Source organism: Schistocerca gregaria, chromosome 6 (assembly GCF_023897955.1).
Source record: "Schistocerca gregaria isolate iqSchGreg1 chromosome 6, iqSchGreg1.2, whole genome shotgun sequence".
Classification (NCBI taxonomy): domain Eukaryota; kingdom Metazoa; phylum Arthropoda; class Insecta; order Orthoptera; family Acrididae; genus Schistocerca; species Schistocerca gregaria.
In genome coordinates this window covers 266,555,882-267,676,760 of record NC_064925.1, presented here as the reverse complement: position 1 = coordinate 267,676,760, position 1,120,879 = coordinate 266,555,882, and the positions used below count along the sequence as shown (strand labels likewise).

Below are 1,120,879 nucleotides of genomic sequence, written 5' to 3'. Positions count from 1 at the left end.
ACAATTTTTGCAAAGATTATTTTGTTGTTGTGGTCTTCAGTCCTGAGACTGGTTTGATGCAGCTCTCCATGCTAATCTATCCTATGCAAGCTTCTTCATCTCCCAGTACCTACTGCAACCTACATCCTTCTGAATCTGCTTAGTGTATTCATCTCTTGGTCTCCCTCTACCATTTTTACCCTCCACTCTGCCCTCCAATACTAAATTGGTGATACCTTGATACCTCAGAACATGTCCTACCAACCGATCCCTTCTTCTGGTCAAGTTGTGCCACAAACAGTCTCTTCTCTCCAATCCTATTCAATACTTCCTCATTAGTAATGTGATCTACCGATCTAATCTTCAACATTATTCTGTAGCACCACATTTCGAAAGCATCTATTCTCTTTTTGTCCAAACTATTTATCGTCCATGTTTCACTTCCATACATGGCTACACTCCGTACAGATACTTTCAGAAATGACTTCCTGACACTTAAATCTATACTCGATGTTAACAAATTTCTCTTCTTCAGAAACGCTTTCCTTGCCATTGCCAGTCTACATTTTACATCCTCTCTACTTCGACCATCGTCAGTTATTTTGCTCCCCAAATAGCAAAACTCCTTTACTACTTTAAGTGTCTCATTTCCTAATCTAATTTCCTCAGCATCACCCGACTTAATTCGACTACATTCCATTATCCTCGTTTTGCTTTTGTTGATGTTCATCTTATATCCTCCTTTCAAGACACTGTCCATTCCATTCAACTGCTCTTCCAAGTCCTTTGCTGTCTCTGACAGAATTACAATGTCATCGGCAAACCTCAAAGTTTTTATTTCTTCTCCATGGATTTTAATACCTACTCCAAATTTTTCTTTTGTTTCCTTTACTGCTTGCTCAATATACAGATTGAATAACATCGGAGAGAGGCTACAACCCTGTTTTACTCCCTTCCCAACCACTGCTTCCCTTTCATGTCTCTCAACTCTTATAACTGCCATCTGGTTTCTGTACAAATTGTAAATAGCCTTTCGCTTCCTGTATTTTACTCCTGCCACCTTTAGAATTTGAAAGAGAGTATTCCAGTCAACATTGTCAAAAGCTTTCTCTAAGTCTACAAATGCAAACCTAGGTTTGCCTTTCCTTAATCTTTCTTCTAATATAAGTCGTAAGGTCAGTATTGCCTCAGGTGTTCGAGTATTTCTACTGAATCCAAACTGATCTTCCCCGAGGTCGACTTTTACTAGTTTTTCCATTCGTCTGTAAAGAATTCGAATTTAGTATTTTGCAGCTGTGACTTATTAAACGGATAGTTCGGTAGTTTTCACATCTGTCAACACCTGCTTTCTTTGGGATTCATATTATTATATTCGTCTTGAAGTCTGAGGGTATTTCGCCTGTTTCATACATCTTGCTCACAACATGGTAGAGTTTTGTCAGGACTGGCTCTCCCAAGGCCGTCAGTAGTTCCAATGGAATGTTGTCTACTCCTGGGGCCTTTTTTCGACTCAGGTCTTTCAGTGCTCTGTCAAACTCTTAACGCAGTATCGTATCTCCCATTTCATCTTCATCTACATCCTCTTCCATTTCCATAATATAGTCATCAAGTACATCGCCCTTGTATTAACCCTCTATATACTCCTTCCACCTTTCTGCTTTCCCTTCTTTGCTTAGAACTGGGTTTCCATCTGACCTGTTGATGTTCATACAAGTGGTTCTCTTATCTCCAAAGATCCCTTTAATTTTCCTGTAGGCAGTATCTATCTTACCCCTAGTGAGATAAGCCTCTACATCCTTACATTTGTCCTCTAGCCATGCCTGCTTAGCCATTTTGCACTTCCTGTCGATCTCATTTTTGAGACGTTCGTATTCCTTTTTGCCTGCTACAATTACTGCATTTTTATATTTTCTCCTTTCATCAATGAAATTCAATATTTCTTCTGTTACTCAAGGATTTCTACTAGCCCTCGTCTTTTTACCTACTTGATCCTCTGCTGCCTTCACTACTTCATCTCTCAAAGCTACCCATTCTTCTTCTACTGTATTTATTTTCCCCATTCCTGTCAATTGTTTCCTTATGCTGTCACTGAAACTCTGTACAACCTCTGGTTCTTTCAGTTTATCCAGGTCCCATCTCCTTAAATTCCCAACTTTTTGCAGTTTCTTCAGTTTGATCTACAGGTCATAACCAGGTCAGAGTCCACATCTGCCCCTGGAAATGTCTTAAAATTAAAAACCTGGTTCCTAAATCTCTGTCTTACCATTATATAATCTATCTGATACCGTTTAGTATCTCCAGGCTTCTTCCAAGTATACAACATTCTTTTATGATTCTTGAACCAAGTGTTAGGTATGATTAAGTTGTGCTCTGTGCAAACTGCTACCAGGCGGCTTCTTCTTTCATTTCTTCCCCCCAATCCATATTCACCTACTACGTTTCCTTCTCTCCCTTTTCCCACACTCGAATTCCAGTCACCCATGACTTAAATTTTCGTCTCCCTTCACTATCTGAATAATTTCTTTTATTTAATCATACATTTTCTGTCTTCTGAACGATGAACTCTATATTTCATAAAAATTCCAGCCATTCTTCCTAGGTAGATAATACTGAATTCCAACCATCCTCTGAAACTTTTGTAGCCAGAAATTCTTCAAATGCACCTGCTGATCAAACATTGCTGACTCACAAATATCTATTACTTTTCATATGGAATAAACTCATTTTCTTTCTGTGTTATCCAATTCCACCAATGTAATTAAAAGCTTCCACATAAAAATACAAAAGTAATAGTTGAAGAGACCGTTTTGTAAGACAAATAATGACATTCTTACAAAACGTCTTCACATCACTGTCAAATTTATCGATGGGTAGTTGAGAGTAATGAATTTTCCATTTTTAAAATTTATATTTTCGTATCTAAATAATTGCAGTTATTTACTACTTTTAATTTACTTTATTTGCATACTAAACAAGCTCAACTTTAGGTGAACAAACTAAGAGTAAGCCTCACTTAAGGGAGCAAAGAAAGATTCTATAAAGATATTTGTTGGTTTTTCCTCTGACACGAAAAACATTTCAGAGTTTCCCATGGTTGTAACATTGTCTTGACTAAAGGCGTTAAAGTCAGCGATCTAGTTTTAAGAGTCTGAAAAAGTTCTCAACAACAGGCATCCACAAGCTCACAAAAGTCAGCAAGGTTTGAGGTTCTGATTGTGTAGATGGAAAAGTAGTCAAATAGTTTCACCACAATCAATTTGATATAAATGGATAAAATGTCTGGACAACCCACTCCTTCTATGTTCTTCCCAAGCATTGTGAGCATTGAAATGCTTAAATTCGATGTTTCAGTTTGTACAGATTCAAGTTTAATTAGTTTAGTTTTAGCTTATATTGGGTGACTACTTCATCATGCCTAGGTTTGGTTCCTGTTGATGGTATTGATAGGTGGGATTTCACAAGACATGGCCTGCATCTCAATAGGAAAGGGGAGGGTAAACTGGCTGGGATGATAGCAAAGTCTTTAAGGGGGGGTACAGAATCTCATGGGAGTTCGTTTTTAGGCAAAGATCAGTATCCTATCATCCTACATTGATTGAAATTAAACTTAATGAAAAGTTAAGACAGGAAGGTACTAGAGATGTAAAAATATCTCAAGATTCTCATAACAGTACAGTGAAAAATAATGTTTGTATGTCATAAGATTCACATGAAAACACAGTAAGAAATAATGTTAATATATTGCATCAGAATATTAGGGGATTAAAAAACGAAGTAGATGAGCTTCTCATTTGCGTAGAAGATTTAGAATCTGAGGGTGGAGTAGATGTACTATGCCTGTCTGAACATCATATAGTCACAGATATGGAAATGGTAAATGTAGGTGGATATAAGCTTTCAGCACATGTAACTAGACGCTATGGAGGGAGGAGTTGCCATATATGTTAAAATCAATCATACTGTGAAACATTTGGAAACTAAAAAAAGTTGCATAGAGCAACACATAGAAGAATGTGCATGTGAGCTTAAACTAAATAAAGGCACTTTTATAATTGTAACTGTGTACAGGTTCCCATTGGGAAATTTTCAACTATTATTGAGAAACTTGGATTCTTTGTTGTGCTACCTGTCAGACAAAAGAAAGCACGTTATTGTTTGTGGGGATTTCAACATAGATTTTCTGAAAGAGTCAGATAGAAAGCTTGACCTTGAAATATTACTCGGTTCTTTCAATTTGACATCAGTTATTTATTTTCTTACTCGTGTGGTACAGGAAAGCAGGATATTGATAGATAACGTTTCCATAGACCAGGATAAATTTTATCAAATAAAAACTTTTTCTGTTAAGAATGGTCTGTCTGATTATGATGTACAGCAAGTTACAGTATATGATATAGCTGCATACAGTAATGCCAAACAGTCCTCCAAAATAGTGCATTCCAATAACGATTTAAAACTTCAAAATTTTGGGGAAAGCTTACAATAGTTAGACTGGGATGAGGTGTACAGGGAACATGATGCTAATTTAAAATTTAATCTATTTCATGATATCTTTGTGAGTATTTTTGAAAACAGTTTGCCTAAGAAAACAATGAAATATAATTGTAAGAAACCATGTAAAACGCTATCGCTTAATAAAGAGATAAAAATATCTTCTAAACAGAAAAGGGAAATGTATCTTATAGCTAGGAGGAGTAATGATCCAGAAACAATGAAACATTATAAAAACTACTGCGCTGCATTAAGAAAATTTATTAAAAAGTGCAGAAGTATGTGCATTATGACTGAGATTTGCACATCTAATAATAAAATTAAAACAATTTGGAGTAATGTGAAAAGGGAAACAGGGCAACTGAGAGCACAGAAGACTGTACACACAAGGAAAAGTTTGTTAACAAGAAGACAGAAGTAGAAAACATTTTCAATAATCAATTTTTAAGTGTTGTAGAGAAAATAGGTTAGAGATATTCATTAGAAAATGCAAGAAGAATATGGAAGACGCAGTGGCTATGCAACTTCCTGGCAGATTAAAACTGTGTGCAGGACCGAGACTCGAACTCGGGACCTTTGCCTTTCGCAAGCAAGTGCTCTACCGACTGAGCTACCCAAGCACGACACACGCTTTGTCTTCACAGCTTTACTTCTGCCAGTAGCTCGTCTCCTACCTTCCAAACTTTACAGAAGCTCTCCTGCGAACCTTGCTGAACTAGCACTCCTGAAAGAAAGGATATTGCAGAGACATGGCTTACCCACAGCCTGGGTGATGCTTCCAGAATGAGATTCACTCTGCAACGCAGTCGGTAGAGCACTTGCCTGCGAAAGGCAAAGGTCCCGAGTTCGAGTCTAGGTCTGGAACACAGTTTTTATCTGCCAGGAAGCTTCATATCAGAGCACACTCTGCTGCAGAGTGAAAATCTCATTCTAGTATCTATGCAGTTTGATAAAACTGAAATTCAACCCACCTGTCCTGCTGAAATTAGAAAAATAATAAATTAGCTCAAAAGTAATAGCTCACATGGAATTGATGGCATTTCCAGCAGAGTACTAAAAGCTTGTTCCTAACAGATAAGTAGGATTCTAAGCCACATATGTAGTAGCTCACTGAAACAGGGAATTTTTCCAGATGGACTGAAGTATGCTATTGTTGAACCACTGCATAAAAAGGGGATAGATCTGATGCTAACAACTACTGCCCAATCTCACTTCTGACAGCTTTAATGCAAAATTCTTGAAAAAGTAATGTATCCAAGAGCAGCATCACATATTTGAAAAAATGAAGTACTAACAAAATGTCAATTTCGTTTTCAGAAAGGCTTTTTAACAGAAAATGCTATATATGCTTTTACTGATCAAATATTAAATGCAATGAATAACCAAACATCACCCACTAGGATATTGTGTGATCTCTCAAAGGCTTTTGATTGTGTGAATCATCAAATTCTTCTAGATAAGCTTAGGTATTGTGGTATGAGTGGGACAGTGCTCAAATGGTTTAATTCATACTTAACTGAAAGAATGCAGAAGGTTGTAATTAACATTACTGATAGTCTACAAAAACCAGCAGAGTTCTCTAACTGGGGAGGTATCAAGAATGGTGTCCCACAGGGTTCAGTATTGGGTACCTTATTCATCTTAATATATATTAACGATTTGCCACTCTTTATTCATGAAGATGCAAAGTTACTTCTTTTTGTTGATGATACAAGTGTAGTAATCACATCCAAGAAGCAAGATTCAGCCGAGGAAATTGCAAATAATATCTTTCAGAAAATTATTAAGTGGTTATCTGCAAATGGACTCTCACTAAATTTTGAGAAAACACGGTTCATACAAGTCTGTACAGTAATCGGCATAGCACCATTGATAAATAAAGACTATGAATGAAAGTCTGTTGCTAAGATGGAATACTCAAAATTTCTGGGTGTGTGCATTGATGATAAATAGAATTGGAACAAACATATCGATGATCTGCTGAAACAGTTAGGTTCAGCTACTTATGCTATTAGGGTTATTGCATAATTTGGTGATAAACATATCAGTAAATTAGCCCACTATGCCTATTTTCATTCTCTGCTTTCATATGGCATCATCTTTTGGGGCAATTCATCATTAAGAGAGAACGTATTCATTGCACAAAAGCATGTCATCAGAATAATAGCTGAAGCCCAGCCAAGATCACCTTGCACACATTTATTTAAGGGACACGGGATATTCACAGTAACTTCGCAATGCATATATTCACTGATGAAATTTATCATTAATAACCCACCCCAATTGAAAAATAGCATGAAAGCGCATAGCTACAATACTAGAAGAAAGGATGATATTCACTATTCGGGATTAAATCACACTCTGGAACAGAAAGGGGTGAATTATGTTGCCACAAAAATCTTTGGTCAGTTGCCAGATCTTATTAACAGTCCGACAGATGGCCAACAACATTTAAAAGCAAATTAAAAGAATTTCTGAATGACAACTACTTCTATTCAATTGATGAATTCTTAGATATGAAGTAGTAACTGAAAAAAATTAATTTACTATTTTGTGCAAAGAAAAGTTATATTAAAGTGACACGTTCCACATCATTACGAAATATCGTATTCATGATCTATGGAACAACGATTAATCTATGTATGTATATCTCTTCACTTGCATCAATGTACTGAGCAAATATAGGAAATCATTTCAGTGCTTTGTGATTGTCACCATCAATTGCTAGTCTGTAAAATTGAGTTTTTTTCAGGCTCGAAGTGCAAATAGATATGTGATTATTGCTGTGGATTTTGTTCTTCCGACACAACATTTTAGCAGTCACAGAACTTGTATACATAATTTAACGCAGTTTCGTCGTGTGGTCAAGTGACTTAAGTGAATGGTGATGCTATACATTTCTAAATCCTGTCGTCAATTCAGTGGTAGCAATGAGCGTTTCATATCTTGTAACCAGTTATACAAAAAAATTTGTGACTTTTGAAATGGATGCCTGCCCTTGAGTACTTCTTTTGTACTTTTGGCTTCCAATATGGTAACTTACGTCAGACTTTCCGCCATGTTGAATTGAAAATTAACAGGAACAAATATGCAGAAAGCTTCCCTATCTGTGTTGCCTCTTTTTTTGAAAGGCTATATTCTGTGTATCCGTCACTGAAAGATCTCTTACGTTTCGCTTTTGGCGTCTCAAAACAATGAGAACACACACACACACACACACACACACACACACACACTGCTACAGTAAACGAATTTGTGGAGCTGAAATTACTCAACAATGTGAACAAGCGAATAATGGTTGTTACTGCAGCGTTACTAATCAAATGAACATGATACTGTATGAGATTTAGCTGCTGGTGGATGTTTTTGTGTTATATATTACCACATCCTGATAGCTGCCCGTAGATACTACGAGCGCGCATTATCTACGAGCGAGAATATCTGAGCGCCCTTCTTGATTTTTATTTCAGGTTGCTGCACATTATATCTGTGCGGTGACGTCTGGAGTTGAGTTTTTCGTTCTTGTAGTACATTGGACGACCGCTAGATGGTGCTCCTGCCTCCTCTAAGCGCTGTGTGACTTGGAAAAGGTTCCAAGACAATTCCCGGACATTCGTTCTTGCAGTGTGTTTCTGTATTTCTCTTTATCGCAAACGTTTGTTGTAAAACTGGTGACAGTTTGACTGAAGAGGAAATTCTGAGGCTGTTCTAAGAATCTGGATTTGAAATTGACGATGATCGGTTTGAAACTGAAAATAGTTCTTCTGAAATAGATGGTAATTATAATGATCAGTCTTTGTGTTTAGGGCTCACAGTTATATTCTTGGCAGTTTCACCGACATATATAATTTATTTAGAAGGTAAAAAGAGTGTTCCGAAAATTAAAATGGGCCACCAGATGCATTAGAATATTGTGAAGCTCCCACTCAACGTGGCAAAGGCAGAATACAACAGCAGGAGCCCAGGATGTTCAACATCATTTACCGCTCTTTGAAGGCATAAATAATTTCTTGGCACCTTTGAACGCCGAAAGCACTGAATTTGACTACTGGAGCATCTTTATTGACGCAAATGTCACAAAAACATGAAGACAGAACAAGCCGTTACACTGCAGCAACAATTTCCAAATTGCGGAGGCAAATTAACATAACTTCCAGGTAGCCTTGGGAAAATTAGTTAGTAAGTTGGTTGTGTGTTCCATTGATCAGTTGAACAGTACGGTAACCGTTATGATGTGGAAGGTGTCAAGTGCACAAGCAATGCACATATGAAACAGATCAGTTTGCAAATAAAAACTTTATTTATGAAAATATACAGTACAATCACCAACGAACTTTACATATTCACATACACCTTTACCTTTTACCCAAATGAATACAGACTCATTTACAGATATTTTCCTCCTGTTACGAGTATACAAAGACAAAGAGGAAGGCGAAATATATGCTGATTTACCAAAGTCTTTATTACCAAGTTCAGCCATATGGTATGTGCGAAATGCAATAATGTCTCTATCGACAAAACTTTCGAGTCCAGGAACGTTAGGAACTCCTGTACAACGGCTACAGTAAACCATCCGTTACCATGACCAAATGAATCATTTATATCTAAACTAAAATTAAGTCTGCAACTGCAGAAAACAGAAGGGCCGTCGAGCAGGGCTCGAGCAGCGACAGACTTGACTGGAATACGATTCTTCTTGTCTCCAGCTGTTGTAGCAAATTCGATGTTCTCGATGGTCTTGTAGACCGTCTGTTTAGTACGAAGGCGAATCTTCTGTACGGTCGGTCGGTTGCGAAAGCTAGAAATTCTGTGTGTGTGTTTGTGTGTTTTATTTATTGTGCCTATCTACCGGCGCTTTCCCGCTTGGTAAGTCTTGCAATCTTTGTTTTTAATATATTTTTCCCATGTGGAAGTTTCTTTCTACACTCCTGGAAATTGAAATAAGAACACCGTGAATTCATTGTCCCAGAAAGAGGAAACTTTATTGACACATTCCTGGGGTCAGATACATCACATGATCACACTGACAGAACCACAGGCACATAGACACAGGCAACAGAGCATGCACAATGTCGGCACTAGTACAGTGTATATCCACCTTCCGCAGCAATGCAGGCTGCTATTCTCCCATGGAGACGATCGTAGAGATGCTGGATGTAGTCCTGTGGAACGGCTTGCCATGCCATTTCCACCTGGCGCCTCAGTTGGACCAGCGTTCGTGCTGGACGTGCAGACTGCGTGAGACGACGCTTCATCCAGTCCAAAACATGCTCAATGGGGGACAGATCCGGAGATCTTGCTGGCCAGGGTAGTTGAGTTACACCTTCTAGAGCACATTGGGTGGCACGGGATACATGCGGACGTGCATGGCCCTGTTGGAACAGCAAGTTCCCTTGCCAGTCTAGGAATGGTAGAACGATGGGTTCGATGACGGTTTGGGTGCACCGTGCACTATTCAGTGTCCCCTCGACGATCACCAGAGGTGTACGGCCAATGTAGGAGATCGCTCCCCACACCATGATGCCGGGTGTTGGCCCTGTGTGCCTCGGTCGTATGCAGTCCTGATTGTGGCGCTCACCTGCACGGCGCCAAACACGCATACGACCATCATTGGCACCAAGGCAGAAGCGACTGTCATCGCTGAAGACGACACGTCTCCATTCGTTCATCCATTCACGCCTGTCGCGACACCACTGGAGGCGGGCTGCACGATGTTGGGGCGTGAGCGGAAGACGGCCTAACGGTGTGCGGTGTGCGGTCCCCTACGGCACTGCGTAGGATCCTACGGTCTTGGCGTGCATCCATGCGTCGCTGCGGTCCGGTGCCAGGTTGACAGGCACGTGCACCTTCCGCCGACCACTGGCGACAACATCGATGTACTGTGGAGACCTCACGCCCTACGTGTTGAGCAATTCGGCGGTACATCCACCCGGCCTCCCGGATGCCCACTATACGCCCTCGCTCAAAGTCCGTCAACTGCACATATGATTCACGTCCACACTGTCGCGGCATGCTACCAGTGTTAAAGACTGTGATGGAGCTCCGTATGCCATGGCAAACTGGCTGACACTGACGGCGGCGGTGCACAAATGCTGCGCAGCTAGCGCCATTCGACGGCCAACACCGCGGTTCCTGGTGTTTCCTTTGTGCCGTGCGTGTGATCATTGCTTGTACAGCCCTCTCGCAGTGTCCGGAGCAAGTATGGTGGGTCTGACACCCCGGTGTCAATGTGTTCTTTTTTCCATTTCCAGGAGTGTATTTTATTCACATCATCATATATATATATATATATATATATATATATATATATATATATATATATATTTACCCCATTCCCTTAAATCTTAAATGCATATAGTATATTTATAGATTTATTTATTCCTATTCAAGAGTTCATCTATGGCATAGAAGGAGTTGTCAAGGAGATACGATTTCAATTTATTTTTGAATCTATTACTGCTGTCTGTCAGACATTTTATTTCATATGGTAATTTGTCGAAAATCATTACAGCAGCAAATTTTACCCCCTTCTGTGCTAAAGATTGGTTGAGTAAAGGATAGTGTAAGTCTTTCTTTTTTCTGGTATTATAATCATAAATGTCACTGTTCCTTTAAAACCGGTCCACATTGTTGAGAACAAATTTCATTACTGAGTAAATGCACTGTGAGGCTGCTGCAATAATTCCCAATCTTTATAAAGATGCCTACAAGTTGTGCATCTATGAACCCCACACATCATTCTAACCACTTTCTTTTGAGCAGTGAATACTTTTTGTCTAAACATTGAGTTACCCCCAAACATTATTCCGTATGACATCAGAGAGTGAAAGTATGCAAAGTATCTTAGCTTACTAATTTCTATATCCTCAAAATTGGCAATTATTCTGATTTCAAAAATTGCTGAACCTGGATCTTTCAATTAAGATTCTCATCTATATGTACACCCAAAAACTTAGTATGTTCTACCCTGTCTACTGACTTCTGTTTATGTGTTACATTTGTTGAAGGAACTGCACTTTTTGCAGCAGAAAACTGGATGTACTGTGTTTTTTCAAAGTTTAGAGCAAGCCCATTTGCAGAAAACTAATTAATGACTTTTCCAAAAACCTTATTTGCATTATTTTACATTGGATTTTCTTTTACTGGATTAATAATGATCCTTGAAGTATCAAGAAACAATGTCAGTTCAATTTCCTGTTTCAGATAGGAAGGGAGGTCGTTCACATATAACACGAACAGAAGGGGACCCATGATTGAACCCTATGGAACACCTAATATAATTTGATCCCAGTTAGATGAAGTGGCAAAATTTTTGAATCACTTGAAATATATAAGGAAACTGTTTGCATTCTGTTCTGTAGGTATTACTTCAGCCATTCATATGCTATTCCATTTATACAATAGATTTGTAATTTCTGTACCATAATGTTATGGTTCACAAAATCAAATGCTTTGGACAATTCAAAGAAAATCATTTTACTGTTTAAAGGCTCTATTATGTGGAAAGTGAAATTGTATATTGCTGTCTCAGTGAAACAGCATTTTTGAAATCCAAACTGTGATTTACTAAGTATCCCATTACTGTTGATATTACTAACCACTCTTGAGTACATTACTTTCTCGAACATTTGTGAAAACGCTGTAAGCAAGGATACTGGCCAATAAATATTGACATCTGTGGTGTCCCCCTTTTTGTAGAGAGGCCTGACAGTGGCATATTTTAACCTGTCTGGGACAGTACCTTGAGTTAGTGATGTATTACACATGCAACTCAGAACATCAACTGTAATTGCTCCATATTGTTTTAATATCTTATTAGAGATGTCATATGCTCCAACAGAACATTTATTTTTCAAATATTTAATAATTTTACTTATTTCACAAGACGTTGTTATGTGAAAGTTAATCTGACAAAATTTTTTCTTAACAGACTCTCCCATGTACTGCCTGGCTTTTTCTTTTGTACTGTTCTCGCCAATTTATTCTCCTACACTTAAGAAATTGTTGTTAAATACATTAGCTACATGTGTACTGTTGGTTAGGATGGTCTTGTTCTCTTTAATGTTAAATGTACATATTTCTTGATTTTTATAGTGTAAAACTACTTCTGGATCTTTACTTGTCCTTGCTATCTCATATAGTTTTCATTTCCTTTCTGAAGACACTTTAATACCTGTAGCAATCCAAGGTTTCTTTGAAAAGTGTGTGGTCTTACATTTAGTAATTTTATTTAGGAAACAATGTTCAAAAAGGATATAAATTTATCAAGAAATATGTTGCATTTATCATTAGCATTTGACTCATTATATACATCTCCCCAATGAACATTTCTTAAGCTTTCTCTGATGTGCTCTATAGATACCAGGTTGAGCGACCTCACATTTTTACTTAACGGTTTCTGAACTGTACACCCTGTTAGGTTTTGAAAGTTAATCAGTTGTGCATCATGTGACAATCCATTGACCATAGGGAAAGCATGTATTTGTTTTACAACATCTTCCTGTACAAATACTTTATCTATTAGTGTGTTACTGTGCTGAGCAATGTGTCTAGGGAAATTAAACACTGATTCTAACTTACATGTTGCTAATAACGGTTCTAGTTCTTTTCCTATCAGAATTACTTAGAAAGTTCCCAATGAAATCACCACAGATTAATAACTTCTTCTTATTGTCTGCCAGACAGCATAATAGGGAGTCAAACTTTTTTTATGAGCAGCTACCAGTCTCCTAATGAGGTTTTGTACACTGTTGCTACTATCAATACTACATTATCTAGTTGAAGTTCACATGCACAAACCTCAAAGAGCTGATCAACACAAAATTTGCTTACTTCTACAGTTTTGCTTTCATACCCTTGTTTTATGAAAATGACAACTTCTCTTTTATCCACCCTAGATCTACAAGTGTAAGATGCTAAATTATACCCACTTGTACTGACACTATCCATGCCCACAGTTACATGGTGTTCAGACTGACAGAGTATATCAATCTGATTCTTATTTTTGAGATAATCTAAACACACTAATAGCTCATCTACTTTATTTTTTATTCCTCTGATATTTTGATGAAGTAAGTTGATACTGCCCTTAGATTTACCCCTATTTACTGTACATGAAGTTTCTTTTGTTCTATTTATCTTCATTGTCATCTGTGTGGACTTTGCCTTTAACCCAAAAAACTTGCCTGCCTAGACCCATTAACCACAGGGACTACCGCTTGTGGAGACTGTAGACCCCCTTACAGTTTCTGCTAGTAGAGAAGCTAACTTATTTTTCCCCATCCTATTCATGTGCAGGCTTGTATAGTGTAACCCCACCAACCAATAGCATTTCCTGGAACAACACTTATATGAGATTTTCCCGGTATTCAGAGCATTCTGTTCAGCTCAGTGTTAACATGGTTCACAGCAGTGTTTACCCAGGACTGATCATGGCGCTGAGAGACCTCCACAAACCCCACATTTGTGTGCTCAGTTTCTGCTCCTATTTTATCCAGGTCACTTCTAATTCTGTATCTTGGAATCATAGCCAGGCTGTTTCCTGCTCCCCCAACTATAATTACCTGATAGTCCTTAAAGTCAGTGCATAGCTGACTTAAGTTTTCTGTCACCTGGCTATGGCTAGCACTTGGTTTCACAAAACAAGTGATCTGGTACCCTGCACCTAATTTCTCCTGAAGCTGCTGACCACACCCCACCCATGACTCCTGCCTATACGCAGGATTCTTCTTTTCTTGTTCAGGTTTAATTCTGAACTGTCTCTGTTTCTTTAAGCTAATATTCTGTTTCACCATACTTTCAACTACATCTGGATAAGGCCCTTCCTCCACATCAGACAGCAAGCAAAACTGATTTACTAACTGAATAAGTGTTTCCCTTTTTCGCCCTTTGCTTGCTACCTTTTCCCTGTTCCCAGTCTCTTTTTCCTCCCTTTTTGCCTCCTAATAAGCGATTCTTCTGTCCTTTCTACATAACCTACACTGCCTTGGAAGAGCCTCATCTTCTACCCTCGTTTCCTCACCGCTACATTCGCCCCTATGAAACTATAACTTACAGTCTACACACAACACCCCCTCTTTCAAATTTTTACGGCAACCACCACATTTGTCACACATGGTTTGATAGACAAACTTAACACAAAAGCAGAGAATAAGTTGGGACAAGACCACAGTAGTTTTGTAACTTGTAGCCTACTAACCTGTAAATAAACACTAATGTAAGCTAACTTTTAAACTTTCACAATCAACTCTGAATTAACAACTTTCAAACTCTTCACGCGATTTCAGCAAACAATATCTCAGATGTTAGCATTGCATTATAGCTGACATCACCAAAAGTTATGTATCTGCGGTATTTTATTTATTGACTTACGACGTCTTTTACAATGTTTTCATTATGCAAATTCTTGTCAGAACATCATACTCTCCACAGTGACTAAAAAAATGAATGAAAGATGAATACCTTACATTTTGTTATACTTTAATGAGTAGTTTACTACTTTTCCAGTAACTGTATTTAAATGTTGATTGCAAGTGCTATTAAAAATCATAGGAAATTTAGAAGTTGGGAGAATGTGTTAGCTGACACAACCATTAAACAGAGTGCCAAAAGATGTTTCTGTCAAGCATGTACAAACAATTGTTTACACAGTAGTCTGTTGTCATTTATTGTGTGCATACTTGTTCAAGAACACTGGCTTATGTATTACTGAACAATCCTTTGTTATTACTGTAAATGATCTGAGTGTCAACTCTGTATGATCGACACGAATTAATTTGACTTTGAAGCGATAACTCTTGTCAAAAACGAAAATCTAGACTCCCGCAAAATTTACGCCTAAGAAAACGTAAACAAAACTAGCTGCTACCGGCCTTTTACAAAATACTTCCTTTTCGATCTAAATATGGCCAGAAAAGTGAAACCTTCAATAGATAGCCTAGAGAAAAAGTATATACACTAGTCTATAATGTAATACTAACTAAATTAGCTCATATTTCAATAATAATCACTTACTTTAGCGAGAGCTTCGTATGCGCGCGTCTGCCTAGCTCCAGAGATAAAACACCTCTTCTTGGTCTGCCGTGACACTACGTGAGATGTATCAGTTTTTCGCTATGATTATTTACATGTGCCTTGAACACACACCAAATGTTACGGACTACTGGAGCAATGAGCTAATGCTAGATTCCTCTTTACTTGCAAAAATCATGAAAAACGACAGATTTAGGGTAGTTCACTTTATACTTCTCGTGAATAACAATGATGATTACGTACGAAGGGGCCACCCAAACCACGATCCTATACACAAAACCCGACCTTTTTTTGGTAACTCTGTACTGAAAAGCAAGAACAGTTTTTATCCTAGTGAGAATCTCACAGTTGATGAAGGCTTATGTACATTCAGAAGGAGAATTCGATTTCAAGTATATATCAAGAACAAACCGAGCAGGTATGGTAGAAAATTTTTTATTCTAAGTGATTCAGCAACAGAATATGTTTTGAACTGTGCAGTGTACACTGGTGCAGGTGAAAAAGACAACAGTGCAGATTCAGTGGTGCTACGATTGTGCAACAGTTATCTACATAAGGGTCAAGCACTGTACATGGACCGGTTTTATATTTCTGTAAAATTATTTGAAAGATTGTTTGATGAGGGCACATCTGCTGTTGGCATAGTAATGAGAAATAGAAGAGGCCTACCACAGGAATTGAAACAGAATAAGCTAAGAAGAAGTGAAATAGTATTGAAGAGAAAAAATTCCGTGCTAGCACTTCACTGGAAAGATATCAGGATGTGTTTGCCCTTTCTACCAAATGTAGAATGACAAGTAGTGTTATAAAAACAATATACAAGGCTGAAACAGTAGGGAAACTGAAGCCTGATCTGATACTTGATTATAATAAAAATAAAACTGATGTTGACCATGTAGATCAGGTAATGGTGGACAAAGACATTTTTTCATGTATTTATGATGTGCGTGGTCAATTCCTATATTCTGTACAAGAAACTTCGGCCTGACTCTCTCAAACGAACTTGCTTGTTTACTTTTATAGTGAACCTGGGAAAACAAATACTCGAGAATTCTGCGGAAGTTTTCAACGAAGATGAAAAGCAGGGTTCAGCAGCAAAAAGGCTAACAGCAAGGCATTTCCCCACTCAGTTCCCATCGACAACAAGAAGTATGCGTCAAGACATTGCATAGTTTGCTCTGAGAAGGGCACACAGTACTGGCAAACGACTGAGAAGGGAGACCAGATGGTGGTATGAAGAGTGTAATGTACAATTGTGTCTACCTGGCTGTTCCAAGCAATATCGCACAAAAACAGATTTCGTGCAATAAAAAGAGTTGTATAAATTCAATGAAATAGTTTTGTACATTTATTTTATAATAAATTCTGATTTATTGCAATTACAAACCTTTTTCTACCTCTGAAAATTCTAATTTTCAAAATATGATGATTCTGTAAATATGTGATATCTTTCAAAAAACTTTAAACAAGTGTCGAGATATAGGATGATAATAGAAACATCAGTTAAAAGGTTTAGCTTTTCTTCATTATCTTTGGTCAGGAGCCATGCAAAAAAGGTGCAAAAGTGTACGACTTCTAAGGGATTGCTGCAGTCCCTGTGGCCCGACTGCAAAGTGTTAATACAGGTTGGTCTGGCTAGTCGCTTCAAGTATAAAGACAAGTAGCGTGGTCGGATGTTGGTAAACCCCTGTACAGGGAATTTTGACTACGTTAGACCACTTAAGAGGGCAGACAGAGCCCCAAGAAATAGCGCAGTGTCAGAGAGATGGCTTCTTACAGTTCTGTGAAATTCTATAATAAATCCCCATTATAGAACAATGCAAATCTGAACATATCAGCAATTTCAAATCAGGCATATCCAATGACTTAACAATATTTAAATATTTTTAAAACTACAGAAGTTACTATTTCACAGTAAATAAATATTTTCACAGTCAACTCTGAATTAACAACTTTCAAACTCTTCACGCGATTTCAGCAAACAATATCTCAGATGTTATCATTGCATTATAGCTAACAACCCCAAAAGCTATGCATCTGCAGTATTTTATTTGTTGACTTACGACGTCTTTTACAATGTTTTCATTACGCAAATCCTTGTCAGAACATCATACTCTCCACAGTGACTAAACAAATGAATGAAGGATGAATACCTTACATTTTGTTATACTTTATGAGTAGTTTACTACTTTTCCAGTAACTGTATTTAAATGTTGATTGCAAGTGCTATTAAAAATCATAGGAAATTTAGAAGTTGGAAGAATGTGTTAGCTGACACAACCATTAAACAGAGTGCCTAAAGATGTTTCTGTCAAGCATGTACAAATAATTGTTTACACAGTATTTAGCGATAGTCTGTTGTCTTTTATTGTGGGCATACTTGTTCAAGAATGCTGGCTTATGTATTACTGAACAATCCTTTGTAATTACTGTGAATGATCTGAGTGTAACCGAATGCTTATAACATTCTTTAATTAGATATTGTTGTAATACATTAATTTAGTGTTGTAAGTGGTTAAACTGATTCAGATAATGTCTGTAGGACGTAAGAACAAAGTATTTTTGGTGGGGACGACCTTCAGCCAATGGAAGATCTAACAACAGTAGAAAACTACAGGAGTCGACTTCAGGAGTCGACTTTTCTAGTGCAGAGCTCAAGAAACGATTCTGCACGCCTTTACAATTGTGCCTGAAGGAGGCAGTCCTGCCTGTGGTAACGAAGAGTATTAAGTCACCTAGGTGTTTGATGCAGGGGTGGTCAACGGCTGCTGTCATACTTTAACTCCTGAAATAACTTTAAATTTTTGAGAGGTTTGAATGTGCTCCACTTGCATTATGAAACTGACGACAGAGTATGAATGAGCAGTCTTTGTTTCACGTGTGCTAATTTGTGAGTCATCATGTTGAAGACTGAAATGTTCTGAGCTGATGAATATTTCATATATTTTAGTCACGAAATTTAGTTTTTGTGCGTCTTTAATGACTATCTAGTATGGGGATTTTGTTACTATTCTTGCAACGCTCTCAAAGTAACATTACTGCGGCTTGATAAGGGTATTTTATGTTTGTATTTTAACTGGATAACATAGGGCGAATTCCTGTCTATTTAAAATGTAGTTTCTTGAATGAACATTATTATACATAATTCTCTGTCATCTATATCAATTTCAGATGTTAGGTTAGAACCCTTTTCATTGAACTACTCATTTACCGTACCTTTTATTTTATATTTCTGTGTACCGTATTTATTAATTTTCCGTTCTAGCCAACGCGTAGGCCATTTGATTGCAGGACCTCAGCTTCAGATTATTATTTGCAGCGAGTTAACTGCTGACAGTGAGAGCACACATGTTCGGCTCAACCCTATTACTACATAGAGCTATTCGTTTTAAACAGAGCCGTGCATAGCCCAACTACCTAAGGAGCGAGCAGTATCACATAAAGTCGCAACTGGTTTTGCTCGTATGGAATGCTGCTTAGCGAGCAGGTACTCAATTGCATGGGGGCTTCGAGCATACGATTTTGCGTTCGTGAAAAATGGTAGCAAACGTTAGATGTGGGCAAGTTGGAAGTGGGGAGCAACGCAGGGTAGCAGACGCTACTCCGAATTCATCGTCATTGGCAGCACCGGCACTTTCGGCGGCAGCGGTACAGCAGAAGCATCCAAAATGACCGACTAGTTAAGTACTTGAGCCGATAGCGTTAACATGTGTGGACACAAAGGGTCATCGTCAGTGATGGAGCCCATAACAAATGAACATCCATCTAGTCCGAGTGGTTCAGATAATGCTAGTGGGTTATTTAGTGCTAGATCTGAACGTGGGAGTACCGAAACGAAACTTACTGATGGATCAGGGAGGGGAAGCAAGCTTCCTGACGATACATCGTCACAATTACTGAAAATTTTCTTAACAATGTAACCTGGTACAGGGACATTGAGTACAAAAACAGAACAGGAAATTTCTAATCTCAGTTCAAACACATAAAGTTTAAGAGCTGAGGCGGAAAAAATCAGTTCATCAGGCGGGGAACTACATCCCACGAACTGGCATGCAGCACCGGTACAGCGCAATTCATACACAGTTGCATGCTTGCACCTGGTCACTGTGGCCGGGCGGTTCTAGGCGCTTCAGTCCGGAACCACAATGCTGCTACGGTCGCAGGTTCGAATCCTGCCTCGGGCATGGATGTGTGTGATGTCCTTAGGTTAGTTACGTTTAAGTAGTTTTAAGTCTAGGGGACTGATGACTTCAGATGTTAAGTCCCATATTGCCCAAAGCCATTTGACGCCACTTTTTTTTTTTTTTTGCATGCTTGCATTCAACATTCTGATGGTTACACAAGTCTTTTTGATGTACCACTATTTCACATTTGCAATGTCTTAGCTCGTATTTACCTGTGATCTTGCAACATTAACCACTTACATATGTTACCTGGACAAATGTATTCCTGAAATTTCATTACTCTACATTAAATATTTTTTAGTGTTGCATCTGACAGCAAATAATGACACCTTCAGTGTGGATGCACAGTACGTACAAACTCTTGTGGGAATTAGTTGAAACTGTAAGCAGTGACGATAATGGATAGTGAATGCTACTTGTATATTGTGCGACAGGTTGAGAAGTTAGGGTAGACCAAAAGCGTGCTTCGATCGCTGAAGTGGTTAAGGTGACTGCTCTCGCAAAGCGCGAAATCTGGGTTCCAGTCCCGGTACAGCACAAAATTTTAATTTACCGCCATAGGTTTTCTTTCAATGACTGACTGCGTGCGGCTGAGGTCTGAGCTTCTCTTACGTCACATACCTTCATTTTCAATGTACATAAATGATTACTTAATAGGCAGCTTGCCTCACAGATTTTCTTTTCATATTTTGGCTATTATTTGATGATAAAATGTTATGTTCATTAGGGTAATGCCGTAAGAGTATGCCTACTTATGTCAGTCTCACAGACTGATATTATGAAATTTGCTATACAGATCGTAAGTTATGTACATGAACATATCTTATTGATTTCTGGGAATTTAGGAAATGGTTTCCGCAATGTCTTCTGCTAATTTTCTTTAAGAAAACGCTGCAAACAATGTATGAATGTATGGTCTCACGACCATATGAGTTACTGAAAATTCTCGGGCTTCCATCCGCGTCAGGTTTTTAAAATACCACGAGCTTTCGACCGAGTTCTCCTCGGCCTTTGTCAAGTGCTACATGATCATTTGTCAATGGCTCGGTGGAAAGTTCATGGGATATTAATCACTAGATGCGCCTGGAAGCCCGGGAGATTTTATTAACTCCAAGTAATGTTTTTGATCTGGTGGGGAACTGAGACCTGGGAGCAGTAAGGGGCTGAGCGAAAATAAAATAACATTAAAAGTACATTTATTTATTTATTTACCCCAGAGGGGATATTTTTAAGTTACAAGAGGAAGTGATATCACTCAGCCATAGAGGCTAAGTTTGAAAAGAAATCGTTAGGTTATGAACAATGTCTCAAATTTATAATACATATACACATCTGTGAAGCAGACCGGATACAATATTGACAGTAACATGAGTACGAAAAATTTTAAGAAATTTACAAGTTCCTGGTACAGCTGAGAAGGCAAGCGGAAAAAATTGTTATCTAAGTAACTTGTACAATCAAAGAACAGAGAAACCTGAGCTAATGTTCCTGTCTGTGATCCAGGCCCTTGCACCAAATAAAATAATATCGAGATAGGAGAATAAGTTCAAAATTTTATATGTTTAGCTATGAACCATTCAAAAGGAACTGGTATTTCACTGATATACATGTAAAATAGTATACACGACTGTCAAGCAGACTTTAACACAAACATCAGTTACATAAAAAAATAGCTGAAATACATTCATACAAAAAGAAATTATATCTTGACAAACGCACCTGTGGAAAAACAAAATGGTAATGCCTTTTTCACTAACATGCATAATCATAGTAAGCAGACAATTTAAAGTAATGCACACGTCTGTGAAGCAGACTTTTGCTTTTTGACATTACACACACACACACACACACAAACACACACACACACACACAATATATATATATATTGAAACGGCAATAAAAACTAAACGAGCAGCGATAGAAATACACCATTTGTTGCAATATGCTTGGGACAACAGTACATTTTCAGGCGCACAAACTTTCGAAATTACAGTGATGTGAAAGATATAGAAGACAACGCAGTCTGTGGGTGCGCCATTCTGTACGTCGTCTTTCTGCTGTAAGCGCGTGCTGTTCACAACGTGCAAGTGTGCTGTGGACAACATGGATTATTCCTTAGAACAGAGGATTTTTCTGGTGTTGGAATTCCACCGCCTAGAACACAGCGTTGTTGCAACAAGACGAAGTTTTCAACGGAGGTTTAATGTAACCAAAGGACCGAAAAGCGATACAATAAAGGATCTGTTTGCAACATTTCAACGGCTTGGGAACGTGACGGATGAACGTGCTGGAAAGGTAGGGCGACCGTGTACGGCAACCACAGAGGGCAACGGGCAGCTAGTGCAGCAGGTGATCCAACAGCGGCCTCGGGTTTCCGTTCGCCGTGTTGCAGCTGTGGTCCAAATGACGCCAAAGTCCACGTATCGTCTCATGCGCCAGAGTTTACACCTCTATCCATACAAAATTCAGACGCGGCAACCCCTCAGCGCCGCTACCATTGCTGCACGAGAGACATTCGCTAACGAAATAGTGCACAGGATTGATGACGGCGATATGCATGTGGGCAGCATTTGGTTTACTGACGAAGCTTATTTTTACCTGGACGGCTTCGTCAATAAACAGAACTGGCGTATATGAGGAACCGAAAAGCCCCATGTTGCAGTCCCATCGTCCCTGCATCCTCAAAAAGTACTGGTCTGGGCCGTCATTTCTTCCAAAGGAATCATTGGCCCATTTATCAGATCCGAAACGATTACTGCATCACGCTATCTGGACATTCTTCGTGAATTTGTGGCGGTACAAACTGCCTTAGACGACACTGCGTGGTTTATGCAAGATGGTGTCCGGCCACATCGCACGGCCGACGTCTTTAATTTCCTGAATGAATATTTCGATGATCGTGTGATTGCTTTGGGCTATCCGAAACATACAGGAGGCGGCGTGGATTGGCCTCCCTATTCGCCAGACATGAACCCCTGTGCCTTCTTTCTGTGGGGACACTTGAAAGACCAGGTGTACCGCCAGAATCCAGAAACAATTGAACAGCTGAAGCAGTACATCTCATCTGCATGTGAAGCCATTCCACCAGACACGTTGTCAAAGGTTTCGGGTAATTTCATTCAGAGACTACGCCATATTATTGCTACGCATGGTAGATATGTGGAAAATATCGTACTATAGAGCTTCCCAGACCGCAGCGCCATCTGTTGTTGACAGTTGTAACTACTGTAATTTCGAAAGTTTGTCTGCCTGAAAATGTACTGTTGTCCCAAGCATATTGCAACAAACGGTGTATTTCTATCGCTGCTCGTTTAGTTTATATTGCCGTTTCAAATATACCGGTCATTTTTGAAACACCCTGTACTTGTGTAGCAGCCTGTTCCACTGATACGAGTAATCAATGGAAGTGAAAAATTTAACACGTATACGTCTATGAAGCGGACTGAAGGGATTACCAAATATTTTTATGAGTAACGAAGTCTGAAGACAAATTAAGAGCCTGAAACATGCAAATTAGGCAAATATAATAACGCCTCGATTTCGGCCAATCTCCCAGAGAATTGCTCGAGAAATTCTACTACATATAGACAGAGTAGAAATTAAATTTACACAGCAGTCAAATACAATAGAAACATGAAAGTATACAAATGACTCCATTTGGACTGTGTGTCAAAAGAAGAAAATATTAAGAAGCACTTAAATACAGGAGACAACACTAAAACTTTAGTAAAAGAAACGCTTACTGCTCCTGAAACTGATATCGTCTTCTAATTAAACTATTATTTGTCTTAGATAGATTCTTATTTGCCATAATAACGATCCAGGAAGATGTATCGACCGAACACAGTAGCAGAATTACCTAAATCAGTATAATCTCATTATAACAAATGACACACAGAAGTGATGCACAAGAAGGAGTTTTGTCTCACGAGTCCGGACCAGCAGTAAACAGAAATACCATTGCTCACCTATTCCTGTATTCGGCGGAAGCTAGTCATGGGCAGTGTATGTCTTATCCACCAGCCGAGGCAGTACGAACAAGTCTGATGTACAACTCCAGAATCTGGCTCGTCGGTGCACAGGCGGGGTAATGTCGCAATTCCTCAGCAGGCCACGGCGTAGCCCACAATGAGCAGCAACCATATTTTCGAGGTAGAAGACGGTATACTTCGAGAGGTTCCATCGAAAGAGCCACACCGCAGCCGATGATCAATGAGCCGCATGCATGTTTGCGTTGCTGCCCCACGCAGCACTAATCGGGATGTGAGGAAATCTATACCTAAGCAACCCTACGTAGACAGAATACTCAAGCAAGAAATTGATATCGCTCCCTGCACAGCTAAGTTTTAAAATGAGTGGTGGTACGGGAGAGTTTTTCCAAAACTGCTCCTTAACTTAATTAATAGCCATTTATCCCATAGTAATCTACCCAGTTAAATTCAAATTGCTACTAACTAACAAAAATGTGAATGTTTATTCGTAGTTCGTAGTAACTAACGCAAAGTCATCGAATAAAACACATTTCTGGGATTCCCCAAGGTAGAGCTATAGGCCCTTCGCTGTTCCTTATCTATATAAACGGTTTGGGAGACAATCTGAGCAGCCGTCTCAGTTTGTTTGCAGATGACGCTGTCGTTTATCGACTAATAAAGTCATCAGAAGATCATAACAAATTGCAAAACGATTGAGAAAACATATCTGAATGGCGCGAAAAGTGGTAATTGACCCTAAATAACGAAAAGTGTGAGGTCATCCACATGAGTGCTGAAAGAGAATACGTTATACTTTGGTTACACAATAAATCAGTCTAATCTAAAAGCCGTAAGTTCATCTGAATACCTAGGTATTACAATTACGAACAACTTAACTTGGAAGGAACACATAGAAAATGTTGTGGGGAAGGCAAACCAAAGACTGCCTTTTATTGGCAGAACACTTAGAAAATGTAACAGACCTACTAAGGAGACTGCCTACATTACGCTTGTCAGTCTTCAAATCACATTTAAGTGCCTGGCAGAGGGTTCATCAAATCACCTTCACAATCCTCTATTATTACAATCTCGTATAGCGCGCCGAAAGAGCGAACACCTATATCTTTCCGTACCAGCTCTAATTTCCCTTATTTTACCGTGGTGATCGTTTTTCCATATGTATGTCGGTGTCAACAAAATATTTTCGCATTCGGAGGAGAAAGTTGGTCATTGGAATTTCATGAGAAGATTCCGTCGCAACGAAAAACGCCTTTCTTTTAATGATGTCCAACCCAAATCCTGTATCATTTCTGTGACACTCTCTCCCATATTGCGCGATAATACAAAACGTGCAGCCCTTCTTTGAACTTTTTCGATGTACTCCGTCAGTCCTATCTGGTAAGGATCTCGCACCGCGCAGCATTATTCTAAAAGAAGACGGACAAGCGTAGTGTAGGCAGTCTCCTTAGTAGGTCTGTTACATTTTCTAAGTGTTCTGCCAATAAAAGGCAGTCTTTGGTTTGCCTTCCCCACAACATTTTCTATGTGTTCCTTCCAAGTTAAGTTGTTCGTAATTGTAATACCTAGGTATTTAGATGAACTTACGGCTTCTAGATTAGACTGATTTATTGTGTAACCAAAGTATAACGTATTCTTTTCAGCACTCATGTGGATGACCTCACACTTTTCGTTATTTAGGGTCAATTACCACTTTTCGCGCCATTCAGATATGTTTTCTCAATCGTTTTGCAATATGTTATGCTCTTCTGACAACTTTATTAGTCGATAAACGACAGCGTCATCTGCAAACAAACTGAGACAGCTGCGGCGAGGATGTTTGTTGCAAGTTAGACTCATGGTTTTCTAGACTGACAGGTAAACATTGCTAAACTGATTATTTTACTTCCACCCACTCGTGTCAAGATCTTATTGTGTTCAAATGGTTCAAATGGCTCTGAGCACTTTGGGACTTAGCTTCTGAGGTCATCAGTCCCCTAGAACTAAGAACTACTTAAATCTAACTAACCTAAGGACATCACTCACATCCAAGCCCGAGGCTGGATTCGAACCTGCGATCATAGCGGTGGTGCGCTTTCAGACGGTAGTGCCTAGAACTGCTCGGCCTTAATGCCTTTAATGCCTTTCAACCTTTGTGCACTTTATTATGAACTGTTTTGTCTATTGGAAGACAGTTAATGCATTTTAGTAGTAAACAAGTATTGAAACCTTTGGTTTCATTTCGTGGTTCATGAATCCCATTTCTCATTGCATCTTCATGAATTATCATACCAATATTTCATGTTTCATTGGGCCACTCCTGTTTGAGTTCATATGCTTATTAGTTTCCGTTGCGCGCCTTTTTTTTTCTTAATATTTCTATGAGCTTATGGGTGAGCAGCCTGTTCGCTGTACAGGTCATCGGGTTCAAATCTTGTTAGTATCTCAGTGGCATGCTAAATGGTTAACCGTACTCTTACAGTAGGAGAGTAATATAGCCATCTGTGAGAAAAAGTCTTTCACTTCATTAATCTGTATATGAATTGTAAGTCGCCGGCGAGGTGTAAAGACATTTTATGTAATGTTTTCGTCTGCTAGGAATGCACAGTCTTTAGCTGCAAAGCGAAATCATATCCGTACGCGGTACTTTGGAGGTCATACTTCTACAGACCAATTTCGTAACAGGTCGGTTGAGATTTGAGATAGCTCGCCCATGCGAAGAAAAGAAGATCAATTATATGAAGCGCAGTGTCTCTTCTTTCTGACATGTCTGAAGGAACAGACATCACACACTCATATAATTGATTCGCCTCGATGGGCTATGATTTATCAAAGGGTTTTGATTGTGTAAATCATGGAATACTTCTAGATAAGCTCAAGTACTGTGGTATGAATGGGACAGTGCTCAAATAGTTTAAATCATACCTAACTGGAAGAGTGCAGAAAGTTTAAATAAACAGTTCACATAATATGCAAAAAACTGGTGATTTCTCAAACTGGGGAACAATCAAGAATGGGGTGCTGCAAGGTTCTGTCTTGGGTCCTCTGCTGTTCTTAATATATGTTAATGACTTGCCATTCTGTATTCACGAAGATGCAAAACTGGTACTTTTTGCCGATGTTACAAGTATAGCTATCACACCCAACAGTCAAGAATTAACTGGTGAAATTGTAAATGATGTTTTTCAGAAAATCATTAAATGGTTCTCTGCAAATGGGCTCTCATTAAACTTTGACAAAACACAGTATATACAGTTCCACACTGTAAATGGAATGACACCATTAATAAATATAGACTTAGATCAGAAATCGGTAGCTAAGGTAGAATATTCTAAATTTCTAGGTGTAAGCATTGATGAGGGGTTGAACTGAAAAAAAACACACTGAGGATCTGCTGAAACGTTTGAGTTCAGCTACTTATACTATTAGGGTCATTGCAAATTTTAGCGACATACATCTGAGTAAATTAGCTTACTACGCCTATTTTCATTCTCTGCTTTATTATGGCATGATATTCTGCGGTAACTCATCATTGAGTAAAGTCTGTATGAAAAATCACTGGCTGTGCTGTGTGCAGTCTGTGGCTAGTTTGCATTGTTGTCTGCCATAGTAGTGTTGGGCAGGTGGATGTTAACAGCGCGTAGCGTTGCGCAGTTGGAGGTGAGCAGCCAGCAATGGTGGATGTGGGGAGAGAAATGGCGGAGTTTTGAAATTTGTAAGACTGGATGTCATGAACTGCTATATACATTATGACTTTTGAACACTAGTAAGGTAAATACATTATTTGTTCTCTATCAAAATCTTTCATTTGCTAAGTATGCCTATCAGTAGTTAGTGCCTTCAGTAGTTTGAATCTTTTATTTAGCTGGCAGCTGTGGCACACGCTGTATTGTAGTAGCTTGAGTAACGAAGATTTTTGTGAGGTTAGTGATTTGTGAATGATGTAGGTGAATGTTAGTCAGGGCCATTCTTTTGTAGGGATTATTGAAAGTCAGATTGCGTTGCGCTAAAACCATTGTGTGTCAGTTTAAGCACAGTCTTGTATAAATTGTTCTAAGGGGACGTTTCACAAGATCTTCCTGCAGACACTTATTTAAAGAGCTAGAAATCTTCACTGTAGCCTCACAATATATATTTGCTTATGAAACTTGTTGTTAACAGTCCGAACGAGTTCAAAAGTAGTAGCAGTGTACATGGCTACAACACTAGGAGAAAGGATAATCTTCACTACTCAATGTTACATCTAACTTTGGCTCAGAAGGAGGTAAATTTTGCTGCCACAGGAGTCTTTGGTCACTTACCTAATAGCATAAAAAGTCTGACAGATAGCCATATAGCATTTAAAAGGAAATTAAAAGAATTTCTTAATGGCAACTCCTTCAACTCATAAGATGAATTTTTGGATATAGTAAGTGGGTAATTTCCCAACACCCGCAAAAACAAAATTAAAAATATTGAGTGTCATCTAATATTTTGTGTAATGTAGTAGCTTGCATAGACACCTTGTATGAAGCTGACACATTCCACATCATTACGACGTGTCGTATTCATTACCCAGAAAATATTAGATAAATGCCCCCAGGTGGATGCTATTTACCTTGACTTCCCTAAGGCGTTCGATACAGTTCTGCACTGCAGCCTGATAAACAAAGTAAGAGCCTAAGGAATATCAGACCAGCTGTGTGGCTGGATTGAAGAGTTTTTAGCAAACAGAACACAACATGTTGTTATCAATGGAGAGACGTCTACAGACGTTAAAGTTACCTCTGGCGTACCACAGGGGAGTGTTATGGGACCATTGCTTTTCACAATATATATAAATGACTTAGTAGATAGTGTCGGAAGTTCCATGCGGCATTTCGCGGGTGATGCTGTAGTATACAGAGAAGTTGCAGCATTAGAAAATTGTAGTGCAATGCAGGAAGATCTGCAGCGGATAGGCACTTGGTGCAGGGAGTGCCAACTGACCCTTAACAAAGACAAATGTAATGTATTGCGAATACATAGAAAGAAAGATCCTTTATTGTATGATTATATGATAGCGGAACAAACACTGGTATCAGTTACTTCTGTAAAATATCTGGGAGTATGCGTGCGGAACGATTTGAAGTGGAATGATCATATAAAATTAATTGTTGGTAAGTCAGGTACCAGGTTGAGATTCATTGGGAGAGTCCTTAGAAAATGTAGTTCATCAACAAAGGACGTGGCTTACAAAACACTCGTTCGACCTATAATTGAGTATTGCTCATCAGTGTGGGATCCGTACGTGGTCGGGTTGACAGAGGAGATAAGATCCAAAGAAGAGCAACGCGTTTTGTCACACGGTTATTTGGTAAGCGTGATAGCGTTACGGAGATGTTTAGCAAACTCAAGTGGCAGACTCTGCAAGAGAGGCGCCCTGCATCGCGGTGTAGCTTGCTGTCCAGGTTTCGAGAGGGTGTGTTTCTGGATGAGGTATCGAATATATTGCTTCCCCCTACTTGTACCTCCCGAGCCGATCACGAATGTAACAGCAGAGAGATTCGAGCGCGCACGGAGGCTTTCAGACAGTTGTTCTTCCAACGAACCATACGCGACTGGAACAGAAAAGGGAGGTAATGACAGTGGCACACCGTTGGGTGGCTTGCGGAGTATAAATGTAGATGTAGATGTAGACACTCGACTAGCATTCGGGAGGACGACGGTTGAAACCCACGTCAGGCCATCTTGGTTTAGGTCTTCCATGATTTCCTTAAATCGGTTCGGGCAAATACTGGGATGGTTCCCTTGAAAGGACACGGCCTTCTTCCTCCCACGTACTTCCCTAATCTGATGGAACTGATGGCCTCGATGTTTGATCCCCCTCCCCCCCCCCCCCCATCACCTCCCAAATCGAGCGATCAACCGAATGCGAGTCAGTGTGCCAACCACTGTGCCACCTTGCGCGGTTTGCCCAGCTAGACGGAACATCGAAGCACACTTGTGCTTCCGCCGACCTCTGGAGATAAAACACATCGTATGGATGCTGTCTGCAGTGTTTTTGGCTCTGTTTGGTCAAAGTCGGCGCCTTTGTATAATGTTTTGCTTCAGTGGCCATTTCTATGCAGCAACATACAGGAATTCATGGTTAGAACGTTGCCTGCTAGCGAAAGTTGTGAAACATTCTTTCTACATGGTTTTCAGCTCCGCTCATGTGCTTTCTTTGTGACCAAGGTTAAATCTTTTGTTCGGAGCGACCGACTTTGTTCCATGTTCAGGGATGAATATCGCTCTTTTATTTACTCATCAGTGAGTGAAGACTATGTATTTTGTAATTTATTTATTGTCTTTCGGGACGCGCCAATACAACCATCCCAACAGCGGAATGTCATTTACGACTATACCAACGCAACGACAACACTATACACAGTTGCCGAACTGAGAAATCTCCGATCCGGGCTCATTCGCTTAGCAGTGGGCACGCTGGCCACTCTGCTGACGACGCTAGGTCATGGTTCACTTTAATATTACGACGGGGATTAGAAATTACCTGGAATGTCTTTTATTTTATGTTTGGTGATTTGCGGTGTTGTATTCCACGTGGTCCATGGAAGGCATACTTAATTTCATTGCATAGGTTTTCCTGATTGTTTCCTGAATAATGATGAAGGAGGTATTTCATATTCCCTTCATATATTTTCAATCCCGAAGCCACTTATAAATTATTATTTTTCCATGCTTACATCCGACCTACTTACTTATCTTTTGTAATAGTTTATGCGAGCACACTTCACTGAATATGTTCTGCCTTCAGTGAATCATTATTCAGACAAATTGCCATCGGCAAGTAAAATATTTATTTTTTTGCACTTATCTTACGGCAAGTATGAGGTAAGTATGAACTGCTAAGAACTTCTAGACACTTGCTGATCCTGAATATCTTGAGAGTGAGTACTCTCATTAATGCCTCCTGGAAATAAAAGTTGACTATACAACGTGTAGTCAACATCTCGACTACACGCATATTTCTCAAAAGAGAGGATACAATAAACTTTCAAGTTGTTTTATGGACGATCTGATGGTAGTTCACATTACTTAAACAGTAGCAAAATTGATATCATAGCGCAAGAAATGAGCAAATTTTATAACAACATCAAATTCACTGAAGAACATGAAATAAATGGTAGCATTAACTTCATGTGCGTTAAAGTATCCAACATAAATAATCAACATTACTTTCATATATTTCGTAAGCCAACAACAACGGACGCTACAATTAGTAACACCACCTGAACCAACAAAAATGGATGACTTCAGGTCAATGCTTCATCTCCCTCACAGCAAAAGGGAATTAACAAAATTGGCCATAACAATGGATATGATGCTTCAATAATAGATAACCTCGCCCAGGAAAAGAAACACAGAAATGCTGACAATAAATATCTGCAAGTAGCATCTAAAACAACTGTGAGGGACACAAAATAAACGTAAGTACGCAGCCGTGCCATATTTAGGCTCATTTTAATATAAAACTTCTGACCTATATAAGAAGAATGTTAAAATCAGCTTTTCGACGAATAATAAACTTCAATTAACTTTCTTCTGGCCTTGTATGAATACGGTACAAACTACTTATATCCTAGTTGTTATATTCATATCTAAATTATATCTCTAGTCCGATGTATTAAAGCATTACTATTTATAAAGTAAAATGTAACCATTCACACAGTGTCCAAAGTAACCTTTATCACTATAATAGAAAACGTATCTTATTATCCTTATGTATTGTACAAAGTATTTGGTATGGTTTACACATAACCTCTGTATGTGTAATCCTACTAATACTGCATCTCAGAAACTATTGTAAATAATTTTACTTCTTTCTTCGTTTCTTAAATTAATTTCATTGCACTAGTAAAGACATATTTTACTAAGCCTTTACACTCTCACAGTATCGGTAACCTAACATCTTTTCGACTGTAAGATCTTTGAAAATATTGCTTACGTTACCCATGTCTGGCCATGCTTTGTGAATGTTTATCGTGTGTGCTGCCATTAAACAGAGAGAGGTGTGGTGTAAGGTGTTTTTCAGTGAACTGAAGATCAGCCACGTAGTGTACGTCCACAAGTGCGGTAATTTCAAAATTCACAACAAAAATAACGGCGATTTCGTAACAGAGAAGCATACAGCACGTAGGGTTTCACCACATATCACGTTTTAATACCTTTAAAACCTTTTAATAAATGCTGTGATAGAGATCATACAAAATAAATCCATTTTAAACTTTACCAAGTAGCGAACAAAAATTTTTGTGTCTATCCTAGTGCAGCGAACTGGTAACGGATAAAAAGCGTGGCCCCGGCAAGAAAACAATAAAACTTGATGGATTTGTAAAAAGATCCGAAACCGGTCATGGTTTGATCCAAGTAAACCTCGTTGAACCGTAATTGTGACTGGTTGGCTGCTTTGATTATAAACCTTATAGTATTACAGCCACAGTTCTCAGCATGTCAGTTTTCGACAAAATAGCGTTACTTAAAAATATGTTGAGGATCCCGTATAATTACCGTTGTGCTATGAAAGATTTTCCTATTTTCCAATATCTCACAAACAGAAGTCGGATCGCGTTACTATTCATTCATGGGTGAAACGTTTGTATACAAAGAGGAATATTTTCAGGGCATTAATATTGAAGTCATTCCAGTTAGCTACTGCGGTTGAACAGAAAAAGGGAGAGGGGGATTTAAGCACCGATCTATAAGACAATCAGCAATTCGATTACTTTAGAGTACAGCCTTTTCCAGTTGAGTTGAGAAAAGGTGTTACAAGAATCAATTAGAATGTCCTTCTGAAGACCTAGAAATATGTTAGCGTAGAATGGACCGAAGACTGGTAAAGCAAAAGCGTACAAGATAAAAAGGTCTAGTAAGGAGTGGAAAAAGACATTTGATGCGATGAGTATTGGAGAAGGCGTTAGATAAGGGGGGATGTTTGCCAAATGTTTCTCACAATTATTCTAAAAATTAACAAATAAAACTTTTTTTAAAAGGAGAATAAAGGATAAAGACGATTACATGATATGTAGATGATCAGACAGTGTTGGATGATCAGAGAACGAACTACAATTTGTGATGGAGAGGATTGTAAAAGTGAAAAAAGATTATTGAACGAAAATAAATGTGGGGAAAATAAAGGTACAGAAGGTTCTGCCAGAGTGTAATTGGAGAGAATGCACTTGTTATGAGTGAAATTTTTCATGCAGCAAGGACGCTTTTTGGAAAATAGGAGCGTTCTGGAGGAAGTAATAGGTAGACTTTCTGTGAAAAAAATACCTCTGAACAGCTGAAAGACTCACTGACAGCCAAAAGAATTCCATTAGCCCTAATAAGAAAGAGACTCGCAATTCGGTTTGTCTGTAGTGTAGTATTGACGGAATCAATCATGAACAGACAAAAAGAAAACAAAAATACTTGTGTAGCTTTGAACTGTGGCAATAAATGCTTAACGGTAGAACGAGGAAACGAAGGAATACTTCAAAAAATACGAGTATCAAGACTGGCAGAGATGATGAGAACTAGTTTTGCAAGCACATACGTTTCGAAGGTTTGCCGGCAACAAACAGTCATCAACGGAAAGAGTGGAGAAAAGAAAGGAAGAAGAAGATTTTAACGCTGAATGACGTAGAAAACGGCCAGGATTACCGAAATATTAAGAAAGAGGTAAAACAGAGGAAGGTGGGCGACGTCCAGTCGATTCCTATCGCAAAATAGATCAAAGAAGAACTAGAGAATACTGCAGCAACCGACTAAAGATGTTCGCACTTTAAGCGAGCTTTAAGCTGTTCCTGGCGCCCTTACATCGTGCGCGGCGTGATCAGTCATGCGCAGAACATCGCAGCCAAAGAAACGGCAGCGGGGAATCAACAATGAGCTGTGGCGGCTAACCGGCGACGGAGAGTCTCGTTTCATTGCGGTCCGGACCTCGCTCGCTTCCCTGACACAGATCGGCAAGGTTCGCGATGGCCGGAGCGTGGACGCAGCCTGCTAATGACGGACCGTCCGTTTCATTTGCTACGCACGACAACGTGCCGGCCTCCAGCATCAAACCGCGACCCGCTCTGGCCGATTCGGAGTTGACACTGCCAGCGTCTCATTATTATTATTATTATTATTACACATTACTGTTCATAATAGACTGTTTGAAGTTAGATGTTACACGATTATTTTGTCTTTTCTTGTTTTCTTCTTCTTTTTTGCTTCCCAAAATCTCTTCATGCTTTGACTGCGTTCCTGTTTCCTTTGTTCTGTCAACATTTTCCGTGTTTTCTTCCTTTTTTTTAACTTTATATTTCGTATTCATAATTTTGCTTCTGAATTTGTCTCCTTCATTTATTATTTCTCTCTTGATCCTTGCTTGTATTCGGTCTTCTGCTTCTCGATGCCAACTGGTGTCTTTGATTGAGTTGTTCAGTAAATAAAAAATCGTCTTTGTGAGTCAATTGTAGTTGTTGTTCGTTCTTTATATGTGTCCATAGAATGTTGGTCGGCGTTTTCTGATCATGTGCGTGAGTTTATGTGTATGTTTCTATAATTCTTTAGGCGGTCTCTTCATCTGCATACCAAAAAAATTCCTTAAAATTTGATGTTCTTTTTTCTTATTTCTGTGTTGTCTGATTCTTCTATCGTCACCGTTTCTGATGCGTAGAATGCTGCTGTTAGAGAACTGTATTGTAGAGCTTGAGATCGATCCATCTTAATACGTTTCTTTTATTGTAGTGTGTCCATTTCTGAAGTTTTTTGTTCTTTCTATGTTTGGTGCCTGGTTTCCTTATTTTGTTTGCATGGCTCGTGTGTTGTTGTTCTTTCTTTCTATGTATTGCTTCTTCTCATACGATGTCTGTATATCTGTTTTGGCACACATCATGTAATATGGTTCAAATGGCTCTGAGCACTATGGGACTTAAGATCTATGGTCATCAGTCCCCTAGAACTTAGAACTACTTAAACCTAACTAACCTAAGGACATCACACAACACCCAGTCATCACGAGGCAGAGAAAATCCCTGACCCCGCCGGGAATCGAACCCGGGAACCTGGGCGCGGGAAGCGAGAACGCTACCGCACGACCACGAGCTGCGGATATCATGTAATACTCCAATGCATCTTGTCTATTGTTGCTGAGTACTGCTAGGTCATGTGCAAATGCTAGGCATTTTATGACTATTTTGTCGGAGTACGTGTTCTTCTTACCTGAATCCATTTTATTTTTTCTTCCCGTTGTTTAATAACTTTGTCCAAGACCATGCTGAATGAAACTGGTGAGAGCCCACCTCCCTGTCTGAACCAATGGTATCGGTACATATTATAAATTAAAGCCACCGCTCCCTCTGGACTCATATGTGCAGGCTAATCTCAGCAACCGCAGTAGGGATTTTTTGCAGTTTTGTAATAGATGCATTGATGCATGTGGAAATTTTGTGTCTATAATTCATAAATATTTCATACAAATTGGCTGAAATAAGGTGAACTGAAGTCCCCTGCCGCGTTTTTCTGCCCTCCTGCAAAGGCTAATGTCAGGATCTACTGTACGGATTTTGATACTGTTTTCACAAATAGATAGCCCGATTCACGGGGAAGATTTGCCTATTAATGTAATACACCTACGCCATACACGTCCTCTGGCCATGATAATTAGTGCTACTCCTGCAAAGAAAAAGGTAAAGGCTGTACACAAAAAAGAAAAAAAAAAGGGCGAGTGCAGCAAGATCGGTGGGAAGTAAACCTCCCTCCTGTGAAATGTATAGTTCATTCGAGGTGAAGAGTCGCAGTTTCAGAGCATCGCCTAGTTGTTTACTTATTTGCATATTAAATCGATCATAACTGCGATTTCTCGTTTTGATATGGAATAAGTGAGCTGCACGATTTCAACTTTCTCGGTGAAAAATATCGTACCATGCCGACCGTTCGGATGCCTGTCATCAGCTTTCGCACAGTCACTAATTTACACTTAGTTTTGTCAATTTCTTCCTTCCTCCTCCCCCCCCCCCCCCACCTCTCTCTCCCACTGTCACAGATATATTCACTCATGTTTCATAGAGCGAAGTAGCTACGACCGAAAATACACTCGTGTGCAACACTTAAAGATGGAAGTAATTTTCACATGATGCGTTACTGCCAAATAACAGAGCTCGATGAAATTTGTACCATACATAGAAAGAACAGCTGCAATATCCTACAGACGCTAACTGAACGGAATGCAAAATGAGACGAAAAGAAAAGACACTTTCATTCAAAGACAATAATTATAGTGAAATCACCGCGATTCGTCCAGTGAACACAACAAAAGACTGGACATGGTTCTTAATAGGGTTGTCTGATAACAACGGACTACAATGCATGCTCTGCTTCGTGCTCCCACGCTCGCCACAAGGTCGGTTAAGGAGTTATCGTGCTAGAGAGCTCAATTCATCCTACTGGGTGATCGTTGGTGCATGTGGACGTTTAGCAGTACGTCTCCCCAACGGACCCCACACGTGCTCGATGGGATGTAAGTCCGAGGAAGGAGCAGGCCAGTTCATTCGCCTAATATCCTCTCGTTCCAAGAGCCCCCTCATCTGCGCTGTAGGATGCGGTCGCGGTCTATAATCCATAAAAACGAAAACAGGACTGAATGCGTCAGTGCAAAGACGCACGTGGGAAAGAGTAGCGTCACAATAACGTTCTCGAGGTCAGCAGATACTCGCAACGTCATACCTCCCCACACCTTTAACACCTGGACCGCCAAAATGATGATGTTGGACAATGCTAGACGTACCCTTATATGGCCAGAGGTGGGAAAACGTAATGCACCCAGGAACGATGTCGGACATGTTTAAATTTTATGGATGAGAATGCTTGATCGCATCGAACAGTGTAGGCGGAGGAGCTCTCAGAAGGAGAAGACGGTCTACGAATGGACTGACCTCCCTTTTCCACGACTTACACCCAATCGAACATGTATGGGATACTTTGTGGGGAGACCTGTTTCACATTTCCAAAGCACCAACAGCCATGCAGCATTTGTCAACCGTACTAGTGGAAGAATGGAACGCCCTACCGCAGAAACTCGTTATTAACTTTTTGACCACCATGGAAGTACGCTACTGGCCATTAAAATCACTACACCAAGAAAAAAATGCAGATGATAAACGGGTATTCAATGGACAAATATACACTCCTGGAAATTGAAATAAGAACACCGTGAATTCATTGTCCCAGGAAGGGGAAACGTTATTGACACATTCCTGGGGTCAGATACATCACATGATCACACTGACAGAACCACAGGCACATAGACACAGGTAACAGAGCATGCACAATGTCGGCACTAGTACAGTGTATATCCACCTTTCGCATCAATGCAGGCTGCTATTCTCCCATGGAGACGATCGTAGAGATGCTGGATGTAGTCCTGTGGAACGGCTTGCCATGCCATTTCCACCTGGCGCCTCAGTTGGACCAGCGTTCGTGCTGGACGTGCAGACCGCGTGAGACGACGCTTCATCCAGTCCCAAACATGCTCAATGGGGGACAGATCCGGAGATCTTGCTGGCCAGGGTAGTTGACTTACACCTTCTAGAGCACGTTGGGTGGCACGGGATACATGCGGACGTGCATTGTCCTGTTGGAACAGCAAGTTCCCTTGCCGGTCTAGGAATGGTAGAACGATGGGTTCGATGACTATTCAGTGTCCCCTCGACGATCACCAGAGGTGTACGGTCAGTGTAGGAGATCGCTCCCCACACCATGATGCCGGGTGTTGACCCTGTGTGCCTTGGTCGTATGCAGTCCTGATTGTGGCTCTCACCTGCACGGCGCCAAACACGCATACAACCATCATTGGCAGCACGGCAGAAGCGACTCTCATCGCTGAAGACGACACGTCTCCATTCGTCCCTCCATTCACGCCTGTCGCGACACCACTGGAGGCGGGCTGCACGATGTTGGGGCGTGAGCGGAAGACGGCCTAACGGTGTGCGGGACCGTAGCCCAGCTTCATGGAGATGGTTGCGAATGGTCCTCGCCGATACCCCAGGAGCAACAGTGTCCCTAATTTGCTGGGAAGTGGCGGTGCGGTCCCCTACGGCACTGTGTAGGATCCTACGGTCTTGGCGCGCATCCTTGCGTCGCTGCGGTCCGGTCCCATGTCGATGGGCACGTGCACCTTCCGCCGACCACTGGCGAAAACATCGATGTACTGTGAAGACCTCACGCCCCACGCGTTGAGCAATTAGGCGGTACGTCCACCCGGCCTCCCGCATGCCCACTATACGCCCTCGCTCAAAGTCCGTCAACTGCACATACGGTTCACGTCCACGCTGTCGCGGCATGCTACCAGTGTTAAAGACCGCGATGGAGCTCCGTATGCCACGGCAAACTGGCTGACACTGACGGCGGCGGTGCACAAATGCTGCGCAGCTAGCGCCATTCGACGGCCAACACCGCGGTTCCTGGTGTGTGCGCTGTGCCGTGGGTGTGATCATTGCTTGTAAGCCCTCTCGCAGTGTCCGGAGCAAGTATGGTGGGTCTGACACACCGGTGTCAATGTGTTCTTTTTTTCCATTTCCAGGAGTGTATTATACTAGGACTGACATGGGATTACATTTTCACGCAATTTGAGTGCATAGATCCTGAGAAATCAGAACCCAGAACAACCACCTCTGGCCTTAACAACGGCCTTGGTAAGTCTGGGCATTGAGTCAAACAGAGCTTGGTGGCGTGTACAGGCCCATGCAGCTTCAACATGATACCACAGTTCATCAGGAGTAATGACTGGCCTATTGTGACGAGCCAGTTGCTCGGCCACCATTGACTAGACGTTTTCAATTTGTGAGAGATCTGGAGAATGTGCTGGCCAGGGCATCAGTCGAACATTTTCTGTATCCAGAAAGGCCCGTACAAGACCTGCAACATGCGATCGTGCATTATGGTGCTGAATTGTAGGGTTTCGCAGGGATCGAATGAAGAGTAGAGCCACGGGTCGTAACACATCTGAAATGTAACGTCTACATTTCAAAGTGCCGTCAATGCGAACAAGAGGTGACCGAGACGTGTAACCAGTGGCAACCCATACCATCACGGTGGGTGATACGCCAGTATGGCGATGACGAATACATGCTTCAAATGTGCGTTCACCGCACTGTCGCCGAACACGGATGCGACCATCATGATGCTGTAAGCAGAACCTGGATTCATCCGAAAAAATGACGTTTTGCCATTCGTGCACCCAGGTTCGTCGTTGAGTACACCATCGCACGGACTCCTGTCTGTCAAGGGTAACCGCAGCCATGGTCTCCGAGCTGATAGTCCATGCTGCTGCAAACGTCGTCGAACTGTTCGTGCAGATGGTTGTCTTGCAAACATCCCCATCTGTTGACTCAGGGATCGACACGTGGCTGCACGACCCGTTACAGCCATGCGGATAAGATGCCTGTCATCTCGACTGCTAGTGATACGAGGCCGTTGGCATCCAGCACGGCGTTCCGTATTACTCTCCTGAACCCACCGATTCCATATTCTGCTAACAGCCATTGGATCTCGACCAAAGCGAGCAGCTATGTCGCGATACGACAAACCGCAATCGCGATAGGCTGCAATCCGACCTTTATGAAAGTCGGAAACATGATGGTACGCATTTCTTCTTCTTACACGGGACATCACAACAACGTTTCACCAGGCAACGCCGATCAACTGCTGTTTGTGTATATGAAATCGGTTGGAAACTTTCCTCATGTTAGTACGTTGTAGGTGTCACCACTTGCCTCAATCTTGTGTAAATGCTGTGAAAAGCTAATCATTTGCATATCACATCATCTTCTTCCTATTGGGTAAATTTCGCATGTGTAGCACGTCATCTTCCTTGTGTAGCAATTTTAATGGCCAGTAGTTTACATTGCAGAGAATACACTGCTGTCTGTAGCGATCACATCCTATCGAGAACTATGTCTCACAATTTGCAATCATAATTTGCGGTGACTTCAGTGTAATTATTTGTGTTTGAATAAAAGTATCATTTTTGTTCGTCTCATGGCATATTTCTTTCAATTACCTTCTGTACTATACTGTACCAGTTCTTTCTACGTACGATCCAGTTTTCATTGAGCTATGCTACTTGGCTCTGATACTTCATGAGAAAGTTACTTTCGTCCTTAAGTTTTGTACACCTTTGTGGGAACTAGATCGAGTAAATATATCAAGAATAGGTTTTCGATAATGAATATTGAACAATATGGCGAGTTTTCGGAAGAACATAAGCAAGTTTCAACGTTTATACACTGATGACCCGAACCGTTATGGCTACCTAGTTAACAGCGTATTCGTCTACCTCTGGAACTCAATACAGTAGTGATTCAGCGTATCGACACGTCCTTGGTACGTTTGCGAAGGTATGTGGCAACAAATGTCCACGCACAGTCCACGCAGTTCCAGTAAATTGTGGGCCAGTGGTTTCCGTGCGCTGAGCTGTTACCTGATAGCATCTCAGAAGTATCCCATCGGGTTCAGATTAGATACATTTGGTCGGGAAGACATCCACGTGAATTCACTGTCACGCTCATCAAACCACTGTAGCAAAATTTTGGCGTTGCAAAATGGTTCAAATTGCTCTAAGCACTATGTGACTTAACATCTGAGGTCATGAGTCCCCTAGGCTTAGAACTAGTTAAACCTAACTAACCTAAGGGACATCACACGCATCCATGCCCGAGGCAGGATTCGAACCTGGGGTCATAGCAGCAGCGCGGTTCCGGACTGAAGCGGCTAGAACCGCTCGGCCACAACGGCCGGCTGGCCTTGCAACACCGGCAGTTATCCTGTTGGAAAATGCCATCGCTGATGAGAAAAATATCATGAAAAATACAGGAGGACCGCAATAATGTTCACGTACTCCACAGTTGTCCTGATGCCTTCGATTACTTCAAGAGGTCCTGCGGAATGCCAGGTGAAGATCCCACACAGCAAAAGGCCTTAACATTTTTCAGACATTGCTATAGTCTTCATCTGTCAAAAATATGACGGTGGCAGGAACGACAGGTGGTTCAGATTACGCATTAAATTGTAGGCCCCCTTCCGAAGGTAGTATTACTGGGATAGGTCAGGGGCACGTAATACTCAGAAGTGGAGTTCACGTGAAAGATTTGCACTAGACGGCTGATCATACCTGTTGAGGGATTGCCAGCCAGACATGTCACATGAGTAAGTTTTATGCTATCTGTTTATGACAAATATCGCTAAAATGTTAGAGCAGCGGTGAGCCTGCATGTAAAAGGTATCCATATTATTCAGAGCCTTCACGGTATTTTTGCAAACACAACAAAAATTTTCAAGGAACTACAACTGTTACAAATCAAACATGGCAACGTAAGTGAACTGACGGTACAAATACATGTAATATTTTAGCAGCCGTGACACTCAAGCCACATGGCACTGTGAGGCAGCTTGAATGAACGAATGGTGCCAGCGAAACGAATGATCTGTGAATATTACATTTCAATGCAATTCATCCTTTCCGTGTTTCGCTCCACCTGAAGATCCATCTTCGCAATATGCCCTACTGATCAGCTGAAAATCGCCGCTGGCTTAGAGAAATACATAAAAACGGCATTGGTTGAGCAACTAGTGATGCTTTGAATGTTTAACTGATTCTCCTCTATAGAAGAATCTGTACATAGCCACAACTATTTGCAGTTTCTATCAGATATGCTCCCTCAGTTATTGGAGGATATCCCACTGGACTGCAAGCATACTAGATGTAACACTTCTAGACTTTCACGTATTTATGGCCTATGACTGTTATTTATGAGTACTCCAGATAATTCGCCACACTGTGCGCCATAACTTAGGGTAACGGCACCTCGATGCATCTTTGGAGTGACCGGTCTTAGAAACTTGGTTCATGAAACTTGGACAATGCACAGAAAGAACTGCTACACTATAGCAAGGAAGGTAAATGAGACAAACACGCAATGAGACGAACAGAAATTACATTTTCTAAGGTTACTAGCCTATTTTTGGTATTTAATGAAAGCGATGTCAGCTGTTTTTATTCGATGTGCCATACTTCATATCTGTACAGTGGGTATTTTCCAAACTGCAGTCTTCAGTAATCGATACATTACGCCACAGAGATTCTGAGTACAAACAATGTGATCTTTGGTTGTCAGTAGCATTGTCGTTGACAGCAGTATTCAATGAGAAGCACGTGAGGGAGTCGGGTGTTGCCGACTCTGCTTAGTATACTGGCAATAACTAGCAGAACACAGAGATGCAAATACAGAGTATGACGCCTTTTGAAAATACTACTCTGTAAAGGCAGCTCTGAGCAGTGTGAATATTTTCAGGTAATGTTGCTGCATTGCATGCTCGCGTGGGATTTATGATGAATTTTTGAAAGCCAAATTTTTGCACACCAGTGTATCACACCAAAAAGTCTTCTGTGTAGTACATTTCACTTTTCGTTTGAACTAACCTTACTATCTGTTAGACTGTCATCTCTGGGTAAGTGGTGTAAGATTTTTATGACTGAATACGTCATTCTTTTCTGTGCTACACTAAGGCTGAGTGAAGGATACTGTTAGTCATTCCTGCTTCCAGTATTCAGTGGTGTCAATGTGTCTTCGGGCTGTGTTTGTTGCACTGATTAGTTAATCCAACACTTTAGCCACAAGTGTGTCAAAGAGAGACTAGGAAATTAGCAGCATATACCGATTATCCACTTGTCATTTTTACAAAGTTATAGCGCGTAAATTGTATTACCTATGACTATTACAGTTTTCCATATGCGTAGTAGTATTGTGCGACATAAAGAAATATAGGGTGTCCGAAAAGTCTTTCCCTGATTACATAAATTGATAACGCAGGCTACAAGTAAGATGTTGTTGTTGTTGTGGTCTTCAGTCCTGAGACTGGTTTGATGCAGCTCTCCATGCTACTCTATCCCGTCTAAGCTTCTTCATCTCCCAGTACCTACCGCAACCTGCATCCTTCTGAATCTGCTTAGTGTATTCATCTCTTGGTCTCCCTCTACGATTTTTACCCTCCACGCTGTCCTCCAATACTAAATTGGTGATCCCTTGATGCCTCAGAACACGTTCTACCAACCGATCCCTTCTTCTAATCAAGTTGTGCCACAAACTTCTGTTCTCCCCAATCCTATTCAATACTTCCTCATTAGTTGTGTGACCTACCAATCTAATCTAGAAGTAAGATACAAATATAAAACTTGTGTCGAATTGTTTACAACTATCTAAGTTTTTTTCTGTTTTAGGTCCGCAGTACGTCAGTAGTGGATGAGGTGCAGTGCCCAAGAAGCCATGTTAACTAATCAGGAGAAGGCACAGTGTGTCCTGTGGTGCCATGGGACACGATCACCAACCACAGTGCAGAGACACTTCCAGACAATATTTGGAAGGAATCCACATGATGTCAAGAGCATTAAAGCCTGGTATGAGAAGTTCAAGAACACAGGATCGGTTACTGACCTTCCGAGGTGTGGTCGGCCAAGAATCTCAGCAGATAGCTGTAAGGCAGTCTTTTCTGCGAAGTCCGAAGAAATCGGTGCGCAGGGCCTCACGTGAATTACAGATGCCAAATAGCTCTCTCCATGACATTTTACACAAACGTTTATTGTTTCGTGCATACAAAGTGCAAATCGTTCAGGCCTTGTTGCCCAATGACAGTCACGTCGATATGACTTTGCGGTCGAAATGCTATCACGTATTGAGGACGATGATGGTTATCTCAGACGAATTGCCTTTTCCAACGAAGGGATCTTTTTTGTCAGTGGAGTAGTGAATCGCCATAATGTGCGCAGTTGGGGTTCACAACCCCCTGGCGAGGTCATGGAGTACATCAGAGGCAATCCAAAGATGAATATTTGGTGCGCGCTATTGCACGATCGAATTATCGGGCCATTCTTCTTCGCTGAGGCTGCCATCACATCTGCAGTGTATCTGGACATGTTGCAACTGTATGCTGTTCCTCAGCTGCTTCAGTATCACCCCGCTGTCTTGTTTCAGCAAGACGGTGCACCGCCTAATTGGGGTTTGGACGCCCGTGCCTATATCGATATGACCTTTCCTGGGCGATGGATCGGTCGTGATGGGCCAACGGTTTGGCCTCCACGCTCTCCTGACATAACCCCATTAGACTTCTTTTTATGGGGTTATGTCAAGGACGAGGTCTGCCGAACACGTGTACTAGATCTTGAAACCCTGCGGTAACGGATAACCAGAGTCGTTGAATCGATCCCTCCAGTGATGTTGGCTAATGTGTGGACGGAAACTGAATATCGCCTAGATGTGCTACGTGCTACCAAGGGTGCTCATGTGGAAGTTTACTGATATGTGAAAAGAACTTTGATAGTTCGTAAACAATTACACACCAGTTTCATATTTGTATCTTACTTCTAGCCTGAGTTATCAACTCATGTAATCAGGGAAAGACTTTTCGGACACCCTGTATACTGTGCATGTGGTAAGTAGGAAAAACATGGGGAAGCGGTGGTTGATAAGGGAGTCAGAGCTGTAGCCTATCACCGAAGTTACTCAGTTTGTACATTGAATCGCAGTAAAAGAAACCAGGGAAAAATTTGGGGTAGGGATGTGAGTTAGGGAGAAGAAGTAAATACGAAGTGGCAGTGCCTGTGTCATTAAGAAGTGAGGTGCAATGTTCCTTCGACCATGCGTGTATCTCCTAAGATATATTGCACCCTACATCAGGACAACACAGGCACTGCACTATTCGCCAATAACAGGCCCTCGACGCACCATAAGTATGTGCTTCTGTGGCGGAAATTTAAGTAACGTACCAGTGCCTGTTGAGACACATGGACGGCTACATGAAATGAAAGGGTGGACGAAGCGGATAAGACGACCATTAGCGTAAAGCGGGAAATCCGATATTCCACTATGCAACAGAAGTTTGTTCATATTCGCTACTGCGAATACACTACCTGTAGAAAAAATAAAACTTTGAGGTTTGCCGACGACATTTGGATTCTGTCACAGAATTCAGAGAACCTAGAAGAGCAGTTGAACGAAAAGGATAAGGATAAGATGAACATGAACAGAAGTACCCGAGTACAGTTTGCGCAGTGGTGGTCGCAGTCCTGCATTCTCCATTCGCAAATGCCGACAGCGGTGCTATCAATTGATTGAAGAATGCACGTCTACTCGAGCAACGGTCATATTTTGAAAGACGAAACTTCTCTTGCACAAGGTGTTAAAAGTAACCTGCAGAGGTTCAGTGTGAACGTATCGATTCGCAGTGTCAACTTATTGCCTCAGATAATTTGTGATCAGATCATTTGTGCGTATCTGTCACTCGGGTCACTATCTCGTTTTCTCATAAATAATCAGCCTACCTTACCAGACAGAAATACAGGTTCGCCAGATAATGTGGCTGCTAAACGACAGAGCCGCAGCTCATTTGAGACAAATTTGAGCCACCACTTGCACGCCACAAACATAAATCGATTGTCTGGTAGAGACCTTTTCCATGGCCACCGCTGTCACCCGATCTTACACCCCTTCACTGTTTCTTGTAGGGTACTGTGGAGACTCCGGTATACGCTACTCCAGTAACAATGGCTGGAATTCTCAACTCACAGCCACATTTATGTTACAGTCTGCGTCGACCTCTACACCTCCCACGTGCACTCTGGAGTCAAGTTGGAAGTCAGCATTTGGGAGCTGTTTCGAATAAGCTGGTAATGCTCTTCCTTGATTTCTTAACGAAATATGAAACACCGGCCCATCATGTTGTCCACACTGTTGCCTACCTTTGACACCCCACAGCGCCAAACGATACGTTTTGGGAGAGGTATTTCTCTCTTGATAATTGACTAGTTTACCATCCTACACAATGTATCAAACGTTTCCGGTGATAAAACTTTGAACTTAGCTGCTAAGGTTCAGTGACCGTGTCAGAATTATATTAGAACAAATAAGCCCTCGGTCACAAATATTAAGTCAAAACTGACCAGGTTTCGACGTTACTATGAGCGTCGTCTTCAGAATTAAACTAACTGTTCTAAAACATATTAAGTATATAATACATTAATAAAATTAAAGTCAAGACATCATGAATAGCCTTTCCGACTTAGATTTTTTTAAATGTGACTTGTAAGTACTGCAACTCTCTCCAGTCAGTACAAACTTTAATTTCATTGATGTATTATATACCTAATATGTTTTTGAACAATTAGTTTAATTCTGAAGACGATGCTCATAGTAGCGTCGAAACCTGGTCAATTTAGACTTAGTATTTGTGACCGAGGGCTTATTTGTTGTAATATGTTTCCGGTGATGTTTTTATACACTCTGTGTATCGACACACTATTTTCCTAGTGGAGGATAATCACTGTTAATATTGTTATCTGGCATTTAAGTATACCAGAATAGTTACACCAGCATCGAAATTTAATTACTCAATTATATCTTATTAACGTTTATCTTTGGAAACTAATGCTCTGCATTTGCACTTAATTGCTAGATATTTGCTCGGAGTCAATAATCCTCTACGATATGTTTCTCTCTCTTCTCAGCGGAACATCCACATACTTCTAACCCAGTTTCTCATCACTGTGCAAAGAATAAAAGAAATTAAAATAAAACATTGTACGCTAACAAATGCCTTATTTTGTGCATGATATATACGGGTACATGTCACCTTGATGCATCCTGGAAATCCAAATATGACCATTCGCTCAATGTACCTAACTTTTTCTTCGCATGCAGTGTAATTTTGTTAACACAATTCTGCAAATTATTCATATCTTCACGAGATTTCAGATAAACGCCACATAATTATTTCGGATACAGCCTGTCCGGGATGCTTTCTTTGCCAGATAAAACAAAAATCAAGAACGCAGTTTTACTGAATGATGTTTAACAGCCCAGCACTCAGTAACTACAGGGAAGTCCAGTAAGATACGAAATTCGAAAGATTACTTAGCTCTTAGGTTAACTACATATATACGAAAATATAGGTTTAATGGCTGGAAAGCAACCACGATTCAATATAGCCATCGAGTCGTAAGAAAGTTACTTTGCTGTATGCTCTAAGTTGGAGAGCTGGATAGCGTGTAGTGAGTGATATGGACGATGGACAGTTTACTTGAAAGATTTCTGTAGAAAGAGACTTAAATAAATATGTGTCGCCTGCTGGGAAAGTGTGTGTGTGTTTGTGTGTGTGTGTGTGTGTGTGTGTGTGTGTGTGTGTGTAAAAGAAGTACAGGCTGGTTGATAAGATTCTACATTGGTTACTATTATGTATTGTTCTGACCAATATCAGTGACCGAACAGCCATTGCAGCAAACGTACAAAAAATGGTTCAAATGGCTCTGAGCACTATGGGACTTAACATCTCTGGTTATCAGTCCCCTAGAACTTAGAACTACTTATACCTAACTACCCTAAGGACATCAAACACATCCATGCCCGAGGCAGTATTCGAACGTGCGACCGTAGCGGTCACGTGGTTCCAGACTGAAGCACCTAGAGCCGCACGGCCACACCGGCCTGCGCAAACGGACATTTGGTTGGTTGCTTAACACCGAAATGTATATGTTCTCGCAAATGGATTTCGCTGAAAAATTTCTTCCATCACAGGTTGGTCTATGAAATAAGTGCAGCGCGTTTCCGTTACGTTACTCCATTGAAACATATCTGTCCTTCGTTACAACGTTGATTATTTATCTACGGATTCACTGTAACCACTAGGTCTTCTCAGGTAGTTAAATGTCAGCAAATGTGAAAATGCAGTGAGCTAATTAAAAATGTCTAGACGTATTTGGTGTCAGGTACACCAAACCACTGGACTAGTATTAAAGTATACTAAGCCTCACAACCACGCAATACCATGGAAAGACATTACTTTGAGGAAAATGGGCAGCTGTAAGGGAATGATTTATCCATTTTAGGGGTTGCTGAGATCTGACTGGATTGAATTACTTTATGAAATACAGCAACCAGCCACAGTTTTACGTATTTTTATTTAGGCTACTAGTCATCTTGGGCTTGCACCCATCTTCAATACATATTTCAATCTTCCGTTATTTCATCGTTACAGTATCGGCAGCAGATTGAGTGCTGCTGCTGTCCTGTGCAATATAACAATTTTGTTTAGTTACAACACTTTACGAATTGTACACTCCTGGAAATGGAAAAAAGAACACATTGACACCGGTGTCAGACCCACCATACTTTCTCCGGACACTGCGAGAGGACTGTACAAGCAATGATCACACGCACGGCACAGCGGACACACCAGGAACCGCGGTGTTGGCCGTCAAATGGCGCTAGCTGCGCAGCATTTGTGCACCGCCGCCGTCAGTGTCAGCCAGTTTGCCGTGGCATACGGAGCTCCATCGCAGTCTTTAACACTGGTAGCATGCCGCGACAGCGTGGACGTGAATCGTATGTGCAGTTGACGGACTTTGAGCGAGGGCGTATAGTGGGCATGCGGGAGGCCGGGTGGACGTACCGCCGAAGCCGAATTGCTCAACACGTGGGGCGTGAGGTCTCCACAGTACATCGATGTTGTCGCCAGTGGTCGGCGGAAGGTGCACGTGCCCGTCGACCTGGGACCGGACTGCAGCGACGCACGGATGCACGCCAAGACCGTAGGATCCTACGCAGTGCCGTAGGGGACCGCACCGCCACTTCCCAGCAAATTATGGACACTGTTGCTCCTGGGGTATCGGCGAGGACCATTCGCAACCATCTCCATGAAGCTGGGCTACGGTCCCGCACACCGTTAGGCCGTCTTCCGCTCACGCCCCAACATCGTGCAGCCCGCCTCCAGTGGTGTCGCGACAGGCGTGAATGGAGGGACGAATGGAGACGTGTCGTCTTCAGCGATGAGAGTCGCTTCTGCCTTGCTGCCAATGATGGTTGTATGCGTGTTTGGCGCCGTGCAGGTGAGCGCCACAATCAGGACTGCATACGACCGAGGCACACAGGGTCAACACCCGGCATCATGGTGTGGGGAGCGATCTCCTACACTGGCCGTACACCTCTGGTGATCGTCGAGGGGACACTGAATAGTGCACGGTACATCCAAACCGTCATCGAACCCATCGTTCTACCATTCCTAGACCGGCAAGGGAACTTGCTGTTCCAACAGGACAATGCACGTCCGCATGTATCCCGTGCCACCCAACGTACTCTAGAAGGTGTAAGTCAACTACCCTGGCCAGCAAGATCTCCGGATCTGTCCCCCATTGAGCACGTTTGGGACTGGATGAAGCGTCGTCTCACGCGGTCTGCACTTCCAGCACGAACGCTGGTCCAACTGAGGCGCCAGGTGGAAATGGCTTGGCAAGCCGTTCCACAGGACTACATCCAGAATCTCTACGATCGTCTCCATGGGAGAATAGCAGCCTGCATTGCTGCGAAAGGTGGATATACACTGTACTAGTGCCGACATTGTGCATGCTCTGTTGCCTGTGTGTATGTGCCTGTGGTTCTGTCAGTGTGATCATGTGATGTATCTGACCCCAGGAATGTGTCAATAAAGTTTCCCCTTCCTGGGACAATGAATTCACGGTGTTCTTATTTCAATTTCCATGAGTGTATATTCACGATATATTGCTGCTTAAGTGAATTTACTTTCTACTCTGATTGTTGTTATTCCGGTTTTCTCGTTTATACATGCGGCACAAACACTTTTCCAGTTCTGTGTAGCACAAAAACAGCCGTATGCGCCATGTGCCGACTGACATCTTCATTTGCACTCGAAAATTTGCTGTCGATGTTTCAACGTTGTTCTTACTGCAGATTCAAATATGTGGTACTCTAAAGGAAGGCGGGTGAAAGCCCGAAACGCGTATTACCTTAAATAAAAATGGTTAGAAAATTGTCTGTCCTTAAAGTAATAAAGTAAGGGAACATCTTGTGTGACGACTATTAAACGTAACGCGTTACACTGAGTGTAGCCGGAGAAAACGCCATTTTTAGTGCAACAGTGACATTTATTTTTGTCTCTGGCGTACAGCGAGAGTGAGAACTTCAGTGCTTGTGACTAACGTGTTCTTACCAAGGCAATGTCAGCAGCCGTAAAAGACGTAGCTGAAGATAGATTTTGCTTAAGTAACAATCCCTGGAAGACGCACGCCTGTGACCATATGCTGGAAGGCAGTATAAGGGTGATCCTAGACACGTGCTTTCAATGTCGCTATAATTTTTCACAATATCTCATACCTGTCATTAGGAGTTTTAAGGGATATTAAACGTTGTTTGGACATAAAAGTTGCCGCTAGCGTTTCAGGTAGAGGCTATGTGACAGCCAGAAAAATATGTCTTGGCGTGGCACTAGAAGTCTGTATTTTTTAAATTAAAAACGTGGTTACTTACCTTTATGTCAACACATTTTGTCAAATGCTTTCCATACGTGAACTGTGAATCTAGGATGTGTCCAAATTTGTCATTCTTATTTGTCATAATCCGTTCATTAGACTGAGAGCCATAATTGTTTTCAACTGTGGGAAACGGCCAAATAAGATGGAATCAAATATAATGAATTATGTGCCTATTCAAAAAATTCGTACTTCAAATCTCTCAGTTTTCCGATGGTCAAAGTACCTCTGTCGTCACGTGCCTATCTACGATAATTTTTTTTTTCCTTTGGGTGTCCAGACTTTTCTCGTTTATTTGTTTCATCCAGATGATGGAGAAAGTTTGTTAAGTACGAATTAGTTCTTTTTTTACCCTCCTGCATCTGAAGAAGCTTATCAAAGCCATGGGTGTCAGCAGGAGCCAGATTATAAATTTCTCAGTCTTTATATAATTGACGCGGAGAGTTAGAAGATGAATTGTGCTAAAAGAACTTAGTTGACAGCAACTATACAAAACTTATTGCATCTGAGCAGATTGAAAATGGTCCTCAACATATTTTTGAAGATACGTTATTACGATACGTTTACTATAAGAAATACCATTAGCATAAGCAAACTACGAATTTTTATATTATCAATGTGAATATGGAAGCCTGTTGTTTGAGTTGGTAAGAAATTACCTTATATGATTAAATCTAGTTCATCTAGTTCTCAAAGCTAGTTTTATTCAACTACCAATATCATCGTCTGAAACAGGAAAAAATAAGAAGGATTGATAAAATCCTATTTCATAGAAAAAAAACAGCAAAAAAATTCATTGATTAATATTCTTCAGAATCGAAGAAGCAAGAATGAAACTAAAAAAAAAAAAAACGCGTCTTCAGCTTTCATATCAAACGTAACTAGCTTACAACAAAACACATCTGATCGTGTTAATCGATTTATTGCATCATTTTGTCTTCTATTTTTTAAATGTTGAATTGAATAACTCAGCTTAAACTAATATGTTTCAAAATTTATGTGTTTCAGGTTGTTTGGGTAAAATGCATACCAGGGGCGGAATTCGACTAGATACATGTGGGAATCATGTTAATGCTCGTCTCCGCAGTTTGTTACTCTAAGGCTCCATATGCGCTGTGTTTCACCCGTTAATAATCTAAATGGTGCCACCTTCAGGAGAGGACATCCTTTAGACCTTGTAGTTCGACAGTATTCTTAGGATTTCCCACCTCAATCGGTAAAAACGGGACTTTTATAGGACACTTAGTTGTCCGTCTGCCCGTTCATCTGTTAAGACCCCTTTTCCTCAGGAAAGAGTAGAACTCTTAAGTTGAATTTATGTCAAATACACGGTCCATGATCCCCTGGCAGTGTAAAAAATTTAAGCTTCTACCGTCAATGCAGTATGAAGATCGGCCATATACGTCATATATTTTGATACTCGCAAACTCAAAGCCTACAGGATTCTTCCCTTTGACCTAGGGTCTTCAAATTTGACAAGAAGCAAAGTTTCACAGTACAAGGAAAGGAAAAAATCGTAAAAGTGTTAATTTGTAATTATATCAGATAAAAATATTTTTTGCTATTTGATGTCTGTCTGTCTGCTCGTCTGTTTAGATACCTTTTCTAAGGAACAGTTAGAGATATGAAATCGAAATTTATGTCGAATACTAATGTCTACAGTCCATTGGGGGTGTAAAAATATGTAAGCTACCAAGTCAATACGATCAAAAGATACGGCCATTCATGCCACGTATTTTGATACTTGTCAACTCATTCATTAAATATATACATGAAATATCTACTTAGTACGGAACACTCAGAGCGTGACTCCTACACACACAGATCCTGTTTTTTTTTCTTCTCCGCTGGCACAGAGACTGGTTGTTATCTTCATTTTGCGACTGATGTCGCTGTGCCGTTAGATGAATGATGAATGCCTCTGCAATGCAGTATCCCCATATTCTTCGAAGTCTACTGCTATTTCGGTCTACCATCTTCAAGTGAATGTAGCCCCACAAGACCGTAACATGTCTAATTTGTGCATGAGGGGGAATTGTGGAATGGTGATTTCATTCCATTTATTTTAACCTAAACACTATCTACAAATTCCTTTCAGGTTCAGAGTTCAGCGCACAGCACACACATTTCTAATTAATTTTATTGGCTCTTTGTAGCAACCAACACAGCCATTACAATTGCTTAGGTTGGTGACTCCGGTTAATTTTTAGGTACACATTTATTCTAGTGTATATGAAATCAGAAAAATACAATTACAAATCCATTATTTTATATATCTTTGCATTATCTCCGAGGTAACTTATTATGAAACTATTAATTTCGAGGTTGTTCTCACTCACTAATGTTTTAATATTTGTTGGTAGGCAATCTTTATTTTTGTATCGTTTTTCCCCAGTTTATTTTGATATGAAGCTTATCTGGCACATCCCAAAATGATGTAATGTGACAGAGTCTATCATTCCACTACTATAGAAGTGTGCATTGGAAACATGCATGTCCAGATCTTACACTGATAATTGATGTTACATACCTCCTTGGTTTTTCTGGCCGTACCACGATTTTATTGGTATATTGCACTGAACTGAAGCGAATAAAAAGCCGTATAACTTGCTTCGATATTTGCCGCTGTTGCTTCCATTGATTGTAGTCCTCTTTTTTTGAAACGTGGAGAAAGTTAGAATAAAGGAACTGTAAATATCGGTTCCCCTTGTTTGGTGCTTTCTTTTGTAAGACCGTCTGCTACTTCGTTATGCCGAATACCTGAGTGCACCTTTACCCAAATTAGGTGTACGGATTTATTTTGGTTGTTAATCTTCATTTTATTTCTGCCACATCGTAGGTACAACTCTTTTACCAGTTTTCCATTTTCGATACTCTAATTACTCCAACGCACTTCTGGATTCTGTCAGATTTAGTGTTGTCCCATTTTCCAGTTCAAAACTAAACTGCTTCTTTACTAACTTTTACTTCTGTAGTGTAAGTACTACGTAATGTTGCTAATAAAAACTTTCTCCATCACTGACTGATCCAAAACTTACGAGGGAATTGTCCATGATGACGTGCTCCAGACGCGAAATTTAACCGACAGGAAGAAGATGCTATGATATGCAAAGGATTAGCTTTTCAGAGAATTCACACAAGGTTGGCGCTGGTGGCGACACCTACAACGTACTGAAACGAGGAAAGTTTCCAACCGATTTTTTTTCTCCAGGTTCTGTTTATAGCATCATGATGGTCGCATCCGTGTTTGGCGACATCGCGACGAACGCACACTGGAAGCGTGTATTCGTCATCGCCATACTGGAGAATCACCCGCCGTGATGGTATGGGGTGCCATTGGTTACACGTTTTCTGAGTCACCTCTTGTTCGCATTGACCATTGACGGCACTTTGAACAGTGGACGTTACATTTCAGATGTGTTACGACCCGTGGCTCTACCCTTCATTCAATCCCTGCGAAACCCTACATTTCAGCAGGATCATGCATAACCGCATGTTGCAGGTCTTTTACGGGCCTTTCTGGATACAGAAAATGTTCGACTGCTGCCCTGGTCAGTACATTCTCTAGATCTCTCACCAGCTGAAAACGTCTGGTCAATAGTGGCCGAGCAACTGGCTCGTCACAGTACGCCAGTCATTACTCTTCATGAATTGTGGTATCGTGTTGAAGCTGCATGGGAATCTGTATGTACACGCCACCAAGCTCTGTTTGACTCAATGCCCAAACGTATCAAGGCCGTTATTACGGCCAGCGGTGGTTGTTCTGGGTACTGATTTCTCAGGATCTATGCACCCAAATTGCGTGAAAATGTAACCACATGTCAGTTCTAGTATAACATATTTGTCCAATGAATACCCGTTTATCATCTGCATTTCTTCTTGGTGTAGCAATTTTAATGGCCAGTAGTCATCAACATTAAGTAGTATTTGCAGTATTGAATCAACAGCTATTAAAGAAGTAGTTAAGTTTCCGTTAATTTATTACTTCCTTATTCGCTCTGAGCTGTTAATTAAATTATCTCCATCATATAAAAACCAGACGGATGGCGTCACGATGGGGAGCTCATTAGCTCCAATTCCAGCCTAATTGTCTATGGAGTATTTTGAGGTCATCACCCTGGACACGGCTCCTGCAAAGCCTAGTTGCTTTTATAGTATATTAACAACAAATGGCTCTGAACATTATGGGACTCAACATCTGAGGTCATCAGTCCCCTAGAACCTAGAACTACTTAAACCTAACTAACCTAAGGACGCCACACACATCCTCGTCCGAGGCAGGGTTCGAACCTGCGACCGTAGCGGTCACGTGGTTCCAAACTGAAGCGCTTAGAACCGCACGGCCACACCGGCCGGCCCATTAACGACACATTCACTGTCTGATCTCATGGACGTGAAAAGCTGGGACAGTTTGTGGTGCACATCAACAGTATACATGACAATGTTGCCTCGGCGTTCCCTGAAACATTGTAAAGCAAATGGGTGTCTGAGGCACAGTGTTTATCGGAAATCCACCCGCACGGACCGATACCTGCTTGCCGACAGGTACCACCATCCGTCGTAGAAACGTTCTGCTCTGAGGAGCTTCGTGCATCGAGCGGAAGCCGTCTCAGACGCTGACAACCTGCCGAAGGAACTGAGCCACTCGGCAACTCATAAGGCCTGTGAACGGTAGGAGTATATAAAACACCATGTCGGTCTGGACAGTTTTATGTCGGACAGCGGTGGCAGAGGATGCTCTAGAAAACCGGTATCATATTGCATTCAACGAAATATCTGTTAGTGGTACACGGACTAATAGTTTCTTGGGTAGTGTAATAAAAGAAGCGACCGAGACAAAAATTTGTGACAACGCGATCAATAAAGACTGCGCCCTGCAGGTAAGCACTGGCTGGGGCCCGCCATTAGAAGGTTGAAGCACGTGCTGCGGGGGCGCAACCAGTGACGTCACAGAATGCAACACGGCTATATAAGGATGATGGCAGCATTCAGAAGACAGTCAGCAGTTGACAATAGCCGAGAAGCACTCGACCGAAACCTCGAGGATTTGAAACCACTTGCGCCTCGAAACCACGCATTCGTTTATTAGGTTTCCGTGAGTTACGTAGTCTGAGGATTAACGTCACTGTACTATGGACGCCCGCCCGGTTGGCCGTGCGGTCTAACGCACGGCTTTCCGTGCGGGAAGGAGCGCCTGGTCCCCGGCACGAATCCTCCCGGCGGATTTGTGGCGAAGTCTGGTAAACAGGCCTGTCTGTGGTTGTTTTTTAGGCTGTTTTCCATCTGCCTCGACGAATGCGGGCTGGTTCCCCTTATTCCGCCTCAGTTACACTATGTAGGCGATTGCTGCGCAAACAAGTTCTCCACGTACGCGTACACCACCATTACTCTACCGCACAAACATAGGGGTTACACTCGTCTGGTGTGAGATGTTCCCTGTTGGGGTCCACTGGGGGCCGAACCGCACAATAACACTGGGTTCGGTGTGTGGCGGCGGAGGGGTGAAGTGGAGTGCGGTAGTCGTCGTGGGGTTGTGGACCACTGCGGCTGCGACGGGGACGGAGCCTCTCCGTCGGCGGTTAACATACAATACAATACAGTACAATACTATAGACTGTCACAGAACTCAGTCAAAGACGTGTTTACCAACTTTGTTAATAAATCGTAAAAAGAGGCCATTACTAACTTCGTTAATAAATCGTACAGTCATCAAAATATCTCCAACGGACGTATTTCTCACGGAAGCACTAGAACATATTTGAGTCACAGCCTCCCAAGAGAATACCGATCACGTATTATTCGCACTTATCCAAAAGCAACAACCTGTGGATTCCAGTCCGACGTATTTCACAGTCTTACAACTGCGCCAGCTGACTCAGTCCTAGAAAATTAAACCAAAGGAAGGGATGGAAGATTAGGGGTTGCGATCCGGTTGACAGTGTGGTCATTTACTACTGAGTAAAATCTTGTATAGCACAACGGTAGGAAAGTATATCTGGATTTTCCTTAAAAACAATACATTGCAGCGTTTTCCTTTTTCGAAACCAAGTAATTGTCTCCCAGTGCGACGCACAAGCTTGAAATTTGGTTTACAGGAGCCTACAACATTCCTGGCTTGGTGCAAAAGCGACTCCATCCTCGGGCTCAGCGCCACTTCAACACACGTGAGAAAGGGCTACAGCTCAAAATGTTCGTGCGACGTGTAAGGTGGGTTAATGATGTCACATTGACAACAAATTTCACCACAGTCCTGCCGAAAGCCATCATGTACGTGTCACACGATGAGAAGATCGTCACGGCCTCTCTTACCCACATTTCATCCCTTCTTTTGGCTCTCTGCGATGGTGGTAGGAACTTCGACATCCAGAGTTAAAATCACGTGGTTTTCTTATGGGTGGCCGAGAAAAAAACATTTCATACACATGACCGCTCAGAACCGAGGCGAAAAGGCCTAAGAGGATGGCGTACGGGAAGTCAGCGAATCCACCCACTCTCTTGGGGCGTTGATTCCCAAGCATTTCTACATCTACATTTATACTCGCAAGCCACCCAACGGTGTGTGACGGAGGGCACTTTACGTACCACTGTCATTACCTCCCTTATCTGTTCCAGTCGCGTATGGTTGGCGGGAAGAACGACGGCCGCAAAGCCTCCGTGCGCGCTCGAATCTCTCTAATTTTACATTCGTGATCTCCTCGGGAGGTATAAGTAGGGGGAAGCAATATATTAGATACCTCATCCAGAAACGCACCCTCTCGAAAACTGGCGAGCAAGCTACACCGCGATGCAGAGCGCCTCTCTTGCAGAGTCTGCCACTTGAGTTTGCTAAACATCTCCGTAACGCTATCACGCTTACGAAATAACCCTGTGACGAGACACGTCGCTCTTCTTGGGATCTTCTCTATCTCCTCCGTCAACCCTACCTGGTACGGATCCCACACTGATGAGCAATACTCAAGTATAAGTCGAACGAGTGTTTTGTAAGCCGCCTCCTTTGTTGATGTACTACATTTTCTAAGGACTCCCAATGAATCTCAACCTAGTACCCGCCTTACCAACAATTAATTTTATATGATCATTCCACTTCTAATCGTTCCGCACGTATACTCCCAGATATTTTACAGAAGTAAGTGCTACCAGTGTTTGTTCCCCTGTCGGAAACGACAGTGCGCTGAACTAGAGGAAGATGATCTTGACAACTAAAATAATTATTTTATTGTTCCGTCAATGGATTATCTTCAGATCTGGGTAGTTCGTCAGCAACCCGTCTTGTCTACTCGAACCACATATGAGAGTTAAACGTTTCTCTAAAAGATATTGTGGGCCTGCATCCCCACTGAATAATATGGTACCCCTTTCGAGTGCAGCGCGACGGCAATTTTTGCTTACTTGCACAGGTTGGAGCCTGGCCCGCCCGGCCAACCACGCGGTCTAACCAAAACCATCTAGACTACAGGCCTGCGCGCGCACTTGTGACGTCACATACCGATGGCCGGGTCTATATCGGAACGTTCCTTTCAAGCACTCTGCCGCTATACGAACTTTACGAGTTTTAGAGCTGAGACCGTATAGGGATTCTCGTGCTTTCCTCTTCTACATGGCCTTGTAATGAAGGTATGGAAATTTATACCATTGAGTGTAGTAACTGAACAAAACTGCCCTATGTTATTTCAAGTTGTAAAATTATTTTGACGGTTTGTCTTAAGTATGCGTTTCTAGGCTTGAATACAAACTGTAATTTTAAATTCTGTCGTTTACCTTAGGAGCTACGTTTTCTTGCAGTAAAAATCGGCAATATGCAACAACAAGCAGACTGTTTCGGTTTTAAATAAAGCAGGGGGAGCTCCTATAAAATTTAAGAATTTGTTTCCCTGTAATTTTCGTAAATTTTCCTCTCCACTTCAAAATTTGCTGACCTCACACGAAATTCAAATCATTCGACGAAATGGAGCACCTCCTGGCATAACGTCATATAACTCAAAAACCCGGATAACTGTTTTATTATCCTGTTTCTCCAGAACTTTAGAACCTTAAAGATGAAAAGGTTCTATATCGTTGACTGACATTCGTATCACACAGTGCTGTTAATTTAATAAGAATCCACTTACCTCGAAATACTGCTTAATCTGTCGAACACTGAATTCATGACAGCAATTTCCTAATGTATTTTACTCAAATTGGAATTATTTCCGAATAGCTGTGTATGTAAAACCGAACAAAATCATTCTGTAGCTCTTCCAAATAAAAGTACTGGAAATTCAATAATCTAGTAGGAATGATAAGGAAACTAAACATTTTCGAGACACACTAACTAGTATAACTAGTCTGTGCTACAATAGTTGCAAGTATGAGAGACATTTCACAGCCAGCTTCTTATTAACCTCGCAGCAATGGTTCAGAATTAAGAAACAAATGATACTGGTACATAATACATAACTGCTTTTAAATACAATTGGCAAATGCGGTCCAAGAAAAACAAAGAACACGCTATAAATTTTTTGTCATTTACTTACACTTGAATGATGTATAGACAGAAATTCCTGTCTAGGAATAGCTGCAATTCAGCGATTGCTCAACTTCACACATTTGGGAAATGGAAACTTGTGCACTTTCATGCCTTTTTGGGATTTATAATTTCCTTGGCAAAAGGGAACGCAACACTTGTATCCCATACTTCGAAGAACTGTAGGCGAATACTGTATGAAATACACTCCTGGAAATTGAAATAAGAACACCGTGAATTCATTGTCCCAGGAAGGGGAAACTTTATTGACACATTCCTGGGGTCAGATACATCACATGATCACACTGACAGAACCACAGGCACATACACACAGGCAACAGAGCATGCACAATGTCGGCACTAGTACAGTGTATATCCACCTTTCGCAGCAATGCAGGCTGCTATTCTCCCATGGAGACGATCGTAGAGATGCTGGATGTAGTCCTGTGGAACGGCTTGCCATGCCATTTCCACCTGGCGCCTCAGTTGGACCAGCGTTCGTGCTGGACGTGCAGACCGCGTGAGACGACGCTTCATCCAGTCCCAAACATGCTCAATGGGGGACAGATCCGGAGATCTTGCTGGCCAGGGTAGTTGACTTACACCTTCTAGAGCACGTTGGGTGGTACGGGATACATGCGGACGTTCATTGTCCTGTTCGAACAGCAAGTTCCCTTGCCGGTCTAGGAATGGTAGAACGATGGGTTCGATGACGGTTTGGATGTACCGTGCACTATTCAGTGTCCCCTCGAGGATCACCAGAGGTGTACGGCAAGTGTAGGAGATCGCTCCCCACACCATGATGCCGGGTGTTGACCCTGTGTGCCTCGGTCGTATGCAGTCCTGATTGTGGCGCTCACCTGCACGGCGCCAAACACGCATACGACCATCATTGGCACACGTCTCCATTCGTCCCTCCATTCACGCCTGTCGCGACAACCCTGGAGGCGGGCTGCACGATGTTGGGGCGTGAGCGGAAGACGGCCCAACGGTGTGCAGGACCGTAGCCCAGCTTCATGGAGACGGTTGCGAATGGTCCTCGCCGATACCCCAGGAGCAACAGTGTCCCTAATTTGCTGGGAAGTGGCGGTGCGGTCCCCTAGGGCACTGCGTAGGATCCTACGGTCTTGGCGTGCATCCGTGCGTCGCTGCGGTCCGGTCCCAGGTCGACGACCACGTGCAGCTTCCGCCGACCACTGGCGACAACATCGATGTACTGTGGAGACCTCGCGCCCCACGTGTTGAGCAATTCGGCGGTACGTCCACCTGGCCTCCCGCATGCCCACTATACGCCCTCGCTCAAAGTCCGTCAACTGGACATACGGTTCACGTCCACGCTGTCGCGGCATGCTACCAGTGTTAAAGACTGCGATGGAGCTCAGTATGCCACGGCAAACTGGCTGACACTGACGGCGGCGGTGCACAAATGCTGCGCAGCTAGCGGCTTTCGACGGCCAACACCGCGGTTCCTGGTGTGTCCGCTGTGCCGTACGTGTGATCATTGCTTGTACAGCCCTCTCGCAGTGTCCGGTGCAAGTATGGTGGGTCTGACACACCGGTGTCAATGTGTTCTTTTTTCCATTTCCAGGAGTGTATATATCACTTCCAGGTGGCACACACTTTCAGCACAACATACACGCCAACAGGACTGCCAATTAAAGATAAGATGGCCAACAGTTTGTGACATCACGTGCCAATATCGTCGCTATGCGTAGGCCTTGTATCTAGAAGGCTTTGGTCCAACGCGCTGCTTCCCGAGCGGGAAAGAGTGCCGGCCCCGGCACGAATCCGTGCTACAGATTAGTGTAGAGGTCCGGTGTGCCGGCCAGCCAGTGGGTGGTTTTTAAGGCAGTTTTCCATCTGCCTCGGTAAATGCGGGCTGGTTCCCCTTATTCCGCCTCAGTTACACCATTCCGGCGATTGCTGCGCAGACACTGTCTCCACGTATCTGTACACCATAATTACTCTGCCACTCAAACATTTGGGGTTACATTCGTCTAGTATGAGTTTGAGACGTGCCCGGTGGGGGGTGGGGGGGGGGCACTGGGGGCCGAACCGCAGAATAATCGTGGGTTCGGTGTGGGGCGGCGGTGGAGTGAGTGGACTGCTGCAGCCTGTTGTGGGGTTGTGAACCACTGAGGGCTGCTCCGGGGACGAAGCCTCTTCGCAGTTTCTAGGTCCCCGGTTCAATACACAATGCACAGATTTGAGCCACTGTGGACCATTAAAAAGCATTCCACAAATTTTGAACGTGATCCAAAGCACCAAAGGGTGCTTACGGTACTCCTGTGACATGGTCACGCAGGAGTGCAGTTTCAACATGTGCGTGAAAAAAACGGCAAAATGTTCCCATATCAGCAACTCCCTATATACCCGTCACCCAGAGCTGTGCTGAAATTTGGTGCTAGTGTGACATCATTAACCCACCTTACAGCTCACATAAATTTTGGAACTATGCATATGAAGCAAACGTGGGTAAAAAACTGCTCCTAAACTACGGGATTGATGTCGCCGAACTTGGTACACACATTAATTATTATCTGGAAAGATATACTGCGTGGGTAAGACCCAACAACCACTTACAGGGATGAGGTTGATAATGTGGAAGCAGATGGGTGAGGAATAGATGGGGTGAATGAGTGCAGGAAGAAGGAGATGGACCTATTAAAGGGGGGTGGAGGAGGCGATGGACAGAGAGAGAGAGGGCAAGGGAGAAGTGGACAGAGAGAGGAGAAGGAGGAGGAGATGGACAGAGAAAAAAGGAGATGGAGATGGACATGGAGGAGATTAACAGAAAAAGAAGATGTGGGCAGAGAGAGGGGGAGGAGGAGATGGATAGGGAGAGGAGGACACAACACAGAGATGGGGGAGGCAGAAATGGAATGAAGAGAAAATGAGGTAAAGATGGAGGACAGAGTAGGAAATGGACAGAGCGAGAAAAAGCAGATGGATAGGGGAGGAAGAGCAGATGGAATAAGAGAGGGGGAGGAGAAGGACAGAGAAAGGGGAGGTGGACAGAGAGTAAGGGGAGGAGGAGATGGAGGGAGATGGATGAAGATGAGAGGAACAGAGGGGGCAGGGGGAGATAGACAGAGAGAGAGAGAGAGGAGATCGACAGAGAGAGGGAGAGGAGGAGATAGAAAGAGGGGGAGAAGGATATGGTCAGAGAGGTGGAGTAGCACATCGACAGAGACATGTACGAGGAGATGGGCAAAGATTGGTTGGTGAAGGAGATGGGTAGAGAGAGGGGGAAAATTAGATGTACAGAAAGGGGGGGGGGCAAACAACAAACGACATGGGCAGAGAGAGAGGAAAGGGGGAGAAGAACTAACAGAAATGAAATAAATGCATACATTGGCAATGCTGTGTACTCAGCAAGTTATTTAATTTCGTACATGTCGATAATTTCCTGGTTGAAGCGTCGCCGAGATTATGGGTGATGCAGGGCGCCACGCCTTTGCACCATTACAGAGGAAGTTTTAGACACCTTTGAGCCAAATTTCGAACTTATGCGTCGCAATGGGAGAAAATCACGGATTTCGAAAAAATGATCTTTTAATTCTGTTGCACAGTATACGTATCACGCTGGTACAACCGTTCTTACACTTGAACATGAAATCTATTCTAGAAGAAGACGGACACGGGACAGACTCTGTCCCGAGTGGAGTGGTGGGGTCAGTTATGCCATCCGCCCACAAACAGTCGTTAACATTGCCATAATCCGTCTCCTAACGCCCTGTCTTCCAGAAAAGCGAAAGTAATTCAATATTTCACATGTTGACCATATATCTAATCAACTCGTAAAGGCCGGGCGGAGTGGCCGAGCGGTTCTAGGCGCTAAAGTCTGGAACCGCGCGACCGCTACGGTCGCAGGTTCGAATCCTGCCTCGGGCATGGATGTATGTGATGTCCTTAGGTTAGTTAGGTTTAAGTAGTTCTGAATTCTATGGGGGCTGATGACCTCAGAGCCATTTGAACCAACTCGTGAAACGTAAAGCATCGTTCGGTAGAGTGCAAAAGTTGAGGCAACGTATCATCTGAGAAGCAGTCGTGGGGTATCACATCTCCCTTTCTCTTTCTTCGCCTTCCCTCCCCCTATCTCTCTCTCTCTCTCTCTCTCTCTCTCTCTCTCTCTCTCTCTCTCTCTCTCTCTCTCCCGAGCACCCCCCCCCCCCTCCCCTCTGTTTCTCTCTCTTCCCATCTCCCCGCTTAGGAGTCACCGAAAGGAAATCAAGCAGCTCACGGCGGTTCAGTGATACGTTGCCGTTGCGTGCTGTACGAAAGGAAGGAGGAAAAACGGATCTGGAAAACGTCAGCCTGAGCAGGGGAATCCCGTCACTTGCTGTCGTCAGCTGTAGTTGTTGTTCCGCGATTCTCAGCAAGGCTGCGTAGCAGGTCATTTTGACTCATAGTGTCAGCGACGTCCTTTCTAGCTATAATGATGATCTAGCCAATTGCGAAGCTGCAAAAAACGCCAGCAGGAAAAGACCGTTATAGGTGCAGGTACAGGCCCTCCCCAACAGTGTGTTTCTCAATTTCCTGACGTTGCCTTACTCCCCTCAAAGACACAATTATATATTCAGAAACAACACCATTGGTCCTTGATACATCCGAAAAACATTGCTGTTCCATACAGTTGCCTGAAATCCATAGCGTTTGTCACACAGAAAACGAAATGATAAGTAAGCTATGTGCTGCTCGTGGCACTACAATGACACGTAAAGGGATGACTTTTTTGACGAATTTGAAATACAGTCGTATAAATTAAAGCTGCCTATACCACCTGGCAAAAGAAAGTGAAGCACCCAGAAGGCAGGGTCGGATGTCTATGTAACTTCGTAGACGTACAAAGCATCGGCAGCTATGCAAATGATCAGAGTGGCAGTCCTACGTGACAGCTGCACTGATAGGCCAAAATATTATGACCACCGGCTTAATCGCTTGTTTGTCAGTCTTTGGAACGAAACACATCACTGATTCTATGTGTCAGGAACCCGACAGGTCATTGGTAAGTTTGTGGAGGTATGTGGCATTAAGCAAGGATGATGTGATTCGCGAAATAACGAGCCGCTGATTTCCAAAGGATTTAGATCGGGCGAATTTGGTCGTTGAGGCACCAACGTGAGTTCACTATAATGCTCCTGAAACAAGTGTAGGATGGTTTTGGCTCCGAGGCACAAAAAATTATGCTGCTGAATGGTAGCATTACCGTCGGGGAAAACATGAAGCATGAAGGGATGCAGGTGATTTACAGCTGTCAGCATGGCTTCGATTACTACCACAGGTCCCATGAAAGTGCAGTAGAATATCTTCTGTAGCATAATGCTGCTCCCACCAGCCTGCGTACGTGGCTTGCTCCACGTTTCGAGCCGCCGTTCATCTCGATGACGGCGTTTGTAGAGACGGCCATCGACCTAGTATAGCCAAAATGTGATTCACTCGGACAGCTGACACCTTTCCATTGGTTAACTGTCGAATCCCGATGGTCCCATTGCAATCGTAATTGACGATGTCGCTGGGTCAACATGTGAACACGTGGATGTGGTCTGCTGCGGATCTCCATGTTCAGCAATGTACGATGAACGGTATACTCCGAAACACTTGTGCTTGTACCAGCGTTGTGCTCTGTTGACAGAGCGCCAGAGATCACCATCTGTCCTACTTTACAGACCAGACAACCTTCTGAACCCTACGTTCTGTGAAGAGTCGTGGACGTTCGACCGTTTACCACCTAGTGGTTGTTCCACTGTCCTTCAACCTCTTTCCGTAGCTGCTCACGACAGTGGCACTTAAACATTCGACCAATTCCGTGGTTTTCAAGATACCCGTTCAGAGTTCTGCGTAATAATAATCTACCCTTTGTCAAAGTCGCTTACCTCCATGGATTTCCCCATTTTCAGCCCATATCTGCACTAGGTTGATCCCCCGTCTGCGTCTGCTCCTCTGCACCACCAGGCGGCGTCCAGTGTCGCGGCGGACAGTGGTTATAATGTTTTAACTTGTCAGTGTATAACGGTCGCCAGAGTACTTTAGTATTGTTAGTGTTACTACCAAGCTTGGGAGGGCATGTAAGGGGCGCGGACAGCGTCAGATGTTGAGTGAACACTGTGAAGGACTGGGAAATGCTACGTACTCACCTCATTGTGGGCAGTAGCCGGGTTTGCGGGTCATTCAGGTGTGACAATGGTCCCACGATGGACTGCATGTGAACATGATGGCAGACATACGCGTCATCAGGGTTCTGATCCACCACGTCTAACTACCACAAGGGCGGTTCGCTGTAATGTGTCACAGGCACATCGCAAATGGGGCGGAAATTTCTATCATTTTCCAGGCAGACTTAATATTCGTAACAGACTATGCACACTCAAAAGGAGGGACAGTTTTACTTGTCACACTACAGGCAGTAGATCGTATTTTGCTGAAGTGTAGCAACCTCCATACAGATATTAAACACCACTGCTATTTACTCTGAAAAGTCTTCACACGCCAGAAATAAGACTTCGATTTTGCTGTACCGGAGTAATTTAAGCCAATAAAGGAAAGTCTTCCAATCCAGTTTTTATACCAGTTAGAGAATGCTGATGAAATAGGTCCATTTTTTGCAATCACATATATATCTCGCGACATAAATTTTAAATATTACAAATATATTTTATGTCGCCAGCTTCCATTCAGTTTTACTGCAGTTCTGTATTGCCATGTTTACGATGATCCTGTACAACGCATAATACACTTTTAACGGTTTTCATGTAATATAATGTCTTTTTCACTTGTCATGTTAAATGTAAATCACTAATTCAAATTGTGAACGGCCGGGCTAGTGGCCCCACGTTCTCATTCCCGGCAACAAATGGCAGTACTTTTGCCACTCTGGTTTACCAGTTTGCTTCCTCCTTTGCGTACACTACTCCGTGCTCTGCTGTCGCTGGTAGCACACTACGTCTTGTACTCGTTCACCGCGGCGCTCGGGGTCACAACACCACGTGTTAGTGCCCTGTTATTCTTTGCTTATGTCTTTACCCAGGCAGTCGTCCACAGTACTGTTTGGTGTCTCTTTGGCATTGACTTAGGTTTTACAGCACCTAGCCCCACCGGTGGTTTTTAAATTTTTATGGAAGTTTTTTTGTTTTGTATGTGTATGGCTGTCACTTGAAATTTTCAGTACGACCCAAAACTGGTCGTGTTCTAAATAAAAGAACCTTACAACTGTAGCGGTATATTCAACTTCTGGTTTTTCTAAATGTATTTATAAGGACTATACCTAACAGCAATTTATTCCTGTAGATGAATGCAGTGCATTGCGCTTCAGCTATGAGAGATACAGAAGATCATAAACGAATTGGGTGTCGATGGTGTACTCATCTAGTAATCGTATCTAAGGAATGCCGAACAAACGGGAACATTCACTGTTCCGGCGTAAACACAAACGCGGGAACAAAGAGGCGTCACGCAAGAGCAGAGAAGGTGGTGAAGAAAGGAAGACCAATTGAGCGCGGAATCGGCCTGCCACACACCAGGCGCGCCCTCTGCAGCAAGTGAATATAGGGCGGTCCATTATAGTGACCGGGCCAAATATCTCACGAAATAAGCATCAAACGAAAAAACTACAAAGAACGAAACTCGTCTACCTTGAAGCGGGAAACCAAATGGCGCTATGGTTGGCCCGCTAGATGGCGCTGCCATAGGTCAAACGGATATCAACTGTGTTTTTCTAAATAGGAACCCCCATTTTTATTACATATTCGTTTAGTACGTAAAGAAATACGAATGTTTTAGTTGGAACACTTTTTTCGCTTTGTGGTAGATGGCGCTGTAAAAGTCACAAAGATATAAGTACGTGGTATCACGTCATTCCGCCAGTGCGGACGGTATTTGCTTCGTGATACATTACCCGTGTTAAAATGGACCAGTTGCGGAAAAGGTCGATATCGTGTTGATGTATGGCTCTTGTGATCAAAATGTCCAACTGGCGTGTGCTATGTATGCTCCTCGGTATCCTGGACGACATCATCCAAGTGTCCAGGCCGTTCACCGGATAGTTACGTTATTTAAGGAAACAGGACGTGTTCAGCCACATGTGAAACGTCATCCGCGACCTGTAACAAATGATGCCCAAGTAGGTGTTTTAGCTGCTGTCGCGGCTAATCCGCATATCAGTGGCAGACAAATTGCGCGAGAATCGGGAATCTCAAAAACGTCGGTGTTGAGAATGCTGCATCAACATCGATTGCGCCCATACTATATTTCTATACACCAGGATTTGTATGGCGACGACTTTGAACGTCGTGTACAGTTCTGCCACTGGGCACAACAGAAATTACGGGACGATAACAGATTTTTTGCACGTGTTCTATTTAGCGACCAAGTGTCATTCACCAAAAGCGGTAACGTAAACCGGCATAACATGCACTATTGGGCAACGGAAAATCCACGATGGCTGCGACAAGTGGAACATCGGCGACCTTGGTGGTGTAATGTATGGTGCGGCATTATGGAAGGAAGGGTAATTAGCCCCCATTTTATCGATGGAAATCTAAATGGTGCAATGTATGCTGATTTCCTACATAATGTTGTACCGATGTTACTACAAGATGTTTCACTGCATGACAGACTGGCGATGTACTTCCAACATTATGGACATTACGGAAGGCGAACTACTCGCTGTTGAGAGGAATGTCGTCACACGTATTACCAAACGCATTGAGGTTGACGGACATAATTTTGAGCATTTATTGCATTAATGTGGTATTTTCAGGTAATCACGCTGTAACAGCATGCGTTTTCAGTAATGATAAGTTCAGAAAGGTACATGTATCACATTGGAACAACGAAAATAAAATGTTCAAACGTACCCACGTTCTGTATTTTCATTAAAAAAAACTACCTGTTACCAACTGTTAGTCTAAAATTGTGAGCCATATGATTGTGACTATTATAGCGCCATCTATCACAAAGTGAAAAAAGTGGTCCAACTAAAACATTCATATTTATTTACGTACTACACGAATATGTAATAAAAATGGGGGTTCCTATTTTAAAAAACGCATTTGATATCCGTTTGACCTACGGCAGCGGCATGTAGCATGCCAACTGTAGCGCCATCAGGTTTCCCCTTTTAAGCTAGACACGTTTCGTTCTTTGTAGTTTTTTTGTTTGACGCTTACTTCGTGAGATATTTGGCCCGGCCACGGTCAATGGACCACCCTGTATATACGCAGCACCGGCTAGCCTCGGCCGCTTAGATCGACCCGAGTCTACAAACTGCTTGGTGCTTAGCTATCAGACTGTACTATTTGCATGTCGCCTCTCGCTAGCGCCATTTGCTGTCGTCCAGTTAAGTATTGTCAATTTGTTTTCTGTAAATAAAACTACTAATATTATTTCACTGAATTGTTGTATAGCATTCCGAGAACGCTGCATCCCGTAGGCACCCCAGCAACGAGTGCGGCAAGACACCGCACTCACAATCATTAAATAACTAAGGAGATGCGTCCCGAGGGATTAAAGTGGAACGATCCAGTAAACTAGTCGTAGGGAAGACAGACGCCAGATTACACTTCATTGGAAGAATCCCAAAGAAATATCCACTGAAGCTCCAAAGATACTGGTATAGGAATGCATATTCAAAAACGGAGATAGGTAAACAGGCAGAATACGATGCTGCGGTCAGTAACGCATATATAAGACAGAAAGTGTCTGGCGCAGTTCTTAGGTCGGTTACTGCTCCTGCAACGGCAGGTTATCTAGATTTAAGCGAGATTAAACGTCGTATTATTGTCGGCGCAAGAGCGATAGAACACAGCATCTCTGAGATAGCAATGAAGTGGAGATTTTCCCCTTACGACAATTTCACGAGCGTACCGTAAATATCAGAAATTCGCTAAAACATCAAATCTCCGTCATCGCTGCGGCCGGAAAACCATCCTGCAAGAACGGGACTAACGATGACAGAAGTGCAACCCTTCCCCAAATTGCTGCAGATTCCAATGCTGGGCCATCAACAAGTGTCAGTATGCGAACCATTCAACGAAACATCATCGATGCGGCCTTTCGGAACCGAAGGCCCACTCGTGTACCCTTGATGACTTCAGGACACGAAGCTTTACGCTTCGCCTGGGTCGGTCAACACCGACATTGGACTGGAAACATGTTGTGTGGTCAGACGAGTTTGCTTTCAAGTTGAATCGAGCGGATGGACGTGTACAGGTATGGAGAAAACCTCATGAATCCATGGACCCTGCTTGTCAGCAGGTGACTGTCCAAGCTGGTGGAGGCTCTGTAATGGTGTGGAGTATTTGCAATTGGGACCCCTGATACGTATAGATACAACTCTGACAGGTGACACGTACGTAAGCACCCTGATTGATTAACTGCATCCATTCATGTCCATTGTGCCATCCGACGGACTTGGGAGATTCCAGTAGGACAATGCGTCACCCTAAATGTCCATAACTGCTACAGAGTAGATTCAGGAACACTCTTCTGAGTTTAAACACTTCCGCTGTCCACCAAACTCCACAGACATGAACATTATTGAGCATATCTGGGATGCCTTGCAACGTACTGTTCAGAAGAGATCTCCATCCCCTCGTGCTCTTACAGATTTATGGACAGCCCTGCAGGGTCCATGATGTTAGTTCCCTCCAGCACTACTTCAGAAATTAGTGGAGTCCATGCCACGTCGTGTTGGGGCACTTCCGCGTGTTCGCGGAGGTCCTAAACGATATTAGGCAGGTGTACCAGTTTCTTCTGCTCTTCAGTGTAATTTATACGCCTACACTCGACAGATTAGTTAGCACTGTTCCTCATACTAGAGCCCTTAACAGATTAAGATCCAATAAGAGTTGCACGTTTCGTCATGGATTTGTTTAGTAAACACTAGAGAGTCAAGGAAATGCTCATCGAACTCCAGTGGCTGAAGCTGCAAGTGAGTTGTGCGCCACGTCGGTGTTGCCTGTTAAAATTCCGTGAGAAGAGTTAAGCACCACATTGTTTCTTTCTATACAGAGGGTGTACCGTAATCATGGAAGTATACTATAAAAGAATTAAAATGCTTCAGTGAACATGTACCCATAAAAGTCGTTTGCGAGATAACTGTGAATGTGTGGTTACGAACCGCCAAAGACTTTCGTATGAAATATTGCCTCAGTAAGTACAAATTTATTTGAAATTTAAAGTTTTCCTTTAAATCTTCATACAACTGCCCTCAAATTTTATCCATTGCTTATGTTTGGGAGATCAGGTACATGCTTGATGGGGCACCGGTACCGTTTGCTGGTGATGCAAGACAACTAACTCAGGGATTTCATTGTGCATCAGGTCTGCAGACATGTATCTTCAAACCAACATAATGAATTTATAATTAAAGCTTTATCACTGCCGCTCGTAATTATACGATGTAAAATAGTTCGTGCATTCTACCACATATTTAAACAGAACTACAGCTTAACCCTTATTAGTGGACACACTCTTTGAAGCTGAATATCGCTTTAGTTAAAGAAATAGACAGGTTTTTGGAGTCATATACATTAAGGTATGACCTAAGGTGGTATATGCTCAAAATGACGACGTTCTATCTCAGTGTCTCGTCTACAACGATTTAGAGTAGAACGAGGTACCGATTGTATTTTTCCAATGTAACAACATCGCATAACTGCTCAGTATGCTCTCTTGGATCATTCTGTGTTTGTGTATATGCTTTAGCGGCGTACACTGTGCTTGACAGTACCCCAAAGACAAGTCTGATGAGGCTAAATCCGGTGATGCAGCTGGATACCCCACAGAAAAACTCTTCAACATATCCATCTCGAAAAGTATGCTACTTCTTCTTCTTTTTCTAATTCTTCCTCTCTTCCTACGCTAAAGCCTGTTTCCTTCAGTACCCCTCAATCTACACTGAGGTTGTTGCTCCAACTTTTCCTTGTCGGCCAATGTTTCTTTTACAAGCTGCTGATTTATTTCTTAAGATTTTCACTTTTCTTTCACCCATCCTGTCTGTGTTCATTCCATTTATGCATTCTCTTGTCTACTCAATTATTAATGGAGTCCGCTTTACGTTGTTTTCTCCTACTTTCGCTTCTCTCTCTATCTCTGTGTCTTCCCTGTGATCCTTCACAGAATTTTCATTTCCTAGGTAGCCAAAAGTCACGTCTCAATTGTGTATGTCATAATTGGTCTCACCTTTGTTTTGTATATTCTTGCCTTCGCATCTTTCTCTGCATGCTTGTTTTTTTCAAATAATATCATTTAAACACCCTGCCACATTGTTTGATATTGCCACTTGTTCTCTATCTTCCTTTCGACGTTTGCCAAGATAATTAACTGCCATTACCTATTGAATAATTTTCTCATCCACTTCCAGTTTGCATCCAACTGGTTCCATAGATGTGGTTTTTTGAGTGGATGTGACTTCATTTAGATTTCTGGCTGCCACGTTAAGTATTACGTAAAAATTTCTGCACATTATTTTCGCTGTTTGCCAATAGAACTGCATCGTCAGCATTAGAAATGATTTTCGTTTCTTTTTCCCATTCTATAACGCTACCAGCCAATCAATACCTTCCCAATCACCTCGTCCATGATTGTATTAAAAAGTAGCGTGCTCAAAGTCACCTTGTCTAAAGCCACTATTAATTGCTATGGAACTAGTTAACCTGGAACCAATTTTCACCTGGGTATGGTTGTTGGAATAATTGTTTTCAATTGTTTTTATTAAGCTGGATGGGATCCCACTATTGGTTAGCAAATTTGAAACCTCTTTAACTGAATCCTATCGAAAGCCTTCTGTAAATCAATAAAACAAAGATAAGCTGATGTGTTGTAGTCAATGGTCTTCTCTACAACTTGTCTAAGAATGGATACTACCAGTCTAAAACCATACTGCTGCTCTGAAAGAGTTGAATGTTTTTTATTTTATTTAGAATTATTTCTGTTGTGGGTTTTAGAACTGAACTCAGTAGCGTAGCGGTAGCGTTACTGCCTACCACGCAGGGCGGCCAGGAGGGGACTGGGTGTTGTGTATCCTTCATCATCATTTTCATCATCATTGACTAGCAAGTCACCAATCTGGCGTCTCCTTAAAAAGACTTGCAATACGGCTGCTGAACTCACCCGAATGGGGCCTCCCAACCAAATGTTCAAATGTGTGTGAAATCTTAAGGGACTTAACTGCTAAGGTCATCAGTCCCTGAGCTTACACACTACTTAACACACTACTTAACCTAAAAAGCACACACACCCATGCCAGAGAGAGGACTCGAACCTCCGCCGGGACCAGCCGCACAGTCCATGACTGCAGCGTCTAAGACCGCTCGGCTAATCCTGCACGGCTCTCCCAGCCAACAATGCCATACGATCATTTCATTTTTTCTGTATTGGGGTGGGTCTTTCTTGTCTTCTTTTTTTTTACATGAGACTTTTGATACTGGTAATCTGTTCATTTTTGATATTATTACCAGTTACAACACTGTTAATCAACTTGGTTAATTGTTCAGTTAGTGGACATCATCTATACTTCAGTAATTCATTGGGAATTCTATCTTTCCCTTGAGACTTATTACTTTTTAACAGACTTACAGCTTCTTCTACTTCTGCATGGGAAACAATTACATCATCATTTACTTGTATAGTGATCTTCGATCTCTCTTCCTTTTCTGGTGATTTTTTCCTGTATACGACTCTGTTAAATAGTTAGCCCATAAATCATCATTTATGTCGTATCATGGCCCAAAATTGTTTCTGCGGCCCATAGAAGTCATAGTCTAAATTTTTAGAAAAGGTATCCCAATGTTCCCGTATAAAACAAATGACTAGTCATTCCATCTCATTACGAGTTCTTTTGAAACCTGCATAATACAATTGTGTTTTGAGTGATTTATATTTCAAAGAGGCATACCTCTTCTTTTACACATTTCTTTAACCAGTCTGCGAAATCACGGTGTTCTGTTTGTTTTCCTGTCTTGCTTTATAACTCGTGTATCTAGTGGTTTCTAAGCTGCTGCTTCAGTACTTTCTTTGATTTTCTCCTAACTGAGGATGGATGTTCCTGTTTATAACAATGTAATCCAGTTGTAGATTTATGACGTCTTGTGTTCTGGTTGGTTGGTTGGTTTTAGGGAAGGAGACCAGACAGCGAGGTCATCGGTCTCATCGGATTAGGGAAGGACGGGGAAGGAAGTCGGCCGTGCCCTTTGAAAGGAACCATCACGGCATTTGCGTGGAGCGATTTAGGGAAATCACGGAAAACATAAATCAGGATGGCCGGACGCGGGATTGAACCGTCGTCCTCCCGAATGCGAGTCCAGTGTTCTTGTGTTCTAAAATGTGTGTTTATACTGCTCTTTGTGGTCATGGAAAGTATTATTTACTCTTAGTTCGTTGCTCGAGCATAATTAGTCCTCTGCATTAATGGGTGTCTCTTTCGTTTAAGATATAAATTTTTTAGATTTATTCCATAATTACTCCGTACTATTTTTTTCTTCTTTTAAAGTTTGTTCTTTAGCACTCTTGATTCTTCCTAAATGCAATTTGATTTTTACCATTAGTAGATTGTGATCTCTTCCTATGTTCGCGGAATTTAAAGTCATACCATCCAACATCTACTGAGGATGGGTGCTCTTCTTTGTAACAGTGTAATGTATTGTAGATTTACGACCTCTTGTGTTCTGAAACGTGTATTTATACTGCTCTTTGTGGTCATAAAAGGTGTTATTTACTCTCATTCATTGCTAGAGAATAATTTGATCATAACCTCGCCATTATCATTTAGAACGCCTTCATTAAATCGTTATTTAACTCCACGGATGACACTATTTCCAACATGAGCGTTAAAATCCCCCTTATGACTGTAAGTTCGTTTGAAGATATCAGACTGATAAATCCTTGTAAATATTCGTAAAAGGTTTTTCTTTCTTTACTAGCTTAACAATCCTCTGGGCTATACAAGGAGATTATGTTCAGTTTGTGGTGAGCCAGTTTAAGTTTTAGTAAAACTACTCTCTCCGAGATGTGTTGGCACTCCTCAATAAGATCTTGTCAAGTAGGCGTGACTAACATCGAATTCACACATGGGCTTGTAGGACTGTACCAGGATGGTAGATTCCGTATGGAGGGGTAACAAAAATGCTTGATGAACTCAAATAGGAACCCTTGGAAGAAGGACTAAATAACTCCTGCGCAACCATTTTGGATAATAGCGAGAACCTTTATTCAAGCTGAACTATGCGACCATTCTGCTACCATCATCATATAAGTCGTGTAGGGGTCATGGGAACAAGAAATAGATTAGAAGACGCAGAGAGCCATATACATTGAGCTGATGAAAGTCATGGAATAGTGACGTGCACGAGTACAGATGACGGTAATACCATGTACACAAAGTATAAAAGAGTAATGCACTGGCGGAGATGTCATTTGCAGTCAGGTGATTAATCTGAAAAGGTTCCCGACGTATTTATGACCGCATGACAAGAATTAACAGGCTTTGAACGCGGAATGAATATTGGAGCTAGACGCGTGGGATGTTCCATTTCGTAAGTCGTTAGGGAATTAAATATTCCGACATCCACGGTGTCAAGAGCGCACCGAGAATAACAAATTTCAGGCATTACCTTTCACCACGGGCAACATAGTGGCCGACGGCGTTCGCTTAACGATCTACATTTATACTCCGCAAGCCACCCAACGGTGTGTGGCGGAGGACACTTTACGTGCCACTGTCATTACCTCTCTTTCCTGTTCCAGTCGCGTATGGTTCGAGGGAAGAACGACTGCCGGAAAGCCTCAATACGCGCTCGAATCTCTCTAATTTTACATTCATGATCTCCTCGGATGGTATAAGTGGGGGGAAGCAGTATATTCGATACCTCATCCAGAAACGCACCCTCTCGAAACCTGGACAGCAAGCTACACCGAGATGCAGAGCGCCTCTCTTGCAGAGTCTGCCACTTGAGTTTGCTAAACATCTCCGTAACGCTATCACGCTTACCAAATAACCCTGTGACGAAACGCGCCGTTCTTCTTTGAATCTTCTCTATCTCCTCCGTCAACCCGACCTGGTCCGGATCCCACACTGATGAGCAATACGCAAGTGTAGGCCGAACGAGTGTTTTGTAAGCCACCTCCTTTGTTGATGGCCTACACTTTCTAAGGACTCTCCTAATGAATCTCAACCTGGTACCCGCCTTACCAATAATTACTTTTATATGATGATTCTACTTCAAATCGTTCCGTACGCATACTCCCAGATATTTTACAGAAGTAACTGCTACCAGTGTCTGTTCCACTATCATATAATCATACAATAAAGGATCCTTCTTTGTATGTATTCGCAATACATTACATTTGCCTATGTTAAGGGTCAGTTGACCGAGTGCCTATCCGCTGCAGATCTTCCTGCATTTCGCTGCAATTTTCGAATTCTGTAACTTCTCTGTATACTATAGCATCATCCGCGAAAAGCCGCATGTAACTTCCGACACTATCTACAAGGTCATATATATATATATATATATATATATATATATATATATATATATATATTGTGAAAAGCAATGGTCCCACAACACTCCCCTGTGGTACGCCAGAGGTTACTCTAACGTCTGTAGACGTCTCTCCATTGAGAACAACATGCTGTGTTCTGGTTGCTAAAAACTCTTCAATCCAGCCACACATCTGGTCTGATATACCGTAGGCTCTTACTTTGTTTATAAGGCGACTGGGCGGAACTGTATCGAACGCCTTCTGGAAGTAAAGGAAAATGGCATCTACCTGGGAGCCTGTATCTAATTTTTTCTGGGTCTCATGAACAAATAAAGCGAGTTGGGTCGCACACGATCGCTGTTTCCGGAATCCATGTTGATTCCTACAGAGTAGATTCTGGGTTTACAGAAATGACATGATACGCGAGCAGAAAACATGTTCCAAAATTCTACAACCGATCGATGTCAGAGATGTAGGCCTATAGTTTTGCGCATCTGCTCGACGACCCTTCTTGAAAACTGGCACTACCTGTGCTCTTTTCCAACCATTTGGAACCTTGCGTTCCTCTAGAGACTTGCGGTACACGGCTGTTAGAAGGGGGGCAAGTTATTTCACGTACTCTGTGTAGAATCGAATTGGTATCCCGTCAGGTCCAGTGGTCTTTCCTCTGCTGAGTGATTTCAATTGCTTTTCTATTCCTTGGACGTTTATTTCGATGTCAGCCATTTTTTCGCTCGTCGGAGGGTTCAGAGAAGGAACTGCAGTGCGGGCTTCGTCTGTGAAACAGCTTTGGAAAAAAAGTCTTTAGTATTTCAGCTTTACGCGTGTCATCCTGTGTTTCAATACCATCATCATCCCAGAGTGTCCGGATATGCTGTTTCGATTCACTTACTCATTTAAGGTATGACCAGAACTTCCTAAGATTTTCTGTCAAGTCGGTACATAGAATTTTACTTTCGAATTCACTGAACGCTTCATGCATAGCCCTCATTAGCTTCTGTTTGTCTGAGCGGCTTTGGCTGCGTTTAAACGATCGAGAGCAGCGGCGTTTGCGTAGAGTTGTCAGTGCTAATAGAAAAGCAACACTGCGTGAAATAACCACTGAAATCGATGTGGGACGTACGACGAACGTATCCGTTAGAGCAGTGCGGCGACATTTGGCCTTAATGGGCTATGGAAGCAGCCGGCGCGATTGCCTTTGCCAACAGCTCGTTGGACCCTAGGCGACTGGAAAACCGTGGCGTGATCAGAAGAGTTCCGATTGCAGTCGGTGAGAGCTGATGGTAGGGTCCGACTGTGGTGCAGATCTCACATAACCATGGACGCAAGCTGTCAACAAGACACTATGCAAGCGGATGCTGCCTCGACAATGGTGTCGACCGTCCTTACTTGGAATAGACTGGGTCCTCTGGTACAATTGAACCGATAATTGTCTAAAATGGTTATAAAATAACATTGTACCTATAGCTGTTATAATAATATTGTTTTATTCGGAAACCAGTTTCGACATCCCGATCACATGATTCTCAGGCCTTGTCGGATGAATGAGCCCCAAGTACCACTCGTGCATGTGTAAGATAAGGCGCCAATAGTCGCATCTGGTGAGTAGATATGTGAACTTCATGAGCACGTGTGCTCTTCACACACGTGACAGCAAGTGTTGACAAACGGACTGTGGAATCGCCGTCCCATTCGTAGGCTGTCGTTAACACCACAATACGAACGGCTGCGACTGGAGTGGTACTGTGACTGGAGAGCATGAGCTACTGAAGAATGGCGTCGCATTGTCTTCAAACGAAGAACTGCAGTGCTAAAATACCCCCCGATGACCATCGTGGACGAATATGGTGGAGACTTGGGAACAGGTCCCATTCCTGCAATGTTTCGGAGACTCACAGCGGTGTTGGATTACAGCAGCGGTGAGCTATATGGAAAGACGGGTAATGTGTAATATGAACAAGCAATAAGAGAGACCAACATGAGTGGAAGACCAAGAACGAACTGCTCGGATTGTAACGGATGCTAGACAGGAATGTAGTCCTTCACCCCTACTATTCAATTTATTCATCGAAGAAACAAGGACAGAAATAAAAGAAAGATTCAAGAGTGGAATTAAAATACAGAGTGAAAGGACATCAATGATAAGATTCGCTGATGACGTTAGTGTCATGGGTGAAAGTGAAGAAGCATTACAGGGTGTGTTGAATGGAATGAACGGTTTGATGAGTACAGGATATGGATTGAGAGTAAATCGAAGAGAAAAGGAAACTAATGAGAAGTAGCAGAAATGAGAAAAGTGAGAAACTTAACATCATGATTGGATATCAAGAAATAGACCAAGTTAAGGACTTCTGCTACCTAGGCAGCGAAGTAACCCAAGACGGACGGGGCAAGGCGGACATAAAAAGCAGACTAGCGTTGGGAAAGAACTCATTCCTGGCCAAGAGAAGTCCGCTAGTATCAACATTGGTGTTAAATTGAGGAAGAAATTTCTGAGAATGTACGTTTGGAGCATAGCATGGACAGTGGGAAAACCAGAAAAGAAGAGAATCGAAGCATTTCAGATGTGATTCTACAGAAGAACGTTGTAAAGTAGGTGGACTGATAAGATAAAGAATGAGGAGTTCTCTGCAGAATCGGCGAGGAAAGAAATATATGAAAAACACTAACGAGAAAAAGGAACAGGATGATGGGACATCTACTGAGACATCTGGAATTACCTTCTGTCAAACTGGAGGGAGCCGTAGAGGCCTGTATAGAAAGAGAGAGATTGGAATGCATGCAACAAATAATTGAGGACGTAGGTTTCATGTGTTATTGTGAAATGCAAAGGCTGGCACAGGAGAAGAAGTCGTGGCAGATGACTGATGCCTCAAATAGGAAAAACGTGGTTACTCCTTGCGTTATAGTGTGGGGAGCCATCGGCTATGACTTCATGCTACGGCTAGTAGTGACTGAGGGAACTCTGACGGCACAACGGTAGCTCACGGACATCTTGCGTCCTTAGGTGTTACCTCTCGTGCGGCAGTATCGTACTGGGACTTTTCAACTGGACGGTACTGTTCCATATATGATACGTGTCTAACGAACTGTGCACTTGATACAGATGTTTCCTTTGGCCACAAGGTTCCCAGATCTGTCTCCGATACAATGATGTGTGGGGAACAGCTCTGACGTCAGCTCCATCTCGGTGAGGACATCAAGGACCAATTACTTTATATTTACAAAATACACCTCGTAGGACTTTGATGAAAAGCTACATTCATTTTGAAAAACGACTATGGAAACATGAGAGGGTAAAGCAATATACAAACAAGTTAAGATGAAAATTCAGAAGTTCTTTAATTTTCAATTTCATCCTAGTTTCATTTGTTTATTTTGCAACAGAAACATGTAACACTTCTTTTACAAACAAACATGATCGAAGCTGTAAATTTGAAATTAAGTTTAACAATAATTTTTATCCAGTAATTTTCTTAAATATCGCACGAGTAAGACTGCAAAGAAAACATGCTTATCCAAAAACAACGGCTGTTTATTTTTCTGCAAGAAACTGAAATTTTCGGAAAATCAGCTCCTGAGACAGACGTGTCTTTGCTTCGTTTAGTTAAAAGCATTTTCCTTAGAAGCACAGAAGATGACGTGAAACCCCACACAGTGGACACAGACATGTTAAACACTCATTTGTAAACAGAAGCCCGAGGATGACTGGTACATCCGGCTCCGTAGCTGAAGTGTTGGGTGCCGCTAGCAGACAGACTATACTCGTAAAATATTTCGGGTCCCCGATCTGCGTTTATCCTTTTTCGCCTCGAGCCAGAGATGTGGATGCTTGAAGTTCTCGTCTGTGATCATCACTAATGGAGACGAATCTGTACTGTGTGTTTCCATGTGGCGCAGTTTTGTGACGGGCGGAAAAAATAAGAGTAAAGTCAAGCAGAGAGGATAAAATGGGGGAAGAAGTGGAAGGAGCAGAAATGCTGAAATGAACTGTTCTCCTCACTGAATGAAAAAGTCAAATAGACAGTATTTATTCTCCGCACAAGAGGGCCGTGGCTATGATAAGATGCAGACAAAGGGGCCTTCAGACCACACGGCGCACGTTTTGCCAAAATTTACAGCCATGATGTGGATGGTAAATAACTGTATGCAGATATTTTGGAGTGTAAGATGCTGGTATGAAGCCGTGAATCCATCAGCCTTCCAAGACCAGAAGATTTCTTTCAGTGCACTATTAAATGCTGTTAGAGAAGTGTCTTCTTTAATCTATGAGTAGCCGTTCAAAACATGCTGCCTCCACGGCTAGCTGCTTGAGGTCTCTGAGCAAACCCAAGCTTAGACTTTCGTATACCACTGAGCAAATCTCAGCAAATAGGGAAGGAAGGAAGATTTGGGTTTTACGTGTCGTCAACAACGAGCTCATTACAGATGTAGCGTTTTCTTGCTTTTAAAGATGCAGAAGGAAACCGACCTTGCCTTTTCAAAGAAAGCATTCAAGGTTTCGTCTGGAGCGGTTTAGGGAAGTCACATAAAACCTATCTGTACGGCTGTACACGGATTTGAACCGTCTTCTGCACGAATTCATGTTCACTGAGCCACCACCTTCGGTATTTCTGCAAAGGAAGCACGAAAGGTGTTTGCGAGCAGAAAACTTTTGAATGTCATATATTTAAAAATAAATCTGTTTCATAAAAATTATCACTGACCGCTTTTATCGTGTTCATTTTAATGCATTTTTAGACTTTTTTCGTTCGTTTTATTGGAACGCTCAGTAAACTGCAAGACGAAACACATATAGTGCCAAAACCGGACCTTTTACTAAATAATATTACTTTCCAACCTACAAAATGCCGTCTTAACTTCTACCAAAGTGAAAATGTATATTGTAAACATACAGGGTTGCCACTACGTGCATAATTCATATCAAAAAGTACCTTGTGTCCTAAAACCATGAATGAAACTCTAAGGTAGTTTGCTATTTTAGCTGCAGAGGTATATACAGAGATACAGTAAGAGCATCATTCACACATGAAAAATAAGACAGATCGCAGTTTCTAGATTGTGCCGCTGGTAGTTGTGATGTAAATAGGAAATTAGCGATATCTAAAACTACGTTTGCTGCAGGTTCAGTTCGAGACTTTCAGAACTGCTACACTTACAGAACTGGCTGTTGTTCTGCTACTTGGAAAACGCGCCATGCTGACCATGGATGCATTTCGGTCAGAAAATAGGAGCTCACGTAACGCCATAACCTGCTCCACGGCAGCCGGCCGCCGTTGACCGAGCGGTTCTAGGCGCTTCAGTCCGGAACCGCGCTGCTGCTACGGTCGCAGGTTCGAATCCTGCCTCGGGCATGGATGTGTGTGATGTCCTGAGGTTAGTTAGGTTTAAGTAGTTCTGAGTCTAGGGGACTGATGACCTCAGATGTTAAGTCCCATAGTGCTTAGAGCAATTTGAACCATTTCCTCCACGGCACTATAGTTAAGAAAGGAAAGAAGTCTGCATTTTGCTGAAAGATAAAGACCTAATGAGCTAGAAAAATACACTAGAATAATTCGCTCTAGTACCTTGTACACAAATATCTCTGCAGATGCACTGGACTTTTACAGATACCTTCAATCAAATCTAGGTTTCCCATTCGCGTTCCTCGATAGTGATTTTCCGTGATAGTCTGCTTTCATAAATATTTAACGAAGAAATAGCAACACCAAACAATAATTAACGTGGAGTAATGAAATTTCAGGAATACACTTGTCTAGGTAACATATTTAAATCAATAACATGGCAAGATCACATGTCAATGTGAGCGCGAGATAAGCGACTGTAAATCTGAAATGATGGTACATTAATAATCGGTGTAAGCGCCGTATGTTGAATGCGACCTTGCAAATTTGTATTCATTGTGTTGTACAGGCGCCGGATGTCAGTTTGAGGGACGGAGATCCACGCCTGTTGCACTTGGTCGGTCAACACATGGACGGTTAATGCTGCTTGTGGATAACGGTGGCGTTGTCGTCTGATGACGTTCCAAATGTGCTCGACTGGTGACAAATCTTGTGGTAGAACACGCCGAGGCAGTATGTTGACACTCTGTAGAGCATATAGGGTTACAACAGCGGAAACACGCAAGTCAATACTTACACTAGTAGTAAGTGAGTACGCTCGGTGTACTAGGACATAATTCACTGAGCAAAATCAACCACCCACAAAATTACTATAAAAATAAAATAATTTGTTCTCAAATAATTAACCCCAGATCGTGAAACGATTTAGCATTATTTTTAAGTTTCTTCATTCATTTATATCTTACTTTAATATCTAGTTTTTAAATGTGAACAATCTGTAGTGTACATCATTTACTTTTAGCTCACTAATCTTTTTAAACAAGTTGGAATTACTTGAATTATTAAGCTACTTCAGTAGAGTATTTACTTATGTAGAACAAAGAATTAATAAGATTAAAAATTTTCACTTAAAATCCTGTGTTGATAATCATATGTGACATTTTTTCTATACATTATTATGTATGCAACTGTGTCATTCAGAATTTTATCATTAAGAGTTGCAACGAATTTCATTGTAGTTTCCTGCATGGCTAACAAATTCATTCTCCTAGGAATGTTTATAAGGAAAACAGGATAGTTTTCAATAAAATTGATCGCAGTTACATTGTCATCACCATTCAATTGAGCGACTCTTTTAAAATCTAGGAAAGCATCATATGCCTTCATATATGTAAAAAAAAAAAAAAAAACACATTGCTATGCTTTCAGCTACACCAGTTTTAGCTACTTTTTATTTTTTTATTTTTTTAACCTTTCTAAATTCTAGCCATGTTTTGCACAAATCTCATGTTTTTATCCCTAATAAATGGACATTGAAAATAAAATGTTTGCTATGAACAGAAAAAAAATATTCTATAACTGAACTACTTGGAAACAAAACCAAAGAGCAAGAGTTATGGCTTATGGTTACTTACAGAAAATTTAAATAATAATAATCTTGTTACAAATATTGGAGATATTATCAATATTATCTTTACAAATGGAGAACGAAAATTAGAACAATTTAAGCCAATTACAGAACAGTTCTGCGATATTATGGTCATTAAAATTATAAATTTAATGCAATGTACAAAAGATACAGGTCATAACCAACTTGTAGGTAAGAAGGAAATATGTTTGTTGTTGTTGTGGTCTTCAGTCCTGAGATATGTGAATCATTTAATAGCTTCTTACAAGGAGTGTTTTGTAAATTTTGTTCTGCAAAACATGCTGTTAAACCAAAGTTATCTCTTCTTTTAGATTTGGATACAAGAACAAGTAAAACAGCTAAACTAGACACTAATGTAGATATGGACTTAATAAAAAACAAATATACTAATCCAGTTACTATTCCTTAAAAGACAGAATTAGCAGGTACCGAGATTGATACATTATTAAAAGAACTACCACAAATACCACAAGAACTTTGTCAAGAATATTATTACTTATTAGATTTTGATATAACACAAGGTTTTACAGGAATTGTTAACAAAGAAGAAAAATGCAATTAACAAATAATTTCAATTTTTGTATGCAAGGAGAGTAAAAAGATTAAAATTCAATAGCAAACAACAATAACTCTGTTGGAAAAGACTGTTTAACTTGAACCAATTCTAATTCAAGAGCAAAAATATCCAAAACATTTATTTGTCATTTATCAAGATCAGGAGTTAATAAACAACTTGGCAACCGTATTAAATATTTTTTAAATTGTCCGGATTGAAGACTAAAAACATTTACCTATACATCAGCTAAAGAAAATGGAATTGCAGGATTAGAGGCAACAAATTTATAATTTTATCAATCCAGATTTTCAAAAAGAACAGGAATTCGATCCATGAACTGATTGTTTAGAATTAATAACAAATAACAGCAAAAATTTCAAGAAAGTTCTTTTTTATTCTATTCCAATATCTAAAATGTGGGAAAAATTGACAGATTTATTACAAACAGTTATTGCCTTATTGGCAGCAATCCTCTGCAAAATGTCGATTGAGGCAACAGAAACACATAAAAATTAAATGAATACAAATGAAAATTAAAACAGATAATAAAGAAGAAAGAGCAAAATTAGTTAAATTTGTTTCATTTGCTTTTAGTTTAACTTGTTATCTATTAATGGTATAGAAATTTTCGAAGAAGCAGAAAATGTAAAACAAACATACTCTAATACTTTATAAAATCTGGAGGCACATATTTCCCTAAATCCAATAGCTTATTTTCTACAATACCCAAAGAAATAAATATCAAAGAATTGAGAGAAATAAAAACAATATTACCTCATCTGTGTGTAGAAAAAAATAAATGCACAAAGCAGATTAATCCATACACAATTAAATAAATTTAACCAACTAATAAGGTATATTTAGAATCCACTAAAGAATGACAACAAAAATTAGAAAATTTAAGCATACAAGAAAGAAACCTAGAATTTTTGGATAAAACAAAATCTTTAGTGGAAGAACAAAAAAATATTTTGAGGAAAGAAAAAAAATAAGAGAAAAGGAAAAACTAAAGAAATTATTGTAATTGACAATGGACAGATTTTCCCAGAAGTGGAGCTTATAAAATCTATGCTTTTGTAGTAAACGATAAAAATAAGTTTTCGTATGTTGGCGTTTTGAGCGAAAATAATCATACAAATCTGTATACTACATTAAAGGTCCCAAAAAAAAAAAATTGTAGATATAAGTAAAGACAGAGAAGATTTAAAAAAGGATTTATTTGTATTCTATACAGAGGTCTTCAACAAGAATAGCGATTTAATTTTATTGCCTATATAAAAGCAAATGGTGCTTTCCTAGACTTCAAAAGAGTCACTCAACTGAATGGTAATGTCAGTGTAACTACATTCCATTTTATTGAAAATTATCATATTTTTGTTATAAATATATCTAGGAGAATGACTGTGTTAGTCATGCAGGAAACTACAATGAAATTAGTTCCAACTTTTGATGATAAAATTCCGAATCACACAGTTGTGTACATAATAATGCGTGGAAAGAAAAATCTCGGATATGATTATCAGCACAGGATTTTAACCGAAAATTTAAAATCTTTTTAATTTTTTATTCTATATAAATGGATGCTGTACTGAAAAGCTTCATAATTCAAGCAATTCCATTTTGTTTAAAAATATTAGTGAGCTAGAAGTAAATGAACAGTATTACACTACAGATTGTGAATATTTAAAAACTAGACATGAGAAAAAAATTGTATGGTGCTCAATAATAAATATAAAATTACTGTACCAAACACATACATCAAATTAATTACGCATTGGGATTCTCAGTTTTTTGTAGAAGCGATACTTAAAGTAAGATATAATGGAATGAAGAAAATTACAAACAATGAAAATGAATTTCACAATCTGGAGTTCATTATGTGAGAATAAATTATTTTATTTTCTATTAATTTTGTGTGTGGGTTGGGTTTGTTCAGTGAATTGTGTGCTATTGCACCCAATGTACTTACTTACTACTTACACTGTTTGTAAGTAATGGTTTGCGTGTGTGTGATATTCTGCATAATGGAAGATACACAATACCTTGTAACTTCAGAAAGTCGAAACATCACCAAAATATTAATGTAAACAAATCCTCAAATTCACTAGAAAATGAGAATAAATTCTCGAAATGCGTTGGATCAAGCATCAAAAAATAATTAAGTGGTGCAGTTTTCGTTATTTCATTCAGTTTTGACTAACATCAACTTACCACGTCGAATCTCAAAACTAACGCTCACGATGTTTACAGCGCGTGCTAAAAAGCAAGCATATAGAAGAATCGCAGCTCTAAAAAAACTGTACTGAAATGCAGGAAGACTGGCAAGTGTTAACGCTTGGTGTACAGATTGGGAGTTGACTCTCACCATAAGCGAATGTAACATATTGCACGTAAACAGGCGGAATTGAGTGCACAATTATCAAATAATAACTGGAAGCATGCATGTCTGTTAAATATCTGGAACTGTAGGTATGGAAAGATTTAAAGCACAACGACCACATAAAGCTAATGACTGGAAGGCAGTTGCTAGATAGAAATTCATTGGAAGAATCCCCAGGAATTGTAGTCGACCGACGAAAGAGGGTAACTCACAAAACTCTCGTTCGATTGTTGAGTATTTTTCGCCAGTATGAAACGCTTACAGGTCGTACTGATAGGGCAAATAGAGAACGTAAAGAAGAGCAGCGGATTCCGTCACAGGTTCGTTTAGCAAGTTAACAGTATCACAAGATTTCTGTTCCAGTTACTGCGGCAGACGATACAAGATAGTCGTTGTGTATCACGGTTTGGTTTACTGTTAAAACTCCTAGCGTACACGATCCTAGAAGTGTCATCCAGTATATTACCTCCACCTATGGATATCCTCCAGAGAGGTCATGAGGTAAAACTGGAGGGATCTGAGATCACTCAGGAGCTTATCGACAGCCGTTCTTCCTCCGCAGTATTGGAAGTACGCTACTGGCCATTAAAATTACTACACCAAGAAGAAATGCAGATGATAAACGGGTATTCATTAAACATTATACTAGAACTGACATGTGATTACATTTTCACTAATTTGGGTGCATAGATCGGAGAAATCAGTACCCAGAACAACCACCTCTGGCCGTAATAACGGCCTTGATTCGCCTGGACATTGAGTCAAACAGAGATTGGATGGCGTGTAGAAGCACAGCTGACTATGTAGCTTCAACACGATATCACAACGAGCCAGTTGCTCGGCCATCATTGACCAGACGTTTTCAGTTGGTGAGAGATCTGGAGAATGTGCTGGCCAGGGCAGCAGTCGAACATTTTCTGTGTCCAGAAAGGCCTGTACAGGACCTGCAACATACGGTCGTGCACTATCGTGCTGAAATGTAGGGTTTCACAGGGATCGAATCAAGGGTAGAGCCACGGGTCGTAACACATCTGAAATGAAACGCCCACTGTTCAAAGTGCCGTCAGTGCGAACAAAAGGTGACCGAGACGTGTAACCAATGGCACCCCATACCATCACGCCGGGTGAAACGCCAGTATGGCGATGACGTATACACGCTTCCAATGTGCGTTCACCGCGATGTCGCCAAACACGGACGCGACCATCATGATGCTGTAAACATATCCTGGATTCATCCGAAAAAAATGACCTTTTGCCATTCGTGCACCCAGGTTCGTCGTTGAGTACACCATCGCAGTCTCTCCTGTCTGTGATGCAGCGTCAAGGCTAACCGCAGCCACGGTCTCGGAGCTGATAGGTCATCCTGCTGCAAACGTCGTGGAAATGTTCGAGCAGATGGTTGTTGTCTTGTAAACGTCCCCATCTGTTGACTCAGGGATCGAGACGTGGCTACACGATCCGTTACAGTGATGCGGATATGATGCCTGTCATCTAGACTGCTAGTGATACGAGCCCGTTGGGATCCAGCACGGCGTTCCGTATTAGCCTCCTTTTATCAAAGTCGGAAACGTGATGGTACGCATTTCTCCTCCTTACATGAGGCATCACAACAACGTTTCACCAGGCAACGCCGGTCAACTGCTGTTTGTGTATGAGAAATCGGTTGGAAACTTTCCTCATGTCAGCACGTTGTAGGTGTCGCCATCGGCGCCAACCTTGTGTGAATGGTCTGAAGATCTTATCATTTGCATATCACAGCATCTTCTTCCTATCGGTTAAATTTCGCGACTGAAGCACGTCATCTTCGTGGCTCAGAAATTTTAATGGCCAGTAGTGGAGGTTTAGTCAATCAGAATGCGCAAATTCCAGTGGCCCGCCGTAGATGGTGTTGCCAAACTTGTTCTTCGTTTGGTTTCATAAAATCGAACTAGTGAGCGATACAAAACTGGATACGGGACAGTAGTAAGGATCAAAGCCGAACCGGAGGCTGGGCAGTCTCGTGCGGTTATCATCTGCACTATGAAAACTGACATCAACTGAACATGGCGGGTCGCTTGAATTTGCGTGCTCAATGGTCTGAGGCTAACTTCAGTCCTAAGTAATTCGGAAACGGCCCAATTCATCGAATTTTTTTCTTAACATTTGCTTCCCAATGCAGCCCACCGTGCAACATCCTTGCTACATTTTAAGTCTGTTTCATATCACCGTGTACAGGCAACAAAATGTAGCCAAAAACTTTCATCTCACGATAAAATGACCCTATCATCTTAGTTTTGATAATCAGGTTTATCACTCACATTTATCGATTCTGCTGAAAGTGGAGCACAGCGTAAATCTCTCTGTGCAATGATGAGAGAAGTGTTACCAGAGTGCAAATCGTTTCTCTGTGTGGTATTGAATGCAGAATTGTTGACTTCATCTGTGTATAGGTGTGTATATCTGTACCAAAATCAATACTCGTTATGTGTGTGTTAGCGCTGTGCAGTTTACTACTTAGGAGTTGCAAACAGGCGTCACTGTATTAGCGCCTGGAACACTGCAGGCAAAGCTGTCGCTGGTTAGAAAGTTTTCCCAATACAATGGTACCTAGGATTTATCAGTTTTGCGACGTAAGCTCCGAGGTCGTTAGAGTACGTGCATTTGCGTCACGTTTACCCCGGTACATTAAGAGCGTCACATGTCCGCGTTACCACTTGCATGACGCTTCCACATTCTTAGAGGCGGAAGTTTTCATTCTAAACTACAAGCTCACCTCGTTTTCTCCGTTTACAAATTACTAACAGGACCAAAGTTACGGAGTAGAAACTTAATAGTAATTGTGTTGCCCTTTAGCTCGAAGCGTTTGACCACAATACAGCCTCGACAAGCAAACAAAAGGCTTCTGGGGATGTAATAAGCTCTGCATTTCTAAGAGATAGCACTGATTCCTTTATGTTTATAGGCAGAAAGTGAGTGGCATGAAAGTCTCTCTTCATCCCACACCATGTGCGGTAAAGAAGCTTACAAATGTTTTTTGTTTCAGTCTTTGATCACAATATGAATTCTTTAGACGATGACCGGTTTCAGTCCGTAATGACCATCCTCAGATCTTTTATTACACCATTTCCTAAAGTGATAAGGCCATGGACATGGTGTAAAAAAAGATCTGAGGATGGTCATTACGGACTGAAACGAGTCATCGTCTAAAGAATTCATATGGTGATCAAAGACTGAAATAAAAAAAAAAAACATTTGACAGTATTGGATCACTGTTTGTATATGCGACCACGTCGCAGTTGGTGAAAAAGGAAGCTTACAATGAATGAATATTTCTATTATTCTGCGCGCAGTTGTCTTGCCGTATGCGAAAGTCCCTTGCATTGTGAACGGGAATCGCAATCTAGTCGCTGTGACTGACTGATCCGTGAAGAAATGTTTCGCGTGTTGTTAGTCGGGTCCTGTGACGTAAGTACTCTGGATACAACATGATTCTGATCATTGGCTCGAAGCAGTCTCCAGCGGATAATGGACTGCACCTCGCTAGATATTTTTCACTGGTTTTTCCCAATTCGTAATTTTCACAATGAAGTCGTTATGATCTTCTTTATAATGTAGGTTCAGATAGGGCTTTAACCCAGTTCCTACTGCTTCCTTTGCTAAATGATCATTTTTATTAATCTAAACTTCACATCCTCATACAAACGCTGCAACATATCAACATAAATCTGCCAATGGTGATCTGGGCACGGAAGTGCACCATCTCATTTGTATAAAGTAAACATCACGAAAAAGGACTTCACGACTGCGATCGTCAACGAGTTGGTCTGAATTAAAATATTACCTCTTGTTCTCCAGCAGCAGATGTCAAACTCAAAGAATATACACGAGTCACTACTAATAGTTATACTGATTCAGATTCCTCGGAACACTGACTCAATCTTCAATCTGAGCAATCCGAAAACTTTTTCGGTAGTTATCCAGGTCACACGAAGAAGTGATGTAAGTAGAGGAAATAGAGCAGGACACGAATATCGAATTGCTGGTATCAAACTGGAAATGTGCTACAGTGCTATACAGAAAGAGACCGATTCCCTAATATATCATTAATAAATTTTTATCAACTGTTGCCAATAAATCTAAGACCTAAGGGATGATTGAAACATCTCACTGTACCCGATGTAAAAGATCTGAATAAAAAAGCTTTAATTATCGAAGAAAAAGAACTTATAGTGAGAACACTCTGGAGATGAGAAGAAACGCTGTCAGTTGTGTCGCAGCATTGACAAACGTTATATTCTGGCATAGTGTGGAATACACGTTTTCGTAGCTCCTCTATTAACGTGCTAAGTCAACAGGATGTGTAATTGATACCTATTAAAATTGCAGCATTGATATGCTAGCTGTTACAAGACATCTCGCTGTACTCCCTGAGCTGCATGTAAATATTTAATTGCGACACTGGGATTCTGGCACAGAGCCCATCATCAGCGGCGTATGTTGTGAACGTCCAAACCAAACGACGTGAGGGTCAATTAGAAAATCCCTGTGATGTCAGAATCTATGCAGTACACAGGTCGTCGTGCGTACGTCATGTTACAGCTGTCAGATGCTAAACGACCACACTTCCTGGTCTCGTTCGGTACTAGCGTCATGGAGTGAAAACATGTTTTCAATTCCGCAATAGTGGTATTGAATGAGAGCAGGAAGTGTTTTCCATTCGCGACAGTAATGTCAGATGAGACGAGCAAGTGTGACAGTTTAGAATTTGACAGCTGTAACGTACGCATGACAACTTGTCTGTTACAGAAGTACACACTAATTCTGACGTCACAGAAATTTTCATTTGACATAGATGTGCACGATGATTGCCACTGACAATGGGCTTTATGCCCGAATAATTGTCTGGCAATTAAATATTTTACATGCCACTCATGACATTCAGCAATATATCTTTAACAAACACAATCTGCGGTGCACTGCATACACGAGGTGCATTCAAGTTCTAAGGCCTCCGATTTTTTTTCTTCGGTCTGGAAAGAGATAGAAACATGCGCATTGTTTTAAAATGAGGCCGCGTTCATTGTCAATACGTCCCAGAGATGGCAGCACCATACGGCAGATGGAATTTTACCGCTAGCGGAGAGAATGAGAACTGTTTTAAATACTTAAAATGGCGACGTTTTCCTTACTTGAACAGCGTACAGTCATTTGTTTTCTGAATTTGCGTGGTGTGAAACTAATTGAAATTTATCCACAGTTGAAGGAGACATGTGGTGATGGAGTTATGGATGTGTCGAAAGTGCGTTCGTGGGTGCGACAGTTTAATGAAGGCAGAACATCGTGTGACAACAAACCGAAAGAATCTCGGGCTAGCACAAGCCGGTCTGACGACATGATCGAGAAAGTGGAGAGAATTGTTTTGGGGGATTGCCGAATGACTGTTGAACAGATCGCCTCCAGAGTTGGCATTTCTGTGGGTTCTGTGCACACAATCCTGCATGACGACCTGAAAATGCGAAAAGTGTCATCCAGGTGGGTGCCACGAATGCTGACAGACGACCACATGGCTACCCGTGTGGCATGTTGCCAAGCAATATTGACGGGCAACGACAGCATAAATGGGACTTTCTTTTCCTCGACTGCGACAATGGATGAGACGTGGATGTCATTTTTCAATCCAGAAACAAAGCGCCAGTCAGCTCAATGGAAGCACACAGATTCACGCCCACCAAAAAAATTTCGGGTAACTGCCAGTGCTGAAAAAATGGTGTCCATGTTCTGGGTCAGCGAGGGCGTAGTCCTTACCCATTGTGTTCCAAAGGGCACTACAGTAACAGGTGCATCCTACGAAAATGTTTTGAAGAACAAATTCCTTCCTGCATTGCAATAAAAACGTCCGGGAAGGGCTGCGCGTGTGCTGTTTCACTAAGACAATGCACCCGCACATCGAGCTAACATTATGCAACAGTTTCTTCGTGATAACAACTTTGAAGTGATTCCTCAAGCTCTCTACTCACCTGACTTGGCTCCTAGTGACTTTTGGCTTTTTCCAACAATCAAAGACACTCTCTGTGGCCGCACATTCACCAGCTGTGCTGCTATTGCCTCAGCCATTTTCCAGTGGTCAAAACAGACTCCCAAAAGAAGCCTTCGCCGCTGCCATGGAATCATGGCGTCAGCGTTGTGAAAAATTTGTACGTCTGCAGGGCGATTACGTCGAGAAGTAACGTCAGTTTCATCGACTTTAGGTGAGTAGTAATTTAGAAGTGTACCCGTGATCTAGGGGTAGAGTCTTTGATCCATAATCAAAACGTCTTACGTCCCGGGTTCGATCCCCGCCACTGCCTAAATTTCGATAAATAATCAGCATTGGCGGCCGAAGACTTCCGGCATAAAAAGTTAGCCTCATTCTGCCAACAGCCTTGTCAAAGAGGGCGGAGGAGCGGATAGAGGTTCAGGGCACTCTCTTGTCCTAGGGGTGGGAAATTGCCCCTAAAGGCGGAAGAATCAGCAACGATCAACGACATGAGGATGCAGAAGACAATGGAAACCACTGCATTAAAGATACGTAACGTGTATCCGCAGGACATGTGGCCTGTAGTTGAAGAAGTGTCATGATGATCTCTCCATTGGCAAAAGATTCCGGAATAGTCCCCCATTCAGATCTCCGGGAGGGGACTGCCAAGGGGGAGGTTACCATGAGAAAAAGATTAAATAATCAATTAAAGGATAATGTTCTACGAATCGGGGCGTGGAATGTCAGAAGCTTCAACATGGTAGGGAAACTAGAAAATCTGAAAAGGGAAATGCAAAGGCTCAATCTAGATATAGTAGGGGTCAGTGAAGTGAAGTGGAAGGAAGACAAGGATTTCTGGTCAGATGAGTATCGGGTAATATCAACAGCAACAGAAAATGGTGTAACAGGTGTAGGATTCGTTATGAACAGGAAGGTAGGGCAGAGGGTGCGTTACTGTGAACAATTCAGTGACCGGATTATTCTAATCAGAATCGACAGCAGACCAACACCGACAACGATAGTTCAGGTATACATGCCGACGTCGCAAGCTGAAGATGGACAGATAGAGAAAGTGTATGAGGATATTGAAAGGGTAATGCAGTATGTAAAGGGGGACAAAAATCTAATAGTCATGGACGACTGGAATGCAGTTGTAGGGGAAGGAGTAGAAGAAAAGATTACAGGAGAATATGGGCTTGGGACAAGGAATGAAAGAGGAGAAAGACTAATTGAGTTCTGTAACAAGTTTCAGCTAGTAATTGCGAATACCCTGTTCAAGAATCACAAGAGGAGGAGGTATACTTGCAAAAGGCCGGGAGATACGGGAAGATTTCAATTAGATTACATCATGGTCAGACAGAGATTCCGAAATCAGATACTGGATTGTAAGTTGTACCCGGGAGCAGATATAGACTCAGATCACAATATAGTAGTGATGAAAAGTAGGCTGAAGTTCAAGACATTAGTCAGGAAGAATCAATACGCAAAGAAGTGGGATACGGAAGTTCTAAGGAATGACGAGATACATTTGAAGTTCTCTAACGCTATAGATACAGCAATAAGGAATAGCGCAGTAGGCAGCACAGTTGAAGAGGAATGGACATATTAAAAATGGCCATCAGAGAAGTTGGGAAGGAAAACATAGGTACAAAGAAGGTAGCTGCGAAGAAACTATGGGTAACAGAACAAATACTTCAGTTGATTGATGAAAGGAGGAAGTACAAACATGTTCCTGGAAAATCAGGAATACAGAAATACAAGTCGCTGAGGAATGAAATAAATAGGAAGTGCAGGGAAGCTAAGACGAAATGGCTGCAGGAAAAATGTGAAGACATCGAAAAAGACATGATTGTCGGAAGGACAGACTCAGCATACAGGAAAGTCAAAAAAACAACCTTTGGTGACATTAAAAGCAACGGTGGTAACATTAAGAGTGCAATGGGAATTCCACTGTTAAATGCAGAGGAGAGAGCAGATAGGTGGAAAGAATACATTGAAAGCCTCTTTGAGGGTGAAGATTTGTCTGATGTAATAGAAGAAGAAACAGGAGTCGATTTAGAAGAGATAGGGGAAACAGTATTAGAATAGGAATTTAAAAGAGTTTTGGAGGGCTTACGGTCAAATAAGGCAGAAGGGATAGATAACATTCCATCAGAATTTCTAAAATCATAAGGGGAAGTGGCAACAAAACGACTACTCACGTTGGTGTGTAGAATATATGAGTCTGGCGACATACCATCTGACTTTCGGAAAAGCATCATCCACACAATTCCGAAGACGGCAAGAGCTGACAAGTGCGAGAATTATCTCACAATCAGCTTAACAGCTCATGCATCGAAGCTGCTTACAAGAATAATATACAGAAGAATGGAAAAGAAAATTGAGAATGCGCTAGGTGACGATCAGTTTGGGTTTAGGAAAAGTAAAGGCACGAGAGAGGCAATTCTGACGTTACGGCTAATAATGGAAGCAAGGCTCAAGAAAAATCAAGACACGTTCATAGGATTTGTCGATCTGGAAAAAGCGTTCGACAATATAAAATGGTGCAAGCTGTCCGAGATTCTGAAAGAAGTAGGGGTAAGCTATAGGGAGAGACGGGTCATATACAATATGTACAACAACCAGGAGGGAATAATAAGAGTGGACGATCAAGAACGAAGTGCTCGTATTAAGAAGGGTGTAAGACAAGGCTGTAGTCTTTCGCCCCTACTCTTCAATCTGTACATCGAGGATGCAATGATGGAAATAAAAGGAAGGTTCAGGAGTCGAATTAAAATATAAGGTGAAAGGATACCAATGATACGATTCGATGATGACATTGCTATATTGAGTGAAAGTGAAGAAGAATTAAATGATCTGCTGAACGGAATGAACAGTCTAATAAGTACACAGTATGGTTTGAGAGTAAATCGGAGAAAGACGAAGGTAATGAGAAGTAGTAGAAATGAGAAGAGCGAGAAACTTAACATCAGGATTGATAGTCACGAAGTCAATGAAGTTAAGGAATTCTGCTGCCTAGGCAGTAAAATAACCAATGACGGACGGAGCAAGGAGAACATCAAAAGCAGACTCGCTGTGGCATAAAAGTCATTTCTGGCCAAGAGAAGTCTACTAATATCAAATACCGGCCTTAATTTGAGGATAAAATTTCTGAGGATGTACGTCTGAAGTACAGCATTGTATGGTAGTGAAACATGGACTGTGGGAAAACCGGAACAGAAGAGAATCGAAGCATTTGAGATGTGGTGCTATAGACGAATGTTGAAAATTAGGTGGACTGATAAGGTAAGGAATGAGGAGGTTCTACGCAGAATCGGAGAGGAAAGGAATATGTGGAAAACACTGATAAGGAGAAGGGACAGGATGATAGGACATCTGCTAAGACATGAGGGAATGACTTCCATGGTACTAGAGGGAGCTGTAGAGGGCAAAAACTGTAGAGGAAGACAGTGATTATAATACGTCAAGCAAATAATTGAGGGCGTAGGTTGCAAGTGCTACTCTGAGATGAAGAGGTTAGCACAGGGGAGGGATTCGTGGCGGGCCGCATCAAACCAGTCAGTAAACTGATGACCCAAAAAAAAAAGTTAATTAGAAAAAATCGGAGGCCTTAGTACTTGAATGCACCTCGTATAAAATATTCCAGCTTTGTGGTGGAGTACCTGAAAAAATATAGCTAGGTGCGACTAGGACGCGCGCGCTGAGGCTGCCACAGCCACTTAATTATGCATATAGGAGGTGTTTCCGTAAGAGTGTGCAAAAATGTAACAGGGCACACAGAATGTTCCACTGAAAAATTTGACATAGGGAACCTGGGCTAGGAAAAGCCAGCTTAAGGAGATACGGAAGTAAAGTTGTCTGCCGGATCGTCCAACTTATTTACAGATAACCGCGTACAAGTTTACACATACTGTGATCTTTATTTACTTGTATATTCTTTATTTCCCGCAAGGAGACACGGAGGGCGAGTCTGATTACCAGGAAGTCACGATGCAGGTTTTATTTACTTTACTTTTCCGTAAGGCTCTGTTGTATCGTATTTACATTGTCCCATGACAGAACGCGCTATGCCCCAACGACAGATCCATTACTCAGTGCTATTCAGAGAAGTACAGTACAATACGATGGGGCAGTACCGGTACAGTGTTTTGTGGTCGCTGGATTGGAAGGGAAGGTCCTATTCTATGAGCTAAGGTAAGATACAGTACAGATGGTACGTTCATTGTGTTAGCGTTGGCATTTTCAGTTAACTAATGTAAATAAACAAGTACACAGTAATGTGATTTTGTTCTTATTATCTCCTTAAGCTGCCTTCTCAGATCCCAGGTTTACTACCTCAAATTTTCCAGTTGAGCATCCTGTACGTCTTGTTAAATTTTCACTCTCTTAGGGAAACACCTTGTAGACAATACAAGCATTCCGGGTATCGAGGCTGTAAACGATTTTTGGCCGTTATCAACATTGATACTGACAAGATATAACTCCCAGGGATTCTATGACTTTTGAGAATGTTTGAAGTTGGATAACAAATGTCAAAAGAAATATTTTTCGTGTAGTGTAATTACAAATTAACGATTTTCTGAATTGTATCCTTTACTTGTACTGTGACCCCTTTCTTACCAACGAATTTCGTTATTCTACGTCAAGCGGAAGTACGCCCGTATCTTTTAATTGCACTGAGAAATTAACAATTTTCGGATTTTTTCCTTTCATTGTAATGTTAAATCTTGCTTAATGGCAGATTCATGATTCTATGTCAAAGAAAAGCCCCTTGTACGTTTTGATCACAGTTTCAGAGTATCAAAATATGTGACATAAATGGCCGTACCTTTTGAATCGATTTTAGAAACTGCACCTTTCTACATCGCCAAGGGCCCGAGACAAGATATGCGACACGAAATGTCAACTTGATTCGTTAACCGTTCCTGAGAATAAGTGTTTGAACAGACGGTCAGATACAGTTGGACGATAGAGTGATCCTATAAGGATTCTGTTTTTACCAACTGAGGTACGGAACCCTACAAAAGATAAAAATAACTGTGGAATTCTCCCATCGCCAGTTCCCGGTTTCCTATGGGCTGCACTAGCCAGTCTTCATATGGTGTGTGCATTTAATGGCAGCTCTTCCTCGTAGCTTCTGCCTTCTGTCTATCCTGTCAGCGTGGAGTAATCGTAACGTCTAATTATTTAAAGACATCATACAAAATGAACCACTAATCTGCAGGGAAAAACTTACTGAAGACTAATGTGTTAAAGAATGCGATAACAGCAATGCTGCGAAGGAGCGCTGGAGCGCTGTACTTGTTACTAAAATGAGAGCAGGAATATCATTTGTCATCCAGTAATCATTACAATCTGTAATAAGCCTAAAATATTCTCTCCAAAGATCTCTAATTAGACGTTGTTGTTGTGGTTTTCAGTCCGAAGATGATTCTGCTCTCCACATAACTCTATGCTGCGCCAGTCGCTTCATCTCTTCGTAACGACTGCAGCCTACAGTTACATGAACTTGCCTATGGTGGTGAAGCTTTGCTCTTTCTCCACAGCTTTTACTACTTGCATTTCCTCCCTTTACCACACTTTTTCCTTCACGTCTCAATATGTGCTCTTAACAGATACACTTACGCATACAGTTCTCATACTTCACGAAGGGAAGGTGCCTGCGGGCGCGAAGATTAGGGAAAACGTTTCTAATTCGGCGTCTGAAGCTGCCCTTCGGGGTCTACCAGCCATTCATGACACATGACTTTATTTATTTTATGTTCCCTACCAACTAATGCGTTCTTTTAGTTAGCTGTGTCCAATGACCGTTTCTCCCTGATTCGATACTGTAGCTCCTCATCAGTTATCCGGTACACCGATGCTAGTACGTTCAACATTCTTTTGTAACACTACATTTTGAAAACAAGTGTTACAATTTTGTTTGTAATTTTTATAGTCCACCGTTGAATTCCATATAAATACTTTCTGAAAACAGAACTTGTTAACAGATTTATACTCCACGTTAATTCGGCTGTTTCAAGAAACCGTTTATTTTTATTGCCGCTTTACAATTTATATTTTTTTATGAAATTGTCACTTATATTACTACTTATAACACCTTTTCAAGGCACTGTCAATTATGTACATGTGATATTTCAACCTCCTTTACCGTCCTTGGCAGAATTACAGTGTTATGTCGAACTTAAAATCAGTCAGGAAAATGCCAGTGTCTCCAGCTCTTTTCCACGTGTATAACCTTTTTTCATGATCTTAAACCAGTTTTAGTGATAGCTAACTTGCTCTCTGCGCAAAATTCTTCAAGGCTGCTCCCTGTTCCATTCCTTTCACATAGTCCAAGCTCTTTTACTATTTTTACTTCATTTTTTTGTTACTGAATTATAGCCCCACACCGCATCCCCCCCAAGAAAGAACCACAAATTGTCGTCTCTCTTAACAAACTGGATTATTTATTATATCTAATCATATATTTTTTCAATCTCTTCGTCTCCTGCAGATGTGTTAGGGTTACGTATTTACACTTCTGTTAGTGTGGCTTTGTGTCTGTCTTGGCTGTGATAAACCGTTCATTAGCTTGTTGACAGAAGTATACCAGTATTCCTATTTTCTAGTTCAGCATTACTTCTATTTGATTTCAAGTTGTAAACTTAGAGCTTTCTGGAGCAGAAATCCTGTTGTTCCTGCCACCACACTCACTAATTCCCTTTGTATCTGACTTCAACCTACGCATTTCTCATTTACAGATCTCTAACCTCCAACCCGATTAAGGGATCTAACGTGTCACTTTCCGCATTTTTTTTTCTTCTTCGCTCTAGATGACTAACTCATAATAAGCTGTCTCCTCTGGAGATGCGAATGACGGACCATTTTATCTCCACGTTATCATTAAGCCATGGAGTTAACTCCTCCGGAAATGTTGGGTTCTAGTTTGCCATTGCCGTTGCCGCACACTAATTTTCGAGGTGAAAGTAGTCATTCATCCACATTCATCCACACGGTTTTTTATGGTTAAATAAAAGCGTGCTGCTCCTCTTCAGGAACCATATGTTAGGGTGGCTTATCCGCTGAAACCACTACAGTGTGGTTGCATCCGCGGTAGGGTTGGGAGACTCAAGCCACCACACTGTGGAATGCTTTTGAGATTCGTGCAGCGTATAATACATGTAAACAAAATATTTCGACGAAATTACAACAGTTCATAGCAATACTGGACTACATAACAACCTAGTAATAATAATGAGCGTATGACATTGGTGGCCGGGAGACCCCTCGCGGAGCGGTTCGACCGCCGCTCCACAGGTTCTTTAACGCCACTACGGCGACTTGCGAGTGAATAAGGATGAAATGATGATGAAAGACACACAACACCCAGTCATCTCGAGGCAGAGAAAATCCCTGACCCACCGGGAATCGAACCTTTTTTTTGTAACCCTATATATTTATTTAAATATATTAACAACGATACATTAAAAAAACATTTTATTCTATTAATCTATTATATTCCTAGTGTTGGTTAATATTACTGTCATTTTATAGGTTTTCGTTTTTATATTTTCCTTTTTCGTTTTTCTCTTATTGTTGTTCCTTAAACCCTTTTACATGGCCATTTGTCATCTTTGTTTTTGGCGGGGTAAACATTTCAGGACAGGCATAACAGTTTATATTTAGCATCGATGCATTGATTTTGAGTTCATGTTTCTGTATGTGATGCATTTGTGATGCCACAGGCACAATGTGTATTCTGGTTTGATCTCTTCCTCTAGTTTACACTGTTAGGTGGGACATTATGAGGCAAACATCACCATGATAGATGGAGCAGAAGTGGAAGAAACTTTTTTACATATATTACAGATTGTACATAAATTGAAGAGGAGAGAAAATTTGGTCATATTATATAAGAGAAGCAGAAAGGAGAGTGTGAGTAAACAATAGAATTTTACAGGCACAAAGTAAAGGAAATCATTTAAATAATAATAATAATGAGTAGTTGGCACTTTCCACTAAATAATGCTTGTCTCCTAGACAATATAGTACAAATAATGAAAAAAATTAATTAAAAAAACTGGTAGTACTACTGGGCATACTTTTGACACTGTTTTGGCTGCGAGCATGACAGATGTTCGGTGAGAAGCACTCTGTGTCACTGATTTCACTAAGAAGAAACACTTTATACTACTATACTTCACTATTTTATGCGAGAGGAGAAAGCACTTTACCTTTTATGTTGCACTTGTTCACTATCACTGCACACGTTCTTCTTGTGGTGAGGTGGCTGGTAGCGGTGTTGAGGGTCACAGGCTGGCGTGGACTCTGGCGATCACTGTCTGCAGTGGAATCTGCAGGAAGTTTCTGAAGTTCTCGCTGTAGCGCCTGTGCTGCTGGGCCGTCTTGTTCTCCTCCCAGAGGTCCATCAGGGAGGCCAGCTGGTCGGTCTGCCTCCGCGCTACGATGGCATGGGGTGTCATGGCGAGGATCCGGAGAGTCGCCAGTCGCTTGGGTCGTGGAAATGGGTTGCAGTCTGGGGCGGTGATTGCTTCCACTGCGATGCTTCCCGGTCCCGTTCTGTTGATGTGCGCCACCATCTGCTGTCACGCTTCCCAGATGTTGGTGGCATTCCCACAGGTGAATCGGTGCTCGAGGTTGTCGGTCATGCCACATACGTCACACTTGTCACTTGTGACGAGTTTTATCTCCGCCACTCTTTGGTTGGTTGATACCCCGGACCCCATGTGCAGGAAGCGAGTACGCTACCGCAAGACCACGAGCTGCGGACACCACCTCGCCTTTCTTCTAACACACAACTTTGTGACTCAAGTTTAGTACTCACACAGAAATTTCGAGGAGGACCTCGTACATGGTTCTTCATTGAAGAGTGTATCTGGGTCATGCTGTTTACTGCGAGAAATGTTATGGTTGGCAGGAGAGCCAACCGTATGGTTAAAGGAGGCCGAAATGCACGCGTTTTAGCTCACGCAGGCTGGCGTGAGGTCTGGAACATGACAAGGGAATTAGAATTGAGAAAAACGGACGTAGCTGGTAGAACACTTAACTTTAATCCATCAATGGAGAACGTCGCTCTTTATGGTACATGATTCACAATATCAATAGTACGGATACTGGCGCCTTGCTAGGTCGTAGCAAATAACGTAGCTGAAGGCTATGCTAACTATCGTCTCGGCAAATGAGAGCGTACAAGTCAGTGAACCATCGCTAGCAAAGTCGGCTGTAGAACTGGGGCGAGTGCTAGGAAGTCTCTCTAGAACTGCCGTGTGGCGGCGCTCGGTCTGCAATCACTGATAGTGGCGACACGCGGGTCCGACGTATACTACCAGACCGTGGCCGATTTAAAGGCTACCACCTAGCAAGTGTGGTGTCTGGCGGTGACACCACAAGAAATACTTGTGCAGCGCAGTTGTCTTGTTATGGATGATCATGAAAGTTAAAGGGAGAGTATTATAGTTTTATATCTCGAATATTCTGCAACGGCGTCGGTGAGTTTAATTTCTCAACCCAACAAAGGGAAACCTCATTTCATCAGAATTTGTGAAGAGGTTTGGGAATTATAGGCCTACAGAAGGGTCATCATCAGCAGTCCAGCCGGCCGCGGTGGCCGAGCGGTTCTAGGCGCTTCAGTCCGGAACCGCGCGACTGCTACGGTCGCAGGTTCCAATCCTGCCTCGGGCGTGGATGTATGGGCTGTCCTTAGGTTAGTTAGGTTTAAGTAGTTCTAAATTCTAGGGGACTGATGATCTCAGAAGTTAAGTCCCATAGTGCTCAAAGCCATCTGAACCATCAACAGTCCGTCATCACCTCTCCTTTCCTTCTGGGAACGTTATCATCCTTCCTGACACATGATTGTCGACTGACTGGCGCTTCAGTCCAGGCGTAATCGTGACGTAGCGTGGAGGTAATGAAGAACATACCATACATCGCATTCCTCCACCGTTAATGTCAGCTCTTGAAACTTGCCATTATTATTCCTTCAAGAAGGTACTAAATTGTCATCGCGGGTTTGAGTAGACACTCCGTGTAGGAGCTACATTCGTTGAATGCCTATAGTCGTGCTGTGACGGCTATCTTTATTGGTCAAAAACGTGATTTAGATTTTTTCTAATCACTAGCTTCTGGTCAGGTTACATTTGTGTTACCCACCACTTATGCGATTAACGACCCGAGCTATGGAGACTAAACTGACGGAGAAAACTAGAAAATAAGGCTGTGTGAACATCTCTGATAGAACTGAGACTGACAGAGAGAGAGAGAGAGAGAGAGAGAGAGAGAGAGAGATAGACAGACAGCGATCATCTAGCGCAGGACTTCAGTGACTGATCATAAGTATTATTTACCTAACAGAAAAGGAGAAAGCTACATTTCTTCGCTCCAGCAACGACAGCTCTGAGATCGGAATTTACAGTCATTGAAAGGGTCAAAATGAATACAGCCATCACACATGAATATTCCAACGAAAACAAAAAAGTAGTGCGTTTTTATTTTCGCGGTTTGGAGCATTTCTTGATATCTTGGGGAACAGATGTAGGGTTTCTAGAGTCCCTAATTTCCTCTTACTTTTGTGTCTTCATTTAGTACTTGAATATCACTTAATGTATCTTCCAAGACACTGAGCGGTAAATTTATTTCTTTTCTGTGGCTTTGTGGTATCCAGTAAACCTCATTCAGTATAGGTATATTGTTGCCTACTACGTTCGTTTTGTCAACTAGTTTTTCTATATGATTCCTTGTAGTGATTTTGTGATAGCATGTCTGCAGTTCGTACCCAGGGGTGGAGCTCTTAGTGTCCATCTCATGGTCTTACTTTGCACTCTTTTTAATGTGACCCAGATGGAGCATCCATGTATTAGGGCTGCTAAATCTGTGGCTTCATACATTCTGATTTTTGTTTTCGTTCCCACTTCAGTGCTTAGGAACAATGGGGCCAAACCTTTAGCCACTGACAGGCATTGGTCATTTTTCTATGATATGGTTTTTAAAGAAGAATTGCCGATTGAGAATTACCCCAGTATTCTGTGTATTAGTAGACGATCGAATAACGAGATAGTTGATTGTGATGTTATGTCTGAGAATTCGCAGTTTCTCCTATAAGGCCTTTTTTCATTATTGTTCACCATTTAGTTAATCCCGCACCATTTTACTCGGTTAAATTGTTTCTGGAGTTTAGTTACTTCTGTTGCTTGTAAACAAGGCCGTAACCCAGATGTACACTTTAATTTAGGGGTACATCGTTGACGAAGTGATGAAAGTACCGAAGCTTCTGGTAGACCGGACTTAATTCCTTTTCTTTTTGGTCATTTGCTGCCAATTGAAACAATAATACGTCCATTTATCTTTAAATTGTTAATAATTTTTGTACAACAGTCTGGTATTTTAATCTTTCAGTGATTTCATGATCACTTGTGACTCTATTCTTCATCATTCGTTTTGTCCATTTTACAATAACCTCTGCGGTCGGTCTAAAGATGTTGATGATGATAGTGATTGTTTCGATGAGTCTGAGAGCTTATATCTCTGCAGAAAAATATTGTTTGAATTCAAATTGTCCTAGACGGAATGTCTTATCTCGTATTAACGGCTGCTGAATTCATTTTAAGATAATATCGTGCCCGATTCTGTAAGGAATCGAGCTTCCATTAGAAAATATTTGAAATTGTGTATTAAGTTTGTTGGAAGTCGCTAAATGCTCTCAGCACCAAACACTGGATTACTAAGCCCATATTTTCGGTAATTTGGGCTCCGTTATTAGCAAAAGCTAGCTTTTCACGCATCTCAGTTTTATGACGGCATATGTCCTGAACGTGTACAACGATACAGCTTTGCAGGTACATACCGTGGCATATGTGGAAACTATCTGCAAAATACGTTGCGAATAGAGTTAGTAGTAAATAAGTAATAAATTAAAACATCATGCCAGATGTTGAAGTTTTATTACACGAACAGCGAAAATGTAGTTTGCGATAAACTTTGTCCTTTTCTTCATTTTGTGCGGGGGGAGGGGGGGGGGGAGGGGAGCGAAGGAGGTGCTTTCATTCGCAAATACTGGCTGCTGAATATAGTCTGGGTAATTCGCACGCCGCAAGTCATGCTACCTCTCGATGTATCAGAGTTTCTTACAGTAATTCTTGTCTTATTGTGCTACACCTGTATCATCATATTATAGCTCTTAATGACAACATTATGACAGCATTTTAAATTTTCAAATTCGGGCAACATTTACATGAAGTATTGAAAATGAAGTTTTTGCTGCCTCCTGAAAGGCCGTTTGATAGACGATCTGCAACTGGGACTGCACGATGAATCACACATTGGGTTATTCGTTTAGTAATACAGATTACTCAGCAGTAGGGTCTACTAACCAAGCCGGCAGCTGAAGTTCCGCTTTTATTTTTTAGCATGTTCAGCATCTTTGACGGTCATCAAGGGAAGAGTTTAATTTTCCTGTTCCGAAAATCAGTCATAGTGTGTAGTACGTCTTGTTCACCTTCAGTTTCCTCATCTGTTAGGTTCAGTAAGGTCGTTCATTATTCGTATGTTCTGCCCCTGCCTTATGCAAGCTGTTAACGGCGCACCGGCCGGAGTGGCCGAGCGGTTCTAGGCGCTACATTCTGGAGCCGCGCGACCGCCACGGTCGCAGGTTCAAATCATGCTTCGGGCATGGATGTTTGTGATGTCCTTAGGTTAGTTAGATTTAAATAGTTCAAAGTTCTAGGGGACTGATGACCTCAGAAGTTAAGTCCCATAGTGCTGAGAGCCATTTTTTTTATTCGGCTCGGCATTGATTGATAGAATTGTTGGATGTGCTCCTGAGAGATATCTTGCCAAATTGTGTCCAATTGTTGCGTTAGATCGTCAAAATCCCGAGCTGGTTGGAGCGCTCTACCCATAATGGTCCAGACGTTCTCAATTTGGGTGATACCCGACGACATTGCTGGCAAAGGTAGGGTTTGACACGCACGAAGACAAGCAGTACAAAATCTCGGCGTGTCCGAATGGGCTTTACAAGACAACTCTCCTCTGATCGATTCCAAGCCAAAGACGTGTCCGGGGGAGCCCCAAATAGTGATGGGGTACCAACTCACTGTCAGCCGCCACACGGCCCGACAACCAGGAGTGATGGTCTGCATTGCTATTGAACTTCATAGTTTACTTGTCATCTGCAGCACCCTTACAGCACAGCGGAAGTTGACGACATTCTACGATCCATTTAGTTGCCCTTCATAGCCTTGCATTTCAGCGGGCCAGCCAGCACACGTAGAGTTGCTACTGCTTGTTGGCATGTTTGCCAAACCCTTTCTTGCCCAGCAAGTTTGGAGCATTATGGGCAAGGACCCTCAAGCAGCTCTGGATTTTGACTATGTAACACGCTAATTAAAATGGTTCAAATGGCTCTGAACACTATGCGACTTAACATCTGAGGTCATCAGTCCCCTAGAACTTAGAACTACTTAAACCTAACTAACCTAAGGACATCACCCACATCCGTGCCCGAGGTAGGATTCGAACCTGCGACCGTAGCGGTCACGCGGTTCCAGACTGAAGCGCCTAGAACCGCACGGCGACACTGGCCGGCTAACACGCTAATTGCATTTAGAAGTAATTTGGCGCGATATCCCCAGAATATCATCAAAGAACTCTGTCAATAAATGCCAACCCGAATGACACCTTAAATAAGGGTCAGAGATGGACCAACTGTACATGTATATCACATCTACTGATTTCCGTTCCATTGGGATAATTTCTTGGTGGTGGGTCTTTCTTTTTTGTCTTAGAGTGATTATTTATCTCTCTTCTACTCGTTTATAATGTTCTTACCTGTAGTATGTTTCGATCTTCGGGGACTTTGTTACAAGGAGCTCATGTACGCATTCGTAATACGTCGTATCAGTGAAGGCATTGGTTTCCAGTGTTATGTTTATTAGGACCTTTTGCTCGTTTCATTATCCGTTACTCAACCGACCGGTGTGGCCGAGCGGTTCTAAGCGCTTCAGTCTGCAACCTCGCGACCGCTGCGGTCGCGGGTTCGAATCCTACCTCGGGTATGGATGTGTGTGTTGTCCTTAGGTTAGTTAGGTTTAAGTAGTTCTAAGTTCTAAGGGACTGATGACTTCAAATGTTCAGTCCCATAGGGCTCAGAGCCATTTGAACCAATCAACCATTTCGTTTGTACCTGTAGTAGCTAAACACCCTCTATAAGCTTCTATGAGCAACATTACATTCTCCTCTGAGGAATTTATCTCTCACTCATGTAAGTAACAAGTGAAGTTTGCTCACAAAACATCAGGCGAACGTTCTCCGTACTACTAGCGTCGAGACGGAGAGTATTCTAACTTGCTTTAATGCTTCTCTGGAAGACCGACAGGGACCAGAACACTAGCTAACACCTACGAATGTAAACCGAACGCGACCGAATGGCGATCGCTCGCACGCGACTACCGTGTAAGCCAGAGAGAAAGTTATCGTTGGCTGATGCACGTTCGCCTATGTTGGCTCCGGTGCAAACCGGCTCTATCAGTCCTAATACCTGAAAAGTTCTGCCGGAACGTTTGTTTTCTCCCCATAGCGCTAAAGCCCGCACAGCCACCGAGACCGGCGCACGACGCCGCTGTCCGTCCCGCGTGACGCGGCCGCGCCGGTCGGTGGCTCCTCCGTCCAGTTTCTTATGGCTATCTTACAGCTATTTTGTGCTTGATTTACTGTTTAGCATTGCCTGCTTCTTCTGGGTTTTGCGTGTAGGATTTGGGCATCTTTATTTTCTGTGTATCTTGTGTGTTTTGTGTGGGACGCGATATGAACTTCTCTGCTTTGTTGCGGTGCGAAACTATTTCGTCTTCTGGGGAAAATTGTCTTCAGAGCCCTTTAGGGCTGTGTTGAAACGAGTAAATATTCTTGTTACGTCGTCTTATACACGGTCAAGTAAGTCAATAAGTCTTCTGTAGCGGTCTCTTGCGTTCTGGGGTGCTCCAAGTGCTCTGATGAGGGGATTTTCGTCGTCTTGAGTCGTCCTGTAAAAGCGTCTTGCGATGTCTTGATGTCGCTGTATTACTTCTTGTTCTCCTGCTTCGTCTTGGATGTAGCGATGTGGAAACTGAGATAGATCCCTTATCATTTAGTTACAAAATAGCAGGTCAGCAACTGGAAGCAGTTAATTCCATAAATTATCTGGGAGTACGCATTAGGAGTGATTTAGAATGTAATGATCATATAAAGTTGATCGTTGGTAAAGCAGATGCCAGACTTAGATTCATTGGAAGAATACTAAGGAAAATGCAATCTGAAAGCAAAGGAAGTAGGTTTCAGTACGATTGTTCGCTCACTGCTTGAATATTGCTCACCGGTGTGGGATCCGTACCAGATAGGGTTGATAGAAGAGATAGAGAAGATCCAACGGAGAGCACACCGCTTCGTTACAGGATCATTTAGTAATCGCGAAAGCGTTACGGAGATGATAGATAAACTCCAGTAGAAGACTCTACAGGAGAGACGCTCAGTAGCTCGGTACGGGCTTTTGTTGATGTTCCGAGAACATAACTTCACCGAAGAGTCAAGCAGTGTATTGCTCCCTCCTAGGTATATCTCTCGAAGAGACCATGAGGATAAAATCGGAGAGATTAGAGCCCACACAGATGCATACCGACAATCCTTCTTTTCACCGTCATGTGGCTTGCGCAGTATGGATGTAGATGTAGATGCACGTGAATTACGCGGCGTAGGATCTTGTTCTGTAGGGACTGCAGTCACTGAATGTGTGTTCGAACTGCACAGCCCCATACTTCACAGGCATAATCCATTAGGGGCCGAACATACATACGATAGATCAAAAGTCCGATCGCGACGGAAAGGTCTGAGCCTTCATTGATCAGGGGGTACAGGGGCCCCAATCCACTGATTGACTTTGGCACGGACGTCTTCTATGTGCAGCTTCCAACTTAGTCCTTTGTCCAGTATGGCGCCAAGATATCGTGCAGAGGCTTCCCACTGGAGCTCAGTGTTGACGACTCAAAATGACTGCTTGCGTCTTAGTTGGGTTCAAATGGCTCTGAGCACTATGGGACTTAACTCCTGAGGTCATCAGTCCCCTAGAACTTAGAACTACTGAAACCTAACTAACTTAAGGACAACACACACATCCATGCCCGAGGCAAGATTCGAACCTGCGACCGTTGCGGTCGCGCGGTTCGAGACTGTAGCGCCTAGAACCGCTCGACCACCACGGCCGGCTCTTAGTTGGGTTGAAACTGATGCGCCATTTGGCTGCCCACTGCTCAAGGGCGTTGAGCGCGCTCTGGCGAGCGCTATCGCGGTGGGCTGAGACGCGCGTCCCTGGCCGGTGGCGCCCGGGCAGCCGACGCGACGGCCAGGTCGCCGCACCGTGTTTGACTGCCGAGATACGGCGGCCCCCGGCCAGGTCTCTCCACTTCCTGCGCCTGCGGCCGCTGAACTCGTGCCGCATACCTCATCCGCCTTGTCGCTGCCAGAAAGTGAAAGGCCTTTGTGGTGCGCTGGACATCAGGACGACAGCTGTAAGCCCTGCAAGTGTCAGCGAAGAATTCGATCTGGATCGTACTCGGCCACGGTGTGCCAAATGGCTCTAGAGCAAAGTGTGTGGGCCGAGGATCTGCCTGTTCAAAAATGGTTCAAATGGCTCTGAGCACTATGGGACTTAACATCTGAGGCCATCAGTCCCCTAGAACTTAGAACTACTTAAACCTAAATAACCTAAGGACATCACACACATCCCTGCCCGAAGCAGGATTCGAACCTGCCACCGTAGCAGTTGCGTGGTTCCGGACTGAAACGCCTAGAACCGCTCGGCCAACGGGCCGGCGATCTGCCTCTCCCGGCTTTGCTCCGTCCTTCTCGGAAGTACCCGCTACAGTGCGACACTTCATTCAGTATCGCGGTGTGGCATTTTTCGAGTGGCACAACTCTTCAGTTTGACAGAAACGTGGTGTCAATGCTCTTTACCCTTCACTGGATGTTCATATATGAAGGATAGCCGGCCGTGGTGACCGAGCGGTTCTAGGCGCTTCAGTCTGGAACGGCGCGACTGCTACGGTCGCAGGTTCGAATCCTGCCTCGGGCATGGATGTGTTGTGATGTCTTTAGGTTGGTTAGGTTTAAGTAGTTCTAAGTTCTAGGGGACTGATGACCTCAGATGTTAAGTCCCATAGTGCTTAGAGCCATTTATGAAGGATATCCATAGGTCCAGTGGCTGTTTGCACAATACATCTACATCTACATACATAGTCCGCAATCCACCATACGGTGCGTGGCGTTGAGTACCTCGTACCACAACTAGCATCTTCTCTCCCTGATCCACTCGCAAACAGAACGAGAGGAAAATGACTGCCTACATGCCTATGTACGAGCCCTAATCTCTCTTATCTTTGTGGACTTTCCGCGAAATATAAATTGGCGACACTAAAATTGTACTGCAGTCAGCCTCAAATGCTGGTTCTCTAAATTTCCTCAATAGCGATTCACGAAATGAACGCCTCCTTTCCTCTAGAGACTCCCACCCGAGTACCTGAATCATTTCCGTAACACTCGCGTGATGATCAAACCTACCAGTAACAAATCTAGCAGACCGCCTCTGAATTGCTTCTATTTCCTCCCTCAATCCGACCTGATAGGGATCCCAAACTCTTGAGCAGTATTCAAGAATAGGTCGTATTAGTGTTTTCATAAGCGGTCTCCTTTACAAATGAACCACATCTTCCCAAAATTCTACCAATCAACCGAAGACGGCTATCCGCCTTCCCCACAACTGCCGTTACATGCTTGTCCCACTTCATATCTCTCTGCAATGTTACGCCCAAATATTTAATCGACGTAACTATCAAGCGCTACACTAATAATTGAGTATTCAAACATTACGGGATTCTTTTTCCTGTTCATTTGCATTAATTTACATTTATCTATATTTTGAGTTAGTCGCCATTCTTTACACCAATCACAAATCCTATACAAGTCATCTTGTATCCTCCTACAGTCACTCAACGACGACACCTTTCCGTACACCACAGCATCATCAGAAAACAGCCGCACATTGCTATCCACCCTATACAAAAGATCATTTATGTAGATAGAAAACAGCGGACCTACCACACTTCCCTGGGGCACTCCAGATGATACCCTCACCTACGATGAACACTCAGGACTTCGTACTGGGTTCTGTTACTTAGGAACTCTTCGAGCCACTCACATATTTGGGAAACAATTCCATATACTCGTACCTTAGTTAGGACTCTGCAGTGGGGCACCGAGTCAAACGTTTTCCGAAAATCAAGGAATACGGCATCCGTCTGATACCCTTCATCCATGGTTCGCAAGATATCATGTGATATACACTCCTGGAAATGGAAAAAAGAACACATTGACACCGGTGTGTCAGGGTCCACCATACTTGCTCCGGACACTGCGAGAGGGCTGTACAAGCAATGATCACACGCACGGCACAGCAGACACACCAGGAACCGCGGTGTTGGCCGTCGAATGGCGCTAGCTGCGCAGCATTTGTGCACCGCCGCCGTCAGTGTCAGCCTGTTTGCCGTGGCATACGGAGCTCCATCGCAGTCTTTAACACTGGTAGCATGCCGCGACAGCGTGGACGTGAACCGTATGTGCAGTTGACGGACTTTGAGCGAGGGCGTATAGTGCGCATGCGGGAGGCCGGGTGGACGTACCGCCGAATTGCTCAACACGTGGGGCGTGAGGTCTCCACAGTACATCGATGTTGTCGCCAGTGGTCGGCGGAAGGTGCACGTGCCCGTCGACCTGGGACCGGACCGCAGCGACGCACGGATGCACGCCAAGACCGTAGGATCCTACGCAGTGCCGTAGGGGACCGCACCGCCACTTCCCAGCAAATTAGGGACACTGTTGCTCCTGGGGTATCGGCGAGGACCATTCGCAACCGTCTCCATGAAGCTGGGCTACGGTCCCGCACACCGTTAGGCCGTCTTCCGCTCACGCCCCAACATCGTGCAGCCCGCCTTCAGTGGTGTCGCGACAGGCGTGAATGGAGGGATGAATGGAGACGTGTCGTCTTCAGCGATGAGAGTCGCTTCTGCCTTGGTGCCAATGATGGTCGTATGTGTGTTTGGCGCCGTGCAGGTGAGCGCCACAATCAGGACTGCATACGACCGAGGTACACAGGGCCAACACCCGGCATCATGGTGTGGGGAACGATCTCCTACACTGGCTGTACACCTCTGGTGATCGTCGAGGGGACACTGAATAGTGCACGGTACATCCAAACCGTCATCGAACCCTTCGTTCTACCATTCCTAGACCGGCAAGGGAACTTGCTGTTCCAACAGGACAATGCACGTCCGCATGTATCCCGTGCCACCCAACGTGCTCTAGAAGGTGTAAGTCAACTACCCTGGCCAGCAACATCTCCGGATCTGTCCCCCATTGAGCATGTTTGGGACTGGATGAAGCGTCGTCTCACGCGGTCTGCACGTCCAGCACGAACGCTGGTCCAACTGAGGCGCCAGGTGGAAATGGCATGGCAAACCGTTCCACAGGACTACATCCAGCATCTCTACGATCGTCTCCATGGGAGAATAGCAGCCTGCATTGCTGCGAAAGGAGGATATACACTGTACTAGTGCCGACATTGTGCATGCTCTGTTGCCTGTGTCTATGTGCCTGTGGTTCTGTCAGTGTGATCATGTGATGTATCTGACCGCAGGAATGTGTCAATAAAGTTTCCCCTTCCTGGGACAATGAATTCACGGTGTTCTTATTTCAATTTCCAGGAGTGTATATTAAGACGCGTCCTAATGATACGGGGTGTTCAAAAAAGTCTCTCCACAGTGCCGCATGATTGTTCGCCTGCCTGGGTTCCTTCCCTTCAAGTGGATTCTCCCAACATTCCACTGTTTCGTTTATCTCAGCCGGCGTCAGTAGTAGTGTTGATGTGTGTCGTTACGTGTTGACGTGAACGTTTAAGTTTAGTTCCTTTGTTTGTTTGTTTCGTTTATGTCACTGTTAAAATGATAACCATTGAAGAACGTGTGGTCTTAGTCGAACAAGTGTTCAAAGCTAGCGGTAAATACACAGTTTCAGTTCGTCAAACATTTAATTCAGTTTTCCCGGAGACAACACTCCCACATCGCAATACTGTGCGAGATTTGATTTACATATTTCGAAGTAGGGTTTCAGCGACAGATGCACCGAGAAGTGTGGTCGTCCTAGCGTTTTGTCTGAGGATAAACTACTCGATATTCCCGATAAAATGTCCCTGAGTCCGAACAAGTCAGTAAGAAAACTCGCCCAGGAAATCGATGTTTGTGTCCGAACGGCCCACGCACCTTTAAGGAAAATATTAGAACTCTAAAATTTCGTTCAACAAAGTGGAAGGGATATTCTTAACGAAACGTGTGTCACTGTGAGGCGTGGTTTCGTTTATCCAGGAACATGAAATCACAAAATTCTCGTATGTGGAGTACTGCAAATCCATTGTGTATTTATGAAGAACCACTTAATTCTGTGAAAATAGGAGTTTGGATTGCAATTTCTAGATGTCGGGTTGTGGGTCCCATATTTTCCTACGAATCGCACAACGATACTGCAGTAATATTCTGTACCCAGTCATAGGAGAACTTGTGTTTAGTTAAATACTGAACGGTTATTTTCAACAAGATGGTGCAACCGCGCATACAGCTCGCGTTTCAATCTCACTGCTTGCTGATGTTTTCGGTGATCGCATAATTTCACAGGGACTTTGCCCTCCACGATCGCCTGACCTACCACCACCTGACTTTATCTTCAGGGGTGCAGCGAAATCAACTGTCTATAAAAACCGTCCAAAATCAGTCGATGAATTGAAAACTGCAATACCCACTGTCACTGCTTTTGTTACAGCAGAAGTGTTACAGCTTCTGTTTGGAAATACTATTAGACGAACTGAATGTGTATTCAACATCAGGGGCGACACTTCCAATATTTAATGTGAAAATAAATATACACTAAATTAAAAACTTGTATTTCACTGCGGCATACGGCACGCGCTTCTAACAATCATACGGCACTGAGGAGAGACTTTTTGAATACCCCGTATATCTACACAAGCCTTTAAAATGATTGGGAATGACAGAAAAGAGGGATGACAATTCTCAATACAGCATGTATACCTATTTCCCAAAACACCTCGCATAAAAACAGGATTTTCCGGTCTTCATACTTCGGGGTCTATTGGTCATAAAAAGGTAGGGTCAAGTGTACTGCATAGCCCTTGGGCTAGGGACGTTTTGTATACTGGACATAAAAATCGTCTCAGTGTCAGTAATCTGCAGTACAGAGTCAAAGTACCAACATTACACACTTCCTCCTGCTTAGAAAAATAGATAAAATCAGTTGATTCTCTTGGCATTTTTTTTTTACTGTATTTCGCCGTCACCAGCAGACCAAAACCCAATCGAGCATTCCAAGGTGGCTATACACAGAAATGGATGAAATGTCTGCGATATATTCCTAATATCCCAATCTGGTACAAACTTGAAAATTTTAGTGATATCTTTACCCGTTTCTAAGATACAGATGTTCAAAGGTACCTTACTTCTACCTGTAAAACACGGTATGAGGTGAAACTAAGTAATAAATAATCACAGCAAATTGTTCAAACTTAAACAATACAATGTATAGGCAATTATCTAGAAGAATCATCTGTTTTCAAAAATATTTATCCATTGGCCGGCCGCGGTGGCCATGCGGTTCTAGGCGCTGCAGTCCGGATCCGCGGGACGGCTACAGTCGCAGGTTCGAATCCTGCCTCGGGCATGGATGTGTGTGATGTCCTTAGGTTAGTTTGGTTTAGGTAGTTCTAAGTTCTAGGGGACTGATGACCTAAGATGTTGAGTCCCACAGTGCTCAGAGTAATTTGAACCATTTTTGAATTTATCCATTATCGATAAACCTCCGAAATCTTCTCTTTTGGGTACCAAAACCCAGCCTCGGATTCCGAGGAGGATATGAACAGCTTGTGTCTGTAATTTTTAAGATCTACTGCTAAGATCCCGATCTCGAAGAACATTGAAAATTTTCTTCATGTCTTGATCCGATTCCGACACACAGAGATTCAAATTTACCGTACTTGTACACATAAAATACGCACGTGAAGTCCGGTGTGAGGCGAGAACGCAATTCATAAAATGACTTAGCACGGATAAATAGACTGTAAAGTGTCTCCGCCCTCATCTGGGAACACCATGTTCTTGTACTGAAACACATGGAAATTTTTTTTTTTTGCTTGTAAAATCGGCTCTGAAGTGTGAAATTAGTTTTCCATTATTTCAATTTCTCATAAGTAAACAATCTAAATTTTACTGACCGATACAATTCTTTTCATATGAGTCACAAGCCCTGCTGCATGAGGGCAAAGAAGGGAACGAGCTGTAAAAATCTCGTATCGGATCACCAAAAGAAGCGAATATATTCCTGTTTATTTAAAAGACTGACTGAAAAGTGGCGTACCAGGTACCTTATTCTACCTTCCTCAGTACCTACAAAAATTTTGGCTAATGAATATATTCGTGATCTTTTATGCTGTGAGAGTAAAAGATAGTGGCAGTGGCAGAGAGACGGAAATGTAATAAGTACTGGAATATACTAGAAAGTGGCTGTATCATAGAAAGAGCAAAGGAGACAATGACAGTGTGAGAGAAAGAGAGGGACATAGTAGCAGTGGAACATAGTGGACAGTGACAGAACAGTGCTAGGAAAAGAGTCAAGAATACAGTGCCAGATGAGGAGCGGGGAGAGGGGTGGGGGTGGTGGAGGACGGGAGGAATAAAGAGAAAGTGGAAGTGGGAGAGAGAGATAATGAGAGACAGGTACATGACAATGACATGGTGGAAGAGAGAGGTAGTGATAGGGAGACAACAGCAGTAGGAAGGAAGGAATGAGATACTATCAGTAAGAGAGAGCAAGAGGGAAACAGCGACACGCCGGCCGCTGTTGCAGAGCGGTTCTGGGCGGTTCAGTCCAGAATCACATAGCTGCTGCGGTCGCAGGCTAGAATCCTGCCTCGGGCATGGATGTGTGTGATTTCCTTAGGTTAGTTAGGTTTAAGTAGTTCTAAGTCTAGGGGACTGATGACCACAGATGATAAGTGCCATAGTGCTTAGGGCCATTTGATCCATTTGATTTGATGTAGGGGACTGATGACCTCAGATAAGTCCCATAGTGCTTAGAGCCATTTGAACCATTTTGAAACAGTGACAGCGAGAGGAGATTGTCGTATTAGAACAGAAGGAAGGGGCTGTGGCTGCGACAGAGGAGACAGAGATAATGAATAATGACGCAAAGAGACAATGAATAAGTTCGGCTGAGGGGTGAGTGAGAAAGGGGTACTATTAGTGGATGGGTATGAGCGAGTTACAGTGATGGATTACAGAGAGTGAGCGATTTACAGTTAGGGGTGCTTGCAGGAGTTTGAGGTGAGTTACACGTTAAAAAAAGCGGGAATATGTACACAAAAGAAAATATTTGGAAATTTTTTTGAAGTTTCCAAGGAAGGTAGAATGAAGTGGCTGGTTCCCCTCTTCTCAGTTACTGTCTTTTAAATAAACAGGAACACATTTGCATTTTTTGTGCTCCGATAGAAACGTTTTTCCGCTGGTATCTACTATGCAGTTGCATAACTGATCGGTGACGCCAATTTCCTATGACATTACCTTACAATACCATGCAGAAAGAATTTAAAGATTTAGGTGACAATAAGAGAGCAAAAAATTACAATGATCGCCAGATGGGATTTATTGTTTAGTACATCAAGAAGCACTATTCGTACCACTAATTTGTTCACATATTCCATGCATACAAATTTAACACAAAATGTTTCGTGATTTACGAAACAATCTGGCGATCATTGTAAATTTGTGCTCTCTTACTGACACCTATGTCTTTAAATTCTTTCTGCATGGTACTGTAGTCTAGCCATTCTTATTTAGGTTTTCCGTGATTTCCCTAAATCGCTCCTGGCAAATGCCAGGATGGTTCGTTTCAAAGGGCACGGCCGACTTCCTACGCCGTCCTTCGGCAATCCGATGAGACCGATGACCTCGCTGTCTGGTCTCCTTCCCCAAACAACACAACCCAACCCATGGCACTGTAACGTCGTTTCATAGGAAATTTACGTCTCCCATCAGTTATGCAACTGCGTAATAGTTATCAAAGGAAAAGGTTAGTAAATTCTACAACGACCAGGAGTGTGATGTGCTGATCACATACCCCTTCATACCACATCCAATTGGCGCGACTAGCAGATCGATTGAGCCCAATTAGCCGTTCAGGAGCCGAATGTGGAGCTTTACTATTTACTCCAAATCTTCTACGTTCATTTTAGCGCCATGCACCAAGCATTATGATCACCTTGAATTTCTGCTAGAGAGTCTGCTATTGGAACTATGCTGTCAGCATGTATAAAGTTCCTCAGTACCGTATTCTGTGGATGGAGTATGACATAGTTCATGATCGGATTAAGTTTTAGGGGTATCACAGCAGATTACTAGTGGAGTCCAATATCTGAATCAGGAGCAGCCAAGAATTCGGCTTGCAAGCTGTGCCGTGGCACGAGTTACATAGCGTCCTGCCAAGTTACACACTTCCACGGCATGCTGTCTGAGCATGAGGAGGGCGACACTGCGAACACACTGTGTTTAAGCGGCAATGCAGTCGTACTACATGCGACTAGGTTTTATATTGCACATTTATCAATGACATAGATCACAAGAAAACGACTTTTCAGTATTATTTAAATTTTTGGAGCGCTGAAGACATAATTTTTATCTGGTACAAACTGTCGACATATGGACAGACACAGATAGTTTTAGATTTTTGCAGTAAGGTTGCCACATAATCGTGACTTATTTAGTTTCATAATCGAGAAAGGTCTTTCACGCGCCTACACTACAGACCATAAAATTTGCTACACCAAGAAGAAATGCAGATGATAAACGAGTATTCATTGGACAAATATATTATACTAGAACTGACATGTGTTTACATTTTCACGCAATTCGGGTGCATAGATCCTGAGAAATCAGACCCAAAAGAAACACCTCTAGCCGTAATAACGGCCTTGATACGCTTGAGCATTGAGTCAAACAGAGCTTGGATGGCGTGTACAGGTACAGCTGCCCATGCAGCTTCAACACGATACCACAGTTCATCAAGAGAAGTGACTGGCGTATTGTGACGAGCCAGTTGCTCGGCCACCATTGACCAGACGTGTTATATTGGAGAGAGATCTGGAGAATGTACTAGCCAGGGCAGCAGTCGAACGTTTTCTGTCTACAGAAAGGCCTGTGCAGGACCTGCAACATGCGGTCGTGCATTATCCTGCTGAAATGTAGGGTTTCACAGGGATCGAATCAAGGGTAGAGCCACGGGTCGTAACACATCTGAAATGTAATGTCCACTGTTAAAAGTGCCGTCAATGCAAACAAGAGGTGACAGAGACGTGCAACCAATGGCATCCCATATCATCACGACGGGTGATACGCCAGTATGGCGATGACGAATACATACTTCCAATGTGCGTTCACCGCGATGTCGCCAAACACGGATGCGACCATCATGATGCTGTAAACAGAACCTGGATTCGTTCGCAAAATGACGTTTTGCCATTCGTGCACCCAGCTTCGTCGCTGAGCACACCGTCGCTGTCTGTGATGCAGCGTCAAGGGTAACCGCAGCCATGGTCTCCGAGTTGATAATCCATATTGCTGCAAACGTCGTCGAACTGTTCGTGCAGATGGTTGTTGTTTTGCAAACGTCCCTATCTGTCGCCTCAGGGATCGAGACGTGGCTGTACTACCCGTTACAGCGATGCGTATAAGATGCCTGTCACCTCGACTGTTAGTGATACGAGGCCGTTGGGATCCAGAACGGCGTTCCGTATTACCCTCCTCAATCCACCGATTCCATATTCTGCTAACAGTCAATGGATCTCGACCAACGCCAGCAGCAATGTCGCGATACGATACACCGCAATTGTGATACGCTACAATCAGACCTTTATCATAGTCGGAAACGTGATGGTACGCATTTCTCCTCCTTACACGAGGCATCATAACAACGTTTCACCAGGCAACGCAGGTCAAATGTTGCTTGTGTATGAGAAATCGGTTGGTAACTCTCATCATGCCAGCACGTAGTGTGTGAATGCCCTGAAAAGCTAATCATTTGCATATCACAGCATCTTCTTCCTATCGGTTAAATTTCGCATCTGTAGCACGACATCTTCGTGGTGTAGCCATTTTAATGGCCAATAGTATATTTTGATCGAAATATAGAACCACTTCCGTGACTTCATTATGGAGACATGGGAACGCTAGCTGAGAAGAACAATGTTGACATGGTGGACAATTTTAGCGGAACAGGATTTATGAGAAAATCAGGAATTAGCTTGCAGGTCAGTCAGTTACATTTGCGTACGCAGGAGGACACTTTCAACTGGAATGGCAAATGGTCCCAACAACAACTCGAAAACAGATATAAGATTGGCACTGTCCTTGAAACGTTTAGAAAACTATCATTGTAATTCTTTCAAGATCACAATGAATTCTTCAGAGCTCACGTTTTCTTTAACACCAATGTATTTTTCAGAATTTTTCCCCTCCGCGATACGATTTTCTTTTCAAATGCATCCCCATCGAATCAAAAATATGTAGTTTCTCCTCTTGCAGTGTCTTACTGTGGGCAGTGTGCATTCGAGTTCACTTAAAATGCAAGATCTGCCAGCTGTTCCAGGTTTCTTATTTTAGTTCCTGCACATATTTTTGCTTCATAAACTGAACAACAGCGGGTTTTAAATCAACAAATCGTTTCAGGCATGGCCCTTGACTTAACCAACGTACTTTTCAGTAATATATAAAGTCTCCATACTCGATTCCATTAAAAATTGTTGCAACTGATAGCATAATCATGCATGCGACTTCAGAAATTTTACCAATTTCTTCACTTCTTAGTGCCTGCGAATTTAGTCAAAGTGCTTCATGATGTACAAAACAAAACATCAGGCGAAGATTATAACTTTTTGCTCCCTTACGGTCACTTAAATCTTTAAATTCCTTCTGCGTGGTATTGTAATATCATTTCATAGAAAATTTGTAACTGTATAATAGATGCCAACGGAAAAATGCAACTTTTGAAGATTCATTCTTACTACCAATCTATGATACTACTGCGTTCCCGCAGTTTCGTTAACTACTGAAAGTTTAATCTAAATATATATTTCCGAGCTTTAGTACCTTATCTCAGAGTGTACCATATAGGCTCTTCTACTATCTGTTCAATTTTCTGTCTAAAAATTTGCACCTACCTTTATAAATTCTGTTAGTACCTTTTACCATTCACAACTGACGAATTTTCTGGTATTCCTGAAGAAGTATCAAGTGTGCTTTAGTAGTTATCTTGTTCTTGTATCTTCAGTTATCGATTCACAAGTGCTCACATGGATTAACGTCTAAGCATGCAGTGTGGAGATGTTTATGAGGCATGATGCTGCAGCTCTGACAGGCTATTTATACTGTGAGCTTCGGATCGTCGCACGCCTAAATGCACATATCGGTAATTTCGAAGAATGTTTGTCTATCGAAGCTGCTGGCTCCAAATGATAGATATCGAACGTACGATTCTAAATCGATCACGCGACTATGGTGGCGGGCGTTATGAGCACGTTTATAGTGGGCTCTACAGCAACTACAAAAGAAGAGCGTTACTAAAATATTTGTAATTACAAAGGAAACGACTTACCAACGCATGTCATGTGAAAGTCCATTTGATGTGTATGCTACAGGAAGTATTCCCTTTTTGCCGTAACCTGGGTAGACTCTGCCAATGTCAAGCAAAAATATGAGTAGAGTGTCACATTTTTGACAAAAATTCAGTTTTCTATACTGCATAAGCATGGAATTAGATTCTCCCACGTGAGGCAATCCGCCGAATAAACGTGTACAATACCAGGCATCCCACTCACTACGGACTTAAATCGTTTGGGTTTTTCTAGCAACTCACAAATTATTTATCATAATGCCCGGCATCACAGTCGCGTGATCGATTTAGAATCACACGTTCGACATCTATCGTTTGGAACCCGCGGCTTCGATAGACAAACATTCTTGGAAATTACCCACAAATCTTTCACGAATTCAAATAGACTACAGGTTATTTTGAAAGCTGTCCTGTGGTATCTTCGTGTGCTGGAAATGGTCTATGTTTCATGTATCGAAGATATTTACCCTAAATCATTGAGTAAACGCATCTCATAGCATCAAATGCTACTCCATACTAGTATACCTTACAATTCTTACCCTTCACTTGGTGTACGTTGCACTAAAACTCTATCATCATTATGGAACAGGTTAAATTGTCTCTAATCTGTAACGAAGTATGTACGTGAGAAATAGTTAGTCTTAGCCACGAGGTCCTGAATATTCAACCGACCATCCTAGACGATGCACTGTGAACCGAACAACGCTTAGAGAAAATTACAGGATTCAGATATGTGACGACAAGGTTTACTACGCACCTCTGTTCCAAGAAACTTAGTTTCCGAGATGAGCTCAGTCCTTGTACGATAACGAGGCGTGGACAGTGGACAACGTTCTGAGTTGTTGCTTAGCATATGCCTGAAACAGGACCAAAGTATCAGGGCTTTTCCTACCTTATGAAGAGGCGGAGTAATTCATTTCGTTATTGCTCCGATTATTTTCCTCACACTAAAACTATTGTCCAAGCAAACCAAGGAAACCCTGAACGAACATAGGCGATGGACATCACGGCTTCCCTTCTCGTCCATGTCGAGTTTATGAACGCAACTGTGTGGTATCCAGATCATTAAAACTATTGTGTTTCAGTCAGTATTTTTTGTCATCTTGAATGCTGTGTCAACCCAATAAAAGACATGAGTTATTTCAGATTATTTGTCATGCGTTTGTTATGGTCATAATGGCACTTCTGTATCATCTTCTTGTAGAAATAGTAAACGGCCAATCAGTTGCAAATTCAAAGGTTTATTAAAAGCTCGTTACCATGGTTTCAACGATTATAGCAGTGCAATAGCTGCACATTAATGAGGAAATATCATACGACAACAACCATGTTGCGCATGTTTTAATTTATTATGAAGGTGAAATTTTATATTTGACCGACACCTTCAGGCTATATTTTAACGTACATCTGGCATAACATGTAATCCAGTTCTCTATATTTCCTTTTGGAGAAGACGTTAATACAAATGTTAAAGCAATGGTAAAATGGGGTTTTAACGAACCTTTCAATTTGCAACTGATAAGTTGTTTACTATTTCTACAAGAAGATTTTATTCTACGGTTGCTGCTCCAGCCATGTAGAAAAATTAAAACCTTCTGTATCAATATTTCTGTACATATGTGTATCTGTACGACACACGAGTCCAATAAATGATAGCAGGAATGGCCTGCACAAGATGAGTCACCACATGCAGATTTTAAGAACAACCCATTTTTCGCTGTGAACTGATTATATGTGTACTGTTTCCTAAGGAATCACTGCATCCCCTCAAGCTCTTCGACTGCAACAGTAATAACTGTGCAAAAATTAAACGCCACTCGTTCAGTCATGTTGCGATATCACTTGCTGACGATTTACACGGCATGATGCATCCACAGTCTTGCTGCTCCTTTCGAGTTACAAACCACGCGTGGCGTTCAGCTAGGTATCCACTCTTAAAGAATGGATATAGAATCAAAGCGTTGTAACGGGGTAATGAGAAGAGTTGGAATGTGATGCATGCCAACCAAATTCTAGACAGTCTGTCATGAGCTTGTCGTGAAACTGGTTACCCCTTAATATGTTTTACAGACACCGAAAAAGCAAACAAACAGAGGCTGAATTTGTCCAGTGGTTCCAGGTGGTACGAACTGCAGTGTCATACAATTTTGAGGAGGGATAGTTTTCCGTAAATGAATATGATTTTTATATGCATTCCAGGAATCAAGCAAAAGCAAATCATTTTGACCAGCAATTGGCCAAAAGCAGTGCCCATACCATAGTTCTTGTTCTCTTGCGCCCATTTCCAATGATTTGAAAAGAGCACAGGTAGTTCCAGTTTTCAAGAAGGGTCGTTGAGCAGATGCGCAAAACAATAGGCCTATATCTCTGACATCGATCTGTTCTAGAATTTTAGAACATGTTTATTGCTCGCGTATCATGTCATTTCTGGAAACCCAGAATCTACTCATTCCGGAAACAGCGATCGTGTGAAACCCAACTCGCTTTATTTGTTCATGAGGCCCAGAAAATATTAGATACAGGCTCCCAGGTAGATGCCATTTTCCTTGACTTCCCAAGGCGTTCGATACAGTTCCGCAGTGTCGCCTGATAACCGAAGTAAGAGCCTACGGAATACCATACCAACTGTGTGGCTGGATTGAAAAAATTTTAGCAAACAGAACACAGCTTGTTGTTCTCAATGGAGAGACGTCCACAGACGTTAAAGTAACCTCTGGCGTGCCACAGGGGAGTGTTATGGGACCATTGCTTTTCACAATATATATAAATGACCTAGTAGACAGTGTCGGAAGTTCCATGCGGCTTTTCGCGGGTGATGCTGTAGTATACAGAAAGTTGCAGCATTAGAAAATTGTAGCGAAATGCAGGAAGATCTGCAGTGGATAGGCACTTGGTGCAGGGACTGGCAACTGACCCTTAACATACACTCCTGGAAATTGAAATAAGAACACCGTGAATTCATTGTCCCAGGAAGGGGAAACTTTATTGACACATTCCTGGGGTCAGATACATCACATGATCACACTGACAGAACCACAGGCACATAGACACAGGCAACAGAGCATGCACAATGTCGGCACTAGTACAGTTTATATCCACCTTTCGCAGCAATGCAGGCTGCTATTCTCCCATGGAGACGATCGTAGAGATGCTGGATGTAGTCCTGTGGAACGGCTTGCCATGCCATTTCCACCTGGCGTCTCAGTTGGATGTGCAGACCGCGTGAGACGACGCTTCATCCAGTCCCAAACATGCTCAATGGGGGACAGATCCGGAGATGTTGCTGGCCAGGGTAGTTGACTTACACCTTCTAGAGCACGTTGGGTGGCACGGATACATACGGACGTGCATTGTCCTGTTGGAACAGCAAGTTCCCTTGCCGGTCTACGAATGGTAGAACGATGGGTTCGATGACGGTTCGGATGTACCGTGCACTATTCAGTGTCCCCTCGACGATCACCAGAGGTGTACGGCCAGTGTAGGAGATCGCTCCCCACACCATGATACCGGGTGTTGGCCCTGTGTGCCTCGGTCGTATGCAGTCCTGGTTGTGGCGCTCACCTACACGGCGCCAAACACGCATACGACCATCATTGGCACCAAGGCAGAAGCGACTCTCATCGCCGAAGACAACACGTCTCCATTCGTCCCTCCATTCACACCTGTCGCGACACCACTGGAGGCGGGCTGCACGATGTTGGGGCGTGAGCGGAAGACGGCCTAACGGTGTGCGGGACCGTAGCCCAGCTTCATGGAGACGGTTGCGAATGGTCCTCGCCGATACCCCAGGAGCAACAGTGTCCCTAATTTGCTGGGAAGTGGAGGTGCGGTCCCCTACGGCACTGCGTAGGATCCTATGGTCTTGGCGTGCATCCGTGCGTCGCTGCGGTCCGGTCCCAGGTCGACGGGCACGTGCACCTTCCGCCGACCACTGGCGACAACATCGATGTACTGTGGAGACCTCACGCCCCACGTGTTGAGCAATTCGGCGGTACGTCCACCCGGCCTTCCGCATGCGCACTATACGCCCTCGCTCAAAGTCCGTCAACTGCACATACGGTTCACGTCCACGCTGTCGCGGCATGCTACCAGTGTTAAAGACTGCGATGGAGCTCCGTATGCCACGGCAAACTGGCTGACACTGACGGTGGCGGTGCACAAATGCTGCGCAGCTAGCGCCATTCGACGGCCAACACCGCGGTTCCTGGTGTGTCCGCTGTGCCGTGCGTGTGATCATTGCTTGTACAGCCCTCTCGCAGTGTCCGGAGCAAGTATGGTGGGTCTGGCACACCGGTGTCAATGTGTTCTTTTTTCCATTTCCAGGAGTGTAGACAAATGTAATGTATTGCGAATACATAGAAAGAAGGATCCTTTATTGTATGATTATATGATAGCGGAACAAACACTGGTAGCAGTTACTTCTGAAAAATACCTACGAGTATGTGTACGATACGATTTGAAGTGCAATGATCATATAAAATTAATTGTTGGTAAGGAGGGTGCCAGGTTGAGATATTTGGAGAGTCCTTAGAAGATGTAGTTCATCAACAAAGTAGGTGGCTTACAAAACACTCGTTCGACCTATACTTGAGTATTGCTCATCTGTGTTATCCGTACCAGGTCGGGTAGACAGAGGACATAGAGAAGATCCAAAGAAGGGCGGCGCGTTTCGTCACAGGGTTATTTGGTAAGCGTGATAGCGTTACTGAGATGTTTAGAAAACTCAAGTGGCAGACTGTGAAAAAGAGGCGCTCTGCATCGCGGTGTAGCTTGCTGCCCAGGTTTCTAGAGGGTGCGTTTCTGGATATGGTATCGAATATATTGCTTTCCCCTACTTATACCTCCCGAGGAGATCATGAATGTAAAATTAGAGAGATTCAATCGCTCACGGAGGCTTTCCGGCAGTCGGTCTTGCTGCGAACCATACGCGATTGGAACAGGAAAGGGAGGTAATGACAGTGGCACGGAAAGTGCGGTCCGCCACACACCGTTGGGTGGCTTGCGGAGTATAAATGTAGATATAGATGTAGATTTTCCCACTTTCATTGCTGTGACGTAAATATTCCGTAATGTAGGGTTATCAGACGTCCCGTATTTTCAGGGATCGTCCCGTATTTAGCGTAAGTCTCCGGTTGTCCCTACAAAATAAATACGGGACCTATATTGTCCCGTTTTTTGTTAACCATCCCATATATTTTGAAGTAACGTGTTTTTAAATAATGTGTAACGTAACCAAATGGAGAACAAAAGTGGTCTTAACCAAAGAATCTGATTAAACCAAAATGAATGAGAAGTTCTTTGGTTGGTGTTACAGAGTAGAAATATTTGTACTCTATGGTTGGTACCACGTAGTGCTTTCACTTGGCAGCTTTTTCCGTGGCGTGCAGGAGTTGTTAATCGCGCGATGAGTCACGGAAATTCAGACGCCCAATGCCAATTTCGTTCTTCATTTGTTTGGATGCCGACACCGCCCACTAAACCACTAAATTCGCAGATTACGTTGCCTGGTGTAACGCTGTGCAAACTTTTATATTTAAATTCCAGAAAGGAAGTGTGCATTTACCGACGAAATGAAAGCTGAATTTCAATTTTTGAAATTAGAACTGCAAACTCAGAAATTATGTAGCACATTGTGTAAAAGTTGATTTTCAATCGATCATGGAGGTCGATCTGATGTTGTGTAGGGTGACCAGATGCAATTGTTTAAAAACGAGGACAAACAGCTTCAAAATGGAGGACAAAGGGAGAAAAAAGAGGACACATCAAATGGGTCAACTGCAGATGAGGATACCACCCGTCAGCTTTGGTCAAGTCATGTGACTGCCGGGAATTACTGGGAAAACTAGTAGTTAATTGTTACTGATGGTCAGGTGGTGCTTAACTGAACAATATAAAAAAATTAAAAACATTTTTGTGGTGGCAGTGTGGTGTCAATTGTTTTGTTATGCCAGCAACACGGAATTGTTTACAAAGCGAAAAACGTAAGACCCTTCACCTCCCTTCATTCGACGCACCCTACCAACATCTACAATTCAAGCAGCAGCTGACGACATGTAAACTGCACTTCAACCTTCCGAATACAAATAAATTGAATGACTATGAGACAATGAAATAATACCATGACAATCTGTCGAGTTATTTCTTACTTTTATTGGCCACTGACACGTACGTTCCAGCTCCACATATCTTACATTCCGCTTCAAATTCATTTCTCCCTTTCTTGAAAGCCAGATATTTGCAGTAAAGGATATCAGAAAATGTACACTTTCATTTAGGCAAAGCCAAATATTTTACATAACTCACTTGGTTAAAAATTACAAATCACATGTGCGCTACAGAAAGCCAAGCCAATACAAAGCAAAGATACAAAATTAAAATTTTAAATAATCAATATTTGCATTTGCTTAAAGGTCGATCAACGATAACATCGACGATCCTGCTGCCACCTACTAACACCGCCTTTGTGCGTGTTTATCGCGAAGGCTGTGCCAATAGTTAAAGTATTTAAGAAAAGAGCAATAGAATGGGACGAATTGTAAATTTAACTGTATTACGCTCAACTTTGTGAAAAAGCCGGACACTGTAAAAATCCGCCCGGACGCCGGACAAAGAGCTAAAAAGGCGGACATGTCCGGATTAATCCGGACGTCTGATCACCCTAATGTTGTGCAACCCATTAGTGTAAAGAAACACAAGCTATCTGTTTCAAGCGAAACTTCACCACAAAGTTGTTGTTGTTATTGCGGTCTTCAGCCCTGAGACTGGTTTGATACAGCTCTCCATGCTACTTTAGCCTGGGCAAGCTTCTTCATCTCTCAGTACCTACTGCAACCTACATCCTTCTGAATCTGCTTGGTGTATTCGTCTCTTGGTCTTCCTCTGCGATTTTTACCCTCCATGCTGCCCTCCAATGCTAAATTGGTGATCCCTTGATGCCTCAGAACATGTCCTACCAATCGATCCCTTCTTCTAGTCAAGTTGTGCCGCAAACTTCTCTTCTCCCCAATCCTGTTCAATACCTCCTCATTAGTTATGTGCTCTACCCATCTAATCTTCAGCATTCTTCTGTAGCATCACATTTCGAAAGCTCCTATTCTCTTCTTGTGTAAACTATTTATCGTCCATGTTTCACTTCCATACATGGCTACACTCCATACAAATACTTTCAGAAACGACTTCCTGACACTTAAATCTATACTCGATGTTAACAAATTTCTCTTCTTCAGAAACGTTTTCCTTGTCATTGACAGCCTACATTTTATATCCTCTCTACGTCGACCATCTTCAGTTATTTTGCTCCCCAAATAGTAAAACTCCTTTACTACTTTATGTGTCTCATTTCCTAATCTAATACCCTCAGCATGATGCCTTTTATTACAAAACGTGAGAAGAATGCTATTATGAATGATGAAGAAAAGCGTCTTGTCACTGAGGAACGCTTGGTAGCTTTTCATGCAATAAAGCACTAACATTCTGTCAGATCAAGGGACTGCACTGCCGCGGTCTTCAGGAATCTGTTTGATAAGAAGTTTACTTGTTCGAAATAAAGTGTGAGTGCATGATAGTGAGTGTGTTGGCTCTACACGCATTGCATCAAGATGCGAAGTATATTCCAGTTTTGGTTGACACATCCAATCACAAAAGTATAAAACTGATACTAATGCTTGTTAGATATATTGTGCCCAGTAAGGGTATTCAAGTAAAAATGATTGACTTCCAGATTGAAACAAATCTTGTCATGGAGGTTCCGATAAATATCATCTCATGGATCAATAGCAACTTTCGCTGAACGGCCATTGAGGAGGCACTGTTAGTAACCCCTCGTTTCCAATGGGCGGTCAGTTGCTCAATAGTTGCGCGTATATTTTTCCCATAGACATCTTCACAGTCATCATTCACCCCTGTCATCTATGGCCTTCGGTGCCCCACAGTTACCTCGTCGCTGGGTTTGGATAGTGCTTTTTTGCCATATACGGGATGTTTTAAACCCGGCGCCTGTGAGTGGTTACTGGCTCGTTGACGTCTAACATAGACTGAGGTCGCGTTACCGTAACTGGGCCATGTACTTTGCTATCTGTGTATGTACTTCTGGTCCCGAGCATGTGTAGCACAGGCAGTTGCTTCTTCAGAAGCGTTTGGTATTGACATTACATGTCTTCATTTTCTTCTTGTCTATTTCTTCGAAAAAGAAATGGGGTACAGGGGTACTAGGGACTGAGAGATACGCTTGAAATTCTCTAAGGCTATAGATACTGCAGTAACAAATAACTCAGTAAGACGTTCAGTTGAAGGGGAATGGACTGCTCTAAATAGGGCAATCACAGAAATTGGAAAGAAAATAACTGCGGGGAAACCGAAGGATAACTTCGGCTGATGGATGAAAGCAGAAAGTACAAAACTGTTCGGGCAAATTCAAGAATAGAGAGATACAAGTCTCTAAGGAATGAAATGCGTAAATAGCAGAAAGAAATACGAAAACAGGAAATGCAGGGAAGCTTTGGCGAAATGGCTGCATGAAAAACGTGAAGAAATCGAAAAATAAATGATATCAGAAGGACTGACTCAGCATATAGAAAAGTCAAAACATCCTTCGGTGAAATTAAAAGCAAGGGTTGAAACATTGAGGTTGAAACATTGAGTGCAATGAAAATGACACTGTTATAGGCAGAGGAAAGAGTGGATAGGTGGAGAGAGTACACTGAAGACGTTTATGAGGTGGCAGAATTGTTTGCTGATGTGATAGAAGAAGAAACAGAGTCGATGTGGAATAGAGAGGGGATCCAGTTTTAGAATCAGAACTTAAAAGAGGTTTGGAAGACTTAAGATCGAATAAGGCAGAAGCGAGATAAGGTTACACCAGAATTTTTAAAATCATTCGCAGAACGGCACGAAAACTACTATTCAGTTTTGTGTGTAGAATGTACGAGTCTGGCGATGTACCATCTTACCCTCGGAAAAATATCATCCATATAATTCCGAAGATTGCAAGACCCATCAAGTGCGAGAATCATCGCACAATCAGCTTAACAGTTCATGCATCCAAGTTACTGACAGGAACAATATGCAGAAGAATGGAGAAGAAAATTGAGGAGGTGTTAGATGGCGATCAGTTTGGGTTTAGGAAAGGTAAAGGCATCAGTGAGGCGATTCTGCCGTTGCGGTTGATAATGAATTCAAGACTAAAGAAAAATCAAGACACGTTCATAGGATTTGTCGACCTGTAAGATACGTTCGACAACGTAAAATGGTACAACATGCCAGAACTTCTGAGAGAAATAGGGGTACGCTGTAGGGAAAGAGGGTTAATACGCAGCATATAAAGAACCAAGTGGGAACAATGAAAATGGAAGACCAAGAACGACGAGCTTAGATTCAAAAGAGTGTAAGACAAGGGTGCAGTCTTCCGCTTCTACTATTCAATCTGTACATCTAAGAAAAAATGACGGTAATAAAAGAAAGGGTCAAGAGTAGAATTAAAATTCAAGGTCAAAGAATATCAGTGATAAGATTCACTGATGAGATTGCTGTCCTCAGTGGAAGTGAAGAAGAATTACAGCACCTTCTGAATGGAATGAGCAGTCTAATAAGTAAAAAAATATGGACAGACTAAATCGAAAAAAGACTAAAGTAATCAGAAGTAGCAGAAAAACTTGTCATCAGGATTAGTGATCACGAAGGAGATTAAGTTATGAAATTCTTCTAATTAGGCAGCAAAAATTTGTGGTAATGTACGTTTGGAGCACAGTACTGAGTGACAGTGAGACATGGATAGTGGGAAAACCGGAAAGGGAGAGAATGGAAACATTTCAGGCATGGTACTCCAGAAAAATGTTTGAAAATCAGGTGAATTGACAAGGTAAGGTATGAGGAAGCTCTCCGTAGAATTGGCGAAGAAAATAATTTCTGGAAAACACTGACAAGAAAGGAGGGGATGATAGAAAATTTGTTGGTACAAAAGGGAGCCCCCCCCCCCCCATGAACCATATGGACCTTGCCGTTGGTGGGGAGGCTTGCGAGCCTCAGCGATACGGAGGGGTATCTGTTGAGAGGCCAGACAAACGTGTGGTTCCTGAAGAGGGGACACAGCCTTTTTAGTAGTTGCAGGGGCAACAGGCTGGATGATTGACTGATCTGGCCTTGCAACACTAACCAAAACGAACTTGCTGTGCTGGTACTGCGAACGGCTGAAAGCAAGGGGAAACTACGGCAGTAATTTTTCCCGAGGGCATGCAGCTTTACTGTATGGTTAAATGATGATGACGTCCTCTTGGGTAAAGTATTCCGGAGGTAAAATAGTCCCCCATTGGGATCTCCGGGCGGGGACTACTCAAGAGGACATCATTATCAGGAGAAAGAAAACTGGCGTTCTACGGATCGGAGCGTGGAATGTCACATCCCTTAATCGGGCAGGTAGGTTAGAAACTTTAAAAAGGGAAATGGATAGGTTAAAGTTAGATATAGTGGGAATTAGTGAAGTTCGGTGGCAGGAGGAACAAGACTTTTGGTCAGGTGGATACAGGGTTACAAATACAAAATCAAATAGGGGTAGTGCAGGAGTAGGTTTAATAATGAATAAAAAAATAGGAGTGCGGGTAAGCTACTGCAAACAGCATAGTGAACACAATACTGTGGCCAAGATAGACACGAAGCCCACACCTACTACACTAGTACAAGTTTATATGCCAACTAGCTCTGCTAATGATGAAGAAATTGATGAAATGTATGATGAGATAAAAGAAACTATTCAGGTAGTGAAGGGAGACGAAAATTTAATTGTCATGGGTGACTGGAATTCGAGAGTAGGAAAAGGGACAGAAGGAAACACAGTAGGTGAATATGGATTGGGGGTTAGAAATGAAAGAGGAAGCCGTCTGGCCGGCCGAAGTGGCCGAGCGGTTCACGGCGTTACAGTCTGGAACCGCGCGACCGCTACTGTAGCAGGTTCGAATCCTGCGCCGGGTATGGATGTGTGTGATGTCGTTAGGTTAGTTAGGTTTAAGTAGTTCTAAGTTCTAGGGGACTGATGACCTCAGAAGTTAAGTCCCATAGTGCTCAGAGCCATTTTGAACCCGTCCGGTAGAATTTTGCACAGAGCATAACTTAATCATAGCTAACACTTGGTTCAAGAATCATAAAAGAAGGTTGTATGCATGGAAGAATCCTGGAGATACTAGAATTTATCAGATATATTATATAATGGTAAGACAGAGATTTAGGAACCAGGTTTTAAATAGTAAGACATTTCCAGGGGCAGATGTGGACTCTGACCACAATCTATTGGTTATGAACTGTGGATTAAAACTGAAGAAACATCAAATAGGTGGGAATTTAAGGAGATGGGACCTGGATAAATTGACTAAACCAGAGGTTGTACAGAGTTTCAGGGAGAGTATAAGTGAAGGCAGCAGACGATCAAGTCGGTAAAAAGACGAGGGCTAGTAGAAATCCTTGGATAACAGAAGAAATATTGAATTTCATTGATGAAAGGAGAAAATATAAAAATGCAGTAAATGAGGCGGACGAAAAGGAATACAAACGTTTCAAAAATGAGATCGACAGGAAGTGCAAAATGGCTAAGCAGGGATGGCTAGAGGACAAATGTAAGAATGTAGAGGCTTATCTCACTAGGGGTAAGATAAATACTGCCTACACAAAAATTAAAGAGACCTTTGGAGAAAAGAGAGACACTTGTATGAATATCAAAATCTCAGATGGAAACCCAGTTCTGAGCAAAGAAGGGAAAGCAGAAAGGTAGAAGGAGTATATAGAGGGTCTATACAAGGGCAATGTACTTGAGGACAATATTAGGGAAATGGAAGAGGATGTAGGTGAAGATGAAATGGGAGATATGATACTGACTGAAAAGTTTGACAGAGCACTGAAAGGCCTCAGTCGAAACAAGGCACCAGGAGTAGACAACATTCCATTACAACTACTGACAGCCTTGGGAGAGCCAGTCCTGACAAAATACTACCATCTGGTGAGCAAGGTATATGAGACAAGCAAAATGCCCTCTGACTTCAAGAAGAATATAATAATTCCAATCCCAAATAAAGCAGGTGTTGACAGATGTGAAAATTACCGAACTATCAGTTTAATAAGTCACAGCTGCAAAATACTAACGCGAATTCTTTACAGACGAATGGAAAAACTGGTAGTAGCCGTTCTCGGGGAAGATCGGTTTGGATTCCGTAGAAATGTTGAAACACGTGAGGCAATACTGATCTTACGACTTATCTTAGAAGAAAGATTAAGGAAAGGCAAACCTACGTTTCTATAATTTGTAGACTTAGAGAAAGCCTTTCACAATGTTGACTGGAATACTCCCAAATTCTAAAGGTGGCAGGGGTAAAATACAGGGAGCCAAAGGCTATTTACAGTTTGTACAGGAACCAGATGGAAATTATAATAGTCGATGGACATGAAAGGGAAGGGAGTCTGACAGGGTTGTAGCCCCTCCTCGATGTTATTCAATCTGTATATTGAGCAAGCAGTAAAGGAAACAAAAGAAAAGTTCGGAGTAGGTATTAAAATTCATGGAGAAGAAATAAAAACTTTGAAGTTCGCCGATGACATTGTAATTCTGTCAGAGACAGCAAGGGACTTGGAAGAGCAGTTGAACGGAATGGACAGTGCCTTGAAAGGAGGATATAAGATGAACATCAAAAAAAGCAAAACGAGGATAATGGAATGTAGTCGAATTAAGTCGGGTGATGCTGAGAGAATTAGATTAGGGAATGAGACACTTAAAGTAGTAAAGGACTTTTGCTATTTGGGGAGCAAAAGAACTGATGATGGTCGAAGTAGAGAGGATATAAAATGTAGACTGGCAATGGCAAGAAAAGCGTTTCTGAAGAAGAGAAATTTGTTAACATCGAGTATAGATTTAAGTGTCAGGAAGTCGTTTCTGAAAGTATTTGTATGGAGTGTAGTCATGTATGGAAGTGAAACATGGACGATAAATAGTTTGGACAAGAAGAGAATAGAAGCTTTCGAAATGTGGTGCTACAGAAGAATGCTAATGTTTAGATTGGTAGGCTACATAACTAATATGGAGGTATTGAATAGAATTGGGGAGGAGAGGAGTTTGTGGCACAACTTGACAAGAAGAAGGGACCCGTCGGTAGGACATGTTCTGAGGCATCAAGAGATCACAAATTTAGCATTGGAGCATGGAGGGTAAAAATCGTAGAGGGAGACCAGGAGATGAATACAGTAAGCAGATTCAAAAGGATGTAGGTTGCAGTAACTACTGGGAGATGAAGAAGCTTATACAGGATAGAGTAGCATGGAGAGCTGCATCAAACCAGTCTCAGGACTGAAGACTACAACAACAACAACAACAACACAAAAGAATAAAAACTATTGAGGAAGACAGTGATTGGAATACATCGAGTAAATAATTGAGGACGTAGGTTGCAAGTGCTACTCTAAGGTGAAGAGATTGACGCAGGAGAGGAATTCGTGGAGGGGCGCATCAATCTAGCCAGAAGACTGATGACACACACACAAACTTTGAACATCCTGACAACAAAGGCACACACATCAGTTTATCAATAGGTTTCGTCTACAAGATCTACAACACAGGCACATACATCTGTTTATCAGTCGGGTTCGTCCACAAGATGTAGTTACAGTAGTGGCGGGGCCCAGTAAATTTAACATAGACATAGTCAGCCTTCGGAAACCGGTTGCAAATACCTCTAGCACTGCCGGTGCTTTTGTGGTGAGTCTGCGCTGTGGCGTAGGTGACGGGCAACACTTTTCTTGAAAGTTCCCCAACGTCACCAGCGCTACGCAGTGTGCCCGGCCTGTCCGCTAGACTTTCACCATCACGGAAACTTGCATTCGCTGACGCTAAGAGTTCCCACAGAGATGAAGAGGTTCACAATATTGCAATGGATTCCTGCGTTACTGCATCACACCCAGTGAAGCGCGTCCTCTCCACGTTTTCCTCAGTGGAGTTTAAAGAAAGAGCATGGAACTGATAAAGGCTTCCGCAAGTTACTATTTATCCTCAAAAGAGTGTGCCATTTTCAGTCTTTTTAGGCAGAAAATCGTTTTCCGCTTGATAATACAATTTTTAGATACTATAGCAGTGTCATCTAGCTTCCACTCCAGTGCATTGTGCGAGTAGTTATCTGTAGTTATAAAACAATATTAACACTGAAAAAAAGTAGCAAGAAAGTGATATTACATCTGACTTTGGTTGTTTGGCATATGTCAAGTAAAAAGGTAGAATTACTCCATTATCAAAGACTAACCTGAAACCCACCAAAAAATCTCGGAGGCTGATAAACGGACATTTTCTAAGTATTTTGCTATAATGGTCCAGTTGTCTCCAGTGGCCCGTTGCAGAGTAATGGCTTTTCTTGTGAGGACTCTCCCTAAATTACTTTTTTATCTTTATTGCACAACAATGGTAGAAAGTCGCTGTATTTGGAAGCAAGCTCGTTCCATTCACTCACGGTGCTTGCTGTTGACAACAGAAATTCCAACTTTGCTCTTCACCCTTCAGCTTGCTATACTGTATTTTCCTGGCTTTCTCTACGCTTCCATGGATTTCAGATTGTAATATTTCTTTTTATTTTGAAACTGCATCATCATATTATGTTTGCTTCGCGCCAGGAACATGGCAACGTCGTCAAGTAAATTCAAATTTATCTGTGGATTTTTTCTACAACAGTAAGAATATACGGGATTTGATTAATAGAAATAAAGAAAATGTTAGATGGTATTTATGTTAAGCCCTCATCTATCTTTCAGAGTTGAGGTTACAGTTCAGAATTGTGTTACCTTTCAATCATCTGTCTTCTGACTGTTCGATGCGGAGCGCCACGAATTCATATGCCAACCTTTCCATCTAAAAATAGCCCTTGAAACCTACAACCTCAATTATTTATTGGATCTCTGTTTTATTCAACAGTTTTTAACCTCTACACATCCATCTAGAACCTCTACAGTTTTCATCCTCTACACCCCCTCTAGAACCATAGAGATTATTCCCCCATGTCTTGACACATGTCCTATTATCCAGTCCCTTCTTCATTTCAGTGTTTTTACGTATTACTTTCTTCGTCTATTCTGTGGAGGACATCGTGCAAGGCATCAATTATCTCGTACACTGAGAGAAATATATTTTGCTCGCATAGCGAGGAATCGATTCCCCACCGCCGAGTTCGCTGAGCGAGTGATATTGTTGGCAGTTGAGCAGTAGAGTTGTTGTTGTAATGGTGTAACGAGAGGAAGTGTACTCAAATAGCGTACCGACTATATCTGTCCCCATAGCCGTGGCTTGACCCTCAGCAAATGGCTAGTGACCAACTATCTGTTTTAGCAAAAGGTGATTATAAAATACGAAGTGCCGATATTACGCGTTCATGTCTACCCCTGTTTTGTACAGTTTGTGACAGATAAACTGTGCCCAAAAGTCTTGGGTAAAATCCTATGTGAAAAACCCTGTCCGCAAAATCTCATAGAGAAATTACACATGATACTGGTGATGATAATTATTCCGTCGAATAGTGACGTTAATTTAAGCAATGCCCTTGGTATAGACTGAGAGGAGTGTACTATGAGCTGACGCGTTATTTCAGCACTGCCTGTATCACAACGCAAAAAACAATACTCTGTGTACAGGAACATTCAAGTCGTCCGCATGACGCAGTTACTTATTTGACCCATCACCCGTTTGGTAGGGTAAGGAAATGGTAAGCCGTATTGAGACCTCTACTCAAGCTGGTATCGTTCACGGAAGTTACCGTCAAGGACATAAAGGTTCAAATGGCACTGAGCACTATGGGACTTAACATCTGAGGTCATCAGTGCCCTAGAGCTTAGAACTACTTAAACCTAACTAACCTAAAGACATCACAAACATACTTGCCCGAGGCAGGATTCGAGCCTGCGACCATAGAGGTCGCGCGGTTCCAGACTGAAGCGCCTAGAACCTCTCTGCCACTCCGGTAGGCGGACATCAAGGGTGCCCGAGTTAGAGGCGGCTACATTATTTGAACTACTAGCCAGGAAATGAACGCAGTGTCAGTGCGTGTCTCATACTTAAAACCACACTGTCCATCGGTGGACTGGGCTCGCGTGATTTATTCGTGTTCGGACTTTAAACTATCCTCGGGCTATTGCCTTGGAACAGAGGCGTAGACTGCAGAATGAATGTAGCAAGGACCATGGAGAACCACGGACATTTCCTATCTTTCTTTCATTCTGTTCCTATCACCGAGCTCCTGAATAGACGTTGACCCACAACAATGAAGCAACTCAACTAAGAATGGATAATTATGAAGAAAATAAGTGATGGTGTTATTTGCTAAGCAGCCATAATACTTCATTCTGCTTCCCACACATAATATTGCTGAATAGAATGATTCAGTCGGTGACGTGCCTCTCTCAGGAAGATGAGATTTTAAAAAAAAGTGAAATTTAATTGTGTAGTAGTGAACTGGTAAACGGGTTCCTGCCGTGACTGTAGGTAGAGCGCAGCCTATCTTTCGCTGCGGGCCACGTGGGGTAGCCGTGTGGTCTGTGGCGCCTTGTCACAGTTCGCGCGGCTCCTACTGCCGGAGGTTTGAGTCCTCCCTCGGTCATGTGTGCGTGTGTTGTTCTTAGTGTAAGTTAGTTTAAGTTAGATTAAGTAGTGTGTAAGGCTAGGGACCGATGACCTAAGCAGTTTGGTCCCATAGGAACTTACCACAAAGTTCCTAATTTTTCGCCGCGGTAGTATGAGGGGGAAGGTTGCAAGTTAACCGATGAGGTCGCCTTCTGTATCCAGAAAAGATCCCCAGTACTCAGCTATGTGCACCAGGGGCCCTCCTGGAGGGAACGGAACGAGTAAAAATCACCGCTCCTAACCGTAACTTGACCGAGGAACCCCAGAGTTGGGAGTCTACCGCTGTACCTGCTAACCCAGCACCGCCATACACTCATTGTAAATTCAGATATTGTAGAACACATTTACATAGTTCGCAGTCTGTAATACAGAGCTAGCTTTCAGGCGCGGGTACCTGCAAAACATAGAATCTGTACATAGCGTTGAAAAGTCCGTCACCCTGAAATGTTAACAAAGCAGTCAAACACTTGACTAAGGCTCCACAAGTTCTCTTAAAAGAATTATACTACTTCCACGTAGCCTGAGGCAGCCAAAGAAAAAGTGATCCGCGTCCTCTCCTTCTCCACAGGAAAAGAAAGGTGCCTCTATTATGTGCAGCTTATGAATATTTTAAAATTTGAGTGGTTATTGGAGAGGCGGACGGACAAGACATTCAACATCTATGGGATTAAGTGGAATATGGGACCTATGAGTGAATTATTGCGTAGTTATTGCTTATGTGCCTAGTTTCCTCCCATTTCTTTTGCCAGTCTTCTATCATACCTCTATTCACCACATATCGTTACTATGGGATTGCAGTCCAAGCAGTGAGTCCTTGTCACTACAGCTTATTTGGTTAAGTGGCCGACAGCACTGTTTACACTGATCCCACAGCATAATTTCAACCGAAGCGAAGTTAACGGGAATGCCTTCTTCATACATCGATTTGAACATTTCAATAATTCTGTACACAAATGGGATTTACAGTCAAACAGGGGCCAGAATCTTTGAGTACTCTCTGAGGAGAAGAAATATAAGGAATTTTTTTCTGTGTCCCATCGGTCGCGAAATGGAAACCACAGTGAAAATCAAAAAGTATTATTTGTAACATTTAACTACACCTTCCAGCTACTTCTCTACATAGACGCCGCTTCGACATAGAAATTTGTCCTAGCCTTGTACCAATTTTCCAATACCGTCGCCATGTAAGGGAGCCACATGTGCTTTCTGCCAATTCTCTAAGCTGGTCTGCAGTTAGTTGTCTGCGACAGAATGATGTCCTCATAGCCAACGGACCATATGAACAAAGAGATGAAAATCTGTGGGAGCCAAGTTTGGACCGTATGGTGGGTGATAAAACCACTGCCGTCGAAAATGCTGCAGGAGCGTCTTTGTTGCAGCTGCAGTTTACGACCGAGCGTTCTCATGAAGAAGGACAATGGCTGATGGAAATATTCCTCTTCGCTTCATAGACTACTTTCTCGAATCGCCTGAGCCACACGCAGAACGAGATTATCGGTTGGCTCTCGCTTCCTTCCTTGACCGTTTGCATCATGGACTTCTATACGTCCTGCGTCAAAGTCCCTACACCATTGTCGGACTTGACACACACCGCTATGACGTTATGTGGTTTGTGTGAAATCAGGCTGAACCATTCGACCTGAAGAAATCTAATGACGACACACCCTCGGCGGGAAAATCTACCGTTCTAGGTATCTTTATGTGCACAGAACTTGAAAGTGCGCCGTGGCGTGATCGACCAGCAGACTAGAGACACTGCGCAATACATTTGTGCAAAGCTTCACGGGGATTTTACTGGAGTTTTAGTTTCGCGACAGATCGGACGTGAAAAAGAAAAACAGTCCTCGTAGATATGCTCTGCGAGCAGAAAGGTAGTGCATCTGGTATAGTAACAAGTTTCGCAGTCACGTTACTTGTTCTTGTTGGTCATTTCAATAGTGCAGACTTCTGCAAACATGGTATATAGTACTCACTCCTGACAGTCACTGGTTTTGGTGCTGTCAGTGCAGATATAGGTTGTCTTCGTATACTGTCCTAAAAACTGCTCCAAAGCTTTTGTATTTATGTGGGAGTGAAGAGATACTTCTGACGTGTGAACACAAGTATTGGGCACAGAATATGAAAAATCAAGAAATAACCTAATTTTTCCCATTACATTACAATATATTTCAGCGTAAAAACAATTTCCAATACAATATGTTGAAATTTAATTTGTAACTTACTGAAAGAAGAGCCTCAACTCTCCGAGAAACCCGATATAAAAACTAGTAACACAGAAAAGAGAGGGAATGTAACCAGAAACCATTGACCAAAAGGTGATCTTGCGTCGAGGCAGTGGCCATCACTGACCTAGAAAAAGTTCTGCATGGACAAGGTTCCCTTCCTTCCCCCTCATCCTCATCCTTCTACCACTACGCATTAGACTGATAACCTGTTTATTATTATTATAATTATTATATTAGTATTACTTCTTACTCACAGTGTTGGTCTTTCCATTCCTTCCCTGTTTTTCCAATGGTTTTCTCTTTCTAATATGCGTGTATCTTTTGTGGGAATACGAATGTGATCCACTCTGATTTATCGATATTTTATTTAGGTCTGTGTCTGATCTCTTATACTTTTAACTCTAATGGATTCGTCATCGACATGAAGTTAAGTCTCCTTTGGATTTTCACCTGTTACTCTGCCTTATTTCTTTCCCTGTATTTTGCTGGCCGGAGCGGCCGAGCGGTTCTATGCACTACAGTCTGGAACCGCGCGACGACTACGGTCGCAGGTTCGAATCCTGCCCCGGGCATTGACGTGTGTGATGTCCTAAGGTTAGTTAGATTTAAGTAGTTCTAAGTTCTAGGGGAGTGATGACCTCAGAAGTCCATAATCCTCAGAGCCATTTTTCCCTGTATTTTGTTATGTAACAAGCTTGAAAAAAATTTTGGAAGTATGTCAAAGGAAGTAACACTGAGGTTTAACGTCATATTAAAAAATGGAGTTATTAACGACATCATACATGCTCCAATTGATGATGTATTGGGAAGGAAGTTGGCTATGTTGTTTACAAAAGCACTGTCCTGGCATTTATGTTAAGGTTTAATATCACCACCAATGGCTGATATCGAACGTAGCTGAGAGGTGCTACAGATCACGGTTGACGATCACCACCAGAGACGTGCACGGCATGTCACATGGGCCGAGCCCATTGCAGCAACAGGACCGTTGCATGATCTACGCGGGGCGTTCAAGAAGTAATGCAACGCATCTTCTTCTGCAAGCAGGTCGGTTTTTTTTAGGACCCGAGTACCCCATATTATTCCTACTCTTTTGGCTACAAAACCCTATTTTTCAGCATGATCTCCGTTCATTTCTACGGTCTTACGCCACCATACTGCGAGGGCCTGGAGGCCAGCGTCATACCAATCTACTGGTTGACGTTGAAGCCAACGTCCTACAGCATCAATAACCTCTGCATCCACGAACTGCTTCCCGTGGAGTGCATCCTTCACTTGACCAAAAAATGGTAAATGATCGTACGGCATTGTGGGCCGGGAGGCCCCATTCGGGGAAGTTCGGCCGCCGAGGGCAAGTACTTATTGCATTCAACGCCATGTTGGGCGACTTGCGCGTCGGAGATGAAGATGAAATGATGATGAGGACAACACAACACCCACTCCCTGAGTGGAGAAAATCTCCCGCCACTGCCGGGAATCGAACCCGGGCCCCTTGGCGTGGCATCCTCAGCGCTGACCACTCAGCTAACGGGGACGGACTTCACTTGGCCAACCAGATGGAAGTGCGAGATCCAGACCGCAGGCGGCGAGTAACTAAGCGAGCGCACACCTTTGGGTATCCCATCTGGTAGACGAGTGTGCCAGCACTACCAACGGAGACGTGCAGTTGTGCATCGAGGTCTTGACTCGGATGAGGGTGTCCGGTGTCCGTACGTTCCAACATTGCAGGAGCCACAGCTGGGCAAGGCCGACCAGCACGCGAGAGATCGGAGAGGTTTGAGCGAACTCCTCGCCGAACGACTCAACGTGCTTTTGTTTACTGCCAGGTCTCGTAGACACTGCAAGTGTCTATGAATATCTGCGACGCTATGGTTTTCCGGCAGAAGAAACTGAATGTCTGCTCTCTGATTGGAATGCACGACATTTTGAAGGCTACGTATAGCGCCACCACCTATTCCTTGATGTCCCACTACAAATTCCGCATTTTTTCAAGCGAAATTGGCCGAGAAGGAAATGTGTTGCTTTATTTATTAAATGTCCCTCGCGTTTTGCTTATTGGATTTCTTATTCTTGTTATTGGCTTTCATTCAGTTTTCTGGTCTTGACGAAATTGAATTTCTTTATACATCACGCGTTTGCGTGGGAGCGATTTAGGGAAATCATGCAAAACATAAGTACAGATGTCCAGTCAGGGACTAGAAATCAGGCATTCCCGAATGCGAGTCCTGTGCTTTACCAACTGAGCGTTGGCAGTATAGAGCGTTTCGCCTGTTAGAGGGGCTAACATAAAAGCTGGGTAAGACAAAGTAATGGTGGAAGTGAGAGAATTCTTCTATCTATGTATAAATGTTACATATGGCCAAAAAAAGAGAAGATAAGAGGATTCGCATGGCGTAGATGGACAAAGCTTTCTTCAGTAAGAGAGCTGTACTGGTATACGATACTGACATGAAAATATGGAAGCATTCCCTGAACTTGTGCATCTCAACCACAGTCCTACATCCTCCTGCAAACTACTATCAAGTGCATCGCAGAGGGTATCATGTATTAAGAGTTTCTTCCAGTTCCAATTGCATATATAGTGCGCGGAAAATTACTGCTTAAATGCCTCTGTGCATACTGCAATTAGTCTAATTGGTCTTCAGGGCCCTATGGGTGCGACACATAGAATGCTAAAGAATATCTCTAGATTCTTCACTTAGTACTTGTTTCTGAAATCTTGTAAGTAGCCTTTCGCCTATGTAGCAGGTTGTTTACCAGAAATTAACTTAAATCGCCTCCTTCTAGAGCAAAAATGTTCACGAGGTATCTTGTCCTAACTGAACAAGTGCTCATAGAACCTATTGCAATTAGTTGTGGAGTAAGTCATTTCAAAATAAATAAAAAATAATTACTGTGTTCCATAACCAACTACATATACTTCAAATTAAAGAGAAAGCTCCAAACCTATTTTCTATGAAGAAATAAAAATCGGCATTTTATACTTATACCATCTTTCGTACTCCGCTTAACGCCAAGTTAAAGCCATACTGACTGTTAAAATGTGAAAAGGTTTCGCAGAGATCGCTGCCAGAGAACGTAGGATGGAAATGCTACTCTGAGATGTAGAGTTTAGCGCAGGAGATGAATTCGTGGCAGGCCGCATTTAACCAGTTGGGTGTTTCACAATTCATGGTGCACACTTCTCGAGGTCGTAGAGGGGGTTTAGAAGATCAAGTTTCACACGGGAAGCAGTGTCCGGAAACGTCATCCAAGGACGCTACAGAACGTCGAAGTCGTAGGTGCAGGCGCCAACATTCGTTGTCCTTGTCGTTGGGTAAAACGATTCCGAGAGTTTTTGATCTAATGTTGTAGTCATCCGTTCACCTGAATATATGGCTTTTAGTGCCACGAAACCGGTAGTGATCCAATAATAAAGGACTAAATACAGCTGAAGCGAATATTAATACCCAAGGTAACTACTCATAGCTGCAGTTGCCCCACCTACAAGGTTGTCTTTCCACAACATTTGGGTCCCGAAATCGTGTTCCACGATCCATGCAGATGCGAATCCATCGAGAATCACACTAAATCCGGGCTAATCTGTGAAAACAACATTGGCCCACTGTTCGACAGGCCAGGTGGAATGTTAATGACTCCACTCTAGACGTGCCCTTCTGTGAAGACACGTCAAAGGTCTCCGACAATAAAGGCCACTCGGCCGAAGCCTTGTGTACACCGTTTGCCTCGATACAACACGTTCAGTGGATGCTGTGAACTCAAATGCCAGTAGTCATGCAGTACTAAGGCAGTACTGCCGTGCCCTTAGAGCCAAATAACGGTCCTTTCTTCTGAAGTCACACGTGATCGGCCCTCCCTTGGTTTTCGGGATACAGTTTCGGTCTTCATACACTGTCGCCACATCCGAAAAACAACATAACGATGCACACTAAGCCATCGGGCCACATCAGTTTGTGACTGTCCTGTTTCCTTTCTGTCTCTGGCCCTCCACCGCAGAGAGACTTGTAGGCACTTTCTCTGTGCCATACCGCACCGTCTGTGACGTGTACACAGCGACTGTGGATGTGAAACTACCCGGAAAACACTAACTCGTTTCGTAGATGCCCTGAGGTCATCGTTGGTGTGGTTGTCCTTTGACCGGAATGCCATCTTCCGTGCAGAACACGATCATACAGACATCTGTTGACAGTCTGTATGATTTCATTGGGAATAAGACACGGAACGCGGAAGTAGCTGTTTGTTGCTTTAATTTTGGACACTAGTCCAAAATTACACTTACAGGCACCTGCACGTATAACTTTGACGCTCTGTAGCGTTGTTGGATGACGATTTCGGACAAGGCATGCTATGTAAAACTTGAACTACTAAGGCGCCCTACAATCTCTAAACGTATATTACATGAATTGTGAAACACCCATTATATATACGAAATTTTCACTTGGACTCCTCTCGCGACCCGCTTATTGTTGTTGTTGTTGTTGTTGTTGCGGTCTTCAGTCCGGAGACTGATTTGATGCAGCTCTCCATGCCACTGTATCCTCTGCAAACTTCTTCATCTCCAAATCACTACTGCACCATACATCCTTCTGAATCTGCGAAGTGTATTCATTTCTCGGTCTCCCTCTACAATTTTTGCCCTCCGCGCAACCCTCCAAAACTAACTTGATGCTCCCTTGATGCCTCAGAAACTGTACTACCAACCGATCCCTTCTTCTAGTCAAGTTGTGCCACAAATTCCTCTTCTCCTCAATTCTAATCAGTGCCCCCTTATAAGTTATGTGAACTACCCATCTAATCTTCAGCATTATTCTGTAGGACCACATTTTGAAAGCTTCTGTTCTCTCCTTGTCGAAACTATTTTTCGTCCATGTTTCACATCTATATATGGCTACACTCCATACACATACTTTTAGAGAAGACTTCCTGACACTTAAATGCATATTCGATGTTAACAAATTTCTCTCCTTCAGAGACACTTTTCCTGCCATTGCCAGTGTACATTTTATATCCTCTCTACTTCAACGATCATCAGTTATTTTGCTCCCTAAATAGCAAAACTTATCTTCTACTTCAAGTGTCTCATTTCCTAATCTCATTCCCTCAGCATCACCCGACTTAATTCGACTACATTCCATTATCCTCGTTTCGCTTTTTTTGATGTTCATCTTATAACCTCCTTTGAAGACACTGTCCATTCCTTTCAACTGCTCTTCCAGGTCCTTTGCTGTCTCTGACAGAATTACAGTGTCATCGGCAAACGTCAAAGTTTTTATTTCTTCTCCCTCGATTTTAATTCCTACTGCTTGCTCAATATAGGTTGGATAACATCGGGGATAGTCTACAGCCCTGTCTCACTCCTTTACCAACCACTGCTTCCCTTTGATGCCCCTCGACTCTTACAATTGCCATCTGGTTCCTGTCTGTCTGTCTCTCTCTCTCCCTCTCTTTCTCTCTCTCTTATCAGCGATCACAGGCCCTGTAGACCACGCGCTGCATCAACGATCTGCTTCCACCGCCTTCTATCTCTCGCAGCCTGTCTCCACCCTGTGGAAAATCCTAATGCTGCGATATCCAATGGTCTTATTGCCTGGAGAGTTCCTTCAAATGCTTTCTTGGTGATTCTGTTGTTTTCCATTCTAGCCACATGTCCAGCCCACTGCAGTCTCCTACTTTTTAATTTCTGGATGGTAGTGGGTTGTTCTTTCGAATTCTCCATACACCATTTTCCTTTACAGGTCCCCAGATCTTTCTCATTACTTTTCTTTCGAAAACATTCAGTTTTTATCGTTCATTGTTTGTAAGCGTCCAGTTTTCTGAAGCATACAGTACTATGTAGATGATGATAGTGTTGTATATCTTCATCTTTGTGGTGATTGACAAAGCTTTACTTTTGAGTCGGTTGCTTAGTGAGTACAGACATCTTCACCCTGAAGCTATTCTTTCATTTATATCCATTTTTATGACACTTTTACTGTTGAAGCGTGATCCAAGGTATTTAAACTGGAGAACTTTTCTGAATTTAGAATGCTGGTCAATTTCAAACTAAGGATTTGGGTGTATGGCTCAAATGTCTCTGAGCACTATGGAACATCTGAGGTCAACAGTCCCCTTGAACTAAGAACTACTTAAACGTAACTAACCTAAGGACATCACACACATCCATGCTTGAGGCAGGATTCGAACCTGCGACTGTAGCGGTCGCCCGGTTCCAGACTGAAGCGCCTAGAAACGCTCGGCCACACCGACCGGCTTGGGTGTATGACTCGACCTAATTCCATATATTCGGTTTTCTTTTTGGTTAATCCAAAGCCCCAATTTGGTGGCACTGTACCTGAGACATGTCTTTCAGTTCTTCTTTAGTTTCACTCAGCAACACTATATCATCTGCATAAGCCAGGAGTTTTACTTCACTGTGTTCGAATCGGACACCATTGTATAGATGTAAATTACTCTCCCGAACCACTTTCTCTAATGAAAGGTTGTAGAGGACACAAGAAAGAGTGTCTCTCCCTGTCGTAAGGAAAGGTGGGGTTCGGGTCCTCTGAACTTCACTGCTGCCTGGGTGCCATCCATGCACAATTGTACTATCCTAATGATTTCGCTGGGTATACTAAATTCTCGTAATGTGTTGCAGAGGCTACTTTTATGGATGCTGTCGTAGGCTCGTTGGAAGTCAATGAAGAGACAGTGGATGTTTTTGTTAAATTCCCAGCATTTCTGAAAGATCTGTCGTAAGTAAGCAAATTATCAGTTTTGGAATGACTGGTTCGAAATCCAGCCTGGTTTCTGTACAAATTGTAAATAGCCTTTCGCTCTCTACATTCGAACCCTGCCACCTTCAGAATTTGAAGGAGTGTATTCCAGTCAACGCAGTCATTACGGCGGCCCAACTGTCCTCTTGTGTCACTTAGTATCGGGTGATCAAAAAGTCAGTATAAATTTGAATAAATCACGGAATAATGTAGATAGAGAGGTACAAATTGACACACATGCTTGGAATAACATGGGGTTTTATTAGAACCAAAAAAATCCAAACGTTCAGAAAATGTTCGACAGATGGCACTTCATCTGATAAGAATAGCAATAATTAGCATAACAAAGTAAGACAAAGCAAAGATAATGTTTACAGTAAATTCTCAATATGTCCACCATCATTCCTCAGCAATAGCTGTAGTCGAGGAATAACGTTGTGAATAGCACTGTAAAGCATGTCCGGAGTTATGGTGAGGCATTGGCGTCGGATGTTGTCTTTCAGCATCCCTAGAGATGTCGGTCGATCACGATACACTTGCGACTACAGGTAACCCAAAAGCCAATTATCGCACGGACTGAGGTCTGGGGACCTGGGAGACCAAGCATGGCGGAAGTGGCTCCTGAGCACACCAACATCACCAAAAGACGCGCGCAAAAGATCTTTCACGCGTCTAGATCTTTCATGCGTCTAGCAATATGGCGTGGAGCGCCATCCTGCATAAACATCGTACGTTCCAGCAGGTGTTTATCAGCCAGGCTAGGGATGATGCGGTTCTGTAACATATCGGCGTACCTCTCACCCGTCACGGTAGCAGTTACAAAACCAGAATCACGCATTTCCTCGAAGAAGAAGCCTCATTACGGTAGATGTGGTAAATCCAACCCATACCGTGGCTTTCTCGTCGTGCAATGGAGTTTCCACGACAGTTCTAGGATTTTCGGTAGCCCAAATTCTGCAGTTGTGGGTGTTTACAGACCCTCGGAGCGTGAAATGAGCTTCGTCGGTCCACAACACATTACTCAACCAATCGTTATATTCCGCCATCTTTTGAAACTCGCACTCCGCAAATGCCCTCCGCTTCACAAAATCGCCAACCAAACAGTAGTGTATGGAATGCCGTTGCGACGTGCGACTCCACGAGCGCTGACTTCCCCGTGCATAGACGCACCCGCTGTAGTCTCCATTTCGTCCTGAACTGCCTCACAAAGGAACCTCCCCATCGCACCCCCCTCAGATTTAGTTATAAGTTGGCACATTGGATAGGCCTTGAACAACTGAACACAGATCAATCGAGAAAACAGGAAGAAGTTGTGTGGAACTATGAAAAAAATAAGCAAAATATACAAATTGAGTAGTCCATGTGCAAGATAGGTAACATCAAGGATAGTGTGAGCTCAGGAGCGCCGTGGTCCCGTGGTTAGCGTGAGCATCTGCGGAACGAAAAGTCCATGGTTCAAATCTTCTGTCGAGTGAAAAGTTTAATTTTTTAATTCCAGACAATTATTATCTGTCCGTCTGTCCGTCCGATTTGAGGTAACTGCGCCGACTGTGAAAATGTTGCATTATTTGTTCCAGTTTATGTGAGAAAATATTATGTTTTCATCACTTTTTTGGGAGTGATTATCTCGTCCACAAGAAAACCTAAATCGGGCAAGGTAGAAGAATCTTTTTACCCATTCGCCAAGTGTACAAGTTAGGTGGGTCGACAACATATTCCTGTCATGTGACGCACATGCCGTCACCAGTGTCGTATAGAATATATAAGACGTGTTTTCCTGTGGAGGAATCGGTTTACCTATGACCTTGTAATCAAATGTTTTCGGTTCCCATTGGAGAGGCACGTCCTTTCGTCTACTAATCGCACGGTTTTGCGAAATAGATTTCAATGAACCAACGGACAGATCATAACTTTGCAAAAATAAAGAAAGTAAACTTTTCACTCAAGGGAAGACTTGAACCAAGGACCTGTCGTTCCGCAGCTGCTCAGGCTAAACACGGGACCAAGGCGCTCCTGAGCTCACATTATCCTTGATGTTGCGTATCTTTCGCATGGACTACTCAGTTTGTATATTTTGCTTATTTTTTTCATAGTTTCGCACAACTTCTTCCTGTTTTCTCGATTGATCTGGGTTCAGTTTTTCAAGGCCTATCCACTGTGCCAACTTATAAATAAATCTGAGGGTGGTGCGATGGGGAAGTTCCCTTCTCAGTAGCATTACGCCTTGTGCTCGGTCGGCCACTACGGGATCTATCGTCTAAACAACCCGTGGCTCCGAACCTCGAAATCATTCTCGCCACAGTTACATTTGTCAACGGACCTTTACCCGTTCGAATCTCCTTCCTATGGCGATAGGATCGTTACGCTGAACTGGCACATTCCCAATTCTTATAGTACAGCTTCACTAAAAGCGCCTTTTCAGGTAACGTCAACACGCTGCAACTGCTGGCGCATCTAATTCTCTCGTTACAGCTCCTTTTATACACGATTGTCATGCGCAGTCACTGACGTTTTGCTGTCCAGCTCCGTATGTCGGACATTTTGTGAACTTAATAAAACCCCATGTCATTCCAAGCATGTGTGTCAATTTTCACCTCTGTAACTACTTTATTCCGTGGTTTATTAAGTTTTCAGATTCTTACCGACTTTTTGATCACCCGGTACTTAAACCAGCACCGGTTCCGTGGATCCCTAAATGGACGAGGAGAGGGGAGAGCGTCCTCCTGGATGAGCCCACAGTGACGTGGGACGGCTGCCGGCAGAGGTAAGTGACCAGGCGGCGTGCGCACCTCCCCGCCGCGAACGGCCAGCGCCCCACCACGGCGCTTCACGGCAGCTGAGGCACCTGCCGGCACCCACCGCTGGCGGCCAGAAACCGCCGCGGCGCCTCCGGAAGCTGACATGGACGCCGCCGCCTCAGCATCACAGCCCGCCGCTGCCACCAGCGACCACCTTCGTAGACCGAGACTGGCAGGTGGGTCCCTACGGCAACCCTCGCACTGACTGCATCAAGCATTCTGCATATTATCACTGTCGACTCGGGGTGACTTACACCCACATACAATCCGCAGAGAGTGTTCAGCTTGTGGGAATCTGTGTATCCTGCGTGCTCCGCGGCAACATTAACACACTACGGCTGCACGCCCTCTGCTTAACACTGCCTGCTCACAACTGACAGGCCGAATGCACATCTGTGGTTTACATTTGCTAGTTCAAGCTGGCACAAAGATTACTGCGATCAAGACAACATAAAAATCCCGTATGTACACTCGACTCTCGATAATTCAGAGTTCAAGAGACATCAAAAATAGTTCGATTAACGGGGATTCAGATTTAGCTCAAGGAGGAATATAAATAGTCGAAATAAGGATTCCCGATACAAATAAAAAATCGAGCTTGTGGAAGTCTTGTAAGTTAGGTGGTCTGCAAGTTGCATGTACACTCGACTCTTGATAATTCAAAATTTAAGGGACGTAGCCGTCCGGAGTGGCCGAGCGGTTCTACACGATAGGAGCCGCGCGACCGCTACGGTCGCAGGTTCGAATCCTGCCTCGGCCATGGATGTGTGTGATGTACTTAGGTTAGTTAGGTTTAAGTAGTTCTAAGTTCTAGGGAACTGATGACTTCAGAAATTAAGTCCCATAGTGCTCAGAGCCATTTGAACCATTTTTTAAGGGACATAAGACATATGATCTTTTCTGCTTGAGCGACCCCCGGCGTGCTTGAGTAATTACGTTTTCTAGCGTGACCAAAGTCCGTCGTCTGCTACCGTTCGAAAGACGGACCCATTAGTACAAAAAGTTTCAAGACTGGACTAGAGAAAAATAGAGAAAAGTTAAGCTGGCGATTTTAGTTCTTGTGGTCTCACACTCTAACAATATCACCACTTGCAAACTAGGTTAGAAATCAGATTAATAATGTTGCTCACGCAGCATATGTTCGCTTTATCGGGCGACAACAAAGTTATTGACTGTGGATGGTATCGTCAGAATGGAAATAATGAGGTCACTGTAAAAAAAGTCATTAATTGGCAGTTATCTTGAATGGATTCCCATATAGATTTCGTCGTAGTTGATATGACTCATCTTGTTGATTCCACTTTGACTGCTAGAAGGTCGAGATCTGTATTTTAGCAATGTTTGAAGCCCAAACAAACGAGGTTTTCAGGAAATTCTTAATAATCAAAAAATCCCAGATCAGAACAATGGTATGGTAGAAATAATTTTTGACTTGGTGCTCACGATCCGCATTTTTATTAAAATTCTTAATTGTCACATCATCAAGAAAACAGTTTTGTATCACTCTTCATATATTTAATTTCCACTTTAACCAAACACAAGACTTGACTGTTCTTTTACAAAACGAAATAACAACTTAACTTCTGCAAAGTAAAACAAAGACTGCTCCGTGCGCATTCGCGCCAAAACGGTTACAAGTAAGTCAAAGATGATGACAGTCTCACAGAAATGAATATACACAAGAACCATATCACTGTAATTTATCGATACATCGTAATACCTACACATTAATAAAACCAAATGTGAATATTGTTATAAAAATATGTCTGTTACTTCGCAGAAAAGTAGTACGGTATTACTGGTACCGAGAACTGGGGTTGGAGTGCCGTAATGGTTACGTAAATAAAGAACCATTACACCACCAACTGAATACAAAGTAAAATTCATTCAACCATGTGGAACAGTCATGAAAGTTCTTCTTTGTGATGATGTTCAGCTCGGGCGTCTCACTGGTTCAATGTCGGTTATATCGTAAGCTTCATGTGAATTCTGCACTTTGTCCTTGTGTGGTAAAATCTTATTGATAATGCCAAGTCTCGTCATCCACTAATATTTTTTTGAGGCAAGAATAGCCCACGTTTTGCATTTCAGTCGAGGCAGGTGTACACATGTGATTTTTGCTCATGGGTCAAGCTGTGCGGGACAAACTTTGTACACACTTTTCGCGGACGGTCAAGATGTTACGGCTGCACGCCCACTACTTAACACTGCCTGCTTACAGCGGAGTGGTCGAATACACATCTCTTGTTTACAGATCTTAGTTCAACCTGCCACCGCAATTAGCTTAGTACGCTGACGCTTGTACGCCAGGAATCAACAAAAGGCTCACAAATATTCGGACGGGTGGAGTATATGTGCAACGTGTCTTACGACGACTTGGCCTTTTCTGAAGATACATACAGAGCCGGCCTTGCTACTTCTGCTTTCCACATAACCGTTAAAATTTACGAAATCATCAAATGCAACATTTTCTCCTAAACCAGGAAAATATGCATTGTTGATTAAACATAGGAATGTAAAGAAGAGCTGAATCTCGAAACGTTTGAACTACCGAGTGTCAGATCAGCTGATTACGAATTATATTTTGTTTGTTGATGCTCGGTCATCACAATCACTTCGATTTATCAAGAGCACCAACACATTCGGCGTTTCTTCGATTTATCGAGATTCCTTTTCTTCCAAAAGACAGGGCAATTAGTTCCATTTATCGAGGACACCAATTGCACAGGTTCGAATTAGTAAGAGTTGACTGTATTTGATTAAGGACATCATGTTGTACACTGCGAACTGCACTTCAAAACTATTTAGTTGCCAGACCGGTATTCGGGCATGTAGCCGTCATCAGTCGCTTCTGATGCAGAGGCAAATAAAACAAATTTCAGCATTCGTATTTAACTCGATTACACAAGAAAACTTCCTATAGACTATAGCAGGGACGTAAGATTACTTACATACTGTGCACGTCTACTCAAACGACGGGTCTGTCAAGTGTAAAACCTTATGATGACTATAAATGACCTCGATTTAGAAAACAGAAACCCCGCGAATATTCAAAAAGTAATTATAACATGTCTACAAGATCACGGCATAGAGCGTCACCTCCTCGTGGAAAGGAAGTGTCTTACTCCTGCGGTACACAGATAGCCGAGTGTGCATGTCATAAAACTGTGAAACTCTAAACGAAATGAGATGAAAATGCATGTAAATACGATCATCAGACAATTTCCTCCATTCGTTGTGTGATAGGTGCGGTGTTACTTGTCTCAACCACACTTCCTGGTCGTGTCGTACGCTACTCTCACAGTAAGAAAACGTGCAACCGCTGACCAGGGCAGAGAGTCTCATAGGACAAGTCTGTTAAAACCTCTGTAACCATAAATAGATAGATCTGTGGCGTGCACTCTCTATACACATTGAATACCGCTTTTATGAACAACACAGTGAGCAACACGGATGTAAATGTAATAAAGTCTGACTCTAGTGTATAACGAGCTTGTCAAACCTGACCGAAGGACGTACGAACGAATCTTGTCAATGTTTAGCCAATTTATATGCATGAAAACGGAGAAAACTTCAATCTATACTTACCTGGTTAACACGTAGTTAAAGTTCTCTCTCTCTCTCTCTCTCTCTCTCTCTCTCTCTCTCTCTCTCTCTCTCTCTCTCTCTGTGTGTGTGTGTGTGTGTGTGTGTGTGTATGTGTGTGTGTGTATCGTATAGTACGAGGGTTAATCCGAAGGTAAGGTCCGACATTTTTTGTAAAACGTAAAAACGTTATAGTACCACTGACTTTCTTCGAATAACTGTTTTTATTTAATTTCTTACGCGTTTCTCTATTTTTCTGTATAGTCTCCATATTTGTTTAAGCATTTGTCATAACGTTCTACAAGCATTTGTACCCATGTCGTAGACGCCTGCCGCCTGTAAAGAAACTAGTCTTAAATTGCTTGCTTCACTTCATCATCTGTTGCGAAGCGCTAGCCGCCGAGAAACTCCTTTAGGTAGCGGAACAAGTGAAATTCGCTCGGCGCCGAGTCCGAACACTACGGTGGTTGGACAAACTGTTCCCACACAGAAGATCTGATCGATTTTGGATGCGAATGACAAAATGGGATCTGCAATTGTCATGCAGCAGCAAAACTCCAGAAGTAAGAAAACTACATATTCTGTTTAGAACGTCGAAGTTAAGTCAGCGTGGGGCCGTAAGCGGCTACATTTGTTGTTGACCCTTGTCGCATAAACTCGGCTTACAAGACTCCATATCTATCCCAAAACACGGCTGCCATAACCTTGCATGCTGAGATTGTCTACTTGACTTTGATGATGCCGTGTGAGGCCCTTCTATTGACTGACGTGGGGACTCTGGGGTCATGTGGGAAACCCAGGTCTCGTCTCCTGTGACAATCTTCTATAAAAAAACTGATCACTTCCGTTATGGGTCCAAAAAATCAAGAGCATAAGTCATTTTTTACTTTTTGTGATTCTCAATAAGCAGCCTGAGAATCTAAGACGAAACCGCAACGCTTCAGAGACGATTTTGTGCAAAGTTGTTCTACTCACGCTCTGAAATTTCCTGTCTTCCAAATTACCTGTCTTCCAAAGCTTTACCGAGTGAGGTGGCGCAGTGGTTAGCACACTGGACTCACATTCGGGAGGAAGACGGTTCAAACACCCGTCTGGCGACCCTGATTTAGGCTTTCGGTGATTTTCCTAAGTCGCTTCAGGCAAATGCCAGAGTGGTTCCTTTGAAAGGGCACAGCCGATTTCCTTCCCCATCATTCCCCAATCCATAGGACCGACGACCTCGCTGTTTGGTCCCTCCCTCAAATCAGCCAACCAGCCACAGCTTTGACCAAATCTTCTGAGATCACTGATAGTTGGCCTGATCACACTTCTTCATGGATATTTTCCGGTCCGTTCTTTAAAGCCCTCACTCACTTACACACATTGCTGTCACTGATTGCGTTGGGGCGATGTATCTCTCTTATCTGTCGACGAGTTTTTCGCTGCTACAACGTTTCTCTCTGTAAAAAACCTAATCAATGAGCGTAATTCACATTCGGTGGGCTGGTAAATTGTTTTGAACCTTTTTAAGTGACACATTGAGACAGTACCAATACAGATGACGTCGTCTGTCGTGCAAGACACTCCGGGAATCGGTGCGTATGTGCGTTTCAGTTTTCGTGCAGCGTTCAATTAGCTATGGCTATTCGTATCTCACTTTCCGCATAATCCTCGTATATATGGTATCGATCTTGTGAAGAATTCCTGCCAATCGCCTGCGTTTCTCCACTTTGCCTTGTGCGGAAGTCAAACCTGTACGTTGAACAAAGACTCTAGAAGTTAAAGGTGACAAACAAACAAAAAAAAGAGTTTTTCTTCTAATATTTGTTGATGTCGAACCAATTTCCAGCCAACAGGGTCCTTGTCAGGGAACAACTGACTAACGTTCACAAGAGACAACAGATTGTAGGAAACCAAACAGTAGAAATAAATGTACCATGAACACAAAGAATGTTTGGTCACGACAAATGTCAAGTTAAGCGCACATCACTCATGTTGAGCATAAATAAATGAGGTTTGGAAACGAAAAAGCCTATAGTTAGAAGCAATCGATGTGATATAGATCTCTAATTATAGAAGTCCCTGTTGAGTTTAAGAACGGTTCATCACAAACATACTTAAAAAGGAAAGCAAGGATGACTGCGCAAATTGTCGACGCATCATAGTTCTCAGTTATATATAGAGACTACATGGCAAGGCCCTTAGAACTAGAAATGAGAGAGATATTGAAAAAGTAGAAGAACAGAGGCTTTCGGGCAGAAAGATCTTGTATGGATAACATTTCCAGCATTATACAGGTGACTGACGAGAGAATGACACGTAACTTCCAAACGCGTATGGTTTTTATAGACTTGCAGAAGGCCTATGGCAGTGTACCTCTTTTCTAGGTCGTGGGAGGCAATGAACAATCATAACATTCATAAATTTTGTGTACAGGCCCTTATAATTTACATTCATACGATACTTGTCGTGTTAAAGATGGGAAGTTACTGTTACAGAAACTTAAGGTTAGCAAAGGACTGAGGCAAGGATGCTGCTTACCTTCTATCCTCCTTAAAATATTTTTCAATGAAGCACTGAAAAATTGGAAAAGGAACTGCAGAAACATGGGTATCAGAGTAGGTAATGAGATCCTGTTCTCCCTAAATGTCGCCGACGATACGATAAGGTCATCTTTACCGAGAAGGAAGAGGATCTGTTTTCTACGTTAAGAAAGCTTAAAGAAGAATATGAGCGGTGGCGCTTAAAAATTATTTCTGCAAAGACTGAATATTTGGTTGTCAGAGACATAGGAAGGGATCTTGTTGTGTATGCTGGATCAATAGTAAAGTATAATCTATCATATAAATATTCAGGGACACTCATTTAGGATAAAGGTGGAAGAAGCGAGGAAATAAAGCTCAGAATGGGAAAGCAAAAGGTGGTAACTAAACAGTTACACTACACTATGTCAAATAAAACTACGTCACAGTTCTAAGAAGGACAGATCGTTTTGTATTGTAGCGAAATAGGGGAGATCGTGCCACAGACATGATACGTGAATCGCAGTGGCAGTCATTAAAACAAAGGCGTTGTTCGTTGCGACGGGATCTTCTCATTAAATTTCAATCACCAGTTTTTTCCTCCGATTGCGAAAACATTCTGTTGGCACCCACCTACATAGGCAGAAATCGTCATCACGATGGAGCAAGAGAAATCTGGACTCTCACAGAAAAATTTAAGTGCTCGTTTTCCCCGCGCGCCGTTCGAGAGTGGAACGATAGAGAGATAGCATGAAGAGGGTTCATTGAATTCTCTGCCAGACACTTTATTGTGAATAGCACAGTAATCACGTATATGTAGATGTAGATGAAAAAATTTGAAAAGGAGGATATACGAAACTATAGTTGAGAGCACTGGTTCGTACGGTTCTGAACTGTGGGAAGTCTGCAGGGTCAATGAAAAGAAATTAAAGGCAATGGAAATGGATTTCTGGAGACGAATTTGTGAAGTAACAAGAACAGGCAAAATAAGAAATGAAGTGTTACGAGAGCAGATGGGAGTTACAAAGGATATTGCAGACACAACTGAAAATAAACAGCTAATATGGTAGGGACATCTTAGAAGAATGCCACAGGAAAGATGACTTTCTAAACTACTGCACTGGAGATCTCCACGACACAAAAAAGAGAAATGTCCCTGTTACATTGGAACGATGGAACGCGGCGTGCGATGCACGACGGGGCCATGCAAGGAGAGGACCGGCAAGGTGGAAATAGATGGAAACTTGAATGTGAGAGACACCGCATGGTGCAGAAAACTCGCAGAAAGAAGAGTTTAAGATCAAATTGTGCCGTACATTCGCAGTTTCACTTAAAAAACGTGTAACTCAAGTAATTAGTGATTGAATGAAAAGAAGAGCTTAAAAAGTCCGTTAAGTTTGTTGCGAAAATCTGAGTTCGGTTCCTCTGTCATAAAAACTTAATAACTTTGCCTGGGTACGTGACAACATAAATAGTAGCTCGAGAGACAAGTGCTACCCGAAAATTTGTGGGAAATCTGTCCACTCTCTTCCGGGCTTGGGTAGTTTATCATCATTAATTTAGTGCCGCAGTAATTGTCTGTTGTCATCATTTGTACACGGCTTACCTGCCGTCACAGGCAGACGTTGGAATTCTGTGGCTTTATAGAATACTGGTTGCTTGCTGTGTTTTTACCAATGAATGGCCAGTGTTAGTTGCGGTCGTTATCCAACATGTCTCCAACATCTACCCGTCATTGTGTATTTTTTTGAAGTCGTATTTTCTGGTTTAATTGATATGACATTTGCATTAACTTTCCTGCTTATGCCGTTGTAATAGGGGGTGACGTCACCCTGTCAGGTACAGCTTGGGAGAGTCATGCTATCAAAAATGGTGCCAGACACAGGGATTCATATGACATTATTTCGAACGACTAGTCCGAAAATTTCTTCGAACAGAAAACTGGAGAACAAATTTGCGAAGATAACGTCTCAGACCTTCTAGCAACAAAACAGGTCTGAGCTTATAACACAGAGGAAAGTATCAGTCAACATAAAACTGTTTTGGCAGCTTTGACGACGAGTATTACTAGAAATATAGGAATTTTGCTTAGCAATAGCGATAGGATACAAACTGCAGAGTACCTGAACAGTAATATCAAATTTTCATTGATGAGGATGAAGATGTGGAGCACAAATGGAACAAATTCAAAAGCATCGTTCAATGTACATTCAGTGAAGTACGTTCCCAATAAGGTCTTAAGGAATGCGAAAAACTCGCCGTGGTTTAATAGCCGTGTTAGAAAATTGCTACGTAAAAAAAGGGAACTTAATCATGGATTCAAAAGAAGTCAAAACCTTCCTGAGAAACAAAAGCTGAACGAAGCGAAAATGAGCGGAAGTTGAGCAATAAGACACGCGTTCAGTAACTTTGCCACATGATCTGACTAAAAGCCCTAAGAGTTGTTTTTGTCTTACGTAAGATCAGTAAGCGGTTCGGAATCATCTATTTAGTCACTCAATGACAATACTGCCATCGAAACAGAAGGTAACAGAGAGAAGGCCGAAATACTGACTTCAATCATCCGAAACCGTTTCACAGTGGAAGATCGTAATACGGTCCCTCATTTCATTCATCATACGAACGTCAAAATGGCAGATACTAAGATAACCCATAGTGGGACAGAAAAGGAGCTACAATCATTTACTAGTGGGAAGGCGTCAGGATCAGATCCGATACCTGTGAGATAGTACAAAGATTATGCGAATGAACTTACTTCCCTTCTAGCAACAGTTATAGTAGTTCACTAGAAAAATGAAGAGTGCCCAGCGACTGGACAAAAGCGCAGGCCATTCCCATATCCAGAAAGCGTCGTAGGACAGATGCAAATGAATATGCGCTATGTCGTTGACGTCAATCTTATATAGAATGTGGAACATGTTGTATGCTCAAGAAGTAAGAAATATTTGGAGAATGAAAATGTCCACGACAGAAATCAACATGGATTCCGCCAACAGAGATCCTGCTAATAGAAACCCTCGCTCTGTTCCTCCACGAGATCTATAACACTGTAGACAACGAGGCTCAGGTTGACACCGCGTTCGTAGACTTCAGGAAGGTATCTGAAACCGTCGCCACTACCATTTAATGAAAAAAAGTACGAGCTTACCGAATATCGAATTAGAGTTGCGATTGGATTTAAGACGTTCTTGTAGATAGAACTCGATACGTCGCTCTTAACGGAACAAAATCGGTAGATATAATTTCCGAAGTGTCCCAAGGGAGTGTGACAGGACCGCTGTTGTTTACAGTGTATGCAAATGATCTAGCAGAAAGCGTCGGAAGCTCTTTAAAACGGTTCGCAGATGAAGTGGATGTCTATAAGAAAGGACCATCGCCACAAGACAGTACTGGTTTGCAGAACGACCTACAGTGGGTTGATGAATGGTGCAGCGTCTGGCAGTTGACCCTGAACATCAATAAATGTAGCGTATTGCGCATACATAGGAAAAGAAATCAACTACTGTACAACCACACTACTCATGAAAAGTTGATGGAAATAGTGTATCTACTGGAAAATATCTAGAAGTAACTATCCAGAGCGACCTTAAGAGGAATGAGCATATAAAAAATAGCACGAAATCAGATGCTAGAGAGATTCATGGGAACAATCACAAGGAAATGTAACTCATTCACGGAAAACTTGGGTTACAACATGCTTGTTCGACCCATTCTTCAGCACTGTTCATCAGTCTGTGTCCCTTAGGAGGTAGAACTGATAGAAGTGATTGAGAAGATCAATCGATCAGCGGCGCTATTCGTCACGGGATCGTTTGGTCGGAGCGAGAGCGTTATAGACACGCTCAACCAAAAGAGAGACGTTGTGCGTTACGGAGAGATTTGCTATTGAAATTTCGAGAGAGTACTTTACTGGGACAGTCGGACAACATACTAGGGTAATCTCAAAAGTAAGGTCTCTTATTTTTTTATAAGTACATAGACCTGTTTATTTCTACAATGGTTTATGTCAGTTTACTGCTTGAACATTTAACTATTTTTCGACATAATCACCATTTCTGTCGACGCATTGTTGTAGACGCTGTGGAAGTTTTGGAATGCCCATGTCATACTAGCTCGCCGCCATGCTGTCCAGAAAGTCATGAACCTCTTCTTTCACCTAGTCGTCGGAGCTGAATCGCTTGGACCACAATTAACGTTGACAGGTACTGTGAGACTCTGAAAAAACTCAAACGGGCAATTCAAAACCGGAGAAGAGGAATGTTGAGCAAGGGCGTACACATTCTCCTTGACAATGCTCGCCCACACATCGCTCGGCAAACCGTTGCCCTCCTGCTACAGTTTCAGTGGAACATAATCACCCACCCACCCTACATCCTGCCTTGGCGCCCAGTGACTATCACCTCGGTTAAATGAAAATTTGGCCGGAAAGCGAGGTGAGGTGAAAGAAGAGATTCATAACTTTCTGAACAGCGTGGCGGCGAGCTGGTATGGGCATAAAAAACTGCCTCAGCGTCTACAAAAATGCATCGACAGAAATGGTGATTATGACGAAAAATAGTTAAATGTTCAAGCTGTTAAACTGATGTAAACCATTGTAGAAACAAACAGGTCTATGTGCTTATAAAAAAGCAGGCCTTACTTTTAGGGTTACCCTCGTATTACTTCCTTCCGCATACACCTCGCGAAATGACCAAGACGAGAAAATATGAGAAATTAGACCTAACAGAGAGGCTCACCCATCATTCTTCCCACGTGCCATTTGCAAGTGGAATAGGGAAGCGGTATCAGTTAGCAGAACCGGAAGTACTCTCCGCCACACACCGTCCGGTGGCTTGCGGAGTATTGACGCAGATTTAGATGTAGACTACAGGTGTTCAGCTGCGGTCATGTATCCATTCCTCAAGTGAGGCTTTTTCTCAAACTTCATGTGTTAATAGAGGCGTTCTCGAACTGCTTTATTGTTTGCAAAAATGCTTCAAATGGCTCTGAGCACTATGGGACTTAACATCTGAGGTCACCAGCCCCCTAGAACTTAGAACTACTTAAACCTAACGAACCTAAGGACATCACACACATCCATGCTCGAGGCAGGATTCGAACCTGCGACCGTAGCGGACGCGCGGTTCCAAACTGAAGCACCTAGAACCGCTCGGCCATCCCGGCCAGCCTATTGTTTGCATAAACGGACTTTCTTAGTAAATGATATCTCCTGAACCTCAAAAAAATCTCAATATTATCCTTACTGTTGAGAATGGTTCAACTGATGCATAGCGGTGCTGATATTTTAATCTTCAGAATCACTATTTTCGGAAGTTCACATATTTATTCATTTGTCGACTTATTCAGTTGCACTGGAGACCCACTCTAAATTTACTTCCTATTTGTAGAAAACCGTAAATGTAATCAACTGGAGAGAGAATTTTTGGAATTCGAAAAGCTATTGTTTTCAAGGAAAACGGATATAGATTTTACGTTTACATTTAATTTCCTTATTTGTACATGTAATTATTATCAGATGGCCACTTGTATTCCGTGTGCAAAGGTAATATGTGCTACAGGCTGTATTTCTTTTCTTTAATGAATCTTTAAACAAAGCAGATTTTCTTGAGTCTGGAGTCTTATCGAGAAGATCTACTATAAATGTGGAGACGTTCACGTCGTACAAATAGGTGCGAATAACGATACACAATCGCTAATGACCACGCCGTGTTGCGCAACATTTTAGCCGGATTCATACTTATGGTCGGTACTGTGTGAGATTCTAAAGGTATTTTTATTTTAGTCAGCAGTGTTCTGATTGATCTGATGGAGCCCGCCACGAATTCCTCTCCGTCAAGCTGTTCATCTCAAATTAGCACTTCCCGGAGTAGCACTTTCACTCTATTTGCTGGATGTATTCCAATCTCTGTCTGCCCCTACATTTTATGCCATCTACAGCTCCCTCTACTATTGTGGAAGTTAATCCCCTATGTCTCAACACATGTCCTATCATCTTCTTCCTTCTTCTTGACAGTGTTTTCCATACGTAAAATTAACAACACCTTTAGTCGTCTATATTTTAAACGTAATTTATCAGTTGATGAACGAAGGGATAACGTTGCTGAAACTAGAAGTCTACAGATACCAGTTGCTTAATGCCGGTTTGTATTTCGTCTGCACATGAGGTTGGATTCCTCCTGCATGTTGGTCAGGACGCTCGAAGATGGCTTAGTGAAACACAGAAAACGCTAGCATAAATCAGTTACGTTCAAAATATAGACGGTTGAAGATGTTTTTAATTTTACATTTTATATCTCGATTCTTCTCTTGTTCCGGTTTCCCAACTGTCGATAATGCACTACCATACAATGCTGTGCTCCATACTTTCCTTGTAAGAAGGCAGAAAGGCGAATCGTCTACGAAAGCAGCATTTCAATACGAAGAAAAATGAAAGATTATAGTTTATCGTCCCGTCGTTGTCGGGGTCATTAGAGGCGAATGTTACTTCTGTTAGCGACAGGTGGAGACTGGATGCCGCTATGGTAGGTCCAATCAACCATAAAGACATTCGCGTGACGTGCCTTACGTAAACCTCAGAAAACCAAAATAAGAATAGTAGGGTGGTGATTGAACCGTGTATGTTTCTGTCGTCTATTGCTGACGAAGGCCTTAATGGTCAAAAGTTTTATTTGTGACAGTCTTTTTATTGTGCCTATCTGCGACTGAGCATCTCCGTTATATGGTGAGCAGCAACTTTCCTTTTCATAATACTGTTACATTCCATACTGTATTTTGCATTGTTTAATATAATGACAAAATACACTCGACGCCCGTCATAGTAGTTCATACGTCGGCGTCTCGTAACTAGAAAACAAAGAATTTATTTCTGAGTATTTTAGAAGCGGGAAAACAGATATTCTGTAAAATACAAAACTCTTACGAATATTTCAGGCACTATTCACAGCCTCCAAGGTAAGTAATCATGAAGTGCAGGCTGATTCTTATAAACAGTCTTATTTACGAGGTAGTCACACGCCTGGATGAGCTTGTGCAAAAAGACAACCTTTTAATAGGGCTTCAATTTAAAAATGTTACTTTGGTTAACAATTTATAAAGAAATGTTGGCGTAAGGTCTTAAAGGAAGGTTACTGGGTCAAGGATACTTTGAACAGTCGACCGGAGCCGATTTGATTTACGAGGCGTCAGTGTTGTAGAACGAGATGGAAAAAAACAAAACACATCGAATCACAGTAAGGTCTCTAGGAACAATGCCGAATGATTTTTGGGATTTGTACAGCCGTAACACCGCAAGAGTATTGTAAACCTTTCTTTTTCGAAACTGGGGCATGCCACTCAAAGTCGAGAATGAGAAGTGCACAGCACAGGAAATGTTTCCTCGTCGATACCTTCGAGGGCAGCCAAAATTTCTTACAAAAATTCTTGGTAACGCACCTTACTACGCAAGTGTTGCTTCGTGCACGCCAAGGGACGCCTTTCTCTCATCAGAGCGAAGAACAACGGAATGTTTTAATAACGCAGAGTAAATCTGTCTAGGAAGAATTCCTGCGAATAATTCTTCTACAGTTACAAAAAAATCCGAAATGAAATAATGTTTATGGGGCCGGTCACAAGTTTTGAAATACAGCTCGCATGACATTTTTAATAACCTCTTATGATTCGTGTGTTCCTAGAACTATATACGTCATGAAAGGTTTACGACAGAACATGGTGCCACGCTGGACAATGCTGGAAGAGAAAACCGTATTTAATTTAAATATGTAACAATATTAATAAACCAAATTTCTCAAACAGCAACGGCAGTATTATAATACTAGAGACTTGTAACAAATTTACTGTACTAGCTACACAACTGAAGCTAATAGGAAGAGTGCATCGTAAAGCTTTTATCACATCGGAAAAATTTGATCGCAGTTGCTTGATGGCGTTTGCTGTCGTAGTCTTAAGAAATCAAGAGATGGAGTGTAGTGCTCATCGCTTTCAAGAACGGCTGGATATATTGCTTGCAAGCAGTCACAAGGAACAGCAAATAGACTGTTGCTGAAGTTCGGAACTCCGAGCATCTTGCACAGACGCATATGTCATGTTACGGAGGTGTGCGCATTGCCGTGATACATTGCTTATGTACTGCAAAGTATCTTTGTACTTACTCTGAAATGCAAGTAAACATTGGTAATGTTTAACGTGTGACGCTTTTTTCTGTATTATCTCATGGAACAGATGCTCATACTTTAATCTTAAGACAAATAAAATTATCGTCGATCTTCCCCTCATTCGTTTCCGAAGTTGAACAAAATTATGGGCACATTGCGACAAATGCTTGCTTCAACATTAATGCAGATACTAGTCAAGCCTGCAATTTGCTCTGACGTATTTCTGCGCGAACGGCTCCCGTTCAATGTCCTCGATACTTTAAAAGTTTCAGTCGTGGTCAGAAAATTGTTCACTGTAGGCGTGAGTGCTTTATGTCGGAGTTCAGTGACGTTGAACGAGGGCAAACTGTTCGTGCTCCTATGGTGGATGCTTCCGTTACCAAGGGAGACGAAGTGTTTGGTGTTTGAATAATCACCATATCGAAGATTCATACCGTATACAGGGAAAGCGAAATACTTTATCCGCTAAGTCACAACGCGGACGCACGTATGTTTCGAGTGACCGTGACACACGACCACTGAAGAGGATTGTGACGAAAAATAAGAGGACGACAGCTGAAAAAGTCACTGCAGCACTGAATGTCGCACTCGCGAACCCTGTCAGCACCAAAGCAACACGAAGGGAGCTGCATAAGCAGGGGACTGCAGGACGAACTGGTATTCCAAAATCACTCTTCAATGGTGAAAATGCCCGAAACGGGAAAACCTGGGGCCGAAGCCATAAAATCTGGACTACGGAGCAATGGAAGAAAAAGTCATTTGGTCGGATGAGTCTTGTTGCATATTGTTTCCAACTTCTGACCGAGTGTACGTCTGAAAAGTGGAACGTGGTGGGGGTTCGGTGATGATTTAGGCAGCCTTATCGGGGTATTCTATGGGCTTCATGGTTACACTGTAACGTCACATTACTGCCAAGAATTATGTGGCCATCTTGGCTGATCAAGTGCATCGCATGGTACAATGTTTGTTCCCTAGTGGTGCCGCTCGGTTGCAAGAAGACAAGGCCCCTGTTCACACATCCTGCATGGTCCAGGATTGGTTTTGTGAGCACGACGATGAACAGTGGCATCTGTCCCGGTCAACACAGTCATCATAGCACACCATAATAGAGCCTTTAGCTTCTACTTTGGAGCCACAGGTGCGTGGTCACTGTACAGTTTAATCACCGTTACCGGAATTTGCCACTTTTTACAGGAAGCATGGTATAAGATTTCCTTGAAAGCTATACTGGATCTATAACTCTCCATTCTGAGATGAGTAGAAGCTGTTTTGAATGCTACCTGTGTTACTCCACCGCATTAGCCATGGTAATGAGCTGTCTTTTTGGTGTTCCGATGTTGTTGCCCATGACCCGTGGCAAGATTACTACTGACCTGACCCATGCAAATGGTGATCAAGATAAAGTCATTATGTAGTTTGCTGCGATCAGCACAAAGATCATCCACCTCCATGTTACTACAAATTTACTGTGCGTTTTCGCTTGTTTTTGGTTCGTTGTGCGCTGCCGCGGCCCTGTTTTGACCATGTCTCGTATTGTTTTGGGTTTATTTTCAAAATCTGACATCATTCTCACACTCAGATTCTAAGCAGTAGAAAAAATTCATGAGTCACGCATTGTTGTCCTGATTGAGATTCCCAACGCCGCACAAATGCGGACACGAAGATATGCGGAAAGACAGGTTTGGCAGATAGTTAGGGAATCCATCCTTTCCTCCAGCTGGCAGTGTCCGCAGATCTCCATTTTGAAGTCGTTGTCCCCGTATCTCACCCGATACCCAGTAGAATAGAAGCCTTCACACGTTCAGTTTCTACTGAACTATCAGTTATTCAATGTACTGAATGAAGCCGCCACAATCACAACTGACGTAAGTCAGTTTTTTCATTTAAAAATATGATTGCAAGAAACCAAGATCTCGAAGAAAGTTTAAGCATTTCTTGCTATTTTATTTACTGAGACTGTCAAGAAATCAACAACAAGAGAGTAAAGAACGGATACGTGAATGGTTGGGAAAAAATGGTAGTTCGCTCACTGAAAACAGATGATTCTCGCAGCTTACAAAAAATTATTAATGACGTCACAAGATAGAATAGAGAGAGAAATCGTGGTAATTAAAGAGGAAATTGCAGTTGAAAAAGACTAGGAGTAACAGAAATTTCAACTGTAATGTCATTTCAGTGATGTTTAGCGTAGTAATATCAGCAAACGCCTGTAGTATAACTGCCATGATAAGCTCAAAGCAGTTACAAATATAGTGCATTAATGTCTTTAGTTCGTTAAAGAAATTACATTTTTATGTTTTGTGATTATTATTTCCTATGACATGAATATCAGTGTTGCTACAGACCTAGGGATAGCAGTCATAAAAATATACAGATTTAAATTTTGATCAACACATAACTATTGCAATAGTTAGAGTTGAGATTCCTTAATCATTTTTGGTAATTTTGTGAGACTGACGAGCATTTTATAAACTAATAGTTCCCTATAAGTGTTCAAAGTGGAAGCAGTTTTCCTTAGGTGCAATTTGGAGCACTGCTGTACTTTAATATTTAAAATGAAAGCAGTGTCCCAACGAATCAGTTAAAAATATCATTTCAAACGTTTAAATATGCTCATTATCGCATAAACGTATGATACCTAATTATTCTGTATTAAATTACTATTCAAGAAACTCAATACGAGGGTCTACATTTTTGCTTTGTTTTAAATATGCAATACAAAGACATCGATGAATGCATACACTACTATTGCAGACATATTCTGAGGCCAAACAACGCTTTCTGCTTGTTTACAGACTATAAAACGTGGACTTTTGTTTCAACAATTAGTCTTCTTCATGTTGAACACCACGATGTCCTGCTCTTGCTTCAGAAGAAACACACGCACAGAGATTTGTGTTGCCATCAGCATGAAATTCACACAGCTACTGCTGGGCAGGGGGGAGTGACAAATCAGCGGCTCAGAGGAAGGGAAAGAGGCGATAAGCACCAATAAATTGCAACATGGAACACATAAAGCCTTCTGTAAAGCAGTTGTGTCTGCTTATCTCTTCTGTCCACATAATCTACAGTGTTCACATATCTCCAGGGGTTATATATCTCTGGTGTCCAATTACTTTCGATGACCGCATATCTCCGATGTCCACATACCTTTGATGTCCGCATACCTCCAGGTCCAAATATCCCTGGCGCGGTGTCCAAATATCCCTGGTGCCCAAATATCCCCGGTGTCCACACACCTCCACTGTCCACACACCTCCGGTGTCCACACACCTCTGGTGTCCAAGCACCTCAAGTGTCCATGCACCTCTAGTGTCCACGCACTTCTAGTGTCCACGCACCTCTAGTGTCCACACACCTCTAGTGTCCAAGCACCTCTAGTGTCCACACACCTCTAGTGTGCACGCACCTCTAGTGTCCACACACCTCTAGTGTGCACGCACCTCTAGTGTCCACACACCTCTAGTGTGCACGCACCTCTAGTGTCCACACACCTCTAGTGTGCACGCACCTCTAGTGTCCACACACCTCTAGTGTGCACGCACCTCTAGTGTCCACGCACCTCTAGTGTGCATGCACCTCTAGTGTCCACACACCTCTAGTGTCCACACACCTCTAAGTGTCCACACACCTCTGGTGTCCAAGCACCTCAAGTGTCCACGCACCTCTAGTGTCCACGCACCTCTAGTGTCCATGCACCTCTAGTGTCCACACACCTCTAGTATGCACGCACCTCTAGTGTCCACACACCTCTAGTGTGCACGCACCTCTAGTGTCCACACACCTCTAGTGTCCATGCACCTCCAGTGTGCACACACCTCTAGTGTCCATGCACCTCTAGTGTCCACACACCTCTAGTGTCCACACACCTCTAGTGTCCACACACCTCTAAGTGTCCACACACCTCTAGTGTCCACACACTTCCAGTGTCCACACACCTTCAGTGTCCACACACCTCCAGTGTCCACACACCTCCAGACACAAAGATGTCTCAATGGAGCTGGTTTAACGTTAGTTTCCTTCAACTTATTATAAGCAGTCAGGTGTGTATCTGCGACGTCTTTAAGATTGTTGTACTTACTTGTGCAACGTGAGATCGTTTTTTGTGTTGTTATAAATGATAATGGAATGGGAGGAAGGTGGAGGTTGAAACCCGCCGCCGCCATATGCTTACTCCTGGAGTAGCGAATGGTCTCAATCACAGTTAGGCTGCTGTGTGTGCATACCCCCATCTTAACTTCTCCTACCGAAACGTATTAGTTCTGGGCCGCCACTTCGTTACAGGAGTCGATTTAAGCTAATATTGTTGATTGAAACTAACCAAGAATATTCCGACAATTTCATCAAAGAAGAACACTTAACAATAATTAATATTAATTTAAGACTGGTACAGCAAAGAATTGAATAATGTCGCTCTAAACAAGCCAAATTGCTTATGTACCGCTGCACTCAAACAGTGAATGCTGCAGTCACAGAATCACGGACAAGACCGGCTGGACGGCAAATAACCGCATAGTATTCAAAGGAACAAAATGTGCTTATTAACTCCTTCTCCTTCATCTCAGGGGATAAAGTGGTTTTTTTTCTAGTTTTAGGGCGCATAGGCAAAGTGAAACCGAACTCCACGGACAAAATTTACTAGGTTGTTCATGAATATTTTGTGAGTGTTTTGGTATACGACATCAGTTTTCTTCGTTGGTTCGTTAAAAAGTAATTTCATTTCATTCTTACCTCCCATTTATTTTTGTATTTCACTTAACATATTATCACAGTGAAAATGTTGACAGCAAGCTCCGTGTGTCTTGTTAGGGAAGACAACCATTCACTTATAGTAACTGATGCAGCCAACAGCAGTGACCACTTTACAGTTCGCAATCGGGCTTGAATTCAGTAAAGGTCGATTATGTTTCGGATTTGTTGTTCCTACAATGTTAGTTGACGTGAACAATGATACACATCATTATGGATAGGTTTACTCATGAAGAGTCGCAAAACTTGCAGACTTAAGCTTACTGTACGATTGTCGCCTTCGTTGGAAGAACTTCCCTGCGCAGCACCGTTGCGACGCTGTTCTTAATCTACCCATACTGCTGTGTATCACTGTTCGCATACAACTACACTCGTGCTCATAAATTAAGGATAATTTCAGAATGTGGTGCCACACAGCGTGGCACTACACAAAACTGTCGCTAATACCATAGACACACAGGGAACACACACGATACAGATCTGTAAGTCCACGGTATTGATGATAAGTTGAGAAAACCGTCCCGAAACACATGTGCTACAAAACGCCACTGTTTTCTGCGAATGTACCCGACGTCAATATGGGATATGATTTACATGCACACGTACACAGGCCGCACAACGATATGGCATACTCTGAATCAGCTGGTCGAGCAGCTGCTGGGGTATAGCCTCCCATTCTTGTTGGACCAGTGCCTGCCGCAGCTCCTGAAGTGTCGTAGGGGTCTGAAGATGTGCAGCGATACGTCGACCGAGAGCATCCAAGACGTGTTCGATGGGGTTTAGGTCTGTACAACAGGCAGGCCACTCGATTTGCCTGATACTTCTATTTTAAGGTACTCCTCCACGAAGCAGCTCGGTGGGGCCTTGCATTATCATCCATCAGGAGGAAGGTGGGATCCACTGCACCCCTGAAAAGGCGGACATACTGGTGCAAAATGACGTCCCGATACACCTGACCTGTTACAGTTCCTCTGTCAAAGACATGCGGGGGTGTACGTGCACCAATTTTATGCCACCCCCACACCATTAAACCACGGCGTCTATACAGTTCCCTTTCAAGGACATTAAGGGGTTGGTATCTGGTTCCTGGTTCACGCCGGCGAGAATCACTGTTCAGAATATACCTGGGCTCGTCTGCGAACGTAACCTGGGACAACTGTTCCAATGACCGTGTACTGTGTTGTTGACACCTGTGATCAGGGATCAGTGGAATGCACCTTTCAGGTCTCCGAACGAATAAACCATGCCTGTTCAGTCGTCTGTAGACTGTGTGTCTGGAGACAACTGTTCCAGTGGCTGTGGTAAGGTCCCGAGCTAGGCTACGTGCCGTCTGCGGGCACTGATGGTGAGATATCGGTGTTCTTGTGGTGTTGTACACTGTGGACTTCCCGTACTATAGCGTCTGGACACGTTTACTGTCTGCTGGAATCGTTGCCATAATCTTGAGATCACACTTTGTGCTACGACCTGCTGTGTTTGACCAGCCTCCAGTCGCTCTAGTATTCTGCCCCTCGTAACGTCATCAACATGTGTTCTTTAAGCCACTTTCAACAGAAAGTCACCATTAGCACGTCTGAAAACGTCTGCACACTTACTCGTTGCACCGTACTCTGACATGCACCAACACACCTCTGCGTATGTGGACTGCTGCCAGCGCCACCGTGCCACGACCGAAGGTCAAATGCACCGCATGGTCAGACCCCGAGATGATTTAAACCCGCAAACCGCCCACCAGAGCATTGTTGCACCATGTATCAGCATGAGTGTGACATTACCGCGAAAACAAACCCGAGACAGAATCGGCCGGTACTGAATGCAATCTTGAGGGCGAACAGTGAAGTTGTTATTATTGTAGGCGACAGTAAGTGCCGTGAGTGAATGGAACAGTTTGTTTCCGAACGAGGCGCACAGTGCATACAGTCAAAATCTGTATTGCTGTGCAGCTATTTTCAGTTGGACTACAGCTACAAGATAAATGAGTGTAAAAAGAATCAAAGAAAATGCATTTCTTGTACAACGAGCCACCAGAGACGACGTGTCTCTTATACCAAAATATTGAGAAAATATCCCACAATCAATCGGTGGAATTCGGTTTCACCCTTTACAAACGATAAGCGTAGTGCGTTCGAGATGCAATTTGAGCACAGGTGGAGACGTTCTGACATCACCTCTCATAACTCAGCTCAGCAGAAAAGCAATAATCGTTTAACTTCTACGGTCTGTGGAGCCTGCGCAACGAAGTGCACGCCTCACGACTTCTTTACAGCAACAAGAGACCAAACCACAAGTCAGCATCGCTGATTCATTGGTCACGTAAAAAGTTCTTTGGTGTAAGGATTCGTTAGATTTCATTGGCGTGCTGCTGCTGCAAAAACCTGTCATTCAGCATACGCAGACACTCACGGTTAATGAGAAACAATGGCGCAAGAACACTTGAAAACTAGACATTATATTCTACAACTAGATAACGCCAAATTGTATATGGTGTCTTGGTTTTTTTTTTAATTGATTGAATAAAATCGCTCATAATATGAACGTTTGCAGAGAGGGCGTCGTAAACAAATATTAATCGGATGGGGTTAATTACAAGCTGTTATGCTTTATCGCCAAAAATGATGTAAATATTGTTACTCGTCTTTGCTAACAGTACACATAAAATATAAAATGTACTCATTGCTATTCCTTTATTGTTATTTCATTTCCTTGCGCATTAGGTAAACTGATAAAAAGTATATGGACCCCTTTACACAGGATGAAGAAATATTGTGTCACGAAATTTTAACCCTGGATAGCTGATGCCAGAAAGAACCAAAATTACTAATGTTGTGGAGGTCAACAATGCACCATTTTTAAACTACGGAAACTTGGCGCCACGCTCTCCGATTGGCTGTGGGATTGCCCTGTTGCCGTTCGACGGTTGACAGGCAGCGCTATGGTTGTCGGTTCACACATACAAACGTCCCTCGCTCCGTCACTGCCCCAACGTGATACGCACACGTGTCGAATAGGTCTTGCTGTTTGTCTCCTCCTCACGTCAGAGCTTCGCTTCGGAGCACACACACGTCACCTGCGATTTAGTCATACGTTAAGCATGGCGGCAAGGTATTCGTTTGAAGAACAACTAGGTATGGTTTTTGTTTATGGATTAGCCGACGGTAACGTGCATGAAGCTCGACGGTTGTATGAGAAACGGTACGCAGCAAGACGCCACCTACCCCCGTAAACATTTACAGCAGTTCACCGGCGACTTGGCGAAGCGGTCTCATTAGCGGGATATCATGGTGATACTGGAAGACCTCAATCGCGACGGGACGCTGCATTAGAAAACACTGCTTTCGAGCACTTCGAAGAAGCACCTATAACAAGTACTCGAGCGGTTAGACACGACGTGGGGGTCATTCATCTGGTAGTCTGGGAGGTTATGCGGGATGACAGCCAGCATCTAATTAGTTTCCACCCCGTCAAAGACCTAAATCCTGGAGCAGACTATGCACACAGGCTAGGGTTTCGCCAATGTTTTCTGCGACGTGTTGCGAGGGATCCCGACTTCCATTGTGTTGTTTAACGACGAGTGCATTTCCATCGGGATGGCCTTACAACACTCAAAAAGTTCACTACAGGGCAAGGGGAAATCAAAAAATGGTTCAAATGGCCCTGAGCACTATGGGACTTATCATCTGAGGTAATCAGTCTCCTAGGACTTAGAACTACTTAAACCTAACTAACATAAGGACATCACACTCATACAGGCCCGAGGCAGGATTCGAACCTGCGACGGTAGCGGTCACGCGGTTCCAGATTGTAGCGCCTAGAAACGCTCGGCCACTTCGGCTGGCAAGGGGAAATCCTCTCGTCAAGTATGTGCACGGACACCAGGGACGATTTTCGCTTAACATATGGGCAGGCATTGTGGGTGACTATCTGATTGGGCCAGTCCGTCTACCTCCTCTGCTTACTGGAGCAAATTACCTTCACCTTTTGCAAGAAGCTCTATCCGGCCTGATGGAACATATTCCCATGGACATACGGCTACATATGTGGTTGCAGCATGTTGGGGCACCCGCACATAACAGTCGTGCTGTGCACAAATATTTAAATGAACTCTCCGACGCCCAGGTAATTGACAGAGGTGCTCGTACGACATGGGCCCCGCGATCACTAGACCAAACGCCACAGAACTTTTTCGTATGGTGATTCTTCAAGGTTCTGGTTCACCCACCCGGACGCGAACCACCTAGAGACGAAGAGGAATTAATGGATCGCATTCAGCATACCACCAATCAGGGCAATCCCAGGAATCTTTGGAAGCGGCAAAACACTGTTCGACGTTATCAAGCTTGTAGCGTGTCAGAGGGTCGCCAGTTCGAGCACCTGCTTTAATTAATGCCATAACTAAAAAAAAGGTCCTTTTCAGGGCCGACACAATTTGTACAAGACTTTTTGTACGCGAACTAACAGCTGTTGACAGGGTTTTTCCTGGTACGTCTTATAATGAAACTACAATGGATATGTCGGAACCCAGGCGGATTCACCCCCAGGCCCAAAGAGTGAAAGGCTGGCGCGCTACAAACGAGCGTGCGGACAGCCTTGGGTACATCGCGGTCTCTGGCAGGCAAAGCATTCTCGGTCATGCGTTGTCCAGAGCATCCGGCAACAGGGAAATCACGCGACCAATTAGAGTGCATGGCGCCAAGTTTCTGTAGTTTAACAACTGTGCGTTGTGGACCTACACAAAATTAGTAATTTCGGTTCCTACTGGCATCACCGTCCAGGGTTAAAATTTCGTGACATCATTTTCTCCGCCCTGTATAATACGAAATTAACTGCTAGATGTCAAGAGAGGCAGACTCGCTATACGAAAGGTGGTGGGAAGTATTGTGTTAACAGTAGAGAAAAAGTAAAAGCAAAATCGGTCGGTCAGGAAAGATCGTTGATTTAGAATAAGGAACAGTCGTCGGAAGTCGCTTGACTAACAGGTCCATCACGGACATTTCAATCTTTCTAAAACTGCCCACATCGACTGTTAGTGATGTGACTATGAAGTGGAAACGCAGACGGACAACATAGCTAAACCAAGACAAACAGACCTCGTTACTGACGCACGGGGACTGTCGAACATCGCGGAGGGTGGCTGTAAAATACCACATGAAATCTCTGAGAGGAATCACACGTGAGATCTGGTGTACTATCACACTCCAACTAGCATAATAGCTGGACGTATAGAGTTAAAAAATATGTGGTATAAAAGTTGAGCAGCTGCTCAAACGCCACAGACGATTGAGGTGTTTAAAGAATAACGCCCATGGAAACGAGTCATTTGGAATGATGAATCACACTATAACCTGTTGCAATCCGAGGGAAGTGTTTGGATTTGGCAAATGCCTAGAGCACGTTACCGGCCATCAAGTACTGTGAGGTACTGAGATGGTGGTGTTACGGTAGTGGGATATTTTTTGTGTTCAGGGTGTGGTCCCCTTATTGTGCTTAAGAAAACGCTAAGTGGGAAGAAAATGAATACATTTCACCGCCTACGGTAGAGGAACATTTCGGAGACGATGACTGTATCAGCGCGACAATTCTCCCTGTCACAAAGCAGCCTCTGTGAGGCAATGGGATTGTTTACAACAACGTTTCTGAAATGAATTGGCCTGCCCAGCGGCCCAGTCTGTACCCACTGGAATACCTTTGGGATGAGTTAGAAAGTCGACTTCGCTACGGAAGCCAGCGTCTAACATCATACTCTTCTTTGGTATTGGCTTTTGAGGAGTAATGCCTGACATTCCACCACAGACATTCACTCACCTCACTGAAAGTGTTTCAGCAGAGTTCAAGTCGTCATAAAGGCGAAGGATGAGCACACCTCGTATTAATGTGTACTACTAGTTGTCGGGATACTTTTGATCACATGGTGTATATTGTAAAACATACAGAGTTTATATAAGTGTTTAAGAATATAAATATGTAGGCTACATGTTTTTAAAATTATTAAAACAGCCCGTTGTATAATGAAGACTTAAAATAAACTACACTATGTGATCAAAAGTATCCTGGCACCTGGCTGAAAATTACTTACAAGTTCGTGGCGCCCTCCATCGGTATTCCTGGAATTCAGTATGGTATTGGCCCACCATTAGCCTTGACAACAACTTCCACTCTCGCAGGCATACGTTCAGTTGGGTGCTGGAAGGTTTCTTGGGGAAAGGTGACCCATTCTTCACTGCGTGCTGCACTGAAGAGAGGTATCGATGTCCGTGGGTGAGGCCTGGCGCGAAGTAGGCGTTCCAAAACATCCTACAGGTGTTCTAGAGGATTCAGGTTAGGACTCTGTGCAGGCCAGTCCATTGCAGGGATGTTATTGTCGTGTAACCACTCTGCAACAGGCCGTACATTAAGAACAGGTGCTATCCCTGAATTGCTCTTCAAGAGCAAGAACGTGCGTAAAACATCAATAAGGCCTGTGCTCTGATAGTGCCACGCAAAACAACAATGGGGTGCAAGCCCGGTCCATGAAAAACACGACCACACCATAACATCACCGCCTCCGAATTTTACTGTTGTCACTACACACGCGCTACAGCTACGGTCGCAGGGCATGGATGTGTATGATGTCCTTAGGTTAGTTAAGTTTAAGTAGTTCTAAGTTCTAGGGGACTGATGACTCCGATGTTAAGTCCCATAGTGCTCAGAGCCATTTGAACTACACACACTGACAGACGTCGTTCACCGGCCATTCGTCATACCCACACCCAGCCATCGGATCGTCACATTGTGTACCGTGATCGGTCACTCCACACAACGTTTGCCCACTGTTCAGACGTCCAATGTTTACGCTACTTACACCAAGCAAGGCGTCGTTCGGCTTTTTCCGGCGTGATGTGTGGCTTATAAGCAGCCCCTCGAGCATGAAATTCAAATTTTCTCACCTCCCGCCTAACTGTCATAGTACTTATAGTGGATCCTGATGCAGTTCGGAATTCCTTTGTGATGGTCTGGATAGATGTCTGCCTATTACACATTACGACCCTCTTCAACTGTTGGCAGTGTCTGTCAGTCAATAGATGAGGTCCTCCTGCACGCTTTTGCGCTGTGCGTGCCCCTTCAAGTTTCTACTTTACTATCACATCGAAAACAGTGGACCTTGGGATGTTTTGGTATGTGAAAATCTCGCGTACTGACGTATGACAAAAGTGACACCCAACCACCTGACCACGTTCGAAGTCCGTGAGTTCTGCGGAGCTGTCTCACGATGTCTAATGACTATTGAGGTCACTGATATGGAGTACCTCGCAGTGCACCTAATATGAAAAACGTGTGTTTTGGGGGGGGGGGGGGGGGTGTCCGGATACTTTTGATCACACAGTGTAGCAAAGTAGCGCTTTTTATTTATTATTGTTTAAAATAGTCACTTGACGGTCACCCTAATTTGGTTGCCTTGCGGCAAGTTTAGACTTCATAGCCCACCATGCTTCTCTCTCCTCTGCTTTCCTCTTCATTCTTTGTTAACCTTCTGGCGGCCTACTAACGTGATCCAGCGTTGGTTTCTTCTTCTGCCCTTCTCTCTCTTCCCTGGAATTAAACCATCAGGACCCTCTACTTGGATACAGTCTCGTCTAAAATTATGTCCCATACAGTTTAGCTTTCTATCCTGCACTGTCAGCAACATCCTCCTATCCTCAACTCTTCTTAGTACCTTCTCATTCCTGACTTTATCAGTCCAGTTGATCTTCTCCATTCTGCGTCATATCCATGTTTCGTAAACTTCAATTCTCCTCTCGTCCTGCTTTCACAACATCCCCGTTTCTGCTCCGCACAGTCATATTTCAGGCATTTCTCTGGTTGCTTCTTTAATTGTGTGTTCAAATCACCAGCTAAGGATCTTTTCCACTTCTGAAATGCCTCTTTCACCAGCGCGATTCTGACTTTGATGGCCTGTCCATAATGCATATCTTCCCCAAATATTTGAATGGTCTCGCTTGTTCTATGGTTTCTGGCTCCACATTATGTTTCGTTCTTCTCTTATTCAAGCCTATAACAATGCCTTTCGTTTTCATTTTGTTTATTTTGAAGCCGTATGCTACACAGGCATCGATTAGGTCATTTGTCATTTGAATCAGTGTCTCTTCATTTTCTGCAAGATTCACCACATCATTCTTATGCGTTTTATTTTTCGCTCACCTCTCCTGAAGTCTCTTTTTCCATTCAAACAACTTTTCACTACTGGCGATGGTTTTCATAAAAACAAATGGAGCAATTTACTGGTTTCGGTTGCTGAAACTATTAGGTGAGAAAGGTTGGTGAATGGAGAATGTTTTGGAAAGGTGTGGGATGGAAAAGTTGAGGAAGAGGTCTCTAAAACAAGAGGTTGTAAGGGAGGGAGGGAAGTGGGCAACGGATCAAAGAGAAACCCTGGAAGAATGGGTAGATATCTTTGGGGATTTTGTGGTAAGGTTCGGGGAAGTGGTTACTGTTTGCTTAGGATAGGATGTGGAGGGTGTATAGGTGTAAGGATAGCAAGTGTGGGGGTGATGATTTATTGGGGGGGGGGGATGCGAATGCGGCAGAGAACAAGGATTAATAATCAGAACTTTATGACATTGTGGCTGATGTCACATTAAAAGCTCTGAACCTGCCTTTGAAATATAAGCTTCGACTCGCTAAAAGAAACTCCAGGAACTGTCCTTTTTGTGACATCCCAAAATTTATTAGCTTTGTGTATTTCAGATTTAACAGCCGTTACAGCAAACTATCTCCAGTAGATAATACCATTTTCTTCATGGTGATACGGGTTGTCAGTATGTATCACCCGTGGCCGTGTGTTATTTTGTTGACCATGTTTCAAAGACGTGTGGATCGTTTACTTGTGTTCACCAATTTCGTGCGGCTTTGTTTGTTATCTTCTGTCTCGTTCGTTGATACGCTCAGATCGCGTGACGCCTTTCTTGATACTACGAGAATACATTCCGAATTATTATGGCCACTCTTTGACGACTGGTTGATTTGAATCAAACGAAATTCTTTTTTAATACAAATAATTTCGGATCAGTATACTTAGGGATATCCAGATGGGACTAGTATTTTCACTTAACTCTTCAATGCCTATTTTTCCAGTCTTATTTGATCACAACGTTCGACGTATAATTTCAGGAACACGATCGTTTATTAAACAGATAAAGACACAAGGCAATTAAATATGCGACCCCATCATAGAGGTGGTGGCCAGTAATCGGAGTGCCGCTACCAAGCAACTTTCTTCCTCTATTTATAGCCCACGCAATAGCGCCTCTGAACTCAGAGCTCGTTAGCAGAACGTCAACAAACTTTCATCAGTTTACATCACACATCTGTAGGTCGCAAGGTGTCCTTCTTCGCTGTTAGCGTCCGTGGACTAAGGAGCATGTATGAGCGATTATTACAGCTCTCCGGGGAACTACACACAAGAATAGGCAGACGATTGTTCTTGGCATCCCCAGCCCTTTCCCGCTACTAGTCGGCCCTATGACGTTACAAGAAAACATAAGTTAATCTGCGGGCGTTTAGCACAGAGAATAGATCACCTTTCCGATGTCAAGGCATATGTGTTGTTGGGCATTTGTTGGAGATACAATTTGCTAGCTGGCTGTGGTCTTATGTAATCAGATAACATACCATGGCAGGATACCGTTGCATATGAGCCTGTTCCTATTAGTTCCAGGCTGCCCCAAAGCAGTCTCCAGCTATTAGGTGAGAAAAAAAACCAACAAAGAGAATTTACGCTTCAGTACATACCATAATCTGTCTTACCGGTAAAGCCCCTATTTCTTAAAGAATCGATCTTCCATGTATAAAACAGCTTTATACTGAGTTATGTTAAATATTTGATGTTAAGGATATAAGCGAAAAAAAGTTTAGGAAAGATTCTAAATTATGTTTGAAATTTATTGGAAGTCGCTAAGTGCGCCAATTATCAAACACTGGTTGGATAGGTAGTTTGGTAATTTGGTCTCCGTTCTAAGCAGAAGGTAGTTTTTCACGCATCTCAATGTTTATGAAATAATATTTCCTGCTCTGTGTATCGTAAAGTGATATAATTTTGCAAGTGGCTTCAGTGGTGTATGCGGATACTGTCGGCAACATCTGTTGCGAATGGAGTAAGTCGTAAAGAGGTTAAAATTAAAACGTCATGCCTAATCCTCAAGTATTACTGCATATACAGCAAGAATGTAGTCAGCGATACACTTTTCTCCTAGCACCATTTTGTGCGCAAGTGTCAGCGGGAAAAAGTTTCATCTGCATCTACATGGATACTATGCAAATCACACTTAAGCGCCTGGCAGAGGGTTTATCCAACAACTTTCACAATAATTCTCTATTACTCCAGTCTCGAAAACACGAGCACCTGTATCTTCCCGTGCGAGTTCTGACTTCCCTTATTTTATCACGATGATCGTTTCTCCCTATGAAGGTCGGCGTCAACAAAATATTTTAGGATTCGGAGGAGGAAGTTGGCGACTGAAATTTCGTGAGAAGATTCCGCCGCGACGAAAAACGCCTTTGTTTTAATGATTTACACCCCAATTGCTCTATCATGTCAATGACACTCTCTCCCTCCCATAATGTAATACGTGCTGCTCTTCTTTGAACTTTATCGATGTACTCCGTCAATCCTATCTGGTAAGGATTCAACACTGCGCAGCAGTACTCCAAAAGAAGACGGACAAGCTTAGTGTAGGCAGTCTCTTCAGTAGATCTGTTACATTTTCTAAGTGTTCTGCCAATAAAACGTAGTCTTTGGTTTCCCTTCCCCGTAACTTTTTCCGTGTGTTCTTTCCGATTCAAGTTATTAGTAACTGTAATTCCTAGATATTTAGTTGAATTTACGGTCTTTAGATTTGACTGATTTATCGTGTAATCGAGGAGTAGCGAATTCCATTTAGCATTCATGTGGATGACCTCACGCTTTTCATTATTTAGGATCTAATACCAATTTTCGCGCCATACAGATACCTTTTCTAAATCGTTTTGCTATTTGATTTGATCTTCTGATGACTTTACTAGACGATAAATGACAACAACAACCTAAGACGACTGCTCAGATTGCCTTCTAAATCTTGTATACAGATCAAACAGCAGATCTCCTATAACACTACCTTGGTGAACGGCATAAACCCGATTGCTTCACGTCAATTACTACGAACTGTTACCTCTGTGACAGAATTGATGACCATTGGTATCAATGCAGTGCTGCCATCTTCTTATCATGGATTGAGCGGTATTCCTTATCACATCGGCACTTATCGAAGCACATGCTCTGAAAATTTTGTCTCGCATATCTCCAGGTGCAGTTAGAATGTCTTTATGAACAATGTCTTTTACTAATCCCCACAAGAAAAAATCCAGACGCGTAAAGTCTGGCGAACGAGCTGGCCACGACACATCTCCTCCGCATCCAATCCAACGATTTGGGAATTGTCTCTGCAACTCATTTCTATTCAACAGCGGAAAATGTACCGGACACCCGTCGTATTGATACCACATTCTATTCCTTGTTCCTAAAAGTATTTCTTCCAATAATAGACCTCATGTTTCTTGAAGGAATGTGGTGTACTTCCTACCATTAAGATTTCCTTCGATGAAATAGGGGGCTACATTTCTGTCCTCCAGAGTCCCACACCACACATTCACCGACCACGGTTTTTGGTGTGGAAGTTGCCGCAGACAACATGAATTTTCAGTTGCCCAATAATGCATGTTATGCAAATTAACATTTCCTTGGTTCGTGAATGTAACTTCGTCAGTAAATAAAATCAAATTAATAAATGTGTCATCCTTCTGAATCTGAAATTGAGCCCATCGGCAGAATTCAATGCGGCGCATGCAGTCCGTACCAGTTAATTCTTGGTGAAGACTGATATGGTAAGGATGATATTTATGGCGATGCATAGCACGAACAACACTACTCTGGCTCATGCCAGATTCCGTTGCGTTTTGATGCGAACTAACACAGGGCAAGAGTACCAATTTCCGTTTCCTCGCTAGTAACTTTCCTTTGCCGTAACTGTTTCCGATGCGTTAAACATCCAGTTGTTCTCGGCTTATCATGCAGACATTTAAATGTACGACGTGTAGAGTGAGTACGTTGAGGATACTTTTCAGCGTATAAGTCTCTAGCTCTCACTGAATTTCATTGGCATTCTCCGTAAATGAGAAGCATATCGACTTGTTCTTCGAAGGAATACATCATTCACATTCGCCTGATTTGACGATATTAGTCTTACGTTGTACTACGAAACCGTCGAATGGTGTACATGTCTATGGCACATTAGATGGATACGCCGTTTTCGGCGAATACTTACTATTTGCACGATATACGAGAGAGAATTGTCAGAGCATGTGCTTCGATAAGTGCCAAAGTGATACCACTCAATCCATGATAAGAAGATTGCAGCACTGCATTGATACCAGTGGTCGTCACTTCGAACACCTTCTGTAAATGGACGTTCACTATAGTATCCATTTAAAAAAAAACAAAGTTGACCTTCATATATCTGAAGCGAACCCACCTGGCAACAAGAAACTAACGTAATATTATGGCCCCCGTCGCCCCGTGCAACTTTTGTCCCACAAATTTTTCAGCTCCTATCAAACTTTAGGAGTTATTCGTGCTGGCAATAGTTAGTGACTCACCCTGTATACATAAAGAGCCTTGCAACAACTGCGCCACGCGGGGAAGCCGTGCGGTCTACGGGGGCCTTGCCACGGTTCGCGCGGCTCCCCCTACCGGAGGTTAGAGTCCTCCGTCGGGCATGGGTGTGTGTGTTGTCCTTACCGTAAGTATATTTAAGTTCGATTAAGTAGTTTGTAAGCCTAGGGACCGATGACCTCAGCAGTTTGGTCCCATAGAACTTACCACAAATTTCCAATTTCCAACAACTGCTCGAAAGCAACGTGCTCCTAAAATAGTGTGAACATCTCTGATTTATTTTATGAGCGTAACATTATGTCACAGGAGCAACGACGTGCATGGCATACTCTACTACTAAAAAAATCAGCCATAAAGTAAATTATAAGGCGCCTGGTATATCTACACATATGACTTGTTCCTATATCAAAATCACAGGTGTCACTAATGTATCGAATGTATGATACTTTCGTTTTAGATACTTGAAAATGGCCTAAGGTCGAAATTGTACAATCGTACATGAAACAAAGAGATTGCCAGCTAAAGGCTTCAAGAAATCTTTCAAAAAATTCATCGCAGCTGCGGACCCTATCGCTTTGAAAGTTATTTAAAATCAGATTTTTGATGCCCATGGAATCCGTTACGTAGGCAACACGCAACTGGGACTGTGTGCCATCCCATTAATTGGGTTCATGGTTAACACATTGCAGAAGTTGAAGAACCGAATTAAAATTTATGCTGCAATCAGGGCTTAAACCCAGGTCCGTTGTTTTGTTGATGGATGTGCTAGCCATTTTTTTTCCATTTTTTTATATCAGGAGTTAGGTTTTTTCTTAAGAAGGTAGGAGAAACAGAAACCTTTATTATTCACAAACTAAACATAGTACTTACTGACACATGATAACTGTCCTGGAAGGAACCTCGCTGCCGTCCTACCATGCACCATGAAATAACAATAATATCAAAGTGGGGCCATCTCCGGCACCCTAAAAAAAAGTATTTATGGATATGAAAACAAAATTTGAAGTACATCCATTTGCTAACTGTCCAAGCGTTAGTTTTGCCTAGGTCGCATACTCCTTAGCTGATCACTTTACTTGGTCGGTTTCACGATAGCACCGCCGCTCATCTTTGCGCACCCGGCACACCCCAAGTATATGGCGGGTCTGCAAACACCGCTACTAGGAAATTGACATACCAATCCTTATACTTTTGTAGCCGTAACAATTTTGTGTGTCCATCTTGCAAGAATTGCCAGTAATTCAGTACGTTCAGACGTGTGTCTCTATAGATGTAATGGACCGTCATACCTCTGATCCACGCCACTACGTTCGTCTTATGACGCGGAAAGTACGTTTCTTCTGGAACCTATGTCAGAAGTGACTGCTGTATAGATAGTGCGCCGTATGAACGCTATTATCTTCCTTGAGAGAGTCCAGACCGCCAATGCCTCGCCGCAGACCAGCCGATGGTCGTCAGTATCCAGCACGCAGCATTGCTGACACAAGGGCGAATCCGCCAAATGTATTGCGTACTTTTATTATTCATAGGGTATTTTCGGTTCACTACAATGTACCATTTTGATCTGACTGTTGTAGGTAGGTAGGTAGGTGCGCCACACCACGTGCCAATTAACGGCTGGATGTTTCCGTTCCACCCTATTCCGGACGATCTATCGGAGAAGCAGATGGTACACGTCCTTCGATGTCGACTGTCGGGTCGTCGGTAAACGCTCTCGAACGTAACTGTGTTCCACGATGAACGTACGCACATACGTTAACGGGGGCGACATATGGCCGACACTGACTGGAGGAAGATGCGATGTTGGTATGAGTTCTTCGATGATCGTCCCCGTAAGTGAGTGATTCCTATTGCGCCACCGTTTGAGCATGGTATCAGTATACATGGCACACGCCTTCTCGTGCACGTTCACTATACCAACGCCCCCCTCCCGCGCTGGGAGGGTAAGCGTGTTGTACTGCATCTTAAAGAGCTGTCCCAACCATACATAGAACCGAAAAGTCGCCTGAATGCTCATAGCCATCGTGCGCATCAAGAGGAGAAGGTGTGTCAGGTGGCACATCATGGACGCAAGATAAAGGTTGACGAGTAACACTCGCTGCAGCATATCCATCGACCGTAAGGCGTTTAGTCGTACTGCCGTGCGGACTCTGAGTAACAGCATTCGGTAGTTCTCCGCAGCCATTCCCGCTGTCTCTTTATGAAAGGTGATATCCAAACAGCGGAGGGTTTGCACCGTAGGTAGGTGTCCTTCCGTTCCTGGTTCTAGTCCACGCCCCACATACATGAACTGTGATTTTCGGTAGTTGACCTCACTTCCAGCTTCTATCCCATACGTCTGTAGCCAATCCAGTGCTGTTTGAGTCTCCCCTTCATTCCGTACGAGGAACACAATGTCATCCGCGTATGCTCTGCATTTGAATGATAAATGCCGTAGGGAGATCCTGGTAAGACGACGGCGAAGGCCTGCGAGGCACGGTTCTAAGGCGATCGCATATAGGAGGATCGACAAGGGGCAACCCTGTCTGACTGATCTTAAGATTCTTAAGATCTTAAAATACCCAGTTCTCCCTCCGCTGATCACCATCGCTGATCTGGCGCCATGCAACAACCGCATCACAGCAGTGGTCAATAATGGCGAGACGTCCCTCCTGTTCATCACCGCCGCGAGGTACACATGATCCACGCGATCAAAAGCATGATCGAAATCTACAGCAACCCCCCCCCCCCCTCCTCACCCACCCGGAGGCGGCATGCAGCTGCGAGAGCGATGACGTCATGATAGTCTCCCAAGGCTGTGTGGATATTACTGATGCCGCCAAGACAAGTCTGATCGGCATGTATTCGAGTCTCGAGCGACTTTTTTATACGACTGCCCAGTATGCGCATGAAGATCTTGTAGTCACTATTAATGAGGGTCAAGGGGCGATAATCACAACGCCGTTTGCCACCACGGGGCTTTGGTATCATGAGCCCTTCCGTGAATTTAACGTGAACCGGTACTTCTTGCCGCAGAAGCTCATTAAACATGCATAGCCACATGGGTGTCATAATGGTCACAAAGGCATGGAAAATTTCCAACGGGAATCCGTCTGGACCTGGGGACATGTTGCAGGCACCTCGTGTAATCGCTTCCTCCAGCTCTTCACACGGAATTTCAGATAACCCGTCCGCTTTCCCGTTCACACTCGTCGCGTCTGGGACCTCTTCCAGGACGTTCCCCAGCTCCCTCTGACCCTCCCCGTTGCACGCATAGAATCTGCTAAAATGATCCGTGAACGCCTGTGCTATGCCCCTTTGTGTTGTAAAACGACGGCCATCGCCGAAATCGATCTCATGTATTAAGATCCTTCGTCTTCTTCGTCTTTCCTTTATCACATAATGCATCGAAGGAACCTCGTTGGGCAGGCAATCCTGCGACCCCGCGCGTATCATCGTACCTGCCATCCTCATCGTCGCAAGTTGTACCAGCTTCGTCTTGACTCAGTAGACGGATGTCTGGCGTTCTGGTGTAGGTGGTTCAGATAACAGTTCCCGGAGAGCAGTAAAGTAAAACTCAGTGGTCGTGCGCTGCCATTGAGAAACCTCCTTCCCGTATCCTATTAAAGTCCTCCGTAAAGCTGGCTTCGCGCACTCGATCCACCACTGCAGGAACGAACCGAAAGAATTTAGTCGATGGAGACAGCGATTGCCACGCGTGCTCCACCATGCGTCGGCATTCTGCGTCTCGCAGGTGGGAGACGTTCATCTTCCAATTGCTCCTCCGTCTCCATACCTGCTGTCTAGCAAAGTTAACCGTACAGATATATGCCTCGTGGTCTGTAAACGCTGTCGCCCATATTTCTGCGTCCACCGTCGACATTGCTAACGCCCTTGAAACGTAGATCCGATCCAAACGGCTCGCGGAGTGGCTAGTAAAAAATGTATATCCTGGTTGGTTGCGATATTTCAGGTCCCATGTATCGACTAATTCCATTCCGTTGAGCAGCTCCCTAAGTTCTTGGCTAGTAGTATAGTTAGGTTGTTGGTCCTTTCTGTCGAGCACACAATTAAAATCTCCGCCGAGTATGCAAGCATCGTATCGTCCCTGGAACAACGGTGTAACCTCATGGGCGTAAAAATCTGCTCTGCCCCTTCTCTTATCTGAGCCTGACGGTGCGTATATGTTGATCAAACGTATTCCACCAATGGTCACGGCCGTACCACAGGCAGAAGGCAAATACTCTACTTCGTCTACACGTATCCCTTCCTTTAATAGTATCGCTGTACCAACGCCTCTCTCGTCACACAGGGAACAGTAAATGTCGTGATCGTAAAAGTCCCAGGGGGAAAGTACCCGAACTTCCTGTGATAGTGCTATGTCTAAATCAGCAGCCTTTATCATGTCACTGAGCATCTTGATTTTTACCGGCGTCCCAATGCTATTGATGTTAACAGACCCTATCCGATAAGCTTGTTGCGTGTTGCCGTCGATCGAACTCCTTCGCTGTGTGTGGAGCATCGTCAGTGGTTGGTCGTGTCGCCGTACCGCTGGTCACCGTTGCATCCGCGATAGGCAGTTCTTCTGTATCGATGGTCGTCTGTTCTGTACCCGTAAACGTATCAGAATTGTCTACTACAGATAGGTCGTTCTCCATCGTGAGGCGGCGCTTCTTCCGGCGTTATGGTGATCGCTGTTTACGTTGGCGGGCTTCGGAATCAGAGGTCAGTATGGTCTCCAGTCGTTCGTGGGGGGCGTCGAAATCGTGCACCGTCGTATTATCGACATCTGCAAGTACCTTATCTGAAGGGGCCGCAAGAAGAAATGGCGTCCTGTGACTGCTGCAGGCGGTCCAGCGCAACGTCGTCCTTCCGTGGCTCGCCACGGTCTTTCGCTGTCTGTGTGCTCTGGTACGCGTCTGCCTCGCGGCCCACGTCATCGCGTAATGCGGCGACATAAGTCATGGGGAGCACAGTCGGTTGCGATGTGAGGGGTGGATCATCCCGTGGCAGCTGTAACAACCTTCGTTGAGCACACTCAGAACGGACGTGTCCCTCCTTCCCACACCCAGAGCACGTCCTTGGTTGTCCGTCGTAGATGACAATCGCCCGACAACCAGCGATGTACAACTATGACGGAACGTGTTTCGGAGCTCGATCCGTATTTGTCTGACGCCATTGAGGACAGGGTACGTCTTGAAACTCCCCCTTTTTTCAGCCACGTGGGGTAGAACCGTTCCGTATGGACGCAGGGAATCTGTCACCAATTTTTCTGGCACTTCGAATGGAAGCTCAAGGACACGGATCGTTCCGAGTCCCATGCGGGAGTGTTCAACTGTTACCGCTCCAACGTTCCCGTCCAGTTCCCGGGTTCGATTCCCGGCGGGGTCAGGGATTTTCTCTGCCTCGTGATGGCTGGGTGTTGTGCGATGTCCTTAGGTTAGTTAGGTTTAAGCAGTTCTAAGTTCTAGGGGACTGATGACCATAGATGTTCAGTCCCATAGTGCTCAGAGCCATTCCCGTCCAAATGACAGAAACGAAGTCCTTGTCGGTGTCGGAGTAGTAGTTCGTCACATGCCGCTTCATTTATGAGCTTGACATAGACCACGCTGCTGACTATAGATAAGCGTTCAAAAAAAATGCCTCTGAGCACTATGGGACTTAACATCTGAGGTTACCAGTTCCCTACAACTTAGAAGTATTTAAAACTAACTAACCCAAGGACATCACACACAGCCATGCCCGAGGCAGGATTCGAACCTGCGACCGTAGCAGTTGCGCGGTTACGGACTGAAGCGCCTAGAACCGCTCGGCCACCACGGCCGGCTACAGATAAGTGTATTACAATTAGAAAGTCAGGTTCGATTTTCATCTCGTACGGTCTCGTAAGCCTACGGTCTAGCATATTCATAAACAAAACTAAATTTCAGTGTCGATTTGCGGAACGACGAGGCCATGATTCGTTCTACGTACACCGCGGCACACCGCTACATACTTAATGTAAACACCCCTCGCGCAGACGTGCGGCAGGGACGTAAACACCGTCCGAACCGCTGCGCCACTGAAGGCTGACCGAGCATTACACCACCGTAGCACTACAAGCAATGTCTCTGCACGGACTACCCTCGTCCAGTGTACTCCCTAACACAACCTTCAACTCACGCCTTCAGCCTATTTTCCTGTTCTTAAGTCGTCTGTATTTCCGAGGCTCTCCGGTATTGGAATAGCACCCCGGTTTGTACGCAATGGGGAAATCTTGTCTGTGTCTCGGACGTAGGTGATTTATAGATCTTACGTAATTAAATTATCCTTCAGTCTTACGAATACCCAGTAAGCAGGAGCCCGCGTTCAAGTCCTGTCCGTGGCACTAACTATAATTCAGTTCTTCAGCTTCTATCATTATCGTAGATAAAGTTGAGACTCATATGTCTCAAGAAAAATTTAATTATATAATATATATAGATAACAATGTAAAGCATATAGTCACAGAACTCCTGTTTATCTTTTTTACATTCTGCGACAGCAGTGCTCCAAGCGACGAGCAGTCTACACTTCTGAACACGATACCGGATGAGTGCGAATAGTATCGTTTACGTTAATTTGCAACATATTTTTTACAATGGGGAGCATCTTACGCACGAATCGTTGTAGAATTGCTCAGCAGTTTGACACTCGAAACTGATTCTTTCTTACGCAAGTGACCAATGCTTTCTTTACCTCTGGCCTCAATGCGTCGCTCCGCCGTGTTCGTTTCTGTGGCGTCTGTGTCAAGTTCATTACCAGGCTTCGAAAGACGTTTTTCTTTTTGTCTCCTCATGTTCTACTTAACAATTACCACGAGAGTCTCAGACTGTTACGTATGTCCTGACGACGATCGGAATGACATCTTCATTTTTTTCAATTGTCTGCATCGCCTAGGTTAGTGACCGTAAACAGTAACTAGGAAACTATTGACTGTTGGCCTGCACAATAATGTTAGCCATTTTACGGTTTGAAAATACTATCACATTTTGCTTTCAGAGCTGGTCTACTGCCATAGTAGGGCAAAATAGCCACGAATGTTCAAATAAGATGAAGTATCTAAACGATCCTAAAAACGTATGTCAAAAAAAAAAACAGCATATTTCCGTATACTTATTTGAGAAGAACACATTATTTTTACTAGCAGCAACAGATCTCATTAGCTCGTGAGAACAAAAGTACTTAGACGTCACAAATTCTACGGTTTCTACATCTACATCTACATTTATACTCCGCAAGCCACCCAACGGTGTGTGGCGGAGAGCACTTTACGTGCCACTGTCATTACTTCCCTTTCCGGTTCCAGTCACGTATGGTTCGCGGGAAGAACGACTGCCGGAAAGCCTCCGTGCGCGCTCGAATCTCTCTAATTTTACATTCGTGATCTCCTCGGGAGGTATAAATAGGGGGAAGCAATATATTCCATACCTCATCCAGAAACGCACCCTCTCGAAACCTGGACAGCGAGCAACACCGCGAGTCTGCCACTTGAGTTTGTTAAACATCTCCGTAACGCTATCACGCTTACCAAATAACCCTGTGACGAAACGCGCCGCTCTTCTTTGGATCTTCTGTATCTCCTCCGTCAACCCGATCTGGTACGGATCACACACTGATGAGCAATACTCAAGTATAGGTCGAACGAGTGTTTTGTAAGCCACCTCCTTTGTTGATGGACTACATTTTCTAAGGACTCTCCCAATGAATCTCAACCTGGTACCAGCTTTACCAACAATTAATTTTATATGATCATTCTACTTCAAATCGTTCCGCACGCCTACTCCCAGATATTTTACAGAAGTGGTGTAAGAGTTGTCGGCAAATCATCGATACACGAGTCGGAAACGAAGGCCGCAGCTGTTGGCAAGGCAAAATACTCACTCCTTTTAAGTACTGTCTCTTCAGCCAATTCTCATCTCGTTATTTTGCACATTTTATGGAATGCTTTGTAAGATATCCTATATGTCTACTTTCCTCACTACTAGCTTAGCGTTACGTCATATTTATTTTTCTCGCTACAGAGTTCAAAGCAGGATTTGTTTTCCTGATTTTGTCGATACGAATGTCACCCAGAACTAGACGTTCGACTCATCACAGAAATCACTGCTAATCCCATAAAGCCGCTGGCTATAGCGAGGACTGCAGACAAACTGCCATTGTTGGTTGCCCTTATCGGCCGAACTTTGCTGCATCTTGCTTCTGAACAAGAGTAACAAAATACTCGTAAAAACGCCATCGCTACCGTAACTATCGCAGCCGCAGTGAAGGAGTGTAGAGTCTTTGTCTGAACCTTCTGATGTGGAGTTTGACTAAGATCATGGTATTCCACGTATCGTAACAGCAGAACTAACGAAATATTCCAGAAAGAACACATACAGGGAACTACATCATATGCTTGACTCTCCTACTTACTTTAACTACATGAGGAGGAGGCGTTCACGCCACACAGTTTACAAAGCTGTAGACAACATTGACATTAATGTTAATAATGTTAATGGGCAGGTGCTTTTGCATTGCCCTTCTGGTTTTTTTTAAGAGTGTTTAATTTCTCTCTACAAAATAATGATACCGATAGAGCTGGCAATGGATGGGTGACCTTAGCAATTGTACGGTACCCAAGAGACAAAGTGTCCAAAGTACGAGGACTTGAGTCTTTTAATGACAGAGACATTATTGCCTATCGTACATATCACATTGCTGAAGTGTATAACAGAGATTTTGAAGCTTCCTATTTTATCTCTACAATGCCTCTTATTTTAAGGACTAATAATCACCGTAAAGTAGGTGAATATGAGTCTGTGTGTGTTTGGGCTAAAGGCGCAGGCAATTGTAACAATGTTCGTATTGTAGGTGATTTGACTCAGCAACAGCACCTTTTCATTTTCTTTCGTCAAGCCAAACAGTTTCGCACATTTTTTTATTTAATGTTAAAGTCGACGAAGTAGACTAAACGATTATTACTGTCAGATAATAGCGCTCAGCAGCGATGTTATCAATGGCAAGTGAAGATGTTTGAAGTTTCTTGAAACCACGTTATAGTATAAGCGACGTCAGCGCAGTAACTACGGCGGCAGCCTGAACTAATAAACGTAAACAACAGACGTACGTGTACATTCGACCAGTCAGTTCTGAGCAGAAAGTGTTCAGTAGTGGACATGCGGACATAGTGTGCCAAATTTGTTGTGTCGCAAGAAGCGACGTCTCTTTTTTACAATGCTTTGAGGAATGGAAAAGTGTGTGGAAAGCTTGTCCCGGACAAAACACAACGACACGTAGACACCTGCCGCGTCTTGATTGACATTCAAAATGTGGACATTTATTTTCCGGAAACCGTTATCACGAGTGACGAGACTTGGTGTTACCAAAATGAAACTACCACGCGATGACAAGGTACAGAAATTCACATGAAGGATCAACGTTTTGACGACATAACTGCCATAAGAAAGAGGAAGAAATTTCTGAGGATGTACGTCTGGAGTACAGCATTGTATGGTAGTGAAACATGGACTATGGGAAAACCAGAACAGAAGAGAATCGAAGCATTTGAGATGTGGTGCTATAGACGAATGTTGAAAATTAGGTGAACAGATAAGGTAAGGAATGAGGAGGTTCTACGCAGAATCGGAGGGGAAAGGAATATGTGGAAAACACTGATAAGGAGAAGGGACAGGATGATAGGACATCTGCTAAGACATGAGGGAATGACTTCCATGGTACTAGAGGGAACTGTGGAGGGCAAAAACTGTAGAGGAAGACAGAGATTGGAATACGTCTAGCAAATAATTGAGGACACAGGTTGCAAGTGCTACTCTGAGATGAAGAGGTTAGCACAGGAAAGGAATTTGTGACGGGCCGCATCAATCCAGTCAGTAGACTGATGACAAAAAAAAAACAAAAAAAAAAAAAAAAAAAAAAAAAAAAAAAAAAAAAAAAAAACATAAAAGCATTTTTTTTGTCAGGCAGTGTGCATAAAGTAGCTAGGGGATAAGTCCGAAGAACCACGAGACTTTAAAAAAATGATTCAAATGGCTCTGAGCACTATGGGACTTAACATCTGAGGTCATCAGTCCCCTAGACTTACAACTACTTAAACCTAACTAACCTAAGGACATCACACACATCCATGCCCGAGGCAGGATTCGAACCTGCGACCGTAGCGGTCACGCGGTTCCAGACTGAAGCGCCTAGAACCACACGGCCACTCCGGCCGGCGGCGTGGCTTTTCGCTGATGCTTCTGTAGTATAGAAAAAAGTCGCAAACGCTAGAAAACTGTAGCGAAATGCCGAAAGACCTGCAGAGGATCGACTCACGGCGCAGGGATTAGCTGGCCATAAGGTGCAGCTTTTAGCGACCTGCAACGGATATTACCGACTGATTCTGCAAAACCCTGAGGACCCGCCCGTGCGTTAGCGGAGGCACAACCCGCAGGTCGTTCTCGGAACTGCCGATCCCGCCACCCCAGCTGACTACACACGACCGGATTTCTATGACAGGCCACGCCTGTCAGTTTTCCTGTGGATTCCATGTGACATCACGTATTAGCCGCTACAAGTACAGTGAAAAAGTGGAGCAATGATCACATCGAAAAAGTTATACAGCTATCTCGCGACATACTTTGTTTGTGGAAGTCGACATTTGGACATTACCCAAACAAGAATGTAAAAAATATATCGTACAAAAAGATGACTGAAACATTTCTAGACGGTGTTCCAACTGTGTATCAAGAAGTAGAAAAATCTAAGCTGTAAAATTTGAAATAAAATTCCAGAAAAGAAGTTCTTCATTTGTGTAGTCATGTTATTCGTACTTACCGTACAATTATTGAACAAATGGCTCTGAGCACTATGGGACTTAACATCTGAGGTCATCAGTCCCCTAGAACTTAGCACTACTTAAACCTAACTAACCTAAGGACATCACACACATCTATGCCCGAGGCATTATTCGAACCTGAGACCGTAACGGTCGCGCGGTTCCAGACTGAAGCGCCTAGAACCGCTAGGTCACACAGGGCGGCCCAATTATTGAACTTAAGAGTAGTTTAAATCCGTCTTCGCAGTTATAAGAAAATGTGTAGTTTTGTCACCAAAGGCCTCTCGATCTGTTGAAATAAAACAGAAACATATTTATGATCTGGCTTGCTTTTTAGATTAAAAACAGTTCGTTGCGAACGCTACAGCTTATGGTGTTTTATCTCCGATTTTCACTCAGTTCAGGTAACGCGTTTTACATCAACAAATGTATAATCCTGCAAAGCAACGTAGACTTACCTGCAAAACAACACTTTCAAATGAGGGAATACCTCAAAAACGATCAAGTATATGTTGTTTCCTGACGTGATCGAAAATCCACAATTAAAACCAACATCTTTAGCAATTACTTGTTTTCAGATTTAGAAATTTTCAAATACATTTCATTGTAGACCACTGATGATATTTTCTTTCAATAGAACAAAACGCGTTTGATGACCAAAATGTGCATTCTATTGGATTCACAAAGACTGATTTAAAATACCTTCACCTCTGCTCTAACACCAGGAGCTTGCAACCTCACCTAACGTGAGCACACACCTTTGGAGTGCAGTGCGACTACAATTTTTGCTCTGGTGTATAGTGTGTAACCACAAGGGACCATTCAAAAATATTCGATGAAATCTCAACGCGATCCTAACCAGCAAAGGATGCTTACACTTTTTCAGCTCTCTTGTTATGCACCCTCCTGTGGTGTGATCGCAGAGGAGTTTGACATTGACGCATGTAGTACGAAAGGGCAAGATGTTCCTCTAAGACCTCTAGTCCTGCAACACCCTCAGAGCCCCACGCTCGTGTTTGCTGAGCACTTTAAAAATGTACTTGCACAAATAAAACCCACGACTAGAGTGTTGGCCACCTGCTAGTATGCATGCCAAAACAGAGGGGTGTCAAGTGGTTGCCTACCTCAGATGCCTAGGACTCTCGTCATGGGTTTTCTCTGTACATTTTTAAAGTGCGCAACAAACATGGCCGCGTGACACTGGGAGTGTTGCCGAACTAAGGGAAAATAGGAGGGCTGATAAAGCGTGAGCGCCCTTTGCTACTATGGATCGTGTTCGAATTTCATCGAATGGTTTTGAATGATCCCTTGTAGTTAATTAACGGCTTTAACGGTAAATGGTCATAATGTTATACATATCTACCTACATCTACGTGGTTACTCTGCAATTCACACTTAAGTGCTTGGCAGAAGGTTCATCGAACCATTTTCACACTACTCTTCTACCATTCCACTCTCGAATGGCGCATGGGGAAAAAGGAGCACCTAAATCTTTCCGTTGGAGCTCTGATTTCTCTTATTTTATTATGATAATCATTTCTCCCTAAGTAAGTGGGTGCCAACAAAATATTTCCGCATTCGGTAGAGAAAGTTGGTGATTGAAATTTCGTAAATGGATATCGCCGCAGCAAAGAAAACCGCCTTTGTTTCCGTGACTGCCACCCCAACTCGCGTATAATATTAGTGACCCTCTCACCCCTATTGCGCGATAACACGAAACGAGCTGCCCTTCTTTGCACTTTTTCAATGTTCTCCGTCAATCCTATCTGGTAAGAATCCCATACCGCACAGCAATATTCCAGCAGAGGACGGACAAGTGTAATGTAAGCTGTCTCTTTAGTGGGTTTGTCACATCATCTAAGTGTTCTGCCAACAAAGCGCAGTCTTTGTTTCGCCTTCCCCATAACATTATCTATATGGTCTTTCCAATTTAAGTTGCTAGTAATTGTAATTCCTGGGTATTTAGTCGAATTGACAGCCCTTAGATTTTAGCGATTTATCGAATACCCAATACTTATGATATTTCTTTTGGTACCCATGTATATGACCTCGCACTTTCCTTTGTTTAGTGCCAATTGCCACTATTCGCACCATACAGAAATTCTCTCTAGATCATTTTGTAATTGGAATTGATCGCCTGGTGATTTTACTAGACGGCAAATTACAGCGTCATCTGCAAACAATGTAAGGGGGCTTCTCAGATTATCAACTAGATCATTTACATAAATCAGGAACAGCAGAGGGCCTATGACATTACTTTGCGGGACGCCAGATACCACTTCTGTTCTTCTCGATGCTTTACCCTCTGTCACTACGAACTGTGACCTCGCTGAGAGGAAATCACGAATCCTGTCACACAACTGAGACGATACTCCATATGCATGCAATTTGATTAATAGTCGTTTGTGAGGAACGGTATAAAAAGCCTTCCAGAAATCTAGGAATATGGAATCGATCTGAGATCCCTTGTCGACACCGAGCGAGGTGGCGCAGTGATTAGCACACTGGACTCGCATTCGGGAGGACGAAGGTTCAATCTCGCGTCCGGCTATCCTGATTTAGGTTTTCCGTGATTTCCCTAAATCGCTCCAGCCAAATGCCGGGATGGTTCCTTTGAAAGGTCACGGCCGACTTCATTCTTCGTCCTTCCCTAGTTCGATGAGACCGATGACCTCGCAGTTTGGTCTCTTCCCGCAAACAACCCAACCCCCTTGACGACAGCACTCATTACTTCATGGGAATAAAGAGCTAGCTGTGTTCCACGAGAACGATATTTTCTTAATCCGTGTTGGTTATGTATCAATAAGTCATTTTCTTCAAGGTGATTCATAATGTTCGAGTACAGTATATGCTCCAAAATTCTACTGCAAATTGAGGTCAGTGATATGGGTCTGTAATTCAATGGGTTACTCCTGTTTCCTTTCTTGAATATCTATTCTTGTCTATCTTTCTTGTCTATTAAAGACACGTAACGTGTATCCACAGGACATGTGGCCTGTAGTTGAAGAAGTGTCATGATGATCTCTCCATTGGCAAAAGATTCCGGAATAGTCCCGCATTCGGATCTCCGGGAGGGGACTGCCAAGGGAGAAGATACCATGAGAAAAAGATTGAATAATCAACAAAAGGATAATGTTCTACGAGTCGGGGCGTGGAATGTCAGAAGCTTGATCGTGATAGGGAAACTAGAAAATCTGAAAAGATAAATGCAAAGGCTCAATCTAGATATAGCAGGGGTCAGTGAAGTGAAGTGGAAGGAAGACAAGGATTTCTGGTCAGATGAGTATCAGGTAATATCAACAGCAGCAGAAAATGGTATAACAGGTGTAGGATTCGTTATGAACAGGAAGGTAGGGCAGAGGGTGTGTTACTGTGAACAGTTCAGTGACCAGGTTGTTCTAATCAGAATCGACAGCAGACGAACACCGACAACGATAGTTCAGGTATACATGCCAACGTCGCAAGCTGAAGATGACCAGATAGAGAAAGTGTATGAGGATATTGAAAGGGTCATGCAGTATGTAAAGGGGGACGAAAATTTAATAGTCATGGGCGACTGGAATGCAGTTGTAGGGGAAGGAGTAGAAGAAAAGATTACAGGTGAATATGGGCTTGGGACAAGGAATGAAAGAGGAGAAAGACTAATTGAGTTCTGTAACAAGTTTCAGCTAGTAATTGCGAATACCCTGTTCAAGAATCACAGGAGGAGGAGGTATACTTGGAAAAGGCCGGGAGATACGGGAAGATTTCAATTAGATTACATCATGGTCAGACAGAGATTGCGAAATCAGATACTGGATTGTAAGGCGTACCCAGGAGCAGATATAGACTCAGATCACAATATAGTAGTGATGAAGAGTAGGCTGAAGTTCAAGACATTAGTCAGGAAGAATCAATACGCAAAGAAGTGGGATACGGAAGTTCTAAGGAATGACGAGATACGTTTGAAGTTCTCTAACGCTATAGATACAGCAATAAGGAATAGCGCAGTAGGCAGCACAGTTGAAGAGGAATGGACATATTAAAAATGGCCATCACAGAAGTTGGGAAGGAAAACATAGGTACAAAGAAGGTAGCTGCAAAAACACCATGGCTAACAGAAGAAATACTTCAGTTGATTGATGAAAGGAGGAAGTACAAATATGTTCAGGGAAAATCAGGAATACAGAAATACAAGTAGCTGAGGAATGAAATAAACAGGAAGTGCAGGGAAGCTAAGACGAAATGGCTGCAGGAAAAATGTGAAGACATCGAAAAAGATATGATTGTCGGAAGGACAGACTCGGCACACAGGAAAGTCAAAAAAACAACCTTTGGTAACAAGCAACGGTGGTAACATTAAGAGTGCAACGGGAATTCCACTGTTAAATGCAGAGGAGAGAGCAGATAGATGGAAAGAATACATTGATAGCCTCTATGAGGGTGAATATTTGTCTGATGTGATAGAAGAAGAAACAGGAGTCGATTTAGAAGAGATAGGGGATCCAGTATTAGAATCGGAATTTAAAAGAGCTTTGGAGGACTTACGGTCAAATAAGGCAGAAGGGATAGATAACATTCCATCTGAATTTCTAAAATCATTAGGGGATGTGGCAACAAAACGACTATTCACGTTGGTGTGTAGAATATACGAGTCTGGTGACATACCATCTGACTTTCTGAAAAGCATCATCCACACAATTCCGAAGACGGCAAGAGCTGACAAGTGCGAGAATTATCGCACAATCAGCTTAACAGCTCATGCATCGAAGATGCTTACAAGAATAATATACAGAAGAATGGAAAAGAAAACTGAGAATGCGCTAGGTGACGATCAGTTTGGCTTTAGGAAAAGTAAAGGCACGAGAGAGGCAATTCTGACGTTACGGCTAATAATGGAAGCAAGGCTAAAGAAAAATCAAGACACGTTCATAGGATTTGTCGACCTGGAAAAAGCGTTCGACAATATAAAATGGCGCAAGCTGTTCGAGATTCTGAAAGAAGTAGGGGTAAGCTATAGGGAGAGGCGGGTCATATACAATATGTACAACAACCAAGAGGGAATAATAAGAGTGGACGATCAAGAACGAAGTGCTCGTATTAAGAAGGGTGTAAGACAAGGCTGTAGTCTTTCGCCCCTACTCTTCAATCTGTACATCGAGGATGCAATGATGGAAATAAAAGGAAGGTTCAGGAGTCGAATTAAAATATAAGGTGAAAGGATACCAATGATACGATTCGATGATGACATTGCTATATTGAGTGAAAGTGAAGAAGAATTAAATGATCTGCTGAACGGAATGAACAGTCTAATGAGTACACAGTATGGTTTGAGAGTAAATCGGAGAAAGACGAAGGGAATGAGAAGTAGTATAAATGAGAAAAGCGAGAAACTTAACATCAGGATTGATGGTCACGAAGTCACTTCTGCTACCTAGGCAGTAAAATAACCAATGACGGACGGAGCAAGGAGGACATCAAAAGCAGACTCGCTATGGCAAAAAAGGCATTTCTGGCCAAGAGAAGTCTACTAATATCAAATACCGTCCTTAATTTGAGGAAGAAATTTCTGAGGATGTACGTCTGGAGTACAGCATTGTATGGTAGTGAAACACTGACTGTGGGAAAACCGGAACAGAAGAGAATCGAAGCATTTGAGATGTGGTGCGATAGACGAATGTTGAAAATTAGGTGGACTGATAAGGTTAGGAGTGAGAAGGTTCTACGCAGAATCGGAGAGGAAAGGAATATGTGGAAAACACTGGTAAGGGGAAGGGACAGGATGATAGGACATCTGCTAAGACATGAGGGAATGACTTCCATGGTACTAGAGGGAGCTGTAGAGGGCAAAAACTGTGGAGGAAGACAGAGATTGGAATACATTCAGCAAATAATTGAGGACGTAGGTTGCAAGTGCTACTCTGAGATGAAGAGGTTAGCACAGGAAAGGAATTCGTGGCGGGCCGCATCAAACCAGTCAGTAGACTGATGACAAAAAAAAAAAAAAAAAAAAAAAAATTATGTGACCTGTGCTACTTTCCAGTTTTTAGGAACAGACCTTTCGTCAAGTGAGCGGTTGTATACGATTGCTAAGAAAGGCGCTATACAGCTAATAGTAATGATGGAACATTGCACATCTGATAACTGGTACTATAATAATAGCTGAGACGGTCTCAATGGGGTGTGATCCTAGACCGAAATTGATCGTTTGTAATAAAATATACCGCTACATCTGTGTACTGCATAATGCAGTTCTTAACATTTACTTGCTAATGACAATGGTCTCAGAGTTTACTGCTTTTTCTCGCCGAATTCTGATAACTATTACACTATCTGATCAAAAGTATCCAGACAGAGATTGGTGGACATTAATAGGTTTGCTCAACCTTCGCCTTCAGGACGTCCTGAACTCTGCTGGAGACACTTTTAATTTCGTATGTGAATGTCTGTAAAGGTATTGCAGCCCATTCTTCCTCAAGAGCCGAAATCAAAGAACGTAGCGACGTTGGATGCTTGGGTCTAGAGCGAGGTTTTCTGACTCACCCCAAAGGTGTTCCGGCCGGAGGTGTTCACATACCACTGTCTCACAGATGCTGCTTTATGATGGTGCATTGTCATGCTGATACAAAACATCATCAAAATGGCTCTGAGCACTATGGGACTTAACATCTGAGGCCATCAGTTCCCTACAATTGGAACTACTTAAACCTAACTAACCTAAGGACATCACACACGTCCATGCCCGAGGCAGGATTCGAACCTGCGACCGTAGCAGCAGCGCGGTTTCGGACTGAAGCGCCTAGAACCGTCGGCCACATCGGCCGGCCAACAGATCATCGTCTCCGAAATGTTCTTCTACTGTACAAATCTCACAATGCTATAAAATACGTTCTTATTCTTCCACATTAAGCGTTTCCTTAAGCGCGCTAAGGGAACCTCACTTTAACCCCGAAAAAACACCTACGTACCATAACACGACCCTCTATAATTCACTGACTCATGGAGCCAAGTAACTTTATCCAGGTATTCGCCGTACTCAAACCCTGTCATCGAATTCCCACGGGGTGTAGCATGATTCATTATGCTGAATCACTTGTTTCCATGCATCAACTATCTAGTGGTGTCGCTGATTACACCTGCTCAAGCGCCGCTTAGAACAGAAATGTTTCGCTTGTAAGAAGCTGCGTGACCATTGTACCCCCTACTTTTTAACTCCATACGCACAGTAAAAAATGTAAATGCCGTGTGGCTAGGGCCTCCCGTCGGGGAGACCATTCACCTGGTGCAAGTCTTTCGAGTTGACGCCACTTCGGCGACTTGCGTGTCGATGGGGATGAAATGAGGATGATAAGGAGAACACCCTGACCCAGAGCGAAGAAAATCTCCGACCTAGCCGGGAATCGAACCCGGTATGACATTCCGTCTCGCTGACCACTCAGCTACCAGGGGCAGATCATAAGCACCGTCATTGTGCTAGTTGGGCTGATGGCTCCACTTTGGAACCCGCTAGTGATTCCTTCAACTGATTTCATGTGATTTTACAACCACCCTCTGCTATGGTCGACGGTTCCTGTTCGTCAGTACTTCTTTATTTTGGTTTTACAGTGGTGTTCCTTCGCGTTGCCACTTCACAGTCACAACACCAACAGTCAACTTGGGCAGTTTTAGGAGGATTGAAGCCGGCCGCGGTGATTGTGCGGTTCTAGGCGCTCCAGGCCGGAGCCGCGCTGCTGCTACGGTCGCAGGTTCGAATCCTGCCTCGGGCATGGATGTGTGTGATGTCCTTAGGTTAGTTAGGTTTAATTAGTTCTAGGGGACTGATGACCACAGCAGTTGAGTCCCATAGTGCTCAGAGCCATTTGAACCATAGAAGGATTGAAATACCTCTAAAGTATTTGAACTCAGACGACAACCAATGATTGATCTACGTTCGAAGTCACCCAGCTCTCCTGACGAACCCATTCTCGGTTATTGCTTCTCAGGAGAGATATGCTATTTCTAATTCCTATTGATCGCTTACGGGCTCTCGAACAGTGAAGAACGTCGATTTAATTACTTTGAGGTCAACTGTACTCCATCAGGAATTGGTATAGTTCTATCCGACAAATAAAGATTATACAGATGATCACGACATCTTCAAAGGCTCCAAAAATATTTAAGGTTAGGAGGTGACTATATATACACAATTCACATAGAAAGTAATGGAAAGAATCGGTATGAGTAGAAATATTATGTGGCAGGTGTCGATCCGAGGACGAATATGTAAGCGTGGTAGGTAAACGCTATCTATCTGATATGTGTTTATTTTAAGGTGGCGTAGAATTCAACAATGAGTGCAACATTCAAACTAAAAAAACTGTGTGAACGATGTAAACTAAACGTAATTTCCATAAATCTGCAGTCGATAGCTCAAGAACTGAAACCGCCGTTTCTGAAACAGACTCAAAAACAAATTACCTTCTCTAATAAAGATCCCCATACACGAAACAATAACAACGAAATCAGTGTGTTGAGTTGCAACACAGGAAATTCGCTAAACAAGTTAACAGCAATCGGTGAAGAGGTAGAATAACACGTAAATCAAGACTGCATCATATTTTATTCATTGAGAAATATTCTATGCTGAATTCAAGTAATATGCTGGTACCGTGAAACGCATTATTGTAGACTGGTCTGTATAAGTACGTAAGAGGCAGACAGTACGGCCTTGTTCCTTGTTCCCGTCAACCTTCTTCATGACGGCAGTGGCTGGTAGACACAACTGTTCAAATAATTGACAGCTCGGAAAAACAGCAGTATGATGGTGTTGTTTGGCTAAACCCAGGACCGGTTTAACGTCCAAGCGGTCCTTAGTTGACTACAGTATTATTTTTGGAAAGGTATTAACTGTTACTGAAGAACTGTTTCCTATCCCTTGGACTATAAGTTCCCGACGACATTTGTGCCATGTACTCTACAACGATACTGAAGAAATGACGTTACTGTGACAGAAGACGCTGATACAAGACGCTTTCTTCCTCGGTTTCTTCCGTAGGTGGACTGTGTGTGCCGGATCCGTACCTGCCTTGGTGCTTCATTTTGTGGTAGTGAAGTGTCTCTGAATATAATTGAGCTGCCAGAAATCTGATGGTCGTTTTTCGCAACATCTTTCCATAAAAGTTTGCTCCGATATTATGTCATTGTCCTAATACAACAATGCTTTCCGCGAAAGTATTTAAATAGTAATGGAGACTTCACCTCGCACTAACCAAGTCCACTAGAGTGAACAGCCTTTTATTGAGAAACTAAACTACGAATACCTTACCTTTCCTTTGTTTTATCTTGCCTGAAATCAACCAGTTACGTCAAAGATTCCTGTATTTTGAAAATGCTACGATTTATATTATTCTTTTCATTTGTGGTCATTACGAGGAAAAACTGAGAGTAAGTGGACCAAGTTGATGTCAATTCTGGAAATCTATTACTTGTCCACAAAGTACGCAAGGTACTGTACCCATGTAAAAACTTGCTAGCTATAATGTCTTTGTTTTAGAGAAGTCTATATGGAAATGTTATCTTTCTCGTTACACAACAAGTGCTACTTTTTACTGTCTGGAGACGTTCATACGCCTAAAACTGCCGGCTCGCTTAACAGGGGGGAGGGGTATGTGGTCAGCACACCATTCTCCCGGCGGTTGTCAGTTTTCGTGACCGTTACCGCCACTTCTCAGTCAAGTACACTGCCCAAAATAGTTTGTGGATCAGGTGAGATATCACACAGTAGACATACGAGAACGTATTTTATTCAGATATCGGTAGGAATTTTAATCTGTGTGTGATACAATACGATGTTTTGCTATCCCAACTCTTTACCTAGGATTTACATGTCGTTCACATGGAGCGAGGCGCCATGGGGCTACCATAATAGTGAAACAGTAATTCTCGTTGCCCTCTAATCTGGTGTGTGATATCCTCGGGCGGCCAGTACGGTTGCACACCTGCGTGGCATGGACAGTATGAGGTTATCAATCAGCTCTTGAGGGATATTAGGCCATCCTTCCATTAGTGCAATATCCAGCTCTTGAACCGTTGTGGGAGGTGCTGGTCTGGCTGAAATGCGTCTGCCACGTGCATCCCAGACAGGCTCAATCGGATTTAACTCCGGTGAACAAGCTGGCCACTTCATTCGTTCAATTCCTTCAGCTTTAAGCATGTTGTCAACCAGTGAAGCTCTGTGGGGACGAGCGGTATCTTCCACCAGAAGGAATGCATCTCCTATGGCACCAGAGTAATGCACAACAGAAGCTTGAAGGATCTCGTCTCTATACCTCTAAGCAGCCAAAGCGCCATTCTGAATGGCATAGAGGACCGTACGTCCGCCAATATGGACTACTGCCACATCATTCGTCCACCACCATGATATGGTGATGTTTCCTGCATCTAAGCAGGATTGTTTCGAGTTCCACGTTCTATCCAGATGAGGGAACGGCGATTGTGCGCCTGAACAAAATCTTGACACATCTGTGAACAGCACCCGGCGCCATTCGTTACGACTCAAATCCTGAGCCGGCCGCGGTGGTCTCGCGGTTCTAGGCGCGCAGTCCGGAACCGTGCGACTGCTACGGTCGCAGGTTCGAATCCTGCCTCGGGCATGGATGTGTGTGTGATGTCCTTAGGTTAGTTAGGTTTAACTAGTTCTAAGTTCTAGGGGACTAATGACCACAGCAGTTGAGTCCCATAGTGCTCAGAGCCATTTGAACCATTCCAATCCTGATGGTCCTCAGCCCGGGCTAAACGGTGCCTTGGTATTAATGGGACACACACCATAGGCCTCTGTGCGTAGAGGCCACATGACCAAAGGCGATTTCGGACTGTTTGCGTTGATATTGCGCGTCCCATTGTTACCTGGAGAGTGCATTGCAGATGAGTTGCACTCAGCCTCCTGTCTCGACGGGCCGTTAACCGGAGATAACAGGCATCTCCTGCTGATGTTACATGTGGGCCACCATGGCCTTGACTTCTTTTAGCGGTTCCTTTTGCCTGTAATCGCGTCCATGTTCTGGAAATTACACTTTGGGACACTCCAATAGCTGCAGCCACCTCCCCCTGTGTCTGTTTCGCTTCCAACCATCAAATGGCTCTCCAGGTCATAGCTTCAGCTAAGTCATCTTGTTGTTGCATCGCACTACCTGCTCACTACACTACCTGAACTCAACTGTTTGTGTCGTTTGGAAGAGTAAACACAAGTCAACACCAACCCCCTCTGCACCAACTTTCCGTTATTACCACAACTCGGTGACCGTAATGTTGTTGTCGCCACACTGTAGAACCGACAGAAATATATCGAACCATTTTAGTTCATTCTGGCGCTGAGAATACTTCAAAACCTACACCATTAAATTTGCTACACCACGAATATGACGTGCTATAGACGCGAAATTTAACCGACAGGAAGAAGATGATATGATATGCAAAAGATTAGGTTGGCGCCAGTAGCGACACCTACAACGCACTGACATGAGGAAAGTTTCCAACCGATTTCTCATACACAAACAGCAGTTGACCGGCGCTGCCAGGTCAAATGTCGTTTTGATGCCTCGTGTAAGGAGGAAAAATGTGTACCATCACGTTTCCGACTTTGATAAAGGTCGGATTGAAGCCTATCGCGATTGCGGTTTATCGTATCACGACATTGCTGCTCGCGTTGGTCGAGATCCGATGACTGTTATCAGAATATAGAATCGGTGGGTTCAGGAGGGTAACACGGAACGCCGTGCTGAATCCCAACGGCCTCGTATCACTAGCAGTCCATATGACAGGCATCTTATCCGCTTCGCTGTAACGGATCGTGCAGCCACGTCTCGATCCCTGCGTCAACAGATGGGGACGTTTGCAAGACAACAACCATCAGCACGAACAGTTCGATGACATTTGCAGCAGCATGGACTATCAGCTCGGAGACGATGGCTGCGGTTACCCTTGACGCTTTATCGCAGACAGGAGCGCCTGCGATGGTGTACTCAGCGACGAACCTGGGGGCACGAATGGGAAAACGTCATTTTTTCGGATGAATCCAGGTTCTGTTCACAGCATCCGTGTTTGGCGACATCGCGGTGAACGCACGTTGAAAGCGTGTATTCGTCATCGCCATACTCGCGTATTGCCCGGCGTCATGGTATGGGGTGCCATTGATTACACGTCTCTGTCACCTCTTGTTCGCATTGACGGCACTTTGAACAATGGACGTTACATTTCAGATGTGTTACGACCCGTGGCTCTACCCTTCATTCAATCCCTGCGAAACTGTACATTTCAGCGGGATAATGCACGACCGCATGTTGCAGGTCCTCTACGAGCCTTTCTAAGTACAGAAAATGTTCGACTGCTGCCCTGGCCAGTACATTCTCCAGATCTCTCACCAACTGAAATCGTCTGGTCAATGGTGGCTGAGCAACTGGCTCGTCACAAATCGCCAGTAACTATTGTTGATTAACAGTGGTATCGTGCTGAAGCTGCATGGGCTGCATACTACGCCGGCGTATCCAATGTGTGTAAAGTGTGCAGCTTTGTTTTAAATACTTGTATTAGCAAGCACAACTAGCGAACTACCTCACTACATTTAAACATAAGAGTAGAAATTAGTAGTCTCCTCAACGGTACACTCATCAGCTCCGACGAGATATATGACCACTGCAGTTGAAAATTGGAGTAAGCCACGGCAATTATTTCAACAGATGATGCACGTGTTCAAATTAAACGAAACCTATCTACTCACCTCTCTCCGATAATCGCACTGTTCACGTAAAGCAAAATTTAAAATAAAAAAAATCTTTTTAAAAGGTTATTGTCGGTACGAAAGACAGCAAAGTTTCTACGATAAAAAAGTGGCAATTATTCTAGATGTAAATCTAAATCTATCCTCTGTTAGACAGCTTATGGTATGCGTCGGAGGATACTTTGTCTCCAGTTTCCCATTTCCTGCTCCAGTAGCGAATGCTCCGTGAGAAGAACGATTGCTGGTAAGCCTGAGTGTGAGGTCCAGTTCTCTAACTTTACCTTCATCGTCTTTTCACGAGATATACGTGGTACATGCGGTAATAATAATACGAATACAAGGTTTGTTGAGATGACGTTCGCCATACTTAGCTTCCCTCATACTCAGGGGCTACGCTTATCAGCCGTCGGCAATGTTAAGCAGGCTTAGAAAGTTCGCTCCACATAGTTTCTCTATTGTCTGACTCTTCTAGGAATGCACGCTCTTGGAATTTCAACAATAAACCACACCGAACCACATCGTATGCACAGCGTCTTTCTCGTAGCGTCTACCATTGGAGTGGGAAGAGCACCTTCATGACGCTTTCGCTCTTACTAAGTGGACCTGTGAAGAAATACGGCCCTCCTCGTGGAACTGCTTTATTTCCTCCATCAATTCTATCGGTTACGGATCCTAGACGGACGAACAACGCTGAAGTACTGGTCGAACTACGGTATACCACACTGCCTGAGGATTCTTCCAATGAATTTGCCTTATCTGCGATTAGTTTTATGCGATCATTCCAATTAAGCCGCCCCTTACGCATGTTCTTCGATATTTTACGGATGTGAGTACGTCCAGTGATTGTTCTGTGATCGTGACAATCGAGTAATCATACAGCATTGGGTCTTTCTGTCTATTTACGGGGAAATGTATCGTAACAAGGAGCTCTTTCGGCGGTGCTTAGTCGGAAACAGACGTCATTGAGCTACAGGCCTGTTGAAAACGTCACGAGTGATGTCAACGTCATTCGGTGTGCCGACCTTGTAGACAGCTACTGCACGAAGGTGACATCATGGCGGACGCAACTTAAGATACTTCACGTGCTGCTCACGACGTAGCGGAAGCCTTGATGATATGTGCATCCTGTGTTAATAGGCCTCGTGCCTGCGTAAACAGACATACACTTTTCCGCCGCCCTTCTTTTGAAATCATTGTCTACTTCGACACGTACAATCTGTGGGATACCTTGTACCACAGTCATTTTCCCCTTTCCTAGACCTTAGGACGTGTGATCTCTCAAACCGCGCAAAAATTTTCAAACTCCCTCTCCAAGGTCAGTTCTGATGGAATGCTCCTGTATCCCCCCTATCCTCTTTAAATCGCCAATCCTTGTCGCAAACCAGCACCCAGCATTATGCTACTACCAGTTATGATGTAACTTCCCGGATCCTCCCGAAATCATCTGAAAATGAACCTGAAAGGGTTCGAAAACCGGTTAATGTAATAAAGCATTATTATTGAAAAAAGTGACTGGTTGCAGTTGTGTATAACTTATTTACATTTAATATACAGTCACGGTTCTAAAATATCCGTAATGGATAAGCATAAACAGAGTTAAAGGTTCAGCTATTACCCCAAGTTTATAGCACCTCAGTAATGTTATAGGCATATCAATCAAATTTACCTGCTCTGCCAACGAACCTTGTGGATGTTTTCGCCTTAGATGATGTTACAGGTTTGTTGTGCCTCTACCCGTTTTTAATCGTGTGGAGCATTGTTCTTCGTTGCTGCTGCACTTCGTAAAATACTTCCAAACTAGGGATGGTACAATTCTGCAATACAGCTGATGTCCTATAGCGGCAGCGCGAAACTATCATATAAACTGTGTTTGCGTAGGAGGGGGGGGGGGGGGGGAGGGGGGCGGCGGCAAGTTCTGCAGGCTGCACGTACGCAGGTATCGACTCGTAGGCCGTAGGCCACGCCACATGGCGCCATGTACATTATTGTCTCTGCAGTGGTGTACCGATTCTTATGTCTTGTGTTTGTTGGTAGTTTCTAACTGTAAGCTTTTTTATGAAAACAGTGCCGTTAACTTTCCCCAGTTTCTATAATAATCGAAAAATAATGGAAATACAGGGTGTTTCAAAAAGAATATACGTTTTACAAAGTATTATTTTGTCCAAACTATCGATCGCTGCACCTCGGCTCGGCTATTGGAGAAACGAATACATAGTCTAGTTTATATTAGTAGCCGCTAGATTTCAATTATCTTCTGTGTTGCCTGGTAACCGTCATGTGTTTAAAATAGCTACTCCGCAGCAGAAATCATTTTGTGTTCTCGAGTTTGCGAAGTGCAATTCCGTGATTACAGTGCAGAGACCGTTTAGATTGAGGTGCCAAATTGATCCTCCAGATGGGTGGAACATTCGTAGATGGTATCGACAGTTTCTAGATACAGGATGTGTATGTAAAGGAAAGAGTCCTGGCCACCCTCTTGTTCCTGCAGAAAATGTTGCACGAATTCATACTGCTCTCCAACTTAGTCACCGGATTTGACACCCTCTGACTTCTTCCTGTGGCGTTTCCTTAAAAACAACGTTTATGTACCCACATACCCTGGAAGAGTTCAAGAACTGGATCCGTACTGCCATAACATCAGTGAAGGACATGCTTGCTCGAGTATGGGAGGAATTTGAGTATTATGTGATACTGTTCGTGTCGCTCATGGAGGACATATTGAACATCTGTAATCTGAACTTATATGGGTCGTAAATATGTGTGTAAAGTTTCATATCCGAATGTCTTAAAGTCTAATAAAAATATGCATTCGAAATATGTATATTATTTTTGAAACACCCTGTATTATGAATAAACAATACTCGCTTTTAGAGAAAAAAAAAGGTTTGTTTAGAAACAAAAAATTTTAGCACTGCTGCTATGGAACATTATTATGCTGGGCTTTTTTACATAACTATTAGTAAAAAATTAAAAAACCTCTTATAGCCGACCAAACAAATACTGAAAAATAACTGTTCAAAATGGAACTTAAAATCTGTGGTCATCAGTCCCCTAGAACTTACAACTACTTAAACCTAACTAACCTAAGGACATCACACATACATCCATGCCCAATTCAGAATTCGAACCTGCGACCGTAGCGGTCACGAGGTTCCAGATTGAAGCGCCTAGAACCGCACGGCCACACTGGCCGGCCGAAAAACACCTGTTATTCGGAGCTAAATTACCGGTATCGGTTTTAACTAGTCTGTATTTTCCACCACTGTGATGAAATGTGGTTCACAGGCTGGTGACCACACCGTGAATGAAATCGCCCGCTTTGTTGGTGTATCAACACGGACTGACGAACGTGTCTACGAATGCTGTGTGGCAGTGGCAAATCGGCATGCGCAGTAGGCTCCTGGTTCATGCACCGACGCTGACTGCTGTTCATCGTCGATGAAAGCTGACATTTGAACGCCAATACCATAACCTGACGCCACTGAGCCGCGACAGGTCTTATGCTACATCGGAGAGATGATCGTGCAACAATCGTTAGGCCCGAGGAGGCAGCCTTATTATCTAGGGAATGTTTTCGTGGCGCGCCTTGGGTGGTCTCGTCATTCAGGAAGACACTACAGATCACAACTATTATGCATCCATCCTCGTGGACCATGAAGTTTGTTTTTTCGTTGGTACAATGGCATCTACCAGCAGGACAATGCAACGTATCACATAGCTCGCAATCTGCGTGCTTGGTTCTAAGAACGATAGGATGAGTTCACCTGAACACCAAACTCCCCAGATTTGAACCCAATCAAAAAGCTGTGGGACCACCTCAGTCTGGCTGTTCGCACCATGGATCCTTAAATGAGATATCTAACGTAGCTTTCAACGGCATTGGAGTCGGCATAGCTCCAATTTACCTTCCAGACTCTCATTCACTCTCTGCCTACACGCCACGCAATTTTAACTATGATAGAGGGACATTTAAACAATTAGACGAATTGTTTCTCCCATATACGCCGCGCAGGATTAGCCGAGCGGTCTAAGGCGCTGTAGTCATAGACTGTGTGGCTGGTCCCGGCGGAAGTTCGAGTCCTGCCTCGGGCATGGGTGTGTGTGTTTGTCCTTAGGATAATTTAGGTTAAGTAGTGTATAAGCTTAGGGACTGATGACCTTAGCAGTTAAGTCCCATAAGATTTCACACACATTTGAACATTTTTTTCTCCCATATAATTATACTTGGTTTGTTTGTTTGGGGAAGGAGACCAGACAGCGAGGTCATCGGTCTCATCGGATTAGGGAACGACGGGGAAGGAAATCGGCCGTGCCCTTTCAGAGGAAACATCCCGGCATTTGCCTGGAGCGATTTAGGGAAATCACGGAAAACCTAAATCGGGATGGCCGGACGCGGGATTGAACCGTCGTCCTCCCGAATGTGAGTCCAGTGTCTAACCACTGCGCCACCTCGCTCGGTATAATTATACTCCTAATATGTATTTTAAATAAAACTTGTGCACAATGGTCTGATGAATTGCTTTCTTTCTGGCAGTCGGTTTTAACAAAACAGGAAATTTGTATTTTTGGCTTATGAAGTTCTGATTAGAATACTACTACACAATCTGAATCGGTCGCAACTTTTCTTTGAAGCTACTATTCTCACTAGCTAAGCAGCTGGAGAGTTCTCTCTCATACTCCGTATACCAAGGATCGCGACCAATTTACTTATTCATTTTAAGCGAGCTCATTCCCCAAACAAAGTTTCGTTTGCTTTATAATAAACAAGCCTCAAGCCCAGAGATAGGGAGGCTGGACAGGAGAGATAGAGAGATAAATAGCGGGGGGGAGGGGGGGTGAGCAAATGGGACTAGTGAGGGAGAAGGAGGAGATGGATGGAAAGAGGGAGGAGGAAGTGATGGGCAGAGAAAGAGGGAAGAGATAGACAAAGAGAGGGGAGAAAGAGATTGACACCTATACTCTACAGTTAACGTGTTTTATTGTGACGTGTGTACCTAAGTTTCCGCTGGTAGTGGAAACAAGACATCGAATCCGAAGATCAGAGCTTGCCGGTAGCATACAGATAGTTATAACCTTATGCCTATCGCACGAATGTTTGTTACTACGAGCAACAACTATCGAAATGTAAAAACTGGTAATAAATTAAATTCACACTATGGTTGGCCGCAATTTTGAATGTCAGAATTTAGTTTAAATGAACTTAGGTTGGAGGATAAGACGCTCGCCAGCTCCAAAACGAGCAAAAATTTAAATTTAGTGAATGACTGTAATCACTTTAAAATCACGTGAATATCGTGTGGCAAAGACAAAGCAGCAACTGAACAAAATGCACACGTGCTAACTTACATGTAAAAGACACACGTAACGTGAACACAAAGACGTTAATTAGGAATGCAATGATGTTGGCTACCTTAACGATCATCAGTAATAAGCAATGACTAGCAGCGCTTTATGGAAACCGTACTGCGTTACGTAACTCACAATAATCATACTTGTTTGAAAAAAAAAAAAAGTCTGAAAGTGACAAAAACTCTTTATCATTCTGTACTTATGAATTTGCGTATCATTGCGTCACATATTAATACAGCCATTGCAACAACTGTTTTTCACTACTAACGTTACGTAGACATATAAACATAATATCATTTGCAAAATATAACATAAAATACTAAAATTTCTTTGACTACATAAAATCCAGAATGCTTTTGTCGTAGAATATGAATTTCACTTTCAGTCGCTTTTAATTTGAACTGACTGTTTGCAGTAGTAGGACCATGCTGATGGATAACGACTCGGTTCAATGAAGTTTCTCTCTACGTTTGTGCTTTGAGTAAACACAGTATAATATTCCAGAATGTAACTAACACGCAGGCATGCCTATCATACAGCTACAAAACACTAGCTGGATTTTACTTTGCGATGCATTGCTTGTGCCTCGAAGTAGAGCTTGTTACGTGGCCCGTTATTGGCAAAACGCATCTCTTGATTAGCGACTGGCTTGAATAAGTATGGGCCACACTTTATTCTTCATCACTTCCAACATATTCTTGCTACCATTCTCTGTGCCTACATTTTTTCTCGCCCATCTATAATTTTCCAGGCTTTTTCGACTCAAACACACTGCTATTTACGCGCCACCGTGTGTCTGTCCCACACCACAGACGCTGCACAACTACTTCTCTGCCTTCACCTCTAGGACTGCGCAACGATATTACTGTTACACTAAGGATATTCTCTGTGCTTCAAACATAAAATCTTCACTAGCATGGCCGGCACACGACATAAATAATTCTTTCTTGTCCTATCAACATACATTACATTTTCATGAACACAAATTACTGTATAAACTCGTTAACACACGTATTTACAAAAACTGGTTATAAATTCGAGAAATAAAGTAGCTGAAAAATACGTGAGGCTCTGGGACGTAGTGTTATAAAGGGGAGGAGAAGATTAGTACATGTATCCAATTCCCACACATATTAGACAATTGCGAAGCATTGATGGGTTTGGTAGTGGGATTCAAGCAGCAATGGGTGACTTCCTTTGGACACTGGATACCTGAAGAAGTTTGTGGAATCTCTTCCACAAGCCCATATCAAGACTATATGTGGCCTTATGCGATTAGCGTCATATCACGTGGGAGGGTCGTGAGTTAACTTCTTGCTCGATGTACTTATAAATAAAACGGGCTTATAGTGCAGTCGCTTTAACGTTACAGTGCGCAGGCAAATTAAACAAACGAGAACTTAATACTGCCGCAGCAGAGGTGTGCAATAGTGAGGAGAGGTGTATAATAGCGATTGTCAAGTACTATTATAAAGTTTCGTCTACCACAGTACTAGAGAATGCTAGTATTCAGTACGACAACAACACTCGTCTTATCTGGCCCCAATCGACAGTAAAAAAGTTTCTTATTATCGGAGGCTTTTTTCATTCACAGTAGAACTTAGTCAGCTTAGAATCCGCACGCTTAGGTGCATCGCAAGGACAAATTAAGTTTTTGTCTTGAAATATTTATCAATATACGTGTTATGTAATCAAACCAATAAGCTCTTATACTCTGGTAAGGCCTAGGCACAGTCTGTTGTAGAATGGGGTTCATAAAATGGCAGCTATGCCTTTCATACTTTTCAATAGTCAGCGAGTAGAACGAAAACTACAACAGCGATCTTTGAATTACGCGCTAAACGTCTCTGGAATGTAAATCGACCAACAGTCAAAGATATGGAAAATATTTACAGTGTCTCGAAATAAAATTATAGTATACTATAGATGCAAGGTGTGGTATCGATAGCTATGACGCCACGGCGTAGGTACAAGTTCTTAGGTTTGCACTACAACAGCGACACCGACGACAGCGCCCTCTAGCCGGAGTGGAGAAGCTCTACGAGCGCCGCTCCGGATTCAGCACATTTGATCAAGAGCAGACAGCTAAGTAACTTAGCTTCTACTTGATGACAGACTTTGTTATTTCAATTATGATTTGTCCAACTACTAGTAACTGTTAGTTTTGATACATGAGCGGCTTCGCACCTACGCGCTCATCTGTATGCAATGTTAAGTAATACTATAATTTGTGTATGTTCATACACCAGTGAAAGAGTTTTAACCTCTACGCAATACCGAAGTACTTCATTCACCTTTTTCTGCTCATACTGCGTCCTTCACTCTCGGCCTATTATAAAGAAGCATTTCACAGGAGCTGATCCACGCGCCGCCTATAGGTGGGAACAAAACTAGGGAACAAGATTCGCCTCTCTGACCTGCTTACCAGTCTACACATGTAATTTGAGAAGGACCGACATTTGATATTCCTCGCTGCGTAACCTAACTCCCTGATGTACCAGGATTAGTCGTTTCAAAATAAGAAAACAACGAGAAACGCAACATATAAAATAAAGCGTAGTACGTAAAGCTTTTAATAATGGCTACTGCGCAGTATTGCTTTCTGAGGTTGGCAGTATCGTAAACGAGGTAGGCAGTCCTGATCTCTGCCGGTATCTTAACGCAATCATGGTTCACATTACCCCCAATTTAAAATATCCGAACTTAACCACTCTGTCACATCATTTACTGATGAGCTCCTGCACGACCCGGCGTTACTATTATTAGTGGCGAATTATTAACAAATCCTGACATACGCCTGCACTTTCAACCCAGTTGGCTCCAGTTCTCAAGACTAGCCACGGTCTGTTCCTAGTACGTGTCTGTAGGACGAGTAAATATATTCTATTTTCTGCCACTGCAATGTTGCGAGTGACAGTATCCTCGGCTGTTGTGAAGGGGAAAGTTCCCCGTTTACGCGTAGCGGAACCGTACTGGTATTGTGATGTCAGCCGAGGTGATTGTCGTGCGAAGCGCGTCCTTCCCCGTTATGCTACTTCCTGCGTCCCATCACCTGCTGCACAGGCACACGAGGCCTTCCACGGCATGCGGGATCCGAAATCTTGGATGCACATGTACGTAGAGCGTGGAGCAGCGATCTTAGTAACAGTTGGGTGCTGGGACGTCTTGCTCACAGCAGTAACGCAATAGGTATTTTTTGTATTAATGAAATACTTAGCTCGTTCTAAATCTCCGACACTACTCCTTCATGAGAGGATCTACAGAACATGGCACGTGAATGAAATACAGTCTTCCCAAAAGATTCAATAGATTTCTTTGGACCATATCTTCAAGATCAGTTCCGCCCTGTCTGGGGGAAACGATCGCCTAAGGAATAAAATGAAATATTTACGTAGGTTTCTGTTATGGTACTAAACTTTTTTAAAGATATCATTACTATTATCTCTATTCCATCAGACTGTAATACTGATTATATTACTTACTACTAATTACATTTTTTCACAAATGGACTTAACGTGTGACACAATGTGGTGGAGATTAAAGTTTGTGAAATGAATGTACGAGCAACATCTTACACACACAGTGTGTACAATGCATCTACGACAGTAAAACTGAGACGAATACGTCACACATGAAACTTCCTGGCTGATTAAAACTGTGTGCCGGACTGAGACTCGAACGCGGGATCTTTCCCTTTCGCGGGCAAATGCTCCAGAGCACTTTCCCGCGAAAGACAAAGGTGCCCAGTTCGAATATCGAGCACTTGCCCGCGAAAGGGAAAGGTCCCGAGTCTCGGTCCGGTACACAGTTTTAATCTGCCAGGAAGTTTCATATCAGCGCACACTCCGCTGCAGAGTGAAAATCTCATTCTGGATACATCACACATGCTTAAATACCTCATGAAAATGCCTTCGCCGCGTTATAGGTAGTTCCCACAATGGAACAGGAACCGCTTGATTATTCGCTTCGCAACAGATACACAACCAGTCATAGCGCAACGACGTAACTGCATTGTAGTAGGACCTGCATATTATTACTACTACTCTACTACCACTATTACTATTATTATTACTATTATTATTATTATTATCATTATTATTATTATTTCTTTCTTATCTCAGACGTTATGTCTGGTCAAAAGTAGAAAGTGACGCGGACCTTGATCAAGCGTGACTTCCTTTTAACTGTACAGTATATGTTATATTGCAGTTAGGAACTTTCGGGTAATTGAACATGTATCAATAATTACAGATTTCTGTAGTTGTATATATAAGTTTGGATGTAGCTGTATTGCATTGATGTGCTGGTGGATATTGTGTGGTATGACTCCTGTAGTTGATAGTATAATTGGTATAATGTCAACTTTATCCTGATGCCACATATCCTTGACTTCCTCAGCCAGTTGGATGCATTTTTCAATTTTTTCTCCTGTTTTCTTTTATTATTATTATTATTATTATTATTATTATTATTATTATTATTATTATTATTAGCGCCAGTAGTCAGGCAGAAGCATCAGTAGCCTAATGTATTCCAATTTCTGCCAGTTCAGAAGCAAGGAGTCCAGCAATGAAGTAATTTACAAACAGCAAATTTACAAACAGTAAGTATAGTGCAGACGTTTTAACTTGATTGATTTTAAGTGGGGGGAAATGGGGGGGGGGGCAGGATATGTGAGAAGCAAGTGTCGCTAGAGAAAGGAGAGCTGGAGGAGAAGCATGTTTTGTAACAAGTTTGAGTAGTTAGCTTCCTTTTCTGAGGAGTAGCTGTAGGTAGCACTCGTGATGCACTACATACTACAAAAAAAAAATTGAAGGAAAGGAAATCGGTCGTGCTTTTAAATAAAGTAACCATACAACTGCAGCGAAGTGTTTTACTCACCATGAAGTTTTTTAGCTGTGGATGCCATTAGAAAATTTTTTTGTGTTCAGATGGAACAGGTTTCTCACGAATGACTCTCCCAAGGATCTCATTACTTCTGAGAGAATGCCATTTACTCTAGGGGTCTTGTTTCGACTAACTTCTTTCAGTTCTCATTCAAATTTTAGTATTATGTCTCACAGCTCATATTCATTCACATCCTCTTCCCTTTCGGTAACAATTCACCTTCGAGTTCATTTCCCTTGTATGCTTCTCTATACATTTCTTTCACGTTTCAGCTTTCCCTTCTTTGCTTAGTACTGGTTTGCCATCTGAGCTCTTCATATTCAACAGTTGTTTCTCCTTTCGCCAAAGGTTTCTTCCATTTTTCTGTAGGCAGAATCTATGTTTCGGCTACTCACGCCTGCTTCTACAGCCTCTTACTTGTCCTCTAGCCAAACCGTCAAAGCTATTTTACACTTTCTGTCATTCTCAATTATTTGAGATATGTGGTCACTTTTGGATCTTCATTTACTGAATTTTTATATTTTCTACTTTCTACAGCTAAATTCAGTATCTCTTGTGTTATTCAAGGCTTTCTATTGATCTTCGTCTTTCTAATTATTTGATCCACTGGTGCCTTCACTGCGCCATCTCTCAAAGTCAGCTGTTAGTTTTCTATGGTACTCCTTTCGCCTGTGTCAGTCAGTCCTTGCCTAAGACACGTCCGAAAATCAATATATGCAGTTCCCATATCTTTAATTTTCTACTTTTCTCCAATTTCTTCAGTTTAATGTGCAGTTTATAACCAACAAAATTTGCTCAGAGTCCACATCAGCCCCTGAAAATGTTCTGCAGTTTAAAAACTGATACAGGAGTCTCTGTCTTACCATTACATAATCTGTCTGAAACCTTCCCGTGTCTCTGTGTCTGTTCCACGTATACACTCTTCTTTCATGATTTTTAACTAAGTATTAGTACACTACTGGCCATTAAAATTGCTACACCAAGAAGAAATGCAGATGATAAACGGATATTCATTGGACCAATATATTATAGTAGAACTGACATATGATTACATTTTCACGCAATTTGGGTGCATAGATCTTGAGAAATCAGTACCCAGAACTACCAAGTCTGGCCGTAATAAAGGCCTTGGTACGCCTGGGCATTGAGTCAAACAGAGCATCGATGGCGTGTACAGGTAGGGCTGCCCATGCAGCCTGAACACGATACCACAGTTCATCAAGAGTAGTGACTGCCATATTGTGACGAGCCAGTTGCTGGGCCACCATTGACCAGACGTTTTCAATTGGTGAGAGATTGGAGAACGTGCTGGCCAGGGCAGCAGTCGAACATTTTATGTATCCAGAAAGGCCCGTACAGAACCTGCAACATGCAGTCGTGCATTATCCTGCTGAAATGTAGGGTTTCGCAGGGATCGAATGAAGGTTAGAGCCACGGGTCGTAACACATCTGAAATGTAACGTCCACTGTTCAAAATGCCGTCAGTGCGAACAAGAGGTGACCGCGACGTGTAACCAATGGCACCCCATACCATCACGCCGGGTCATATGCCAGTATGGCGATGACGAATACACGCTACCAATGTGCGTTCACCGCGATGTCGCCAAATACGGATGCGACCATCGTGATGCTGTAAGCAGTACCTGGATTCATCCGAAAAAATGACGTTTTGCCAACCTTGCACCCAGGTTCGTCGTTGAGTACACCATCGCTGGCGGTCATGTCTGTCATGCAGCGTCTATGGTAACCGCAGCCATGGTCTCCGAGCTGATAGTCTATGCTGCTGCAAACGTCGTCGAACTGCTCGTGCAGATGGTTGTTGTCTTGCAAATGTCCCCATCTGTTGACTCAGGGATCGAGACGTGGCTGCACGATACGTTACAGCCATGCGGATAAAATGCCTGTCGTCTCGACTGCTAGTGATACGAGGCCGTCGGGATCCAGCACGGCGTTCCGTGTTACCCTACTGAACCCACCGATATCATATTCTGCTAACAGTCTTTGGATCTCGACCAACGCGAGCAGCAGTGTCCCGATACGATAAACCGCAATAGCGATAGGCTACAATCCGACCTTTATCAAAGTTGGAAACGTGATGGTATGCATTTATTCTCCTTACATGAGGCATCGCAACAACGTTTGACCAGGCAACTTTCCTCATGTGAGCACGTTGTAGGTGTCGCCACCGGCGCCTACCTTGTGTGATTGCTCTGAAAAGCTAATCATTTGCATATCACAGCATCTTCTTCTTGTGGGTTAAATTTCGCGTCTGTAGCACGTCATCTTCGTGGTGTAGCAATTTTAATGGACAGTAGTGTATTTAATTAGCACTACGCGTTTCGACAGCATGCTGTGATCATCAGGCGCATTACAATTATATTTACATTACATTAATCTGAAACGTGATAAGGTTCATTTGCTACGTGTGCCTATAGACTAATGCTGTGTATTATTGCTTCAAATGACCTTTTTCGTCTTTTTCTTCATTTCATCTGGACTACAGGATTAAACTCAGCTTATTGATTGATTGTTTAGCTGGTGTTGCCCTCAGCCTTATTTCTTGTTTATTGGCACACTGATCTGAGATTATAACTTCCAGATAAATATACCTTTGACAAGCCTTAAAGTTTTTCCATTTATGGTGACGTCGTGTTGTCAAATTATGCTCTGGACAAAATCCTACCAAGTGACTTCCCCTTTCATTCCTTTTCCCCAGACAATATTATCCCACCTTTTTCCTTCTCTCCATTTATGTACTACTGTTTTTCTATGGTAAGTTGACGATAGGCGCGGTGGCTGTCGGGAAAGGTCGTGCTCCCGCACTATGGCTGCTGAGGGGAGAGGAGCGGTGGAGGGAAGACACCGACGGCTTCTCGTAGCAATGCCGGTACCACTACCCGCCTTTTGTGCGCAACTCGAGATTGGAGGCGGCTCTCGCGGAAATATCTCCCGCTTAAGTGACTTCCTTCGGATCGGAAATCACCTAATTTGTTGACATATTAATACCCGAGTGTTTTACCTACAACTTACGTATTATTTATTTATCGAAAATAATTTAAAATGAATGTACAGCTTACGACACTATGAATCGGAAGTCACACTGATTTTTGGAATCTGTTTGCACACTGCATTTATTGAACACAGCACAGTAGTAATGTTTACAAAGTAGAGATTACTGTGCTTGAAAGAATTGTCAAAATGATGCTCACTAAAGGTCACTGTCATTTTCTTTGATTCAAAATTATCGTCATCATCATCAGCATCATCGCATGAGGGCAAGGTAATAATAATAACATCATCGATGGCCACTTCCATTATTCGTGTCCATTACTTTCGCTCCAACTGCTGCATTTTCCTGCAGTAACCTTGCCATCCCTGTTCAGCAACAGAAATAAAAGCAACATTAACAAGATTCTGCAATCTTTTCTTCGGCATGTCACTGGTGGCATTAGATCGCAGTTGTGGAGCGGTAAACGGTCTATTTTGTGGGCTCTGCTCACAGCGATTTTTTCCACGTCGTACACTTTCTTGGGTAGTTTTTTTTCCTTTTTAGACAACAGTTCAGTCTTCCTCATTGAGTCGTTGCATTTTATTAGCGGCGCTGGATGGCAGCGGTTTGAGGCGCCATGTCTCGCATTGGTTTGAGTCCTGTGGTTTAAATTAGTTCAGCAGTTTGGTCTCTTAGGAACTCACATTTTTTACAGTTCATTTGTCTGTCTCGCAACTATTCTAAAACCCCTGAAATCATATTTATTAGGCATTCTGTCGAACTTACTGCTATGGTATGGCGCGTTATCCATACAATCACATAATTGGGTGGAATATAGGAACCACACGGTATCTGAAAACACCATCCGTCGACGTCCGGTAGGTTCGTAAACTTCAAGGAATGCGCAAGTTAGTGAAACCAGTTTGTTGCACGAAACTTCCTGACCAACTAAAAATGAATGCCAGACATGATTTTCGGTTTCGGGTCCCGGACTGACACCCAATTTTAATTTCTCAAAACTTTCAAGTACTTAATTCCAGTCCTGCAAGACAATTAAATTTTTGTCTGCCGTATCTGTCTGAATAATTTGTTAGTTTTTTTTTTCTTTTTTATCACACATTGTTCCAATCTCTTCATTATCTTGGGTACACTAAACTTGCTGGCTTCGTGTCTGTCTTGGCTACAATAATGCGCTGTCTATTTTGTTCATGATAGTTATCTGTAATCCTAATTTCTTATTCATATCCCTCTTTTGAGAACCTACCAACCCCATTAAGGGCTGTAGTATGCCATTCTCCGACCCGCATAACGTCCGTTTTGTTCTTCCTGACGACAAAGTCCTGAATAATATCCGCTCGGATATCCGAATGGTGCACTGCTTTTCACCTCAGGAATATTTTACACAAGAGGATACTATCATCATTAAGTCATACAGGTCAGCTGCAGGCCCTCGGGAAAAATAAAGGCTGTAGTTTCCCCGCGCTTTTAGCCGTTCGCAGTTCTAATACAGCAGGGCCATGTTAGCTCACGTTACAACTCCACGTGAGTCAGTCATCCAGACTTTTGCCCTGCAATTATTGAAAGGCCTGCTGTTCCTCTTCATCAACCACGGTTTAATCTGGCCTCACCACAGGTGCGGTACACATGCGTTGTGTCTGTACCACGGTTTGGATATCTGTATCGCTGAGGCATAAAGGCCACTCATCTCTACAAGATCCCTGTTTCATGGGTTAGAATTCGTTATCACCCCACTAATACTAGACACTCTAAGCAGTCATAGACCGGATTTTTAGTTTACAACAGAAGTGAATGTAGTTCTCAAAACATAAGTGTTTATCTTACGCAAAGATCTTCTGAAAACTCTGTGTGCCCAAATTTTCTGTTTACATGTGCATTTTGTGGATGTACCGACACCACATTCTCCAGTACTATAATTTGCGGTGCGGATTGCCAACTTAATGACTGTGAAGAGCGCTATTGCATTAAGTAATCTTCGGGCACGTGTATACACAGATTATTCATAACTAATCTGTCGAAGCAATCCTTCAAAGGTGTATATTCATTTTCTTGAGAATTTTCTTCGCTCTAAAGGCGCTTTTGTTAAGGGCCTCTTCTGATTACCGAAAGTGAGACTATTAGCTCGACAACATCGTAACTGTTTAAACGATACGTAATTGAACTCCAAAGCGACCTCGTTTTCCCTGCGCTACAGATTCCCTCGCTAGACAGCAAATTATAACATTAAATCTCAATATTTTAAACTTAGGTCTTCAATTTTCAGTTTGTGGAAATATCTCTAGAGAATATTCAAGTAGTTTTCGAAGTTATTGCGAATTCGTCAGCGCTTACACACTCGCACACACACACACACACACACACACACACACACACACACACACACACACACACACACAAATCTGAGAAAACTTTGATGAAGCTGGAGAAAGAACTACGCGTAGGTGCGCTGTTTTATGAGGTATTTCGATAAACACTGGAATGTCGCATAAACTGCAGTCTAAGACGCAGGCCGTTAAAGATTGGTCGTAATGATAAGAGGAATTAGACCGAATAGGGCATCAAATGAAAAGTAATTTCCGCACTCCAGAAGCATACAGTACGCTACATTGTGTGCCTTGTGTTGAGCAGTAGTCGCCACAATGCTAAAGTCAGCAGTGGACTAAGGGTCGATTTCAGACGAATATCTGAAATATTGTGGAAAGAGGTCCAACAGTGAATTTCCGGCGCAGGTGAACATCTAAAGCAACTAGCTAACACCATCTGTTAATCAAATTCCCCTGGAGATGGTCAGTGTTCCTGTTATTCCTCTAAAACAAGTTATTTTAATCCCTTGAGAGACTCTGTAGGAGGAAAAGTAGCGCTTAATTGCTTTTCAATTAAAGATAACACTAAGCCGAAATAAAAGATTGAACATAAAGAACACATACAGTTTTTTTTTTTGTGACACTAAAGCAGCAGACGTTGGAGAGTGGAAAAAGATGTCGTGAGAAAACGGCACATAGCCTATGGGTAGCCGTCGAAGTGTTACAGTGATAGAAATAAAGAAAAAGTAATCCATACATATTAAAATGTATGTGCATATATACCCCCAACTCGCCCAAAATTACTTGATCGATCTGAGCCAAACCTGGTAATCATTAACTGTCTGGAAAGGAGCACTGTGTAGGTAAGAACGACCTACCTATCCAAGAGATGAGGGTGAAATAGGAATGTAACCCACGACGCGAATATACCCAGACTTTATATATCCAGTATTTGACAATGAGACCAGTTAGTCACTTTATACATAATTTCAAACCTTTACAAAACTTTTTCCCGCTGTCACCTCTCCCCCTCAAAAATAATGAAAGGAAAAAAGTTCATCGTATACTACATTTTCGCTATTCATGCAGTAACACAGCCGTATCAGGCATGAAATTTTGATTTATTACTTTTTCACTATTGACTCTATTCGATACAAATTTTGCAGACAGTATTCACATATACCACTGGATGTACCTGCAAAACTACATCATTGTACGAGACATACACTCCTGGAAATGGAAAAAAGAACACATTGACACTGGTGTGTCAGACCCACCATACTTGCTCCGGACACTGCGAGAAGGCTGTACAAGCAATGATCACACGCACGGCACAGCGGACACACCAGGAACCGCGGTGTTGGCCGTCGAATGGCGCTAGCTGCGCAGCATTTGTGCACCGCCGCCGTCAGTGTCAGCCAGTTTGCCGTGGCATACGGAGCTCCATCGCAGTCTTTAACACTGGTAGCATGCCGCGACAGCGTGGACGTGAACCGTATGTGCAGTTGACGGACTTTGAGCGAGGGCGTATAGTGGGCATGCGGGAGGCCGGGTGGACGTATCGCCGAATTGCTCAACATGTGGGGCGTGAGGTCTCCACAGTACATCGATGTTGTCGCCAGTGGTCAGCGGAAGGTGCACGTGCCCGTCGACCTGGGACCGGACTGCAGCGACGCACGGATGCACGCCAAGACCGTAGGATCCTACGCAGTGCCGTAGGGGACCGCACCGCCACTTCCCAGCAAATTAGGGACACTGTTGCTCCTGGGGTATCTGCGAGGACCATTCGTAACCGTCTCCATGAAGCTGGGCTACGGTCCCACACACCGTTAGGCCGTCTTCCGCTCACGCCCCAACATCGTGCAGCCCGCCTCCAGTGGTGTCGCGACAGGCGTGAATGGAGGGATGAATGGAGACGTGTCGTCTTCAGCGATGAGAGTCGCTTCTGCCTTGGTGCCAATGATTGTCGTATGCGTGTTTGGCGCCGTGCACGTGAGCGCCACAATCAGGACTGTATACGACCGAGGCACACAGGGACAACACCCGGCATCATGGTGTGGGGAGCAATCTCCTACACTGGCCGTACACCTCTGGTGATCGTCGAGAGGACACTGAATAGTGCACGGTACATCCAAACCGTCATGGAACCCATCGTTCTACCATTGCTAGACCGGCAAGGGAACTTGCTGTTCCAACAGGACAATGCACGTCCGCATGTATCCCGTGCCACCCAACGTGCTCTAGAAGGTGCAAGTCAACTATCCTGGCCAGCAAGATCTCCGGACCTGTCCCCCATTGAGCATGTTTGGGACTGGATGAAGCGTCGTCTTACGCGGTCTGCACGTCCAGCATGAACTCTGGTCCAGCTGAGGCACCAGGTGGAAATGGCATGGCAAGCCGTTCCACAGGACTACATCCAGCATCTCTACGATCGTCTCCATGGGAGAATAGCAGCCTTCATTGCTGCGAAAGGTGGATATACACTGTACTAGTGCCGACATTGTGCATGCTCTGTTGCCTGTGTCTATGTGCCTGTGGTTCTGTCAGTGTGATCATGTGATGTATCTGACCCCAGGAATGTGTAAATAAAGTTTCCCCTTCCTGGGACAATGAATTCACAGTGTTCTTATTTCAATTTCCAGGAGTGTAGTACAGAAGGTATGACGTCACAAACAATGAGATGCATGAAAAACTACCACATCATGCATGACGTTTTATTTTAATGCTTGTTGATTACTAACTCTGTTCCCAACACGTATCGCAGACAATATCGCCATACTTGGGCGCTAATGACCTTAGTAGTTGAGCGCCGTAAACACACACACACACACCCACACACACACACACACACACACACAATATCACCATATGGCGCTGGATGAACATACTAAATTATATCACTCTATGACATGTAGTCCAGCAGATAAGATGTCCTGAAAATTGAGCATGCGTGAAACTGAAACTAAAGGGCGAATTTCGCAAAGAGACATAGGTGAAGAAATATGCGTAAGTATGTGAAATTTCATGGAACAGACATATGTACGAAATGTGTAAAATATATGTGAGCTATATGTGATATGGACAGAGAAGGATGGGGATAGAGTAAATGGAGAGACAAAGGAGGAAGGACAAGATGGACATAGATAGGTGGGAGCAGGAATTGGACAGAGAGAGGTGTAGGAGGAGTCGGACAGAGAGTGGGAGAAAGGGGAGGTGGACAATGAGAAGAGGAATAGAGAATGGACAGTGATATGGGGAAGGAGATGGACAGACAGAGGAGCACGAGGAGGCGGACTGAAAGTGGAAGGGTGGGAAGATGGACAGTGAGAGGGTGAGGAAGGAATGGACAGAGAGAAGATGAAGCAGATGGACAGAGAGAGGGAGGAGGAGATGGACTAGTAGAAGACTAGATTAAATACACACACGGACAACGCCAGGTTATTGAGCTAATAAGATAAGTCTGTAAACTCCGCTTAACCGACCCCAAGCCCGAAGCTTCATCGTGCAAATGAAGACAGGGGAACACATGCGCGGGTCATAGAACCCTGTGAGAGCCCCTTGCCAGAGTGACAGGAAAAGCATCAACGGTAGTGAAGATGGAGAGAATGGATATCGGTACGACGGAACTATCGGAAAGAGCATCACATTTTACAAAATCCACTTTGCGTCTGACTTGGATCAAGTGACAATGTGGCCGACTGGTCAGCATCTTTTCCCCAAAGGTGCGGCCGGAACTTAAAATTCTGGAACTAAGTCCTCCAATCTTAAGTACTGAATTTTTCTTAGGAATTCATCTCTATAATTCCAAGTACACCATGCAGTGTTATTTTAATTACAAAATTACCCCAGCAGGTAACAAATCCTCCGCCACCAGTGGCGCAGCTACTCTGAACCTGGAGAGACTAGGCTGTGACGTAATATCCCAAATAAGACGAAATCGGCGTCCTCTGGCAAATTCGAGCCCAAAATCAAAAATTTCTTTGATTCAGTCAACGTTAATTCGCGCCTAAGCCCAGAAAAACTCTACAAATTTGAGGAAACGTCCAAAGAACAAAAAATTAAAATTTTAGACATGCAAGAAAGAAGACTGCGACATGAGAACACCACGGATTTTGAAATTTCAGGTCCTTCAGAAGCAAGACAGACAAAAGAATCATTGGAGGAACTCCCATCTGGGAGCTGGACTGCAGTTTCCAATGCATTTATAAGTTCCGTAATCGAAGTGAAACTTCTGAACAACAAATGAATGACAGTTTCCCTGAAATGTGCGTATGAAACTTACACACATTCCGATCAGCCGAGACAAAAAAACAAACGAAGCAAAAGTAAAAGTCATGGGAGATGGTAGAGAAGAGACTATCTCTAAAATTCCACAAAATCATGTGAAAATTCTAATGGACGGTTCGCACTGAGCGATAAAGGGTAAATACAGGAAAACAACTACCGTATTCCCTGCACTCAAGTGGGCAAATCATAATGGAAAGAGGCTGGCAGAACTGAGGACAAATTTCATCCTCGAAGTTATATCGGTTCATTTTAAGATACAAAAAGTATGGGGATCATTCAACAAGGAATAGGTGAATATCATATCGCAGTCTCGTATCCACACCACAGAGAGATTTAAAGTGTTCAGGCCCGCAAAATATTGACACACTCCACTACCTAACCCGTGAGAAACTAAATTTAAAGGCCCCAGAAGTTCCGAAAAAGGATGTCAGTAATTCCTAAACCTGATTCTAGTAAATTCCAACCACTGCAATTAGCAAACGAGTTCGACAGAGCGCAAGCACAGTATTGCGGATAACTCAGACACAAGTTCATCAAAACTGCTCAAAACCAGATTCCTGTACGAATGTGGGGAAAACACCCTCGGTGTAATGAAGATTTTGAACAGGCAGTAAAAGCGCGACACAAAGCATTAAAAGTATGAATATTAACAAATCACAGAACACACGTGACCTTTTCCTGGCAACTGGAAAGAAAGCTTCAAAACAAATTAGACAAACTAAAAGACAGTAAGAGATCATAATCAGCTACGTGAAATTGAAGAAAATTTCCAAAAAACATCCTGACTTCTTATAGAACTTAAAAAATTCTAGAAGGATTCCATCCCCAAACGTCTATCTCAAAAAAGGAAACTGGCAAATGCCAATTAACAGCCATGAAAACTACGAGAACTCTGCAAATATTTTAAAAACTTCTAAACTGCCCTAAGCCCAGAGAAAGATATCTACCAGAAATTCTCCTAAAATCCATTCCAGATTCTCAAGTACTAAATTTTATTTTATTTATTTTACACGTCTAGTTAGGTAGGACCAAAGTGAGGAGCAAATCTCCAATGTCATGGAACGTGCCATACACGAAATTGCAACGTAAAAGTAATAATAGATGAAATAAAACGTTTATGAACCCAAAAAAGACAAGCCATAAGTTTATGTAAACTCAGTCAACAATTTAACACAGGGATCAGCTTAATTTGTCAAGGAACTTCTCCACAGAATAGAAGGAGTGACCCGTGAGGAAACTCTTCAGTTTAGATTTGAAAGTGTGTGGTTTACTGTTACGATTGTTGAATTCTTGTGGTAGCTTATTAAAAGTGGTACTGCACACCTTTCTGCACAAGAGTCAAGGAAGAGCGATCCAAATGAAGATTGGATTTCTACCTAGTATTAACTGAGTGAAAGCTACTAATTCTTGGGAGTAAGCTGATTTTACTATCGAAACAATTGCCAATACTGTTAATAAGCAACGACAGTAAAGAATATATATATATATATATATATATATATATATATATATATATATATATATATATATTGAGAGGCCAATGTCAGAACATCCAGACTAATGAACTGACAGGTTCACGAACTTACACCACTTCTTGCTTGAACCGCTCGTTTCTCAGCCAAAAATATCCTTTGAGAATGGGAAGAGTTACCCCAAAATATAACATCATACGTCATAAGCAAATAAAAATGAACAAAGTAGATTACTTTTCGTGTGAAACTATCACTTACTTCAGACGTCGTTCGAATTGTAAAAATGGCAGCATCAAGTCTTTGAACAAGATCCTGAACGTGGGTTTTCCACGACAGTTTACTAGCTATCTGAACACCTAGAAATTTGAACTGCTCAGTTTCACTAACCATATGCCCATTCTGTGAAATTAAAACGTCGGGTTTTGTTGAATTGTGAAACTATAAAAACTGAGTCTTACACTGATTTAGTGTTAGTTTATTTTCTACAAGCCATGAAATTATGCCATGAACTGCAGTGTTTGAAACAGTGTCAGAGTTGCACACAACTTTCTTTACTACCAAGCTAGTATCATCAGCAAACATAAGTATTTTAGAATCACCTGTAATACTAGAAGGCATACCATTTATATAAATAAGGAACAGGGGAAGCCCCAACACTGATCCCTGGGACACCCCCAGGTATCTGAATGATGCACTGCGCAAGATTCAGACCGCACATCATATCCTCATGAAGAGGATAATGCGAGACAAGACCAAGGTTAAAGGTTAAAAAATCAACAAATATCTGGTGAAGGCGGAATTGTTGCATAACTTCTGAGATTACAATGAATTACAATGATCATACAAAATATATGGTAAACTGAGAAAATTCAAAATGTCTGAAAAACGTCATTGAGACGCATTCTATATAAAAAGGAAGACAGAAGGGATGTTAATAAAGAGGTAATTCACTTTTGCCTGTCCAATACATAGTTCTTTCTGAGTTCCCTGGATCCAGTATGACAACTTGAACACCAAGTCAGTGAGTATCGTGCAGATTTCAGGCCAAACAAATCTTCCCATGACAGATTTTAGTCCTGAAATTAAAAAGCTGGAAATTGCAAACAGCTCAGAAGTGAAGCAGACAGAACACCTCTTGGAGATAGGGTACATCTGGGGTTTGCATAGCGTAGCAACCATGCACAAAAAAATTTAGAAGTTGTTTGTATCTTCACATATTACAAAAAAACTTATCACTCATTGAACTGTAAGTCTTTCTTCCAGATCTTGAATGAACATGGTCTGGACCTCAAAACCGTTGTAGTTATTAGTGTAACACTAACTTGCACAAGTCGAAGATAAAATTCTAGGAGAAAATTTTAGAATAATTTGAATTTAAAACAGGAGTTAGACGAGGTGATGAACTTTCTCCATTACTCTTCAATTGTTTGCTAGAGAAAGTAATCTTAGAGTGGAGAAAACTGAAGCATACTTGAAATTGACAAATCCATCAAATTAAAAATAATCAATATTAGCATAGATTGCTTAACATTTGCAGACGACCTAGTGATTCTAGGTCAGGAAACTAAAACAATGCAGAAACAAATACAAGTTCTTAAAGAAGCAGCAGAAAGAGTAGGGCTCCAAAAATCGTCTGTAGAAACAAATACGTATCTAACAGCTAAATGACACACAAATTTCTAAAAACTGAACACAGGCAAATCCAGAGAGTTTCTCAATGCAAATATTTAGGTGAAACCATTAAGGACTGGCCTTGAAAAGAATGGTTACGAAATTCGTTGCCACAAAATGTAAGCAGCTTTCAGGCTTACGAAAGACATCTATAACAAAATGTGTATCTGAAAATACACCAAACTGAGACAACGCGACACAGCCATCAAAATATTCTGTATGGGGCCGAAACATCGATTTTAAACACAAGGAGGGGCAGTAAAGAAATCCGAGAGAGAGAACGAAAGTAATCAAGAAAATTTTAGATCCAAATAAAGACATTGTAAAGTATAGGAATGTTTAATCGGATATGAAAAACGCAGACGAAAATTTTACGAGCATATTAAAGGAATGGAACCAACTAGCTTAAGTAGAAAGATTGCTAAATTCTACGAAACTGGCAATAAAGCAAAAACCGAAAGAATAAAATGAATTTCTGCAGATGAAGAAGACCAGAAGGAATAACGCAATGTTACACACCGGACAGAAAAAATATTAGGTAGAAAATTCAGGAATGGAAAGTTGCCTCCCAGAAAAACCCAAGTAGACCGGAAGAGCTCGGTCTGATGGAGGGAAAAAATTCCTTTCCGAGAGATTGAAAGCTATGAGAGCACAAAGGAAAGCTAAAACAGAACTCTGAATATGCCCCTGGTTGTATTAAGACAAAAATGAATTACAGACATTAGCTGCGAGTGAGCTTTGATTGAAATCGATGGGGAAAGTTGAAAATTTGTACTGGACCGGGATTCGAACCCGTGTCACCTGCTTACTAGGCAGTTGCTGTGCCCACTCTTTTTATTTATTTACTTAGTTAGTTAGTTATATTATTTCGTTCGTTGCCTTGGTTCGGGGTGGACGTCCCATGATCCCTGTTCGAGTTCATCGTTGATCCATTGACTAAGTTTTATTTATTACAGAGGACGACTAACCCCCTGACGTAACACGCTGAGCTACCGTGCCGGCTGTACCATCTGGACACAGTGGTCATCCCCCTAGCACGCTCCCCGTCAGACCTGACTTCTCAGCCACACGGTATGGATGTAGTGCTCCTTGCCCATTCTCCTCATTTATTCTGCCATTTCGCCGATCCCCATAAGAATTGGAGCTTTTTGCGCATCTCCACTGAAGAGATGGTTGGCCGTCTTCGTCTTAATTATATGTGTATGTATTGTCTTCTTTCGGACATGTCTCCTTGTCGTATATCGTGTTTTCCAGTAGGGTACTTGACTTATAATAACAAATACTGTAAGCTTAATTTAAGATTCAGTGTGGCAAAAAATCACTCTGGAGATGATTATCATTATGATTTATATAAATGTTACTTCATATGTGAGAGTCGACTGTTGTTAAAAAAAATAAATGAAGAGATCCCTTAGCCTTCAACCTAGGACGATTACAGCAAAAATAGCAATACAAATATAAGATGAGTGTATCCTTGCGAGGGTCGTATCTCGCTCCGAACTTAGGGAAGAGCTTTTATTTACGTTTCCTGTATTTCCCTGTTTAGCTTCGATAAGAGTATCCTGGAAATTTGACGGCATTATATTGCAAAATTTTCCATCGCTTTATCCTCGTTTCAAGAGGCTCCCATCGTGGTTCCGATGTACGCTACTATATCACAGCCGCTAACATAGTACAGTCGACTGGACAACAGTATGGAAATATCGCGAGAAATGCATGCTTGAACATAAATGCAGATGCTAACCACGCTTGCAGACTGCGGCCTTGTATCTGACCACGAGCACCTCCTATGCAATGCCCTGGTTATGTTTCAAGTGTCCGTCGCGCTCAGAACCGTGTTCTGAGTATTTGTGAGTGCGTTATGTCGGAGCTAAGTGAATTCGAAAGTAGGCAAACTGATGGTGCTTCAGTGGTGGGTGTTTCTGTAACCAAGGTTGTTTTAAAAGTAATTATGTGGAAGATTTATGCCGTGTATAGGAAAAGCGGAAAAAATATCATCCCTTGAGTCATAGCGCAGACAAAAGTGTGTTTTGAGCGATCGCGCAGACGGTCATCGGAGGGAATTGTGACTAAAAATTAGAGGATGACAGCTGCGAAGGTTACTGCAGACTGAATGACACACTCGCGAACCTTGAAAGCACCAAAACAACACCGAGGGAGCTCCTGAAGCAGGGAACTGGAGGGCATTCTGGAATTCTAAAAACTCTGATTAGTGATGCAAATGCCTATAACAAGAAAACATGGTGTCTAAACAATAAAATCTGGACTATGAAGCAATGGAAGGAGTTTGCATTGCTGCTTAGGATTGTGTGACCATTATGGCTGATCAGATCCGCTCTATCGTAAAATGTTTGTTGTACAATGGTGACGCTGTGTTCCAAGAAGAGAGGGTCCCTGTTCACACAGCTCGCACCACCCAGGACTGATTTTGTGAGCACGATGATGAATTGTCGCATCTCCCCTGGCCACAAGTCACCAGATCGCAATATTATTGAGCCTCTGCGGTTTACTTTCTGAGTAGGATGCCTGATCGCTATCCACCTCCATTATCGTTATCTGAAGTTGCCACTATTATGCCAGAAGAATGGTATAAGACTGTTGTAAACCGTACAGGACCTATTCGCACAGATGACAAAATGGTAGATATCGAAATAGATGACAGAGGGATAGAAAAGCAATTTAAATCGCTCAAAAGAGGAAAGGCCGCTGGATCTGATGGGATACCAGTTCCATTTTACACAGAGTACGAGAAGGAAGTCCCCCCCCCCCCTCCCCCCCCCCCCCCCCTTCTTGCAGTGGTGTACCGTAGGTTTCTAGAAGAGCGTAGCGTTCCAAAACATTGGAAAAGGGCACAGGTCATTCCCGTTTTCAAGAAGGGACGTCGAACAGATGTGCAGAACTGTAGACCTATATCTCTAACGTCTATCAGTTGTATAATGTACTTATTATCTTCGAGTATAATGACTTTTCTGGAGACTAGAAATCTACTCTGTAGGAATCAGCATGGGTTTCGAAAAAGACGGTCGTGTGAAACCAGCTCGCGCTATTCGTCCACGAGACTCATAGGGCCATAGACACGGGTTCCCAGGCAGATGCCGTGTTTCTTGACTTACGCAAGGCGTTCGATACAGTTCCCCACAGTCGTTTAATGAGCAAAGTAAGAGCATATGGACTATCAGACCAATTGTTTGATTGTATTGAAGAGTTCCTAGATAACAGACCGCAGCATGTCATTCTCAATGGAGAGAAGTCTTCCGAAGTAAGAGTGATTTCAGGTGTGCCGCAGGGGACTGTCATAGGACCGTTGCTATTCACAATATATATATAAATGACCTTATAGATAACATCGGAAGTTCACTGAGGCTTTTTGCGGATGATGCTGTTGTTTATCGAGAGGTTATAGCAATGGAAAACTGTACTGAAATGCAGGAGGATCTGCAAAGAATTGACGCACGGTGCACTGGATGGCATTTGAATCTCAATGTAGACAAGTATAATGTGCTGCGAATACATAGAGAGAAAGAATCCTTTATCATTTAGCTACAATATAGCAGGTCAGCAACTGGAAGCAGTTACTTCCATAAATTATCTGGGAGCAGGCATTAGGAGTGATTTAAAATGGAATGACCATATAAAATTAATCGCCGGTAAAGCAGATGCCAGACTGAGATTCATTGGAAGAATCCTAAGGAAATGCAGTCCGAAAACGAAGGAAGTAGGTTACAGTACACTTGTTCACTCACTGTTTGAATAGTGCTCTCCGGTATGGGATCCGCAGCAGATAGGTTTGATAGAAGATCCAACGGAGAACAGCGCGCTTCGTTACAGCATCATTTAGTGATCGCGAAAGCGTTACGGAGATGATAGATAAACTCCAGTGGAAGACTCTGCAAGAGAGACTCTCAGTAGCTCGGTACGGGCTTTTGTTGAAGTTTCGAGAACATACCTGCACCGAGGAGTGAAGCAGTATATTGCTCCCTCCTACGTATTTCTCGCTAAGAAACCATAAGGATAAAATCAGAGAGGTTAGAGCCCACACAGAGGCATACCGACAATGTTTCTTTCCACGAACAATACGAGACTGGAATAGAAGGGAGAACCGATAGAGGTACTCAAGGTACCCTCCGCCATACACCGTCAGGTGGCTTGCGGAGGTTGGATGTATTTGTAGATGTTTCGAGAGGACTGGAAGCTGTTCTGACTGTCAGTGGGTTTTCTATACCCTATAGGCACGGCAATGTGCCGTGTTTCGGTGTTTCCGTATTTTTGTCCAGCCCCGGTATATTATCAACAACAAAACCGTGAAAAGGTCGCACGTTTTACAAGACGACGTTTTATCTACCTCAGACCTATGCACACGTATATTCCAAGCACTTAACCAAAATGCCGGCGGAATTCCTTTCAGTTACTCCCTGTCTAAATAAAAAGTTTCGAGACTGGACTATTAAAAAATAGAAAAATGTTAAAAGTGTGGTTGAATTCTTCATGCGTTCTATATAGTCACCACGCACTTCAGTACATCGCACACAACGTTGATACAACCATGTGAAACTGTCGATGTCCTTGGGACGTTATTGACCTCCCGCGTCACATTGGCTCGAATGTCAGTTATGTCGTCAAAGCATTGATCCTTAATGTGAATTTTTGCACTTTGTCAGTTTGTGGTAGGCTTGATAACACTAAGTCTCGGAGCCCATTGTGATTTTCTCCAGAGAAGAATTGTTCGCGTTATGCATTTAAATGAAGTCGCGGCAAGCGCCCATGCGTATCTTTTCTTTTTCTTTCCTTTCTTTTTTTTTCGGGACACGATGTGCGGTACAAACTTTGTTCAAAATTTCCCTTCTTCAGTACATTTCAGAGAATGTTTTGAACAGTTGATTTAGAGATGTTGCTCCTTCGCGAATTGTGTCACAACAACGCTGGCACACATTTTATGCACGTACAAGCGGATTGTCTACACTACATACTTCACATCAAATATACGAGGTGAAAAATGGGTAAATGCACTACATTTTAGCCACATGGAATTAAACGTTAATATTTATCCACTGTAGTCATTGCAGTAACGCGGATGCCACGAGGTAAAGAGTATTATGATCACAAACACCACATACATCAAAAGGGGTGTATCAAAGAAGTTTCCGGCTGAATATAAAGTCAAGAGAGTTGGAAAAATACTTCGTTGGAATAAAATACAATAGAAGGACTGCCAACCATTGGAGATAACGCGAAACAGGCGGTAGTGCTCTCTCAAAGAAAGTGCTCTTTCAAGCCAGCAAATAAATTCTTTTTTAGGAATACATTAGGAATTCATAAGCTCTTGTTGCTTTTTAAGGCTCATTTATGAGACACTATTTTCATACAGTAGGGAAGATCACGTCTCCGCAACGTGTTCACTAGGAATGAGACCCTAAACTCTTCTTTCCTTAGACCTGAGCTTGTGTGTCAACATTAGTCGTGTTCAGGGCTATTTGCACTTAAAATATACACAAGAGCTCCTCTAATTAGGCAGCTGATGTTAGCTTAACGAGCCAGGAATAGACCGCGGTTCAAATACGGACGTGTGACGCAATCTGAACCGGTGTCTTACTTTGCTTATTGATTAGGGTAACGGATGTACATGACAAACCAACACGCGTCTCTGTTTTCTTGCAGTTCAGTGTCAGTACGTCGTGTAAAAGACTAAAGAACAATGTAACAGCAGCAGAATGGTAATAGTAATGGCATTATTAGCACCTAGGATATGGTGATTCAAGACGGCGAATACGACAAGGGGAACAGCTGCTGGATGAAAAAAAAATTACACTTCTCACTAGTGAGCTACGTTCTGACTCCGAGATGAAATGTGTTGAGCATGCCATTCGTCCATAAGAACAAGGAGGATTACAGTGTAGATTTCACTGCTTCTGAGGGCCATTAGACGAACTACAATAATTATGAGTACTAAGGGTCTTTCTCCAGGCGATCCTGACAGATACCCACATGATCAGCGACTTCAGCACTTGCGCTATTAGGTCCTGCTGTTAGGTGCTTGCCACAGTTCGCGCGGCTCCCCCAGTCGGAGGTTCGAGTCCTCCCTCCTGCATGGTTGTGTGTGTTGCCATGACAGCACAAAAATATTTCTTCTTACTAACCTAATAAAAAAAGTTCTGAAACCAAATACGTGAAACATTATAAACAACCTGCGGGTTACCGCGTGGTCTCAGCCGCCTTGCACAGTTCGCGTGGCTCCCCCGTCGGAAGTTCGAGTCCTCCCTCGGGCATGGTTGTGTGTATTGTCCTTAGCGTAAGTTAGTTTAACTTAGATTAAGTAGTGTGTAAGCCTACGCATCGATGACCTCAGCTGGTTGGTCCCACATAAACTTACCACAAATTTCCATTACAAATACTCTAGTGACACAAAGTTAAACACCCAGAAGACGTGGTCGAATATCAGTGTGTTTTCATACACATATACACTGTCGTCAGATTTGTAAATGATTGTAGAGTTGCAATTGCCTGTGAAAGAACAGCCACCAGACTGCATAAGTGCTGTTCATGGTCGGTCGGAGTGGCCGAGCGGTTCTAGGCGCTACAGTCTGGAACCGCGTGACCGCTACGGTCGCAGGTTCGAATCCTGCTTCGGGCATGGACGTATGTGATGTCCTTAGGTTAGTTAGGTTTAAGTAGTTCTAAGTTCTAGGGGACTGATGACCTCAGCAATTAAGTCCCATTGTGCTCAGAGCCATTTGAACCATTTTTTTCTGTTCATGTTTAGTGTTAGTAGCAGGCCTGGTCGGATGCATAAGTGCTGTTAATAGAGCCAGATGTAGAGAGATATCTGCGAAGACCACGGAGATGACGCGTAATCATGTGAGACACCGTTATCAGTACCTGAGACAGTTTTAAAGAAGCAGAATTGTCGATTTCCATTTGACCAGCTGGAAGACTGGTGCAATATAGTTTTTTTTTTTTTTTTTTTTTTTTTTTTTTTTTTTTTTTTTTTTTTTTTTTAGGGAGGGGCGTGATTCATATGTGACAATGGCCTGATATAGGAGGGTTTGGGAATGTAAGAGCAGGCATACTCATTCTCAAGGTTCCAGTCGACCATGTGTGATCACGACAATGGAGAATCGTCGCATTGTAGAGTCCGCACAGAATACTGTACTGTGGCCGACAGATGCACAGATGGCAGGACAAATATGGGGACAGCAGTAGTGGTCGGAGCTACGGGCAGGCACTGTAGGGAAATGCCAAGCACTGGAGGGGAACTGCCATTCCAAACTGAAGCCTAAACACACATTTTCTTGTAAATATAAAGTGGGGCCCCTTCACACCCACACTTGCAAGATGAACATTCAAAACGATCTGTACTTCTGTTTTGATTAGTATCTAAAAAGAATTCCGCCGAAAATACAGAGATTTATTTTCGTCTGACTTCTTAATCAAAAAAATGGTTCAAATGGCTCTGAGCACTACGGAACTCAACTGCTGTGGTCATCAGTCCCATAGAACTTAGAACTACTTAAACCTAACTAACCTAAGGACATCACACACACCCATGCCCGAGGCAGGATTCGAAAAAGCGACCGTAGCAGTCGCACGGTTCCGGACTGCGCGCCTAGAACCGCGAGACCACCGCGGCCGGCACTTCTTAATCATTTGAAACTTTCAGAGAAGCATCATGAGTGGCGAATTTTGAGTAACTCCTACACATTTCTTTGGTTGCCATGCTAAAATTTTGTTCTTTTGCCAAAACACAGCGGAGTGAAGAACTGGGGAAAAGTAAGGTCAGTATCTTATGAAAAGTCCATTCTCGGTACCAAATAAACGTGTAATGTCTTCACTTATGTTGTTCGAAAACCCACAGCATTTCTTATTTCAGCAGCTATCGATGGCCCTTAAAAATTAAATTCTTCGAATCGGAAAAGTCTGTGGTTACCGGAATAACACATTAAACAATGAAGTTTAGCATAATAACCATAGGGCAAAACACTCTTATCTTCTTGTGCTATCGTTTGCCAAAATTACATTTTGATATCTCAAACCGTTCATAAAATATGAGGAATGTTGTGGATATTTCACTCTAGCTTTATCGCTTGCACAACATGATTGCAAATGAGTGTGCTACGTCACATCAGTTTTCTCGAAATCTGTGACAGATAGAGACCTCCACCCAAGTGTAAAGAAAAATTCGGTACGTTAGCTAAATTTCATATGCAATAACTTATTATGTAATAAGCACCAAACGCAAAATCACAGCGACTGCTGTGTTTCATTGAAAACTTTTTCAAATTTCCCGCAGTGTCTTACTTTTATGCAAGTATCACAATAACTATGACCACTAAGGAAATGACGGACTCATCATCATGAACCTGACATCTCAGGATATCTCATTCTGGAAACATCCCCTAGGCTGTGGCTAAGCCATCTCCCCGCAATATCCTTTCTTCCAGGAGTGCTAGTACTGCAAGGTTCGCATAAGAGCATCTGTGAAGTTTGGAAGGTAGGAGACGAGGTTCTGGCAGAGTTGAAGCTGTGAGGATGGGTCGTGAGTTGTGCTTGGATAGCTCAGACGGTAGAGCACTTGCCCGCAAAGCTCGAGTCTGGGTCCGACACACAGTTTTAATCTGTCAGGAAGTTTCAATTGCATACATATCAGAAAAAAACTTTGTTAGAAACCAAATTATAAAGCAGCCATTGCGCTTGACATTGCCTAATGCTTCCTCAACAATAAATAGTTTGGCTGTCTGCTACTGTTTCTGTTGAACGGAATGTAATGGCTACAAATTTGATAAATCATTTTATTATACGCGTTTTTCGACTATTGTCTGGGTATTATTTTTACCTGTACTTGAATTATTTTTAATTTTCATGTTATTGTACTATGTATCAGGCCAACCATGGTCTACACAAGAGGAGAACATTATAAGACAGTAACTAAATACATACGTGTTTACGGGTTAAATATTGTAGGTGCTTTTCTGTTCTGATTTAGTTTGGCTGTATTAATAACCAATGGTTGCTTCGTTATTTGTATTCTAATTATGGATTTTCTTATATTTATGCAGCTGCCTGAGCATGGTTACACAGCCCAAACGCCCTAATTCACAAAAAACCGAAATTAATAACGACGAGTGCAGGAAACTTGTTTCTTTATGAATATTTCACTATTTCGTAAATGTTGAAGTAGACAAGCATCTTTCTAACGACCACGATAATGTTGTATACGACCATACACACTTGGCGTAGATCTTTATAGTTTGGAAACGTCAAACTCTTATTTTTAAACTAACAGCTCTCAGAAACTGATGACTATTTGGAAACATTGAGGGAGTTAAGGCTCTCATCTCTGGATGAATACTTCTTCTGGATTTAGAATTCCACAAGGGTGCAGTGCACGCATTAAAGTTCTATTTATGAAGCATCACTTATTTTGGAGCTGTATCCAAAGAAGTGGTTAAATTGAAACTAGTAGAAAAATAAAAAATAATTAATTTGATATAATAAGAATATGTTGTTCCTTACAAATTAATTTAATTGCATACAAGGCTGTGCCAAGTAGCAACTATTGAAAACCTCTTGCGCTATGAAACAGCGGAATAACATATAGCCAGTGTGAACACTAATTCCCCCACAGTCTTGTTTTCAAATGTTCAAATGTGTGTGAAATCTTATGGGACTTAACTGCTAAGGTCATCAGCCCCTAAGCTTACACACTAGTTAACCTAAATTATCCTAAGGACAAACACAAACACCCATGTCCGAGGGAGGACTCGAACCTCCGCCGGGACCAGCCGCACAGTCCATGACTGCAGCGCCCTAGACCGCTCGGCTAATCCCGCGCGGCCAGTCTGGTTTTCAGTCCAACGGTAGTCAAAGATCATGAGTCGCGTTTACTCGGTTCACTTTCAAGTGTACGTCGCCAGATCCTCCTCTACGTTTTGTTTTTGTATATCTCGTTCCTTCAGCGTGTGTAGTCTAGTTTCCTGCCAAACTTCCTTTGGGGGACTGAGGTGCAGTTCAAACTAGTAAAGAAAAAGGAGGTGTGTTTGTGTAATGCCACTAACGTCTAAAGGATTACATTATATTTAAATGGGTTCTCGACCATGTGCAGGGATATATACCTGACCTTTCCTACACAAGGACCGCATCTGGCGATGTCTGGAGATCTATGATAATGGACAAATGTTTATAAACACAGCGCAATTTACTGTACTTGGATTAATAATTCTAATTTAAACGTAAAAACGTGGTAGGAAAATTAAATTGAGTAGTTTATACACGTAAAGTCACAGAAAATAACAGGCTGGAACCCAGAGATTTTCCTGCTCTTACGTTCTTGACCATGAACAAATGTATTCACGCACACGACGCTGACGAGGAAAATAACGCGGCAAATCGAACGCGGTCAGTTTCCACAGCATCGGGCAGCTGCTGCGCGTGCAGGGTTTCGATTGGTTTACCGGACTACGTGCACGAAACTAGAAATGAAGACATAAGAAGGAGGAAAAACAACAGAAAAATGAATGGCTATTCTGAGTCATCACGCGAGGAAGATAAACATGTTTTGGGCGCTGGAAAAGTTGTAGGAAGATGTCGAGCAAATGTGTAGAACTTGTTCAAGCGCCTGCGAGGTCAGTTGTTTCGTAAATGGAGAAGGACGCAGCTGACCGCAAAAGCTAAGTGCCACATAAAACATGTCACGAAGTGCCAACCAAGCTATGAACGCGAGTCTTCTCGCTGCTGCAATGATCTGCGTCAGCAGGGCTGCTGAAAGTTGGATAGCTCTCCAATGAACTCAGACACCAAATTAAGAACTGAGCGTAACAGGTTTAACGATATTAAAGGTGTGGTCCTAGTAAATTGGGCTTCACGAAATCGTCAACAGCATACTGCACGGAAAAGGTATTCGCTAACTACAGAACTAATATCTTGGCCCAATTGAATCTATGGTTCCAGCAGACTTTGAAATCTGGGCAGCCACCGCCTGGATACATCATTCTGAAAAAATAAGACGGCTTTAGATGTTATGTCCTTTATTTATAGGCGTGACCGAAGTTGCATCCCAACACGCTGCCTGCTTAGCACACAAACCGTGCTCGCGCTTGCTGTTGGCAAATGGTTGACCGTTAACTGCTCAGTTTTTACATTACTACGTAAACGCGGTCTGTACTTTGATCACCATTTCGGCACGTGGGGACTCCGCTGGCTCACCAAATACTGTTACTCGTGGCATCACAGGAGCGTTTTATGTGATTTTATTCTGGACGTCCGCTACCTAGGGCAAATTGGCTGATTATGAACACTGCGTAGTCCCATTTTCTTTTTTCGAACCAAACTTCATTTGATTTCATTCCGCCTGATGATGTAGCTAAACTGTAGTGAAACCGTGCCTATAAATAACGAGCCTACAGCTAAAGCGGTCTTATCCTCTCAGAATCTACGGTTATTATAATCATTCTCAGCGTGCACAATTCGAACAATGAAATTAATATGGATATTAATTAAGCACAATATGAGGTTACGGCTGAGAAATCTTCATAGCCTGTGGATGTCAGAAGAGCTCTACTGGGTGACGTCAGCAATAGTCAGCTTGCTCCACATGGGAACACATGGATCTAATTACACGAGTCGCGCAATGGATAACTTAATGAATTTAATTTACTGGACAGGGGTGGCCCTATAACGCGTGACCATAATTGCTGTAACTCACAAGATGAAAAACTGAAGAGTTTCATCAGACTACTGAATAAAGCAGTGAATACTACAAAACAGCATTTATTACAATTTTCTGTAGACCTCAAATTAAACACAAGGAAACGAAATCCTTACGTCCATCTAAGTTTACAACAGAATTATAATATCAACACCTTGGCAAAGAGCGGGTAATGACGTTAACGTGATGATGATGATGTTGGGTTGTGGAGCGCTCAAGTGAGCGGTCATCAGCGCCTGTACAAAGTCCCAATTTTTACAGAATTCAAACTAGCCACTGTCACGAATTATGATGATGAAATGATGAGGACAACACAAACACCCAGTCACAGGACAGAGAAAAATCACCAACCCAGCCGGGAATCGAACCCCGGACGCAGGCCGGGATGGCCAAGCGGTTCTAGGCGCTATAGTCTGGAACCGCGCGCCCGCTACGGTCGCAGGTTCGAATCCTGCCTCGGGTATAGATGCGTGTGATGTTCTTAGGTTGGTTAGGTTTAAGTAGTTCTAAGTTCTAAGGGACGGATGACCTCAAAAGTTAAGACCCATAGTGCTCAGAGACATTTTTGAACCCCGGACCCCATTATAGAGGTAGCAACGTAAGCCCCCAGACCACGAGCTGCGGACAATGACGTTAAGGTGAATACTTTAAAGTCAGTACAACACTTCAGGGAATAATCCGTGGATGACTCACAGTGACTGCCGAATGTTAACCAGAGGGGGAAGAAAGAAAGAACTGCAGAAAGAATCACGCATGTACAATCTTGATTGAGCTCATGTTGGGTTCGAGATTGCTAATAAACGTACATGAATTAGAAGCGTAAAAGCTCTAATGTCAGTCTGAAAACATCACGTACACCGTAGCCTTTCGTTTACGAATGCTGCAGTTTCTCACCACACTTCCCATTACCGGTGCCTGTGGTGATGGCTGTAGTGGTTCAAATTTCTAAGTCATCTGGCCTGCATCCTCAGAACCCGGAACCGAAGTCGCTCCTTCGGCTGAATTGCCCCCTGGTGAGTCTCGGATGGAAATAAGTTCCACAGAGTGCTTGTACGAAGATCATGTTATGCCTCTTGTAAGAAGGAGAAACATCCAGCAGCACGTGGCGATATTCGACAACGGCTGGTTCTTGGCCTATGAACTGCGGTTCACGTTCCAAGGCATTGCTGCTCGCGTTGGTCAGTACCCCACGACTGTCATGCGAATATGTAATCTAAGGCTTCAGGAAAGCCTTACCCAACGCCTTGTAAAGTCTCAGAGGCCCAATGCGCCTAGCGCCCGAGAGAACAGATACGCCGGCTGCGGTGGTCTCGCGATTCTAGGCGCGCAGTCCGGAACCGTGCGACTGCTACGGTCGCAGGTTCGAATCCTGCCTCGGGCATGGATGTGTGTGATGTCCTTAGGTTAGTTAGGTTTAAGTAGTTCTAAGTTCTAGGGGACTGATGACCACAGCAGTTGAGTCCCATAGTGCTCAGAGCCATTTGAGCCAAGAACAGATATATTATTCCGTCATCTGCACAGCCACGTCACGGACTTCGAGTCATAAAATGATGAGATTCATTGCAGCAACTCAGGTATCCAAATGGACAGTATGACGACATCTGGAGAACAATGGATAGTCAGCATGACGACCCTTTTTGCCACTATGGTTGACGAGGCAGCAGCCCAGGGGTGCCTAACAACAACATTGGACACAAAAATGGCAGCACCTCGTCTTTTTAGAAGAGCCCTAGTTCCGTGCAAAGCATCAAGATTAGGGCTGTTGACAAGATATCGATGTGATATTTTGTCTCCGACTACATCGATGTCAAAACGGCAATAACGTGTGCCGAAATTTTTATTTTATATTTCTGCACAATTTTCGGTAAATACGTGACGTACTTTTGAAACTGCAGTAGAAGATGATTTTACTCTCACTACTACATCATTTACTACTACTTTTTGAACTTTCTTCATGTCCATTCTTTCTCTTTTTTGACTGTGTGAAGCACGTCTGTGTGGCACAAAAGAAGAAAGTCCGATTGCACTTGGGGTGGGTTGGGGGGGGGGGGGGTAGAGACGACCGTATGAATGCAATAACAAGATTTCCGATGTGATTAAATAGCATACAAGTTGCGTTAAAAACAATTTTTAAGGCAACTAGAGCGCTATTTCTTCACATCGGCATTCTTCAAGAAAAAGTTGCTGAAAATCATGAACACAAATCTAAATATCTAAATGACAAAATTGGTTTTTGCGGTGGGCGGAAACGTCTGAGAGGAAATGCTGACGTAACCGGCGCTTGTCGCTACCAACAGATACTGGACCGTTTACCTTCACCACGCAATTATGACACTCCAACTCCAATGTCGGTGGCATCGGCATAAATTTAAAAAAAAATCAGGGAAGTCGCACCGAAGTTTTCTGGACAAATGAGATATGTAACGAAACCGAACGACGGACCCATTAGGCACGTTTTATTGTGCCTTTACATGCAGTTACCATTGTCAGCAAAGTGGTTATTGCCAAGCGTTTTCCTTTCAGTTCTTGTTGTGAGGGGGGATAGGCAGGCTGCTAGCTTATTGATGTACAGAATATGTGATAATAAATCAATACTTAAACATACAGCTCTAAAACCGGCAGTATGTTTACAGTGTGCAGCCGATGTTTTTATAAGCCGGCACGTCAATATTTTTAAATATCGATGTATCAGATTTCCGACGTTTTTAAAAATATCAACAGTCCAAATCACGACGTACTTATCAGTCTGTGGAGGCTCCGTGGAGAACTTTTCTATACTGTATGCTTTATCATCATACGGGTCCAACGCCTTCGAGATGGTGTAAAATTCCGTTGGCTAAGCCTACCGATGTGGCCGAGCAGTTCTAGGCGCTTCAGTCTGGAACCACTCGACCGTTACGGTCGAAGGTTCGAAGGAGAATCATCCAGCATCACGTGGCGATATTCGACAACGGCTGGTTCTTGGCCTATGAACTGCGGTTCACGTTCCAAGGCATTGCTGCTCGCGTTGGTCAGTACCCCACGACTGTCATGCGAATATGTAATCTGAGGCTTCAGGAAAGCCTTACCCAACGCCTTGTAAAGTCTCAGAGGCCCCATGCGCCTAGCGCCCGAGAGAACAGATACGCCGGCCGCGGTGGTCTCGCGGTTCTAGGCGCGCAGTCTGGAACCGTGCGACTGCTACGGTCGCAGGTTCGAATCCTGCCTCGGGCATGGAGGTGTGTGATGTCCTTAGGTTAGCCAGGTTTAAGTACTTCTAGGGAACTGATGACCTCAGATGTTAAGTCCCATAGTGCTCAGAGCCATTTGAACCAGTTTTGAACCGTTGGGTAAACAACAAGTTCACATTTGGTTCTCGTAGCCGATAATTTGAACAGCAGCCGCAGCTGTGTTAAGGCCGCTGGCTGTGTCTTATCTTCGTGGCGTCCTTGACATAATCTTTCAGCCAGACAACGCAAGGCCGCATGTTTCCCACGCTTTCCTGACCTACCTCGATACAGAGGGCCAGCACACCTCTCTGTCACTGTAAGTATCCGGTTGTGGTTTGCCGAGACAGCGGCACAGCACAACTTGCCCAGCATTACAACTGATAAACTCTGCCATAAAAATGAAGCAGCACGGATTGACGTACGGATACCTGCCACACAAAATCAGTTAGACTCGATGCCCAGCCCGATTTGTGCCATTGTTGCTATCGTGGGTGTTAGCTCTGTGTGCTAAATCTCACGCACTGTGCACCCCCAAATCTCCTGCAATCATGTGTTCTTCCTGTTATACATTATACTCACAATAAATAAAACTTTGTTATATGCTGTCCTTCCTGGTATTCATAACAATAGCGAGCGTGGTGTATATTGCCTAGAAAAGGAGCGGAATGGATGTATGGAGTCATAGAGAAATTCTTTGGCATCAATGGCACGCCAAGTGGCTGAAAGAATGCAGCAGAATGCTGGCTGCGGTATTTCTAAACAGTCTCCAATGAAGAATTCTCACATTATGCCGTACAACAGTTGGGACCCGTTCAAGAACCCATCAAGTTGCCCACTAAGCCCGAAGTTCCACAAGCCGTAGGGAGACTGGGCTGGATGATCTACCAGCAGAGATCACGACGCTGGGAGGCAGCTGAGTGGCTGAGTTTCCTCATCAAGGTTATTCAGAAGAAGAAGATACCAAAAGAGTGGCTCAAGCCCTACAGTCTCAATCTGGAATTAGTACTGAAGCCTACTTGAATTTTCCAACTGTCGTCCTTCTACATCTACATCTACATTTATACTATGCAAGCCACCCAACGGTGTGTGGCGGAGGGCACTTTACTTGCCACTGTAATTACCTCCCTTTTCTGTTCGACTCGCGTATGGTTCGCGGGAAGAACGACTGCCGGAAAGCCTCTCTAATTTTACATTCGTGATCTCTTCGGGAGGTATAAGTAGGGGGAAGCAATGTATTGGATACCTCATCCAGAAACGAACCCTCTCGAAACCTGGACAGCAAACTACAGCGCGATGCAGAGCGCAGAGAAGTAACTGCTACCAGTGTTTGTTCCGCTATCATATAATCATACAATAAAGTATCCTTCTTTCTACGTCTTCGCAATACATTACATTTGTCTACGTTAAGGGTCAGTTGCCACTCCCTGCACCAAGTGCCTATCCGCTGCAGATCTTCCTACAGGTCGCTGTAATTTTCTAATGCTGCAACTTCTCTGTATACTACAGCATCATCGGCTAAAAGTCGCATGGAACTTCCGACACTATCTACTAGGTCATTTATATATATATATATATTGTGAAAAGCAATGGTCCCATAACACTACCCTGTGGCACGCCAGAAGATACTTTAATGTCTGTAGACGTCTCTCCATTGAGAACAACATGCTGTGCTGTATTTGCTAAAAACTCTTCAATCCAGCCACACAGCTGGTCCGATATTCCGTACGCTCTTACTTTGTTTATCAGGAGACAGTTCGAAACTGTATCGAACGCCTTCCGGAAGTCAAGGAAAATGGCATCTACCTGGGAGCCTGTATCTAATATTCTCTGGGTCTCATGAACAAATAAAGCGAGTTGGGTCTCACACGATCACTGTTTCCGGAATCCCTGTTGATTCCTACAGAGTAGATTCTGGGTTTCCAGAAATGACATGATACGCTATCAAAAAACATGTTCTAAAATTCTACAACATATCGATGTCAGAGATATGGGCCTATAGTTTTGCGCATCTGCTCGATGACCCTTCTTGAAAACTGGAACTACCTGTGCTCTGTTCCAATCATTTAGAACTTCCGTTCCTCTAGAGGCTTGCGGTACACGGCTGACACATAAAATTACAATCTTACAGCCCGTCATAGACTGAAAAATACGTAAGAATTTCAACATTACCACTGATTGGTGTGGTTTTGTGATATGTTGGGGATCTCCCATACTTTCTATGCCACTTGCTTGTTTATTAAGAAACACTGTGAGAAGTCTAAGCATCTTCGCTTCTCTTTTCTGAACCTAGAAAACGCTCTTCACCAAGTATCATGTAATCTCATACAGATCGCCCTCCGAATGCTTGAAGTTCCTGACGAATAAATAGAATGTGTCAGACTTTTCTAGCACAATCCTAGATGATCATCTCCTGGTGGGCCATCAAGGGATTTCCCTGTTTCTGTGGGTGTCATCCGGGATCTGTTCCTTTGCCCCCTTCTCATCACCGTAATAGTGAACATAGTCACCAGAGAGCTTCAGAAACTATGCAACTTGGACACTGTTGTATATTGATGAGATCCTGTTCGCTGCTGAAGACAAAAACAGCCTTCGCCTACTAGCTTGGAATATCCGCCTTGAAAAGTCCTGACTTCAATTCGATAGTAAGGAGACTGAATATTGTCATAATATGCGAATAGTAAAGACACCACAAGATCGACGGTACAGACCTGAGAAAGACATTCTTCAAGTACCTTGGCTCACAATTCGCTGACAGTGGCTCACTCGTTCCGGAAATCACAAACTGTGTTAGCAATTCGTGGCTTAAAGCGCGGATAATGTCTGGTGTGCTTTGTCACAAGAAGATCCCGGAGCGACTAGAGTCGAAAATATACCGCTCTGTCGCCCAATTGCCTTGTACGGCGCAGAATGTTGGCACGCAAGAACAGAAGCGGTGCATCGACTTGCTGTGAAGGAAGTCAAAATACTTTGGTAGACATCTGGCCCGACACTTAACAATGAAGTGACCAATGATGAAATTCGCAGGAGGTGTGGAGTGGCACCTGTGATTGAGAAGATGGTGGTACGGATATGCACTTCAAACAGATCAAAAAAGAATAGCGAAATGAGGGTTTTCGTTGAAAGTTGACGGTAAATGGTCTACTGGGAGACCGAGGAAAATTTGGCAAGATACCGTCGATACCAGCCTCAAGAAATCTGACCTCAGCTTACCAAGCACAAGATCTCGCGAAGTGGAGACAGAGAACTGAAGGGACATTGCACGACAAACGCCGGGAAGAAGAAGAAGTGAACGTTAAAACATTGAAATGAAAACAATGTTTTCATACTGCACGGACATAACGCTTTACGTTCATTGTCTTTTGTGTGCTCTAGGCGTGTATACTGAACTGGTATACATGCAGTTTCTCTTTCTAGCTTTCTTTACTCTAGCTAGTTAGTACTCAGGTTCACGGTCTTCCGTGGATTTCTTAGTGTCTTCCAAGGTGACGTCTAATTAGAGAGTAAGAAAACATCAAGAGCTATTCCTGCTTCTCAGACTATGCCTATGAATATGAGGACGGCTTTGTAGTGTACAATAATTGGGTAAGCTAGTGGCTTTTTGTTCTTATAATTATGGCGGGAAATTTCCTCCGAAACCTACTCAGTATGAAGGCTGTTTCAGTTATGATAACGAAGATGTTCATTACTTCGCTGAAAGGGGAATGCACAGAATGCGACGTCATGCTAACCACAAGCACGTGTTGTATTCACACCTTGTTTTCTTCTCCTCGACTTTACGATTGGTGGTCAGCGTCGTGCTGTAATGCCAACCTTCCCTGAGCTACTCGTTTTATTTTCCAGTACAGTCGACATCTTGTGATGTCATCCTATAATTCAGCTCCTGTCCTTCCTCGTTTGGTTTTCTAAGAAGTTTCACTTCTGTTGTATCAAAGCGCTACGATGAGCAGTTATGTCAATTTCTGCTCCAACTATAAAGTCCCTTTTCCGTTAATGTCATTACAGTCTACTGTTACATTTCTCAGTATCTCTTCACCCGTTTTCCTATTTTTCCAGGATAAACGCAGTATCTGGCGTCAGTACTACACCTCAAATTCCTCTTCTCACTCACTTATTATCTTCCTTCAGTAAGTACTGTCTGCTATCCATTAGTCGACGCATTCCAAGTAAAACCACTTACGAAATATGTTTTCACTTTTAATGGTATATTCCAATATGTCAACAGATTGCGCACTTTTATTGAATATTAGTTCAACATTGAAAATTTTAGCGTGGCCGTCTCTCATGCAGTAGAAGTAAGGCTTCGCAATTAACTGTGCTCAGTAACTTGCGCGTGTTTTCTCTTCACATCCGATGTTAGCATTCTGCTCCGATTTTGCGTATGAATTTCATCGCTGCGGCTTTTTTTCTTGTTTTCATGCAACATTTGTTAGTTTAGTAAGTCATTCATTTTCTTTTGGGAAGGTCTCAAGCCTATCTCATTTTCTTTTATTAATGTCTTAGGACAGGAATGAGGATGGAAATAAAATCACATTTGAGGAAGTGGAGAAAATGGTCAATAGATTGCAGTGCAATAAAGCAGCTGGGCTGGATGAAATTAAGTCGGAACTCATCAAATACAGTGGAACGTCGGGTCTTAAATAACTACACAGGATAACTGAAATGGCCTGAGAGTCGGAACAGGTTCCATCAGACTGGACAAAAGCAGTAATCACACTAATCTTTAAACATGGAAACAGAAAAGATTGTAACAACTACAGAGGTATCTCTTTAATCAGCGTTGTGGGTAAAATTTTCTCAGGTATTGTTGAAAGGAAAATGCGAGTATTAGTTGAGGACTAATGGGATGAAAATCAGTGTGGTTTTAGGCCTCTTAGAGGTTGTCAGGACCAGATCTTTAGCTTACGGCAAATAATGGAGAAGTGTTATGAGTGGAACAGGGAACTGTATCTATGCTTTATAGATCTAGAAAAGGCATATGACCGGGTTCCTAGGAGAAAGTTATTGTCTGTTCTACGAGATAATGGAATAGGAGGCAAACTTTTGCAAGCAATTAAAGGTCTTTACATGGATTGTCAGGCAGCAGTTAGAGTTGACAGTAAATTGAGTTCAAGGTTCAGAGTAGTTTCAGGGGTAAGACAAGGCTGCAACCTATCTCCATATTATTTATGGATCATATGTTGAAAACAATAGACTGGCTGGGTGAGATCAAGATATGTGAACACAAAATAAGCAGTCTTGCATATGCGGATGACTTAGTTGTGATGGCAGATTCGATTGAAAGTTTGCAAAGTAATATTTCAGAGCTAGATCAGAAATGTAAGGACTATGGTATGAAGATTAGCATCTCCAAAACGAAAGTAATGTCAGTGGGAAAGAAATATAAACGGATTGAGTGCCAAATAGGAGGAACAAAATTAGAACAGGTGGACGGTTTCAAGTCCTTAGGATGCATATTCTCACAGGATGGGAATATAGTGAAAGAACTGGAAGCGAGGTGTAGCAAAGCTAATGCAGTGAGCGCTCAGCTACGATCTACTCTCTTCTGCAAGAAGGAAGTCAGTACCAAGACTAAGTTATCTGTGCACACCGTTCAATCTTTCGACCAACTTTGTTGTATGGGAGCGAAAGCTGGGTGGATTCAGGTTACTTTATCAACAAGGTTGAGGTTACGGATATGAAAGTAGCTAGGATGATTGCAGGTACTAGTAGATGGGAACAATGGCAGGAGGGTGTCCACAATGAGGAAATCAAAGAAAAACTGGGAATGAACTCTATAGATGTAGCAGTCAGGATGAACAGGCTTAGATGGTGGGGTCATGTTACACGCATGGGAGAAGCAAGGTTACCCAAGAGACTCATGGCTTCAGCAGTAGAGGGTAGGAGGAGTCGGGGCAGACCAAGGAGAAGGTACCTGGATTCGGTTAAGAATGATTTTGAAGTAATAGGTTTAAAATCAGAAGAGGCACCAATGTTAGCACTGAATAGGGGATCATGGAGGAATTTTATAAGGGGGCTATGCTCCAGACTGAACGCTGAAAGGCATAATCAGTCTTAAATGATGATGATGATGATGATGAATGTCATGCCGTCTGCGAACATGATTTATTTTAGTGCCATAGGTATTTATGGCTTGAAATTCTCCGCTTTATTCTTTCTCACACACTTTCGCACTATTGGATTGTAACTTTCTCGCTAGATACTCACTTTCGTAACAACTTAGGCGTCGTTCAATAAAACATCATGAATAATTTACATTATGGCTTCATCTTTCCAGACGAACTTTGATTTACGACTTGTGTCAAAAGAATCTCCACTGCCACATTGACTATGTATCAGATTTCTCCAACCAAGTTCTTTTCCTCTCATTTACACATCTTTAAAGTGCATTTGTCACTAGTCTAATTTCGAAGCGTGAATGTGTTCCTTTGTTGAGCTGTTCGGTAGTATCTAACGGAAATCATGGTGTAATTTGTACCTGCTGGGACAGCTGTCTGTAGGTGTTAGCGTACGAGTAAATATTCAGTGTTGTTCTGTGTAATTTGCCCTGGAACTCTCCACGTTTCACTCTACTCGGGTGACGTTTCACTCGGCTGTATCTGTCATGAGCCCGTGCATAAATATTCAGCGTTTTTGTGAACAGGACCTTAATAGAGGTGGTTTGCCACCGCTTTTCTGCGGTCTCTTTGCCATAGCGACCACGCAACTCCTTGTGCAGAACTATTTACATTTTACGAGGAGTGTTTTTTAAGTACGTACCCTTTTGAAATTTAAAAAAAGATGTGCTAAGATAGTTCAATAATTTTATTTTTACATGAAAGCCTGTGCCTTAATCTACGCACTGACGCCACTACAGTTTGATCTTTACTTGTTTACGTTGGTACTGAGTGTTTAAGATGTCTCCGATAATCGTGAGTCCCGCCGACAGTGAAGTACAGGCTGTTATAAGATTTGTTTGTGCTGAAGGCCTAAAAGCGGTCGATATTCATTGTGAGATCTATGTAGTTTACGGAGAAAACATTATGAGTGATGGAATGGTAAGAAAGTGGATGAGAGCATTTAAAGACGGCCCCACAAATGTGCATGACGAACAACGGAGTGGGCGTCCTTCGGTCGTTAATGAAAGTTTGGTGCAGGAAGTGGACAACAAGGTGAGAGAAAAAGACGCTTTACGATTTATTCCTTGCGGGATGGCTTTCCCAATGTTTCTCGTAGTGTTTTGTGTGGCATTGTGACCGAGCACATGAATTACCGAAAATTGTGCGCACGTTGGGTACCGAAAATGTTGACGGATGTGCACAAAACCAAACGTTTAGACAGTGCATTGACTTTCCTTGAGCGGTACCACAACAACGGTGATGATTTCTTAAGCCAAACTGTTACGGGCGATGTAACATGGGTGGCCTACGTCACACCAGAATCAAAGCAACAGTCCATGGAAGTTGAGCAAGGCCATCGTTCTGCAGCAAGACAGTGCCCGTCCGTATGTGGCGAATCAAACCAAAGATCTCATCACATCTTTTCGATGGGAAACTCTAGATCATCCTCCGTACAGCCCCGATCTTGCGCCCAGTGACTACCATTTGTTCCTGCACTTGAAGAAACACCTGGGCGGTCAGCGTCTTCAAGACGATGATGAAGTCAAAACAGTGGTGATGCAGTGGTTAACACGTCAGGTGGCAGACTTCTATGAGGAGGGTATTCAAAACTGGTAGAACGTTATGACAAGGGCCTCAATATTGACGGAAACTATGTAGAAAAGTAGATTAAGGTACAAGCTTTCATGTAAAAATAAAATTTTTGAGATATCTTAGCACATCTTTTTTTGATTTCAAAACGGTACTTACTAAAAAAACACGCCTCGTATCTCTGCATGTCAGTGAATGTCGGGTGATTCAAGAGGAAAGAACAGATTTCCGTTGTTTAATATAGACAAATTGTAGAAGACAGAAGCACGTTGCGCATCATTCTGAATAGAGGAAGGTTCAAAGTTTTGACGCAGCAGCGCTGTTGTTTGTTTGTTGCAAAATGGCGACAACACCACAAGAGAAATCATTCTGTGTGTTGGAATTTGCGAAAAATCAACCCATTGTTGAAGTTCAATGCTCATTCCGTCGTCGGTTCAACAAGATGCCACCTCTACACAGCAGATTTATGAATAGCATACAAATATATTGAAAGTTGACTGCTATGGAAAGGGAAGAATAGTGTTGGCCACACGCGTCCGATGGAAGTGTTGAGCTCATCTGAGATGCGGTGACAAGGAGCCTTCGGAAGTCCGCAAGACGGGCAGCTTCCGCGAACAATGGTGTGACGTGGTCTGAAACAAAGTTTGCATATGAAACTTGACAAGTTACAGTTACTGCAGCAATTGCGTCCCGGCGACAATACCAGAAGGTACGAATATTTTGTATTTCATTTTTCCAGGGTATGACGGAGGACACATTTTCCGGAAGACTCATCTTCTCGAACGAATCGAAGTTTCATCTATCAGGCAAAGCAAACCCCCATTGTGTAAGAACTTGAGGGTCACTAATCCTGCCGCCGTCGTCCAAAATGAAAGACACTCGCTGAAACACAATTGTGTTTTGTGCCTTTTCTGTTCAGAAAGTTTAGGAATCTTTCTTTTTGTGGAGCAAACTGTGACAGGGATCTCATACCTGGACACGCAGAAAAACTGGTTGTTTGTTTAACTTCACGAATATTCCAAGGACTTCATTTTTATGCTTGACGGCGTCCTGTCTCGCCGGCCAGTGTGGCCGAGCGGTTCTAGGCGCTTCAGTCTGGAACCGCGCTATCGCAACGATCGCAGGTTCGAATCCTGCTTCGGGCATGGATGTGTCTGATGTCCTTAGGTTGGTTAGGTTTAAGTAGTTCTAAGTTCTGAGGGACTGATGGCCTCAGATGTTGTCCCATAGTGCTCAGAGCGATTTTTTTCGTCCTGTCTCACTTTCATCTTGCGGTCCGGCGTTATCTTAATAACGCTAACCCAGAACGTTGGACTGGAAGAGGTGGACAACAAGATTTTGTTCATTGCTTTTGGCCTCTCAGGTCACCAGACCTCACATCGCCGGCCGCGGTTCTAGGCGCTTCAGTCTGGAACCGCGCGACTGCTACGGTCGCAGGTCGAATCCTGCTTCGGGCATGGATGTATGTGATGTCCTTAGGTTAGTTAGGTTTAAGTAGTTCTAAGTTCTAGGGGACTGATGACCTCAGCTGTTAAGTCCCATAGTGCTCAGAGCCATTTTTGAAGACCTCACATCTAGCTTTTTCTGTGGGGGATCATGAAAGAGAAAGCGTTTGTTCCATCTATGGCAGCTACTGTTTAAGAGCTGAGAAATCGAGTAGTTACAGCTGTTGCGCCGGCCGGAGGGGCCGAGCGGTTCTGGGTGCTTCAGTCTGGAACCGCGCGACCGCTACGGTCGCAGGTTCTAATCCTGCCTCGGTCATGGATGTGTGTGATGTCATTAGGTTGGTTAGGTTTAATTAGTTCTAAGTTCTAGGGGACTGATGACCTTAGAAGTTAAGTCCCATAGTGCTTAGAGCCACTTCACAGCTGTCGATTCAATAAATAGGGACCTGTAGACTCGTGTATGGAATGAAATGGCCTAACGTTACGATGTTTATCGACCAACGTATGGCGCTTATGTTGAGTGTATGGGATAGTGTCTGTGCGGACATAAAATTATGAGCCTTCTTCTATCAAGTCATGTGAGTAATGTGTTTCTATCTTTCGCAACTTGTCTGTAACAAACAATCTAAGTCTGTTCTTTCTTTTTGAATGAGCATGCATATATAACCGGAGCTCCTGGGAGTTGAAGCTAATTGCGAAACTAAAGTGGAAATTTCTAGACAAGCAACACAACATGTTGACGCACGATGGAGTTTTGATCTGCTGACTTGCTCCATCAGTCCACCCATCCAAAAAATTTCCAGTGCGACAATAAGCAAGCGGACTGCTGATTCACATAAACTTCGGAATGTTCTGAAGGATCCTAAGGCAACTACCGATACTTGGATCATATGGATCACATTAACTTGGCATGTCCTCATAAAGTTAATCACCATGCACCCTAATGCTTCAAGCGAATGTCTGACTGACATCTTCCTTCCTTACTCACCTTCGTGCTTCGTGTGGTCCTCGTTATTGACGTGTCATTAAGCCCAAAACAGTAGAAAGTGGCCTGAAAAGTCGCAGCAAACGGTATGAGGGAGAGAAATTTTCCTCAGGCACCTGTTACCAGGACGCGATGGTCAGACAGGTCGTCATGCAGACGAGAGGAGAAAGCAGAATCGGAGCCACGAGGTCGTTGGCAGGAGCAGCCGTGAGCAAGCTGGAATACACTGCTGGAACTGGTTTCCGGTTCGTTTCGAACCTACCAAAGGAACATTCCGATTTTCTGCTTAGATTAAACGAGCCAGGGCTCTAGTCTATTCCACATGCTGTTCAAACAATACTCTATCTGATCAACATCCGGACACCTATTAATGGACAACAATATGGGACATACCCACACTTCGCCTTCATGACGGATTGACGGATAAGGGGACCACACCAACGAAATATACTCCCATACTGTACACCACCATCTCCGTGCTGCGTTGTTGCCACCACACATGATGGTGTGGGTAACGTTTTCCAGGCATTCGCTCAACCCAAACCCTTCCATCGGATTACCACATGATTCATCACTACGAATCACTCGTTTCCTGTCCGTTGGCTCCGCTCTTTACTTCAGACGTGGCTGCTGACTATTGAATGTGTGGCTCATAAAGAGCTGCTCGGTCATTGTCCCCCCATTCTTTTTAACTCCCTACTCGCAGTCATTGTGCCAAATGGGCTACTGGTAAGAACTCACGACTGATTTCTTTCGCTCATTTTATGGCGATTTTTTGAACCAACCCTCCGCAACGCTTGTCCATCCCTGACCGTCAGTACATTAGGTATGTCTGGTCTTGTTTTAACAACTGCTGTTCCTTCGCGTTTCCACTTCACAGTCACATCACCAAAAGTCTACTTGGGTAGCTTTAGAAAGGTTGAAATGTCCATACTGGATTTCTTACTCAAGTGACACCCAATGACTACTCCACGTTAGAAATCAGTGCTGTCTCCTGAGCGACACAGTCTCCTGTTGCCGGCCGGAGTGGCCGAGCGGTTCTAGGCGCTACAGTCTGGAACCACGCGACCGCTACGGTCGCAGGTTCGAATCCTGCCTCGGGTATGGATGTGTGTGATGTCTGTAGGTTAGCTAGGTTTAAGTAGTTCTAAATTCTAGGGGACTGATGACCTGAGAAGTTAAGTCCCATAGTGCCCAGACCCATCTGAACCATTCTGCTGTTGCTGCATCTCTACTGAAAACAAAATATTCTCCGCCTCCTGTTTTATTTGATCTCAAAGAAATGAAATGAGAAGAAAAGAGATTTATAACAGATTTATAACTAGGATGCGTAGATAGGACATATCCCGAGGCTTCAAGGCATAGTCAGTTTGGCAGTGGAGGGAAAAGGGGGACGGGTAAAGAAGAGAGGCTAAAAATTGTAGAGTTGGTCATTGCTTGAATATAGTAAGAAGTATCAAATTGATGTAGGATGCAGCAATTGTGCAGATATCAAAAGCTTCCACAAAATTGATGCAATTTTGTCATGTGATGACATGGTTGGAGACCCTGGCTGTTATTTGAAGGCATATGTTGATGGTGTTGAGACAGCGACCAGCCACAAATTTATTTTCAGTTCCTTTATTCAAAAGGCACCGTTACCGGTTTCGAATCATTACGATTCATCTTCAAACGGTTTGCATGCTTTCATTACAACATGTAGTGCATTTTTTTTACAAATTAATTGTCGTGAAATGTCGGTTTGTAGTGTTTGTTTTCATAGTTTTCGCCCAACAGATGTGAATACATTCCCACTGCAGTCTTATCGTTGCACACGTAACTTTTTCTCACTGAACACTTTAGATTTGTCACAGAATAGATTTCTAAGATGCACCACATGTTTTGATACATACAAAGTGCTTACAAACATACGGCACTCATATCTTTGTAAGAACTTTGTATGTATTAAAACATGTGGTGCATGTTAGAAATCTGTTCCCTGACAAATCTAAAGCATTAAAAAAATATATAAAAAAACGTAATGATTCGAAACCGGTAACGGTACCTTATGAATAAAGGAACTGAAAATAAATTTGTGGCTGGTTGCTATCTCAACACCATCAACATTTGTCTTCCACAAAATTGCCGTGGGAGAGCTGCATCGAACCATTCTTTCGACTGAATATCACAATAACATACAGATGGAAGAAATGGTGGGCAGAAAACTGATATTTGGTAAGAGTTCATTTCGTTGCACTAACCGCTATGATTCTCATATTTCAACATCTCAGATTCTATCTTCCTTTTACATCTTGTAGACTGTTTCTTTGCAACTTTATTTGCCACTTATTATGTAAATTATTTATTTATTCCGTTGAAATTGTTTGTTCAGATACCTAGAGACTGTAGAACAGGTCATACATTTTACAGATATGTCTTAAAGCTCTTATTTAATGCGCAGATTTTTATGAAAACTTTTAAATGTACATTAAATGAGAAATAGAAAAGGCACTACATTAACAGTGGTGACTGACTTAAGGAGAGGAAATCAAGAAGAAAGGAAAGGTAGAAATTGTTGAATATTCCGCCAGCAACGCAGTCCAGGTACAGAAGCCTTATAAACACCTTGAGCCCTGTGAGCTTGAATGGATTAAGTGTATACACACTAAACGTAGCCGTTTGTTTCAAAAAAAAACTGGGCACGATCTTAATTCTTTCAGTCTATATAAGACATCCACGCAATTCCGAAGACGGCAAAAGCTGACAAGTGCGAGAATTATCGCACAATCAGCTTAACAGCTCATGCATCGAAGCTCCTTACAAGAATAATATACAGAAGAATGGAAAAGAAAATTGAGAATGCGCTAGGTGACGATCAGTTTGGCTTTAGGAAAAGTAAAGACACGAGAGAGGCAATTCTGACGTTACGGCTAATAATGGAAGCAAGGCTAAAGAAAAATCAAGACACGTTCATAGGATTTGTCTACCTGGAAAATGCGTTCGACAATATAAAATGGTGCAAGCTGTTCAAGATTCTGAAAAAAGTAGGGGTAAGCTATAGGGAGAGACGGGTCATATACAACAACCAAGAGGGAATAATAAGAGTGGACGATCAAGAACGAAGTGCTCGTATTAAGAAGGGAGTAAGAAAAGGCTGTAGCCTTTCGCTCCTACTCTTCAATCTGTACATCGAGGAAGCAATGATGGAAATAAAAGAAAGGTTCAGGAGTGGAATTAAAATACATGGTGAAAGGATATCAATGATACGATTCGCTGATGACATTGCTATCCTGAGTCAAAGTGGTAAAGAATTAAATGTTCTGCTGAACGGAATGAACAGTCTAATGAGTACACAGTATGGTTCAAGAGTAAATCGGAGAAAGACGAAGGTAATGAGAAGTAGTAGAAATGAGAAGAGCGAGAAACTTAACATCAGGATTGATGGTCACGAAGTCAATGAAGTTAAGGAATTCTGCTACCTAGGCAGTAAAATAACCAATGACGGACGAAGCAAGGAGGACATCAAAAGCAGACTCGCTATGGCAAAAAAGGCATTTCTAGCCAAGAGAAGTCTACTAATATCAAATACCGGCCTTAATTTGATAACGAAATTTCTGAGGATGTACGTCTGGAGTACAGCATTGTATGGTAGTGAAACATGGACTGTGAGAAAACCGGAACAGAAGAGAATCGAAGCATTTGAGATGTGGTGCTATAGACGAATGTTGAAAATTAGGTGGACTGATAAGGTAAGGAGTGAGAAGGTTCTACGCAGAATCGGAGAGGAAAGGAATATGTGGAAAACACTGATAAGGAGAAGGGACAGGATGATAGGACATCTGCTACGACATGAGGGATTGACTTCCATGGTACTAGAGGGAGCTGTAGAGGGCAAAAACTGTAGAGGAAGACAGAGATTGGAATACGTCAAGCAAATGATTGAGGATGTAGCTTGCAAGTGCTTCTCTGAGATGAAGAGGTTAGCACAGGAAAGGAATTCGTGGCGGGCCGCATCAAACCAGTCAGTAGACTGATGACCAAAAAAAAAAAAAAAAAAAAAAAAAGAATGCATTGTTTCATGGCGTTGTGTACCGACGAACTTATCTCACGTAACCTGTTCATATGGCTCTGAGCACTATGGGACGTAACCTGTTAGTGGAATACTTTGAAGACATCGCCTTGGCCACGGTTCCTGCAAAGCCTAGTTGCATTTGTCGTTACGTCGACGACACTTTCGTTGCCTGACCTGTTGGGCGTAAAAATCTGAAACAGGTCTTTGGCCACGTCAATAACATCCGTGATCACAACAGTTTCACGATGGAGTTAGAGACGGACGTTGCCTTTCCGTTCCTCGATATCCTCGTCCGCCGAAAAGCAAACGGGCTTCTCGGCCAGTGTTTACGGAAAACCTCCACACAAAAATCGATAACTGCATGCTACCAGCTATCACTACCCAGCACAGAAATTTTTTGTTCTGAAGACCTTGGTGCATCGAGACGAAGCCGTTTCAGACGCAGAAAACTTGCCGAGAGAGTTGACTGGAGAGTGGCATGTCACTCTGTTGTCTTCAGTAATGAGAGTAGGTTCTGTCTGTAGGCGAGTGATGGGCGCACACGTATATGGCGGAAATATGGAGCTCTGCAGAAGATTAATAACTGTTCCACGAACAATTATTAACAACATGGCGTTTTTTCCACATTTTCCGTATTTTTTCTTTAATTTTCATTATTTCTATGGCATTAGTTATGATTTAAAACTGAAGTAATCACTGAATAGAACAACTTTTTTGAAATTTTATTATGTTTATTAACTTTCATACTAAACGAGATGTTCGAAATAAGCACCATGGTTCCCAAAGTGATCCGCCATAGGAAAAGTTTAGAAATCCCTGACGTAGATGTGGTGGGCGGCATATTCTGGAGGGCACGAATGGCTGCGCGGGGTAGCCGTGGTGTCCAAGCACGTGTGTGTGTTGTCCGTAGCATAAGTTAGTTTAATTGGGTTAAGTAGTGTGTAATCCTAGGGACCGATGACCTCAGCAGTTTGGTCCCTTAGGAACTTACCAAAAAGTGCATGAATGCACGACACACAGGTCCCCTCCTAGATCCCATGGGGTGAGAGCCATCAGTTACAACTCGCGTTTTGTGCAGGGTAAAGTAACGCGTGCCCGTTACACTGTGGAGGTGGCTATCCCCATGCTACAGCCATTTCTTCGACAGGTAGACGATGTGCTTTTCCAGTAGGACAATGCACTTCCGCGTGTGGCTCCTGCGACGCAAAGTGCTCTTCACAGCGTACAATTTTCCTGTCCAGAAAGAGCCCCAGATCTCTCGCCAATTAAACACGTATGGGACATAGTGAAGCATAAACCTAACTCTTCCTTCAGACCGTGAAAGAACCATTGCCGAATTGCGACAAAGAGTGCAAGATGCTTGGGACAATCTATTGCAGGATGTCATTCGCTTCTTTAAGAGCGTTTGCATGCGAGAATACACGCCTGGGTTGACGCCAAAGGGGGATACACAGTATATCGATAAGACTGTTTGGACACCTATTACTGTGACAAGTGTGTTTGGTTTGTTCTGGATTTGTTATCATATACTCCTACAATGATTTATTCCCTGTCACATCACTTGTCAGTAAAATCGCACTGTCCTTGTGGGTGTCACATTTTTTCCCAGCAGTGTACCACCGTGTGGTTGACGTGATTTCTGAGAATAGTGGCCGTGTCGTGTGGCGACTGTTTGCCTTGTGGCGGGCGTGGATCGTTGCCCCTGACCCACGCTGGCGCCCCTGCGTCAGCACAAACCAGCGACCAGGGCCCGCTCGTCTCCCTTGCCCTGTGTACAGGCCGTATCTCCCGACACCGTGTTTGCTGTCCGACAAGGGGAGGTGACTACGCTGGGCTCACGGATTTACCTCAGACTTTGTAATCCTTCATTAGGCCATTAAAACAGCATAATATGCAAGTAGTAAGGTGTACTACTCTGACAATTTCGAGGAATTCGCAATATACAAGGTTTAATCGACTATGTACTTGATGTACCTGTGCGAAAGAGCTAGCTGTAAGACAGGGCCGGCCAAACGCTGCACAGTGTGCAGACGTGCGGAAGTGCTGCACATGTGCGCACGTGTGCGACAGCGACATCTGTTATTAGACATGTGTCCTAAATGAACGGCGGCGGCTCCACTTCCCTGTGGTACAAGCAAGAGCGCAACATATCCAGTCTCGTTTACCCCTGGTGACCGTAACCTTAACGGAGAATTACTGAGAAATGGCAAGTACTGTGAAAAAGGAAAGGACGGGAGATCTATGTTCTCAGTTATTTAAAAATTACTGGGAACAGCTTTTTTTTTTTTTTTTTTTTTTTTTTTTTTTTTTTTTTTGTAGCCGTTGGTGAAAACTCACAGTGTTTGCTGTGCCGCCGAATAATAGGCGGCCAGCGTAAGTTTTCAATTGGCAATTGAAAGACATTACAATACATATCACAAAGACGAGTGTAGTGTACTCAACAGTGAATAACGGCAAGCTAAATTAAATGTCCTTCAGAACATAGATGAGACACATGAACTCGATTTTACTGTACGTCAAAGTAACTGATACTTCTTGAACTCTTAGTTTCTTGTGTTACATTTATGTCTGTTTTACTGTACGCTGTACAATGTACTGTTTTCAATTTTCCAGAATGACAACCACACTAAAGCTTCACTGCGAGCAAATTTTAAAATAGCATTAAGAAGTGCACAATCTGGGAAACCCTTTTCCGAAGGGGAGTTTGTGAAAGGGTATCTGATTGATGCTGCAGAACTTGTGTGTCCCACGAACGTTAGCAGGTTTCAAGAAATCAGCCTCTCCAAACAAACAATGACAAGACGTATCAGTGCTATTTCCGGCGATGTGCACAGGCAGCTAATAAATAAGGCTAAATACTTTGTTGCTTTCTCTGTTGCGCTCGATGAAGCAACAGATCTTACAGATACAGCCCAGGTTGTGATATACATACAAGGTGTCGATAACGCACTTTGTGTAACAGAGGAGCAACACCTGTGCGTAGAAACATGCACTACATGAACGCTGACGGCTGCGGCGTGCACGCTGTGACCCGAAAGTTGCACATGTGCTAGAGAACCGCACGCGTGCAAAATTTCTGGCCGGCCCTGTTGTAAGAAGTAGTTGTGGTTAACTGGTTGGGGTTCGCGCTGTGCGAGAGAACATTGGACTAGACGAAGATTAGTATCCCGCTAATACTGAAATTTTAATCTATATTTTTGTCATCACTGGTCACATTATTTAATTTACACTGAAGCGCCAAAGAAACTGGTATGGGCACACGTATTCAAATATAGAGACATGAAAACAGGCAGAATACGGTGTTGCGGTCGGAAACCCCTGTATAAGGCAACAAGTGACTAGCGCAGTTTGTCAGATCGGTTACTGCTGCTACAAGGGCAGGTTATCAAGATGTCACTATTTAAGTGAGTTTAGATGTGGTGTTACAGTCGGTGCACGAGAGATGGGACACAGCATCTCCGAGGTAGCGCTGAAGTGGGGATTAACCTGAGCGACCATTTCACGAGTGCACCGTGAATATCAGGAATCCGGTAAAACATCAAATCGACATTGCTGTGGGCGGAAAAAAGATCCTGCGAGAATGAGACCAAGGACAACTGAAGAGAATCGTTCAAAGTGACAGAAGTGGAACCTTTCCGCAAATCGCCGCAGATTTCAATGCTGGGCCATCAACAAGGGTCAGCGTGCGAACCAGTCAACGGAACATCATCGATATGGGTTTTCGGAGCCGAAATGCCACTCGTGTACCCTTGATGGCTGCACGACACAAAGCTTTACGCCTCGCCTGTGCTCGGCAACACCAACATTGGACTGTTGATGACTGGAAACATGTTGCCTAGTTGGACGAATCTCGTTTCAAATTGTACCGAGCGGATGGGCTTGTACGGATATGGAGACAACCTCATGAATCCATGGACCCCGCATGTCAGCAGGGGACTGTCCAAGCTGGTGGAGGCTCTGTAATGGCGTGGAGGTCTAGATACGACTCTGACAGCAGACACGTACGTAAGCATACTGACTGATTACCTGCATCCATTCATGTCCATTTTGCATTCCGACGGACTTGGGCAATTTCAGCAGAACAACGCGACACTCCATAGGTCCAGAATTGCTACAGAGTGTCTCCGGGAACACTCTTCTGAGTTTAAACTCTTCCGTTGCCCACCAAACTCCTCAGGCATGAACATTATTGAGGATATCTGGGATGCCTTGCAACATGCTGTTCAGAAAGATCTCCACCGCGTCGTACTTTTACGGATTTATGGCCAGCCCTGCAGGATTAATGGTGTCAGTTGCCTCCAGCACTACTTCAGACATTAGTTGAGTCCATGCCACGTCTTGTTGCGGCATTTCTGCGTGCTAGCGGGGGCCCTACGCGATATTAGGCAGTTGTACCAGTTCCTTTGGCTCTTCAGTATATACGACGTTTGAGAGGTAATATGATGAAAACAAAAACTCACGTGTATTTTCATGAATTTGTAGCGAATTTCATATGTTATTTGACTATTTACTATTTTTAATTAATTTTTCAAGGTCGAAGGACCTGCCTGGAAACCCCAAGTAAACCTCGTTAAATTTATTTATTTATTTATTTATTGTTCCGTGGGAGCAAATTAAGGAGAAGTCTCCATGGTCATGGACCAAGTCAATGCGTGAAATTATAACACGATAGTAGAAACAGATAAAATGAAATATAAAAAACATATTCAGGCGACAAGTCGTAAGTTTAAATAAAGAAAATCAACAGTGTAACACTGGAATTTGCTTAATTTTTCAGCTCTTCCATGAGCTCCTCGACAGAATAGAAGGAGTGAGCCATGAGGAAACTCTTCAGTTTAGACTCAAAAGAGTTTGGGCTACTGCTAAGATTTTTGAGTTCTTGTGGTAGCTTACTGAAAATGGATGCAGCAGAATACTGCTCTACTTTCTGCACAAGAGTCAAGGAAGTGCATTCCACATGCAGTTTTGATTTCTGCCTAGTATTAACTGAGTGAAAGCTGCTAACTCTTTGGAATAGGCTAATATTGCTAACAACAAACGACATTAAAGGAAATACATACTGTGAGGGCAACGTCAAAATTCCCAGACTATTGAATAGGGGTCGACAAGAGGTTCTCGAACTTACACCACATATAGCCAAAAATACCCTTTTTGAATCAAAAGAATTACCCCAAAAAATAATACCATACGACATAAGCGAATGAAAATAGGCGAAGTAGATTAATTTTCGTGTTGAACTGTTACTTGTTTCAGATACTGTTCTAATGGTAAATAAAGCAGCATTTAGTTTCTGAACAAGATCCTGGACATGGGCTTTCCACAAAAGCTTACTATCTATCCGAACGCCTAGGAACTTGAACTGTTCCGTCTCGCTTATAATATGCCCATTCTGTCTGATCAAAATATCGGTTCTTGTAGAATTGTGAGTTAGAAACTGTAAAAACTGAATCTTACTGTGATTTAGCATCAAATTATTTTCCACAAGCCACGAACTTATTTCATGAACTACATTATTTGATACTGTTTCAATATTACACACAAGATCCTTCACTACCAAGTTGGTGTCATCAGCAAACAGAAATATTTTTGAATCACCTGTAATACTAGAAGGCATATCATTAATATAAATAAGAAACAGCAGTGGCCCCAGCACCGAACCTTGGGGAACGCCCCACTTAACAGTACCCCATTGGGACTGAGCATCACTACCACTCTCAACATTGCGGAGAATTACCTTCTGTTTTCTGTTCTTCAAGTAAGAGGCGAACAAACTGTAAGCTACTCCCCTTACTCCATAATGGTCCAACTTCTGCAGTAATATTTTGTGGTCAACACACTCAAAATCCTTCGTTAAATCAAAGAAAACACCTAGCGTTCGCAACCTTTTATTTAATTCGTCCAAAACCTCACAGAGAAAAGAGAATATAGCATTTTCAGTTGTTAAACCATTTCTAAAACCAAACTGTACATTTCACAGCAAATTATGTGAATTTAAATGCTCCAGTAACCTAGTATATACAACCTTCTCGATAACTTTAGCAAACACCGATGGCATAGAAATAGGTCTAAAATTGTCAACATTATCCCTGTCTCCCTTTTCATAATGGGGCTTCACTACCGAGTACTTGAATCGGTCAGGAAACCGACCACTCCAAAAGGAAAAATTACAGACTGGGCTAACATACATAGAACAATACTTCAGTATTCTGCTAGATACCCCGTCATATCCATGGGAGTTCTTGGTCTTTAGTGATTTGATTATTAACTCAATCTCCCTCTTGTCAGTATCATGGAGGAGCATTTCAGGTAACAGTCTCGGAACACTTTTTTCTAAGAGCGCTATATGATTCCCTGTTTAACTACTTTTCTATTTAGTTCACCTGCTATATTCAGAAAGTGATTATCAAATACTGTACATATATGCAACTTATCAGTAACGCGGACATTCCCACTACGCCCTGATTCTATATCTTTGACCTGTCTCTGCAGACCAGTCACTTCCTTTACGACTGACCATATGGTTTGAAATTTATCCTGGTACTTAGCTATTCTATCTGCATACCACATACTTTTTGCCTTCCTAATAACATTTTAAGCACCTTGCAATACTGTTTGTGATGGGCTCCTGCATTTAGATTTTGCCTGTCTCTAACGTTTTGATATAATTGCCACTTTGTTCTACAACATATTCTTATCCCTCTAGTCAGCCACCCGGGCTGCCTGTTTGTGCTAGTACCCTGTTTTGAACGTTCTAACGGAAAGCAGCTTTCAAAGAGTACTAGAAAAATCTTGAGAAAAGCATTATATTTATCATCTACTGTATCAGCGCTATAAACATCTTGCCACTCTTTCCTTGATAAGGTTTACAAAGGTCTCTACAGCAACTGGATGAGCTTCCCTAAACAGTTGATAACTATATTTAATATGTGTTGCAGCACAAAAATCTTTTAGAGTTAAAATGTGTGCATCATTCACCTTTTTGCTGACAAAATGCCCTTCTAGTAACGAGGAATGAACAAAAATGTTGTCTATGGTTGTTCTACTGTTCCCTTGCACTCTCGTTGGAAAGAATATGGTTTGCATAAGATTATATGAATTAAGGAGGTCTACCAGAATCCTTTTTCTTGCACAATCACTTATGCAATTAATGTTGAAGTCACCACAAATAACTAACTTTTTGGATTTCCTATAAAGTGAACCAAGAACCTCCTCTAGCTTTAGCAAAAATGTTGTGAAATCGGAGTCTGTGGATCTATAAATAACAACAGTTAGAAGTTTAGCTCCATTAAATTTAACCACACCTGCACAACATTCAAACACCTTTTCAGTGCAGTACTTTGAAACATCAATTGACTCAAATGGGATCCCATTTTTCACATACATGGCTACTCCCCCACACCGCAAAGAGCTCCTAGAAAAGCTGCCAGCCAACTTGTATCCTGGTAAAGGAAGCCTCTGAATTATCTCCTTATTTAAGACGTGTTCAGATATACCAATAATTTCAGAGTCAACATCTATAAGCGGTCCACTAACTTTATCTCTAATACCTTGTATATTTCGATGAAATATACTAATTCCCTCATTACTCGGATACCTAAGTTTTGTCAAACGTGGTTCCTTTGTTAGAGAGACTTCCCTTAAGCAGGAATACCTATCAGCTGACTTCAGCTGATTCTGATGCGAATGACATAGGGATACACAACGCGTCAGACCACAAGAGTAATGCACACTCACTCGTCGGATGTGGTCTTGACATCACGTGTTTCAGGATGATATTTTCAATACAGGCATGGAAAACATAAATTGAAACGGCATCTGCAACATCGAATGAATTCAGGTTTCCCACGTTTACAGGGAATGTTCAGAGTTTCTAATGGAAAACACCTCACTGGCACTGAAAAACTTCTATTTCTTCCGATTTTATAGGTTAAAAATTAATTTCGAGTGGGAGCTGAACCGCGTCGCCTCATCCACGCTCGTCTTACGAAGCTCGAACGCCAACCACTATTTGTTTGTTTTTTGTTTCCTCATTCGTCGTTTATTTGTTCTGGGCGGACGTCCCGTGACACTCGTTCAGGTTCATCGTTGATCCATTAACTCGGATTTTTTTTTGTTACAGAGGGCAGCTAACACTCTGACCGAACACGCTGAGAGCTACCGTGCCGGCTATCACAAAGTCCAGTGCCTGCTCACCGATACGGAAGCCACATAATAGACGCTTAAAACCTCTCTTGGGATTTTCACACAATTGCCAGATAGTGCACCTTACTACTTGCCTGTTATGTTGTTTTAATGGCCTTTTAAAGGTGTGCAAAGTTAGAAGAAAATCTGTGATCCCAACGTCGTGGCCTCCCTTTGTGAGCTCCGTCAGCTGTGAGGGTTCGCTGTGGTTACCCAGCCTCACTATTTCGTCTGTTACGCTATCACACGCCCAATTAATCGACAGCTGCATTGTTTATTTATTTCAAGTCTGAGGAAAAGATAATGGAAACAATAAGCCTCTACATCTGTTACCCGACAAAGCGAACTGTAAACGCGGCCTTAACGAGAACTAGCTTGATTGCGTATCTAGGGACACGGTAAAAGTGTCGATACTTGTTACTGTCGCGTACTTTCATCTCGACATCGATGTTTTCGCAATCCATATTTTAATTGATCCTTTTATTCATATCAGTACTTCACAGTAGGTACCGTAACGAGTGATTATAGGAGGGTTTGTAGGTAAATGAATGGGGAGAATGGTTCTAAAATTGGTATATAATGTAATTTATTCATTATTTGCATTGAAGAAGGTAATTAAGTAAAATCTTACTATCAAAGTATTCAAACGTGCTTGAAGCAAGGGTCGGGGCACCTAGTACGTAACCTAACCTTAAATTAGAATTAATGGCTTCTGATATGCAGTCTAACATTGAAAAGTTAAAGTTTATCGAAGTGCAATCTCACTTCAAGGTAAATTAAACATTCAAAAACGCTATCTGACTATACAGTGGGCACCTGTGATTGACTGTGGAAAGCAGCTAAATGAATCTGATGAAAATTCATTGAACAAACTATAGCTGAAATCAAGTCATCAGCAAATGCAAGTCTGAATCTGGATTTTAAAAAGGAAAATGTGAAGCTCATTGAGCATTGCTCCTACAGTAAAATTCCCTACGCCCTAATTGCTGCTGGTTCGGTTTCACTATCTGTTGAGATGCCGAAGTGTGAGATTTATGAAGTATTACGCCACCCGACGTGAACTTACACTGAAGAGCCAAAGAAACTGGTACATCTGTCTAATACCGTGTAGGGTCCCCGAGAGCACACAGAAGTGCTGCAACACGACCTGGCAGGGACTCGACTAATGTCTGAAGTAGTTCTGCAGGGAACTGACACCGTGAATCCTGCAGGGCTGTCCACAAATAAGTAAGAGTACGAACGGGTGGAGATCTCTTCTGAACAGCACGTTGCAAGGCACCCCAGATATGCTCAATAATGTTCGTTTATGGGGAGTTTCCTGACCAGCGGAAGTGTTCAAACTAAGAAATGTGTTCCTTGAGCCACTCTGTCGCAATTCTGGAGGTGTGGGATGTCTCACTGTCCTGCTACAATTGCCCAAGTCCATCGGAATTCGGATTCCGCATCGATCAGTCGAATTTTAGTTAAAATGAACTCTCAATTATTCGAACTGTTTGTTTGGTCCCGTGAACTTCGAATTATCGAGAAAGGACCGTGTAAGTCATAAACTTCTTAGCATTCTGCCAAATCATAGCATTAGGTTCCTCGAATACGTCGAGAGACAACACCGAAGACAGACATTAAACCAAGCCTCGAATGGGACAAGGAGTCCTAAAGTCTTCTGCAACAGCTCAGTTGGAACCGGTTCCAGTAACTGTGTGTACCGTTGCCTCTAATTTTCGGTAAGTACAGTAATTTCTTTGGAGTCATTAGAGCAATTCAAGGTCGAGCGATGCCTGTAATCGCGTCTTAAGCATTACCATTCAGCAAGCGCGCAACTCTTCTCGGAAGAGAGTGGGAAATTCCGTTGAGAACAGCCTACTCTACTCTGTAATTACTGGATTTCTCTGCCCGTACGAAAATTACGATTCTATTCGTATGCGTACTCCTACCTCCTCCACAATAAAAAAGTATTAAAAATTAGGCAGCTATCTCAAAACCACTAGTAATACTCGGATCTCGTGAATGATAAACATAGACCCTTTGCAGCTACACCCTTCCCCTACCTTCGCTGTGGATCTGCCCAGCAAGGGGCCTCCCGGCCAATGATGCCAAACGCTCATTTCCATTTCCATCGTCTTAGACACTGTACAACGTTTCTTTCTCATTTCACCTTTCTCTTGTGATTGTTTTGAAGCAGCTATATATAAAAAAAAACGTAACCCTTATTGGATCACTTTGTTTTCCGTCTGTCTTTCCAGCTTTTAGGACTCCGTTTTCTCAGGAACACTTGAAATTTATATTACATACTAGGGTCTACGATCCCTTGGACGTGTAAATAATTTAAGCTTAAAAGTCAATCCGAGCAAAATACTATGGGCTGATCATCACAGAATAAAGTGTCTGAATAGTAAATTTCTATGTTTCTGTCTTAGATCTAAAAACTACCCTGTACAAAAAAACATAATTACTGCATATTATTTCATTGGGTTAGGTATTTTAAAGCTTATATAAAGGTCATAAGTGATTAATCTTAATTTGAAAGTAATAGTTCTGGTACTCGTCATGGGCCATAGAAAAGTGACCAAAAGAACTAAAAACACATTATCTTCATGATATGCTATAGAATGGTGTACAAAACTCAAAGACGAAAGTAACATAGTTCGATGGAACCTGGACCATGCACAGAAAGAACTGTTACAGCGTAGCACAGAAGGTAAATGACTGAAGTACGTCGTGAGGCGAACAGAAATGACACTTTTATTCAGAGACAATAATTACTCTGACGTCACAGCGATTCATGGGGGTCCGCTGAACCTTAAAAAAAGCAGGACATGGTTCTTAATAGGATTACCACCAACGGCATGCATGATGTGCAACGTGCTCCCATGCTGACTAAAGGTTGGAGAGGAGTTCTGCATCTACATCTCTGTGTGGCGGAGGGCACAATTCGTACCAACGTCATATTCCCCCCCCCCCCCTCCCCTTCACCACCACCACCACCACCACCACCACCACCGCACTTTGTTCCACTCGCGGATCGCGAGAGGAAAACCGACTGTCTGAACGCCTCAGTACGAGCTCTAATTTCCCTTATCTTTGAATGGTGATCATTACGCAATTTGAGAGTTGATGGTGATAACATACGCTCTATATCCTCGACAAAGAATTGATTTCGGAATTTAGTGAGCAGCCCGTTCCGTTTAGCGCGTTGTCTATCTGCAAGTGTGTCCCGCTTAAAACTTTCCGTGAGATTTGTAACGCTCTTGCGATGGCTAAATGTACCAGTCACGAATCTTGTCGCTCTTCTTTGGACCTTCTCAATCTCTTGCATCAGACCCAACCGGTAGGGGTCCCAAACAGACGAACAATAGGCTGCTCTAAGATTGGACGAACTAACGTATCGTAAGCAATTTCCTTTGTTGAAGGGCTGCATCGCTTCAGGAGTCTACCAATAAAACGCAAACTAGAGTTCACCTTGCCCGTTATTGCGTAATCTGATCATTCCATTTGAGATCATTTCGAATAGCCATACCCAGATACTTGACGGATGTTACCGCTTCCAAAGACTGGGCATTTATTTTGTAATCGTACATTAATGGGGATTTTCGCCTTGTTAAACGCAGTAGGTTACACTTGCTAATATTGAGAGATAAATGCCAGTCAATACATCATGCATTTATTTTCTGCAAATTCTCATTGATTTGTTCACAACTTTAATGTGATACTATTTTTCTGTAGACTACAGCTTCATCGGCAAACAGTGTAATGTAACTCTGCAGGCTTTTGTGGCCGTTGTCACTGAAGTTAAAATCTTCTGGGCTATTAGGCCGCGTCATGTTTCTTCTAAAATATTCGACGTTTCGACCCCTCTGCTGGGATCTTCCTCAGGATCTTTTCGTGTTCACTACTGCTAGAACACAGTCTAATGCCACTATCAATACCATCAACCACATCGTTTATGTAAATCGTAAAAAGCAGCGGAACTATTACGCTGCCCTGGAGCATTCCTGAAGTTACTCTTGTTTCTGTTGAATTCACCCATTCAGGACGATATACTGCTCTCTGTCTGTTAGAAAACTTCCTATCCAACCGCATATGATATCGGATGGACCGTAAGCGAGCACTTTTTGGAGCGAGTGACAGTGCGGAACTGAGTCGAACCCCTGTCTAAAGTCGAGAGGTTCGGCATCAACCTGGGAGCCGTTATCTAGAACCTGCTGTATATCATGCACAAAAGAGGGCCAGCTGTGCCTCGCATGACCGCTGTTTTCTAAAACCGTGCTGGTTTCTGCAGATGAGCTTCACAGAGTCTGGAAAGGTCATTATGTCTGAGGACAAAAAATGTTCCATGATTCTACAACAAATCGATGTCAGTGAAATTGGCCGGTAATTATGTGCATCCGATTTTCTCCCCTTTTTATAGATTGCAATAGCCTGGGCCTTCTTCCAGTCCCGTGGAACTTTCCGCTGTTTCAATGATCTCTGATAGATAAGAATGGTGCTATATTTGTAGCAGGGCGTTCCATTTTTTCACCAGCACGATTGACAACTACATGATGATAGTTTGTACTGCAATATGCTCCTCAACACATCCTACATATAATCGATGTCCGGGGAACGGGCAAGTCAGCCTATTCGCCATTCTTCCAAGTGTTTCTCCAAGTGCACTGCTCGATGCGGTCGCTCATTGTCATCCATAAAAATGAAGTAAGGTGTGAATGCAGCTCTGAAACCACGCACAGGACGAAGTACAGTGTTACAATAGCGTTGACTGGTGAGTGTTCCGTGTTCAGAGATTCGGATTCTAGCGCGTCCACACAAAATTATGCCTCCCCACAACGCTTGGACCAACAAGACGATCAAATTGTGCAATGGTCTTGGGTGATCAACCTCTCGCCACATGAAATTACGCCCAGCATTGTCATGCATTATCGTTTTGGTGGTCCAGGTGCTATGTTGTGGAGAGGCATAATGTTACATAGGCACACCGAGCTCCAAACCTTTGAACACCGAGCGAGATGGCACAGTAGTTAGCACCCTGGACTCGCGTTCGGGAGGACGAGAGTTTTAATTCCCGTCCGGCCATCCTGAGTTAGGTTTTCCGTGATTTCCCTATATCGCTTTAGGCAAATGCTAAGATGGTTCCTGTGAAAGGGCACGGCCGACTTCCTTCCCCATCCTTCCCTAATCCGATGGGACCGATGACTTCACTGTGTGGTTCCCTCCCCCGAATCAGCCAACCAACCAATTTTTGAACATGTTCAAAAAAATGTTCAAATGTGTGTGAAATCTTGTGGGACTTAACTGCTAAGATCATCAGTCCCTAAGCTCACACACTACTTAACCTAAATTATCCTAAGGACAAACATATACACCCATGCCCGAGGGAGGACTCGAACCTCCGCCGGGACCAGCCGCACAGTCCATGACTGGCCGAGCGGTTCTAGGCGCTACAGTCCGGAACCGCTACGGTCGCAGGTTTGAATCTTGCCTCGGGCATGGATGTGTGTGATGTCCTTAGGTTAGTTAGGTTTAAGTAGTTCTAAGTTCTAGGGTACTGAGGACCACAGCAGTTAAGTCCCATTGTGCTCAGAGCCATTTGAACCATTTAGTCCATGACTGCAGCGCCCTAGACCGCTCGACTAATCCCACGCGGCTTTGAACATGTTATTATGACACATACTGCGTCCCCATGTGCGTCTTTTCGGTGATGCAAGCCGGCCGGTGTGGCCGAGCGGTTCTAAGCGCTTTAGTCTGGAACCGCACGACTGCTACGGTCGCAGGTTCGAATCCTGCCCCGGGCATAGATGTGTGTGATGTCCTTAGGTTAGTTAGGTTTAAGTAGTTCTAAGTTCTGGGGGACTGATGACCTCAGATGTTAAGTCCCATAGTGCTCAGAGCCATTTAAACCATTTTTTTCGGCGACTCAGACGACCCTATTTTTTTTTATAACTTGCCGTATCTTACCTCCTCTGTGTTTCACGTTTCACTAATAATTTCTGCGAAAGCGCTTAGCTCAGAGACGCTATTGACTTGAATTGTAGTTAATTCTATAAATTATGACTGCAAAAATTACAAACGTGTTGCTGTAAAAGTGGTTAAAAAATGGTTCAAATGGCTCTGAGCACTATGGGACTTAACTGCTGTGGTCATCAGTCCCCTAGAACTTAGAACTACTTAAACCTAACTAACCTAAGGACATCACACACATCCATGCCCAAGGCAGGATTTGAACCTGTGACCGTAGCAGTCGCGCGGTTCCGGACTGCGCGCCTAGAACCGCGAGTCCACCGCGGCCGGCAAAAGTAGTTCGTCGTACGAGTGTAGTTATTGAACCACTCATTAAGAGACAAGTGTCTGATCTGCTTAAAAAGCAATTGAGACTGGACCACGGCAGGCCATGTGCTCTTCCTGGCGCTTGATTGTTTACGTAGCTGGGTCTCGGTCGGCGCGAGGCCGCTGTCCCATTGTTCTCAGTCGTTCACGGCTGCAACAGGCGCCCTTGCAGTTGCCACGCGTCCTCATGTTAACCGCAAAACGTGGCCCAGCCGGCGTCCGTGGATGCGACATTTATTTATTTATCAGTTAATTTCATGTGGCTCTAAATCATTCTCCTTTTAGGTGATAGGCTTCTTATTCAGATAGTTTTCCTGTGTATTTTACACGCGCATGAGCAATCTCTGCAGACAGTATATGTGTGGACGAGTTAACAGCAAATTATCGAATCAATAGAATGATAAAATGTCAAATCAATAGAATCAAAACCTGTGAAGCTAAATAATCACTAGATGCAATAAACGTAGCGTACGTCAACAGAACCGTATACTAGTGCTTCGTTGCATTTTGTGCTAGTATCTAAGTTCACACCGAAGGCATCACGAAGCCACTGATGCAGACACACAAGGCCTGCAAAAACTGATAATAAAAACTAGGAAGAAAGACAATTTAAGAATTAACTGGGAGATGGACGCGGATTTTCCTGTCCTTAGTGTTCCTTATCTTCTGCCAAGAAGAGAAGAAGAAGAAGAAGAAGAAGCTTTTCTCTTAGCCCGCGACTGTAAACGCACGCTGTTGCTACAGTCATTTCGTCCAAGTAGCATCATAAGGAAACGTCCACAGAACACAGGTCCGTTGTTTGTGCCAGCAGGACGTCTGGTTCACGCAGTCGCTTGCTCGTGATCACTAATGAGAGTTCTTGTTGCAACTTCGTTACCGCATTGTCGGACCTCGATGGTGTGACAAGGGGAATATGCTGTTTTAATGAATGGTTTCAACTACAATCCAGCAGTAACATTGCTATCGTAATGTTTGCTTCATTGTTGAGTTCAAATGGAGGGCGATTATTAAAGCCTTGTAACTGCTGCATATATTTGTACTTCTGATCGGTTTGTGTATAAGTTGACATTATGTGATACATAAAGCTTGATCCAGCGCCAGACAGGCCTACTGACCCAATTTTCTTTTCACGGTAAATGATAACAGCCAAACAGTTGCAGGATAAAGATTTATTGAAGTCCTTGACCACGGTTTCGGTATATCTAAATATACCTTCATCAGAAGCAAAAATACATCTGAACAGGAAGACACCTTCGTTAGCAATATAACTAAAAAAAAATAACCTTATAGCTTTAAGTCACCATGAAAATTACCAAATCACATCCTGCAGTGGAGATGCTTAAAACAATAGCGCCAAAGGCATCGTCAGTAGTTAAAACTAAAATATCACCTCCATCTCTACAGCATAATTGTGAAGAGATGGCTGATGCGAACACGGCGTATTGTCAGTACTTAGCCTGTGAACTAGCGTGAAGAGGATGTGCAAGTACTGGGGAAGACAGTTCCACCGAGAGAGGGCACTTGTGGTATGCGCGAGACACTTGCGCACATACTCATGCGCGTCAAAATTTTGAAGTTGTTGCTAATTCAAACCTTCTGTCTTAATAAATAGAACATACCAGAACCATTCAAAACACAATAGAAAATATGAGTGAAGCTTGCTCTAAAGAAGACATCTAACGAGAGAGGGCACTAGTGTTAAGCGCAAATTAAAGTCTAGGGTACACACTAGCGAAAACGAACAAAATGTTGTAGTAAATCGAAACCATCTGCCGTCATGAATAAAAAGGAGTCATTTAAACCACACATACACATCGAGAACCGCGAACAATAACCATCAAAAATCCGTAAAATCTCAACAAGACAGGAAAGAAGCATCTCACCAGCATCAGCAGACAAGAAAACTAGCTTCTAGTGAGCCAAACTATATTACGTTAGAGCAAGAAGGGGTTCGAAACTACCCAAAACAATTTTTATTTTTAAGCTGCACTTGTTCGTTAGGAATAACTCCATCTTTCTGAGATAGATGTTTGAAAATTTCTAATTCCTCGAACAGGTGCAGTTTGTAACCATTACTCACTTCGTGTAGACATTCTATGTCATCCAGTTTACGTCTCGTATGCCGTAAGAGCAATAGATGTTCAACAAACGTGTATTTGTACACGTTTTCCCCATTTTTACCTAGCATGTGTTCTTTATATCTTACTTTAAGTTGTCTACCTGTGTGTCCAACGTAATAGCTGTGTCAGTCGTTTCAAGTAATTTTGTAAAATCCGCATTTAGTGCCAAGTTGTTCTCATGCCCCAATAGTATGAATCACTCTTTGTTTTAAGCTATTATTTACGGAAAAGGCAGCTCTGTAACCGTGCTGCTTCTATAGAAGTCTCCTTATGTTGTATAATACGTTCCCCAAAAGTGGATCAGAAATAAAGTTATTGCCCTTACTCTTAATCGCCCTTTTATCTCCTAAGGCTGAACGTTTTACAGCTGTTTCTAATTTTGTTTGTTTGTTCTTATATCATTTTACGTGACAACATGGCTTAAAACGTCAAGAATTCGCAGATCTTTGCGTTATTGGACGGTTTAGAGCGAAGGGCCCCAAGCTTTTCTGTCTCTCAGACCATGTGCTAATTTTTTCTATTTTGAGTGGACCTCCCCCGGCTTTCATATAATGAATTTTTACCAGGTTTAACCCTCGAGCAGGCCGCTGCTGTAAAAAGTACATCATCAGCAGTTTTTATGGCTAATCGATGCCTTAACCTTCAGCTATTGAGCCATTGTTGCCATGTATTCCATTGTTGATGTTTTATCAACAATGTTAAAGTGACTTACGTTCATTTGGTCAGCTTTCTCAGTTTGTTTTCTGAATTGCAGGCAACGACGTGTCGGATGTTGTAAAAAGTACAACGCACGCCTGCTGGTGTGACATTGGTGGGGTTTGTTCCAGCAGTCAATGTTCAGAGGCAACTGAACTAAAAATTACTCGTTTTTGTATATTTTTTTTTTTTTAGTTTCTACAGATGCACATTAAACGTTACTTTGGTTACACCGACATCGGAATATACTTATTCATTTCATTTCTTTGATGTTTTGTTCCAATTCAAGGGGAGTTTCAGACTTAGAGGAAAGTAAGGTAGATTTGAGTGATGAAAACACTGAATATGACCATGGCAGTGAATCTGAAGTTGAAGATGAGGATAGTGATGATCCCGAAGAGACAGCAGATGTATGTCTATGAGTGTTCTTTATTGAAAACACAAAGTTGGTGTAAAAGTGAGTGTGTTAAAACATCAAAACCAACTGAAAAAACATTGTAGAAATTCCACCAGATATGAAGAGAAAGGTGATGGGTATAAATTATGAAGTTAGTGCTTCATTGAAAGTAATAGTCCGAGACACACATCAGTTCTCATGCAAAAGAGGTAATAAAGTGACGAAATAATGGCTGTGTTCGGAACTTTATTTTTTTTTAAAGTAGAAGAAGAAAATGCCATCATGCTAATGTACTGGAACCCTGGGGAGCAGGTGAAACAGGAATGCTACTGCTAAGGACTGCAATGAGTTACAGTAGATTTCTACTTTTTCTAAGTTGTATGTAGTTTGGACAATATGGGGTATCTAATGCTCCTGAGGGCATAATGAAAAGATATGTGGTGCCTATAGAAAATTCTAACAGGAACCTGACAACTGGTACACAGGCTACCTCCTTTCTGAATAATTGCTGCAGAAGAGTATGACTTGCATTGGTACAATGACGAAGGATAGACATGAAATTCTTCCAGATTTTCTCTCAAACAAAACAAAAAAATTGGAAGTGCAATGTCTAGGTTTCAGTAGGATAAGACCTTAGTTCCATATGTTCCTTGTAAAAACTGTGCTATCATACTTTTGTCTGTTGTGCATGACATGGCGACAGTGGATGAAGAAACACACAAATCAAAATCATAATTGAGTACAACATGACAAAAGATGGAGTTGATGTTGTAGCTAAAATGTGTGCCTGATACACCATTTCAAAGAACTACAAGGAGATGCCCATTGCCTACTTTTTCATTATTCTGAACATTGCCAGAATTAATTCGAAAACAAATTGTGTGCAAAAGGTGTTATGAAACTGAACATACGTCAGAAAAACTGGTTAAAATGTTATTTAAAGAACTAGAAGAGCAAAATCTTTTGTTATAAACGTTAAGATAGTAAATATGAACTGCTTTGTTCAATAAATGTAATATTTTGTTTAAGTCAGATTTGTTTTTACTGACAAATAACAATGTTGTAAATTTTACAACGCATGCCTGCTCATGTGACAATAGTAGGTGCGCCTGCTGGAGGGTTAACTGTAGAAGAGCAGAGTGAAAAACGAAAAAAAGGTAAGGTTTACAAGGCTCCATGAACCAAACCATCAATCTTTTGAATGTTGTAGAGAAAATAGGATATACATGTTCATTAGAAGAAGCAGGTAATGGAACAGGCCTTACCACACCATTTGATACAATTGAAATTCCACCCACCTCTCCTTGTGAAATTAGGAAAATAGTAAACTCTCTCAAGAATAAAAGCTCATATGGAATTGATGGCATTTCCAGCAGGATAATAAAAGCTTGTTCCCAAGAAATAAGTGGGATTCTTAGCCACATACGTCATAGTTCACTGAAGCAGGGTATTTTCCCAGATAGACTGAAGTATGCCATTGTTAAACCATTGCATAAAAAAGGGGATACGTCTGATGTCAACAACTACTGCCCAATCTCTCTTCTGACTGCCTTACCCAAAATTCTTGAAAAAGTAATGTATTGTAGAGCAGCTTCACACTTTTGTAAAAATAAAGTTTTAACAAAATGTCAGTTTGGTTTCCAGAAAGGTTTTTCAACGGAAAATGCTATATATACTTTCACTAATGAAATATTAAATGCTCTGAGTAACCGGAAGTCACCTGTTGGGATTTTTTGTATTCTGTCAAAGGCTTTTGATATGCATAAATCATGGAATTCTTCTAGATAAGCTCAAGTACTGTGGTATGTATGGGACAGTGCTCAAATGGTTTAAATCATACCTAACGGGAAGAGTGCAGAAAGCTGAAATAAGCAATTCACATAATATGCAAAAAATTGGTGATTTCTCAAACTGGGAAACAATCAAGAATGGGGTGCCGAAAGGTTTGGTCTTGAGTCCTCTGCTGTTCTTAATATATATTAATGACTTGCCATTCTATATTCACGAAGATGCAAAGCTGGTACTTTTTACCAATTATACAAGTATAGCTATCACACCCAACAGACAAGAATGAGCTGGTGAAATTGTAAACGATGTTTTTCGGAAAATCATTAAGTGGTTCTCTGCAAAAGGGGTCTCATTAAACTTTGACAAAACACAGTATATACAGTTCCATATGGTAAATGGAATGACACCATTAATAAATATAGACTTCGATTGGAAATCGGTAGCTAAGGCAGAATATTCAAAATTTCTAGGTGTAGGCATTGATGAGGGGTTGAACTGGAAAAAACACACTGAGGATCTGCTGAAACGTTTGAGTTCAGCTACTTATGCTATTATGGTCATAGCAAATTCTGGCAATATACATCTCAGTAGATTAGCTTACTACGCCTATTTTCATTCTCTGCTTTCATATGGCATCATATTCTGAGGTAACTCATCATTGAGTAAAAGAGTGTTCATTGCACAAAAGTGTGCAATCAGAATAATAGCTGGAGCTCATCCAAGATCATCCTGCAGACACTTATTTAAAGAGCTAGAGATCTTCACTGTAGCCTTAAAATATATATATTCACTTATGAAATTTGTTATTAACAATCCGAACGAATTCAAAAGTAATAGCAGTGTACATGGCTACAACACTAGGAGATAGGATGATCTTCACTACTCAAGGTTAAATCTAACTTTGGCTCAGAAGGGGGTAAATTATGCTCCTACAAAAGTCTTTGGTCACTTACCAAATAGCATCAAAAGTCTGACAGATAGCCATGTAGCATTTAAAAGGAAATTAAATGAATTTCTTAATGGCAACTCCTTCTACTCATTAGTTGAATTTTTGAATATAGTGAGTAATTTCTCCAACCCCCACAAAAAAGTTCAAAATATTAAGTGTCATGTAATATTTTGTGTAATGTAATATCTTGTATAGACACCTTTTGTTAACCTGACAGGTTCCACATCATTGTGAAGTGTCATATTCATGATCTGTGGAACAAGTACTAATCCAATCTAATCTAATCCAGAGTACCTAGCTCAGTACAACACATGAAGCTAGCAACAGTCGCTGTTCAAAAAATTGAAAGAGTTATTAAATCTCTGAAAAGTAAAAACTCTACCAGGATTGACAATATTTCTAACAAATTATTAAAATACTACTGCAACCATTTAAGTAAAGTCCCTTGCTGCATTTTTGATGCATCACTTAAGCAAGGAATAGTTCCTAAGAGGCTTAAGTATGCAGTTGTAAAACTGCTGTATAAGTAGGGAGCTAAGACAGATGCTGCTATCGGCCAGTATCACTACTGACAAGTTTTTCAAAGGTTTTAGAGAAACTAATGCATGCCAGGATAGTTAAGAATCTCAAGGATCAAAATATTCTCAGTGAAAGTCAGTTTGGATTTCAGAAATGTTTGTCAACAGAAGATGTAATATTTGCATTTGCTGGCAAAGTCTTTTAATCTATCAACAAAAAACTAAAGATGTTTGGGATTTTTTGTGACCCAACAAAAGCGTTTGACTGTGTCAGTCACCAGATTCTTTTACAAAAAGCTGCACATCACGATATAAGTAGTTCATCAAGGAAATGGCTTGACTCGTACCTGTCACACAGGAAACAAAAAGTTGTAGTGGATAGTCAAAATGGAGTGCCATTACTTCAGAATGGGGTACTGTCACATGTGGAGTGCCCCAAGGCTCAGTTCTGGGCCCCTTTGATAATTGCTGATAATGTTTTTATACTCTTTATATCTTGTGGAAGCTTACTGTAAAAAATACACCTTACTTCTTTAGGATCGTTTTTATTAGTTTCAGACTTTTTCTTGTAATATGATAATCACTTGTGTTTCTAGTATTATAAGCATGCAAATCTTTATTCAAGCATAGGGTACAGTGTTGCTTCGAGTATCCAAAATATCTCAGTACATTTGTCATCAGTCTTAAAATTGTTTTGAACACCATAGCACTTCACTAAGCACAGTCCTGTTGGAGGTAGTGTTGTCTGTCTTCACTTTCTATTGGATCAATTTGTGCTTTTTCTAAGCCAAGTTTGACTTGTATGATCTGTGGTGCTGTTGATTTGACCTCTATGTGTGCCAGTATTCTGTTGCTGAGTCTTGTTGGTGATAGTCTGGGGATGTGCCTGTAGAACTTTAACATTCTTTTCCTGATGTCTGCTACTTGACTGACTTCTTCTCTACAGTTTTCCTAAAGTATAATCTGCATCCCCCTTGTGTCAGCTTGGCGCCAAGAATTTTTCTCATGATTTTGCATTCTCCATCAGTATGCTTGCCATGTCACTTTTGTATGAAGTGTTAGTGTCTCACTTGCATATTGTATTTCATGCTTGATTACTGTGTTGTACTCTTCAAGCTTTGTGTCTATGGACATGCATTTCTTGTTTTGTATGTTCTGTGTCTTGCCTGAGACTTTTCTCCTCCTGTAGGTTAGTGGATTTCACCTATATATTTGAAATGTGTAACTCTGTTTATCTTGATATATTTTGTGTCTAATTTTTGTATGTTTAATATTGAGCAGAAAATTTCAGACTTCTGGAAATAAATTTGCAGGCAAACTTTGTATGTGCATTCTTTTAAAATTTCAGTTTGTTTGGTTGCTGTTGCTACTTTATCTGAGAGTATTGGCAGGTCATCTGCAAAAGCTAGGCTTGAGATTTCTATGTTGGCTCAGGGTCATCCTAGTCATGTTGGTTTCCAGTGTCCTTGGATTTCCAGTTCTTTTTTTCAATCCCTCATTACTTTCTCCATGACTGCATTGGACAATGGTGTGGATAGTCTGTCACCTACACCAGATTTTATTACAAAGGGATCAGAGATTTCACTCCTGAATATAACATTCAGTGTCATGGCAGTCATTTTATGTTCAATTAATGATAGTATTTATGGGTTAAGTCCCTGTTCTTTTAAGATGTAGAGCAAGAATTGTCAACCAACAGAATCATGCTTTCTTGAAATCTATGAAAGTGCAGAAGACTGGAGCAGTGCTGATGGCCTTGTATTTTAGAATTCTTTTCATATTGTAGATTTGTTCTTTGCAGAATGACTGGGGCAGAATATATTCAATAATTTTGTGTTCTCACTGTTCTCGTTTCCTCCAGGGTAAGCATACTGAAAAAATTTGTAGATCACTTGTAGCAAGGAGATTTCTGTGTAGTTCTTCACATGCATCTTATCTCATTTTTTGTGCAATGGACGGATAAGTGCTGATTTCTAGTCACTAGGAAGTTTTTCTGTTTGCCAGATGGTTGTGATTATTTGTGTAAGTTCCTCTAGATACTTTGACCTGATGTTCTTAGTAGTTCTGCAATGATGCCATCTTCACGGAATGTCCTGTTGTTTTTCTAATTATAAATTTGTAGGTCTCTTCCCATGTTGGTGAAAGTGATTCTTGGTGAATGGAGTTCAGCCCTATGTTGAGATCCTTTTTTTCCAAGTTCAGAGCAGTTAAGGAGATCAGAGAAATAACTGACAAGTTCCTGACTATTCTCCTGATTAGTTAGTGTGAGGTTTTTTATTTTCTAAACCTTGAGTAATGAGGTGTGTACCTGCGGACCTTCCTTGAGGAGGCCCTTAGAATTCTCTTATGTTGTGGTTGCAGAAGTCTTCCTCCATAGTGCACAGTTGCTTCTTCAATTACTTTCACTTGGTGTGCATAAGTTTTACACCTTGTTTTTGTACTTGTTAAAACAATATAGGCTTTAGAGGGTTTTTTTACTGCTATATTCTTGGAAAGCTTGTTTGCATTTTTCTAGTGCAATATCACATTCTGAGTCCCATCATGGGTGTTTAGTGTCCTTATTCCATAGTTTTAATTCTTGTGCTTTTTATGTGATGTTTCTATGGAATTCTTCCCAAGTGTTTGCTTGTTGTTCCTATTCCTGCTTTATGTTGGATTCTATGCTCTTTTTCATGTTAAAGTTCTTCATGTATGTTTTTTCTTCAGTGTAAGTTTGATTTTGATTCTTATTGTCACAAAGTGCTTTCTTATTTAATAATATGTATTCTGAAAACACATCAACAGATTTTAATGTGGCTAAAAACCTCCTATTATTAAGATTTATACTGTCATACACCATGTTTCAGTGTGAAAAAATACTTTACAAGACAATGTAATGTGTGAACTGTCCAACTTCCCAAGCAGACAATTTGTTTCAGTACCAAAGATCAGTGTGGCAAAGTGATAGATATCAAACACCAAAATGTACCAGTGCTAAATGCACTACAGTCATTTTATTGCTGAACTCACTTCCATTTTCCTGTAATTTCTCTCTCCCCCCTCTCTTTCTCTCTCTTTCGTTTTTGTGAAAGATGTACATGGAAAAAGATGAACAGTGCAATCATTGGTTAGTTATGAGCAGAAGAGAGTGGGGTAACTTTTGTTTTTCTGTTAGCTACATTGTTTAATGCACCTGTCCAAAAAGACATATTATTCTGATCACAATATTCAGCTTATGCATGTACTTTGTTCAGTTTGAGGCTATTATGTTGGTCTAGCATCCACAAGAGAGACCAGAATTGGTTAAAAATATTTTTGAAGAATTGAATACATCTATACTTATCCTACAATGTCTTGCTTGGAGAGGAATGAAGGAAAAAAGCACTAAAAATCTCAATATCAAAATGTGCATCACATAAAAACTGATATGTTCAGTTTTGAGACTCTAATATCACATTTCCACTCAAGCTTTTACAGTAAATATTGTCACAATATCATAATTTAGTTCCTAAAAGTGTTATGCAAACCTCTTCCCTTGCAGGTTGCCTCTTATTTGTTGAAGTAGGCTTGTTTATTTTGAATGCAAATCATGATCAGATGTAACCCCCATTTGTCAGAAAACTGATGCTAAAACTTTTGTTACAGGTTGTGTGAGACAGCGATATGTGCTTGCAGTGATGAGCTTCCTGGCCATAGCCAATGCCTATACAATGCGCATATGTCTTTCTGTTGCCATAACAGAGATGGTGCTTCCACACCAAACACTAAAAAGTTACAACAGTAATATCACACACAGTAATGCCACTGACATCAGTGGTCAAGATCTGGATGACCTTCGATGTCCTGGAGATTATCCAACACATGAACCAAAAAGAATGGTAAGTGCGCTCTGTGATTGTGAGACCGATTTGAAGGTCAGTTATTGGAAATATTGGACTAGTGATAATTTGCCATTAAAAACTAATGCAAAAGATCATATAACGACTATTCAGAAAGTAGATTACATTTTTGACTGCAGCAATAATGGTTGGACCTAGAGCAGCCATACTGTTGTCTAAGCATTTGTCTATTCAGTCGGTATCTAGTCGTGTGGCCATGAGGTTCATCTCATTTCCCATTATTTCACAATAAAAGTTTTAAGTGTGTGCTGCAATAGAAAATCGCATGAGTTGTTGGCAAAAAACCACAAACCTATTGAATTTTATCAGTGACTGGGTGAAGTGTTCAGCAACAACGTAATCATTGTAGGTAGAGCGCGCCAGTGGTCCATTAGTCTTAAAACTTCTGATATATAATGGTGGAGCTCTTATTAGTTTTTAACAAATTTCACAATGTTTTCTGCATCAAATTGTTGCACAGGAGCTAGATTATCACAAATTTTGTGCAACATGGGTACCAAAAGCCATGACTGAAACCGACTTATCACTACATCATTGATATTTCTTGATTCATAAGAAAAAGGTGGTTACTCATTACTTGTTTGAATCATAACTAGAGACAAGACTTGGGTCAAACATGTGAATTGAGACCAAATTGCAAGCTATGGAGTGGGGCACACAAATTCCCACCAAAAGAGAAGAAAATGCTTGTAAACGTTATGTCTCTCTCTCTCTCTCTCTCTCTCTCTCTCTCTCTCTCTCTCTCTCTCTCTCTCTCTCTCTCTCTCTCTTTTTTTTAAGAGCAGAGGAAAGTTGAGCTAAAACATTTTGTTCTTGCAGGACAGCACTTGACCACATACAACAAATCACAGTTGAGACGTACTCATTGCTTTCAAGTGGGAGGTGTTTCCTCATCCACTGTACAGTCCTGATCTTGCACCAAGTGACTACCATCTGTTTCCAATGATGAATACCTGGTTTGCAACACAGAACTTTGATGATGACGTGGAACTGTTAGGAAGGAGAGGGGGAAGGGGCATGACTAACTGATTGAAGTCTTCTATGATAAGCATCTACGTTTGTGTTGAGGCTATGTTGAAATGTAGTCACTTTCAAATAAATAAAACATTATTATTTCTTACACTTTTTTTTATACTGAAACATAATCTGTTTTCTGGATTGCCCTTGCATTTCTGCCCTCATTCATTTCGTAGGCAGATAATGTGCTATTTTGAAGATATGACAACTTTTCAGGATAGATTCAGGAGTCAACCATGCTGCTTTGAAATATATTAGACCCTAAAATAAAACAGTATTTTGTCATAGTAGTTACAACTTGTAAATTTTAAAGATTCCATGTTGGGCACTACTTTCACAGGTGTACTCAGGATCATATGCTGCCTATAAAGATTTAATGGTAAGTGATAAACCCAGATGTTCCAGGGCAACATTTACTGAACTTACAGCCCTTAATGTAAAGTGCTTTTCATAGAGTTTTGCTACACTACATACATCTGTTACTTTATTATTAACTCTGAAAGTGAACTCCTCTTGTTTTGCTCTCTGATGTGGCTATCCTCTTCTCATATTGCATTTGGTTTGACGTCAGGACTGCTTTCTTTAATATTATTAAAACACATTGTTATGAGGTACAGTATCAATGTAAGAGCTGTTCCTGACATATAGATATTTTCCTTTTTGTGTTTGAGTTACCTTTACCCCTTGAGCAATCTGTATATTTTTTGGTAGCCTCTTATATAATATGAATTACTTTTGGGGAGAACAGTTTTCATGTAAAGTGAGGACTTTGTTATATAAATAAATACATTGTATTTTTCATTCTCATCAGGAAGAGTGTAAGCATATCTTCAATGTATGCCATTCATCTTTGACTACCCTCAGCCTCACTTCAGTTGGGTCCCTCTCAGTGGCCTCCCCAACCTAACTGTCCTTCTCTCCTCCCAAGGAAGGAACTAACAGTTCTGAAAGCTAGAACAGTGTCATCACTTTTGTATGTGGCTGTCAGCAGTACCAAACATTTTGCCTCCTGAAGACAAGTGAGGCCAGCAGTAGTGTACATCCCAGGAAAAAAAATACTTGCACTTTGTAGCATGTAAACATGAACTGTGTGCAAACAGAGATGAACTCAAAAGACCTGTATGAATTGCATACACATACACTTGGTTGCATTTGTGTGGCTTTCATCAAAAAGCTCTGACCAACCTTGCTTCATATCCTTAAAATAAATAAAGCGTATTTGTGTATTCTGTGTGTAAATATATATTTGAGGTATTTATTTTCATAGAATTACAATGTATCAGTGTAAGATGTTTTGTGAATGAATGAATGGGCAATAAACAAATAAATAGGAACATAATAAACTTCCAACGAAAAATTACTTGTTCTTCTCTGATGCGTCTTTTTTTTTATAGTGAATGTAAATTCAAATTTAGAATTTGTAGAAAAATACTGAACTTAATTAACATTGATATTATAATAAATAGAATTGTTATTTGTCTTGTTTTATAGGGTACATTAGCTGAATTTGATTGGGATGAAGAAACACAAGGCCTTATATTGAGTTCTTTCTTCTGGGGTTACATTCTCACCCATCTGCCTGGAGGAATGCTGGCAGAAAAATTTGGTGGCAAGTACTCACTTGGACTTGGCATCTTGTGCACTGCTGTGTTCACACTGCTCACTCCTTTAGCAGCCAGATATGGTGGAGCCACATGGCTCATCATTGTCAGAGCTGCTGAAGGTTTAGGAGAGGTGAGCAAAATATTTCCCATGAAAGATTTTTTAACTGTTAGTACATACTGTTTGATATGAAAATATTTCTAACACATAGTAAATCTCGACAACAGTACCCAATATTACCTGTAACATATCAACTTCTTTGTGCAGTAATAATTTTTGCCTTAGGTTCCATCCTTTTGCATTGTGTCTCTATTCACATAGTGCCTGTAAACTTAAAAACTGTTACTTTAGTCAGATTTGTTGCATACTACAACAGCCTTAATCACAGGTAGCAAGCAACTTTTATTTTCTTAGACTAATTGTATACTTTTTTCTCTCATGCTAACTGCATTTGTTTTCGTCCAATCAAGAAACTTCTGCTATTGAAGATTGCAGCATTTTCTATTTATGTTTTCTTTTCATGCTCTGTGCAAAGCCATTCTGTTGTAAAATCTACGATTATTTCTCCTAGTAACCTATACTTATCTCTTACATAAAGGAAAGGAAAAGCCTCTTTCCGCATTAGCCAAGTGATGTGTGGTGCATAGGTGCATGTAACAGACAACTGTATTAACTACCTATTGAGCCCTGGCTCTTCCTTTGCCAAAAAGTACACAAATTCACATACAACCTCACCCACATCCAAATGTGTACTGGATGTCATATCAGAAAAATGCAAACTGGGGTTTGCAAGACAAATGTTAACAGAGTTCATGCTGGTTAACATTGAATAACCATTCTTTTCCAGATAACTCATTATATTTGAGCTCTTCCCCAGTTGGATAACTGGTGTAGGTAAGAGACATGCAAGTTGCAAAAGCAGCCACCAATTGAAAGACTTTCACCAGGCCATTGAGTCATATACAATTATAAACACTGTAGAAGAAACTAGTGTATTAATGTATGATTGAAAGAAATGAAAAACAGGTGGGACCATTAAAGCATTTGCAACAAATGCCAGACATTGAACTGCTCACAAAACTACACACACAAAGTTGACTAAAGCATAAAATTGACAGCAATGAGATTTTTGGAATAAATCTAAACATATATTAGAAGTATGAATAATGGGATATGGAAGTGTTGTACTTATTGTAGTAGGCAAGAAATTCAAATCTGCTGAAATAGAAGTTGAAGCTGCATGTGAGATTGCTTTTGGGTAAGACTCAGTATTTGGGTGGGCATAATCCTTAAATCAGGTCCTTCCATTAACCACCAAACTCAACTCCAAATGTACCTGGAAGCTTCAGAGACAATGTCAGCTAGGTAATACATATGTGCGCCCATCATCATTGATGGAAACATTAATCATCCAACAACAGATTGGCTTAATTATAGTTTTATAAGTTATGGACATGACAAGACACCACATAAAACAGTACTAAATTCTTTTTCTGAAAACTGTTTATAACAGGTACTTCGTAAATCATTCATTACAAAAATAGACAGGATGGGTCATTTTTTCAATGTAGAGGAACTGTGGCTTGACTTAAGAATAATAGTTGACCAAGTGTTGGACACACATGTACCTGGTAGAACAGGTCATGACAGGAGCAACTCTCCATAGCTTACAATCTCTCTTAAACTTCAAAAGAAACAACAACTACCATACAGTTGGTGTAAAATAAAAAATATGGCTGTAGGTAGAAAGATTCTAAAAGAAGTATGTCTGGCTGTCAAAGCATAGATTCTGTAGTGAATGTCACAATAGAATTTTGTCAAAAGATCTCTCACAAAATCCAAAGAAATTCTCGATGTATATTAAGGATGTCACAGGAATTGAAACTGAAGATAGAAAAGCAAATTGAATTCTGTTTTGAAATACTGCTTACAAATGAAGATCCTGAAGAACTCTCCCAATTTAATATTGCACCTCTGTAAAAATGAATCATGTAGATATTAGTATTAGGTACATTAAGAAACAGCTGAAAACATTAAAACTGAACATGGCTCCATGATGTGATGAAATCTCTTTCAGATTCTCCATAGAATTTTCGGATGAAATAGCTGGTTTCTTGAACATGTATTATCTGTGCAGCAGTGGAATATATCTAGCTGCTTCTAAACTAGAACAGACATCAACAACAATAAAGAGACTGCTACAAGATGTTAGGTTAGGATAGCATTTTTTAATGTTATTGTATAGACTAAAGATGTCTTAGATTATGCAAATAAGGCACCAGATAAAGGATGAAAGTCTGAAACACCTAGTAATGTAGGCCTACACATATAACAAATAAATAAATTGAATTAATAATGTTAAATAGCTTAGTGTGGCCATAAACATATAGCTAACTAACACCAGTCATACAGTACCAAATGTGACTGTTCCGACTGTTCAAATAAAATAAAAATATTTACTGAAATGTGCATCATTAGACACAAACACTTGTGGGTATATGAAATGCAGTGATCATGGACGCAGTTGTAAGTAAAGAGGGTGGCATATTTTGGTTCACTGTAGGATACAGTCAGTGTATAAAGGACTTGGGCAATCAGTCCTGGAATAGTGCTGAAATGGGTGGAACCCATGCCCAATGTGACCAATAGACAAGTCTGAGTAGAGAAGTGCAACACCATAGAAATGCTGAAAAATCCAAACTGACAGATGCTTGAAAAGTAACATCTACCATCATGTGGAAGCCTGCCTGCAAAGTTTCAAGAATCATCTGGTGTCAGATTTTCTGTTTCTTGAAGGCATTAATAGAGTGATATGTATGCCCCCTGTCCCCTGTTGCTTGTAGTCATGACAAAGATACCATTCATTAACACTCACCTCACAGCACATTTTCATATCAGTTAATTCAACCATTTCATAATTCACACTGGATGTAGAACTTCAGTGTAGACAGCAACTGGTACCACACACAGAAGGCTCCACAGCAGAGCAGTTACTAACAGTGTGCTGGCTATGGAATATTGCATACATTGAACAATGTCTGTATGTTAATTCGTAAATGATGAGTTAGAGGAGTGAAAAAGACAACAAAATATCACGCTTTTTGTGTGGAATGTTGTTGTGCAAGGCTTGTTAGTGGGCCTAAACACCCCGTATATTATAACCTGTTTGCTGCAGTACTTCTTGTGCAATGTAAAATCTGTTTTGCTCCATATGAGATCTTTGAAGGATAACTGCTGTGAATTAGGAAATTTTAAACAATGCTTACTATACAAGAGTTATGTGCTGCATTATAGGTAGACAGTAAGCTGCCAAAGAACTATATAATTATGCTATATTTGTTTTAGGGACCAACATTTCCTGCAATCAATGCCTTGTTAGCACATTGGATCCCAGCAAGTGAAAGAGGAACTTTGGGATCATTTGTCTTTTCTGGTATGTGACAGCTTTTTCTAATAATAGATAAGATATGACACTCAAACTAAAGAGAAATACGAAGAGTACTTTCTTTCATTCTTCGCAAAAAGTTGTACTGTGTCAAAAGTCAGCTCGTTAATCTTAGAATCAAACTGTGTAATTTGCATAAAAGTATTTTCATTCTCAGAACATGTGACTGTAACTAAAATAGATTATACTGAGACCACATACCTGGAAGCAGTGTTGCCCATAATTTACTTTAGGGATAAAGGTGAATGAATCTGAAGAAGCCCACATATCATCTGGAATCAAGTGCAAATGTTAAGTGTCCATAATGGATACCACTTTCTCACTGTATATGGATGTGACTTTATATCTGTAACACACACCTGGTATCTCCATATTTTTCCCTTTATTTCTTGTTGCTTCTCAGTCTATCACTGTTAAAACTGAAGTGTCATTTACTATTAGGTAGATCCATCTACAGCAGATATTCAAAGGATGATTTAAGACATACTGAAGTTTTAAAGAAATGAAAACACTGTATCTTCTCTGTATCCACAGGTTCATTAATAGGAACTGTAGTAGGAAATTCATTGAGTGGATTGCTGCTGTATTTGACACAAAGCTGGGAGAGTGTGTTCTATGTCTTTGGTGGCATTAGTGTGCTTTGGTTCATTGCATGGCAATACCTCTGCTACAGTTCTCCATCATCTCATCCTTTCATTTCTGAAGAGGAAGCAATATTCCTTGACAAGACAATAGGTGGTCTTGAGAAAGATAAGGTAAATCAGGACAGCATTACATACAGCTTGTGATGTTACACTTATACTGTTACCTTTTCTTTTTATTTTGGCTGTAAGACTTATTAATAGAATTAAAAGTAATTTACCTACTTTTAAGATTCAGAGCATGTTTATGCAAATATAGATGCAAGATTGACCAGATGCATACTTTGTGAATGAAGCTTGCTTAACATCTACATGCAATGTTTTAGGAACGGCATCCAACTCCGTGGAAAGAAATGGCCATGTCTGTCCCTCTCTGGGGTCTCATTTGTGCACAAATTGGACATGACTGGGGATTTTTTACAATGATTACGGACCTTCCAAAATATATGAGCAGTGTCCTCAAATTCAGTATTGCTCAGGTAACTTTCCATTTATCAGTCAGATTTATAAACATGTGCCCATTAACATTTTAGATCTGTTGTATTGAGGAATCCACAGGTCTTTTTTTAGAAACAGTTATGTTAGTATGTGTTGAATAATATTCATCAACCAAATATTTTAGTCCTAACAAACTACTGACGCTAAATAGTTTAAATTTTTTTCATAAATAATATTATTTACCATTTTGTTAATAAATATATAGGAGTGTATCATTATGTAAATTTTATGTAAGGCTATTGTTGTTAATTAATCCTCATTTGCAAACAATATTTTTAATGTAATGACACATAGAAATCTCTTAATTATTATCTTTCACCACACATTTCATGAAAATTTCTGTTCTAAAAATGGGGAAATGTGGAAACTACAATATAAATATAATTTTGCATCATCCTTCAAACCAAAAGAAGCCTCATTAAAAATAAATAACGAAGTAAATAAATAAGATGAATGTCTAATATTAAACTGGATTTGTTGAAGATTATTGGGAAATCAGCAGATGTTAATAATTACTGGAATATAATTTAGGATTCACAACATCAGACAGATACAAATAGATGATAAACAACCCAATTCCTGAAAAAAATTGGAATCTATATTAAATGTGATAAGAAAAGCCACTGGGCATGAGTGTTCTGGTGACAATTTATTTGCCCCCCTCCTGGTTCCTCAGACATTAACTATGGTTCCTGGGGCTCTTGATTAGATCTTTAAAATAAATCTGCATCAAGTGATCATGGAAATGAGTTGTTTTCACTGCACAAATATTGCACTTACAGGCCCCTGGCTGTCCCCTCAGCTTGGCTTCCTGAGCAGCTACTTGTGTCGCTTGGGTATTAAACTAGTCCTAATACTGTTGGGAAAACAGCTGAATGTGATAACATAAGCTACTAAAAAACTTAATGTGTATTATCCAACCTTTATGTTGATAAGAAACAATCAGAGAACTTAAGTAAAAGCCCTGCTTTAATGTTGAAAACATACCAAATATTTTCTTAAAATTGTCCTTCCTTAGCAATGGACTAACTTCATAAATTTCTCTCCTTGTGAAGTATCTGATGGCATTGTTCCAAGAAGGTGAAAAATGACACAAAGTGAAGCTTCCTTTCAGAAAAAGATACAAAACAAATGTTTAAAACTAAAAGGGCAGTGTCACTACAAGCTATTTCTTCCAAAGTAAATGACTCTTTTTAATAAAACATTGTGAACTCTTAACAGGGAATAGTAATGTATTCTCTAGCAGTCAGTATGGCTTTTGTAAGGGAAATCCTCTGATATTGGTAGCTTTTTGTTTCCAAGTGAATTTCTATCTATAATGGACAACATGAAATATTTATCGGGTATATTTTGAGACATTTTATAAGGCTGTGCATTATTGGCAAAAGCATCCCATTGAGTCAACTATAATGAATTGAAGGTGTGTACCATTACATGAGTAGGTCATGTACCAAGTGGAGAGTAGCCTGGGCATGCGCAGATATTTTTTCCATGGGATGAGTGGTGGAGAAGACTTTAAAATTGCCTTATCTGACATAAAACAATGGAAAATCAAGGACAGAATAATGATAACATTGTGAAAAGGATAGATTGCTACTTTGCATATAACGGACATGTTGAGTAGCAGAGAGACTGGCTTCAGTGGCCATAGACAGTGGTCATATATGTGTGACTTGTGCTTGTGTGAATGTATGTGTGTGATGTGTACTTTAGAAGAGAGCCTTTTGTCTGGAAGCTCACTGTTTATCAGTCTTTTTTTGTGTATATCTGGGACTCAACATCCCCACTATATGATGAATAACAGTTTATCCTTTTTTTAATGTTAGATCTGATATAAATGATTTGGTCTCTTTTGAGACATGCCATGCCATGAGACCAAAATTTTGGTAGGTGACACAAAACAACTTACTACATCCCAGAGGGCTGATGGTAATACTCTCAGTACATGAATAAAAGCATTGTACTCTGGGTTCTAGGTAAGTGGCAAGTGAACCAACTTGCCTTCCCTTGTGGACACATAAGTCCATACTGTTCTGTATGACAGAATATAACACTTGAGACCAGGAGTCCAAGTGTCTACTAGAAGGCTGTTAGTATCTGCATATTAAAGTTACAGAATACAGGAAAGCACCCAAGTTATACAAATTGGAAAATGTTATTCTGTAACTTTGATGCACTAATGTGTGACTTGATCTAGATACAATTTAGAATAACTTACTGCAAATACTGGGAAATCCAAGATGGAATAACAACAATATTATGACAAGGATAGATTGTTACCCATCACTAAGAGGAGCTTTTGCTAAGAGCATCTTTCTAGTCACAGACAGGCACAATGAAAAAACAGTTAAACGTTTAAGCTTTTGTCCAAAAGGTATTCTTCAGAAATAGAAAACACAAAGAAACATTCACACAAGCACAGCTCACACACACGTGACCACTGTTTCTAGCTGCTGTGGTCTGACATGCAGAAATGAAGTGGCTTGCGAAGGTAGACTAGTATAGAAAGCTGCATCAAACCAGTTGAGCACATGAAACAATGTTGCTGATCTCGTCTGGAGATGGTGACTGCTGAAATATTATGTCATAAAATTGTGAGATAGAATTTCTGGCTAGCATTTAACCTTCAGGAAAAATGTCTGTACTGCAGAGAAAAACATACAAAAGAACATACACTATTCTAGTATTTGGAACAAACAGTTGCTTCCTTAGGGAGGGGAAATGAATAGATTTGGCAAGCTTAAAAAGGAAGGGCACGTTGCAGGATTCCTTTTGTGGTGTTACCATAACTACGAATCATTAAATGGTTTGCAATAATATATAGCCACAATTTATTCAGCACATTACAAACACAAAAGACACCAGAGAGGTAAAGATATCACTTTGCACCACACTGCACAACACATTTCAATCAGTCAACTTCATGGTCACCACAGTAATTCCCTTCTGCCCCTAACCCCTCCACCCCATGTACAGCTAGACTGAATTGCCTGTTGTGCCTCAGCTTTCATCTACTCTCTTTGGGGTTTTTGGGACAGGAAACCAACACATGTCCATGGCAGGCTACTGGAGGCTGGATCATTTCAGAACCAGTCGATGATGTAAGAAGGGAGGAACCCACAGAGAGCACAGTGCATAAATATCGACCAATCAGCTTTGTGACGGTGTCCTGGTGCTGTCTGTCCATACAATAGCCTGGAGTACTTGCAAGTGATCAATCTGAAGAATTTGAGAGGGGAGGTGGGGGGTGGGGGGTGGGGGGGGGGGGGGGTAGGAAAGGCAGCTGGCCTTGCATATGTGTTGCCAGATCTAGAGCAGAGGGTGATGCAGCCACTGCATATTGTTCGACAACTGCTGCTAATGCTGGAGAATTGCTCCTACCACTCAGGTGTCAAACTGTCGAGGAAAGCGAGCTTAAGTCATTCAATGGACACAGTTTCATGTGTTCCATATTTGTGGATGATGAAGGTGTTCATTCCTCTTGATATTAACTTCATATGGGCTGGAATATGGAGGAGTAAGAGGTGGACATATGGTCTTATCATGCAGCCAAAAATGTGTTGCAGTTTTCAAATCTTTGAAAATGAAAGGATGACATGATTTGCGGCGTATGTGACCAAAATTCTTGTAGGAGCAGCTCAAGATTTTGTAGAAAGCCTATGTGCTCACAGGATGACTGAATTGTAGGGAGGAATGTGAAACTATTTGCTAAATACGAACTACACCAGTTAACATGACAAGTCATCATTTTACCAGAGCCCATGGCAATGAATTGATCTAACCTCATTGTCCACATGAGAGTAGATTTCAGGGAGTGGTGCGTGCATTTCAGCATGCCTTTACTGTTGGGGTGCTAGCTGATTGTATGAGCATGATGACTGCCACAGAGGTTAATGAGCTTGAACAGAGAACCTCAAATGAATGACTGCATTCCATGGTGATTATAAGAGAAATTCCATGGTTATAAAACCAGGTGCCCACAAATACCATGCTAACAGGTTCATTTATGGTATCTGCAACTGGTAAGGTCTCTGGCCATCTGTTATAATGATCAACAATAATGAGTTGGTAATGGTGACCATTAGTACAGGTTAATGGGCAATGTGGTACAGATGTATGTGTGCAAAAGGTGACATTGAGAGAGGAAAATCCTTAATTGTTATGTGCACATTCATGAAACTTTGTTTTTCCAGGATACAGAAGTGGGTGCACATATGGCTCTCTTTTTTAACACCAGGCCAAATCATCTTGCTTTGATGCCAGGGTAATACAAGCTGTGAATGACATTAAAGACTTCATGGTGATGTTTTTGCAGGATTAAAGGCCTCTGACGAGCACCGCAACAGCTACATCAACTGCCACATGAGCCAAATGAAATGATGGAGATGCATTGTCACAGACAATCTGTTATATGAATGTATCTGTCAGTTGGTCATCTACAATTTTAGCCCAGTCCACAATTGTTACACTGGCAATGCTCTTGGGAAGGCAACCTGCCACAGTGCTTTCCTTGTCCTTGTTGTCATGCATGTGCACAGAAAACTGAGTTATATATTTGGCATGGTGGTACTGATGTGACGATACAACTTTAGTTCTTCTTCTTCTTCCATTGGCAATACATCCCAGGATGGTACTTGTCTCCTCGATAATTTTCTACCATTCCTCTCTTGACTTTGCTGTAGACCTCCAGTTACAGCAACCAACTCAGACATCATCTTCCCCAGCCTCATGACTCCTTCTCAACCTTGGTCATCCTCTTGCTCTTCTATCTACAGGTTCACTGTAGCAGGCTTTCATTGCATTGTATTACATGTCCATCCCATCTCAATCTACATAACTTTATGAACTTGACCACATCATCTTTCTTATAGCAGTCAAAAGCCTGTCATTCCTTCGCCTCCTCCAGCTTCCATTTTCATACGCAGGTCCAAAGATTCTCCTCAGTATACTTCTTTCATGTGACCTCATTCTATTTTCACCCTGCTTCGTAGTCGTCCATGTTTCTGAACCATACATAAGTACTGAGCGTATCAGCATTTTATAGAGGCAGCACTTAGTCTCTTGTGATGGAAGCTTGAATTTAGTATGTTTCAGCACTTCAAAGTCACATCAATTAGAAGCACTTGTGCGGGTCATAATATCAGTCTAAGTGCTGCCATTTGTTTCTATCTTTGCTCCCAGAGAAGTGAAACATTCCACTCACTTGAAAGTCATTCTAGCAAGTGTTACTGTGGGCTATAAAGGTTGTCTTGTACAGTTATACATATGTTTGGTCTTCCCTTCATTAATTTTCAGGCCCATCTTCTCTGCCCTTAGTTTTAGAAATGAGAAAGCACTTCGTAGATCTCTAAATATTCTACTCACTAGGTCCAGATTATGTGCATACCTCGACAGTTGTATGGACTTACAGTAGATAGTCCCTCTTGTCTGGATACCCGAGTCTTGCATCACTTTTTCAAGAGCCAAATTGAAGAGTAGGCAGGAAAGCCCTTCCCTTGTCTTAACACAGTTCATGTGGGAAATTCAGGTAATAGCCTAGACTGCACTCACACAGTACAATGGGCGTGCCTTAGGGTGATCTCTATCAAATGCACCAACATCAATAGCACCCAAAATTACTACACTACCTCATAACATTTAGCCCAATTTATTGTGTCATATGCAGATTTGAAATCAATGAAAAGATGGTGCATACCAACATTAAATTTCTTTGTCTTTTCTTCTATTTGCTGGAGAGTAAATGTCTGGGTCACAATTGACTTTCCTGATCTGAACCCACATGATACAAAACTCTGTCCAAACAGGCCTTAGAAGGTCCAAAAGTACCATCCAGCTGCCGTATCATCCTCTTGGCCCAGGGGAATCACTGGATGCAGATACAGAAGAGCATATGGTCAGCACACTGCTCTCTCAGCTGTTGTCAGTTTTCGTGACCGGAGCTGCTACTTTTCTGTCAAGTAGCTCCTCAGTTAGACTCCCAAGGGCTGAGTGTAACCCGCTTGCCTACAGTGCTCAGCAGACCGGACAGTCACCCATCCAAGAGCTACCCCAGCATGACAGCACCTAACTTCGTTGATCTAACGGTAATTGGAGTTACCACTGCAGCTAGGCTGTTGGCGTGAACCCACATGATAACTTCCAAAAATGTTTTCAGCTATGGGTGAGAATCTACTGAACAAGATATTTGACAGTACTTTATATGCAATAATCAGGAGTGTTATGCTTCTGTAGTTGTCGCATTTCAGTATATCTTCTTTCTTGTATGTCAAACACACTATCCCTACGTGCCATTCTTCTGGTAGCTCTTCCTTTTCCCAGATACAGCACAAAATCTTGTATACCGTGCAATTTAACTCAACTTCTCTGGCTTTCAATAGCTCTGATATTATATTATCAGTCTCTGGTGCTTTATTGTTCTTTGGTTGGGCTATTGCTTTGCCTACTTCTCCTTGAGAGAGGGGGTGGGGGACTGTGGCCTCGCCATCTTCTTCGGTGTACATTAGGATCTCTTCAGAAGGAGGCTTTGGAGCATCTAATAGTTTACTAAAATATTCTACCCAGTGTTCCAATATCTCTTGGTGATCAATTATTAATGCCCCATTTTTACTTTTACATATATTAATGCACAGCTTAAATGCTCTCCTTACACTATTAATTTTCTGACTGAATTTTCTGACATCATTTGTTTTTCCATTTGTGAAACAAGTTCAGTTGATTGCTATAAAATAGAAGAGAATGGTTGGTGGTCTGTTAAAACTGTAATATGTTGGCCCTCCAAAATGTGTCCACTACTGCCTGGCTGGCATTGACAAGAAGTCCAATAGGGGTGCTGGGTTTTGAATGTGTGAACAGTGTTTAATTTTCCAGTGCTGTCTTCATACTTTCAGATTTCTTTGGATGACTTCAGAGACCAAACAATTTTTCTGTTGCCAGAACTGTTTTTACTGGGGATAAATACATCAATCATTCCATGTGGGAAATGGTATTCTGGCATGGTTTAGCCATTACTGTTAATCATCATTGTGTGTCATGCACACCAAATGACATCCTCTACACAAAATTCCATCTGATAAAGTTTTCAGTATGTTGCACACATGACATCATGTGCAACAAGGACAAAGGCTTGTGGTTAGCCTCACACAGTTTGCAGCTTGGATATGGAGGAGTGACTGTTGCAATAAACAGATGATGATTCTGAAACAGGTATGCAAGGAATTGGAGCTGAAGGCATAAGCCATGCTGTTGCTTGGTCAGTTCTTCTTCAACAGTTACTTCATTCATAACACTTCCAGCATGTGCAAGCTTTCAGTCCACAAGACCATTATGGCAGGTTATGGTTCTATAAATGGATTTGAATACAGATTGCTGAATATCCATAGTTGCTGAATATCCATAGTTCACAGCTTGCATTTTATTTACAGATCAGTTAGGATTCATTCAGTCTGGGATAATGAATTACCACAATACTCACATATGGAGTGTATTCTAACATTCAAACAAACATGGAAGTGTAGGAAACCCTGAAGTATCAGTGTAATATTGAAAGAAATGCCTCCCACAGGTGAGAGTATTAAAATCCTAATGCTAAACTGCTGAAGCATTCACAACAAAGTGCCAGAGTTTGAAGTGCTCATGAAAAGCAGTGAAGCTCACATAATATGAGGTACAGAAAGCCATTTGAAACCTGAAATTGTTAGCAGTGAGGATTTTGGGGGAAATTTAAGTGTAAATCGAAAAGGATAGGCAAATGGGAAATGGAGTTGGTGTATTTGTAACAGTAGACATGAAACTCATATCCAACAAGATAGAAATTGGAGCTTCAAGTGATATTGTTTGGGCAAGACTCAGTATTCTTCTATCACCCACCAGACTCATCTCCGAATATAACCAAAAACTTGAGATAAAACCTCAGTTGACTTGTACGTAAGTTCCTCAGTCATAATGTAATCCTTGGTGGAGACTTGAGTCATCCAACAATTAATTGGGAAAATTAGTTTTGTTGGTGGTGGGTATAATAAGACATCCTGTGAAACTTTACTAAATGCCTTCTCTGAAAACTACTGAAACATAGTTAGGAACCCCACTCATGATGGAAATATATTGGATCTAATGACAAGAAATAGACTTGACCTCTTTGAGGATGTCCACATCAGAACTGGTATTAGTCACCATGATGCAGTTGTGGCAGCAAAGATTACTAAAGTACAGAGGAAAACTAAAACAAGCAGAAAAATATATATTTGTTCACTAAACTAGGTAAAAAATCATTAATGTCATATCTCAGTGAGGAACTTGAAACTTTCAGCATAGTGCAGGAGTATGTAGAAGAACCTGGACTCAAGTTTAAAAGAATAATTGACCATGCATTGGATGGATATGTACAGTTCAGAATGGGAGGGAACCTCCATTGTATACAGTAAATATAAATATACTTCCAAGGAAACAGAGATTACTATGCAATAAGTGTAAAACAAAGCATAGGATTATAGATAGAGAGATGCTGAATGAGGCGGATTTGGCTGTCAAGAAAGCAATGTGTGATGCCTTCAATGACCACCATAGCGGAATATTGTCAAGTGATCTTTCACAGAACCCAAAGAAATTCTGGCCGTATGTAGAGGCTGTTAGTGGCACCAAAGTTAGTGTCCCATCCCTAGTGAATGAGACAGGAACTGAAATTGAATGTAGCAAAGCAAAAACTGAAATGATTAACTCCATTTTCAAATGTTCCTTAACAAAAGAAAACACAGGAGAACCACTCCAATTTAATCCTTGTACAATCGAAAAGATGAATGAGCAAGTATTAGTGTCATTGGTGTTGAGAAACAGCTGAAATTGTTAAAGCTGAACAAAGCTCCAGAGCCCTATGGAAGTCCTGTCAGATTCTACACTGAATATGTTGCTGAGTTAGCACCTCTTCCAACTATGATCTATCGTAAATCCCTCAAACGAAAGACCATGCCCAGTTCTTGGGAAAAGGCTCAGGTCAAACCGTCTACAAGAAAGATATTATAAGTGATTCACAAAACTACTGTCCAATATCCTTGACATCAATTTGTTGTAGAATATTAGAACATTCTGAGCTCAAAGATAATGAAGTATCTTGAACAGAATGACCTCCTTAATGCCAACCAACAGAGATTTTGAATACATCGATCATTTGAAACCCAACTTGCACTTTTTCCACAAGACATACTGAAAGGTTTCAATCAAGGCAACCAGGTAGGTGCAATATTTCTTGATTTCCAAAAAGCATTTGACTCAGTACTGCACCTTTGCTTATTGTCAAAAGTACGAGCACATGGGGTATCAAGTGAAATTTGTGACTGGACTGAGGACTTTTTGGTAGGGAGGACACAGCATGTTATCTTGAATGGAGAATCATTGTCAGATGTTGAAGTAACTTTGGGTGTTTTGAGACCGTTACTGTTCAATTGTATATTAATGACCTTGCAGATGATATCGATAGTAAAATCAGACTGTTTGTAGATGATGCAGTTATCTATAATGGTGTACTATCTGAGAGAAGCTGCATTAATATTTAGTTAGATCTTGATAAGATGTCAAAGTGGTGTATAGATTGACAACTTGCCCTAAACGTCCAGAAATGTAGAATTTTACACTTCACAAAATGAAAATAAATTATGACTATACTATCATTGAGTCACTGCTGGAACTGGCCAACTCATATAAAATATCTGGGTGTAATACTTCGTAGGCATATGAAATGAAATGAGATATTTAGTTTCAACGTATCAGCAGGAATTGTGGATGACAGACTCATAGAGCCATACACTTTACAAAGCAAATTGATAGGTTATGTTTATCACCCATGATATATTACCCTGCTGCTGGAACACAGTACCTTTACATAAAGACAGGCATTGCAGTTCATGCACAGTGGGACACTATGCCATTTACTATGCCTTATATGACAGTATTTAACACAAACGTTAATGGGGCATGGAGTGGTTGAGGAGGTAGGACAATGTGGCATTTTCTTTCACCAGATCAAAATACCATAGACTTACAGTTACAGAAACACTAATAGGGACTGATCAACAGCTCACCCATTGCCAATATAGTAACATTACTGGAATATGTCTCTCAGGCATGTGAGCAGTACAGTCAGGTGTGTTCACACAAGTTCATGATTGTTTGAGAAGGAGGCCTGAAGTATGTCTAACAATGACTGCTAAACACATTGAACACCTCCTGTTGTATCAATAGACAGAACACAATTACAAGAGGGAATGAACCCTATCTCAATAAGTATTTGCTTCTAGATATGTGTTTGTAATGTAGGTTTTCATTTTTAGATTTTAGATTAATACTTATTCCATAGATCATGAATACAACACTTTGTAATGATGTGGAACATGCCTGTTTAACAAAAGGCTTCTTTACATGCCATAATTCAAGTTTTTTATTTATTTATTTATATATTTATTTTTGTAAAATTACTAATTTATACCAAAAAATCTAAAATAAATATTCATATATCGAGTAGAAGGAGTTGTCATTCAGAAATTCCTTAGTTTGTTTGAAAAGTCAGTTTGCTATTTGTCAGACATCAAGTTAGACTAAATGCAAAGTAGCGAAGATCAGCCTTCATTTCAATGTTGTAGCTACGCCCATTGCTATTTCTTTTGAGTTGGGATGAGTTATTAATAACAAATTTCATAAGTAAATACTTATAAAATTTGTTTTGCTTTTGCCAGTACTGTCTCATGTTAGAACAGGAGACATTCTATTAAGTTCCTTCTATAGCAGTTAGGCAGAGCTAGGAAAAAGAAAACTGTAGTTCCACTATATTTCATGAAATTAATTTTTAAAGTCATTTGAGAAGGAATACTAGGGTCAGAATTACACTCACCAAGTTCGATGAGATAGAAAATTCATGTATTTTTTTGAAGACCTTACTGTAAGCATATTTCAGGAAAATCACACATCAAAATCTTTTTTCAGAATGGATTCCTGTCGTCACTTCCATACATCGCTATGTGGCTTGTTTCAATTGGTAGTGGACGAGTGGCTGACTGGATTATAACACATGGATATCTTTCCACCACAAACACACGAAAACTGTTTACTACTATAGGTAAGATTCTACAATGAATGTAAAACTTGTTTTCTTATTTTTGTCTTTATTTCTGAATAAGATGTTCAATATGTTAGTGAATATTATGAAAATAGTTAAATACAAATCTGTAATATATTCTGGAAATATATTTTTATTCACAATCTTCTCACCTTGTTGCTTTTCATTCAGCTTTTGCACCAACTGTTCCTATTCCATCACTTTACTTTTGTTTTATATTTCATAATATTATGTAAGTGTAAGCAATCACCATTGAGCAAACTACTGCCTGAAATGCACAGTATCTGTAGGTACCTTTAAAATATTTATGTTCAAGTTATTTGTAGGGAAGAAATGAGTTCTTGTCTATACTCTAAGTTCTCTTAGTTGACAATAGTTGCTGTTTATGATAGATGCTTTTACACCACATTTAGATTTTTAAATTATCAGAAAATTTCTCATATAAGAATTGTTGTAAAGCTTTTTACACATTTTACACTTCACTACATTTCAAAACATAATTTAATAAAGTATGAAATTTTGTTTCCACAGCTTCTGTAGGACCTGCAGTTGGTATTATAGCAGCATCATATGCAAGCTGTGATAGGGTAACTGTGGTATCATTGTTTACACTTGGTATGGCATTGATGGGAACATTTTATGCTGGTATGAAGGTGAACGGCTTGGACCTTAGTCCGAATTATGCTGGATCTGTCATGGCTCTAGTTAATGGAATTGGGGCAATCACAGGTGTTATTGTACCATATGTAGTTGGCTTATTAACTCCAAATGTAAGTAAATACTAAAGTTACTAGAATTAAAGTCTACTCAGTTACTTTGACCATATATTCTTGGTTAAACTGAATAATTTTTTATTAGCAAGCAGTTTACAATTTTCACTTACATTATTATAAACTGACATCGCTTAAAAGAAGATATGATAATGTATACCCATTTAAACTTGCATGCTTCTAATTATCTCTACTATATAATATGAATCCAAGTACACTGCTTCTATATATTGAATCAGCATACTTGGATTCATATTTATGATCTCATGTTTTTAAAAAAGGTCTTGATTTTGTTTTGTCATATTGAATTTCTTCATTGTAATAAGCCTATTTTGGCTATAACTGTGATTGTCAATCTGTCTGTGGATAATACTTAGAATTTTATCATTATTTGCTTAATATTTTTTATTTATGTTTTATGTCTGTATGGTGCGTATATATGCAGTGGTACTTACGTCTAGTTATTCTTGACTTCTATTGCACATTTGTGGTTATTGTCACTTATTAAACTGCTGTCTATGATTTTGTAATTCACATTTATCTTTTAGCAAATGTGGTCAGCTTGTTTGTCCTTTTTTACATCAATGAATGCTGTCCAGCATATTTTGGTTTGTATTTATAAGGTAATGTAGTTCTGACATCTCATTTGACTGTTGCACCAATAATGCTGTATGGTTACAAAATTACTTTATATAGTCTATGAAGTTAGTTGATTAACAATGATCAAACAGTTAGTCAGCTAACTTTGCACACTATATAAAGCAACTTTATAACAATATAGCATTGTTGGTGCAGCTATCAAATATGCTGTCAGAAATTTGTTACCATATAAATATAACTAAAGTACATTGGACAGCATCCACTGATGTGAAAAAGGATAACAAGCTACCCCAAATTTGCTAAACTACAAACATAGATTCCAAAAACGTAGTCAGGAATTTAATAAGAGACAGTACCCCCTCATCCCCCTCTCCCACTACGTATGTGGAATGGAAGTCAAGAATAACTAGACATAGGTAGCAGTACACACAGAAAAAAAATATATAAAACTGAGCAAATAATGATGAAATTCTACATATTATTCTCAGATAGCTTGAAAATTATAGCCAAAATTATAACCAAAATAGGTTTATTACAATAAAAAATTCAACTGAAGTAGAATGTATTGCTCTAACTAGACCTGTTACTTACATATTATTCTCAGATAGATTGAAAATTATAGCCAAAATTATAGCCAAAGTAGGTTTATTACAATAAAAAAATTCAATTGAAATAGAATGTATTGCTCTAACTAGACCTGTTACTTCAGATATTATAGATTAAGGTAATATAGTTCTGCAGTAATGTTAGCCATATTTTGTAATATGTTTTCCTGAAAAGAGAACCGCAAAAATACAATGCAAAGTCAATAAGCATAAAGGACCCTTGAAGAACCACACTCGTAAACTCAAATGGTTGTAAAATAACTGTTTAATGAAATTTTTGCTTAACTATGAAAATCAATTTGAATTAACTATAAGATAATGTACAAAAACAATTCTACATGGTTTGTTTTCCATGGCAAGTGTTGAAAATTGCCTGTGAAAATTAAAAGAGATAGTACGACAGCCAATGATAATTTGTTTTTGGATGCAATTGCCTTCAGTGATTTAGATGTAAATTCAATAGACAATGATTTATCTGATAATAATCATCAAATGTTAACACTTTATTACACTGACCAGTTATATTTAGAACACAGAAAAAAATTATCACAGTATCAGAACTACTCACTCAGTCAGTGTTTAGAGAGAAATTATGGAAAAAATGCTAGGAAAAGATTTTTCAGGTAGACATTGTAGATAGGAAATTTAACTCTTCCTTAAACATATTCCTATATAACTTTAAAGTCTTATTTTAATCTAAAGCAAATGTGCATAAAAATGAACATAAGTAATTACAAAGGATGGGTAACTCATGGGATTAAAGTATCCTGTTGTAGTAAGCAAGACCTCAATTCAGAGGACAAGAGATAGTCAAAAGTTGAAACTCTATTACTACCAGTACTGTAAAATATACCAGTCTGTCACCAAAAAAGCAATACTAATATACTTTGCTCAAGAAAGTAAAAGACTATAAAGGCAATGCAAAAACTATTTAGGACATTATTTAAAAAAAGTAATGCTCCAAATGAAACTGAGTCCCCAGAAAAAAGGTGATTACAAAACTTTTCAGGTCACAAAAAATTGTAATTCGGCTAACTGTGAGCATGTTCCTAGCAGAATATTAAAATCTTGTGCTGAATTGATAGAGTTATCCTTGAAATAATTCTGTTGAAACAAATCATTATAATCACTGCACACTGCTAAACTGGATGCTGCCTGATGGCACTACAGCACATAATGTGATAAGAAAAGTATGTAAACAGAGCACAGATGAATAGCGAACATTCTAGTCGCAATATGGGCCATGTATGGGAAAATCCACGGACGTAAATGATTTTGACAAACGCCAGATTTTTATGGCCTGCAGATGAGCACCTCAGAAACAATGAAACTGGTTGACTCTTCATGTGCTGCTGTCTTGAGCATCTATGCAAAATTGGTTGAAAGGCAGTGAATATGCAAGTATGTGACAGTGAGTTGGATGTCCATGCCACATCACAGAAGGTGGAGGTCAGAAGCTTACCAGACCAGTAAATCAGGATGGACAGCAACTTATGGAAAATCTGGTGGCTGAGTACAACACTTGTGTAGGGACAAGTGTTTTGGAGCACACCATTCAACACACATTGTTGAATATGGAGTTGCTGCTGATCCCTACCTTTTCCTATGTTGATCTAACAACATCATCAGTTACAATTGCAATAGGTACATAATCTTTGAGATCAGTCTGTGGATCAATAGAAATGTGTCACCTGACTCCATGAAACATGTTTCTTGTTACACCACGTTGATAATCATACACGGATATGCTGTCATCCAGGCAAGTGGCTGCTTCATACATGCAATGTGCCATGGATGCTGGCTGGTGGATGTAATGTATGCTATCAGGTGCTAGCTCTGTGCCCGCAAACCACCAGTCTGTAATTCATCAGAATTGTCTGACCTGTACATAGGCATCTGATGCCACATACCTCTTGAAAACTACCAAAGACTTCCTGTGTCATGCAGAATCACTATTGTATTATGTTCCAAGGTGGACCAATACACTATTAAGTGGTATCATTGTAATCTTTTGGCTCACCAATGTATCTTCATAATCATTTAATGTTTCAGGACATATTTTGAACATCTTAAATTTGCTGTTGTAACACCCATCTATAAAGTTGTGCAAACCACTATAATGACAAACCTATTTCTCTCATTCTTGACTTTTTCAAATTTATTGACGAAGTTACCTGTGCAGAACTTGTTAACCATCTCTCAATTAGGCTTTTACAAAAGATTCTCCATGTGGAAGCCAGTACTTCAGAAATGAAATTCAACCAGAGCTCAGTAAGAAAATTTATTCTGTTGGTATATTCTTTGACTTGCCAAAGCCTTTGACTCTGTTGTTTTATTTGGCATACTAATACATATTACATGAATACTTGCCAATTGTGGACTTTTCTCCTTGTTTAGTAGTGCACATGAGACTGGCAATTCCTGGGCAAGGGATGACTATTTACAGACAGCCATAAGAATATTATGTGATTCTTGAAACTTTTTAATTATTTTAAGATTCGCCGGGTTAGATTTTGTCATTTTGTGTGGACTATAAGCCTTAATACTATCTGGTTTATGAAAAATGTTAGAGGTTAGTAAATCATGAAAGTATATGGAACCTTATTCTGCCTCCGTTGTCTGAAAATTCCTACTTACGAGTATGGAACCCATCTTTAAATTAATTTTTTTTATAATAAATTATTCAGAATCTTAATCAGTATCTTAATGAATTAGAGAAATATGTTCTCCAATACATAACTAAATACAGCAACAAAATATTTGAGGCATTAAGACAAAATAGGTAGTCAAAACTGTAAGTGTCCGAATGTTTAATGTCAGTTATTTTGTAAGTTAATTAGTTTCAGATAATTTAACGTATGTTCTCAGAAGGAATAAAATCTCTGATTTTGAATGAATGATAACAGTACTTCATATTCTACCCTTAGCTCAACAAATTTCCCCATTACTTATGGTAGTCAGAATTTCAATTACCCATAACTTTTCATTAATTAAATTTATAGTGAAACCAACTGTATCAATGTAATTAGAAAGATAAATATAATCAAATGAACTATAAATTCAAATGGAACTTTGCTTAAATAACATTCTAGAACATTCATATACATATGATACGTTACATGTGCAACTGTCTTGAAAATAGAAGGAAAAAGGGAAAAAATTTAAGTTATTTATGGGTAAGTAGATTTTTGTATCTAGCCACTTATTATTATACCATATATATGTGAATAATCTGTGCATATTTTTTCCAGGATTTCAGCATGAAAAATTTGGGTGCACAGAATAATTGCAATAAAATCAGTACTGCTTCACATCCAACAATAGATCCTGTTTTTTGTAGTGTTGTTGTGGCATCAGTCTATGATATGAGAATAGCATGTTAGAAGTGAAGTACACTGGTGTTCAAAATTAAAACAACAAACTGCCATTGCCCATGTTGTGTCTAATTCATGGTATAATCATACAAAATGTCAGCAGATGTCCATACAATCATATTCTGCACAGAATATGGCATTCCAGTCAGTGGAGAAACATATCAACAATGGCGTCAGGGCACCTATCAAACAGGGTAGTATTTACTGGGTAGACTCACATCCACAATAACTGTGCGTACAGTCACAAACTTTGCAGTATGGCACAAGAGGATGCCTACCAGACTCTCTGTAGTGGAGTGCCATAAGAGTCATGGAAGCAGGACAGTTGCAACCTGATGTTACCTGAGGGCTTAATGGGAATCATTCTATGGTTTCTCAGAAGTGGCAACAATTTATAGAAACGAAAACAGTATTCTGAAGGCCACAGCAGTGCCAACCATGTGTGATATCAGAAAGAGAGGACTGTTACTGGGCAGTAAGGCCATGTCAGTACAGCCTTAGTGCTGCACAGCAACTGGCATCTGACCTTATAGTATCCACTGGATGTATTGGATTGAGACAAACAGTGTGCAGAAGGCTTTGGCAGGGTAGCCTTTATTGTCAGAGACCTGTGTATGTGTACCTTTGATGTGTTTTCACAGAAGGAAATGTCTAGAGTGGAGTTGGCTACATGCCACCTGAATGATCAAGCATTAGGTCAATGTTCTTTTCCCAGATGAGCCCTGATTTGGCCTGGAGAGTGATTCTCAGCACATTTGCATCTGGAGGGAATGTGGAACATGATTTTGGAATCCAAACATTATGGAAAGAGACCAATATCAAGGAGGACCATTCATGGTGTGGGCAGGGATTATGTTGACCACTTGAACACCTCTTCATGAAATTGAATGGGTGAATTGACAAGCTTTAACTGCTGTCAGGTATCGTGACAAGATTTTGGGACTCCATAAGCAGTTGTTGCAAGGTGTTGTGAATCCAGACTTTGTACTGATGGACAGTAATGCTCGACCTCTTAGAGCATGGGTGGTTGACATTTTCTTGAAGTGGAGGATACTGCATATATGGTCTGGCTTGCTCACTGTTCCAGTTTGAATCCCATAGAGCATATCTGGGATTTGCTAGGGAGACAGGTTGCATCACGTCAGTATCCACCAACCATTCTCCAAGACTTGCAAGTAGCTCTGCAGGAAGGATGGGCTTTATTGCCTCAACATGAGACTTAACATCATTCACAGCACACCCCATCATTTTCAGGCCTGTATTGCAGCCAGACATGGTAGCACACCATGCTGAGCACATTAAATAGTTGCCAGAATGTGTGCACAAAGCCATTAAGTTGGAAAAAAATGACTAACATTTTTGTCTACCATCATGCATATTGCAGTTGTTAATGTTCTGTGTTATTTACATTGTTTCTACTTCATTATCACCAGTTTAAACTGTTTTATGGCAAAATAAATGCAACCTTGCAAAGTGTCCATTTGTTTCTTTTATTTTGGACACCAATGTACTAACCACAGTGTCGTGATACAAACTGGAAGCAATGAAACACAAGGATGTATAGTGATATGTGTTACTAATGATGGACAAAGCTGCCACCTTACATGATATTTAAAAAGAAAGCTATTTGGAAAATATTAGTGAAAGGCATATTGGTGAGAGTGATTCCAAAAGGGAGGGTGGACAATGAGCCTGTGGTTGACTGGGTGACACATGTTTGGCAATATGTGTTATTTATGTAACATGTCAGTCCTTCCAATGGCATATAACTGTGGAAGTGAGACAAGTTACAAATTGGGTAAAGTGACTTGGTCATTATCCCTGGAGGTCTAACATCCATCCAGAGTTGACCATTCAAAACTGCACTTAAACACTGATATATGCAATGGATAGTGTACACAAACAAACACAAATTGAAGCCTTTTATTTATTTTTATTTCCTCTCTCAGCATTAGGGTGCAGGAATTTTTCTTGCATAATGGTATTTTCAACCGTCAATTTGGATACTTACAATTTCGTTAGTGGTAGGAGTGAAAAGATCTCATGTGAAACATTAGTAAACGCCTACTCTGAAAACTGCCTAGAACAAATAGTTCAGAACCCCAGTCGTGATGGAAATATATTAGATCTAATGACAACAAACAGACATAACTCTTTGAGGATGTTCACAGTGAAACTGGTATCACTGTCCATAAAACAATGGTAGTAGCAATGATTAACAAGGTACAAAGGAGGTCTAAACGAAATGGAAAGAATTATATGTTCACTAAACTACATAAAGAGACAGTGGTATCATAAATCAGTGAGTAATACGGCTTTTAGCTCAAGAGAGCATGTAGAGAAATTCTAGCTTCAGTTTAAAAGAGGATCTTGCACTTGTTACAATGTACCTAGAACAGTTCTTGATAGGTGGGCCCTCAAAATATAGACTCACTGTAAAGACACTTCTAAAGAAACAGACACTACACGTAATTGACGTAAAAGAAAGCATGAGACTATAGACACAGAGATGCTCAATGAAACGTGTTTGGCAGTTAGTAGATTAGTGTGTGAAGCCTTCAAAACAACCATAGCACAGTGTTATCGAAATATCTCTCACAAAACCTGAAGAAATTCTGTAGTGCTCTTTTGGGATGTGAGTGTAAGAATATCACAAGCTTCTGCCATATTCTTACTGCTCAGGTCTTTTGCATAAACACTTTATTTACTTAGGTGAACTACCCCAAAAGTTGATTCTATAAGCCAACAGAAAGTGAAAGCATGCATGTGAATGACTAAAAGTTGATGAAAGTACATGTCACTACTGTGATACTTTGAATAGCGTACTTGAGATGCTTAAAGTATGTCAAGTACTGTCTCCTTCTACTGACAGTTTCTTCTATAGAAACTTGATTACTGGAATTTAATTTATATGTCAGTTCGTTTGTTTCTCTGTGTGTTAAGATTTTAATAAGGGCTGTAGGTTATCTCTCCCCTACACCCTTCTATTCTCTACAGTCTTAATAGTCCCTTTCATTAATTTACTTCATCAGAACAAAACTGCATAACAAAATGTTAGGAAAATCTAATTTAAATGCTTGGTTACTGCAACTGTCTACCTTTCATTGGTCTACTGTTTCTCAAAAATTATTTTGAAATTTGTTCACATGGATCTTTTTGACACCTGAAGCTACTGCCTCATGAGATTCACAATGCCTGTACAAAATAGTCTTCTTTCCGATTTTGCATCTAAATCCAGACTCTGAAAATCACTGTAAATTGTATGGTAGAAGGTAATTTCCCTGTGTAACAAATATTATGGTCTCTTCGCGTCCCAGTCACATATGGAAAGTGGGGAGAATGTCTGTTTAAATAAGTCTGTAATTATTCTAATCTTGTCTTTACAGTCCAAATGTGAATGGTATGTGTATTCCAACATTTTTGTGTAACACCAGTTCTTGAAACTTTGTAAATAGTCTTCCACATGATAGATCCTCCACCAACAAAACTCTAATAATCTCAGTCAATCAATGGCTGAATTAAATCTTTTCCAATGATATCAGTATAATTGGGGCACATATTCATTAGCAAACCTTCATCTGAAAGTGTTTGTTTTTCTCTCTTTCTTACAGAGCACTGTGTTGCAATGGAGAATGGTGTTCTGGATAACTGTGGCTGTATTATTAGCAACAAACTTGATCTTTGCTCTGACAGCTTCAGGGGAAATTCAGCCTTGGAATGACCATTCAGAAGAAAAGAAACCAAAAGAAAAAGGTCAGTAAAATTTAATGCAACTTTTATGAAACTAGTTGTACATGTTTTAATCTGATCTGTTTGGTTTGACAATACTTATACATGTTGATGGCAACACTTTATTGATATGCTTCCACATGTTCTGCTGAATAGTTGTTCTCATCATGTAAACAACAGCTAGGCATAACATCTGGAAATAGATCATTGTTTAGCAGCAGTTTTGTGCAATGCATGAGTAGACATAAAGTAATATAAAAGGACCCTGTTCTGGGGTTTGTTGCAGTGGAGGGCACTCTTTGTAAGTATCGATGCAGGAAATGTATGCTGACCAATTCGCAGGCAGTGGACTGACTGCAAGTTATCCCCTACCTTTTTATTATTTCTTAGTACTTTTTTTGTTTTTTGGTTCTTCCTTTTAAAAAAAAAAATATCTTGCGATGTGGGAAATTTCAAATAGTGAAACTTATTCAGTCAACTCTCCTTGTAAGCAAGTGACCCACTGACAAAAAGAACAAAAATCAAATCTTCCATAATTCCAATTAAGAAGTTGATGCTGAAACATGCCCATCCTTATTTACCTGGTGTTTGGCTATATTTTGGCAGTAATCATAGTATCATACACCTCTTTAACTGTCGCATAAAACGTGCACAGGGGCTACAGTGATCCACAGTTGCTTTATGCATGTAAGCCAAATTCTAATAGTACCACATTAAGAAAACAGTATCTAAGAAAGTGATTTTAATTTTTAAAAAGTTACAAGGAGTCTGTTGACTGGTAGAGTAGCTACTCTGGTCTGAAACCATCCATTCTTTCCTGTGTAATGATATTCCAGGAAAATACTATAAAACTGAAAAAGCATTTTCTGTTACAATCATGAACACTAAGCCTGATCTACAACATTACTAGTAAGAACTCTACAGGATTTCTTGAAGACTCAAGGTATTTATACTCACATGGCAGTGTACTGACTCATGAATACTTAAATTAGAGGTACTTTACTTTTAATTACAAGATGGTAATTGTGTTCCCTTAAGGCAGTGTCCCTTCACTGTGTGAATTAGAGATAAGAGACCACTCCTGTCATCAAAACAATTGGGGTAGTTAATTATGACATATGACTGAAATATTATCAGAGCTTACAGTGGATGTCATTGTTATGATTGAGAATAGAATGCACAGTATGCATAATAACTGTGTATTTGATCACTTCCTGTTTTTGAGTGCCTCTAGCATGCTGCTCAAAGTGATAAATATTGTGGTCACAACTATTGAACAGTGGCACACCTTAAAAATTATGAGACTTTCAGTTTACTGAAAATTTACCAGTAATTTTAGTGGAAAATTTCATTCATTATTCATTCTCAGTTTATGTTAAATGAACTTTATGACGATGTGAAATGAGTTCAAAAGAAATGTTCAAATGTGTGTGAAATCTTATGGGACTTAACTTCTAAGGTCATCAGTCCCTAAGCTTACACACTACTTAACCTAAATTAACCTAAGGACAAACACACACACCCATGCCTGAGGGAGGACCCGAACCTCCGCCGGGATCAGCCACACAAATCATGACTGCAGCGCCTTAGACTACTCGGCTAATCCCGTGCGGCAAATGACTTCTTATGCAAACTGCACTTGCTATCAGTTATATGAATTTTAATAAGCTTCTGACTGTGCCTGACAATAATTATTAAAGCATATCTGAAAGTAGCTTGTGTAGTTATTTAAATTATATGCACATTCTTAGTTAATTACAGTTAATTGTCAGTACTGTTCTTCAACAGACTGTGTGCTATACGGAGAAGACTAACATGAATGATGATAAATTCTTTAAATTGCAGAATAAAAAGTACCTCATTCAGTCGCTTAGGACAAAGAAGAAGGAGAAAACCACAACAATTTTGTAAATATAACCTCATTCTTTATGAACCCCCTCATGAACCATAGACCTTGCCGCTGGTGGGGAGGCATGGGTGCCTCAATGATACAGATAGCTGTACCGTAGGTGCAACCACAACGGAGGGGTATCTGTTGAGAGGCCAGACAAATGTGTGGTTCCTGAAGAGGGGCAGCAGCCTTTTCAGTAGTTGCAAGGGCAACAGTCTGGATTATTGACTGATTTGGCCTTGTAACACTAACCAAAATGGCCTTGCTGTTCTGGTACTGAGAACAGCTGAAAGCAAGGGGAAACTACAGCCGTAACTTTTCCCAAGGGCATGCAGCTTTACTGTATGATTAAATGATGATGGCGTCCTCTTGGGTAAAACATTCCGGAGGTAAAATAGCCCCCCATTCGGATCTCCAGACGGGGACTACTCAAGAGAACGTCGTTATCAGGAGAAAGAATATTGGCATTCTACAGATCAGAGTGTGGAATGTCAGATCCCTTAATCGGGCAGGTAGGTTAGAAAATTTAAAAAGGAAAATGGATACGTTAGAATTAGATATAGTGTGAATTAGTGAAGTTTGGTGGCAGGAGGAAGAAGACCTCTGGTTAGGTGACTACAGGTTTATAAACACAAAATCAAATAGGGATAATGCAGGAGTAGGTTTAATAATGAATAGGAAAATAGGAATGCAGGTAAGCTACTTCAAACAACATAGTGAACACATTATTGTGGCCAAGATAGACACGAAGCCCATGTCTACTACATTAGTACAAGTTTATATGGCAACTAGCTCTGCAGATGACGAAGAAATTGATGAAATGTATGAGGAGATGAAAGAAATTATTCACATACTGAAGGGACATGGGTGACTGGAATTCGAGAGTAGGAAAAGGGAGAGAAGGAAACATAGTAGGTGAATATGGATTGTGGCTAAGAAATGAAAGAGGATGCCACCTGGTAGAATTTTGCGCAGAGCATAACTTAATCATAGCTAACACTTGGTTCAAGAATCATGAAAAAAGGTTGTATACATGGAAGAATCATGGATATACTAAAAGGTATCAGATAGATTATATAATGGTAAGACAGAGATTTAGGAACCAGGTTTTAAATTGTAAGACATTTCCAGTGGCAGATGTGGACTCTGAACACAATCTATTGGTTATGAACTGTAGATTAAAACTGAAGAAACTGCAAAAAAATGGGAATTTAAGGAGATGAGACCTGGATAAACTGAAAGAACCAGAGGTTGTACAGAGTTTCTGGGAGAGCATAAGGGAACAATTGACGGGAATGGGGGAAAGAAATGCAGTAGAAGAAGAATGGGTAGCTTTGAGGGATGAAATAGTGGAGGCAGCAGAGGATCAAATAGGTAAAAAGACAAGGGCTAGTAGAAACCCTTGGCTAAGAGAAGAAATATTGAATTTAATTGATGAAAGGAGAAAACATAAAAATGCAGTAAATCAAGCAGGCAAGAAGGAATACAAACATCTCAAAAATGATATTGACAGGAAGTGCAAAATGGCTAAGCAGGGATGGCTAGAGGACAAATGTAAGGATGTAGAGGCTTATCTCACTGGGGGTAAGATAGACAGTGCCTACAGGAAAATTAAAGAGACCTTTGGAGAAATGAGAACCACTTGCATGAATATCAAGAGCTCAGATGGAAAGCCAGTTCTAAGCCAAGAAGGGAAAGCGGAATGTGGAAGGTTCGTTCAAATGGCTCTGAGCACTATGGGACTTAACTTCTGAGGTCATGAGTCCCCGAGAACTAAGAACTACTTAAACCTAACTAACCTAAGGACATCACACACACTCATGCCCAAGGCAGGATTCGAACCTGTGACCGTAGCAGTCACGCGGTTCGGACTGAAGCGCCTAGAACCGCACGGCCACCACTGCCGGCTCAGTATACAGAGGGTCTACACAAGGGCGATGTACTTGAGGACAATATTATGCAATATTATGGAAATGGAAGAGGATGTAGATGAAGATGAAATGGTAGATATGATCCTGCGTGAAGAGTTTGACAGAGCACTGAAAGACTTGAGTCGAAACAAGGCCCCCAGAGTAGACAACATTCCATTAGAACTAGTGACAGCCTTGGGAGAGCCAGTCCTGACAAAACTCTACCATCTGGTGAGCAAGATGTATGAGACATGCGAAATATCCTCAGACTTCAAGAAGAATATAATAATTGCAATCCCAAAGAAAGCAGGTGTTGACAGATGTGAAAATTACCAAACTATCAGTTTAATAAGTCACAGCTGCAAAATACTGACGCGAATTCTTTACAGACGAATGAAAAAACTGATAGAAGCCAACCTCGGGGAAGATCAGTTTCGATTCCGTAGATATGTTGGAACACGGGAGGCAATACTGACCCTACGACTTATCTTAAAAGAAAGATTAAGGAAATGCAAACTTACATTTCTAGCATTTGTAGACTTAGAGAAAACTTTTGACAATGTTGATTGGAATACTCTCTTTCAAATTCTGAAGGTGGCAGGGGTAAAATACGGGGAGTGAAAGTCTATTTACAATTTGTACAGAAACCAGATGGCAGTTATAAGAATCGAGGGGTATGAAAGGGAAGCAGTCGTTGGGAAGGGAGTGAGACAGGGTTGTAGCCTCACCCCGACGTTATTCAATCTGTATCGAGCAAGCAATGAAGGAAACAAAAGAAAAGTTTGGAGTAGGTATTAAAATCCATGGAGAAGAAATAAAAACTTTGAGGTTCGCCGATGACATTGTAATTCTGTCAGAGACAGCAAGGGACTCGGAAGAGCAGCTGAACAGAATGGACAGTGTCTTGAAAGGAGGGTATAAGGTGAACATCAACAAAAGCAAAACGAGGATAATGGAATGTAGTCGAATTAAGTCGGGTGATGCTGAGGGAATGAGATTAGGAAATAAGACTCTTAAAGTAGTAAAGGAGTTTCGCTATTTGGGGAGCAAAATAACTGATGATGTTTGAAGTAGAGTGGATATAAAATGGAGACTGGCAATGGCAAGGAAAGCGTTTCTGAAGAAGAGAAATTTGTTAACATCAGGTATAGATTTAAGTGTCAGGAAGGCATTTCTGAAAGTATTTGTATGGAGTGTAGCCATGTATGGAAGTGAAACATGGACGATAAATAGTTTAGACAAGAAGAGAATAGAAGATTTTGAAATGTGGTGCTACAGAAGAATGCTGAAGATTAGATGGGTACATCACATAACTAATGAGGAGGTATTTAATAGAATTGGAGAGAAGAGGATTTTGTGGCACAACTTGACTAGAAGAAGGGATCAGTTGGTAGGCATATTCTGAGGCATCAAGGGATCACAAATTTAGTATTGGAGGGCGGCATGAAGGGTAAAAATTGTAGAGGGAGACCAAGAGATGAATACACTAAGAAAATTCAGAAGGATGTAGATTGCAGTAGGTACTGGGAGATGAAGAAGCTTGCACAGGATAGAGTAGCATGGAGAGCTGCATCAAACCAATCTCAGGACTGAAGACCACAACAACAACAACTTTACGAATGTTACCATCCTCAGTAAAGATTTATACCTCACTGAAGGCCAATAGACACAGAATTATTTGAATTTAAGCTGTCATCATACTTTCAACCAGAAATAATATTTATCCTACAGAGTACTCTTATAGGGAAGAAATATCTGTAAAAACAGTGATTCTTTGAATGATTGCACTTTTAAATATCATAGCTATTGCACCAATTTTATCCAGAAGTGACTTCATGATACCGAATGGTAGCATCTTTATATAGTATATCTACTGAACCTATTTTACTCATAAATGGATCTAAGATACTGTCTTCACTACACTGCAAGTCAAGATCGTAGAAACATTTCCCATTACAAGCAATGCTACTATGTACTGTAATTTGTAACCAGATTTTTTATTTCATTGAGTCACGTTCTGGAGTAACAATACTCTGTTCAAGATTTAATGCATTCCACTCAGAATAGTTTTCTTGAAGCCCCTCCACACCATAGTTCTTTAAGCATCTCTTGGGTTCATTTGTCTTATCTGGTAGATATAAATTTATTTATTTATTTTTTGTCCATTCTTAGACAATATACATTATATGGATGTCGTCAGTGAATGTACAAATTATGGTATGAAGTCTAAATATTTTCTTTAAAAACGCCATTTACATTGTTTAATAAGCATAGGTATTGTGATGTAGAACTAACGTACAGAAATACAAAGCCCTGCATACACATTACAAAAATAAAAATAAAAAATAATTTATATTGTTTACAAAATATACTAGATGTGTTGATATGGAAGTAGCAGACATAAATACAAAGGCATAAATACATAATACATGAATGAAAAAAACGTAACTTACGTTAGGTGTTCCGAACAATTCTTTGGTTTTCATTTAAGATATTCATCCAAGGCGTAGAAACAATGCTCTTACAAAAAAGTTTTGCAGTTTTTTTAAAAAAATAATACATACTGCTAATTTCTTTTATATTCTGTGGCAGTTTGTTATAGATTATCACACCTTGATTCTCAAGACTGTTATGAGCTTTTAGCTTATTTTTTCTTTCTAAATGGAGGCAATGACCCATCCTTGGGGTTACGATAATGAATAATGTTGTTCAAGCTATAATTGTTATGATTTTTTCTGATATACTTTATGGTCTGAAAAATAAGCTCATGAGGAACAGTCAGAATGCCCACATTTTAAAATAATTCTTTGCAATGAGCCCATTTATTGCATTTTGTCATTATTCTTACCACTCTCTTTTGTAATCTGAAAAATGTTTGTAGATTCTGGGTACTATTTCCCCAAAAGATTATTCCATAGCTAAGGATGGCATGCACATAACCAAAGTAAGCTGACCTTACACAGATGCCACTGCATAGTGATGCAAGAATCAATCAGATGCTTTTGTGAGGTCACAGAATAATCTTGCAACTTTTGTTGATTTGTTTACAGTGGAACCAATTTTTTTCACAAGCTCATTAATGGTCTTTATTGTACTCTTGCCTTTTTGAAAGCCATATTGATTATCTGAAATTATGTTTGATTTCTCTATAATTTTTTTCATTTGTGTTACCACCACTTTTTCAAATATTTTTGAAACAATTGGGAGAATAGAGATTGGGTGGTAGTTCCCCATATCTTCTCTTGAGCCTTTTTTAAACAAGTGTTTTACCTCCACATACTTTAGGACACCTGGAAAATGGCCTTCTTCAAATTATTTATTAATTATTGAGCAAAGAGGGTGAGCTATTATCCAGGCAGTTGCTTTAACAGCTTTGGTAAGTATGCCATCCCACCCAGCAGAAATTTTGTTTTTTAACTGTAATATAGTTTTCTCTACATCTTCAACTGAAATGTTTTCAAATTTATTAAAGTATTCTTCTTCCTTTTGTCTTAAATGTACTTTCTCTGCATAAGCATGTACATTTACTAGCACAGCTACTAGCTGTAGTGTTTCCTCTTCCATCCTAATTATTTGTCCTGCTCACATCAGTCCTCCATCTTTATCCTTTGGCCAATATCAGATTGTGAGTATAGTCTCCCAGTTCCTAATGTTTTAGTATCCTCTACTGTTACTGGGGGACCCTCTTGATGCCATATATTTTCCTTAGTATCTCCCTCTCAATGACTAGCAGTTTTTGTTCGTTTTCCTTATTGTCAATGTTTAAGACCTATATAGTGCTACTGGGAAAGTATGCTCTGGTATAGTCTGATTTTAAAACTTCTTGCAACTGCCCTACTGCACAGCACAACCCTTAGCCCAAAATATACTCTATTTGCCAATGCATCCTTGCTTTAATCTCAATTTCCATTCTATTCTGCTTGCTAAAAATTGTTCCCAAATATTTAAATATGTCCATTTCTTAAAAAAGTGAGTTCATCAACTGTTGATGGAGACCATCATTGGGAGCCTTGTTCATGAAGATGTACTCAGTTTTCTTCATGTTGATTTGTAACTCTGCTCTCCTTAAAATATTTCTCTGTGAATTTTTCATGAGCTAAAAGTCTGCTTTGCTGACACTTAAGGTGCAAGATGCATATGTGGCATCAACTTGTTAGGCTTTCACAAGGCCATGAGCATTGTGAATAAATAAACTCATGAAGAAGGGTACCAAGATTACAAGGAATTAATACTGTTCATGTTATTGTTGTATTTGCTCCCATACTGACTGACTGTGATACAAATGTAATTTGGTATATACTTCTCACCTTAATTTTTATATTACAGGTGACAACAGCATAGGTCTGAAAATTATTACAACACAAACTGGTAATCAGATTTCATGACAATGAACTATAGTTATTGGGTGCTTATTGTGATTTTCTGCATGGAGGATGAAATTAGCAAGGAGAAAAGGAAGATAAAGGAAACGAAGATATGCAGACATCATACATATGTAAATACTTCAAACACTGCCATCTGTAAATATTCATTGTGTATCATAATTTAAAAAATATTTATTGTAATATAAAGGGCAAGCGAAATTTTCTTGAGATGTATCCTGTACAACTAATATTATCAGTGTAGAAAATGAGAGAGAGAAAGAGAGAGGGAATCAGTATTTAAAGTGAAGAACTGCATGGCTAAAAGAAGCATGTGCTATATTTTCTCTCACCATTAATGTTTACTCTGCAGAAAAAGTCTATTTTTCCCTATTAATATCCTTTCAGTTGTACATATTAAATAGTTATTTCAACAATGCCAAAATGTGTTATTTGGATTTTCTCCAGTTCTGTTCTGAAAATAAATTATTATTTGACAGATGATGTATGCAGTAATATTTCAAGGACAGATATTTCCAAGTATTGTGTGAATAAGATACATTAAAATCATTATTGAAAATAAAAGTGCATAAAATGACTAAAGAAATAATTTCTGTGTTTTGATTTCCAATAATTTATATACATTTATCATTCATAACACCAGACAGTTGAGACCGGAGTGGATAAGTATTTCAAGTAAAAAATAAAATTATAGATTGTTGCATTTTTTTAAGAATTGCTAAAAATAAGGTGTAAATTAGAGAAGATGGTGAGAGACTTAATGGAAAGCAACAATTATTGTATTATAGATATATATTTTTTTATACCTTCCACAATAATTCTCAACAGTTTCAGTTGATATAAGCTGAACTTTTCACATTTACTTGAATCTTAAATGAACAAAGTTTCTTCATCTTATGCAACAGTTCGAGGATACAAACAATTATTGTGTTTAGGTTGTAGCAGGTATTAGTTACATGACAGTACACTCTTTACATTCAAAACAGTGTCTATATATATTTCATCAAAAGCCTGTTTCATCAGTTTTGAATAGTAATACTTTTATGAAAGAAAGAAACACATTCTGCTTTATAATCACCCATGTGATCAATATTTGCTGTAACACATTACCAAACAAGGAATAATGGAGAGACAGTAGTAACCTGACATTTTAATGAGTGGATGTGAGACAGCTTAACGATCTAGAGCCTGTAATGATCAGTGGCCATTCCTACTGGTATTTTTAGATGATGCCTGCTGGTATTTGTATACAGTGCAGTTGTTCAGTTGTCTGTAATGAAAGATTACCGCAGTACAACTGTTTGATAACTGAGTCTTACTGTCGTATTATTGACAGGAGGACATAGTGTTTGACACCTACCCGTAAAACTTAAGTAAGTGTTAATTGCTTTGTTTCAGCACATTAAGAACTTCAAGACATTAACTGATGAGAAATGGTATAAATGTGTTGGTGGAAAGTTCTAGTAGAAATGTGAGAGTAGAGGGAAAACACACACACACACACACACACACACACAAATACACACACACACACACACACACACACACACACACACACACACACACACACACACTGTACAGCCACATAGCAAAACTGTAGCTGTATGTGTGAGTGTGTGTGTATGTGTGTTTTACATTTTTTCATATATTGCTTACATAAATGGGATAAGGCATTTAAATATATGCAGGAGTAAGTGTCCAGAATAGCATCAAGCAAAATGGTCATATCTGTATTTCGCTCATCAAAAAAATAAATTCCTTCATTTATCTCCAGATCACAGCAGAGTTGCACACGGAGTGAGGCAGAATGATAGGTGGGAAGCCACTTCACAGAGCACTATATATAATGTGGAAATGGACCATTGTCAGATTTCATGGAAGAATCTTTCTGCAAAGTTACACTGAGTGTTGGAAAAAGTCAGCAACACTGCTGCCTACAAAATAGCAATAGCAAATGCTGCAACAGTTTCTTCAACACAGTGGGCACTGCCATACAATCAATTTTGAAGCTTTCATTGTTACTGTGAGTTACTATCTTCTGATTCGCTCTGATTCTTGCACCATTATAGTCATCTTCACCATCAACTTCACTTCCACCTCTGTATAAAGGCCTCCTCTAGAATAGTTTTCAGTGACATGCTTTCACGTTATGTCTGCATGTGTTTTTCTTTTCTTTTTTTATCTATTCAATTTACACTAATATGCAAAGATTTCAACAAAGAAGGTTAGGTGTTGACAACTGGGAAAACTGGAAAAAGCCTAGGTAAAAATGAAAAATACAGTATTGAGGATGACCTGGACACCTGGACAAGAGCAGCTACTGAACACACAAATGTGGATTCTGTGAAGGTTCTGTGGCACCATGAACTTCCCTGTGTTAACTCTCCTGTAAAATGATAAAACATGGTGTTGATAGTGTGAAATACCAGATGGATTCATCCAGTCTGTTGTGTTTTCATACTAACATAAATGAGCAAATGTTTTCCCTAATTTTTATCTGATTTTCTGTACATTTATATGTGTATGAAAATCTCAGGGTCCACTTAGACTTAATTTCACTTAAATTTGTCACTCATATTCTCATTTCAAGCTGTTAATTAAAAGTTATAGCTAATTAAAGTTAGCAGAATAGTTCGCTACATGAAAAATCTATGAACTAATCAATATACCTGTGAAAAGAGACCAACACCATTGAAAAGTTAAGCAGTCCCATTTTCCTGTAATTACCTACAACCAATTATCTTCAACAATATACACTCCTGGAAATTGAAATAAGAACACTGTGAATTCATTGTCCCAGGAAGGGGAAACTTTATTGACACATTCCTGGGGTCAGATACATCACATGATCACACTGACAGAACCACAGGCACATAGACACAGGCAACAGAGCATGCACAATGTCGGCACTAGTACAGTGTATATCCACCTTTCGCAGCAATGCAGGCTGATATTCTCCCATGGAGACGATCGTAGAGATGCTGGATGTAGTCCTGTGGAACGGCTTGCCATGCCATTTCCACCTGGCGCCTCAGTTGGAACAGCGTTCGTGCTGGACGTGCAGACCGCGTGAGACGACGCTTCATCCAGTCCCAAACATGCTCAATGGGGGACAGATCCGGAGATCTTGCTGGCCAGGATAGTTGACTTGCACCTTCTAGAGCACGTTGGGTGGCACGGGATACATGCGGACGTGCATTGTCCTGTTGGAACAGCAAGTTCCCTTGCCGGTATAGGAATGGTAGAACGATGGGTTCGATGACGGTTTGGATGTACCATGCACTATTCAGTCTCCTCTCGACGATCACCAGAGGCGTACGGCCAGTGTAGGAGATTGCTCCCCACACCATGATGCCGGGTGTTGGCCCTGTGTGCCTCGGTCGTATGCAGTCCTGATTGTGGCGCTCACCTGCACGGCGCCAAACACGCATACGACAATCATTGGCACCAAGGCAGAAGCGACTCTCATCACTGAAGACGACACGTCTCCATTCATCCCTCTATTCACGCCTGTCGCGACACCACTGGAGGCGGGCTGCACGATGTTGGGGCGTGAGCGGAAGACGGCCTAACGGTGTGCGGGACCGTAGCCCAGCTTCATGGAGACGGTTACGAATGGTCCTCGCAGATACCCCAGGAGCAACAGTGTCCCTAATTTGCTGGGAAGTGGCGGTGCGGTCCCCTACGGCACTGCGTAGGATCCTACGGTCTTGGCGTGCATCCTTGCGTCACTGCGGTCCGGTCCCAGGTCGACGGGCACGTGCACCTTCCGCTGACCACTGGCGACAACATCGATGTACTGTGGAGACCTCATGCCCCACGTGTTGAGCAATTCGGTGGTACGTCCACCCGACCTCCCGCATGCCCACTATATGCCCTCGCTCAAAGTCCGTCAACTGCACATATGGTTCACGTCCACGCTGTCGCGGCATGCTACCAGTGTTAAAGACTGCGATGGAGCTCCATATGCCACGGCAAACTGGCTGACACTGATGGCAGCGGTGCACAAATGCTGCGCAGCTAGCGCCATTCGACGGCCAACACCGCGGTTCCTGGTGTGTCCGCTGTGCCGTGCGTGTGATCATTGCTTGTACAGCCCTCTCGCAGTGTCCGTGCAAGTATGGTGAGTCTGACACACCGATGTCAATGTGTTCTTTTTTCCATTTCCAGGAGTGTATTTACCTGAAGTTCATAAGCAGTTCAATTTTCCATTGCAGATTTTGTCAGAATCACTGTTAGATTCCAAACTTTGAATTCATTTTTGTGTGTAGTATGACACACACAGAATTGATTGATTATTTCACTATTAATAATTTTATCTAATTCACTCTAATTTGCAATATGTTGTTCATAGACACAAACAAGGAGATTCACATTGAAGAATAAAAATTATGACCATGTATTTTAATAAATCTGTAACCAGCAACATTTTGTGAAATCAATAATTCTATTGGCTTTTGTACTTTATCAAAAACAGTAAATTCCAACCTCATCATTTTTTATGATTTGTGTAGTCTTCAAAATGACAGTTTTTTCTTATTCCTGTCTGTAATTAGTGGGCTGTAACCCAGAATTGGTGGTCTGCAGTTTGAAAGTAGAGAAGTAACATCTGTGTTGGCCGCACTCACAGTGTTCATTCATCTCACAGTTATGTACATCCTATAACTAACATGAAACTCTCTGGTAACTGCAAAACTCATTAACTTTAATGTTAAAAACGTTTGAGTATTACAGTACCTCTGAATAATGAACATTGTGACTGAATTTTGAATGGTTAATAAGTACTATGAAAGATTATTATGAACAAAGCGAAAGATTAATGTCATCAAAGTGAGTGACTGTTGGACACACTGATGTTAGTTATGGATTGACTTAAATGAACTATCCCATTGTAATTATATCTGATGTATTACTAAAGAACTGTGCTAAATATATAAATATTTTGAGCTACAATTGAATACTTTGTCACTGGAGAGTGACTGTTGAGCATTGTGGGAGCTGATTTATAAGTCAACTTTTTAAGGAATAAAAGTGTGTTTATGAAATCCAAATGTTGGTGTCACATACATTTTTAAATGAACATCATTCCACACTTTTCTAGACTAGCAGCTTCAAGGTGATCCAGACTGGTGCAACTGAGGTCAGTTCCATCACAAAAGGGCTCCTTCAGGTTGCTGCAAAATCTCATATTCGTGCTGTACCAGTTGTTGCTGTTGAGAGATGGGAATATACTTCTCATGGCCTACACCTGAATAGGAGGTTTAAGGACAAGTTAGCAGCTCTATTAGCAGGAAACATAAGGAGGGCACAAGCACACAAAGGCAAATCCTTGCTGTCATTGGGGTCACGTGAGACACTGACATTAGGTCAAATTCAGAATTCAGTCAGACAGCATTAAGGAATATTAAAGTGATAGAAACTCCCAGCTCATGGTAGATGGAAAACTAAAATCAGTTTGCTTCATCAGCATATTAGGGTGGTGAAAAATAAAGTAAATGAGATGTTAATTTGTTTGCAAGAGCTTAGTGAGCTTTGCAGTGAAAAGAAACTGATGTCATTTGCCTGTCTGAAAACTATAACCACCGGAGCAGAAACTCTTAATGTAAGTAATTATAAGTTAGCTGCATATTTATGTAGATCCAATGTGGATAAATGAGTAGTTATCACATTTGTCAAAAGAGGATGCACATAAAAAATGTGGAAATAAGTAAATTCTTTGTAGATCAGGATACGGAAGCATGTGCTTGTGAGTTACTATTAGAAAATATGATATTAGTGACTGTTACAGTATACTGGTCTCCACTGAGCAACTGCGAAATTTTCACAAAAAGTTTTGATGAATTATTGTGCTCTCTGTCAGACAGAAGGAAGGGATTATTAATTTGTGATGATCTAAATGTAAATTTCTTGAAGAAATCTGATAGAAAAAGTGATCTAGAGGTGCTTTTGACCACTTATAATTTGGAATCAGTTCTAAATTTCCCTACTTGAGGTGCTCTAGGTACTAGTGCCCTTATAGGCAATGTATTCCTTCATCAAGGAGAATGTACAGTTCAGAAAGACTCTAAGGAAACAGTAATGCTGACTAATGAGAAAACTACTGAACATTTTAAAGAAAGCTTAAAAATGTTGAATGAGGTGAAGTTTACAATCAACCTAATGCTAACTTTAAATTCAACATATTTATTAATGAGTTTGTATCCACTTTTGAAAGTAGTTTTTCTAAAAAGACAATTAATTGTAATAAAGGCAAATCAGTAAAGAAACGTTGGATCATTAAGGTACTGGTGTCTCTTCACAATGAAACAAGAACTTGTACAAAATAGCCAGTGCAACTAATGACCCAAAAATTGTGTATTATTATAGAGAGTACTTTAAGATATTAGTAAAAGTTGTGAAAAGGTCTAGGAGTATGCACATCTTGTCTGAAATTGACAGATCAGATAATAAAATCAAATCAATATACACTCCTGGAAATGGAAAAAAGAACACATTGACACCGGTGTGTCAGACCCACCATACTTGCTACGGACACTGCGAGAGGACTATACAAGCAATGATCACACGCACGGCACAGCGGACACACCAGGAACCACGGTGTTGGCCGTCGAATGGCGCTAGCTGCGCAGCATTTGTGCACCGCCGCCGTCAGTGACAGCCAGTTTGCCGTGGCATACGGAGCTCCTTCGCAATCTTTAACACTGGTAGCATGCCGTGACAGCGTGGACATGAACCGTATTTGCAGTTGACGGACTTTGATCGAGGGCATATAGTGGGCATGCGGGAGGCCGGGTGGACGTACCGCCGAATTGCTCAACACGTGGGGCGTGAGGTCTCCACAGTACATCAATGTTGTTGCCAGTGGTCGGCGGAAGGTGCACGTGCCCGTCGACCTGGGACCGGACCGCAGCGACGCACGGATGCACGCCAAGACCATAGGATCCTACGCAGAGCCGTAGGGGACCGCACCGCCACTTCCCAGCAAATTAGGAACACTGTTGCTCCTGGGGTATCGGCGAGGACCATTCGCAACCGTCTCCATGAAGCTGGGCTACAGTCCCACACACGGTTAGGCTGTCTTCCGCTCACGCCCCAACATCGTGCAGCCCGCCTCCACTGGTGTCGTGACAGGCGTGAATGGAGGGACGAATGGAGACGTGTCGTCTTCAGCGATGAGAGTCGCTTCTGCTTTGGTGCCAATGATGGTCGTATGCGTGTCTGGCGCCGTGCAGGTGAGCGCCACAATCAGGACTGCATACGACCGAGGCACACAGGGACAACACCCGGCATCATGGTGTGGGGAGCGATCTCCTACACTGGCCGTACACCTCTGGTGATCATCGAGGGGACACTGAATAGTGCACGGTACATCCAAACCGTCATCGAACCCATCGTTCTACCATTCCTAGACCGGCAAGGGAACTTGCTGTTCCAACAGGACAATGCACGTCCGCATATATCCCGTGCCACCCAACGTGCTCTAGAAGGTGTAAGTCAACTACCCTGGCCAGCAAGATCTCCGGATCTGTCCCCCATTAAGCATGTTTGGGACTGGATGAAGCGTCGTCTCACGCGGTCTGCACGTCCAGCACGAACGCTGGTCCAACTGAGGCGCCAGGTGGAAATGGCATGGCAAGCCGTTCCACAGGACTACATCCAGCATTTCTACGATCGTCTCCATGGGAGAATAGCAGCCTTCATTGCTGCGAAAGGTGGATATACACTGTACTAGTGCCGACATTGTGCATGCTCTGTTGCCTGTGTCTATGTGCCTGTGGTTCTGTCAGTGTGATCATGTGATGTATCTGACCCCAGGAATGTGTCAATAAAGTTTCTCCTTCCTGGGACAATGAATTCACGGTGTTCTTATTTCAATTTCCAGGAGTGTATAATATCATTAAAAAGAGAGACAAGGAAATAAGCCATAGATGACATTATTTCTGTGAAAGAGAATGGCAGCATTATGAAAGAAAGTTCATGCACAGTAGATATTTTTAATTAAACTATGGAAAATCCAGGATGGAATAATAACTATGGTTTCGGCAGCTAGAGACTGTGGTCATATTTGTGTGTGTGTGTGTGTGTGTGTGTGTGTGTGTGTGTGTGTATTTGTGTTTGTGTGTATGTTGTCTACTTCTGATAAAGGCATTTTTTGCTGAAAGCTTACTTCTTTGACAGTCTTGTTATTGCGCCTATCTGTGATTCAGCATCTCTTCTTTATGGTGAGTAGCAGTCTAATCTATTCAAGATTTTTGAATTATTGCTTATTAAAAAAGGTGGGTAAGTTGATGCAAATAGTTCAGAAAAGAAAGCAAAACAGTACACAGAAAACCAATCCACGGAAATTTAGCGAATTAAAAATTTATCTCATGATCCCATCTGAAATGGGGAAGATCATCATGACTCTTAAAAGTGAAAGTTTATGTTGTTGTGGTCTTCAGTCCAAAGACTGGTTTCATGCAGCTCTCCATGGTATTCTGTCCTGTGCAAACCTCTTAATCTCTGAATAACTACTGCAAACTACACTATTCTGAATCTGCTACATTGATGTCTGGTGCTCTTCCTCTACAATTTTTACCCTGCACACTTCCCTGCAATACTAAACTGGTGATATCTTGAAGTCTCAGAACGTGTCCTATCAACCTATTGCTTCTTCTGTTATAAATTTCTTGTCTCCTCAAATTTAATTCAGTACCTCCTCATTAGTTACGTAATCTACCCACCTAATCTTAAAAATAATGAAAATATCCCCATAGAAAAAGATGCCATGGCAAACTATGTAAACAATTCTTTTGTAAATATTCCCCTTACTTCAAGTAGTAAATTTAAACAACAACCAACAGTGACGACTCCAATGGTAAATACCAGCATGATGGCAGTCCCAACAGATGAGCATGAAGTTCTAAAAGTCATTAAATGCTTGATATCCAAAATGTCCTCTGGGTTGGATGATGTACCTGCATCAATTATTAAGAAATTTGCTCCATGTTTTGTCAAACCTATAGTGCACATAGAAAACTTGTCCCTTAGTGAAGGGATATTTCCAGATAAACTAAAAATCTCTAAAGTGATACCTCTATACAAAAATGGTGACAGATATAAAATTAAAAATTAGCAACCTATATCTCTCCTCCCAGCCTTCTCCAAAATACTTGAGGAATTAATGAAAATCAGGGTTACAAAATATCTAGAAAAACATAAACTAATAAATAACAGTCAACATGGTTTTCGAGTAGGGCATAGTAAAGAAACAGCCATATTGGACTACACAACATAATTAGCAAGAAATTTGGAGTCAAATAAACAGGTTGTTGGAATTAACCTAGATTTATCCAAAGCCTTTGATACTGTGAACAATGTAATGTTACTAGGGAAACTTGAAGCAATAGGCATCAGGGGTACTGTTAAAAAATGGTTTGAATCTTATCTGCAAAACAGGTCACAAGTTGTTGAGCTGAGGTCATCCAACCATCTTCACAATTTTAAACTCATATCTGAACCAAAGCAAATTGAAATAGGTGTTCCACAGTGCAGCATTCTGGGCCCATTGTAATTTCTAATTTATATCAATGATATACAGGCTCCAGACAGCTCAGCCAAAATTCTACTATTTGCAGATGACATGAGTATCATAATTAGTGATATAAAAGAATCATTGTGTACTACAGCAGAAAAAATGCTCTCATGCATACAGTCATGGTTTTATTCAAATAAGCTGACATTAAATACAAAGAAAACAAACTTTATACGGAATGGAAGAAAGTGTCAAGGGGAAAATATGTGCCTTATGCTGGATAGCAAACAAATAGAAAAAGTGTGCACCACAAAGTTTCTGGGAATGCGAATTGACCAAGGTTTAAACTGGAATGAACACAGTGTATATCTCACTCAGAAACTTAGCTCAACATGTTTCGCCTTAAGAAAATATCCAACGTATGTAGCAAAGAATGTATTAGATCAGTGTACTTAAGTTATTTCCAATCAGTTGCAAGCAAGGGATAAGTTTTTAGGGGAAAACCAGGTCAAGCCTAAATGACATTTTAAAAGAGCTGTTCGTATCATGACACACAGCCCACCACAAACTCACTGTAGACCCTTGTTAAGACAACTACAGATACTGACAATACCATCGATATATATTTTTAAATGCCTGGAAATGATCAGTAAAAATAACTGCCATCTCCAAACCAACTCAAGCTATCATGATCACAATACAAGGCATTGTAAAGACTTCCACATTCCCTATGTAGCAAAAACTAGAAGTCCTAAACATGTTAGCCACTTAGGAATAAAGCTTTTAAATGCACTTCCATCTCAAATTAAAGAATTGAAAGGCACAAATATTTTCAAGCGTGAAGTAAAAAAATACTTGATGGAAAAATGCTACTACAGTGTAAATGAATACCTGTCTCAGGCTGCAGATTGAAACCTGTACTTATTTTTTAAATATTCAAATTAATTTAATTATGCTTTCAACTTCATAATTATGGTACTCATGGAAAATCTGTTAAATATGCATAATACATTTTGTGTATAAGGCATAGTTCATGATCTATAATTGTTTATCATGAGCACGTACTTTTGTTTTTGTGTAATAAGCTCTTGTACACTACTTATGTACTATGTGTATGTAATTTGTTTTGCTGTTTGTATATGTTTGTCCATTTATTATGTGTATGCGTTGTTATGTGTTACGTGTAATCAAATGACAACTCCTATATCATGTGTGTGATCTATTGGATGCTAAATAAATAAATAAATTCTTTGGTAACACATCATTTCAAAAGCTTATACTCTCCTCTTGTACAAACTGGTTACTATCCATGCTTCATTTCCATAGATGGCTACAATCCAGAGAAATACATTCAGAAAAGTTTTTCTAACACTTAAAACTATATTCGATGTTAACAAATTTCTTTTCTTCAAAAATATATTTCCTGCCATTGCCAGTCCACATTTTAAACCTTTCTACATTGACCATCATCAGTTATTTTGCTCCTCAAATAGCAAAACTCATTTACTACTTTATGTATCATCTATTTCCCTCAGCATCATCTGATTTAATTCAACTACATTCCATTATCTTTATTTTACTTTTATTGATGCTCATCTACATTCTCCTCTCAAGACACTGTTCATTCTGTTCACCTGCTCTTCCAAACCCTTTGCTGTCTCTAACAGAAGTAGAATATCATTGGCAAAACTCAATGTTTTTATTTCTTTTCCCTGAACTTTAATTCCTAGTTGAATTTTTTGTTTGGTTTGCTTTACTACTTGTTCAGTGTACAGATTTAATAACATTGGGCTACATGCAATCCTATCTCACTTCCTTCTCAACCAATGCATCCCTTTCATGCCCCTTGACTCATAACTGTGTCTGGGTTAAGTACAAGTTGTAAATAGCCATTTGCTCATTGTAGTTTACCCTGGATACCTGCAGAATTTCAAGCAGAAAAGTCTAATCCCCATCTCCAATAACTTTCTCTAAGTCTACAAATCCTATAAATGTAGGTTTGCCTTTACTAAACCTGTCATAGACATAGGGCCAATATTGTTTCATGTGTTTCTATATTTCTCTGGAATCCAAACTGATGTTCCCCAAGGTCAGCTTCTACCAGTTTTTCCATTGTTATATAAACAATTTGTGTTGGTATTTTGCAACCATGACTTATTAAACTGATGGTGCAGTAATATTTGCACCTGCCAGGACCCACTTTTTTTGGAATTGGAATTATTACATTCTTCTTCAAGTCTGAGGGTATTTCGGGTATTTCGCCTGTCTCAAGCATTGTGCACATCAGATGGAATAATTTTGTCAAGGATGACTCTCCCAAGGCTGTCAGTAGCTCTGACTCAATGTCATCTACTCCAGGTGCCTTATTTCAGTGCTCCATCAAATTCTTCTCTCAGTGTGATATCTCCCATCTCAACTTCATCTATGTCCTCTTCCATTTCCATAACATTGCCTTCATCTCCATTATATAGTCCTTCTATATACTTTGTCCATCTTTCAGATCTACCTTCTTCTCTTAATACAAGTTTTCCATGTGAGATCTTGATATTCACACAGCTGCATCTCTTTTCTCCAAAATCCTCTTTAATTTTCATGAAGGCAGTATCTATCTTTTTCCTAGTTAAATTTGCTTCTCAAGCATTATATTTGTCTTCTAGCCATCCCTGTTTAAACATTTTGCACTCACTGTCAATATTTTTTCAGTGTTTGTATTTGCCTTCTCATGCTCCATTTTTGTATTTTTCTTTTCATCAACTACATTCAATATCTTCTGTCTTATCCAAGTACTTTTTACCAATTTGATCCTCTGCTGCCTTCAGTATTTCATCTCTCAAAGCTGGCCATTCATCTTTTACTGTCTTGCTTTGCCCTTTTTTAGTCCATCATTGCCTAAAGCTTCCTTTGAAACTTACAAAAGCCTCACATTCTTTGAAATTATTCAGGTACCATCTTGTTGTTTCCTGCTTTTTTGCAATTTCTTCAGTTTTAATCCACAGTTTATAACTGACAAATCACAACTCAAAGTCCACACCTGTCCCTGAAAAAGTCATACAGTTTAAAATATGGTTAAAAAATCTCTGTTTTACCATTACATAATCAATCTGAAACTTTCTAGTGTCTCCAAGTCTCTTCCACATAAACAATCTTCTTTCGCAATTCTTAAACCAAGTGTTAGTGATGATTAAATTATGCTCTGTGCAAAATTATACCAGGAGGCTTCCTGTTTCATTCCTTTACTGGAGTCCACATTCACAAACCCCCCCATGAACTATGGACCTTGCCGTTGGTGGGGAAGCTTGCGTGCTTCAGCGATAGAGATAGCCGTACCGTAGGTACAACCACAACGGAGGGTATCTGTTGAGAGGCCAGACAAACGCGTGGTTCATGAAGAGGGGCAGCAGCCTTTTCAGTAGTTGCAAGGGCAACAGTCTGGATTATTGACTGATCTGGCCTTGTAACAATAACCAAAATGGCCTTGCTGTGCTTGTACTGTGAACGGCTGAAAGCAAGGGGAAACTACGGCCGTAATATTTCCAGAGGGCATGCAGCTTTACTGTATGATTAAATGATGATGGCGTCCTCTTGGGTAAAATGTTCCAGAGGTAAAATAGTCCCCTATTCGGATCTCTGGGTGGGGACTACTGAAGATGATGTCGTTATCAGGAGAAAGAAAACTGGCGTTCTACGGATCGGAGAGTGGAATGCCCTTAATCGGGCAGGTAGGTTAGAAAATTTAAAAAGGGAAATGGATAGGTTAAAGTTAGATATAGTGGGAATTAGTGAAGTTTGGTGGCAGGAGGAACAAGACCTCTGGTCAGGTGACTACAGGGTTATAAACACAAAATCAAATAGGGGTAATGCAGGAGTAGGTTTAATAACTAATAGGAAAATAGGAATGCGCGTAAGCTACTACAAACAGCATAGTGAATGCATTATTGTGGCCAAGATAGATACAAAGCCCATACCTACTACAGTAGTACAACTTTATATGCCAAATAGCTCTGCAGATGAAGAAATTGAAGAAATGTATGATGAAATAAAAGAAATTATTCAGATAGTGAAGGGAGATGAAAATTTAATAGTCATGGGTGACTGGAATTCGAGTGTAGGAAAAGGGAGAGAAGGAATCGTAGTAGGTGGATATGGATTGGGGCTAAGAAATGAAAGAGGAAGCCGCCTGGTAGAATTTTGCACAGAGCACAACTTAGTCATAGCTAAAAATTGGTTTAAGAATCATGAAAGGAGGTTGTATTCATGGAAGAACCCTGGAGATACTAAAAGGTATCAGATAGATTATATAATGGTAAGACAGAGATTTAGGAACCAGGTTTTAAATTGTAAGACATTTCCAGTGGCAGATGTGGACTCTGACCACAATCTATTGGTTATGACCTGTAGATTAAAACTGAAGAAACTGCAAAAAGGTGGGAATTTAAGGAGATGGGACCTGGATAAACTGAAAGAACCAGAGGTTGTACAGAGTTTCAGGGAGAGCATAAGGAAACAATTGTCAGGAATGGGGGAAATAAATACAATAGAAGAAATGGGTAGTTTTGAGGGATGAAGTAGTGAAGGCAGCAGAGGATCAAGTAGGTAAAAAGACGAGGGCTAGTAGAAATCCTTGGGTAACAGAAGAAATATTGAATTTAATTGATGAAAGGAGAAAATATAAAAATGCAATAAATGAAGCAGGCAAAAAGGAATACAAACATCTCAAAAATGAGATCGACAGGAAGTGCAAAATGGCTAAGCAGGGATGGCTAGAGGACAAATGTAAGGATGTAGAGGCTTATCTCACTAGGGGTAAGATAGATACTGCCTACAGGAAAATTAAAGAGACCTTTGGAGATAAGACAACTACTTGTATGAACATCAAGAGCTCAGATGGAAACCCAGTTCTAAGCAACGAAGGGAAAGCAGAAAGGTGGAAGGAGTATATAGAGTGTCTATACAAGGGCGATGTACTTGAAGACAATATTATGGAAATGGAAGCGGATGTAGATGAAGATGAAATGGGAGATTCGATACTGCGTGAAGAGTTTGACAGAGCACTGAAAGACCTGAGTCAAAGAAGGCCCCGGGAGTAGACAACATTCCATTGAAACTACTGACAGCCTTGGGAAAGCCAGTCCTGACAAAACTCTACCTTCTTGTGAGCAAGATGTATGAAACAAGCGAAATACCCTCAGACTTTAAGAAGAATATAATAATTCCAATCCCAAAGAAAGCAGGTGTTGACAGATGTGAATATTACCGAACTATCAGTTTAATAAGCCATAGCTGCAAAATACTAACATGAATTCTTTACAGATGAATGGAAAAACTAGGAGAAGCCGACCTCGGGGAAGATCAGTTTCGATTCTGTAGAAATTCTGGAACACGTGAGGCAATACTGACCTTACGACTTATCTTAGAAGAAAGATTAAGGAAAGGCAAACCTACAGTTCTAGCATTTGTAGACTTAGAGAAAGCTTTGGACAATGTTGACTGGAATACTCTCTTTCAAATTCTGAAGGTGGCAGGGGTAAAATACAGGGAGCGAAAGGCTATTTACAATTTGTACAGAAACCAGATGGCAGTTATAAGAGTCGAGGGGCATGAAAGGGAAGCAGTGGTTGGCAAGGGAGTGAGACAGGGTTGTAGCCTCTCCCCAATGTTATTCAATCTGTATATTGAGCAAGCAGTAAAGGAAACAAAAGAAAAATTCGGAGTAGGTATTAAAATCCATGGAGAAGAAACAGCAAGGGACTTGGAAGAGCAGTTGAATGGAATGGACAGTGTCTTGAGAGGAGTATATAAGATGAACATCAACAAAAGCAAAATGAGGATAATGGAATGTAGTCGAATTAATTTGGGTGATGCTGAGGGAATTAGATTAGGAAATAAGACACTTAAAGTAGTAAAGGAGTTTTGCTATTTGGGGAGCAAAATAACTGATGATGGTCAAAGTAGAGAGGATATAAAATGTAGAATGGCAATGGCAAGGAAAGCGTTTCTGAAGAAGAGAAATTTGTTAACATCGAGTATAGATTTAAGTGTCAGGAAGTCATTTCTGAAAGTATTTGTATGGAGTGTAGCCATGTATGGAAGTGAAAGATGGACGATAAATAGTTTGGACAAGAAGAGAATGGAAGCTTTCGAAATGTGGTGCTACAGAAGAATGCTGAAGATTAGATGGGTAGATCACATAATTAATGAGGAAGTATTGAATAGGATTGGGGAGAAGAGAAGTTTGTGGCACAACTTGACCAGAAGAAGGGATCGGTTGGTAGGACATGTTCTGAGGCATCAAGGGATCACCAATTTAGCATTGGAGGGCAGCGTGGAGGGTAAAAATCATAGAGGGAGACCAAGAGACGAATACACTAAGCAGATTCAGAAGGATGTAGGTTGCAGTAGACACTTGGAGATGAAGAAGCTTGCACAGGATAGAGTAGCATGGAGAGCTGCATCAAACCAGTCTCAGGACTGAAGACCACAACAACAACAACAAGATTCACAAAATATCCTTCCTACTTTTCCTTCTCCTACTGTCAGGTTCCAGTTCTCAATCACAATTAAATTTTCCCCTTCCTTAACTTTTTTCTTTTGTGTCATTTCACAGTTCTTCAATCTCTTCATCATCTGCAGTACTATTTGGCAACTAAACTTATCCTACTGTGGTGGATGTGGGCTTGGTGTCTTATTGGCTACAATAACGCATTCACTATGCCGTTCATAGTAGCTTACTCACATTCCTATTTTCTTACTCATTATTAAACCTACTCCTACATTATCCCTACTTGATTTTGAATTTATAACCCTATATTCGTATGACCAGAAGCCGTGTTCCTCCTGCTACCAAACTTCACTAATTCCCACTGTATCTAACTTCAGCCTATCCATTTCCCTTTTTAAATTTTCTAACCTATCTGCCTGCTTAAGGGAACACAAGTTTTTTTTTTTTTTTCTGATGATGACATCCTCCTGAGTAGTCTCTGACTGGACATCAAAATGAGAGATTATTTTACCTCTGGAATACTTTACCCAAGAGGATGCCATCATGATTTAACCATAAAGTAGAGCTGCATGCCCTTAGGAAAAATTATGGCTGTATTTTCCCCTTGCTTTCAGCCACTTACAGTACCAACACAGCAAGGATTTGTTGCCCCTACAACTATAGAAAAGGCTGTCACCACTCTTCAGGAAGCACACATTTGTTTGGTCTCTCAACAGATACCCCTCTGTTGTGGTTGCACTTGTGGAACGGCTATCAGTATTGCTGCGGCACGCAAGCCCTTCCACCGATGGTAAGGTCCACGGTTTAGGGACAGCAGGTATATATAGAGTGGATAATATCTCCAATAAGACACTTAAAGGTTGTGGCCCTGTGATATGTATAGTTCTTAGTCACTTACACAATGCATCATTAACTCAGTGTACTGTCCTAGCAAGACTGAACTATGCCATTATGAGGCTTCTCTGTAAAAAGGGAAACTACACAGATGTCAGTATCTACTGTCCATTATCACTCCTTGCATAATTTTAGTTATTTATAAATTTACTGAGCACATAATAAAATCTCTAAATGGTAAAAATTACCAACTGGGGGTCTTCTGTGATTTACTGAAGGCTTTTGATGCTGTCAGTCATAGTGTTCTATTAGAGAAGTATTTTTTATGGAACACCTAGTTCAGCAAATATTTAGTTCAGCTTTTATTTAAGAAACAGACTGCAGGAAGCTACCCTAGCGTGGCTGGGTAATACAAAGAGGGACACCGCATTATCTGAATGGGGAGAAATTCCAATAGGAGTTCCACAGCATCTGATTATTGGGCAATTACTGTTCTTGCTTTATGTTAATGATCTGCCATTTTATTACAATCAGGAGGCAGAATTAGTCCTGTTTGCAATTGATATGAGTGTTGTCTTTTAAGCTGAGCAAAGAAGCATCACCAGAGAAAATAGTATATATGTTTCTGTGAAAGTTACTGAATAGTTTCATACAAATGGACTAGCTTCAAACTTTTTTAAAAATAACTTATGAACCTATTATACTAACAAGAAACAGGAAACAGAGTAGAAAATTGATGAAAACTTAAACTGGAAAGATCATAGAGCATACCTGCTAAAATGTTTACATTCAACTATTTTGTCATTAGAATAACTGCCAACTTTAGGGACAGACAACAGTAATCAGTTAGTTAACATATTTTGCTTATTTTAATTTTTTGATGCCTTATGGGATGTTTTTATTCAAGTCAGAAACAAATACAATGCATGGCAATTACCATTACAGACAAATGAAAGAAAGAATTATCTAGCTACACTATTATTGATCAAAATCTTGCAACTTCAACTGAACCTGGTGTCACATACACATCTTCTGTGCAAGGTGTAGCAGACAATCTTGTAGGTCCTCCATGATCTGCAATTCTGCATGGTCACAGTTGGTAAGATCCTTAGGAAAAAGGAATTTTATAGTGTTGAAGAATATGTATCACATTAAATTTGTGTATATTGTTACTTATAACCAGTGATATTAGAATGTAAGAAAAATGGTTAGGAAGTGCCTGATAATGAATGTTTTTCATTTTTGATGTGACTTATATTACATGTGCAATTCTAAAGGATTAAATGAAATTCAGTTGAATGAATCCATCTCAAGTGCCATTTCTAGAGTTTAATCCTGGATCTTCTAACTTCAGGCTGAAGATAATTGAGTGATCTCTGCACTGAGTAATCTCCGCACAATCTACCTCTGTTCATGGCCATGTGGGAGAGTTACAAAAGGTAGAGCCCTAATAGAGATGTTTTCACATCATGAGATCCACAATTGTTTTCTTACTGTAGCTACTATTGTTTGAAAGACAAGTGATGTTGAGGAAACTTCTTCCGGACCTCAAACTCGAGGCTGCTGGAATGTACCCAAACAGTATTCATTAATAAAAGCCAAAAATTAGAATTAGAATTATGTATGGCGTTCCCACAGATACATTTTTCAGCTATTTCTTTAAGCAGCTGGGGATATTAACCATAGTCTCAAAGTTGATGTGACTTACCAACAAAAGCGCTGGCAGGTCGATAGATACACAAACAAACACAAACATACACACAAAATTCAAGCTTTCGCAACCAACGGTTGCTTCTTCAGGAAAGAGGGAAGGAGAGGGAAAGATGAAAGGATGTGGGTTTTAAGGGGGAGGGTAAGGAGTCATTCCAGTCCCGGGAGCGGAAAGACTTACCTTAAGGGGAAGAAAGGACAGAATAGAGGGAAACATTCCACATGGGAAAAATATATCTAAAAATAAAGATGATGTGACTTACCAAACGAAAGCGCTGGCAGGTCGATAGACACACAAAAATACACACAAAATTCAAGCTTTCGCAACTAACGGTTGCTTCATCAGGAAAGAGGGAAGGAGAGAGAAAGACGAAAGGATGTGGGTTTTAAGGGAGAGGGTAAGGAGTCATTCCAATCCCGGGAGCGGAAAGACTTACCTTAGGGGAAAGAAAGGACGGGTATACAGTCGCACACACACACATATCCATCCACACATATACAGACTGCTGTCTGCTTGTGTCTGTATTTGTGTGGATGGATATGTGTGTGTGAGAGTGTATACCCGTCCTTTTTTCCCCCTAAGGTAAGTCTTTCCGCCCCCGGGATTGGAGTGACTCGTTACCCTCTCCCTTAAAACCCACATCCTTTCGTCTTTCCCTCTACTTCCCTCTTTCCTGACGAAGCAACCATTAGTTGCGCGAAAGCTTGAATTTTGTGTGTATGTTTGTGTGTCAATATTGGCCACAGTTGGCAGTGACTGTTCATTTCTGTGGACAGCTGACTGGTAGCCATATTCACTTATGAAATTCCATATACATTGGAGAATAACAGATATTTTCGCAACTACAAGACTAGAAGGAAAAATGATCTGCATTACAATTAATAAATCTGACTTTGGTATAGTTATAAAACCCTTTGACAGTCTACCCATGAATATGTGATGTCTAATAATGGAAACTTCAGGCTGGAGTATCAACAGTGTAGAAAAAGATAGGCTGCTCTTTACAATAAAGATGACTGGTTAAGTTGCAGATAGGCACAATTAAAAGACACTAATGCAGAAGCTTTCATCTACCGTCTTTGTCAGAACAAGAAAGTGAAACACACTCCATTCACTCACACTAGTAAGTATACCTCCACACGTATGACCTCAACTCCAGTAGCTCAGACCAGATTGTAACTTTCATGTGGAATGAAAGCAGTGGCCTGGAGGAGCGTGGTAGGGGAAAGGATAGCAGTGTGTAGATGGAGAGAGAGAGAGAGAGAGAAAGAGAGAGAGAGAGAGAGAGAGAGAGAGAGAGAGAGAGAGAGGGAGGAGTGCAGTCTGGCAGAGTGTACAAGGACTAGACTGCCAACAGGTGCAGTGTAAGGAAGCTGCAGGGCAGGGAAGAGGGTAAACCAAAGCAAGAAAGGAGAACTGTGGTGAAAGATGGGTGTATCCATTGTCAGAGGGCAGCAAACAAAGATTGTGGGGGAAGAGAATGGAGAGGAGGCGATAGGACAGAGTGGATGGAAACTGTTGATTAAAGGGTGTGGGGACAGTTTGTTGCCGTAGGTTGAGCCCAGGATAATAATGGGAGTGGAGAATGTGTTGTAAGGCTAACTTCCATCTGCTTAGTTCAGAAAAGCTGGTAGTAGAGGGGAGGATCCAGATGGCTGGTGTAGTGAAGAAGCCATTCAAATGATGCATTTTATGTTCAGCTTCATCTTGTGCCACAGGGTGGTCTACTTTGCTCTTGGCCACAGTTGGCAGTGACTGTTCATTTATGTGGACAGCTGATTGGTATTTATATGGATAGAAAAAGATGTGCAATAATTGCAGCAGACCTAATATATGACATGGCTGCATCCCAGGTGGCTCATCCCCTGATGGGGAGGATAAACTTCTGCCAGAACTGGAATAAGAAATGCTGGTGGATGGTTTGGAAAGGTCTTGCATCTGCATCTTCCACAGAGACATGATTGATATATATTTATAGGTGGAGGAGTCATATAAGCAGCAGAAGTCATCCACCCGGTAGACACAGTGAGTCTTAATGACAGTGGTAGAACCTTTGACTGCAGGAAGGATGATTACATCAGGATTTGTTTCGAGGTTGTGCATGGCTATTCTTTGTTCTGCTGGAAGATTGGTGTTCTGAGGAAGGAACCTGGGGAAGCATGGTGATATAAGAAATTCCTTAAAGGTGACCAGTAGGTGGTTAGGTTTGACAGGAAGAGGATCATGGATGGTAGTATGAACTAGGAGAAGCAGGGTTCAATATTGGAATTAGGTTGGTTTTGGGTGGAAGGACTGGCAGAAAATAGGTAGTTCCATCACAGGGGTCAGGAGAAGGAGAGTGGGCAAGTTTTAGGTGCTATGAGAAGCAGACAAGGAGGAATGCTGAGGCTAGGATAAGGGTGCGACAGTGGTGCTTTGAGATGGCAGTAAGATGTCAGCAGGTTGGGTAACTTATGGAGCTGGTATCTGGAATGCTCCTGCAGGTGCTGGAAAGCAAGGGATTCAGTTTCGGAGCTGTGATGTGAAGCAGGGATTGCACAATAGCAGTATCTTGCCAAGGTAGCAGATATGGTTCTGGGATGTCTGTGCCACAGAGATATGTTTTTGCAGCACTAGGTCTGTGAGGCTCAGGAATCGGCAGAATCCGAAAAGGTGCAGGTCATTGTGAAAGGAGGCTTGGGATCCAGAGAAAGGAATTTTTATGGTTAGACCTCCGTAGAGGATTCTACGGTTTAGGTGGCATTTAAGAAATAAGATGTGGGATTGAGTTTCAGCCAGGGAAATGGATATTTTTCTGAACTGATGCATAATGATGGAGCAGAGGTTCATTGTGACATGGATCATGTAAAGAAAATGGGAGTGATGTGAAAAGGTCAAAATAAGGTGCTGATGGTCGTTAGTGGAGCTGGACAATAGAAAAGATACGAAAAGAAGCAAAACACTTACATATTTGCAAAAACACTCAGAGATCATAAAAATACACAAAATTGTGTGAAACCATGTGAAAATACACACAAATTCATAAAAAATGTACATAAACATGGGAGTAAAGGAACACATAAGATAAGGGAGTGTGTGTGTGTTGCGATAAGGGAAAACAGGGGAAGGGGGATGGGTTACGTCGAGGATCACAAGTTCATGTGGCACGGGCAGATGTGGAAAATAGAAAGCTAAAGCACCTCAGGATTAATGATGAAGTGGAGTCAGTAGGAATAAATGTAATTATAATTACCAGAGGAAAGAATCTGGAACATCAGATGCTGCAGCAACAGTTTATGTGGTCACGAAGCCATATTTCATACATTGATGATGGGTGATACAGTATGGGTTAGAATCAGATGCAGTTTGGAAGGTGATGAATAAACACAGGAAAGAAGAGAAAGATTGGATAGTCATTGATAAGTCTAGCCTCCTGAAATGAGTGACGTCTACCTAAAGTCCTTCCCAACCCACCTAAGGTGGTGCTCTGCTGCCCAGCCAACTGCCACATCATCCTAATCCATCACTACTCGTCTCCCATTCCCAAACCCTTGCCTCAAGGGTCATATTCCTGTGGAAGACCCCAGTGCAAGACATGCCCAATCCATCCACCAAACACTTCCTATTCCAGTCCTGTCACAGGTTTGTCTGAAAGCAACAGCAGGTGGGCCATCTGTGAAAGAAGCAGTGTCATATACCAGCTCTGCTGCAACCATTGCACACCTTTTTACATTCGTACGAATACCAACAAGCTGTCTACAAGCATGAAGTCAACACCAACTGTGCCCAAGAGCAAAGTAGACCATTGTGTGGCACAAAATGCAGCTGAACACAACATGCATAATTTCAACAGCTGCATCACTACCTGAGCAATCTGAATTCTCCCCTTTGTCACAAGCTTTTCTGTGCAGATGGGAGTTATCCTTACAATACATTCTCCACTCCCATAATTATTCCAGCCTCATCCTACAGTAACATATTGTCCCCACAGACTCAACCCAACAGTTTCCACCCTCTCTGTCCTGTCCCCTTCCTTCCATCCTCTTCTCCCACCCTCCACCAATGCACCCACCCATTTTTCCCTGATCCTATTCTCTCTTGCTCTATTTTCCCCACCTCCATGCCCCACAACCTCCTGGCACTGTACCTGTTGGCAGTCTAGTCCCTGTATACTCCACCAGACAGCGCTCTTCTTTGCCCTCAACAGATATGGTGTTATCGCTTCCTCTTCCCCGCGCTCTCCAGATTGCTGCTTCCATTTCATTTGAAAGTTGGATTCTAATCTGAGTTGGTGGTTGTGTGTGTGTGTGTGTGTGTGTGTGTGTGTTGTGTGTGTGTGTGTGAGGTGTGCTTGCTTGTGTGAATGAATGATGTATCTTTCTATGTTTCTCTTTCTGGTTCTGGTGAAGGCTGTGGCTGAAAGTTTATGTGTAAATATTTTTGAACTGTGTCTGTCTGAAACTGGATGTGTCAAAATAAAATGTCTGGCAGATAGCAACAGTGTTTCCAAACTGTACCTCACAGTTCTTAATTAAAGTAAAATGCCCTGTAAATGAATAGCATGTAGCTGTATAACTATCATCTCTTTACTTATATATGATATGACAATCAGCAGCTGTATGAAATAGTATTCCAAATTATTTGCTGAATGCAAATTTCATGACATCAATTGCAATAGGTATAGATGTATTACCCAAATGTAACATTTGAAAATATGTGCTGTACTGGGACTCAAAGCCGGATTTCCTGTTAAGTAGTCATCTTGGCTATCCATGCATGCTCCCTGGCTTGATCCAAACCTCCATATGTCACTGTCTACTTCCTCATTTCATAGTCTTATATATATCCCCCTTTAAGCTCACAACATTACTTGATGCAGATTTACTTCATCCGAGAGTTTCTTCTCTACAGACAAGTTAACTACATAATTAACAACAAATATTCAATTTTTCTGTTCTGCATGTTCCTAACAAACCAGCTTAATAGCCGTGCTAGTCAATTTTGTTGAAATTAGTTCCAATTCAATGATAAATGAAGGTTTCTAAAGGTTAATACTCCCTTTGCTTCCTGTTCATCTATTCAAATGAATCAAAATATAACGATTCTTTTCCATTCAGTGCACCTGCAAATATACACAAAAGATTCCTGATAGCATGACATGGACTGAAAATACAAAATTAATGAAGTTTTTCCTTGCAATATGTTGTCAAATATAAGACATACAATTTACCAATTGATCTCACGGCCCTGGGAAACAGTTGCTGCACAGTAATTCATAACAACACTATTTAATCAGTTAATATTGAAGAGATGTTTTGTAATAATCACATCACATGGGCTGTGAGGTTCATTGCTCCACCATCTGTGGAAAAATGGCAGTAGCACATTTGGTGGATAAAGTTGCAAGTGACAGAAGCGATTCATTACTAATACGACTCTGTGGTCTTTCCACTGCCTGTATGTCATAGTTGGCTCATTAATTTTGGTTTATTTTTTCAGAAGCCCATTGTTACAGAAAAAGGAAGTTACTTTTGGAGACAGCAGATATTTATTTAAATTATAACTCTCCAAACTTAGTGCATAATCTGCAACTATAGTGTTGAAGCCACAGTTCAGTTACGGTTATCTTCTAATTAGCTAGTTAATCTGGGTTAATTTTTGCACACATAGCACCAGAAGTGCACTTGCATAAGTGGAGCAAGTGCCATGTGGTGACAAGTGCCATGTGATGACAGTAACTATTTCTTTAGTTATGGATCACCAAAATTAGTGTGGATCCAGCAGCGAGTACACTATCATCAGTATTCAGCCTGTATCTCCTACTTATCTTGTTAATCTGGGTTTATATTTTTACACACAACAGGACACAGAAGTGGAAAACACTTCTGTAATTATGGCTCTCCAAATTTTGTGCATTATAATACTTATGAAGGTTATTAGTGATTATTAGTGTTAATAGAGCACTATAGTTTTCTAAGAAATGTGGAGAGTAGCACTGACAAGTATTATACACAGAGTTTTGCAGGAGTCATGTCATGATTGGATCCGGTTTTGCAATTGTCAGTTGCTTTATGTGGATATCCACTAGAAAATCTGATAAGGTTAATCCAATATTAATTCTAAGATCCCATATGTGTTTTTTGGGAGAGTGTGGGTGATTCAAGTGTTTTATTAATTACATTGCTTGCAGGTAGTGGCTTCACAATATGATTGGCACTGCTACTGGCAGGCAGTGAAAACAAAGGTAACTTCAGTGTGGCTGGGAAAAGGGGCAGTATTTGTAACCTCAGTTACACAATTGAGGATGACATTAGGCACATTGCTGAATACGGTCCTCCCACTAATGTGAAGAACTAGTTACTCTTTGAGGGATACAAAAAGCCCTGGATGACTCCTCTATCAAAACATGCAAACACAAAGCTTTCAGAGTCACTGAACAGGATCTGATGGTCACATATGACTGTGATCTATACTTCACTTCTTATTCAGTCACACAAAATCTCGGTTGGTTTTACAGCTAGATGTTTTTGTTTATAGGCCACTTCTATGAATAATTTCTGGAAGCATGCAGTATAATCAGAACACTATGTGTCCTGTTGCTGTGATTTTCATTGTTATCATTAGAATGTTTAGAATAAATGTTTCTCAAAAACATAACTGAGTAATAAGCATTCACACAAAACAAGCGATAAGTGGAAAAAAATGGCAGCTTGTATATCAGAAAGGCTTAAATTCAAAATAGCAAATACTTTTGGACTTTTCATCCAAACATAAGAAGCCTATTCAATAGGAAAGAACAGCTTCTCACATTTACTTTAGGAAATGGAAAATCTAAATTCATTAATGAGATTTAGTAGAAATAATTGAGTATCATTGCATGTGATGATTTAAACATGGATTTCATCTTGGATAGTTATGACAGAGAGAACCTAGAGTTACTTTGGGTTGTACCCCACATTAAAATTTCTAATAAAAATAAAAAGACAAAGCACAGCACTAGTTGATAGTTTACTTCTAACTCCTACTGTCTTTCATGAAATAGATGTGAATCCATAATAAATGGCTTGCATATCCTCCGTGACTGTCAAATGATAGCAGTAAAACTGTAGCTAGGAAGCAAAAAGCAACAATATGAAGAGAATAGTTTGCTAATCACTAGGTAGAAGAGACACCAACACTTTTCATATTTTTGTTATTTCATCCTGGATTGCGCATTGGAAGAAGGTAAAAAGAATACTTTCACAGTATCATAAATGCTGATTTGGTTACATTCAGAGTGAATTTTCTAGACAAACAATGGAAAGACGTTAACCAAGGGCACATAAATAATGTAGTTAAGATGTAGTAAGATGATATATAAGTGACATATTGATATGGTTTGGTACTCATTTTTGATACGTTTTCATAGCAGTAATACATTTACTTTCCTTTTACCATTCACTATATTATAGCTTCTATGATTTGGTGCTCATGAATACATCCAAATGGCCACATAACAAAAGCTTTATTACATTTATTTATTTACTTTATTTTTCAGTACTATGACTTTACTTACAATCCATAAACAGGTGAAAAAATAGGACTATCATATTTATTTTCTCTTTTAAGCCAGATCGCAGCTACCTTTGTATCATGAATTCAAAATAGAATTCCACCTAGTAATGTATTGTGAGTTCACTCAGCAGTGTAAGTAACACCAGTTCATACACACTGGAAACCATTCACTGCTAAGAGTCATTGACAGCACAAGTATCAATAAACCACACTGATTCCAAGCCAGGAAACCAACTATTGTAGCACTGTTTGTCTGGCAGAGTGCAATGGTGAACAGCATAGGTATAGGACCATGAGAGTGCCGATGCTCCCGTGGGGGCTCCTTTGTCCAAAGTATGATACAACTGGCTATGCCTGTGCATTATAGCATGGTCTTTGATGGCATCACCTCATTCTTATGTGATGGCTTGGTGTCCTCTAGTGAGAGACCATCCCCAACTGTGTAGCTATCTCTGGGGAGTCTGTATTGATAGCCCTCTGGATACAAAAAGCCTCAACCATGGATTTGCAATGTAGAGCACAGAATGACGCCAGTAGTGTTGTGTGGGATATGAGGAGTGAGAATGTTATACTCCAAGTCAAACAGTACTGAGCTGCTGACATTTGCTGCACTGCAGGTGTTGGCAGTGAGGGCAAGGCTGTCGATCTTGTCCTCTGAATAGAGAATGTCCTCACCCAAGCTACAAATGAAGTGATACTGTCTGTGTGGAAGTCCTCTGGATGGCAGATGCACTTGCCTATGCTGTTCAGAAGTGAAGTTCCTATGTGCCATGCTTCACCATCCTGTGTCTTCCCCAGTCTTGGCTGAGCTTGGCAGTTGGACTATCCGACTGTCATGTCTTAACTGTGGCATCAACTAGATGCCTTGGCAGTGGCTGTGATGCAGTTGCAGGTCTGGCTGTCCTAGCATGGGCTCCAGCATTTCAAAGGTGACTGCTAGGAAAGAGGTGGGATATTTGACTACCAGGGCTGCAACTGGTTTTGCTATTTTCTCTGTAGTGTGTCCCTATTGTTAGCTTCATACATGATGCAGCCTTGTGAAGATGAACCTTGACAGACATTAAATATGTCTTCGATGGATATGAGGCTCATGGCGCTCTTGTCTCTAGAAATGTGATGTCGAGCAATGCGCTCGCTATGTCCTTCTGTTAATGGAACAAGGGAAGAATCCTTTGTCTCAGTTTTGTCAGAAGGATGACACAAGGCTGTAAGAGAGCCACTTCTGTGGATGCCTCACTCACAGTTTTTAACATATGTTGTTTAAATATCGACTTTGCCGTTTCTTTCAACGTGAAACAGTGTTGATACCAGGTTTTGTATACCATTTCTATGCCAGAAATTCTCAAATGTTTTCATTTTAAATTGTGGTCTATTGTGAGAACCTACTGAAAAAGACATGGTCAATTCCTTAACTGTTGTTTCTGTGATGGTGGATGACACTGCAACAGTATAACGGAAGTTTGACAACACATCTACTTCCAGTCACTTGGAATTGGTGGAACGGCATGGCAAAATCAATATGGGACCATCCCCATGGCTACATGGGTTTAAGCCAAGACGAAAAAGTGGCATTTGCAGACTTCTGCACCTTGATGCAATTGGTGCAGAGGTGGATCAAGAACCTCTATGTCACTATTGAGCCCTGTCAAGTAGAAATAGTGGTGGGCCAAGTTTTTCATTCTTTTCATGAAACAAGGCAAGAATCGTTTGTCTCAGTGCTGTCAGAATAATGACACAAAGCTGTTGAATATAAACGGTGGAAATGATTACACCATTTACAAGTTGTAACAGACAGTACACAAGGGTTGAATTTGCTTGTCGGCAGAATGTTTTTTTGGCCATCCTTTGAGTATGTCCATGGCCATCCTTCACAAGACTGGGGCATCATCTGTAGCTTGGGCAATGGTCTGTGACATCATTGAGAAATTGTTGTTTGTCTGCTGTAATTCTGAATCCAGTTGGAATTCCTCCTTGTCAAATGTTGGGTCCTGTCCCATAGGTAACTGAAGAATGCCAGCATTTGCATGTTCCCCTGCTGGTTTGTAGTAGAAGTCATAGTTATACATATTAACACATACATGTGGACTCACTTTATTTCAGAGACTACTGCAGATGTCTCTTTTTGAATTTGTGAGTAATTTCTTTGTCATAAAACAAATGGGCTACTTTGACCCATCAGGATTTTGATATGTAAGCACCACACTTACAAATCTGCTGCTACTGGTAATGTTTTTCCAGGCATGTACATAGATATACAGGGTTCTGACACAAGTATCCATATTAGCATTTGAAATGATTATTCACATTTCTCTGAGCAATTGAATGTGACACGTTAGCTTTGTAGCCTGCCGAGTGGATACATGAGATCAGCTGCCTGCATAAAGAATTTCGCCTGATAATTGACTTTCCCAGAGAAAGCTACGTCCTTGGGGTGCAGCACAGCATCAGTAATGGCTAGATGACAATCTACACTTGCATTTGTCAAGTTTACTCTTCAGGGCAGCTTCCTCTAGGCAAGAAAACACTCCAGTTCAATTACACTCAAACTTTGTAGGTGATCAAGTTCTTCTTTAATCAATTGTTTTACTGCAATTGGTGCTGTACACACACTACAGAATTTTGTGTTGCTGCAAATTTCAAACTTATACATGCTGTGAAAATGTTAGTGCATAAAGATCTGGTACAAACAGTTCTTTACATATGTTTTCTAGGGCATTCAGTGGAATTTGCTGCTCAATTAAACCTACTGCATCCTGTGTTATGGATCAAAAGCTGTAAATGTATTGAACTCAAAAATATTTGTTACTAAGTTTTGAATCACTACCAGAACAGGAATTTAGTAAATGCCTTGTAATAATGAGGATAGATTTATGATAGGTTTCTAAATTGATTTAAGTCACTGCAGCATTGATATCAGCCAGGAAACACACTGGGTGCTGGTTCATAATTGCATTCAATGGTATTTTATGGGGTTTATTTTAACCTGAATAATATTGAGCTTATAGTGTGTTAATATCCATTTTGCTAGCTGAATATTCTGAGAACTACTGTACACACTTTCTATTCCACATAATATCTAAATTAATTTCTTTTCCATAGCACTGACAGATTGCTTAATGGAAGTGGCACGTAGACTGATCATGCAGAGACAATATTGAGAGCAAGAAGCAAGTGCACAGTTGTGGTAGAGTCTAAGTGTTGTTGACTATCTCTGCTGCATTTGTCAGAGAAGAAAAGTCTCAATTTGATTCTGATGCCAAAATCCTATTTCCTTGGGTCTGAAAGCACACTAATATTCAAACAAGCCAAAGGTGAGGTTCTTGGTTTAGTCATTTTCACTTTTTCTGGAGGTTGATCTAATTGCACATCATCCCATTGAAAAAGTTTTAGTGGCTGGACTATTTGCTACGTGGTGGCTCTGGTAATTTTAAAGCTTAATGAAAGAATTATCCATCTGACACATTCTGCAGCATGATGTTATGAATTAGTGAATTCTTACTGTATGTGATGCTTGAAATGGCTGCACTAAATAACCAATTACAACCTAAACCACAAAAATCCGCTACCTAGCTTGCAAATGTCTGATCTGCCTTTTAACATGACAGACAAAAATTCAGTTTAGCTGCTACACTGTATGTTTAATTTCAACAAAATGATGTTAGCAGTTCATATATTTCTACAAAAGACAATGAATTTGGGTCTGCTTCTGGACCAGCTTATGAAAAAGCTGAAATATATCTGGACCATGCCAAGAGAGGAAGAATGCTTATGGGGCATGCGCATTGTTTTATCATAAATGCTGCAAAGTGCTGTTACAGACATTTGCCATAGGATTCCCAGTTCTCTTTATTGTCACTGAATATTGGGAATGCAGATGACAAGACTGCAGGTTACTGGACTGCTGCTAGAGAATGGTCAAGGGTGCTATTTTTTTGTGCATAATATGTTGTTCAAACTGTTATTGTTACTATTACTGTTGTTGTTCCATTTGCAATTCTTATAAATCCATCAGTTGTTGCTACAGCTTTAGGTATTCTGAATCCATTTTACTGGTTATTCATTCACACTCAAAGCCGGTAATAACTTTCGTTATGGTGGCTCTCGGATGCCTTTATTGCACAAAGAGATGTTATGATAAATGAAAGAATGGAACCTTGAGTTCACTTGACAGTGCAATACACTTTAGAAGGCAATTCATAGCCAAGAGCCATTAACATCATAACCACCACTAAACCGAACAGAGTGTGTAAGAGAAAACCAACCATTGCAGTAGCATTCAGCATCTCTGAGTCTATCTGACAGATGATAAACAGCATAGACATAGTATCATGAGAGTGCAAATGAGCTGTGGTGGCTTCTGATTATCTCAGGTACAAGGCGAATGGTCATGCCCATGTGGTAAAGTGTGGCCATTGAAGTTGTCACCTCATTCTTGTGCGATTGTGTGGTTCCCTCTCTCATTATGTTAGGGTTGCCATGAGTCATTGAGACACTACAGTAAGCTGGCTGGAACATCCTCAAGTCCTCTAGCCCAACTTATCTGCAAGCTACTGGAGACACTCACACAACAGAAGCCACCTACAGAAAATATCCATGCATCATCCTTTCTAATTCTTGCCAAGTGTTTAATTACAAATTTCAGTGCAAAAACTTCTTCTTCCCCTCTCCCCCCAAAAGTAAAAATGAGATGTTACAGTAGATTATGTTAGAGTCTATTTATTTGCCACTAAATGCAGCATAAGTTGGAAGCCTTCAGTCAAATAATATATTTGCTTCAGCACACACTTGTTGACCTGTAAGACCCTACAATACCGTAGTGAAGTAGCAGCAAGCACTCCACAGTTGAACATGGGCGAGCTACCAAGGCAGCAATTGTGTGAACCAAGCACACTGTTGTCACACACACCTCGTTAGTGGCAGACACCTGTTCTGCACAAGTCATTTCTCTACGATGCTTCTTGAACTATATGACAATGCAACAAGAGCTTGCAGTTAGTTGCAGACTGAGAGAAAGGCTTTTTCTCATAGGCATAAGATAATAATACAAGGAGCACAAGAACTCTTATCATGCCTCTCCTGGTTAATCTAAATGGGTGTTCAATGTCTTCGTTAGAAGAAAGCCTTTTGACTGAAAGCTCCCATTTATAACAGTCTTTTTGTTGTGGCTGTCTGTAACTCAAGATCATCTCTCTATAGCGAGTAGCAATCTATCATTTACATACTATTGTTGTTTTTTTATAAATTGAGTTATCTGATAGTGTTTCATGGCAAAAATCAAACCATTGGTATGTTAAGTTGAGAACTGTTGAAGAAAAGCACTGACAGATTGAAGTTATGGATTAGGTATAACTGGTAAGGTACTGTAAACAACACAGAGGTCTGTGACTGAGTTGCACACTGACATATACTTTTAAATCTGTGAAGCAAGTCATATGATGTGATTATCCTGTAGAATTATCTTTTGTTTCATATTGTGCTCTTAACTACTTTGTCATTTATCACTCATACACATGGTCAGGTCTTCCTATGAAGAGTATAATGTACTTGGCTTATGTTTACATCTTTCAATCAATTCTTGTTATTAGGTTGATTTTATGTTTTGCAAGTACTATTCAAAACTAAGATTTTCTAAGATGTCAAAATTTTTGGGGTAACATTCTCTCCTGTAGATTTCAACTAACTTGTTTAACAAACTTCTTTTATTGTGATTTTTAGCCTCCAGATGCACTGGTTATACCATCAATGATTTTGAATTCTTAGCAGCAATGTAGGGAAAGACAGACTGCTACTTACCATAAACAAGACACCTTTAGTTGCAGACAGGTACAATTAAAAGACACTCACACAAAGCTTCAGCCTTCATCTGCGAAAGAGAAACAAAGAAACACACACTACTCATACACACAAGAAAGCATGCCCCCCCATGTGCATGACCACCAACTCTGCCAGCTCAGAGCAAAAATGCTCTTCTTTGTGGTAAGTAGCAATCTGTCTTTTCCTTCATTGTTGACATTCCTTCATGGATTTTCCATCATTTTCTTAGAAAGTCGTCTTCACATGATTTTAGCATGTACAATGTAACTCAAAGTACAACTGTCAGGGATACTGCTACTTGTTTTTCCAGGCACCTTCTTTGGGAAGTACGTCTGATTTTTTATTGAGCAACTCTGTTTTAGCCAAAGTCAGTAGTTTTGCAATGTAAGAGAAAATAGCCTCACACTAAATGAGATTGTATATGATAATGGATATGTCAAAATGAGCAATAAAAATATGTGAAAAGTGCTATATGCCAGTTAATTTTCTAACTGAATTCAGACATGCATAGGTGAATTTCTTGCATGACAAGTAGTTATGTTTTAAAATGTAATTTAATGAATTATTCTATTGTTTATCTCTCACATAACACGAACACATTATTCGATTTTGGTTGAAGGGTCATCTGGCATTTATATGTTGGTTAATATATATTTTTTAATTAAGCCTTGTTTTGTTCTTACTCTTTTCTATAAATTCAGAAGTTCAAAAGTAAAGTAAAAATAAATAAATATATCTGTGTTAACCTTTTTCCTTATGAATTTCTGTTGAACTTTGGATGGTATGTACAGTCATGCAAAATGAACAGTAATATGGAGAAACACTGCAACTGATCACAGTCAGAGCCACGAAAGAAGGTTGGTGAAGACAAGTAGTTGTTGAAATTATTTCAGTAGTGGTTTCTGAAGACAGTCCTTTCCTGAGAGGCAGCAAAATAAACAGTCAGACTGCTGTTCTCCACTTCGCTCTCCAAGAAAGCATGTAGTCTATGAATGATATCTTTTACTTGTTTATATAGTTTTTGCTATTTACCACCAGAAATCGTGATCATTTGGAACAATTCCAGCACTTTTATGGAAAATAATTCACTGAACAATTGGAAGACAATTTTAAAATTTGCGTAGCCAACACCCTTCTAAATAGAGTCCTCACAAAGTAAACTATCAGTTCTTGGTTATTGGGAACTAAGTTCATCCACCTTCATTTGTAAATCTGGCTATATCACTGCAGTCTTTACAGTTTATGCATTTCCACAAATTAAAATTTTTGAAAACATTATCAGCGATCTCTAAAATTAAAAGTTAAAGATTAAAAACAGTCTTGATTGCAACTTTTTATTTTTAAAAGACACTTACACAAAGCTTTCAGCCACAGCCTTCATCTGCAAAAGAGAAACAAAGAAACTCACACCATTCATACATACAAGAAAGTGTGCCCCACACACAGATGACCAACTCTGCCAGCTCAGAGCAAAAATAAAAGGTTGCGGTCAAGACTGTTTTTTGTCTTTAAATTCCACAAATTAACTTGCAGTGTTACCTTGATATGAGATCCAAGAAATGTTGCTGCTCCCAGTCATAAAAATTTAAAATCGTGTAAGGGGCATTCAATAAGTAATGCAATACATATTGTTTATTGACCAATCCTGGTTTAATGGTGTCCACAATTGAGATGCATTGCAAACAAAAAGAAGTCACTGAATTTCTTTGGTGGTAACCAGACCATCACAAAAGTTCACAAGCATTTAAAGAGTTTTTTTCAGATACTGGCATCTTTCTAAAATCACGGTAAGTTGCTGGACAAAGCATTTGTCATCAACACAAGAAGGAGAATAAATTTGTCTGGTTTCTCATCTACAGGACAGCTATAATGTTAGAATGTGCACACACTATAATTTGAGGTGATCAATGAATATCAAACAAGCATCCAAGTTCTCAGCTTGACATCTCTGTTTGTAGTACTGACACATTTGTTCACATTTTAGTGTATTCAAAGATTTGTGCTCACTTGCTTCCTCAAAGACTAACCAAAAAGCATAAAGAGAATGGAGAAACATGCACAGCTCATTATGAGGCCCATGATGAAGGTCTCTTGTTGAACATTGTCACTGTTGACAAAATATCGGTTCACGATTTGTAACCTGAAACAAAATGGCAATACACACCATCTCTTTTGATGAAGTAGTTCAAAATAGTACCCTCAACTGATAAAGAAAGGGCTGAAGGGGCTATTTTATTATTTTTTGGTCAAATGGTCAACTCTAAAATCTACAGAGAGACTCTCAGGACACTGAACAAATGATTAGAGCAAGTTCATTGTCCTCCTTATCCATGATTAAGCAAGGCCACATACAAGTCTGTGTAGCCAAGAGGAGATCAGAAAACTATGATGGACTCTTCTTCCTCATCCACCCTACAACCCAGATCTCACACCTTCTGAACTCCACCTCTTTGGACCTTTGAAGGATGAAAACCACAGGAAGCAATACAGCAATGATGGGAAAGTTACTGATGCAGCAAACACTTGGCTAAGGCAAAGAGAAGTAAAGGGATAGCATGGTCATATACAGGCTCTCACATTAAGGTGATATGAGGTTACAGACAAAGGTGATGCATTACTTATTGAATGACACTTGTAGATAACATCCACTCACACTGTTTACGTGTAACAGAAAGTTTCCAAGAACAATAAATAAAATGAGGCAATTGAGTTGCTTTTATAAGAACCAACACACAAACACAACTGTAATGTGTTAACTTATTATTAATAACAACAATAATAATAAGATCATACTCATTTCATTTCCAATGTCATTTGCAAATTGAAACACTGAATGAATTAAATAATCTTTAAAACCAGTCTGTTAAATTTCTTCTTTGTAACATGTCATAAATGATTTTCCATTTGGTGTCTGTGGAACCAATATCAGTATATTTCATGAATTTTCAAAAATAAAATATAGTACTTATATTACAACATTCAATAAAATTGCTATTTATGGATATCTGCTTTGTTCATGTTAACCATTCAGTTGATAGCATTGTTCCTGTGAGCTCAAATATAACCAGTATTCTCAGTAGCATTCCTTAAATCATTCCAAATGTTTAACAGTTAAGATAAATTCAGAGCAAGCAGCCAAAAAATAAGAAAAAATAATAGAAAAGTATAGGTACAAATAAATTATGTGTGCTAGTATCATGATATCACCACAATAACATCTGTCAGCCTCCAGGAATTTTGGCTATTTCTTGGTCAGCATCTGATTCAACAACAAACTGATTCACCAATCTTAGTTAACTCTGTAAGATTCATTCTGCTGGGGTTTTCCAAAAATGTGAGAAGAAGCTAATGAGAAATGGAGTTGAGTTCTGTGATGAACTAGATCCAATTAAGAAGGTCAAGAGGAAATTTTCAATTCTGTGATGAAGAAATTTCAGCAAATAATGTCAAAAGAGGAAAATCAAGTTTAAATACATTTCTATTACAGGAAGAGCTAGTTATGTTACAGATATCAAATTATGGAAATATTTGTCACCAAGAGCTGAACATTTACATATATCATATTCCTGAAATGTTTGTGCCCGTCAAATAATATGACTCCATTGTTAATGAAGATGTATAAAATTCTCCCTGTATGTGTGCATACACGCATGCATGCACATGCACACACGCATGCCCACACATACATACATACACACACAAACACACATACACACACACACACACACACACACACACACACACAGAAGGTTCAGTAGCATCAAGCAATGAGTTAAAACAGTCCAGGTGGTCTCACAAGAATGTAATCCCAAATAATATCTGCTTCACAAGACAAGTGACAACATCAGAAAAAAAAACACTTCACGATTCAGAATAAGGATAACAACTCTGTGTCATGCACTCCATGCTGTGCACTGTAACTGTCTCACCACGATTAGCGTATTATCAACATGACTGCAGATCTCTGTCTTAACAGTTCACTGTCCACACTGTTTTTCGGCAATGCAGCTGCCTATAAGACCACTGTCTTTGCCTTTCACTGTGTTCACAGAGCATCACCTCTCTTCATCCTCCACATTAAAAACCTTTCCTTCCAGTCCGGGATCACCATAACAAGTCACCACACCATCTGTTGGTGACTGGATACCGGGCCCGTGCAGCTGTAGTGTAAGGATGTGGGAGCAGCCACGTAGCGCCAGCACTACAGTACAGCCCCCACTTGTCACCTCACAGGACGTCACTGGTTTCTCTGGGGTGTAGACTGCCAGCAGCTCACCTGAAGAAGATGTTATATCCCACATTTGTTTGTAACAATGTGAACAAGGTACAAATGTACTTATTTATTTTGCATATGGCAATACAGCGACAATATTTTATATAAGTACAACAATATGTAAACGAAATGTATAACATAAAACAATGTTTAAATAGTACATGTATAGAAAACAAGCAATAGCACAAAAGGATAAACTACAAACACTCGAGACAAACTAACTACATGTTAAAAGCTTGGCAAGCCTGGCTAGAAACTCATTCATATATTTAAAGCTCAATATCTAGATTGCACAGCCAATCTAAAGCAGAGGGTTTCACATAGATAACCTCAGAGACAGGTCCGGCGTATCTTCTTAAGGGGCATTCCTCAATAATATGGCAGACATTCTGTTCTGGTGCTCCACAGTCACAGGCTGGTAAGTTGCATAGACCTCACTTTTACTTATATGCAATGCATCTTGCATGGCCTGTTCTGATATGGTTTAATTTAGTCCAGGTACATCCCTTTAGGTCAAAGCCCGGTAATTCCAGAGTATGATCTTGACTACCTTGTTTATTAATTCCAGAATCATTCCATAAGTGCCGCCATTGCTTCTTGATGTCAGGTTGATGTTCTTGTGTATTAACCCATATAGGCTTCCGTGACTTCAAGCGGGTCGATGTTATTTCGTTCAAAACATCATGGATTGGTAGATTCTGTGGGTAATCTGAGTCACGAATTTTTGACCACTCTCTTGCTGCTGCTTCTTGCCTTCTAAATTGTGGAGGTGGGATATTGCTTAAAGTATGCAGCCAAGGGACTGGGGTGGATTTAATAGTACCCATTATTATCCTCATACACTCGTTCAACTGGACGTCGATTTTCTTAGTATGAGTGCTCGAATGCCAGACAGCAGAGCAATATTTGGCAACAGGATATACCAGGGCTATCGCGCCAGTATGTAAGGTGGATGCTTGAGCTCCCCAAGTTGAGCCAGCCAATTTTCTCAGGACGTTGTTGCAACTCTTTAGCTTACATTTTCTAGATGTTTTTTGTAAGTCAGGGAGTGGTGAAGTGTTATGCCAAGGTATTTGGGGTTGGAGTTGTGTTTCACTCTTTGTTCACATAAGTTCACATTCAGTTTCTGGTGGGCCATTTTTTACAATAGGAATTCAAGGACTCCAGATCTTCTGTGAGTATGTTTGCTCCTTCCCCAAGTGTTTTAGTTTGTACAAGTAGTGCCAAATCATCGGCGTAGCAAAGTTTCCTGCTGAATGTATTTGGCAAGTCACTAATATACAAATTAAAAAGGGTTGGAGCCTACACAGATCCTTGAGGAAGGCCATTTTTTATTTTATATGATCTGCTGGTGTTGTGGCTGATGCTCACTTTGAAAGACCTGTTTGTCAGCATTTTTTCATTAAGGTTGCCAGTTTTAAACTAGGTATGTGTCTCTTGAACTTAAGCATAAAACACTGGAGCCACACAGTGTTGTATGCTGACGACAGATCAACAAAAGCTACACTTGACTCCATCCTGTTCTGGAATCCGCTTTCTATATATGATGTTAGAGCTAAAACTTGTTCACAATAGCTGCACTTGTTTCTGAAACCTGCCTGATATGGAGGGGTTACTCCATCCACGATGTCCTGAATTCTATTAAGTATTGGGCGTTCCAACAGCTTAAAGCATACACTCAAGAGGGCGATGGGGTGGTAGCTAGTTGGATCTTCTGGTGGCTTTCCAGGTTTAAGAATTGCTAGTGTATGGGCTATTTTAAATTATGGTGGGACTATTTCAGTGTTTAAAATGTTAGTGTAAAAGTTTCTTAGCCACACTTTGCCATTAGGTGCGAGGTGTTTTATAAATTCTAGGAATATACTGTCCAATCCCGCGATTTTGTGTATTTTTAAGGTCTTTATCGCACCCTTGATTTCCTCTTTGTTAAATGGTGATAAAAGCGATGTATTGTCACTCACGGTTTTATCAAGTTCTTGTAGTTTTTCTTTAGTTTCTGCTTCAGTTGCTGGATAAAAAGGGGTTTTCTCAGAATGTGCCTTTATGTGCAATGCCATCTCCGATGGTTTTGTTTTAGGTTCCTGGTGGCGTGCTGAAGAGGAGTCACCAAGTTTCCTCCATAATGACCAGGCTTTTTTGCTGCAATGTGTAAAATTCAGCTGGAATGTGAGTTACTGCCACTTGTGTTTTCTGTGTGTGTTTAGTCCCTCTAATATTTGTCCACCGTTTTGTGTAGACAACCTCCAAGATGGTGCACCCCGGGCAACGGACTGCAATAGCAGGACAGCAGAAAGTCTACACAAATGGCGGCCAAACTAGACCATTGATCTCTCATGGCCACACACAGCGAAAAATCATATGTACTATGATGACTAGAATAACTGCAACATATGTGGAAATGATTATTAGGTATTTTCCTATGTTTATAATGTGAAAAAGACAACAATAAAACAAAGCATTATACACTGTCCAGTCACATTAATGTGACAACCTGTCAAAATCTGAAATAACCGCCTTTTGCAGCATGGATGACTACAAGATGTGCAGGGAGAGAGCCAATTAAATTCTGGGAGGGATGTGGAGCCACACTGATTCTAGTGCCGTGGCCAGTTGCACTAGGTTCCTCAGTTGAGGATCCATGGTACCAACAGCCCAACTGATGTGGTCCCAAAGGTCTTGACTGGGTTTAAATCTGGGGAGTTTGATGCACAGCACAAGACACTAAACTCATCCTGGTGCTCTTAGAACTATGCCTGTACACTGCGAGCTGTCTGACATGTTGCAGTGTCCTGTTGTTAGATGCCATCATGATGAGGGAAAACAAACTGCATACAGAGGCATATACACTCCTGGAAATGGAAAAAAGAACACGTTGACACCGGTGTGTCAGGCCCACCATACTTGCTCCGGACACTGCAAGAGGGCTGTACAAGCAATGATCACACGCACGGCACAGCGGACACACCAGGAACCGCGGTGTTGGCCGTCGAATGGCGCTAGCTGCGCAGCATTTGTGCACCGCCGCCGTCAGTGTCAGCCAGTTTGCCGTGGCATACGGAGCTCCATCGCAGTCTTTAACACTGGTAGCATGCCGCGACAGCGTGGACGTGAACCGTATGTGCAGTTGATGGACTTTGAGCGAGGGCGTATAGTGGGCATGCGGGAGGCCGGGTGGACGTACTGCCGAATTGCTCAACACGTGGGGCGTGAGGTCTCCACAGTACATCGATGTTGTCGCCAGTGGTCAGCGGAAGGTGCACGTGCCCGTCGACCTGGGACCGGACCGCAGCGACGCATGGATGCACGCCAAGACCGTAGGATCCTACGCAGTGCCGTAGGGGACCGCACCGCCACTTCCCAGCAAATTAGGGACACTGCTGCTCCTGGGGTATCGGCGAGGACCATTCACAACCGTCTCCATGAAGCTGGGCTGTGGTCCTGCACATCGTTAGGCCGTCTTCCGCTCACGTCCCAACATCGTGCAGCCCGCCTCCAGTGGTGTCGCGACAGGCGTGAATGGAGGGACGAATGGAGACGTGTCGTCTTCAGGGATGAGAGTCGCTTCTGCCTTGGTGCCAATGATGGTCGTATGCATGTTTGGCGCCGTGCAGGTGAGCGCCACAATCAGGACTGCATACGACCGAGGCACACAGGGCCAACACCCGGCATCATGGTGTGGGGAGTGATCTCCTACACTGGCCATACACCTCTGGTGATCGTTGAGGGGACACTGAATAGTGCACGGTACATCCAAACCGTCATCAAACCCATCGTTCTACCATTCCTAGACCGGTAAGGGAACTTGCTGTTCCAACAGGACAATGCACGTCGGCATGTATCCTGTGCCACCCAACGTGCTCTAGAAGGTGTAAGTCAACTACCCTGGCCAGCAAGATCTCCGGATCTGTCCCCCATTGAGCATGTTTGGGACTGGATGAAGCGTCATCTCACACGGTCTGCACGTCCAGCACGAACGCTGGTCCAACTGAGGCGCCAGGTGGAAATGGCATGGCAAGCCGTTCCACAGGACTACATCCAGCATCTCTACGATCGTCTCCATGGGAGAATAGGAGCCTGCATTGCTGCGAAAGGTGGATATACACTGTACTAGTGCCGACATTGTGCATGCTCTGTTGCCTGTGTCGATGTGCCTGTGGTTCTGTCAGTGTGATCATGTGATGTATCTTACCCCAGGAATGTGTCAATAAAGTTTCCCCTTCCTGGGACAATGAATTCACGGTGTTCTTATTTCAATTTCCAGGAGTGTATTTGCCCCTGCAAATATCTGCAGTCATCGCTCACCCCTGTCATCTATGTCTACATCTACATCTCCATTTATACTCCACAAGCCACCCAATGGTGTGTGGAAGAGGGTACTTTACATGCCACTGTCATTACCTCCCTTTCCTGTTCCACTCGCGTATGGTTCGCGGGAAGAACGACTGCCGGAAAGCCTCAGCACGCACTCGAATCTCTCTAATTTTACATTCGTTATCTCCTTAGGAGGTATATGTAGGGGGAAGCAATATATTCGATACCTCATCCAGAAACACACCCACTCGAAACCTGGACAGCAAGCTACACCACGATGCAGAGCACCTCTCTTGAAGAGTCTGCCACTTGCGTTTGCTGAACATCTCCATAAACTATCACGCTTACCAAATAACCCTGTGATGAAACGCGCTGCTCTTCTTCGGATCTTCTCTGTCTCCTCCGTCAACCCGACCTGGTACAGATCCCACACTGATGAGCAATTCTCAAGTATAGGCCGAACGAGTGTTTTGTAAGCCACCTCCTTTGTTGATGGACTACATTTTCTAAGGACTCTCCCAGTGAATCTCAGTCTGGCACCCGCCTTACCAACAATTAATTTTATATGATCACTCCACTTCAAATCATTCCGTACGCATACTCCCAGATATTTTACAGAAGTAACTGCTACCAGTGTTTTTTCCACTATCATATAATCATACAATAAAGGATCCTTCTTTCTATGTATTCACAATACATTACATTTGTCCATGTTAAGGGTCAGTTGCCACTCCCTGCACCAAGTTCCTATCCGCTGCAGATCTTCCTGCATTTCGCTGCAATTTTCTAATGCTGCAACTTCTCTGTATACTACAGCATCATCCGCGAAAAGCTGCAAGGAACTTCCGACACTATCTACTAGGTCATTTATATATATTGTGAAAAGCAATGGTCCCATAACACTCCCCTGTCCTGTGGTGCAGCACAATTGTCTTGGTGCCAGTTTTGGATAGCGCTGTTTTGCAATGGACAGTATACTTTCACCATGTCAGCATGTGAACAGTTTACAAACTTAGCCATTTCTAAAATACTTTCACCCTTGGCCTCAAAGCCAACAATCATACCCTTTTGGATGTCAGATAAATCTCTCTGTTTCTGATTTGTGGCAAGGACTGCATTGTTTTCCACCTCTTCTCGACAGACTTTATATTCCCTCCACTGCTAATGATCTCAACTGCCATCTGTGAGTGGCTATTGCACATTGATATCAAACATCTGTGGTGTTCATATTAATGTGTCTGGACCCTACAGTCATGAATTTCATAGAAACTCACAAACTGTGGAAGAAAATATACATGTTGCAAAGACATAACACAGCAGATGCCTACATCCACTATCTGCAAAACCACTGTGAAGAGTACAGCAGATGATACTTTCCATAGTAGTAGATTTTGGGATTCCTTACCATTCCACTTATGTTTGAAGCACAGGGAGAATGACCGCTTAAATACCACAGGGCATGCTGTAATTAGTTTAATATTGTCTTCACAATCTCTATGGGAAATTTTGTAGAGTGCTGTAATAAATTTTTGGATTCCCCTTTTAATGGTTGTTCTTGAGATTTTGCAGGTATGCTTTCATGTAATACTTGCCAATGTAGCTTTTTTTAAATTTCTGTGTTGCTTTGCTGTGAGTCAAACAGACCTGTCACAATCAGTATTGCCCTTTTATATATATGTTCTATATCCTCTGTTACTGCTACATGGTACGGGTCCTACATACTTGAACAATATTCTAGGATGGGTGACACAAGAGTTCTGTTAGTAAACTCCTAATTCAACCACAAACTCTATATAACATCTGAAAGGGATTTCATCAACCCCTGGGGTATGTTCAATTTCAGAAATTTTAGCTGTTTTTCAATGCTACAGACACTAACACCAACATTACTTGTCTTAACAGTGATCTGAGGTTAAATTGGGACAGTATTCTTGAATCTCCCTTTTGCTTTGCTATCATCAGTTTCAGTCCTTGCGTCACCCCAGATGTCTGAACACCGATTTTGGTCCTACAAACAGCCTTTGCATATGACCAGAATTTCCTTGGATTTCTGAGAGGTCTTTCAATATGATTATGCACTGGTAGTGGGGGAACGCACCATGCAATACCCCTTTGACAGTCACGTCGGTTTCATTTAGCATCTATAGCTCTATACATTGTTTGGCAATTATGACTAGCATCTACATGCTTCTGCTCAGAGACAAATGTTTCCAGGTCGTCCATGAGATATGACACTACTGTGGTTTTATCATATTTATTGAATATGTTGATTTTCTGACTTATTTTAGTTGCCCTTTGTATTCTGGTAATCACTATTGCTACACTGACATTAGGTTAAATGTGGACATCCTAAAAAGGTGAGATTTATTGCTGTCATTAGATCTAACAAATTCCCATGATGAGTGGCCTTCTGAACAAACTGCTTGAAGTAATCTTCAGATACAGCAAGTAGTACTGTCTTCAGTCCACCTCATGCACATACAAAACTACAATTTTCTCAGTTGGTTGTTGAATGGTTAAAGACTCCTCCAATGTTGACAGTATTATTTAGAAAAATATGTCCTAGTGAGCTGTGGTATTCTTCTAAAGGTTTTAGCTGCATTTGTAGTCGAGTGTGGTGGTCAGTATAATCACCCAATCAATTAATGTCTGGTTTTGATACTAACTCTTGACACTTAGAGGATGGAGACCATGACTAGGGCACTTCTCAAGGATGCAGTTTTAACAGAGGGAGTCACCAGGAAACTGTTACCTCAAGCATCTGTGCTACCAAGACTCCCTAAACTCCACAAAGATGGGGTGTCATTGGGCCCTATTGTCAAAAACATTAGGGCACTTACATATTTGCTGGCAAAATACCTGATGTAAATACTAAGCTGTTATGTGGGTAAAAGGTCTCATCACATGTGCAATTCTGTGGGTTTTGTAAAATGTCTTGACAACTTCAGAGTGAAAGACTAAGATGTCCTGGTGAGATTTGACATCATTTCACTATTCACCAGGGTGCCTCTAAAAGAGTCACTAGGGCTCATTGGACAGAAATTTGACAAGAAGACCATTGACATTTTCAGGCATGTCTTAATCTCCACATAATTTCTGTTTAATGGAGAATTTTACAAACAAATGGTAGGAGTCACAATGGGCAGCCCACTCTCACCTGTGGTGACTAATTGTATATGGAGTACTACAAGAAGGAATCCCTAGCATTATCCAAATGGAAACACACATGTTTTTATGTTTTTTCTTTATATGGATGACACATTCATTATCAGCCTCCATGGAAGGGGAAAACCCCTTGATTTCCTTACACATTTCATCTCCATAATCCCAACATCAAATTCACTGTGGAGACTGAAGCAGAAGGGAGATTACTTTTCCTGGGCACCATGGTCTAGAGAAGAGCTGATGGCACCCTGGGCCATGGCGTGTATTGGAAGAAAACACACACTGATCTGTATTTGCATGCAGACTGCTGGCATTAACCTAGACAGATGAATGGAGTACTTAAAACCCTAGTACACAGGCCGCACACCACTGCGGACACAGAAAATCTGCCCCAGGAGCTGGAATGCCTCAGAACTGTATTCTGAGAAAACAGGTGCCCAGAATGGTAAATCAGACATATTCTCTGCCCAACCATAACAGCACAACCTGTGGAGATGGAAGAAGCCACAGAGGAAGAGGCAGCCACTGTCTTTACACCATACACCGGCGTACTGAAGAAGCACTCAGCAAAAACTGCCTTCAGCCACCCAATAGAACAGCAACATTATTGTAAAGCATCAAAGATGATCTCAGTTTGCAGAAGGCCAGTGTATAGCACATTACATTTCAATGTGGAAAGACATATATTGGACTGACAATGCACATCACTGAAGATCGTGTTGGTGGGAACACCAGAGGCACATTTGAATGACATATTGCAACAAGTCAGCAGTTGCAGATCACTGTTTGTCTGAGAATCACATGATGGAGTACGAACATACCAGGGTCTTGGCACAGAGTTCCAAATACTGGTTAGAGTCTCCATCTGTTGTGGGGACAATCATTTGTTGAATTTCTGTGAACAATACTGTTGTTCTCAGTCTTCTCTGTCAGTCACTGGAATGATCCCAGTATTATTTTGGAGCTCATACAACAGACATATTTCATTCCAAGATAAGCCACTATCTTTAGCAGGTTGCTCGCTGTTCCCTCAATGACTGTCGAAATAGTGTGTTCAAAATGTAGTATGAGGATACTAATAGGTACAATTATTTGCATTTTATTCTATGCTATGCCCTTTCCAAAAGGACTAGTCCAGCATTTACCTTATGCAATTTAGGGAAACTGCAGGAAATCTAAGACCTGAATCATAGTCCTCCCAGATGCAGGTCCACTGACAACCACTTCATCACTTCCTTTGGGTACAAGTTTAAAGTAATGTCATTTGGTTTTTGGTTTTTGTAGCTTTCCAGCTCCCTTTATATTCATGGTAGGCAATTTGCTCCAGTTCCAGAAATGAATAACATATTGTTTTTTTTTTTTTTTTTTTTTTTTTTTTTTTTTTTTTTTTTTTAACTATCATTAGTAAGTCACTTTTTGAAGAGAGTCTAACCTACTTAACTACTCAATTTCAAGTCTTTACCTGAATTTGTGAAACACTTCATCACAAAAAAAATCTTTGAGTGCCTAGTTCATATTGACTGAATTTGCCCTAATCTAGTAAAATGTATGACCCAGGAGAGATTTTCCAATTCCTCAGCAGATTTATGATACAAGAAGTTTTCTCAGAATATACTTGCCCTACAGGTACTTTACAGTGTGTTTCAGCATCCAGAAGGTAATTCTACAAGGGCTGCTGCAAGGAGACTTCATAATTTCGTGGAATGAGGAACAAGAATGCTCTTTCTCTGTTGTTAATGTGTTGTTGAAATCTTTTCTATATCTGGTACTGCTTAATGATAATGCTGAATCAGAGTTGCACAGACTACTGCTGTTATGGAATAGATGCAGTTCTGGTGCACATCTAGGAAGGCACAGAAAGTAACTGCATGTATTTTCGGAGCACTTTCCAAGTCAAATAAAAATTACTCTGCAACTAAGAAAGAAGTCTCGCAATTATTCTGGCAATCAGTAAGCTCTGACCATACTTACTTGTCACATCATTCACAATTGTAATGGACCATCATTCTTTACATTAGCTGACAAGTTTGGATGTCTGTCAGAATGACTGGCATGGAGGACATTGGGGCTTCAAGAGTATGATTATCACAGATGTACACAGAAGTACAAGAACACAATTCTAAGAACACTGAATGCCTTTCAAGCAATTCTTTTGACAAAAATTAAAATCTGGATGATTCATCTGCCATCTATGAATGGCTAATGTTTCTTGCTGGACAAAGGGAAGATAAAGCATTTTCAGCAGTATGAAGACCTCATAAATAAGGTTTTTCTTTTGAAAAATCCCTTGAAGGAAACTTCAGTATGGATCATACGCCAATCATAACTACATTGTCATACATTCCTGCAGATGAAAGAGTTGTCTTAACATGGCACAAGTTTATCAACATCTTGGAAAGGGAAGAAACTGCCAATGAAAAATAATTAGTTGAAGACAGAACAATGGATAAATTTAAAAAGAGTGGATATGGCTTTTGTCATTCCAGTACATTTACAGAGGAATATACCATAAAACTTCCATATTGCTCCAACATTAAATCATCTGAAATTCATGAAGATTCTTGGTAGAATCAGATGCAAGAATCATTAGCCATGTCTGTATCATATGTAATTCACTAGAAAGAGTGCATCTTGTCAATCCAGTACATTTACAGAGGAGCACACCATGGTACTTTCGTAATTCTCCAGCATTTAATGCATGAAGACTCTTGACGAAATCAGATGGAGGGATCATTGTCAGGTCTTTATCATACATACTCCACTGTGAACACTGCAAGCTTCTCTCCCAACACATGTTCATCTACTATTTTTACTTCTTCTTTACCCACTATCAAATTCCAGCCTTCCATCACAATTTTACTGTATATGTATCAAAACTGTCAAGTACTTGTCAGTGTTTTGGAGGAAAATGAGATACAGATAATCAGAAATTCTCTCTCCTTCCCTCCACACACACACACACACACACACACACACACACACAGAGAGAGAGAGAAAGAGAGAGAGAGAAAGAGAGAGAGAGAGAGAGAGAGAGAGAGAGAGAGAGAGAGAGAGAGAGAGAGAGAGAGAGAGAAATACACGTGTATACTGACCTTTACTAAGACTCCAGAGACGCAAGGAACGATCACGACAACTACTGTCGGCTGATAAGAATGACCCACCAAGAGGATCAAGTCGCAGGAATGTCACAGGAGCTGTGTGGCCACATAGATTCCAGCGACAATTGCCTGAAAATCAATAGAAAATTTATGAAATGTTTGCATGTTATTATAAATTAAGTGTAATGATCTACAGTAAAAATAAAACCAAATATAAAACCTGTATACTATAAAAAATCTAGTTTTCATTTACAATATATTAATGAATGTGGAACCATTAGTGTCTTATGTATCTCAAGAAGGGTGTTGGTAATATATCATTATTTGGTAAGTGCTGTCTGGCTGTTTCCTACCATGGATGCAGTATGAAATAAATGAATTGTTATTTGATTTTTAACTAATTGTAAACTACTTTATAAAAGCCCACTAATTTATGTTCAATGATCATTGCTCTTATTCTTATTTATGCTAATTTTCAGTACTGAAAAGCTTTAAAATTCTCTTTTATGAGGCTGGCAAATAGCCAGTCTGCTTCAGATCATGATTTACAATTACAAATATACACCAAAAGTTATCATACATGATGTGGAAAAGGTGCTTGAATTGCCACTTTATTATAACAACAGGATACTGTTAAATTACAAGATGCTGAACAAAAGCGGTAAGTAGCTACTGAGGGATCTACTCATCAGTATCAAGTTGCATAATATATACTATCATTCATTTGTGATACAAAGAGCTGTCCTCTCCTGTAAAATTTAGGATTATGTTATGGTTAGCTGTGATAAGGTATCACTGTTGAACAGCTGCATATCATCAACAAATCAAAATAATCTCTCACATTTATGACTCTCCTGGGCATAACAGCCTTTTCCCCCCTCATGTTATGGAGCTCAAAGTTGTATTTCTTTCATTAACTACACTTCTGATTTAACTTTTCTTATTTCCTATCTGCCTTTCATCTTAGTGAAATACTAATTTTAAAGATACATATTTACTTTCAAATTTGTTTGAATTCATGTCTCAGAGATTGCTGGGTTTGTGTAAGAGAATCTTTGTCAATGACCTGATGTCAGTTGCTTTTTAAGTATGTTTCAAATGTACTTGAGATCCTTGCAGTTTCTGCAACTACGAAAAATTGGTGGCAAATTAATGATAATACAGTATGACTACTGCCTCTTAGACTGATTTTATTTTATATAACAAAGAACAAATAATTTTCATCATGTCTACAGGAGACTGCATTTGGGTGCCTCTGTGGTTGTGTGTGCATGAATGTGTGTCTCTTTGCTAGAAGCTAGCTCAGTAGCTAGTGTGAAGAGTCTTCTGTTGTGTGTTCCACATGTCAGTCCACTACAGGTGAGGCTCCTTTCCCATATTTTACTTATTGTTCCATCCAGGAATTTTTAGTATTGTAATAAAAGTGTTGTTATGATTAATCACTGCCTGCACTGTACATCACACGTACAACTCCAGCACTAGATGTTTCAAAATCAATATCGATAGGAATTGTAAAGAAAAATAGGACAACCTGTGACAAGGTCCCAGACCAAAATACGAGCATCTTCCAATCCACTGATCACACAGCCATCACGAGAAGATATATCTAGTGAAACTGTATCCACACCAGGCTTCCATTTCTTGAATAGTGTGCCACTTTGTAAATCATACACAACAATGAAATTTGGAGATGGTTCATCCACTTCCTAAAAATAAAGTTGGGGTATAAATCATTCATTATTTCTTGAATAGAAATACAAAAAATATATATGTTTGCAAATAATTTGATGCATTTGACTTTTACCTTTGCTACACAGCACACATAATGTCCTTCGTGTGTTATTGCAGCTAAACTTGTGATGAAATCATGATGTGGAATACGTAGATCATAAAGCAATTTCCTTGATGCTAGGTTCCATACAAGTAGTGGAAACGGTTTTTGTGTTTCATCACCACACACTAAAACCCTGAAAATAAAACGGCAAGTCTATGAAGTTAACAGAACGGAGTAATACCACAGGCATAAGAAAATCCATGAAACATGTCAGAAGAGACTTTCTTGGTTTGGAGTTTCTAATCTGTACTAACATATAAAGCTGAAACATTATTAGCATAAATCTCTTGACCAATTTACTTCAGATTTTTGCACAATACTCTAATAAACATTTGGACAGACATATGCTACATATTTTTTTAAACAACAAATCTATAGGTACTGTACCTGTATATTAAAAAAAGTTGTATTTATGAGATTAAAATTATGCAAAATAATGTCACTGAAGGAAATATTTTCACAGATCCAGGAGCTGAAGAGATATCTTTCATACTCCGATTACCCTTTCAGTTTAAGTGACTCAAGGTTAAATTTGAAGTACACCTCTGGTGATCGTTGAGGGGACACTGAATAGTGCACGGTACATCCAAACCGTCATCGAACCCATCGTTCTACCATTCCTAGACCGGCAAAGGAACTTGCTGTTCCAACAGGACAATGCATGTCCGCATGCATCCCGTGCCACCCAACGTGCTCTAGAAGGTGTAAGTCAACTACCCTGGCCAGCAAGATCTCCGGCTCTGTCCCCCATTGAGCATGTTTGGGACTGGATGAAGCGTCGTCTCACGCGGTCTGCACGTCCAGCATGAACGCTGGTCCAACTGAGGCGCCAGGTGGAAATGGCATGGCAAGCCGTTCCACAGGACTACATCCAGCATCTCTACGATTGATTCCATGGGAGAATAGCAGCCTGCATTGTTGCGAAAGGTGGATATACACTGTACTAGTGTCGACATTGTGCATGCTCTGTTGCCTGTGTCGATGTGCCTGTGGTTCTGTCAGTGTGATCATGTGATGTATCTGACCCCAGGAATGTGTCAATAAAGTTTCCCCTTCCTGGGACAATGAATTCACGGTGTTCTTATTTCAATTTACAGGAGTGTATAAAGATCAACTCACTTTTTTTCTTTCAGAAAATGTAGTACACATAAACGAAGTTAATAAGCATTGTTTTTGTTTGTATAATTTCACTTGATTATAAAATAAACTATAAAAAAGATTCATTCATCCATCATGTTCCACACATTCCATCATGAAAGAGAAGCTCAGGAGATATGGACTGAGTCAAGTTATATGTTTGCAAAATGAAGCTACTGTAAATTACATTCATTATTAGTCAATGACACAAATTATTCATTCCTTTTTAAGGTAAATCCAAGACATTTAAGCTATCACTTTCTCAGTTGTAATAAATTAGATGCCTTCCTCCTACTGTTAATTTATTATCTACATTCTACATGAGCACATTGCTATTAACCACAGAATGACAGCTGCCCACATTTGTAGCAACAGAAGCCTGTTTACAATAAATATTGCTAAATGTTACACAGCTAATAAGATTCTTCAGTTTTTAATCTTGATAATTAGATAGTTTGTGGAAGGAGCGAAAAAACTGTTAAATTCTGATTTTATTCTGAATCTGCAAGGACTTAAATTTCTTTCCTCCACTACTGATAAAACTATGCATTACATATCTACAAAGAAGAACCTTCCTATTAACTCTAGACAATGAGAGTTTACTTGAAAACATAGGAAATGATAGATTGCTACTTACTGCAAAGAAAACATTTTAAGCTGCAGACAGGCACAATTAAAAGACACTTACACAAGGAAACTCTCCTCAAGCACACATGACCACCAACTCCAGCAGCTCAGACCAGAATGCTGCATTCTGGCCTGAGATACCAGAGTTGGCAGTCATATGGGCATGAGGTGTGCTTACTTGTGTGTATGAATGATGTGTGTTTCTCTGTTTCTCTTTGCTGATGAAGGCTGTGGCTGAAAGCTTTGTGTAAATGTCTACTATCATTAACACCTTTTTTTGAGAAGGGAACATTTCCTAACCATTTAAAAATTTCTAAAATTATACCACTGTACAAGAAAGGAGAGAACACTACCATGGGAAATCAAAAGCCTATTGCAATATTATCCACATTTTCAAAAAAATTTGAATACTGTTTTTGAGAGATTAGAAAGTTTTTTAAACTCCAACAACATTATAACATCATCTTAATATGGTTTTTGCAAAAATAGATCAACCATAAAAGCACCGATGAGTTTTTAGAGAAGTGTCTAATTGATCATAAACAGACTGTTGTTGGTATACTCCTTGACCAATCCAAAGCCTTTGATATAGTCAACCATAAACTCCTCCTCACAAAACTTGAGAAATTTGGAATCAGGGATACTGCTCAAAGATGGTTCAGTAGCTATCCAAGTTAAAGCAGATAAAATGTAGAAATCAGGAAACCCAAGGATTCTACCTATTGCAAGCCATATGCCCTAAGTATATCTTGTGGTGTCCTATAGGGGTCTGTTCTTGGCCCAGTCTGATGATACAAATACTTCAATTTCCGATAGAGAAGATGTGATTCAAGAAACAGCCAATGAAACTACCTGCCACATAAAATCTTTGTCTGAGGCAAACAGACTACTAATAAACACTCAGAGAACTTGAAGCATGAACTTTCACACAAGGCAGAATGTTACTCAATTTGATACAGACATATATATTGGTGAAGATGAAATTGCCAGTGAGCATGACAGCAAATTCCTTGGACTAACTGTCAGTAGCACCCTAAGCTGGAACCTATATGTAGAGATAGTTGCAAAAAAGCTCAGCAAAGTGTGCTACCTTCTCAGGACGATAAAAGAATCAGTCAACATTAATACTTGGATGCTCATATACCTTGCTCTGTTTGACTCCATTATGAGCTATTGCCTAATTTTCTGGGGAAATAGTTCTAAATCCAATATAATTTTCAAATTAGAAAAACAAAAGGTCAGAATCATGTCCTCAAAAAACAGAAGTGAATGCTGCAAATCAGTGTTTAAAGCATTAAAAATTCTGCCAATGGCACGTCTTTAGATCACAGAACTGGTTTGTTTTGTAGCTCAGTGTTTGGGAACCCCACACAGAAATCTACATCGCTAGACACACAACACTAGAAACAAATCTCAGTTAAGAACTGTAGCACACAGCACTAAATTATATGCTGACAGCATTACATATATGGGCATAAAAATTTGTAACAATCTCCCATCAGAGACAAAGACCATTAATAATCTGAAGGAAATGAGAAGAATACTAAATTAAATTTTATTACATCACTGTTTTTACTCCATTACTGCATTTCTTGGCACAAATCTCCTCCTCATCTTCTTGTATACACTGTAACTCTGTTTAAATTGTTACTTTTTCTGTCCATGCTCGATGCATTTGTATGCAAGCCTAAACTTCGTAGTACAGAAGCCAAGTCTTGCCCTTTGTAATGTATTTTTCATGTGTACTTTCCAATTTCCATGTTCTTTATTATGTCCAACTTCTGTAGTTTGCATGTAAACCTGAACACCTTATACAAAGTGTGTCATCTTTACTACCTTACTTTCATAATGAATTTTTAAATGTATATGGTACTTTTGTATTTACATATTATTTGCTTTTTTAATGTATTCTTTGAATTTCCATGTTAGTTGTTCGTCCAAGTTCTGTACGTTGTATGTAAAGCTGAACACTTTAAACAGAAGTGTGTCACCTACAGCTTTACTTTAGTAATGAATTTCGTAAATGTATATGGTACTTTTGATTTTCCATGTTATTTGTTTACATATTTCTTTCCCTTAATAATGTGAAATTGTTTAGAAATATTGTGCAAGTCTGAATTTTTCGCAAGATATGCACCTACATGCTTTTCTGTTTCTGGGCATTACATATGTATTATATGAACATTTGTATCATTATAATAACATTCTCATAATAATTTTAACCAAGTATCATCTTATCTTCATTTTTGACTTGTCCTATATCATCATGTGCTTCTCTGCTCGTATTGTATGACCTACAGGGTACATGTTGTTTGTTGTTCTGATCTTCAGTCCTGAGACTGGTTTGATGCAGCTGTCCATGCCACTCTATCCTGTGCAAGCTTCTTCATCTCCCAGTACCCACTGCAGCCTACATCCTTCTGAATCTGCTTAGTGTATTCATCTCTTGGTCTCCCTCTACAATTTTTACCCTCCACACTGCCCTCCAGTACTAAACTGGTGATCCCTTGATGCCCCATAACATGTCCTACCAACTGATCCCTTCTCCTAGTCAAGTTGTGCTACAAACTCCTCTTCTCCCCAATTCTATTCAATACCTCCTCGTTAGTTATGTGATCTACCCATCTAATCTTCAGCATTCTTTTGCACCACCACATTTCGAAAGCTTCTATTCTCTTCTTGTCTAAACTATTTATTGTCCATGTTTCACTTCCATACATGGCTACACTCCATACGAATACTTTCAGAAACGCCTTTCTGACACTTAAATCAATACTCAATGTTAACAAATTTCTGATACTAAAATGTAGACTTTCATGGCTGGAAATATCATGTCCATTACAATTATCCGGGCTGTTATGCCATGGTCGGTTGATGAATTTTGTGTCAATTCCCAACGTTTCGTCTCCGACTGCGGGAGACATTTTCAAAGGGGTCCATAGCTCGATGGAAGATCCAACACACCCACTGGCTTGCTAGTGATTGCTGCTAAATTCCGTGTCCACGCACTCCCGCACCACGGCATGACGTCACGTGTTTTGGAAACGTCAGTGCAATTGGCCGCTGTCCATCGCCATCGATCGCCGTTGCCATCACCCAGTAGTGGACAGGTGGTTCATAATTTCAATCGAAAGGAGGAGGGTGTGACATTAAATGGCATATGGATGCTGGTGTTAAAGGAAATGTGTACCACCCGTCCACTACTGGGTGATGGCAACGGCAATTGACGGCGACAGACAACAGCGAATTGGACTGACGTTTTCAAAACAAGTGACGTCACGCCGCGGCACGGGAGTGCACGGACATGGAATTTAGCAGCAGTCAGTAGCGAGCGAGTGGGTGTGTTGGACCTTCCATTGAGCTACGGACCCCCTTGAAGATGTCTCCCACTGTCCGGATAATTATAATGGACATAACAAATGTCTCTTCTTCAGAAACGCTTTCCTTACCATTGCCAGTCTACATTTTACATCCTCTCTACTTTGGCCATTATCAGTTATTCTGCTCCCCAAATGGCAAAACTCCTTTACTAATTTAAGTGTCTCATTTCCTAATCTAATTCCCTCAGCATCACCCAACTTAATTCGAATACATTCCATTATCCTCATTTTGCTTTTGTTGATGTTCATCTTATATACTCCTCTCAAGACACTGTCCATTCCATTCAACTGCTCTTCCAAGTCCCTTGCTGTTTCTTCTCCATGGATTTTAATACCTACTCTGAACTTTTCTTTTGTTTCCTTTACTGCTTCCTCAATATACAGATTGAATATCATCGGGGAGAGACTACAACCATTCCCAACCACTGATTCCCTTTCATGTCCCTCAACTCTTATAACTGCCATCTGCTTTCTGTACAAATTATAAATAGCCTTTCGCTCCATGTATTTTACCCCTACCACCTACAGAATTTGAAAGAGAGTATTCCAGGCAACATTGTCAAAAGCTTTCTTTAAGTCTACAAATGCTAGAAACGTAGGTTTGCCTTTCCTTAATCTTTCTTCTAAGATAAGTCGTAGGGTCAGTATTGCCTCAGGTGTTCCCACATTTCTACAGAATCCAAACTGATCTTCCCCGAGGTCGGCTTCTAGCAGTTTTTCCATTTGTCTGTAAAGAATTCGTGTTAGTATTTTGCAGCTGTGACTTATTAAACTGATAGTTTGGTATTTTTCACATCTATCAACACCTGCTTTCTTTGGGTAAATAAAATTACAAAACTGTGCCTGTCTGTGACTTAACATGTCTTCTTTAGGGTAAGAAGCAATTTATCATTTCCTGCATTGTTGATATTTCTACATGGAGTTCCTACTGTTTGATTTTACTTGAAAATTAGTTGCTTTTTGTGTTGAGTATGTATGAGAACCCACACTACTGCCTAAATATTCATAAAAGTAAATAAACCATAGAATAAACAGTCTAGATTACATTTTATTTTGTATGAAGTCTAATTGGTGTTCAGAGTGTGTCAAATCAGAGTTAAAACTAAAGCACTATATCATCTCAAATCATACAGGTGAAAAGTGAATGTGTCATACCACTACTTCAAAGTTTGCTGAAAAAAATATATGTTGAAGTTCCGCATAGTACCTCTCCAAAACTACAATATTTCGCTTTTCTGATGATTTGTTAAAATGGTACAGACCATTCTAAATGAGATTATTCGTGAAAATGTCATAATGAAAGAGAAAATTGAAAAATTGTCATTAAAAAACAAAAGTGATAGAGACCTGAATTTATTTTCAATAAATACTTTGTTCCCAATATTGTATGGCCACATTAACCATTTCCACAGACAATTCTTCTGGTACATGAAGTCCAAAGCAATGAATACAGTCTACATTGTTTGTTGTAGTCGACTCCTCAAAAATATAAGCTCAAATTTCTTTCCTCAATTATAGCACTTCTACACTGCCATACCACTCATGAGACATTTGATTCTAAAGTTTACAGTTACATTCTTTACTTCCTCATAGTGCAATTTCTTATTTATTAATTTATTTTATAATGAGTTCAACTGACCAATAGCAGTACAGTTACTGTGTACTTTACGAATACAAGAAACAGCACACATGACCAGCACTGAGCCTTGTGGCCATTACTCCAGTTACATCACAGAAGTGTGATTTCTTTAGATGAATTTTATGGCCCAAACAGACAAAAGCCTTGGATACATCACACAGGATTCTGACTAGTGCCCTTTTACTGTAAGAGATTTCAGGCAAAGGAGAAAATAAAAGCATCTATTTTTGCTGGAAACCAAATTGACATTACTGAAAAGGTTATGACTTTCAGGTGGTCAAAATTCTCCTGAATCCCAATCTCTCTTTTCCTCCACAGCCTAAAGACCCTAATTTGAGCAAGGTAAACAACCAAATTGACATAAAGCAAATATCTGCCATATTCTTTCTGCTGTAAATGATAGTCCAGTAAGGCATATAGGAGAAGTTTCATTATAGGTTGTTTTGTTGCAGGTGCAACTAAGCTATGTTTTGAGTTCTGAAGTAACAGAAAAATATTTTGACAATTAACTGTGTGTTAGTGACTTAACAATTTGAGAAGTCGGAACTTCTTTAGAACCTCTTCATAAGACAATTGCAGTTCAATTACCTGCCATCACCGGATACCAGAAGTGAGTTCAGGAAGCGGTCTTCTCCTGCCTTGAATGTTGTCACACAGTCCCCAGTTCGCAGATCCATCAAATTAACATACATGCGATTGCGAGAGAGAGCCACTAGGTGACTATCATCGTGTAGTCCAAAAAATGGCATTTTTTGATTCATGACTCCTTTCAGACGAACAATTAGACGACCAGCATCTAGATCATAAACTCTCAGTTCTCGCCGACAGAGGACAACTGCCCGCCGCCAATCAATGGCACGCAGGCCTCCTGGTCGAGTAACTCCTTGTAGTGTTCGTACCTTCTTATTTGTTCTCACACTCCATACAGCAATTTCTTCATGTTCTGTAGCCACCTGTACATAAATATTAACACAATCAACAGAAAAATCAGAAACTCAATATAAACAACTTTCATATCATTAACAAGTTTACATTTATTTTCACACTGTTTTTGCCCAGTTTTTATAGCAATGTTTTTATAATAGAGCAGAATGACAAATTCATCAAACAAAAATATGTACGACTCACATGCACATAGAGAGTATAACTTAATCAGCAGCAAAGACATGAATTAAATTTACTGTACCATGTTTAGGCCTTGCTGAAGAACTGGCAAACTGCATATTTGATACACACTACCTTCAAATAACAATTGTAATGTAATGTCTTATGATATAATTATGAAATTAAAACACAACCACACTATCCAACATGTCAACAATACACAAATGAGACAACTGACAAATCTGTTCCTTGAGATATAGCGTTCCATAATTCCCATCATGAAAGAGAACACTGAGAGATGAGAGATGAATCAAATCATTTACTGTAATGTTACACAAGTGGGTGCTTGGAAATGTTGGTACAACATGCAAAACTGGCAAGACTACATTTAAAAAAAGCCATACTTGTGTGAGCAGGAGAGCTATATCAGGGGACTTCATCAAGCTAGCTGATAGAGCAGGCAGCTATGAAATATCACAGGATGCTGAGGAACTGTGTTTTCCCACACAGTAACAGGTAGACACTGGTTTGTGTGAGATGATTTCCTTGTGCTGACACAAAGTATGCATTCAATTATCATATGCTCCAAGTACAGTCTGTAATTATTTGTGCTACCTTCAATCTACAATGGCTAAAAAGACATGCAACTGAGACTCGAGTACAGTGATATAGGCCACTTAATCGTACAATAAAAACTATCAAAGTTATAATTTATCTAATGGGAACAGACAATAGCCAATAAGTTGCTAAAAGCATGAAGCAGTAGAGCCAAGTGAATCTTAAATTGTAAAACAAAATGGGCATTATTATGTATTAAAGTACCAAATTAGACAGATGTACAGAATAATATGATAAAAAATCTTATGACATCAAGTGACACAACAACATAATAATACACCTATAAGGCAACTTCTATGACTTAACTTATACAAGCACCATTAAATTGTAGGATAGTACTGTTTGGTTGGGTAAGATTCCTATTTTACTAGATAAGCATAAAATTAATTGATGATTAATACAAAATGCTACAAAAGACAATTAAATGAAAAGTACCACTAGACAGCTTGTAGATGGTACAACATATTCTACTTGCATTGACAACATAGTCTAAAAATAGGTTTTCATTATCAAATTCAATTCAACATTACTGAAATTGATGTTTATTTGCATTTTATTCACACAAGCATTCCCAACTGATACAATATATCAATACATATTAACTGATATATGGCAAGCAATGTATGTTTCATCTGAAGTTAGAACTTCTATCTGAACCCTAGATAGTGATAGTCTATAAGGAAATTATTTTTACTTCTAACATTTCCTAAATTCGCTCTTATTATTAGCCAAAACTACCATTAATGAAAGGGAGAAATGTATTGGCCTGTGAGTGTAAAAATCTCATGATCTCTGAAGAGGCTTCTACAAGATATTCAGTTATTACTTTATGTAATATTCTTACTGCATGCATCTATAAGAACAAATGTCTTTTCAAAATTATTTACATTAACTCTTTGAAGATTATCTCACATGACAATGTTGAATTAAAATATGTAAAGTAGATTAACGACTTCATCTGCAGGTCAACACAACTAGAGAAATTTATAAGTTCAAAGAAAGCAAAATAGAGGTTTTCTGTCACATGTCATTGGTAAAACATTTATGTAGGTTGCAAACAGGAGTGGAGCAACAACTGGACTATGTAGGATGCTTCTCCACTCTGAATTTAGTTTTATTCTTGTGGTACCATTTCATAATGAACCCTTGTTTGTTTATTTATTTCTACAGGACTGAGTTTCTTTTCCCATTTCTGTGGAGAACTCTTTATAGAAGCCACACTGAACTGACCTATTGTCAGAAAATTGAGTCAATAATCTATTATAAGCTACCTTCTCAAAAATGTTTTAGAGGAGGCAGATTTATAATTAAAGATCACTAGCTTTTCTCCACTTTCATAATTGAGTGTTGCTATTGCATATTTCAATCTTTCAAGAAATACAGTGACTTACTGATTAATTATGACTGTAATTAAGGGTGGGGAGGGGAGATGGTACCAAGTCAGCTCAAGATTTTATATTTTGGTTAAAATGTAGCCATAGCCACAAGAGCATTTCACTGGCCAAACCATTTTTATGATCTCTCTAACAGCTAAGTTTGCAAAATTAATGTCTGATGGTGCAGTATACATGGCATGCCTAAGTAAATCTAATATATCTGTTTTCAATGGTTCATTTCTTTGGCACTGCATTTTCTGATCTTCAGCTACTGTTAGAAAAATTCACTGAATTTTGTGGCTATTCATTTTGAAACATACTTCATTTGCTTTATCAAGTTTCTCACTTCACAATTAACATTGACCCAGATTGCATTTGGTTTGTTCACACATTTTCCACTTTCTTTCCAGTGAGAGACTCTCCAGAATTGCTTGTGGTGTAGCCAGCATGTCCTCTGCATTAAATAAAGCATTCTCTTTGGTGCCAGATGCTCTGATCACAAATATAAGCTACCAAATTTTTTTAGATCCCTGATTCACTATCACGGAAAATTTGATGCATAATGCAGTAAGAATGTAAGAATAAGGAAAGAATTAAACTTGTCATATACCTTATTCCCTTGGCAAACTTCTTCCAACGATCTATCCAGTAAATTATCTCTGAATGGTATGTACATGTGGAACTCCAGTATATAGTGACAGGGAATGATACATACAAGGATACACGACATAACACACTTGAGTCACAGAGTGAACTGAACTGCCACCATGAACTGTCAGAGGTAAGACCACAAGTCATTTTCTCCAGCCAGCTATGCTAACATGTTCCATTAGAGGGCCCTCCCTCCCCTCTCTCCCCCAGTGGTGCGGAGGCATGACCAAGGGTGGTCTGGTGCAGGGTGTAGAGATGATAGCCATGGAAAGGGGCAGGTGTGTCAATGGCCTGGTTGTTGTGGTTGAGCATGAGGGTGAGGGGGGGGGGGGGAGGGGGGAGAATATGTACCCCCAGTATGTGTAAGTCAGATGTGTCCAGGGGACCTCACTGTCTGGAGGGGCCAGGCAAGTAGCATGAGTAGTAGAGATGGCAATCATCGGTGAAACATGCAAGCAGAGTTGTGGGGTCAACGTTACCTGGCAAAGTGAGAACTATCCAGAAATGATTTACCAGGGACTCAGGTGAGACCGTGCAGTCATCGTGGGCCCCTGTGACTACAAGCTCCTTGTCTGTAAACATGAGGCTAAGATCCTCAGGGCAGAAGCAGCAGATGTCTAGTGTTTGGAAAGGATGGGACACAGTCCCAGGGGGAGAAGGGTCAGGAGTAGGGGGGAAGCCATTGTGATGGTAGAGTCCCTATCAGGGGGCTTGTTGAAGCAATACCAGGCAGGTTTCAGTCAGCTGATGGAAAGACTCTGAATGGCTTGCTGTTAGGCAGAATGTCATAGGTATTGGAGCCATGTCGAAGAACTCTATGTGGGCCTGAGAATAAGCGCTGGAGTGTGGGGGCACATGGTATCATCACAAGGTTATGATGTATTCACACATGGCTAGGTCTTTGGAGCATAATTTTAGGAGGGGTATGGATGGAAGGGGAGGAACTTGAAGGTTGCCAGTGTGACGCCAGATGCAGTCAACCATGGAGGGAATCAAGGCTAGCATAGGTGGGGACGGGGGTGGGGGTGGGGGTGGGGGTGCAGTCACAAGAGATAAAATCACTGGATGAAATCACTGGGAAGGAATAGTGTCTTGCCACGTAAAATCTCGGCTAGTGAGGAATTGAGGTTTGGAGGTCTTGGTTATGCACCATACAGGCACCCAGCAGTGCCCACTGGAGTGCACTGGACTAGTCACCCCCATGGGACATAAGAGTGGCTTTTAGGGTGCAACACTGCCTCTTGACAAGCCCATTAGCTTGATGGTGGTAGGTGATGGTTCGGTAACAAGAAATGCTGCATAGTTTACAGAGATTGGCAAACAGCAAGGACTCAGAATTGCCTACCTTGCTAATGTGGTTATGGAGGGAGGGCAGCCAAAATGCACAAACCAGTTAGATATGAGAGCTGTGGCAACTGTTTCAGCACTGATATCTTGGATGGCAGCAGCCTCTACCCAGTGCCTGGTCAGAAATTGAGAGGAGATAGCAATAGTTGCCAGATGAGGGAAGGAGGAAACCATGTCCACATGAATGTGTCGGAAATATCCCTTCGGTATCTGGAAGGTGCCTAGTGGAGACTAAGTGTTCCAGATGGTTTTACATTCCTGTCATGGTACACAGGTCCTAGTTCATAGCTAAACATGGTCTAAATGTATCTGTTGGTTATTAGGCAAGTAGCAGGTTTGACAGTGGGGTTAGCAAGGCTGTGAAACAGCTGAAAAATAATTCTGTGGAATTGTTGTGTGATGAGCACTCATGTGTGTCCCAGGGGTGTGTTGTAGATAAACTTCGGCTCAATGATGAGGGTAGAGGAGGCATTGTTTAAGAGGTCCTGCAGCTGAGGGTTGTCCTGCTGAGCCTGTGTGAGCTTGTCAAATTCAATCATGGCCACGATGACACCAATGCATTACTGGCAGTCAATGACTATGTTGTCTGCACCTTTCACGCAATGGACGTTCATAGCGAATTGTGACATGTATTTGAGGCGACAGTAACAGCAGAGAAACTCATCCCTGGGTGAGCTACAGATTGCACCAGCCAGGGGCCCATGGTCCATGTAAATGACAAGGGGGCATTCTTCAATATGTTCTCTGAAATACCACATGGCCTCGTAAACGACCAGTAGCTCCTGATAGTAAGCTGACCAAGTGCACTGTGCCTCAGTCAGTTTATGAGAGAAGAAATGCAAGTGTTGACTGGAGCTGTTGCTGAAGGATGGCTCCTATCACTAAATCACTAGTGTGAGCAGTGACGGATGTGTGAGTGCCTGGGATTCGGTAAGGTAAGGTGGCTGCCTGAACCAGATCACTGTTGATCACTTGGAAGGTGCGCCAAATGTCTGTGGTCCATGTGAGCATCCTGTGATCCGTTGTATTTTTGCCTCTGAGGGCTTATGTTAAGGGTTCCTGCAGGGCAGCAACATGGGGCAAGTGAAGGAGATAGAAACTGCCCATCCTGAGGAAATGGTGGAATTCGTGGTAGTCGGATGGTGGTGGTAGGTTACAAATCATCTTGGTGTGCTCTGGAAATGGGTGGATGCCAGAAGCATTAAAGATGTGGCCCAAGAACATGACTTACACCTGACAGAGTTGACATTTGTCAGTGTTGATCACTACACCATTGGCTTTGGGGGCGCTGAGAACTTGTTCAAGGTGGGCAGAGTGTGAGTCTACATCTGGCAAAAAAATGAGGATACTGCTCAGATATGCATAACAGAAAGAAAATTTGAAAAGCAGGCTGCCTATAAAGTGTTGCAAGGTTTTTTCAGCGTTTTTAGTCCATAAGGGATAAGAAGGAACTCAAACAATCCAAAAGGTGTGGTTATGTGAATGTCACCTTTGTACATCGTTATCTGCAGATATGCATTCTTACAATCAATTACACTGAACACTTCATTGCTGACAAGGAAGTGTATGAAGTCTTGAATATTAGGGACCATGTAATTGTCCATGATCGTGCATGCATTTAAGAGATGATAGTCCGCCCTACATCTGGCCAAGCTGTCCTTCTTAGGGTTGAGTCGGATGGGTCAGGCCGAACTTTTACAGGCGAATGATTCCAGCTTGTAACATCCTGTCCACCACTGCCTTCGCCGTGTGGTGGTGGTCAGGGGGTAGACATCTGGGGTGCTAACTATCTGACAGGCTGGGTGTAGTGTTGATAAGGTACACTGTGCTGTAGTTGATGTCTGACAATATAAAAAGATCACACGGTGGGAGAGCCACTGCTTGAGAGTTTGTCAATGTGGGTCACATTGAGTTGATGTCCTGAGCAGCAGAAATTATGTTGGATGTCAGCTGTAGGCTGGAGGTGGGTTGCCTGAGAAAGGTGGTAGTATGTACATTGGTGGCGCAACCAGCGAGCTGCGGAAGTTCGGACACAGTGCAGCAGGCAGTGCCATGTGCAGGCATTGGCTTGGCCTCTGAGGCAGCAGTATTAGATGGCAGCTGCAGACTGGAGCTAGGATGCCTGGGTGATGCTGGTGCATGCATGTGGATGGCATGGTTGACGAGCTGCGGCAGTTTGTTTGCAGCGTGACAGGTAGCACTGGGTGCAGGTGCTGGTTTGGTGTGGACAGTGACTTACTGTGAGCAGGCATTGTCCAGCAGAGGTGCAGAGGCAGGGAAGGTGAGTGGTCGTTGCACAAGCACAGCATCAGTTGACTTGAGGTGTTGGGTGACAGGTTCAGGTCCGTAAGCATAGGCAATAAATATGTGAGGAACGGAGGTGCTCGAGGGTGGAGCGGACCTCTGTGACATCTGCCCATGCTGTTTGAATGCGACTGCTTAGGGACATTTTGTCCTGGCAGAGGTGAGAAAGTGTATCTTGCATGTCTATATGCTGTTAACAGAAATGCAGTAAGCAGCCAGTGCAATCCACACATTATAGTATGTACTGTTGCACGAGTTGAGGGTGAAGGAATGTTGGCGTCATCGTGTTGTCATGGCAGGGATGTGTGTACTGTCAAGAGGCATGTAGGTGAGTTAGTTTGCATAAAGTAAGGGCACAAGGGGAAAGACCTGTTGGAAATCAGCACACATGAAGGGCATGCTGTAGCCGAGGTCTAGAGTCTGTGTCTGGATACACCTAACAGTGATAGGAGAGCTGTTAGCAGCTATCAAGTGAAGAAACAGTCTTCAGGTGTAGGCATGTGTGTGAGATGTTTGCTTACCTGCAATCTTGTGTCGACTAGGAAACATAGACGTGATGCGGTTGAGGACATAAAGACGGTGCTTGAAGCAACATTGGAAGCTGGTGGACAGGTGCCGACTTTGTGTATATCAAGGTGGCTTATGCATTGTTCATGGATGCTTAGGGCACCTCTTGCAGGCTGTCAGGCGTGTTTTGGGAATAAATGAGGTTGACGACAGAGACACAGTGTCATCAAAGTGGGCTTGGTGCCAACAGTGGTGAGACTGTGCATGCATGGCGGCCGATGTACCAGGATCGACATCTGAAGCTGAGTTTGTTTCATACACACAGAGGGTGGTGGCCACAGTGATGTCAGCTTTGAGTATAGCCAGAAGTACTCGGCAACTGTCAGTGGCTGCAGGAGGTCACATGTGTGACAGTGCAGCATGTGTATCCATACTATTGTTGGGAGCCTTGTTGATGCTGCGCCTATGCTGAGAAATGGTGAAAAAGCAGGTGGCCATGGACATGCAGGCACCAAGAGACTCGTTACTAGTGGTGAGTAAATTCATCTGCACCTCAGATGGAAGCTTAATGATCCACATTGTCCACAGGGCCTCATCAGGCATGGTGCATGGGTCTATTTTAATGTAAAGATGCTGCCACAGTTCAGAGGAGGACCCATCCTGTAAATGTTTGTTGTAAAGTACCTGGAGTGGTTGCTCTTCGGGAGTCCAGGAGAAGCATTGTAAGAGTGCCATTTTGGTGGTCTCATATTTCTCCATAGACAATGTTGCCAGGAGGATGTCATAGATAACATCAGCATGGGTGCCAAGGTGGTTGAGTAGAGTGCCACACTTCGTGTCATCTGTGACGATGGTGTTGGAAGCAAACATGCTTTCAACAATCACGAACCAAAGGTGTGGGTTGTCTGTCCAGAATAGCAGTAGTATGAGTCATGAAGCAGTTTGATAAAGCGGTTGGAATATGGCTGCGCAGCATGGGGAGAACTGTGGGTGGACAGTGGCCGGTAATGCAGGCAGCTGCATGGATCAGAGGATGAATGGCATGGCCCATCAAGCAGCGTGTATGTCACTGTCACTTTTAAACACTTGTGCACCATACAAAGCACTGTTCATGTCTATTGATAGCAAGGGGCACAAGAGATGACAAAACTCGTGGTCAGCATAACACAATGTGGGTGTGATGGCCACACTGTCACAATGTGAATTTGCGTTATTTTAGGATTCACTCAAAGTTCGGAGTCGCCAATGTGGAACTCTGGTACATAGTGATAGCAAATGACAGTTTATACAGTGGTATGGAGTACACAATGCACTTTATTTCATAGAAAATTGATGCATACAAGGATACATGACATAACACATTTGAGTCACAGAGTAAACTGAACTGCTACCTTCAACCATCAGAGATAAGACTGAGAATCATTTTCTCTGGCTAGTGATGCTAATGATCTCAGAAACAAACTAGCATTTATAATTATATGAAACTGTAGTTTTCCCTTCTTAGCTACAGCTGACTGATGAGGATGCATTACTGATGTCGTTTGACCACCAGTATCAGGGAAATACTTTATTGTTAGGCTCAAATTCATTTCAAAGAAAACAGCTGGATTTAGAAAATTTATTTCTAATTAATGTTGCATTACGGCCTTCTACTCTTGTTATGAATGTGACTATGGAGATGTCAATAACTCTAGATGTCCTCTTTCAGTACTATTAGAGACAAAATCAAGACATACAATGTGTTGGCAATTAGTTTTACTATTTTGTGGATGTAAATATTCCTAGCAGGGGCATGTACATGGTTAGAAGTACCATTCTGTACATTTCCAAGTCTAATACTGAAGCACATCATTGAAAGAGTGAACTATTTAGGTCTAGGGCCTGATACTTTATTCCACTCCATGTGTGTACAGCCAATCTCCCTTTCCTATAGTAATATGATATTAATTTTTATCCATTCAGTAATGTTGCTCAGTTTCAAATGATGTTGTGTTACACATAACGCATCTGTAAAAATAGCTACTGATTGTTCAGTTTCTGGCAGTGATGCAATAAAATTGACTTTCCTATTTAAAATGCTTCCTACATTTAGAAGAAATACTTTTATTTTTAACTTTCACATTGTCCAAGCACCAGTTTTCGTTTCTCCACTAAAATTCCCTGCCCACCTCACACATATTGTACTATGTTCCATAGATGATGTATCTGAAGAGTTTGATTTGCAATTATTTAAAGTATGGTATATCGACAGAAACAGGACTAAGTAAAATTATTCAAATGCTGCTGGCACTGAATAGTCTCATTCCAGATCTGTTCTGACAAAATAATCAGCTTTAGAAATCCTATGATATATATGTTTCATTGATCACATATCTTTCACCAAATAACTTGCACTTACTGTCAAAATGGACTAATGAGAAAACTGTCACAATTTGCTGCATGTAAAACACTGTGGTACAACTGAGTTGCAGAAAGATATTTATATTTCTGTTTTTGTTCTAACATCTCAAAACATTGATTTTATTATACAAAGTGTACTACATCATACTAGGTGACTTCTGGTGATGTGGTGATGTAGTTCTCTGAAAAAGAAAGAAGAAATAACAGAAACTAGTCTCAAATACTCACCGTGGCTACAAAATCAGCACAGTTCCCAAGGCGTGCAATCAAGTCAATGCAAGTGTCTGAACATTGTTCTTCTTCTTCAGATAATAAGCCTTCATTGCTGACAGGAAGTAATGATGGGACAGGAGGATCTCGACAAATCTGCAGAAGGTTTGAAAGGTGCGGCATCCCAATTTCGCCTTTACTGGTTATTTGGTTCTGCAACCTCCACAACAGTTGTGAGTACATTTGTCTTCCATCATACAGAAGTGCAGAACCACACTCTTGTAGGCACTGCTGCAGCAATTCTAGCTCCACATCCCATGTTTCTGGGTTAGATTCTTCCAAAGCAAAATCTTCCAGCACCTATGACCACAAAACAGCTACTTGAAAAGAAATATTGTTTTTACTCTGGTTTTACTCTGAACCTGAGGACAAATGCTCTATTACTGAGCTTACTGTCATTCTTGACAAATACTACTACTTAGATATGTAATATTTCTTTAAGATGAAGTAGTGCTATTTTTGGGAGTTACCATCAAATGTGGTGATTTCAGACACAAGGGCAAATCCAGACAGTATGGCTTATTTGCTCTTTGCCATTGCATAGAAACAAAGAGTTGCTTATTTTAACATCCATGTGCCAGTTATTTTAAGCGAGAGATTGCATTTATCGCTTCCCACAACTTTTATTTTGCATCAGTTGTTTCCATATGTGAATAATTGATGAACAGTCTCAGCGTTAAATATCCATGCATTATCATAACGTGGTAACTTTCTATTGTTGCGCTGAGCGAGAAGTTGTTGTAAGCATAATTGTCGACACGCCCAGTAGTTAACAGCATTAAGACAATTTCTGTACAAGTTTGTCAAGTTTCTCATGCAAGGTTATAAAATAATGGCAGTTTTTGTAAACCTGTGTACTGTGTGGGGTGATTTCAGACAATGCCATGAACGTATAAGAGCAGCAGAGGTGCTACAGTACGGTGTAATTATGACCCAGAACTTTTAGATAAAGCTGTTCGTGATATTCAGAGTGGTAAATTATCATACAGAAAAGCATGTGATTTGTATGGTATACCTAAATCAATCCTACAAAATAAAATGCAGGGAACACATCCGACAAAAAATGAGCGGACAGCCAGTGCTAAATGAAGAATAAGAAGAAATGTTGAAGTAAGGCATCTTGAGGGCTGCACACTGGGGATTTCCCTTCACTAAATTGGATATTAGCTATTTAGTTAAAGGCTACCTTTATGAATCTGGCCAAAAAGAGAAGAAATTTCGTAATAATTTGCCAGGAGAAGAATGGGTACATTTATTCCTCAAACAACAGTCAGAAGATCTTTCTGTTCACTTAAGCGAAAATATTAAACAAGCTTGTGCTGATGTGAACAAAGAGACTGTTAAGATGTTTTTCTCCAATATCAAGGCAAAGCTGGAAAATCTCCCACCTAGCAACACGATCAACTATGATGGAACCAACATGTCAGATGATCCAGGCAAGCAGCAGATTAATTACGAAACGAGGGAGTAAGCGTGCTAAAAAGGTTATTGACTCATCAAAATCTAGTGTCTCAATAATGATGGCACCTAGTGTTAATGGTAAACTGCTTCCTCCATATGTCCTTTACAAATCAGAAAATTTGTGGGACATGTGGCAAGAAGGTGGACCACAAGGAACCCATTTCAATAGGGACCAAAAGTGGATGATTTAAGCTACCAGTATTAGAAGACTTGTTCTTTACAAATGCTTTGCCCTATTTGAAGAGTCAAAACGGGCCAACTGTCATGATTGGAGACAACTTATCCAGTCACATGTCTTTACGTGTTATTGAAGAGTGTGAGCGGAACAATATTTCATTCCTTCTCCTTCCCCCCAAGAGCACACACCTCCTCCAACCGCTTGATGTAAGCTTCTTCAAGCCAATGAAAGCAGTGTAGTGAACTGTATTGACTGATTGGAAGAAACACACTCGTGGGACCATTTCCAGGGATGCCTTCCCATCTCTTCTGAAGCAGACACTGACTAAGATTTCAGCAAACTCCAAGGAAAACATAAAGGGTGTATTTCGCACCAAGGGCCTAATCCCTTTTGATTCAGGTCATGTCTTGCAAAAATTGCCTGATAATAAGGATACCCAGCAAAGCAACGCAGACGCATGGTCTTCCACTTTTGAAGAAATGCTCAAAGAAATTCGTTATCCTCCAAATAAGCTTGGTAGCTCCCAACAGCGCCACGATCTAGACGTTCAACCTGGAAAATCAGTCACTGGCCGAGATTTTCAAGGAAACGAAAACAGTGCTGAAAAAAGTGACAGTGCTTCTAGCAGTAGTGAAAGTGAGAACGACACAGGATCCAATGAAGTTTTGCTGCTGAAAGAAGAGGCTTTTCTTGATGCAGAGCACAAATATGAACTTGGAAACAAGGAGCAAACAAGGAAGTATGTTGGAGTGGCCACAAATGTTGGTGCTACAGAAGTAAGTGTGACATTCTTGCGCTCACACGAGAACAGTAAAAACATATTTGTGTTTCCTAATGTCCCCGATGAAGACACAATACCAAAATTGCAAATTTTGAGAATACTTCCCACACCAGTTGAGAAGAGAGGAATGTTAATTTTTCAAGAAAATGAACTTTAGACTCAAAGACAATCATTAATTTAAAGTGTTTGCAGCTTAATTTAGAATTATGAATGAGAAAAATTATTTTGACCTTTTAGTTAAATTACTTTGTTTGTTTCTGTCTGTTTCTAATAGTTCAGTTAAGAACTGTAAAAAAAAATTTATTTAAGTTCTTGCAAAATAAAAACTTATCTGTAATATATAAAATTTATTTATCATTCCATATCACTTACTCGTAACAAAGGGCTACCTTAAAATGTGTAAAATGTCACCAAAATCAAATAAAAAGCATGTACAATTTAAGAAAAGGCAGTAACTGCCCGAATTCTCCCTCTATATACTATAACTTCAGACAGAGATTTAAAAAACACATGCCCAAAATCACCCCAATCCATGGGGTGACTTTAGACACTTTATTTAACAGCCTCAGATAAATATACCTACACATACACTTTGTGGCTCTGGGATATTTTATTCATTACACGTATACCCTACCACTTCCAAAACAATCAATATAACCTAACAATATATACGAAAGTTACAATCAAAATAACAACAGAACCATCAGAAATCACACCGTTTGATGGTACTGGATTTTGTTAGAGAAATTTTATGAGAATAAGATGGGCAGAAGTGCTCTTTGTGTCCTTTCTGAACACTATGACTATTTTTTGTTTCTTTGCTTGTTTCTAGAAAATGCTGAGAATTTGCATCTTGTGGTAGAGCAAGTAGAAGATAATTATCTGATATATTAAACAACAAATCATTTACTATGTGTGATTGATTCAAATTCTGAATGTCTATCATTATGAGATGAAAATTAGTCAACATAGTCTCATTAAGTTGGTACTGCGAACAGCTGAAAACTAGAGAAACTACAGCCATTATATTTCCTGAGGACATGCAGTTCTGCTGCATGGTGTAATGATGATTTCACTCTTTGTGATAAAATATTCCAGAAGCAAAATACTCCTCCATTCATATCTCTGAGCAGAAATAATTCAGGAGAATGTTATCATTAGGAAAAACAAAACTACCATTCTGTGGGTTAGAGTGTGGACTGTTAAACCCTTACTTTATAAATGACATTGTGGTCACATATACACTGCAAAATTATTTATTTGCACAAGCCACTATTGAAATTTTGACCATGTGGCCATTATCAAGTGCAAGTAATTGTGTTTCAGTGTAGGCCTATGTACAACTTGAAGGAATAACATATGACCATAGAAATCCTTGAAAAACACACAATATTAAATTTCAACAAAAAAGGAGTTGCCACAAGTTACATGAGTAGTGGTTTGACGTGATTCATATAAAAAAGGTTAACAATGCTAAAATTAAAGACTTTAAGGATGTGATGATGTGTAGGTGTGTCAGATGATTTTTTTTTGTCATACAATAAAGCACAATTATCTCTACTTGATAATGACAAAACAACAAAAATTGCAACATTGGGTTGTACAAATCAGTAATATTACAGTTAAAAGGTGACAACAACATGATTTACACAATTTTACCTGACTGTGAATGCCAGCTACATGACGTTTTTTAGATCCCTTCGTTGGGGGAGTAATTAAAAAATTTGAAAACAGAGGTGGATAGCATTTTAAAATGTAATTTTTTGTGGGTGTCCACAGCCTCAGTGTGTTCTGAGAATGAAAACATAATCCAAGTTGGCCTATAATCTGTGTACAGATTACAGTCTACTTGGACCGTGTTAAAATTCTCTAAAGTGATGGAAATGAACAGTGTAGTGAATGCATTGTCATTGCCAACATACATAGTCAACATTCACCACAGTAGTACGTCTTTATATTTTGCTAGTTCTGCAGAGGATGAAGAGGTTGAAAGACTGTATGGTGAGATAAAAAAATTATTCAGATAGTTACGAAAGATGAAAATTTACTTGTGATGGAGACTGGAATGTCACAGTAAGACAAGGAAGAGAAGGGAAAATAGCACAACTTGGGCAGGGGGAAAGGAGTAAAAGGAGAAGACATCTGACACAAATTTGCAGAGACCACAATTAAATTATTGACAATAAGTGTTTTAAAAACCATGAAAGTGGGCTATGTATGTCAAAGATGCCTGAAGACACATGGAGGTTACAATGGCTAACATAGTGGTACGGCAGAGATTTCAAATCAAATTCTAAACTGCAAAATATTTTCACTGGCAAATGTGCTCTATGACATAATTATGAATTACAGATTAAATATAAAGAAATTTCAAAAAGGTAAGGAGGTGGAACCTGGATAAATTGAAAGAACCAGAGGTTGTTGAGAGATTTAAAGGGTGCATTAGGCAAGAATTTGAATTGGGGGAAATTAATAAAAGACAAATGGGTAGCTTTGAAAGACAAAGTAATGATGGGAGAAGAGGATCAAATGAGCAATAACACAATGCTTCGTAGAAATCCACAGATAACACAGAATATTGCACAATGAGGAAAGGAGAAAGTATAAAAATTGAGCAAATGAAGCAGGCAAAAGGGAATACAGGTATAAAAAAAGTGAAAGATGGACGCCACTTATAGAATAATTAAGGAGACCTGTGGAGAAAAGAGAAGCATCTGTTTGAAATGTTAAGACCTCAGATGGCAAGCCAGTACTAAGCAAAGAAGGGAAGGCTTAAGGTTGGAAGTTATATACCAGGTGGTTATAATTAAACTTTCCTGTTTGACACATTATAACAGGGAAACTAATTACCTTACGAGTTCCAAACTTGGAAGCATTAATGCCCAGAGTATGAAGTGCATGATTTCCATGTATCACAGCGCCATCATCCAGTTCCAACTATGGCCACCAGGTGCCGTGATCACTCATCGTAATTCATATTCTCACACATCTGATCAGTTGCAGTGCACATGTTAATGTGTCAACATGAGCTTGGATGAAACGAGCAGGGCATTATTGGTAAAACTCTATTATCAAAACAACTATAATGCTGCTGCTGCACTTCGAGAATATTGCCAGCTGAAAGGATTACAGAAGGGTCCTCTTTCTCCACCTGCTATGTGGAGCATGTTGAAGGAGTTCAAATCAACTGGAGAACTTGGTGTCGCTTTGGGAAGAGGCTGATGACTGATTACGCCACAGGTTGCTATGGCAGACAATGCTGCATGGAATTCCCAAATGTCAGGCAGTGTGCATGCTGTGCCCCAACAGTTGAACATCCCATGGTTCACTGAACAGAATGTGCTTAGAACAATTCTCAAATGTTATCTGTACAAGATCTATATTGTACAGCAGCTTGCACTACAGAATGCACAATGACATGTTGACTTCGCTCTCCACTTTCTCACAAGGATTGAAATTGATAAGGGCTGGCCTTGGACTATCCTATGGACAGGGTGGCCCTCAAGGACGAAAGACTGCAGTGTGATTGGCCAGCATTACTGTGATATGCTTTGCCAGCATGTCATACCCACCCTACAGAAGAGAGACACATTGAACTCAACAGTTCTCATGCAAGATGGGGCCCTACCGCACATCGCTCATGAAGTTCACCTGCTTCTCCAAAACACATTTGGAAATGATTGAATTATCAGCTGATAGTTTCCAAATGCTTGGCTGGCACAATCACTCCCTGTGATTTCTGCTTGTGGGGCTACCTGAAGGGCAGGGTTTACCAGGGGAACATTCACACATGTGCTGATCTGAAGTGCAGCATGTCAAGTGGGGTAGCAAGCATACCTACAGACATGCTTCGTTCTGCTGTGCAAAATGCAATCCTGCACTTTCAGACTCTTCTGAACACTGATGGGCATCATATTGAGCCCCTTTTGTAGCTGTAATGGTACTGGTATGTAGTGGTATGATGTACCATAGCAGTACATTAAAAGTGTTTCATTGAACTGATTCTGCATTATTTCTCTTCCTCATGACATTGACATTAATGCAATGAAGTTTGGAACTAATACTGTAATTAGTTTCTGTGTTATAATGTGTTAAATAGGGAAAGTTTAATTATATCTTCCTGGTATATAAAAAGACTATACAAAGCAGAAATATCAAAACAATATTATGGAGATATAAATGGAAATAGATGATGAAGAGATGAATGGTGTCATAATGAGAAAAGAATTTGATAGAGCACTGAAAGAGCTAAGTTGAAACATGGCATTTAGACTAGATGTCATTCTTTCAGAATTATGAGATTACTGGGAGAGCCAGCCATTCCATCTCATACCCAAGATATATGGGACAGGAGAAATACCATCAGATTTTAAGAAGAATGTAATGATTCCAATTGCAAAAAAGTCAGGTACTAACAAATGTGCATATTACTGAACCATTAGTTTAATAAATCATTTCCACAAAATTCAGACATGAATTATTTATGAAAGAACGAAAAAAACTGATAATAGCCAACATCAGGGAAGATTAGGCTAGGTTTCAGAGAAATTTAGAAACACACGAGGTAATAGTGACTTATCACTTGTTTTGGATGATATGCTGAAGGAAGACAAACGTATGTTTATACAGTTTGTAGATTTAGAGAAAGCTTTTGACAGTATCAGCTAGAACACACTCTTTGAAATTCTGAAGATATATAGAATAAAATACAGGGTGCAAAAAGTATAGAAACCAGCCTGCAAGTTGTGAGAACATGAAATGGAATCAGTAGTTGAGGAAGGAGTGAGACAAAGCTGTGATGTATCCATAATGCTATTCAATCTGTACATTTAGGAAGTTATGAAGAAGCCTAAGAGAAATTTGGAAAGCAAACTGAAATTCAGCAAGAGAAAATTCAAGCTTTGATGTTTGCCTGTGCCATTGTTCTTATAAAGCATTTCAACATATGTACTGGTTTTATGTAAAATTACAATAAAATTTTTGTGAAAGTTCATGTTGTTGACACAATGTGGAATTCTTGGCCTCAAAATGACAAATCTTGGATTCCTTTATAGCACAGAAATCACATACATTTCAAGCAAAACTTTTTATGGTGAATGAGGATAAAATGCTTGGTATCTGGATTATTTCATAACAAGTATTTCTTACGACAAAAGCCTAGCTTCTCTGTTCCTGCAATATACAATTTTAATTATATTCAAAATATGTTCCTACCTGATGAATGTCAGAACCACACAGTTTGTCATAAAGCCATTTATCATTTAATAAGAATTCTTCCTTTATGGAACCTTTCACTTTGTACAGCTGATATGGCAATTCCTCCAATTTCCGATCATTATAGCTGTGAAAATGGAAAAAATGACAAAGTGAGATATAAATAATTACATTTGGAAATGTTTACATATAACAGTCACCAAATCTTAATGGAATATTATGCTGCTTGCCCTTATATGTAGAAATAAACTACTTTCAACTTGGGTACTTTGTTGAATTTCTCTCATCACTAGCACTCATACAACCTCAGCTCTGCATTTTTTAATGTCTTAGTTTTATTCCTGAAAGTGCCCTTTTCTTTTCTTAGTTGGAAACATTTATCTCCTCTGCTCTCCCTCTTCTCCAATATTACACTTGTTTTCTTTATTATACTTTCACATACAATGGAATGCACTGGAAAATTAATATTGTTACTACTATTAGTACATTATTAACATTACTTTATTATCTCTCAACCTAAATTATGTTTTTGATTGAATGTTATTTCTAGTCTGTTCCTCATGCCAAACCATCAAATTCCTGAAACTTTAGTCTGTAAAAATGACAATGCATGAACGTGTGTTCAGTGTAGGCCGCCTTTAGAATCTGAAGATGGTCATTGTATGGCAGAAACCGATTATGACTGTGTCATAAATGTGATTGCATTTATAAACAAATAAAAAACTTTTTACAAAATAATCAATCACGCACTCCATAGACAAAATGTAGTTTTTTTTTCCAAAACTTTTGTCTGTGTTTATTGTGAAACTCTGTCATACAGCTCATTATTAAAATGTCCAGCATTTGAGTATTGTAAACTGAAATAGTTTTGTCAGCACTGGTGTGCGATAATTTAGCTTTGGCTTGCAGTTGAAATAACAGAAAATGAGGTTTGTTTCCAATGGATATTAACAATTTGTTTTAATATTAATCCTCTTGGTGTTAATGAACATATGTTGTCATATGAATTAGCTGAATTCAGTAAATTTTCTAAGAGTATTTTTTGTGATTACATCTTGTATTACTTGTGTGCATTTACTATGGATGACTAACACAATGTAAAAACAGATTAAAAAGTCAATGAGTAGCAAAAGACCATTTGCACAGATATATTTAATCTTGTTCAATCTATTTATTTGATTCTAAGTTAAGATATATTATTATTTTATATTACTTGTGAACACGGATGTGGGTTGGTTAAATAACCCATAAAAATTGACATTTTGGTTCAAGTACTGAAGATGTGCTCTGACGATCAAAGATAACAACATATGTGATGGAGCCGAACATGGAATGTAGGCTAGGTGGCAAAATGACAGGTGAGTAGCAGCAACATGACATTTTGAGTGGCATCACTTAAGGTTATAATACTTTTGTGTTAATGGAGCCCATTCACTGAAAGGTAGAAGCAATGAGTCACCAACAGGCACAAACACAAAAATAGAAAATTTGCTAGCTTTCTGAGTAATCCTTTTTTGGGATAGAGTAAAGCACACAAACACACATACACACACCCATGCCCCTACATGGTGCTGGCTGGACGAAAACTGCCAGTACTGCATTACAGCAGGTGGACTATGTTGTGGTGGGGTTTGTGTCAGGTGGGGTGAGTGAAATGTGAAGACATGCACAAGGCAGGGAGATGAAGTGTGAGTGGGTGGCTAGCAGCTCAGAGGGAGGCAGCACATTTGCCAGCTAGGAATGTGGGTGGGAGGGGTGGCTGTTCTTGGCAACAATTTGGTGATGGCCATTCAACCTAGTGGACAGCTGGTTGGTAGTCATTCCAGCATAAACAACTGTGCAGTGTTTGCAGCAGAGCTGGTATAGAAGATGGCAGGTTTCACAGGTGGCTCAGCCTCTGATGGGGTAGGATAACTGTGTAACAGACTGGAGTAGGGTGTGCTGCGTCGGTGGATGGTTAGATCTTGCACGTGCATCTTCACAGGGTTGTGATCCCTGTGGTAAGGGTTGTGTAAGTTGGGTGAGTGATGGAACAGCACTTTAGGAGGAGTGGGAAAATCTTAGGTAGGATGTCTCTCATTTCAGGGCATGATGAAAAATAATCAAAGCCCTAACAATGACAATGGATATGGTTCAGTTGTTCCAGTCCGAGGTGATATTGGCTGATGGGGGGGGGGGGGGGGCTCCCTTTTGTAGTTGACTCGTGGTGGTCTGATGACTGGGGTGTTTTTCAGGACATGGCATGGAAAATCTGTTTGTGGATGAGGTTTGGTGGTAGAGTCTTTTTGTGAAGGCCTTCATGAATCCTTCATCACACTGGGAAAGATTGTTGCTGTAGGTATGTCCTCCATAGGTTTTAAATTGTAAGACATTTCCAGCGGCAGATGTGGACTCTGACCACAATCTATTGGTTATGACCTGTAGATTAAAACTAAAGAAACTGCAAAAAGGTGGGAATTTACGGAGATGGGACCTGGATAAACTAAAAAAAACCCAGAGGTTGTACAGAGTTTCAGGGAGAGCATAAGGGAGCAATTGACAGAAATGGGGGAAAGAAATACAGTAGAAGAAGAATGGGTAGCTTTGAGGGATGAAGTAGTGAAGGCAGCAGAGGATCAAGTAGGTAAAAAGACGAGGGCTAGTAGAAATCCTTGGGTAACAGAAGAAATATTGAATTTAATTGATGAAAGCAGAAAATATAAAAATGCAGTAAATGAAGCAGGCAAAAAGGAATACAAACGTCTCAAAAATGAGATCGAAAGGAAATGCAAAATGGCTAAGCAGGGATGGCTAGAGGACAAATGTAAGGATGTAGAGGCTTATCTCACTAGGGGTAAGGTAGATACTGCCTACAGGAAAATTAAAATGACCTTTGGAGATAAGAGAACCACTTGTATGAACATCAAGAGCCCAGATGGAAACCCAGTTCCAAGCAAAGAAGGGAAAGCAGAAAGGTGGAAGGAGTATATAGAGGGTCTTTACAAGGGCGATGTACTTGAGGAAAATATTATGGAAATGGAAGAGGATGTAGATGAAGAAGAAATGGGAGATACGATACTGTGTGAAGAGTTTGACAGAGCACTGAAAGATCTGAGTAGAAACAAGGCCCCCGGAGTAGACAACATTCCATTGGAACTACTGAAGAATATAATAATTCCAATCCCACAGAAAGCAGGTGTTGACAGATGTGAAAATTACCGAACTATCAGTTTAATAATAGCTGCAAAATACTAATGCGTATTCTCTACAGACGAATGGAAAAACTAGTAGAAGCCGAGCTCGGGGAAGATCAGTTTGGACTCCGTATAAATGTTGGAACACGTGAGGCAATACTGTCCCTACAACTTACCTTAGAAGCTAGATTAAGGAAGGGCAAACCTATGTTTCTAGCAATTTTAGACTTAGAGAAAGCTTTTGACAATGTTGATTGGAATACTCTCTTTCAAATTATGAAGGTAACAGGGGTAAAATACAGGGAGCGAAAGGCTATTTACAATTTGTACAGAAACCAGATGGCAGCTATAAGAGGCAAGGGACATGAAAGGGAAGCTGTTGTTGGAAAGGGAGGGAAACAAGGTTGTAGTCTCTCCCTGACGTTATTAAATCTGTATATTGAGCAAGCAGTGAAGGAAACAAAAGAAAAATTCGGAGTAGGTATTAAAATCCATGGAGAAGAAATAAAAATGTTGAGGTTCGCCGATGACATCGTAATTCTGTCAGAGATAGCAAAGGACTTGGAAGAGCAGTTGAACGGAATGGATAGTGTCTTGAAAGGAGGATATAAGATGAACATCAAGAAAAGAAAATGAGGATAATGGAATGTATTCGAATTAAGTCGGGTGATGCTGAGGGAATTAGATTAGGAAATGAGACACTTAAAGTAGAAAACGAGATTTGGTATTTGGGGAGCAAAATAACTGATGATGGTCAAAGTAGAGACAATATAAAATGTAGACTGGCAATGGCAAGGAAAGTGTTTCTGAAGAAGAGAAATTTGTTAACATCGAGTATAGATTTAAGTGTCAGGAAGTCATTTCTGAAAGTATTTGTATGGAGTGTAGCCATGTATGGAAACATGGACGATAAATAGTTTGGACAAGAAGAGAATAGAAGCTTTCGAAATGTAGTGCTACAGAAGAATGGTGAAGATTAGATGGGTAGATCACATAACTAATGAGGAAGTATTGAATAGGATTGGGGAGAAGAGAAGTTTGTGGCACAACTTGACCAGAAGAAGGGATCAGTTGGTAGGACATGTTCTGAGGCATCAAGGGATCACCAATTTAGTATTGGAGGGCAGTGTGGAGGGTAAAAATCGTAGAGGGTAGACCAAGAGATGACTACACTAAGCAGATTCAGAAGGATGTAGGTTGCAGTAGGTACTGGGAGATGAAGAAGCTTGCATTAGATAGAGTAGCATGGAGAGCTGCATCCAACCAGTCTCAGGACTGAAGACCACAATAACAACAACAACAACATCATTTTATCTGTAATACAAACTAGAGCATCCCCCTCTACTTCCAAAGTCAAATATAGTCATTAAAGTGGCACAGTAGCACATTACATGTTTGAGAGTTGTAAGTAGCAGAATATGATAATTTAAATATACAAAAAATCATTCAGCTTTTCATTGGCAACACTCAGAAATTCACAACTTGTTTTTAGAATGGAAACTCCATATAAAATATCTCACATGCAATGTAAGACGAATTTATATGCAAACTATAAAACTTTATTTTCTTTAGAAGCATTAAATATTTTACTTTTAGATGACTTACCATCCATCACTATTATTAGGTTGTGTTAAAAGATGGGCAACCAGCTGTGGATTTTCCTTCTCTGACCAAATGCCCTATTGGAAAAAAAGAATTTTAATAAAATAGACAAAAATTCTAACACCATTACTTGTTATTTATAAAATGAAAATATAAGAGCAAAAATGAGTGACAAAATTAATAACTATATTCAATTCATGGGACATATTTTATTAATATTTCTGGAAAGGTCCTTCTTCTTAGGCTCTTAAGTTTTTCTCAGATTGTAAAAACAGATCTGTCTTACAAAACAATTTGTACTCACAAATGTGTGAAACAGAATTTCAATCCTCATCTGATTTCCCAAAATTAATTACAGAAAATGTTGTCTGTGTTCCTCCAAGAGGGGCCAAAAAGCCACAGTCAATTTCTCTCCCCTGCCTGAGCTTGTGCCCTGTCTCCAGTATCATAAAAAAAATTACTGAGACAAAAATAAAGAAACTAATACTTTACAATAAGTCAACCACCATCTCTCTTTTTTTTTCAGAACTTGGATACTTTGGGTAATTCATCAGTTCAGCTCCACTATAGTATACTGATTGTTGTTTTATTAGGATTATTACATTGACTTTCTTCTATAGTAAATGAATAAATTACCTGGTAATACTGGACTAGTGTCTCATGAGCCCACTTTCTCCTGTGTGAATACCGTTTTGCAGCTGTCTGCAGAAGCATCTCATCATTCCACTGAGCAGTGCTGCAGTCTGCTGTAGCTGACCACCGCAAGAAAGGTCCCATGTACTTGTTGAGCCTAGCCCAGAACAGACAGGCTGGAGCCCATGGAACTGCAATTGTATATAATAAATATCAGAGATAGGTATTAGATTTTGTTCTGTTTCTGTTTATTTTTATCTACTTTATTTGGAAGATGTCCTACTCCTCTGTGAAAGATTGTTGATCTAATTAAAATTTCTGTAACAGCAGGTAATGTAAGGTTTTTAACTGCAATATTCTAATCCAGGATTCACATTAATTTGAAAGAACCAATAACATATTTTTCTCAGTTGTAATTTTCTAGCTAGTAACTTAATTATAAATCAGAGCTCAAAAAATGTATTCATTATTGGAAACATGTAAATGTATTTGCATTGTCCTGTCCAATATCTGATGTGCTCTACTGTACATGTAAGATTTACTGGACCAAATAAATACACAACAATATACTGCAGAAACTTCAAGAAAGAACTAAAGGGCACAACATAAAGCATACGCATGATGTAGTTGCTATAACAAGACACATGTAATTTCTTTTATGACACCAACCAAAGACACAGATATAGTACACAGCAGAGAGATTAACATAAACATTTCACTTCACCATTTTCCCTAAATGTTTATCTTGCTAAATGCAGTACTTAACACATTCCAATTAATGATCTTAAATATTTAAGCTGGACATGTGGCAATGGTTTGATGATAATATATGCAGCTTGCTGATTACCTGGTACATGCTCAAAGGCTAGCTGGCCTTGAATCTTCTTACAGATGTAGTGCATGCAAACATTAATATGCTTTGACCTCTTGTAAAATTCAGGATTTTTGGCCAGTTTAATAGCACTTGCATTATCAACTATAAGAACAGGAACACTCTCCAGTGGTGAAATTTCTTCATAGAGCTTAGATAGCCACATTCCTTCTCTTGCCCCTTCACTGGCGGCCACATACTCTGACTCTGTTGTAGACAGTGATAGGCAATGTTGCAGCCTACTAGCCCAGGTAAGTGCTCCTCCACAAAATTTTGCAACCACTCCGATAGCTGAGCATGGGGTTGCTGGATTACTGGCATAATCAGCATCAGTATATATCTTCAGTCTTTTGTTTGGATGGCTAGCATCATATTTTATACCCAATGACAATGAACCTTTTATATATTGTAGGATTCTTTTTACCATAGACCAGTGATTTACTTGAGGATTCTCTAAAAATTTTGACACACAGCTCACTGCAAATGCTATATCAGGCCTTGTACCAACAGCTAAATGCATAAGACAGCCAACTGCTTCGCGATATGGAGCATTAGTTGGTTTATCACTGGTTAACTCGTTTGGCTGCAGATACTGCTCAATTGGAGTTGACACAGGATTTGCCTCTGTCATGTTAAACTGTCAAAGAATATCTTTAGCATAACTTTCTTGAATAATCTCTATTGATCCATTATCATGACATACAATATTAATATTTAAGAAATATCCTACTGGTTCAACAGTAATTTTAAATTCATCTTGAATTTCCTTTAGGAAGACTTCAACATCCTTCTCCTTACTTGCAGATATTAATTCATCATTAACATACAGAACAACCATCAACCTGGCATCACAGTTTTCTCTATAGAACAATCATGGATCTGCCTTATTTTTCACAAGCCCAAGATTTATTAGGAAGTCCTGGAACCATTGGTTCCAGTACCTTGGAGATTGTTTTAGTCCATATAAACTTTTATGAAGTTTGCATACCTGATCAGTTCCAACACTAAATCCCTCAGGTTGCTTCATATATATCTCTTCTTTTAAGAAGCTATTCAAAAAAGCAGATTTTACATCAAATTGTGCCAACTGAAGTTGCTCACCAGCAGAAACACTCAAAATTGCTCTAATTGTATCATATCTAGCAACAGGACTGAACGTTTCATTATAGTCAAAACCTTTTTGTTGACAAAATCACATAACCATTGCCCCTATCAGAGAGTGAGAGACAGCTCTATGTATGCAGTCTGTTTGTGTGCTTGTCTGTGATTCAGCATGTCCTCTATTTGGTGATCAGCAAGTTATAGTCTCATTCATATATTGTGGAAAATTAATATTTAGATTCACTACCAATCTTTGAAAGTTTCATATTTATTGCTTAATAATAAATAACACAGCAAACTGCCATTTATCTTGGTAAGTGCAGATCCAAACTGCATGGATAATGAAAAAAAAAAACATGTATAATCTAAAACACATATGTTTTTACTGAAATCTGCTGAAAACTTATTTACAAAATAGTACTGAAATATACCAACTTTGTTATCACTTATTTTCAGTTCATTTATGCAAAATGGCATCCAGGTTATTTTACCTCTTGTAATGTTTCACATTTTCTGGAGAGTAAAACCTTCAGTACCATCAAGCAAATTTTATCTTTCATACTAGATTCATGCATTTCAGTGCCTTGGTGTGCATGATAACTTGTTATTAAATTGCCTCATCCTCATTCACTTCGTTTACTGAATACACTTTTCTCACTATTTCTGTGTCATCTAGCTGATCAAATCCCAATTCATAGGCATTGATGTTTAATCATTTGCAGGCGTTTTTGTTATGTCTTCACAACCAGAAATTTGTATTCTAAACAAAGGTATTCATTCTAATTATAACAGAAAATTTTAGAGATTTATTTTTTTAGTAATTGGTGAATTATGTATGAATAATTTGCAAGCTGGATAATCCACACCCAGATAAAAGGGAATCTACTGTACATTTATTTTAAAAGGAGTAAAGTTTTTCAATTCCCCCAGAAGAATTCTAATTTGTGGCTATTGATGGAATTTGACATCTCATAGATATTGAGATAATAATACATGGAATTTTTAGCTTAACGTATTTAGACAATTAATATGCAAAACTCACTCATAACTATGGCGAATTACAGGACCTTATCATACATGGGCCAACAGTGAAGTTTTTTTCTAAAAGGCTAAATAAATATCCTGTCTGATCAACTAAAGTGTGAAGTTCCTTGAAAAAAATGAGGAAATGAACAGTTACAGATAGTGAAAGTAGACTGAAGTTAGTAAAAATGTTGGTACCGTATGTAGCTGTGCTATGGAAGATGCTGTCATGTGCCAGAATGTCCAATATCTCAGAGTCTGTAACACCAGTCTTTGCAGCAGTTATGAGAGACAACGCATGCTCCACCTGCCATGACAGAATATGTCCGTTGACAACAGTCCCTTCAAAAGGTAAAAACTCAGTCTTTCACACTGAATAACAAAACAAAAATAGGCAAGTAGAACAGAATGTTAAAGCAAAAATATATTTTTAACAGCTGTTTGATACTTCTCAAACAGTACAGCAAAAAATAATTTAAAAAACTGGGGAAATGGTTGTACACAAATAATAATGTGTCACTTTAAGTTTCTTACCATATCTTGCCCAAGAATGTTTTCTATTTCTTCCAGCATTTGATTTATCTGTTTGATGACATCACCTGTTGGAGCAACATTGTGGTCTGTGTGTGACCACCATGATGTCTGCCATGCCAGCACCTTTATACATTGAATACTGTTATAACGGGACAAAATTACACAGCCTTATTCTAAAAGTTAACTTATCAAATAAGCAGATCACAACAAAGTGTTACATCACACACACACACACACACACACACACACACACACACACACACACACACACACACACATAAATATCTTTTGAACATGTGATCAGTAGTAGAAAACACAACTAGGGAGCTACTGATGATGTCCCTTTTTTTCTTTTCCAGGTTTGCCCTGACTGCAATATTTTCTGTTTGCCATGCCCTTAATCCCCCCCATGAACCATGGACCTTGCCGTTGGTGGGGAGGCTTGCGTGCCTCAGCGATACAGATGGCCGTACCGTAGGTGCAACCATAACGGAGGGGTATCTGTTGAGAGGCCAGACAAACGTGTGGTTCCTGAAGAGGGGCAGCAGCCTTTTCAGTAGTTGCAGGGGCAACAGTCTGGATGATTGACTGATCTGGCCTTGCAACATTAACCAAAACGGCCTTGCTGTGCTGGTACTGCGAACGGCTGAAAGCAAGGGGAAACTACAGCCGTAATTTTTCCCGAGGACATGCAGCTTTACTGTATGATTAAATGATGATGGCATCCTCTTGGGTAAAATATTCCGGAGGTAAAATAGTCCCCCATTCGGATCTCCGGGCGGGGACTACTCAGGAGGATGTCGTTATCAGGAGAAAGAAAACTGGCGTTCTACGGATCGGAGCGTGGAATGTCAGATCCCTTAATCGGGCAGGTAGGTTAGAAAATTTAAAAAGGGAAATGGATAGGTTAAAGTTAGATATAGTGGGAATTAGTGAAGTTCGGTGGCAGGAGGAACAAGACTTCTGGTCAGGTGACTACAGGGTTATAAACACAAAATCAAATAGGGGTAATGCAGGAGTAGGTTTAATAATGAATAGGAAAATAGGAATGCGGGTAAGCTACTACAGACAGCATAGTGAACGCATTATTGTGGCCAAGATAGATACGAAGCCCACACCTACTACAGTAGTACAAGTTTATATGCCAACTAGCTCTGCAGATGATGAAGAAATTGAAGAAATGTACGATGAAATAAAAGAAATTATTCAGATAGTGAAGGGAGACGAAAATTTAATAGTAATGGGTGACTGGAATTCGAGTGTAGGAAAAGGGAGAGAAGGAAATATAGTAGGTGAATATGGATTGGGGCTAAGAAATGAAAGAGGAAGCCGCCTAGTAGAATTTTGCACAGAGCACAACTTAATCATAGCTAACACTTGGTTTAAGAATCATGAAAGAAGGTTGTATACGTGGAAGAACCCTGGAGATACTAAAAGGTATCAGATAGATTATATAATGGTAAGACAGAGATTTAGGAACCAGGTTTTAAGCTGTAAGACATTTCCAGGGGCAGATGTGGACTCTGACCACAATCTATTGGTTATGACCTGTAGATTAAAACTGAAGAAACTGCAAAAATGTGGGAAATTAAGGAGATGGGACCTGGATAAACTGAAAGAACCAGAGGTTGTACAGAGTTTCAGAGAGAGCATAAGGGAACAATTGACAGGAATAGGGGAAAGAAATACAGTAGAAGAAGAATGGGTAGCTCTGAGGGATGTAGTAGTGAAGGCAGCAGAGGATAAAGTAGGTACAAAGACGAGGGCTGCTAGAAATCCTTGGGTAACAGAAGAAATATTGAATTTAATTGATGAAAGGAGAAAATATAAAAATGCAGTAAATGAAGCAGGCAAAAAGGAATACAGACTTCTCAAAAATGAGATCGACAGGAAGTGCAAAATGGCTAAACAGGGATGGCTAGAGGACAAATGTAAGGATGTAGAAGCTTATCTCACTAGGGGTAAGATAGATACTGCCTACAGGAAAATTAAAGAGACCTTTGGAGAGAAGAGAACCACGTGTATGAATATCAAGAGCTCAGATGGCAGCCCAGTTCTAAGCAAAGAAGGGAAGGTAGAAAGGTGGAAGGAGTATATAGAAGGTTTATACAAGGGCGATGTACTTGAGGACAATATTATGGAAATAGAAGAGGATGTAGATGAAGACGAAATGGGAGATACGATACTGCGTGAAGAGTTTGACAGAGCACTGAAAGACCTGAGTCGAAACAAGGCCCCCGGAGTAGACAACATTCCATTAGAACTACTGACGGCCTTGGGAGAGCCAGTCATGACAAAACTCTACCAGCTGGTGAGCAAGATGTATGAGACAGGCGAAATACCCTCAGACTTCAAGAAGAATATAATAATTCCAATCCCAAAGAAAGCAGGTGCTGACAGATGTGGAAATTACCGAACTATCAGTTTAATAAGCCACGTCTGCAAAATACTAACGCGAATTCTTTACAGACGAATGGAAAAACTGGTAGATGCAGACCTCGGGGAGGATCAGTTTGGATTCCGTCGAAATGTTGGAACACGTGAGGCAATACTGACCTTACGACTTATTTTAGAAGAAAGATTAAGAAAAGGCAAACCTACGTTTCTAGCATTTGTAGACTTAGAGAAAGCTTTTGACAATGTTGACTGGAATACTCTTTTTCAAATTCTAAAGGTGGCAGGGGTAAAATACAGGGAGCGAAAGGCTATTTATAATTTGTACAGAAACCAGATGGCAGTAATAAGAGTCGAGGGGCATGAAAGGGAAGCAGTGGTTGGGAAAGGAGTGAGACAGGGTTGTAGCCTCTCCCCGATGTTATTCAATCTGTATATTGAGCAAGCAGTAAAGGAAACAAAAGAAAAATTTGGAGTAGGTATTAAAATTCATGGAGACGAAGTAAAAACTTTGAGGTTCGCCGATGACATTGTAATTCTGTCAGAGACGGCAAAGGACTTGGAAGAGCAGTTGAACGGAATGGACAGTGTCTTGAAAGGAGGATATAAGATGAACATTAACAAAAGCAAAACGAGGATAATGGAATGTAGTCAAATTAAATCGGGTGATGCTGAGGGAATTAGATTAGGAAATGAGACACTTAAAGTAGTAAAGGAGTTTTGCTATTTAGGAAGTAAAATAACTGATGATGGTCGAAGTAGAGAGGATATAAAATGTAGACTGGCAATGGCAAGGAAAGCGTTTCTGAAGAAGAGAAATTTGTTAACATCGAATATAGATCTATGTATCAGGAAGTCGTTTCTGAAAGTATTTGTTTGGAGTGTAGCCATGTATGGAAGTGAAACATGGACGATAACTAGTTTGGACAAGAAGAGAATAGAAGCTTTCGAAATGTGGTGCTACAGAAGAATACTGAAGATAAGGTGGATAGATCACGTAACTAATGAGGAGGTATTGAATAGGATTGGGGAGAAGAGAAGTTTGTGGCACAACTTGACTAGAAGAAGGGATCGGTTGGTAGGACATGTTTTGAGGCATCAAGGGATCACAAATTTAGCATTGGAGGGCAGCGTGGAGGGTAAAAATCGTAGAGGGAGACCGAGAGATAAGTACACTAAGCAGATTCAGAAGGATGTAGGTTGCAGTAGGTACTGGGAGATGAAGCAGCTTGCACAGGATAGAGTAGCATGGAGAGCTGCATCAAACCAGTCTCAGGACTGAAGACAACAACAACAACATGCCCTTAATTTTTGTATTGCAAGAGTCCTGAAGTTCTTAGTTGTAACACTTTATTTGTATTTTTATTTACTTATTTATTTTCAACGAGAACATTACGTACACTTTTCATGTCTGACTATCACAGTTTCAGTTCCTTTTATTGCAGCAAACACAGAAACAAGCTGAAAGCTAAATCACATACGGTTCTAATTTCACACTGTTTTGGCAGTTTTATGCAGCTACAGAAGATATTCTCACTTCAATCAGATGTTTAGTACATGAAGGAAGTATTCATCTTCCTCCTAGGCTGTATTTATTGGTGAACAAGCATTTATTGGCTTACAATTTGCCGATTTTGACTTCATGACATTTTGAAATGGATCTATTTGAAATCCATGTAATACAGCAATTATGTACCTCCAGACAACGCTCTAATTATGTTAACATGGAATTTCAAAAATAGATGTAAATATAAAAATGTACATCAGACAATTTAGTGATGGTACTCTGTTGTCATCCCTCTGTGAACACTGTGTGTAACAGATATGTCATTGTTGGAGTAAAAACTGGAATAATCTTAATGAGAATAAAGTTAGCACTCATCAATAACTAAAATAAATAGTAACAAACATAGGGTACTAGACAGGAAACATATAATCCATGAAATATTTCAGAGTACTAATTCTCTCTCTTGAATACTTGACACTGACATTACATAATGCAGGAAAATCTTTTCTCTATGATGCCTTCATTTTTTCATGTGTGTTTCTTGTATGTAAAGAATTCTCAGTTTTCTTGCTGCATCAGTTCAGGATAAAATCTTGAGCTTTCAACGATAGCCTCCATCATCATCATCAGGAGCAATTGACTGTCTTTACTGCTGCTGTGGTGGCCTTACACAGCCTGTTGATGGCTTCTCATTGGTTGGCTTCTGATTACGTACTGCTGTCACAATTGCACATTTACTAAAAATACTGTTTGATGAAACAAAAATCATGTCCTATGCCTCCACATACCAGGATTCTGTTAATATGGGGGCTGTTGAGATAAGAATAAGTGAGAAAAACGTAACCGATTTTTCTAGTTCTCTATGCCAATGGTGTTCTGCACAGTGGTCGGAAATGGTACAAATGGTCTGACCTATATAACTGCTTCCACACTCACAGTGGATATTATAAATTCCAGGGATGCTGAGGCCAAGACTGTCCTTAATAGGGCGAATCATCTCCTTAATTTTCTTAGGAGTCACTAGGACGAAAAATCAGTCTTATGCCCCATCTACCCAGGACTCTTCTTATTTCACTGGGTATAGCACCACAATCAGTGGTTCATCCTGTGAGCGTGCAGCATTTTCATGTTTCGTTTTCTTTCAGAATATTGCCTTTATATCACGTGCAGCATTGGCATTCTTTCAGAACATTTACGTCAGACGATTAATATCAGACTTCAAGCAAGTAGTCCTCATCAGAAACAGTCTTTGATATATATCCCAATGTGTTCAAAACTGCTCTCTTCTGAACAGGATAATGGAAACTCTGTGCATTAAGATATAAATTGGTATGTGTCAGTTTGCGATACACAGAGTGGCCGAGATGCCTGTCCATCTGTCATTGTACTAAAACGTCTAAGAATGCATGCCTTACTTCCTTATCCATCTTGGCAGTGAACTGGATGTTTGAATGTACATTGTTCATCTCTTCCATGACTTGTTTGAGAGCTACTGCATTGTGTGGCCAGGCCATATACGTATTGTCAACATAATGATAAAATAAGGATGAATGCACGTTCCTAAAAACTCTGAATAAAAAGTTTGCCAATGTTGGAGACAATGGAGAGCCCACTGCCATACCGCCCGGTATTTCATAAAACTTACTACCATACAAGAAGTAGGTGGTCATCATCACATGCCAGAACAACTTTATAGTTTCAGAAGGAAAAAGATCCGCCAGCATTTTCAAAGTGTCCTCCACAGGGACTTTTGGGAACAGCAATACCACATCCAGACTGACTAAACTGCCAACACTGTTTGATGAAATGAAATAAGAACGAGTGAGAAGAAATTTAACTGTGGTAGCAGATATTATCTGAGTGGTGCATGGAAACAAGTACTCAATGCAGAGAAGCAGGAGAGACATTTCTTGCAGTGTTTACATTCCCAGGTAAGTGGTGGTGACACCAGCGCAAACACTGACACTGTCTGCGACAGCAGTACATAATTGCCGACCAATCATAAGCTGTCCACGAGCTATATAAGGCCACCACAGCAGCGGTGAAGGCAATCAGTTGCTCCTGATGATGACGATGGAGGCTACTGCTACAAGCTTGAGATTTTATCCTGAACTGATGCAGCAACAAAACTGAGAATGTTCTGTGTATAAGTGCCATCACAAAAGACTTCATTATCACATATGTTTCTTGTGTCCAGACATTTTGCTCACTAAGACAGAGTTAAATAAACAGTCAACTTTAATTTTTCTCAGACAGTCTCTACCTCATCATTTTTGGCGAAAATTTAATACTTGGAAAGAGTCCAAAAATCAGTTTCAGAAATAACACTAGAAACCAATATCTAACACTGTCCTTACAAATAAAACATAGTATTAAGACAACTATTCACCCTCTACTCCTATTTCTATTCCAGTTTTAACTTAAAGTATGTCACTCACCTTTACATACAGTGGCAATGTGCAGCTCTGCACTGATGAACGAACACAGTCATGTACACGACTATTGACACTATGGTTATATTGCATAACAGATGCCATCAAGATAGCTTCTGCTTCTTCTTTTCCCAAATCAGGCATCTAAAACGAATGTGTTCATATCTTTCAGTTAGTCATAATGTCATCATGTCTTACACAAGAACTAAAATTAACAAATATATTAACACTAGCTGAAGCTTATTTTGTTGTATGAAAGATCTGAGTGTCTAAACGTAACATTGATTTAACATACAAAACCAGGGAGACAAATATCTGCTTGCAGAACTGTTAAACTACAGAAAACAAATGGTCACTGAGTAGAATGTTCTTTTGAAATGGTAGGTTGGAGATAGCGGATCTGAGAGTGAAGATGTTGCATGAAGTCCGAGACTCCACTAATACCGTCTGCTGTGTTAGTTAAAGAACTCACCTGGTGGTCAAAGTATTTGTTGATACACTAATTCAGCCATTATTGCATTGAGATTTTTCTTGAAAGTTCTCCAGAGACCTAGTAGGACAATAGGGAACCTTTCAGTCCAATGCTCTGTGGCATGACATCTGAGTGAGGCCTTTTATTCTCAGTGGAGCCGTTCCGTAAGACCATTAGCAGTAGGGCATTATGCACAGTTTCGAACCAGGCAATGCTGACAGTGCTTTAAAGTGGTAGTAAGATTCAAATTGTTTGCCCTGATTGGTACTGATGCAGAGGGGAATTCTGAAGTGTGGGATACACTCATGAAAGAAGGTCATGGCTATAGCTGCTGCCATTAAGCATTTCAGGCCAATGAGAGAAACTATCAGTCTCTATAAGGCTGTACTGATATCCTACTGACAGTGGTAAAGGTGTTGATGTGTTAAGTTATTTTGTTGTGCTGACAAGTATTGCACTGGCAAGCAAATACCCTGCAATATTTCTTGACTTTTGGCCAAACAAATGCCTTATCCCCAAGTAATACAGTAGCCCTTACTTCTAGAAGGGAGAGGCTGTGAATGAAGGAAATTGCATGTTTGTGAAAATCTGCCTTCATGGAAGGTTGCACTTATTGCATTAGCTTGTTGCAATATAGTGGTACATTTGAACTTAGTATTCAAGAACATTAGAGTTGTATGTCAGACAATGTTTCAAGGCATTCTTTCAGTTTGTTGTCTCTTCCCTGTACACTGGTAACTGCTAGCAAGTCAGGTTCCTTCACGAAGGTATCAATGCAAGATATTGCATTGCTGGACTGTTCTGTTCACCATCAACATTTTGAATATCCATAGTAAATTGTGCAATACTGCAATTGGTGCAGTTATGCTTTGTCTGGCTTCTGACAGAAAGTGAACGCAAGTGCTTGTAATCTGTGAGAAGTGTAAAATGTTTCAAATATGCCTAAACTTTTTGATTGACATGCCACAGAGCTCGCCTATCATATGTTTGCCAATTTGCTTGTGAAGCTAACAGTTTTTTTGATGAAAAATTCCAGAAATTTGACAGACATGTTGCACACATTGTATAACACAACTCCGGTGACGAAGAGTCCACAATAACTGTAATAGGTAAATCAGAAAAAGGATAAGCTAAAAATAAACCATTGAAATAGTAGCTTTCAATCTGGCCAAGGGTGCTTTATTTTCATTAATCCACTGTAGCATGTCTCAAGGTTTTGGTGAATTTTTTTGCATTTGGCTGTTGATAAATTTCTTCAATCCCAAGAAACGGTGTAATTTTCATATTGTGGTGGGATGGGGAGCTGAGAAATAGCTTCCACTCTGCCTTGAGGCAGTGTAGTGTTTCAAGAATTTCTGCACAAATTCTAGAACAGCTTGCCCTTCCACCATCTCAAACACACAATATTTTAGACATGAGTGGGAGAAAGGAACCATACCTACAGCATGTCACGTGTCTATGTCTGCAGGTGTGAAATCAGTAGTGAGCAAAAGGTCGACACGGCGGCTGAAAGGCAGCGACAAGTACTTGGAAGTCATAGTGAAAGCACACAGAAGAACCAAGGAACGTCTGTTTTATTCTCTGCTGTTTATAATTGTGGCTACTGTTAGTGACAAAAGAACAATTGAGATTCGGAATTGTGAAAAAACTCTTATCTTGGGGTTGCTGGAGGCAAGACATATTTTACAAAATGTTTGTAGTAGAGACATGGTTGTTAAGCCAACTACTTTCTAAATGGACTTAAATCTGTTTCTGATGTGAGACGATATGAGTTACTTACAAGAAGGTAAATGTTAAGTGTGAATTTTGCTTCTTTATGAAGCTCAAATATACCCATAGCTACTGAAAAGTATTCTTCAGGTACCAAATTATTTTGCAAGTGGTGAGAGAGTCTTTAAGGTTCCTGGAACTAGCATCATTCTTTGGAGAAGAAGTTTATAGAGATTCCAGAAACTGGCTATCCAGAGAAGAAGATCGGCTGTATACACCAAGTAAGTCGACTCGTTTAAGTGGGAAGTTGGCACATACACTTCACACACTCTTAGTCGTCAAAAACATTAGAACATGGCAACCGATATGAGAGAACTGAAGAAAACAGGAATTTTGAGACGAAAAAGAGAGAAAAAGCTACCGAGTGTTGCCATAGAAACTGAAAATAACACGACAAGAGAAACTCGATTATGCCGGACTATCCGTGGGAGAAAATTTGTAAAGGCAAATAAGGGAGAAAGTGTAAGAAAGCCACAACATGAAAAACCGGAGAGGAGATCTCAGCGTATTAGACTACGAAGAGATAAGCCTAGAATGACACGACTAAGAAGATCTGGTGTGGGGAGTATACAGTTCTCACACATGTCACAGGGATGCAGCTGTGGAAATGAGCCTACATCCGACACTGACAGCACCAGCTGCTGTTCACCGGTGCCGACCTGCTGTCACATCCGCTTACCTACGCTGTGAGGATTCTATGCCGGGTGGATGCAAAGTAGAACTTTAGTACCTTAGAAAGAAGTGATACAAACTATTTAATGAATTTTATTAATGTAGCTATTATACTTAATTTTTAAATAGTCACAAGGTCTGAAGTTTGTAAAATTATGGATTACCTTCTGCAAATTGAAGAGACATCAGAACCAGCCATAGCTATGAGAATTACTAAAGAAGGGCCTGACTGGTCTGAGTTAGTAAATCTAATCAAAACTCAAAATGATGCTCTAAGTAAGGAACTAAATGCAACTCTAAGAAAAGAATTAAGCTTAGTACAGTCTAGTTTAAATGCTGAGAATGAAACTATAGGATTGTTAAATGCCAAAGTCGACTCACAGAGCAAAGAATCTGGTAATCTATGCAAAGGCATGGATGCTTTAAAGACTGAATTTGACACCTTGAGTAGTAGAGTAGAGGATTTTAAATTAGACTTAAAGAAAGAATTAACCAATTCCTTGGACATTCATGTAAATCAACTGTTCACTGACTTTAGTCAGAAACATAATGAACCATTACAAGATTTAGCAAAACCATTAGAATTTGAGACTGAGGGCAGATGCAATAATATAGAATCAGAAATCAATGAAAAATTAGGATCTTTCAAAAATGTGTGTAACTTTAAATTTAATGCTTTAAAGCAGGGACTGAATACTTTAAAAGAAAGTGTAGATAAGCAGAGTGAGTTAATGTTCGTCATTCAATCACAAATTAGGGGTGTTAATACATGAGTAGACAATGTGTAAAGAAAATTCAAAGAGCAATTAGAGAACTCCGGCATTATAAATGTAACTGGTTTGGAGGAACAGGTGGAGGAAATGATAGACCAAAAAGTTGCTGTGATAGTAACATCCGGAAATGTATCTCCTATCTTCAGACCTTACTGATACTAAGCAGGATTTAGATGACCTGTGGAAAGAATTCAAGCTTATTAAAGACAAAGTAGAAGATGCTGTGTTAACTAGTGAAGTGGTGACTGACTCGCAGTGGGAAGACTTTCAAAAGAAATTTAAAGAGAAATACTGATCTGCCAGTGCACACGTAAAGTTAATATCAGATCCATGAGACCCGGGTGGGGTCATATGTCCCCCAGGGACATTAACATTCTGAGTTAACGGGCGGAGGGACAACTGTCAGATTTTTGGTGCTTCTTCCATAATAGTTTTGCTGTACTGAATTCCTATCAAACTATTCTATTATATATCCCCCAGGGATGTTAAAATTCTGAGTTAACAGGCAGAGTGATGACCATTGGATCCTTTTCAGTGTTTCTTCCAAAATAGTTGTCCTGTACCAAATTCCTTTAAAATCTTAAACTATACTGTCATCTATTCCTAAAATCTTACACTATCCTGTAATCTTATATCTCAGAAAACCAGATATGACAGTCAAATAAAAAAACAATCCTAGAGAATCACAGGTAAAAAGTGTTATTTTGATAAAGTGAACTGAATGGAATATTATGTTTGTAGAAAATATAACATTGTGTGACTAGTTGAACAACTAATATATCATACAATATAGATTTTCTATTTTGTATAGAATATTTCATACCTTTCATTAGATGCGATGTAGATGGGAGGGTTTATATCAGTTCTCAAAGAGGTGGCTACTGTGGATAAATGCATGATTTATGAGAACACACAAATCACGACTAACACAACACACTCATCTCACCTTTCAAACAACCCTCACAAATGAGTGTGTCTGATTCTTCATCACTTGGTTGTTCTCATAGGGTTGCTAACATTTCCTTCGGGGACCTCAAGGGTGAAGGTGGGAATGTCCTCCTCCAGCATATCACTCAAGTACCGGCAAGATAAAGATCCAGGGGAAGTGGGGTGGGAAGCGTTTCCTGTCTTTGGGGCTATCTTCTTTCTCTTCTTCAATCTTAGCAACCATTTCTATTTATTTCCTTTCTTACTTCTCATTTGAGGACCTATCTATTTTTTCCCTCTTTCCATATTCACATACTTCTATAGCAAAAGTCCTTCCTACTTTCTGAGGTTTCTAATAACCAACATACTATCTTTCAATAAGAAAGCTGAAGAATCAGACTACATGAACACACATCCGCGTACACGCAAGAATACACTATACACAAACAGTGAAATTACAGAATAGAAACCTGTTGCAAGGCGAGAACTGCCAGGTGTTGTAAGGGAAAGAATAAGTGTACATAAGAAAATATGCACACAAGACAAACACACACACACACACACACACACACACACACACACACACACACACACACAAATTATCATACATGTACAAAAGTATCTAAAAACTAGGATGATTCTTCATCGAGTATACATAAGAAGGAGGCGTGGGCGAAGGAAAAAAATGCAAGCAAGCAAGAGTGAAACTGGTAATGGTAGTCATCTAAGAAAAGTCAGTATAATAAATACTCTGATAAAGTGACGAATTGTAGGATAGTGAGACTTGAATAGCCTACGTAAGCATATTATCTACTGAATAGTGCATATAGATGTGGTATGTACTGGAAGTATAGAAGTTGATAAGTAGAGGAGGACTCTAGGGATTAGATGAAGTATTAAGAAGTATATGCAGAGTAAATTTGTAATTTTACCAGAAAATACTTAATTATAGTATAAATGGGAATGTATACTGGAGTAATGAGCCATGAGGTCTACTCAGGCACGATAAAGGGGGCATACCCAGCATTTGCTAAGTATATGGGGCAGGCGTACCTACTTGAAGATAGGATGACCTGTGGCCTGAAAAATCATGAGTGTTTTATAAAGAGGCATACATACCAAAAAATGAAAAGAGGAAGTGGTCTCATTTGGTCAACCCACAGGCAAGGTATAGGTACTGATCCTAGGAAAAAGGGACAGTATTGAGACAAAAGTCACAACATTTTGTAGAGATTATTCTGAAAAGTATGAACTCTAGGCACAATGAGCATTATTATGTTATATGTAAGTTCACAAGTGTCAAAAAGAACATTTTCATTTTGCCCAGAGTTCCTCCAAAGTACAACAAATAATGAAGCCAGTACATACTAAAGAAAAGATAGCACAAAGGATAGAAATAATAGAATACTCAAGTGTCATGAACACCTGCAGTTTATGATCAGAAATAAGGAAGGAGTCCTCACAATTATTAAATATTATAAAAGATGACTAAAAACACGAAAAAAATGTTCGAGTCTTAATGTAAAGGTGAAATAAAAACAGAATAAAGGAATGCTCAGCTAAAGACTGTTCTAGAGAGAAAAAAGATTACCACTGAAGTGAAACATGTATGAGAAAAGTATATTTTTATGATATGAAATGTTGTTGTGAGTGATGTTATGGGCATAATGGTTAGGTACAAAATACTGCGTGTCCAATCTGAGGGAGGGGGATAAGTAGTGATTTGAGAATTTCTATATAAGTTCTAGAACCACTCGGCCTTCCACCATCTCAAACACATGATATTTTGGATGTGAGTGGGAGAAAGGAACCCTGTCTACTGCACGTCACATGTCTGTGTCTGCAGGTGTGGAATCAGTCATGAGCAAAAGGTCGAAGCGACAGTTGAACAGCACTGACAAGTACTTGTCGGGCAATCCATGGAAGTTGTGGTGAAAGCACACAGAAGAACCAAGGAACTTCTGTGTTATTCTATGCTGTTTGTAATTGTGACTATTGTTAGTGACAAAAGAACAACTGAGATTTAGAATTGTGAAAAAACTCTTATCTTGGGCTTGCTGGAGGCAAGGTGTATTTTATGATATGTTTGTAGTAGAGACATCATTGTTAAGCCACCTATTTTCTAAATGGACTTGAATCTGTTTCTAATGTGAGAAAATTTGCGTTACTTACAAGAAGTTAAATGTTATGTGTGAATTGTGTATTTTGCTTCTTTATGAAGTTCAAATAGATCTGTAGCCACTGAAAAGTATTCTTCCAGTACCGAATTATTTCACAAGTGGTGAGAGAGACTTTAAGGTTCCTGTAACTAGCATCATTCTTCAAAGAAGAAGTTTATAGAGATTCCAGAAACCGGCTATCCAGAAAAGAAGATTGGCTGTATACACCAAGTAAGTCGACTCATAAGTGGGAAGTTTCCACATACACTTCATCAAAAACATTAGAGTAGCAGGATTCCTTGTGCATTGATAAGGTACCCTGAGAATTTTACTTGCATCACTTCAAAGACACATTTTTGTGGGTTAATCACTAAACCATGTTCTCACATTCTAGTGAACAGCTGCTGTATACCTGGTAAGTGCTCTGCCTTGTTGGACGACATTACAAGTAAGTCACCAATGGAGATGCAACAAAACTCTTTAGTCATTTCATCCATGATGCGCTTGAAAGTCCAGGCAGTACTCTATAATCCTAATGGTATTTGCACAAATTTGTTAAGTCTGAATCGAGTGTAAACAATGATTTTGAGTATATTTTCTGCTGCAGTTGGTGTATGATAAAAAAGGACAGACAAGGTCAATCATGCAGAAAATAATCTTACCATGAATATGCAGAGCAATGTTGTCAACATGTGACACAGGGCATTCATTCTGGCTTTAAACTGACAACAGTTGCCACTTGTGTGCCTACTGTTAGTCTTCTTAGGGACTATATGGAGTGTAGAGACACATCTACTATTTGAAAGGAAACTGATCTCTGCTCCAACAATCCAGTGTAGCACGTCAACAACAATGAATCTCCATATGAATTCATATGGGAGACTGAAGTTTAGATGTAAGTTGATGCAGCTGTAAGTATTGATCGAAGATTCATTCATAGTAGACAAGTAATTGCTATTGGTATTTCAATGGGGAAGATAAGAAGAAGGGTAAACCGAGAAATCAGCACCATCAATGAGAAATTGTAGCTTGGTAGATTTCCTTGTTATAAGCAACTGACAGCTGATATTTTTAAATCAGTCACCATCACTATTGATGCCTGGTGACATTTCCCTTGCCACAGGGTGGTCATCACTGCCAAGATGCAACTCCAAATTTTTTGTGGCAGCAGTAGATATTCTCTGCGATGGGAGAATGTCTGTTCCTGTTGGAAGTCACTGTTGTGACACATGTGTGGTGCACCACATTTGTAAGGGCACAAATTGCTTATAAAGTTCAGTTACTTGTGCTTGAAGAAAAGTATCTGTTCCGACAGAGACAGTTGTGATATATGTTGATGGATAGATTTTGACTATTTGGTCAGCAGATTGAGAGAGAGTGTCGACGTCACCAGTGAGAACTATGAGAATTTTCTGTGCATGCGCAGGTAAGCATGACAGCCATACTCTCTACAGAATATCATTGTTAATGGTGTTGCCTGCAAGTGCATGAAGACAACAAAGTAGTTGAGATGGCGTGTGGTTGCAGAGTCCTTCAGAGCAGAGTAGTTTTTCAAGTTGCTTATTTTCTGACTGTGACAAGCACAGAAAAAGTTCTTGGTAGCAAAGATAGGGTGTCTTGAACTCCCACAGTCATTTTCTTGTTAAGTGAAACTACTACATTTAGTTTCATCTGAGATAATATGGGCCAAGACAAATTGGCTCACAACTTTGGCAAACCATAATACCAGATAATCCAACAAGAGGGCAGGACTTTCACCACAATTAGACTAAGGATCACTTTGCTGCTAGTAAGCCAGTGCTTGCAGGATTCTGTATGTTTGTCATGGTAGACATTGATTAAGTGATGCAGCTGTTCATGAATGGTTGCACATCTGCATCTACATCTACATCTCCAAACCCCCGTGAGGTGCATGGCAGACAGTATATCCCATTGTAGCAGTTAGAGTTTCTTCCTGCTCCATTCACATATGGAGTGCAGGAAGAATGATTGATTGAATGCCTCTGTACATGCAGTAATTATTATAATCTTACCCTCACAATGCTAGGTGAGTGATGTTTAGCGGGAATGTAGTATATTCCTAGAGTGATCATTTAAAGCCACTTCTTGACACTTTGTTAAAAAACTTTCTCAGGATAGTTTATGTCTATCTTCAAGAGTCTTCCAGTTCAATTCCTTCATTATCTCTGTTACACTCTCCCACAGTAAACTGAAATCTACCACTTGCTTTATCCATGACTGAACCTATGTGATCATTCCATTTCATATCCCTACAAAGTGTTAGACTCAAGTATTTGTATGAGTTGGCAAATTACAACAGTGACTTATGTTGTAGTCACAGGAACTAAGTTTTTTTTCATTTTGTGAGGTGCAAAATTTTACATTTCTGAACATTTAGAGCAAGCAGCCAATCTCTGTACCACACTGAAATCTTATCAAGATCTGACAGAATATTTATGCAACTTCTTTCAGATACTTCATTATAATAACAACATCATCTGCATTTACTATTAATATTCTCTGCAGGGTCATAAATACACAAGATGAAAAGCAGTCTCAACACACTTTCCTGGGACAGATTCGAAGTTACTTCCACATCTGACAGTGACTATCCATCCAAGATAACATGCTGTCCACCCCCTCCCCCCCTTTCACTTGAAATCTGACATGATCATACTGCTTACAATTAGTGCAGGTGTGGTAGTGCAGGTGTGGTACTGAGGCAAATGCTTTCAGAAGTCAAGAAATACTGCATCTACCTGGTTGTCTGATTCAAAGCTTTCCGTATGTCATGCTAAAAAAGTGTGACTTCGGTTTCACATGATTGACGTTGTCGAAATCCCTGCAGAGGAGGTCATTCTGTTCAAGGTAGCTCATTATGTATGAGTTCAGAATGTGTTTTAAGATTCTACAACAAATTGATGTCAAGAGCACTGTAGGGAAGTTTTGTGGATTACTTCTGTGTCACCTTTGAATTTTTCCAAGAACTGGGCATGGTTTTTTGTCTGAGAGATCTGCAATAGATTATAATTGGAAGAGGGGCTAACTCAATCACAATTTCAGTATAGAATCTGACAGGGATTTCATCAGAGCCTGGATCTGTGATCAGTTTTAATGATGTTTCTCAGCACAAATGACACTAATACTTATTTCATTTGTCTTTCCAGTGGTATGAGAATTATACTGGGGCAATTCTCCTGGATTTTCTTTTTGCAAAGGAACATTTGAAAATGGAGTTAAGCATTTCAACTTCTGCTTTGCTTTCAGTTCTGCATCATTCACTAGGGGCTGGACACTAATTTTGGTGTCACAAATAGCCTTTACATATGACCAGAATTTCTTTGGGTTCTGTGAAAGATCACTTGACAGTACTCTGTTATGGCAGTCACTGAAGGATTCATGCAGTGTTCTATTGACAGCCAAATAAATTTCATTCAGTATCTCTCTATCTAAAGCCCTACATTACACCTAATATGCAGTAATCTCTGTTTCTCTAGAAGTTTCTTTACAGTGATTATATACCATGGACGTCCTCTCCCATCAACTATTCTATCAGGTGCATATCTACCCAGGGCATTGTCAACTGTTCTTTTAAACTTGAGCCAGAGTTGCTCTACATGCTCCTGGCCTGTGCTCAAAATTTCAAGCTCTTCATTGAGATATGACACTACTGATTTTTTATCTGGTTTACTAAACATACATATCTTTCTGCTTGTTTTAGTTGCCCAAAGTACTTTGGTAATCATTAGTGCCACAACCATGTTATGGTCACTGATGCCAGTTTCAATGTCGACACCCTCAAACGGGTCAGGTCTGTTTGTTGCCATTAGATCCAATAGTTTTAGTTTAGTTTTAGTTGTGTCTTGTTCCATAGACCATTTTCCCAATTATTTTACCGATATGATGTGGAACAGCTCAGATTACAAGACGTACCGTATTTACTCAAATCCAAGCCACACTTTTTTCCGGTTTTTTAAATCCAAAAACCCGCCTGCGGCTTAGAATCGAGTGCAAAGTAAGCAGAAGTTCTGAAAAATTTGGTAGGTGCTGCCACATCTAACTTCTGGCATCGAATATGTGTAGTGCTGCACAGTCATGCTTTGCAGGCACAAAGATAAATACTGGCGCCAAAACCAGTGCATCAGAAAAAAATTTAAAAAGAAAAAGGTGTAAGACAAGCTTCTTTTTCTGCGCCTTGAGATTCGACCACTGCATTTTCATACATTATCCAACAAAGTAAATACAAATTCCATATTGTTCATTATCGAATGTAGCAGCATTTCAATGTACTATGAAAATACGACTGGTAAGACTGTTTGGGATGTTTGTCAATATCTCTACGTTCTGAATTTTTCCTACCTGTGAGAAGACATGGTTGCTAATAGGAACTTTTATCAATTGTGAATCACATACAGTATTCTCTTCACCATAAGAATAGTACAAATGTAAACATTTTGCCATGTATTCTTTCGTGTTTGCTGCTATCTCATTTAAATCCTGTCTGCCTAATAAACTACAAAACTACAGTGAGACGACAGCAAACGCGGAAGAATATACATATTGTGTCATGTTTATATTCGTATTATTCTTATGCCTAATAGTGATACAGTCAGAAATGAAGCACAGCAATTGACTAGATTTTTAAATCTAAAATGACTCTAATTTCTGTGCAGAATGTAATGTACTAAAGAGGCGTCTGCAAAGATTTTCAAACGGAGAAAAGTTTTCGCTAAACTCTCATTCAGAACATCTTCTATCATACACAGTCTATTATTTGGTTCTTGTTGATCAATATCAAAGAAAGCATCAGTGTAAGTAACAACAGATAACAGTCTCTTTCCATTGTTTCGCTTATGAGACAATTCCTCTCTTTTTTTTTCTTTTAATAGTAAGCGGCGGTAGCGTGCACAAAAGCAAGCGATGCCGCAAGCTGTACAGGCTGTAAACATTTATCAGAATGCGACAAACAGTGCACGACACAGTACAATCATGCATTTTCAACTTAAAGTGACGTGAACACCTATAGCAAAGAGAACGGCACTTATCAGATCAAAGAAAACTAAGCAATCAATTCAAATCAGACGAAGCACGTGAAAAAGGAAGGGTACCCGTATAAATACGGACGGAGCGCCTGACACATAGCAATGGCTACCTGGTAAAGCTTAACTGCTAAACTTACGACTGGAACCAAACTACTGTAGCTGTATTGTCATTCATTTGACCTAAATTGTGTCTCATATTACAACGAACCAACTTTGTTTCGATTTGCAGGTGCGGCCTAAAACTTTTCTCCCCCCTTGAATTTCGAGTCTCAAATTTCAGATGCGGCTTAGATTGGGGGAAATTTTTTTCCTCGATTTCGAGTCTCATTTTTCAGGTGTGGCTTAGATTCAAGTGCGGGTTAGATTCGAGTAAATACGGTATATACACACACATGAAAAATGCTAATATTAATATTACTGAAACTTTTAGTTATACACGTGCAACTACATTTAGAGGTACACTCTTTGTTTTTACCATTTCTGAAACAGAAACTCGTCCATGGAGTAGAACGAGTTGTCCGAAAGAAATGATTTTAAAATAGATTTAAAACTTGGCCTGCTACCTGACAGACACTTTATGTTGTTGGGCAAATGATCAAAGATTTTTGTTGCTGAATAATGTACTCCATTTTGAGCAACTGACAGCTTCAATAACAGATAGGAAAGGTCATTTTTCCCTCTAGTATTGTATGTATGAACATCACTGTTCTTCACAAACTGATAGGGATTATTTGTAACAAATTTCATTAGCAAATATATGTACTCTGGTGGTGCAGTTAAAATACCTAGCTCCTTGAAAAGATGCCTACATGACATTCTTGGTTGAACACCACTAATTATTCTCACTGTTCTCTTTTGTGCAATCAATACTTTATGTCTAAATGGTGAGTATCCCTAGAAAACTATTCCATAAGACATTATTGAGTGGAAATATGCAAAGTACATTAGGAGGCTGATTTGTTTATTTCCAAGACTAGCGATTATACTAAGAGTGACAGAAGCTGAACTTAGCTGTTTGAAAACCTCAGTAATATGATTCCTCCAGTTCAAGTTGTCATCAATGTGACCACCCCAAAATTTGGAGAAATCTACCCTGTTAACTGAGCCCTGTTAATATGCTTCATCAATTGTTGATATGACTCTATTCAGTGTACAGAACCATATATAGTGAGTTTTTTTTTTAAAATTCAGGGAACAACTTAATAATTCTTTGAAAGACATCCTTAACAGTATCTTCAGCTGCTTTTTCTGGAATGGGATTCATTGTAACACTCATGTCATCTGCAAAAAGTACTAGTTCCGCTTGCTGAACGTTAAGTGGGACGTCATTCACATGAATAAGGAACAGCAGAGGACCTAAAATTGAACCCTGTGGGATTCCCTTTGTGATAACTCCCCATTAACTAGAATTTATGACCCTCCTAACATTATTTGTGCTATCCAGCACAAATTTTTGCTTTCTGTTCATTAAGTATGATTCAAACCAGCTGTGTGTATGGCCTTCAATTCTATAGAACCTGACTTTTTCTAAGAGTGTGACATCATTCACACAGTCAAATGCCTTGGAGAGATCACAAAAAATACCAACTCGTGATAGTTTGTCATTTAGTGCTTGTACTATTTGATGGGTAAATGTATAGGTATCAGTCTCAGTTGAGTAACCATTCCGGAATCCGAACTGTGACATGCTGAGTAAATTATTTTGACTTAAATGTGAGAGTACTCTTGAATACATAACTTTTTCTAATATTTTAGAAAATGAAGTCAGCAATGAGATTGGTCTATAATTATTTAAATCACTCTTGTCCCCTTACTTATGAAGAGATTTCATAATTGCGTATTTCAATCTGCCTGGAAAAATTCCCTATGTCAGTGAAGCATTACATATATCGCTAAGGACTCCACTTACTAAATTAGAAAACACTTCAAAATTCTGTTAGAGACTCCATCAACACCACAGGCCTATAGTCCTGGGGAATGGCATTTTTAGCATATTTCTTTGCTTCTTCAACTGAAAACTTTAACCTATTTTTGCTGTTACGTTCTATCATGAGTGGGGTTCCTAATTATCTTTTCTAAGCAGTTTCCAGAGAAGTCATTTGGTAATTTTCACAGGATGCTTATCATGCCCACCAGCAACAAAACTGTAATTTTCCAATTAATTGTTGGATGATTAAAGTCTCTACCGACAATTACAGTATGACTGTATGCCATGAATGTTCCCTCCCATTATGAATTGTACATATCTAACCATGCACGGTCAAATATTCTTTTAAACTTTAGCCAGGGGTCCTCTACATGCTCGTACACTGCTCTGAAAGTTTCAAGTTCCTCACTGAAATATGACACTAACAATTTTTTACCTAGTTTACTAAACAAATATATCTTTCTGTTCGTTTTAGTTGTCCTTTGTACTTTGATAATCATTGTTGGCACAACTGTATCATGGTCACTAATAGCAGTTCTGATGTCAACATCCTCAAAGAGGTCAAGTCTATTTCTTGCCATTGTTGTTGTTATTGTCATGACTTTCAGTCCAGAGACTGGTTTGATGCAGCTCTCCATGTTACTCTATCCTGTGCAAACTTCTTCATCTCCAAGTGTCTACTGCAACCTACATCCTTCTGAATCTGTTTAGTGTATTCATCTCTTGGTCTCCCTCTATGATTTTTACCCTCCACGCTGCCCTCCAATATTAAATTGGTGATCTCTTGATGCCTCAGAACATGAACTACCAACAGACCCCTTCTTCTAGTCAAGTAATGCCACAAATTCCTCTTCTCCCCAATTCTATTCAGTACCTCCTCATTAGTTATGTGATCTACCCATCTAATCTTCAGCATTCTTCTGTAGCACCACAGTCTGAAAGCTTCTATTCTCTTCTTGTCTAACCTATTTATTGTCCGTTTTTTATTTCCATACATGGATACACTCCATAGTATTTCAGAAAAGACTTCCTGGCACTTAAATCTATTCTTGATCTTAACAAACTTCTCTTCTTCAGATATGTTTTCCTTGCCATTGTCAGTCTACATTTTATATCTTCTCTACTTTGACTATCATCAGTTCTTTTGTTCCCCTGACAGCAAAACACATCTAGTACTTTAAGTGTCTCATTTCCTAATCGAATTCCCTCAGTATCACCTGACTTAATTTAATTAAATTTCATTATCCTCATTTTGCTTTTGTTTATATTCATCTTATATCCTCCTTTCAAGACACTGCCCATTCCTTCCAACTGCTCTTCCAGGTCCTTTGCTGTCACAGAGAGAATTACCATGCCATTGGCAAATCTCAAAGTTTTAATTTCTTCTTTATGGATTTTAATTCCTACTCCATATTTTTCTTTTGTTTCCTTTACTGCTTGCTCAATATATACATTGGGGATAGGCTACAACCCTGTCTCACTCCCTTCCCAATCACTGCTTTCCTTTCATGCCCCCCAACTCTTATAACAGCCATCTGGTTTCTGTAAAAATTGTAAATAGCCTTTCAATCCCTGTATTTGACTCCTCCCACCTTCAGAATTTGAAAGAGAAAATTCTAGTCAACATCGCCAAAAGCTTCCTCTAAGTCTACAAATGCTAGGAACAGAGGTGTTCCTTTCATTAATCTATATTCTAAGACAAGTCGTAGGGTCATTACTGCCTCACGTGTTCCAACATTTCTATGGAATCCAAACTGCTCTTCCCTGAGGTTGGGTTCTACCAGTTTTTCTATTTGCCTGTAAAGATTTTGTGTCAGTACTTTGCAGCTGTGATTTATTAAACTGATAATTTGGTAAAAATATATCTAAAAACAAAGATGATGTAACTTACCAAACGAAAGCATTGGCATGTTGATAGACACACACAAAAAATTCAAGCTTTCGCAACCAACGGTTGCTTCATCAGGAAAGAGGGAAGGAGAGGGAAAGACGAAAGGATGTGGGTTTTAAGGTGAGAGGGTAAGGAGTCATTCCAATCACGGGAGCGGAAAGCTTCAAACGAAAGCTTGAATTTTGTGTGTCTGTCAACATGCCAACTCTTTTGTTTGGTAAGTTACATCATCTTTGTTTTTAGATATATTTTTCCCACGTGGAATGTTTCCCTCTATTATATTCTGATAATCTGGTAATTTTCACACCTTTCAACACCTGCTTTCTTTGGCATTGGTATTATTATATTCCTCTTGAAGTCTGAGGGTATTTCGCCTGTATCAGAAATCTTGCTCACCAGATGGTAGAGTTTTGTCATGGATGGCTCTCCCAGGGCTATCAGTAGATTTCATGTAATGTTTTCTACTCCTGGGGCCTTGTTTCGACTCAGGTCTTTCAGTGCTTTGTCAAACTCTTCATGCGGTATCATATCTCCCATTTCATCTTCATCTGTGTCCTCTTCCATCTCCATAATATTGACTTCAAGTACCTACTCCTTGTACACTCCTTCCACCTTTCCTTCTTTGCTTAGGAGTGGTTTTCCATCTGAGCTCTTGATATTCATACAAGTAGTTCTCTATTCTCCAAAGGTCTCTTTAATTTACCTGCATGCAATATCTATCTTACTTCTAGTGATATATGCCTCTACATCCTTACATTTGTCCCCTAGCCATCCCTGTTTGGCCATTTTGCACTTCCTGTCAATCTCATTTTTGAGACATTTGTATTCCTTTTTGCTTACTTCACTTACTGCATCTTTATATTTTCTCCTTTCATCAGTTAAATTCAGTATCTCTTCAGTTACCCAAGGATTTCTACCAGCACTCGTCTCCTACTTGATCCTCTACTGTCTTCTTTGTTTATTTCTCAAAACTACTCATTCTTCGTCTACTGTTTTTCTTTCCCTGCTCTTGTCAATTGGTCCCTAATGATCTCTCTGAAACTCCCTACAAACTCCGGCATCAGAGATGAGTCTGGTGCGTGATACAAGGATTCAATTATCATTTTATGCCCACCCCTGACACTGGGTCTTCCTCAAACAATCTCACATGCAGCTTCAATTTTACCCAAAAATCTCACTGCTGTCAATTTTTGGTTACAATCAGCTTTCTGTACCTAGAATTATGTGAGCTACACTACTTTTCATGAGCAATTCAAACTCTGGCACTTTGTTGTGAATGCTTTGGAAGTTTACTATCAGGATTTTAATACTGTCACGTGTGGGAGGCATTTTTTTTCATATTGTACTGATACTTCTAGGTTACTCACAGGTACCATTATTTCAGTTGGATGGAGAGTCGCCTAAACTAAAAAACCCTTGTGTGCATCCCAGACACAGTCAGCTACATGAGTAGCAGCCTCTGATGTATGATGCACACTACAGTTCTCAACCCTATGCTGCAAATCCAGGCAGTCTAAGCCAAGCTAGTCACAGAACCTTCGAAGTCTCTGGTTCAGTTTGCCTCCTCTTGACACAGGACAAAACAGGTTTCCCTATAACAGATGAAGTGAGTCCCACTGGCTCATTTTAAGTTTCAGTGAAAAGACAGCACCTCAAACTTGTTGGTTAGAGGGATTAGTACAACACCATGAGTTCTCCCTGGTCCTGATCTACCCTGTACGGGACACCTAGATCTACCATTGACACATCACTCACAGTCAAGTGAACATGTAGTGACAGATCCTGTACTTCCTGCAGAGAAGACAGGATCCACAGGAGATCATAGTACCTGAGGTACCTCTGGTACAGGTATTAAAGGTAAATGACTGTTGAGAGCTCTCCCAACACGTCAATTCACAGTGGCTACCAACTGTTTGACAATAGTCAAGGCAATTTCCAGCTGCTTATAAACATCAACCAAGTCATCCTGTGTTTGAGAACAGCATTCACATTGGGGCTGCATTTTGGCTAGTGCATTGTATTACAAGGCAGTGAACAAATAATTTCAAATTAAGCCCACTGGTCATCTTTTAATCTGTTGAGCTAAAAAATGCCTAATTCCCTATAAGAATTGAAGCAGATACACAAAACAAGATTTCTATTAAGGCAACAGAAAAACCTGTGGTAAAAATTACTAGTTTCCCATAGTGTTTTGATGTTAATTAGTGTTGTTAACAAACTTGAAAACAGAGTTAATATATGATTAATGCACATAATATATAGGGATAGTCTTACTTAAGGGCAAATTAGATGTAACACAATATGTTAGCAAGAAAATCTACAGTAACTAAATCACAAATGCCTACTTGCTACAAATTGATCATACATTATGCAAAGGGCAACAGCAGCTTCCTAAAATTCTCAAAAGCACATGTTTATTTGCATTGATTTACAAAGAAATTCAAGGGTGATGTATTCTTTGGCTGAACTGTGAACTACAAACACTGATTTGCTATGAACTAAATTACATATCCAAAATACTTGTACTGGTGATTTATAAAAATGTAGTTTTGTAAGCATTTGAAAATTCTCACATAATTGTACAATGAAACTAGAGAATGATTGTTTTGAACAAGGATAGGCCTACTGTTGTCAAAAATTTTTAAAGAGCACAGTTCAGTTTAAGCCTACAATTGATGATAACAGTACTAGTTTATCATGCCGCTCATGAATGCTCAAAATTTCAAAATACCTCACAATACAAACGGGTACTAATACCATCAATGAAAGATTGCACAGAAAAATATGTGAATTCAGAACTTTAAATAAGCACATGATCTTGTACATGTGGTCTCACACATGGGAAAATCCCTAAGTCGGCTTTTATATATAAATAAATGTGCATATTGAATGGATTTTTCATTTATCTGATTCTGTGCGAACTCCAACATTGGAGTGCTGAAGAAGAACACTGCAGCTTAAGTTTACCTTGATCAAAATCATTAAAATGTGCAGTACCAACAAAATATGTGTTCTGCCTGTTGTAGCTAATAATGCAGCATGACTGATGCAAAAACTTACATAATATACATTTTATAGTTCTGGTGGGCAATTAAACTTTTATGGTGTGTTAATATATCATTCCAGCACATGCATAAGAAACTTCAGGTTACAAAAGGCATGCACAAATACAATTTATTTGCTAAACATACCATAAACTATTAGTTATGATATGTTATCATGAGACTCCAAGAGCCATCTGTATCTACGATATGTCTTCAGTTCAGAGGCAACGTCAAGAATCAGAGAGTTTATGGTGTAGCACTGGCCATACAATAAAAACAGAGATATATTCTGAAACCAGAATGGAACAGAATACTACTGTCCCCAAGTTAGCCTTCACTGATACTACACAATAACAAAATGACAGACACAACAAATATTTAAGCATAGCTAGACACGTACAATGTAGAACAAATCAGAGAGAGTATATCAGACCATGAGCAGCAGATCAGTGTGGAAAAAGAGAGGGTGGGAGAGTGGTAAACTACAGTAAGTCTTTGAACCTTGCTGCATAGCTGGTGCCACTGGTCTGCAGCTGTATCAAAAGATATTTGTAATCAGCAAGTGAACTTGTGAGCATAATCAGATGACATTGCAATGTTCTGATCAAATTAATGAACTGTTGCAACCATATTGTGGTGAATGCCTACAGCTAAAGGAGGTCACGTATGGTGTGAAGGTTGCAGCTGCTGATCATCTTATAGCTCACACAGAATGGACTGGTCATTGCAGTAGGTAGACCTTTCATGGGCTATCACCACACTCTGGTAAGCCTCTGACTTAAAAAATACCATCATTGCCAACAATGTGGAGTCTTCCTGCTCTAACATAGAAATGATCCACTTTGTTTTTGCCTACACTGGTGCAGTTTTGACCATCATAAAAGCAGGTTTTTCTGTATTTGTATGAGTCCCAAGAACAAGAAGACTCTCACTTAAAAAGTGAGCCATTTTAATAGTTGCTCCCTTTTTGGGTAAATTGTTAACTTCTCTCAAAAAGACAGCAACCTAAGCTAGAAACCAGCATCATAAAACTTTTTTCTCACAGAAATTTCTGTGATGGCTTCACTATTGATTGAATTTTTAAGTACCTCAAAGCAAAATGACATGTAATTATGAATTCACTGGTGGGTTGTTCATTGTCCAAGGGTTCTGAATCTGTCACCTGATTTATTACTCATTGATTTATGCTCAACTTATTCTTTGTTTTCTCTCTTGTGTAGACACTCAAATGTGATTGTTGACAGATTGTGACATGTAATTATGAACTCAATGGTGGGTTGTACATTGTCCAAGGGTTCTGAATCTGTCACCTGATTTATTACTAATTGATTTATGCTCAACTTATTCTTTGTTTTCTCTCTTGTGTAGCCACCTGAATGTGCATATTGACAGATTGTGGTGTTGGGATGGTTCAGTAACACGTGGTGATACACTCTGTCATACTTCCTGTGTGTCTTGCTTTATGTCACTGCTTTTCAGAAGTCACAACAATAATTCATCATACAAGTAAACTTGCAGTGGTGCTATCTGACGTCCATTGACACATGCATCAAGGAACTCATCTGCCTTTGTGATGCACACAGTAGATACAAAACTAATTTCCAAATGACTCTGTATCAGAACCAATGGTACAACATAAAGTTATTTATTCTGGGATAAAATGTTCCAAAATGTTGTGTGAAGATGTAAGAAATAAATGAGCTTTCCCAAGCTTGGCTTCTACCACAATTCTTTCCATTCTTATGTGTATAGTTTGCATCAATATTTTGCAAGAATGACTTTTTAAACTAATGGCTCAGTAATGTTCATACCTATCAACACCTGAAATTCCTTGAAACTTGAATTATTGTGTGTGTGTGTGTGTGTGTGTGTGTGTGTGGATATTGTTTCATGACCAATGTCAATTTTTACAAAACAGGTCTTCAAGCAAGGGTATTTCTAAAATATGCTGAGATAAAACATTTACGGTATTCTGAAAAGAATTAGCAGATGTGGAAAATTACTGCCTAATGTCTCTTCTGAAGGTCTACTCCAATGTGTCTGAAAATACAGAAGCAAAACAAATTCAAAACTATGTTACAATATGAGACATGTCTTTTAAAAACCATCTTATCTGCCAGCAAGTGAAAAATCTTTGTGAATGCCATTAGTCAGTTTACTTAAAAGATATGCCCTTCATTGGAGATGGGTTATATGGTCACAAGAGTAATCTGTGGTCTAATCAAGGCATCTCATTTAGTGAATCTTTCCTCATCTCTCTGCAAATTACATATGAAGGGCTTATTTCAGTAGTGGTACAAGTCCATTTTTGTTCATTTTGAGATACATAGTCCTAAAGTTAAATGAGCACTGAAAAATCTGCAGTTGAGATACCAGAAATATTCAAGCATATGGTTCTTGCTAGATGAACCTTTCTTTCTGTTTGTTTGGACCATTAATGTCAGAAGAATTATAGACAAAAAAGTGGAGGTAATGGACTTGTACCACTATTGAAATAAGCCCTTCATATGTGTGGTATCAGAGACAATGCTTTACAGTGGTTCTCCTCACACTTAACATATTTCAAGAAAAGTGTGATGATAACATCAGTTTACTCCTCTGACTGGAAAGAAATTTTCCAAGGAATGCCACAGCATTCAGTACTGGTTCCCTATCTGTTCCTATTTTATGTAAAGAACTTCCCACTTACTGTAGATGTTCATCCAATCTTATATGCATATGATACATAAATTCTGACTGAAAATGAGATTCTTGAAAAATTTAAGAACAAGATGGAAATACTTCAGAAAAAACTTGAAATCCAGGTTCCTCAAAATGGACTAAAACTGAATGTCACTAAAACCAAAATGATGCAATTTGAAACTAAATCTTTAGAATGGAGAGATATAAAAATAACTTGAAATGATCAGGAAATCACAGAAACAATAACTGTAAGGTTCCTAGGCCTATATCTTGACAAAATTTTACAGCAGAAGTTACACATATGCTACTAAGTGAACAAACCAAATAGCTTTGCATTTGCAATGTGCATTTTGTCAGGTGTCATGAACATCAGCCCAAAAGTGATAGTCTATCATTGTTACTTTCAGTTGGTTATTTGTTATGGAATAATCATATGGGTGAATTCAACAAATGTCACAAGGCTCCTAGTACCACAAAATAAAATAATCAGGAAAATGTGTATCACCAAATAAAAGATATCTTGTCATACACTGTTACAAAGTTTAAAAATACTATCAATTCATTTCAAGTACAAGTATGAGTTTCTTACTTAAAAACAACTCACACTATACACTTTTCATTTTCAGCACTACAACAGTAGCTAGAGACAGCATTTTTTAACTTACACCAAACTGATTAATACTCGAAATGCCAGAGTACATGGGGTTAAAAGTTTACCATAAACTGAAAGGCAATAATTTTGTTCAACAAGGAGCTTGGTTTACTAAAAATATTGCTCTTTACTTCGCTAACAGGAAAGATTTATACTCTACTGAATAGTTCACAGATAACAGTTTCACAGTTTGAACAAGAGAATTGCATATCTTATTTATTTATTTATTTACTGAACATTATAGTGAGTACTGAGCAGCTGAATCATGGTGCTGGATACAAAAATAATGTTGAATTCCTCTTAAAAATTTCTCATTTTAAATCTTGTCATGTCACCTGTACAACAAATCAAATGATTTGGAAACTGTATCTGACTGGATGAATAAATCACATTTCATATAGCTACCCAGCAATAAACATCTACAATTTTCAGGAGAGCAACAGTGTCTTTAATAATTTATATACCACTGTATGCTTAAAATTTTAATACCATGGTTTATTTCCAACAATGGATGTGGTGGCTGCTTTAATAGTGAAACTCCTCTAACACAATATTATTACTGATATGAAACAAAGCTGAAATAACAATGATTATGGATTTGTGTGAATGTAGGCTTTGGTGATGTAACATGTTTCAACAAATTTGATATTCATCACCTTCTGGTGAAGCCACTCTTTGCCAGAAGATGAAGAGCGTGGTACTCATTGAAACACTGAGATATCTCAATACTGTCACCGAGCTGGAAACCTGAGATCTTTTCATCCTATATACAACTGATACTAGTACTATGAGACCAATGTAGTGTATGTAATTACAAAAGAAAATGGGGAGTGACACAAAATATACATTGACAATATAATGTAACAGGGTAGATAAACAAATCTACTCACCAGATGGTGGCAAAAGAACAAATACAGGAAAAGTTTTAACTTACACAAGCATTTGGGACTAGTGGCTCCTTCTTCCAGCAGATGAGTGGAAGGAGAAGGAAGAGGGGTGAAGAGAAAGGAGTGGAGAGGTTTAGGAAAAGGGGTACAGTTTGGAAAAGTCATCAAGTAACCTTTCCTTCACCCTTCTTCCTCCCCCTTTAACTCTTCTGTCATAAGAAGGAGCCACTGGCTCCAAAAGCTTCCATAAGTTAAACCTTTTTCTATGTGCGTCCTCTTGCTGCCGCTTGGTGAGTAGATATTTTTAACTATGCAGTTACATTATACTGTCAAAAATTGATTATTTTCATTGTTAAAAACATTCATTCAGATATTTGTTTTGGATGCCTCTCTTTTTGTACAACTGAACAGAAAGTTTCTGTTTTGGGGTGAATTGTATCTGCTGTAACATGTCTGAAGCCTTGGTCACATTTGTGAGAGTCCTACAAACTGTGCTCCTTAGTCATACGATCAGTATCAGAAACTATCAGAAATGAAAAAGACTACTATCTGTATCTACGTGACTACTCTGCAATTCACAATGAATTGCCTGGCACAGGTTCATTGAACCACTTTATTTCTGTTTCATACCACTCTTGAACAGCGTGCAGGAAAAATGAACACTTAAGTCCTTCAGTGCGGAGTCAGATTTCTTTGTTGTTGTTGTTGTGGTCTTCAGTCCTGAGACTGGTTTGATGCAGCTCTCCATGCTAATCTATCCTGTGCAAGCTCCTTCATCTCCCAGTACCTACTGCAACCTACATCCTTCTGAATCTGCTTAGTGTATTCATTTCTTGGTCTCCCTCTATGATTTTTACCCTCCACTCTGCTCTCCAATGCTAAGTGGGTGATCCCTTGATGCCTCAGAACATGTCCTACCAGCTGATCCCTTCTTCTCATCAAGTTGTGCCACAAACTTCTCTTCTCCCCAATCCTATTCAATACCTCCTCATTAGTTACATGATCTACCCACCTTATCTTCAACATTCTTCTGTAGCATCACATTTCGAAAGCTTCTATCCTCTTCTTGTCCAAACTATTTATTGACCAAGTTTCACTTCCATACGTGGCCACACCCCACACAAATACTTTCAGAAACGACTTCCTGACACTTAAATCTATACCTGATGTTAACAAATTTCTCTTCTTGAGAAACGCTTTCTTTTTCATTGCCAGTCTAAATTTTATATCCTCTCTACTCGACCATCATCAGTTATTTTGCTCCCCAAATAGCAAAACTCCTTTACTACTTTAAGTGTCTCATTTCCTAATCTAATTCCTTCAGCATCACCCGACTTAATTCGACTACATTCCATTATCCTCATTTTGCTTTTGCTGATGTTCATCTTATATCCTCTTTTCAAGACACTGTCCATTCCATTCAACTGCTCTTCCAAGTCCTTTGCTGTCTCTGAGAGAATTACAATGTCATCGGCGAATCTCAAAGTTTCTATTTCTTCTCCCTGGATTTTAATATCTACTCCAAATTTTTCTTTTGTTTCCTTTACTGCTTGCTCAATATACAGATTGAATAACATCGGGGAGAGGCTAAAACCCTGTCTCACTCCCTTCCCAACAACAGCTTCCCTTTCATGTCCCTCGACTCTTATAACTGCCATCTGGTTTCTGTACAAATTGTAAATAGCCTTTCACTCCCTATATTTTACCCCGGCCACCTTTAGAATTTGAAAGAGAGTATTCCAGTCAACATTGCCAAAAGCTTTCTCTAAGTCTACAAATGCTAGAAATGTAGGCTTGCCTTTCCTTAATCTTTCTTCTAAGATAAGTTGTAGGGTCAGTATTGCCTCACATGTTCCAACATTTCTACGGAATCCAAACTGATCTTCCCTGAGGTCAGCTTCTATCAGTTTTTCCATTCGTCTATAAATAATTCAGGTTAGTATTTTACAGCTGCGACTTATTAAACTGATAGTTCGGTAATTTTCACATCTGTCAACACCTGCTTTCTTTGGGATTGGAATTATTATATTCTTCTTGAAGTCTGAGGGTATTTCGCCTGTCTCATACATCTTGCTCACCAGATGGTAGAGTTTTGTCAGGACTGGCTATCTCAAGGCCGTCAGTAGCTCTAATGGAATGTTGTCTACTCCCGGGGACCTTGTTTCGAGTCAGGTCTTTCAGTGCACTGTCAAACTCTTCACGCAGTATCGTATCTCCCATTTCATCTCCATCTACATCCTCTTCCATTTCCATAATACTGTCCTCAAGTACAACGCCCTTGTATAGACCCTCTATATACTCCTTCCTCCTTTCTGCTTTCCCCTCTTTGCTTAGAAGCGGGTTTCCATCTGAGCTCTTGATGTTCATACAAGTGGCTCTCTTTTCACCAAAGGTCTCTTTAATTTTTCTGTAGGCTGTATCTATCTTACCCCTAGTGAGATAAGCCTCCACATCCTTAAATTTGTCCTCTAGCCATGCCTGCTTAGCCATTTTGCACTTCCTGTCGATCTCATTTTTGAGATGTTTGTATTCCTTTTTGCCTGCTTCATTTACTGCATTTTTATATTTTCTGCTTTCATCAATTACATTCAATATTTCTTCTGTTACCCAAGGATTTCTACTAGCCCTCGTCGTTTTACCTACCTGATGCTCTGCTGCCTTCACTACTTCATCCCTCAGAGCTGCCCATTCATCTTCTACTGTATTTCTTTCCCCCATTTCTGTCAATTGTTCCCTTATGCTCTCCCTGAAACTCTGTACAACCTCTGGTTTAGTCTGTTTATCCAGGTCCCATCTCCTTAAATTCCCACCTTTTTGCAATTTCTTCAGTTTTAATCTACAGTTCATAACCAAGAGATTGTGGTCAGAGTCCACATCTGCCCCTGGGAATGTCCTACAATTTAAACCTGGTTCCTAAATCTCTGTCTTACCATTATATAGTCTATCTGATACCTTTTAGTATCTCCAGGATTCTTCCATGTATACAACCTTCTTTTGCGATTCTTGAACCAAGTGTTAGCTATGATTAAGTTATGCTCTGTGCAAAATTCTAACAGACGGCTTCCTCTTTCATTTCTTAGTCCCAATCCGTATTCACCTACTATGTTTCCTTCTCTCCATTTTCCTACTGTCGAATTCCAGTCACCCATGACTATTAAGTTTTCGTCTCCCTTCACTACCTGAATAATTTCTTTTATCTCATCATACATTTCTTCAATTTCTTTGTCATCTGCAAAGCTAGTTGGCATACAAACTTGTACTATTCTCTAATTTCATTACAATTATGATTTGTCCATATGTATGTGGTTGTCAACAAAATATTTTCATATTTGCAAGAGAAACTTAGAGACTGAAATTTTGCTGCTACAAAAAGTGCCTTTGTTTTAATGACTGCTACCTCAACTCACGTCATATCCATGACACTCTCTCCCCTGTCTTAGGAAAATAGAAAATGAAGTGCCCTTCTTTGAAATTCTTTGATATCCTCCCTCAGTCATATCTCATACAGATCCCACCTTGTAATCCAGAAGAGGATGAGCAAGCGTAACGCAAGTAGTCTCTTTAGTAGATGTGTTGTGTTTCCTAAGTGTTCTGGCAATCAACTGCAGCCTTTGGTTAGCTTTACTGACAACCTTATCAGATATTAAACAGTAAAGGCCTGTCTTTGAGTATGAGGTGTAGACATTACCTCTATTTAACAAACAGTTAATAATAAGAAATAAGACATTTAGAACTTCATCATTAACTTAACAAAATACAGAATGATGTATATCAAAAATTAAACACATCAATTTTCACTCACTTTTATGTACTGCGCCTTTGCACCAAACCTCTCCTTCAGTTCTGTGAAGAGAGGACTGTCATCAGCTACGGAGACAATCAACTTGACACTCTCTGGTAGAGTAAGTGGAAGCCAGTCTATTGTTTTGGAGCCATACTCTCTTATCTAAACATAAAAATACTGAATATTACTGTCTCAAGAACAAAATAATGTTAAGTTGCATTTACATATCTATAAGAACAACACACATTGTGTATTATTATGGTAAAGACAAATTACAAATAAATTTTATTACTAAATAAAATTTAGAAAAATTTACAGATGGTCTTTGCTCTGGAGACATAAAATAAATTATTTTTAAGTTACAAATAGGAACAGAGTGGAAGAAATTTTAAAGTGTTAGACATTTTTAATTCTTTTTTTTTTATTTAACTGATTTATAGCACACAGGGAAGATTACAGTGGAGCAGAAATAAAAATTAACAAAGGACTTTATCAAATGAGATTCAGTTTATATATATCTGAATCAGTATAGACAGGAAATAGGAGGTGGGATTACTTGTGGCATAGTGCAATCCTACACCCTAATAGGAAGGAGAATCACATGTTAGCAGATCTGTTAGCTGAGAGAGTAAGGAGGGTACAACCGCATATGATAGAAGTTCTAGAATTACTGGTGTCTGAATGACTTCTTTTCTTGGCTAATCTTTTAGTACAGACAGCTAGTACTGAAAGAGACCAAGATAACTGAAATTCCCAACACCACAAAAGTAGAGAAATTGGTTAGTCCATTCAATATCATGCATAGAACTATCAGAAGCTTGTAAAACAAAGTCATTAATCCTTTTATTGACCAAAAATTAAGAAATTTAGTAGATGAATTTAGCCTGTCTGAGCACCATACAAATATAGGAGCAGAAATATTGAAAGTCAATGACTTTACATTAGCTGCTTCATGCTGTGGGATCAGTATGCAGGTAAGACAAGTTGTCATGTGTGTGAAAACAATCACAGGATTTTGCACAGAACAGCCAGCATGCAGAAGCTTATGATTGTGAGTTCAACTGCATAATGAAACAATAGCAATCATTACACTTTATGGAAATTTTCAGAAGAGCTCGGAAAAAATGTGAGACACTATAATGTCACCTGTCTGATGGAAGGAAGAGAATAACAACGTGTGGTGATGTCAAAACTAATTTCTTGAAGGAGCCTGGATGATTACATGATACAGAAATTTTACTCAATACTTATAGTTTAGCCTCAGCTGAATATTTTCCTGTCACAATACGTGGACAGTAGAATTTCAATATGTAATATTTTTGCATATGACGACAGAGTCAACAAAACTAGTGTTCCTTCAGTTTTAAATGGTTTATTGGACCATGAAGGATAATTAGCTATAACAATCAACTCTAAATAAAGCGATAACTAGGAAAACCATCAAAACACTTAATGAACTCACAAAAGACAGCTTTAGAGGGAACCTGCAAAAGCATCAGTTGGAATGAGGCATATATGATAATGAATGTAAATTCTACATTTACTGCACTTCTAAGTAAAAATCTCTCTCCCTTTAACTATCATTACTCAATCAAAATCTTGAAACAGCCAGAAGTGACATATCAAAGCCCCTAGATAACAAACGTCATTCAAGTATCACAAAACAAAAAGAGCAAACTACAGAAAATGGCAACAATAAGCACAGATGTGCAGCTGTTATCACACTAAAGAAGATATTATTCTTAACTGAATATACTTATAAAAAGATCAATAAGCTTCTCTTGCTGAAGGGGCTTATTCCTGATACTTAGTTGCTGAAGCATGTGCATAACTTCAAGGTTCACAGCAATGCTTATATTCTTTGTCTGAGTTTATGGTACATCATAATTAGTAAACCTCATTTACCAAATTTCACTAACTGTCAATTCATAATATAGTTTGCATTGTGCTTATCATGTCATTTCAGTTAGTAACTGCTATTATCACATGTAGAAGCAATGTAGTACACCAACCTACATTATTATGCATTTTTATTATGTCAACAATGTAGTCAAAATGACTACTGTATTGTAAACTAACTAGGTTTACCACTGCCCTGTATCACATGTACAAACAGTGTGCGAAACTGATTCTTGGACTAATAAACACTTAGAGGATTGGTGGTGTAGACCAGTCTGCAGCACAGTGTCCCCAGGTTATTCTTGATCGTACCCAACCAGTTCTGCTTAAGTGTCCTTCAGAATTTTTTCCAGCTGGTTGGCCTGTTTTTCTCTATCTTCTTATTTTCTTCCAACTCATTTGATGAAACATGCCATTACATCCTTTCTTTTGCCACTTCCTTAATTTCATAGCAGCAGTTACATCAAAAATTGTCAACTATATGTTATATGTATTCTAATCTCTGTCCCGCCCACAATTTTTGCTCTCTGCAGCTCCCTATAGTATGTCTTAACACATCCTTTTCTGCCTGATTTAGTCTCCTTCTTACATTCTCCTTGCTTTGTTTGTCATATATTATTTTATTGCCAAGACAGAATTCCTAGACTTACCCTACTATATGGTCTCCAGTTTTGATGATAAATGTTTGGCGCTGCTCTTCTATATCTTTGTCTTTCTTTGGTTCACACTCAATCTATATTCTGTGCTCAGTAAACTGTTCACTCCATTCAACACATCTTGTAATTATTAATCACATTCACAGGGGACAACAGTGGCAATCTTATTGTTAGCATATTTTCAACCTGAATTTTAATCATTATTCTAAATCTTCCTTTTATGTCCTTAATTACGTCTTCAGTATACAAGTAGAACAGCAGATGAAGAGAAAGACTACATTCCATACTTATGTTATTTTTTATTTACTTTTATTTCATTTACAGGGTGTATACATGGACAAGGAAAAAAAATTCCCGGATTTACCGGTTGAAAATAGACTTTCTCTCAGGTTAAAATAAACTTTTTCTGTGTTAAGTGAAAGTATACTTTTCCTCGTCACTGTAAAACTTATCAATCCTTTGATGGTTTATGATTTTATACTGTGACGTAGAATTTCCCGGCACTTCAGAAAATGGAACTCGGGGGGCGGGGGGGGGACACACATTTTGGAAAGATCTTTGATGTGCAGCAACATGTACGCTGCATATTTTCGTGTTACGAAGGTTAAATTTGAATTCCAACAAACACCACATGTTACTTTCCGAAACATTAAAATCGAGATTGCGACGCGCACACTGGACTCACATTCGGGAGGGCGACGGTTCAATCCCGCGTCCTGACATCCTGATTTAGGTTTTCCGTGATTTCCCTAAACCGCTCCAGGCAAATGCCGGGATGGTTCCCTTGAAAGGGCACAACTGACCTCCTTCCCCGTCCTTCCCTAATCCAGTGAGACCCATGGCCTCGCTGTTTAGTCTCTTCCTCCAAAAAAATTGAATCCAAAAATTGCAACGTGCTTTTGTAACCCAGTCACAGCTCATGTGACATGATCTTGCCAGCTGATGACAGCATTTTACACGTGATGTAGTCAGTCAATAGAAAGATTACTTTTAAGTAGCGTGAACACACAAATAAGAAAAGCTGATGGCTTAAATTAATATACATATTGTTGCTACATGAAAAGCAAAGTTTTCACATATAATATTGGTCTTGAAGATTTAATAAGCTGCAAGGGAAGTTACGCTTCCACGTATAATGTTGATCTTTTTTGCATGTCATACATCACATAAATGTGCCAGTAAAACTTTTAATAACGATGTAAATGTCTGATCTTCTGGGTTCGAAATTCTTCAGATGGTTGCCCCCAAAGAGTTGATTTTTAAATGAGAGTCAAACAATCTGTGATTTAAGAAATTCGTCGTACAGTCTCGCATATAGTTTATCATACATAAAAGGAACTTTACTTTGAAAGTAATGCTTTTCAAAGCAATATTCCCAATATTTTTCCGTGACCTATTAGAAATAGGTTCATTTCAGTAGTTGCCAGAGAGTGCCAGATAACAGGTGTCACTGAACTTGCGCAGCTACGATGACGCAGGAAGCCCAGGTGTTCTTCACATGAAACATTAAAAGATCTTGCATTAAAATGAATCTAATGTAAACAGCTGTCACATCGTGCTCATTGGAGGCAATTTGTTGTTAAGAAGCATTGCACAGTCTTCCTAAGGCCTCTGACACACTTTGCTGTTGGCAGACGCTTGTATGAGCACTGTGTTTTGTTGTTGTATATGGCACATTTCCTTTGCGACTTAAGTTTTATTTTCGTTTTTTTCTCTCGTTCATGTTTTGTTGCTGCAGTATTATCCTGTAGAAGCGGGATACAGTAATATTCTTTGTTAGAGTATTGGTTCTTACCAGTCAAAATCACAAAAATTTAACTTAAAACTAAAACAATGAAAAATTCCCGGAATTCAAAAAAATTCCCAGGTTTTTTCCGGTTTTCTCCTGGATGAAAAAATTCCTGGCTTTTTCCCACATCTCCTGATTGTCCCAGGTCATATAGACCCTGATTTATTTTTTAATTTGAGCACTTCTCTTTTGGTCTTCCATGTTTAATGTTCCTTCTTTGTTCTTCTACAAAATGTATATTACCTATCCTCCCTAACATCACATCCTCAATTTCTGTGGATCTCAAACGTACTGCACCACTTTCCATTGCTGAAGGCTACTTCCAGGATGACAAGTGTTGTGATAGTATATAGTGGAGGTGCCGAGTCACAGATAGGAACAACTAAAAGACTGTCACAAATAAGCTTTCATCCAAAGAGGCCTTTGTCACAAATAGACAACAAGGGCAGGCACGTGCGCACGCGCGCACACACACACACACACACACACACACACACACACACACACACACACACACAACTGCAACTCACAGTAACATGACAGCAGTTTCTGGCGGCTGAAGCCACACTGTAGGCAGCAGCAGTACATGATTGGGTTGGCGACTGGATGGGGGTAAGGAGGAGGCTGGGGTTGGGAGGGGGCGGATAGTAGGGTAGGGGTGCGGGGACAGTGAAGTGCTGCTGGGGAGCACACAGGTACAGGGTAGAGAGAGGGTAGGGCAGGTATGTGCAGTTGGCAAGGAAGGGCCTGGGAGGGGGGGGGGGGGGGGGGTAGTAGAAAAGGAGGGAAGTAAAAAGACTGGGTGCAATGATGGAATGAGGGCTGTGTAGTGCCAGAATGGGAACAGGGCAAGGGCTGGATAGGTGAGGTCAGTGACCAATGAAGGTTGAGGCCAGGAGGGTTACAGGAATGTAGGATAACCTGCAGGGAAAGTTCCCACCTCCACATTTCAGAAAAGCTGGTGTTGGTGGGAAAGATCTATATGGCACAGGCTGTGATGCAGTCATTGAAATGAAGGATGTGTTGGACAGTATGCTCAGTAACAGGGTGGTCCACTTGTTTCTTGGCCACCGTTTGACAGTGGCCATTCATGCAGCCAGACAGCTTGTTGGTTGTCATGCTTCATGGACTGTAGCACAGTGGCTGCAGCTTAGCTTGTAGATCACTTGACTGGTTTCACAGGTAGCCCTGCCTTTAATGGGATAGGTGATGTTTGTGACTGGACTGGAGTAGGTGGTGGTGGCAGGATGTATAGGACAGGTCTTGCATCTAGGTCTATTACAGGGATATGAGCCATGAGGTAAGGGGTTGGGAGCAGGGGTTGTGTAGGTTCAGTGGACGGCAGAATACCCCTGTGGGAGTGGTGGACATTTCTCATTTCAGGGCATGACAAGAGGTATGGGTAGCTGTGAAACCAGTCATGTAATCTGCAAGCTAAGCTGCAGACACTATGCTCCTATGAGAGCATAACAACTAACAAGCTGTCTATCCACATGGATGGTCACCAACAAACTGTGACCAAGAAACAAGTGGACCTGTTGCTGAGCAGGCTGCCTCAATGACATGCTTCATTTCAATGACTGCTTCATGGCTTGTGCCATATGGATCCTTCCCATCAACACCAGCTTTTCTGAACTGCACTGGTGGGAACTTTGCCTGGAATATATCCTACATTCCCGTAAACCTCCTGGCCTCAATCTTTGTTAGTCATTGTCCTCCCCTATCCACAGCCCTCATTCCATCAATGCACCCAGTCTTTTTACATCTCTCCTTTTCCACTATGCTCCATCTCCCCTCACCACCACCTCTCCCCTGCCCTCCATCAAACCTCCTGACTGTACATAGCTCATAGCTGCCCTACACTCTCTCCACCTCATCCCTGTGTGCTCCCCAGAAGCACTTCACTGTCCCCCACCCCTACCCTACTATCTTTCCCCCTCTCTCCCCCACCTCCTCCTTACCCACCACTCAACTGCCACTCCCATCATGCACTGATTCTGCTCCACGCAGTGTAGCTTCAGTTGAGACTGCAATCATGTGTGAGAGTTGCATTTGTGTGTGTGTGTCTGTCGTTTATTTTTGACAAAGGCCATGCTGGCCGAAAGCATATTGTGACAGCCTTTTAGTTGTTCCTATCTGTGACTCAGCATCTCTACTATATGGTGAGTAGCAATTTTCCTTTTCACAATACTCTTATAAGGGAACTTTGTTTAGTGGTACAGAAGGTAGTACACCATAAAAATATTAAAAAATATAAATTAGTTTCATAGGAAAATTTCATATGTTTGTGCACTTGGTCAAACATTCTTAACCAAAATTCTTCTGGGGATTTGATATGATGCGATTCTCTGATTGGCTCAATCCACTCCTCCCACAGTATCATTGTAGTCAGGCACAAGCTTTGGCTTTATTATTTTATTTGACACATTCTCAGTCATCAGCACCATATCCAAATTATGGATAGTTGAAGGAATACTATGTCCTGTTTGTCCTTCCAACATATACTGGAAGTTTTCCTCATCTTTCAGCTCAGTTTCCCTCTTTCATAATTTTTGATTTCAGTGATTGTGGCATCTCTTTCAAGCTCAGTTCTACTATTCCATAACTACAGTGGGGTTCAAAAGCAGCAAATTTGCTAATTGTGGGGATGTGTAGAAGTTATCTGTCCTCAGACAGGAACCTTTCATCAGGAGCAGTTTTACTTGTGGAGACACTGGAAAATCTGAAAGTCTGCACCCAGCTTTGTCTGTTTCCAAGAGTATAATTGTCAGCAAATTCTTATAAAAGTGTTCAGATATTTGAGATTCATCCTCAGAAAAAGGAATTGCATGGTAGTGATTAGCAGTCAATGGAAATCTTGGGGGAGCACAATCAGTATTTGGATCAACAATATGACATACTCTCACCTGGGCCAATCTATAACTCTATCTTCCTCACATTCTCTCTCACTTGATGAGGGTTCAGAAAGAGTCATCACTAGACTTTGAAATAGAGAGGTCTTTCCTCTGCTCTTCGACACTGCAATAACCACTTTTTAATTTAGAAAACTGCAAGCAGACATAATACTGCAACAGCTGCACCAAAATGCTACTAAAGGACATAACAATGTTGCAGTGACTATAGAAACTCTACTGATGTGAGTCTAATCTTGTTGGAAACATATCCCTCATCTCCCAAGCCTTCTAAAGGATTCACAATCACAAGCCAGTAACAATGCACTGAAACAAAACACAAAACAGTAAACCTGCTAACTAGTGGCATCAGAAGGAACTACCGTTATAATAAGGATGCTGGTGCTAACTAGCAGCAGCAGCAGAAGGAATTACAGTGATTGTAATCGGAATGGTGGTACAGGAAGATGCAGAATTTCAGAGCCTGAGTTATCTTGGGAAGATATTTCTCAGCAACACAGTTTAAACGGTTTAACTCGAGTTCTCTCGGGATAAACAGTTAGGAGATTCACCTTCCCAATAATTTGCATTTTTTAATTGTTTCTAATTGTTTTGTTTCTACAATTTGCTTTAACTTTAATGGTTTTAGTGCACAGATACTTGTAAATGGATAATAATTAGTGACGTACTTAAGGAACTGACATTTACTTCACACTCAGTATCAAGATACAGGTAAATCCATAGAACAAAAGTTGATACAGGATGTTTTTAATTTGTTTTCAGATGTTTGGAGATGACAAACTTTCTATTGCAAGCCAATTGGCAATTTTCAATGATTTTTGCACCAAAACACAGAACTTCACTGACACATGAAATCATATCAAATCAAAACACTCACTCTTGACTGAGAGAAACAAAGACTTTCATTTCAATTAAACTAGATGTTTTCAGTTGGGGAAACTCCACAAGTATAGTACGTAAGTAACCTCATCACATTTACATCTTGACAAAATACGTGTAAAGTTTCACACTTTTGTAACTTTCTTTTTTTAATTTTATTTATTTATTTATTTTTTCCAACACAGAAAGACCCTAAAGCTATTCTATAAACTGCAGAAATTGCTATGGTAACATAAAAACAAACAAAAAAACAATTTTTTTTACTGCTAAGCTCCACCCTATTGGTTCAGAGCAATTATGTTAGAAACGGTCATACCAACAGGTTGTAACTGAGAATTTTCTACAAAGCACAACCACATTACAAACTACTGCGCAAGACTGAAATAAATGGTTGTAGCTTTATCATAAAGTGCACTTTGAAGTATCTTTTTTTAGTTCTTGATGGATGCTTCTCAATGCAGCTCATGACAGAGCTATGAGCATTTATTTCAATTATAAAACAAGCTGTGGATCTATTTTTCACCTGCAGCATGCTGCAAGTTCATAGTATGCAAGATGCCATTGGTTTTCAGAAATGATTGATTGATTTTTTTACAGCTTGTCCAGCATATTTTAAGAACCTGATTTCCATAATTTGATTGAAATGCCACCAAATCTGCAAGTACAGTAATTGAGACTAACCTGATCTATACCGTCTATCATGATGATCTGGGGACGCTGTAAACAAGCTGCAGCTAAAAGAGCTGGTAACTTCTCAGACAGGCTTTTCACATTCTGAATGAAAGAACAGATTAACTACATCAGTACTCAAATATGTCTTACAGCTTAAATAATAAAGTAAGATAATATTAGAAAGGAAATCATAAAAAAAGGCTACAAAACAGATTTACTGGAAAGTAATTATTTTATTCATGTAAAACTATGTATGCAGTGTTCCACTCTGTGGATATATTTCATAACAAAAGACAATGATGCTACTACTCTAATATTTCTTAGAATTAAAAAAAAAGATAAAAATATTTCTGTTAGTCTTTATTTTATCTTTTCTTTTTTCTTCATTACATTAACACCAGAGAGAGAGAGAGAGAGAGAGAGAGAGAGAGAGAGAGAGAGTTAGCCACTGCTTGCAAGGATAATAGTTTTTAATTTCTTTAATGCACAATCAATTTTGATTTTGGAACTGCTAGCCCCATTTTCAGAAGCACCTGTTCACACAGAAAAATTGTCCATAATTTCATCAGTACATATGCAGTGTAACAGCAATATTCATATACTAAATATTACGAAATGTAAAACCTATCAATCATAAGACCAGATTAAAGTTCTTGTTCTTAAGTCAGATTATAAATGAAATTACAATTACTCTTTGTCAAAGCCAAATATAAGCCAGTATTATTTTCTGTCTTAGGTGTATTATCATCATTGTATATAGCTGGCAACCAGTTTACATTGAATTAAGACCAGTACAGAAACCAGATGGCAATTATAAGAGTCAAGGGGCCTTCAAAGGGAAGCAGCGGTTGGGAAGGGAGTGAGACAGGGTTGTAGCCTGTCCCCAATGTTATTCAAACTGCATATTGAGCAAGCAGTAAAGGAAACAAAAGAAAAATTTTGGAGTAGGTATTAAAAACCACGGAGAATAAATAAAAACTTTGAAGTTCACCGATGATATTGTAATTCTGTCAGAGACAGCAAAGGACTTGGAAGAGCAGTTGAACAGAATGGACAGTGTCTTGAAAGGAGGATATAGGATGAACATCAGCAAAAGCAAAATGAGGATAATGGAATGTAGTCGAATTAAGTCGGGTGATGCTGAGGGAATTAGATTAGGAAATGAGACACTTAAAGTAGTAAAGGAGTTTTGGTATTTGGGGAGCAAAATAACTGATGATGGTCGAAGTAGAGAGGATATAGAATGTAGATGGGCAATGGCAAGGAAAGTGTTTCTGAAGAAGAGAAATTTGTTAACATCAAGTATAGATTTAAGTGTCAGGAAGTCGTTTCTGAAAGTATTTGTATGGAGTGTAGCCATGTATGGAAGTGAAACATGGATGATAAATAGTTTGGACAAGAAGAGAATAGAAGCTTTTGAAATGTGGTGCTACAGAAGAATGCTGAAGATTAGATGCGTAGATCACATAACTAATGAGGAGGTATTGAATAGGATTGGGGAGAAGAAGATTTTGTGGCACAACTTGACAAGAAGAAGGGACTGGTTGGTAGGGCATATTCTGAGGCATCAAGGGATCACAAGTTTAGCATTGGAGGGCAGTGTGGAGGGTAAAAATCGTAGAGGGCGACCAAGAGATGAATACACTAAACAGATTCAGAAGGATGTAGGTTGCAGTAAGCACTGGGAGATAAAGAACCTTGCACAGGATAGAGTAGCATGGAGAGCTGCATCAAACCAGTCCCAGGACTGAAGACCACAACAACAACAACAACAAGACCAGTTAATGTGGAAATGTGTAGACCACTCTACAAGCATGAGCCATTTATGGTGTTAAAAACAAACCTCTACGATATAACTTTCCTGCATTCTGACACTACCATTGCATTGTGCAGAGTACCTGCTGAGATACATAGCTGTGGAGCCATTCCAGTCTGTGATCATAAACATTTATTGCTTATGCCTTATGTCTGTAGTATCTGCTGCATGCCGTACACATACATTGTCATCTTCCTCCTTGTAAAGAAAATATCAAGTAGGGTATTTTTTCAATGCTTTCACAGTTTGTAGGGAAGCTTTTGATGCTGAGTTGAATGTGATCAACATCCTCTCTGACAGGAAAATTTATGATACAACCTTTTGGATGACTGTGTATTGGCAAATGTATTATTGTGATGATTAACACATGAATTTCCTCCACCTTATACAGACTCACTGCATTTTCTCTAGTTTCATATATGGCTGTGTATCCAACCAAAACCTACTTCAATTACAGGTGCCATATCCATTGCTTAGAATATTCCTGTTGTCATATGCAGGGCCTCTTGTGATCTGCATATTGCTGACATCTGTCTGTATTAGCTGCCACATGTTATCACACTCTGCAACTATAACATGTAACATAACGTCACATCCTGATTCTCTCTAAGCTTTACACAGTTACTCAAGTAGACAGCTTGTTTGAAAACCATAGTGTGTTTCATTTGCAAGTGGTCTTTACTGTTCAAATGGTGATTAATTTTTAAACCATTTATTTCAAACATGCAAAGTAGGTTTAGAATAAAATTTCATGTGCTACACAACTGTCAGATTGGCTGTGCCCTTGATTTTAATAGGTGTATAGGTAAATATGTAATTAGAGAAATTTGGTTCTACAACTCAGAAACTAAAGTGAGAGTGGCAGCACCCATGAGGATCTGGCACTGAAGCTCAGACTCATTGCTTTGTTTTCACAATCATGGAAGAACAGAATGTTGTACTGCTTGCAGGAACAGTATAATGTGACAAAATATAATTAGACACTGAAAGGAAAAAAAAGTCCGTCATGTCAACTGATACAAAGACTGCCATCAAGTAGTGTAACAAAATATAACTGTAGGTGGAAATAATCTGTAACAGGGCAAAAATGCTTGATATGGAAAAGACTGACAGAAAAACTGAAAAGAGACTGAGATTACTGCAAAAATACTGTGGCTATTTACCAATCTCACAAGCTTTTGACTCGCGGATGAGTGTGAAATATTGTTGATGGGGGAAAGAAGTATTCTTTTTCATACTTTGATTCTGTGTGACATAAATGCTCGTGCTCTCCGCAGTGCAGTAATATAATAAAAAGTATGAATAATGGAGTTTTATATGTGTCTTGTAGAAAATTATGTAACAGAAGAGAACAAACTCTTAGCAGACATGGGACTGGATGATAATTCTCTGCATATTCTGGGGTGCATTTTCATTTAAATGAACGACACAAGAAAACTACACAAACTGATAGAGAAGAATTATGCTTGAAAAACAAAGTACGCTGAGAAACTTGATATGAAGGCAAAAACTTCCAATATACCAATTAGAGTTCTATCAAATGTTTAGGCTTATTCCACAATGAATAACTGGAAAACGTAGGAGTTTGCACAATAAGGATGAGACAGGTTATTATCTAAAACCAGTTTAAAAGGTGCATACCATTAAAATAAGCAAGCAGATCAGTTATGAACACAGATGGAAAATACAAAGATGAGCTACTGTGTTGACAAACACATACTGAATGTTTCAGATGCTGTAACATCAAATTTGATGCGAATTACAAAAAACACCATATATATTGGATCAAAAAACAAAAAGTATGAATAAGATTTCGTTTCTGATTCACAAAAGCTGTTTGTTCAGATAAAAGAGATGGACTGGAATTACAACAAACAATGAGAGAACATTTAACACATTTTAATGTCTGAACATATCTCACTTTCTTCTTAAGTCAGAGCAACCAAAAGTCTAAGTATTTCTTTGAGAGATTTCTTCCTCCGTTTCAACAGCCAAATTCAAATAAATACCAAAAAAGCTGAAAAGAAGAAAAATTCAAACAATGGAAAATTCAGGATGGAGTATAACAATATTACGTAAAGGAATGTTGCTACCCACCATATACAGAGATGCTGAGTTGCAGGCAGGCACAACAACAAAAAACTGCCACAAATAATATTTCGGTCCAACATGCCTTTTTTTGAAAATAGACAACACACACGCATGCACATGCACTCACACACACACACACTCACACACACACACACACACACACACACATGACTGTAATCTCTGGGAACTGAAGCCACACTGCGAGCAGCAGCAGCAGCAGCAGTGCATGATGACAGTGGCAAATGGGTGGGGGTAAGGACAAGGATGAGGCAGGGAGGAGGAGGGTAATAGGGTAGGGGTGGGGGATAGTGAAGTGCTGCTTAGAGCATGCAGGGATGAGGTGGAGAGAGGGTAGCACAGCTAGGTGCAGTCGGGAGGTTCAACGGATGGCAGGGGGAAAGGAAGAGGTGGGGAAGGGTGGGGGTATCAGAAAAGGAGAGGAGTAAAAAGACTGGGTGCAATGGTGGAATGAGGGGTGTGTAGTGCTGGAATGGGAACAGGGAAGGGGCTGGATGGGTGAGGACAATGACTAACAAAGGCAGACGCCAAGAGGGTTATGGGAACGTAGAATATATTCCAGGCAAAGTTCCCACCTGCGCGATGCAAAAGAACTGGTGTTGGTGGGAAGGATCCATATGTCACAGGCTGTGAAGCAGTCATTGAAATGAAGGATGTTGTGTTGGGCAGTATTCTCAGTAACATTTTAGTCCATTTGTTTCTTGGCCACAGTTTGTCGATGGCCTTTCATGCGGACAGACAGCTTGTTGGTTCTCATTACCATATGAAATGCAGCACAGAGGTTGCAACTTAGCTTGTGGCTCACATGACTGGTTTCAAAAGTAGTCCGGCCTTTGATGGGATAGATGATGTTTGTGACAGGACTTTCTGCCATCCACTGAACCTACGCAATACACTCGTCCATCCTTACACAACCCCTGCTTCCAACCCCTTACCTCCTGGCCCATATCTCTGTAATAGACCTAGATGCAAGACCTGTCCCAAACATTGTCTCACCGCCACCTACCCCAGTCCAGTCACAAACATCACCTAACCCTTCTAAGGCATGGCTACTGTGAAACTAGTCATGTGATCTACAAGCAAGCTGCAACCATTGTGCTGCATTCTATGTGGGCATGACAACCAACAAGCTGTCTGTCTGCATGAATGGCCACCGACAAACTGTGGCTAAGAAACAAGTGGACCACCCTGTAACTGAGCACACTGCCCAACATAACATCCTTCATATCAATGGCTGCTTCACAGCCTGCACCATATGGACCCTTCCTACCAACAGCAGCTTTTTTTTGCCTTGCACAAGTGCGAACTTTCTCTGCAGTATATCCTATGTTCCTGTAATCCTTCAGGCCTCGATCTTTGTTACTCACTGCCTTAACTGTCCAGCCCCTTCCCTGTTCCCATTCCAGCACAACACAGCCCTCATTTCATCAATGCACCCAGTCTTTTTTACGTCTCTCCTTTTCCACTACACCCCCCCCCCCCCCCCTGCCCTCTGTCGTACCTCGTGACTGTACCTAGCTGGCCAACCTCTTTCCACCTTGTCCCTGTGTGCTGCTCAGCAATACTTCAATTTCCCCCACCCCTACCCTACTATCCCTTCCCCACCCAACCCTAGCCTCCTCCTTACCCCCACCCAGTTGCACTCCCATCATGCACTGCTCCTGCTGCCTGCAGTGTGGCTTCAGTTGCCAGAAACTGCAGTCATGTGAGTGTGAGTAGCATATGAGTGAGTGAGTGTGTGCTTGTGTGTGTGTGTGTGTGTGTGTGTGTGTGTGTGTGTGTGTGTGTGAGAGAGAGAGAGAGAGAGAGAGAGAGAGAGAGAGAGAGAGAGAGAGAGTGTATGCATGCTTGTTTTCTATTTGTGACAAAGCCATCTTTGGATGAAATATATATATATAACTATCGATGAACAAATGCACCCCTTTGAACTTGGTGTTTTGCAGAATGTAATCATAATGTTACTCTTGGATGGGACTTCTTGAAAGCAATGTTGTAGACTGTGATAGATAAGAACTCTAAACTATCAAAGCTATTCCAACATGCACATAGAACCAAAGCAGCTTTTTTGAATTGCTTTGGAGATGTTGTTATCACATCATCAGCACCAAGACAAGTTTCAGTTGTTAATCGAGCTGATCTTTTATGCTAGGAAGGTTTTGTTAAATGTGTACACAAAAGTATTCCAGTAAATTATCACAAGCATTGTAGGCTGGCTAGGGAGAACTCTGGATAACTAGTTGTCAAGAGCAGCCACAACTCATCGCTAAAGGTATGTACATAGGGACAGATGAAAGTCCAGGTAGGACAGCTTTATGTCATCAATGAAGAGCAATGCTCAAAATCCACTAAAGACAATGCAATGGAGGAAGGTGCATCAAACTGCGAATAGAATATGGCCTGAATGAAGAACATCATCAGCAAGTGAAGGCCATTTTGTGACAATTTTTGGCTGCTTTCAAATCCAGAGTGGAGAAAAGACAGACTAAGTGGCCCACAGTAAAACAATGTATCAACACTGGGGACTATCCACCAATTAGGCAGTGCTCTTGTACAGTGTTGCTGCCTCAGTGATGGATAAACTGGGAGCGGGTGGAGAAGATGCTGCAAGATGGCATCTCTGAACTTTCAGAGTCCTTGTTCCTCTTCTGTGGTCCTTGTGAAGAATAAGGATGGCACATGGCATTTCTACATTCACTACCAGTGACTGAACAAAAGCACAAAGAAGGATATTGTTCTGGGGTAACCATAAATACTGGAACGAAGAGGCAGCATGAAAGAGCAGACAAGACTGTGAGGAAACGGCAGCCAATTGTGCGTGGAATCAGACTGCCCTGCACCTGGTGCACCCCCTGCAACAAGTGCATATAAATGATGCTCCTGCCAGACTTGGCAGCTCATATCGGCCTGAGTCTGCAACGTGATTAGTGCTATGCTATCAGAACTGTGTCAAGTGTTTCCTTGGACTCACTGTGCAGCCAGAATGTTACTGTTTTCATGTTACCTCTCGCTAGCGACATTTTCTGTTATAAAGTTAAGTATTGTCAATATGGTTTCTGGAAATAAAATTAATAATGGTATTTGTCTGAGCTGTACAGCATTCCAAGAATGCTGTATCCCGTAGGCACCCCATTAGTGACGAGTGGGCAAGACCCCACAGATATGTATCCACTGCCATACACTGATGACACCCCTGAGTAACTGAAAGGAGCAAAGTATTTCTCCTCTGTGGACATGCAGACAGGCTATTGGCGCATCGAGATTGACAAGGTCGACCAAGGAAAACTGCCTTCATAGCTCCTGAAGGCCTTAATGAGTTTAAAGTTATGCTGTTTGGACTGTATAATGCTCCAGCCACTGTTGAACATATCATGAAAACCTGCTTTAACACCTTAAATGGATAATGTGTCTTTGCTATCTGGGTAACATTCTCATTGTTTGAAGATGTTTGAAGGATACCGAAGTTGCCCAACAACAGTGTCGAATTCTGTCCAGACTGAAAATCTCTGCCTAAATCTGAAAAAGTGCCACTTCATCACCCAAGACTGAGTTTGGCCTGATCCAGAGAAAATAAGAGCAATCACACATTTTCCAGCTCTTTGGCACATTCATGATGTGAGAAGTTTTCTAGGAATGTGTTCATACTAACAGTGATTCAAAAAGGACATCTGTACCAAGGCATATGCCCTGGAAGAACTACTGCAGGGAGACACAGCATTTTCTTGGAATGCGGCACAAGAAAAACCTTTCCTTGTCCTCATGGAGGAGCTAACATGTTCTCCAGTTTTAACACTGTATGACAAGACGCTGACACAGAGCTTCACACTGATCAACAAATTCTGGCCAAATTTATTCTGCAAACCATCAACCACTATGTTGGACCACCTTTCTCTATGGTAGCTGATTAACCATGGGGATCTGTTAGTTCGACTGGTGAGATGGTCACTGAAACTACAGGCAGATGATGCCACAGTGGTATAAAAAAGTGGACACAGGCACAAGGATGCTCACTGCATTCCAAGGAATTCTTTGATGAAATACAGCTGCAGGGATAAAATATCAGTCATTGCTGCATTAAATGGCAGTGATGCTGAACAGAAGGATGGTCCAGCCCTGCTCAAACCCATAGAAGCCTTGAAGATGGAAGGACCAACCAAAGTAGAATTCCAATTAATAAATGGAGCAGAGTAAAGAGGAACTATAATCCAGTGGGGCAGTAATGGTGCTCGTCATCCCAGGCCAGCTATCCTGAAGTATTTCCATGATGATCCAATATCTGGTTACCTGGACAGAATCAGACACAGGTATAACTGGCCCGGTGTCTACTGATCTGTTAGACACTATGTGAGCCACTGTAAGGAATGCCAATGATGAAAGCACATGGCGTAGTTACCTCCAGGGCATCTGGTATCACTCCTGCCTGCAGCAGCACCATTCCACTGAACTGGAATTGACCTCTTGGGGAGGTTCCTGAAATCGACAAATGGGAATCAATCAATAATAGTCTGGACTGACTTCCTCATCCACTATGCTGTCACCAAAGCTGTACCAAGTGCTGAAGCTCCGAAAATTTCAAAGTTCCTTCTAGAAGACATAATTCTGCAGCATAACATACCCCAAGTGATGATATACAATTGTAGAACAGTTTTCCAATCAACACTTTAATAAGACACTGGCAGATATGCTGTCATATATACTGATGTCAGAAAGGGAGACTGGGATACAATACTGGTCTCTGTGACATGCACATACAACATGGTGAAGCCAGACACTACACGTTTCACACTTCCTGCTCCACAGTCATGATGCTGAAATGACCATGTATACACTGTACCTGTTTCAACTGAATAGTACTCAGAATGACTGTGGGAAACACCTTGTCACTAGGATCAAAGAGGTATATGGGCCACGAATGCCCAGGAAAAGGACCAAGAGTGCTACAATGCCAAGCAGTGACCAGTGAGATACAGACCAGGGGACATCATCTGGATTTTTACACCACTGTGGAAAGGAGGACCATCAGAAAAATTACTAAAGCCTACTTTGGGTCCCAATGTATCCTTTGTCCTTTTTGAATGTCACGTATGAAGTCAGGGATTATGACCCTTCATCAAGAAGACAGACGTGCAGAGACATCACACATGTTCTCTGTATGAAGTCCTGCTACAGTACAGAGATGAAGTTTTTTGAAAGGCGATTCAAGGAAACTGAAGATCCAGCAATGATCACAAAGTTTTGAGGGAGGCTGTAAGAAACATAATATGAGGATCTTCCAGTGCCATCATACTGAAGACCACTGACGGGTTTTAGATCCTTGGTGCTGTAGTTGGCTCGAAGGAGAATTTCTGAAACAGCAGCTTGCTGTTTCTTCAGGAGAGGGAACAATGGCACATGCAGTAAGTGGTTACCATCACTGGATTGTGTGCTGTGGGTTACCAGCAATTATTTGGATGTGTGTATATTCTAGGAAATTCCTTGTGTGTGTAAATACCAGGATTCTGGAATATTCAGTGGTTGTTTACGTAGCTCCAAAGGCTGTGAACGAGTTGTGTTCTGTGCTGGTTCTACACTGGTGTCACTAACAAATGTACTTTCACTTCTAAGTGCTGTACTTCATTGACGAACCTGCTGTCATATTTCGGTTTGATTGTTATTTCAATATGACAATATTATACAGAGATAAAATATGTATGGTAATTGGCAGGACACAATATTAGATATTTAATAAAACTACACAAAAAACAACAGAGGAGATCACAAAAAAATAATGAATTAGAGTAATGATAATGGTAAAAGGCTAGACCGCTATTTCAATGTGACAATACTGTATGGAGATAAAATGTGTATGGTAATTGGCAGGAGATGATATTAGAGATTTAACAAAACTACACAAAAAACAACAGAGGAGAGCACAGAAAATAATAAATTAAAGTAATGGTAATGGTAAAAGGCTAGACTGGCTTACTAAATTCATAAACAAAGGAAAGCATTTAAAAAGATTAATGATATAAAAAGATGAAATATGGTATGAGACACAAATAACTCATCAAGTGCTAGTTACACAGAGTCAAGTATCTCTTAAGGAAAAAAAAATCCCATATCCTTTCAACAAAACATTAGAAATATAGCAGACAGTAATTTAAACCTGTCAAGCCAGTTTACCTGTGTTGCCCAACACTGGTGACCCACACTCACAACAGATATCTGGTCAGCAATCCCAGAGAGCAGCTGTTCCACTGTTCTACTTCGGGAAGACACTCCGACAAATCTGATTGCAAGCACTGCTTCAGGTAGCCAAGTGTGGCAACACTGAGCAGCACGAGCCATTAGTGTACTCTTCCCGCAGCCATGACATCCAGACAGAATCAGTGGCTGTCGACAATCACCTGTCAGGTAGCTGAAATATGATGTTGAGCTCCATAAAGAGGAACCAAAAATCTAAGAGCTAAACAAAGTGAACGTTTCATTATGAAGTGATGTAGCCGTAAGTTTCAGATCTTCTGTAGAGTTTCAAGAATAAGTACTTAAAATTTTTCTAAGATTGTTTTACAGACATGTAATACCACAGGAAATAATATAATTTCAGTACAACAAAAATATACATATCACATTTATTTATCTTGAGCAAGGATTACTCATCATGATACTTCATTATGCAACAAGAAGCCACACTTGTTCATAGCCAAGGAATGTGTTCTAAGGACAGTCAGTCAATCACTCTCTCACTCATGTTGGTCGTTTATTAATCTCCTGCTTCTCACACTCCCTGCTCCTAGGCACTTTATCTGTCACTCCTTATCTACAGGTGTACATAAAGCATTTAAAATGTAGAAGTTAACTATGTGAGTGAGAAATGACTGATATTCACTACACAGACAGTCAGATAATGTGGATTAATTGGTAATTACTTGCAACTTAAGACAATCAACAGCTGTCTGCTCATTGTCACTTGGCTAGTGACTGGCTATCACTCCATAATTTAACATGGAAATTGCAACACTCCACTGAACTATAAATATACATGCATATGAAGCACATTGTTGTTAGAATGTTGTTACCTCAGAAAGAACTCACCTTCTAATATCATTGAGCACAGCTTCACGGTTCACACTACTCTGAGCAGCTTGCTGACACACACCAGTTTGTAACATGAGCTCCTGCAAAAGCTGTCCACTGATGCCATAGCTGGACTTAAGCACCATCTGCAATATATAACTGAGTATTTAGAGAAGCACTTAAGTATCCTTAATAACAAAAATGCACAGAATTCTACAGAATTGAGACCAAATGCGAACTTATCATATTAACTACAAAACAGACTTAAGAATGCCAGACTCAGAAAATAAATCTGTATTGGTTCTCCTTCTGGGAAGAACGATGGCACAAACTTCACAGAGTTATATCACTGTGTGTCACATTGAGATTTGGCTATAACTTTTGCCCATTGGGGTCAGAGTCCAGAGTCCGAAGTCTAGTCACCAAATGAAGAATAGAGGAAAAAGTTCCTGTAGTTGTATATTTCTTTTCCAGTGGTGGGATAGGTTGTCGTGAAGAACATGAAAACAACCTTGACTGGTAAGGTCTGAGTGTAGGTGTGGAGGTGATTTTGAAGATCGGTTTAAGTTTTTCTTGACTAACATGAGATCTGCAGCTTCCAGCATAAATGTTTCCCAGTACAAAATGGAACTACATCAAACCTCCTACAAAAATTACCATATTCATTTTTTTTCTAGGACTAATAGTTTCCATATTTCAGGGGATGAAAAATTTACAGATGATTAAAAAGTAGCATTTTAATGGTACAAAATTAATGTCTATTGTTAAATGAAGTGGATTAAGAACAAATGTTAATTGTGTGTATCACATCCAAATGCAGTAAAATGGGTTGTGTTCTGGGGGTGTAAAAGAGTGGAAAGGGAGTAGAGGGTAGAAGTGTGAGGGATGGAAGGTTGCCGGATTGTGGTCATGCACTTTTCTCCTTCACAGGTCAGCAAACTGAATCATGGGCAGGTGATTCCTCACTCTCTCTACCACATGAAATAACAAAAGAACAACTACAGGATATTTTATAAAGTAATACCAACACTTCTGCAGTTCACCTGATGAATCACTGGTAACACAGTGTGTGTGGAAATGCCAGGAGAAGTTTATTTTTACACAAAGTTAATTAATGCTACATGGAATACAGAAATGTGTTACTAATAATGTAATGCAAGAAATGCATATGGACAGAATGTATGTACATCTCTGCAGATTGTTCTACACTGCTAGAGGGGAAATTGATTCTTAAGTTATCCTGTACAGCAGCTATGGGATTCTCCCATAAAAGGTAACTTTCCCCACCATGTGTGCTGCTCACTTTTCAGTTTTCAGACAGACTAAACCTTTCCAGCATTGCTGTCCAGTTCTCTAATATGAGCAGACAAAATAATTTTGCTGGGCTCATGTGTATATAGTGAAGTTATTTTCAGTTTAGTAAGTGACTACTTACTTGCAGTTTTCTAGTAAGCTAGTATGTAAGGAAGTTTCACAGCCAGAGTTGTTAATTATCTACCAGAATGAAGAGCCTGTCCGAATTGTGCAATGCTGACAATATGTATTCGACAATGTTGATGTACTAGTCTTCACTATAAGGGGCTAGAACACTTTTCACAGCACGAGAGGTATAAAACGCATCAAGCCTCTCAACATCTTAAGAGGCATAGAAACTTCTGTTGTCTCCCTCTATACAGTATTAGGTCACTTAGCTCTTATGGAACTTCACATTTCGTACCATAAGTCAACCAATGCACTACATCAGGTTACTGTTCTACATTTGTACTTGATCAGTCCTCTTCCATCACACATACTGATGTCCATCTTGCAAGATATACAGTGGTTGTGTGATAAGTGGCTTCAATCAGTTCAGCCCATTCTACAAATGACAGCAATTCCTGAATGGAAGAGACTTACATAGTCAATCAGTAATACAATTAATGGTAACAGAAGCGCAGAAACTTTTTGGTCATTCACTATTTCACCACCAAGTGACCACAATGCCAATAACATTGCCACAGTGGTAATGCTGATTCCCATCAGATCACTGAAGTTAAGTGCTGCTAGGCTTGGCTAGCACCTGGAAGTATAAGTGTCCAGCCTCGTGCTATTTGCAAGTGGGTTGCACTTAGCCCTTATGAGGGCAACTGAGGAGCTGCCTGACTGACAAGTAGCAGCTCTGGTCACAAACACTGACAACAGCTTCAATAGCAATGTACTGAGCACATTTCCTTCCATTTCTACATCCAGTGACGCCTATTCATTCAGAATGACATGACAGTTCATCAGTGCTGTTGGGCCTTTCACAGTTGTTGAGAGTAAGCGACTACAACACAGTTGCAAGGCTTCACATTGTGCTGTCAATGATTGACAGCAACACGATGTCATATTTACCAATCCAATTCCTCTCCCACTAACATTAAATAGGTCACATTTAGAAATTAAGCACATCTCAGACATTGTTTATGGCAATGTATTTTAAATAAAAGCTCATTTAACAAAAGAAAACAAGTATTCACTTAATAAACTGAAAGTACCTCCACAATATAAACACGAGCTCAGTGAATTTATTTTGTGTAATTACAAACGTGAACGGGACTGGAAAGGTTGAGGAAGTATAGTCTGTTCATAAACTGAAAAGTGAGCATTGCTCATGGTGGAGTAAGTTTCCTTTCCCCAAAGAACAGTACAATTGCCATGAAGGTTGACTAAGAATCAATTTCCATCCTAGCAGTGTAGAACACTGTACAGAGATTTACGTAGAATCTGTCTATATGCTTTTCTAGCACTAGTACTATTGGTAACTCATACTGTATTCATTCTAGTGTTAACACACCTTTTGGGGTATCTGGATACTACATTGCCAGTGATTCATAAGGCACACTGTGGAAGGGTCAGTATAATTTCGTGATGCACCTTGTAGTACCTTTGGTGGTAAGAGTGGGTACTCACCTGCTCGTTCTTCAGTTGGCAGATTTACATGAGGGATGAGCATGACCATAATCTGGTGACCTACCTTTTAGACAAACAGAAAACATGTGGCAGGTATGAAGAAGGCAAATATAAATAAAACTCAAGATGAAACAAGAAAAACTTTAGTGACCTTATAGGACATGCAAATGAAAATAGGACATGCAAATGGAAGATAAACAGCATATCAATATGCTTAACATCACTCACTTGTAGCGAATGGGCCTCCTGTGGAGAAGCCACTGTTTTGCAGGGCAGTCGTGAAATTTCATAGCGAACAAATACAAGGATGCGTGGTAGCTGCTCACACTTCAGTTCTTCCTTTGCTAGCTATTATTATCTAAATTTGCCTTTACAGACTGATCTATGACCACCACTGCTGTTTATCTAAACTGGATTGGACTTGTGTTTCGATAGTAACTGTCAAGCTTTCTGGTTACTGCAGAGTGATGGGCCTGTTACCTACACTCCATAAAGTGGTACAACATTTCTGTACAATACTACTATTTGATGAGCATTCAGTTTATCTGAAACTGTGCCTAATATTAAAATTGCAGTATGTATGTATAATGGTGCAGTTACATTTGGGCTTACATTAGTTTCAGTCAGAAACTGTTATTGCTCAGTTTTGCGGACTAGTGGATGATTTAATCTGTTGTTACAGAATGCTAATTTTGTTTTCAATAAATGTTTGTTGACCATAAGTGAGGGCTATAACACAACCTTTAAAAAATGAAATAAAATAAAAAATGAGAGTATCAGGCAAATAACAGGAACTTGGGAGCATGTTGGGGTTGCATCACATAGTGTAATGTAGAGGGAGTGATCACCTTTACTACTTCAACTGGAAATATGTGTGGCATTGCATAAAACTGTTGGAAAATCCCTCAAAGAGGATGCAAGAAAATACAATGAAGGATTGATAAGAGAAATGTTTGAAAGCAATGGGGCATTCAAAAGCTGTTAATTGAATACAAATTATGAAATTATTATATATAGCCATTTCACTTTAAATTTGTCTCAGAAACTTAGTTATGGTATGACAAGTCAAGAAAAATTAACCTGTTGGTATTTTCTGTAATCTTGCCAAGAGCCGTGTGGGGTAGCCGCGTGGTCTAGGGCACCTTGCCACAGTTTGTACGGCTCCCCTCGTCGGACGTTCAAGTCATCCCTCTGACATTGGTGTGTGTGTGTGTGTGTGTGTGTGTGTGTGTGTGTGTGTGTGTGTTTTGTCCTTAGTGTAAGTTAGTTTAAGTTAGATTAAGTAGTGTGTAAGCCTAGGGACCGATGGCCTCAGCAGTTTGGTCCCATAGGAACTTACCACAAATTTCCAATTTCCAAATTATGTAGATGAGTGCTGCAATTCAAATTATGTTATGGGTCCAAAGCCACACAAGTGTGCTAATAAAGTGTCCATACACATCCATACCAGAAACAGACAGGTTAAGAGTGGAACAGGCTAATAACTGATTGGAACAGACAGTTGAACTTTTATTATTACAGTACCAAGCAACTCAAAGCAAATAAATATGACTTACAGCTGGCAGTAATAGAGATCAATAGGCACACATTAAATGAAACTCCCCGTGTGAAATTGCTATGCATCCCAGTCAAGAGCAAACTGAGGTGGCATCAGCATATGGATAATTAAACATAAAGATCAGCCTTGCCCACTTTGAACTTAGAAATGTCTCTCACTGTCTTGATCTATGGACCACATTGTTAACAAACTTTCTATCAATACTGTCCTATGGCAAATATTCTGGGGATAATGGAGCTAAGGTAAGAAAAAAGAATTTACTCTACAGAAGCATGCAGTCAGAATAGTAGTTAAGTTGAGAACCAAATGTTTAGAGAAGCTTCTCCAGTGACCTTGGCACTCTTACATTCATGTACAAGTTCTGACGTAACAACTCACTGAAAGTGTGGGGGGAGAGAACCTGTAATTTGGACCATGATTTTCACTTTGGGTTTCTGTGACCCTAGTAGTATTTGCAATAAATAATTAAGAGTGATGAACTGTGAAATTCACAACTAGATCAACAGAAGTAATAGTAACTTCTATGTAGACTGAGGATACTTGTCAAGGGTTCAAATTGGAGATCAATATCCTGGTGCAAAAATTACAGATTAGAACACTGAGAAGAAATTACCAACAATCTGTCTGAAGCAAAGTAAATGGACTAGCATGTTCATAGTGGACAGGTAAAAATATTAAATCTCACATAATGTTTAAGGAAGGACTTCAATTTATACTCTTACCTTTAACAGCCATTCATATCAACAGATGTAAGGATGCATACGTAAAAGTATGATAAAAGAGAAAATTACCACAGTTAAATCAAGATCTGTACTACATGGTACAGGACAGCACATTTCATCACCTACTGAACTAAGGATACTTGGAACAAGAGTCAGGGAAAGACAAAAAGGAATCAATGCTGAAACTAATTGCAGACCTGAAAATTCTTTCTTCACAAATTCTAAATCAATGAGTCGAAAAAGAAACAAGAGGGTTATCAAGGATACCATGTGGGACAGAACTTACTTCATTCCTAAAATATATAATCATCAGGATCAGAAATGAGTTTTGAAGTAACAATTCACATTAACATTAAAAAATTCTGTAATTTGGACAATGACTGTTACAGTTCATTTCCACTTCAGGTTTCTGTCTTGTGCGGTAGAGGTTTTCCAATATTAAGCACTTAGTGAATTCTCCTTTAATTTCCTGCATTATGTATGGGCTATATCTTCTCTTCAATATTTTCAATTCTCCCAATGAACTCTTCCTTGAGAGGAAAGAACTGCCTATTCTAAAGGTCAGAGGATATTTAAGAGGCCTGCTCCAGTTCTCCCTGTTTTTAGTAATTCTCCAGGAAATAAATCTCCTTTTTTCCTTCATAAATTGGGGTACTAGAAGTTCAAAGCCTTGCAGTAAGTAATACTAAGTTCACGATTAATTGTGTGCAAGTAGTACAGCTTTTTGCACCTTGGATTGATCCTCCTCAATGATGGAATCAATTACAGAATTGAGATGAGTAGTGAGCTGCGTAACCACTTCTGAAACATACTGTGCGTGCTCTGGCAACTGAGTGTTGAGGCCTCCTTCTACCCATCGCACTGGAATCCGCAGTATATGTTTTTCACTTAACTGAGTCTGAAAAGCATTGAAAAAATACATGTCACTATCAAATGTTGGAGCATAGTTCAAAAGTAATTATGACATTTACATTAGCATTCAAACAAAGTAAAGATAAGTTCAGAACATATCAGTGGCATGACAAATGTTATGTGCTGAACACTACCATCAAAAAATATGAGTAGCCAATTAGTGTAGATTTAGCAGTCTGTGGTATGCTAGCTTCACTTATCAGAGTTTTCTGAGCACTGACACCTACATAATGCAGAAGTAATATAAAGCCAATACAAGTTTCTAATTGTAAGTGCAGAAACTAAAAAATTAACATATGATTTAAAGGCTAACTTGTGAAATTGTCAATACTGCCTACTGGTGCAAGCAGGCAGACAACTACCTTAGATAGTTTTCAGGACAAATATATCCAGTGGAAACTGACAACATGTCTAGATTTTTAGTTTTATCATTATTTGACTATTGTATAATATTATGCACTTTCTCATATAGTTATAGTGTAATACAGTATAAATAGTAACCCAAAAAAAATGCCTTAATATTCTTGTGCAAGCTGATCACTTAGTACAAACATTACAAGGTGACTGCCATTTATGTGATTCCTCAAGAAGGACAGTAAGCTTTTAAAAATTTATGAGAAGGTATGCACCATACCTTTAACTCTTTGTGCAGTGTGTCAAGTCTCCGCAGAAGCTCCACATCACCTGGGGTCGATGGCTCTGTGGTTGGTCCTGTGTGCGTATACAGTCTATACAGCCACAAGCAGCGACGTGCAAGCTCTTGGCTCATACAGACAGTGTTGTGAACTTCCTGAAACAATCAGTGCGTAATAAACTGAGTGACAAGGGAAGTTGCTGCATGCACATGTTTTTTTTTTTTTTTTGTGTGTGTGTGTGTGTGTGTGTGTGTGTGTGTGTGTGTGTGTGTGTGTGTGTGTGTGTGTGTATAGGCACACGTGCATGTGCTAAGCTGGCTAAAATTTATATTATCAGAATGAACTAGTCTTAGATACCAATGCAATCACCATGACCCTAATGTCTAACTGCACATGGTCCAGAAAATAATGTTCCTGTAGCATCTTCAGCTGATAAGCCTGCAGTGGCTCAAATTCAAGTTAGTGATACAATAAATCATACTAATTCAAAAACTGTCTGGTTGCATACCTTACCTACAAAAATTGCCAATACTAATTATTGAATATGAGTGAAACCACAATATACCATCTTCATTTCATTAGCAATAGCTTAACTTTGCACCACAACATAAAACTCCACAATGAACAAAAGGCAAACATGACAGCTGCTTCCAGAATGAGATTTTCACTCTGCAGCGGAGTGTGCGCTGATATGAAACTTCCTGGCAGATTCAAACTGTGTGCCCGACCGAGACTCGAACTCGGGACCTTTGCCTTTCGCGGGCAAGTGCTCTACCAACTGAGCTACCAAAGCACGACTCACGTCCGGTACTCACAGCTTTACTTCTGCCAGTATCCGTCTCCTACCTTCCAAACTTTACAGAAGCTCTTCTGCGAACCTTGCAGAACTAGCACTCCTGAGTCTCGGTCGGGCACACAGTTTTAATCTGCCAGGAAGTTTCATATCAGCGCACACTCCGCTGCAGAGTGAAAATCTCATTCTGGAAACATCCACAGGGCTGTGGCTAAGCCATGTCTCCGCAGTATCCTTTCTTTCAGGAGTGCTAGTTCTGCAAGTTTCGCAGAAGAGCTTCTGTAAAGTTTGGAAGGTAGGAGACGGATACTGGCAGAAGTAAAGCTGTGAGTACCGGACGTGAGTCGTGCTTCGGTAGCTCAGTTGGTAGAGCACTTGCCCGCGAAAGGCAAAGGTCCCGAGTTCGAGTCTCGGTCGGGCACACAGTTTTAATCTGCCAGGAAGTTTCATGACAGCTGTTGTTTTCTTATAATGTTTAGGCAAATTTCTTGCTTGCTCACAACAAGAAATTCTAGGTTACTATCATCTGCAAAAACTTGATGAAATAACTATAATGGTAAAGGTGAATGTGTTTCACTTACATGAGCTGTGACTCTGAAGGGTTCTTTCATTTTAACTATGGTAATCTAAACAACTTATTTGAGAGCCTGAAATAAATGTTGAACTTCAAACAGCACTCAGATCAAAACTGACATAATCATTACTGGCACAGTGGGCAATGCATCTACATCTACATCTACATCCATACTCTGCAATAGAGATGTCCAAACTCGTTCATCCTTTGGAACTAGTTCACTGGGAATCGCTCTTTTTTGGGAACCGTTCATTTTTATTCGTTCACTGTTCAGCTGTGCGTGATATACAGTTCTTATGAAAAACTGAAAATTAGTAGCATAGGTGACTGAAGATGGAAGGTGCCTAGAGGAGGAGGGGGAGGGAGGGGGGCACTTGCCTCTGCCCTGGAGTACAGAGTTTTTATTCATAACAGAATTCTCACACACTTGTAGAAGTAATTTTTGCGATACCGCAAATCCTCTCGTTTAGCCAACTGTAGCGTTAGGTGGCTGATCGCACTGAAATAATATAAGTTGGCGCACGAAAAACCGATCCAATTGCGCAGGATTTGTTGATTGCTACGAGCAGAATTTATAAACAAGTAACAATTAGGCAGTGAAGAAGTAAAAAATAAACTAATGCAAACAGCAACTTCGAAACAATGGATGACGATTGGTACGCGACAATGAGCAGTCTAGTACTAGGGGCCACTTTTTCGTGCGCCACCCTGTACCACTGAAATAACATTGTAGCTCATTCGGTTGTAAGTCGGTCTGCCTTCCATAACAATGAACATGCTCTGTTACCCTGGATAAAAAAAGAGATGGAAAACGGCCACTCGTGTGTGCCGTGCCGACTTCCTTTGCATATGTAATAACAAAAAATCTTGCCCTTTTTTACAAGCATTTCTTCTTCTGTTTATCGAAATAATGAAGTAAGCTGATATGCCGTTTTGTTACCTGAAAGGATGTACACATCACATACCACGGTCATGGTCGCTCAATAGAATACGAAAAGAACAAGAAATTAAGAGTTCAAAAAAAAGTTTGAAACAGATCTAGAATGGGCGTGCGTAGTGGACGAAACAAACGACTCCATACTGAACTAACTATGACCGAATTTACTTCCTTATATATGTCAGTAGCATAAAAGTATGCACTGTCACTTATTCTACTATTTTAAACAATCACTTAAACTGTTTTTGGCATAATGCAGGCTTTAATACTGCATGTAAGTAATTGTTCTTGTAAAATAAACCAATGTCTGTGCAATGTGATGTATAAAAGTTAATGTACTACTATAATTGCATCAACTGACTTGTCTTTTATTACTTGTACGCTGGCTGTATAATATGTAATCAACGGGACCAAATAAATAAATAAATAAAATTAAAAAGTCGGCTGTGGAACTGCGACGAGAGGCCACGTGAAGGACGTATCAGGCCGAGCGAGACCGAGACAGATGGGAACGGGACCGAGGCTGGAACGAGACTGGCTGACGTGTCGTTGCCGGAACGAGACCGATCGTCTCCCGTTCCCGAGAACTTTAAGTAGAAAGCCACGACTGAGACCGACATGAACGGGACCGAGGCTGGAACAAGACCGGCCGAGGTGTAATTACGGGAAGCAGCGACTGAAGTAAATTATGAAAGACCATTCCTTAGAGTTCGTTCATCGCTCGTTCCGTTCATCTTGATGAACCGTTCCTTTGGAGCCATTAATTCGCAAACGACCCATGTATACTCTGCAAATCACTGAAATGCGAGGTCGAGGACACTTCATACTGTACCACTTATTAGTGCTGTTTCCCCCTTTTTCTTATGATCCCTTTGGAAGCGATATGTGAGGGGGTGTATTATGTTCCTAGATTCATCATTTAAAGATGGTTCTTAAATTTTTGTGAGCAAGTTTTCTCAGAAAAGTCTGTGTCTACCTTGTATTGTCTGCCAGTTCAATTTCTTCTTCAAAAAAAAAAAAAAAAAAAAAAAAAAAAAAAAAAAAAAAAAAAAAAAAAAAAAAAAAACCTGTGGCCATTCATGCTGCTTTTTTTGTACACACTGAATATTCCCTGTTAGTTCTATTTGGTACCGGGGCCCACACTTATAGCAATATTCTAGTGTTTGTCAAATGACTGTTTTGTAGGTTCTAGGCGCGCAGTCCGGAACCGTGCGACTGCTACGGTCGCAAGTTTGAATCCTGCCTCGGGCATGGATGTGTGTGATGTCCTTAGGTTAGTTAGGTTTAAGTAGTTCTAAGTTCTAGGGGACTGATGACCACAGCAGTTGAGTCCCATAGTGCTCAGAGCCACTGTTTTGTAAGCAATTTCTTTCACAGAATGAATGCATTTCCCTAGTATTCTATCAGTGAACCAAGTCTGCCACCTATGACTGAGGCTGTATTATCATTCCATTTCATATCCCTCCAAATTGTTATACCTGTATGAGTGTGCTGTATGTATGAGTTTACCAATTACAGTTGTGACCTGTTAATACTGTAATCATAGGTCACCATGTTTTTTTCGTTTTGTGAAGTGCTAAAGTGCACATTTCAAACAGGTTGCCTACTTCTGCACCATTTAAATCTTATCAAGATCTGACTGAATGTTTATGGAGTTCTTATTCAGACAGTACTTTATTTGAGACAACTGCACCCTCTGTGAGAAACCTAACAAAACAAACACTGTTTCTTCCATTGTTTCACAAATTTTATTATGGTTATTGCACATCCTAGGTTTCAGGTTATAAACCCATTCTCAAATTGCACATCCTAGGTTCCAGGTTATAAATCCATTCTCAAGTACATTACTAACTCCAAAGATGACAAATCTTTAGCTAGCTGCTGGTTTTCTACTTCCACAACTGATTTTTGCTCCCATGTAAATGCACAACTGTTTTTGAAACGCGCTTGGATTGTCAAGATACATCTTGTTTTCAAAATATTTAACTAATGTGGACAGAGTGATTCATTGTTCAGTGAAGGAGAACCAGAAATATTAGGTTGGGCATGATGCTGAATATTTAAGTAATGATAAACCGTGACGGTGCTGACTAATTCATAAACTGGAACAACTGTTTTCCAGACGTCATAATTAACTGGGCTAGCAAACCTGCTTCAGACGTTAAATCCGTTTTCACAGATGCAACTAAACTGTCGCCACGTCTACATGCAATGTAAGAAACCCTAGTTTCAGTGGCACAACTTACGAGATGCAAGTTTTGTCGTGCCACACGAAGTTCAGCTTGAGTGTACTTTGTTACGTTGCTTTCCTTCCATGACTGCTTCCTGGTGGCTGTATTTCAAAACACGAGTATACTGTTGCAGTCATCGTGGAAGAATTCATGCTGTACTCCATTTGATTTCAGTCTGGTTTCATTTCATTAATGAAAAAGTCAGAAATATGGTCGGCAGTACATTTCCCCAGCTTCTGGAACTACAAGAACAATAAATTGTGTTTAATTTAGGAATGTGTGTGTGTGTGTGTGTGTGTGTGTGTGTGTGTGTGTGTGTGCAACCCAATGATATAGTCACGGGGATGAAAGCTATATGGGAGAAAAGGCAACAAGCCAGGTAGTTCCTTCCAGACCACTAGAGGCGCTATGGGTCAAATGAAGCTGCAATTGACCAATGAGAACTGCCCAATGGCGGTTATTGATATTATATCATCTTGCTCTGTACTGAAGTCCACGGTTACAGTCGTCTTTGCATATGTTTCATTTTTACATACTACTCATCTCCATTATAAACAGGTTTATTTCTTTAAATTTCATGAAGTTCACTGTGGAACTGAAGAGATTTCCTGCAGAAAAATGTCCGCAATTAATCCTAAGGAAGACATTTAATTTTCAGTAAATAATCTCGTAGCCTATAAATGAAATGTATTCTCTTCTGTTGTGAATGAAGTTGTGTGATTTCTGTTTGCTTACTTAAATAACTTTGATATGTCAGTAGTAGTTTTATTTAATGAAGAATATTGTGTTTTTCAGAATATTCAACACAACAAATTGACGTAGAAATACTCCTGTAAATTCCCTGGCTGTTCATCTGGATATTACGTCGGTTCAACGGAGAAAGTTAGGAACAAGGATTTCAACAGGTTTCCAAAACTACTTCAAGGATTGCTTCTGAAGCGGAAAAGTGCTTGTAAAGTGTGACCTGATGTGAATTGTGCTACTTATTTTGTTTGTGAAGATCATTTTTTGAGGAAGATTTTATGAATAAAACTAGGCATAGGCTAAATAGGGGTGAGTTTCCAAAACATGTGGCAGGTGTTCCATGTGAAATTGTTAATATCAGTAGTGAATCAGGTGAAACTGTTACTCATAGTGAAATTTTTATTGTGTGCTTAACAAATAAAAAGTAAGTTTTGTTTTCATTTCACAGTTTTTATCCAACTTTCCTATTTTTGGTACTTAATATTGATGTATTTTTTTGTGTGTTGAAGTGTTTACATTTGTAAGATGTAGGAACTTTTTTAAGAAATTAATGTCAGTAGTGCATTTCCTGGCAATTACTCAGAAATTACAGTCTTGAAACATAGTTGTAACAAACTTTAGAGTTCTTCATTCATTGACACTGTGACAAAGATTTCTTAATTGAACCTCTTTAACTGCCGATTATTCTCTTAATAATAGTTTTTTCTTCAATTGACCCCACAGCTTATAAGATGTCAAAGTATGACGTTATTCAGGGATATTTGTGGTCCAATTTATATGCAACAATTTGTATTTAGCTTGTAACAGTTATTTCGACTACAAGCTTGTTTCGACTTACTGTCAGTTTCAAGTGTTGCGTCTAGTTTTCGTAACGCACAAAACGTCCTGGAGTTCTTATATGTTGATAGAAATCAATATAAGTGTGTCAGTTTCCAAGTCTATTCTTGATGTTTGCGCCTAACAGTTGCTGCTCAAGAAAAGATCAAAGAAGCAGCGGCTGTCAGACGCAAACGTCAAGAATAGACTTGTAAACTGACACACTTCTATTGATTTCTATGAAAATAAAAGAGCTCCAGGATGTTTTGTGCATCATAAAAACTAGACGCAACACTTGAAACTAACAGTAAGTCGAAACAAGCTTGTAGCTTAAATAGCTGAAGTCAAATAAAATTGTTGCAGCTAAATTGGACTACAAATATTCCTAAATAATAGGTTGTCACTACTATTGCAGTGTGCTATAGTTGCGTTTAAATTATTTTATTATGATGCTAGCCAAAATAATTACATAGCTCACTCAGAAAACTGAGATAAGAAAATTAAAAGAAAAAAAACCAGTGTACATAAGCTAGGAGGGATGCAACCCACAAAGTTTATCCTTTTTTAGTTCATCTCCCTACCACTAGAGGCGCTGCTGTCGGTCAGTGTTGCCATCTTTTAACACGGGAGTTGCGCTTCTCGTTTCTTCTTGTTCTGTGGATATAGACCTATCACACTATGTTGAAAGATGTTTGGATGAATAAATAAATACACTTAATGTCCAACCAAAAAAGGGATTTGGATAAACTTCGTGATTTGTGAGACCAAGCGCTGTAAAAATTGTGGATTAAATGCGCAAAATAGCCACCCGAGTGTGATGTGGTAGCTGTTAAACCATAAATCAGTCATTCGGAATGCCTACATCATTGAATACCGTAAGTTTCTAAAACCTTAGAAGAGTGGCTTGTCTGCAGATGATATTTTCATGCCAACAGTTGGTTAGTTTACCATAGCAGACAGCATTTATGTCTTCAAGTATATTTCTTTTATAAATGTGTTTGTGGCCCCTGATTTAGCCCTGTAGGAAATATATCTTCGGTTGTAACATTTGGGTTACGTCTTCCTTGTATTTAACTCTTGTCACAGCTCTAATGCCATAGCCTGCACTATACCACTAATACATGCCTATACGATTTCAGTTGACACCGTGTTGAAAGGTGTGCAAATACGTAGAGTTTGTGGCGTCCTGTGTGAATGGTACAGCACCGTGCCACTACAGACAGCCTCAACCTGTGGCGTCACATTAGTTGCAAGTGTGAATACAACTTAACGTGGAAACACAACAGCAAAAAACTTTTTCCGAAATTTGTTTTTGTCTCTCAGGTAATGTGTAGCATGCAAAAGTAGCCTGCGTATGCATGCTGATTAGAGTGCAGATGGTACTATCCCAACCCAGAAGTCACAGCAGTTTGTAGAGTATAGTTAACAACGACACTACAGTCTGCACTACCAAGATCGACCCACTTAAAGAAATTAGCTATCAATCAAATGACTAATGTTTCACAAGAACTTATGCGCAGGGCTGCACACACAGGCTGACAGCAGTCATCCGATGCAACCGATATCGCTGCCATCAGTCGCTCACCCTGTCCCTGCCGCAAATGAACGTTTTGTCAAACTATCTGAACCAGTATTATGTACGTCACTGTGTCATGAAGATCTGATATGGAAAATAAACCATTTGTGTTTAATAGCAGTGGCAATTGATCTCCACTAATATTTGCAACATAAATGAATAAAAACAAACGCAACTTGAAATTAATTAAACTCGTTTTGAAACACTTGTTCTTAGAACTGTAGATTACATTCCAGAATACATTTTTCATTGGCACGAAGTGACTTGGATACATTTTTCTAGCGAGCTAATAAATGTCGATTTATTAGCCCTCAATTACGTTTTTATTCATTAGTGTTGTAGTGTAACTGTAATTGTTAACATAATAGTTTTGCAATCTCGATGTATGTGTGGTAATGTTATCAACAGCAGCACTGCTGAGTTCCATCATTCATTCATTCCGTAAGTAACTTTTAATAATGCATCTTGCTGTTTCATAAATAACTCATATTCACCAGATGAAGCACAGTATATCCTGACTGTTACTATTAGCTTCCCTCGAACTTCTTTATCTGTAGCACAAGCATCCAAATGCTAAATATTGCAAAACCTGATGGTGTCAATGTTTTTGTATTTGTATTTCTTTTCAATATAAGTGGTAACTCTGGCTTCCACTTTGCTTCTTAGGGTGGTTCATGCTCCCTGAATAACTACAAATTCTAATATAAAGTTATAGCCAACTCGAGAAAAGTGAAATGAAAGAAATTTATGTACCAATGCTAAACAAACAGACGAAAGGTTCACATCCCGGCAGCCATATTACATACAAAAATAACATGTGATCCATCAGATTTGCTGGCCTTTCTATGTGATCAGTGATCGACTGCTGTGATCTGCTCACACTTGTCTGATCTACGAAGCGACTGCATGCCTATGTGATGGATTTCTGCAATGTATCACATGTGTGTGGAGCCCTTACTGTGCACATAACTCCTCTAAATGTGGACTTATCATTGTGTGACCATAGTACTTCATTGACATGTATTTCAGTTTAGCAGTGGTACTGGTATACTGGTCGTGACTACTGCCTGCCTATTGTGTCACTATTAGTGTGCTCAGCAAGGAATAGGAGATGGTTGCTGCCTACCCACTGGACGTTAAGAAGAAGACAATAGCCAAATTGAGAGCAAACTAACTATGTGATAGATTATTCATGATTCTACTAAGAAAAATAGTCTTAAGCCAAATGAAGGGGATACCCAAAAGATATTTTAGTTTATTAATCATTTTTTGATTGTGACTCGATGCGAAAGTACCGTAATCAGGCATGGGCCCAAGAAGAGTTCTGTACTAACCACCGATGAAAACAAATTATTGTGATTACATTCGATCATTTTATATACTGCATTTTATAGTTTTTTGTATTAAAATCATAGGCACCTGTGACATGTTAAATGTAGAGGAGACTGGAGGTTATGTTTGGGGGGAGGGAGAAACAGTGAAAAACTGTAACTGCCAGAATCGAACCCTAGATCTGCACCTACAATGAGTATCAGAATATACATCCAAAGGTTTGGTCTTCAATCCTTCACAGTCCAGGAACTTTTTGTATATTATCAGTGTACAATGCCGGTATTGTTGGGAAAATCTGAGTGCACGGTGCGCAAGCGGTACGTCTAGTTTACACGACGACACTAGGTTGCAGCCAACTGCTCTGCCAGCCACTGTGCATGCGCGCCGCGCGTTTGCGCAACTCGTTGGTGAAACTAAACACTTTCGGCGTGTTCCAACTTTGGCGACACTAGTTGCATGAGTTTTAGGATATGTGTGTTCGTAGAGTGTAGATAAACTAAGATATGAAGCGGGGAAGGGAGAATAATGTTCGATTTTTGGATATCTATACTTTGCATAGGTGTTTGTGGGATTTCAGTAATGCTGATTACAAAAATAAGCAACATGTTGCTGCTGCTGAGACCGTCATGTGCGATTTTAACATAGATAGTTTGACAATATCTGAGCTGCAGGGCAAAATATACAACTGAATTAAGAAAAATACAAGCAAGTGTAATTCTAGCTGTGGCAATGATCTTGTCTGCAAGACTAAAATCCCATCGTTCGAGTTGGCGAACTCTTTGTTAAGGAATATTGTTGACAGGAGGGAAGACTATACAAATTCACGAAGCTGCATTCTTTATTCAATATTCATCTATTTCAAAAGTCGCTGCAGTGCTTCCCATTCACATATGTTAGAATTTTGAAATCCTACCACTGTAGGGCCTACAGATCTATCTTCAAGAGAGTAGTTTGCAAACCATTCTCTTCTTAATGCGACCTGCTTCGAATAATTATTGTTGCTGATGTTGATAATTATTACTGTTAAGGTTAATAATTATTGGTGTTAATGAAATAGCATCATCAGCAACTAAAACCGTCTCTTAAACATGCCAAGTTTTCTTGATTGTAATGTATGCAATTTGATATGTAATTTCAGTTCTGGCGACAGTGCTTCATGCATTGCTGTACCTTTATTCCTTATCGCATAATTAACTCCATTTAAAAGAAACGTGAACAAAATGGCTCTAAAAAGCACTATGGGGCTTAACATCTGAGGTCATCAATCCCCTAGACTTAGATATACTTAAACCTAACTAACCTAAGGACATCACACACATCCATGCCCGAGGTAGGATTCCAGCTTGCAACCGCAGGAGCAGAATGGTTCCAGACTGAAGCACCTACAACCGTTGGGCCACAGCGGCAGCGTGAACAGTTCTGGTGACAGTCTAAGGTAACTGAAAGAACTTCTTCGATCTTCCGTTATAAGTCATTTCAGCAAGGATGCTTAGCAACCGAGCTGACGTCTTTTCTTCATCCAGTCACGAATCGAAACACGTTTCTTATTTGTTTTTCTTATGCAACGATTCCAAGCAACAAGCTTTGACTCCATCTTAACTTGTGTGACGTGCAGCTGCCAAAACTTTCATTTCAGACACGACTCAGGGACCCACAAAAGCACGAAACTGAAGTTTACACTGGTGTCGCCATGTCTACAGTCATATATGAAATCTCTTGCATGCAACTCATTCTACGCAACGTGTGGCGCAACCCAATGTCGTTGTGTAAACTAAGCTTAAACTGCATGATGAATTATTCCAGAGAGGGCATTGTACTCAGTGTTGCTCATGGGGTGACGCTCATTTCACATGGCTTCCTGCAAATGTGCAGCAATAGCGACAGCAGCAGGAACTGCTAACGACTTCCATTATCGTTCGATGTGGGCCCACTCGCATGTGTACGAGCTCACATATGAAGTGGTAAAACTATACCAACCGGAAGTGCCATTGGTTGGCAGGAACCCTTGTGAGAAGAAAATTTGTGACAAGAAAAATATGAATGCAACTGATCATCATTTCGCTGGCAGCAATTTAAGTTGTCCTCCTAGGCTGCTGTCTAACCACGCAGTAGGAAAGAGCCACGTATTCAGAAATAAACACTGAAATATGCGTAACAATGTAGGATATGACTATTGTTGCTCCTTGTTTCACTCGCAGCAATTTAAGCTATCCTCTTAGGTTCATGGCTTGACCACTAGTTGCTTGCGAGATAAATACAGTATAGAAGGTAAGAACTAAATATTGATTTTTCTAGATAATTTCAAGGTGTTAAAGAGGACAGAGAACTCATACAGGGAACGAATTGTTGGAAAGTGTTTGAGTGATTAAAAACCTGCACCAAAGACCAATTTTATTTACAAGACAGCTTTTTCCAGCTGTAAGCCAACATGAAAGTATGCTGTACTCTGGAAAATTTTTTCAATGCATTATTATCGAATCTTTTCATTCGATAATTACAGAAACGTTATGAGGATCGAAGAAGCTTTTTCAGTTGCTGAGAACTACTACAGCTTGATTGCAGGAAGTTTTGTACTTCCCAAAGGCTGATTACAGAAACCAATTTGTCCCATTAATGTATACATTAGCCACATTTTACAATGGAAGTATAATTGTGGCGTTCTTTGTGATGCGGAAAACACCAAGTTGCAGCAAGGTTCAGAAAACCATGTTAGAGTGTAGGCCCCTCATAACAGGCTGTGAAGTTAATTCAGGGGTTGAAGGAAGGCATGGGCATATAATGTAAGCTACACTCAAACTAACCTTCATATTGTGGGCAGCTTTACCTTTATTAACCTGTCAACAACTGCCTCAACTACCGAAATCACTGTAATGCACTAGTGCGTCGGCGATTGCACCGTAGATAATGGTGTTGTTTATGGTGATTCCCTGCTAATTAGATTTTGAGCTCAATAGCTTTATGGTGTCATTCGAGAAAAGGTGTGATTTCACAGCGTGTTTCATCTACCACGCTTTTATTTAATAGGTGAGGTGTGCTCCACTGTGTTTATAAAAACAAATAAATCTTCATGTGGTGTCCCCCCTCATCTCTATACAGGAACTGGATAAAGTAATATTTATTCATGTTTATTTTACCTAACACAAGTCTGGAAAGTATGAGAGATGTTTTGTCGGAAGTTAAGTTATAAGGGGGAGGTCAATGAATCGTGCATAGGCAGTTAAGCTGGCAGAAGATTTGCCTGGAAAATGCAAAGAAGGTTCTGGGTTCGAGCCCCACCACATGTACCACGAAGTTTCAACGCTAACTCAATGTTGCACAGTTATCCACCGCAATCATCCACATGATATAAATATATATTCGAAACTTCACCATACAGTACAGGAAGGTAACGTTTTTTTTTAGTAAATATCCCCCACTATGACATTGTGTAGGACAGGTATGCAGGACTTCCAGGTTGTCTTATTGACTAATTTTTTTTCAATGAATTGATTTTATGGGTTTGCTTATTTTTAGTGTTTTGTTTCATATCACAGTTGATGTCAAACAGAGGTGCGGTTCTCCCTGAGGTGATATTGTATGTGATATGATATGCCGAAGACTTCCGGCATATGCCGTCAATCTCATTTTGCCAATGGCCTTGTCACAGAGGGCGGAGGAGCAAACAGAGGTTCAGGACATTCTCTTGTCCTTGGAGTGGGAAACTGCCCTTAAAGGTGGAAGAATCAGCATTGATCAACAGCATGAGGATGTAGAAGGCAACATAACGTGTACCTGCAGGACATGTGGCCTGTAATTGAAAAAGTATCATATGATCTCTCTATTGGCAACATATTCTGCAATAGTCTCCCATTCGGATCCCAGGGAGTGGATTACCAAGGGGGAGGTGACCATGAGAAAAAGATTGAATAATCAGCAGTAGAATAAAGTTCTACGAGTTGGGGCGTGGAATATCAGAAGATTGAACTTGGTAGGGAAGTTAGAGAATCTGAAAAGGGAAATGCAAAGGCCCAATCTAGATCTAGTGGGGGCCAGCGAAATGAAATGGAAAGAAGACAACGATTGCTGGTTAAATGAGTAAATGAGTATAGGGTAACATCAACATCAGCAGAAAATGGTATTATGGAAGTAGGATCAGTTATGAAGAGGAGGTAGGGCAAAGAGTGTGTTACTATGAATAGTTCAGTGGTAGGTTGGCTCTTATAAGAATCGACAGCAAATCATCACTGACAATCATAGTTCAGGTATACATGCCAACGGCCCAATCTGAAGATGAAGAGAAAGAAGGCCTATATGAAAATACTGAATGGGTAATACATTACATAAAGGGATATGAAAATCTTATAGTAATTGGGGACTGGAATGCAGTTGTAGGGAAAGGAGTAGAAGAGAAGTTTACAGGAGAATAAGAGCTAGGGACAAGGAATCAGAGAGGAGAAAGACTAATGGCGTTCTGTAATAAATTTCAGATCGTAATAGCAAATATTCTATTCAAGTATCACAAGAGGAGGAGATACACTTGGAAAAGGAAGGACGATACGGGGAAATTTAAGTTAGATTACGTCAGCTAAGACAGAGATTCCGAGATCAGATATTGGATTGTAAGGCGTACCCAGGAGCAGATATGGACTTAGATCACAATTTAGTAGTCATGAAGAATAGGCTGAAGTGTAAGAGATTAGCCAGGAAGAATGAATACACAAAGAAGTGGGATACGGAAGTACTAATGATTGACGAGATACGCTTGAAGTTCTCCTTGACTATAGATACAGCAACAAGGAATAGCTCAGTAGGCAGCAGAGTTGAAGAGGAATGGACATCTCTGAAAAGGGCAATCACAGAATCTGGCAAGAAAGACATAGGTACAAAAAAGGTAGCTGCAAAGAAACCATGGGTAACTGTTCAGAGAAATTCAGGAAGGCAGAAACGGAAGTCGCTAAGAAATGAAATAAATAGAAAGGGCAGGGAAGCTAAGACAGAAATGCAGGTTGCTAAGAAATGAAATAAATAGGAAGCAAGGGAAGCTCAGACGAAATGGCTGCACGAAAAATGTGAAGATATTGAAAAGAAATGACTGTCGGAAGAACTGACTCAGTATATAGGAAAGTCAAAACATCCTTCGGTGAAATTAAAAGCAAGGGTGATAACGCTAAGGGTGCAACGGGAATTCCACTGTTGAATGCAGAGGAGAGAATGGATAGGTGGAAAGAGTAAATTGAAGGGCTCTATGAGGGTGAAGATTTGGTTGATGTGATAGTAGGAGAAACATGATTTAGAAGAGTTAGGGGATCCAGTATTGGAATCAGAATTTATGAGAGCTTTTGGAGACCTAAGATCAAATAAGGCAGAAGGGATAGATATCAGAATTTCTAAAATCATTGGAGGAACTGGCAACAAAACGACTATTCAGGTTGGTGGGTAGGATGTATGATTCCGAAGACTGCAAGAGCTGATTAGTGCGAGAATTATCGTACAATCAGCTTAACAGCTAATGCACCCAAACTGCTGACAAGAACAATATACAGAAGAATGGAAAATAAAATTGGGGATTTGTTAGATGATGATCAGTTTGGCTTTAGGAAAGGTAAAGGCACCAGAGACGTCGTGGCTGATAATGGTAGCAAGATTGAAGAAAAATCAAAACACGTTCATAGGGTTTGTCGACTTGGAAAAAGCATTCGACAATGTAAAATGGTGCAAAATGTTTGAAATTCTGAGAGAAGTAGGAGTAAGCTATAGGGAGAGATAGGTAATATACAATACGTACAAGAGCCAAGAGGGATTAATAAGAGTGGACAACCAAGAATGAGGTGCTCGGATTAAAAAGGGTGTAAGGCAGGGTTGTAGTCTTTCGTCTCTACTGTTCAATCTGTACATCGAAGAAGCAATGATGGAAATGAAAGGTTCAGGAGCGGAATTAAAATAAGGTGAAATAATATCAGTGACATGACTCGCTGATGACATTGTTATCTTCAGTGAAAGTGAAGAAGACTTACATGCTGTGCTGAATGGAATGGTGTAATGAGTACAGAATATGGACTGAGATTAAATCGAAGAAAGACGAAAGTAATGGGCAGTAGCAGAAATGAGAAGAGCGAGAAACTCATCAGCATTGATGGTCACGAGGTAGATGAAGTTAAGGAATTTTGCTACCTAGGCAGCAAAATTACTAATGACGGACGGAGAAAGGAGGACCTAAAAAGCAGACTAGCTAAAAGTGCATTCCTGGACAAGAGAAGTCTATTAGTATCAAACACAGGCCTTAATTTGAGGAAGAAATTTTTGAGAGTGGATGTTTGGAGCCCAACATTGTATGGTAGTGAAACATGGACTGAGCGAAAAGCACAACAGAAGAGAATCGAAGCATTTGTGATGTGGTGTTACAGACGAATGTTGAAAATTCGGTGGACTATTAAGGTAAGGAACGAGAAGGTTCTGCGGAGAATAGGAGAGGGAAGAATATGTGGAAAACACTGACAATGAGAAGGGACATCTTTTAAGAAAAGAGGGACTAACTTCCGTGGTACTAGAGGGAGCTGTAGAGGGTAAAAACTGGGGGAAAAGAGATTGGAATACATCCAGCGAATAATTGAGGACGTAGGTTGCAAGTGCAATTCTGAGGTGAACAGGCTGGCATAGGAGAGGAATTTGTGGCAGGTCGCATCAAATCAGTCAAAAGACTGATGACGCAAAGAAAAAAGGTATGCGATAAGACACACTGCAATAAAGGTCGCACGATGTGACAGTTACCTATGTGACATTCTCGTTCCTACAGGAGCGAGGTAAATGGCAAGAAAATAGACAATAGGCGGTAGTAGCTTCGTGTGTGGCACACGGTTGCCAGACTTATCGTGGACAATCCCACATATGTCATACAGGTACTCAATACTCGAATGAGGTATGGCTCTCCTTCCAGCATTAAAAACAATTTCGGTATGTCAGCTACCTTTGGTATGCAGCATTGTATGACCTAAAACGTACCAAATGTAGAGACCCAGAGACTACATTATTACTGCACAACTTGTTAAAATATATACTGCCTTTTACTTAATTTCGTCGTGTCAGAGTAACTGTGGGCAAAACGGAAAAGAAAACCAGTTCATAATCAAACTGTGATATCAGACTGTTGTTGTTGTTGTGGTCTTCAGTCCTGAGACTGGTCTGATGCAGCTCTCCATGCTACTCTATCCTGTGCAAGCTTTTTCATCTCCCAGTACCTACTGCAACCTACATCTTTCTGAATCTGCTTAGTGTCTTCATCTCTTGGTCTCCCTCTACGATTTTTACCCACCACGCTGCCCTCCAGTACTAAATTAGTGATCCCTTGATGCCTCAGAATATGTCCTACCAACCGATCCCTTCTTCTGGTCAAGTTGTGCCACAAACGTCATTTCTCCCCAATCCTATTCAATACTTCCTCATTAATTATGTGATCTACCCATCTAATCTTCAGCATTCTTCTGTAGTACCACATTTTAAAAGCTTCTATTCTCTTCTTGTTCAAACTACACTCCTGGAAATGTAAAAAAGAACACATTGACACCGGTGTGTCAGACCCACCATACTTGCTCCGGACACTGCGAGAGGGCTGTACAAGCAATGATCACACGCACGGCACGGCGGACACACCAGGAACCGCGGTGATGGCCGTCGAATGGCGCTAGCTGCGCAGCATTTGTGCACCGCCGCCGTCAGTGTCAGCCAGTTTGCCGTGGCATACGGAGCTCCATCGCAGTCTTTAACACTGGTAGCATGCCGCGACAGCGTGGACGTGAACCGTATGTGCAGTTGACGGACTTTGAACGAGGGCGTATAGTGGGCATGCGGGAGGCCGGGTGGACGTACCGCCGAATTGATCAACACGTGGGGCGTGAGGTCTCCACAGTACATCGATGTTGTCGCCAGTGGTCGGCGGAAGGTGCACGTTCCCGTCGACCTGGGACCGGACCGCAGCGATGCACGGATGCACGCCAAGAGCGTAGGATCCTACGCAGTGCCGTAGTGGACCGCACCGCCACTTCCCAGCAAATTAGGGACACTGTTGCTCCTGGGGATCGGCGAGGACCATTCGCAACCGTCTCCATGAAGCTGGGCTACGGTCCCGCACACCGTTAGGCCGTCTTCCGCTCACGCCCCAACATCGTGCAGCCCGCCTCCAGTGGTGTCGCGACAGGCGTGAATGGAGGGACGAATGGAGACGCGTCGTCTTCAGCGATGAGAGTCGCTTCTGCCTTGGTGCCAATGATGGTCGTATGCGTGTTTGGCGCCGTGCAGGTGAGCGCCACAATCAGGACTGCATACGACCGAGGTACACAGGGCCAACACCCGGCATCATGGTGTGGGGAGCGATCTCCTACACTGGCCGTACACGTCTGGTGATCGTCGAGGGGACACTGAATAGTGCACGGTACATCCAAACCGTCATCGAACCCATCGTTCTACCATTCCTAGACCGGCAATGGAACTTGCTGTTCCAACAGGACAATGCACGTCCGCATGTATCCCGTGCCACCCAACGTGCTCTAGAAGGTGTAAGTCAACTACCCTGGCCAGCAAGATCTCCGGATCTGTCCCCCATTGAGCATGTTTGGGACTGGATGAAGCGTCGTCTCACGCGGTCTGCACGTCCAGCACGAACGCTGGTCCAACTGAGGCGCCAGGTGGAAATGGCATGGCAAGCCGTTCCACAGGACTACATCCAGCATCTCTACGATCGTCTCGATGGGAGAATAGCAGCCTGCATTGCTGCGAAAGGTGGATATACACTGTACTAGTGCCGACATTGTGCATGCTCTGTTGCCTGTGTCTATGTGCCTGTGGTTCTGTCAGTGTGATAATGTGATGTATCTGACCCCAGGAAGGTGTCAATAAAGTTTCCCCTTCCTGGGACAATGAATTCACGGTGTTCTTATTTCAATTTCCAGGAGTGTATTTATCGTCCATGTTTCACTTCCATACATGGCTACACTCCATACAAAGACTTTCAGAAATGACTTCCTGACACTTAAATCTACACTCGATGTTAACAAATTTCTCTTCTTCAGAAACGCTTTCCTTGACATTCTACATTTTATATCGTCTCTACTTCGACCATCATGTTATTTTGCTCCCCCAAATAGCAAAACTCCTTTGCTACTTTAAGTCTCTCATTTCCTAATCTAATTCCCTCAGCATCACCAGACTTAATTCGACTACAATCCACTATCCTGGTTTTGCTTTTGTTGATGTTCATCTTATATCCTCCTTTCAAGACACTATCCATTCCATTCAACTGTTCTTCCAAGTCCTTAGCTGTCTCTGACAGAACTACGATGTCATCGGCGAACCTCAAAGTTTTTATTTCTTCTCCATGGATTTTAATACCTACTCCGAATTTTTCTTTTGTTTCCTTCACTGCTTGCTCAATATACAGATTGAATAACATCGGGGAGAGACTACAACCCTGTCTCACTCCCTTCCCAACCACTGCTTCCCTTTCATGTCCCTCGACTCTTATAACTGCCATCTGGTTTCTATACAAATTGTAAATAGCCTTTCGCTCCCTGTATTTTACCTCTGCCACCTTCAGAATTTGAAAGAGAGTATTCCAGTCAAAATTGTCAAAAGCTTTCGCTAAATCTACAAATGCTAGAAACGTAGGTTTGCCCTTCCTTAATCTAGCTTCTAAGATAAGTCGTAGGGTCAGAATTGTCTCACGTGTTCCAACATTTCTACGGAATCCAAACGGATCTTCCCCGAGGTCGGCTTCTACTAGTTTTTCCATTCGTCTGTAAAGAATTCACGTTAGTATTTTGCAGCTGTGACTTATTAAACTGATAGTTCGGTAATTTTCACATCTGTCAACACCTGCTTTCTTTGGGATTGGAATTATTATATTTTTCTTGAAGTCTGAGGGTATTTCGCCTGTCTCATACATCTTGCTCACCAGATGGTAGAGTTTTGTCAGGACTGCCTCTCCCAAGGCTGTAAGTAGTTCCAATGGAATGTTGTCTACTCCGGCGGCCTTGTTTCGATTCAGGTCTTTCAGTGCTGTGTCAAACTCTTCACGCAGTATCGTATCTCCCATTTCATCTTCATCTCTACATCCTCTTCCATTTCCATTATATTGTCCTCAAGTACATCGCCCTTGTATAGACCCTCTATATACTCCTTTCACCTTTCTGCTTTCCCTTCTTTGCTTAGAACTGGGTTTCCATCTGAGCTCTTGATGTTCATACAAGTGGTTCTCTTATCTCCAAAGGTCTCTTTAATTTCCCTTAGGCAGTATCTATCTTATCCATAGTGAGATAAGACTCTACACCCTTACATTTGTCCTCTAGGCATCCCTGCTTAGCTATTTTTCACTTCTTGTCGATCTCATTTTTGAGACGTCTGTATTCCTTTTTGTCTGCTTCATTTACTGCATTTTTATATTTTCTCCTTTCATCAATTAAATTTAATATTTCTTCTGTTACCCAAGGATAACTACTAGCCCTCGTCTTTTTACCTACTTGATCCTCTGCTGCCTTCACTACTTCATCCCTCAAAGCTACCCATTCTTCTTCTACCGTATATCTTTCCCCCATTCCTGTCAATTGTTCCCGTATGCTCTCCCTGAAACTATGTACGACCTCTGGTTCTTTTAGTTTATCCAAGTCCCATCTCCTTAAATTCCCACCTTTTTGCAGTTTCTTCAATTTTAATCTACCAATAGATTGTGGTCAGAGTCCACATCTGCTCCTGGAAATGTCTTACAATTTAAAACCTGGTTCCTAAATCTCTGTCTTACCATTATATAATCTATCTGAAACCTGTCAGTATCTCCAGGCTTCTTCCATGTATACAGCCTTCTTTTATGATTCTTGAACCAAGTGTTAGCTATGATTAAGTTGTGCTCTGTGCAAAATTCTACCAGGCGGCTTCCTCTTTCATTTCTTTGCCCCAGTCCATATTTACCTACTACGTTTCCTTCTCTCCCTTTTTCTACTACCGAATTCCAGTCACCCATGACTATTAAATTTTCGTCACCCTTCATTATCTGAATAATTTCTTTTGTTTGATCATACATTTCTTCAATTTCTTCGTCATCTGCAGAGCTAGTTGGCATATAAACTTGTACTACTGTAGTAGGTGTGGGCTTCGTATCTATCTTGGCCACAATAATGCGTTCACTATGCTATTTGTAGATGCTTACCCGCATTCCTATTTTCTTATTCATTATTAAACCTACTCCTGCATTACGCCTATTTGATTTTGTGTTCATAATCCTGTATTTACCTGACCAGAAGTCTTGTTCCTCCTGCCACCGAACTTCACTAATTCCCACTATATCTAACTTTAACCTATCCATTTCCCTTTTTAAATTTTCTAACCTACCTGCCCGATTAAGGGATTTGACATTCCACCCTCCGATCCGTAGAACGCCCGTTTTCTTTCTCCTGATAACGACATCCTCTTGAGTAGTCCCCGCCCGGAGATCCGAATGAGGGACTATTTTACCTCCGGAATATTTTACCCAAGAGGACGCCATCATCATTTAATCATACAGCAGGCTGATGTCCGTCTTCAGGAACCACACGTTTGTCTGGCCTCTCAACAGATACCCCTCCGTTGTGGTTGCACCTACGGTACGGCCATCTGTATCGCTGAGACACGCAAGCCTCCCCATCAACGGCAAGGTCCATGGTTCATGGAGGGAGGGATATCAGACTATAAGAAGCAAAGTAAGAGCAATATTTTTTACGAGACAATCTCCTCATACTATAACGAGAAAGATTACATAGCGGAGAATGCACGCGTCTCATAACAGTGGTTATTAATTTTGTATGCGAAAAGTAAAAGTTTTACTGAGAAACTAACTACAGAGACAGATGTGCCATTGTTTCCTCTACGTAACACAATTTTTTGAGGCACATCAGACGTGTAGGTAGCATAAAACCGTATCTGAAGTGATCCAGACTCTGTTTTACGCATTGGACTTTCCTTGTGCTGCCGCATTTGTTGGTTTTAATTGCCTTCATGAATGCCACCAGTCAGCTTGGCAAACTACAAAAACTATGGTTTCAACACTAACATTGATGACCTGACAACTTGAAATTTCCCTCTACATTTATTGTACGATACAGTTACGTGGAGCAACCAGCGGCACTCTATATTGAGACGGGATAGACAACACAGAATTGCATTGGTCCTGTATTTTTGACGTCCCAGTCAGAACCAGTTACATTACTTTCATTATTTTTTTATGGTCTCAACCAATGCGGGTTGCTTCTGCATCGTGACATATCACATCGCCTCAGTGAGAATCACCTCGAACTTTCATTGCTAGACGATACTTGTGAACTAATAGTTCAGCCAGCCACCACTCTGTGCAATAATCACTGCACAGAGCTTGCAAGAATATTCAGAAAGCTTGCAATAAAATTCAACAAGACGACACACCACATCTCTCTAGCATATCCTACTTATAAGACATTTATAAAAGCAATAGAAGTGCTCATTTTTTAATTATTGTATTCTTATATGTCATCCTCTTCACAACCATACCACACTGCTAAAGGTGCTGAGTGTCTTATTGCAAAAGTAAATTCTTCCAGATAGTGGCCATATGTGTTCCAAATTTGTTTGACACTATTCCAGACATTTCAGAGTTGCGCTTACATATCACCACTGTTTTTACTCACACCACCAAAATATTTTGTGGTTTTGGGTTTATTGCGGTCTGGTACTAAATTTGGTTGAAATAGCCACAGGCATTTCTTTACCATGCTGAAACGTGCATGTATACACGCACATGTATACATGCTCACACTTGCTCACATACACACACACACACACACACACACACACACACACCTGCATGCGTGCACACACACACACACACACACACACACAACTCTATTGTTAATCATGACTCACCTTTTATCTGCAGCTTTGCTTGTGTTTCCTAAGGCCATGAGTATTGCACACATCTCCTCCCCTACTCTCAGTTCTACCCCTTCTCTCTGTACATCTCCTCCTCCCTCTTTCTCAATCCTCTCCTACCTTTCTTACTTCCACCATCTCCTCCCCTCACCTCCTCATCACTTCCTCTTCCTATCCATCTCCTCCTATCCCCTTCTCTGCCCATCTAACCCACCCTCACTCCTTCCACGTTCTTCTCCTTCTCATATCTTCATCTGTCTTCTCTTCATCCTCCCTGCCTCTAAATATCTCCCCCTCACCCTCCCTATCTACATATCCTTTTCCCTCTATGTTCATCTACTCTTCCCCAATCTCTGTCCACAACCTCCTCCTCCTGTATCTCTTCATATCCTCCTCCTTCTCTTACTCCATCTCCCCCTCCCAACCTTGCCATCCATGTCCTTTTCCATCTCTTTCTGTCCATATTCACCTTGCCTCTCTCTTTGCACATATCCTCTTTTCCCAGCCCTTATCCATATATTTCACCTACTCTTTCATCCCATGTCTTCCTCCAAACTCTTACTGTTCTCCTTCTCCACCTGTTCCTTTTCCATCTGCCTACTAGCCCTCTTCATCCTTCACCTGTCTCCTACACTACCCCATCTCTCTGTCTGCCTCCGCCACTCCTGTTTTTCCACCTGCTCATTATCCCTCCGCCCTTCCACTTGCCTCCTAAACCTTCCATCCTACTCCTACTCTGGTCTCTGTCTATCTCCTGCTACCCTCTCTCTTTGACACCATTCTTGCCTTGAGTTTATCCATCCCTTACTACCCCCTCTTAATACATCACCTGCTCCCCTTTTCTCATTCCCATCGTCCTCCCCCTCTCCTGTTCGTCCCCTACACTCCCCCCTTTCTCCTCAGCCATGCACCTATAGCGCTGTGCACATACAGCCCCTGTAAAGCATTCAGGTCACAACATGCCTGTCATGCAAGGCAGCCAAGATGTCAATGTTTATCAGCACTTTTCACCCCCCCCCCCCCCCCCCTCTACGAGAGCTAGGTGGTTCTTCCCTTCACAGTACAACTTCACAACTTCAGATTTGGTTGAAAGAGATCTAGTGGTTTAGGAGGTGTGGAACACACAGACACTGAAATGACCTCAAGTTTTCTCTGCATCGATCATAGCTGAACATTTGAGAAAATTGTGTGTGTTATAAAATTGGTTCAAATGGCTCTGAGCACTATGGGACTTAACATCTGAGGTCATAAGTCCCCTAGAACTTAGAACTACTTAAACCTAACTAACCTAAGGACATCACACACATCCATACCCAGGGCAGGATTCGAACCTGCGACCATAGCAGTCGCGCGGTTCCGGTCTGAAGCGCCTAGAACCGCTCGGCCACCGCGGCCGGCTGTGTGTGTTATAGATCAAACAGCCATGTCTCTATAAGTCATAATGCTGGATGCGTAATGTATACAGAAGAATGTAGCTTACTTGTTCCACAACCGTTGTGAGGTACGTGTCTCGGAGTTCTTGTGGGAAGACGTTAACCATGACAGCCAGTGTGCGTTCAATTTCAGAGCGCCATTCGCTGAGCGCCCTCTCCTTTTCATCTGGACAGTTCTCCTGAAAGAAATTAGAAATACACAAATATGACTCATCTCTTTCCAGATGCTGGTAGCTAGTGCCTAACATGCTGATCAGTTATTCCACCTGCTATGCGTTCACTTTATTCATTACGGTTATGAGTGAAATGAACGTCTGCAGAAAAAAGTGTTGAGGAAAAGCATTGCGGTTGGCTGAAGTTATGTTCCATGTATAGTTTGTTCGCTACACCCTGAATGAGAGCTCCCTGGTTCTGAATCGGCTGAAGGTTGTAGAAGTCGGTGGACTTCGAGACACCAGAGTTACGTGTGCGGCCGCTGCCAGAGTTAGTGATCTAACACTACAGTAATTGTGTGTACCTTACGTTGCGAAGTAATAGTCACTTCGTGCCGTGCCAAACCAGAGAGCACTTGCAGAACTAAAGAAAACACAGCTTGTTCCCGCCGCAAGACTGCTCTCCACGCAGTTGTTTATGTGCTGGGCTTAAGTAAGCGGAGCTGGCCTCCTCTGGTCCCATACAGCCCACTTAAAACTCATTTAGGTCTACATGAACAAATTGTCACAGGATAGCAGATAAAATGCCTGTGGACAGCCCAAGAGATTAGCGCTTTCGTGTAAATGCGATTGGTTATAGATACGTGCTAATATTCCTAAACATTTGTGAACAACTTACAAAAATTTAAACACAAATAAGATGATGTTACAACCGGAAGAGTAGAAGGAAGAGAAGGAGAGAGAGCTGTGAAGAAGGCAGATACATAAAACTAAATACTTTGCTGAATTTCAAGGAAATATGTGAACTCAGAAAAGTAAATCTAACGGAAAGTGAGTAGTTGAAATTAGAAAATATGCAGAAACAACTTGTGTTCATATACCTGTAGCTCATAATGTGTGGTGAAGTCTGAAGCGATGTTTATTCGTAGGTGGATGACAAATAGTTGGAGATGATGCTAATAGTATCCGTGCAATAACAGACGTTCATATCAATTTGAAACTAGTGTGCTGAGATATATCACCGTGCACCTTAAGCCCTCACCGCCAATCGATAAATTGCTCAGCGACACACGTCACTTCTGAGATACTCGTCGTTGCGCTAGGCTAAACCGAAGATCATACTTTACTTTTGCTAGAAACTGCCTCAGATGCAGCACACAGAATATCAAAACACTGGTGACGATCTGCAGCTGTAGTAATATTATGAAATTTTGTTGCGGTTGCGAATATTTTTGACATCAAACGTACTAGGTATGGAAGTCACTCCTATCTGGTAACACATGAAAATTTTTGCCAAACTGGGACTCGAAACCGGATTTATCGGTTATCACAAGCATTCACCTTTACTGCCTCGGCTATCCGTGCACACTTCCAGTAGCAACCTAAACTTCCATATACCATAGTGTCTATACCACCATTGCTCTCAGCTTACCTGGATTCCCGCAACGGGGCTGATGAGACAAACGCGTTAGACATTAGTATTATCCTCCTTTTATACGTCCACATTGTAATATCTGTTATTACAATGTGTGTTCTATCAAGAATGCATGCATGATTTCCATACTTAATGTAGCTGATGTCAAAGATGTTCGCGATTGTGACAAAATTTCAAAATATGTTTACACCTTAAAGCTGACTCAAACAGCTGCCCGAGTGATAGCGATGGACGATTATAAGAAAGAGTCGATTAACTGGTCTTTACAATTACCATTATCATATCGATTAACTGTATGCTAATAATCGATTTTCGAGCAATTACCATGTTAAATCTTTATCTTTATAGCTACTAAACATCCCAGTAAAACTATTTTTTACAATAAAAATGTTTGTTCTACCAAAAATAACCTACATTACTCTGTTAACAAAGACTCTGTAGTGTACATCGTAACGAGTACCCACCACTGAGTCTCGAACGGCGAGCTGTTTCTTTCTACCCTGTCTGTTAAAACAGTATTTCATAAGTAACACATAGTAACTTGGAAAGGGCACACAACACTAAGGTTTGGCTGAGGATGGAAGTCCTTCTGGCTCATAGGCGGGCAGGGTACGGAGGAAGAATGCCATCGTACCCACTGCCGTGTAATGTGTGGACGTGAAAGGGAGAATGTTCACTTACTTCCGTCCAGCGCTGACAACTCATGGGTTTATCAGCCTCGTACCGATAAGCAGCAATGGTATAAATTACGACAGAAGTGACAAGTGTTGGTGAAAGAACATCATAGAGACGCTCATGTTCAAGCACACTTGTTACATTAATTTTTTGTGAATTGTCACCCTCTTAACCACGCTATTAAGTTAGACTGCCGATGTTGGCAGCATGGTAAACAGAACTTAGTCGACACGAAATGGTCCGACCTGTGTCGACGTTACACGATGAATACAAGAGGACAGTCCGACTTCTTTCCATAATCAAGTTATATAGATAGCAAGTCAACAACACTCAACAGGATTTGAAACAAAAGGGAAAAAGTACATTACTAGAGCATTTAAACTCACAAATAAGAAAATTCAGTTTACAGTGGAGCTGCAGGCTGTTCTATAAATTTGTTGGACCTTAATATAGATATTCGTACAACAAATTATGTATTTAACATTTACTGAAAAAAACGTAGCTATTGATACAACAATGTCTGCAAGCTCCCAGCGTCCACACGGTCACAAACATGCAGCTTCCCCATTCAATGGAGCATCGCCTTGTATATGTTCCACTATTCAAATCAACCTTTCAAACAGAACTACAAACTATCAAACAAACTGCTTCCAGCAATTGCTAAAGTTCTGCCCTGACTGATAATATTCTACGAAAAAAGAAAATGAATAAAATTACACCACATCTATACGCTGGGCAATAACAATCACTCGTTAGTTTCAAAGTCTGGTGCAAAATTCCATAGCTTGGCAACATTTCAGACAATCTTGCAGAAATGAATCTTACAGAAAAGACCTGCATTGCATAACACCAATAATGTATCAAAATTTTTATTCAATAGCGAAGATAAAATGCAACTCTTGTCAGAGAGTGGTATAAATAAAATCCTTTGCAAGCATCGTAACAAAGTTTATATTGGTCAGTCAGGCAGAGCTGTGGCAATTCAGCTACGTGAAAATGAGAGAATTTGGCGATTGAAGAAGATAGATTCGACCTTTTCCTGCTTTGTTAACCATTTGTAACTTTCAGAGTAGTGACACAGGTGGGGAATTTTGAGTAAAACCTACACAATTCTCTTGTTGCCATGTTAAAATTTGCATCCTTTGCCAAAACTCACCTCACTAATATGTCGTGCAGACGCAATTGCGACAGAATTCTGAAACAGTGATTCACTGAGTTTATTTAGTGAGAAACTGAGTGAAAGTAAGGCCAGCATCTTATGAAAAAGCAAATCCTCAGTACAAAATAAACTTGTAATGACTTCACTTGTGTTGTTTCAAAACTTATAGCATTTCTCGTTTTACCAGCTATTGATGGCCCTTAAAAATTACATTCCTTTATCGGTAAAGTCTGTAGTTGGTGGAATAACAGGGAAGAAATGAAGTTTTGCATAATAACCATATGACAAAATACTTTCCTTTTTGTATGCTATCATTTGGCAATATTTCACTTCGATATCTCAAAACGTTCATAAATTATGAGAAATGTTGTGGATATTTCACTTCGGCTTTATTGCTGGTGCAATGCGATCGCCAATGAGCGTGCTGCATCAGATCAATTTTCTTGAGATTGGTGACAGATAGCGGCCTCCACTCAAGTCTAAAGGAAAATTCAATATATTAGCTAAATTTTATATGCAGCAACATGTTATGTAGTATGCAGCAAAAGCAAAGTCGTAGCGACCTCTGTTTTTCATTGCAAACTTTTTCGAATTTCGCGCAGTTTGTTACTTCTACGTAAATATCACAATAACTATGATCATTAACGAAACGATCGGCACATCACAATGAACCTGACATATAAAGCTATAAGTAAAGCAGAAAAGTTTTTTTTTTTTTTTTTTTTTTTTTTCAGAAAGATAGCGAGCGTGCTCGACTCGGGCATTGCCAACCGGCCGAAAGGTGGAAAACGCTTGTCGGCTTTCCTTCTAAACAAACGAGCGAACTTGCCCAGCGCTTTGGACGAGAACTAGTCGCTGTGCATTAGTCACCTTATCGTGCGCGACCTATATCTGTGTATATCATGTTTATGTGTGTTTGTGACATTCAGTTGTCATCTCATGATGGCCAGAAAAGCCGAGAGGTGGTTCGTGAGAAGATAAATACAATTTTAATAAATGGCAACCAATGCTGTACAATCGCAATCAAGTTATGAGACTCTTTTATTAGAACATGTTGCGCGTTTCGGAATTACACCGATCTTCGGACATCACAAACTTCAACTCCGTAACCTACCAAGCGTACAGCCTTGACAACGCAAAGAAAGTATCGAATAACATATGACTGCGACACTTTCTTTGAGTTGTCATGCCTGTACGCATGGTAGGTTAGGAAGGAGTTGAAGTTTGTGATGTCTGAAGATGGGTGTGATCCCGAAACGCGCAACATGTTTTAATACGAGTAAATGAGTCTATTGAACATTTCATGACTTTATTGCGACTGTACAGCACTGGTTGCCAATTATTAACATAAAAATGATCGCAGGCCTCAGGCGGGATTTTATGTGCTGTATATCAAACACAATTTTGCAGAATATTAGGAAGTGTTTTTTCTGTTTAATACTATTATCATGTTCTGCCAAACACCGATGGACAATACAGCATTGAAATAGTTAAATCGTAAGTATAGCCGATTAGGTAAAATTAATTGACATGAAAGAAATCTGGATATATCCACATTAGATTAGCAAAGAAGTGACGATAAATCGATTACTTGCAATTAATCGCCCATCTGTCGCGCAGGCAGAGCGAGGGCTAGCGTTAACAATCGAGTGGTTGAATGGTGCTCGTTGCAATTGAGTCCAGTAGACATGACCCGTTGGCGTACTAACAAAGTTCCGATGGCGTTCAGCTGTTGCTTTTATCTGCATTCTCTTCATGCAAATAAAGAAGGTGATTACGTGATATTAACAGTAAACAAGAAGACTATGGCGAATTTCAACGTATTTCCAGGGGACAGTCATTTTGTGCAGAGCTTTTCTGCATTTATTTCATTTCCTAGTATTCCCAAGAATAATATTGTATTATTACAGTGTGCAGGCCTAATTTCTGCATACTTATTACTCTATCAACTGAACTCTATTTTATTCAGCAATATTCATATGGTAGTGTATATTACACAAGTATGCATTTACTTATAAAAATATGTAATTAACGCAGATCACCTCGCATTTTTCTGTGATTCGCTAGAGACAGCTGCAGAACTAATCGGCGAAATAAAGAGACAATCACAAAAGGTAGTTGTCCAGATTTCCTCCGAGAAAACTGAATTTATTAGAAAATTCAAGTCGGCACCTAGAGTTCTAGTGATAGAAGTATGTAAAATAAAACGGACGGAGAAGGAGAGTGGAGAGCACAACATATCTGAAAAAAATGTGTGGTGTCACCGCCAGACACCAAACTTGCTAGGTGGTAACCTTTAAATCGGCCGCGGTCCGGTAGTATACGTCGGACCCGCGTGTCGCCACTATCAGTGATTGCAGACCGAGCGCCGCCACACGGCAGGTCTAGAGAGACTTCCTAGCACTCGCCCCAGTTGTACAGCCGACTTTGCTAGCGATGGTTCACTGACTTCTACGCTCTAATTTGCAGAGGCGATAGTTAGAATAGCCTTCACCTACGTCAATTGCTACGACCTAGCAAGGCGCCACTATAAGTTATTATTGATATTGTGTCATGTACCGTCAAGAGCGACGTTCGTCATTAATGGATTAAAGTTAAGTATTCCACCATCTACGTCCGTTGTTTCTAAATTCTAATCTCCTTCTCCTGTTCTAGACCTCACGCCAGCCTGCTTGAGCTAAATCGCGTGCCTTTCGGCCTCCTCTAGTAACACGGTGTTGGCTCTCCTGCCAACCACAACAAAATGCACATCAACTTTCCAAAAGTGGCTACAAGCAGAAATAAATATTAATTACTGTCCAAGGTACGAAATTACTGTACAGTAATATGACCAGAGGCTCTATATTCTGCTGACTGTCTTGCTATGAGTAATAAAGGTCCGACTGAGAAATTATAAACAACAGAATAACAGATCTTCAGGAAAATTTTAGGCCCAATCAAAGAAAATGTGGAATTCAGGAGAAAAGTACGTAATATAAACACATGTACAAAAGGTAGGCCTGTATGAGTCCTGCAAGGTTGAGCAATCAGATCTTCTGTTACTTTCTCAATAAGAAACCTAAGGTCACGCAGGTCACCAAGGTAGAGAAAGACATCTACATCTGCATTCATACTCCGCAAGCCACTATATGATATGTGGCAGAGGGTGACCTGTACAACCACTAGTCATTTCCGTTCCTGATCCACTCGCAGATAGAACGACGGATGAGCCACAATTTCTCGTATTTTATCTTCGTAGCCCTCACGTGAAATGTATGTTGGCGGCAGCAGGATAATTCTGCAGTCAACTTCAAATGCCGGTTCCCTAAATTTGCTGAGTAGTTTCCCTTGAAAACAACGTCGTCTTCCCTCCAGGAATTCCCATTTGAGTTAATGAAGCATCTGCTTAATGCCTGTGTATTGTTCGAACCTACTGGTGACAAATGTAGTGGCACACCTCTAAATTGCTTCGAAGTCTTTCTGCAATCCGACCTGGTGCATATTTCAAACACTGGAACACTACTCAAGAATAGGTCGCACTAATGACCTATAAGGTGCGACAATAAAGTAATTAGACTTATTTTCTTTGCAAGATGTGGCAACCCTGCAGGCTTGTGTAGGCACAATATCTTTGACCTTGGTCTATAAGCTGCTTCTAGTCCAAGTGGCACATCGATGCAACTGCTCAATCGTGAGTTGTGCTGTAATAAGTTAACATGTGTTTGTGTCTCTCATCACGGAAATGTAACCGCATAATATTGCGCAATGATATGTCATTTCTTTTTGCGTTAAATTGGGTGAAAAGGTGACGACGACTTACGGTAAGCTTCAGACGGCTTTTGGAGAGGAGGTTATGTCAAGAGCTCAAGCTTTACGTTGGCATAAGATATTTAGTGATGGCAGAACGAATGTTGAAGATGAAGACCGCAGTGGACGACCATCAACCTCACGGACGGATGTCAACTCGGCTAGGGTGCGTGAACTCATACGATCTCATCGAAGATTATCCGTGAAAATGATTGCAGAAGAATGATTTTAGAAAGACTTTGTAAAAGAGTTCTTCGTGTCTGTGCCAACATTGCTGATAATTGGATTGGATCCTGCATCACGATAATGCGCCATCCCATACTGCTATGTCAGTACAGTAACTTTTAACATCAAAACAGATTTCAGTACTCACACAGCCACCTTATTCACCAGATATCGCTCCGTGCGACTTTTTTCTATTTCCAAGAGTCAAAACGGCGGTCAAGGGACACCATTTTCAAACAACACAAGATCTCCAAAACGCTGGAGAATATTACAGAAGATGAGTTCCGGAAATGTTACCATCAATGGCAGAAGCACTAGAAAAAGTGTGTGCAATCAGAAGGGAACAACTTTGAAGGAGACAACACTAAACTTGACTAAAACTGTAAGCAACATTTTCTTCACATCAGTCTCTACATTATTGTCACACATAGTATATGCGGCCTCCTTTACAGATGAACTACACTTCCGTAACATTGTACCAGTAAACCGAAGGAGACCATTCGCCTTGCCTGCCACAATCGTCACATGCTCGTTTCATTTCATATCGCTTTGCAACGTTAGGCGCAGATATTTAAACTACGTGACTGTCTACCAGGACACTACTAATGATGTATCCCAGCATTACGGGTTTATTTTTCCTACTCATCAGCATTAACTTACAGTTTCCTACATTTAGAGCTAGCTGCCATTCATCACAACAACTAGAGGTTTTGTCTAAGTCACCTAGTATCATCGTACAGTCACTCACCTTCGACACTTTCCCGTACAACGTCAGCCAACAACCGCAGGATGCTACCCATCCTGTCTGCCAAATCGTTTACGAATATAGAAAGTAACAGCTGTCGTTCATAAACCCTGCGGCTCTCGCTGGGGATCGTCAGCAGACATTCTGCGGTTATCAGCACTTGGTTGGGTATATTCAGCAGCAGAGTACTGTGCGCCTGCCTGGCTTAACGGTCCACTCATAAAATAGATAGAACTACAACTTAACGAGGCCTTGCACATTGTAGGTAGGCTGTTTAGGTTTTTATATTGGTAAGGCCAATTAGCGCTCCGTAAGAAAATCACTGACTGTGCTGTGTGCAGTCTGTGGCTGATTGGCATTGTTGGAATATTTGCTATTGTAGTGTTGGACAGTTGGATGTGAACAGCGCATAGCGTTGCGCAGTTGGAGGTGAGCCGCCAGCAGTGGTGGATGTGGGGAGAGAGATGCCAGAGTTTTGAGAGCGGACGGTCTGAACGGGTGTCTGTCAGAAAAAGGAAATTTTTAAGACTGGATGTCATGAATTGATATATGTATTATCAGTTTTGAACACTATTAAGGTAAATACATTGTTTGTCATCTATCAAATTCTTTCATTTACTAACTATGCCTATCAGTAGTTAGTGCTTTCAGTAGTTAGAATCTTTTGTTTAGCTGGCAGTATTGGCGCTCGCTGTATTGCAGCAGTTCAAGTAATGAAGATTTTTGTGAGGTAAGTGATTCATGAAAGGTATAGGTTATTCTTTTGTAGGGATTATTGAAAGTCACATTGTGTTGTGCTAAAAAAATACTGTGTGTGAGTTTAGTGATAATCAGAATAAGTAAAGAGAGAACTGTCTGAGTATGTTGTGTATTACTCAGCTGTTTCTGTATCAAATAACGTAAGAATTTTACCAGCACAGTGATTCATAAATTTTTCTAAGGGGACATTTCAACATTGTTAGTGGGTCAGTACGATATACTCCAACATACTGGCTACTTATCATGAGCCACATTCCAGCTCCTGATATCAGACGGAAGAGCGTTCTACTCCGTCAATAACAGAAGATTGCTAAGAACACCGACCTTCCAATAATGGCCGACGCATTCCGTGTGTAGCGAAAATCACTAAGGTCAAGATATCCGATTCTGTTCACAGCCAGGACTCTCATGGAAACTGAACTCAATCCCACAGATGAATGGAAACGCTAGTGGCAACAAAACTGTTCGACACACTGACTGAAGGTGCCTTGCATCTGGAAGAAACCCCCTGGATTCGACCAGCCTCGGGCAGTTTGGACTGTCTTGAACCGCATCCGAACGGGCCATGGACGACATGCAGATGCTCTCTACAAGTGGGGCAGATCTTCATCAACGACAGACAGTTGCTCATGATGTATCGACAAGTCGAGAGTGCGCCTATAAGGGTGCTTTCGAAGATTTCCTCACAACGACGAGTCGCGTTATAAAATACATAAAATACCTTGATCTCCTTCTATAGCCGTTGTTATTTGTGTTATTTTATGATGAAGAGCTGTGCTTAAATGTTGATGTGTAGTTGTGTTGTAATCTTTGTATATGTATTGCCATGTGATAAATAAGTAAATACACTCCTGGAAATTGAAATAAGAACACCGTGAATTCATTGTCCCACGGAAGGGGAAACTTCATTGACACATTCGTGGGGTCAGATACATCACATTATCACACTGACAGAACCACAGGCACATAGACACAGGCAACAGAGCATGCACAATGTCGGCACTAGTACAGTGTATATCCACCTTTCGCAGCAATGCAGGCTGCTATTCTCCCATCGAGACGATCGTAGAGATGCTGGATGTAGTCCTGTGGAACGGCTTGCCATGCCATTTCCACCTGGCGCCTCAGTTGGACCAGCGTTCGTGCTGGACGTGCAGACCGCGTGAGACGACGCTTCATCCAGTCCCAAACATGCTCAATGGGGGACAGATCCGGAGATCTTGCTGGCCAGGGTAGTTGACTTACACCTTCTAGAGCACGTTGGGTGGCACGGGATACATGCGGACGTGCATTGTCCTGTTGGAACAGCAAGTTTCCTTGCCGGTCTAGGAATGGTAGAAAGATGGGTGCGATGACGGTTTGGATGTACCGTGCACTATTCAGTGTCCCCTCGACGATCACCAGAGGTGTACGGCCAGTGTAGGAGATCGCTCCCCACACCATGATGCCGGATGTTGGCCCTGTGTGCCTCGGTCATATGCAGTCCTGATTGTGGCGCTCACCTGCACGGCACCAAACACGCATACGACCACCATTGGCACCAAGGCAGAAGCGACTCTCATCGCTGAAGACGACACGTCTCCATTCATCCCTCCATTCACGCCTGTCGCGACACCACTGGATTAGGGCTGCACGATGTTGGGGCGTGAGCGGAAGACGGCCTAACGGTATGCGGGGCCGTAGCCCAGCTTCATGGAGACGGTTGCGAATGGTCCTCGCCGATACCCCAGGAGCAACAGTGTCCCTAATTTGCGGGGAAGTGGCGGTGCGGTCCCCTACGGCACTGCGTAGAATCCTACGGTCTTGGCGTGCATCCGTGCGTCGCTGCGGTCCGGTCCCAGGTCGACGGGCACGTGCACCTTCCGCCGACCACTGGCGACAACATCGATGTACTGTGGAGACCTCACGCCCCACGTGTTGAGCAATTCATCGGTACGTCCACCCTGCCTCCCGCATGCCCACTATACGCCCTCGCTCAAAGTCCGTCAACTGCACATACAGTTCACGTCCACGCTGTCGCGGCATGCTACCAGTGTTAAAGACTGCGATGAAGCTCCGTATGCCACGGCAAACTGGCTGACACTGACGGCGGCGGTGCACAAATGCTGCGCAGCTAGCGCCATTCGACGGCCAACAACGCGGTTCCTGGTGTGTCCGCTGTGCCGTGCGTGTCATCATTGCTTGTACAGCCCTCTCGCAGTGTCCGGAGCAAGTATGGTGGGTCTGACACATCGGTGTCAATGTGTTCTTTTTTCCATTTCCAGGAGTGTAAATAGCTGTCCCCTTCCACGGGTACTCCTGACGATACCACAGTCTCTGGTAACCACTCGTCGTCGAAGACAACCAACAGTCGCTGTCGAGGATAATATACTGGATTCTCTTACTTAAAAAGTCTTCGAGACCCTCACATATGTGGGAATCTTTTCTATATGCTCGTACCTTCGTTAACAGTCTGCACTCGGTTACCGTCTCAAATGCTTGTCGGAAATATAGAAACATGAAATCTGCTATGAACTTCCTGGCAGGTTTAAACTATGTGCCCGACCGAGACTCGAACTCGGGACCTTTGCCTTTCGCGGGCAAGTGCTCTACCATCTGAGCTAACGAAGCACGACTCACGTCCGGTACTCACAGCTTTGCTTCTGCCAGTATCTCGTCTCCTACCACTGGCAGAGCACCTGCCCGCGAAAGCCAAAGGTCGCGAGTTCGAGTCTCGGTCGGGCACACAGTTTTAATCTGCCAGGAAGTTTCACATCAGCGCACACTCCGCTGCAGAGTCAAAATCTCATTCTGGATCAAATCTGCTGTTGCCCTCCATCCATAGTTCACAGTATTACATCTGAGGAAAGGGTAAGCTGTGTTTCACCCGAACGATGCTTTCTATAACCGTGTTGATCCATGGACATGTTTTGGGTCTCGAACTCAGTCGAACTCAGAACATGTTCTAGAGTTCTGCAGCAAGCCTTTGTTGATCATATTGGTCTGCAATTTTGCCAGTTCGTCCTCTTACCCTTAATATCTACAGAAGTCATCTGCGTTTTTTTCCAATCGCTTTGGACTAAGCGCTGGGCTCAGGGGCGGTGGCAAGGAGGGAGGCGCTATGGGGGCTATAGCTCCCCCCCTCCCTCCCAAGGGAGTGTCATATTACACTGGATAAAATGACTTCAGAAATCAGCGAATATATTACTCCAACAGATTCAATCATTTTTTTATAATTATGTAGCAATATAGGTTCCAATGTATTTCAAACACATTTTAACGAAAGAATAAGAGAGGCAAATGGCTTGCTATCTAAACCAATAAATCTCATTTAACTTAAAATGGGCGTCTTATTATTTATAAGTACACATTTTTTACCCCGTCGGCCATGGTGGCCGAGCGGTTCTAGGCACTTCAGTCACAGGTTCGAATCCTGCCTCGGACATGGATGTGTAAGATGTCCTTAGGTTAGTTAGGTTTAAGTAGTTCTAAGTTCTAGGGAACTAATGACCTCAGTTGTTTAGTCCCATAGTGCTCAGAGCCATTTGAACCATTTTTTTACCCTGAATTCCAAGACAGTACCAAAAACTACTTTAAGCAACACCAAATTTTACCAGTTTGTCGGTGGAGGACCCCAGCTCTCCTTTTGTTAAGCGATATTCCATCCCCCCCCCCTCCCCCCCTCCCGCTTGGCGACTTCTAGAATCGCTCCCAGCTGGGTTGGAGATTCGCGATAAATGCAAGACGCGGCAATAACACTGCGTCAATAAACACATCCCGCCGAAAATAAAATAAAAGAGCACCGTGTGTCCCAAAAAATGCAAAAATTGAAAACTAGCAAAATGTGGACTGAAGTGAGGGAGGAACAGCATAGGAAAAGAAAGCGGAAATTATGGGCTAAAGTTACATTCCCAGGCGCTAGATCAGATGAAATAGCGTTGTCCGGGCATGAACAGGACGAAGAAAAGATGAAGAATGTGGAATAAAATAATACTGTGTGATCCATCTTGCACCTATTTTCCGTCGCGCTGCCACCATTTTTGAAACATTCTTGTGTTCCTTATGGCGTGTAACACACAAAAATACGTTTGCACCCACCAGATACTTAGGTTGCTTCCGACATTTATCGCACTTGCCCGTCTCAATTTCTGTAGCAATTCACAACCCACAGAGAGCAAGAACTCCAGGCTTCTATTTAATCGCGTCGGAACCACGCTACAGCGTGCAGGAAGCTGACCGCGGCGAGGTCTCTCCTCTCCTTGTTTGACAGAGCCCTTAAGGACTTCCGTAAACGATAAAACAGTTTATCAAACTCGACTAGTTTCTTAATTTATTTTACAAACCGACTCGTTTGTTAAACATATAATTCGCGTCTGTTGTGTTTCAGGGAAAGTTTGATTGACGGTAGATTTAACAAGATGGCGGATGTTGTTTGCGTTTGCTACGATCGTGAGTTTCCACAATTGTGGAAACAAATAAGTACTGGCATTTACCAATATGGTAGAGATGTTGCGTCTTTCCCAGCCAAACATTAAGCAGGAAATGGTGAAGGAAATCAGTATTCTACTCGCAACGAACAAGTGGGAGTGCTACAAAAATATCGAATCTCTCTGGTTCTTCCACGAACGATGTGTATGTTCCCAAGTTGTGGTATTTAATGAACTTTCGTTATAGACCATACAGAATACATTTTCGAGTAAGTTTATTTTCAAAGTGATTGCAAAACAGTTCTATTGAAAGTTTGACTGTCCATTCGGAGAAGTTTGATGTAATAATCAAGTTGTGAGCGTAATGTTTCCTTTAGCAGATTTTCGACCGTCCCCTGGACCTGCGTCCTATTTTTCTGTACGTTCCGAAACGCTGTACATAGAAACGGAATTTTTCGGAGTTCATATCAAGGGTTCTTTGCTGATGGAAAGGTAGGGTTAAGTGTTCTGGGTAGCCCTAGGAATGGGGATCATTCGTATAGCAAAGAGAAGGATTTTCTTACTGTGACTATCACACAGGACAGGTTCAAAGTTTGAATATTACATACTTCCTCTAGTTTAGGCAGATGGAGCAAAACAGTTGATTCTTTTTGCAATAGATGAAGTCTGCGGTGCGCCTCAACGGATTTATGGAGGTTCAATTTAGTTCTTGAACGGTTCTTGAAAAAACCCGAATGTTTTTCACCATTTTATCGGCGTTAGCAACGAATATCTAAACAACCAACCGCAACAAATTACTCAAATTTTATTGGTACATTCTCTAGGCATTTATCTAGAAGTGTCATCTTCCCGCTTTCAAAAATCGTTATCCGTTGTCGAGAAATACCCCAAAAACATGGTTTCTGGGCATCAAAAACAAGCCGCGGAGTCTAAGACAGGTACGCACAGCAAATGGCTGACGTTTTTACGACATATTTGTAAGATGTTTCTCTGGAATAAACTTAAAAATTTCACTGACATCTCTATCTGTTTCAGAGATACAGATGTTCAAAGTTACCCTACGTGTGCACGTAAAAACTGTTATGGGGCGAAAACGTAGTTCCTAAAGTGACGTAGCACGAGAAATATGCAATAAACTTTCGTTTGTCGCGCCCCTCTGCTGCCAAAAATGGAAAATTCGCGTCCCTTTTCACAATAATAATACCGTGTTGTCACAACAAGCTCCTGAAAATGCGACCGATTAGCTCATTGTCTTGGGGTGGATCGTTAAAAGGGAACGCAGAAAGCACTTGGTGAGCGAGAAAAGAGAAATGCGTGTGTATTAATTTCTCCCTCGGCATTGCGAATATAAAGGTGGTGCGTGTACCTTGTATCGATCAGTCGCCACAGTGTAAATACCGTACGGATGCAATATAGATTAGTGAAGACCTGTTACTAGAGCCCCAATTTCCATTCACTATCGTATCTTAAACATACATACATTCAATTACTGCTACAAGAAGAAAGTTGCACAATGAAGCAAAAAACAATAAAAAGACGCATTATCAAAATTCAGTTTTAAATTATTTCATTTTGGCGCATGTTTTTATCCAAAACGTTGGCCGACGGCCACCAGTTCCGCTCTGCAGAACATGTGGGTCGGCAGTCAAGTCAACATCCCCCCTCTCAGAAACACGGCGGCAAACGACATTCCCTCTGTATCACGCACGCCTTTGAGGTAAGCCGCTAACTAAAACGGCGCGTACGACAACCACAACAATACTGTCCGTGCATTAAAATTGTTTCCTCCGTTCCATTTTGGGACAATGTCTCATCTTGCAGAACTGGGGAGTGCGGTGAGTACACTTCACAGTTCTAAACAAATTTATTCACGCGTACAAATGTGTATGAATTCCTAAGGGACCAAACATCTGAGGTCATCGGTCCTTCGTCTTACACACTACTTAAACTTGCTTATGCTAAGAACAACAGACACACTCATGCCCGAGGAAGGACTGGAGCCTCCGGCGAGAGGGACCGCGCAATCCGTCACATGGCGCCTCTAACCGAGCGGCAACTCATCGTGGCTTTACGCGTTCATTGGATCATGAGCGGTAGAGTATTTGTTACAGAGCGAAACTTTGAAGTTAGTGTTTTATCTCAAGGGCTTGCAGGTGGAGGAGAGCGAGAGAGTACGTTATCTGTTTCCGTTTCGGAGCTGCCAACCGGCGAGTTCGCGTGCATTATACCAAAAGGCTGCAAAAATGGTTCAAATGGCTCTGGGCACTATGGGACTTAACATCTAGGGTCCTTAGTCGCCTAGACTTAGAACTACTTAAACCTAACTAGCCTAAGGACATCACACATATCCATGCTCGAGGCGGGATTCGAACCTGCGACCATAGCGGTCGCGCGGTTCCAGAGTGAAGCACGTAGAACTGCTCGGCCAAAATGGCCGGCCACAAGGCTGCAATGGTAAAAATTTGACATGGAAGAAACACTGATTCGAGATTGCGCATTCCACAGATAGACGGTCATCTTATAATGCTTTATTCACATGTATCAGGGAAAATGAAACTGTTTTAAAGGTTTTGTAGCAGTTATTAGAAAAACACGACATCTCAAAACGTAATGTGCATTCCAGGTCGTGTCAAATAGTATTATAGAAATACAATTAACACCGCTCGTAATAAATCGCTCAAAAATGTCTCAAATGGCCCTGAGCATTATGGGACTTAACATCTGAGGTCATCAGTCCCCTAGAACTTAGAACTACTTATAGGTAACTAACCTAAGGACATCACACAAATCCATGCCCGAGGTAAGATTCGAACTTGCGACCGTAGCGGTCGAGCGGTTCCAGACTGAAGCGCCTAGAACCGCTCGGCCAGCCGGCCGGCAATTAATCGCTCATTTCGTTATTATTTACATGTCAACGCCAGACAATACACCACGACACAGCATCGCTTCTCTCGCATCTTTACTGCCACAACAGTAATATTTTGACGATGGCGACAGTGGGGAAAAATAAGTTTATCGATACTAAATGTTCTGACTTCTTCTAAATATGCCACAGGGAGAACAACTAAAAATGTGCGTACTGCACCACTCTCGGCCATTTTCCTCCGTGGATTTCAAGGAAACGCTTTTGCTTTGACGAATAACAACAAAGGGGAGAAAATGGTTTAGGCCTACTGTGTTGTATTTTACTCACAATTCTATGGTACAAAGCAGTCCAAAAATTGGCAAAATTTTTCACTTCTAAAATAATACCACAGATTTTGCATAATCTTGAATTTGGTCATCATTCACATGAGTAAAGAGAGTACCTGTTATTCCTATGCAACTTACTGTAACATGTCCATTGAAGCGAGGAAAGTTATTTGTATCCCTTATGAATTTCTAAATAAAAGAAATAAAATAAAAAAATTCTTCGACATATGCAAATATTCCCTAAATGGTCAATACACCCATTTGCATGGAAATCCGGGTCTACTCATTACAGAAATGGCCAGTTTCAAATGTGGCGCATATTTCTAGCAAAGAAACATGGACGATAAATAGTTTAGACAAGAAGAGAATAGAAGCTTTCGAAATGTGGTGCTACGGAAGAATGCTGAAGGTTAGATGGGTAGATCACGTGACTAATGAGGAGGTATTGAATAGGATTGGGGAGAAGAGAAGTTTGTGGCACAATTTGACTGGAAGAAGGCATCGGCCGGTAGGACACGTTCGGAGGTATCAAGGGATCACCAGTTTAATACTGGAAAGAGAAAACTACACTAAGAAGACTCAGAAGGTTTTAGGTTACAGTTACTCGAAGATGAAGCTTGCACTGGATAGAGTAGCATGGATAGCTGCATTCTACCAGTCTCTGGACTGAAGACCACAACAACAACATTGTGAAAATAAGTCTGTTGGAGTACATCGAAATGAACAGAAGAAAAATGGCGACTACTGACAGATTGGTACGGCTGCATCACTGTGAAACAGAAGATGGCTGACACAAATTGCTTCGAATTGGGGGATACTGGTCGACCGAACTAGCCTGTCGCAACTGTTCGTGTGGCTACGGGTTATAAGGGCAAAAAAAAGTTCATCAACGTTTATTATATAAATATTTTATTGTAGACATACACGACCTGTACACACATTTGGCAGTAAAAAAACAGCTGAGCTTGCATATTTTTGCAAAGTTTGCTTCTGCATTTAGTTTTGACTGCTACAACTGCTGAAAACGCCCTCTCGCACAAAGTGCTTGAAAGTGGTAAGTGCTTGCTCTGCTGTCTGGAGATAAAATTTCAGATATTTTAACAAAATTTATGACTTATCCATCTTCTCAAAGTCATATTGGGCTGGGCCGCGAGTATTGGCTCCGTGGTTTGAGGCGCCATGTCACGGATTGCGCGGTCTCTCCCACCGGAGGTTCGAGTCCTCCCACAGGCATGGGTGTGCTTGTGTGTGTGTTCTTAACATAAGTTTGTTTAAGTAGTGTGTAAGTCTACGGACCGCTGATCTCAGCAGTTTGGTCGCTTAGCAATTCACACACGTTTGGACATTCACATTTGGCTGCAGAGTCCTGTATAATTTCCAAAGCTTGCTTTTGAAGTGTTTCCGGCAGCATATGTATGTCAACGTAAAAGGATTTGTTGCCAATATGTGAATGTTATTATCATACGAGCAAGGGGAGTGTTTGATTTCGCTAGATGCAGCAAATGATTTGAAATTTTATTCAAAGTATCAGTTTGCTTAAAGACCTCCATGAAGAGTGCTTCTTCCAGAATTCCAAATAATCTGGTAAAACAGAAATAATTGCTGATTACAGTTTTACGTTTCCAAAGTAGCAACTTATCAGTATACGCTGTGATGTCATCGCGAATAATTTGTTCGAATCTACACCTTACAATGTCAGATTCAGTGAGTTAAATTAATCGAAAATGAATCTGACAAATGAGCCAACATAATTGACCACTTAACTTTCGGAGTTACACACACAATTCAGTTTGGTTTTGAATTTCCGAAAACTGAATCACTTCACCTCTAAGTTTAAATAATCTAGCTAACATCTTTCCTTTTGAGAGCCAACTTACTTCCATGCGAAATAGCAATTTCTTTAGATTGTGTTCCAAAATGTTAACAAAGTGACGTAAAAATACGCAATATGATTCAAAATATTGATGCACAATTTTAAGTTCATTTCGTAGTGTCTTAGCTGCCATGGCTTGACAGTGCATAACAGAGTGAACTGAAATTTTCTCTGGTCATCTGCACGAATCCTGAGCGAGAGCCAAGCATTGACGTGGGTGCATCTTTGCATCCGCCGATCAGCTTTTGTTACGGCAGTTCATATTTGCAAGAAAGTTCAGACATCGCTGTCATTATATGAATTGCTTTTGAAGTAGGCGTTAGCTCTGTAGAAAATAGCATCTCGTTTTTAAGTGTTTCGTTTTGTATATATCTAACGAAAACTAACAGTTAACAGCAATCTCATCTAACTGTATTGTGAAAAATTCTGATCCTAACTATGTCTTCGGCCATATCATCAATCCGAAGTTTCACAGTGTTATCAGAAACCGATATTTGTGAAAATTTTGTTTACTTTCTGGTCCAGAAACAATATCAGTTGCTGTAATAAGCAGCGTTTGGTAAGTGTTTCTTCGACAATATGACTTTTCTCAACCTTTGCGATGAGTAGCGATAAATCATAGGAAGCTAGAATCGCTTTCTCAGAAAACCGAGCAAAGGACAGTACTATCTAACTTCATACGTTTCAAACTCGCACATTTTGCAGTAAAAAACTGCATCGGTTTACTTTTTAAAGCGCTATGTTTAGTGCGCAAAGACGACAAGGTCTCATGGCATCATTGCCCAATACTTTGTAACAAATAACGCGTTGCAGCTAACCGACACCACTGTTTTGTACAGCCACAATACCGTATTTAATGTAATCGTCACTGTTTTTGTGTTTATCCGACAAACTCATGACGAAGTAAAGAAAGCAGTAGATTTACAAGTCGACAGTTCACTTTCACATCACATGTATGCCCGACTAAGTTGCTTGTTTGATCGATACTGATTGAACAACTCAGTCCAAGACTCCAGCGCCAACAATGCTTAGAGCAAAGTCACTACTGGCAACAATTACCATTTCTTTGAAGATGAGAAATCCTATGCGGCGGACAGTTTGCACGAAGTTTCGGAATCGGGCCGACGCGTAACAGTCAGCCAAGTTGTCGCATGTCTGCTGTACTTGTGCGCTGCGAATTTTAGTGGCCAGATTGGCTACGGTCAGATACTGCGGTTATATTCAGGCTGATGACCTAAGACGAAAATGAATCTCAGAGTACACGGGAAGTGCTGGGTACCCAATAGACAGTTCTTCCTAAGAACTAACATTTGTTTTGATTAAAAAGCTGCCTTCGGGTCGCGCCCCACTGTTTAAAAACCAATGTTCTGAAGTGTCTCCGTTACCATTAGGGAACACCAAGTTGTAGTACTGAAGCACTATCATTTTACACGTAAAATTAGGCCTGAGGCGTAAATAAAATTTGTTTTGCATTATTTGAATTTTACATAAGTAAACTATCAAAATTTTATTGATCCATGAAGTTCTTTTCGTATGAGTGACGTGCCCTGCTGTAGCAGGGAAAGGAAGGGAACCAGCGGAAAAGTGCTCGTATCGGAAAGCAAAAAAGTGCTCCTGTTTATTTAAGGGTCTGGCTGAAAAGTGAGATACCAGCTGCCTCATCCTACGTTCCTCATCACCCATCACCTTAAAAATTTTTTTTCTTAAATATGACACGGCAACATATTAGCGCTCTTTTTAACATTCAACGCCCCTCTCGTTCCAACATGTACCCCTCACTGTAACTCGCTCGCACCCTGTAGTCCATCGCTGTAAGTCGCTTATACGCATCCACTGTCACTTGCCTATTCTCTCTCTCAGCCCAGCTCGTTGTCATTATCTCTTTGTGTCTCTCTAACTGTGTCTGTCTCCTGGCTCATAGCTAGCGTCCTTCGTTGTGTCCTACTACTACTACTACTACTACTACTACTGAATCTTCTCACTATCTTCTCACTATCACTCATGCTCTCTCTTACTGCAACTATCTCAGTCATTCCTTCCTACTGCTGCAACCTCTCGTTGTCATTGTCATAGACTCTCTCTCTCATTACCACTGGCTCTCACACACTTGCATTTTGTCCTTCTCTTTTTTATTCCTCTTCCACAGGCACAGTGTCCTTCACTGTTTTCCTAGCATGTTCTGCCCCTGTCAAGTATGTCCCACTGACATTGTGTCTCTCTCTTTCTCTCAAACTGCCATTTTGCTATCTACTACTATTTATTACTTCTCCATCTCTTTCCCATCGCTAATGTCTCCTCGTATCTTAGCAAAGAAAAGCGCTAGTATGTTCACATCCCAAAATGTTGGGGAAAAATTTTCAATGTGCTGTGGGAGGTAGAATTTGGCAGCTGCTACCGCACTTTCCAGTCAGAATTTTTTATTAAGCAGAAGCACATTAGTTAGCCTTTTATGTCCTCCCATAGGATCATTTTTCTGGTGGTTCTTTTTCTTCTTTATACGCAGTGCTAAAGTCAACGCTAGAAACGCTTGGTCTGTATTGGTTCCACCAGTGTCAAAATACTTCATGACACTATCGCATAGCATGACACTACTTAAAATGTGAGATTGAATTTTACACAGTTTGTTGGTAGGTCTGCACGCTTGTTTGAAAAACCAGTGAATAGGAATCAACGAATATGAAAAACGAATTTGACCGTTACCAGGAGTCTATACACTGAAGTGACGCAAGTCATGGGACACCGATTTGCGCACACACAGATGGCGGTAGAATCGCGTACATAAGGCATGGAAATGCTGTGTAATTAGGGCCTCCCGTCGGGTAGACCGCCCGCCTGGTGCAAGTCTTTCGAGTTGACGTCAGCTCGGCTACTTGCGTGTCGATGGCGATGAAATGATGATAATAAGGACAACACAACACCGAGTTCCTGAGCGGAGAAAATATCCGACCCACCCAGGAATCGCATCCGGACCGTTCGGTATGACATTCCGACGCGCTGACCATTCAGCTATCAAGGGCGGACATGAAAGGACTGTGAATTGTCGTAACTGTTTTTGGTAAGCAGTTGACTCATGTGAAAAGGTTTCCAAAGTGACTATGGCTGTACGACGGGGATTGAAAGACGTTGAACGCGAAATGGTAGTTGTAGTCAGACACCATAGTACATTCCATTTCGGAAATCGTTAGGGAACTCAGTATTCCGAGATTCACAACGTCAAGAGTGGGCCCAGAATACCAAATTTCAGGCATTACCTCTCACCACGGACAACGCAGCAGTCAACGGTCTTCACTTAACGACCGAGAGCAGTGGCGTTTGCATAAAGCTGTGAGTGCTAACAGACAAGCAACACAGCCTGAAATAACCAGCAGAAGTCAACGTGGGGCGTAGGACGAACGTATCGGTTAGGCCAGTGCCTCAAATACTGGGGTTGACGGGCTTTGGCAGCAGACGACCAATGCGAGTGCCTTTAGCCGGCAGCACGTCATCGCCTGAAGCGCCTGTCGTGGGCTCGTGACCATATCTGTTGGACCCTAGACGGCTGGAAAACCGTGGCCTGCTCAAATGATGATATTGGTTTGTGGTGCGCTCACATCGCGGTCATCAGCGCCTGTACAAGTTACAAATCTTTCCATTTCCAGTCTCGGCACTTCCCGAAAGATGATGATGAGATGATGAGGACAACACAAACCACAGACACTCAGTCCCCGGGCGGAGAAAATCCCCGACCCTGTTGGGAATCGAACCCGGGACTCCTTGATCCAGAGGCAGCAACGCTAGACACTAAAGACGACTTGCATACGGTCTGGTGAGATGAGTTCCTATTTCCGTTAGTAAGAGCTAATGATAGGGTTTGAATGTGACGCAGACCCAACGAAACCATGGGCCCAAGTTGTTAACATGGCACTGTGTAAACTCTTGGTGGTTCCACAATGGTATGGGCTCTTTTTACATGGAATGGACTGGTCCCTCTGGTCCAACTGAACCGATAATTGACTGGAAATAGTTATTTTCGGCTAGTTGAAAATCATTTGCAGCCATTCATGACCGCCCCGATTGCTGAGTGGTCAGGATGACGGATTGCCGTCCTACGTGTCCGGGTTCGATTCAAGGCTGGGTCGGAGGTTTTCTTCGCTCATAGACTGGGTGTTGTGTTGTCTTCATCATAATTTCATCGCCATCCGGCGCGCAGGTCACCCAATGTGGCGTCGTATGTAATAAGACCTGCACCAAGGCGGCCGGACCTGGCAGATGACGCCAAACGCTCATTTCCATTTTTCCATGGACTTCATGTTCCCAAAAAACGATGGATTTTTATGGATGACTGTGCACCATGTCAGAACATTCTAAAAAGTTCTAAACAATGTCTTAGTGAACAAGATGGTCCGGCATAAATCCCATCGAACATTTACGGGTCACAATCTAGAGGTCACTCCACGCACAAAGTCCTACAACGACAACACTTTCGCAATTATGAATGGCGGTAGAGGCAGTATGCCTCAGTATTTCTACAGGGGACTGCCAACGACTTGCTAAGTGCGTGCCACGCCGAGTTGCTGCACTACACCAGGCGAAAAGAGGTCCGAGACTACAATGCGAGATATTCCATCACTTTTGTCCCTCAGTGAACACTTGGGATGTAGACTACTGGCCATTAAAATTGCTACACCATGAAGATGACGTGCTAGAAGTGCGAAATTTAACCGACAGGAAGAAGATGCTGTGATATGCAAAGGATTAGCTTTTCAGAGCATTCACACAAGGTTGTCGCCGGGGACGACACCAACAACGTGCTGACATGAGAAAGATTCCAACCGATTTCTCATACACAAACAGCGGTTGACCAGCGTTGCCTGGTGAAACGTTGTTGTGATGCCTCGTGTAAGGAGGAGAAATACGTACCATCACGTTTCCGACTTTGATAAAGGTCGGATTGTATCCTATCGCGATTGCGGTTTATGGTATCGCGACATTGCTGCTCGCATTGGTCGAGATCCAATGACTGTTAGCAGAATATGGAATCTATGGGTTGAGGAGGGTAATACGGAACACCGTGCTGGATTAAAACAGCCTCGTATCACTAGCAGTCGAGATGACAGGCATCTTATCCGCATGGTTGTAAGGGATCGTGCAGCCACGTCTCGATCCCTGAATCAACAGATGGGGACGTTTACTAGACAACAACCATCTGCACGAGCATGGACTATCAGCTCGGAGACCATGGCTACGGTTATCCTTGACGCTGCATCACAGACAGAAGCGCCTGCGATGGTGTACTCAACGACGAACCTGGGTGCACGAATGGCACAACGTCATTTTTTCGGATGAATCCAGGTTCAGTCTACAGCATCATGATGGTCGCATCCGTGTTTGGCGACATCGCGGTAGACGCACATTGGAAGCGTGTATTCGTCATCGTCATACATGCGTATCACCCGGTGTGATGGTATGGTGTGCCATTTGTTACAGTCTCGGTGACCTCTTGTTCGCCATGACGCCACTTTGAACAGTGGACGTTACGATTCAGATGTGTTACGACCCTTGGCTCTACCCTTCATTCGATCTCTGCGATACGCTACATTTCAGCAGGATAATGCACGACCGCATGTTGCAGGTCCTGTACTGGCCTTTCTGGATACAGAATATGTTCGACTCCTGCCCTGGCCATCACATTCTCCAGATCTCTCACCAACTGAAAACGTCTGGTCAATGGTGGCCGAGCAACTGGCTCCTCACAAAACGCCAGTCACTACTCTTGATGAACTGTGGTATCGGGTTGAAGCTGCATAGGCAACTGTACCTGTACACGCCATCCAAGCTCTGTTAATGCCCAGGCGTATCAAGGCCGTTATTACGGCCAGAGGTGGTTGTTCTGGCTACTGATTTCTCAGGGTCTATGCACCGAAATTGCACGAAAATGTAATCACATGTCAGTTCTAGTATAATATATTGGTCCATTGAATACCCGTTTATGGTCTGCGTTTCTTCTTGGTGTAGCAATTTTAATGGCCAGCAGTGTAGTTCTGGGGTCGTACCTTGAAGCCGGGTATGTGCAGCGCGGTGGGCTGCAGGCGGTAGCAGGGCGGCTGCGCGGCGCTGTCGAGGCGGTACCACTTGCGCAGCAGCTCCTTGTTGTCGGCGCGCTCCAGCGCCATCTCGAAGTCCTGCGTCTCCACCGTGTTGGGCAGCAGCGGTGTGCCCAGCGAGTTGCTGAGGAACAGCACCGGCACCACGTACGCCGTCTGCATCTCGCCTGCGCCACAAACACCTTTTCTGTATCACACCCTTTGTTAGTCTGCTACCTCACTAGGGATTTCACTGTGTGAATCATACTATCCTGCCAGATAAACTGAAGATCTATGAAATTTATGGTATAACCAATCAATAGACAGCGTCGTATAAAAAAATACAGAAGGTTGTACTTAATAATTCAACCAATGTTGAGAGTTGAGAGTCTTCAGACTGGGGGAAAATGACTTATGGGATTTATAATGAATCTAGTCATAGTTCTGCTCAGTTAGCAAACTTTGCGATACCAGCTTAATTCTGTCCAGATGTGAACTGGTTGTCATATGGACCGGGTGATCAAAGTGTCAGTATAAATTTGAAAACTTATTAAACCACGGAATAATATAGATAGAGAGGTAAAAATTGTCACAAATCCTTGGAATAACAAGGGGGTTTATTAAAACAAAAAAAAAACTCCCCATATTGCGTGTGAAAGATCTCTTACGCGAGTCGTTTGGTGATGATCGTGTGCTCCGCCGCCACTTTCGTCACTGGTCCCCAGACCTCAGTCCGTGCGATTATTGGCTTTGGGGTTACCTGAAGTCGCAAGTGTATCGTGGTCGACCGGCATCTCTAGGGATGCCGAAAGACAACATCCGACACCAATGCCTCACCATAACTCCGGACATGCTCTACAGTGCTGTTCACAACATTATTCCTCGACTACAGCTATTGTTGAGGAATGATGGTGGACATATTGAGCATTTACTGTAAAGAACATCATCTTTGCTTTGTCTTACTTTGTTATGCTAATTATTGCCATTCTGATCAGATGAAGCGCTATCTGTCGGACATTTTTTGAACGTCTGTAATTTTTTGGTTCTAATAAAACCCCATGTCATTCCAAGCATGTTTGTCAATTTGTACCTCTCTATCTACATTATTCCGTGATTTATTCTGTTTTCAAATTTATACTGATTTTTTGATCACGCGGTACATTATGTAATCCATGTTTGTGAATGTTTGCTAAGTTTTCTTGTTGTTTGAGGAGACGATCACAGTTGTCCTTGGAAATCTGCCTGTGACTCTCCTGCAGAAATCAAGTGATGACATTCCTAAGCGTTTAAGACGCAAGAGTATATGTGGAATTGTAGAGTAGTGCACATATTATCATGGTCCTGAGAACCGACTATAACTTAATCAGTACGCAAGTATTCATTAGTAAAATTATTGACATTTAAAACTAGGAGCGACTTCTCACTCATCTTGTATTTCCTCAAACGCACTCTCTCTTATGACTGACTTAAGTCATATTCAACAGCGACGACAGTGTACACTAATTACACTCGTGTTAGTAGGGATACATCGCCGTATACATCATTATTGCAACGTCTTCCGCTGCAGTTAATGGTGCATTTTCCCTGAAATTTTCATGCTGACTAAACGAAACAGTGGGGAATTGTGAATCTTTTCTGTTTCTTCCGTTAACCAAGATAGTAAGAGTTCCAAACTCATTACTCGCTCGCCACGAATAGCGAGCAGATTTGTAAGTCACCTGAGCTGTTTAGTAGTTGTGTAGCAAAAAATGTATCTTTACGATACGGTGACGATTTCACTACAGTAATAAATATGTTCGAAGGTAACTGGTATTTTAAAGATTTTATAACTGCCACAATCATCACGCTGTTCAGAAATTTGCGTTTATAGGCAATAAATTACAAGCACGGCAAGGCAGGTTACATCGAGTAGCGGAATGTATCGGACAAGAGCGTTTCTGATTGTGCTTGGTTTGTGGCCACAACTGCGCGGTCATCTGCGTCCGGAGAGCATTTCTAAACTCTGGTGCTGTTGACGCGCTCTAGTGTGGACGCGCTCTAGTGTGAACTATGGAGGAACTAGGCCACTCACAAGATATTAAGTCAAGACGGCAATGCGTTTCGGAGTAGCAACAAGTTATCCTTTCCTAGTGAGTTTTCTGCGTGCGAACTTTGGAGGGCTATATTTTGTTTGCAAGTACTTAGTACTACAGACTGAGTCAAAAAGGATTTTACAACTTTGGAATAGTATAAAAATTTACTGAGGTAATTTACAGAATCAGTAGATGTACCATTTTGCAGCAAACAACTTCAAGTTTCACAAAGAACAATCAAGTGTCAGTTTGGTTCCATGTGACTATCATTTGTGATGTGGCAAACATTCCACTGGTAATTAATTTCTTCCCACACTCGTTGCAGCAAAACGGGCAAACTTGTGCAGCGGCAGCGTAGAGTCGATTTTCCAAGTCGGCTACAGTTGTTTGTTAGGGGAGAAACATACACAACGTCTTTAATGAATGCCCAGAGAAACCAATCCAATGGTGTAAAGTTCGGAGAGCGAGATGGTTTGACATGAAGACCAACACGGAGACGACCTGTCGCAGTGAACAACACGTCTCAACAAAGTTCTTGTGCCAAGAGTAAAATGTAGGCCTGCTTGGATGTTACTTAGCGTATTCGGTGCGAAATTTACACGGAACAGTTGCGGCAGAGTTCATTTCACGAAACCAAAACAAACAGCGAGCACGCTCCGCGCAAGTGAAATTAGCCATTTTAACTGTGCGCTACAATCGCGCTCCTGGTGGTGGAATAGGGTACTGATGCACTACGTGAATCAAATTTCTGATTGTTTGCTACAAAATGATACATCTGTAAGTTATCTCAATAAATTTATACATCATTCCAAAGTTGTAAAGTCATTTTTGACTCACCCTGTACATTTTTATTGTACATTTAGGTGCAACTGATATGAATTCTATTGCAGGTTGTGACAACGTTGAGCCCCAATACTAACAATGGGAACATTAATATGGCCAAAAGTGGGTAAGCAAGATATGCATTACAAAGAACCTAAACGGTTGCTGAAGGACTTGCCTTTGCAATTCGCTTCTGTGTAACCGGAATTCATGTACAAGTTTTCAATACTTGTCCAGAATTTCCTTGCAGTGAAATGGGTCCACGGTGAAAGAAGTACGGTAAGCAAATGTTGGTGCACTAAAGCAATATATTAATGTCAGAGGAAAAACCATCAAACTGATTAAGTTTTATTTTTAATTAAGAGTATATCAACAGTGATAACACAATGAGTTGTACAGCGTTATTTTCAATGTAGTTAATTAAGTCACCAAATTCTGAAGTGAATCCCTTACGCTGGTGACCGTATTGTCAGATACATGTACTGAGGCGGTTCGTAGACACGAACTGTTGCCTTTGAAGTCGATGGCACAAGGGAAATATTTTGTTGATGATTGATTGATTGGTTAGTTTGTGCAGAAGTATACCAAAGAGAAGAATTGTATCAAGAGTTGAAGGAAGCATATCCATACTTCCCCCTGTCAGCTCTACACAAAATATTCGCCATGTTGTGTTGCACATTTATTCTAGTCGTGTTAATATATGTTCTTAATTTATTTGCAATACTGAACCTTTCAAAAAAGTGCATTCGTATGTGTTGAGTACTAACCTCTTCTTGTGCTCATAGACATTTTTATTTTCCGTTTCCCACTTCTCAAAGAGGCCACTACGCAAGTTATCACGTTATTTTCTTTCTTTTTCTTTTTTTTTCTCCAGTTAATATGACTTAGGCGTCTTCTTTGCTCACTTTACGGCAATATTCCGAATGGGAGGAATCATAAAAAATAGACCATTCTCTATATTTCTCTATAAGGAAAGGAGTTTTTACCTGGTTCCACTCCATAATATTTATGTAGACTCACAGAATCTCGTCTTCTTCGTCTTCTTCTTCTTGTGTTATAGCCTCTGTAGGTAGGACTGTCTTCCTGACCTACTGGTGACACTATCCTTGCCCTGTATCCCACTCTGCTGACGACCTCTGACATATTGGTAGATATGTACTTGCTGCTCCAGTATTCCTTTCCTTCCATCTTCATCCCGAATTCCGACCAATCATAGAACTCAACAACTCACATAGTTCCTGGCTTTCCTCCAATGCTCCCCGTTATTTCTCATACTCTTCTCGTCGTTCTATTCAAATTCATCCTGAATGTGTGTCCGGTAAACCTAGCCCTTTTGAGTCTGATTTTTCCCGATTTTGTTCTCATGTTCCAGTACATTTCTTCCCTAGGTCTTCGCACCCGTCTCTCACTATCTTCTTTAGGACTCAGTATTTTACTCACTAATTTATCTCTTCTTACTCTAGTTATTGTACTCTTTTTTCCCTAGTGTGATCGTCTCAGCCACGTATAGTACCACTTCGTCGCCGGTGTCTTGTAGTGTCTGATCTTTACAGATATTTTCTTTCTATTGTATATACACATATCAACAAAAGTTTTGCATCACCTCGGTTCCGAGTGTTTCGAAACCAGTACAGAAAATTGAAATGGAGGTCAACGTAAACATCATTTCCGCCCCTTTTATTGCTCATGAAAACCACACATTGTATGCTGTACCACCATACAGTGAGACCTTCAGAGATGGTGGTCCAGACTGCTGCACACACCGGTACCTCTAATACCCAATAACACGTCCTCTAGCACTGATGCATGCCTGTATTCGTCGTGGCATACTATCCAAAAGTTCATCAAGGCACTGTTGGTCCAGATTGTCCCACTCCTCAACGGTGGTACGGCGTAGATCACTCAGAGTGGTAGATGGGTCAAGGCGTCCATAAACAGCCCTTTTCAATCGATTCCAGGCATGTTCAATAGGGTTCATGTCTGGAGAACATACTGACCACTCCAATCGAGCGATGTCGTTACCCTGAAGGAAGTCATTCACAAGATGCGCACGATGGGGGAGCGTATTGTCACCCATGAAGACGAATGCCTCGACAATACGCTGCCGATACGGTTGCACTATCAGTCAGATGACGGCATTCAAGTATCGTACAGCCGTTACGGCGCCATCCATGACCAGCAGCGGCGTACGTCGGCTCCACATAATGCCACCCCAAACCAGCAGTGAACCTCCATCTTACTGCACTCCCTGGACAGTGCGCCTAAGGCGCTCAGCCTGACAGGGTTGCCTCCAAAAACGTCTCCGACAATTGTCTGGTTGAAGGCATATGCGACACTCATCGGTGAAGAGAACGTGACGCCAATCGTGAGGGGTCCATTCAGCATGTTGTTGGGTCCATCTGTACCGAGCTGCATAGTGTCGTGGTTGCAAAGATGGATCTCGCCATGGACGTCGGGAGTGAAGAATGTTGTGCATCATGCAGCCTGTTGCGTGCAGTTAGAGTCGTATCACCACGTACTGTGGCTGCACGAAAAGCATTATTCAACATGGTGGCGTTGCTGTCAGGGTTCCTCCGAGCCATAATCCGTGGGTAGCGGACATCCACTGCAGTAGTAGCCCTTGAGTGGCCTGAGCGAGGCATGGCATGGACAGTTCCTGTCTCACTGTATCTCCTCCATGTCCGAAAGCATCGCTTTGGTTCAATCCGAGTCGCCTGGACACTACCCTTGTTGAGAGCCCTTCCTGGCAAAAAGTAACAATGCGGACGCGATCGAACCTCGGTATTGACCGTCTAGGCATTGTTGAACTACAGACAACACGAGCCGTGTACCTCCTTCCTGGTGGAATGACTGGAACTGATCCGCTGTCGGATCCCCTCCGTCTAATAGGCGCTGCTCATGCATGGTTATTTACATCTTTGGGCGGGTTCAATGACCACTCTGAACAGTCAAATAGACTGTGTCTGTGATGCAATACCTACAGTCAACTCTTCAAGAGTTCTGGGAACTGGGGTGATGTAAAACTTTTTTTGATGCGTGTATTTATATATTTTTGGCTGCACAGCCAACTGACCTCATCTTCTTCAATCTCTCTCTTATTCCCTAACTTTTCCTGTTTCTTGCTGTTACATATTCTCCCAGGTATATAAATCTTTCCATCTTTTTGCTTCTGGTGTTTTCCAATCCCCAGAGGCATTCAGTGCCTCTATCTTGTTGTGGGCGATGCTCAATCCCACTCTTCTGGCTGTCTTGCTTAGGTTGTCGACTTGTGTGTTTGCGCCTCATTTTGTCTCACTTACTGTCGCTATGCCATCCGCAAGGGATAGGCAGTTCCCTCGGGTCCTAGTAACCTTTTAGTCACCTAGTAACATCTTTGATATTCCCATTTTTTCGTTTATTGCTCTCTACTGTCTGATCACTTTCCCCAGTGCTGTGCTGCACATAGCTGATGACAGTCCACTTCGCCGTTTGGCACTGATCTTCATCGCAAGACTTGTAATGTGGAAGGGGTCGACAAAAATAAGGAAACTTCGAAAATACAAAACAGTACCATCCCTAATACGGTGTAGGAAAACCGTTAGCATTCGAAGCGAGTTCTGGTTGTCACGGAATGTGTAAATACAAGTCCTTTATTGTTTGCAAGGTAATCTTACCATTCTTTCTGGAAAATACTTGCAGATTTAGGTCACGATGATGGTGGTGGGTATCGATCACACACCACAAAAGCTCAATAATATAGTGGATCTGGTGACTATGGTGGCCAGGGGACATACGATAATTCAGCCTCGTGCTCACAAAACTAGTCAGGGACGAAGCAAACTGTGTGAGCAGTCTTTGAAGACAGTTTCACCACTGGGGAACAAACGTTATACCATGGAATGGGCGTGATCAGTCGAAAATGGTCACATAATTCCTAGAAGTAACGCGATCTTACACATGGGGTAGCTTCAGAATGCAAAAGTTACGCTCCGCTTCCTCCAGCTCGACATGAAATGCCGGGCAAATCCCGCTAAGCGTTTTCCTCAAATCGATCACCGTTTGTCGAACTGACACTACACCTCTCTCGAGTTCGACTTGTGAATCTATCCTCAGTAATTCCCTCAGAAAGCGATCACAACTGTTCCCCAGACTCTCAGGCCATAGTGAGGGCGAACTGGCACAGCCGCAAACTGCCGCCACGCTATCTCCGAGCTAATGCGAGCAAGCTGGAGCGTATTGCAACTTCGGCACGGAAATCTGCCATGCGGCGGAATAATCCAATTAGAGTTTGTAGGGTATTCGTCACTCCAAATCGTGTAGCAATTTCGCAGCTGTATCCCACGGTCGGCCTACGCTTCGACAGCGGGTGCGTAATCAGTTGTTTCTCTCTCTGTAGTGAATCGAAGTGCTATATTCGTACCAGTGGGTGCACTTGCGTGTGCGTATGTGCGTTTATTCTGCGTGAAAGTTGTAGTGTACCATAGAGAAATTGCACTGCTCGCTGGTTAGTTAGTTACTTATATGTTCCATAGATAATTTGAACGATCCTTTTATCGAAATGTTGTGGAACGAGTCAGTCTACAGGATATGAACACATGACTAGGGTTAACAGAACGAATACATTATTATTTTCAGTCCTACTCGTGCAACTATTCGCCTTTTCCTTTACCTTTTACTTTCTTTTTTTACTGGCTACCAGTTTTTAAGTAGAAATGCGTCAAAGGAATAGGAAGTGTCCAGGAGAAGTGGTTTTAATATAGATTTAAAAGTTCCTTTGCTACCTGTCAGATATTTTATGTTAATGGACATGTGATAAAAATTTCTGTTGCTGCATGTTGAACTCCCTTCTGAGCCATGGACAACTTTAATAATCGGCGATAAAGGTCATTCCTCCCTCTTGTGTTCAGGTATGGACATCGCTGTTCTTCTCAAACAGTAATGGATGACGAATTTCGTTAGCAAATATATGTACTGTGACGTAGCAACTAAAACACCTAGCCCTTGAAGAGGTACACACTTGACTTCTGTGACTGCTCACTTTCGTGCAATCAGTACCTTCTTTCTAAGTGATAAGTTACCCCAGAAAATTATTTCATAAGCCACTATTGAGTGCAAACTTGAAGAATATGTCAGGAGGTTGCTAGGTTTTTGTTTCCAAGATTAGCAAGGTATCTGAACTTAATTGTTTGAGAAGCTCAGTAATATGCTTCTTTCGGTTCAAGTTATCAATTTTTCATCGGTATATACATCCAAAAATTTGAAGCATTCTGCCCTATTCACTGACTACTACTCATGTGCTGCATCAATTGTTGGTATGATTCTATTGCGTTTTTTTTTTCAAAATTTAGCGAGAGTCCATTTTCTGAGAGTCACTTAACAATTCTGTGGAACATATCATTTACCATATCGCCTGTTGTTTTCTCTCTTATGGGATTTATTATAATACTGGTATCATCTACAAAAGCGGAACGGAAGATGATGGAGAGAAGGTCGAAATACTGAACTCGCTCTACCAAAACTGTTTCACTGCAGAAGATCGTGATACGGTTTCTCCTTTAAATCATCGCAACAATTCTGACAGACTGAGATACGCAATCACTTACTAGAGAAACAACTGCAATCGCTTAGTAGTGGAAACGCGTCTGTACGAGATGACTTACCCTTTGACTCTACAGGGATAATGCGAAAGTAATCAGCAGTGTTTCGTAGGTCACTGGAGTAACGAAGGGTACGTGACGATTGGGAAAAAAGTAACTCACTCCAGTTTAAAGAAAGATCGTAGACATGCATATAATTGTAGGCCTACATCGCTGACGTCAATCAGCTGCAGAATTACGGAACATGTTAGGTGGTTACGTGTTACAACGTTTTGGAGAACGCGAATCTTCTCTATAAAAATCAAGATGGATTATGCAAACAGAGATCTTGCAAAATTTAAGTTCGCCGTGTTCATCTATTACATACATAGCACAGTAGACATCGATACTCATGTTGATGTTGCGTTCGATAACTTCAGGAAGGTATTTAATACAGTTTCTCACTGTAGTTTACCGAATCATCTGGCCCTGTTCATAAATGATAACTTTAGTCCCTTTGCATATAACAAATAAATTAAATTGTCTTACCTCTAAAACAGCAAAGGAGTACCGCAATATATTCTGGTCTCTCATAAAAAATATGAATGCTAGCTACTGGCTCAGCAGTGTGCAGTGCTGGCCATAGTACTTGAAATGCACATGGAATTCATTTGGCTGATAAACTAGAACATTTAAGAAAATCCAACTTCTTTGAAAATTATATGACACGGACTGGGAGGTGAATTACTAACTCTCAGATTTTTAGCAAACTCATATCAGGTCAAGTTTGGCTTTTCAAAGACATCTGACAATTAAAGCTACATTACTCACAACTGATTCACAAACAATGAGATTGAAACTGCAAGTATTATCTAACATCCTTAATCCAACATGAACGCCAATTGTCAAATTACACATAGCTCTGTTAACAAATCTTAATTATAAAAATGAAATATTAACTAGTCTTTTTCTCAAAACAGTTTACGTACATTCTGGGGTTACTCAACGAACAATATTCACATACCTACATTAATCTAACTGTTGGTGGCAGCACACCACAAGGACTGCCTATTTCATCGTCTTCCCTTCACAGACGGCTACCCACAACTAAGTGCCCAGCGCTCTCTTACGCCAACAAAGCAGTACCTTTGGCTCTGCTGTCGCGCACAGTCAACGATCCACGTTATCGAGCCTATCATAGATATTAATCGTTTGTGGTATACTATTTTATTTTAATTTATTAATATTCTTATCTTATTCTGGTGACACATACAAGTGCGCCCCAGTATACTCCTTTCAGTTTATATGTTGATCGTTCGGTTTCCTAATGCACTTTCAGAGAATTTATTTTCATGTGCATACAGGGTGGGGCAAATAAAAGAGTCCCGGAGAACAGAGTTCCAGGATACAAAGAAACACAGCAGAAAAAAGGAAGTCCAGTACTAATCCGACTACAGCAGATGTTAAAAGTGACCGTCATTCATCCCTTGACACTTTTGGGCACTGGTCAACAAGCTGCTTGACGCAGATCAAAGCTGGACTGCTGGGACTGCTCCGCGAGCTACCCAACGGTGTGTGGCGGAGGGCACTTAACATGCCACTGTCATTACCTCCCTTTCCTGTTCCAGTCGTGTATGGTTCGCGGGAAGAACGACTGCCGGAAATCCTCCGCGCGCTCGAATCTCTCTAATTTTACATTCGTGATCTCCTCGGGAAGTATAAGTAGGGGGAAGGAATATATTCGATATCTCATCCAGAAACGCACCCTCTCGAAAATTGGACAGCAAGCTACACCGCGATGCAGAGCGCCTCTCTTGCGGAGTCTGCCACTTGAGTTTGCTAAACATCTCCGTAACGCTATCACGCTTATCAGATAACCCTGTGACGAAACGCGCCGTTCTTCTTTGGATCTTCTCTATCTCCTCCGTCAACCCGATTTGGTACGGATCTCACACTGATGAGCAATACTCAAGTATAGGGCGGACGAGTGTTTTTTAAGCCACCTCCTTTGTTTGTGGACTACATTTTCGAAGGACTCTCCCATGAATCTCTGCCGACCGCGGTGGTCTCGCGGTTCTAGGCGCGCAGTCCGGAACCGTGCGACTGCTACGGTCGCAGGTTCGACTCCTGCCTCGGGCATGGATGTGTGTGATGTCCGTAGGTTAGTTAGGTTTAAGTAGTTCTAAGTTCTAGGGGACTAATGACCACAGCAGTTGAGTCCCATTGTGCTCAGACCCATTTGAACCATGAATCTCAACCTGGTACCCGCCTTACCAACAATTAATTTTATATGATAATTCCACTTCAAATCGTTCTGTGCGCATACTCTCAGGTATTTTTCAGAAGTAACTGCTACCAGTGTTTGTTCCGCTATCATATAATCATACAATAAAGGATCCTTCTTTCTATGTATTCGTAATACATTACATTTGTTTATCACGATAAAGGATGACAGCAAAAAACAGTTGCAGTATAAAAATTTATTAAAATTCTTGACCAAGGTTTCGGTACATATAAATATACCTTCATCAGAAGTAAAAAATCTAAGATTACATCATGCAATGGAGGTATATTTATATGTACCGAAACCTTGGTCAAGAATTTTAATAAATTTTTATCCTGCAACTGTTTTTGGCTGTCATCCTTTATCGTGAAGAATTTCAGCAGTTGCTGTTGCAGCCATGTTTAAAATCTTGACATTTGTCTATGTTAAGGGTCAGTTGCCACTCCCTGCACCAAGTGCCTATTCAATGCAGATCTTCAAGCATTTCGCTACAATTTTCTAATGCTGCAATTTCTCTGTATACTACAGCATCATCCGCGGAAAGCCGCATGGAACTTCCGACACTATCTACTAGGTCACTTATATATATTGTGAAAAGCAGTGGTCCCATAACACTCGTCTGTGGCACGCCAGAGGTTACTTTAACGTCTGTAGACGTCTCTCCATTGAGAACAACATACTGTGTTCTGTTTGCTAAAAACTTCGATCCAGCCACACAGCTGGTCTGATATTCTATAGGCTCTTACTTTGTTTATCAGGCGACAGTGCGGAACTGTATCCGGAAATCAAGGAAAATAGCATCTACCTGGGAGCCTGTATCTAATATTTTCTGGGTCTCATGAACAAATAGCGAGTTGGGTCTCACACAATCGCTGTTTCCGGAATCCATGTTGATTCCTACAGAGTAGATTTTGGGTTTCGAGAAACGACATGATACGCGAGCAAAAAACATGTTCTAAAATACTACAATCGATCTACGTCAGAGATATAGGTCTACAGTTTTGCGCATCTGCTCGACGACTCTTCTTGAAGACTGGGACTACCTGTGCTCTTTTCAATCATTTGGAACCTTCCCTTCCTCTAGAGACTTGCGGTACACGACTGTTAGAAGGGGGGCAAGTGTTGTTGTGATACACCTTAGGCTTGAGAGCTCCTCACACAAAGTAATCGTATACCGACATCAGGTGACCTGGGTCGCCAGCTGGGGTCGCGACCAGACTGATCTCTGCTAACAAGTATGTCGGGTGTGAATATTAAGTAAATGTGCTCCAAGCTTCAGCCGGCTATATGCGCAGTTGCTCCATCCCGTTGAAACTAACAGTAGGTCTTTTTCTCTTCCGTTAATGTTGGTTTCAAAATGTTGACGATCCAACACGCCGAAGTCAGCGTCTGATGAAACAAGATAGGGTAAATAATGTGGCGTGCAGAGACTACACACCAAAACCCAACCTCCTGATCGTACAATGGTGTTTCGTGGAAGTTATGCGGATTCTCCACTCCCCGGGACCTGTGATTCTGTGAGTTGACATAACTAGCCAGGTGAAACCAGGTCTGACCAATCATAAAGAACAGGTCCGTGTCCAAGCCATTTATTGTTATCTCAGTGAACAGCCACTCACAGGACTGGAGCCGCTGAGGAGCATCTGCTGGTTTTAGTGCATGAGCAATAGACACTCGGTAGGGATGCATCTGCTGGTCCAGGTGGGGTATTCGTCCATGTGATCGACCTGATATAGTAGTCTCTTGCGACAGGCATCGGGTTGATATGGTAGACCCCGAAAAATTTTCTGCTCTGCGGGCACGTTTCGGAATGTTTCTTGACTTGTTCAGAACACATCTTGTCTAACGCCATTTTCGGACTAAGCGTTGCGTGGCACTCCTTGCTGGCACTTTGACACAATTAAACTTATCAGCCACACCATTTCCACGACTTCGTTGTCACGTAACTTTCCACAACGAACACCCGCTACTCCACTGTGATTACCATCGTCCCCTTTGCACTGCTCCACTCACGCTGACACAGCGCGCACTATGCTCTGAACCGGCGTGGATCACGTGGCGGGCGTACACGTGGTGTGCACGTCACGGGGTGTGCTTAGATGCATACACTCACGTGCAACCGTATTCACTCGTCTGGACCACTTTTATTTGCCCGATCCTCTTTCTGTTCCACGTTTTCAATAAACATGTGAAGAACCACAGTTGTTTCTCGTGTTCCACCTTTTGTATGACAAACTCACTAGTTTTTTTTAATTTTTTAATACCAAATTAACCATTTGCCTCAATTTTACGACGTTAAAGTAATGAGGATGATTTTCTTTGCAACATGTGGCAACCCTGCAGGCTTGCGTAGGCATGATATCTTTGACCTTGGTCTATAAGCTGCTTCTAATCCAAGCGGCACATCGATGCAACTGCTCAGTCGTGAGTTGTGCTGTAATAATTTAACACATGTTTGTGTCTCTCATCATGGAAATGTAACTGCATAATATTGCGCAACAGTAGGCCATTTCTTTTTGCGTTAAATTGAGTGAAAGCGCGACGGCAACTTACTGTAAGCTTCAGAAGGCTTTTGCAGAGGAGGTTATGTCAAGAGCTCAAGTTTTTCGTTGCCATAAAATGTTTAGTGAAGGCAGAACGAATGTTGAAGATGAAGACCGCAGTGGACGACCATCAACCTCACAGACGAGTGTCAACTTGGGTGAGTGCCTCTAGGACAAACAGTTAACCAATGTTACTACAAAGAAATTTTGAAAAGTCTTTGTGAAAGAGTTCTTCGTTTCCGTGTCAGAATTGCTGATAATTGGATTCTGCATCACGATTATGCGCCACTCATACTGCTCTGTCAGTACAGCAATTTTTAACCTCAAAACAAATTTCAGTACTACCACAGCCACGTTATTCACCAGATATCTCTCCGTGCGACTTTTTTCTATTTCCAAGAGTCAAAACGGCGGTCAAGGGACACCATTTTCGAACAACACAAGATGTCCATAAAGCTGTGACCAGGGTCTTGGAGGATATTACAGAAGATCAGTTCCTGAAATGTTACCTTCAATGGCAGAAGCGCTGGAAAAGGTGCGTGCAATCAGAAGCTAACTACTTTGAAGGAGAAAACACTAAACTTGACTAAAACGGTAAGTAACATTTTTTTCACATCAGTGTCATTACTTTATTGTCGCACCTCGTATCTCTCAGATCAACAGCGACTATCTACGTTTACAGGGTGTTACAAAAAGATACGGCCTAACTTTCAGGAAACATTCCTCGCACACAAAGAAAGAAAATATGTTATGTGAAAATGTGTCCGGAAACGCTTACTTTCGATGTTAGAGCTCATTTTATTACTTCTCTTCAAATCACATTAATCATGGAATGGAAACACACAGCAACATAACGTACCAGCGTGACTTCAAACACTTTGTTACAGGAAATGTACAAAATGTCCTCCGTTAGCGAGAATACATGCATCCACCCTCCGTCGCATGGAATCCCTGATGCTCTGATGCAGCCCTGGAGAATGGCGAATTGTATCACAGCCGTCCACAATACGAGCACGAAGAGTCTCTACATTTGGTACCGGGGTTGCGTAGACAAGAGTTTCAAATGCCCCTATAAATGAAAGTCAAGAGAGTTGAGGTCAGGAGAGCGTGGAGACCATGGAATTGGTTCGCCTCTACCAATCCATCGGTCACCGAATCTGTTGTTGAGAAGCGTACGAACACTTGTACTGAAATGTGCAGGAGCTCCATCGTGCATGGACTACATGTTGTGTTGTACTTGTAAAGGCACATGTTCTAGCAGCACAGGTAGAGTATCCCGTATGAAATCATGATAACGTGCTCTTTTGAGCGCAGGTGGAAGAACATGGGTCCCAGTCAAGACATCACCAACAATGCCTGCCCAAATGTTCACACAAAATCTGTGTTGATGACGTGATTGCACAATTGCGTGCGGATTCTCGTCAGCCCACACTTTCTGATTGTGAAAATTTACAATTTGATCACGTTGGAATGAAGCCTAATCCGTAAAGAGAACATTTGCACTGAAATGAGGATGTTGGATGAACCATTCGCAGAAGTGTACCCGTGGAGGCCAATCAGCTGCTGATAGTGCCTGCACAAGCTGTACATGGTACGGAAACAACTGGTTCTCCCGTAGCACTCTCCATACAGTGACGTGGTTAACGTTACCTAGTACAGCAGCAACTTCTCTGACGCTGACATTAGGGTTATTGTCAACTGCACGAAGAATTGCCTCGTCCATTGCAGGTGTCCTCGTCGTTGTAGGCCTTCAACAGTCGCGAGTCATAGGTTGGAATGTTCCGTGCTCCCTAAGACGCCGACCAATTGCTTCGAACGTCTTCCTGTCGGGATACCTTCGTTCTGGAAATCTGTCCCGATACAAACGTACCGCGCCACGGCTATTGCCCTGTGCTAACCCACACATTAAATGGGCATCTGCCAACTCCGCATTAGTAAACATTGCACTGACTGCAAAACCACGCTCGTGATGAACACTAACTTTTTGATACTACATACTGATGTGCTTGATGCTAGTACTGTAGAGCAATGAGTCGCACGTCAACACAAGCAACGAAGTCAACATTACCTTCCTTCAATTGGGCCAACTGGCGGTTAATAGAGGAAGTACAGTACATACTGAGAAACTGAAATGAGCTCTAACGTGGAACTTAAGCGTTTCCGGACACATGTCCACATAACATCTTTTCTTTATTTGTGTGTAAGGAATGTTTCCTGAAAGTTTGGCCGTACCTTTTTGTAACACCCCGTACATCAGGGCTGCGCCTAACCGAGCGCTAAGTGAGACACAATGTTGGCTGTACTCACGTGCCAGCTCGCCCAGACAGAGCTCTGGAAACTCGTGGTCCTGCTGCTTCTCCAGCGCCGTCCTCCAATGCAGGTCGACCACGTGGAGTTCATAGCCGCGCTGTCGACAGCGCGCGCGCACCGCCGGATACACCTTGTTGTGCAGCGCGCCCTTCTCCACGCAGCAGTCTGCAACACGGGACATCGGTCGACCACTCAGGGCGCACTCGGTAGAGTGGGGAAGACTGGACAAGGTGTGTGAGATAACGGGGGAACACCACTTAAATCTTTAGAAGTCTGAGACATGATGCGCCCTGCCAGTGTCCAGCAATGTTCATTTGTCTAGCTAAAAGCTGTAGTAGAAAATACTAGACCACTACAGTATACTGCAGGTAGCAGCATACATAGAATTACCCGGTAAACGGGATGTGGCTAGTACTGAAATAAAAGTTTTAACTTGGCAATTTAAATTTTCAAGTATATTTCTACGATAAAGATCACAGTTAATACTGCCAAGTCCGTACTATGTGTCTACACAATGTAAAGCTCCAACGCACACCACAATCACACACGAAACCAGTTTATGGTATTTACACCCGTTACCGAAGTTAATAGGGTTGACTAGATCGTTTAGTTATGAAAATGCTCGCTCAGATGTTGCACCCTCTGCTCTACACGTAATACCTGTTCCAGTCTTAGACAGCACAACACGCCACGCTGTTTTAACTAACAGTCAAAAGCAATAATTTTGATATTCCGTAAGAAATTCCACACGACTTCCACTATACCGTTCACTTAAATACACTTTGTACTACTTTGCGAACTCGTAATTAGTATATTTCCGTGATTTTACAGTACTTTCGTCGGAGCTGCTTTCAATGAGATGTTACTAGTTCGAACCCTCAGCCCTGACTTCCTAGATGACACCAAAGGCTTTGTTCCCAGCATAGATTGGCGCGAGCCTGCATTTTTCTGATTGGCTGATATCACAAACAGCAAATCAGGTTGCAGTATTATCCCGAGCTAACTCGTACTTTACTTTAATGACCAATCATAGTGAAACATTTCTTTCTATGGCAATTGCTAAATAAATAAATTTAGAAAAGTATCAAATATGAAATTACTCCTTCTCAAATTACCGATTAATTTGTGTTCTACTCACGATTTATTAGTACCATAAACTGACTGCACATTTAATTATAGTAAATCCCCTGTATAGTTTAACTGGTACTTCGTGAATAAACAAAACAATTTCCATTTACTTCTGTTCTTCTTCACTCATACAACACTCACACGGCTAATTACTACACATATAAAACAATTATAATTATGCAAATACAGTAAATATTAATCAAACATAACATTGCAACATTGTTTTGACTACGACTGCTAGCACTGTCCATCAGCTGCTGACCTCTGCCGCCTACTAGTACAACTACGTGCAGCTCTGTAACTCAGGTCCATGTCAGCTGGTGACATCTGTCGGTGACACATGCCTATAACGATATCGTCCTAACAAGTGAAAGGAGCGATGCGAAGGCGCTACGCCTCAATGGCAAAAAGCATGGGCAACCTCTCGGGTTTCCTCCTTCTTCCCGAACATCCGGGAACGGTTGAGGCTAAGACACGTTGACCCAAGTCGCGGTACGGCACACTTCCTGACGGGCCGTGGTCCTTACCCTAAACACCTGCACCGCTTTGGCCTTAGCCATAGTGATATGTGTGAATGTGAGCAATATGGATCCGACGAACACCTAACACTGAACTGTAAGGCCGACGTCATAAATCGAAGACACAGGACAAGTTTTAAGAGACCTGGATAACTGAAGCATGCTTAACCGCGTCAGTGATGAAATGTAAAAAAAAAATGGTTCAAATGGCTCTGAGCACTATGGGACTTAACTGCTGAGGTCATCAGTCCCCTAGAACTTAGAACTACTTAAACCTAACCAACCTAAGGACATCACACACATCCATGCCCGAGGCAGGATTCGAACCTGCGACCGTAGCGGTCACGCGGTTCAAGACTGTACCGCCTAGAATGAAATGTCAAGAGCGCTACACAAGACTTACAGCCAGCAACGACCATATACAAGATCCCGCCCCGAAACACTCCCTACACCACAATATGATGTATGGGATAACACAGATTCAAACATTGATATGGAAACAGATGAACATACAGAAACGTGATGACATGAACACTCCAGTATCACCAGGCACATATACCATATAGTACCTAATCACACGACTGCATCAATACTACAAGTAGTACAAACATGTAATTTAGAAATAAGTTAGTAACAGAAATAAAACAACGGATTTTCCTGTTCGTACAAGCAAAACAAGTATTTAGTTCTTCGGATCATTATTTTCAAACATGTAAATGCGTAATTTGTAGAGATGCAAACTGTAAAACATTTATAAACTTTATAAAGTTGTGCATAAATGTACATACGCAGTATAATAAAACGTAACTACACAAACACAACCGCACAACATAGATAAGAAGCGCCATTCGGGGAGACGAGGCTCGAAGTTACCTCTCAAGGCTCCTCTCGCGCTTACGGCGTGGTTAAAAATGGTTCAAATGGCTCTGAGCACTATGGGACTTAACATCTATGGTCATCAGTCCCCTAGAACTTAGAACTACTTAAACCTAACTAACCTAAGGACAACACACAACACCCAGCCATCACGAGGCAGAGAAAATCACTGACCCCGCCGGGAATCGAACCCGGGAACCCGGGCGCGGGAAGCGAGGACGCTACCGCACGACCACGAGATGCGGGCCGGCGTGGTTAAATGGAGGAAGCAATTGTAGTAACAAATAGTACTGTCAGACCTTAGACACAAATCTCGCAACTTAATATCACAGCACACATACATATCGTAGTAACTATAGAAGAATAGAATTTGCTAATTGAGCGAGACAGACCGAAACCTTCCACTTGAAATAGCTAGGTAAAGGAACTGTCTGAATTTTTTCCTTTCGTGTATCATTCTTTTCTTAAGATTATGGTAATTTTTTCCAATTGTACTTTATGTATCTTGTGGTTCTTTGTTTTGCTTCTCTTTTTTAATTAACAATTGAATTATATAAAAAACAAGAAAAGTACTAAAATTCTGAGCATTGCTTGTATGTAATAGTAAACAAGTGGTGTATCACTCTGCAATGTTAATAAATAAATAACAAAAAAATCTCGGTAGAGGCGGGCATTTTGCGGCCAGCTCTATCACGGCCGTGTAGGACAGATTAACCAGGTGAATCACTTACTACAAAAAGACTACTAGTCCAAATTCATAAATTTCCGTTTTCTCTCGATTATGGTTCAAGCGGTTCAATGCACTGTTTACCTCAAACAGGAAACCTGTTCAAAAGGATAGCACATGCTTGGCAACGCCTTCAGTTTTCTGTTTGCTGCAGGTGGGAAACTAGTCCGGGACATATTGGTTCAAATGGCTATGAGCACTATGGGTTCCACTTGAAAACGCTGTATATTCAATCCCATCTAAAAGTTCTGCAAGTTTGTAAGGGGGATTTTAGAGCACACTGTATAAAAGAAACTGCCTGAGGGATGATTCGTATGGTAAAGTCGTTCCTAGACACCTGTAAAGCGTTTTCACTGTTTCAAAATACCATGAGGTGAGCTTTTCAGCTGCAAACCAGCGTAGTGTTACGTGCCACATGGATATCGCTGACTTGATGATGCACAGTTTTAGGCTGAGAAAAGCTGTACCAGCTTTGGCACTCCCTTCAAAACAAGCCTACATACCTGTACCACCTATATATGAAAACGAAATGGATGATAGCAAGAAAGTTTTGGTCTATATCCCTCAGCACAAGATGCAATTTTGGAGTTCAGTCGCATCATGGCCGAAAATAACGGCATCTCGTGATGTAGATAAATATAACTGACTAACGCAAACGGGCAAAACGGCAAATATTATTCAGAAATGTGTAACAGACAATATTATTACAACGAAATACGTTTGTATGTACAATTCTGTTTTAATCTAACCTTAAATTTAATTTGAAGATCCAGTGTACAGCAGAAATAGCACACGTCCAACACCAACAAAGGCGGCTCCCTCTTTCCCGTTACGTCCTATGTAACGAGCAACTATACCTACATAAAGAAACCAGAAATATAAGTCATGATATAAATTGCATTAAACCGGTTTTATTGAGTTTTTTGTCTCTGCTATGAAAGTAGGAAAAGTGAACACGTTGCCTTTCTGTGGCAACCTTTTCAACTGAAACTGCAGCCAGTCGCAATACCTTAATTTTTTGTAATGTGGTCTGCAGCCTGAATGAACTGTTTAAAGAACGCGATTTTCTGTTTCTAGATGTTGCGATGTAGTCAGGTCCAACTCATATTAGGAACCCTATCGATCACTCCATTTATAAATAATAATTTTATGTACGGTAAATCGGTTTCTATTTAAACGATATTTTTTGTGAAATCTGCTTTCATTCGATATGAATACATTAATTTCTAAGTCAGTTATCAAGATATAAACCTAAGTAAATTTTACAAATTTATATACAACAATCTTTTCATTAAATTTCGTAATTTACGTGAAAAATATGTGTAAAGTCAATTTAAATACTTTAGTTGCCAGCGGCGTAAATGATTAGAGTCTTTGTCTCCACTTTTAATCTCTGATCTGAGGCACCTGGTGGGAACAGACGATAGTTGGAATTTTGTAGCTCTTGTGAGCAGATGGAAATTATATTACTTTCAAAGTTGAATGATTATTGTGAAAGGGTGGTCTGAGTGTTTGAAAATACATAAGGTAAAATGAATGAGCTTTTATTATTTGGTAAGTTAAAGTCATTCGTTAAATTGTAACGTTTCTGGAAAGTTCCACATTTCTTTGTACAGCAAAAAGTCAATACATCAATCATACCGTGAAGAAGGCAACGAAGCCAACATAATACTAGCTAAGAACCAGATTAATAATTTATCAAATTTAGCAGGACTAAGTTCAAAACTACGCAAATTGTCAAAAATCAGTAAGTTTAATGTTTCGATGGATGTTTGACCTTAGTTGGAGAATCATGCCTCCGTGTACATGTTTTTATTTTGCTATTGCAATATCGACGTTACGCCATTGTGAAACATAAATACTTGATAACATGTCACTGGCCAGAAATACACGGAAGTTAAGATTAACACAACCCTTTTACGATTGATCCACTTTGTGGCAATTGAGACAACAGCTGTGATTACTGGCACGAGTAACACAACGCTTAAACGTATGCTATCCACATGGAGGTTAAAATAGAACAGTCTCGTTTACGTACTACAATAACGGAATAAAAACTTCTGCACCCAAAATCAGAAAACTATATGTAATACCGTCTATATTCTACATCTACATCCTCGTGGATACTCTGCAAACTGGGAACTGTATTTCAGAGCATTATTACCATTGTATCACGTATTAATGTTTCTAGCCGTTCAATTTACATTTCAAATGCTTCTGTGCGTCCTGTAATCAGTCTAACAGTGTCGTCGATGTCCCTTCAGGAACGATACGCAGAGAAATGCATTAAATTCCTAGATTCCTTTGTTATCACCGATACCTGAAACTCTGCAAGCAGACTTTCGCGATATAGCGGGCGACTGTACGTCTGCTAGCTCACGTTTTCCAGCGTTTCCGACACGCTCCTATGTAGGTCACACAAATCTGTGACCATCCGTGTAGTCCTTTTTGTACGTTCAGTACGCCCTGTTACGCCTATTTACTGAGGGGTCCACACACTCGAGCATTTTTTTAGAATTGATCGTACGGGTATTATGAAGCAAAATTCCTTTATTGTATGACTGCGGTTTTTTCAGTATCCTACCAATAAGCAGAAGTGTGCCACCTGTTATATCTACGAGTGAGCCTAAATGACCTTTCCATTCTTTTTGATTCCTCGGTCTTCTCACTGATTGAATGCGGTCCGTCACAATTTCTCTCCTGCGCCAACTTCTTTTCAGAACAGCACTTTACGCTACTCCCTCGGGTATTTGGTGGACGTATTCCAATACCTGTTTTCCTCTGCATTTTTTACCTTCTATAGCTCCCTCTAGTACCGTGGAGTTAATCGCTGACGTCTTAGCGCATGTGTTATCATTCTGTCTCTTCTTCTTGCCAGTGGTTTCCATATATTTCTGTCTTTGCCGATTTTGCAGAAAACCTCCCCATTCCTTATCAGTCCAACTGGATTTCATGGTTCTTCTGTAGAACCACATCACAAACGCTTCGACTCTCTTCTGCTGCGGATTTCCTACAGTTATGTGACTGGATTTGTGATTTCCTGTCACAGAGGTCACAGTTCGTAGTAATTGACGGAAAGTTATCAAGGAAAACATAAGTGATTTCAGGCGTCCCCCAAAGTAGTGTTATAGTCCCTTTGCTGTTCCTTATCTGTATAAACGATTTGGGAGACAATTTGAGCACTCGTCTTCGGTTGTTTGCAGATAAGCTGTCGTTTATAGACTAGTAAAATCATCGGAAGATCAAAACAAACTGAAAGGATATCTGAATGGCGCTAAAAGTGGCAGTTGACCCTAAATAACGAAAAGTGTGAGGTCATGAGGTCATCCACATGAGTGCTAAAAGGAACTCGTTAAACTTCGGTTACACGATAAATCATTCTAATCTAAAAGCCGTAAATTCAACTAAATACCTAGGTATTACAATTACGAATAACTTAAATTGGAAGGAACACACGGAAAATGTTGTGGGGAAGGCTAACCAAAGACTGCGTTTTATTGGCAGGACACTTAGAAAATGTAAGAGATCTACTAAGGAGACTGCCTACACTTCGCTTGTCCGTCCTCTTTTAGAATACTGCTGCGCTGTGTGGGATCCTTACCAGATAGGACTGACGGGGTACATCGAAAAAGTTCAAAGAAAGGCAACACATTATCGTGAAGTATGGGAGAGAGTGTCACAGAAATGATACAGGATTTGGGCTGGACGTAATTAAAAGAAAGGCGTTTTTCATTGCGACGGAATCTTCTCACGAAATTCCAATCACCAGCTTTCTACTACGAATGCGATAATATTTTGTTGACACTGACCTACATAGGGAGGAACGATCACCACGATAAAATCAGGGAAATCAGGGCTCACGGAAAGATACAGGTGCTCATTCTTTCAGCGCGCTATACGAGATTGGAATAATAGAGAATTGTTAAGGTGGTTCAATGAACTGTCTGCCAGGCACTTAAATGTGATTTGTAGAGTATCAATGTAGATATAGATGTCCATGTCGCAGTACCATACAATGCTGTGCTCCAGACTTATACTCGTACTTTCAGGAATTTCTTCCTTATATTAAGGCTTATGTTTGATACCAGTAGACTTCTCTAGACCAGGAATGTCGTTTTTGCCAGTGCTAGTCTGCATTTTAAATTGTGCTGTCTCCGTCCATCAAGTGTTATTTTGATTTCAAGTTACAGGGTGTCCAGAAAAGGACTCCCTGATTTCAAAATTAAATATTTCGAAAACAAAGATCGATAGACGAATGCAGTAAACGGTATGTTTATTGTGAAAGCTGTAAGAAGTTTATACAGCAGTTTGAAATAATGGTTACAAAAGATGCTAACAGATGGCGGTGTAATCGCCATACGTAATGCCTAGTATAAATAGTGATCCGAAGCCCACAGCGATCAGTTCCACTACTGAAACGTGAAAGGAGGTTAGCGTACCGAAGGAAGAGATTAAAACCATGTACTCCATTGAACAACGCGTTTTTCTGGTGCTAGAGTACCACAGGTTAGAAGAGAGTCCTACGGCAACAAGACGAAGTTTTCAAGCACAATTTAATGTTCCGAAAGGACCCGATGCGAAAACCATTCGTACGCTCTTCGCAAAATTTCAACGAACAGGCAGCGTAACTGATAATCTAGTGGCGCATGTTGACCGCAAACAAACAGCAGTTACGCCTGAAAATTTCGCCACAGTTTCTGGCATTAGTCAGCGAAATCCAATGTCATCCGTCCGTAGAATTGCATCTGAGATTGGTTTAAAGCGTTCCAGCACGCAGAAAATACTGAGAAAGAGCCTACACATGTTTCCATTCAAAATTCAAACGCACCAGGTCATACCTATACGAGCTGTGCAACAAAGGGTTGCCTTTGCTAATCAGATGCTCACAATGATTGATAGTGAAGGATTTGATGTTGGCTGCATCTGGTTTACAGATGAAGCACACTTCTACCTGAATGGATACGTGAATAAGCAGAACTGGCGAGTTTGGGGTTCCGAAAAGCCATGTTGGTGTGAAGCGAAACCCCTGTGTTCTCCTAAAGTTACTGTGTGGGCTGCAGTATGCAGCAGAGGCGTTATTGGCCCTTTTTCATTCGAGAAATGGTTACTGGTGCACGTTACGTTGCAATTTTAGAACAATTTGTTACCACACAGCAAGCGTTAGAGGATCGACCAGGTACTGAATGGTTTATGCAAGACGGAGCCCGACCACATCGGACCGAACAAGTGTTTCGCTTTCTTGAGGAATACTTCGGGAATCGAGTCATTGCTTTGGAATATCCCAAATTTACTGGTGCAGGCATGGATTGGCCTCCATATTCGCCGGATTTGACTCCCTGTGACTTTTTTTGTGGGGCACAGTGAAATACATGGTCTACCCGAAGCATCCCGACACGCTGGACGAGTTTGAATCGGCGATCTCTGTGGCATGTGAATCCATTTCGGTTGAGACACTACGAAATGTGTTGCGCCACCTCTGTAGTGCCAATGGTGAACATTTTGGAAACATTATGATGTGATTGTTTGCAAAGATTGTTTTCATACATTATTTCACTTATGTATGCTGATATGAGATGTACAGCATACAGCGCCATCTGTTAGCAGCTTTTGTAACTATTATTTCAAACTGCTGTATAAACTTCTTACAGCTTTGACAATAAACATACCGTTTACTGCATTCCTCTATCGATCTTTGTTTTCGAGATATTTAATTTTGAAATCAGGGAGCTCTTTTCTGGACACCCTGTACCAGAATTCCGTAACTTAATCTACTTCGTGTCCACCAAGTTTGATGTTAAGTTTCTCGCTGTTCCCTTTTGTATACTTCTCAGTAGTTTATGTCCCGTTTACTCTCAATCCATATTCTGTACTCATTAGACCATAAAGTATTTAATTCTGCGAAGGGGTACAATATACAACGACATTATACACGTCTTCACGCAGCGCACTACGATCAGGTAGAAGGCGTTGCACGCAGAGAACTGGTAGCCAGGCTTAAGAACGACATACCAGGAGACGTAAGCTTAAAAACGGTTTCGTAATACGGACTGTATCAAAAAATGCAACATAGTTCGTGTTCTGTAATGCGTTTATAATTTTCAGGTGAACGAGAGCGGAGAAAACATTACTGAATCTGCAATTCAAGCAAGCTACAGAGTCGCTCACATCATTGCGACAAGTGGCAAGCCGTTTTCGATGGGATCACTCGCAAAATCGTGAATGGTAGCAGTTGTAGAATGTTTGTTTTCAAAGGAGGTGCAGGCAATTGAAGGGGTTTCCTTGTCAACGCAAACAAGGTCTCGTCGAATCCGGGACATTACAGTGGATTTAGAGACACAGCTCACGAAAAAGGCGCAGAGCTTTGTTGCATTTTCGCTAGCGCTTGGCGAAAGCACCGCGCATGCTGAGCTTGCAGTCTTTATTTATTTCCTGAACATCGTATTCCCTGATGTAGCATGTCACCACGTCTTAGCAACTAAGAGTATGAGGCTGTCGATCTTGTAAGACGCAGCTGGCACATCAAAACGCTTGTCTTGCCGCCTGCCTCAGCTAGCCGTGCCACGTGCCGGCGTGCCGGCCCACTTGAATGGCCACAGCCAGCGACGCGGCTCCCTGGAGCAGGGAGCGCTCCACGGCTCACAACGGAGCCGACGAGCTGGAACAGCCTGCATTAGACTGTTCACAGCATTCAGCAGATCCTGTATTCTTTGTCACTTTCACGGAGGACAGCGATGTCATCAACGAATCGTATCATTAGTATCCTTTCACCACGAATTTTAATTCCATTCTTGAAACTTTCTTTTGCTTCCCTTATTGCTTCTTCGATCTATATATTGAACAATAGGGGCAAAAGACTGTATGCCTGTCGTACACTCCTTTTAATCCGACCACGTAGTTCTTGGTCTACCAATTTCATTGATTCGTCTTGGTTCTTGTACATGCTGTAAACTGGGTAGCCAGGTGTACGGTTTTTTACCGAACTGTTCGGTATTTCAAACCCGTGTTCGGTGCTCAGTATCAAAGTACGACTGATTTGGTTATTTTTAGAATTCATTTCATAGCAACAAATTATCTACTGAGTTGGAAAATTGTCAAAAGAAGAATGAGGGTGCCATGTAGGAAAGCCTCTATGGAAAGTGTCTTCAGTCACGCGAATCATTCTTAGTCTAACACTAGAATCAAACTGAGGGACCGTATGGTGAAAGCAGAGTTATTATGAATTCATTGTAATTTGAAGTTGCAACATGGAACGATTTTTCCCACAATAATTAAAGGTAACAAAAGTTTTTCGGAATGTGAAACTACCAATAATAAATATAACTTTTAATGTTTGCTAAGTTCACAAAATTCTTTCGTCTGACAATATAAGGTAATTTTGTCAATTTAATCTGGCAAACCTAATTGTATATCATTCCTGTCACTCTTCTTTCTCCGTCATTTGCTCCTATATTCCTCAGTACTTCGAATATTTTGCACTGTTCACACTGTCAAACGACTTCACTGAACTCTTTCCATTTATCCTTCTGCGTTTAACAGTGGAATTCCCATTTCACTCTTAGTCACCACCCCTGCTTTTAATTTCACGAGTGTTCTATATCCGTAGTCAATCCTTCTGAAGATGAATTCTTTTCCCATTTCTTCAGTTTCGCCTGCTTCCATTCGCCTTCGCTGCCTGCAATTCCTATTAATGGCCGTGCCTAAGACACTTCTGTAATGGACGAATATAATCCGCCTTTTCTTTTACCGTTCAGAAAACGTAAATCATAAGTAAAAGCGATGAAATTAGTGAAATACACGCCTGCATCCGTAATCAGTAGCACGTTCCAGCTTTCGAGAAAATGCTTTGATACGCTTGATTTGCCACGAAATTATCGCTAGAGTACGAGGTATTCAGCAACGTTAACGAGGTTGTTTATGTTAATGATATTCACACTTAAAATCTCACTGTGGTATATGTGCCTTCACACGAGTTCTTAATTTTCAAGCTTTGAATATTTTATGACGTATCACCCTAGAGACTGTATTAGTTTTCTTTAAGTGTAAAGTAAAAAATGAAAGCAATAAATGAAATACTAGAATTTATACGTCTTTCATTTTCAATTGCTGTTAACTATATAAGGTGGTGGTGGTTGTTGGGATGTTTAAGGGGGACTAAACAGCTATATAAGGCTATGCATTTTGCAGCCATGGCTTATTAAACTGATAGTTCGGTAATTTTAACATCTGTCAACACCTGCTTTCTTTGCGATTGGTACTGGGAGATGAAGAAGCTTGCACAGGATGGAGTAGCATGGAGAGCTACATCAAACCAGTCTCTGGACTGAAGATCACAACAAAAACATATAAGGCTATATAAGATTAGTGCAGATAAAGTCTTCGTTTGATAAGATTAGAAATGCTTATGTCTTTTGTCAGTAATCCCATAGCATTTCTCGATCTTAAGGAAAATATTGCCGTTACATGCTTCAGTGACAAAATAAAAGACGACTGGATTTGAACACGAATTGCAAACATTCGAAACTTGGGTTAATGCATCACATGAACTGATGAAGCAGCATCAAAACTTTGACAGACAGTCACTTTTTAAGAAACGCTTGAGTGTTGGTACCTAAGACAAAGCAGGTGTCCCTTTATTTTCACCCTTGTTTCCCCTTGTTATTTCTCACCCGACCTGTAAAACTGGCATTAATCTTCTTCTGTAGATTAACTAAACTTCTGACGTGTTCGTATTCATTAATTCTTTCATATCAGTTCAGACGTTTTTTTCCGAAAATCCCTAATGGCTCTCGCTAGATACATACGATAAAAAAGGAAGCAATGCGTTGCACCAGAGATGCTGATGGATGAATGATAGAGATGTGAATGTCACATTTTTCTTAAGTCGACCATAAGAGAGTTCAAAAAAAGTTCAAATGGCTTTGAGCACTAATTAAACCTAACTAACCTAAGGACATCACACACATCCATGCCCGAGGCAGGATTCGAACCTGCGACCGTAGCGGTCGTTCGGCTCCAGACTGTAGCACCAAAAGAGAGGAGTCTAAGGAGTGTCTTGATGAAGAAAGGACGCGAACATTTTATCGCTCTCCCTATTGTAACACTTTTGAAAATAATATTGAGTTTTGGGTTAATATAAATAACGCGAAGTGAATTACAGAGCCTGTCTATTTGACAAACAGTTCATCTCACCGCATCGAAATACGTGTTTCTTTCATTTGGCGATAGGGTCAACAACTAGCAACTTCTACGGCGGCTGTATTCGAGACGACCATCGCAGCAGAAAGAAGAGGTAAAACTTTCCACTGAAGAGAAAATATAACTAAGAACATTTACTATGAAATTTCCTAGAAAGTTTATTTCAGATCTGTTTCATGGCGTCTGTTCAGCAGCCGGCTGTAAAAGCACTTCATTAACTTCAATTTATGACTTCGGCAATTAAAAGTCAGGAAACATTTCCAATTCAAAAACTCTAAGTCATTCTCCAGCCAGTAGTAAAAAATAGAATAAAATGCACTGGCGACGAACAGAGGTCAGATCCCACAATCTTCGGATCGTAAGCACAAAGTAAAGTAATTGTAACAGTGATTGTTGAAATACTGCTTGTATTTTATCTTTGCTCCATATATTGAACAATGAGGATACAATGAGAAAAGGAGAATGTAAAGAAACTGAACTTTACGGAATGTTGAAAGAAGTACGTCAACCACAGGTAGGATCAAGAACATTCCTTTGATCATAGTACGCAAAAGCAGTATCCAGATCTTTATCCTGCTCAAAATCCTTTTTCTAGCAAGAATATTTATGATAAAGGTGATTTTTCATTGCGATAGTAAACACTCATATGCCTGACAGCGGCGATAATCAGAAACCATCTAGCCGGGAACGTATATCTTGCCAGGTAAAATAAATGCATAAATAAATAAATAAATAAATATATCACGACTGAAATTTTTCACAACTACTGCTTTTCTGTTATATTTCAGTAATTCAATTACAGTGTGTAAATTTTATTGACAATAAAAGTGGAATAAAGTGTCAATGAGGAAATTAATACTAACGGTAGTGATCACGAAAATACCGAATCAGCATCTGATGCAAATGACAATGTATTGCAACAAGACGGCAATGTCACAGTCGAAAACAATTTATAGCTGAACTCAACTGCAATAAATGGACAGAAATTTTAGACCAAGGATGTCACATGGCTAACAATTGATGAGGTTAATTCACAACACTTAACATCTCTCTTTTCAAAACAATTTAGACAGAAACTAAGCAATAGATGTAGGAAATTTTCCGACCTCGACACTGAGTGAACGAAACGGACACACACATACTCAGGCTTTAAGCACATTACATAATCATCATTCTCAGGTGTTAACCGCCTTTTTTTTTTAAAAAAAAACTCGTAATACCAAAATTGTACTAAAACACTTTAAAACCGCACCCCTCAGCTAAAACTCCACAAACGGATAGATCACGCCTCATTGTGCAATAGGCGTACTGAAACGTAGCTGCGAAGCTTTACTAACGCTGTTGTGAAGTAGAAGACTGCCATGGAGGGCGAGAGGAATCGGGGCAGAGAGCGGAAATGGAAATTTCGGTAGAACATCCGCTGACAGCAACCTGATTTCGCTGATTTCCATCGCCGACTGACGTCACAAGATATCAGCTATTTTCGTCCTCGCCGTGAGGTTTTGAGGAAGATGCCAGGAGAAGAAGGGGTTGACTGAAAAACGTTGAAGGTTTTCATTTTCTTTTGGTTTTCCTTTATGGCCTAGCGCGTATTATACGAAGGGCAAAAAGCAAAACGAGGATAACAGAATGTAGTCGAATTACGTCGGGTGATGCTGAGGGAATTAGATTAGGAAACGAGACACTTAAAGTAGTAAAGGAATTTTGCTATTTGGGAAGCAAAATAACTGATTGTGGTCGAAGTAGAGAGGATATAAAATGTAGACTGGCAATGGTAAGGAAAGCATTTCCGAAGAAGAGAAATTTGTTAACATCAAGTATAGATTTAAGAGTCAGGAAGTCGTTTCTGCAAGTATTTGTATGGAGTGTAGCCATGTATGGAAGTGAAACATGGGCGATAAATAATTTAGACGAGACGAGAATAGAAGCTTTCGAAATGTGGTGCCACAGAAGAATGCTGAAGATTAGATGGGTAGATCATATAACTAACGAGGAGGTATTGAATAGGATTGGGGAGAAGTGAAGTTTGTGGCACAACTTGATGAGAAGAAGGGATCAGCTGGTAGGACATGTTCTGAGGCATCAAGGGATCACAAACTTAGCATTGGAGGGCAGAGTGGAGGGTAAAAATCGCAGAGGGAGACCAAGAAATGAATACACTAAGCAGATTCAGAAGGATGTAGGTTGCAGTAGGTACTGGGAAATGAAGGAGCTTGCACAGGCTAGATTAGCATGGAGAGCTGCATCAAACCAGTCTCAGGACTGAAGACCACAACAACAACAACAAAAAGGTAAAAACGAAAACACATTTTCTTGAGTGGCAGTGCTTGTTTTAGAACTGCATATTGAATATGGCCTGCGAGATGTGATTAGTTATTGTACGTTTAATGAAATACTGTACAGGCATATAAGACCAGATCTGTTAGCATGACTTGGGATTCACATCATTGATCACATGTGATTCGTCTTGTACTGACCTCTCTCTGGCTTGTGAGAAATAGAGCACTTGGTACATTAAATTACACTGTGGACCTTTGTGCCTTCACAGCTGTCACTGAGACTGAGATATATCAGACGGCTTGTGTCACGATAATTCTAATGTCTCCCCTGGAACTTTGAGTACTATTTAAAATGTTTATCGAGTCTTTCGTAATCTTTTAATTTTAATATGTGAATATACACTCTAGAGGGGGAAAAACGCACCACAAAGGAGTTATCCGAATCGGTAGAAGTGATGTGCGTGCAGAAACAAACAAATCTTTACAACTGCAGGAAAATGATGAATGACTTATTAAAGAGAATGAGCTACACAAATTGAGCAAGTCAGTAACTTGTTGGTCCACCTCTGTCCCTAATGCAAGCAGTTATTCTGCTTGGCGGTGATTGACATAGTTGTTGGATGTACTCCTGAGTGATATCGTGCCAAGTTCTGCCCATTAGGCAAGCTAGACCGTTAAAATCCAGGGATGGCTGGAGGGCCCCGTCCACAATGCTACAAACTTTCTCAATAGGGGAGACATCCGACGATCTTCCCGTCCTTGGGTAGGATTTTGGCAAGAATGAAGACAAGCTGTAGAAACTGTCGCCTAGTGCGGGGGTATTATCTTGCTGGGGTGGCTTGTCATAAATGACAGCGAAACGGGGCGTGTAGTCGACTTACTGCTGTGCTGTAAGGGTGCCGAGGATGACAACCAAAAGGGTCCTGTTAAGAAATGAAATGGCATCCCAGAGCATCACTCCTGGTTGTCAGTCAGTATGGCGGGCGAGAGTGAAGTTGTTCTACCGCTATCCGGGGCGTCTCCAGACACATCTTTGGCATCGAATCTCATTGACTAGAGTAGAACTGTCTTCAGTCATGAGTCTCGTTTCGAACTGAGCCCCGTCGGCCAGCAAAGATGTGGTTCGAGACGCCCCAGACAGCGGTGGGGTATCAGCCTGACCCTGCAAGTCTATCTTACGCTGGACGGTTATGCTATCCAGTACAAAATGTGAGATCAAAACACCTTCAGCCATCTAAATTTCAAGTCTTATTTTATTTTTGCTAACATCTGCACTATGCAATCTTCAGGTAGACTGACCGACGTGTAGAAAGAATCCCACCTCTTGTACAGTCTGTGGTATCTGTAGACTTCTTGTTAACAAAGCGATTCTTAGCTCATAGCCTACAGGTGAGAACACACTATCAGTCCACCTAATTTTCAACATTTTTCTTTAGCACCGCATCTCAAATGCTTCGATTCTCTATCGTTTCGGTTTTCCCACAGTCCATGTTTCACTGCCATCCAATGCTGTGCTCCAAAGGACATTTCTCGAAATTTATTCCTGAAATTAAGGCGTATATCTAATATTAGTAGACTTCTCTTAGCCAGGAATTTCCTTTTGGCCAGTGCTAGTCTGCTTTTTATGTCAGTGGTTCAAACGGCTCTGAGCACTATGCGACTTAACTTCTGAGGTCAACAGTCGCCTAGAACTTAGAACTAATTAAACCTAACTAACCCAAGAACATCATACACATCCATGCCCGAGGCAGGATTCGAACCTGCGACCGGAGCGGTCTTTCGGCTCCAGACTGTAGCCCCTAGAACCGCACGGCCACTCCGACCGGCACTTTTCATGTCCTCCTTGCTTTGTCTGTCATGTGTTATTTTGTTGCCTAGATAGCAGAATTCCTTAACTTCATCTACTTTGTGATCACCAGTCCAGATTGTCAGTTTCTCGCTGTTCTAGTTTCTGAGTTTCTGCTACTTCTTTTTACTTTCATGTTTTTTCGATTTACTCTCTGTCCATATTCTGCGCTCAGTCCATTGAGCAGATCCTGTAATTCTTCTGAACTTTCACTGAGGATAGAAATGTCATCAGCGTATCTTATCATTGATATCCTTTCTCCTAGAATTTTAACTCCACGCTCGAACCTTTCTTTTATTTTCGTCATTATTTCTTCGATATAGTGATTGAACAGTAGGGGCGAAAGACTATATCTCTGTCTTACACCATTTTAATCCTAGCACTTCGTTCCTGATCTTCCACTCTTATTGTCCCCTCTTGGCTCTTGTACGTATTGTATATTACCTATCGATCCCTACAAAATACCCCTACTTTCTCAGAAATTCGATCTTGCATCATTCGATATTCCCAAACGATTTTTGTAGAAGATTGAGCCTTAGTATTTCCTTTTCCAGACCTTTTAGCTTCTCTACCACGTTCAAACTTCTACCCAGATTCGTGGAACGTTATTCAAAATGGTTCAAATGGCTCTGAGCACTATGAGACTCAACTGCTGTGGTCATCAGTCCCCTAGAACTTAGAACTACTTAAACCTAACTAACCTAAGGACATCACACACGTCCATGCCCGAGGCAGAATTCGAACCTGCGACCGTAGCAGTCGCACGGCTCCGGACTGCGCGCCTAGAACCGCGAGACCACCGCGGCTGGCGAACGTTATTCTTTCTTTGGTTACTCAGTATTTTTCACATGGTATGGTAATGAGTCTTATGTGAGAAGTTTGCTTTTTTGATCCATCTGATGTACTGCCTGCTTTTCAGTGACGATATCTGTAAAAACCAAACCGATAAAGAATGAAGTTGAATGTGTACAGTTGATGGCTATAAAAATACTCAACAGCCATAGCAAGTTACCTATATAAGCTAATAATGTAACCTGAACGTCGGGTACCTGTAAGAGTTCGCTATTTATGAGGATATACTGTTTTAATTAAAACAAACGCACCGGTTGATATAGTGTATGATATGAATCAAAGTCAAATATTAAGGAAGTAATCAATCCATAAAATATTATAATTTGTTTTGTGAGTAGCTATGAAGCAATTCGATGCCTGCTGTTTGTGGCTAGTACAATTGTAATTTGTAGAAAAAAACATGCACCGTATTTAGCTTATTTGATACGTTTTAAGCTCACACCGTATGCTTTTTTTTCCCAGTGACTCGAGCCAAATATTTAAGAAGTCGATCTGTTCAGTAGTTTCTGCGCAGTGTTGATTCCTACACGGAACCCATTACTGCTTCTCTTTAACGCTCCAGTTTCCTTTAGATCTTATCGTAATAAAGCTCTATTCATCTCTGACGTTCCATTTAGGTCTACATTGTACACTCCAAGAAGTTTCCTTTTACTTTGAGAAAGGTGCTCTTTGATACGGCACTGCTCCGGAAGAACTTATTACCTCTACTCTACAATAACTTAAAGGGGTATTTGTCCAGTGTTTCTTATCTTGATACATCTGAGACTCATGACACAGATCTACGTTAACAGCTGCTGTCACAAGTTTAACGAAATTTGTTGTCCATAACGACCCGTTCCGTTATTACTAACACTACTTCCTGTGACAGCGGTAATGGGGTGTCATTTGCACCACACAAAGTGGCACCCAGTGTCCGATGTGCAACGCGGATTTAATAAGTAACGCTTAATGACCTCAACTCAAAACCTGTTTTGTGTAGCACATCACATTGCTTCACAAGGTATGCCCCCGTCTTCCTCCGACGTTTGAACACAGGCTTACCCTTGCCGGATATGGCGAGACCTGCAGCTTATATTGCGTGCTACACCACAATGGTATTGTGTTTTGGCAGTTACTTAATACTTCTACCAACAGTTGACCTCTGCCAAATAATACAAAAATTTTCACCTATGCTGACGATATTTCCCTCTGGTCCCAGACTGAAACCTTTGAACAGGGATATTCATGAAAAACACACACTACTTACAAAATGCACCAATCCACAAATCTGAAGATACGGCAAAGAAATTTTATATACCATGTTTTACATGAAATTAACACATTTACTGTCGAGTTACACTACTGGCCATTAAAAATACTACAGCAAGAAGAAATGTAGATGATAAACGGGTATTCTTCGGACAAATATATTATACTAGAACTGACATGTCATTACATTTTCACGCAATTTCGGTGCATAGGTCCTGAGAAATCAGTACCCAGGACAACCTCCTTTGGCCGTAATAACTGCCTTGATACGCCTGGGCATTGAGTCAGAGCTTGGATGGCGTGTACAGTTACAGCTGCCCGTGCAGCTTCAACAAGATACCACAGTTCAAAAAGAGTAGTGACTGGCGTATTGTGACGAGACAGTTGCTCGGCCACCATTGACCAGACGTTTTCAATTGGTGAGAGATCTGGAGAATGTGCTGGCCAGGGCAGCAGTCAAACATTTTCTGTATCCAGAAAGGGCCGTACAGGACTTGCAACATGCGGTCGTACATTATCCTGCTGAAATGTAGGGTTTCGCAGGGATCGAATGAAGGGTAGAGCCACGGGTCGTAACACATCTGAAATGTAACGTCAACTGTTCAGAGTGCCGTCAGTGCGAACAAGAGGTGACCGAGACGTGTACCCACTGGCACCCCATACCATCACGCTGGGTGATACTCCAGTATGACGATGACGAATGTGTGTTCACCGCGATGTCGCCAAACGCCGATGCGACCATCATGATGCTGTAAACAGAACCTGGATTTATCCGAAAAAATGACGTTTTGCTATTCGTGCTCCCAGGTTCGTCGTTGAGTACACCATCGCTTGCGCTCCTGTCTGTGATGCAGCGTCTAGGGTAACCGGAGCCATGGTCTCCGAGCTGATAGTCCATGCTTCTGCAAACGTCGTAGAAGTGCTGTGTGCAGATGGTTGTTGTCTTGTAAACGTCCAATCTGTTGACTCAGGGATCTAGATGTGGCTGCACGATCCGTTACAGCCATGCGGATAAGATGCCTGTCATCTCGACTGCTAGTGATACGACGCCGTTGGGATCCAGCACGGCGTTCCGTATTACCCTCCTGAACCCTCCGATTCCATATTCTGCTAACAGTCATTGGATCTCGACCAACGCGAGCAGTAATGTCGCGATACGATAAACCGCGTTCGCGATAGGCTACAATCCGACCTTTATGAAAGTAGGAAACGTGATGGTACGCATTTCTCCTCCTTACACGAGGCATCACAACAACGTTTCACCAGGCCTCGCCGGTGAACTGCTGTTTGTGTATGAGAAAGCGGTTGGAAACTTTCGTCATGTCAGAAAGTTGTAAGTGTCGCCACCGGCGCCACCCTTGTGTGAATGCTCTGAAAAGCTAATCATTTACATATCACAGCATCTTCTTCCCGTCGGTTAAATTTCGCGTCTGTAGCACGTCATCTTTGTGGTGTAGCAATTTTAATGGCCAGTAGTGTACTTGGGTTACGTATATTTAACTTTTTTTGAAATTAAAAAATTTATTTTCAAAAAAGTAATATATGTACCTTTTTTCAGAAATTGTGTAAGAGATTTTTACAAAATTCTCTGTGTCTAATTCCCCATGCGATTTTTTGACTATATTGCATAGGAGAATTTTAATAACATATTAATTGTACCTCTATAAGTATAATATAAACTTCATGCAATATTCATCGTGGAACTACAGTTGACTTGGAGAGGAGTGCAGCTGGAACACAGTTTGTAGCTCAAATATCCTGGGCTCATTCGTGATCATACATTGACTTTCAAGTAGAAATGTCTGAACGTAAACCAAAAAGCACCTGCAAAATTAACATACTGCGTAAAATTTCGGAAACATCCTGTGGTACAGCAGAAAAAACAGTTAAGACTAAAGCTTTATCTTTGTGTTACGTTGCAGGTGAATATGCTAGCCCTTTGTAGTATAATTTTGCCCATACAAAAGAAGTAGGTATTGCTGTTAATGAATCATGTAGATTAATATTGGATGTCTGTACCATAAAGCGCGGCATGAATTTTACTATTTAGCTGGAATTTCTCCTCCAGACGTCTGGCGTGAGATAGCTGTGTGGAGAAAAAGATATAAAGTATCTACCTCCGATAAACACCCATTATATGCTCACTACCTTCATCCTCCACGACTGACGTCCAAGAAAAATATCAATAGGACAACGGATAACACAGTCTACCAGACATGTTCCGACTATGTGAAATCTAAGGTCTGAACACCACTGGATGACACCATCGGATAATCTAACTGCTGGTTTCACTGAAGTATGGCTCAAATTTCACTCAGGCACAAGTCAAAAAATCAGGAAATACCTATTTAAATATTTTTTTAATATGTCACGTTTTTATAACAAAGTAAAAAGTACGAAATTCATCTAGAAAGTACAGAACGATTGCGCCCCATAACCGACGCCGATCCCCCACAGCACCTTCCCCTATTGCACTGTGATCCAAGTTTTGATATATTACATTAACACTTATTCCATAGATCATGAATACGACATTTAGTAATTATGTGGAATGTATCAGTTTAACAGAATGTGCTTTACACAACATATTTAAATTTATGTTTTATTTAATTAATATTTTTTACAATTAATACTTCAGTCCTAAAAAGTCATCTGATAGGTAGAAGGAGCTGTCATTCAGAAATTCTTTTAATTTGTTTTTAAATACTGGTTTGCTACCTGTCAAATGTGGTAAATGATTAAAGAGTTTTGAGGTAGCATAATTCACCCCTACTGTGCCAAAGTCAGATATGACCCAAAGCAGTGAACATCATCCTTTCTTCTAGCGTTGTAGTTATGCACTTTGTTATTATTTCTGAACTGGGATGTGTTATTAACAACAAATTTCATAAGTGAATGTATGTATTGCGAAGGTACTGCGAATATCCCTAGTCCCTTAAATAAGTATCTGCAAGGTGATCTCAAATGGGCTCCATACATTATTGTGATTACACGCTTTTGTGCAATGAATACTTTTTCTCCTGATGATGAATTACCCAAAATATGATGCCACATGAAAACAGCGAATGAAAATAGGCATAGTAGGCTAATTTACTGATATGCATATCACCAAAATTTGCATTAACCGTAACAGCATAAGTACCTGAGCTCAAGCATTTCAGCAGCTCACCAATGTGTTTCTTCCAATTCAATTTCCCTTCAGTGCACACACTCAGAAATTTTTAATATTCTGCCTTAGCAACAGACTTCCGTTCAAAGTCTATATTTATCAATGATGTTGTCCCATTTACTGCACAGAACTTTATATACCGTATTTTCTCAAAATTTAGTGAGAGTTCATTTACAGAGAACCACTTAATAATTTTCTGAAAAATATTATTCACAATTTTCTTAGCTAATTCTCGTTTGTTGAGTGTGATTGCTATACTTGTATCATCAACAAAAAGAACTAGCTTTGCATCTTCACGAATGTAGAATGACAAGTCATTAATATGTACTAAGAACAATAAGGGACTCAAGACTGAACCCTGTGGGACACTGTTGTTGACACCACCACCACCACCACAGACAGAGGGCTTTGCTAATTTTTGCAGACTATCTGTACTGTTAATTTTAACATTCTTAATTCTTCCTGTTAAATATGAATCAAACCATTTGTACACTGTCTGACCTCTACCACAGTAGTTATCGAGAAGAATTTCATGATTCATAAATTCAAAAGCCTTTGAGAGATCACAAGAAATCCCAATGGGTGGTGTTCGGTTACTAAGAGCTTTTAATATCTGATCACTGAAAGCATACATCGCATTTTCTATTGAAAAGCCTTTCTGGAAATGAAACTGACATTTTGTTTGTGCTTCATTTTTACAAATATGTGAGGCTACGCTTGAATACATTACTTTTTCAAGAATTTTGGATAAAGCTGACGGTAGTTAAATTGGGCAGTAGTTGTGTGCATCAGACCTATCCTCCTTTTTATGGAATGGTTTAACAGTAGTATATTTCACCAGTCCAGAAAAATGCTCTGTTTCAGTGAGGTAGTACTCGCTAAGAATCCTAATTGTTTGTTGGGAACGAGCTTTCAGCACTCTGCTGGAAATAACATCAACTCCATTAGCAGTTTCAGCGACTGAGTTCAGCTGGTTGTTCGACATCTACATCTACATCTAGACAGGTTGCTGCCTGACATTTAGCACAGCGCGCGGCTTTCCTTTCTGTGAGAAGTTTTGTTGTTAGTATTGGAATGTGTTACAGCACTGTACTACTCTTTTCAAAAGGTGTATAATTCCGTTAAAGAAAGTGCGTACGAGAGGTAATCATAAAGTTTTAGTCATTATTTTGAAATCATTATATTGCGATCACGAATTTTGTGATGGTGTTCGTGCTTCACTAGACACTCATCGTTCAGTTTGACACATTTTTCCCAAAGGCAGATGATTTGGTGGAGAACTTGGATTTAAGAGTCTGCATTGGGCTGTTCAAGGAAACTTCTGCCTAGAAAACCACCTCGTCGTCATTTTGGAACTGCCTGCGACAAAATGGCTTTTTCGTCCACCCACAGAGGAAGAATTCACTGGGCATCATGTCAACAGAACAAGGGAGTTAGACACAATATAATAAACACAAGAGGCAGCTTAAGCGCCTGTGTTCTGTCTAGAGAGAGCAGGGGCGTTGTCATCAAGCAGTCACCTCCTAGTTTGGCTTCCCGACGCTTCGTCTTTATGGCTATCGGTAACGTTGTCAAGAGATAGCCTATGTTCCCCACTATGTGTTTCTGCATGAAATTTAGTCCAAATTTACCTCTTACTCAAAAAGTCCTCGTTTTAGCAAAACTATTTACCCACAAACTGTTATTCAACCTAAACTCGTATGCTAACCTTTGACTAAACAGAACCTGATTTGAACTGAACTGTAACTGGTCTGAAGGCGACTTGCCTTTGTATTAAATGCGCAACTGAAGTAAATAATTTATCTGACCCTAATGAAAATTTTCACTTAGCTCACATCTTTACAACACTCTTGCAAATTTATTGAAAGGACATCAGTAAACAGCAATCAGGAAGCGGCTAAGCTAGTTTTCTATTTCTACGAGTGTTGGAACTTTAATAAAGGAAACTATTTATTTACAGCTCGTACAAAGTAGATACTTGTTTCAAAGTTTTATTGACCTTCAAAGCAGTCACTAGCATTGTGTATAACCCGTCGCCAGCGATGTGGAAGTCGTAGGGTACTCTTAGCAGTGCCAGTTGTGTTGACAGTTCGAGCGACGCGGTCTATTGGCTGACGAATTTGTAGCAGTTCTGAAGCGAATGCCGTAAAGTGTTTCCTTCAGTTTAGAAATCGAGTTGAACTCATGAGGGCTTAAGTCAGGGGAGTGCAGTAGGTAGTATAGCACTTAGCAGCCCCATCAGTCAAACAAATCAGTAACAGCTTGCACAGTACCTACTTTAGCATTCTCCTGCGAAATGATGGTCAGGTTCTGCAGAAAGTGTCATAACTTCTGTCTATATGTTGTAATTTTTGGAACACAACCTACGACCAGCTTAGAGACAAAAGTTATGACACTTTCTGCAGGGCCTGACCATCACTTTGCCGGACAATGCTCAAGCACGTACAGTACAAGCTGCTACTGATTTGTTTGCTGATGGATCTGCTAAGTGCTATACCACCTACTGCATTCACCTGACTTAAGCCCTCGTGAGGTTAGCTCGATTTCTAAACTGAAGGAAACACTTCACGGCGTTCGCTTCAGAACCGCTACACATTTGTTGGGCAATAGACCGCGGCGCTCGAACTATCAACACAACTGGCATTGCTAAGAGTATCCTACGACTTTCACATCACTGGCAACGGGTTAAACACAATGCTGGTGACTCCTTTGAAGGTCAGTAAAACTTTGAAACACCTATCCATTTTGTACGAACTATAAATAAATAGCTGCCACTATTAAAGTTCCAACCCTCGTAAATTAATATTCAGACTGTTGCATACCACATGGTGCAGTGTGATAATCCGTAATATAAAGCTTTAAACATTGGAATTTCCTATGAAATGATATTTCAAAACAAGAATTTTATAATGAAATATATATTCTTAGAGACAGAATAAAACTTCTCTTAATCTTCACACATAACATTGGTCTGAACAATACTATGCTTAACAAAGCGAACAATGATTTGAAAAGGGTACAATGTTAACAGAGAATTTCTATAAAAAGGAAACAGCTTAATCAGTTGATATATTAGTGCATGACTCAAAGAAGTGGGGTGGTCTTTCTTTCAGCTCTGAGCAACTGAACGACATTATCTAACTGACGATAATCACTCTGACACACTAGCTGCGCAGTGCTGCAATCTTACCTCAAACTTCAAAATTTATATTCTTTTCGTCTTTCAGTACATACATTATGTTCATCCCCGCTGCCCTTTTCAATAAATCTATCTTCATCCAACAATGACAAATCAACAGATCATACTGAATACGTCCCTCAGCTGCCACACTTAAGAATTTATCAGACTGCGCAGAGGCAAAGACTGTGCTATAGCATGACCAAAGATTCTTTAACAGTAACATAACTCGCTCTCTCCCTGATGTTCACATCGATAACATACAAAAAGCAAAATGACATGCCTACCTTCAAACATCTGCACTATGCTCCTTTAACAGTTCGCGCCCACTGATTTATTCTGATACATAACTAGGTCTACAGGTAGCGTCTCTAATAAGTGATCAAAACGTCTTAGATCTCATATTCGATTCGAAATACTGCTTAATTTTTAGATCAAAAGGATCAGCAACGGCGGTTGAAACCTTTCGACATGGGTAGTCACCCTCGTTCTGCTGCGGCCTTGTCAAATTGGAGAAGAAGCAAAGAGATTTTTGAGGCATCCCCTTGCGGCTGAGATGCAGGAGGACAGCGATCTTCAACGGGATGGAGATACAGAACGCGATGTAAGCCACTGCATTAACGAGACATAACGAATGTCCACATTTAATAGCAGCCTATAATTGAAAGAATCATGCTCTTTCCTTTGGGAAAAGGTTATGAATTACTACCGCATTCGGATCTCCTGGAGGAGACTGCCAAGAAAGCGTTGCCCGTAGGAAAAAGACTGCATAAACGCGAAACCATAACATTCTACGAATCGGAGCATTGACTGTTGGAAGGGTGAATGCGGTAGAAAAGCGAGAAAATTTAGAAAGTGAAATGTAATGGCCGAACCTAGATGTAGTCTGGGTCGTTGATGCGGAATGGAAAAAAGACAGACATTTCAGATCAGACGAATAGAGAATAATTCAAGCAGGACCCGAATACACTATGTAATCAAAAGTATACAGACACTCTCAAAAACATATGTTTGTCATATCAGGTGCATTATGCTGCCACCTACTGCCAGGTGCTCCATATCAGCGACCTGAGCAGTCATTAGACATCGTGAGAGAGCAGAATGGGGCGCTCCGCGGAACTCACAGACTTTGAACGTGGTCAGTGATTGGGTGTCACTTGTGTCATACGTCTGTACTCGAGCTTTTCACTGTCCTAAATATCTCTAGGTCCTGTGTTTCCGATGGGATAGTGAAGTGGAAAAGCAAAGGGACACGTACAGCACAAAAGCGTACAGGCCGACCTTGTCTGTTGACTGACAGAGACTGCCGACGGTTGTGGGTCGTAATGGGTAATAGGCAGACATCTATCCACACCATCACACAGGAATTCCGAACTGCATCAGGATCCACTGCAAGTACTATGACAGCTAGGCGGGAAGTGAGAAAACTTGGATTTCATGGTCGAGCGGCTGCTCATAAGCCACACATCACGCCGGTAAATGTCAAACGACGCCTCATTTTGCTTAAGGAGCGTAAATATTGGACGACTGAACAGTGGAAAAACGTTGTGTGGAGTGACGAATCACGGTACACAACATGGCGATCCGATATCAAGAGTGTGGGTATGGCGAAAGCCCGGTGAACGTCATCTGCCAGCGTATGTAGTGCCAACAGTAAAATTCAGAGACGGTAGTATTATGGTGTGGTTATATTTTTCACGGAGGGGGCTTGAACCCCTTGTTGTCTGGCGTCGCACTATCACAGCAGAGTCCTACATTGATGTTTTAAGCACCTTCTTCCTTCCCACTGTTTAAGAGCAATTCGGGGATGGGAATTGCATCTTTCAACATGTTCGAGCATCTGTTCATAATGCACTGCCTGTGTCGGAGTGGTTACATGACAGTAACATCTCTGTAATGGACTGTCCTGCACAGAGTCCTGACCTGAATCCTACAGAACACCTTTGGGATGTTTTGGAAAGCCGACTTCGTGCCAGGCCTCACCGACCGACATCGATACCTCTCCTCAGTGTTCTACTTCTCCAAGAATGGGCTACCATTCCCCAAGAAACCTTTCAGCACCTGACTGAACGTATGGCTGCGGGAGTGGAAGCTGTCATCTAGACTAAAGGTGGGCCAACACCATACTGAATTCCAGCATTACTCATTGAGTGCGCCACGAACTTAACATTGGCACATGCATGGGTAGTCGTCCGCGGATGCCCATCGTTAGGAGTGTTCGGCGCACTGTTTGTCCAGACACACTTGTACTCTGCCCAGCGCAAGCTGCGGTGGCCGAGCGGTTCTAGGTGCTTCAGTCCGGAACCACGCGGCTGCTACTGTAGCAGGTTCGAATCCTGCCTCGGGCATGGATGTGTGTGATGTCCGTAAGTTAGTTAGGTTTAAGAAGTTCGAAGTCTAGAGACCTGATGACCTCAGATGTTAAGTCCCATAGTCCTTAGAGCCATTTGAACCATTTGAAGTCTGTTCAGCATTAAAGACTAAAGTTGGTTCCGCCATAATTCTCAGCCTTCCCAGTCTGCCCAGCTTACGACATCCAACGTCTTTGGTGAGCGGTGGCCGCCGAACCCCACGATGTCTGGAGGTAGTTTTACCTTCGTCCCGCCACGTATTGAAGACACTCACCACAGCACTATCTATCACTGACAAGCCGTGCAGTTTACAAAATGTTTGTGCTGAGCCTCTGGGCTATCGCACCCTCGGTCAAACCCAAATAGATCGCGCGCCTTCCTCATTCTACACACGGACAGCACGTTCACTGACATTACACGCACCGTGTGTGTCTCTCTGACTAGCAGCCATTCCTCGCCAGGCGACGCTGCTATCGACTGGACAGGTTTATATTGATAGCAGGTCTGTGCTCGGAATGTTCTAAAAAAATCAAATGGTCGTGAGAACTATGGGACTTAACATCTGAGGTCATCAGTCCCCTAGAACATAGAACTACTTAAACCTAACTAACCTAAGGACGTCACACACATCCATGCCCAAGGCAGGATTCGAACCTGCAACCGTAGCGGTCGCGCGGTTCCAGACTGAAGCGTCTAGAACCGCTCGGCCACACCGGCCGGCCGTAGTGTTCTGGCTGACCAGTGTAAGAGTTCCATTTGGCTTCCCTAATGCTAATTTATGTGTTCACCCGATTTGTTGTCATTTCGAAGTCAGGTGGTCCTGTACCAAAGGCATGAGAAAGAAGAGATGGAGGAATTCTGCATTACGACTCTTGGCAAGATCCTAGTGGAGGTGATTTGCCACTTCCTTTCTCCCACCTATGAACTGAATGTGTATGTGTGTCGTTTGGTTGGCTGTGATGAGTGTGTGTACACGGTAACGTTGAGCTTGTGATGCTATGGAAGGAGTGAAGGGAGCCGACGCACAGTCTACTCGTCTCGAATAGCACCAAGTTGCCACCGATCTTCTAATATGATACTCTCTTGTCAGAAACAACCTGATATTCCCTTCCTTAAGTCATACCTAGTGTTAATTTCACCTCTTGAATATTCACTGGTCAGTACAGCATGCTGGGTTATGTAAGCGTCGATTCAAAGCTGACATATACTTAACATTAACACTGAGTCTCTTCACTTATTCCACTATAGTGAAAATGATGTTATGAGGTACCCAAGAAACGAAATACTATGTCAGATAAAGTTTTAGGAATGATATGAATTGACTGACGAAGGAACTGAAACACCAAAGATACAGTCCATTGTCAACGTAGCTTCAGCTGCAATTCCCTGTGATAGGTAGAATGGCTACAAGCGTGCATTTGTATTGCTCTTGTTTTGTTTAGTGTTGTTACCAGGGCTGGCAGCTTATATAGAGGCGTGAACAGCGCCAGATGTGAGTTATCACTGTGAAGAACACGGAGATGCCGTGTACTCCTGTGAGACACCATTTCATCAGCTGCCACCCCCCCCCCCCCCCCCCCCCCCCCCCCCCCGGGGTAGCCGAGTCGTCAGCGCGACATGTCAGTCCTAAGGCCACGGGTTCGATTCCCGGCTGGGTCGTAGGAGATTTTCTCCGCTCAGCGAATGTTGTCCTAATCATCATCATTTCATCCCCCGTCGATGTGCAAGTCGCCGAAGTGGCGTCAAATCGAAAGACTTGCACCTGCCGAACGGTCTACCCGATGGGAGGTCCTAGCCACACATCAGAAACGTGCCTCGTCGTGGGTCTCCATTTGGCTAGTTTGTCGAATAGTTCAGTATCGAGATATGTGAGGTACGGGGATGTGATAGTGGTATTCATTGGAATGGAAAGCCAGGCGTATTTGTCGTCAAGGTTTCGGTAGATCGCATATGACCACCGTAAGGGAGGATCGGCATATTGGTCTGAGACTATCAGCAACCACTCTAAGGAATTTGTGTCCCGTGCTTAGGCTGCCGTTAACCTCACAACACAAACGGCTGCGTTTGGGATGGTGCCGTGACCGGGAAGCATGGTCTGCTAATGAATGTCACCGCATTGTTTGGCTATGAATCGCGACTGTGCACTACGCTAGATTACCACCAACGCCCTTTATGACGGTGCCCTGGGGAGAGGTCGCGTTCCTCCAGTGTTCTGAAAACGCAGAGCGGTGCTGTGCTACTCATCACGTAATGGTGCGGGGAGTCATCGGATATGATGACAGATCACCACTGATAGTTATTGAGGGAACACTGATTGAACGACGGTACGTCACGGCGTCCTGCTTTCTCATGTGTCCTCTCGCACGCTATAATGTCGTGGTGCCACTTTTCAACTGGACAACGCGCATCTACACATGGGACCTGGTTCTACGATCTGTCTGCGTGGTGTTGAGGTACTCCCATGGCCAGCAAGATACCGAGGTCTGTCCCCAATAAATGTTTGGGACCAGCTCGGACGTCAGTTCTGTTCCAGTGCATGTATTCAAGGTGTGAAGGACCAGTTACTATTGTGGGCCAGCTTCTTCCAAGAGAGGGTACAACAGCTTCCCAACCAAATCAGTTCATGCGCCCATGCCAGGCAGGATGCAATGTCCTATTGATAAGTGGACTCATACTGCTAAATTCTTTGTAATTGTGACTCGATTTTGCAATCACCGAAATAACATCACATACTCACTCTCTGAACCCTTGAAACATCATTTCTTCCTCCTCCCCTTCTGGGTACATCATTTGTTTTCTTACGCTCTGTGGTTTATCGATAGCCAAAGCAAAAATCATTAGACGCTACTGACAAAGTTTGTAAGGTAAAGTGCTGAGGAAAGATGTTGCTCAAATACTTCAATACATTAACATCAAACGATATTTAGAAGCCAATACATATAGCTGACCCATGCACGGTACGTGTCCATTCCGTTAATTGTTTGTCACCTTCTATTACTGTAGTGTCGCCTCGTTTTCTTATTCCATTTACCGGCGTCACTAACTTCCTCCCTTACTTTCCCCTGCATGGCAGCAGCAGCGAGTATCGATAAGCGCCCTTTCGTACCGTCTCTGGAGCGACCGATAGTATTTCCGGGTTGTCGTGTGTCGGGTAGTCAGTGAGTGGGAGACCCACCAGCAGTGCAGTCCCGACGGAGCAGCACTCGCGGACGGACCAACAGTCCAGTCGGTCGGTTGGCGTGCAGCAGCAAGCGAGCACCCGCCGCGCGGGGTCGGGCTGGAGCCGCTGGCATCAAGCACGCGCAGTTGCAGTAAGAGGTGCTGCTTGCGAGTGCTACGAAGTTCGTAGCCCACCGATCTTGGACATGGAAGTTGAGTCCTCACTTAACTTACTAGCGAGCGTCAACTGTTTACATTTCTTCGTTTGATCTTGGTTGTCGCTTTTGGGACATTTCCGCCTGTGTGTATTTAAGTCGGCTAAGATTCCAGCGGTCTTCCTGTGAAATTTAATTTGTTCCCTGCTATGGAAGTCCACCAGCGGTATCTTCTGCCTTGTGGCCGTTGACGTTGCGGTTACCTGCCCTGGTCGTTGACGTAATTTTAGGCAGTGCATTTTCCTCATCGTGTTGTTGCTGTCTAGCACGGTGTGTAGTTCGACAGCTGAGGTGTTGTTGGTCGTTGTGGGCGCCAATATTGTGTGTGTCGTGTATTGAAATCTTGTGGTAGTTTTGCTGGTTGCGTGGAGAGAAACAGATTTGGTTGATTGGTCGGTCGGCTGCCTGTCAGTTGGGTTGCCTCCAGATTAAGAAGTCGTTAGACAGGCTGCCTGTCTCACCTAAATGGGCGTTAGTGTCACAATCCCTGGCCGACCCTTCGAAATTTATGAGCACCGTTCCTTGTGTGTTATGTAGTAAGTTCCCTGTTTGGATTTCAGTTATTTGGTTGATATGTGGCCTTCAGTCGAGTTTTAATATCTCTTAATCTTCTTCTCTTGCCCTTAAGGCATAAGACCGTTATGCTTCGAATGGCGCCTTCCACTCAATTTGTATGAAATGTTTTAAGATAAGGCCTTCTGCCTTTTGATTGAAACTCCTCTTATTGCTTAATATGCGACCTCCAGCCTAGTTCCATTAAAAGTAAATTGCTAAGGACCTCAGCCGATTAGATTGAAGATTTAGATAATATTCTTGGGTGAAACTTCCAGAAGAACCTTGTGTTTCAATTTTCCTTAAGCCTTGTGTCTTGGATTTTGAATGTGGCCTTCAGCCTATCTAAAGTTACTCAAAGGAAGTCGATTAAAGTTTTGAGTGATTTGCATCTTTGTTGTAATATTGTTTGTTGATGAATAAAGTTTGTATATTGAGCGCAAATGACAGGAACTCACTTTGGCCCCTTTCCACAACCTAATCCGCTCTGTCCTGCTAGCCCAGGCATTTCAGTAGCCTTTTTGCCTTTTCCGTCGTGTTTTCTCTTTCTAAGTTCCAACTGTACAGTATTTATCTCCTTCATCAAACTAACTTTCTGACTGCTTAGAAAAATTTCATCAATTTATGTTCAAAACTTGTTTCATCAATTTATGTTGTTCATTATGCACATTGTAAGCTGTTTCTTTGTACTGGTATTCTGAAACCTAAACAATTTTTCGCTCTTTTGTGTAAGAACATCCATTACAGAAACATTCAAATCTTCAAAAATACTTTGTAGTTGTAATATTCCATCCTAGTGAGTAGGCAGTACAGTTACACGTCCAACAAAGTGCATTTAGGTATAAAATTTTATTCATCATTCTTTCACGGCTTCACTATCGTTAGGAGGAAATAATTGCAAACAAAATGCGTTTTGTTTATCTTTATCTTAACGCTTGTTGCTCTTTGTCTACGTCAGGTTTGTTATGTGATGACTAAAACATCTACGGAAAGAGGTAGAACGACTGTGAAACTACCACTAGGCGCTAATGCTTGGACTCTTCAGAGAACGTAGGCTTAGGAGGCTTGTCTACTCTGTAAAGTAGGGTAGTTGGTGATTTGTGTAATCTCTACTGAAGGGGCACAAAGCTGGCGCGCGCAGAAGTCTTTCGAAGCACACCATTCATTGTTAAACATGGAGCTCCGCAGCGGACCATCCCTACGTGTTGATCTCGGCAATTACGACTGCAGTGGGCAGTGGGCACGGGACTATCGGGATTCGACCGTAGATCTGTGGAAAAGTGACGGCTCTTCGGGTGAATCACATTTTTGCTACACTAAGTCGATGGTTGTCTCCATAAACGCCGTCATCGAGGTGAACGGCGTCTCGAAACGTGCAACGCGCCACTGACGAATGCTCATGAGAGCGTTATTATGCTATGGGGTAACATAATAACGCTCTCATCAGGATCCGCCCGTGACGCGCTGGAGACATACTCCTGCTCTTCAGTGGGACCTGTGGTAGCAACCCAAGACACAAAGGTGCGAAACATTTGCATTCCTTCATGGTCGACGTCTTCTCCCAAGGCTACGTCTTCTTTCAGCAGTGTAGCTGTCCGTGTCTCGGAGCCGCAACCATGCTACAGTGGTTTGAAGGGCACTGTAGAGCACTGAATTTGATATCTCGGCGAGCAAATACGCCTGATGCAAAGCCTATGGAACCCATATGGATCGCCATAGGGGGCTACCACCGCGTCACGAATTACATGATCTTTTCGTAGACATTTAATGACATAGGCCTCCACAAACCTACACAGAATAAGTGGTGCACTTTGTTCCAAAGACGGAAAAACAAAAGATTAAGCAGATGCTTTGGCTCATCACTGTACGTATCATACTGAACATTAAAATAAATGCTTTTATTATCTACAACTTATGCTGAATGAACTAATTAGTTATATGTGTTCACATGTATCGCATAATTCACATATAAATTAGTATCGATATCTTTTTAAACACAGGCATTGTTTCCTACAATACAAGAAATTAAGCTGCTACCCAAATGGCACTTCACAGTCCGCTACTGTAACATGCGTGAGCTTAGGGAGAAAAGTAAAACTTGAGACACCAGCCGCCTCCCAACAAGTTCAAAATCAATACATTATTTCTGAGAAACCTCGGCGTTGGAGTTCCACTCAATCGATGGCATGCGTGAATGCCATAATCTGAACTGCAGTGTGGAGTGATTTACCGATCCATTCCGTTCAGTGCCGTTCTGTCAGGTATTAACAGGCATTTAATAAAAAATTCATCGAGCCAATGTTATATCCGCGAAGGAACTACGTCTGGTCGTATCTTTGTTGTTAATGGCGGTATGGTTCACTAACGAACGGATGTCGAATATCCTAAACTGACAGAATTCACTTGTTCACCTGCACGTAGGGTATGAAAGATACTCTTCTGTTTTACTTCATCGCCTCTTCCCGTCTTACTAGAGGGTCGGCATTGTTATATCGTTTTGGCAATGTTTCGTTGCAACTGGTGGCTGGATGTCCTTTACGACACCATCACTCCCTCTGCCGAGGAGTTGGTGTACACCATTTGCTTCCATTCAGTGTAGATCACACATTCAAGCGTGGTAATGTTTTCTGAGCGTTTGCGATAAGTGTAACTGGGATGTACACTTGGTATCAGCCCAGCATTTATCCACTTGTTATTTATTTATTCGTATGGCTATGGCCCCCGTCGGGCAGACCGTTCGCCGCGTGCCGGTCATTCAATTTGACGGCACTTTGCCGACCTGCAGTCGACGAGGATGAAAGGATGATGATGGGCACAGCACAACACCCAGTCCGTGGAGAAAATTCCCCGACCCATCCGGGAAGCGAACCCAGGCCCATAGGATTGACAATCCGTCACGCTGACCATTCAGCTACTAGGGGTGGACATTTATCTACTGGGTGGCTATGATTAACCTGATGATGTTCCGGGTGTTGCAGTGCTTGGCGTATACATCGCAGGACGTTGAAGCATTAATCGGAGCGCTCTCTAAGTATGCTGAAGGAACATTAGTTTCACTTTCTGCCACCGAGTGAAAATATGACGCTGTAAGCTGAATGTAAAATGTTTCCAGCTTTGACTTCATTATTCTGTTCATGACTTGGCGACGCGTACTGTTTTCTTTTGTAAAGTGACTGTTGCTGTAAACGGATAAGAAGGTTGACGTTTTACTTACGAAACGCAATGCTATTGAGAAGAAAGACCATGTTTTTATCAGAACGACAGGAATAGTAGCTCTGCATTGAGGGAATATACAAGACAGAAACAGCTATAAAGGGCTCCATAATAAATTGGCTAAAAAATATGATGAAGAAATTTGAAGAAATAGGTGAATTAGGTGGGGCAGCCGGGAGAGGGACTTGGATCATTCCCACGCCAGTTGTTGACTGAGTTGCTGTAGCTATAGCCGACCGTGCAGCACAGTCAGTGCTCGAGCTGTATCACAGGAACTGCCTCTTCCCCGGTCAAGAATTCAAAATATTCTGCGGCGCATTTTACGCTGATATCCTGGCAAAACTGAGAATGTGCAACAAGTGAATTCCCAAGATGGCTTACAATACCGTGACTTGGCCCTTCCTTTTTAGCACTCGTGGATGAGGATGACACGTGGCCAGAGAATATTCTTTGGACGGACGAGTCACGGTGCCGTGAATGTGCAAAAATTGTCACATATGGGATTGTACTCTGCCACATGCTGTGCTGAAGCATCCACACGACTCAGCTTGGGGGACTGTGTAGTCTGGTTTCATGAGCTTCTTTATTCACGGTCCGGTTTTTTTTTTTTTTTCGAGGAGATGACACAACACGGGCTTCTTAGGTGTACAGTGACATCAGCACATTATAAAGACATCATTCTGCAACACTTGCTTCCAGGTTTGCAACCTTGCCCCTCTATATTAGTGCAAGACACGGCGACACCCCAAATTTCTTGGCAGGTAAAAGATTTGCTGCGAAAAACCTTTGGTAACGTCCGCATCACCTCAAGGCAATTTCAATATGTGTGCCCTTCAAGATTCCCCGGCTTCAATCAGCGTTAACTTCTGATTGTGGGGATATCTGAAAGATCGTGTCTATCGGGATGTGTCCGGACTCTTCCTGATCTGAAGGCTAATATATGACGGCATATCTCTCTGATTACACAGGATATGCTGCGAGCAACTGTTGATCACGCCATTTATGGACGCAGCACGTTGCTGAGTCGGGAGACCGTACTGAAAATATATTGCAGACTGTGGCCATATCCTAATTACCATTACAGAATCACCGCTACCATCTGTGATCGTTCCTTCCCTTTCCCTGCACTCACACCGCATTCTGACTGCTTACAGCGCCGTATTTTCACCTGGTGACAGAAATTGGAACTATTATCTTTCAGCGTACTCCCCGCGAACGCACCTATTAATGAACGTACTTAACGATGTTTCAGCAGCCATGCAGAAGTATACAGCTCATACTGCGGCACTTGGAACACCATCAGTTTAACTGCACTGATCAGCCAGAACGTTACTACTATCGATATAAACTCGTCCATGCGACAGCAGCTCCACCTGGCGAGGAACGACTGCTGGTCAGACACACACACAGACACACACACACACAGTGCATGTAGTATCAATGAGAGTGCTGCCCGTGTGTAGAATGGCGGAGGCATGTGATCTGTCTGAGGTTGACTGAGTGCAGATTGTGATGGCCTGGAGACTCGGCACGAATATTTCGGAAACTGTACGAAATGTCAGGTGTTCGAGGGGAGCTGTGGTGAGTGTCTTCAACATGCTCAGAATCAAGGTGAAACCACATCCCGTCGGAGGCTCGAGTACTCCCTCGTGCATGGGCGTGAGTTTAGTCCTTAGCGTAAGTTAGTTTAAGTTAGATCCAACAGGATGTAGGCTTAGGGATCGATGACCTCAGCAGTTTGGTCCCGTAAGACCTTACCACAAATTTCCAAACCACATCCAGGGGTCATGGGGCTGGGCGGCCACCCCTGATTACGGATGTCGGGCGTCGTAGTCTGGGCGGACTGGTAAAGCAAGAGGGCTCGAAAAGTATGGCGGAACTAACTTCAGACTTCAATGATGGACAGGGTGTAAGTGTACCTGAACAGACAGTTCACCGGATACTCCTAACTATGGGCTTCCACAGCACATGACTCATGCATGTGCCTATGTTGACATCATGACATTGGAAACTATGAAATATGCACGTGACCATCGGCACTGGAAGTTGGCGCAGTGACAGAGCATTGCATGGTCTAATGAATTCAGGTTCTTCATCATGTTGATAGGAGGGCGCGAATCTGTCGTCTTAGAGGGGTACACCTCCTTGGCGCCAGCCCTGTGGGACGGAGACAAGTTGTCAGCGGCTCGATTATTCTCTGGCGAACATTCATGTGGGTATCCGCGGATCCACTGGAGCTCGTGCGAGGTACCAAGACGTCCAAGTAGTATCGTGCACTGGTTGTAGATCACGTACATCCTTTCATGAAATGGGCATTTTTCAACAAGATAATGTGCCTTTTCACAGGGCCAGGAGTCTGATGAGTCAATGGCGAGTTCCAGTTGCTGTTCTGGTCCCCCAACTCGCCAGATCTGAAGCTGATTGAATATTTCTCTGATGTAATTGAACATAGTGTCAGAGCTCATCACCCTCCTCCCATTAATTTACGGGAATTAGGTGACGTACTGCAGATATGGTGCGAACTACTACCAATGACCTACCAAGGTCTCTTTGCTTCCATGCCACGACGCGTCACCACTGTTATTAGTGGCAAAAGGTGAACGCACCAGTTATCAGGCTGGAGGTAGTCATGACGTTCTGGCTGGTCAGTGTACAACCATCTCATAGATGGAAGTGAAAACCCCCCCTGAAAGCCACACCAGGCTGGCCGACTCGCCGTCTCTCGTCCGTGTCCAGGAAATGGCGCATTGGCACGATCGGCTATGAAGGGGTCTTCTGTTTCCAGAAAATCTTGTAAGATGAGAACGAGCAGGCGAGTACCTTGCGAGTCGGCGGCGCAGACGTAGAGCGCGATCTTGCGGCAGCGCGGGGCGACCCTGGCGGCGGCGACGTGTCCCAGCAGCAGGTGTCGCGCGCCCTCGGGCAGGCGGCGCACCTCGGGCGGCAGCTGCAGCGCCGCCGACGACGGCGTCGCCGAGCAGGGCGCCGCCGAGGACGGCGGGCCGCGCTCAGAGTCCCGCGGGCTCTGCGCCGGCGGCGACGACAGCGACATCGAGTCCGCTGCAACAGCCAGCTCGCCGTCACTGCCGGCGCTCCTCTCCAGCAAAAAACAGGACCCACTACCACAGACGGCCCCTGTTATGCAGACTACACTCAAGACAACCATGTGTACCATACATACACAAGCACTTGCAGGCGCAACCAAGAGGAAAACAATTCTTCAAAACAAACAGAACTTGCTAGAGATTAATGTGAAACTTTTTCTGCAGAGGTCGCCTCACAGACACAGGGAAAGTTGGAGTATTCCGCCGACCTCCATCGGCTTTATAAGGCCAGCGCACCAGCAGGACAGCCAGTTCCTCGCCGCGCTAGGACCAGCTCCGACTGACCTCACTGACGCTCTTTATGAATGGTCGTCTACAAGTTATTTGTTTTTGTGTGTATATAGTGATTGTTCGAGAAGTGTAGTTCAGTTTCAATAAACGACATTATACTGAGTGTTCTACAATACTGAGTATTCTCCAACTACTTTCGATAAAATTTCCGTAACAGAGTATTACGCCACCCTGCCTTTCCCTTCCGAGGCATAAGTTTGTGTGGATCGTACTACTCTCTTCGAAAAAATTCGGTTTGCACACAGCTGGTTTGTATCATACTCAACAAAAAGAATGCAAAAAGTTGGTCTGAATAATTCGAACACTGCTGCAAGGGGAGAAACGTTTAGTGATTGGGGACAAAGTCCAACAAGGTCCATTTTTAGGTCCACACCTATTCCTTATAGATGGTGATTCTTACTAACGTTCACAAAACCTCCAAAGCTACAGGGTGTCAACTATTGAACTATATGAAACAAAATCGTCATAAAGTCTGAACGGTTTGCGTTAGGACGTTAAAACTGCACAGTTGGCCATGGGGCACGATAGGACTTAGTATGCGCTGTATGGTTTGATTTAGGGACGATGCCCACTTTCATTTGGATGGGTTCGTCAATAAGCAAAATTGGTGCATCTGGGGGACCTGGAATCCGCGTTTTGCTATAGAGAAGTCTCATCACCCTCAACGGGTGACTGTGTTGCGTGCAATGTCCATGTTGTGTCCAATGTCCAGTCACGGAATAATCGGTGCAATATGGTTCAAATGGCTCTAAGCACTATGGGACTTAACATCTGAGGTCATCAGTCACCTAGACTTAGAACTACCTGAACCTAACTACCCTAAGGACATCACACACACCCACGCCTGAGGCAGGATGCGAACCTGCGACCATAGTAGGTGCGCGGTTCTGGACTGAAACGCCTAGAACGGCTCGGTCACAGCGGCCAGCGGTGCGATATTCCTTGATGGCACGGTGACTACCGAACGGTATCTAAAGGTTTCGGAAAATGATTACATTCTTATTATCCAAAGTGACCCTCATTTCGACAAGATGCCGGCCGGAGTGGCCGAGCGGTTCCAGGCGCCTCAGTCCGGAACAACGCTGCTGCTACTGTCACAGGTTCGAATCCCGCCTAGGGCATGGATGTCTGTGATGTCCTTAGGTTACTTAGCTTTACGTGGTTCTAAGTTCTAGTGAACTGATGACCTCAGCAGTTAAGTCCCATAGTGCTCAGAGCCATTTCGACAAGATGTGGCAAGACGAAGCTCCACCCCATAGAAGCAGGAAAGTGTTTAATGCCCTGGAGGAGCACTTTCGGAACTCCATTTTGACTCTGTGGTACCCACAGGCCACTGGCATGGGCTCGGATTGGCCATCAAGTTCTCCGGATCTGAACACAAGCGACTCGTTTTCGTGGGGGCTATATTAAATGCAAGGTGTATAGCAGTAACCGCAAAACGAATGCCGAACTGAAAACAGCCATTTAAGAGGTCACTGACAGCATCGGTGTTCCGACACTTCATCGGGTCACGCAGAATTTCGGCATTCGTCTACGCCACCTCATCGGCAATGATGGCAGACATTTCGAACATGTCAGAATCTAAATCCGAATATCTGTAGTGACGTTTACAAGTTGAATAAAATGTGTGCACGCCGTAGTTTGTAACTAATTAGCTTTTTTCCATATAGTTCGATAATTGCTGGCCTGTACATAGACGACGCTGAAACAAATAATTTAATATAAGGTTATTTTACGCGTGTTGGATCTTGTGACCTCGGCGGCCGTTAATGATAGTTGTTGAGTGACGCAACCATCCACAAATACTTTAATTTTTTTAAATTTTAGTGTCATAACTGGCTTCGGGCTACTATGTCCATTTTCAGATGGCTAATACTTCTTTTACATAGATGTTTTGATCAACAGCATGTCGTTTGCTTCACAGTGCACAAGATTATTTCAATATTTAGCACCGCTCATCAGTTGTTTCATTAATAAAAGTAATCTTAACTGCTTGCATAAAAAAGCAAGGACTTTAGTGTATTGTTATTGATGAAACAACTGATAAAGTGGCGTTTAATACTCAAATATTCTTGTGCAATGTGGAGTAGGCGACACGCTGTTGATCAAAAATCTGTGTAACGAAAAATATTAAGCATCTGAAGATGGGCATGGTAGCCCAATACCGGTTATGGCACTAAAATAAAACACTTAAAACTATTATGCCTGGCTGTGTCAGTCACCAACTAATTTAATGTAAGACACATGGATCAGCAAATACCGGAAAAATTCCCAGAAATGGATGTCAGATGTTGAACATATGACCCCACCAGATGACGTAGGCCTACATCGCCGCACGTGCGGTGGCTGAACCTATCGGTCTGTCGCACCTGTTCATTCCGACCCAAGACAGGTATTCACGTCGGTGTGGCTCTGAGCCTACACGGCTGACTTTAGCGCATGGAGCTCAGGGTTCGAGTCTTGCGTCTGACAGGCAGTATTTTATTCATTGCGTCAGGCATTTATGTACTGACACTGAGGTAAGGTTTATTATTTTGTTAACTGCCCACGTTCTCTCCGTTGAATATTGCAAAATACAGTGAAAGAAAAACCTACAGTATTGAGTCACACGTAAAAGCTTCCTAATGCGGCTTTACCAGTAAATGACCTACGTTATCTTCAGTAGAGAATGTCTAACCGAAACGTGAAACGACAAATGAAGAAATACAAATTAAAAACAGATTTTCTTCGGTTACAGCGAGGACAATAATTTTGTAACTTCTTCCTTTGCGATGGATCACATTTACAGGAGGTATTCGAAATTTGCACCCTTTGCTGCAACGCGAGTATTACACCACTCAATCATCCATTCACTATCGAGCCCAACCGCTGCGCATGCGGCAAGGGATGTCATCTGGTGACGTCACATATTCAACATTTCTCATCTATTTTGGGGGTATTTCGCAACATTTGCGGCTCTGCGTGTCTTATATTAAATTATTTATCTCAGCGTCATGTACGTCGCTTTCGAGTGTTAATAAGAATGACCCTATATATGTGAATGACCTTCCGCTTAACATTCATCAAGCAGAATCGGTACTTTTCGCAGACGATTCTAGTGTTATAAATTCATAGTGAATCCCATTAGAGAAAAACTAACATAAGAGATTATTGATGATGTCTTTCAAAGAAATATTAAGCAGTGCTCTGAATATGGTCTCTCTCTAAATTTTGACAAAACCCACTGTATTAAATTCTGTACAATAAATAATCATATCAAAAATTGGTGTAGTATATGAACAAGTGTCAATAAGCAGGATATAACGCTCCCAATTTTTGCGTGTACAAACTGATGAAAACTTGAACTGGAAGAAGCATGTTACAGAAATTTTCGATTAGTTAGGTTCAAATACTTGTGGTCTTCGCATAATTGCTAGTCTTGAATTCAAACGAGTGAACCTAACATATCTTGCGTATTATCACTCAGTGTCTGATGGAATTATTTTCTTGAATAATTCATGATTTTGAAAGAAGCAGTTAGAATTAAGTGTGTTCGCCTGCAGTAGTCATGTAGGTACCTCTGGAAGAAGTTAGGCGCTTTAATTTCACGTCCACAGTTCGCATACTCGATAGTTAAATGCGTCATGAATACTCCATCACAGTTTAAGAAGAATAGTGATATCAATGGAAGAATGCTACACGAAAAAATGACCTTTATTACCCATTGTGAAAGCTGTTAGTTGCTGAGAAAGAGCGTAAGTTTTTTGATCGTTTGATAAAGTGTTTGATATGTAGGAAAACAAGTTTTAAGTCTAATCTAAAACTATTTCTCCTGTACAAATCTTTCTATTCCATGGATGATTTTTTTAAAAACTGGTCATCTGTAAAAATATGAAAAATCTTAGCTTTTAAATGTAGTCGGATGAGTAGGACTAATAATATCTTCATAAATGTTAACACTTATTACGTACACATTTCCTGTGACCTGAATTGTTCCATATCTGTTCGATAATAGAATCATTCGAATGATCTGTAGAACATGTAAAATATTAACTAGCTGTAGACTTGAGGTGAAGCGTCGCCTAGTGCGAGTATCCTAAACTTTGGCACCAGTTTGACGAGAACATCGGGCAGGAACGTCCATTTACTGTTAATTTGTTCACGATCTCACCTCCGGCCCTAACCGCACCCTCCACAACCAGAGGGTTAAATACCACATTCGGCCATCGGTGCACACGACATCTTGCATCAACTGAAAAGAAACTAAACACTGTACGTGCCTGAGCATTGCCCTGCAAAATGTGGTCAGGTCCTGCACTTCAGTCTCTATGCTGTTTATTTTTGGAACATCGATTCCCGGCGGGGTCAGGGATTTTCTCTGCCTCGTGATGGCTGGGTGTTGTGTGATGTCCTTAGGTTAGTTAGGTTTAAGTAGTTCTAAGTTCTAGGAGACTGATGACCATAGATGTTAAGTCCCATAGTGCTCAGAGCCATTTGAACCATTTTTGGAACACAACCTACGACCAGCTTAGAGACAAAAGTTATGACACTTTCTGCAGGACCTGACCATCATTTTGCAGGACAATGCTGAGGCACGTACAGTGCAAGCTGCTACTAATTTGTTTGACTGATGGGGCTGCTAAGTGCAACACCATCTACTGCACTCCCCTGACTTACGCCCTCGTAAGTTCAACTGGATTCCTAAACTAAAGGAAACACTTCAAGGCATTCGCTTCAGAAGTGCTATAAATTCGTCGGGCAATAAACCGCGCTAATTGACCTAGCAACACAACTGGCCCTGTTAAGAGTATCCTACGACCTCCACATCGCTGGCAACAGGTTATGCAAAATGCTGGCAACTACTTTGAAGGTCAGTAAAACATTGAAACACGTCTCTATTTTGTACGAGATGTAAACAAATAGTTGCCACCATTAAATTTCCAACCCTCGTTACTATTTCATAAGACTGTAATACTGATTACGCAAGTTACCAGTAATTAAGTGTTTTTTTTCAAGTACTAGCTTTAACTCGTGACACAATGTGGTGGAGGTGCAACAAATTTATGAACGCCATCTTCCTTACCTACATGCCTCTTTAAACACATAATTTGTGTTTCTTACCATGCATATATGAAAGTTAAATTTACATAAGTTTTCTTAAATATCTCATGAAAATGCCTTCTCCATGTAGGTAGTTTTCACAATCGACAAGGAATTGCTTCAATTTTCACTTCGCAATAGATCAACTAATTACAGTACAGCAGCAACTATGTAATAGATAGTACACTGCTGTGTGGTCTACACTGTATTATTATTATTATTATTATTATTGGAAGTGGTAGTAATAGTAGTAGTGGTATTAATGGAGTTGTTCAGGAACAACGCCTTGGCAACCTTGATTCTTCTAGTTTCCGCAAACGCAGAAGTAAGGAGTCCAGCATTAAAATGATTTACGAACACTATAAGTAAATATGGTGCACACTGTTTAATTTGGGTCATTTTTAATGAGGGCGCGAGAAGCAAGATTTAATGGGGAGGGGATTTGTGCAGAGGAAACATGTTTTGTAGCGCGTAATTACAATTTACGCGAATAGTCAACTTTCTTTCCTGAAAAAAGAGTTGTAGGTAGCAACCGCGATGCACTGCGAATTGCTTCGAAATTGTACACAAAAAAAAAGAATGTGAGAAAAAAGCAGCCCAAATCGTGTCAGGGAAGAGGGAGAACTCACTACTTTGTGGTTCAATAAAATACCTATAAATACTAAACACCATTTATCTTCCGTTATTGTAAAAATGAAAGTGTTCAACGAAAATCGTTCTCGTTCTTAGTGGTGGAGGCGGAAGGTGCGAGCGGGGTACTAGCTATTATCTGATTGCACTGAGGGGTAATTTTCTCAGATAGGTAGTAAACCACTGATCTAGTCTCTAGAACACCGCGCAGTTGTGCAATTCTTTTTAGCCAAGGGATTATTAGTCATAAAATATGTGATGTATATGACAGGAACTGTATTCTAAGGGAAACTGAGCACATTTGCATACAGGGCTTCAACAACTGATAATGAAGAATAACAAACAAGGAGCATCCTTATGGCGTTATGTAGTTTATCACACTGAAAAAGGTGAAAGCAATGATAACGTAAGATGGTCGAAAGGCGCTCTAAAATACGGCGTGCGCCCTTGGTTGTTCACATGGAACTGCATTCGACATGGTTCAAAAGAGGTCGAATTTTGACGAATTTTGTGCTCATTGTGAGCCTTGCTAGTTGACTATAGAGTACACATGGAACAGAATAGCTCTGCCCATGCACCACATCATCCATTATAGTAGAGATGGGTCTCTAGCCGTTCACTTCTTCACCATTCGACGACACTCTGGAGCTGATAATCCTCCGAGAGATATAGGTATAAATTGGTTTGTTGGGTATGCTCGTATGGAGATGGCAGAAATATTGTTTTGAAATCTTTCGTGACAACTGGTAGTCGCTTGCCCTATCTGACGGCACCACTTACACCCGGTACGGAAGTTGTGTACCCCACCTGTCTGCGTCGAGACTAAATCTCATGCTCAAGTGTGAGAACGATTCCTAAATGTTTGCGTAATACCTACACTACGTAATCAGAAGTATCTGGACACCCCTAACTTCGAACGCGGTCAGGTGATTGGGTGTCACGTGTGTCATACGTCGGTAAGCGAGATTTCCACAGTCCTAAACATCCCTAGGTCCACTGTTTCCGATGTGTTAGTGAAGTGGAAACGTGAAGGGACAAGTACAGCTCAAAAGCGTACAGGCCGACTTCGTCGGTTGACTGGCAGAGACCGCCGACAGTTGAAGAGGGTCGTAATGTGTAATAGGCAGACATGTATCCAGACCATCACACAGGAATTCCAAACTGCATCAGGATCCACTGCAAGTACCAGATGGGAGGTTAGAAAACTTGGCTTTCATGGTTGAGCGGTTGCTCATAAGGCACACACCACGCCGGTAAATGGCCTATACCTCAACAGGAAAGGTAAGGATAAACTGGATGGGCTAATAGCAAGAATTTAAGGGGCGAGGCGCTGCCATGAGTGGTAAATTGCCAGTGGTTAAAGGTGTTGGAGCAGCACCTTTTTTTTAGGATAGGTAGGATAGAGAGAAGTTAAGTTCTAAGAAATGTCAGGATTGAAACGATCTTTCAGTTTCTGGCACTTTGGACCAGCGAACATAGCTGTTGGTTAAAATTTTTCGTCAGTCAGCAGAAATTTTATTTCAGCCCAGTTTTATCTTTGTCAAAGTGAAATGCGAAGTATCTTTAGAATATGAAATTATTTGAGGGCTAAGAAAGAAAATTAATTAACTACTTATCTGCATTGATGCATTAGTGTCATTCAACCCATTTGACATTATCAGCCTCCCACTGATATAGATATGTTAAGTGTTGCAGGATTTAGGTGAGCTTCTCACTTTTGTAGTGTAGAAATGGAGGATGGAGGAGTTGCCACATTCATCAGGAATTTCCATCAATTTAATAACATAGACATTCGTAACTTTTGCCAAGACCAGCACATGGAAGCATGTGCACCCGTAGTAGAATTTTTTAATAAATGGTTCATAATAGTAGGTATATACCGAGTACCGCAGGTAATTTTAATATGTTCATAAATCATTTTGAAGTTGTATAGACCTATTTAACAATAAAAAGGAAAGATTCAGTGATTGCTGATGATTCTGATGTAGATTTTATTGAAAATCCTTCCAATAAGAACTTATTGTAGTCATTAACATTGTCATTCAACTTAATTCATACTGTTAACTTTTCAACTAGAATAGCTAAGGGCTCAAAGACAGCCATTGATTATATCTTTATGGAAATATCCGGTTAACAACATTGTGTTATAAAACCCATAATAAGTAGCCTCTCAGACCACGACGTACTATTCCCTCTGCTGTTAATGCTCATCAAGATACAAAATATACTAAATCTGAATTCAAGAGGTTAGTCAGTAAGCCAAAAGTTGATTGTTTTAAGAAACCCCTCAAAGACATGAACTGGAATGATGTGTACAATGCTCATAGACCGAATGAGAAATACAACACTTAATGATGTCCTTACAATTATTTTAAAACTGTTTTCCCCTAAAGTAACCCTGATTAGACCAATCTCTATCAAGAGGCCATGGATTAATCAAGGAACAGGTATCTACACTCCTGGAAATTGAAATAAGAACACCGTGAATTCATTGTCCCAGGAAGGGGAAACTTTATTGACACATTCCTGGGGTCAGATACATCACATGATAACACTGACAGAACCACAGGCACATAGACACAGGCAACAGAGCATGCACAATGTCGGCACTAGTACAGTGTATATCCACCTTTCGCAGCAATGCAGGCTGCTATTCTCCCATGGAGACGATCGTAGAGATGCTGGATGTAGTCCTGTGGAACGGCTTGCCATGCCATTTCCACCTGGCGCCTCAGTTGGACCAGCGTTCGTGCTGGACGTGCAGACCGCGTGAGACGACGCTTCATCCAGTCCCAAACATGCTCAATGGGGGACAGATCCGGAGATCTTGCTGGCCAGGGTAGTTGACTTACACCTTCTAGAGCACGTTGGGTGGCACGGGATACATGCGGACGTGCATTGTCCTGTTGGAACAGCAAGTTCCCTTGCCGGTCTAGGAATGGTAGAACGATGGGTTCGATGACGGTTTGGATGTACCGTGCACTATTCAGTGTCCCCTCGACGATCACCAGAGGTGTACGGCCAGTGTAGGAGATCGCTCCCCACACCATGATGCCGGGTGTTGGCCCTGTGTGCCTCGGTCGTAGGCAGTCCTGATTGTGGCGCTCACCTGCACGGCGCCAAACACGCATACGACAATCATTGGCACCAAGGCAGAAGCGACTCTCATCGCTGAAGACGACATGTCTCCATTCGTCCTTCCATTCTCGCCTGTCGCGACACCACTGGAGGCGGGCTGCACGATGTTGGGGCGTGAGCGGAAGACGGCCTAACGGTGTGCGGGACCGTAGCCCAGCTTCATGGAGACGGTTGCCAATGGTCCTCGCCGATACCCCAGGAGCAACAGTGTCCGTAATTTGCTGGGAAGTGGCGGTGCGGTCGCCTACGGCACTGCGTAGGATCCTACGGTCTTGGCGTGCATCCGTGCGTCGCTGTGGTCCGGTCCCAGGTCGACGGGCACGTGCACCTTCCGCCGACCACTGGCGACAACATCGATGTACTGTGGAGACCTCACGCCCCACGTGTTGAGCAATTCGGCGTTACGTCCACCCGGCCTCCCGCATGCCCACTATACGCCCTCGCTCAAAGTCCGTCAACTGCACATACGGTTCACGTCCACGCTGTCGCGGGATGCTATCAGTGTTAAAGACTGCGATGGAGCTCCGTATGCCACGGCAAACTGGCTGACACTGACGGCGGCGGTGCACAAATGCTGCGCAGCTAGCGCCATTCGACGGCCAACACCGCGGTTCCTGGTGTGTCCGCTGTGCCGTGCGTGTGATCATTGCTTGTACAGCCCTCTCGCAGTGTCCCGAGCAAGTATGGTGGGTCTGACACACCGGTGTCAATGTGTTCTTTTTTCCATTTCCAGGAGTGTAGTAATCTAAAAGAAAACTGTATCTATTAGTCAGAAACATCTCTGATGTAAATGCTATAGGTCATTACAAAACATACCGCAGAATATTGAAGATAGTAATACAGACATCAAAACAAATGCTTTGCAAGAAAGGATAGTCACATCAGATAGCAAAACAAAAACAATATGGGATAAAATGAAGGAAGAGACTAATAGAACCAGAGATGAAGAGGAGCACATAGGATTAACAGAATATGATATACAGGTAACAGATGTGTGCTATATTGTGGAAGTTTTCATAAGTTTCCGAAAAGATGAGATTTTTAGGTTCAGTAGATACGGAAGTTCTAAGGAATGAAGAGAAAAGTTTGAAGTTCTCTGACGCTATAGATACAGCAATAAGGAATAGCGCAGTAGGCAACACAGTTTAAGAGGAATGGACGTCTCTAAAAAGGGCCATCACAGAAGTTGGGAAGGAAGACATAGGTACAAAGAAGGTAGCTGCGAAGAAACCATGGGTAACAGAAGAAATACTTCAGTTGATTGATGAAAGGAGGAAGTACAAACATGTTCAGGGAAAATCAGGAATACAGAAATACAAGTCGCTGAGGAATGAAATAAATAGGAAGTGCAGGGAAGCTAAGACGAAATGGCTGCAGGAAAAATGTGAAGACATCGAAGAAGATATGATTGTCGGAAGGACAGACTCAGCATACAGGAAAGTCAGAACAACCTTTGGTGACATTAAAAGCAACAGTGGTAACATTAAGAGTGCAACGGGAATTCCACTGTTAAATGCAGAGGAGAGAGCAGGCAGGTGGAAAGAATACATTGAAAGCCTCTATGAGGGTGAAGATTTGTCTGATGTGATAGAAGAAGAAACAGGAGTCGATTTAGAAAAGATAGGGGATCCAGTATTAGAATCGGAATTTAAAAGAGCTTTGGAGCACTTACGGTCCAATAAGGCAGAAGGGATAGATAACATTCCATCAGAATTTCTAAAATCATTAGGGGAAATGGCAACAAAACGACTATTCACGTTGGTGTGTAGAATATACGAGTCTGGCGACATACCATCTGACTTTCTGAAAAGCATCATCCACGCAATTCCGAAGACGGCAAGAGCTGACAAGTGTGAGAATTATCGCACAATAAGCTTAACAGCTCATGCATCGAAGCTGCTTACAAGAATAATATACAGAAGAATGGAAAAGAAAATTGAGATTGCGCTAGGTGACGATCAGTTTGGCTTTAGGAAAAGTAAAGGCACGAGAGAGGCAATTCTGGCGTTACGGCTAATAATGGAAGCAAGGCTAAAGAAAAATCAAGACACGTTCATAGGATTGGTCGACCTGGAAAAAGGTGTTCGACAATATAAAATGGTGCAAGCTGTTCAAAATTCTGAAAAAAGTCGGGGTAAACTATAGGGAGAAACGGGTCATATATAATATGTACAACAACCAAGAGGGAATAATAAGAGTGGACGATCAAGAACGAAGTGCTCGTATTAAGAAGGGAGTAAGACAAGGCTGTAGCCTTTCGCCCCTACTCTTCAATCTGTACATCGAGGAAGCAATGATGGATATAAAAGAAAGGTTCAGAAGTGGAATTAAAATACAAGGTGAAAGGATATCAATGATACGATTCGCTGATGACATTGCTATCCTGAGTGAAAGTGAAGAAGAATTAAATAATCTGCTGAACGGAATGAACAGTCTAATGAGTACACAGTATGGTTTGAGAGTAAATCGGAGAAAGACGAAGGTAATGAGAAGTAGCAGAAATGAGAACAGCGAGAAACTTAACATCAGGATTGATGGTCACGAACTCAATGAAGTTAAGGAATTCTGCTACCTAGGCAGTAAAATAACCAATGACGGACTGAGTAAGTAGGACATCAAAAGCAGACTCGCTATGGCAAAAAAGGCTTTTCTGGCCAAGAGAAGTCTGCTAATATCAAATACCGGCCTTAATTTGAGGAAAAAATTTCTGAGGATGTACGTCTGGAGTACAGAATTGTATGGTAGTGAAACATGGACTGTGGGAAACCTGGAACAGAAGAGAATCGAAGCATTTGAGATGTGGTGCTATAGACGAATGTTGAAAATTAGGTGGACTGATAAGGTAAGGAATGAGGAGGTTCTACGCAGAATCGGAGAGGAAAGGAATATGTGGAAAACACTGATAAGGAGAACGGACAGGATGATAGGACATGTGCTAAGACATGAGGGAATGACTTCCATGGTACTAGAGGGAGCTGTAGAGGGCAAAAACTGTAGAGGAAGAAAGAGATTGGAACACGTCAAGCAAATAATTGAGGACGTAGGTTGCAAGTGCTACTCTGAGATGAAGAGGGTAGCACAGGAAAGGAATTCGTGGCGGGTGGCGGGCCGCATCAATCCAGTCAGTAGACTAATGAAAAAAAAAAAATTCTGCTATGGATAACTACAATATTATGAGTATGATCCTGACGAAGCAGTTGAAATAACCACCATAATATCATTAAAATAAAACCATGCTAATGTCTATGACGATATATGAACAAGGTTGATTAAACAGTGTGCCTCTGAGTTTAGTGGCATTTTAAGTCATTTGCCGAAATATGCTGAAGTTAAGCCTTTGCATGAGAAATAATATTTCCAATTTAACTTTTTCTGCATTCTCAAAAATTTTAGATAAGATAACATTCAGTCGTCTTCTTAAACATCTAACCTCAAATAATATATTATCCAAGTCACAATTCTAATTTCAGTAGAGTTTTGTTATTGAGAAGGCTATCTAGACATATAGTGGGAATGCACTTAGCTTATTAGATAATAAATTTCAGGTTACTGATGTATTTTGTAATCTGTAGAAGGCATTTTCCTGTGTAAATCGTAATATACTTTTAAGTAAATTAGCATATTTCGGTGTAAAATGAAATCCTGAAAAATGGTTTAAATCCTATATCTCTGACAGAAAACAAATGGGGTCACTAGAAAAGTGACATCCATTAAGCTATCATGCGTTATCCAACTGGAAACCAATGACAGGTGGTGTCCCCCACGATTCGAACTTAGGACACTAAGTTTTTTTGTATATATCAACTACTATTTTTAACTTTCACGGATTACAAGTTCGTTTTTTCGCAGATGATACAAACATTACAATAAATAGTAAATCAGGTATAGCCTTAGAATGGCGGCTAGCGAAATTTTCATGGACATTAATAAGTGGTTTCTAGTCAATTCTCTGTCACTAAACCTTGAAAAAAAAAATGCAGAGTGTATCAAAAAGAATCATCCAATTTATAAAAAATCATAACTATTATGTTGTTCGAGGTATGTGATTGAACAACGTACTGTTGGAAAGAGCAAACTCTCGAGTGTTACATGTTTCCCGCTATGTAGCAGCAGTTTTCACACACATCAGTTCTAGCAAAAATAATGTCGGGACAACAGAAAGCGTTTTGTGTCCTACGTTTTGCGCAGTGTGTGTCAGTAATAACTGTTCAGGGTAACCTTCGTACTAGGTGTGATGTGGATCCTCCTACAGCACAGAGCATTAGACGCAAACATGAACCATTCCGAGAAACAAGTTGTTTGTGTGAAAGCAAATCACCGCACCGTCCCCGAATGTCCTCAGAGAATCTGAGACAGACGTTGAACATTTCACACAGAGTGCGCAGAAATCCGTTCGCCGTCAGCTCGACAGCTCATCACGCCCCCCATGTCCGCCTGGCGTGAGTTGCATTGATGTTTACACATGAAACCGTACAAAATTCAGCTACTGCAAGATCTTCGTGAAGGTGGAAGCAACAACGCATGCAGTTCTGTAATTTCATTCTTGGCAAGATGAAGGATGACAGTTTTCTTCCACACTTAGTGTTTAGTGACGAGGCAACATTCCATTTAAATAGAAAAGTGAACCGTAATTACATGCGAATATGGGATACGGAACAACCACATGAAGTTGAACAACACGAAAAGGACTCTCAAAAATTCAATGTGTTATGTGTTTTCTGCAGTTTCACGGGGAAAGGTGTACAGTCCATTTTTCTTTGCCGATAACAATGTTACAGGAAGCACATTTATCGATATGTTGAAAACTTTATTATCCTACAGTTACGGACTGATTCTAATGACTTCATTTACCAACAGGATGGAGCACCGCCACACTGGCGTCTGGAAGTGAGGGAATTTTTAAATCAAAGGATTACTGAACGGTGGATCGGTCGTACTGGGCCAAATGATTCAGGCTCACATTACTGGCCTCCAGTGTTACTGGACCTGGCTGTATGTGATTATTTCTCGTTGGTGTTCATAAAAGACTGTTTATGTGTCTTCGTTACCAACAACAGAGAATGAACTGAGGCATAGCATAACAGCAGCTGTGGAAGCCGTAACTGAAGTGCAGTTTGGGAACAACTGGAATACCGCATTGACATATGCCGCGCATCTTGATGGGGGCATATCGAACACTTATGAAAATATATGGAAAAAAAGCTTTTGAGTTACCCGGTCATAAAAACAAAAATAATTGTTTATATTTATTGGTTTCAGAAATATGGACGTGCCAAATTGGATGATTCTTTTTTATACATCCTGTACTACACTCAGTTCAGAAGTTGTAAAAGATTTCCTGTCAGTACATGCCTAAAGTATGGCGACAGGCAGATAGAAGAAGTGGACAGTGTTAAATTCTTGGGACTACAGCTCGAAAATAAATTGAACAAAGAGGAGCAAACCACAGAACTGCTGAAGCGCCTAAACAAATCTCTATTTGCTATCCGAATGTTGTCAGCCATAGGTGATATAAAAATTAAAAAGCTAGGGCATTATGCTTATTTTCATTCCATACTGTCATACGGGATTATTTTCTGGGATAACTTACCAAGCCAAGCTAAAGTCTTCTGAGCCCAAAAACACACCAAACGAAGTATTTGTGGTGTGAACTCAAGAACGTCCTGCGGAGGGCGTTTAAGGAGCAGGTGATTCTAACTGCTGCTTCCCACTATATTTATTTCTTAATGAAATTTATCATTGAAATATATATTTTTAACAAACCCACATATCATTTCACATAATCAATGCTAGAAATAAAAATAACTTTCATAAAGACTTAAAGTCGCTTACTTTCATGCAAAAAGGTGTCCACTCTTCAGAAATACACATTTTCAATATCATGCTAGCAGTCATAATAAGTTTAAATAAAAATAAAATTCAGTTTGACAAGAGTCTAAAAGATTTATTGGTGGCCAACTCCTTCTACTCCAGTGATGAATTAGTTAGCAGAACCGACTGATGCGTGTATGTTGTTAATAATGTCATACAGTGTGAATATTGCATGCAATCTGACTTCTGGACAAATTTTTCTGTAGTAATGAAATCATTTAAATAAGGGCTGTACAATATTTAATTTTATTATTTTTATTTTATGATGCGTAGCTACAATAGCCGAAAAATTATGGTATGCACTTAAGCAAATTAAAAAGTTTTACATCCTTTTATATATAAAAATGCTTAAGATTTTTTTTGACCGATTCCACATCGGCAAGTGCAATTGTATTTGGCATATCTGTTCTTATTTAGTAAGTATTTGGGGTATATTCTTGTTTTCTGAGATGTTCTACATTCCAGAGGACTCCTCCCTATGAAGCTTTTGGAACGAAAATTACATCTAATCTGATAACAGCGAGACGGACCTAGCGAGATCTTGTAGAACACAATAAAGTCCATTTGTTCCAGCGGAAGCTTGTGGCGTCCTTCCCTTTTCTTACTTGAGACTATTATCCAGTTTATAAACATAAAATCGGGTGAGAGACGGCATAGCGACTGTTTGCAATGCTCGTTTTCGAATCCAGTGGTTGGATCTGAGTCTTTTGAAAATTGTTGGACCACTGCAGAAGAAACCAACAATCCTCTGCCGCAGCCCAAATTCTTCATAGAATCGAACTCCCGTGTAAGAATCTTCAAAGATGTAATTACATTACGAACGAGATAATGTGTTAAATATATGACGTTATGCTTGTACCACCTTCATGACTGTAGATGTGAAACTCAAATTTTGGTTTCTTTTTTTCTTATATCTTGAAATTTTTAGGCTCTACACTTCTTGTCCAGTTGGAAATACAAGGGAAAATGAGAAGGCGTCCAGATGTGATTATGTAACACGTATCATTTGGTATTTCTTAAAGCTATCTTAGTTCAAAAGTAAATGCATTCTGATCGTAATTCTATAAACATTTATAGAACTGATATTGAGACCTATTTACATTTGTCTGAAAACCTAAGTTTCCTCCTAAATTATACTTCGTATAATGATATGATTTTGTAGATATCTTCAGTTGCATATGTGAATAATTTCTGCAAAATGAGTAGCCAGTAGAGTTAGTAGTGATAAATTAAAACGTCATCCCTGAGGCTGAAGTTCTACTACATGAACAATGAAAATGTGGTAAGTGATAAAATCCTTTCTTTTCAGTATTCTGTGGACGGTGTTCCTGAGAAAACGTTTCGTAATGGTTTGAAATTATGTATACGTTGGAAATTGCTAAGTGGTCTCATTCTCAAATAATGGATGAATAGGGTCTGAGTAATTTGCATGCCATGAGTAACGCTGCCTCAGGTTTCTAAGTTTAATATTTCACTTGTTTTGTTAAATGTTTGGTACAATATCCCTCTTCTTCCGTTTCAAGGAGCGAGCGTTGGCCCGCCCTGAAACCACAGGAATTTAACAAAACTTCTGTCATTTCGTCATTGGTGGTCCTGTATCCCGTTTTCGAGTTAGGCTGAGATGTATGTGTAATCTTGCCGTGGCAGGTTCTCGGGTGGCATCCTTTTTATGTGGACATACCCTTTTTTGGTAATATCTAATCTCTTCTGGCACTGTTCGTTTTACGCCTACCTGTGTCTTCACTCCGCAATCTGTTTCTTAGCGTTGGCCCAGAAGTCACCTCACAATCATTATCTCAACTCAGAATTGAATTCTTCGTTCATTTCCATTTTTTGTTAAGGATCCAGTTCTCACTAACATACTTTAGAGCAGACTTAACTACTATGTTGTGTTGTTATAATGCCATCTGTTTCCTCTTAGTTCTACCAAGACAGCTCGTTAAACCGTCATTTATAGCATTGTATTTTTGTGTATTTTGAACTCCATCTGAATGATTTTTGTGTATTTATGTCCCACTGTACTCAAACAAATTTACCTGTTCTATTATTTTATTGCTCATAACTATTTTTGCACTTCTTATGTGTTTCCATTACCATAACTTTCTTTTACAGTTTATGGATATAACCATCTGACAAGTTCGTAAAACGTTATTCAGTTTAAGTATTACACCTATTGATGAGTATATTATGCCACAATTTTAAATTTTTAAACTAGGCCAGTAATTATATGACATATTGAAAAACATTTTTGCTACATCTGAAAGTTATTAGACAAATACCTGAAACTGCTTCTGGGTGACCATTTTAGCAATTTAGTGATACAGATCGTCTAGTAATTGGTCAGTTGTCAAATTTTTCAGGCGTGCGTCACTCTGCAACTATAAACTACTAATTTCTAGTGGCTCACACGGAGAGGCGCTCACCTGAGATGCTGGAGGTGGCGACGCCGCGTACCTTGGCCAGCCCATCCTTGCTGAGCTTCCTCTCCGTCGAGATGCCTGTGGTCCACTGGTCCCCGCCCGCTGTAACACACACCGCACCGTGACAGGTGAGGGGCAGCCAGACACTCAGACGCTTCCAGTCTGCTCGGCGTGCTACAAATTATCTACTAAAAATGTCCATGATTTAATTTGTGTATATTGGGCAGCGGGAAACAAGCTGGTAAAATCAAGGGAGGGTAGGTAGGGGAGGCAGAACCATGTAAAAGTTTCCAGACAACCATAGGAAAGGACTTGGAAGAGGAGGTGTATAGCGTCTTGAAAAGAGATTACAGGATGAACATCAACAAAAGGATTATATTTGTTCGTACAGAGTGGAGGGCTGCAACCTCGTAACACCAGTGCAGGTTAGGAGATGTCGAACCGAGCAAAATTTTCCAGATAACCGTAGTAAAGCACTTGGAAGAACAGGTGAAAAGTCTCTACTGTATCCTGGAAAGGAGTCAGAACACCAAGAAAAGAAAAGCGAAGGTAACAGATGTAGTCTAATTAAATATGGCGATGTTGGAGCGATTAGGAAATCAGTCACTGAAAGCTGTCGATGAGTTCTGCTATTTGGACAGCAAAATAATTGAGAATGACCCAACTAGAGAGGATGTAAAATGTAGACTGGCAACAGAAGAAAATACGTTTCTAAAAAATAGAAGTTTGATAAAATCAAATTTTAATTTATAAGCGCCAATAAATAAACCAACGGCTGCAATTTGATCCCTGATATATTCCAGAGGCAACCGGTTTCGGCTTTCCATTATGATATCATCAGGCCGTCTGTTGCAACAAAGTGGTTGAGCTTGTATTCCCAGACAAAATATCATGCAAAGGCGAATCAGTACACTCACCAGCCGTCTTACGTGTACTGATGCGGGTACTGGTTCACGTCTGCATGATATTTTGTCTGGCAATATAAGGTCAGGCACTATGTTGCCGCTGGCCGGAGTGGCCAAGCGGTTCTAGGCGCTAGATTCTGGAACCGCGCGACCGCTACGGTCGCAGGTTCGAATCCTGCCTCGGGCACGGAGGTTTGTGATGTCCTTAAGTTAGTTAGGTTTAAGTAGTTCTAAGTTCCAGGGGAGTGATGACCTCAGAAGTTAAATCTTGTAGTGCTCAGAGCCATTTGAACCATATGGCCTGCCTGACGATGGTACATTTGAATGCCAAAATCTTTTGTCTCTGGAATAAACCAGAGATGAAAATACAGCTGGTCGTTTATTTATAGCTGGTTATATCTATCAACTTTCGTCCTATCGTCCTTCCTAGCAAGGCGAGATGAAGTGAAATATACATTTAAGTGTTCGGAAGTCTCTTCGGAAGGTATTCGTATTGATTCTAGCCTTTTACGGAAGTGAAACGTGGACAATAAGCAGTTCAGACAAGAACAGAAAAGAAGCTTTTGAAACATGGTACTACAGAGGAATACTAATGATTGTATGGGTAAAACGTGTAACTAACGAGGAAGGACACAATAGAATTGGGGAGAAAAGCACTTTGTGTCATACTTTGACTAAAATGAAGAGCTGATTGATGAGGCATCTTCTGAAACATGAATCAGTAGTCAGTTTGGGAATTGGGGGTATGAATTGTAGAGCGAGAACGAGGCATGGATACAGTAAGCGGGTTCAGATGTATTTAGGTTGGGTTGCGTTGTTTGGGGGAGGAGACCAAACAGCGAGGATTGAGGAAGGATGGGGAAGGAAATAGGCTGTGCCCTTTCAAAGGAAGCATTCCGGCATGTGCTTGGAGTGATTTAGGGAAATCACAGAAAACCTAAATCTGGATGGCCGGACGCGGGATTGAACCGTCGTCCTCCCGAATGCGGGTCTAGTGCGCTAACCACTGCGCCACCTCGCTCAATGTAGGCTGCAGTAGGTATTGAGGGATGAAGTGTATGCACAGGATAGACTAGTGTGGAGACCTGCATCAAAAGAGTCTTCGGACTGAAGATAACAACAGCAGCAACAACAACTAAATCAACAAGAACTACCATCATCACCACCACCACCACAGGTCGAAAACGCACCATTATGGAGATATGGCGGTAAAGCTACAGCCAATCAATGATGAGCATGCTGGAGTGTGCGCACTAAAATCAACTTGGTTCTTCTGCTAAAGAGTGCAGTTACCAATTAAACTGAGAATATATGGAAACCAAAAATGACGCTAAATCTTTTTTACTCAGCTCTGTAACCTGTTTCGAAGTTTAAGGAGAGAGTTCAATCCCATGTGGTAATAACGATTGAAACCGTGGTATCGCGTATCAGTACCACACCATGGAAGTCATACAGTTGGCAATGAAACTGCAGGTTTCCGTCCGAGGCAGACAGAGGTCGAGCGTGACCCAGCGGATCCAATGGCGCGCGCCCACTGTGCACGCCTACAGCGGCACCGGACTACGAGCAGCCTCTGCTGTTGCGCTATAGGGCGGCTGGCGGCAGCCAGACACCCCCACTCGCGCTTGGAGCCTCTTCATTGTAACATGCTACGCAAACGCCGCCTAGTCGCGACTCCATCATTCGTTCTTTAGTTCAGAAAGCCTCATCCTTGTTGGTATTCCGAGCTAGACTTTATTTCTTACTGCATTATTTGTAACTAGTCTTTTGAAACGTCCCCTTGGAACAATTATACATAACTGTGCTTAAACTGACACACAATATTTTTTTTTAGCGCAACGCACTCTGACTTTCAGTAATCCCTACAAGAGAATGGTCCTGACTAACATTAACCTATACCTTTCACAAATCACTTACCTCACCAAAAGTGTTCGTTACTCGAACTACTGCAATACAGCGAACGCCACTACTGCCAGCTAACTAAAAGATTCAAACTACGTAGGTCACTAACTACTGACAGGCACCGTTAGCAAATGAAAGATTTTAATAGAGAACAAACAATGTATTTACCTTAATAGTCATGTTCATGACATCAATTCTTACAAATTTCAAAACTCCGCCATCTCTCTCCCCACGTCCACCATTGCTGGCGGATCACCTCCAACTGCGCAACGCTACGCGCTGTTAGCATCCAGCTGCCGCTGCCCAACACTACAATGGCAGACAACAATGCAAACCAGCCACAGACTGCACACGGCACAGCCAGTGATTTTCATACAGAGCGCTACGTGGCGGCGGCGTTACTAATAAAAATACCTAAACAGCCTACTTACACTTTGTACGCTTGGAGAAAAACCAATTAAGTAAATCTTTTGTTTTCTGTGTTAACTTGTTCGCTAATTATTTTCGCTCCTATCTAACTTTCCTATCATGACAGTTGCCGCGCCATTCTGTAGCCCACCTCTCCTCGTACGAAGTCGTACACAATAGAATCTGGCTACTGAATTGAATAAAACGAATTCACTGCCAGAGACTGTTTCGGTTCCCACATTTTCTCGGACACTAGATCGCTTTTACTTTCTATGTGATCGTGTCACCCCTCGTCATCAATAAAATTAGTTAAAGTTAATGGTTGGAGATGAACAGCTAGAGCTAGGCGAACTATAAGTTTCTTTCCGTGGGTGGTTGCATTAGACATTAATTATCTGTAATGCTGTGTATGTAAAGGTTGACTTTTCAGCCATCTATGCTACACGTACCTTAAAGTCATTAATTTGTTAAGATAACTGGCTGTATTGCAGAAACAGCAGACGCTAACTGGAGCAATACTACTCTGCTGGACACACCCAAACACATTTGTCTACTGGACAAACTTTTTGTTAAATCATTATTCATTGACTGTCGTCTTACGAGTGGTGCATACCTGGCCTATGGTTAATTCGTAAATACTGTTCGATTCATCGTATATTCCCCTGCTCTTGTCTTGTTATCATGCTAAATTTATCCGCCCTGTAAAATGCAATGTGCTATCGCAATTTTCTCGCTTGAGCTCGTGGCATTCAGTCACATTCCTTGTTTGCGGCCGCGAAAATTACTGTCACGGTCATGAGCCCCTGTACTCGAAAAGAGAGGGAGGTGGTAATTTCTAGGCGACAAAGTCCTGCAATTTTTTTTTTTTTCACTTGCTGTAACACGTGGATATCAATCTCTGCAATGTAGCGGGCGCTGGCTGCTTTACACAGCAAATGTGGCCACAAGTTGCAGTAATAGAGCCCCTCCCCCCCCCCCCCCCCCGTGATGTCTGGGATGGGAAATGCCTATCGTGGGTGAGTAATGAAAGAGTATTGGAAAGGGTTGGTGAGAGATATTGTCTGCTGAAGGTTGTAAGAGAAAGGAAAAAGAACTGGTTGGGACATTCATTGAGAAAGGAGTGCTTCGCTAGCAGATGCTTTGGAAGGATTAGTTTGTGGTAGTTTGTGGGAGAAGACTGAGAGGAAGAAGGAGATACAAGATGGTTGACTACATAAAGGGACGAGAAAATTATGCAGACTTGATGAGGATGGCAGAATACGGGACAACCTGGAGAAATACCTGCCTTTTGGCAGAACACTGATGATGGTGATGATGATGAGAGTTCTGCAAGGTTTATAGATTGCCGGAGAAAATGCAGCAACCTGACTGTTCTCAGTGGCATCAGGGTATAATACGTGCACTGTGCTCAGAGGCAGCAGGGTATAATATGTGCACACTGAGGGGTTGTAGTGTTACTGATTCGTTTGCTCGGTCATTGGAGATCAGGTGGCGCCCAGGAGGCCTGTCTATGCACCCTCTGTTTTGACTCTGCAGCCAGAAGTGTGCTGAGTATAGAGGTCAACAGCTTGGCAACATTAATTCCAGGCTGCAGATGCGTCTCAGAAAAGAGTACATACTCCAGTTGGACAGCTTCAGCCATTTGAATGGGTCGAATTGTGGGCCTGCGGGAAGCTGGACCGCCTTATCGATAGTGGTCTGAACATTCCAACATCTGGAGACCATATTTTGGCCATCCGTGTAGTACAGAAGCCCGTCGAGATCGACGGATTGTACAAGTAACAGCGACCGCCCGAACATCACCCAAGGACGAAATCCAGGCACATGTTCCACCTACTGCGTAATCAGGAACCATAGGAGCCAGTCTGCTTGCAGCAGGATCAAGATCTCGTGTGCCTCTGCCACTGATACCACGACACCGCCAATCATGGCTACTGTGGTTTTGAGGAAAGAGTCGCCTGTAGAGTGGAATGGGGCTCTGTTGTCAGTGATGAGAGTAGGTTGTATCTCTATGCGAGCGATATGGTCATACACGTGTATGATGTGGACGTAGCATATTGCCTATTCCACAGTGCATTCGCCCACGATAGGTAAGTCCCATCCAAGGCATCACGGTGGGGGAGGCGTCTATTACTACAACTTGTGGCCACATTTGTTGTGTAAAGCAACCAGCGCTCGTTACGTTGCACAGACATATCCACGTGCTACAGCCATTTCTCCGACGGGAGACGATATGCTGTTTCGGCAGGACAACGAACGACAGCATACGGCTGCCCCGCTAGCAAGATCAGCAGTTTCCTCGTAACTGAACTCGCATGGCACATGATGAAGCGGAAACTTCTCCAGGGTCTGCCGAACCATTGCTGAACTGCAAGAAGATGGGCTATATGCTTGGAAAATCCTATCGCAGGATGCACTTCGCGACTTTTCTGGGAGAGTCAGACCGTGTATTGAGACACCTGTCTGGGAAGCCTTCATTGTAACATAGTAGTTCCATAAGGCCAGAATTTATCATAAATTGCTACAATGATGAACTACATGTCATCTCACTTGTCAATAAAATGACTTTGTCCTTGAGGGCGTTTCCCTTTTTTTCCGGCTGTGTGGTTTTCTGAGGCCACAAAATGCCGCAAACCAACCAAGATTGATGGTGTGACTATCGCCAATGCCAGTACTTGGGCAGTCTGTCTTTTGCTACACTTTCAGACGAGAAGTTTATGGCATATCAGCAACCCCCATCAATTTTTTGCTCTCAAAATTCAAAGATCAATAGCAATCACTCAATTAATATCAGACTGAGTCTACTCACTAAAAGATCTTTGGTTAATAACCTTAATTTACACATATTAAAGGCAGGTTCTCAAGCAAGCAGGCACAAAATTTCGAGTAACATAAAAATGCTTGAAATTTTGTCTGTCTTGTTATACCTACCATGTTACTGATAGGTAATTTCCGGAACCGCTTAATGTATCATAATTCTGTTTACATTCAATGAATTATAAAAAGTCCTCACTGAACAACGAATTGTCTCTTATGATTAATATATTAATTACTGAGATATCTCTATCAATTTTGCTTTTTCAGACTGAACTATAGTACACGTTACTTTTAAAAAGTTGTGCATTATAAATATCCATATTTCAAGTAGTCACCTAACTTACGACTATGCGTAATTATATCAAAAAACAAAAAGAAAATTTTTCTAGTATGAAAGCCACTTCTGCTCCAGGCTGAGACATTTTCAGATTGCCATCAGATATCATTGCGTGTTGTGTGTGAACATCTTTCCTCCATTTTCTTGCCCTTTTACCGAGTCTCACATAAAACCTATTTTATTACAGTCTGCTTTTGTACTTTTCCTACGATGATACCGATTTTATCCACTTACAGAAAACCTCCTAAAGTGTTAGAAATAAATAAAGACACGCTAAATGTGATAGTACGTAGCTGCAGTTACACGAAAGTTAAACATAAAAAAAAAATGAGCTGTCACAAGAACAGGATGCGGTGTTTGGTCGAGTTTCTATTGTTTCTCTTGTCACGTTCACACGACTTGTTATAAGCGGTGCTCTATGAACATAGAGTACCGGGACAAAAAAAATCAGGCATGGCTGGTTGCCTAGTTATTCTCCTACTCGCAGTCTTGAATGTAAAACAAAGTGATAATATTAGACAGGAGAAATAAATACTGCTTCTTGACACACACACACACACACACACACACACACACACACTTGGCTAGAACGATGGAAAACTTTTTCCAAGCAATACGTTTTCCGATCATCGTTTCCTACAGGTTTCTGGAACTAGAAATCGCCTTCGAAATGGTCACAAGTGGGACTGCTAGTGCTCAGCTACCAGCCTAAAGGGGTGTGCGGCAAAGTTGCAGGCAGTCTAGAAAAGAGACCAAGCGTTCGACCCATCCTAGAATGTTGGTCATGTGTGTGGGCCCCTTACCACAATGGACTAAAAGGGGATACTGAAAGTATTCAGAGAAGGGCAGCACGATTGGTCACAGGTATGTTTAATCCGTTGGAGAATGTCGCAGATAAACTGAAGAAACCGAACTGGTACACTCTTGAAGACAGGCGTAAACTATCACCAGAAAGTCCATTAACAAAGTTTCAAGAACCAACTTCAAATGATCACTATAGAGATACACTACAACCACCTACGTATTGCTCACATACGGATCGTGAGGAAAAGATTAAAGGCATTGAGCCCTAATAACTGGTACAGTGGGACGTACTCTTTGCCATGCACCCCGCGGTGGTGTGCAGAGCATAGATGTAAATGTAGGTTCTACGACAGATAGCGCCACTCTCATACGAGTACTGAATACAAAAAGCGAAAAATGCTGAAATCCTTCCGGCTGCACCTGGAGGAAAATAAAGTCAACAGACTACTTTGGATTATGTTCCATAGCCATTTGTGCAAATTGTGACTGTCTTCTTGCTGCACACACACATTAGAGTCTCATGGCAAGTTGTATATGTTCCTCTTAATAGATGGCGGACAGACAGCGGACTACATGCCGCTATTTAGACATTGTACAGAAAGAAGTTCGTTTGCGCTGCCATCCGTCGCAGCAAGCCCACAAATATTTATTTTTTAAATAAAAACTACTTTTTCTTGTTGTACTGTATTTTATTTCTCCCACACGCGTTTCGCCTATTTTACTTTAACTTACCTTCAGAGGGATCAATAATGATACACTTTTGTTTTGATATGTGTTATTTGTAGATTATAAAACAGTTCACGTAGATACCATTGAAAATGCCTTAAAGTTACGAAGGCGAAACGCGCCTGGGAAAAATAAAATACAGTGCAGCAAGAGAAGATTACTTTTTTTTTTTTTTACGAAACGAATTCAAATGGCTCTAAACACTATGGTACTTAACATCTGAGGTCATCAGTCCCCTAGAACTTAGAACTACTTAAACCTAACGAATCTAAGGACATCACACACATCCATACCCGAGGCAGGATTCGAACCTGCGACCGTAGCAGCAGCGCGGCCACAGCGGTCGGCTACGAAACAAATATATTATACAGAAAGTTTACGTACGTATGCAAACGTTAATACAGTGAAAAAATGGTGATGCTATGCTCGTCGTTATGACAATATGTGGGAGCCTATAATGGAGTACGCATACACGTACAGAAAAACGACTTTGAAGTTCAGTTTTGTCAACGACTATACACGACCAAAGGCACACGAGACTGAACGTTTTTTAAGAGAAGAGGTTAAAACCGATCCACGGGAAATGGTGGGAATCCATTTATCGATCGTTTCAAGCGTCGTCTATGTCAAGCTTATTGACGAGGCGGCATGTGAAACACTTCTCCAACGATCACCGAACGGATATAGTTTCTGTCATGTCAACAGGAATGTTGGTGCGGTTACAGTCGACCACGTGGGAATGGGAATACACACCATCCGGGTCTTCGAGCTTCCGTTTGAGGTCTCGTCTGAACTTGTGATCGACGCCTTTCGATCATACGGCACATGTGGCCGAAAAATAGGCGTTTTACCACATACCCCGCCCTAAATGGGGTGAGACAAATACGGATAGAACAGTATATTGGGGGTTGTCAAGCGATTATAATATATGATGGACAACCTCGCACTTGCTCAGGGTGCGGGAAAGAAGGCTATGTTCGCTCGGAATACCTCATGCGTCGTTTAGTGCAAACCCCGCGGGATGACGTTCAGGCGCTACAACAGATGTCTGTATTACCGATGACCTTTGTGAGGCCCTGAGAGAAGAAGTGAGGGAGACTTCCGATGGGCGCCGGCAGCTGCACACATGGACACCAACGGATTGGGACTCCGAGCACCGCTTCCACTGCAGCACACACAGGACCCCATACAAGAGATGCAGCTGAAGGTCGCTCCAGGCTCAGCCGCGGTGACTGCCAGTGCTTCTACCGAGAGCGTCATAGGCCAGGCCCAAGACGGAGCATGCGCCATCCAAACAGCCGACGCGGAAACACGACAACGGAAACAGCGTTCGCCGAAGAGAAGACAGAAGCGACGACTGACTTCTGCTGACGATAGCCATAGTCCCGAAAGGACAGTAGACGACAACGACAGTATCGACCTGCGACCAGAGGATTCAACAGATACCGGAATGATGGTGCAGGAGTTGCACAACGACGAAAAATTGAATTCTCCTTCCGGTGACGGGAAGGCAGAAGTGGAGATGTCGACTGTCCAACATCATAACGGTGACACCGCTGTTTGCCATCCTTTGTCCGGTTCTGGAAATGTGCTGGAGGACTGGGCGCAGGAAATGGACCAACAGGAGCAGGATGAAGACACGGACGCAGCGATTGAGGATAGTCCTGGCCATGCGCCGGTAGGGGGCGGGGACTGTTGAACAACTTGGTGTGGTGAGGAGCGATGGGGCCGCCGATAACCGATAGCAGTTCGATTTCAACATCATCGCTTGTTGACACACCCCCTCCCCGCCCCCTCCAACTGATGAACACACGCCAAGTGTACCGCATTGCGACCATCTACATTAATGACATCCGGACACCACTTAAAATTAAAATGCTGAAAGATACGTTACACGCCGCAGATATTGTACTCCTACAGGAAGTGCGTTTCACCGCCCGAGTTCTACGGCTACAACGTGCATTATTCAGTGCACGATGAGAGTGGATGCGGTATGGCGATCCAGTGAAGGAAGAATGGAGGAAGTCATGTCTCTCCCTTCGGCACCTGGCATAGCGATCACTGACGACGGCGTTCGTTTCATCAATGTATACGCACCGTCTGGTTCCACAAAAAGAAGAGAAAGGGCGACCTTTTACACCGAAGAGATAGCACCGTTGTTCGTCGGACGATATGACAATTATGTAGTGGGCGGCGACTTTGGTTCAAATGGTTCAAATGGCTCTGATCACTATGGGACTTAACTGCTGAGGTCATCAGTCCCCTAGAACTTAGAACTACTTAAACCTAACTAACCAAAGGACGTCACACACATCCATGCCCCAGGCAGGATTCGAACCTGCGACCGTAGCGGTCGCGCGGTTCCAGAATGTAGCGCCTAGTACCGCTCGGCCGCGGCGACTTTAATTGTCGCCAAAAAGGACGCAGTACCTCATTATATGCCATGCATGGAATTGCGCGCTTTGTTACCGATATGGCGCTTCTGGACACCTGGTAACTGCAGCATGGCGATAGAACGGGTTACGCGTATGTAACGGGACAAGGCTTGATAGAGTATATGTGACGAGCGCTCTACGGACAGCGATACCCGATGCCGAATTCTGGCCGGCGGCTTTTACGGATGATAATGGCGTACGTCTGTTCGATTTCAATAACGCGGCAGACGATATGGAGGAGTAAGGGTCACTGGAAAAGGAACAGAGCACTTTTACATGACGCTGCATGTCACCGGTCGATAGAGGAAGTCTGGGAGACCTGCGTTCGTCGCCAACGGGTATACACCTCGGTTCTCCAGTGGTGGTTAAAGTGCGCAAAACCAACGTTACTGAGAACGTTGATACGATGCGGGCAGGACAAATCGCAGTGGAACCACGCTAGGGCGGATTTTTATTTTACAGCTATGAGGGAGCTGATGACCCAGCAACAATCGCCGGAAGGGCGCACGGCTAAGCGGAGAATAAAAGCCAAGTTATTACAGCTGTCGAGAATAAGAATGGAAGGGATAATGGTCCGAGCGAGATTGACGAACACAGTTCCTGCGAAAGCCCGCTCAAGGCATCACGTAGCACGTGAACGCCAACGACGACGGAGGACATTGATCAGGGAAATAATCTCTGAAACTGACCAAAAAGTTGTGACCCAACGTGACATTGCGCATGTATTTACCGAATACTTCCGTCAGTTATACGGACCTGTACAAGTAAACCACGAGACACTAAATGATGCAATGTCCGAAATGTCAGAGAGAGGACCACCACTGGATGCAGACTTTCATCACAGCCATAACGGAGGACGAGCTGACAGACGCAATTGCCAGGGGAGCTCCGAACAAGTCCCCAGAACAGGACGGCTTCAGAATTGAATTTTAGCGCGACTTTGCATACCTCATGGGACAGACGTGGATTCAGATGTATAACGCACTACTGTTACCGCAGACTGAGATACCTGTCGAATTCACGGAGGGTATCGTCATCTCAGTACTCATACCTTGTGGTGGCAAAAGGCCAGGAGATAATAGACCACTAACCCTTCTGAAATGCGACTACAAGAGTTTCGCGCGCATCCTTGGGGCTCGCCTGAAGTCTTCAATTTCTGCTAGACTCCTCACAGATCAAACATGCCTCGGCGGTAAGAGTAATGTCGATACTGCGCTTGGTGATTACCTAGATATCGCTGCATTAGCAGCGGCGTGCGCGACTGCGCGGAACACTAGTCTCTAATGACTTCGATCATGCGTTGGACAGGGTGGATCATATGTTTCTGCACGCCCTGATGGGCAGATTGGGAATCCAGCAGGCCTTCATTCTAGTGACCATGCGACTGTTACACGGCGTGCGATCCAAGGTCTCAGTGAATGGGTGGGGCACTGACTACATTGTCATTTCACGGTCAGTTCGTCAAGGTTGTCCCCGTTCGATATTTTTGTATGCGATGGCGTTGGAACCCTGCCTATATGGTCTCCGAAGACGGCTGGAGGGAGTGCCGTTGCCACAGCTGACCTTTCATTGCCTCGCTTATGCTGACCATGTGATGCTGGTGTCACGGACAGGCGACGAAGTACGTACGGCGTTGGTATGGATACAGCGATACGCGATGGCCGCGGGAAGCGTGCTTAATGTACAGAGGTCTCGCTGCATGAATGTCGGTCGAGGATTACGACCGGGGGAGGAAGGCCCGCTCATGTTGGTTAAGACCATAAAATGTTTAGGTGTCACGTTCCACTCAGGTGTGCAGCGGACAGCAGCGTATAACTACCGACGCATATTGAGGCTGATGGGGACAGTGGTGCTGTTACAGACATTAAGAGCGTTGGATATGATTCAGAGGGTGGCCTATGTTAACGTGTACCTAGCGCATGTCCTGCGCACAGTCACATCGCGGATACAAGCAACTTTCGTAACTTAACGTGAGTGTGGGACACCTGTTTAAGACCCAATACACAACGCTTACGCCGGCCGCGGTGGTCTTGCGGTTCTAGGCGCTCAGTCCGGAACCGCGCGACTGCTACGGTCGCAGGTTCGAATCCTGCCTCGGGCTTGGGTGTGTGTGATGTCATTAGGTTGGTTAGGTTTAAATAGTTCTAAGTTCTAGGGGTGTGATCACCCCAGATGTTAAGTCCCATAGTGCTCAGAGCCATTTGAACCACAACGCTTACGCTACCACCCGGAGAGGGCGGACTGGGTCTGGTGAACGTATATGGAAAGGCACGGGCGTTACTCTTCAGTACGGTTTTTCGACAGTGGCGCTGTCAGTTTCGCAGTATCTCGGGTGCGTTGGCCGATGCACTGGGGCACACTTCAATGGTGCTTCCAGTCAATGCGGGCTATATTTCACCGAAGATGTCACATTCCAATTCTTTCTTTTTGGAGCTTAGTTATGTCAGAGAATCCTTTCCAACAACACGACTACCGACGACGCGAGATGTGTATCAAATACTACTGCGCCGGTGCCCCGGGAATACCCTGGAAAAGAAGTACCCAGACAAGAACTGGCGACAGATATGGCGCGTTATACGCAACGTTTGCCTCCCAACGTCGGTGCGCTCAACATGGTATGTGGTGGAAAATAGGAACGAACGGCAGCATGCGATTCATTTGGCAGACACTCCATTGTGTTTAAGCTGTGCAACAGTGGACACTGATGAACATATTTTAGCATGTACAGGGGCGGCTCCAGTGTGGCATTCGGCACGACAGATATTGGCATTCCTGTTACGCATCGCCCCTCACACAATTTCATCGGACAAACTCCTTTTTCCTCAAGAATCTTATTTTCCGGACCATAAATCAAATGCAGTGACATGGGTACGGGGAATGGTTGTGGGATACGTCTATAACGAATCGGAAAAGGTGAGGATGGATTTTTGGCGTTTTCTCCTGGATGGTGACCCGAAGCTGCAACAGCATAAGAAATATAGGCAAGACTTCGCTAATTAACTACGACTTACATTTACCGTCCCGCCGGCCAGTTGGGGTGTGACGAGTGAGAGATGAGATAGACGAAGTAAGCCGAGACAGACATCAATCACACCTAAAGGAACAGTTATTTTCCAGAAGACGACCCAGTCTTACGGCAACGTCTGGAGAACAGGTCGATGCATGGCTCTATTGCTCTATCGAACGTCGGGTGGCTGGCCGGTTTGGCCAAACGGTTCTAGGCGTTACACTCTGGGACCGCGCTACCGCTACTGTCGCAGGTTCGAATCCTGCCTCGGGCATGGATGTGTGTGATGTCCTTAGGTTAATTAGGTTTAAGTAGTTCTAAGTTCTAGGGGACTGATGACCCCAGATGTTAAGTCCCATAGTGCTCAGAGCCATTTGAACCATTTTTTTGAACGACGGGTGGTGATTAAGTGTTGCCCCCCCACTCCAACTTGAATTTCATTTCAGAGCATTGCCAGAGGAGCATGTTTCTTTTATATTTGTACTATCAGCGATGTCGTCACGTCATTTTCATTTGAAAATTGGCAATTTTATTCATTTCTTTACTTAATTAATGTATAATTAGCCACTATTTGTCAAAATTTGGACATTGTAGACAAAAAGAAAACTACCATGTCAAATATAGTAGGTTCGCATACCACTGAGTACCAAAATATTTTGTTTTCTCTTCGTTGTTCTAGTACAAAGAAAGGTAAGATGACAGCTCGCGGTAAGGGCGAAATCTGGGTTCGAGTTCAGGTCTGGCACAAATTTTACCTGTCGCCATCCCATTCTACAGCTGATGATTGTCATTGTTCGAAAATGCGAATACATTCAATGTGTAACTATTATGTCTATTGCTTACTTGAAATTCCAGGATGTTTGATGATGGCAAACACCGAAACGTGTAATATTACATTAATAAAGTCATTTTGCTTTTTTTCCCCTCAGCGAGCTACCCAGCATTTCGCATACACATACTCCCAGCGTGGAGGATAAAAAACGTAGAGGGAGACCAAGAGACGAATACACTAAGCAGATTCAGAAGGATGTAGGCTGCAGTACGTACTGGGAAATGAAGCAGCTTGCACAGGATAGAGTAGCATGGAGAGCTGCATCAAACCAGTCTCAGGACTGAAGACCACCACAGCCACAACACATACTCCTCCGTTAATGTTGGCGGGTCCACCTCTCGTGAGATCTGACGATCAGTTACGCATCAGAGAAGGGTGTCCGGATATTTTGGAGCAGGTATAGCATGCTGTTATGATGTCTCCAGGAGGTTCTACTGGAGCGGTGCCTGCTGCCCACGTGGTCTGGGTACGCGGCAGTGGGTGAGGGTTTGGTATCGGCCCGCTGCGCCAGCCACGGCGCGTTATTTCCTACGACGGCGCCAGCACCGAGCCCGCACTGCGTGGGCGTCGGCAACAGGTGGCGGCGCCGCGCCGTCACAGGTCACGGCCAAGGCCCCGGCGTCGGCGTCGGCGTCGCGGCGGCGCGCGCCGCGTCGCTTTTTCCCTGACGCTGTCGCGGGCATTAACACCTCTTTGCTTCAGAGCGCTGCAAAACTAGAACGGAGACGGCAAGTAACCTGTAACCTGCCTCCTTTCGTTTAATTATGATGGAAATAAGCATTGGGCGTCATTGGCCGCGAGGCCCCTTGTGGGGCAGGTCCGGCCGCCTTGGTGCAGGTCTGACCACATTCGATGCCACATTGGGCGACCTGCACGCCGGATGGGGATGAAATGATGATGAAGACAACCCCCAGTCCCTGAGCGGAGAAAATCCTCGACCTAGCCGAGAATCGAACCCGCGCCCGTAGGATGGCAATTCGTCAATCTGACCACTCAGCTATCGGGGCGGATGTTTAATTATGATGACCTGTAGCAAGAGGCATTATGCTAACACTATTGGAAAGTGTTCCGCCATGAATTCAACACATCCTGCATTAGAGTGCAACAAACTTTCTTGACACAGAAAAGCTTCTGTCCACAAATCAGTTCGGAATTAGGAAGCATCGCTGCTGCAAAACATAGCCGCTTTTTCCTCACATGATATCCTGTGAACAACGTTTATAGATTTCCGGAAAGAATTTGTCAGGGTGCCCCATTGCAGACTGTTGAACGTCCGCGCATACGGACTAGGTGCTCAGGTATGTGTGTGGCTCGGGGACCAGTGTTTATCAGAGACAAGGATGTCAGGAGTTCACCAAGAAAGCGTGATAGGGCCGCTGTTTTTTCTGTACAAACGATTCTGGACACAATCTGAGCAGCCGTCTTCGGTTATTTGCAGTTGACGGTGTCGTTTATCTACTAATAAAGTCATAAGAAGATCTAAAGACCAAAACTATTTAGACAAGATATCTGAATGGTGCGAAAAGTGGCAGTAGATCCTAAACAACGAAAACTGTGAGGTCATCCACATGAGTGCTAAAAGGAACTCGTTAATCTTCGATGACACGATAAGTCAGTCTAATCTAAAAGCCGTAAATTCAATTAAACACCTAGGTATTACAGCTACGAACAACTTAAATTGGAAGGAACACATAGAAAATGTTGTGGGGAAGCCTAACCAAACAATGCTTTTTATTGGCAGCGAACTTACAAAATGTAACAGACCTACTAAGGAGACTGCCTACACTATGCTTGTCCGTCCTCTTTCAGAATACAGCTGCGCGGTGTGGGATCCTTACCAAATAGGGCTGACGGAGTACATCGAAAAAGTTCAAAGAAAGACAGCACGTTTTGTATTATCGCGAAATATGAGAGAGAGTGTCAACAGAAATGATACAGCATTTAGGATAGAAATCATTGAAAGAAGGGCGTTTTTCGTTGCGATGGATTCTTCTCACGAAATTCCCATCACCAAATTTCTCCTCCGAATGCGAAAATATTTTGTTGACACCGACCTAAATAGGGAGGAACCATTACCACGATAGAAAAGGGACATCAGAGCTCGTACGGAAAGAAATAGGTGTTCATTCTTTTCGCACGCTATACGAGATGGGAATAACAGAATTGTAAAGGTGGTTTTAAGAACCCTCTGCCAGGCACTTGAATGCGATTTGCAGACTATCCATGTTGATGTAGTTGTAGATATAAACATAAATAATCTAGTGGACACGGTAAGCAGCTATCGACGAATATTTTCCGGTGATGCTGATGAATGTGTGCAAGTTGAATGACTACAGTATGATACAAGATGACTTAGAAAAAATTTCTAGTTGATGTAATGAATGCGACCTTGTTCTAAATATAGCAAAATGTAACTTAATCTGGATGAGTAGGAAAAACATGCCCGTAATGTTCGGGTACAGCATTAGTAGTGTCTTACTTTACAAAGTCACGTCGTTTAAATACTTGGGCATAACGTTGCAAAGCGACATGAAATGGTACGAACATGTAAGGATTGTGGGAAGGAAGGTGAATGGTCGGCTTCGTTTTATTAAGGGGAATTTTAGGAAAGTGTGCTTCATCTCTAAACGGGACCGTACATAGAACGCTCATGCGACTTATTCTTCACTACTGCTCGACTGACTGTGATCCTTACCAAGGCGGATTAGAAAATGACATCGAAGCAATTCAAAGGTGGCTTGATTAATTTGTTACCGGTAGATTCCAACAACACGCCAGTATCGTGGAGATGCTTCCGGAACTCAAATGTGAATCCCTGGAGGGACGGCGACGTTCTTTTCGAAAACTGAATTGAGAAAATTTAGAGAACTGGGATTTTAAACTGATTGCAGAATGAGTCTACAGCCACCAACATACATTTCGCGTGAGGAACACGAAGATAGCACACGAGAAATTAGCGCTCGTACGAAGGTATCAGATAGATTATATAATGGTAAGACAGAGATTTAGGAATCAGGTTTTAAATTGTAGGACATTTCCAGGGGCAGATGTGGACCCTGACCACAATCTATTGGTTATGACCTGTAGAAGAAACTGCAAAAAGGTGGGAATTTAAGGACATGGGATCTGGATAAGCTGAAAGAACCAGAGGTTGTACAGAGTTTCAAGGAGAGCATAAGGGAACAATTGACAGGAATGGGGGAAAGAAACACAGTAGAAGACGAATGGGTAGCTCTGAGGGATGAAGTAGTGAAGGCACCAGAGGATAAAGTAGGTAAAAAGACGAGGGCTGCTAGAAATCCTTGAGTAACAGCAGAAATATTGAATTTAATTGATGAAAGGAGAAAATATAAAAATGCAGTAAATGAAGGAGACAAAAAGGAATACAAACGTCTCAAAAACGAGATCGACAGGAAGTGCAAAATGGCTAAGCAGGGATGGCTAGAGGACAAATGTAAGGATGTAGAGGCTTATCTCACTAGGGGTAAGATAGATACTGCCTACAGGAAAATTAAAGAGACCTTTGGAGAGAAGAGAACCTATTGTATGAATATCAAGAGCTCAGATGGAAACCCAGTTCTAAGCAAAGAAGGGAAGGCGGAAAGGTGGAAGGAGTATATAGAGGGTTTATACAAGAGCGATGTACTTGAGGACAATATTATGGAAATGGAAGAGGATGTAGATGAAGACGAAATGGGAGATAAGATACTGGGTGAAGAGTTTGACAGAGCACTGAAAGACCTGAGTCGAAACAAGGCCCCGGGAGTAGACAACATTCCATTAGAACTACTGACCGCCTTGGGAGAGCCAATTATGACAAAACTCTACCATCTGGTGAGCAAGATGTATGATACAGGCGAAATACCCTCAGACTTCAAGAAGAATATAATAATTCCAATCCCAAAGAAAGCAGGTGCTGACAAATGTGAAAATTACCGAACTATCAATTTAATAAGTCACAGCTGCAAAATACTAACGCGAATTCTTTACAGACGAATGGAAAAACTGGTAGATGTGGACCTCGGGGAGGATCAGTTTGGATTCCGTAGAAATCCTGGAACACGTGAGGCAATACTGACCTTACGACTTATCTTAGAAGAAAGATTAAGAAAAGGCCAACCTACGTTTCTAGCAGTTGTAGACTTAGAGAAAGCTTTTGACAATGTTGACTGGAATACTCTCTTTCAAATTCTGAAGGTGGCAGGGGTAAAATACAGGGAGCGAAAGGCTATTTACAATTTGTACAGAAACCAGATGACAGTCATAAGAGTTGAGGGGCATGAAAGGGAAGCAGTGGTTGGGAAAGGAGTGAGACAGGGTTGTAGCCTCTCCCCGATGTTATTCAATCTGTATATTGAGCAAGGAGTAAAGGACACAAAAGAAAAAGTCGGAGTAGGGATTACAATTCATGGTGAAGAAGTAAAAACTTTGAGGTTCGCCGATGACATTGCAATTCTGTCAGAGACAGCAAAGGACCTGGAAGAGCAGTTGAACGGAATGGACAGTGTCTTGAAAGGAGGATGTAAGGTGAACATCAACAAAAGCAAAACGAGGATAATGGAATGTAGTCAAATTAAATCGGGTGATGCTGAGGCAATTTGATTAGGAAATGTGAGACTTAAAGTAGTAAAGGAGTTTTGCTATTTAGGAAGTAAAATAACTGATGATGGTCGAAGTAGAGAGGATATAAAATGTAGACTGGCAATGGCAAGGAAAGCGTTTCTGAAGAAGAGAAATTTGTTAACATCGAATATAGACTTATGTATCAGGAAGTCGTTTATGAAAGTATTTGTATGGGGTGTAGCCATGTATGGAAGTGAAACATGGACGATAACTAGTTTGGACAAGAAGAGAATAGAAGCTTTCGAAATGTGGTGCTACAGAAGAATGCTGAAGATAAGGTGGATAGATCATGTAACTAATGAGGAGTTATTGAATAGGATTGGGGAGAAGAGAAGTTGGGGCACAACTTGACTAGAAGAAGGGATCGGTTGGTAGGACATGTCCTGGGGTATCAAGGGAACACAAATTTAGCATTGGAGGGCAGCGTGGAGAGTAAAAACCGTAGAGGGAGACCAAGAGATGAATACACTAAGCAGATTCGGAAGGATGTAGGTTGCAGTAGGTACTGGGAGATGAAGAAGCTTGCACAGGATAGAGTAGCATGGAGAGCTGCATCAAACCAGTCTCAGGACTGAAGACAACAACAACAACAACAACGAAGGCTTCAAGGCAGTCGTGGAATTTGACAGGAAATTGTTAGTGGTGGTACAGGGTACCCTCCGCCACGTACCGTACCGTTGCTTGCGGGCTATGTATGTAGATGAGAACTTGGATGGTTTTCAAACTCATACTCATTTCAAAACCTTTGGGATATGTTGATTAAATTTCGTCGTTATGAATGCTTATTTTGTGTTTTTAGTAGGTATGAGCCACGTACCCACAGATGGAGAATCATTTGAGTACAAGAAGGCTGCTGGGTGTGCTAATATTAATGGTAATTTTCAGGTGGAGATCACAACACAGCGTGCCAGACTCCGTGAACTTGGAACTTATAGGCATCTTTCGGTTTCTGGTCTAGCTGATACTGGACCGTCATACTGACTGACCACAGAGATAGTTGGTATGCCAAGAGGGGTGCACACGTGTGCTTCCCGAACGACTACACTAGATAGATACGGAAGGTTAGTTCAACGAGTATGACCAATAGACGGATGACAACAGCTGAACTGTGCGCAGAGGTTCTGGGCAGAGTGCCACCACAAATCGTCAGGAATAATTCAGATCTGGAGTAGCCGTGCTGGCATTATAAGAAACAGCCTCTGGATCACGGGGTCCCGGGTTGGTGATTTTCTCTGCCCAGAGACTAGGTGTTTGTGTTGTCCTCTTTCTCCTCCTCCTCCTCCTCCTCCTCCTCCTCATCATCATCATCGTCGTCGTGGCTAGATTGGACTGTGTCAAAAAATGGACTGTGTAAACATTGGGACTTTGTACGGCCGCTGATGAACGCGCAGTTGAGCGCCCCATAAACCAAACATCATCATATCACAGACTCGACTCTAGTGTGATATTGGGTGGCATTATGTGGCGCTCAGCGAGATTCTCGCTTCTCTCTTTGCGGCGGCGTTCAGATGGACACCAGTTCGTCTAAAGACGACCTAACAGGTCACAGGAAAAAATGGTTCACATGGCTCTGAGCACTGTGGAACTCAACTTCTGAGGTCATCAGTCCCCTAGAACTTAGAACTACTTAAACCTAACTAACCTAAGGAAATCGCACACATCCAGGCCAGAGGCAGGATTCAAACCCGCGAAAGTAACGGTCGCGCGGTTCCAAACTGTAGCGCGTAGAACCGCTCGGCCACCCGGCCGACAGGTCACAGGGGTCAATGATTCTCGAGTCCCGTACGTCTCCAGTTGCTGGAAACATGGCGTGGTGGACGACTGATTTTATGAAGGCAGGATGAGTCCACGCTAGTTTACATCAAATATACACTCCTGGAAATTGAAATAAGAACACCGTGAATTCATTGTCCCAGGAAGGGGAAACTTTATTGACACATTCCTGGGGTCAGATACATCACATGATCACACTGACAGAACCACAGGCACATAGACACAAGCAACAGAGCATGCACAATGTCGACACTAGTACAGTGTATATCCACCTTTCGCAGCAATGCAGGCTGCTATTCTCCCATGGAGACGATCGTAGAGATGCTGGATGTAGTCCTGTGGAACGGCTTGCCATGCCATTTCCACCTGGTGCCTCAGTTGGACCAGCGTTCGTGCTGGACGTGCAGACCGCGTGAGACGACGCTTCATCCAGTCCCAAACATGCTCAATGGGGGACAGATCCGGAGATCTTGCTGGCCAGGGTAGTTGACTTACACCTTCTAGAGCACGTTGGGTGGCACGGGTTTACATGCGGACGTGCATTGTCCTGTTGGAACAGCAAGTTCCCTTGCCGGTCTAGGAATGGTAGAACGATGGGTTCGATGACGGTTTGGATGTACCGTGCACTATTCAGTGTCACCTCGACGATCACCAGAGGTGTACGGCCAGTGTAGGAGATCGCTCCCCACACCATGATGCAGGGTGTTGGCCCTGTGTGCCTCGGTCATATGCAGTCCTGATTGTGGCGCTCACCTGCACGGCGCCAAACACGCATACGACCACCATTGGCACCAAGGCAGAAGCGACTCTCATCGCTGAAGACGACACGTCTCCATTCGTCCCTCCATTCACGCCTGTCGCGACACCACTGGAGGCGGGCTGCACGATGTTGGGGCGTGAGCGGAAGACGGCCTAACGGTGTGCGGGACCGTAGCCCAGCTTCATGGAGACGGTTGCGAATGGTCCTCGCCGATACCCCAGGAGCAACAGTGTCAGTAACGAGCGTTGCCCTGTATAATGCCGAATAATGTACACCGAGAGTCTTGAGATCTGCATTTAGAGAAGAATAGGAGGTGTGAAATGGACAGATAAAATAAGTAATGAAGCTGTGTTACACAGGATGGACGAGAAAAAGGAAATACTAAAAATAATTTAGAGAAGGAAATGAAATTGCCTAGGACACCGGGTGTGAACAAATTGCATAATAAGGAATGCTCTCTGAGGACAAGAGGAAGAAGTTGACGACAGCCAGTTGACAACATCAAGACAAATTCAACATGCACAGCTAGGAAAAAAGCGACAGAAAACAGAGAGGAGCACAGAATGGTGAAATTGCATTGATGGAACTAACTAATGAGCAGAACACATCATCATCATCAGCAACAGCAACACTGCCAGTTATGATTTCATACCTATCCTCCTGATTACTTCAGTACATTTATTACTAACACATTAATTTTAATTACAGTGATATAAATACCTCTTTAATCATACTATCCGGAGAGCACTTATTCATGTGAATATAAAATGGCATCAATTCGGTCTTCGTTTTCTGTAGTATGTTCTGTCACTGATTGCTAATAAGGATAGCTTAGTCACAAAGCTTCTCACGTTCCGTATTTATTGCCCTAGGTTTAGTAACAGTCTCTGTGCACCCGTGTCTACAGATCAATTATAAGCTACTGTCACGGCCACGTCTGATGTGAACGACTCCGGCCGCCTTCTCAGAATTCTTAGAAAGGGCATTCCCATTGCACCCCACTCAGATTTAGTGGTAAGATAACCCAGTGGGTAGCCCGCCAAAAACTAATATAGATCAAGCAAGAGAGAAGTGTACTGAACAGTGAAAAAAGAAGCAACACGGAAACAGCGAACGGTAGCTAGGGCTAGTTGGAAAAGCCACGATGTCGCTTTTACGTGGTTTTGTGGTCATGGTTTTGGATTGCAAAACGGGAGATCAGAGTTCTAACCTCCCTTGTGCTGTATTTTTTTTCCCTGTAAAATTGCAAATTGGCCGTCCGTTCATTGACGTGTCTATTCTCTTTCTGTAGTCTTGGCAATACTGCCATAGCATACACTGATTATAGCATTGAGTCATGTGGGAAGAATATGTTACCGTCGCAAGTGAATGTGATGAATAGTGAGAACAGGCGAGATCTCGGTAACACCTCTCGCAAAAATTAAAACAACAAAGAAACGGGTGTGAACTAAGTTACAACAAAGGAGTTCATGAGTCAAAATTTCCAAAACTGAACACAAGAGTCACAAAATGTGGTACTTTTTTAGAACAAATAGGGTATGTACGGAGGCCCACCACATTGTAATCAAGGAATCCCAGCATCGAATACTGGAAAAAAACACACAAGATCTCGGTTACAAACCTGCTAGTGGTTCTGACCCCACTGTAAGCAGTAGGTCCGATGCGAGATAACCACGCTGTAATGAGGACGCTACTTCTAAATAAACATCGAAAGAAAACAAAACAGACACACGACAGATGTCTGCTGACTATAGTGCACGCCGGAGAGAGGATTCCTGTAGACGAAGCTGTCTCGTTGCCAGTGGATTGTTAGTGCCTTTGGACATGGGCGTGTTACGTACGTGAGTGATATTCCGCGGGCAATACGAATCCAGCAAATAATAGCTCGTGACTTGTATAACAGGATCCATTTTCCGAACTTCAAGGAATCTACAAGTTCCTTAAGGGATCTGATAACTGTGCAATACTCGTGTCATTATTTCCTACATTTTTGATACATAGTAAGTGTGGTGATGAAGATAGGTTGTTGATTGTTGCGGACTGTATGTACCAGATGATGAGAATGTTCATACGAGGAACACGAAGAAGAGATACAGCGACGTCAATCTGACGGCATTTCATTGGGTTGCATGAAGGAAATGCTCCAATATAGAGCACTGTCCAGCTCAATTAAAAGACCCAAACGTAGATTATGGAGTGAAGTTACAAATAAATTAAAGATGTTTAAAGAGATGGAGGAGAGGAAAAGAATGTAAAGAAGTCGTGAAACGAGATGGAACCCGGTGACACATGTTCAGTGAATTAGAAAACCGTACATAGCAACAATTTATTCAAGCCAGAAATGAACTTAGTGCAGTGCATGATACAGATTTACAAATTTGGCAACTGCATTATACTAAACGAATCGGTCTGGACTTTAAGGTTCAGTTAGATGTGTCTGACTTAAGAGAAGTGAAATATTTTATGAAAAGACTAAGATTTTGCAAAGCTGCGCAGATACATAGAGCAGTATTGTTTACATGATCGTGTGTCGATTATCAAAGTCCAAGCTCTCACACATAATCAACTTCGCTGTCAGAAATTCCACATGTTCAAATTTGCTCGTATATACGCAGGATTTCATGGTGTACGCGTGAGAAACATCAACAGCTTTAACAACATCTGTTTTGATAGAGCACAGGGAAAACTGTTGATTTGTGATACAGCTGAGTTCATTTGTTGTACTTATGAGACAAAGTATTATGTTTTCATCATTTCTGTGGGAGTGATCACATTCGCATTCATATGAGCACCTAAACCTGGCAAGGAGACATGTCACTCACTCATCTGGAATAAAAGTTAAATGCTTATATAAGATATTCGTATCATATGGCACACGAACAGTCACCAATGTCGTGTATGACACACCTGACTTTTTTCGATGCAGGATTCGGTAGACTTGTCGCCTTGTCACCAAACGTTTGACGTTTCCATTCAAGAGCCACTGGCTTTCGGCTGCTAATAGAATAGCTGTGCAGAAGCAATATTCATTACGGGTCCCTTCCTTACACCTCGCAGTTGCAAACGGACATTACACCATTACACAGACACAAATTTGACTACAGCGAAGAGACAAGTAATGACCGCTCGGACAGTTCATAATCTTGTAGAGATTTGAATGCAGATCTTCCGCTGTGCAGTCCAACACAGTGGCCACATAACTAAGACGCCGTGACACTTGCAATTCCTTCGATGTTGCACATCTACAGCTTGGACCGTTCACTGTTTCTATTTTTCTTCATTTTTCACACTTCAGTAGACCTTCTTCCTGTTTTCATGCTCAACCTGTTTTCCGTTTTTGACGGGCTATTCACTGGGCCTCTGACCACTAAATCCGTGGGGGCGGAGGGGGGAGGGGGTGCGATGGTGAGTTTCCCTTGTATGGGATGCTATATTTGGTTTCCTTAAGCCGGACTTTAGTTTTGTACATGTGCCATATTCTGCTGTGTAGTAAGTCTCTAGTTTTGCATGGCATAACTGAAACCATAGAGTGAGTGTACCAAACATTGTTCCTTTTCCTAATATCATAACTGCCCTTATAAGAGCAATATACACGCCATCTCTAATTCCCTGGGCATAGATTCGAGCTTTGGAGTATTAGTAGACATGACTATTTTTTTTTTGATAGGTAAGAATTTCAAGACGCCCAGTTTATCAGATGGGCGGGCAGACCTATTCCTCGTCAGTTCTCCAGGCTGTACGTCGTGGCGTTCATAAATAAATGCGAAGGCTGAAAGCAGAGAAATGATTTCGAGCACCAAGGTTAAACATTCGATGTTACGTTAGAAAAGGCAACGAAGAAGAAAATTAATTAATTATAGCAGAAAGAAATAAGCTCGTTGGATAAACAATGCTGACTGTAAATTTAGAAATAATGCTTTCAATGGATGCATCAGTACGGAAAACAATTATTTCTGCTTGACTAAGAATGACATAAAGTAGATGGCATTCCGACAAGCTATGAGGAAAAATTTTCCCCATTCATTTTGAAAAACAAAGGGCAGTGCTGTTCGAGAGTGGTATACTTTTCTTTTGAGGAGGAATCCGAAGTTTTCAGCTAGGATCGTATAAACAGCAGCACATTGAACGGAACTGCATTCTCTCATATTGTTTTTCTCTTTACCGTATGCGTTCCACAGCGCACAACAGTAATTGTATTCGTATGGAAGTTTTATTGCGTTTAAATGAAATCTTTATTTTGCCTTAGTCGTCGGATGATGAGGTTGGAACCTGGAAACAAGCTAAATTTATTTCACTACGATTACGCCCTGTTATTAAGGGATTATGTAGACTGTTTTATTCTTCGATAAAAGTTAGTAAAAAATTGTTGTGACCGATATGGCATCCACCTTGTAAAAGCTTCACTAGTCGGACAAAACTTAAAACGTGTATGCAGAATACTAACGAAAGTAAATAAGTGCAATATGAAATATACTGTTTGAAGACTGATAATTCTACCTTTCAATGACCCTAAATTCCAGATAAAATATTAAATAAATAACATCACTATGCCTTAATGAATAAATTCCATGAAAGATGTAGTCTGTTACTTAATTTTATCATAGATCTGAGTAAAATATTGAGGTGTCAATAAGTAACTTTAATTTACACACGTCGGATTCCACAAGTTAAATTAGGGTGTAACTGGAGGTTACGTTGAGGTACTAAAAATGACAGCAGACCCATACTGAAAATGCTCACAAAGACAGAACTTTTGATAATGTTCAAAGAAACAGTCTTACACATCCAATTGTGCTCATAAGGAGACCGTAATAGCTCCCCCTCACTTGGTTCAAATGGTGCAAACGGCCCTAGGCACTACGGGACTTAACATCTCAGGTCAACAGTTCCCTAGAACTTAGAACTACTTAAACCTAACTAACCTAAGGACATCACACATATCCATGCTCGAGGCAGGATTCGAACCTGCGACCGCAGCAGCAGCGCGGTTCCGGACTGAAGCACCTAGAACCGCTCGGCCGGTTCCCCCTAAAGGATTGAGTCATTAACAGTGCGTTCGGATAACGATTGGTACTTCCACAAATGTAATCGTGAACTCTCAACCGTTGTCGAGAAAATCGAGTTTGAAAACTGTAGGCGCTCCCATACACTTTGTAGGGTACATAGTATTCAAGCGGTTGCCAGCCGAGTGGGAGCATTCCCGCTTCGAGAGTCAGGCGAGAAGTTTACGCCTGTTCCCGCCTCTATCGTAGAGCGGCGAGAACTTCCTTGTTTTCCTTCTGTGTCGGGGGAAACATTGTGTGCGTCGCATCGTTGTTTGTCTCTCAGCGTGTCGTGTTTGAGACTCAATTTTGATGCGGCCTTGTCTTACGCCGTGATGTCGTCCATGGCTCCTAGGATCATTGCGTATACAGGTACCGTCATTTTTAGTTTGACACGTTCACGCGGTGTGTACAGCCGAGTTCGTTACAAAACCAAGATTGGCTTTAGACAAGATTAAGGTACTGTAACTTCAGAACGAGTTCACACGGCTTGCTTCGATATTGAATCTAGGGTGTTTTAATGTCAAGATTTTAGATCCTCTTCAGGTTGACAGGCTCCTTTTGCACACGGACAAGTCTTCTTCATGAACTTTCAGCTTGCTGGAATAGCTGTGGATCAGCAACTTATGTTAATCAGTACAAAGAAAAAGCAGCCAAAGTTGCAAATTTTACTTTTATATTCACTCGATGACTAATTTTTGTCAGAGAGCCATTTTCAAATCATCGTAACATAGTCAAAAGAGGTATTTCCGAATATGTGAAGACCACGTCAAAAATGTGCAACGAAGAGTTAGATGTACGCGCTGTAACTGTTCGTTACACATTTTTGAGACGATTTTCACATATTCGGAAATACCTTTTTGGACTATGTTACGACCATCTGAAAATGGCTTTCACCCCTGAATCAGTCATCGAGTGAATAAAATAGTATAATTAGCCGATTTTGATTGGTTTTTCATCGTACTAAGTCTCTTTTACTCATCACGTTGATTCTAATGGTATCGTTATTCCGGCGAACGCGGAGGTGGAATATACGAATGTCAGGATAATTAACGTTCAGTCCGAAGTTGATGAGAATTTCGTCAAGACTGTCCTGATTCCGTTTGGGGACACACGGAATGTGCGCCGGGAACACTGATCTGCTCAACATGGTTTACAAGTTCAGAGTTGTTTTCGATCCATGGATATGGTGGTAAAACGGAATATCCCCACTCCTTTGCAGGTGTGTGGATGCTGGGTACACATAATTTACACAGGACGAGAAAGTACCTGTTTTCTATTTAATGAGAGTGGACACCTTCACACAAATTTGCTGCGTCGTTTCACGGTCTTAACATCCACTAATGAACATCGTAAGAGCCTAACTTCAGCCGACCTCGTTCCCCAAGTGACAGTCATTGTGTCTAACCAAGTTCATGAGGGGCAACGTGAGACATGGCTTGACGGCTCTAGTACATTTCCGCCGTTAACCTCGCTTAGGCACTTTACCACTGTAGCTTCCGCGTCGTCACCACCTCCTCTTCAAAACAAGGGTAGACAGACGCAAGATGGAGAGGATTGATACGATTGCTCTTCCCTTCTCCGTTGGAAGAGGCCTCTCCCCTCCCCGAGTCCCTAGTTCAGACCAGATGCTGCTATCTAAGATTCAAAAGCGTCCCCAGCCCGACAGCCTGTCCTTTGGACAGCACGAGGAGATTCCTGTGGTGCTCCGTCTACATCTGCATGACTACTCTGCAATTCACATTTAAGTGCTTGGCAGAGGGTTCATCGAACCACAATCATACTATCTCTCTACTATTCCACTCCCGAACAGCGAGCGGGAAAAACGAACACCTAAACCTTTCTGTTCGAGCTCTGATTTCTCTTACTTTATTTTGATGATCATTCCTACCTATGTAGGTTGGGCTCAACAAAATATTTTCGCATTCGGAAGAGAAAGTTGGTGACTGAAATTTCGTAAAACGGTCTCGCCGCGACGAAAAACGTCTATGCTGTAATGACTTCCATCCCAACTCGTGTATCATATCTGCCACACTCTCTCCCCTATAACGTGATAATACGAAACGAGCTGCCCTTTTTTGCACCCTTTCGATGTCCTCCGTCAATCACACCTGATAATGATCCCTCACCGCGCAGCAATCTTCCAATAGAGGACGAACGAGTGTAGTGTAAGCTGTCTCTTTAGTGGACTTGTTGCATCTTCTAAGTGTCCTGCCAATGAAACGCAACCTTTGGCTCGCATTCCCGACAATATTATCTATGTGGTCCTTCCAACTGAAGTTGTTCGTAATTTTAACACCCAGATACTTAGTTGAATTGACAGCATTGAGAATTGTACTATTTATCGAGTAATCGAATTCCAACGGATTTCTTTTGGAACTCATGTCGATCATCTCACACTTTTCGTTATTTAGCGTCAACTGCCAGCTGACACACCATACAGCAATCTTTTCTAAATCGCTTTGCAACTGATACCGGTCTTCGGATGACCTTACTAGACGGTAAATTACAGCATCATCTGCGAACAATCTAAGAGAACTGCTCAGATTGTCACCCAGGTCATTTATATAGATTAGGAACAGCAGAGGTCCCAGGATGCTTCCCTGGGGAACACCTGATATTATTTCAGTTTTACTCGATGATTTGCCGTCTATTACTACGAACTGCGACCTTCGTGACAGGAAATCACGAATCCAGTCGCACAACTGAGACGATACCCCATAGCTCCGCAGCTTGATTAGAAGTCGCTTGTGAGGAACGGTGTCAAAAGCTTTCCGGAAATCTAGAAATACGGAATCAACTTGAGATCCCCTGTCGATAGCGGCCATTACTTCGTGCGAATAAAGAGCTAGCTACGTTGCTCAAGAGCGATGTTTTCTGAAGCCATGCTGGTTACGTATCAATAGATCGTTCCCTTCGAGGTGATTCATAATGTTTGAATACAGTATATGCTCCAAAACCCTACTGCAAACCGACGTCAATGATATAGGTCTGTAGTTAAATGGATTACTCCTACTACCCTTCTTGAACACTGGTGCGACCTGCGCAATTTTCCAATCTGTAGGTACAGATCTATCGGTGAGCGAGCGGTTGTATATGAGTGCTAAGTAGGGAGCTATAGTATCAGCGTAATCTGAAAGGAACCTAATCGGTATACAATCTGGACCTGAAGACTTGCCCGTATCAAGCGATTTGAGTTGCTTCGCAACCCCTAAGGTATCTACTTCTAAGAAACTCATGCTAGCAGATGTTCGTGTTTCAAATTTTGGAATATTCCATTCGTCTTCCCTGGTGAAGGAATTTCGGAAAACTGCGTTCAATAACTCCGCTTTAGCGGCACAGTCGTCGATAACAGTACCATCGGCACTGCGCAGCGAAGGTATTGACTGCGTCTTGCGGCTTGTGTACTTTACATACGACCAGAATTTCTTCGGATTTTCTACCAAATTTCGAGACAATGTTTCGTTGTGGAACCTATTAAAGGCATCTCGCATCGAAGTACGTGCCAAATTTCGCGCGTCTGTAAATTTTAGCCCATCTTCGGGATTTCGCGTTCTTCTGAACTGCGCATGGTTTTTCCGTTGCCTCTGCAACAGCGGTCGGACCTATTTGTGTACCACGGGGGATCCGTTCCATCTCTTACCAATTTATGAGGTATGAATATCTCAATTGCTGTTGCTACTATATCTTTGAATTTGAGCCACATCTCGTCTACATTCGCATAGTCAGTTCGGAAGGAATGGAAATTGTCTTTTAGGAAGGCTTCTAGTGACACTTTATCCGCTTTTTTAAATAAAATTATTTTGCGTTTGTTTCTGATGGATTTGGAAGAAATGGTATAGAGCCTAGCTACAACAACCTTGTGATCACTAATCCCTGTATCAGTCATGATGCTCTCTATCAACTCTGGATTGTTTGTGGCTAAGAGGTCAAGTGTGTTTTCGCAACCATTTACAATTCGCGTGGGTTCGTGGACTAACTGCTCGAAACAATTTTCGGAGAAAGCATTTAGGACAATCTCGGAAGACGTTTTCTGCCTACCACCGGTTTTGAACAAGTATTTTTGCCAACATACCGAGGGAAGGTTGAAGTCCCCACCAACTATAACCGTATGAGTGGGGTATTTATTTGTTACGAGACTCAAACTTTCTCTGAACTGTTCCGCAACTGTATCATCGGAGTCTGGGGGTCGGTAGAAGGAGCCAATTATTAACTTAATTCGGCTGTTAAGTATAACATCCACCCATACCAATTCGCACTGAGTATCTACTTCGAATTCACTACAAGATAAACCACTACTGACAGACACAAACACTCCACCACCAATTCTGCCTAATCTATCTGTCCTGAACACCGTCTGAGACTTCGTAAAAATTTCTGCAGAACTTATTTCAGGCTTTAGCCAGCTTTCTGTACCTATAACGATATCAGCTTCTGTGCTTTCTATTAGCGTTTGAAGCTCAGGGACTTTTCCAGCGCAACGACAACAATTTACAACTATAATTCCGACTGTTCCTTGATCCAAGCACGTCCTGTAATTGCCAAGCACCCTTTGACATTGCAGCCCATCCCGCACTTTCCCGAGGCCTTCTAACCTAAAAAACCGCCCAGTCCACGCCACACAGCCTCCGCTACCCGTGTAGCCGCCGGCTGAGTGTAGTGAACTCCTGACCTATTCAGCGGAACCCGAAACCCCACTACCCTATGGCGCAAGTCAAGGAATCTGCAGCCAATACGGTCGCAAAACCGTCTGAGCCTCTGATTCAGACCCTCCACCCGGCTCTGCACCAAAGGTCCGCAGTCAGTTCTGTCAACGATGCTGCAGATGGTGAGCTCTGCCTTCATCTCGTAAGCAAGACCGGCAGCCTTCACCAAATCAGATAGCCGCTGGAATCCAGAGAGAATTTCCTCAGATCCAAAGCGACACACGTCATTAGTGCCGACATGTGCCACCACCTGTAGCTGGCTGCACCCTGTGCTCTTCATGACATCCGGAAGGACCCTTTCCACATCAGGAATGACTCCTCCCGGAATGCACACGGAGTGCACACTGGATTTCTTCCCCTCCTTAGCCGCCGTATCCCTAAGGGGCCCCATTACGCACCTAACATTGGAGCTCCCAACTACCAGTAAGCCCACCCTCTGCGATTGCCCGGACCTTGAAGGCTGAGAATGATCCTCTGAAACAGGGCAGGCAGCTGCATCTGGCTCAGCCAGAGACAGTGCCTGAATCGGTTTGTCAGACGCACCGGGGAGGCTTTCTGATCAGCCTCCGGGGACGTCTTTCGCTGCCTGCCACGCCTTGGAACGACCTCCCAATCAACCACAGGCGAGGGCTCAGCTCCACTGCGGGCAGCAACCGGGGCAACCACAGCGGCAGACCGATCTGGGGACAGACCGGACGAGGTTGACATCCCCGTGATACCCAAGTCCGGCTCCCCACAGTGGTGCCCATTGGCAACAGCCTCAAGCTGCGCAACCGAAGTCAGCGCCGATTGCAGCTGTGAGCGAAGGGATGCCAAGTCAGCCCTCATCCGAACACAGCAATCGCAGTCCCTGTCCATTCTAATCGATGTTGAACAACAGTTACTGAAACACGAGTCCGTGCCTAGATAACGCAAGCGAAACACGCAAAGAATGTATCAACTAACCTGTACAAATGCCTAACGACTGCGCTACAATCTGCTGAATTTACGATTACAGTAACTAAAACTCGAATTTGCACCTCCTATACGAAACTCACACGCAATTTAAATAAGAATCTACCAAGTAAACACTAAAGCGCGATGCTACAACTGTCAAATACTATAATACGCCCGAAATATATGAATTAAACAATGCAAGTACCCAAAAACACGCAAAGAAATTAATTAAACTATCTAACAAATAAGTAAGCTAGGGTTATACGACTTGCTGCTGCAGCTGCTTATCCAACGGCGGCAGGGAGCACAGTGGCTGTGGCCAACCGACACTGGCTGTTCAAAAAAAACAGAAGACAGACGACTACGCGAATTTACACTATTCAGGTACTAAGGCGCGATGCTACAACCCTCAAATACTATAATACGCCCGAAATATATGATTTAAACAATGCAAGTACCCAAAAACACGCAAAGAAATTAATTAAACTATCTAACAAATAAGTAAGCTAGGGTTATACGACTTGCTGCTGCAGCTGCTTATCCAACGGCGGCAGGGAGCATTGTATAGAAGGACTTTCCAGGCATCCCTGAGTCTGCAATGCATTCCCACCCTACTTCTGCGCCCGCGGATGGGGAAACTATGCCACAGGCCACTGTTGATCAGACCCATATCGCTCCAAGCGTGCCTGTGGAACACTTGGTAACGGTGAAAGATGTATCGTCGTTTTTCATTTCCGTTGATTCTCAGAAGCAGCACAGCCCGACTGTGGAAGAGAGGGTTGGATCCTCTGCACCCGATACTGAATTTACGTAGGATCCCTTCCCTACGGTAAGAGGGTGGAAGAGATGGATCCAGAACTTTACATTCAGATTCATACGTTGACTCTGCCATGCGACTTTAAGGCACTTGCAAGTTATGAGCTGAATTGTTTTGATAATAACTGGATGCAGGCCTATACCTTTCCGACCTATACTTTGAGTATTGCTCATCAGTGTGGGATCCGTACCAGATCGGGTTGTCGGAGGAGATGGAGAAGATTCAGGGAAGAGCGGCACGTTTCGTGACAGGATTATTTGGTAAGCGTGATAGCGTTACGGAGATGTTTAGCAAACTTAAGTGGCAGACTCTGCAAGAGAGGCGCTCTGCATCGCGGTGTAGCTTGCTGTCCAGGCCTCGAGAGGGTGCGTTTCTGGATGAGGTATCGAATATATTGCTTCCCCCTACTTATACCTCCCAAGGAAATCACGAATGTAAAATTGCAGAGATTCGAGCGCGCACGGAGGCTTTCCGGCAGTCGTTCTTCCCGCTAACCATACGCGACTGGAACAGAAAAGGGAGGTAATGACAGTGGCACGTAAAGTGCCCTCCACCACACACCGTTGGGTGGCTTGCGGAGTATAAATGTAGATGTAGATGTACCTTCAATGTGAACATAATGAGTTCCGATCTTAGACTTGCGATGCTGCGACAATTTACTTATGACTGAAGTGCAGACGTGGTGTTTCTGCAAGAAGTGCTCTTTGACCATTTTTTTACTCCCGGCTTTCCTGTGTCTTTAATATGGCTCCTGTACTATCAGTTGATACCGGATTACATTTCACAGAAGGATTACCACTGACTGATTTCAATGTTCTTGATAACCGCCGAGGGATAGGCTGTATTTTTTCTGACCTTACTTTAATTCTTCTTTATCCCCCTTCAGAATCTGGCCATTCCACAGATTACAGAGAGGGTACAACGCCACAGAAACTTCTGTTAGAGATTTTAATTGTGTTTTACATCCTGTGGATTAGATCTCCAGTTTTAATTTCAGGAAGGAACTAGACCATTTGGTGCGCTCTTCGGAAATACACTCTGCATTGCTCTATCACTCTCCCACCCTCGTCAGATAGACGCACTTTATGGCTGCCTTCAGCCGCACACTCGATTGCTTTATCTTTATGATTCTTTACACTGGCAATAGCGATAGATGTGACACTTGTTTCACTAATCTCTGTGCCGTAGCTGTAACCTTAAATCAGGTGCCGCATCCAGTAAAACTGTAGCGCGTCCCCTGGAAGTGCAGTACATCTCTCTTAAAGAACGTTTCCCTCGAGATTATCGTACGAGAGGTTTGGGCCCGCAGCTTGCGTCAGCGGGACCTTTGTCCTTCTCTTATGCAATGACGACCAGAGCATGCAAAACCAGTGCTCCGGAAAGCGTTAATGCGTTACGGGGCTGAGGGATCTCCAGCAGACCCAGAAATTTTATTGTTCCGTCTTGCGACGACTTTATGACGGTGCTTACGGATTATGGATGTCCGCCATGTTAAGGCAAAGAATCTTCTGTTGAAGAGACAACAAATGGAAGGACTCAGGGTGGGATCAAAATCCCGCTCATTTCTACTCCATGAATTCACCTGCTTATAGCACCTTACTCGCTTGTGGGTGCGTGGTAAAACAGCATGTATCGCGACCCTTAGGCAAACCGTTACTCATGTGCAGACGTCCCAGTGTGACATTTCCAGAGGTATCTGCAACTACTCTACACACCTTTATGACGACCGTGCTACTGATACGACTGTCTCTGTTACATTTAGTCCTCTCCTGCATTAAAAAAGAATTTCTAACAGGTTTTACTGGAGATTATATATCGTCTTATTGATGGTTCACCATCACGTAAATTGACGGATATCGGCGATGTTTATCAGAAACTTTGTGTACATTTTTGACCTCTTACAGCTGATATCATTACGTTACTGGTAGATGAGGTGATTACGGGCGAGGAAGGGGGGGGGGGGGGGTGGCGGTTTTCAATCCTGCCCTTCTCAAGGTTGCTAAAATCATTCTAATTCCGAAGAAAACCGGACGTCCAGACACTGATAATTCAGCCCTATGAAACTACTTAATTTCGACCATAAAACTGTCACCCGGGTGGGTAATAACCGTTTGTCGATATTGCCAGAGAAAATTCTTGCTTTTCACCAAAGCTGTTTGCCTGGGCGCACGATTGTGAATTCTGTAGTCGAATGCCAGGACGTCATTTCGGTCGCTGCAGCGATTTCCGTTTCTGGAGCCTTTTATTCATTTTATTAAGGCATTTGTCTGGGTGTGTCACAGTTTCTCGCTGCACGTGCGATAGGCGACAACTCTCAATCATACTCCATTTTAGGTATTGTCCAATATTTTTACTGATATTCCCGTGATCACCATCCGATGGGACTTACCGCAGTGATACCCTCTCTCCAGGCCACTTTTTGTCTTGTCCCTAAAATCTCCGGTTCACCATGTGGCTGATCAATTATATGGGCGGAAGATATTGGGGAAAATGTTCACGGTAGGAGGGTACACGGATGATGTTACGGCAGTGCTACGTCATGTCTTTGGCTTACATTTCCTCAAGGACATATTGGATTCCTTTTGTTCACTCTCTCTCTCTCTCTATCCCTTTGGGACCCGCAATAATGAACGTAAATGTACACTTTTATCGTTGCGGGGTTTTCACCATACCATGGTAAGTGGTGGTTGCTTGCCGCAAATCGTTGGGGATTACTTTGGGTCGCTGCCCCATGAAAATGGATGCATTCAGTTTGTCGGAGATGACGGATCGAATTCATGGGACAAATCGTGAAAACTAACGCCATTTCCCTAACCTTCTTCACAAAGTTCGGATCTTAGATTCCTTCATTTTCAGTAAAGTGTAGTGTGTGGCAGAAACATTTCTGCTCCCCGCGATGATGGTGCACAAATTGATGCAATTATTTGGACATTTCCGCTGGAAAAGTCATCTTGAAGGGTTAGGGCTTCCCAATAACAAAGTGAAAGCTTCAGTATTGTCTATACGGTGCAAAGTTTTAACATGTAATAGAGCTCCTCATTCCATTGCATCTCGCTCATTTATCTCTAGCCAGCCAGTTTGACTCTCCCTGAAGATGTTGGCCGGATCAACTCTACATCGCTGCACGTATGCGAATTTTATGTTATAATAAGTTTCCTGGGAGCCGGTATTTTGGCGGTGACACTACTTACCACCAAATCTTTGCTTTCTCATTGATGAGTACAGTCATGCCTCTCTGATGTTAGCCGGCCGCGGTGGTCTCGCGGTTCTAGGCGCTCAGTCCGGAACCGCGCTGCTGTTACGGTCGCAGGTTCAAATCCTGCCTCTGGCATGAATGTGTGTGACGTCCTTAGGTTAGTTAGGTTTAAGTAGTTCTATGTCCTAGAGGACTGATGACCACAGATGTTAAGTGCCATAGTGCTCAGAGCCATTTGAACCATTTGCACCTCTCTGATGTTGAAATGGCCGCGCCATTGATATCCTGGAATACAGTGTCGTTTCACATTAGTGTTCCTATCCTCCCGATGGAAGTCATCTCGTCGTGACATAGGGTCATTCACAATCTCATAGCAACCAACGAACGCCTCCACCGCGTTGGTCTAGTCCGACTGGTCTTTGCGACAAATTTCATCTATCTGATACTTACACAGTTTGGTTTCCAGAAGGTTTTTTCAACGGAAAAAGCTATATATACTTCGACTAATGAAATATTAAATGCTCTGACTAACCGGAAGTCACCCGTTGGGATTTTTTGTGATCTATTATCAAAGGCTTTTGATTGTGTAAATCTTGGAATACTTTTAGATACGCTCAAGTACTGTGGTATGAATGGGACAGTGCTCAAATGGTTTAAATATGTCTAACTGGAAGAGTGCAGAAAATTGAAATAAACAGTTCACATAATATGCAAGAAACTGGTGATTTCTCTAACTGGGGAACAATGAAGAATGGGGTGCCGCAAGGTCCTTCATTGGGTCCTCTGCTGTTCTTAATATGTTTTAATGACTTGGCATTCTATATTCACGGAGATACAAAGCTGGTACTTTTTGCCGATGATACAAGTATAGCTATCACACCCGACAAACAAGAATTAACTGGTGTAATTGTAAACGATGTTTTTCAGAAAATCATTAAGTGGTTATCTGCAAATGGTCTCTCATTAAACATTGATAAAACACAGAATATACAGTTCATCACAGTAAATGGAATGGCCCCATTAATAAATATAGACTTCGATCCGTAATCGGTAGCTAAGGCAGAATATTCAAAATTTTTAGGTGTATACATTGATGAGGGGTTGAACTGGAAAATACACACAGAGGATCTGCTGAAACGTTTGAGTTCAGCTACTTATGCTATTAGGGTCATTGCAAATTTTGGCGATATACATTTTCATTGTCTGCTTTCGTATAGCATCATATCCTGGGGTAATCATCATTGAGTAAAAAAGTGTTCATTGCACAAAAGCGCGTGATCAAAATAATTGCTGGAGCTCATCCAAGATCATCCTGCAGACACTTATCTAAAGAGCTAGGAATCTTCACTGTAGCCTCACAATATATATATATATATATATATATATATATATATATATATATATATATATATATATATATATATTCACTTATGATATTTGTTATTAACAATACGAAAGAATTCAAATGTAATAGCAGTGTACATGGCTACAACACTACGAGAAAGGATGATCTTCACGACTCAAGGTTAAATCTAACTTTTACTCAGAAGGGGGTAAATTATGCTGCCATAAAAGTCTTTGGTCACTTACCTAATAGCATCAAAAGTCTGACAGAGATCCATATAGCATTTAAAAGGAAATTAAAAGAATTTCTTAATGGCAACTCCTTCTACTCATTAGATGAATTTCTGGATATAGAAAGTGGGTAATTTCCCAACCTCCACAAAAAAATTATTGAGTGTCATGTAATATTTTGTGTAATGTAATATCTTCTATATACACCTTTTTTAACCTGACACGTTACACATCATTACGAAGTGTCGTATTCATGATCTATGGAGAAAGTGCTAATCTAATCTAATCTAATCTAATGGTTGTCTCTTGTGGACGCGGACACTGGGACTGGATTCACCGCCAACTGGCTTTCCTTCCCCCATTAGTTGAAGCTGCTTTCTCGGTTGAACTTCTTCTCTGTTCCGGCTTCTCTGTTTTTCCTCGGCCAAAGACTAATTCCATCGTATGGCTCCTCGGAAATTTGGCCAACCATGTCGTCGGTTGTGAGAACGATCCCGACCCACTGTCTTTCGCCAATATATGGCGAACGCTCGTTGGAAGTGGCAAAGGTTTCTGTGTTATCGTGCTTTATTTGCAATTGTGTTGCATCTTGTCTTAATCACCAATATATTAGGTAGTTTTGTTTATTATTTTTTCCCTCTTCTGGAGGCTTGAGTCATTGCGTTCTTCCTCGAGGAAAAAATTATTTTCTTTTGAGTTCCGGAATTGTGTAATTTATGTCTGTCAAGTTTTCAGAAGATATAAAGAAAAAATAAAAAATATATAAAAAGTAAAAAAGAAGAAAAAGCAGCCTAGTACCACGCGAGGGACCATTACAGAGCAGGTGAGAGAAAGGCGTCGTGGCCAGTCCTCGGGATTCCGACACTGCCCCCTTGTTCCACCAAGCCTGAAGCTGACCGTGTTGATTCTTTGCTGTAAAGTAACACAAAAACAAAGCAAAAAATAAAAAAAAAAAGAAACAGGGCCAAGTTTTTTAAAGGGGAAAGTGTGGTAAGCGTCGCACACTGCTGCTGTAAGGCTTGAGTTCGTGGCCACAAGATGCCTTATTTTTGTAAACTCGTATTTCGTGTGTCTGCTAAGGTTATGAAAAAATAAGGGAAAAGGCGAAAAAGCGCTTATTTTTATAAGCGTAAGGCCTTTGAATCGAGTCTCGCCACTTATATCTTTTTTCTATTTACTTTTTTATTCCCACGTAATTGTAACAAAACAGATTTATTAAGGGAGTGAAACTTATAAATATTTTGTTATCTTATCTCCATCCTGAATAAAGAACAAATTTTTTCTTAAGTAGATTGAAAATATATAAAAAGTATACACGAGAACTTCCGGTCAAATCAGTATAGTTATTTCATTTACATTATTGTATCTGCATTAGTGACAAGCATAAATGTAACATATGAAGAACTCCACGAATCAGGATATATTGATCGTAGAGACATGGAAAATAAATAATTTTAGCGACATACAGCACGTGTTATGGAGGTCAAATATTTCCATGTGCACATTTTTTTTCAATGGGCCCATTACAAAACAAACTCGGCTTCCGTTCATCAACGGTTCTCGGTCATCAAACAATTTCGCGGCGTACCACACATATAGAACCGTATCACCGAATACTGATGCAGATAGCTCACAAAAAAGTAGTATGGGGGCAATATTCGATCCAGAGACTTCGCCTTTGTGAAACTGTGCACCTACTCGCTCGGCTGCGGACTCCTCGGAAACTAGTGAACCTACGAAGTATATAACTGTGCGTAAAATTTTCGAACATTTCCTCGAAAACGGTTGAGAGATGAGTCTTACTGTTTATATACGAGTGTTGGAACATTAATAGCGGTAACTATTTATTTATAGCTCGTACAAAATAGATACGTGCTTCAAAGTTTTACTGACCTTCAAAGTAGTCACCAGCATTCTGCATAACCCGTTGCCAACAATGTGGAAGTAGTGGGATACTCTTAGCAGTGCCAGGTGTGTTGACAGTTCGAGCGGCGCGGTCTATTCCCCGGCGAATTTTTAGCAGTTCTGAAGCGAACGCCTTGATGTGTTTCCTTCAGTTTAGAAATTGAGTTGAACTTGCGAGGGCTTACGTCAGGGGAGTGCAGTAGGTGGTAGCCCACTTAGCAGCCCCATTAATCAGACAAATCAGTAACAGCTTCACTGTATGTGCTTGAGCAATTTCCTGCAAAATGATGGTCAGGTCCTGCAGAAAGTGTCATCACTTCTGTCTCTAAGCTCATGGCAGGTTGTGTCCCAAAAATAAACAGCATAGAGACAGAAGTGAAGACATTTCTGCAAGACCTGACTATCAATTTTCAGGACATTGCTCAAGCACGTACAGTGCAAGCTGTTACTGATTCGTTTGACTGATGGGGCTGCTAAGTGCTATACCACCTACTGCACTCCTCTGACGTAAGCCCTCGTGAGTTCAACTCGATTTCTAAACTGAAGGAAACACTCTATGGCATTCGCTTCAGAACTGCTGCAAATTTGTCGGGCAATAGTCCGCGCCAATCGAACTGTCAACACAACTAGCACTGCTAAGAGTATCCTACGACTTCCACGCCGCTGGCAATGGGTTATACACAATGCTGGTGACTACTCTGAAGGTCAGTAAACTTTGAAACACGTATCTATTTTGTACGAACTGTAAATAAATAGTTGCCACTATTAACGTTCCAAGCCTCGTATATTAAATTCCCAGTCGTGCACTGCACGCCCTGTCGATATGAATCAAATCGACGAAGGGAAATTCGACCGGTTCCCTCGTCAGCCAATTTTCACGACTTTGGTGCGTCCACCAAGTTTATTACATCCGTGCTCACCCAAGGGTTGCGTGTCAGCAGCGAGTCGCCTCCGTCCTCGGAAAATTGTCTGTGACCTTTAGTCCTCATCCTCCATCGGAAGCTTGTAGCTCAGTAATTCATATTTCATGGTGCCTATCTACTCACTCTCTGCGTAGCGCACAACACCAACGCTCCGTCATTGAACAGACAGCCGCACATTCTTTACTTAACGCTGATTGGAACATAGCACAACTCTGGAGACACATATTGCATTAATTTTTTCTCGTCAGAGGAGGATAAATCAAACAAAAAAACTCTGAAACTATGAGCTGCAGACTTTGTAACCAACTAGAAGTCAGCGTGACTTCGGTTGCAAAGTGCCAACAACACACCAGAAGGTATTCAGAGTGACTGAATGAGAGAAGTTTGATGGTTTTCAAGTGGCTTGGATTCCGAACATAACACCGAAGATCGCCACCGTGCCACCAGACCATTCTGTGATGGTACCGAAAAAGTCAACATATCACGCCAGTCGTGAACTTCGAATTCCTGAGACAGCGACTACGGCAGAAAGAGTACTGCAACACTTCCTGTAATATTATAGTCCATAAAATTATATCTACACTCCACAACCCACTTTACAGTCTGCGGCGGAGAGTATTTTGTGTACCTATTCCACTCGCGAATCGTCCTCGGGAAGGATGATGGCCGAGCGGTTCTAGGCGCTACAGTCTGGAACCGCGCGACCGCTACGGTCGCAGGATCGAATCCTGCCTCGGGCATGGATGTGTGTGATGTCCTTAGGTTAGTTAGGTTTAAGTAGTTCTAAGTTCTAGGGGACTGATGACCACAGAAGTTAAGTCCCATAGTGCTCAGAGCCATTTGAACCACTATGCACAATTTCACCTTATAGTCTTTTCGTGAGATATACGTAGGAGGAAGAAATATATTCGCTGATTGTTCTTGGAGCATGTATTATCGGAAGTTTAACAGTAAACCACACCGTGATGTACAATGACTCTCCTGTAAAGTCTACTATTCAAGGTGGTTGAGCATTTACAAGTTAAGTCCCATAGTGCTCAGAGCCATTTGAACCACTATGCACAATTTCACCTTATAGTCTTTTCGTGAGATATACGTAGGAGGAAGAAATATATTCGCTGATTGTTCTTGGAGCATGTATTATCGGAAGTTTAACAGTAAACCACACCGTGATGTACAATGACTCTCCTGTAAAGTCTACTATTCAAGGTGGTTGAGCATTTACACGACGCTTGTCTGATTAATATTTGAACCTGTAGTGAACCGTTCTACTTTTCTTTGGATATTGATCTATTAATCTTGTCTGGTACGTATCCCAGGCAGACGAACAGTATTCAAGTACTGGTCGAACGGGTGTGACTACAATTCCTCAGGATTCTTCCAATATATCTGCCTATGACTGTTTTTAATTGGTAGTTCAGAGGCTCCATTGCACCCTCTTTGGTATTTAATGGGTGTGTCTGCTACCACTGATTGTTCTACAATCGTGTAATCAGACAATAATGGATCGTTCTGCTTATTTAATTGCAATATGTAAGACTTGACTATACTGAGGGTGGGCTGCCAATCACTGCATCAAACATCGATCCGCTGCTGGCCTTCCTGTGTTTCGCTTCTATACTGCGAAAAGCCTGAAAAATCACCTTGTGCAGTGTGATCCTCTGCGCGACGTGCAGGAAGAGAGTCAGTGACTTTCCGGAGGATAACGACAACGATGTGGGGAGACGCCAACTGGAGTGCTGCGATTAGCTGCACTAGATTTTTCGATTGAGGATCCATATCGCGAACAGTCCGATCGAAGTGGTCGGACAGATAATCCGATTGCGTTTGAATATGGGGACTCTGGCGGGCAGGAGAGAAGGTGAACACATTATGATGCTCTTCCACGCACGTAGGCTGCGAGTTGGTGGTAGATTACTTCCTCGGAAGGTTAAACTTCATCAAAGGCAAATATCCGCTTGATCTGAGGTTTCCCGACGCTCCCAAAAATACGAGGCATTTTATTTGTACAAATTAGCAGACTGCTGCAAAGCACGAGCCTGCAGAGAAGAAGAATCATCGCCTGATTTCATTCTAACAAGTAAAATTTCTGAATCATTTTGAGTGACTGAATTATGACTGTGTTTCCTATTATGAATGACTGATTGCTCGAACGAATTGAGAACTACTTAACTACATAATTACATATAGAGGAGGAAAAATTACACCAGGTTGCAAAGAAATATAGATCATCTGCATCTATGGATTTTAATAATTACTAAAGTGTGCAGCTTTTATCAGCCGTGAAAAAAAAAATAGAAAAGAAGAAAGATAAGTTCTTCAGAACACTGCATTAATACAGAGCTCACATTGAGCCTTATACTGAGTGTAAACAATAACGGTTTGCAACATACCACACTGGTGTAGGGGAAGTAGAGAAGATACAATCTGGCAGAGGACACTTGTGGTCTGCCAAGTCACGAAACGGCAACATATTGCTCAACAAAGAATAACTAAGCTACAGTGCATGCACGTCGTGAGGGATTTTTAAAATCATCTTCTTCCATTCGTGCAAGAGATTAGTCCTGAAGAAAAAATGAAGAGACATTTTTTTGTAGAAAATTTAACGTAGTTTAATTTTATACTGGGATACATTTTCGGTAGACTCCGCGTTTTTAAAGTTATTTAAGAAAAACGTACAAAAGCTATCTTCAAATGCACCTCCATGCCCATTCTCATCCCTCACGTCGGCATTTCTAGTATGTTGTTGATGGCACTCCCTCCTACCAATGTACAAAATTGTCAGACCACCGGAAATTCTTACCCGTATTCCACCTTTTTTGGTCTTTATTGATTGGACTGTTAAGCCGATAGCTTAGTGGTGCACTTTCAGATCGCAAAATGAACGTTTGAGCAAATTTTACATCACAGTCTTGTGAATTTTAGCAATATTAGAGTAACAATTAAATCGTTTTCCTTTATCTGGCCTTGTTGCTACGAAACTGGTGCGCTTATAAAGGTTAAGTTTAGATTGTACTGTAAACTTAATTAGGTTCTGCTTAACGTTCACAAAGTCTTTTTTTTCTTTCATTACTCTCACGACAAATATTAAATTAATATTAAAGAAATAGGCGACTGGCATAATAGCCCAGTCAATGAAGACCAAAAATTGCAAAATACGGAAAATAATTCGTAGTCGCACACTTTCGTACAACGGCAGGTGCGAACGAACGCTGTGGACTATATTTTAGACATCTTCACAGGTAGGAAGTGAATAGGGAGGGGGGGGGGGGGGTGTCTGAAGGTCTCTTTCGTAGGTTTTTCTTGAAAAATGCGGATTCTAGCGAAAACTAAATTAAATTGTCTATATTTTTTCTCTAGGACTAATAATTTACGTGAAGAGAGAGAGAAATGCTGAAAATGTTGCGCAACGCCCATGCGCCTTAGCTTAATTAGTTTTTGTCCAATTTGAGGCAATTTCCCCACTTGACAGACCACAAGTGTTCTGCATCAAATTGTTGGTCTCCACTTCCTCTACACTATAGTGGTACGTAGGTAACAGTTAACGTTTACACCCTGTATATCCGCTCTCGGTTTGAATAGAAAATATCAAATTTCAGAAGCCCAATAATCGGTTACGTGCTTTTTTAAATTAGTTGTTACTTCTTATAAATCGAAGTACCATTGGACGTGAAATATGTTATTGACGATCTTGTAGGTTGTATGAGCAGCAGTCTTTAGCCGTCACTCATATGGAGTAGATTGCAATGCGACCCTCCTCAGGGGCTAGCGGCGAATCCCGATTTCCGGCCGAAAGCATGGAGTGGATAGAAAGTAATTCTTGAGTTGTTCTGTTCTCTGCACTCATGGCTCACTCACTGATTTAGCATGCAGTTCGCTTCCTTGACTCTGTGCCCCTCCATCCAAGTTTGGCTTTACTAGATATTTGTTTTTTATCATACATATATAATTTTTATCGTAATATATATATTTACATACTTACTTTTCCATATAGTATAGCGCGTGTATATATTGATTGTATTAATTATTTGTTTATTAAACTCAATCAGATTAATGCTCTGAGGGCATCACTTACAGCAGAACATGGTTTTATGTAATTTCAAAACTTATTACTTAAAAAACCGTAATATTTTAAATATGAAATGTCTTGTTTTATCTACACGTGTCAGACATTTGGCTGCTACACCCTTTTGGTTGGCATTATTGATCTTTCTACCTTTTACTTGGTTTCTCTAAAGTTCTTACACCTACTGGGTAATAATTCTTTACTAATTTGCATATTCTGTCATCTTCCATTCGTGTGACACAGTCTATTCGGTAGTCCCTTCATTGCTTAGACTTCTCGTTTAAGCTTTTCACTCCCTGATCTTCTCTGCTGACAGCATTCATCCTTCTGTCAGACAGTTTGTACCATCTCAAGTGTCAATATTCTTGCAGTTCGTTCTGACATCGTTGTATAGAATTTAGATATCGTTTACTTTCTTACTTTAATTCTGAAGAGTCAAGACATTAATCAGTTAATTTTATTAAATATTATACTTTGTTTTGTATGTTCATTTCTTTCATGAATGATATGTGGTTCCTGGCCTATGAAACCCAAGACTCCCTTTATCTTTGAAGATACAAACAGATTATATCACATAGCGGTTGTGGATAGAATATTAACAGTAGTCTAGAGTCTTTTCGCAGCTCCAAGGAAGTCTTGACCTGGGATGTGTGGTGATTATCACACTAGACAAATACTTTTCCGAGGATTATTTGCGTAGAAACAACGAGGCCTTAAACTGGTGGGAAAACAGAAAATTTCTGTACCCAACACTGTACCCCCCACATGTTTCCCAGCTACATCAGTGTAATTCTTCCACCCTTAGACTGAAAGCCAATGATTATGCTCTTTTGGGAGTCAGATAAATTACTCCGTTTTCTCGTTAGGGCAACTGCTGCACTGTTTTTCGCATCCCCCGACACTGCCACGTGGCGCCTGTGATTGGTTACTGCACGTTCACATTGAACGTAGGTGGAAGTCGAGTTAATGTGATAGGACTGTTTATCTTCTAGCGTTTCGATTTCTCTGTATACAACTGCATCATCCGCGCAAAGACTCATGAAACTTCCACCATTACACCATTGGTCATTTAGTGTAAAAGGTAATGGTGCTATTTCACTCCCTTGGCGTACGTCTGAAGCTACTTTTATGACTGAAGATTTCGTTCCGTGAAGAAAGACGTGCTGTGTTCATGGGCATCGGCAGATATTTATCTGGGAATGGGAAACTTTCCAAATTTGCAAATGTTATGTTACTGGTACCAAGAGTTTCAGAACTAAATTTGACAAAAAGTATGCTGTATATAAAGTATGTCAAACTGCGAATAGTTTCAACTCAGTAGATTTTGAAGGTAGAATACTTTGATATATAAATCAACCTACACCGTTTTGCATTATCATTCTGAATTTAAATTCGATATTTCGGATTTAGCAGGATGAAGTTCCATCCATCATACAATTAAATTCAGCACTTATTGGGAGTTAGAAAATAAAGTTAGAATTGCTCAAAAAAGATATTTTTGTTTATGTAACAACACTGTTGATCCTGAAAATTAAGAATCTGAAACACTAAAAGTCTCAAAAACTTGAGAAAATCCTGTTAATTATTTAAAAACCAACCAGTAGAAATGTTACTCTTCAAAGAAGGGAAGCAGAATATAAATCTTGGAAATATTTATCCAACTTTGATACTATCAGTAACATTTTGTTTGATTACAAATCTTCACATTTCATCATTTTAACGGGCTTTTTGAGCTATTGTGATGTATTTTGTTTTTCTGAACATGCAGTATTTTTATTTAGTAAAGACAGTTTTCAAAGCTTTTTTTTGGGGGGGGGGGGGGGGTGTTTTTGTCACGTTGGCCAGTATTAGAAGAGCTGAACGTGGGAAATCTTCGAAAACAACATTATGTTGGTCGGTACGACCGATTCCTAAAAGCCTAGGACTGAGCTAAGGTGGCCCTCCTAATCCCAGATTGAGACTTCGTAGCGCAGCGCTCAATTCTGTAACTGCATCTTGAGCTGTGTAGCACTTCACGCAGCCCGAGAAAATCCCGATTCCTTCTACGGGTGAGATTTTTCCTTGAAACTTACAGAGCGAGGTGGCGCAGTAGTTGGGACACTGGACACGCATTCGGGAGGACGACGGTTCAAGCCCTCGTCCTGTCATCCTATTTAGGTTTACCGTGCTTTCCTTAAAGCGATTCAGGTAAAGGGAACGGTCGACTTCCTTCCCCATCCTTCCCTAATCTTATGGGACCGATGACTTCGCTGTTTAGTCCCTCCCCTGAATCGATCGACGTTGAAACTTATTATTTTCCTTTCTTCTAGCCGAGACAGAATTAGTATAGATGAACACACCTACAGTATTGCAAAACCATGCTTTTTAGATTCTAGAACGATAGATCTGTGACTGTAAAACAGAATGTTGACTCATAAATTGGTGACGGGTTCGCTTTGATTACACATACGGTAAACGACTGTTATGATCAACTTGTCCAACAGCAGAAGGGAATGACCTTATGAAAATAGGAGACGGATATTGGGCAGAATTACTACATCAATCTTTATTTTGTGCTGGGAATAAGAGCTGTAATACGCGCACTTGTGTGCTGGAATAGCCACTTTCTGTAACTCGATAAAGACTATGAGAAGGCAGTACGGAGTAGATTGCGGGCTGTTTTGGCGATGTTCTGCAAATCTTCACATTTGCCTTGAATTCAGCACAATGCCAAAAGGAAAAGTTATAATATTCCCCTTAAGCAGCCTAGCAGCCAAAGAAAGCCAACATACATAGTGATTCCTGAAGCAATAATATGGTATAGTATGACACAGGTGATTCTCTATGTTTGACCTTTTGATAAGGCTGTGTACATTCATTTTATACATGTGACATAAATATGTCTGTACTCGGTTTTCATCTTAGCATTTTATAGCTCTGATGTGGTGCTGCTCTTGTGCAAGGTTACTTGCGCGTAGATGCATGTTTATTCGGTTTACTTGTTTCTGCGGTTATAGTTTCTTTCATACATTTATCATTTTCTACAGCCACTTTTGTTGTTTAGTACATTATTTCAGGACTGTGCAGACAATATATCGTCCAACTGGCCAATAAAATAATGGAATATCGAATTAATGAAATTAGGAATAGTACATTTGTACAATGTATAGAGTGGAAATTCATTATGGTATACTTTAGGTATGTGACAATCGATATAGCTGTTGGTTTTATCAAATGATTACTGTAAATTTACTTACAGAATCTTGTCCTTGATTCTTAGTCTGTTTTTAATCTATTTTTGTAATGCATGGTTGGTAAGTTGATGAAAGCATCGAAACCGGTAGCTATACAATAAATGACATCATAAAGAGGGCTGTACGTGTTTAATTTTTTACCGAAGTGAACGACGGAAATCCACCAGACATCCATCACACTGACGGACGTACAAAAACATTTACTGTCGCATTTAACAGTGCTAGATCTTCGGTGTAGAAACCCAGTGTCAGAACTCTAATTCTCTAAAGAATAAAACGTCTGACCTCCAGATTCCCCTATCTCCCCCCCCCCCCCCCCCCGTCTTGCGGGTTGCTAATCGCTAAGGCTGTGTTATGTTTGCTAGGAACTCTCAAATCATAAACTTGTTCTGATTTTTCGTAAGCTCGTATTTTGTTATTTTGCGGACAGGGTATAACTGTCCCAAACGCCATCCTGGAAGCCAACGAACATGGCATCAACCAGGGAGCCAGTATCTATTGCTCTCTCTTTCTCTCTCGTGGACGAATAGAGCGAACTGGGTTTCACGCGATTGTATTTTTTGGAATCCATATTGATTCTCCATTCTGTCTCCTGAAATCTCATAATAAGAGAGCATAGAAGATGTTTCAAGATTCTACAACAAACCGACGTCAAGTCTACAGTTTTGTGCGGCTGTTCAACGACCCTTCTTGGAAACGGGATTTACTGGACTTTATTCCTATCACTAGGACCGCTTCGCTGTTCCAGCGACCTACTGTTCACTGCTGCTCGAAACGGAGCAAGTTCTTTCTCATACTCTATGTACAATTGTATCATGTCCGTTGACCTTTTCTCTGTCGAGTGATTTCAGTTGATATCCTATGCTACGGTCACATATGCCAATATCTGTTATTTTAACGTTAGTGCGGTTTTAAAACAGGAACCGCAGGTCGACCATCCTCAGTGAAACTGTCATTCTCCGTTTCGCTACCAGTATGATTACAGTGTGTCTGCACAGATGGCTCTGGCCCATTTCCTGAGGTAGCTGAAGACCATACCTTCTTATTTTCTGTCACACACGCAGGCAAAATGTTACTTTCAATTTCGTTGAACGCATCGCACATGCTTAGCTTTGACTCCGTTCAGGTTTTGTTTGTCTTTAATGGCTATGTTTACATTTGCAGTGAAACACTCTTAGATTTCGGATCATCTTTCTAACACAGTGGGTCTTTTCCATCATTCACAACTTTTCGTGACGCAGTAAAAAGTAAACAATGACACCAGACACGTATTTTGTACAGACGTGACAAAATTCCGGTAGGATGGAAATGGACAACATCACATCATTTGTTTGTGGGGCAAAACCTCTCCAGTGTTGTAAAGGAGATACTGCGAAATTAGGTACTCTCTAGATGAGTGTAGCATTTCGCGGTCAGAGTCCACTGCAATAAAATTCTTCTGGCTATATGACAGCGTCGTCATGTCTTGATGTGATAAAACAAACGACATTATTCACGGTGACAGTCACTTTGATCAAAGTAGTTTACAATAGAAAGCGAAATTGCATACCATTCGTTGATCTTCGCTAATGTGAAACACATCTCCTCCACTGAGCAAGTGCTCATAGCTGTTAAGGTACGCACTTCAGAGCCCACGTTTATTAGACATTTTTTCTCGTTTTTGTCCACACTACCACCACTGAAATTTACCAACCGTACACTCTTCGCAACACAACAACCGGTACATATATTCAACCTACAGAGGTATCAGAACGGTTTTAGTTTATAACTTTCGACTCGTTTGTTTCTGGTACAGGGATCCTTACTTCAAATTAATACATCTATCCTTCTCCATCATCCTATAAAGTCTGTAACATCATCACGGTATCACCCCGTCTATACTTTGATTTACAGACGCTCGCGCCTATAACTTTGACGCTCAGTAATCTCTTTGGGTGACGTTTCCGGACATAGGTCCTATTCAAAATACAATGTACTCACTCCTCTCTACAAGTCCTAGAAGTCTGAAAAGCGAATTTCCGATCAACCCATATATTTGGGCCACATACTGGAAAGTTGTTCCTTCCATGCTTTAGTTCTTGATATCTCCTGTTAATATCGCTGTTTCCGATGGTGAAAAACATGTTATAGGGCAACGTTTCTGGAGCACCTATGAAAGACTAACTAGTATAATCAGAAAAAAACTTACAGAGACATCCGAAACCTGTATGACCACACCCTTAATTACAAAAAGAAAGAGTGGGGGCACTTGGATATGTGCGGTAGAAGTAAGGTATATCTTGGTCCAAAAATACCGTATAACTCATGACCAATTACAGTACTATTCTGTCTGCTAACAGTCGCCAAAAACTCTGAGTGGGAACCTATATTGTCTGTATGGATACCATTCCTGATACAGATGTAGTGAAGGTTGCATGAAACGACACTGGTAGCGGTAGCTAAATCAGCCTGTGTACCATCGATACCAGATTAGATTAGATTAGTACTTGTTCCGTAGATCATGAATACGACACTTCGTAATGATGTGGAACGTGTCAGGTTAAAAAAGGTGTCTATACAAGATATTACATTACACAAAATATTACATTACAGTTAATATTGTTTTTGTGGGGGTTGGGGAAATTACCCACTTGCTATATCCAAAAATTCACCTAATGAGTGGAAGGAGTTGCCATTAAGACATTCTTTTAATTTCCTTTTAAATGCTATATAGCTATCTGTCAGACTTTTGCTGCTATTAGGTTAGTGATCAAAGACTTTTGTGGCAGCATAATTTACCCGCTTCTGAGCCAAAGTTAGATTTAAACTTGAGTAGTGAAGATCATCCTTTCTTCTAGTGTTGTAGCCATGTACACTGCTATTACTTTTGAATTCGTTCGGGTTGTTAATAACAAATTTCATAAGTGAATATATGTATTGTGAGGCTAATTAGTGTCTGCAGGATGATCGTGGATGAGCTCCAGCAATTATTCTGATTACACGCTTTTGTGCAATGAACACTCTTTTACTCAATGATGAGTTACCCCAGAATATGATGCCATACGAAAGCAGAGAATTTACTGAGATGTATATCGCCAAAATTTGCAATGACCCTAATAGCATAAGTAGCTCAACTCAAACGTTTCAGCAGATCCTCAGTGTGTTTTTTCCAGTTCAACCCCTCATCAATGCATACACCTAGAAATTTTGAATATTCTGCCTTAGCTACCGATTTCTGATCGAAGTCTATATTTATTAGTGGTGTCATTCCATTTACTGTGTGGAATTGTATATACTGCGTTTTGACAAAGTTTAATGAAAGCCCATTTGCAAAGAACCACTTAATGATTTTCTGAAAAACATCGTTTACAATTTCATCAGTTAATTCCTGTCTGTTGGGTGTGATAGCTATACTTGTATCATCGGCAAAAAGTAGCAGCTTTGCATCTTCGTGAATATAGAATGGCAAGTCATTAATATGTATTAAGAACAGCAGAGGACCCAAGATAGAACCTTGCAGGGCCCATTCTTGATTGTTCCCCAGTTTGAGAAATCACCATTTTTTTTTGCATAGTATGTGAACTGCTTATTTCAACTTTAAGCACTCTCCCAGTTAGGTATGATTTAAACTATTTGAGCACTGCCCCATTCATAAAACAGTACTTGAGCTTATCTAGAAGTATTCCATGATTTACACAATCAAAAGCCTTTGATAGATCACAAAAATCCCAACGGGTGACTTCCGGATACTCAGAGAATTTATATTTCATTAGCGAAAGTATATATAGCATTTTCAGTTGAAAAACCCTTCTGGAAACCAAACTGACATTTTGTTAAAACTTTATTTTTACAAAGGTGTGAAGCTACTCTACAATCCATTACTTTTTGAAGAATTTTGGATAAGCCAGTCACAAGAGAGATTGGGCGGTAGTTGATGACATCAGCCGTATCAATTTTTTATGCAGTGGTTTAACAATGGCATACTTCAGTCTATCTTGGAGAATACCCTGCTTCAGAGAGGAATTACATGTGTGGCTAAGAATCCCACTTACTTCTTGGGAACAAGCTTTATTATCCTGCTGGAAATGCCATCAACTCCATGTGAACTTTTATTCTTGAAAGAGTTTATTATCTTACTAATTTCAGATGGAGAGGTGGATGGTATTTCAATTGTAGTAAATAGTGTAGGTAAGGCCTCTTCCATTAACTGCTTTGCTTCTTCTAATGAACATTTAGGTCCAATTTTACTCTTGTACTATATACAGTGGCCTGAATCCTGACGAAACATGCTGAGCTTCTGTGTTGACCACCAGTAAACCACTGAACCAGATAATGTGGTAGCTATTAACAGATTATGGATATAAGGGGCAAACTTTCGCAGGAATATATTAGCGAATCCTTGTGATGAAATCAGGGCAACCTTTTAAGACAAAGCGTCGCGTAAAGCTTTTGAATGGGAGCTCAGGCCACAGTAACATGCTGCCTCTTTGGGCAATCAAATTTTTGCAAGCACCCCATTCCCTACCATCCGGTATTGTGGAACGATACCCAGTGAGCTCTTCCTCTCCCCTCAGATAAAAAGATCGTTGCATGACAAACATGTTTACAATGACGACATCGCGATTTCGAGGTGGAACGTTCCGTGGACAGCCCAAATGCGAACTCTTACAAAGGGAATTAGCGGTGCGCCTTACCTAGCTTGGCCGTGTCGATGTTGGCGGGCTCGAGGATGACCCCGGAGTGCGTGGCGGCGGACCCCGGGGGCTGCGCCGAGGCGGCGGCGGAGGCGGGCGTAGAAGCCGCGTACGGGTCGAGGCCTGCGCCGCTGTGGTTGCGCTTCGCCGCCGCCTGGTAACTCGGCGAGCTGCAACACGGCACGCGCCAACAGCGCGTTACACACGGCAGATTGGTGGCTGCAGCGAACGTGGTGGACTCAGACACCAACTACGGTCAAATAAACGTAACGCAACGGGAAAAAACTGACATAAAGAGCATGAAGCAAAAACACGTTAAACTATATACAGGGTGGTCCATTGATAGTGACCGGGCCAAATATCTCACGAAATAAGCATAAAACGAAAAAACTACAAAGAACGAAACTCGTCTAGCTTGAAGGGGAAAACCAGATGGTGCTATGGTTGGCCCGCTAGATGGCGCTGCTATAAGTCAAACGGATATCAACTGCGTCTTTTTAAATAGGAACCCCCTTTTTTACATATTCGTGTCGTACGTAAACAAATATCAATGTTTTAGTTGGACCACTTTCTTCGCTTTGTGATAGATGGCGCTGTTATAGTCACAAAGATATAAGTACGTGGTATAGCGTAACATTCCGGCAGTGCGGGCGGTATTTGCTTCGTGATACATCACCAGTGTAAATATGGACCGTTTGCCATTTGCGGAAAAGGTCGATATTGTGTTGATGTATGGCTATTGTGATCAAAATGCCCAACGGGCGTGTGCTATGTATGCTGCTCGGTATCCTGGACAACATCATCCAAGTGTCCGGACCGTTCGCCGGATAGTTACGTTATCTAAGGAAACAGGAAGTGTTCAGCCACATGTGAAACGTCAACCACGACCTGCAACAAATGATGATGCCCAAATAGCCGACCGTCTGGAACCGAACTACCGCTACGGTCGCAGGTTCGAATCCTGCCTCGGGCATGGATGTGTGTGATGTCGTTAGGTTAGTTAGGTTTAATTAGTTCTAAGTTGTAGGCGACTGATGACCTCAGACGTTAAGTCGCATAGTGCTCAGAGCCGTTTGAACCATTTGATGCCCAAGTAGGTGTTTTAGCTGCTGTCGCGGCTAATCCGCACATCAGTAACGGAAAAATTGCGCGAGAATCGGGAATCTAAAAAAACGTCGGTGATGAGAATGCTACATCAACATCGATTGCACCCGTACCATATTTCTGTGCACCAGGAATTGCATGGCGTGTACAGTTTCGCCACTGGGCGCAAGAGAAATTACGGGATGATGACAGATTTTCTGCTCGCGTTCTGTTTAACGGCGAAGGATCATTCACCAACAGCGGTAACGTAAACCGGCATAATAAGCACTATTGGCCAACGGAAAATCCACGATTGCTGCGACAAGTGGAACATCGGCGACCTTGGCGGGTTAATGTATGGTGCGGCAATATGGGAGGAAGGATAATTGGTCCCCATCTTATAGGAATCTAAATGGTGGAATGTATGCTGATTTCCTACGTAATGTTCTACCGATATTACTACAAGATATTTCACTGCATGACAGAATGGCGATGTACTTCCAACATGATGGATGTCACGCACATAGCTCGCGTGCGGTTGAAGCGGTATTGAATAGCATATTTCATGACAGGTGGATTGGTCGTCGAAGCACCATACCATGGCCCGCACGTTCACCGAATCTGACGTCCCCGGATTTCTTTCTGTAGGGAAAGTTGAAGAATATTTGCTATCGTGATCCACCGACAACGCCTGACAACATGCGTCAGCGCATTGTCAATGCATTTGCGAACTTTACGGAAGCCGAACTACTCGCTGTTGAGAGGGTTGTCGCTACACATACTGCCATATACATTGAGGTTAACGGACATCATTTTGAGCATTTATTGCATCAATGTGGTATTTACAGGTAATCACGCTGTAACAGCATGCGTTCTCAGAAATGATAAGTTCACTATGGTACATGTAGCACATTGGAACAACCGAAATGAAATGTTCAAACGTACCTACGTTCTGTCACCATCTGTTCGTCTTAAGTTGTGAGCCATATGTTAGTAACTATAACAGCACCATCTATCACCAAGCGAAAAAAGTGGTTCAATTAAAACATTCATGTTTCTTTACGTACTACACGAATATGTAATAAAAATGGGGGTTCCTATTTAAAAAATGCAGTTGATATCCGTTTGACCTGAGGCAGCGTCATCTAGCGGGCCGACCATAGCGCCATCTCGTTTCCCCCTTCAAGCTAGACAAGTTTCGTTCTTTGTAGTTTTTTCGTTTGACGCTTATTTCGTGAGATATTTGGGCCGGTCACGATCAATGGACCACCCTGTTCACCTTCTGTTCCATAGCTCCGTAGTGAGATGATGTTCGGAGATGTAGAATCTATACGTATTATAAATCAAAGTCCCGCGTTTTTCTGTGTGTATCTTACGGCTAATCTCAGGAAGTACTGCAATGATTTTGATACGGTTTTCACTAATAGATACCCTCATTCACAAGGGAGGTCTCTGCATATGATTTACGGTGTATACTAATGACGAGTGTGTAATGTATGTATCGTCAAATGTTCCATATTTGTAAAGGACAATCAAACAATTTAAAATCAAAGATGGCAAAATAGTCTACACTTTTCTGAATGAAAGTCCAAATCCGCATTAGCTGTGTATTCTGTGTTTTCCTATATAACGACTGGTTTTATACCCTTGGAGGTATATCTACAAGTCATATAAAACTAATATTTCATGTGCCAAGACTTCCAAGGTGCAGATGGGTATAAAAACATGTCAGTCTCCAGTAAAACCAGGGATGAACCGGCAGACGATCACCCTAACCGAACCGTGCATGATCAGTAAAACATCTCCAAAACTCTGTCGAAGAAACGAGACCGGATACCACATGACAATCCGTCTCGTAGGATAAAGTCAAAATCCACGGAGGAAACATGGAATTAAGACACACAATCCTTGGGAGTCGTCAGCATGCTAAAATATATTGGCAGACGTCAAATATAACTGCACGTTACAGCGCTCGTATGTTTACGACTCCCAAGGACTATGTGTCTTTTTATCTTGGCTGATGTATTTTCCAGATGTTTTTATAAGACAGAGGCAGTAAAGTATGATGCCAAGATACTTGGGATACTTCTGACGGAGAATATTGGCATCAAAGTGCACCTTGAGCTCAGTGTTAACCTGTTTGTTGTTAATGTGAAATGTACAAATTTCTCTCTTGCTGATAGTGGGCTTCAGTCTGTATTTCTTTGAAATTTGAATTAAGAGCCGCTTCGTCCTCTGTTTGCGATCTCTCTGACTGACCAAGATCTTTTGATTGACAAGCCAGAGTGATATCGTCTGCGTAGCAGAATTTCCTTGAACATCTTTCTCGAAGGTCAGCAATACACAGATTAAAGAGGAAAGGTGCGCGAACTGAGCCTTATGGCAGGTCATTATTTAGTTTCCTTACTCAGGTTCTGTTTTTACCCAAACAAACATGAGTATCGATTACTTGTACGTTCTTAACAAGAAATGCTGTCGTTTGGCATTCAATTATTTTTAGTGATTTGTAAATCATCCCTTCCTTCCACACGGCGTCATATTCTCTCATAAGGTTGATAAAGGCCACAGACATTTTTAGGTTCTCCTGGAAACGGATCTGGATTTAAATCTAGCAGTAAAATACCGCATGTGCACCACGGGTAATGCTAAATAAGCTAGTGCGTCTCAGCAGCCATAACTTTATTGGACTTTCTGGCTACAAGCATGCAGACTAACGTAGGCATTGGAGTGATAACATCTTGGAAGTCATGGGAGATTGAAGCTGGTCATCTAGAGACGAGGCGGTATCTGGCGGGAAACACAGTAAAATCACAGCCGCCACAACTCTAGAGACCAGCGAAACCTGACCAGGATCTACACATATTATAAGTTAGTGCCCCACTACCACTTTTTGACTCTGTGTGAAGGTTAATCTCAGATACTACTTAAGGACTTACGATTCACTTCCACTAATTGATTCAAAACGAAGGTTTGTGAATATCTATACATCTTATAAACAAGTCGCTCAGCTGCAGTTAGTGCTAATATTTCTGAAGTCGGTCTGGGTCGCTAGTATGTCATCAAACAAGAATAAACAGGTTGTTCAAAAAGTGTCGAATAATTGTATTTGATGATGCTGGTGCTGATTCTGTATTTAACATTTGACGATGCTCCTATGGCTGCAGTACATTAGGACTTCGTTTTTATAAAACAGATCTGATGATGGTCATTATAGACCGAAACCGATAATCTGTTAACAAAAAGTTTGTGAACATAGACGTAAATTAAAGGAAACTTCTTGAATATACGGGTCACTGTTCTATTCGCGACAATGTCGCAGCTTGTGAAAGTATCGAATACTTTGAGATGTGGTAGTACCCATCGGAACAAGAAAAATAAGTCCGATTAACATGGGTACAGAGTCACATACTTTCTGAGATAAACACATATTTATAGGATGGACTGCGCTACGCTTGGTTTGCGGATATTAGCATAGTGCATTGGTGCTCCTTCAGATGCGCTGGCAGGGTAAAGGAGTCTTGCTCACTGTACTTTACTTACTACTGTGTGGTTAGTGTCTTGTTATAGTCTACGTTAGTTTTCGTCGTGTTAGTGCGCCTTATTGTACAGTACTGTCAATCCTGGGTACGTATCATGGTGTTTTACCTTCTTCCAAATGCGAATTCACTTACTCGTTTACTGTTATAGCGCTGTTTGTACTTACAAATGGTGTCGTACATTTACATTTTCTCTCTTCCACCACTTGTTTTCGTGAAAGCCTTCTACTTGACAAGTGAGATGGCGGACATGATATTCCACAATGGTTTAGCAAATGCAAATGGTCGTATGGTTCAAATGGCTCTGAGCATTATGGGACTTAACTGCTCTGGTCATCAGTCCCCTAGAACTTAGAGCTACTTAAACCTAACTAACCTAAGGACATCACACACATCCATGGTCGAGGCAGGATTCGAACTTGCGACCGTAGCAGTCGCGCGGTTCCTGACTGCGCGCCTAGAACCGCTAGACCACCGCGGCCGGCCATATGGTCGTAGCTGAAAAACATCCACAGTGCAGAGTGCCTTCTGACAAGCTGATCGGCTGACTTTTCGAGTGCCTGAGGGATACTGGTACCATTGCACCTCCGAAGACTGACCGTGTAAGGCCCCGCACATTCCGCACACCTAACAGAATGTGTGTGTGTGTGTGTGTGTGTGTGTGTGTGTGTGCTGCTTTCGGTGGAAGAAACCCCAGGGATCAGTGTAAGACGATTGGCAGCAGCAGAAAGCTCTGGGGGTTACTTCATGAAAAATTGCTGTACCTGTATCATCTACAGCGCTTTCAGGCCCTAAGGCCACAGGACTACCGTGGAAGACGGCGGTTCTGTCAATGGCTGTTGCAGAAGTGAGCCGCAAATGCACCATTCACATCCAAGATTTTATTTACTGATGAGGCAGAGTTCACTATAGATGGTGTAATGAATTTCCGTAACGAGCATATATGGGTAGATGCAAATCCCCAAGCAATTCAGGAAAGGAGGCATTAACACCGATTCTCAAACAAGATATGGGCAGGCACTCTTGGCGATAGATTAATAGGGATATATTTGCTACCACAAAGGTGAACTGGGGTGCATTACCTGGACTTTCTGCATGATGGCACACTGGCACACTTTCGTCACAATATGCACGAACATCTGACACAGACATTTCAGGATGGACCCCACACCTTGGCCTATTCGTTCTCCAGACTTCAATTCGCTAGACTTTTGGTTATGGTGACGTCCTACAAATCAACAAAGTATGGACACTTCAGGGTCGTGTCTTCAAATGGTGCCTCCAGCTACAATAATCGGGTTTACTTCAACGGGTGTGTCATTACGTATTGCAGAGGGCAGAGTGGTGCACTGTCACACCACATTGAAGACCTGTGGTACACACCTGCTAATCCCAGAAAGTATGCATTTGTGGACCCATGTTTAATGGACTTATTTTCTTGTTAGGATGAGCACTACCACCTCTCAAAAGTGTTTGACACTATTTTTCTGAATACCCTGCAAATATAAAACAGAGCATATCTGAGCCCATGGATCGCTTTCAGCCAAATCTGGTGCAGAAACAGCAGGCCTCATGAGTATTAGCACTGTTGGGTTTATAACCTCCTAGCCTCAATAGGAGTGAAGATAAGGGAAAATCATGCTTTTGCCAGGTCCTAGCATATAGGCTACCCTGTGTGACAGGCAAGTTACATGGGAACAGCATTGGCTTGCCAAATCAACCTGTTTCACAGGGCAGTCCTTATGTCAGGGCAAGAAACGGCCTTGCAGGTCCCGACACATAGGCTGGCTTGAGTGACAGATGAGTTGTGTTGGAGTAGTATTGACTTGTTTTGCAAGGTGGCCTGTATGTCAGGAGCAAATAAATGATTTTCTGGCCCCAATGTTGTAGCCTGCCCTTCAAGACAGACGTGTTGTGTTAGTAATATTGACCTGCTTTAGTGAACTGTATTCCATGAGCTACACATGCCAGTAAAGTGCCTGGGGACTGGTTGAGATAGAGGAGGGGATGGACAGAGTGATGTGGAGAAGGAAATGGACAGAGGGACGGAGAATCAGATATGCTGGAGGTAGGTGGAAAGTAGGGGGGATGGGCAGGATGAAAAGAAAGAAAGGGAGGCAGAGATGGAAAGAGAGAGTGGGGGGCAGGAGGTGGGGGGAGTGATTTGAGAGATGGGTTGGAGGACATGGACAAGGAGAGAGAGAGGAGCAGATGCAGAAAATGTGGGGCAGACATAGAGATAAGAGGATGAGGTAGACAGATAGAGGGAGGAAGAGGTGGACACACAGAGGAGAAGCAGGGGAGGTGTGTTCAACATACGTGTCGAACTCATATGGGGTGGGGGGAACTGCTGAGAGAAGGCTAGTTTACCTAGTTTACGATGAAAGACATGTACTAATAATTTTTCAGCAGATTCAGCATGAAATGGTCCTCATGATTTTCGAATAAGTCAAAAAGGTCCTATTCAGATTTTCGTTTAAGAGGCAAAGAACTTAATGATGTGCTTCAGTATGTTCCGCCGAGTTATTGTTTCCATCTTATGCATAATATTTCGACAACAGACATAACTGTCTTCTTTCCCCCCCTGCGGGTCCGGGGGTTAGAATAGGCCCGAGGTATTCCTGCCTGTTGTAAGAGGCGACTGAAAGGAGTGCCTCCCCCTCAAGGGGTAGTTAGCGCCTGCGTCCGGAGACGGACGGTTCCACGACCTACATTTGCGGTCATTTTAGTTTTTCACTTCTTCTCGTTTCTTCCTTCCTTTGGTTGGTTCTTTTCTTTGTTCTTCTTCATCTCACTTTCTTCTTCTTGCCTTCTTCTCCTTGCCTTCTTCTCCTTGCCTTCTCTGGTCTCCGCCTCGGCGTTTGAGACAGTCTGTCCTCTCTCTCCCTCTCTTCTTTTTCCTCTTCTTCCTTCCTCCCTGTGCGCGCCTGAAGACCGACCCACGCGTTCGCACGCTTAGCCGGTGACGGGGTAACGCGTAATTCCCCGCCCTGGGTAGACAAGTAAGGTACACACGTACCCCCTGGTAAAGGCCAGGCCAAGGGAGGGGTGATTGCCTGAGCTGATACCTTCTGACCATGCCGATTGGTCCCTCCGTCTGTTTCTCGAGAGGTGTGACCTGAGGTGTAAAAATTCACCTAAGGCGGGAGTGCCTTCTGAGAGGGTCCCCACAAGGAAGGAGCGCGCCATCGGAGACTCTGGCAATCATGGGGGATTCCCCCGCAATTGATTACTCCTTCTCTTTCGACGTCTGTCCAAAAACGGAAACTTGACCAGCCACCAGTGACAAAAGTACTACTGCCTGCCCCACAAATCCTCGTAGTTTCTCGATCTGAGGACGAAAAGGATTTTTCCTCTGTTAACCCTTTCGTTATCCAGAAGGGTGTAGATGCCATAGCCGGACCTGTCAAGTCTTGTACCAGGTTGCGTAACGGTACCTTGTTACTAGAAACTGAGAGCGCCTTTCAGGCACAAAAACTGCTTCGGGCCACACTCCTGTACACGTTCCCTGTCCGGGTGGAGGCTCACCGCACTTTGAATTCTTCTCGTGGTGTGGTATATATTAGATCACTCGACGGACTGACTGACGAGGAGATTCCTCGCTAAACAGGGTGTGACGGCTGTCCATAGGGTCATGAAAAAGGTCAAAAATGACCTTGTACCGACCTGGACACTTTTCTTGACCTTTGATAGTGTTCAGCTGCCGTTGCGCATCAAAGCGGGCTACGAGGTTATTTCTGTTCGCCCCTATGTCCCGACACCTACGTGCTGCTATCAGTATCAGCGTTTTAATCACACTCGCCAGTCTTGTTCCAATGCGGCTAAATGTGTCACTTGTGGCAGGGATGCCCATGAGGGTGACTGTCCACCTCCGTCTCCTCGTCGTGTGAACTGTCATGGTGACCATGCAGCGTCCTCTCGCGACTGTCCCATCTACAATGAAGAACGCTGTTTCCAAGAAATTCGGGTCAAAGAGAAAGTGTCCACCTCGGCTGCTCGCAAGCTGTTTGCTAGGAGGAAGCCCACGCTGCTCCCAGCGGGGAAGTACAGTACTGTCCTCGCCTCTCCTCGGACTACCAGGGAGGTGGCGACGCAGACATGCGATCTGACCTTCAGCACTATGGTCGTCCGTTCGGCCAGTGCTAAGATCGCTCGGTCGACGTCTCCTCTTCCTCCTGTCGCCCCTCAGACACAAGCACCTTCATCAGCTTCTGCCAAGACGAAGACCCTTCTGCCAAGAAGAAATCGTCCCGTGCATACTTCCTACGTACCTCGAACTCCCAGCCATCGACCAGTACTTCCACTAAACGACCTTCCAAGAAGGCTCATAGGAAGCACAGTTCTCCTTCTCCGCCACGGCGCATTTCGTCTCCTGCGGCACCCAGCCGTTGCCGCCCCAGGCCGTCATCCGTTTCGCCTGGCCGCACCTCTGGTAGCCGAACACCTGGCCGTTCACCAGCGGAGGAAGCTCCCCCTCCCGGCCATCTTCACAAGATGGCCGATGAACCTATAGAACAAATGGACGATGACTGTCCGCCTCCTGCTAGCGGTGGCAGTGCTCGCTCGAAGCCGGGTCCTCAGCGGCCTTCTAGATGACCCCTTCTTGCATCTTCTTCTTCTCCCGATGGCACTTATTCACTGGAATATTCGCAACATTCGCTCCAACCGAGAGGACTTGAAATTGCTGCTCCGCTTGCACCGTCCGCTCGTCGTAGCCCTCCAGGAAACGAAGCTACGCCCATGCGATCACATTGCCTTGGCACACTACACCTCTGTGCGTTTTGACCTACCCCCTGTAGCAGGTATTCCGGCTCATGGAGGGGTTATGTTGCTGGTCCGGGATGATATCTACTACGATCCCATCACAGTGCACACCGGCCTGCAGGAAGTTGCCGTCCGAATTACTCTCCTCACTTTTACATTTTCCATTTGTACCGTTTACACTCCATCGTCGTCTGCCGTTCCAGGGCAGACATGATGCAAATTATTGCTCAGCTACCTGCACCATTTTTGTTAACTGGAGACTTCAATGCCCACCATCCCCTTTGGGGTTCTCCGGCATCCTGCCCGAGGGACTTCCTGTTAGCAGACCTTTTCAACCAGCTCAATCTTGTCTGCCTCAATACTGGCGCACCTACTTTTCTTTCGGACACATCCCACATCTATTCCCATTTAGACCTCTCTAAATGTACTACCCAACTTGCACGCCGGTTTGAGTGGTATGCACTTTCTGATACATATTCGAGCGACAACTTCCCTTGTGTTATCCATCTCCTGCATCATACCCCCTCTCCGTGCTCAACTAGTTGGAACATCTCCAAAGCAGACTGGGGGCTATTCTCTTCCAGGATCAAACCTCCACAAGTTGCGATAGTCAGGTCGCACATCTCACGGAAGTCATTCTCACTGCTGCTGAATATTCCATCCCTCACACTACGTCTTCTTCACGTCGCGTACCGGTCCCCTGGTGGACCGCAGCATGCAGAGACGCTTTACGTGCTCGTCAACGTGCTTTACGCACCTTTAAACGCCACCCTACAGTGGCGAATTGTATCAATTATAAATGATTACGTGCGCAGTGTCGTCGTATTATTAAAGAAAGCAAGAAAGCCAGCTGGGCTGCTTTCACAAGCACCTTCAACAGTTTTACTCCTTCTTCTGTTGTCTGGGGTAGCCTGCGCCGGCTATCTGGCACTAAGGTCCACAAACCAGTTTCTGCCTTGACGGTCGCGAATGACGTCTTTGTGGCCCCTGAGGATGTCTCCAATGCCTTCGGCCGCTTTTTTGCAGAGGTTTGGAGCTCCGCTCATTACCATCCTGCCTTCCTCCCCCGAAAACAGGCAGAGGAGGCTAGGCCACCTAACTTCCGCTCCTCGAATCGTGAAAGTTGTAATGCCCCATTCACCATGCACTTGCCCTGTCACGGTCCTCCGCTCCAGAGCCTGATTCTATTCATATTGAGATGCTGAAGAACCTTTCTCCTGCGGGTAAAGGTTTCCTTCTTCGTACTTATAATCGCATCTGGATTGAGGGACATGTTACCGCATGCTGGCGCGAGTCTGTTGTTGTACCGATTCCTAAGCCGGGGAAGGACAAGCACTTGCCTTCCAGTTATCGATCCATCTCGCTTACCCGCTGTGTCTGTAAGGTGATGGAGCGAATGGTTAACTCTCGTTTGGTTTGGCTGCTCGAATCTCGACGCCTACTTACCAATGTACAATGCGGATTTCGTAGGCGCCGCTCTGCTGTTAACCATCTGATTACCTTGTCGATCTTCATTATGAATAACTTCTTGCGGAAGCGCCCTATGAGGCTGTGTTCTTTGATTTGGAGAAGGCTTACGACACCTGTTGGAGGGCGGGCATTCTCCGCACCATGCATACATGGGACCTTCGCGGTCGCCTCCCTCTTTTTATTCGTGGATCGAAATTTCAGGTATGTGTGGGTTCTGTCCTGTCAGACACCTTTCGCCAGGAGAATGGGGTGCCACAGCGCTCAGTTTTGCGCGTCGCTCTCTTCGCCATAGCGATCAATCCAATAATGGATTGCCTCCCAGCTGATGCATCAGGCTCCCTTTTCGTGGACGATTTTGCCATCTATTGCAACGCGCAGCGTACGTGTTTCCTGGAGCGCTGTCTTCAGCGTTCTCTTGACCGTCTTTACTCCTGGACTGTCGCCAATGGCTTCCGTTTTTCTGCCGAGAAGACGGTCTGTATTAACTTCTGGCGCTACAAAGAGTTTCTCCCACCGTCCTTACGACTCGGTCCCGTTGCTCTCCCAATCGTGGAGACAACAAAATTTTTAGGTCTTACATTTTACAGGAAACTTAGCTGGTCTCCACATGTGTCATATCTGGCTGCCCGTTGTACCCGTTCTCTAAATGTCCTCCGTGTTCTCAGTGGTATGTCGTGGGGAGCGGATCGAACCGTCCTACTTCACCTATATCGGTCTATCGTCCGCTCCAAGCTGGATTATGGGAGCTTCGTATGCTCCTCTGCACGGCCGTCCATCTTACGCCGCCTGAACTCCATACAACATCGGGGATTACGTCTTGCGATCGGTGCGTTTTATACTAGTCCCGTCGAGAGTCTTCATGCTGAAGCCGGTGAATTGCTACTCACCTACCGGCGCGATATGCTGCTTTGTCGTTATGCCTGTCGGCTACTGTCAATGCCCGACCACCCATCGTATCGTTCCTTTTTTGACGACTCTCTCGACCGTCAATACGGGTTGTATGTCTCTGCCCTGCTACCCCCTGGAGTTCGCTTTCGTCGCCTCCTTGAACACCTTGATTTTTCACTCCCTGCAACATTTAGAGTGGGCGAGAGCCACACGCCACCTTGACTCCAGGCTCAGGTTCGCGTTCACCTTGACCTCAGCTCGCTCCCAAAGGAGGTTATCCCCGGTTCGGTATACCACTCCCGTTTTGTCGAACTTCGTTCGAAGTTCATTAACATGACCTTCATTTATACAGATGGCTCTAAGACCAATGACGGGGTCGGGCGTTCTTTTATTGTCGGGGCACAAAGTTTTAAATACCGGCTTCATGGCCATTGTTCGGTCTTCACAGCTGAGCTCTTTGCCCTCTACCAGGCTGTTCTTTACATCTGCCGCCACCGGCATTCTGCTTATGTCATCTGCTCCGATTATCTGAGCGCCAACCAGAGCCTCAGTGATCGGTATCCGCTTCACCCTTTCGTGCACCGGATCTAGCTCTCTGTTCAGCAGTGGAGACGGTTCTCCGGTTAGCTTTATGTGGGTTCCTGGCCATGTCGGTATCCCTGGGAACGAAGCTGCAGATGCCGCGGCCAAGGCTGCGATTCTTCAGCCTCAGACGGCTTCTTGTTGTGTCCCTTCATCAGTTTGTAGCAGGGTCATTTGTCGGCGCATTTTATCGCTGTGGCATGCCGATTGGGCTGCACTTACGGACAACAAGCTTCGGGCCTTGAAACCTCTTCCCGCGGCTTGGACGTCCTCCTCACGTCCTTCTCGGCGGGAGGAGGTCGTTTTGGCCCGGCTACGAATTGAACACTGCCGGTTCAGCCATCGCCATCTGCTGACGGCTGCGCCGGCGCCGTTCTGCCCATGTGGGCAATTGCTGACGGTCCGCCACATTTTAACGTCCTGTCCGGATTTTACTACACTGCGTCTTGATCTTGGCCTGCCATGTACTCTGGATGCCATTTTAGCGGATGACCTAGGAGCAGCTGCTCGCGTTCTTCGTTTTATCAACTTGACAAACCTGTCTAAGGACATTTGATTATGCTGGTTTTATTTAATCCTATGCCTGTTACAACGTCTTTTATAGTGTTGTCCCTTTCAGTTGCTGTTTTAACCGTGAGCCTCGCGGTGCATTCCTAACTTAGTCTGGGCGCTAATGACCATTGTAATTGTGCACCCTAAAACCACAAAAAAAACTGTCTTCATCAGATGTTGCGAGTAGGGCTATTATATGTGATAGATACCTGGGCTCCAGTCAGATTGTACTGTTGGTCTTGTGTAGTTATTTATAGCTGAGGTCGACTCCCAACGACACCTACGCACTTCGACGGTCTTTCTTTCAGGGCCCGCATTGATATTCTGTGAAGGGCATATCCTCTGTGTTTCCAATGCGAATGTGCCATCATTCACGTGGGACACAATATAAGAATAGTCGCACACAGATTTAAGGAACGTTAGCGACACACCCAGCTGACACAATTACGCAAATCAAATCAGTTGTCGCGCAGCACTATCTCAAATATGAAGATGAAACGAAATACACTCCTGGAAATGGAAAAAAGAACACATTGACACCGGTGTGTCAGACCCACCATACTTGCTCCGGACACTGCGAGAGGGCTGTACAAGCAATGATCACACGCACGGCACAGCGGACACACCAGGAACCGCGGTGTTGGCCGTCGAATGGCGCTAGCTGCGCAGCATTTGTGCACCGCCGCCGTCAGTGTCAGCCAGTTTGCCGTGGCATACGGAGCTCCATCGAGGTCTTTAACACTGGTAGCATGCCGCGACAGCGTGGACGTGAACCGTATGTGCAGTTGACGGACTTTGAGCGAGGGCGTATAGTGGGCATGCGGGAGGCCGGGTGGACGTACCGCCGAATTGCTCAACAGGTGGGGCGTGAGGTCTCCACAGTACATCGATGTTGTCGCCAGTGGTCGGCGGAAGGTGCACGTGCCCGTCGACCTGGGACCGGACCGCAGCGACGCACGGATGCACGCTAAGACCGTAGGATCCTACGCAGTGCCGTAGGGGACCACACCGCCACTTCCCAGCAAATTAGGGACACTGTTGCTCCTGGGGAATCGGCGAGGACCATTCGCAACCGTCTCCATGAAGCTGGGCTACGGTCCGCACACCGTTAGGCCGTCTTCCGCTCACGCCCCAACATCGTGCAGCCCGCCTCCAGTGGTGTCGCGACAGGCGTGAATGGAGGGACGAATGGAGACGTGTCGTCTTCAGCGATGAGAGTCGCTTCTGCCTTGGTGCCAATGATGGTCGTATGCGTGTTTGGCGCCTTGCAGGTGAACGCCACAATCAGGACTGCATACGACCGAGGCACACAGGGCCAACACCTGGCATCATGGTGTGGGGAGCGATCTCCTACACTGGCCGTACACCTCTGGTGATCGTCGAGAGGACACTGAATAGTGCACGGTACATCCAAACCGTCATCGAACCCATCGTTCTACCATTCCTAGACCGGCAAGGGAACTTGCTGTTCCAACAGGACAATGCACGTCCGCATGTATCCCGTGCCACCCAACGTGCTCTAGCAGGTGTAAGTCAACTACCCTGGCCAGCAAGATCTCCGGATCTGTCCCCCATTGAACATGTTTGGGACTGGATGAAGTGTCGTCTCACGCGGTCTGCACGTCCAGCACGAACGCTGGTCCAACTGAGGCGCCAGGTGGAAATGGCATGGCAAGCCGTTCCACAGGACTACATCCAGCATCTCTACAATCGTCTCCATGGGAGAATAGCAGCCTGCATTGCTGCGAAAGGTGGATATACACTGTACTAGTGCCGACATTGTGCATGCTCTGTTGCCTGTGTCTATGTGCCTGTGGTTCTGTCAGTGTGATCATGTGATGTATCTGACCCCAGGAATGTGTCAATAAAGTTTCCCCTTCCTGGGACAATGAATTCACGGTGTTCTTATTTCAATTTCCAGGAGTGTATGAGGGGTGTGCAAAAGAAAAGGTACGAAAAAACTGTGTGGGCATAATGAAAAATAATCACCAGCGGCCTGAGCACATCTATCTCACTATTTCACGAGCTGAGCAATTCTCTGTTGCCAGAATTCCTGTGGCTGTTACAGGAGGCAGTCCTCAACTGTGTCCTCCAATTCGTCGTCCGAGTTGAAGCGCTTCGCTTCGAGACTTGTTTTTTTAACGGACCAAACACATGGAAGTCGCTGGCCAAAACGTCTGGGCTGTAGGGCTGATGCTCAGGTTGTCCCCACTTGAACTTGGTCAATACACTTCGTGTGACCTTGAGGACATGTGGACGCGGGTTGCCATTGGGTAGAATCACCTCCTTCGTGAGTATCCCAGGCCGTCTGCTCTTGATGACTTGTGTAGGCTACGTAGTGTCTCGCAGTACACGTCAGTGTTAATGGGTCTTATTGATCGAGGAATTCGATGAGTATCGGGCCTCGGACGCCGAAAAAGGCGGTGAGCGTCATCTGGGCTGCTGAGGTCACAGCTTTGGAAATTTTTAGAGGGAAGTACCGAGAGGCAAAAGTTTATAGGGATTCGTCCGTCTGTAAAAAGTGGCATGCAACAACTACCACAGTCATACCTTAGCAAAGGATTTTGCCAACTGCCCGAGAAATTTCGTGTACTACGTAAAATTGCTAAGGGGGTCGAAGGCTTCTATCCAACCACTCATGATCAGTCTGGTGCGGCAATAGAAGAAAGCAAAAGGTAAGCTATAGTTTAGAAAATTGTTCATACAGGAGCATCATACTAAACATATGTCGTTTGACCATCGCACAGACTCCCGTATGGCGAAGTCGTAATACGCATCCATGGCGAACAGGAGCAACTGAAAGGGTTGAAAAAAGAAAATTAACTCGCGAAGTCCGAGTGGAATCACAATTTGTTTTTACAAATAGTGTTCTCCGACACTGGCTCCTTAGCTTGCATTTATGGCGAATCTCCTCGCCCAGCGCAAAGTCCCAAGAGACTGCAAAAAGCGCAAGTGGGCAAGGGGAAAAGAACGGTCCGCAGAATTACTAACCAATATCCTTAACATTGGTTTGCTGGGTTCTTGAACACATTCTCAAAATATGGGAAATTTCCTTCAGATGTAAAAGCTTTTGTTCACAACTAAGCATGGTTTTAGAAAGCGTGCGTCCGGAACTCAACTTGCCTTTTCTCACATGATATCCTGCGAACCAAGGATGTACGGTAACAGGCAGTTTCCATGTTTCCAGCTTTCTGGAAAGCGCTTCACTCATTGCACCCCTGGAGGCTGTTAAAGAAGGACGAGCTCAAAGAATAGATTCCCAGATATACGAGGGGCGTTTGAAAAGTCCATGCAAAGACCGAGACTTGGCACCACCGGCGGGTATCGAGGTCATGTTTAATTAGTACCATCTTTGGAAAGAACGCACACCAAGTTTCAGCCATATTTGTCTATTTCTTTGTGTTTGGCGTTCGTGTGAATTAAAGAAGCCGAGAGATTGTCAAAAAATGGACGAAGAAGTATTTCGTGTGGTGATTAAACATAACTATATGAAAACCAAAACGCCTCAGGAGAGACTAAAGAGAACCTTGATAAACATTACGGTGACTCTGCACCTTAGATTAGAACAGTTTATAGGTGGTTTCAAAATTTTCGGTGTGGCCATATGGAGCAAAAGTGACGCTGAACGTTCTGGACGCCGTGTGCAAGTTAAGACTCCAGAAATCATTGATAAAATTCATGATATGGTGATGGATGACAGAAGAGGTAAGGTGCCTGAGATTTCTAGTGCTATGGGCATCTCGCATGAACGGGCACATAATATTTTGCATAAACATTTGGACATGGGAAAGCTATCCGCAAGATGGGTTCCGCGATTGCTCATGCTTGACCACAAACGGAATCGCGTGAAGTGTTGCAAGGATGTTCAGGAAGAATCCGCAGGTCTTAAAGCGCCGTTTCGTCACTGTAGATGAAACATGGGTACATTTCTATACTCCTGAGACCAAAGCACAATCTAAAAAATGGGTTACCAAGGAAGAATCTGCACCAAAAAAGGCGAAGACCATTCCTTCGGCCGGAAAGATTATGGCGACTGTCTTTTCGGATTCGCAAGGGATAATCCTCATCGACTATCTGGAGAAGAGTAGAAGTGTTACAGATGTATATTATTCATCGTTATTGGACCTTGTGAAAACCGAGCTGCAAGAAAAACGACGGCGATTGGACTGCTCAAAAGTCCTTTTCCGTCACGACAATGCACCGGCGTACACCTCAGCAGTTGTGCTCGCCGAATTAATTTAAACAGGATTCCAACCCCCTATTCTCCAGACTTGGCTCCCTCGTACTACTATTTGTTCCTCAATTTGACGAAAGGGCTGGCGGGTCAAAGATTTTATTCAAACGAGGAGGTCATTGCAGTAACTAATAGCTATTTTGCAGACTTCGACAATTCCTATTATTCGGAAGGGATCAACAAATTAGAACAGCGTTGGGCGAAGTGTATAAAAGGAGACTATGTAGAAAAATAAAATAAGGTTTCGCACGGACTTTTCAAACGCCCTCGTATGAGAGGCTCGAAGACTTCTTACGCAATGGAACCCAGGACGTTATCCTGTTCATCAAAGACAAGGAAATCGTCAGTAAAACCCCAGGGGAGTGTGATAATACCGCTATTTTTCTCTTTATACATAAATGATCTGACGGATAGCAGCAATCTGCGGCTGTTTTGCTGATGTTGTGGTGGGTCGTGTGTGTCGAGTGACTGTTGGAGAGTACAAGATAACGTAAACGTAATTTGTAGTTGGTGTGATGAATGACAGCTAGCTCTAAATCTTTCTAGATTTAATGCAAGTGAGTTAGCAAAATAATCTCGTAATGTACGAGTACAGCATTAGTAGTGTGTCGCTTGATACAGTCACGTCTGTTAAAAAGCTAGGCACAACACTGAAAAGCCATATGAAATGCTACGAACATGTAAGAATTGCAATGGTGAAGGGGAATGCTCCAATTCGGTTTGTTTGGAGAATTTCAGGAAAATTCTGATTATCGCGCGTGTGGAACACTAGTACGACTCATTCTCGGGCTCTGCTCTCGTGTTTGGACCCCACCAGATCGAATTAAAGGATGACTTCGAAGCAATTACAAGGCAGGCTGGCAGATTTGTTAGCGGTAGTATATCATCATTCAAGTATTACGGATATGCTTCGTGAACCCTAATGGGAAACCCTAGAGGGAACGCGACCTTCTTTTCCGTGGATACTATTGAGAAAATTTAGAACACCAGCATATGAAGCTGCCTGAAGCACGATGCTACTGCCGCCAACATACATTTCTTGTAAGGGCCAAGAAAATAAGAGAATTGGAAGGAGAAGCAGCCTTGGTCGTATTTTTTTGTTTTATTATCCGCAAAATCTATTTTCGGTCACTTAGTGACCATCCTCAGTGCTGTAAGATGCAATTAAAATTGTTAGGTACTGCTATTAACAAGCTTAGAGTGATCACATAAACAGCTCAGTTTATGTGATCGCTTAAGCTTGTTAATACTAGTGCCTAACAATATTAATTGTATCTTACAGCACTGAGGATGGTCACTAAGTGACCGAAAATCAATTTTGCGGATAATAAAAAAGAAAATACGACCAATGCTGTTTCTCCTTCCAATTATATCCATTATCTGGTCGTGGTGCACAGAACACTCCATGGAGTCGCCAATCAATAAAAGATAAGAGAAATTAGGGCTCGTGTGGAGGCATATAGACTGTCATTTTTCGCTCTCTCTGTTTGCGAATGGATAAGGAAAGGGAACGACTAGTAGTGGTGCAAGGTACCCTCCGCCACGCACCATACTGTGGCTTCCGGAGTGTGTTTTTAGGTATAAATGTAGACCAAGTGTTTCTGAAAACTGTGGATGGTAAACGTATTGTCACTGGCACGGAAATAATTAGTCTCATTAATTTCATCATTGCTGACATCTCCACATGTTTTAAATTTGAAGGAATTTGTATTTCACGGTACTTTTCAGCGGTAAGTTATTAATACGCTTTGAGCTATTTTTATGTGGCAACGGAAACGTACTCGTTCGCTGCCCAACATGTGGACGGAATGAGTTCAGTTGCTAGATGGCCCTGTGCCAGAATCACCAGGAAGTTCGAATTTATTAAGTATTCCACGCAAAGAAATTTCTGCCGGGATGGGACTGAAAATACGCTGACAGAAAAAAATCTCAGTCCCCAAAAATAATTAATGTAGAGTAATACATTTGCTTTGGTAACGTTTGTGAGATTAACACTGGAAAATCGCAGAGTAACGTAAGCGCTAGATAAGTCACTGAAAATGTGAAATGCCAGTCCATTAAGAGCCGGCGTGACCGCCAGAACGTTGAATCCAAGCATGCTAACGTCTACGCATTATGTTGTACAAGTGACGGGTGTCCGTCAGTGGGGAGGAGTTTCACGCCTGTTGCACTCGATCTATCAATATGCTATTTGTGAATCAAGCTTGAGTTGTCGTCCAACGATGTCCCGTAAGTGCTCGATTGGAGATAGATCTAGTGATCGAGCAGGCCTTGGCAGCATGTCAACTCTCTGTGGAGCACGTTGGGTAACAACAGCGGTGTGTGAGCGAGCGTTATCCTGTTGGAAAACACCCCCTGGAATGCTGTTCATGAATGGCAGCACAGTAGTTCGAATCACTAGACTGACACACAAATATGGGGTCAGGTGTGGGATAACAACGAGAGTGCTCTTGCTGTAGTACAAAATCGCACCCCAGACCATAAATCCAGGTGTAGGTCCAGTGAGTCTAGCTGGCAGTCAGGTTGGTAGCGGGTCTTCAACTGACTATCTCCTAACCAGTCATCTGGCAACGAGGCAGAACCAGCTTTCATCAGACAACACAACAGACCCCTCGCTGCCCTCGAATCACCCCTCGCTTGACACTACTGAAGTAGCAAATCTAGTGTGGGATCAGTGGAACGCACGCTACAGGTTGTCTGATTGGAGCAGTACGTGAAGTAACTGCTTTATAACAGTTCGTTGTGTGTTAAAAATCATGGTGAACCTTCCCATAATAAGAATAATTTCCTTTTCTGAGCTCACTAAAGCACCAATTTTTTTTACTGTAACAGTTTTACACAATAGTTTTCGTGAAGAAGTAGAGTGCTCAAAAGAGCAAATTACTCTCATTATGGCATAACTTTCCAGTCGTTTATGCCAGCTTACGCTTGATAATGGTCATTTGACCGAAACTGGTACCGAAGTGAATTGTTCAAAATAAATAATAGCTAAAGGTTCACCATGAATTTTAACGATTCAAAATGGTTCAAATGGTTCTGAGCATTATGGGACTTAACTGCTGAGGTCATCAGTCACCTGGAACTTAGAAATACTTAAACCTAATTAACTTAAGTACATCACACACATCCATGTCCGAGGCAGGATCGAACCTGCGACCGTAGCGGTCGCGTGGTTCCAGACTATAGCGCCTAGAACCGCTCGGCTACACCGGCCGGCAATTTTAACAATTATTTGGCAGCTGCAAACGTTTATAAGTTCGTTGTGTCACTGTGGTGCCAACTGCTGCTCATATTGCTGCTGCAGATGCAGTACTATGTACCAGAGCCATACAATGAGCACAACGTCTTCCCTCTCGATAGTGTGACGTGGCCGTCCAGTGCTGCCTGCCTAAGACTTGGCAGGAATGTAGCCACTGCACGTGACTATGTGCAGTGTCTACATTCCTGCCAAGTCTTTCTGCAATACCGCAGAAGGATCATCCAGCTTCTCGTAGCCCTGTTACACGACCTCGTTCAAAGTCAGTAAAGTGTTGATAACGGTATGTTTGTCGCCTTAAAGGCGTTCTTGATTTACATCCACTCACCACATCAAGTCTTATAAGTAACGCTCACTACAGCATGTATTTTAAAGCAAACTTGATTTGCATCTTCATAGTGGCTGTACTAGAGCCACTCTTATGAGTCTAGCGAAAAATTTGAATGATCATCTTTCAGACGCCTATCAACTTTCTTTTATGTCGCACAACCTCTTCTTGGTGTCGCGGTTTCTTTCCCCCAGTGTACTTTGTGACTGGTGTCTAATTTATTCTAAATCCAGAGTACAGTGTATTGTACTCAGAATTGATAGTCCGTTGTGGGTCAGTAAGGTGTTTTATTTATTTATTTATTTTAAGTTAAGTCGTCCTCATACGGTACTCGTGTGCAAACGTTGACCTGGGATGCGTGGAGTCATAACGCAGAATTTAAGGGGCCGTAAACAGCAGAATCAAGTAGTCAGAATTTCTGAAAGCGCTGTCTCACGTAGAACAGTAGAATGGTGGTTAAGTCACCTTGTTGGATTAAATTTAACTTTCCCGTATTTGGTATTTCATGAATCAGTATGTACGTGCTACAGAAATGTGGTGTTATCAAAGAACTGTCATATAAAAGATCTGTGATATTAAAGATCCGTCAGAAACGCTTCATTCTTTAAATTATTTGCCATAGTAAAATTAGAAAATTGTAGACCAGTTGTTAGGCGTTCTTCCAGGGCTTTGAAGTTCAAACAAATGGGTAGCAATACATCTACATCTACATGACTACTCTGCAATTCATATTTAAGTGCTTGGCAGAGGGTTCATCGAACCACAATCATACTATCTCTCTACTATTCCACTCCCGAACAGCAAGCAGGAAAGACGAACACCTAAACCTTTCTGTTCGAGCTCTGATTTCTCTTATTTTACACTCCTGGAAATTGAAATAAGAACACCGTGAATTCATTGTCCCAGGAAGGGGAAACTTTATTGACACATTCCTGGGGTCAGATACATCACATGATCACACTGACAGAACCACAGGCACATAGACACAGGCAACAGAGCATGCACAATGTCGGCACTAGTACAGTGTATATCCACTTTTCGCAGCAATGCAGGCTGCTATTCTCCCATGGAGACGATCGTAGAGATGCTGGATGTAGTCCTGTGGAACGGCTTGCCATGCCATTTCCACCTGGCGCCTCAGTTGGACCAGCGTTCGTGCTGGACGTGCAGACCGCGTCAGACGACACTTCATCCAGTCCCAAACATGCTCAATGGGGGATAGATCCGGAGATCTTGCTGGCCAGGGTAGTTGACTTACACCTTCTAGAGCACGTTGGGTGGCATGGGATACATGCGGACGTGCATTGTCCTGTTGGAACAGCAAGTTCCCTTGCCAGTCTAGGAATGGTAGAACGATGGGTTCGATGACAGTTTGGATGTACCGTGCACTATTCAGTGTCCCCTCAACGATCACCAGAGGTGTACGGCCAGTGTAGGAGATCGCTCCCCACACCATGACGCCGGGTGTGGGCCCTGTGTGCCTCGGTCGTATGCAGTCCTGATTGTGGCGCTCACCTGCACGGCGCCAAACACGCATACGACCATCATTGGCACCAAGGCAGAAGCGACTCTCATCGCTGAAGACGACACGTCTCCATTCGTCCCTCCATTCACACCTGTAGCGACACCACTGGAGGCGGGCTGCACGATGTTGGGGTCGTGAGAGGAAGACGGCCTAACGGTGTGCGGGACCGTAGCCCAGCTTCATGGAGACGGTTGCGAATGGTCCTCGCCGATACCCCAGGAGCAACAGTGTCCCTAATTTGCTGGGAAGTGGCGGTGCGGTCCCCTATGGCACTGCGTAGGATCCTACGGTCTTGGCGTGCATCCGTGCGTCGCTGCGGTCCGGTACCAGGTCGACGGGCACGTGCACCTTCCGCCGACCACTGGCGACAACATCGATGTACTGTGGAGACCTTACGCCCCACGTGTTGAACAATTCGTCGGTACGTCCACCCGGCCTCCCGCATGCCCACTATACGCCCTCGCTCAAAGTCCGTCAACTGCACATATGGTTCACGTCCACGCTGTCGCGGCATGCTACCAGTGTTAAAGACTGCGATGGAGCTCCGTATGCCACAGCAAACTGGCTGACACTGACGGCGGCGGTGCACAAATGCTGCACAGCTAGCGCCATTCGACGGCCAACACCGCGGTTCCTGGTGTGTCCGCTGTGCCGTGCGTGTGATCATTGCTTGTACAGCCCTCTCGCAGTGTCCGGAGCAAGTATGGTGGGTCTGACACACCGGTGTCAATGTGTTCTTTTTTCCATTTCCAGGAGTGTATTTTGATGATCATTCCTACCTATGTAGACAGCAATCTTTTCTAAATCGCTTTGCAACTGATACTGGTCTTCGGATGACTTTACTAGACGGTAAATTACAGCATCATCTGCGAACAATCTAAGAGAACTGCTCAGATTGTCACCCAGGTCATTTATATAAATCAGGAACAGTAGAGGTCCCAGGACGCTTCCCTGGGGAACACCTGATATCACTTCAGTTTTACTCGATGATTTGCCGTCTATTACTACGAACTGCGACCTTCCTGACAGGAAATGACGAATCCAGTCGCACAATTGAGACGATACCCCATAGATCCGCAGCTTGATTAGAAGTCGCTTGTGAGGAACGGTGTCAAAAGCTTTCCGGTAATCTAGAAATACGGAATCAACTTGAGATCCCCTGCCGATAGCGGCCATTACTTCGTGCGAATAAAGAGCTAGCTGCGTTGCACAAGAGCGATGTTTTCTGAAGCCATGCTGATTACGTGTCAATAGATCGTTCCCTTCGAGGTGATTCATAATGTTTGAATACAGTATATGGTCCAAATACAAAAAATAGAAACAACTAGAAAAGTTACACTCAAGCAAAAGCTGTGCCCACCTCATTACTTAACGTGGAAACTTTGTTTGACGGAAGTTGAATAGATATGGGAGTAAATAAGGAACAAGTTAAAACTCTGAATCGATGTGCAAGGCGTACAAGCACAGTTATTGGAAATAAACTTGCTGCATAATTTTAACTAGCCACGATTATTGAAAATATTTTTCCTTCACACCTACTGACTTGAATTTTCTCAACGGTACAGTTTCAAAAGCGTTTCATCACATTTCAGTAGATTAAATCTTCTACATAAATGAGGACAGAAACTTGTGGTTTTTTTAACTTCAGCACCGAAGCTTTAGGTTTTCGTTGGCACCAACTGCAAATTGGTGGTTCACGTGGTTGTCGGTATGAGTCTTCCTGATAGCTAGCTCACCGCTAATCACACAGTCGAGGTAGCAATAGCAGAGTAACGCCGGCCGCGGTGGCCGTGCGGTTCTGACGCTGCAGTCCGGAACCGCGGGACTGCTACAGTCGCAGGTTCGAATCCTGCCCCGGGCATGGATGTTTGTGGTGTCCTTAGGTTAGTTAGGTTTAAGTAGTTCTAAGTTCTAGGGGACTTATGACCTAAGATGTTGAATCCCATAGTGCTCAGAGCCATTTGAACCATTTAGCGAGCAGAGTAACGAAAGGCCTTTTGTGTTTTCCATTGCCACAAGTGTCACTCCGTTAAAACTGTACGGCGTGGTATTCATCGCGAGTACGGTAGTGTACCTACCACATGTCAGAGCGTCCGACGATGGCGCCAGCTGTTTCAAGACACTGGCTGTTGAAGTTGGGGAAATCCACAGGTCGCCCCATGTGCTCGACCAAGACATAGAGCACATTGATCAGTGCTTTGCACGTAGTCAACACAACGTGGCTCGTCCAACCAGCAGAAACTTACCCTTCTCCGCTGTAATGCAGTTCACGGACGATAACGGTTCGCACAACGTCGAGGCACGGATGAGGAATTAATTTTGCCGGTTTCGGTAGACATTCGTAGTGCGCGCATACCCGTACTTTGCGTTTGAAGGAAGCGTGTGTCTGGCAGATTATGACTCTAGTTTGCTTATGTAGAATTTGTAACTTATAACACCACAATCAGCGTCGACAACTCTCAACAAATGGAATAAAAATTCACGAAATGACTCGCTACGATCACGTGGCTTTGGCTAGGACATTTGCGGCAGAGCGCTCAGAACATTATTGAACGCTCATGCCGGCCGTTGCGGCCGTGCGGTTCTAGGCGCTTCAGTCTGGAACCGCGTGGCCGCTACGGTCACAGGTTCGAATCCTGCCTCGGGCATGTATGTGTATGATGTCCTTAGGTTAGTTAGGTTTAAGTAGTTCCAAGTTCTAGGGGACTGATGACCACAGATGTTGAGTCCGATAGTGCTCAGAGCCATTTTTTGAACGCTCATTCGCTGTTAGAGATAGCATGACGCAGGTGCGCGGAACAAGTCTAAACCTTACCACCATCTTTCTTGACTGCAAGTATAGTCTGTCATGCGTGCTTTGCGGCGAGGTTTGTGTCTCAAACCTGACAGGAGTCATTTACTGAAAGCTCTTTACGATGACGATGAACAACAACGTGTACTGCCATGCAAAGTCACCCCGGAAGTGGAGACAAAAGATAGCAATTATCTTTCACATTTAATGTTCAGTGATGAGGCTATGTTCAAGCTGAGCATAAAAGTGGACCGCCGCAACGCGAAACGTGGGGAACACAGGAGCCACACACCACATTCAAGCACTCTAAAGAGTCAAATGCTTCATGTTTGCGCAGTTTCCCGACAAGATTTACGACCCGTTCTTTTTTTTATGGAAAAGACGGTTACAGGTATCAGGTACCTGGATATGTTTGAGAGTTAGCTTTTTCTACAGTTATGAGACGCTGAAAATTACATTCTTCATCACTTCCATTTAGGATCCATTCTTACAGCGGTGCCACAGTGGTGGATCTCTCATTACCTCCAAGGTCGGCGGATCTCATGGTGTGTGATTTTTTTGTGTGAAAGACTCCGTCTACGTGCCTCCCCTTCCAACAATACTGAGTGAACTGCGAAGGTTCGAATGTAACACATTCTGATTTAAGTTGGTTTTATTCAGGATTCCAGTACACCACATTATTCCCCACCTTTTGGCTACAACATAATGTTTTTCAACATAATTTTCGTTCAATGCGACGTCCTTACGCCACCTTACTGGCAGGTCCTGTATGGTTCAAATGCTTCTGAAAACTATGGGATTATAACATCTGAGGTCATCAATCCTCTAGAACTTAGAACTACTTAAACCTAACTAACCTAAGGACACCACACACAGCCGGCCGCGGTGGTCTCGTGGTTGTAGGCGCTCAGTCCGGAACCGCCCGACGACTCACCCTGCTTTTGTTCGCTTCCAGGTCTCCGTAGACATTCTGAAAACGCCTATGAATATCTGCGAAGCTCTGGTTTTGCGCCAAAAGAAAGCCATTGAGAACCATCTGCGTGAAACGCACCTCCGGTACCGACTCCATTTTGAAGTCTACATACAACGTCTCCGTCTATCGGAACTTCATGAAACTATTGGGGCTGAAGCGGGAATATTGCATCAAGTTCCATAACAAATTCTGCTTTTTCCGACGGAAATAGGACGAGAAAAAAAATACTTTGCATTATATACTGACGCCTCTCGTACGTAAAACAACAGCTGATTCCTCAAATTAGGGGGCTATCAAGTACGGGGTCCTACGGTGTTCGGTCTTAGGTCCTTTACTGTTCTTGATATACATTAATGACTTACCATTCCACATTGATGAAGATGCAAAGTTAGTTCTTTTTGCTGATGATACAAGTATAGTAATAACATCCAAAAACCAAGAAATAAGTGATGTAATTGTAAATGATGTTTTTCTAAAAATTATTAAGTGGTTCTCAGCAAACGGACTCTCTTTAAATTTTGATAAAACACAGTATATGCAGTTCCGTACAGTAAATGGCACAACTCCAGTAATAAATATAGACTTTGAACAGAAGTCTGTAGCTAAGGTAGAATTTTCAAAATTTTTGGGTGTGTCCATCGATGAGAGGTTAAACTGGAAACAACACATTGATGGTCTGCTAAAACGTCTGAGTTCAGCTACATATGCTATTAGGGTTATTGCAAATTTTGGTGATGCGAATCTCAGTAAATTAGCTTACTATGCCTGCTTTCATTCACTCCTTTCGTATGGCATCATATTCTGGGGTAATTCATCGTTGAGTAGAAAAGTATTCATTGCTCAAAAACGTGTAATCAGAATAATTGCTGGAGCCCACCCACGGTCATCCTGTAGACATCTATTTAAGGATCTAGGTATCCTCACAGTAACCTCACAGTATATCACTTATGAAATTTGTTGTTAATAATCCAACCCAGTTCAAAAGTAATAGCAGTGTGCATAGCTATAACACCAGGATGATCTTCACTATGCAGGGTATGCAGGGCTAAATCTGACTTTGGCACAGAAAGGGGTAAATTATTCTGCCACAAAAGTCTTTGGTCACCTACCAAACAGCATCAAAAGCCTGACAGATAGCCAACCAACATTTAAAAATAAATTAAAAGAATTTCTAGATGACAGCTCCTTCTAGTCATTGGCTGAATTTTTAGATATAAATTAAGGAAAAAAACCAACTTAAACATTAGTGTCATGCAAGGAATGTATTATGTTGTACAGACATCTTTTATTAACCTGACACGTTCCACATCATTACGAAGTGTCGTATTCATGATCTATGGAAGAAGTATTAATCTAATTTAATCTACTATAGCAACTACAAAAATGCTCGGTGAAACGTGGGACGAGTTTGACTCTTGCGTGGGAGTATGTCGGCGTCCGTTCGAGGACACACTTTTGTCGTAAACGTAATTCTTTGTTCTTTGTGCTTGCCTGTAAAAGAAGTGCCCCTGTAAAAGTTGAGCTGGCCGCTGTGGCCGAGCGGTTCTAGGAGCTTCAGTCCGGAACCGCGCTGCTGCTACGGTCGCAGGTTCGAATTCTGCCTAGGGCATGAATGTGTGTAATCTTCTTAGTTAGATTTTCGCAGATCTAAGGCTAGGTGACTGATGACCTCAGATGTTAAGTCTCATAGTGCTTAGGACCATTCGAATCATTTGTAAAAATTGAAGAACTTTTGAAAATAGAAACTTTGTATTTTTATGTGTAAGGGTAAGTTAACTTCATGATTCTATGGTCATTCATATCGCAGACATGGTCTAGTGATATCGCATGAATCTTTTAGTAACACCCACTATTTGCTCTCCTCGAAACCGCTGACCTACACAATCGCCTTCGGGTATCTCACACCGTTCTTCGACGCTCGCCCATTAAGTTAATACGATAGCTTCTGTTTTTGAAAAGAAATTCTGTGCATTTTGCGCGCCAGATACACTCTGTGACAAAAAAAGACGACTCATAAAGGAATTATCCAAATGGGACCAAAATCGGTAGATGTGATGTACATGTACAGGCAAACAAATAATTGCAGTTTCAGAAAATTTGGATGGTTTCTTCAAGACAAAGAGCTTCACAAATTTAAACAAAGCAATAACGCGTTGGTCCACTTCTGGCCCTTAAACAAGTAGTTATACGGCTTGGATTGTTGCATGTCGTGCAAATTGTGATCATTAGTTCGCCTGTACATATACATCACATCTACCGATTCCCGTCCAGTTTGGATGTCTCCTTCGTTGTGCGTCGCTTTTTATTTTGTGTTAGGGTGTACATGCAACAACTGTCATCAGTGGACAGCTCTGCGTTTAAAGATCACGTTGACGGACACGTACCGTGTGAGGACACCATTCGGGTAAGTATTATTGTTGAGTCCGCAGAACAAAGAAACACAGAGACAGTAAGGAAATTATGTAAGCGAAGCAGTTCTCCTTGTCGCCACCAGACATTTTTATGCAACAATAGCCATTAAATAATGTGCCACTAAAAATCTGCCTTGTTCGATCCACTGTGTTTCATGGAAACTGAGACAGTAAAAGGAAGTATTAAAAAACAAGACGTCACGCGTTTAGAAAAAGTATGAAATATGGGTCAGCGCAGCTTCAGCAAAACTGCGGCTAACATATGCACATTTCTACAAAGTAAGAGTGGTAGCCAGGGAATGCAGCATTTATGGAAGGAAAGTAACTGAGAATTCTAGGAAGAAAGTAAGTCGAGATGACGGCTATAAGCTTCGTGGCTTCCCTCAGTCATGGAAGAGAAAACCCGTGCACCGTACGCAAGGAACACTAACAGCTACTAGAAAACCATCTCTACAGCGTGACAGTACACGCGCCTTTTAATAAACGGGGAGAGGTACAATATCTGTTCATTGTTGCTTTCGTTTCTCCATATTGAGAACATTGTCGTTTAGCTTCTTTAGTCAGAATCGCCACGTCGATGCAAGAGTTGCCACCATCTGTTGCGCAACACATTATAATCAAGTGTCTCACAACAGAGGGCATAAAACTGTCTGAAATTTTGAAACGGCTTATAACAATGTTCGAGGACAACATTATGGGAAAGACTCAAGTGTACACATCGTACAAACGAGAAACAGCTGAGAATGACGCCGTCGCCCGAAGACCAACATGACTGAGGAAACTATTCGCATTGTTAGCCAGCTCATGGAAGACGATCTCAGAATAAAGTTGCTGATATTGGTACTCACTCTGGCATAAGCTACAACAGTGCTCTGGCTATCATTACTGTCCGCAACGTGGCGTCTCGTCTTCTCACCGCAGAGCACAAATTACATCGTCTAGAAGTGTACAAAGGGTTGCTGAGACGCTGCCAAACTGAACGGGAACATTTTTGCACCAGATTGCGACCTACAATGAAATTCATAGGCGGCAACGATGAGGGCAAAACTAGAACCGTCGGTGTCCGCGCAGCATGGATAAACAGGGAAGTGCAAATCCGTAGGAGGACACCGTAGATACGGTTGCGTGGTTGCCACTATCCAAAGAAGTGGCTGGTCGATCTCGGCACAAACAGAACTAACAGCAGAAGAAACCGTTGCGTGCGAAAACCCATGCGTCATACCTTTACGGGCAACGGTCTTGCAGCAATGGATACACCGGTTCCCGTCAGATCACCGAAGTTGAGCGCTGTCGTGCGTGGCCGGCACTTGGATGGGTGACCATTCGGGCCGTCATGTGCTGTTGCCATTTTTCGGGGTTCGCAGGGCCTCGTGATGCCAATTGAGGAGCTACTCGACCGATGAGTAGCGGCTCTGGTCAAATAAAATCATAGCGACTGGGAGAGCGGTGTGCTGACCACACGCCCCAGCTACCCGCATCCTCATTGAGGATGACACGGCGGTCGGATGGTCCACATAGGACACTTGTGGCCTGAAGACGAATTGCATACCCTTACGCTGCCTTCCGATGAAGGCAGTCATAGCAGATTAGATTAGATTAGTACTTGTTCCATAGATCATGAATATGACACTTCGTAATGATGTGGAACGTGTCAGGTTAATAAAAGGTGTCTATACAAGATATTACATTAGACAAAATATTACATGGCATTCAATTTTTTTTTTTGAAGTTTGAAAATTACCCACTTACTATATCCAAAAAGTCATCTAATGAGTAGAAGGAGTTGCCATTAAGAAATTCTTTTAATTTCCTTTTAAATCTGAGCCAAAGTTAGATTTAACCTTGAGTAGTGAAGATCATCCTTTCGCCAAGTGTTGTAGCCATGTACACTACTATTACTTTTGAATTCATTCAGATTGTTAATAACAAATTTCATAAGTGAATATATATATTGTGAGGCTACAGTGAAGATCTCTAGCTCTTCAACTAAGTGTCTGCAGGATGATCTTGGACAATCTCCAGCAATTATTCTGATTACACGCTTTTGTGCAATGAACACTCTTTTACTCATTGATGAGTTACCCCAGAATATGATGCCATGCGAAAGCAGAGAATGAAAATAGACGTGGTAAGCTAATTTACTGAGATGTATATCGCCAAAATTTTGCAATGACCCTAATAGCATGCCGGCCGCGGTGGTCTCGCGGTTCCAGGCGCTCAGTCCGTAACCGCGCGACTGCTAAGGTCGCAGGTTCGAATCCTGCCTCGGGCATGGATATGTGTGATGTCCTTAGTTAGGTTTAATTAGCTCTAAGTTCTAAGCGACTGATGACCACAGATGTTAAGTCGCATAGTGCTCAGAGCCATTTGAACCATTTGAACCTAATAGCATAAGTAGCTGAGCTCAAACGTTTCAGCAGATCCTCAGTGTGTTTTTTCCAGTTCAACCCCTTATCAATGCATACACCTAGAAATTTTGAATATTCTACCTTAGCTACCGATTTATGATCGAAGTCTATATTTATTTTTTTACATTTACTCTATTGAACTGTATATACTGTGTTTTGTCAAAGTTTAATGAGAGCCCATTTGCAGAGAACCACTTAATGATTTTCTGAAAACATCTAATGTAATTTCAGCAGTTAATTCTTGTCTCTCGGGTGTGATAGCTATACTTGTATCATTTGCAAAAAGTACCAGCTTTGCATCTTCGTGAATATAGAATGGCACGTCATTAATATACATTAAGAACAGCAAAGGACCCAAGACCGAACCTTGCAGCACCCCTTTCTTGCTTGTTCCCCAGTTTGAGAAATCACCAGTTTTTTGCATATTATGCGAAATGTTTATTTCAACATTCTGCACTCTTCCCGTTAGGTATGATTTAAACCATTTGAGCACTGTGCCATACATACCACAGTACTTTAGCTTATCTAGAAGTATTCCATGATTTACACAGTGAAAAGCCTTTGATAGATCACAAAAACTCCCAACGGGTGACTTTGGTTACTCAGAGAATTTAATATTTCTTTAGTGAAAGTATATATAGCATTTTACGTTCAAAAAGCCTTCTGGAAACCAAACTGAAATTCGGTAAAAACTTTATTTTTACAAAGGTGTGAAGCTACTCTACAATCCATTACTTTTTGAAGAATTTTGGATAAGGCAGTCAGAAGAGAGACTGGGAGGTATTTGTTGACATCAGCGGTATCCCCTTTTTATGCAGTGGTAAAACAATGGCATACTTCAGTCTATCTGGGAAAATACCCTGCTCAGAGAGCTATTACATATGTGGCTAAGAATCCCACTTACTTCTTGGGAACAAGCTTTTATTATCCTGCTGGAAATGCCATCAACTCCATGTGATCTTTTATTCTTGAGAGAGTTTATTATCTTCCTAATTTCAGATGAGTGCAATTTCAGTTGCATCAAATGCTGTGGGTAAGGCCTTTTCCATTAACTGCCTTGCTTCTTCTAATGAACATGTATATCCTATTTTCTCTACAACATTTAAAAAATGATTCTTCAAAATGTTTTCGACTTCCGGCTTCTTGTTTATCAAGTTTCCATTCGCTTTGATGGTGATGCCGTTATCCTGTCTCCCTTGTAATAATATTCTAAATTGTTTTGATTTTGCTATCAGAGATATTAATCTCAGACATGATGCACATGCTTCTGGACTTTTTAATATCCTTTATTAATGTAGCACAGTAGTTTTTATAATATTTGGCTGTTTCTGGGTCATTACTCTTACTTGTTGTTAGATTCAGTTCCCTTTTATGGATACAAGATATTTTTATTCCTTTAGTAAGCCAAGGTTTTGGTGCATAGTTTCTTATAATTAGGTTTAACTACTTTCTTGGGGAAACAGTTTTAAAATTCTCTTACAAGTGTATTATGAAATAAGCTACATTTTTAATTAGCATCGGGTTCCTTGTACACTTCATCCCAGTCTAACTGCTGAAGAATTTCTCTGAAGTTTCTAATTGTTGAGTCATTAATTGAAAGCACATCTTTGGAGGGTAGTTTTGAATTACTGAATGGAGCTAGAGCAGTGTCGACACCTAAGTCAAAAGACTTCTTTTTTGCGACCGAGAGCTGTTGTTGCTTTAATTTTACCTTAACTGGTTCTGAAATATAAACAGATGTTTTGTACACTGGCCTCGCATTCGGGAGGACGACGATTCAATCCCGCGTCCGGCCATCCTGATTTAGGTTTTCCGTGATTTCCTTAAATCGTCCCAGGCAAATGCCGTGATGGTTCCTTTGAAAGCGCACGGCCGGCTTCTTTCCCCGTCCTTCCCTAATGCGATGACATTGATGACCTCGCTGTCCGGTCTCCTCCCCCAAACAACCCAACAAATGGTTTGTATACCTTTAGACCGGACGCGCTGTGATTGTAGTGTGAGTGTTGAGTTAAAAATTAAATGTATTCATGTTTCCGGCTTGCGTCTTGTAGTCGGCCGGATTGGCCGAGCGGTTCTAGGCGCTACAGTCTGGAGCCGCGCGGCTACTACGTTCGCAGGGCCTCGCGGGTTGGTCGAGCGGTCTAAGGCGCTGCAGTCATGGACTGTACGACTGGTCCCGACGGAGGTACGAGTCCTCCCTCGGGCATGGATGTGGGTGTGTGTTTGTCCTAGGGTAATTTAGGTTAAGTAGTGTGTAAACTTAGGGACTGATGACCTCAGCAGTTAAGTCCTATAGTGCTCAGAGCCATTTGAACCATTTTTGCGCCTTGTAAGTACTCGTTTTTCCAGCGTGCCGTTCGGGAGTGGAATGGTAGAGAGACAACTTGAAGGTATTTCATTGAACCCTCGGCCAGGCACTGTATTGTGAATAGCAGAGTAATCACGTAGACGTTAACTACTCTGCGGTGCAATAAGTTTGTCAACTGTTCTGCTGAAGCTGCACTCACTCGTTTATCACAGTCTATCGCCTAATCCAATGCTCTTTCATGGTAACCACACCAGGGTTTTGTAGGTCTTCATCTCGCTGTTTGGGGCAGAAGCACCCAGCCCAGAGAGAGACCGCACGGGGAGTGTTAACATTCGTGCGAGAGAAACGAACGTGAGTGCCCTGTTCGAGACGTGGAGTGACAGTTGACTGTGCACCGAGTGACGGATCTGGTGCCTCCTTCGTGTCTGAGAGTCGCCCGCGTCAGCGTCAGCGACAGCGACAGTGCTGAATAATTATGGCTGGCCGGCCATGAATAATGCAGCAGCCAGAGGCGGAGCTGCGAGCCGCTGCCGGTGGCAGGGGGCGGTGTGGGGCAGTCGGCCGCGGCCTGCGTGTGTCAGCGGAGGGCTTCTGGCCCCGTCGCGCATCTGCACGCTGCTTAGGCGCCAGCTAGCAGCGCGCTCGTTAGCGACGCCTGGAGACACACGCAGACACAGCACCGCCAACTCCCCGCTTCCCTCTCTTCTGTACTGGCGTCTTGTTTAAACAGCAACGTAGTCCATGTCTTTGGGCATAATTTTCCTCTGCCTATAGAACTCTAGCTACAATTGTGAAAGACTAAGATTGTATCCTTTCAGAATTACTGCGACTCTTGGGAACGCCCACGCTGCCAGAACTGTGAATACAGGCCGAAACTAAGAATTATACACTACTTGCCATTAAAATTGCTACACCACGAAGATGACGTGCTACAGACGCGAAGTTTAACCAACAGGAACAAGATGCTGTGATATGCAAATGATTAGCTTTTAGAGCATTCACCCTAGGTTGGCGCCGTTGGCGACACCTACAACGTGATGACCTGAGGAAAGTTTCCAACCGATTTCTCGTAAAAAACAGCAGCTGATCGGTGTTGCCTGGTGAAACGTTGTTATGATGCCTCGTGTAAGGAAGAGAAATGCCTAACATCACGTTTCCAACTTTGATAAAGGTCTGATTGTAGCCTATCGCGATTGCGGCTTATCGTATCGCGACATTGCTGCTCGTGTTGGTCGAGATTCGATGACTGTTAGCAGAATATGGAATCGGTGGGTTCAGGAGTGTAATACGAAACTCCGTGATGGATCCCAACGGCCTCGTACCACTAGCAGTTGAGATGACAGGCATCTTATCCACATGGCTGTAACGGATCGTGCAGCCACATGTCGATCCCTGAGTCAACAGATGGAAACGTTTGCAAGACAACAACCATCTGCACGAACAGTTCGACGATGTTTGCAGCAGCATGGACTATCAGCTCGGAGACCATGACTGCGTTTACCCCTGACGCTGCATCACAGACTGGAGCGCCTGTGATGTTGTACTCAGCGACGAACCTGGGAGCAAGAATGGCAAAACGTTATTTTTTCGGATGAATCCAGGTTCTGTTTACAGCACCATGATCGTCGCATCCGTGTTTGGCGACATCGCGGTGAACGCACATTGGAAGCGTGTATTCGTCATCGCCATACTGGCGTATCACCCAGCGTGATGGTATGGGGTGTCATTGGCTACACGTCTCGGTCACCTCTTGTTCGCATTGACGGCACTATGAACAGTGGACGTTACATTTCAGATGTTACGACCCGTGGCTCTACTGTTCATTCGATCCCTGCGAAATCCTACATTTCAACAGGATAATGCACGACCGCATGTTGCAGGTCCTGTACGGGCCTTTCTGGATACAGAAAATGTTCGACTGCTGCCCTGGCCAGCACATTCTCCAGATCTCTCACCAATTGAAAACTTCTGGTCAATGGTGGCCGAACAACTGGCTCGTCACAACACGCCAGTTACTACTCTTGATGGACTAGTATCGTATTGAAGCTGCATGGGCAGCTTACCTGTACTCGCCATCCAAACTCTGTTTGACTCAATGCCCAGGCGTATCAAGGCCGTTATTACGGCCAGAGGTGGTTGTTGTGGATACTGATTTCTCAGGATCTATGCTCCTAAATTGCGTGAAAATGTAATCACATGCCAGTATCTAGTATAATATATTTGTTCAATGAATACCCGTTTATCATCTGCATTGATTCTTGGTGTAGTAATTTTAATGGCCAGTAGTGTAATTTAAATCAAGGCCGGAATTCGACCGTGGATCTCCTGCTAACTCGGCAGGTCCACTAGCCACAGCGCCAAAATAGTTTTTCAGCTAAAACAGCTGCACGAACTAGCCTAGTACACCTCCCTTTCTAATACAACTGTTCAATCCTTCTTGATGTTTGCCTCCTTAACTCACACCAGTATTGCACTGGATCTTCAACATATAATTTCACCTGATTAAGACATCTCCTACGCCTGAGGGGCAGGCAGAATTTTCCCGATATGTTCAATACTACGGTGCTGTCCCAGTGTTGGAGAGCCAATTAAATATTGATGAGAAGGAAAACATCGTGTTGGGCTGAGGTGTGAATTGGAGTTTGTATTAGGCAGGAAGAAGCATAGGGTAATCTGCGCAGCTGTGTCTCGGTGGCACAGTGGTTAACGCCCCTACGTAGCGCTCGTCCGGTCGCCCCATTGCCGACGAAACTTCATGTATATTTTCGCAGCGCCTTTCTTGACCCCTAAGTTTGGACGTGCCCCGTCCCTTCATTTCATGACACATCCATTTTCACCTCTCACGATAATGTGCACCAACGGGTAAAGGCCAACGAACAGATGTAATACGAACACAAAATAAAAATAAACAATTAAAAAATTTAAAAAGTCCCCTTTATTTCTGTCACCTTTGTGGATTGTCGTTGGAACGATTGCCCCAGTTGAGTTATTTATATTTGGTTCCGGGTTAGGTGGGGGGGTCCATGGCAACGCCTAAAGAGGGATCAGTTTATTTTTGTTCTTAGCGTCATCTAGGTTAGCGTTCAGGCTCCGTAATCGGCAGTCCATACTCATTTCTTTGTTTTGTCTTTTAAATGTATATTTTTTCAATATAGGTCATAAAAAAGTGAGCAGAAGATGTAGATTCGAATTCCAGTCTTGGTACAAATTTTAATTCATTGCTTCAGCTGGTATTTATTATCATACATAGTTGAGACGTAATATGTATGTGGTACGCATAATATCTTCTGATTAATGACGAAACTATTCCAAGACACTGATGAGCCAAAACATTATGAGCTCCTCCTTAAAAGCGTGTTACTCCACCTTTCGAATGCAGTAAAACAGCAGTTCTGCGTGAGATGGATTCAGCAGGTCCTTGGTAGGTTTCTCGAGGTATTTGGCACCAGATGTGTGCGTACAGGTGAAGCAACTTTAGTAAATTACGGTCCGGTGGTTTGCGGGTGCAGAGCTAGCGTCCGATCTGTTCCATCGGGATCAGATCAGGCAAATTTGATCAAGACGACAACGAGACTTCATTACCATGCTCCTCAAACCACTTTAGCTCCAATCTGCCTTGTGATACGGAAGATGCTGTCGTCTTCGGGGAAGATGCTGTCACCGTCGGGGAAGACATCAAGCATGAAGGAGATGTAGGAGGTGCGCAGTAACGTTCACGCAGTCATCAGCTGCCATGCCTAGCTTCGACTATTCCAACGCGTGGAGCTCTGGCGAACGTCCTCCATAATAGCATGATACTACCTCCAGTGGTCTGTGTCCTCGTCGGTGTGCGTTTTTTAGTGTAGCCATTGCCCTGGATAATGTTTAAGTCCTTATGGTCTGGGTTCACAGTCATGAAGAATTCTTTAAAGGGCGTCGTATTTCCCGTTCACTGTACATTCCTGGTATTTCATCTGTACTTTGAGCAAGCAACAAACGGAATTAAACAGAATTCTGGAAAGGGAATGAAACATTTAGGGATAATAAAAACTTTGAGGTTTGTCGATGACATAATAATTCTGTGGGAGACAGAAAAGCAACCAAACGGAACGGACAGTGTCTTTAACATCGACAGAAGTAAAACAAGCTTAATGGAATTTAGTACAACTAAATCAGATGATGCTGAGGAAATTAGATTAGGAAATGAGACAGTAAAAGTAGTGCTATTTGGACAGCATAATAGTAGATGATGGCATAAATAGAGAGGATATAAAACGCAGACTGGCAACAGCAAGAAAAACATTTCCGAAAAAGAGAAAAAAAGTGTTAGGACATCTTTCCTGAGAGTATATTTCTGGAGTTTAGCTACGTACGGATCTGAATCATGGCCAGTAAGAAGTTGAGACAAGAAGGTAATATAAGCCTTTGAAACGCGTTGCTACATAAAATGCTAAGGTTATTGGATGGATAGGTTTAATAATTAGTGAGGATGTACTGAATCGAATTGGAGAAAAAAGAGATTTATGTTACAACTTGAGTAACAGGAGCGATCGGTTCACCGGACACTTCCTGAGGTATTGAGGAATAGACAATTTGATAACAAAGAAAGTGTGTGGGTAAAAATTGTAAATGCAGATTAGGCTTGAATGCACCAAGGAGCTCGGTTAGGATAGAGTAGCATCATGAGCTGCATCAAAAGTATCCTCACTGAACACCACAACAACAATACCACCACCACCCACAACAACAACAACAACAACAAAACAAAATTTGTTTCTCACTATTACAAAGTCACATTTTTCCCATACGAATAATTTCATTATAATAATTTAAGAAAATAATCAGCACTACAACACCTTGTTTAACATCCATGTCTCATGCAATTACAGTGACATTTGCTCATTTAAACTCTTTAATGTAGCTGTATTGTTACATGTTCTCTTCGTCTGTGGACAAAGACTATCATCTCACAAGTCTTCTGCTTTTAAAAATATCTTGCCTCAATAGTGCGAAGTATTTAGAATAGGTAGTCCTCGACAGACCGTAAACACTTATCGAAATTTGTCATTAGTTGCGGTGTCCGCCCCTATAGCTGAAAGGTCAGCATGACGGACTAGGGGGCCCGGGTTCGATTCCCAGCTGGGTCGGGGATTTTCTCCGCTCAGGGACTGGGTGTTGCGTTGTCTTCATCATCATTTCATCCCCATCCGGCGCGCAGGCAGCCCAGTGTTGCGTCGACAGTAATAAGAGCTGCACCAAGGCGGCCGACCTGCCCCGTAAGGGGACTACCGGAAGATGACGCCAAACGCTCATTTCATTTCATCATTAGTTGCGGTCATGTGACGTAAGTCATGGCAGTGAATTGGTGTGCGGCCAATAGGTTATATGGAACCAGCGCATAAAATGGTTCGACTTGGAGGCGCAACAGAATATTAGAAAGTAATTATCGGGTTTGGATGTGATAATGACCATACCTAGGGTGAAGTTGTTCGAATCAGTGGTGTATCAGTGGTGACTGTCCAACGTGCCCACAAGGAATGGTGTACCACACTCAGTCGTGTAATACGGTGTTAGAATAACGCAATCCGCTGAATGCACCTGCGGCCCAATAAGTCACTTTACGTGGTAATGCAATATTTTAAGTATGTTTTCCCTATCATGACTTGAGCTTAGACATTCATGTTACCATGAACATGATGGAGTTTTATTCCAAATTGTATTCAAGTTGCTGACAAGAACGATATACAGAAGAATTGCAGATCTGTTGGACGATCATCATTTTAGGTTTAGGAAAGGTAAAGGCACCAGATAGCCAATTCTGATGATGCAGTTGACAGTGGAAGCAAGACTGAAGAAAAATCAAGACACGTTCAAAGGACTGATCGACCTGGAAAAAGCGTTCGACTGTGTAAAATGGTGCATGTTCGAAATTCGGAGAAAAATAGGGGTGAGGTATAGAGGAAGGTGGGTAATATACAATTTGTACAAGAATCAAGCGGGAACAATAAGATTGGGGGACGAAGAACAAAGTGCTAGGATTAAAGTAGGTTGAAGCCTATCGTCCGTACTTTTCAGTCTACACATCAAAGAAGCAATGACGGAAACAAAGGAATTTTCACTAGTGGAATTAAAATTCAGAGTGAAAGGATATCAATGACAAGATTAGCTGATGACATTGCTATCCTCAGTTGAAGTGAAGAAGAATTACAGTATCTGTTGAATGGAATGAACAATCTAATGAATGCAGAATATGGATTGAGAGTAAATCGAAGAAAGACGAAAGTAATGAGAAGTAACAGAAATGAAAACAGTGACATACTTAACGAGTTTGGTGGTAGCGAAGTAGATGAAGTTAAAGAATTCTGCTACCTCGGCAGCAACATAACCTATGACGGTTGGAGCAAGGAGGATATCAAAAGCAGATTAGCACTGACAGAAAGGGAATTCCTGGCTAAGAGAAGTCTACTAGTAACAAACAGGGGACTTGAATTGAGGAAGAAATTTCTGAGAATGTACGTTTGGAACACAATATTGTATGGTAGTGGAACATGGATTGTGAAAAAACCGGAACAGAAGAGAATCAAAGCATTTTGAGATGTGTTGCTACAAACGGATGTCGAAAATTAGATGGACTGATAAGGCAAAGAATGAGGAGGTTGTGCGCAGATTCGGACAGGAAAGGAATATGTGGAAAACACTGGCAAGGTCATAAGACAACTTTTAAGACATCAGGGTCTGACTTCCATGGTACTAGAGGGAGCTTTAGAGGGAAAAATTGTAGAGATAGGAATACATCAAGCAAATAAGTGTTGCAAGTTGTAATGGTACTTGAATTACGTAATCATTACGGCACCTCAATTCAACCTCTCGATACCAGCAATATTCTGATGTGTTTCTGTAAAGTAGATGACATATTTCTGAGACAACATTCAGATTGGATTTTATTAATGTAGAGATACTTTGATACATCGATATGTTTATGTTGCAATTGATATTATTCTTATCTGTATTCCTTCTTTTGCCACTATGATCTTTGAAGTACTTGTAACTCTTGATTTTTGGGCACGTAAGCGATTATTAGTTTGTTAGAGAGTCGGACATTGAAAAAGTCAAGTCTTGGACGCCATGTTGGAAAGACGCATTTTGTAGTCAGTTTATAAAATGTGAACTTTAACAGCGAGGAAGATGTTTTCAAGTATGTTTTGTATTGTGAAGTGATGTTTTGTGTGTTACCTGATATTGCAGAAAAAGTAATAAAAAGGAAGTGTAACTTAAATGCGGATTGCTGATTACTTTTTTTACATCACCATTGTGCTAACTTTCAAAGGTTTAATCTTCAAGGATGGTTTGTGAAACACATCTGTAAAACTTTTGAATATCGCATAATAAGACCTAGGCCTCTTTGCATCCGAGCTTGGAATCATCACCACCTAGATTTTCGACGATTGAGCCGTTCACAACGAGACCAGCGAGGGAAACACGAAAAGATGAGTGCCTAGTGTATTCATTATTACATGAAATGACTTTATTAATTGTGCTCTAATGACACCTACCACATAATAACTTTGTTGTTGCCCGAAAATGCAGAATTTATCAGAGTGAGCAACACCACAATCATTATTAAATTTTGACCTTTGTTGTGGTAGGGTTGTTAGAAAGTGCTCCTCTGAGATGAAGAGATTGACATGCAGAGGATTTCGTGGCGATCCGCTTCAAAACCAGTCAGAAGACTGATGACTTAAAAAGAACAGTTTGTCCATTTTCTCTATCTTCATATCCCGTGGCTATTTCTGTCTTCCAAGATGACAACAGCCATGTTCACAGCACTGGCGCTATACGTTCCTGGACTGCCGAACAGCCAGACACCTTACTGCACCTCGTGATCTGAATCCCATCGCGAATCTCTGGCATTATTTGGAAAACGTAAGTGTAACTATCCCCGCGGTTTCGTAGCTCTACCGTATCTAATCTTCAGTGAATGGTTTCAGCTGGATATGACTTACCTGAAGGAACTTGTTGACCCTCCTCCTCGCCGAACTTCGAGAGAGTAGGCTGAAATTAAACTCTGTTAGTGTGATGTCTGCTGTGGTGACTAATTTTGGGTTCGTCGTGCTTGTGAAAGGCTAGAGTCAGTCAGTGAGTTCATCCGAAAGGTGGTGACGATTGTAGAAATTGGAACAAATTTCCGTCAAATTGCGCAGGTAAATTAGTAACACTGTTCTTCAAATAACTGATGCGAGCCCTACTACGGTGTGAAGTGATTGCAGGGAGGTTGATTGGTCACAGTGCAAATAAGGTACCACCCATGCAAGCGCGAGAGATAGGAAGCAGAGCACGGCCATTACGGAACTCGACGCTGTCATATTGCTGTGTCACGAGTGGTCTGCAAATATCTGAGTTTCGCTGGAGAGCGCAGGATAGCGGCCAACCCCACAGCGAGCTATCGCGCCAGGCTGTGGAGTGGTGTGGGTAAGTGGGATGGGGCCGGGGGGGGGGGGGAGGGGGCTAGCTGCGATCGGTCGATACTACGCCGGCGTGTCTGCAGCCAGGGCTGCGTGAGCGTTACGCGGGCTGGCCGGCTTTTCAGGGGAAGAGCTCCGGCAAGAAAAGAAGTCTGCGCTAAGCAGGATCATCGTGTTATGTTATCGTCTGTACTCGCTGTGATCCTACTTCAAAAGAGATACCAGTCTTTGGTAGTTGTGTATCAGAATTTGGCCTTCTTAATGGAGAATCTGCTAAGTTAGTCACAGAAGACAAAATAAGAATAACTTTCATTTACACCACTATCCTAGCGTTTTGGAAACAAGAGCTATTCTCTTTTAATCAGCTTGAGTGTATTATTGAAACTGTTAGGTCAGCGTTTACGTTCATCAGTGAATTAACAACATTGTTTGTCACCTTTCAGAACCTACTTTGTTGCTTGTTCAAAATACAGAGTGTGAACCAAATTCATGCATTCGGACGCCACAGCCCGGTACCCTGCACAGTATGAAGAAGGGCGTTAATTTCAGGAAGCAGTATCTGAGGATGTGCATCTGGAGCACAGCATTGTATGGAAGCGCATCACGGATTGTGGAAAAATGGGGAAAAAAGGGAATCGAAGCGCTTAAGAAGTGATGTTATTCAAGAATTTTGAAAATAAGATGAACGAGAAGATGAAAAAATGAGGAGATTCTGCGGAGAATTAGCGAGGAGAAGAACATACGGAAGCTCTGACAAGAATAACGGTCAAAACGTCGCGACATGTGTTGAGACATAAGAGAAATACGTTCATGGTACTGTAGGGAGTTTTAGAGAGTAAAATTTGTAGGGGACTATAGACATTGCAATACATCCAACAAATAACTGAGGACGTTGGTTGTGAGTGTTACTCTGAGATGAATAGGCTGGCAGAGGAGAAGTGGTTGTGACAGGGTTCATTAAACCATTTAGAAAACTGATAGAATAAAAATCTAGACTGAGGAGCAAGGGTCTAGTATTGGAGATACGATACACACTTCGCAGAGGGACTAAACATCAGCAGCATTCTTAGTACGAAGTCCACATTGTCTACAATAATTTTCATATGGTCGTTCTACTTTAAATGACCCCGTACGCATAGTGCAGTTAATTTGATGAATGTGTCTCAAATGATTGTTCAGCAATCGTTTAAAGAAAAAAATAAGAACACTTTCTTCCATTTTATGCGCAGGTCAATAGAATTCAAGGATAAGTGTGCAAATTAAGCCGTTTCCATGATAAAGAGTTATCTGCGCCAATTTTCATTAGTTCGAAACACGACATAAAGTTGATAAATTTCAAAATAACTTCATGTGATGATTCAGTCACTAACGAGGTACTGGATTCTCATCTTTGATTACAACAAAGACATTTCTCCGAAAAAGTACTCATTCTACTCTGAGGATGGAGAACAGCTGTTTGTTACCTACTGCAGACATTTCCTTCTTGATTTACTTCGGGCTCACAGATGGAGAAAGTTATGTGAAAGGATGGTTCTAACTTGAGTGCTCCCTCGGGCATGGGTGTGTGTGTTTGTCCTTAGGATAATTTAGGTCAAGTAGTATGTAACCTTAGGGACTGATGACCTTAGCAGTCAAGTCCCATAAGATTTCACCCACATTTGAACATTTCTAATTTTTGCAGAACTTGAGACATCTATACTCGAAAACAGATTGGAGGGAAAGTGTCAGAACAGGATTGAAGGTAATATAAATCATTATAAGTGATACCTCTAAGAGATATGGTCAGATGCTTTTGTGCAAAATTACGCAAGATGTTCGAAACATGAGTGTAGTGACGCTAATGATGAAAAAAGTTTTCTTAAATAAACCAGTTCTACTACTGCGAAATAATGACGTGAAATTGTTGAATTTTCTCACAAAACGCCATTGTTAGAGGACATGCACTGTTGCCATTAAAACTGCAACACAAATTTAGCCCCATTTTGACGAAATTTAAAGACTGGTAATGAAAGTAATTTTTTCACCTAGTGTCGAAGTTCTGGTCGCCATCGTCACATTTCAGTTGTCTTCTCCTAGAAAGTGTTATAAATAATCACAATAAAACAAAACATTCGTCATCCCTACAGAGTCACCATGCTAATAAAGCGCAACAGTGCCTGTAGCTATGACAATGACCTATAATTGACATACCCAGCTGAAGCCTTTGATGACCACAGTCTACTTAGCAAGTTGCGCCAGTGGGATTACTACGTTTCACCCCCTGTTCCAGTTAGGCCCACAAATGTTTTACGTAATTAAAGTCGGGCCTATCGATGTCCATAGGATACCTGAGTGCTTGTCGAACCAGGAACGTATGTTTGCACCCCTGTGAACGCAGTCGTTGTCGTATTGGAAGACGGGACGCTTTCTTTTAATGATGTCCAGCCCAAATCTTGTATCATTTCTGTGACACTATCTCCCATATTTCGCGATTATACTAAACGTGCTGCCTTTCTTGAACTTTTTGGATGTACTCTTTCAGTCCTATCTGATAAGGATCCCACACCGCACAGGAGTATTCTACAAGAGGACAGACAAGCGTAGTGTAGGTAGTCTCCTTAGTAGATCTGTTACATTTTCTAACTGCACTGTCAATAAAACGCAGTCTTTGGTTAGCCTTCCCCACAACATTTTCTATGTCTTCCTTCCAAGTTAAGTTGTTCGTAATTGTAATACCCTTGGTGTTTAGTTGAATTTACGGCTTTTAGATTAGACTGAGTTATCGTGTAACCGAAGTTTAACGAGTTCCTTTTAGCATCCTTTAGATGACGTAACACTTTTCGTTACTTAGGATCAACTGCAACTTTTTGCACCATTCAGATATTACTTCTAATTCTGTTTTCAGTTTCTTTTGATCTTCTGATGACGTTATTAGTCGATAAATGACAGCGTCATCTGAAAACAACCGATCTGCTCAGATTGTCTCCTAAATCGTTTTATTGATAAGGAACAGCAAAGGGCCTATAATACTACTTTGGGGAACGCCAGAAATCATTTCTCTTTTACTCGATGACTTTCCGTCAGTTATTACGAACTGTGACCTCTCTGACAGGAAATCACAAATCCAATCACGTAACTGAGACGATATTTCATAAGCACGCAATTTCACTACGAGCCGCTTGTGTGGTACAGTGTAAAAAGCCTTCCGGAAATCCAGAAATACGGAATCGATCTGAAATCCCTTGTCAATAGCACTCAACACTTCATATGAATAAAGAGCTAGTTGTGTTTCACAGGAACGATGTTTCCTAAACCCGTGCTGACTGTGTGTCAATAGATCGTTTTCTTCGAGGTAACTCATGATGTTCAAACACAACATATGTTCTAAAATCCTGCTGCATATCGATGTTAACGATATGGGCCTGTAATTTAGTGGATTACTCCTACTACCTTTCTTGAATATTGTGGAACTTTCCAGTATTTGGGTACGGATGTTTCGTCGAGCGATCGGTTGTATATGATCGTTAAGTATGGAGCTAGTGCATCAGCATACTACAAAAGGAACCTTATTGGTATACACTCTGGACCAGAAGACTTGCTTTTATTAAGTGATTTAAGTTGCTTCACTACTCCTGTACTTACGTTGGCTGTTGTTCTCGATTCTAATTCTGGAATATTTACTTCGTCTTTTTTTTGCGAAGGCATTGGGGAAAGCTGTGTTTAGTAACTCTGCTTTGGCAGCACTGCCTTCGATAGTATCTCCATTCCTATCGCGCAGAGAAGGCATTAATTGTTTCTTGCCGCTAACATACTTCACGTACGACCAGAAAATCTTTGAAATTTCTGCCAGGTAACGAGACAAAGTTTCGTTATGGAAACTGTTATAGGCATCTCGCATTGAAGTCCGCGGTAAACTTCGAGCTTCTGTAAAAGATAGCCTATCTTGGGGATTTTGTGTTTGTTTAAATTTGACATGATTGTCCCATGTCCTCAAGCTGTTGCAACGTCAGTCGCGGTCGGAGCAGTGTTCTGTCTAGTTCTGAATGCAGTGTTTCGGAGGTGAGTGAATTCGAACGTGGGCTGATCGTTGTTGCTCATATGGAGGGTGCTTCTATAACCAACTTAGACGAAGTATTTGATGTTTCAAGAGGCACCGTGTAGTAGATTTAAATAGCAAGGTACAATGTGCGTCCTACAGTGCAGTCTTAATCTTTCCACATTAAGAAGCCGTCCTGTCTCACCAAGGCGCCGGCGTCGCACACTTTCCACAGTCCGACGTCCGGCCGACCCCGCCCACTAAGTCGTTGGTCACTGACAACTGGCAGACGCTGTATAGAAAATATCGCGGCCCCGCAGATGTGCCGGAGATGAAAGGGGACTAAGCCCGCCCAGGCCCCGCCAGTTCTAGGAAACGTTAATTTCAGATGCAGAGGTCGCCGGCCCACCTGAATGACCGTAGCGAAATGGTCCATAGCCCCCGCATATACAATGGCTTGTGGGGGCTTCTTCCCCGAATACTGGTCTGATTTCCCCTGCGCCCCATTCCATCTTTTGTCATTGCTCTGCTGTTCTTCCCTCTAACAGCGCAGAGATTCAATGCAGCAAGCTGTATTAAAACTAGGCATGGGTAATCACAGCAATCGTCACTCATGCTGCTTGAGAACCATGCCGTGCATTTCGTATACATTACACTCTTGAGAAATAAATCTACTATCGCCTTACTAACTCAATAAATACGACTAATCAGAATGAAGCACTAGCCTGGCTACAGACTGACACTTTTAAGGGGAGGTTTACCTTCTTTTGGTTCAAACAATCGATTTTTTTCACTTGCATTTTTGGATCCATAAAAGTGTTTATTTTCCACCCATGAAACGGTATTTTCGAATACGGAACGGAAATGTTTGTTATTCGCTGTTGAACAAAAAAATGCACCTGCCTGATTTTGGCCTTTTACACGCACCAGGTTTTATCTTTCGGAGGACGAGTTACTGTACCGTTGCTTCGTTGGAAACACACAAAATTCTAATGAAAGCATTTGCATTCCTGGTGCGAAGACTGTGGAGACTGCGACTTTCCTGGCAGTGAGCAGCTTCAACGAAGGGTATTGAGCAATTCTGAAGACCATGACAACGATGGACGTCATCCTGGGACTCTATTCGACGCAGTTCGCCAAGCATTCGGACGCTTACCGGAATCAAGCGGCCGAAAACCACTTGTCACCGGACGTACGAGCGGCTCTGGAGCAGCACAGGATGGCCCAGATGGAGCACAACGCCCTCTATGAGGAAGAGGTAGCACTAGATTATGGATCCGAAATAGCAGATTGAACGTACGTTGCATAATATTGCATTTATATGTAGTCAAATCTTCAAACGCGTTTTTCTCGAAATGACCTTTTTTATCGAGCGGTATGGTAACTTCAAATATACTGAACCGATTAGAATGATTCTTTGTTTCTGACGAAGCTAACTAAATTGCCTAGGAGTTATACCACTTTTATTCTGATACATCAGCTATAAATATTTTTACTTGGCCGACGAAGCCAAAAAAATCGATTAAAAAAACCTATTTCCTTTCAAATGGCCGCCATTTTATTTCCTATGGTCCAAATAATTTAAGCGAGGTACAACTCCTAAAGAATCTTAGATACTTCGCTAACGTCAAGTCAGTTTTGATTTCAGAAGCCGGCTGACCTGTAACATACAGCGCACACGGCACTTCCGCCTTTGCTCTTCAACTTTTCCGGTCGAAGAAATTTCAGTTTGTAGAGGAAATATCAATTTGATATTGATATCTATAACACATGCCGAGAAAAAAATTCTCAAAGAATATGCTTTTTTTGAGCCAAAGATAGTGAAACTCCCCTAAGTTGCATGCAGTGGGTCATACATAATTTTTTGTAGACGCTTTGGATGGTCTGCGTTTGTACTCAAAGAAACTTTATTCACGGTGTGGTCATAAGCACGTCCAAATATGGCAGCTGCTTTCCACCATTTGTCGCCCCTCCACTTCGGCACTTCTTACTATGCTCATTCCATACAACCGACCGGCAAATTCACACCATTGCATTACCATGCTTTACGTCGGCAGTGGACGGTAATAAGACGTATTAGTAGCAGTTCCTTACTGCAGAGCATCCAGTGTGCTGTTCTAGGGGGGTGGTAAATATTCTATTCGGTGTGCTTGCATAGTGATCTGTAGTTATAATATGCTACTCTCGAAGAAGGAATTTACATAATTAACGCTGATGGGCTTCTCATGTTCGCCTTCTGTTGAAAGAAATTTTTCAGTTCAAAAGATAACCTACTCGAAACTCTTATTCCATTATACACTGAAGTGGCGAAAGTAATGTGAAAATATGCAAATGTTAGTAGTTTCGTTTACTCATACTACGAAAGGGCTGTGCAGTGGCGGAGCTGTCATTTGTACTCAGGTGATTCATATGAAGAGGTTCCCGACGTGATTATGGCCACACAACGGAAATTAATAGACTTCGAACACAGGATGATAGATGGAGATAGACACATGGGACGTTCAATTTTAGAAATTGTTGCGAAATTCAACATTCCGAGATCCACAGTGTCAAACGTGTGCCGAGAATAACAGATTTCAGACATTATTCTCACCACGGTCAACGCAGTGGCCGATGGCCTTCGCTTAACAACCGAGAGCAGCGGCATTTGCGCAGAGTTGTCAGTGCTAACAAGCATGCAACAGTGCGTGAAGTAACTGTGAAAATCAATGTGGGACAGTGCAGCGAAATTAGTCGTTAATGGACTATGGCAGGAAACGAACGAAGCGAGTGGCTTTGTTAACAGCACCACATAACCTGCAGCGCATCTTCTGGGCAGTGCCTATACCAGTTGGAACCTGGACTACTGGAAAACCGAGGGCTGATGAGATGACTCCCGATTTCAGATGGTAAGAGCTGATGGTAGGGTTCGAATGTAGCGCATACACTACGAAGCAATGAACCCAATTTGTCAACAAGGCTCCGTGCAAGCTGGCGGTGGCTCCGTATCGGTGTGGGCTATGTTTACATGGAATGGACTGGGTCTTCTGGTCCAACTGAACCTGTCATTGACTGGAAAAGTGTATGTTTGGCTGCTTGGTGGCCATTTGGGACCATTCATGGACTTAATGTACCCAAGCAACGACAAAATTTTTATGGATGATAATGCGCCATGTCACCGGGTCACATTCTTTGCAACTGGTTTGAAGAATATTCTGGACAATTAGAGCAAATGATATGGCCTTCAATATCATCCTACACGAAGCCCATCGAAAATTTACGGGGCGAAATCGAGAGGTTACTTCGTGCACAAAGTCCTGCACCGGCAACACTATCGAGTTATGGACGTCTATGGAGGTAGCATGGCTCAATATTTCTCCAACAACTTGTTGAGTCCACGCCACGTCGCGTTTCTGCACTACTCCGGGCAAAAGGAGGTACGACATGATATTAGGAGGTATGCATGACTTTCGCACTTCAGTGTATTGGCAAAATACACTCCTGGAAATGGAAAAAAGAACACATTGACACCGGTGTGTCAGACCCACCATACTTGCTCCGGACACTGCGAGAGGGCTGTACAAGCAATGATCACACGCACGGCACAGCGGACACACCAGGAACCGCGGTGTTGGCCGTCGAATGGCGCTAGCTGCGCAGCATTTGTGCACCGCCGCCGTCAGTGTCAGCCAGTTTGCCGTGGCATACGGAGCTCCATCGCAGTCTTTAACACTGGTAGCATGCAAAGACAGCGTGGACGTGGACCGTATGTGCAGTTGACGGACTTTGAGCGAGGGCGTATAGTGGGTATGCGGGAGGCCGGGTGGACGTACCGCCAAATTGCTCAACACGTGGGTCGTGAGGCCTCCACAGTACATCGATGTTGTCGCCAGTGGTCAGCGGAAGATGCACGTGCCCGTCGACCTGGGACCGGACCGCAGCGACGCACGGATGCACGCCAAGACCGTAGGATCCTACGCAGTGCCGTAGGGGACCGCACCGCCACTTCCCAGCAAATTACGGACACTGTTGCTCCTGGGGTATCGGCGAGAGCCATTCGCAACCGTCTCCATGAAGCTGGGCTATGGTCCCGCACACCGTTAGGCCGTCTTCCGCTCACGCCCCAACATCGTGCAACCCGCCTCCAGTGGTGTCGCGACAGGCGTGAATGGAGGGATGAATGGAGACGTGTCGTCTTCAGTGATGAGAGTCGCTTCTGCCTTGGTGCCAATGATGGTCTTATGCGTGTTTGGCGCCGTGCAGGTGGGCGCCACAATCAGGACTGCATACGACCGAGGCACACAGGGCCAACACCCGGCATCATGGTGTGGGGAGCGATCTCCTACACTGGCCGTACACCTCTGGTGATCGTCGAGGGGACACTGAATAGTGCACGGTACATCCAAACCGTCATCGAACCCATCGTTCTACCATTCCTAGACCGGCAAGGGAACTTGTTGTTCCAACAGGACAATGCACGTCCGCATGTATCCCGTGCCACCCAACGTGCTCTAGAAGGTGTAAGTCAACTACCCTGGCCAGCAAGATCTCCGGATGTGTCCCCCATTGAGCATGTTTGGGACTGGATGAAGCGTCGTCTCACGCGGTCTGCACGTCCAGCACGAACGCTGGTCCAACTGAGGCGCCAGGTGGAAATGGCATGGCAAGCCGTTCCACAGGACTACATCCAGCATCTCTACGGTCGTCTCCATGGGAGAATAGCAGCCTGCATTGCTGCGAAAGGTGGATATACACTGTACTAGTGCCGACATTGTGCATGCTCTGTTGCCTGTGTCTATGTGCCTGTGGTTCTGTCAGTGTGATCATGTGATGTATCTGACCCCAGGAATGTGTCAATAAAGTTTCCCCTTCCTGGGACAATGAATTCACGGTGTTCTTATTTCAATTTCCAGGAGTGTATGTCCAGTTATTAATTCTTGCCCATGTTACTGTTTCTGTCATACGAAGTGCTAACGCTGAAGACCATGTCGTATACATGACGGTAATGCTTTATAGAACTGAATATACTGTCTTTTTTTCTCTATAGAGTTAAGTGATGGACCAATTACAAAAAATAAAATTGTACTATCAGTCTACAAGAACAGCTGATCATTTGCGATCTAACGATCACCAGAATGTGATGTGAATCTCTTTAATGGTTTCTGTATGGAAGGGAGAAAAAGCAAACGGGTTTGCGTTGTGGAGCCGCGTAATTACTAGCTTACGCCGGTAATGGCGGCAAGTTTTACCTAAGCCTATGTTGTTTATGACTGTCATATTTTGCCGCGACAGCACGTGTTATTGCATGCTGACAACTAATTCCGGACCCAATCACGGCGGAGCGCAGCAGGTAAACAAAAGATTACCCTGATATGCAACACCTAAATCTAACTTGTAAAACAGCTCCAGCTAGATACATGAAGCACACGGGACAATTTAGGCAAATTGGGAGTTGGGTACTGCAGTAAGTCAGAGTACAATTCTTATGGGCATTAGGCCTTATCACTCTGTGGAGTTATATCGGATTTATAGTACAAAAGTCAAAGTTTCGATCTAATTTCAGAGTTATTCCTCTGGGCATCGAAATTACTGTTCTGCTGGAAGTCACACGTTACACTCTTTCCCGTATTTCATTTGAATAAAGAAGAAGCCATATGAGAATTTCCGTATGGCGCCCGTGTCTACCTACAGAAAAACAGTGAACTCTGGTGCAAAATATCGATTCGTTCTTGACTGCCTATGACTCTCTATAGTAATACAAGCAATGATCTCTCGTTTCATTAGCCATTCTATTAGAGGCAACATGGCTCTAGGTAACCTGATGTCGACCAGAACAGCGATGTCGGTTTTCAAATTATAACTAGGAAAGGACGTAAGATATGGAAGATCTTATACTTAATCCACCACTTTCGTTGTTCTCAGGAGCACCACTGCATGTTTGTCGAAACGTTTACTTTTGTGGTATAGATCCTATCCAGGTTTACAGAATGACGTGGAGTAATGGCCAGAAGGGTTTTATTAAAAATAACGCTGAACACGGGATCACGCTGATGAGCCGAAAGATTATGACCACCTGCTTAATGAAGTTTTTATCCATCGCTGTCGATACAGCACCGTCTCTGAGTGGCAGGATTTTGAAAGTCCTCACTAGGTTTGTAGAAGAACCGGCTAGTTATAAATAAAATACAGCTACTGGCAGATGTCCAGTGTAGGCTGTAACTATCGTACTGCAGCGAAACTTGGTAGATACGTTTTTACGTTAATACGGAACCAGTTCGCGCTGAAGAACATTAGTTCCAATTTTGGCCTCCAGGTGCCTCTACAGCATCTCGTTAACGACTCCTGTGCTCCTCTTGAAACAAACTTTGTAAGTGGCCGTTAATAATAAAATCAACATTCTGTTTTTCTCAATTCTTTGGCCATTTTTGCCTACTTCCAGTTCTTAATACAGAACTTTTGGAATATGTGGAAACCTATAAGTCTTTCTTGCATTCATAGCGCCAGATTTGCACCTGGTGACCAAAATTAGAACTAACTTTTCCCAGCGCAAGTCGGTTCCTGATTAACGCATTAGAATTTCTACCAAGTTTTTCTGCCATAGGATAATTGCAGCCCACACTGGTCCTCCGTGAGTAGCTGCACCTTAATTATAATCACCAGATGCCTCCGCCCACATCACGCAGTTCGCGTAATTTATGCGCTACTCATTTTGGAGTGTGGAGATGGCGCCCGAGAGCGTTTCAGGTGCGTTCAGTCTTGTTGAGAGTAGGTAGATTTTGTAGCCAAGACATCAACGTGATTTTGCTGTCACGATCCTCGAACCGCTCTAGCACTAATCCATGCTTGTAACACGGACAGCTGTTGGAAGCTGCCGTCCCCGTAGGTGAAGACATCAAGCGAAACATGAGGTCCGCAATGAAGCCCACGCATTCCACACCCGTCACGCTGCCTTCGATGACTATCAGAGTTGGGGTCTCTCTCGGTTTCGCCTACGACGCCGCCAACCCGCAACGCACCTATACCTAGTAGGTTATCGTCACCTCAACTCCTGCGATAATGCTGGCTTCGCGGTATCCGGCTCAGCCTTCGGAGCCCCTCCCGGTAGCCAAACAGATGGCTCAGGAGACAGCAAAAGGGGCGCTCCAGACATGCACTTTTTGTTGCACCCACCGCAACTTCGATGCCCAATACGAAAACTGTAACCTTCCGCCGCGTGAATATTTCTGCCCGCGCGGAGCTGGCTCGAGCCAGTTCCGTCTTCGCCAGCCAGTGACTGATGTATTACCACCGTTTGGACACCACCTCTAGTGATAAGCGACGGAGAGTACATACATTTTTTATCACGGAAATGTTAAGAATGAAACATGCTGATACTAGCAGCGGCATGTTGCATTTCTTGACTGGGCACGGACCTTATCCCACGCACTTGAACCGCATGAGTCGAAGAGACACATCTACATGTACATGCGGAGGTATGGGAACCCCCGAACACACAAATCTATTCTGCGGGAAATACAGACAACACAGGAACACACATAGGAATACAACACTTACAAAGTGGACGACATATATACGATGTAATCAGAATATAAGAATTATGGGACGAACTGAATGCACTGACAAAAAAATTCTCAGAGGAATGCCATAAAGAATACAGGCGTGAGAGACCGTACAGACGACAAACCTAGATGCAGCACCTACATAGACGCCTTAGTGTGGAGGACGAAAACCAAGACAGATAGAAGTTTCATATCAGCGCACACTCCGCTGCAGAGTGAAAATTTCGTTCTGGAAACATCCCCCAGGCTGTGGCTAAGCCATGTCTCCGCTATATCCTTTCTTTCAGGAGTGCTAGTTCTGCAAGGTTCGCAGGAGAGCTTCTGTAAAGTTTGGAAGTTAGGAGACGAGGTACTGGCAGAAGTAAAGCTGTGAGTACCGGGCGTGAGTCGTGCTTCGGTAGCTCAGTTGGTAGAGCACTTGCCCGCGAAAGGCAAAGTTCCCGAGTTCGAGTCTCGGTCGGGCACACAGTTTTAATCTGCCAGGAAGTTTCAAGACAGATAGAAGACCGACAGAAATGCATCAGTCTAAACATAGTGTACAGATATTACAATAGATTACACATAACTGAAGCTCAACATGAATAGATGAAAACAGTGTCGGCGCACCGTAGCAATTACCACAGGCAAACACGGCACTTTAAACCTGTCAACAGCGTAATTATCTTAGTAACAGCTTTAGTAATTAGCATAATAATTATAGATTAGCATAGATCTTCTTAGTTAAAGGAAAGCAAAGGATTGGAGTCTGAGGATCAATGGCTTGACACCTAATTTCTAGGATTTCATCCTCAGTTCCACATGGTGGAGGGGAAACTTCTTCCTTTGCTATCTTCTTTGCTCTTCTTCACTCCAAACTATATTTTTGTATTTCCTTTGCAAAATTTAAATTTTATGTAAATTTTTACTAAACGGTTTGGGAAAGTTGCCATAAAGAAAAGAAAAGAACGAATAATAGCAAACAAAGATAACCAACTAAAAGAAAACAAAATAAGAGCAAAAAAAAACCACGATCAACTATGACTCGCCTCCACGTGGTCGGACACGGGCAACGGTGCGATCGGATGCGGGAACTGGTGTGGAGGTTCAGCCACATCAGCGCCTATATACACCGATGTCAGCGGTGAAGTGGTCAATAAAGACGCACCTTAAGCAGTCAAGTTGTGGGTCGTGAAATCAAGGCGGATTAAAAAAAAAAGAAAAAAAAACACCGCCTCGGATCGAACGTCGCCTTCGCCACCCGGACGACTGCGCTCCCGTGATCTGCTCTCAGAGCCTTGCTGTTCTGCGCCGTGGACATGTGCTGCTCGTGAGATAGAACTTGAGTACGCACTTCGTTTTGAAGATAGATTTTCATTGGTAAGAGAACGTAATCTACACCCTCAAGAATCAAATTTCCTTTCGTTGAGATGGCCGGTGTGGCCGTGCGGTTCTAGGCGCTACAGTCTGGAGCCGTGCGACCGCTACGGTCGCAGGTTCGAATCCTGCCTCGGGTATGGATGTGTGGTATGTCCTTAGGTTAGGTTTAATTAGTTCTAAGTTCTAGGCGACTGATGACCTCAGAAGTTAAGTCGCATAGTGCTCAGAGCCATTTGAGCCTTTCGTTGAAGAACAATTGTTTGTGACGAAACTTTCCTTCACATTACTAAGAAGAACTTCTATAGAATGTTTCAAAGTTAAATTTCATCCACTTGCGATCTTGCGGAAGTATTCCGAACGAGAAATTCCTCACACTGGTTCCGCAAAGCTCAGGTGAATGTTCCCCATATGATAATAGTGGCCCATTCGACCTGCATCCGTGGCGCGTTTGCTTGTTTCGAGCAACCGTTTACCTAGATGACGGCGTATATGGACACGACCATCGACGTAGTGTAACACGAAACGTCATTCATCTGATCGGGCGACATGTTTCCACTGCCTGCTGGTGTCGTAATTGACAATGTCGTTATGTCAACATGGAAACACATAGGGGGTAGTCTACTGCGGAGCCCCATGTTTAACAGCAGAGGTTGAAAATACCGCTACAGTTGTAGGGTTCTTTTATTTAGAACACGACCGGTTTCTGACTCTTGTACGCCCATCTTCAGGTGTCGTAACTTCGTGCTGTGACTTCGAGCGCCGCGGTAGACGAGTACAGGACGCGGTGTGCTACCAGCGAGCGCAGAACATGGAATATATGGAAACATTACTAGACACCTTTCTTGTATTCATAGCGCCAGATTTGCACCTGGTGACCGAAATTAGAATTAACTTTTTCCAGCGCTCGCTGGAGCACACCACGTCTTGTACTCGTCCACCGCGGCTCTCGGGGCCACAGGACCAAGTTGCGACACCTAAAGATGGGCGTATGAGCCCGAAACCGTTGGTGTTCTAAATAAAAGAACCTTACGAATGTAGCAGTATTTTCAACCTCCGGTATAATGCTCAGTTGCGGATTTTCCTCCGACAGGATTATTTGGCATGTTTAATAGCTTGCCCGAACAGTGTGCTCCGAAATACTTGCCCCTGCACGAGATTTCTGCTATGCTGATTTACATAGCGCCGGGCCATAACAATTTCCGCATTGCCAGAACCATTTATGCTAGTCGAGTCCTCCATTAACAATGCGTACTGACGGTACTATTTCTCACCCCCCTTTGATCCGCTTGTGTACTTTCCTTACCGCGGCAGCGCGGGGTAGCCGTGCGGTGTAAGGCGGCTTGCCACGGTTCGCGCTGCTTCCCCCGTCGGAAGTTCGAGTCCTCCCTCGGTCATAGGCGTGTGTGCTGTCCTTAGCATAAGTTACATTAAGTAGTGTCTAAGCCTAGGGACCGATGACCTCAGCAGTTTCGTCCCATAGGAACTAACCACCACCTTACCACGTCACGTGACCGCAACACCATCAGCCTTCGTTCAATTGTCGCAGTAGGCAGTGGGCGTGAATTAAAGTGAAGAAACAATGCTGACATGGACAAGGAATAAAATTTTCTGTTTTTGTAAGTCACTGGATGCCAGTCGACTGGTTTATTGAGGCGTTTCGGTAATAGTCATAATTAAAAAATCAATACAGGGAGAATAGCTTCATACACACAGTTTGGGGTCAGGTGAATGCGACACTTTCCAAGACGTTTCATTCGCCTGAGCTCATGACGTACGTATGAAAATTTTCCCCGTGCATTGATTTTCTGATGATGATTGTAATCAAAACACGTTAAGAGTCCGTCAGCTCGCATCCAGTAACTTACAAAAACTAAAGTTCTTCACGATAAATGATAACAGCCAAACAGTTGCAGGATAAAGATTTATTGAAATCCTTGACCACGTTTTCGGTATATCTAAAGATACCTTCAACAGAAGCAAAAATATACTAAAATCACATCCTGCAGTGGAGATACATAAAACAACCGTCCCAAAGGCGTCGTCAGTAGTTAAAATTAAAATATCACCTCCATCTGTACAGCATAATTATGAAGAATTTCAGTAAACCTTTATCCTAAAACTGTTTGGCTGTTAACATTTACCGTGGAGATTTTCAACAGTTGCTGCTTCAGCCATGTTTAAAATTTTGAAACAAAAATTCTTATTCAGCGTCCATATCAGCACTGTTTCTCCTTTCTAATTCATAAAATGGGCGCACACCTCTTGCGTGACTACATGTAACACTTCATGTCACGAAGCATAAAGTTTCTGCTCATCAGAGTATGTGTTGCCCGTTAGACCACTTTGGCACCTCGAAAGAGGCTGTGGTACAGAAATTTCTCTACAGAGGAGAAGAATAAACGAAAATTCACGAGTCAAAGTCCCATCGAGTAAAAATTACCTTACAGAAGTTTCTCGTCCACGACACAGCACGTATTAAAACTGTTTTTGCAGACCAAGTGTCTTACATGATCACTTGGAGAGCCTAGCTGAGAGGCAGAATTTATAGACAGGATGTGTCATAATTTCGAGGGTTGCCCAAAAAGTAATGCACCGCATTTATTTTCTCAGCCAAAAACAATGCTACGAATGTGAAACGTTACGTCTCCTGGGTGAGCGCGCCAAGTTTCTGTCACTTCCGACAGCAGATAGCGTAGCTGCCGGACAGTTTGAAAATGGCGTCAGCAAGCGATGTACGTTACAAGCAGAGTGCCGTAATTGAATTTCTCACTACAGAGAAAGTAACTGTGGGGAATATTCACAAACACTTGTGCAAAGTTTATGGAGCATCTGCTGTCGACCGAAGCACAGTTAGTCACTGGGTACGGGGAGTGAGATCATTAGAAGGCGGTTCGGTGGAGCTCCAAGATTTGCAACGGTCAGGTTGGGTTGGGTTGTTTGGGGGAAGAGACCAAATAGCGTGTTCATCGGTCTCATCGGATTAGGGACGGACGGGGAAGAAAGTCAGCCGTGATGTTTCAAAGGAACCATCCCAGAATTTTCCAGGAGCGATTTAAGGAAATCACGGAAAACCTAAATCAGGATGGCTGGACGCAGGATTGAACCGTCGCCCTCCCAAATGAGATTCCAGTGTGCTAACCACTGCGCCACCTCACTCGGTTGCGGCGGTCAAGGAGACCATCCATGGCTGTCACACCTGATTTGTTGCAACGAGCTGATGTCATTCGCCATTAAAGGATGCCATTCGTGGAAGACGTTTTGAGGACGATGTGGAGATGATTCACACAGTGAAGCGCTGGCTCTGCCACCAGACAAGGACTGGTACCGACGGGGCATACATGCCCTTCCTACGCGCTGGAGGAAGGCCATAGAACAGGATGAAGACTACGTGAAAAAGTAGTGTGTGTAGACAAAACAGTATTCCTTCGTTGGTGTAATTCTCATTATGTTCAATAAAGAATTGTTGAAGAAAAAAATGCGTTGCATTACCTTCTGGGCAACCCTTGTAGTAGCTAACGCTAACACTAGACAAAACGTTCCAATAGCCATGGGACAGCAAAGGAGCACTAGATAGTTGTGATGTGTGTTTACGAGCCGCCACTGATTCCAGTATCAAGTATTGTCCTACTTGGCACAGAAAATTAAATTTCTAAGAGTCCTAAATCCAGTCACTTAACGACAGTAAGGAACCGTATTGAAAGTCAAGCAACATTACGTCAATCTGGGCGCCGAATAGTGAATTCAATCTCCCGAAATTGTTTCACTGCAAGAGATCGTAATTACTTTCAGATCTGTTGATTTCGTCGTGTTAAGAGCAACCGGCTGCAAGCTGCTAATTGAAGGCTAATGGAAATGCCGTGTGGCTAGGGCCTCCGGTCGGGTAGACCGGTCGCCTGGCGCAAGTCTTTCGAGTTAACGACAATTCGGCGACTTGCGTGACGGTGGGGATGGAATGATGACGATAAGGACAACACCCAGTCCCTGATCGGAGATAATCTCCGTCCCAGCTGGAAATCTAACCCGGGCCGTTAGTTATCCTGTCGCGGTGACCACTCAGCTACCAGGGGCGGTCAATATTTTGATTATATCTAAGATAAAAATCGTCAGTACAGACACTGAATAACTGTATCAATTATACGTGATTTTATGAATAAAAAATTTCTCCATAACATCACATACAAATTTATGTTTTCCTGTTCAGTCGCATACATAAGAATTTTGACCATGTTTATCAGTTTTCAATTACCCCTTATTGACGAGTTTTGTGCAGATGTGATACACAATTCACGCATTTGATGCATTAAATGGAATTATATTTTCCATATTTATGTCCCACTTTTTGTGATGGGAAGTGAAATAATTTGTGAACTATGGAATTAAGAAACCCCATTGCTAAATTATATAAATAGTAGAGAAATGCTACATTTTCGTTCTTCCCACTCAGTTTAATAGATAGTACCTTTTTGCTGAAGCAAGATCAATAAGAAAAGTGTAGTTTTGAAGTATACATTCACAAGACCACATGTAGACGAAATTTGACTTTATTTATTTGAACAAGTATACTTCGAACACAGTCTGCTGTTTCCGATTCGGCGCAGAAAAAGGAAATAAACGTTCTGAAGAAATTCTTATCAGTAGTGTGACGGAAAAGTTCGTCTCTAAGAATTGCTCTTCAACGAAGCTAAAACAGGTCCTTGACAGAGTAGATTACATTCTCTTGACCAGTAAAAACCTGTAGTCAAAAATTAGTACATATTCAGGTTCTATCTCACGAGCAGCGGTGGAAGATTACATTTTTCCTATCCGCTATAGCAGCTGTCGCGGACGCAACAAGAAGTGCATGTCTGGAGCGGCTCCTGTTGCTATCTTCTGCACTCTCTGGCTAGATAGTGGGAGGTCCTCGCACTCAGTCTGATACAGCAGCAAGCAGCGTAATCGCATGAACTGAGCTGACGATAACCTGCTAACAAGGGAAACTCCCCATCGCAACCCACTCAGATTTAGTAGTAAGTGGTCTCAGTGGACAGACCTTGAAAAACTGAACACAAATCATGAAAGCAGGAAAAAGATGTACTGAACCATCCACTGGGCCATCTTACCACTCAGTGTGAGGGGTACAGATGCACTGCGGTCTGGCTACGTCGACGGCGAACCAAGGACACGCCGAGTTCTACCAGCCTTTAAGGAGTTCAGGAAATGCCTTCAACGGAAATGAATTGTTTCGTCTTTTAGCACTAAAATAAAATCCCAGAATTTATTCCTGTTAAAGAAAAGTTTCTGTGCACTATTTACTTTAAAGGAAGAAACCACCCGTTCCAAGACCACTAAATGTGATTTGAATTTCTTACCAAGAACCTAAGGAAAGGCAACTAATATCTGAGGGACCGGGAGAAAGAGACAGGTGCCTTATTTAGCCAGCTAGTCACGTTTGTCGACCGTTGAATGTACCATTATGGTTCCCAAAGGGTATCGTTATGCTTCTCAAAGCCGTACAGGAAGTAGTGGAAATATGTGGATTCCAGTGATGGCGAAAAAGGTGAAGATCTAACCATTAACGAATAAGGTAATGCTGAGTATTTTGCCATTGCCGTAATGTCACAATAACAGATTATCCTCGCAAGTTCATAACAGAAACATACCACCGAAATCCGAATTCGCCTGACGAGGTTATGGGAGGCTATCAAGACGAAGTGTCGTGTGTTGCGCGTTTGCTTCACGGCAACGCCCCAGCGCATTTTGCTCACCACATGCCGCTCCTCTGTACTATCAAATCCCTTTCCACCTCGCCGACCTCATTTATTCTCCTGACAGAGCACCTAATGGCTTCCACGTCTTTCTTCTGTTGAAATTCATTCCATTTCCAGAATGACGACGAGGTTATTTTCGGATAAAAATGAAATGAAATGATCGTATGGCATTGTTGCTCGGGATGTTCCAAAGAGATTCTGCAGCCAAGTGTAACTCTTATTTCATTCGGCGCCACAATGGGCGACTTGCGACCGGTGATGAGGAGGAAATGATGAGCACAACATCCAGTCCCCGAGCAGGAATCGAACCCGGGCCCATTGCATGGGAGGCAAGCACGTTACCACACAGCTAAGCAGGCGGACATTTTCGTGATGAACTTCCTGAACAGCCACAATGCAGTCGTCAATAGCCAAGTCTGAGCAAGTTATTCACCATTGTTAACAATGTGTTACTTTGAAGGGCTAAAACACACTTGCGCCCCATAGGAAAGATGACTGATGCGCAGAAAAATATAAGACGGTGCTTAGTTGTTAAGTCTACATGACTTTAAATACAAAATAGCCTTCTTGTGTTTCAATACACAACTTGACCCGTTAGAGAAATTGTTAGGAGAGGCCGGACGCTGTGGCTGAGCTGTTCTAGGCGCTTTAGTCTGGAACCGCGCTACCGCTACGGTCGCAGGTTCGAATCCTGCTTCGGGTATGGATGTTTGTGATGTCCTTAGGTTAGTCAGGTTTAAGTTCTAGGGGACTGATGACCTCCGATGTTAAGTCCCATAGAGCTCAGAGCCATTTGAACCATTTGTTAGAAACAATTCTGATATTCAACCTTTGAAACTGTCTACAGCACCTTGGTCGTAGCTTTTTGGATATCTAAACACTTTCCCTTCAGTGCCACATCCAGTTTTAGAAATAATCAGAAGTCGCCGGAGACAAATCAGGCGTGGAAGGAAGGTATTCGAGCATCACAACGCATTTTTGAGCTAAGAAATGGCGTAGTATCTTGCCTTTGTGCGCAGAACACCATGTTCTTGATATAGGCACTCAGGTCGAACCCAAACAGTTATCACCCGTAAACGACTTAGAACAATCAAACAGTAATCTATATTCACCACTGGACCTTCTGCAAGATATTCTGTGTGGATAATTTCTTTTGAATCAAAGAAAACAGTGAGCAGTGTCTTAACATGGATTTTCTGCGTGAGCATTTTTCTAGGTCTTGCAGATTCTGGACCTTTCAATTACGTGATTTGGAACTTATTAAGTGGCTCGTACTGTAAACGGCGTGTGTCGTCACCTGTTGTGATACAAGACGTGAACTGTGAGATCATGTCTGTGCAGTATTACACAATGCACTCCTTTTGATCGTCGCTGGGTGAATGCGGCACAAAGCGACCAAAGATCTCCTTTTTGCCCAAATTTTCGGTTAGAATGCGATGCGCCGTTGTCTTACAAATTCCAGTGAGCTCCACATTCAACCTTGTAGGTGCACAACGATCATTTCGAAAAATATCTGTCACTTTCCGAACATTTTCTTAGACTCATCTGTCAATTATATCCCTGGTCACGGATCATGTTCAGTGCTCTCTCTACCATTAAGAAAAACGTTTTTACGGCTTATTGCTTCAGTACCATTTTGCACAGGATAGAGTAGCATGGAGAGCTGCACCAAACCAGTCTCGGGGCTGAAGTCATCAACAACAATAACAACCATAAACAGAAGAAATAAAAACTTTGAGTTTCGCCGATGACATTGTAATTCTGTCAGAGACCGCAAAGGACCTGGAAGAGCAGCTGAATGGAATGGACAGTGTCTTGAAAGGAGGATATAAGATGAACATCAACAAATGCAAAACGAGGATAATGGAATGTGGTCTAATTTAATCAGGTGATGCTGCGGGCATTAGATTAGGAAATGAGACGCTTAAAGTAGTAAATAAGTTTTGTCATTTGGGAAGCAAAATAACTGATGATGGTCTAAGTAGAGAGGATATAAAATGTAGACTGGTAATGGCAAGGAAAGCGCTTCTGAAGAAGAGAAATTTGTTAAAATCGGGTATAGATTTAAGTGTCAGGAAGTCGTTTCTGAGTGTATTTTTATGGAATGTAGCCATGTATGGAAGTGAAAAGTGGACGATAACAGTTTAGGCAAGAAGAGAATAGAAGCTTTCGAAATGTGGTGCTACAGAAGAGTGCTGAAGATTAGCTGGGTAGATCACATAACTAATGAGGAGGTATTGAACAGAATTGGAGAGAAGAGAAATTTGTGGCAGGGCTTGAGTAGAAGAAGGGATCGGTTGGTAGAACATGTTCTGAGGTATCAAGGGATCACTAATTTAGTATTGCAGGCCAGTGTGGAGGCTAAAAATCGTAGAGGGCGACCAAGAGATGAATACACTAAACAGATTCAGAAGGATGTAGGTTGCAGTAGGTACTGGGAGATGAAGAAGCTTACACAGGATAGAGTAGTATGGAGAGCTGCATCAAACCATTCTGTGCACTGAAGACCACAACAACAACAACCATAAGCATTTCAGAACGAAACTTAACTTACGCACAATGCTCCTTTCACGATCGAAGTTCAAAACATACTGTTCGAATATCGGATATTACTAGCAGTCTGTGATACCAGCGCTGTTACATTTTAAACGAAACTTAGTCGACATAAAGCAGTAAATAATCCATACTCCGTTTACAGATGGTCTTACTAGTTAGGCGCCCTTCCTGTGGGACGGGCTTTGTGCACAACGAAAACTTGCTTTAAGTTTCAAGATCGCAGCATGATTTTTTTCGAGCTGCTAATTAGAACTTTACGATTCGACCTCGTATTGTTTGTAACTGACTTACATAAAGACGGTGGATATTAAAACGATTACCAGTATGCTGTAGTGAAATCACGTCAGTAGCCTTACTGTTAATGATATCTGCTTTTGAGTAATGCGAAATACCTGCTAACGACGGTCGACTCCGCTGTAACGTTCAAATGGCTCTGAGCACTATAGGACACAACTGCTGTGGTTATCAGTCCCCTAGAACTTAGAACTACTTAAACCTAACTAACCTAAGGACATCACACACATCCATGCCCGAGGCAGGATTCGAACCTGCGACCGTATCAGTCGCACGGTTCCGGACGGCGCGCCTAGAACCGCGAGACCACCGCGGCCGGCCGCTGTAACGTGAGTGGATGTGTATATACACGCGTTACGAAAAACAGTATCGGAATGCCAGACACCCGCAGTTTGCCGAAAAAGTGGCGATTGCGAGACGGGAAGTGACGTGTGTTGTGATGTCAACGGTACACACGCGGTGCACACCTGCACCCAGCAGGCAGCGGCAGCGGCGGCCTGCTGGCTGCCAGCGGAGCGCCACAGCCAGCGCTAGCGCCGGTATCGACGGCGGCGCCTGTGACGTCACGGTGACGTAGGCGGCGGCCCGCGGTGACGCACGAGAGCCGGCCCGCGCCCGGCCGCGGCGCGCGGCTCCGCCACTCGGCGGCGAGTCCGGCCACTGGCTTATCGCCGCGGCTGCGGTGCGGGCGTCAGCGCAGCCGCTTCCCCGCGCCACTCCATCGTACTTCCACCCCACTTCACTTCGTGCGGGAAGCAGCTGTATACGCACCAGTATTAAAGTTCTCGATATGAGCAGCTTACTTACGCTGGCCATTTCCTCTTCCTTTAAAATTATTTGATTCCACGTCTTAGCTTATATGCCAGTGCTGAAACATAAATAACGGCATGTGTTTCTCACGTAGAGGGTGTATATTTCCATCTACATCTCTACCGAACAATCAGTTTAATAAGTCACGGATGCAAAATACTAACGCGAATTCTCTACAGACTAATGGAAAAACTGGTAGGAGCCGACACTTCAGGCAATACTGACCCTACGACTTACCTTAGAAGCTAGATTAAGGAAAGACAAACCTACGTTTCTAGCATTTGTAGACTTAGAGAAAGCTTTTGACAATGTTGACTGGAATACTCTCTTTCAAATTCTGAAGTTGGCGGGGGTAAAATATAGGGTGCGAAAGGCTATTTACAATTTGTACAGAAACCAGATGGCAGTTACAGTCGAGGGGCATGAAAGAGAAGCAGCGGTTGGAAAGGGAGTGAGACAGGGTTGTAGTCTCTCCCCGATGTTATACAATCTGTATATTGAGCAAGCAGTAAAGGAAACGAAAGAAAAATTCGGAGTAGGTATTAAAGTCCATGGAGAAGAAATAAAAATGTTGAGGTTCGCCGATGACATTGTAATTCTGTCAGAGACAGCAAAGGAGTTGGAAGAGCAGTTGAACGGAATGGACAGTGTCATGAAAGGAGGGTATAAAATGAAATTCAACAAAAGGAAAATGAGGATAATGTAAGGTAGTCGAATTAAATCGGGTGATGCTGAGGGAATTAGATTAGAAAATGAGACACTTAAACTAGTAAAGGAGTTTTGCTATTTGGGGAGCAAAACAACTGATGATGGTCGGAGCAGAGAGGATATAAAATGTAGACTGGCAATGGCAAGGAAAGCGCTTCTGAAGAAGAGAAATTTGTTAACATCGAGTATAGTTTTAAGTGTCAGGAAGTCGTTTCTGAAAGTATGGAGCGTAGCCATGTATGGGATCGAAACATGGACGATAACTAGTCCGGACAAGAAGAGAATAGAATCTTTCGAAATGTGGTGCTACAGAAGAATGCTGAAGATTACATGGGTAGATCACATAACTAATGAGGAGGTATGGAATAGGATTGGTGAGAAGGGAAGTTTGTGGCACAACTTGATTAGAAACAGAGATCGGTTGGTAGGACATATTCTGAGGCATCAAGGGATCACCAATTCAGTATTGGAGGGCGGCGTGGAGGGTAAAAATCGTAGAGGGATACCAAGAGATGAATACACTAAACAGATTCAGAAGGATGTAAGTCGTAGTAGGTACTGGGAGATGAAGAAGCTTGCACGGGACAGAGTAGCATGGAGAGCTGCATCAAACCAGTCTCAGGACTGAAGACCACAACAACAACAACATGCAAGATGTGATCATTCAGGACAGGAATGTAGCCATTGGCTGAGACAATAAATTTTATTGTGTCTAACTCTGTAGTGAAAACTTCTTCGGACATGGGGACATTTGTGAAACAATGTACCATTGAATAGAGAGACGCATGCTTGGGTGTTTCTGGGAACTTTGAGCAAGATGGTATTACTGTGTCTATAGTTGCAGTTTTTCTATAAATTTCGAAACAATGAGTCTGTGCACTGACGTCAGTGGTGAGATGTAGGAGATTTATTGATTTGTTGCCGATGTCCATTGTGATCTGAATGTCTTTATGTTAACTGCTTAAGTTATGCAAAAATGTGATGAGTTGTTTTGTAATGCCTGTCAACACACATAGTACATCATATGCATATCCGAAACAGTATTTTATATTTGCGCTGAGAGTTTCTTTATTCAAAAGATGTTTTTCAGAATAGTCCATAAACATTTCAACCAGAAATGGACTTAGAGAGGAATCCATACCTAAGCCATCTAACTATTCATACACAGTCTCTTGTAACACTTTTGTGCTAAGCCTATCTCAGTTATTTCTTGGATATATTCCAATCTCTGTCTTTCTTTGCAGTTACTACACTCTACACCTTTTTCAAGTACAATGGAAGATATTTCTTGATGTCTTAACCCATGTCCCATCATTCTGGTCTTTCATCTAGCAGTATTTCCCACATATTTCTTTCCACGCCGATTCTGCGGAGAACCTATTCATCTCTTATCACTTGACCTAATTTTCAATGTCCTTCCATATCACTATCTCAAAAGCTTTCTCTTCTTTTCCCTGAGCCCCTATCCCCCCTGTATAGACTCGTCTTTTCCTTTTCCCTATTTGTACACTATTGGCCATTAAAATTGCTACACCAAGAAGAAATCAAGATGATAAACGGGTATTCATTGTGTAAGGTGTCAGGCAAATCCAACACCTTCCATGAAAACCCTGACATGATAAGCAAATCCAGTAGTATGTCACATAGCTCCGAATAGATCGTGACATTAAATTAACCAAAGTAATACGAGTAACGAGTGAGCAAATGGAATACCACAGATTAACACAAGAGTGCCTAAATGCATGTCATACCTTCCCACCGTGAGACAGACGCAATTCCGAGGGGAGAAACGAGAACAGAAGCCAAGAGCAGAACCGTGTTAGGCTAGAAGGCCCTACGATAAGGGACGGACTGGACACCCACGTCGCCAGCTAACCACTAGGGCCACACAACCTGCACGTTTTAGCGTGAGACTGTTTCTCTCCAGCCCATGTTAAAAGCTAGAGCCCTCCAGAAGAACAGTATAGATCTTACGATAACGCTAAAAGGACCGCTGCAGGTTTTAGCGTGAGACTTTTACGCGTCTCTGTTATGTTGCAAATTTTAAAAACATTGCCCCACCACGAAAAGTATAACGTTTCTCATTGGATAGACAGAATTTTTGTAGGTGGAGCTTAAGGTTAACATTGAGACCCTGATTGGTCAGATGAAAACACAGCCAGATAGTTTTTTTTAAACCAACTTCAGTAAATGGTAGTAAGGGGAAGTTAGGTGAAGAGATGGCGAGCTGGATGGCTGCTGCGCCGGCCGCTGCCGCCCTGACGCTGCTTAAACACCGACAAGTTAATGAAAGCACGCGATGCCGCATTTTTGAGCGCATAAGGCTTCACTCAGAACTGCTGAAGTCTCATCTGTTACACCCCTTTTTTGCGTAATACTAGTGTCGATCGTAAATTAAAGCTCATGGTGTTCACATTTGCCACTTGAAGTAAAAATCTGAAACGCGATGATGTTTCTGTTATATAGTTATTGAGAAGCCACATCAGCCACTGTAATTTACAACAAGTTAGATAAGTAATTAAAGATAGTTGAGGGTCACTGTAGACCATTTTGATAGTTTTCTCTTTTGGGAAACTTAATTTAAACCTATATTATAGATGTGATATGGCATAGGCCATCCTTCGATTCATTGTAGAACTTGGAAACCCATTCAAGGAACATTCGTTCACATTTTTGTTGAACGCAGTTGGTTTTTACCATCCTGTATTAAAACATTTCCTTTTATCAATACTGCAATTTATAAACGACGTTTTGTGAGTAGAATAAAATTTCCAATGGTAAACGTAACTGCTTTTTCGACGTTATTTTACCAGCTAACTAAAAATAGGAAAGCCTTGAACCCCTTCCACTAAATTTAGTTAGTATTAAGATTCTTTTACAGGGAGTGCAGTGTAGCTGACACTGAGATCATTAAGTATTTGGTTACATCATCGCTAGTCTCACTGAACTCTTCTGAATTCTACATATCATGTGTGGTCTGGCGTCTCCTTACCAGCAACAGGTCCCAGGTTCAAACTAGTCAATTCCCTAAAAATCACCTCAGAGCGTCGTTCCGCTAAAGTGGTAGGGAGACAAGATACAGAACAATCAGACACCAACATGAATGTTTAGAAAATGGCGATCCTGCCAGGATGGTAAAATACCATGATTGAAGGTCGACCACATGCCTAACTAGGTCAGAAAAATATCTTGTTTAAAAATTTTGTAAGAAAAATAATTTTTTTTCTTAAAGTTATACATAGTCGAAAGTAGTAGCTGCAGTGATAGATAGTAAGAACGTATTCTAAAAATATTCTAGCTTAAACAATACCATAATTCAGTTATGAATTTTAATATTGCTAGAATTAAGTTTTCTCTCCAATGCAAGCGCACAGGTGGCGAATACATCGTTGACAAGTTGGTTCTGACTCAACAAGTAAGTGAATTGTTTGTCAAATCGTGTGAACAAAAAATTTATGAAACGCGTGAGATCGTATGAGCGCATGTTGACTAGAAGTAGGGCGCGTGAATTGTTTTCAAAAGAGAAAATAAGGGATTCGGAAAGATTAGCAATGGCAGATCGAGACCTTGACCGAATTGAGGTAGAGACCCAGCATGAAAATGGATTTATAGGGTAACCCAAAGAATTTGCTTATGCAAAAATGAGCAATTAGAATAATATGTGGAGTTCTCTCACGGACTTCATGTGGGTCGCTTTTCAACGAGCTAGACGTTTTAACTGCGTCTTCAAGGTGCATATATTCGCTAGTGAAATTCGTCAAAAATAATCCATCAAAACCTGAGGAGAACAGTGATGTCCATACCTACAACACGGTTAACGGTGTCCGTGTCTCTGAGAGGAGTTAAATATACAGCAATAAATTTTTTTTGATCATTTAGCCAACAATATAAAATGCCTCACAGGTGGCGAAGCAAGTTATGTAAAATGTTTTGCTATGTAAAATAATTTCTGCTGGACAACTCCTTCTATTCTACTGACGGATTTCTTCTTAAAAACTGGTAGCCAGTAATAAGAAGGGCGTGCCGGCTGCTGTGGTCGACCGGTTCCAGGCGCTTCAGTCCGGAACCGCGCTGTTGCTACGGTCGCAGGTTCGATTCCTGCCTCGGGCATGGATGTGTGTGATGTCCTTAGGTTAGTTAGGTTTAAGTAGTTCTAAGTCTAGGTGACTGATGACCTCAGATGTTAAGTCCAATAGTGCTTAGAGCCATTTGAACCATTTGAAAGAATGGCGTTCCATGAGTAGGACTAAAAATAATAATGTATTCATTAATGATAACTGTACATTTCGACAAGAGAATCGTTCAAATGATCTATCGAAGATGTAACTAACAAACTAATACAAGAAGATGTTGTTTAGCTACCAGGCCGTCATTAACGAGGAAGACTGCCTTTCAAATAACTTTTATTTATTACAAAGATACACTCCTGGAAATTGAAATACGAACACCGTGAATTCATTGTCCCAGGAAGGGGAAACTTTATTGACACATTCCTGGGGTCAGATACATCACATGATCACACTGACAGAACCACAGGCACATAGACACAGGCAACAGAGCATGCACAATGTCGGCACTAGTACAGTGTATATCCACCTTTCGCAGCAATTCAGGCTGCTATTCTCCCATGGAGACGATCGTAGAGATGCTGGATGTAGTCCTGTGGAACGGCTTGCCATGCCATTTCCACCTGGCGCCTCAGTTGGACCAGCGTTCGTGCTGGACGTGCAGACCGCGTGAGACGACGCTTCATCCAGTCCCAAACATGCTCAATGGGGGACAGATCCGGAGATCTTGCTGGCCAGGGTAGTTGACTTACACCTTCTAGAGCACGTTGGGTGGCACGGGATACATGCGGACGTGCATTGTCCTGTTGGAACAGCAAGTTCCCTTGCCGGTCTAGGAATGGTAGAACGATGGGTTCGATGACGGTTTGGATGTACCATGCACTATTCAGTGTCCCCTCGACGATCACCAGAGGTGTACGGCCAGTGTAGGAGATCGCTCCCCACACCATGATGCCGGGTGTTGGCCCTGTGTACCTCGGTCGTATGCAGTCCTGATTGTGGCGCTCACCTGCATGGCGCCAAACACTCATACGACCATCATTGGCACCAAGGCAGAAGCGACTCTCATCGCTGAAGACGACACGTCTCCATTCGTCCCTCCATTCACGCCTGTCGCGACACCACTGGAGGCGGGCTGCACGATGTTGGGGCGTGAGCGGAAGACGGCCTAACGGTGTGCGGGACCGTAGCCCAGCTTCATGGAGACGGTTGCGAATGGTCCTCGCCGATACCCCAGGAGCAACAGTGTCCCTAATTTGCTGGGAAGTGGCGGTGCGGTCCCCTACGGCACTGCGTAGGATCCTACGGTCTTGGCGTGCATCCGTGCGTCGCTGCGGTCCGGTCCCAGGTCGACGGGCACGTGCACCTTCCGCCGACAACTGGCGACAACATCGATGTAATGTGGAGACCTCACGCCCCACGTGTTGAGCAATTCGGCGGTAAGTCCACCCGGCCTCCCGCATGCCCACTATACGCCCTCGCTCAAAGTCCGTCAACTGCACATACGGTTCACGTCCACGATGTCGCGGCATGCTACCAGTGTTAAAGACTGCAATGGAGCTCCGTATGCCACGGCAAACTGGCTGATACTGACGGCGGCGGTGCACAAATGCTGCGCAGCTAGCACCATTCGACGGCCAACACCGCGGTTCCTGGTGTGTCCGCTGTGCCGTGCGTGTGATCATTGCTTGTACAGCCCTCTCGCAGTGTCCGGAGCAAGTATGGTGGGTCTGACACACCGGTGTCAATGTGTTCTTTTTTCCATTTCCAGGAGTGTAGTTAAAGGCTACCCAGCCATTCACCTTCGTCTGTGCAAATGCGCACAGGTTGCCAAATCTCTTACGTCCCTGCAGTCGCGCTATTCGTTTGTGTTCTCGGTGGCTCAGATGGATAGAGCGTGTGCCATGTAAGCAGGAGATCCCGGGTTCGAGTCCCGGTCGGGCACACATTTTCAGAAGTCCACATCAAGGTATATCAACAACACTTGTCGGCAGCTGAGGTTTTCAGTTAGTTATCATTTATTGAAGTCTGTATTTACGAATGGTGTCATTCCATTTACTGTGTGGAACTGTATATACCATTAACGCTACACGAATTCGCCACTATTTTGCAGGAAGAATGGTGAAATGAAACGGTTATATTCTCCACGTGTGGAAGTACAGCCACCGCGCTGCAAGTCTTTTCAGTTGATGCCACATGGGGCGACTCGCGTGTCGATGATAATGAAATGATGATGACGACAACACAACACTCAGTCTCCGACCCGGCCGCGAATCGAACCCAGGCCCGTTGCATGGCACTCAGATGCGCTGACCACTCAGCTAAGGAGACAGACGAAAGAAATGTATGAGATTCTCTTGGAAACCATGCAGGACATGTATTTATTCATTCAGAGACGACTGGGAGCAGTTTTGAATGCCAACGACTTTCCTGCACTGCATTACGCATTGTAACGTGTTGCGTTTCTTGTGTTTCCATAGTTTTGTCCACCCCCTGTACATCCATTTGAACCTGATTCTCTCTTTACAATATTTACCCTCACACTTTCCTCCACTACCAGACTGACAATTCCCTGACGTCTCAGGACGTGTCCTACCAAACGATCCTTTGTTTTAGTCACACTGTGCTATATATTTTATCTTCCTGAATTGGTTTCAGCACCTCCTCATTAGTTATTTGATGTAACCATATAATCATCAACATATTTTCGTAGTATTACATTTAAAATCCTTCTGTTCTCTGCTTGTCTAAAGTGCTTATCGTCCACATTTCAGGCCCTAATAAGGCTGCACACCAGAAAAATACCTTCAGAAATGATTTCCCAACATTTTAATTAATATCAGATGTTAACAAATGGTTCAAATGGCTCTAATCACTATGGGACTTAACATCTGAGATCATCAGTCCCCTAGTCTTAGAACTACTTAAACCTAACTAATTAAAGACATCACACATATCCATGCCCGAGGCTGGATTCGAACCTGCGACTGAAGCAGCAGCGGCGCGGTTCCGAACTGAAGCGCATAGAACCGCTAGGCCACAGCGGGTGGCAGATGTTAACAAATTCCCCTTTTTTCAAAAATGTTTTTCTAGCTTTTGCCAGTCTGAATTTTACAACCTTTCTAGTTCGGCCATCATAACTTATTCTGCTGCCCAGAGAACAAAACTCGGCTACTGATTTGGTGCATCATTTCTTAATCTGATTTCCTGGTTTAATTCGGCTACATCCCTTTCCGTTTTTTATTAATAAATATTATGTTCATCTTATATTCTTTTTTTTTTTTCGAGATACTATGCTTTCCTCTCAACCACTCTTCCAAGTCCACTCCCTCTCTTCAAGGCGTTATCCAAAAATATATCACAGTGTATAGGTCAGGTAAAGAAATTATGAAAAGCATATCACAAAACTGACCTTGTCTCTCCGGTAGTAGGACATACCGCAGGTATCCGGGGTGAGGTAATTCGTACATTTGGTAGTGTTCACAGTAAACGAATGGTAGCACAAGGAAAATGCATACCAGTCATTCGGTATGTCGTCTTCAGTTGAAGGATTATGCGGGTACAATATACATCAATTAAGAAAAGTTAGAAATTCCACTCAGCTATGGAGAATGTTAAGTTGGCAGAATTGTAATTGCAGTAATGTTTTCTTATTTACTATGTGGATACAGGAAGTACAATATTGCAGAACGTTTAAGCGATATATTGTCCTTGATTAAAAACTGCATCATCATTATTATTTTGTTATTGTCGTTGAAGGTAGATGTGATACTGCCCAGACAGAAGACCTCGAAAGGTTGGTGTAAGAAGGGAACCACCAACTTTGCTCGATATAGAAACGTTTTATAGATCAATCTGACTTGTATTATAGAAGAATCTTAGAGAAACCCATTGTCTGCCACTTATATCATGAAGAAATTTTGTTTACAAAATACATTTGTAAAGTTTGGGCACGTGAAAGGATACATTAAGAAAAGCATTCTTCAATAAAATAGCGCGTGGTAGGCAGAATAGCAGCAACTTGGGACGCGAGTCGTAGTAAAGTGTTATCTTTTGAAGATGAATAATTTTGAGACATGGAGAGAAGTAGAATTGAATATTATTGGAAGAAAGTTTTTTGGAATTTGATTTAGATACAGAAACGATTCAGCAATCAAAAGCTGTTTGTCGCATTGCTTTGTGTGAATTTAGCTATTATTGGAGTTTTTTAATTTTCATTATTCACTGACTTTGAGTGTTAGATAAAGGAGACGATTTATGAGCCATACGTCCACTTCTGTTAATTAAAAGCTGATTTTGATTAAATACTTAAAAATGTAAAACTGATAGTAACTTTTTCCTTGAATAATGGTTGGTGTTAGTGCTAAGGTTAAAAAGAATGAGAAATTTCATAAAAAGGTGCTTAAATGTTAGTTTTGCAATTAAATAAATTGTTATTAAATTTAACTTTTCATTTATAATTATCATCTACCTTTTCTTAAATGACGTACGGTTTGAATACAATCAGTACTAAAAGCAATGTTAGGAAATGAACAGAACGTCGAGTGGATAGGCAGTTGTCTTTCTTGACAAGCGGTAAACTGTAGTACGCAGGGCAGCACTTTTCGCTTTCGGCTTATTACGTCGCAACTGCATTAATATTGGCAGATAAGTCGTTACGGAACCAGGCGTCGTTGCAGGTAAGACATTATCTGTTCCTAATTACAGAACTCATTTGGAAGGACATTTCCTTATTGCGTGCAGTGAAAGAAGTTAGATGTGAACATATTCTTGACACGTAATGTATAGCCACTTTGAATGAGCATTTCCTCGACAAGGGTAGTCTTTTTAGTACTGTTAATGTTCAAAGTAACTTTCACTTGAAATTTCCAAATTAAATAATTTTCAACTCATTAGATACTTTTTCTGCAATTACCCATCATTAAATAGTTTTCATTAGGCACTTTCAAACTCGACAGAGAACAATATCTTGAAAGAGACCACCTTCCTAATGAATCTCTTTTGTCTTGTTGTGACGCTTCAGAAAACCGGAAGTTTCAATGCAAGGCAAAGCAATCGTCGTAGAAGCCACCTAAATTGCGTTTCTCGCTTCTGTTGCACACTACAGCTTGAACAGGAGATCTGCAGTCCTAATACCAGCATAAATCGCGTTCCAACACCTGTTCCTGTCTTCTCATGTACACTCATACAAAGAATTGCATGTAAAAGATTTTCAGAATTTTTTACAGTTCTTTCAGTGGCCCCAGCGGCATAACATTGTGAACCACAACTACTTCTCCGATGTTCTTCTTACAGACGTACGTTCATTGAATAAAAAGAAAAGGTAAATACAAAGAACATGCATTAATGGTACATCGAAAACCCACGATGGCATAGATAGGTGGAACATCAGCGTCAATGAAGGGTTAGTGTCTGGTGTCGGTTGCTCGGCGCTACAATAATTGGCTCTTATTTCATCAGTGGTATCGTAAACGGCAGGGCATAGACAATCTTACACGAAATGTCTCTAGTCTTCTGGATGAGATGCCGCTAAAAACCAGATTGCTCGTCCAGTACGCAAGGCCTTGCATGTATGTCGTGCTTTGAACTAAAGGTATCCTGCATATGGGTTGGTCGTGAAGGAACAGTGGATTAGCGTTCTCGATCTTCTTCTTCTGACTTGACTCCTTTGGACTTTTTTCTTTGAGGATGCATAAAACACATTGTCTATTGCAATATTACAACAACTCCAGAGAACATGCAGGAACGTGCATGTTTGTAATTCACTTCAGCAGGCAGAACCGGAAATAGGGACGAATTCTTTTTCCAATGTTTCGACCAGTGTATCACTTTTGATGGCCACCAATTTGCACAACTTTTTAATGCTCTGCAACTTTTTGTGCCCACAATAGATTATACCACTACAAAATCCCTAAGTTTCTCTTTCTTATTAAACTGAATGTTGTGTTTATGTGAATACCTGGTAGGTTTTGGAAAAAGTCTTGCGCGGAGGAGATGGAGTACCAAATAAAAAATACAGAATTCTGTTTAAAAGACGTACTGCTTTCATTTATGTCGTAGCAGACATAGTAAGAAGAAAGCAAGCATGCTGGTTAATGTCTACTTGGTAGCTAAACAACATTTGAAGTGTGGAAATATCAAGTGCTCTAAATTCAGTTTTCTTCTTCACAAAACGTAATTTCAGTGCTATTGTTCCTTGTTTTCAAGCGCAAAATAATGGAGGAAATGTTTAAAACATTCATTGGTAGATGACAAATGGTCTTCGTGTCAAACAGTACTTTCTTCTGGAGGAGCAGGTGCCATGCGTTAAGGTCTTCTCTGTGCAACTGACGAACAATTTGTGTGGTAAGCAGAGAGCATCTAAGCTTTTATTTATATCAATAAAACTTTTTAATACGATGAGGTAGCATGGTTTTCAAAATTAGTAACGAAGATTAGGGATGTGAATAGACAAAACAAAGTGTATCTGGAAAATGTTATGAAAAGGCATCCATGCCTCAACAATACAGGGAGTTCTACAGCAAACTTTGCAACATCTGATTCCAATAATGTAGTTGAGCAGGGAACTGAAGCTAAAACTGAACGATTTTTGCGCCATGACAATGCTCGGCAGACCGTCTGGACCGACCGTAATCAAGACCTCAGGGTCGACCCACATTGAAATCGCGAAGAATGATGTCGCTTATGAGTTCATATTGTCGTAACCTGACGTCGGTCGCTACGTACTTACTCCAGAATCTCACACCTAGACAAGTGATGAAGGGGGAATTTGAGATTATTTTGTTATTTGTACATGAGCGGCTGTGTATGGGAGTGAAACGTCAATGGGGTGAAGTGAATGGAGGCTTGGTTGCTAGACTAAGGAAGCAGATATGGTGTTACTCGTGAAATGAGATTCTGGCTTGGCTTAATGGTCTGCTTCTTATTACTTGTTCACGCATTAACAATGAACATGCAAAAGAGCACAGACACTGATTAGCAAAAACATAGAGAAAGCTTACTAGATTTTTCAATTAGTTATCAAGACGAATGGCCAACTCGGCCTATAACTTTAAGATTCGGGTATGCACACTAATTTATGGTATTACAGATCACACTAACCGTGGAAATGTCAAATTCTGTTGCTTTAATCGAACGCTTAGGCTAAAGTATTTTTCACAGTGTAAGTGATATACAGACATGGGTACATGTAGATAAATATACGATGGAAGGCAACAGCCCTAGCACAAAGGTACGTACAGGCAAGCTTTGCAAGTCCTTCTTAGTGAACAAAGTTAATTGAGACTGACTGCTCACTTACATGGTAGCTGGTGCAGCTTCGTTTCTCTGGGGCTGCTGTCATTCGCTGGAACTCTCGAACTCTGTCGAATTGTAACTCACTTGGTGTTTGGGGCTGTTTACTTGTAGATGATACGTGACTGCGTCGCTGTTTACTTTATTTGCAATCAGTGATCGTGAAATCAACGGTTTTCTAATGCTTGTGACCTCTTACTGGGTTGACGAAACCGTCTTGCACTTTACGTTTCCACCTAAGTTACAATGCGTACTGCTAGTGTTCATACCTACATGATTTTCTTCTTTTTTTTCTGGAGACATTTGATGATTCGGTCGTTACACCTTCCTTACCGGGGAAAGATTCGCTCTCGAATCGAAGACACTAATTTTACACTTCTTTCTTATACAAGTTACATATACATATATATACATAAATGCATGATTGGCGTAATCACAGGGAGAGAGGGCCGGACTGTATGGAGGGGGGCCGAGAACTTACGATTTGAATTTCTACAGGAGTGCCGCCACTGTGTTGACCGTGTGAGACTTTGGATTGTCGTGGAGCAGAATGACTCCACGGGTGAGATTGCCTGGTCGCTTTGATTTAATCGCTTGGCGAAAGGTGGTCAAGGTTTGCGAGTAACGCTGGGCATTCACTGTTGTCCAGTGATGCAGGAAGTGAATCAGAAGGGGGCCATCTTGGTCAAAGAAGAACGTCAGCATAAATGCTCTCAAGGGCAAAAGATTCACCTCGGACGACGACGTCCAGCTATACGTGAGGAACCGGTCAACATCGCACCATTGGGAATTTTATGAGACAGCCATTCACTGCCTTGTGTCGCAGTGGGACAAGTGTCTCAACAGCCAGCCTCCGGCTCGTTTCTTTTTGAACGCCCCTTATATGTTTTGTTTCTTGTCTTGCTTCCACTCGGAAAATCAGCAACAGCGTCCCTGGTGCATTTTCCTTTCCTTAAGCCAAGCTTTTAGTCATCTAACCGATCCTCAGTTTTCTTTTCCACCCTGTGTATTATTCTTAGCAGTATCTTTGATGCCCTTGCTCTATTTGGGTTTGGGTGTATGATATCTTTCGAAAGTGTGACGGTATGTTCCCAGTTTCATAGGTTCTACAGACCAACTTGGAAAGTCCTTTGGTTGCGAATTCCCCCAATGATTTTATAAATTCCGAAGGAATGTTTTCTATGCTTCCATCTCATTTGGTCATAAATCTTCCAACGCTATGTACAGCTGACTCTACTACTGGATCTCCTATGTCTTCCATATCAATTCCTGTTTCCTCTTGTATCACGTAACCAAACAATTCCTCCCACTTGTGGAGGCTTTCGGTTGAAAATACTGTCTCAGCAAGATCTTTTTTCAAATCCTTGCTGGTCATTACGGGGACATGTATTTACTCGTGTACTTACGGTCAGCTGCGAATCCCTGTGGCAGATGGCGATATGCACGCATTTCTTAAGAAGTTTGTGATCGCCTCACCTGTAGCTAATTACCCCGTCTGCGAACAGCCTCACTGAAGCTACAAACGTGTATTTCACAATAAATTAAAAAACAAATTTGTGGATATTCGCAAGACTAACGATAGGCATTTTTTCAACGCACCATCGGTGACTGGGATATATGACAGTGAAGTGAAGTCGGTGCATGATGTATTCCTACGTTTCACATCACACGGTGGCTTGTAGAGTACAGAAGCAGATGTAGGTGAAGAATCTCATTACAACAGCACGTTATGCCAGGCATTATGCTTTGATAGCATTCGACACGACAATTATTGTACAACTCTATCGTGGTCATGGACATAGGCATGCCCCAGTGTAATATGGACTAATTGCATAAATCACTCAACATCCAAGACCGCATAAAATATTGCTTTATTTAAGACAACCGGTTTCATCAGGCTTGCTGTCCTCCAAGTCTTGAAATCTTGTGTGTACAACATGTTCATTTTACACTGAACCTCACGCACAAGATGTTAAGTGGATAAAAATCAACAATTGACATCTTGTGCGTGAGGTTGAGCGTAATATGAACGTATTTTACAACACAAGATTTTAAGCTGTGAAGATGACTGCCAAGTCCTTTGAAACTGGTTGCCTTAAGTAAAAAATTATTTTATGCTGTCTTGGTTCTTGAATTGTTTTTACAACCAAAACAGATCGCCATTCACTGCTCTTAAAATGAGAAAATTCTATTAATATGGACTGTCGGTTAGCAGCTGTAGTTTTATTTATGTACAATTTTCTTTAAGTACAGCTTTCGCTATTCGGACACCGATTAGTGGACATTAATATGCAGTATGTTCATCCTTCGCCTTTATAACAGCTTGAACTCTGCTGGGTATGGGGACACTTTCAATGAGGTTTCAGAATGCCTGAGGAGAAATGGCAGCCCATTCTTCCTCATTATTATTCATAATTACAGCATATTATCTGAAAAGCTGAAATAGACCAAACAAGTCACTTTTCCTTGGACACTAATAAATCTATATATTAACTATTTATTTCTGATACTCAATTTTTAAACTACTTCTAATAATACAAGACTGCGATAAAACCCTTAACCTCCCTACAGAATTTCTTTCCTGTTTTTTTTTCATTCTTTTTGGTGCATTCAAGTTATAGGCGATTGTATCCGCTATTGGCTCCGCCTTCAGATCAACCCGGTCAAGAGCCAGTATCTGTTGGATTCCTAGGCCGTCAGACAGTACGTCGGCTGCGTTTCCACTATAGCAAGTAATTCCACCCATCAATCTTATGTCTTAAAGTCCACACCTCCATGATCTCTTGTGCCAACGAAATGTTGATTCTTGGGACACTATTTCATTTCGTGGTTGCCGTCCTCAGTCATCTTCTCTCCATCTGCAGACTAGCTAGCCTGGATGACAGCGTGTTGACTTATCGTTGAATGCCCTCGTGATGTCTTCCTTTCCCTTCCTGGATACCGAGTCTTTTCCTCAAATGTATGCAATACATAATTCTGTAAAATGTCTCCAGTTCCGTATTACACAGGGGTGGTCCACATAATTTGGGTCAGATAGTGCACGTATATACACCCAAGTGTTATACGCATCCTTTTGACGAGCTACAATATGACGTATTTCGACCGTTTTATGTTGAATTTCTATGCAGTGGAAACTGCTAATGATTCTATTTGTGTGGCCCGAGATACACAAAGACAATTTATTTAAGTATTTCTATTTGAAATTCTTTTACTGCAATGTTCTGCTTCCTCTTGTGCAAGATAATTTCAGATTCTAGGCAACAAATTACTTCCGTTGCCTCCTCAGTCTGCAGGAAGAGAGCGAGATGAAGGAAAGTAGCATTTCGGATTACGCATCCACAGTTTCGTCCTCTGAGGACGTCGTGCGCGCAGTGCGACGCACATGAATTGTCCGAATTACTTTTCGCATCGGTACGTCGTTACGCCGTGTTAACGGCCGGCGAGTCGCAAACTAAATTACGCCCCACTTGGCAGCTGCGAGGCGGGCAGCGCTCGGTCCGGCGTCAATGGGGTTCCCATTCTGCACCGGATAATCCCCGTTAATGAGTACCCCTATTTTTCACTGTGCGTTCAAAAGGCAGCCAGCTATCGCTTCGCAGAAATTGACTCTGCCAGAGCGCCGAGGATAAAATGCTGCGCCACCTCTCGTGCTCCGCCTCACGTTTGTCCCCCATTTGACTGCCCTCTCTCTCTCTTTCTCTGTCTCTGTGTGTGTGTGTGTGTGTGTGTGTGTGTGTGTGAGTGCGTGTGTGTGTTAGAGAGAGAGAGAGAGAGAGAGAGAGAGAGAGAGAGAGAGAGAGAGAGACCCCCCAAAAAGTTCCAAGGAGAGAGAAAAATGTGGAAAAAGAACACACACAGAGAAAAGGCACAGAGAGAAACAATGGTGAAGTGATAAACAGTGGATATAGTAATTTTCGTTTTATTCTGTTGGCAGAACTGTTACGATTACGCCCGGGGAACAGAAAGGGAAGGTAGTAGCAGCATACTCAGTACTATTCTTAATAGTGGAGCGTTCTCACACGCTACACGTTTACATGCCAGTGGTCAGCATTGCACAACCGTTAGATATAGGCGTGCAGTTTTGTTTGAGAAGCATCTTGCACACTTTGACAACATATATTCGCAGTGAAATGTTTATAAATAATAATTTTTCCAGCCACTGTCATTCGGCCGTTTAAATTTTACTCACAAAATTCATGCAGTATGTCTGTTTTGAAACTACGAGAACTATTCGGAAAGTAAGGTCTCATCGATCGAGAAATGGAATCCCCAGTGAAAATCTGATGAAGGTCTGTATAGATGGATTTAAATAATGTCTTTAGTATGGTCTTCGATCACACCAGCTTGCTCTTCTCACTTATCTTGCTCTTCTCAGTTCTGGGCGTACAATGAGCACGCAAAGAAGCACAGAAAATATTATCTCCCACCAAGTATAAGTGCCTGCGAGAAATTTCGCCGGATTTCAAGCAACCCACGTAACATAACTGTCATGCATTTCTTTCTTGATGACAATTCTCGGACTTACACTGCAGGGGCAATGACGACGCTCCTGCAGCGTTTTCGTTAGTAAGTGTTTAATCATCCACCAAACAGCCCGGACTTGGCTCCCTCTGATTCTGGCGCTTTTTCAAAGTGAAATATCATAGAATAATTTATAGCTTACTTTTCTTGCCAGCCAGAAAGACCAGTTCAGCGCAACAAAAACCTTGGTGTTTTCGTCCTAATGGGCAAAGCAGGAGCCACCGACCGCCGAGTCACTTTCTACCAATGGCGTGTGATCTGCACACAACTTTCCCAGCAGTTGTCGGCTTTCTTCACCTTAGCGCCCTTTCTTCTCATTGTAGTAGGTACTCAGTGGCATCACCATGCTGTGTACATCCTGTTCCAACACCGCAGATCGATCCCAGATCCTTATCACTGAGCTCTGAGGCAGACAGCAAACCAAAAGACGTGAGGTTTTCGTTAGGGTGGTATTTTCTTTTACTGTTCATTAGATCGCAGAAACTGTTTATTGTGTGCACTTTGCTTCTGGTTACTTCAACTCGACTCAGCTTTGGTCCCTCCTCTTGTAATTTGCACACCATCCATTTAGTCATATTTTATAGTGTGCTTGCACGAATGGTTCGGTAGTTTTAATTTTGATTTTTCATTTTTATTTAAAAATATAATACGTCAGCATTACTGCCCCTTTCATCTCGTCATTGATAATGAATCTGATGTCGTGAACAGCAAGCCTTCCCACGAAGGAATTTTCCACACTATTTTCAATTGGACGTGACTGTACAGAGTAACGCCACTACATTAGTTACATGTATGGCCGGGTGCAGTGTTCACTTCATCTAGTTGTACTGTGCACCCACAGATTTTTTGCACTTACATGTCTCTTACGGAGGGGTATCTGTTGAGAGGCCAGACAAACGTGTGGTTCCTGAAGAGGGGCAGCAGACTTTTCAGTAGTTGCAAGGGCAACAGTCTGGATGATTGACTGATCTGGCCTTGTAACAATAACCAAAACGGTCTCGTTGTGTTGGTACTGCGAACGGCTGAAAGTAAGAGGAAACTACGGCCGTAATTTTTCCTGAGAGCATGCAGCTTTACTGTATGATTAAATGATGATGGCGTCTTCTTGGGTAAAATATTCCGGAGGTAAAATAGTCCCCCATTCGGATCTCCAGGCGGGGACTACTCAAGAGGATGTCGTTATCAGGAGAAAGAAAACTAGCGTTCTACGGATCAGAGCGTGGAATGTCAGATCCCTTAATCGGGCAGGTATGTTAGAAAATTTAAAAAGGGAAATGGATAGGTTAAGGAAAGATATAGTGGGAATTAGTGAAGTTCGGTGGCAGGAGGAACACGACTTTTGGTCAGGTGACTACAGGGTTATAAACACAAAATCAAATAGAGGTAATGCAGGAGTAGGTTTAATAATGAATAGGAAAATAGGAATGCGGGTAAGCTACAACAAACAGCATAGTGAACGCATTATTGTGGCCAAGATAGATACGAAGCCCACACCTACTAGAGTAGCACAAGTTTATATGCCAACTAGCTCTGCAGATGACGAAGAAGTTGAAGAAATGTATGATGAAATAAAAGAAATTATTCAGATAGTGAAGGGTGACGAATTTTTAATAGTCATGGGTGACTGGAATTCGAGTGTAGGAAAAGGGAGAGCAGGAAATGTAGTAGATGACTATGGATTCGGGCTAAGAAATGAAAGAGGAAGCCACCTGGTAGAATTTTGCACAGAGCACAAATTAATCATAGCTAACACTGGGCTTAAGAATCATGAAAGAAGGTTGTATACATGGAAGAACCCTGGAGATACTAAAAGGCATCAGATAGATTATATAATGGTAAGACAGAGATTTAGGAACCAGGTTTTAAATTGTAAGACGTTTACAGGGCAGATGTGGACTCTGACCACAATCTGTTGGTTATGAACTGTAGATTAAAACTGAAGAAATTGCAAAAAGGTGGGAATTTAAGGAGATGGGACCTGGATAAACTGACTAAATCAGAGGTTGTACAGAGTTTCAGGGAGAGCATAAGGGAACAATTGACAGGAATGGGGGAAAGAAAAACAGTAGAAGAAGAATGGGTAGCTTTGAGGGATGAAGTAGTGAAGGCAGCAGAGGATCAAGTACGTAAAAAGACGAGGGCTAGTAGAAATCCTTGGGTAACAGAAGAAATATTGAATTTCATTGATGAAAGGAGAAAATACAAAAATGCAGTAAATGAAGCAGGCAGAAAGGAATACAAAAGTCTCGACAGGGAGTGCAAAATGGCTAAGCGGGGATGGCTAGATGACAAATATAAGGATGTAGAGACTTATCTCATTAGGGGTAAGATAGATACTGCCTACAGGAAAATTACAGAGACCTTTGGAGATAAGAGAACCACTTATATGAACATCAAGAGCTCAGATGGAAACCCAGATCTAAGCAAAGAAGGGAAAGCAGAAAGGTGGAAGGAGTATATAGATGGTCTATACAAGGGCGAAGAATTTGAGGACAATAATATGGAAATGGAAGAGGAGGTAGATGAAGATGAAATGGGAGATACGATAGTGCGTGAAGAGTTTGACAGAGCACTGAAAGACCTGAGTCGAAACAAGGCCCCCGGAGTAGACAAAACTCCATTGGAACTACTGACAGCCTTGGGAGAGCCAGTCCTGACAAAACTCTACCATCTGGTGAGCAGGATGTATGAAACGGGCGAAATACCCTCAGACTTCAAAGAAGAATATAATAATTCCAATCCCAAAGATAGCAGGTGTTGACAGATGTGAAAATTACCGAACAATCAGTTTAATAAGCCACAGCTGCAAAATACTAACACAAATTCTTTACAGACGAATGGAAAAACTAGTAATAGCCGACCTCAGGGAAGAAATACTGGAACACGTGAGGCAATACTGACCTTACGACTTATCTTAGAAGAAAGATTAAGGAAAGGCAAACCTACATTTCTAGCATTTGTAGACTTAGAGAAAGCTTTTGACAAAGTTGACTGGAATACTCTCTTTCAAATTGTAAAGGTGGCAGGGGTAAAATACAGGGAGCGAAAGGCTGTTTACAATTTGTACAGAAACCAGATGGCAGTTATAAGACTCGAGGGGCATGAAAGGCAAGCAGCGGTTAGGAAGGGAGTGAGACAGGGTTGTAGCCTGTCCCCGATGTTACTCAATCTGTATATTGAGCAAGCAGTAAAGGAAACAAAAGAAAAATTCAGAGTAGTTATTAAAATCCATGGAGAAGAAATAAAAACTTTGAGGTTGGCCGATGACATTGTAGTTCTGTTAGAGACAGCAAAGGACTTGGAAGAGCAGTTGAACAGAATGGACAGTGTCTTGAGAGGAGTATATAAGATGAACACCAACAAAAGCAAACCAAGGATAATGGAATGTAGTCAAATTAAGCCTGGTGATACTGAGGGAATTAGATTAGGAAACGAGACACTTGAAGTAGTGAAGGAGTTTTGCTATTTGGGGAGCAAAATAACTGATGATGATCGAAGTAGAGAGGATATAAAATGTAGACTGGCAATGGCAAGGAAAGCGTTTCTGAAGAAGAGAAATTTGTTAACATCGAGTATAGATTTAAGTGTCAGGAAGTCATTTCTGAAAGTCTTTGTATGGAGTGTAGCCATGTATGGAAGTGAAACATGGACGATAAATAGTTTGGACAAGAAGAGAATAGAAGCTTTCGAAATGTGGTGCTACAGAAGAATGCTGAAGATTAGATGGGTAGATCACATAACTAATGAGGAAGTATTGAATATGATTGGGGAGAAGAGAAATTTGTGGCACAACTTGACCAGAAGAACTGATCGGTTGGTAGGACATGTTCTGAGGCATCAAGGGATCACCAATTTAGTATTGTAGGGTAGCATGGAGGGTAAAAATCGTAGAGGGAGACCAAGAGATGAATACACTAAGCAGATTCAGAAGGATGGAGGTTGCAGTAGGTACTGTGAGATGAAGAAGCTTGCGCAGGATAGAGTAGCATGGAGAGCTTTCGATCGTTAAATGAAGGCCTTTGGGTGCTGGGTTGATTGTGGGGAGGGGAAATGCCTGAAATTTGATATTCTCTGCACACTGTGGATTTCGGAATACTGGATCCCCTAACGATTTCCGTAATGGAATGTGGCATGCGTCTATCTGCAACTACCATTCCGCGTTGAAAGTCTGTTAATTCCCGTCGTACGGCCATAATCACGCCGGAAAGATTTTCACACGAATCACAAATGCCAGCTCAGCCAATGCGCTACCTTTTTATACCTTGTGTACTCGATAGTTCCGCCATATCGCTTTACAAATCTTTTATCAATGTTCGCGTTCATGGCTGATATTTACGTTCTGCAATGCTTATTGATCGATGTACAGTGGAATTTTTGGATATAGCCCTGAACATCTTGTTTAGCATCACTAGATAAACTCGATAAAATACTTTTTATACCAGTATTTTTGTAAGCGAAACTTCTTGATGTAGAAACTTTCCTCATAATGAAATTATATGTACTAAGTTTAAAAGATACAATTATTAGAAACACAAGGAAACGGGTAGTTACAAGTTGTTGTTGTTGTGGTCTTCAGTTGTTGTTGTTGTGGTCTTCAGTCCTGAGACTGGTTTGATGCAGCTCTCCATGCTACTCTATCCTGTACAAGCTGCTTCACCTCCCAGTACGTGCTGCAGCCTACATCCTTCTGAATCTGCTTAGTGTATTCATCTCTTGGTCTCCCTCTACGATTTTTACCCTCCACGCTGCCCTCGAGTACTAAATTGGTGATCCCTTGATGTCTCAAAACATGTCCTACCAACCGATCCCTTCGTCTAGTCAAGTTGTGCCACACTTCTCTTCGCCCCAATTCTATTCAATACCTCCTCTTTTGTTATGTGATCTACCCATCTAATCTTCAGCATTCTTTTGTAGCACCACATTTCGAAAGCTTCTATTCTCTTCTTGTCCAAACTACTTATCGTCCATGTTTTACTTCCATACATGGCTACACTCTATAAAAATACTCTCAAAAACGACTTCCTGACACTTAAATCTATACTCGATGTTAACAAATTTCTCTTCTTCAGAGACGCTTTCCTTGCCATTGCCAGACTACATTTTATATCCTCTCTACTTCGACCATCATCAGTTATTTTGCTCCCCAAATAGCAAAACTCCTTTACTAATTTAAGCGTCTCATTCTCTAATCTAATTCCCTCAGCAACATCCGAGTTAACGCGACTACATTCCATTATCCTCGTTTTGCTTTTGTTGGTGTTCATCTTATATCCTCCTTTCAAGCCACTGTCCATCCCGTTCAACTGCTCTTCCAAGTTCTTTTCTGTCTCTGACAGAAGTACAATGTCATCAATGAATCTTAAAGTTTTTATTTCTTTTGTATGGCATCGAAATTGTGCAAAAAAGGGCAGCTCGTTTCGTATTATCACGTAAAAGGGGAGATAGTGTGGCAGATATGATACGCGAGTTGGGATGGAAGTCATTAAAGCAAAGGCGTTTTTCGTCGCGGCAATATCTTTTACGAAATTTCAGTCACCAACTTTCTCTTCCGAATGCGAAAATATTTCGTTGAGCCCAACAAACAGGAATGATCATCAAAATAAAATAAGAGAAATCAGAGCTCGAACAGAAAGGTTTAGGTGTCCGTTTTTCCCGCGCGCTCTTCAGGAGTGGAATGGTAGAGAGATAGTATGATTGTGGTTCGATAAATCCTCTGCCAAGCACTTAAATTTGAATTGCAGAGTAATCTTGTAGATGTAGATGTAGAAGTACCTACTCTTAATTTTACTTTTGTTGCCTTCATTGCTTGCTCAGTATTCAGATTTAATAACATCGGTGTGAGGCAACAACCCTGTCTCAATCCCTTCCCAACCTCTGCTTCCCTTTCATGTCCCTCGACAAGTACAAGTATCATTTATTTAAATATACAGGGTGTTTCCATAAGAGCGTGCAAATATTTAACTAAACATAGAGGATGCTCCACTGAACAATTTCAGGTAGCGAACCAGGGGTCGGTGGAGCCAGCTTAAGGAGATATGGAAATAAACTTGTCTACCACTTCGTCCAGCATTACTGTTTTCCAGCTTATTTAAAACTAACGTGCGTACAAGTTCATACTTACTGTGCTGTTTATTTTCATGTACATTCCTTATTTCCTGCCAGGAAACAAGGAGGCCGAACATTATCTTCTACCAGGCCGTCTGAATGGCCACCTGTACTTGAGGGTCATGCAGAAGTTCTACCTGGGTTATTGGAGAACGTACGCTGTTAGTGAGAGAATGTGAGTACAACAGGACGGTGCACGCCTCACTTCAGTGTGGATGCCGACAACCATCACAGCCTTGTATTTCCTGGTCGCTGGATCGGAAAGGGAGCTCCTATTCCATGGCCTGCAAGGTCACCTAACCTGAATCGCCGTGATCATTTCCTATGGGTATATCTAAAGTCACTTGTGTGTGAGACCCCGCTGGATACGGAGTTGGAATTAGTTGCCAGAATTGTAACCTTGTGTGACGTGATTCGAAACATATCAGGGATATTTGCCAGGGTGCACAAGAATCTTGTTCGTCGATGTTATACTAGCATTGAGATTGATGGCCGTCAGTTTCACACATTTTGTAAGATACGGTAGAAATGGTACGTTCATTGTGTCAGTGGTTATATTTGCAGTTAACTGTAACTAATATAAATAAAAAACTACACGTAATGTGATTTTATTCCTGTTTTGTACTTAATCTGGCTTCTCCGACACCAGGTTCCCTACCTCAAATTCTTCACTGGAGCATCCTCTATGTCCTGTTAAATTTTTGCACGCTCTTACGGCAACACCCTATATAATTTGTATGCAACTGGACTTAGCTCAGTCTTTATTATATGCTGGAATGAAGCACTGTAACAATCTTCTGACAGACACGAATAGCGCATCTTAAACAATAGAGGCGTCGAGAACCATAAGAGCCTTAAGCACACGGTCGTCGATAGGCATATACATGCTCCTGTCGTCTGTCGAATTTCTGGTAAACCACCTTTAGCAATATTTATAGGCCCGCAATGTTTATATGAACATTAATCAAAAGCTTTCTCACCGAATTCTGGATTTCATCTCCATATGGGCCCAAAGCGCAGACCATAATTTTGTTTCTCTGCGCCACTGAATTGTTATGTGGGGTTAGCAACGTAATTCAGAGTCTGCATCACGGCCGGCCGGGGTTTCCGAGCGGTTGTAGGCGCTACAGTCTGGAACCGCGCAACCGCTACGGTCGCAGGTTCGAATTCTGCCTCTGGCATGGATGCATGTGATGTCCTTAGGTTAGTTAGGTTTAAGTAGTTCTAAGTTCTAGGGGAGTGATGACCTCAGAAGTTAAGTCCCATAGTGCTCAGAGGCATATGAACCATTTCTGCATCACGTACGTAATAGCAGTACTTTGAAATCAGCGGTATATGGGCAACTATCTGAAACTAAAGCTACAGAATGTGCTTAATGAAAATGATGATAATGAGGAGTAGGTCGTGAAAGTGTATGTGTTTTGCTTTTAGTATGTGTTCTTTATGTTATGATCCTAGGTTCACATTAATTTAAAAATTAACCATATCCAAAACACACTATGTCATTAGCATATGCACGAAATTTTTGTGAATTGACGTTAATAATAAATATAATCTTAGAATTAATTAGTATTTTTATAGGATTATTATTTTTTTCATAGGAAACACACAATGGTGAGACTCAGCTAAAAATTATGTGTGGCCTATGAGTCTGCTGATTTGTCTACAAATTTAATTTTCAAAAATATCTATCTTTCTCGAATCTTTTTGACTGTGCTTTGGGTTCTCATGGATCTCAGTGCATCACATTGAGAACCAGAGGTGATATGATATACTACGTACTATTATGATACCGTTCCTAAAGATCGCTATTAGACGCTCATTCGTGGTGATCGAAATATCGCTGATGTGGTACAAGCTTCTGGAACATATAGTTAGCCACCGAAGGTGGATGAACCCGGGTAGATCGATAGGTAACTGGATAAGGATGACGGTCGTGCTGTGGCTCAGGTGCTCGGACGAAAGTTTAATGTTGAAGAACAATAACTCTTGAAGTGATCAGGAGATGTATTACAGCAGTGTCAGTTTTACAGTAATGTTAGTGATCGAATATTCATAGGAACTAATTTTATGAAGCGATAAATCTATAGAACAGAGAATTTTGAGCAGTTTGAAAATCGTAGAATGACATGTGTGTGGCTGCCATTAGCGACACATGGCAGGAACAATTCCTTAGGCCACAGTGTACAAAATTTCGTATCAGAATCAGTCTAGAATAAGTTAAGTAACTAAAGAACTGAGCTGTTCGTTCTGTGATAGTTGAAAGAAACTAAATTATGTGGCTAAATAGAATAAGCAATGTTAGAATAAGAGTCTGATGAGGAGCCATGTACTTGCTGAAACGAACTAATAAAGTGTGGTTTTTTTATTTCAGAACAGTCATTAATATAGCTCCATACGCATATAAGATGAAGTACGAGGGTTGGTTTAAGCTCACGGTTTAGTTTAATAGCACGCTGCGTATCTAACGTAACGAACTATTAGGGCTATTCGGAAAGTGAGTTCCCATTGATTGGGAAATGGAAACCAATGTGATAATCAGAAATATGTTATCTGCAACAGTTAGCTACATCTTCCAGCCACTGCTCTACATCGTCACCAGTCCGACTTGTCGCAGCGTTGTACCAACTTTCCAATACCCTCGTCATAGAAGGCAGCCGCCTGTGCTTCCAGCCAATTCTCTACTCTTATCTATAGCTCGTTGTCTGTGCGAAAATATTGTCTTCATAGTCGGTAGTTAATGAGAGTAGAGATGAAACAGAGGGAGCCAATTGCGGGCTGTATTGCGGCTGATCAAACACTTCCCATCGAAAACGCTGCAGGAGATTTCATTGCCCCTGCAGATTGCGACCGAGAATTTTCACGAAGTAGGAACCGTACGGCAGCTCTGTAATGTGGGCTGCATAACATCAGGCGAAATCTCTCACCAGGACCTAATACGGCTGGAGACACTATTTTCTACGCAGCTTTATGTGCTCACCATGCGCTCGGAACTGGAAAGAGTGAAGTTATTTAAATATTTCTTTCTTAATAATTACGAGAAATTCCCTTTCTCTTTCTCAGTAGGATGAACACATCATATTCCAAGAGTGTAAAGAACAGTTTTATTATCTATGTGAAACTTTGTTAAATGCTCTTGTATTGGCGTTATAGCCCGGAACTGGGGTTTGTACTTCGTTACACCATTAAATAGTTCAAGTATGACAACAGATTTTGTGGTTGGTAATTGTATATCAATAAAGTAAAATAAAATATTGCAGGACTCCGTTTCCGTACCACCAAGCACACATTGGTCCACTGGTAGATACAGTTTGGGTTGATGTACTGCGTCCAATGGCTGTTTACAACGTTGACTCCACATGAAATTCAGACGGTCGCCTTTTCGGTCGGGTTGGGAGGAGCTGGTAACGAACGCCACTGGCTGTAGTTGTTTACAAACGGCCCACCTTTGATCTTCTTCAAATGGCTGCCATTCTTTGAAAGCGGGTGCACAGTCGTGAAAATACGCTTCGAAGCACTCGCACAGCACGTGTTGCGTTACGCTGTGAGCGACCGCCTTCTCTCCTACCAAACGTTCGCCTCAATAACTTTTCACCACCGAGATTTGTTTCGATGTGAACAAAAGGCACCTAAGACACACTATGTCTGCGGATCCAGTAACTAAGCAACGTCACACTTACCAACTACCAGCACGCCTATTTCTGTAGCGTTCCCCCCTTATTCTGTGAGGTTGTATTCTCCATAATTTGTCACATTATCTTGACCTCAGATTTTATTTTATCGTGTATTTGTTTTGCCCGGTCGCATGTTGGATATGATACACAGGCTGAAACGAAACTCTACCGATAATATTTGGGGGGCTTTTCAGCATTATTATTTTCTGAGAATTTTTGTGCAATATATCTGTGGTCTCCAGTAGCTCGTTACAGAGTAGTTTTATTTCGGTTGGGTTTTTACCCACATCTATCCTTGTATCTGTAATACACTCAAAATATCAGCACGTAAGTGCAAAATTCGATGTTATGCATTGTGTGTAAACAAACTTTACCCATTCACTTAGGGTACTTTGGTACTTTATAAAATGACTTTTTTTTAATAATATGATTATTTATATATGTGTTTGGAGAGAGAGAGAGAGAGAGAGAGAGAGAGAGAGAGAGAGAGAGAGAGAGAGAGAGAGAGGGAGAGGGAGAGAGAGAGATTGATTTTTGATTGAGGTTTTTACTTTGAGTCGTAACTGGTACCTCAATTTTGGTGACTGCCTCCATGAATGATGAGCTTCTACACCAGTTGGTGACGTATTGCAATTTGGAGGAAGTTATTGTTCTTAAGGTTTAAAATACGACTCTGTTATTTCCTTGGCCGTATTGCGGATAGCTTTGAGTCCAAGTTTTTGTGGCTTTTAATACCTAAGAGACCACTGTTGTAAGTAAATAAGATCAAACAGCAATCTGCTTTTCGTAAGAAAAGGAGATTGCTTAGCACAGAATCTTCCTTCAAACTACACGTTCCGCTACATCAAAATTGGTCAGTGGAGTTCAGCACCATACTATTGTACAAGAACATAATCCAATTACTGTAATTTATAAATTATGAGAGGTTGTTGCTTATTGAATGAAACCTATAGAGAATGCATTTTTTGTATTTTAGTTAACTTTGTACACTTACAATTCTGTCGATTGATAGACGGCGACTACAATGAAGTCCATCTCCTTTTCCAAAAATTAGATATTTGTATTCTTCACTTCCAGAAAATTTGTATACATAAATGTTTGGCAACTCTTACACGTTTTATCACTAAAATATCAATTTTCATTAAATGTAACAATACATTCTGAGCGACTGCCTAGCAACACGACCTCTTTCCACAAGATACAGATTAACAGTTCTCTTTTTTTTCAAATAAATCAATTGTTTTTTTAAGAATCCATACTCAAAGATTCTCTAATGCTATTGTTGTGGGGATTGCTGTCCAGCTGCGCTTCATTTCACTTCAACTACTTTTTGAATCACATTTACATTTACAGGATTTAGATACATTACTGAACTTCTCAGAATAAAATCAGGCACAAATTAGTTTTTAAAAAAAGCAGTGAGGTGCACATAACATTACAGCTTGCTGTTACAACAAAGAGTGCCACATTACTCTTCACTTTCAAGGTTTCCATTCAGTGCTGTCTTAGGTTTATTGTTTCAGCAAAGGTTTTAATTTTACGCACAGTGATAGACAAAAGTATGGATAGGTTTACTGATGACGAGGTGGCTGATGTCAACCTCTTGTATTGATTCCCTGACTGCAGTGGAAGGATGGAACAACAGTGCTATGTTGAGGTGTTCCAACAGCACTTAAAATATGACATATTGTCAGATATAATTTTTACAGTAATTTATTTCACCCAAGAAAACTTGAAACTTACTATGTTAACATTACCGATATCAGAATTTGATTGTCATCTTTAGATGTGATTAATTTGCTCACAGTTTCGTCAATATACAGGGTGCTCCATTGATTGTGACCTGGCCAATTATCTCACGGAATAAGCATCAAACGGAAAAACTACAAAGAACGAAACTCGTCTAGCTTGAAGGGGGAAACCAGATGGCGCTGTGGTCGGTCCGCTAGATGGCGCTGCCATAGGTCAAACTGATATCAACGGCGTTTTTTTAAAAATAGGAACCCACATTTTTATTACATATTCGTGTAGTACGTAAAGAAATATGAATGTTTTAGTTGGACCACTAGATGAAGAGACTGGCGCCTGATAGATCAGCAAGGAGAGCTGCATCGAATCAAACAACAACACACAAAGGGTCTTGCTTGAAATTGATCGGCTATAGATCGAATGCTCGCCTTCGATCTTTAATTTGCGAAAAGAACGGAGGGCTCATGTCAGAGGTTCGGGTCAGAACAGAAAGACAAAGACTCTTGGCAGTGCGACGCTGCGATGACCTGTTGATCGATCGAGGCGCTGTGGCGGCACTCGAATAACGTGTCATCGCGGCCGGGCCGCTCGATGTTGGTGGGACACGTCACACGGGCGCGACGCCAAGTCGACCAGTGTTCTGAGTGGCCTCGCCTCGCGTGTCGCGCGGAGCTGCGGTTCTCACAGCGCGAACGGCCCCACCCCTGCACGTCTCCGAGATTCTCTTATTTTGCTTTGGTCTCCAGAGAGAGTACATCATTTAGCCATCAACAGCTATTCTATTCAGCCACTAATAATCACACTATTTACCCATGAGTAGAGTTGTAAAACTACTGTAGCCAGTTGTAGGCTATCACAAGTAAGAGTAGACGATGGAATTTTCCGTTGTTGCTTTGGTCGGTTAAGGTGGTACCCGCATTACCAGTACATCAGGTGTGTTGCCTACCTGTCGGGTGTTACCATACAGCGATCGCTTTCTTTCCATATGGGTTCAGTTTCTTCCTGGAGTCCTCCAGAAAAGCAGCACCGGTGAAGCGTCTAGAAACTGCGTGAGGTCCCGTTAGCCTACAGAACAGTTTTGTCCTACGCAGTTATCCTTCTGTCTGTTACTTGAAAATAAACGGTATTTATAGCAAAAACTGAACTTGCCAATGTTTTTAATTCAAGTTTTATTCTAAAATTGTTGGTTTGTAATGTCACACAGAGACATTTCGCAGTAAAAATAAAGGAAATAATAGAGATTTATCGTAAAATAAGAAAAAAACAGGGGAACAAAAATATATAAACATCGGTTCAGCACTTCGTCGGGCTTACATAAAACGTGTTTATGTTGTTCGTAAACAACTTCCGCATTTATCAGTAATAACAGGAAACTCTAGCTTTGATTTTGGCGACGAACGTTCTATTGAGTAGAAAATAACAACAACAATTGTATATATTTTTACGTGGGCATGTAAATTTTACTTTCACATAAAGTAACTACCTTCATTACATAAAAACACAAAAGTAATTTTTATTACGTAAGGGCGTAAAATAAACAGTGGATTAACAATGAATGATATACGGTTCTAATTACGCGCAAAACAAACAAAAAGCAAGACAAATCGTCGGTTCCCCGTTTCTCTTCAGCAGATTCATTTATAATGCTTTCCCTATCAATGCTGCCAATACTGCCGGTAGTTTTACCACTTACTACGACCATTTATGTTGAAAGCTGCACGTCAGTACTTCTTTGCGCTGAGTCTGAAGCATTACTATCGCGAGCAGTAGAGAGCGAACAATTGCTGAGAGTGGTCGGAGGCAGCCTGCGGTGGAGAGAAGCCGCACGACATGAGAGGTCGCAGCCTGCCGTGATCGCGCTAATAGCACCGGAGGAGACTTTGGTATTAACTGAGGAGCTTTCTGGTAATTTGCCTTCTGCCGCACATAGTTGTTGGATGTTGGCACACTCGAGGGATTTTGTCAGATTTGTCTATGCTTACATTTGAGAGCAATAGACCTATCTTTGTTGTTGCCACAATCGTGTTTATTGAGTATAGACATTGTGGAATAATTAAAAGTCTGTGTAAAGTTTATCGGTGTGTAAATAATATATGTTGCAAATATAGTAAATTATTGTCTTTATTGGTTTCTTTCATTTTTTATACCGTTTAAGGCTAGTTGACCAAACCCCTCCTGATCACTCAATTTCTATGTAAATTAAATTATGGAAGTAGTTATTGCAATCACTATGATAATGCACTGCACTCTGCATGGACCATAGTATTGCTTTTGAAATATGTGATCACGCACTTGTAGAGGCAAGACAAGGAAGGTTGTTAGAAGTTGTTACACAATATTTTAAAACTCACAGTGAGATAATAGAGAATTGATGTCTTCATGATTTGTAGAAAGAGTAGTTTTACTATTGTGAGAGATGGAGTGTCACTTATTTACATATGTGTTTCGTCAGGGCAAATAACAATTACTAATACTGAAGTTTTAAAAATTAACAACGTTTTATGTGGCGACCCTGCCAGGATTTCGTTTCATTGGACGATTTGGCAGTTACAGATGCTTCGTCTTGCTACTGCATTTGCAGAATTTGATGCAATTGGTCAGTAGTTGCTTCATAGCATTCTTTGTTGCTAGCACGCTTCTTCGCATTAATTCAAAACTTTTTATTCCAGCAATTTCCTAGTTCCGGCATCAGCAGTTACACCCAGGCAGTGGTGTGCATCAGCAGTGTAAACCAATGGAGTCAGTGGGAGACCGCTGTAGCTGGCAGAGACCACGTGTAGACCCATTCATCTAGGCTATTGGCTCTTCTCGGTCATTGGAATACAGCACAGGGTAGGACGATATTAAAATTGTAACTCCCAGCGTGATCCACGTCGAAATGGTGTTCCCTTCCTAGGCAATGATCAGCGTCAGCATAAGACTCCAGTCAATGGTACACAGCGACAGAGAGACCGAGCCACCCCACCCCAGCCCTGGCTTGAAGAGCTGGCCCTTTAGAGAGATGGCCACAAACGAGGTAGCCAACAAGATGGAGAGTAAGCCATACAAAGACGCTTAGTCGTCTGCATATGGTCGTACGCATAGGCGGTTGCCTGCCGCTACTGGAGACAAAATCCTTGGCAGACGATTGGATACTTCCTCTGGCTTTGTAGCAGTCTCCTCTTCAAAGTCAGCAGATGATGGACACTTTGTGGTTGTCACCATATACTCACATCGATATCGTCCTGAACTATCAACAGTTGATCTTCAGAGAGATATCACACCTACAGTCTGCGTAAACCAGCTGCTGGCCACTGATGCATCGTATATACGGATCGTGATAAGCCCTTCAGCATCAACTAAGGATTGAAGATGGTGCACTGAAGCACCGAAACTGGTTGCTACACAATAGATGGCATCATAAGGACTACAGTAGGTTTTTAATTTTCTTACAATTAGAGAGTACTTGACGGCCTTCACGACTGTCACTGTTTTGCTGCAGGGAACAGACCGACGATCGAAGCTTGTACTGTCCTTAGTAACACGCCCTTGGACTCAAGGAAGCGCACCCAGCGTTACATTCTGACGCGATTATTCTTTCATCAGTGTATACATGGAGAGCTTAGTTTCATTTTTCACTGAGTTACTTGCTGGCTATAAAGTTAAGTTAGGGTTTTGCCAGTGTTTATACTAAATTCCAAATAGAGCACCTAAGCAGCAGACGCGTAGAGGTGAAAAGCCCCTTCACAGAGGGCCTATAGGAATTCTGCTCGATGTTACGGAATGAAAGCTCTCCCCATATCGGCTGCTATCATGCACGCAAAACAACCGTCTGCGATGGACTTGTCCTAATCTGTGCCACCGGCAATACCCACCAAGCGAGATGACGGTGTAAGCCTTTACTTACACCCCATCATCATCATCATCATCATCATCAACAACAACAACTTTTATTTTAATCAGGAGGCAAAATTAATAGTTTTGGTTCATCCATGAATTATTGCCGAGCTGATCGAAAAATCATCCACAGGGAAGGTTGTAAATGATGTTTTTGCTAAAGTTGCTAATTTGTTTTGCACAAATTGACTAGTTTTGAACTTTAATGAAAACCTCAGATCGCGGATTTTTTATGCTGTCAAAAATACTCCACCCTATAAAATGTACTTTACCAACAAAAAATAATAATCAGGGTAGAAAGCTCTAAGATCTTGGGTGTGGATACTGGAAAACAATTAACTTGGAAAAAACATGTAACGGATCTGCTAAAACTGTAAGGCTCAGCTAATTTTGGCATAAGATTAGCAGCCAACTTCAAGTACAGAGAAATCAGCAAGTTAACGTATTTTCATCCACTGATATCCTACAGGGTAATAGGATAAGTGAGAGGTGGGGGGGGGAGGAGGGGGTAAAAAGCCGCGTCGAGTATTTGAATTAACTGCCATCGATTCAGGAGTTGACCCTCAGGCGGCAGATTTGTCTTAACTTATTGTTCGATGAAAGTTGGTCCCGACAGGTCGCTCCAGAAGCGACGAAAGTCTATTTTTTGCTACTTACATGTAACTTTTCTGATGTTTTATTCAAAATTCTATAATGTAGAGTTTGAAAAGAAGAGTTAACGAATTATCGTTGAGACTACTGAATTTAAGCTTCACTGTCGCGCGGAAATAACTAATTGGTCCCCAGAATCAACAGAGGCCCACTTGTCAAGAAATGGTGCAAATCTCCGCAATTCTTCAATGATAACCACCTCAAAAGGTGCCATTAAACACATGCTGCGTGAGATTATCTTACTGTAAGATGTAATTACGCTGTCTAAAATAATGATTTAGGGGAAACTTTCTGGCAAATCTTTGAAGTTTGTGTTTCTGACATCGACACCCAATAAAGAACGAATGGAAGAAGGATTCACGGGAAAAGAAAAGCGTGCTACTAAGAAGGAAAAACATGCCAAAGGAAGAAAAGTGTATGCTACAGAAATAGAACAATGTAAGCTATGTTTCGTTACATTTATGCCAAAAAAAGGAATAAAACAGATCAAACAGCCAGCTGATTATTCTTCAGAATCTCATTCAGACTCCGTACGTCATGGCGGTAGTTCAGATGTAGATATGGACTTAATAATTGGCGAAGAAGTATCGGAAGAAGAAGAAGAGTCTAAGATTTCAAGGAAAATCAGAGGAACTAATGAAGTACGCTATTTACTAGGTACCTACATAGCTTGGCCTCAGTGACTGGACTCTTTCGGGGTACCCTACTAATCAACCTTACATAGAGAAGAAAGTATTAATTTTGTACAAATATTTTTAAGCATTATGATAAAATTTATAAGACATTTCAGTTCAGTGTTGTATTGTGTAACTTGGCTGCAATGCAAAGATGTTGCAAAGGGTTATTTCAAGTGTTTTTATTTTGCACGCATATATTTTTACCCATGTTTATCCCCAGTGGACCAATGAGAGGTAAATTTCCCCGTAATTTCAGACTGAAGTCGTAGGCTGGGTTGTTACGTATAATCCATCCAAATTCTAGCTTTGTCTTTGTTTGATTATTAATTACAGAAAAATTTGCAACTTACCTAAAACTAAAACTATAGGGTTTTACCCCACAAAGTGGAGTAAAGTTACACAGCGTGGATCATTGGCCCATTGGGGATAAAAATAGATAAAAAGATATGCTTGCGTAACAAAAACAAAATGTATGCCTGCGTAATAAAAACACTTGAAATAACCCTTTGTAACATTGTTGCATTGTAGGCAAGTTACACAACACATCCCGTATATGAAAAAAAAAGGTTCAAATGGCTTTAATCACTATGGGACTTAGCATCTGAGGTCATAAGTCCCCTAGACTCAGAACTACTTAAACCTAACTAACCTAAGGACATCACACACATACATGCCCGCCGGCCCGAGTGGCCGAGCGGTTCTAGGCGCTTCAGTCTGGAGCCGCGCGACAGCTACGGTCGCAGGTTCCAATCGTGCTTCGGGCATGGATGTGTGTGACGTCCTTAGGTTAGTTAGGTTTAAGTAGTTTTAAATTCTAGGTGACTGATGACCTCAGATGTTAAGTCCCATAGTGCTCACAGCCATTTGAACCACATCCATGCCCGAGGCAGCATTCGAACCTGCGACCGTAGCAGCAGCGCGGTTCCGGACAGAAGTGCCTAGAGCCGCTCGGCCACAGCGGCTGGCTCCTGTATATGCAGTTCACACAAGTATATCTTGAAGGTATCTTTTAGTATCCATTTAGTCACTCATGAAATTTGTTGTAAACAATCCAATTTAGTGTTGTAGATATATTCACCAATACAATACTAGAAGAACAAATGATCTGTTATTCTGGTTAGCGAATTTAACTTTGGTACATAATTACTCAGCTACAAAACTCTTTGCTAATTTGTCAACTAAAATAAAACGTCTGTCAGATAGTGTTCTCCTCTGTAGGTTAAAGTTGTTTCTCTATAACAACTTCTTCTATACTACAAAGAAATTCGTGAACAACGAGCATGTGTTAATTTAATTGCATCTAGAGCCTTTTATTCAACTAAATACCAACTGAAGACCACAACTACAACAACCATTATGTACATGCTAATAACTTCACTTTTTTGAGTCACTCTTAAATACAATGCTACGTTCTTCGTAGGCTACATCAAAAAATTTTCACCCATAATCCCTTATTCTCTCATACTTTATATGATTACTGCGCCGCCTGACTCCACTTTTCTAACTCCGACCAGCGGAAAAACGACGCATTTCGTTCGATTCAAACTACCGACTGACTGTAAAATCGTACGTGAACTTGAACGCAAAAACCTCTATCGCCAACACTGCAGTGCACAACGAAGGTCCATCTGGCTATCATAGAACTTCGTCCCAACTGAAATGGCATGCTTACTTTGACAAATCAGTGGATTTGTACACGAAAGAAAAACTTTCGAATTTAAAAACATTGAAGCTCGTATTCAATGTGGACTTTTTTTGTAACTTCTTTTATGTTACAGCACTGTTATTTCACAATCTTATTAAGGTCGAGTGCGGATTGCCTGTGGAAAAATTTTCCATTCTTTAAATAGACTAAGTTAAAATTAATAGCACGAGTTTAATCTTAGTTGAGAACCTTGGAAAACTTTAAATGTAATTACGCAATTACTCGTCAGAGTTTGTGATTTAATTTAAGGAAGTGGATTATGAGGTAAAATAAAAAATGTTTGCCTCTCGATTTTGTGTGTTTCCCCCACAACGAGAATGAGTGGAAATTACATGCCATCATTACCCACTTATAAGAGCACTTTTGAGCCCGGTTAACGTAAAGCAAAGATTTTTCAAATTATTGAATCGAGAGAGGTCGCGGAGTGACTGTCACACTGGAATCGCATTCGGGAGAACGACGGTTCAAACCCGAGTCTGGCCTTTCCTCTAAATCGCTTCAGGCAAATGCCGGGATGGTTCCTTTGAAAAAGGGCACGGCCGGTTTCTTTCCTCATCCTTCCTTAATCCGAGCTTGTGTTACGTCTCTAATGATATCGTTGACGAGGGGATGTTAAACACTAATCTCCTCAAATTGTTGGACTCTGAGAAAATAAATAAAACTGCGCTCCCGTTTCGTTGCTATACGCGTATCTAGCTATGACATTTAAACATCTGTGTTGTCGTAGGGGTCACTAACTTCAACGGCCTACCGCAGATTTCTCAAACGTCTGTGTAGACATGGACTCTCCACACGTCAACAGCTGGGACCGAGGTCTTAAAGAGGATGCAGCAGCATCACTCAGTGTGTCGGCCTCTTGGAGCAGCCAACACGTATAGTCGACTTAGTGTCCGTCACAGAGGACCTCGCAATTGGCGCCATGTTGGCGTTACACTGGCTTTAAGGCATCATGCACTTACAGCAATAGTAGCAGCCTTTGAAAATCGAGTACTACGTTTACTATTTGCGACATTGATCTACGCGATTCAGACGATAGGAAGACAACCGCCGACCGCTGCCTGCATAAACGGCGAGGTGCTACGGCAATACACCATCACACTACACTGTTGCTCCTTGTTAATATTTCTCCATCTGATTCTTTTCAAACCTATACTGGCCTTCTTGGTATCACATTTAGACTTCTTTTTTTTTATAACTGATGCTTGATCAGATGTGAAGTATGGTGTTGGATGCTAGTGAGCTCCTTCCTCCCAATCACAGAGATTAAATATCGTTTTCGTATTTGTAAATTTTCAGTTAGTGTAAAATTTAGTCTCCTCACTGTCTTATTTTTGTGGTTAGGCCCTTTCTGTTCATGTATGTCCCCGTGGTAAGCTCTGATTAAGCGATGTTCACATTGGCTCTAAGCACAATGGGACTTAACTACTGAGGTCATCTGTCCCATAGAACTAACCTAAGGACATCACACACATCCATGTACGAGGCATGATTCGAACCTGCGACCGTAGCATTCGCTCAGTTCCAGACTGTAACACCAAGAACCGCTCGGCCACCCCAGCTGGCGATGTTCACATTGACTGCTTGATCCACGCCTGTCAGTAAAATCGAGTCAGATGCTTCCAGGCCGCTAGGTATGCCATTACCTCCTTTGGGATACACTTAATAGAGGGAGAGGTGAATAGACGAGGTGTAATTACATAATTACTCGTCACAGTTGATGTATGATAGAAATCTTGAGCTCCTAAGGAGCTGTGTTGAGCCGCCTGTTAACGAACAAACTTGTTTGTCAAATTCTCTGTACACTGTCCTCAGGTTTGCCAAACAACCGAACCATACATATCATATTTAACCTCAGTGTTGGAGCAGGTTCCACGGTGTGAGTATCGTGGCCAGAGGCTTTGCACGAGGTGCAACACAACATAAGGACATTAAATTTTCGAAAACTGCTCCAGCTGCCAGATACCTCAAAGTTACATAACAGTCCGGCAAGCTACGGCCTATTGCTTGACGAATGCATGCGTCAAGGGATAGACTTGTTAGTGTAATCGGTCGTCAGTCCAAATTTCTCAAAAACGCGTCAAACACAGTTTGACAAACAAATGAAACAAAGCAGCGCACTGGTAAATAATTTGATACACACGCGAAGTTTGCCAAGTTGCTTTATAGTCTGCGAGTGCCTTTACACCAAGATAAATTGAGGTGATGAGCCATTTTACAGCAAGGAACAGCGCAACCGGCGACGGAAGAAAGTATGCAAGAATGAGACGGAGTAGTCGGGTTTTCACTGGAGGGCGAAGGGACAGCGTTGCGCGGTGCAGTGGACAACGGGCAGCGATTAGCGCAGCGGGCGTCCTGTCGGGGTAAACAGAAGCATTAGCTTAGCCTGCAGACGCATCGATCCGGCCGCGAATTACGCCAATTGCAGCGACTCGTGGTGACGTCAGCGCTTCCTGCGTTTACTCCCTTAAAAGCGAGTATTTTTACTTTGCCACGAGGAGCCGGCCTGTTACGCAAACGAGGAGATTCGGCTGCATTCACTTCCTAGCGGTAGTTAGACAGACTGTACCCTCAGACACGTGGAGATGCATCCTTTGTTCAGGTTGAAATATTTTCTAGGCTAGGCCTTACAAGTGATAGGTTAAATGGTATTCATAACATCAGTTTTACACCAATAACTTAAGCAACAAATTTGCCAGAACAACAAAAAAGCAGCTATACATCAACCTGCGGAAAATATGTGAATATGCTACTGTATATTAAAAGATTCTGACTGAAAAGTGGGCTACCAGCCGCCTCATTCTGTCTTCCTCAGCATCTTTAAAAATTTTCCCCAAAATTTTGGCATGCCCACATATTCACGCTTTTATTAACACACAACTCCCCTCTCACTTCAACAAGCTCCCCCAACTGCAACTCGCTCACTCCCCTAATACATCACTGTATGTCGCTCATAACCACCCACTCCCACTTGCCTACTCTCACTCACTCATTCAGCCCAATTCTTTGCCATTATCTCTTTGTGTCTTTCTAACTGTCACTGTCCTCTGTCTCACAGTCAGAGACATCTTCGTTCTGTCCTACTACTAATGCCTCCTCTCACTGTCTCCATCATGCTCTCTCTACTGCTGCTATCTCATCCATTCCTTCCCACTCCTATCTCTTCTCACTGTCACGGTATTCCTCGTTCTCACTGACATTGGCTTTCTCTCTCATTATCACTGGCTCTCACTCACTTCTACTTTCCCTTCTTTATTCCTCTGCCACTGACTTTTTTGCTCTTTGTTTAGCACTGTTCTATCACTGTCAACTATATTCCATTGCCAGTGTGTCTGTCTCTTTCTTCCACACTGTCTTTGTTTTCTTCGCTCTTTCTGTACCACATACACTGTTTACTATCTTCCTTTCTTATCTTTCTTTTGCTTGTGCCTTTTCCCCACAATGACGCAGAGTTGGCATGGTTAATCGGATTTGGCAAGGTTAATTGAAGGGGTGGCTGGATGCCCTTTCTGCCGCCATCCCATACTCCCCCCCCCCCCCCCCCCCCCAGGATGGCATTAGTGTACCCCAACTGTCTGTGTTTAGTATAATCTGTGGAAAAGTGTGAATGTGGTCAGATGTCAGAGCCGTGTAACTGAGGCGGGACGTGGGGACCAGCCTGGTATTCACCTTGTGGGATGTGGAAAACCGCCTAGAAACCACATCGAGGCTGGCCTGCACACCGGCCGCCATCGTTAAGCCGTCGGGCGGATTCGTTCAGGGGCCGGAGCGCCTACCAGAGTCCAGGAAGCAACTCATTAGCTCTCTCAGCTAATTTAGCGGGTCCTGTCTACTATCTTCCGATATTTATTATTTTTCCGTCTCTTTCCCACTGCCACTGTATTCTTCTCTCAGATTAAAAACGTGCTAATACATTCACATGACAAAATTACTGCAAACATTTGTAAACGTGCTAAGGAAGATAGGAATAGGCGGCTGGTACTGTCAGAGTCATTTGATAAAAACGCGCACATTCGCCTTTTTGTGCTGTGATACGAGTATTTTTCTGCTGGTTCCCTGCTACAGAGGGGCATGTAACTCATATGATTAATGATTTTCAGAAGGCTTTTGACACTGTACCACAAAAGCGAGCCAGCCGCGGTGGTCGAGCGGTTCTAGGCGCTTCAGTCCGGAACCGCGCGACTGCTACGGTCGCAGGTTCGAATCCTGCCTCGGGCATGGTTGTCTATGATGTCCTTAGGTTAGTTAGGTTTAAGTAGTTCTAAGTTCTAGGGGACTGATGACCTCAGATGTTGAGTCCCATAGTGCTCAGAGCCATTTGAACCATTTGAACAAAAGCGACTTATAGTGAAATTGCGTGCTTATGGAATAGCGTCTCAGATATGTGACTGGATTTGTCACTTCCTGTCAGAGAGGTCACACTTCGTAGTAATTGACGGAAAGTTATCGAGTAAGACTGAAGTGATTTCTGGCCTTCCCCAAGGTAGAGTTGTAGGCCCTTTGCTGTTCCTTATTTATATAAATGATTTGGGAGACAATCTGAGCAGCCGTCGAAGGTTTTTTGCACATGACGCTGTGATTTATCGACCAATAAAGTCATCAGAAGATCAAAACAAACCGCAAAAGGATTTTGAAAAGATATCTGAATGGTGCGAAAATTGGCTGTTGGCCCTAAATAACGGAAAGGGTGAGGTCATCCACCTAAGTGCTAAAAGGAATCCGTTAAACTTCGGTTACACGATAAATCAGTCAAACATAAAGGCCGTAAATTCAACTGAATACCTAGGAATTACAATTACGAACAAATTATATTGGGAGGAACACATAGAAAATGTTGTGGGGAAGGCTAAACAAAGACTGCGTTTTATTGACAGGACACTCAGAGAATGTAACAGATCTACTAAGGAGACTGCCTACACTACGCTTGTCCGTCCTGTTTTAGAATACTGCTACGCTGTGTGGGATCCTTATCAGACAGGACTGAGGGAGTACATCGAAAAACTTTCAAAGAATGGCAGCACATTTTGTATTATTTCGAAATATGGGAGAGTGTCACTGAAATGATACAGGATTTGGGATGGACATCATTAAGAGACAGGTGCTTTTCGTTGCGAGGAAACTTCTCACGAAATTCCAATCCCCAACTTTTTCCTCCGAATGCGAAAATATTTTGTTGACGCCGACCTACACAGGGAGAAACGATCACCAAGATAAAATAAAGGAAATCAGAGCTCGTACGGAGAGTAATAGGTGTTCGTTCTTTCCGCGCGCTATATGAGATTGGAATAATAGAGAATTGTGAAGGTGGTTCGATGAACTCTCTGCCAGGCACTTAAATGTGATTTGCAGAGTATCCCTGTAGACGTAGATGTGAAACTAAAATAACGGAAAATTATATAATTTCACACCTCACACCGAATTTATTGTGCAAAAAAATTTTATATATGCTTCAGTACTACAACCAATTACGGTCCCCAGAAACTTTTTGATGATAACGGAGACACTTTATAGCATATTTCTCCGTGATACGTCACTTTATAAACTACGTTTTCTCCTCACACCGGTTTTTACGTGTACAAGTAAGGTAACTTTGAACTTCTGTATCACGGAAAGGAATACAAATAAGGAAAATTTTCAAGACTATTAGAGACCAGTATCTTAAGAAAATTACGGCGAATGTCTGTGCATAGCCATCTTGGGATCCGCGGCGCGGTTTTGGTACCCAGGAACCAATGCTTTGTGTTGTTTTTTCATAAGGGGAAAAATTTTTAAGAACGGGAAGAGGGAACTTTTAGATAAATGCCTAGATAATACCTCGTTGAAAATTGAGTTGTGGTTATTCATTAGACACCGGATTTTACATGTGTATGGTACGTGTACTAGTAGGATAACCTCGAACCTCTTTTTCTTGGAGATGATAAATATGTAAAGAAAATTTTAAAGGGCGAGATCTGGATCTTAGGAATTATTGTAAAATTATCAGCCATTTGATGTGTATCAATTGAGAAGTAGAGGGAAATTAATCAGGAAACTAGTGTGTTAAATAGGGACTAGAGAAAACAAAGACAACATAAAACATAATTAACAACAGAAGTCTACTTTAAGAAAGTTGCCGCGCGGGATTATCCGAGCGGTCAAGTGCGCTGCAGTCATAGACTGTGCGGCTGGTCCCGGCGGAGGTTCGAGTCCTCCCTCGGGCATGGGTGTCTGTGTTTGTCCTTAGGATAATTTAGGTTAAGTTGTGTGTAAGCTTAGGAACTGATGACCATTTTTTTAAGAATGATTTTCAATTTTCATGTTGTGCATCTACTATACAGACGAAATCTTCGGTTATTTTCTTGCCACAATAATAACAAAAAAATCTAAATACGCAGTCACCAGTTTATTTGAAGCAGTGGACACCATATGATTGCCTACAAATAAAATAGAGGAGGCAAGAAGAGTTATTACAGAGTCGGAGAGCATACCAAGTGGTGGTGGTGTTAAGTTCCTATGGGACCAAACTGCTGAGGTCATCGGTCCCTAGACCTACACACTACTTAAGCTAACTGACGATAAGGACAACACACACACCCTTGCCGAGGGACGACTCAAACCTCCGACGGGGGAAGCCGCGCGAACCAATATCACATGAAATACATGCTAGGTAAAAGAAAGGGAATAAACTGAGTTGGCTTCGTTGTCTCCTTTGAAAGCATGATGACGTTCGCAGGTTTTCTTCTTGTGCGGAGAATCTTACTTCACGAAAGGATTATGAACATCGAGTAACTCTCCAAATACTAAATGAAGTATAGTGTCTGAACTTTCAAACATTTGTATTCTCCACATTTAACATATTATTACAGCTAAATTTGAAAAAAAAAATACATTTGCCTTCTGTAGCTTCAGAAAATGACTCGACTTCCACTTACAACCACTTACCGCCGAATCGCCAGCCACTGAAGAACAACAAAAATTCTATACAACGCAAAGAGTTTACACCTTTGTTAGGGACAACTGCTGGTCCATTTTCAGCAAAGTTATTAAAATTGAATTTAAAAAATTTTATATTAAAACTTCATCATTATTTTAAATACGTGGAATAAAAATATATAGAGGTGAGATAATTGATTACTAGAGACACAGTTTTTCTTATGAATTTTTCTTCATGCAAAATAGGAAATCGATACATGCAGGTATTGTACGGTTTCTAATGTATCATTCGCTTAAAATAATCACATAATCATGAAGATATATTAAACATTTAAATTATCGGATGGAAGTAATTTCATTTTGAATTGTTTTGTGTTTGTTGTTATAATAAGATAAGTGGCGCATTACTGGTGAATGTCAACAGATCGGTTCCAAAAAATCTTAAATCTTAAACGACTCCCAGCTCTTTTACTGACGGACAACAAAATTGCAATACAAGAAACAGCAAATGATCTCGAGAGGAAATTCACTCAGCCACGTTCCTTATATTTTAAATTTTAAATGTAGACAAAAATGGACTCAGGTATCCGTCGGGAAATGGTCAGAAGTTACTATGAAAACGATTGACACCTGAATATTTTAATGTTATGTGACATGATGCCATATGTATTTCGAAGGACTGAAAAATGAAATAAAATTTACAAATTAAGAACTGCCCCTTTGTCAGTGACGCTATTTCTTAAAACGGTCGATACTTCGGGTGGAGACCTCACTAAATGAAATTGTGTAGTGAATGCATCTGTAAACCTTAGGGATATTCTCGTTTGATAGTTAGTCTAGCTCTATCCGAAGGTTGAAATGAATACCTCCTTTTAAGCAAGTATATATTTACAGCCGCGGTAACCGAGCGAGGTGGCGCAGTGGTTAGCACACTGGACTCGCATTCGGGAGGACGACGGTTCAATTCCGCGTTCGGCCATCCTGATTTAGGTTTTCCCTGATTTCCCTAAATCGTTTCAGGCAAATGCCGGGATGGTTCCTTTGAAAGGGCACGGCCGATTTCCTTCCCAATTCTTCCCTAACCCGAGCTTGCGCTCCGTCTCTAATGACCTCGTTGTCGACGGGACGTTGAACACTAACCACCACCACCACAGCCGCGGTTTTTGTTTTAGGAGGTAATTCATCACATTGTGAAAAAGACTTACTGATATTTTTTAAAGATTTTTATTAATAATTGAAGTTATATGGTATTCCCGATGCAGTAGGCAGGCGAGGCGACTTACATAAATTAAGGTGATTAATACTACAGTGGAATAGTGTGCAATCCTTCCCAACGATCAGTGTGGCATCTAAGAAAATTAACTTGTTCGTGCAGTAGCTGTACAAACATATTTTCATTTTTTTGTGTTTGAGGACGGACTATAGTTTCAAATATGAAAATTAATTCCTGAAATTCAACTTAACTGTAACAGGTACTACATAAAGTGACACACGAAAACTTGTGGCGGATCGAACCTCGAATCCGGATTCCCAGCTTATCGCCAGCGGTCGCCTTACCACGTACGTCACCCGGGCACGCATCCCAGACCTACTCAGACTTCAATATGTCACACATGTATCTAATCGTAGATTAGTAATTATAATTACCGCTTCCTCAGCAGGTTCTAGAATCAAGACAACGAGAGGTCACAGACAGTCACTGTTTTCGTCACACGCCCGTCTTCGCCTTAAATATGTTTATACATGATGACGAACTACAGTTACACAAACCAAAAGTTATTCCTGAAATTAAACTTATCAGCAATAGATAAGGATGTACTACATAAAGCGACACATGGAAACTTGTGACAGAGCAGGACTCGAACCCGGATTTCCCGCACATTTTGAACGGTCGCATTATCACTTAGGCACTCTCTCTGGACTGACCCAAACTTCCACATGTAACACACCTATCTATTACTTCCCATTGATTACTAACACAGCACGGAAATCACGAGACGCACCAGTGTGGGTAAATCAATTAATAATGTACGAGAAGAAATATACAGGTGTTTGGCATATGAAAGTAACGGTCGGTCAGAGGAGCGTGCTCTGATAGCCTAAGTGATAAGGCGACCGCATCCGATAAGCGGGAAATCCGGGTTCGAGTCCCCAAATTTTCATATGTCGGTTTAGGTAGTACATTTACAACGATTACAGGAATGAACTTGAATTTTTTTAACCATATTTTCAGTCTGATTTGGAGGTGGAATCCCTGTCTCATTATATACAGAATTTGTGCCTAAATTAGTTGCTCCTTGAGAGACAAGAGACTGTAGATCTCGCGAATGAAAAAAACTGTACTCAGTAGAAAGCACAGGTCACTTGCATGAAAGCAGAGGCGCACAGACATCGGACCGCCTAACAACACCTCAGGATGTTACTGTGAGTGGAGACTCCGAACAGAACTAACGTTGCCAAATTGCATTCGTCATCTTCATACGGGTCCAGTACTTGTCGTGATAGTATGGACTGCCTTTGGGAACACAACACTGTTGTTAGTGTTGTGGTCTTCAGTCCTGAGACTGGTTTGGTGCAGCTCTCCATGCTACTCTATCCTGTGCAAGCTTCTTCATCTCCCAGTACCTACTGCAACCTATATCCTTCTGAATGTGCTTAGTGTATTCATCTCTTGGTCTCCCTCTACGATCATTACCCTGCGCGCTGCTCTCCAATGCTAAATTTGTGATCTCTTGATGCTTCAGTACATGTCCTACCAACCGATCCCTTCTTCTAGTCATGTTGTGCCACAAACTCCTCTTCTAAGCAATTCTATTCAAACCGCCTCATTAGTTATGTGATCTACCTATCTAATCTTCAGCATTCTTCTGTAGCACCACATTTCGAAAGCTTCTATTGTCTTCTTGTCTAAACTATTTATCGTCCATGTTTCACTCCATACAAATACTTTCAGAAATGACTTCCTGGCACTTAAATCTATACTCGATGTTAACTAATTTCTCTTCTTCAGAAACGCTTTCCTTTCCATTGCCAATCCGCATTTTATATCCTCTCTACTTCGACCGTGATCAGTTATTTTCCTCCCCAAATAGCAAAACTCCTTTACTACTTCAAGTGTCATTTCCTAATCTAATTCCTTCAGCATAACCCGATTTAATTCGACTACATTCCATTATCCTCGTTTTGCTTTTGTTGATGTTCATCTTATATTCTCCTTTGATGGCACTGTCCATTCTGTTCAACTGCTCTTCCAAGTCCTCTGCTGTCTCTGACAGAATTACAATGTCATCGGCGAACCTCAAAGTTTTTATTTCTTCTCCATGGATTTTAATACTTACTCCGAACTTTTCTTTTGTTTTCTTTACTGCTTGCTCAATATACAGATTGAATAGCATCGGAGAGAGGCTACAACCCTGCCTCACACCTTTCCCAAACACTGCTTCCCTTTCATGCCTCACGACTATTATAACTGCCATCTGCTTTCTGTACAAATTGTAAATAGCCTTTCGCTCCTCTGTATTTTATCCCTGCTAACTTTAGAATTTGAAAGAGAATACTCCAGTCAACACTATCAATTAGTGTCCTCATGGAGGGAATTTGGACAATGGAATTACGTTTCTGACGTTTTAAGGCCGTTGGCTCTGTGCTGTTTCTTTGTCTCTATAATGTTACATTTCAAGTGCTTCATACTTGTGGCCGTCCTGAACTACCCCGATACAGAGGGCCTTCTACTGTTGCCTGTTCAACATGTTCACCGGTTATCTCCCCAGCTGAAAACATCTGACCATGCCAAGCTCAGTCCGATTCGATGTGTAGCCAGGTTAGAGCCACTGCTTCTGACTGGGCTGTTTAGATCTACATGGATACTCTGCAACACGCACTGAAGTGCTTGGCCGAGGGTCCATCTAAGAACCTTCACAGCAATTGTTATTCCACCCTCGAACAGCCCGAGGAGAAAACGAACACCTACATCTGCCTGTGCGAGCTCTGATTTCCCTTATTTTATTATGATGATCGTTTCTCCCTGTGTATGTCGGCGTCAGCAAAATATTTTCGCATTCGGAGGAGAAAGTTGGTGATTGAAATCTCGTGAGGATAACGCGGCGCCTTGGTTTTAATGACGTCCACACCGAATTCTGTATCACATTCGTGATACCATCTCTCCTAGTTCTCGACAATACAAAACGTGATGCTGTTCTTTGAACTTTCTCGATGTCCTCTGTTAATCTTACGTGGTAAGGATCCCGCACTGCGCATCAGTACTCCAAAAGACGACGGACAAACGTAGTGTTGGCAGCCTCTTTAGAAGATATGTTGCGTCTTCTAAGTATTGTTCCAATAACTCGCAGTCTTTGGTTCGCTTTCCCTCCACAACATTTTCAGTGTATTCTTTCGTCATTGTAATTCATAGGTAGTTAGTTGAATTTACGGCTTTAGATTTGATTGATTTATCGTGCACGTAACCGAAATTTAAAGGATTCCTTTTAGCACTCATGTCGATGGTCTCACACTTCTCATTATTTACGGTCACCTGTCAATTTCCACACCATAAAGTTATCTTTTCTAAATCGTTTTGCAATTTTTTTTGATGATCTGATGAGTTTACTAAACGACAGCATCATCTGCAAACAGCCATAGACGGCTGCTTAGATTGTCTCCTAAATCATTTATATAGACAAGGACCAGCTGAGGGCCTATAACATTGCCTTGGGGAACGCCAGAAATCACTTTTTTTTTTTTTTTTTTTTTTTTTTTTTTTTTTTTTTTTTTTTTTGTACCGATGACTTTCCGTCTGTTGCTATGAACTTTGATCTCTCTGACAAATTCAGCCGCATAACTGAGACGGTATTCCGTAAGCACGCAATTTGATTAAAAGTGGCTTGTGAGGTACTATGTCAAAAGCCTTCTGGAAATCTACCTGCCTGTTCTAAATTTAGTATCATTTACATCCAAAAATCACCTACAAATTTAATCTGTATCACTTCTACTGTACGATTTACGCACGATAATTAAAATTTCATTATTAGCTGTCCTTTCTGGTGTAGTAGTTTCAATAGCCAGCATTATAAATGTAGTATTTTTAGAATTCCGAACGGTGTGTCACTCACTATTTCATCAATTTCTATTACGGAAGGTATAATAAAGTGGGCACTAAAACGAAATTTGTTAATGGATGGAGATGGAGAGTTATCGACAGAAGTAGAAGTAGCTTTAGGCCTGGCGGAAATAAGCGTTTTGCGATCCTCGCTATTAATGATGTCTATTAATGTCCTGGTAGACAAGAATGAAAAAACCTGCACAGCTATTCCGTCGGAGCTTGGTAAGATTTAAGAGTGATGCTTGGAATGACAATTGGCTTCAAAAGTTCAAAACTGAAATACTGTACACTTCAGAAAACTAAAATATGTAGTATACTGTGGCTTTAGGATCACTGAGTCACAACTGAATCAAACTCACGCAAATATCTGGGTGTAATGATTTATGGGGATATGGAGTGGGATGGTCACATAGCCTCACTGCAGATTAGAGGCCTGGCTTTATAGATAGGATTTTCAGAAAAAGCAACGACTCTACCTAGGAGAATGCTTACGAAATACTCGTACGACACGTCATAGAATGTTGCTGAAATGTGTTGACGTGTAAAAAATATGGTTTTAAACTTATGCAGAGAAGGGTATGGAACAGTGTCATGAAAACCCTGAAAATTTTTGGCTGACAAACAGTTGAATATAACCGCCTAATACCCAGCGGGAACATGCTTAGAAAGTTTCAAATGTTTGAAATGGCTCCGAGAACTATGGGACTTAACGTCTGAGGTCATCAGTCCCCTAGAAGTTAGAACTAATTAAACCTAATGAACCTAAGGACATCACACACATCCATGCCCGAGGCAGGATTCGAGCCTGCGACTGTAGCGATCGCGTTGTTCCAAACTGTAGTGTGTAGAACCGCTCGGCCACCCAGGCCGGCTAGAAAGTTTCGAGAACTAAGTGAGGAATCCAGGAGTGTACGAGGGGTAGTCATAAAATTATCGCATCTAAAAAATAAAATTACTTAATTCTAATTTTGTTTTCAGGTACATGTTTGTAGTCCTGGTACACGCAGCAACCCGCAACAGTACGTAAAAAAAAAAAAAAAAAAAGATAAAGGTGTTGCGTGCTATTACAGCGAAGATAAACAGGCCCGTGTTTTTGATCAAATGTTTGAGCGGTGCGAAAATTCGACTCCATAGAAAGTACGTAGTGTATTTTTGCCTGAATTCTGATACCGAAACGAAGAACGGGAAATGAACAAATGGGCAGTAAAACTGACAGGCGTGAGATCTAGTTTTACGAAAAAAATATTTACTTTTTGGAAAGTAATCTGCGTGGTTAAGATAAAACTTAAGTAAACATGGAGAGGTTGAAAAATCAGCCAAACAGTTTCAAATAAAGGATTATAGTAACCCTTGATTTAGATTTCGACAATTTTAAATTTACCTTCTTCAGAAAAGGCGAATGCAGTTTTAAAAGTTTAGAAACGTATGTCAAGTGTTCCAGTGAAACTTTATTTGCAACTGGTTGGCTGATTTTTCAACCTCTGCAAGTTCCCTTTCGTACAGCTGCTCATTTTACAGCATTAGGATATTAAAAAAGTTAAGTGTTTAGTTGAGGGAAAATTATACGACAGATTTTTATCAGAATTTTCATAGCTAAACGAAGAATGGGAAAGTCCAAATGGGTTATAAAAGTGACCAACGTATGTAGTTTTGAACAGAACTCTAATGTTTTGTAAATATGTACCTGACTTGCTGTACATGATTTTCAGCATCATTCAAAGGCGCACCAAATGTTTCTTTAGTCTGTTTTATTTCTTACTTTTAGACAGGTCCTGTCATAGAATATTATTTTCAAAACTTTTTCGCTCCTCTAGAGCCATTTTGTGGTACTTTGGAACAAGAAATTCATTGTGTATAATGAGTATTCACATGTACGTTCCTTACAAACAAACAAACAAAACTGCAATTTCTTAGATGTTTCCTACACTTTACGACTTCGTACTGTACTACAGTCTGCTACCTATCGCTCCCAAAGTGACTACGAATAGAAAATCAGACTGGTTACAGCGCGCGGAAAGGGGTAGAAGCAGTTATTCTTCCCACACACCATACGCGAAAGGATTCGGGAAAACTTTAGCCCCTGTCACGCGCTCAGCATTGGCTTGCAGAGTGTGGATGTAGATGTTATGATTAGGCTGGTCTCACACAGGAGTCAGTGTACCACTGAGTGGGTAGGATGCGCTCTCCAGAAATGAAACACTACAGTGATAGCAGCACGCGTACGGCCACGGCCACGTGGTACGTGCCTTCTGCCGGTGCAGTGGTGGGATTCTGGAAGCTGTGGGCTGGAGGCTGCGCAGCCAGCACGCCGTGCTGCGCCATCGATCTGCACGCCGGCCCGTGGTTCCGACGCGCTCGACTTGCAGCCGCAACACGACGCTGCCCTCTGTGTCACGCACACACGCATGTAGGCTACGCGCTCACGCACGCACGCACTCTAGCCCTCGAGGCCGCAGTACGCAAGCCTGCTTTGTGCCCCAAGTCGCGAACGGGCAGTATCTTGCTACCCCAAGGCACTTCGTTATTCGGTGACCGAAGACTTTAAAATTCACGTTAAAGTGATCATCACCTATGTTGGAGGTCAACGTGCAGTAACCACTGACAGATGGCAGATGGCAGTAGTAGAACCGTTGCGGTGGGAAGGGAATAGTAAGAGGAGGGCGGGAGGGGGGGGGGGGGAGAGAAGAGATGCGGAAAACAGTCCATTTTGGTTTTCGGACTAAGGTTCTAATGGTTCAAATGGCTGTGAGCACTATGGGACTTAACATCTGAGGTCACCAGTCCCCTAGAACTTAGAACTACTTAAACCTAACTAACGTAAGGACATCACACAAATCCATGCCCGAGGCATGATTCGAACCTGCGACCGTAGCGGTCGCGCGGTTCCAAACTGAAGCGCCTAGAACCGCTCGGTCACACCGGCCGGCTCGGGCCAAGGGGGAAGCATTTCCTAAACGGGTTACTTTGTAAACCGTTCGCGTGTCGCTGTCTTTAAAAGTACAGCGTGCATGACAAAATAGAGCGATCCAAAACCACCGCCGAGTCAACTGCGGTGCACCATACGCCATAGATGACAGAATGATGTGGGGCGAATAGTTGCGCAATGTTGGGCAACTGATCGCCCAGATCAACCAAGGGGTTACCAACAGTGTTTGCTCAACGAACGTTCAGCGAACGTTGTTGCGTATGGCCTTTGGCAGCAGGTGCCTGGTTCGTGGACCCATATGATTGTTCTTCATCGGCAACAAAGGCTTGAATTTAGTAGCCAATACCGCAGCTGTGCGGATGAAGCACGTTTTACCCTCCTTCGGAGAGATGGTCACTGGCGTGTACGGTATGGAACGTCTGCAGCCAAAGGGTGCAGGCCGGAGGACGCAGCGTTATGATCTGAGGAATGCTTTCGTGGAATTCCCTGCGTGATCTCGACATAGAGAGAGGCACAATAGATCAGCATCTATCCTTGGGGACCATGTCCACCTTTATACGCAATTTGCTGGTCGTCGGGACGGTGGCTCCTAGCAGCAGGAATATGCAATGTGTTACACAGCTCGCAGTGTACGTGCGTTGTTCAAAGAGCACCAGGATGAGTTCACGTACCCCTGGCCACCAAACTCACCGGATTTAAACCCAGTCGAGAACAAAGGGGACTATGCCCATGCAAACTGAACTACGTTATCGTGAAACATAAACATCCCCTTGGGCATTTTCCCTCCCACGCTTCGTTTTGGGAGCCTCTCATGAACTCATCACGAAATTTCAATAGTATGCTCTGGAAAGAAACAGAAAAAAAACAACGCTGCAGAAACGAGCAGCAGCACCTTGCCCAATGATGTATAGGTCTTCATGTTTTTCGGCGGTGGCGAGTCTACATTTTCCGTTGCTAAAATATTGCTAAGTTAGTTGTAAGGGGTTGATGTATAAAATAGAGAAACAGGGGTCTCTGATCCTATCGCTACCATGCGTTCTTCGCGGGAATTTGCCCACTTAAAGATTCCGGCTGTATTTCAAATGGTTCAAATCTACATCTACATCCATACTCCGCAAGCCACCTGACGGTGTGTGGCTCTGAGCACTATGGGATTTAACTTCTGAGGTCATCAGTCCCCTATAACTTAGAACTATTTAAACCTAACTAACGTAAAGACACCACACACATCCATGTCCGAGCCAGGACTCGAACCTGCGACCGTAGCGGTCGAGCGGCTCCAGACTGTAGTGCCTAGAACCGCCCGGCCACTGCGGTCGGCGCGGCTGTAGTCTGAAATGTCTTGGCTCTGGTTTGGCACCGCAGCTGTGCATTTAAGAATGTAAGATCCAACCTCTTTAACCTCGGGCCAATTTAAAAAATAATTCATGAAAAAAAACAGCGTACATTCTACTACTGCTAAAGGCAGAGGCGTACACATTCCACTTTCAACCTGCCTATATTTGCCTGTTAGTCGGGTGGGTAGGCTGTCTCACGTTGTCAGCATTGTGGACAGGCTGCTCTACTCCCATCCAAGCCATATTGTGCCCGAACCAAGCAGGCTACACGAGTCTTGCTCGCCTATGCCTCTTCCAGCTGTGTTACGCTACCTAACAGTTTATTCGGGACGCTGTTACTGTAGTGTTATGCGTAGTATTCGGAAGTTGGTGAAAATTTCTGAGAATCACAAGACGTGGCTCAATGAAATATATATCAATTTTTGGTCATTGTGTGCCAGAAAATAGCGGATTTTATTTGTCCCCGCGAGACCGCTACGGTCGCAGGTTCGAATCCTGCCGTGGGCATGGATGTGTGTGATGTCCTTAGGTCAGTTAGGTTTAAGTAGTTCTAAGTTATAGAGGACTGATGATCTTAGAAGTTAAGTCCCATGGTGCTCAGAGCCATTTGAACCATTTGATTTTTTATTTCCCCTTTTTTTTCCTTTTCGGCGTACTCGGGCTTCGATATGAAATGTTTTTTCTGCAACTTCACCCTCTTTCGATTAGTACTGGCTATTGTCATTTTAAACCATTCTCATGTCGCATCTAATACACTGTATTGATAAGAACCGTTTCTGAAACTGGGGATCCTTTGCACCCAAGAACTTGAAGATGTCTTTTATACTGCAACGCCAACGTAAGTAAGGTTTTGGAAGTCTAGTTTTTTTTTTAGCCTTAGTGCGTTTCGGCCAAATATGTTCATAATTATACCTGTTTCAATTAATTTTTCCAGGATGTGTATTTCGGGCTCAATGATTTCATTATAAGTGGTCAAACTAGTTAATTCTCAAATCCCCAAAGGAGTTTTAGCAAACACGAACTTGGCTTTTCATATTACGTTAACCTAAAAAAAACATATCTCAAAGAACAAAAAATCCTTCAAACTAAGCTCTCTTAGCATTACGTTCCAAGGCGCCAGTGTGTGGTTTTTTATATCCTTTGAATCACATTTTTTTCCTGTTTCAATCAATGTTTGCCCTACATTTAGAAAGCCTATATTCTGCTAAGTGGCCTCAAGTCTTTAGCATGCATTTCGACAAACGTGTTAGACAATAAGGCTTTGTCCTGTTAAAAAATATAGGGTGAGATCAAATTTAAAAAAAAAAGTCGTAGCATACTAGAGGTTCCGGAATGAGTGTTTGGTAGCTTTTTTTGCAGTTTGCGTTCTGAAAGACATACCAATTTATTTGAAGGTGCCTCATAAACACACGACAACTTGCCTTCTGTTTCGTGACTGGTATATATTCCCCAATTCTTAGTTTGTCCTCAATCTGCTTTAAGTTTGGTTTGTTAATTTTGCTGCTCCCACCGTTCCGATATATGAGCTGCAGTAACTATACCTACGTAGACATGCACCTGATTGTTCTGCAGTCACAGTGCACTGACAGCGCAACGTGTTGTCAGTCTCAGCATGGTAAACAGGTCCGGTGAAAATGACCACTCTTGCGGAAACCCAAGCTGGCCTGACTTATTCGCTGCACTTCAGCACATATGTACTCTTGGGTACGTTCCGGCAGTTTGAGCTGCTATAATGATTGCATAAGAGATAGGAGCAGACAGACTTTTAGGCGAATTTGTACACGTCCTGCTGCAGGACACGGCCTGGATCAGGGGTGCGTACGGCGTGGGATCAATTTCAGTTATGAAACGCCTGAATATAAATATGAAAAGTTATTGACTTCGATAACTTAACTAAAAATACTCTTGATCCTAATGAAATATGAGGATTGTTGGTGCCTGATATATATTAAGTTCTATTTTTGATCAACTTTAACCCTCGGTTCTAAGTCCGCTATTAAATTTGTGGATTATGGAACGAGAATAATCAAAGGCTGGGCTAACGACACAAGCACTTAACACCCACAAGCAGTTCATGGAAACAACAAAGGCCCTCCAACATGACCAAACGTGGTTAGCAGAGAGATGCTGCTCCGTTGATTTCAACACGCGAAATAACTACGTAAAGTTACCGTTGAAATACAAAAACGGAGATCAAAACAAAAACTAAAAGCACGGTTAAGGTAAATGCAACGTGTAAGAAGGAGATTACGAAAACTACAGCAGCAAAGGCTCTTTGACACGAATACGTGCACTTAGTGACAGCGGCGAAAGCAAGTACCTAACCAACCCGAATTTCAGAATAAACGTTTTAGAACTGCACTGAATTTGTTGCAAAGGTAACAAGACGCGAGAGCTGAAGGTTCTTAAAACGTGAACGCCAACACTTGGTGGTAAAGGAAAAAGCAAGTACCAGACACTGGAAGGTGCGGTATAAAATGGATTGAAAAATCATTGGCTAAATGAAAGTGGTATCATACAATGCACTCGCGGTTAGAAAAATGAGAAGTTGATTGCACTGAAGCGTTACCCTTTCATTATACATCCACATGTTCAAGTGAGTAATGGAATCATACAATAGCCCACGAAATCACCTGATTTCAAGGTATTCAGACACTCAATACTAAAATAAAATGTGTCACACGAAATCATCACCATTTTCCTTGGGCCTTTGTCCCACTTCAACCCGGGTTCGGCCGTGTTACAATGGATTTGGCGATGTCAGTGTCGAAGGACGGCCAAATGCCTTTCCTGTCGCCACCACATATCTCCCGGGAAGGAATTAGTGGCACCCAGCTGTCTGCGTCAAGTGTTAGCCATGAAATAGTGCGAATGTTTTCAAAATGTCTGCGAGTCGTGTAACTGAAGCGGGACGTGGGGACCAGCCCGGTATTTACCTAGCATAATGTGGAAAACCGCCTAAAAACCATATCGAGGCTGGTCAGCACACCGGCCTTCGTCGTCCCTCCGGGTGGAGTTGATCCCGGACTGGCGTTCCTACCCGAGTCCAGGAAGCAGCGCATTAGCGATCTCGGTTAACCTGGTAGGTAAAATTATTCACATGAAGTAATAACGTTACAAGAGAAAAAAGTTAGGGTTTCAGCTAGGCTAAATTACAATAGTAACTAAACTGTCGAGGAGAATCTCTTATGAGCAACAGATATTACCAACCTTCCAGCAAACAATGAACAGCTCCCCTCGGGGTTTATCCTTCCAACGGAAGTGGCCTGGGAGTAAACTTACTGTATTTTGCTAGTGTACACATAAGGCTCGACCAAGGCAAATAGGAACATCTTTGCTACTGACGAAGCATGTACTAAAGTTGGCCATACGGTGACAGTAGCAGATTACTCCAGTTTCCGCGATTATGCACACAGAATTCGTTAACTGCACACAAACATTCATTCGTCTTATTATCCAGGAGGGAAAGGAAAGGACAGGTACAGTGGAATATGGCTCTGAAGCATTATAAAAATGAGTGTGGGAGTCAGAGAAGTAAGAAAACTTAATGGATTTTGCACAAGTGCATGTAAATAACACAATTAGCAGACAAATGTGGTATAAAATATAGTAGATATGTACTTGGGCTTGTGTGAACGGACTGAAGTACTCACTCTTTTTATACCGGAGGAAATTTACTAACTGCATCGTAAACGGAAGTGCCAGAGATATTGAGACGACGTTATTTTCAATAAAATCTCATGAAGAGGAGACCTTTCATTTCTTGCGTTGGTCCTGAGGGTCACAGTGATACACGCAGCACTCACCCACGATGATTATGCCTGGCTTGACACACCTGCAACATTTCCGACGCTGCCTCGGCTCAGTGAACGTGTCGAACGGTTGTATGTTTTTGTGGTATGGTGACAGCGAGCACTTGGCACAAGTGATGTAATTTGGGCAAACGTCGAGATAGTTCCGTGCGGAAAAAGAGGCACTGAGTTTGAGCACCGTCATGTAGTAGCTACATTGCCCTTCGCGCGTCTTCGCCGTCTTCCGGCAAAGCAGGCAGGGTGACATGCACGAAGTGCAGTATGCCTCACCTGCGAGGCGTTGTAAGAGGACGACAGGTCCCACCAGGCAATAACTGCGCCCACACACTGAGACTGAACCGGTGCCCATGGTTCGCTAGCACCATACTCCTAAAACACTAGCACAGGCAGAATATTCCCACTTCCCTGGTTTGTTCTCATGTATGGTATTAATCAGTGAAATAAACCACTGAACCCCACAACGTCAAAGACCTCTGATCTCCACCTTCAAATGGCTGTTCAAAAAATGGTTCAAATGGCTCTGAGCGCTATGGGACTTAACATCTGTCAGTCCCCTAGAACTTAGAACAACTTAAACCTAACTAACCTAAGGACATCACACACATCCATGCCCGAGGGAGGATTCCAACCTGCGACAGTAGCCGTCGCGCGGACTGAAGCGCCTAGAACCGCTCAGTCACAATGGCCGGCGAAATGGCTGTTCCTCCCTTGGAATGCATTTCCGGCCGTTTGTCCATGTGAACTTGTTTTCTCCTTATAGTTTCGGGGATTGTTTACTGCTATTTGCTCATATTTACCAAAACCACCCTATGTAGTGCTGGAATACATTTTCTGTAACACGCTATCAGATTTTCGAAAAGTCATCAACGACATTAGTATAGAGTTTCTCAAAGAAATAGCAGTTGCCTAAGCGTATACAATATTATTATAAACGTTTTTGCTTCGTAGCTGTAACGGAACGAAACACACGTATAAGGACAGCTGCTGTGGTTATGCTCAAACACGACACGAAGGTGGATGCAGAACTGGAAAGCATCCGCCAGGCGTACTCGCAGAGGATTTCGAAGATTTTAAGGGCCACCATAGCTCATAGTTTAAGAACAGGTGGAATGCTTCTCGAGGGAAGTTGCTGACGGGTCAGCGCAAAGCTAAGTCACAGACGCCGGCCGATGTGGCCGAGTGGTTCTAGGCGCTTCAGTCTGGAACCGTGCGACCGCTACGGTTGCAGGTTCGAATCCTGCCTCGGGCATGGATGTGTGTGATGTCCTTAGGTTAGTTAGGTTTTAGTAGTTCTAGGGGACTGATGACCTCAGATGTTAAGTCCCATAGTGCTCAGAACCAGTTGAACCATTTTTTGCTCAGAGTCATTTGATCCATTTAAGCCATAAACTGTATGGGAGCGAGGAATCCACGTTCTGCGTGACCTTCCGCGCATAAAAAATACCAAAGATCGCCAAAAACTGAACCAACGTATCAAAGCCCTGCATTTTAATTGTATGTATCCTCTTGAACACTGCTTCCTAAATTCATGACATACGCTACCTGACCAAAATTTTCCGGATACCTTTACGCAGTGCGTAATGTCACGAGAAGGAGGCCCGCCAGTATAAATGGAGGCCGGTAGTGTTGTAAGCAGTGAAGCAGTAACACCAGGATGGATCGATCAAGGGATCAGTGACTTCGAACGTGGACTAGTCGTTGGAATACAACTGAGTAACAAATCCATAAGGGACATTTCAACCCCTTCTAAACCTGCCCATGTCGGCTGTTGGTGATACGATCGAAAAAAAAAGAAACGCGAAAGAACAGTCACAGCTAAACCAACTGGGTGTTGCGTCAAACCTTACTATGCTGGGCAGCAGGACAGCAACCGAAATCTATCTAATAAATACAAACGCTATCAGCTTTAAGTTCATGACGTATGACACAAGTGACACCCAATCACCTGACCACGTACGAAGTTCGTGAGTTCCGCAGAGCGTCCCATTCCGCTCTCTCGCGATGTCTAATGACTTCTGAGGTCGCAGGCAATGAGTATCTGGCAGTAGATGGCAGCACAATGCTCCTAATATGAAAAACGTATGTTTTTGGTGATGTCCAGATAGTTTCTATCACACAGTGTAAAATAAAGCAGTTTGTACAGTCAAATGGCGGAAATATCACTGAAATGTTATACATGACTGTGATCAGAAAGTATGAGAATTTTATCAAGTGACAGAAATGATTAATGTAGGTACAGGTAATATCCTTCCTTACTCTATGTAATTCTTCTTGTTAATAGTGGTGTACATTCGTGGATCGGAGCCTCACGATGGCGTATTATACTGTCGAACCGGGTAGCCTACGAAATGAAGTGGAGATGACGGCCTTTTTGATATTTAGAACGCAACTAACCCAAGACCAGGCAAACCCCATGTACTGGCGAACAGGGACGGTCGAGCATTGCAGAGGCTGATTATAAAAATACCGATGAAATTAGCGAAAGGTATCACTTGTCAGTTTCACAGTGCTACCACAATTTCCAGCAATCACGATGATTGCGTGGAGGCAGTTATAAAGAATGGGGTACAGTGGTCAAGTTACGAGCACCTCATTTCTGCAGTCAGTGCTAAACAACGGCTGAGGTGGTGTAAAGAGCGACGAGCGACGCTGCTGGACAGTGGATGATTGAAGTGATGGTGCGATGAGTCACATTATACAGAATGAACTTTCTCCGTGCAGTGGAGTGTGCGTTGATACGAAACTTGCTGGCTGATTAAAGCTGTTTGTAAAGTAGGAAATGAGATACTGGCTGGGCCGGCCGTGGTGGCCGAGCGGTTCTAGGCGCTATAGTCTGGAACCGCGCTACCGATACGGTCGCAGGTTGGAATCCTGCCTTGGGCATGGATGTGTGTGATGACCTTAGGTTATTTAGGTTTAAGTAGTTCTAAGTTCTTGGGGACTGATGACCTAAGACGGTAAGTCCCATGGTGCTCACAGCCATTTGAACCATTTATTGATACTGGCTGGAGTAAAGCTACGAGGTCGGGACATGCGTCGCCCTTTGGTAGCAAAGTTGGTAGAGCACTTGCAAAGGCAAAGGTTCTAGGCTCGACTTCTGTCCGGTACACAGTTTTAATCTTACCCTGTGGTAATTCGACGGAAGATTCCGGGTTACCGGTCTTAATGCATAGTTCATCGAAGGAGATGATATTACAGAATGGAGATGTTTTTCGTAGTTAAGAAGTGGTCCTGTTACTGTACTTAAGAAAACGCTACATGCAAAAGGATACGAACACATTTCACGGCGTTGTGCAGTACACACAGTAAAGGAACATTGGGAGACGGTGATTTTTGTATCAGCATGACAATGCACTTAGCCACAAGGCAGCATCTGTGAGGCAATGCTTTGTGGACAATAAAATTCGTGAGATGGACTGGCCTGCTTAGAGTCCCCTCTTCAACCCAATGTAACAACACTGTGGTGTGTTTGAACGTGTCTTTGCCCCAGACCCACCCCAGCGTCCAAAATCACTACCTTCTCTGATTATTTTCTGCTCTTGAGGAATTATAGGCTGTCGCTTCTCCACAGACACTCAGAAATCTCATTGAAAGTGTCCCAGGAGAATTTAATCCATCACAAAGGCGAAGAGTAAACATTGGCTACGTTACTGTTCAGTAATATGTGTTCATATATTTTTGATGAGTTTACGTATAGGTAAATACAGTCATCTGGGAAAATTAATTATTTCTTCAAAGCTGGAGTTAATATAAAATTACATTAAGAACTACAGTAGCATGGAAGAAAATACCGGTCCATAATTGGCTGTACAGGCATTTTTCCTTCCGCCTCACTTCTTCCTTCCCCGTCACTCACGATCTGGTAATAATAAAACACGTTTGGTTTCCCCTAACCAGAAACAATTCGTAGCCTAGCCGCTGTAGTGCAAATAGTGGTGGTGTAAGGCAAAAATAGCGCTTCTACGAAAATATGTTGTAAGTGGCTATGCGAACCATAATAGAAACAGTCTCCTTAGCTTTCTTTGTTTCGTTTCGGGGACCCAGTAGCTTGTTGTTTTACTAGTCCCTGCTGATGTTGTTTATAATGCAGTATGCTGTGTGTTGGGTGTGACTCTTAGCGCATCAGGACCCAGAGGTGAAGGTATTAGTGGGGAAGGTGACGGGGCGGGGGTGGGGAGGGGACGAAGTAGAACTCAGTCCACTGATTATCACTGGTTGCAAGTTACGGAGTTCTCGAGAGCAAGCATTGTACAACAACAACACTTTAAATCCCTAATATACTTGCACTAAAACATCCAAAGTAAGCTTGTACAAGATACACAGACGAGCAGCTGTAACAGATCTGCAGGTCGACTATGCCCTTAGTTTGCTGCTAACCATCACAATGAAACAGACCCATATTCACTGAGACACTATCTATCGTCGAGGTGATGACGACGATGATGATATTTTAGTTTGCGTGCACGATAACCATGTGTTTAGTGCCCGTAATAAAACGTTTTTGAATTGAGACATATCTGGGCGAGAGTGGTAAAACTAGAAAAATCAACAAGAATTAAAGAATAACAATTTCCTAAAAATCGTGAGAACACACACACATACACAAACACTTGGAAATTATACAATCATATTTGCTGCTAGTTGTAATAGTTTCGATAAGACGCAATGAAAAGATCGGAAATAAAACGAAAGCAAAATGTATCTGACTGATACACCAAAGGTTTAACTGAATAAATAATGATTACATTTTTATTTTGCAACGAGTCGCTGGATTCCGTGGGACCCTTTAATTAAAATACTAAGAAGGTATCCCTGAGAAACCTATGAAATTTTTTCGGTGTATATCTTGGGGCCGTCAAAAACGAGTCTGCACATCGAATGTCCCGGTGAGTGCTAGCTCCGAAACAAGTGCTCCTACGCTAATGAAGGCGCCTAGCAGAGAAGGTTTTGGTTTGCACGTTGGTATTGGAATTCGATACCCGTTGATTGGCGAAGCGTTGCCCCTCCCGCTAAATTCCGTTTTCTGCTTCGTCGAACGGACAGATGTTGGCGCGTCAGGCGAGAGACAACGGGCGGCAAACCCCTTCTAACGATTTCTGCAAGCGCACGAGCTCCTGGTGGCAACATTACGAGCTGAGCAATGTTTTCAGATCGTACATGGTGCCGCTGTAAGTTCGTGGGGAGGAATTCCCGATCGACACAGATACGAATTCATTATTTACGGAAGGAGATCGAAGGCGTGGCCACGAGCGACACATTGCTAAATCCGGCAGACTTTTTTTTAATAAAAACTAGAAAATATGAGTGAGCAGAAATTGTCTGCTAACGTTTCTTTAGTATTGAGCGGTATGATAATTACATGTTTCGATGCGTCCCTTTAACCGCCTCCGCAGCCGCGATCGGCTAACACACGCCTGTGCTGAGGCGCTCGGCTTGGAGATAAGCAGGTACGAATTCTGGTGGAGAACAATTTTGAGTTCCAGTATTTGGCCGGCAAGGGGAGCAGAGGTGATGGTGCGGAGTTCCTTATCACCAGCCTCTGCGCCAGCATCGTGGATTAAATTGCAAACACCTCCGCAGCGTGTCATGTGACGCTATTTACGGTCATCCGTTCGTCGGACTGATACGTTAAGCTCGGCGGTTAACTTGGTGCTATTCGAGAGGAATACGCTATGTGTTGACCTCTAATTTCAGTCTCTATCTTCTGTTATCATTATCATACAACACAAACATAACACTACATTACACGCACAACCATTACACTCATTCTTGAGTCATCTGACTGGTTTGACGCGGCTCGCCACGAATTCCTCTCCTAGCTCAAAATTTTCATCTCATAGTAGCACTTGGAACCTACGTCCTCAGTTATTTGCTGTATGCACTCCAATCACTGCCTTCCTCTACAGTTTTTACCCTCTACAGCTCTCTCTAGTACCATGGAAGCTATCAAAAGGTCTTTTAACAGCTGTCCTATCATTCTGTCCCTTCTTTTCTTCTCGTCCGTGTTTTCCATACATCATTTTTATCGGTGATTCGGTGGAGAATCTCCCCATTTCTTACCTTACAGTTCACTTAAGTTTCAACTTGATTCTGCAGCACCACATCTAAATCCTTAGATTCCGTTATTTTCCGGTTTTCCCACAGTCCATATTTCACTACCATATAATGCTGTGCTCCAAACGTACATTCATTAACTTCATCTACTTCTTGACCCACAATCCTAATGTTATGTTTCTCGCTGTTCTCATTTCTGCTAGTTTTCATCACTTTCGTCTTTCTTCGACTTATTGTCAGTCCATATTCTCCACTCATTAGACTGTTCATTCTATTCAGCAGATACTGTAATTCTTCTTCACGTACACTGATGACAGCAATGTCATCAGCGAGTCTTATCACTGGTATTCTTTTACCCTGAATTTTAATTTCATTCTTGAATCTTTCTTTTGTTTCGGTCATTCGTTCATCGATGTACAAACTGAACAGTAGGGACGCATGACTACACCCCAGTCTGACACCCTTTTTAATCCAAGCAATTCGCTCTTGGTCTCCCACTTTCATTGTTCCCTCTTGGCTCTTGTACATATTCCCTATATTACGCGTCTCTCCCTATATCTTACCCCTATTTTTCTGAGATTTTTGTGCATCTTGCATCATTTGACACTCATTCGTGACAATGGACTGTGAAAGAACTTCGATTGTGTAAAAACTGTGAATCTGTCTGGGCTCTGATGACCACGCAGTTGAGCGCCCGACAAACCAAACACCATTATCATCACCATTTGACATTTGCGAGCACTTTTTGCAGATCAACAAACACTATGAACGTGCCTTGATTTTTCTTCAATCTTGCTTTCATTAACAACTACAACGTCTGAACTGCCTCCCTGGTGTCTTTACCTTTCCCCAAGCCAAACTGATCTCATCTAATCTATCCCCCACTTTCCTTCCCATTCTTCTGTATGTTATTTTTGTGAGCAACTAGGATACATGAGCTGTTAAGCTGCTGTGCGATTATACTCGCATTTGAAGGCTCTTGCTATCATCGGAATTGTCTGCATGATGTTTTCCGAAAGTCCTGTGGTATATAGTCAGTCTCATATATTCTACTCACCAACGTGAATAGTCGTTTTGTTGCTTCTTTCTCCAAAACAGAAACGATCAATCATTGCTTCTCGGTAGTAAAGAATGCTGTAAGGAAATCTCGATTTCATTCGGAAATAAACTTTCAGCTCTACTAGATCACTCTTAGCTAAGCAACCTAACCGTTTCTGTAGGTGAAACTGTACCGATTTCGTCCGAATAGTTATTTATTTCTTCACTCAAATTTATAACGGCTTTGCTGGTAATGAGGTTCACGATTTTTTTTTAAACTGTGGAACTGACGCACGACAGAGACTTCTGTAATACTTTTGCTCATCTGTCATCAAGGCTGCTTAGTAGCATGTGAGGTGAGACTTTGACTGCAATATGTTTACAATTGTGATTTCTTAATACTTTTTCGAGAGTGATCGCCAGACGAAAACCAAGATTGCCCGTAATGTACTCGCTTCCATAAACTCCATTCTGTCCTCGTCGCAGGACATTAAAATATGAAATATTTCTAACAACTGGCGGAATTAGAGCTGTGAGTACAGGACCTGAGTCGTGCCTTCGAAAGGCAAAGGTCCCGAGATCGAGTCTCGGTTCGGTACACAGTTTTTATCTGCCAGGAAGTTTCAAATCAGCACAATCCAAAACGTCCAGACTAGGGATGGTGTCATTCTGCAAAACCACTGATACATTTTTATTTCTATTTTTCTTAATTTCTATCGAGAAACTGCCGTATAGACGAGGTATTGCACACACCATACAGCACGGATGAGTGTATCCTCTGATATACGACGCACACGGTAACGGGTACATGGTTGTCTCAGAAACGCTGTATCTTATGCATTTGTAGCTAATTTGTAACATTCGGATTTCTTATTAAAATAGGGATGATCGCTTTCCCAATTCCTATAACCCAATATTTCGAATCAATGGAAATGTTGTTGTTGTGGTCCTGAGACTGGTTTGATGCAGCTCTCCATGTTACTCTATCCTGTGCAAGCTTCTTCATCTCCCAGTACCTACTGCAACCTACATCCTTCTGAATCTGTTTAGTGTATTCATCTCTTGGTCTCCCTCTTCGATTTTTACCCTCCGCGGTGCCCTCCAATACTAAATTGGTGATCCTTTGATGCCTCAGAATATGTCCTACCAACCGAGCTGTTTTTCTAGTCAAGTTGTGCCACAAGTTTCTCTTCTCCCCAGTTCTATTCAATACCTCCTCATTAGTTATGTGATCTACCCATCTAATCTTCAGCATTCTTCTGTAGCACCACATTTCGAAAGCATCTATTATATTTTTGTCCAAACTATTTATTGTCGACGTTTCACTTGCATACATTGCAACACTCCATACAAATACTTTCAGAAAAGACTTTCTGACACTTAAATGCGTACTCGATGTTAAATTTCTCTTCTTCAGAAATGCTTTGCTTACCATTGCCAGTCTACATTTTATATCCTCTCTAGTTCGACCATTATCAGTTATTTTGCTCCCCAAATAGCAAAACTCGTTTACTACTTTAAGCGTCTCATTTCCTAATCCTTATGAAAAAGGTGAAAGGATATCAATGATACGATTCGCTGATGACATTACTATTGTGAGTGAAAGTGAAGAAGAATTAAATGATCTGCTGAACGGAATGAACAGTCTAATGAGTACACAGTATGGTTTGAGAGTAAATCGGAGAAAGACGAAGGTAATGAGAAGTAGTAGAAACGAGAACAGCGAGAAACTTAACATCAGGATTGATGGTCACGAAGTCAATGAAGTTAAGGAATTCTGCTACCTAGGCAGTAAAATAACCAATGACGGACGGAGCAAGGAGGACATCAAAAGCAGACTCGCTATGGCAAAAAAAAGGCATTTCTGGCCAAGAGAAGTCTACTAATATCAGATACCAGCCTTAATTTGAGGAAGACATTTTTGAGGATGTACGTCTGGAGTACAGCATTGTATGGTAGTGAAACATGGACTGTGGGAAAACCGGAACAGAAGAGAATCGAAGCATTTGAGATGTGATGCTATAGGCGAATGTTGAAAATTAGGTGGGCTGATAAGGTAAGGAATGAGGAGGTTCTACGCAGAATCGGAGAGAAAAGGGATATGTGGAAAACACTGATAAGGAGAAGGGACAGGATGATAGGACATCTGCTAAGACATGAGGGAATGACTTCCATGGTACTAGAGGGAGCTGTAGAGGGCAAAAACTGTACAGGAAGACAGAGATTGGAATACGTCAAGCAAATAATTGAGGACGTAGGTTGCAAGTGCTATTCTGAGATGAAGAGGTTAACTCAGGAAAGGAATTCGTGGCGAGCCGCATCAAACCAGTCAGTAGACTGATGACCAAAAAAAAGAATAAGTATTACTCCTTTTAAAAATATCTTATTAAAAAAAATTTGGACGTTTGTCATGACATACCGATACCCCGGGTTGTTTTACCTGGTTACCAGTAAAAATTTAGGAAATTTATTAGGATCAAACAAACGTTGAAAAACACCGGTTATTCAAAACTTAACTATCGGTATCTGTTTTAGATGGTTAGTTTTCCCATCCCTATCTTGTACAATACTGGCGCATTAAATATCGTCTTACATTAGCAACAAATTGTGCTGGTGATCTATGGTGTGCGTACTGTAAGACCTTCAGTACACACACCATCAGATTATTTGACTTGTCGCTCTAACAAAGTAGGCGAGTGTCAGCAGTATGTCTCGTAGTCTTATCGTGGCGTGTTTATCTTCTGCCGTTAGGTCAGACGATAGAAATGCCACTTGCACGCTTAGAGTAGCAGATTGCCGGTGATCAACTTTAAACAGAACTTGATTAAATTTTAACACACATCTATTAAAATAATAAAAAACACAGACATTACGTAACTTGATTCTGGATGCTGTTTACAATTGACAATCTGAAGTTCCCTTGGTCTTTGTACGTTAATCTTATTCTCACATATCTTTGATACTTGACAAAGTGTCTATTCATTTATCTTCATGGCTATGTACAGGAATATGGTAATCTTATTAGGCGCAGACTGAAACTTGACTATAGACTGGTACAGACTAATGTAGACTGGTGCAGACAAATGCACACTCGTACAGACTAATGCAGACTGACTAATCGGAGGTCTGTACACCTCGTGCGTGCAATGTATCACTGCGAGAGTGTGATCCGCGAGGAGAAAAGGTTCTACGTTAGCAGCAATCTCATTGGCTGCGTTACATATTAACACGCGGATCGGCGGAAGCAGAATTTGGTCCGTCTCTAAGACAGCGCCATCTCGTAGTGCGGAGACGGACGAGCGCTGCGTCTGCGCTGTTGTGCTTAGCGGGGCGCGCTCTAGTGGGAAAGTTGTGTACGCGCTGACTACGCGTAATTATGTACACAACATGATCCATCGTGGCTCTACCGCGTTTCCAAAAGAAGAGCCATGGGTAAAATTTAAGTCCAATTAAATGAGGACTTTGTAGAAACGTTTACACAGAAAATACATTTAATATCTGTGACAAAACCCCATGCTGAAACCATTGTCAGCTTGTAGTTACCTCGCAAACGGTTTATTTGCGGAGGCTTGTTTACTGGAACGTTTTTGCATCCATCACGATATCTGTTTTAAGTCTGTCGTCGCCCACGCGGCACGTGAGGTCCACACACAGCCCACTTGGTAGCTTTTTTTCCCCCCGAGAGTTCGCGCACGTCCGTATTTTGGTCGCCTTTATGCGGCGCTGAAAGTTCATCCGCCAGAGCTTTGCGCTGTCAAGCGCGATGGCCAGCCATGCTCACAGCGACACGGCCACTCCCTCTGTCCGGGAGCGAGCGCGCATGCGCACAGTACAGTAGGAGACTTGAGCGACCCAGTTACCAGGTCACTTAACGCAGGGGGACAACAAGTCATTGCACTATTGACAAGGGAACCTCCCCATCGCACCCCCCTCAGATTTAGTTATAAGTTGGCACAGTGGATAGGCCTTGAAAAACTGAACACAGATCTATCGTGAAACTGGAAGAAGTTGTGTGGAACTATGAAAAAATAAGCAAAATATGCAAACTGAGGCGTCCATGTGCAAGATAGGCAATCCCAAGGAGAGTGTCCGCTCAGGAGCGCCGTGGTCCCGTGGTTAGCGTGAGCAGCTATGGAACGAGAGGTCCTTGGTTCAAGTCTTCCCTCGAGTGAAAAGTTTATTTTTTTCTTTCGCAGAGTTATGATCTGCCCGTTCGTTCTTTGACGTCTCTGTTCACTGTAATAAGGTTAGTGTCTGTGTTTTGCGACCGCACCGCAAAACCGTGCGATTAGTAGACGAAAGGACGTGCCTCTCCAATGGGAACCGAAAACATCGCAAGGTCATAGGTCAACCGATTCCTCCACAGAAAAACACGTCTGATATATTTTATACGACGCTGGTGGCGATATGTGCATTACATACCAGGAATATTTTGTCGACCCACCTAACTTGTACACTTGGCGAATGGGTAAAAAGATTCTTCTACCTTGCCCGATTTAGGTTTTCTTGTGGATGTGATAATCACTCCCAAAAAAGTGATGAAAACATAAGAGTTTGTCACATGAATTGCAATTAATTAATACAACAGTTTCAAAGTCGCATAGTTTTCGCACATATTTTTAACGTTTTCAAATTTTCCTTGTGTAGACCGACAAATCCCGCATATGTCCAAGCAAATCTGAATATGTCCTGGAATTTTGGAGAGCGAAGTTGATTATGTATGAGTGCCTGAACTTTAATAATTGTCCAAAAATAAAAAAATTTCACTTCACTTCACCAAGGACCTTGTGATTAGGAGCTGCTCACGCTAACCACGGGACCACGGCACTCTTCAGCTGAGACTATCCTTGATGCTGCTTATCTTTCACATGGACTACTCAGCTTGTATATTTTGCTTATTTTCTTCATAGTTCCACACAACTTCTTCCTGTTTTCTCGATTGATCTGTGTTCAGTTTTTCAAGGCCTATCCACTGTGCCAACTTAAAGTTAACTTGAGGTGGGTGCGATGGGGAGGTTCCCTTGTAAGACCGTCACTGTCACCAGAGCTGGACATAAATACATTATCCTGCCCCCACCCAAAGAGTGAGTTAACCAGCATTTCAGACTCATTTAAATATATGGCCCATAGTCAGCCTTCAGAAATTGTGAAACGAACCCTGTCGTCCAGGATCGTGTGCTACAAATATTGTCTCTCACAAAAGGCACAAAATGCGTGGGTGTTTTCAGCTCGTTACTAAATGAAAATAAGTAGGAGGCCGAGTTGATAGCAGCTGAAGGAGTCTAGGTTGCAATAATATGCGGTACAGCACACTGTTAGAGAGAAGGATTATTATTTCAAGAAACACATAGTACAATGAAAATTACTGATCTTCAGTAGTTTGTAGGACTGTAGCTGCGGCTATGAACTGACAATCTCGTAACATGGAATACCGTGAACTAATATAACATATTCTCAGGGACTAAGCCCGATGGGCCCTCCTCAGAGAATCAATGCAAACATTACAGAACTGGCTGAGAGCCGATTATGAAAGTGCGTCTGCCTAGGTTGAAATTTAACAAAGAAGGGAACAAGGCCGCCTCAAGTTCCGACGAGCTGCACAACCCGCTAGAATGCGCTGTGCTCGGTAGACGACCTTATGTTGCCGCGGCGTTGTAGCAGTATCTGTGGCGATGATACTACAACAAAGAGCGCAGATTCACCACGAGATGGAGAAACTCACAGACGTCTATGGTTTATTAAGGCCTGAGTGGTGTAGTGTGCGAGTGAGACAGACAAGAACCTACGTCAAAGGGAAACCCAGTAGAAGCCGTTTGTGGCCACGCAGATGTAGCAGTGTTAAATATGGCATACCTAAGATCGGCCATAAAGGGAAGCATGTATGGAAACTATTTTATTCTGTAGTAATGCAGGGAATGAAGCCACAGTAATTTCAATTTGCCATCCTTCATAAAATTTCATGGTGATCCCAATAAAACTTGAATACTGATCATATCTATAATAGTTTAGGATTCACTGTTGAAGTGAAATTAACAAGTTTTATAACAAAGACCTGAATGCTAAAATCTGAACGCTTTGGTCGATCTTAACGATCGACATTTCATATAGAAGAGCATCATTAAAGTGACAAATGTTGTAAGTATCAACTCTGTAACATTATTTGTTTGAAAGACACAGTAAATTTAAATTATCAGTATTTTCAGTTAAGCATCAGATCATCATTTCCTCCACACAAAAGACAATGAACGATGACAGCATGACACCTTACTGAGTCGTCTTCGCTGGACATAAATACATTACCCTGCTACCACCCCAAGAGGAAAACCTTGTGAATTAACGAGCATTTCGCACTCGTTTAAATATATGGCCGAAAGAGTCAGCCTTCAGGAATTGTGAAACGAACCCTGTCGTTCAGGACCGTGTGCCACAAGAAGTGTAGATTCACCACGAGATGGGGAAACTCACAGACGTCTATTGTCTATTGAGGCGCCTAAGTGCTGTAGCGTGCGAGAGAGACAGACGAGAACCTACGTCATAGGGAAACACAGTAGAAGCCGTTTGTGGCCAAGGAGACGTAGCAGTGTTAAATATGGCGGACCTAAGATAGGTCATAAAGGGAAACTTTTATGGACACTATTTTATTCTGTGGTAATGCAAGGAGTGAAGCCACAGTAATTTTAATCTACCATCCATCGGTCAGAGAGCTGGTTAGCCTCTGTAATAAAAAAAAAACTGAGTGGAAGGAACACCAAACGCACTTTAACGGATGTCATGTGACGTTCATGAGGGATTTCATGAGCGTCTGTGATGTAAGCAGGAGATACCTGGTTCGAGTTCCGGTCGGGGCACACATTTTCCTCTGTCCCCGTGTAGTGTCCCTTTTGCAATATCACCATTATCGAGGTGAAAAATAAATAAAAATGACTGTATATGAATCAAAACGAACTGGAAACATCAATTTATCTGCGAAAGGTAATAACACCAACGGGAAAAATATACAATATAGATCGATAGATGCAGAAAAGACATTTTTATTGTATGAGATTACAATGTGTAAGTAGTTAAAAGAAGTATTATTATCTTTGTAAGAGTATAAAACACGATGCAATGCTCATTCTTCTGTCTAGTCTGTTTTGTTCTATTTGTTCTGGTGTTAGCTGGAATAAGGTACGCAAGCTATTGTGCTGCGATAGCATTTGTTTCTGTCGTAACGTAATTGCAAATATTTAATAGTTTAAACTGTGTCTTAGTAAGAATATATTAGTATAAAGTGATCTCCGTGTGTTATTTCAAGAACCTACGCCACATTCATCTTATGAAAAGAATATTTAAAGAAAATTATTTAGCATGTTTCCAGCTGCTGCGGAACGCGTAACAGTGATCTCTGACTGTTAACAATTAGCCGCCATAACGCGGTAGATTTAAAAATATTTTTTCACAGCACAATATCTGATAGCCGGAGCAGAAGAAATTATGTAAAAATATTCAGTAAGATTAATTGAAGGAATCCAGTGAAATAATTTTATTAAAACTTGTCTATTTTCTGTGATAGTAATAATTTCAGATCAGTGAACTGGAGCTGAGTAATACAATGCTATTGCATTTACAGTAATTTGTAGGGAGCCTGGCGCTCGATAAAACCAGATATAATACGTAATTGGCAACCTACGAAATTCATTATTTTGCTTATTATATCTCTTTTGTATTTTTTTGAAAGCTAAACGAAAAAACTAACTTCACTAAAAATCAGTAACACATCACGATAAATCGAAGGACAAACAAATTTTTCTAGGAGAGTGTTTCCTCTAAGTAAATAGTTACATTATTTTTTTAAGAGATATAATACCCGTTGATATATATCAACGCCTGTCAGCAGCTGAAGGTATTAATATATAATTCTAATTCTGTTTGTAACAGTTTTGTGTTCACCGAGATGCTTGGTTTCGATGAGTACCCTTGTCTCCCACTTCTAGGGCGTTGCATTTTGATGAGCATCCTTCATGGCAGGTGCCACGGTAGCCGAGTAGCGGCCAGTGCAAGATTTAAGGCGGTCGTATGACAACGGACACCGAAATCGGTCACCCTGATGGCGAGGTTCGACGGCGGCCACCATAATCAAAGATTCCGACGGTTTGGGAACTAACCACAGTCAACCCCGTAGGAAACAGAAAACTACGTTATCATATAAAATGCTTTTTCGCCAGAAATATCAATGTATAGCGATATTATTTGTACTGTACAATCAATTTTGCCACACCCAAGTGCCGTTCGAACAGCAGTATCAACCACTACAACACAAAAGTTTACATTAACATTGTAAATGAAATGTAGAAACAAACGCGTAGCTTCTCAGTTGCAAAAGTGGTACAGCTGATATTCATCGATTACAGCGGTATCTACTGCTAATGAGAGACAATGGTCTGAGTGACATGTACGCATTTTTTGGGGTAGAATCAGAACATGCAACAAAATGACGGGTTCCCATCAAAAAATAAAAAGTTGACCGCGACCACAAAGGGGGGTGGTTAGGAGGTGAGCATTTGTAGCGTAGACGGATGTACACTTTACTAATGCTAACTTTTCACTTAGAATTTTTTTTCGTATGTGTCCTTTCGAGATATTTATCTGTGTCAAGTTAAAGCAAACACCTTGTATGGGGTGGGACAAATAAAAATGGTCCGGAGAATAGAGCTCCAGGACACATTATCGATGTGATATACCGGTCTCTTGCTACAGAGGTCGGTAGGATTCAAGCATTTTTCTGGCGAACTGCAGCAACATTTTCTAGTGTGTGGCCACTTTTCGGAATGTTTCTTGACTTGCTGGTGTACTGCCGGTACATAGCGTCCAACGGTCGAAATATACCGGCGATCAGACATGTCGCCATCATCAAGTACGCTGGCGAACTGAGATCCTGAGGGCAGGCGGTCGTCTTAAATCCTCTCCCCCTGCGTGGCGTTCTCTCTGAGGTCCACGCCTTCGGCCGCGCGTCAGTGGTTGCTGGGACGCTGGCGTCGGCGTCTGTGGTGACGTCGGCGTAACTGCCTCGTCCGCCCTTGTCGCCCAATCGTTTTCTTTGCTGGGCGTCTTTTTAATGCTGGTTCCCAAGCATTGCCCAGGTTATAGCTACAATCTCAGTTGATGAGTCCGTCCCTGGTACGAATTTCGGTAGCCTCTCTTAACGACGCTGGCCCAGTATTTAGAAGTCTGTGCCAAGACCCATTTCGTGATTTTCGGACAAACAGTGCTCTGCGACAGCCGACTTGTTGGGGTACCTTAGTTGAGTGTGCCTCTGATGTTCTCAGCAACGATCTTCGATGGTGTGCACTGTCTGTTGTCCCGCACTGACATGGAATCTGGTATATGCCGGCCTTCTGCAAACCGAGATCGTCTTTAACACTTCCCAGTTATGCTCGTGTTTTATTGGGTGGGCAAAAGACAGCTCCTACTCGGTGTTTCCTCAATATTCGTCCTATTTTCCCCGACAGTGCGCCAGTATACGGTATATAGGCAGTGGCTATCTCTTCCACCGTGACTTCCTCCGTCTCCACACGCTGTACTGTAGAAGTGGGGAAGAGAGCGCGTCTGATCTGCCGGTCCGAGTACTCATTCTTCCGGAATACAGCTTTGAGGTGTTCCAGCTCTTGGGGAAGACTCTCTACATCAGAGATGGTGCGCGCCCTGTGCACCTGTGTTTGTAGCAAAAATGGTTCAAATGGCTCTGAGAACTATGGGACTTAACTTCTGAGGTCACCAGTCCCCTAGAACTTAAAACTACTTAAACCTAACTAACCTAAGGACATCACACACATCCATGCCCGAGGCACGATTCGAACCTGCTACCGTAGCGGTCGCGCGGTTCCAGACGGTAGCGCCTAGAAATGCTCGTGTTTTTAGCACCCCTTTTCTCTGCGAAGGGTGGTGGCAGCTATCTGCATGCAAATACAGGTCGGTGTACGTTTTCTTCCTGTATACCCCGTGGTCTAGGGTGCCATCCGCTCTTTTTTTGACAATGACGTCAAGGAATGGTAATCTTCCTTCCATAGTGAATTTGATGTTAATATGTATGGATTTCAGGTGTGTAAGGAAGTCTCGGAGCTTGTCCCTTCCATGGGGGACAGATCACGAACGTGTTATCCACATAACGGAGAAAACAGGTAGGTTGCCATTTGGATGACGTAAAAGCTTCCTCCTCGAAGTACTCCATATAGAAATCCACGACCACTGGAGAGAGTGGGCTCCCCACTGCGACTCCTTATCTTTGTCCACAGTATTCTCCATTAAAGAGAAAATACGTGGAGGTCAGAACGTGCCTGAAAAGGTCGGTCGTTTTCTCGTCAAATTTCTGTGCAATAAGAATAGCTGACTCTTGAAGTGGCGCCTTGGTGAATAGTGAAACAAGGTCAAACTGAAGAATCACGTTTGTTGACTTGTTCAGAACAAACCCAGTCTGACGACAGTTTCGGCCCAAGCGTTGCATGTCACTCTTTGCTGGCACTTTGAGACCATTAAACTTCTCAGCAAACAATTGACCACACCGTTTCCATGACTCTGTTCTCACGTAACTTTCCACAACGAGCACCGGCCGCTCCACTGTCTATACCATCGTCCCTTTGCTCTGCTACACTCACACTGGCACAGCCCACACTACACTCTGAACCGGTGTGGATCACGTGGCGACAGAACACGTGGTTGCGCGTCACGCGATGTGGTTACATGAATACATTCACGTCCAATGGTATCTACTCGTGCGGGCCACCTTTATTTGTCCCACCCAGTATGTAGGAAGTGTATTCAAGTTAGACGACCTCCGATTTTCTTCCTCACAAACTAATCACTCGCAATCTATGAAACTTGTTACTTCTCGACGTAATTTCCTTGAAACCGCAAAAATTTTTCACTGATTCGACGCAATTATTGCATGGCCGCTGCGAACGCTTCTTTAGGGGACTGGTTTGACCACTGGGAAATAGCTAATGCAATAGCGGCGCGGGTAGTGAACATGTGACCACGCGGAGTGTCTTTGATTGTCGAAAACCGCCAGAAGTCGCTAGGAGCTAGGTTAGGTGAGTAGGGAGCTTGAGAAATCGCTTCTGACTGTTTGTCACGAACGAACTGCAGCTTTATGTTGGCCCAATGCGCTGGTGCGTTGTCTTCGTGAAATGGCACACGTGCAACAGTCTTTCACATAATACTGTTAGGAGTTTGTCCTTCAGAATATCTTGGAAAGATGCGCTTGCCACCAAAGTGCTCTTTGGAAAGCACTGAGCAAGGGTTACGTCATCGCTGTCCCAGAATATGTCCAATGCACTGGCCTTACCCCAAATATTTCTGGTGATGGTGAGTGCATGTGCTTCCGTAGAGCAGACTGGAGCTTCGTTTCAGGATTGAAAAACGGCATCCATGTCTCACACCTTGTCATTATCTATCAATGGAAAGGTCCATATGTGCCGTCACCAGCTGTCAATATTATCTGGCAACATGCTACGCGTGCAGTCTTATGGTCGTCCGACAGTGTTCGTGGCAGCCACCTGAAGGACACTTTTCGCATTTTGAGGTCTTCATGTAGGACTCTATGCAAATATCTCAAGGAAATCCTAACTTCTGAGACGATTTATTCCACATTCATTCGGTGATCCTCCAAAATATTTTTTTCCACTCGCTCGATCATGCCAACAATCGCGGTAGTTCGGTGCCGTGATTGTCTAGGATCGTTGTTGTACCACACTCTGCCTTCTTTGAATCGTCGCACCCACGAATTCACATTAGACACATCCTTGAAGTCATCACCACATGTCTCACTCAAATGGTGATGAATTTCAGAACGTGTGTCACACTAAGCTCATGGAGAAAACGAATGATTTCACGCTGCTCTTGTAATGAGAACGTCGCCATTTTAAGTATCAAAAACAGTCCTCAGTATCGCTGCTGTCGCTAGAGTTCCGCACAGTGCTGCCATCTGTCACACATTCACTATGAGTGTAGGCTTATTTTAAAATAAAACAAACCACATGTTTCTATCTGTTTCCAGTCCCGGTAAAAATAGTCGGAGGTGCTATAATTTGAATGAACCTAAAACTCCAGTTGATTCGCTGTTTTTACCCTTCAGAAAAGCTTTTGATTACCCAACACTGGGACGTCTTCCAAACAAAATTCCTTCCAATAGGATATATGTCCAGCTTTGCAACTGATCAACAGTTTTCCAAAGCCACAACAGAGTGGTTTATCCTGCATGAAGAATCATCCATGTACATTGGAATAATACCTGGTGTGCCCCAGGTTAGTGCAGTATTTATGCATCTATGGTTCTGTGGGTAGGATCATTGGCTGTCTCAGGGATTTCGCTAATGGTAATGCAATTCTGTATTGTAGAACCTGTAGTAACGTCCAGTTAGATCTCGATATAACATCGTCGAGGAGTATAGACTCACAGCTCAAATATACAGCAATGGAAAGTTGGGATGCTTGGCAAACTAAGTATCATTCGTGTACAGAAGTAATGATCCCCAGCTAGAGTCAGTTACGTCACAAAAATTCTCGCGGATGCAGATACAGTTCTTTTCAGATGAGGCGCTTTTCTCTATAACTTTCAAAATAGTAATTGAAAGGAATATTTATTTTGATGAGTAAACGGCATATTAATTCAGCGATTAACAGAATGGGGGTTAATGCGTATTCGGATGGCGGGTGTTAATCTGTTCTGTAAAAAATAAATAAATAAATAAAAATAACAAACTTTAAGCAGTCTATATCTCCCAGAACTAATGTATGTCATTCTCAAAATTATATTCCAGTTTATTCGGTTTTTCCAAAATTTTCGCTCACCTTAACTAAAATCGTGAACCGATAACATGTCTGAACTTTATAACATTATGTAGTGAGTTGTATGGTGGGTGAAATACAACGCTCAACCACTCACTGCAAACTCGCTTGGCTAAATTCTACTAGTGTACAATTTTGTGTTCAGTACTACGAATGTGGTTTGTTCTGTTTACAATCTCCCGTCTAGGATAATAACAAATCATCCTTCACTGTTTGCGTCTGACATCCCCAATCCTGTCCATCGTATAAAATATCATTTGAACTGTTAGTATTAGAATCATTATTGCGCTGCTAGCCGTTAAAACTGCTGCACGAAGAAGGATGGAAAATAAGAAGATTTTTTTATTGTGCTTATATAGTACTGTCGGAAAAATTGATGGTAAATTTTGTAGGGGTTAAAAACTGCAGAGGAAACAGAGATTGGGATACATCCAGCAATTAAATGTGGACGTAGATTGTAAGTGCTACTCTGAGATGAAGATGTTGGCACAGGAGCGAACTGCATCAAACCAGTTAAAAGACTGATGGCTACTAAAAAAATGGCGGAATTGGGTGGGAAATTTAGCTCACAGAGCTTTCCCGGTGGCTCTAAGCTGGCGAGCAGCTTCTCTGACTGAACTTCGATGACTGATACGGAGGTTGGACAATAATGCGGGGAAAGCAAAGCCACAACGCATTACCATTTCTAACGAAGTGTTGGAAATCGTTGGTATTCAAAACAGGATCTCGTAGTCTGGTAACAGATAAATACAGGTCCTGTACAGTTTTCAAGGGAATCTTACGCCATTGTTCCTCCAAGAGAGATAACAATGACTGGAGGAGGATAGTGATCAGCAACGTTTCTCTCCGTTGTAGACAACAAAGGCTCAACAATATTGATATCTGGTGACTTTAGTGGCCAGTGGAGAGGGGACAGTTCCTCCTCGTGCTGAAAAAATCAGTGGTGGACGGTGTGAGATGTGTAAACAGGGCCCATGTCTCTTGGAGCACAGCGTCAGCATTGGGAAAGAGTTGCTGTGCCGCGGGATACACCTGATCAGCCAAACTCTTCACACAATCCTTGGCAGGAATTCGGCCATGAGGAGTAGCCATGGGGCCAATACATAAGTAAATAAATAAATTAAAAGGCAGGTTTATCACATTTTCCGAACTTCGTTATTAGTTTCTTTTTTTTCTCGGACTATGTACAGATAGATTAACATATAGGTTATAGTCTGTCTGGTTTCTGTACTGGTTGTAGGTGAGCTTTGTGTGTGAAATCTTATGGGACTTAACAGCTAAGGTCATCCGTCCCTAAGCTTACACACTACTTAACCAAAATTATCCTAAGGACAAACGCACACGCACCCATGCCCGAGGGAGGACTCGAACCTCCACTGGGATCAGCCGCACAATCCATGTCTGCAGCGCGTAAGACCTGTAGGTGAGCTTTCGTTTCCAGTGTTTTACCAAGAGAAATAATGGACAGTGTCTTAATTTATTTATTTCTGCGCCTGTTTATAAAGGAGAATACGTAGCTGCCTTATGTTGCGGTCACAATAATTCGTTCGGTTCCGGCGGGAGCGGCTATGGGCAGACAGCCGCCTCGCGTGCATCCGCCTGCCCGTATAGCCGCGAGCCACCTCTATTATTAAGGCCGCGGAAAATAATCTAGCGGATCACGCAGCTTCGGTATAGTCCGAAACACGGCTCATTTCCTGGGCGCGTTCCTTAACTCTTCTGCGAGAGGCGGCCTGTAATCTTGGACGCGTTTTTATTGCCACAGAAAGTCTGAATCAGAATCTACTGCACTATTAAACAACATACTAACTTACTTTTTAGTAAATACGTGTACTTTTTTATGTACTGTTTAGAAGCAAGGAGGATGGTTCTATGAGGCGTTTTGACCGAGCCTGGTAGATTCACATTTGCGAAGTGATTTCCTTAACCAGCGTAAGGCCAATTTGGGAATGGTATCACTGAAATAAGAAGGCCGATTTATATCCGCCCAGCCCCCCTCTCTTTTCCAATCAACCGTCTTCATCACCGCATTGTCGTAAGTTCTGAAACCTTGATCTTACACTACTGGCCATTAAAATAGCTACACCACGAAGATGACGTGCTACAGACGCGAAATTAAACCGACAGGAAGAAGATGCTGTGATATGCAAATGATTAGTTTTTCAGAGGATTCACACAAGGTTGGCGACGGTGGCGACACCTACAACGTGCTGACATGCGGAAAATTTTCAAACGATTTCTCATACACAAACAGCAGTTTCCTGGTGAAACGTAATTGTGATGCCTCGTGTAAGGAGGAGAAATGCGCACCATCACGTTTCCGACTTTCATAAAGGTCGGATTGTAGCCTATCGCGATTGCGGTTTATCGTATAGCGACATTGCTGCCCGCGTTGGTCGAGATCCAATGACTGTTGGCAGAATATGGAATCTGTGAGTTCAGAATGGTAATACGGAACGCCGTGCTGGATCCCAACTGCCTCGTATCACTAGCAGTCGAGATGACAGGCATCTTATCCGCATGGCTGTAATGGATCGTGCAGCCACGTCTCGATCCCTGAGTCAACATATGGGGACGTGTGCAAGACAACTATCTGCACGAACAGATCGACGACTTTTGCAGCAGCATTGACTGTCAGATCGGAGACCATGGCTGCGGTTACCGTTGACGCTGCATCACAGACATGAGCGCCTGCGATGGTTTACTCAACGACGAACCTTGGGTGCGCGAATGGCAAAACGTCATTTTTTCAGATGAACCAGGTTCTGTTTACAGCATCATGATGGTCGCATCCGTGTTTGGCGACATCGAGGTGAACGCATATTCGAAGTCTTTATTTGTCATCGCCACACTGACGTATCACTCGGTGTGATGGTATGGGGTGCCATTGGTTACACGTTTCGGTCACCTCTTGTTTGCACTGACGGCACTTTGAACAGTGGACCTTACATTTCAGATGTGTTATGATCCGTGGCTCTAACCTACATTCGATCCCTGCGAAACCCTACATTTCAGCAGGATAATGCACGACGGCATGTTGCAGGCCCTGTACGGGCGTTGAAAATGTTCGACTGCTGCCCTGGCCAGCAAATTCTCCAGATCTCTCACCTATTGAAAACGTCTGGTCAATGGTGGGCGAGAAACTGGCTCATCACAATACGGCAGTCATTACTCTTGATGAACTGTGGTATCGAGTTGAAGCTGCATGGACTGCTGTACCTGTACACGCCATCCAAGCTCTGTTTGACCTAATGCCCAGGCGTATCAAGGCCGTTATTAAGGCCAGAGGTGGTTGTTCTGGGTACTGATTTCTCAGGACCTATGCAGCCAAATTGTATGAAAATGTAATCACATGTCAGTTCTTGTGTAACATATTCGTCCAATGAATGCCCGTTTATCATCTGCACTTCTTCTTGGTGTAGCAACTTTAATGGCCAGTAGTGTATTTTCTTAGAGAATACATATAGATACATTGCATATCTTCAGATGTGCAATTGAGTCGAGGCTTACCAGTGTCCCCTCAACGTTTACGTGCAAGGGCCATTTCTTCTCTAACATTTAGTGCTAGAGAAGAAATGCTTCAGAGCCAAGATCGCTCTTAAATATTTATTTTTAATTGATGACCGGTTTCAGCAATTGTTTGCTGTGATCTTCGGATATGTAATGCGACGCAGAGACAAACAGCATTTGTAAATAATTTTCTATGCAGTAGTAATGAACTACATAATTTAGTGAGGAGGCTCAGTCGCGGGCAAATCCCCTGCCACTCTCCCTCACACACCACACGAACCATCGAGCGAGGCGGCGCAGTGGCTAGCACAGTGGACTTGCGTTAGGGAGGACAACGGCTCAATCCCGCGTCCGGCCATCCTGTTTTAGGTGTTCCTTGATTTCCCTAAATCGCTCTAGGCAAATGCCGGGATGATTCCTTTGAAAGGGCACGGCCGACGTGCTTCCCCGTTCTTCCCTAATCCGATGGGACCGATGACCTCGCTGTCTGGTCTCTTCCTCCAAACAACCCAACCCCAACCACACGAACCGATTCACATAACATTCTGCCAGCAGTTGGTAAAGTGAATACGTGTATTTCAGAAGTATCTTTATCTTGAAAGTACACTCGAATTATTAGTAGGGGCTAACCAGTGTTCGTCAAGCTCACAATCTCTAAAACTGCGTCCCAGATGCTTCACGAGGACAACCTATCTTTTTAGCAAAATGCTCACAAAGGAGGAGGTGACAACGTGATGAGCAAAACAGGAGCCTCCAGCTCATCAGAGCAGTCACGGCACGACTTCCTCGTTCCCAGAAGACGTTCGCGTCTCGTATGCCAGCGGCACATTCTCAAAATATGCGCAAGCCGCGCAGTTTCCGCGAATTTGCGTCGTCAATTAAGAGCAGGGGGATCAAGTAGACGTCAACAGTGAAGCCTCGTTTCTCGCTGAAGGTCTCCAAGGACGCAGCTGCTACAGCTCTGTGGAGTAAATGTGGAAGGCTACCGGAAACCTCTGGTGGCTCTGAAAATTAGCTGGAAGTTACGTCAGGGTAGAAGAAGCGATAAGCGTCGCGTTGACTTGCTTGCCGCTAGTTTACGGTGCGCTAATTTGACTGATTTTGTACCGTCCTTTATTTCTGTAGGTTCCGTAAATTTCCCTTCATTACCATATAACGACTGAAAGCGGAGTCTTCAATAACTGGCGCTGGAACCTGAAGCGATCAAATTGTCAGGCACACTTTGAGAACCTAATTAGTGTGGTGACGGATTTTATTATGTTACTCTGCTTGGGAAATTAATGTGTGTTTGTGTGTTAATCGAAAATTTTTAGCTGTAATCTGTTGCACACGAGTGTGACACTATCATCTGTAAGTAGGCTATTTAGGTTTTTTTTGTTGGTAACGCCACGTAGCGCTCTGTATGAAAATCACTGGCTGTGCTGTGTGCAGTCTGTGGCTGGTTTGCATTGTTGTTTGCCATTGTAGTGTTGGGCAGTTGGCTGTTAATAGCGCGTAGCGTTGCGCAGTTGTAGGTGAGCAGTGGTGGATGTAGGGAAGTGAGATGGCGGATTTTTGAGAGCGGATGATCTGGACGTGTATCCATCAGAAATAGTACATTTGTAAGACTGGATATCATCAACTGATATATATATTATGACATTTGAACACTATTGCCCGCATCTCGTGGTCGTGCGGTGGCGTTCTCGCTTCCCACGCCCGTGTTGCCGGGTTCGATTCCCGGCGGTGTCAGGGATTTTCTCTGCCTCGTGATGGCTGGGTGTTGTGTGATGTCCTTAGGTTAGTTAGTTTTTAGTAGTTCTAAGTTCTAGAGGACTGATGACCATCGATGTTAAGTCCCACAGTCCTCAGAGCCATTTGCACCATTTTTTGAACACTATTACGGTAAATACATTTTTTGTTCTCTATCAAAATCTTTCATTTGCTAACTATGCCTATCAGTAGTTAGTGCCTTCAGTAGTTTGAATCTTTTATTTAGCTGGCAGTAGTGGCGCTCGCTGTATTGCAGTAGCTTGAATAACGAAGATTTTTGTGAGGTAAGTGATTTGTGAAAGGTATAGGTTAATGTTAGTAAGGGCCAATCTTTTGTATGGATTATTGAAAGTCAGATTGCGTTCTGCTAAAAATATTGTCTACATCTACATCTACACTCCGCAAGCCACCTGACGGTGTGTGGCGGAGGGTACCCTGAGTACCTCTATCGGTCCTCCCTTCCATTCCAGTCTCGTATTGTCCGTGGAAAGAAGGATTGTCGGTATGCTTCTGTGTGAGCTCTAATCTCTCTGAATTTATCCTCATCGTCTCTTCGCGAGATACACCTAGGAGGGAGCAATATACTGCTTGACTCTACGGTGAATGTATGTTCTCGAAACTTTAACAAAAGCCCGTACCGAGCTACTGAGCGTCTCTCCTGCAGAGTCTTCCACTGGAATTTATCTATCATCTCCATAACGCTTTCGCGATTACTAAATGATCCTGTAACGAAGCGCGCTGCTCTCCGTTGGATCTTCTCTATCTCTTCTATCAACCCTATCTGGTACGGGTCTCACACCGCTGAGCAGTTTTCAAGTAGTGGGCGAGCAAGCGTAACCTACTTCCTTTGTTTTCGGTTTGCATTTCCTTAGGATTCTTCCAATGAATCTCAGTCTGGCATCTGCTTTACCGACGATCAACTTTATATGATCATTCCATTTTAAATCACTCCTAATGCGTACTCCCAGATAATTTATGGAATTAACTGCTTCCAGTTGCTGACCTGCTATTTTGTAGCTAAATTATAAGGGATCTATCTTTCTATGTATTCGCAGCACATTACACTTGTCTACATTGAGACTGAATTGTCATTCCCTGCACCATGCGTCAATTCGCTGCAGATCCTCCTGCATTTCAGTACAATTTTCCATTGTTACAACCTCTCGATACACATCATCTGCAAAAAGCCTCAGTGAACTTCCGATGTCATCCACATGGTCATTTATGTAAATTGCGAACAGCAACGGTCCTATGACACTCCCCTGCGGCACACCTGAAATCACTCTTACTTCGGAAGACTTCTCTCCATTGAAAATGACATGCTGCGTTCTGTTATCTAGGAACTCTTCAACCCAATCACACAATTGGTCTGATAGTCCATATGCTCTTACTTTGCTCATTAAACGACTGCGGGGAACTGTATCGAACGCCTTGCGGAAGTCAAGAAACACGGCATCTACCTGTGAACCCGTGTCTAAGGCCCTCTGAGTCTCGTGGACGAATAGCGCGAGCTGGGTTTCACACGACCGTCTTTTTCTAAACCCATGCTGATTCCTACAGAGTAGATTTCTAGTCTCCAGAAAAGACATTATACTCGAACATAATACGTGTTCCAAAATTCTACAACTGATCGACGTTAGAGATATAGGTCTATAGTTCTGCACATCTGTTCGACGTCCCTTCTTGAAAACGGGGATGACCTGCGCCCTTTTCCAATCCTTTGGAACGCTTCGCTCTTCTAGAGACCTACGGTACACCGCTGCAAGAAAGAGGGCAAGTTCCTTCGCATATTCTGTGTAAAATCGAAATGGTATCCGATCAGCTCCAGCGGCCTTTCCTCTTTTGAGCGATTTTAATTGTTTCTCTATCCCTCTGTCGTCTATTTTGATATCTACCATTTTGTCATCTGTGCGACAATCTAGAGAAGGAACTACAGTGCAGTCTCAGTTTAGTGTTGACCAGAATAGGTAAAGAGCGAAATATCTGAGTACGTTCAGTTTTGCTCAGCTGTCTGAAAAGCAAATAACGTAAGAGGTTTATCAGCACAGTAATTCATTAAATTTTTCTAAGGGGACGTTTCACATCGTGTGCAAAGAATACGTGCCCGTCTGCAAGTAATTAATTATAGTCTATTTTTAATCCTTGTATTTCCACAAACTACGCTGATGGGTCAAAACTTTATGACTAACTACTTAACAAACATGTTAACACACCCTTGAACCGCAGTACAGTAGCAATTTTGCGTGCCATGGATTACACAAGTCCTTGGTAGGTTTCCGGAGGTATGTGGTACAAGATACCAAGTGCATTGAACAAGTAGCCAGTTTCGGTAGAAAAATTGCGGAATTTGTCGTGGGACATCGTGAAATATTCCCGCATCAGCCCCTGTAGTTTCATGAAGTTCCGATAGGTGTAGACGCTATACGTAGCCTCCAAAATGGCCTCTGTAACGGAGGTGGATTCCAAGCAGATTATTTTGGCGGAAAACCAGGGCTTCGCTGATATTCGTAGGCGCTTGAACGAAGTCGGCGGAGACCAGGCAGTGATGAAATGCACGGAGAGTATTTGGGCGAGGACTCTGTCGTCGTTGGAACAGGGTCACGCAAACCTGTCCGATCTTCCGCGTGCCACACACCGCTGTAACTCTTGTAATGTACACACTGGACTCGCATTCGGGAGGACGACGGTTCAATCCCGTCTCCGGCCATCCTAATTTAGGTTTTCCGTGATTTCCCTAAATCGTTTCAGGCAAATGCCGGGATGGTTCCTTTGAAAAGGCACGGCCGATTTCCTTCCCAATCCTTCAGTAACCCGAGCTTGCGCTCCGTCTCTAATGACCTCGTTGTCGACGGGACGTTGAACACTAACCGCCACCACCAACATCTTGTAATGTAGGAACGAGTGGACACTCTCATCGGAGGTGATCGGCGGATTACAAAGAAACACCTCGACAAACACCTTGACGGTAGCCTTCTCGTGGTTTCACTGTCCTTCAATCATTTTCCACGGATGCTCACGGCAGCCAACCAGCTTCGCATTTCGGGATGCTTGTTGCCAAACACTGCCCTTTATCAGAGTCTCTTGCGGCCCAAAGCAGCTGCAATGATGCTCCATTCGCATCTGTTCCGCTCCGTTATTGCCTCACTAACCCTTAACACCATCATCGCCTTTCATTAGTGATTTGGTTCATTAGTTTCTTTTATTGTGGACCATAGGTAAAGTGACCGAAATTACGCCTAAAACTTGCGGTAAACAATAACCTCTTTTGGTCATACATAGCAAAGGAATCGCTAATGAGCCCATTATATTAATATTCGACTCAGAGTGTTTCTGTTATTAGATTCATTCAGGCAAGTATGACATTGACTGGTGGAATTTGATGGGAGTGTTTGAGTTTAGGCCTGTACCAGTGGGAGACCTATTACTGTATTGACTGTTTAGCGTGGTGTCGATGCTGCACCCAAGAGGAAATTAGTTTCAATAACATTGACCTCATGCGTAGTCTTGGCACTCCACCTGCAGTTGACGTCAACACGCTCACCTGACTCTTGGTAGTGGATAGACGCAGTAGCTGGTCTTATGCCAACAAAGCATGGCAGTAGGCCACTTCCAGACCAGCCGCTAAATAAGAACGCCTTACGGCTAAATTACCGCAAGAATAACCTCGGTGAACTGCAATCATTTGTACGCAAAAAAAATTGACGACACTAACTTATCTACACTAGGAAAAACGCCAAATATTGCACTGACACCGACGGTCCTACCAACAAATGCATGGAACAGGTTGCTCTTGCACTTCCGCGAGACGGTGCAGAGAAAATACGACGTGAAACGTACTGTACACTTACCTGGGTTCCTCCACCAAAGCAAAAAATCTGCAGCCTACCTAAAGTCCACAAGGAAGGAATATGCCCAATTGGCAGCAACATCGTCATACCAACGTATGAATTAGCAAAACAGTTGACAGCGATGATCCGGGCGTTTGTGGGAAAGTACCAGCACCACATACGGAATCCGACGCATTTCATCCACCAGCTCCTAAACTTCCGACTGGGCCAAGAAGACCTCATGCTGAGCTTCAAGGTGGTCTGTTTACAAGGGTACCTCTGAGAGAATCCATAGGGCTCACAGGAAAACAGTTTGGGCCGGCACTAGCGAAACTTGGGTATTAACCCTCAGTTGGTAACATCCGTCTCTTAGGTGGGTATACAAGCTCTCAATGTATTGCTGACAGACGTGCATTATTACTTGGATTTGGTATCTCAGCTATGCTTCATTCATGAGTTGAACTTGCTACTGTGTGGACGTCATTGTTTCATTTCCACGATATTAATTACAGTGGACATTCTTTCAAAATTGTGGTCTTCTTAGTCTACCAGACGGATGTTACCGTAAACGTCAATTTTTCACTTGTTACCAACTAAGGTTTAATAATCGCTTTGGCTGTATTTAGTCCCTTAGAATTGGATCACCGGTGATCTAGAGTAGCACTACTTGCGACTTCATTGGAATCAAGGGAGATCTTGCTTATTTGAGAGCCGGGTGGAGGTCTGTTGTGTTTTCTGATGAAAGCTGTCTTTGCCTCGGTGCCAGTGATGGCACTGTGTTGGTTAGGAGCTCAGATGAGGGCCAGCAAGTAACCTATCTTCGTACTACTGGGCCTACACCTGCGCGGTCTGGGGTGCGATTTCGTATGACCGCAGGAGCAGTGTCGTGGTTATCTCACGCACCCTCACTCGAAATTTGATCCCATTCGTGAACATAATCCCAGATAGTGTTTTCCAACAAGATAACTCTCGCCCACATACATCTGCAGTACTCCAACATGCTCTACGGATGTCGACATGTTGCCTTGGCGTGCTCAATCACCAGATCTTTTCCAATCGGGCTCATGTGGGACATCATCGGACCACAGCTCCAGCGTCATCCACGAAGAGAATGAAACTCCATCGTACAAACTGACATCCGACACCTGTTCGAAGCAATGCATGCACGTCTGCATCTCGCCGATACACCACTTACTAATGTACCAGTATTTCACATTTGCAATGGCTTATCTCGCGCTTACACTGAACTGTGATCTTGCCATGTTATCCACTTGTAATCTAGAGCAATGTATTCCTGAAATATTTTGCTCTACATTAATTATTCGTTAGTGTTGCAATTTTTTTTTCCTGTCAGCGTATGTGTTATCCAAATTTCATCGCCCAGTTTTATTTGCCACTGACACGCCTTTAAGTCTTGCGCACATTTCATTTTTAAAATTGGTCGACTACACAATTTTACACCCACTCCGACGGGCGCACGGCTGGCGGCTGCCCCACTGGGGTGAAAGCCATATGGGAGAAGAGGCAACAAGCCAGGTAGTTCCTTCCAGACCACTAGAGGCGCCATGGGTCAAACGAAGCTGCAATTGGCCAATGAGAACTGCCCAATGGCGGTTATTGATTATATCGTCTTGCTCTGTACTGAAGTCCACGGTTGCAGTCGTCTTTGTATATGTTTCATTTTTACATACGACTCATCTCCATTATAAACAGGTTTAGTACTTTAAATTTCATTAAGTTCACTGTGGAGGTGAAGAGATTTCCTGCAGAAAAAAGTCCGCAATTAATCCTAAGGAAGACATTTAATTTTCAGTGAATAATCTCGCAGCCTATAAATGAAATGTATTCTCTTCTGTTGTGAATGAAACTGTGTGATTTCTGCTTGCTTACTTCAATAACTTTGATATGTCAGTAGTAGTTTTATTTGACGAAGAATTTTATGTTTTTCAGAATATTCAACACAACAAATTGACGTAGAAATACTCCTGCAAATTCCCTGGCTGTTCGTCTGGATATTACGTTAGTTCAACGGAGAAAGTTCGGAACAAGCATTTCAACAGGTTTCCAAAACTACTTCAAGGATTGCTTCTGAAGCGGAAAAGTGTAAACTGTGACCTGATGTGAATTGTGCTACTTATTTTGTTTGTGAAGATCATTTTTTCGAGGAAAATTTTATGAATAAAACTAGGCATAGGCTAAACAGGGGTGAGTTTCCGAAACATGTGGTAGGTGTTCCATGTGAAATTGTTAATATCAGTAGTGAATCAGGTGAAACTGTTGCTCATAGTGGAATTTTTATTGTGTGCTTAACAAATAAAAAGTAAGTTTTGTTTTCATTTCACTGTTTTTATCTACCTTTCCTATTTTTGGTACTTAATATTGATGTATTGTTTTCTGTGTTGAAGCGTTTACAGTTGTAAGATGTAGGAACTTTTTAAGAAATTAATGGTCAGTAGTGTACGCTTCCTGGGCAATTACTCAGGAATTACAGTTCTGAAATATAGTTGTAACAAATTTTTGAGTTCTTCATTCATTAATACTGTCACACAGATTTCTTAATTGAACCTCTTTAAATGCCGATTATTCTCTTAATAATAGTTTTTATCTTCCGTTGGCCTCACAGCTTGTAAGATGTCGAGGTATGACATTATTCAGGAATATCTGTGGTCCAGTTTATAACAAACAATTTTTATTTAGCTTGTAACAGTTACGTAGACTACAAGCTTGTTACGATTTACTGTTAGTTTCAAGTGTTGCGTCTAGCTTTTGTCACGCACAAAACGTAATGGAGCTCTTATATGTTGATAGAAATCAATATAAGTGTGTCAGTTTGCAAGTCTATTCTTGACGTTTGCGCCTGACAGTTGCTGCTCAGGAAAAGATCATAGAAGCAGCGGCTGTCAGACGCAAACGTCAAGAATAGGCTTGTAAACTTACACACTTATATTGATTTCTATCAACATAAAAGAGCTCAAGGATGTTTTGTGCGTCATAAAAACTGGACGCAACACTTGAAACTGACAGTAAGTAGAAACAAGCTTGTAGCTTAAATAGCTGAAGCTAAGTAAAATTGTTGCAGCTAAATTGGACTACAAATATTCCTGAATAATAGGTTGTCACTGCTGTATTGAAGTGTGCTATAGCTGTGTTTACATTATTTTATTGTGATACTAGCCAAAATAATTACATAGCACGCCCAGAAAACTTAGATAAGAAAATTAAAAAAAAAAAAAAAAAAACAGCGTACATAAGCTAGGAGGGATGCAACCCGCAATGTTTATCCGTTTTTAATTCATCTCCATACCACTAGAGGCGCTGCTATCGATCAGTGTTGCCCTCTATTAACACGGGAGTTGCGCTTCTCTTTTCTTGTTGTTCTGTGGAATGCCCCTGGGCTGGGGGCGCCGTAATAAGCTGGCCTGTTGGCGCTGTACCCCTGAAAAGTGCGTGGGGCGTGACGGCGCCATCTGGCGGGCACCGCGTCGCTCAGCGTTGCCGCGCGGCGCGCTCGCACGGAACGCCAGATAAGCTGTGCGGCCTGAGATACTGCGGCGGCTGCCCTTGTCAACACGGCCTAATGGCGGACACGCCGATAGCCGACCGAGTTGTCCCACGGGAGGGCCTCCTCTATTAGGGGCTGGCTTCCTGCAAACTAAAGCGCGGAGAATCACCAGGCGTGCGACGAAGCGACCGCAAAAAAAGGTAACAATTAACTGACGTAGGAAACAACGGCTCTCTGAGTTTTCTCATTTTTTCGCGCGTTTTTAGTACATACTTCGTTGTAATAAATGCAGTCCATGTGCGCCGCGATTCTCAAGCGAATTGAAGTAGTTTTACCTACGCTAGACCCGCAATGTGCTGTAGATACTGCTATTCTCGCTAGCCGAACATGGCGATAAGATTGATGAATTATTAAAGCAGACTGTCCTTTAATTCCGACTTAGCCGGAACACTTGCTCTACCCAACCGTCTACATACCGCGTGATCAAAAAGTGCCGGCCGCGGTGGTCTAGCGGTTCTAGGCGCTCAGTCCGGAACCGCGCGACTGCTACGGTCGCAGATTCGAATCCTGCCTCGGGCATCAATGTGTGTGGTGTCCTTAGGTTTGATTAGTTCTACGTTCTAGGGGACTGATGACCACAGCTGTTAAGTCCCATAGTGCTCAGAGCCATTTGATCAAAAAGTCAGTATAAATTTGAAAACTGAATAAATCACGGAATGATGTAGATAGAGAGGTACAAATTGACACACATGCTTGGAATGACATGGCGCTTCATCTGATCAGAATAGCAATAATTAGCATAACAAAGTAAGACAAAGCAAAGATGATGTTCTTTACAGGAAATGCTCAACATGTCCACCCTCATTCCTCAACAATAGCTGTAGTCGAGGAATAATGTTGTGAACAGCACTGTAAAGCACGTCCGGAGTTATGGTGAGGCATTGGCGTCGGATGTTGTCCTTCAGCATGCCTAGAGATGTCGGTCGATCACGATACACTTGCGACTTCAGGTAACCCCAAAGCCAATAATCGCACGGACTGAGGTCTGGGGACCTGGGAGGCCAAGCATGACGAAAGTGGCGGTTTAGCACACGATCATCACCAAACGACGCGCGCAAGACATCTTTCACGCGTCTAGCAATATGGGGTGGTTCTAATAAAACCCCATGTCATTCCAAGCATGTGTGTCAATTTTTACCTATCTTTATTCCGTGGTTTATTAAGTTTTCGAATTTATACTGACTTTTTGATCACCCGGTATATACTTCGCAAACCATCGTGCGGTGCGTGGTCTTTACGGGCATTGTATGTTGGAGGCAGCGTAACGGTTATGCAGTCAGCTTCAGATGCCGGTTCTCTAAAGTTTCTCAATAATGTTCCTCCAAGAGAATGTCACTTTTCCTCCAGGAATCCCCTTTTGAGTTCCAGAAGCATCTCCGTAACACCTCCACGTTGTTCAAACCTACCAGCGAAAAATCTAACAACCTGCCTCTGAATTACTTCACATGTGTTCCTTAAATCCCCCCTCGTACGGCTCTCAAAGACGCGAGTAGTTCTCAAGAATAGCTCGCACCAGCGTCCTATATGCGGTCTTCCTTACAGGTGAACCACTCATTCCAAAAATTCGCCCAATAAACCGAAGTCGACCATTCCCATTCCTACCACAATGTCCACATGCTTGCCGGCTGATGTGACCGAGCGGTTCTAGGCGCTTCAGTCTTTTGTCTAAGTCATCTTGTATCATTCTGCACTCACTCATCCGAGAACATCTTCCCGTACACCACAGCATCATTACCAAACAACCGCAGGTTACTGCCGACTCTGTCCGTCAGATCAGTTATTTACGAGGGTTGGAACTTTAATAATGGCAACTATTTATTTATAGCTCTTACAAAATAGGTACGTGTTTATTTTTGCAACACAACCTACGACCGGCTTAGAGACAGAGGTGATGACACTTTCTGCAGGTCCTTAGGTTAGTTAAGTGTAGGTAGTTCTAAGTCTAGGGGACTGATGACCTCAGATGTTAAGTGCCATAGTGCTTAGAGCCATTTGAACTTTTTTTTGTGACAGTTCAGGCTAATGGTTTGGCCATCCAGATCGTTTGAAATGAATCCCATCGAACATTTATGGGACATAATGGAGAGGTGAGGTCGTCTGCAAAAGTCTGCAAAATCTTTTACCAGCAACACTTTCAGAATTGTGTACGGTTATAGAGGCAGTGTGGTTCAGTATCCCTGCAAGGAACTTCCAAAAACTTGTTGAGCCCATGTCACATCGACTTGATGCACTGCGCTGGGTAAAAGTTGGTTCGACACGACATCAAGAGGTGTCCCATAGATTTTGTCACCTCAGTGTAAAGCGGGCACGTTTACTCGCAAATCCTCTCCGTTAAGTGGCGAGCGCGAGTGGCCTGGGACACTTGGCCCCTGATCTAGGAGCATCGCCGACTGAGAGGAAATCTGCGCTGAGAGCCGCGAACGCTCCGGTATTTTTAGCACCGGCCGGCGTCGAGTCGTCTGTGAGTATACTTACTGGGCTGGCGAAAACAGCTGCCTGCGGTTTGCCAACAGGGCCTCGTCACGCGAGCCGGCGCTCGCCACACAGCCGGCGGCCGGCCACAGGCCGCGAACTGCTCTGCCTCCAAGTATCACGTGTCTGCCCGTGTCGGGCTGTGTTGCACTTCCGTGCGAACCACCGAAGCAGCTACTGCTTTTGAAAAATCTTGATTTACCACAAAAGATGCACATCTGTTAAAACCAACGTTTCTCACCAAACAACAGAACATTCTCGAGTATCTGGAATGCACACGAATGGTTTTGGACGTCACGTCTGTTTCTGTCTGACAAGGGGAAGGCCTCAGACGCGGCCATCCGATTCGACTCAGATGTGGCAGGTCGCTTGTGTACAACCTAAAACGAAGGAATCTAAGATAATTTGCGTCAACACCCCTGGAATTTTGAGAAAATCACCCCTAAAGGTGATGACAAGCAACCGACTCAAAATTGGCGGGATCGATAGATAATTATAAATAGAGCATTTTTCATAATCAGGTATGGGGTCCGAAAACGCATACTTTTCCAGAAATCGAAGTAAGAAACTTATACAACTGCCGCTTCCGTACCCACATGATAAACGCTTTTCGCCGACAGCACCGATAGCAAAGTCTGCCTTCGGCTGCGGTGGGGCGAGGACGTCCGCTGCGCCCCGCCCTGATCCCTCGTGAGGAATTCGCAGAACTCTTACTCGAAGTCGTTTTGATGTGACAAGGTTTAAAAGTTTAATACTTTACTGGCTCACGGCGATTGGGAAATTAGTTTACCTACTTTATTATCATCATTCCTTATTGATTTTACTTACCTTATTACCCTTTTATCCCAATCAACTGAGGTAAGGTAAAATGCAAACGAAAAGAATAACATCCGCGAAGTCTCTTCGAGATTCGAATCCCAGACTGTTACCTTGGCCATTGCGCTATCGCTGCTGTCGGCGAAAAGCGATTACCATGTGGGTACGGAAGTGGCAGTTGTAATATTTCTTTCCTCGATTTATGGAAAAGTTTGCATTTGCGTACCCCATACCTGATGATAAAAAATGCTCTATTTACAATTATCTATCGATCCCTCCAGCAGAGGATCAAGTAGGTAAAAAGACGAGGGCTAGTAGAAATCCTTGGGTAACAGAAGAAATATTGAATTTAATTGATGAAAGGAGAAAATAAAAAATGCAATAAATGAAGCAGGCAAAAAGGATGACAAACGTCTCAAAAATGAGATCGACAGGAAGTGCAAAATGGATAAGCAGGGATGGCTAGAGGACAAATGTAACGATGTAGAGGCTTATCTCACTAGGGGTAAGATAGATACTGCCTACAGGAAAATTAAAGAGACCTTTGGAGATAAGAGAACCACTTGTATGAACATCAAGAGCTCAGATGGAAACCCAGTTCTAAGCAAAGAAGGGAAAGCAGAAAGGTGGAAGGAGTATATAGAGGGTCTATACAAGGGCGATGTACTTGAGGACAATATTATGGAAGTGGAAGAGGATGTAGATGAAGATGAAATGGGAGATAAAATACTGCGTGAAGAGTTTGACAGAGCACTGAAAGACCTGAGTCGAAACAAGGCCCCGGGAGTAGACAACATTCCATTAGAACTACTGACGGCCTTGGGAGAACCAGTCATGACAAACCTCTACCAGCTGGTGAGCAAGATGTATGAGACAGGCGAAATACCCTCAGACTTCAAGAAGAATATAATAATTCCAATCTCAAAGAAAGCAGGTGTTGACAGATGTGAAAATTACCGAAGAATCACTTTAATAAGCCATAGCTGCAAAATACTAACACGAATTCTTTACAGACGAATGGAAAAACTAGTAGAAGCCGACCTCGGGGAAGATCAGTTTGGATTCCGTAGAAATACTGGAACACGTAAGGCAATACTGACCTTACGACTTATCTTAGCAGAAAGATTAAGGAAAGGCAAACCTGACTTGTAGACTTAGAGAAAGCTTTTGACAATGTTGACTGGAATACTGTCATTCAAATTCTGAAGGTGGCAGGGGTAAAATACAGGGAGCGAAAAGCTATTTACAATTTGTACAGAAACCAGATGGCAGTCATAAGAGTCGAGGGACATGAAAGGGAAGCAGTGGTTGGGAAGGGAGTAAGACAGGGTTGTAGCCTCTCCCCGATGTTATTCAATCTGTATATTGAGCAAGCAGTAAAGGAAACAAAAGAAAAATTCGGAGTAGGTATTAAAATCCATGGAGAAGAAATAAAAACTTTGAAGTTCGCCGATGACATTGTAATTCTGTCACAGACAGCAAAGGACTTGGAAGAGCAGTTGAATGGAATGGACAGTGTCTTGAGAGGTGTATATAAGATGAACATCAACAAAAGCAAAACAAGGATAATGGAATGCAGTCGAATTAAGTCGCGTGATGCTGACGGAATTAGATTAGGAAATGAGACACTTGAAGTAGTAAAGGAGTTTTGCTATTTGGGGAGAAAAAGAACTGATGATGGTCTAGGTAGAGAGGATATAAAATGTAGGCTGGCAATGGCAAGGAAAGCGTCTCTGAAGAAGATAAATTTGTTAACATCGAGTATAGATTTAAGTGTCATGAAGTCTTTTCTGAAAGTATTTGTATGGAGTGTAACATGGACGATAAATAGCTTGGACAAAAAGAGAATAGAAGCTTTCGAAGTGTGGTGCTACAGAAGAATGTTGAAGATTAGATGGGTAGATCACATGACTAATGGGGAAGTATTGAACAGGATTGGGGAGAAGAGAAGTTTGTGGCACAACTTGACCAGAAGAAGGGATCGGTTGGTAGGACATGTTCTGAGGCATCATGGGATCACCAATTTAGTATTGGAGTGCAACGTGGAGGGTAAAAACCGTAGAGGGAGACCAAGAGATGAATACACTAAGCAGATTCAGAAGGATGTGGGTTGCAGTAGGTACTGGGAGATGAAGAAGGTTGCACAGGATAGAGTAGCATGGAGAGTTGCATCAAACCATTCTCAGGACTGAAGACAACAACAACAACAACAACAACCCTCCAAATTTTAGTCGATTGTTCGTCATTACCTTTAGGGGTGACTTTCTCAAAAATGCGGAGTTGTTGACCCAAAATATCTTAGTCCTTCGTTTTAGGTTGTACACAAGCGACCTGCCAAATTTGAGCCGAATCGGTTGGACGTGTCTCAGGCCTTCCCCTCGTGAGCCGTGGCGCTCGTTACTGGCGCGCCAGTCTCTTGGATGTCCATTATCGATCCATTGATGTTTCTTATCTTTTCTAGCCTTGTTGTTTTCCGCATTCGCTGGGCGACTGGCAGTTGACGTTTGGCTGGGCTACCTGCTGAGACGCCTCGTGGTACGAGGTGGGAAGAAACTATGTATATGTGGAGCTGGTTGTACGCGGTCTGCCGGTTCAGGATGGAGGATATATGTGTTGACTGCCTGCCTGTCTGCTCTCCTGATTTTGCTCGCCGTTCCTTGCGACCGCCTATCTTGGGTTGCTGCCTAGTGTATCCTACACGAACCATACCGGACGTCCAGCAGAAGTTAAGCAGCCTTGTGTTTCTTTTAAAGAAAAGGAGCAAATGTAGAAGACCATTTGTAACCAATTTTGGTGGCCTCTTAAGTGTGGCCTTAGCGTTTACACTGCATATGAGGAGAGCTAATTCTTTTAAATTTAAATAGATGAGGTTCCTTGTCCTTTATAATCTTTTGGGGGTTTTATTTGAATTTTCTCTTTGGGGTTCCTTCCTTGTGCTTGATTAAATGTTTACTTGTATAGCGGGAAGTGTCTCGTGGTTAAAACTCGGAGAAGGTGTTTGATGTTACATCCGCCTCCGGCGTTCGTCTTTTCAATTAAGTGTTGTCATCCCTTCGAGCGACCTGGTATCACTCCTCGTTAATTAATGCTGGTTTATGTGTACTTAATTTTGAATTAGACATTTGAATTAATATATTGGAGCGCAGTATAGCACTAAGGCAACCTCATTGTATACTACCTTGTGCCCCGGTCTTGTACCTTAATTTTTAGTGGCACAAGTTAGCTCCACTACCGGTCTTACTGATGTGCTTTCTTCAAAATCTTGTCTTGTATAAGTATGCCCCATGTGTGTCTGGGAACACAGAAATGAGCTTTTAGTGTGACTTCAGTGCTAGTCACTTATCGGAATCTTCATTTTGGCTTGCCTTCCACTGAAGAGTTTGAGTGGAGCGTAGTGCGTTTGATTTCCTATTGATTTATTTACTGTAAGTTTGTTTATTTAATGGGGAGCAAGACATTTAAAGACTGTTGGTATTAACTCCCCTAGTTGCTGGGTGTTGCTAATTCGTTCCAAATGGCCTACTGCTTATTCAATGGCAAGGCTGTTGATAAGTTGGTTACTGTGATTACAAATTCAAGCTATTTATTTGTTGCCGAAACTGTTAAAGTGTCTGTGTCGTGATTCGATCATTAGCTATGTGTTTGAGCTAAATTGATATAAACCTTACATTGCCTCCTTAAAATTTGTTGCTAGCAGAAACCGTTAAGAGAACTATGTTTTGTCACTGCTTGTGTTAACCTTTACTGGGAGCAGTATTTCATGTAGTTAAATTTTGTCTTAAAATGTGTATTTCTCTAATGTAATAAACGAGTGATAAATGAAAAAAGCAAAGAGGCCTGGTCCTTCCTATTGTATCCGGTTTGTAACACGTATCACTGTCTGTTACCTGCAAATAAACGACATGGTTGTCATGATTTCCTCACAAATGTAAGTCATTATAATTTGTTTTATTTCAACTGTAAACGCAAATACACTGAAGCGCCAAAGAAACTGGTATAGGCATGCGTATTCAAATACAAAGATATGTAAACAGGCAGAATAGGGTGGTGCGATCGGAAACCAACAAGTGTCTGGCGCAACTGTTAGATCGGTTACTGCTGCTACAATGGTAGGTTATCAAGATGTAAGTGAGTTTGACCGTGGTGTTATAGTCGGCGCACGAACGATGGGACATGGCACCTTCGAGGTACCGATGAAGTGGGGACTTTCCCGTATGACCATTCCACGAGTGTACTGTGAATATCAGGAGTCCGGTGAAACATCAAATCTCCGACGTCGATGGGGCCGGAAAAAGATCCTGGAAGAACCAGACCAGCGACGACTGAAGACAATCCTTCAACGTAAGTGCAAGCCTTCTGCGAATTGCTGCAGATTTCAATGTTGGGCCATCAACAAATGTGAGCGAGCGAACATTCAACGAAGCATCGTTGATAGGGGCTTTCGGAACCGAGAGCCCACCAGTGTACCCTTGATGGCTACACAACACAAAGCTTTACGCCACGCCAGGGCCCGTCAGCGCCGACATTGGAATGCTGATAATGGAAAACATGTTGCCTGGCCGGACGACTCTCGTTTCAAGCTGCATCGCGGGGATGGACGCGTACGGGTATGGAGACAGTCTCATAAATCCATGGACCCTGCATGTCAGCAGGGGACTGTTCAAACTGGCGGAGTCTCTGCAATGGTGTGGGGCGTGTGCAGTTGGAGTGGTGTGGTGTCCCTAATACGTCTAGATGCGACTCTGGCAGGTGACACGTGTGTAAACACCCTGTCTGATCACCTGCATCCGTTGACGTCCATTGTGCATTCAGACGGACTTGCGCAATTCCAACAGGACAATGCGACATCTCGCACACCCAGAATTACTACATAGTTGCTCCAGGAACATTCTACTGTGTTTAAACACTTTTGCTGGTCAAGAAACTCCCCAGACATGAGCATTATTGAGCGTATCTGGGATGCCTTGCAACGTGCTGTTCAGAAGAGATCTCCACCCCTTGTACTATTACGGATTTATAGGCAGTCCTGCAGAATTCATGGTATCAACTCCCTCCAGCACTTCTTCAGACGACTGTCGAGTCCATGCCACGTAGTGTTGCGGCACTTCTGTGCTCGCGGGAGCCCTACACGATATTAGGCAGGTGAACCAGTTTCTTTGGCTCTTCAGTGTATATCTATTAAAACCAACAGCTCCCTCGAAACAAAAGAAATGCTTTTGGACGCTACACCTGTTTCGATTTGCTGCTACAAATAAACGGTTTGATTATTAGGATTCCCTCACAACGCTGAGTCATTAAAATCTGTTTTATTTCAACTGTTTATGTAAACGAAGATAATACATTTATTATGGATGTCTGTCGGCAGTAAGTATTACGCGAGGGATCATCATGTCTCTTCATTGCTAAACATATCCACGTGATGAAGTAACGAATCTTTGAACGTTGTAATTCTTCGGCCAACGAGGATACGGTCAATCGAATCGTCAAATTTCTTGCCGAAATACGTGTAAGTCCACGCTTGTGATGATATAAAACTAGAGAGAGCTGCAATTAAGTTTTCATCTTCTGTCTAATAGGGAAATGTTACCAGTGAGTCGTTCGCTCTTGATGATATTACTGATTTAAATGATTAAGTGAGCCGTGGAGGAGACAACTGCAAATTGTCGCTGTAGTTTTTTTTGTTTTTTGTGTTTTGTTTTTTGTTTTTTGAAAGCTAACACCAGCAGTAGGATGAGCGCGAGCATGACGAAGGTTAATACTATACAACAACATTATTGAAGCTTTCGTAGCGGGTTGTTGATTTATTGCCTATTACCTTCTGTCTTGGGTACTTCGACAGACGTTTGTTTGACGATTTTCCTGACGTTTCGCCAGTACGAGTGACTGGCATTGTGAAAGCTTCTTCCTCCATTGCCGGTACCGACTGGAGTCTAGGCCGGATCCTGGTCAAATCTGATGCTGTTTCTCTGTTTTCAGTGATTCTCAGAAGAACATCGGCTCCGTTTTTTCGCGCATGACATTACCAGTCCTTTACGTGGATGTCTTACCACGAGCCACTTCAAGCTGAACGCCGATTTCTGCGAACATTAGCCCAGTGGTGGTAAATTTCTTCAAGAAGCACTTCGAAAGACATGCGCTGGACTTGGCACCTTGTAAGCCAAAGATTTGTTGCGGGAACGTCGATGATACGTTCGTCGCGTGGAGCCATGCTGAGGACACCTGAACAGTCTCCATGCTGAGGTAGAAAAGGACCAACTTTTCTAGACGTGATCGTTACAAGGGATTGTGAGTACGTGGGAATGGCGTGTGTGGAAAACAGCGGTTGAGTTGGGTTGGGTTGTTAAGGGGAACAGACCAAACAGCGAGGTCATCGGTTTCATCGAATTAGGGAAGGACAGGGAAGGCAGTCGGGCGTGCCCTTTCAAAGGAACCATTCCGACATTTGCCTGAAGCGATTTAGGGAAATCACGGAAAACTTAAATCAGGATGGCCGGAAGCGGGATTGAAGCGTCATCCTCCCGAATGCGAGTCCAGTGTGTTAACCACTGCGCGACCTCTCTCGGTGTGAAAAATCGACACATAAAGTATTTCATAATCCGGTGATCTTCAGCTTTTGATAAGGCATGATATTAGGAAGAATTTCGCAAACAACTGATAAAATTGTTGTTTATTAAAACACAACCGATTCTCACGACATAAATCCGTATTGTCAAGAGCAAAAACGTTGAAAGATCATAGGCACACCCATGGCTGCTGGTCAAAACTGGTAAATTTTGACAGGAAGCGATGGGTATACGTATAACCTTTTAACTTTGTTGCGGCTGATCATTCGGCTTTAGGCTTGAAAACCGGTTGGGCTAAAAACAATTTTAACACCTGCCAGCGGAATTCTTCCTAACGACGCGTATAGCCAGGAAAAGGGCATAACTAATACGCTCGTAACGCGCGAAGGCGAATATACGAGCAGCATCTCAGATGCCAGACGTAACATCTGGAAAGTGTTCTGAGGAGCAATGCGTTCTCGACCAGTTGCGTAAGAAGGCTCGCGATGTCTAACACACGGCGAAGTGCCAAGACAGAAGAAAACGATGTAAGCTGATAAATTCCAAATGGTTCTAACCACTATGGGACTTAACATTCGAGGTCATCAGTGCCCTACACTCAGAACTACTTTAACCTAACTAGCCTAAGGAAATCACACACATCCATGCCAGAGGCAGGACTCGAACCTGCGACGGCAGCAGCAGCGCCTAGACTGAAGCGCCTAGAACCACTCGTTCACAGCGGCCGGCGATAAATTCTAGATTGGGTCCCAGTTGTATCCAAATCGATATTGGAGTGCACAGAGGTTAGCAATACGATACTACGATGACGCGTAATGTAGTGCTTCAGTTTTCCCGCCATGGAGCGGTGTGTTTAAAGCTGCCCAAAAAGCGAAGGATTGGTCCGTCTGAGCCTCATCTTCTGCTGGCCTCTGCCTCCGCATGTCTCAGTATCCACCCACGCTCCACCTATTGGTCTGGTGAGCAATCTATTCCGCCTCTATATCGCTATCCACTGGGGGAATATCGCTATCGCTACTTGCTGGAGATACAGTAGAAGGTCGCATGTGAAGCACTTCAGCGGTAATTTGGTAATCACGATGGATAACACGAAAAGTGCGTTGCTTTTTCTGTAAGAAGTGGCTGGCTATTGGCGTCTGGTTGGTTTGCCACCTTGCTGTCTAGCAGTTTGGTTTTCTCTCGCCCTGTCTGTGTGAGCGCGTTGAGTGCGTGCGTCTGCGTGCAGGACGCGTCGAGAACGCGTGTCGTAAGTGAAGTACGAGCGCGTCTTTTAACTTCTGATGATATGAAAAGAAATGCAGACATTGATAGTATAGGCAAGAAATAAAATTTAGTTCCATATTTCACACGAAAACATAATGAGGTTAATGGCGATAAACCTATAATTTAAAAAACTGTATAGTTTTGAAGAAAACACACAGAAGACACATTACGTACAAAAGGAGAAACGGGTCTGAGAAATTAAATATAATTGTTGCAGCAAGAAAAGGACGTTTAGCTTAAACACGAATAGTTGTATAACTACAGCGGAAAAAGACCACGCCATCAAACTTACAGGCAAAAGTCATGTTTTTGACGCCGTCTGTCCTGTGTAAAGGAACATTTAAGGCACTGATATAACAAACCCAGAACGCTTACAGCGTCGCTTTGTTGTGCTTCGTTCTACCGATCTTCCTGTCTGCCAGACTGGTAAAAACTCTTCTTCTCAGTAAAAGGTAGACCTATCACCTTGAAATTTGTCACTTATTGAGGTACCAGCAAGTAAGGTTTCACAGTGTAAGCAAAGAAAAAAATCTAAAATAGATAATATGTAATTTAAAAAAATATCTTTTGTCAACTGTAATCCAACGTCAGACTTGAAATATCTAGTGGTGTGAAAATTGAAGCTTCTAAGTCAATGCAGTAAAAAGATACCGACAATTATGTCACATATTTTAATACTCGCAATCTCACTCATCAAAACCTATAGGGTACTTTCCATTGATCTACAACGAAAAAATTTGACAGGGCGTAAGGTTTCACAGTACAAGCAAAGAAAAAATTCGAAAATTGTTGATATGTAATTATATAAACGAAAAAAATTTCTTTTGTCAGCTGTTATCCAACGTCAGACTTGAAATTAAAACAATGAATAGTTCTACATTCAGGCTGACTGGGTCGCAATGGTAAAAGTCAAACATCAGGAAAGGAATGACTGGTCTGCGAACGCTCGTTACACTTAAAACTTGTAACGCCATATCTACTTGCAGTAATCGCTCCTGGATATTTGATGATGGATAAATTCTGAAACGCGTTATGCGAGCAACGAAGTCATTTCTTGCCTGATGTTTCACTTTTACCATCAAGATACAGTCAGTCTGAATGGAGAACAAGTGATCGTTATAACAATGGTCGCCTGCATCCCTCCTGACTTTGTCACATTTATATTACTGAAATTAAAGCATTCTCAAAAATCTTGGAGTACCTGTCGATAATAGACAAAAATGGTCGATGCTGTCGAATCGCGGAGTGTATAAATTTGCTATATACATAATTAAGTTTATATGGAACCGTCAAGGTGCAAGTCCTTCTCGCATATGGCCAATATTTCAAGCCTACGCCTCCCTCTACAATTTGTACCCCGCACCTTTACACTTTCCTCTATTCTCGACCTAACTATTCCTTGATGCCTCAGGATCTGTCCTGTCAACCTATCCCTTCTTTAAATCATGTTGTGTCATGAGTTTCTTTCTCTCCAGTACTTCCTCATTAGTTATTCGATATATCATCTAATCTTCAGCACTCTTCTACAGCACCACAATTCAAAAGCATATATTCTCTTCTTGTCTGAACACCTTATCCTCCACGTTTGACTTTCGTACACTATGTCAAATACCTTCAGAGAATATTTCCTAACACTTCAGTTCGTATTAGACTTCAACAATTCCGATTTTTAAGTAGTATTTTCGTATTATTGCTAGTCTGCATTAAAATTAAACAAATAATCTATTTCTGCCATCATCAGTCATTTTGCTGTCGCAATAGAAAATACCAGTCTTTTTACTTTTAGCACCAATGCCCTCAGCACTTCTGCTTTAATTCCATTACATTCTATAACCGTTTTTGTACTTTTGTTTACATCTCATAACGTCTTTTCAAGATATTGTTCATTTCTTACAACTGCTGTTTCAATTCCTTTGGCCGCATGGTCAAAAGCGCCTTGACACAGTTCGCGCGGCTCTCTCCGTCGGAGGTTCGAGTCCTCCCAAGGGCAGACGTGTGTGTGTTGTCCTTAGTTTAAGTCAGATTAAGTAGTGTGTAAGTCTAGGGATCGATGACCTCAGAAGTTTGGTCCCATAGGAACTTACCACAAATTTCCAAAACATCCAACTCCTTGCCGTCTCTGACAGAACTACAATAGCATCAGCAAACCTCAAAGTTTTTATTTTTTCTCGATGAACTTTAATTCCATTTTCAAATTTCTCTTTGGTCTCCGTCACAGCTTTCTCAATGTACAAATCGAATAATGGCAAGGACAGGCAACAAACTTGTCTCACTTCCTTCTAAATTACTGTTTCCGTTTCATACCTGTCCATTGTTACAATTGCAGTATAGTTTTTGTACAAGTTAATAAATTACCTTTCGGTTCCAGTATTTTGTCCCTACTACCTTCAAAATTTCAAAGTGGCTAACCCAGTTTACATAGCCCATAGATATTTCCAAATCTTCAAATGCTATAAACGTAGGTTTTCCTTTCTTCAGTCTGTCTTATAAAATACGATGTAAGGTCAGTCGATCCTAGCATACCCCTACATTTCTCCGGAACCCTAACTCATCTTCCCTGAGGTTCGCTTCTTCCACTTTTTTCAGTCTTCTATAAGTAATTCGTGTCAATATCTTGCAATCGTGAAACTGATGGTTAGGTAGCATTGACACCTGTCGGCACCTGCCATCTTCGGAACAACACTCTTCTCGAAGACCGATATTATTTGCCCTGTCTCATATACTCTTTACAGAGAATAAAATAGAAGACGCACCACTAAGGAATTTTTGTCCGAATTGGACGGAAGTTGGTAAATGTGATTTACATGTGCAGACAATCAAGTTATTACAGTTTCAGAAACACTGGATGATTTATTCAAGAGAAAGAACTTTACAAAATGAGTAAGTCAAAAACGCGTCGGTTAACCTCTGGCCCTTATGTAAGCAGTTATTCGTCTTGAAATTGATTGACAGAGTTGTTGGATGTCCTCCTGATGGACGTGGTGCCAAATTCTGCCAAACTGCTGCGTTAGATCGTCAAAATCCTGAGCCGGTTGGAAAGCGCTGCCCATAATGCTCCAAACGTTCTCAGCTGGGGAGAGATCCGGCACGTTGCCGGCCAATATAAGGTCTCCCAAGCATAGAGACAAGCAGTAGATATTCTGGCCGTGTGTGGGTGGGCATTATCTTGCTGAAAAGTAAGCCCAGGATGGCTTGCCGTGAAGGGCAACGAAGCAGGGCAGAGAATATCGTTGACTTACCACTGAGTTGTAAGGGTTCCGCGGATGAGAACCAAGGGCGTGCTGCTATGGAAGGAAATGCCATCCCACTCCATCACTTCTGGTGTCGGGCACGACAATCAGCTTTGTATACCACCGTTGTCCGACGCGTCTCCAGACACATCTTCGCTTGTTATCTGAACTCAGTTCGAAGCTGGGTTTATCGCTGAAGACAGTTCTTCTACAGTCAATGAGATTTCAGATCGAAAACGTATCTGGAGATGCCCAGGACTAACGGGGTAGAAGGGCAGAACGAATGTCGCAGGTTTGTTTGACCAATGTGAGAGTGCCATAGAGATATTGAAGAACTAAACTGGCAGGCCCTTGAAGACAGACATAAGCTATCCCGAGAAACCATAGTTATCTACAAAGCTTCAAGACCTGGTCTTAAACTGTGACTATGAATATAATGAAATCTCTTCGTACCGCTTCCGCAGGAATAGTGAGGACAAGATTAGATTAATTAGACGCACGTAGACATTTAAAATTCTTCCCGAGCTCCATACCTGAATGGAACGGGATAAAGCACGAATAACTGCGACAGTAGGACGTAACAGTGGTCTTCTGAGTTCAGATATACACTACTGGCCAGTAAAATTGCTACACCACGAAGATGATTTGCACAGACGCGGAATTTAACCGACAGGAAGAAGATGCTGTGATATGCAAATTATTAGCTTTTCAGAGGATTCACACAAGGTTGGCGCCGGTGGCGTCTCTTACAACGTGCTGACATGAGGAAAGTTTCCAGCCGCTTTCTCATAAACAAACAGCAGTTTACCGGCGTTGCCTAGTGAAACATTGTTGTGATGCCTCGTGTAAGGAGGAGAAATGCGTACCATCACGTTTCAGACTTTGATAAAGGTCGGATTGCAGCCTATCGCGATTGCGGTCTATCGTATCGCGACATTGCTGCTCGCGTTGGTCGAGATCCAATGACTGTTAGCAGAATATGGATTCGGTGGATTCAGGAGGGTAATACGGAACGCCGCGCTGGATCCCAACTGCCTCGTATCACTAGCAGTCGAGATGACAGGCACCTTATACGAATGGATGTAACGGATCGTGCAGTCACGTCTCGATCCCCGAGTCAACAGATGGGGACGTTTGCAAGCCAACAACCATCTACACGGTTTGACAACGTTTGCAGCAGCATGGACTGGCAGCTCGGAAACCATGGCTGCGGTTACCCTTGACGCTGCATCACAGACAGGAGCCACTGCGATGGTATACTCAACGACGAACCTGGGTGCACGAATAGCAAAATATCATTTTTTTCGGATGAATCCAGGTTTTGTTTACAGCATCATGATAGTCGCATCCGCGTTTTACGACATCGCGGTGAAGGCACATTGGAAGCGTGTATTCGCCATCACTATACTGGCGTATCACCCGGCGTTGATGGTATGGGGTGCCATTGGTTACACGTCTCGGTCACCTCTTGTTCACATTGACGGCACTTTGAACAGTAGACGTTACTTTTCAAATGTGTTACGGCCCGTGGCTCTACCCTTAATTCGATCTCTGCGAAACCCTACATTTCAGCAGGATAATGCACGACCGCATGTTGCAGGTCCTGTACGGGCCTTTCTGGATACAGAGAACGTTCGACTGTTGCCCTGGCCAGCACATTCTCCAGATCTCTCACCAACTGAAAACGTCTGGTGAATGGTGGCCGAGCAACTGCCTCGTCACGGTATCGTGTTGAAGCTGCATGGGCAGCTGTACCTGTACACGCCAGCCAATCTCTGTTTGACTCAATGCCCAGGCGTATCAAGGACGTTATTACGGCTAGAGGTGGCTGTTCTGGGTACTGATATCTCAGGATCTATGTATCCAAATTGCGTGAAAATGTAATCATACGTCAGTTCTAGTGTAATATACTTGTCCAATGAATACCAGTTTTTCAACTGCATTTCTTCTTGGTGTAGCAATTTTAATGGTCAGTAGTGTAGATGTAGATTATAGGCAGCAGAATTCCGGGGGGCACAGACCAACAGACATGAAGGCAGGGGGAGACGTAATCGTTGGTCCCTTGGCTCGTATTTCTCGATCGCAGCGGTGTAACTGGAATGAGTTGTAGGTGGCCATCAGCCGTGGTTCCAGATCACTCTCGGTGGATGTCGTCGTATTGCACTTGAGTTCCCCGCCACCGCAGCCTGGCGACGCGACGCCATTAACCCACTTGGCACGGTCCGACCAGTTTAGCGCTGGCGCTCCATTCGTCGCAACAGTTGAGAAATGGCGGATGTCTCCATCGCGTCGCTCTCGTGACTAGGGCGTAACGTATAGCGGCCTACCGACATTACTTTCACTGGTTCATGTGCGTTCGTACTCTTGGTATTTGTGTGCAGAAAACTACAAATGAGGCCAGTACTGTAGGTCGAAGATGTTGCTTATATAGGACGACCCACGACAAGCTGTTAATTTTTGTTTCGTTATTGTGTTTAGCGTATATTCACACACATATAGGTAACAGTTCTACAAACTTTGCCTTTACTGAAAAGCAGAAAACAACTTTATTTCTTAAAGAACGTTATACAAATTCATTAGCGGTGATGGTGTTTGTGGAAGTTCCTCATTTCGGTCTTCAATATTTCGCCGCGCAGGATAGCCGCGCGGTCTCTAGCCGACTTGCCACGGTTCGGTCTGCCCCCCCCCCCCCCCCCCACACGTAGGTTCGAGCTCTCCCTCGAGCATGGCTGTGTGTGTTGTCCGTAGCGAAAGTTAGTTTAAGTTAGCTGATGTTGTGTGTAAGCCTATGGACGGATGACATCAGCAGTTTGGTCCGTGAAAAAAAAAAAAAAAAAAAAAAAAAAATTCTTAAGGTGACCTCCCCAGAGAATAATGGTTTGTATGGTTCTGAGCACTATGGGACTTAACTTCTGACGTCATAAGTCCCCTAGAACATAGAACTACTTAAACCTAACTAACCTAAGGATATCACACACATCCATGCCCGAGGCAGGATTCGAACCCGCGACCGTAGCGGGAGTGCTCGATGAATTAAAGACTATACGCGCTGTAGCCCCGTCTTTCTGAAACCACATCGCGTTTAGGGGCAATATCCCTACAGATGTAGAATGAAGAAACTGTCAATCATGGTCACATAGCGCTCGCAACTGCAATCAACACCCTCGTAATTTGGTGGCTGTGCGGAATGTACCGGTCAAAGTGTGGCTTCAGCTGGATGTGGCGTGCAGTTCTCAAGGCAAGAGGCTACTTCACACCGTAGTAGCGTCATGTGTCCTGGGTTAGCTTACAACAAATTCAGACAGTAGCTAATTATGGATGAAAATAAGCATTAAGACTTGATAATAAATAAATTGAGAGCGTATGTCACGCACGAGTGTAAGTAAGTGTTTGGCGGTGACAGTGCTTTCAGAAGTTCCAACTGATCACCAGAGGTTCGAACAAAAGGCCGAAAGCCCTGAAGACGCACAATAGCCAGGGCGTTTCACACCATGAGAGGCAGCAACATCGTCAACGTCACCATCCGGCGTACAGTCCCTGTACAACCAAACGAATTTTTACGACGTCCAATAACGTTCTCGTGAGGTTTTCTCAAACTTAATTTCCTTCGACAACGACTTTGTATATCTACTCTATCGCAATGTGAGGGCCGTGGTTAGTCGGCCACAGTATTGAAACTTCCTGGCAGATTAAAACTGTGTGCCGGACCGAGACTCGAACTCGGGACCTTTGCCTTTCGCGGGCAAGTGCTCCACCGACTGAGCTACCCCGCCAGTACCTCGTCTCCTACCTTCCAAACTTTACAGAAGCTCTCCTGCGAACCATGCAGAACTAGCACTCTTGAAAGAAAGGATATTGCGGAGACATGGCTTAGCCACAGCCTGGGGGGGCTGTAAGGTTTGGAAGGTAGGAGACGAGGTACTGGCGGATATAAAGCTGTGAGGACGGGGCGTGAGCCGTGCTTGGGTAGCTCAGTCGTAGAGCACTTGCCCGCGAAAGGCAAAGGTCCCGAGTTCGAGTCTCGGTTCGGCACACAGTCTCAATCTGCCAGGAAGTTTACAGCGCACACTCCGCAGTAGAGTGGAAATTTCATTCTAGACAACACTATTGTTGCACCTGGAAGTGAGGGCTCTTCCGTCAGCTTATCGTGAGTCAATGCATAATGGGGTTGACAGCATATGCACAACTGGCATAAGAGCTCTGTCACCTTAGTCACCGCTGTACTTGATAACCGTGACATCATAGGGTGCTCCCGATAACGACCAAGTGCAGCAACATAGTGGCTCAGTATTACGATGTTTTTCTTTTCTGTTTTGTCTTTCTTCTCTCTTTTTCGCTTCTTTTTCTTTTCAGTATTATTGCGTGCTTTGTCAAATCGTATGTGCTATGAAATCTGATCGGCTTTATCGAGCTTTATACTCACTGCTAAATATTTCTGTGAAATTTTTGAAAGATGTAATCGCCATCTGACTGTAACAATGGTTTTATTACACAATCTAGATTTCGGTATTATGCCATTATCAAGTTTTACGAGTATTAAAAATCATTAGACGTGAGTAGAACACAACTCATGGTCAAAGCATGTATCTTCGGTTATATAAACTAATTTTGCCGAAAGTAAATACTTTTGACAAAATTGGTTTCTATAACCGAAGACACATGTTTATGGATTCTTCCGTCGCTTCTTGGTAGAACAATTCCATATTGAGGGTTGAATAACACTTAGGCGGTTTTTTGTTCTACTGATTTTTATTTGTATGAACTAGTTTTCGGCTTATTAGGCCATCTTCAGGTAACTACCGACTATTTGTGGCAAGGAGCTTGTGTTCTTACGAACCAAACATTCTGGGCTAAGATACAACGCACTTACATACGATCTTTAGTTGTGGTATTGTCTATGGAATTGTCAAACAGGTCTTTTGACTTACAGTTCTGTAAACCTGTTATTTAACATGAAGAATCACCTTTTATAGCTTGTCAGCACCAAGGCACTTTTGTGTAGGTATGTTTGTAAATAAGCTGCTTACGTCAAAAGATACTAGTTTTGCACTATATGGTATAGGAACGTCTTTAATTTAGTTGGGAACGTCCACTGAGTTTACAATTACAAACTTAGATTTGAATTTTGTTTTGGTTTTGATACAGGAATGTAATTCTTTGGCAAATTCTGTTTTGTTGGTTCACCACTTTTCACGGCAACAGTAGTTCTACTTACATTTATTACATATCATAACTCTGTTTGAGAAATTATAACAAAATATGCATGACTGCTGGGATGTAAACACACGGCTGGAGGATCGAGAAGTCACAATGGGACTAGAGTGCCTGGGTATCCAGAAGCGACGCCAGCAAAAAAATAAATAAAAAAGAAAAATCGGTACTCACTCCTCAGAGCGCGTGGACACCGAGTCCTTGTCCTTGTGCGCCTGGCCAGAGGAACAGCTGCTGCCCATGGCTACGGCTGCCGCTCGCTCAGATGATCACCGTCTGCAACAAACGACACACATCTCAGCACTCCTGCCGGCAACACAAGCGACAGTGAGCAGCTACCATGCCTGCCTGCTGGTCTGCGTTTCCAAGTAGTGCTGCTTGGTGCTACTAGCAATGGTAAAGATTTACAGCGATAGCGATATGCAGGTATACAGATGGCAGTAAATAGGGTATAACAAGGCAGGTCGTTGTCGAGCTGTCATTTGAACACAGATGATTCGTGTGAAAAGGTTTCCTTCGTGATTACTGCTACACGACGGGAATTAACAGACTTCAAACGCGGAATGGTAGTTGGAGCTAGCGGCAGGGGACATTTCATTTCGACAACAGTTAGGGAATTGAAATTCCGTGATCCAGAGTTTCAAAAGTGTGCCGAGGGTACCAAATTCCAGCCATTACCTCTCACCATTGCCGACGGATTTCGCTTAACGACCGAGAGCAGCGGCATTTGTGTAGAGTTGTCAGTGATTACAGACAAGCAACAACGCGTCAAATAACCGTAGAATTCAATGTGCGACGTACGACGAACGTATCCGTTAAGACAGTGTGACGAAATTTAGCGTTAATGGGCTTGGGCGGCAGACGATTAATGCGAGTGCCTTTTCTAACAGCACAACGTTATCTCTAGCACCTCTCTTGGGTTCGAGACAATATCCGTTGGTCCCTAGACTACCAAAAACCCGTGACATGGTCAGATGAATCCCGATTTCAGTTGGTAAGAGCTGATGGTAGGTTTCAACTGTGCAGCAGACCAGAAGAAGCCATGAACCCAAGATGTCAAAAAAATGGTTCAAATGGCTCTGAGCACTATGGGACTCAACTGCTGTGGTAATTAGTCCCTTAGAACTTAGAACTACTTAAACCTAACTAACCTATGGACATCACACACATCCATGCCCGAGGCAGGATTCGAACCTGCGACCGTAGCAGTCGCACGGTTCCGGACTGCGCGCCTAGAAGCCCAAGTTGTCAACGAGACACTTAGCAAGCTGGTGTTGAGTCCATAACGGTGTGGGATGTGTTTACACAGCACGGACTGGGTCCTCTGGTCCAAGTGAACCGATCATTCACTGGAAATTGTCATGTTTGGCTACTTGGAGACTATCTGCAGCCATTTTTATGGATGAAAATGCGTCTTCTCACATGTTTTTGCGATTGGTTTGAAGAACATTCTGGACAATTAGACCGAGTGATTTGACCACCCAGGTAGCCCGACATGAATTTCGTCCGTCATTTTTTGGGACATACTCTCGAGGTCAGTTGGTATACAAAGTCCTGCATCGACAACACTTTCACAGTTATGGAAGGCAAAAGTGGCAGCATGCCTTAATATTTCTGCATGGGGCTTCCTACGACTTGTTGAGTCTATACCGCGTCGAGTTGCTGCACCGCCGGCTGGAGTGGCCGAGCGGTTCTAGGCGCTACAGTCTGGAACCGCGCTACCGCTACGGTCGCAGGCTCGAATTCTGCCTCGGGCATGGATATGTGTGATGTCCTTAGATTACTTAGATTTAAGTAGTTCTAAGTTCTAGGGGACTAATGACCTCAGATGTTAAGTCCCATAGTGCTCAGAGTCATTTCGAACATTTTTTGCTGTACCACGCCGAAGGAGGTCCTAGACGATATTAGGTGGCACCCCATGACTTATCACCTCAGTGTGTAGTGTTATACCTCGACAGTCGCTTGACATGAAGATTTACATTGAACAGACATGTTTTAGCACACACATGGGCTACTGTTATACGTTTTACACTCAGCTCTCTTTGTTGCTTACTTTATTTTCTACTTCGAAACCTTCTATGGTAACAACCTCAGGCACCTAACTACAGTCACCGAAATGACCTACACCTTCAAGTGAATCTTACTGTTGAACCATAATATCATCTAATGTCGTACATGTAAGAGTCGTTACCATTCGGACGTTCCTACGCCAAACCAAAAGATACGCTTGCTAGTGTATTTCAGTTTGATGACTGTACCTAAGTGCCTGAATATACTGCCGTAAATGCTTCCGAAAGCATTGTAAATAAGCAAAAAATACAGCCGAGTGTAAAATCAATGTTTAAATAGTCTGTGTGCGTCAAAACGAAGTAATTTACAGCTGAAGTCATTCTCCAGAGTCAGGGAATCAACAAGGCAAACCTGTAGAGAGAATCAAACTATACAGAATGAATTTTCACTCTGCAGCGGGGTGTACATTGATTTGAAGCTTCCTGGAAAATTGAAACTGTGGTGGAGTGGGACTCGTATCACAGCTCTTCCGCCACTACTGCCATCAAAATTCTAATTGTACTTCTGATTGCCTTGAGGGTCTGTATACCTGGTGGTGTAGCCACGCGGTCTGGCGCCTCATGCCACGGTTCGCGCGACTCCCCCAGGCGGAAGTTCGAGTCCTCCCTCGGGCATGAGTGCGTGTGTGTCGTGCTTCGCATAAGTTAGTTTAAGTAGCGTTAGTGTGTAAGCTTAGGGACCGATGACCTCAGCAGACCCATAAGATCTTACCACAAATTTCCATTGTGTATCTGTGGTACGTTTTACGAGTAGTGAAGCTGCTCAACCTGTGGAAATGCTTCGCAGGATGAAAGAAGAGTCCAGTGATTCGTGTGTGTCCTTGCAGAAGGATAAGAGTGGCACACAAACTTTAAAATAGACGTGACTTTTGTCCAAGACGCTCAGCGCCCGGGCTTGACACACTGTACAGTGAAAACGTTCGCGTGATGGGTGTCATGTCAGCTGACTGCAGAACTGAAAGTTTGTCACGACGGCGTGTGAGGAACTTTCGCGCCTTTTCCTGATAGAAAGTAATTCATTTTTGTACAGAATTGCTATAGATGAAAACTGGGTGCACTATCACTAAAGTGAAACGAAAAGATAGAGGAGGAATGGCGCTATCGCTCTTCACCAAAACCAAAAATTCCACACTTAACCATTGGCAAGGAAAGACATCCTAACTCTCTTTTGGGATATCAAAACGGGTATTTTCGGAGCATAACATGGAAAACGGATAACAGTGACTAATAATTCATCTACACCTACATCGATACTCTGCAAATCACATTTAAGTGCCTGGCAGAGGGTTCATCGAACCACCTTCACAATTGTCTATTATTCCAATCTCGTATAGAGCGCGGAAGGAACGAACACCTATGTCTTTCCGTGCGAGCTCTGATTTCCCTGATTTTATCTTGGTGATCGTTTCTCCCTATGTAGATCCGTGTCAACAAAATCTTTTCGCATTCAGAGGAGAAAGTTCTTGATTGGAATTTCGTTAGAAGATTCCGTCGAAACGAAAAACGCCTTTCTTTTAATAATGTCTACCCCAAAACCTGTACCATTTCAGTGACACTCTCTCCCATATTTCGCGATAATACAAAACGTGCTGCCCTTCTTTGAACTTTTTCGATGTACTCCGTCAGTCCTATCTCATAAGGATCCCACACCGAGTAGCAGTATTCTAAAAGAGGACGGAAAAGCGTAGTGTAGGCAGTCTCCTTAGTAGATCTGTTTCATTTTCTAAGTGTCCTGCCAATAAAACACAGTATTTAGTTAGCCTTCCTCACAACATTTTCTGTGTGTTCCTTCCAATTTCAGTTGTTCGTAACTGCAATTCCTAGGAGTTTAGTTGAATTTATGGCCTTTAGATTTGACTGATTTATTTATTTTATTTATTTATTTATGCATTTATTTTACCTGGCAAGATTAGGGCCTTCAGGCCCTCTCTTACACCTAACCAGGCATACTCAGATTCAACGAGTTACAGTTTCTACATAACATTAAGGAAATATAGCCTATTATGCAGTATTGATGTTAAAGAAAGAAAAATAGATATTATAACAGTAGTACAATGATAATTATAAGAATAAAAAATAATTATAACAATCAAGAATAATAATAATAATAATAATAATAATAATAATAATGACTATGTATATGAAAGTAAACATACTTTTCTTTTCTGAATGTCAGTCCCATTGTTAGCGGGAATTTTCTCGTTATGTTCTTGCAGCTTGTGAGTTATTCTCATCGAGCAGAGACATAAGACGATAGAATGGGGTGAAAGAGATATATAAGAGGTAGATAGGTTAGAGGAAGAGAAATAGAACGGTAAAATTCGAAGCTGTGATGGAGAGGAGAAAGAAAGAGATGGAAGGGGCACAAGAATGGTGGCTATACCGTCCCTAATATGTAAGTCTTGAGTTCCCTCTTGAATGTTGAGTAGTTCTGGATAAGACGAGGATCACATGGGTGCGCGTTCCATAGTCGTATGGCTGAGATGGAGAATGACACGGAGAAAGATTTTGTGTTATGTAAAGGTACAGCCAAGATGATAGACGTATCCGATCTGGTGTTGCGATTGTGGAATGATGATAGGTGTTTAATGTGAGAAGATAAGTATTGGGGGGCACCAGTGGCTAAGAAATCGATGAAGTAAGCACATCGTGTGGAGACCGCTTGCCTTATGTGGGCGTATCCAAACTAGCTGGGAGTATGAAGGACTGATATGATCATACAACCGAATATTGCACACGTATCTAACGCAAGCATTCATCACTAGCTCGAGGCATCTAGAATTTTCACTGTTTGTGCAGTGTTGAACTACATCGCAGTAGTAAAGATTAGCAAGACTAGTGTTTGGACTAATTTTTGTTTAACATGGGTTGGAAATATTTTTCTAAATTTTTGAATTGCATGTAGGGAGGAGAGCGATTTCCGGCAAGCTGTGACTGTTTGTTCTTCCCAGTTTAGGTGTTCATCCAAGATTGTTCCAAGGTCTTTTTCTGTTTTTTGGTATGGTAGTTGGGTACCATTGAGGAGTATTTGAGGGACTGTTTCGCGAAAGTACCGGCTGATTAACTTTGGATGAGATATAAGTATGACCTGGGGTTTCTTGGGGTTTAGTTTCAGACCTAGGTTCTGTGCCCATCGGGAAACAGAGCAAAGATCTGCGTTCATACTCGCTACTGCTCCAGCAATGTTTTGGGGCTTGCAGTTATGTACAGTTGGATGTCGTCGGCATAAAGATGGTAGTTGCAGGAGTGAATCACTGAAGAAATATCATTAATGTACAGTGAGAAGAGTAGTGGACCAAGGACGGAGCCTTGGGGAACTCCAGAGTGCACGCTTTTCCATGATGACTTTTCCGACCCACAAACGACTTGTTGACTTCTGTTTTTGAGGTAGCTGTCGAACCAGTGTATTGCGCTGATTGAGAAATTCAGCTGTTTCATTTTAATTAGTAATATATCGAAGTCAACTGTGTCAAAAGCCTTGCTAAAGTCAAGCAGTGTTAGGATAGTAGCTTCACGTCTGTCCATAGCATGTTTAATGTCATCAGTTACTTTGATTAATGCAGTTGCTGTACTATGGTGCTTTCGAAAGCCTGACTGATATTCGTCATGGATGTTATGGGTTTTGAGGTAATCCGTCAGCTGTTCATGGACGATGTATTCTAGGGCTTTAGATATTGCAGGTAGTATGCTGATCGGCCTGTAGTCACCTGGCGACTTAGGGTTGTCAGTCTTGGGTATAGGCTGGATTAAACTTTGCTTCCACTCAGTAGGATATATACTACTGACAAGAGACAGGTTGAAGATGTCTGTGATAACTGGAATAATAGTGGCTACGACGTTTTTAATCATGCCAATGCTCACTCCATCATTTCCTACTGCCTCGGAAGAGATTCTCATAATTGCCTTGTGTACTGTGCCTGTAGCGACATGTTTTAGGAAAAAACTTGTCTCTCGAGAGATTGATATCTTGGGGCTGGTAATTTGTCGCTGCGTGGCAGTTTACAGCTGTTGAGAAGAAATCGTTTAATTCTTCTGCAGACGCTTGATAAACAGCGTCAGATCTTCGCTTCCCTATACCGAAACTGCGCAGCCTTTTCCACAGTGCAGCAGGTTTTGATATGCCGCATACGACAGTGCGGGCATGTCTGATTTTGGCATTCCTCACGCTTTGCTTGGTTCTGTTTCGGAGTTTCCTATAAGCTTCGTACGCCTCGGGAGTTGGGTTACGCTTGAAGGCCCTATGGGCAGCATCACGTTTATTCATCAACTGGCGTGTGTATCCGAAGTTTAACGAATTAATTTTAGCACTCATGTGGATGACCTCACACGTTTAGTTATTTACGGTCAACTGCCACTTTTCGCACCATTCCGATATTTCTTATAAATCTTTTTGCAGTATGTTTTGATATTCTGATGACTTTAATAATCGATAAACGACAGCGTCATCTGAAAACAACCTACGGTGGCTGCTCAGATTGTCTCCCAAATCGTTTATATATATAAGGAACAGCAAAGGACCTATAATACTATAGTGGGGAACGCCAGAAATGACTTCTGTTTCACTCGATGACTTTCCGTCAATTACTACGAACTGTGACCTCTCTGACAGGAAGTCACAAATGCAGTCATATAACTGAGACGATATTCCATAAGCACGCAATTTCACTACAATCCAGAAATTCGGAATCGATCTGAAATCCCTTGTCAGTAGCACTCAACACTTCATGCGAATAAAGAGGTAGTTGTGTTTCACAAGCCGATGTTTTCTAAACCCATGTTGACTGTGTGTCAATCGACCGATTTCTTCGAGGGAATTCATGATGTTCGAACACAATATATGTTCCAAAATCCTGCTGCATATCGACGTTAATGATGTGGGCCTGTAATTTAGTAGAGTACTCCTACTACCTTTCTTGAATATTGGTGTGACCTGTGCAGCTGTCCAGTCTTTGGGTACGGATCTTTTGTCGATAGGATGATGGGAAGTATGGAGCTGATGCATCATTATACTACGAAAGGAACCTAATTGGTATAAGTCTGGACCAGAAGACTTGCTTTTATTAAGTGTTTTTAGTTGCTTCAATACTCCAAGGATATTTATTTCTACGTTATACATGTTGGTAGCTGTTCTTGATTCGAATTGTGTAATATTTTCTTCGTCTCCTTTTGTGAAGGCATTTCGGAAGGCTGTGTTTAGCAACTCTGCTTTGGCAGCACTATCTTCGATAGTATCTCCATTGCTATCGCGCAGAGAAGGCATTGATTGTTTCTTGCTGCTAATATACTTCACGTACGACCAGAATTTCTCTGGATTTTCTGCCAGGTTTCGAGACAAGTGTCGTTGTGGAAACTGTTATAAACGTCTCACATTGAAGTCCGCGGTAAGTTTCGAGCTTATGTAAAAGACCGCCAATCTTGAAGATATTGCCTCAGTTTAAATTTGGCATGTTTGTTTCGTTGTTTCTGGATATTACATACTCAAGTCTACTACGAAATCACTTACACTATGGAGTCAGGAGTTAACAGTGAGGACTCCCGAGTACAAGTTTTCGTTGCAATACGTCAGTGCTCGTCTGCGTATGTCCGTCCAACAGTAACAGTAATGTCTCGAACAGCCACCTTATTCATCAGACCACATCCCGAAATATTTTCATTTCGAAACTTCCTAGAAACTTTGGGTGGCATGCATTTCAGAGGCAATGAAAAGATGAAAACCGTGGAACAAGAATGGCTGCGAACACAACCAAAAGGATTTTTCCTGCGATGTGTCCGTGCACTTTCGGAGATGTGGAGCGCGTGCATTACACGTCTGCGGATTACACGGGAAAATGAAATGTCTGTAATTTTCCTGTTTTACCTCGTTTGCGTAGTAATAAATACGGGGACAATTTCGAAACTTCTGCACAGAGATCGTGTACATCCGTGTTCGCGGCTCGTGGTCTAGGGGCTAGTGTGGCGGCCTCTGGATGAAAGGGTCCTGGGTTGGATTCCCGGCCAGCTTGGGGATTTTATCTGCCAGGGGACTAGGTGTTTGTGTTGTCCTCATAATTTTATCATCATCATCATCATCATTAGTGATAGTGGGTAGATTGGACTGCGCAAAAATTTGGAGTGTGAAAAAAACTGGGACTTTGTATAGGCCAGAGCCCCACAAAACCAAACATCATCATGTACATCCATAACGATTCCTGCACGCAAATCGTTTGAGCCAGACTTTTAGCTATCGCGATATGTTTTCATTGGTATGGTAATTTGTGATTTGAGTGATATTTTCTGACAGAAATGGAGGGGGAAACTGATTCACGTCTATTCTGATGTAGCGAGCTGCAGTCTTCCGTCAGAGTTCAAAGTTTTCCCTGATAGCGTACCGGATCGAGGCTCAGTGTCACCGTGGGCTTTGTTTCCGAGAAGGCAAGAAAATGCCACCGCTGACACTCCAATGCCAGGCCGATGAGGCTTATGTCTTATGACAAGTATGAAATGATAGCAGCAGACTGTCCCAGGGAACCACAGTAAGAGGGTGATACTACACGGACTCTCTGGGAAATGTTTTGAGGCCAAAGATCCGCCGTTGTGTATGATAAGGCATGACCGCAAATTGCCTAACAAGTACGCAGGGTTTTAGAGAATTATGGGTGGGAAATCCTTCCCCATCCCCGCTACAGTCCTGACACCAGACTGATTCCCTTCCAGAAATCAAGAAACATCCCGAGGAAATGTTTCTCAACGACCTGAGAACGCTTCTTTTGCGGTGATACGAGTAAACAGACAGATTAACAAAGACGATTTCATGCTTTGTGAAACACTGTGGCGCTGTTATTCAGAAGAATGGAGATTACCTTGAAGATCTGTAAAGACATTTTGTGAAAGAAAGGAAAAGTTTGGACCATAATATTACGATGTACAGAAGTTTTGAAATGACTTTCGTACTTAAGATTTTCATTTGAGCCATCTTCGTACATCCTTGGTGCATCGACTATCCATTGACCTGACTAAATTTTCCATCCACCTCCACTTCATTTTCATTACAATCATCCCTGTTGCTTCCATTCCAATTGGTACTTTGATGTATTTGAGGCACCTGCATTTCTTCGTTCCCTTCAAGCAATCCTCATGTTTTGAATGGTTTCGTATTAAATATCCACGTCCCGCTGCTATAGGTCTTAAGTAATACTACACACTGATAGCATACCAGTTAGTTTTGAAAACCCTGCTTATTTTACTGAAAGTGGATTTTGAGAACTATTTACCTGTTTTTCTTTTTCTGTTCCTCTAGGCCTAAGTCTCAAATGACTTAAATGTGTAAAATTCGTTTTCACGTACTTCTTGCAAACTTTTTTTCTTACTATTGATTTTCATAGGGGCTGTAGCAGGTGTTAATCGACCATGATTGGAAAAAAATTACCTATGCTGACATTTCGTTCTCTTTTTCCTCGTCTGCTTTTTACAAACGTAATTCTCCAGTACTCTAATTAATGCACTAGGCTGTCCCTAATGGTACCTGCCACGGACATGGCCACAAAGCCGCAATTTGATATCCCGGAGGACCAATCTCCATTAATGATTACGCACTGCCTATGGCGTATTACATTAGCAACGCGACGGTTACCTAACGTAATGTGACTCGCCGCTAACATGGCGGACAGAAGTCTATTAGCTTGAATAGGTCAAACAGCTTCTGCCCACAGTGGCAAGGCTTGCAAAATTGACGGTTAACGTTCCTTTTCGTGGCTAAATGCGAAGCTCCATCTGGAGAGGACATATGATCGCATGCAGAATCCGCAAAATGGTTCAGTAAGAACACTAACATTCAAAAATTCATCGAAGTGAGCACCAATAGGTCTAGATGTATCCGTGAAGACCCCTGCGGTACGTCGTTTGTTACTTGTTAAACCTCTGGACTTTCCTTCGCTCAAGAAAGGTTCGAAACCTAGTCCAACCATAGTTTCGGACACTTTCCTGAATCATTTCACGAGAATGAAGCTGATGTGTGACGTTGCTCTCTCCTCTGGAAATTCGTGCATTTGTCTTTTTAGCAATATTTCCACAATACGGTCTATGATACGAGGATTATTCGGGAAGTAAGGAACGATCGGTCTCGAAATGGAAACCACAGCGAAAATCCGATGACGTTTCACACAGGTGTGTTGGGCAGTGTCTCTAGTGTGCCCGTCGATCGCGTTACGTCGTTATTTTTGGTTCTGAGCACACAGGGAGCACATAAAGATACTTAGAACAGTAGTGTCTCCCAACAAGTAGGAGAGCGTGGTGAGAAATTTTGCCTGAAGCTATGCAGCCAACATTACATAACTGTCGTGCATTTTTTTCTTCAACACAATTCTCAGCCGCATTCTGCAGGTGGAATGAAGATGCTCCTGCATCGTTTTCAATTGTAAATGTTTGATTACAAGCTTAACGTCACCATCTAACGTACAGCTCACCATCAACAGTGTCACGTGCCCTCAGTCCATGAGATACTGTGGAGAGCTTTGGTACTTAATCTACGAAATTGGCGCAAAGTCTGGTGATGAGGAACCTTACGCCATCATTTCCCTCCCTTGCCGACCAAATACTGGCAGTGAAAGTTGCTTTCCTCCACAATGATTCGAACCGGTTTACCCCTGGGTCGAGGGCCAACACACAAACGTTCGTTAGCGACCCTTTTGTTTTTAAAATAAATAGTAAAAACTTAATAAACAATAAAAAGTAAGTAATAAAAATGTTCAAATGGGTGTGAATTCCTAAAGGTCCAAACTGCTGAGGTCATCGGTCTCTAGACTTACAAATTACTTGAACTAACATGCTAAGGACAACACACACACCCATGTCCGAGGGAGGACACGAACCTCCGGCGGGTGAGGCCGCACAGTCCGTGACATGGCGCCTCAAACCTTGCAGCCACTCCGTAGAGCCAATAACCCACGTCTGATATCACTGTCCTCGAGAGCACGTAGCGTGATGCATGTCTGTCCGCGTCCGAGAAGAATAGAACATCCGTCAGACATGGAGTCGTCGATGCTTTGGAGGAGCGCCATGATGCCTTGCGTCAGCCGTCAAACATCCTTCGCCTCACTGCACTGCAGACAATGTTAGTCGGTGTCCTGCATGCCACAAATAAGGCACAGTGGGAAATGGACCATGTGAATGTCGTACAACCGTCGGTGTGTGACTGTCTTGCGGTTGACGAATATACACACATAAAAAATAAAGTTTTGCGTCACCTCGGTTCCGAGAGTTCCGGAACGTGTACAGAAAATTGGAATAGAGATCAACATAAACATAGTTTCCGCCCTTTTTATTGCTCATGAAAACCACACATTGCATGTTGAACCGCCATGCAGCCAGACCTTCAGAGGTGGTGGTCCAGATTGCTGTAGACGCCGTTAGCTCTAATATCCAGTAGCACGTGCTCTACCACTGATGCATGCCTGTACTCGTCGGGGCATGCTATGGACAAGTTCATAAAAGCACTGCTGGTCCACATTGTCCCACTCCTCAACGACGATTTGGCGTAGATACCTCAGAGTGGTTGGTGGGTCACGTCGTCCATAAACAGATCTTTTCAATCTATCCCAGGCATGTACGACAGGGTTCTTGTCAGGAGAACATGCTAGCCACCTTAGTCGTGCGATGTCGATATCCTGAAGGAAGTCATTCACATGTGCGCGTTGGGGGCGGGAATTGTCGTCCATGAAAACAATACCTCGCCAATATGCTGCCGATACGGCTGCACTGTCGGTCGGAGGATGGCATTCGCGTATCGTACAGCCGTTACGGCGGCTTCCATGACCACCAGCGGCGTACTTCGGCCCCACATAATGCCATCGCAAAACATCAGGGAACCTCCACCTTGCTGCACTCGCTGGACAGTGTGTGTATGGCGTTTAGCCTAACCGGGTTGCCTCCAAATACGTCTCCGACGATTGTCTGGTTGAAGGTATGTGCGACACTCATCGGTGAGGAGAACGTGACGCCAATCCTGAGAGGTCCATTCGGCTTGTTGTTGGGCCCACCTGTACCGCGCTGTTTGGTGCTGTGGTTGCAGAGATAGACCTCGCCATGGACGTCGGGAGTGAAATTGCGCATCATGCAGCCTATTGCGCACAGTTTGAGTAGTAACACGACGTCCTGTGGCCGCACTAAAAGCATTGCGTTGCTGTCAGGGTTCCTCAGTGACATAAACCGTAGGTAGCGGTCATCCACTGCAGTAGTAGCCTTTGGGCGGCCTGAGCGATACATGGCATCTACAGTTCCTATCTCTATTTATCTCCTCCATGTCCGAACGGCATCGCGTCGGGTAACTCCGAGACACCTGGACACTTCCCTTGTTGAGAGCCCTTCCTGGCACAAATTAACAATGCGAACCCGATCGAAACGCGGTGTTGACCGTCTAGGTATGGTCTAAAAGGCGCTGCTCATACATGGTGGTTTACATCTTTGGGCGGGTTTAGTGACATATCTGAACAGTCATTGGGACCTTGTCTGTGATACAATATCCACAGTCAACGTCTGTCTTCAGGAATTCTGGGGGAACAAGGGCGATGCAAAACTTTTATTGATGCGTGTATATCAAGACGATCTCGCTATCGTAAAGAGGAGAGGTGTGTGGACAGCTCGCCAGATCTGTTGCCAATCCCTCGTTTGGTAATTATGTTCGACAACATTGCTGTCGTGATTGACGTCTCAAGAGTCGATATATCTCACGGGTGGTGGATATGCTCATCGAGTCAACTAAGAATTGTGCGGCATGGGAAAAAGAAGGCGACATTGTGCCTACCGCCTTGGGCCGTTCAAAGGATGGGGGAAGAAGGTCTAGGATCACCGGTTTGATGACGTGTTGCCATTGGTTCCAGATATGTACCGTCGCTCGCAGGGATAGAGCGAGAGCCTTGTTCTGCAGATTCGTGAGATCAAGACCTTCAGAATAATGATGGACAAGTATCTATATCTGATGATCTTAAAAGAAATCACCATAAAGCAATTCTAGGCGTGTGAGAGTTAGTCTCGTATTTCACCTTAAACAGCATTCCTTGGCTGAGATAGTATCCAAAGGCTGCCATTAACGTGTCAGCAATACCACGTGGCATTGGCAGCACCTGTGCCATATGGGGCAGTCGTGAGTGAAGATTAACATCAGTACATTCCATCCTTTGGAGCAGGTTGTGGCTTCGGAGCGAACTGTCGCATATGTACGGTCGGACGTGCTGGAGCAGTCGCCGATAGCTCACCGCCACCGGTTGCGATAGCGATCGAGTGAACAACCCAAGCATCGTCTTGAACGAACTGTGCAGAGCCCCCAGCCACCGTACGATGTGCATAATCTTTGGCTTTACTCATGTTGACCTCGTTACTCGCCGCCGCGCCATATGTAGTAAGAACAGCAACCACATGACGTACTTCGTTCTCCGATCAAACAAATATCGTCAAGTCATCGGCATATCCGCAACAAACGACGGAGCTCGTACACGGCTGGACGCCTGTAATAGTCCGTCGAAAATTCTGCTTCAATGGTTCGAACGCTGCTGCAAACAGTATCGTTGAGAAAGGACATCCTTGCCTAACCGAGCTGTGAACAGGAATTGTACCTACCTCCTTGCCATTGAATCTCACCGTCTAAGGAGGCAATGAGGACGGTAATGAAATCCTGTAGTATCGCGATTCGTCGTATGATAGAATCACAGAAATCATGGTTGATCTAGTCAAAGCCACGATCAGAATCCACTGGTACGAACGCCGTTCGCGTGCGACATGCTTCCATCAGGTTAATGATGTCATACTATTCACCTCTAAACCGCTAGACAAGCTTGGTGTGCCACCAACGTTCGCGCAAAGGTTCTGTTGTCAGCATCGTGAGCGATCGAAATTAATGGGCGCTGACATTTCCTACCAATTTCGGTATTTGTATAAGCATTCCCGCCATGACGTGCATGTCAGTTCGCAACAAATCTTTATGTGCCAATACCCATCGGGACATCATTCGATCCGCTAATTGACTATGAAATTCGGAAGTCACCCCATTTTCCCTGGGGATGTATGCACCTCAACCTTCTCAAGTGCCATCATTATATGGTCTTTCGTTACGGGTTTCAACAATGCTGATGTATCCGAACCATCCACCCACGCGTGCACCTATCGCAAACGTCTTCTCCCACTCAATCGTCCAGTGAAGTCCCGACGAAAAGGAGGCGGTAATGCTTCAGAAACCCAGCAGCAATATCCTGTTGTGACGTCAAGGGCCAGTCATCATGGAACACTGGCGATTACGTGCATGTCCCCTGAATACACGATGCATGGAAATACGTTCTCCGTCGACGTTGTCCAAACACAGAAAACGGATCGAAAGTCCCTCCAATCGACGTCTCGCGATCGATGAAATGCACGCCTGAATACAATGTACTTCTGCTTGACACGGGCGATGGAGCTCTGAATAACAGGTTACGAAGCAGCGTGTAGTAATATTCAAGTGTATTTTGGAGCCATCCTTCTTTTTCCTAGCTCTAATTTATGAGAGTCCTTCGTATCACCACTTTTGTAGATTGCAGTCATTATGAAAGTACCGTAAGGCGCATTGGGAGATGGCGAGTGCGCGTCTGCCAAGCTGCTTCGATCCGCAAGCGACAATCGGGATTAATTAAGTTTCTACGAACTCCGGCTCTGACAGACCTGCTGCTGTGAGAGGGTTAACGTGCATAAATATGCAAGGTGTGGACCAACGTTCAGCAGGCAACACATGGCCTCTTAATAGGTCAGAAGCATATATACGATCCAGTCTCATCACCGCATGACTAATAAAAAACGTGTAGCCCTCGCGCTACCCATTGATCTTTTCCTATATGTCCACTATGTATCATGTATCGGGGGATAGAGCGCAGTGCATAGTACGAGTTAAAATTCTGGGTCTGATCCTACGGTATGAGAACGCATTTAAAATTACTCCTACCAAGACGTGATCAAATCTGCCACGGAATAGAGGCGCAATCTCCTCCGAGTAGAACTGCGCATGCGCCCGTTCACTGTCATGTCTGGAGTTAATATAGATGTTTACAATACCAATAATGTTCACGGTCATTGCGAAGCCCCGGGCTGAATTGAGGTCACAAAAGAGGAAAGGCCGCTGGACCTGATGGGATACCAGTTCGATTTTACGCGAACGAACTTGCCCCCTTTCTTGCAACGGTGTGCCGTAGGTCTCTAGAAGAGCGTAACGTTCCAAAAGATTGGAAAAGGGCACAGGTTATCCCCATTTTCAAGAAGGGACGTCGAACAGATGTGCAGAAATATAGACCTATATCTCTAACATCGATCAGTCGATCAGTTGTACAATTTTGTAACACGTATAGAGTATAATGACTTTTCTGGACACTAGAAATCTATTGTGTAGGAATCAACATGGGTTTCGAAAAAGACGATCATGTGAAACCCAGCTCGCGCTATTCGTCCACGAGACTCAGAGGGCGATAGACATGGGTTCCCAGGTAGATGCCGTATTTCTTGACTTCCGCAAGGCGTTTGATACAGTTCCCCACAGTCGTTTAACGAACAAAATAAGAGCATATGGACTATCAGACCAATTGTGTGATTGGATTGAAGAGTTCCTAGATAACAGAACGCAGCATGCCATTCTCAGTGCAGAGAAGTCTTCTCAAGTAAGAGTGATTTCAGGTGAGCCGCAGGTGAGTGTCGTAGGTTCGTTGCTATTCACAATGCGGATGATGCTGTACTGTATCGAGAGGTTGTAACAATGGAAAATTGTACTGAAATGCAGGAGGATTTGCAACGAATTGACGCATGGTGCAGGGAATGACAATTCAGTCTCAATGTAGACAAGTATAATGTGCTGCGAATACATAGAAAGAAAGATCCCTTGTAATTTAGCTACAAAATAGCGGGTCAGCAACTAGAAGCAGTTAATTCCATAAATTATCTGGGAGTGGGCATTAGGAGTGATTTAAAATTGAATGGCCGGCCGCGGTGGTCTCGCGGTTCTAGGCGCGCAGTCCGGAACCGTGCGACTGCTACGGTCACAGGTTCGAATCCTGCCTCGGGCATGGATGTGTGTGATGTCCATAGGTTAGTTAGGTTTAAGTAGTTCTAAGTTCTAGGGGACTGATGACCACAGCTGTTAAGTCCCATAGTGCTCAGAGCCATTTGATCCATTTTTTTAAAAATTGCATGATCACATAAAATTACTCGTCGGTACAGCAGACACCAGACTGAGATTCATTGGAAGAATCCTATGGAAATGTAGTCCGAAAACAGAGAAAGTAGGTTACGGTAGACTTGTTCGCCCACTCCTTGAATACTGTTCACCGGTGAGGGATCCGTACCAGATATTGTTGATAGAAGAGAGAGAGTAGATTCAACGGAGAGCAGCGCGCTTCGTTACAGGATCATATAGCAATCGCGAAAGCGTTACGGACATGATAGATAAACTCCAGTGGAAGACTCTACAGTAGCTCGATACGGGCTTTTGATAAAGTTTCGAGACTATACCTTCACCAAGGAGTCAAGCAGTATATTGCTCCCTCCTATGTTTATCTCGCGAAGAGACCACGCAGAGGCATATTGTCAGTCTTTCTTTCCATGGACAATACGAGACTGGAATGGAAGGGAGGTACTCAAGGCACCCTCCACCACACACCGTCAGTATGGATGTAGATGTAGTATATGCCTTCCCAGACGAAGATCATGTCCTACGTCTGGAGTCATCGCTAGAAAAACGTTGTAATAACGCATGTCTGGAAGGGCAGCACTGCAGGTTTCCTGGACCAGCAGGATATCCACGTCCATGGCGCAGATCCTGTCCTGAAAAAGTTGCAGATTCGCATGCGATCGTACAGTATGAATGTTCACTGTTCCCTTGTTATATGCTCGGTTCGTTGTCGTCGTCATGCTCGTGTCATGTCATTGTAAACTCCGAACACTGTAGTTCATTATTAGTGCTCAGATGGTTGCCCTCCAGCGGGCTTTCCTCCATTGTTTTCGTCCTGTGGTGTGCGTCCCGTAAAGGAGCGGTCGCCAAGTGGGGGTCCCAATTCCGGTACCTCAGTGATTTGCTCTGCCCAGTCACATTGGTCATCAATTCCAGAAACGCCCTCTGCTAGATGTGAATGCCGGAAGGCTGACTCCCCCATAGGTTTTACCAAGTCAGTCGTTGTCAATGAAGACGGACTGTCTGAAAGGCAGGACATCTGGTCACCATCCAAAGAAATCTTTTCGTCGTGTTCCATGTCAGATGTCTCTTCGGATCGAAGATCTCTCGTGTCTCCCTTGGCTCGGGAGAGGGGGGGGGGGGGGGGGGTCGTGTCGCCTGAAATATAGCAGCGCTTCTTGTGGCGCTTCGGCTAGAGTTGTTTTCGCACCCTGCCCTCTGCCGCAGCCGACGTCTCACGGCGTTCATCGGGTGCTGGGTGATCCATTGCTGCCGCCACATTCTCGACTTCCACTTCCACGCTGCGCGAAGCTACGTAAGGTTCCTGCCACATCTGTCCCTCTCGCCATTTCCTTTCTGCTCCCCAACTTGCTCCGCTCTTCCATCAACATGCCCGTGTTATGTTCTGAACTCTGTACCGCTTACCGGTGGCCCACCGACACATATGTCATTGTCAGTTTAGTGGGAACTTCTTTCTGTGACGCTTCTCCACGTGGCAGTTGCCTGATGCGACATTGTACACACTTCGAGTGGATATTTCCTTCTCCACTGCAGCGAGAACACATCGTAAATCACAGTAGCTCGACATCCTGCAATATATAAGTATGAAGGAAAATGTTATGGACGATCTGCACCTGTCGAACGCCATTTAACACTGGATACGTGCTAAAAGTCGCCCAGGATTCAGGCATGTGACTGAGTACCGCCCATATGGTCGCAGCGATTCAATAACCATCGATTCTGATACCTCAACGGCTGTTCAGAGATCCGAATGAGCCTCACCCCCTTGCCCGAAGGAGCCACTGTTGCATCGCTCACAGGGTCATCAGAGTGTCGAAATTTATATCCCCTTTGAGCAGCGGCCATAGTTGTTTCACATGCAGCTTCATCGGTCATCTTAACCTACATCGTGCTGCATAGAATGAACAGACGCATCCCAATTATATCTGAAGTAAACGATCTTCATCCCTCAAAAAATGCCCTATTTCAAAAGCCTTGGCAGCGTTGTGTGGCCGCACTGTTTGAGGCGCCATGTCACGCATTGCGTGGCCACTCCCACCCGAGGTTCGAGACCTCCCTCGGGTATGCGTGTGTGTGTTGTTCTTAGCATAAGTTAGTTTTAGCTAGTTTAAGTAGTGTGTAAGTCGAGGAACCGAAGACCTCAGCAGTTTGGTCCCTTAGGAATTTACACAAATTTGAACACTTTGAAAATCATTAGCCTTGGCATATTCACACGTAAATAGGGTCGTGTTCTTTCTGAAATTACACTACTGGTCATTAAAATTGCTACACCAAGAAGAAATGCAGATGATAAACGGGTATTCATTGGACAAATATATTATACTAGAATTGACATGTGATTACATTTTCACGCAATTTGGGTGCATAGATCCTGAGAAATGTACCCAGAACAACCACATCTGGCCGTAATAACGGCCTTGATACGCCTGAGCATTGAGTCAAACAGAGCTCGGATGGCGCGTACAGGTACAGCTGTCCATGCAACTTCAACACGATACCACAGTTCATCAAGAGTAATAACTGGCGTATTGTGACGAGCCACTTGCTCGGCCACCATTGACCAGACGTTTTCCGAGATCTGGTGAATGTGCTGGCCAGGGCAGCAGTCGAACATTTTGTGTATCCAGAAAGGGTCGTACAGGACCTGCAACATGCGGTTGTATATTATCCTGTTGAAATGTAGGGTTTCGCAGGGATCGAATGAAGGGTAGAGCCACGGGTAGTAACACATCTGAAATGTAACGTCCACTGTTCAAAGTGCCGCCAATGCGAACAAGAGGTGACCGAGACGTGTAACCAATGGCACCCCATACCATCACGCCTGGTGATACGCCAGTATGGCGATGACGAATACAAGCTTCCAATATGCGTTCACCGCGATGTCGCCATACACGGATGCGACCATCATGATGCTGTAAACAGAACCTGGATTCATCCGAAAAAATGGCGTTTTGCCATTCGTGCACCCAGGTTCGTCGTTGAGTATACCATCGCATGCGCTTCCTGTCTGTGATGCAGCGTCATGGGTAATCGCACCCATTGTCTCCGAGCTGATAGGCCGTGCTGCTGCAAACGTCGTCGAACAGTTCGTGCAGATGGTTGTTGTCTTGCAAACGTCCCCATCTGTTGACTGAGGGATCGAACGTGGCTGCACGATTCGTTGGAGCCACGCGGATAAGATGCATGTCATCTCGACTGCTAGTGAAACGAGGCTGTTGGTATCCAGCACGGCGTTCCGTATTACCCTCCCGAACCCACCGATTCCGTATTGTGCTAACAGTCATCGGATCTCGACCAACGGAGCAGGAATGTCGCGATATGATGAACCGCAATCGCGATAGGATACATTCCGACCTTTATCAAAGTTGTAAACGTGATGGTACGCAAGTCTCCTCCTTACATGAGGCATCACAACAACGTTTCACCAGACAACGCCAGTCAACTGCTGTTTGTGTATGAGAAATCGGTTGGAAGCTTTCCTCATGTCAGCACGTTGTAGGTGTCGCCAACGGCGCCAACCTTGTGTGAATGCTCTGAAAAGCTAATCAGTTGCATATCACAGCATCTTCATTCTGTCGGTTACATTTGGCGTCTGCAGCATGTCATCTTCGTGGTGTAGCAATTTTAATGGCCAGTAGAGCATGTCCCATGGTGATCTATTCAGATAACAACACGTGCTGATATCAGCGGCGTAAACACTTCCTCTTACACGCGCGCTCACGGCCGGGACAAGACGTCTGAACCGCGCCACTTCCTTGACGCAGACTGTCCGGCCACCGAGGCGAGTTTTTCCACACCATTTTATTTGGGATTATTTGAGAGTCTGTATTTGAGCCGTACTGTATCGACGTCCTCTTCTCTTTGGCTCTAAGATGTTGCCGAGCGAGCACAGCTCCCTCTGGCATGGCCTGGAGGACCGGCTTACTAGGCTGGCAATCGAGTGTTGAGGAGACTACCATTGGAGCAACCAAGCGGAAAGGAGGCTCTTCGCCGCCACCTCCATCTCAACGTGTGGCGTAAACTGGGAACAATACGCAAGGGACGAGTTGGCTTGTGTTTGGATTGCAGTGCCGAGGAACATCAGGAGGGAATCATTGAAAACCTGTCGAGCTGTCAGAGGCGTGTTTACCGGAATTTCTGGATGCTTCGGTGCTGTTCGTACAGAAGTCCGCGCCTCGATGGAATTTTCAGGATGAACCGTACGAGCAAGAATTTGTGTTAATATTGTCAGTTAAATATTTTGATTAGATCTTTGTGTACTGCATCTTATTAGGAGTTTGATGTGCGATCTTTTAAGCGTGCGTGACGCTTTTAATTTTGGTTCATGTTAGTATCTGCCCCTACAAGGAAGCTGCTTGTGCATTTCGTTGGCAGTGTACTATTTATATGCGTTTAAGGGCTTCTATTGCGCTGTTATTAATTCTCGCCTTCCTTGCGTCAGATGGTAGTTATGGTGCAAGTTGTTGGTCGATGTTTAATAGTATCAAAGATTGTCTATTCCTGGTGTGAAAGTGGACTTTGGTATTGCGCGGATGTTATTGCGTTAGTGTTAAGAACTGTATGACTTACGTTTAATTTGAACATTTTGAATAAATGCCGTGCTCAATTTGTAGTTGTCGTTTGACGCAACTTTAACTGTCTTTCTAGACTTGGTTCCATTGTGTCTTATTTATCGAAGCCTATGGACTGGTCATTATGCTTCAGATCATGTATATCGTGTGTTTGTTTTACTTAAGTGATTAATAAGGAAAAAAAATTTTCTTTGTTTTAGGACACACTGTCCGTTGTGGACTTGGCCTTGACTGTCTACGTGACTAGGAGCCGCAGAATTTAAGGCAATTGGGTCGGGATTGGTTTAGTCATTCTTCCAGGAGGATTTGGTATAATTATATGATTCTGGGATTTCCTTAAACCAACTGTAGGTGATATCTTAAATTTTCCGCTAGCTTGTTAGAAGGCTTAAATTTAGAGTATAGCTCCGTAAGTCATTTAATTAACCATTGTTTATTACAATCTCAGCTGAGAACTGAGCTTTATTTGTGCTGTAGGGATTTTTGTTAAGAACGCTTATGCTCTGGCGTCGGTGCTGTTTACTGATCCTTGTGAAGACCACTCTTTCTGGGCCCAGCCGCCTGTTTACGCGATTCTGTGTGCAATCATTGGGCAGCGAAATCTCTCGTTCTCCGTTTTCTGCTGTGTTACTTCTTCTAGGCGCAGCCGTTAGTTTTAATGCTGTTGTTTGAAGTTGAAATTTTAGAGCAATTCTATTAGTTAATTAAAATAGGTTCCCTTTTTGTCACCTTATTGCTTCTTTAAGTTATTTAAACATTTTACAAGTGGTTGAGACCTCGACGGTCTTTCTATTTAATGTAAATTTGAACTGAATATTATTGTGGAACACTGTAAGCCATGCTGTCATGTCTGCGTTGAGGTTTGAAATCTTTTTTCTCCTTCTTTGGCGACTCTGTATTTTAGTATGAGAATTGTTTGGCTGTAGTCTATTATGTGACCTATTCCGTTTTATTAAATTTTTTATTCTCGTCTCCTGCTCATGAAGTTTTGGTAATTTTTATGGTCGTTTAAATTTTGATAGAAATTCGTAACTTATGGTTTGGCAAACAAGTGATTGCGAGCGAGTTACAATTGACATTTTCTGCCGTCACTGATTATTGATCAGTGGCCAGATAATCGTTGTTTAATTAATTTCTTAACTCTATTTAATGTAATTACTTCGTGGGAAATAAATTTGTGTGTTGCGCCAGCGAATGAGCTGTGCCGAATCCCCATCGGTCTAGCCTTTCTTCGTTTTCGTTGCTAGCAGATGAAGAGGCCGTATTTTCACATTGAAGTACTGACGACTGCCTCATTGAAAATTTAAAAGTTTGTCTGTGTGTTTCTTTGAGTAGCTGACAGTCAATTAGTACGTATCAGAAAATATTGTACGATAAACAAGAGGCACAGTGAGCTACTTCAAGAGATTTGCTGTTGGTTCATTTTTCACGCAAACGACTGCGAAAAAGAATGTGTGTAGATGAGAAACTGTTTGGTTCCGTAGAGACCTATTCAATAACAAAAACGTACCATTCAGTTAATGCAATAATTTCATTTCAGATTCATTTCATGTCTCCTCCAACGGTAACTTCGTACGATTCAGTGATTTACTATTTCATTCGCTGCATCTGAGATGTTGCCGGATTGTCTGATGTTAAGATTTCCATTAAGGCATAATCGTGTCCTCTAATAGTTTTACCGATGTCAAACTTGTTACGTAGCGACAATTTTAGTACAAAGCTTATTCTGTGTTCCCAAATAACATGAACAATTCAGAAATGACTTTGTGATGTAGTGAAAGCTGTCATTGTGAGTGATAAAGTACCGTACCTGGCCCAGTATTCGGACAAAAGTTTGTGGACTTACGGTATCTAGGCGGAAATCAATTCATGGCGGTTGCGAAGGTTTGTTTATTTTTCGTCGGCCATTTCCTTAATTTCAGTCAAGAGATCGATACACAGCCAAAACGTTTCACTCAGGAAAGTACTTTTCAGGACGGTGCTATAAAACTTATGTAAATGAATCCATGTCAATTACAAGGGCCGTAACAGGAAAGGAATTCGTGGCGGGCTACCTGAAACCAGCCAGAAGACTGACGACTAAAAAAAGAGAAAGAAAACTACCCTAAGCGAAGGAGAGATGTGTAGAACTTGAAGCGTTTCCTTTCACCCTTAATACCTATTTGATGTCCGTAAAGATTACTTGTACCACTAAATATATCTGATAAGATGTGTCATTAACTGTAAAACAACGGACGCCAATAAAAATACCTACTGGGAGAATCTTCCAGAACTGTAGCATAAGTTAAACCAATGTTGCTGAGAAAAAGAAACAAATGATTTCACTTGTATTCGCACTTCCATTTTGTCTTCCCTTGATGGTAGCTTGTACAGGACAAGTGTAATATGAATTGAGTGTAATTTTGTTATCTTCATCATTGTTTTACTATAATTAGTTGAGTTCATAATTTCAAAAGGACCGTCACCCTGTATCCATAACATTTATTAAATTTATATTGTACCTATTTCAAATGTGTTTCAGTGAAAAAAACAGGAGAGGCTGACGGCAGATTGTTCGGAGGCGGATGATCGAACACTATCCGCGCCCTTTCGTTAACTGTTTTACAATAGACAGCAAGAACCCCACCCCTCCTGAAATATTTTATGGAATCATTTGCCTTGCTTTACGTAATGTGTCATTCTCACATACACGTAGATCTGCTCGATTACAGATTTCGAAAAATGACACGGGTCTTCCTACTCCATTAGATGATACAGTCCCAATTACAAGACAATGTTCTGATGGTGGACCATAGTAATGTGATGTTTCAGTTAAAGCAAGAGAAGTTTCAAATAGTTACACTGCATGGTATTATCCAAAGAGATTATCCAAAAAAAAAAGTTCAAATGGCTCTGAGCACTATGGGACTTAACATCTGAGGCCATCAGTCCCCTAGAACATAGAACTACTTAAACCGAACTAACCTAAGGACATCACACACAGTCATGCCCGAGGCAGGATTCGAACCTGTGGACGCAGCGGTCGCGCGGTTCCAGACTGAAGAGCCTAGAACCATTCGGCCACACCGCCCCGCGAGATTGTCCATCATCAACATGAGTTGCCCCCATGCAGCGACTGTTGAGTTACGCAATCATATACTCGTATATTGTCAAATATTAATTAACGTCACCCCTTTGAGAGACTGGAGATAACGCCACAGGTGGCGCACTGATGTGGACGCAGTTCTGTCTCATAAAAAAAAATTGTGCATTTATATAAAAATGTGCATAGGGTCTAGAATGGCATAAAAACACGTTGCAGTTGTATCTCTGCCGTGGTAATCGCCTTTTTATTTTACTTGTATTTTATTTTACTTTGCTCGGATTATCAGCGAAACTACACAGAGTAGGCACGAGTGATGTCATCTACTCGTACATATCGTATACAAGAAAAACTTAAGCATCAGTATTCTTATTCAGAAATCGAATTTTAATAATAGTTATGCGAGAGAAGATCATGTTATTCCTTGTGTCTTTCATTACATGTTGGAATTCCACGGCGGCATGAGGGTTTCTTATGGAGAATGGTGGTTGGTAGGTTGGTTTGGGGTTAGGGGATCAAACAGCGAGGTCAAAACGCTCTCGAGATCTCTCACCCATTGATTGCTGAGAGACTGACACGCTACCCATTCGCCAGCCAGTACGATTCATGAACTTGAGCACAGAAATGACGCAATACAGATAGACGTAGCGGCGTGTCATACTAATCCAGTTCTACTCGGTGTCCAGTCAGCTTACCGCCATTGTTGTTGCCAGAGGTGGCAGCCCTGTATACTGAATTTCTCACCCTGTGTAGCCACAAATTATCTACAAATTTAATAGTGTTTTATTCACACTACATGGTAAACGGGGCGATAAAGAGGTAGATGTACGTTACAATTTGATTCGTGGAAGTAAATAATGATAAGGTATGGATTAAAAGTAAGTAAAGATAAGAGTGAAGTACTGGTATTTGGAAAAGATAATGGAATCAACGGGAATATTACTCTGAATGGAAAACCTCTCAAGGTGATAGACAGTTTCACTTATTTAGGGAGTGAAACATCTAGTGATGGAAGAATAACCAACAAAATTAATACGAGATAACAGAAAGGAGGAAATATCTACCAAACAATAAAACACCTGATTTGGAATAAGGAAGTTTTAAAATGGTTCAAATGGCTCTGAGCACTATGGGACTTAACTTCTGAGATCACCAGCCCCTAGAACTCAGAACTGCTTAAACCTGACTAACCTAAGGACATCACAGACACCCATGCCCAAGGCAGGATTCGAACCTGCGACCGTAGCGGTCGCGTGGTTCCAGACTGTAGCGCCTAGAAATGCTCGGCAACCCCGGCGCGCAGTTTCAGAAAAAGCAAAACTCCTTATGTCTAAGAGCTCTTACTCTCCATATTGTCACCTACGAAGGAGAAACATGGACAGTGACAGAAAGGGACTGGAGCAGACTGCAAGCAAGCGAAATGAAACTTCTCAGAGCAGTTAAGGGAAAAACAAGTGTGGACAGAGTAAGGTTCTAGATATTAGAGAGGATCTTATACAAGAAAATATGAGAGAAAAGAATCGAAAAAAAGAGATTAAGATGGTACTAGCATGTTAAGGGGATGCAGGGGCAGAGACTTCCCATAATTATGGAAGAACTAAAGATGGATGGAAAAAGACCTAGAGGGCGCCCAAGGACACGGTGGGAAACGGGAGAATATCTGTGGAAAGGAGAGGTGTGACCTGGCAGCAAGTGGAGGACCGAGCCAAATGGAGAGGACTCGTCAGCATCCAGAGCCGGCAGTAGCTGAAGCGGGATCCGGTTACTACTACAACATGGTACATGCACAATAAGTAAACTTTTGTTATTTGATATTCTTCCTGGAGTTGTAGTCTCAATGACCAGCGGTGTATGAGAGTTCTGGGAATGTTCCAAATGCTTTCTTTTATGGCAGATGCCTCCAAACTACGGCTTGCGGGCCTACACGTGCTCGCTAACACCTTCTATCCGGTCCACGGTAACAGGTCCGACAATACACTGATTATCCAGAACATTATGACCATTACCTACCGTGACGTTGGATGCCGACAGGTGGCTCTGCGTCACGTGACGCTGTAGAAAAAGTACGTAAGCGGGGCAGACACGGATGGGGCATCACCTAGCAAAGATATTTGCTGTAAATGGAGAAATCAATTGAGATAAGCGACTTTGACAAAGGGGAGATTATTATTGAGCAGAGCCTGTGAACGAGCATCTCGAAAACGGTGAAGCTGTCGTGGACCTCTCCGGAAAGTGGTTGGTCAGTAAAATTACCACAAGCCGATAAAAGGTTTGAAGTCGTCGACTCTTAATAGAATCGGGGGATCGGAGCCTTGTCTGCTTTGTAAGGTAGAATAGATGGTGTTCTGTGGCATCTCTGCCGAAAGACAGACAATGCTGGTGCACGCACCAGTGTTTCAGAGCACACTGTTCATCGTAAACTGTTGAGTATGAACCTCTGTAGCGGAGCACCCATGCGTGTTCACATGCTGACCCAGTGACATCGTCAGCTACTATTGCGGCGGCCACGGCACTATACGGATTCGACCGTCGATCAATGGAAACGTGCGGTTCTTCGGGGGAATCACATTTTTTGCTGCGCTATTCGATTGTCGTTTCTACAAACGCCGTCATAAAGGTGAACGGCGGCACGAAGATGGGAGCATTATTATGCCATGGGAGACGTGCTCATGTGCTTAGTTGCAAACCATACGCATCCCTTCGTGCTTGATGTCTTCCGCGACGGCGATGTTATCTTTCAGCAGTATAATTGGCCTTGTCTCCGAGCCAGAACTGTGCTACAGTAATTTGAGGAGCATTATAGTGAACTGATGTTGATGTCTCGGCCACCAAATTCGCCTTGTGTGAATCCTGTGGAAGCCATCTGGGTCGCTATCGGGCGCCGTAATTGAGTACGCACATCAGCAGCCCGATATTTACGCGATTTACGTGGTCTGTGCATCGACATCTGATACCACATACTTTCACGAAACTACCAACAAGTTGTCGAATACCTGATACGCGGAATAAGTAATGTATTTCGTTCCAAAGACGGACAAACAAGCTTTTAAGCAAGTGGACCTAATGTTTTGGCTCATCAATGTACTTGGCACACCATCGTAATTTTTTTTTTGCTACTGTCGAACCTTACTTCTAGAGTATCTCCATAACGAGTGATTCGCACAACGCGTAGAAGAAAACGTTAGAAATTGAGCCGTTTAAAGAAGTTCCGCGTAAAGAATCTGTTAGTGTTATTTTTTTCAGTCTCTAATAACCATTTCAGAAACCACCTGCTGGCCTTGATCGGTCTCTATGGCCACTATAACTGCACTAACTCACGCGTACTCCTTTAAATTACCGGGGTCTGTAAAGCAGAAGCTGTACTCAATCAGTAAATTCTCATTAACGATGTTGCAGATCTTTCCTTTGCCGCGGGCCGGACTGGCCGTGCGGTTCTAGGCGTTACAGTCTGGAACCGAGCGACCGCTACGGTCGCAGGTTCGAATCCTGCCTCGGGCATGGATGTGTGTGAAGTCATTAGGTTACTTAGGTGTAATTAGTTCTAAGTTCTAGGCGACTGATGACCTCAGAAGTTAAGTAGCATAGTGCTCAGAGCCCTTTGAACCATTTTTCCTTTGCCGGCGCATCGTAGCCCTTTCCCTTGCAGTATGTCTCCATGAATCCCAATTCTGATTTGTCGCCGTTAACTGATTCGAATTCATTAAAGATGCTCATAAGGCTGTAGCTATGCACGCTATAGATATAATTAACGATAGCACTTTGTCTCTTTTCCCCCAAATTTTGAAGCATAGGCATAAAACGCATTGACCTATTCTACATGGATTCCTATGGGGAAAAAAACTGACCCACTTCACGAATGTTAATTATCAGTAATACTCAATAACGAATGCTCATTAAGCGAAGTAACACCAAAGTGCACAATTTACAATGCAAATAAATGACTTGTAATGCGTACAACAATCGCATGTTTTAATTCGCATTAACTCACCTATATAATGTAACTGAACATTTTAACTGTAATTAATTATGAGATTTCCTGGAAATTTACTGTACGTAAGTGGCAGATGTAGGTAATACACCTAATGGAATTAAGCCCTATAATTATGATTAACGAGATTTATGTAGTTGTAACTCTCCACTTACAACTATTTGAAGTTGTGCATCGAGTTTGCTACTGGAAATTATCAGCAACGGCTTGAAATGCTCAACACTTAGTTTAAATCTGTAAATATCTTTTGTATATTTCATTTTGAGACAGTTGTTTCACACAGATAAGTAATGTCGAAAGTGGAAAAAAGCCACGATCAAACTTATGCAACGGATCAAATTGTGTGAGTAGAAAACTTTTAAAAATTCGATCAACGATGAATTTAAATAGTTACCTATACAAAAATTGATACATTGCAAATCAAACATTTCTAATTGATTTTTCGGGCAAGACATTCTTTAGTGGTGTTAAAAATATTTAAAAAAATCCTTGATATCGTTTTCAGCTGCATCGAAGTCTGAAAATTGAGAGTGTAAATTAATTTTTAAAGCACTCAGCTTCAGTTGCGAAATCTACTACCGGAAATGGAGTCTCTGACTGCTGAATGAATGGTTCAAATGGCTCTGAGCACTATGCGATTTAACATCTGAGGTCATCAGTCCCCTAACTAACCTAAGGACATCACACACATCCATGGCCGAGGTAGGTTTCGAACCTGCGACCGCAGTGGTCGCGCGGTTCCAGACTGAAGCGCCTAGAACCACTCGGCCACAACGGTCGGCGCTGAATGAATGTTTGGCATGTATTAAAGTTCGAGAATCATATTTTGTTCATAAAACAATTTTTTGTCGAAAGGATTTTATATGAGTGTACAAATCAGGCAAAACCTGGTTTTCTCCTAGTAATTTTAAATTATAGTTTCATATGTTTGGTTAAGTCTGTGTAAAATGATAACTTCCATAAGCACTCACTGTTTTGTAAATGACAGATGAGAATTCTCTTCACTCAAGAAAATGTTGATGGTTATTCGAAGTAGGCAGAGCTTTTCAACAGCTAAGCTAACGTATTGATGTATAATATGGTAAGTCATTTTCTACAATCTCTTCAATTAACTCGCGGAACTGACGATGACTGAGAGCATGTGATCTTTTATAATTAACTGCTGACATGACTAGCTTTAGAACTTCCGCCAGGCAATTTCCGCACAAAGACTGTTTTCATCCACCGTCATATTTTGCCGCCTTTGACACGAGAGCAGTGACACCCATATTTTTTCCACACATGTTTTTGTTACCATCAACTGTGATACACCTTAAGTTTTTACACAGATGTTTTTAAACAGCATTTTCTACTCCTTGAGAAATTTCTTCTTCTTTCGCCGTACCGAAATGCTCTGAACTTCAAGAAGCTTTTCATATAATTCATAAATGTTAACACCTGTGCAGTATCTGAGATATCTGTTGGCTCATTCAGAGCCAAAGAGAACCAGTCTGTCTAGTTTCCTGAGTTAATATATGTTCAGCATTATCATTTACTGTTCGGACCACCGTATTTGCCGACAGATTGATTAAAAAAATTATCTTTTTATGGACATAATCGTGCAACCCTTAATTAATTCGCCGTCAGTAAGTGGTTTCAACGTGTTGCTACTTAGTGAGTGACGCGGAATCTAGCAAGAGTTCTTGCTTCTTCTCCAGTATTTACTTCCTTAAACAACATTTGCTGAGATTTGAAACCGCGTTTCAAATACGCACGTATTTCCAACCGTTGACTTCTTGTAAATCTTCGTTAACTCTGGGGATGTTCAGTCTCATAATTCTATTCTTTGCCTTTTTATTTTCCTTAATTAAGAAATAGTGATGTCCTAATTACAGTTTAAAATTTCTGCTCTCACTATCTTCCGTTTCTTTTCCATATTTGCACAAATCCGCACAAAAGGAATGTAACTGCGAATAAAAATGACGCCAGTTAATAGAATAAAGTGCAAGGGTTCTGAGTAAAGAATTGCATCGGATCTATCATTAAGGCGATTTTAATCGAATTAAATGCTCACAGTTAAACACACTAAGTAAGAAACTGTAGTAACAAAACACACTGTCCTACTATATATCGCATTTGTAGCGGCTACACACAAGCTGGTGCTGTATGACTGCACTTAACTTCTCTACTCTCCGGAAGTCGACGCTACTATTGCGGATAATACAACACTGCAGTCTGTCCAACTTTTACTGAGACATTTCAGCGGGGCCGTCCGCTGTGGCCGAGCGTTCTAGGCCCTTCAGTCCGGAACCGCGCTGCTGCTAAGGTCGCAGGTTCGAATCCTGCTTCGGGCATAGATGTGTGTGATGTCCTTAGGTTGGTTAGGTTCAAGTAGTTCTACGTCTAGGAGACTGATGACCTCAGATGTTAAGTCCCATAGTCCTTGGAGCCATTTGAACCATGTCAGCGGTGACCACAGGGAACGAAGAGGTAACCACTATTGCCGTCGTATGGCGAGGAATGTTGCGGTGGGAAGTCGTCCCGTAGTGCCGAAACCGGAAGTTACTACCCACAAACCATGTGGAGCACGTGTTGGTCTCACCGCGGACTTGTAGTACTCAGCCAAACACAACTGATTTCATCAAGGTGTATGGGCCTGAAGATGGCGTTGACGCAACGTCGAAACTAGTAGCCAAATAAATATAAAATCTTAAGTACAGCTGGAGGAGTTTCATTTTTAATAGAAGACATATCCAGCTAGCACTACATTCTAACCAAATGTTGTGATGTTAATGACGCACGGAATTAACAGGGTTTCGAGAAAGCGCGTCAAAACGACCATCGCGAGTGGAATTTATTTGTATCTGGGTATGTGAAATGAAATTAACGGCAAACAATAGGAGGTTTACTGCGCAATCACTACTGAAGAGCCACTCATCGTCGGCTCGTAAAGATTGGCAGTAGCGATAAGCGTCCTGAAAACTTCTGAATTGTACCGAGTAGTTCCGATCAGTACTAGGGCATCAGGTCTCAAGATAACTTTAACTAGGAGCTTGGAGCTGAGGGTAATAGCCAGTGTGGTCCTTAAAATGTTTGGAGGCCACTGTTTTACAGGGTGGAACAATGCCGGCGGGAAATGTGTGTCGCACTTCCTAAACGTCGCACCAGCCTTGGCTCAACAACCAGGTTGGCACTGACGGGGCGGGATTCGAACGTCACAATGTCGGCGGGAATACTCGGAGAAAGATGACGCCTGTCGCTCGGCTTCAGCGCCAAGTGCGTACCTCTGACGTAACACCGGCACAGACGTCAAACGGAGACGCGTGCGTGCTGCCAAATTCTGACTCAGTGGATGCTATTGTGGTGAAGCAGAAGAATGTTGACGAAATCTGCTCGAGTTATCAGCCAAGCGTGAGGGTCGTCTTGGTGCAGTTTCGGCGACCTCTTTGCTCGGTGTCTTCTAGTGAAACCTTCTCTACTAGAGGACGTGTATGAAGCTGGTTGAGTACACGAGAAGAATTTTGCATATGAAGTTCCCAGAGACGGCCTTCATTAGAACAAAGCAGAACGTTCTCCACGCCAACTTCGAGAACCACGTAACTTCCACCGTATTACATTTTGCAAGCTACCAGGTCATCACGAATAAAGAAGTGCTCTTAATTCCAGTCAGTGATCACAAACAAACTATCATCAGACTACAGATTCCGATTCATATCGTCTTCAGATCTGCCGGGGCAACGGAAACCAAATAAAACTACTGGACAATAAACATCTTGTAAACATTCTTTCTCTTCTTTATCTTGTGCGTTTTTGACGCATCAGTGCAGGGTCGACATGGTTATTAACGGAAGTGGTATGCTTCATTGAAGGCAATGGGATAGCTTTCCTGTCACCACCACGTTACCCCTGGGATCGAGTATGTGTGCCCAAACTGTCAGGGATGGTGTCTTGTAAACAATCATACTTATTGAAACTTCCTGGCAGATTAACACTGTGTGCCGGACCGAGACTCGAACTCGGGACCTTTTCCTTTCGCGGGAAAGTGCTCTACCAACTGAGCTACACAAGCACAACTCACGCCCCGTCCTCACAGCATTAATTCCGCCAGTGCCTCGTCTCCTACCTACCAAACTTCACAGAAGCTCTCCTGCGAACCTTGTAGAACTAACACTCCTGGAAGAAAGTATATTGCGGAGACATGGCGTAGCCAAAGCCTGGGGGTTGTTTCTAGAATGAAATTTTCACTCTAGAGCGGAGTGTGCGCTGATATAAAACTTCCTGGCAGATTGAAACTGTGTGCCGGACCGAGACTCGAATTCGGGACCTTTGCTTTTCGCGGGGAAGTGCTCTAACAACTGAGCTACCCAAACACGACTCACCCCCAGGCTGTGGCTAAACCATGTCTCCGCAATACCCTTTCTTCCAGGAGTGCTAGTTCTGCAAGGTTCGCAGGAGAGCTTCTGGGAAGTTTGGAAGGTAGGAGGCGAGGTACTGGCGGAATTAAAGCTGTGAGGACGGGGCGTGAGTCCTGCTTGCGTAGCTCAGTTGGTAAAGCATTTAACCGCAAAAGGCAAAGCTCCTGAGTTCGAGTCTCGGTCCTGCACACAGTTTCAATCTGCCAGGAAGTTTCATATCAGTGCACACTCCACTGTAGAGTGAAAATTCTATTCTAGAATCTTACTTACTGTTACTCTCCTGGCCTCACAATCCGTAGTCGGTTTCTGGCCTAGTCACGTAGCCTCATCCACAGTACTCTGTCTTCGGCATCTTCTTTCCTTGCTCCCATTACCTGGTCTCTCCATCTTATTTACAGCCTGCCCACACGTCTTCGTCCTTCCGGTTTATTCTCTGAGACTTTTCTCAGTAAAGATGTCTGCTCTCTTCTATAGACGTGGCCGGCCCATCTCAGTCGTCTTGGCTTCCACAACTACATCTGGTTCATTATATCGCTCTCTGAGTTCTCTATTCTTTCTTCTTCGCAATCCTCCGCCCTCACAGATATTTCCATGTATCTTTGGCAAGATTTTATTTTCAAAAGCTCTTATCTTTCTGTCCGTGTATTTATCAATTCTTCATATTTATGCCCCATATAGTAATAATGCTCTGACTATAGCTTTATGTATTCTTGTTACTTTGGTTCCTCTTGACAAAATATTAAATGACAGTAGTTTGTTAAGTGAGTATGATGCTTTGGATTCAGCTTTGATCCTAGCCTCTATTTCTTGCTTCCCACCTTTTTTGGTTCTTGCTTCTAGCCCCAGATATGTAAACTCATCTACTTCTTCAACATGTGGTTATCGATCTGCAGAGCTCCCCGTCTTTTTGATGTGTAGTTTCCTTCTACTCTCATGAGTTTTGTTTTCTTATCATTTGCTTCTAATCCAGCTTTCTTTGAATTTTGAAAGAGTCTGTTTACCGGTATTTTAAGGTCATCCGGATTGTCAGTGATTAGTGCTACGTCATCTGCAAAGGCCAATACATGTATTTTTGTTCCCTCTTCTGCTTCACTTCATGCGTCCAGCGCTTCCTGGGTTACAGTGTTGAACAATATGGGTGAAATTCCATCTCCTTGCGTCACTCCTGTTTTTATATCAAGCGCCTTGGAGTAATCGCCATCCGTTTTTACAACCCCTTTCGAGCCTTTTAGTGCCATTTTCACAATATTTTTAATCTTCTTCGGTATTACGAATCTTTCCATTTTCTCCCACAACTTACCTCTGAATATACTGTCATAGGCGTCCTTAAAATCAACAAATAGTATTGCCATTGCTTCTTATATTCTCAATATTTGGATATGGCTTCTTTCAGTATGAATATCCAGTCAGTAGTTGAACGAGCCTTTATTAAGCCCTTTTGTTTCTCATTTATTATTTCTTTTAAATCGGGTTGTAATTTTTTCTGAAGGATAGTCGAACACTTTATTGGCGGTGCTATTTAATGAGATGCCTCTGCAGTTCCTGTATTGTTGTTTGTCACTCGGTTTATAAATTGGTAATATTATCGCTTCTGTCCACTCCTCTGGCATTCTTTCTTCATTCCAAAGTTCGTAACAAGTTTGTGTATTTGTTTTGCTATTTTTTCTATCTTCCTTCTTAAGCAGTTCATCTGTTATGCCATTTCTCCCTGGAGCTTTGTTGTTTTTTAGTATTTTGATTTATTCTATCTCTTTCACTGTCGGCGGTTCCACGAGGGGATCTGCATTCCGATAATCACTTTGCCACTCCATTTCTGCACTTCTGTCTTCAACATTTATAAGCTCCTCAAAATATTCTTTCCAAATTTCCATACCTTTGCCTCTTTCAAGAACTGTATTGCCACTTTTATCTTTGATGCCATACATCCGTGGTAATATCTTTTTCTGAAAAAACCTGACTGATCTGTAAAACTCTCTTGAATTCCCTACGCTTTTATCCTGTGCTCTTTTGATTAAACCATCCAAATTTTCTCTCTTTTTCCTTCTGAGAAGAATTTTAGTTTCTTTATTAATATTTTCATATGCTTCTTTCCTTTCGTTGGAATCCCTTTACACGTGTTTTTCCTTCGCTGTTCTTCTTTCTTTCACTTTTTGCTCACATTCTTCAGAAACAATGGATTACTTCCTCATTTCCCAGTGGTCTTCAATGTCAACACTGCTTTGCAGCTCAATGACAAATTCCTGTGCTTTTCCGTTACCCTTTAATCTGCCTATGTCAATGTTATGGTCTTTTATTCTTTTCTCCCTCCCCATATCCCCTTGGCTTTTCTACGGCTATTATTTGGTATATCTCTGCTACGACTAGATAATGGTCTGTGGCTGCCTCGGCTCGCCTTATGGTTTTCACATTCATTAGACTGCTTGTATATCTTTGATCTAGCAGGACACGGTCTATTCGCTTTTTTGTTCTTCTATAGGGTGATACCCAAGTTACCTTGTGAATTTCCTAATGAGGGAGTGTGTGGTCATAACCCTTAGACTGGGTGCACTTACGCAGCTCAGTAGCCTCACTCCATTACCATTACTTTCAACATGTAGACTTTCAGTCCCAGCTATTCCTTTACAGATCATCTCGTTTCCAACTTAAGCGCTGGGGTCTCCCACAGCGAGCTTCATATCATACCCTGGTGCCTTACTAATTACCTCTTCGAGAATTTCACGAACACTGCCTTTCTTTCCGTCCTCCGCTTCCTCGGTCGGAGCATATAGTGCAACTATAGTTATATTTGTGAATCTACATTTTAATCTCATGACAGCTATTCTATCATCAATCGGTTGGCAATAGATTACTGCCGCTGCCGAATTTTTGCTGGCCATAAAACCTACTACAATATAATACACTACTGGCCATTAAAATTGCTACACCACAAAGATGATGTGCTGCAGACGCGAAATTTAACCGACAGGAAGAAGACGCTGTGATATGCAAATGATTAGCTTTTCAGAGAATTTACACAAGGTTGGCGCCGGTGGCGATACCTACAACGTGCTGACACGAGGAAAGTTTCCAACCAATTTCTCATACACAAACAGCAGTTGACCGCCGTTGCCTGGTGAAACGTTGTTGTGATGCCTCGTGTAACGAGGAGAAATGCGTACCATCACGTTTCCGACTTTGATAAAGGTCGGATTGTAGCCTATCGCGATTGCGGTTTATCGTATCGCGACATTGCTGCTCGCGTTGGTCGAGATCCAATGATGTTAGCACAATATGGAATCGGTAGGTTCAGGAGGGTAATACGGATCGCCGTGCTGGATCTCAACGGTTTCGTATCACTAGCAGTCGAGATGACAGGCATCTTATCTGCATGGCTGTAACGCATCCCTGAGTCAACAGATGGGGACGTTTGCAAGACAGCAACCATCCGCACGAACAGTTCTACTACGTTTGCAGCAGCATCGACTATCAGCTCGGAGACCATAGCTGCGTTTAACCCTGACGCTGCATCACAGACGGGAGCGCCTGTGATGATGTACTCAACGACGAACCAGGGAGCAAGAATGGCAAAACGTTATTTTTTCGGATGAATCCAGGTTCTGTTTACAGCACCATGATGGTTGCATTCGTGTTTGGCTACATCGCGGTGAACGCACATTGGAAGCGTGTGTTTGTCATCGCCATACTGGCGTATCATACGGCGTGATGGTATGGGGTGCCATAGGTTACACGTCTCGGTCACCTCTTGTTCGCATTGACGGTACTTTGAGCAGTGGACGTTACATGTCAGATGTGTTACGAACCGTGTCCCTACCCTTCATTCGGTCCTTGCGAAAACCTACATTTCAGCAGGATAATGCACGACCGCATATTGCAGTTCCTGTACGGACCTTTCTGGATACAGAAAATGTTTGACTGCTGCCCTGGCCAGCACGTTCTCCAGATCTCTCACCAATTGAAAACGCCTGGTCACACATCATCATATGGAGAGCAGAATTCTTTAGCTGAGCGTCATATTTACAAACTGTACACAAAGTATGTGTACTAGTTACAGTGCCAATTCTGTCACTTTCATTGTACAGTCTAAGGTCCTTTGACCAACAATTACTACATGCAAGTGAAATATTAATCATATGGGCAAGTATTTCAAAGTCAATTGACCAAAGCCCACTGGAAGTCTCGTCTTTGGCACTGTACATATCATCATCAATTCTTTCTTCAATGAACTCAATGGCTTTGTCGAACATTATTCTTTACACTTAGGAACAGCATTTGCATCACGGTTGATCAAATTTCCTGTACCTTTCACAAGAAAACTTCTATATTTCATCACTTTTTTAAATATGCATCCGCTGTTAGGACCGATTTCGAGCAAAATACGTTGATATATGCAAAACTAAAAAAATGAAATAAGCTTGTAGCACGTTCTAGTAAAAAACACTTTGTAAACAAAGGAGCAAGCAAAGATAATCTTCCTCACAGCCTTATAGAGTCATCTGCAGTTTTGTTTCGATTGCGTGAACGAAAAATTAGCGCAGAAAAAGTTCTGTCGAGAAGAAAGTGTGGATCACAGCATAGAAAGAGGGGGAGTGACAGGCGCAGACGTTGAAATAATATTTTTTAAAACATATTTCTAGCCAGAATTCGATTGTGAAACTATGTGATATTATTCTTAAAGAATCAGTCTAATAAATTACGCAGTTAAGAAAAAACCAGAATTTATCTCAATTTATCCCTACATGAGCCCCTAAGTGATATTTTGTGGACTTAAGTTACATCAAAGCTGGCCCGCCGAGTGAGCGTCTGCGCAGCCCCAGTGATGTTTATTGCTGGATGGTGCGATGTAATTCCCGAAATCCCACAGAAAGCCCTTTGGTTACTTGGTCGGTGGTCTGGCGTTTTTATCATGTAGCCGTAAAATAATAATTTCTCTCTGTAAGTTGCAAAGAAATAATTTATGACAAAATGATCTAAAGAGGTGTCAATTTTTTAGTCGTTTTCACTTCTTCTCTTGTCTTGATTGTGTATAGACGCACATCTTGCTAGTGCTGACAAATGTATGTATGAGTTAAGGGAATTAGAGTTAATCTTATTGTGAACTTTTAGTTTGTAAGAGGTGATCCCGATTCCATGTCCGCCTTCCTTGAATTAACCTGCATTCAAGTAATTTACAGTTCAACAATCGCAACGGCCGATGCAGCCAACGACGCCATTACGTGGCGATATTAACTTATGAAAAATTAGCGGAAGCGAAATACTCGCCCGCTATTAACATAATATTAATTTTTCTCCATAACCGCACGAAGTTGCAGAAATACGTAGCTTTAAGATGCTTATTTTCAGCACCATAGCCGACAGCCAGAGCCAGGACTCCGACTACGTGGCAATAGTTAACGGAGGTAAGAGAAAAAGTACTCTCGCGCGTGTGTGGGCAGCAATTGTAATTAATAACTATAGATGTTTTGCTTTAAAGTGAGCTGACTAGCCGAGGAAATTGATATGAAAAGTTTATTACATTGTTCAGCTTATATACTCATGTTTGAAGATTCAGCGAGTCTATCATTCATTAACGTAACAAATAATTTGAGATTAATATTGTTAAAAAGGAGAATTTCAGGAAAGCATTTAATCGTAAATCAAAATTAAATGAAATATTTTTATTAAGGCCCACCACGTAAGTCGGCAGCAATCAAAAAAAAAATAATAATAATAATAATATATTAAATTACGACGGCCGATGGACGCGAGACCCTCTACTCATACCGATCAAGCGAAGTAGCCTGGTGGATAAGAAGTTGGACTTTATTCAGATCCCATGTTATCATTTTGAGAACGTTTCCCAGAACTTTCCCCATCTTCAATCGGATGCTAAGACAGTTCCCCCAACAGGTACCCAGTGCTTTGTGTATGTTTTATAAAAACCTCAGTATTTACAGGATGTGAAAATCTAGCATTCTTTCTTTTCTCTTACGTACACAGAGAGATCTGCAAAGAAATACTAATCATACTATCATAAAATACTTCATGATTAAACAAGAACACTGAAAGGAATGTTTAACTCATTCCGGAAAAAGGGAAGGAAATAATCGATACACGTACGAAACCAATACTTCGTCTGACAATAGACGGGACGGAAGCAAGATTTCTTTCAAGTTTTTGTGAAAAGTCTTTCCGTCAGGGGCGAATATTTTGAAGACGATAAACACAGGACCAAACTATTGTCACGAGGATACAGGAAGTTGTGCAGTATTTACGTTTTTTGCTAACTAGTTCGGCAGTGAACGTAGAAAGGACGATAATACGTTTCCTATAGCCTACCTTTCAGTATACATCTCGTACCTTCCTGAAGATATGTGCAGGCTGACACAGCCAAAGTCTCCCGAAATATATTAAAAACGAGTAAATGTATACAGGTGCTGCTTCAACTGAATGACAGCGGAAGCATTTTGTAACATACAAAAACATTTTTTAACGATTATAGCTGCTGCATTATGACCTCGACTCTTTTTATCGTACTATATACTTTTTCTCTGACATTTGAAGGACCTTTGAAGCAAATTTTGGTGGCGTAACGTAAGTGAAACTTGATCAAATAGTAGCAAGATCATAGTTCCACCAAAGCACTTTCTGCCATCAGGAGAAAGGGTACCACAAACATCTGCCATAACTCTACTACCAAACTGCGTTCCACAGGCCCTGACGGGCCAAGTTTACAGATAGATCACCGTGTCATCCTTTGCCTACGCATCACACTGGCGATATGGAGGGACGTAGGGTGAGCGCACCGCTCTCTGGTCGTCGTCTGTTTCCATTATGTGGGACCACTACTACACGGTCGAACGCCTCAACTGACATCACGACGCTGAGTCCACCCCGTTCCAGACCTTCCACTAATGAAAAATTCTAATCTCTCTCATTTTTAGACGGACAGTGTACGTAGTTTAAGCCATTAAGTTTAGGCGTGCTGTCCCAGAAAATAAATGTCTTCGAATTATATTTCGGCTGTATACCTTTCGGCTATCTTTCGAGTGGCTTGACACTCTCTTGTCCGGAACGTACACGGCCGGATAATGTAACAGCCTTCGTTTCTGTTGTAGGGACAATTCTTCCCCACGTCCAAGGCGTATTGGATGGGAGAGTAGGAATACAATTTTCCGTGTTGTCCACTTGCAATGGAAAATAAGTCACCAATTGTTTAGCGAAATATTAACTCGGTAATATGATGTCCGTCAGATATGAAACTCATCTGTGAGTTCAGGAAGTTGCGTGAAGAATCACTGCAGCACAGTGCCCTGAAGACTAACAACCGTGGGGAACTTGGCACAATAAAGATCTCTCTGCAGGAGCAAACTGACGGCGGGAAATGTGTGAACTTTCCGCAGACGTCGGCGGACTGTGGAGAGGTCACACGGGACTGCAGATGGCTATTACTAACTTGGGCCACTAGAGGTCCGCAGAGGCTTGTGTCGGAGGTTGGCGTTTGCGAGGCACTCTGATACACAGGGAAGCCACCAGCCAGAACTTAAGTCACTAGACGCCGGGAGCAACATTAGCAATCTACGACAAAGAACACTACAAAATATCACTTTGTATTTCCTAAATTACGCACCAGCAGAGGGCTCCAGTCCAGCTGTTAGGAAGTAGATGTAGCAATAATGTCAAAAATAGTTGTAACGTCGCTGATATGGATAGTCCGAGCAAGATCTCGAATTTTCAGGGCTGCGCGTACTGTTTGAGTTATGGGGTATCGCACAAATGGATGGAAAATTTCTATCTCCAGTTTTTTAGAATGTTTTAGCTACACATACTTCTTTTACAAAAAATATATCTCTGCATCTGAATGGATGATTTGGGCAGTCATCTATTCACTTTCGTGTATTTTATATAGCACCCTTGGTTGTGAAGACGTTCACCAACTCGTCAACCGAAGCTCTCCGTGAACACTGCTCTCTCTTCAGAGGTGACTGAGTTCGATACCTCCTGAAGACGTGCAGTAAGCTGGCCTCTGCTGCATGGACGAGGTTCTTTGAAGACGCATCCTGTACTCGCGTCCACAGGTGCCCTACAGTGTTTAGCTCCGGAATGTTTCTAGGTGAGTCATCCCAAACAACAAGGAACGTTCTCATTAGCAGTGCTGTTGTTTCTTTGGTCGTATGAGCTGCATTAACTACGTACAGTTCAGTTTTTTTATAGCCACAGACATCACCAGCGACCAGTGTCTCCAATCGAAGCTTTTTGTCTGTGTACTGGGGAACGTTTTAAGGATTCGGGAATTTCGTTTTTTTCAGCTCTGAATAAGGTTATACTGGAGACTCATCTGTAAACAAAATGTGCCTGACAACGAAGAACCTTCAGACATTATTCTCTCACAAAACGACTGACGATCAACAATATTTTTTTAAACGGTGGGGTTAGTGTTGATTGGACGTAAGCATATTTTCCCAGAATTAAAACTGTGAGCCGCACCGAGACTCGAACTCGGGACCTTTGCCTTTCGCGGGCAAGTGCTCTACCGACTCTTGCTTGGGTAGCTCAGTCGGTAGAGCACTTGCCCGCGAAAGGCAAAGGTCCCGATTTCGAGTCTCGGTCCGGCACACAGTTTTAATCTGCCAGGAAGTTTCAATCAGCGCACACTTCGCTGTAGAGTGAAAGTTTCATTCTTTTTCCAGAATTCTCTATGAATAAAGTCTTTCACAGTTGTCCTACAGAGGGTCTACTGTCTTTGCTGGAAGTCATCAGAGACGTCTGTCAGCTGCCCGAGTACCGCGTCAATTTTATTGTTTACCACACATCTTATTTTTAGTGTTTGGTGTGAGTGTTGTTAATCGTCCAACGCTGTTTCTGTCGCTAACATCACCATCACCTCAACTAATCCAAAGTATACGGCTTTTTAGATCAAAACCCAATATTTGATCAATTTTGGTGTTAGATATTCTACTGGCATTCAGGCCTTGAATCTGGGAACGAAAATGTGCAGGCTTTGGTCCCATTTTTAAATGATGCCTTAAAAATGAAAAACGCAAATAATCACAGAGCAGTATAATGGTAAAATTAAAATTAATTTAAACAAGAAATGTGTAAAACAATTAAACTGAAGAAAAATTAACTATTACAACACTCTCTTTTTATCTTCCTATTTAAAATTTAAGGATGAAATTAATTTATCTTTCTGTTCTTTCAGTAGCTGAAAAACAAGAATATGTAAAAAAAAAAATAGTGAATGACGATTTTTCTTAACGTACCAAGCACAGGTATGTTAAATTTATGGAAATGATCTGCTAAGTGCCCTCCACAGAAACACTTGCCTGCAAGAAACAAGTATCTGTGGCAGTTTGTTCACTGTGATTCACCACGTAATGAGGAAGTTCATACAATCAACACCACTTTTCGGTGCAGAATGGTACCACCTCCACAGTGCTTTAAAACTCGGTGGCTCTATTATTTAAAAAAAAGGGAAAAACTTTCCGTCCACTGTGTACTACAATCACGCAAGAATGCCCTCTCTGTCAAGAGTAACACACATGTAGTGAACTAATGTGACACCGACGTACAAAGGCATTCTCGTCACGGGCGCTGGGCGATTCCATCCCATTGGTCCGAAGGGGCGGTAGCCTCAGCTGACTGTCGCCTGCCAACCGGCGCAACTCGATTGTGCTAATTGCCGTCTCTTTATAACATGGAATAGCACCGTATTTTTCGCGTCTCAGAGGTTTAGGGAAAGTTCTGCGTATTCAGGCACGTATGTTACATGCAATGCTATTAAATTTTTATAAATACCTGACACTGTCGGCTGGACAGCGGTCAATTAATTCAATGTAAAGGAAGCTTCTGGCACGAAGCTTTTTATTGCTCTGATCGCGTTTATGTGCACTGGATTACTAGTTTCTACAGGACCAAGCTGCCATCTTCAGATCCACAGAGCACAGGTCATGAAATGAAGATGAGTCCGTTTCGATTTCAACAGGTCCACACCCTCTGTTGGCCCGCTCCCAACACCATTCTGGGACCACAGTCTGCATTCTGGTAACGAAAGTCTAAAATATTTGAGTTGGGGAAGAGGAAACCAACTTACATCCTGTTGAAACTAGTAATCCACTATGCATACGCGCATTCAAGGCAATAAAAAACTTTATATAAGAATCTTTCTTTGAATTTATTAAATTTTTGCCGGAAGAGGCATACGTAGAACCAATAATCCCATTAAAAACTGTGCCTCAACAGGTTTCGGCAACTGTTAGCTATTCTGACTACTCGGCCGGCCGGAGTGGCCGTGCGGTTCTAGGCGCTACAGTCTGGAACCGAGCGACCGCTCCGGTCGCAGTTTCGAATCCTGCCTCGGGCATGGATGTGTGTGATGTCCTTAGGTTAGTTAGGTTTAATTAGTTCTAAGTTCTAGGCGACTGATGACCTCAGAAGTTGAGTCGCATAGTGCTCAGAGGCATTTGAACCTTTTTGAGCCTGACCACTCGATAAAGAGAAGAAACAGGGAAAGGGGAAACATAGCTGTAAGTGCGTTCCAAGGCTTCCCTGTGTAGGAAAGATGTGGACGAAGGAAGAGATCTGTTTAAATTTTTGGTAATATTGAGGAACTGGTTACACGTGTCCTTTGTTTTACACGTACCTTGCTTCTATTTCGTTTTGGTGGAAAATATTTATTTGAACATTTATGTTTGTTGAATTATTGGTACTGCTGACAAAACTTGTTAATATGGTCTTTACGGACTATGTAGATATAGCTTACAAGTTGTATGACACATAATCTGCACTTAGAGTACAGCATTTGATCTGTTCGGTGGTCGTTCACAACTGAGCCCTCCCCCGCCCCCCCTCCCCCCTTTATGCAGCACATTGTGGTCCTCTCCTCATCGACCCGTCTGCGCAGGTATAGGTCAAGTTATTTTGTGCACACTCTAACTGAAAGTAGAATCTGGAACGAGTATCTGTCGGAATGGGAGGGTTTCTTGAAAATATGTTCAGTAAGCTAACCAATGTTGCTGAATTTCACTCCAGACAATGCCTACTATAGCAGGTCAGGTAAAATGATAGGCTGTTACTGGGTCTATCGTGTGTACTGCGCGTGATTACAGGACAGTCAAATCGTCAGAGCTTAGTATTCAGTATAACTCACTTTTGTATGGAGTTTAAATACCGTGGGGAGGGGGAGGGGAGGGGGTGGGGGAACGTTTGAAAGCGCTGAACTATCGCACCACTCCAGCCGCGGGTGGGTGACCTTTCCACCTGGTCCACATAATAATACACTGGTTCGATAACCAACAATCTCAACCAAGCGTCATGATGATCTCTCCATTGATAAAAGATTCCTGACAAGCTGCCCATTCGGATCTCTAGGAGGGGAATGCCGATGAGGAAATGACCATGAGACAAAGATTGCATAACCACCGCAAGGATAACATTCCACGAGTCGGAGCATGGAATGTCAAACGTTTTAATGTCGTAAGGAAGCTAGAAAATCTGAAAAGGGAAATGCTAAGGCTTAATCTAGATATTGAAGATGGCAGTCAAGTTGAAAGGATGGAAGATAAGGATTTCTGTTCAGATGAGTATAGCAGCAGCAGAAAATGGTATAGCTGGAGTAGGATTCGTTATGATTAGGAAGGTGAGGCAGACAGTGAGTTACTGTGAACAGTTCAGTGGCAAGATTGTTCTCATCAGAATCGATAACAAGCCAACGTGGACAACAATAGTTCAGGTATACCTGCCAAGGTAGCAAGCTGAAGCTAAAGATCAAGAGACAGAGAAAGTATATGAGGATATTGAACGGGTTATTCAGTACATAATCGGAGATGAAAATCTGACATAATGAAAGACGGGAATGCACTGTAGGGGAAGGAGTAGGAGAAAGGATTAGGGGAGTATATGGGTTTCGTAGTAGGGATGAGGGAGAAAAAAGACTAATGGAGTCCTTCAATATCTTTCAGGTAATGACAGTGAATACTGAGTTCAGGAACCACAGGAGGAGGAAGTATATTTGGAAAAGGCATACGGGAAGATTCAAATTAGATTGCATCATGGACAGGCAGTGATTACGAAATCAAATATTGGATTGTAAGGCATACCCAGGAGCAGTTATACACTTAAATCCCAATTTAGTAACGATGAAGAGTAGGCCAAAGTTCAAGAGATTAGTAAGGAAGAATCATTGAGCAAATAAGTGGGATACAGGAATACTAAGGAATGGAGAGATACGCTTGGAAGTCTTCTGAGGCTGTAGAAACAAATAGCTGAAGAGGAATGGACATCTCTTAAAAGGGCAGTCACCGAAGTGGAAAGAAAAAACGTAGGTACAAAGAAAGTAATTGCCAAGAAGCCATGGATAACAGAAGAAATACTTGAGCTAATCGACGAAAGGAGAAAGTGCAAAAATGTTCAGGGAATTTCAGGCATAGAGAAATACAAGTCACTTAGGAATGAAATAAATAGGACGTGCAGAGAAGTTAAGGTGAAATGGTTGCATGAAAAATGAGAATGAACCGAAAAGAAATGACTGTCGGAAGGACTGACTCCGCATATAAAAACGTCAACACAAACTTCGGTGAAATTAAAAGCAAGAAAGGTAACATTAAAAGTGTAATGGCAATTCCACTGTTGAATGCAGAGGGGAGAGCAGATGGGTGGAAAGAGTACAGTGAATGCCTCTCTATGAGGGGGACGACTTGCCTGATGAAGGGACAGAACAAGAAACAGAGAAGTGATAGCCGACCCATTATTAGAATCAGGATGAAGAAGAGCTTTGGACGAGCTAAAATCAAATAAGTCAGAGAGAATCGTTAACAATCCATAGGAATTTCAGAAATCATTGGGGGAAGTGGCAACAAATAGATTATTCACGTTGGTGTGTAGAATGTATGAGACGGGCTATATATCATCCGACTTTCGGAAAAAGTATCACCCATACAAGTCCCAAGGTTGCAAGTGCCGAAAAGTCCGAGAGTTTTCACAAAATCAGCTTAACAGCTCATGTATCCAAGTTGCTAGCGAAAATAATACATAGAAGAATGGAAAAGAAAATGAACGATCTGTTAGATGACGATCAATTTGACTTTACTGAAGATAAGGCACCTGAGAGGCAGCTGTGACGTTGAGCTGATAGTAGGAGCAAGACTGAAGACACCGCCATAGAAACTGTCGGCCTGGAAAAAGCGTTGGGCAGTGTAAAACGGTGCAAGATTCTTGTACATACACAATATGTGCAATAACTGAGAGTGAAAGACCAAGAACGAAGTGCTGCACCCTTACTGTTCAATCTGTACATCGAAGAAGCAATGATGAAAATAAAACACTGTCCTAAGAGTGGAATGAAAAATCAAGCTGAAAGGATATCAATTATAAAAGTCGCTAATGACATGGCTATCCTCAATGAAAGGTAAGAAGAATTATAGGTTGTATTGAACGGAATGAACAGTCTAATGAGTACAGAATACAGACCGGGTAAATCAAAGAAAGACGAAAGTAATGATGAGCTGCGGAAATGAGAGGGAGAGGAACAGAACTGGTTATCACGAAGTAGATTAAGTTACGAAATTCTGTGACCTAGGGAGCAGAAAACCGTTTGTCGGACAGAGCAAGGAGGATATAAAAAACCGACTAGCATTTTTGAAAGAGGCTTTCCTGGCTACGAGAAGTCTACTAGTATCAAACATATGCCTTAATTGTTTGGAATGTACCTTGAAATATAGCATTGTATAGAATTGAGACGTGAAGTGTGGGAAAAACCGGGACAGAATAGAAGCGTTTGATATGTGGTGATACATAAGAATGTCGAAAATTATGTAAACTGATTAGGTAAGGAGACTGACAAGAAGGAGGGACAGAATCATAAGAGATGTGTTAAGACATCAGCGAATAACTTCCATGATACTAGAGGGTAAAAACTGTACAGGATGACAGAGATTAGAATATATACTGCAAATAACTGAGGACGTAAGCTGCAAGTGCTATCTCTGAGATGAAAAGGTTTGGGCAGGAGAGGAATTCGTAGCGGGCCGCATCAAACCAATAAGAAGAATGATGACGCAAGAAACAAAAAAAGAAAAAAAAAAAAAAAAGTTACCCAGCATCGTTTGACACAAAGGTTCTTGACGTGATCACGACAGATGCAGCATAATAATCGGATATCGGATAAAAATAAATAACGTAATCGTCCCATAATTTTGGAACTAACAAGTTTTTTCTTTACATTACTTCGGCGTTGATCACATAATAATAATACATATGGATTTGGATGTTCCAAAATCATACGCCTCCTATCTACGAGACTTCAAGCCAGAGATTTGTACTATATTAGTTGGTTTTAGTTTTTACGTTTCTTTCGTCGTTATAAGCGATAAAAGAGGAGAGTCAGCATAGGCAATATCTCTACCTTATCACTCGTTGCTAATATAATAATAATTACAGCCTAAATATCTCTGTTCACGCGGAATTAGTGATTATTGTACAGTTATGTGTTTCTGATTATTTAAAGCGAGTTTACATCCTTTGCACAATTTATCCGATAGTAGTTCATTACAGACAAATGCGTCACACACAAAATGTCTGAGGCTGACATAAACATAGTCTGCCAGGCCATTAACGTTCAGCATCAACAGCAAGGTTCCCAATGCACTTCCCATGTGCATGTTTGTACTCGTAGTTACTTCAGCATCTGCGATGACTGAGCATACGTCATACGAATAGCATCATAAAGTGCTCAAGCCGCTGTTGTCTTCTGAGGAGCGAATATACTAGGCTGCAAAATGATTTGCCAGGATACTAGGACAATAAATTGACATGGAGAGACAATAATATTCAGCTTATTTTTGAACAGGTACTCACTGCAGTAACTGTGAAGGTAGGTGGAAGACTCGACTTCACTGAACTCGTTGCCGACGGCAACAAACCATTCAGAAGACGCCGGACACTCATCTTTCACCCTCTCCTGTCTGCTACTCTCCTAACGAGAGAATGCATTGTCCACGAGCTACGGGGGTTTGACGTCCGTGGGCGTGGGAGTAGAATTTGCTGGCGGAACTCCAAAACGATAGCAGAAGTCTTATCCGGAGTTCTGGTGCCTCAGATTATTCGGTACTGGCTATGACCGCCGGGACCGTACCAGTCTTAAAATAAATAGCGTAGCAGTCAAGACAAACACGACACCGTTACAGATGGTTCGTGAGACAGTCGACAGTGACTATAAATGTTGTCTTGGTGCAATGAATTTAGCCGGCCGGTTTGGCCGAGCTGTTCTAGGCGCTTCAGTCTGGGACCGCGCGACCGCTACGGTCGCAGGTTCGAATCCTGCCTTGGGCATGGATGTATGTGATGTCCTTAGGTTAGTTAGGTTTAAGTAGTTCTAAGTCCTAGGGGACTGATGACCTCAGATGTTAAGTCCCATAGTACTCAGCTCCATTTGAACCATTTTCTTGCAATGAATTTAAAAATGGGAACTTGTTCCCACAAATGCTTAGTTCAAGAATAAGGTCAATATCACGTGACTGTGAACCCTGTAATTCAAGGTATCTATACATATTATAAAAATATGTGTGTGTGTGTGTGTGTGTTTCACAGCTCCCGTTAAATCACTAGATATATTTTAACCAAACTTGGTACACATGCCTCTTACTGTCAAGCATAAACCGCTGTGCGGGTAAGAAGTACGTAGCTACGACAGCTCAGGAGATATGACGTCAAACCACGAGATGCGTGCAAAACTGCCACATCATGCTTGACATTTAAATTTATTACTTCTTTGGTTCAAATGGCTCTCAGCACTATGGGACTTAACTTCTGAGGTCATCAGTACCTTAGAACTTAGAACTACTTAAACCTAACTAACCTAAGGACATCACACACATCCATGCCCAAGGCAGGATTCGAACCTGCGATCGTAGCGGTTGCGCGGTTCCAGACTGTAGCGCGTAGAACCGCTCGGCCACTCCGGCCGGCTATTACTTCTTTATAAGTAGCTCTAAAAGCAACATTTTCACAGACAGTGCCCATATGTCCCGCTGAATATACCTACACGCATACGAGTATATCATTGTACGACACGTCATTCAAGAGAGATGACGCCATAAACACCTAGATTCTGAAAAAATTCGTCATGCATGAAGTTATAATACATTTTTTCTTTAGTGCTAAAACTCTCACAGTCGAGTCAACGTAAGGAAATTCCTGACACCTAACAGCGCTTTTGACAGTTCTCAACTGCTAAGAGCAAACGGCTGTAGGCGAAAACTCTTTCCACCTACGAGTATAAAGCAATGAAGAGCCGTTACTATACAGACGTTTACAAAATCGCTTTGTAGACACGAGAAGCAGCTGCGCCCAGTGTACAGAAACTGTCCGGAATACTGTATTTATATCTCTGTAGAATACGCACATTTCCTTGTACGGTTGTTTCATTATTTCATAAGTGTTTTCGGTGTTTCAATACAGACACAGTTGATTTTTTGTTTTCGTTTCGGATAGAAAATTGCCAATATGAATGCCGGTTTCTCAGTTGGTTGGTAAATAAATTCCTTATTTTCGTGTGTTATGGCAATTCTGCCTGTCCCGAAACTAAAGCTGTGTCAGTTTTTTACCTGAATTTTATTTTTGAGTAACGGAACGATAGTAGCATAATCTTATTAATGGGGATATCTTTGGTGTAGCCCTAAGTAGTAAACGAATCTTGCCGAATCGGTGGATCACCACACCGTGCCGGCTCTGTCTTCAATGTGAGTCACATTACGCAGACTGACGCAATCACTGAAAATTTGTACCAAGGACGGGATACGAATCCGAGCCTCCTGCTCAGTAGACAGCTGCACTAACCACTACGGCACCATGGCACACTAGCTTTGTGTAGCTGTATGGACTACCATAAAATGCCTCCCTCCTCAGTCCAAATCCCCATTCACACCTCAGTCCAACCTCTAAACTCGAATAGCATTCCAAAGACTACCAACTGTACTAGAATAGCACCTCACCATCGAACGAAATGCAGGCATAGGTGCTTTAATCAAACGAAGCTATAGTGTAGGAGCCGCAGGCTCGAATCGTGGCCTAGGTACAAATTTTCATTCAGTGCTTCAGTCTGCAGACACAGGGTGGTCCACTGATCGTGACGGGCGAAATAAGCGTCAAACGAAAAAACTACAAAAAACGAAACTTTTCTAGCTTGAAGGGGGAAACCAGATGGCGCTATGGTTGGCCCCCTAGATGGCGCTGCCATAGGTCGAACGGATATAAACTGCGTTTTGTCTTTAATAGGAACCCCCATTTTTTATTACATATTCGTGTACTACGTAAAGAAATATGAATGATTTAGGTCGGCCACATTTTTCGCTTTGTGATAGAGGGCACTGTAATAGTCACAAACATATGGCTCATAATTTTAGACAGACGAACAGTTGGTAACATGTAGGTTTTTTAAATTAAAATACGGAACGTAGGTACGTTTGAACATTTTATTTCAGTTGTTCCAGTGTGATACATGTACTTTTCTGAACTTACCATTTCTAAGAACGCATGCTGTTACAGCGAGATTACCTGTAAATACCACATTAATGGAAGAAATGGTCAAAATGATGTCCGTCAACCTCAATGCATTGCCAATACATGTAACGACATTCCTCTCAACAGCGAGTAGTTTGCCTTCCGTAATGTTCGCACATGCATTGACAATGCGTTGACGCATGTTGTCAGGGGTTATCGGTGGATAACGATAGCAAATGACCAACTTTCCCCACAGAAAGAAACCCGGGGACGTCAGATCCGGTGAACGTGCGGGCCATGGTATGGTGCTTCGACGACCAATCCACCTGTCATAAAATATGCTACTCAATACCGCTTCAACCGCGCGCGAGCTATGTGTCGGACATCCATCATCTTGGAAGTACATCGCAATTCTGTCATGCAGTGAAACATCTTGTAGTAACATTGGTAGAACATTACGTAGGAAATCAGCATACATTGCACCATTTAGATTGCCATCGGTAAAATGGGGCCCAGTTATCCTTCCTCCCATAATGCCGCACCATACATTAACCCGCCATGGTCGCTGATGTTCCACTTGTCGCAGCCATCGTGGATTTTCCGTTGCCTAATAGTGCATATTATGCCGGTTTACGTTACCGCTGTTGGTGAATGACACTTCGTCGCTAAATATAACACGTGTAAAAATTTAGTCATCGTCCCGTAATTTCTCTTGTGCCCAGTGGCAGAACTGTACAGGACGTTCAAAGTCGTCGCCATGCAATTCCTGATACATAGAAATATGGTACGGGTGCAGTCGATGTTGATGTATCATTCTCAACACCGACGTTTTTGAGATTCCCAATTCTCGCGCAATATGTCTGCTTCTGATTTGCGAATTAGCCGCGACAGCATCTAAAACACCTACTTGAGCATGATCATTTGTTGCAGGTCGTGGTTGACGTTTCACATGTGGCTGAAGACTTCGTGTTTCCTTAAGTAACGTAACTATCCGGCGAACGGTCCGGACTCTTGGATGATGTCCAGCATACCGAGCAGCATACATAGCACACGCCCATTGGGCAGTTTGATCACAATAGCTATACATCAACACGATATTCAACATTCATATTTCTTTATGTACTACACGAATATGCAATAATAAATTGTGGTTCCTATTTAAAAAAAAACGCAGTTGATATCCGTTTGACCTATGGCAGCGCCATCTAGCGGGCCAACCATAGTGCCATCTGGTTTCCCCCTTCAAGGTAGACAAGTTTCATTTTTTGTATTTTTTCGTTTGACGCTTATTTCGTGAGATATTTGGCCCGGTCACGGTCAATGGACCACCTTGTATACATCATATTTAGACCTGAAAAGGTATCTGCAATTACATAGTTTTCGGTTGATTAAAGCACCTATGCCAGAGTGCAGGCCGGATTCCACACTTCTTTCAGTGCTGAGATGCCATTCCAATGCAGCTGGAGAGTCTCTGCAAAGCTATCGAGTTTAGGGGGGATACCAAGTGGTCTGAGGCGTGAACGGGGTTTGAATTAAGGAGGGAGACATGCTAGGGTGGTCCGTGCAGTAGTGCAAAGCCACTTTGCCAGGTGTCGTAGTGGTTAGCGTATCTGGCTAGTGAGCTGGAGACCTGGGTTCGAACTCCAGTCTTGGCACAAATTTTCGTTCGTCACTTCAGTCTGCATAATACCTCGTAGTACGTAGAGACTTGAAAAGGTCTCTGGAACCTTATAGTTTGATTTGATTACGTTAGGAAGCGTAAGGTCTCTGGACCCTTATAGTTTGATTTGGTTACGTTAGGAAACGTTTTGGATGAAAGTGTAACACTGCACGTGCGAGGCTCTTTGGAGGATGCATCCGGGGAGGATAGGAGAGAAGAGGAGGGAAAAAGACAGGTGGAGAAGAGTGGGAGGGGCGGAGGGCAGACTAGAGCAGAGCAGGGCCTAATTGGGTGGCCTCGCCCCTACGCGGCCCGGCCTTCCCCTGCGAGCTCAGCGCCCAGCGCCTCCTCATCCGGGCGCCAATTTGCCGACGGCGCAGCCGCCACCTAATCTCGGTCGCCATCAAGGCCTGCCGCCGCCTCAGCCGGGGATGAAATGCTCCGATTTCGCAGTAGCAATCCCCGTCTGCTCACCTAATTACCCGTTTCCTCACAGGATCCTCACCCACTCACATCCTCTCTGTCACCTCGCGCTATTCTCGTCCGTTCCTTTTTTACCAACATTAGAAGACGTATTATTATTTAACGTATCTTTTACCGAGGAGTGATCGAAAATACTTTTAAAAGAATAACTTTATTAACAAACGAAATTCAATTACAATAACAAGTTTGTTTGTATGGCCATCCTCCGCAGCAAGAGTTGATGTCAGATACAAGGAACACATGAGAGCCTGGAAATATGAGACAAACCACTCCACATTGGCAGAACATCTAAGAGAAAATGACCACAAACCAATCACTAGAGAAGATGACATGAAAATAATTAGAATCAACAGTAAAAAAACACCTGCTGACCATGCAAGAATATTACCACATACAAAAAACCAAAGCAGAGTGGAAAATCCTGTTGAATGACCAAGTACACACGCCAAACAATTCATTATTTACACTAATAGATAAAATAATAGAATAACGTTCGCAAAAAGTATTAATACTGTCCAATGTAGTAATAATATAACCCAACATCTTTACACTCACTCACTCATAAACCCCTCCACAGAATATTGAAACGAAAAGAAAAGTGAAATCAGCTGACCAAAGTTTTCAACCACTCACTAACAGCTAGTAAAAAAAAAAAAAAAAAAAAAAAAAAAAACCACACAACTTGTCGGCTCTCTCCCCCACTCATTCACGCATACACGGTATAAACATCATAAATAGAAGCTAGTCTCGAACGTATACTTCGTTTGGTTGGCAACAAATAGGGAAACATACCAAAGAAGATGAAACATGTAATGGAGTCGCAATATTTACGCTGTGAAAAGTAGTGTACGACGAAATAGTTGTATCGAGTGACAAAAGAAAAATAGTCGACCACAAAAAAGAGTGAGAAACATGGTGAACAGTGTGGGAAAGGCGAGAACACAAATATGTGATTGTGTGGGGGTTCGGTTGTTTGGGGTAGGAGACCAGACAGCGAGGTCATCGGTCTCATCGAATTAGGGACGGATGGGGAAGGAAGTCGGCCGTGCGCTTTGAAAGGAACCATCCCGGCATTTGCCTGGAGCGATTTAGGGAAATCACGGAAAACCTAAATCAGGATGGCTGGACGCGGGATTGAACCGTCGTCCTCCCGAGTGCGAGTCCAGTGTGCTAGCCACTGCGCCACCTCGCTCGGTTGTGGTTGTGTGATAGTGATAAAAATGGCAGTGTCACCTTCAGACCAGATGTGAGGGAATGCTGATCAGCAAATTTTTTTACAAAAAAATCGCGAAGTGAACTGTATGATTATAGATTCCACTCATGATGCCTAAGAACAGGAGAAGGGGAAACACGTATGGGATAAATAAAGTAACTAGCTTCAGGAAAAAGCAGTTTTATTTACAAAACAAGTATCAATTACAACATATTTGGATGAATGTCCTCACAACTGCACTGGTGTTCGAAATTAAAGCAACATACAGAAATATTGCAAAGTTGCGTTTATTTTGCAAGAAAACAGTTTGAAACAATGTAAAGGATACAGAATGTGAACAACTGCAACATGCGTAACGGTAGACAAATATGTTCTTCGTTTTTTCCAGCATAGACACACATTCCGACAACTGTTTAATGTGCTCAGTGAAACCTACAACTATGGATAAAGGGATGTAAGGCGAAAGTTTAGGGCCCATGTACCGTCATGTGTCATTCCCACTTACTACCTTATTGACACAAAGTATCTACAAAACAGGTAGGCCTTTGGCAGTCAGAATTTCAGTTAATTACAACACAGATTGAGTAAGATATCAGGTCTCAATAATAGGGCAATAGAAAGAGGTAGGCCTTGATTAAAAAGAATTTCAGCTAACCCAAATTATGAAATAGCTATTAACTTAATTAAAAAGGAACAGGCAATCCTTCGGTAGTAAAAGCTTCAGCTAAGTAAAATTACCAAAAGCAAAACAAGCAGCCCTTCAATGATAACATATATATATATATATATATATATATATATATATATATATATATATATATATATATGAGAGGGGGGGGGGGGGGAACAAATGGGTACGGCCATAGCATAGAAGAAAGGCGTTATTGTTCCGGCTGAGGAAACACCATTGGTTCCCACAGTTTAAGATATCGTTTAACAAACAACCAAGTCAGTATCGACTCAGAAAAAGCAAACAGCCTCAATTGGAATGTTTCAAATGGCTATGAGTACTATGGGACTTAAAATCTGAGGTCATCAGTTCCCTAGAACTTAGAACTACTAACCTAAGGACATTATATATGTTTTTGGATAGGGCCCTATCCAAAAACATATATATTGTTAAAGCAAACACGGAAAAAAAGATGATTATAACCTAAGGACATCACACACAACTGCTATATGTCCTTGATTATGTGATAAACAACAACGTGTACTGTTTTGTGAATTCACTGTAGAAGTGAAAGTGGAAAGCAACAATTTCTCTTCATATTTTGTGTTAGTTGATGAAGCTAACTTCCATTTAAGTGTATAAGTGATCCGCGACAAAGTAATATTATGGGAAACACAGCAGCCATAGTACTGTAGTCGAACAAAAGACAGATTCTCCAAAGTTTCATCTGGTTTCTCCATATTGCAACCCTTGTTCACTCTCCATCTTCACTTATTTACAATTATTCATGACGTCGCCTTCCGTCTTAGATTTTTTAAAATGTGACTTGCCAGTACTGCATCTCTTTCCAGTCAGTACACACTTTAATTTATTAATGTCTTATATACTTATTATGTTTTAGAACAGTTATTTTAATTCTGAAGACGACGCTCATAGTAGCGTCAAAACCTGGTCATTGTTGACTTCATATTTGTGGCCGAGTGCTTATTTGTTATAATACAATTCTGACACGGTCACTGAACATTAGCAGCTATGTTGAAAGTTTTACATTCCTGGGACAAACTGCAGGGACGGATACTTCACTCACAAAAGGAAGCAAGGTCCCATGAATTTGTATCTGGAAACGACGGTGTGCGTGCAACGACAACCAATCGTCCCGAAACATAGTACAGACGTGCAGCGTCCTCCATGTGGCCTCCATGCGATTGCAGGTGATAGAGATAATAGCGGTTGTCATACCGGATACACATTATCGTACTTCGGCTTACGCCTCGCCGGCGAGCCATTCGCCTGGAGCTTGTACTAGGGTTCATCTCAATATCCTGTACAACTCGGTCCTCCGAATCTGGCGTACGCACATTCCGCCGCCTCGTTGTACGTTGTACTGAAAGGACCCACGATCACACAAACGCCCAAAAAGGGCATGAAATGTGTGATGTGGATGGTGTCTGTAAGGGTAATTGTTTTGGTATATACGTGCTGCACCTAGACCGTTTCCATCTGCTTGGGCGTACACAAACTCCTCCTCGGCTTGTTCCCGACAAGAATACCGAGCCATTCTGCTGCTTACAGTACGCTGCGTCCATCACACAGTTTACAACGCACAAAGAACACGCGGCACCTGGTCAGAGGTACTTTCATTCGTCAGCGTCATCTACCATGGCAACGATGCACTCCAGGACCCATGTTTATAGGACCTTCCCTCCTCCATTTCCCTGCAGGTTGTCGGTTTTATTAATATTGATCCTGTTTATATGTGATTTCCGTTCTCTCTGGTGGACAGGTCCAAGAAACAGCTGTTTAAAAAATTTCAAAAAATTAATGTCCAGAATAACTGAGACTTCATACATATCCCCTTTATTGGTTACCGTACACAGTGCTTGCGTTGTTCATGAAACACACTGTGTTTTCAGAGAATCATTTTTGATTGTCTCATTACACATAGCATCCTCATTCGATACTACCGACCGTATGTAGAATCTTGCCATACTGCAGCCCACGCATGCTAATGCCAAACTTTCCTTGAATTAAATGACTGTCTACTCCAAAAACGTAGTTACTCACCCACCTGTCTGCATTGTATACTACTGGCCATTAAAATTGCTACACCACGAAGATGATTTGCTACAGACGCGAAATTTAACCGACAGGAAGAAGATGCTGTGATATGCAAATAATTAGCTTTCCAGAGAATTTACACAAGGTTCGCGCCGGTGGCGACACCTACAACGTGCTGACACGAGGAAAGTTTCCAAACGATTTCTCATACACAAACAGCAGTTGACCGGCGTTGCCTGGTGAAACGTTGTTGTGATGCCTCGTGTAAGGAGGAGAAATGCGTACCATCACGTTTCCGACTTTGATAAAGGTCGGATTGTAGCCTATCGCGATTGCGGTTTATCGTATCACGACATTGCTTCTCGCGTTGGTCGAGATCCAATGACTGTTAGCAGAATATGGAATCGGTGGGTTCAGGAGGGTAATACGAAACGCCGTGTTCGATCTCAAAGGCCTCGTATCACTAGCAGTCGAGATGACAGGCATCTTACCTGCATCGCTGTAACGGATCGTACAGCCACGTGTCGATCCCTGAGTCAACAGATGGGGACTTTTGCAAGACAAAAACCATCTGCACGAACAGTTCGACGACGTTTGCAGCAGCATGAACTATCAGCTCGGAGACCATGGCTGCGGTTACGTTTGACGCTGCATCACAGACAGGAGCGCCTGCGATGGTGTACTCAACGACGAACCTGGGTGCACGAATGGCAGAACGTCGTTTTTCGGGATGAATCATCATGATGGTCGCATCCGTGTATGGCAACATCGCGGTGAACGCATATTGGAAGCGTGTATTCGTCATCGTCATACTAGCGTATCATCCGGCGTGATGGTATGGGGTTCCATTGGTTACACGTCTCGGTCACCTCTTGTTCGCATAGACGGCTCTTTGAACAGTGCACGGTCCTGTACGGGCCTTTCTGGTTAGTAGCGTCAAAACCTGGTCAATTTTGACGCCATCCAAGATCTGTTTGACTTAATGCCCAGGCGTATCAAGGCCGTTATTACGGTCACAGGTGATTGTTCTGGGTACTTATTTCTCAGGATCTATGCACCCAAATTGCGTGAAAATGTAATCACATGTCAGTTGTAGTATAATATATTTGTCCAGTGAATACCGTTTTATCACCTACATTTCTTCTTGGTGTAGCAATTTCAATGGCCAGTATTGTAAATTCCCATTATGTCGTAAAACAAACGCCATGTGGAATTCCCACCACAACGTAATCCTTTAATCTTGGCCCACTGCAGATACTCCTACAAGTATAAGGCACATCCTCCTACAAAATCTGAAACAACTGTCCACATTCATTACCCTGCACACGCCATTCAAACAACTTTCTACATTCTATCACCCACTATTGAAGATAAAAATCGTTTTCTCAGGTCTTTACTCACAAGACATCAACCTTTTGACCGACCTCACATCTTCCAAGAAATCACACTGGCAGCTCATTTTGTATGTCAACGAAATGTCGACTAAGTGAAGCGTCTCCACTCTTACCTACAACATACACACAGAGATCCTGTTCTTTTACCCGAAGTTTCACAATGCTTACCTTCCAAATCGCATCCTCCAAATCCACGCCACCTCCTTCCTCCAAACATCAGCTCTCCATTCATGATGATCTTCCGATTCCATTCTATCTTACTGTTTATGCTGAAACTGGTTTTTTACAACTACCGTTCGCGGTGCTGACTGTCCCCGTCTGTCAATGCGTGAGGTCTTCGTTTAGGTGTGATTGTTCCTTTGCGTCTCCACTTTAGAATCACATCACCAACAATCGACTTGGGCAGCTACAGAAGGATTGAAATGTCCCTGCTGGACGTATTAGTCATGTGACATCCAATGACTAGTCCAAGCCGGCCGGGGTGACCGAGCGGTTCTAGGCGCTACAGTCTGGAACCACGCGACCGCTACGGTCGCAGGTTCGAATCCTGCCTCGGGCATGGGTATGTGTGATGTGCTTAGGTTAGTTAGGTTTAGGTAGTTCTAAGTTCTAGGGGACTGATGACCTCAGTAGTTAAGTCCCACAGTGCTCAGAACCACTTGAACCATTCCAAGTGCGCAACAACAGAGTTCTCCTGGACGACTCATTCTGCTGTTACTGTTTCACTACCGACGACACATTACTTCACGCTCCCCTTTAAAATGGCTGCTGCGCCTCTTCTCACCTCAAAGACTGTCCGTATACTTTTCATCAGTGAAAGTACGACCAAGAGGCGAACAGCATGCACCACTATTAGTTTGTTGCTAATGTTTCGCTTTTACGGCACTTTGCCCGCTTCCTCAGTAGCTACACTTGCCATCTCAGAATGAAGTAAATAAGTTAACCTGTCCCATTCAGAGGACAGGGCGTTACTCGTGATATAATAGAGGACTCGCAGGTCGATTCGGCTGTAATGAAGTGAAAGTTTCCAGACGCTCCGGCGCCTGCGCGGGGGTTGGGGCGGCGCCGCGAGTTAGTTGCGTCCCGTCAAAGAAACTTCCGGGGATAGTTCCGGACTTGGCGCCGCAAGCTGCGCGCCCTGGCCTCGAAACTTCCATTCAGGCTCCGGCGGGCCTCATTCTTGCACGCCAGCGGAGGAAACAGACGGAAATGTTCAAGTCGCACTTCTTCTTTTTGTGCACGTTCCTCAGTCACAGCGTACTTCCTCCACAGTCTTTTTGCAACGAATGCTACCAAATGTAAGTGTAAATTACAGACCTTATGAAGATTAAGTACTACTAGAATTTTAATAGCTGGTTGTAGAGGTCATGTTAACGAAACAAGTAGTTCGACCATTTCTTGAACATGGCTGGTCAGTCTCGCTCCCATACGAGTTTGAAACTACAAACGAGGCAGGGATTGTCCGGCGGATGGTTACACGTTTCTTCACGGCGAATTCACTTCTGGAGTTGCAATATAGTCGCAGCAAAATTCGCAATGTACGTAATTTAGTTACGGTATTTTGCAAGTAATTACTTTTGGTTCATGATGAACTGAATACAAACAACTGAAGGGGATGTCATAAGAAAGTGCTAACCCTGGCTGGCAACATTCAGTTCCTTTTCAACTGCTAGATAATCTTATCATATTCATATTACTTTCTTTGCAAGAAAGAAGTGCCACGCTACATTATCAGTATTGCAGGACGTCAAAGTCTCGTAATCGAGTACAGTGAAGGATACTTGGTAATGATGTTCCATTTATTGGTAATAGTGATGCGGGTCCTAATTACGCGCCAGGGAATACGTCGAATGTTGAAGGCACTGCGAGTGTGGCTTAGCATTATATTGCCACCAGTCTAACCTCAGAAGTTTTAGATACAGCATTTATTAAAATTTTGAGAAATTCTTTTTACGTTAAAAACAGAAAAATTCAATGTTACATATAGCAATAAACTACTGTAAGGTTGTTGCAATCACTGTTTCACTTTATGTTACAACGCTAGAAGACAAAGATGAGCGCAACAAAGAAACACTGTGATGATGATCATGGTGTCAACATCAAACATCATGAATGAGATTTTCACTCTGCAGCGGAGTGTGCGCTGTTATGAAACTTCCTGGCAGATGAAAACTGTGTGCCCGACCGAGACTCGAACTCGGGACCTTTGCCTTTCGCTGCAGAGTGAAAATCTCATTCTGGAAACCTCCCCCAGGCTGTGGCTAAGCCGTGTCTCCGCAGTATCCTTTCTTTCAGGAGTGCTAGTTCTGCAAGGTTCGCAGGAGAGCTTCTGTAAAGTTTGGAAGGTAGGAGACGAGGTACTGGCAGAAGTGAAGCTGTGAGGAGGGAGCGTGAGTCGTGCTTCGGTAGCTCAGTTGGTAGACCACCTGCCCGCGGAAGGCAAAGGTCCCGAGTTCGAGTCTCGGTCGGGCACACAGTTTTAATCTGCCAGAAAGTTTCATCAAACATCATGTTTGCTATAAAGGAGGACATATGTAGCCCATGTCAATGAACGTTAATCACCAAGTGAATGCGGAATTTTAAATGTTTCACTACAAAAGAGAAATACAGAGCCAATTCCTACTATCTTAAAGTTAGCGAGAAATTACGATGGACCCTATTTAGGGTTGCCATACGTCGGGTTTCCCCAGTTTTTTCCAAGTTTTGAAGCCATCCGAGGGCATTTTATGCCCTGTCAGTGGTGAACCGGAAACTTTTTTGTGTCTGTGTGGAAATTACATTGGCCGAAACTACATAGAGTTTATCAAACCTTACTTAAAATTCACTAAATTACCATGAAAAACAGTCTAAAGCATTGTGAGACGGTCTATTTTCCATACTTACTGGCCAACTCATTGTCGACAGTGTGTGTGTCTGGTAAAATACTGTGATTTGATCCAAATGTTTGGACTTTACGGTATTTACCGCGGTCGGCGATTTAAAAGATGGGGACTCTAATACTACCCTATCAAAAAAAAGAATGTTGTGTTAACAGTTACCAAGTTATGACCTCAGAATCAAGATGGTTTCGACAAGTGGATAAAGAGGAAAATGAATATTCTGAATTGCTTTATTATTGTTGTGACTGTACTTAACAATAATTCACATTGTTCTTTCCTTGAGTGCTTCACGAATACTGAATTGCAGTTAATTTGTGGAAGAGATTTAGCTCTTCACATTCTGTTTTCTAATGCAAAAGAAAATAGACACTAAAGTTTGAAAACGCGCTATGTATTAACTTAGTCACTACATAAAATCTGACACTACTATTTTCTGACTCTGTAAGGTAACGCTGGAGGGACTATATAAAATAATTGAGAATGTAGGCAAAGGTTACTGTACTAACAACATTTATTTTCCCAAAACAGAAAATGGTTCTGAACACTATGGGAATCAACATCTGAGGTCGTTAGTCCACTAGAACTTAGAACTAGTTAAACCTAACTAACCTAAGGACATCACGCACATCCTTGCCCGAGGCAGGATTCGAACCTGTCACCGTGGTGGTCGCGCAGTTCCAGACTGAAGCGCCTAGAACCGCCCGGCCACACCGACCGGCCCCAAAACAGACATAAATTATGCTAAACAAGTCATTAATTGAATACAGTAAACAACTAACAGCTGATTTAAAACTACGCTGGACAAGGATCCTGGGTAGCACAGGCAATTTAACTAGGTGATCCGTGAGTCAAGCACTCTGGCCCAAAAAATGTGGATAACGCAAGCTGATCTGACGTTGAGCAGACTTTGACTGCTCAAATCTACTGAAGTTTCTCTACACAGGCGCAGCGCAGCTGAGTGCAAGTAGTGATTGAGATCTGTACGCCCTGACAACGCTGGAGCGGCAGTACGTTACCCTGCGTACTTCGTGCTGTCACGTGACTTGCACCTGGCGAGATGTGAGACCAAAGTCTCACACCTGAGTACTTCGCACCTCTTCACACACAAAAAAATCCGTTTTTCCGCTAAGTGCACGAACGACACAGCCTTCACGCCGTCCTGAGATAATCACAGGGCTCTAGAGGCGCTAAATCTCCCCTCCCACAATACAGCACAAACTCCTATCGAACCAGGGCAAGAGTTAAGAAGTGCCTCTGAAAAAAAAAAAAAAAAAAAAAAAAAACGCCAATTACTGGCTTTTTCTAAGTTTTCACAGAGAGGGAAGGGATGATTTGTTCCACAGTCGTGTCGTTTCCTATGACAACAAGCGAACAGATACAATCTCAAAGACCTTTACCGCTGTGTCTTGGAGCTTGTTAGTCCTAGCTATGACATGTAATACGGATTCTGTCTCCAAACGAGACGACTGGAGGAAGTCGTTCACTGGCCTATTTACACTATCAGTGAACATTAAAGCAGGTGAATTTTTATTACACGTGGCTCTGCTCACAATACCCGGTTTACGATTCCACTGTGTTGACGCATTCCTTCAGACCGTCGCCCTAGCCCAGGCTTCTGCTGGCGCCAGAGCAGGTAGTGCGGCATTGTTCTGCTGGAGTCCTGTTTCGATGAGGGGCTGCTGTGTATGACTATGGGCCTGTCCGGGAAGATGTACTAAGGGATGGGCTTGCCGCCAATTCCTTTCAACTCCCAAGAAGCCGTTTCTACCAGCTAGGAATCATAAAAATACCTCATGCTTTTAGCGCCCTACTAGCCTCGATCAATGTGTCTGCTCAGGCTATTAACTTTACTCAAGGTGCGTCAGTTTCTAATAAAGTCTTTAATAATTTTCTGTATATGAAAAATATGTGAGAGAGTAATTTGTCCTCTATCAACTGTCTTAAGGGTCTTATGATAATAACTTTCGCCTTAATATGGTTAATGACTATTATACAGGGTGTTACAAAAAGGTACGGCAAACTTTCAGGAAACATTCCTCACACACAATTAAAGAAAAGATGTTATGTGGACATGTGTCTGGAAACGCTTAATTTCCATGTTAGAGCTCATTTTAGTTTCGTCAGTATGTACACACGTTATCATGATTTCATACGGGATACTCTATCTGTGCTGCTAGAACATGTGCCTTTACAAGTACGACACATCATGTGGTTCATGTACGATGGAGCTCCTGCACTTTTCAGGCGAAGTGTTCGTACGCTTCTCAACGACAGATTCGGTGACCGATGGATTGGTAGAGGCGGACCAATTCCATGGCCTCCACGCTCTCCTGACCTCAACTCTCTTGACTTTAATTTATGGGGACATTTGACAGCTCTTGTCTACGCAACCCCGGTACCAAATGTAGAGACTCTTCGTGCTCGTATTGTGGACGGCTGTGATTCAATAAGCCATTCTCCAAGGCTGCATCAGCGCATCAGGGATTCCATGCGACGGAGGGTGGGTGCATGTATCCTCGCTAACGGAGGACATTTTGAACATTTCCTGTAACAAACTGTTCGAAGTCACACTGGTACGTTCTTTTGCAGTGTGTTTCCATTCCATGATTAATGTGATTTGAAGTAATAAAATGAGCTCTAACATGGAAAGTAAGAGTTTCCGGACACATGACCACATAACATATTTTCTTTCTTTGTGTGTGAGGAATGTTTCCTGAAAGTTTGGCCGTACCTTTTTGTAACACCCTGTATAATACTCTCTGATGTTATGTGGTAAAAGTCACATATCTGTTTCCAAAACTTTTCCAATGAAGACAGTGTTAACCTCTAATGTCAAAAGTAATCAATTTTCTAGGACTTAGTAAGAATTTTTTCTCATTTAAGAGATTACGTAGATCAACAAATATTGTATGTATTCGTAGGAAACAGGATCATTGTGCTATACAATTTAGAGATGTAACCAAATGTACAACTCGCAATAACTGAAATCCATGAACTCATGGGTTAACACTTTTTGCCGCCGACCCCTTCAGTATTTTAGTCACATCGTGACAACCTGTATACATATGGCTCAGGTAAATAGGCATCATAGATCGAAACTATATTTAATTTTTGGTTTTAGATAAATCTCATTTAAGCAGATATGATGTGAAGTTACTTGTTGACATAAATGGGGTTGTCATTCAGAAATACTGAACAGTTATGTGACTTAACAATGCTCAAACAGGCTATTTATCTGAACACAATATTAGAATATGGAAGACATTTCGCAATATAAAACCTAGTCAGTTATAAAAGTGTACAAATGCCTTTCATCTCAGCATAAGTATTGCAACCTACATTACTTTGAACTGCTTGCTGTAGTAAGGCTTTTCTCAAATTCCCCCCGCCCCCCTCCCCAATTCCAACCATATAATTTTTACTCCCTCCTTTACCAAACTGACTGTTCTTTGATGCCTTGGGATGTGTCCTAACAACTGATCCCTTCTTTTACTCAAGTTGCTCTATAAATTTCTTCCCTCTCTGGTTCGATTCAGTATCTCCTCATCAGCAATCCAATCCACCGATTTACCTTCAGCATTTTTGTGTCTGACAACATATCGAAAGCATCTACTCTCTCCATGTGTGAACTGTTTATCGGTTCGTTTTACTTCGTACATGGCGACACCCCAGACAAATATTTTCAGAAAAGATTTCCTAGCATTTAAATTGATATTTCACATTAGTATATTTCTCTTTTTTGAAACGCTTTTCTTGGAGTTACCAGGCTCCATTTTATATCCTCTATAGTTCAGCCATTGTCAGTTGCTGTCCAAACGGGAGAACTCATCTACAACTTTTATTGTCAGATTTTCTAATCTACTTCCCTGAACATTGCCTCACTTAATTCCTGTACTTTTCTGTTATTGTTGTTCAATATATTTTTTATGTTCATCTTATACTGTCTTCTTAATGCATTACCCATTCAGTTCAACTTTTCCTCAAAGTCACTTGGCGCCTCTGACAGAATTAAAATGTCTTCGGCATATTTTAAAATTTTTAATACGTCTCTGAACTTTAATTCGCTTTCTTAATTTCTCTTTCGTTTCTGTTACTGTTTGCTAAATCTACACATCGAACAACATTGTGCATGGGCTACAATTCTCTTGCACTTCCTTCTCAATTACTGCTTCGGTTAATAACTGCAGCGTGTTTTATGTGCGTGTTGTAAATAGCCTTTCTCTCCTTGTATTTTCTACCTACTACCTTCAGAATTTGAAGGAGTGCTCAAAGGCTAGTGCACGAAAATAAAAACTATTTTGTATTCTAGAAAATGCGCATAAGTAAGAGGGACTAAATTAGAGCAACAACTTGACTAAAACGTTGAGAAGTGCCCTCTACCATACACTCTACTATGAATGTATATGTTCGTGATGTAACCAGACTTCACTGCCTTCTTTCTCCGTACATTGACAATGTAGATGAATTTCCATCTCATAGAGTCAATCGGTAGGAAGTAAGCTAAGAAATAAACGTTACTCGTATCTAAGATAAATCGTGTTCAAGTAGAAGTCTCGTCGTACAAATGCGGGGTTTTTTGTGTGGGTTGTCTCAGTCAGCCCAGATGAATGCAATCTGATACAACTTTGATCCTATATTGCTCTTGTCACAGGAAAACACACACCCTGTGTGAATTGCAAGGTACAAATGTAGACACAGATATTAAAACGAAACGGAAATTAAAAAAAAAATAGAAACACTGTTTTCTTTCAGGAAGTGAGCTGTATAAAGCTGTCCAGCAAGATTGAATGATTACTGAATTAACTCTGTTTAAAAAGGTAGGTAAAACTTCTTCGTAAGTAATACGCATTGCACAAATGAAGATAAAGGATTCAGAGTAGAGGTTAATAACGAAAGAGAACAACCACAATACTATGTCACGTTGCACTGCATGATCACAGTGTGACGATTTGACAAGAAAATCATGTGCCAAGATTCAAGGTAAGCCCTTATATTGAAATGAATGAGTCTAGTCGTCGGAGTGAATTTGAAGAACAAAAAGCATTTCGATCACGGTAATGTGCAGTCATTTTCCTGAGCTCAATATCTCTGCCATCATGGGGAGGGGGGATGCTGTCTCAGTTTTTTAGGCATACTGGAACGAGACCTTCATTGTTCATAGTAGCATATTTACAGGCCTGGAGTTAGATTCCCGATCAAACTGAAGAAAGTAAAAGAGGCATAACAGCACGATGAAGATTAAAGGAATAAAAAAGTCACAGCAGAATGTTGACGATTGATGAGCCAGCAGCCTGTGTTTCAGATTTATAGTTATCTGGTACGAACTGTGTATGACCAAAAAAGCATCGTGCAAATCGAACCAACCGAATGAGCCAGTGCAATTGTCAACAAAAAGGCCTCTTATTTAGGCGCCCAGCTACTCCCTTTAAGGTTTTCCGTGGTTTCCTTAACCCAGTTCAGGCAAATGATAGGATAGTTCGTTTAGCAATGCCATGGTCGACCACTTGTCTCATTGTGAAAACATGCCCTTATATCTTGTGTGTACATAAAAAATTATTGATTTTCGTTTGTTATTTCTTATGATGAAAAACCCTATATCACTATAACATTTCCACTGGATGAATATATAAATAAATAAATTAATAAAATTAAAAGAAAAATAACATTTAATAAATTATTCTACCCTCCCCATGAACCATGGACCTTTCCGTTGGTGGGGAGGCTTGCGTGGTGGAGGTGGTGGTTAGTGTTTAACGTCCCGTCGACAACGAGGTCATTAGAGACGGAGCGCAAGCTCGGGTGAGGGAAGGATGGGGAAAGAAATCAGCCGCACCCTTTCAAAGGAACCATCCCGGCATTTGCCTGAAACGGTTTATGGAAATCACGGAAAACCTAATTCAGGATGGCTGGAGACGGGATTGAATCGTCGTCCTCCCGAATGCGGGTTCAGTGTGCTAACCACTGCGCCACCTCGCTCGGTAGGCTTGCGTGCCTCAACGATACAGATAGCCGTACAGTAGGTGCAACCACAACGGAGGGGTATCTGTTGAGAGGCCAGAGAAATGTGTGGTTCCTGAAGAGGTACAGAAACCAGATATCAGTTATAAGAGTCGAGGGGCATGAAAGGGAAGCAATGGTTGGGAAGGGAGTGAGACAGGGTTGTAGCCTCTCGTATTCAATCTGTATATTGAGCAAGCAGTAAAAAACAAAATAAAAATTCGGAATAGGAATTAAAATCCATGGAGAAGAAACTAAAACTTTGAGGTTCGCTGATAACATTGTAATTCTGTCATAGACAGCAAAGGGCCTGGAAAAGCAGTTGAACGGAATGGACAGTGTCTGGAAAGGAGAAAATAAGATGAACACCAACAAAAGTAAAACGAGGATAATGGAATGTAGTCAAATTAAGTTGGGTGATACTGACGGAATTAGATTAGAAAATGAGACACTTAAAGTAGTAAAGGACCTTTGCTATTTGGGGAGAAAAATAACTGATAATGCTCGAAGAAAAAAGGATATAATATGTTGATTGACAATGGTAAGGAAAGCGCTTCTGAAGAATACAAATGTGTTAACATCGAGGATAGATTTAAGTGTCAGGAAGTCGTTTCTGAAAGTATTTGTATGGAGTGTAGCCATGTATGGAAGTGAAACGTGGACGATAACTAGCTTAGACAAGAAGAGAGTAGGAGCTTTCGAAATGTGGTGCTACAGAAAAATGCTGAAGATTAGATGGGTAGATCACATAACTAATGCGGAGGTATTGAATAGAATTGGGGAGAAGAGAAGATTGTGGCACAACTTGACTAGAAGAAGGGATCGGTTGGTAGGACATGTTCTGAGGCATCAAGGGATCACCAATTTAGTATTGGAGGGCAGCGCGGAGGGTAAATATCGTAGAGGGAGACCAAGAGATGAATACACTAAGCAGATTCAGAAGGATGTAGGTTGCAGTAGGTACTGGGAGATGAAGAAGCTTGCACAGGATAGTGTAGCATGGAGAGCTGCATCAAACCAGTCTCTGGACTGAGGACCACAACAACAGATTATTTTATCAGCACAATGTTGGAATTATACTCAGCTGTATTGCTGTACCACCCAGTAAAAGGCCAAGGCATATGGTGAGCAATTTTCTGGGATATCAACCTTTTAACTGTCCGCCTTCCTCGTTTCCTCTAATAGCAGTATTGCGAATAAGTGACACTTCAGAATTTGAAAGTTGACTGTTATAATCGTCCACTTCCAAGGTATCATGTGTTTTGCGTCTGCTACTCGCGACTAGTCTTCGCTGTGATATCTTGTGGCCACTAGTAGGTATCTGTTTATTCACTCAGGTGTCATTTACGTTGGTTTGTGTTAACTACGATCTTCGGGGCGTGCGCTGGCTCAGCCAATGAGGGTTGGAGGCGGTTGAGTAAATAGCATGGCACGTGGTTTTTAGAAACGAACGAAGACTCATCTCGTGTTCTGTGTGCTATGATAGCTGCTCTGAACTGTACTGAGAAGGTAGGAGAGTGATGTACGACTGTAGACAGCGTTTGTATGTGTGACATTATTATGAGAACTGCGAAGGGCATTTCTCTGTGGACGAGCACAGGGAAACAAGATAACACTTGCTACGAATGCTTGCTTAGCCAGCCACATTCAGGCGACGGCTTCTTGTTTGTACTGAGGAATTATGGATAACGAAGTGCGACATGCAATTTCTATTAGTGGGGCGTATTTCTTGTTCTGTCCAGACTCTGTATCTGTTTCGTAACCGAAATGAGTAAATGCGTCCTTCATTCACCAAACTTTATTTGCGTTTTCGTTGCCTAAACGATAAATTTTTAAACGAAGTCTTTTCGTTTCCGTGGCATGGTTACCAAGTGGCTTTTGTTCCATTAATTGTGGTGTTTCATATAAATTAATTTTATAACTTTTGGCTTTCAGTAATTATCGGGTCATACGAAGTCTCTTGCACTGTACTGTCTCGTTGTTAAATTGGAATATGTTGGTTACTGTCAAGGTGCCATATGGCCATGGACTTATACATTATTCAATAATGCGATCTTATTGCGATCTTTTGCCATCAGGACCGTTATCTCTTCAACGAGAATTAAGAGATTAATATTGCGTGAGTTTGCTTGTAAACATTTTTAGTTGGCTTCATGAGGGTACGTTCGCGTCGAGATCTTCGGACCTGTAGTTACTATGCGATGTTCCGTGCAATGTTCTACGAATATTCGATATTATATTCCTTTGTAGAAAAGTATTGTGAACTACTGTGTGGGCCAAGCATGCTTATTGCACGTATTTTACCTATAAAGTACGACATAAGAAATTATCTGAAGGATAAAGTGTTAGCTGTTTTGATGCAAAACTTAATTATTACAGAGAATTAATTAATACAAAAGATAGTTTTAAATGTTGCGTGAAGTATTTGTCCGTGTTAAAGTTTACGTGGAGATGAAGTCTGATTTATGATAGTACGTTTGTTGGTTGATCAATATTCATGAAGAAAAGAGGGTGTTTACATGAGAGCAATTTTCTGTGGAATTTCATTGTTTACTACAGTAAGTTCACTTCAGAAACACAGACAGCTTGCAAGTTCTAAAATGGATTTTTTATAGGGTCGCAACTTGAGGTTCACAAATACTGCTACTCCGGGAAGGCCATCAGCGGATATTGTTGTACGCTCTAGAGTGGGGAACTGACGCGAAAGACAGAGGGTGTCCCTGCAGAAGGACCCTCGCATCATGATTGACTTCCATCTACGCTAGGGGACAGATTATGATGGATCTGTTACATGTCAAATTTATCGATTGGTGTTGACGCTGCGAATGATGAAAGAGTTTTATCCGTCGCCTATATCTCTATGTGCGTATAGATACCACGAGTCGCGAGCATCACGTTACTCCCACGAAGCATGGACCTTCGTGGGTCTGCTGTTCGTTTTGCTTCACTTTCCTTCCCGCAAGATATCAGGCATATACAAAACAATTAAAGGTATATACTACATAAGGAAAGTGTTAATTTTAAAAATATTGAGATAGTGTTTGATACATGGCGGTGATGTCATATGGTTTTCAGTTTGTGATGGTGTCACCTGGTGAGATAGTTGGTCGAACTAAGTAAATGACATTGCTGTCCTATCTGTGGACCGAGCGAGGTGGCGCAGTGGTTAGCACACTGGACTCGCATTCGGGAGGACGACGGTTCAATCCCGTCTCCGGCCATCCTGATTTAGGCTTTCCGTGATTTCCCTAAATCGTTTCAGGCAAATGCCGGGATGGTTCCTATGAAAGGGTACGGCCGATTTCCTTTCCAATCCTTCCCTAACCCGACCTTGCGCTCCGTCTCTAATGACCTCGTTGTCGACGAGACGTTTAACGCTAGCCACCACCACCACCTATGTGTGGGTATCTCATGGAGGAGAAGCGCTGTTGTTAGGTCAAACATGACTTGTTGTGGGAATATGTTGTTTGAAAAGGTGAAGTAAGGCACCTGGAGAGCAGGTAGAATGTGACGATAGGTAAGTAGTTTAAGTTATTTTGAAGAATTACCTCTTGGCTCGTCTTGTAAATAATTTATTTAACGACTGGCTTCTTAGCTTAAAGCTAAATCATCGAGTTCGATCTGTTAAATCACAAAACAAGTTTTATTAATTTCTAGGCACTTTTTCTGGACTGTGACCCGCGATCTAATGGTTAACCGGTTTTTTGTGGCCTACTGTCGTCCTCTCCGGATCCATGTTACGTGTTTTTAATTTTGACTATTTGTTCCAGGTCATTATCGGTTTCACGTGACAGCAGGCTGGCGAATATTTCTTGACAGGTCTTATAGTTTAAAAAAAAAAGTTTGGCATGCTTGAGGAATCGTGGTCTTATGCTTTCTGCTTACGTGACGAATCGCTAATTGCATCATTTATTCATAGATAAGGTATGTTCGGTCCCGTCCATATTGCAAGTGCAGTGTAATGATTTAACATGTAAGTAATTTTCTCTGTTTCTTAGCATTGGTTTGAATTACAGTAGGAAGCAATTTTTCTAATTTAACAGAGCTAACTTGATGATGGGGCTTCTAAGGTACAAAACTGGACGTTAAATAAATTATTTACAAGCGCGGCGAAGCGATTATTATTCAAGATGATTACTTATGGCTGGCTCTCGTACAAAATAGATTAAGACAGATTTAATGGTGCGGAATATATGGGAAGAATTCATCATAAAATGCAAAGTTGCTTCTGGAAAAGGAAGATGAGCCCTAGTGAGTGGGAAGGAATCGATAACAAGTTAGATACGACAGATACACACTGCAGCGCCAATGAAACTGGTATAGGCATGCGTATTCAAATGCAGAGATATGTAAACAGGCAGAATACGGCGCTGCAGTCGACAACGTCAATATAAGACAAAAAAATGTCTAACAAGATCGCTTACTGCTGCTACAATGGCAGGTTCAAGATTTCAGTGACTTCGAACTTAGTGTTATAGCCGGCGTACGAGAGATGGGACAGCATCTCTGAGGGAGCGATGAAGTGGGGATTTTCCCGTATGACCATTTCACGAGTGTACCTTCAATATCAGGAATCCGGTAAAACATCAAATCTCCAACATCCCCGAGGCCGGAAAAACACCCTGCACGAACGGGAGCGCCGACGACTTTAGAGAATCCGTCAACCTCACAGAAGTGCAACCCTTCCACAAATTGCTGCAGATTTCAATGCTGGGCCATCAACAAGTGTCAGCGTGCGAACTACTCAACTAAACATCATCGATGTGGGCTTTCAGAGCCGAAGAGCCACTCGTGTACCCTTGACGACTGCACGACACAAAGTTATACGCCTCACCTGGACCCTTCAACACCGATATTGGACTGTTGATGACTAGAAACACGTTGCCTAGTCGGGCGTGTCTCGCTTTAGATTGTATCGAGAGGATGAACCCTGCATGTCAGAAGGGGACTGTTCAAGCTGGTGAAGGCTCTTTAATGATGTGGCGTGCGTGCAGTTGGAGAGATATGGGACCCCAGATATGCCTAGATACGACTCTGAGAGGTGACACATGCGTAAGCATCCTGTCTGATCACCTGCATCCATTCATGTCGACTGTGCATTCCGACGGACTTGGGCAATTCCAGCAGGACAATGCGACACTCGACAAGTCAAGAATTACTACAGAGTGGCCCCAGGAACACACTTCTGAGATTAAATATCTCCGCTGGCCACAAAACTCCTCAGACATGAACGTTATTGAGCATATGTGGGATGTCTTGCACCGCCTCGTAGTCTTACAGATCTATGGAGAGCTCTGTAGGATTCATGGTGTCAGTTCCCTCCAGCACTACTTCAGATATTGGTCGAGTTTATGCCACTATGTGTAGCGGCACTTTTGCTTGCTCGCGGTGGCCTAACACGATATTAGGCAGGTCTACCAATTTCTTTGGTTCTTCAGTGTATATGGGAACTTACATCACAACGATGACATAAATATCAGAGATAAGAGAGAAGTCACAAGTAAAAAAAATAGAAATGAATGGAAACATCAAATCAGTCAGGCAGCAGCAGCCGGCAGAGGCACAGGCAGCAACAGGGAAGTAACCGATTTTGTAACATTTTACGGGTTCCTTAACAGGAAGTGGCCACCCCAGTTACTACCCGCATTGAGGTTGACTCTTTATCCGTGATCGAGTGGGAGACGGCCTCGTGGCGTGGCAGCGAAAGGCTTCCTGGGGCCAAACGTAAAGCCTCCCCAGTTTGCGTGACAATCATTTTCCAGACTGAGTCTGAGACACTGTTCCTCAGCCAGAGGCAATCGTTTGTCCTGTTTCAGAGGAAACATCTCAATCTGCAAGATCTGCGCAGTCACGGAGGAGGGGATTATTGGTAACTGGGAGCTCCAATGTTAGACGCGTTATGAGGTCCCTAAGGGACATGGCTGCCAAGGAGGGGAAGGAAGCCAATGTGCACTCCATGTGCATACCAGGATGAGTCATTCCATACATGAAACGTGTCCTTGTTGATGCCATGAAGAGTAAAGGGTGCTGCCAGCTCCTAGCGATAATAAAAAGAGCTGACGCTGAAATAGTTGTATGCGCTAGAAGATAAGCTCAGCCGAAAGTTTTGCGAACGACCTAACGGTGTTCAGGAAGGATAGGCTAAATACAGTTGCCAACATGAGTAACTTAGAAGTAGATGTCCTAGAGTAGTGAAGCAACTTGAATCACACAGGAGCGGAAAACAACAGGTTATACGAGCACAGGTCCACCTCGATAGGTGAGTGGTCAGCGCGGCAGAATGCGATGCAAAGGAGCCCGGGTACGACTCCCGGCTGGGACGGGGATTGTTGTCTTCACCATTGTTTCATCCCATCGACACGCAAGTCGCCGAAGTGGTGTCAACTAAAAAGACTTGCACCAGGTGACCGGTTTACCCGACGGGAGGCCCTAGCCACACGACATAGGAGCAGAGGATGAGATATGTAAATAAACGAAACATAGAACATGGTCTCGTTATCACGTGAATGCAATTGTATTCTATTTCTTTAGCATGGTTTAGCCATGTATTTCTAGTCTACTCTTTATTTTATTGCCCTACGCATTTTACTTAATTATTCTTTTACACTGCTTTTGAGCATAAGGAGTTTCTATGCCCCTGTGCACATCTTTCGATCTGGCATGTCTTGCATTGTGGCTATTCCAATGTGCTCTATTATGTTTTATTTATTTCTTAATTTATCCATTACTATTCGAATTTTATACCCACCGTTATCACAGTACACCCACCCGCGGCGCCGCATGGCGACTGTCATTATTAATTGCTCATTATTTTGCATGAGCTGCTACCTTTTATATGTGTGCAGTATGTGAATAAAGACGGGCCTCTGGGCCCGTTGCAGTGTGCGGCTTTTACGGTTTGCGCGCGAGGTCCTGTTCTGCGCTGCTATGCCTGTCGGCGTCCCCTTGAGGTAACACATATTTTACGGTTTCTCCTTCGCTCTCTACTCATGCGCCTGATCCCAGTGATATTATTTCATTATTTTTTTAAAAAATATTTTTTATATATAGAATGCCTTTTAGTACGTTTTATGCGTGTCATGCCTTCTTAACGGATGCTTTTTGGCAGAAAATTTCTGAATTTTTACGTGCGTTACGCTACATTTCTCTATATAATTTTATTCGGTCGATTATTGAAGCTTATTTTGCTTTTATAGTAGTCCAGTATACGACCACGCCGATTTATTGTACAGTCGTTGTCCCCTTACATTTTCGAATAGCCTTATGATGCCCTACACGGGCAAAACACTTCGCTCTGCAATCTGCAACTATTTTCTAAATATCAGCAATGAAAGATTGCTGTACCACCGGCCCAAGGTGGAATGGAATTATTTTTATAAATTATATCGGTTATCGGAGACGGTTAGAAAAATAATTTTACAGCGGTTCTTTCACTCTTATAGATGCATTGAAAAACCTTTGCTCCATATGTAAAAGTAAATCTCTGGCTAAAATATTACAGTAATAGGATTAAGAGAACATGACCGAAAATCGTACATGTTTCAGCTGTTTTCCCTTGATAGTCAATAAATTAATATTGCATAGATGAAGTAATGGTATTACATTGAGATTACAAAAATCATGATATGCCCTTAATATGGAGTACCAGCTCCACGTTCCGTGAACTCAACAGGTCGATGGAAGTCCCCTGTAGAAATATTGGGTCAGGCTGCCTATATAGCCATCCATAATCGCTAAAGTGTTGCCGGAGCAGGATTTTGTGCACGTACTGACCTGTCGACTGTTCCACAAATGTTCGTTGGGATTCAAGTAGAGTGATCTGAGTGGCCAGATAATTCGCTCGAATTGTCCACAATGTTCTTCACACCAGTCAGTCGCGAACAGTTGTGGCCCTGTGGCATGGCACGTTGTCATCCATAAAAATTCCATCGTTGTTTAAGAACATGAAGTCCATGAATGGCTGCAAATGGTCTCCAAATAACCGAACATATTCATTTTCACTCAGTGATCGGTTCATTTGGATCAGAGAACCATGTCCATTCCGCGTAAACGTAGTCATGTAGCCAACCCGCACAGTGCCATGTAGAAAATTGCGTCTATGGCTTCGTGAAGTCTGCGCCTTACAAGAACCCTACCATCAGCTCCTACCAACTAGGTGTCATCTGACTTGCCCGCGGTTTTCCAACCGTTTTGGTTCCAACCGATATGGTCACGAGACCAGTATTCTCGGCACACTCTTGACACTGTGAATCTCGGAATATTGAATTTCCTAACGATTTCCGAAATGGAATGCCCCATGCGTCTAGCTCCAATAACCGTTCAGAGTTGTTAATATCCGTCGTGCGCCCATAATGACGTGGGAAACCTTTTCACGTGAATCATCTGAGTACAAACGACAGCTGCGCCAACGCACTCGCCTTTTATGTCCTGTATACGCGTTGACAATTGTTGAAGTATATGAAAAAAAAAACGTAAATTATTTAGAAATTATGGCGTGCACACACTTTATTCAACGTGTAAACGTCACTATAGATATTTAGGTTACGACATGTTCGATGTGCCTGCCAACATTGGCGATGATGTGGCGCAGACAAATAGCAAAATTCTGCATGACCCGCTGAAGTGTCGGAATATCGATGCTGTCGATGACCTCCTGAATGGCTGTCTTTAGCTCAGCAGCGGTTTTTGGGTTATTTCTGTACACCTTGTCTTTAATATAGCCCCACAAAAAAGGAGCCGCATGTGTTCAGATCCGGAGGATATGATACCTAATCGAGGCCCATGCCAATGGCCTCTGGGTATCCCAGAGCCAGAATGCGGTGCCTAATGTACTCCTCCAGGACATAAAACACTCTCCTGCTTTGATGGGGTCGAGCTCTGTCTTCTATGAACCCCATCTTGTCGAAATCAGGGTCACTTTGGATAATGGGGAAGAAATCATCTTCCAAAACCTTCACGTACCGTTGATTAGTCACCGTGCCATCAAGTATTGAGCGACTGGACACCGCACACCACACAGTCACCCGTTGAGGGTGAAGAGACGTCTCGATAGAGAAATGTGGATTGTCAGTCCCCCCAAATACACCAGTTTTGCTTACTGACGAACCCATCCCAAAGAAAGTGGGCATACTGATTCCTATCATGCCCCACGACCAACAACGCAGTTTGAAAGTTCTAACGCATACCGTTCAAAAGTTATGACGATTTTATTTCAGATGACTCTTTAACTGTCACCCTGTTCATATCGCTATCACATGACTTACGTCACTACAGTGTATAATGTTTATACTTAAAATGCACTCTTAAATACACTCCTGGAAATTGAAATAAGAACACCGTGAATTCATTGTCCCAGGAAGGGGAAACTTTATTGACACATTCCTGGGGTCAGATATATCACATGATCACACTGACAGAACCACAGGCACATAGACACAGGCAACAGAGCATGCACAATGTCGGCACTAGTACAGTGTATATCCACCTTTCGCAGCAATGCAGGCTGCTATTCTCCCATGGAGACGATCGTAGAGATGCCTGATGTAGTCCTGTGGAACGGCTTGCCATGCCATTTCCACCTGGCGCCTCAGTTGGACCAGCGTTCGTGCTGGACGTGCAGACCGCGTGAGACGACGCTTCATCCAGTCCCAAACATGCTCAATGGGGGACAAATCCGGAGATCTTGCTGGCCAGGGTAGTTGACTTACACCTTCTAGAGCACGTTGGGTGGCACGGGATACATGCGGACGTGCATTGTCCTGTTGGAACAGCAAGTTCCCTTGCCGGTCTAGGCATGGTAGAACGATGGGTTCGATGACGGTTTGGATGTACCGTGCACTATTCAGTGCCCCCTCGACGATCACCAGAGGTGTACAGCCAGTGTAGGAGATCGCTCCCCGCACCATGATGCCGGGTGTTGGCCCTGTGTGCCTCGGTCGTATGCAGTCCTGATTGTGGTGCTCACCTGCACGGCGCCAAACACGCATACGACCATCATTGGCACCAAGGCAGAAGCGACTCTCATCGCTGAAGACGACACGTCTCCATTCGTCCCTCCATTCACGCCTGTCGCGAGACCACAGGAGGCGGGCTGCACGATGTTGGGGCGTGAGCGGAAGACGGCCTAACGGTGTGCGGGACCGTAGCCCAGCTTCATGGAGACGGTTGCGAATGGTCCTCGCCGATACCCCAGGAGCAACAGTGTCCCTAATTTGCTGGGAAGTGGCGGTGCGGTCCCCTACGGCACTGCGTAGGATCCTACGGTCTTGGCGTGCATCCGTGCGTCGCTGCGGTCCGGTCCCAGGTCGACGGGCACGTGCACCTTCCGCCGACCACTGGCGACAACATCGATGTACTGTGGAGACCTCACGCCCCACGTGTTGAGCAATTCGGCGGTACGTCCACCCGGCCTCCCGCATGTCAACTATACGCCCTCGCTCGAAGTCCGTCAACTGCACATACGGTTCACGTCCACGCTGTCGCGGCATGCTACCAATGTTAAAGACTGCGATTGAGCTCCGTATGCCACGGCAAACTGGCTGACACTGACGGCGGCGGTGCACAAATGCTGCGCAGCTAGCGCCATTCGACGGCCAACACCGCGGTTCCTGGTGTGTCCGCTGTGCCGTGCGTGTGATCATTGCTTGTACAGCCCTCTCGCAGTGTCCGGAGCAAGTATGGTGGGTCTGACACACCGGTGTCAATGTGTTCTTTTTTCCATTTCCAGGAGTGTATTTCCTTATGAATCGATTTCAAAATTCCATTTCCTTTCAGTGAATGAACAGCAATTGTCTGTTATGACGCATGCTATGGCTCCAGGCACTTATTGCTTACCAATTATGGCTATTGGTTTGTATGGCAAGCCAAGATTTCTGGAAATGTTGCCCTGTCTCACAATCGAAGCATGTGGATGTCTCATCTGACGGTGAGTTTGTCCTGAGAGTTGAAAAATACCTGTCATGTAAGGGGTTGTCAAAGAAAATGCGCCGCGCGGAGTAGCCGCGAGGTCTAAAGGCGCCTTGTCATGGACCGCGCAACTCCCCGCCCCCCCCCCCCTCCCCCCCCTCCCCATCCCCCGTCAGAAGTTAGAGTAGGCCCTCGTCGCACACGGGTGTGTGTGTGTTGTCCTTAGCGTAGGTTAGTTTAAGTTAGATTAAGTAGTGTGTAATCTTAGGGACTAATGGCCTCAGCAGTATGGTCCCATAAGACCTTACCACAAATTTCAAAGAAAATGCCCCATCCGACTCAGCGGAAACAGTTGAAAAATAAGAAAACACGGACACAGGATGTAGATTGCGCGATTAACACCGAATAACTGGTGGAGATATTTGACATACCGGGTGATCAAAAAGTCAGTATAAATTTTATAAGAAACTGCGGAATAATGTAGATAGAGAAGTAAAAATTAACACACATGCTTGGAATGACATGGGGTTTTATTAGAACAAAAAAAACCACCCCATATTGCTAGACGCGTGAAAGATCTCTTGCGCGCGTCGTTTGGTGATGATCGTGTGATCAGCCGCCACTTTCATCATGCTTGGCCTGCCAGGTCCCCAGACCTCAGTCCGTGAGATTATTGGCTTTGGGGTTACATGAAGTCGCAAGTGTATCGTGATCGACCGACATCTCTAGGGATGCTGAAAGACAAAATCCGACGCCAATGCCTCACCGTAACTCCGGACATGCTTTACAGTGCTGTTCACAACATTATTCCTCGACTACAGCTATTGTTGAGGAATGATGGTGGACATATTGAGCATTTCCTGTAAAGAACATCTTCTTTGCTTTGTCTTAGTTTGTTATTCCAATTATTGATATTCTGATCAGATGAAGCGCCATCTGTCGGACATTTTTTGATCGTTTGCATTTTTTTGGTTTTAATAACACGCCATGTCATCCCAAGAATGTTTGTCAATTTGTACCTCTCTATCTACATTATTCCGCGATTTATTCAGTTTTCAGATTTATACTGACTTTTTGATTACCTGGTAGTATATGATGGCGGAGCAAAGATTGATGTGGAGTCTAGCGTGGACGATATTCCCGCAGACAAGATTGTATCAGAAAAGGCTTTGAAGAACTTGAGACTGCTTGGATATTTTTGGCACGTCCTCCTTGAGTGATATTTACCCATGCAAAATAAAGGTTTCTAACTCAAAATTTTGTGTTTAGCTCACCAAGTTTTTGTAACTTACATTATATAATGTAAGTATGTATTTAATCGATTAATTATTAAGTTAATGGGCGTTCATTATTATTAGTACATACATAGATATCAATTCTTTCAGACATTTAAAGATTTTTGTGTCACATACTTATTTATATGCATGTATGTATATATGTATGTTGTACTTCTATTGCCTTCATTTTCCAGTTATCCGGTTATCTGGGTGTTGACCCAGACCACCTCCGATAGTTGCAGTTCTAATGTTTATAGATATCCACAAAATGTGAAATAAACAATTGCCACTCTATGTTAGTTGCGAATTTAGTTCAACCGACAATTAATCAATGTATTTTGCCAATTTACGGGCCTCTACATAAAGCTTTCCACTGTAGGTCGTACTTAAGTAGCTGTCAAATGCCGTTAAAAAAAGAACTTCACGTCGCTTTATTTATTTATAAATGTATGTATTCATAGCACAGCTATTACCATATAACAACATCTATTGTGCTATCACATTAGCTTCTCGTTTGATGTCATCGCCTTAACATCTTTAACGGTGTATAACATAAACGAGTTCGTATCGTAGGCTCGGCAGTTCATCGACTTTCGAAATGAGTTACATGCATATTTTGCTCGAGTTCCTCCTTCATTGAACTGTCACGCAACACGAAGGTATTGGCGGACGGCACATTCATTGAAGGAAAACCAAAAGTGACGCTGGTTATGAATGAGTAGTTGCAGCAGTCGGTTGATCTAATAAAACACGGAGTCCACTTATCGTGCCAAGCACCAGTTGTAATATTTTTTGGACATATAAACCTCTCAAAAATTCTTTCGCGTGTTAGTAGAATTGGGCCGCATCTTAGAAGTGCAGTCTTATTTTTCAAATAATAATATCTTTCATTGTTTTGAGGGATCGTCTTTCATCAGTGAGGTCGGTTATTTTGGTCCTAAGCAGCTTACACGGTCCTTATTCTTCACGCGGCAGTGGAGAGGTTATCAATGAAAGGCAGACAGTTCTGTCGAGTAGGAGCTCTCTTGTGCTTGTCCTTACCTTTCCCTTTCGTGGTATAGTACTGAACAGCGCAATTTCTGATATCTTAATAATTGAAGTTGTTTGTAGATTCTTGGTAACTCTTCTCAAAGTCGCGTAATTATTTCGTGTAATACCTTAAAGATGACTGGTTTCTTTTTTAATAATTATTTCACTCTTTCATATTCGGTATCGACAGGTTGTATTGTCCATCAGGTCTGAACTGATGTCTGGCTCTTTATTCTCAGCGCTTCCCTGTATCTGAGTTGAGATGTTTCCTATCATTCGTACGCATACCACTCTGCTGCTTTCCACAATCTACTCGCCACTGCTTTCTAGCACTTTATATACATTACGTTTCGCAGTATTGTGCTGTTCCGTACGCCCAAAGCAGATGAACATTTATGTCTTATCCTAAAAATATTCTCTCCGACTGTCACCTTGGTTGTTCCGCTTGATATAGTGTTACAGAAGAAATAGGGGAGCATGGTTTTGTAGCGTGTCTTTTAGAGGACACCGTGTTGTAGTTATCACTTTCACCGTTCTACGCAGAACACGTAGAACTTGGTACAGTACTTTCTGTACACTTTATTTAGCAGCTTTCCAGTGGATACTAAAGAAGCGATATTAGTTAATTATGAAGGCCGTTCAATAAAAGATGTCTCAAACCGTTTTTCTACAGTCCTTAATAAACATGAGAAAATCGTTCGAGGTTCTTCAAATCTGATGTTTCTTCTGCACGTCTGCAAAGTTTACAACGATACCGACAGATGGCAGAGGCGTAGTGAAGCATCAAAATGACGTCTCTGCAAAACACTCGTCTTAAACAATGCGCGGTAAAGCTAGTTTTGACTGCGTAAAAAGAAACTGTGGTGAACCCATCCATAACTGCTTGTGCGTAGCGTATCTACGCCTGCACTCCACAAACCATCTTACGGTAGGTGGCAGAGGCTACTTTGTGTTCCGCTGTCACTTACCCGTTTTATTGTTCCGCTCGTGAACGGCTCTCGGGAAAAACAATTGCAAGTAATCCTCTTTGAGCGCTTGAATCTATCTAATACACTACTGGCCATTAAAATTTGTACACCACGAAGATGATGTGCTACATACGCGAAATTTAACCGACAGGCAGAAGATGCTGTGATATGCAAATGATTAGCTTTTCAGAGAATTCACACAAGGTTGGCGCCGGTGGCGACACCTACTACGTGCTGACATGAGGAAAGTTTCCAACCGATTTCTCATACGCAAACAGCAGTTGACCGGCGTTGCTTGGTGAAACGTTGTTGTGATGCCTCGTGTAAGGATGAGAAAGGCGTACCATCACGTTTCCGACTTTGATAAAGCTCGGGTTGTAGCCTATCGCGATTGCGGTTTATCGTATCGCGACATTGCTGCTCGCGTTGGTCGAGATCGAATGAATGTTAGCAGAATATGGGATCGGTGGGTTCAGGAGGGTAAACGGAACGCCTTGCTGGATCCCAACGGCCTCGTATCACTAGCAGTCGAGATGACAGGCATCTTATCCGCATGGCTGTAACGGATCGTGCAGCCACGTGTCGATCCCTGAGTTACCAGATGGCGACGTTTGCAAGACAACAACCATCTGCACGAACAGTTCGACGACGCCTGCAGCAGCATGGACTATCAGCTCGAAGACCATGGCTGCGGTTATCCTTGAAGCTGCATCACAGACAGGAGCGCCTGTGATGGTGTACTCAGTAACGAACCTGGGTGCACGAATGGCAAAACGTCATTTTTTCGGATGAATCCAGGTTCTGTTTACAGCATCATGATGGTCGCATACGTGTTTGGCGACATCGCGGTGGACGCACATTGGAAGCGTGTATTCGTCATCGCCATACATGCGTAGCACCCGGCGTGATGGTATGGGGTGCCATTGGTTACAGGATTCGAACCTGCGACCGTAGCGGTCACGCAGTTACAGACTGTAGCGCCTAGAACCATAACACAGGGTTGCAATTAAGTTCCTTCCCGCTGCTGCCGCTCATGGTTCCCCGGTGTTTGCTCCAACTAGATGTATCTCATTCACTCTCGTACATCAGACTGCTCTTAGCCGCGACAGCACTCAGCTACACGCCTCGCCGGGGTGCTGTAAGCAGCTATTTCACTGTTGTATGCAACACCATTGCTAGCACCAACAGCAAAGCGAGGAGGGAATGCGACTGCGCCTTAAATAACTCACAACACACTACCTTCTAGCAGCCTGTCGGTCAGTAATCACTACCACGAACTTGCAAAGTCGACAGTCATTTCTCCTGTGATCAGTAAATGGTAATCCTGTGCTTCCTCATCGAAACGGTGCCATTTCTCCATTCACGGCAATATTGCAGTGGAATAGAACATTTCTTAAAGCATCTATATTAAAGGTACATTCTTTAAAAGTTGGTAATAGTTATTGTTAGTACTAGCTGAGTACCCGGCGTCGTCTGCGTAAGTATTTATTGTAATCTTCTACTACTCCATCTCTTCCTTCGCTGTCTGCCCACCTCCTCCTTCATTCCCTCTATCTTCACGTCCTATACCGTCTCTCTGACTGATGAGTAGAATTGCCTCCAGTGATGAGTCCCTCTTCGAACAGAGCCCGTGATCTGCAAGGACGTGTCTGGAGACGCCCCGGACAGTGTTCGGATAGCAATTTGTTCGCCCGCCATATAGCACGACACCCAGGAGTGATGGTCTAGGTGGCATGTCTTTTCATAGCAGGACCCCTTTGCTTGCCATCCGCGGAGTCCTTACAACACAGCGATACGTTGACTATATCCTACGTCCCGTTTCGTTGCTCTTTGTGGCAAACCATCCTGGGCTTACTTTTCTGCAAGATATTTCCAGACCCAACAGGCTAGTTTCTGCTGCTTCTATCATACTTTGGCCAGCAAGTCGCCTTGTCTCTCCCTAATTGAGAACGCTTGGAGTAGTATGGACAGGACCCTCCAACCAAGTCGGCACCGATCTAGCATGTCAATTAGATAGGATATGGTGCGATATCTCTCAGAAGGACATACAACAACTATATCAATACCAAGCCGAATAACTGCTTGCATAAGGGCCAGAGGTGAACCAACGCGTTATTGACTTGCTCAATTTGAGAAGCTGTTTCTCTTAAATAAATCATTAAGTTTTCTGAAACTATAAACATTTACGTGTCTCCACATGTACATCGCATTTACAAATTTCCGTTCCATTCAGATGATTCCTTCCTGGTGCGTCAGTCTTTTTTTTAGTAGTGTATATTTTACATAAAAGATGCGACAGGCGTACAATGTAAAAGAAAGTAACTATGGCTGCACAGCGAGTCCAAATGCCTTAGTGGTAAAAAAGGTCCGTGGTGCCGAATGGCACTCTCTACGATATATGATTCCTTTTTATGAAAATACGGAGATGCCATACATTGTGGATCAAACTGTAAATCAAAGTCTTCTAGACCATTCATCCTGCAGAACAATCTTCAATACTGGATTGGTAAGTGGTAATTAGTTCCCAACTATGCTTTGCCGGTGGTAATACGAGTATACTTGTTTTATTGCATTCAGTACTAACGAGCTAAAATATTATTACCACTGCCAACCACTAGATTAATTGCTACCTGGTGCTAAGGTGGACACGCGGTAATGAAAGCATACAATGTGATTCAGCTGCCTCAAACTATGGGTTTTATTCAACCGCAGTGCCTTCAAAAACCACATGTGAGCTTTCCATATTCTCTCGTTAGCTACGCGCCAGCTACAGGCAAAATGAACACAACTTCTTTGTAAGAAATTTAATGCAGTTAAGTTTCGCACTGGGATACGTTCTAGCTGGTGGCCACGGGTTTCGAGTATTCAAGAAAAACCCGTTTCAAGGTCACTTTTGTACGTTTTTCTTTAATAATTCGAAGACTGTGGCCTCTAGCGAAGACGTATCTCGGTATTAAATCCAACTAGATTAAATTTCCTACAGAAAGATCCTGTTCATTTTCTTCTTTAGGACTAATAGTTTGTGGGTGCCGAGGGAGAGAATATGAAAACCTCGTTCGTGGCATTTGAAGATTTTGCGGGTTGCATAAAATCTATAGGTAGGGACAGGTGAATCTCCTGTACAAGCGGAGCAGAGACGAAGAGGGGGTCATTGACGACACGAACTGCAACACAGGGGACTTTGACAAAGGGAAGACGGTCATATCCCAGTGCCTGGGAGCGACAGTATGAGAGACTCTCCTGTACAGACGGAGATGGGGCGTTGTCGCGCAGTAAATGTTGCATCATTATGCTGTCAAATTTTTCCTGACGTCCCAACTATTATTCTGACATGGCACATTCCTCTGGTGAGTCTTGATTGCCAAAATGCGGTAGTAATGATTAATGTCACCCTCTTAATTCGTCATGTCGGGAGATTTGGCTGTGGCAGGATGTCCCTAAAGTGACCGATAACGGAGGTCAGTTCCTGCACTTCCTGGTGCTTTAACTTTTTTATGAACCGCTGAGTGGTATTCCTACCAACTGCGTTATTAGCGTACAAGATAGTACGTCAGTCTGGGATCCGCAGAAGATAGGGCTGATAGAGAAGATCCGAAGAAGAGCGGCACGTCTCGTTACAGGGTTACTTAGTAAGTTCGAAAGCCTCACAGAGACGGTTAGGAATAGCTCGAGTGGCGGACGCTGCAAGGGAGGCGTTCTGCAACACGGTGTGATGTACTGTCCAAGAGTGTACTTTCCAAGAATAGCCAACTGGTATGTCGCTTTCTCCTACGTGTTGTTGTTGTGGTCTTCAGTCCTGACACTGGTTTGATGCAGCTCTCCACGCTACTCTATCCTGTGCAAGCTTCTTCATCTCCCAGTACCTACTGCAACCTACATCCGTCTGGATCTGCTTAGTGGATTCATCTCTTGGTGTCCCTCTACGATTTTTGCCCTCCACACTGCCGTCCAGTACTAAATTGGTGATCCCTTGATGCCTCAGAACATGTCCTACCAACCAATCCTTTCTTATAGTCAAGTAGTGCCACAAATTTCTCTTCTCCCCAGTCCTATTCAGTACCTACTCATTAGTTATGTGATCTACCCATCTAATCTTCAGCATTCTTCTGTAACACCACATTTCGAAAGCTTCTATTCTCTTCTTGTCCAAACTATTTATCGTCCATGTTTCACTTCCATGCATGGCTACACTCCATACAAATACTTTCAGATACGACTTCCTGACACTTAAATCTATACTCGATGTTTACTAATTTCTCTTATTCAGAAACGCTTTCCTTGCCGTTGCCAGTCTACATTTTATATCCTCTCCGACCAACATCAGTTACTTTGCTCCCCAAATAGCAAAACTCCTTTAATACTTTAAGTGTCTCATTTCCTAATCTAATTCCCACTGCATCACCAACTTAATTCGACTACATTCCATTATCCTCGTTTTGCTTTTGTTGATGTTCATCTTATATCCAACCTTCAAGACACTATCCGTTCCGTTCATCTGCTCCTCCAAGTCCTTTGCTGTCTCTGACAGAATTACAATGTCATCGGCGAACCTAAAAGATTTTATTTCTTCTCCATGGATTTTAATACCTACTCCGAATTTTTCTTTTTTTTCCTTCACTGCTTGCTCAATATACAGATTGAATAACATCGGGGAGAGGCTACAACCCTGTCTCACTCCCTTCCCAACCACTGCTTCCCTTTCATGTCCATCAACACTTGTAACTGCCATTTGGTTTCTATACAAATTGTAAATAGCCTTTCGCTCTCTATATTTTACCACTGCCACCTTCAGAATTTCGACTTAGGTCTTTCAGTGTTCTGTCAATTTCTTCACGCAGTATCATATTTCCCATTTCATCTTCATCTACATCCTCTTCCATTTCTATAATATTGTCCTACGCATATCTCGCGAAAAGCCCGAGAAGGTAATACTACTGGCCATTAAAATTGCTACACCAAGAAGAAATTCAGATGATAAACGGGTATTCATTATACTAGAACTGATTTGTGTCTACATTTTCACGCAATTTGGGTGCATAGATCCTGAGAAATCAGTACCCAGAACAACCACCTCTGGCCCCACAATAAGGGACTTGATACGCCTGGGCATCGAGTCAAACAGAGCTTGGATGGCGTGTACAGGTACAGCTGCCCATGTAGCTTCAACACGATACCACAGTTCATCAAGAGTAGTCAATGGCGTATTGTGACGAGCCAGTTGCTCGGCCACCATTGACCAGACGTTATCAGTTAGTGAGAGATCTGCAGAATTTGCTGGTCAGGGCAGCAGTCGTACATTTTCTGTATCCATAAAGGCCCTACAGGACCTGCAACATGCGGTCGTGCATTATCCTGCTGAAATGTAAGGTTTCGCAGGGATCGAATGAAGGGTAGAGCCACGGGTCGTAACACATCTGAAATGTAACGTCCACTGTTCAAAATGCCGTCAGTGCGAACAAGACGAGACCGAGACGTGTAATGGCACCCCATACCAACACGCCGGGTGATACGCCAGTATGGCGATGACGAATACACGCTTCCAATGTGCGTTCACCGCGATGTCGCCAAACACGGATGCGGCCATCATGATGCTGTAAACAGAACCTGGATTCATCCGGAAAAATGACGTTCTGCCATTCGTGCACCCAGGTTCGTCGTTGAGTACACCATCGCAGGCCCTCCTGTCTGTGATGCAGCGTCAAGGGTAACCGCAGCCATGGTCTCCGAGTGACAGTCCATGCTGCTGCAAACTTCGTCGAACTGTTCGTGCAGATGGTTGATGTCTTGCAAACGTCCCCATGTGTGGAGTCAGGGATTGAGACATGGCTGCACGATCCATTACAGCCATGCAGATAAGATGTCTGTCATCTCGGCTGCTAGTGATACGAGGCCGTTGGAATCCAGCACGGGGTTTCGTGTTACCCTTCTGAACCCACCGATTCCATATTGTGCTAACAGTCATTGGATCTCGACCTTCGCGAGCAGCAATGTCGCGATACGATAAACCTTTTTCAATGTCGGAAACGTGATGGTACGCATTTCTCCTCCTTACTCGAGGCATCACAACAACGTTTCACCAGGCACCGTCGGTCAACTGCTGTTTGTGTATGAGAAATCGGCAGGAAACTTTCGTTACGTCAGCACGTTGTAGGTGTCGCCACTGGCGCCAAGCTTGTGTGAATGATCTGGAAAGCTAATCATTTGCATATCACAGCATCTTCTTTCTCTCGGTTAAATTTCGCGTCTGTAACACGTCATCTTCGTGGTGTATCAATTTTAATGTTCAGTAGTGTATTTTGTTGTTAGTATTGAGAGAAATTTTAATTGCTGCTTGTTGCTGGCATCCACAGTGTTGTCGATGTCACATATTTAACCCATCGGAGGGTAACTTTGGCTGGTACAGTCTACTGCTGATTTTTTCTCTCTTTTTAATTGCTTCTTTAGTGTTGGACAGGGGGTAGGCTTTTCTTTTGCTATATTTGAGTGTTTTATTGATCTCCTTTTACTGTTGCTTACTATTTTGGTATAATTTTTCTTGTATCCTTTGTTGTTATGAAATTCAAAGGAGCTCATTATTTTATCGTGTGTTCCATTCTGTTAGATATTAAGTCTTCCATTTTGGTAAATTGAGTGCTGAATAGCTTACTTGCATCATATCGTGTATGCGCTCGGAGTTGTTGGATTTAAGAAATAAATTTAAATAGTTAAAGATTTACTCCCACAAGTGCTCTTTACCTGGGGGAACGTTGGAGCACGTGTGCCCCTAAACTTTTCTGGTCACCAGGTTACTTAAAAGTTTGCCAATGATTTACTTCACGAATCTAATTTCTTTCTTTCTCATTGGCAATCGCAAAATGGACTATGTCAGTACAGTCCGTTTCGAATCTTGCGAAGCAGCAGAAACCGTTCTCGACAGCTGAATCGCTCGTCGGCACTGTGGCAGGAAAAGCGATACATTTAACTGTATTGAACGCTTTGGAGCAGTTGGAAACCATTCTCGACAACTGAATCGCTTGCAACCAGTCAGTGAATCCACTTTCTTGTTTCGTGACTGAGGCGACAGGCAGGACATGGCAAAGTTGATTATTTACTTACCGTTCCCTTAATTTAAGTTGTCCTGCCTTCCTTTGCGAGTCATTTTAGAGATTAAAGTAAGGTGAGTAATGAAATGATAATCTGTTTTACTTGTTTCCTGTTTTTTGTTTTTTTTTTCCGTCAGTCTACTGACTGGTTTGATGCGGCCCGCCACGAATTCCTTTCCTGTGCTAATCTCTTCATCTCAGAGTAGCACTTGCAACCTACGTCCTGTATCTAAAGAAGCTAAGACCTTTGTTTCTTGTGCGAATTAAAATACAGGAATTTTGACGTTGTCGGTGGAAGAAAATGTAAATCAACATTTAGAACACGTGCGAAAGGACTTTGAACAAACATGTGTACGATATAAAGTATGCTAAACATAGACTTCTCATCACATGTGAATTATTCTAGCTCTTTATTATACAAGCTTTATTCAGGGTACCACTAGTCACCGAAGAACTTTATAGAGTTAAAGCAGAATACAGAGCTACTTGAAATTGAATACGCAACATCTTCGGCTCCAGATAGGTACCATCGGTCTCTGAAGTGTCAGGAATGTGGAAGAACTTTAAACGTTTCGTTGCTCACTTCACAACTGCGAAAGGTGATCAAAGCAGGGAATGAACTGGTAGCATTATGTGCATATGTTTATTGAAGTGCTTCACTAAAGTTGATTTCATTCCCGACTTAACTCCAATGTGTGATACCCTTCAAGAATTATAAGAACTAAGTCTCCAACTACAGTCACGATACATCTTATTGTATTCCGCCCAACGAAAGATCAGAAATCTGCTGTTGGTGTTCGCGGACAGGAAATTGAGCAGCGGTCCTCATTACTGTGAAACTATCGAAACAGTGGAAAGCTGAGCTTCAGAGAATTATACTCGAAAAGGGTACGTAGAGCAGACATCTCGAGTCCATCAGATTTTATGATTATCCAAAACAGCGGATGGGGAATCGTCTTCTGCACACAGTGCTCACTCATGATACTGCCTGTACTCACGTTGCGGTCTGTAATCGCCATAAGAATTGATGGACTAGATGTAGGAGAAAACCTTAACTGAGGTAGCCTGATTGTTTTCCGTTAACCTCCTTCAGCTATTTACTCAAATTACGTTCAGACGGGGGATTAGTTCCCTTGTTTCACCTGAAAGGTCAAAGGACACCCGCGCACAAGATATTAGACACTGTTTTGCAGGGAGAAGGCTGAGTTTCCTTTTGCCCGGTAATGCGACCCTTACCACCTGACTTCAGGGTAGGAGTCTGGCGCATCATCTCTGGGAAAGGCAGACCTGTTGTGCCATGCAAAAGAAAAAGTGCTGGAAAATTACACGGGCTTTCGAACGTCGTCGAATGCATGAACAGTACTGGATTCAAAGAATGAGATTTTGTAAGTTAAGTCTGTCTTCTCTTTCCTCTTTGGCAAACGGTTCCACTAAAACAGAAATATTTGTCTCGCCGAAGGAAATGCATGAGAGATGTCCGTAGATGCTACTAAGCTCTGGAAGAGTTTTTTTCATAACTATCACGAATGTGTTGCCGGCCGTGGTGGCCGAGTGGTTCTAGGTGCTACAGTCTGGAACCGCGCGACCGCTATGGTCGCAGGTTTGAATCCTGCCTCGGGTATGGACGTGTGTGATGTCGTTAGTTTAGTTAGGTTTAAGTAGTTCTAAGCTATAGGGGACTGACCTTAGAAGTTAAGTCCCATAGTGCCCAGAGCCATTTGAACGGAAGTGTTACATCAACAAACCGCGGCCAACTGATAATAACATACATTTGTATGTAGAAATTTAACACACGTCTTATAGCCCGACACCCAGGAGTGATGGTCTACGGTGGCATTTCTTTTCATAGCAGGACCCCATTGCTTGCCATCCGCGGTGCCCTTACAGCACAGCGGTACGTCGACAGTATTCTACGCCCCGTTTCGTTGCTCTTCATGGGAAGCCATCCTGGGCTTACATTTCTGCAAGATATTGCCAGCTCGCACTGCTTGTATCATACTTTGGTCAGCAAGCCGCCGGATCTCTCCCCAATTGAGAACGCTTGGACTGTTACGGACAGGACCCTCCAACCAACTCGGCACCGATCTAACATGTCAAATGGATAGGATTTGACACGATATCCCTCAGAAGGACATACAACAACTCTATCAATCAATAAATGCCAAACCGCTTAACTGCTTGCATAAGGGCCAGAGGTGGACCAACGCGTTATTGTCTTGCTCGACTTGAGAACCTCTTTATCTTAAATAAATCATCCAGTTTTCTGAAACTGTAAAAATTTGTGTGTCTCCGCATGTACATCGCATCTACTAATTTCTATTCCATTTAGGTGATTCCTTCCTGGTGTGTCAGACTTTTTTTTCGTAGTGTATATTTTATATAAAAGATGGGACGGGTGTGCAATGTAACAGAAAGTGACTATAGTTGCACAGAGAGTCCAAATACCTTACAGGCAAAATGGTCCTTGGTAGCGAGTGGCACTCTCTACATGATTTCTTTTTATAAAAATACGGAGATTCCATACATTGTGGATCAGACTGGAAATGAAAGTCTGCTAGACTAATCATCCTGCAGGACAATCTTCAATACTGGATTGGTATGTGGTAGTTTGTACTAGACTGTGCTTTGCCAGTGGTAATATATACATGTTTTATTGGTCTAAAAAGTGGAGTGATCAGCTCCATTCAGTACTAACGAGCTAAAATATCATTACCACTGCCAACCACTAGACAACTGGTGACAACGTGAACGGGTGGCGCGGTAATGAAACTACACAGGGTGATTGAGCTGGCCCAGACTATAGGTGTTATTCAACCTGCAGTGCCTTCAAAAACCACATGTGAGCTTTCCATATCCTCTCGGTAGCTACGCGCCAGCTACAGGAAAAGTGAACTTTTTTGTAAGAAATTTAATGCATTTAAATTTGCTCTGGCATACGTTCTCACTGGAGGCCACGTTTCTCAAGTATTCAAGAAAAACGCATTTCAGCATCACTTTTGTATGTTTTTCTTTAATAATTCGAAAACTACGGCCTCAGGCGAAAACGAATCTCATTATAAAATTTAGCTAGATTAAATTTCCTACAGAAAGATCCTGTTAATTTTTTTCTTTAGGACTAATAGTTTATGGGTACCGAGGGAGAGACTATGGAAATCTCGTACGTGGCATTTGAAGGTGTTGCGGGTTGCATAAAATCTATAGGTAGGGGCAGGTGAATCTCCTGTATCAGCGGGGCAGAGACGAAGAGGGAATCATTGACGACACGGACTGCAACGTAGGTGACTTTGACAAAGGGCAGATTGTCATGTCCCAGCGCCTGGGAGTGACAGACCGAGTTAGGCGCCGTCGTGTGTGGCACCACATTCTGCAATTATCCTTAATTTATGATCATGAGTCTAGTTGGAAAGATTATGCAATATATTCGCGTTAGGGGGTTAACGAAGTGTGCTGAGGTGTGAATGGGAATTTGGACTGAGAAGGGAGACGTGTTAGAGTAGTGCTATTGTGCAAAGTCACAGTGTCACGGTGGAGAGGAGGAGACTCAGATTCGAATCCTGGCCTTGTAATAAGTTTTCATTCAAAATTATAAAGAATGTAGCAACCAGTCGCGGAAACATAATTTAGTTATCCCGTTGCAAATCGATTTCGGCTGGTATCAGTCATTGTCGGTGCATTTTTCTAACCGATACATGCTAGAACTACTGTCTTTGGCAGATTTCTATCATGATAGAAATCTGCCAAAGACAGTACTTCTTCTTATGGCTTGTATCGGGTAGAAAAATACACCGATGATCACTGATATCAAACGAAATCGATTTGTAACCAGATATATAAATTATGTTTCCGTGACTAGTTGCTACATTCTTTATAATTTTATATTCCCAGTTCGCTGCACAAAAAGGTAACCTTATGGAGCCCCAAATTCAAAAATTTCCACCCGTCACCAGTCTGTATAAATACATTATAAATGTCTGGGACTTTTAAAGCTCTCTGGAACCACGGAATTTCATGTGATTACATCAAATATTGTTTGGTGCTCTTGCCGTAAGCAGAAGTGGTGTGGAAGGCTGATTGCATGCGTCAAAAGGATTGACATTTTGGAGGAACGAGGAATGATTTTTAAAAATTATATTGCTCCCTGTCGATTAGCATATTTTTACAGCCTCTGTTCTAATGCTGTTTACGTAGTTACGAGTGACCGAGCGAGGTGGCTCTGTGGCTGCCACACTGGACTCGCATTCGGGAGGATGACGGTCATATCTCCGCACGGCCAACAAGATTTAGGTTCTGCATTATTTCCATAAAACGCTCCAGGCAAATGCTGGGATGGTTCACTAGGAAAGGGTAAGATTGCTTTCCTTCCCCCTTCTTTCGTAATCCGAGCTTTCGCTCCGTTCTAACGGCCGCACTGTTTATGGGACGTTAAGCTTCTATCTTCCTTACTTCGTTTTATGATTTCGAGTGGTAGTCTATTCCTTGCAGGCACGTTGGACAGTCGGTGTTGATACGCAATCATTCACGCATTAGTCATGGACATGTTCAACACATCTTGCTCTGTAAGAGGGCGATCAAAATGCTTACGTCCGGATGCCGTTCTGTCCAGAATCTGTATCATAGTATGAAGGCTTTCACGACCGGATGACATATCTTCTGGTAGACCTTCCGGGAAGTAAGGTCGTGGTCCATGAAACTCTTCAGCTCCTAACGTTTCGTCCAGAGCTGCGCTCGACATCTTCAGAGGGGTGTTTCTCCTCCGGTGAGTCTTGCCAACTGACGGGTCGGACGTCTGAGATCGACTTATATATCGTAGAAAGTGGGCGTGGCCACAGTTACACGTGATATGCAGAGATAATCTGGTCTGGCCACATGGTAGAGAAGCCTTAGACAAATTTTTTGATTACCTTAATAATATAAATCCAAGAATCTAGTTTACCATGGAGAGAGAAAATGACAACAAAATACCGTTTTTGGATGTTTTAGTTATGAGACAGACAGATGGAAGAATGAAACAACCGTCAGGTGGCTTGCGGAGTATGGATGTAGATGTAGATGTAGATTTTTAGAAAAATAACGCACACAGACAGATACTTACATAAAAACTCTAACCACCATCCACAACAAAAGAGAGGTGTGATTAAAAGTCTCGTTGACAGAGCCAGACGGATTTGCACGCCGGAGTATGTAGACGCCGAATTAAATCATCTGAAGCACGCTTTTGTGAAAAATGGCTACTCAAAGAAAGAAGTAAGCAGAATTCTGCACCCAAACAACAGAAAGCCTAAGGACAAGCCCGAAAAACGATGGAAGAATACAGTCTCTCTCCCTTTTATAAAGAAAGTAACGGATCAGATTGGAAAGATTTTAAGTAAACATGATATTAGACCTGTTTTTAGACCAACGAAGAAAATTGGTCATGTTCTCAGGTCTGTAAAAGATAAACGAGCTCCTCTATCAGCCAGTGGCGTATATAAAATTCCGTGTACATGTGGTAAAGTTTATATTGGAACAACGAAGAGAAGCGCAAATACACGGTTAAAAGAACACAGAAGTCTTTGCCGATTAGGAAAAACATACAAATCGGCTGTAGCAGAACACGCTTTTCAGTCCGGAAATCATCAAGTGAAGTTTTCCGAAACAAAATTTTTATCTACGACGAACTATTACCCACGGCTTTGTAGAGAAGCAATTGAAATATACACTCCTGGAAATGGAAAAAAGAACACATTGACACCGGTGTGTCAGACCCACCATACTTGCTCCGGACACTGCGAGAGGGCTGTACAAGCAAGGATCACACGCACGGCACAGCGGACACACCAGGAACCGCGGTGTTGGCCGTCGAATGGCGCTAGCTGCGCAGCATTTGTGCACCGCCGCCGTCGGTGTCAGCCAGTTTGCCGTGGCATACGGAGCTCCATCGCAGTCTTTAACACTCGTAACATGCAGCGTGGACGTGAACCGTATGTGCAGTTGACGGACTTTGAGCGAGGGCGTATAGTGGGCATGCGGGAGGCCGGGTGGACGTACCGCCGAATTGCTCAACACGTGGGGCGTGAGGTCTCCACAGTACATCGATGTTGTCGCCAGTGGTCGGCGGAAGGTGCACGTGCCCGTCGACCTGGGACCGGACCGCAGCGACGCACGGATGCACGCCAAGACCGTAGGATCCTACGCAGTGCCGTAGGGGACCGCACCGCCACTTCCCAGCAAATTAGGGACACTGTTGCTCCTGGGGTATCGGCGAGGACCATTCGCAACCGTCTCCATGAAGCTGGGCAACGGTCCCCCACACCGTTAGGCCGTCTTCCGCTCACGCCCCAACATCGTGCAGCCCGCCTCCAGTGGTGTCGCGACAGGCGTGAATGGAGGGACGAATGGAGACGTGTCGTCTTCAGCGATGAGAGTCGCTTCTGCCTTGGTGCCAATGATGGTCGTATGCGTGTTTGGCGCCGTGCAGGTGAGCGCCACAATCAGGACTGCATACGACCGAGGCACACAGGGCCAACACCCGGCATCATGGTGTGGGGAGCGATCTCCTACACTGGCCGTACACCTCTGGTGATCGTCGAGGGGACACTGAATAGTGCACGGTACACCCAAACCGTCATCGAACCCATCGTTCTACCATTCCTAGACCGGCAAGGGAACTTGCTGTTCGAACAGGACAATGCACGTCCGCATGTATCCCGTGCCACCCAACGTGCTCTAGAAGGTGTAAGTCAACTACCCTGGCCAGCAAGATCTCCGGATCTGTCCCCCATTGAGCATGTTTGGGACTGGATGAAGCGTCGTCTCACGCGGTCTGCACGTCCAGCACGAACGCTGGTCCAACTGAGGCGCCAGGTGGAAATGGCATGACAAGCCGTTCCACAGGACTACTTCCAGCATCTCTACGATCGTCTCCATGGGAGAATAGCAGCCTGCATTGCTGCGAAAGGTGGAAATACACTGTACTAGTGCCGACATTGTGCATGCTCTGTTGCCTGTGTCTATGTGCCTGTGGTTCTGTCAGTGTGATCATGTGATGTATCTGACCCCAGGAATGTGTCAATAAAGTTTCCCCTTCCTGGGACAATGAATTCACGGTGTCCTTATTTCAATTTGCAGGAGTGTATAAACATAGGGATAATTTTAATCGGAAAGAAGAGACCATGAAACTTTGTCATATTTGCACAGTAGCACTACAGAATCGCTAGACAGTTTTCTCTGTGACGAGATTACGATCGATAGTTAAGTTTTATCACTGACAAATATTATCTCTGCATATCACGTGTAACTCTTGCCACGCCCACTTTCTACGATATATAAGTTGCTCTCGGACGTCCGACCCGTCAGTCGGCAAGACTCACCGGAAGAGAAACACCCCTCTGAAGATGTGCAGCGCAGCTCTGGACGAAACGTTAGGAGGTGAAGAGTTTCATGGACCACGACCTTACATCCCGGAAGGTCTACCAGAAGATAAAGAATCTGTGTGCCAATCAAGTAGAATGGCCATGTGTTGCAGCGTGAAGGAGTCCCTAAATACCTGCTGCACATCACATCCTCGTCCGACAGGAATCATCGATACTCCAAGAACTTTTCTAAGGAATCTAAGGTGCTGCGGTCCCCCACTTGGTCTGGCTTAACTTCCCCTTTACGACATCTGCGCTATGGGAATGTGCGTTACCTGAAACAGCAGCACCCCTTGGCGCACCATTCCACAACCGTGATTTTCGATAGACATGTTGCCCCATATACGTTCTTGATTCTCCGATGTATATCTATCGGTGCTTGCCCTTTGGCAGCCAAGGAAAGAGTAACTGCACGCTGGTCCTGTCTAGACGCATTTGATAACGTCGCCATAGTTCACGTTCCGCACACACACCGGAAAGACATGAATGCCACACTAATCCCTTACCAAAAAGTCTGTGCTTATACACCCGCATCGAAGACGATGCACATATTTTGCAGCAACGTCCTCAAACTGAAACTTTTTGATCGGCCCTTTGACCACTGTCTGCGCATCGTTTAATCATATTCAAATGTCAGGTGTATAGGCAATCAGATTATTTTACGTGCTTTTCTGTGAAAGAGAAATGGTTGGCTGTATGAGACCACTTAAGGTTATGTGCAATAAACTGATGGCAGCGGTGGAGGAGCAAAGTTGTTAACGCGGCACTTTCGCGCACCGGTTCTAGCCTTGGGATGCGAACTCTGATAATCGAAATCTATGACGCAGGCTGTCGCCCACGCCATGACGCGAAAGGTGACCTGACGGACGTGCGCATTCCACTTCCAAGAAACCACTCCCACGAGATCCAAAACTGCGAATGAAAATATTAGCAGAACTCAACGAAGATGCCTTACTTATATCAATAGATTTTGCAACAAATGTTTCGTGCGTGCGAGTTCGTAATGATGATTCGCTATTACAGGGGACCTACATCATAACGGCGAGGTAAACCATGGATATGCAGGGTGGTCGGAAACAACCTGAAAACCTCATAAGGTTGTTGCAGCCTATGCTATTTTGAAAAATAACTGTGACGAAAAAAATTCCATAGATTGCGTTGTTTGCGAGTTGTTTAGCGTTGAAATTAGCCATTCAGGACGCTGCTCGCGCAAATCCAAGCGGCCGGCCAGATAAAATTAGTGTTAGTTGTTCTCGTAGCGTAGATGACAGGGCACGAGACTACTCAGCTTTTGGCTCGAGTTCTATCCCTGCTACTGTCCCATGTGCCATTTTTTATCGCTCTCTTGTCGGGTTTTAGGAAACCAAACGATGTACGCGACACCGCCTGCTGCCGGCCCCTTGAATTTACACGCAACGGCCAAGTTGGCTAAATTCAATGGTAATTCACTCGGAAACGGAAAATCCTATCGAGTTTGTTTTGAAAACAATTATTTCTCAGCACAAGCTACCCTGAAACATCCCTATAAGCTTTTCAGTCTGTTTCTTACCGTCCTGCACATAGCAAGTGGCAGAACCATCACAATACTTCCCCCAGCATGACAACGGTACATGTTTCAAGACCATCGATATATGTCGTGCAAGACTAATATAACGGGTAATTAGCTGCATTGAATTCATCCTCTTGTACAACGTTTCTGTTGTCTTTATTTCGTGTTGCACACGAAAGTTCTTCGCTACATAACATCAACCTGTTAGTTATTTTCTTGGCAAGTAATGTAGCAAAATCTATAATTTATTTTACATCCCAGGAAAATCTCTGACAGGAAGTAATTCATTAAATGTTCAGAACGTGTGTTTTACTGCAGTGATTGTGTGTGAAGTTTCTTGATGCCCCTTGATATCTTTCACACGCATCATACGCAATTGTGACAAAAGGACGAAGCCTTGCATTTTTTAGCATGTTGTAATTATCCATGGATCTCTGATATGAAAGACTCTTTTTCTTATGTCCTCAGTCTTTCGATTGGTTCTTTGCCGTTCTTCTTTTCAGCATATCCTGAGCTAATCTCTGTATGCCGCCATAGCCAACACCATACTTTTTTACGGTTTACATGATACAGTCTTTGCCTCTATTATTTTAGGTCTAATGCTCATTCAATTACCTGCTTGTCTATTCTTGGACTGTTTAGGATCTGCCGGCCGGTGTGACCGAGCGGTTCTAGACGCTTCAGTCTTGTCCCGCCCGACCGCCATGGTCGCAGATTCGAATCCTGCCTCGGGCATGGATGTATGTGATGTCCTTAAGTTAGTTAGGTTTAAGTAGTTCTAAGTTCTAGGGGACTGATGACCTCAGATGTTAAGTCCCATAGTGCTCAGAGCCATTTGAACTATTTATTTAGGACCAACCAAGCTTAATGGATTAGTTTTCCATTTATTTCCGTCCCTACCTTTTTTTAAAAAATAATTCACGTCTAACAGCTCTTATTAACCCTTTCTTTTCTCCAATTCACATATTTTCCAGGAAATCAGGGCATAATTCCAAGCCAGGAGAGCTCTTTTCCCTGCCTTTGCCCAATGTTTGATGTTTTGTGTCTCCTTATTTCATTGATAATACAGTCCTCCATTGATAATACAATCATCCATTGTAGTTCATTGGTATGAATGCCAAGAAGAAGGGGGGATAAAGGGGGTTACGATACTCCCTTCCGCCTTCCTCAAAGAATATTTCACTGGTTTGTCGAAGGAAACAAGAAATTTACTGTCATCAATCACTCTATATTTCCACACCACGCTATAAAAAAAAAATTGAACTTCTGTCATCACGGGGATTTATGTGGATTAATATGGCATGTACATTTGTGCACTGTCTAGAAGAGAGAAAAACAAAACACTATTTCTATACTTGGTTCATACGTTTGCGCTGGCTTCTGAGTCTTTGAATGAAAGGATGAGCAAAAATATAAATGCGTAAATAAAATAAAAAAATATCAAAATACCTCAAGTGGTCACACGTTCGTATCTTTTCGTGTTAAATCACATACATCATAACACTTCATAAACACTGCAGGGATACTAGATGCTATCCTTCAGTGTTCTGAGAGTACAATGTTGTTTGTGATGTACCACAACAGGGAAAGAAACTTGCGGCAACTCGAGGTTTTTTATTATTATTTATTTTAATTTCACATTGATATTTTCGCTCATCCTTTCGGTCAGAGACTTCCACAAAACAATAAGACGTATACTGAAATAGCGACCGAGCGAAATGGCCTACTGGGTAGCACATTAGACATGTTCGGGAAACGACGGTTTAGATCCCTATCCCGTTTTACAGCTTTAAGATTCCGTGATTTTCCAAATTTGCTTAAGGAAAACACGTGTATGGTTACTCTGAAAGTGCATGGCCTATTTCTTTTCTCATCCTTCCGTAATCCGAGGTTGTTCTACGTCTCAAATGACCTCGTTATCCACTGGTCGTTAAACTCTAACCTTCCTTTCTTCTTTTTATTATTTTTTATTTTTATTTTTTATTAGGGAGTGCCACAGGTTATCTCATTGTTAGAATGCAACACAAACGTCTCATACTAATGCACCTGATGATGGAGCTTTAAACCTACGAAACTTGTTGTGGAATTAAACAGCTACTGGCAAGAGTGAACTTGTTTCATTCAATATCAGTAACAGTCACGGTAAAGCGTAACGAAAAATGTTCACATTAAAAGTTTGTGTATTTTGATGTATATTAATTTCCAGTTTCTCAGCAAACTTCCGAAGAAGAAAGTAGCATAAAACTAGCTCTTGAAAGTTGGCAAGAGATACAGAAACATATTACAGGAACTTCCTGAGGTCTAACTCGCATGTATGCGCTTGCGCCTTGACCGGCAGCAAAGAACTCTACAGTCAGGAAAAGGCTCGCTTTAAGGTTGACTGAACCTGCTGTGAACAAGTAATCGCAATTCGCGAGGCTGCAATTAGATTAGACAAACTATAGCAGTAAGACAAGACAGAAAGGGAAAGAGATTGTTTAAAAAATCAGCTTACCGAATTCAGGCGAAAAAGATTCAAAGACGCACCACTGTCGCGTTTACATGCTCATATGACCGTAGCCTGCAGACCTTTGTTAGCAATTGTAGTGCTAAGCGAAGCACTGGTAATAGAGAGCGCACACTACACTGGTATACCTTATAAATGATTGCAAATTTATGAAGGTTTCTTGCTATTGTACAGGGTACCCAACGGTGGCCGTTGTAGGAACGAATGGAGTAAGTGGAGTTCTGACGTGTGCAGAACGTGATGGCTGTCCAAGGCTATAGGTGCCGTGGTAGATAACGTCAGTTCCATTTTCCAGACTCAAAGAAAAAATATCCAGATGGATAAAACAATGAGTGAGAGGAGTTCTCTAAGCAAAGTGAAGCATACGGTAGCTGAAATGACGGCGGAAAGTATCCGACGAATTATTGCAGCTCAGCAACGATATCCACAGCGATCTATCCGTCGCCTTTCCAGAATGTTAGGAGTCCCTCAAAAGCCTTTGCGGAGGACTGTTATGAGATGCGATGGTTGCGGTTGTGGTCTGTGTACGCATGAGATGCAAAATTAAAGTTCCCGTGATCGTAAAATGGAGTGAAGTTCCCTTTGCAATTATGTGAATTTACTTTTAAAAGGCAATGAAACAAGTCGCGCAACGGATAACGTCTTATGGACTCTGAATTTGACACGTGTAATCACACCAGAAAGTTTATAGTCATACATGAAATATAGAGGTCAACCACCCCACTACAGCCCGGTTTAGTTAATGGAGGCATCTAGCTACTGAATGAAAATGCACACTTTTAAAAGAACCTTTCCAATAGTCAAGTGGAGAGGATATCAGAAATTGCAAATGAATAGTCAGTTCTGCAATACAAACATCATTCACATATGCAAAGCGCATCCTGAAAATCAAACTACTAACTGCGGTCATCAGTTACCGAAACGACTGACTCCGGAAAGTTAACAAATAGAGCACTCCCTGAACTATTCCACGGAAAAGCATTGTTGGCCGAATCGCCCCAAATAAACTTCCGGTAGTTGGGTGCGTGCGAGCCGGCTGCGAGCTACAGTTAATAGCGTACTGGCCACACCTTCGCGCGTGCTCACCGAGAGGTGCTGCAAGCCCGCCGTTCGTGGAGGCAGGAGGCAGAGAAAAACAAAAATTCTTACTTCTCTCTCAGGTTTTGGAAAAATTCCAAATCATCCAACAGTGACGGTAATGATTCTGAACGCCGTCCGAAATTGCGACCACTGCCCCAAGTGTAATTTCAAGATTTCGACAGAGCGCCAGCAATAGAGAGACATTTTGTTTACTTTGTGGACGGAGACACAGGCACAAACTGTCTCTGTAGCCACGTTCCAGAGCTGCCGTTGCGATGCTGTGTAAAAATTTTTGAAAATTTATGGTAAGATCTTATGCGACCAAATTACTTAGGCCATCGGTCCCTAAGCTTACACACTACTTACTCTAACTTAAGCTATGAACAACACTCACACCCATGCTCGACGGAGGACTCGAACCCCCGACGGGGAGAGTCGTACGGACCAGGACAAGACGTCTTAGACGGCGCGGCTATCCCGCACGGCGATGCTGTGTTTTGTGGTTCCCACGGAAAACTTCCAACTGTCGCTTTCTTTAAGTAAAGGAGCCTTTCCCTCAAGTAGGCATTCCGCCTTTGCACGAGCACTTTGAAGCCGCCCGGCGAACACCTCTCATCGTGTTAACATGGCCAGCACCAACTCGGGTGAAGTGCGAAGGTGGAGACGGCATCTGCCCCGAGGACCAATTAAAGACAAACGTTTATGGCTGTTGCGAAGGTTGAATGCTTGCGTCCCTCCACCGTTTCTCGCTGCTAGACTGCTGCGCCGAATAAACGGAAAAATACAACTTCTCACAAATCAAAGTGAACGGCTAGTTCAATTGTCCGAAGGCAATACGTGGAATTAAATATGAAATTAGCAAGTAGTAGTACGAATTATCAAATGAACATCTCAGTTACCCATTCATTATGTTACTAGACCTGGGAAGTAGTATTAGATCCCTCCCCCCCCCCCCCCCCCCACCCAAAAAAAATGAGTAAAATATTTAGGATGATAATGCTTGAATAATTAAGCCACAATACATTGTGAAACAGGATTTAAAAGTTCATTCCTACAATCTCTAAATTGGTTAATAATTACGGCCGAGAGATAAAGTGAGCAGGAAAAACTTCGACTCAACGTCACTGGACAGAAAGTATAAGAATGACACATTTCTGACAAGGCTTGTAATGTATGACGAGGCAAACTTTTATCTGAATTGGTCTATTAATAAACAAAACTTGCGATTCACTCTCATACAAAACTGCATCTCATTCATGAAAAGGCCACCTTTAGCCCAAAGGTCGTTTTGTGGTGCGCTATTCAACAGTACACTGGAAGAATCGTTGAGCCATATTGTTTTGAAGACAATAACGGCTGGCCAGCTCCAGTTTTGAGTGGTATGCGGCCACGATTGACTCCTCATCCCACAGCTGCACAGACATTGCAGTGTAATGTTTCAGCAAGATGTGACTACAGCCCAAAAACGTTCCGTAATTCAGTACCTACAATGAAGAGTAGCTTTCCGGATAGATTACACTCACGACTGGTTGGTATCCCATGGGCGGCGAGATCACCTGATATCTCAGTCCTGATCTTTTTTGCAGGGTAACCTCAAGAACAAATATCGGCGGTCGCTGTAAACATTACCTGGCTGAATTCCCGCAAGTTGTTTGAAAATTGTATACGCCAGGAGAAACTCAGGTCTCAAGAACAAAGTTTTTTTCAACTGACTGAGCAATACTGACGAGTTGAAAGCCGCAGTCCGGGAAGGGATAAACTCCAGTCCCTAAGAAATGATTGAGAACGTGATGAGGACTTTCCGCGATCGTCTTCCGCAAAGCATGGCAATGATGATAGCCAACTGTCTCATGTACTTTTTAAAAAATGAACTTATGTTTAACTTTTAGGTAACGACAGTATTTTAGAACAGTCCTGTGTAAGGTGTATGGATGTAAGTATACGGTAAACCTCATAGTATTCAAATGAAAATGCACGACTTCCAGCTGGCCACCCGCTCTTTCTTAACTCAACTGCATGGCACAGGACTTCTCAAATTTTTGGATAACTGCTTTTCAAAAGACGAATTTCTCTAAATTACTATTTATTGGAAGCTTTGCTAAAGCGATGGACTGAGTACTGATGTCATGAATGATGTCACCTCCCTCCCGCCTCCCCTCCAGAATCAAACGATAGATCACATCATCTCTGCACCCAACACAAAGCTCTGTAAACACACCTGGGCTTGTGTCCATATCGGCAAACGGCTGAAAAACAATGGCCTACTCAGATGTGTCCCAACTTCAGAGCTGGTATGGTTCGGGTACGACGCAGATGCCATGAAGTCAGCAAGTTGTCAACAAACCACTGTGCAAGCTGGTGGTGTGTCCAAATTTTTTACACGGAATGGACTTTCCTCCGGTCTAACTGAACCGATCATTGAATGGAAATGGTTATGTTCTGCTACCTGGAGATCATTTGCAACCATTCATGGACTTGCTAGACAACGACGGAATATTTGGGGATAACAATGCGCCATGTCATATGGCCACAGTTGTTGACGAATGGTATGAAGAACATTCTGTGCAATTCAATGATATGGCCACCCACATCGCCTGACATGAATCCCATCGAACATTTATGGGACCTAATTGAGAGGTCAGTTGGTGCAAAAAATTCTGCAATTCTGCACCGGCGACACTTTTGCAATTATGCGGTACTCCAAATTTCCATTCACCACTCAGCCCACTTGGTATTCCCCCTAAAGCCGAACAGCTTTGCACAACTGCATTGGCTACCCTAGGACGCCCCTCCCCCCCTCCCCCGGCTCAAAATTCCTATTTCCGCCTCCCGTGATGCATGAGCTTTAAGCTGATTGTGAAATAATTCTCGCACTTGTCTGCTCTTGCAGTCTTCTAAGTAGTGTGGATGATATTTTGCAGTAAGTCAGTTGATATGTCGCCGGACTCATACATTCTACACACCAAGATGAATAGTCGTTTTGTTGCCATTTCCCCCAACGTGTTTAAAAATTCTGATGGCATACCTAACCCTTCTGCCTTATTTGATCTTGATTTGATATTGAGTCCTGTAGAGCTCTCTTAAATTCAGACTCTAATACTGGATCCCCTATTTCTTCTAAATCGAGTCCTGTTTCTTCTTCGTAACTCTTAATGTTACCACCCTTCATTTTAATATCACCGAATATTATTTTGGCTTTCCTGTGTGCTGAGTCAGTCCTTACGACAACCATTTATTTTTCCGATCTCTTCACATTTTTCATTCAGCCATTTCCTCTTAGTTTCGCTGCTCTTCCTATTTATTTCATTCCTCAGTGACTTGTATTTCTGTATTCCTGGATTTCCCTGAACATTTTTGTATTTCCTTCTTTCATCGATCAACTGAAGTATTTCTTCTATTACCCAATGCTTCTTCGCAGTTACTTCCTTTGTACCTATACCTTTCTTTCCAACTTCTGTGATTGCCTTTATTAGTCTTGTCCATTCCTCTTCAGCAGTACTGCCTAATGAGCTATTATTTTCTGCTGTATGTATAGCCTTTGGGTATTTCGTCATCCCGTACTGCTGTATCGCACTTCTTTGCGTATTGATTCTTCGCGACTAATCTCTTTAACTTCAGCGTACTCTTCATCATTATTATATTGTGATCTGCGATCTGTTCCTGGCTACGCCTTACAATCCAGTATCTGATTTCGGAATCTCTGTCTGACCATGACGTAATCTAATTGAAATCTTCATGTATTACCCGGACTTTTCCAGGTATATCTTCTCCTCGTGTTATTCTTGCTTAGAGTATTCACTATTACTGGCTCAAATTTATTGCAGAACTCAATTCTTCTCCTGTTCCTTGTCCCAAGCCCATATTCTCCTGTAGAATTTTCTTCTACTCCTTCCCCTGTAGCTGCATTCCAGTCCCCCAAGACTATTATATTTTTATCTCCTTTTACTACTGTATCACTGCTTATGCTATCGTTGTCACAGTGAGACACATCTCTGTATGTGATGGAATGTTGAGTCCTTAAAGGAATTTGAAGATCTAAGGTCCACTTATTACAGTATGTGTCCCTGCTAAGAGTCGTCAGGCGCATTTTCTGTGGTGTTTCAGCAGATATCTGAAATTTCGTTTATGTAATGTGTAGCTGGAGTCAGCCCAAAGCAAATACGGCTTATGTCTTTCGTACGGCGCCGCCGGCCGCGGTGGCCGTGCGGTTCTAGGCGCTGCAGTCCGGAACCGTGGGACTGATACGGTCGCAGATTCGAATCCTGCCTCGGGCATGGATGAGTGTGATGTCCATAGGTTAGTTAGGTTTAAGTAGTGCTAAGTTCTATGGGACTGATGACCTAAGATGTTAAGTCCAACTCGGTGTCGCATGAAAGACGTGATCAGCTAAAATCTTTTGGAATCACTCCAGCTACCCACTTTCGGGCTTTCAAATATAGAAATGGTGGCCCTCAACGTCGTACCCTCAGATTCAGAGTTGAAATATGAAAAGTTTTGGCTGGTTTCGTTGTCTAGGGGCTGGGATACGTAGTTGCCGCATTACATGCCAAATACTGCTGAGCCTACAATATACAATATGAATACACACATGAATCGATTGGTCCAAGCTTCCTATCACTCGGCAATTGCGAATTTTGAATGTAACATAGAAATTTGTAAATGAAAAATTGCAATTAAATAAAATCTGCAAGTACTATTTTAACGACTTTAAATAATGAGTACTATAGCAGAAGTACCTTTAAGAATGCCATGTATTACTGTAAAACACTTATGGGTGTCGATGGTCCAGCTATTAAATAAAATAGAAGTTGAATAACATGGAAACTATAGATTCCTACTTCACGTAATTAGTTATGAGAAACAATATAGCTCGCGAGATCTTCACTTCTAAACGCACACTACGTCTTCACTGCAGAAGCCACAGAAATCTCACAAGTGCACAAGTCGACACTACGCAAACTGCTCAACACTCTCCAGTTATTTTCTGCGACTGTCCGTCGCGCCTTCCCGTCCAGCACCCCCCCCCCCCCCCACCCCCCACCCCCGCGTGTACCGAGCGACCCGATGCTCCTCCCCCACTTCCATAATACAGTCTCTTCATTGACTTCGGTAGTCGCCTACCGTTGCAACAAGCGCTATGATTGACTAGAGCGCTCCCGCCATGTCTCCAAGCGAATGTACACTCACAAACACATTGAAACACAAAGTTCCTACAGCTGGACCATAAACATACTCCAACAGACATTATTAAATACATAAACAAATCAAACATATATCAAAGGAACAGAAACAAAAGTAAGCTAGTAGCCTAATGTCTCTGTGCTTTCTAAAACACAGTAAATACTTGAATAATTTTTTCATGAATAGTATATATAGCATTTAAACAAAGACATAGACGAATAAATATATTTATAAGCATGCTGCTACCTTTTCTTCGTGTAACTGTGCACTACTTATGGCCTGACGCAATCAATAGTAATCGTCCACTTTCATCTCCAATAACTCATGCACTACTCAACTTACATGCGTGTAATTCATACCAACTTAGGTTTACACTAATAGCTTTCTAAAGACACGTCGATCGATAGACTCGGATGAACTGTTTAGATTTTGGGAATTCGTTGCCGGGTGTTACTTGTATTCTTCACAGTCAGATACTAAACTTTAAACTAATAAAGATATTGAAAATCTGATTACACCATCAGAATCGCCGTCCAAATAATGGTAACGTGCTTGTTTCTTTTCAAGGTATCATGATTCCTCTGGCTACTACTAATTTTTACGTGAACCGTGAAGTGTCTGGCATCATGGTTTCAGGAAGTCCGCCATCTTTGGCACTCCCGGCATACAAATCTCCTTCATTGACACAAAGCCCATTCCTCGACACGGCGTCAACATGGAATTCCCAGCCACGCGGTCGGGCTGGACCACGCTCTGGGGCTGCCCCTCTTGCTCCGGCTAATGTTCGACACAACGCGGTTGCTAACGAGCCCCGGCTTGCCGAGCACCCCGTGTCGCCACGCCATCTCCTAACTTAGAATATTTTCAGGGCGTCACATCTCACACGTTACCTCACACACTGCAAAAGTGAAAGTGCAAACATCTACCAAAATATCAGAGAAAATGAGCCTGACGGCTCGTAGGAGGGACATCCTATATATTCCTAGCTCGTTGTTCCTTTAGCTATTGCTACAGTCCTACCTCTCGTGATCTCAAGAAGCAGAAAAAATGTGTTCAGTGCACTGGACGAGTGGGTTGTTACTTCATCGTAACCTCCTCTCCAGTCTCTCACCCTCTCTAATATACAGGCCACGTCAAAATGTTACAGAAAGCTGTAGAAATAAATTGAGTACAGCTATGGGGCACCATCATTGCTGTTGGACGTGGCAACAAAAAATGATTCAAATGCCTCTGAGGACTGTGGGACTTAACAGTTGAGGTCATCAGTCCCCTAGAACTTAAAACTACTTAAACCTAACCAACCTAACGACATCAGACACATCCATGCCCGAGGCAGGATTCGAACCTGCGACCGTAGCAGTCGCACTGTTCCAGACTGAAGCGCCTAGAACCGCTCGGCCACTCCTGACGTGTCAACAATTACTCGACAACCGTAAGTGATAACACAGCTTTGAAGTAGTCAATAATGTTTTTCAATGTAGAGAAAAGAATCACAAATAGAAAAGTAAATTAACAGAGACATAAATCACAAGCTGTTGTTGGCAAGACACAAAAAATAAGCTTGTCTCAATAGATATTATTGATTAACTTAGTATTAAGAAAACATTCATAACCGCGTTTTTTATTTATTTAGTCCGACCGGTTTCAGCCCATCGCAGGGCCATCTTCAGGGCGAACATATGGTCGACTGCTGGTGGCATTACGTCTACCTGCCACACCTTGGTAGACGTAACGCCAGCAGCAGTCGACCATATGTTTGCCCTGAAGATGGCCCCTGCGATGGACTGAAACCGGTCGGCACGAAATAAAAAAAAAAACGCGGTTAAGACTGTTTTCTTAGTACTAAGTTAATTTATATTAATCGCTTTCACTCCACAGCCACATTATTGATTAAGTTTAGAGTAAAAGAAACAAACAGAATTACTGGTAGTGTTTGACGTGTCGGTTCCAACCTTGTAGTAATCCTGACGCGGACATTTGAAGATGCCTTAGTGCATGAACATTTTTGAAAGATGTGTGTATCCTGTCAAACCACATCCTCGTCACACTCTTCTGTTTCAGAAGCTACAGCATTATAACAGCCTCAGCGAAGGATCGGCGGGATTGATAGGCTGCCCATAGACGTTTCTCTTAATCCATTCACATCAAATGACGAGCTGCACTGGCAGAGGAAAAATATGTGAAATTTCTTGGCAGTGTAAAAAGTGTGGTGTTGCTCTACATTTAGAAGACTGCTGTTTAGTCCTCCACTGTACGCAACAGTCATAACAGGTGGTATACAAAACAACCATACTAGCTGATTTCACAGCAGTCTCAGTTGATGTAGTTATCTAACGACCTTGCCTCCGTGGGTACGTCGGTTCCCGTCTGTTGACCAAAGTTAAGCACCGTCTAACGTGGTCAATATTTCGATGGGTAACCGTCCGGGTCTGCCGTGCGCTCTTAGCAAACGGTGCACTCACTCATCATGAGACCAGTTGAGAAGCTTTTTGACTGAGCACTAGCGACAGCGGCCGGCACACCGATGTGCTGACCCCATGCCCTCCACATCATCACCCAATGATGCTTTTGGGATGCGGTTGATATGGTTGTCGGTTGGTACCAGTAGCCCTTCCAAGGACTGCTGGGATAGTTTAATGTATTTAAATACTGGGCCAGTATAAGTGTCCTCCATGATTTAGACTGAAGTGACAAAAGTCATGGGATACTTCCTAATAACATGTCGGACCTCCTTTAGTCCAGCGTAGTGCAGAAGCTCGACGTGGTATGGACTAAACAATCATTGGAGGTCCCCTGTAGAAATATGCAGCCATATTGCCTCTATAACCGTCCATAACTGCGAAAGTGTTGTCGGTGCAGGATTTATGTTCAATGGGATACACGTCGAGCGATCTGGGTGGTCAAACAATTCGCTCGAATTATCCACAATGTTCTGCAAACTAACTGCGAACAACTGTGGCTCTGTGACATGGCGCCTTGTCACCCATTAAAATTCCAGTGTTATTTGGGAACTTGGAGTCGACGAAAGGCTGAAAATGGTCTCGAAGTAGCCGAACATAACCGAGGACTCAGTCTATTGCATGTAAACACAGCTCAACCAATTGTGGAACCACCACAAGCTTGCACAGTGCCTTGTTGATAACTTGGATCCATGGCTTCGTGGGGTCTGCACCATATTCAAACTCTACCAACTGAAATTGGAACTTATCTGACCAGGGCAAAATTTTCGAGTCGTCTAGGGTTCAACCAATATGCTTTGGTTGTTTTGGGGGAGGAGACCAGACAGCGAGGTCATCGGTCTCATCGGATTAGGAAAGGAAGTCGGCCGTGTCCTTTCGAAGGAACCATCCCGGCATTTGCCTGGAGCGATTTAGGAAAATCACGCAAAACGTAAATCAGGATGGCCGGGCACGCGATTGAACAGTCGTCCTCTCGAATTCGAGAACAGTGTGCTAACTACTGCGCCACCTCGATTGGTTCAACCAATACTTGACGAGCTGAGGCGGTGCAAGCGCTGTCGTCGCTTTTATCAAAGGCACCCGCGACGCTCGTCTGCTGCCACAGCCCATTAACGCCAGATTTCGCAGCACTGTCTTAACGGATACGTTCGTCGCACGCCCCACACTGTTTCCTGCGGTTATTTCACGCAGTGTTACCTCTCTGCCCTCGGTCGTTAAGTAAAGGCTGTCGGCCTCCGTATTGTCCTTGATGAGAGGTAATGCCTAACATTTGTTATTCTCGGCACACTGTTGATACCGTGGATCTCGCAATATTGAATTCCCTAACGATTTCCAAAATGAAACGTCCCATAGTTGTAGCTCCATCTATTATTCCGTGTTCAGACTCTGCTGATCCCTGTCGTGTGGCCATAATCACGTCGGGAACCTCTTCACATGACTCACATGAGTACAGATGACACTGTCCTTTTTTATCTTGTGCACGTGATACTACCGCCATCTGGATAAGTGCCTATCACTGTCCCATAAATTTTCACTGTGCACCTCCGTTCAACGTGGTACTGTCGTGAGCGACGTTCCCTTCCAGCTGATCTCTACAATGTTCTGGAGGTTTTCGTTACCATTTTGAAATTTCGTGTACATTATTCTTTTTTTACATAGTTTTCATCCCGTCTAGTACGGGGTCCGGTTTCTCCGGGGTTTGGCAAATTATATTTTTATTATGTAAGTAGTGTGGTAAGATGCCCTTCCTGATGCTAAAGCCGTCAGGTAAACAAAGTGAGTGAAATCGAGTGCGTAGTTTGTAAATCGAGTACACTTTGTTCCGTATGTCACTGGATTTAACTCTTAAGTGTTTCGTATTCTCTGAGACGGAATTTGGAAATTAGCCTAGTATTTGTCAAAAAGAGCGTGGAGAACTGCCTAAAACCACACGCGGGCCGGTGTACCAAACCACCGTCGTTAATCTGCCTCGCGGATTTGTGCTCGGTCTGGCTCACTTCCCTGTTTCGAAAGCTAGTGCGCTATGCTTTAAACTAAACGAGCTGGTCTATTTTGAAGCGTCCTGTATGTATGACAGAAATAGTGTAATGGCACATCACTTTTGTGGAAAATGGACGTGATTTGTATGTGCTCCCCTTCTTGTGATATGATATAAAACCTTAACGATCACTTAACAGAAAAAAAAACTTAACTGTCGATTGCGCTTTTTTACTTCGTTAAGAATAGTTAGTTAAAAGTGTCTATAATGACAGGTGGTTATATTACAATTTAAGCGCAGTTATTCTCAGAGTTGGCTGTATTTATCATTTGGCAGCGTAACTTGGTAGATATACTTTATGCTGAAAAAAAAAAAGTTTAAATTTTGGCCTCCAGGTGCCAATCTGGTGCTGTGAATGCAAGAAAGTCGTATAGAGATGTTTCCAAATGTAATCAATTAGGAGCGGGACGTCGGCAGAAAACATCAACAAATGTGAAATGCATAATGTTGATGTTATTATTAACCACTACAAACAGTTTGTTCAATATGAGCACCGCAAAAGTGTGGTGTATAGCTCCAGGTTTGTACTTGTGGCCAAAATTGGAGCATTTTTTTTCCTGTGTAAATCGGCTCTGCATTTGCATGTGTACCAAATTTCGTTGACATACGATAAGTTCAGCACACACTGGATCTATGGCAGTAGCTGCACGTTCGTTACAACCACCCGGTATATACGTTAAAATATGTAATATATTTCTATTTAGAGTGACGCTGGAGCTCCCAGTAGGCACCACACGATGATTGTATCAGGCTGATGATCGGCCTGACATCTCCACTCTCTTCAGTCCCTATTCTTGTGATTTCCGTCGGTTGGATGTTGCTATTTTACATTCCTTGTGCTCCTTTCGAGTACCTTTCCTTTAAAACATTCCCTAACTCGCTACTTCAACTGAGAAAATTCTTTCATCTGCCTTGAAGAAGTGCTTTTACTCCACTAATCTCTCAGCGGGAGTTATGAGGTAACTTCCTAAATGTCATTTATTCAGCTTAGCAACTAAAAAACTGTCACGTTATATACATTTCATGAACACTTCTGTCCCTTGCGCAACGTTCTGCCACCTAGTTAGTCTCTTTCCCTTTAAGATGAGCTGAAAAGCATTAACTCTCCGATGTGCCACACAGAACCACACAGGAAGCAAAAATAAACATTACGTCAAGCGTAAAAGCTCATTCAACTTGTTAGGAGAGAGGGTGGGATGTAAATCGACCGAGTGAGGCGAAAGAATACCTGTGGAACATAGAACGAATTTCAACAGGTATGTTGCTCCCCTTAATACTTGGTATAATATAAAACTTGTCGGCATGAACCTGCGCCTTCTGGCTAGGTATCTTCGCAGTAATACGTTGTCTGCTGCCAGCAGGTACCACAGTCGTGCATTACGAGAAATGTACGGAACCGCGGAAACAACATTTCCTCTCAACGTTTCGTTAGCAAAGTGAAGAAATCTTGTATTTGTTAATCGCTGGCGCTTGTCCAGCTCGTCCACGTCTATTTCTGTCACTAATAGAGAAAAGCAGCCGCCGAGATTAAAAGAAGACAGCACACGATGAACGTTTTACAATGTGTTAAAAGCTAATGGCGCAGACCTGTAGACTAACAGGTTTTTTTGATTTGGACAGTCTCCACTTTTTACGAGGAACTACTGCTGATGACCTAGATGTAAACGAATAAAAAATACATTTAGAATAGAAAATTATTACAGAAACATCGGCAGACAAATGTTACTTCTTACCTGCTGTAAAAGTAAAAAAAAATTCAAAAGAAGGTGTGTGTATGTGATTTAGAACGCTGCAACTATGGACTTACCATTATACTTACTAAACTAGAGGCGATTGAGGTTAAAATATGTGCAAGATTAAAAGGTATGATATCCAATGTTGCTTAAAACAGCAACCATCTTTCTCAATCTCAATCGCGTCAACTCGCACTTTTGCACATTTACACAATCTGCAAAATCCTGTGAATTCAACCAAATGTTCGAAGATTTTTTTTCTTTTTTCTAGTACTGAGTAATACACGAAGGGCTATAAAATAGTGACATACGAATGGTTGGCTGGCTCCCTTTTAAGAAGGCACGGATAAATCAGCGACCCTGATGGTACGTTAAAAATCTTAACCTAATATAAATATGTTGATTAAAAGGAAGAATGAGAAAGATTTTTGCACTAGTATCAGTTACCTGTATATTACTGCGATACAAGACTTTCGTCAAACGTTTTCGGGAACTGCCAACATCCAATGAAGAAAAAAGAAAAAAAAATCATCGTATTTCGAATCGTAAAGCTATTTAACTCCTAATCCCATCCCGGGGGAAGACTGTACAATTAGTAAATTAATGAAAGTAAAATCAAGTAAGAAATTATGCTTTGGAAACATTATTGCCCCAAATGACATCATCAAAAAGTTTAATTTGCAGAGAAATCGATGATAACGCGGCTCACACAGCAGGACTATCACCACACATTTCTTTTTTCATGTCACGTTCGGGGGAAGAACAGTTCTTATTACAACGATTTGTTTTGATGCCTTTTTGAAACAATCTGATTATGCTTCGTCTCTGAACTTTTCTTCACGGATAAGTAAATGAAAACAGAAACTAAGATAGAATGAAATTCAGTACACTCGCCAGGAATCATAGAAATTGTTTTCGTTTTCAGCGAAAATTTTTCACCTATTGGGACAACAGTTGAAAGTATTTATGTACAAAAAATATAGATAATGATACATGGGTTATCTTTGAGATGACAATATTTCTTACACAACTTGTAGAACCTTGAAGCCAGTATATTAATTAAATGTTCTGATAGTCCCTTAGAACTTGAGACATGGCACATTTTTGCTGTAAACATCCTGTTTAATGTAAAAGAAAAAAGCTTATACTGCCATTCAGTTAAAAATTACTCCAGAAACACTATGTTATGAACGCATTTGAAGTAAACGTAAACTAATCAGTGTGAATAATTGACAGAAATCTTGAAAAACTACCTTACAAGAATCTAGCACCCATTCTGACAGCGATTGTTGTATATTTACATGTGAAACGCTCGAATTCCTTCAGTGCATTCCTTATATGACGTTCTACAGACTAAAAAATTTTATTTTATCCATGACTGTGAGATTGAGGCTATACTCAGCTTCGAAGCTAAAAAATAGGCTAGTCCACCCACAATGCAAAAACTCTAATTTGTCGTATTCCGAAGGTACGTGCTTTCCTCATCAGAAATATCTACACACAAGAACCGTCATCACATTTGAATGATTTACGTCTACACCTTTAATCTGTAAACCTCCTTTCAATGTGTGGTGGAGGGTACTTCTGGTCCACTATCATTCCGTGCAGAGCCTAATAGCTGTGTTATTGTATGAAGATAAAAGAATAAAAACACACACAAATAAAAATAGAAATTTCGTGATCACTTATAACTAGATCCTCTTCTGAGCTACGTTTTAAGAAGTGAACATGGTTACAACTAAAGCAACCAAGAAACTTTTATTTACTTCTGTTTGTGTGTTTAACCACTTTATATTTCTACAGTGTCGACACTGCTGTGAAGACGTTGCATGCATTAACATTTGTAAATCCTTTACATGCAGTGTAGATTATTGTGTGGGCATACTTTCTAAACACGATAGATTAGTGCTTTTATATTGTGAGTGTTTGAGCCTACATTTAAGATTTCATTTGCATAAACGACTGAGGTCAGAGAAGAACATCTACAACAGGAATAAAGATAGTAACAGCTTAGTACCTGCAAGGAGGAGTACTTGCATTGGTCGCAGCCAGCCAGAGAGCCGCAGGGCCCACTCGTCGCTCACCGGTCACCGCCGCCGCTGCAGTCCGTCATGCCGTCACTGGACTCGAACTCGGTACCGGAGGAAGAGCGGTCACGATCCGCTCAGCGTAGCAAATCAACACTGTCTGTATCCGGAGCGCGCGACCACACTTAACACTAGGGAGGCGACCTGAAGCGACTCGGTGGCAGAGTCGCGAACTGCCGGCGACGGAAATAACCGGTGCAGCGGTGCGGCGGAGTTGGCGGCGCTGCGGCAGGTGCGCGCTGGCGGGTGCTCACTGGCTGGCGTGCGCACACCGAGTGCCGGCGCACAGCCCCGCCGGGCACGCCACCGGTGCGCCGCGCAGGCCTGCCAACCTCGCCCCGCCGCCGGCGCGCGGTCGCGCCAACCGGCATTTCGCGAGCAGCGCCTACTTGTCTTTCGAGCGGCCCACGCTACTAGGTCACAGCCCGTGACGGTCGCAACCGTCTGCTCGGTCCTTGTTCTGATACCTGCGTCTACACCTTTAATCTGTAAACCACCTTACAGTGTGTGGTGGAGGGTACATCTGGTCCTCTATCATTGCCCCCCCCCCCCCTTTCTTGTTCCATTAGTGTGGGAAGAATGACTGTGGATAAGCCTCCAAATGGGTTCCAGTTCAAAGATTTTCTCGTTGTAGTGATTTCGTGAGATTTTTGTGGAAGGATGTATAGTACAGTGCTGTTGACTGAAAAAGGGGGAAATCTTTTCTGATAATAAATTTTTCGGTTACGCCATGGACATCTAATATGTAGTATAGTATTTTCTATTACAGGTATTTTTGAAAGATTTGAAGGTCAAACGAATAAAAAATCTCGTTTTAGGCTTCGCTTATATTTTTTACTGTACATTAATGTGCACTATACTGTACTTAATAGTTGTAGCATAGCACAAAACTGCAACCACTCGAATGCACCATTGTTGGAAGTGTAGCTTTGTTTAGACTGGTAAGACCAGTGGTTACCAACCTTTCTTAGACTGTTACCCCTGAGTGCTATGAGACATTAGTTAGTACCCCCGCTCTCCACTCCCCCTTCCCCTCCCCTACATTTTAACAAACTTCATCACCTAAATTGTAGAAGGAAAGACTTTTCTTGGAAGAATTTTATTTTTAAAATTATGAAAGATGAATGATATTTAGTGTGTGTGTGCGTGTGTGTGTGTGTGTGTGTGTGTGTGTGTGTGTGTGTGTGTGTTTCTGTTTGTTATATCGAATGGTGAAGGAATTTGTGAAGCATCAGAACTCCTACCCACAACTCCTTCTTAGATAAAGAAGCTAACTATCCACAGCGAGGTTAGACACTTGTCACAAAACATGCTTCTCGTGCATTACTCCTCTCGTTTTCGGCACTTGCATAACATGTTCACAGCAACACTATTTAAAATTAATCAAGTTCAGATGTGTGCACTATACTTACTGCTCATAAATCAATTCATTCCTTCCTTCCGAACAGGCAGAAATAGGATGAATTCGGGCTGTTAATGTTTTGAGTCCAACCACTGTAATATAAATAATGATAATAATAATAATAATAAACACTGTATACAGCACTATAGTAGCCCATAAGTAGTTACTGCTTTGTTGTGCTGTCAATTAATTCATTTATCTGTTTTGAAGCGAGTAATGAAGTGATTTCTGGACTACTGCAGGTGCTATCTACAACTTGGAGAAATGTTGTTGAAATGTTTAACATTTGTTAAGCATATGTCTCACTTTTACTATCAATGATTTACGGAACAAAAGACAACAGATATTTGTAGTGGGTGGATAATGCGAGGCATCTGTAGCCTACACCACATTAATGCTACTAATTGAAATGGCTCTGAGCACTATGGGACTTAACATTTGTGGTCATCAGTCCCCTAGAACTTAGAACTACTTAAACATAACTAACCTAAGGACATCACACACATCCATGCCCGAGGCAGGATTCGAACCTGCGACCGTAGCAGTCACGCGGTTCCCGGACTGAGCGCCTTAACCGCGAGACCACCGCGGTCGGCTACTAATTGAGAAAAAGTAATTATTGATGGCTTATATAATCAATATACGAGTCTTACAAAACTATGATAATAGTAATGATCTTTTGAAAATAATTTAGTATCTATACTCAAACAGAATCGAATCGGTTAGTTTTTACTCCTTAGAAAATTTCGTTTTACTCCACAGGAGGTAATTATCTCCATGCTGGAAACTACTGGCTAAGGCGGTGGGGGCGGTAGCAACCTAAGATCAGGCGGTCACTTCTCCCTGATAACGGCAGCTCACCCACGCACTCAAGGCTCGAATTATTTCTGTGATTACATATTTCCTTTTTATTTGCGATTTGTGGTCATCATACATCAGATGGAGCTCAGTAAGCCTGGCTGAGCGCCCCCTGTTTTGAATCTGGGACAATGACGGAGCTGGGATCAGAGGTGAACAGTTTTTGCTACATTCAGTTGAAGGTACAACCATGCCCTGTCGATAAGTATGTACTCCTGCTGTAAAACTCAAGTCATTTGACCGTGGTCGCATTGTACGTCTGTAGAAAGCACGATGACCATATCTATGGGTCGCTACACGGTGTATAGCTAATGTGTCACTGGTTTCAGCAGTGGTGTGTGGAACGCCTGCACACCGTAGACCAGGTTCTAGACGTCCGCGTATAGTGGATGCACATCAGGATCGATGCACTGTGTGAGCAGCGGTGTCCGACCGAACCTCATTCAAGGAAGCAAACTGGCCACATCTTGCACCTCTTGCATTGCCAAGGACTACTGAGAACAGTCTGCTTGCAGCAGGATTAAGATCACATTCGCCTCTGTCCAGGTTACCACCGGCACCTCGACACTGCCATGCGCAGCTCCTCTGGTGTCGTGGAAGAGTCGATTGAAATGTGGAATGGCTCACTATTGTCGTCTGCGATGAAATTATGGTCTGCATCTATGTGAGTAACGGATTTATGTGCGTGAGCGCAGCCGCCTACACCCCGAGTGCATTCGCCCACAGCACACAGATCCCAGCCCCGGCTTCATAGTGTATGTGAAATCAGTTACATCTTGTGGTCACATTGGTGTTTCTGCAGGATAGAGTAATCAGTACGTGCAACATTCCACCGGTTGTTATCCCTGCTACTGTCATTTGTTGGCCAGAAAGATGATGTGCTTTTTCGCAGGACATTGTGCGTCCACACACCGCTGCTGCGACGCAAGGTCTGATTCGTATTGTCAAACAACTGCCCTGGCCAACATCAACAAATCTTTCGCCAATTGTACTCGTATGGGACATGATAAATTGTGAACTTATTTGTTCCCCAGGACCTGTAAGAACCATTTCCGAAGTACAAAAAAAGCGTGCAGTCCTGGGAAAATCTGTTGCAGGATATCATTCGATACTTTTACGATTGAAAATGTTAGTCTCTAAATACTTTATAAAAGAAAATACGGTTCGTTGAAAGCTGTAATGTAAACGTTCTTTATTGAAATTTTGCGACTAGGTAATTTCGAACGAGCTATAATGGTCTGGTTTCGTATGTGTAAAATAAAAGAATCTGATAATTTGAACATACAATAGGTAATACATAAAGTCACGCATGTGTTTCAAAATGACTTATGGTCTAAATTAGCTAACTGAACGTTTTAGTTAGAATATTTACATTATAGTCTACAACGTTTCAACTTTTTTAAAATTTAATTTTCACTCTTTCAGTCTCCACACCTAGGAGTGGAGCGAGCTATTTGATACCCAGCTAATGGGAGAGGCGCAATTCTATTCAAATATCAGAAAGGCTGTAGTGAGGCAAATGGGGATCCCAGCTGCGATTAAATGAGAGGGGTTTACCAGATTGAGGCATACGCCTGATAGCCAAGGGAAATCTCCAGAGATCTTGTTCGAAACCGGAGGATTGGAACCATATGAATGTATTTCTGAGAAACATCCTTTGATGTGTAGCCAAACATTATATTGTTGTGTATGTGTGAAGTGTGTATATGTTGTTCGTGTTACTGAATGGAATGACGTGTCAAGGTGTCACGTACAACCTACAACAGCACACGTTTTCTTTTATTAAACTTTTGTCATCGTTTGCTTGTGTGAATACACTCCTGCTTTAGGGGGGGGGGGGGGGGGGGGTGAGAAATGTGTATTGATGCGACTGCTGTTTGGATTACAGTGACACGTGTGTTTCATTAGTGTGAATTTGTTATCATACACTGATAAGCCAAAATAGTATGACCGCCTACTTGAATGTGGGTTGGCCCAGTTCTGGAATAAATTTAGCAGTGATTCTGCGTACCATGGATTCGAAAAGTACTAGGTAGGTTTCCAGAGGATTGTAGCACAAATGCCTACACGCAGGTCACACAGTTCCTGTAATTTACTGGCAGTCGGTTTGTGAGCGAAGAGCTGGCGCCCGATAGCAACCCAGTTGGGTTTCATCGGATTCAAATAAGCCAATTTTGATGGTCAAGACATCAACACGAGTTCACTTTCACTCTCCTCAAACCATTGCAGCACGATTCTGGCACCAACAGTTATCATGCAGGATAATAGCATCGCTGTTGAGGAAGACATCAAGCACAATGGTTTACAGGTGGTCCCTAATAATGTTCTCATAGTTCACAGATGTCATGTTATGTTGCTTTCGATTACTACCGCATATCCCATAGAAGCCCACCGTCCCCCCATAACATAATCCTGCTCACACCCACCTGCGTCCATGGCATGCAGCGTGTTCTGAGCAGCCGTTCGCCTGGATGATGCGTGTAAGGTTGAGCCAGATAGTAGGGGATTCTATATTTTATTCAAAAGGTTTATTTCATTTTCTTGTTACAGTCAAACATTAGTTGGTAGCTTACGCTGCCTGTAATTTTCTCATCCCAAGATCTGGTAGCAGCACATCAGCACCGAGGTGGGCAATCTCGATCACGTGCCTCCCTCGTGTGCTGATGAGGTAACGCCGCTTAGGCTAAGCTGACCAGGCCACACTTCGGAACTTTCCATGCTGCCCCCACAGTTTTCTTGGATCCTGACCAATCAGGGCTGAGGAAGCCACGAGGCTGTGCTGGAGGTACCCTGCCGCACGACAGCCGAAACGCTCTCTCTGCCGCGCGCCCTGTAGCTGTGAACACCATTTTCTCTTTCCGGTGTGGCGCTGAGGACTTTGTTTCTATAGGTGCCATGCCATTCAGACTCGTCTGAATGACAGCCATCACTTTTCTTTAACTTCGCTTAAGTTTGCTGCGAACTGTGTTTTGCCTACCGCTACCTCTTGGCTCACCCTCGCCTCCTCAGACCTGACTCATGTTGCCCATTTACATTCGAATCTGTTGGTTTGTCTGCCAATAAATGGCCTCATTTCAAGAGAAGAACACTGTCTTTCAATACACCTCGGCCGCTCCCAACGGAGCTGTTCCTGCACACGCGTATCTGTACACGATCATCGACCTGCCTTAAGGGGGGTAGAATGTCAAACGGGCCGACTTGGAGCAGGAGAGGCATCACAGGACATTTTAATTTCCAGTGTCTATATTCTTACAAATTAATTCATCAAAATTCGTCAGTATCACCAGGAAGGATTCAGGATTCACACCCATTGCAGTGTAAGTTCGAAAACATAACAAAATAAATTTTTTTACGTGCGAAATTCCATCTTTTTTCACTTACTAATGGCTGCATTTGTTGCTATAGGTACACTTTCTCCATAAATTAGAGAGATTCTTCGATGAATTTTGCACAGCATACATACCATACTTACAGGTGTATGAAACTCTAGAATTTATTTAATTTATGAAAAAAGGAATGAACTATTATATTTTAAACTTCATGTTTAGAAAAAACACAAATTTTATAATTAATTACCTCAATTTTAGCACAGCTCTTAATAGATTTGGAAAATTCTAGAGTTTCATACAACTTTAAGTATGGTTTGTATGCTGTGCAAAATTAATCGAAGAATCTCTCTTACTTATGAAGAAAAGTGTACCTACAGCAACAAATGTTGCCATTAGAAAGTGAAAAAAATGAAGAAATTTCACTAAAAAAAAATTGGTATGTTTTCGAACTTCCACTGCTAAGAGAGTGAATTTTGAATCCTTCCTGGTCATGCTGACAATGTTTTATGAATTTATTTATAAAAGTATAGACAGTGTAAATTAAAATGTTCAGTGGTGCCTCTCCTGCTCCAAGTTGGCCCGTTTGACGTCCTACCCCCCTTAACAGTAAACAGGATTCATCCGACCAGGTGCCATGATTCCATTCTCGAAGAACCCGTGCACACAGTCATCATAACTGACGACGTTCTTGGGTCAAAATGGGACCACGCAGGGGTCCTCTACTCTGGAACACCACGTCCAGCACTGTGTGCTGAACGGTGTGCTCCCAAACACTTGTGCCTGCACCAGCAGTGTACTGTGTCAAATCTGCCACAGATCGCAGCCTATCCTGCTTTGGAGAGTGGGGAAACTTCAGATCCCTATGTTCTGTGACGAGGCAAGGACGTCTAACTTCTTGTCGCCTACTCGTGGTTTCAGGATTCTTCAGCTACTTTCCATAGATGCTCATGACAATAGCACGGGAACAGCCGACGAGCGTCGCAGTGTCAGAGATGCTCATTCCCAAACAATGGGCCACAACGCTGGCTTTTGTCAATAACGCTGAAGTCGTCTGATTTCCGAATTTGCGGCACCTATCGTCGCTAGAAGGATTCCCCATTCGTCTCTACTCCGCTCGTAATCTTTTCTTCCTGCGTCTCGCGCCTTCAACGCCACCAGGCAACCTACAACCTCGCGGTAGGCAATGGTCATAATGTTTTGGTTCATCAGTGTACTGTTACTCAGTCATTATTATCCAGATAGGCTCTTATCTCTTCTGTCTTGTTTTCTAATATGGCGTTATTCAGGGCGTCCGTGGCGTAATATTGAGTGGAGGGGATGAAATTGTACGAAATGATTTTTAGCCGCAATACTGCCTGGCCCCCTGAGAAATTAGTTCTCTTGATTCCCTCGTGCAGCATTTTATTCGTTTGCACCATAAAATTATACAAAGTGTTTTCGTCAGAGCGTGCTAAAATGTAATAGGACATAGAGGATGCTTCAAAGAAAATTTAAAGTATTGAACTTGGGCCAAATAAATCAGCGTAAGAAGATAATAACAAAGAAATCACATCGCTGTGTACTTTTTTTCATTTAAATTATTTATAGCTAACTGCAAATGCCATCAGTCACAAATGAACGCACAACTTGTACTGTATATTATAAAATGTGGTGAAATTGACAGCCATCAACCTCAATACAAGCATGACATCGACGAACAAGATCCTGACACATCCTGACAAAAATCCCTGGTGCATTTCGAATCACATCACAGACAGCTACAATTCTGGCAACTAAGTCCATCTCTGTATACACTGGGGTCTCATACACAAGTGACGCAGGCCATTGTGGAGGAGTGGTTCTAGGCGCTTCAGTCCGGAACCGCGCGACTGCTACCATCACAGGTTCGAATCCTCCCTTGGGCCTGGATGTGTGCGATGTCCTAATGTTAGTTAGGTTTATGTAGTTCTAAGTCTAGGGGGGCTGATGACCTCAGATGTTAAGTTCCATAGTGCTCAGAGCCATTTGAACACAAGTGACTTTAGATATCCCCATAGGAAATAGTCAACGGGACTTAGGGCAGATGATCTCGCAGGCCATGGAATAGGACCTCCCCTTCCAGCCCAGCGACCAGAAAATACAGCATTCAGATGGTTGCGGACATCCATACTGAAGTGATACGTTGCACCGTCATGTTGTATCCACATTCTCTCACGAACAGCCAAGAGTGCTTCCTCTAACAATTCATCTGGAACTTTCTGCGCGAACGTCAAGTACATGTGGACATTAAGATGAATCGGTAGAACATACGATCCAATGAGATTGTCCCCTACAATGCCGACCCAGATATTCGCAGCAAACCTACTTGATGGTGCGGCTACTACAGCGTGAGGGTTTTCCTCATCCCACCCAACGCTATTCCTTCTGTTCGAAATACAGTCATGATCAAACGAGGCCTCGTCACTAAACAGCACTGTTCGATCTATCCATTGTTGGAGAAACCACTGACACAGTGCTACCCTTGGTGCAAAGACAATCATAAGCATTGAAGCATTGCAGTGACTAGTTGGCGGTGATATGTGTGTAATTTTTGTTCTCGGAGTACTCTCCACACGCTAGTATCTGCAGCACCCAATTCAAGTACATTACGACGAGTGCTTAAGGTAGTGTCCGCGTTCGAGTACCTTCTCTTCAAAATCGGATGTGCAAGTGGTCCTCCTGTTGCTAGGTCCCTCGTTTCTTCTCTCAACGAGTCTCCCGCATTCGTCGATGGAGAGAAATAAACACTCGTCGTGACGGATGATGTCTGTTAGGATATCATTGAGCAGCGAGAGCATAGCGTTGTACTTCCCCACTTAGCCATACGCATGACTGTACTGTGTGTCTCTGAATAGCACTGAGTAATGAATGGGTCTGTAGTTGATTCATAGCACGTTCTGTCGTGGGGCGATATAAATACGGTACAACACAGCCACCTTACGGATAAATGAAGTAAACAAAACCTGCAGTATACTTCCTAGGAATCAGGCTCGTCGTTCTTGTTTCCTTGCAGGAAATAAAGAATGTACATGTAAACAGCACACTACGTGTGAACATGAACGCACGCTAGTTGTAGATAAGCTGGAAAACAGTAATGCTAGACTAATAGGTTGAAAAGTTTTTCTCTATATCTTCTTAAGGTGGCTTCTCCAACCATAGTGGAGCATTCTCTATGTCCGGTTACATTTTTGCACGGTCTTACGGATACATCCTACTAACAACCTGAAGACGCTGCTTTAACACGACGAAACCTGTCGTTAATGAATCATCACTTAACATCTGTTTGTGGTTTATCAAAGTTCAATTTATCACGAATTTCAAAGGCTGTGGTGGCCCATATTAAAGAGTTGTATGTGACCACAGTTATAGCAACACAGGACGCCTGCTTGCATCTCTGAACAAATGCAGTATGCTTCCAGAACTGCTTTGGGGTTCTAAATCAATGCGAGATCTACGGAGAACAGGTAGAAGTCCTATTCGCCGATCCATTCAGATAATCCAGGATAGACGTAACATAACTCACGCAGTCCCTTGCGGGAAGGCATGACCAGTCGTGTGTGCATCACCTATACCGCTTTCTATGGAGTCGTGGCTAAACTGTGGTTCGCTGGCAGGACGGGATCTTGCACATACCATGGCGAATCGTTGCTGCATTTGTTCCGAATTTGGACAAACACGCTATTAAGTAACTGATTGTAACTTTCTGACTCATCAGTTCATAAGTATATTTGGACGATCTACATCTACATCTACATCGATACTCCGCAAGCCACCTGACGGTGTGTGGCGGAGGGTACCTTGAGTACCTCGATCGGTTCTCCGTTCTATTCCAGTCTTGTATTGTTCGTGGAAAGAAGGATTGTCGGTATGCTTCTGTGTGGGCTCTAATCTCTCTGATTTTATCCTCATGGTCTCTTCGGGAGATATACGTAGGAGGGAGCAATACGCTGCTTGACTCTTCGGTGAAGGTATGTTCTCGAAACTTCAACAAAAGCCTGTACCGGCTACTGAGGGTCTCTCCTGCAGAGTCTTCCACTGGAGTTTATCTATTATCTCCGTAACGCTTTCGCGATTACTAAATGATCCTGTAACGAAGCGCGCTGCTCTCCGTTGGATCGTCTCTCTCTCTTCTATCAACCCTATCTGGTACGGATCCCACACTGCTGAGCAGTATTGAATCAGTGGGCGAACAAGCGTATTGTACCTGCTTCCTTTGTTTTCTAATTGCCTTTCCTTAGGATTCTTCCAATGAATCTCAGCCTGACATCTGCTTTATCAACGATCAACTTTATTTGATCATTCCATTTTAAATCACTCCTAATGCGTACTCTCAGAGAATTTATGGAATTAACTGCTTCCAGTTGCTGCCCTGCTATTTTGTAGCTAAATTATAAGGGATCTATCTTTCTATGTATTCGCAGCACGTTACACTTGTCTACATTGCGATTCAATTGCCATTCCCTGCACCATACGTCAATTCGCTGCAGATCCTCCTGCATTTCAGAATAATTTTCCATTGTTACAGCCTCTCGATACACCACAGCACCACCCGCAGAAAGCCTGAGTGAACTTCCGATGTCATCCACATGGTCATTAATGTATATTGTGAATGGAAACGGTCCTATAACACTCCACTGCGCCACACCTGAAATCACTCTTACTTCGGATGACTTCTCTCCATTGAGAATGATATGCTGCGTTGTGTTATCTAGGAACTCATCAATCCAATCACACAATTGGTCTGACAGTCTATATGCTTTTACTTTGTTCATTAAATGACTGTGGTGAACTGTATAGAACGTCTTGCGGAAGTCAAGAAACACGGCATCTACTTGGGAACCCGTGTCTATGGCCCTCTGAGTCCCGTAGACGAATAGCGCGTGCTGGATTTCACACGACCGTCTTTTTCGAAACCCATGCTGATTCCTACAGAGTAGATTTCTAGTCTCCAGAAAAGTCATTATACTCTAAGATATTACGTCTTCCAAAATTCTACAACTGATCGACTTTAGAGATATATGTCTATAGATCTGCACGTCTGTTCGACGTCCCTTCTTGAAATCGGGGATGACGTGTGCCCTTTTCCAATCGTTTGGAACGCTACGCTCTTCTAGAGACCTACGGTACACCTCTGCAAGAAGGGGGGAAACTTGCTTCGCGTACTCTGTGTAAAACCGAACTGGTACAGGTCTAGCGGCCTTTCCTCTTTTGAGCGATTTTAATTGTTTTTCTATCCCTCTGTTGTCTATTTCGTTATCTACCATTTTGTCATCTGTGCGACAATCTAGAGAAGGAACTACAGTGCAGTCTTCCTCTGTGAAACAGCTTTGGAAAAAGACATTTAGTATTTTGGCCTTTCGTCTGTCATCCTCTGTTTCAGTACCATTTTGGTCACAGAGTGTCTGGACATTTTGTTTTGATCCACCTACCGCTTTGACATGAGACCAAAATCTCTTAGCATTGTTATAACGAAAACATAACTCCGCTGTGTGGCGTAATTCAGGCATGAAACTGCTCTGCGAGCACGGAGTCGTGTGAAAAAAATCACCACACCAGAGTGCGCTGAAGACTAACAGCCGCGAGGAACTTGGCACGATAAGGATGTCTGTACCGGAGTAAACTGACGGCGTGAAATGTGTGAACTTTCCGCAGATGTTTGCGGACTGTGGGGAGCACATGCGGGACCGCACACAGTTACTCGTAACTTGGTGCACGAGCGGTCCGCAGAGAATTGCACGGGAGGCTGCCATCTGTCAGAAGCTGTGATACACGCTGTTAAGTGCACGGGCAGAGCGGTCTAGCTGTGTTTCTTGTTACCACAACACGTCTAGCCTTTTACACTTTATGAATAATGTAGAACGTCTGCAGATCATTTTTCTAAAGTGGGTGTCTTGTATCTTAGACGTGGGTAGCTACTGCAGGTTTATCTGCTTTAACATGTATCAAGCAGTGAATTCGTTCTTGTAACCACAATTTTTGAACATCGTTCTGTTTAAAGGAATTGGCATTGGGAGCAAGAGAAAATAAAAGAAAGAAAGATACACTATCGTCATCATATACAGGGTGATACGAAGAAAACATTTACAAACTGACATGGCACATTGGGTATACAAGGATCAATAATCGCATAGGAACCGGGGTTTGCAAAGCCCATCCAGGGCTACTAAACGGCGTTGCATTTATTTAGTTACATGCTACGAATGGACACCCACTATAGGAGCTCCTCAAAGTTTCGTCCAGATGCACCGAGACACGCCTGACGTCGACGCTGCATTGAACGGCGCACCCCCTCAAACATACCTCGTGTATCTCGATAACACCCTGCTGCTGCAACAATCCCGCCTACTGGGTCCTCGGGCGATGTAACACATGTTTCGTGCAGAAGGCCCTTCAGATACCCCGCACAGGGAAAAACCGATTGAGGACAGATCGGGTGATCGTGGTGGCCGTGCCACTGACCCACCGCGACAAATCCAGCTGACGGGAAACGTAGTCTACAGGTGTCTCCTCGTATGTCCGCTAAAATGCGCGGAGACTCCGTCATGCTGAAATCAAATGCGACCACATATAGGCATGTTCAACAGAACTTCTCGCGGGAGTACGAGATACGTGCGACCATTAAGTCGGTCCTGTGGAATGTACGGCCCAATTAAACAGCATATAATGCAGGACCAACTTAATAGCTTGCGTTGTTGTTGTTGTGGTCTTCAGTCCTGAGACTGGTTTGATGCAGCTCTCCATGCTACTCTATCCTGTGCAAGCTTCTTCATCTCCCAGTACCTACTGCAACCTACATCCTTCTGAATCTGCTTAGTGTACTCATCTCTCGGTCTCCCTCTACGATTTTTACCCTCCACACTGCCCTCCAATGCTAAATTTGTGATCCCTTGATGCCTCAAAACATGTCCTACCAACCGATCCCTTCTTCTAGTCAAGTTGTGCCACAAACTTCTCTTCTCCCCAATCCTATTCAATACCTCCTCATTAGTTACGTGATCTATCCACCTTATCTTCAGTATTCTTCTGTAGCACCACATTTCGAAAGCTTCTATTCTCTTCTTGTCCAAACTAGTTATCGTCCATGTTTCACTTCCATACATGGCTACACTTCATACAAATACCATCAGAAATGACTTCCTGACACTTAAATCTATACTCGATGTTAACAAACTTCTCTTCTTCAGAAACGCTTTTCTTGCCATTGCCAGTCTACATTTTATATCCTCTCTACTTCGACCATCATCAGTTATTTTGCTCCCCAAATAGCAAAACTCCTTTACTACTTTAAGTGTCTCACTTCCTAATCTAATTCCCTCAGCATCACCCGACTTAATTCGGCTACATTCCATTATCCTCGTTTTGCTTTTGTTGATGTTCATCTTATATCCTCCTTTCAAGACACTATCCATTCCGTTCAACTGCTCTTCCAAGTCCTTTGCTGTCTCTGACAGAATTACAATGTCATCGGCGAACCTCAAAGTTTTTACTTCGTCTCCATGAATTTTAATACCTACTCCAAATTTTTCTTTTGTTTCCTTTACTGCTTGCTCAATATACAGATTGAATAACATCGGGGAGAGGCTACAACCCTGTCTCACTCCTTTCCCAACCACTGCTTCCCTTTCACGCCCCTCGACTCTTATGACTGCCATCTGGTTTCTGTACAAATTGTAAATAGCCTTTCGCTCCCTGTATTTTACCCCTGCCACCTTTAGAATTTGAAAAAGAGTATTCCAGTCAACATTGTCAAAAGCTTTCTCTAAGTCTACAAATGCTAGAAACGTAGGTTTGCCTTTTCTTAATCTTTCTTCTAAGATAAGTCGTAAGGTCAGTATTGCCTCACGTGTTCCAACATTTCGACGGAATCCAAACTGATCCTCCCCGAGGTCCGCATCTACCAGTTTTTCCATTCGTCTGTAAAGAATTCGCGTTAGTATTTTGCAGCTGTGACTTATTAAACTGATAGTTCGGAAATTTTCACATCTGTCAGCACCTGCTTTCTTTGGGATTGGAATTATTATATTCTTCTTGAAGTCTGAGGGTATTTGGCCTGTCTCATACATCTTGCTCACCACCTGGTAGAGTTTTGTCATGACTGGCTCTCCCAAGGCCGTCAGTAGTTCTAATGGAATGTTGTCTACTCCGGGGCCTTGTTCCGACTCAGGTCTTTCAGTGCTCTGTCAAACACTTCACGCAATATCGTATCACCCATTTCGTCTTCATCTACATCCTCTTCCATTTCCATAATATTGTCCTCAAGTACATCACCCTTGTATAAACCTTCTATATACTCCTTCCACCTTTCTGCCTTCCCTTCTTTGCTTAGAACTCGGTTGCCATCTGAGCTCTTGATATTCATACACGTGGTTCTCTTCTCTCCAAAGGTCTCTTTAATTTTCCTGTAGGCAGTATCTATCTTACCCCTAGTGAGATAAGCCTCTACATCCTTACATTTATCCTCTAGCCATCCCTGTTTAGCCATTTTGCACTTCCTCTCGATCTCATTTTTGAGACGTTTGTATTCCTTTTTGCCTGCTTCATTTACTGCATTTTTATATTTTCTCCTTTCATCAATTAAATTCAATATTTCTTCTGTTACCCAAGGATTTCTAGCAGCCCTCGTCTTTTTACCTACTTTATCCTCTGCTGCCTTCACTACTTCATCCCTCAGAGCTACCCATTCTTCTTCTACTGTATTTCTTTCCCCTATTCCTGTCAATTGTTCCCTTATGCTCTCCCTGAAACTCTGTACAACCTCTGGTTCTTTCAGTTTATCCAGGTCCCATCTCCTTAATTTCCCACATTTTTGCAGTTTCTTCAGTTTTAATCTACAGGTCATAACCAATAGTTTGTGGTCAGAGTCCACATCTGCCCCTGGAAATGTCTTACAACTTAAAACCTGGTTCCTAAATCTCTGTCTTACCATTATATAATCTATCTGATACCTTTTAGTATCTCCAGGATTCTTCCACGTATACAACCTTCTTTCATGATTCTTAAACCAAGTGTTACCTATGACTAAGTTGTGCTCGGTACAAAATTCTACTAGGCGGCTTCCTCTTTCATTTCTTAGCCCCAATCCATATTCACCTACTATGTTTCCTTCTCTCCCTTTTCCTACACTCGAATTCCAGTAACCCATTACTATTAAATTTTCGTCTCCCTTCACTATCTGAATAATTTCTTTTATTTCATCGTACATTTCTTCAATTTCTTCGTCATCTGCAGAGCTAGTTGGCATATAAACTTGTACTACTGTAGTAGGTGTGGGCTTCGTATCTATCTTGGCCACAATAATGCGTTCACTATGCTGTTTGTAGTAGCTTATCCGCATTCCTATTTTCCTATTCATTATTAAACCTACTCCTGCATTACCCCTATTTGATTTTGTGTTTATAACCCTGTAATCACCTGACCAGAAGTCTTGTTCCTCCTGCCACCGAACTTCACTAATTCCCACTATATCTAACTTTAACCTATCCATTTCCCTTTTTAAATTTTCTAACCTACCTGCCCGATTAAGGGATCTGACATTCCACGCTCCGATCCGTAGAACGCCAGTTTTCTTTCTCCTGATAACGACATCCTCCTGAGTAGTCCCCGCCCGGAGATCCGAATGGGGGACTATTTTACCTCCGGAATATTTTACCCAAGAGGATGCCATCATCATTTAATCATACAGTAAAGCTGCATGTCCTCGGGAAAAATTACGGCTGTAGTTCCCCTTGCTTTCAGCCGTTCGCAGTACCAGCACAGCAAGGCCGTTTTGGTTAATGTTGCAAGGCCAGATCAGTCAATCATCCAGACTGTTGCCCCTGCAACTACTGAAAAGGCTGCTGCCCCTCTTCAGGAACCACACGTTTGTCTGGCCTCTCAACAGATACCCCTCCGTTGTGGTTGCACCTACGGTACGGCCATCTGTATCGCTGAGGCACGCAAGCCTCCCCACCAACGGCAAGGTCCATGGTTCATAAAACCAACGAAAGGAAAAGAAGCTAACAAAAGTATAAATTTCCTGGACCTCCAAAATTCAAATATTAACAGCCAGCACAAATTTGGAATATTCCCTAAGCCAACCAGTACAGATTGCATAATAAGTAATGATTCTTGCCACCCAGTGTGCTATAAGCGAGCCTATTTTAACTCTATGATACATAGGTTAAGTAACCTTCCGCTAGACGATGACGAAATAAACAAGGAGCTAGATAACTTGGAGCAAGTAGCGATTAACAATAGTTTCAGAGCGGAAATGATCACAGAACTATTTGAACGGAAAGTTAGAAAAGGTAGAGCAGGTATAACCGATAAAATCACACTTCAAAGAGGTCAAAGACACGACGTTAATTATTACAAAACTAAGTTTGCTAAATTACCAGATTTAGGAGTAGTATTAGATAAAATTGCACACGTGTTTAAGAAAACCAACGTAGGAATCAACTTTCACACAGACAATACATTAAGTAAAAAAATCAGGCATGGAACAGGTAGAACAAACCAATTTGCAAGATAAGAGGTTTACAGAATAGAATGTGTCTCATGCACAAAGTGTTATATTGGACAGTCTGGGCGGGCATTTAACGACGGGTTTAAAGAACACATCAGGCAGACAGAGAACAATACCTCCACCTTTAGCAAGTGAGAATAAACATATGGTCAACAACATAGATTCATTCCTTAAAATACTGCATACTGTGCCTAAAAGTAGAATCATGAATATTCTAGAAGAAATAGATATTTACAACTGTATTATAAATCGTCCTAGTGACCTACTGAATGATCAAACTGATTTTAAAAAATAAAAGATTTTTAAATAATTTCCAGTCCGTTGTATGTACAAATGACAGATTGCATAATGGCTTATCGGCGCAGTACCTTTGACATCTGATGGGAGTTTACCACCCTGATATTTTATACAGGCAAGCGTGTAAACGAGGTTATATATATATACATACATATATACTTCAAAATTATATTAGTAACTGTAAAGTTTCATATTCGCTATCACTTGTAATTTATGTATTCTCTTATTTTATGTATTTTTAGGGTCATCAATTTTATGTGATGAAACGGACCACTGTGGTCTTAAATCATAAGTAACAAATTTTGTCAGTAATCCCGGTGTTTTTTACTGTAAAGAAAAGTTTATGGACTACAACGAGGGAAGAAAAGCATACTCCAATGTATTTTATTTTTGTAAACGAAATGTAACCTCGACGTATCATTTACGAGCACTTAAGTCAATGTGAAAGCATTTTAACAGATAACACATGTATTATCCTATATTGTGTTATAAATAAATATACCCATCCTGTCCTACTGCCCCTTACAATTACAGCACTATTTAGAAAGCTGTATGATGGCGACAGATGAAAAGACTTTACTATATAAAGCTTATAAGTTGTATCCTTGGTGTGCACTATCTTTGCTACGTGCACAGGCAGTATCTTTAGCAAATGTATTTTCGCGCCATGTTGTCAGTGCACCTGAGCTTTTATTTGTGATAGATTATTAGAACGATGGTAACACTGACAATAAAGCAAATATGTAACAACATTTTACTATGTATTGAGTGTCGTACTCATCGGATCTTCTGGGACTTCCGCAGTCAAAAGGCTCGATTTTGACGCCGACATGTACTCATGTCAGATAGTCTTATATTCTGGCAAAACGTAAGTTATGTACATTTCTCACCAATTTTAATAATTACTCCACGATCTCAATGAAACGTTTGTTTAATTATGTATGTACACCCTGAGCTTCATTTTTGTGTGTTTTTTGTGTTTAAGTAACTTTTGCAGTGTTACCTGAAAATGACCCTAAGGCGAAATTGTAATCATAATCATAAATATATCATGCAGTCAACGGCGACTACGATGTCTTTCAAGCAATTAAACAGGGTCCGACGATGCCAGCCCATATGTTAAAGGATAATTTGCTTTTTGGCATGCGTAAGTGTAGCATATGGATTCACATCCGCCCATGTTTGCAGGTTGTAAACGTTTATCAGACCCTCGAGTGAGAACGCAGCCTCATCGGTGTAGCGGACGCTCGCTACGAAGCTTCGATCTCGTGGCAGTAGCGCCCTCTAGTGGCGTTTGCGACCCCCGGTTCCTATTGATTACTGATTCTTGTACCAAGTCAGTTTGTAAACGTATTTTTGAATCGTCCTGCATATTATTTCTCAACTCTGTTCTTTTGTCGTTACGCCATATCTCCCGTATTACTTGATCAAAATTAATGATTAAGACATCATTTTCAAGACCATTCTCCACTAATGATGAAAGATACACAAACAGTGTATTTTTATTTTCGATAAAATGTATTTTGAAAATATTTTTATGAAAACATTGTAGCAGTTGCCATCTACCTACAATCTCATAAACCGACATGCACGACAGCTGTTGCAGTTGTTTAGATTATTTACGCAAGTGTAGTCCATCATGCAAGTTTGGTCATACACGTCTGTGTAAAGAATCTAGTAGGCGCCATCTTTTCACCATCTAATTTTACTATTGTATATAACAGTAGCTGTTCTTTACTTTCCATAAGCAAGCGAATGAACCGAATTATATCACCGTTCGTCATCTCATGTTACTGTCGTTTACTTTTAGAAGTTAATTTATAACTCAATTTATTTAACTTTTCATTCGTCATTACTTTACGGCTCTTGTAAGGTTAAGTTACATTTCTGTTAACGTCAGTGTCATTAACGTGCATCACCAGGAAAGGTAAAACAAACATTTACTGCAGGGAATATTCGTTTGTTATTAATTTTTCTTTAGTAAAGAATAATTACAAAACAAAAACTCTGAAATGTCTGGTAAATGCTTCCTTCCGTATTTCGTGTTCACACACTGCGAGAAGCACAAAGGGCTGACCATATTCAATACCACAGAAAACAACGAACAAAATGTTTCGTCATCGTATTGAACGGCGATTCTTAGTCCAAAACAATGACGATTGTACAACATTCATTGTCGTTTTCACTTCATTACGTGGAGAGCCAAAAACTTACTTCAGCTATGTTTCTGCTCAACTTGAATAAATAAACAACGTTCAATTGTGCGCCGTAGGATTCTTGAACTCTTTAAATCCGTCCCGTTAATCTCAATGAAAATCAGGGTTTAATTAATGGTTCAAGGTTAGTAGTAACACACTTACGCGATTACATTATTAACGTTAAATTCAATAAGTTTCTTTTAGTTTACGTCTATGGTCACAGACTTTTTGTTAACAGCTTACCGGTTACGGTCTATAATGACCATCATCAGATCTGCAGCAAAAATGGGAAAAGACATAAATACACTCGTAGACTGTCTACAGCTTCAAAACAATAAATAGACGATAATGAAAAGTACTACTGACACATGTATGCATTTGTGGGCTTTACGAATGAAGAGGCATACCTCTTTTCTAAATCAAAGTCCTAATATACTACAGACATAGTGGCATCGTCAAATTTTGAATGCAAAGTCAGCACCAGCATCGTGAAATACATATAAATAACGTCATATGCACGAGTCATGTTGTCAGCAGCACTACAGTTCAAAACAAGCTACCGTACAGTAGCCACAAGATGTTTGCATTGTAACTTCACCAGATGTAGCTAATGTCGGCATACACTAGTTTTCAATAATTAACTGAACAGCGTAAAATAAAGGGGGATACAATAGTTGAAGTCTGTAATGAGCTTATAACGTGTAAACAGCTTAACAGTAACAAAAAGCGATAAAATAGAACACAACAAAAGTCAGATTGTTAAAAGAGGGAGAGCTAAGAGACAGCAGTTGACATATGCTCAAGTGCCAGTATTCAAGATAATGACTTAAGTAATAAATACTTTTGATAGTGCACGGGAAAATACTAATTCCTCCAACCACATCTCGCCTGTGCGTAAATCTGGCGTTATCGATAACAGAGGGCCCTGATTAAGTGCAGTACTATGTTTTCTTTCATTGTGGCTTCTTTAGCGATTTGTTTTATGGTTTTTAATATTATCCTGTGCGCTATCAAAGGTATTTAATACTAATGTTATTATCTAGAATATTGGCACTTGAGCATTTGTCAACTACTGTCTCTTAACTCTTGCTCTTCCTGCAGAAACATTCATTGCTATAAGTTGGATACTGGTTGCAAAATAGAAACTGGAGTAGAGTTACGAGTAATAGTAAAGAAGTGATGTAGCGGGCGATCAAAAAATTTCCGTGTAAGGGCGTTGCTACAGCATTTAGGCAACGTAGCGTGACTCCGATGTCGATATAACCAGCGACATGTAGGCAAGGGTTAGTATGGCATTGACATGCCTGCGGTAAATGCAGAAACTTGACCAACGTGCTGTTACTCTTTTGTTGGCTGCCGAAGGACAAACGCCGCTGGACAACAACTGGAGAACGAAGAATGTGTTTGGGGCAGCATGTCTGTCGCAAACTGGAAAATCAACGACAATGGTGCTGTTGCTTCATGGTAAAGCACGTCCCCATATCGCAAGTGCCTTAAAGCAGACATTACGCCAACTGCCGTGGGAGATACTCCAGCACCCACCCTGACCTTTCTTCGTGCGATTATCACTCCTTAGGTCCCTTAATATGTCTTGAAGGGTCGACGATTCCTGTCCGACGACATGTGCAGCAGGCAGTTAAGGACTTCTTAAAGCAGGAGACACGGTACTTAACCAAACGATATCTTCTTTAACCTGGTGCGTCGGTGGGATAATTTCCTGACTGCTCATGGCAATTTCGCCTGATTGGCTACCGGTCTTAGACCGCACTGTCTTCGGACGGAAACTTTTTGTTCTCCCCTTATAAATTAAAACCTCATGTCTGATGCTAAAGCTAGACTACATGTACAGCGAAAGAGTAGTAAGCATTAAACATTTTTTCCTTTCATCTGTAGCAATTTGCGGAAGGGTTCCACTTTTGTCACGTTGAACGATTCTCTTCAATATTCGTTGGTCCCGTTCTTGCAGGATCTTTTTCCGGGCGCAGTGATGTCGGAAATCTGATGTTTTACCGGATTCCTGATATTCATGGTACGCTCGTGATATGGCCGTAAGGGAAAATCACCACTTCTTTGCTGCCTCTGAGATGCTGTGTGCCACCGCTCGTGAGCCGACTATCCCAGCACGTTCAGTCTCACTTAAATCTTGGTAACCTACTATTGTAGCAGCAGTAACTGCTCTGACAACTGTACCAGGCACTTGTTACCTTTCCGACCGCAGCGCCGTATTCTGCCTGTTTACATATTTCTGTATTTGAATACGCATGATTATACGAGTTTTTGTGGCGCTTCAGTGTATTAAGACGCTCGTGCGAACAGGTTGCTTGAACGTCAAAAAGAGAACAAGAAAGAAGGCTCCAGCTGACAGGGAACACGAAGATGCTGTCCTGCCTATGACGCTAATGATTCCGCACGGTGGAAAGAGACATATTACCAAGCAATCTGGAATGAGCCAGACGTGTGTGATTCGTATCATCCACCGACAGAATTGCCATCCCTATCATCTGTCACTACATCAGGCACTTGACGACCTTGATTTCGAACGTCTAACAGAGTTTTGTCGATTTGCCTTTAGCAGCTGAGTGGCAACTCTACGTTTTTCCTTTGTGTGCCCTATACCGATGAAGTGACGTTTACAAACCACGATGATGTAAAGTTGCATAACATACACTACTGGGTATCACAAATCTACACCAGCTTCGTCAGGTGCAACATGAACGGTCGTGAGGAGTAAACGCATGATGCTGTTTACTTAATATCAGGCGTTCGAAATGGTTCAAATGGCTCTAAGCACTATGGGACTTAACATCTATGGTCATCAGTCCTCTAGAACTTAGAACTATTTAAACCTAACTAACCTAAGGACATCACACACATCCATGCCCGAGGCAGGATTCGAACCTGCGATCGTAGCAGCAGCGCGGTTCCGGACTGAAGCGCCTAGAACCGCTCGGTCACAGGGGCCGGCCAGATGTTCGAAATGGACATTAGTATTCACACTTTCGGTGTAAGATTTTGGCGGTTCTTCTAGAAAAGGTAACACTGGATATTCGACAGCGTACGTGGCTGCAACACAACGGTTGTGCACTTCACTCCTCCCATGTTACATGTCGAATTGGATACGACGAAATTCTGTTGGCATAATGGCCTACGAGGTCCCCCCATTTGACTCCTCTTGATTTCTTTCTTTGGGAGCAGTCGAAGATTTATATGTAATGTTTCTTGGGATTAGGTAAGTGTTATCTTTCTCAAATAATGGATGAATATATTCTGGATAATTTGCGCACTGTGAGTTACTCTGCCTCGCAACATAAATACAGCAATACTTGTCTTACTGTGTTAAACCTTCAACATAAGATTATACCTTTTATTGAGTAGGTTTCGTCTGTAATGACCTCACCATCGACGGGACATGTAACACTAATTTCCTCCTATTCCTTGAGTAGATCATGATATTTTAAATTTTTAAATTGAGCCGTTAATTATGTGAAATATTAAATATCACATTTTTGTTGTCCCTGAAAGCCATTAGGTAGGCATCCTGCAATTCGGGCTGTGGTCTAGGCTATTGGTTTGGTAATACGGATGGTTACGCTGTCTTTGGATGACGTATCCGCACCTACTCGACTTTAAGCCTACCGGGTTCGAGCGATTATCGGTGCCATGGATACAGCAGCAGGTGTCAGCGCTGTGTAATGAATTTCTCGTGTTGTACTCTCTTAAATACCTATAAATCTAGCAATGCATTCTCGCTAGCATGTTACGTACTAACAATAAGTAAAAGCCCGCATCTCGTGGTCGTGCGGTAGCGTTCTCGCTTCCCACGCCCGGCTTCCCGGGTTCGATTCCCGGCGGGGTCAGTAATTTTCTCTGCCTCGTGCTGGCTGGGTGGTGTGTGATGTCCTTAGGTTAGTTAGGTTTAAGTAGTTCTAAGTTCTAGGGTACTGATGACCATCGATGTTAAGTCCCATAGTGCTCAGCGCCATTTGAACCAATAAGTAAAATCTGTTGTATGCTTTCCTTTCCGGTTTTGCGGTATTAATAGCAAACATTTTACTTTCCTGCTTGTTGTATCGCGGCATGAGTTTTATATTTTTAAACAGTAAGAATTATATTGCTTCGGACTGGCTGACATATTTCGTTGCGCTGGTGAGAAAGGCATCGTTTCTTTTTTAACGACAGTTGCTCTTCACTTTCCATACAGGGTGGATTTGGAATAGTTATCAGGCAGATCAGGAGGGGGGGCCACTGTCTGCTCCGTGCACTTACTGAAGGATCTCGTCCGAGATGAGGAGGAGGCTATGCCAGCGGCTGTTGAGTTCCCTAGACTGTAAATCGTGAACCTCCGTGACAGAAACGACGCCTAGTTTCAGAGTTTCAGAAATGGTTCAAATGGCTCTAGCACTATGGGACTTAACATCTATGGTCATCAGTCCTTTAGAACTTAGAACTATTTAAACCTAACTAACCTAAGGACATCACACACATCCATTCACTAGTATGTCTGCCTTTTCAGGGGTGCAGTGGGTTCCACCTTCCTTCTGATAGATGATAACGAACGGCCCCACAGAGCGGCCATCGTGGAGGAGTACCTTGAAACAGAAGATATCAGGCGAATGGAGTGGCCTGCCTGTTCTCCAGCCCTAAGCCGCATCGAGACTGTCTGGGATGCTCTAAGTCGACGTATCGATGCACGTCTTCAAACCCCTACGACACTTCAGGAGCTCCGAAAGGCAGTGGTGCAAGAATGTGAGGTTATACCCGAGCAGTTGCTCGACTACCTAATCCAGAGTATACCAGACCCGTTGTGCGGCCTGTATACGTGTGCATGGTGATCATATCCCATATTGATGTCAGGGTAAATGCGCAGGTAACAGTGTCGTTTTGTAGCACATATGTATCGGGACGGTTTGCTCAAGTTATCACCAATACTGTGGACTTACAGATCTGTGTTGCGTGTATTCCCTATTTAACTATGCTATTAGCGCCAGTTTTTTGTAGTGCCACGTTGTGTGGTACCACATTCTGCAGTTATCCTAAATTTATCAGTATGAGTGTATAATTGGTAGAGAGCTGCTCTTCTGTTTTCCGAGTAGGCTTGTCGTCCGGTCATTAACGGATTGTACGCGGCCGGCAGTTGGCCGAAGCGAAGTCGATATCTTCATCCTAATCACCGCCTGTGGCGCTGCTGGAACTAACGCAAGCGGCGAGTCCTATGCCACTGGCACCAGCTCGCATCTTTGCGCCTGTGGTGCTTTTGCCCTGGTTGCGTTTTGTCCGGACGACATAGCACTGTTGTATCTAATAATGTAAACCATCTGGTAAAAAGTATCCCGGAACTCGTATACAATTGGGATTTGACCACTAGATTCCAAGAGAGATGGACCCACCCATTTAAAAGGAGACGGGTAGTACTCTCTGTAGAAAAACGGTAATACCGGAATGGGCAGGTTGGAGAGCTCAATGACTTCGAACATGGAGTAGCCAACCCGAGTTAAAAATCCACGACAGACATTTCAACCATTATAAAGCTGTCCAAGTCGACTGCTGGTGATGTAAAAGACAGAAACTGGAGTGAATAGCCACATGTAAATCAAGACAAGACAGACCGCTTGCACTAACGGGCAGGGATCGTTGAGGAATCCAGAGGGTGGTATTGAAAAATGAGATAAGATCAGCGGAAGAAATCATTTGTGAGTTCCATCGTGCTACCGACAGTCTATCAAGCAGAATGACTCGGGCGTAAAAATAATGGGGTACAGCGGTCTAGCAGCTTCTCGTAAGTCACAATATTCAGTAAATACTAAACGACCCTTGGGTCGGTGTAAAGAGGGACGTCACTGGACCGTGGATAAATATAAACGAATAATTTGGAGTAATTATACCCCGTGGCAATCCAGCGGAAGGGTTTCGGTTTGACAGATGTCGTGAGAAAGTTACCTTGCCAACATGAATAGTGCTAACAGTGAAGTACAGCGGAGGTAAAGTTACTGCATGTTGGTGTTTTATTACGTGTTTAGGATGTGGCTTCTTTACTGCGCTCAAGGAAACACTGAATGCAGAAGTACTCGAACACGTGTTACAACATTGTGAACTGCGTACAGTAGAGGAACAATTCGGCGACGTCGATTGTATCAGTATGATAATCTCCTTGTCATAAGGCAGCATCTGTGACACAATGTTTCCGGACAATAACATTCCTGGAATGACCTGAGAGCCCCGACCTGAACCTAAAGGAACGCCTTTGGGTTGAGCTAGTACGGCGACTTTGCTCCAGATCCTAGCGTTCAACATCACCACCATTTCTGGTTTCGTTCCTTGAGGAAGTATGGGCTGTCATACCTCCACAGACTTTCAGGCACCTCATTGCTAGTGTCCCCAGCAGAGCTCAACCCATCATAAAGGCTAAGGGTGGACGCATCCGATATTAGCGTCCGCTAACAGGTTTCCAGATAGTTTTGATCAGATGGTGCATAACAAACACCTGTCGAATTTTCCTTTAATAAAGTAAACTACTCCCAAACAGGCCATGAAGACCCAACGATACGGTGCGCCCGCCGTGTCATCCTCAGCCCACAGGCGTTACTTGATGCAGACATGGAAGTGCATGTGGTCAGCACACCGCTCTCCCGGCCGTTTTGTCTGTTTACGAGACCGGAACCGCTACTTCTCAGTCAAGTAGCTTCTCAGTTTGCGTCACGAGGGCTGGGTGCACCCCTCTTGACAACAGCGCTCGGCAGACCGGATGGTCACCCATCCAAGTGCTAGCCCAGCCCGACAGTGCTTAACTCGGTGATCTGACGGAAACCGGTGTTACCACAGAGGGAAGGTCGTTGGTATGTCCCTTTAATAGAACCTACAAATATGATCATGGCAGTAGCCGAAACGATGTTATAAGTAAAGAAATATAGTAAACGATCTATACACTTCATTCACAAAATATCCACAATAACAATAGACTCAGTCAGGAAATTTTATTTCCTTTATTATCAAACAAACGTGAGATATTGCAAAAATTCCCAACATTTTATGACTACACGATTGCCGAGCAGTTAATGGAAATATCTGGGAGTATGTCACTGGAACGAATTATAGTAGAACGAGCACCTAAAACTAATCGTAGGAATGGCGTGGCAGAAAAATCCTCAGGACTCACAGTCCACACATGAAGCAGGTAGCTCACAAAAGTCTTATTCGGCCAATACGCGAGTATTGGCGTCCGTCTGGATCTCTCATTAAATGTGATTCACAGAGTAAATCCAAAGAAGAGCATCTCGTTTCGTACATCTGCCTTAGACAGAGACAGGTTAAAACTGACAAAAAAGTAGCTTGTACCGATTCACTCGTCCTAAGCTACACTGTGAAATCAAACAGAGTACTTAATATATTGCACAAGAGCTGCAACCTCTACCGTATTGTTTACCACGCTGTACAGTCTTTAATCGTACATGTAACGTTCACTGAAATATAGATGCATCAGAGCCCATCTAATTCATTTATCAAGCATTTTCTGACTAATGCAGACCCATTTATGTTATCGGATTTCCTTGTTTCCCCTGGCGGTTTCCCCTTTCGCTGTTTAACATGCTGTTAAACATATTCGAGATAATCGAAATTAGCAGGACGCAAAACATTATCAGAAAATAGGTAGGTATGAGAGACGTTCCTGGTTAGTACTGAAGCTGATGGTAATACTGTAGCCTTTTCATGGCTGTCTCAGTTACTCTGTGGCAGAGACTAGTTGACATGAGAGGCCTCCGATGTTTACAATAAGTGTCTACTATCTACTAAATGAAAATTCTTGGTCTCTGTTGAACAGAAAATATGATATCAAACAAATTAAAAAAGAAATAGTCCAGTCTTTACTTTAAGGTGACACTCAAATTCATCGAAGACCTTACGTGAGTCGTAAAACTTAACTATGACGCATCACAAATTCTCTACAACTGGTGGCTGCCTGCTAGCACTAGAAGAACAAAATTATTTCTGTGCGAGTGGTCGAATATATTTAAATCTTATCAAAGTATGTTCTGCATCGTTTTGTGGCACCAGCTAGAATGTGGTGTGTGCGCATTTGCTTTCACATCATACACACAACCAATCGAGTCAATGAATCGACCTGTACTTCTGAGCTGTTGAGCTGTTACTGAGGCCATCAGTTCCCCACAACTTAGAACTAATGAAACCGAAGGACATCACAGCCATCCGTGGCCGAGGCAGGATTCGAATCTGCCACCGTAGCGGTCGCGCGGTTCTAGACTGAAGCGCCCACAGCCGCTCGGCCACACCGGCCGGCAAAGCAACTGTAAAACGAGACAGTATTTAGCGAAATTTTTCAAACAGTGATTCAGTTTTGCAACGCTTCTCTGCAGCAACGTAACGCGAAACGCTTTCATACCACATTTAATTTTTACCTACGCTTTCATCAATGCCATAGTCAATATTCCGCCCGAAACGCTCGTAATTGCTGTAATTAAAGTCTAATATTAAAAATTTTACCGTTTCCATGTTTGCATGAGTGACTACCTGATCGGAAGGTTCTCGGATTTCAGTAGTCTCAGTTGACACGCTATGCGTATAAATTGATGCGCCTGGTAACTCGAGATGATATTACAGCAAAAACGCGCGCGACAGTCTCCATCTGCGTACAGGATTCAAAAGCTTGGTGCTGGCTGCGAAATATTTGGTCTGCAAAATACGTACATTACACATGAAAGCTATCATAGAGTTTAGTGATATACTATTATTTGTGAAAATTGCAACACTATGACAGAGGAATCCAAAAAATGCATCAGTTAGATCAGTAACAGGTAGTTATTAAACTTAAATACATACTTAGTACGTTAATCGTTAATACATACTTGGCTCTAAGATATCCTTCTTCGTCAGCATGTATGGCGACGGTGTTTAATCTTCCCAGCTCATATTTTGAGTACTTCTTATGAATAGCAACTAGGAATCATTTTGAATAGGGGCTAAAGTTAATAAACGTATCATTGTAATATATTGATTATTCCTACTACGGCAGTGCTATCTTGAATCTGTGAGAAAGGGAGGACAGGCGCTCCAAGGAGCAGAAGCAGAGACGATGCTGAGGGCAGACGAAACTAGGAGAGATATTGTTACATGAAGTAAACAGTAAGTGGAAAGCCTTGCGAAAATGCAGACGTCCCCAGATGCGGCCTCAGGGCGTTAGTTAATCTTCAATGAATTAACATGTAACTTCAAATGTCGTCTAGACGCTGTGGTAGGTTGCCACCGCAGAACTTTGTAACCAGCAGGCACGTACTAGCGTGTAAAGCCAGCTTGATACTACCCCTGAAAACAGCAGTGTCAGTAGGCTCGCAAGGGTTAGAAAGAGAGAGAAAACGCCAAAAACCGTAGACCTAGCAGTCCCTACTATGGGAAGCCCAAGGGGGGGGGGGGGGCTAAATGATGTATAACAATAATGTTGTAAGCCTTATTTGGCAGAGCAATTACGTTTAACTTTCAGCTGAACAATGTTGATACCAAATACGAACTTAGTGTAACTGCATTAACATCCCCGCCTAACTAAACCGTGATTGGCAGGCGCGTGCAAGAGACCTGCGGGATTGGCTGGGTGGCTTTAAGTGGGAAAACAGTGCTCCCACGCGACTCTTTAAAACCCCTAGATTCCGCATTTTGGCGGAGTTCTCAGTCAGACGATCTGGGCGCCGAATCCGCGTCCGTCGACTCCAGCCTTGGTCCAGCTCCGCGTAAGTCTGCTCTCTGCCTTGGAATGCCTCAGTGAACAGTGTCACATTCAGTATGTTTTGTTTTGCAACTGAGTTGTTGCCTTCAGATGCTGCTAGTGTTTTCTACTGTGGTTAGCATCCACTCCTAGGATTTCTGCACTGGCTTTTGTAACCATAGAACTAGCCTCTAGTGTATTAATTAGTCCTGTCTGGAATAAACAACTGTTTCAAAACCCTGTTTGTTCAAGAGTCTCCTCAAAGAAATCCATACTGAGTCTCACCAACTGCATTTCAAGTAAATGCTTGTATCAGTGTTGGCTCAGATAGAGGAAAACAATCAAATGCCTTCACTGTGTATTGTCCTTCGCCTTCTGCTCTGTACCGTTCGGGACCAGTAACCTCCTTTCTCCCTCTCCCACCTATGCCAGGACACGACGTCATTTCTACGCTACAGGAGCGCTCATGTAAAACAACATATTCCAGTTTCTCCGCTGGTTGTATGACCGGTGATACTTCCTTATGAGTCTGTAACTTACGGCATTAGTAAACCAACTTACTAACATGGTAAGAGTTCTTAATGGTGAGGGACAAAGAAAATGTATGGTATTCTTGCCTCAGATCATACAGTTTCAGTTTTTCTTCAGCAGAGGGTCTGCAGTCTGTTGCACTATTACTTAAATATTGAAATTTGACATAGGTACTACAAGACCTAGTCTGCCACGTATGAATTGTCAGAATCGTTGAAAGCTGTCATCGCTTTTTCACCTGTTTCTAAGTTTGATCTAACGGTATTGAAGACGTGCGTTTCCAATTTAGTTCCTATTTTTACCTGCTAGGTCCTAAGTTGAAGAAAAAGTATGTGATGGGAATTTAGAAATACAGGATCCTTTACATTTAGATAATAGAGTGACTCTAAACACCTCGTGAACTAGTTTGAAAGCAGCAAACGGTTGAGACGAGTTCATTAATATTCCACAACTAAATTATATTTAAGAAACCCGAAACACCTTATTTCTTAGTGCTGTAGAAATATCTATACAGTATTCCATAGTAAATTGATACAAGTTTGAATTCCTATTGTACTTTCCTTAAAGCATTGCAACAGTGCCGGCCGGTGCGGCCGAGCGATTCTGGGCGCTTCAGTCTGGAACCGCGCGACCTCTACGGTCGCAGGTTCGAATCCTGCCTCGGGCATGGATATGTGTGCTCAGAGCCATTTGAGCCATTGCAACAGTAAAAAGGTATAGTAATTGCAAGGTGGAGAGATATAAACAGGTTGTTAAAGGCAATATGTAGGATTAAGGAAATTTTTTATAAAATTTATTTTCTGATATAGACGAGTAATATACTGTTACTAAACATCAAAATCAGGAATTTGCAACTAGTATTTAATAGAGTGCATCGTATGTACAAACGAGTGCTGAAAAGTGCTGCCTCTGAATTTTTCGTTTGATAACTCTAAAAGCTTCCTAAATAAAACAAACGTTACTTACATTCGACATCTTTATTCTTCGCGTCTACATATTTATTTCTCAACATAATCCTCCCCGCTACGAAAACATTTCCCTGAACTAGAGACCAACTTGCTGATACCGTGAATATAGAACGTTCGTTGACGCACCCACAAACTCTACGCGCTTTTCAAATAGAAATTCAGAGGAATAAATTTACAGTACGCCATCGTAAAATACTCTTTCTATACTTAATCACGTACGCTTTCACTCTTCCTCCTTCCCTAATGCGTGTTTTTGCTCCGTCTCTAACGATCTTTTGTCGACTGGATGTTAAACACTGATTTCCTCCATAATTTTCCAAATTTAATTCCCTTATTTTCTTAATCATTTGTTTCACTATATAAAATCCATCTACTGTACAGAGGCTCCCTTCTAAACTCATCAGTTCTTCGCTGTTGATAGTGTGTGCCATACCATTAAGCCCACGCCGGCCGTTGTCGCAGAGCGGTTCTAGGCGCTTCAGTCCGGAACCGCGCTGCTGCTACGGTCGCAGTTTCGAATCCTGCATCGGGCATGGATTGTGTGATGTCCTTAGATTAGTTAGGTTTAAGAAGTTCCAAGTCTAGGGGAGTGATGACCTCACATGTGAAGTCCCTTAGTGCTTAGCGCCATTTAAACCTTAAGCCCACTGTTGCTTATTCTAGAGTACATTTTATACGCACTGTTCAGCATCGTAATGCCGCTATAATTTTCGCATTGACTCCTGTCACTCTCCTTGTAAATAGGTTCAAATGGTTCAGATGGCTCTGAGCACTATGGAACTTAACATCGGAGGTCATTAGTCCCCTAGAACTTAGAACTACTTAAATTTAACTAACCTAAGGACATCACACACATCCATACCCGAGGCAGGATTCGAACCTGCGACCGTAGCAGTCGCGCGGTTCCGGACTGAAGCGCCTAGAACCGCTCGGCCACCGCGGCCGGCCCTTGTAAATAGGAATGATCATCGAATTTAGTGTAGTCTCGGGTGTTCTTCCTTGTCTCCAGCACATATTCAGCTGTTGCAAGGGTAATCTAAAAGCAGCTTCGACCATATTTCCTGCACTCCGCATTAATCCCGTCCACTCATGTTGCTTTTCTTCTTTCTAAGGCTTTGACGGCGTCGATAGCCTCCTTAAGAGAGATGTCGTCTAATCCTAGAAGTTCATCTGCATACCCTTGTATTCATATCTTCGACTGTCGTAACGTAGCCAGGTAAGAAATATATGCATTTTTGTCGGAGAAGTAGTGCGGCTTAGTTATTTGTAGACCAGCCTTTGAAACGCATGCATCATGTCATACAGTCCTTCTTTTCCGTTTCTCATACACTTCCGTTTTTCACAGATACACGGTGACAATGAACTACACTCCTGCAAATTTAAATAAGAACACCGTGAATTCATTGTCCCAGGAAGGGGAAACTTTATTGACACATTCCTGGGGTCAGATAGATCACATGATCACACTGACAGAACCACAGGCACATAGACACAGGCAACAGAGCATGCACAATGTCGGCACTAGTACAGTGTATATCCACCTTTCGCAGCAATGCAGGCTGCTATTCTCCCATGGAGACGATCGCAGAGATGCTGGATGTAGTCCTGTGGAACGGCTTGCCATGCCATTTCCACCTTGCGCCTCAGTTGGACCAGCGTTCGTGCTGGACGTGCAGACCGCGTGAGACGACGCTTCATCCAGTCCCAAACATGCTCAATGGGGGACAGATCCGGAGATCTTGCTGGCCAGGGTAGTTGACTTACACCTTCTAGAGCATGTTGGGTGGCACGGGATACATGCGGACGTGCATTGTCCTGTTGGAACAGCAAGTTCCCTTGCCGGTCTAGGAATGGTAGAACTATGGGTTCGATGACGGTTTGGATGTACCGTGCACTATTCAGTGTCCCCTCGACGATCACCAGAGGTGTACAGCCAGTGTAGGAGATCGCTCCCCACACCATGATGCCGGGTGTTGGCCCTGTGTGCCTCGGTCGTATGCAGTCCTGATTGTGGCGCTCACCTGCACGGCGCCAAACACGCATACGACCATCATTGGCACCAAGGCAGAAGCGACTCTCATCGCTGAAGACGACACGTCTCCATTCGTCCCTCCATTCACGCCTGTCGCGACACCACTGGTGTCGGGCTGCACGATGTTGGAGCGTAAGCGGAAGACGGCCTAACGGTGTGAGGGACCGTAGCCCAGCTCCATGGAGACGGTTGCGAATGGTCCTCGCCGATACCCCAGGAGCAACAGTGTCCCTAATTTGCTGGGAAGTGGCGGTGCGGTCCCCTATGGCACTGCGTAGGATCCTACGGTCTTGGCGTGCATCCGTGAGTCGCTGCGGTCCCGTCCCAGGTCGACGGGCACGTGCACCTTCCGCCGACCACTGGCGACAACATCGATGTACTGTGGAGACCTCACGCCCCATGTGTTGAGCAATTCGGCGGTACGTCCACCCGGCCTCCCGCATGCTCACTATATGCCCTCGCCCAAAGTCCGTCAACTGCATATACGGTTCACGTCCACGCTGTCGCGGCATGCTACCAGTGTTAAAGACTGCGATGGAGCTTCGTATGCCACGGCAAACTGGCTGACACTGACGGCGGCGGTGCACAAATGCTGCGCAGCTACCGCCATTCGACGGCCAACACCGCGGTTCCTGGTGTGTCCGCTGTGCCGTGCGTGTTATCATTGCTTGTACAGCCCTCTCGCAGTGTCCGGAGCAAGTATGGTGGGTCTGACACACCGGTGTCAATGTGTTCTTTTTTCCATTTCCAGGAGTGTATATGAAAAAAAACGTAAATTAGTTACAAACTACGGCAAGCACACACTTTATTCAACATGTAAATGTCATTAGAGGTTTTCAGATTTAGCTTATGACATCTACGATATGCCTGCAATAACTGGCGACGATATGGCCGGCCTAATAGCAAATTTCTGCATGACCTACTGAAGTGTCGGAACGTGATTGTCGATGACCTCTTGAATGGCTGTTTTCAGCCCAGCAATGGTTCTGGGGTTATTTCTGTGCGCTTTGTCTTCAATACTGCCCTACAAAAATGAGCCGCCTGTGTTCAGATCTGGAGAATATGGCGGCCACTGGAGGCCCATATGGCCTCTGCGTATCTCGGAGCCTGGGTGCGGTCCCCAAAGTGCTCCTCCAGGACATCAAACGATCTCCTGCTTCGATGGGATCGCGCCCCGTCTAGCATGAACCACGTCGAAGTCACGGTCACTTTGGATAATGGGGATGAAATTACCCTCCAAACGTTTGACGTACCGTTCGGTAGTCACCTTGCCATCAAGGAATATCGCACCGATTATTCCGTGGCTGGAAATTGCACACCACACAGTCATCAGCTGACGGTGAGGCGACGTCTCGATCACGAGATTCTCAGTCTCCCAAATGCGCCAGGATTGTTTATTGACGAACCCATCCTAGTGAAAGTGATCTTCGTTGCCAAACCAAACCATGCCTGCACATACTATTTCCCATCACGCCCCGCGGACAATCGTGCAGTTTCAACGTCCTGACGCCAACTTTTCAGAAGTTATGGTGATTTTATTTCATATAGTTCAATAACTGACACCCTGTAGATTCACTGGGCATTTGATTCATTAGAAGTTCTTATCACAAGACCCTCCCCCCATGAACCATGGACCTTGCCGTTGGTGGGGAGGCCTGCGTGACTCAGCGATACAGATAGCCGTACCGTAGGTACAACCACAACGGAGGTGTATCTGTTGGGAGGCCAGACAAACGTGTGGTTCCTGAAGAGGGGAAGCAGCCTTTTCAGTAGTTGCAAGGGCAACAGTCTGGATGATTGACTGATCTGGCCTTGTAACAATAACCAAAACGGGCTTGCTGTGCCGGTACTGCGAACGGCTGAAAGCAAGGGGAAAGTACGGCCGTAATTTTTCCCGAGGGCATGCAGCTTTATTGTATGATTAAATGATGATGGCGTCCTCTTGGGTAAAATATTCCGGAGGTAAAATAGTCCCCCATTCGGATCTCCGGGCGGGGACTACTCAAGAGGATGTCGTTATCAGGAGAAAGAAAACTGGCGTCCTGCGGATCGGAGCGTGGAATGTCAGATCCCTTAATCGGGCAGGTAGGTTAGAAAATTTAAAAAAGGAAATGGATAGGTTAAAGTTAGATATAGTGGGAATTAGTGAAGTTCGGTGGCAGGAGGAACAAGACTTCTTGTCAGGTGACTACAGGATTATAAACACAAAATAAAATAGGGGTAATGCAGGAGTAGGTTTAATAATGAATAGGAAAATAGGAATGCGGATAAGCTACTACAAACAGCATAGTGAACGCATTATTGTGGCCAAGATAGATACGAAGCCCACATTTACTACAGTAGTACAAGATTATATGCCAACTAGCTCTGCAGATGACGAAAAAATTAAAGAAATGTATGATCAAATAAAAGAAATTATTCAGATAGTAAAGGGTGACGAAAATTTAATAGTCATGGGTGACTGAAAATCGGTAGTAGTAAAAGGGAGAGAAGGAAACGTGGTAGGTGAATATGGACTGGGGCAAAGAAATGAAAGAGGAGGCCGCCTGGTAGGATTTTGCACAGAGAACAACTTAATCATAGCTAGCACTTGGTTCAAGAATCATAAGAGAAGGCTGTATACATGGAAGAAGCCTGGAGACACTGACAGGTTTCATATATATTATATAATGGTAAGACAGAGATTTAGGAACCAGGTTTTAAATTGTAAGACATTTCCAGGGGCAGATGTGGACTCTGACCACAATCTATTGGTTATGAACTGTAGATTAAAACTGAAGAAACTGCAAAAAGGTGGGAATTTAAGGAGATGGGACCTGGATAAACTGAAAGAACCAGAGGTTGTACAGAGTTTCAGGGAGAGCATAAGGGAGCAATTCACAGGACTGGGGGAAAGAAATACAGTAGAAGAAGAATGGGTAGCTTTAAGGGATGAAGTAGTGAAGGCAGCAGAGGATCAAGTAGGTAAAAAGACGAGGGCTAGTAGAAATCACCGAGTAACAGGAGAAATATTGAATTTAATTGATGAAAGAAGAAAATATAAAAATGCAATAAATGAAGCATCAAAAAGGAATACAAACGTCTCAAAAATTAGATCGACAGGAAGCGCAAAATGGATAAGCAGGGATGGCTAGAGAACAAATGTAAGGATGTAGAGGCTTATCTCACTAGGGGTAAGATAGATACTGCCTACAGGAAAATTGAAGAGACCTTTGGAGATAAGAGAACCAGTTGTATGAACATCAAGAGCTCAGATGGAAACCCAGTTCTAAGCAAAAAAGGGAAAGCAGAAAGGTGGAAGGAGTATATAGAGGACTTATACAAGGGCGAAGAACTTGAGGACAATATTATGGAAACGGAAGAGGATGTAGATGAAGAAGAAATGGGAGACACGATACTGCGTGAAGAGTTTGACAGAGCACTGAAGGACCTGAGTCGAAACAAGGACCCCGGAGTAGACAATATTCCTTTGGAACTACTGACGGCCTTGGGAGTGCCAGTCTTCACAAAACCCTACCATCTGGTGAGCAAGATGTATGAGACAGGCGAAATACCCTCAGACTTCAAGAATAATATAATAATTCCAATCCCAAAGGAAGTAGGTGTTGACAGATGTGAAAATTACCGAACTATCAGTTTAATAAGTCACAGCTGCAAAATACTAACGCGAATTCCTTACAGACGAATGGAAAAACTAGTAGAAGCCGACCTCGGGGAAGATCAGTTTGGGTTCCGTAAAAATGTTGAAACACGTGAGGCAATGCTGACCCTATGACTTATCTTAGAAGCTAGATTAAGGAAGGGCAAACCTACGTTTCTAGCATTTGTAGATTTAGAGAAAGCTGTTGAAAATGTTGACTGGAATACACTCTTTCAAATTCTGAAGCTGGCAGGGGTAAAATACATGGAGCGAAAGGCTATTTACAATTTGTACAGAAACCAGATGGCAGTTATAAGTGTCAAGGGACATGAAAGGGAAGCAGTGGTTTGGAAGGGAGTGAGACAGGGTTGTAGCCTCTCCCCGATGTTATTCAATTATATTGAGCAAGCAGTGAAGGAAACAAAAGAAGAGTGCTGAGAAGGTATTAAAATCCATGGAGAAGAAATAAAAGGTTTGAGGTTCGCCGATGACATTGTAATTCTGTCAGAGACAGCAAAAGACTTGGAAAAGCAGTAGAATGGAATGGATAGTGTCTTGAAAGGAGGATATAAGATGAACATCAACAAAAGCAAAACGAGGATAATGGAATGTAGTCGAATTAAGTTGCGTGATGCTGAGGGAATTGGATTAGGAAATGAGACACTTAAAGTAGTAAAGGAGTTTTGCTATTTGTGGCGCAAAATAACTGATGATGGTCGAAGTAGAGATGATATAATATGTAGACTGGAAATGGGCAAGGAAAGCGTTTCTGAAGAAGAGAAATTTGTTAACATCGAGTGTAAATTTAAGTGTCAGGAAGTCATTTCTGAAAGTATTTGTATGGAGTGTAGCCATGTATGGAAGTCAAACACGGACGATAAATAGTTTGGACAAGAAGAGAATAGAAGCTCTTGGAACGTGGTGCTACAGAAGAATGCTGAAAATTAGTTGGGTAGATCACATAACTAATGAGGAAGTATTGAATAGGATTGGGGAGAAGAGAAGTTTGTGGCACAACTTGACCAGAAGAAGGGATCGGTTGGTAGGACATGTTCTGCGGCGTCAAGGGATCACGAATTTAGTATTGGAGTGCAGGGTGGAGGGTAAAAATCTTAGAGGGAGACCAAGAGATGACTACACTAAGTAGATTCAGAAGGATGTAGGTTGCAGTAGGTACTGGGAGATGAAGAAGTTTGCACGAGATAGAGCAGAATGGAGAGCTGCATCAAATCAGTCTCAGGACTGAAGACCACAACAACAACATCATAAGACTTCGCGGATTTTAAAAATGGATAATTATTTCGTTATAATTCTGCTTTATTACGTTATGTATTTTATTGTTGCTTGATTAGAACAAAATTTGAAATAAATGTTAATCATTTCTGTTGACTCTTTCAAACGCTCCCAGTCAGGCCAACAAAAATCAAATCGATATCCCCTCTATTGGCATAAGATGCCAACTGAACGCTTCATGGTGTGTGTGTGTGTGTGTGTGTGTGTGTGTGTGTGTGTGTGTGTGTGTGTGTGTGTGTGTGTGTTTATGTTCAGCGCTGTTGTTACAGTACCATACCGTCTGATGTGCATATGACACTCAGGACAAACAGCTATCGGCTTCCATATGAGGGACGCACCCTCTTGGGCGAAACCCGTGCGTGGAAGCTCACTGCTGCACTATGCCATCGATCTGAGGGCACCCTCCGACACACAGAGAGCTACTGCTCCCCCAGTGTCGTGTCTTTGGTGATCACTTCCGTATCTCCTCAACACGCCCTGCTTGTATTATTTCACTTCTTCCTTCAAATGTGATCAGCCTACGAATTTTTGTGCAGTATCGTGCAAGCAAATGCATTTAGGGAATAAAGATTCAACTGTTACACAAATATAAGATACTTGTGGCCACAAATAGGTCATTCTCGATAGCACCGCTTGGAAAAGCAGCCACAGTCGTGTCGAATGCTAAAAGAATGGTGTGTTAGCATTTGTGTTGAGGAATGTCGTGCACAATGGAAATAAGTGCAGGATGCTTTTTACTATCTCACTAACAAAGTGGATCATTGTGATTTTGTTTAGCATGTCCACTTTAGCAAGATTTAATGAAGATTGGAAATACACTGCTGATATTTAAAACTGCAGGACTGTGAAGGCGGCGTGCAACAAGTGTGAAATTTGTCATGAAGTGTACTACATTTGCGATTGTGTAAATGATTAGCATTTCAAGGCAGCTGCACAAAGCGGGTAGGAGTAACGTCAACTGCATTCGATATACATCTATGTCGTTTCAAGCAACCTGAAATCTGACTCCAAAACCAGGGGTAAGATTTTCACAGTCTCTTCCTTCCTACGGGCAACTGCCAGTCCTACCGAAAAAAAAGCAATGAAAACAATGAAGAGGATCTTTTTTACGAAATGTTACGTAGTTAAATTTGTACTGAGAGACGATTTCGTCGGAGGCCATGATTTTTTATTTATTTATGTACACGTCACGTTCTGTAGGACCAAATTGAGGAGCAAATCTCCAAGGTCATGGAACGTGTCCATACATTAAATTACAACATAAAAGTAATAACACATAAAATAAAATGTTTATAAACTCGGAAAACGTCAATCCATAAATATAAGTAAACGCAATCAACAATAAAACAAGAATCAGCTTCGAGTAATTCAGTAAATCGTACAAAACAAATGCGCCTCCATTCATACACTCATCCCTCACCAGACAAGATGTCTAGAATGCTGTTCATATAACCCTCGGTTGGGTGTGGGACGGTGGTGAGGTCGGTGGACTGTTGTGGGGTTGTGAACCACTGAGGGCTGCTTCTGGACGAAGCCTCTCCTTCGTTTCCAGGTCCCTGGGTGAATACACAATACACAATAAACAATGCTGTCCATATTCCCCAATCCTACCAACGCACAAAAATTTCCGACTAGACTAAGTATTGCCGATATTGGGCCTTTTTTTTACCTCTGTTGACTGTTATGCTAGCAGCATAGTCTCCTATTTCGTTAACGTAATTTATTTAAACGTGTCCGTGAGGGTAATGAGAGAGAAATTACTATTGTAAACGTTACACTGAAAAAGTACGTTGACAATCCTATCCAAACTTAACCCTTACAAAGAAAGTAGTTTCGTAGTTAGCAGGCTTAACGACTACAATGGTGCAAAAAATCGCAAAACTGTTAGTTAAAATTTGCACAAATGTTAATCTTATAGTTTTTAAGTGCTCGAATAAGCCTGTGGCAATAAGGCTAACATCGGAGATCAAGAAAAGGACGAATATGGGGAACAACTTGTTCAGTCTCAAATTTTTGTGTAGCGGTGGGAGGGACTGTCATGAGCAACATACTAGAGACCCTGACCAGTGCGTATGAGAGTGGAAGTGGGTGTGCCTTTGAAGGTCCTTTTGGATGTTTTTCTTGAGTGATTCGAAGACTACGGCCTCTGGCGAAAATATACAAAATTTAACTACATAAAATTTCCGACAAAGAGTTCTGTTAATTCTTTTTGTATAGGACTGATAGGGTGTAACAAGCGGGAGAATATGGAAATCTCGCATGTGGTTTCAAAAGCCGTTTATAACATTGCGGGTTGCATAAAACGTCATCGCTAGGGGCAGCTCAATCAGCCTTTGTAAGCGAAGCTATGCAGCACGTTTCTAATTCGGAAATCGTATTTGAGTGTTGTTTGTTTGTGAAGTGATAGTAATACGCCTTCTCTAAGAACGTCTACGACCACGTATCGGAATTCGACAGCAGCAGTATCGTAGCCTATCGAGACTGCTGTTAATCTATACGGAATATTGCTACTCGCGTTAGTCGGGGTCCCCACGACCTTCATGCGAATGTGAGGTCGATAAGTAGAGGAGAGCCAAAGTGTGGACTACGCCATGCATAATCTAAACATTCTCACTGCGTCCAGTGCCCGAGTGGACAGACATATTGTTCGCTCAGCAGAGCAGGATCCTACAATCACATAATGTACCTTGAGCCGCGAAATGGGTCTGTTCACAGCAAGACAAGTATCCATACAGACGGTGTGATGATGTTTGAATCACTTTGTACTGTCAGCCAGCAACAGTTACCGCAGCTTCCTTTGATGTGGCTGCAGAGACAAGCACGTTGGTAGTGGTGCGCCCAAAGGCAATACTGGACTCGGGAGTGGCTCCACTTCGTCGCTTCATACAAGCGTTTCTGCATAAAGCATAACGGTGGACATACTCCTTTGTGAGGGCTCGAGGAGTACAGCACTCGTCATTGTAATACGGGTCCAGCATTTCCCACGATGCTATGGAATACCTCTCAGTACGCAACAAGACCAAGACTGGTGCGCATATCCGAAAATCTGGACAGCGAGTGTTACATTTACGACGTGTTAAATGAAGCAGGCAAAAAGGAATACAAACGTCTGAAAAATGAGATCGACAGGAAGTTTAAATGGCTAAGCAGAGATGGCTAGAGGACAAATGTAAGGAAATAGAGGCTTTTCTCACTAGGGGCAAGATAGATACTGCCTACAGAAAAATTAAAGAGACCTTTGGAGAAAAGAGAACCACATGTATGAACGTCAAGAGCTCAGATTTAAACCCAGTTCTAAACAAAGAAGGGAAAGCAGAAAGGTGGAAGGAGTATATAGAGGGTCTATACAAGGGTGAAGTACTTAAGGACAATATTATGGAAATGGAAGAGGATGTAGATGAAGATGAAATGGGAGATACGATACTCCATGAAGAGTTTGACAGAGCACTGAAAGACCTGAGTCGAAACAAGGCCCCCGGAGTAGACAACATTCCATTAGAACTACTGACGGCCTTGGGAGAGCCAGTCCTGACAAACGTCTACCACCTCGTAAGCAAGATGTATGAAACAGGCGAAATACCCTCAGACATCAAGAAGAATATAATAATTCCAATCCCAAAGAAAGCAGGTGCTGACAGATGTGTAAATTACCGAACAATCGGTTTAATAAGTTACAGCAGCAAAATACTGACACGAATTCTTTACAGACGAATGGAAAAACTGGTACAAGCTGCCCTTGGGGAAGATCAGTTTGGATTCCATTGAAATGTTGGAACACGTGAGGCAATACTGACCCTACGACTTAGAAGAAAGATTAAGGAAAGGAAAACCTACGGTTCTAGCAATTGTAGACTTAGAGAAACCTTTTGACAGTGTTGACTGGAATACTCTCTTTCAAATTCTGAAGGTGGCGGGGGTAAAATACAGGGAGCGAAAGGCTATTTACGATTTGTACAGAAAGCAGATGGCAGTTATAAGAGTTGAGGGACACGAAAGGGAAGCAGTTGTTGGGAAGGGAGTGAGACAGGGTTGTAGCGTGTCTTCGATGTTATTCAATCTGTATATTGAGCAAGCAGTAAAGGAAACAAAACAAAAATTCGGAGTAGGTATTAAAATCCATGGAGAAGAAATAAAAACTTTGAGGTTCGCCGATGACATTGTAATTCTGTCAGAGACAGCAAAGGACTTGTAGGAGCAGTTGAATGGAATGGACACTGTCTTGAAGGTTGGATATAAGTGTCATGAAAGGAGGGTATAAAATGAAATTCAACAAAAGCAAAACGAGGATAATGGAATGTAGTCGAATTAAGTTGGCTGATGCTGAGGGAATTAGATTAGGAAATGAGACACTTAAAGTAGCAAATGAGTTTTGCTATTTGGGGAGCAAAATAACTGATGATGGTCGAAGTAGAGAGGATATAAAATGGAGACTGGCAATGGCAAGGAAAGCGTTTCTGAAGAAGAGAAATTTGTCAACGTCGAGTGCAGATTTACGTGTCAGGAAGTCGTTTCTGAAAGTTTTTGTATGGAGTGTAGCCATGTATGGAAGTGAAACATGGACGATAAATAGTTTAGGCAAGAAGAGAATAGAAACTTCCGAAATGTGGTGCTACAGAAGAATGCTGAAGATTAGATGGATAGGTCAGGTATTGAAGAGAATATGGGAGAAGAGGAGTTTGTGGCACAACTTGAAAAGAAGAAGGGACCGGTTGGTAGGACATGTTGTGAGGCATCAGGGGATCACAAATTTAGCATTGCAGGGCACCGTGGAGGGTAAAAATCGTAGAGGGAGACCAAGAGATGAAGACATTAAGCATATTCAGAAGGATGTAGGTTGCAATAGGTACTGGAAGATGAAGAAGCTCGCACAGGGTAGAGTAGCATGGAGAGTTGCATCAAACCAGTCTCAGGACTGAAGACCACAACGACAAAAACAACAAGGCTGTTGGCTGTGCCCTATTTTCGTAGTCACATAGACGTTGTCTTTATAAAAAAAAATGTCGCCTGTTTCCAGTAGTGTCCCAACCTACGCCAGTATAGAGGATTTTCCATTACTGTTTTAGCGAGGAAGTTCTCCAGATCTCCCAGCCACTGAAAAAGATTGTCAAGGCCTGTCGAGAGGCTGTGACACCACACTCTGCAAGCCAGTACAGGTTATGGACTCTGGCACAGAGTTGGAGCAGCCTCGAAAGGCGTTAACGCATTCGCCCTCCAGCTCTGTTCGGCTCTATGCTCATGATGTCACTGATGTTGCCCAGATGGCAACCACTTTTTTTTTTTGAGTCATCAGTCTTCTGCCTGGTATGATGCGGCGAAGAATTCCTCTCCTGTGCTAACCTCTTCTTCGCAGAGTAGCACGTGAAACCTACGTCCACAATTATTTGCTGTATGTATTCTAATCTCTATCTTCCTCTACAGTTTTTGGCCTCTGCGGCTCGATAGAGTATCACAGAAATATTCCCTGATGTCTTAACATATGTCCTATCATCCCGTCCCTTCTCCTTGTCAGTGTTTTTCATATATTCCCTTCCTGTCCTACTCTGTGCAAAGCTTCCTCATCCCTTACCTTATCAGTCCAACTACACTCCTCGAAATTGAAATAAGAACACCGTGAATTCATTGTCCCAGGAAGGGGAAACTTTATTGACACATTCCTGGGGTCAGATACATCACTTGATCACACTGACAGAACCACAGGCACATAGACACAGGAAACAGAGCATGCACAATGTCGGCACTAGTACAGTGTATATCCACCTTTCGCAGCAATGCAGGCTGCTATTCTCCCATGGAGACGATCGTAGAGATGCTGGATGTAGTCCTGTGGAACGGCTTGCCATGCCATTTCCACCTGGCGCCTCAGTTGGACCAGCGTTCGTGCTGGACGTGCAGACCGCGTGAGACGACGCTTCATCCAGTCCCAAACATGCTCAATGGGGGACAGATCCGGAGATCTTGCTGGCCAGGGTAGTTGACTTACACCTTCTAGAGCACGTTGGGTGGCACGGGATACATGCGGATGTGCATTGTCCTGTTGGAACAGCAAGTTCCCTTGCCGGTCTAGGAATGGTAGAACGATGGGTTCGATGACGGTTTGGGTGTACCGTGCACTATTCAGTGTCCCCTCGACGATCACCAGAGGTGTACGGCCAGTGTAGGAGATCGCTCCCCACACCATGATGCCGGGTGTTGGCCCTGTGTGCCTCGGTCGTACGCAGTCCTGATTGTGGCGCTCACCTGCACGGCGCCAAACACGCATACGACCATCATTGGCACCAAGGCAGAAGCGACTCTCATCGCTGAAGACGACACGTCTCCATTCGTCCCTCCATTCACGCCTGTCGCGACACCACTGGAGGCGGGCTGCACGATGTTGGGGCGTGAGCGGAAGACGACCTAACGGTGTGCGGGACCGTAGCCCAGCTTCATGGAGACGGTTGCGAATGGTCCTCGCCGATACCCCAGGAGCAACAGTGTCCCTAATTTGCTGGGAAATGGCGGTGCGGTCCCCTACGGCACTGTGTAGGGTCCCACGGTCTTGGCGTGCATCCGTGCATCGCTGCGGTCCGGTCCCAGGTCGACGGGCACGTGCACCTTCCGCCGACCACTGGCGACAACATCGATGTACTGTGGAGACCTCACGCCCCACGTGTTGAGCAATTCGGCGGTACGTCCACCCGGCCTCCAGCATGCCCACTATATGCCCTCGCTCAAATTCCGTCAGCTGCACATACGGTTCACGTCCATGCTGTCGCGGCATGCTACCAGTGTTAAAGACTGCGATGGAGCTCCGTATGCCACGGCAAACTGGCTGACACTGACGGCGGTGGTGGACAAATGCTGCGCAGCTAGCGCCATTCGACGGCCAACACCGCGGTTCCTGGTGTGTCCGCTGTGCCGTGCGTGTGATCATTGCTTGTACAGCCCTCTCGCAGTGTCCGGAGCAAGTATGGTGGGTCTGACACACCGGTGTCAATGTGTTCTTTTTTCCATTTCCAGGAGTGTAATTTTCAACTTTCAACTGCAGCACCACGTTAAACTGAGCACTTTTTTGTTGGTCGTCGAGTCTCATTATTCTCTCTTGGCTCTTGTACATATGGGATATTATCCGTCTCTACCTACAGCTTACCCTATTTTTCTCAGAATTTCGACCTACTTGCTTCATTTTACATTGTCGCATGATTTTTCCAGGTCGACAAAACACTACGAAAGTGTCTTGAGTTTTCTTTGGTTCTGCTTTCATCATCAACCGCAACGTAGAATTGCCTCTCCCGTGCCTTTACCTTTCCTAAAGCCAACCTGATCGTCATCTAACAAGTCCTCAATTTTCTTTTCCGTTCTTCTGTATATTATTCTTGTCAGTAACTTGGATGCATGAGCTTTTAAGCTGATTGTGTCATAATTCTCGCTCTTGTCAGCTCTTGCAGTCTCGGAATTGAGTGAAGGATGTTTTTCCGAAAGTCAGATGGTGTCTCGCCAGACTCATACATTGTACACATCAACGTGAACAATCGTTTTATTGCCATTGCCTCCAATGATTTTACACATTTAACCACGTATCTTTCTTACTATACTCTACATGTACAACTAAAATTTCGTTGTTTACTAACCTTCTCGGATTTCGACTTTGATGGCCAGCAGTATATATGACTGAATAATAAAGATTCACCCACGCAATACAAAAAGGGGGGGGGGGGGGAAGAGTTCTCCGGCCCATTTTTCGCAAGTATTGTAATAATCTAGTCAGTTTCTTTATGTTTTAAAATTTAAAAGCAACATTTATTGCTTTTGATTAATTCTTCTATCAGATTCCATACATGTTTCAAATTTTTCAGTTGTACACAACCCAAAAATTTAGGTCTCGGTCGTATATGTCAACTTCCCCTGTAAAGATCATATTCATATTTCCAGGTCAAGGCCTTAATTACGCATCAGTATCTCTTTAAAAATTATTTTGAGCGTAAAAGACAACAACAATGAACGAACTTGCATTTTTTATAATTTTTTGTGGTAGTCATCACTTCAGTAGTAAAAGTTATTGAAAGTGACTTAGCGTTGCTAAGAGTGCGTTAAAAGGTATTTTCAGATTTTGGACCCTGATCATATGTCAGTAACTCTTTAAAAAGAGTGTTTATATGGAGGAAAGTCTCGGCTTCCGTAAGTCGCCAGTAAGAATTTTAAGGGAAGGACTGGACCCCAGGGTTTTGGATCATCGTTCACTATTTATTACACGCACAATGATTTATTCATAAAAAGTTTCAGAATTAAAACAATGAACTTTACTTGATAATATAAAGGTTCTCTAAAGTCAAAGTTCACGATTTCAAAACAATAATTCGGCAATATAAAACTTTCATATGATTTAATTTTAGGATTTAATTTAAATGAACTTCAAAATTTGTTTGCATGACCCGTTTGTGGGTAAGAGGTCAGTTAGCGACATTTCAATTCACATGAATCAATCAATAACAATTTTAGGAATTAACAAATGGTCGAAAGGATTAGAATTCCCAAAGTTTGTTCATAACAGACAACGAGTCCCAATGGGCGCTATCGATACGAATAGTAGTCTTCCCCTAGAAAGAATCAAATAACGGCAATAAAGGGCAAGAATTCGATCCAGGAAAGTAAGGGGATGACAAGCTCTGCTTATTAAAATAATTTTAAACAATACGTGATAATTGCTATTATCGGGGATAAGGGACGGCCAGTAAATACCACGTGAAAAATTCTTCATGCCCACCAACGATTTTAGGGAATCATTAAGATATGAACCTTTTCTCCTCCAGAAATATAAAATTCAACAGTAGAAATGTACCAGTCTCAATATACAACCCGAAGGTACGGTAATATACAAAATTAAGACCCTTGAAAAGTACAAGCTATTAAAGCAAACACCCCAAAATTGTGTCAAAGACTCTGAAGGGTAGTACATAACAAATACAACTTACCTGCATATGAATTCCATGCACGGAATGGACTCCGATAGCACCGTCACACACAACGGTAGACAGTTAATGCCTCGCTAGCCCGATCACCCGACAGCAGCAGGAGGGAGAAACAGTGTACCAATACACTACGGGCATGCGAAACAAGGATCACATGTCCCAACCAAGTTCGAGCAGTCCCGCCCGCACACAGCAGTATAAAGACCACAAATAATCAAGTTTAGCGTAGATACCTGGAGTACAGTGTTCAAAATGGTTCAAATGGCTCTGAGCACAATGTGACTTAACTTCTGAGGTCATCAGTCCCCTAGAACTTAGAACTACGTAACCCTAGCTAACCTAAGAACATCACACACATCCATGCCCGAGGCAGGATTCGAACCTTCGACCGTAGCGGTCGCGCGCTTCCAGACTATAGTGCCTAGAACCGCTCGGCCACCGCGGCCGGCGGAGTACAGCGTATGCAGTAGTAAATATTAAATTACAGACTCCCCAACCGCGTACACAAAAAAATCAAATTGACACAACCAAGCCCATAAAACCTCATGGAGCCTTTATGGGGTGCCACAATTTCAACTGAGAGTACAAAATAGAAATTACGAACACAAAGCGGGCTATAGCAAAATCAAGTGACCAAGAAATTTAAATCTTAAAACGCTATGTTCAAATCCACATCCAAATTGTCGTAAAAATAGTTCAAAAATATCCATTTGCAAATCTGCCTCACAGTCATTGCTTATCCGGTGCAAAGGCAACACCGAAAACTACCCATAAAATATCTGGCGGAGTAACACGGCTTTTAAACACCACCTCTGCTCCACAGTACATGGTGCTGCGTGGAACAGATTAAATGCCAGCGCCGAGAGAGGGTAAAACAACAAATACCCACAACGTTCAAGATTTTTAGGCTAACGATTTCAGTAAACCAACTCGAGGATAACATGAATTTCTGTTCAGCACTACTCCGAACTTAACTCATTGTAACATCAGTCAACGCAATAAGACTTGAACATGAATTCAGAGATCAGGAGCAAACTGAACTTAAAACAATTTCAAGGTAAACACATCTGCAGATATAGAGACCAGGAAACATGTACAGATTAAACAATTCAGCACAGGATAATCACCTTAAAACATTTGCAAGTGTCCATGTCTAACAGAATAAATTCTCCAATTGGCGAATAAGCAATCCAGGTCCACATAGCAACAGCCGTCATCTTCCCCCAAGCGCCGAGGTTCCGCGGCCAATCCACAACACACAGAAAGTACTGCCGACGCCGGGCAGATCCAAGACCACTTACGGAGGCACTTGCTAGGCTCGTACTGGCTTCACCTCTATTCATCAGAGTACGCCTTTTCCCGCTCAAGTCGCAACCGACGACCGAAGATCTGAACAGGGGTCAAACGTTGCTATACACTCCTGGAAATTGAAATAAGAACACCGTGAATTCATTGTCCCGGGAAGGGGAAACTTTATTGACACATTCCTGGGGTCAGATACATCACATGATCACACTGACAGAACCACAGGCACATAGACACAGGCAACAGAGCATGCACAATGTCGGCACTAGGTCGGTGTATATCCACCTTTCGCAGCAATGCAGGCTGCTATTCTCCCATGGAGACGATCGTAGAGATGCTGGATGTAGTCCTGTGGAACGGCTTGCCATGCCATTTCCACCTGGCGCCTCAGTTGGACCAGCGTTCGTGCTGGACGTGCAGACCGCGTGAGACGACGCTTCATCCAGTCCCAAACATGCTCAATGGGGGACAGATCCGGAGATCTTGCTGGCCAGGGTATTTGACTTACACCTTCTAGAGCACGTTGGGTGGCACGGGATACATGCGGACGTGCATTGTCCTGTTGGAACAGCAAGTTCCCTTGCCGGTCTAGGAATGGTAGAACGATGGGTTCGATGACGGTTTGGATGTACCGTGCACTATTCAGTGTCCCCTCGACGATCACCAGAGGTGTACGGCCAGTGTAGGAGATCGCTCCTCACACCATGGTGCCGGGTGTTGGCCCTGTGTGCCTCGGTCGTATGCAGTCCTGATTGTGGCGCTCACCTGCACGGCGCCAAACACGCATACAACCATCATTGGTACCAAGGCAGAAGCGACTCTCATCGCTGAAGACGACACGTCTCCATTCGTCCCTCCATTCACGCCTGTCGCGACACCACTGGAGGCGGGCTGCACGATGTTGGGGCGTGAGCGGAAGACGGCCTAACGGTGTGCGGGACCGTAGCCCAGCTTCATGGAGACGGTTGCGAATGGTCCTCGCCGATACCCCAGGAGCAACAGTGTCCCTAATTTGCTGGGAAGTGGCGGTGCGGTCCCCTACGGCACTGCGTAGGATCCTACGGTCTTGGCGTGCATCCGTGGGGCGTTGCGGTCCGGTCCCAGGTCGACGGGCACGTGCACCTTCCTCCGACCACTGGCGATAACATCGATGTACTGTGGAGACCTCACGCCCCACGTGTTGAGCAATTCGGCGGTACGTCCAACCGGCCTCCCGCATGCCCACTATACCCCCTCGCTCAAAGTCCGTCAACTGCACATACGGTTCACGTCCACGCTGTCGCGGCATGCTACCAGTGTTAAAGACTGCGATGGAGCTCCGTATGCCACGGCAAACTGGCTGACACTGACGGCGGCGGTGCACAAATGCTGCGCAGCTAGCGCCATTCGACGGCCAACACCGCGGTTCCTGGTGTGTCCGCTGTGCCGTGCGTGTGATCATTGCTTGTACAGCCCTCTCGGAGTGTCCGGAGGAAGTATGGTGAGTCTGACACATCGGTGTCAACGTGTTCTTTTTTCCATAGAGCTGTCACCCCGCGCCAGTGTCGTTACTACAATTTAACAACAATTAACGACATTCAATTTTAATGTGGCCACGAATTCCCCCGCCCCCTCCCTCTCCCCCATCCTTTCGCAACACGCTTTGCGGAAAATGCTTTCGTACTGCTACGGTTAACTGCGACATTTCTTTCTTGACAAAGGAAATCTGCCGCAACCTAGTCAAAGAATTTGAAATTAGCGTTGACAGATTAAGGGAAAACTTTGGAAAAGTATATCGGTGAGTCTGGAAGGGAAATTAAGCCTCGGGCGTTTTAAGTGCGAGTTTAATATCTTAACCACTGTGCCACCTCAGCTGTTTACTGCATTGCTTTGCTTTCTATGCACGTCATCACCGGATATCAGATTTTAGTAAATTATGTCGACTGATTTAGGAAAAGTTATTAACGCTTCTATCTAAACTATTCCACAAGGTGCAGTGTGACTGAATAGTGAATCGTATCATAAAATGAAGATATCGGAAGATACGAACAAAGTATCTTTCATAGCCATCAAACAAATCTCCGTTGGCGACGAACACTACGGCTAACGTCAACAAATTTGCTAGAAACTGTCAATGAAAGATACTGTTAGGACAGATCGCACCACTGAAATCAAAGTCCTTGGATGCGATGCATACAACTGCACATTTCGACAACCATGCTGTCTAGCCCATTTCTGATCAAACAGGTAGCATAGTGTATCATCCACTTTGATGTTGTTAAAAAGATAGATTGTGAGACGCTACCTCGTGGTTGGGGTGATGTAATTTGACGACTAAAGTCTAGGCATGAATTCCACAACTTGTAAGGGGAACAAACAGAGTCTACATTCTATCTTATTAAGACATTATGCCAGTACAACCAATAATTCGACAAACAGAGACGTTCAGAGTCAACAGTTTCTCAACGGAGGACTAACAAAGAAGTAGTTGCTTAAAGAAACAAACAACCAATCAAAGCAAAACCATGAGCCGTTGTGTTATTTGTGGTACTTTATATTTCCTGCCACGGTCAGGGCGGTAAGCAGCGCCCTCTTAGGTCTACGCGAGGAGTAACGAGGCGATGTCCTGTGGGGGGAAGGTGCTCCGGGACGTGGTGAAAGAGGGTTGTCGGGTTGACGCAGCGAGTATGGGACCGGACCTATCGCATGGAGACATACAAATTGGCTCTGAACGGAAGGCGCCGTAGCAGGTACCGGGAAGCGGGCGTCCTGTAATTTGTGTGAAGGAGCAACGATTTTGCATTGAATGTCCCAGTGGTTCCTGAGAGTTGTGGTGGCTGCTTTCGGAGAAAAGAATTGGTAAGATCTTGTGTCTACGCTCTTTTCCGTACGATGTTGCTGCCTGCCGTTATAAACGGGTGAAAATCAGGCGCTTGTATTGATTCTACGGGAACTGGTGATGTAAAATTACATTTGTGATTGAGTGTCAGTTGTTCTGTGACAATTTAGAGGCGATAACTGTGGTGGTTTCATTAGGTCTGGTTCTTTGCTGTGCAACTAAGGGAGTCAGTTATTTGGGGTAACTGAGGGAGCACCATTATGGTGGTCTAAGTGATACGTTCCCCACGTTTTGTCTATGGCTTTGTGAATCGAAATCGTGGGGAGTACACGTGTGAGTAATTTGCTATTGTATTGATGCTTATGTTGTAAAGACTGTTCTCTGGTGTGTTAAATCACTTGCTGATTTGCAACCAATCTAAGCCTATTGCTACTTGCTTATGTGCTACTGTCCTTATGATTGGCGTTGTTTGTCTTTTGATTGTGGGTGTGCTCACGTCTAAAAAAAAATTACGGCTACTATTCATAAGGGTTGTCTAGTAAGCAAATTGCTTAAGCTTTTATCATATGCTGGTCTGCCTATCACACTGGCTTTCTATGCAGTAACTGAAGGAATGTGTATGGTGGTTCAAGATTGTAGGCTGACTAGTATCTGAATTGGTGTTGAGGTTAAGGGCGAGATCAACATCCCGCAAACCCGAACTCTGCGCGTGGTTAAATGTTCCGCTGTTGGAGAGCTGGCTCCCTGTTCTTGGATTTTGTAAGCATACATGATGAGTACATCGCTGTAGTTTTTCGCGTGGTAAATTGCGGAGTGTCGGTGCCGTTCTAGGACTAGACTTGTGATGTATGTTATGTTGAAAGGGAATTAACTATACCAAACATAAGAGAGCTTTTAGTTTGTTTTAGGTCTGTACATGGAATGATGTTGATATTTTGACGATTGCGGCAATAACTTCCTGTGTGGGAAGATCCTCTGAGGGACTTGTATTGTACTGTTGCAGTGCAGTCCATCTGAAACGTGCTGCTTAAAACTTGGGACTGTAGCTCTCTGATGTTATATATTACTGTTTAATCTTAAATGTCTTGGATGTAATATAGTTGTTGAGCATTATGTAATTAATTTTGATCGCTGGTTCCTTAAAGGAAGTATTTCGTTTTAAAATATGTGGTCGGTCAGAGACTATTTAAATATGATCTTAACTCATCATTAAAATTTTGTAGTCCTGCTTTCTTAAAAGGCTTTCTGTTAAATGATTGCTATTTGCCTGTTTAAATATTTGAGTGACTTAAAGGAAAAGATTGTGATTTTGTAATTTGTACTGATTGTTCCTTTTAGGTAATACCTGACTTATGTGTTCAATAAATGAGTGTCTAGTCAATGGCGATGCACTGTTCTATAGCTAGCCTACCCCTTCAAGTGGTTCAAGTGGCTCTGAGCACTATGGGACTAAACTTCTGAGGTCATCAGTCCCCTAGAACTTAGAACTACTTAAACCTAACTAAACTAAGAACATCACACACATCCATGCCCGAGGCAGGATTCGAACCTGCGACCGTTGCAGTCGCGCGGTTCCAGACTGTAGCGCCTAGAACCGCTCGGCCACTCCGGCCGGCCCTACCTCTTCCACTCCACAGCCTATTGAGCTGCTTTGTGTCGAAATAGTGTTCAGAACACCCCTCTGACCTGACACCTCAAACCAGATAGATCACATGCAACAGAAGGAAATATTACAAACTAAAAAAGGGGCAAGACATTAGAGGAGTGGCAATGTTGCTAAATAGGACACTTCTTCTTTTCATACGCAGGTAGCCCATTCCACAAATAATACAACTCATTTTCTTCTGAAAACAAGTTGGTTTTATTCAGGATCCCTATACATCATATTATTCCCCACTTCTTTGGCTACATTCTTCGTTCTATGCGACGGTCTTAAGCATCCTTACTGGGAATGCCTTTACGCTCTCTTGTTACCACCCTACTGATCGAAGTCGGAAGAGCCAATGTCTTACTGCAGCAATGATCTCCCCATCATCCATGTACTGCTTCCCACAGCAGTGCTTCCTGCATTGGGCCAAACAGATTGAAGTCGGGAGGCGCGAGATCAGGGCTGTAGGGTGGATGAGGAAGAACAGTCCAGTGAAGTTTTGTGAGCCCATCTCGAGTGCACAGACCTGTGTGAGGACTTGCACTGTCGTGGAGGAGGAGAAGTTCGTTTGCATTTTTGTGGCGATGAACACACTGAAATAGATTCTTCAATGACATGAGCGTAGCGCGATACACTTCAGATTTAATCGTCGCACCATTTGGAAGAACATCAGACAGAGTAACTACTTCAGAGTCCCAGAGGCCCTTCGCCATCACAACCAGCTGAGGCTGCGGCCTTCAAATTCTTCTTCGGGCCGTGTGGCACTTCTCCATGAATTGCCGTTTGGTTTTCGGTTGGAAGTGATGAACTCATGTTCATCCCCTGTTACAACGTTAGACAAAAAATTCAGTATCAGCCGCGCAATGTTCAAGCAGTTCCGCACAGATGGTTCTTTCTTGCTCTTTATGGTCTTCTGTTAGGCGGCGAGGAACGCAGCGCAACACCTACCTTTCAGTACCCCGACAAGTGGATAATTGTGTCAGCACTTCCAGCAGAGATGTCGAGTTGAGCAGCGAGGTGTTTGATTGTGATCTGTCGATCACCTTGAGTGAGAGTGTCCACACGTTGCAACATTGCAGGACTCACAGGGGTGTGGCGGACTGACATGCGGAGATCGGACAGGTTTGCAAGACCTTCGTTGCGATCCTGACGGACGCCTCGTCCAGAGGCTCATCATGCTTCTGTTCATTGCTACGTCTTCATAGACATTCTGCAACTGGCCAGGAAAAAAATGTTTCAGTAGTTACTGAACGCTCTTCATAATACAGGCTATACTGTACTTAAATTCTGCCAAATTGTTTGATATAACATTTTGTTCAGATATTCTTTGTCGCTACAGTGATTCAGACATTTCTTCTGGGTGTTGTCGTTTCCACAAACAGTGCTCGTTTAGTCAGATGGCCAGCCAATGGTGCCTTTCTAGTATCAAGGCGGCGAAGCTGATGTTTTGCCTACAGTAATCGTCTCGATAACGTCGGCGGTGTGCTGCGCAACCAGAAAAACTCGCTGGCACTCTTGACTGGCACTTGAAGAAACACCTGGGCGGTCAGCGCCTTCAAGACGATGACGAAGTCAAAACAGTGGTGATGCAATGGTTAACAAGTCAGGCGGCAGACATCTATGAGGAGGGTATTCAAAATGTGGTACACCGTTATCACAAGTGCCTCAATATTAACGGAAATTATGTAGAAAAGTAGATTAAGGTATAGGCTTTCTTGTAAAAATAAAGTTATTGAGATATCATAGCACGTCTTTTTTTAAATTTCAAAACGGTACTTACTTAAAAAACACGCCTCGTACTTTTGAACATCAGTGTACGAATAGGATTTACTTGAGAATGTTTGTTTGCTACAGGAAAGTGACAAAGCTGGTAAGTCGAAGGCAACTACCCGTCTACAAACATGATTTTGACGTCGAGGTGGTGGACCTGAGCCTCAGTGTGTGATCTGTGCCATGTGTAAAATCTGCACGCAGTAGCAGGCACAAGCCGCTATTGCTAGTTGTGGTCTAGGATGTTAATAGGAATTTTGCGATCGATTACTTTGCAACGATGACTCAATAACTGGTTAACATCATGTACCATTTCTGGACCATCCGCTGTTGAATGAAAAAAAAAACTAATCCTGAGGAGAAACAGAACTGTAAAGAGAAATAAAGAAGACTCAACATATTGTGTCAGCCCAAAAAGACGTTTTGGTCCTGGGCAAGGTGAGAGATTTAAAGTATATCCACTTCACGCATCAGATTCGGCAGACTGCGGCTTCGCTCTAGTTTGCATAAATGCTATCATTTTCCTGTCCGACTAATAAAGTCGCATACCGCCCGGTGTGTCCGAGCGGTTCTAGGGGCCACTGTCTGGAACCGCGCGACCGCTACGGTCGCAGGTTCGAATCCTGCCTCGGGCATAGCAGTGTGTGATGTCCTTAGGTTAGTTTGGTTTAAGTAGTTCTAAGTTCTAGAGGACTGATGACCTCAGATGTTAAGTCCCACAATGCTCAGAACCATTTGAACCATTTGCAGCGCTCACTGATCATTGCTGGCGACTTCATGCGTGCCCTGCACAGAATCAAAGCGAACATACCCCACCACTGGCGGGGAAAGCAATAACGGCGCAATACACAACACATTCCTGCTTTGAATTTTCTCTTCCGCTTCCTCCGTTTTTTCGTCGACATGGGTTATAAACAAGAGGAATTATTACACTGCTTGCCACAGCAAATTGGCATTAAGTAAGTTATGTGGGTAGCGACTAAGCTAGCTTCTTAGGAAGCACGCGTATTTTTGGTTCTGACGTGCAGAATTTTACATTTTTTTTGATCAGGAAATGGGGTTGCTTACAGGAGGACGTACATCTACAAGCATAGTTGGAAACTTTTGTATAACCATGGACGCTCAACATTGCGACAACCGTTGCCGTGTCCCTTGGCTTGGCAGCAGAAAGACGTTCGGAACATTCGTGCAGCCATTGATAGCGCCGGACACAGGGTTCTCATTATGTCATTTCGGAAAAGTGAGGCTTTAGCGTGCAGCACCGCGATGGACGCGTACATAAGGACCGAGGAGAATGAAAGTTGCAAGATTACATTATTATATGGCAGGATAGCAGGACATGTACCGCTAGAGTAGCTGTTCTAATTGTTCAGACCGCTGAGTTAGTACTCAGCGGTCTGAACAATTAGAACAAATTTTAAGCCCATTAATTAAAACAAAATTTATTTGAAACAACTAAGCAAAATTTGATTTTACAGGCAAGATCGCCAATCTAAATAGCAAAGCAAATTCCTATCTGATTTTCAAACATATTTTGTGTATTGTGTATTTAAATCGGGGACCTAGAAACGACGGAGGGGCTTCGTCCCGCCGTAGCCCTCAGTGGTCCACAACCCCACAACAGACCACAGCAGTCCACCCACCCCACCGCCGCTCCATACCGAACCCATGGTTGTATGAACAGCATACCAGACATCTTGTCTGGTGAGGGATGACTGTGTGAGCGGAGGCGCATTTGTAGGTTAGTTTTGTACGATTTACTGAATTACTCGAAGCTGATTCTTGTTGTATTGTTGATTGCGTTTACTTAAACTTATGGATTGACTTGTTTCGCGTTAATAAATATTTTATTTTTATGTGTTGCTAGTTTTATGTTGTAATTTCATGTACTGACACGTTTCATGACCTTGGAGATTTGCTCCTCAATTTGGTCCTACAGAACTTGACATGCGAATAAATAAATAAAAACCTCGGCCTCCGGCGAAACCGTATCTCAGTACAAATTTAACTACGTAAAATTTCCTAAAGAAGATCCTCTCCATTCTTTTGTTTCTGTAGGACTAACAGTTGCCCGCAGCAAGGGAGAGTCTGTGAAAGTCTCACGTCTGGATTTTGAAAGTCAGATAGAACATTGCAGGTTGCTTGAAACGACTTACATGTATATCGAATGCAGTTGACGTTACTCCTACCTGCTTTGCGCAGCTGCGTTGAAATGTTAATCATTTAGACAGTCTCAAATGTAGTACACTTCATGGCAAATTTCACACTTGTTGCACGCCGCCTTCTCAGTCCTCATGTTTTAAATATCAACAGTGAAGCTCCCGTCTTCATTAAATCTTGCTAAAGTGGACAACCTAAACAAAATCACAATGATCCACTTTGTTAGTGAGATCGTAAACAGCATCCTGCAGCTATTTCTATTGTGTTTCAGCCGATCTCGTGCACATGTGCACGACATTATTCAACACAAAGGCTTAATTGTTACACATCACTCTTTTGGTATTCAACACGAGTAGGTCTATAGCTGCTTTTCCAAGCAGTGCTATAGATAATGACCGATTTGAGGCCACAAATATCTTATATTTGTGTAACAGTTGAGATTCATTTGCTTGCAGGATATTTCGCAAAAATACTTAGGATGATCACATTTGATGGAAGAAGTGAAATTATACAAGCAGGGCGTGTTCTAGAGTTACGGAAGAGATCACCAAATACACGACACTGGGGGAACAGTAGCTCGCTGTGTGTCGGTGGATGCCCTGAGATCGATGGCATAGTGCAGCAGTGAGTTACCACGCACGGGTTTCGCCCAAGAGAGAGCGTCCCGCATATCGAAGCCGATAGTTGTTTGTCCCGAGTGTCATCCCCCCCTCTCCCCCCTCCCGGAACGTCTCATACCAGACGAGTGTAACCCCAAATGTTTGCGTGGTAGAGTAATGGTGGTGTGTGTGTGTACGTGGAGACAAGGTATGCGCAGCAATCGCCGACATAGTGTAACTGAGGCGGAATAAGGCGAACCAGTCCCCATTTGCCGAGACAGATGGAAAATCGCCTGAAAAACCGTCCACAGGCTGGCCGGCACACCGGACATCGACATTAACTCGCTGGGTGGATTCGTGCCGGGGAGCGGCACGTCTTCCCGCTCGGGAATCAGCGCGTTAGACCGCGCGGCTAGCGGGGCGGACAAACATAGCGTACTTAAAACGGAATTTAACCAAAAATTTTCAAGGCAATAATAATGAGGAAAACTGAGATCCTTGAAAATTATATACACATACATGCACAACTTTACTCAAAATTTAGACGTAAGGCAACTCTTCACGATATTAGAACAATATGTAACATGTTGATCACTAGCTGGTCTTCATGTTGGCCTAGACGCCGGGCTACGCATCGAGTAACTTCAGCAGCGTTACACAAATAGGTTTGAGTCGACCTGAACAGACTAAACAGAATTAACACTGGGTAGTCTACTAATCAACAACTTAGTTGGAAGCAATTGATCGAGACTAATACAAATATTTAACTTTAACACAACCACTAACAAGAGTATAAGAGGAACATTAAGGTTTGATTTAAATTAATGATTACAAGGAATCCAATTCAGATTGACCCCCTTTGAAATGGTCTATATAAATCCTTTCCAAAATCAGCGTAAAATTTACTGTCAACGGCGTTTAAAGGGTGAACTGAAATAGAAAACAAGAACATAACTCGCACACCGACAGAGTTCTTTGCATTGATTCGAACTTTTGACGGCGCAGAGAAAGTATTAGTTCGGTGACAATATTGGCAGTAAATAACCTTATACATCGGGCAACCACAGCTAAAAAACTGCACATAATGTGAAAACTCACTCGTTCATCACTCCAGAACAAAAAAGTCACAAACCTTATTTATGTAGGAAATCGTGTATTAAATCCGTCTCGATTACATGTCCAGATCTCCGATGATTCCACGCCTTAATTATTTTCCTTTTACAATCTCTTTCTCTTCAGAATAAACCGCCAACGGCACAAATGTTAATTGGCTCGCTTTAGCTGGAAGAAAAGCAGAATATGTATCTCTCAGAAACACGTCAATCCCTCAACAGATACTCCAGAAGCTGTCCTAGTTACCACTCTAACAACCATGGAGAATGCATACATGTATCTCTGTTCTTTCAAAGAATAAACGCACTAGAAAATACTTTGGCGTAAAGGGTATTTGCTGTGGGGACATTACATCCTCGTAAAACCATGAATAAAACGGGAGATGAGCATCGGATACGAATCACGCATGATCAGTAATACATTTCCAAAACACAGTCAAAAGACGAGCCCGGACAGCACATGAAAATTCAAGTATGATAGGATGAAACCATTGTCAAATTCCGCGGGTAAACAAAGAATTAAGACACTCAGTCCTTAAGAGTGGTCAACATACTACAGTATGCTGGCAGGCGTCAAACAGAACTGCATGTTACGACGCTAGCCGCACACCGATCGTCATCCAGTGAAAACACGATAAACAGCCATTGCAGATTTGAACTTTCATCCACGAGGGGACCTTCAGGGAGGTGCATCGAGTTATGAGCTCCCACTTCGCCTGCTTATAGCGTGGGAAGGCATCTATCACACTCTAAATTTGTAGGTGCCACTGGGGCCTCGTTTTTGAAATATTGCCTGATAAAATTTGGCAGATCTTTATATACAGAAAAGTTTCACTCTTGTGGCATCTGAGCGAGTAGCCGAGTGGCGCCGGCACGGTAGCTCAGCGTGTTCGGTCAGAGGGTTAATTGCCCTCTGTAATAAAAAAACCCGAGTTAATAGATCAAAAACGAACTTAAACGGATGTCTTACGACGTCCGTCCCGAGCATATGCAACGAACAAAAACGAATAAAATGAGATTTTAAAAAAAAGTGTTAAGCGAGCTAGACTCCCGTCCAGGCGACCCTGGTTCAAGACCCGTCTATGCTAATTTTCTTTCCTTTTTTCAAATGTCGTTTTAATTTATAATTAATCATGATTATTCCGCAATGAATCGTTTAAAAAGTATTACAAGCCTCTATAAACCAAAATTACAAATTCAATGATACATTTTGTTTCAGTCTTTTGCGTTTTTTTTATTTTCACAGGAAATTAACGGTAATGTAATTTCTTGAAATATTTTAATATTGTTAAATTTGTTTTCGTTGTATTTATAATTATTTTCCGTTCAGGTAGGGGATACTAAAAAAAAGCAACGAATGAGGGAATAGAAATGTTTCATTTAATGGAAAGTTAATCGATATTTCCTATATTTTGACGAGTACATTCCGACGGATGATATTTTTTATAAAAACAATCAAAACATTTGTACTTTCGGCACCACGAACATTGTACGAATGCACATTCATTTTCGTCGCAATCACATCTGTATTTTCTCAAGTCCGCAGGAAACGCCATTGAATTGACGTTATGGAATACTTCTTTTTGCGATGGATCTAGCGTCGCGAAAACAAAAATAGCATGGATGGGTCTCGAACCAACGTCGCCTGGACGAGAGTCTCGCTCGCTTGCCACCTTTTTTAAACTTTATTGGTCATAACATTCCACAGTAGTATTCGGCTACTCCTCACTTGCCACAATAGTGAAATTTTTCTGTATATAAAGAGCTGCCCAAACTTGAACAGGCAATATTTCAAAAACGAGGCCGCATTTAGGGTTGATAGGTGCCTTCCCACACTATAAGCAGGCGAAGTGGGAGCTCATAACTCTATGCACCTCCCAGAAGGTCCCCTCGTCAGTTTAATATAGGCTATTTTACCACCTCTGATGTTAAATTGTTTGATTGTGCTTCACATTATGTAATAATCACAATGACTGGAAAAGTAAATGAATATTTGTGATTTACAAACTTTTCCGGCGCTCTGTTTGCAACATATAATTCGTTTTTGCGTTTTCCGTAATGAACCGGTGAGCATGGGGAATCTGTGCACTTGTCAGATTTTTCTATATTTGAGGATGTTGAAAGTTGGCCTTCTACCCTGGCAGCAAAACTCAGTGAAACCCTATGTCATTAGACGCCCCCTGCAAAAGATTCTAGTCGAAGAGTGTTCGGGGCTGATGCGTAATTACGAGAATGAAAGGAGAGGCAGCAGGGGCGCAGATAGAGCGGACAGATTTCTGCGAGCTGGCTGTCATCTGTGGGGCACACGGACAGAACACAACGGCTATTGTTCAGTCGCGCCATACATCTTGCTGCTCCGAGCTGCCGCCGCCGCCGCCGCTGACGAAAGGGGCTTTAGTTCCCTCGGAATGAGCGCCCGAACAGAGGGGCTTTCACTAGCGCCCATAAAAGAGAGCCGGGGTAGTGAACTGGCGAAAACTGTCAACGCGTCGAGTGCATCGGAGTAGGACTTCGTCTCTTTTTTAGAGTTAGGGTAGAAAAGGCAGTTCCAGAATTGCTGTTTGGGAAAATAACTTTAACTTATTTTAAACATGCCTCGTCCTTTCATACCATTTGGTTTCTAGTGATTCCAGAGGCGGTACTTGACCAATTTAACAGCAACTCTTTTCGAAATGGTAATGATCACGTTTATTTAGCTGCTTATTTGTCGCAGCTGTTAGTAAGAAAAATGGAAACATTGGCAGAAGCCGATCTCGGGGAAGGTCCGTTTGGGTTTTTGAGAAATGTATGAACGGTCAAGGCAATGCTGACCCTACGACTTATGTTAGAACAGGGCCGTCCACGGCGTGCTAAACTTCACGCGAGTCGATTGTGTGAGCCACGGGAGGGGGTCAACGCTTCGCTTGTATTAACTTGGTCATTACTTCCTGGAAGTACCTAGCACAGCTCGTCATTTCATTTAGTATTGCGGTGTGGCATGTTTTGGTCGGCACAACTCTCTCCAGTTCCTCAAAATCCTGGTGTCAGAGCTATTTACACTTCGCGGTTAGTTCGTTGTGCGAAGGGCGTTTACATGTTCAGTAGGTGTTTGCACAAAAGGAGACGATGAAAGGGTCCTGTAGCCACCTTTCATTAGTCCGGTAGCCCATTTTCACTAGCGTTTCTCTTTCTTTTCCTTGTTTCTCTTATCTCAAAATTCTCTTAGTGGTGTGACTGAATAAATGTAGTTGTGTGTCACGTTGCTAGACGGTGGCGTAGTCTGCTGCAGAAAGTCTGCGATAGTCGTACAGATTCAGCAGCAGTTGTACAGAATAGCCAACGCTCGTAGTGGTCAAGCAGGCAAAGAGGTTTGCACTACTTCTGAGAAATCCACCTGCCTTAGGTTGGTGGCGGAAATGGCATCTTTGGGTTTTCTGGGCCACGTGGAGCGTGAAAGAGGCTGGAGAAGAAAAAAGGAGGCAGTCTGCCGCCGGTACGGGAAGCGTCAACAGCTGTGCTCCAGTCGAAGAAGGGTGAGTTAGACTGACCGCGTGGCGCCTTGTTCGTGAGAGGAGAACTGTTAGCTTTTCGTCTCGCTCTTCAACTCTGAAAGATTTGCTTTGCCTTGTAGCAGCAAGGAATGCAAAACTGACAGATTTTTCTTTTAGTAAATTTCGATAGCAGACTTGGATCCGCCGGAAGAGCGCCACACGAAGGTGTCGATAAGAAGTGAGCACTCGACTGTGTATGAATGTCTGTTTGTCTTCAGCTGTACCTGTATAAGCTTTTATTTTTCTAAATATTAATAGCTTTGCCTACTCGTAAATTTTCCTTCCTTTATGTATCTTTCGTCCGTGGGGAGTCAACGACGTGGTTGAACATAAGAGTTTGTTGGGCTACCGTCATCACTAACTGTCCGATCTCATGTTTGTTTTAAAGAATGTTAACTGTTCATGATTGTGTGATGTGATATTGTTGCAACTTGGCCACGATATCTAGAAATTGCGCCTCCACAAAGCACGTGGACACGTGGGTGTACTGCAAAACGTGTACCGTTTCACGAGTTATTGCGATCAGTTATCAGGCAACAGCAGTTGTATGAATGATTCACAACAATCCTTTTAGGTGTAGATTATAACGGTGAATGTATCGATGCATATCTTAGGAATAAATGATTTTATCCATTTTATCCATTTTTACACCTAAGCACTCACCTCATGTCTTTCCCGTTAGCACATCCAATGCGTTTCCTTAGTCACAGGTCCAGTGATTAATTTCCCCTTTTATTTTAAAACAAATGCTTTAGATTAAGTCTTATTTTCAGGTGTGTTGCTGGGAGCTGATCTTATGCACAGTGTTCATGCATTTTCTATTTTGTTTTAAATGTTTTATTCAAGTCAACAGTGCACGTGCAATAATATTAATTACATCGCATCCCCTATGAGCGACATCGCAATGTATGCATTTTTATGAGTTTTTGGTCTGTGATCAAATCAATTTATTTTTCGACTCGGACAAACCTTTGATTGGTTGTACGGTTAGAGTCGGTGGCGACCCTAATCTTAACGTAATAACCCGTAGAAACAGGTTAGTTTCAACTATCCAATGATCTATCTTCACGAGCCTTTAAAAATGAGTGGAAGTGACAGAAGATAGGGATGAGAGTTCTCAATACATATCACGCAGTCGCATATTACAATACCGTGCATAAAGAATTTCAAGATTTGGTTGACAATGAAAGAACAAAGAATTACAACGATCGACAGACGGGACTCGTTCCACAGTACATCTTGTGAAGATATTGATGGTATGAAAGCAAAATTTCTGACGTGGCCCGCATTATTCCTCTGTCAGCTGCAACTGTTTCCGATGGAACTTAACGAAGAGTATGGATACTTTATATATTAAAGAAAAGCACGATGACTAAGTTAACGGTAAGTCCTGGAGCAATTTTTCGATCTGAAACTCACTATTGTTGCATTTATGAAGGAAAAAGGAGTGCAGGAACGAAAATTAGAACATCATCGAGTAAAACAGAAGTGATTTCTGGCGTTCCCCAAGGTAGTGTTATAGGCCCTTTGCTGTTCCTTATCTATATAAACGATTTGGGAGACAATCTGAGCAGCCGTCTTCGGTTATTTGCAGATGACGCTGTCTTTTATCAACTAATAAAGTCATCAGAAGATCAAAACAGACTGCAAAACGATTTAGAAGAAATATCGGAATAGTACGAAAAGTTGCAGTTGACCTTAAATAACGAGAAGTGTGAAGTCATCCACATGGGTACTAAAAGGAACGCGTTAAACTTCGGTTACACGATAAATCAGTACGATCTAAAAGCCTCAAATTCAAATAAATACGTAGGTATTACAATTACGAACAATTTAAATTGGAAAGAACATACAGAAAATGTTGTGGGGAAGGCTAACCAAAGACTGCGTTTTATTGGCAGTACACTTAGAAAATGCAACAGACCTGCTAAGGAGAATGCCTACACTACGCTTGTCCGTCCACTTTTAGAATACTGTTGTCCGGTGTGGGATCCTTACCAGAGGACTGACTAAGTACATCGAAAAAGTTCAAAGAAAGGCAGCACGTTTTGTACACTCCTGGAAATGGAAAAAAAGAACACATTGACACCGGTGTGTCAGACCCACCATACTTGCTCCAGACACTGCGAGAGGACTGTACAAGCAATGATCACACGCACGGCACAGCGGACACACCAGGAACCGCGGTGTTGGTCGTCGAATGGCGCTAGCTGCGCAGCATTTGTGCACCGCCGCCGTCAGTGTCAGCCAGTTTGCCGTGGCATACGGAGCTCCATCGCAGTCTTCAACACTGGTAGCATGCTGCGACAGCGTGGACGTGAACCGTATGTGCAGTTGACGGACTTTGAGCGAGGGCGTATAGTGGACATGCAGGAGGCCGGGTGGACGTACCGCCGAATTGCTCAACACGTGGGGCGTGAGGTCTCCACAGTACATCGATGTTGTCGCCAGTGGTCGGCGGAAGGTGCACGTGCCCGCCGACCTGGGACCGGACCGCAGCGACGCACGGATGCACGCCAAGACCGCAGGATCCTACGCAGTGCCGTAGGGGAACGCACCGCCACTTCCCAGCAAATTAGGGACACTGTTGCTCCTCGGGTATCGGCGAGGACCATTCGCAACCGTCTCCATGAAGCTGGGCTACGGTCCCGCACACCGTTAGGCCGTCTTCCGCTCACGCCCCAACATCGTGCAGCCCGCCTCCAGTGGTGTCGTGACAGGCGTGAATGGAGGGACGAATGGAGACGTGTCGTCTTCAGCGATGAGAGTCGCTTCTGCCTTGGTGCCAATGATGGTCGTATGCGTGTTTGGCGCCGTGCAGGTGAGCACCACAATCAGGACTGCATAAGACCGAGGCACACAGGGCCAACACCCGGCATCATGGTGTAGGGAGCGATCTCCTACACTGGCCGTACACCTCTGGTGATCGTCGAGGGGACACTGAATAGTGCACGGTACATCCAAACCGTCATCGAACCCATCGTTCTACCATTCCTAGACCGGCAAGGGAACTTGCTATTCCAACAGGACAATGCACGTCCGCATGTACCCGTGCCACCCAACGTGCTCTAGAAGGTGTAAGTTAACTACCCTGGCCAGCAAGATCTCCGGATCTGTCCCCCATTGAGCATGTTTGGGACTGGATGAAGCGTCGTCTCACGCGGTCTGCACGTCCAGCACGAACGCTGGTCCAACTGAGGCGCCAGGTGGAAATGGCATGGCAAGCCGTTCCACAGGACTACATCCAGCATCTCTACGATCGTCTCCATGGGAGAATAGCAGCCTGCATTGCTGCGAAAGGTGGATATACACTGCACTAGTGTGCATGCTCTGTTGCCTGTGTGTATGTGCCTGTGGTTCTGTCAGTGTGATCATGTGATGTATCTGACCCCAGGAATGTGTCAATAAAGTTTCCCCTTCCTGGGACAATGAATTCACGGTGTTCTTATTTCAATTTCCAGGAGTGTATTATCCTGAAATATGGGAGAGAGAGTCACAGAAATGATACAGGATTTGGAATGGACATTATTAAAAGAGAGGCGTTTTTCGTTGCGACGGAATCCTCTCACGAAATTCCAATCACCAATTTTCTTCTCAGAATGAGAAAATATTTTGTTGACACCGACTTACATAGGGAGGAACGATCACCAAGATAAAATAAGGGAAATCAAAGCTCGTACGGAAAGGTACAGGTGTTCATTCTTCGCGCTAAACGAGATTGGAATAGTAGAGAATTGTGAAGGTGGTTCGATGAACCCTCTGCGAGACAATTAAATGTGATTTGCAGAGTACCCATGTAGACTGCACACTGTCCACAGTAAGGCACTGAACGGTGAGAAATAACTTATTTCTGATCTGACGAGGATGCATTTAAAAAGAAAATCGCGTTATGGAAGAGCTATATTTCGACAAACACAGTCCTGTTCCACAAGCTCACTGCCTTAAAAAAAAAAAAAAAAAAAAAAAAAAAAAAAAAAAAAAAAAAAAAAAAAAACGCGATGCCTGAAGAGCTCATTGTGATCTTGAAAGAATTTCAAAGTTACTCTTAGTTTCCTGAACGTTTTGAGGTCACTGTCAATCTTACATCTATTTTCGAGACCTTTTGCCGTTTCAGTTGAAAGCGCTCCTGTGCATGTGCAGATGAAACCGATTACCTGAGGAAAGCATCTTAGACATTCTGGACAGTTTCCTTGCAGGTCAGAGTTTCCACGTCCCCATGATGAAGTTGCACAAGTGCTACAATATTTCGATCGACATATTTGTGTGATAGACCCTTCTTCGATTACGAAACCAAATAAGTCACGATTGCGTGGCAACCTGAGTACGAAAATCTTTGAAATTGTCTGCATCTGTCCGTGTGGCGACAGTTTGTATCAGATAAAAATTATGTCTTCAATGCGCCAAAAGCAATTAAATAATAGCGAAAATTTGTCTTGCTTGTGATCAGTTTTATTGAGAAATGAGAAGTATAAAACCAAATCGCATGCAGTGCGACTGCATTGCCATTTAAATGCAGCGCGTTCGCAGTTTTCCCATCTCACCCCTTCTCCCGCTCAGAGAGTGTGACTTGTTGGTGGTGGCATGACGAGGGGAGGGACGGTGATGGTGGTGGTGGTGGTGGTGGTGGTGGTGGTGGTGTGTGTGTGTGTGTGTGTGTGGCGAGGGCGCAATGAGCAAGGAAGCTGAGTGGTGTGTGTGTGTGGGGGGGGGGGGGGGGGGGGGCGCAATGAGCAAGGAAGCTGAGCGCTATGACACTCGTGCCAACCATGGCCCACTAACCGAAATCTTGGTCGCCCCTGCCGTAGAAGATAGGTTGAGATAGTAGTCGTAAAACCTCTTTGTTCAAGAGTAATACTGACTGTGTAGGCTAGCACGTCAGGCCGCGTATGTATCGATCTTGTTGTAAACTGGTAATCTACATGAATGAATAAAACTGGTAATCTACATGAATTAATAAGTTATGAGACCCCAACTGACTAGCTACAGTAACTGATGTTTAAAAGTAGGCACCATTCAGAACACTCCGTGTCAGCTATTCTCTTTTTAAGATATCTGCTACCCTCTGCAGCAACCCAAAACTTGTGACACTAATTATTTAACGAAGTATAGCTCTGTCTGTTTGTGGATGATTAATTTCTCAGTAGTAGTAACTATACTTACCCATATATGGATTATGCAATATGAAAACATCTACATGTTCATCTACATCCGTACTCCGGGAGCCACCTTGCGGTGTATGGCCGAGGATACTTTGTCTACAGTTGTCACTTCCCCTCTTTTCTGTTGCAGTCGCGAATTATTTGCTGGGAAGAACGACTGCCAATAAGCCTCATGTTGGCCCGAGGCCCTTCAAATTTATCTTGATGGTCGTTTCGCGAGTTATACATGGCAGGAATCAATGTCTCTCGTAACCCTTCTAGGAACGTATATTCTCGGAACTTAAACAGGAAAACATGCCTTGATGCAGAACTCCACTTTTGCAAAGTTTACCACTGTAGTTCGTTGATCATCTCCGTAACGCTATCGAAATGAATGTGTAAAGAAACGTGCTGCTGTTCTTCTCTGTTCCCTCCATTAATCCTGTCTGGTATGGATACCATTAGCAACATTCAATTATTGGTCGAACAGTTCTTTAGTAAGCTACTTCCTTTGTACGAGTAGATTGGCTGCATTTCCTGAGAATTCTTCCAGTTTACACCTGTATAGATAATGCGAAGACCTCCATACATCACTAGTCATTCACTCTCCTGTTCCACTTGCAAATAGAGCGAGAGAAAAATGAATATCTATATGTCTCCATGTGAACCCTAATTTCTCTAACCTTAACTTGTCGATCCTTACCCGCAATATACACTCCTGGAAATTGAAATAAAAACACCGTGAATTCATTGTCCCAGGAAGGGGAAACTTTATTGATACATTCCTGGGGTCAGATACATCACATGATCACACTGACAGAACCACAGGCACATAGACACAGGCAACAGAGCATGCACAATGTCGGCACTAGTACAGTGTATATCCACCTTTCGCAGCAATGCAGGCTGCTATTCTCCCATGGAGGCGATCGTAGAGATGCTGGATGTAGTCCTGTGGAACGGCTTGCCATGCCATTTCCACCTGGCTCCTCAGTTCGACCAGCGTTCGTGCTGGAGGTGCAGACCGAGTGAGACGACGCTTCATCCAGTCCCAAACATGCTCAATGGGGGACAGATCCGGAGATCTTGCTGGCCAGGGTAGTTGACTTAACACCTTCTAGAGCACGTTGGGTTGCACGGGATACATGCGGACGTGCATTGTCCTGTTGGAACAGCAAGTTCCCTTGCCGGTCTAGGAATGGTAGAACGATGGGTTCGATGACGGTTTGGATGTACCGTGCACTATCCAGTGTCCCCTCGACGATCACCAGAGGTGTACGGCCAGTGTAGGAGATCGCTCACCACACCATGATGCCGGGTGTTGGCCCTGTGTGCCTCGGTCGTATGCAGTCCTGATTGTGGCACCAAACACGCATACGACCATCATTGGCACCAAGGCAGAAGCGACTCTCATCGCTGAAGACGACACGTCTCCATTCGTCCCTCCATTCACGCCTGTCGCGACACCACTGGAGGCGGGCTGCACGATGTTGGGGCGTGAGCGGAAGACGGCCTAACGGTGTGCGGGACCTATCCCAGCTTCATGGAGACGGTTGCGAATGGTCCTCGCCGATACCCCAGGAGCAACAGTGTCCCTAATTTGCTTGGAAGTGGCGGTACGGTCCCCTACGGCACTGAGTAGGATCCTACGGTCTTGGCGTGCATCCGTGCGTCGCTGCGGTCCGGTCCCAGGTCGACGGGCACGTGCACCTTCCGCCGACCACTGGCGACAACATCGATGTACTGTGGAGACCTCACGCCCCACGTGTTGAGCAATTCGGCGGTACGTCCACCCGGCCTCCCACATGCCCACTATACGCCCTCGCTGAAAGTCCGTCAACTGCACATACGGTTCACGTCCACGCTGTCGCGGCATGCTACCAGTGTTAAAGACTGCGATGGAGCTCCGTATGCCACGGCAAACTGGCTGACACTGATGGCGGCGGTGCACAAATGCTGCGCAGCTAGCGCCATTCGACGGCCAACACCGCGGTTCCTGGTGTGTTCGCTGTGGGGTGCGTGTGATCATTGCTTGTACAACCCTCTCGCAGTGTCTGGAGCAAGTATGGTGGGTCTGACACACCGGTGTCAATGTGTTCTTTTTTCCATTTCCAGCAGTGTATGTTGGCGGCAGTAGAATCGTACGGCAGTCAACTTCAAATGCCGCTTCTCTAAATTTTGTCAATAGTGTTTTCTTGAAAAGAGTGTCGCCTTCCCTCCATGGTTTCCCATTTGAGTTCCCGAAGCATCTCCATAAGTCTTACGTGTTGTTCGAACCTACCTGTAACAAATGTAGGAGCCCTTCTCTGAATTGATTCGATGTTTTCCTTCAATCCGATCTGGTATGGATCCTAAACACTGAAATCAAATGGCTCTAAGCAGTATGGGACTTAACATCTGAGGATGTCAGTCCCCTTGACTTAGAACTACGTAAACATAACTAACCTAAGGACATCACACACATCCATGCCCGAGGCACGATTAGAACCTGCGACTGAAGCGCTAAGAACAGCTTAGCCACAGCGCCTGAAATTTTTCGTGTCATTCGGATACTTCCTTCGCGGTACGAACTTTTTTTTAACGTGTATTTCCTTGTTCTCTGTGTTTTAGGTGCCCCGGCCTCTATACCAGCAATGGAATTTGAGAGACTTACCGAGAGAAACTCACAATGCGTCAAATTAATTGGCGCAATTGAACTGTGAGAAGACGACGAGATGGTGTGATGAAGATGTGTTGGAAAACATGCTAGTGGACTATTAGAGACAAGAGGGTTATGAGTATCAAATGTTTTATTAATTGAACTGCAACTACAGGACTGTACTGTAGTGGGAAGAGGAGCAAAATTTTAGCGAGGCACAGGCCTTCTAGAAACGGTGGCGCCCATTGGGCACGCAATGGATCCCCTGCCACATACCACTAAGACGTGGATGCTCGCGTCTTAAAGCGATTCGTTCGAACGATGCAAGAACGCGAATTCCGTGCGAATCGGCGTCCACTATTTTCGAAGTTTGAACGACCGTCACCGAGTTAGGTCGCACACTGGCCACAACAAATCGATCGCCCTAAGCCTGCTCACTTCATGAAAAACGGACCCGGGGCAGACATTTGCTTTGGTTAGCTAGTATATTATATGCATGATAAGATGTGCATCACAGTCGCTGGACGTGTAACTGTCTGCTATCTTATTGCTCACATCGTAGGCAGTGATAATGACTTCATCTCTATACATACACGGTAATGTCCCAACTGACTGACTCACTAAGTCACTGACTCGTCATCGCTGAGGCAAAACCACTAAGACCAAACATTTCAGAGGGCATTGACCTTATATTGTAGGCATCGTTTAAGGAGGCATTTTTGAAATTCCACACTGGGTGTGAAATGGAGGATGAAATGTTTTTGGAAATATGTCTCTATTAAGATGATATTCAGGCGAGACCTACGAAAATTGGTATTTTTTTTCTCGGTCAGAAATAAAGAAATACATGTGTCAGCAGTTTTGAAAATTTAACCCCTATGGACGGAAACAGTGGATGAAAAGTTATTTGAAAATAAATATTTATTAAAAATCCAGTGAAGAATTTGTAAAGCTACATTCGTGAAAATTGGTATTTGACTTCTCAGAAATAAAAAATCACGTGTTCCGGTGTTCTCGGAATTTCAATACCTAACAGACTAAATAAGGGATGAAATGTTTTATGAAAATATTTCGTTATGAAAGCATTTTTAAAGCTAAATCTATTAAAATTTGAATTAGGCTCTCGATAATAAATTTAAAAAATACTGTGTCACTGTTTTTTAGGAAATTAAGTCCCTATTGGTGTGAAATAGGAGATGAAAATTTTTACGAAAATATTTCATTATGCAGGCATTTTTGAAACTAAATGAAAATTTATACTTGACTACTCTGTTAGAAATAAAAAAAAATAAGCATTTCAATGTTTTGAAAATTCGACCCTTAAGAGAGCGAAATAGAGAGTGAAATATTTTAGGAAAATGTTTAATTGCGAGAGCAATTTTAAAGTTAAATATTTGAAAATTGGTATCTGTCTTTTCGGTTAGAAATGAAAAAATACATGTATTACTGGTTTTGGAAATTCAGTCCCTAAGGGGTCAGGCTGATTCACTGACTCATCATTGCGTTGGCCAAATTGCTAAGGAAAATAGCTTGGAATTTAAAGAGGTTGTTTATATTATACTGTAGCATCGTTTGAGAAGCAATGTCTACGAAAGTTGGTATTTGGTTTCTCAGTTTCCGTGTTTTTGGAAATTTAACAAAAAATGGTTCAAATGGCTCTGAGCACAATGGGACTCAACTTCTGACGTCATTAGTCCCCTAGAACTTAGAACTAGTTAAACTCAACTAACCGATGGACATCACACACATCCATGCCCGAGCCAGGATTCGAACCTGGGACGTAGCGGTCACGCGGTGCGAGACTGCAGCGCGTAGAACCGCACGGCCACTGCGGCCGGTGGAAATTTAACCACTAAGAAGCCAATGCAATGGGTGAACGTTATTTTGCATATCGTTATAAAGAACTGCTGAAACGTTTTTAAGGCTAAGTCTATGAAAATTGGGATTTGACTTCTCGGTTGGAAACAAAAAAATGAGAACCATGTTTTTAGTGTTTTTGGAAATTCAACCCCCTAAGGGACTGAAATAAGCGATAAAAAGTTTTATAAAATTAATCATTATGAAAGCTCTTTTAAAGCTAAAATTTGTACTTGGCATCACTGTTAGAATTTTTAAAAAACCTATTTCTGTGGTTTTGCAAATTCAACACAAAGGGAGTGAAACAGCGGATGAAAATTTCTAAGAAAATATGTCGTTGTTTCAAAAACGCTAAATCCATATATATAGGTATTTCACTTTCCCATTAAATATAAAGAAATATTTGTTAGGTGATGAAAGTTTGTAAGGAAATATCACCACAAGAACGCAAAAGGCATGGTTAACAAAAAGCTTGGACTCCAGCTATCAGAAACGTGTTTTGGTCAGAAATACATTCGCAAAAGATCATGCTTCAGAAGTCTTAATAAGCATGAGAAGTTAAGAAACTGTTGCAACTTGTGAACTAAATCTAAGAAAGCTATTTAGCATTCACCACAACAAATTGACTTTGTCAGAATTCCACAGAAATTGGTATATTAATTTTTCAGTAGGCTTAATCTGTGTTTGGGCCGCAGCTCGTGGTCTTGCGGTAGCGTTCTCGCTTCCCTCGCATGGAGTCCCGGGTTCCATTCCCGGCGGGGTCAGATATTATTGGTGCGTCGAAAGGAGTGGGTGTTGTTGTGTTGTCTTCATCACCACCATTCATCCCCATTACGGTAGGAGGAAGGCAATGGCAAACCACCTCCACTAGGACCTTGCCTAGTACGGCGGTGCGGGGCTCCCAAATCGTCCCCTACGGTCCTCGGAGTATGGGACCTCATCATCATCAACATATATTTATAAAATTATTTTTTATGCAATTACTACGCAAACGCTAGTGAAGCAGCGGGCGCTGAGCTACAGTACGTTTAAAATAAGTTTCGACTTCTGAAAGTTTGGTGCGGAGCAAAAAAAATGGTTCACATGGCTCTGAGCACTATGGGACTGAACATCTATGGTCATCAGTCCCCTAGAACTTAGAACTACTTAAACCTAACTAACCTAAGGACGTCACACAACACCCAGTCATCACGAGGCAGAGAAAATCCCTGACCCCGCCGGGAATCGAACCCGGGCGCGGGAAGCGGGAACGCTACCGCACGACCACGAACTGCGGACTGGTTCGGAGCAAGTGGAGAGAAGTGTAGCTGCCAGTGTGCGCTGTGTGTGCCATCGGGTGACCACAGTATGGTGACAGGCCTACTCGGCGCGGAACCGGGCAGGCCCACGTGACTGCGTGAACAGAAAGTCGGCCCATCTGAGAACTTTCTCAAAAGATTTTAAAGAAACTAATCTCAAATAAACTCTGATTCTTGCACATCTTATACTTCTGCCTGTCGTTTCGTTAATGGTCCTAGTTACTGTTATCGATAGTAGATAAATTACTGCAACAAATTCTTAGTTTGCAGTGAAAAATAGGCGTCGATGTGAATTTGTGTTTGATGCGAGGTAGGTTGCATGTTGCGGGGTATTAAATGTAGATAATGTATTGAATTATTCTTTGAGCTTGGAAGGATATGGTTATATGTGTCCAACCTCGAGAAAACGGAATGTATGTAAAGCACTCCCCTACGAACTCTTGCATCAGTGAAAAAACTAGAATGAGGTATTCATGATTACTCTTATCTCTAAATAGCTTTAGATTTCGAAACAAGATTTTGCAAATGATAGTGTGCAAAGATTAGAGTCTTTTGCCATTTGATTAACACCGGGTGATAAAAAAGTCAGTATAAATTTAAAAACTTAATAAAGCACGAAATAATGTAGATAGAGGGGTAAAAATTGGCACACGTGCTTGGAATGACATGGGGGTTTATTAGAACCAAGAAAAAAAGTATTGCAAGACGAGTGAAAGATCTCTTGCGCGCGTCGTTTGGTGATGATCATGTGCTCAGCCGCCCCTTTCGACATGCTTGTTCTCCCAGGTCCCCAGACCTCAGTCCGCGCGATTACTGGATTTGGAGTTACCTGAAGTCGCAGGTGTATCGTGATCGACCGACATCTCTAGGAATGCTGAAAGACAACATCCGACGCCAATGCCTCACCATAACTCCGGACATGCTTTACAGTGCTGTTCACAACATTATTCTTCGACTACAGCTATTGTTGAGGAATTATGGTGGACATATTGAGCATTTCCTGTAAAGAACGTCGTCGGTGTTTTGTCTTACTTTGTTATGCTAATTGTTGCTATTCTGATCAGATGAAGCGCCATCTGTCGGACATTTTTTGAACATTTGTATTTTTTTGGTTCTGATAAAACCCCATCTCATTCCAAGCATGTGTGTCAATTTGTACCTCTCTATCTACATTATTCCGTGATTTATTCAGTTTTCAAATTTACACTGACTTTTTGATCATTCCGTATGCGGAACCTCCATATATACCTCGATATTCAAGCGACTACAGATTTTTTCATGAAACAATGTTATTATTGACGTCTTGGGCTGTCGGGTGTTCTGCCGGATATCAGCGTCGTGCTTGCACGATATTTCGGTAACTTATCTCGTTACCTTCATCAGGTGCGACCAGTGTCATAGAATATGTCGGCCTGGAAAGAGCATTCTACGATGTAAAATGATTCAATGTTCGAAATTCTGAGAAAAATAGGGGTAAGCTATAGGAAGCGATGGGTAATATACAGTATGTACAAGAGCCAAGAGCGAATAATAAGAGGGGACCACCAAGAACGAAGTGCTCGGATTAAAAAGGCTGTAAGACAGGGATGTCGTCTTTCGCCGCCACGGTTCAATCTGTACGCCGAAAAAGCAATGAAAGAAATAAAAGAAAGATTCAGGAGTGGAACTAAAATTTAAGGCGAGAGGATATCAATGAATGAATGAATCAATACGACTCGCTCACTTGACATTGCAATCCTGAGTTAAAGAGGAATTACTTGATCTCCTGAATGGAATGGTCTAATGAGTACAGAATATGGATTGACACTAAATGAAAGAAGAGGGCGAAAGTAACGAAAAATAGCAGAAATGAAAACAGTGAGAAACTGAACATCAGGATGGATGGTCACGAAATAGAAGATGTTAAGAAACTCCGCTACTTAGGCAGCAATATAACCCGTGATGGACGGAGCATGGAGGACATCAAAAACAGCAGTGTTGGAAGTGAAGATACGGGTCAGTGATAACGTAGTCAACCGGGATAGTGGTTTCCAACTCAGCACCGCGTGGAACACAACATCATCAAGAATAAGACGAGAGCGCACCGATGGAGGGAGGTCGGTGGAGGCGGATGGAATAAACAGGCTGCACCGGGAACAGACGCCAGGACCCAGCGCCCACGGCTCCCCCACCCCCCCTCCTTACCATCACGCCTCTCCACGCAGACTCCTCTCGCTCCTGATTGGCCCGAGCGGCGCCGAGGATGCAGAGAAGCCCTTGGTCCAGCGGCTGTAAATGTCAACATGACATTACACAGCATAAAAGACTACAACACCATATAAAAGGCCCTCCAGGCAGTCAAGACAGACCTGACTACCCAGGGGTATGTTGTAAAAACCGTTGAGCAGATTGGCTAAAGAGGGGCAGAGACTAAGTGGCCATTGTTCCAAGTCACTCTGCCAGTAATACCTCAGAACAGGTGTGAGATCAACGTTGTTCTGGCAGTCCCTGTCACCCCAGAGCCACTCCGCTGCAAGGAAAAGGTGGTGCAATGCGTCATGTGCCAGAGACTGGATCACATAGCCGCCCATTGCCAGATGCCTGTGCGCTGCAGAAAATGCATCGAACCCTATGGCACCAGAACTTGCACAATGAAACACATGGACCCCCATATAAGGTGCATAATGTGTAGGAAAAACCAATGGAAGGATACCAAGGTTGTGAGGTCCACATCACACACAGAAGGTAGAGGGCGCGAAGGCCGCCCCCCCCCCCCCCCCCCCCCACACACACACACACAAAAGAAAACAAGACTGCACCACCCCATCAAACCCCACAGAGAGACAAAACAGGACAATACACACAGAGAAAACCAAGGCCCGGGACACCAGGGGCAACATATGCGTAAGTGGTTTCTCCACCAAAAAGCCACGGAAACGTCGAGAAATCGACGCAAGCCCAGTCACCACAACACCAGATACACATGCAAGAACAACACTGGGAAAAACACAACAACGACCAGGTCCACAAGACTGAGGAAGTTCTAGGGACCCCCACACTCAGCTGACCCCATCGAATCAGTTGTTACGCATTATGGTCCAGACCATGAACCTCGTCATGGAAATGATGAAAGAATTCAGGGAGGCCCTGAGGCAGAACACTCAGATCCTTGTTGGCCTTCAGGCAGCAGTCCAACAGTCGCTCCCCTCTGAGACTTACTGAGTAGTTTCAAAACCCCCTCATGAATAAACGACAAAACATCCAAGGCCTGACAGCGTGCGCCTTTAACGCAGACGGCATTGTTAATAAGGAGGTCGAGTTCAGAGAACTCACGAAGGAGTTCTCCATCGATATATGCATGATGTGGGAAAACCGGGAATAAAAGCGACAGTTCCCAACTACATTAGCAACGGTAAATTCAAGCCAACCCAAGGTGGAGGATTTGCCATATACATAAAAAGAGGGATCCCCCACTACCAGGTATACTTACCATCTACCAATAAAATCGAAGCAGCGGCGGTGGACGTAATCACTGCCACTGGACCCCTAACAATTGTTGCAATCTACCAACACCCACAAGGCGAGACAGACGAGGGAGCTGCTCTAGGGCAAATTGAAGACAAACTCATAATGGGCGGCGACTTCAATACCAAACACCCCGATTGGAAATCTCGAATAACCTCCAGAGCTGGCGCCAAACTACAACAACTATCGCGCGACCACCACATCGAAACACTAGATCTGGTCGAGCCCACACATTTTCCATAAAGTGCAGGTAGGCCCAACGTGTTAGACATAGCCCTCACTAGGAGGATCAGAGAGTTTGTGGCCGCAAGGACAACCAACAGAATGTCCTCCGACCATAACCCAGTGATTCTAGAGGTCGATGTGGGAGAATGGGTAGGACTCCTACGGCACCAGACTTGTTACAAACGTACAGACGTGAAGCGATATCGAGAAACTGTCGTCTCTGAAATCGCTTGCGCTCCGCCACCTATTGCCGAAACAGTAGAACAAGCGCTACAAGACCTGGCAGGTACCATCTTGCAGGCAGTGGAAGATGCCACCCCCCCCCCCCCCCCCATCACACACACACAAAGGGACGGCCCGCCCCCGCAAGTAAGTACAACTCCCGAAACATCTGCTAGTCCAAATCCGACACAATAACACAGTGGCAAAACAGTGTAAGATCACCAGAAATCAGCCCACCAGGAAGCTGCACAATCGTCTACAGAGAGTGCTGAAGGTAGCGCTCAAGCAGTACAGAAACCAACAATGGCAAAACCAAAATTGTTAAGACTTTCGTGGCCACTTGTTGACAAACTGCTTATTTGCTTCTGTCTCGGGTTCTTCGGCCGACGTTCGTGTGATGATTTTGCTGACGTTTCGCCAGCACGAGTGGCTGGCATTGTCGAAGCTTCACCCTCCATTGCCGGAGGTGAACTGGAGCCGGGCTCGCGGCCGCAGACTATATGTACCTTGCGCGCCAACGTCCGAGGGCTTCTCCGCGGTCATTTCCGCGGTCATTTCCGGTGCGTTTCTCCTCTTGCTACCTGCTACGGTCGTTCTCTGCAGTACGGGAAGCCAGGAGCCGTTTACCTTAAGGCTTTCTTCTTTCTTGTTGAAGCTGTTCCCGTGTTTGTGTATTTCTACAGCTTCTCTGTACAAGCGGGTGTGATAGTGCTTCTCTACAGCCAGAACTTCCGTGTCGGTGAATTTTATTACATGTACCTGGTCGGTCTCACTCAGTGCGTGTTCTGCCACGGCCGATTTTTCCACCTGTCCCAACCTGCAATGTCGCTTATGTTCTTTGATCCTGGTGTTGATTGATCTTCCAGTCATTCCGACATAAACTTTCCCGCATGTGCATGGTAAGCGGTATATTCCTGACATTGCAAGTGGGTCCCTTTTATCCTTTGCCGATCTAAGACCAGGTACATGTAATAAAATTCACCGACACGGAAGTTCTGGCTGTAGAGAAGCACTATCACACCCGCTTGTACAGAGAAGCTGTAGAAATACACAAACACGGGAACAGCTTCAACAAGAAAGAAGAAAGCCTTAAGGTAAACGGCTCCTGGCTTCCCGTACTGCAGAGAACGACCGTAGCAGGTAGCAAGAGGAGAAACGCACCGGAAATGACCGCGGAAATGACCGCGGAGAAGCCCTCGGACGTTGGCGCGCAAGGTACATATAGTCTGCGGCCGCGAGCCCGGCTCCAGTTCACCTCCGGCAATGGAGGGTGAAGCTTCGACAATGCCAGCCACTCGTGCTGGCGAAACGTCAGCAAAATCATCACACGAACGTCGGCCGAAGAACCCGAGACAGAAGCAAATAAGCAGTTTGTCAACAAGTGGCCACGAAAGTCTTAACAATTTTGTATTGCGCCTCTACGGGGAGGAAATTTGCAGATTGTACCGACGCCTTGACCAACAACGGAAGAAGAAAGCGCGATTGATGTCCTCTCTCGCCTTCCTTTCGCGGTGCAGAGATGAAGATGCTACACCGAAGTTCTTGAAATGTAAGCGCCTATTCACCACCGCCCAAGCTCATCGTATCTACAACAGAATGGAACGAGCTTTTCTTCGTGAGCGAATTCACACAATACGGAGAAACTTGGCAAAAACGGATCAGGAACTTTTGGACATGTTCTACCAACTAAGTAGCAGAATGCATCGAGACGACTGGGACAAGATCGACAGCATCACTTACAGGAGCATGCAGAATGAACTCGAGCGCTGCACAGAGCGACAGAAGAAAAAGTTTGAAGGATTCCGGAAGAAGACTGACAAGGCGATTCCCGACATGTCACGCACTGTGGTCAACCTCACTGAAAGACAATTGACCGAAGAGGAAGTATCCGTTCTTCAAAAAGGAGGGAATTTCGCTGTCATCCCAAGAACTATACCTGTGGAGGACATCATTGCTAACACCGAAGCGGCCATTCGGACCCTTCCTTGTGAAAGGGCAGAGGAAATACGCACTGAAACAGCCAGGATACTGCGCCGAGCTAAACCACCAGCATGCAATCTGAAGAAAGAAGAAGTACAAGCTATTAAGAATCTTAACGCTGACAAGAGTATATTGGTACTGCCTGCCGATAAGGGGAATGCGACCGTCGTAATGAAGACCGAAGATTATGAACAAAAGATCCGAGACCTATTAGATCCGACGACGTACCGAAAACTAAGCGCAGATCCGACGCAGCGTATCACACGGAATACGAATCGGTTAATCAAGGCATCTTCTGTTCCGGAGGACATACAGAGATACCTGCGCAACACAGAAGCCCTACCACCTCGCCTGTATGGATTACCTAAGATCCATAAGAACAACGTTCCATTAAGACCGATTGTTAGCGCTCCTGGCTCACCGACATATAAACTGGCAAAACACTTGGCCTCTCTGCTCCAGCCGCACGTGGGGAAGACCGACACGTACGTAAAGGACTCAGGACATTTCATCGAGAAGCTGAAGAAACTAAAACTTGCACCAAACGACATCCTGGTCAGCTTTGATATTGTTTCTTTGTTTACGAAAGTGCCACTCAGTGACGCTCTGGAGCACATCGGTTCCATTTTCCCGCAAGACATCATGAAGCTCTTCCATGCCTGTCTCACCACGAGCTATTTCACGTGGAATGGCAATTTCTACGAACAGCTGGAAGGCGTTGCCATGGGTAGTCCTCTTAGTCCAGTGGTGGCCAACTTCTTCATGGAACATTTCGAAGCACAGGCACTGGACTCGGCGACTTGTAAACCTAAGGTGTGGTACAGGTACGTCGATGATACTTTCGTCGTGTGGAGCCATGGTGAAGAACAGCTCGGTGACTTCCTAAGACACTTGAACAACCTCCACGCCAACATAAAATTTACCATGGAAGTGGAAAAGGACAAAAAACTACCATTTCTAGATGTGCTGGTCACAAGGGATGGCCAAACCCTGGGACATAGCGTGTACCGAAAACCGACGCACACGGACCGATATCTGCACAAACTGTCAAACCACCACCCGAGCCAGAAAAGAGGCATGATTCAGGCGCTCGTAACGCGAGCAGCACGAATATGTGAGCCGCAGCACCTTAAACGCGAAATGCAACACCTGGAAAGTGTTCTGAGGAGCAATGGGTACTCCACAAATGATATTAGAAGTGTAACAGAGCCAAACCACCGGCGAAGTAAGAAACCAGAAAAAGAAATGTCGGGTACGGCCTTTCTGCCATACATTCCCAGAGTGACGGACAGAATCGGCCGTATATTACACAAGCACGGCGTAAAGACAATTTTCAAACCGACAAGGAAGATCAAAGAATGTCTTAGATCGGCAAAGGATAAAAGGGACCCACTTGCAATGTCAGGAATATACCGCTTACCATGCACATGCGGGAAAGTTTATGTCGGAATGACTGGAAGATCAATCAACACCAGGATCAAAGAACATAAGCGACATTGCAGGTTGGGACAGGTGGAAAAATCGGCCGTGGCAGAACACGCACTGAGTGAGACCGACCAGGTACATGTAATAAAATTCACCGACACGGAAGTTCTGGCTGTAGAGAAGCACTATCACACCCGCTTGTACAGAGAAGCTGTAGAAATACACAAACACGGGAACAGCTTCAACAAGAAAGAAGAAAGCCTTAAGGTAAACGGCTCCTGGCTTCCCGTACTGCAGAGAACGACCGTAGCAGGTAGCAAGAGGAGAAACGCACCGGAAATGACCGCGGAAATGACCGCGGAGAAGCCCTCGGACGTTGGCGCGCAAGGTACATATAGTCTGCGGCCGCGAGCCCGGCTCCAGTTCACCTCCGGCAATGGAGGGTGAAGCTTCGACAATGCCAGCCACTCGTGCTGGCGAAACGTCAGCAAAATCATCACACGAACGTCGGCCGAAGAACCCGAGACAGAAGCAAATAAGCAGTTTGTCAATGGCAAAACCGCCTCACAGCTCTCAAAGTAGACGATCACACATTTTGGCAATCAACCGAGCAATTCACCAAAAGACGCTCTAGGATACCGCCAATGCATGGCGAGCGGGGTCTAGCCTACAGCCATGCTGAAAAGGTCAACGCCCTCGCCGACTCCTCTGGGAGGCAGAATCCCAGGATGACGAATATGAAGAGTTAGTCCGTCGTCTACTGGCTGTCTTCCTTAATGCTGAGGATGACCCAGAGGACGAACCCCCACTTTTCGCCCCCGAGGATGTGGCAAAAGTAATCAGGTCCCTCCCTACAAAAAAAGGGCCAGCACACGACAGTGCCACCAACCAGCTAGTTAAAAACCTTCCGCCCTCGGCTATCGAACACCTCGCGAACGTCATCAACGAGATTACTCGTACCCGCGAGTTCCCAGCTCACTGGAAACACGCGGAAGTGGTCGCGATACACAAACCAGGGAAATACCCTTTACTTCGGCAGCACCACAGGCTCATTAGTCTCTTTCCAACTCTCAGCAAGATCTATGAGCCCCTCCTGCTAATACCCACACGAGATCACATCGTCAACGAGCGACTTCTGCCGGATTTCCTGTTTGAATTCCGACAGAAGCACTCCACCCCACAACAGATCATGACTGGTGGAAGCAGCAACAGAGGACTTAAACCACAGAGGATACTGCGGAAGAGTGCTAGCTGATGTAGCCAAAGCTTTCGATTCAGTATGGCATAAAGGGCTAATCATAGCGTGTAGGCTTTCACGGCCGGCGTCTTCAGTAATTAAAACTTTCGGGCTAAGAGGCCGTGGTCCAATAGTAGAAATACTTCTCCCTGACGTTTCGTTGCCAGCTGCGCGTAACATCATCTGAGGCGAGTCTACGACTGGCTGCTAGGCCGTGGAGGTCCTGTTTATATAGAGCGCGTAGAGGGCGCCACCACTCGTCACGTGCTGTCAACAGTAAAACTATCTCTGGCTGGCGTCATTACTCTCGATCGAAGGTAATCTATTGTCACATCTTTGGTACAAAGTCGATCGCCATATCTTATCTAGCTGCAAGCCTTCTTCTTTCCTGTTAAAATTATTGTGGTGTTAAAAAATCTCTACAGCCTCTCTATACATACGTGCATAATAATGCGATGTCTTAGCTAGCACGCTCGTCTCACTAAATTTTATTTCATGGTCACCCGTTTGAAAAACATGTCCGCTACAGCCGATTTGTCCGTGTGTCCCAGTCGACAGTGCCTTTTGTGTTTAGTTAGGCGAGTAATGATACTTCTTTCTGTGGCTCCAATATAAACCTTCCCACAACTACAAGGAATTTTATACACACCAGGAGTAGCTAAAGGGTGTCGTGCATCTTCTGTCGATCTTAAGCATTCACTAATCTTCTTGATGGGTCTGAAGATTGTTTCAACTCTGAACTTGGCCAGCACTTTCCCGATGCGGTCCGTAATATTGTAGATGAATGGAAGAGACGTGGTTGTACGATGCCTTACAGCCACGTGGATAAGATGCCTGCCATCTCGACTGCTAGTCATATGAGGCCGTTGGAATCCAGCACGGCGTTCCGTATTTCCCTCCTGAACCTGCCGATTCCATAATCTGCAAACATTTATTAGATCTCGACCAACGCGAGCGGCAATGTCATGATACGATAAACCGCAATAGCGATAGGCTACAGTCCGACCTTTATCAAAGTCGGAAACGTGATGGTATGCATTTCTCCTCCTTACACGAGGCATCACAACAACGTTTCACCAGGGAACGCCGTTCAACTACAGTTTATGTATGAGAAATCTGTTGGAAACTTTCCTCTTGTCAGCACGTTGTAGGTGTCGCCACCGGCGCCAACCTTGTGTGAATGCTGTGAAAAGCTAATCATTTGCATATGACAGCATCCTCTTCCTGCAGGTTAAATTTCGTGTCTGTAGCTCGTCATCTTCGTGGTGTAGCAATTTTAATGGCCTGTAGTGTAATTTAGGTGGCATAACCAAAAGTGACTTGTTGCTGTCAGCACATGCGAATTGACACAATCTCCAAGCACGTCAAATTCCACGTAAAACTAAACTCCGTCCGAACAGGCCATGAAAGTCCAACGGTACTGACAGGCCGCCGTGCCATCTTCAGCCCACAGGCGTCACTGGATGTGGATATGGAGGAGCACATTGTCAGCATACCGCTCTCCAGGCCGTATGTCAGTTTACAAGACCAGAGCCGCTACTTCTGAATCAAGTAGCTCCTCAGTGTGCTTGACAAGGGATAAGTGTACCACGCTTGCCAACAGCACACGGCAAACTAGATGGTCACTCATCCAAGCGCTATTCCAGCCCGACAGCCCTCAACTTCGGTGATCTGACGGGAACCGCTGGTACCACTGCGACTAGGCCTTTGGCCCTCATATTCCACCTAGTCGACATAAATGCACATGTACTTTCTCACTCAGAGAAGTCGAGACTCGTTTGTGACTTAACCGCTTGTCTGCTTTTCTTTATCTCAGTGAATCTTCCTAAAAGTGTATACCAAAGCTACTCAAAAACGAATGCCTAAATTAAACTGTGCAGAACTCTGACTATTCAGATAGTCCTGGCTGTGGCCGCCAGTATTTTATCTTGCTAGAAACTCGCCTTGATGCAGTGTGATACACGTGAAGTAGCATATGGTACAAAAGTCGACTGATGTACAAGCAGCAGATGGTACAGTATGTGCCATTCCCGTGGAGAGTCCGCCAATTGTACTGAACTTGCTTCTGATTGGTCAGCACATTCGGGTGTTAGGTGTCAAAACGCCTAACTTCTCTTATTAATTATTTAGATACTTTGCATCGTATTTAACCCAGTTTTTAGTATGACAATCTCTCATGGTTACCCTACCAGTTCACAGTTTTTGTTTATTAAATTTCACTAGTTTTTGAGAAACTAATAGTAATGGTATTACAACTGAAATCCTTCGGACACCTTCGGATCACTTTGGGGCGCCTGGGATATGAAGTACTTTGGCTGTGCTAGTCACTCTATTTCGGGTATTCTTCAGAGCTGGGACGTGTATCTCTGTTTCAGATGGACATGTCGTACTCTACGACGGAAGCTGCCAGAAAAGTAACCGTATTATTAAGAAAGCTATGTCGAGTGTTGTAGAAGACAGTGTAAAAAGTGATATTTGAAAATATAAACAAACAGGATACCATAATGAGAGGTGTGCCTACCATCATTGTCAGTACTGCAGATCTTGCCCTCTGTAGATACAGAGACTAACCTGGGCAAGTGGCATCCCCAAAAAAAAAAAAAAGCACAAACACACGTTCAAGTTCGAGATGACTGCATAGCAGCCTGCGCCGAAGGAGATCCTACGACTGACGAGCTGTCTTCTGCGCTGGGGACATAACTTGTGCAGATGACAGGTCGGTGGGAAGAACGGTTAGGGACTCTTATTCAGTCTCTACAGATCTCTCCAGCTTCCAGATCTGACATCCAACACAGCAACGCATAATTTAACGTGTATTTAAAGTAGAAGCTACTATCCATTAACAAGGACTGTGAACCGCGTGAGATATGAAAATCACAATGGGAACAGTGACCTGTAATGATTATCATAAAACGCCCGAATCAGTAATGTATGAACAGTGAAAAAGATAAAAAGCGACACTTTGTGAACTGTGAAATTATATCCTGTTTGAACTTTGCAAGTTTCTTTGTACTGTTAGGCAACAAAATCGATAATGCTGCTAATTAATCCGCGTCACGTACTTGAAATTGAAAATGCGAAAACGCAAAGCGAAGAGTAATGTTATAAGTGTGTGCTCGATCCAAAGAGATTATGCTTTATTTCACCGCTACGTGAAACAACGTTTAAGGGAGCAGTTAGCGGAGCAGACTTACTATGATTTACTGCCTACAAATTGAAGCCGTTTCTATAAAAAATGTATGCTACCCCAAATATAAACTGACTTCTGAAATAAATACGCAACTGGACTTACAAAGAAATTTCTGGTCTTGAACTGTGTTTCCACATATCTCACGTCTTGAAAAATATCTTCACAGATGTCTCAAAAGCAACGTACAGTATACGGCAGCAAAGCATCATTAGAAACTACGACCGAAAATTCCATATCACTAAGTGCAACGTTCGTATGTATATAATAAACTAAATGAAGATTGAAAATTTTAACTGATAAGAAATGACTTCTGAAAAAATTCAAAAGAAACTCTGTATTCAAATGTAATGCCTTAAAAATCAACTGATTGTTCATAGTAGTATTTGCATAACGTGACTTAAAGGAATAACATTAGACAAGAGAAATCTCTTCCTATCAAAGCACTCCATATAACAGCCATATTATCTGAGATTCGATATTACAATCTCAATAACACAAAACAATGCTATACACTTGCTTGCTTAACTCAATCGTTCAAATTAAAAAAAAAAAAAATTATCTCCTTAGCTTCTCTCTCTGTAATTGCAACAAAAATATTCATACACCAATTCCATCAATCTTACATCACACTTATAAATAAAATTGCCTGTACATTTTTTGAAACACGTCTGCTGCTAAACACTGTCCAACTCAAAATGCGTGTAACTTTGTAGCGCACTCAGCTGAGGCGGTGTAGCAACAGGAAAGTATTGTAGCGATAGTCAATGGTTGCTGAGCTACATGGTTCTGCACTGTGTGGGCTACGCACATTAGTATTTCATAAGAAACAGAATTTACAGAGTGATCAAAATAATATGCGTACCTCAAATACAAACTTTATTCCTAAGCTAACTGTCTTCCAGCACAATCAGGAAAAATACGTAAATGGAAAATAATAAAAAAATCATCGCCCAGCCATATGTGGATATGTCACAATATGCTTACTGTTATAAAATTTCAAATGCGCCGAAACATTCTAAATTTAGGAGGCTGTCTGCACATACAAATTGACACAACCTTCAAGCGTATCATATTACCTAGTCGAGATACACGCACGTGCGCTTTCTCAGAGAAGTAGAGATTTGTTGACGTCTGCAAATGCACGTTCAAGGGATAGTTAACATTCTCTCCAAGTGTGTTATACTTAAGTGAGCCGACATAAATGCAGACGCGAGTCAATTCCTGCTTCACGGACAAATTTAGACTTGCATATTCAAGGAACAGTGGACATAATCTCCAAGTGAGTCTTATTTTGATGAGTCGACATAAAATTATCAACAGAATATGATACAGATTTTGTGTTCCAAGATAAAGTTACTACCTCGTCAATGGGTCACTATGATGTTTGGTTCACTTTTGAAAGTTACTGAAAGTGCAGAGTTGAAAGAATAGCAACCCTCGTTCTTACAGGGTGTTTCAAAAATGACCGGTATATTTGAAACGGCAATAAAAACTAAACGAGCAGCGATAGAAATACACCGTTTGTTGCAATATGCTTGGGACAACAGTACATTTTCAGGCAGACAAACTTTCGAAATTACAGTAGTTACAATTTTCAACCACAGATGGCGCTGCAAGTGATGTGAAAGATATAGAAGACAACGCAGTCTGTGGGTGCGCCATTCTGTACGTCGTCTTTCTGCTGTAAGCGTGTGCTGTTCACAACGTGCAAGTGTGCTGTGGACAACATGGTTTATTCCTTAGAACAGAGGATTTTTCTGGTGTTGGAATTCCACCGCCTAGAACACAGTGTTGTTGCAACAAGACCAAGTTTTCATCAGAGGTTTAATGTAACCAAAGGACCGAAAAGCGATACAATAAAGGATCTGTTTGAAAAATTTCAACGGACTGGGAACGTGACGGATGAACGTGCTGGAAAGGTAGGGCGACCGCGTACGGCAACCACAGAGGGCAACGCGCAGCTAGTGCAGCAGGTGATCCAACAGCGGCCTCGGGTTTCCGTTCGCCGTGTTGCAGCTGCGGTCCAAATGACGCCAACGTCCATGTATCGTCTCATGCGGCAGAGTTTACACCTCTATCCATACAAAATTCAAACGCGGCACCCCTGAGCGCCGCTACCATTGCTGCACGAGAGACATTCGGTAACGATATAGTGCACAGGATTGATGACGGCGATATGCATGTGGGCAGCATTTGGTTTACTGACGAAGCTTATTTTTACCTGGACGGCTTCGTCAATAAACAGAACTGGCGCATATGGGGAACCGAAAAGCCCCATGTTGCAGTCCCATCGTCTCTGCATCCTCAAAAAGTACTGGTCTGGGCCGCCATTTCTTCCAAAGGAATCATTGGCCCATTTTTCAGATCCGAAACGATTACTGCATCACGCTATCTGGACATTCTTCGTGAATTTGTGGCGGTACAAACTGCCTTAGACGACACTACGAACACCTCGTGGTTTATGCAAGATGGTGCCTGGCCACATCGCACGGCCGACGTCTTTAATTTCCTGAATGAATATTTCGATGATCGTGTGATTGCTTTGGGCTATCCGAAACATACAGGAGGCGGCGTGGATTGGCCTCCCTATTCGCCAGACATGAACCCCTGTGACTTCTTTCTGTGGAGACACTTGAAAGAGCAGGTGTACCGCCAGAATCCAGAAACAATTGAACAGCTGAAGCAGTACATCTCATCTGCATGTGAATCCATTCCGTCAGACACGTTGTCAAAGGTTTCGGGTAATTTCATTCAGAGACTACGCCATGTTATTGCTACGCATGGTGGATATGTTGAAAATATCGTACTATAGAGTTTCCCAGACCGCAGCGCCACCTGTTGTTGACAATTGTAACTACTGTAATTTCGAAAGTTTGTCTGCCTGAAAATGTACTGTTGTCCCAAGCATATTTGCAACAAACGGTGTATTTCTATCGCTGCTCGTTTAGTTTGTATTGCCGTTTCAAATATACCGGTCATTTTTGAAACACTTGTGTGTGTATTAAATTCAGTTGATAAAACTAGTTATTTCATTTAAGTGTGTTGCAATTCCGATTGTGCAACAGCATAAGTCATTTGGTCAGCGGCAAGTGTATCTCGACCTGAAAGTTACTTCATCATAGTGCCAGTATGAGATCCAGCAATCTTTACATATTTTGATAAATAAGATAATCTTTTAAGTGCCGTTGTACTTTTATGGTTGAACTACTGTCATTAACAAGTGCACCTTAACCTGAAAGTTAGATCAGTGGTTCCAGTCATCGGCCCACATGTGTTTTGTACTAGTGTAAGTAATAGAGGCCGCTTTAAGTACCATTTTATTTTCGAGAAAATATCGAAATCCTGTTTGCCATCAGATGTCAAAATTTTCTCTGCCAGGATCGTTGTCTTTGACAGAGGCAGACCGAGCAGCCACTATCTTGACTGAAGTTTTTGTAAAGCTAACATCGTATTTAGTATGTTTTGTTGTACTAAAGTGTCTGAAAATGTGACGTCGGTGGATAAACATGCTACACTCCTGTAAATGGAAAAAAGAACACATTGACACCGCTGTGTCAGACCCACCATACTTGCTCCGGACACTGCGAGAGGGCTGTACAAGCAATGATCACACGCACGGCACAGCGGACACACCAGGAACCGCGGTGTTGGCCGTCGAATGGCGCTAGTTGCGCAGCATTTGTGCACCGCCGCCGTCAGTGCCAGCCAGTTTGCCGTGGCATACGGAGCTCCATCGCAGTCTTTAACACTGGTAGCATGCCGCGACAGCGTTGACGTGGACCGTATGTGCAGTTGACGGACTTTGAACGAGGGCGTATAGTGGGCATGCGGGAGGCCAGGTGGACGTACCGCCGAATTGCTCAACACGTGGGGCGTGAGGTCTCCACAGTACATCGATGTTGTCGCCAGTGGTCGGCGGAAGGTGCACGTGCCCGTCGACCTGGGACCGGACCGCAGCGACGCACGGATGAACGCCAAGACCGTAGGATCCTACGCAGTGCCGCAGGGGATCGCACCGCCACTTCCCAGCAAATTAGGGACACTGTTGCTCCTGGGGTATCGGCGAGCACCATTCACAACCGTCTCCATGAAGCTGGGCTACGGTCCCGCACACCGTTTGGCCGTCTACCGCTCACGCCCCAACATCGTGCAGCCCGCCTCCAGTAGTGTCGTGACAGGCGTGAATGGAGGGACGAATGGAGACGTATCGTCTTCAGCGATGAGAGTCGCTTCTGCCTTGGTTGCCAATGATGGTCGTATGCGTGTTTGGCGCCGTGCAGGTGAGCGTAACAATCAGGACTGCATACGACCAAGGCACACAGGGACAACACCCGCATCATGGTGTGGGGAGCGATCTCCTACACTGGCCGTACACCTCTGGTGATCGTCAAGGGGACACTGAATAGTGCACGGTACATCCAAACCGTCATCGAACCCATCATTCTACCATTCCTAGACCGGCAAGGGAACTTCATGTTCCAACAGGACAATGCACGTCCGCATGTATCCCGTGCCACCCAACATGCTCTAGAAGGTGTAAGTCAACTACCCTGGCCAGCAAGATCTCCGGATCTGTCCCCCATTGAGCATGTTTGGGACTGGATGAAGCGTCGTCTCACGCGGTCTGCACGTCCAGCACGAACGCTGGTCCAACTGAGGTGCCAGGTGGAAATGGCATGGCAAGCCGTTCCACAGGAGTACATCCAGCATCTCTACGATCGTCTCCATGGGAGAATAGCAGGCTGCATTGCTGCGAAAAGTGGATATACACTGTACTAGTGCCGACGTTGTACATGCTCTGTTGCCTGTGTCTATGTGCCTGTGGTTCTGTCAGTGTGATCATGTGATGTATCTGACCCCAGGAATGTGTCAATAAAGTTTCCTCTTCCTGGGACAATGAATTCACGGTGTTCTTATTTCAATTTCCAGGAGTGTATAAATACTGTTGTTGTTTAGGGATTAAATGTGGAAAGGAAAGGAGACAGTGTCTGCAAAGATCTTAAGAGACCATTGTCACAATAGTTCTGACTGGTAAATGTCGCTGCCTTAGTCAAAAGTTTTGTTTTACACACCAGTGGAACATAAGCTCAAAAATAAAAAAGAAATCTCTATTTGCGGGTTAGTAATGTCAGTAATATTTTTCTAGTGTAGAACGTGTTGCATTATCTTTTCCCACATGTAAAATAGTGCTTGGTATGGTGATGAGATATGAATCTCAGAACCATCAGTACCATAGCGTCATTTCAGCCTGTGATGAACTTTCAAACTATTACTGGTTTGTCTAATTAGCATATTGTTTTAGCCACAGGTGTTATGTACTGTTACGGAACAACAATATAGAAAATTTATATGTGGAAGCAACGTTTAGCACTTAATCTGATTATTATTTATCGTATGATGATACAGAGCTTGGATCAAATATATAATTTTAAGAACAAGATGAGACGGAACTGCTCGGAAAGACCTCCTGGTCATAGAATACAGAGCGAACAACTTAATCTGTGAATCCACATTAATGTTTTAGGTGCCAAGTACATCTTAATCTGAACGTTACACAACAACTGCACTCTTCCAGTAGCTTACACCTCCTGTCAGATTTTGGCTGTCAGCTTCTCGTATAACATTGTGTTGCACTGTACCGTGAACCAACTGGGGTAGACATATCGTACTATTGTTGACACCATGTGCACCTTAACCCGAAAGTTAGATAAAAATTGCTATCAAAATTGCTAATAAATGAGCCATGTATGTTTTGATAAGTAGCACAGACAATTTCAGTGGAAAATACTAAATTTGATGGCCCATTATGCCTTGCACCAAGTGAAGTACAAATATCTAACCTCACTAATTTCCAAGCAGGAGGTATAGAAAACACATCCCTGTTTCGTTTAAATTGCTCATAAGACTCTGCGCTGCAATTGCGGAGGGGATGTGCATGATAACATCATGAATTCAAGGTCAAGACGACTGTTCAGATTGATTGGAATGCCCCTGCATGTGTCCAAGGTCAATGGCAGTGTTCAAGGTCAAACTGTAGCCTGAATCAGCATTTCTCTCCTACTCCTTGTAAAAATCGAAATAGATCTTATCAAACTAGTATCGCTATCGCCATTCGTGAGATCCATAGAGCCGTCGACATTGGCGACCAGACTGAATGCGCTATTCTTTTCTTCTGGGAGGCATTCGATACAGTTCCATTCTACAGCTTAGTGAACAAAATGAGAGCTTACAAAATACTAGACCGATTTTATGATGTATCCTGGATCTCCTAGAAGTTGACGCCCAACACGTTGTTGTTAACGAAACGAAACTTTCAGGTACAGAGGCAACTTCAGCAATCCTAAAAGGGAGTGCTGTAGGCCCGTTAAATTTGAAGTACAGACTGCTGCTTAACCAGAAACATAAATAAATGAAACGTATTACACACAAATAGACGGAAAGAACGGTTACCGTTCGAGTAAACTATTGGCGATAAATACCAGGAAACTGGAGAAAATCTTGGAGTATTCGTCTGGAGTGAACTAAGGTGGTACAACAGTAAGTAGTTACAGGTAAAACGGCTCCCAGGCTCCGATTCGTGGGAAGAATGATGAAGAAGGTACTTATGACTCCATTTACCTCTCTCCAGATGATATGCTTATGAATGTTTAGTCAGTTATTCCGCAAGCTAATCTTCTAATGAGCAATTTACCTGCACGTTGTAATGTTATGTGAGCCTCAATGTCCTTTTCTTAACTAATTTGTGCCTAATTTTATTCTGAGAAGCTCAGTAATGTATGTAAATACCAAGTGAAGCGCAGCTGGACAGCAGGAAACTGTTAAGGGCGCAATCCCCGCAACGATAGTAGTTGTGAATCTTTGAGTATGGACACTCAAAAAAAAAAAAAGGCAATTGATTTATTAAAGAAAGAGGACTGTTAACCTGTATCTTGTGGAAAGAGGGCGTGTTGCTAGGCCGTCGCTCAGAACGTATTGTTTCATTTAATGAAAATTGCTATTTTAGTGATATAACCGAGTAAAGTATATGTAAGAGTTGCCAAACATTTATGTATACAAATTTTCAGGAAATGAAGAATAGAAATACCTTCTTTTTGGAAAAGCAGGTGAGCTTCATTGTCGGCGCCAGCTTAAATAGACGAAATTGTAAGTGTACAAAGTTCACTAAAACACAGGAAAGGAAATACATTCTCTATTGTTTTCATTCAATACGTAACGACCTCTCATAACTTCTTAATTACAGTAACTGTAATGTTCTTGTATAATAGTACGGTGCTGAACACTGACATTTTACAATGTCTTCAGCACTGTTGCGCACTGAAGCTTTTCTGTTACTGAATCGGTATTTGCCATGGGAAAAAAAACATACGAATATCAATAGAAAATGAAAAACGGTAAACTTTGGCAGCCTATGGATGACTATGTGACGTTACAGCATAATATGACCGCACACCAGGCAAGGATAGTAAACGGGGTTCATTTCGAGACCAGGGCGTAAATTCTTTGCAAATTTCATTCCGCGTAGTCAGTTGAACAGAACTATGCTTTGCAAACAGGCTAGTGAACAATTTACGCAGATGTCAGTATCTGAGAGAGGACGTGAGCTCAAAGGACCCGGTTGGAGTGGTCGGTTCAAAAAAATGGTTCAAATGGCTCTGAGCACTATGGGACTCAACTTCTTAGGTCATCAGTCCCCTAGAACTTAGAGCTATTTAAACCTAACTAACCTAAGGACATCACACACATCCATGCCCGAGGCAGGATTCGCACCTGCGACCGTAGCAGACACACGGTTCCGGACTGCGCGCCTACAACCGCGAGACCGGGAGTGGTCGGTGAAACACCTGACATATGAATAGAAGTGGTATCGCGGTTCGACGATGTTGGCAGGACTGGGTGAAACATGGCCGAACAAAGCAGCAAGAATGAAGCGGTTGACCTAGAGAGACTACAGAAAGTGGAAACGAGCATTCGTCAGAGCATCACTTACAGCGCCGGATTAATCATCTGGTATTTCAGGGCCAACAAAAACCATTGACAAGCGGTTCACAGAACGGGAGCTGAGCTCACGGCGCCCTTTGAACTGACAACCAATCACTTCTGTACACCAACCAGTGATGTCGGACACGTTCAGCCTGGAATCTCACTGACTGGAGTAGAACTGTCTTCAGTTATGAGTCTCGCTTCGAATTAAACCCAGATAACCAGCGAAGATGTGACTGGAGATGCCCCAGTCAGTGGTGGGAGACCACCCTGACTGTGGCTCACCATGTGGCTTGACAACCAGATGTGCTTTTCATAGCACTATCGCTTTGGTTGTCATCCACTGCTTCCTTAGAGCACAGCGGTCCGCCTACGATACTGTACACCCCGTTTTGTTACCCTTCATGAGAAGCCATCCAAGGCTTGCATTTTAACAAGATAACTGCTTATCAACGCGCTTGTCAAACCCTATATTGTCCTGCAAGTTTGCTGGATCTCTCTATAATTGAGAAAGTAAGGAGAATTATGGGCCCTCCAACCAGCTCGGGATTTTGACGATCCAAAGACCCAATTGGACAGAATTTGGCACGATATCTCTCAGGAGGAGACCAAAAAATTCTATCAATCAGTGCCGAGCCGAATAACTGCTTGCATAAGGGCCAGAGGTGGACCAACGCGTTACTGATTTACTCAACTTACCAACACGTTATTTACACTACCGGGCATTAAAATTGCTACACCACGAAGATGACGTGCTACAGACGCGAAATTTAACCGACAGGGATAAGATGCGTATCATCACATTTCCGACTTTGATTAATGTCGGATTGTAGCCTATCGCGATTGTGGTTTAACGTATCGCGACATTGCTGTTCGCATTGGTCGAGTTCCAATGAATATGGAATCGGTGGGTTCAGGAGGGTAATACGAAAGCCGTGCTGTATTCCAACGGCCTCGTATCACTAGCTGTCCAGATTACAGGCATCTTATCCGCATGGTTGTAACGGATCGTGCAGCCACGTCCCGATCCTTGAGCCAACAGATGGGGACGTTTGCAAGACAACAACCATCTGCACGAACAGTTCGACGACGTTTGCAGCAGCATGGACTATCAGCTCGCAGACCATGGCTGCGTTTACCCTTGACTCTGCATCTCAGACAGGAGCGCCTGCGATGCTGTACTCAACGACGAACCTGGGTGCACGAATGGTAAAACGTCACATTTTCGGATGAATCCAGGTTCTGTTTACAGCATCATGATGGTCGCATCCGTGTTTGGTGACATCGCGGTGAACGCACATTGGAAGGGTATATTCGTCATCGCCATACTGGCGTATCACCCGGCGTGATGGTATGGGGTGCCATTGCTTACACGTCTCGGTTACCTCTTGTTTGCATTGACGGCACTTTGAACATTGGACGTTACATTGCAGATGTGTTACGACCCGTGGCTCTAGCATTCATTCGATCCCTGCGAAACCCAACATTTCAGCAGGATAATTCACGACCGCATCTTGCAGGTCTTGTACGGGCTTTTATGGATACATAAAATATTCGTCTGCTGCCCTCGAGTGCACATTCTCCAGATCTCTCACCAATTGAAAACGTTTGGTCAATGGTGGCAGAGCAGCTGGCTCGTCGCAATACGCCAGTCACTACTCTTGATGAAGTGTGGTATCGTGCTGAAGCTGCATGGGCAGCTGTACCTGTACATGCCATCCAAGCTCTGTTTGATTCAATGCCCAGGCGTATCAAGGCCAGAGGTGGTTGTTCTGGGTATTGATTTCTCAGGATCTATGCACCCAAATTGCGTGAAAATGTAATCACATGTTACTTCTAGTATAATATATTTTTCCAATGAATACCCGCTTATCATCTGCATTTCTGGCAATTTTAATGGCCACTAGTGTATTTGCCCAATTTATAAAGCTCTTTATCGCGAATAAACCGTCCGTTATTTCTGAAACTGTAATCATTTGTTTGTCTATACATGAACATCACATCTACTGACTTCGGTCCCATATGAATAATTCCTTCGTGGTCAGTCTTCCTTTCCCCTTGCAGTGTATTACCAGTCTATCAACTGGTGTTTTTCTCAATGCTTCTTTTCTAGACTGTGTTAAAACGCTCTAAGATCAGCATTTTTGTTTTTCCCTGTACAACACTCCGACATATTAAATAATAATGGATCGAAGCGCACACTGCTTAGTTCGCTAATAACGCGACGCAGAGCCGCTAATGAAGATAATTCCTTCATTTACTCAATAAATTATCCGCCGTACGTTGAATTAAGCGCTAATTAGAGCAGTTTGTAGAACATGATCTCTGCCCGAGACGTAATGAGTTCACACGAATGTGTACTCGTATATTTATGGCCTTCGTGCGTGAGAGCATAGGCGTAAACCGCTTCTGCTTACACAAGCACAACAACATTGTCTCGTCAGGTGTTAAGGCTTATTCCTAGCTCGAAGTGATATCGCTTCACAACAAATTACGGTTCCATGAAATCGATTACTTCATCGGTAAGAACTGGGAAAATGCAGAGTGTGCCCCGTATGATACATTTAAAAAGTCCACAATAATCACGCTGCCAGCTGATTAAACTGACGCCGTAGACAGGAAACTAAAGGTATAACGTTCCTGAGTTCAGTCGTTGGTGGATTTGTTTTCGAGCTCTCGCTTCTCCAATCTTCATTATCAGCAGTATGGATCAACCCGATATGCCACAAAACCCCTCGTAGCATAGTATGTCCTAGCGAATAGTGTCATAAAACGTCAGGTCTTTTGCAAGTGTCTTTCACATGCCTTAGTAGACAAATACAAGCGTTTCTATCATTGTATCATGAAGAGATGGTGCTGTTAAACAAGTATTTGCTACAGTAAAACTCTGAAACAAAATGTCAGGAACTGTATTAGACAAATATCGGCTAGCAGGATTTAAATCAAATATAACAGTAATGGGAACACGTTAAAATGTGCTAAATTATGTGAAACTATTCTAAATGACTGGGCTGGTTTTATGAACACAGGACACAGAGTCCACACTGTGCCCTCCATTACCTACAAGAAAAGACACAATTCTGACATTTCGTGGTCTGTATAGTGTACCCCCTTACAGCATCCAGCAGGAAGTGGAGTAGATTGAATTCGAAATAAGGCCCTATTCAAAATCATCACAGAGTATGAAGGATTCTGAATACTTTGAATCTGAATGTGTTTATACACCTTATAAGCAGTCATAATATCAGTTTTGTTCATCTTTTGTAGAAGTACACTGATTATCAACAGCTTGAGATATAGTTGACATGGTGTCCAATAGCACAGCTGTTGGTAAGTGGAGTAGTTCTTTCTGGTACTCGCCCATGACGAGTGAATAAATACCGTTTACAGTACGGGTAAAGAAGAGGTTTAAAACGTGGAACAAGTTGCCCAACTCCATCTTTGCCGCAACGTGATTATCAGTGTTACTGCAGTTGTCCAGAAGGTTAATCTAGCAGCATATACACCTAAGTAGATAGTGTTGCATTTAGCTCAATGCATGTCTTGGGATAAGGCCGGTCCTGGCACAATTTTCATATCGGATTGGTATGTCACTTAATTAAATTAATTATGTAATCCCTTAACCTATAGTTATGTTAATTAATTTATAACTGCCTGGGGACACCTATTTCTAAGCTAATTGATTTATGATCCTCTTCTCAGAAATCCCCATCTCTCCCCCTCCCCAACGCCATTCTCCTTCCCCACCCCTGTGGGAAAAGAGAGAATTCTTTTTTTGTTACTGCTGCCCAGTTCACTTCTCAGCCATTTTCCCCCATCCTAGAAAATACTACACAAACCTTCATTTCCTATCGCCCAATCCCCCTCCCCTCCACCACTTCCCCTGTGCTGGAGGTAAAGAATCTCACTCCACGAAATTCAAATCAATGTCCATAATATATTATTCAATTCAGTTTGCAAATTCTATATTTAATTAGTTTATGGGAGAGAGGGGTGCTGCATTTGGATAGACCTCATGTCTACACCATACTGTCCCCATTTCCCATGATGTAATAAATGTAAGCACCGAGGAATGGAATGAACTGCAGTATGTCACTGTTTTGGGTTGTCCCACAAGTATATGTCGTCCAGGCACCGCCACAGAGGCCGAACCCCCCCCCCCCCCCCATGTCCTAATTGCAGATCACAAATATCACTGACCGCTAACCGGAAGTCGGCGTCCTTTGATATTCGATACGTGAGAAATCAACTTCACACACTCTCACGTGGCTACTTCCTGTTGTAACACCTGTGCCTCAAACCTGTAGACCTTGGTGAGGTGACTACCTAACCAAGAGACCTCCATTTGTTCACATGGCCCCTGAACAAAATACCAGGTGGCGGCATTTCTTTGATCGGAAAATTCCAGACCCACTTCTTGTTTCTGTCTATCCCAAGTGGTAACTTCCCGTTTGCATGAACACATACATGAACCAACATGTCCAAATATGTAGACGCAGTTTTTCATCCGTCCTCAGAATATTGTGTTTCGACCAACTGATGCTGGGAACAAAGGGAGAGCTGATGCAATTGCTATATCAAAAATAGTGGGAAATAGTCCATTTGAACTACCATATCAAATTAATTGTTTAACAAATTGCAGAAGTCAAATAGATTGGTTATAACGCTCACCACCACCTTACGATGATTCTTCTGTGTAATAAAACACATTTTCATTGTTTGAGGACAACCTCCAAAAATTTTGAAAATCAAATTTACACAAAATATATCTGAGGGGTTGCATGAAGCGATGTTTGAGAACACAAGCATCTCTCCCTCCACAACGTTCTACCTTACACTAAACATCTCTTCCGCAAAAAAACACACATGCTATCGCGAAGTGCGCGCATTTTTCCAACTGCCGCCACGCGGGATTAGCCGAGCGGTCTCAGGCGCTGCAGTTATGGACTGTGTCACTGATCCCGGCGGAGATTCGAGTCTTCCCTCGGGCATGGGTGTGTGTGTTTGTCCTTAGGATAATTTAGGTTAAGTAGTGTGTAAAATTAGGGACTGATGACCTTAGCAGTTAAGTCCCATAAGACTTCACACACATTTGAACACTTTTTTTCCAACTGTGGGGGGCCGCGAGCGCGCCAGGCATACTGACAGCTGAGAGCCCATTTCCAGATATCCACGCGCCAGCCATACAAGACGCTCAGGGGCCAGAAGGACTGTTACCTTGGCCACCCAGCCATCAACCGACCAATTTACATGAGGGAGAATAATCGTCCAGCGCAAACACTCACTGTGGTGTCACCGCCAGACACCACACTTGTTAGGTGGTAGCCTTTAAATCGGCCGCGGTCCGTTAATATACGTCGGACCCGCGTGTCGCCACTATCAGTGATTGCAGACCGAGCGCCGCTACACGGCAGGTCTAGTCTAGAGAGACTCCCTAGCACTCGTCCCAGTTGTACAGACGACTTTGCTAGCGATGGTTCACTGCCTACATACGCTCTCATTTGCAGAGACGATAGTTTAGCATAGCCGTCAGCTACGTCATTTGCTACGACATAGCAAGGCGCCATATTCAGTAATTAGAATGAATTCTAAAACAGACAATATTGTGAATCATGTACCGTCAAGAGTGACGTTCGTCATTAATGCATTAAAGTTAAGTCCGCTTTCTTAATTCTAATCCCTTGTCATGTTCCAGACCACAAGTCAGTATAGTCCTACCCTCCTCACGCCAGCCTGCGTGAGCTAAAACGCGTGCATTTCGGCCTCCTCTCGTAACACGGTGTTGTCTCTTCTGCCAGCACAACACTCACCATATTGATCCTTCTCAAATTTCCACTTAAAAATCAGGGAATATATGTAAAACACATGTCTGCTTCCATCGCATCCCTTCCAGCATGCGCCATTCCGTGGGGGCCAGAGGGCTGCAGCTGGGACTTGCACCTGTGACCGTGGGCAAGAGCCGATACGTCGGAATCTTTCTTTGTACTACGGGTTGCACTTGTCTAATCCACGGCTTCTGGTTGGCTGCTGAACCCAGGCAGAGCGAGACAAGTAGTTGCTCCAGGGATGTTTAGTTCTAACTGTAGTTACACTCGATATAGAAGCCTAAGTTGAAAAAAATCCGCTTTCCCCAAAAAACAGAGCCGTTGTTGTTCATACACCTTGAATGTCTCACATAAAATATAGTTTCCTTCCTTTTGTACAAGCTGTTTTCAAAGACAGGCACATTGCTTAAGTATCGTTCCTTCTTGTGAAAATCCTGTACAACAGTATGTCACAAGCTACACTTCCTCATATGGTAAAAAAAATTGTTCTTATGAAACATCACCTTAGAAAAATTTTATGAATGGCTCTACTCGTTAACCTCTTATGTTATTTGAGTTTAAAACAGCTGAGCAGAACTGAAAGTACTCAGACATTTCTCTCTTTACTTATTCTGATCAACACTAAACTGACACACAATATTTTTTAGCGCAACACAATCTGAGTTTCAATAATCCCTACAAAAGAATGACCCTTACTAACAATAATCTATACCTTTCATGAATCACTTACCCCACAAAAATCTTCGTTACTCGACCTACTGCAATACAGCGAGCGCCAATACTGATAGCTAAATAAAAGATTCTAACTAATGAAGTCACTAACTACTGATAAGCATAGTTAGCAAATGAAAGATTTTGATAAAGACCAAACAATGTATTTACCTTAATAGTGTTCAAAAGTCATAATCAGTTCATGACATCCACTCTTACAAATTTCGATTTCTGACGGACACACGTCCAGATCGTCCGCTTTCAAAACTCTGCTATCTCTCTCCCTACATCCACCATAGCTGGCGGCTCACCTCCAACTGCGCAACGCTACGCGCTGTACACATCCAACTCCCCAACACTACAATAGCGAATATTCCAACAATGCCAACAGCCACAGACTGCACACAGCACAGCCAGTGATTTTCATACAGAGCGCTACGTGGCGTTACCATCATAAAAACCTAAACAGCCTACTTACACCTATCAGCTTAAGATCTGTTATGACCTACATCGCAGGATTAAAAATTAAACTATTTTTGGCTCATGACAGAGTGCTAAGAGTATGCTCTGTTATCAGGTTAATACTATATAATACTTTATAATTCGGTAATATAGTCGATGACCATCTCTCTCTTTGTAGATGTGAGATTGAAATTTCGTTTAAAGATTTCGGTGCATCGAAAAACCGCCTGATTATTTCTCCAATTCGCGAATCATATGCAAGGTACTCTGGTCCCCGCTTCCACTCGCCCTGTGGTACATCATTGATGTCCAATTGATTGAGTAATTAATTGCATTGATCATGAGTACCACATTGCATGGTGAATAAAATTTTTTCCTGCAGTCGGATAGCAATTGCCATGTACCTCAAATGGGAGTTGCTGAAGGGAAGGCGATATTCTTTTCGAGGATCCTATGAGAAGTGACATTTGAACCCGACTGCAGAAGGATTCTACCACCGCCAAGACACATTTTCCGTAACGTATGAGGTATTAACGCTCATATGGAGATATAAAGATAGTCTTTTCTCCGTCAGTATATTTGCGAGTGGAATAGGAAAGTAAATGACTATCATTTGAACCCATCTCATTTAGATAAGTAGGACATGTCCTGTGACAAGTCATAGATCACTGCTAATTCTCTCGAAAGACCATCATGTTCTAATGATGGTCTATAAATATCCTCTGCATATGCCCTAATCTATTTTTTTCGTATTCCTACGATTAATACGCTAGAAATACGACAGTGTGAGGGTGTCAAAGTCTTCATTAACAGCACAGTCTCTCTCTCTCTCTCTCTCTCTCTCTCTCTCTCTCTCTCTCTCTCTCTCTCTCTCTCTCTCTCTCTCCTAGTTATCTTTATAACATCCAGTGGAGTAAAACTACGAACTATAAAAACTTCGCCAACTCCATCTAGTAGAGAACTTGATAAGATTTTACCATATCTCTTTCTTCCAGTACATCAAAACCAAATACTTTCTGCGTATTGACATCGACCATATGTATAATATTCGTCCACTGGAGCAGATGGCCAGTGATCGAAGCTACTTCCATGGACCTGTGTGAAGTTATGTTGCTTGTATTGGAGGAATACCATCTGCCAAAAACTGTCAAGCACAATCGAGCGTTATTGTGTTGTTGTTTCGTAAGCAGTTTGATACATTGTGTTTTTTAGCTGTAACCCATCGAAGCAGTGTATAATTACAACTTTTTTACACAGCCATACATTCTGTTTCTCTACCAGGACTCTGAGGTCTGTGCCATGTGGTAAACTGACATTAATCCCATAGAGCATGGACAGTATGTACTTTGTAAGCCATTGTATAGTGCGCGTTGGAGGGTACTCTTGTAAGTAGGCTGTATAGGTTTTCTTATTGGTAATGCCACGTAGCGCTCTGTATGAAAATCACTGGCTGTGCTGTGTGCAGTCTGTGGCTAGTTTGCATTTGTGTCTGCCATTGTAGTGTTGGGCAGCTGGATGTTAACAGCGTGTAGCGTTGCGCTGTTGGAGGTGAGCCGCCAGTAGTGGTGTATGTGGGGAGAGAGATTGCGGAGTTTTGAAATTTGTAAGACTGCATGTCAAGAACTGCTATATACATTATGACTTTTGAACACTATTGAGGTAAATACATTGTTTGTTCTCTATCAAAATCTGTCATTTGCTAACTATGCCTATCAGTAGTTAGTGCCTTCCGTCGTTTGAATCTTTTAGTTAGCTGGCAGTAGTGGCGCTCGCCATATTGCAGTAGTTCGAGTAACGAAGATTTTTGTGAGGTAAGTGATTTGTGAAACGTATAGGTTAATGTTAGTCAGGGCCATTCTCTTGTAGGGATTACTGAAAGTCAGATTGCGTTGCGCTAAGAAAATGTGTGTCAGTTTAAGCACAGTCTTGCATAATTTTTCTAAGGGGACGTTTCGCTCTGAACCACTATTTTCATTTGCTTTCCTATTTCACTCAGAAATGTAGTGACGGATAGAAATACTGTCTGTATGCGTGCATATGAGTGTTAATTTCCCATATCTTATCTTTGTGGTCCTTAGATGAAGTGTACGTTGGCGGCGGTAGAATCCTTTTGCAGTCAGCTTCAAATGTCAGTTCTCACAGTGTTCCTCGGAAAAAATATTCTCTACCCTCCAGAGGTTTCCATTTGAGTCACCTGACGACTGTAATCCGAGTGCATTAAAAGATATTACTCACCATGCAAAGGGGCTCTCAGGACCAATTTAATTAATTAGTCAATCAATTTGACATCAGTGACGTACTGCCGGGCAGTTGGAAGCGAGTGCGGTAGTAGCAAGCGTTTGATTCGCGAGATGGAGTGGTAGTCAGGCGATTTTTCGTTGTGGCGAGATCTCTCAACGAAATTGTAATCTCCCACGTACAATGTAAGAGAGGGCCATCAACTAGAATACCGAATTTATAAAGTGATGCGTAGTATCAACCTAATAGTAGGGCATGCTTTAACATTCTGTCATGAGCCGAAAACGAGTTTAGTATTTTAGTAGAGTGATGCAGGATTTACCGGATCTTAAGCTGATAAGAACAGACTTTATTTACCATTTTAGAAAATGCTTGGAGGAAACTTAGCCTGTGCCATGTTGTTGTACAGGATTTTCACAGCAGACTTTAACGATGTGGAAACGCATGTATTGTCCGATTTCTTCTGTCTTCGAAAATAGCTTGTATAAAAGGAAGGAATCGACATTCTGAATGAGAAATTCGAGTGTACAGACAACAACAAACCAGTTTTGGATTGGATAACCTTGATTTTTGTAAACTTGCTACTTTATGTCAGGATGGAGTTGTAGTTGCAACTACATGTACCAGCCACAACTGCTTGTCTCACTGTGTCTATTGGTGTCTACTGCCAGCAGCTGACTGGAAGTCGTGAGTGCCTGGCACAGCCAGCGGGTAAAAAAAAAAGATTCTGGCATTTTTGCTCTTGCGCGCAGTTGCAACAGCAAGTTCCAGGGATGGCCCTCATGGCTCCCTCTGAATAGTTGAATAGTGACTTAGCAAGTATGGTGGTGGAGTGGTGACAGAAGCTGATGTGTGGGTTGTGTGACTTCTCCGATTTTTATTTGGAAATTTGAGAATATTCAATATGACATGTGTTTGCAGTGGACGATTATTCTTTTCCATGCAAGCTGACTGTTTGGCAGCTGGGCTGCCACTGTGACAGTTTCACCAGCCCCTCTACATCTGATATGATCAGAGTGAGGATACCTGGAGATGGGCTTGCCACTGCCGACCTGGCCGGTGCAGCCACGGCTCCCCAGCTGTCAGCAGACAGTGCATGCGTCTCGATTGCGAGTGTGTGCAATTGGAAGTTTGTTTTTGTGGCAGAGATGTATAGTGTGTGGTGGGAATGTTGGGGGAAGATGCTTGTTTTCTCAAACGTCATTGCATATAAGGCCTCAGATATTTCTAGTGCTAATATCTATTTGTTGTGGAAATTTAGTTCATTGATTTGCGAAATGTTAGCATGTTATTATCAAACACTTTATCACAAGGTGATGATGAATGTTTTAGCTGACCTGTTTGACTCATGTAAACTGATAAACAATTCATTTAACAGGCTAGTGCAAATGCACTATTTCCTGCCATTTTTTCTATCGCAATTGCATCAGCTCTCCCTTTGTCTCCAGCATTAGCCAATAGGCGGACTGTATGCTGAGGATGGACGGAAACCTGCATCTGCATGTTTGGTTCATGCATGTGTTCACACAAACAGGAAGTTACACTTGAAAGGGGTAGAGACAGGAAGCGAGTCTGATCAAAGGAATGCTGCTACCTGATGCTTTATGCAGGGGCTATGAGAGCAAATGGAATTCCCTTGGGTGGTGAGGCACCTATTTTGCTCTACAGATTTGAGGCACAGGTGTTGCAACAGGAGGGGCGTACGGATGATTTTTCTGGGTATTGCATATCAAAGGACGCCGACTTCCGGTTAGGACATTGTGCGGTTTTAGATCTCTGTGACGGCACCCAGACGACAGACAAATGCTTCGGTGACCCAGAATGGCAGTGAATGTATTGCACTCCATTCCTTTCCTCATGGGTAGTGGGGGAGGGGGGGAGGGGGGGGAGGGGGGGAGGGGAGTGCAAACATGAGCTCTACCCAATTGGGGAACCCAGTCTCCCACAAACGGATTAAATGAAGAACGTGAAAACTGAATTGAACGCTATATTATTGACATTTTTGAATTACGTGGTGTAACATCCTTCCTCTACAGCACAGTCTTTCTCCCACCATTTCACAAGTGGTGGTGGTGGGGGGAGGGGGGGAGTAAGTGGGAGAGGGGGAATGAGGGTGGGAGGAGGGCTGAGGGGATTTCTTAAGACGGGAAAATGTGGCTCAGAACTGAAATGTGGAGGGGTGACAAAAAAATGTATCCCTTTTCCCAGAGAATTGTGGAAGGAGGAAGGGGATGGGGAGGTTAAAATGGTTCAAATGGCTCTGAGCACTATGGGACTTAGCATATGTGGTCATTAGTCCCCTAGAACTTAGAACTACTTAAGCCTAACTGACACACATCCTTGTCCGAGGCAGGATTCGAACCTGCGACTGTGGCGGTCACCCGGTTCCAGACTGAAGCGCCTAGAACCGCATGGCCACACCGGCCGGCTGATTGGGCGGGGGAGAGGGATTTCTGAGAAGGATAGGTTATCGCCAGGGGTTCATAAATCAATTAGCACAACAATAGGTATCCCCAGAGACTCATAAATCAATTAACATAACAATAGGTTAAGGGATACATCATCAGTTTAAGCAATCAGCACACAAATTTGATATCAAAAGTTTCCCAGAACCAGTACTATGATTTATGAGTGTTCATCTGTAGATAAGTAACCATTTTGCCAGATTGGTTTTAAAAAAAGTTTTTAAATTGAGACATAGTTGATGAAACCATATTTTAATTCATATGATGGTGCCACAGCACCTAAATATCCAATTAGGAAGTTTTAGAACCTCTAGCCTATCATAATAGTTACTTGAATTGTCAGAGGCGCTTTGATAAATAGCAACTTCCACATTTGTGGAAGCAACGCAGGGTAATAGCTCTGAGCTGAAGAAAATGACCGACAGACAAAGGCTCTTTAATTAGACACGATTCACAACATCAAAATCACTTTAGATTTTGTAAAGAAGTTCATAGGAGATTTATCACTTGTGAAACACAGCCCCACCGTGACAGCAAGCAAAATTACGCTCCAGCAGCAGCTTAGTAGAAAAGTACATGGTGAGTTTCCTATGCCATAGAAGGGACGAAACATACTCCCTAGCCACCTGTATTTGGAAGAGCTCGTCAAAAGCTCAGCAATAGCCTCACTGCTACAAAATATGAAATTTTAACCATGAATATTGAAGGTTTTGAACGTCCCGCAAGAAATTGGTACTCGCATCGTATAATAATTGATTACATTCTCGTAGTTGAGGTTCAGTCATCAGATGAACTCGAGTGACAACTCAACTAGACATTACTGACAACTGAAAAAGAAGTGAGAACCTGAAAGTGCCCATGCTTGCATGCCTGCATGTTCAAATATTTTCAGATTTTTTTATACGGAAAAGGACATTTATACCGCCTGATAATGGCCATACAGACGGAACCACAGTTGCGGTTGGCAAAACAGGTGAATCACTGAGAAGGAGAGGAGAAAGCGAGACATCACGAGTTAAGAGGGTGTGTGATGGTTTTCAGTGATTACAAGGTCAAGTTAAATTTAGAAAGAGCTTGGCAGACTGAGCCTATTTATCAGTATGAGATTGCATTCCTTCTGTCCTGAATGCAAGCACTGATTCAGTTAAAAACTGCATCAAAAGCCATCGGTGAAACTAAAAGCAATGGTGCTAACAATAAGAGAGCAAAGGGAATTGTACTGTTAAGTGCAGAGGAGGAGAGCAGACAGGTGTAAAGAGTTCATTGAAGGCTTCTGTGAGGGGGTAGACTTGTCTGATGACATAGAAGAAGAAGCAGAAGTCTTTATAGAAGAGATAGGGGATCCAGTATTAGAATCAGAAATTAAGAGAGCTTTGGGGGACATAAGACGAAGTAAGGCAGAAGGGATAGATAACAGTCCATCAGAATTTCTAAAATCACTGGGGGAAGTGGCAACAAAACGACTATTCACGTTGGTGTGTAGAATGTCCAGCGACATACTATGCGACTTTCAGAAAATTATCATCCACATAATTTCGAAAACTGCAAGAGCCAACAAGTACGAGAATTATCACGCAATCAGCTTAATAACTTATTCATCCAAGTTGCTTACAAGACTGAGATATAAAATAATGGAAAAAAGAATTGAGATTGTATTAGATGATGGGAAGTTTGTTTTTAGGAAATGTAAAGGCACCAGACAGGCAATTCTGACGTTGGGGTTGATAATGGAAGCAAGACTAAAGAAAAATCAAGACACGGGCATAGGATTTGCCGACCTGAAAAAAACGTTCAACATAGATGGGTAGTATACAATATGTACAAGATCAAAGACGGAATAATAAGAGTGGGCGACCAAGAACGAAGTGATCGGATTAAAAATGCTGTAAGGCAGGGATGCAGTCTGTTCAATCTGTACGTCGAAGAAGCAGTGATGGGAAAAGAAAGGTTGAGGAGCGGAATTAAAATTCAAGGTGGAAGGATATCAATGATGCGATTCACTGGTGGCATTGCTATCCTGAGTGAAAGTGAAGAAGAATTACATGATCTACTGAATGGAATGAACTGACTAATGAGTACAAAATACGAATTGAGAGTAAATCGAAAAAAGACGAAAGCAATAAGAAGTAGAAAAAATGAGAGCAGCAAGAAACTTAAAATCAGGGTTGGTGATCACGAAGTAGATGAAGTTAAGGAATTATACTACCTAGACAGCAAACTGACCAGTGATGGACGGAGCAAGGAGGATATCAGAAGCAGATTATCACTGGCAAAGAGGGCATTCGTGGCCAAGAGTAGTCTGCTAGTATTAAACAAAGGCTTTAATTTGAGGAATAAATTTCTGAGATTGTAATTTTGGAGAGAAGCATTGTATGGTAATGAAACATGGACTATGGGAAAACTGGAACAGAAGATAATCGAAGCATTTGATATGTGGTGCTATAGACGAATGTCGAAAATTAAGTGGACTGATAAAGTAATGAATGAGGAAGTTCTGCGCAGAATCGGAAAGGAAGGGAATGTGTGGAAAACACTGACAAGGAGGAGGAGCAGGATGATAGGAGACCTGTTATCAGGAAACGACTTCCATATACTAGAGGGAGATGAAGAATGCAAAAACTGTAGAGGAAGACAGAGGCTGGAATACATCCACCAAATGAGGCTGTAGGTTGCTTGTGTTACTCTGGGATGAAGATGTTGGCACTGGAGAAGAATTCGTGGCGGGCCACATCAAACCAGCCAGATAACTAACGGCTCAAAAAAAAAAAAAAAAAAAAAAAAAAAAAATCCACTCAAGCAGAAAGCTGACGCACAACTGTTGTGACATATACTGGGTACTGGATACTGGCACGGAGTCAGAGTAGATGTCGTTGCTGGTTCCACAAACGTTCTAACGGCGACAGATGTGGGGTATCTAAAAAAAAACGCTGACGCTGTGTACGTGCACTTCTGACCATACCTACTGGGTGATGCACTTTTCTTCTCAGGCAGTGTAGTTTTTACAAAAGCGATTATGATCCCATTTTTAAAAATATAGGAATGAGAGTGTCATTTATAATATTCACAAGCTAAGGAAAATGTGGTAGTTGTCTCATTAAGGCCAGGTAACAGTCTCGAAAAGTACAGAAATTAAAGGCAAGGGTCTCTACTCGGTCAATTTAAGGTGTAACAGCAGTACAACTCAAGCTGTTGTGAAGGCAGATTAGCGGCTAATATTTAATGGAAGTATCCTAAGGCCTCTTACAAAGCCTTCACTCGACAGCCTTTCGTGCTGTTCATCTTTCTCGGACACTTACGGAAGCTGATTAGCAGAAGAGACAGAAAAGATTCAAAGGAGGCTGCACCACTCGTCATGCCTTTAGCCAGTAGGAGACTTTCGCACAGATGCTCAACTACTTTCAGTGGTAGCGTTACTAGAAAAATAACGTGTACCATGGAGAGGCTTCTAAAATTCCAAGAGCCCACGTTCCAAAACTTAACCAAATATATTTCTCTTAATGAGCACAATGCGAAAATTAGAGACATTTGAGCTTATATAGAGAGGCATCGACGATGTTTTATCCTCGCATACCATCCGCAAGTGGAAAATAAGATAATCGCAGCGTTTGAGGAGTGATGATACACAGAATGAACAAAATAAAATTTGCTGGGAAAATTTAATGCACCTTGAGACAGACAACACATCGCACACACATGCAAACCTGGGGCACATGGTTCAAATGGCTCTGAGCACTATGGGACTTAACATCTGTGGTCTTCAGTCCCCTAGAACTTAGAACTACTTAAACCTAACTAACCTAAGGACATCACACACATCCATGCCCGAGGCAGGATTCGAACCTGCGACCGTAGCAGTCACGCGGTTCCGGACTGAGCGCCTTACCCGCGAGACCACCGCGGCCGGCCTTGGGGCATATGATTCAATATTTTCCTAGGAAATTTTATTTTACTCACCCTTAAGAAGGGTGCAAATTGGGCTGACTGGCAAGGTAAAAGTGAGAAGGTTCTCCGCAGAATCGGCTGCTAGAGGAAGATCTGCTGAAATAACTTCCATGGTATATTAGAGCGCAAAAACTACAGGGGAAGACATTGGAAAACATTCAGTGAAGACCACAAAAATTACAAATCAACTTGATAGCATCGCACTTCCAACAGTTGAAAACTATAAGTATCTGGGATCACTAGTATCAGGGGACGGATCAATCGAAGCAGGCTTAAGCAATAGAATAACATCCGATTTGTATGTTTTATAGGACCTGTGCGACGCAAAAGCACCCATGTAAACAGTTGCAAGACCAGCGCTAATGTATTGCACTGCAGTCTAGCATCAAAAACATACTACATAGTACAACATACACATGTTATGATCGTTAGGAGGAATAACACTAAAAGACAAAGTGCACAATGAATTCTTAAGAGGCAGCATTAAAGTCGTCCACTTCCACCTCCAAATAAAAATTTCTTAGTTTCAGGGCTGAGAAAAGGAAGACTTGACGTTGGCATGAAAAATTGCCTTTCGTTGGTTACAAATAGTTGTAGGAGAGAAAGACCTCAAACTACTTGGTTAGTGAATATCCAAAGTTATATGAAGAAATTGAGGTTTAGTGAACGCGACGTCTGTCATCGGGATAGATGGTGTTCCATGATTAAGTAATTCGAGCCCAAGTATCGGAAAAAGGCGAGGACAAAGATAGAAAGTTGGGCACTGGTGTTACTCTAAGATGAAGAGGTTGGCACAGGAGAAGGGCTAGTGGCAAGTCACACTAAACCGTTCAGAACTGATGGCGCAAGAAAATAACACGTGGACTGAATGGTAAAAGACGAAAATTATGCTTGAACATTCGTAACCTCCGCTATACATCAGAGGCCTGGAGCGTGTAACACCTACATCTATATTCCACAAGCTTCCTTATGACGTGTGATAACGCGTAAAAAATACGATTATTGAATATTCCTATCAACCTCCTCTGTGTTACCACAGCTGACGTATCACTGATCACATCTGTTCTGAGAGTGCAGTACATGACAAGTGCCTAGTTGCTTTCACCGTCCCAAGTGAGATAATGCTAGGGTACATGCAACTGCTGTTGTAACACAGCTGATGACTTTTTTTTTAACTGTGTAAACTGTGTACACATTTTCCTCAAGCTCTACACATAGGCTGGATGTTCTTAAACATGTTCCAATTACTGTGAAGCAATATTGCGACAAAAATGGTGTATGAACCATGGCTCTGTACTTGTGTTTGCTGAGGACATTGAAGGCACAGTAGAACCTTCGGAAATCTTCAGGGATGGATTAGAAAAAAAAATACAGAAACCAAAGGAGATGCAGGCAGTTTGTTGGTTTCCATTATACCATCATTTCTTCTGCCATCGTAAGTTATTTTGCTGTCAAATAGCCAAACTTATTTACTATTCCGTGTATAAGTCCTTAGCGTTTTTCCATAAGTTTAATAAAGAGAAAAGATACACAAAACAAAGACTTTAGTCATGAATAACATATTCACCTTCAGTATTAACAGAGGCTACTCATCAATAACGTATTCTCCTACAACTACAACAGTGCGCCAGAGCCGAGTAAATTTCAGTTTCCGCGAGTTCGGAGGCGAAGAACTCGTCTAGGCAAGTTCCGAGAGCATTTTCATCCGGGAAGGAAGTTTCTTGAAGGTGTTTCAAAATATGTGTGAATTCCTAAGGGACCGAACTGCTTACGTCATCGGCCCCTGCCGCGCAGGGTTGCCGCGTGGTCTTGGGCGCCTTGTCACGGTCCGCGCGGCTCCCTCCATCGGAGGTTCGAGTCCTCCCTTGGGCATGTGTGTGTGTGTGTGTGTGTATTGTCCTTAGCATATGTTAGTGTAAGTTAGATTAAAAAGTGCGTAAGCTTAGGGATCGATGACCTCAGCAGTTTGATCCCATAAGACCTTACCACAAATTTCTAAATTTCCATCGGTCCCTAGACTTACACACTACTTAAACTAACTTAAACTAGCTTATGCTAAGAGCAACACACACACCAATGCCCGAGGAAGGACTCGATCCTCGGGGGGGAGGGGCCGGGCCAGTCCGTGACACGGCGCCTCTCACCACGGCGAAGTTTTTTCGATAGAAAGCGGAAAAGGTGAAAATATGAGGGAGCAAGGTCAGGTGAATAACGTGTGTGCGAAATCAATTGCAAACCTCACTCCTGGACAGGCTTATTGGTCAATGTAGCAGAATATGGGCAGGCGTTATCGTGGAGCAGCGTGAGTCTTGTTGGGTCGCTGTCCTTGGGTTGCGTCAGCAAGATGTCTCATTCTTGACAGTAAATGTCAGCAGTGATGGCTACCTCGAGGAAGAAGTTCGTGATACATCACACAGTCGCTGTTCCTTCGGATGCAGAACATTAAATTTTGTGGATTCGTGTAGGGCTCTGTATAGAGAGTTGCTGCATTGTTTGGGCTCAACCGTTCCTTTCTTTTTCATACGATGGTAAAAGGACACCATTTCTCGTCAATAGGAACGACACAGTCAGTGTCATTCACGAGCCAGTTCATGATGAGCAAGCAGAGATGCACGTACAGCCACCGCTGATTTTTGTGATTTTTACTTAGATGATGCAGTACCCATACATCAGATTTTTTTGACATTCCACACTGCACGAAAATGTCGCACACTTGTGAAATTATCACAGTTCATCATATTTGCCAGTTCTCGAGTACACAAGATGGAACATTTTGGATTAAGTGAACTTTGAAAGGTAGGAGACGACGTACTAACAGAACTGATTCTGTGGGGACGGGTCTTGAGTAGTGCTTGGTTAGCTCAGTTGGTAGAGCACTTGTCCGTGAAAGGCAAAGGTCCCAAGTTCGAATCTCGGCCCGGCTCACAGTCTTAATCTGCCAGGAAGTTTCGGTTAAACGATTTTCGTCAAACGCCGAATGTCTTCCTGAACGTGGAGTGCCACTGATGTCAAAACGGGTCTCCATAAAACGAGAAAACCGTTTTCTTGCCATGCTTTGTCCACTGACGTTATCCCCATATATGGTGTAAATGTTTCTGGTTGTCCTGTTGCAGTCAAACCTGTGCTGAACTCAGGCAGAAGAATATGTCGGAAGTATTCCAATTTCTCCACTTATACTCCATTTTCTAGCATCTACAGCTCCACTCACTATCTCCAAATGAAAAAGTGACAATATGAAAACTGAAATAGCAACAGTCAACTAAAAACAATAAGAATCGATAAATAAGGCCATAGCAAACGGAACAGAAACATCCAAAACAGAAACGCTACGATCTTATGCAACAAGCCAGTATACAATGCAGGAAACAGAACGCAATAAATATTAGAAATTTAAGTACATAAATTGAATTTATTTAAAAATTTCTAGATTTTATTCTTGCAATTTATTCAGTTACAACATTAAAATTGACATTTATTTCTCTTTTAATTGATGAAATTGAAAGGTTACTTTACCTTTCATGGCTCGTAGGTTTTTATCAGCTTTAAGTTGAAAAAGTTCGTTTACAAGTTGCAGTGGTACAACGGTTGTTAAAGAATTCTTATTGCTACAACGATGTTAATTAAACCCTCTTGAATATTCCACTTAATTATCTATACTCTAAAACTGTCAATGCAAATATCTTCTCTTCTGGATGAACTTCTTTAAATAAAGAAACTGGACCCATAATACGATATACTCCAACAATCATAGCTGAAGCAATCAATTCGAAAAATTTTCGCATTAATTCTGAATGTTTCGAACAATATATTCACATTTTTCGGAATCTAACGGCATCTGAATTTGAAGCTGGGCAAACAGCTCATGAAGGCTATTCTTTTACAATGCCAGTTTTTTTTAAAATTCTGATGTTACCTTATGTGCTGCCTTAAACTGTTCCCCACAATTTTCTTGAATGAATTAAATTTAAGGCAGTGTCGATACTTTTCTCATCAGACAGATTATTTCGTCTTGTGATTCTTCTTTCAGTTAAAATATGAAATATACTGCACATTTCCATGGCTGCTTTTGCGACTTAAGAATCACGGAGCATCAGTCACGTCCGAAATAAAGGAATGCGAAGAAATTATAGCTCATAATGCAAACAAACAAACTGTCTGCTTCTCCTTTGGTTTCTGCGGTTTCTTGTAGTATCTATTCATAATGACTGGAACATTCTGTTTACGAAATCCTCGCCTATGTGTAGAGCTTGAGAAAAAATGTGCACATTTTGCACTGTGCAAAAAAAAGTCACCGATTTTGTTGCAACGGTAGCTGCTTGTTCTCCAGCAACATTGAGTGATTGTTACATGGCACAAACACTGCTTTGGGTTCTATATCCAAAATACTTCTTCAGACACCACTAATTTGTCCAGTCATGGCAGCAGCATTATCATACCAAGGTGCTGCAGCAACTTGTAACTAGTAACGAACTTGTTCCGTAATTTAATTACCTAATTTCCCATGTAATAGAATGAAGTCAATAAAAGATTCCTCTACTGCGAACCTTCAATATATATATAACAAATTACTTAAGACATTTGTCGGTATGCGATGTTTACGGTGTACTATTAAACAAGATAGAGAAATGCTTAGCTTTAGAAATTTTCTTGAATGTTTATATTCTGAAATAATCTCCACCAGTCTGATGAATTCATTTTGGCTTCGGGGAGAAACATAAGACGCAACATCGTTGTCTGTTTACTGAAATTTGTGAAGATGATGACTCGCATTTCGATCATACAGGCTAGTTTGAAGAAAATGTCCACGTTCATCACTTCCACGAAGATCTCCTTAGTGTTCATGCAAGAGTAAGGATTGTCTAGCTAAACACAGTACAATAATTCTTGTTATATAGTCTTTCTTTTAGCAAATGACTTATGTTGTTTTAAATGAACAGCCCCATCGTTCGTTTTACATTATTTTAGTCGCATTTAAAGCTCTTTCCAGTTTTGAAGTCCTTCAACTTGATAACTGCTTGTTCGTGATGTAATACTCGGGGTTAAACATTTTCCATGTTTTGAAAGCATGTTGCTTTACAAAAGAATTTCTCTCACTATTTTTTGAAGCATGAAAGTAAAACAATATATAGCACATTTCACAGGAGAACACAATTACATTGTCCTTAAAATTATCTCACCATTTTCTAACTTCACACCAGTCGTCAGAAAATGATATGTCAGTGTTATCTGTAGAAAAAATGCATCGTTGTACAGTAAGTCACATGTCTTAACAGATTCAGAAGAAAATCATTCAAAGCCTCGCTTATCTTTTCCGGCCTAAAACTAATATTAGTGGAAACTTTCAAATCAGTCTATTCTGAGAGAGTAATTTCGTGGACAGATGTTAAAGTATTTTCAGGCAAACGTGTCTCTGCTTGTAGTGTACAGAGCGAATAGCTTGCAGACTCTGGATTATGTGAACATGTAAATGATGGTGTTTGTACAGAGATGGAGGTATCAGTAATTTTCCACAATAAATCTGTGAAGACTTCCAGCTAGTTTCAAAACTGGCTCAAATGACTATGAGCACTATGGAACTTAACATCTTAGGTCATCAGTCCCCTAGAACGTAGAACTACTTAAACCTAACTAACCTAAGGATATCACACACATGCATGCCCAAGGCAAGATTCGAACCTACGACCGTAGCAGTCCCGCGGTTCCGGACTGCAGCGCCTAGAACCGCATGGCCACCGCGGGCGGCTCCAGCTAGTTTAGCAAGCTGTTCCCCTTCTGTTGTTCGTCTTTTGCTGCATTGGGCACCGGATTCCCAAACGGGTTTTGAATGAGGTAAATTCTGAAAATATATTAAATAATTGTAAAAAGTGCGTATAAACGATTAACAAACATACACAACTAATAGATAACTCGTGTAGACGCAATGGCGCTACTGAAGGCAAAACGGCAACCGATGCTATAATCGGTGACGGCACATTAGCATAGGTATAAATTCGAGCAGGGACGGGAACAGGGCAGTACTTGCCCAGTAATTCCTGCAGGTTGCCAGAAATCACTGTGACGTGCAACTCTGATGACCGCTACCACCCTGTTATTTCTTTAGATTATTTGTTTTTCCGGTCTCCAACAAATAAAAAAACTGTCTCTTTAACTCTTAGCGTACGGCTGACGTAATATTAGGGCGATTGTGAGAAATGAGAATGTGCGCCACGTAATATTACGTCACGCCATTTATGACAATTTTCCGTGCTGTCAAATGCAGATTTACGTCTCCCGCAAATGTCTGTCAGGTCTACAGGCTTCTTAGTTTCTATTAGATGGTGGAAGCAGTATCGTTGGAAAAATTCGTCGTTTTTGAAACCTTTGTTATTATCTCTTGTTTCAAAGCCTTATCTGACGTTCAGGCTGTCTGTGTTTAGTGCGTATGTGTGCTTTAGCGCTGATTTTGTTTTGAAAATTTGCAGCGTAGAGGGGAAATGTCTATAGAAAATTATTTACAAAGATCTTGACGGTTATACATATGACGAAAACGAAACATGTGATGATGTTTCAGATTACACGTTTATCGAATTATTTTCGTAGAGTGTATTGTTATGAAGGATTCTCTTGTAGGTAAATCAGGAAAGCAATCCGAACAAATGGTTCCAGTGAGAGTAATTCTGGACTATGTGCACTGATGAGTACATAGTCATACCATTATGACCACTGCCAACCCAGAAGTTAAATGCCTTCCGGCGGTGTTGGGGGCACGTGACGCAGTAAAGAAAGAATGTGAGCCGAAGAGAGGCGAATGGGCAATCATTACAGCGGACTTAGGGACAGCAAAAGTGGAAATCCACTGATGTAAGCGATTTGTTATGGCACTGCGGCTGGAAAGTACACTACTGGCCATTAAAATTGCTAAACCAAGAAGAAATGTAGATGATAAATGGGTATTCATTGGACAAATATATTATACTAAAACTGACATGTGATTAAATTTTCACGCAATTTGTGTGCATAGATCCTGAGAAATCAGTACCCAAGACTACCACCTCTGTCTGTAATAATGGCCTTGATACTCCTGAACATTGAGTCAAACAGAGCTTGATTGGCATGTACAGGTACAGTTGCCCATGCAGCTTCAACACGATACCACAGTTCATCAAGAGTAGTGACTGTCGTATTGTGACGAGCCAGTTGCTCGTGCCACCATTGACCAGACGTTTTCAATTGGTGAGAGATTTAGAGAATGTGCTGGCCAGGGCAGCAGTCGAACATTTTCTGTATCCGGAAAGGCCCGTACAGGACTTGCAATATGCGGTCTTGCATCATCCTGCTGAAATGTAGGGTTTCCCAGGGATCGAATGAAGGGTAGAGCCACGGGTCGTAACACATCTGAAATGTAACGTCCACTGTTCAAAGTGCCGTCAATGCGAACAGGAGGTGACCTAGACGTGTAACCGATGGCATCCCATACCATCACGCCGGGTGATACGCCAGTATGGCGATGACGAATACACGTTTCCTATGTGCGTTCACCGCGATGTCGCCAAACACGGATGCGACCATCATGATGCTGTAAACAGAACCTGGATTCATCCGAAAATATGACGTTTTGCCATTCATGCAGCCAGGTTCGTCGTTGAGTACACCATCGCAGGCGCTCCTGTCTGTGATGCAGCGTCAAGGGTAACCGCAGCCACGGTCTCCGAGCTGATAGTCCATGCCGCTGCAAACCTCGTAGAACTGTTCGTGCAGATAGTTGTTGTCTTGCAAACATTCCGATCTGTTGACTCAGGGATCGAGACGTGGCTGCACGATCCGTTGCAGCCATGCGGATAAGATGTCTGTCATCTCGACTGCTAGTGATACGAGGCCGTTGGGATCCAGCACGGCGTTCCGTATTACCCTCATGAACCCACCGATTCCATATTTTGCTACAAGTCATTGGATGTCGACCAACGCGAGCAGCAATGTCGCGATACGATAAACCGCAATCGCGATAGGCTACAATCCGACGTTTATCAAAGTCGTAAACGTGACGGTACGCATTTCTCCTCCCTACACGAGGCATCACAACAACGTTTCACCAGGCAACGCCACCGGCGCCAACCTTGTGTGAATGCTCTGAAAAGCTAATCATTTACATGTCACAGCATCTTCTTCATATCGGTTTAATTTCTTGTCTGTAGCACGTCATCTTCGTGGTGTAGCACCTAGAAATGGCCAGTAGTGTGTGACGCGGAATGTATGCAAACACTGAAATGCCTTATTTTGTGTTAAAACTGTAGTACAATCTTTTGTCCCATGTGAATCCGCCCCACTGCCCTCCCCCCCCCCCCCTCCCCCCCATTTACCCTTCAACCAGGGTAGGGCGCTGGAGAGCAGTAACACTGCCATCCGTCCTCAATAAGGTCTTGTCAGGGAAACATCTCAGTCTCAGTAGAGTGAAGCAGATGCTAAGTGGTATCCAATAATTCCGGATATGTATTATAATTATTACATCTTAATCGGTTCTTATTATGCACCATAGCCTTGAAACTTGTCCCCTTGTAAGAGTATCCACAGATCCTACTGTTTCTGTCACTTTTAGAACGCTTCCTGGAAGTATTTGTTAGAGTGTTTAGTACTCCCTGCGATTCCTTTTGAATCACCTCCGTGGTACCAAATCTTTGCTCTCAGCCTTATTTTATTCTCTGGGATTGCGAGTAACTGTAGCTTGAGCGGCGAGTGCACCGACTGGAGAAGAACTTTTGTTTTGTGTTTAGTCAAAAATTCCTGAATAATGTAGGCCATATATGGTCGTCTGTTGTCATGGTGGGATAAATTTGAAAAATTTTTTTAATTCCTCCAGATTTCCATCAATGTTGCTTCTGATCGTGTTGTCGCAACTGTGGCGCAATATTCGCCGAAAATATTCACGTGTTCAATTCTTCTGCCATAATATGCTTATTCCCATGTTTTTATAGAGTGGGAGTTTTTAACTTCTTATCCCCAATAGCTCGATTCACCTACTTCGGTAAGCTTTTTGATGTCAGTCCCTTTCACTCTGCGTTGGTAGGTACTGGTTCAGCGGATGAAAGCAGCGTTGAAAAAAATCCGACAAATTACCCATCAAGCAAAGATCGCCATCTCAAGCTTGGAAGCAATATCTGTAAGTTCGTCGAAACTTTGGGCGTTCAGTATTCTAAACAACTTCGTTGAAAACTTTCTAAAGTTCACCTAATAAAGCTTAATGGCCTTTCAAAGATGTTTTAAATGGCTAGCTAGTCCGCAGTTACGGTCAAACTAAGAAAGCTGTAAGTCAATGACTGTTTCTGCTAGAAGTTATTCAAACGAAAGCAGTCAGAAGTTCATCGATCTGACCCGAATGATTTTAACGTTTTAAAATTCACTGACCTACAGCTACTGAAGGCTTACTATATCTCGTAATTCGGTGACCTTCAGAAAGTAATGCTCGCCCAAATGCTTCCAGATGTTCCCGAAACACGTCACGCAGAATTTAAGTACGACCAGAATGTTCACACGCAAATCACTTCCAAGTAAATCCATTTAAAATCCACTTAAAATTTCCAGACGTTCATTGAATTGTTCAAAACTAGAGTCGATTTACAAATCCGAAACAAAAAACGACACAACGTAAAATTTCTTTCATCTTAGTAAATATTAGTCTGAAGATCTGTACAATAAGACGGTTCATGAGCTACTCCTAGGTACAAACAAGTGTAGCACAAAGCGCTACACGAAACTCAGAAAGTGCTTGATCGCTATTTAGGCAGCCAATCAGAAGAGCTCCATCCGTCAAGCACTCACGGCAATTCCTAGGTCATCCAGTGTATTACAGAAGGTAATTTACGAAAGTAATTCTGAATTTACAAAACTAAATTTAACTTAGGTGAAACTAAATACGAATTTCCCACAGAAATGAACTATTAATCGATTTAACACCTATATTTTCTTGTGGCTGCTTTTATACAAAAACACACACACTTGACATGCGTCACATTATTCCTGATCGCACGAGAACTTCCCCATGGGTTCGCTATACATAGTTTTTAACAATGTAAAACAACCACATTTTACGTATGCTTTCCATACACTTTCTCACTCTCTCTACATAATCCACACAACAAAACATGATTGAACAATCATTTTAAAAATGGATACTATTACGTCATCAAGCAATTGTAATGAAATCAATCAAAATTCTAGAGAAATAATTTATGTAGACTGATCTCTTTAGTTATTGTTTCAGATGAGAATGTAAATGAACACATTACACAGTTTCTAGCTCATTTTCGTAACACAATAAAAGTTATTGTGGATTTAGGTAAAAGTTTAAATCTCGAAAAGTATTTAAGTAGGATTTTTAAAGGACAGTTGTATTATCAATAAAGATTTTGTGTAGGGTATGAAAACGATTGAATAAAATTAAAACACTGGTTCTTTAAATTCAGAGGGAGTGTGCATAACGGATTGTACCCCACGCAGTAGGCAAGCATGTTGCCCCAGCGACTAGCGACAGCTGCGCAGATGTTTCAGAGAAAACCAAACTCCTCTCTTCCGGTTACGTGACGAGACACACGTCAACATCGCTTACTTCACTCCAAGGTGGAAAGACGCGGAATTATTTGCCACATTACGATGCATCTTGGAGAGCCCATCTACCATCTTGCAGAATGTGAGTCAGAGAGCATTGAGCCCTCATTTTAATTTATAGCTGAAAGAGACAGCCTAGAGGAATTTTTAAACGAACCCTGTCGCCAAGGACCGTTTGCACAAATGGCGCAGATTCACCACGAGATGGGGAAACTCACAGGCCTCTATTGTCTATTGAGGCCTAAGCGCTGTAGTGTGCGAGTGAGACGTACGAGAAGCTACGTCATAGGGAAACCCAGGGAAACGTAGCAGTGTTAAATATGGCGGAGCTAAGATCTACCCTACAGGGAAACATTTGTGAAAACTATCTAATTCTGTAGTAATTCAGGGAATCAAGTCATAGTAATTTTTATCTGCTGTACTCCATAAATTTTCATCGTGATCCCATTAAAACTTGAATATTGATCATATAATAGTTTAGAATTTACTGTTAAAGAGAAATTCAGAAGTTTTGTAACACAGACCTGAATGGTAAAATCTGAACACTTTACTCGATCTTAACGATCGACATTTCATCTACGAGTACATCATTAGAATGAAAAACGTTGTAAATATCAACTCTGTAACTTTATTCGTTTAAAAGAGATAGTAAATTTAAATATCAGAGTCCGCAGCTCGTGGTCGTGCGGTAGCGTTCTCGCTTCCCACGCCCGGGTTCCCGGGTTCGATTCCCGGTGGGGTCAGGTATTTTCTCTGCCTCGTGATGACTGGATGTTGTGTGATGTCCTCAGGTTGGTTAGATTTAAGTAGTTCTAAGTTCTAGGGGACTGATGGCCATCGACGTTAAGTCTCATAGTGCTCAGAGCCATTTGAACCATGTTTTTTAAATATCAGTATTTTCAGTTAAGTATCAGATCATCATTTCCCCCACACAACACACATTGAACGATGACAGCATGACACCTTATTGAACCATTAGGTAATACAATATTTGTAAAGTTTACTTCATAATAGTTAGTTTTGTTTTTTACTTATTTATCAGAAAGCATATTGGTGTAAGGCTACTGGCCGTGACTTTCAAAGTTAAGAAGGAAATTGTACTGGTTTGATGTAAAAGAATTTAACGTTTATTATGTAATAGATATTATTGTTAGTTTATTTTGAACGTAAAAGTGGTCAAGCTCTGATTATTTAAACATGTTAAGATGTAAAATAATGTAGAATAAGCTGTAGCCAATCAGATGGACGGCTTCAGCAAAGGGAATTGCCCTATTCAGTTCAGCGAACATGATCGGCGGGCCGGAAACGCGGTCGGAGACGGGCAGAGGGCAGTTCTGGTCTTGACACCAAAGAGTACAGGTTCGCTGGAGACACCAAAGGGTACAGTACGGATTGAGACGTGAAAGCGAACAGTCTGTCGTTAGGCAGTTAGAAAGTGAAACGAAAATTTTGCGTTGTGTGGTATTGCAGGACTTAGACTCTGAACGGTGAGCAGGCGCGCGCCTGTTGTGAACTCTTAACCTTTCGTGTATGTGTTTCGCGATGACATTCTGAATGATCGAACTGTTTCAAATGGATATGCGCTCGAGTGTAACAGTAAAGTTAAATACGGCCACTTTCGATATTAGTTTGCTTTCTGAATAAACATTATTCTAACCAAATCGCAACTGTGTGGCCTACATAATTTATGGGTCGTTAATTTAGTTCCCGACATTATTATTACAGTTATTATGTGTTGTATGAACTCTGTATTTTGCAAACTTGCCATCAGCCAGACAATTTAACCAAAGCGTCACATGTGTACAATTTAGGGCGTGTAATGAAACACGTGCGGTTCAATCCCTAGACGAGTTTGAGGCAAGACATTTCGACTGCGAGGAACCTCATGTGAACCCGAACGTCTATGGGATGTTAGCTCTCAAGAATCATAGTTCCCACTTTCTGAAAGTTTTGTGCTGTGATGCCACCAGTGCGGTTGCCATTATGAGTATCTGTTCGTCCGTTTTTGAAATGTCTAGACCTGTCTCCAAAAGCTTGCTCCATCAGTTCATGCATTTGTGCGGCGAATGTCCCAAGTTTGATTTTAAAATGTGTACGGACACGCTGCTCCTTCAGGTCAGCCATCGCAAAACCACAGACTCGTGGAACCACGACACTAAATACATGTTCACCATACCGCTCAGAGTGCAGCGAATTGATTCAGAAAGGATTTATTGGGAGACACCTGGGAGTATTACGGTGCACCTGTAAACACTGGTGAGCATAATTCAAATTTTGACAACTTGTGCATACCAGTTTGTAAAAAAAGATTTCATAAACGTTTCATAGGCAACCACAGGTGTTCAGATCCGATCGCCACATTTAGCATTTTGCTAAAACTAGCTAAAGTATCCCGCTAAACGCTCTAGTTCTTCTGTTTGGATTCTGAGAAGGCTTTTGAGAGTATCAGGAGGCGCTGACGTTTGTAAGAAGACGAACGTGTACATGGCAGCGTTTGAGGTCCGGAGTCTGTACTGAGCTGAAGTATCCGAGCCTAGCCAGCGTGCAGTGTGAGAGTGACATAACTGATCTTCCGGAAATCCCTAGTCACTTGACTGGGATGCGTGCACTAAACGACACGCGGAACCAAGACAGCTTATGAAGCATTAATAATACAGTGAAGCACCATGTTGAAGTTCGGACCTACAAAAATATACATACCCCGCAAGCGGACATACTGTGCATGGCGAAGTGTATATTGTAACACTGCTAGTCATTTCATTTCCTGATCCATTCGCAAATGGAGCGAGGGAAAAACGGTAGTTTATGTGCACTAATATTTCCCTTGCCTTATTCTCGCGGTCGTTATGCGAGATGTATGTTGGTGGCAGTGGGGTCGTTCTGCAATGTGTCGCAAACGTCGAATCTCTAAATTTTCACAACAGTGTTTCACGAAAACAACATCTTCTTGCCTTCAAGGATTTTCATTTGAGTTCGTGGTGCATTTCCGTAACAATCGAACTTATCGACAACAAGTCTTACAGTATGCATCTGAGTAGTTTTGACGTCTTTCTTCAGTGCGATGTAATGGGGATCACAAACACTCGAGCAGTACACAAGAATGGGTTGCACAAGTGCCTCCTTTACACATGATAATTCTTCCAATTACACCCTGTCGACCATTCACCTTCCCCATAATTGACCTTATATGGTATTTCTGTTTCATGTCGCTTTGCAACCCTCTTTCTAGGTATGGTTTCGAAGCAGTAACGATTAATAACGTATTCGAACATTACAATGTTGTATTACGTACTTGTCTGCAATAACTTACATTTTTCAACATTCAGAGAAAACTGGCTCTTATCACACTGAATAAAACTTCTATCCAAGTCACCCTGTATCATCCCGCAGCCACCGACCGACATTTTTCCCCTCACCACGCGTCATCACCAAACAGTCGCAGATCGTTTCTCATCCTGTCCGTAAGATCGAATATGTACGCGGAGAACAGTTTCCTGGTGCACTTCTAACGATATGTTTGTCTCCGATGAACATTCGCCATCCACAACAGCTTATTACGAGGGTGAGTCATATGAGAACCTTAAATTTATAATAACAAATCGAAATTTCGCGCCGTTATTCTGTAAGTTAGTAAGCTTGCTGCAAACAGCGTGCAGAATGGCCTGTAGGTGGCAGCATATTGCAGTGCACACATACCGTCGCAATATCAGTATAAAGATGGCCGCCCCACTTGTGACTTGCATCAGGGAAGAACAGCGTTCTGTTATTCGGTTTTTGCGTAGTGAAGGTGTGAAACCTATTGAAATTTATCGACGAATGAGCGTTCAGTATGGTGAGCATGTTTGTCACAGCAGCAAGTCTACGAATGGAGTAGGAAGTTAGCAAATTGTGTGACTTCAGTGGGAGATGCTCCTCGTCCAGGTCAGGCACAATGAGTTGTGACTCCACAGAACATTGCAGCAGCTGAAGCCATAGTGAAGGAAAACCGCCGAGTGTCACTGAATGACAGTGCAGCATGTTTGCAGATTAGACATGGGTGAGCACACCACATTGCGCATGATGTGCTCCAGTTTCACAAAGTGTCTGCAAGATGGGTGCCACGGCAGCTGACTCCTGAAATGAGAGAACGACGTGTTGATGTTTGTGAAGAACTTCTTCGGTGTTTTGAACGAGAAGGTGATGACTTCCTTGCAAGAATCGTTACTGGGGACGAAACATGGGTTCACTTCCACCAACCGGAAACGAAGAGACCGAACAAGGATGGCGCCATTCCTCATCAGCAAAACCAAAGAAGTTTCGAACAGAACCATCAGCAGGGAAGATTACGCTGAATCTCTTTTGGGCCCAAAAAGGCGTCATTTTGGAGCATTACATGACTAGAGGGACCACTGTCCCCAGCGCATCATATACAGATCGCCTAAAAAATCATCTGCGATCAGCAATCAAATCAAAGGGACGTGGATTACTGTCAGCAGGTGGCCTTTTGCAACATGACAATGTAAGGCACCACACTGCCCGTACAACAGTTGCAACAATCACATCTAACAACCCTACCACAACAAAGGTCAAAAATTAATTATGATTGTAGTGTTGCTCACGCTGCTAAATATTGCATTTTTGGGCAACAACAAATTTATGTTACGTGGCAGGTACCATTAGAGCTCAGTTAATAGAGTCATTTCTTGAAATAATGGATAAACTAGGCACTCATCTTTTTGTGTTTCCCACGCTGGTCTCATTGTGAACTCATTGCTTGTCGAAAATCTAGGAAGTGATGATTCCAAGCTCGGATTCAAAGAGGCCTAGGTGTTATTCTGCGATATTCAAAAGTTTTATAGATGTGTTTCATAAACCATTCTTGAAGATTAAACTTTTGCAAGTTAGGACAATATTGATGTTAAAAGGTAATCAGCACTTCTAATTTAAGTTACACTTCTTTTTTATTACTTTTGTTGCAATATCACGTAACTCCTTCCAAAACATCACTTCACAATGTAAAATATACTTGAAAATATATTCCTCACTGTTAAAGTTCACATTCCATAAACTGACTACAATTTGCGGCTTTTTAACATGACGACCAAAGGTTGACTCTCTAATAACTGCTTAAGCGCCCAAAAGTTAGAGTTACAAGTACGTCAAAGATCATAGTGACAAAAGAAAGAATACACATAAGAATAATATCATTGCAATATACAGGGTGTTACAAAAAGGTACGGCCAACCATTCAGGAGACATTCCTCACACACAAACAAAGAAAAGATGTTTTGTAGAAACGTGTCCGGAAACGCTTAATTTCCATGTTAGAGCTCATTTTAGTTTCGTCAGTATGTACTGTACTTCCTCGATTGGAGAAGACCTAGAACGACGAGGACACCTGCAATGGACGAGGCAATTCTTCGTGCAGTTGACAATAACCCTAATGTCAGCGTCATTGAAGTTGCTGCTGTACAAGGTAACGTTGACCACGTCACTGTATGGAGAGTGCTACGGCAGAACCAGTTGTTTCCGTACCATGTACAGCGTATGCAGGCACTATCAGCAGCTGATTGGCCTCCACGGGTATACTTCTGCGAATGTTTCATTCGAACAATGTGTCAATCCTCGTTTCAGTGCAAATGTTCTCTTTACGGATGAGGCTTCATTCCAACGTGATCAAATTGTAAATTTTCACAATCAACATGTGTGGGCTGACGAGAATCCGCACGCAATTGTGTCATCACGTCATCAACACAGATTTTCTGTGAACGTATGGGCAGGCAATGTTGGGGATGTCTTGATTGGGCCCCATGTTCTTCCACCTACGCTCAGTGGAGCACGTTATCATGATTTCATACGGGATACTCTACCTGTGGTGCTAGAACATGTGCCTTTACAAGTACGACACAACATGTGGTTCATGCACGATGGAGCTCCTGCACATTTCAGTCGAAGTGTTCGTACGCTTCTCAACAACAGATTCGGTGACCGATGGATTGGTAGAGGCGGACCAATTCCATGGCCTCCACGCTCTTCTGACCTCAACCCTCTTGGGTTTCATTTATTTAAAAGTTCTTGTCTACGCAACCCCGGTACCAAATGTGGAGACTCTTCGTGCTCGTATTGTGGACGGCTGTGATACAATACGCCATTCTCCAGGGCTGCATCATCGCATCAGGGATTCCATGCGACGGAGGGTGGATGCATGTATCCTCGCTAACGGAGGACATGTTGAACATTTCCTGTAACAAAGTGTTTGAAGTCACGCTGATACGTTCTGTTGCTGTGTGTTTCCATTCCATGATTAATGTGATTTGAAGAGAAGTAATAAAACGAACTCTAACATGGAAAGTAAGCGTTTCGGGACACATGTCCACATAACATATTTTCTTTCTTTGTGTGTGAGGAATGTTTCCTGAAAGTTTGGCCGTACCTTTTTGTATCACCCTGTATACATATCGATGTATCGACGTACCTCTACATCAATGAAATCAAATCTGAATGTTGTCACAAAAATATGTTAACTATTTTACAGAAACACAGTAGAATATTGCTGGTCTCGAGAGGTTTAGGTGAGGTGCCAAATGGTTACGTAATTCAAGTACCATTACACACAGACATGCATTTTGAGTCTCTTCCTCATCCACCATACTCACCAGACCTTGCCCCAAGTGATTTCCATACGTTTGGACCACTCAAAGACGCAATGGGAGGATAGAAGTTCCGTTGCGCGGACTACCAAAAAATTTTTTTCTAAAGGAATTTATGCACTTTGTAAGCGCTGGAGGACTTGCGTTGAGCGTGGGGGAGATTATGCTGAAAAGTGATAGAGTTTTGTACCACTTCTGCACAATAAATAATATTTGAAAAAATATTTAATGTTTTCATTTGACTCACCCTCGTAGGTTTTATGACTGAAGGAGTCTTCGAGCCACTTAAAAATCTGAAAACCTATTCCGTCTTTTCTGGCCCGTGTTAATAATCTGCAGTGGGGAAGCGTCATTTTCGGAAAATATGTGAATGCGGAATCTGTTTCTTGGCCGCCGGATTCCGTGCGAGAAAACTGCAAGCTAAGTTTCGCTAGAGTAATGCTCTCTAAATTAGTTCCGGTACTGATTTATGTAACAAAAGCTTTTCTAAAAAAAAAAATAGTTCAAATGGCTCTGAGCACTATGTGACTTAACATCTATGGTCATCAGTCCCCTAGAACTTAGAACTACTTAAACCTAACTAACCTAAGGACATCACCCGGGAACCCGGGCGTGGGACGCGAGAACGCTACCACACGACCACGAGATATGGGCAAAAGCTTTTAACACACAAGGGAAATTATTTTATTCGAACTTCAGACTATGGTAATGAATACTGCAGCACATCGACGTTAAGGGTATTGATCTGTAATTTTATGGATCGGTTCTTTCACCCTCCTCATGTAAGCGAGTCACTTGTTCTTTTTCATCGTTTGGGACTTTTAACTAGGCTAGGGATTTGCGATAAATGCAAGCTATGTGATGGGCCAATCCCTCTCCCTGAACACGATCCTGGCTACTTATTTGTTTTCAGATCTTTCAGCTGCTTTTCATCGCCAGGAATTATGGTTTCTACGTCTTCCATGTGGGTGTTTATGCGGCGATCACGTCACGAATTGTCTGTACGATCCTCCTGGTTGAATGTTTTTTTTTTTTTTAACGTGAAATTTAAAACATCAATTTTCCTTTTGCTGTCTGCTTTTAATATTCCAGACCGGTCCACCAGTAACTGAGTAAAAGCGTTCGGCTCGCTAAGCGATTTTACGTGGGACCAGAATTGCTTAGAATTGTCAACATCATTCGCTGACATGTGATGGCTGAAGTTTTTGACTCCTTTGCCCATAGATCTCTCTATAGAAGCACAAATTTGCACTAGTTTTTGCCAATCGACGTTTCCGTGTTATTTTTAGAAGCGGTATTGCGACAATCTTAGTTCTCTTAGCATTTTTCGAATTTTTGTTTTAAACCACAGTGAGGTTTTTTTGCCCTCAATCAACTTACTTGGCACATACTTATCTAGAGGGAGATTTATGATTAACTCAGACTTTGATCCCTTAACTCCTCTACACATCGGAAGGAAATGATATCCATTCACGGTCTGAGAGGAATACTAACAGCTGCTTATTATCTCTTTCTAGCATAAAATTTCTTCTAGCTTTCATGATGGATTTATTGAATTTAGCAACAACCATGATTATGATTAAGTACGGAATCGTCGTGAATATTTTATGGATAAAACCGTCTGGGTGGCTTAATACATTCATTTATTACGCCGTTTCGGCTACTGTCATCAACGTATCAGAACTTAGAACTTGCGAAACAAGTTTCAGTGTCAGTGTGTAAAAACTACGTCTAATCAGGCCTCAGCTGTTAACTACAACTGCAGTTGGCTCGATTATACATAGGCATGGATATTGGCGCTGAAACTTCTTTCGCAAGTTCTAACTTTTGGTCTGCAGCATAATAAGTGAAGAACCTTATGAAGCGCTCTATACGGTTTTATTCACAAAAAAGGCGTTGCGATCGCTTGTCCGTCTCCATGCTGTCACTGTCGATAAGGTCAGGCCTAATGGTAGCAACGAGGTCTAATATACTTCCATTGCATATGAGTTGCTGAACTACACTCCTGGAAATTGAAATAAGAACACCGTGAATTCATTGTCCCAGGAAGGGGAAACTTTATTGACACATTCCTGGGGTCAGATACATCACATGATCACACTGACAGAACCACAGGCACATAGACACAGGCAACAGAGCATGCACAATGTCGGCACTAGTACAGTGTATATCCAACTTTCGCAGCAATGCAGGCTGCTATTCTCCCATGGAGACGATCGTAGAGATGCTGGATGTAGTCCTGTGGAACGGCTTGCCATGCCATTTCCACCTGGCGCCTCAGTTGGACCAGCGTTCGTGCTGGACGTGCAGACCGCGTGAAACGACGCTTCATTCAGTCCCAAACATGCTCAATGGGGGACAGATCCGGAGATCTTGCTGGCCAGGGTAGTTGACTTACACCTTCTAGAGCACGTTGGGTGGCACGGGATACATGCGGACGTGCATTGCCCTTTTGGAACAGCAATTCCCTTGCCGGTCTAGGAATGGTAGAACGATGGGTTCGATGACGGTTTGGATGTACCGTGCACTATTCAGTGTCCCCTCGACGATCACCAGAGGTGTACGCCCAGTGTAGGAGATCGCTCCCCACACCATGATGCCGGGTGTTGGCCCTGTGTGCCTCAGTCGTATGCAGTCCTGATTGTGGCGCTCACCTGCACGGCGCCAAACACGCATACGACCATCATTGGCACCAAGGCAGAAGCGACTCTCATCGCTGAAGACGACACGTCTCCATTCGTCCCTCTATTCACGCCTGTCGCGACACCACTGGAGGCGGGCTGCACGATGTTGGAGCGTAAGCGGAAGACGGCCTAACGGTGTGAGGGACCGTAGCCCAGCTTCATGGAGACGGTTGCGAATGGTCCTCGCCGATACCCCAGGAGCAACAGTGTCCCTAATTTGCTGGGAAGTGGCGGTGCGGTCCCCTACGGCACTGTGTAGTATCCTACGGTCTTGGCGTGCATCTGTGCGTCGCTGCGGTCCGGTCCCATGTCGACGGGCAGGTGCACCTTCCGCCGACCACTGGCGACAACATCGATGTACTGTGGAGACCTCACGCCCCACGTGTTGAGCAATTCGGCGGTACGTCCACCTGGCCTCCCGCATGCCCACTATACGCCCTCGCTTAAAGTCCGTCAACTGCACATACGGTTCACGTCTACGCTGTCGCGGCATGCTACCAGTGTTAAAGACTGCGATGGAGCTCCGTATGCCACGGCAAACTGGCTGACACTGACGGCGGCGGTGCACAAATTCTGCGCAGCTAGCGCCATTCGACGGCCAACACCGCGGTTCCTGGTGTGTCCGCTGTGCCGTGCGTGTGATTATTGCTTGTACAGCCCTCTCGCAGTGTCCGGAGCAAGTATGGTGGGTCTGACACACCGGTGTCAATGTGTTCTTTTTTCCATTTCCAGGAGTGTATTTGCTTAAGACAATTTTCGAATTAAGTGTTCAGAGCTACTTCGCAAGAGTTTCTGTACTGCCAGCAACAACTCCATAGACGTCCCGGTCTTAAAGTCGCCCCCAGCTTATATTGCCTGATCGGGGTACTTCAGCGCAACCAACAAAAGACATTCTTTGAGAGATTCCGCAACTGTAACAGTGGAATTAGAAACTAAATCCAGTCCCAAGAAGCACCAGAAGGCACAACGGCATCGACCGACGGTCATGCCAGCTTCATCTTACTGAGGCCACCGGCCGCGGATGTGGAGAGACACGTGGTCAGCACACCGTTCTCCCGGACAGTGTCAGTTTTCGTGGTCAGATGGTTCAAATGGCTCTGAGCACTATGGGACACAACTGCTGTGGTTATCAGTCCCCTAGAAGTTAGAACTACTTAAACCTAACTAACCTAAGGACATCACACACATCCATGCCCGAGGCAGGATTCGAACCTGCTGCCGTAGCAGTCGCATGGTTCCGGACTGCGCGCCTAGAACCGCGAGACCACAGCGGCCGGCTTTCGTGGTCAGAGCCTCTACTTCCCAGTCACGTAGCTCCTATTTCGGCCTCGTGAGTGTGAGTGCATCCCGTTTGCCAATAGCGCTCAGTAGACGCGTACGGTCACCAATCCAAGCGCTAGCCACAAGCGACAGCGCTTAACTTCGGTGATTTGACGGGATCGCTGCTGCAAGGACGTCGTCGAAGGAAATTAGGTGCCCAGTAAGACCATACCTAGACCTTCTAATCTCGTGCATATAACTTTGCAGTCGCTCTCAGTTTTGATTTCCATAGACATACTATTTTTGGAGACTGCAATGAGCACTGTTCCCTCCACGACGTATAAACTGTCTTTTCGATACATTTTTCATCACCTGTTAAATATTTTGGAGCTTTCTGCACCAGCTTCCATCCAGCTCTGAATCTCGAGTTTAACTGGAATGCGACAGTTTTCTTGTAGTTCGTAAACGTAGGGACTTTGTTACAAATGCTTAGATATTTTACTGCTAAAATCTTGGCATTTCAAGTGTCTCTGCCTTATTCGCAGTCTGATTTAGATCCCTGCATATTGTGTGGGAGTATTCATGAGATGACTACAGATTATTGCCTAGTGTAAAGAAAAATAAACCGTTTGCACTCCACATGTATTTTGGTAGCAGAGTAGCTGCTTCCTCTATTTAGTCCACTCAGATCCGTCTAGGTGATTCCAACAACTCGTCCAACCTAATGCAGGTTCAAAAACCTGCAGCCAAGATGGAAGATTCTGGCTGAGACCATTCACTGGCCTCCAAAACCAACGGACTTTGATTAATTCTGGGTACGACGCTGAAAATAGTAAGTTCCATATGTATCCAGCAATTACGTATACTTTATAAAGGAATCTGATAGGAAAAATTATATGTAAATCTTATTTGGATCCTACATTTTGCTCTCAGTAGTTAACGTCCCAGGACAGGTGGATAAAGACAGTAGATCTCTGATGTTTTCTTTAATGAGGCGCAAAGCAAAAAAATAACTGCTTACCCAGAATCAAATGCTCTCTCTGATCATGATGCACAGTCAGTCAGGATAAATGACATAGTGCCTTACAGTGTGGATACACCTTAGTGGAATCATTAATGACTACAGGGCAAATGTTTTAAGAGTAATTTACAAGAAACAATTTGGGATGAAATTTATAAAAAACCAAATGCCAACATAAAATTTAATCTGTTCCATGATAAATTGATATCAGTATTTGAAAATCGCTTTCTCCATAAGCTAATCAGAAGGGAAATTAAACAGTCATGTAAAAAACCGTTGATCACTATCGGAATTAAAGTATCTTTTGAAAGGAAAAGGGAAATGTGTCTTTTCACAAGAACAAGTAGAGATCCCATAGTAGTTGTACAGTACAAAAACTACTCAAAATGAGTAAGAAAGGTTATCATAACGTCAGAAATAGGTACATCTGACAACAGAGCTAAGGTAATATGGAATATAGTGAAGCAAGACACAGGACAACCATCCAAAAAGGAGGATAACATTACTACTGAATTGAATGGAAGGGTTATAAATGACAAGTCACAGATAGCAAATGTATTTAATAAGCCCCTCTTAAACATAATAGAAATGATGGGGACCAACAGTTTACGACAAAGATCACGGCAATATGTTGAAGAAGTAACTCTCATAAAATTACATCATATGAATGCACCATCAACTTCTACTTCTGAAACTAAGAGGGTCATACATTCTCTCAAGAATACAAGCTATTGTGGTTTTAATGGTATTTTCAACAGTGTACTAAAGATTCGTTTCCGTATAATATGTCCAGTATTGTCCGAAATATGTAATGCATCATTAACTCAAGGCATTTTTTCAGAGAGACTAAAAAATATATTTACTGAGATGGTATCTGTTCGTTCGGACATGACCAAGCAGCTTGTTAGGATGAAATTACAATGAAATGAACATCCTTAGCTGCTTACAGGCGTTGACATACGTCAACGGGTACAGATGAAAATGTGTGCCCCGACCGAGACTCGAACCCGGGATATCCTGCTTACATGGCAGACGCTCTATCCATCTTTTTTTAATCTCATTTTGTTCGCTTTTGTTCGTTGCATCTGTTCGGGGCGGACGTCGTAAGACATCCGTTTAAGTTCGTTGTTGATCGATTCGCTCATTTTTTTTTTTATTACAGAGGGCAGCTAACCCTCTTTTTTTTGTTTTGTTTTTTTCCATTTTGTTCGGTATCGTTCGTCGTGTTTTGGTCTTGGCGGACGTAACAGGACATCCGTTCAAGTTTATCGTTATTTCCTTTACTCACTTTTTTTTTATTACAGAGGGCTGCTAACCCTGTGAGCTACCGTGCCGGCTGATCCATCTGAGCCACCGAGGACACAGAGGATAGCGCGACTGCAGGGTCTTATCTCTGGCACGCCTCCCGCGAAACCCACATTCTCAACGTATTGTCCCGCACTACATTCGTAGTGCCCTCGCCCATTATACTGGTTACTAGCGGCGCGTTGCCGATTCCCGTAAGAGTTTGGACGCTGTTTGTGCATTCGCACAGAAGAAGAAGATGGGCAAGTGGCCGTTGATCCTTAACTATATATTTACTAAGATTGTATCTGTTCTTTCGGACATGAGAATTTAAATTGGAAAAAAACACAATTTGGAACTCCTAAAACAACTTAGTTCAGCCACATTTGCACTTAGAATCATGACAAATTTTGGCGAGAGAGAAATCACTAAGTTGACGTATTTTGCTTATTTTCATTCAGTAATGTCATATGGAATAATGTTCTGGGATAACTCATCTTTAAGAAAGGAGGTCTTCATTGCCCAAAAACGTGTTGTATGAATAATATTTGGTGTTCACTGCCATCATGTTGTAGACATCTGTTTAAGGAGTTGGGCATTCTGACTACTGATTCACAGTATATTTATTCCCTCCTGAAGTTTGTTGTAAATAACCAAGTACAGTTCAACACTAGAAGAAACAAATGGCATTTATTACTCAACATTAAGGTTGTCTTTAGCACAGAAAGGGGTGCATAACGCTGCAACAAAAAGTTTGACCACTTACTCAGTGATATAAAATGTCTAACAGACAGCAAGGTAATATTCGAAAACAAATTGAAAAACTTTCCCCTTGACAACTCCTTCTATTCGGTACAAGAATTGCTATGTTTATAATGTGAAAAGGTGGTGGGTTGGAATTACTAACTCAATCTGTATATCTTGTTTTCATTTTGGGGAAAAAATTATTATATGGTGATGTTTAGAGAACAAATAGATGTACAAATTACTTTTCAGTATGGATGTAAAATGACTCATTCCACATGAAAACCGATCCATGGAACATGAAACTAACTAACTAATAAACTTATTAATGTGTTATCTTCTTGTAGATGTCTGTGTTTATTTACTGCCATCCACTATCGACACAACACTTACTTTCAAAGTGTAACGATAAACAAAACATGTATGTCAAATCTACAAACAATTTATTGAACAAATTCATCATTAATATAGTTACTGCGACGATTGATTTTATTGTTCACTGAAAAGCTCATCAAATGTATTGCTAAACTGGATGTGGTTACCCTCATTTTATGTTCCATGCTGAAATTCCAACATAGTTACCCTTTAATCATAGACTACTGGAAACACAGCTTTGCAGAAAGATGGTGTTGCTGATGGAATCAGTGTTCACCTGACATTAGAACTGAGCAGCGGATATACATCTTCTACTAATATCCAACAACCATAGAGTTCTATGTAGCAAAGTGCTGTTATTTTACTGTTGCAAAACAATTAAATGAGTAAATCTACGTGAGATTTTAAGTCTGTGATGAATCGATCGATATTAGTATGAAGTATTCGCTTGGAAACCTGAGAACTATGTAGTTCAACTCGCCAAGCAAGGGAAAGAGATCGATTATGTCGTTATTGTCTGCTTGACAGTGTTGTTGAACCATCTGATAAGTTGCAAAAAGTAACCTTCAGACTTATTTTATGTTTCAAGATAAATAAACATATTTGGATATTGCACATTTATGGTAACTGGAAAAACAGCCATTGATATGTACATATTCATCAAGTTTTCATTTCTATAGGAGTAACTGTTTTCTGTAAGTTGAAATATTCTCAGTTAATTTTTAATACGCGCTTTGTGTGCTTATAAAATGAGATGTTACGTGCTTAACTTTTCAATGATCTCGCACAATAATGCTGGTTTGAGAAAAAAGTCTATCAAACATCCAAAAGGTGGCACGATAACTTTTTTTCTATTTAACTCAGTGACATATGTATCCACCATGGCTGGCCGAGGGTCGTGGGTTCGAACCCCACTTTGGGCGTCAGTTTCGCTGGCTCTATTATTATTTGCTTTGTTTTATTATTACTCGCGTAAAAACTAATATATGAAATAAAGTATGTTACTACGAAAAGAGCCCCGAAATAACTTTTAGTGATGCTGTGCTGTGACTTTCTTTGGATCATTAATTTTCAACAAAACAAAATATATTATGTTCTTATTATTCTGGATGTAGCTTTCTATTAAGGGAACATTTTTTCGTTACTGTAACGCACATATTCAACATATCTTCCTTACTTTGTAGTTATTGAAAAGGTTAATGAAAATTACTTTGTTATCAATACTGATTTTACAGTACACAATGATTGTTCAACATCAAAATTTTGCAGTGGATTATTGTTAACAGCAATACACCAATAAGTACCACGACTAACACCAGAACATGAGACTATTATCGGAGAAAAAGATGTTTTTACTATAAGGTTTGCCAGACCAGAACTACGCACAGCAAGATTTCTTTTATGTTATGAAGCTAAATTATCTTTTTGCACTGTTAGTAATATATTATCAGCAGCCCGCGTCAACGTGTAAAACACATCATAAAATCTGCTGCTCCGCTCTGCAATTCCGAAAGCTGAAAGAAATAATTTTACTTCACTATTACCTGCCCGCTTCTTTGCGGTATGATAGATTTCATTTAACGCAGTTTGAATGCGCCGCGGCAGCGCCTCGTTCGTTCGTAGCGCAGCTCTGCACCACGAATAATATTTAAATAACTGAAAATGTCTTAAAGGGATGGGATAAAATACAAGGCAAGCTTATTACAAATCATAACGCAAGGTTTCACTAAGTAACTCTATTCAAAACATTTAAACAAATCAGTTAATTACACAACTTTCCAAGGCTATGTCTAATGACGTCCCTCTCACAATCTTGACAAAAGAATGCTACGCTAGCGTACAATATAACGTCACAGGCCATCCTACTCACGTAACTCCAAGAAGACGACAGAGAAATTAATGTTCTTTTTTTACTATTTTTACTAGCCACCTATTCTCATCTTTGTTTGATATTTAATAAGTATCGTCTGTGGCGGTTTCAGTACTCGCCGACACAGATATTATCTAAATAAAAAAGTACATAATTCTATACATGAACAAAACATGACACACAATGTTTTCTCTTTATTACGTAATATGTCTTTTGCTAAGAGACGTTACACCACGTTTGTAACAGAATAAAGTGCCAGAATCTTATCTTTACTATTACAAAATAACATTGAATTTACTTGGCTAGGCTGTATGAAATTACTGATTTCAGCTTGTGTATTTAAACTTAACGACATTGTTCTGCTTCTGTCGATATGATTTTTTTACGAGTATACCCTTTGCTGGAAAAAACGAATTTATCAAATTTTCTTTGTTACTTTAGTGCCTCCATATTACATCTTAATCCATTTTCATACATGTTTGGCATGTTCAAGCACGTATTCTTCAAGAAAAGTGTACATTTTTGGCCGTAGTTGAAACGTAACAATCAAATTGTTTGTCACTAAGGGGCCATTGCAGTGGTGATAGTTCAACAAAGCCATCTAGCTCCCACGCATCACACATACTCTTGGAGAAAAACTGTTTTCAGTTAAATTCCTTTATTATTAAGCACACGTGCGTGTAACACCACCTCTAGCTTCGATAAAGGTCTCAATGTGCTACGTCAAGCGGAAGCCACTTATCGATGAGTAGAGCTCGGCAGAGCTACTAAATTAGGGGAGGTAGATTGCAACTTTTCACCCGCTGCTGCAGACGTTTGCTATGGGATTAAGAGCGGATGATTTAGCGCTCCAGTCGCAGTGGGCTAAGGCGTACAAATTTTTGTCAAGCCAGGAATATATGTGAGCTATTCTGTAAACATGACAAGGCTGTTTTCTTCTTCAGAAGAGCCCAGAGCATCTTCACCATGAATGCAGAAAAAAGAACAACACATGGTCACTTAGAATGATGAGGTATATATCCTGGTTCGTGTCATTGGTAACTTCATTCAGTGGACTCACCATGGTGCAATCACTTAGAGCTAAATTCTTTCGCTCCAAACACTGGGGATTAAAGCCTCATCAGTCAGCTGGGGTACTCAATGGCTTGTAACATTTGAAATGGAAAATTACGACTTGTAGGAGTACACTAGAATTTGAGCTAGGCAGTTTCTAGCTGTGGTGTGCATACTGTGAGACCTACAGGACACACACCATCAGATTATTTGACTTATCGATCTAACGAAGTAGGTGAGTGTCAGCAATATGTCTCATGGTCTTATCGTGGCGTGTTTATCTGCTGCTGTTAGGTCAGACGATAGAAATGCCCCTTGCACGCTTACAGTAGCAGACTGAAGGTGACCAACTTTAAACAGAACTTGATTAATTTTCACACACATTTATTAAAATAATAACAAGCATAAAAATAACTTAACTTGGTTCTGGATGCTATTTACAATTGACAATCTGAAGTTCCTTTGGTCTTGGTACGTCAGTCTTATTTTCACATATCTCTGACACTTGGCAAAGTGTCCATACATTTATCTTCATGGCTATGTACAGGAATATGATAATCTTATCAGGTGCAGACTGAAACTTAACTATAGACTAATGCAGACTGACTAATCGGAGGTCTGTACACTCGTTATAATACCTCACGCACTCAGGTATCACTGCGCAAGTGTGATCTGCGTGGAGAAAAGGTTCCACGTTGGCAGCAATCTCACAATCTCATTGGCGGCATTGCAAATTAAAAGGCAGATCAGCGGAAGCATAATTTGGTCCATCTCTAAGGCAGCGCCATCTCGTAGTGCGGAGACAAACGAGCGCTGCGCCTGCGCTGTTATGCTTAGCGGGGCGCGCTCTAGTGGGAAAGTTATGTACGCGCTGACTACGCGGAACTGTGTACACAACACTGGAAAAGCTTCCATTTCTTCTTTCCTTGTCGATTGTTAGAGGAGGATTCTCATTTCTTCTCAATCCCTTTAAAATTCAACTCTCTTCAGCTACATGACAACTCAAGTGCTTTGATTCGCTTCTTCTTCGGTTTTTCCACAGTCATGATGCACTTATGATGTTGTGCTATAGACATGGGGTTCTCAGATATTTCTTTTTTCAAATTACGGTCCATGTTTGATACGGGTAGATTTAGTTTATCGAGAATACTTTCTATGTCTGTGATAGTCTTATTATCACGTCCTCCTTGCCTCGCCCATCGTGCATTACTTTGCTTACAGTGTAGTGGAATTTCTTCAGATTGTCTACTACTTGAGTTCCAATATTCATGTCACGTTTGTCGTTAATCCTGTATCTCTCACTATTCAATAATTTTGTCTTTCTTTGATTAACTCTCAGTCGAAACTCGTTCGTAGAGATTGCGAAATTTTGCGCTGCCTCTGCTAGCAGATGCATCTCCGGAAAATAGTACTGTTAGCCCGTTGTGTGCGGACAAACAGAGTAGACATTCTGACTACTATGGTGATTGGAGCTACAGTTAAAATTGGCAAGTGTGTGGTTCGGAAATCGGCCCAAACCATGCAAATATTTCAGTCCCGATGCATTCAGTGCACTTTTATATGCAGGTTATTTTGTGTAAAATGGAACGTGCCTAACGCGGAAACGGAAAGCAAATCTTAGAACATCCTTAACAGTTCATTGTATAATGCGGAAAAGAGCCTATACAGAGCTACTGTATTACAGTTCATCAGTTAGTCAAGACTCTACAAGGGTGTTACTTTCAACACCTCTGTTAAGCGGAGCAAAATCAAGATAAGAGGTCCAGCGCAGCACATAGCTGCTGGTGTGGATCTAAAACCGCGCCGCTCTGTGCAACAACGAATAAGTTACTCTCAGTGCTGGTACCGTACATCAAAGGATACGGTTCGTTTCAGCGCTCTGTCTGTGGGATTTCTCGTTTTCCTCATTATTGACGCACTCCGGCACATACAGCAACATTGTTGCGCGTCTACTAAACCTGCAGCAATATGCGCAGTGCGAGAAGTGGGTATTGTTCTGTTAAACAATGGTTTTATCCGACAAGGTCATTACTTTCTGCTAGTTTCAGTTGACTAGTAGCACTTGAAAAGGAATAGTAACATGATGTCGTACAAACGGTATGTGTCAACACTTAACGAAAAGATTCATGTAATCGGGCCGAGTGAGAAAGACAAACTCTGTGTGCGTCAAATTATGTTGCATTTCAAATGCGGTAAAACACAAATTTATGAGACTTTAAAAACAATGCTAAGATTCGGGACGAATGGATGAAAGGGAACTGGCAAGTGAAAAAGAAGGCGAAGAAGACTGGGAACGAAGAAATTAACGAATTAGTGTGGGAATGGTTCATAAGTGTGCAGACAAAAAACTTTATCTGGACCCATGTTGGAGAGCGAAGCTCTGAAAGTCGCTAAAGAGCTTGGTACTACGGAGTTTAAGGCATCCACAGGGTAGCTGGACAGTTTAAAAGTATCGTGATGAATACAGTGTGTAGGGAAACTAATGATGCGTAGGAAAGTGTAGCAACAGAATGGAAGACAATACTTGTCCAACTTAGTTGTGAATTATGACCCGAAGGAAATGTTCAGTGCCGATGAAACGGGACTGTTTTAGCGCGTGCTGTCTTCAAAATCGCTAGCAATTCGAGGTCAAAAGTGCACTGGAGGAGCCGGCCGGAGTGACCGAGTGGTTCTAGGCACTTCATTCTAAAACCGCTTGACCGCTACGGTTGGGAATGGATGTGTAAGATGTCCTTAGGTTAGTTAGGTTTAAGTTGTCCTAAGTTCTAGCGGACTGATGACCTCAGCTGTTAAGTCCCATAGCGCTCAGAGCCATTTGAAACAATTTGCGCTGGAGGAAAAATATCCAAGGAAAGTTTCCCTGTACAGCTATGCGGAAAAATGTCAGGTGAAATGGAAAAGACACTGGTGATTGGAAAGGCTGCAAAGCCGCGTTGTTTCAAAAACGTAGACGTCAGTAAGAGTCCAGTCACATGGCAAAGCAATAAAAATGCGTAGATGATGAGTGGTCTTAACGAAGAATGGCTGGGCACTTTGAATGCCAAAATGAAAGAAAGGAAATCACCAAGTTCTTATTTTCCTAGAAAGTGCAAACTGCCACCGAAAGTAGCGTCATCAAACGTGAAATTGGCTTGGTTCCCTCCAGGTTCAACCAGCCTCACACAACCCATGGACCAGGGGTTATTTACACATTCAACTGTCATTATAGGCGATTACTGATGCAATCTCTTTTTCTTAGTGTTGAAGAAGCCGAAAGTGCATTTGCTCTTGCACTGTGAGTTTCTGTCATTGATGCAGTAAATTGGATTGGCTTGGCAGAAATGAATAAATCCCGAAACTGTCACCAAGTGATTCAACAAAGCAGGGTTTGGGGCCCAAGAAAAAGACGCTTCAGTGGCCATCGAAGTTCAAGAAAATGCAGCAGCAATTGCTGAATTAATGAAGAAGTGAAACATTTCACGTAGTGAAGATGATTACATTCGCAGTGATGGATTTCTGTCCTCTCACTCCACTTCAGCAACAAATAGAAATCCGCAACACAGAGGATGATGATGAAGAAACAAAGGAAGAAGAAGAGAAGCAAAATGATGCCTCTATAAAAACTAATACGCCTGAAGAAGCCATTGCATGCATAAATGATGTTGTGCAATTTGCAGCACACACAAATTCATCCAACAAGTTGAAACTGATGTATGGTGCAAAAACAATGCCCAGAAGAAACAATTTTGAACAAGAAATTAAAACAAGTTTCTCTCACTGATATGTGGCGAAAAAAGTGAAATGTACAACAAATGAACTTGGGAATAATATGTATGTACGTGAAATAATCAACGAATTTAAAGTTTCGAGTAAAAATTATAGAAATGCCAAGTCAATTATGAATTAGTGTAATAGTCCATTGTCCTACTGTCCAATATACAGTAAATGAAATCTACTGTGCTGGAGTGAAGGTACGTAAATACAGTATATGCATAATAAAAATGTTTACCCTGCTTTTGTCCATGATACTAGACAAATTTTTCGTAGCCCAGTGAGTGTGTGTAATCCGGAAACTTATCCTATTTGGAAAATAATTTTAGTCCCAGGCGGTTCCGCTTTGAGCAACTTTTACTGTAACATTCAGCTGTGATGCGTTGTGCGGGTAGCCTAACCACGAAGGCTGCTTCTGAGCGACGGCTCGTGCACATCAGTAAGCTTCGTTCGTCCAGCAGCGTCTTCGTGTCCGTCGTAAGGTCGATTTACTCTGCGGGGCACATTACGTGCTCGTTCAGTAAGAACCTCATGACATTTAGGTTTAAGTAGTTCTAAGTTCTAGGGGACTGATGACCTAAGATGTTACGTCCCATAGTGCTCAGAGTCATTCGAACCATTTTTGATAAGCTGACGTAAATGAAGACAGTGCCTAGTACACAGTACGAATCCTATACGGTCAAGACCGTGATCGTATACCTCGCTTGTCCAACACTTCCTGTAACCCATGAAACACAAAGAGGGTGATGTAGTACCGTGTGGTGTTGGAAGTATCTGACTCGATCTTGTTGACAGGCGTGAATGAAGCAGTCAGCTTGAACATAAGCAAAAATGGTTTTATATTTTTAAACAATAAGAATTATATTGCTTCGGACTGGCTGACAGATTTCGTTGCTCTGGTGAGAAAGGCGTCGTTTCTTTTTTAACGACAGTTGCTCTTCGCTTTCCATACAGGGTGGATTTGCAGTAGTTATCAGGCAGATCGGGAGGGAGGGCCACTGTCTGCTCCGTGCACTTACCGAAGGATGTCGTCCGATATGAGGAGGAGGCTATGCCAGCGGCTGTTGAGTTCCCTAGACTGTAAAACGTGAACCTCCCTGACAGAAACGACGCCTAGTTTCAGAGGTTCAGAAATGGTTCAAATGGCTCTGTGTACTATGGGACTTAACATCTATGGTCATCAGTCCTCTAGAACTTAGAACTATTTAAACCTAACTAACCTAAGGACATCACACACATCCATGCCCAAGGCAGGATTCGAACCTGCGACCGTAGCGGTCGCGCGGTTACAGACTGTAGCACCTAGAACCGTTCGGCCACTCCTGCCGGCGCTTGAACACCGATTAATAAAAAGTTTATCGTGGAGGTTTACATCAACTGGGAGTGCCAAGTGTCAGAGGCGTTAGTAAGTAATGAAACATATTTTTTCTGAACTCAGATCGGTTTTATTCAGGATTCCAGTACACCGTATTATTGCCCACTCTTTTGGCTACAAAACCGTGTTTTTGAACATAATTTCTTTTCAGTGCGACAGTCTTATCACTCTATTGATCGACATAGGAGCCAAAGTCTTGCTGCATTAATACCTTCCCATCATCCACGTACTGCTTCCCGTTTAGTGCATCCGTTAGTGTGCCATACAGATGGAATTCGAAAGGTGAAAGATCTGCCCTGTTGGGTGTATCAGGAAAACAGCCAATGAAGTTTTGTCAGCACCTCTCAGGTGCGCAGTGTTGTGTGATACCTTGAATTGTCATCAAGAAGGAGAAGTTCGTTTGCATTTTTGTGGAGATGCCACCCTGAAGTTCGTTCTTCTGTTTCCTGAGGGTAGCACAACACATTTCAGAATTAATCATTCACCATGACATCACCCAGAATAAACTCTTCAGAGGCCTAGAAGACCGTCATCATGATTAAACCGGCAAAGGAGATCGAATCTGACTTATTAATTGGTATTATCCATTTAATATTTACATAGAAATAAGAAAACCAATTTTAAGCACTGACATCGTGCTTAAAGAGTGCACTATTATTCAATAGCGGGTTTCACACGTGTTCAAGTGTCACTTGAAAATAAAAATTATCAGAGAAGCCATTATAGGGCTGACTGAAATAGACATAATAGCAATGAGGGGCAACCGTGGCGCATGATGACATGTTACCTAGTGCGTAGATCTCAGTAACTCGCTGCATTGTACAGAATGTGCCAGGGAGTTGTCTTTCGATGACGTGAATCACGTAGATAATTCACGTCTCGCTAATACACGGTATTATATTTTCAGGTGCTCTCACAAGTATTTGAGGAGTGTGAGGCCTTAGCTCTTTCGCTGCTGTAGGCATGTGTATAGTCCTCCTATGTCCTTTTCCATCATGCTGTCTGTCGTTTTTCTTCAACTCGTTTGTCGGTGTTAGGTTGTGATCCGACAGGTGGTTGGGGATTTGGACTTCGCTAATTTCGTAAAAGAGTTGCTCACACGCATAATCTGAGGAAAAAGTGTGTACAACTTTGGAAACATGGTGTGGGGAACATTCTTGTAGAAATCAGGAAGATCTGTCATATGGTTATATTTGTCCTCTAGCAAATAGTCGGTTTGTAAAAACAGGGTGTTCAAATGGTTCAAATGGCTCTACGTACTATGGGAATTAACATCTGAGGTCATCAGTCCCCTAGAACTTAGAACTACTTAAACCTAACTAACCTAAGGACATCAAAAAAATCCATGCCCGAGGCAGGATTCGAACCTGCGATCGTAGCGGTTCTAGAATAAAGCGCCTAGATTTGCTCGGCCGCAATGGCCGGCAAATACAGGACGTGTCATAGTTAATGGTGTAAACGCATACACTCGAAAGTACACGATACTAGAAGGAAAAAAGTCTCAGCAAACATAGCGTCGAAAATACATACCGGCTGCTCCGTTTTTCTCGCCATGTTATTGTAATCGACAGCGCTACAGCTGCCTAAACCTTACAGTTCCGTCCCAGAGCGCCGTTTCTCTAGGTAACATTACAGTACACAGCTCTTGCTCGACTTCACACAAACTGAAAGGCTTTCTCTGCGTTCTAACACGTCACATCGCCTGAAACTCTCCTCCGCTGTCCTAAGGAAACGTAGTATTCACACATTTCTGGAACACGGAGAATTGCATGATAATGACCACGACAAGGTGAATAGACACGAGATGACTCGAAGTATTTTCTCTGTAGTTGCAGGTACTTGCCATAAATACTTCTGTCGGCCGTAGTGGCCGAGCGGTTTCAGGCGCTACAGTCTGGAACCGCGCGACCGCTACGGTAGCAGGTTCGAATCCTGCCTGGAGCATGGATGTGCGTGATATCCTTAGGTTAGTTAGGTTTAAGTAGTTCTAAGTTCTAGGGGACAGATGACCTCAGAAGTTAAGTCCCATAGTGCTCAGAGCCATTTGAAGCATTTTAACCATAAATACTTTGTTATCGTCTGGATGTTATGACAATTTGTTCGGCTACGTGTCATCGTTTGTTGGTCCAGAGGCAACAACGCTAGCCACTAGACCACGAACTGCAACCTGGGGCGACACGTTCTGGTACAGAAAACAGTCCAGATACTCAGTCTAGTTGCATCTACATCTGACGACCCATGTTAAGTGCTACATCCTTCTAAATTTCTGGAAGAACTTATTCAGTAAAGGCTTTGTATTAATTATCCTTGTTACTTCATCATTCCAGTGCTTTCCCTGGTTCAAGATTAATTTCAAGGACTGGAGGCCCTTTTACAAATTTGTTGTAATTTGATTCTTCTCTCACCCCGTTCAGTTTGCGAGTAACCATCTGAGAAGTATTTAAGAAGCAGCAGATTGTAGACTACGAGAATAGGGTGGCCTTCGAACTGGGAGATCGTGCTCTAAGCAAATACTTATTGCGCGAAACGTAACAGAACAACGCATACGATTCAACTGCCCACTGCACCTAAACTTCGTTGTTAAAACGCTTTCGGGTACACACCGAGAAACATGAGGAGTATTGTAAGTCTATATGGAATTCCAGATCATCACACTGCTAACCCATTGCATGTAGGACATTCACACTCGAAATATCTCATGTTGAATAAGATGGCTCCCTGTGACTGTTCACACTCTTTATTCAAAGACACAACCAGTTCCGCAAACTATATTTACATCACCAGATGTTTTCTGTTTACAAATGTATAAAACAATTAACAAAACTTTTTCCGACTGTTAAACAGATAGCTTTTATGGATTGACTCTACGTAGGCACAAACTCAGTCGCTTTTATTTTCCAATACCTGCCACTACCAAAATTCATACATTTATATACAAATAAACACCTTATGATGCTCCGGCCGCTGTGGCCGAGCGCTTCTAGGCGCTTCAGTCCAGAACCCCGCGACTGCTACGGTCGCTGGTTCGAATCCTGACTCGGGCAGGGATGTGTGTGATGTCCTTAGGTTAGTTAGGTTTAAGTAGTTCTAAATCTAGAGTACTGATGACCTCAAATGTTAAGTCCCATAGTGCTTGGAGCCTATGAACCATTATTTAACCTGATGATGCAAATATAGTTTGCAAAACTTGCCGTACCTTTGAATAAAGATTTTAAACAGTAGCAGCGGGCCTTCTTATTCAGTGCTTCTGCAGTCTTCCGACGAATTCGATCCAAACAGCAATTAGATTCTGTATATCCACAAAGCTTCGGCTGCACTCCTCCATTATCTTATCCACGGTTACATATGCAATTGAAACATGGAAAACTTCTGCAAAATGTGCACACAAGCCAAATGTTATTCACCAACAATGCGCGAGGCAAATTTTGAGGATCAGTTATCGTGAACATGTGTGTAATAATGTGCTGAGAAGAAGAGATCTGCGCAGCCTGCACAAAATCTTTACTGAAAGATTACCGAAACTTGCGAGGCTTGTTCTACGCGTAAAAAGCTGGTTTACTTTCCAAAGCAGCACCGTTGTGAACGCCAACGAATGGATGGATTGAAAGAAGGATCCTTTACTGTGTGATTATATGATAGCGGAACACACACTGGTAGCAGTTACTTGTGAAAAATATCTGGGAGTGTGCGAACGGAACGATTTGAAAGTGGAATGATCATATAAAATTAACTGACGGTAAGGCGGGTGCCAGGTTGAGATTCATTGGGAGAATCCTTAGAAAATGTAATCCATCAACAAAGGAGATGGCTTACAAAACACTCGTTCGACCTATACTTGAGTATTGCTCGTCAGTGTGGGATCCGTACCAGGTCGGGTTAGCGGAGGAGATAGAGAAGATCCAAAGAAGAGCGGCGCGTTTCGTCACAGGGTTATTTAGTAAGCGTGATAGCGTTACGGATATGTTTAGCAAACTCAAGTGGCAGACTCTGCAAGAGAGGCGGTCTGCATCGCTGTGTAGCTTGCTGTCCAGGTTCGAGAGGGTGCGTTTCAGGATGAGGTATCGAATATATTGCTTCCCCCTACTTATACCTCTCGAGGAGATCACGAACGTAAAATTAGAGAGATTGGAGCGGGCACAGAGGTTTTCCCGCTTTTATTCTTCCCGCGAACCACACGCGACTGGAACAGGAAAGGGAGGTAATGACAGTGGCACGTAAAGTGCCCTCCGCCACACACCGATGGGTGGCTTGCGGAGTATAAATGTAGATGTAGATGTATATGCAGAAGTGGAGAGACTGCGATACTTCAAAAATGGAAGTGACTGAAAATAATATTTGAAGGAGGGTGGGCAAGAGAAAGTAAGAAATTGTTTCCTCTCTCCCTCCACCGCCCTGCTCCCCCCCCCCCTCTCCAGAAACTAACCCTGGAACCGTGAGGTACCGTGACGCACAGAATGTTGAGCCTCACGGGAGTAAGGGAAGCAGAAGGGGTCAAAGTCAAGGCGACCATCTCGGTTGCCAGAGGTACGGGAAACGACGACGACCTGGACGGTCTCGGGGGAGAATACGCGCTGATTTGCGGAGGCCCTAGAGTACGCTCAGCGAAGTGCTACTGCTCATGCGCGCAGTCCCCCTGACGTCACGGCGGCGGGCAGCGAGGGACGGAGGTTGGCAGCCCTGGAGTCCGCTGCGGCAGGTAATCGATGTCGTCAGGCCGGGGCAAGTTTTGCGCCTGCGCCGAGGATGCTGCCGCTGTTGCTGCTGCTGCTGCATGACGCTGATGCGAGGGCGAGAGGACTGGGGGAGGGAGAGGAACAGAGGAGAGAGCTGACAAATATAGCTGTGGGGTCGCAGCCGGCCCACGGCCCGTTACCTCATAGCGCGCGCCGGTTACTGCTCTCTTGTCATACACGACGGCGCTGCAGACACAACACAGGCAACTACCTGTTCACCACCCCTTCTTTTTCTCTTTTCATTTGACGTATTAGGCTTACTGCGGCCTGCTACTGTTCCTATCTTATTCCCTCTCTACCACGAAATATTTTCCCTTTTGGTTTAAATTTCTGGTGTTGTGCTCTATGTCTTTCTACTTGCGTTAATTTTTCACCTCGTCCTTGATAATCTGCCGCTTAATTCTTACAAAATCAGCAGCAGCAGCAGTTAATAAATCTGTTTATTGAAAACAAACAGCACTGTTACCCATTTCAAACTGACAAGTTCCTTATCTGTTTAGTTTTTTTTTTCCTCTCCTTACCTAGTTTGCAGCGAGAATCTGTTTTATATACTGTAATCTTCTTTTTCTTCTTTTCTGCAATTTTTTCGTATCTTCTTCTCTGTCTGCCAGGATCTCTTTCCCTTTTCGGCTTAAATTTCTTTAGCTGACGTAATAATTTCTCTGGATTCATTGTTTGTAGATATTAGTTCCATTTTTTTTCACCCAGTTTAACTTCCAGACTCCAGATTTTCAGCTGCTTACGAATATCTTCATTTCGTATTTTATCTATTCTCTTCCATCCCTTCACGTCTCTAAGAGCACTCATTTCTACTTCTTGTATTTTCTTTTCTTGTCTTTTATTCAAAAGCCACGATTAATTTTCATGTAATAGATTTTGTGGATGAGACTTTTATAGAATTTCGGTCGTGTTTCTTTTGTTCATTTATGCTTTTTAGTTATGTTAATCATCCCATCCCGGCCGGTGTAGCCGATCGGTTGTAACATTACTGGCTTTTATACAGATTTTCTGTGTCTGATACTAGCTTTAACGGTAACTTCCGTGCTCGATTATTCTCTATAACGTTTCTCTAGCCACATTATCAGAAACCCTCTCAAAATCTAAAAAACGTATATGTGTATTTTTATTAAACTCTCTCTGCTTTTCTAGAACCTGTCGTAAAACAACTATCTGGTTTTCAATAACCTGTTGTAAAATAAACAAGTGCATCAGTTGATGATCGCACCACTTCTAAGCGCGACCTGTTCTTCCAACATTAAACAGGCTGATATTGTTTACAGTGCTGTGTTTAAAATTCTTCCATATATTTTATATGCTTTATGAAGCAAGCTTATCCCTCTCTCCTCTTTTTCCTATCATATAGATCGATGTTATTTCTTTTTTTTTTCAGTTACGTGATAGTCTTTTTTCTTCCAACTCATGTTAAACAAATGGAACAATTTAAGATTTAGTGTAATCCTCCATATTTAATTAATTATATCTAAAGCTGATGATTTTCTGAGCTGCATTGAGTTTATGGTTATATCAGACAGAGCTTTTACCTCTATTTCTAGTTCTTTTTCTTTCTTCTCTTCGATGTTAGCATCATATCATAGATTTTTATGTTATATAATCCACTCTTATTTTTTATGTTATTAAAAAGAATTGTATTGTTTTCTGTTTTATTTATTTTGTTCACAGCTTTATTTGCTATTTGTTAATGGCCTTGAATACCATGCACCAAATTACTAAAAGTTATATCATATTAGTAAAATTAACACTGAAGGAGAGGCCATCATGAAGCGCACTGTAATCTTTATAATGAATTTTCACTCTGCAGCAGAGTGCGTGGTGATTTCGAACTTTCTAGCAGATTAAAACTGTATGCCGGACTGGACTCGAACCCCAGATGTTTCCATTCCGTGGACAAGGGCTCTAGCGACAAAGCTATCTAAATATGACTCACAACCCGCCATCAGTTTCACTTCCAACATTGCCTTCTCTCCTACTCATATATTTCACAGAAATTCTCCTGCATACTTTGTCTAACACTCTTGGAAGAAAGGATACTGTGGAGAAATGATTTCCAGAAATGCAAGTACCACAAGTTATGCAGAGGAGCCTCAGTGAAGTCTGGATGGTAAGAGAAGAGGTTCAGTAACGATGGGAGGGCGGGTTCTGCTTGGATAGCTTGGTCAGTACAGCAGTTGACCGTGAAAGGCGTGCATCTCAGATCCAGCCCCAGTCCGACACACAGTATTAATCTGCCAAGACGTTATCATTCTGATCTGTCTTTGACTCAAAAAACATCACCCTTTATTGTTGAGATTAGTTGCAGATGTCTTATGGGAATACTTTGTTGTCCTCTTCCTCTCTCCTACACCTGTATATACAGTGTGGCTCAGGATACTCCTGCACCACCACAATCCTCCCTCCCTTATTTCTTAATATGTAGTGAATGGTGTCAAGAAAGAATGACGTTGGTGAAAATCCCTACGAGCTTCATTCTCTATGATATTACCTTCAAGTACATTTTTCGAGATACATGTAGGAGGAAGCAATGTGGTGGTAGACCTTCCACGGAACGTATGGTCTCAAAATTGTTGTAGTAAATCACACTGTGATACCGACACCTCACTTATAGCATCGGCCACTGGAGTTAGATGATATTTGGGATACATTCGCACTGGATGAATGAAAAGCTGATCATCCAGGCCTTGAAGGCCCAAGGGATGACTGCAGAGCACCGTGTCATCCTCTGCCTTGCGGCGTAATGTGGGTGTCGCATAGAGGTGCATGCGGTCACCACACCGCTCCCCAGGCCGTTTAGGTGGGTTTCCAGACAGCGGAGACTCTACTTCTCATTTAAATAGCTCCTAAGTTGGCACTATGAGGCTGACTCCGCTCCATAAGCCCTCCAATACAAAAAAAATTATTGGCTGTACTGTGAATCGAACCTGGATCCTCTGCATGGCAGCCATTTATGTTGACCACTGAGCTGCAGATGCAGATTCGAAATAAACGAACCCTTGACGAATGGCGTTGTTCTTCTTTTGATCTACTCTTTTTTTTTTCCCCATCTACCTGGCCAAGGCACCAGACAGACGAGCGGATCTCAGATATAGGACAAGCAAGGGTTTTGTAAGTTACCTCCTTCGTTGTTGGAATATACTTCATGTTGATTCTTCCGATGAATCTCACTCTGATATATCTGCTCTCCCTAGGGTGAGTCAAATAAAAACCTTAAATTTGTAATAACAAAACGAAATTTCGCGCCGTTATCCTGTAAGTTAGTAAGCGTGCTACAAAGAGCTTGCAGAATGGCCTGTAGGTGCCAGCATAGTGCAGATGCACACATACCGCTGCAGTGTCAGTATAAAGATGGCCGCCCCAGTTTCGTCTTGCACCAGGGAAGAACAGCGTTCTGTTATTCGGTTTCTGCGTAGTGAAGGTGTGAAATCTATTGAAATTCATCGACGAATGAAGATTCAGTACGATGATGCATGTTTGTCACAGCAGCAAGTCTACGAATGAAGTTCGCAAATTGTGTGAATTCAGTGGGAGATGGTTGTCGTCCAGGTCAGGCACAACGAGTTGTGACTCCACAGAACTTTGCAGCAGTTGAAGTCATAGTGAAGGAAAACCGCCGAGTGACACTGAATGACTTGACAGCATGTTTACAGATTAGTCATAGGACAGCACACCACATTGTGCATAATGTGCTCCAGTTTTACAAAGTGTCTGCAAGATGGGTGCCACGGCAGCTGGCTCCTGAAATGAGAGAACGACGTGTTGATGCTTGTGAAGAACTTATTCGGCGCTTTGAACGAGAAGGTGATGGCTTCCTTGCAAGAATCGTTACTGGAGACGAAACCTGGGTTCACTTCCACCAACCGGAAACGAAGAGAGCGAGCAAGGAATGGTGTCATTCCTCATCACCAAAACCAAAGAAGTTTCGAACAGAACCATCAGCAGGGAAGATTACGCTGACTCTCTTTTGGTACGAAAAAGGCGTCATTTTGGAGCATTACAAGCCTAGAGGGACCACTGTTACCGGCCGGCCGGTGTGGCTGAGCGGTTCTAGGCGCTACAGCCTGGAACCGCGCGACCGCTACAGTCGCACGTTCGAATCCTGCCTCGGGCATGGATGTGTGTGATGTGCTTAGGTTAGTTAGGTTCTAGTGGACTGATGACCTCAGAAGTTGTCCCATAGTGCTCAGAGCCATTTGAACCACTGTCACCCGTACATCACACACAGATCTCCTAAAAATCGTCTGTGGCCTACAATCAAATCAAAGCGACGTGGATTGCTGTCAGCAGGTGTCCTTTTGCAACATGACAATGCAAGGCCACACAGTGACCCTACAAAAGTTGCAACAATCACAGACCTGCATTTTGAGTGTATGCCTAATCCACCATACTCACCAGACCTTGCCCCAAGTGATTTCCATATGTCTGGACCACTCAAAGACGCAATGGGAGGAAAGAAGTTACTTTCTGGTAAAGAGGTACGCCACACGGTGCATAAGTGGTTGCGTGGACTACCAAAAGAATTTTTTTCTAAAGGAATTTATGCACTCTGTAAGCGCTGGAGGACTTGCATTGAGCGTGGGGGAGATGATGTTGAAAAGTGATACAGCTTTGTACCACTTCTGCACAATAAATAACATTTTAAAAAATATTTAAGGTTTTCATTCGACTCACCCTCGTACTTAACGGCGTAATCAAACAACAGCTATTTTAGCACAGCATATTATATTTGGTTGTGTTGAAGGACAACTGTTGACACCTACACAGTGTCCGCCTTCTGCTGGTCTTTCTGGCGATGCTACTTCACGATATACAACAGAATCCGCTGTGGTTTGCCCCACTGATCGTCTTTGAGTTGCACGGACTTTATACGTTACGTTTTTTATGTACAATGCAAATCCTAAACATTATGACAACCTAATGGCGTGTTGGTCCACTTCTAAACACAATAAGGCAGCGATTCCCCGTGGCACGGACCTGACAAGGCCTTCGTAGGGCGCCACATGTCTACATACAGGTTGTTCTGTTTCCGTAAATCTGGCGAAATGGTGGCCACGACACCATCGTGAATCCGCTGTCTTGCTCTTCAAACCACGCTCCTGGCTTTGTGACACGGACAGTTATACGGCTGAAAGATAGTATCATCGGCAAGGGAAACATCAAGCATGAAGGGAACCGCATCTGCCATGAGGCCTACAATTAGTACCACAATTTCCCAAGAAGCTCAAATGAATGTTCCACACCCACCTGCATCTGTGGTCTTGTGCATCTCGAGCACCTGTTCGCCTAAATAACGGCGTATCCGTACACGAGTATCGACCCAGTATAACAAGAAACGTGATTCATCCGACCAAGGTTCAGTCTCGATGATCCCGTGCCCACTGCCGTCGTAAATGACAATATCGGTGGATCAGCTTCTGAACACGATGGGGTCGTCTGCTGCGAAGTCCTATGTGTACTGACTGTGCTCCGAAACAGATGAGCCTGTACCATTGCTGTACTCCATCGAGAAACGTGACAAAAATTATTGCGTACCCTGCTGTACAGAGCCCAGAAGCCTCCGATCTCCATGTTCTGTGATAACAGGGTTGACACAAGTTCTGGAAATCGGGCTGGACAGGGAATATCAGGGGATTTCAAACGTGTCAGGGAAATCGAGGAAACATCAGAGAAATTAAAAAAAAATGCTGGAAAAATCTCGTTTTTGTCTCACTAGATGAAATGGTTTGTTTACTGAGTGTCATATATTGTCGCTGGCTGGGTGCAGCTTGTGATGTAAAAAAATAAAAGTGATGTTGTTATTCAATGGAAAAGTTGGAAATTGAGATTTCGCTTACTGTTTTATCAGTCACAATTGGGGTAAGAATCATGGATTGACCATTGTAATAAAATATTGCATTATGAAATGTGAACAGTCTTTACTTGCAGTTTCGCGTGGCTTGAAGCAGTCACAGATAGCGTGATGTTGATTAAGAAATTTTACTATCATCTACCGATCGGAGCGTGGAATGTCAGATCCCTTAATCGGGCAGGTAGGTTAGAAAATTTAAAAAGCGAAATGGATAGGTTAAAGTTAGATGTAGTGGGAATTAGTGAAGTTCGGTGGCAGGAGGAACAAGACTTCTGGTCAGGTGACTACAGGGTTATAAACACAAAATCAAATAGGGGTAATGCAGGAGTAGGTTTAATAACGAATAGGAAAATAGGAATGCGGGTAAACTACTACAAACAGCATAGAGAGCGCATTATAGTGGCCAAGATAGATACGAAGCCCACACCTACTACAGTAGTATAAGTTTATATGAAAACTAGCTCCGCAGATGACGAAGAAATTTAAGAAATGTATGATGAGATAAAAAAAATTATTCACATAGTGAAGGGAGATGAAAATTTAATAGTCATGGGTGACTGGAATTCGAGTGTAGGAAAAGGGAGAGAAGGAAACGTAGTAGGTGATTATGGATTGGGGCTAAGAAATGAAAGAGGAAGCCGCCTGGTAGAATTTCGCTCAGAGCACAACTTATAGCTAACACTTGGTTTAAGAATCGTGAAAGAAGGTTGTATACATGGAAGAACCCTGGAGATACTAAAAGGTATCAGATAGATTATATAATGGTAAGACAGAGATTTAGGAGGCAGGTTTTAAATTGTAAGACGTTTCCAGGGGCAGATGTGGACTGTAACCACAATCTATTGGTTATGACCTGTAGATTAAAACTGAAGAAACTGCAAAAAGGTGGGAATTTAAGGAGATGGGACCTGGATAAACTGAAAGAACCAGAGGTTGTACAGAGTTTCAGGGAGAGCATAAGGGAACAATTGACAGGAATGGAGGAAAGAAATACAGTGGAAGAAGAATGGGTAGCTCTGAGGGATGAAGTAGTGAAGGCAGCAGAGTATCAAGTAGGTAAAAAGATAAGGGCTACTAGAAATCCTTGGGTAACAGAAGAAATATTAATTTAATTGATGAAAGGAGAAAATATAAAAACGCAGTAAATGAAGCAGGCAAAAAGGAATACAAACGTCTCAAAAATGAGATCGACAGGAAGTGCAAAATGGCTAAGCAGGGATGGCTAGAAGACAAATGTAAGGATGCAGAGGCTTATCTCACTAGGGGTAAGATAGATACTGCCTGCAGAAAAATTAAAGAGACCTTTGGAGATAAGAGAACCACTTGCATGAACATCAAGAGCTCAGATGGAAACCCAGTTTTAAGCAAAGAAGGGAATGCAGAAAGGTAGAAGGAGTATATAGAGGGTCTATACAAGGGCGATGTACTTGAGGACAATATTATGGAAATGGAAGAGGATGTAGATGAAGATGAAATGGGAGATACGATACTGCGCGAAGAGTCTGACAGACCTGAGTCGAAACAAGGCACCGGAATAGACAACATTCGATTGGAACTACTGACGGCCTTGGGAGAGCCAGTCCTGACAAAACTCTACCATCTGGTGAGCAAGATGTATGAAACAGGCGAAATACCCTCAGACTTCAAGAAGAATATAATAATTCCAATCCCAAAGAAAGCAGGTGTTGACAGATGTGAAAATTACCGAACAATCAGTTTAATAATCCACAGCTGCAAAATACTAACACGAATTATTTACAGACGAATGAAAAAACTAGTAGAAGCCGACCTTGGGGAAGATCAATTTGGATTCCATAGAAATACTGGAACACGTGAGGCAATACTGACCTTACGACTTATCTTAGAAGAAAGATCAAGGAAAGGCAAACCTACGTTTCTAGCATTTGTAGACTTAGAGAAAGCTTTTGACAATGTTGACTGGAATACTCTCTTTCAAATTCTAAAGGTTTAAATGGTTCAAATGGTTCTGAGCACTATGGGACTTAACATCTTAGGTCATCAGTCCCCTAGAACTTAGAAGTACTTAAACCTAACTAACCTAAGGACATCACACACATCCATGCCCGAGGCAGGATTCGAACCTGCGACCGTAGCAGCCCCGCGGTTCCGGACTACAGCGCCAGAACCGCACGGCCACCGCGGCCGGCAATTCTAAAGGTTGCAAGGGTAAAATACAGGAAGCGAAATGCTATTCACATTTTGTACAGAAACAAGATGGCAGTTATAAGAGGTGAGGGACATGAGAGGGAAGCAGTTGTTGGGAAGTGAGTGAGAGAGGGTTCTAGCCTCTCCCCGATGTTATTCAATCTGTATATTGAGCAAGCAGTAAAGGAAACAAAAGAAAATTTCGGAGTAGGTATTAAAATCCATGGAGAAGAAATAAAAACTTTGAGGTTCGCCGATGATATTGTAATTCTGTCAGAGACAGCAAAGGACTTGGAGGAGCAGTTGAATGGAATGGACAGTGTCTTGAAGGTTGGATATAAGATGAACATCAACAAAAGCAAAACGAGGATAATGGAGTGTAGTCGAATTAAGTTGGCTGATGCTGAAGGAATTAGATTAGGAAATGAGACACTTAAAGTAGCAAAGGAGTTTTGCTATTTGGGGAGCAAAATAACTGATGATGGTCGAAGTAGAGAGGATATAAAATGGAGACTGGCAATGGCAAGGAAAGCGTTTCTGAAGAAAAGAAATTTGCTTACATCCAGTATAGATTTAAGTGTCAGGAAGTCGTTTCTGAAAGTATTTGTATGGATTGTAGCCATGTATGGAAGTGAAACATAGACGATAAATAGTTTGGACAAGAAGAGAATTGAAGCTTTCGAAATGTGGTGCTACAGAAGAATGCTGAAGATTAGATGGGTAGACCACATGACTATTGAAGAAGTATTGAATAGGATTGGGGAGAAGAGGAGTTTGTGGCACAACTTGACCAGAAGAAGGGATCGGTTGGTAGGACATGTTCTGAGGCATCAAGGGATCACCAATTTAGTATTGGAGGGCAGTGTGGAGGGTAAAAATCGTTGAGGGAGACCAAGAGATACACTAAACAGATTCGGAAGGATGTAGGTTGCAGTAGGTACTTGGAGATGAAGAAGCTTGCACAGGATAGAGCAGCATGGAGAGCTGCATCAAACCAGTCTCAGGACTGAAGACCACAACAACAACAACAACAACAAGGGACCAGAAAGTTCCTAAGGGCGCAAAAGCAACTTTAACGTCACACAAAAGGGAAATTCTATATTAAAGTTGATGCAAGAAGACGATAAAACAGTTTTCTTTTTGTCAATGTAACACGTACATTGGAATGCTGATCTTGGTGTCTGTAATCTCAGCAAAATGCATAATTAAAAACCGAGCGAGGTGTCGCAGTGGTTAGACACTGGAATCGCATTCAGGAGGACGACGGTTCAATCTCGCGTCCGGCCATCCTGATTTAATTTTTGCTTGATTTCGCTAAATCGCTCCAGGCAAATGCCGGGATGGTTCCTTTGAAAGGGCACGGCCGATTTTCATCTCCGTCCTTCCCTAATCCAATGAGACCGATGACCTCGCTGTCTGCTCTCCTTTCCCAAAAGAATCCAACCCCCATAATTAAAATGAAAATAATACTGAGGAGATGATAGGAATCAGCACTGATAACTGATTCAATATTTCCAGAACATTTATTGGAACTAAAACATATATCGCACCTTATGGTTAGTACTACAATGACGCTAGATTTTTATGTCCGTTTCATGTCCATTGAGCGCTCTTTTATATAGCCATTGTCCTCTTGAGTCGCTCGCGCGTCGTCACCATAAGTTATAACAGTTCTTCTTTTTACACTTCAGTCAAACTTAGACGAAACACGTTTTTATACATTTAGTAAAAAATTATATCAGACCGCCACGAATCTGCGTCCTTCTTACGTAAGAAAAACAGTACAAGTGTTTAGCGCTCAAGGCTTCATTTGTTCTTCAACGAACAAAAAAGTTAAGGATCCCATATCCATCGGTATTCTTCTGTTTAAGTTGCCGCCCAAAGACGACGAATTACATTATTTAGGAAATTCCACCGTCGCTATGCGACGTCTTATTATACATTAATCATTCTTCATAAACAAGTATTTGCCTTCTGGCTGAAAGTATTAACTATTTGCTGTTTTAATGAAGCTAAAAATAGCGAATATCCCAATCTGAGTACGTGCGCCTCTTCCCTACTCCCTCGTTCTTACTGCTTCTCCCCTTTCTACCACTTCGCTCAACTTGCAGTCACTGCTACCACTACTTCTTTTGCTAGCCTAACAGCTGCCGACGAGAGGCAGGGAGGCTTGGGTAGTGGCTTGTTTGGATCTGATTCTCAGAGACTGCAGACGCAGCGGCCGGCCACGGCGGCCATGTACGCGTGTTTTGCATCTGAGTGATTGTGTCAATGTGTGTGTGCTCTAGTTTGCTGACAAAGGCTATGGCCCAAAATATAGTTGTGAGAGTGTGATTGTCTTTTCTGTGTGCCTGTCTGCGGCTAAGCGATAGTCTTTAAGTTGCTACCTATCCTCGTTAGTATTGATTCTCAGAGTATTAACACATGGATTGATCACCGCGATCTCATTTCAGCGATACGGTGTCTGTGACACGTGAATAGCTGGACGCGTGAGTGGACTTTCGTCACGGGCCAAAACCGCAGGACATTTCTGTGATTATCTCTAAGGGATAGGGACTGCCGTTCTGAAGCCCATCGTTTCCCATTAATGTGCAGGCCCTGACTGTCGGATGTAGTTTCACCGATCTGCCCAAAGGCCTGGTATGTTTGTGTGTGACGTAGTGTAGGGATTTTCGTGGTTTTTCCGTGGAGCCAAGACTGCCGTGTTCCTCGGCACACCAGAGGCCACGGGCGCAAAGGCGATGGATGTCACACAACAAGTACATTGTACAGTGAGGCGTTTTATAGACATTTTATTTATTCTGGTACATCTTGGCACTTTGAAAAGTAGTTTATATATTAGAAAGTATGGACAATAAGAAGAAGAAAATTGTGGCAGTCGCTGGCACTTTGTACATTATGTACACACGTATGTCTTTAAACCACACAATACCTGTAAAATAATAGACATAACAGGTAATAACCGAGACTATCAAACATGGTCCTACCAACATTTCACTGCAGGCACCTACAGTGTTGGTTTACAAAACTTTATTTTCTCTCTTTCCTTTGCTTGTGCCTTATTCCCACAATGATACAGGGTCAGCATGGTTAATGAGAATTGGCAAGGTTAATTTTTAGGGGTTGCCGTATGCCCTTCCTGCCGCCACCCCGCACCCCCGGGGACGGAATTAATGCACGCCAACTGTATGTGTCTAGTGTAATCCATGGAATAGTGCGAATGTGTCCAGATGTCTGCGAGCCGTGTAACTGAGGCGCAACATGGGGACCAGCCCCATATTCAGCTAGGGGGATGTGGAAAACCGCCTAGAAACCACATCCAGGCTGGCCGGCACACCGGCCTCCGTCGTTAAGCCACCGGGCGGATTCGATCCGGGGTCGGAATGCCTACCCGAGTCCAGGAAGCAGCGCATTAGCACTCTCGGCTAACCTCGCAGGTTGGTTTACACAACTCTCCTGTGCATTATACACTTCTTTCAAGTGCCTCCTTTTTTTTTCGAAGGTTACTTCTGAAATCAGTGAAGGTATTTCAAATCTGTCTTGCAGCTCCAATGAAATACGTATTTTTGTCGCCAAATGCGTTTCGTTTAATTGAAATAAAATAATATCAGTGGTCTTAACGAAACATACACTCCTGGAAATGGAAAAAAGAACACATTGACACCGGTGTGTCAGACCCACCATACTTGCTCCGGACACTGCGAGAGGGCTGTACAAGCAATGATCACACGCACGGCACAGCGGACACACCAGGAACCGCGGTGTTGGCCGTCGAATGGCGCTAGCTGCGCAGCATTTGTGCACCGCCGCCGTCAGTGTCAGCCAGTTTGCCGTGGCATACGGAGCTCCATCGCAGTCTTTAACACTGGTAACATGCCGCGACAGCGTGGACGTGAACCATATGTGCAGTTGACGGACTTTGAGCGAGGGCGTATAGTGGGCATGCGGGAGGCCGGGTGGACGTACCGCCGAATTGCTCAATACGTGGGGCGTGAGGTCTCCACGGTTCATCGATGTCGTCGCCAGTGGTCGGCGGAAGGTGCACGTGCCCGTCGACCTGGGACCGGACCGCAGCGACGCACGGATGCACGCCAAGACCGTAGGATCCTACGCAGTGCCGTAGGGGACCGCACAGCCACTTCCCAGCAAATTAGGGACACTGTTGCCCCTGGGGTATCGGCGAGGACCATTTGCAACCGTCTCCATGAAGCTGGGCTACGGTCCCGCACACCGTTAGGCCGTCTTCCGCTCACGCCCCAACATCGTGCAGCCCGCCTCCAGTGGTGTCGCGACAGGCGTGAATGGAGGGACGAATGGAGACGTATCGTCTTCAGCGATGAGAGTCGCTTCTGCCTTGGTGCCAATGATGGTCGTATGCGTGTTTGGCGTCGTGCAGGTGAGCGCCACAATCAGGACTACATACGACCGAGGCACACAGGGCCAACACCCGGCATCATGGTGTGGGGAGCGATCTCCTACACTGGCCCTACACCTCTGGTGATCGTCGAGGGGACACTGAATAGTTCACGGTACATCCAAACCGTCATCGAACCCATCGTTCTACCATTCCTAGACCGGCAAGGGAACTTGCTGTTCCAACAGGACAATGCACGTCCGCATGTATCCCGTGCCACCCAACGTGCTCTAGAAGGTGTAAGTCAACTACCCTGGCCAGCAAGATCTCCGGATCTGTCCCCCATTGAGCATGTTTGGGACTGGATGAAGCGTCGTCTCACGCGGTCTGCACGTCCAGCACGAACTCTGGTCCAACTGAGGCGCCAGGTGGAAATGCATGGCAAGCCGTTCCACAGGACTACATCCAGCATCTCTACGATCGTCTCCATGGGAGAATAGCAGCCTGCATTGCTGCGAAAGTTGGATATACACTGTACTAGTGCCGACATTGTGCATGCTCTGTTGCCTGTGTCTATGTGCCTGTGGTTCTGTCAGTGTGATCATGTGATGTATCTGACCCCAGGAATGTGTCAATAAAGTTTCCCCTTCCTGGGACAATGAATTCACGGTGTTTTTATTTCAATTTCCAGGAGTGTATATACCATTTGACTTGCTTTCTCAGTCTAAAAACAGTGCATGACAAAACATTGTAGTGACAATACTTAAGATTTTTACTCATACGTTTAGAAATACAGAAGGCCTTACATTTTTTGTCAACCTGTGTATTTACTTACCCTTGAGATTTCAGAATTTGTCAGGGAAAAATGCTAAAACTTGTCTGGAGATCAGGGAGATATCGGGGAATTTCCCTTGGGGAAATTTGTGGCGACCCTGGATAAGGAGTGGACGTCCAAGTGCTTGTCGCCTACTCGTGGTTTCGCAGTCCTTCAAAAACTTTTCGTAAAAGCTCACGGCTGTACACCACGAAACGTCGACCAGGTTTGCAGTTTCCGAGGTGTTCGTTTCTAAGCGCCGGTCCGTAGGAATCTGCCCTTTGTCAGGCTCGTTTGTCTCTACGAATTTTTCCATTTTTTGTCAGTAGCATCACTAGAATGATTTCTCATTCGCCTCTGCTCCACTAATGTACTTTCCTTACCACGCCGACGCCACCAGGTTGACAGAGAACATAAACTGCTTTTGAGAACAGTCTTTCGGAAGCTAAGAGTGTAGCTATACAGGTTAATTCCTTCAGTGTATTTCTCAACATTTCGGAGAGGTAGTGCCAACAACGTCATTACATACTTCCATTTGATCTTATTCAACATCTAGAAGACGAAGATTCAGATAATAAACGAACAGTGATGGTAGGTCAGTTCCTATTCCAATTTCCAAATTATTATCTTCTTGCGTTATTTTACAACGTTTACTCCATTAATAAAATTTGGCTCTCCTATTTTCGCGTAATGTGTCAATTTTTTTCGCATCCTTGACGGTCTTGGTTTCCTTCCAACATGCTAAAGCAGCTTGATGGGGTATGTACTTGAATCTAGGATCGAACAATGCTGATAAGGCTAATATGTTAATGTGTACAGTTGATGGTAAGCGATTTTTGTTGTCTGTTACGATACTACTTTTCATGTTTGTCTTCAGTAATCGGTATTGTTCGCAGGCCAGATATTTTGACGTTAAACATACTAGTTACTGGGATTATTTTACTTTTCTGCTCAAATTTCAGGGGAATCGACTTGTATAGGCCGCAGAATGTGACAGTTACCTGCCAGGAATACAATACCACAAGTGTTAGCCTGGACAGTGCAGCTGCATAGAACTCAATGATATTATTAAAAACTGCACACAAATGCAAAAATCTTTCTGTCATTTAGAAAGTTGAACTCCATTTAGTTGAGTCTTTTTCAATAATTTTGATGTTTGACTGTTTTATTATCTCATCACTTGTGCTCCACTTGGTTTACACTACATCACAATCCCTAACATAGACGTTATCGACTCACGCAGTTTGCCAGTCTTTTCAATAGACTTTTCTTTTCCAAACTGGATGTGTTCGCGAAACACGATATTTTACTTTGTTTTTCAAATGCTGTTTCTACACCTTTAACCGCTGCATTGATGTCATTATGATACATGTTGGAAAAAGATTCCTCTAAATGACAAGAAAATCATTGGAAGTGGTAACAAGTTGCCTGTTTTTTTGCCAACACCGGTGATTTGCATTTTCTCATCAATATCGATGTTACAGAGACGAGTATCGATATTGAAGCGTCGATGATTTAACTCCCAACATCAATATTTTGTAAATAGTGACGGTCATCGAACATCTCAACTCCATAAAAGGGAGAGGCAGAACTTACAGAAATTCTGCTCGGCAGAATCCAATCCGAAGCTCCTCTTGAGTCCCTTTCATGTATCTCCACCTATTCTCATTTTAATGCTCTCCAATCATTCCCGCTTTTCTTCTTTTCTTTCTTAGCATTTCTTCATCCATATTTCGTCCGCCGTGTCTTACTTTCCATCGGCCGTGAAAATACCGCGCCCTCACGGAAACGGCGCTCATGGCTCACCGCCACGGCTGCCTTAATCTCGTTACGTTGCTGCTTGGGTTCATTTCCACTTTGTCGTTCCCAGTTCAGAAAATCAGAAAGGCCATATTTTACTTGTAACTACTCTTAGCCTCCTAAATTAAACCTATAAAATATTTTCAAAAACAATTAGTAGATACTGTGGGAAACGTTAGCAGCAAAAGTCTCGAAAAGTTCTTGATCTATTTACTTCAGATGTTTGCAAGGTATTTTTCTCGGACAAATCAGAACGTATTTGCTCCTATTTTAGTCAAAATACGTGTAAATGCAAAGTCTGCATATAATTACCAGCGCTGGCTTCATCTGCCGGTAGCTGAGCCGCTCGGCACTGCTGTCAGTTCTTAAGAATGGAGGTTGAGCTCCACACGTCCACGGCATCAGAGCAAAGAAGTGTGATTCGTTTTCTATGGAACAAGGGACGAACGCCCATCGAGATCTACAGGGAAATGCAGCCCACATGTGACGAAAACTGACTCGCTTTAAGAACTGTGAGGTGGTGGTGTTGTTTGCGAGAGAAGGACCGCGAAATCTTGCATGACAACGGACAGTCTGGGATGCTGCGTCCGTCGCTGACTGACGACATCATTTGCCGCCTGGATGCAGGGTAAAAGTAGATCGGCGTGTGATTTCCACGTCTTTGGACCGCCGAAGACGTTCATGGCAGGGCAGCTATTCAAACGGTGAAACCAAGACAGCAGCCCGAAGTTGGTTCCATAGGCAGCCGGGCGAATTCTACCGCAGGAGTATCTCATATCTAGCGCTGCGATGGGGCAAATACGTAAACCGGTGTGGGGACTGTGTGGAAAAACAGTGTTCCATACGCGGATTAGGATTTATATTTGTCATTTTTGTCATTACCTGTATGTACCTTATTTTGGTTAATAGAAAATTGGGGCAAACACCTGTTGATTTGCCCTCGTATAAACATTTGGATGGATATGGAATATATGTTTTTAAAACAAGAATGTACAGATTTTCTGTTTAAACCGACCGCGAGAAAGCAAATGCTGTGTTGTGTGTGCTGTGAAAGTATGAGCTTCATTTTCTTTTTCGTAGTCTTTTTTAATAAACATACCGGAACTTTTAACCCATTATACAAACTGTTTCTCCGTATGTACAATTTTAAACAAAAATTGAATGCACAACCTTGAGCTACATTTTCAATTCCAACAGAAAACCTGTATACTACGAAAGTTGTATTTATGGCTTATCGGTTTATGTTAAGAATAGTATTACTCAATCTGAGTCTTCAGAAACTTTACTCGCTCTCACCCAGTTTATCAAAGATCGCAAGCGATTTACCACTTAGTTTAAACGAATCAAGGTTGCATTTGCAGTAACAATAAAGATGATTCAAGATCGGACACTCACATACGTTGGAACTGATTTATGATCAGAGTATTTTTATATGGTCAATTGTATGTGGACTTTCAATAAAATCACATAAAAGTACAGATGTACTGTGAAAACTTGGGGTTTTGTTTTCTTCCTCGCAGTCAATTTGACATAGTTTCGAGGCATGTGCTTCCTTTACTTTTTCTTCCAGTAAATTCTGTTACCTCACATATGAGAATGCTCTCGTATTTCTGGTTCTCGTGTGGCTTGTGCAATCTCTGTTCAATAATTTTTACACAATTTATTTAATAAAAATGCAGATTATTACCATCATTGTCCTCACAAAGGTTTAATTTTCGAAAGCTGGAACTTAAACTATTAGACAAATTCTTTCTCCCGTGCGATTTTAGAAAAGTGAAGAATTTGTCCTAATATTTTTTCCGAGTCAATTCAGTCGTATAGGGTTAAATTTGGATTGAATTGTCAACGTAATGAGTTTTAGCTTAACGTTTACAAAAGTAGTTTTACTCTCAGGACCCTCACAGGCATGTTTAAATTAATAACGTGAACGAAATAGCCGACTACGCTGGTGACATAATAGCCCAATCAATAGACATCAGAAATGTTCGAATATAGGGAATGGTACGTGTAGTCGGAAATTTTTATACAGTGGTAGGAGGGAGTGGCACAAACCACATACTGGAAATCGTGAATGGTGTGGGAGTTTGTAGGGGTGAAGCTGTATTTGGTCTTTCTGTAAGTTTTTTTGAATAACTCTGCAACCGTGAACTCCATCGAAAATTTCCCAGAACAAAATTTAACTGTGTCAAATTTCCAACAAAAAAAGGTTCTGTTCACTTTTCTCTGCAGTAATAGTAATCTGCGCGTAGAGAGAGGGAGAATATGAAAATTTCGCATGTGATCAGATATTAATACAGCAGGTTGCATAAAACGAAAGCGGTAGGGGCTGCATCGCCCTTTATATCGGAGACACAGACCAGAGATAATGGATATCCAGCCTACTGTGGGAGGAGCCCTGAGTATGGAGGGCAAACTGCCACATTAAATGTACGTGTAATTGAAATGGATATTAACAGCAGACGAATTCTTCCATACAGTCCATATGTACTAAAAAGTTTTGTTGCACTATAAATGTAGAATTTTGTAGTTCTATGCAGTCTATCAATTATACTTATTAATATATTAAGGATCCTGGTTGAAATACACTATCTGTTCAGAATTATGTTGGTGAGTTAACCAGTAATGTCAGTTGGTATGCATGTACCCCTGAAACAGTTCCGCATTTTCTTCGCGTAAAATTCATGGAAGATTTCCTACTGTGGTATACTTAGCTGTTCATCTAGAAAATCCGATTTTACTGAGGAAAACCACAATGAACTATTCTTACTGATTTTCTCGATCTCTGTCAAACAGAAGAGTTTGCTAAGAAGCTGAAGTTCCTAGCTATTATAAATGGAGCAATTACAAGTTCTCTCGGAGAAAACAAGGTTTAGACGTTGAAAGTTTTCTTGCAATTAAAAATGATATATATCTTGATGGATGTTTTACAATCCATCCAAACAAAAGTGAATATGTCCATTTACTCCTTTATGTTATCACGTTCAGAAAAATCATGCAATATTAACGAGCGTCGAGAATACATGAATAGCAACCGAAATTAGCTCGAGATCAGCGCAAAGCATATGTCTTTATCACGCAGTATGTACACAATGTACGAAAAAAATCCTTTTTTCAGTGATTCTGGAGGCAATGATGGCTTCTAGTACATGTTGTCACTAAGATAGAATATTCGATATTTTTGGGTGTGTACATTGATGAAAGAGCAAATTGGAAGACAAGTTTGAGTTCAGCTGCTTATTCTATCAGAGTTACAGGAAATTTTTGTCATAAACATACCAGTTGATTAGCTTTCTTATGACATCATATTTTGGGGTGCTTCATTAAGGGAAAAAAGTATTCATAGCACAGAAGCGTGTAATCAAAATAATAGCTCGAGCCTACCATAGATCAGCTTATATATATATATATATATATATATATATATATATATATATATATATATATATATATATATATATGAAGTGAGTGTTCATCATTCATCTAGTTACACAAAACTAGGAGAAAAGCTGATCTTCACTCTTCTGTGTTATATTTAACTTTGGCATAGCAAGGAGTGAATTATGCTGTGACGTCAGTCTTTGGTCACTTACCAAATAGCATCAAAAGACTGACATATCCCTCGCCAACACTTAAATATAAATTAAAAGAATTTCTCAGTGACAACTCACTATATTAGATATACGAATTTTCAGATGTAAACTAGTAATCATACAATTCAGAGAGACACTCTTTAATTATGACATGTCAAGAAACGTTTCTTAAACTGACATGTTACACATCATTACACACATTTGCACTCGTAATATACAGAACAAGTATTAATATAGTTTAATCTAATATGTCCATAATTTTTTGATAAATTTGTTTTCCCTTTTTGCAATCACTGTTATTAATTTTAATTTCCTTTTCATTATCAGCTTCTCCTATAGCTGCTCATTCATTTGTCTATTACTTGTCAATTTTTATGGTACACGAAACAAGCACAAGAAAATATGTAATAATGTAATGAAAATAAAGTTATACATCTTTACCAAATGTTGGTCCTGTCATGATGTCGATAATGTAACACTGCTTTTGTTTCAACTGCTGTGATATTTTTTTAACGATTTTTGAAATTAGAAATAAATTAATTTCGAGACAAGGCCACATCACGTTGATGACAACAAGAGAATATTTAAATTACGAAAGTTTTAGAATTCATGAAATAGAATCAAGTTCTCCTGCTTCGTATAATCCGTCCAACTGCTTAAATACCTGTTATCTTCACGTAAATGACTCATCAGACCCAGAAGTCGTTGTTGGAAAGCGGAAAAGATTGCTGACTCAAGACTGTGTTTAGCTTAAATGTAACGAAGTGATTTTTATGGTAGTAACAAGGATAATTAGACTTCATAACGAACATTAGACTGCAGACTCGACTTGCAGAAATGAAATTGCAATGGCGGCGGTGGTTGTGTCACCAAACGAGCAGCTTCCAAGTAACTTAAGAATCTGAAACATTAACACAAGCTTTACGCATTATTAGCAAAATGTGTCATTCGCATTACTAGAGAACAAGAACACAATTAAGCTAAAATCTGACATTAGTGAAGTAAGATTGCGGAATGAAAAACATATATGACCTTACAGCATGGCATTCCGAAGCAAATTGGTTAGATAGAGGAAGAAGACTTTACGTGCTTTGTTCTTTCTTTTCCTTTTTTAAAAAATTGGTACATTCGGAAGACGATATTAATTCATCACACAGAGATAAACTCTGTTTCAGGCAGAATGGCTCTATATCGGACATAGTGAAATGTAACGATTCTCTGTAGAATGTAGATAACCTGCAGTAGCGCTTGCACTTTTCAAGGTGATCTTACTGCAAAGGGCACCAGAGCTGCTATAGCCACGCTACTTCTGTTTAGTAGTTATCGCTTCTTGCGATGATACCCAGATGGCACCTGTAGGGAAAGGGACACATTGGCAACAGTGCGATGACCATGTGAGCACCTCACCTACAAATTGAGGGCACCCAAGTGTGAGGGAATTGAATTACCTCTCCGAGCCCCTACTTCTACTGCTCATCGTATGTATCATATTACCATACATTTTGTTACAATGAGAGATAATAATTACAGGAAGCAGTCTTTGTGTGGCTCTGTTCCGCCTGGTACAGGAAGGCGTCGTATTAAAGACGTTTCTGTGGTCTGAATCTGACGGAGGGTGGTAATCTGGCTGCGTATTTACCGTTTTCGTGAAGCTCGTTGCTTGATAGGGACTAAGTACACTACTGGCCATTAAAATTGATACACCGAGAAGAAATGCAGATGATAAATGGGTATTCATTGGACAAATATATTACACTAGAACTGACATGTGAATACATTTTCACGCAATTTGGGTACATAGATCATGAGAAATCAGCACCCAGAGCAACCACCTCTGGCCGTAATTACGGCCTTGATACGCCTGGGTATTAATTCAAACAGAGCTTGGATGGCGTGTACAGGTACAGCTGCCCATGAAGCTTCAACACGATACCACAGTTCAAAAAGAGTAATGACTGGCGTTTTGTGACGAGCCAGTTGCTCGGCTACCATTGACCAGACGTTTTCAATTGGTGAGAGACCTGGAGAATGTGCTGGACAGGGCAGTAGTCGAACATTTACTGTATCTAGAAAGGCCCGTACAGGACCTGCAACATGCGGTCGTGCATTATCCTGCTGAAATGTAGGGTTTCTCAGGGATCGAATGAAGGGTAGAGCCACGGGTCGTAACACATCTGAAATGTAACGTCCACTGTTCAAAGTGCCGTCAATGTTAACAAGAGGTGACAGAGATGTGTAACCAGTGGCACCCCATACCATCACACCGGGTGTTGCGCCAGTGTGGCGATGACGAGTATACGCTTCCAATGTGCGTTCAGCGCGATGTCGCCAAACACGTATGCGACCATCACGATGCTGTAAACATTACGTGAATACATCCGAAAAAATGACGTTATGCCATTCGTGCACCCAAGTTCGTCGTTGAGTACACCATCGCAGGCGCTCCTGTCTGTGATGCAACGTCAAGGGTAACCGCAACCATGGTCTCCGAGCTGATAGTCCATGCTGCTGCAAACGTCGTCGAACTGTTCGTGCAGATGGTTGTTGTCTTGCAAACGTCCCCATCTGTTGACTCAGGGATAGAGACGTGCTTGTACGATACGTTACAGTCATGCGGATAAGATGCCTGTCATCTCGACTGCTAGTGATACGAGGCCGTTGGGATCGAGCACGGCGTTCCGTATTACCCTCCTGAACCTACTGATTCCATATTCTGCTAACAGTCATTGGATCTCGACCAACGCGAGCAGCAATGTCGCGATACTATAAACTGCAAGTGCGATACACTACAATCCGACCTTTACCAAAGTCTCCTGCATACACGAGACATCACAACAACGTTTCACCAGGCAATGCCAGTCAACTGGTGTTTGTGTATGAGAAATCGCTTGGAAACTTTCCTCATGTCAGCACGTTGTAGGTGTCGCCACCGGTGCTAACCTTGTCTGGATGCTCTGAAAAGCTAATCATTTGCACATCACAGCATCTTCTTCCTGCAGGTTAAATTTCACGTCTGCAGCACATCATCTTCGTGGTGCAGCAATTTTAATGACCAGTAGGGTATTTTTAATAACAATTGATCACGTTGGCTATAGAAATGGATTTTTTTCTATCCGTGTCGTGTTTTTGCTCTGAGCCAAATGTATTCATAAGATCAACGAAATTGTATTTCTTTCATTCGATTCTCTGGTGTCATTCACCCTAAATCTTGTTATAGTTCCTCTCTTGAATGTAGCCACGGTCTACGGAATGTGGACCTCAGCAGTTATGTTGATCTCGTCAAATTCATGTAGCGAGCCACACTATCAGAGATAGCTTAGTCGTCTCTGATGAAATTAGCTGGCCGTAATTCTCATTGCCGGGCGTAATACCAGGACTACCGAGAGGGGAGATGAAGCACACTCCGGATGAATTCTCCTGCAAACGCCCAGTTAATCTTTTCAGCGTAGTTGCTCCGCTCTGCCAGATCAGGCTTCGCTCTCTCTCTTAAAACCAGCTTTCCTGCTGCAATTATAATGCGTTGTGGGAGATGTGTAGTTTCAAACTGCTTGAAGCGCGATGACCACCAGGCAAAGTAAACGAATAGCGCATGGCTGGAGATATGTCCAGCAATCTATTTAATATCAGCTTAAAATATTAGTCGTACATTTCATAAATTAATTAATCCTCTTTACCGTGCTTACCGTGCTCTTTTGAAGTATTTCTGTGCGAACATTATTTTATATTGTGAAAGTGAACGTAATTTCTGTACTCTGAATGAAGACCCTTTAAGGCTAAATAAGCCTCCAGATATATATGCCTTACTGCAAGGAGGAAACTACCGCATAGGGTGGAGGTGTGTGGTTTAGATGTCCCTAAGAACTCTGCAAGTTGTGAGGAGTGGGAAAGTGGTGACACGAATACTCAACTCTGGAACAACTGGAGAAATTTCAAAATTGGCTCGAATATGACTTACTAGACGGAAAAAGAATGTGAGATGCAACGACGCATACAGATGACTCCGGTATCGGAAACAACCCTGCATTTTAGTTTTAAATTTGTTCATAAAAAGCTTTGTGTTGGGACAACCATAGTCTTCAACGGATAGTGCGGGGGTAGGGGAGGAAACCGAGGCTTATGTTAGCATAACTCTGTAGCACTTGGGGAAATTTCAACCAAACTTAGTTCATGCTGGATTACTGTATAGAAAAAAAAATACGTATGTGTCAGTCAATACTGGTACCTCTATTTGTGGGGGAGATGTATTGGGAAAATGTTGACATGCACGCTTTACCCTTGAACGTTTGGAGCAATTTCAACGAAAATTTGCACGAATACGGCATACTACCTGAAAGACACCGTGGATGACAGTTTTATAATTTTGTGGGGGTGCGACGGAGGTTGTAAGGTGGTGAGGTGGAATAAAAGCTACACTCCTGGAAATGGAAAAAAGAACCCATTGACACCGGTGTGTCAGACCCACCATACTTCCTCCGGACACTGCGAGAGGGCTGTACAAGCGATGATCACACGCACGGCATAGCGGACACACCAGGAACCGCGGTGTTGGCCGTCGAATGGCGCTAGCTGCGCAGCATTTGTGCACCACCGCCGTCAGTGTCAGTCAGTTTGCCGTGGCATACGGAGCTCCATCGCAGTCTTTAACACTGGTAGCATGCCGCGACAGCGTGGACGTGAACTGTATGTGCAGTTGACGGACTTTGAGCGAGGGCGTATAGTGGGCATGCGGGAAGCCGGGTGGACGTACCACCGAATTGCTCAACACGTGGGGCGTGAGGTCTCCACAGTACATCGATGTTGTCGCCAGTGGTCGGCGGAAGGTGCACGTGCCCGTCTTCCTGGGACCGGACCGCAGCGACGCACGGATGCACGCCAAGACCGTAGGATCCTACGCAGTGCCGTAGGGGACCGCACCGCCACTTCCCAGCAAATTAGGGACACTGTTGCTCCTGGGGTATCGGCGAGGACCATTCGCAACCGTCTCCATGAAGCTGGGCTACGGTGCCGCACACCGTTAGGCCGTCTTCCGCTCACGCCCCAACATTGTGCAGCCTGCCTCCAGTGGTGTCGCGACAGGCGTGAATGGTGGGACGAATGGAGACGTGTCGTCTTCAGCGATGAGAGTCGCTTCTGCCATGGTGCCAATGATGGTCCTATGCGTGTTTGGCGCCGTGCAGGTGAGCGCCACAAACTGGACTGCATACGACCGAGACACACAGGGCCAACACCCGGCATCATGGTGTGGGGAGCGATCTCCTACACTGGCCGTACACCTCTGGTGATCGTCGAGGGGACACTGAATAGTGCACGGTACATCCAAACCGTCATCGAACCCATCGTTCTACCATTCCTAGACCGGCAAGGGAACTTGCTGTTCCAACAGGACAATGCACGTCCGCATGTATCCCGTGCCACCCAACGTGCTCTAGAAGGTGTAAGTCAACTACCCTGGCCAGCAAGATCTCCGGATCTGTCCCCCATTGAGCATGTTTGGGACTGGATGAAGCGACGTCGCACGCGGTCTGCACGTCCAGCACGAACGCTGGTCCAACTGAGGCGCCAGGTGGAAATGGCATGGCAAGCCGTTCCACAGTACTACATCCAGCATCTCTACGATCGTCTCCATGGGAGAATAGCAGCCTGCATTGATGCGAAAGGTGGATATACACTGTACTAGTGCCGACATTGTGCATGCTCTGTTGCCTGTGTCTATGTACCTGTGGTTCTGTCAGTGTGATCATGTGATGTATCTGACCCCAGGAATGTGTCTTAAAGTTTCCCCTTCCTGGGACAATGAATTCACGGTGTTCTTATTTCAATTTCCAGGAGTGTATATGATTGATCTTAGTGTCGTATCCGTAGGCTGATTACTGAGAGTTTCGATGACATTTCATCCCTAATGGAATAGCAAGGTTGGGAATAAGTTGACGTTAAAGAAGCCAGCAACACTGGTAATCAGAACAATAATAATGATAGTAATAATAAAAATAATAATAATAATAACCCTTTAGATCACATAACATCAACAGATACGAAGAAAATTAATTTTAAAAAAGAAAACACTACATGGTAAGCACCCGTATCATCTAACACAGCCACACATCGATCAAGACGCATCCAACACATGGCTAAGAAAAGGCAATATATACAGTGAGACGGAAGGATTCATGATTGCAGTACAGGATAAAACAATAAACACCAGATATTACAGCAAGCATATTATTAAAGATTCCAATACCACAACAGATAAATGCAGACTTTGCAAACAACAAATAGAAACAGTAGATCACACCACAAGCGGGTGTACAATACTAGCAAATACAGAATACCCCAGAAGACATGACAATGTAGCAAAAATAATACATCAACAGCTTGCCTTACAACATAAACTTATAAAACAACACGTTCCCACATACAAGTATGCACCACAAAATGTACTGGAGAATGATGAATACAACTTATAATGGAACAGAACCATTATAACAGATAAAACAACACCACATAACATACCTGACATCAAACTCACCAATAAAATGAAGAAATCAACACAACTAATCGAAATATCTATACAAAAGAAAACAGGAGAAAAAATTGAAAAATACATGCAACTGGCTGAGGAAGTCAAGGATATGTGGTATCAGGATAAAGTTGACATTATACCAATTATACTATCAACTACAGGAGTCATACCACACAATATCCACCAGTACATCAACGCAATACAGCTACATCCAAACTTATATATACAACTACAGAAATCCGTAATTATTGATACATGTTCAATCACCCGAAAGTTCCTAAATGCAATATAACATATACCGTACAGTTAAAAGGAAGTCACGCTTGTTCAAGGTCCGCGTCACTTTCCATTTTTGACCAGACATAACGTCTGAGAAAAGAAACAAATAATAATAATAATAATAATCACTATTACCAATTTACAGAAAATGAGACAAGCATCATGGATTTCGTATTTTATCGCTATTCGCGCACCACCAAATCTTCTACGATTGCGTGATTTACAACCAAATAATTTGTGCAAATCTTAGTGTAGTGGCGTTTTGTTGTTGACAGATGGATATTGCACTAATGTAAATTGTATTAAAGTACCCATTAACATCCTCTGACATTGATCCCAATGTCCTGAGAACCGTGAATTGGCCTTTTGTTGTTGACAGATGGATATTGCACTAATGTAAATTGTATTAAAGTACCCATTAACATCCTCTGACATTGCTCCCAGTGTCCTGAGAACCGTGAATTGGCCTTATGTTGTTGACAGATGGATATTGCACTAATTTAAATTGTATTAAAGTACCCATTAACATCCTCTGACATTGCTCCCAGTGTCCTGAGAACCACAGGGACCAGTCTCACTGGATTAGGCCAGAATCGGTGTTGTTCCATTTTTAGGCGCTCGTATCTGCCAAGTTTTCCAAGTTGCTTCTTGTCGATTTTCTTATCACTTGGGATGGGAATGTCAACGATCCACACCGTCTCTTCCATTACAGTTCTGATGTCTAGTGTATTATGTTCCAGCTTCCAGGCTGTCTAAAACCGGAAGTGTAACAGTAATTCGGTAAACTCGTTTTAGACAAATCTTTCTACATTCTGAATTGATTTGGAAAAGTGCTATAGAGCAGAGACTGCAAAATTATTTGTAAAGAGAGATCGAAATTTTTATTCTGCATCGAAGACACCGTGTGGCTTGTAACGCTTAGTAATAATGACACTACTGGCCACTAAAATTTCTACACCAAGAAGAAATGCAGATGATAAACGGGTATTCATTCGACCAATATATTATACTAGAACTGGCATGTGATTACATTTTCACGCAATTTGGGTGCATAGCTCCTGAGAAACCAGTACCCAGAAAAGCCGCCTCTGGCCGTAATAACGGCCTTGATACGCCTGGGCATTGAGTCAAACAGAGCTTGGATGACGTGTACAGGTACAGCTGCCCATGCAGCTTCAACACGATACCACAGTTCATCAAGAGTAAAGACTGGCGTATTGTAACGAGCCAGTTGCTCCGCCACCATTGACCAGACGTTTCAATTGGTGAGAATGTGCTGGCCAGGACAGAAAGGCCCGTACAGGACCTGAACCATGCGGTCGTTCATTATCCTGCTGAAATGTATGGTTTCGCGGGGATCGAATGCAGGGTATTGTTCCAATGGCTCTGAGCACTATGGGTCTTAACTTCTGAGGTCATCAGTTCCCTAGAACTACTTAAACCTAACTAACCTAAGGACATCACACACATCCATGCCCGTGGCGAGATTCGTACCTGTGACCGTAGTGGTCGCACGGTTCCAGACTGTAGCGCCTAGAACCGCTCGGCCACTACGGCCGGCAATGAGTGGTAAAGCCACGGGTCGTAACGCACCTGAAATGTGACGTCCACTGTTCAAAGTGCCGTCAATGCGAACAAGAGGCGACCGAGACGTGTAACCTGTGGCACCCCATAACATCAGTCCGGGTGATACGCCAGTGTGGCGATGACGAATACCCGCTTCCAATGTGTGTTCAACGCGATGTCGCCAAACATGAATGCGACAATCATGATTCTGTAAACAGAACCTGGATTCACCCGAAAAAATGACCTTTTGCCATTCGTGCACCCAGGTTCATCGTTGAGTTCACCATCGCAGGCGCTTCTGTCTGTGATGCAGCGTCAACGGTAACCGCAACCATGATCTCCTAGCTGATAGTCCATGCTGCTGCAAAAGTCGTCGAACTGTTCGTGCAGAAGGTTGTTGTCTTGCAAACGTCCCCATCTGTTGACTCAGGGATCGAGACGTGGCTATACGACCGTTACAGCCATGCGCATAAGATGCCTGTCATCTCGACTGCTAGTGATACGAGGCCGTTGGGATCCAGCACGGCGTTTCATATTACCCTCCTGAAGCCACAGATTCCATATTCTGCTAACAGTCATTGGACCTCAACCAACACGAGTAGCAATGTCGCGATGCGATAAAGCGCAATCACGATAGACTACAATCCGACATTTATCAAAGTCGGAAACGTGATGGTACGCATTTCTCCTCTTTACACGAGGCATCACAGCAACGTTTCACCAGGCAACGCCGGTAAACTGCTGTTTGTGTTTGAGAAATCGGTTGTAAACTTCCCTCATGTCAGCACGTTGTAGGTGTCGCCACCAGCGCCAACTTTGTGTGAATGCTCTGAAAAGCTAATCATTTGCACATCACAGCATCTTCTTCCTGTCGGTTAAATTTCGTGTCTGTAGCACGTCATGTTAGTGGTGTAGCAATTGTAATGGCCAGTAGTGTAACAAAGGGGAATTTACTAGGGATGGCCTAATGTGAGGGTAGCACGTCTCGTAAGGACATATCAATGAACGGAACTAGTGGGCACTACAACAATTTGGTTTATTGAAAACATTCCGATCTGTTGACTCAGCGATCGAGACGTGGCTGCAGGATCCGTTACAGCCATGCGGGTAAGATGCCTGTCATCTCGACTGCTAGTGATACGAGGCCGCTGGGATGCAGCACGGTTTTCCGTATTGCCCTCCTGAAACCACCAATTCCATGTTCTGCTAACAGTCATTGGATCTCGACCAACGCGAGCAACAATGTCGCGATACGATAAACCGCAATCGCGGTAGGCTACAATCCGACCTTTATCAAAGTCGGAAATGTGATGGTAAGCATTTCTCCTCCTTACAGCACAACAACGTTTCACCAGGCAATGCCGGTCAACTTCTGTTTGTGTATGAGAAATCGGTTGGAAATTTTCCTTATCTCAGCACGTTGTAGTTGGCGCCACCGGTGCCAAACTTGTGTGAATGCTCTGAAAACTAATCGTTTGCATATCACAGCATCTTCTTCCTGTCGATTAATTTCGCGTCTGTAGCACATCATCTTCGTGGTGTAGCAATTCTAATGGCCAGTAGTGGATAATTTTATAAAAATGGGGAAATATAGAGACACTGATGTCTGTGTTTCACTATAAAGTTCAAACCTGTACCTCTTTAACAGAAAGAATAGCATAACAGCTGTGTCCGAATTCGATACTAAGAGCAAAAAAGAATAAGAAAATTAATTCAAAGATCTAGCTCGACCAGTAGAGAAACACAAAAAGACATTTGGTAAAGGCTGCAAAAGGAACGGTTGGGAACAAAAACAGAAATAAACACGCGTGGTAGGGTAGTAACTGATCTCGGGCTATGAAGGGTCGTTTAACTGCTAGAAGAAAATACCACATGCCCGAGAAAGAAAAAGACATTACACACTTCAAATCTGACGAACTCAAATAGCAAAGGAAGTAAGCATCGTGGAGCGGAGTTATAAAATGAAACTGTTGAAAAAGATAGAACAAAATTATCAACGAAATGCATCCTGCGAACATTACATGTATCTGAAAAGAAACTTTACTTATACGAACTCCCCTCCTTTTTTTTTCAGACAACATATAAAACATTAACAACGTCAAATGAAGAAAACTGAGAAATCCTTAGGGAATATTTCAAGAAACTTATGAACTGAGAATCTAATGAATGTTGAAGTGAATCTAATGAAATTTAAAATGTAAAGTAACAAAATAGTATGTCTTATATTGCACAATCAATTATCTTGAAAGTTCTTTTTTCTTACTGATAAAAGCGTGTGCACATTGGGCTCTTTGCAGCCAAAACTATTGTGTGACCTAGTAAGTGCCTCTGAGGAGATTTTCTAATGTTACAAAGTTAACAGTGTTTTTTGGTTTTAAATTTCTATGTATCGTTATAGGATCTGTAATTCAAATTTTGGTTTCCAAGGTGAATAAGTATTGCTCATTCTTGTGGACGGCTAATTTCAGCTCTGTGGTAAATAAAGATGTTCGAGGAATTATTTTCTTTATGCTCATCATCTTACCACTCCCAGATTTTACCTTCCTACAGTTCGAATATACTCACTCGAGCTTCTCAGGTACATAGACAAACGTCCAGACAATAATTTTACCCCCAAATATTACATCTATTTTGCGAGACGGTGTTTCTAAAACCTACCCATTTCTTCCTAAAAATATATGAAATCAAACTGATCCACTCACTTTTATGTGAAGCGTGTAGTGTTGAAGCGAATATGCCACATATATATGTATGCAAGAAACTGATTATCATTTAAAGTTGGGTGAGAAGGAAACACTCAACAATAGGAAGAACCCCATAGATATGTTACACTCCTACCAAGTTTTAGGAACAGTTTGTAAATGTTTCTCTGCTGCTGAACGTAATGTCTTTGTCTGACTTGTCGGTCATATGACGTTTTTATCGCGAAACTCAACGACACTGGAGTCTCCAGTCTCATCTAGAATCCATATATCGATTGTTAGTGAATATTATCTACGTTAGATTCTGGCGACGGTTTAAGACTTGACTATTGCAATAAAAATTCTGCATTTCAGCCAGCTATACGATCAGCTAAGGGAACAACACATTTGGGAAAATTATGTAAAAATACAAAGAAACCAGATTAAAATGCAGATGTTCGCGACTACACATATAGAAACGAATTATTGTTGGATGCAACTATGGATCTTTCTTTTCAGCAAAAGTGAAGCAAATCATATGTTTTGCATTTAATGTGTAATTTTATTAAGTGTATAACATATTTAGAAACATTTAAACAAAGACTTTCAACCTACAACAAATCTGAACGAATCATTTATATCATTGACATAAATAATACGTGTTCATTTTCTTGTAATTCACGTGAAATTCTTATTTTAGGGAAAAAACAAATATTGGGTGGTAGCTTTATAATTCCGCTCATTACTTTCTGTAGTGCACATCTAAAACCAGTTCAAACGATACATCAACATAGCACAGAAGAAGTGAAATATCAGTTAATAATGTCTTGAAAAGAAACGTATACTACTGTTCCCTTTTTTTAATTCCTTGCTGAATGTAGTAATTTGAAGATATTGGTTGCGCGTAAGTCTTGCATCAACATTTGTACAACGACGTAAATTCGTTGCATTTGAACTCCGTAAAAGACGTCGTAAAGAAACCATGGTGTAGGTGTGCCGTCATTGACGAGCAATCAACACGTCGTGGGTATTATATTTGATTCTAGCCAGTAAAAACGCAAATGTTCGTTTGTTCATAATCGTATATCTCCGAAAGTTCTGCACCGATTGGTTTGAAATTTTGACACAACGTTGCTTTCAAATACTAGTGTGTTTTCAAATACCCAGTAGAGCGCCTTGTGGTGTATAAATGTATATGTACAATACATAAAGGGACCCGTCGTTAACAAAAACCTTATGTTTGTTTGTTCAAAATCTTAAAGCTTTCCAAGTTCTTCACCGACTGCTTTGAAATTTTGAGACAACGTTGCACTCAAATAGTACAGTATTTTTACGTAGTAACTAGAGCGCCTTATGGTACATAAATGTATGGGCGTAATATCTAAAGGAGCACGTTGTTAGCGAAATCTCAGGTTCGTTTGCTCAAAATCTAAAACCTTCGCAAGTTCTTCACCAACTGCTTTCAAATTTTGGCACAAAGTTACATTCGAATACGTGCCTTATTTTATATACCTATAGAGTACCATATTATATGTAAATATAATTTCGTCAGATACCGTTTTGTAAGTACAGCGCTTCCAATGCGCAGGATTACAGCGCAGACGCACACACGAAATAAAGTAGGTAACCTGTTCAGTTCAGCACATGTATGGTTCAGAACATCCGCTATATTTATTTATAGTCAGAAAAGTTACACTTGGCAAACCCTTTACACAGGATACGAGGTTATAGGAATTCTGCAATTTTGTAGTCATATGAACGTATTGTCTCGATAGCGAAGTAGTCAGATGAAGGTCTTGTCTCGATAGCGAAGCTACAATAACCACATTGTACAAAAATTTTAGAACGCGGTGATTTGCTGGCTAATACTATTGTAAAAATTCTGTATATTTTTCGTTGTTTATTGTTTGATTTGCAATATTTTTGAGAACTCTTGGGTTATTCAAATACAGTTTTAAAATTTCAGAAAATTTGGCGATTCGTTTCATAATTACACTACTTGCATTGTTGAGGACTACAGTGTAAACATACACACGAATGTTAGGACAGGAAACCGGTTCAGTTCAGTAGAGTTATAGTTCACAACATTTATTTATATTCATAAAAGTTACACATGTAGCCCGTAACTTAAAATGCGTCACCATGATTTCTGCATTGGGAACGAAGTCCAGACAGTACTTTGGACTTGAGAAAGAGTACTCTTGCTGCTCTTTTAAGAAATATGCAACCAACTGTCTGTAGAGATCTGAAGTTGGTAACACTCATTATCAAAGCTGTTTTTCGAGAATAAGGGCTGTTACTAGCGATCTTAGGAAAGATATGTATCTTCTCTAATCTACACTCCTCGAAATTGAAATTAGAACTCCGTGAATTCATTGTCCCAGGAAGGGGAAACTTTATTGACACATTCCTGGGGTCAGATACATCACATGATCACACTGACAGAACCACAGGCACATACACACAGGCAACAGAGCATGCACAATGTCGGCACTAGTACAGTGTATATCCACCTTTCGCAGCAATGCAGGCTGCTATTCTCCCATGGAGACGATCGTAGAGATGCTGGATGTAGTCCTGTAGAACGGCTTGCCATGCCATTTCCACCTGGCGCCTCAGTTCGACCAGCGTTCGTGCTGGACGTGCAGACCGCGAGAGACGCCGCTTCATCCAGTCCCAAACATGCTCAATGGGGGACAGATCCGGAGATCTTGCTGGCCAGGGTAGTTGACTTACATCTTCTAGAGCACGTTGGGTGGCACGGGATACATGCGGACGTGCATTGTCCTGTTGGAACAGCAAGTTCCCTTGCCGGTCTAGGAATGGTAGAACGATGGGTTCGATGACGGTTTGGATGTACCGTGCACTATTCAGTGTCCCCTCGACGATCACCAGAGGTGTACGGCCAGTGTAGGAGATCGCTCCCCACACCATGATGCCGGGTGTTGGCCCTGTGTGCCTCGGTCGTATGCAGTCCTGATTGTGGCGCTCACCTGCACGACGCCAAACACGCATAGGACCATCATTGGCACCAAGGCAGAAGCGACTCTCATCGCTGAAGACGACACGTCTCCATTCGTCCCTCCATTCACGCCTGTCGCGACATTACTGGAGGCGGGCTGCACGATGTTGGGGCGTGAGCGGAAGACGGCCTAACGGTGTGCGGGACCGTAGCCCAGCTTCATGGAGACGGTTGCGAATGGTCCTCGCCGATACCCCAGGAGCAACAGCGTCCCTAATTTGCTGGGAAGTGGCGGTGCGGTCCCCTACGGCACTGCGTAGGATCCTACGGTCTTGGCGTGCATCCGTGCGTCGCTGCGGTCCGGTCCCAGGAAGACGGGCACGTGCACCTTCCGCCGACCACTGGCGACAACATCGATGTACTGTGGAGACCTCACGCCCCACGTGTTGAGCAATTCGGCGGTACGTCCACCCGGCCTCCCACATGCCCACTATACGCCCTCGCTCAAAGTCCGTCAACTGCACATACGGTTCACGTCCACGCTGTCGCGGCATGCTACCAGTGTTAAAGACTGCGATGGAGCTCCGTATGCCACGGCAAACTGGCTGACACTGACGGCGGCGGTGCACAAATGCTGCGCAGCTAGCGCCATTCGACGGCCAACACCGCGGTTCCTGGTGTGTCCGCTGTGCCGTGCGTGTGATCATTGCTTGTACAGCCCTCTTGCCGTGTCCGGAGCAAGTATGGTGGGTCTGACACACCGGTGTCAATGTGTTCTTTTTTCCATTTCCAGGAGTGTATGTCTTGTACATAAATATAAATAAAAACTAAGTATTGATTTTAACTTACCCGTGGAGTACAAAATTATTATTCTCCAAACAATGTCCGGTTACACAAGGAAAATATTTTACGTGGTTGCACATACAACCTCGGATACATTTTACAATTACGTTCACAGTTACAGTTTTTACTTACCACTCATTACCACCACTTAACGATCGACATACGTCCCGACGATAGTCAAAGTCGTCGCATATCTGAAATGCAGTCATTAATTAATAGATGCGGTATTGATTTGACTCTCGTAAAGCTGTTGATCGTTCCTGAACTATGAGAAAAATCATTAGTCGCCATATATTACTGTTTCTGAACGACTTGAAACTCTGGCACCTCCCATCAACCGACAGACAGGGATGTGAAAAACTGGCTGCTTAAAACCAATACCGGTATTTTATTCCTGTTTAACCGATATTTTACGGCGTTTTCTTGGTTTTGGTTATAAAAGTTAGTTTTTTATTTTTTACTAACAACCGGGTAAAGAAACCAATATACGAATTTAGCATAGCATCAGTGCTGAAGTATTTTGTTTTAAATAAAACTTTTTTAAAGGAAAAGAGGAATCCTTATTACAAAAATTTCTATTTTTTTCAAATGTTGGGTATTACAGAAAATGGGAAAAGCGATCAGTGCTAACGTCCATGCTGTGTGCAAGACTTACCCCACCAGGTCTATACTTTCCTGATAAATACAGTATATTTGACAACAAAACGAGTTTTTAATTCGAAATAATTAAAGAAAAAGAATGATACAAAAGTTTGATAAAAGCGTATTGTTTGTCTACCACTTTTAGTAAATAATAAAACAAAAGGGAAATTATGGCAACAGTAATAAATTAAAAACTCAACAATTCATATATTATAACAAAAATAAAACGTACCTGAACTACAGCTTGTGTCTACGTAACATGCCTTCATCTTCTTGAAACCCTTGGAAACTGACAATTTAATTCGAAAAAGCGTTTTCTGTCCTCTGTTTTAGCCCTTTAGCACTGATTATTTGCAACGCCCAAACAGTGCTATGATCCTACATACAGAACAACACCTTAACAGAGGATCAATATAATGCTGGTGATTTTTGTAGTATTCAACCCCTCATTACTTTTCGAGATGAGCAGCAAACGGCGGATAGAAAAGCTTTCTTCTTTCATTACTGATGTTTTTTTTATGTATCTTAAAATGTGTAATCCTGTGAGTCATCGAATTTTTCAGTTTTTGTTCGATGTCAACGTTTCTTACTGAAAATTATTGCAATAAAAAAACCGAAAATTCAGAATCTGATTAATTTGAGCGTCTTTAACACTCACTTTAGACTGTTTATGAAAAAAATGACATACCCTAAAACCTGTTGTTTCAGCGATAACCACCATCTCTCCATCCAAACGTGACTGTTATCGTTTCGGGCAGCTCAAGGTCGATCGCCCCTACAAGTCATAAAATCTGTGATTCCATTTGTTTGGTGTTATGAGTTTTATTGGAAAACAGATTACGTAATCCCACGCTTAGGGCCGATAGAATTCAGATACCGCTGCATACAGATATTCGCTAACATTTACACACGAATGGACATGGACCAATTGTGCGAAAACAATGTCCTTTCTCGTGACCGTCCCACCCACCACCAACAGAATTTCTCTCTCCCTCTCCAACTCTCTGTCCCTCACGTAATCGATACAGCTTAAATAGAGTCAATGGTATTCAATGGAGGAGCGAAAGATAATTTCAGCTTTCTCAAATGAGTCGAATTTTATAAGCTTTTGCATCCTCCCTCAGGTAGTCTATAGTCACTTAAGTTCTGCTGAATTCTATGAAAAATGTCATAAATGGACAACTGTCTTCTCTCAAATGATGGATCATCACGAAAAACTAAGGTCTACATCTACATTGATACTCTACAAATAACATTTAAGTGCCTAGCAGAGGGTTCATCGAACCACCTTCACAATTCTCTATTATTTCAATCTCATATAGCGTAGCGGAAAGAATTAACACCTATATCTTCCCGTACGAACTCTGATTTCCCTTACTTTATCGTGATGAACCGTTCCTCCCTATGAAGGTCGGTGTCAACAAAATATTCGGAGGAGAAAGTTGGTGATTGGAATTTCGTGAGAAGATTCCGTCGCAACGAAAATCGCCTTTCTTTTAATGATTTCCAGCCCACATCTTTTATCATTTCTGTGACATGCTCTCCCATATTTCGCGATAATACAAAACGTGCGGCCTTTCTTTGAACTTTTTCGATATACTCCGTCAGTCCTATCTGGTAAGGATCCCACACCGCGCAGCAGTAATCTAAAAGAGGACGGAGAAGAGTAGTGCAGGCAGTCTCCTTACAGATCTGTTACTTTTTGTAAGTGACCTGTCAATAAAACGCAGTCTTTGGTTAGCCTTCCCCACAACATTTTTTATGTGTTCCTTCCAATTTAAGCTGTTCTGAATTGTAATTAATACGTATTTAGTTGAATTTTCGGCTTTTATATTTGACTTATTTACCGTGTAACCAAAGTTTAATGGATTCCTTTCAGCACTCATGTGGATGACCTCACACTTTTCGTTATTTAGGGTCAACTGCCACTTTTCGCACCATTCAGGTATCTTTTCTAAATCGTTTTGCAGTTTGCTTTGATCTTCTGACCACTTTACGATAAACGACAGCGTAATCTGCAAACAACCGAAGACGGCTGCTCAGATTGCCTCCAAAATCGTTTATATAGATAGGGAAGAGCAAAGGGCCTAGAACACTATCTTGGGGAACGCCAGAAATCACTTCTATTTTACTCGATGACTTTCCGTCAGTTACTACGAACTGTGACCTCTCTGACAGGAAATCACCAATCCAGTCACATAAGTGAGACGATATTCCACAAGCACGCAATTTCACTACGAGCCGCTCGTGTGTTACTGCGGTATCAGCGAACATCACAAATAGGGCAGTTGTTCACAGCTTCTTTGAAACTGTGGGCTGCTCCATACAGCAAATTTATTTTCACGCGATACTCTCAGCCGGCCGCAGTGGCCGAACGCTTCTAAGTGCTTCTGTCCGGAACCGCGCGACCTCTACGGTCGCAGGTTCGAATCCTGCCTCGGGCATGGATGTGTGTGATGTCCTTAGGTTCTAGGCTTTAGGCCACTGAGGACCTCAGGTGTTGAGTCTCATAGTGCCTAGAGTCATTTGAACCAATTATGATATCCCAAATTTAGCGCGACGGAGCTCACAGGTAGGTGCTGTTTATCTACCTGAAGAGAGGTATTTCCACATTCGTATTCCCTGCTTGTAGATGTCTTTCAGTGTTCCACAATAGCGACAACAGCGAGGTTACACCGCAGTCGCCTAGCAGTGCTTCCTATGGAACTGTACATATGTATTGTGCATAACACTGCAAGGAATTTCAGAGAGACTAACTAGATTTCACAAGACCATACCTTGTAGGTGAATAAAATGAGAAAATGTAAATTTTATCGTGCCCATAGAAATACAAAATGTTTATTTTCCAAAGAACTATCCAATTAATAATGTGATAAAACTTGTGCATATTTAATTAAAGTTTTCCGTATTGCGGTTTGTTCCCAGGTCATACGAATAAAATAAAATAAAAACTTCAGAATGGGCATCTTCAAATTAAGCTTACGGCAAATTGTAAGAAAATAAGTAAAAGTTGGCGAAACCTTTTAAGTTTACCAAAACTGTGAACTATGCACCTGTATACCTCCAGTTTCAACAAAACACTGCCGATGGGTGTTTTTTTACTCCCTGATGTCTTAACAGATGTCCTTCCAGCCTATGTCTTCTTCTTGTCAGTGTTTCCCACATATTCCTTTCCTCACCGATTGTGCGCGGAGAACCGCCTTATTCTTTACCTTGTCAGTCCGCCTAATTTCCAACATTCTTCTGTAGTACCACATATCAAATACTTTATCTTACGTACTGGTTTTCCCATAGTGCAAGTTTCACTACAACACAGTTCTACTCTCCAAACGTACTTTCTTAGAAATTTTCTTCTGAAATTATGGCCAATGTTTGATACTAGTAGACCTCTCTTGGCCTTTCGTACCCTTTTTTCCTAGTGCCAGTCTGTTTTTCATGTCCTCGTTTCCCCGTACGGCACGTGTTATTTTGTTGTCTTGGTAGCATAATTCCTTAACTTTACTACTTCGTAATCACCTATTCTGATTCTAAGGTTCTCAGTGTTCTCATTTCTGTTATTTCTCATTATTTTAACCTTCCTTCGATTTACTCCTAAATCATATTAGACCCTTATATCCTTGCGGCTATTATATATATATTGTATTACCTGTCTTTCTCTATAGCTTACCCCTACTTTCTCAGCATTTCGAACATCTTGCACAGTTTTTTCATTATCTAATGCTCTTTCTAGGTCGACAAATCGAATGATAGTGACTTGCTATTTCTTCGCTTTTGCTTCCGTCATGAATCACACCAGAACTGCACCTCTGGTGGCCGCGGTGGTCTCGCGGTTCTAGGCGCGCAGTCCGGAACCGTGCAACTGCTACGGTCGCAGGTTCGAATCCTGCCTCGGGCATGGATGTGTATGATGTCTTTAGGTTCGTTAGGTTTAAGTAGTTCTAAGTTCTAGGCGACTGATGACCACAGCAGTTGAGTCCCATAGTGCTCAGAGCCATTTTTTTGTTTTGTTTTGCACCTCTGGTGCCTTCACCTTTCCTGAAGCCAAACTGATTAACAGACCCTAAATCTTCTTTTTCATTTTGCTGTACATTATTCTTCTCAGCAACTTGGATTCATGAGGTGCTAAGCTGACTGTGCGATAATTCTCGCACTTATCTGCTCCTGCAATCTGTGGAATTGTGTGGATGATATGTTCCGAAATTCTGATTGTAGGTCTCCAGTCTCATACGTTCTACACTCAAATGTGAATAGTCGTCTTGTTGCCACTTCCTCTTATGATTTGAGAATTTTCTATGGAATGTTACCTCTCTCTCCCGTCCGGTTGGCCGTGCGCTCTAACTCTCGGCTATCCGGGCGGTAAGGAGCGCCTGGTCCCCGGCACGAATCCACCCGGCGGATTTTTGTCGAGGTCCAGTGAACCGGCCAGTCTGTGCATGTTTTTAGGCGGTTTTCCATCTGCCTCGGCCAATGCGGGCTGGTTCTCCTTATTGCGCCTCAGTTACATTATGTCGGCGATTGCTGTGCAAACAAGTTCTCCACGTACGCGTACACCACCATTACTCTACCACGTAAATATAGGGGTTACACTCATCTGGTGTGAGAGGTTCCCCGGGGGTTCCACCGGGGGCCGAACCGCACAATAACCTTGGGTTCAATGTGGAGCAGTGTAGGGGTGAAGTGGACTGCGGTAGTCATCGGGAGGTTGTGGAGCAGTGCAGCTGCGGCGGGGACGGAGCCTCTCCGTTGTTTCTACGACCCTGGTTAATATACAATACAATACAATACCCATCTCTGTTGTCTTATTTAAGTTGACCAAAGCCCTTTTAAATTCTGATTCTAACACTGGATCGCCTCTTCACAGCATACTGAGCTGTACATTATCACAGTATCTATACCCTCAGAGAACTCCAAGCGCATCTCTTCATTCTTTAATATTTCCGTATCCCACTACCTAGGCATTGATTCTTCGTGACTGGTCTCTTAAACTTCAGCTTACTTTTCGTCATTACTCAATTGTGATCTCAGTCTATATCTGCTCCTGTGCATGGCTCACAAACCAGTATCTGAATCTCTGCCTGACCATGATGTAATCTAACTGAAATCTTCCCTTATTTCCCGGCCTATTCCAAATATGCCTCCTTCTCATGTCATTCTTGTACAGAGTATTCGCTATTACTAGATGAAATTTGTTGCAGAACTCAATTAGTCCTTCTGCTCTCATTCCTAGCATCAAACCCATATTCTTCTTTTTCTTCTTCTTCTTCTTCTCCTCCTCCCTCCTCTGAATCCTCATTCCAGTCCCCCATTACTTGATTTTCACCTCCCTTTATGTGCTAAATTACCCGTTCAATATCCTCATATATTTTCCCTATATCTTGATCTTCAGTTTGCGACGTCGACATGTATATCTTAACTATCGTTGTCGGTGCTAGTTTGCTGTCTGTTCTGACGGGAACAGCCCTAACACTTACCCCTTCACAGTGATTCACTCTCTGCCTACTTTTCTATTCATAAGGAATTCTGCTCCCGTTATACCATTTTCTGCCGCTGTTCATATTATCCTACACTCATCTGACCAGAAATCCTTCTCTTGTTTCCATTTCATTTCACTGACCCCCACTACATCTAGAATGAGCCTTATCATTTCCCTGTTCAGATTTCCTAGCTTTCGTGGCAGGTTCACCTTCTGATATTCCACTTTCCGACTCGGAGAATGTTATTTTTTCTTTGGTTATCCAACCTTTTTCACATAGTCATCTCCCACTTGGCAATCCGCTCCAAGAGGACCGAATGGGGATGTATTCCGGAATCTTTTGTGAATGGAGAGAGCATCATGACACTTTTTCATTTGCAGGCCACATGTCCTGTGTATACATTACGTGACTTCAGTGCAATGGTTTCCATTGCCTTCTGCATCCTCCTGCATCACTACTGATTCCCCAGCATTTTAGGGGCAGTTTTCCGCTCCCTGAAACGCCATCCGCTCCTCCTCCCACTTTGACAAGGCCATTGTGAGATTGAGAATAATTTCTTACGCCGGAATTCTTCGGCCGACATTGCTGATTATTTTTATTCAACATGGAAGCAGTCGTGGAGTTCTAACCAGAGACAGAGGACGTTCTGATTACTGGCCAAAAACGCTAACCCTGCAACACTGGTGGTAGCGTAGTCATCTCCTCGTTATTGCTGTGCGAGTATGTGGACTGTGATGCCAGATATAGCTAAAGTTTCAAATATTTGCCAGTGTTATTCACTACAGATATCTGATGGTTCTGTAGTATTGTTTTGAAATCTACACTGCTACATGAAAATATCGTATAGCATATTGTACCTTGTTTTAAACAAACGAAGTAAAGCTGAGTACTTACCTATGGAAGAGACAGGATCGGTACATGACTAGCAAATTAAATAATTCATTATATTACTAATATAAATTAATATTCTTTTTTGTTCTCCACTCTTCATTCCGAAGCATAACTTCGTCATCAAGGCCACAAGCTGTTGCTGAAAGGCACCTCCCAATGTAAACAAGACATGCGAAAAAAATGACGTTAGAACATAAAAGTAACATTTCAGCTTCACTCATATTAGTGTTGTTTTATCGCGCGAGATATTACAGTGTTACTTTATTTATATGCACTGCTGCTAATGAATGGTATTATAAGGGTAACACAATAACTTCGTAATGGATAAGAGCTTTCCAGTTGCTTGACAGGTACTCGGGCATTGGGTCTTATGGTACTGGCTAAATTGCACAATATTTCGACTCGAATGTTGCACCTAAAGTTGACGAGCAGCTGCTTCACAGAACTATTGTGCAGTGTAGACAATACCATCCGACGCAACGCCTGGGAGCCTTTGATGCAGTTATTACTTCCTGAAGGCCTCCAGCAGGAAAACTTTCAAAGTGTTCGAAGATAACAACTTATATACATTATAATGTAGCTTCGCAATTTGTTACATCTAATAAAATGAGAAACAAATTATATATCTTCACAATCCAGTTACACAAATCTTGATAGATGTATAAATATTGAATACCGGTATAGATTGTCGTTAAAAAGTATTTGTCATCAAATAATACATGTGGGCTCTATGAGGGTTACATACTAAGGAAGCGGTATAAGGTATTAATAGATGTACTTTGTACAGGATGCCTCACGGCTAGTAAGAATTTGAAAAAGTCGCGGGTATTAGCTGACAAGTCTTCGGTGCATCACGGGGCTAAGCAAGAAGCAAAAGCTGAGGTAGTTGGGATATCGATGTGGCTGATAGAGGAAATCCCCTTGCCGGTACTGTTCGCTATAGAAAGTCGGCTGCTGTGACCATTGGTATGGGGGAGCTGCAGTGGCGCAGAGAGCAGTTAGATTCGGCAAGCGAAAGTGGAAACAGCCAGCAAGCTGGAGATCGAAGGTGGCCACCTGTAGACGGAGGTAGAAGCTGTCGGGCTATCGGACTGCCAAGGCTCGCTGTTGTTTGCTGTCAACACAAGGCGTCGTTTCGGCTGGGGCAGCGGACAGCGTTGGCCTTCCTAAGTCCAGGGGACGCAAAACAGCTGGAAGAGTGCTAGCTTATGTTTGATTACCTTAGAAAAAAGTGGATGTTACTGTGTAGTGGTAATTTGAGCTATCATATTTTGCAAAGAGCTAAACCTGTGCTAGCATAAATAAATAATCAGAAGCTTCCGCTAGTGAAACAAGTGGAGGCAGCTGTTAGGTCCGGAATTTGTTGGGGCGTGGTCTTACGCGTTTGAGTTCTAGCAGGAGCATTCGGCAAATAATGCAACAGTTATTTTCTCCTCCAATTTCGGTTAAAAATGCAGAATTTGTTGTAGGACATCGTGGACTATTCCCACTTCACCCCCTAAAGTTAATGAAGTTACGACAGGTGACGGCGCTATACGTAGTCTTCAAAATGGTGTCTGCAACGGAGATGCGTTGCACCAAGAGAGCAGTCATTTCCTTTTGGCGGACCAGAGCATCGCAGGTATTCGTAGGGTACTGCAGAATGTCTACGGAGATCTGGCAGTAAACAAAAGCACGATAAGTCGTTGGGTGAGGGCTTTGTCATCATCGCAACGACGTCGGCAAACATGTCCCATTTCCCGCGTACAAGCCGGGAGCACACAGCTGTGTTTCCTGGAATGTTGGAACGTGCTGACACTCTCATTCTAGGTGACTGACGATGCATCACAGTCAAACACCTAGTCATGGCGACGGTGGTGTTCTGTTTAATATATTCCCCCATGAGGCAACGATAAACTCTGCTTCAAAATGGTTCAAATGGCTCTGAACACTGTGGGATTTAACATCTTAGGTCATCAGTCCCCTAGAACTTAGAACCTAAGGACATCACACACATCCATGCCCGAGGCAGGATTCGAACCTGCGACCGGAGCGGTCGTGCGGTTCCAGACTGAAGCGCCTAGAACCGCTCGGCCACAATGGCCGGCTCAACTCTGCTGTTCTAACGGAACTGAAAAAACGACTTCGGCGTGTTCGTTTCCATAAAGATGCAAACGAATTTCTCCTTCTCCATAACAACGCAAGAACTCGTGTAAGTCTGTGCCCCGAGAAGTGCTCGCAATACTTAACTGGGCTGTCCTTCCTCACTCACCCTGCGGCCCGAATCTTGCACCTTCCGACTTCCATACGCTTAACCCAATGAGGGATGCACTCCGCAGGGAGCGCTACGAGGATGCCAGGGAGGTTATTAATACAAGAAGACGTTGTCTCGGACAACGACCAGTAGAGTGGTACTACACGGACATGCAAGCCGTCCCAGTAATGTGGCGTAAGGCCGTCGCATTCAATAGAGATTATGTTCAAAAATAGGGTTTTGTAGCGAAAAGAGTTGAGGAATAATATGCTGTATTGAAATCCTGAATAAAATGAACTTGCTTTCAGAAAAAAAGTGTTGCATTGCTCCTTTTTATTTCACGGATAAGTTTGCCAGTTACTGATCTTGCTTTCCTTTGCGTCATTATTATACGAATTTAGTTGATTAATGTATTATCTAGGTTGTTTCTGTTTCTGTTGTGTCTGCTTAAGGAGCTAGTCTTGGTTGGGTGTATTTTATTATTAAGTTCTGGAACAAGATCTTTGGTTGGCTGCCCTTATGTTCTACTGTTCATACGCATGTTGGTGTTTTATGTGACAATATGTGTTCCCTTTATTGTAAGTTTTAATCTGAGTGTGGCGGAATATTGGTATTTGATCCTATGCATTAGGTTTAGATTTTCTCATTTTGTTTGTTTGTTTGTGCCCCTTTTGTAAACTGATTATTCCCGTGGTACAGGAGTTTTGTAGAGTTTGACTTTATTATAATAAATATCAAGGTCGTTTGGTAATTGACCTCTATTTCCTGGTTTGACCCTTCTGATGCACACACTTTGATTTATTATACTGCTCAATTACATTTGATTAAGAGTCTATACCTACACAACCCCAGCCACTATCTGCTCGTTCCGTCATCCCACACGACAAAATTAACAAAGCGCTTGGCGGTATGAGCCTCTTTCTTGGTACGAAACTGCACTATGTCTTGCCTGGATGGACATCCTCTCTTGAGACAAGCTACCATATGACTCTTGTAACTGGTCATTGATATCCTGGATATTGGCACTGCGACAGTATCACGTCTGAGCTAGTGTCGTAAATGTTCTGTCTGGGACGGGTCTGGAGATCTTACTGGCTATGGTAGAACCTCAGGATCACGCAAACAAGGACAGAAGCTGAAGTAATGAATTAGAATGAAATGACAATTAAATCGACACCGTAGCTGCAAACAGGGGTTTATATACATCATTGGGGACATGGCAGACGCTCTCTCCATCTCAGCCACCGAGGGTACAGAGGGTAGTGCGCCTGCAGGGACTTATCCCTTGCACACTCCCCGTGAGACCCACATTCCCAACATGTACACAGAACTACATTCGTAGTGCGCCTAATAGATGTTTACCCATCACATTCATTAGCCGCGCGGCATTAGCCTAGCGGTCGAGGGCGCTGCAGTCATGGACTGTGTGGTTGATCCTGGCGGAGGTTCGAGTACTCCTTCGGGCATGGGTGTGTGTGTTTGTCCTTAGGATAATTTAGTTTAAGTTGTGTGTAAGCTTAGGGACTGATGACCGTAGCAGTTAAGTCCCATAAGATTTCACACACATTTGAAATTTTTTGAGCACATTCATCACTCTATTAGGCGCACTACGAATGTAGTGGTGTGGACGTGTTGGGAATGTGGATCTCACGGGGGGTCTGCAAGGGATAAGTCCCTACAAACTCACTATCCTCTGTGCCCTCGGTGGCTCAAATAGGTAGAGCGTCTGTTACGTAAGCAGGAGATCTTGGGTTCGAGTCCCAGTCGGGGCACACCTTTTCAACATGTCCCTAACGATGTATATCAACGCCTATTTGCAGCTAGGGTGTCGATTTAATTATCATCTCATTCTAGAGAAGCTGCACGGTCATCAATGGTATCTGTTCTTTCGGGAACGGATACTACGTTCATATATAGATAAAATATGGCTACCCAGCCATTGACCTTCTTGTGCGAACGCATGTGCTGTGCCCCAATTCGTACGGGACGGTAGATTACTCTTCAAAGAGTAATTATGAAGTGCCGACTTCGACTCAAAACACAGTCTGGGTCTTTGAAGGTGACGACACACCAGTAGCTGTAAGAAAATCCCGATCAGTAAAGAAGAAAATGATAGCATTTTTTTGTTTCAAATCGAAAGGGACTGTGGAGCATGTTGTTTTGGACACACAGAAGACAGTCATGGGTAAGTGGTAAACTGAGCAGTGCTGTAGCAAGTCATCCAGACTTTGAAGAACCTGCAACCGAGGTCAAGAATGGACACCTTTTTTATCCATAACAGCAACACTCCAGCTCACCGCACTACAGCATGAACCGAATATCTGCGGGGTACAGGACTGAAATTTCTTGAGCACCCTCATTACAGTCTAGGCTTGCTGCTTGTGTTCCTGCATGTGAAAAAAAGCTGAAAGGAGTGCAGTTGTCAAGTGATGAGGTCCTCCTGAGGGCTTGGGACAACGTTTGTGCTTTACAGAATCTTCGGAAACCTGGATTAGGGATTGGTTTCGGAGGATAGAAAAGTGTTTTCATTGTGACGGAAATTACTTCGAAAAAATTGAATGAATAACTTTGTCTTGCAAAACTTTCCTAGTACCGTTTGTACAACTGTAAAAGGCTCCATGGCAATATGAAGTGTTACTATCTCATACTGAACAGTCTGGTTGCGTTGCAATACCGCCCAGTCCTTCTGTGCTGTCTACATTACAAGATGTGTCTTTTGATTTTACAAGTCTTACATAGACATACGAGACCGTGCAGAAAAGTAATGACACTGAATATTTTACTCGGTTCTCGATATCAGCTGAGGTATTATGTCACGCATATTACTCGGTCAACTTTCCTGCTTTAATGACGCAAGTTGCGACCCTCTGCCGCTAGAGGGCTTTAAACTGTAGCGTGTAACACTGTGGTGTGTAATGTAACTGTATCGGTGAGTGAGAAAACTCTCAGTAAGTTGGAAACACATATTGTAAGGTATGCAAATCATGACAAAGCCACACCGAAGACGAACTCTGTCAGAGCTGCAACAGTCCGACGCCTTGTGTTCACTCTCATCGATCATCCTCCACACAGTTCCGACTTAGCCCCATCCGGTTTTCCTTTGTTGTTAAAAGTTAAAGAAACTCTTCGTGGACTTAACTTTGATAGTGACGAAGTGGCCTGTTCCCCACGCAGATCCTCTACGACCTGATTCCTTTCCCCCATCTGCTCCTATTCCTCGAACATATCCACATACTCTGCACCTCCCACAGCCTTGATCCTCATCATCCCCTGGTTGCTCCTCTCAACCCCCTCCCTCTGCCCTGCCTTCACTTTTGTGTACCCCACCCTACCCTCCATCTCTACACCCTTCATCTCCTTTCCCAAAGTGGCTTCCATCATCTTACCCACCTGTATGACGCCCCCTCTCCCTCCATTTATCCCTTCTATCAACTCTGATCCATATCTCCCCCTCCTTTCCACGGTCTCCCTCTTCCCCCACCCCCCTTCCATCCTGTTTTCTCCCCACCTAACCTCTCTCTGCCTCCCTTCTGCAGCCCCCCCCTTGAGTCCTTTTGCATTCCCTTCCTCTGCCTTTCCCAACTCCCCATCGCGTCTATCCAGCCCCCCACCCCCTGTTTTGGGTCCTCGTCCTCCATTGGCTGCTTCCCTCTCCCCCCCCCCGCCCCCCCAATTCGTTTCTTTCCTCTCCTTTCTCCTTTTTCTTTCCCATCATTTGTCCAGTCCCCCCCCCCCCCTCCGTCTGCCCTCGGCTGTGGTATGTCATATTTGCGCCAAATTTTTAGTGCAGTGCTCAAGTGAGTGTTCAGTGTTGTGCGTCTTTCCAAAGTGTTGCGAACAGAAATCATGCTGTCGCTGGGTGTGAATTTTATACCTCTTGGGAAGAGAAGCCAGACTGTCGCCTTGTTTTTTAATTGTCTGTCAATTATTTTTCTGCTTCCTGTGTATTTTGTTAGCACCATCAACCCTTTGTTTTATGTTTTAAGTTCCACAATTTTCCGGCATTTTACCATTTAATTCACTGATTTTATGGCCAGCTTTCATTATTTATTATCTTCATCTTTTTAAAACAAATTCTGTAGGCTAAAGATCGGCGTACTAAGCTGCAGCCAGCCCGTCCCCTTCGGGGGGAATCGAAACTGAATAAATAAATAAAAAAAAAGACGAAGGGGTGCAAGTAGAGGTGAGGTTGTGGTTCTATCAATAAAGTCGAACATTCTACAATGGCTGTATCAACAAACCGAACTATATTGAGAGATAAACATATAATCATGAAAAATAAAGTTGTAGAACGTTAATTACGTTTCTTCAGGTTTGTCTCCATTAGGAACAGTATCCTCCATGGCCGTATTAACGAGATCCAAAACGAGAGGAAGGGCAGCGTGGACCATAAATTTTTCATCTGCTTACTGTCGATCAATTTTATCTACTGCGTAGTTATCTTCAGTGCTACATGAACAGAGGAACATAATGAGAATCAGATCACAAATACATCAGCTTGTAGACCGTAAATTTACATACCAGTTATACCGAAGCCTCGATGAGTAATCATAGTCAGCCGGCGTGGCGTGCGGTTCTAGGCGCTACAGTCTGGAACCGCGAGACCGCTACGGTCGCAGGTTCGAATCCTGCCTGGGACGTGGATGTGTATGATGTCCTTAGGTTAGTTAGGTTTAAGTAGTTCCAAGTTCTAGGGAACTGATGACCTCAGAAGTTGGGTCCCATAGTGCTCAGAGCCATTTGAACCAAATAATCATAAATAAAATCGACTATGATGCCACATTGATATTACAGGTAACAAAGAGTTAAATTTAGCTTGCTGCGTACATTTCCGTGTAGCTAACCTGGGTATGTGACGTCAATAACAATTAGAACCCTCTTGACTGCTGTTATTTGTATACTACATTTTTAAATTATTTAAGAAAGTAAAATGCAGTAGCTTTCCATAAAATTACAATACTAAGATATTAGGGCTATTCTGAAAGTAAGGTACAACTTGGTGCGAAATGGTAACTACAGTTAAAATTCGTTTGAAGCTTTGAGCAGGTGTGTTTGGTAGTGTCTCTAGCATGCCCGTCGATCGCGCCAATTCGCTCTTTTCAGTTTCGAGCGCACAGTGAGCACTGTAAAGGCACATAGAAAGTAATTGTCTCCTGCCAAGTATGAGGGTGTGGTGAGGGATTTCGCCTGACGTCAGGCAGCTCACATAACATAATCTTCACGCGGTTTCTTCTTCAGGACAATTCTCAGCCACAGTCTGCGGGGGCAACGAAGATGTTTGTGCAGCGTTTTCGATGGGAATTTGATCAGCCATAATACAGCCCGTAATCGTCTCCCTCTGAGTTTCAACTCTGCTCACATTAGCCGCTGGCTATGAAAACAACATTTTGGCACCGGCAACGAGCTGTAGATCAGCTTAAAATGTTGGTGGAAGACCTTCTATGAGGAGGGTAATGGAAAGTTGGTACAACGCTACGACAAATGTTTAAGTAAGAGAGACGACTATGTAGAGAAGTAGCTGTAAGGTGTAGCTAACTATTGCAGATAAAACATTTTTGATTTTCACAGTGGTTTCCATTTCGCGACCGAACGGATCTTATTTTCCGAATAGCCCCCGTATAAAGCCATACGTAACACTCCACATATATCTGACGCCAGATTACTGAATGAATTTTGGTATTTAAGGATGCTGTTGTAATTTTATGTAAAAGCACTAAGCCTCATTTTTTTAACAATTTTTTGAAAAATGTTGTATACAAATGGATGTAATGAAGAGGACGATATTTGCCACTGATGTCACATACCGAGATTAGCTTTATCGAAATGTAAGCAGCAAGCTCATTTTAACTGTTTGTTATCCGTAATATCAATGTGGTACCACGTGAGATTTTATGTACGATGAGTCGTCATGGCTTGGATATGATTGGTACATAAACTTACCGTTTACAAGTCTGCTGTATTGGATCTTAATATCATTTGCTTTATTTAAAAAGGTTTAATTGTTTTTACATTAAAAAATTCAGAGGGATTACATTTCAACAGGCACTCATAAGACGGTTATTCGGAAAGTAAGGAACGATAGGTCGCGAAATGGAAACCACAGTGAAAATCAAATCTCTTTTTATTTGCAACGGTTAGCTACACTTTCTAGCTACTTCTCTAAACAATCGTCGCTCTGATTTGGACATCTGTCGTAGCGTTGTACCAACTTTTCAGTTCAGTCCTTATAGAAGACAGCCATCAGTGATTTGCGACAACTCTCTACTCTGGAATGCAGCCCGTTGTCTGTGTCAAAATATTGTTTTCATAAACAGCGGTTCATCTGAGCAGAGATGAACCTCAGAAGTAGCCAATTACGGGCTGTATTGTGGGTGAGCAAACAGTTCCCATCGAAAACGATGCAGGAGCATCTTCATTGTACCTGCAGAGAGCAGCCGAGAATTGTCGCGTAGAACGAACCGCATGACACTTAGGTTATGCGGATTGCATAGCTTCAGGTGAAATCTTTCGCCAGGCCCTCATACTTGCCGGGAGACGCTAATATCTAGCCACCTTTACATTGTCACTATGAGTTCATAACTCAAAAGAGCGATATGATGCGCTCGATGGGCATACTAGACACAGTGCGCAACGCCTCTGTGCAAAGCTCTGCATTTTCCATTTCGTGAACGATCGTTCCTTACTTTCAGAATAACCCTCGTATATAACCGAATCCTACTGTTTAGCAGACTTTTTATAATTTTAGAATTTGTTGATTCGCTAACATACAAAGAGTAGTACGGCTTGAATAGTAAGGCAGCGACAAACATGAAAACAAAAAGGTTGCTTGAACTATAACAATTATTGGCGTGGCAATCAGTTGCAAGTATTACTAAATTTCAATAAGGTGCATTAAACCAAAATGATAAAAGGTGGCCGGCTGTGGTAGCCGAACGGTTCTAGGCGCTTCAGTCTGCAACCGCACAACAACTACAGTCGCAGGTTCGAATCCTGCCTTGGGGTTTGGATGTGTGTGATGTCCTTAGGTTAGTTAGGTTTAAGTAGTTCGAAGTTCTAGGGGACTGATGACCTCAGATGTGAAGTCTCATACTGCTCAGAGCCATTTGAACCATTTTTGGTAAAAGCTGACACGCTTTCGGATGCCGAATAGGCTGAGACAGTAAAACCTCGGGTGAAGCCTTTGCGATCAAAAAAATGGTTCAAATGGCTCTGAGCACTATGGGACTTAACATCTGTGGTCATCAGTTCCCTATAACTTAGAACTACTTAAACCTAACTAACCTAAGGACATCACATACATCAATGCTCGAGGCAGGATTCGAACCTGCGACCGTAGTGGTCACGCGGTTACAGACTGAAGTGCCTAGAACCGCACGGCCACACCGGCCGCCTTTGCGATCACTTAGTACCTCTTCCAGTGAACACTATTTCCACGTCCACGAAAACTGCGTAGCCCCTACGCAGTGCACTCGCTCATAAGGATTGCAGCAGCCGGGAGAGCGCGAAAGACGAGTTCCCGTCGCCTTAAAACAGGAACCTGCGGGTGAGGGAGAAAACTTAAACAGAAAACAGACTAGTGAGGAGATCTCAAGGTGGCAGCCACACCACCTGACAACGCTAGCAGTAGAGTGGTATTCTGTTATAGAAGTAGCTTGAACACGCAATCTTCACAAAAGAAAGCCGGACGTATATCAAAGGAAACATCCAAAGTGCTACAAAGACAAACGAAATGAAATCTCTAAAAGAATAAAAATACGGCCCTGGAATGTACGAGGACTGAGACAAAAAGAGCAACAACTCAACAATGAATTAATGGCCAGAAACATCAATATGGCAGTAATAACTAAAAGTAAAAAGAAACTAAAAGTGATACAGGATTTCGATGATTACGTAAGGCCCTTAGTGGAGTCAGTCCAACAACTGGAGCAATTGACAGCAAATGGAAGAACAAGATTCACAGTGCCAGTAAGGCTAGAACACAGAGAGAGAGTCTGTTCACAATAATAGGTCCATATGCCCCTGACGAATCAAGATGAGAAGAAACAAGTCTTCTGTGGCGACCAAAACGAGAAATATTATAACCGGAGACATTAACGAACATGTAGGGCATTTACCAATACCAGGAACAATAGGAACATTTGGAGAGTAGGTAGTAAATAAAAATAGACATGAATTACGTCACTTTATAACACATCGCGAAACGAAAATTAGCAAGTTCCTTTAGAAAAAATTATGTCCATAAATTCACATGGATTGCAACGGAGTATAGATCGATTGTTGACAGTGTCATAGTGAACAGAAAGATTGGTGAACTAGTACAAGATGTAGTGGCATAGAGTTGACGACGTCCTCACGATTGTCAAAGTAGACTTGATTACTCGAAGGAAGAAACAAACTTTTACGAGGAGTTCACTGGACAATGAAGTGTCAAAATCCACCTTCTGCAACAACACAGCGTTAGGAGTCAATTTCAACTGCGACTCGCGCATTATTGACAAAATATTTTTTTATAAAATAATATAAATACAGCGCCGGAAAACATAAAAGCACGTGTGATCCAGCGGTTATGGCGGCAATATGGAAGAATAAGAAATTTATAAGGAGAAAGAGTGTCAAAATATGAAATGAATATTTATCGAATGCAATTAAAGAAAGATCAAATCTTACATTACAGATCTACAGTACAATACTGAAGAAACGAAAGCACAACATAAAGAAAACAATATACCAAGAGAATAGTGCGTCAAAAATTCTGAGACAGATTGATATTAAACATTGAAAATGATCTATAGGGTAGTCAAGAGATAGCTTACGAATTCCTAAAACAACATAATAAACAGGAAAAATTTCTGCATGATTACACATAATAGTCAAACAAACTTGGATAAACCGATATCATTGGTAGATAACAATGATAAAACAGAATCAATGACAATAGCGCAAGAAAGAAAATAAACAAGATGATGCAATATACACTTGAGGAAATACAACGAACATTAAAGCATATGAAGAACAGAAAAGCATCAATGACCAATATTAATGCAGAAGTCATCAAATGTGGAAAATTAATGTTAGAAGCAAGGCTGTTGCATTTACTTGATGGGTGTTGGAAATTGAAGATGATATTCGACTCTTGGAGGGTGACGAAAGTAATACTATTCTACAAAAAAGGAACTAGAAATGTTTGAAAAAATACAGGGAAATAAGATTGTTGAACAACTGCAACAAATTATCTGCACAAATAATTAAGGACAGACCGAAAGGAATAGCTGACGCCCAGTTACTCGAAGAAAAAAAATGATTTTAGAATAGCCTGATCATGAATGACACTTCCATTTCTTCATACCTCACTGAGTCTCTTGTAGCCACACAATGCCCTGCAACTGCCGATGTTGTTGGTTTCTTAAGTGCGGTGTGTCTTCTGTGTTCCTTGTGTCTAACATCGACTTTCGCGAAGTGTACTAATGCACGATTACTGGCAAGCGGGTTGCCTAGCGGCAGGCGGTAGTCCCCCACGACTTCACCACGCGTAGTGTGTAGACGGTTTCCTGTCCTCGTCAGTTTTTTGAGATGCCTTCCACAATCCTACCTAGTTCTGAATTGTTTCATTACCTCCCGTACATTCCAAACCGTTTATAGTGCCAACGAACGCAGTCAGGTGACAGCATAAATAGTGGCATAAATTTCCTATTAAGCGAACGCCTCACAATCGAATACTTCTTTGCATCGTTGGCAGCAGTAATGAAAAGTAGAGTACAGAGAATTTAGCTATTAAACAAAATATGTGTTAGAGAAGTGTAGTCTCTCTAACAGAGCTCAGCATGTAGAGTCCTCCCGTGCAGCTGTCACAGCTTTGTCATGGTACGGAAACAAGAGAGGCGCGACATATTCCAGAGAAATAATTTTTTAACGTGAGCGTTTTCGATAATATCAACGGACTTGCAACGAATTTTTGAAAGAAATTTCTGACAGCTTGACTTTGGGTTTCAAAAATGGCTCAAATGGCTCTGAGCACTATGGGACTTAACATCTGAGGTTGTCAGTCCCCTAGAACTTAGACCTACTTAAACATAACTAACCTAAGGACATCACACACATCCATGCCCGAGGCAGGATTCGAACCTGCGACAGTGGCAGTCGTGCGGTTCCAGACGGAAGCGCCTAGAACCGCTCGGCCACACCGGCCGTCTGACTATGGGTTGCTTTATAACCATTATTAAGAGCCATTTGAAATCTAAAAAACGTCGGATGACACGTCATCGTCGAATGGTTCGTAATAACCACATGTATACCAATCTTTGTTGATCCATTGTGGATGTGAGACATCGGCAGCTCAAATATTTGACAAATAAAATAGGCAAACAGCCGTTAGATCTGAGAAGTTATTTCATTTTATTTTCACAACCAGTTTAGGCTATTCAGCATGCCATCTTCAGGCCTCATATGCTCCTCATGTATGGTCATTCAACTGTGTCGATAGTGGCGCCATCAGTATCTGGATATCGTGTATTCGTATTACAAGTGCTTCCTTCGAATACTTGCTTTGTCAAGTCTTGGAAGAAAGCATAGTTATCCTGACACACGTACACTGATGAGCCACAACAATATGACCACTGGCGCTGAACGCCGTCAGTTCGAGTTGCAGGCACGTGTCGCGGTAAGTAAGGCACATGCAGGGTGAGTCAAAAGCGAATGATTCGAGCGACGATATTGATGAATCCACTGTCATCATGGAATTTCAAAAAGAGCGGTTCTAGGCGTTACAGTTTGGAACCACGCGACCGCTACGGTCATAGTTTCCAATCCTGCCTCGGGCATGGAAGTGTGTGATGTCCTTAGGTTAGCTAGGTTTAAGTAGTTCTAAGTTCTAGGGGACTGATGACCTCAGCTATTAAGTCCCATAGTGCTCAGAGCCATTTGAACCATTTTTGTCCGGCGCCCGAGAATGATTACCTTGGAAACGGTGTAGCTTGTTTTCTGTGCGCGTGCTGTTATCGTGAACGTCTATGGAAGGTCTCTGTGAGTCCAGCCGCGGTATGGTACATTTCCTCACAGGACATGGCCCTTATCCCACGCACCTGGGCCGCGTGAGTCTCCGACAGACTAATACATGCACATGCGGGGAAGAAGGTTCCCCAGAACACACTGCACATTGTTCTCTTTTGCAGGCAGCGTACAAACACAAGACATACACTACATGTCAACCACCAGAACACACAAAACGAACTGCATGCCATACTACGCGACCTGCACCAGTGGACAGAACTAAATACACTGACTAATGAAATCTCCAAGATCACATACATAGAATACTTACGTAACAGACCCTACAGAAGGCAAATCGGTTCACTAAGACAGCAGAGTGCCCATGGGTTGGTTGACACCACTGACAGCTGTAGTCAAGAAGAAGATACAGACTCAGACCTAGCCAACGACACAGATATTGAAACGACTGACGTCCATGATCCATACTGGCAACCTGTGCGACAGTAAAATGGGCCAGAAAAGCCGACGCGAGGTGCATACGACTTAACACACTCAAATAAAACCTAAAAGCACCGCAAACTGTACATATGTAAATATTTAGCAGCATCTCCATGTTCAACGAGATGCACATAGTAAATGAGCACGAGCTCAAACTTAGGTAACTCTTAAAGGGACCTACGCTACTTGGTGAGCAACGACGCACAACCTGGATGGTAGCATCTTAATTGTGGTCCCTCTTACCTGACCCCAACCCGACGGATACATTAATGTAGCTCGGGGAAAACCACCGTTCAGGCCGGGTAGTTTGCGTAACCTGGAGGTGCTAATTGCTGCGGATTTGACGAGAATGAGGAAGTTAGGATAGACATGGAGTGCCATCTTGTATTTTCTTTCTTTATTTTTATACTGATGTTAACTTAAGAATGGCAGACATAGAAAAGGAATCGTGAGTGGCGTTCAGCGACTTGTAATTCATTCCAAGTCCCTGGACGCCACCCACAACCAGGTGACGGGAACTTCTTAGCCAATATTCTTTCCTACCTTCTTTTTTCAGCTCTTCTTATGTACCAATGTTTTTTGTATCATTTTCCTGCTTCCATTATATTAATTGTAAAGTTATTTAAATGCTGCACAGAAAAGCAACTGTTTAGAAACAAACATAAATAGAGCCCGCCTCCACGCGACGGGACACGGGCAACAGTGTGAGTGGGGACGGGAGTCGGGGTGGTATCATCAGCCACTCCGGGCCCCGAACACATTCAGAGCGGCCAAGTGGCATATAGAGACCCACCATAAGAAATTAGCGGGTGGGTCACGCAAAATAAGCAGCTAGTGAAAAAAAGTCCATCTTTATACTGATGACTACGGGACCGCTGTTGTTAAGTATAAAATTTCGAATAAAAACACCTACAGCAGTCTAAATTTCCAATTGTTGTTTTATTTGAGCAACCAGTTTCAGCGCCACATTACACAAACTTCAAGCCCTCTGATCGACGTGTAGGAAGATCCCTACCTCTGGTCTAGTCAAGCATTCAGAGACTGATATCTGTAGATTTTTTACATAGCGATCCTGCCGACTGTTAACAGACGACAAGGAGACAAGGTGATGGACGTCTACGCCTCCTCACAGGACGTGGAGGTCGTACGCTTGGCCTTTCTGTAAAGCGAGATTGCCGGCGACATTTGGCAGATAAAACGGTAGAGTACAGCAAGATAGTTGGCTGTATGTGGCAGATATGACGAGAGAGTACAATGCTGGTGCTGACATAAGTGTTTCGTATCTCACCGTTCAACGTACAATGTTGAACACAAGGCTCCACAGAGTAGAACACCTCCATGTTCTCTTGCTGAAATAACAACGTCGTCATTGCTGTGTGATGCGAATGGCAGTTATCACCTGGTTGTATGAGTAACTTTTCTTGTTACATCAATTCGATGGTCATGTCTGGATATGTCATTATCCGAGCGAACGCTTCCTCTTAACATGTACCACGCCACGGACATAGATCGGGGGGCGCAATGGCAGTTGTGGACTAAGTGAACATTATTGCAGACACCACACATTCCTTCGCCTTCATGGCTTTCCCGAGGACGATAGCAGTTTCAAGGTGCAACTTTCCGTGTCACAATGCCAGACTCGGGTCACAATTTATTTGAGTTGCATGATAGTGAATTCAAACTCATCTTTTCGTCACCAAATTCGCCAGATCCGATCCAGATCGAACACATCTTGGACGCTATCGAACGCCAGTTCCACACCCTCACTCCAACGGCCCATTATACACTCCTGGAAATGGAAAAAAGAACACATTGACAACGGTGTGTCAGACCCACCATACTTGCTCCGGACACTGCGAGAGGGCTGTACAAACAATGATCACACGCACGGCACAGCGGACACACCAGGAACCGCGGTGTTGGCCGTCGAATGGCGCTAGCTGCGCAGCATTTGTGCACCGCCGCCGTCAGTGTCAGCCAGTTTGCCGTGGCATACGGAGCTCCATCGCAGTCTTTAACACTGGTAGCATGCCGCGACAGCGTGGAAGTGAACCGTATGTGCAGTTGACGGACTTTGAGCGAGGGCGTATAGTGGGCATGCGGGAGGCCGGGTGGACGTACCGCCGAATTGCTCAACACGTGGGGCGTGAGGTCTCCACAGTACATCGATGTTGTCGCCAGTGGTCGGTGGAAGGTGCACGTGCCCGTCGACGTGGGACCGGACCGCAGCGACGCACGGATGCACGCCAAGACCGTAGGATCCTACTCAGTGCCGTAGGGGACCGCACCGCCACTTCCCAGCAAATTAGAGACACTGTTGCTCCTGGGGTATCGGCGAGGACCATTCGCAACCGTCTCCATGAAGCTGGGCTACGATCCCGCACACCGTTAGGCCGTCTTCCGCTCACGCCCCAACATCGTGCAGCCCGCCTCCAGTGGTGTGAATGGAGGGACGAATGGAGACGCGTCGTCTTCAGCGTTGAGAGTCGCTTCTGCCTTGGTGCCAATGATGGTCGTATGCGTGTTTGGCGCCGTGCAGGTGAGCGCCACAATCAGGACTGCATACGAACGAGGCACATAGGGCCAACACCCAGCATCATGGTGTGGGGAGCGATCTCCTACAGTGGCCGTACACCTCTGGTGATCGTCGAGGGGACAGTGAATAGTGCACGGTACATCCAAACCGTCATCGAACCCATCGTTCTACCATTCCTAGACCGGCAAGGGAACTTGCTGTTCCAACAGGACAATGCACGTCCGCATGTATCCCGTGCCACCCAACGTGCTCTAGAAGGTGTAAGTCAACTACCCTGGCCAGCAAGATCTCCGGATCTGTCCCCCATTGAGCATGTTTGGGACTGGATGAAGCGTCGTCTCACGCGGTCTGCACGTTCAGCTCGAACGCTGGTCCAACTCAGGCGCCAGGTGGAAATGGCATGGCAAGCCGTTCCACAGGACTACATCCAGCATCTCTACGATCGTCTCCATGGGAGAATAGCAGCCTGCATTGCTGCGAAAGGTGGATATACACTGTACTAGTGCCGACATTGTGCATGGTCTGTTGCCTGTGTCTATGTGCCTGTGGTTCTGTCAGTGTGATCATGTGATGTATCTGACCCCAGGAATGTGTCAATAAAGATTCCCCTTCCTGGGACAATGAATTCGCGGTGTTCTTATTTCAATTTCCAGGAGTGTATAAGGGAATAGTGTGACTGAGCGTAGTCATCTGGTACCTTTATAATAACGTCAGGGAGGATCGCTGCTGAATTGCATTCCAAAGATGAATCAACGCGCTATACGCAACGGGTGATAACGCTTTTGCTCATCAATGTTTATAGTTTTTAGTAACCAAAATAAACAATGACGGCGATGTTTAAGCCAAGAGATCGAAAGTAATATGAACTATTCCCATTACTAGCGTAATGAGTAGTTTGTTTTCTCTTCAGTCTGAAACCCATTTTTACATCTACATCGTACTCTGGAAGCCATCGTATTCAGCTTGGCGGAGGGTACCGTGTACCACTAATAGTCATTTCGTTTCGCCTTCCACTCGCAAATAGAGCGAGGGGAAAGAGTAGAAGAAAGGGTTAGGCAGAATATGAGTTTGGGACAAGAGAGGAGAAAGAGTAATAGGATTCTGGAATAAATTACAGGTATTAATAGTGAATACTCTGTCCAAGAATAACAAGAGGAGGTGATATACTTGTACAAGGCAGGGAAATACTGGAAGATTTCAATTAGATCACATCATAGTCAGGCAGAAATTCCGAAATCACATAATGGTTTTTAAGGTGAACCCAGGAGCAGATCACAGTGTAATAGTGATGAAGAGTAGGCTGAATTTTAAGAGACCAATCAGGAAGAATCAATGGGCAAAGAAGTGGGATAATGAAGTACTAAGGAAGCGATCCTCTTGAAGTTCTCCGAGGCTATAGATACTGCGACAATGAACAGCTCAGTAGGCAGTTCAACTGAAGATGAATAAACACATCCAAAGAGGGCAATCACAGAAGACGAAAAGAACTTAGGTAGAAGGAAGGTAATTGCGAAGAGGCCATGGGTAGCACAAGAAATACTTGATTTGGTCGATGAAAGAAGGAATTACAAAAATGTTCACGGAAATTCGAGAGTATAGAACAACGAGTCACATAGAAATGAAAGCACAAGTGAAACGGCTATATGCAAAATATGAAGAAATCCAGAAAGAAATGATTCTCAGAGGGACTGACTCAGCATAAAGAAAAGTCAAAATAGCACCCGGTGAAATTAAAAGCAAGGGCGTTAACATTTAGAATAGAATGGAAATTCCACTGTTAAATGCAGAGAAGAGATCTGGTATGTGGAAAGAGAACATCGGAGGCCTCTGCGGGGGTGAGGACTTGCCTGATGATGTGATGGATGAAGAAACAGGAATCAACGAGGAAAAGGATGTAAAATGTAAGATGTTCGAAATTGTAAGAAAAATAGGGGTAATCTACAGGAAAGATGAGTAAAATACAGTTGTAGAAGAACCAAGAGGGAACGATAAGACCGGGAGACCAAGAACGAAGTGCTTTTAAAAAGGCTGTAAGACAGGGATGTGTTCAATCTTTACATCGAAGAAACAATGACGGAAATAAAAGAAAGGTTCAAGAGTGGGTTCAGAATGCAAGGTGAAATGACATGAGTGATGATTCGCTGGTGGTATTGCCGTCCTCAGTGAAGGATCAGTTCACTGGAATGCTCTGCTGAGCACAGAGTACGGGCTGAGGGCGAATCAAAGAAAGACAAAAGCAATGACATGCAGCAGAAATGAGAACAGCGAGAATCTGTCGGGACCTGAGAATGCTGTCTCACACTAGTACGCTACATTGCTGTGTTCCCCACAGTGATCACTGATCATCTCACTCTGTTTAGTTCCTTATCTATTGTGCATGACCTTCTAACAACACTAAACACGAGTTAACCTAATGCATTCTGTTTAGGTCGTTCCACCTGTCACGGAGAATTGAAATTGTAAGCATTACCATACTCACTGAGGTGTGTACGTGCACGAAGCTATATTAGCATCGTACCACACCTTCTTGGTGTTCCACTTTTTTTTATCATCCAGTGTATATAGGTGGTGTAGATCATACACTGAGGTGAGAGAAGTCATGGGCTACCTCCTAATGTAGTGTTGGAACTCATTTTGCCCGGCGAAGTGCACCAACTCGACGTTTCATGGATTCAAATAGCCGTTGGAAGTCCCCTGCAGACGTATTAAGCCACGCTGCCTCTACAGCCTTCCATAATTGCGATAGTGTTGCCTGTGCAGGATATTGTGTATGAATCGGCCTTTCGATTTTGCCCCATAAATATTCGATGGGGCTCATGTTGTGCGATTTCGGTGACCCAATTATTCGCTCTAATTGTCCAGAATGTTCTTGAAACCAATCGCGAGCTATTGTGGCCCGGCGACATGGCACAGTTTCATCCGTAAAAATTACATCGTTTTTTTTTTGGGGGAATTCGAAGTCCATGAATAACTGAAAACGGCCTCAAAATAGCCTAATATATTAATTTACAGTAACTGATCGGTTCAATTGGACAAGAGAACTCAGACCATTCCAAGTAAACACAGACCACGCCATAGTGCCGGCCGGAGTGGCCGAGTGGTTCTAGGCGCTACAGTCTGGTCGCAGGTTCGAATCCTGCCTCGGGCATGGATGTGTGTGATATCCTTAGGTTAGTTAGGTTTAAGTAGTTCTAAGTTCTAGGGGACTGATGACCTCAGCAGTTAAGTCCCATAGTGCTCAGAGCCAGCCAGCCAACCCATACCATTATGGAGCCACAACCAACTTGCACAGTGCCTTGTTGACAACTTGAGTCGATGGCTTCATGGGGTCTGCGACACCCTCGAACCCTGCCATCACCTCTTACCAACTCAGATCAGGACTCATTTCACCAGGCTACAGTTTTCCCGTCGTCTAGGATCCAAGCGATATGGTCACGAGGCCAGAAGAGACGCTTCAGGCCATATCACGCTGTTTGCAGAGGCACTCAGGTCGGTCGTCTTTGCTATAGCCTATTAACGCCAAATTTCGCCGCATCCTACGTCCCACATTGATTTCTACAGCTATCTCACACAGCGACGATTGTCTTTTAGCACTTACAACTCCACGCAAACGCCGCTACTCTCGGGTCGTTAAGTGAAGGCCGTCAGCGGCTCCGTTGTCTGTGGTGAGAGATAATGCCAGAAATTTCGTATTCACGGCACACTCTTAACACTGCGGATCTCGAAACATTAAATCCCATAACGATTGCCGAATGGAATGTCCGACACGTCTAGTTCCAACTAAAATTCCGCGTTCAAAGTCTGTTAATTTCCATCGTTTTGCCAAAATCAAGTGGAAGACATTTTCACATGAAATAGCAAAGCAGAAATGACGGCGCCGCCATTGCACTGTGCTTTTATAACTTGTGTGCGTGGGACTACCGCCATCTGTATACGCGCACGTCGTTATACCACGTCTTTTTTGTGAACTCACAAGGGGAGAGCACGACGTTTGGAACTCGGTTTTACTGTAAACTTCGTACACTCGTAGTACTGTACGAGGACAACAAAATGTGTAGCGCCTACTTCTCAAACGTTATTGAGAAAATCGCAAGATAATTTCGCTCGTCAAATATATACCTGTGAGTGGTCGTTTTTACCATGAAGCGCTGGCAGCCGAGTAGTGTACTTGCTTCGGCAGTAGATATACTAAAATTGGAACGAGACAGAGATGATTAGCATGGCCCCTGCGCAAGGATGACACGCAAAATCGTGAAGCGTTCCACATTTTTGCCGGCTCGGTAGCTCAGCGTGTTCGGTCAGAGGGCTGCGCGTTCTCTGTAATAAAAAAAAAAAACTGAGTCAATGAACCAACGATCAATTTGAACGGACGTCTTGTGACGTCGCCTCGACCAAACGCAACGAATTACATCGAACAAAATGAGTAATAAAAAAAAAAGTGGTCCCCTTCACGGTAGCTCACCCTCTGTAACGAAAAAAACTGAGTGAAAGGAATGACGTAGAACCTAAAAGAGTGTCATCGGACGTCCGCCCCGAACAAATTCAATGAACAATATAGATCAAAATGATTTTTTTTAAAAAAAAGAAAGAAGTGGTTAGCGTTCAAGTCCTGTAATCGCTGGATCGAGTCCCGCTCGTCTTTTTTTTATTTCTAACACAGTCATTTTATTTGCTATTTATATTGCAATACGCGTAATCGGATGGACTTTTATTTAATTTACAATGTTATTTGGCAGTCTACAAATTTGTATTATCACAAATAATATAATATTCAGAACTACCGACTATTAAACGGCCAAACGTATAAAGTGATACTGAAAATGTATGCTTCTCCGTGATTTGAGAACTCCCTTATACCTGGAAGGAGTCCGAAACGACTTGTTACCTCCACGTTTTGACCGGCACAGGCGTCTTTCGAAAGATGTACAATTTATCGTCGTCGGATGGTATTTTTCGTAAAAACATGAAAAACAAAGTTAAACGGCACCAGCTGCATTGAATAAATGCTATTCTTCCGCACAAGCAAGGTCTTTTGAGTTTTTCCGTGGAAAAACAAACCTCGTTAACATTTTCAAAAACCTCTCTTTCAGCCAATAATTTGGAAGCAAACGATGCATGACGGAGCATTTCCTTAAAAATCGGAGTTGGTCATTGGTCATGCAGTATGAAGTGTATTTTAATAGCGTCTTCACGAGAAGCAATTTCTCGTTCTTTTTCGATTAAACACGAACAATTTTGAAGACACGGACAAGCATACATTTTCACTATCACTTTATGCGTTTGTTCCTTTACTAGTCGGTAGTTATTAATATTATATTATTTGTGATAATAAAAATTTGTAGACTGCCAAATAACATTGTAAATTTAATAAATGTCCATCCGATTACACGTATTTTTCCCATTACATAAATTGTAATATAAATAGTAAAGAAAATGACTATGTAACAAATTTTAAAAAAAACTGACGAGCGGGACTCGATCCAGCAACCCAGCGCTTACAGGGTTTGAACGCTAGCCACTTTTTTTTCACGCACATTTTCTTTCCTTGGTGGATGTTTTTTGTGGTGCACAGAGTGATTTTTGATATATTGTTCTTGACCTGTGTCAAGCCATGACCTCTGTAGTACAAAGCCTCTATTCTTGAGAGGAGCTGGGCAAGACATTGCATAATATCCAACGTCATTATTGGGATTCAGGTAACCAATATCATGAGATTTAGATCATATTCAAATCCCAGATTCTTCTATAATCAGGATCATGCAAGTCAAGAGGAACTACATCAGCAAAAGTTGTCCACACCTTTATCATTTTGAATTTTGTGCCCACCGCTGATTTAGTCCAGACTGTGAGAGCATCCTTACTGTAATCTAGTTTCCAACCATTATTGTTATCAAGCAACTGTTTCAGCTTTTCAAAGTCCTCATCATCAGCAACCTTCACAACTCCTACTTCCATCTTAAGCATTACACAAACACCTGCATTCTGACGTCTTCGTATTAATATAGAAAAAAATTGTCAAAATTTCTGAATTGGAAGGGAACGTACTCTGCTGTCGTCCCGAACACAGCTTGTTCAGCTATTCTCTACCCGCATGATTTTTTCAATAAAGCTCTACTATCTCCTATGTTTCTCATTGCAAATGCGTCATATCGGATTTTCTTAACCTCCTGTCGCCTAAAAAACTCAACGCATTGCTTTGCCACTCTGCTGCCAGCACTTCATGGTAAATACGACCACTCACAGGTACATATTTGGCGACGGAAATTGTCTTGCGATTTTCTCAATAACGCCTTAGAAGTACACGCTACTGCTTACACATTTTGTTGTCCTCGTGGAGTAGTACGAGTGTACGAAGTGTGCAGTAGATCGGCGTTCCGAACGTCGTGGCCTGCTGTTGTCAGTCTATTCTGAGTTATTCTTCACTAAGTTTATCCTCATTTCTCTCTGAGAGTTACTTGCTGCATATGTTGGCGAGTGGGTAACGATGACAAACTGGAGAGACAAGTAGACTTCGGTTGGCTGTGCAAGCACCGCCACCGCCTCGCCTTACAAGGGAACCTCCCCATCGCACCCCCCTCAGATTTAGTTATAAGTTGGCACAGGGGATAGGCCTTGAGAAACTGATCACAGATCAACCGAGGAAACAGGAAGATGTTGTGTGGAACTATGAAAAAAATAAGCAAAATATACAAACTGAGTAGTCCAAGTGCAAGATAAGCAACATCAAGGATAATGAGAGCACAGGAAAGCCGTGGTCACGTGGTTAGCGTGAGCAGCTGCGGAACGAGAGATACTTGGTTCAAGTCCTCCCTCGAATGAATAGTTTAATTTTTAATTTTCAGACAATTATCAAAGGTCAGGCACTCACACATAATCAACTTCGCTCTCCAAAATTCCAGGACATGTTCAGATTTGTTTGCACATTTGCAGGATTTGACGGTCTACAAAAGGAAAAATTGGAAAACGTTAAAAACACATTTTTGACAGAGCACAGGGAAAACTGTGCGACTGTGAAACTGTTGCATTCATTTGTTGCAGTTTATGTCACAAACTCTTACGTTTTCATCAGTTTTTTGGGAGTGATTATCACATCCACAAGACAACCTAAATCGGGCGGGGTAGAAGAATCTTTTTTACCCATTCGCCAAGTGCACAGGTGGTGGTGGTGGTGGTGGTTAGTGTTTAACGTCCCGTCGACAACGAGGTCATTAGAGACGGAGCGCAAGCTCTGGTTGGGGAAGGATTGGGAAGGAAATCGGCTGTGCCCTTTCAAAGGAACCATCCCGGCATTTGCCTGAAACGATTTAGGGAAATCACGGAAAACCTAAATCAGGATGGCTGGAGACGGGATTGAACCGTCGTCCTCCCGAATGCGACTCCAGTCACAAGTTGGGTGGGTCGTCAATATATTCCTGTAATGTGACGCACATGTCGTCACCAGTGTCGTATAGAATACATCAGACGTTGTTTCCTGTGGAGGAATCGGTTGACGTGTGACTTTGCGATCAAATGTTTTCGGTTCCCATTGGAGAGGCACGTCCTTTCGTCTACCATTCGCACGGTGTTGCTGTGCGGTCGCAAAACATAGACACTAAACTTATTACAGTGAACAGAGACGTCAATGAACGAACGGACAGATCATAACTT

At 42.3% G+C, this 1,120,879-nt stretch overlaps 2 protein-coding genes and 1 non-coding gene across 3 annotated transcripts; 2 read left to right on the top strand and 1 right to left on the bottom strand.

Moving 5' to 3' along the window:
- The first annotated feature begins 147,102 nt into the window (after positions 1-147,102).
- LOC126278043 (putative inorganic phosphate cotransporter) lies at positions 147,103-315,376 on the top strand. Its single transcript, XM_049977798.1, has 10 exons — positions 147,103-147,294; positions 278,969-279,201; positions 281,731-281,973; positions 285,187-285,274; positions 285,821-286,041; positions 286,254-286,406; positions 297,394-297,526; positions 298,058-298,296; positions 306,487-306,628; positions 314,732-315,376. The coding sequence occupies exons 1-10, from the start codon at positions 147,222-147,224 to the stop codon at positions 314,788-314,790; spliced, it is 1,584 nt and encodes a 527-aa protein (XP_049833755.1). The 5' UTR covers positions 147,103-147,221; the 3' UTR covers positions 314,791-315,376.
- Positions 315,377-350,478: 35,102 nt separating this feature from the next.
- LOC126278042 (NACHT domain- and WD repeat-containing protein 1) lies at positions 350,479-912,452 on the bottom strand. The gene is made up of 26 exons (XM_049977797.1): positions 912,106-912,452; positions 798,962-799,063; positions 627,694-627,863; positions 575,296-575,394; positions 557,580-557,819; positions 520,251-520,418; positions 504,638-504,855; positions 480,246-480,377; positions 456,862-457,017; positions 456,046-456,213; positions 450,123-450,250; positions 449,211-449,445; positions 439,136-439,228; positions 430,338-430,481; positions 403,644-403,781; positions 397,305-397,427; positions 396,969-397,077; positions 393,779-393,966; positions 393,146-393,219; positions 388,368-388,494; positions 380,692-381,033; positions 370,745-371,109; positions 363,344-363,506; positions 363,071-363,245; positions 361,534-361,668; positions 350,479-350,968 (listed from the first exon to the last, which is right to left on the bottom strand). The coding sequence occupies exons 2-26, from the start codon at positions 799,027-799,029 to the stop codon at positions 350,748-350,750; spliced, it is 4,179 nt and encodes a 1,392-aa protein (XP_049833754.1). The 5' UTR covers positions 799,030-799,063; positions 912,106-912,452; the 3' UTR covers positions 350,479-350,747.
- Positions 912,453-1,117,400: 204,948 nt separating this feature from the next.
- On the top strand, positions 1,117,401-1,117,503 carry LOC126279726 (U6 spliceosomal RNA). Its single transcript, XR_007551190.1, has one exon. It is a non-coding gene; the product is annotated as a U6 spliceosomal RNA (small nuclear RNA).
- The last annotated feature ends 3,376 nt before the right edge of the window (positions 1,117,504-1,120,879 follow it).

Excerpts from the sequence above, each read along its gene's own strand:
- LOC126278043 (XM_049977798.1), top strand. The coding sequence starts at position 147,222 with ATGGACGCCGCCGCCTCAGCATCACAGCCCGCCGCTGCCACCAGCGAC. Across the intron at positions 285,275-285,820 it reads GGGATCATTTGTCTTTTCTG|GTTCATTAATAGGAACTGTA; the intron begins GTATGTGACAGC and ends CTGTATCCACAG. Across the intron at positions 286,042-286,253 it reads GTGGTCTTGAGAAAGATAAG|GAACGGCATCCAACTCCGTG; the intron begins GTAAATCAGGAC and ends GCAATGTTTTAG.
- LOC126278042 (XM_049977797.1), bottom strand. The coding sequence starts at position 799,029 with ATGGGCAGCAGCTGTTCCTCTGGCCAGGCGCACAAGGACAAGGACTCG. Across the intron at positions 393,967-396,968 it reads CCATAGCACAGCTACATACG|TTCCATGGGCTCCAGCCTGT; the intron begins GTACCAACATTT and ends ATACAATTGCAG. Across the intron at positions 361,669-363,070 it reads GGTCTGGGACCTTGTCACAG|GCAATTGTCGCTGGAATCTA; the intron begins GTTGTCCTATTT and ends ATTGATTTTCAG.